This window comes from Schistocerca piceifrons, chromosome 1 (genome assembly GCF_021461385.2).
Source record: "Schistocerca piceifrons isolate TAMUIC-IGC-003096 chromosome 1, iqSchPice1.1, whole genome shotgun sequence".
Taxonomy (NCBI): domain Eukaryota; kingdom Metazoa; phylum Arthropoda; class Insecta; order Orthoptera; family Acrididae; genus Schistocerca; species Schistocerca piceifrons.
Window position 1 is genome coordinate 705,236,686 of NC_060138.1, and position 1,103,997 is coordinate 706,340,682.

General features: G+C 42.4%; 3 protein-coding genes across 5 annotated transcripts; 2 read left to right on the forward strand and 1 right to left on the reverse strand.

Moving 5' to 3' along the window:
• The first annotated feature begins 383,200 nt into the window (after positions 1-383,200).
• On the forward strand, positions 383,201-873,608 carry LOC124710579 (adenomatous polyposis coli protein-like). Of its 3 annotated transcripts, none has more exons than XM_047240936.1 (6): positions 383,201-383,338; positions 671,497-671,668; positions 852,587-852,800; positions 865,167-865,312; positions 865,409-867,145; positions 872,903-873,608. In XM_047240936.1, the coding sequence occupies exons 2-6, from the start codon at positions 671,516-671,518 to the stop codon at positions 872,963-872,965; spliced, it is 2,313 nt and encodes a 770-aa protein (XP_047096892.1). In that variant the 5' UTR covers positions 383,201-383,338; positions 671,497-671,515; the 3' UTR covers positions 872,966-873,608. The 3 variants fall into 3 exon arrangements, with proteins under 3 accessions (XP_047096892.1, XP_047096893.1, XP_047096894.1); XM_047240937.1 differs by lacking the exon at positions 383,201-383,338 and adding an exon at positions 402,212-402,392; XM_047240938.1 differs by lacking the exons at positions 383,201-383,338; positions 671,497-671,668 and adding an exon at positions 710,658-710,773.
• A 90,109-nt stretch (positions 873,609-963,717) lies between these two features.
• LOC124787681 (ADP,ATP carrier protein-like) lies at positions 963,718-967,092 on the reverse strand. Its single transcript, XM_047254504.1, has 4 exons — positions 966,877-967,092; positions 966,490-966,751; positions 966,076-966,310; positions 963,718-964,189 (listed from the first exon to the last, which is right to left on the reverse strand). The coding sequence occupies exons 1-4, from the start codon at positions 967,034-967,036 to the stop codon at positions 963,947-963,949; spliced, it is 900 nt and encodes a 299-aa protein (XP_047110460.1). The 5' UTR covers positions 967,037-967,092; the 3' UTR covers positions 963,718-963,946.
• Positions 967,093-967,681: 589 nt separating this feature from the next.
• Positions 967,682-1,019,774, forward strand: LOC124792422 (protein lin-7 homolog C). The gene is made up of 4 exons (XM_047257940.1): positions 967,682-967,750; positions 986,282-986,323; positions 997,423-997,781; positions 1,018,712-1,019,774. The coding sequence occupies exons 1-4, from the start codon at positions 967,714-967,716 to the stop codon at positions 1,018,865-1,018,867; spliced, it is 594 nt and encodes a 197-aa protein (XP_047113896.1). The 5' UTR covers positions 967,682-967,713; the 3' UTR covers positions 1,018,868-1,019,774.
• Positions 1,019,775-1,103,997: the final 84,223 nt, after the last annotated feature.

Here is a 1,103,997-nt window from a genome sequence, read left to right on the forward strand (position 1 = left end):
TGTGCTCAGAAATCTTTTGAAACTTCGCCAGCAGTGTGTAACGTTAACCGGCCCGCCGGGCGAGCTGCGCGGCCCGGTCAACTGCCCTTGCGCAAACAAACGCAGCTGCCGCCGCGCTCTAAACCAGGTGTGCCGCGCCAGCCCACAAATGCAGTGAAATCATGCCCGCGGTGTGCTACTAGACATTCGCGTGAACATTGCCCGTCACGCCAAGCTATTTGCTTTTTCTGTAATAGGAAAGGACATGTTCAAAGTGTTTGCCAGAAAAAGCTCCGATCAGGAAATCACAATCATTCCAGGCCCTTTGCTTTGCGCCGGAATCGAACCAAGGACACTCAGGATCGTGGACCTTCGCCCATGGACATTCATGTAGTTAATTCCGATTCGTCCAGTGCCACTTTCTCTAACAGTGACTGTGTTCGTCCCACACAAACTGTGCGTCGACGTCGCCGGAAATCACGTCAATTAGCAAGTGATTCTGTACCAGTGTCTATTCAAATTGCACAAAACAGTCGCTCTTGTCGTCAGCAGGACAATAAACTTTTTGTAGATTTGGACTTTAATGGCAAGGTCATACCGTTCCAGCTCGATACCGGAGCTGCAGTTTCATTGCTCAATCACGACACGTACAAACAACTGGGCAAACCTCCGTTGCGTTCCGCAAATGTTAAGCTAACTACATATTCCGGACAGACAATTCCTGTGTTAGGACAGTGCACTCTTCTTGCAACATATAAGGGACAAACAAAACTTGTGTCATTTTACGTTCTTCTACTGCAGTGAACTTGTTTGGTTTAGATTTATTTCAGTTGTTTAACATGTCTATTGTAAATCAGGTCCTATCAGTGAATCAAACTGTGCCTACAGACAGTGTTTCTAGTGTATGTGAAGAATTTGCAGACATTTTTGCATCGGGCTTAGGTTGCACTAAAAACTCTGACGCACATTTGGAACTGAAAGTAGACGCGCAACCGAAATTTTTCAGAGCGCGCAATGTTCATCACGCATTGCGTCATGAGGTCGCAAGAACGTTCCACGATTTAGAATCACAAGGTGTGAGTGAATGTGCGCAGTGCCTCTTCTCTTTCAGCTCCGCTTCATCGCGTACACCGTGCAGGTGTTCCGTCTCTCTGGACGACGGACTGCGAACGCGCCTTTCGCCAGTTGAAATCGGCGTTGCTTTCTGATACTTGCCTCACGCCTTTCGATCCCCGGACACCCCTTTTGTTGATGGTAGATGCATCGGATTTCGGGATCGGTGCTGTCCTTGCGCACAAAGTTGGCTCCCATGATCGCCCTATTGCCTTTGCGTCCAAATTGCTCTCGTCTGCGCAAAGAAATTATTCCCAGATAGAGGAAGAAGCTTTGGCTCTCGTGTTTGGTGTTACTAAGTTCCATGATTTCTTGTATGGTCGTCATTTTACCATCATCACAGACCACAAACCTTTGACATCGCTTTTTCATCCGAACAAGCCTGTACCTCCGTGTACACCGCAGAAATTCATTCGCTGGTCTATTTTCCTCTCGCAGTACCGCTACGATATCTTGTATCGGTCCACTGCTAAGCACGGAAACGCCGATGCGTTGTCCCGTTTGCCTGTTGCTGAGGATCAAGCATTCGATTCTTCCGAACTTGCTTGCCTGTTCATTGATTCGGAAACCGATGAAGTGGTCGAATCGTTTCCGATTGATTTTCGTCGTGTAGCTACAGCCACAGCTGCTGACCCTGTCCTTGCTACTGTTTTACCTTTTGTTGCTACGCAATTGCCTTTGTCGAAGTCTCGGATTGCGGATCCGTTGGTTCGCCGATTTTTTGCTCACAAGGAGAGACTTTTTGTTCGACGTGGTGTTTTGTTGTTGCGTTCTGATAATGATCAGTCCCGAGTCGTGGTCCCACGTTCGTTACAGTCCTCTGTCTTACGGCTTCTTCACCAAGGACATTGGGGTATAGTGCGAACGAAACAACTTGCTCGTCAGCACTGCACTTGGTTCGGCATCGATGCTGCGATTACGAACATGTGCTCTTCTTGCATGGCGTGTGCCGAACAACAATCCGCACCGCTGCGGAAAGTCTTTGCATGGCCAAAAGCCACTTCCCCTTGGCAACGCTTGCACATTGATTTTGCTGGTCCATTCTGGAATGCTCAATGGTTGGTTCTGGTCGACGCCTTCAGTAATTTTCCTTTTGTTGTCCGGATGTCTTCCACGACGTCCTCCGCCACCATCCAAGCGTTGTCTGCTATCTTTTGCATTGAAGGTCTTCCGCAGACTATTGTTTCCGACAATGGCCCACAATTCATGTCCGCAGAATTTCAGTCATTCTGCCAGGCCAATGGTATTCAACATCTGACATCCGCGCCGTTTTCGCCTCAGTCAAACGGTGCCGCTGATCGATTGGTCCGGACTTTCAAGTCACAGATGTTGAAATTGAAAGAGTCACATTCTCGGGAGGATGCATTGTTGCTCTTTTTGTCATCATATCGCTCTCAGCCCCGAGATGGTCGCTCGCCGGCTGAGTTGCTCCATGGTCGTCCTCATCGCACCTTGATGTCTTTGCTGCATCCGCCGCATCAGGTTCCTGTGCAGCGGCAGACTCCTGCTTTTGCTCCAGGCGACGTTGTATTTTATCGCAGCTATCGAGGTTCACGGTGTTGGCTCGCAGGGCGCATTCTTCGCTGCCTCGGCCGCGTGATGTATTTGGTTTTGGGGGCCTCTGGTGAGGTGCGTCGGCATCTCAATCAGCTGCGCCTTTGTCGTCGCACGGGTTCTGCCGCTCCCCATCTGCTTTCAGCGACGGTGCCGTCCGGTCAGCGCTCTGGGGACCCATCTACTGGCTCGCCTCATCCCCAGGTGTTACCGACGATGCCTTCCATTTTGCCCCATGGCGACGCGCCGCCGCAGCAGCCGCCGCCGCCGCCGCCGCCGCCGCCGCCAGTACTCCCGCCGGCGCCACCCGCATTCGACACTTCGCTGTAGCTGCCAAGCGCCTCCCAAGGTCACGCGCCGCCGATCGCTTCCCGTGACCAGCTGTCCTCTGCCATGGAACTCCCGCCCCCTCCGGACCACATGATGTCATCGCGCCTCGGCTACCCCGACGCAATGGAGGTCGACCCTTCGGCCCCTCCTGTTTCTTTACGGGCGCATACACCGCATGTTGACGTGCACCCTGGACTAGGTTTTCAGGCGTTTCCTAGCTCCCCTCGGACTGAATGGCCGGGTGCGGGTGGCACAGCCTTGCCTGTTGTTAGGCTCCCCACCTCATCGCATACGTCAACATGGGGTCCTCCCCACGGCGGACGGAAGCCTTATCTCACGACCGTTCGCCGATTTGCAGGGGAGGAATGTGGTGTCACCGCCAGACACCACACTTGCTAGGTGGTAGATTAAATCGGCCGCGGTCCATTTAGTACATGTCGGACCCACGTGTCGCCACTGTGTGATCGCAGACCTAGCGCCACCACAAGGCAGGTCTCGATATACGAACAAGCACTCGCCCCAGTTGTTCGGACGACATTGCTAGCGACAATACGGACGAAGCCTTCCTCTCATTTGCCGAGAGACAGTTAGAATAGCCTTCTGCTAAGTCCATGGCTACGACCTAGCAAGGCGCCAATTGTAACAGTGCATGTATCTTACGAGTCGCATTTGTATAGTCAAGAGAGATGTATCACAAGGAGACATTAAAGTTAAGTATAAAGCAGCTACGTACTTTTCTTGCTACCATTCAATAGTTATCCTGTTCCAGACTTGACGCCAGTCGGCGTGTGTGTACGCGTGCCTTTCTTTCGGCTACTTCAAGTGGCGTAACAGTCTTGTTACGTCACTACCAGAGGTATCATCGAATAAGTATGTAGACTGTGGTTCGAGAACTACACAAGCCAGCACGCAAAACATACCCTCATAGGCATGTCATGATTAAAGGGCTGGATGACCTGTGGCAAGCTGATCTTGTAGATATGAATCGATATTCACCTCATAATAATGGGTTCAAACACATTTTAATGGTTATTGATACATACTCTAAATTCGCATGGGCATTACCTGTGAAAACGAAAACCGGTAGAGATATTGCTGTGGTGTTTGAGCGTCTGCTGCAGAGAGAAACGAATCGATACCCGGCCAATCTTCAAACCGAAAACGGTGGGGAGTTTTACAATGAACATTTCAAGACTGTGATGGAGCGGTATGGCATACACCACTACTCCACGTTTACCCACCTTAAAGCTAGTATCGTCGAGCGGTTGAACAGAACAATCAAAGCTCAAATGTGGATGCAGTTTAATCTTCGCGGTTCGTACAAGTGGGTAGATATCCTCCCACAGATAATTGCAAAGTATAATCGAACCAAACATAGTACAATAAAAATGAGACCGATCGATGTTCACGATAATTCACTCATGGACACAGTATATTTCCGGATTAAAATGCTCGCCCCTCGCAAACAGAGGTTCAATATATGCGACTTAGTACGTATTTCAAAACACAAGACAGCATTCGAGAAATCGTACTTACCAAATTGGTCGGCTGACATATTCACAGTATCCAAAGTGCAGCGAACCAACCCTAGGACATATATCTTACAGACGGCAAGGGCGAAGAAATTGCAGGATGCTTTTACACGAAGGAATTGCAGAAGAGTTCTGAACCAGATGTATTCCTCATCGAGCGCGTGATAAGACGTCGTGGGAATAGAGCACTGGATAAATGGCTAGGATTTCCATCATAAGAAAGCAGTTGGATCGAAGCTGACATGTTGATATATAACAGAGAGAGTGGACCTCTATCTCCTCAGTAGCGTACCATGCACGATAGGGGGCACATCATAATAAGAGGTGGAGGTGGTGTTCTCGACAAGTTGCCTGTTGAATTGCACATTCCCGGATATAACTTCTGTGGGCCTGGAACAAAGCTTCAGAATCGCCTGGCACGAGACGATAAAGGTATTAACCTACTAGACGAAGCCTAGCCTGAGCACGACCTCACATACGCAGCAAATGAGGATCTCCCAGCACCCTACGTCGCCGACCGGATATTAGCAGATAAAGCCAAGCAAATAAGGCGAAGAAAAGATCTCGGAATAGGCCAACGCGTTGCTGCATTCGTGGTTGATAAAACCATGCATGGAAAAATTAAGTTGGGCTTGGGTGTGATGAATTTCAAACGAATTATGAAAGCAGCACGAACAGCTTTGCGAGCGAAGAAGAACAGGAAGAAGAACAACAAACCCGGTTGCTTGAAAAACTGTATTCTCACCTCTATGTCTGCAGCTAAACGTGTGTTGAATGGTGGGAACAAGAAGAAAAACACTACTTCAATTAAACCACCTGGGGTCCTACCACTACCAAAGACTTCAGGCGGAATTATCCCGTTCCTCGTTCCAGCCCTTGCAGCCCTGTCCGCTATAGGTTCACTCACAGGGGGGGCCGCAGCTGTCGTCAAAACGGTCAAAAAGGCACAGAATGCACAAGCCCAACTAGAGGAAGCCAGAAGACATAATCGCGCTACGGAGGCAGCAGCTATCGGAAAAGGTCTCTACTTGAAACCATACAGGAAAGGACTAGGTCTCCTCATAAATAAAAAAAAAGTCCGTTAGTTATCCTACCCAACTGAGCGCTCATGAATAAAGATCTAGCTAAATTTCTTAAACAAAACCTTCACATTCGTGGATTCCACGGCGTCTTTATGCGGAATACATTACCGAAGACCATGTGGCGGACTATTGAGTGCGGAATTGTAAATTTAGAATTGCTGGCGGTCCAGGGACCCACTGGGTTGCGTATGTTAAGAAAAGTCCAAATACAGTTCAGTATTTCGATTCATTCTGTGATTTACAGCCGCCTGAAGAATTACAACGCTACTTCACCAGCAAAAGACGCATCTTCTACAATTTCCGGCGATATCAGGACTTTAACACATATCTCTGTGGTCATCTCTGCGTTATATTCCTCATCACAGCGACGGCGAACCCCCCCCCCCCCCCCCCCAGAATGCGTCATCGTCAGATCATGTGCGCGATATATAAAAGAGCTGTCATTGAACACATGACTATCATTTGATGTTTAGATGCAATGTCGCACACTCTGACTTTAAAAGAGCGAGGATCAGTATTACGCGCAAATTACTTTCCGCCGATTGATTAAAGTGCAAGGGACTGGAGTATTGCACTGATTGGTCTAGAGACGTATAACAGCATTTCAAATATTACACAGAGCAACAATAAACTACATCTTGAAATTGACGGCCGGAAGGAGATTCTACAAATGCAACCTGGTGCTTAAGATATTGATGATTTAAACGAACTCTTAAAACAGCCAGGAAATGGTATTGAACTACGGACAAACATTAATACCCTTAAATACGAAATACGGACAGAGAGTGCTACGATCGACTTTACACAGAGACATTCAATTGGTCCACTGCTAGGTTTTGCGAAGGATGGTGTTTTGGTGAAGGAAGGAAGTAAATTTCACGCACCAGATCATGCTGTAGATATACTCCCAGTGTGTACAATCCACGTTGAGTGTAATATTGCCACAAACTCATACCTGAACGATAAATTGATTCACTCAATTTGCTGATTCTTTCCTACAGTCGGCACAGTGTATAAAATAGTTCAATCCCTCACAAACGCTATATATATCCCGGTGACTGTTCAGAGAGTGGAGAGTGGACTACCTTGAACTGCGTATTGTGCACCAGCATAATCAGCTTGTTAACTTTAGAGGAGAAGAGATCGTTGTACGCCTGCATCTAAGGCGAGATGGGAATACGGTATAAAGCTAGCACACCAGGCTCACAACTCGTCAGTGCAACGCAGAAGGGCAAGGTGATAACACGCCTTAATGACGAATTCCTCATTTCAGCAGATTTAAAACCGCACAATGACGTCGCTCAATGTTAACTCAGTCAGTGGAGTATGATGACCGAATTATTTGTCATGAATACCACTCGCACAAACACTACGCTTCAAGCACATTTAAGAAAAGTGATGAAATTAGGATTGTTATCCAGCATCAGGACGCGGTAACACTGCCTAGCAAGAGCTTCCTCTATCTGAACTACACATTTAAGAAAGCTGACGGGGCTGCCGTAGCGCTCTCGAAGCTCACTCGAAATGCCGTAGCATTCCTGTTTCGAGAGATACGCTGTGAACTCAACGGAATTGAAATAGATCGAACACGCAATATTGGTGTTACATCGGCCCTTAAGACGTACGTTCAGCCTCACTCTCTGATTCAAACATTTTGGAAAAGGCTGGGTGGTTCACAGATGCAGCGGATGGGGAGGGTGGACAAAGCCGATTTACCATGTCCGTGCCAATAAAAATGCTTATGGGTTATTTTGAGGATATGCAGCGAATAATTATCAACGCTAAACAGGAACTTATTTTGGTGAGAAATGCAAGTGACACGAATTCATTCTCTCAAACAGCTGCAGAGAATGTTCAAATCAAGATTAATAGCCGGCCGCGGTGGTCTAGCGGTTCTCGGCGCGCAGTCCAGAACCGCGTGACTGCTACGGTCGCAGGTTCGAATCCTGCCTCGGGCATGGATGTGTGTAATGTCCTTAGGTTAGTTAGGTTTAAGTAGTTCTAAGTTCTAGGGGACTGATGACCACAGATGTTAAGTCCCATAGTGCTCAGAACCAACTATTATTATCAAGATTAATAGCATATCATGGAAAATGCCTCACAGCACCGTTGCTGACGAGGAGTGCTTGAAGCTCTTAAAAGTTCTGAATGCTGGCACTTACCTGCCACTAACTTTCCCATCGTGGGAGCTTTTTGAAAACCCAGTCCTACCTACAGCGTCCACACATACTTGGGCTATTAAAACATCAGTGCAGTTGGAAGCACCTCGATTCATCATAGTCGCATTTCAAACTCAAAGGCGTGCTAATGTATCAAAGGACTCAACTGAATTTGACCACCGCAAGTTAACTAACGCCAGAGCCTACTTGGATTCAGAATACTACCCATATGAGAATCTACATCTACAGTGGGACAGTAATGTATACAGTCTGGCATTTGACATGTATGCGAGATTCCGAGCATCTTACTATGGAGGTGTTGAAAATGAAGGATGCCTACTCGGTCCACAGAGTTTCAAGAAGCTAGCACCAATAATCGTGATTGACTGTTCAAAACAGAATGAGATAATTAAATCAGGACCTATAGGTGTACGGATTGAATTTGAATCTTCAGCGGACTTCCCTGATCAGACTTCGGGATATGCTCTCGTTCTGCATGATCGTCTCTTTAACTACTGTCCGCTCACTGGTGTAGTGCAACGAGTTGTATAAATTAATATGCACTCTGCTAGCTCTAGCGTAGATCACGATGTTACCTGAATGTGTGAGGATCGTAGCTGACGTTCAAGGATTTTACTATGATGAGTGTAGGCGTTTCATAATTAAAGACTGTGCATTAATAGCACTCACGCAGAGTGATGGAGTAATAGAAACATTTGTATCATGAGTTGAATAGCCGAAACGATTTAAAGACGTCAAGTGCAATAAGACAGTCAGAAGCGCGATGTGGCTAACAAAATTTTATCATGTGATTATGTAGGATGCCCCTGGCATCTCTTATAAACATTTGCTGCAGTTGCTGAGAGTATTTGATCACAAGGAGACAATAATCTACGTTAAAGGCGATCAGAAGAGTAGCTGGCTGCATCGAATCTTCAAATACGCGGCTATCCAGAAGCTGGAATACTACGATTGTCCACCTATCCAGCAACTTAGACAGCGAACGTGTGAAGAAGAAAAAAATAGTTTTGTGTCTGCATCTGAAAATGTAAAATTACTTTTAAAATGGCTCACATATAAATACAAATTTTTTTTCTCCATAAGAAATCTTGTTGTTTTCTTTCTGTGACACCTACTTCCATAGAGGTAAGTTTTTTGGTGAAACTGTGCGTGAAGTGCATTCCACTGGAGCTGTCTGAGCCAGTTTACCTGCTTCTACCTCGCCGGCGCGGCGATGAGTCAACCGTTGAGAGTGACAGGACCTGAAAGAGAGAGTGCTGGGGTCGGCTTCGCCAGATGCCCGCCGTTTAAAGTGACAGGACCACAAAGAGAGTGGCGGGGTCTGTTTGTGACCAGCGGACGAAGTCCAGCACGTGTCATTCAGATTTCATCTCTGTCTTTAAATCAGTAAAAACCTTATAGCTCGCTCTCTGTGCCAGTGCAACGTATGTGGATCATGATTGAGGGTGAAATAATAAAAAACTCGGGCAATTTTTTTACAATAAAATAATTGAATTTATCATTCAATTCAGATTTTTTTAAAACGTTGTTTGCGGCGTATCAGTTTACAGTAAAATAATTCACTCTTTTTTTTCACATTATATGAGTTTTCAGATACATTATTTGTCTTTAAGTAAAAATATTAAAGTTCTGATCTTTGCAGATATGTGTTTTTACATTATTCATAAATGTATAAGCATTGTGCAGAGTGTTTTTATATTATTCATAAATGTATAAGCATTGTGCAGGGATAACACTCTCTCTCTCTCTCTCTCTCTCTCTCTATCTATCTATATATATATATAGAATTTAATTGGTGGAACTCACATTCTTAAAAAACTAGTTCTGACTGGATGGCTAGTGGCAGGTGAAACTTACAACTACTACTAAGATCAAAGCAGATACGAACTGCGAAAACTGTATTTTCGTCTTCTGGATTTCAGTAGTCGCGGTTAGCTACATGTGGAGCGAGCGATGTTGTCGGCTTAGGTACTGGAAGGCGCGCTCTGGCCATGTCCTAGATGGCGTGGATTGAACAACCGTATTCGGTTCATAGTTAGAATATTTACAGAGGAGTATGTGGGACGAGAGTGTAAAGGTGGAGACTGTGACGTGGGCTTCGCCAGATGCCCGCCGTTTAAAGTGACAGGACCACAAAGAGAGTGGCGGGGTCTGTTTGTGACCAGCGGACGAAGTCCAGCACGTGTCATTCAGATTTCATCTCTGTCTTTAAATCAGTAAAAACCTTATAGCTCGCTCTCTGTGCCAGTGCAACGTATGTGGATCATGATTGAGGGTGAAATAATAAAAAACTCGGGCAATTTTTTTACAATAAAATAATTGAATTTATCATTCAATTCAGATTTTTTCAAAACGTTGTTTGCGGCGTATCAGTTTACAGTAAAATAATTCACTCTTTTTTTTCACATTATATGAGTTTTCAGATACATTATTTGTCTTTAAGTAAAAATATTAAAGTTCTGATCTTTGCAGATATGTGTTTTTACATTATTCATAAATGTATAAGCATTGTGCAGAGTGTTTTTATATTATTCATAAATGTATAAGCATTGTGCAGGGATAACACACTCTCTCTCTCTCTCTCTCTCTCTCTATCTATCTATATATATATATATATATATATATATATATATATATATATATATATATATATATATATATATATATATATAGAATTTAATTGGTGGAACTCACATTCTTAAAAAACTAGTTCTGACTGGATGGCTAGTGGCAGGTGAAACTTACAACTACTACTAAGATCAAAGCAGATACGAACTGCGAAAACTGTATTTTCGTCTTCTGGATTTCAGTAGTCGCGGTTAGCTACATGTGGAGCGAGCGATGTTGTCGGCTTAGGTACTGGAAGGCGCGCTCTGGCCATGTCCTAGATGGCGTGGATTGAACAACCGTATTCGGTTCATAGTTAGAATATTTACAGAGGAGTATGTGGGACGAGAGTGTAAAGGTGGAGACTGTGACGTGGGCGGTCTCGAGCACGTGGCACGAGAGAGAGAGGCAAAGGTGACTTAGGTTAGCGTCTTTGTTTGCTAGAAGTGGAGTACACATTAGTACATGTTAGCGAATAAACATGGATCGGTAAGGGGATGTATTGGTCGGTAGAGAGTTTAACTACTTCATTCGAAGTCCAGGTGGACGAAAATTGATTCGAGGTCGATGTGGACTTTGTATTTTCGGACAAGAGAGGTTCATTAATTGGTCGATTTAATTAAGTAGTGATGGGCAATTTGTGTTAAATTAAAATGATTGCGCACTCGACTAGGGACGTGCGATCGCACATGTGTACAGGAGTGTGCTGGTAATGGAAGGATATTGTTTGGATAATGAGAATAGGGTTGTCAGTTACGTTGTGACCTAACACACTTGCTGTTGTAGAAGTTTCCAGTCTTAAGGAAATAGCTTTTGTTGCGAAAAGCGTGGCAGTGCGTTCTTTGCGCGAGAAACATACGTGGTGGATGGTGAACGGTTGGTCTTGGCAGGTACTAACTTGTTAGGGAAAAAGAATTTTGGCGGGAAACATGTAGACAGCATCTGTGAGCAAAACATGTTTTTACAAAGGCGGTCGTTAGGCAGGTATGGCCAGGGGGGGGGGGGGGGGGGGGACGTGTCCTGCAGGAAGAAAATTGGCAGGAAACGTGTGGGATGGCTTTCTTTCTTTCGTAGAGATGTGCAGGTTTCAACGTGCTGTTTTGGGGAGGGGGTGGACTCCCCTGTCCGGTAAAATATGTTGTTGTTGACGAGAACGCTGGACCGGCTGTGACGTGGGAGTATGCGGTCGCTCCCTTACCTGCGGCGACTGTGGCGGGTAGGAGTAGGTGTCTCTGCTGGCGACGATTTCAACTAAACCAGTTCTTGTGTGAACGTCGTGGTGAGCGCACTGGGTGCAGCTGCCATCTCCAAGATGTGTGTACTAAGTGAGATGGAGAACAAGTGATGACTGTACTTTCTGAAATAAAGACTTCCATCCTCTTTTCCTGCCAATTCACAGGAGGTGACTTACGTTAGTACAAGTGCAATTTATTATTATTTGACGCGATTTTGATAGGTTAGCAGTGAAAAAAAATAAGTGAGTGGGAATGTGGGCAATTTCGTACGTGTGATAGATTATGGTGTTGGAACTTGGAGTTGGGACAGATTTTTGCTGTGGGCGTAAAGGAAATGGTTTTCTGACCGCGGAAATTGGACATCTTAATTCTGTGTTAGTGGAGGGAGGCGAATAATAACAATAATAATAAATGATAAATAATAATAATAAAAGAGAAGTCCGGTTTTGCATGCATTATCCCGTTGGAATTTGAATTTGGCGTCCATTTTTTCTGGAGGCTTAGGTTAGTGGGCATAGCCGAATTGGTCTATTTAAATAATAATAAATGATAGCGAATGTTAATAAATGGTAATCAATAATAATAAAGACAAGTACGGTTTTTGCATGCATTATCGTGTTGGAATTCAAACTTCCCACCATTTTTTCTTGAGGTTAGGTTAGTGGACATAGCGCAATTGGTCTATTTTCCCGCCAAAATTAGGTTAGTGGACATAGCACAATTGACATAATTTCCCGCCAAAAGCCGCCATCTTGGATGACGTCATGCGCTGTTGCCAACTCTACATGCCGCCATCTTGGATGACGTCATCGCCGCCATCTTGAAGAAATTTGGCAATAATGCAGCGGGCCCTGACATATACTTAGTCCTACTACTCGCAACTATAGTCTGGGAGACGAGTCTTTGGTATTGACAGCTCGGTAGCGTCTTTCCGTTGCCTAGCGACCGCAGGCAGGCAGCCAATGACGGCCTGACTTTGAGCGGGTAGCAAGGGCCACGTTGCCGCTCTGAAACCCGGTCGCGCGCGCTTATGAAACTTACCAGTGTCTCGCGTGCAGGCGGTGCGGTCATTCGTCGTTTGTCTGAAGTTGAATTCGCAGTTTATTTCGTTTTTGTTGTTTTTAGTGTTTCTTTGTTTATGTTTCGTTGTAAACAATGTCTAGTGCGGCGGGTAGCACCAGCCCAACACAAGAAGTGAAACGGAGGAAGAAGTGTGCTACACACCCAGGCCCGTGAATTCGTGCGCTCTGTGAGGGATCACTTTGAGAAAGAAAAGGACAAAGGAGGGCCCTTAATTCCTGTTGTTCAGGTTGTGAAGAGAACTGCAGCAGCATTGAAAATAAGTAAGAACACTGTTGTAAAGATAGGGAAAGAACAGCATAGTGTAGATTGTGACGAGAGTGGCACAACAAAGCTGCACACACCAGGAAAGAAGCGACCGAGAAATAAGCAGGTGACAGCTTTGGACGATTTTCAGAAAGACGCTATTCGTCGTCATATATACAGCTATTATAAGAGAAGGGAACATCCCACTCTATCTAAATTACTGGTGCCGCTTCAGAAAGACGATCTTTTTAAAGGGAGCAAATTTTCATTTCGTACAGTGTTTTAAGACATAGGCTTCAGCTATTCACTGTTTAACGAACGCAAAATATTAATGGAAAGGACAGATGTAGTTGCATGGCGGTGCAGATTTCTGCGCAGGATCATGGGTGTGGAGTTCGAAAGTATAGTGTGGTTAGATGAAACTTGGGTCAATGCCAGCCATTCTTTACGTAGAGGCTGGAATGATGGAACGCCCGAGGGGACAATGGCAGTGCCTGTTGGCAAAGGAGGGCGTATTATTGTCTTACATGCAGGAACATCGAAAGGTTTTGTGCCAAACTGCTTGAAAAAGTTTTGGTCAAAAAAGACGGGAGATTACCATGAAGAAATGAACAGTGTAGTATTTCAAGAACGGTTCGAGACATCGCTTATGACGAATCTGACAAGTCCATCAGTGATTGTTATGTACAATGCACCTTATCATTCCGTTGTTCACGATAAGGCACCAACCTTGGCAACAAAAAAAGACGATATCATTCAGTGGTTGAAACGGCGAAAAGTAGATTTCAGAGAAGATTTAAGGAAGGCGGAACTGCTCGAAATTGTGGCACAAAAGAAACCCCAATTTCCAGCATACGTAATTGACGAGATTGCTAAAAGGCACGGGCATGAAATCGTTCGGCTTCCTCCATACCACTGTCACTTCAATGCAATTGAAGGAGTGTGGGCGCAGATAAAAAATTACATTGCTGCAAACAATAGAAAATTCACGATCTCTGAAGTGGAAACTCTCCTTCCAGCAGCTATCAATAAAGTGACAAGCGAGACGTGGGCTAAAATTGTAAACAGCACTGCAAGTGCCATCAGAGAGGCGGCAAAAACCGAAGGGGTTGTGGAAGAATCCATCGAAAATTTAATTATACATCTGGGAGAGAGCAGTGATAGTTCGAGTAGTGCTGAGGAAGACAATGTCAAATCAGATTCTGACAGTGATGTGAGTGGTGTTTTTCCATTACAGTAACTACAACGTATTCAGGAATGTAAGGAGGGAGTTTGCTATCGATTTACAACCAGATCATCATATTGCGAGTACTTTCTTCAGATTATAACTCTTAATACACTGACCAATTATTCTGTAGCTTGTAGTAGAACAAATTAATAATGCTAATACTTAACAATGGAAACCAAAACTGCTAATGTTCAACAACTTGCGAAAATAGTTTTCATTTCGGTTGTGAAGTTTAACAAATAACTTTATTATGTTTCAGCATCTTAGATATTTGTACTAAATAGCTCTTATCAGTTTTCGAGTTAATATATTTCAAGCATCAACTTTAAATAAATTCACACGTACCAATACGACTTGTATTTTGTCTCGCTTTTATTTCTGCTGCTAGAGAGTGCGTGTAGCAGACAGGGCGCCGCGTGCTGTGAGCCACGTTCGGCAACAGCGCCGTCTGCCCGCCGGAACTGTCAGTACCAATCACTCGTCTCACGGACTATACCACTGAATTGGGCGTGTGACCATCGGCACTAGACGCTGGAGCAGCGGCAAAGCTTTTATTGTCTGATGACTCCCGATAACTTCATCATGCCGATGGGAGGGCGAGAACCCGTCGTCTTCCAGGGGAACAGCTTCTCGACACCTGTACTGCGGGATGGAGACAAGCTGGCTGTAGCTCCGTTATACTCTGTGGAACATTCACTTTTGCATACATGGGTCCAGTGGAGCTCGTGCAAGATACCATGACGGCCACTGGCTGTAGACCACGTAAACCTCTTCATGATAATGATGTTTCCCGACGGCAGTGGCATTTTTCAAGATAATGCGCTATGTCACAAGGCTAGCAGAGTGATGGAGTGGTTAGAATAACACAGTGGGTGAGTTCCAATTGATGTGTTGGCCTCCCAACCCACAAAACCTGATCCCTATCAAACACACCTGGGATATGACTGAACGTGGTATCAGAGCTAATCGCTCTCCTCCCCGGAATTTACAGGAATTAGGCGACTTGTGCGTGCAGATTTGGTGCCAATTCCGTCCAGCGACCTACCAAAGCCTCGCTGGTTCCATGCCACAACGCGTCGCCGCCGTTATCTGTGTCAAACGTGGAAATACCGGCTATTAGGTAGGCGGTCATGATGTTCTCGCTGATCAGTGCATATAATTATGAGCTTGACTGAGTATCAAGAGGTTCGCAGATGCGACTGTTCTCGTTTACATTCAAGTAGGAACGTGTAAAGTATCTTCCCTTTTAGTCCCGTAGATTATAAAAGGTTTCTTCGTAATGCGAGGGTTGAATACCATATACAGAAGTTATATTGATTAGATCAAGTACAAAACCATTATTTCTGAATATTGCTGCCGTGTTTCTGGCTATTTAACCCAGTGGCCTGATACTTACGCCTAAATTCCCCTCTCTTTGTTTACAACAGTAGAAATATTGAATTTTAGTACTTGGGATATCATCGTTCTACTCTCAAACAAAAACATATCCACCACATACACGAAAGACGACAGGCATCCTAAATCATGGAGAAAGAAAAGCACCTGACCTCAAATTAGGATGAAACACGAACTGAGCAATTCATGGTCCATATTACAGTCAATACCATAACATTGCGCCATTCACACATAAAGAAACTCAAAATTCATTTAACAAGAACCAACAAGAATTAATTTTTTTGTCTTAATCTAAAGGGAAAATTACAAAGTATACGTCATGTTGAAAATACTTCTCTTTTGGTATGACTTGATATTAAAATAGCTTGTCTCAAATCATCTGCATATTTCACATCGGGCGAATAAACAAGATTCTGTGTATTGCAGTTCCATAGTCTGATCACAGTATAGAGGAGAATTTATTTGTGAGCCACAAAAGTTCGTGACACGCTACAAAAATATTATTTTCCACATGAAATTGGCATTACTGGTTAATCTGTATTTGCTATGCACACGTGTTTTCTTTTCTTTTTAACATTAGAAATGTTCATGTAGCAAAATCATTTTTACAAAGATTAACAAGATGCTCATTCTCACTGACTACTTAGATAAATATTTACAAACCATTTATTTACAAAAATCAAATGACTGTCCCACTATCAAATGTCTATATCTTGACATGTACAGAAAACTGCAGATTCTCTTAGTCAAGTATGATTCACTTATATTCTGCGTTCCTACATCTTTGAGGACTACAATATATGTATGAACAAGATAGAAAATTATAGACATTTACTGCTTGGGTGTCTGTAATAAGTAATGCTCCACATATAAAAATAGCAGACAAAACGTATCCTACTAAATACATATAAATAATTAAACATAGAAAAGATGGAAGAAGTAAAAGTGTTTAAAGAATAATTATCTTTGTACAAAATCTCTTTTGGATCTCTCGCTTTACCACCACTCTCCTAATCCATGGGATGGAATATGTCGCACGACAATATGTTTGATGAGGAACCACTTCTATGTGATACTGATATCTCTTAATTACTCCATTTTTACTGGAGAAGTAATCGGCAAAAGGTGATAATCGCTAATTCCTTTCCCTGTTGTTCAGCCAAACAGTCATATTCCATGGTTTTATCATGGATGAGGGCGAGATCATCTATCACTATTTTCGAAAGAGGTGCAGGACTTGAGTAGGTTGAGTGATTATGCATCCCCAGCACTGTAGTTAATTCATTTTCGGAAGGCTCTGTCATGACATGCCTTGGTTCTTATTAAATTAAAAAAAAATCTCCTACCATCCACTATCAAATGGCTTTTCCGGCTCAGAAGGATTTTTCTCACTTTCTCTCCTCGCAGGAAATCCATCGCTGTTAAGCAGTTCAAGACAAACTTCTTACTACGAGAAACGCCTAACTAACTGCTCCGCCTTCAAATTGTATATTAATCTCCACCCATTGGCCTCTAGCCCAACAGCACCATATACCATAATATTCTGCACTGGCAGAGTCGGCATGTTCATCGTATCAGTAATCCTCTTAAAGAAGTTACTGGCATTTGCATTGATAGTAGTAGCTGGATCGAGTACAAGAGTTGTAGGAATTCCACCCACAGCAGCGTTAGCTGTACCTGTTATTTACATGATTCAGAAACTTCATGTAGTTCTTGCTTGAAGTCAATGTCCTCATTTTATCGCTACATATGAAGTTGGACACTAGAAATGATGCCCCCTTCCCACCCCGTATCGGTCATTATGGAGCGCGACGAAGTCGTGTCTAGTTTGACGTTTAGTTCGTGGCTGAGGAGCATTCCTTTGCCACCTCATATGTGCCAACGGTGTGGTTTTCGGTTGGTGGCCAGTTCGGTAGAGGTCCCTTGTTAGTTACTAGTCTATTGCCATCATTATGGTTTTGAGATGGTGGCAAATTCCCTATGTTTGGGTGCCACTGATTGCTATATTCGGATGCCATTGGTTATTGTGGGCTCCATTTCGATTTTTAAGGTACCTCGAGTTGAACTTATTGTTTCTCGGCCACCAGTAGACATGTGGCGAGTTCTGTGCATTTACATCTCTGTTTTGATTTGCAGGTCCTGCATGTGGCACCACGCCGTTGTGATGATATTCACTGCTAAGCCCGTTATCGTTGGCATCTCCATTGGAATTCACAGGTTGCGCGCCATTGATTGCGCTGTTCCTGGATCAAGTCTATCGAATCAGGTACTGATAAGAAGTGTTGCACGTTATTGTCTGGTATTGTGATCAACTTTTCACGAATTTTGACAGGCAGTTTGGCCTTCAAAATCGGCAATACATCCTTATGGCCTACGAGATCGTCCCAGTACAGAGTTGTGATACGTTACAACATGAACGATATGAAGACATGAACGTTTTGTCAAACACGTAGTTAGTCAGCAATTCTCTGCGATTTCAGTCACCCATTGGTTTTACTCATTCTGTATGTAAGCAATGGTGAAGCCAATGTTTTCCTTTTCGTTCCAAGACTTGGGTACCACACCTTTAAAAGCTTTTATGAAGCAACTAGGTCGGGAGATTTCTTTTCCAGAGAAAATACTTGGAATTATTGATGTTTCAGAGAACTTTCTTCTTAAAGTATCGCCATCAAAGTAGATGCAACCACTACCGAGTGTTTGAGGTGTGAATTAACTTGCCGTGCCTCATCACTTGGTTACAGGCACTAGTTGTCTCATACAGTTCGTGGGTATAGCAAGGGACAGGTAACCTGTCACACGGCAATGCTTTTTATAGCTGTGACTTTGTGATGAAAGTAAGTGACCTGAATAGAAACATTGTTGGGCTTCTTGGGGGTATCATGGTCTAACACTAGCATTACGTGTTCTACATCACTCCGAATAGCTTCACATGAAGTACCTATTTCTAGCGACACCTCGGTGCTAGCAGACTGTACAAATACATGTAGATCTGTTTCTAGCTTTTCCGTGAGGAATAATCTTTCTCCTTAACCCAGTTATTAAATTCATCGGAAGATCCCCCGAGCCTCAAATAGATATTGTAATATTTCGTCTTGTTTAAGTACTATATTGTCGACCTTATCGGCCAGTTCCTGAACAGTACTTTCAGTTGTCGTCTGTGCTGTCCGAAGTGTTTGAACCTCAATTGCCTATTGTTTAAGAGCTGTGGGCACGCTCTTACATGTGTTCTTTAATTCCGAAATTTCAGTTGAAATGTTCGATAGCCTAGTATCCACTTGATTTGTAAGTCGCGCAATTAAATCTTTGTCGAGTACTGTAAGTGCGTTATTGATTTGTGCGGCAAACTCTTTGTCATGCGCATCCATTCACATTGCCAACACTTCATCACGCTGTGCAAGTGTCCTATTTATTTGAGAAGAAATTCGCGTGGTGAGTTCTTGATCATGCTTATTTATTCTGGTGCAATTTTCCTGAACAGTTCTGCAAAAGGACCTGCATTTTCACTGGTTTCTAGAATTTCTTGACTAGGTGATAATTGCGAAAGTAACTCTAGTTCAGAAATAGCAGGATTCATATCCTACGTTGTCGAACCGGCATTGCTGCCGCCAAAGACATTAGATTCAGTGCTTACTACGCTATCAATTTTTAAGATTCTCCCATTCTTAGGCATGCCACACGACAATAAATTTCTTAAAATTAATTAATACAGAAAACATTTATTAAATCTATGCGTAGGAAAGCTATCTTAACATGCAACGATACAAGATTTACGGTACCGTACTATGCGAGACAACAGAATGGTATCTTCAATCCATCTTCCGTTCGTTCTGCTCAAAAGCTGCCATTTTGTTCACGATTTTTCTCAACAATGCAGTTAAAGATTTCAGACTTTCACAAATCAAAACTTCTAATAAGTAAACATGAGCCATGAATTATTCAGTTCTATGTTTCAAAAGTCGTGACATACGAAATGCTATCCCTTATCTTTCCTTTTGTGATGTCTCACTGCTCCCTGTTATATTAAATACTCTACCTATCATTTCTTTTATATGCTATTATTTTATTTTTCTGCAGCTCTATCAAAAATTTTCGGACAATAACATAAAAACACATCATGTAATCACAAGCAAATAACGAAATTTTATATCAAGTCGCACATACGGCGCCATATATAGTGTTGCATTTTTGTCTCAAAGTGAGATATTTAACTAAAAATTCCCCAGAGAGTGACTTCAGAATGAAATATATGATTAACTGTAGCGACAAGAAAGGCACCGCGCCGTTCTGAACGCTGGCAAATCTTTTAGTTTGATTAAATTTTTGCCTATATTGGTCCATCATATAATTTCTTCTAAGTGAGACTGTGTTAAGCCATTGTGTAGGTTTGTTGACTTCACTGTTCGACGGTGGGAGGTAATGAATATGATCGGTAAAAATATCTCAGAAGGTTTCTAGCATCTATTAAAGAACCATTTAACGAAAGACCACGAATAGTGTCTGGTCGTTCACCTGCGAACAGTCCGCCTCCAATTGCTCTTAGTTGGCCGCTGAAAAACATCCGAACAATGAAAATTATTTGTATGACAAGAAGATAGGATTGTAATCACTTTTAAATAATTTTACGGCTAAATATAGGCAATAAAGTAATTATTAAGCCAACAAATACAGGTGCGTTATGCTTACCTGCTGTCAGTAAAAGCTCAGACAGCAGAAAGAATATGAAGGCAAGCAGAAGAAAAGTGAAGTACCATTTATCATTTGTTCCCAGAGACATAAAACTCTCATTTTACACAGCTCTAAAACTTTAGTCAAGTATAAATGTTCACTGTGATCATAAAAGTTTTCGCTGGTTCCTTGACAAGTATCAATCTACAAGATATTTTATCAAATACATTCAAGAGCAAACTGGCTTTTCGATTTAATGAATTGTCTTAAACATCAGTTAAACAAAAACTAAAAGACACGCTTTAATGTTTCATTATGTTTTGCTGAAATCACCCGAGATTCGATTGCCCTGACAATTCAACATTTTAATGACGTAGTCAGATTTTTCAAAGTTTCATCAGTTTCATCTCTGGTGAGTCGGGGCCAGAAATATTTGTTAGTTACCACCTTCACCAAGTTAGTTTTTAGCCAAATTTTTCTTGGGTTAGTATTGACTAACGCGCCCTCGCGGTCGCTATAGGGTTTTATTAGAAATATTGCTGGAAAACGCCTCGTTTTTCGAAAGCTAGTGTTCACCATTCTCTGGGCCACTGGTATGACCAGACATGGTCATCGGAGACCGCCGTTCAAAGGATAGGCTCCACTGCTGCTGCTGCACTGCTCCTCAAACTGCTTGCTTTGTTTGTACAAACCTTGTAGATAAATTGCTATAGTATGTCATGGCGACGGGAGTAGAGTTTTTGAATATAATTTGTCGTTATATTGAGGGTTTGGAGAGCTGAGATGCCTCATGTTCCATGGACGAAGTGTGCCATCTCTTACTTTGTAGAGAGTCAAGTCAATTATAGCTATTTTCAGCGTATCCATTATGGTTGACGAATTGAAACTGCGATTTAAATTTGTAACGCCGGAAATGCATATCCTCCTATTTCCATCTATTGTACTATAAATTTTTTTCCTTATTTTGTTACCTGAATATATGACATTTCTGTGCCTTATTGTAATTGTTTTACTATTTGTACATATATATATATATATATATATATATATATATATATATATATATATATATATATATATTTTATGCATTTATGTCGATGTATAATTAGTTGTTTTGTAAATATTATTTGTATTTTTACGCTGGGTCTTGCCTAGGGAAAACTATGCTATCGAACGAATACATCGATAGGTCGTGTGGAGAACCAAAGTGTTTAGGATCTTTGGTAGTGTTAACTCTGTCGCGTGGAGCACGGGCAGATGGAGAGTCTGGCTGGGGTGGTGCAGTGGAGCAGGTGTGTTGTGTGACGCTCCCGCGAGGTGCCGCGCTTTCGGGGTTGGGCAGCATGTAATTGCGCTCGACTTGCTATAATAGTTTCTGACACGGTGTCGCGGACGGGAAGCATTAGCTGGCCCACATCAAGAGCCCGTTTCGCCTGGTGACCGTGTCGAGAAGAAGGCGCGCCAACATCCAGCTTCTGCAACAGCGACGGCCGACAATGAGTGACTGTCGCCACCTCCTCGATTGACGGCTTCAAACCTTCAATCAACCAACAAGGAAGACTGGAAGCACGTAAAAGTTTTAGAACTGTATGGCAGACCTCAGCTTTTCAAACTGTTCCATTTTCATAACTAAATTACAGCAATGTAGCATGAACCTTTGTTGCTCATTGTCCCAATTGCATTACCAAGCAGGGTCCTTTCCTTTTCCGGAATGAAGCCGAGTATCGTTGAAATTCAAACGCCAGCATCATTCGATTTCACTGCTTCAATTTCAAAGTTCAGTTAAGGTATTCACAGCTGGCTACAATATTTAGATTACACAAGCACAAACTAAGAGTGCGAGTTTTGTTACCGTATTTTAGCTTACCTGTGACTGCAGCTCAGCTTGGTACGTACTAAATTTTACTATTGTTAATTGTTCAGGATCATTTAATTCAAGTTCAAAGTTAAATCTCTTATTTCTAAATTGCGTAGATTCAAGTAGCTTTTGAAATGATTGTTGAGGTAGTCCAAGACTAACCGTATTTTACTGAATTTCGATGTGCTTCAGAAACAAAGCTCACTATTAACTTCAGCCACTAAATTAACTTTCGATTTTCTGGTTTTATTAATTCTTTTGCTAAATTAAGTCAGAGTGTAGCGAAATTTATTACTTCTGACAAACTTTCAGTTTTCACACTACACGTGTCAACCTTCAGTTGCCACGCTTCTAGTGCTAATTATATGTGTAATAACCTTTCTTTTTCAGTTACTATAGTAATTGTCCTTAGGACTGGCGACCGTAATTTCCCCCAAATCTCAAATATCTAATTACCGCTAGTTAATTGTTAACGTAACGGCCGCACATTTACTTTCTTTATTAACATCTTCAATTTTTTGGTCCTGTCCTCCTCAGTTGCGCGTAATACTACGGTATGTTGATGATTTTCACTTATGGACCGTCTGACAGCAACTGAATAAGTGAAAATCATCAACATACCGTAGTATTTCTTTATTAACTTTACCCGTTTTCAAAATTAATTTCCACCAGTTTCATTTGCATTTTTCCTTTCATTTAGATGTAGCCCTTTCCTCCCTCTTTACCGACAAATTAACTTCGGTGACGATTGCTTTTCCCAAATTTCCATTAGGTACACGCGGTTTAATTTTTCACTGTCATTAAGGTCGATAAGTGAGGGGGAGGTTAGAAATTGAAGATTTATTTAGATATAAATATGAAACCAACAGCTTTTCTGAATTTTGATACCATTTATCTTCTGTACCATTAACTAGTTTTTCGTTAGTGACGCCAGCTCAACGACCACGGCTATAGCTGCACACGATTCGGATAATTAATGTTTTATAACACCTCCATCTGATGTGAGCCCGCAGTGATTTGAAAACAGATTAATGGTACAGAAAATGAGTCGTATCAAAAATCCAAGAAGGTGACTATTTGCATATTTATATCCAAAAAATCGCTACCTTACAGCTGTGTCCACTTATTTTCCTCTACAACAATTTTAATTTTAAGCTTCTTCTAAATTTTATTCCCATTTAACTGACCTCCAATATGCCATTTGTGATATCACGTGGTCATTGTTCACTTTTGTTTCCTGAGGATCCGATAACCTGATTTCTTAATCTTACCCTTGTTAATTAATTAACATCAATAATGTATGTTATTAAAGCGGGGGATCTTAGAATGGTTTACATTTTCTTCAAAAAAATTCGTGTGGGGAGTATATTCTCGAAATGGTTAAAGTAAATAAATGTATAAATACCAAAAATGTAATTATACCTTCTACTTAACTTATAAATAATATCATTTCTCTCTTGTGAGTAAGTCCGCCCCTGGTAGCTGAGTGCCTTCGGTCAGAGGGTACTCTCCCTCTGTAATAAAAAAAACTGAGGAAAGGAATCAACGATCAACTTGAACGAATGTCTTGTGACATCCGCTCAGACCAAAACGCAACGAACAGTACTGAATAAATAAAATAAACAAAAGAAACGTGGTCAGCGCGACGGAGTGTCATACCTAACGGCCCGGGTACGATTCCTGGCTGGGTCGGAGATTTTCTGCGCTCAGGGACTGGATGCTGTGTTGTCCTCATCATCATCATTTCATCCCCATCGACACGCAAGTCGCCGAAGTGGCGTCAACTCGAAAGACTTGCACCAGGCGAACGGCCTACCCGACGGGAGGCACTAGCCACACCGCATTTCTACTTTCCTTGTGAGCTGGTTGGTGCTGACGTAGGAAAGGAAGAGGGTTGTTTTTAAATCTTTCAAAAAGGGACTGATGGGGGTGATTGGAACTACTGCGATAATACTACAGCTTATTTCTTGATACGATAAGCACTAACACAGTTCAAAAAGCTCATTCAATCCAAATTTCCAAAGACAGATAGTGAAAATAGTCACAGTGCATAAATGATTCAAACATCGATAATAACGACACGCAGGCTTTACAGTTAGCCGTATAGATACAAAAAGACAACATTTACCAAGTTTCAAAGGTCGAATGTGCGTGGTCATTTGCCTCCATCGTCATTCCTTTTGCTTCGAAAATCGAACTGATGATCTGCGTTCTTTCAGTTTGAGTTTAGAGTTCCGTACATTAATCGGTAAAAACGGAACTCTTATAGCATCACTATGTTGTCCATCTGTCTGTTTGTCTGCCTGTCCGACAGTTAAGAAGAATTTTCCTCAGGAAGGGGTGGACGAGTTCAGTTGAAATTTATGTCGCATTATAAGCTGTAAAAATGTCTACGTCAATGCAATCAAAAGATACGGCCATTTATGTCACGCATTGTGATACAATACAAGCAAAGAAAAAAATTCGAAAATTGTTGAATTGGAATTATATTATACATAAAATATTTTTATCATATTATCCGATTGTCCGTCTGTCCGCCCGTTAAGACCCCTTTCCTTCAGTAACGGGTAGAACTATTAAGTTGAAGTTTTACGACTCTTGCTAAGGACTGTGTTCTCTTGGTGATGTATACAATTTAAAATTCTACGTCAATGCAGTCGGAAGATACGGCCATTTTTGTAGCACAGTTTGATATCTTGCCAGTATCAATACCGACAACAGGCAAAAATAGTTGAAATTCCCGATTCTTTGCGTGAATGAACTGTCTGTATACACAACTAAGTTTATACGGAACCGTCTCTGAGCGAGTCCTTGTCTCGATTTCTTCTTATCTTCTGGATATGCCGAAAGTGAAGGCAAAAACCAAATATTCCAATAGTTCCCATGAAGGAATACTTGGTGAACGTACAATATCCGAATAAACCACCATCATCAGTTGTAGCCGTTCTTCATCTGATTCAGATCCCTGAGGCATTTTGAATATGAGGGTGTCAATTGGAAATTTATTTTTTTCTTTAGTTGTGACATGTAAATATAGTCATCAATCGTCAGTGTTTCATACAAGAATCAGGTCTCTTATAACAGCAACAACAAGAGCGTATCTCATATGTCATAAGAACCCCATTGGCTGTTTTAGTGAAATATATAAATGGTAACGTGCGAACTGGTCCCTTGATTTTGACGCTCTCTTCACGTAGGAAAGCGTGTTGTCCCTAGAGGATAGCGCATCTAGGAACTCTTATTTTTTTTGGTGTTTCAATATAGTGACTGATTTTAGAATTGCGTAAAGGAACGTTCACCACAGACCGCCTTAAGCAGTTTCCGTCATTTTCTACAGCTTTTGTTGTTAGATATGAAGTTGTATTGAGTGCAGCATTTGTAAATATTTCTCGTTCTATATATTTAAGTGCTTCATAACATATTAAAGCTATTTGGAATATACTGTTATTTTTTTTCAGTGACAGAATTTTACGGTGTGTAAAATTCTATATACTTTTAGAACAATTTGTATAATACGCGGATAGTTAGGTCATATTTTGTCGGTCGTGCACCATCTTCTACCTTGAAACAGAGAAGGTCTTTCATCGTGGAACATGCGTTACTTGCAAATAACCTAAGTTTCTTTAATGTCTTAACAATATTACTTTCTCGAAAAAGAAAATTTGTGTTAGTTCCGAAGAGCTTCTATTTCAAAACATATTTAATATGTACCTGATTTTTATAAAATTTTGACAAGATTTTCCTGATTGTTTTAAATGTTTATTTGACACCACATACGGTTGTCAAGCCACAGTCACTAAAACAATGAAATTTTTAAAAGGTTACATACCTAGTTCCAACGCATTGAGTCGTCATTTTCAAATATAATCACAAACCTGGGAAACTGCATTACTGATTGCAACAACAATTATTTCAAATGTCAGTAAAATTACACTAAAACCAGTAAACTGAAGCAAAGGCAGCAGAAACTGAACAAATTACTTCATGACAATTTTTAGGTGAACAGCCATTTCACACTTTCATGCAGTGTAAATGAAAACTGCGTTGGGATGAAATATACTATGTATTCTTGCATTACGTCCTGCAGTGATGCAATGATCATTTTGTGAACAAAGGTTTACACGTCGTAATCTTATAACGTGCAGCAAGCCCAAAATTATAACACAGCACGCAATCGTACTGTGTTTTGCTAATAAACTCTTAGAAAAATGACGCACTCCCATTTGGAGCTAACTCACTATTTCAGTACTTTTAAATTTCAGTAGAACATTTGTCCTTAGGCGCATGGCCATGTAAGGAACATGTTTTCACGTTTGGAAAAAATTTAATTTTCTGGAGTAGTTTTTGAAATTTAAGAAAAAGACTGCAGCACATAAAAAGTGAATACCATAATTTAGAAGTGAAATAAAAAATACACTAAACTGCCATTTAAGTCTAGAGGCGAAAGTCTCTCCCTTATCACCCGCAAATTATAACACATTGAACTGACTTCAAATAAGAAACATACGTATTCACACTTGAGGTAATCCAAACATTTCGACTTCGATGAAATCTATTCAGCCGATACCGCGCGTTTGACAGCAGGCAGGATTATTTTCAACTTACGAACAATAATTCATTCTCAAAAAATACTTCAAATGGCTCTGAGCACTATGGGACTTAACATCTGAGGTCATCAGTCCCCTAGAACTTAGAACGTCTTAAACCTAACTAACCTAAGGACATCACACACGTCCATGCCCGAAGCGGGATTACAACCTGCGACCGTAGCGGTCGGGCGGTTCCAGACTGAAGCGACTAGAACCGCTCGGTCACATGGTCTGGCAATTCATTCTCGACCGAGAATAGCATTTTCATTGATGCTACATCATGGCTAGTGTTACGTTCTTCTGAATACTAAACAAATAATCAATAAAATTTTTCTGGGTTTGTGACACCCAGAAGAAGGTCACTTGCAACAGTGACCGAAACGTCAGTAGTTTTACATGTTGACAATGCGGTCACAAACCCAGAAAAAAATTATTTACAGTGACAATGGCCACGGAAGCTTACGTTTATATAGTAAAAAAATAAATTAACCTTGCTTATTCTCTTTTAATTTCATGACATCTTTTACTGCAAGAATTGCAAGTTCCCTTAATTAACTCAATCTACAAGCTCAAGAAAATGGTTTGTATTCGAACGAGAAAAAAAAACCCTTAGATATATGAAGTTGACTGAAGTCGTCTACAAGAAGCCTCGTAGAAATGTTGACTGCTACCACGCTTCGTCGCAGTCAACGGCCAAGTAGTGTTTATGGGTTATTGATAATGACTAGTCAACTGTACAGGAATATCTACTGAACAACTTATGTGAGCATCGACTGAAATAACATTTATAGTTAGTAGGGCTTTGTTTTTACAGCAGTTTCATTACAAAATTATTTACATAAAAGGAAATGGTAACTTTGTGGTTGATGCCCTGACCAAATTACTCTTAGTGCAGGTGTTTCAGGGAAAGGTAAGTGATGGGGTCAATTGAATAAGGCGGTTTTTTTAGAGTTTAACGCCTCTTTGCCGTCGAGTTTACTGGTGGAGAACAAGCTCGACCCGAACAGGTCCTGGAAGGGCATCAGCTATGACTTTGTTTAACGAATCTTAACGACTTAGCCTGAACTGATTCTGGGGAAACGCAAGAAACATCACCCTAGGTGGCCACACATGAGTCTATTGTTTCAAACGCTGCTTCACTTCGCCCGATAAGAAAGGACAAAAAACAATGGAGATACTGGCGAGTATGCCTCTACTAACCGTTTTTGCGTTTTTTATCCATTTTCATTAGAGTAATACTGGAGCACGTTGATGACTGACAGCTTCGACATCCATTTTAGTCATTTCTTTGACAAACCCACATAAATCAGCAACTTTTGTGACGATTCAAAATTGTTGCTGATTCGTCACGTAGTGAAGTGTCGCGCTACGTTCCGTGCACGATCAGTTGGAGAATAATCACTAAAATCTTAAAGGATGAAATATGTGGTTAGTTATGTAAATTATGTATTATTGTGTGGATGAGAAAGTGAAGTTTTTGCTTTTACAATTTCCTGAAAGAAACATCCTTATCGCCTAGTGATACATTTTATAGCGACACTTACTGGTATATTTCATTAATACATAGAATAATTATAAAATTAGATGTATGTATAAGAGGTGGTCAAATGAAAACGAGTCAGATGGAAAAATTAAGTAAACTGTTTATTATTTCAGAAATAATCCCCATCGCACTATGAGAGAAGGTGGTCAATAGTTTCACGGAAAATGTTCGCGGCTGCATACGGTATCATGACTGTATCCAGCCATGCACCTCTTCACCCGATGGAAATCGACGGTCACGAATATCTTTCTTCAGGGTACCAAAAATATGGATATCGCTTGGAGAAAGATCGATACTGTGTCGAGCATGAGTAAGGGAGCGGGGCCACATGATGTCAAGGTTATTTCAGCAACGCTGCTGAAGTTTCGCTGTGAAGCCTTTGTGTTGTCTCACAGTGGGATAAATGTATTAACAGTTACGGCGATTGCTTTTATAATAATTAACATTTTACTTTCTTTTTTCATTTGAGTCGTTTTCATTCGACTGTCCCCTTTATGAGCGTATATTGTGTGTTCCACTCCTCCTCCTTAGCAACGGGAACGATTTCAACCAAACATTGTCTGGAAACAACCTCTATGGGAGTAAGGATCACATTTCTCTCAAACAGCTGAAGGTATGAAAACAAGAAGCTCAGCTCACGGTGCGCAAATTACCAAACTGTATTCTCGCAGTACTTGAGAATGAGCAGCTTAGTAACTTGCAACCAAATATACAAATGATTTCAAACATTTACGAGACTTTTTCTCCCTGTCACTCGCCTCCTTCAGGATGATGAAAGACAAAATTTTATCCCTTACTACAGTTTCGCTATTCAAGCAGTAAAATTGATGCATCCATATGACCTTTTAATTTATTAATTCTTTACTACTAGCTATATTCGCAACACATTTTTCAGACAGTATCCACATATACCACTGAAAGTACCTGCAAAACTATATCATTGTGCAACACATAATTCGGAGATATGACGTCATAAATATTGAGCTGCGTGATGACGAAGCTGCAGGGTGAAATTCGCTAGAGATACCAGTGAAATATGTGTGAATTATGTTAAATATGTATAAAATGTACGTGACATGTCTATACACTGGCAAAGTCACGTGAAAACATCTCTTCCTTTACTCCTGAATCGATTTCAAACTAACTTGGTGCACATATTACACGTAATACGGAAAGAAATACTGGGGGGGGGGGGGGGGGGAATAAGAACCAGCAACCTCCTATTGCGATTGGGGATTGGGGTGGGGGTGATAACATGGCGAGAAAGAGGAGAGGAGGAGATGCACAAAGAGAGGGGCAGGAGTAGGTCGACAGAGTGGGGTGTAGGAGGTGGACAGAAACATGGAGGGGGTAGGAGATGGACAGAGAGAGGGGCAAGAGGAGGTGGACAGAGCGGGGTGTAGGAGGTGGACAGAAACATGGAGGGGGTAGGAGATGGACAGAGATGAGAGAGGTATGCATAGAAAGAGGGAGAAATAGGAGGTGGACTAATAGAAGAATGGAATAAATACATACCGGGACAACGCCGGGTAGATAATTCAAAAATATAAAAAAGAGTGCTTTGCGTATGGTAGTGAAAGCAGCGCAGTTTTCAGATCATATCTGCGTACGACTTCCGATTACTATTACATGGCATATCTGACAGCTTCGATGTTTAATTTATGTGAAGTTTTTGTCTGCAGAAATTCTATGACATAGCGGCAGGGCACGCTGAAGGAGCATTATACTTGACACATTTTTTACAGACAAGGGTCGACCCTCTGTTCTCCACATGTGTCGTACTTGTGATTTACTTTCGCCAACGCGACAGGTCGTTCGCCGTGCCTTTTGCACCGTGATTGCCACAGTGAACTGGTGATGGTTATGTACTGAGTATGTATAACGCTGATTTTATTTCAGAATAAACCCTCTTTATGGTGCTCTCTCATGTCCATCGAAGTACTTTATTTTCTTCATTTGTGTGGCCATAGTGTCCGTAGTTGCTTTATAATCTTGAGGGTATTTTTGTTCTGTCGTTGCAACAACAAAATTATGTTGTGAAAAACATAAGAAATGCCTAGTGTTGCAGAACACCTAAAAATTAGACCAAAATTATAAGTATCTAACTCAGAAAAACAACGACGTGCTAGCAGACAGCATTTCCCGATGTAAGCGAGAAATCAGCCGAAAAATCACCACTGATGATGCTTTACCTCAATAAAGGGAAACGCGCCTGGGGAAAAAATCACGCATTTTTGTAGTTGCAACGACAAAACAAAAATACCCTCAAGAAGTACTTTTTGTCTCTTTAGAGACATGGGAAAATATTAATGACGTCCATACCCTAAACAGTCATTGAAAGTAGTACGTTTGTTTCATGTAGGTGCCGTATAATCCTTAGCCTCCTATTACGGTGCGTCTGTTACAAAGCTACGTAACGCTTGCACAGAATACTAATTAATGCAAAACACCGTCAGTAAACAGTAGCGACCAGTTGAAATGGCACGATGATTCAGTTAAAGGTCAACACGAAGCCACTGAAATGTCACGGCTCTTCAGTTTAAAGCATCATCAACGCTTCTGGAAAACGAATTTGTGATCAAAGCTTGATATTTGCCAAGTGTAACAGGAACGTAACTCTTATTTCATGAATTATCCAATATGCGAATTATACCAGCAAGAAACCACAGTAGCTTGGGTACGAATAAAGTTTTCTTCAGGAGAGAAATAAGAAAATTTTCAAGAAAATGTTGATTAACTACCAGAGGGACATTAAGTAGCATGACTGCCTTTTTTATAACTTTGTTCGTTACGAAGAATTTAACAGTTTTACGCCTCTGTAAATAGCAACTTAGATTTTTTTGTTAAGTAATCCACTTCTGCTCCTCAACACACACGAATCACGTACCTACGCGAAAGCAACATTCAACATAATAATACAGAAAAACGACGATTGTAAATACTATGGGCAACCATTCTGAAGCGTCGCAAAAGATGCTGATTTATGTCGGTTCCATAAGGAAATGACTGAAACAGACGACGAGGCTGATCAGTCATCAACGTGCTGGGCCATTAGTCAACTGGAAACGGAAGAACGACACAGAAACCATTAGTAGAGGCACACTCATCAATTTTTCCGTTGTTTTCTATCTTGTGGAGCAAAGTGGAGGTGTGTTTAAGACAATGGACTCATATCCTGGAAGAGCAGTATGTAGTACGCGTCCGACAATCCTGAGTGAGGTTTTTGGGGTTTCCCACAATCGTTTCAGGCTAAGTGATTATGATTCCTTAAGCAAAGTCGCAGCTCATGCCCTCCCCCGGCCTGTTCAAGTCGAGCTGATTGCCCAACGCTAATAACTCGACAGTGACTGGGCGTTTGGCTCTAAAAACTTCATTTTTTCAGCTGTCCATGTCACTTACCTTCCCCTGAAATACCTTAATTAAAGGTAATTTAGATACGGCATCAGCCACCAAGTTACCACTATCTTTTATGTGAATCACTTTGTAATTAAACTACTGTACGAACAAAACCAAAGTAACTATAAATATTACTTCCGTTGATGCTCAAGTAAGTTGCAAGTCAACGTGGGTGCAAATACAGGAAGAGCGTTCACAAGTATTCGAAGCGGTGAGTGCAAACAGTGATACAGAAGTCCACGCGTTACATGAAAGAATTAATCGCTGCTTCCAGTGCTGCCTGTTGAATTGTCAGACAAGCACGGTACGATTGTGCATCTTGTGTTGAGTTACTGAAATATCGCGATATAGAACGTCTCCCATACGCCCCCAAAGAAAAAACTAAAAGGAGGTTAGTCAGGAGTTGGAGCAATTGAATTCACTGTTCCCCTGTGACCAATCTATCTGGCTAGGTATCTTCGGTTCAGAACCCGACGTATATGCAAGGCATTATGTACTGTACATCCATCGTGTTGGTTCCACATAAACATTTGGTTCTTAGCGACACGTAAACCAGAAGGCGAGGAAGAATTCGTATGAGAAAACTGACTTATTTCCTGCCGTTTAGGTCACCAAATAATGAAATTAGGATTTGAGTCAATAGCTGTATTGTCAAACATCCCACACCATACATCAGTTCTCCATTGACACTGCTGTTCTACCTGTCTAAAACATCGTGGGTTTTCGTTGGGCCAACAATGCCTGTTCTTCCTATCTACCTGTCCTTTTCTTGAGAAGAAACATTCATCGGTAAGAAGAACATTGGAGAAGAAGTTCTGGTTTGCGAAGATTTATTACTGTGCCTACTGACAAAACACTATACCTCTCTGGAAATCATCACCATTCAATCCTGCTGTAAGTGTTGTTTGATAGAACCGATTACGTTTTAGAATGCGAGGTACGGTGGCTTTGGGAACGTCAGTCTCCTGCTCAAGCTGCCGTAGCTCAGGTGTAGATTAATTGCAAGAGAAACGAGAACAGTAACTTCGGCGGCTTCGTCTGTGCGAGTTTGCGAAGACTGCGTTGCCTTCGTTAAAACTTCCCGCTGCTTAAAGCGCCACCTCAAGACGAGAAAATATCCGTCGGGAAGGTGGCGTCTTGTCAGGATATCGTTCTATGAAGAATTTCTCTGCCTGAGTACAATTACGCCTAACTTTATCCACAGTAAAATCAATTATAATGTAGTTTTTAATCATAGGCTGTCTTTAATGTGCATAACAGATCACATAATCTATGACTTAATAGTACTGCAGTGCTGCACTACATGTACCCGTATAGTACATAGGAAAACACTAATGTAATTACTGTTCTGCTAATTTAAAGCCCCCATATATGAATGGCATTAAATTTTTTATTCATTGAGTTACATAGCACTTACACAAACCCTCAACTGAGGACGGTTGTCTGAATGACAAGTGTGCATTTTCCTAATGTTTTCATTTGTTTACTGTCCAGCAAGTGGAAGATTTATGTTACCCCGATTTCCTGCACATGTGCAGAAAGTGGAAAAAAAATACAGATTGGAGCAACTAGGACGTTCCTCTGGGGCCTCCAAGAATAATGGGCTCCTTGCACCCGAAAGAAAGAAAGGAAAAAGTGCAAAAAATAGTAACTGCGATCACTCAAATGAATTCTTCCCTACGTTAAAAAATAATCAGAGTTGCTTCTGGTAATTATTCTAACGATGAGAAATGCGAATCAGTTAGTAAACTTTAGCTAGCAGACAATGCTGTGGCCGGCCGGAGTGGCCGAGCGGTTCTAGGCGCTACAGTCTGGAACCGCGCGGCCACTACGTTCGCAGGCTCGAATCCTGCCTCGGGCATGGATGTGTGTGATGTCTTTAGGTTGGTTAGGTTTAAGTAGTTCTAAGTTCTAGGGGACTGATGACCTCAGAAGTTAAGTCCCATAGTGCTCAGAGCCATTTGAACCATTTTTGAACAATGCTGTGTTCAGTATGTCTACGTACTCATGAACGAAAGTAGGTGCAACTTGTAGAGTTAACCCTTTCGAGGCGGAACCAGTGTCTCACTCGGACACTGTCTATACCAATGCAAGAGTGGGACTCGGGTGCGGACTCGAATGTGTTAAAGATTACAGAAATGTTATATGTAACTGAATTTGAAGTGGTTTAAATTTCCAGAATGAGATTTTCATTCTGCAGCGGAGTGTGCGCTGATATGAAACTTCCTGGCAGATTAAAACTGTGTGCCGGACCGAGTTTTAATCTGCCAGTAAGTTTCATATCAGCGCATACTCCGCTGCAGAGTGAAAATCTCATTCTGGAAACATACCCCAGGCTGTGAATAAGCCATGTCTCCAAAGTATCCTTTCTTCCAGGAGTGCTAGTTCTGCAAGGTTCGCCGGAGAGCTTCTGTGAAGTTTGGAAAGTAGGAGACGAGATACTGGCGGAAGTAAAGCTGTGAGGACGGGGCGTGAGTCGTGTTTGGGTAGCTCAGTTGGTAGAGCACTTGCCCGCGAAAGGCATAGGTCCCGAGTTCGATTCTTGGTTTAAATTTATTGATGTATTCAATGAATATACTTTTTGCATTCAATATTGAAAGGTAAGATTGGTAGCGACAGGAAACAAATGAATATCGATATTTACAATGTCTGTGTACTTTGTCCTTCAGATGTGCAGTCGACACTCCAACCTGGATTTCCCGCTTTATGCGACCGGTCGCGTCAGTCATTGCGACTATCCGAGCATGCCTCCAGGACACAGAATATCTCCATATGTCTCTGAGTGCACATGTCCTGCTCTCGCACATTTCACATAGCTGTAGATCATGGCAGCCTCAGTCTCTGCAGACGTACATCACTGTAAACTTTATCACATTCCTAGACAGGTCGCGACGATAATAATTCTCTCCATACGCGGGAATCACAGCAGCTGTGTGAGTGCAGGTCGTGGTCACACAGTGCCATATGGAGGTTTGCGTTGGTCTTGGAAGCATGTTCGGATATCCGAAGTGGTAAAGGCGATCTCTCGCATGAAGCGAGAAATCTGGGTTCGGGTCCCGATCTGGAAAAAATTTTCATTCGTCATTAATAAATTCATCTAAATACTTAAGAGGTTACAATTACGAATAAGTTAAATTGAAATGTTGACGTATCTACATCTATATTGCTACTCCGCAATCCACCCTACAGCTCGTGGTGGAGGGTACGTCGCACCACTGTTAGTCATTTCCCTTCCTGTTCCACTCGCAAAAAGAACGAGGGAAAAACAACTATCTATATGCCTCCGTATGAGATACAATTTCACGTATCTTATCTTGGTGGTCCTCACACGCAATATATGTTGGAGGCAACAAAACCGTTCTGCAGTCAGCTTCTAATGTCGCTTCTCTAAATTTTCTCAATGGTGTTCATTGAAAAGAACGTCGCCTTCACCCCAGAGATTCCCATTTCAGTCCCCGGGGCATCTCCATAACAATTGCGTGTTGTTCGAACCACCAGTAACAAATCTAGCAGCCCGCCTCCGAATTACTTCGATGTGTTCCTTATACGGACCTCGTACGAATCCCAAACACTCCATAATAGTCGCATTAGCGTCCTATATGCGTCTCCTTTACACCTGAACCACGCTTTCCTAGAATTCTCCCAATAAACCGAAGTCGACCATTCGCCTTTCCTACCACAATACTCACATGCTCGTTCCATTTCGTATTGCTTCGCAACATTACGCGAAGATATGTACAGGACGTGACTGTGTCAAGCAAAACACTACTAATTCTGTGTCCGAACATTATGGGCTTGTTTTTACTACTCATCCGCATTAACTTACGTTCTTTTGCATTTACAACTAGCTGATATTTATCACATCAACTAGAAATTTTGTCTAAGTCATCTTGTAACTTCCTACAGTCACTCAACTTCAACACCTTACCGTACACCACAGCATCAACGCCAGGAACTGCAGATTGCTGCCCACCCTGTCCACCGAATCATTTATGTATATAAAGAATAACAGTGCACTTCCCTGGGGCACTCCTGACCATACCGTTGTCTCTGATGAACATTCACCATAGAGAACAACATACTGGTTTCTACAACTTGAGGAGTCTTAGAGCCATTCACATATCTGGGAACCTATTCCATATGCTCAAACCTTCATTTACAGCCGCATTTGGGCACCTTGTCAAACGTTTTCCGGAAATCTAGAAATACGGCATCAGCCTGTTGCCCTTAATCCTTAGATCGCAGTATATCATATGAGAAAAGGGCAAGCTGAGTTACGAACGACCGATGCTTTCTAAAACCATGCTGATTCGTGGACATAAGCTTCTCGGTCTCAGGAAATTTATTATGCTCGAAATGAGAATATGTTCAAGGATTCTGCACCAAACTGATATTATGGATATTAGTCCATAAGTATGCGGGTCCGTTCTTTTGCATTTCTTATACACAGGAGTCACCTGTCCTTTTTTCCAGTTGATTGGGACATTACACTGCGCTAGATACTCACGATAAATGCAAGAAGTAAGTGGCCAGTGCCATAGAGTACTCTTTGAAAAACTGAATTGGGATTCCATCCGGACCTGGCGACTTCCTTGTTTTCAACTCCTTCAAAAATGGTTCAAATGGCTCTGAGCACTATGGGACTTAACAGCTGAGGTCATCAGTCCCCTAGAACTTAGAACTACTTAAACCTAACTAACCTAAGGACATCACACACATCCATGCCCGATGCAGGATTCGAACCTGCGACCGAAGCAGTCGCGCGGTTCCGGACTGAAGCCCCTAGAACCGCTCAGTCACCACGGCCGGCTCGACTCATTCAGTGGTTTCTCTACACCTAGGATGCTTATCACTATGCCGTCTACACGGGAGTCTGGTCGATGGCTAAAGGACGGTATGTCCGTACGGCTCTACTGCGTGAACGATTTCTTGAACGTGAAATTTAGAACTTCGGCTTTCGATTTTCCATCTTCAACTGCCACACCAGACTGCTCAACAAGTGCCTGGATGAAAGTCTGGAGCTCACTCAGCGATTTTACACAGGACCAGAATTTCCTCCTGTTCTCTGCCAGACCTTTTGCTAAAGTACTACGGTGGTAGCTGTTGTATGCTTCGCGCATATATCTTTTCACAGACACACGAATCTCTACTAACCGTGGTTTATCGTCATGTGCACGTTCTCTTTTGAACCGCGAGTGCAGCAGCCTCTGTTTCCTCAACATTTTCCGAATCTCGTTATTAAACCATGGTGGATCTTTTCCGTCCTTAATCCACTTACCAGGCACACATTTGTCCAGACAACGATTTACAATCTGCTTAAACTTTGCCCATAATTAATCTAGGTAGATAATGTTGTAGGGAAAGCGAATCAAAGGGTGCGATTTATTTGCAGAACACACAAAATGCGAAAGGTCGACTAAAGAGGCTGCTTACATTACGCTTGTCTGCTGGAATATTGCTGTGTTGTGTGGTGTCCGCATCAGATAGGCTTGATGGAGGATATCGAAAGAGTTCAAAGAAGGGCAACTCGTTTTGCATTATCATGAAATAGAGGAGAGAGTGCCACGGGTATGGTAAGCGAATTAGGGTGGCAATCGTTGAAACAAAACCTTTTATTGTTGCAGCAGTATCTTCTGATGAAATTTAAATCAGCGACTATCTACTCATAGTGTGAAAATATTTTGTTGGCACCCACCTACACAAGGAGAAATGATCATCATAATAAAATAGAGAAATCAGAGCTCGTACGGATAAAGGCGCGCTGTACTAGAAAGGAACGGCAGAGAATCAGCTTGATGGTGGTTCGTTGAACCCTCTGCCAGGCACTTAATTGTGAATTGCAGAGTAATAATGTAAATGTAGACGTAAACTGTGTACTGGAAGTCTAATCGTATTTACATTACGAATGAATTTTTTCCAAGTGAATATCGGTCCGAAATCACAGTTTTTCGACTTTTATCAAAACAGTCACTACCGTCAGCCGCTGCTCCGAAAGTCTTGTCAGAGCGAACGATTAGTACTGACAGATCAAGGCGTACACAATGGCGTAAGAGGTCACTTACAAACGATACTGCTAAAAATGTAAATGTCGTGTGGCTAGGGCCTCCCATCGGGTAAGCCGTTCGCCAGGTGCAAGGCTTTCGATTTGACGCAACATCGGCGACTTGTGCGTCGATGGGGATGAAATGATGTTTAGGACAACACAACACGCAGTCCCTGAGCGCAGAAAATCTCCGAGCCAGCCGGGAATCGAACCCGGATCGACCTTCTGTCGCGCTGGCCACGCAGCTTTTTTTTTTTTTTAATCTCATTTTGTTCTATATTGTTCGTTGAATTTGTTCGTGGCGGACGTCCGATAACACTCGCTCAGGTTGTTCGTTGATCCGTTTACTCAGTTGATTTTTATTACAGAGGGTAGCTAAATCCTCTGACCGAACAAGCTGAGCTACCGTGCCGGCAGCTAGTGGGGGCGGACGTGATACTGCTACAAATTACTTATCAACGATATTGGACATCTAAAGTGTCAGGTTTACTGCACACAATATCATTTGAGCTCCAAAGCTAACAAGCGAGAGGAGTCAACATATTAGCAGTTCGAATTCCAGCGACCTATACCGATTTAGTACTAGGAAGAAGAAAATTCAGTGAAATGTGAGCGCATTGTACTGGGACTGAGGATAAGAATTGCACTGCCACAAAGACAAAAGCTGACGAACCCAACTTAATTATACATAGATAGGGACAATCATTTTAAACAGCATTTCATTCCGGTTATAATACACCTAAGATGTATAAACCAAATGAGTTATCGGTCAAAAATATTGCTAAACGTTTGCAATATTCTAATCCTTAGAAATTTTCATAAAAATAAATTATTTCTTATGATATGCGCGTAGAAAATATGTTTCAAGCCAGAATGGCGACACCCTCGATAGAGATCAAAAAAATTGTAAATTTGTGGTAAGATTTTATGCGACCAAACTGCTTAGGTCATCGGTCCCTAAGCTTACACACTACTCAATCTAACTGAGACTAACTTACGCTATGGACAACACACACACCTATGCCCGAGGGAGGACTCGAAGACAGAGATCACATGGCACTGAAACGTCGCAGGAGAATATACAGTTTGTAGTATTCCGATTTTCCAGAAAATACAAGATTTGTGAAATTCTGAATTTTCAACATAAACTGTCTCAGGAAAACCTTTGTGACCAATCTGGATGACTGGTTTGCAAAATCAAATTACCCTGAATATAATTGGAATATGGAAGATCTCCATATTCTTAACTATATACGTCTGTGAAAATTTATGTTATGCGTCCGCAGAAAGGTGCAAATCGATTTGACATCTCGTTTTAGGTGCGACGGATTGGCGGAATTTAGATGTCTGTGAGGATGGCCTACCTTTTGACTGTTGTCATTCCTCCACGTTGTTGCTCCATTTGATGTCTTCGTAAGATTTCAGTGACTGTGGATGGACACATCCATGTAGCTCACCAGTCGCCTCGTCTCATACTGATGCTAAGCAACGACGTAGGCCGCTGCAGAGTTCGCTGTATTGTTGAGAGTCGCGGTATGTTCATTACTCCAAGAGGATATGCACAAAATAGTCACCGTACAGTTAAGGAATTTTCCACCGATAAAAGCAGTGGGTAATTAAGCTAGGATTACCGGGGCAATGCCCCCCGAGGTTAAGGCGCCACTGGAAAGAAAAAAAATGGAAAAAAGAAGATAAAATGTAAATGGGAACGTAAAGAGGAAAAATTAGTGAAAACGGTTAAAAGAAGCCAATCAGTATGCTAAAATACAAGCGAATCATACGTAGGTCAACAATCAATGTGTGTTAGGACTCGAACATCACATTACTCGATGTAATCACATCTATAGAACAAAAGGGTCCAGCTGTGAGCAAGCGTTGGAACTAAGGCTAAGGTAGAGTGTCCATTTTGAGTGGCATATACAATGGTAGGTAAAACAGAATAGAGTCATACGTTAGATTTAGTGCTTAAATGCGCTGCGAAGGGTGAGAGACTGATAAAGAAACAATCCTATATTTTGAAACAGTTGAGAACATACGCAGATATGTTGATCACCAACAGTGATAGGATTTAAAACTTGTTCTGAGGGTACTACCGAGGTAATGCCACAGACAGCAGATCCGAGTTATGCTAACTTATAACAAATCATTTATATACTTAAAGATACATTTATCAGCTTTTTTAAGACTCTGATAAACATAATTCACAATAATTATGTAAAGAACGAAATGTAGTTATACAAGGGTCAGTGAAATGAAAGCGGGACATGCAAAGAGAGCAAGTAAACTGTTTATTATTTCAAAAGTAATCGTCATAACTGTTAACACATGTATCCCAGTGTGACAGAAGACGGTCCAGCGCCTTCATGGAAAAATATTTGCGGTTGCCTACAGAACCGTAATTGTACCCAGGCATGCACCTGCTCGTCCGAAGCAAATCGACGGCAACGAATGTCTTTCTTCAGAGCTCCAAACTATGGGAATCGCACGGGGAGAAATCGGAACTGTACCAAGAATGTGTAAGGGCTTCCCAGCGAAACTTCTGCAGCATAGTCGAAACAAACTTGGCTAGATGTAGGCGGGCAGTGTCCTGCAACACACTGAGACCGCCCGTCAACATTCCTGTGCGTTCTGAAATGAAACCGGGCTTCAATTTTTGCAACGTGTCGACGTGCCACTGTCCGTGCCCTCGACTCCAAATTCCCAAGAAAGTTGACGCACGGCATCATTCTGTTGCAGGATAATGCCCGCCCACATCCAGTCAAGTTTGTTTCTACTACGTTGCAGAAGCTTCAGTTGGAAGACTGAACACGTTGTCCATACAGTCTCAATCTCTCGCCATGCGATTTAAATATTTTGAGAGCCATGATGAAAGACATCCATGGCTGTCGATTTGCTTCGGATGAAGAGATCTACGCCTGGGTGCTGTCATGGTTCAGTAGCCAACCGCAAGCTTTTTTCCATGAAGGTATTGATCGTCTTCTCTCGCAATAGGATAAATGCATTAAGAGTTATGGCGGTTACTTTTAGAATGATACACACGTTACTTACATTTTTCCGTCTATCTCGTTTTCATTTCATTGCGCCCTGTGGATTCTAAAATATAATCTTTTTAGGTTCAATGTAAACCAATAGAAAACTTTATTATTCCGCCTAAGGTCCTGTACTCTGGGAATGTTGTCGTTAAACGACAAATGACCTGTTAGGAACAGCGCGATCAGAAAAAAAGGATAAATGATTAAGATTTAACCTCTCTTCGGCGACGAGGTCAATAGAAACGAAGCACAAACTCAAGTACATGATGGGTCGGTAAAGATATCACCTTGTCGTTTTCAAGGGAACAATCCCAGCATTTGCCTGAAGTGATTTGGGAGGGACCCACGGAAGACCTCAGTCTGGACGGGCAGACGGGATTTAAATCGCTGTCCTCCCGAATGCGAGTTCAGTGTCTTGGCACTGCGCCATATCGCTCCGTTCCTCTCAGAAGTAACTAGCATCAAAGACTCATACGACAACTTCCAGGAGAAACTTTCAACATATGTGATAAATTGGCCATTAAGTGCAAGTTGCCTAACAAAGGAATTAAAACGGTAGAGAAGCGCTACGACGAGCTCAGTGAGGACGAGAGACTGACAGAGCCCGTAACTGGTCTCAAAGTGACACTTTTTTGTCCAGAGATTGACAATATTTAATCGCAACTGCATATCTGTTTTCAAGGGATGAAGTATGTTACAGATGCAGACGTAGCTGTATAACATTTTTTTCATATCTACCGCCCGCGACGAACATGTTATGAACGATACACTTAAGTTTTTCGATTTTATTTATCTTCTGCTTCTAGCACAGCTAATGTTGCTAAGAACTGTGTTTAAAGCCATATTGATTTATATAACAAAACCTACGACTTTTGCAAAAGCTGATCGTTCTTTTTGCAAGCTAAAAAATGGTTAAAAATACGAACATTCTAGAATTACCCAGAAATAGTTATCCAGTTTGGAAATACTATCAGTAATAGAAAGGTGGTGCGAATGCTCACAGCCTTGTTTGGCTGGCGAGGGACAGTGTGAGAGAAGTGTTGAGTAATTTTAACTCAAAAATTTATGTATATTGTATCACATGTTGATCCATGTAATGCGTCACGTCAGATACGCCTAAGGGAGCAAATCAAGAGTCAAAAACGTCAATACGTACGGCAGGAATGTCTATGCGTCCCTCAGTTGTATATTACACGTATTCATATGTGTGATGTGATATACATAAATTTTTGAGATAAAATACTTGTATAACCTTCCAAGGAGAATCTCTTGATACTATACATTGATTTTGCCAAAAACTAAGAAGCATACTTATATGCTAGTGATATCATTGAGCTTTAAGTTATGTTGGGACTATGTGAATTTGCTGTAAGATGTTAGCTACCGCAGCCGAGCGCACCCGCCCCCATATGCATATCATATCGTACGAGTGCTGTCGCGGCTGCGAATAAATAAAATTTTAGACCAAGGTCACACAGTTTCAGAGTACTTCAAGCTGAGAGATGTGAATAGCGTATAACTATGTTTCACGGCTTTTGGCAAGATCAGTGCGTAGTATCAAGGGATACCCTTGGACCCCATAATAGGTATGCTCTGGCACAGATTATGTGAGCATTTAAAATTTTATGTGTATTGTATCACATGGGAATATGTGTTTTGCATTACGTAACATACAACTAAGGGAGGCATACCCAGAGTCCTGATGTATGTACTGACGTTTTGGATTCTTGCTTTCATTAAGGGGAGTTTATATGTACCACATTCTCAGCAATACTTTTATAATGGCAAAGAATTTTTTCTTTTTTCTGCTTAGTAAAATATCACAAACATGCAAGTGTATTTCGGCATTTTAGTCAAATGTGACTGGGAATGAAATGAAAAAATCGCATGGCTACGTTGGCCAGCAGACCCCATATGGGGTGTTTGGCCACCTAGTGCAAATCTTTTCGTTTGACCCCACTTCGGAGATTTGCGAATCGATGATGATGAGGACATCAGACATCACAATATCCAGTGCCCGAACGAACAAATCACCGATCTGGCTGGGATTCGAACCCCGTCCGCACCCCCCCCCCCCCCCCTCTCGCCCCAATCCCCGTGGCAGTGAGCCACGCTTATCGCTCAGCTACGAACGTGGACTGTGGCGGGAAAATTTGGCTTTTTGAAGTGGAAATACTAGTTCCCTAGTTCTCGTGAGTATTCTTAAACACAAAGCTCCAGATGAATTTGTACTTTGCAGAAAAGCTGTTTGATCCAAACAGTTACGCTTCCAAAGTGGGATAACACTAATTTTGAACAGACGACGACAAATAGCACATAGCTGAGCATAATAAAAGCTGACATACTGAACAAAAATATAGTATATTAAAAATTAAAACTAATTCGAATTCTAAACACGGAACTACTTCGCCAGACAACATGTGACAATGTTCCACCATTCGGAACTTCGCGGACCTGGCAACTGGCAGTATAAGCATGCCCAGACAGTCAGATCAGCTGTGTTTACCTACCGCTAGGAACAGCTCCGGTCAGTTCTTACCCTTGCCCTAGCATTGTATACACTGGCAATAGCATTGTAGTAGCACATTGTATTTTATAATTGCTAGAGTATATTTTTGTCAGTATTTTCTTCCATTGTCTTGTTTCCTTATCTGGTTTACCACCACAAGAGTTGAAGGATTTTCTTGTTTTTCTTCCATTTAAAACGTATTGTATGCCAAGAAGGAGTTCAAATTGATTGTTAGTCCTTTCCTGCCGATCGCAGAACACAGCAGTTTTATTGGGAATGACCTCCGATGATTAAGGCACTCTCGTTTGCGTTTAACGACAGATTTTTCTTATTGCACTTCACCCGCTTACTATTCCTGCAGTTACGTACCTTATGTCCAACCTCATCATTTTGAAAATACTGTGGCTGGCGACACTGCCTCTTCACATGGACCTTTTGTCCACATCTGAAGCATTTAAACATCAGAGGTGAAACTCTCTCACTCCGAGTCGCAAAATCCATTTCCTCTGTGTGGCAATTCTGATGGCAGATGACAAATCACTAGGGTTTTTCGTTCTTACTTCTTACAACATATCCACTGAAATACCTCTCACGAATACGTCCAAGGCTCTCTGCTCCGCGCAAGAGGGCTCTATCCGCCTCTGCATTGAGCATGAGTTCTTCTTACGAATCGTGTTAGAGAATGCCTGTACTGATATATTATGTTCCTGCATTAACCCCATGTTATCTCTGAAAACATGGCTTTTTTTTTTTCTTCAGCCAGCTGCTTAAATTTTTGTGTCTCACCAAGGATTTTATGGTACGAGACAAGCCTTTTAGCGCCACCTGTTAACCGTAACATAGCCGTAGCAAGAAATGTTGCATCGGATCTGTTTCGTAACTGAGTTTGGCCACGTGGTGTAGCCGTGTGGTGTGGGGCACTTTTTCACGGTTCCGCGGCTCCCCCCGTCGGAGGTTCGAGTCCTCCTTCGGGTATGGATGTGTGTGTGTTGTCCTTACCGTAAGTTAGTTTAAGTTAGATTAAGTAGTGTGTAAGCCTAGGGACCGATGACGTCAGCAGTTTGGTCACATAGTAACTTACCACAAATTTCTAACTGAGTTGTTTCCTTAACATTATCCAGAGAAATCTACACATTCTCAGGTATTTTCCCAGAAAAAGGTGTAATGAGACTGGCTGCCATAGGATCAATAGATGGAATAGATACGCTAACTAGCCCGCCGGTGTGGCCGAGTGGTTCTAGGCGCTACAGTCTGGAACCGCGCTACCGCTACGATCGCAGGTTTGAATACTGCCTCGGGCATGGATGTGGGTGATATGTGTGTGATGTCCTTAGGTTAGTTAGTTTTAAGTAGTTCTGAGTTCTAGGGGACTGACGACCTCAGAAGTTAAGTCCCGTAGTGCTCAGAGCCATTTGAACCATTTGAAGATATGCTAACTACGGTCTTAGTATCCTCTCCTTGTGCTTGCATCAGCCCAGTTGCTGCACGTAATGCTTTTAGTTCCCTTTGCGTTTCTTCGTTAACAATGGTCAATCCATGATTCTTACGCCATTTGTGATTTATAAAACAATAAGCGAAATCTCAATTTCCAACTTTTCCATTGAATAACAACATCACTTTTATTTTGTTACATCACAACTTCCATGCTTCGTCGCAAAATGGTCTACAAGATTCACTCATGTTGCACACACCCCCTAGTACATTGTAACTCGTTCTGCCCTGATAAATTACAAAACTAGCACACATTCTGGCGTAAATATTCTTCCAGATAGTTAGCCCAGATCTCTGATAAGTCTGTAGGCTCTTGGCGCCTATATAACGTGACTTTCAAATTACTCTGCAAATTCTTCCGACACGACATGACTCCAAACCAAAAAAAGGAAAACGTTCCAAAAAATTTGGTCACTCACCGCACAGCACGATGACAGATGCCGATGGTTCCTAATGTACAGGTGTGGCCCTCTTTCAGAAGCGACAGCCGACTTCAGCATCTCAGGCGCTCTCCTGGCACCACATAGTGTGTCAGCAGGTCGAGTGGACAGCGGGGCTGTGTGGTCCTGTAGGGTGCCGGGGCGCCAGTGAAAAATAAGTCAATTAACAATCATTTACTGGCGAGAGTTTTGCATACACTAATACTTCTTCCCGGCGATGCCTAGCAGCGACCACGCTGAGTCCATGCTGCTTGAACTATTCTACTTCTTTTTTAAAATTGATATTTTAACTTCGATTGTCTGTCATTACTCAGTTACATTTCTCTGTAGGATCTTGGTAAAACCAACAAGTAAGTCCTTTCCACTGGCTGCTTGCGGAATAATACATTAAAATTTAATTAATCAATTGTGTTTCATTTCTTAGGATCAGAAGTGACATTTTCTGGATTAAATTTATTGTTTATGACTCTGAGAGTTCATCTTGAAAAGGCTGGAGCCTCTTCGATCAGCGACTGAACGATTCGTACTTCATTTGTGCTCTTTCGTTATTCATTCTGCTAACAGTGATAGAATCGATCTTCGTCAATTTCGAAGTCTGATTTCTTAATTTCTACATTATTTCAGTGTTCATACATTGTTTATTTAACTTCCACAGTTGAGTGTCACTGAACAATGTCGGCAGATAACTAAAACACTGAGCCTGAGAAATAATTTTTTCTTCTTTTCATCGACAGAAATAATTAATGATATCTCTTTTTTCAGATCGTCACAGGTTGCTTATAAAATGTATTACACCTGGTTATAGGGCAAAAATGTAATCCCATCGCTGTTGGAAGTGCCTTCTACATTTGGCAAAATACGCACCTGAAACATTTTTGCAGTTTTTCAATGTCATTTAGCTGGAGGATTGTTCAATTGCAGAACTTCTCTACTGAAAGGGCACTTTTCACGGTTGTTGTTGTTGTGGTCTTTCGTCCAGAGACTGGTTTGATGCAGCTCTCCATAGTACTCTATCCTGTGCAAGCTTCTTCATCTCCCAGTCCCTACTGCAACCTACATCCTTCTGAATCTGTTTAGTGTATTCATCTCTTGGTCTTCCTCTACGATTTTTACCCTCTACGCTGCCCTCCAATACTAAACTGGTGATCCCTTGATGCCTCAGAATATGTCCTACCAACCGATCCCTTCTTCTAGTCAAGTTGTGCCACAAATTTCTCTTCTCCCCAATTCTATTCAACACCTCTTCGTTAGTTATGTGGTGTACCCATCTAATCTTCAGCATTCTTCTGTAGCACCACATTTCGAAAGCTTCTATTCTCTTCTTGCCTAAACTATTTATTGTCCACGTTTCACTTCCATATATGGCTACACTCCGTACAAATATTTTCAAAAAAGACTTCCTGACACTTAAATCTATACTCGATGTTAACAAATTTCTCTTTTTCAGAAACGCTTTCCTTGCCATTGCCAGTTTACATTTTACATCCTGTCTACTTTGACCATCATCAGTTATTTTGCTCCCCAAATAGCAAAACTCATTTACTAATTTAAGTGTCTTATTTCCTAATCTAATTCCCACAGCATCACCCGATTTAATTCGACTACATTCCATTATCCTCGTTTTGCTTTTGTTGATGTTCATCTTATATCCTCCTTTCAAGACACTGTCCATTCCGTTCAGCTGCTTTTCCAGGTCCTTTGCTGTCTCTGACAGAATTACAATGTCATCGACAAACCTCAAAGTTTTTATTTCTTCTCCATGGATTTTAATTCCTACTCCGAATTTTTCTTTTGTTTCCTTTGCTGCTTGCTCAATATACAGATTGAATAACATCGGGGAGAGGCTACAACCCTGTCTCACTCCCTTCCCAACCACTGCTTCCCTTTCATGCCCCTCGACTCTTATAACTGCCATCTGGTTTCTGTACAAATTGTAAATAGCCTTTCGCTCCCTGTATTTTACCCCTGCCACCCTTAGAATATGAAAGAGTGTATTCCAATCAACATTGTCAAAAGCTTTCTCTAAGTCTACAAATGCTGGAAATGTAGGCTTGCCTTTCCTTAATCTATTCTCTAAGATAAGTCGTGGGGTCAGTATTGCCTCACGTGTTGCAACATTTCTACGGAATCCAAACTGATCTTCCCCGAGGTCTGCTTCTACCGGATTTTTCATTCGTCTGTACAGAATTCGTGTTAGTTTTCATTGTATAGCACCTAAATGTTCTGTATGTAAAAGCGTGTTGTTTCCACATGACCAGATGGGCCCTGTTCTTCAATTGTTCTTCCTCTAAACGGACTTGGTGCTGATTGTTATCAAATTATTTCTTCTGTTCCCCCGGGAATTTGTGCCACCTATCGAGCTTCTCTTTGTTGTTCTGAAACCAGTGCTGGTCTGTGCCATCCAGACACATCATATCATCCCAACCGGTGTATATGGTGAGTCACTCGATCCTTTCGGCGGTTTCATCGGGTCCGGAACAGTGCCTCTGTAAAACACCGATGGATGTCTAATGTCCAGTTGACTTGCTGTTTTGAAATCAACTGATATCCTGAATACACCTGGGGAAAGATATAGTGTTTGTCGTTCTGTTCCAGTCCGTATATGTGACAGCTTTTATAGTAACTAAATGGAGTCATGGTAATGTCTCCTCCAAGCAGTGTCGTGTCGTAACCAGAGGCAAGTCTAAATCCGGAAGCACATTTATTGCGAACACCAAACATCGAATATTCCAGAATAGGTAAACATTACAAATATAAGATATCTCGAGAACGCTCCAAAAATGATACATATTAAATAACAAATAATTTCTGGTGGTCGGGTTTCAACTAAGGACTCTAGCCGCTAAGTCACAATCCGTACAGAACAGCTCTTGGCAATACGAATATGAAGACGGAAACGGCATAGCTGAACATTGATCATATGGACCAAAAAATGCACAAACAGTCGGATGTCTTAACATTTTCACATGGAACGAATTACGAAGACACCGTCGTCAACACTTCACATTGTATAACACAGAAAGAGACTGTTGTTAAGTTAAACTGGAAACAGTTGAATATCATAGTTAAGATGCTGCAGCTGTATAACGTCAACAGCTAACTACTGACTGTTGTCAGCGAATGAAATGAATACATCGCTGTTGACTACGGTTTAGGGCAGACGCGTATAGAGTGCGTCTTGGTTGTGTTTGTAGAAGCAATGTTAAATGTTGCAGACAGATGTTTTACTAGTTTACTACTGTTCAACGGTAGATGTGGCACGTGATTCGAGTAATGTCATTATTTCTGGTGGTGTGAAGGTACAATAAATACGAGACAAAAATAACGACTACCGCTGGTGACTGTAGCTTGAGTGATCTCCGATATAAAAAACACTAACGTAACTTCCTATCCCTGCATGAGATTTTTCTCTGTCGAGACGTTGGGAAGCTCTCAAAATGATTTTTCTCCCGTCTTCCATTGTTTCATAGCACAGATGAGATATTCTCAACATCTTAGACTTTTTTACAGTTATTTTTTCTTATGTCCTGGAAATAAACATAGTATACGTTCAATATATTCACTATATTAGATTTTCCACAAATAGGAACTCTACATCATCTTGATTTTTTTACAGAAATTTGACGACACTTGTGGGCTGGAGATTCTATTTTATAGGAAGTTCGGTATTTCGGAAATGTAATGTTAATTGCAGTTTAGTAAAGCGCAATCTACACCATTCACGCAACAAGGGATTATACATCACTCTAACGGGTAATATGAAAATAGCAATAAAAAGTTGATAGTCTGGTTTTGGATTTAGGATCTCTCTTTCTTTTCTGATATATTTACCACTACGGTGCAATGTCGTGTGAGTTATTTAATGAATATAGCCCACTAAATTATATTATGAAGCGCAATGTGATTTGGAACTAATGACTTCACACAACGGGGCAGGGAATGAAATGCATCGAAATTGTCTAGTCGAGCAATCAGTATTATTTCGAATGTGGTGTCATGCGTGTGGCGAGAAGAATAAATATAGAATTTCCTTGCATAAAATTTAACATTTATTACCTTCCAAGCTCATTATTCTCAACGTAATCAGTAAGTATCAAACCAAAATAACATTATGGTTGTGGCTGCTTAAATAGTTGGTGGAGGAGAGGGGGTGATGGGAGGAGGTGATGAACTTTCAACACGTATCAGCACGCAGTATGGAAGGATGGTAACTTCAATAGGCCAGGGTATGTAATAAGCTCCAAATATTCGCAATATCCTCAAATTTACATCAATTACACAAGCAAAACTGCTAGAGAAAGGGTCACAACTAATGAACAATATATCACAGGGCAAGGAAACAAGGTCCAGAAACTAAGTTCACCGTAGTGCCAGACTACTAATGTTTACCCTGGTTTGCGTGCACTCATAACGTTCAAAGAAATGCGTAGACACCTATGGCAGGGAAACATTATCACCAAGCAGGCATCTCAAAATCATTCTGGCAAAAAAAGGAGTTCATACAAGTCACATGCAAATTTAGACACCAATCCTGGTACTCTGAACTGACCAACCCCTAGAGTGATAATTTGATCAATGTCAAAACACAATCATGCATAACTTATCAAAGATTGTTGTGATGCAGAAAGATATCATGGACAAATGCAAAATGTTCTTAAAGTTTTCTTTAGCCAGCACTATGACGAGTCAAACTACGCCAGTATCTCATTCTGCATTCAGAATGACAAACAGGCAGAGGGAAGATACCGTAAATAATATGGCACACCCCAGAAGCTATTGTTTCACCTCGCTCGAGAGAGAAGTCTGAATCATTAATTCAGCTCGTGACTCTCTGAGAAGGAATCATAACGTCATTCTGACAGCAGAGCACATTGCTATAAGAACAAGTAAATGTTCCATAAGAATACCAGTTAGCCTGTTGACATAGTGGAAAAGAACCAAGCAGAAGCACTTGAAAGCCACTGTCCTGACAACGTGGAGTGTCAAACTCCTGATGAGCCCAGAAAATGAGGACACGTGCATGCATCCTTGGTAAGACGTAACATCATTCCTACAGATAGACAGCGTTAAATACGCAGGCTTCCAACCCCATATTATATCCAGTTACTGTAAGCCAGCTACTACGCAGCCCCTGTGATGTGTTGGCTACCATTCACCAGATGAACTTTATCTGTGAGATTGCTACCTGCCTGGTGTGCCGAACCTGCTCGCTGTGAGCTGCCAACATCTCATCTGCCGATGTGAACTTTTGGGAACGTCTACTTTCGGCTAGATGAGTGTCAAACTGATGGTGTTTGGCTCGCCATTAACCCGTTACTGTATCCAGGAGTTACGTTAAAAGCTACTATCTTCGAACTATGTCTGTGACCAGGCAGTGGCGTCCATGGCCTGCCTCTGGCAGAGAGGTCACACAATATCTCTGCATTGGTATTTGCGTTCCATGCAGACCTGCTGCGGTTTAGTCAAACGCACCCACTCGACGTTCTTGAGAGAGCCCTTCTAATCAGCAGTCGTCGGTCTGATGGTCGACGCCACGGAATGAATTATGCCTTCCACACACTAACCTGCCCAGTATCTACGCTGTGGGGTGATAATGGTTGCCGTTACGTTGTCATGGAACCTGGGCCAGATGTATAGGGGAGTTCATAAATCATTGTTTTTGTGCTTTGCAGAGTGGAACAGCATATGGTGGTTTTAAGGTAGAGCTTATGAGGAATATACACAAAGTTATTCATGATATTAGTTGTGTTGCTACTCTTGTGGATAATGAAGTAGTACAGAGACAATTATTTCCAAAGAATGAAGGTTAGTCAATACTTGCGGTGGCAGCACGTTTTCCAAAGGAAGGACAGATGAAGAAAAGAAGCAGAAAAAATGTGTTTAAGGCTAATGGTCGAACTGACAACACTGAATCCTTTCAGAAATGTGTGCCTGGGGATCAGGATAAATTTCACGATACTTGCTATATTATAGGAAATGAGAATTTGTCGTGTACTTGTTCTTGAAAGCACAATCAAAGCTGAGGAGACATTGCTTCTGTCAAAGACATTCACAAATGTTACATCACGAGGATCCACACATAAACTGTGTACGACATCACAAAGAGTTAATGCGCACAGAGTGCTGAAGAGAACAGGGAAGTTGGCTGTAAGGTTCAAGGAAGAATGACATTGCAAGATGGAGTCAGTTTTTAAGCAACTGTAGAATTAGAAAGGAAACAACAGCTGTCGACAAATGTATTGTATGAGGTAGTACTGTAAGTAATTTTTATGTAACTATAGTTTTCAGAATGTGTGTTTTGAGAAAATGTAAGGGAAATTTTTGTTTCAAAGACAATGTTCCAGATGATGTACGAAAAATGGGGATTAAAAAACCACCTGATGAGAAATAAATGATATCAATAAGGAACAAAACACTGTAACATGAGCTAAGATTGTAAACTTGTATTAGAGGGTAAGGATTCAACAGAGACAGTATAGGATCAAGAAACAAAACAAAGACTTTGTGAAAAAAAGCTTTACAAAAGTTTGAACGAAACGAAATTGTACAGTGTATGCACCCATGCAACATATATGTAATGAGATTGTTCCAGAAGCAAACTTAGTAAAAACTTGGGACACATTACTTAAAAGAGAGGAGTATGTTGTGTCATAGAAAAATATGAGCAAATGCAAAATTTTCATGAAGTTTACTCCAAGTCAAACGAAGCCAGCTCACCAAGGAGAAATCAGAATGACGAACAGACAGAGAGTTGATACTGCAAAAAATGTGTCACATCCCAGAAGCTATTGCTTCATCACGCTCGAGAGAGAAATCTGAATCGTTAATTCAGCAACATGAGCTTTCTGAGTAGGGATCATAACGTCATTCTGACAGCACAGCATGATGCCACAAGAACGAGTAGCTTTTCCACAGGAACACCTATCAGCGAGCTGACATGGCGGAATACCACCAAGCTGAGGCACTGAAAGTCACTGTTGTGACACCAAGGAGTGACTAAGGATGCTGATTAGCCCAGAAAATCAGCCTACAAGTGGTCACCCTTGACAACAACGTCATTACCTAAGATGGACAGGAATAAACAGGCTTACTAGCCGAGATCCTATTCAGTTACAGAGAGACAGGACAGCTACAATGCAGCCCCTGTGTCATGCTGCCTATCACTGACTAGATGAATTTTATATTCGATACTTCTGCTCCCCTCGTCTGCCAAACATGGTCGCTGTGGGATGCCAACATCTCACCCACTGATGTGACGTCTTGGAAACTTCTACCTTTTGCTTGTTGAGAGTTGAACTCATGGCGTTTGGTGCACCATCCACCTGTCGCTATACCCAAGAGGTGACTAAAGGCTGCTGCTCCCGACTTGCATCTCTGAGCAGGCACTGATGCCCATAGCTTATCTCTGGTGGAGAGGTCGCGCCATAACTCTGCACTACCATCTACATTCCATGCAGAGCTGTTGGAGTTTACATGGGCACACACCTTTCATGTCCACAAGAATGCTCTAGTAACCAGCAATTGTCCATCTGGTGATGAACGCCACTGCCTGGCAATGCAATCTGCTACTCTGCATGACAATGAGGCATTACATGAGCAGTCGTCACACAGATAACGGCCACGAAAATCTGCTTCATCGAACGAGTCAGGATCTTCCAAGGCAGTGTGCTGTGGCCACTCCCTCTTCTTGGCCAGAAAGAAGACGATCCACTTCTAACACTTAAATCAAATAAATTTATGTCTTACTACTGTTATTTCGTTACCACCCAGAGCGCCAACTGGCCTTCACCTCTGTAGTTCAAGCCTTGCCACCCCGCAACCTTAAAGGTCTCGTCTTAACCTCTTGCAGGAATATTCATACTCTTGTATGTAGAATCAACGCAACTCAATAAACACCAGTATTGGATTATGAAATTACTGAGCCAAAGCTACTCAAGTTCATCTCATACTGTAAGAGCACATCTTACACATCTCATGGCCGCAGTGTTTCTTTGTTCTTACAACTTTGTAGAATACCACCTTAGTCCTCGCTTTAAGATTTTCAGGGTGTGGGATGGTATTCAGGCAATCACAGTAACGAACTTGCGGCTCCAGACGCTCATCCAGTCCAGTAAGCGCCAGGAAACCACCAAACCGAAGTCTAATAGACAAAATTCGAACAGAAAATTTAGTGGCACTTTTCACTGCTTCCCGTGTGTACCCTGAACCTGTGAAACATAGGTTATACGTTTTGAAAATGGTGCGAAGGTTGTTAGCACAAGCCAGATTTGAAAAATAAGACTCATACAGCCTCTTCAAAAAAGAATTAAGCCAAGCTACCATTGTTCTATAGTTACAGAAAAATGCCCAGTTACCCATTCGTCGACACATTATAGAGCTTATTCTTGAATGGAAATATGGTAAAAGTATGGCGCAGGAAGCTGCTGTGAAACATAATGATGTGAAATATGTTGTCGTAGTTCCCCACCAAACTTTCTCCCTGTTCTCGCTTTACGTAGAGCAAACAGCAGCAGATTCGATTCTACATTAACTGGACATAATTTAGATATTCCAGAGAAATATTACATGAAAGGGGGCTAAACAGCTTCTAACGTTATTTATAGTGTACAGTCTATTTGTTGATATCTCATCTCCACCTCCTTAAAAGTATGGTAAGTGGTACTAAGGTATGCTCTTAGAGAAATAATAAAGTTCGAGCTGGTAAAACTGAAGTATATTCAGTCTTCATCGTCCATATCGAATGTAAGCTCTTCTACAGCGCACAAACACTCAGCACCTGACATGTATTTTCTATTTGAGTGCCTGCTATTGCTCCAATGTTCAACTCTGTTAATTAAAACAGTTATTAGGTGATTAGTTCAAAAGTATATTTGCTGGTGCTAAAAGTGGAAAGATTTAATACCCCGTTTGCCAAGTAGTATATGGCGCAGATGGCGCACAAAAACTTATATGCAGTTTGAAATACATTAATCTGGAAGTCAGTCTAATTACAAAATATCACTAGAAACAGCGGACTTAGTAAATTTCTATAAAACATTCGCATTGTGCTATCTGTAATAAGACATTTGGCCAACACAGACATTCGAGGCATGCTTTTGTAACTTTGTAACTTTGGCAGGCTAGCAAAGGCAGATTTATCGACTGCCCAACATAAGCTGTCTACACAGACTCCTTGGCATAGACTGCTCCAGTAAGATTTCAGTACCCTCGGTGGAAGTACGAAGTTCTCAATTGTCTTGCTGTAAGCCCTCTACCAAGAGACTAAGCAAGTCTCTCGCGGTATATAAAAATGTAAATATCTCTGCCATACTGGAAATCTAAGTTAACCTCAAATTTTATTAATAGTAGAGGAAGGTGTTCTTCATACGATGAAGATAATACGAACATTCTGCTCCTATAAACGTGAAAGCTATGATTTTTCAAACAGAACTGTGGCAGATCTTCACTTATACATGTGCCGATTTAAAAATATCTGTACCTTAAAACAGTATAATTAAAAACATGAAAACTGGTACAGGTTTATTTTATTACGAAATAAGTATATACTAAAATTTTTATCTATAATTTGAGCCAAAACAGTTTATATTCATAGTGTTTTATTCTTTTTATATAATCAATATTCACTTTTCTTAATAACTAATAAAATACTGATCATAATTAAACACGGTTTTCAGGGCGATATTTTCTTATTCAAACACACGTTGTTGAAATTTCGTGATTGCAGCTTTTGTGTACATCTCAAAATTATGAAAAAATTGGCCAAGTGCGAGTAGAACTCATGTACTGAGGGCTGCATACAGCTTAATTATGTATATACATAGTTCATCCACCCGTGAATCGAGAATCTCGACGATTTTTGTCTGTTATTGATGTCGATATTGGCAACATACTGGTCCTTGGAATACCAAACCGCATCAAAATCTCTACTGCAGTTCCTGAGACTAGCCCAGACATACAAAAAGAAGCTAGTAGAGGACTTCGGTTTCTTATGCAGAGAGGGAAGAACTACTAAAATATTTTTATTTACTTATTAAAAAATGACTACACTTGCATTTTATGTTTGCAGGCAGTAATATTTTTCTGTTTTCGACACATGATGAATGCAATGTAAGTTCTAATGGCAAAAGGATATTTTTTATTTGATAGAATTACAAATGAACACTATTCATTTTTTTTCCTTTACTTCTAATGTGAAACATTGTCTTTGACCAAATTTCATGATTCTAGGTCAGCGGAAAGTACTGTACAGGTTTTTATTAGTGAGTCTGTAAGTACCAAAATATGTGACGTAAATAACCTTATGTTTTGATTGCATTGACTGAGAGATTTAGATATCTTACACCGCCATGGGATCGTAGATCTTAGTATGTGACATAAATTTAACTTGCTACATCTACCTTTTCCTGAGAGAAAAGGGTCTTAACAGACGGATGGACGGACAGACTGATAGAAAGACGGACAGACGAACAAAACAGTTTCTACCGAGTGACGTACGGAACCCTAAAGAAGAGTTTTCTCGTAAACTACTTATTATACTGTCTTCAAACTCAGTGTACCTTACTATGCCATACGTCTGAACACATTACACTACTTTTTATGCATGTTAGTTCACAGGAATTTTTATGATGTTATATCGCGCAGTAGTTAAACCTCTCAGTCCCCAGCAAGAAGGAGTGGGGAACTAAATGTTCTCTCTACATATAAGACAAATCAGCATTTATCCATCGTACTTAAAGCACACTTGCCTCCCCACATACTGCAATGACGTTACGTGGAGGAAAGGAGTAGTGAGGCGGACGTAAGATAATGGTGAGTTTCTTTAATCTGCATGTCGATACAACAGTTCGGACTGATCTATGCTGCATAAAGGCTTTATGGCATGTAGCGGGCATTTTGGTTTCATTATAATACCACTTTAGTCTGAACCACAATCATTTATTAACAATTGTAAAATCTTACTCGTTTCGGCATTCCGCCATTTTCAAATGATCTAAAACTAAAATGTAGCATGCATGAGCGATACAGGAATGACACTGAATAAAATTTAACAAATAGATCGTATACGAACAAACGAAGTAAAAGGTGAACGTAGCAGAACTGACAACTACACATCATACGTAGATACACAGTATCTCGTCAATGTTACTGTTGTGAAGCATAGCTGCAAATTTATTGGAATGCACTTCTGATGACGTAAGGAGGGCTGTTGCACCAGATGGATCTCACATGCATGGCTGTTCTTATATCGAACGCATTCATGTCTTCGCATTGCGAAAATTATATAGTTTTACTAGCCCACGCACATTAGCATGTAAAATACGTTCGATGTTTTAAATGTGAAGACATGGAAAAAGATATGATTGTCGGAAGGACAGACTCAGCATACAGGAAAGTCAAAACAACCTTTGGTGACATTAAAAGCAACGGTGGTAACGTTAAGAGTGCAACGGGAAATCCACTGTTAAATGCAGAGGAGAGAGCAGATAGGTGTAAAGAATACATTGAAATCCTGTATGAGGGTGAAGATTTGTCTGATGTGATAGAAGAAGAAACAGGAGTCGATTTAGAAGAGATAGGGGATCCAGTATTAGAATCGGAATTTAAAAGAGCTTTGGAGGACTTACGGTCAAATAAGGCAGAAGGGATAGATAACATTCCATCAGAATTTCTAAAATCATTGGGGGAAGTGGCAACAAAACGACTATTCCCGTTGGTTTGTAGAATATATGAGTCTGGCGATATACCATCTGACTTTCGGAAAAGCATCATCCACACAATTCCGAAGACGGCAAGAGCTGACAAGTGCGAGAATTATCGCACAATCAGCTTAACAGCTCATGCATCGAAGCTGCTTACAAGAATAATATACAGAAGAATGGAAAAGAAAATTGAGAATGCGCTAGGTGACGATCAGTTTGGCTTTAGGTAAAGTAAAGGGACGAGAGAGGCAATTCTGACGTTACGGCTAATAATGGAAGCAAGGCTAAAGAAAAATCAAGACACTTTCATAGGATTTGTCGACCTGGAAAAAGCGTTCGACAGTATAAAATGGTGGAAGCTGTTCGAGATTCTGAAAAAAGTAGGGGTAAGCTATAGGGAGAGACGGGTCATATACAATATGTACAACAACCAAGAGGGAATAATAAGAGTGGACGATCAAGAACAAAGTGCTCGTATTAAGAAGGGTGTAAGACAAGGCTGCAGCCTTTCGCCGCTACTCTTCAATCTGTACATCGAGGAAGCAATGATGGAAATAAAAGAAAGGTTCAGGAGTGGAATTAAAATACAAGGTGAAAGGATATCAATGATACGATTCGCTGATGACATTGCTATCCTGAGTGAAAGTGAAGAAGAATTAAATGATCTGCTGAACGGAATAAACAGTCTAATGAGTACACAGTATGGTTTGAGAGTAAATCGGAGAAAGACGAAGGTAATGAGAAGTAGTAGAAATGAGAACAGCGAGAAATTTAACATCAGGATTGATGGTCACGAAGTCGATGAAGTTACGGAATTCTGCTACCTAGGCAGTAAAATAACCAATGACGGACGGAGCAAGGAGGACATCAAAAGCAGACTCGCTACGGCAAAAAAAAGGCATTTCTGGCCAGGAGAAGTCTACTAATATCAAATACCGGCCTTAATTTGAGGAAGAAATTTCTGAGGATGTACGTCTGGAGTACAGAATTTTGTGGTAGTGAAACATGGACTGTGGGAAAACCGGAACAGAAGAGAATCGAAGCATTTGAGATGTGGTGCTATACATCTACATCTACATTGATACTCCGCAAGCCACCCAACGGTGTGTGGCGGAGGGCACTTTACGTGCCACTGTCATTACCTCCCTTTCCTGTCCCAGTCGCGTATGGTTCGCGGGAAGAACGACTGTCTGAAAGCCTCCGTGCGCGCTCTAATCTCTCTAATTTTACATTCGTGATCTCCTCGGGAGGTATAAGTAGGGGGAAGCAATATATTCGATACCTCATCCAGAAACGCACCCTCTCGAAACCTGGACAGCAAGCTACACCGCGATGCAGAGCGTCTCTCTTGCAGAGTCTGCCACTTGAGTTTATTAAACATCTCCGTAACGCTATCACGGTTACCAAATAACCCTGTGACGAAACGCGCCGCTCTTCTTTGGATCTTCTCTATCTCCTCCGTCAGACCGATCTGGTACGGATCCCACACTGATGAGCAATACTCAAGTATAGGTCGAACGAGTGTTTTGTAAGCCACCTCCTTTGTTGATGGACTACATTTTCTAAGCACTCTCCCAATGAATCTCAACCTGGTACCCGCCTTACCAACAATTAATTTTATATGATCATTCCACTTCAAATCGTTCCGCACGCATACTCCCAGATATTTTACAGAAGTAACTGCTACCAGTGTTTGTTCCGCTATCATATAATCATACAATAAAGGATCCTTCTTTCTATGTATTCGCAATACATTACATTTGTCTGTGTTAAGGGTCAGTTGCCACTCCCTGCACCAAGTGCCTATCCGCTGCAGATCTTCCTGCATTTCGCTACAATTTTCTAATGCTGCAACTTCTCTGTATACTACAGCATCATCCGCGAAAAGCCGCATGGAACTTCCGACACTATCTACTAAGTCATTTATATATATTGTGAAAAGCAATGGTCCCATAACACTCCCCTGTGGCACGCCAGAGGTTACTTTAACGTCTGTAGACGTCTCTCCATTGATAACAACATGCTGTGTTCTGTTTGCTAAAAACTCTTCAATCCAGCCACACAGCTGGTCTGATATTCCGTAGGCTCTTACTTTGTTTATCAGGCGACAGTGCGGAACTGTATCGAACGCCTTCCGGAAGTCAAGAAAAATAGCATCTACCTGGGAGCCTGTATCTAATATTTTCTGGGTCTCATGAACAAATAAGGCGAGTTGGGTCTCACACGATCGCTGTTTCCGGAATCCATGTTGATTTCTACATAGTAGATTCTGGGTTTCCAGAAATGACATGATACGCGAGCAAAAAACATGTTCTAAAATTCTACAAGAGATCGACGTAAGAGATATAGGTCTATAGTTTTGCGCATCTGCTCGACGACCCTTCTTGAAGACTGGGACTACCTGTGCTCTTTTCCAATCATTTGGAACCCTCCGTTCCTCTAGAGACTTGCGGTACACGGCTGTTAGAAGGGGGGCAAGTTCTTTCGCGTACTCTGTGTAGAATCGAATTGGTATCCCGTCAGGTCCAGTGGACTTTCCTCTATTGAGTGATTCCAGTTGCTTTTCTATTCCTTGGACACTTATTTCGATGTCAGCCATTTTTTCGTTTGTGCGAGGATTTAGAGAAGGAACTGCAGTGCGGTCTTCCTCTGTGAAACAGCTTTGGAAAAAGGTGTTTAGTATTTCAGCTTTACGCGTGTCATCCTCTGTTTCAATGCCATCATCATCTCGTAGTGTCTGGATATGCTGTTTCGAGCCACTTACTGATTTAACGTAAGACCAGAACTTCCTAGGATTTTCTGTCAAGTCGGTACATAGAATTTCACTTTCGAATTCAATGAACGCTTCACGCATAGCCCTCCTTACGCTAACTTTGACATCGTTTAGCTTCTGTTTGTCTGAGAGGTTTTGGCTGCGTTTAAACTTGGAGTGGAGCTCTCTTTGCTTTCGCAGTAGTTTCCTAACTTTGTTGTTGTACCACGGTGGGTTTTTCCCGTCCCTCACAGTTTTACTCGGCACGTACCTTTCTAAAACGCATTTTACGATTGCCTTGAACTTTTTCCATAAACACTCAACATTGTCAGTGTCGGAACAGAATGTTGAAAATTAGGTGGACTGATAAGGTAAGGAATGAGGAGGTTCTACGCAGAATCGGAGAGGAAAGGAATATGTGGAAAACACTGATAAGGAGAAGGGACAGGATGATAGGACATCTGCTAAGACATGAGGGAATGACTTCCATGGTACTAGAGGGAGCTGTAGAGGGCAAAAACTGTAGAGGAAGACAGAGGTTGGAATACGTCAAGCGAATAATTGAGGACGTAGTTTGCAAGTGCTACTCTGAGATGAAGAGGTTAGCACAGGAAAGGAATTCGTGGCGGGCCGCATCAAACCAGTCAGTAGACTGATGAAAAAAAAAAAATGTTTTAATTCCAGTTTTGTGCTTAAAGTACAGAAGACCTCGCTCGAGGTTAATATCTGCTATACGATTTTTTGTGTGCATGTGTCGTGATAGGCTAACGGTTTCAGATGGTTACATACCCAGTTCCAATCAGACCACCAAAATTAGGCACCGTCGTTAGTGGCTGGCAATTGGATGGGTGACTGTTCAGGTCTGCCTTGCGTTGTTGGTAAACGGGGAGGAGCTACTTGACTGAGAAGTACCGGCCTGTCTGTATGTGCACCCGATGACGCCTTTTGGCTGAGGATGACACGATTATCGGTATCTATCGTCGGACCTTCCGAGGCCTGTTCGGAGACAGAAAGAGAGACAGAGAGAGAGAGAGAGAGAGAGAGAGAGAGAGAGAGAGAGAGATTCCATAATAAACAGCGCTGACGAACATTGACGTCTGCACTTGTAATTAACACTCAAAAGTTTAAACAGAGTGAGGTGGCATGGTGATCAGTACACTGGACCCGCATTCAGGAGGAATAAGGTTCAAATCCCTGTCCGGCAAACCAGATTTAGGTTTTCCCTGAATCGCTCCAGGAAAACGCTTGGACACTGCCTCTGAAACAGGCAAGGATGATTTCCTTTCCCATCCTTCCATAATCCGAGCTTCTGCGCCGTGTCTAATGACTCCGCTGTTGACCAGATGTTAAACTCTTGTCCGCCTTCCTTCTTCAAACGTTTAAAACACACATTTTACAATATATTTGTAACATTTTTGGTAGAAATTCAGTGTATAAAATCTTAATAAAAATATATTCGGAACATAAAAAGTAACAAGAAGGAAACAAGGGAATTTCAATTCTGACACAATGCAGATCGGTTAAAACAACATATCGGTGCTGTAGTGCTCCTTCAATTTATGTATGTTTTGCTTTACTTGCTTTACTTGTCGTTTTAGTATATTTTATGAGTTATCGTTTGTGAAATGTAGCCAGGTCTGTGTAGCAGCTCTCTGTTTTTCTGTGACCGAGCGAGGCGGCGCATTGGTTAGCACACTGGACTCTCATTCGGGACGACGACGGTTCAAACCCACATCCGGCCATCCTGATTTAGATTTTCCGTGATTTCTCTAAATCGCTTCAGGCAAATGCCGGGATGTTTCCTTTCGAAGGACACGGCCGACTTCCTTCCCATCTTTCCTTAAACTGATGGGACCGATAACCTCGCTGTTTGGTCCCCTTGTACCAAATCAACCTATCTGTTTTTCTGTTGCGTAAAACAGATATAATTTTGAAGTGAATTTACACTTTTAGTCTCCACATCCGTTGTACATTCGTGGTTCTTAAATCACAACATGCTCGAGTTGAGCACTGAGTGATACGTCTCTTTTACAACGTACCGACCTGCAATGTATCAGAATGCCCTCGTTTCCTTCTTTCTATAGCATTTGGCGAATTATGGAATATGCAGACATAAAATCGTATAGCAGATATTGAACTCAACCAAAGTCTTGTGTGCTTTAAACACAAAACTGGAATTAGAACACGAAACGTATTTATATAAGAACAGCCATGCATGTGAGGTCAATTTGGTGCAAGAGCCTTCCTTACTTCATCAGGAGTGCAGTCCAATAAATTTGCAGCTATGCTTCATAATAATAACATTGACGAGATACTGTGTATCTACACTCCTGGAAATGGAAAAAAGAACACATTGACACCGGTGTGTCAGACCCACCATACTTGCTCCTGACACTGCGAGAGGGCTGTACAAGCAATGATCACACGCACGGCACAGCGGACACACCAGGAACCGCGGTGTTGGCCGTCGAATGGCGCTAGCTGCGCAGCATTTGTGCACCGCCGCCGACACTGTCAGCCAGTTTGCCGTGGCATACGGAGCTCCATCGCAGTCTTTAACACTGGTAGCATGCCGCGACAGCGTGGACGTGAACCGTATGTGCAGTCGACGGACTTTGAGCGAGGGCGTATAGTGGGCATGCGGGAGGCCGGGTGGACGTACCGCCGAATTGCTCAACACGTGGGGCGTGAGGTCTCCACAGTACATCGATGTTGTCGCCAGTGGTCGGCGGAAGGTGCACGTGCCCGTCGACCTGGGACCGGACCGCAGCGACGCACGGATGCACGCCAAGACCGTAGGATCCTACGCAGTGCTGTAGGGGACCGCACCGCCACTTCCCAGCAAATTAGGGACACTGTTGCTCCTGGGGTATCGGCGAGGACCATTCGCAACCGTCTCCATGAAGCTGGGCCACGGTCCCGCACACCGTTAGGCCGTCTACCGCTCACGCCCCAACATCGTGCAGCCCGCCTCCAGTGGTGTCGCGACAGGCGTGAATGGAGGGACGAATGGAGACGTGTCGTCTTCAGCGATGAGAGTCGCTTCTGCCTTGGTGCCAATGATGGTCGTATGCGTGTTTGGCGCCGTGCAGGTGAGCGCCACAATCAGGACTGCATACGACCGAGGCACACAGGGCCAACACCCGGCATCATGGTGTGGGGAGCGATCTCCTACACTGGCCGTACACCACTGGTGATCGTCGAGGGGACACTGAATAGTGCACGGTACATCCAAACCGTCATCGAACCCATCGTTCTACCATTCCTAGACCGGCAAGAGAACTTGCTGTTCCAACAGGACAATGCACGTCCGCATGTATCCCGTGCCACCCAACGTGCTCTAGAAGGTGTAAGTCAACTACCCTGGCCAGCAAGATCTCCGGATCTGTCCCCCATTGAACATGTTTGGGACTGGATGAAGCGTCGTCTCACGCGGTCTGCACGTCCAGCACGAACGCTGGTCCAACTGAGGCGCCAGGTGGAAATGGCATGGCAAGCCGTTCCACAGGACTACATCCAGCATCTCTACGATCGTCTCCATGGGAGAATAGCAGCCTGCATTGCTGCGAAAGGTGGATATACACTGTACTAGTGCCGACATTGTGCATGCTCTGTTGCCTGTGTCTATGTGCCTGTGGTTCTGTCAGTGTGATCATGTGATGTATCTGACCCCAGGAATGTGTCAATAAAGTTTCCCCTTCCTGGGACAATGAATTCACGGTGTTCTTATTTCAATTTCCAGGAGTGTATGTATGTCGTGTAGTTTTCAATTCTGCTATGTTCACATTGTACATCGTATGCTTGTGCAAGATCTATTTGTTAAATTTTATTCAGTGTCATTGCTGTATTTCTCATGTATGCCACATTTTATTTTTGAATCATTTGAAAATGGTGGAATGCCGAAACGAGTAAGGATTTACAATTTGTTAATGAATGATCGTGGTTGAGATTTAAGTGGTGTTATAGCGCAACAAAATGACCGCTACAAGCCATAAAGCCTTTGTGCAGCATAGGTCAATCCCAACTGTTGTATCGACCTGCAGATTAAAGAAACTCACCATTATCTTACGTTCACCTCACTACTTCTTTCCTCCATGTAACGTCCCTGCAGTATGTGGGGATGCAAGTGTGCTTCTAGTACGATATATATATGCTGATTTACCTTATATGCCGAGAGAGCACTTATTTCCTCACTCCTTCTTGCTGGGGACTGAGAGGTTTAAATATTGCGCAATATGACATCATAAAAATTCCAGCGAACTAACAACATATAAAGAGTAGTGTAATGTGTTCATACATATGTCATGGTAAGGTGCACTGAGTTTGAAGACAGTATAATAAGTAGTTTACGAGAAAACTGTTGTTCAGGTTTCCGTACCTCACTTGGTAGAAACGGAACCATTATGGGATCACCTTGTTGTTCGTCTATCCGTCTTTTTATCCGTCCACCAGTCTGTTAATATCCCCTTCTTCTCAGGAAGGGGTAGCCGTACCAAGTTTAGATTTATTTCACATACTACGTTCTACGCCCTACGATCCGTGTCAGTGTGAATCATTTAAGCTTCCAAGTCTATGCAGTCAGAAGACACCTCCATTTACGACACGTATTTTGATACTCGCCAACTCATTCTCATAACCTGTGATTGAGCTAAATCTGAAACAGTGGGTCTGACTGGGTTTTAACAGAACTCTTCCCGAATACGAGTGACCTTAAGCGTACACACAACATGCACAACACACTGAAAGGCTACCACTTTTCCCCTTCCACACCACCTTCGACAGATCAGTGGGTCGTGATATATTGGATAGAGTTGAAGTCCATGTGAGTAGCCTAGTGATGACAGTACGCAAAAAAAAATATAATGAAAATTTTGAAGTTGGAAGGTTTAGCACCCTAAATCACATAAAGCATAAATATGTTCTACTAGTGTATTTCGGTTTTGTTTCTGTTTTGTCAAGTATGATTAGTGTACAACTATATAAGAAATAACGCAACGTTGATTGTGTGTGGTAATGCTCATTAAGAAGCATGGGGCACGATTTGGTGTCATTTGTAGTGATGGTGTTTTGTAAACTTGATTCAAGTACTGTTATCAAGATTACCACAGGATCACAACGTAACTGATAAGTGTACCTACATAACTTGTACTGTTGTGCTCCTGGTGATGGAGAATTTAAATTCATTGAGTGGAAGTGTCCACAAACATCGCGTTGGTGGTATTTAGACATATGTTATTGATAAGAGACCTTTTATGGTGAAAGACACAGTATTCTTTTGCTGTTTGTTGTGGTACGTACTGGCTAGGACGTTATGGTCATCCTAGACAGTGTGGTAGTCTGAAAAAAATGTTATAGTCTGTCCTCCCATTGCAGGGACAGACTCTGTCCATTTTTTCTCCATGGAAATTGTATGGTGAACGGGTACCACTTTTCGTCTTTCACTGCACCTTCGATAGAGCAGCAGGTCGTGATTTGTGCACGTAATTTCATTGTATTTCGGTACAGTGATAACAGTGTACCATGGAGAAGGGGTGGATAAACTGTGTTATTTAACTTTTCAGTGCACATTCTTCACTAATCCTCAAGTGTCCTCATTGACTCAGTGATTTTATTTGTGTTTTTCATTTTTGCTTGCTTCTGGTGGCCGGTTTGGCTGTCGATTGGCTCGGAGTGTGTCATTTTTTCAGGTGAAAGAGGAAACTTTCATAGATACCTCTTGTGCAGACCCGAGCTGTTTCCAACTTGAGTTTTCTACCAAGGATGCCAAAGCAGGAACGAGGAGTCAAAGATGTGAACGGTTCTGCGGGTAGGCCATGGTTGGTAGAAAGTCCACCCTCCACCATTTACCGGAAGCGGGACTGATCACTGCTGCCGTCATGTTAGGCAATCGGACGCTGGCGCAGGAGATGGGAAGTTGACTTCAGTACGTGCTCCGCTAATTTTACTGACGACGAGGGTGTTGTATATGGAACATTTAGGTCGAATTACACGCTAATGCATTCCTCTGTAAGAAATACTGTCATTAAATGAGAGGGTGAATTTTTTAATTTACTTTCGTAGGAAAATTGAGTAGGAGCGACTTAATGAACCAGGCCCCTTTGTCTTATAAATAGGACACGTTTTGCAACCAGGCCTGCTAATGATTTCTGTGTGCGCCAGACTTAAGTTTGGATTATTTCGTGCGGAGTGCAGAGTTAAGCTGAGTTTACTTGCTTGTGATTTCTTTTGAACGGGCAAGCACGAATATGTGGTGTGTAATTTGAAAATCCATTGTCTCCAGTGGGCCTCGTGCTCGCTGGCTGCACAGACAGTGTCGACAGAGCGTGCTTGATCTGAATTTAGATGAGACTAGCGTGTGTAGATTGTAAGCACAGATTATTTGCGTGTGATATCTTTCCAACCAGCAATCACGAATACATGGAGAGAACTTTGAAAGTCCATTATCTCTAGTGGCTCGTAGTCGCTGGCATCACATACATTGTCGACAGAGCGTGCTTGATCCGAATTCAGGAGAGACTTGCGTGTGTAGATAATAAGTTGAGATTGTTTGCGTGTGGAGTGCAGAATTAAGCTGAGTTTAGTCGTAAAAGAAATTATTTGTACGGGCAAGCATGTACAAACGGTGAGTACATAGAATTCTCGTTACCTGTGGCGGACCTCATGGCAGCTGTGTGCACAGACAATAATTATGGAGACAGCGTGCTTGATCGGAATTCGGTCGAGTTTAGTCTTTAACTCATATAGCTCAGCTTGTGGCTTGACTAACTAGCTCATGAATTTTTACTGTGGAAGCTTGGTTGTATCTAAGTATATTCGAATGATTATTTGAGGGCACATCCTTTCCCCTTTCCTAGCGCAGCATAACACTGCGTTAGAGATCAGATGTTTTGTGAAGAAAGTGAAAAATCCTTTCGATTCCCACCAAGAGTGAGTTTCGATACAAAAAAAATGAGAGAGTGGGTTCTTTGAGTAAATAAATGTTGAAACTGTTAAAAGAAGATGGATGGACGTCCATCTTGATTTGAAAACCATACTTCCGCCATTTTGTATCACCATGACCACCATTATCACCATGGCAAGGCCAGTACACGCCATGAGCGTGGAATGGGAGGGACGTGGACAATTCAATACAACTTCACGTAACTTTCAATTATGCAAATTCACTAACGCGTTATCCGCTGTGCAACTTACCTTTCGAACATTAATAGATGTGGTAATGAATTCACTGATGACCGGAATTCGTCCGATCAAATTCCGTGAAGGATACGTAATAGTGGGCGCACCTCAGTATTCGATGTGGTCCCTGGCACGTCTGCAGACGACGTCGATCTAGTCCACACCTCCTATCTAAGGCTTGCCTTGGATATACCAAGAGAAGGGGATCGTTGTTGAGGGTAGCAACAAAACTTTGTCTAGTTAAAATTCGGTCTAAGATTAAGTAAAAAGCATCTCAACAACAATGTTGCAATGTTTCTACCGAAATATGTGGCAAGGTCTTCATGTAATCTTATTAACTAAGTACAGTGTGGTTATAATTAAAGTGTAGTTACTCACGGAGATCCAGTGTGGCCTGCAATTGTCGTACGGCAGCGAAACTTCGTAGATATGTTAATGCTTTGATGTGAAATCCATCTATACTGGAAAAATTAGTTCAAATTTTGACCACCACTTACAAGTCTGGCGCTGTACAGCATCTCGTCGACGTCTCCGGTACTCATATTGAACTAATTATTGAACAAATAGTGTAAGCAGCGATTAATAACAAAATAAACATTACGCCTTTGTCAACTATCTGACCTTTTCTGCTCACGTCCGATTTCTAATCCATTATACATGGAAGCATTTCTATACGTCTTTCTTGAATTCACAGCGCGAGATTTGCACCTGGTGGCCAAAACTCGAATTATTATTTTTTTTTTCCAGCGTAATTCAGTTCCGCTTTAATGCATCAGAACATCTACCAAGTTTCCCTGACATAAGGTAATTACAGTACGTGATGGACCTCCATGAGTAGCTTCACTTTAATTATAACCACTTGGTATTTAATATACAGTGTAAGAATTATTTTATTTTGTTCTTGTTGTTGTTGTTGTGGTCTTCATTCCTGAGACTGATTTGATGCAGCTCTCCATGTTACTCTATCCTATGCAAGCTTATTCATCTCCAAGTACCTACTACAACCTACATCCTTCAGAATCTGCTTAGTGTATTCATCCCTCGGTCTCCCTCTACGATTTTTATTCTCCTCGCTGCCCTCCAATACTAAATTGGTGATCCTTTGATGCCTCAGAACGTGTCTTCTAGGCAAGTTGTGCCATAATTTCCACTTCTCCTCAATTCTATGCAGTACCTGGTCATGAGTTACGTGATCTACACATCTAATCTTCATCACTATTCAGTAGCACAACATTTCGAAAGCATCTATTCCCTTCTTGTCTAAACTATTTATCGTCCATATTTCACTTCCATATATGGCTGCACTTCACACAAATACTTTCAGAAAAGACTTTCTGACATTTAAATCTGTGCTCGATGTTAACAAATTCCTCTTCTTCAGGAACGCTTTTCTTGCCATTGCCAGTCTACATTTTATATCATCTCTGCTTCTACCATCATCAGTTATTTTGCTCCCCAAATAGCAAAACTGATCTACTACTTTAAGTGTCTCATTTCCTAATCTAATTCAATCAGCATCACCTGATTTAATTCGACTACATTCCCTTATACTCATTTGGCATTTGTTGATGTTCATCTTACATCCTCGTTTCAAGACACTTTCCATTCCGTTCAACTGCTCTTTCAGGTCCTTTGCTGTCTCTGACAGAATTACAGTGTCATCGACAAACCACAAAGTTTTTATTTCTTCTCCATGGATATTAATTCCTACTCCGAATTTTTCTTTTGTTTTCTTTACTGGTTGCTCAATACACATATTGAATAACATCTGCCGAGCGGTTCTAGGCACTTCAGTCCGGAACCACGCTGCTGCTACGGTCGCAGGTTCGAATCCTGCCTCGGGCATGGATGTGTGTGATGTCCTTAGGTTAGTCAGGTTAAAGTAGTTCTATGTCTATTTGACTGATGTGAAGTCCCATAGTGCTCAGAGCCATTTTTGAATAACATCGGGGTAGGCTACAACCCTGTCTCTCTCCCTTAGCAACCACTGCTTCCCTTTCATGCCCTTCGGCTCTTATAACTGCCATTTGGTTCCAGTACAAATTGTAAATAGCCTTTCGCTCCCTGTATTTGACCCCTGCCACCTTCAGAGTTTGAAAGAGTATTCCAGTCAACAATGTCAACAGCTTTCTCTAAGTCTACAAATGCTAGTAACGTAAGTTGCCTTTCTTTAATTTATCTTCTAAGATAAGTCGTAGGGGCAGTATTGCCCCATGTGTTCCAACATTTCTACGGAATCCAAACTGATCTTCCCTGAGGTCGGCTTCTACCAGTTTTTCCATTCGTCTTTAAATATTTCGATTAGTACTTTGCAGTCGTGACTTCTTAAACTGAGATTTCGGTAATTTTCACACCTGACAACACCTGCTTTCTTTGGGATTGGAATTATTATATTCTTCTTGAAGTCTGAGGGTATTTCGCCTGTCTCGTACATCTTGCTCACCAGATGGTAGAGTTTTGTCAGGACTGGCTGTCCCAAGGCTATCAGTAGTTCTAATGGAATGTTGTCTACTCCCGGGGCCTTTTTTCGACTTAGGTCTTTCAGTGCTCTGTCAAACTCTAAACGCAGAATCATATCTCCCATTTCATCTTCATCTGCGTCCTCTTCCATTTCCATAGTATTGTTCTCAAGTACATTGCTCTTGTATAGACCATCTATATACTCCTTCCACCTTTCTGCTTTCCCTTCTTTGCTTAGAACTGGGTTTCCATCTGAGCTTTTGATATTCATACAAGTGGTTTTCTTTTCTCCAAAGGTCTCTTTAATTTTTCTGTAGGCAGTATATCTGTTTTACCCCTAGTGATATATGCTTCCACATCCTTACATTTGTCCTCTAGCCATCTCTGCTTAGCCATTTTGTACTTCCTGTCGATGTCATTTTTGAGCCGTCTGTATTCCTTTTTTGCCTGCTTCATTTACTGTATTTTTATATTTTCTCCTTTCATCAGTTAAAATCAGTATTTCTTCTGTTACTCAAGGATTTCTACTAGCCCTCTTCTTTTTACCTACTCGATCCTCTACTGCCTTCACTATTTGATCTCTCAAAGCCATCCATTCTTCTTCTACTGTATTTCTTTCCCCCGTTCTTGTCAATCGTTCCCTTATGCTCTCCCTGAAGCTCTGTACAACCTCTGGTTTAGTCAGTTTATCCAGGTTCCATCTCCTTAAATTCCCACCTTTTTGCAGTTTCTTCAGTTTTAATCTACAGTTCATAGCCAACAGATTGTTGTCAGAGTCCACATCTGCCCCTGTAAATGTACTACCATTATATAACCTATCTGAAACCTTCCAGTGTCTCCAGGCCTCTCACACGTATACAGCCTTCTTCAGTGATTCTTGAACCAAGAGTTAGCTATGATTAAATTATGCTCTGAGCAAAATTCTACCAGGCGGCTTCCTCTTTCATTCCTTACCCCCATTCCATATTCACCTAATACTTTTCCTTCTCTTCCGTTTCCTACTGTCGAATTCCAGTCCTCCATGACTATTAAATTTTCGTCTCCCTTCACTATCTGAATAATTTCTTTTACCTCATCACACATTTCATCAAACTCTTCGTCGTCTGCCGAGCTAGTTCACATATAAAGTTGTGGTAGGCGTGGGCTTCGTGTGTATCGTGGCTACAATAAAACGTTCACTATGCTGTTCGTAGTAGCTCCCATTTTTTTATTCATCATTAAAATTACTCCTGCATTACCCCTATCCGATTTTGTATTTATAAACCTGTATTCATCTGACCAAAAGTCTTGTTCCTCCTGCCACCGAACTCCACTAATTCCCACTATATCTAACTTTAACCTATCCATTTCCCTTTTTAAATTTTCTGACCTCCTGCCCTATTAAGGGATCCGACATTCTACGCTCCGATCCGTGGAACGCCAGTTTTCTTTCTCCTGATAACGACGTCCTCCTGAAAGTCCCCACCCGGAGATCCGAATGGGGGACTATTTTACCTCCGGAATATTTTACCCAAGAAGACGCCATCATCATTTAACCTTACAGTAAAGCTGCATGCCCTCGTGAAAAATTACGGCTGTAGTTTCCCTTTGTTTTCAGCCGTTCTCAGTACCAGTACAGCAAGACCGTTTTGGTTAATGTTAGAAGGCCAGATCAGTCAATCATCCAGACTGTTGCCCCTGCAACTATTGAAAAGGCTGCTGCCCCTCTTCAGGAACCACACGTTTGTCTGGCCTCTCAACAGATACCCCTCCGTTGTGGTTGCACCTACGGTACGGCTATCTGTATCGCTGAGGCACGCAAGGCTTTTTATTTTATTTTGTTTTATTTTTTACCAGGTTCGACAGTGTCAGCTGCCGTCGTTTCTCGAGCTTTGAAATAGAATTATTTCCGGAATATTATCTACTGTGACTTTTTTGACTCTTTTTATTATATGCATCATTCAGGACTCAAACAATTAATTGCAGTAACAAATATTTCCAGCCAAAGCTATAACCGCAGTGTGGTGTGTGCAGAAAATCATAATTGATTCTGATGTTTTTGTGCCTCAAAACAAATACCTTCCGACAGACGTTTTTATCTTCGGACAAGTTAATACACAAAGCGGTGCTCAAAGCATTTTAGAGCCGCGCGTTTGATCTGCGTCGATCAACGCTGTGACGCCTGCGTTCGTTTGTGCGTTTGAACAATATATTGGAATGATTTCCGTACGTCTATAGTGCTTTAATGCGGTGCTTTGCAACTAATACCCCCGTGTACTACACGTTACAGGCTATCAATGTAGATAGAAATTTCTGTGTCAAAGCCTACTGCTAAAATTAGTTTTCCCAAAAATTAGAACCTCTGCTACAGGTCAATGCGGTGCAGCCGTATATGATCTATTATATCTTCCCTGCGTGCAGATCACTTGGCACAACAGTGAACACTAATCAGGTGACAAAACCTCGCAAGTCTGGAGACGCGACAGGCGTGCCCGAGTGCGCACTAAGGCATCCAGAATCGGTGGCACGGTGCCGAGGGGGGGCTATAGTGGCTATAGCCCCCCACCCTAATGGAGTATCATATTACACTGGATAAAATTACTTCAGAAATCAGCGAATGTATTACTCCAACGGATTCAATCATTTTTTTATAATTATGTAGCAGTATAGGTTGCAGTGTATCCCAAACACATTTTAACAAAAGAATAATAGTGGAAAATAGCTTACTACCTAAACCAATAAATATAATTTAATTTAAAATAGGCGTCTTATTATTTATTAATACACATTTTTTACTCTGAACTCCAAAAGAGTTACCAAAACTACTTTAAGCAACACCAAATTTTACCAATTTGTCGGTAGAGGACCCCATATTAAGCCATATTACATTCCTCCTAATCCCTTCCCCCATTAGCCCCCCCTCCCCCCTTGACCGACTTCTAGAATCGCCCAAAAAGGCATCGATACGATGGAAACACAAAAATTAAAAGTTCGTTTTACACAGTTTTCGTGCCAGGCAGTGAAACGCTTCACCTGTACTAGGATGACAACTACTACTGTTTCTCCTTTGTTTCTCATGCCTATTACTGCCACAGCCCACACTTCTGATTCAATTATTATTATTATTATTATTATTATTATTATTAATGTTAGCATATATATTACTTATAATGATGAACAAAGAAAATGAGTTCACTATGCCGGATTTTGGATTGTATCACTTGTCGGACACTTCCCAAACGTCTGGACTGTATGACATTCCGGCGGATAATTAGTGCAGATCCCAAAAAAGAGCTATTTTGTCGAAAAATGACATTTTGCCAACATTGGTTGTAGTACTATCACTTTTATACCTGGAGCAACAACCAGTCACAAGCATTGTTTAAAAAGTTTCTTTGAACCAAACAATGAACGGTTTCGGATTTCTCACAATTCCAACTTCAGTTGGTTGTCACAGGTTTCTTTGTTTTCTTGCTGGAGCTCATTTTGTATTCTTTATTGGGGTGCTGCACTAGGATATACAGAAAGTTTTTTGTTCACTGTTTGGTAATACTTTCTAGAGATTTAGTTCTTTTGACCTCTATATGATCATTTATGAAAAGATTTTAAAGTCAGCGAAACGCGAAATGTGGTTGAAGGTTACGTGCTGTATGAATCTGTGTGACGAAAACACCTTATTTTTTTATGAATTTAAAAATCGACACACTTGTGGACGTGAATTGTATGAATACTTTTCAGATCACTGGAAAACGCTATATACCACACCATTCTCTATCTAATAACAGCACACAAGATAAAACTTCTACAAAGCGTGGCCCAACTTGAATAACGTAAACAATATTTTCAAGTACACTACTGGCCATTAAAATTGCTACACCACGAAGATGACGTGCTACAGACGCGAAATTTAACCGACAGGAAAAAGATGCTGTCATAAGCAAATGATTAGCTTTTCAGAGCATTCACACAAGGTTGGCGACACCTACAACGTGCTGAGATGAGGAAAGTTTCCAACCGATTTCTCCTACACAAACAGCAGTTGACGGGCGTTGCCTGGTGAAACGTTGTTGTGATGCCTCTTGTAAGGAGGAGAAATGCGTACCATCACGTTTCCGACTTTGATAAAGGTCGCATTGTAGCCTACCGCGATTCCGGTTTATCGTATCGCGACATTGCTGCTCGCGTTGGTCGAGATCCAATGGCTGTTAGCAGAATATGGAATCGGTGGGTTCAGGAGGGTAATACGGAAAGTCGTGCTGGATCCCAACGGCCTCGTATCACTAGCAGTCGAGATGACAGGCATCTTATCCGCATGGCTGTAACGGATCGTGCAGCCACGTCTCGATCGCTGAGTCAACAGATGGGGACGTTTGCAAGACAACAACCATCTGCACGAACAGTTCGACGACGTTTGCAGCAGCATGGACTATCAGCTCTGAGACCATGGCTGCGGTTACCCTTGACGCTGCATCACAGACAGGAGCGCTTGCGATGGTGTCCTCAACGACGAACCTGGGTGCACGAATGGCAAAACGTCATTTTTTCGAATGAATCCAGGTTCTGTTTATGGCATCATGATGGTCGCATCCCTGTTTGGCGACATCGCGGTGAACGCATGTTGGAAGCGTGTATTCGTCATCGTCATTCTGGCGTATCACCCGGCGTGATGGTATGGGGTGCCATTGGTTACACGTCTCGGTCACCTCTTGTTCACACTGACGGCAGTTTGAACAGTGGACGTTAAATTTCAGATGTGTTACGACCCGTGGCTCTACCCTTCATTCGATCACTGCGAAACCCTACATTTCAGCAGGATAATGCACGACCGCCTGTTGCAGGTCGTGTACGGGCCTTTCTGGGTACAGAAAATGTTCGACTGCTGCCCTGGCCAGCACATTCTCCAGATCTCTCACCAATTGAAAACGTCTGGTCAATGATGGCCGAGCAACTGGTTCGTCACAATACGCCAGTACTACCCTTGATGAACTGTGATATCGTGTTGAAGCTGCATGGGCAGCTGTACCTGTGCACGCCATCCAAGCTCTGTTTGACTCAATGCGCAGGCATATCAAGGCCATTATTACGGTCAGAGGTGGTTGTTCTGGGTGCTGATTTCTCAGGATCTCTGCACCCAAATTGCGTGAAAATGTAATCACGTGTCAGTTCTAGTATAATATATTTGTCCAATGACTACCCGTTTATCATCTGCATTTGTTCTTGGTGTAGCAATTTTAATGGCCAGTAGTGTATGTTACAGTGGTGAAGATATTAGGCTACCGATGCAGTAAGAGTGTATGGGTGTGGTGAAATATGTCTTCACTAGTCCAATGAAATTAATTCAAAAATCGAAAAGAGAAATAAAATTGTTACAACAATTTCTAATATGCCGAATTGTGAGGATTACACATAGAAAGGTTATACGAGTACAAACAATACCAAACACTCTGTACAGTACATAAGCACAATAAGATGAGGTTTCTGTTACAGTGATGTAGCTAAATTTGAACATTGAATCTATCGTTGCTTTCTACATTACAAATAGTAATGTTTTAATACGTTATATTTACATGTGAATTTTATAATTAAGGTAAAAGTATTCACATTTAAATGATATTCACAGTCTGATGTATCAAAACGTTACTGTTTCAATAATAAACTTCCAGTAAATTGGCTTTTAATAGCTGGCAGATGGCTATTTCCTCAGTGACAGTGCTTTCGAAGTGCCCACTAAGATCTTTCGGCAGTGCTCCCAGTGTGAAGGGAACCGCTGGGACCACTCTACTTCACTGGTTTGCGCCAGAGAAGCTGTACTTCAGTTTTCAAGTCCTCGAAGCTGGGAACATCATCAAGTTGTTTCTCGTCGATTCTGCTATTACCTGGGATGGCAATATCATAATTCACGCTTGCTTTTTCTCCACAATTGCGATTTTTAGTGTATTGTGTTCCAGTACTCGATGTATTTGAATTCTGAAGTCTCACAGTAATTTGGTATGTTTCGTTGTGTTGCCACCGGACCCTTGCCACGGGCAGATGGTCATTTCGGCATCAATTCCAGTGGGTCATTCGCGCTACATCATTGTGTTTCTTCTTGCAATCAGTCTGGACGATCTCTTTGCATCAGCTCAAGATATGGCGAATCATTTCCTTAGAGGTTCAAATGGCTGTAAGCCCTATGGGACTTAACATCTGAGGTCATCAGTCCCAAAGACTTGGAACTACTTACACCTAACTAGCTTAAGGACATCACACACCCATGCCCGAGGCAGGATTCGAACCTGCGACCGTAGCAGCTGCGCGGTTCTGGACTGAAGTTTCGTCAGAGTTCTTTCGCTGATTTCTCGATTCGTACTTTGAAGGCGTTAGTTCTGATGTTTGTTCCTGTATAGCATTAACCATTCCTTGAGGTTTCTTCTTTAGGAACTCGTTGGTCTGCCAAGACCATATATTTTCTATATCTATTTTCCCTTCAGTCATTATTGTTGTTATTATTATTATTATTATTATTATTATTATTGTCCTGGTTCAACAACTTTAACCATTGTGCCACATCAACTGCGCAGTACCACTACTGTCATTATTATTGATACTTCCCTTTTCCCATTATTAATATTAATAAATCAATGGAGATTTTACCCAATTATTATTTTTGTTAGATCTTTTAATCAATATCTGGCTAAATACAGAAGGATGCCTGATTAGCTGTATGAAAGCGCCTAATTGCTCTATTATTGTCATGCGTAATAAAAACGTATGTAAATGAATAAGTCAGGGCAAAAACTAGACGGACGAAGGACATTCCAGACGTTGATCTATTTTACACGTATAGGAGAATATCACATCACATCATTTTATTTATTATTTATTTGTATTTTTGGTAGGCTAGTGTAGCGTAGACATACGAAGTTCTGTGTAAGAACGAGAATTAATTTGAAGGCAAGTTCCGTTTGCGCACTACACGAGAACATGATACGTAACAACATCTACAGTACACCATAATGTAGCTTGGTTCTCTACGTAATAGGCAGCCAGAAAAATGAACGTGACAGTGCTTTGTGCTACAAAGATTTCATAGGCTGGTGCAGCTGTAAATCCTGACGATTTTTCATAGTAAGAAAAGAGACATAGGAGCCCAGTGCCCCGTAGACGACGATGTCATCACAACGAAAGACAAGCTCGGACTGAGAATGATTGAGGAAAGACGTTGGCCGTGTGTTTGGAATGAAATCATCAAAGCAATTGAAGTGATTTAGGTAAACTCGAGAACTGGAAGACAGATCTGAGATTTGCACCAGCTTCCTACCGAATGTAAGGCTTGAGTACTAATCACTGTGCCACCTCACTCGGTGAAATGTATCGCTCGCACTGATGTCGCGTCTGTGGCGGGAGGACAGGAAACTCGCCGACAACTACAGTGTAGCTTGGAAAGTTTACGGAAAATGCGTTATGACTCACAAAAATTATGAGTGACAGTGCAGTGAGCCATTGGAGCCACATGTTTCGGGACGGACGAAGTTCTGTGCACTATTAGGCGAGCGGTGTAGTCACCTATGATAATGTTCGAAACGTGTAAAAAGCGTTCAGTGGGATATCTACGGTCAGTAGTTACGGAATCATCCAACCTTTTTCCAAATGTTTCACAAACGGTTTTGTACGAGGTGGTAACTGACAGACAAGGAAACGGCAAGTTTTGTGTTCGCTGAATGCTTTACATTTCCTAACGTCCGTGAGATCTACGGAATCTATTCGGATGTCACATACCTGCTACGATATGCATACAGAGGTTCTCATTTTCTTTGTAACTTTGGTAATGCTGATGTTACAAGTGTTCCGTACATAAAGCCGAGCCAAACAACTATGTACGTATATTATAGATTAGCGCATTTGACCACGGAAAGCTGAGTAATGCCTACAGAAATTTTCCTCGAAGGCAACTGTGATCATTAGCTTTTAGGACATGAAAAGGGCACAATTTGTTCAGTTTATTGGACCAGGCAGAACAATCGATTTACAAGCGTTCAGCAAACCGCGAAAGAACCTACGAAGAGCAGTTGGAAACAAACGTCAGGACATGTTTAGTTGTAGCGTAATTTCGCTGTACGACGGCGTCCATAAACAAATTGCTAGACAACTCGTGAACGCTTTATACGATCCATAAGTGAGTTATTTGGTCAGCTTAAGAGAAGGTTTAATTTGGCTTCCAATGATTACAATCTCTACCCAAAAATGAAAAAATTGCTTACGTCAGAAGGTTCACTAACAATGAGGAACTTCAAGGCATATGAATCACGCAGTGGCTAACTTCTAAGACGATGGGACATTATGAAAGTACACAGGCTACTCCACCGTTAAATGTTTGGATGCCGCCAGAAATTTCGTTTAAGCTTAATATGTTTACAGTGAACACAGATAAACCTGTTAGCTTCTTTATAAATTAAAAAATATCCACTCCTAGAGCGCTGCTATCTTCTCTTTCAGCATTGTGATCGAGAAAATGAGAAGCTTGTGCATATGTGGTAGCTGGAATACCACAGCCCCTTTCGTGAGTTTGAGCAAGTCATAAATAAATGTTGGCATAAAGCGAGCACAACACTTTCTGTAGCTTAACCCAATGATACACTAAGACGACATAAGTCATGGGACAGCGATATGCAGATATACAGATGACGGTAGTACACCATACACAGGGTACAAATCGGGAATACATCGGCAGAGCTGTTCTTTGTACTCATGTGATACATGTGAAAAGATTTCCGACGTGATTATGGCCGCATGACGGGAACTGAAAGACATTTAGCGTGGATTGGTAATTGGAGCGCTAGACGTATGGGACATTTCATTTCGAAAGTTGATAGGGAATTCAATATTCCAAGTCTGACAGTGTCAAGTTCATGCTGAGAATACCAAATTTCAGGCATTACCTCTCACCACGGACAACGCAATGGCTGACGGCCTTCACTAACTATAGAGAGCAGCGGCATTTGTGAAGAGTTGTCAGTGTTAGCAGATAACCAACACTGAAACAACTGCAGATATAAAAGTGTGTCGTACGACGAACGTATCCTTAGGGCAATGCGGCGAAATTTGGCGTTAATGGGCCATGGCAGCAGACTAATGACGCGGGTGCCTTTGCTAGCAGCGCATCGCCTGCAGCGCGTCACGTGGGCTCGTGACCATATCGGTTCGACCCTAGACGACTGGAAATCCGTAGTCTGATCAGGTGAGTCCCGATTTCAGCTGGTAAGAGCTGATGGTGGGGTTCGAGTGTGTCGCAGACTCCACGAAACGATGGACACAATTTGTTAACAACACACTGTGCAAGCCGTTGGTGCCTCCAAAACGATGTGATGATTATGTGCCGTCATCGTAGATACAAAAGGAGGTGTCATAGGCCCAGCAGGAAGCCTTGGTTTGTTGTAATTACTGGGGAATCTAGACAATATTGCTACGAAATATCGGCAATATAACTTGCATCGAAGATATTACGCTCTTTAACAGGATGAATTTAAATGTGCTTACATCCCCTGCAGAATAGTTTTGTGAAGAGTTTTCCGCTTTTTGCAAGGCTGTATCACTATCGGAAATAATGTACAAGCGGTTCAAGCAGAGACTTCGCAATTGGTAATGTGCGTGCATATGTGCGCGCTAACTGTTCGTCTATAACTTACGATGGCGGGAGTGCGCAATCTGTAGGTACGGGGAGGGGAAAGTCTCACGTTCCAGGATGCTAAGCGCAGTCCACACACAGTCAACTACCGTATAACTTATTGCTGGGGTAAAAAAATACCCGAAATTTACAGTTCGTAGATGTCCTGACATGGTTATGGGGACGTAACAGAGTTGGAAGGTGTAAACAAAAGTAGCGAAGCAATATGGGCATATACTTTTCGGGAAAAAAATGGTTCAAATGGCTCTGAGCACTATGGGACTTAACTTCTAAGGTCATCGGTCCCCTAGAACTTAGAACTACTTAAACCAAACTAACCTAAGGACTTTTCGGGAAAGCAGCAGCAGAAATCTACTCTGTCCACACACCAACTCCCTGTTGGAGATCCCTACACGATGGAGTGGAAGTCAAATGAACCTGTGGAACTGTGCCAGACGTTGAGTTTCCACCAAGTGCATCGCTAAATGAGTCTGCAAACAAGCTCTCTCATGTGTCGCAGCAGTACACGGATTTTATTCCAGACTACGAGTTTCCAATCTGCACCTCTCGTTGAGTCTCATCTAGGTACAAGGCAAGTGTTACTATACTTCTCATGATCTTCCTATCCAAAAGGCATGAATGTAGATCGTTGGGAAGAGGGGAATTCTTAGGAATTTTTACTCGGCTGCTGTAAAGGACACGTAAATATCCTCGCATAAAATCAAACAGCGATTGAGTATGCCAGCAATTTGACCATATACGTAAAGAAAACTATCGAGAAAATAAGAAAAACGAACATAAAAACGTTAAAAATTGAGGAAAACCTGGTATAATTACGACAAATTGATGGTAAATACATAAAATTGAGGCAACTACGACGAAATATGTAATATCTAGAAAAACTTACAAAATTACGTAAACTGACAGAGAATACATAAAATTAGAGAAAAAGTACCATGAAATGCGGGGAACTGAGATGGATTGGGGGTACCTGGACACTCAAGACCGGGAAGAGCAGAAAAAGTATGCTCTGGCTGCATGTAGTTTTAAAGCTACCCCTCCCCCTACGCGGGTTTTCGGAACACATACTTCAACAAAGGCGACATATGTATTACACAGAGGCACTATATTAAAGCAGGCATAACTGTGTTCTCACACACGCAGTCGAATAAGAATATTACCGAATTACAGTTGATCTCACAAGCAATGTTATTCCTTAAGTATTAAGGAGCAGAATCAGTGTGTTTATCGGACTTTAGCCATTCCCTGAAATGTGCTGTAGGAGAGTGGACCGATGTATCAAATATCACCTTTAATAGTATGAGGGTCGTGTACTCGAGAGACACGGTGTTAGGACGACATTGCTACATTATCCTGCACATGACGAAAACTAAATAACATTAACCAGGACTTCTCTGTGCAAGAGGAACGCTACTAGAGCTGTGTTGATACTATTGTAAACAGCAAAATGACTGTTACATGTCCTTTGGCTATTGGTCATGATGCTTACTCCCTCATAAGAAGTTGCTGCTTCTTCGCGTGCATTTTCGTGCAGCAGGGCGTGGGTGGTACCTGAATGTATCAACAATCGAAAATATTCATGTCGGTTTCTCCTCGCTCTATTTCCTAATGAGACATAGCCATATCCATGAAAACTGATACTACTACCACTAATGGTAAGCACAACTGACAAGGGAAGTTTATAAGCAGTTCAAGCGGCGGATATACACTTATGATGCCTTCCTAGGTCACCAGAAAAGTGTTGAAGGAAGTAGTTTTATCATTTTAAAGATTGTCACCGTAGTGACTGGGGTAGGAAACTTACGGGTGGTTGTATGTCTGATGTTGTACGAATATATCCAGCATTACAGTATTAAAAGCGTTACATTCCACATGACTATGGCTTTAGCAATATAACAGTTTTAGGTTCAGAACTATGCAACCATAGAAATGTGTGCTTACGCTCTACAGTCATTTTTCTCATGCTGATACCTTCTTGATACTGACTCCAGACAGTGGATCAATATTTCAGAATTGATAGCACAATTGATTTACGCGAAATATTTCAACTCCATCTATCTGGAGCTCCAGCATGTGTAAACCACGCGTTTCTCTTACCGTCTGTTATATCACCACAATACTGTCATGTCTACTACACACTGATAAGAGGTGCTACCCTCCCCAAAATTCGCGCATCTAGAGAGATCTTGTGCATCTGGATGAGTACTGTGTGTATGATTGGTGCGGAACAGTCGCTGCTGAACAGCAGTTACGGACACAGCTCGGCCTGTTCCTTCACAAGTCAAGAACATTGTGGAAGGGATCCGTCAATATCTGACTTTCTCCTACGAATGCGAGAATACTCTGTGACATCCATCTTCATAGGGAAAGATGGCCAATCGTAGTCCTAAATTCTGCACTATGATCGTTGTTCTGGTAACATGTAGATAACCTAACTGCATCGGTAAAGGATGCTGTCTGGTATACTTTGGTGTACATGGCCGAATGGAGTATTGCACAATCATCTATTTGCTTTCGCAATCTAGTATATGGTACTAGCAAAGTAGTGGAGCGGTGATCTAGGCATGATACAGAAATTGGAAAGCAATCTGGTATGTCATTGGCTGGCACTGAAATTACGAAACAACTGGTAAAATTGCTAAAACTGATTGCTCTATCAACTGTAGTGTGCATTACAATACATTGTCCCGTATCAATGGTGTCTTCCCCATCCCATCTGTACACTATTGATTAAATTCCACTGTTTGGATGGATAGAGAGAGTCTTGGCGGAACAGTGGATATCTGCTACTTGTCACTGTGGATCATAGGATTTAATGTAGAGGTCATCACATTCAGACAGTTGTTTGGAACTGTTCCTCAATGCTGCAGACTCATCCAATTTCCATATGCTGTGATGCCCTCCACATGCTTTTTCTTTTCATCAATAAGATAACAATACCTCTTTTTATTTCCTTTATCTTGCACATGTTATGAACAGCCCCTTCTGGCGATGGTCAATACAGGAACAGTAATCATGTGCATGGCTGCAAAATGAAGAAACAATGCTCTTCGAAATGGGACACCGATACATCCACTACCCTATCACTGTGGAAGATGAGATTAACTGTATAGGTCATCACCTTCAGATAGCTGTTGGAAATGCTCTACAATGCCGCAGACTCTTCCAGATGTCTCCCATGTTTTTGTCACTGCAAAACATTTGTGTTTTATTTCTACCAAACCACGTGTTGTGCGAGCTGCTTAATTGACATCATGCAATGCTCAGCTTTCTGTGAGAGCTAATGGATCGAAATGTGATAATATCAGTTTAGCACCTGACACAGACCTCGATGCCATGGTAGAGAAACAAAGTGTATGGCGATGTACAAAGCTGTAGTTGTACACTGGATGGATGTGTTACAGCCAAAAAACAAAACAAAAACAATGTATTAAACTGCTTATGAAGGAAAAGTACAGGAACCCTCTCTTGAGACTAATAGTCTGTTTGATATGGTCTTCCTCCAGTATTGTCGATAAAAAATTAAGCAGGTTTCTGCTAGCGACTTCGAGCACTGGTCACCTTCTCCAATGGAGTGATTGATGCATGTATGTCTAATACCCTCGATGTCAACTCACAGGCGGTATTTGTTTTCGGATATATCAGCAGAGAGACACATGGTAACATCTTATAGCAACTTCCATTACGTGGGGTGTTATAACTAATTAAAGTTTGGATGCGGGTAGTTCTCTCAAAACTACACCGATTTTGTTCATAAAACTAACAGAATTCGGCTGTGTCTGGTCTCATGGGATCTTTACTGTTTTATTAATATCGCCATGGTTGCCTGCTTAAAAATAGGTGTTACCACAAGCCTTACGTTATATCATACTTCATAGCCTCTAATTATATAGCATATATGAATGGAATTATAGCTCATTGTGGAATCTAGAAACGATACTGGTTTTTCCCGACATGTGAGTAGATTGTGTGAAATAGGATATGATGACCAAATTGCTTAAAAAACTAGAGTGCAAGAACCTGCTGTATGATAGAAACTTTACAGACATGTCGGTAGAGGTGAGTTATCGATCTAAAATGTCAACTGTAAGTATGCAGACGGTATTTGATTTTGATGTACCAGAGGAAAGAGACACAGTAAACTCTTATAGGAGGTTCTATTACATCACAGGCTCTCACGGTTTGTTTCGTAAATGCCAGTGTAATGTACCATCGCACCGGTAAAACGGAACCTGCCACAGTGTACAAAAACAGCAACTTCATCATGAATTATAGCTTGTTGTTGTGAAACGTAAAATGATTATCTTTATTCTGACATGTGATTTAATGGCGTGAAAAATTGTATTCTATAATGTTATTTCAAGTGTGAAATGTCTGTAATACACATGCGGATGACAGTTTATTTATAGACACTGATTTGAATGCGAGAGACGCTCTCAGGTAGTATAGTTTGTCTATCAAGTTGAAAGAAATTGCTTAATATAGATGTATTTTCTTTGGAGTTTAAATTCTCGCTTTCTCTTTAATTCGGTGACAGTTTCAAAATAACAAGGACATTCTGTGGTGATGGTAGCTTTTTCAGCAAAACAGTGGAAGCTTTTTTTACTAATTTTATGTGGGGTGGACATTTATACGCCTCTGCAGTCTGATCATTTGTAATCGGTGATGGTGCACTTCATTGGCTGTTGCAAGATAATGAGGTGCGAATTGTATCCTGCTATAAGAACTATACCGACTTTGCTCATAAAACTAAAAGAAAATGGAATGCACCTATTTTTGTGGAAAGTGGACACTTATTATCGTGTGGTGCAGGGCTGTGCTGCTAAATTCTAGATGAAGAAACAGATTGTAGTTGGGGTGGCCCTCCATTCATGTCCTATTGCTTAGTTGACTTTACATCCTTTTGTTTTGGCAAAGGGTGCCACTTATCTGTCGCCAGGACGGCGGTATGTCACAGATAAGTACCCATTGGTGAAAGAGGAGGGGGGGGGAGGGGGAGGGATGAGGAGTTGTAAGAGGGCCTCTAATTTCGGCAGTTTGTGATTGTACATCAAGAAGAGCATACTTTGAGCTACTGCCCCCTCTGCAAGCTCTTGGAGTGACGATTTTCCCCAGTGCATGTGTTGCATTATGACCTATTCGTTACGAGTGCTGGTTTTTTGCACGACAGCAGTGAAGCGTTTTCCATTAATTGTGGTAGCGTGTAGTGGCATCAAATACCTGGGCTGCAGGGTGATTGTCGAGCAGGCGACTGTAGCAAATGCTGACATCAAACAGCAACAGATACAGTCCTTAGCTATAGGCATACAGATAATACAACTCTTAAACTTCTCTCTGTCCAATACCAGCATCTTGTCAGTTGAATATACTTTCTTCCAAAAAATAAAGGTAGTACCTGCCACTCCAGCCTTTCTTCCCGCCAGCTTTCAGGTGAAGCATAGAGTTTGAGTGCGTCTGCCACTAGTTTCGAGTGGTATTGCGAAATTTTTTCCCAGCAGGATAACACCAGTTGTATGACGTCATCGGTTTTGAGCTGTATTATATTGTAGACAGTCCTTGTATAGCGCTGTGCATACAGTTGCGTAGTTAGGGCCAATATTTACGGTTAATTATGTAATTAGAACCGATATTTACTTCAGCGTCCCAACCAAATAAATGCACTAACCTAATCTTCCTCTCCTGCATCTGAGGAGTTTCCATGTGTTGGAGGATGCACTTGGGATTTTCGTCCAGGTGAACCAGGGTTCGAGTCCCAGATAGGGCACCGCCATTTTTAATTTCCCACCAAACCCCGGTTGGGGGCAGTGGGACGTTAGCATAGCCCTGGTACAAATAAATTCCCACCAAAATTCGAAATTCCTGCCAAAATTAGAAATTCTTGCAAATAGGGTAGGTGGGGGAAGGGGATGGTTAGGGGTGCAGGGGGAGGAGCGGAGGCCCATGTGCCAGCCGAGGGAAACATGTGACGTCATCTGGGTGTGGGGGTGTGGGGGTGGGGGGGGGTTATTTATTGGTTTAATTAATTTTCATATCAGTTTGATATCAAAATTGTCCTCATGCCCCCATCTCCTAATTCCTGCAGAGTCATCCAGTACTAAAAGATGTATTGCTGGCCTATGTAAAAGTCTGCAAAATACATCTGCTGTCAAAGATTCTAGACCATCATTGCTGGTGAAACTGATTTTCTGAATAGTGGAACTATGTACATGATTTAGTATGGAAGAATGAACAGCATGGACATAGATGATTTCAAAAATAGTGATAAGAAAAAAAACATTTCTTTCACACGTGCTGAGTAGAAAAACTATGTATATATAAAAATTTCAGTTCCTATTCATAAAGTATCACGCAGTGGAACTATAAGATATATCAATGTTGTATCTCTAAAAGAAAATTGTTGTCACTCTGTGTTTAATTCGCAAGAGGGATAAGTTCTCACATATAAAGTCATCGGTTTCTGCTATGATCTAATGACTTTTTCAGAAGAGAATGTAAAAATAACACACTTACTCAAGAAAGAGAGCTTTTTAAGACTCTTAACAACTTATACTGATTCAATATAACAAATCGGTTGACTCATTCAATAAGAATATGTTATTCATATCGAATACATATTGTCCACAAAACGCAATTCAGTTTTATTTCTATTTCATTAAGGAATATGCAGGAGTCAATTTTGGGTTTCTAATGGAGATATCTCAAATATTTACTCAAATTGCAACAACCCACGGTTTTCAATAGAAGATACTCTAAAAAGTGTTGGAGATGAAGTAGAATGTGTATTAAATTCAAATGTTTCACTGTATGTGACAGCATAAAATGTCAAATGATATGTGCTGCAAGCAAAAGTTCACTGTGGTTGCTTGTATGAAAATGTAAAAAAAGTCTGTATGAACAAATTTGTATCTATAGAATTTTTTTTCAGCCCTTCTGTAATAAATCATAACGCCTCATTGAACTAAACATTACAGCAGCGTGCAATTTACTGACTACGGTGGTGATGATGTATAAATGTTATACGTAATATTTTGATCTTGTGTGTACAGAAATGAGACAAAATTTAATGACAAGGCAGAGGTGCAAAGAGAGAGAGAGAGAGAGAGAGAGAGAGAGAGAGAGAGTTAGAGAATTTACTGCCATGTATAAATCACAGAGATTACGGTGAGGCAATGTTGAGAAAAAATTGCGCATAATTTCATTTTATCCATTGCTGTCAGTGTTTCTGTGATGTGTGCACACACATGGAATGAAATTTGATGACGAAGCAGTACAGTATTTACAAAGATAGAAAGAGAAAGATGGAGAGATAATTTGCCGAGGAGTCACGAGTACCTACACCTGGGTCTGTGTGTGTGTGTGTGTGTGTGTGTGTGTGTGTGTGTGTGAAAAAGAGCTTGTGAACGAAATATGGTGCCAATTCACACAATTTAGAGGCAAATATCTTGAACATGGTGCCAGTTCAAGTGAAGCTTAGAAAATTCTTCTGGAAATATTGCGGATCTTTGAACTTGGAGCTATTTTTACACAACTCTGGTGAGTGACTGCCTCATGTTAATACTGCCCTGAGACTCGCTGGAAAGACGAGGAAAGGGGGAAAGAGGAGGGGAAAGGCAGTGGGAGGGGAGGGGAACAAGAGGGAGGGGGGATGTAATACAAAGTCCAATTGTGCTGATTCAGCCATTTTGGATTTTTAAATTTCATACCACTGCACTTTTGCATTCTTTTTAAATATCCCTGCACTGATATCTTGCATTTTTATATTTCCCAGCAGCACCATCTTGCATTTTTTAAATTTCCTGCCTTCACCATCTCGCATTTTCTTAAATTCCCGCCACTGCCACTTTGGATTTTTCAGTGTTGCAGTGTCTTCTAGGTGTGGATCAGGCACTCCATAGATATAATACTCTCTGGAGACACTGAATTTAATTGACGAAGGGGCAGTTATAAAATACAGTTAATGAAGCTTGCAGAAGGGAATACAGACGTCAAAAAAATTAGGCTGACAGAACCTGCAAAATAACAGAACAGGAATGGCTGGAAGGGAATGTAAGGATGTAGAAGCATGGGTGACTATAAGAACGCTAGATACCTCTTTGTGTAGGAAAATTAAAAAGGCCTCTGGAGAAGAGAGAATCACAAGTATAGATATTAAGAGATAAGATGGTAATCCCGTACTATGCACAGAATAAGGGTGTAAGAAATATGTGGAAGGCCTTTGAAGGAAAATGAAACTGAAAACAATGTTACTGAAAGGGAAGACAAGGTAAATAGAAAGGAGGTGGAAGATATGATACTCCGACCAGAATTCGACAAAGCACTGACAGACCTATCTTAAATTATCGAGACATGTCACCGGATGTAGACGATAATCCATTGAAATTATTGAGTTACTTTGGAGAGTATATCTTGATTAAACTGTAGCCCTTGTATGCTAGATACTTGTATATGACACAGGCAGCGTTTGAAGAAAAATGTAATAATCAGAATATTTGGAGAAAAATATAACAATCGCAATTCCAAAGAAGGCATGTCCGACAGTTATGGACACTATCGAATCAACAATTAAATAAGCCACGGTTGCAAAGTACTGACATCGAATTATTCACAGTAGAGCAGAAAAGTATTAGAAAATCTCGGATAGGATCAGATTGGATTCCAGAGACATGTAGGAATACGAGCTGCAGTACTGTCCTTACGATTAATGTCCTGCGTTGATAGCATTAAGAGTAAGCGTTTGGTCATTCTGACTGGATTACACTCTTCAAATTCTGAAGATGTCAGGTACAAAATAAGGGGAAAGAAAGTTTATCTACAACTTGTACGAACACTAGACTGCAGTTATAAGAATCCAAGGGTATGAAAGGGAAACCGTAGTTGAAAACGAAGCGAGGCAGTGTTGCAGACTGTCTCCGATGTCATTGAGTCTGTACCCCGAACAAGATAAGAAGGAAATTGAGGAGAAGTTCGAAAAATATCAAAGATCATGGAGAAGAAATTGAAACTTTTATGCCTGCAGATGACGTTGTCCATCTGCCAGAGACGGCAAAGGACTTGGAGTAGTGATTGAACGGAATGGATAGTTTCTTGAAAAGAGATTATAAGACTAATACGAACAAACTTAAAACAAAGGTAATGGAATACATTCGAATTAAATCAAGTAATGCAGGAAATAATACAGTTAAAGTAGTAGATGGTTTTCGTTATTTGGGTCTGAAAAATAACTGACGGTGACCAAAGCGGGCAGGATATAAAGCAGGCAGTGAAAACAGCAAGGAGGAATTTCCTGAAAAAGATAAATTTGTTTACATCGAATATTAATTTAGGTGTCAGAATATTGTTTTTTATGTTTCTGTCTTGAGTGTAGTCCTGTACGAACGTGGAACGTATATGATAAACAGTTCGTACAGAATAGAAGTGAGTGCCTAGTGTTGCAAAAGAATGCTGAAAATGAGATAGGTTGATTTCATATCTGAAGAAGAGATACTTAATCAAACTGGGGAGAAAATAAATTAATAGGATAACTTCACTAAAAGAAGGGATCGGGTGATGGGACACATTTGAAGCGACAAGGAACCGTCAATTTGATGACGGAGGGGCGTGTGAGGGGTAAAAGAGACCAAGGCTTCAATACAGTAAGCAGGTTCAACTGGTTACAGCTTGTAGTACTTATTAAGAGCTGAAGAGGCGTGCAAAGGATAGACTAGCATAGAGAGCCTCATTAAAAAAGTCTTTCAAGGCTACATCAGTAACAACTCAATAGGTTCAGAATGAATTTTCGTTCTGCACTGCAGTGCGCTCTGATTTAAAATTTCCTGTCACGTTAAAGCTGTGTATCCATGTAGATGTGTCCTGGCCCAGTAATCGACCCCGAAATATTTACCTAACTCGGACAAATTCTCTACCGACTGAGCTATTCAGGAGTACCTGAGTAGTTCAGGCGGTGCAGCATTTGGCTCAAGAAAGCCAAAGGTTCCTGCTTCGATTCCCAGTCCCACATATAGTTTTACTCTGCCAGGAAGTTTAATCTGAATAAGTTATGTATCTAGATAAGTTATGAATAAGTTATGTATCTGTCAGTCACCAGAAGGCATAAACAATCTCAAGTTACGTATTATTATAAATTATTTTGCAGTAAACAGTTTACGGTTTCAGTCAGCGACAATAATATATTTAACCAGACGCTAAGTGCAGAACCTATATCTTCTTCCCGAATGTCCGATCCGCTATGGTAGCGGTATTTACGGAACAAAGGCAGAAAAAAATAGAGCTGTTAAGAAACTTTCTGGCAGATTAAAACTGTGTGCCGGACCGAGACTCGAACTCGGGACATTTGCCTATCGCGGGCAATTGCTCTACCGACTTTTCTTTTTAATCTCATTTTGTTCGTTTTCGTTCGTTGTATCTGCTCGGGGCTAACGTCGAAAGACACCCGTTTCAGTTCGTTGTTGATCAATTAACTCAGGTTTATTTTTTATTTTATTTTATTTATTTTTTTATTCCTAACTTCAACAAATCTGACGTCAAAGTGTGCTGTTATTTTGGATTAAATTTAGTAATCCTCCACCAGAGCAAGTCAACTGCACTTACTTTTTCCTTTTTTTTTTTTTTTTTTTTTTTTTTTTTTTTTTAGAAATCGATGTTGGTTCGATTCTTATGGTAAAGGTAACAGGTTATGTCAACTTCATATTAGCGTGTGCGTAAAACGACAGGAATACGGTAGATTCGTCACTAGTGTGTCCAGTTCAAGTTACCACAGAGAGTCATTGGTGGAGGGCAAGCGTTGGCTGTAAATGGCACTAAACACTTGCTGGCGCTATTTAGTGAGATCTGTTTTGAGATACATGTAATTATCATTGACACTCTTAAAAATTCATTTGGCTGATTGCTGCACAGACTTACTGAGTTAGAGAGAAGGAAAGAATACGCATCATCAGTCTGCAGAAAAAAATTCCGTTCCTTACTTGCTGACTTGACCACTTGCACACTGCGGTGTCACTTGTGCGTGGCCATGCTATATGTAAAGTCTGAGTCAACCATAGTCACCATAGTAAACCATAAATCCAGTTTGTGGGTTTCGTCAATGTAATGTGACGAATTCAACTCTTGAAGTAGGTTCCAGGTACCAAATCCCAAACTTTTCTTGTGCTATCAGATTTTTGTAACGACACTACCTGTGTGTTGTACATACAGAGACCTGTTAATGGACATTAAAAATCGAGTGTATTAATCCTTCGCTCTTATGACACCTTGAGCTCTATTGGGGACGCTTCCAGTGAGGTGTCACAACGTCTGTGGAGGAATGGCAGCCAATTATTCCTCAAGAGTCGAAACCAGAGAAGGTAGTAATGTTTTACACTGGAGTCTGGTGGGAACTCGACGTTCTAACTCATTCTAAAAGCGTTCCATTGGGTTCAGGTAGGGACTCAGGACAGGCCATTTCATTTCATCAATGTTACTGTCCACAAACCATTGACTGACAGCGGAAGCGTTGTCATGCTGATGCAAACAATCAGCGCCCCCAAACTACTCCTCTACTGAACACAGTACACAAAGCTGTGAAATGTGCCATTCCGTTTCGCATTGTTTAGCATTATCTTAAACGCAATAAAGGGACCACACACGAACCACCAAACCATCCCAATACCGTAGCTCCACATCTTCAGTACTTCACTGTTGGCACAACACATGATGGAACGTAACGTTCTCAGGCATTCGCCAAATCCAAACACTTCTACCGGATTACCACAGGGTACACCGTGGTCCTTCGTTCCAGATAACCCTTTCTAGTCATCCACTGCCCAGTGGCGTGGCTCTGTGCATCACCTCAAGCCTCGCTTAACACTGACTACACAAATGTATAGCTTAGGAGGAGGTGCTCCACCATTGTACCCCATTCTTTTTAATTCCCTACGCAAAGTCATTGTGTTGGCTGGACTGCAGGTAGCACTTCGGAACTCACGAGTGATTCCTTCCGTTGATTTCATGTGATTTTCACAACCATCCTCCGCAATTCTCAAGGATCGCTGCCCATCAGTACATTAGGCTTGTCTGGCCTCGAATTACCTGTGGTCGCTAGTCCGAGTTTCCACTTCAGAATCACAATGTAACGATAACACCGTCCACCTTAATCGCAGTAGATGCTAAGTGCTCCTCTGCGAGGAATTTTTAAGTAATTGTGACCATGAGATAACCCAATGGGAACAAAAGAATCGGGCTGGGATTCGTTTCCGAAACACTCCAGCAGAGTATAACTAACAGTAAACAAATGGGTCAGGAACAGACGTTCTCCCAGCACAAAAGCAAGCTGTGATATTAGGTATTAATATCAGTCGCCAGCCTAATTAGCCAGTCTTGTGTCAAGCAATATAATAAAGCAGAAGGCAGTGTTAAGACTAACCTAATCTTCCTTGACTCACACAGACACACTAAACTCTTTCTTTATATCTGTTTACATTACAACACAGTAACCTAACCTTGCAGATAAATGTACTACTAACTTGGAAGTCAGACAAACAAACGGCCATAGAGATAGGAAACAGTAACATCTGCCTCTCAACAACACGTACCTTAAATGAAATAGATGCAGCAGTGTATAGAACCAATCACCAACACCCATGAAACTAATATCAATACTAAACAGAGAAGAGCATGAAAAGAATCTGAATTAAATCAGGGGTCTATTAATGATCATACTTTATAACATCACTGCTTAGTACAGGATCTCTATCCCTGTGCATTACTCAACTTGCAATAGAATAGATAATGCAGTAAATATCACTTTCTTAAGCTCAGTCTGAAGCATTTAAACAGTATGAAAATCTCACTACACTGGCTCTGAAGGAACCTTTCCTTTGCTTTATTAGCTAGCTAGCCTAGCACATGAGGGCCCTTAAACTTTCATGGTTTCAAGAAGCACGCTCATTAACAAAACCACCCAAGTATATAAGAGAAACGGTAAGTATTCTCATAAATAATTATTAATTAAGTAAAGCACAAGAAACTATCGAACTATAACTCTTTAAATAACAGGTATGCTTTGATAAACAGTCTTTTAACCTACTCAGAATATAGTTGGCTGTGCAAATGCCAACACAACATTCAATTCAAGTTGAAACACTTTCTCAGGAAATGAACAGTGATAAAACTTTGCAATTCTGATCAAAGTGCATAAACGCAACAATTAATAATGTTTTTCACTTCAAATCAATATTATTATTCTTTTAACTAACAGCTCCACTATTTTCAGGCAACCTTTCAAGTAAGGCAAATTATTTAAGAAAATGACTGCAGATTGATTTAAAAATGCTCTGGAAGTGGAATATTTCTCAAACTATAAAACTGAACTTATACACTATAACTCCACACACTAGAAAGCAATCTCAACTAGTTTTACAGCTGCCGAATAAGTCTTTCCGTAATAAATTAGGACATTCGGAATTAAACTCACTAGGATCGGATACCTGTCCAGGTTTTTGATTTGGGATAATCACAGGTGTAAGACAGAGTTTTTATCAACACCACGATTGTTATTAAAATCAACCAAGTTTCACAAATACCTGGTCCATTTACAGAGTGCCAAATAGAAACAATTTAGTTGTAGACTGGTGGCACTGGTGCAGTAATTTGAAGTGGCTGCGATGCAGTCATGGCAGTACTGTTGGCCTTGCCCTGCTACAAATCTCTTTGGCGTCGAAATTATAATTTTACAGGGCCAAAAAGCATGCCACGATAATAGTATCATCAAATGCAGCATCCGAGGCCCATAAATACTGCTCTGAGGCTTCTCTGGCCACAAAACTCCAAGAATAGGAGCCACAATGATCCGCTACTGCTAGCGAGATGTTAACCACAGCACTGCTCACCTCGGACTCCTTACCCGTCACAAAGATCAAGTTCCCACTTACGCGCCAACCGCACCTTTTCCACGCCGCCAGGCTACTTCCGTAGCTACGGGGCTTCCGCACATCTTTTACATTCAACCCTACGTTCCCTAACTATGGGCCAAGTCATTTACAGTACGTTATACAACAATCTTTCGAGTAGTTTTTTTAAATCCACAACCACAGTTTAAACAACATCGTTCAAAACGTCCACATAACTGAAATACATATACATAGTCAAAGAATTTCCATGATAGATACAAAACTCTACAGACGAATTGACTACTACAAACTGACATAGAACTATCGATACAGATACAAAATAAGTCGAAAGCAGGTGTTGTAACGTTACCAAAATTCGACGTGGGAGGCTTTAGAAGGATTGAAACGTCGCTCACGGATTTGTTTCTCAGGTGACATCAGGTGACTGGTCCACAGGGGAAGTCACTGAGCTCCCTGACCGACCCATTTTGCTGTTGCTGCTTCTCTGCTGACAACATAACGCTTCCCGCATCCTTTTACACTGGCGGGCCCGCTCCTCGTGACATTTAGTAGTCAGTTCCGCATTACATAGGGACGTTCGTATACTTTTAATCACATAGGCTATGTGCAATATAAATATTGATATCCCAAAGCACGTCTTCATACTCAGTATTTATGTCGTAAGCAACTGAGCTCACGAGTGATATCGCACATAATTATGCACTGTTGCCAATTTACATTCGGTTGCTATTCAGAATAACTGAAAATTTTTCAGGCTGAATGGTCTATGAAAAAGCCAACTAGTGATGCCTAGTATCTGTCGAAAACGTATTTCAGGACATCCCTCTCCCCACCAGTATAAGGGATGTGATTCACAACACAAATTATAAAAATGTACTTAATTATAAATTAAGCTGTCTGAAGGCTAGCGCTATTTTATTTATATCAGTTTCAACTTAAAAGAGCTTCTCTGTTACATATTAAATTTGTTTGAATGTACATTAATGTGATAGCAATCATACTTGTGTTAATTATCATTTCCACCAACCTGTCTGTCAACATATCAAAATCTGGGAAGAGAAATTGTTACGAAACTGAAAACTACTGAGAATTTATGTCTAAAATGTCTCATTTTAAGGAATTTTTGTGTTTATTCCAAAACGTTTTTGATTTTGCGAGTCTGTATGTAATATTTTCGAAGTTATTGAGAAATAAACATCAGTATTTGTATTTATGTAGTATTAATTCAGCTGTTGCGTTTGGATTGCAGCGGTGAAACCTATTATCCCACTGTGTTGTTCAGTCGCTATAGATCCTCAGTTTATGGTAGCAAAATACGGGGCAATATTAAATAATTTCAACATTCGCAATACGTATTTGTTACAGGAATATTAAAATATAATTTTGAAAGACTGTATGCTGTCAATGGAATCAGAAACCAATCAGCAATGTTGGTCTGCTGTCATATATATTTCTCATGCGTGAGAAAGAAGTTCATGTAAATTTTTGTTATGTGTTGCGACTGACTTCGCTTCGATAATCGACAATCAATAATGAAATTATATCACAATACTGATATTGTAATTTTCTACAGTACTGTAAAAAATTATATTGTAATTCTTATATGAATGTTGTTCCAAAGTCTGTTAACTTTTTTAGAACAATAATATGGACTTGGAAGATATTTAAGGGAGGTAGGACGTCAAACGAGCCGACTTGGAGCAGGAGAGGCACCACAGGACATTTTAATTTCCACTGTCTATACTTTTACACGTAAATTCATAAAACTTTGTCAGCATGACCAGGAAGGATTCAGGATTCACACTCGTAGCAGCGGAAGTTCAAAAACATAACAAAATAATTTTTTTACATGTGAAATTTCATCATTTTTTCACATACTATTGGCTGCATTTGTTGCTATAGGTACACTTTTCTTCATAAGTAAGAGAGATTCTTTGATGAATTTTGTACAGCATACAAACCATACTTACACTGTCTGAAACTCTAGAATCTATTTAATTTATGAAAAAATGAATGAGCTGTTACGTTTTAAACTTTATGTTTAGAAAAAAATCAATTTTTGTAGTTAATTATCTCAATTTTTACCACAGTTTTTAATAGATTTGGAAAATTCTAGAGTTTCAGACAGTGCAAGTATGGTTTGTACGCTGTGCAAAATTCATCAAAGAATCTGTCTTACTTGTGAAGAAAAATGTACCTATAGCAACAAATGCAGCCAACAGTAAGTAAAAAAATGATGAAATTTCATATCTGAAAAAAATTTATTTTGTTATGTTTTTGCAGTTCCACTGCTATGAGTGTGAATCGTGAATCCTACCTGGTCATGCTGACAAAGTTTTATGAATTTATTTGTAAAAGTATAGACAGTAGATAATAAAATGTCCTGTGGTGCCTCTCCTGCTCCAAGTCGGCCCGTTTGACGTCCTACCCCCCTTAAGGAAGTTTCTCCTTCTTCTGACAACCCAGTACTGTGATATTTCGTCTGAGAATCGCAGACGTGGCTTTTGAGTGACTGTTGACTGTCGTCGTTTTACATGTCGTTACGACCACACCAGTACCCCGGCGATTCACGTAGTGAGGCGTAGCGCGGCCGTGGTGTAGAGCAGGACGAGGTGTAGAGCAGGACGAGGTGCAGCGCTGTATAGGACGCCTCAGGTCGTCGCAGGGCGGGCGTCGCACAGCCCGACAAGCTGTTTGGGTCGGCAACGAGCTGGCGGCGGGCGTCGGGGCTGCAATTCATATTTAACGCGCCGGCCGTGGGGCGGCGGGCCGTAGAGCAAGTCTCCAGCCAGGGCAGTGGCGGCGGCGGCGGCGGCGCGGCGCAGCAAGTGGCGGCGCATGCATTCGCAATGAGAAGGCGAGCCGGCGTGCGCGCCGCGCTTATTGCACTTTGCTCTGCTCTCCGCCGCGGGTATTACTGCGCGGGGAAGGCACATCTGGACACGAGCAACTGGTGCGGCTCAACGTTCAAAAGAAACGCATATCGCTTCTCTTCATCGTGTCTACGTTGCCAGCTGCTGTGACGGGCATTGCATGTGCAGCCGCAGTTTACGTCCAAACCGATCCATGGATTCACCACTCTGCCGTGGAGCTCAGCACCAAGAAACACAGCCAGAAACTCACTGGTGGAAGAATATATCATCACCGAGATTAGCTAGAAAGCGGAGGAAAGTACACTGAAGCGCCAAAGAAACTGGTATAGGCATGCGTATTCAAATACAGAGGTATGTAAGCAGGCAGAATACAGCGCTGCGGTCGGCAACGCCTATATAAGACAACAACAGTCTGGCGCAGTTGTTACATTGGCTACTGCTGCTACAACGGCGGGTTATCAAGAATTATCTGAGTTTGAACGTCGGCGCACGACTGATGCGACACAGCTTCTCCTAGGTAGCAATGACGTGGAGATTTTTCCGTACAACCATTTCATGAGTGTACTTTGAATATCAGGAATCCGGGAAAACATCAAATCTCTGACATCGCTGCGGCCGGAAAAATATCCTGCGAGAACGGGATCAAGGACGACAGAAGTGCAACCCTTCCGCAAACTGCTGCAGCTTTTAATGCTGTGCCATCAACAAGTGTCAGCGTACCAACCATTCAACGAAACATCATCAGTATGGGCTCTCGTGCACTCTTGATGACAGCACGACAAAAACTTTTACGCCTCGTCTGAGCCCATCAACACCGACATTGGACTGCTGATGACTGGAAAGATGTTGCTTGGTCGGACGAGTCTCGTTTCAAATTGTATCGAGCGGATAGACGTGTACGGGTATGGAGACAACCTCATGAATCCATGGACCCTGCATGTCAGCAGGGGCTGTTCAAGCTGGTGGAGCCTCTGTAATGGTCTCGGGCGCGTTCAATTGGAGTGATATGGGACCCCTGATACGTCTATATACGACTCTGACAGGTGAAACGCACGTAAGCATCCTGTCTGATCACCTACATCCATTCACGTCCATTTTGCATCCCGACGGACTTGGTCAATTCCACCAGGACAATACGCCCACACCACACGTCCAAAATTTCTACAGAGTGGCTCCAGGAACACTCTTCTCAGTTTAAACACTTCCGCTAGCCACCAAACTCCCCAGACATGAACGCCTCGCAACATGCTGTTCAGAAGAGATCTCTACCCCCTCGTACTCTTACGGATTTATAGACAGCCCTGCAGGATTCACGGTGTCAGTTCCCTCCAGCACTATTTCAGACATTAATCCAATCCATGCCACGTCGTGTTGCGGCACTTCTGAGTGCTCGCGGGAGCCCTACACGATATTAATCAGGTGTACCAGTTTCTTTGGATCTTCAGTGTATGTGGTTTGTTCTTGCTAGCATGTACCGAAACTATCCGGTCTTTTTATTAAGGGCACCAGCCACAAGATAACTTGGAGACGCCGAAGAGAGTAGACGCGTGTGTCAGCCAGATAAGCTCCACCTACAGTGAGTGGAAAGCATTGTACATTTCCATTTGAAATAATAAGGTAAGAAATGAGGAGGTTCTCCGCGAAATGGCGAGGAAAGGAATACATAGAAAATTCTGACAAGAATAAGTGACAAGACGATAGGACATCCGTTAAGTCACCAGAAAATAACTTCCATGGTACTAGAGGGTGCTGTAGAGTGTGAAAACTGAAGAGGAAGACAGAGATTGGGATACATCCAGCAAATAATTGAGGTCGTAGGTTGAAAGGGCAACTCTCAAATGAAAAGGTCGGCGCGGGACAGAAATTTGTGACGAGCCGCGTCAAAGCCGTCAGAAGACTGACGATTCATTAATAACAATAATAAAAGTGTTTTGTTGCAGGTAGTCAGTTTCCATTTGAGTGGGAATAAGGGGAATTGAATGAATCCTCTTACAATATACATTCATAAATTATGTACACTTGTGCAGGAACCAGAGGCAGCAAGTGAAAAGTTGTGGACACGATGGGCCAACGTCCCGAGCTTCAAACCTTTCACTGCAATGCTTCATGAACTGATAGCATATGACACTGATGAAAGTGTTTCGTCCGTCAAATGAGGTCATTAAAGTGGATGGTTCCGATGTAGTTGCTGTAGTTATTTCTGCTCTGCGTTTATCATTGTCCACGTTTCATCTTCCTCACAGGACCGTGCTCCAGCTTCACACTTATATTAACCTCTCCCTCGAATTCTATGCCAACATCTGATACAAGCAGCTTTCTTTCGTTGAAGAAAACTTTTATTATGTTAAACAATTTGATATCAATACTGCCATAGTCTGGATGAATGATCCATTTACTGATCAGAGGGGCGCAAAACATAGGATCTAAACTAAATGCGGAGAAGTCTCAGCTAATTTCAGTCTCCAATCAAAATTTAATTAGACTTTAATTATGCAAACAATTATCGCCTACTCTTCTCGACAACATCCCATTCGACGTATCAAAAAACAGTAGGAACATGAATGTCATTTTTGATGAGCACCTCATCTGGTCAGAAAACACTGTCGTGGCGTGCAGGAATGCTACCACTACCCTCTGTGCCTTCCAGAAATTTGAAATTGCCAAAGAATGTGAGAAGTAAACTTGAGCAATCGGTCCTCGTTCTCCCGAACCTCCACTTTTGTGATGTAACATAATACGGCACGAGCACTGGAAACGGAAGGGGAGGAAAGGAAGGGAAAGAGAAGGGACTAATAATATCAGCTGCATCAGGACTTTATGCGGAATCAACGGCGACGAGTGAAAATGTGTGACGGACCAGGACTCGAACTCGGGATCTCCCGCTCACTTTTTTCATTTTTTAATGCTCTGACCACTTTTTTTTCTTTTTTCATTTTTTAATCTCCCCTGAACAGGAAAGGAAACTATAAAAAAAAGATCTACTTGCCACCGGCACTTGCCCCTAGGAGAAAAAAAAAGAACTGCACGTCATCAAGCGTTGGCGCCTACCTATGCCTGTCTCAAAATAACCAACCTGTTCCTGAAAGGGGTTAGGAGAGGAAGAAAGAAAGGGAAGAAAACACACAGGGAAATGATGAAAATGAAAGGAGATGCATACTTCCCTTTTTTATGCGTGTACCGAAATACCGAGATCCGCTCCCGACTACGGACAGTAGAACATCCAAAGATGACCTCAAAATTTTTATGGACAGTCCGTTTGTAGTACATTCAGAGCACCATGTCAGCAAAGTAAAAGTCAGCATCTCATGGCTTGGACGTTCCAGCTGGAAGGCGGGTCATGAAAGCCGCCGCATAGAAAATTCGAAAAGAATTGCTTGTATATGGGACCGCGAACATGTGCGCAGTATCGAACGTCCAACAACCCACTTCCGATTTATCGTCGGGGCCAAAAAAGGTAGCGGACCGTGTGGTCGTGTATAGAAACCACAGCGTTAGTTTTAGTTGCAGGGTAATGAATCACGTCCGGGAATAAAAGCGTGTGGAAAGTGATCTGAGCCGATGTCTGACGCGTACGGAAGGCCAAGTTACGCTGTACGAGCCTCGAGACTTCCGACGACGGACTTCATGAGAATCGGTGGGCGTCTGTGTCCTCCTCTGCATAGTGAACACATAGGGGATGTGTCTGCGAAATGGATGCGGTGCAAACGAAATTGGCTGACCTTTTTTGCCATTGACGGTGATATACCAGGCGGATTGGACCCTGGTGTCGGGAAGGCCTGCAAGCGTCGCTTTCCTTACACAATGTCATGTGATCTGGGGAAACTTGTGTTCGATGGGACTGAGGGGCCGATACATTTGTAATGCGTTATGTACAAAGTCTCTGACCGGAGAATCCGTGTGAGCGGTAAGGATTGGAGGACGTAACTTAATTCCAGAAAAAGATGCCAAAAGTGATAAAAAAATAAGGGTGGAATATCTGATATAACATGACTGAGCCTGACATGGAGACCAGTCCAGTGAGGCTTGTCAGGCAATGACTCCGAATTTTCGGTTGGGAGCTCACAAAAAGTGCCGTAACTCTGTCTGGCACGTGGAACAAGCCAACCCCACCACGCTCCTTTGGGAGGGTAAGGAAGGCATATTGAACGTTGAATAACATCCCGACACGGACAATGGATTCCACTGTCAACATATGACAAGCGAGGGTAATCAGGACCAGGAACACACGTGAGGGATACGAGAGGCGTGGTACATATTCACATACCACACATGCTGTACAATGTCAAGGGATCTAAGCCAGTGATGAACTAGGACTGCTCTGATCATTTTGAGGAGACGTCTGCTGTGTGTTGCAGCCGAAAGACGATTATTCGTAAAATCAGTGACCAAGCAGAGGACGGTGGTGGCCACCCTTAGAGGAGCGACACATCGCTCAGGTAAGCCCTCTCCGAGTAGCAGAACCTGCGATTTGGAAACATTAAGAGAACTGCCCGATGCATCACCGTACGTCACAACCCATGTCAGAGCGGAGTGGACACTATCTTCACGGCATAGACAGAGGACAAGATCGTCAGTATAGTAAATACAACAGAAGAGGTATCTATGCAACGACAGGCTCTCCAGGTGGTGGCGCTGGGCAGCATCCCGACCTGCTCTATCACTGATATTGTCAAGCCAGGAGATCGGAACAAGTGGTGAGCGACTGTCGCGCCCATACAGGGCTAGGGGTGGTGATGCTGCCACGGTGGCATCCAGGGAACCTCCGTCTGTAGGATCCGTCGTTGTCAGGCGGGATTGCAGGCGGTGGAAACGACACTCCTTAGATGAGACATCTGTGGCTGCTTCTGTCGCTGGACCTCTCAAAGGGAAATAACTGTCAGGTAGCTGCTCCACTATTCGTGATGCCATATGAAGTAGTGTGTCGTCGGAGGGCATTCGACTTCGCTTCTTCCGTTTTCTGGGCGACCACAGTCTTTGAAGGTGCTGTTCCATGTCTGAATGCGGCCGTTCGTCGTCCAACGTCGTGCTTGTCTGGAGGAAACCAGAGGTAGGAACCACACTCAGATGTCCATCACGATGGGCTGGCCTGTCCATTGTGTTCTGGGGAGTTGTTGGTCACGTTGCCGTCATAAAAGATGGTGCGAGTGAGGCATCGTCCACACTGTCGTTCCTGAGGGGAGGGGGAGGGGTGTCGCAAGCAGGAGAACAGGCGCATCCACAGTACGTCCGTGCAACTGCGATAATCTGTCAAACAGTCCTTCCTTGGGACGTTGTTCAACTCGCGCGTTACATTGGCTTGGATGTCGGTTATGTCTTCAAAGCGTTGACCCTTCATGTAAATTTCTGTACTTTGTCGCATTCCGGTAAGTTCTTACAGACAACACGAAGTCTCATCATTGGTGACATTTTTTTCCAGAAACGAATTACCCGCGTTTTGCATTTCGGACAAGTTGTCCACGAGTCGTTCGTTGTATTAAGGCGACAATGTGTGCAGGACAAACTTTCCACACACAGTTTTCGCTTCTTCAAAACGTTCTCAAAAATGCCTTGAACACTTGATTTATGGATGTTGGTACATTGCAGTTTATGACACGATGTTGACAAGCTACTGCTGCACTTTCACTACTTAAAAATGTCCTCCTCACAAGTCACTGGTCGAATGCGCATCTGTTGCTTACAGTTATTAATTCAAGCTGCCACCATCGTTATTGTGCTGAAGTTAAAGGTAGGAAACGAGTCAAGATTTAGTTCACAACAAGTAATCAATTTTTATTCGGAAATGTTTCACATGAGATGGGAGATACGATACTATGCGAGGAATTCGACAAAGAACGGGAAGAGTAAGTGGAAACAAGACCCATTAATAGTCGACATTCTCTGAGATCTTTAGGAGGGTCTGCTATGAAAAAATTATTCAGAATGGTGTGCAAGATATACAAGATAGTGAAATACCCTCAGACTTCAGGAATAACGTATTTCTTCCAGCATCAAAGAAGACAGGTGCTGAGAGGTTTGAATTCTACCAAACCATCTGTTGAATAAGTCATGCTTACAAATTGTTGACCCGAATTATTAACGTAAGAATGGGCGCAGTTAACGAAAAAGGTATATGAATGTTGATACATCGAACGTTCAGAGCATCGCTGTTGAGAAAACAGAAGTATTCAAAGAAATCCATCGGAGTACTGTAGATGTATTACCACTAACAGAAACAAAAAAGGTAAAGAACTAGAGGAAATAGGTGATCATGTTCATATTTACATTGGAGCGAAGAAAGGGTGCTGGGCAAAGAAGGAGTATCCCTTGCGGTGCATAAAAAGTGGAAACGCGGGATTAAAAAATGGGACTGAGTGAACGAATGTCTGAAGCTTCTGCATATGAAGCTGAAAGGATACGACGGTGCGATCATTACAACATATGCACCCACAAATAATGTTACTGAGATTGAGAAGATTAATTTATTTAATCATTTGATAGGCTTCCTAGATCGCATTAGGAACAGGAACGAGTTGTATCTTTTAGGAGATTTTAATGGTGCAGTGGGTAAGCAGGATGCTTACAATGTTGTAAGCAAATTTCAGGAGGATACAATGTTCGTTAATGGAAAGAGGCTGGTAAAAATTTGTAAACAGCACAGTCTTCAGATATAAAACACTTTCTTCCAGCACAAAGCGATCCATAAATGTACATGAGATCAGCCTACAAGAGAGTTAAAGCGTATAATTGGTGATGTTGTTGGGAAAGAAAGTAATCCTACTAGGGTGAAGGATTAAAGAGTCTACCGGGGAGCAGAATGTGGTTCCGATCATTTCCTGCTTCAGTGTGCTCTGGTCTCCCTTTCAGAAAATTACTTGGTATATGTAATCACAATGAGAATGCATATAAATTGCACCAACCACAACATAAATTAAGTTTACTGGAGCATCCTTCAATTGTTCTCTTAGACAACCTCAGATTGAGTGGAAAACTACATCAGACTGATGATATGACGGTGGAAGTAGTATATAAGGCAGTTGTGGAAACTATTATGAAGCAGCCTATGATTGTCTCGGAGGTGTTGATAAAATGTATAGCATATTTAAAAATGATTGGTGGAATGATGACACTGTAGTATAAGTAAAGGAGAAAAAGAAGCCTACAACAGATGATTTATGAGCAGTAAGACTGATGACAGAAATAGGTATGAATAGGTATGTAAGATTGAAGGGAAAGGAAAAGGAAGCAGTAATTAGCTCAAAAAATTCTCTATGGTAACCTAAATGTGAAGAAATTAGTAATTGCACAGAGAGTTCAAAGTCCAAAGGAGCATGGAGGGTGGTAATACAGCTAACAACAATTGGCAAAAGTAGTATAAACTTACAGCTGACAAGCCTAGATTGATGGAAGACGTACTATGAAGAACTATTTAAGCAAGATCGATCCTAATTTGAAGATACGTGTTCCTTTGTGGACAACGAACATGCTGAAAATATCCAGAAAATAGCAACAGCGGAGTGCAGGGGAGCCTTAAGTAATACAAAAGTTGCAACGCATCAGGACCGGGAGCTGTTTACATGGAGTGGTTGAAGGCTGGGGCACACATATTACTTGCACATCTCGCAAAGTTATTTAATCTCTGTCTTAGTGGAGCTGAAATCCCTGTCGAGTTCTTGACAAACATATTTAAATAGGGATGCAAGGATGATTGTGCTTCACGGTTCTTTCTACATCGATCGTATTACGGTAAGATCCTTAAAACTAGAACTTGAGGAAGCAAAAGAACGGCTACCGAGCAGGCGAGTTTTGTATTGATATATCTGCAAACTTAGACAAGTGACTGAAAAGAAATAATCCTTGTTGCGTTAAAGTTGGGAAGTTACTATCACAGAAATTTAAGGTTAGCAAAGGACTGAAATACACTCCTGGAAATGGAAAAAAGAACACATTGACACCGGTGTGTCAGACCCACCATACCTGCTCCGGACACTGCGAGAGGGCTGTACAAGCAATGATCACACGTACGGCACAGCGGACACACCAGGAACCGCGGTGTTGGCCGTCCAATGGCGCTAGCTGCGCAGCATTTGTGCACCGCCGCCGTCAGTGTCAGCCAGTTTGCCGTGGCATACGGAGCTCCATCGCAGTCTTTAACACTGGTAGCACGCCACGACAGCGTGGACGTGAACCGTATGTGCAGTTGACGGACTTTGAGCGAGGGCGTATAGTGGGCATGCGGGAGGCCGGGTGGACGTACCGCCGAATTGCTCGACACGTGGGGTGTGAGGTCTCCACAGTACATCGATGTTGTCGCCAGTGGTCGGCGGAAGGTGCACGTGCCCGTCGACCTGGGACCGGACCGCAGCGACGCACGGATGCACGCCAAGACCGTAGGATCCTACGCAGTGCTGTAGGGGACCGCACCGCCACTTCCCAGCAAATTAGGGACACTGTTGCTCCTGGGGTATCGGCGAGGACCATTCGCAACCGTCTCCATGAAGCTGGGCTACGGTCCCGCACACCGTTAGGCCGTCTTCCGCTCACGCCCCAACATCGTGCAGCCCGCCTCCAGTGGTGTCGCGACAGGCGTGAATGGAGGGACGAATGGAGACGTGTCGTCTTCAGCGATGGGAGTCCCTTCTGCCTTGGTGCCAATGATGGTCGTATGCGTGTTTGGCGCCGTGCAGATGAGCGCCACAATCAGGACTGCATACGACCGAGGCACACAGGGCCAACACCCGGCATCATGGTGTGGGGAGCGATCTCCTACACTGGCCGTACACCACTGGTGATCGTCGAGGGGACACTGAATAGTGCACGGTACATCCAAACCGTCATCGAACCCATCGTTCTACCATTCCTAGACCGGCAAGGGAACTTGCTGTTCCAACAGGACAATGTACGTCCGCATGTATCCCGTGCCACCCAACGTGCTCTAGAAGGTGTAAGTCAACTACCCTGGCCAGCAAGATCTCCGGATCTGTCCCCCATTGAGCATGTTGGGGACTGGATGAAGCGTCGTCTCACGCGGTCTGCGCGTCCAGCACGAACGCTGGTCAAACTGAGGCGCCAGGTGGAAATGGCATGGCAAGCCGTTCCACAGGACTACATCCAGCATCTCTACGATCGTCTCCATGGGAGAATAGCAGCCTGCATTGCTGCGAAAGGTGGATATACACTGTACTAGTGCCGACATTGTGCATGCTCTGTTGCCTGTGTCTATGTGCCTGTGGTTCTGTCAGTGTGATCATGTGATGTATCTGACCCCAGGAATGTGTCAATAAAGTTTCCCCTTCCTGGGACAATGAATTCACGGTGTTCTTATTTCAATTTCTAGGAGTGTAAGAATGCTGCTTATCGCCACCCTCTTTAAAATGCTCCCTCTATTCTATCTCGGCCGAAATGACTCGATCATCGGTGAAATTTAGGGAGAACAAGGTGTATATTATATGTTAACAAAGCTCAAAGAAGAATATGAGCAGTCGTTTATAAAAACAAAGCTCACGAAGATAGAACACTTGGTTGTCAGAGGTACAGGAAGGGATTTCGTTACGGGTGATAGATAGGTAGTAAAGTTCAGTTCATCATATAAATACATTAGGACAATCATTACGAACAAAGGTGGAAGCAAAAAGGAAATAAAGCACAGAGTAGGAGAGGGAGAGGTGGCAATGACGCAGCTACTCTCGAGTATTTGGAATAAACATATGTCAAAAAATATATACAAAACTGCAGTTAAGAGCATTGCTCAGCAAGTTGCTGAACTGTGGGAGAAGAAATTAAAAGAAATAGAAACAAAGTTTTGGAGGCGAAGTTGTGAAGACGAAATAAGAAGTAGAGTGCTACAAGGACAGATGGGTGTTACCAAGGATATTGTAGACACAATCACAGATGAACGCCAGAGGAAGCCAGCCTTTTAAAATACGGCATTGGAGACCTCCACGACACAGAAAGTGGAAGATCGCGGCTGCTTTGAACGATGGAGTGGGCCGTGCGATGCAGGGCAGAGCCATGCAAAAAGAGAACTAGCAGGACTGGAGGAGATGGAAACTTGGGTGCGAGAGACGCAGTATGGTGTAGAATACGCATAGTTGAAACCGACTCGGGGAAGATCCGTTAGAGTTCCCGAGAAATTTAGGAACAGGTGAGGTGACACCGGCTCTATGAGTTACCATAGACGATACATAGAAGAAAAGCAAACTTAGATTCATCGCATTTATAGATTTAGAGAAAGCGTTTCGCAGTGTTGATTGAGCTACACTGGTTGAAGTTTTGGAGGTAGCAGGGATCAAATAGATGGAGCGAAAGGTTATTTACAACTTGTGCTCAAACTAGACTGCGGTTAAGAGAGTCAGAAGACATGGAACAGAAGCTGTCGTTGAGAAAGGAATTAGACAAGCATGAAGCCTGCCCCCGGTGTTATTCAATCTGTACATTGAGTACGCAGTGAAGAAAACCGAGGAGAAGTTTCGAAACGGAATTAAAGTTCAGAGAGAAGGAATAGAAGTATTAACTTCTTCGGTGGCATTATAATTTTGTCAGAGATGGCAAAGGACTTGGAAGAGACGTTGAACGGAATGGGTATTCTAAGTAAATCTGATGACGCTGAGGGCATTAGATTGGGAAATGAGACGCTAAAAGTAGTAGATGAGTTTTAGTACATGCAAAAAGACAAAGGCTGCCGCAGCTATTCAGAGATGAAGAAACTTGCACTGGATAGAACGGAGAACTGCACCAAAAGCTTCAGAAACATCTAAAGTGATGCACAAGCTAATAATAACAGGAACTAACACATACAAACTGCCGCTTCTGGCGCTCGGAATCTATTATCGTTCTGCATTTACGGCCACCACCTGCTTTTTGACCAACGTGTGGGCGTGCTAAAACTGCTAAGTTCTTTCCAAGAGCTATACGAGATTGGAATAACAGAGAATTGTAAAGGTGGTTGGATGAACCCTCTGCCTGGCACTGAAATGTGATTTGCAGAGTATCCATCTAGATGTAATGCAAGAGTAGATTGCCGAGGGCTCTGAGGGCTGTGCTAGTATGACTTGCCTGAGCATTTTTACTCACACCGGTAGTGGTTGTTATTTTGGGAATAACCTCAACAGAAAGTTCCTGGCAGATTAAAACTGTGCGTCGTGCCGAGACTCGAACTCGGGACCTTCGTCGTTTGGAAGGTACGAGGCGAGGTATCGGCGGAAGTGAAGCTGTCAGAAGGGACCGTGAGTCGTGCTTGGGTATATCAGTCAGTTGAACGCTTGCCCTTGAAGGCAAAGGTCCCGAGCTCGAATTTCGGTCCGGCACACTGTTTTAGTCTGCCAGGAAGTTTCATATCCGCGCACAATCCACTGCACAGCGAAGATTTCATACCGGAATCTCAACAGATATTAGCGCTAGGTTTCTTGCTACGTCATACTATATGAAGAAAGACAAGCTGGGTATCTTCTAATGGAATTTTGTATTAAGTCCACATAAGGCACTGGCGAATGGGTGCCTGGCTATGCGACTGGTAGTCATCAGGAAAACGTCGGCAAGCCATCGAAATTTGACCGAACATCCAGAAAAGGTTATAGTTACACCATATTTCGCTTAGTCTTGACGTCGTTTACCTGATGAGTACGGCATTTATCCTCAACTTTAAGCATTGCATTAAAATGTAGTGTTTTTGATGTAATGTGACGCCGGTGGACAAGCCACGCGAAAACTGACTTTTATCATACCTCGGCCTTCTGTCACTTATGACGCAACCACTATTGACGTCCCCCGAAAGCACAGACATCACCTGTTCGGTGCGCCCTGCACACACGCAATACACCGAACGTAGAGGCTTTCTGGTGGTAGCGGTATCTACAGTATCAAGAGTCCGTAACCCCTCTGGACTGATGGCTCAACATTGGCCCTCCCGTCTGTACTCTGCTAGACTTCCCTCTATGTGTTTGAATAGGACTATCAACTACACATTTAAGTGATCCTCCAGAAGAAGAAATTGGCATGAAATCTTAAGTCAGATATGGCAATCACGGCCGTTAACTTTAATCGATACTCGTAGTGTTATTGCTCGACGGCAGTTAATTTAGATTAAGTAGGTTACGCGGCAGTTTTGATAAAAGTAGCCGTTTATCAGTTGCAATAACATTGTTTGCTCAGATGATACGAGCAGTGCAGAGCAGACTGTATTGCTACCAGTGCTGGAGTAGTGATCGAGGAGACGCTGTGCTTAGCACAGTGGACTCGCACATTCGGGAGGACGGCAGTGAAAACAGACTTTTTAAAGAAATTTTCGCTATTTGACTGTAAATTACTGCTCATATAGCAGCCCACAGCAGTGTATTGGCTGTTAAAGATGCCATACTGTGTGTTATTCACTATTCATTGTACACATTGTTGGCCATATTATTTATCTTCGATCTGTCCCCCCATCGTCACAGCTGCAGTGTTTTGCAGTAAGTTTTATTCCGTTAGGTCAAGCTGTATTGAAGGCTGGCAATGAAGCCTCCAGCCCCGGCCGTTGTGTGGTCGGCTGCTGGCGTCATAAAGCCATCTGTCGCGGTATGAGGACCGTGAGAACTGCTCTTTGTGGAGCGTACTAAGATCACTTATTCACCTCACCTATGAAACTAAATAACTATAATCTGTTTGTTTTCAAATTTGATATAGGAATTTTTATAATTTAGTAGAACAGTGTGTAAAATTTTCATGTGGATAGCTTTAATAGTTTTGGAAATATAAAAAACCTATTAAAAAGTACTTAACCGACACTTAGTAAAGTAAATTCAGATAGGAATCGCGACAGTTTAAGTTTCTTTGTCATTTGAGAATACTAACTCGCCGGCCGCGGTGGTCTAGTGGTTCTAGGCGCGCAGTCCGGAACCGCGGGACTGCTACGGTCGCAGGTTCGAATCCTGCCTCGGGCATGGATGTGTGTGATGTCCTTAGGTTAGTTAGGTTTAAGTAGTTCTAAGTTCTAGGGGACTGGTGACCACAGAAGTTAAGTCCCATAGTGCTCAGAGCCATTTGAACCATTTGAAAATAGTAACAGCACCCTCAGTGCGCACAAGCTATTTTTAAAGAATTTTGATTCTAAACTTTTAATAATTTTGCTTTTGTAAGGAAATATTAGTTTGAAAGTTGATATTTATATTTTGTGTTAGGGTGGGAGTAGATGAGAGTGAATGTGAGTGTGCATGTAGGGACATACGTCAAATTTCAATTTTATAATGTATTACACCATCCGTAACTAGCAAGTGTTACGTAACCAGGATGTTCTGAAAACGTTGGCTCCCCCTAACTGGTGGATGACGTATGTCTAAGAGCGTTTGCTTTTGTAAGAAGGCAGCAAGAGAGATAGTAAGAGGATACTTAGTTCTAAAGTATATTTCAAGCATAGTTTTCTTTTGATTTTCGTTTCATTTGGTTTTGTGGAACATTTTGTGAAATGTTGCAATATGAAATGACGTAGTTGCATCTTCGAATGCTGATTGGAGTAAAGAGGTTTGCGTGCGAAATTGATCATGAAAGGTTAATCTGAATGGATGATCATTTTGATCAACCAATGAGAGAAAAGTCTTTCTTGCGCAATTGAATGAGTTATATGCCCCGTGAGCGACGGTATTCGTCAGTCGTGTACTCGCTGTCGAACGAGGTCATGTTAAATGTGTCCGAAAAAATTATCTGTAAGATGAAGAAATGACGGTTAAATCGCGGTCGGATTATTTTGCCGTGCTAGCAGATGCAATTACGGACATTTCGGTGAAGTTTTGAGAGTTTTTGGAATGTTGGTTGCAGAATAAACCACGTGTGAAACTATCGGCCCTTGTGAATATTCTGCGTGGCGTGTTCCGTATGCATGTACAGAACATTTTGGCGGGCATCTTCTTGCGAAGAATCCATTGGAAAGGACCGAATGTGAACTCGTTTGAAACAGTGTATTGCCTGTGTGAATCTCGTAATATTTCAGGTTGGACTTAGTTCATTTCTGGCTGTCTCTCGTGTGAATAAGCTGCACTAACTAGTAGTAGATGTACTACCAACGTAAATGTGGCTTGGTGACACCATAAATGAAAAGGACCGTAATAAAACATCAGTATCTACAAACAAACATTTTCAATGAAGGGAGGAAGCACCCACTTTGACCGTTATTAGTAGAGATTTACAGGTTTATCTCGTTACTTGAGTTACGCGGACTTTGTAATCGTAAGTATGGACGGTGGTTTTCTTCAACGCTGCTTTTCTCGTCGTCTACATAGTACCTGAGAATGCAGAGCAACGGGTGGTGAATGGACGCTATACTGAGGTAGGTGGACATCAATAATTAAATCGCAACGCAGCGCACCAACCCCGCCCCTCCGCAACAACAACTGGTCTATAGACTACAAATATCCTTTTTCGACGACGACCGTTACGTAGAAGAACCAGATATATTATAAAATGTAAGTAATGTCTTGTTGTTCCTATGTCCTACACCGTATGACCTGTACGCTTTATTTATTTCAGTTCAACATCCACCTGAGAATGGCTACAAAGACGAAATAGTGATTGCGCGAAATAGATGAACAGTAATTTACAGTCAAATGGAGGAAATTTCTTTCAAAAAGTGCTACATGACTGTGGTCTCCCAAGAGGGAAAGAATTTTAAAATTCATGGCTGGCCATCCAGATTTAGGTGTTCCGTATTTCCCATACGTCACCCCAGACAAATTCAGGGATGGTTCCTTCGAAAGAGCACGACCGATTTCGTTCCCATACTTAAAACAATCCGAGCTTTTGCTCCATTTCTAGTGACGGTCGAAACTGAAACTTCCTTCCTTTCTTTCTTCATGCTGGCGTGTGAGCAGATCTGAACTGTTTTCCATAACCAGTGGCCTTGTGGCCATAATCTGTAAGAAAGTTATTCCTTATTTTGTTTGCTTTAGATAGGACACTTCATTCGTAATGTCAAGTGGGATTTTTAGTTTTGATATTTTTTGTCATTGGTTAGTATTTTAAGTTTTTAAAGTATGTAATGAAACAACTTACATTGTGTCAGTTTTACAAGCACATTGTATACGACACAGCAAGGTCTGGACAACAAGCTACTTGGTTCAATTAACGAAAAAATAGTAGTTGACAACAATGAGAAAAAGCTCACATCCAAGAATCGTAATTTAGAAACTGTGTCACTAATACTTTTTAGGCCTAAGGAGTCTGATTTGTAATTCTACTACTCCTATAAAAGAATAAAGCGGCGAGTGTCCACCAAGTGTGATCTTTTGTTGCGTATAACATTTCTCTCCAAAGATATTCTTGAGGAGTGGAGGCATTAAAAGTGACAGGCCCAAGGGAAGAATTCATAAAAGACCTCTGTGACAAACTGAGTAGGCTGAATGAAAGTCTGGAGCTTTATGCGGGTCTCTGAGGGCAGGGCACTTTCCTTTGAAACCGCCACGAATGGCGAATCAGCAGAAGCCGCATCAAAGGGAGGGCGCCCACCCCAGCGGAGAACATGCCGCTCTAAGAGCGGAATTCGGCAGTTCCTCTCTGCGTGCTATTACGAAGCTCTTTGCCAGCACAAGCGCTGCCACTGGTGGAAGAGAGAACACAAACCACATTCCAGATTCCGTCAAACAGTCTCTCTGCGTTAAGTTCCAGTTTCGAATGCTCATATACTGCGCGAGTCTATTGTATAATGCGCGCGCTTGGGTTGAACATCCAACTCAATGAAGCCGTTAGCACAGACACCTCAAACCACAGCGGATACCGAAGCCTCTAGTGTACTACCTGCTCGCCATATTCCTATAAAACAACGATATTTGGACGTGCTCTCTTGGCACACTCTCCATTCGTGATGAGCAACAGCGTGCAAGGAAGGAAGGCTGGGATCGCCTGGCTGGTTTTTGAGGCACAGTGCCGCACCTTCAGACTTATGTTATTCAAGTCATTGTCTGTCTCATATCTTAGTGCTGAAGTACAAGTACATGGCTTCGCTCTTCTAGTGGAAGTGGCTTGCATGTGGCTTGTCACGACCTGTCAGTGAGGTATCTGCTGTGTGACAGTGTAGTGCGGACGACTACTATGTGAGGTTGTGGAGTCTATCATAAATCTGTATAGTGTTACTGATGAGTACGGGATGAAATGGAGAAAACGAGATTTGGTGGTGGTATGTAAACCATTGCTCTCACATACCACCACATCTCTAATAACTTCTTTTTATACCTGGGATCCACAGTCATGTAGAACTTTATAAAAGACATCATATTTATGCCAATGACTGTAACACTTTATTTCACGATTGCAATTTAGACCTTAGGCCACTGTCGAGCGAATATGTTCTGGCTATTAGGGCATGTCAACCTAAAATGAGCTGACACATTAATATGTCGTTGTCATTACTGTTAATACATTGGTGACGCTGTTACATAGTGCGAGCACGCATATCCATATGTCATACAACAACATAGTCTGTACACACTCATATTCGTTGGCCCATCACTAGTCACATATGCACTAAACTGCAGGCGCAGATTACTGTTTACAGGCTACTGGTAGCCGATGGGCCAACGAACATGAGTGTCTACAGACTATGTTGTTGTATGACATTGGATATGTGTGCTCGCACTATGTAACAGCGTCACCAATGTTAATAGTAATGACAACGACATATAAATGTGTCAGCTCATTTTAGGTTGACATGGCCTAACAGTCACAACATCTTCACTTGGTAATGGCCTAAGGCCGATATTGCAGTCGTGAAATAAGGAAAGTGTTACAGTCATTGGCGTAAATATGATGTCTTTTATAAAAATCCAATAACCTCATCAACCATTGGGTGTTCACTTAACTTTATTCCCTTACTTCCAACAGTACCAAGGTGAAAACCGACTAATTCGCTGCTAAAATCGCCAATGTGTAAAGCGTTATGGTAACTAAGTGATGTGTGAAGAATCCGAGCCAGTCGCGAGACTAAATCGATAGGAAGATACCTAACATAGCTTTTCAGGGACAAATTTTTCGATGGGCCTCGTAAAAGAGAATGAAACGCCGACGTTGTGTTTTGAACTTCATAAGTGATTATTGGACAAACAGTTTCATAAAGAGGAGACTTATCTGGTAGCTAAATTGCAGTTTCTCGATGTGAAAAGCTTGAAAATATGTGAACTATCGTCATCTTTTGTGTTTAAAACCACGCTGTAGTCTTACAAGACGTTAATGTGCCGCAAATTCAGCAGTTTCCACAGAAAGCTGTTAGCTTAAACATGAGGATACACACATATATGACATAGCTTTTATAGGCCCCTTCAGATACGCAAGAAGTCAGTTCACAGTTCCATTTGAAATAATCGTAACACATCTTTTATCTCTGTATCACGAAACAGTGCTAACAGGGAATACGTTTGATGTTAGTAACTCTGGGTCTATCTTATTGCTGGATTTAATGACAGAGCCTTGCGTGAGAGACGAACTTGGTCAAATGTACACCGCAGTAGTGGATCTGGCCGGATTGCCTTCCAATTATAACATATTTCCCAGATTCAGATACATTTTCACCGCTAACAAATGCCAAATTACTGTGATCTTCTTTTCAGTTGCTCTCTGATAACGTTAAAAAGAGAACAAAAAAGTGCTGTGTCGGGTCACATAATCCACCAACAGTTCAAGATAGCACCGCGGGTTGCCGATCACGTGCTCGTAGGGGCCGTGGAGACGGGAACCAAACAAGTACTGTAAATACACTGCTGTGCATAACTCAAGGACGAAAGTAACTTTCGCATGATGCGTCACTGCCAAGAAACGTAGGTTGTATATAGAAAGAACTGCTACTATATAGTTAAAAAGCTAACTGAAAGAAATGAGCAGTAAGGCGAACAAAAATGACACTTTTATTCAAATACAACAAATAATCTGAAGTCACCGTGATTCACGATGGTCTTCTAGATTTTTATTTATTTATTTATTTCATTAACAGTACAGAGTAACCCACCACCTTGAAATGTAAAGTGTGTCGCATACTTCTGAATCTAACAGCAAAGACTTCTCACTGTTGCAGTCTTAATGGTATACAGTTGTTAATGCTTTTTTTTAATAATATAAAGAACATAATATATAAAGATTTCTCTGAGGTTACAGCTAATTGAATGCTTAACAATAGTTAAAATGGTTCCATATAATTTGTTACTGCCTAGTTGATGAGAATATAATTTACACAATGCATATGTCAAAGAAAAAGAAAAAAGAAAATGTGACACAATGAGCGTGGTTAAGAATAATTTGTAATATATAGAAGATGAGCAATACAGTCTAAGAAGAATGTTGGTTAATAATGGCCTATTTCTATCTATTTCAGATGAGAAGGTCTCGGTACAACCTCGAGCTATTCTCATCTGAAATTGTTTGCGCTAATTTACGCTTCTAATGTATGCTTCTAGAGATTACAGAAGGCAGGGTATGGTTCTTCATAGGGTGTGTGGTCACCACGGACGCAAATGCATGCTCTGCAACGTCCTCACGTGGTGGCCACAAGGTAGTTACTGAGTTCCTGCGTTAGGACCCTCCATTCCTCCACCAGTGTGGTAAAATACTGCTGGATGGTGGTTAGTGCACGTAGACGCGCTGCAGTATGTCTCTCCAACGCATCCAAAACGTGTTCGATGGGATTTAAGTCGGGGAAACAGGCAGGACAGTTCACTCGCCGAATACCCTGTCGTTCCAAGATCTCCTCCATCTGGTCAGTCAGTTGTGATCGCCCATTGCCATGCTTAAAACATTGGCCACGGTTTCGTACAAACTTAATTATATATATAAACAGAGTACCCGTTCAGGGAACTGTGAATATCGACGATTATTGTCTGTTATTGACATTGATACTCGCAAGATAAATAAGACGGTCAGCTGTTCAAGGACAGCGCTCCGTTTCCGAACATAGAATTTTGCCCATGTTACATTCTACATCTACATCCACATACATACCCCGCAATTCACCGTACGGTGTGTGGCTGAGGCCACTCTGTACCAGTTCTAGTGGTTTCCTTTCCTGTTCCATTCGCAGATAGAGCGGGGGAAAAACGACTGTCTGTCGTGGTGTGCAACATACTGGATTCTGTTACTTAAGAAGTCCTCAGGACTTTGAAGAGCAATTGAACGGAATGGACAGTGTCTTGAAAGGAGGATACAAGATCAACATAAACAAAAACAAAACGAGGATAATGGAATGTAGTCGAATTAAATCGGGTGATGCTGAGGGAATTAGATTAGGAAATGAGACACTTAGAGTAGTGAAGGAGTTTTGCTATTTGGGGACCAAAATAACTGATGATGGTCGAAGTAGAGAGGATATAAAATGTAGCCTGGCAATGCAAGGAAAGCATTTCTGAAGAAGAGAAATTTGTTAACTTCGAATATAGATTTAAGTGTCAGGAAGTCATTTCTGAAAGTATTCGTATGGAGTGTAGCCATGTATGGAAGTGAAACATGGACGGTAAATAGTTTGGACAAGAAGAGAATAGAAGCTTCAGAAATGTGATGCTACAGAAGAATGCTGAAGATTAGATGGGTAAATCACATAACTAATGAGGAGGTATTGAACAGAATTGAGGAGAAGAGGAGTTTGTGGCACAACTTGACTAGAAGAAGGGATCGGTTGGTAGGACATGTTCTGAGGCTTCAAGGGATCACCAATTTAGTATTGGAGGACAGCGTGGAGGGTAAAAATCGTAGAGGGAGACCAAGAGATGTTTATACACTAAGCAGATTCACAAGGATGTAGGTTGCATTAGGTACTGGGAGGTGAAGAAGCTTGCACAGGATAGAGTAGCATGGAGAGCTGCATCAAACCAGTCTCAGGACTGAAGACCACAACAACAACAGCAACAACAACGACAAGTCCTCAAGCTACTGATATATCTGTGAACCTGTTCCGTATGCTCGTACCCTCGTTAACAGTCTGCAGTGAGTACCGTCTCAGACGCTTTCCGGAAATCTAGAAATATGGAATGCGAATGTTGGCTTTCATACATAGTTCGCAGTATATCATGTGAGAAAAGGGCAAGCTGGTTTTCACACTAGCGATGCTATCTAAAACCATGCTGATTCGTGGACATAGGCTTTTCGGTCTCTAGGAAATTTATTGTATTCAGACTTACAACCTGACGTAGAATTCTGCAGCAAATCGATGTTGAAGGTATTGGTCTGTAATTTTACTTGTCCGTTCTTTTACTCTTCTTATATACAGGAGTCACCTGCGCTTTTTTCCAGACGCTGGGACTTTGTGCAGAGCGAGAGATTCGCGATAAGTGCAAGCAAGCTAAGTAAGGGGCCAGTGCTGTAGAGTACTCTTGGTAAAACCGAATTGGGAGTCCATCTGGCCTGTCAACGTATTTGTTTTCAATTCTTTCGGTTGTTTCTCTGCGCCAGGGATGCTTATTACTATGTCGTCCAAACTGAACTCTGTGCGTTGGTCAAACGACAATATGTTTGTACGATTCTCCTGCCTGAACAATTTCTTAGAAGCGGAATTTAAAACTTCGACTTTCGTTTTGCCATCATCAGTTTGCTTAGTTATGGACAGCTAATGTAAACTTTCCATAGACTACTTGCAAGTAGACAGTTATAGACAATTTATTGGGCCAACAAGAGTTGTGGTTTCTTCTGGTGAATGAATCATTTTCATCTCATCGAGCATTGTGAAGTGTTATTTTTAAGCTGATTGGAATAGATGTTTTCAGCATGAAATTTTCACTCTGCAGTACAGTTTGCTTTGACATGGAACTTCCTGGCAGATTAAAACTGTGTACCGGACCAAGACTCGAACTCGGGAGGTCCTGGAGGTCTCGGACCGGTACACAGTTTTAATGTGCCAGGAAGAGTCAATAAATGTTTTCTTGTTACTTTTCTACCTGGAAGTAAGTTCTTGCTTATCGAGTTCTGGTCCGGACCCACCGGTTAATAATAACGAAGATTTACGGAGCCTTGTACTGAACTTTTGTACTGTTCCCCAGGTAGACGGTTCTTAAGAGATATGTTGTCACGTAAGACAGCTACGGTCGCAGGTTCGAATCCTGCCTCGGGCATGGATGTGTGCGATGTTCTTAGGTTAGTTAGGTTTAAGTAATTCTAAATTCTAGGGGACTGATGACCTCAAAAGTTAAGTCTCATAGTGCTGAGAGCCGTTTGAACCATTTTTGTTGTCATGTATATTCTTTGCTCACGTACGGTTCTCGTTTCAGTATATCCGCTTTCAACACAAATATGACCACCCAAGTGCTCTTACTCTTGAGAAAGCTGCTGTAAGGGAAAGGACTGATGCTGGAAAGATGGCGGCCATCGCCGCGTCGCCCGAGTTTTCCAGCCGACTGTCCCGAATCGACTCCGTGGTGAAGGGCTTCAAGGAGTCACCACCACCGTTTCGAGCGTTTGACAAGAAGACGGAACCACGGGCCAACAATATCGCCCGTTTGGAATAGCATTTAATCCTACATGGAATTTCGCCTAATACACAACAATGCTTCTTATTATTAGTGTATTCAGGTGCTGATGTTTGTCGCGTCCTCCAACAGTTGAATCCGGATGTAGAACAGCAAGACTTGTCCTGTGATCAGTTTAAGACTAAATTCATGGAATATTTCGTTTCTTAAATTCATATAAGCTCTGTCCAGCAAAATGTTTTTAGTTGTCTTAAAAAGAACGGACAATCTTACCGGGCAAGGATTGTACAGTTGCAGGTGCTTTCCCAGGCCTCTCGTTTTCAGTGCACCAATGACAACCACACGCAAGTGGATTTCCGCGACGGGCCAGAACCGCGGGCTGGTTCCGCGCATGTTTCTGATAGACCTGGCCCGTCGATCAGAGGTCCGTCGGTTCCCACTAACATGCACTCCCCGCTGTCGGATCTAGATCTCCCACCTGCCCGCAGGACGGGTCCGTTCGTGTGTGGGGCACAAATCGCGATTTATCCGAGGATCCAGGACTTCTGTTCGTGCATGACAGGCCAGTGGACACGGGCTACGAATTTCAGGAGGTGCAACTATCTCTCCTCGCAAGTAAATTGTACAGGAATTTTATCTATTGTGGCACATTTTCGCAGTTTGAAAGTATTTTACGTCTTAGAGAGAATGAACAGACGATACTAGAATAAAATTGTGGTAGTCTCTGGCTGTTTGAGCCTTCGTGAAGTGCGTTAATTGGAGATACCTGTTAAATAATGGAGTTAATACTATTATCGGTGATATCCTACTTCTTACTCTCCCCCCCCCCCCCCCTCCGCTTTTACTCTTCTTTCAAGAGACTTACATGTTTCTGATACTTTGTCAGAAATTATTGAAGGTATTTTAAATCCGTCTTGCAAACATTTTCGCCCACATCAGGAAAACGGTGTCTACTTGTATGTTTTAAGGTATCCCCTCGTGTAGCAATGTTGTTGGCTTTGTAACACTCTGGTACACGATTGGATCACTGTCCAGGAATGTTTCAACCATCTCTTTGTACGCCATATTTTTTTTACATTCTTGTTCTGTAATGTTCATGTGGCAATTTTCACAAATAAGGTATTTCAGGGTTCAGTCACATACGTTTATTGGTTCACCCCGTACACTGCACTTGTAGCAACTAAAACTTGTAACCTGAAAACCACTCATTCATTAGCAGCGAATTTTGAGTTTCACCTACATTTTTCTTGTTGCCATGTTAAAATTTGCTTCTTTTGTCACGACAAAACAGAGTTTACATCTCGCTAACATGAAATCGCTGAATAGAATTGCAAACTGAATCCTGAACCATTGGGTTAGTAGACGATGAATTGAGGACAAATCAGGTCAAAAGGTTATAAAAAGCTCAATCTCAGTATAAATATAAATGTGTAATTTCTTCACATATCTTTTACAAAGCTACACTAATTCTCATTTCGCCAGCTACCGATGACTCTTAAAAATTTACATCATTCCGTTGCAAAAGTCTGCTGGTATACGCATATTACGGTAGATAGGAAAGTTCGTTCTTCTTGTTTACTATACGACATCTTTTCTTTCTACGCTATGATTTGCGGAAATCTCGATTCGATATCTCGAATTGTTTCTGAGATATGAGGGTGTTATGAATATTTTGGTCTAGCTTTATTGCTGGCGCGCAAGATCGCAAATAAGTGTGATACATGACACCAATTTCGTAGATCTCGGTGACAGATACAACTCCTCCCAATTCTAAAAAAAATTCAGTATGTTAGCTAAACTTATTACGTAGCAGTATATGGAATAATATGCACCAAATTAAAATTCAAAGAGACCGCTATTTTTTATTTGCAAACTATTCGAATCTTACGCAGTGTGTTACTTATATGCGAAACATCACAATAACTATGACCATTGGCGATATGATAGGAACTTCATCAAGAAGAGGACATATAAAGATATAACTGCTGCAAAAATTATTTTTGCGGAATAGTTTTTAAAATCGTTTGAGAAAGTTGGCAGGGTAGCTGACGTGAGCGCACCGTTCTGTCGAAGAAACGTGTGAGCCACTGGCTCTCCTAAAACTGGCGGACTGGACTGGACGAGGCCCCTAGCGGAAATCCGATCTTGTGTGTACCTGCTCAAAGGCCGGATCGGCACTTCCCAGAACTGTGAGAAACGATCTGAAGATCGTGTCTTCACTAAGGTACGGTGGGGACAGCAGATATTCAAGAGTCCATCTGAAATATCCGTGGCCCATCGTGGAAATCCTCTCGAGTACGGACATCTAGACTTGCTGCTTACGGAGTTAACCTTACCGTATTTTCCAGAAGAAAGGCTCGCAAATAATCTGAAACTTAAAGTACGCTCATCTAGGCGACAGAGCAATCAGCACGGTCCTCTGCGGCCTTAGACGAGCGTTCCCAGGCGTTCTCCACCTTGCCGGACCGTAAAACCTAGACCCGGCCCTGCCGTGCCGGTTTAGCATTTTCGTTAAATAAGGCTCTATCTTCACAGGACGTTTTGAGGATTCTGGGCTACTCAGAAACTGCAGTTGTGTAACAACAATTTTACCGCTCACCAAAGGCAAAAGTGCTATTTTCGCCGAGTAAAATGTGAATTCTGTGGTAATTTAGGACACAGGGCTGAAGCCTGTCAATCCGCACTGAAGACAGATGTGGACACTACCCGCCTTGGAAGCACAGGTTCCAAATCAGAAGCCGACTAGATGCCTTTCAGGTGCAAACTGGTATCACTTAACGAGGTCTCCGTCCCATTCCAAACTGGCACTGGCTCCTTCACCAGGATCGTTAATTTGGCAACTTGCAAACAACGTTACTTACCGCCACTCCAGTTTTTTGCAAAACATCTAAAATGTTATGGGAACATCAACACTGAGGTGATGCGGCAATTTTGTTTTAGTGTAAAAAATCGTAAGTCGGCTCACATGTCGGTCGTCGACGCACAGGCGGCTACAAACATCGTAGGATTGGATCTTTTAATATTCTAGGTTCAGAGGCGCGCGATTTGTCTTATCTGAAACAGCCTTTTCTGCCTCATACCCAACAGAAACTTTTGACCAAGTACAATATTTTCCCAGCATACTGCACGCGTCACTAACTATAAAGCGCACATTACTTTGAAGTCTTCAAAGACTAAAGTTTTTTAAAGCAGGCGATGTACCTTTCGCCCAGCAAGACAACTCTGCATGTAACTCCAACGGTTGCAAGCTGAAGCCGGCCGGAGTGGCCGAGTGGTTCTAGGCGCTACAGTCTGGAACCGCGCGACCGCTACGGTCGCAGGTTCGAATCCTGTCTCGGGCATGGATGTGTGTGATGTCCTTAGGTTAGTTAAATTTAAGTAGTTCTATGTTCTAGGGGGCTGATGACCTGAGCAGTTAAGTCCCATAGTGCTCAGAGCCATTTTTTTTTTTTTTTTGCAAGCTGAAGGGATTCTGACCGCAGCCTCAGGCAGTCAAAGGGCTACCCGGATTGTTTTACAAAAAATCCTGATGTGTTTTTGAGGCTTTGTGGATATTTTAAATCAGCAGTAATGCACAGTCACGCTTAGCCACTTATCCCATTCCAAAAGTGAAGGATATCATGTTCAAATGTGTGTGAAATCTTATCGGACTTGACTGCTAAGGTCATCAGTCCCTAAGCTTACACACTACTTAACCTAAATTATCCTAAGGACAAACACACACACCCATGCCCGAGGGAGGACTCGAACCTCCGCCGGGACCAGTCGCACAGTCTACGACTGCAGCGCCTAAGACCGCTCAGCTAATCCCGCGCGGATGAAGGATATCATGTTAAAACTTGCTAGGGACTCTCTTTTGGCATGAATCGACCACCAGCTCGCTTACATGCAGCTACCGTTGAATGAGGATTTCAGACACATCCTGATGACTAACACCCCTTCTGACCTGTTCCAGCACAACCGCCTACTTTTCAGCATAGCCACTGCGCCGGCCACTTTTCAACTGTACTTGATGCAGCTATCGTACAGAGTTCTAGGTATGGCTAACTACCTAGATGACTTGCTTGTAATGGGCAGAAATGTCAACGACCTTCCTGCAAATCTGGAAGACCTCTTTCGTATTTCAGAAGCATAACTGCATATTCCTGTCCCTCAAGTAGTACACTTAGCTCATTTCGAAGGGGTCCAGAACTTTCCGTCACCATAGCACGCCAAACAGTTACAGTCAGTTTTGGGACACCTCAATTACTACTAGAAGTTCAACCTTCACGCTACCGCTATCACCAAACGCCTCCACCCTCTCCTACGCAAAAGCGTCAAATAGAACTGATTTCCCAACAGCAACAGAATCGACGTGTTTAATGGCACATTATCCTACCAAATTACTCATTGTGACGGCAAATGCGTCGGAGCGGTGCTCCCACATATGTTAACGGCACTGAGCGCCCGATTGCTATCGCATCGAAAATCCTGACACCAGCGCAGCACAGTCAAATCCAAATGGAAAAAGAAGCCTTGTCCATTACCTTTACTCTAAAAATGTTTCATGATTATGTGTATGGCTGATGGTTTGTTTTTCTAGCGAAACACAATTGCTACTGCTTTGTTCAACTCTACAGCTGGCATCCACACTGAAACGGTAGGCGACTTCAACGTTGGGCCGTATTTTTATCTGGATACACTTTTGATATTCAGCAACGTTCAGCGACGCAGCATGTGAACGCCGACGCGCTTAACACCTCCCAGGGAGTTCAACGCAGCAACAGAAGTATGTTTCCGCAAAGACCATGAGTCGGAAACTGTCGCGTGCGATTTCCAACCGATTCCAAGAAATCGCAAAATTCTTACGGGAGGATCCCGTCCTCTGGTACATCATGCAGTCTGTGCAACGTTGGTAGCTGACTAGTAAAACCATCAGACCAAAACCAATTGCAAAATGACTTAGACACGATATCTGCTTAGTACAAAAAGTGGCAATTGTCTCCAAATAACGAAAAGTGCGAGGTCGTCCACATGAGTACGAAAATAAATCCGCTAAATTTCGGTTACACGATAAATCATGCACATTTAATGGCTATCAGTTCACCGAAATACCTAGAAATTACAACCACGAATAACTTAAACTGGAACGATCACTTAGGCAATGTTATGGGGAAGGCAAAACAAAGACTACGTTTTATTGACAGAACACTTAGAAGCTGCAAAGACTCTACTAAAGAGACTGGCTACCCTACGTTTGTTCGTCCTCTGTTAGAGTATCGTCGTGCGTTATAGGATCCTTACCAGATAAGATAGACGAAAGACACCGAAAAAGTCCAAAGAAGGACAATTCATTTTGTATTATAGTGAAAGAGCGAGTTGGGGTGACAACTGTTGAAACAACGGCGTTTTATGTTTCGGAGAGATCTTTTCACGAAATTTCAATCACCAGCTCTCTCTCTCTCCTGAATGTGAAAATATTTTATTATCGCCAGCTTACATAAACAGAAATGATCACTGATAAAATAAGAGAAATCAGAGGTCCTAGAGAAAGATGTAAATGTTCATTTTTCCCATGTGCTGTTAGAGAGTAGGGCGGTAGAGAAAGAGCCCGAAGGTGGTTCGAAGAATCATCTTCCAGGCAGTAAGTATTGACAGCAGAGTAGTCATGTAGATGTAGATGTAGGTTTGTAACTTCAGTCTATCCATTTCTCTTTTTAAATTCTCTCTCTTATATATGCAATTAAGGGATCTAACATTCCACGTCTGAACCCGTGGAATGCCTATTTAGTTTTTGATGATTACAACTCTCTCCTGCGTAGCCGCCTCCCTGAGATCCGAATGTTTCGGATGTTTTATCTAAGAGCATGCCATCGTCATCAAACCATATCGTAAAGCTGGCTATCCTTGCGAAATGTAACGGCTGTAGTTTTTTCTATCTTTCAGTCGTTTGCATTAACAACGTAGCAAGTGGATAGTGTCAAAAGTTCAGATCAGTCACTGGCACTGGTACTGTCACCATGGATTGTCAACGTTAAACGGAGTATTCCTCAACCACAGCGACAACTGAAAAACTAGAGTTATTATCCTGAAATCATTGTAAACACCATGTGTTAAACATTCTACATCAAGGCCACTGCAGGGGGGGGGGGGGCAGTAATCGCAAAACAGCTACCTCGGGAGCATGTTTTTTGGAAAGGCAATGATAAAGATATTGAATACATGCTTGCAACTTCCATCAATGCCAGTGTAATCAAGCCTCCACGTGCACAAATATTCCTCTAGGCCTCCGGCGACGACGCAATGCTCCTGACTTCATCTTGACTTTTCTGGTCCATTTCTGGGTTTATCTTGGCACACACTGGTGGGCCCAGGGAGTAAATTTCCTCCTGTTTCGCCAATGCACTCGCCAGTGACTGCAGGACTATCCAAGCATAGCCTTGAATTTACAATACAATGGTGGCCAACATGTTCACATAGCATCTAATGGCCGGGCGGAACGATTCGTCAGAACTTTCAAGACCCAAATGGCGAATTTGCTGCATTACCACCATGTCTGTTTGTGCTTACTTTGTTCCAGGGTTCACGTTATTGTACTCCATGGATTTGATGAGTCCATCAAAAATGTTCCATGTCCGATCAAAGCACTCTCAACTTTCTGTGGTTTTTATTTATTTATTTTTTGAGTTATCAGTGTTCTGACTGATTTGATGTGGCAAGGCATGAATTCCTCTCTTGTGCCAACCTCATCATCTCAGAGTAGCCTTGCAACCTACGTCCTCATTTATTTGCTAGATGTATTCCAATCTCTGTCTTCCTCTATAGCTTTTTCCCTCTGCAGCTTCCTCTAGTACCATGGAAATCATTCCCTGATGTCTTAACAGATGGCTTATCATCCTGTCCCTTCTCCTTGTCAGTGTATTCCAATATTCCTCTCTTCTCCGATTCTGCGCAAAACCTCCTCATTCTTTACCTTATCAGTCCACCTAATTTTCAACATTCGTCTGTCGTACCACATCTCAAATGCTTCGACACTCTTCTGTTCCGGTTTTCCCGCAGTTTATGTTTCACTACCATACAATGCTGTGCTCCAAAAGTAGATTCTCAGAAATTTCTTCCTAAAATTAAGGCCTACATTAGAGACTAGTAGACTTCTCTTGGTTAGGAATGCCCTTTTTGCCAGTGCTAGTCTCCTTTTGATGTCCTCCTTGCTCTGTCCGACATTGCTAATATTGCCGCCTAGGTAGTAGAATTCCATAACTTCGTCTACTTCGTGACCATTAATCCTTATGTCAACTTTCTCTCTGTTCTCATTTTTGCTATTTCTACACTGCTGGCCACCGTAAATGCAACACCAAGAAAGACAAGAGGTAGCATAACAAAATTTATTTTGTAGATAACATGTTGACCAAGTATCAAATGATTACGTTTACAGACGTCTGTGACATGTGGTTCCTGCCAGAATCAGTAGCCGCCATTGTTGGAGATCACCGCTGCCACACGTCTCGGCATTGAGTCAAAGAGACGTTGGATGTGTTCCTGGGGTACAGCAGCCCAAGCGGCTTCCACACGTTGCCAAAGATCATCTGGTGTGGCAGCTGGGGATGTAATGTGGGTCACTCGTTGAGCAACCATGGACCACATGTTTTCTACCGGCGAAAGATCCGGAGAGCGAGCCGGCCAGGGAAGCACTTCAATCCGGTTATTGACGAAGAACCTTTGGACAATGCGTGCCACGTGTGGTCGCGCATTGTCCTGTTGAAATATGGCTGTGGCCGAGCCCTGAAGGTAAGGAAGGACAACTCGGATATGTAGCGACGGCTATTTAAAGTACCGGCAATGCGTACTAGAGGCGTGCGAGAGTAATATCCAATACCGCCCCATACCATAATACCCGGTGCAAGACCAGTGTGGCGGTGCATAATGCAGCTGTCCAGCATCCTCTCTCCACGGTGTCTCCACACTCGAATCCGACCATCGTGGTGCTGCAGACAGAAGCGTGCCTCGTCAGTAAAGACAACGTCATTCCATTCTGCCGTCCACATCCGTCTGTCATCACACCATTGGCGACGGAGACGTCTGTGGTTCTGCGTCAATGGTAGACGAAGCAATGGACGTCTTGCGGACAGACCACTCTGCTGTAAACGGCGTCGAATGGTACGCGCAGACACTGGATAATGCGTTACACACGCAATGTGCTGTGCTACGGTTCGGGATGTCACTGAGCGATCCGTCACTGCCATGCGCACAATTTGCCTATCAGCACGTGCAGTGGTGCACCGAGGTGAATGCGATCGACCACGTCGGTCCGTCGTACCGTCCTGCATCCAACGCTCACATATCCGCATTACAGTTGTTTGGTTTCGTCCAACACGACTAGGGATTTCTCTGTATGATAATCCACAATCTCGGTAAGCCACTATCCTTCCTCTGTCGAACTCGGATACTTGATCAAACGATGTTCGCTGTTGTCTACGAGGCATAACTGATCGTCTTGCGAAACAACCACAAGGTAAACACACGTGCCGAACGTCCACTCGTCGAAATCGCCAAGCCTTAAATGGCGCTATGAGGTGGCGCCACAGGCGCGCGTGATGTGCGTCTGCGCTGAAATTCTAATCAGTTGCATATCTCATCGCTGCAAACCCATGGTGTAAATTTCACTTGATTCGGATGCTTCCTTCAGGGTGTTGCATTTACGGTGGCCAGCAGTGTAATTACTTTCGTCTTTCATCGATTTACTCTTAATCCATATTCTATACTCATTCTTCTTCACTTTCATTCACGATAGTAATTTCATCTGCGAATCGCACCATTAATATCCTTCGACCTTGAATTTTAACTGCACACCTGAACTTCTTTTTATTTACATCATTGCATCTTCAATGAACGGATTGAACAGTAAGTGCGAAAGACTACATCCCTGTCCTACACCCTTTTTAATCCGTGCACCTCGTTCTTGATCGTCCTCTCTTATTATTCCCTCTTGGCTCTTGTACATAGCCGGCCGCTAAGGCTGAGAGGTTCGAGGTGTCTCAGTCCGGAACTGCGCTGCTGCTACGGTCGCAGGTTCGATTCCCGCCTCTGGCATGGATGTGTGTGATGTCCTTAGGTTAGTTAGGTTTAAGTAGTTCTAAGTCTAGGGGACTGATGACCTCAGGTGTTAAGTCCCATACTCATTTGTACCATTCTTGTACATATTGTATATTACCTGTCTCTAACTATCGCTTACCGCGACGTTTCTCAGAATGTCAAATATCTCGCACCATTTTACGGTGTCGCAAGCTTTTTCCAGGTCGACAAATTCTATGAAAGTGTCCTGATTTTTCTTTAGTCTTTCTTCCATTATTAACCGCAACGTCAGAATTGCCCCTCTGGTTCGATTTCCTTTCTTAAAGCCAAACTGGTCGTATGTATCCGTACATCCTCAATTTTCTTTTTTCTGTATATTTTTCTTGTCAGTAACTTGGATGCATGAGCTGTTAAGCTGATTGTGCGATAATTCTCACACTTTTCAGCTCTTGCAGTCTTCGGAATTATGTGGATGATATTTTTCCGAAAGTCAGATGGTCAGATGGCACGTCGCCAGACGCATACATTCTATAGATCAACGTGAATAGTCGTTTTGTTGCCGCTCCCTTCAATGATTTTAGAAACTCTGATGGAATGTGATCTATCACTTCTGCCTTATTTGATCGTGAGTCCTCCAAAGCTCTCTTAAATTCGGATTCCAATACTGGATCACCTACCTTTTCTAAATCGACTCCTGTTTCTTCTATCACATCACACAAATCTTTCCCGTAATAGAAGCCTTTAGTGTACTCTTTCCACCTATCCGCTCTCTTTCTGCGTTAAACAGTGTAATTCCCACTGCACTCTTAATGTTACCACTCCCTCTTTTTAATTTCGCTGAACATTGATTGACTAGCCTTTATTCTGAGTCAGTTTTTCGGACAATCATTTCTTTTTCTATATCTTCACATTTTTGATGCAGCCATTTCGTCATTTCCCTGCACTTCCTATTTATTCCATTTCTCAACGACTTGTATTTCTGTATGCCGGAATTTTCCTGAACATGTTTGTACTTTCTTCTTTCGTCGATCAACTGAAGTATTTCTTCTATTACAAAGGATTTATTCGCAGATACCTTCTTTGCACCTATGTTTTTCTTTCCAACTTCTGTGATTGTCCTTTTTAGAGTTATCCATTCCTCTTCAACTGTACTGCCTAGTGAGTCATTCCTTATTGTTGTATTTATAGCCTTAGAGAACTTCAAGCGTATCTCGTCATTCCTTAGTACATCCGTATCCCACTTCTTCGCGTATTGATTCTTCCTGACTAATGTCTTACGCTTCAGCGTACTCTTCATCACTAATATATTGTGATCTGAGTCTGTACCTGCTCCTGGGTACGCCTCACAATCCAGTATCGGATTTCGGAAGCTCTGTCTCACCATGATGTAATCTAAGTGAAATGTTACCATATCATCCAGCTTTTTGCAAGTATACCTCCTCCTCTTCTGATTCTTGAACAGAGTATTCGGTATTACGAGCTGAAATTTATTACAGAATTCGTATAGTCTTTCTCCTCTCTCAGTCCTTTTCCCAAGCCCTTTTTCTCTTTTAAACTTTTCTTCTAGTCCTTTTCCTACAACTACATTGTAGCCCCTCATGACTATTAGATTTTTATCTCTCTTTACGCGATGTATTACCCTTTCAATATCCTCGCCGGCCGAAGTGGCCGTGCGGTTAAAGGCGCTGCAGTCTGGAACCACAAGACCGCTACGGTCGCAGGTTCGAATCCTGCCTCGGGCATGGATGTTTGTGATGTCCTTAGGTTAGTTAGGTTTAACTAGTTCTAAGTTCTAGGGGACTAATGACCTCAGCAGTTGAGTCCCATAGTGCTCAGAGCCATTTGAACCATTTTTTTCAATATCCTCATTCAGTTTGTCTATCTCGTCATCTTCAGCTTGCGACGTCGGCATATATACCTGAACTATCGTTTTCGGTGTTGGTTTGCTACAGATTCTGATAAGAACAACCCTACCACTGAACTGTTCACAGTAAGGCACTCTATGCCCTACCCTCTTATTCATAACGAATCCTGCTCCCGTTATACCATTTTCTGCTGCTGCTGATATTACCCGGTACTCATCCGATCAAAAGTCCTTGTCTTCTTTCCATTTCACTTCACTGACCCCTACTATATATAGATTGAGCCTTTGCATTTCCCTTTTCAGAGATTCTAGCTTCCCTACCACGTTCAAACCACTGACGCCCCGTGAGGTAGAACATCATCCTTTCGTTGGCTGTTCACCTCCCCCTTCGCAGTCCCCTCCCCAAGTTCCGTATGGCGGACTATTCTGGAATCTTTTGCCAATGGAGAGATCTTCATGACACTTTTTCTATTACTGGCGACAAGTCCCGTCGATACACGTTATGTGACTTTAATGCAGTGGCTTCCATTACCTTCTGCATCCTCATGCAGTTCTTCCGCCTTTAGGGGCACTTTCCCACCCCAAGGGCAAAAGAGTGCCCTGAACCTCTGTCCCCTCCTCCGCCCGTCTTTGATTATGCCGTTGGCAGAATGACGGTGACTTCTTATGCCACCAATGTTGATTATTATTCAAAATTTAAGGTGTGGCATGTTTAGAACCCGTGAATGAAGACGTTATGATTATTAATCAAATACGCTACCCCTAGACCATGAGTGCATTTCATCGATTCTCAAAGGTTTACCCTAGAGACCCCTTCCCTGGAGGTCCTCATCACAGCCACTATATGACCCATGATGATTTGTGAGCGATGATGTTCTCCAGATGGAAGTATCAATGGGTTCTGGCAAATAACGGCGGCCTCGCAGGGCTCCAGGCGCCATGACTTGAGTTTCTCCACTATCTGCGTTCTAGGTCCTCTACAACGAGGATACAAGCACGACCTGCTCCAGCCGCCACAGCAACCATACCTGGAAGACACCCATCAGCCAACCCGACACCAGCTTCTCTTATGGATCGTAATCCATGGCCAACGTCCCCAATCCAATGGATGTTATTGACAGACGCTCCAGGTTACCGTTTCCTGTAGATGATGACGACAGCGACTCTGACCTCCGTGACTTCGAGATAATCAACCATCTTTCCTTGAGAGGGGGAGGGGGGAAGGGGGAAGAGGGATGCCATGCCAGGTGGGATGAAAGGACAGCACCATGGGTAAGCAAAACACGAGCTCTTAGAGACCACAGTAGAGAGAACCAAAATGATGGATGGATGGATGGATGGATGGATGGATGGATGGATGGATGACAGCAGCAACAACGTTGTGTTGTCAGTGGAAACTCTGAACGCAGGCGCTGCGACCAGTGGCGCTTGAGTCGGAGACAGGCGGCAGCAACATCACCCCAGGAGGTGCAGCCAGTGCGGATCTATTTGCTTCTGTCCGATCACTTGTTCACAAACAGATCACTACTTATTCTTCGGCCGGTAAGGTTTTTAAGACGCCAGACGGCCAGAGCCTAGCAGTCGAAGACAACACACCAACCTGAAAACCGTCGCATCACGGAGCCGATGTCGAGCAGTCTACTGTGAAGTAATGCTTTGACTTTGGCCTGACTTGTTGTCATGGTAGTTCTATTAGACATCCATCTAAAACCAAAGGTTCGTTTCCAAATACAGAGTTTTGTCCATGTGACATTCATTGAACTAGTTTATTTACGGTCAGCCAATACGAGCTTTTCACAGACTTCTTACAAGTGGACAGTTCAGGCAATTTACTGGGCCAACAGAAGTTGTTGTGACTTTTACAGGTGACAATTATTTGCGACTCACGTAGCATTTTGAAGTGTTATTTGACGTTGTTTACAATAAATGTTTACTTGCTGCCCGTCTGCCTGTAATCGAATTCTAAGTGTGGACACATCACACCTCCACTGATACCGCAATGAACTGTTAAAAGCCGTCTGCTATAAACGACTTTCATATTAGTGTTCGTAAGTGCGTTGCCATGCACTTGGGCGAGCTTTTATAGTGAAGTAGTTTTGTTTTTGGCTAGGTGGTGCAAAGCATGTCTCTACCGAGTACTTAGAACGTGGAATCGCACCAGTCAGTCATTTTGTTTAGCGGCGAGGTCTGAGTTCTCTAGGGTATCACAGACAGGTGGACAGAGCGCCCTTCTTTTCCGCCTAGATATGTGAACATCTTCTGCCTGCTGTCGACATACAAAGTATAGAAATTTGTCATGTGATAGTGAAATGGCCATTTAAGAGGGGCATTGTCCAGGATTATTGGCGATACGGTTGCTTACTAGAGCTGCACTGGCGTAATTATAATATGTTACGTGATTTTTCATGTTCATTTACAAGACGTACTTTACATTGCATTCCATGCGAGCAATGTAAGTTGTTCGATTCTCAGCTCTGTTGAAATACGTGGGATCTACATCTGCGTTTCATTTGGTCATTGGACTTACCACAGTACTTTCCCACGCATTAAATATTATTACAGAGATTATTATGAATGCGGAATTACTTTTCTTTCTTTTGTAAATGTGTAGTTCTGTACACCCATGTAGTACCCTGGAGGACATTTTTGTATGTCATTAATGAGCGTTTTTGTCTACTTTCTGAATAATAACTGTGTTTAAATTCAATTTTCTCATGAATTCTCTTCCTCAGTAAGTTATTTTCCAATCCTCCAGTCTTTGACACACGTCTGTATAAATGCTCACTCAAGCTTGGTTAATGAAAGCGCCACGTTCACATGCAACGTATTTCAAAAATTTGCGTTCAGCAGAAGAAACATTTCTTAAACTGCTTTCGGGAGCAAGATTGTTTTCTGGTTTTATTACGCAACTTTCAGCGACATACAGTAATCTTCAAGACATATGCTGCAGCGAGGAAAACTTAGAGGTTTCTTTTCAAATGAGTCACTTTTCCCTTCGTTGAGTGTTAGAAAATGTAGTGTGTAGGTAAATCTGACTGTCACGTATCACTTCACTTCTCCAACGAGTGATACATTAACTGTGATAGATTGTAGGAGAACAGTAGAAATTTTCAGAATGAGATTTTCACTCTGCAGCGGAGTGTGCGCTGATATGCAACCTCCTGGCAGATTAAAACTGTGTGCCCGACCGAGACTCGAACTCGGGACCTTTGCCTTTCGCGGGCAAGTGCTCTACCCTCTGAGCTACCGAAGCACGACTCACGCCCGGTACTTACAGCTTTACTTCTGCCAGTATCTCGTCTCCTACCTTCCAAACTTTACAGAAGCTCTTCTGCGAACCTAGCAGAACTAGCACTCCTGAAAGAAAGGATACTGCGGAGACATGGCTTAGCCACAGCCTGGGGGATGTTTCCAGAATGAGATTTTCACTCTGCAGCGGAGTGAGCGCTCATATGAAACTTCCTGGCAAATTAAAACTGTGTGCCCGACCGAGACTCGAACTCGGGACCTTTGCCTTTCGCGTGCAAGTGCTGTACCATCTGAGCTACCGAAGCACGACTCACGCCCGGTACTCACAGCTTTACTTCTGCCAGTATCTCGTCTCCTACCTTCCAAACTTTACAGAAGCTCTTCTGCGAGCCTTGCAGAACTAGCACTCCTGAAAGAAAGGATACAGCGGAGACATTGCTTAGCCACAGCCTGGGGAATGTTTCCAGTATGAGATTTTCACTCTGCAGCGGAGTGTGCGCTGATATGAAACTTCCTGGCAGATTGAAACTGTGTGCCCCAGGCTGTGGCTAAGCCATGTCTCCTCAGTATCCTTTCTTTCAGGAGTGCTAGTTCTGCAAGGTTCGCAGAAGAGCTTCTGTAAAGTTTGGAAGGTAGGAGACGAGATACTGGCAGAAGTAAAGCTGTGAGTACCGGGCGTGAGTCGTGCTTCGGTAGCTCAGATGATAGAGCACTTGCCCGCGAAAGGCAAAGGTCCCGAGTTCGAGTCTCGGTCGGGCACACAGTTTTAATCTGACAGGAAGTTTCAGTAGAAATTTTGATTGCAATTTATCTTGATTTAACTGACGCTAAATACTTCTTTATTATTCTGCCACGTTTAGAGAGTTGATTTAGTTCTGCATATTTCACTAAAAGTAGCCAGTATTGTTCATTCGTGTGTCAAATTTCGGACAGAGTGGAATGTTTTCAGAACTTTGAAACCAGAGGCATAACGTTCTACATTTTCATAGGTTAAAGTTAGAAGGTAGTGGCTGCTTTCACTATGTAACTAAATTACTTGCCCTTCTGCGCAGTGTAATTTTCTGAAAACTACATTTTGACGTATAACTGTTTACGACTCACACTGAATAATGGTTAGTTGTAGACAGGCTATACAGTCTAACGATTTCAAGGAAGAGGAACATGTGTCAGTGTGTCTGGTCACACGTCTAGCTTGATGTAACGTGGATCGCAGATGTGTAAGGACTTTCGATACTAAGCAAATTTCTGGGCGAAGGCCTCAGGACGCATAAAATTTGGCACAGACCGCAGTTCTGAAGAATTCGTGGCTCATGGTATATGGACTTTGAATGAGTTTTTATGCTTGCTGTCAGTCTTTCCGTTGTGTATTCAACTTAAAATTGGATCGAGTGAGAATACGTCGGATTTATACATACTTCAAGGTATCATTTTTGGGTTGTCCAAAGCTGCACTTTGTTGAAAATCTGTTTGGGAAGTTGATCTGATTTGGAAGTTGTGAATTACTAAAGGGAGTTTGGGAACGCCACTGATACGCTCCCACGCAATCATACGTGTAACTATTAATCACTATATGGAGGTTTATGGTCACCCGTTGACATCAGCGATCCACAGTTAATCTTGGTGAGCACACATGGTGATGGTGATTATAACAATGATAACTTGGCTTCTGAACAAAGGAATGACTGATATTGGGCCTGGATCGCACGAAGAATAAAATCTTCAGGACTAGTACTTAAACGTCATTCAGATTTTCACAATGTGTTACTATGGATGAATACTGGGATGATTCCTTTAGTAAAATTACCGTCTGTTTTACTTGTTGTAATAGTCCAACTAAGTTTTTGCCCCGAATTTACAGGTTGTGAAGTCCACGTAAATTTACATTTTCACATTCTTTCGTTCTTCCAAGGACACTGAAGGTATTTTAAAAGAAAACTGGTATTCGTTTCCCATTCAATTCATAAACAACATCAACAGTGTAACAAGAGGGGTGATATTTGCTAGCTATAGAGTTGTAAGTTATCATCATGAGCAGCATAACTGTTTATTGCATGTGCTGTATTGTTTTGAGGAGAAGAGGTATCGTATTGATGTAACTTGTGCTGTATCGTACTGACATTTAAAACTTGTAGGAATATGTGTTACTTGTCCGGAAATTTTTTTTCCTCTTATTTACACTGGCTGAAAAGATTGCAACACCAAGAAGGAATTTTGACGTAAAACGAAAGTCGGTAGGCGTGTTTTTAGAATTGAAATATGTCTATTCAAATTTCATGCCAGTCACATGAGAATGGTGCTAGTACCGCCACTATGAGGATGCAAATCAGGTCTGCTTTAAATACACGCTGTAATGGTCGTGAGTGTTAATTACCTTTAAGAATGGACGTGGTTAGTTGATGTTAGTCGATAAATTACCTTTAAGGCGACCAAGACGCCATTATCAACACCTCACTGAGTTTGAACAAAGTCGCATGAAAGGGCTACGAGAAGCTGGTAGTTCCCTCTGCGATATTACGGGAAGGCTTGACAGGAATGTAGCCACTGTACATGATTGCTGGCAGCGGTGGACACGAGAACGTTTGGTCGCAAGAAGATCGGTCTCCGGATGGCACTACCGTCAGGGGCGACAATTGTGCTCGATGTATGACTTTAGTGCATCGCACTGCATCTGCAGCAGCAATTTGAGCTGCAGTTGGCACCACAGTGACACACTGACAGCAAATCTGTTACTTCAAGGACAGCTCCAAGGCAGACGCCCTGTAGCGTGCATTCCACTGACTCGGAACCACCACCATTTTCGACTTCAATGGTGTCAGGCGAGATCTCATTGGAGGGCAGCATGGAGATCTGTTGTGTTTTCTGATGAAAGCTGGTCCTGCCTTGGTGCCAGTAATGTCCGTGTCGTGGTTATTCCAAGCACCGTGACCGCCAGTTTGTACCTGATTAGACCATTTGTGGTGCTATTCTCGAACAGCATCCCAGGGGATGTTTTCGAACAGGATAACGCTCATCACCATAGCGGTGTTGAAAGCCAATTTGCTCCACAGAGTATGGACATGTTGTCTTGGCCTACTCGATCCCTAGATCTGTCTCCAATCGAGCAGGTATGGGACATCCACAAACAGTGTTAACTGTTCCTGTACTGACAGACCAAGTACAACAAACATGGAATTCCATCCCACAAACTGACATCTTGCACCTGTACGACAGAATGCATACACGTTTTCACACTTGCATTCAACGTTCTGGCGGTTACACCGCCTGCCACATTTGCAATGGCTTATCTCACGCTTTCATTAATCTGTGACCTTGCAATGTTAATCACTTACATATGTCATCTAGACAAATGTATTCCAGAAATTTCGTGATATTAACTATTTTTTGTTGTTGCAATTATTTCCGTCAGTATATATATGCCGATTCCCATTTTCTATGCCATAGATATAATTCATCATACTTAAAAAACGATTTTTTCAGTATTTTGCTATTTTTACTTGATTTACGGAAATGAGATATTCGTCGACATATTGTACTGCGTATGAGACTCATAGTGAAAATATGTTTGTACATATCCATAATACATATTCAGAAGCAAGTAAAATAAATGTCATGTGACTAGGGCCTCCCGTCGGGTAGACTGTTCGCCGGGTGCAAGTCTTTCGACTTGACGCCACTTCGGCGACTTGCGCGTCGATGGGGATGAAATGATGATGATTAGGACAACATCCAGTCCCTGAGCAGAGAGAATCTCCGACCCAGCCAGGAATCGAACCCGGGCCCTTAGGATTGACATTCTGTCGCGCTGACCACTCAGCTACAGGGGGCTGACAGAAGCAAGTGAATGAAAGGAAGTAATCCGCCACACTAACTAAGAGGTGGTACGAGAACTGTTTACATGTTGCTATGTAAACTAATTTCAGGCGGCTGTGACAATCAAAAAAGATTTTCCCGGTTTGTTAATAACTGTATTTAGGTGAGTGAAATGGTCCCTCCGGTAGCCGTGGCTTCAGATATAAGCCTGTCGGCAGCAGCGAGTGGGTGAGCGTGCAGTTAGCAGATAAGCGGGCGGCTGCATCGCGACGCGGCGGGCTGTTCTAAATGCATGGAGAAATTTACACGCCGGGCCTGCGCGGCGCCTGAGGTTTATTTTGCGGACGCGACAGTGGTTTTAATTAAGGCTGGCAGAGCCACAGCTGCAGCCGCCGGCAAAACCTGCCCCCCCCCCTTGCCACCTCCTGGGTTGGCGTCCGCGGCTGCTGCCCCCGCCTGGTGTTCAGGGGATGTGTGCTGGTTCTGTCAGGCCTGCAGCGAACTCTGATACGTTTTAAAGCAACAATAGTGACGAAATAGGATTTATACTGGGAACTGTACATGATCACTGACGTCGATTCTATGAGATAGGGCAACACGTGCTTGAACCTGAGACTTTAAAAACTGAAGCATAAATCAAAGGTGCTTTGGATACGTCCCTCGGCAATATTACCTACATACTTAGAATGGGTGAACAATGATTGCTGGAAGGACATGATGAACAAATTGTCAATCACCATACCCAGACATGTCGGAAAGGAGACATGTAAACCCAGCTTGCAGGCCAGGGAAGAAACCATCTGTCCACCAATAAGTATAGGCTAGGATTTGGAGAATTCTTGAAAATTTTGTGGAACTGTGGCGGAAAGCTTGAAGTTACGGGACCAATGGACGCATCGGGTAGTGGACTCTGGCAACATTGTTATTTAGCACATGGTTCTCTGAAGTAGGTTTACTACATCTCTTGCAGGCGGAGAAGCACGGCCTAGCTGGCACTGTAAACAAGTGTAGAGACGAGTATGGAGTGATCAGACGCAGCACAGATCACTAACAGGCTGTGAGAAACACGTACATTGGAGTTACAACAGTGTCTAGCAAGGTGTTTGTTGGGACCGGAACTAGAGAAAGCTGACGTTATAATTACTAAGGAATACTCCACTCGTCCCTCCCAGAGGGACTACGTCAGAGGCATAAGAGAACGAGTATAAATAAGGAAGCCCAGAGGTACCAGGCAAGTAGTCATGTCGCCATCCTGCCTGCCGCTGGAACTGGAGAGATTGCAATTGTTTAAGTTGCAGGCCGAACATGACAACCATCTTGCCCGCTGAATCATTCACCAAGCTCCGCAATACGGATGTGCCATAGACATGGCGAGGCGGGTCTGAAATTTGGCGCTGATTGGATGCATGGAGCAGGGTGGGGGGAGGAGGGTAGCAACAAGCCTTCACCCTCTCGCTGACGTCGTACGATAGCTATCATCTGCAAAGGTGGAACTGGGACGCGATCCTGTGGCCTCGTGGGTCCAAGGCTATCCTCCCTCACCGACCAAGCCGCTGTGGATGAGCGACTGAAACTGCTGAGGCTCTACAACAACGACGGTTGCTGGCCATTACACTTCGGCGCCCTACATAGTTACCAGAGTAGCGCGTGAGGGAATAGCCACCCATGCTCTGGACAGCAGGCGCGGGGCTTCCGGCTCGGCCGACATACGCTCCCAACCACGCCCCCGGGCGCGGACAGGAGCCGTTACAACACGGTACGGAGCGGCCGGGTGCCACAGCAGCAAATTCTGCAGCTGGTGTTTGCGCTGACGTCTGGATCAAACAGAGAAACTGTATTCTTTGGTGGAATAAAAGTCAATGCCAAACTTGCCTGTTTATTTTTGCGTGATTCATCCCTCTCTCCCAAACCATATATTTCTGCCATACTTGCGCATTACGAACCCTGAGGCCAAGTGGCCATAAGAATACCATCAACAATGAGAGCCTTGAAGTATGTGGAAAGAATCCTTGCCCCGTTTTCCAAAGAAGACTTGCACATTACGAGGGCATTGTTATGCTGGCATTTGATATCTGCGGTACCTGGGGAAGGGATGCAGCGGCTGTTGTTCAACTCATTACCAGCACACAGGGATCAGGATCGTGTACTGTATCCACTGGAGCCCCAAACCATTACACTCATCACTTGTCCGCTATGCCAGTCAACAGTCCGCAACATTAGACTTTAGTCACGACCCAAGTATCTGAGACATACGCATCAAGATGGGCTGAACTAGCCTGACAAAATATAATATTGTTACTCTGCACTAAAAATATTACGTTCACATATCCACTGCAGTCTGAAGCATTTTTTTTTTTTTTTTGAAGCATTTTTTGGTTTCTGGAAAAATTCAATTCAGGAATGGACTGCATGCCGCCAGTCAAGCCTCCAGGAGACAGGGTGGAACCATTGCACGCACAACTTCGTGACTGGAGCTGTACCTTTAGTCATGGTGATGCGGGGTGAATACGACTGTAGGCCTAAAGTTTTAATTATCACCTAGAAAAATTATTCCTGGCACACACTGGGGTCCCCACACCAACTACCACAGAACGTCATTAGAGGAACCAGATAATGATCAGTACAGTGTGGTAATTCCAGCACCGGTTTAAGGCCCAGGGGACACAAGCCGACCCTTAGGGCGCCAAGTTGAGAGGGGCGCGAGAGGTGCTACAACACTATCATCTACACACATGACCTACCATAATTAGTACCAGCCCCTGGGTCGCCAAGCTGAGAGGAGAGCCCATGGGCAAGATTTGTATGCAGTGCACATGGTAAGCAACGTTGAAACTTTGTGCAATCTTTAATGATAAAATTCCTGCAGATGTGCTTGCATATGTAATACTGTATGGTAGAAGGAATCTCATATATGATGCGTAGTACAGGGTATTAACTGAAGATTTTGAAACATGATAGATGAAAAATTTTATAGTGTCAATAGATGATAAGTTCTCTGGATGTTGGTTATGCTATCTTTTTGGATTTTTAAAATCGATTAATGTTTGAGTGAGAAATAAACAAATATCGATCTATTGTGGAGCTCTGAAGTGTGCTGCGGTTTATATGTCTCACCTGCAGGGAAGAACTGACTCGACTGTCCAGATATGAAGGAAAATTTGTATGGTGCTTAAAGACGAGTTTAAGATTTTGCCAGATAGATATTTGAAATGAATTACTCATTGGGATTATCAATTTTTGAAAAAGTACAGATTAAATTAAGTTGCAATAGATGAAAGAAACTGAAAAATAATAATGAATTTCATGATTTGGAGATTTTAGTGTGACTGAGACTTTTTAATATTAGTTTGGAAGTCAGCCAAATTATTAAAAAATAAAAATATTAAAAATTTATATGTAAAAAACTGTTTTGTAATAAAAGAATTCATTTGCCTTATTTTCTTAAACCGATTTTTCTAGGAAAGGCCAATGTAAGAAAAAAATAAAATTAAAAACGAAAAAAATTTAGCTACTTTTGTACATAACTTTTGATTATGTGAGCTAGAAATAAAATTAGGACAGCAGATCTAAAATTTAAGGTCTGACATTTTATATCTCCTTACGTTGTGTCTGAAGAAACGGACACCATTTTGATCCAGCATCACTACGAATCAAGGCAGAAGGGGAAAGACGTTAGCTGCCAGGAGACATTCATTTATAGCAGTGAGGCGAGTTGAAAATTTGTACAGGACCAGAATTCAAAACTGGGTATCCTGGTTGCTAGGCAGATGTGCTGACCACTACACCATCCAGAAACAGTGATCACCACAACTGCACGGATTACCCTAGCACGCCTCCAGTTAGACTCAAATTCTCAACTCACATCACACACTACTGATGTATTGCCCCTGCTCACTAGCCTCATTACTCATGGAATCCCACCAATTCCCGGAAGAGTTCGAGTTTGGTGTGCATCTGCACTGAAGAGATCATTGGCAGTCATCGTCTTGATTGTATTTGTGTCGTGTCTGTTCTTTGAGGCATGTCCGAAAGAACAGACACCACATGTATACAGCTGTGAATCTTTTCAACATCTTGCACAACATTTTCAACATGACAAACGTCACCATCCACTGGGTTCTGTGACTGTTTACAATTATTCAAAGCACTCGCCAAATCGAAACATCAGCGGAAATACTGCAGATGTGTCAGACCAACGAATCACTGACAAATGTTGAGTATGTCGCTATGATGCAGAGAAAAAACTCAAAGCATATTGAGAGGGTCAGCAACTGGAATACACAGACATTCTTAAATACCTAGAAGTAATCCTTAACAAATCGCTTAGCATTCAAATTGCTAAGAAAGTACCAAAGAGGAGCAAAGTTTTGAAGAAATTTACTTGCCGTAAGTGGGGTATAAATTACATATACTATTCTCGCAACAACTGCAAGGCCATGTGCAGCAGCCGCTAAATAGTATGCCTGCCCAGTCTGGAATAAACCTGAACGTATGAGAAATCTGGATGTCATCCTTAATGTAACATGGCCTTCAACAACCAGCTGTATGAAGCCTACATTTCTTAAGAAACTATAGAGCAGTTTGTTTCTTCTCTCCACGCACGCGAATATCAGTAACAGAATACAAAGAACAGCTCTTACGGACCGTCGATGACAAACATGTTCTGTTCTATCCTGAAAGCTTCGAGTAACATTGAAATATAGAAGAAACATCATGCGACGAAGAGTCGTTACAGGAATAAAGAAAAAACTATGAAGGTAGGGGTTACAAGATGACAGCGACATTTTCTGCGGTTGTGATGATACGTAGTATGTGAAACGCACATTAAATTGTCCAGTCAGTCCTTACAAGAGCACTCTAGAATATCTATGGCTGGGAAACTATGCAGCTACTGACGTCGTTCAATACTGGACTGAAAACTTTAGAATAAATGACAGAAAGTTCTCTCAGTCACAAAAAAAGTGTAGAAACAATGAAAGGAATAAAACATGTGAAATAAGCGAAGGTCGATCTTCATTGAGGAAGATGGTTTTTTGGGCTGTTGTGATTTGACGACAAAGGATCGTGCTTGTAAGGGCAAACTGCCACATGGACATACCACTCTTCTGCTGACGAGCTGACGGGAGGCTGTCAAGACGATTCGGAACCTGTCCAAGAAGGGAGGGCTGACGACGACGCTTCAGCTCATTCTGCATAAGAAACAGGCACTTATGCTGTTTCAATGAGGTATAAAATTTTGCCTAATTCTCCATATTGCCCTGCATGACACCTAGCAACTTCTTCCTCATTTCGCGGAGGAACCATTGCGTGACAGTCATATCCGAATGAAGACGTGATTTCTAGATGGAACGTTTTCCGATCAGCTAAAATGCAGACATCTAGAACCACTGTCCCCGACAGGTGATTTACCGTTGGGAAAAACGTATCACACTGAAGAGTGAACATTTAGAGAACAAATGACCCCGTCACCATGTTTCAAGGTCGCAGCTTCATGTCTTCAAGTTGATAGTCTGAACCTACGATTATCTCACCTCTCATTGCTGTCACACTGTACCACGGCCAAGTGGCTGTGTGCAGTATCAGATTATTCTTGGATACGCCCCTTCGCTATCCACACACTCGTGAGTTGTCCTTCTCAGGAAAGAAAGCTAACTATCCCAGTGTAGGTACAAAGTTATTACAAAACATGCTTGCCCTGCATTACTCCTGCCCATAGCGGCACTCGCGTGATCTGTGCACTGCAACCCCATTTAAAATCAAAAAGTTCAGATGTGTACACTATATTTACTGTTCGTAAATCACTTCATTACTGCACCCCTTACTTCCGAACGGCTGTTAATGCTTTGTGTCTAATCACTGTAATAATAATAATAATAACACTGTGCACAGCACTACAGTAGCCTTATGTAGTTACTGCTGTGTCATGGTGTCAATTAAATCATTTATCTGTTTCGAAGAGAGCGTGAAGCTATTTCTGGACTACTGTTGGTACTATCTGCAACCAGAACGAGTAATGATTGATAATTTATATAATCAGTGATAGAGTCTAATAAAATAGTGATAATAGTAATAACCTTTTGAAAATAATTTAGTTTATTGACTGAAATAGGATCACAACATTTAGTTTTTAGCCCTCAGAAAATTTTATTTTACCCCTCAGGAGGTAAATACCCCCGATTGGGAAGGACTGCTCTAGCAGTGTGCTGAGGTACGAGCACGCAGGGATTTAATTGTGCATGCCAGCCACTCCAGACGTGTTCCTGCAGACAAACAAATATTAATTACTAACTTCGTTTCTTCACTGTGATAATTAAAACTTTATGACTAACCTCCTACTGTGGAACATCGTGTTTTGCAGAGAATCATGCCCATCCCTTATGCCTTCAACCTACTTGTTATATATGCAGAGTTGTAGCAGAATATGATAACTTACATATCATTGTCTGCTGCTACAGTGTAGGCGCAACGGGAACGTATTTGAAACATCTGTCTTTGAACTGGTATAGCTGCAGTCTGTTCATCGCGAAACAGAGTAGATTAATTAATGGAAGTTTGTTTCTGCTCCTCCACTTAAAGCTAACAGCGGCGCGCAGAATTAAGGCGTGCCGGGCGGCGCCAAGGCAAACAACAGCGCCGGCTGCGAATCCTTCTGAGAGCGAGGCTTTCATCTCCAGGCCCTCTGTGTTTCCTTTTCTCTTGCGAGCCTGTTTCACCTCGTTTCGTTGATTCCTGCCAATACAAAAATCAGCGGTGCAGAACCAAGTGAAGAGCCGCATTTTAGAGGCACGTTTCAAAGAAACAACGGCTCTAACTTGTATTGTCATTTTTAATAACTGTAGATCATGTCTCTTTTTCTCTCTCTCCGGAGACTTACGGCAGGCATATGCGTAGTGGTTCTGTATCGTAGTGCGAAACGTAATGCAATATTAAACACTGCTGCCAATCTCATACACAGAGGAATAAATAAAGACATCAACTGGCCTACCAACCAGTTTCCACTCATTGATAAAACGCCCACACCCTAGAATTTAAAGAGCTTGAGTCATTTGTGGAAAACTGCTGTTTCATTCCAAACACTGTTAGAATCGCTCACCCACTACACATATTAAGAAAGAAAGGAACAAAATTCATGTAACCACGCTTCAAAACAAGTTTTCCAATCACCATCATGCCTTGTACCCTTTCCTCCCAGGAAACCATTAATCCTTACTACGGACACAAGGAATTGGTGTCATTCTGTCACACAGAGAAGCCGTTGCATTCATCCCGAAGACATTAAATTTCGAACAACAAAATTATGCACAAACTGAAAAGAAAGGGTTAACCACAGAACAAAGAAGTACAAAGCCCACGTTACAATGTAGAAGTGAAGAACGACAGCAGGACTCCAAGTGATCACATAACGAACTCTGGATATGGATTAAGATGACATGAAAATTCGTACTCTGGCAGATCGAAACGGGTGTATTAGACGATTTTTATTTTCATTTATTCTTGATGGCCTTTAGTCTAGTGGTTAAATGTGTACCTGGAAACTGAAAGGTTTTTGTGAGCTTCCAAAGCAACGTATTGAAAAAATTCCAATGAAAAACAAAGGAAAAAATTTTATACTTCGAAATAACGATGTGCTCTAATGTCTACTAAAACCGATCTATGTTAATATCTGTTAATTAGCATTTATGCACCTGTAATAGTTTACTGTGCAGTAATTTTCATGCAAATTATAGCATAAACTCACAAAATATCATTTCTTTACATTGACTGCAGGATAATTTGGGAGAGAGGACGTATATGTTACGTGACTGTAGTTAATGACATATATTCTAAGAATGTCCACCTTGAATGATACAAATTGTAAAAATGTCCTGTCTTTTGTAATGTCCAATGGACCACCACAAATCGCTGTGACCTCCTTGTAAGTATTCTCTTTGAATAAAAGTGTCATTTCTGTTCTGCACACTGCGTATTTCTTTCAGTTACCTTCTGTACTACACTAAGCCATTTGTTTGTATGTATGATCTAAGCTTCATCAAGTTATGTTTCTTGGCACTGACACATCATTCGAAAATTACTTTCATCCTCAAGCTTTGCACACCAGCTTATAAACAATAACACTACTGAACACGAAAATTAGGTTCTGTGCACTTGCAAAAATGAACATGCGAACCTCGAACAACACTGTCACACTTATTATACGAGTATTCACAAGTCATCTTGTATCAGAATCAAGTGATCAAGTTGAACAAAATAGAATAGAATCTTTATTTGCCTTTCAGTATGTTTTCCATTGATAATGTCAGTGCATTCAATACATTTTTTAAAAAATTACAATAATTATTATTGTAAATAATTGTGCTTGTGCAGGGCAAGCAGATACCCATGCTAAACTAATATTGATAATACAACAATTATTCATTCACAATAGTAATAATGATAATAATACATCATAACAGTTAAATATACAATAATATCAAGTTATATTTATGGTACATCTTACATATCCATGTAAAAGTCTTTGTTGATACATTACTGTCACAAACATGTAGATATAATTCATATGGCAGTTTTTTGTTTCATGTAGCTTATCTCTTTTGTGTCACTGTTTAGAAACTCGCAGGTGAGTAAGATGGCGTACATTTGAGCCACATTTATATTGTTTGCTTAAAGTTATTCATCGGTAGTTCGCTCAAATGTCAGCCTTGTGTATGGTTCGTCTATTTTACTATTATTTCGAGTATTATGAACATGCACTTCAGATCTTAAAGTAAAGTTCTTTATGTTCTCTTTAGCATATATTAAACAATTGTAAATGTATATACTAGGTAGTGTCATTAGCTTTAGTTTTTTAAAATGATTTTTGCAACTTTGTCTTGGTGCTAGTCCTAAAATGCACCTAACGCCTTTCTTCTGCCACTTGAAGATGGTACTTGAACCTACTGAGTTACCCCAAAGAAATACCCCATATTGCAGTTGTGAATGGAAAAAAGCAAAGTACGAGGAGATTAGCAGATTTTTACTAATAACGTGTCTCAGCTTGTGTAATAGAAAGAGAGTTTGAGCAAGTTTGCCACATAGATAATTTTTGTGTCTGTCCCATGTAAGTTTTTGATCTATATGTAAACCTAGTAAATTGACATTTTTTGTATTCTGTTCAATTGGTTTCAGGGTGAAGTAAATTTCTTCAGTTTTCAATTCGTTTATTGATAAAAGGTTGGCTCTGCACCAGTCCCTGCTCATTTCAGTTACTACTTTGTTGTATTCTATGATATCTTGCAGATTTTCTCCATCTGTTATTAGGGTCATATCATCAGCATACAGTACATTGTTGCATGGCATATAATTTGAGAAGTCATTGATGTAAACAATGAACAGGAAAGTGCCAGGCACTGAGCCTTGTGGAATTCCTCTCTTTGCTTTCATGGGTGTTGGCTTTTGATAGTTTGTTTTTACTAATTGTACCCTATTGCTTAAGTACAATTGAAAAAATCTGTAATGGTTTATCTACAATACCATAATGTTCTAGCAAGTTGGTGTATTTACAGCTACATTTGGAATAGGGGAATTGGGAGTCCAGCAGACCAGCAGTAGAATTCTTCTTTTGCAGAGACACACTCTAACAATAGTACACCTATCATCTGATTAAGAATATCACTTAAATTGTAGAAATAATTCTCAATAAGCATTTTTTCACCTATGCTCTGCAATCCCTAACCTTCTCCAATCTGTTGTTGTGTACTAGCAGTCTATTTTAAAGTATAGCAATAATGTGGCTCACATGTCTGAGTACAAGCTGTTCTTGCTCGCATACTGAGGAATCCATAGGTCCATGTATTGTAGCTGTGATGACGACTGTTAGTTTGTAGATATTCACGTTTGGCTTCGATCGAAAATACATATTTGTATGTGGATGATACTGTAATCTTGGAGAAGTAATATAAATGTTATTAAAATGATTTAAATTTCTTCTTCTTTTCAAAGTTGTAGACAAAACTTGCTGTTCTTGAAATATGCCACCTCTTTCACATACTTATATATGACAAATGATGTTTAGAAATGTTTTTTCTACAGAGAGTTTGTTAAGAATTCTATGTGGGATAGAGAGAACATTTGTTTTTTGTTATAATGTTTCTTTGTTGTGAGACCATAGCTATTTCGGTAATCATACAGCTCTTAATTTAGAGCCCTCAGAAAAGTGATAACTTTTTTTCATGCTTATTTGAAATGAAAAGCCACTTCATTATCCTCTTTAAATAACATAAATAAACTTTTCCAATTATAATAAATGAATGGCGGCTAGTCCTGGATGATTCAGAAACGTCTATTACATATTTGTTTTTCCTATAAGCTATGGCCTGTGACCTCCGACAGACTCATTTACATCATCTGATTATAGATTCAGACGGTAATAGCTGTTAAGATACACATGTTTCAGACGCTACTACAACTATATGCATCATTTGTGGAACAGCACTCGCTGCCTTCATTTTACCATGATATTCATAAAAATTAAAGTGTTATGCTTTCAATTTAGATAGAGTTTTGAAACGCTGTTTTTGATGAAAAAGGAAAAGTTTACCAATGTAGTCAAATATTGTTTCCTTATACCGATAAAATTGAATATTGTTCCTTGTCAAAGCGTTGCATGAGTTTTTGAACAGAGTGAGCAGATCGAAAATAATAATAACCGTTTGGATATTTACAAGCAAATGAAATAAACTGTGCTTTGAAAAATTTGCTTCACGCTGTTTTTTACAAACCTTCTGGTTTGTTGCCTTCTGATCGAATACGCTACATCCAACTTTTAATCCAATATTCTGAAGTTCACTTATGATGTGTTTTGACATGGTCATGGCGAAAACTGGCTGCAGTTAAGTAACACACAATATCCTGTTTCAATGATCTGTGAATGGCTTTCATCATAAAAACTAATTCGTGATTAGCAGCTGCAGGTTGTCGTCTTAAGTGACCTAAATCCTCATAGGCATAGACCATCTGTTTGTGTACCTTGTAATACATACATACCATCATCCAGAGACACTTTTTCAAAGGGTAAAGCATAATACTTATCATTTTCACGAATATGGCTAAATTCCATTGCTAAGGTGTTTAAAAAGCAGGGTTAAGTCATGTATTAAGTAGTGTGAAGGACAATACTGACTTGAGGAAATGGAGAGAGAGAGAGAAGGGAGACGTACACAATCTGAGACAACGCTTATAAATGGATAAAGCAAATGCCTTGTCTTGTACAGACCACTGCACTGTTGTAGAGAGTTTACTGGTATTCCTTAACTGGTCGTCGCGCACAAAACCAATACGTTCCAAAAAGGTGCACGCGAAAACGCGATTTTTCAGATGATCGTAGCTCGGATTCTGTTGAGTACAGAGACAAATCGTAAGATGTTTTGGATAGACCTCAGCCTAGTGACTGTTTGTATATGTATCGGAAGAACAAGAATTTTGTAGCTTTCCTACACTACAGGGTCAAAATTTAAACATTACACACTTCCTCCAGTCCAGGCAAACTGGTTGGCTCTTTTGCATTAGGTTTGGTCTACGCTGCTTAGAAAATCACCTTTTGTTCATGGCCGATTCCTGAGAACACTCCGAAGAATCCCGATTTTTGGGTACGAAAAGTACCAATTTGCGGGGATGCCCACTTCCGTAATTTCTGTTCCTGGCAGATCGTCGAAATGTTTACCATATTTTCTTAAGATAATCCTCTCGCGGAAATTCGAAATATTTATTGCTGTCATCATCTGTTATCCAGATAAAGAGATTCAAAGTTACTGTACTTATGCAGAAAACCATAAAAGTTATTTTTAGCCATTTTTGCACAATGGTGTGTAGTTATCTAAATAACTAACCACATAAAATTGCTCAAATTTTAAATGTAGATTTTGGACATACATCTAGAAACGTTATTTTCGCGTTATCGAAAATGTGTATGCGTTATCAAAGATAACCCAAAAAACCCACGATTTTTTGGTCCTAAAAGTAACAATTATGGGGTTGTCCACTTCTGCAACTTATATTGATGACAAATCGTCCAACTTTTTATCATATAATCTTAAAACGATGTTTCCAAAGAATCTTAAAAATTTTGAGATAGGACTATCCGTTACCAAGAGCCACAGGTTCAAATTTACTGTACTTATGCACGTAATATCCGATCTGAGGCGTAAATGTAGTTTTAACTGACGTAGTGAACGCATGGTGAGGGTTCTAGGGTCATCGCAAAGGTTTTGAGATCACAAGCTATGTTTTAGTCAGCATTATTTCACCAATAATGATTTATGACACGTTGTCTCTGTATAGTGGTCACTTTAGTTCTATACACACATCCCCAAAGCGGCGCTGCAGTGACAAAAAATGGGCTAAAAAGATTCTTAACATGCCAGAAAAGAACTTAAAATGACTGCTACAAATAATACAAAATTGAAGAGACCGCAAATTCAGTCTGATATTGCTAATAACATTTGTACTCTTTTAAGATACAATCCATTTCATTGAATTTCGGTCGATCAGCAATGTGTCCAGAAAAAAATGTAAAGCAAACGATTCTGTGTTAACTTTATATTATGTGTCATTATTTGTTGTGTACACGTGTCAAAAAATGTAAATGTGTCGAAGTATGTAAATAATCAAAACTACACTGACCTATAGAATTCTTTTTGTATAAGAGGCACACCCTGCTGTAAGAGGGAAAAGAAAAGAACCAGTGAAAAAATCCTTGTGTCCGAGCACTATAAAGGCGAGTGTCTCTCTCTTTGAAAGACTGACAGAAAAGTGGCCAGCCAGCTGCCTCAATCCTCATCGCCAAAAATTTTGGAGTGCGAACATATTCGCTCTCTTTTTCACACACAACATTCTAAATCCGCAGCGCCCATACAGCACAGCGATACGTTGACGACGGTCTACTCTCCGTTTTGTTGCCCCTCATGGCAAGGCAACCTAGGCTTACATTTTAGCAAGATAATGTCCGACCGCACGCGGCCGGGGTTTCCATTGTTTGTCTTCGTGATTGCCAAGCCCTACCTTGGCTAGCAAGGTCTGCAGGTCTCCCTCAACTAAGAACGTTTGGAACAGAATTTGGCACAATATTCCTGAGGAGGATATGCAAGAACTCTGTCAATCAATGCCAAACCGAATGACTGCCTACGCAAGGGCCGCAGGTGGACCAACACGTTACTGACTTGCTCAATTTGTGAAGCTATTTCTTTTGAACAAATCATCCAATTTTTCTGAAGCTGTAATCATTTGTTTATCTGTACATGCACATTACATCAACTGATTTCCGTCCTATTCGGATAAATCCTTCGTAGTGTGTCGTCTCTCTTGTCTTAAGGCGTGTATTTTGACCTTCATAAATCGCTGTGCATAAGAAGCTGCTCTCGCCATCATCTGTGTGCTGTAAAATTAGGTGGTTTGCTCTTGCAAGATCTTGGAGTCAGCAATGTATCCTATTTCATATGCATTTATGTTTGCATGTGACGCTGAAGTGGAAACATACTTAACAGTATTACTATTAGAATTACTACTACTACTACTACTACTACTCTACTACTGGCATAACACCAGTTCCATATGCTTCGGAATAACTCTAGGAGTTAACCAGGCACGAGAGATTTTACAAAATCTGCTTGTCGAAAATGATTTTTGCACACATAACAACAACTATGGTTGTATACTGTGAATCAATTTCCGCGTTTTTAATGTCTCACTTACTGAAGCAGCTGCGAATTTATAGACATACTTATTCTGATGTTTGGGTTAAGAGTTCAGGCCTAAAGAATAATCACGTCTGCATACAGAGAACTTACATGAGAACTTGAACCGCTAACCCGATTTTTTTATGCGTCTGTGCTCCACTATCACTGCTCTAGAATTCCCTTCAAACCATTAATTCTGTTAGGAAAAGAAAAAAAGTTGATTCAGTCCACATGGACTACAGATTAATTTCAAGGTTACCTCTTCTACAGGGTGTTACAAAAAGGTACGGCCAAACTTTTAGGAAACATTCCTCACACACAAAGAAAGAAAGTATATTATATGGACATGTGTCCGGAAACGCTTACTTTCCATGTTAGAGCTCATTTTAGTACTTCTCTTCAAATCACATTAATCATGGAATGGAAACACACAGAAACAGAACGTACCAGCGTGACTTCAAACACTGTGTTACAGGAAATGTTCAAAATGTCCTCCGTTAGCGAGGATACATGCATCCACCTTCCGTCGCATGGAATCCCTGATGCGCTGATGCAGCCCTGGAGAATGGCGTATTGTATCACAGCCGTCCACAATACTAGCACAAATAGTCTCTACATTTGGTACCGGGGTTGCGTAGACAAGAGCTTTCAAATGCCCCCATAAATGAAAGTCAAGAGGGTTGAGGTCAGGAGAGCATGGAGACCATGGAATTGGTCCGCCTCTACCAATTCATCGGTCACCGAACCTGTTGTTGAGAAGCGTACGGACACTTCGACTGAAATGTGCAGGAGCTCCATCGTGCATGAACTACATGTTGTGTCGTACTTGTAAAGGCACATGTTCTAGCAGCACAGGTAGAGTATCCTGTATGAAATCATGATAACGTGCTCCATTGAGCGTAGGTGGAAGAACATACTGACGAAACTAAAATGAGCTCTGACATGGAAATTGAGCGTTTCCGGACACATGTCCACATAACATCTTTTCTTTATTTGTGTGTGAGGAATGTTTCCTGAAAGTTTGGCCGTACCTTTTTGTAACACGCTGTAATAACTCAGGAATGCCAAGTAATAGTCGAACTACTTCCAGAAGATTATCAGATCGTACCACCAGCTGGGACCACGAGTCACTTGTATCTAGCATAGGTCCCGATGATCTCCTCCAGAAACAAAACAGGATTAGAATCGAAAGCCAAAAAGGCGGACTACACAAAACCACCATACTTCAAAACGTCCTGACAAATTACAGTTCTGTACTGGACCAGGAGTGGAATCTAGGACATTTGCTTTTCACGGCCAAGTCTTCTACGAATCGAAGAACTAGTCACGACCGGCCCTCACAATTTTAATTCTGGAAAGCACATTTCAAGTAGGTGCTGGAACAAAAGGAATTTATTGTCTTCTATTTAGATCTCACCACACCCTCCAGACAGCTCGCTATGAGGCCTCTTCCTACTGAAAACTGTCACGTCCACTAAACTGCAGCACTCACTTTGAAAGCCGGGGTTTGATTAAGCCTTCTCCCAAGACCGCGCACGGGGATCAATTTTCGAACTCTTCCGCCTCTACCAACTTTTGAAACCCGCTCCGCAATAACACCACCGCCAAGAGGGCTCAGAACTTGTCTCTTGCAACCAACGAGGACTGCCTGTTGACCTTTCAATTTCGCAAGATCAAAACCCCTCCTCTTGACGGAATTTTATTAGTTCTTACATTGATTATGTGTTCTAGCTAATAGTCATCATCAGATCAAATATTTTAAAATAATTAGTCAATTTCACTGGCTATTGAGGTCCGTAGCTGTGGATTGTATCTTAATTAACACAGCAACCAGTCACTCTGATACGTATTTTTATTTAAACTAACACGCGTTTCGGGCTTTCCTCCTGTACAATTAGCAGAATACATATTTGATTCTTCAGTTAGTACATAGTTACAACGTCGGCAGAAAATTGGATGCTGCAGCTGCCCTGTGCAAGTAACGATTTTGTTTAGCTACTAAACTTCACGAGTTGTGTATTTACGACATGTTGCTATTTAGGTGTACTTACTTTTTACTCTGATTGTTGTCATTCCAATTTCTGTGTTTACATATGTGCAAAAACACTTTTAAATGCAATTTTGCACAGAACAACACATTTTCCGCCATTTTTCCGACTGACATCTTTGTGCACATCCGAAAAATGAATACGGTCGAAGTTTATATTTTGCTAACAGGTTCTGCAATAGCCAAAGTTATATTTCGCTTGCGGATTCTGTATGACTAACAAGAATGAATGTGCTGACTATTCGATATGGCTATTAAATAAGTGCATTAGTCACTGTTTAATTAATTATATGGTATATTACAAAAATAAATATAATTTAGTACCTTTTATATAGAACAATTATACTATATTTTTATTTTTTCTCACAGTTGAAATGACATTTATAAACAATAACAACAGAACAGCAGATTTACATTATGTAGAGATTAGGGTTTTTCATGGATGTACTTCGTATGGTTGTACGAGCAAATTATGCAAATTTCTTAGAAAAATTCTATTTGAACATTCTGAGGAACTAATTCCAGAATCAATTTTTACACAAATAAAGCCATCCATAATGTTAAGAATAAAAGTAAACCATCCAGCCGATCAGGAATGTTTGAACTTAACTGCAGCGTATGTTCTAAGATATACATTGCCAGACAGGAAGAAATTTCAACATACGATTCGAGGAATACAAGAATGCCCTTTGTTCAAAAAACTTAAGCAAGTCCACATTTGATCTACATGTAGTTGAAGATGAACGCCAAATGACGGACGTAGCTCACAACTTAAAAGTACTCCACCTGGTCAACAAAAGATAAAGAATTAACTTACGAGAAGAAATCGAAATTTGTTCTCACAAATGTGTATCCCAAACTGACATCCTAAATGACCAAACAGAATTACGAAACAAAATTTTTCTTAGGAATTTCGGCAACTTGCTCATACAACCACACGCAAAGTACAGCCATGAAGAAACATCATCCAGTGTGAGCCCATCCAGTGCATAAAACAGATCTCTGTAAAGTACATCTGTTGTTGTGTCATTATTGTTCATATATTTCATTCCAACTGTGAAAAAAATAAAAATGTAGTATTAATTCTTCTGTATAAAATGTACTATATTTTTTCTTTTCACAATATTCCACATAATCTAATTAAAGAGTCACTTTACATTTATTTAATAACTGTATAGAGTACACAGCACATTCATTCTAAACGATTTGAGTTGATTTTGGTCATACAGAATCTGTAAGCAAAATATAACTTTGACCATAGCAGTAGCTGTAAGCAAAATATAATCTTTGACCATATGTATTTTTCGTCTGCAGACAAAGATAACAGTCGCCAACATGGCGGGATGTTTTATGCAAAAAAAGTATTAAAAAAGTGTTTGTACCACATTCATAAACGCAACAATCGGAATATCAACAATCAGAATACGAATAAGTACACCTAAATGGCAATGAATTGGAAGTATTCAACTCCGAAGTACAGTAGCTAAACAAAACTTAGTTTCCTAAGGAATTTGGATGGTTTGCTCATACAACCATATGAAGCACAGCCATGAGAAAACCTAATCCAAAGTGGCTCCATTCAGTACATAAAATAGCTATACATAATGTTAATCTATTGTTGTGTTTTTATTGTTTATAAATGTCATTTCAGCTGTGAGAAAAAAATAAGGATATAATTGTTCAATATAAAATGTTCTATATTATAATATTCCATATAACTGATTAAACAGTCACTAATGCACTTATTTAAGACCATATAGAGTACTCAGCACATTCATGCTAAACAATTTCAATTCTTTTTAGTCATACAGAATCTGTAAGCAAAGTATTACTTTGTAGGTAGTGGGGAGCGGGCATGGTAATTACGAAGATAAATAATCATTCACACTCCCGTCACTTACTGTGAATACTTTTACTCTCGCAGCGTATACTCAATGCATGTAGCATAGGGCGCGTACTACAAGGAAACGATATTATTGAGGGGGGGAGGGGGGATAGAGCCAGTGTACGTTCGATCATAGCACAACCTGTACGCAATATATAAACTTTGATCATATGGATTCTTCGGCTGTAATCAAAGATGTCAGTCGCCAACATGGCGGATACTAGGCTGTTTCATGCAAAATAGGATTAAGAAAGTGTTTGTGCCACACCATAAACGCAGCAAAAAATGGCTCTAATCACTATGGGACTTGATATCTGAGGTTATCAGTCCCCTATACTTAGAACTACTTAAACGTAACTAGCCTAAGGACATCACACACATCCATGCCCGAGGCAGGATTCGAACCTGCGACCGTAGCAGCAGCGCGGTTTCACACTGAAATGCATAGAACCGCTCGGCCACAGCGGCCGGCAAAATCAGTGACGGGAATAACAACAATCAGAGCAGAAAGTAAGTACACCGAAACAGCAGTAAATCGTAAATATACAACTCGAGGAAGTGTAGTAGCTAAGCAAAACTGTTAGTTTGCACATAGCAGCTGCAGCATACAATTTGTTGTCGATGTTTATTTTATTTATTTACACGTCAAGTTCCATAGGACCATATTTAGGAGCAAATCTTCAAGGTCATGGAACGTGTCAGTACATGAAATCACAACATAAAAGTAATAACAGATAAAAATGAAATCGTTATGAACCCGAAAAAAGTCAGTCCATAAGTTTAAGTAAATGCAATCAACAATACAACATGAATCAGCTTAATTTTTTGAGGAACTCGTCGATAGAATAGAACGAGTGACCCATGAGGAAATTCTTCAGTTTCGATTTGAAAGCGCGTGGATTACTGCTAAGATTTTTGAATTCGAGTGGTAGCTTATTGAAAATGGCTGCAGCAGTATACTGCACACCTTTCTGCACAAGGGTTAAGGAAGTCCGATCCAAATGCATGTTTGATTTCTGCCAAATATTAACTGAGTGAAAGCTGCTTATTCCTCAGAATAAGCTAATATTGTTAACAAGAAATGACAGAAAGGAATATATGTACATAGAGGCCAATGTCAAAATACCTGTGAACAGGGGTTCGCAAGCTTACACCGCCTATTGCCCGAACTACTCATTTCTGAGCCAAAAATACTTTCAGAGTGGGAAGAGTTACCCCAAAATATAATACCATACGACAAAAGCGAATGAAAATGAGCGAAGTAGACTAATTTTCATGTCGAACGATCACTCACTTCAGATATCATTCGAATAGTAAAAATGGCAGCATTAAGTATTTGAACAAGATCCTGAATGTGGGCTTTCCACGACAATTTACTATCTATCTGAGCATCTAGAAATTTGAACTGTTCAGTTTCACTAGCCATACGTCCAGTCTGTGAAATTAAAACGTCAGGTTTTGTTGAATTGTGTGTTAGAATCTGTAAAAACTGAGTCTTACTGTGATTTAGCATTAGTTTATTTTCTATAAGCCATGAACTTGGGTCAGGAACTGCAATATTTGAAACTGAGCCAATTGTTGCACACAACATCCTTTACTACCAAGCTAGTGTCATCAGCAAACAGAAATATTTTAGAGTTCCCATAATACTAGAAGACATATCATTTATGTAAATAAGGAACAGGAGTGGCTCCAGCACTGATCCCTGGGGCACCATCCTCCCCCCCCCCCCTCACTTGACTGTACCCCACTCAGGCCCCACATCACAGCCATTCTCAACATTGTGAATAATGACCTTTTGCTGCCTGTTGCTAAAGTAAGAGGTGAACCAATTGTAAGCTACTCCCCATATTCTGTAATGGTCCAACTCCTGGAGCATTATTTTGTTATCAACACAATCAAATGCCTTAGTTAAATCAAAAAATTTGCCTCATATTCGAAACCTTTTGTTTAACCCTTCCAGTACTTCACACAGAAAAGAGAATATAGCATTTTCAGTTGTTAAACGACTTCTATAGCCGAACTGTACATTTGATATAAAATGCTCAATTATCCTTAAATACATAGCCTTTTCAATAACTTTAGCAAACAGTGATGCCATAGAAATAGGTCTAAAATCGTCTATACTATCCGTTTCTCCCTTTTTATAAAATGGCTTTACTACTACTTTTATCGTTCAGGAAACTGACCATTCCTAACGGAAAAATTACAAATATGGCTAAATACAGGGCTAACATGTGCAGCACAGCACTTTAATATTCTGTTAGGCACTCCATCATAACCATGAGAGTCCTTAGTCTTCAGTGATTTTATTATTGACTCCCTCTTGTCCCTATCATAGAGGAGTATTTCAGACATCAATCTCAGAAAGGCATTTTCTGAGAAAGTTATATGATTCCCCATAGATTTTTATTTAATTCGCCAGCAATGCTCAGAAAATGATTGTTAAATACAGTACATATATTTGATTTATCAGTAACAGAAATATTTTTACTGCGAACTGACTTTATATCATCGACCCTGCACTGCTGGCCACACACTTCCTTTGCAACTGACCATACAGTATTAATTTTATCCTGTGAATTAGCAATTCTATTTGCACATCACACACTCTTTGCCTTCCTAATAACATTATAAGCACCTTACAATACTGTTTGTAATGGGCTACTGGAGCTTGATTGTGGATACTTCTAACATATTGATATAATTCCCACTTTGTTCTACATGGTATCCATATCCCACAAGTCAGCCACCTGGGCTGCTAGTATCCCGTTTGGAATGCTGTAATGGAAAGCAACTCTCAAAGAGCATGAAAAATGTGTTAAGGGAAGCATTATATTTATCATCTATGTTATCGGCACTGTAAATACCCTGCCACTCTTGTTACTTGACAAGGTTTAAAAAACTCTCTATTGCTGTTGGATTATCTTCCTACATAGTTTGTAACTGAATGTGACATTTGTTTGAGTTCTAAATCCTTTTAGTGTTACAATTTATGCATCATGGTCTGAAACGCCATTCACCCTTTTGCTAACAGAATGCCCATTTAGTAATAAAGAATGAATAAAAATATTGTCTAGATTGGAGAGTGGAATGTCAGATCCCTTAATCGGGCAGGTAGGTTAGAAAATTTAAAAAGGGAAATGGATAGGTTAAAGTTAGATATAGTGGGAATTAGAGAAGTTCGGTGGCAGGAGGAACAAGACTTTTGGCCAGGTGATTACAGGGTTATCAATACAAAATCAAATAGGGGTAATGCCGGAGTAGGTTTAATAATGAATAAAAAAATAGGAGTGCGGGTTAGCTACTACAAACAGCATAGTGAACGCATTATTGTGGCCAAGATAGACACAAAGCCCATGCCTACTACAGTAGTACAAGTTTATATGCCAACTAGCTCTGCAGATGATGAAGAAATAGATGAAATGTATGACGAGATAAAATAAATTATTCAGGTAGTGAAGGGAGACGAAAATTTAATAGTCATGGGTGACTGGAATTCGTCAGTAGGAAAAGGGAGAGAAGGAAACATAGTAGGTGAATATGGATTGGGGGGAAGTAATGAGAGAGGAAGCCGCCTTGTAGAACTTTGCACAGAGCATAACTTAATCATAGCTAACACTTGGTTCAAGAATCATAAAAGAAGGTTGTATACCTGGAAGAATCCTGGAGATACTAAAAGGTATCAGATAGATTATATAATGGTAAGACAGAGATTTAGGAACCAGGTTTTAAATTGTAAGACATTTCCTGGGGCAGATGTGGATTCTGACCACAATCTATTGGTTATGAACTGCAGATTGAAACTGAAGAAACTGCAAAAAGGTAGGAATTTAAGGAGATGGGACCTGGATAAACTGAAAGAACCAGAGGTTGTAGAGAGTTTCAGGGAGAGCATAAGGGAACAATTGACAGGAATGGGGGAAAGAAATACAGTAGAAGAAGAATGGGTAGCTCTGAGGGTTGAAGTAGTGAAGGCAGCAGACGATCAAGTAGGTAAAAAGACGAGGGCTAATAGAAATCCTTGGGTAACAGAAGAAATATTGAATTTAATTGATGAAAGGAGAAAATATAAAAATGCAGTAAATGAAGCAGGCAAAAAGGAATACAAACGTCTCAAAAATGAGATCGACAGGAAGTGCAAAATGGCTAAGCAGGGATGGCTAGAGGACAAATGCAAGGATGTAGAGGCTTGTCTCACTAGGGGTAAGACAGATACTGCCTACAGGAAAATTAAAGAGACCTTTGGAGAGAAAAGAACCACTTGTATGAATATCAAGAGCTCAGATGGCAACCCAGTTCTAAGCAAAGAAGGGAAGGCAGAAAGGTGGAAGGAGTATATAGAGGGTTTATACAAGGGCGATGTACTTGAGGACAATATTATGGAAATGGAAGAGGATGTAGATGAAGACGAAATGGGAGATAAGATACTGCGTGAAGAGTTTGACAGAGCACTGAAAGACCTGAGTCGAAACAAGGCCCCGGGAGTAGACAACATTCCATTACAACTACTGATGACCTCGGGAGAGCCAGTCATGACAAAACTCTACCATCTGGTGAGCACGATGTATGAGACAGGCGAAATACCCTCAGACTTCAAGAAGAATATAACAATTCCAATCCCAAAGAAAGCAGGTGTTGACAGATGTGAAAATTACCGAACTATCAGTTTAATAAGTCACAGCTGCAAAATACTAACGCGAATTCTTTACAGACGAATGGAAAAACTGGTAGAAGCGGACCTCGGGAAAGATCAGTTTGGATTCCGTAGAAATGTTGGAACACGTGAGGCAATACTAACCTTATTACTTATCTTAGAAGAAAGATTAAGAAAAGGCAAACCTACGTTTCTAGCATTTGTAGACTTAGAGAAAGCTTTTGACAATGTTAACTGGAATACTCTCTTTCAAATTCTGAAGGTGGCAAGGGTAAAATACAGGGAGCGAAAGGCTATTTACAATTTGTACAGAAACCAGATGGCAGTTATAAGAGTCGAGGGGCATGAAAGGGAAGCAGTGGTTGGGAAAGGAGTGAGACAAGGTTGTAGCCTTTCCCCGATGTTATTCAATCTGTATATTGAGCAAGCAGTAAAGGAAACAAAAGAAAAATTCGGAGTAGGTATTAAAATTCATGGAGAAGAAGTAAAAACTTTGAGGTTCGCCGATGACATTGTAATTCTGTCAGAGACAGCAAAGGACTTGGAAGAGCAGTTGCACGGAATGGACAGTGTCTTGAAAGGAGGATATAAGATGAACATCAACAAAAGCAAAACGAGGATAATGGAATGTAGTCAAATTAAGTTGGGTGATGCTGAGGGAATTAGATTAGGAAATGAGACACTTAAAGTAGTAAAGGAGTTTTGCTATTTAGGGAGTAAAATAACCGATGATGGTCGAAGCAGAGAGGATATAAAATGTAGACTGGCAATGGCAAGGAAAGCGTTTCTCAAGAAGAGAAACTTGTTAACATCGAGTATAGATTTAAGTGTCAGGAAGTCGTTTGTGAAAGTATTTGTATGGAGTGTAGCCATGTATGGAAGTGAAACATGGACGATAACTAGTTTGGACAAGAAGAGAATAGAAGCTTTCGAAATGTGGTGCTACAGAAGAATGCTGAAGATAAGGTGGGTAGATCACGTAACTAATGAGGAGGTATTGAGTAGGATTGGGGAGAAGAGGAGTTTGTGGCACAACTTGACTAGAAGAAGGGATCGGTTGGTAGGACATGTTTTGAGGCATCGAGGGATCACAAATTTAGCATTGGAGGGCAGCGTGGAGGGTAAAAATCGTAGAGGGAGACCAAGAGATGAATACAGTAAGCAGATTCAGAAGGATGTAGGTTGCAGTAGGTACTGGGAGATGATGAAGCTTGCACAGGATAGGGTAGCATGGAGAGCTGCATCTAACCAGTCTCAGGACTGAAGACCACAACAACAACAACATGGCTGAGCTACTGTTCCTTGCACCCTAGTTGGAAAAAAACACAGTGTGCATCACATCATATGAATTTATGAGATCTACCAACATCGTTTTTCTTGCACCATCAAATACAAAATTTATATTGAAGTCAGTACATATAACTAATTTCTGGTACATCCTACAAAGTGAATCAAGAACCCTCTCTAGCTTGAGCAGAAATGCTCTGAAGTCAGAGTTAGGGGACCTATAAATAACAACCAGAAGTTTAGTTTCACTAAATTCAACTGCCCGTTCACAACATTCAAATATCTGTTCAGTGCAGTGCCGTGATATGTCTATGGACTCAAATGGAATATTGTTTTTCTACATACATAGCCACTCCCCCACTCTGCAAGGAACTACTCGAAAAACAGCCAACTGGTCAGTGTCCTAGTAAAGGAAGCCTCTGAATTTTCAAATTATTTAAGTGGTGTTCTGATATACCAATAATTTCAGAGTCAACATCTATAAGCAGCTCACTAACTTTATCTCTCACACCTCTTATATTCTGATGAAATATGCTAATTCCTTCTCTACTTGGAAACATTACATCCTCTGAAGGGGAGCCATTAGTTAGACGGACTTCCTTAAAGTAGGTATACTTATCAGCTGACTTCAATCTAAAAAAGGTGCAGCTCTAACACCAACTACTACTGAAATTTTTCCGTGAGTGATACCACCACCACTCACTACAATCTCACCTACAAGGTTTGCCAGCTTCCCCTTCCCTTACCTATTGAGGTGCAGGCCATACCTAGTGAATCCCGATCTCCTGATAGACCCAACTGGCACTACTGAGATTTCACCCATGCCCTCTGCCATCAGCGCTCTCTCCAGCTCCATGTTAACACGCCTAACAGCCGCTTTGAGACCGATCATGACACTGAAACAGTTGGACGAAATGCACATTCGTGCCACTAGTTTGAGTAGATATCTTTACCAGGTCACCACCTACTTCATATTTCCCTTACCTATCAAGACTGTACCCTGCTCCACCCCTTATCAATACCTGATCCTCCTATGTAAAATTCCTACATAATTCCCCTATGCTGTCAATCACTTGAGCCAACCCTGCACTAGGCTTCACAATGCTGGTGACCTGTGACCTGGTACCCACTGTCCAATACTTCCTGCAACTCTGGCCCACACCTCTACCGTGTGAAATACCTAGCAGCAGAACCTTCTTCTTTGTGTTAGATTTTGCATCTGACCTAGGCCTCCTAACTGCTGAGGACTGCTGCATGTTCCCTACATCTACAGCTACACGTGGCGCGTCTCCACCTAACTCTGACAGTTTGTCAAATATATTGCATATACGCGAAGTATAACTGTCTGAATACATTCTATTCGTAGATGCCTTCTTTCAAACTGCCAGTTCCCATTCCCCACCATCCTCAACCTATCTAGTGCCTCCTTTGCGGGTTGCAACTGCACCTGAAGTGCACATATATTACGCTCCTGCGGTTCTATCAACTTAGTTCTACTACATATTCTGCATTCCCAGGAGAGGATCTCGCTAGAATACCCACTGGCTTCCCCACTGCATTCCCCCCCCCCCCCCCCCAATGATAATACTCTGAACAAGTCCCACACCGTAACCCACTACTCACAAACCTACGACAGAGCCCCACACTTTTCACTCATGGGAAAATTTTACAGTTACTGAGAAAAACTATACGTCTACGCCGGCCGCGGTGGTCTAGCGGTTCTAGGCGCTCAGTCTGGAACCGCGCGACTGCTACGGTCGCAGGTTCGAATCCTGCCTCGGGCATGGATGTGTGTGATGTCCTTAGGTTAGTTAGGTTTAAGTAGTTCTAAGTTCTAGGGGACTGATGACCACAGATGTTAAGTCCCATAGTGCTCAGAGCCATTTGAACCATTTTTTTAATACGTCTACGTTACCAAAGTTCAGTTACTCGAGTAGAACGATTTATAGAACTAACAACAGTGGACTCGAAATTCTCTGTCTACTAAGAAAGCAACTACTTGTATTAATACTACTACACCACAGCTAATACCAATACCAAGAAAACTTCACAAAATTATTAGCTAAAACAAAGAATTCAAACTGGCGCTGGAACACTCAACGAAGTTAAAACACTGAATGAAAATTTTACTGAAATATTTCGCTAGAAACAATAAGATACGTCGGCTGAAAACTAAAGCACGAAATTTACTAAACGACTTCAACGCACAGAAAACTCTAGAAAATACAGCGAGCTAACGTTTCCAAAAGTTTATTAAATCGTTGTTTCGCCACAAACCTCACGAAACACTGCTGAAAATTATTAAATTTAATAACTGTATAACAGCGCACAAATAAGTTTGTCAGTACTTAGCTTAAGACCGCTACAGCTGCACTGCACGCCGCAAAATGTAAACACACTACTGAGGCGTGAGGCTTAGACGAACAACGTAATAACACTCATGAATAACAGACCACTGGAATCAAAAACACATGAAGAAAAACTGAGATTAATGAAAATCCACTAATAAGTTACTTTTACTAACTGAAGACTCTGTATTATGCTAACTGATTTTGAGCGAAAGCCCGAAATGCGTATTAGATTAAATAAAAATACATAACAATGTGGCTGGTGGCCATATTTATTAAGATGGCCAATGCCCGCCCGGTTAGCCGTGCGGTCTAACCCGCTGCTATCCGGTCGGGAAGGCGTGCCGGTCCCCGGCACGAATCCGCCCGGCGGATTAGTGTCGAGGTCCAGTGAGCCGGCCAGCCTGTGGATGGTTTTTAAGGCGGTTTTCCACCTGCCTCGGCGAATGCGAGCTGGTTCCCCTTATTCCGCCTCAGTTACACTATGTCGGCGATTGCTGCACAAACACTTTCTCCACGTACGCGTACACCATAATTACATTACTCTACCACACAAACATTGGGGTTACAGTCGTCTGGTGTGAGACGTTCCCAGGAGGTTCCACTGGGGACCGAACCGCACAATAACCCTGGGTTCGGTGTGGGGAGGCGGTGGGGTGAGTGGACTGCTGTAGTGTGTTGTGGGGTTGTGAACCACTGAGGGCTAGGGCGGGGAAGAAGCCGCTCCGTCGTTTCTAGGTCCCCAGTTCCATACAATACAATGCAGTACAAAATGATCAATACAGTGTATGTTGAGAAACAGTACATACATACTCATACGAAGTGTAAAAACATAATGGCGACGCCACATACACCTGCACCTCATACGAGTATGTACTGTTTGACGATATGCATTATACTGATTTTTAAAGGATTTGATCTGATGATAGCAGTTAGCCAAAACGCGAAATTAAAATAAGAAATAACACAGTTTAGTCAAGATAGAAACATTTTGTGTATTTTTGCATTATTATGACCGCTGACGTATACAGCTCTGCCGTTTTTATTTCCAGCCATTTCCAGCTGCCACCAATTTTTGACAGGCTCCACGAAATACTGGCCATCCCGGGGAAATCACTTGTCCTTGAAATCTTCATAACTAGTCCAGACCACCAGCCATTTACCTGGGTTAAGGGAAGGCCAACCAGGTCTGTCGTAGCTTCCTTCCCCAGATAGCGGAATCCAGTCCCATGGAACGCACTACACAACAGGACGATAAGACGGTTTCAGTCTGGAAATGATAATTTATATGTGGTTTAACACGTTTGAGAAAATGTGCATTGCACTCAAGTCAGTGAATAATTATTATCAAGCATTGGTGGAAATGAACCACATAATTAATAATAGAGAAAGTGAGAGAATTTACTAGAACGAGCAAGATTTTGGGAAATGTGTCGAGTTGTTAAAAATTATTACTGGGCTTGGTAACTGAAACTGGATTTATCAGTTATTATCGTTCTCAGGTGACGCTTCGTGCATTATTATTACGGACGTAAGTATGCAATTTACCGAATCTGTTTCATTTCCGAGTAAATTGCATAGGAAAATCATTCTTTCAGTGAAGAGATTGAAACATAATATAAACCAGAAAAAGTTTGATGGGCGTTCGATTACTGAACATAATAAAGTTAGCCTTGCAAGCGCTCTTTTGGAAGTAAGTAACAGTGTGTCTGAAACTTCCTGGCAGATTAAAACTGTGTACTGGACCGAGACTCGAACTCGGGACCTTTGCCTTTCGCGTGCTAGTGCTACACCATCTGAGCTACCTACGCACAACTCACGACCCGTCCTCACAGCTTCAATTCTGCCAGTACCTTGTCTCCCACCTTCCAAACTTCAGAGAAGCTCTTCTGCCCCCAGGCTGTGGCTAATCCGTGTCTCTGCAATGTCCTTTCTTCCAAGAGTGCTAGTTCTGCAAGGTTCGCAGAAGAGCTTCTGTGAAGTGTGGAATGTAGGAGACGAGGTAATGGTGGAATTGAAGCTGTGAGGAGGGAGCGTGAGTTGTGCTTGGGTAGCTCACATGGTAGAACACTTGTCCGCGAAAGGCATAGGTCCCGAGTTCGAGTCTCGGTCCGGCACACACTTCTAATCTTCCAGGAAGTTTCGTATCACCGCACACTCCGCTGCAGAGTGAAAATCTCATTCTGGGCACAGTATGTCTTCTACAATTCTTCGAGGGTTCGATGAACCCACTGCCAGGCACTTAAATGTGATTTGCAGAGTATTCATCTAGATGTAGGCGTAGATTCTTGCATCTATCACATTTGGTGTTCATCCACTCTCTACAACTTTAGCACTGTTCTGATATAATCTTATTTTATTACTGTTTCAACGGGATTTAATTAGTTCGCGCTATAGCCGAAACCACAAGGGCGCTCGTCTGTTAACAGATATGTGCTGGCATTTGTAGACGTTTCTACTTTCAGGCTTAGTTTGTCAACTGGAATGTATTCCCAGTTATTTACAGTATGCTATCTCGTTGCCGATTTTTAATGTTTTTGGCGTCCATGTCATTCTTCCTTCATGTATGTGTCAATTTACTTCTTTATCTCATCCTTAACGAGCTACATATTCCAGTTAGATTCAAATACTATACACTACTGTTTTAACTGGAATTCTGTTCTGTCATGCAGCAAATGTGGCAGTTGCTGTCGGCTTGGGTAACAAGGCGACTGATTGTGCTGACGGCTTAGGTGCTGCATCCACTCGCTGATTATAAATCCACAGACTTACGTTCCATGATGAAAAATTAGTTTCCAAATCGACATTTCTCAAAACAAATTAAGAATGAAAGAAAGAAGAGTGACGTCTGCTTAATATTTCATGTCAGAATTTCTGACAAGGAAAACTCCGCATCGCAGCCCCCTCAGAGTTAGTAATAAGATGGTCCAGTGGACAGCCTGTCAACAGTCGAACACAGATCAAGCATGAAAACAGGAAGAAGCTGTAATGAACTATGAAAAAAAAAGCGAAATAGAAACAGTAAACGATTCAGTGACAAGAAATGCAATAAAGAGAGCCTGAAAGAACGGCTGCGTCGTCGTTAAGTGGTCGCGGTGAAGAACTGTCAAGCCGGCGAGCCGTAAGGAAGTGGCTTTCGAATGGGAACCACAAACGTTTGATGACAAGGAGACATGTCAACCGAATCCTCAACCGAAAAACACGTTTGGTGTGTCGTAGACGGAATTAGTGACAATACGTGTGTCATACGACATGAATCTCTTACCGACGCACCTAATTTGAACGCCTAGTGAGTGAGTGGGGTATACCTCCTTGGTGTATGACCCTGAATGTGATCACTTCCAAGGAAATGATGAAATTGTGATAGTTCTTCACATAAGCTGCAACAAATGAACTCAATAGTTTCACAATCACACTGTTTTTCTATACTCTGTCAAAGCATATGTTTTTAACATTGTTGAAGTTGCAGCCGGCCTGTGTGCCTGAGCGGTTCTAGGTGCTTCAGCCTGGAATCGCGCGACCGCTACGGTCGCAGGTTCGAATCCTGCCTCGGGCATGGATGAGTGTGATGTCCTAAGGTTAGTTAGGTTTAAGTCGTTCTAAGTTCTAGGGGACTGATGACCTCAGATGTTAAGTCCCATAGTGCTCAGAGCCATTTGAACCATTTTTTTTATTGAAGTTGCGTTCCGTTTTGGAAGTTTTGACTCTATAATTCCTTTGTGGTAACTTATTTCACATCTGTTTATTTCTTGTTTTCATTTCTATGAGGCGTCTATGTGGTATCTCGCCTGCTCTCTATTCATCACGTTTACTTGCGATGATAAAGTATTCTTACCAAATGACTCGTATTCTATTACTAACGTATTGTATGACAAATATCAAGAGTACAAAAAGAGAACAAACATTTCAATGATGGGACAGATTGTTCATAATGTCGTGACAAAATAAAACGCCTACAGACGTCCTTGTGATTTAATTTTATTTTATTGCAATCGGTTTCAGCGCTTGAATGCGCCATCTTCAGGCTGTAGTTGATGCGGAACGTGTTGATGTCATCCCTAAATATATAGTATCATTTGCCAGCATAATTGGATATCTGACTCCCATCAGTTGGCAGTTGATGGTTATAGTGCTGACATATTATCTGCGTATCCAATTATGCTGGCAACTGATGCGATATATATAGGAATCATATCAATCCGTTCTGCATCAAATACAGCCTGAAGATGGCGAACTGAAGCTCTGAAACTGGTTGCAGCAAAATAAAATTAAATCTTAAGGACGGCTGTAGGTGTTTTATTTTGTCACAATAGTAAATGACCGTCATCCCAAAGACCCCCTGCCAAAAGGATGGACATACAAAAAGTTCATAATGTTGTGAAAAAAAAGTAAATGGCACGAAGGAGTTTTGACCACGGCTCTTCTGCTTTACTGACCATCACCAGGACCACTAAACCACGACGCCGAGGTGAAGTTTTGAGGTTGGACCGTTCACTGTTTTTACTTTGCTTTCTTTCACAGTTGAATACACCATCCTGTTTTCATGATTCATCTGCGTTCAGTTTTTGACGGGCTATCCACTGGGGAATCTTACCACTAAATCTGAGGGGCGTGCGATGTGGAGTTTCCCTTGTGAGTAGCCTACGCTGTGAAAAGAAATCGCGAGTAAATGAGCATGTGGATTAAAGTTCCTAAGCCGCCTCGCCATAACGGCTGGGTATGGCACTCATTCTGTCGCCAGTGTGATGAACGCCAGGGAAACTCAGTGTTAAGGTCTTGCGTAGGAAGTTCGAGTAGTACCATCCACTGTAGAACCATTGCAAACGAAGCCTCCGATTTATCTGAATCGGGAAGTTTACAATCAGTGTGTGCTTCCAGTTATGACTTGTGGCAATGCGAGGTTGATTTTTAATGTTGATATGGAGTGGCTGGATGGGACATGTGCCCAGGCTGTTGGGAGGCAGATGAGTGGAAAACGGCTGTTAGCGGGAGGCTCGTAGCTGGCAGAACCGACAACACTTCCACTTCTGACAATTTGTTAGGCAAAAATTTAGACCAGTATCCAAGGCTTTCCGGAGATTAAGAAACGAAGCATCAGTTCATGTATCTTGCGGACGACGAAAGCACTGATTCTATGCTGTTGCTGGCTACAACCCAGAAGGCTACAGCCAGTCATGGAAACGATACTTAAATCACAGTCATGCCTAGTGGCTTCTACGGATTATTGGGCAACCGCCAAAGTGAACTCACGATGATGTCTGAAAGCTAACGAATGGAATAATTGACTTCGACGTAGGCATCTGCCTGTAGTCGACCGCGCATTGCGTGATCAGCAGCCATTGAAAAAGCTCCTTCGACATATCGCTGAAAACGTACTGAGAGCGCACCATGTTTCTTGTACGATCTGTCTACCGCTTTTACCTGACCCAAAATTGATACTATTGCTATTAGTTATCAGATCTTCGGTTCAAATGGCTCTGAGCACTATGGGACTTAACGTCTGAGGTCGTCAGCCGAGCGGTTCTGGGCGCTTCAATCTGGAACCGCGCGACCACTACGGTCGTAGGTTCGAATCCTGCCTCGGGCATGGATGTGTGTGACGTCCTTAGGTTAGTTAGGTTTAAGTTGTTCTAAGTTCTAGGGGACTGATGACCTCAGATGTTAAGTCCCATAGTGCTCAGAGCCATTTGAACCATTTTTTTGTGGTCGTCAGTCCCCTAGAACCTAGAACTACTTAAACCTAACTAACCTAAGGACATCACACACATCCATGCCCGAGGCAGGATTCGAACCTGCGACGATAGCGGTCGCGCGGTTGCAGACTTTAGGGCCTAGAACCGCTCGGCCATTCCGGCCGGCTATCAGACCTTTGAGTATGCCAAAATATTTGAAGTCAATTTTGTCTCACTCTCTCCCTTCCCCCATTTCTGTTTTCAGCAAAGTACACTCAAGATACACAGAACTCCATTCTGAACTGCTGCACTTGGTTTCGCGATTGATAGGGAAAAAAAAGAAAATAGATAAGAAAACAGGAGTGGACGACTGCACTGCTATGGCCATATGACAATATGAGAAAAAAATGAAGAATAGGTAAAATTTTCATTTTATTAATTGTGAGCTTTTTTACCTTTTTTTTAGGGGTCATCAGTGTTCTGACTGGTTTGATACCCTCTAGCCACGAATACCTCTCCTGTGCTATCCTCTTCATCTCAGAGCAGCACTTGCAAACTACGTTCTCAATTATTTGGTAGATGTATTCCAATCTCTGTCTTCCTCTGCAGTTTATGCCCTCTACAAAAAAATTTTCAAATGGCTCTGAGCGCTATGGGACTTAACATCTATGGTCATCAGTCCCCTAGAACTTAGAACTACTTAAACCTAATTAACCTAAAACCAACACACAAAACCCAGTCATCACGAGGCAGAGAAAATCCCTGACAACGCTGGGAATCGAACCCGGGAACCCAGGCGTGGGAAGCGAGAACGCTACTGCACGACCACGAGCTGCGGACTATGCCCTCTATTGCTCCCTCTAGTACCATGGAAGTCATTCCCTCATGCCGTAACAGATGTCCTATCATCCTGTCCCTTCTCCTTATCAGTGTTTTCCACATATTCCTTTCCTCTCCGATTCTGCGTTGAACTTCCTCATTCCTTACCTTATCAGTCCACCTAATTTTCAACATTTGTGTGTTGCACAACATCTCAAATGCTTAGATTCTCTTCTGTTTCGGTTTTCCCACAGTCCATGTTTCACTACCATACAATGCTATACCCCAGACGTACATTCTCAGAAATGTCTTCCTCAAATTAATGCCGATATTTGATATTAGTAGACTTCTCTTGGCCAGGAATGCCTTTTTTGCCATAGCTAATCTGCTTCTGATGTCCTCCTTGCTCCGTCCGGCATTGGTTATTTTAATGCCTAGGTAGCAGAATTCCTTAACTTCATCTACTTCGTGACCATCGAACCTGATGTTAAGTTTCTCGCTGTTCTCATTTGTACTACTCCTCATTACATTCGTCTTTCTTCGATTTATTCTCAATCCATACTGTGTACTCATTAGATTGTTCATTCCATTCAGCAGAAGTTTAATTCCACTCCTGAACTTTTCTTTTATTCCCATCATTGCTTCCTCGATGTACAAATTGAACAGTAGGGGCGAAAGGCTACATCCGCGTCTTACACCCTTTTTATCACGAGCACTTCATTCTTGGCCGTCCACTCTTATTATTCCCTCTTGGCTGTTATACATATTGAATACCGGTATGACAAGTCTCTCCCTATAGCTTACCCCTACTTTTTTCTGAATTTCGAACATCTTGCGTCATTTTACATTGTCGAAAGCTTCTCCCTGGTTGACAATGAACGGGTCTTGCTTCCATTATTAACAGCAACGTCAGAATTGCCTCTCTCGTGCCTTTAGTTTTCCTAAACCTAAACTGATCGTCATCTAGTGCATCCTCAATTTTCTTTTCCATTCTTCTGTATGTTATTCTTGTAAGCAACTTGGATGCATGAGCTGTTAAACTGATTGTGCGATAATTCTCGCACTTGTCAGCTCTTGCCGTCTTCGTAACTGTGTGGTCGATGCTTTTCCGGAAGTCAGATGGTATGTCGCCTGACTCATACATTCTACACACCAACGTGAATCGTCGTTTTGTCGACACTGCCCCCAATGATTTTAAAAATTCTGATGGAATGTTATCTATTCCTTCTGTCTTATTTGACCTTAAGTCCTCCAAAGCTCTTTTAAATTATGATTCTAATACTGGATCACCTATCTCCTCTAAATCGAATCCTGTTTCTTCTTCTATCACATCAGACAAATCTTCCTCCTCATAGAGACTTCGAATGTGTTCTTTCCACCTATCCGCCCTCACCTCTGCATTTAACAGTGGAATTCCCGTTGCACTCTCAATGTTACCACTGTTGCTTTTAATGTCACCGAAGGTTGTTTTAACTTTCCTTTATGATGTGCCTGTCCTTCCGATAATCATTTCTTTTTTGATGTCTTCACATGTTTCCTTCAATCATTTCGTCTTAGCTTCCCTGCACTTCCTATTTATTTCATTCTTCAGAGAATTGTATTTCTGTATTCCTGAGTTTCCCGGAACATTTTTGTACTTCCTCCTTTCATCTGTTACCCATGGTTTCTTCGCACTTACCTTCTTTGTACCTATGTTTTAATTCCCAACTTCTGTAATGGCCCTTTTTAGAGATGTCCATTCCTCTTCAAGTGTACTGCCTTATTCCTGTATCTATAGCCTTAGAGAACTGCAACCGTATCTCGTCATTCCTTAGTACTTCCGTATCCCACTTCTTTGCGTATTGATTGTTCCTGGCTTAAACTTCAGCCTTCTTTTCATCACTAATATATTGTGATCTGAGTCTATATCTGCTCCTGGGTATGCTTTACAATCCAGTATCTGATTTCGGAATCTCTGTCTGACCATGATGTAATCTAAGAGAAGTATTGCCATATCATTCAGCTTTTTGCAAGTATACCTTCTCCTCTTGTGATTCTTGAACAGAGTATTCGGTATTACGAGCTAAAATGTATTACAGAATTCATATAGTCTTCTTTCTCTCTCAGTTCTTGTCCCAAGCCCCTATTCTCCTTTAAACTTCTCTTCTAGTCCTTCTCCAACAACTACATTGCAGTCCCTCATGACTATTAGATTTTCATCTCTCTTTACATCATGTATTACCCTTCAATATCCTCATATACTTTCTCCATCTCTTCATCTTCAGCTTGCGTCGGCATCTATACCTGAACTATAGTTGTCAGTGTGGCTTTGCTATAGATTCTGATAAGAACAATCCTGTCACTGAACTGTTCACAGTAATGCACGTCCTGCCCTATCTTCCTATTCATAACGAATCCTCATGCAGTTGACCGTTGCTGATTCTTCCGCCTTTTGGGACAGTTTCCCTCCCCTAGGACAAGAGAGTGCCCTGAACCTCTGTCCGCGCTTCCACCCTCTGTGACCAGGCCGTTGGCAGAATGAAGGTGACTCCTCATGCCGGAAGTCTTCAGCCACCAATGCTGATTATTAATCAAATTTTAAGCGGCGGCGGGATTCGAACCCGGGACTGAAGACGTTTTGATTGTGAATCAACGACGCCATCTCTAGACCACGGATACGTTCAAAATTATCGCTTCTAAATAGTAAAGTCGCATGCTTAATTTTTTTTGTTTCCGTCCTGATACACATGAATTCCCCGCGGCACACTACCTCAAGGAGCCAAAGGAAAATGGCACAGCCCTTTGACGAAGTGGAGTTCCTGTGGTAATTCCTTCCCTGTATTTTAAGCGAAACAACATTGCAACAACCCAGGATAAGTTAATGCAAGTGTACGGCAACATTACACTTCCAGCGCTGAGGTGGCATAGTCAGTTCCAGTGCAAACTAGTGCATGTGACGAAGAACGAAATGGCAGACCATCACCATGTGAGGAACCGCGAACCCCAAGAAAAAAGAAGTATCTGGTGCTCGAATACTCGCTTATCACAATCGAGGCGATAGTTTGTATATTTGCAACGTATTCCATTACAACTTTTTGTAACACTACATGTATGTGTTGTGTGCGTGAAAAATGGTGTAATGTTTGTGTAGTATGATGATGATGATGATGATGAGAGAAGGGAGAGGGGCAAACCCAGTATCGGCAAGTAACCTACTCCTCGCAAATGGCACCAAGTGGGCCGCCAAGCTTAACGTCCTCATCCGAAGGACGGATCACCGGCAACAGTGTCATAATCCCCACTTCATGAGACATTACAGAGAGGTTTCGTATTTCAATCAGGACATTGGTGCAAATTTTGGTGATCAGGAATGTGGTGTCACCGCCAGACACCACACTTGCTAGGTGGTAGCCTTTAAATCGGCCGCGGTCCGGTAGTATACGTCGGACCCGCGTGTCGCCACTATAAGTGATTGCAGACCGAGCGCCGCCACACGGCAGGTCTAGAGAGACTTCCTAACACTCGCCCCAGTTGTAAAGCGACTTTGCTAGCGATGGTTCACTGACAAATTACGCTCTCATTTTCCGAGACGATAGTTAGCATAGCCTTCAGCTACGTCATTTGCTACGACCTAGCAAGGCGCCATTATCATTTGCCATTGATCTTGTAATTCATGTATCGTCAAGAGCGATGTTCACCAATTATGGATTCAAGTTAAGTATTCCAGAAGGTATGTACCTTTTTTGCTAGTCTCAATTCCTTGTCATTTTCCAGACCTCACGCCAGCCTGCGTGAGCTTAAACGCGTGCCTTTCGGCTTCCTCTCATAGTGGATTGGCGCTCTTGCCAGTCCACAACAAGGAACTTTACACCATCACCTCTCCTCCGCTTGCCAAATACTGGCAGTGAAAATTTTTTCCACCACCAGAATTCGAACAGGCTTACTCTCGGGTCGAGCGCCAGCGCACAAGCATGGGTTAGCTACCTCGGCCACGGAAGCTGGTTCGAATCGAAAATAGGAAAAGTGAAAAGTGAGAATAGGTGACGGATCAGTTTTCAACAATTAGCACGACATTTTCAACACGACAACGTGCAGCGACCGCTAGGTTCCGCGACCGATCATACCCATTCAAAAAGTCCGCCGAACCGAAGCAGCAGAGGAAATTACTTTTGAATGCATTATGGGAACAGCAGTGATCAATGTCTTATAAATAATTACTATTAAAAACAGTCTTGACCACAATTTATTTAATAAGGTGACCGGTTTCGACCACTACTGTGGTCATCTTCAGACCATTGAGTAGGAACCTCTTTGTTGGAGAATCACTACTCACGATGGTTGTTGGAGAATCACTACTCAACAAAGAGGTTCCTACTCAATGGTCTGAAGATGACCACAGTAGTGGTCGAAACCGGTCACCTTATTAAATAAATTGTGGTCAAGACTGTTTTTAATAGTGATTAGCAGAGGAAATATTGCAACTGTGTGAGGTCAATCCATATGACTTCCTCAGCCGCCTAATCATGAAGTGCTCAGTGTATCACTATAAGCCCGCCAAAATGGGCACATATCCAATCATCATCGGGCAAGGTGAGCTGAATATCTTTTGGGACTGCCACGCTCTGCTGCGAACAAATTTGGATCGTAAGGAGCAAACAGGTGCGTACCACCAAAATCTTGCGAAGAGGTTACGGAAGGCCGTCAGTTCCAAGTGTCGTGGGAAACTGTCCTAGGGGGAGGGGGGAGGCGGACAGGGGAGAGGGGGGTGTTCCAACTCTACGACAACCGTCCCAGCTCATTCTGCATAAGAGGCAGTCGCACGTGCTGTTTTTTTTTTTTTTTGCGCTATCAAATTTTGGCTGATTCTCCACACACTCATGACATGGCCCGCAGTGACATCTTCCTCTTTCTCCGGATGAAAAACCCATTGTGCAACCGGCTTATCAGATGACGAGGTGATTTTCGGAATGGAACGTTTCCTAAACAGCCAAAATCCAGACTTCTACAACCACGATCTCCGCCAAGTGATCTCTAGTTGGTAAAAATGCGTCGCATTGAAAGATGAATATGTATAGAAGGATCAACAATAAATTCCATGGTAGCAGAACCTTTTTCTCCCTTCGAGGTGATGATCAAAACCTTACCACTACCCCTCGTACTATCGGACTTTTATTGTTTACAGTCTGATTTAACTCTTTCAGTAAATCTTCATTTGGGAACGGTATTTCTTCATTTATTACGTCAGTTGGTTTGATAAACCTGAGTTGATTCTATTACAGACCAGTTTTATTGACTAAAATTCAGGACGTACTAAAATTAGTTGTTTTCTTTCAGTTGACAGTAAAAGGAATTCAGTAATTTCAAGTAAATAACTAAAATATTTTAATGATTTCTTTCTCTCTGATTTCCAGAACGTCGACATACAGGTAACACGGGAACGAACAGAAGCAGCAGCTAACACAGGAGTGAACAGAACCAACAGCTTCTCCGCCTGATCGTTTTACCAGAACGACGGTTCCAGCATTAGTGGGAGCGCTGTTGCTCCAATTCGTTTCGTGTCCCTGCAAAGGAGCTTACACACAGCTAAATCCCTCCAGTGTGCAGTTGATGCGGGACCAGCCCTGCGAACAGTACGCCCTAGATCCGACCTTCACTCACACGCGAAAAAAAAAAAAAAAAAAAATAGTCGGCTCATTCCCGCGTTTCCGAATCGGCGTTTGCACTTAACAAAGGTCTTTCATTTCAGCCTAAACAGGAGAGAGAGACAAAGACTGTGCAGGCTATTTCATTAAACGAGACAAAAATGTTGCAGATGAATGAAAAACAATCATTGCACCGTAGCTTCACCTTAAAACGAGTTCTTTTTTGTCGTAATTTTGTGTGGCCCAAAGTACAGTTCAAGCCTTTGTAACAGCTGAGCTGGAGCTGAACAGGTCACTTCAAAAAAGTTATGCAGCCAGTGAAAATTGACTTCGTTACTCAAATTGCTCCCTCGACACGTTTCGGATTTATTCCCATCATTAGTTATCCAAGTGCACAGAGGTTCACAGGATACGATGGTTACTAGACGCACATATAACATTGCAGGGGACCTGTCACTGCGAAGCGCATCGTGTGACTTGAAATTGTAATTGGAGTACGTGGAGAGACAATTCCCAATCATTAACTAATATGAAGTGTCAGAAAGTGACTGTAGAGGAAAGGAAGCGTGGGCGCAGTTGTACACTTCTATTATAGTGAAACAACTAGTGCTGGAATATATGCAGACGAAGGTACGATTTGTGAAAGAATTGTAATCAGTGGCGGTCGTACTAACTGTGTGGTACGGTAAGGTTTTGAAGACATCGCTCAACTGGTACAGAGATGTCAATAGCGTGTTAGCAGGAAATACGGCCGTGCAAAAGACGCGCGAGTTTAACCAGTGGGCGAGAAGCAATAACTGAAGTAAATGGAAAAAATGGCTCTAAGAACTATGGGACTTAACATCTGAGGTCATCAGTGCCCTTGACTTAGCACTACTTAAACCTAACTAAGCTAAGGACGTCACGCACATCCATGCCCGAGGCAGGATTCGAACCTGCGACCGTGGCAGCAGCGCGGTTACGCACTGAAGCGCCTAGAATCGCTCAGCCCCGGCGGCCGGCAAGTAAATGGAGAAACAATTCCTAATCAGTAATAAAATAAACTGTCAAAAATAACTACGGGAGAAAGAAAACGTGGACATCGTTATACATTATTGTTACAGTGGAATAACTAGTTCGGAAATGTATGCAAAGTCCTAAATACGCTTCGTGAAGTATATATAACAAGCCATTCACATAAGTTCTGTGAAATAAGTACAACAGGTTCGACTACCCGGCTGTGAATGACTAAAAGTGTTTAGTAGCAGTAAACACTACTTGCAACTAAAAAGCAGAGTATCTACAGGTCATTGTTTATGTAGAGCTCACCAACTGTAGCAAAAATAAATCATCATCTGTAGGTTGTAGATGGCTTAGTAATCTGCAATAATAAATGGTTAATTACCTGGAAATGTAAATGGCTGACCAATTAGAACTGAAAATGCTTCCCTACTTATAACTGTAGATGCCAACAACCTGTAACAACAGATGATCGTTGTTGTTGTTGTGGTCTTCAGTCCTGAGACTGGTTTGATGCAGCTCTCCATGCTACTCTATCCTGTACAAGCTTCTTCATTTCCCGGTACTTACTGCAGCCTACATCCTTCTGAATCTGCTTAGTGTATTCATCTCTTGGTCTCCCTCTACGATTTTTACCCTCCACGCTCCCTTCCAATGTTAAATTTGTGATCCCTTGATGCCTCAGAACATGTCCTACCAACCGGTCCCTTCTTCTTGTCAAGCTGTGCCACAAACTCCTCTCCCCCCCAATTCTGTTCAATACCTCCTCATTAGTTACGTGGTCTACCCATCTAATCCTCAGCATTCTTCTGTAGCACCACATTTCAAAAGCTTCTATTCTCTTCTTGACCAAACTATTTATCGTCCATGTTTCACTTCCATACATGGCTACACTCCATACAAATACTTTCAGAAACGACTTCCTGACACTGAAATCTATACTCGATGTTAACAAACTTCTCTTCTTCAGAAACGCTTTCCTTGCCATTGTCAGTCTACATTTTATATCCTCTCTACTTCGACCATCATCAATTATTTTGCTCCCCAAGTAGCAAAACTCCTTTACTGCTTTAAGTGTCTCATTTCCTAATCTAATTCCCTCAGCATCACCCGACTTAATTCGACTACATTCCATTATCCTCCTTTTCCTTTTGTTGATGTTCATCTTATATCCTCCTTTCAAGACACTGTCCATTCCGTCCAACTGCTCTTCCAAATCCTTTGCTGTCTCTGACAGAATTACAATGTCATCGGCGATCCTCAACATTTTTATTTCTTCTCCATGGATTTTAATACCTACTCAGAACTTTTCTTTCGTTTCCTTTACTGCTTGCTCAATATACAGATTGAATAACATCGGCGACAGGCTACAACCCTGTCTCACTCCCTTCCCAACCGCTGCTTCCCTTTCATGCCCCTCGACTCTTATAACTGCCATCTGGTTTGTGTACAAATTTAAATAGCCTTTCGCTCCCTGTATTTTAGCCCTGCCATCTTTAGAATTTGAAAGAGAGTATTCCAGTCAACATTGTCGAAAGCTTTCTCTAAGTCTACAAATGCTAGAAACGTAGGATTGCCTTTCCTTAATCTATTTTCTAAGATAAGTCGTAGGGTCAGTATTGCCTCACGTGTTCCAACATTTCTGCGGAATCCAAACTGATCTTCCCCGAGGTCGGCTTCTACCAGTTTTTCCATTCGTCTGTAAAGAATTCGAGTTAGTATTTTGCAGCAGTGACTTATTAATCTGATAGTTCGCTAATTTTCACATCTGTCAACACCTGCTTTCTTTGGGATTGAAATTATTATATTCTTCTTGAAGTCTGAGGGTATTTCACCTGTCTGTCTCATACATCTTGCCCACCATATGGTAGAGTTTCGTCAGGACTGGCTCTCCCAAGGCCGTCAGTAGTTCCAATGGAATGTTGTCTATTCCCGGGACCTTGTTTCGACTCAGGTCTTTCAGTGCTCTGTCAAACTCTTCACGCAGTATCGTGTCTCCCATTTCGTCTTCATCTACATCCTCTTCATTTTCCATAATATTGTCCTCAAGAACATCGCCCTTGTATAGACCCTCTATATACTCCTTCCACCTTTCTGCTTTCCCTTCTTTGCTTAGAACTGGGTTTCCATCTGAGCTCTTGATATTCAATGTTGTAAAATTCTGTGTAAAAATGATAATATACTAGTAACATGCAAGAAATGTACCAAACAGTAAATGATTGCCTAATTTTAGCTATAAGTTGCTTTTTAAGTGTGACTGTGAAGGTTGAAAATTATTTAAACCGACACATTCCGGAAGGTTTCACGGGGCACCAAAACAAACGTTTATCTGAAATGCCATAATTACCTGCCAGCATTTTTCATCCGGCAGTGGACATAATCGCTCTCAGCACGCGTGCAATTGGGCGTAACATGGGGACGAATCAGGTGAATGTAAGAAATGTCCTTCATGAGCAATTGGTAATCCATTTCACCTACAACGTGTGCACAACCTGGAACCAGACGATTATCCACTCACAGCACAGTTTCCACAGTGGCACCTGGAAAAGTAAATGTCGTGTGACTAAGGCCTCCTGTCGGGTAGACCGTTCGTCGGGTGCAAGGATTTCGATTTGACGCCACTTCGGTTACTTGCGCGTCGATGGGGATGAAATGATGATGATTTGGACAACACAGCACCCAGTCCCTGAGCGGAGAAAATCTTCGACCCAGCCGGGAATCGAACCTGGGCCCTTAGGATTGACATTCTGTCGCTCTGACCACTTTTTTTTTAAATAATCTCATTTTGTTCGTTTTCGTTCGTTGTATCTGCTCTGGGCGGACGTCGAAAGACACTCGTTTCAGTTCGTTGTTGATCCATTAACTCAGTTTTTTTTATTACAGAGGGCAGCTGTCCCTCTGACCGAACACGCTGAGCTACCGTACCGACCTAGGAATAACTAGTTCAGAAATGTATTCAAAGTCCTAAATACGCTTCGTGAAGTATGTGGAGTAACTAGTTCAGAAACCACTCAGCTACCGGGGGCGGACACCAGGAACAGTGTCAAGTGCATCCTACACTTGCGTCCTCTGTGCTGTTTACAGATGAAGCAATGTTCGGCTTTCGGGTGTTATGGAGTCTTCAGCATCCACAACTCGCATATTTTCAATTAAGTTAAACCAGATGCCCGATGTATTAGTACTCGCGTTCATCGAGTGCTGTTGTACGTGAATGTGTGCGCAGCTGTTGGCGGTGACTGTTTAAGATGATAGGCATTATTAGAATTTCCTTGCCAGAGCACTGCGAGAGTTGCTAGATGACGTGCCGCTCGCTACAAGACAGCGCATGTCGTTCCAGCACGACGGGGCGTCGGCAGTTTTCAGTCGTCGTGTGCGTTGATTCTTGAATCGACCGTTTCCAGAAAAGTGGACTGGCAGTGGTGATCCTGTACCAAGACCTATTTCCTTGACTTGACCTCTCTGGACTTTTTTGATATGAGGAAAGAAATGAAACCGTGTTTACAAAAGCCCTCTTGAATTAAAAGAGGATGTGGTTGAGGAGATAGTAACAGCAGCAGCAGCAGGAATTAAGGACACTCTTGCAGCCTTTGACCGTGCTAGACAGAACATGACTCACCGTGAAACTTCGGTTTACAAGTCAGCTGAGGCATTTTTGAACCTCTACTGTAACTGAAGTACTTATGTTAACTTTGCTGTCTTTTGGTAATAAAGAATTAAAACTTGATTGTGTTACGTTTCTCCTCACAGGAAAACGTAATGGGAGAAGCTTTTTCATTGTGCCATGCAACTTTCCAGAGTCTGTTAGATTAATTGAGGTGAATCCAGAGAAAAATGCCTCTACCGGCTTAAAAATCTTCAGAGGAAAATATGACTAGAGAAAAATATTTGTTTCGGTGTCCCGTGCAACCTCCCAGGCTTTTACGGTTTAAACGATTTTCACCCTGTGCAGCTAACTAACAGCAACTAAACGCAATAGTGCATGGCCCAGCTATAATGTGTTAAATACTGTGAACGATTTACTGGTTGTGTACAGTAAATTAGTGACCATCTGAGTATAGCCACTTATTGCAGATTATTGAAAGTAGCGTACTGATTGCAACCAACTGACTGCAACTCACTGAAAATAACTACGAACAAGTGGTTGTAGTAGGGACTATAATCTACCAAATCACGATGTTCTGCCTAGCTATATAAAGTCGCATATAAACAGTTGCTCACAGCTACGATTAGTCAAAGTTCTGTTTTTTTGTATATGTTTTACATACAGTTAGCCTTTTTATTTTGTGCAACTGGTTGGCCGGCCGCGGTGGCCGAGCGGTTCTAGGCGCTTCAGACCGGAAACGCGCAGCTGCTACGGTCGCAGGTTCGAATCCTGCCTCTGGCATGGATGTGTGTGATGTCCTTCGGTTAGTTAGGTTTAAGTAGTTCTAAGTTCTAGGGGACTGATTACCACAGAGTGCTCAGAGCCACTGACCACTGAGCAGCTGCTTGCTGATCGCTCCAATCTGTTTTACCTGTTTTAAAAAAGGAAATTTTTATTAGTTTCCATCAGATTCATTTTCAAAATGTTTAACTTGTAACTGGCTTTTTACAATATTTCTGCTTAATATGATTTCACTGACTGATTGCTGGCGTGTAGCAGAGTAATAAAATAACAGACAGACGACTAAATAGAACACTCATAAAATTTTCTCGATTTTAAATTTCAATAGCATATTTGTTCCTAGGTACAAGCCCGTGTTGTACCTTGAAACTTTTTTACATTTGAAAAAAATCTTACTTTTCTGGAGTAATTTACGTAATTTCAGAAGAAGTCTACAGCACATAATAATGTGAATGACATCATTTAAAAATGGATTGAGGAAATATATCAAACTTCTACTACAGGACTGGCCAGAGGCCGAAGGTGCAGCACTCTCACCTAATGGCCTCTCTGCGACATTTTGACTCATCCTGTACCGTTGGTGCCGGCCGCGGTTGCCGTGCGGTTCTGGCGCTGCAGTCCGGAACCGCGGGACTGCTACGGTCGCAGGTTCGAATCCTGCCTCGGGCATGGGTGTGTGTGATGTCCTTAGGTTAGTTAGGTTTAAGTAGTCCTAAGTTCTAGGGGACTTATGAGCTAAGATGTTGAGTCCCATAGTGCTCAGAGCCATTTGAACCATTTTTTATACCGTTGGTCGAAGACTACCAGCAGCCGGCCTATGGAATTGCCGTCCCATGTGTAGACCACCGTCAAACACACAACGCAAACGGCTACATTTGGAGCGGTGGCGTGACCGGGAAGCATGAACTATTGATGAATGGCGTCGCACTACCCCGCATGACCACCGTCGGCGGATATGGTGGCGATCTTGGGAGAGGTCCCATTCTTTCAGTACTTTGGAGAGGCGTTATTGTGTGAGGAGCCATCGGGTATGAAAGCATATCAGCGCAGGCAGTCATTGCACAACGGAAAGTCACGGACTACTCCGGCCTCGTATGTTACCTCTTCTGCGATGTTATCGAGGCGTCACTTTACAATAGTAATATACAATAGTAATATGCTCGTCCATACTGACTGTATAATACTGAGGCACCCCCGTGGCTAGCAAAAATCCCATATTTGACTCCGACAGAAGATGTGTGTGACCAGCCCGAACGTCAGCTCTGTCCCAGTGCCAGTAAGCAGGACATCAACGACCAGTTACAGCAGTTGTGAGCCATCTTGTCTCAGGAGAAGACACAACAGCTTTACGAGACGCTTCTGAACCTAATCCGTGCATGCATCCAGGCCGAAGTGTGTGCAGCTTTACACTGATAGCTGGGCTCATACTACCAAGTTCTTTGTAAATTCGACTCGATTCTGTAATCACTGAAACAGTACGAGATGCCTTCTCAACCCGTGAGGTTTCATTTGGTTGCCTTCTATCCTTCTGGGGACTTAACTTTTTTGTCAAGCAGTGTATATGTTCTTCAGTTTTCTAACGTAGGATAAATCCTTGCCTATTTTCTCTCGTTTCTTGGCTTGTGGTACCGTTATGCTACACTGAAGAGCCAAAGAAACTGGCACACGTGCCTAATACCGTGTAGGGCGGACACGAGCAGGCAGAAATGCAGCAACATGACGTGGCAGGGACTCGACTAATGTCTGAAGTAGTGCTAGAGGGAACTGACACCATCAATATTGCCGTAAATCAGTAAGAGTACGACGAGGCGGAGATCTCTTCTCGACAGAACGTTGCAAGCCATCCCAGATATGCTCAATAATGTTAACGTCTGGGGAGTTTGGTGGCCAGCGCAAATGTTTAAACTTAGAAGGGTGTTCCTGGAGCCACTCTGTAGCAATTATGGACGAGGGAGATGTCGCATTGTCCTGCTGGAATTGCCCAAGTCCGTCGGAATGCACAATGGATATGATTGAACTCAGGTGATGAGACAGGATGCTTATGTACGTGTCACCTGTCAGAGTCGTGTCTGGACGTATCAGGGGTCTCATACCACTCCAACTGCACACGCCCCACACCATTAAGAGCCTCCACCAGCTTGAACAGCCCCTGCTGACATGCAGGGTCTATGGATTCACGAGGTTGTCTCCATACCCGTACGCGTCCATCCGTTCTATACAATTTGAAACGAAACTCGTCCGACCAGGCAACATGCCTCCAGACATCAACAGTCCATGTCGGTGTTGACAGGCCCAGGCGAGGCATAAAACTTTGTCTCGTGTAGTCATCAAGGGTATACGAGTGGGCCTCCGGTTCCGAAAGCCCATATAAATGATGTTTCGTTGAGTGATTGGCACTCTGACACATGTTGATGGCCCAGCACTGAAATCTGCAGCAATCTCCGGAAGGTCTGCACTTCTGTCACGCTGAACGATTCTCTTCAGCCGTCGTTGGTCCCGTTCTTGAAGGATCTTTTTACGGCCGCAGCGATGTCGGAAATATGAAGTTTTACCGGATTCCTGATATTCACGGTACGTTCGTGAAATGGTCGTACGGGAAAATCCTCACTTCATCGTTACCTTGGAGATGCTGTGCCCCATCGCTCGAGCGTCGATTACATAACCACGTTCAAACTCACTTAAATCTTGATAATCTGCCATTGTAACAGTAGTAACCGATGTAACAACTGCGTCAGACACTTGTTGTCCTGTATAGTCGTTGTTGACCACAGCACAATATTCTGTCTGTTTACATATTTGAATACGCATGCCTATACCAGTTTCTTTCGCACTTCAGTGTGTTGTACCAGTTTTGGAAACTTGTCTTTATCCGCTGACATATTACAAGTTCCATTCGCTTTACATTTATTCTGGCTCTAATTATTTCTATTGTAACATTTTCACCTTTCGGCGTCTTCCATATTTTCATACCTCCAATTTCCTTACAGCCACCTCTGGAATTACATCCGTAATAAATTAACTATATTATTCTGATTCATCTCTTTAACTATTAAGAACTTAAATTCTGTTGTTAGTCATTGTCTTCTTCACTGATGAAATATATCTATCATATTTAAATTTCATATTTTTCTTTGCACTCTCGTCGTTTCCAGTCGTTTGTCTTACTAAATTATTGTGGAACCTATATGATAAATTTACGAATAAATCAGCTTGTTTTCTCAAGTCCCATACGTCACCTACTTTAAACTCTCTCATCTTTTTAAAATCAGATGTGTTGAGATTATGTTTTCCATTTGCTTTCTTTGTATCTGCAATGTCTTTTATTGTTTTCATTAATACCGTTTTAAGTAACAGCTCCATTCGTCTATGACTGTATCACCTTCGTTTCCTAATAGGCTGAACTCGTTTCTTAATAAAATCTGTTATACCATTCTATTCTTACATTCTATCAACGTATCCCAATGTTTCCCTTACCCCCTTTCCATCGTTAACTCATCTTTGCCCCCCCCCCCCTCCCTTCCTCAAGCCCGTCATTTAATCCTCCAGCTCCATCATTTATACCTTCCCTGCTTCAATTAAGCTGGGAAAAATAGCTTTTGAAAATATTCAATACCAGATTCCAGTATTCGGTAACAGTTCGTTGGTTAAAAGTGTATCATCTCCTTCTGCACATGAATCTGCATGAATTTTAATATCGTGAGATTTTATTATCTGTACCATAGCGACAAAATATTTTCTTGCAGTGACTGGTTGGCCGTGAGTAGTGTTGTCTCACCGCATAGTAATCTTCTTTTAGTTAAGTTTATTGCCTCCACAGGTTTTGAATTTGTTACTTAAATCTTCTAAGTACGATTCAAACCCTTTTGCCGAAAGAGAAGAGATAGGAAATCTTTCATATCACTTCTGTTAACGCTTAAGTTTGAAAACGCTCATCTGTGAGAAACAACAATGAGTCGTCGCTAAGATCGATAATCCTCATATGCTATTCGCCTATGTCTCTGAATTATCTCCATATAAATGTTTTTTGAATGTATGATCTCATAACTCTATTAAGATCACTCTATATAAAATAATTCCAACCTTTCTGGACGATTTCTCTTTTTTAACCACCTTGTGAGAGATTTCTAACTCTGAGAGGCTACTCTTCACCGCCATTCTTAATGTTCACCTAACTGTTTTGTGGTAGGTTTCTTCAACTCAAATCGATTTAAAACTCGACTTGTGACTCAAACCAGCATCCTTCCTGTAGTTAATGTCTTTTAAATAAACTGCTTGCAAGCATGTCCACCTTTAATAGAATTTATGTAAACTAAATAACATTTTCTTCAATAGTGGGCTACGACGATGAAATACCGCACTACGCAAGAGACTGCACAAAATAAAATATTGTGTATCCACCTTTTATTACACACACTGTGATACATGTTACATCTGACAAGATATTACAAGAATTGATACAATATTCAATATTTTCCATTCAAGATTTGTGAACAAAAAAATACAGCCTCTCTTGACAATACAGTCCGGCAGTCCTTCCCGGACTTGACCTTACTGTACTGTTTTAGTGACTCGCACTGCCGCTCGCCATGTCGGTAGATCATCACGTGTCCACCTCGTCAGGAATTTGGTCGTTCAACATGAAACAAACGAAAGAAACAAAATAATTTGAACACAATTATTCAAAACAGAACGTGCTGTGTAACTATCTAACAGTTAATATTTCTGGCTTATCTGACACTCAATCGGGAAAATGAAGTGTGCTTCGTATCAAATTCTGAAGCACTACAATTATTAAACGGCTTAAGACACATATGACGAATCAAAGAGGATGAGAACATCTTTAGATAAATGAGGAACTAAAGTAGTGGGTAAGATGGCAGTACAATTCACAAAAACACACAGAGTCACATTAAGCTACAAGTACGCAAACAGTAATGAGGGTGCATTGTTTCGTGTTTAAAATTAAGAAATTGTAGTTCTGAAAAGCAATGAAGGATTACACAAAAATCAGGCGTTCCAAACGAAGAAATCCGTCAAAATCAAATTAGCAGACGGTGTTTCGCAATGTGAGCAAATGTTGGACGTAAAATGCCCCAAGTAAAATCAATATCTTTTCTGACGAACTGTTTTTAGATTTAGAGCGCAAACCATATTGTAGTATGTTTCATTGCGGACCACTGACGATATTTTACATAAAAAAAACGAAACGCATTTGGTCACAAAAATATGTATTTTGTTCTGGTTGCACAGGTGGATGTGACACGCCTTCAGTAATTATAAAGCAACTACGGACAACATGGCCACACAAATGAAGAATTTATGTTATGCTTGTTTCAGCTTGATTAAGACAAAAGCTATGTTTGTGTGTGTATTAATTTTTTTAATGCTTAAATAACATATCAGATAGGAAAGGAAATTAAACAATACCATACATTACACTGCCTGGAAAAAAGCCCTATGTCAGTACTGAATATCATCAAATTACCTTCCATTTGGATAGTAGAATGCGCTCCACGGCTGTGATAGAAGTTTCAAAATGGTTAAGAGCAAAAATCAGTCGTCGTTTCCGTTCTAGCTTTATTAGAGGTTTCGGCTAGTAACTAGCCGAAATCGGGATCTGCTCTAATAAAGCTAGAACTGAAACGAAGATTGATTGCTAGTCTTCACCGTTTTGAAAGTACTCAATATAGCGTGAATTATTATAGTCGAACAACTACTCAGATTTCGTTCGAAATTTGTTTGCCAACTTGTAACGTATCTTTTTGAGAAACGTTATAATGCAACGAATTTAAAAATGTGACTTTGGTGCTACTTCTAGCAGAGTAAATTTTTGTGAAATGATATTCTTAAGTAAATTACGTGATCATTCAGAACATACATTTTTAAAATATACACAACTTAGGAATTAACTTTCACGGTAAAATCATTAAGTTCAGTGAACATATTATCTTGTTAACTACTTAGTTATCGTGCCTTGCACTTCGTTTTATTCCACGTAATTTCAATTACTTTCTGGGCATTATTAATTTTTGCAGTGATAATCGTATTTATGAATCGGTAAATATATCAGTAATATTTGATGAACGGAACTAATATAGAATTTTTATTGTATGTAATCTACCTTCTTTGTTTTGAATGTAGTTTAATCCCATTACTCATTCATGATATTATCGGACTTTCTGGGAAGTTTCTTAGGAAACTTGTCAAATATTGACCAAACTTCATTATTTGAGAAGATCCTCTCTTTTCTTTAAAACCTCGTTCTTTTCTGTTTTTGTTTATTATTCGGAAAACATTGTATCCTCTTATCAGCCTCACAAGTTTAGATGGTTGCGTCTCAAGTTATATAGTGCTATTTTGCTTATTTCATACTGACATTGACATTAAGAATGTTATATTATTTTTTGTTACTAATGCAATCTACAAAGATGTCATCAGAATCCTACTATCTTTTCGTATATCAGTTAGAAAATTTACAACTGAAAACGGACTGTGGCAAACAAATTACGCTTCCATCTAGTATACTTCTAGGTTCTAATCCACACAACAATACTTCATTCACGTTTTCATAGTAACTTTATATTCAGAAGTTACTAGACTGTATACTCTTGTATTTAACTTCTCTATCCTTATAGCTACATGATAGTCGGACAGGCTCAACGTTTTTGTATTTGAACTCTACAAATCTTCTAAACACACAAGACGTTGATCTGTATGGCTTTTAAGACAAGACACCGATGCTGTGTTGGTACAACGTAACTTTACTTTTGAAGTTTACCAGATATGTTATGAACTCATTTGATATAATTTCCTTCAAGGATATCTGTCTGAAAGCTGATCCTAATCCAAAAAATAATATGACATCTTGATTTCAGCAGTCACATTTATTATTACCTTTTAACATAATAATTTCCTTGTACTTCATGGGATGAACTACGTAATTTTGTGCTTCACCTCTTATTCAGATGCAGGCACACGATTAGTGTATCCCCATCTCCCACTTACTGCAACGGGCGCAACACGTGTACGAGACTCTGCTGGAGTCAGCTGTAACCCGCCCAACTCTCTGTTTACATGGCTGCAGCTATGTTGACCAGGACCATGTCACGGGTCAGCACATCTCGCGCGAAACTAAACTTGTGTGCGTTGCTGCTGCTGCTGCTGTTGAGGTCAGGTCATTTAGGGGACTGTAATCTGGTTCTTAGCTAGGGAATATCCTGTTCCTTCTACTATGAGCACCTAATCCTCTTAATTAAAACATTACCAAAGTATCCTTCAGTTTTGTGCATACTGCGCCCACTTGGCTCAAATGGCTCTGAGCACTATGGGACTTAACTGCTGAGGTCATCAGTCCCCTAGAACTTAGAACTACTTAAACCTAACTAACCTAAGGACACCACACACATCCATGCCCGAGACAGGAGTCGAACCTGCGACCGTAGCAGTCGCGCGGTTCCAGACTGTAGCGCCTAGAACCGCTCGGCCACACCGGCCGGCCCGCCCACTTGGATTCACAGTAAGGTGACCTGGTATATTACACCTTCTTTTCCCGTGTTATCTGATCTACAGCCTCGCCACGACTTATGACAATTGCACTTTTAACTTTCTACTCAATTTTTGTTCCAGCTTAGCCTTAATGGAATTTGTCTGAGTCAGTTGCGCCATGTCATTCTTAAAAGCTAGCATAATTTTTGCCATTCTGTTTCAGAAAACAAATTGAACTTGTTTTTATCTGTAATTTTAAATAATTTTTCTGTGTTTCTCATCGTGGCCTTTTTACTGTATCATTTCCAAATCAGCCCATGAAACCTTTCTCCCTATAATGTACCTACACTCTACGATGCATGTGAAGTTTCATTGTGACACGAGTACCTAATGTTCCGATAGAATATAAATAGTTGAAATCGGATCGCTATCACACGAGTCTTTATTACTACGTACAACGATCGAAATGTAAAAAATGGCAATAAATTAAAATCTCACTGTAGTTAGTCGTAATTTTTGAATGCCGCACTGTAGTTTAAGTGAATTTAGAATGCAGAATAAAACTGTCGCCAGTTCCAAAAACGAGCAAAAAGTTAATTTAGTAAATGACTGTAATGATTTTGGAATCATGCAAATATCGTGTGGCAAAGACGAAGCAGAAACTTGTCAAAATGCACACTCGTTAGCTTACATGCTCAAGACGAGTGAACTATGAAGACATTAATTTGGAATGCAATGATGTCAGTTACCTTAATGATCACCAATAATAAACAATGACTAGCCATAATTTATGGAAACTCTACTGTGTTACGTAACGCGCTATAATGCTGTCTGTTTGTAAATATGCTTAATCGTGGCTAAAACTGATTTACTTGTTACTCGACAACTGATTGCTTTCTCATAATGCTTCACAACTACTTCTCTGGCTTCACTCTACGACTGCGGGAACTCGCGTACACGGGGTTACATTTACACGAATGATATACCCTATGCGTTACACAATAATAACGGTCAGTACACTGGAGTCGCATTCGGGAAGACGACGGTTCAAACCCGCGTTCAGCCATCCAGATTGAGTTTTTCCGTGATTTCCCTAAATCGTTCCAGGCAAATGCCGGGACGATCCCTTTAATTGGAACAGCCGATTTCGTTCCCCATCTTCCACCCAGTCCGAACCTGCGCTGCGTCACTAATCACCTCGATGTCGATGATTTGTTAAAACCAATCTTCTTTCCTTGCTTGCAATAAAAAACATCCCTGACATGGCCAATGTATTTACTTCAATGATTTGACATATATAATTCTTATTTATCGTGTAAATATACATTACATTTTCAAAAACACAAATAGTTGACAAAGTTCATTAATACATATATTTACAAAAAATGATTATGAACTCGAGAAATCAAATAGCTGAAAAATACACGAGGCACTGGATTGTAGTGTTAAATCTTCTGCTGCATGATCCTTTGTCTACGTTCATAATCTGCTGTTCTTCGACAGACACTCGTCGTGTCCTCCATTACCCTTACCAGTTACTGTGAGTTACAGTAACTTCAGTGGAGAATCAACCTACAGCCCTCACATGTTGCATCTTGATTGGACTTGAGCAACATACTCTTTTATCAAAATCTCCCTAATTTTACAGTAACAGGAAACATTAACTGGCCCCAGGCATAGATAAATTCCACATCTTTAATAATTTTCATTTTACACAATAATCTACAATTTCGTTACTGTTACTTAGTAAGGAGTTTTCGTACGCATCTAACACAGCGTTCTCTTCTCTGGCCATTAGATGGATGACAGTAGCCAGTATACCCACACATCCGAAGTTTCTAACTGCTTGTACATAGCTTGTAATTAGATTTTTCTAGCATTTGTTCATAATCATTGAACGTACCTACTTGTGGCACCTGACCATTAGCCAAACTGCATCTTTGGTTGCAAACAGGACTTTCATCTTACTGTAGGTGACCCACGCACGTCCAGACCTGATACTAGTTTATATTCCCACTCTTCTTTAAGCAGTACAGTACGTATACCAACCTGAACCTCCCCGCAACCGTAGTGTACATTCTGAGTAGAATCATTTTCGCTTCGCTACTTTTATCTTGGCATCCAAGCTGTTGTAAGTGGCAAGAGCAAATATTGGAGTTCTCCGGTGTTCTCTGAAGGCAGAACACTAGCCGTCTATACGGTGAATGCGACTAATTGAAAATTTGTTGCTGCTTCTAGCCAGGATTTTCATTAATTCGATTTATCTTGACACCACGTATTTCGGAAATCAAGTTATAGTTTTCAGCTCCTTTTTACCATTCTGTGACACGTTAACCACGATACTAACTTTGTGTGAGCTGCTGCAACGACCTGTTGGCTTCATTTTAATATAAACAAGCATAAATATATAGTTAATGGCGTTTCCTGTCTTTTGGTTATTACCTTTAAGATATTATAAAATGTGGGAGTATGCTGTAAAAGCGGAATTTTGAATACTTCGTTACGCGGACATTCACATAGTTTTCTTTCTTTTAAATTGCACATGACATACATGTACAGAAAATAGAAAGAGGACTATGGAAAGTGATGATGAACCTTGCTGTAATGCTCGACAACAATGAACTGTTCAGACATCTTTCAGCTCGTACTGACGCCTTTTGATTTCGAGATAACTGGCATCGGAAGCCCATTTTCTTTATTGCGTCTTTCAGATTCACTTGCTGCACTACACGGAACGCCTTCTCATAGTCAACCAAACATGAACACAGATCATTTTCGTGTCATAGCACTGTCATCTGAGTAACTATGTGGAGGAAGCAGCGTCTTTAGTCTCAAGCCCGTGACTGAAAAGATTAACAGAAAAATCGGTATACTATGTAAACTGATTACTGAACGTAGACCTTTCAGGAGCTATCTGTACAAAGCACCTGAGACCTCTTTAAGCTATTAGCAAAGGCGCCTGACAAACAAACTGAAAGATACGACGTTTATTAACTGGTAATTTGCGGTAGGTACACCAATACCAGTCTCGCACAGAATCTGTAATCGAAAATTTGATTATCTCCGTTCCGGTACAATTGCAGGAGAAATACTACCGCCTCTGATGAAGGAGTAACTTTGGCTCTAATTCTGTAGGAAACGAAGGAGGAATTGTCTGCAACATGTAACAAGGGGAGGCTTCGTAATTCGTATTGATTCGTGAAGAACGCGGCAAGCCATTGCCGTTTGCACAGGATATGGGGCCGAGCTCAATTTAGCAACTGAAGACAAAGCAGTATAAGAATTTATGGAATATCAGAAATGAACTAAGGGAACAAAGCAACAGGCACACGGAGATCCACAATTCAAGTAAGCTACAGAAGAATGTACACACTATGGAAAAAGGTGCACAATATGTACCCCAGTTGGTTACATACAAACAGAGATATAATTACGTTTTATTTACTGAAATACCCGGGCATCGTTTTCTGATAATTCAGGCTTAAAATAATTAATGTGTGCGATGCTGTCGAGCGGTATAAGGCGCTGTCAGTCATGGACTGTGCGGCTGATCGTGGAGGAGGTTCGAGTCCTCCCTCGGGCATAGGTGTGTGTGTTTGTCCTTATGATAATTTAGGTTAAGTAGTGTGTAAGCTTAGGGACTGATGACCTTAGCAGTTAAGTCCCATAAGATTTCGCACGCATTTGAACATCTTTTTGCGATGTTGTAATGAACTCTAGGCACTAACACACAAAATTTTCAGTCTCGGTCGATTTTACCATTATGATTTAGATTACTCATTTTGGCTATCATAATCGAATCAAATGCTTTAAGACATCAAAACAATGTATATTGTTAAATGGTACATACTTGTACGAAGACTATGTGTTACCTGTATGCTTCCGTCCGATGGCTGCAGGACACCTTCGTTGGTATTGTCGGAGCTTACTGGGACTAGCAGTATGCATACGTTTTATGTCCTCATGTCTGCGGAGTGATCTTTTTTACTGCCATATGCGGGCGCAGAGCCCAGTCTTGGTTCAGATCAGGGCCAGAAAATAAGAGTGATTATTCCAATGGCTCATTTGAAACGGCAGACATAGAAAGATGACCGACCTATTCCGTAAAACTGATCGATAGTTACCAACAGGAACATAGTACAGAAAAATTATGTATCTGTTATACAATACGCAGACTACTGGTGAAATAGTAGACTGGAAAAAAACTACATATACAGGATGGTCCTCAACTATTTGTCAGAAATGTAAAGGCAAGTAGAGAAAACCTAAACAAGTAGATTTCGTACAGGAATGTGTGTTCAGTAATGACACATTACAGTGCTAGCTTGTACAGCAGTATGAGTCACAGGAGACTGATAAGGCACATAAAGAGAAATTAAGTCAGAAATTTATTAATAGTTTACACATGGTTCTCGAAAGAGCACCCACCAACAGGGATACACAATTCACAGGAATGATGCATGGATCGGCGTACATTAGAAAAAACGTCAGGCGTGTCGATCACATGTCCAGCAGCAACAGACACGAGGGTGACTAGATCTTCTTCAGATGTGACGGGACTCTCGTACACCAGGCTATTCAAATGACCCCACAAGAAAAAATCCATATAGGTTAAATCGGGAGAATGCGGAGGCCAGGGAACTAGACCGCCCCATCCTATCCATGCTGGCCGTAGACAGTGTCTAGGCGATTCCCGTCGTTTCGACTGAAGTGAGCTAAGGCTTCATTGTGCTGGAACCACATTTGTCTGCGGACAGCTAGAGAAAAATCGCCCAGTCGTTTAGGTAAGACCTACTATAGGAAAATGATGTATGTATGCCCAGTTAAACGACTAGGTAGAATGTACGGTCCTACTAAGTTATTGTGCACAATGCCTGCCCAAACATTAATGGAAAACACTTCTTGGTAGGCGTGTGCTATTGTGCAATGTGGGTCACCATGAGTCCACAGGTGACAATTATGGATGTTCAAAATACCCGACCACGTAAGGGTAACCTCATCTGTAAATAAAACATCTGCAGGGAAGGTTTCATTGGATGCAGTCTGCTGTAGTTAACAACAAGAGAAGTCGAGACATGGCAGATAATCGTCAGGGGTCACTGCTTGCATTCTTTGTAAATGAGACGGATGCGTTCCGTCTTCCAAGCCTGGAAGCATAATATGATCCATTCGTGCGTAACTTTCGATGAAAACTCTCGAATGTTTCTATTCAGGAGTCGCTCCCCGTACATGCTTTGCGCAGCTAATCCATTTCCTTGTGCAGCCCCATACATGAAATGCATGTCGGCCAGCTCCTCATTGATGAAACGATGCATGCTGCTCGAGGTCCGTGCGGGAAATGATGAATCCGGTCTCACTATGTCATGGACTGTACAGCAAGTCCGGGATAGCAGGAGTCTAAGCAGCATCGCTGCTGTTCCTCCGTTGTGAGCTCTGGTGGTAACGGTTGCCTCTCTGTCGGATGGTCATCATGCTACTGTCGTCTGCCGGAGCGCCACTCCTTATTCAGCCACCTGGTGGATATTCTCCCAGTCGCCGGGGGTGCAGATAGGGAGGGCGTTAATCGCTCTCAGCTCCTTCCGAGACACCTCCTCGTGCAACAGGCCACGGGTGTGGCGAAGGTCGCACGGTTGGTGGGGAAGGGGAGGCTTGGGAATGTCCGGCGGCGTGAAATGATATGGGTTGTCCCGGTGCGGATATGACCCATCCTTTATGGACGCCGCAATCTTCTTAAGGAACGGCCGCACACTGCGCTCATCTGGGAGTGGCAGGCACAGGGACGGCCCTTCCACCTCAAATGCCTCTTCTTCGATGGGGGAGGAAGCGTACGTAGCGGACGGCGTCTCTTCCCCGGTTCGTGGGATTGCTTCCACAGCGGGGTCAGTCGATGGGCGTCTGCATGGTAGCGTCCACTCTCATCGGACGCCCCGCAGGGGCAGCGGCAGCGGGGCCAGGCACCTTCTTTTTGACAACACGCAGCTCCTCGCGCAGCTGCTGGAGCTAGCGATCAACAGCTGCGAGCTCTTCCTTAAGCGCGGCCCGTTCGGCTGCAAAGGCGGCTTGGAAGCCGGCCATGGCGTCATCAGTGGCGGCTTTGAGTCGGCGCAGCTCGCACTCCTCACCAGAGTGGGGGGGGAGGGGGGGGGGCGACGGCCGTCTTGGCACCAGACACAGCCGCAGGGCGTGTCGCGGCGTGCTGGCGGTGAATCTACTTGAGATAGATAGCTACAGCTACGTGAGTTTGCGGCGTGTGAGCTGCCGCAATTCACGCATGCGCTGGCCACCCCTAGCGGCTTGGCGCAACTCCGTGTGTAGTGAGCTGCCACGCACTTCAAGCACGCGACGGCGTTCTTGCAAACACGCGCAGTGTGCCCCAGTTGCTGGCATCTGTAGCACTGAACGTCCTTCCCTTTCCGCTGTGTGCGCTTCGGCTGTCGCCGCGGTTGCTCCCTATCGCATCGATGAGGAGCTCTAGCGCTGCTGCAATCTTGCTTCCCTTGCGTCCATCCATATATTGCGGCTAGTGGCGTACGCGAACGACGGTAACGAAGTGAGCCGCAGCGAGTCGAACAGCGGAGTGCGTCGTGCGTGCGTAAAATGATGAATCCAGTTAGCGAAGCCCTTTTATACACTGCAGTCATCAGCGCTTTCTACCGGCTCAAGGTGGCATTGCCGCACACATATTCCTATACCATATCTGCTTATTTCGGTCCCCTCTATCCGCCGTTACATTTTTGACGTATAGTTTAGGACCTCCATGTATACTGCATGACAAAAAGAAGTGAAGCACCCAGAAGGGGAGGATAATGTTGCTATCAGTCCGTTACTTGTTCTCTAACGGCAGACAGGGAGTCTTTATATACATCAGCGCCGGCCGTTGAGGCATAGCGGTTCTAGGCGCTTCAGTCTGGAACCGCGCGACCTCTAAGGTCGCAGATTCGAATCCTGCCTCGGGCTTGGATGTGTGTGATGTCCTTACGTTAGTTAGGTTTAAGTAGTTCTAAGTTCTAGGAGACTGATGACCTCAGATGTTTAGTCCCATAGTGCTCAGAGCCATTTGAACCATATTGTACGTCAGCGACTCTAACGATGCATAATTATTTTATTCTTGGACGCTCTTTATTATCCAGAACAAGTTAATGGGCACCCAGAAACTCCCGGTGTCATCCTGCACCATTGGTCGGAGACTAGTAGCAGCTAGGTCAGCGGATTACTGTCTCCTGCGTAAGTTGCCGTTAACAGCACGACGCTAACGGACGCGTTTGGAGTGGTGCCGTGATCGGAAAGAATGAAGTGTTGATGAACGGCGCACATTGTGTTCAGCGATAATTCGCGGCCCTGCACTACCCCAGACGACCATCGTCGGCGAGCATGGCAGCGACCTGGGGACTCGTCCCATTCTTCCAAGGTTTAGAAGAGGCACAGCAGGGTTACTCCTGGCGTCAGAATTTGGGGAGCCATCGTGTGTATGAATTCAAGTCACGGCCGGTAGTGATTGCGGGAACCCTGACAGCACAACGGTACGTCAGGCAAGATCCCTAGATCTGTCCCCAGTGAAACATGTGCGGGAGCAGTTCGGACATCAGCGACGTCCCATTGCCAGTATCCACGATAGCTACGACCACTTACAGCAGTTGTGGACCAATTTGCCCGAGGAATGGATACAACAGCTTAAGACATCCATCCCAACCTATATAAAATACCCTGAGATGACAAAAGACACAGAGTACCTCCTAATATCGTGTCGGACCTCCTGTTACCTGGCGTAGTGCTGCAGCTGGACATGGCATGAAGTCAAAAAGCTGCTGGCGGTCCCCTACAGAGACATTCCGCCTCTATAGCCACCCATAATGGCGGAAGTGTTGCCGGTGCAGGATTTTGTGCACGAACTGACCTCACGATTATGTCCCGTTAAGGTTTAGTTGGATTCAGGTCGGGTGATCTGGGTGGCCAAATCATTCACTCGAATTGTCCAGAATGTTCAAATCAGTCGCGAACAACTGTGACTGGGTGACATGGTATCGATGTTTGGGAACATGAAGTCCAAGGATAATTCCAAACAGTCTCCAAGTAGACGAACAAAAACATTTCCAGCCAATAGTCGGTTAAGCTGGGCCAGAGGATCCAGCCCGTTCCATGTAAACACCACTAGCTTCCACAGTGCCTTGTTCACAACTGGGGTCCACAGCTTGCCGGGGGGCGGGGGGGGGGGTCTGAGACGTACTAGAACCCTACCATTAGCTCTTACCAATTGAAATCGGGTCTCATTTAATCAGGCCACGGTTTTTCAGTCGTCTAGGGTCCAACAGATATGGTCACGAGCCCAGGAAAGGTGCTGCAAGTGATATCATGTTGTTAGCAACGGCATTTGCGTCGATAGTCTGCTGTCATGATCCATTAACGCCAAATTTCATCGCGCTCTCCTGAACGGTACGTTCGTCGTACGTTTCACTTTGATTTCTGCTCATATTTCACGCAGTGTTGCTTGCCTGTTAGCACTGAAACGCTGCTGCTTTCGGTGGTTACGTGAAGGGTATCGGCCACTGCTTGTCCGTCGTGAGAGGTAATGTCTGAAATCTGGTATTCTCGACACGCTCTTGACACTGTGGGTCTGGGAATATTGAACTCCCTAACGATTTCGGAAATGGAATATTTCATACGTCCAGCCCCAACTACCACTCCGCGTTCAAAGTGTGTTAATTCCCGTCTTGCGGCCATAATCACTTCAGAAACCTTGTGACATAAATCACCTGATTATAAATCACCTGAGTATAAATCACAGCTCCACAGCTGTGTTACAAATTAAGTAAATTGATGGTGGTTGGGGAAGAAAGGAAAGGAAAGGAACTGATGACGTCAGCTGCATCAAAAAGGGACTGCAGGTAAGTGGTGGGCGTATGTGGAAGTGACTGTCTGTCGATGAACGTGCCGAGATAGTCCGCGAATTAGCGATTAACACTGTGTCTAGGTGGCAAAGTGGTTACCGCAAGTGCTTAGTAATCAGGAGACCCAGGTTTCGAGTGCCGGTCGGGCACACGTTTTCACTACCCGCCGCTGATTCCGCTAAAGTCGCTATGCAGCTTGCCAACCTAATCAATGTATTTATTCAGGACAGTGAAAGGTGGCTACACTGAGCCACTGCGCCAGAGATTGCTCCAAAGAGTATTATTCTGCCGCCTCCACAGTGCTTGGAGAGAACTCGTAGTAGACAGTGCCTGTTAAGATCTCGTAGATGTCAGTGCTTGTGGAGAGCTCGTAGAGGTCAGTGCCTGTTAAGAACTCGTAGCGGTCAGTGCTTGTTAAGAACTCGTAGCAGTCAGTGCGTGGGCAGAGCTCGTAGAAGACAGTTCGTTTTGAGATGTGCGAGTGGGCAAGGCTTGTCGAGATGTTGTAGTAAGGAGTGCTTGTTCCATGTTTTATCCAGTTATTTGATGGGAGAGATAGCAGATGTTATTCTAATGAAGATATTGTAACGATCAGAGTGCATTTCGTCAATATATATATGAAGGTAAAAACCACCATGTTCTTTTATTATTTGTGTGTCTCAAATAATGCATCATTACAGGTTCAGTCAACAAAGCATCTGGCTTGTGTTCTTGTATTAGAGTGTAATTCTGGTTTTCTTGCGTAATTATAGTTTTTCTAATTTTCTTTTATCACTTCAGTATAATTGGTATTTAAAATTCTTGTCTTGTTGAAGTAGAACCGTGCCAGATGTGCATTGAGTCATACTACCACATACAGAACACCTACACTTGTGCTTTGTTGGCTTCGTAGATTTTATAGTTGCTGGGGACGTAATTAATTAATTGTGTTAATGAAAATTTTCATTTCATTCTTTGTTGTTGTTCTATGCAGTCAGATTGCGTACTAATACTAGTCAGGGCCAACCGTTTACGAGACACAGCGTAATCGGACATACAGCTACTAAAAAACTAAAAATATTTTCAAATTTATTTAATTAAGCCCCCATGCACGTGGCGACCGCTGCTTCGGATCGTCCCTTGGAATTTTCTGATTGTAAAAATAGTAGACAGTAGTATTGTTGTAGTAATTTGTAGTTTAGTAATTGTAGTCTATTTTGCATGTGTAGATTTGGTAATTGTCATTCTTCTAATGGTATTTTCCAAAATTTAAATTTGTTGTCTTGTCTATGGGTTTGACAATTTAGTGCAATTATTTCAATTGTTCGTTAATCGTGTTTGAGGGAAACATCTCGTGTGTATGGTATTGTTGGAGATAAAGAGTCATTGTGTGTAATTTTCGTACAGTGACGAATTTTTTTATGTTTTGTAAATGATTACGCGATCAATGAAAAAGGCAAAAATGATGAATAGTGAGAATGATGAAATTGTTGACATGGCGAATTCGCCAACACAGGACAACAGTATGATGAATAATGGTGTTGAAAACAATTTAATAAGCAGGGAAAATAGTCCGGAAACAGTTCAAAATTTTTCTCAATCAGAAAATTCACAGATTACGTGGTTAACGACAGAAGAAACGGAGCAGTTGATGAGTGCAATATTAAATTTGGGGTCACGGTTAGAAACCAGGATGGAAGCAATGATAACACGGATGGGAACTATGGAAACTCGGCTAAGATCTGAATTTAAAACAGAAATACGAACAGTTAAAACCGAGATGAAAGCAGTGGGATCACAGTTACGATCTGAATTAGAAGCTGATATGGGAACAATGGAAACACAGTTAGGCTCACGAACAGGGACATGTTTCAAATACATGAAAGACGAATCAAATAAAGAAATTAGAGAAGAAGTACAACCGATTTTGAAGGCTCACAATAATAGCTTAATTTCAACAGAAATTAGACAAGAGGAACAGGGCAGGGAACAGGAAGAAAAAGATCGCGTGATAGTACAGAAATTTTCAGAGTTAAATTTACAACGTGCAAACGATAAGGAAGAAATAATTGAAAGAACCGAGGAATCCGCACCAAATGACAGAATAAATAACTTAACGCAACAGTGTGAACAGTTAACTACTAAGTGTGACAACACCGAAACCCGAATCGCGACATTTACAGAAGACGTAAATAAACAGAAAGAACAATTAAGTGACTCATCGGAAAGAGTTGAGGAGATCTCAGATAAATTGACAAGTGTTAGTTTAGCAGAAAGGTGTGAAGAAAGTAATTTGTTTCATTTACGGGATGCAACAAGAGAGCGCCAGGCGCGTGAACTTTACAATAATCGACATTCGGACTGGGACAGACGCGGTAGGTCTTTGTCGCCACGAGGCGAAAACTTTGACTATAAACACTTTTTGACTGTCCGGAAATTTAAGATCTTCCGCAATTCTAAGAATGACATACATCCATGTTCATGGTCTGATCAATTTGCGTACGCACTTCCGCCAAATTTGCCACTAACTCACAAACTAGAAATTATGTGCAGCTATTAATGTCCTTAGGGGATTCACTACTCTAAGTGAATATGTGCCGTAGCGAGCATAGGGCCCCGAGCTGTAGTGGTGCTATTTCCCTTTTAGTTTTCTGTACCGCTGCCTACTCTTTTACTATTCTTTGCGTCTGTCAAACCAACTCGTCGACTAACAATCTATCTAGTGAGTAAGTAAACAATAACCTGATATGACTATTTTACCTAAATGTGATTTCGGAAATTACCGTTTGGACTTACTGTATCTTCATCAGCATTCATTCCTAGTTTAAACGAAATTTTACCTGTTTATCTTCGTGACAATATTACTTCATATGTTGACGATATTCTTATTGCTAAACATTCTTGGAGTGAGCACAACAAAATTTTGGATTCATTATTACGTATCTTTGCAAGAGTTGGTATTACAGAGAACTTGGAAAAATCTGAATTTGGTCGTTCTCAGGTGAAATTTCTCGGTCACATTATTTCCACAGAAGGTATTCTCCCTGATCCAGAGAAATTAGACGCTATTCGTAACTATGCTGTTCCTACTACAAAACGTGATGTTCGTAGTTTCCTAGGTGTCTGTAATTTTCTTCGACGCTTTGTTAAATTGGACGATTTGGCCACACCTCGTTTATGTGAACTATCCGGAAAGAAATCTAATTGGTGTTGGGATGAGGAAGCTCAGTCAGAATTTGAACAGCTTCGTGATGCTTTAGTTGCTGCTCCACTTCTTTCACATCCGGATTTATCTAAAGATTTTTGTTTGGCGACGGACTCGTCATACAAAGGCCTAGGTGCACATTTATTTCAAGAGATAGAAGAAAACAGCGTTGTAGTACAGAAGACTATTGCATTTGGAAGTCGCGTTCTCTCTAAACCAGAAAAGAATTATTCGATTACGGAACTTGAAGCTTTGGCTGTTGTTTGGGCTTTCACAAAATTTCGCACATTTTTGTTTGGCAGACACACTAAGGTTTACACCGATCATCGAGCTCTGGAATTTCTTATGTCAACAAAATTAACTCACGGCAGATTGTCACGATGGGCGTTGTACCTACAGGAATTTGATTTTAGTATTGTTTACATACAGGGTTCTTCAAATATTGTTGCTGATGCGTTATCACGTGCACCTATGGGTTTGAAACAAAGTGCTGAAGAGGACTGCAAGGAAAACAATTATTGTTTGATGTATATTCAAGGTGTTGCGTTTGAGAACTTTATTTCGTCTTCGCTCCAGGACATCGCTAAGGAGCAAAATAAGGATCCAATCTGGAAGGACATTAAGGAGAAGTGGAGGAGAAAGGAAAGCGTAGCGATTAGACAGCATTATTTAGTCCGCAATGACATTCTTTTTAAACGAAAATCGGTCGACAACTCTGTTTGGTTAGTTTGTATTCCTGATGAGTGGGTTAATAAGCTGATTTGGTATACGCATTTAAGTTATGCACACTTTGGTCCCAGAAAATGCTTTCACAAATTACGAGAAAATTGCTACTTCAGTAATATGGAAAAACGTATTCGATCTGTTCTGGCCAAATGCAAATTATGTCAAAAGGCTAAGCCGCCAACAGTTTCTCACAGAGCACCGTTGTTTCCTATCATTCCAGCGAAATTAAAGGACATGGCTACAGTTGATTTGTTCGGTCCAGTGGTTCGATCTACTAATGGTTTTGCGTACATTTTCGTAGCAGTGGAACTGGCGTCAAAATATGTATGTTTTACACCTTTACGCAAAGCAACAGCTCGTTCAGTATCTAACGCTTTCATCAAAAATTTTCTTAAAGAAGTTGGTCATGTTGATAAGGTTATATCAGATAATGGATCACAGTTTCGTTCTAAAATTTGGCTTCGTACTCTACAGCGTCGTAAAATTAAACCAATCTTCGTTTCACTTTTTCACCCTCAATCTAACGCTTCAGAGAGATGGATGAAGGAAATCAATAAATTGTGTCGACTTTATTGTCATCAGAATCACAGAACGTGGGATCAGTATCTTCATATTTTTCAAAACATCCTGAATGAACTCTCTAATGATTCAACTTCTTTACCGCCTATACTGGTATTAAAAAATAAAGCACCGACAAATCGCATATCTGAAATCGTTCATTTTCCGCCTTCACGGAAACTGCGGCATTCTGAAGTTGTCAACCTCGCTCTACAAAATATTGCATCTGCGGCTGCTAGAAGAGAGAAATCAGCTAAGCGTCCTGGTCGTTCAAAAATCTTGTCAGTTGGTCAAAAAGTGTTAATTAAGTCTCATCGTTTGTCGCACAAAGGAAAAGGCTTGTGTCGCAAATTTTTTCTGCTTTATAACGGTCCATATAGAATTCGTAAAATTATTCATGATAACACTGTCGAAGTAGAAACTCTTAAATCTCGACGCTCTAAAGGAATACATCATATATCTAACGTAAAAATTTTTGTGGAATGACATACTTTAGAGAAACTAACAGCTAGATGTAAACATGCGGAGAGTACAAGGATACCGCGCTGTGTTTTGGCGGCGGCACATACTCAAAGCAACAGTCAAGTCTGCGCGCCGCACAAGGCAGTCGTTGACCGCGAACAATTGCTTCCTACGTCACGCGCGTACAGCTGATCGAGCGCTCAGTGCGAATGCACTGACAGCCGTAAACAAATACACAGTTTAATTTCTCCGACTAAATTCAGTATAAAGCTATAGTGACTTGATGAATTATGTTATTAACATTCAGTATTTTTCAGGATACGGTTGTATAAAATATTTAAGAACTTCAGGTAAATTCTGTGTGTCTCCGACGTTAAGAGGACTTGCTATCGATAAATTTTCAGGAAGAATGTAATTTCGAAGAAGAAACTAATAAACTAAAAAGGGTAACTATTAATTGAGTTTATTTTTCAGGTAACATATTTCCACTTAGGTACGTACTTTAGACGCAATTTGCTGCTCGCGATTACGTGATTCATACTTTGTGCTAATTTCATGTTCTATGAAATTACTTGTGAAGCGACGTGCTTGCGTACGTTAACTGATTTAACAATGATTATTAATGAACTGGGTTGTAACTTGTGTATATTATGCATCGCTTGGCTGGACTGCTTTTTCACTGATGTCATATTTTTTTTAATTATGTGCATGCTGTGCTTATTTATTTAAATTATAATTGTAACCTGATTTATTGTGCTGATGTGTTTATGTATGTAAGTTATACTTTGTGATTTATCTGCTTGCGCCTTCATGTTTGCTTATTAAGATGACATATGAACATTTATTTGCTTATGCTGATATGATGCTAATGACATGTTTACTGCTTTGCGTATGGATTGCATATTTATACATTTCTGTTTGTTGTCATAACTACTCCTCAATTTGGTATATAGAAATGCTGATATAAGGTGTACAAACATAGAGTTTAAGTCACACTACTGTATTAATTATAGATTGTTCGCTTGGCAGAGCCTCGTTGTAAGAATTGTGCTGCATCCACTTGTTGACATTCTGTTCTCTACTGGTATATTTACTCGCTATTGCTTGTTTTGCTTACGTTAAGTGCCTTATATTTTTAAGATAAGAAAATGAACTGCTATAATTCGACGAACGACATTGGTACAAAGAACTTCGTTGAAGTCACATGAGCTGGAGGTTTTATGGAAGCTGTATAAATTTATGCTAATAGGAAGGAAGCTAACGACATGACATACCAAAACTAGGTTTAGACCATTGACAGTTATTACACTGCATTTTTCGTGAGCAATTGAAATAGGAAGTGACACTTGACACAAGAAATACTCCACATGTTTGCTTCTGTTTGCTATAATTCTTGAAGTGGTGTACACACTGTGAAATATTATGGTCATTCACACTTCGTAATCGTACTTAATTACTGAGAGTTATTCGAACTAAGTCTGTTAGAGGTCATGTAAGCATTTCTTTGTTTATAATTCATAATGAGTAGAAGATTTGGGTCAGATGGCTTACACAGAGGTTGTGTGTTGACAATGTGTCTTCAGATTGTATGGGATGATGAGGTTGGCATTAGGATTTTATCTGTACTTGTTCGAGGAGACTGACTAGAGGAAAGAGTTGTTATGGAAGTGAAGTGATATTCGTAATAAGGTTCATATGTATCGACGTATTGAAGAGGTATTATTGAGGTATTATTGAGGTATAGAGATTATATGAAGTTGATGATTATTGGAGTTTTTGTGGACAAGAGGTAAGGTAAATGCTATTAATGATAAGGTTTATATGTATCGATGTATTGAAGAGGTATTATTGAGGTATTATTGAGATTATGTGAAGTTGATGATTATTGGAGTTTTGGTGGATAAGAGGTAAAGTAAGTGAGATGCATATTTTTTTTGTTGGTCTTATGGAACAAGGAGGATGAAGATAGCAGACTAGAACACTAAAGTAGAAGGAAGATAGTCTATACACACACTTTGTTAAATCACTAAGCAGTATATACTTTTTTTTGAAGAGAGGAAGTAATTGCATATCTTGGCTCACTGACAGTTGTTCAGCAACCGTACATTTTGATCTGGCTTGGCATACATTGGTCTTGACATGATGACTATGACGTTGACTTAACTATTATTGACTGTTATACATTGCTGCCACTGCTACTTGATACACATGATGAACATCAGATTTTGACAGAATTACATTTACACAGTAGTACTTAATGTGGATGAAAGATGAATGAGTGTGTTTTGTGTGTTTTCCTTTCCTAATCTTACCCACCTATCTCCTAAATATTATTTTATTTGTTTGTAGTGGCTTGCACTGACACCCATAAATATTATAGGTTTACTGATATTTGAGTATTTGTAATAGTTAATATGAAAATTATCTGACATCATTTGTGTGTTTGTTATGATTTGTATGTTTAGTGTAAAAGCATTTGTATGTGCATTCAAACTATTGTTCATGCCTGAACTGTCTGATTAGTGATGGTAAATATTATGAACTGTTACCTGCACTTTTCAACATAATGTGTGACACTTAGGAATGATTAATTTCTGCTGATGAACTGTGTGATCAGTGATAGTGAATATTATGGACTGTTACTTGTACTTTTTCTACATGATTGGTGCCACTAGGACATGTTTTATTTCTGCTGATGAACAGTGTGATTAGTATGGGTATTCAAACTATTGTTCATGCTTGAACTGTCTGATCAGTGATAGTGAATATCATGGACTGCTCTCTGGACCTGCTCATCATTGCTAGGTGCAACTGATGGACTACTTGTATGGAAATGAAGTCACTTCTTGCTGTCTGCACCTACTCAACATTACTGGGTGCACAGATGAAGCTACTTCTATGGAAATGAAGTCACTTGTTGCTGTCTGCACCTACTCAACATTGCTGGGTGCCACTGTTAGAACTGTTTCTACTGAAATGATGTCACTTGCCGGTGTCTGCACCTGCTCAACATTGCTGGGTGCAACTGATGGACTGCTTCTACTGAAATGATGTCACTTGTTGGTGTCTGCACCTGCTCAACATTGCTGGGTGCAACTGATGGAACTGCTTCTACTGAAATGATGTCACTTGTTGGTGTCTGCACCTGCTCAACATTGCTGGGTGCAACTGATGGACTGCTTCTACTGAAATGATGTCACTTGTCGGTGTCTGCACCTGCTCAACATTACTGGGTGCAACAGATGGAACTGCTTCTACTGAAATGATGTCACTTGTTTGTGTCTGCACCTGCTCAACATTGCTGGGTGCAACTGATGGACTGCTTCTGCTGAAACGATGTCACTTGTTGGTGTTTGCACCTGTTGACCATTGCTGGGCTGGAATTATCAACTATTTGTTTTTTTTTTTAATAATTAAAAGTATTTTATGTGAACATTTGTATAAACTGATTTTTTATGTATTGTGTAAACTATTATGTAAAGCCACATGTATAAAAAGAATTTGTATTGCCTACTGTATTTTATATATTAGGTTATTGAAAGGTCAGTGCAAAGCCAAAATTTTAACTAATTATGTGATATTTAGGTATTAATATTATCTTTTATTTTTGTCTGTATTTTTGTGGAAGAATTTGGTGGTATTTTCACCACCAATGCTGGCAAAAATACCATCAAATTCTGGCCTGTGGAGGAGGGGCATATGAAAGGTGGCTACACTGAGCCACTGCGCCAGAGATTGCTCCAAAGAATATTATTCTGCCGCCTCCACAGTGCTTGGAGAGAACTCGTAGTAGACAGTGCCTGTTAAGATCTCGTAGATGTCAGTGCTTGTGGAGAGCTCGTAGAGGTCAGTGCCTGTTAAGAACACGTAGCGGTCAGTGCTTGTTAAGAACTCGTAGCAGTCAGTGCGTGGGCAGAGCTCGTAGAAGACAGTTCGTGTTGAGATGAGCGAGTGGGCAAGGCTTGTCGAGATGTTGTAGTAAGGAGTGCTTGTTCCATGTTTTATCCAGTTATTTGATGGGAGAGATAGCAGATGTTATTCTAATGAAGATATTGTAACTATCAGAGTGCATTTCGTCAATATATATATGAAGGTAAAAACCACTATGTTCTTTTATTATTTGTGTGTCTCAAATAATGCATCATTACAGGTTCAGTCAACAAAGCATCTGGCTTGTGTTCTTGTATTAGAGTGTAATTCTGGTTTTCTTGCGTAATTATAGTTTTTCTAATTTTCTTTTATCACGTCAGTATAATTGGTATTTAAAATTCTTGTCTTGTTGAAGTAGAACCGTGCCAGATGTGCGTTGAGTCATACTACCACATACAGAACAGCTACACTTGTGCTTTGTTGGCTTCGTAGATTTTATAGTTGCTGGGGACTTAATTAATTAATTGTGTTAATGAAAATTTTCATTTCATTCTTTGTTGTTGTTCTATGCAGTCAAATTGCGTACTAATACTAGTCAGGGCCAACCGTTTACGAGACACAGCGTAATCGGACATACAGCTACTAAAAAACTAAAAATATTTTCAATCATATTTAATTAAGCCCCCATGCAACAGACATGTGCAACGTCACACTGATAAATTGGCTCATACTGTGAAGTTCATGGTAGATTTCACTCCATTCTGTAATCACTGAAATAACATCTCATCCCTTCTCAGCCTGCGAAGTTCCAATTTTTTTCCGACTCACGCAATATACGAGGGCTATCCACAAAGTACATTACGTTTTCGTTTGCGTCCGTTAGGGGTGGGGCTAGCGCGGCCATCTTGGTGTCATGGCATTCCTCCGCTCAGTCGGCATCGTGCCGTGCTAATGAGAGGTTCGTGCTGTACTTCGTTGAGTTACTGTGACATTTTGAAATGTCAGCGTTAATTGAAAATGCCGCGAAGTGTGAAGTGCGTGCTGTAATAAGGTTTCTGACTGCAAAAAACTGTACACCGATAGAAATCTATCGGCAGCTTTGTGAAGTGTATGGGGACAACATAATCACTGAAGGTGGAGTGCGTCAATGGGTCATAAAATTTAAAAATGGCCGAACTAACGTTCACGACGAAGAGCGAAGTGGAAGACCCAGCATAGTGACTGCCGAATTTGTCGAAAAACTCGATGCCGCGGTCCGTGAAAACCGTTATTTCACATTAACGGAACTCTCTATGAGTTTTCCACAAATTTCACGAAGTTTGTTGCACGAAATCATTACCGAAAAGCTTGGTTACCACAAGTTTTGTGCAAGATGGATACCAAAAATCTTGACAGAGATTCACAAAAATCAGCGAATGGCTGCAGCGTTAACGTTTTTGGACGCTTACGAGAAAGATGGCGACTCATTACTCGATCGCATCGTTACTGGTGACGAAACATGGGTTAAGTATGTGAGCTGCGAGACAAAATTGCAGTCAATGCAGTGGGGGCACACAAATTCCCCCCAAAAACGCAAGAAATGCATGCAGACAATGTCGGCAAGGAAGGTGATGGCGACTGTCTTTTGGGACAGAAAATGTGTGATTTTTGTGGATTTCCTGGAAAGAGGCACTACAATAAACTGTCAAAGATATTGCCAAACTCTGCACAACCTCAGAAGAGCAATACAAAACAAGCGCAGGGGAAAGTTGGGCTCAAATATCTTGCTGATTCACGACAACGCCCGGGCCCACACGGCAGATGCCACTTGTGAAGTTATCGAATCTTTTAAATGGGAGTTGTTTCCTCATCCGCCGTACAGTCCCGACCTGGCACCGAGCGACTTCCACTTATTCCCAGCAATGAAGAAGTGGTTGGCTATGCAGCGTTTTGATGACGACGCACAGCTTCAAGAAGAGGTAACCACGTGGTTGAAGGCGCAGGCGGCCGAATTTTACGACGAAGGAATTTCCAAGCTCGTCCATCGCTACGATAAGTGCCTTAATTTAAATGGCAACTATGTAGAAAAGTAGTATTTAAGTGTGGCTTTCATCTGTACATAATAAAAAAAATTCCAGTACTTTATTTATTTTTAATTCCAAAACGTAATGTACTTTGTGGATAGCCCTCGTATAAATGTGATGTATCTGTATTATCTGTAACTTTTCCAGTACAATATTTTGCAGTGTTCTGCATTTTGTATAAGACTATGAATAAATTACAGTACTATGATTCTGCTGATCCCTGTAGATCACTTTTGCGGAATTTGTTGATCATCTTCCAGGGCTGCAGTTTCACATGAGCCATTGGAATAATCATCCCTGTATTCTGGCCCGGAATTGAAACAAGGCGGCCTTCGCGCCTACCTGTAATAGTAAACAAGAACGCCCAGCAGGCATCAAAAGTGGAATAAGTCTAAGTTAGTACCAGCAAGACCGGCGGATTAACGACGACGGCCGGTGTGCCAGCCAGCCAGCCTGGATATGGTTTTTAGGAGGTTTTCCACATCCTCCTAGGTGAATACCAGGCTGGTCCCCACGTCCCACCTCAGTTACACGACTCGCAGACATTTGAAAGATATTCCCACTATTTCACGATTTACACCAGACGCAGACAGCTGGACCGAGCGAGGTGGCGCAGTGGTTAGCACGCTGGACTCGCATTCGGGAGGACGACGGTTCAATCCTGTCTCCGGCCGTCCTGATTTAGGTTTTCTGTGATTTCCCTAAATCGCTTCAGGCAAATGCCGGGATGGTTCCTTTGAAAGGGCACGGCCGATTTCCTTCCCCATCCTTCCCTAACCCGAGCTTGCGCTCCGTCTCTAATGACCTCGTTGTCGACGGGACGTTAAGCACTAATCTCCTCCCCCCCCTCCCCCCACAGACAGCTGGGGTACACTAATTCCGTCCCGGGGGGTATGGGGTGGCGGCAGGAAGGGCATCCGGCCACCCCTTAAAATTCACCATGCCAAATCCGTACTTAACCCTGCCGGCCCTGCGCACAGTGCGGGAAAAAAGCAGTAGCGAAAGAAAGAACAGTTAGTACCAGCAAGCTCCGATAATATCAACGAGTGTCACTTGCAGGCATCGGATGGAAGCATACCGGAAGCTCTGGCTATCGACGACCTGAAAATACCAACGGCGTAGGCTATGGTCACAGTGGAATCAACATCGACCGATTTCGCAGACGAGTGACATTGGCCGAAGATAGCCGATCTCTTTAAATCGTGTACGTGCGCGATCACAATGCAGTGGATCTCAGTGCCTAACGTACAACTTCGGACAAAAATCATTCTTGCACACGAAATATGGAGTGTGAGAACCTGGTAAGTTTAGTCCAAGAAGAGAAAGTTTGAGGTGTCCTGAGGACGAAAAATACACTGCCGCAAAAAATTAGTACACTTGGAAAGAAGACGTCGATTTTGATCCGATGGCGGCATATACCACCTGGAGGATAGCAGATGTACTGATAACGGCTTCACCGTCGGCCTCCAGCGGATAGCGTAGTGGCGTAGCTACCAGAGCGCCATGTGTGTCTGCCCTCTAACAGAGAATGTTCACAGCCAGAAGGTTCACTGTGGAGCAAACGTGAGAAGCAAGCTGGCAACCGTGCCATGGAGACACGCTCGTGCTTCCTACAGCCATCCGAGAGAGTTTGTAAGGCGTCAAATCGTGGCCTTCCGAGTGGAGGAATGGTCCTTTCGAATAATTGCCGCGCAAATTGGACGTGCCGCGTCAGTTGTGCAACGATGCTGGTCACATCAGCAGGCGAGGCTCTGGACGTCCACACAGCACAGACACTCGCCAGGATCTGCTTATTGTAAGGGAAGCAGTGGTACATCGTACACCTACCATAGCACAGATAAAAGGGCTCATGAGCCCAGACGTGCCAAAAGGAACTGGCGTGAACCAGTTATTAGCAGTGATACTACAGGTACGCACACCTCTATCCCGTCTCCCAATCATGGCACAGCATCGACGTCAGAGGATCACTTGGGAGATAGAGCGGCGCTCAGTAGTCTGCGGTGAATAAAACAATTTCCTCCTGCACGCAAGTGATGGTCGTTTGCACGTACGATGTAAACCTGGTGAGCGCTAGCCCATAGAGTGCATTCGTCCAAGACACACTAGCCCCACCCCAGCCTTATGTTCTGGAATACTATGAGCTACAACTCTCGTTCATCTTTGGTGTTTCTGGAGTGGACGCTGATCAGCGCTCAGTGCGTGCAGAATGTTGTTATACCCATTCTTTTGCCCTCCTTGGAACAGGGACATGATGTCTCGTTTCAACAAGATAAGTCTCGCCCACAAGCTACCCATGACATTCAACGTGCTCTGCAAGATGTGCAGTATCTTCCCTGGCCAGCACGATCTCCATTCGTGTCTCTAATTGAACACTTGTGGATAATGTGGGGCGACAAGAGGCTCGTGCGACTCCTCCGACGACAACTCCTACATAACTACGTGAACAGGTCGAGCGGGCGGTGTATGACGTGTCCCAGGACAGTATTCGCCATCAGTACGATCGACTGAATGCCAGAGTCAGTGCCTGCATTGCCGCCCATGGGTGTTCCAGCATTGGTCGATACATGCTACCTCAGAACCGCTTGTGCTATCAATCTGTGAGTGTAATTATTTCATGTACTCCATATGCACTGTAGTAACAACAAATTTTGAGTGAACTGGAAATTTCTAAAAGGGTGTACCAATTTTTTTTTTCGGCTGTGTATTATAATTGAGGTATATCTCGGAATCTATGGACTGAAACAAGTACAAAAAACCTTTGTAAGAAATTTTGGACGTAAATTATAACCTCAAAAAATAATTTTTTTCGAGTGAGTAATGTGGCGTACCTTATACTTGAAGTTACTGTGGTGGATTCGTTTTGTGGTAAGTGAGGATTAACTGCCTGCGAATTATTATTACTGCTTCCTGGTGTTTTTGTGCCAGTAGGATGGCTAATTTTCCATGAGTCCCACTTCGAATTGAACCCCTATGAACAGTGAAGAGGTGCCTGCAGACACCTACAACAGTAATGGGATAGCAACCTAATTGTTGCCCGCCATACGGCCTGACAACCAGGAGTGATGGACTAGGGTGCCTTTTCGTTTCATAACAGGACCCCATTGGTCGTCACTCGCAGAAGCCTTACAACACAGCGGTAAGTCGACGATAGTCGACGCCCCGTTTTGTTGGCCTTCGTGGCAAGCCACCCTGGTCTACATTTCAGGAAGATAACGGTCGTCTGCACAAGGCGAGCGGTTCTACCGCTTGTCTTCGTGCTTGCCAGACCCTACCTTGACCAGCAAGGAGATCATCTTTACGCCAGTGGCTGTGCACGATACTTGCTTGCTTTCCGCAAAGCCTTGGCAGGCATCCTCAACTTGAAAATGGCACCTGTATCTTTTGTGAAAGACGCCTACGACCGTTTGCATGAGTAAATATCACTACAAACTTTCTGATTATTGGTTAACTTTAAGTTGAAAGTTTGAATAACTTAACTGGAATGGTAACGGAAATAAGACGTTGCTGTGAGACAAAGAATTTTATATAACAACATTTTATTTAATAAAATCATGAAAATAACTCCTTGATCACTCACTTCACTTAATGGTACGGTTATATTGAATGCTGGTCCGTCATCAGTGATACCAAAAAAAAATAGCAATTTTCTGCAACCTAACTACACTCCTGGAAATTGAAACAAGAACACCGTGAATTCATTGTCCCAGGAAGGGGAAACTTTATTGACACATTCCTGGGGTCAGATACATCACATGATCACACTGACAGAACCACAGGCACATAGACACAGGCAACAGAGCATGCACAATGTCGGCACTAGTACAGTGTATATCCACCTTTCGCAGCAATGCAGGCTGCTATTCTCCCATGGAGACGATCGTAGAGATGCTGGATGTAGTCCTGTGGAACGGCCTGCCATGCCATTTCCACCTGGCGCCTCAGTTGGACCAGCGATCGTGCTGGACGTGCAGACCGCGTGAGACGACGCTTCATCCAGTCTCAAACATGCTCAATGGGGGACAGATCTGGAGATCTTGCTGGCCAGGGTAGTTGACTTACACCTTCTAGAGCACGTTGGGTGGCACGGGATACATGCGGACGTGCGTTGTCCTGTTGGAACAGCAAGTTCCCTTGCCGGTCTAGGAATGGTAGAACGATGGGTTCGATGACGGTTTGGATGTACCGTGCACTATTCAGTGTCCCCTCGACGATCACCAGTGGTGTACGGCCAGTGTAGGAGATCGCTCCCCACACCATGATGCCGGGTGTTGGCCCTGTGTGCCTCGGTCGTATGCAGTCCTGATTGTGGCGCTCACCTGCACGGCGCCAAACACACATACGACCATCATTGGCACCAAGGCAGAAGCGACTCTCATCGCTGAAGACGACACGTCTCCATTTGTCCCTCCATTCACGCCTGTCGCGACACCACTGGAGGCGGGCTGCACGATGTTGGGGCGTGAGCGGAAGACGGCCTAACGGTGTGCGGGACCGTAGCCCAGCTTCATGGAGACGGTTGCGAATGGTCCTCGCCGATACCCCAGGAGCAACAGTGTCCCTAATTTGCTGGGAAGTGGCGGTGCGGTCCCCTACAGCACTGCGTAGGATCCTACGGTCTTGGCGTGCATCCGTGCGTCGCTGCGGTCCGGTCCCAGGTCGACGGGCACGTGCACCTTCCGTCGACCACTGGCGACAACATCGATGTACTGTGGAGACCTCACGCCCCACGTGTTGAGCAATTCGGCGGTACGTCCACCCGGCCTCCCGCATGCCCACTATACGCCCTCGCTCAAAGTCCGTCAACTGCACATACGGTTCACGTCCACGCTGTCGCGGCATGCTACCAGTGTTAAAGACTGCGATGGAGCTCCGTATGCCACGGCAAACTGGCTGACACTGACGGCGGCGGTGCACAAATGCTGTGCAGCTAGCGCCATTCGACGGCCAACACCGCGGTTCCTGGTGTCCGGAGCAAGTATGGTGGGTCTGACACACCGGTGTCAATGTGTTCTTTTTTCCATTTCCAGGAGTGTATATATCCAAACTAAGATAACTATAGGAGCCATCACGCAGAGCGTCTGTACTCACCAGACTCAGCAGGGAATGCGCAACCGTCTCCCCTCGTCTGGGGTCCACACGCAGTGGCCGGAAGGGCTCAGAGAGTCTGCACAGCGGCTATTTGCCAACCTAACGGGGCCTGTTAACCCGCGGGGAACTTATGTCTCTCTGGTCAAGTGCAGTCGCACTCTACTTGATACAATGGCAGTGCATCTCCACATTCAGAGAACCCACAGCAGAGAAGCCAACGCAAACGTAAGCAGACGACCTGAATTCACATTTACAGAATATACTAAGAGTGATAATATAACATAATTCCGGATTAAAATTCCCTGAGTGTCGGAAGGGCACCCGGGTGTGTTTTGAGCATGTGACTCTTTAACAAGCCACGTAGCGGCTCACATGGAGCCGTTACAATTGTTATACGTTTTTGTTACACACTATCGCAATTTCGGCCTTAGGCCCTTATAAAGTGCTGATATTACGGCTTTAAGCCATGTCAACGTAATGTAAGCTGACACATTCGTATGTCGTTGTCAATCCTTTTAATGTACACATACGAATGTGTCACCTTATATTACGTTGACATGGCTTACAGCCGTAATAGCAGCACTTGATAATGGCCTGTGGCCGAAATCGCAATAGTGTGTAATAAAAACAGTCAATGTCGTAAAGATGATCTCCTTCAAAAAGTTTTTTTATGACAGTGAGTCCCAGCTACATCAAGTTGGCCAGCAAGGTCGCCAGATCTCTCGCAAACTGAGAGCGTTCGGAATACTGCAGGTAGGGCCCACCGAGCTGCTCGATATTTTGTAGATCTAACAGGCCAATTGTGGGCAGGGTCTGGCACGATGTCCCTCACGAAGACATCCAACAGCTCTATCAATCAATACCAAGCCGAGTAAATCATACAATTTTTCTGAGACTGTAATCATTTGTTTGTCTGAACATTGGCGTCACTTCCGTCCCATTCGGATAATTCGATGGTGGTGCGTTGAATTTTTTATATATATATGAGCAAAGCCGGCGAACTTCCTTTGTCAGTCTTGTCCGTCGGCCACTGATCTCCCGTCCGGTGATGCTGTCGCCCCGTACTGCGCCGCTGCGTGTACAGACAGCAGCAGGCGGTGGCTGCAGCCACGTCGCGCACCCCCCCCCCCCCCCCCCCCCCCGCCCCACCCCCACCCCTACCATCTAGCACCGGGCAACGCGACGCAGATAGCAGTTCGATTCCATTCTCTCCGCTGCTGCAGCTGCGACGGCAGGTGCAGACGGTCCGCTATTGTTCGCTTCGCTGGGCACACTCTCTCTCTCTCTCTCTCTCTCTCTCTCTCTCTCTCTCTCACTATACGCAAACACGTTAACCTTTTTTTTCCTTCTATGAGATGCTTACAAAAGCTTTCGCTGCTGTACAGTGCAGCGCACCTGCTTCTACGCATCTGCGACCTCACCCGTCGAATGTGATCGGTGTTCCAATCGGTAACACTATGTTTTTTTCCTTCTCGGTGTTCTTCCGCTATCATTGCGTAGTCCGCATCTGGCGATTCTATGTCAGTATAGGGTCTCGCACTTGGTTCTTTCTGATGCCACAATGCCCGCTTCATCAATGCAGAAGAATGTCGCCCATGCTGTGTATAAACACTACAGTTTGGATAGACTGTGTCTCTGATATTGATCTTGGAAACCATTCCGGTATTCGCATTAACAAATATTTCACATTTTGTGTTCTTGTTCCACTGAAATGTTTTCTGTGAATTTGTGTGCTTTCCAAGAACTGTGTGACCACGAATGCTGCCGGCCGGTGTGGCCGAGCGGTTATAGGCGCTACAGCCTGGAACCGCACGGCCGCTACGGTCGCAGGTTCGAATCCTGTTTCGGGCATGGATGTGTGTGATGTCCTTAGGTTAGTTAGGTTTAAGTAGTTATAAGTTCTAGGGGACTGATGACCTCAGATGTTAAGTCCCATAGTGCTCAGAGCCATTTGAACCATTTTTGAACCACGAATGCTATGTTTATGAAATCCCCTGTGTATTGTTTTCCTCAGTATAGTGTTCTCTATACATACAGGGTGAGTCATCTACCCCTTCCGCTGTCGTTTTGTGCAGCCCACAATACTATAGCTGGCCTTCATAAACCACACACATAATTTTCATACACTGTCGCTCGCTACTCGCAAACCGTTAGTTCTACGAAATTTAAGGTAGAGGAACTTAATGTAGTTAATTGTTGCACTGGGATATGTTTTCACTGGAGGCCACGGTTTTCGAGTTATTCAAGAAAAACGTATAAAAGCGACTTTCAAACGCACCTCCACCCCACACTTATCCCTCGGCAGTCAGGACTTCCAGAACGTAGTTCGCGGCGCTCCCTCCTATCAATGTACAAAAATTTTCAAGTGCACGAACTATTCCCGATATTAGACCTTTTTTGGTTTCTATTGATTGGGGTATTACGCCACCATCTTAGTCGCCTACTTCTGTAGTATTATTGATTTAAATGTCCCCGTGATGGCAATGAACGGAAAACGAATTTTGCGAACTTTACGCTAAAACTAATTGCGTTGACAATCCAATCCGAAGTTAATCTTCATGAGCACAGTAGGTTGTTAGTGAGAAACCCCAACGAATACAACGATGTAATTATTTATTTTATGTTGTTAAAATCTACATAACTGTTGAGTAAAATTTACACAAGCGTCAGTGAGTGCTCGACTATGCCAGTGGCGCAGTAAAGCCAGTCAATGGTCACTAAAAGTGGTCGAATGTGGGTAATAGTTCGTGCAGTCGCAAATTTTTGTAAAGGGGTAGGAGGAAGTCTCAGGAACAACTTACCAACAATCCCGACAGTTTTTCCAGCAACAACGTACTAGAAATACTGGCTGTTGTGGGATGAATGATGTGGCGTGGCTGTGGGTATGAAGGTCACTTTTGTACGTTTTTGTTCGTTAACTCTAAAATCGTGGTATCCAGAGAAAAGGTATCCCAAAACAAAATTTAACTATATTAAATATTCTACAAAGAGGTTCTATTCCTTTTTTCTGTAGGACTAATAGTCTGCAAAAAAGGGCAGCTCGTTTTGTATTATCACGTAATAGGGGAGAGAGTGTGGCAGATATGATACGCGAATTGGGATGGAAGTCATTAAAGCAAAGACGTTTTTCGTCGCGGCGAGATCTATTTACGAAATTTCAGTCACCAACTTTCTCTTCCGAATGCGAAAATATTTTCTTGAGCCCAGCCTACATAGGTAGGAATGATCATCAAAATAAAATAAGAGAAATCAGAGCTCGAACAGAAAGGTTTAGGTGTTCGTTTTTCCCGCGCGCTGTTCGGGAGTGGAATGATAGAGAGATAGTATGATTGTGGTTCGATGAACCCTCTGCCAAGCATTTAAATGTGAATTGCAGAGTAATCATGTAGATGTAGATGAAAACGATATCATCGCACGATACTCCAATTCACCAACGGGCGGCGCCATTTTGTTTTGGCTGCTCTAACAGCGACATGCTACGGTACTGAGGAGCGGGACTTCCAGTCTTTAGAAAGTGTGCAGATGCACCTGAAAACAAACAAAATATTGGCTATGGAGTGCTCCCTCCCGTAAATATACTACTTAAATCAAGTTAATTGCCATCTTTAATGTACACTTCTCCAACACCGATAACTCTAATTATCTTGGATCGCCAGCCTCGCTATAAAAGGTTCATCCCTTGAGACATGTGGAATTATTCTGAACAGAAATCATCGGCCCATCTGACCATGCCCCCCCCCCCCCCCCACACACACTTTTTCTCTATTCCTCCCCTCTCTCCTTTTTCCCCCTCATCGGACAGGGTCCTCCCCCCGCTCCCATCTGCCGCCGTGTCGCCTCTATAGTGCTGTTTACAGTGTTGCTCTGTGTTGTTCGTCCCCTGTCAGTGTTGCGAACAGCCACCAAACTGTCGCTCGTTGTGTTTTTTATCTCGTGCGAACAGAAACCAGATTGCCGCCATGGCTTTTTTAATTGTGCCTGTCTACTTACTGTGTCTCTTCATCCGCATCGGCAACGCCGTGTTTTTATATTTTAAATTTCATAACTTTCGGCCATTTTTAAGTTTTTTTACAAGAATCGAAATGCAATAAAGGGAAAAAAATCTGACCATCGCAAAGATACAGCGTTCGTACATAAGGATTGTCGAACGAAGAGAAACCAGTTCAGCAATACGGACACTGTATACAAACACAGCTTAACATAACACCAAGATTACGGTAGCCACTGAAAAAGAAATAACGGTACATAGGACATATAACATTTACGGGGGCATAGATCATCTGTTAAAGAGACGAGGCAATATAAATTAGAAGTGATTAGGGTTTTATTAATATCCTCTACTAACCGTTTCTAAAGGTTTCATCTAGTCAATATATTTATATTGTCTAATAAACTATGACAAATAAGGTTTAATGTAGCCTCTGTTACATCCTTAGACACTTCCATCCTTCCTGACATTTAGTAAAACTCACAAACTATCCGTCCTCCAGCCTTGGACCGCTCGGAATTACTTGCTTCCACACGTAAATGAAACTACAGAAAGTTTACCACGGCGCTTTACGTTTGACAATGAGCGCTGCGCCTCTCCGTTGTGCTCTGCTCCTTGCCGAACCGCTACCCTCGTCCTCGTAGCTGCTTCCAGCTCCTCGCTCACTCTTTTCACTCCTGTACCCTGCTACACAAATCTACGCCTCTGCCCTCTTTTGAACGGCTGTCTCATAAGCAACCACAGCGATGACGTGTCGTTGGTCATTCAGCTCCCTGTTACCCCCAACGCCTTTCTTACTCCTTCCCTGTATAACGATGGCCCGGTAGCCACAGCTATTGCTGTCCACGGCTGCAGACACATCTCCATTCTGAGTATGCAAAATAGCCTCAGAGTTCCCACAGCCACTATGGTTCCGCAGTGATTCCGAAGATAGCAAGGCGTCTTGACAAATATTTCGGACAACTGTATGAATTCTGTGTCCAGCGTTTCCAGGTCTCTCGTCACCGAGCAAGCGGCCAGTCGCCTTCTCGATCGCCAGAAACCGTTATCCAGTGAGCTATTCTTCTCGCTGCCGAAGCAGCAGGTTTCCCTCCCGCTCCCTTTAATTAAAATATCACCAGCATCGAACTTAACTACGTCTCCAAACTCTAGTCCTACTAAATCAGTCGCCACAGTTACATAAATTCATGTTTTAGAGGTTATAATTAAAACTTTATAACGGCTTTGGTAATTATTGTCGCAGTCTGTGCGTCGTGTGGAGTCTATATATCTGAGATGCGCTGTAATTGGCGTTTGACTTCTAAGTGTGCTGAAATATGGTAAAAGATGTTGTTCACCGAATTGGTTAATTCGAGAAAATTCGATTTCTGGTATAAATAAAAGCGATCTCCTTCCAGAAGGCAGTTCAGCTGCGTCTGTACTTTCCCTTTTCTTGTATTTGCATAACAAATCCGTTGTCAGTACCAAACGTTGGCATTCATTGACAACCGTCCTGTATATGAATCGAATGACTACGCGACAATACGATTTTTCCCAGCCGCTTTCAGATCGCAAATCTTACCTCCATTATTTCTTCCGGCGATCAAAGCAACATGAGATAACCAGCAGGTTAGCAGGTTTGTGCGATATCCCATCGGGCCATTATACACTTCCGACGGTTCGTTGTACAGTAACCGCTGCAGAAACCGACCGATACAATTGTGGTAATTCCGGAGTGAGTCCTGAGTCGGAAAGTTGCACGTACGTCTGATTTGCTGGAGACAAGCAGTCGACCAAATATCTCTTGTGGCTTGCCTTTTATGCCTTCATAAAATAAGCTCTCTCTTAAAGACTGCTCGGTAAACAAGCGCTAGTGGGGAAGAACAACTGTACTTAATAAATTTTACCACAGTAAGGACCTTCAATGCTTCAATCGCAGTCACTCAGCTGCCACACACGCTAGAAGTGTGTCGTAAAAATTTCTGCATGTAATTTCTCTTTAATTTACTTTGCTCCTATCTACGTCACGAAAAATATCGTCCACATCAAAGGCAAAATTAAAAAGAATGGCACAGCACTTAAGAAGAAAACAAGGGAGCTGTCAAATTTTGGCAAAGTTTAGTGACTTAACTAAAATTACTCTTTCGCCGTAATATTATTGACGCAGCCTTTACTTTAGAAATATTTAAGTGTCATACAAGTCGTACAGCTTATACTTTCTAAACTGCTAAAATTGGTATCGGACTTAAGCAAACGACATGCAAAGAAGCAGTAAAAATCTCTCACTCTTACCATGTCTCACGTCATCAGTCTTCTCAATGATTTGAAGCGGCCCGCCACGAATTTCTCGGTCGTGCCAACCGCTTCATCTCAGGGTAGTCGCCAATATATAACGAGATAGTTGTCGACAACTATGAGATGTTTTTAATAGTATATCGGACTAATTTACCGCTGCAAAAAAGAAGGAAAGGAAAAACGCTTACAATATTGTTTGGATATCGAAGACAGGGCAGAGAAAAAGATGGCGAAAAGCATGATACTAACACACCTTTCTAGAAATTGAGAATACAGTGCGGTTTTTACATATAAGTGATGCGAAACGGATTTACAAATGTAACTGTCTAGTTGTTCCTGATTCAAATGCTTAGTCGTGAGTGGTGCAACAACATACGAAAATAACACAGCAAAGGCATAAAAATACATGTTAAAAATGAACATCTGAGCTGTTAATATAACATGGTCAGCAGATTACGGGATGAACTTGCATTGTATTTCTTGAGTGATTACACGATTACAAGAGCACATGAACGCCCCTGTCCCTCTCTCTCTCTCTCTGTTTGTGTGTGTGGGAGGGGAGGGGGCACACACACATACACACATAGGTAACTAGTAGCACAGAACGTACTCTGGCAGAGAAATATCGTCACATGGATGGTGTTTGCCTCCAACAATTAGAAGTCGCAGAGACGAGTCAGAACAGATGGAGTTTCGTCGACATACCAGGGACAAGCTAATCTACGAGAAAATAGGTAACACACTAATGCGTGCTTCCGTCTGTCCTTGATGCTGTATCAGCACTCTTGGCAAGGTGCTATAAGAGAGCACCCTGATGAGTGAACGTGGCCGTTTTCGGAATTCTAATATGATTTTAATTTATTGTATTTTTATTTCATTACAATCGGGTAGTATATTTCAGAAGTATGGGATGCTTAAGAATGTCAACACGCACTCATACACATGCAGAGAGAGAAAGAGAGGGAAGGAGATAAAGAGATAGAGACAAACAGGCAAATAGAAAGCGAAATGAAACGAAATGATCATACTGCATTATTGGCCGGGAGACCTCGTCCGCGGTTGTCCGGCCGCAAGGTGTACATTCTGACGGTCTCCTCACGACAGCTAGGCAACCAGAGATACACATATGTAAGAGTGGCTGCCTAGCTACAGGGGAAAATGCAGCGCTCAGAATACTGGATCAACGAATGTGTGCTCACCGTTACATAATGTGCGAGTGTTTTTCACAAATAATGGTGGAATAATGGGCAATCAGCCTTCTGGTGTATAAGTTGGTACCCCATGCACCAAATTTTTCATCTCCCCATAAAAAGAAATTCGTAAGACAGCAACGTGTCTAAAACAATCACACGGCAGTTTGAAAGCTCCGATCATCACCAGCGACAAAATCTCCATGGACCCATAGGAGAAATATGTACGTCACATAAAAAACACTCCTTATCTGCTGTGACCAGTATAAAATTTTGTGTACGTAGTTTTTTATACCCTACTGATGTCCAAGGAGATACAACTATTTGTGAAAATAAGAAGTGAAGAGAATAATCCAATTAAATATATCTTTGTAGTGAACTGAAGGTGGAGGAGGGAGAATGGAAAGGGATTTCTGATGTCAGCTGTATCGGGACATTACGCGGAAACAGCGGCGACGAGTGAAAATGAGTATTAAACCGGGATTCGAACCAGGGATCTCCCATTTATTAGGCAAGTGCGTTAACCACTGCGCCATCAGGGATACAAGAGTATTATCGCAACTGCGTAGACTGTCTCGGCACATCTCACGCCGATCCACATTCCCACCGAGCGCCATCTGTCCGCAGTAGAGGTCCTCCATGTTCGCTACTCTAGGATTCCCGCAGGAAGTCGGACACCCTTGTGTTTCTGCACTGAAGAAGATGGGTCCATTGCTCATCTAAGCAATTCAATTGTATGAATGAGCAGTGTCTGTTCTTTCGGACATATCCAGAGGAACAGACATAACACATTCATATAATATACTTTTAGGATGTCCGGAACGGTGCATCGGCAGTTGTCGGCTGCTAATACGAACAGATGAGCTTTATTTTGGCCCTCGTAGGGCTGACTCGCAAAATCTGTGTTTTGCCAAGCTTTGTCAGTCAACAGCAGTCAGGCCCATTGAAAATATGGAAGTAAGTACCAACCAGCATGGTTTGTGGGCGGGTCGCGCAGTGGTCGACTGCAGTGCGGCGGCCGCTGGCGAGCGCAGTACGCGGGAGCTGCGTGGGTCCTCAGCGGGTAAGTGTAGGTGTGAAGGCGCCCAGCAAGAAAGCATGGCAGATGGTTACTGTCTAACGGGACAAACAGCTGGACGATGTGGACAGAAGTTCTTGCATCAAAGCAGCGGAGGCAGCCTAGTGGAGTCTGCCATTTAGGCTTGTGGTGGCCTGCTGTCGATACGTGGCGTCGGTTCCGATCTGGGCGAGTGGACGGCGCTTGGCTTCGTGGGTACAAAGAACGTGCTGCTGCCAGAATACAAGTTGTTATTAGCAGCGACGTGCGTTCGGCTACGACTGTTAAAGGAGGTTGTTCCGGTATTGTTCAGTGCAAAGCTTTGTCGTCCAGACGACATAGTCTGTCTTGGTCAATCTCAAGTGTGCAAGATGTCACACTGCTAGTACGACGAGGAAGTTGTAGGGCCTAGTGTTTAAACTCTGAGAATGTGTATTTTATTACTTATTGTGTTCCAAGAAACATTAATCTGCTTTGCTGCTGGCGTTGACTAAATTGCTGTGTCATTTATTTTAGGCTGTGGTCAGCAGTGTGTTACTTCGCAGGTGTATTCTGTCGATAATGGTCTGTTCTTCTGATAATTAATTGTAGATATTTTGGAATAATGTTTTTTGACGTAAGACTTTATTTCAGTGGTTGTTCTTGTCATCTTTTTACGGAAGCTCCATTATTTATGATATATCGTTTGTCCCTTCTTATTATAAAGCTAAAGACATTCTGATAAATTGAGAGTTGGGTTATTTGCTTATGGTCATCTTGTGCACATGCTCGGATTTGTTGAGTTTTTATTATTAACTTTACAGAGAAATCGTTAAGGACTTCCGCCAACACATCCCACAGCCAATTTCCACCCCCACTTTTTCCTGCGCCACTACTGGAAGCGGAACATAGTCGTATGTTTTGTTGTTAGTACGTAAGGTGGTGATTTATTTCTGTGTACTTGCGTTCTTTTGCTGTCTTGTTGCAAGAATGGCGGTCGTAGAATTCCCCGGTGTGAATTGGTTGAGAAAGGACGAAGTGGTCTTCGATATTTTTATTCACAACAGGATCTTGCAGGTTCGATGCCCGAGCTGACCCAGGCCAGGCAGTGCACGAGCTAGGGCGGTTAGCATCGGTGGAGTGATTGTGCTACAATACCGTTAACTTCAAATGAAACTGAGTTGTTTATTAACTGTTTTGGAAGGTGAGGTTATCTCCAAGTGGCTGTGGTCGTTCATCATTTGAACTATCTGAATGATTTAACTTAGTTCAAAATGGTTCAAATGGCTCTGAGCACTATGGGACTTAACATCTGAGGTCATCAGTACCCTAGAACTACTTACACCTAACTAACCTAAGGACATCACACACATCCATGCCAAAGGCGGGATTCGAACCTGCGACCGTAGCGGTCGCGCGGTTCCAGACTGAAGCGCTTAGAACCGCTCTGCCACACCGGCCGGCCTAACCTTGTTCACCAAGGATAGAGTAAATAACCACATATCAGAGGGACTGCAGTCAAGGACTGTGCAAATAGCATTGACATTGAATGGTGTCAGTTGTGCATAATAGTGATTCTCCATAGGGCTATGAGGCGGTTAAAAGACACTCATTATGCGTGTAAATAGGGAGTGGAAACTGGAAATTTTGTGGTAAGTTCTATGGGAGGAAACGGCTGAGGTCGTCGGTCTCTAGGCTTACACACTACTTAATCTAACGTAAACTAACTAACGTTAAGGACAACACACACCCATGCCCGAGGGAGGACTCGAACCTTTGACGGGGGGAGCCGCTCGAACCATGGCAAGGCGTCTCAGGGTGCACGGCTACCCTGCGTGACTAAATATGGTGTGAAGGAGCCATTTGCAGAATATATAAATTGCATAAAAATGGCCACCAAAGCATTTTGTCATTCATACTCTGAGGCAGATGTAGTATCAAATAGTGTGAAGGGAATCAGTACACTAGGCTGAGGACATAATGTTTGCACAGCTGCCCTAAACATTCTAAGATTTTGAAGATTTGGGTTGTAAAATTGATGCTATTACGTATGCTGATCGTGGTGGTGGGGAGAGGGAGGGGGAAGGGATAGGAGGTGAGGAAACTAGCGGTCATAAAGAAAACTGTTCATGAGCTCAAGGCGCGAGCCCCACTAGTTGTTTTCTCCCATAGGGCCAAAGGGCACCTTAGCTGGGATTGTCCACAGAGAACAATGGACACCAGTAAGTCAAGATCACGGTATCAAAAGTGTGCGGCTCACAGGATCAGCTCGGTCGTTCCTCTAGGTGGTAACAGGACCACGCTAGCTCAACAACGAAGCCTGACTCCATTTGCGTGTCGCGAAATTAATAATGAGCCGCCCTTAATTACAGGTTACTAAGGACTATCGACAGATTTATTTTTGTAATCCGATGTCCTTCGGATGATTGACTTATTCCCTAATTGGGGACATGAGTATTTTACGTTTGTATTCTGTAAAATAGGACCTTCTCATTTTGCCAGTGTAATTAATTACCAGTGGCGTCTGTCAAGAAGAAGGAAGAAGCGGATGATAGAGAACAGCTAGATCATTTTTCCCCAGACCAGAAAGAACAGTTGAATGAGATGTGCAACGAGTTCACGTATGTCTTGATAGACAGGCGGGAGCTAACTAACTTTATTGAATACGGACCTGGGGTGAGGAAAACTGTTCCTGTCAGAGAGCCACCTCACTGTTTGTGTCTACCTCAGATGAAACAATGAAAGGTACTCATAGAGGAAATGTTAGGTCATAGTGTCATATGTCCCTCTAAATCTCCATATTCTGCACCGATATTTTTGGTACCCAAGCCATCGGGAAAACCGAGACTAGCGGTGGATGATAGGAAGTTAAACAAGGAGGTCCTTTGTGCTCACCGCTACCTGATTTAAGTACTTGCTTCGACTGGTTCTGTGGCACCCCAATATTTACCCACTTGTATCTGAATCAGGCATAGTATCAAGTTCCGTTGGATTAGAGATTTAAACACATTATAGCCTTCGGCACTAATTGAAATCTTTTTGGGTTAAATTGTGTTCCGTTTGGTCTTGCTACAGATGCTGCGGTCCTGTTCCAGTTGCTAGTTTTGTTACTTTTTGAAATTAAGTTTAAGTTTAATATCATATCTGGACAACTTAATTATTTTTAGTGGGAACCAGGAAGAATATGTTCATCATTTCCGGGAAGCTTTTACTCGGCTTAGAAAGCGGGTGTTAACTGTTAAACTTGACAGGGTCTCAATTGATTTCCCGGAAATCTTTTTGCGGCATATTGCTTCCCCAGGGGAGGTTCGAATGGACAACGCTCTTACTCAGGCTATAAGGCTGTGTCCACTTCCCAGAAATTCTAAGAACGTAGCTAATTTTTTTTAGAAAGTTTAGCCTTAACTTTTTCTCAGCTAGCCATACTGTTGAATGAACTGCGAAAAAAGGGACGACACTTCGAGTGTGTTTAGTCGTAGCAGGCGGTTTTTGAAACACTGATGAACGCCCTAGTATGCACTCCCTTGTTGGCTGTTCCTGATTCGACAAACCGTTCATCGTTCAAATTGATGCGTCCATCTCTGGTGCGGCAGCTATGCTTCTGTAAGAAGAGTCATAAGGCAGACAGTGTTGTACCTGTCTCAGAGGTTATCTTCTGTGGAGAATAAGTGCTTTGTTTATGATCTGGAAGCCCTGAATTTGTAGTTTTCTCTGGACATGTTTCGCTTCTACTTAGAATGTTAACTGTTCCAAGTAGAAATAAATAACCAGGCTTTAAGCTGAGTATTGGGCAGACCTAGGCGTACAGGAGAACAGTAAAGGTAGACTATCTGGGTCCTGGCATTTCAGTTTCAAGCGAGACATATAAGGGGGACTGATAACGTGATTGCGGATGGATTGAGTAGGACGTTCCAAGGCAGCGTTGAGGATTATGGCAAAGACAAGTTAGAGGAGCAATTCTATGAGGCTCAGATAATTAATTTGATATTGGGAGATCTTTTCTCGTTGTTTAAAAGAATCACGAGCTGCCAGGAAGAAGAAGGTAAGTTGTTAAGTTACATGTAGGACAGGCTTTCTATTGTGTGGAGGTTAGACCCTATACATTAAGGAATAGTATCGCGTATTGGAAGGTTATGGGTAGTCACCGACCTCACATAGCGGTTCCCGATGGGTTGGTACCTATGTTGTTAGCCTATCACCAAGAGTCGCCAGTTGGTGGACATCTGGGAGTATGCATGACAAGTGTGATGATTGTGGAAGAGACGCACGGAAATACAGGGTTTGTACGTTATGACCATGCTGCAGACATACAAAATCTGTTACATCATGAACCTGCCTCAAAATACCAAGCAGAGGAAGTTGGTTCCAAAACTTGCTGCGAAACAGCTAGAAGGAATATGTGTTGATTTTGTGGGCCCCTTGTCTCACTCTCGCTCAAGAAATAAGTACACAATAGTGTGGCGCCTTCCATTAGTTTGCGTGGCTGTTTCCCACGCATACCATGAAGGTGCAGGTGGCTATATTCTGGTGTAAGTGGGTGTTTGGAACGTTCGGTCCGTTTCAAACCTTAGTGTCTGATAATGAGATGTCACTTATGTCCAGGGCCTCTAAAGTTGTTTCGGACGAGGGGTCAAACAGTCAACGACCGCTCCCTATTATCACAACCCCTAGTTTGCAGAGGGGTTAATCGCTATCTGCGAGCAGAGCTAGTTGCTTGTCATCACATAGACCATTCTCGTTGAGACAATATGGGCCGGCCGCAGTGGCCGAGTGGTTCTAGGCGCTTACTCTGGAACCACGTGACCGCTACAGACGCAGGTTCGAATCCTGCCTCGGGCATGGATGTGTGTGATGTCCTTAGGTTAGTTAGGTTTAAGTAGTTCTAAGTTCTAGGGGACTGATGACCTCTGATGTTAAGCCCCATAGTACTCAGAGCCATTTGAACCATTTTCAGACAATATGCTTTGGTGGTTGATGTATCGTTTTAACATCACTACGCCGCAGATTCAAAGAGATACTCCGTCAGAGTTGATGTTTGCGTGCCCTAAGAAACTCAGTATCGTCTATCCTACGATCAGTTGCTGAGCTTTTGCCTAGTGACATATCCCCAGGGTTGATAAGGGAGAAATGGCGTAGAGCGTGCAGGAACATCTTGGTAGCCCAAGGTGAGGGACGCAGTATACTTAAGGAATATAGAGAAAACTAGCAAAGCGAACGTGAAACTTATTGGGAAATTTCTGCCGCACTTGCGATGGCCTTGTCAAATTATCAGTTTCGTTACTCTGGTCACAGTGGTATTGAACGACATGGCTACAGCAATAGATTGCAGGATCCAAGTCTCCCAACTGAAGCCAGCATGTAACTACACTGATATGTAATGTCATATTTTTGTGCCTTGGCAGTAGGCAGTTGTAATTATCCGTTGAGTTAAAACTGTATTTTTTATAAATATTGTTCTTGCGGAGCTTTTTGCCCCCTGATGTATGGAGCGGTTACTGAGAATTTTCGTTGGAGGGGGGATATAGCGCCGTGATTTTCGGCACATTTGTTTCCTCGCGAGCTTCCGGGGTGGGTCCAGCATGATACCAGTCTCCTGGAGCGTGGCGGTCGATGGAGGGCGTCACCACACGTGAGCTACGTGTGTCCTCAGTAGAAAGCAGCCAGTATGAAGGTGGCCAGCAAGAAGCCACGACAGCTAGCGACTATGTAAGAGGGCTGTGAGCTAGACAAGGCGGAGTGCAAGCTATTGCAGCAAAACAGGAGATGGAGCCTGATGGGACCGGTATCTGGGAGTGTGAAGGCTTGCTGTCGACACGGAGTATCGGTTCCAGTCTGGACCAGCAGGTTGTGATTGGCTCCGTGGATTCAGGGAACGTGGCGCTGTCAGAATACAGGCTGTTGTTAGCAGCGGTGTGTATTTGGCTACGACATTGAAAGGTCAGTGCAAATATTTGTCATGCAGATCACTGAGTTTCCTTTAAATTGCGCAAGACGTCACACTGCACGCACACCGAGGCTCTTTTAGGACCTAATCTGATAAACCATAAGAATCTGTATTTTATTACTTATTGCGTTCCATGAAATATTGATCTGTTTTACTGCTGGCCTTGATTAAATGGCTCTTTCATTTTTAGTGCGCTGTGGTCAACAATGGGTTACATGATGGACGTGTTTTTGTTGATTATGGTCTGTTCTAAGGGTCATATTTGCTTAGTTTAAGGTTTTTCGCTCTTGGTGGGTCGTATTTTGGGCTATTGTGTTTGGGGCTAAGATTTCAAAAAATGGTTCAAATGGCTCTGAGCACTATGGGACTTAACATCGAAGGTCATCAGTCTCCTAGAACTTAGAACTACTTAAACCCAACTAACCTAAGGACATCACACACATCCATGCCCGAGGCAGGATTCGAACCAGCGACCGTAGCGGTCGCGCGGTTCCAGACTGAAGCGCCTAGAACCGCTCGGCCACCCCGGCCGGCTCAGCTAAGATTTGATTATTGCGGTTTAATGTCATCTTTTTACAGTTGCTCTATTATTAATGATGTATTTTTTTGTGCCCTCTTATTGAAAAGCTGAAGATATTCGGAGGACAGAAGATTAATGATGTATTTTTTGTGCCCTCTTATTGAAAAGCTGAAGATATTCGGAGGACAGAAGATTTTATGGTATGTTGTAATGTGATACATAGTAATATGCGCGCTGTATCATTTGCTTATGATCATCTTGTGCACACTCTCGGATTTGTTGAGTTTTTATTAAGAAATTTACATACAATTTCTTAATGGTTCACTCCAATAAAACCCCAGCAAATTCCTATCCCCCACTGCTCCCTGCGCCACAAATCACCGAAACGAATTTGTCACTGTATTTTTTTATCTGTAATTTATTGTTATTTTTGAGTTAGTCTGTTTTTGTGCTTATTTGACTCTACTACCCGCCTCTTCCTGTGCTGTGCTTTCCATCTCTGTGTCAGTATGACACACAGCATCCCTCATAATTTGTTTTCTATTTTCTAACCGTTCTCTTCCCCGCTACTGGTCATTCTCGCGTCAGAGTAACTTCTCATCGATGCAGTGGCCAACACTGTGCCTACCTGCAGTACTTCTTCAGTCCGTGCTGCATCTGTCAGCCACTCCGACAGCGAGGTTTCCAGATCCACGTGGGATGAGATAGGGCAACGTGGCGCCAACCGCTGGTCTTCGGGGCAGCATGTGAAGGGCCGAACAGCGAGCTACAGCACATTTTCGTGTCTGCGCTCGAAAGGCCCAGAAGGTACGATCCCGCCTCTTGTCTAACGACGACGACTGCGCCTGGGCTTTAAGTTCTGCGCACTGGACTTGTACTTGGTTTTAACTGCTCTTGTGCATCATCTTCAGTAAACGAGACGTGCACCACCTCTCTACATTTCTTACACTGCACAAATAATAAAAATTTAACAATCTTCACTAGTGCAGCATTATAGATGTTTTCTGTTTCTCCTCTTCCACTTTTCTTATGGTCTACACTTCAAATGCAAATCATTGTCGCGCTCGAGAGGCACATTTCATAATCTTTTGCATCAACATCTTCCTTAACTTGGCCGTATTATGTAAACCTCTTTCCTAAGAAAAATGTTTCAATTATTTTACTAATAAGGCGTTCTCACTACAGACATTAAACATGTCTCTATCTTCCTTTCTGGTCGTTTTTGTCGTCTTCCTGTTGGCTTTGTTTAGCCTTAAGCCATCTTCTGTACTATGTACGCTGTACGTTTCATTTAAGTCTCTTTAGTCTTCCGTGGTTTCGCCCACAAGCTGTAGGTTGCATGCGAAAGTTAGCATTCCTCCTGTTCCCCTTGCAGCTTTATTCCGAAAGTTTAAATATGAGTCGTCCGGCCACGTCATATTCCTCTTGAAACGTGCTCAGTATTTGACATTTCGATCCCTCATCTAGGACAGGACCCTCTTTGTTCCACTGTACTCTGTCGAAAGACAGTGTCGCATTCATTTATAACAAGGTATTTTTCCAGCATTTTGGAAAATTGGAATTACTGGGTAAAACTCTTCAGACAAGTGTATTCGACCGCATAGGCAGAATTATTCCGAAGAGTCGTACAAAATCTATTTTCTCAGACTACAAAAGACAAGTTCCGACCTGCATTGGACCTGCCTGACGGCCTCCATACTGCAGGAGTATATAAAGTCGGCGCACGGTTGTGACAATGTATACAGGCTGTTTCGAAATTCCCGTTACAAACTTTTAGTATTTGTAGAGGGGAATGAATACATGATGTTTAGAATAGTAACCCATATCAGGAACCGTACTGTTTCCGTACTGCAGCCGTTTGAAAACATGTCCGCTAGGTAGGTATGCCACAGGGTAGACACCGTGGGGGGTTGCTTACGACAGATCGGCTGGTGCCATTTGACCCCTATCGTACCTCTGTGACCTGGTTGGAGCTTTATTCACGTGTCTGTGAGCGTTAGAGCAACGTGGTTGAGTACACGTTTGCAGAATACACCGCCATGATCCTTCTGAATGGCGGAGCTAACGGTAATGGGAGTGCTGCTCGCCGCCTTTATCACGATCGTTCGCCACAAAGTCCGACCCCATCGCATACCCGTTTCGCCACGACTACGCAACCGCTTCGAGAACGGGTACCTTCACTACCAGCAGGCGTGACTGTGGTGCTCCAAGGGAACGCCGCACACCCGAACAGGAAGAGGTCGTACTGCATCGTGTGGAAGCGAACCCGTTAACGAGTACACGAACAATTTCTTTAGCTATTAATGAGTGGAGCTGTAAAACAAATGATGTACTGGGTCGCACCTAATCAATCACTTATATAAGTGGTCGCGATGCCAACATGTTTTCAAATGGTTGTAGCTAAAAAACGTTACGTTTCCGGACATGGGTTCCATCTCAAAATATTATCTGCTCACTCCAATCCACAAGTCCAAGAAGTTTGTAACGGGAATTTCCGAATACCCCGTCTATCGGCGAAACTAGGACAGTGGTAGCCAGCCAAAGGAATAATATTTGCAGAATGAAAGTCAATGAAGGTGTCCAGATATCGAGGAATGTGAATAATTTCAGCAGATACAGACAATATAGCTACGGACAACAAGCAAGGAACATAACTACTGTGAAACAAAGGAGGCGGCGCAACAAGAAAATGTTTTGGAGTTCCCTCCTCTTTCAGTATCTGCTTTCAGTATTTACCCAATGACAGCGGCCCACCAACAGCAACCCGAAAAGTTTTATCTCTTAATTCCACTTCTCCGAAGCGCACGGCAGATAGCCTGTTGTAAGTCAACTCGACACTGTCTTTCGACAGTGTTCAGTCTTCCACAAACACCAGTGGAATCCTGAAGAGCCCAACACAAGGATGGAAACACCGAGCATAGAAGAAGTCTGAAGTGTACTACGACATGGCCTAACGACTCACAAGATTTTAGCGTCAATTACAACAGCCACGAAAGTCAATAGACATACACTGGGTGTCTCTTCTAACAGTTGTCAGGTGCGTTTCTAGTGTTTAGGCAGGTATCTGATATTTCTTTTTTGCTATTTGTAAACAGGGTCGACTGATATGAATACTCCTTATCACATGCTTCATACGACGCCCAGTGTCATCGAAAAGCGTCTGTTTGCTTCCCGTTGCAATCAATATTATTTTTAAAGCGGAATTTTACTAGCCCACTCTATAGAATGGTCCCAAAATCGTGTAGTACGATGTTCGCTTTATCAGTTTGTACCAACAGGGAGACTAAAACACAAAGAATAACCAGCGCTCCAGCAGGGACTGAGTAGCGCCGCTGTATGACGGTAGCAGACAGCACGGAACGGTGTGTCCTACCATCTCACTGCTGGACTACTCGTTACTCTTCGCACTAGACTAACTTTGAACCTCTCTATCGAATGGGCACATAAAATTCCGCTTTAAAAATCATTTTGTTTCTGACGCGCTTTCCGATGATACTGGGCGTCGCATGAAACATGCGCTGAGTGATATTTTTTTGGCATCTACACACTGCAAAAGCGAAATTGGAAAAAAGGCCCTGAAACATCAGAGAAATTTTCTTTCAATTCTCTCATTGCTTCTTCGATTTAGACGGTTCTAGGCGCTCAGTCCGGAACCGCACGACTGCTACGGTCGCAGGTTCGAATCCTGCCTCGGGCATGGATGTGTGTGATGTCCTTAGGTTAGTTAGGTTTAAGTAGTTCTAAGTTCTGGGGGACTGATGACCACAGATGTTAAGTCCCATAGTGCTCAGAGCCATTTGAACCATTTTCTTCGATATAGAAGCCAAATACCCGTTGCAACTCTGTGTTTAGTCTTTCATAACTTGTCTTTCTCGATATCTCACCATTACTGCTGCCACTTTATATTTGTGAAGTTGCAGTCTGCTGCTCCGCCGCTGCACTATGCCTCATATCATAAATTAATACATATTATTCCACGGTATAGTTTAAACGATCTCAAAAATATATTTGTCTTCGTTTTTCTCTGCTTTACTGAGTGAAAATAAGAATTGCTTCTTTATTACATATTCTTTCTCTGAAACGGAACTTCGTCCAGTATCTTTCCTGTCGCTCTTTCTGCTCTTCTATGGGACAGCAGTTTACATTCGTGACATGACGGGTTGATTCCCCCCTGATTTCCTCAGTTATCTGCTCCTGCTTTCACTGGTAACGTGTAACGCTGTTCTGGAAATCTGATAGCAAATTGCTCCCTACGCCTCCCACAGTAGTTGCGAAGTCATTCATCCATTCTCGCTGACTTGTTTGGCTTTACGTCATTAAACGCTCTGTTGAACTCTGACTACATTGCCACACATCTCTTTCCTTCATATCATCTTCTTTTTCCACTTACATCACATTTTGGACCTTCGATCTTTTCTTGCCATTTAGCTTCCCAACACCTACATCTGCACCTGCATGACTACCATGCAATTCACAATTAAGCTCCTGGCAGAGATTTCATCGAACCGTCTTCAACCCATTTTTCTGCCGTTCTCAAAAAGCGTACGGGAAAACAAACATTTAATTCTTCCGTGCGTACTCCGATTTCTCTTATTTTATTATGATCATTTCTTCCTATGCAGATGGGCACCAACACAATATTTTTTTTTCAGTCGGTGGAGAAATTTGGTGTTCGAGACGCCATGAAAAGATCCTGCCACAACGAAAAACGCCTTTGTTTTAATGAGTGTCACCTCAAGTCGCGTATCACATCCGTGGCTCTGCCTCCCCTGTTTCGTGATAATACAAAACGAGCTGCCCTTCTTTGAACTTTTTCGACGTTCTCCATCAGTCTGATGCGGATCCCACACCGCGCAGCAGAACGTCAGAGAAGGGCGGACGAGAATAGCATAGGCAGTCTCTTTTGCAGATCTGCTGCATCTTCTGTTCTGCCAAAAAAACGCAGTTTTAGGTTCGCATTCCCCACAACATTATCTATACTATCGATCCAATTTAAGTCACCGTAACTGTTAATTCCCAAAATTTTTTTTAAATTGACAGCCGTTTGGTTTGTGTGATTTATCGTGTAACCGAAGTTTACCAGATTCCTTTTAGTATTCATTTTGTTGACATCGCCCTTTTCGTTCCTTAAGAGTCAACTGCCACCTTTCGTTCCACACAGATATCTTGTCTAAATCATTTTGCGATTGGTTCTGATCATCTTATGACTTTACTAGACGGAAAATGACAAAATCAGCTGCAAACAATCTAAGATGGCTGCTCAGATTGTCTCCTAAAACATTTATATAGATAAGGAACAGCACAGGGCTTATAACACTTCCTTGTCGGACGCCAGCTGTCATTTCTGTTCACGTATCCCAACGTACAACTTAGACGATACTCCGTAGGCGCTCAATTTGATAAGAAATCGCTTGTGACGAACAGTTCAAAAGCTTTCTGGAAACATAAAAATATGAAATCAGTTCGAGAGCCTCTGTCGATAGCACTCAATGTTGTTGTTCTTGTTGTTGTCCTCAGTCCAGAGACCGGTTTGATGCAGATCTCCGTGCTGCTCTAACCTGCTACTCTATCCTCCGAGCAACTACTGCGACCTACATCCCTCTGAATCTGCTTGCTGTATTCATGTCTTGGTTACGCGATTTATCCATCTAATCTTCAGCATTCTTCTGTAGCACCACATTTCGAAAGCTTCTATTCTCTTCTTGTCTAAACTGTTTATCGCCCATGTTTCACATTCATACATGCCCACACCCCATCCAAATACTTTCAGAAAAGACTTCCGGGCACTTAAATCTATACCCGATGTTAACAAACTTCTTTTCTTCAGAAATGCCTTCCTTGCCATTACCAATCTACACTTTATGTCCTCTCTACTTCGACCATCATCAATTATTTTGCTCCTCAAGTAGCAAAATTCATCTACTACTTTAAGTGTCTCATTTCCTAATCACCTGATTTAATTCGGTTGCATTCCATTATTTTCGTTTTGCTTTTGTTGATGTTCATCTTATATCCTCAAGACACAGACCATTCCGTTCAACTGCTCTTCCAGGTTCTTTGCCAACTCTGACAGAATTACAACATCATCGGCAAACCTCAAAGTTTTTATTTCTTCTACATGGATTTTAATTCCTACTCCGAATTTTTTTTTGTTTCATTTACTGCCTGCTAAATATACAGATTGAGTAACATCGGGGATAGGCTAAAACCCTGTCTCACTCCCTTCTCAACCACTGCTTTCCTTTCATGCCCCTCGACTCTCATAACTGTCATCTGGTTTCTGTAGAACTTGTAAATAGCCTTTCGTTCCCTGTACTTCACCCGCGCCACCTTCAGAATTTGAAAGAGAGTATTCCAGTCAACATTGTCAAAAGCTTTCTCTAAGCCTACAAACGCTATAAACCTAGGTTTGCGTTTCCTTAATCTACGTATCTTCTAAGATAAGTCGTACGGTCAGTATTGCATCGCGTGTTCCAGCATTTCTGCGAAATCCAAACTGGTCTTCCCCGATGTCGGCTTCTACAGTTTTTTCCATTCGTTTTATGGAACACTTTGAGGAGAGGGCACTTGATTCGGCAGAAATTAAACCGAAAGTCTTCTGGCGATATGTAGATGATATTTCAGCAATGTGGCCCCACGCTGCAGAAGAGCTATCGCGTTTTCTGTAGCACCTGAATTCAATCCACGAGAATATCAAATATCTACCGTTTTGGATGTCTCGGTCAGTCGGAAATGAATGACTCGTCGGGGGATTCCGTTTACCGTAAGCCCACACATGCAGACTTGTATCTTCAGGCGTGTAGCCGCCACCAACCATCAAAAACTATAGGCGTCCTTCGAACATTGGTGTACTGGGCACATGTTGCGTCTGATGGAGACACCCTTGCAGAGAAGCTAGAACCTATAATCTCTGTTCAAAAATACTAGATATCATCACATTAGATCTGCGCAGTCTTAAGAAGAAAGAAACGTGACCTCCAACAGTATCAAGAGGAGAAATAGAGGTTCAAGCACAGAGAGTTCCTCCCATACACCGGCAATGTTTCGTCGAACTTAGGCAGCTGCTTAAGCAGACATCATGTCACAGTAATCTTCTGGACACCTGCAAAGACTTCACCAAAGGACGATCTGGGATTGCACAGAGCTGGGATCTGCAGAATACCTTTCAGTGTGGCAGAGCCCACATTGATCAGACAACGTACACAGTGAGGGAAAGGTACGTTGAACGTGTTCACCACACTCGTCATTCGCAGCCCAGTAAGTCAGACATAGCCGATCATTGTATCTCCACAGGACATTCCATGGATAATTTTGCCACGGAAATCTTGGCCTTGAAGAGATCCTTCGGGGATTCAGTTATTATGGTATCAGTGGAAATACTATTGGCCGAAGATCTTATTAACCGCGATCATGGCTTTCAACTGGATAAGGCGTGGCACCCAGTGATTTCTTTAATGTCTACAGAAAGGAAACATTTTATGATCGCTGACACGTTCAGTGACAGTTAATTTTATTAATTTGACGTCTGAATTTTAACTCCGTAAGCCGATATGTCAACAGAGAGCGCGCTTGTGATATCACCATTTCGCATGCGCCTGCGGACCATAGATGAAGCAATATTCGAAGTGGGCGTGTAACTCGATAGAGGTCGCTCATGTAGCGGCTGCCTTTGAGAAGGCGTCTCCGCTTCAAATTTTCGGTACAACGTTACAGATGTGAAATAGATATCTCCAGTGTTAAATACTCACCTGAAGATGTCTGAATGGTTGTCATCTTCATCGCATGTATCGATACTGGTTACAGAATATCTTTGCAAAGTATCAGCAAAGTGAAATTAGCGAGTTGTTGCAAAAAATACTGAAAAACCGAAAGTGGCTGCTTAACAGGCAAATTTAAACCTCTTTGTCAATTTCTTTACACGTACACGTCCCCAAGCCCGATTTCACCGCTTGCGCTTCCTGTTAATTACATTCGTAAACAGTTATTCTGGTACTTTCCTGTCTCGTTTTTAGCACAACAGAAACAGTATTCTTCCCTTTTCTTTGTCATTCGGAACAAAAAGAGTTTCTCAGGCTGCGTTAGGTTTTCCTGATTTTGCTCTCACTGTACTTACGACGACCTGTCCTACCTTTACTTCATTAATACATTCTTTTTGTCTTCTAAAAAAGCATACCGAAGAATGCCCCATTCTTCTAATTCCTTTCTTAATTTTCAGTATCCTGATTTCATCATGTTCGCATTTGCATTTACCATATTGAATTTCAGTCTAATGATCATTATCACGAAGGTTTTAATCTATGTCTGCACCTCCATATGTGGGAAATTTCCATATTGCATTACTACATCCTTGTCAATAATTATGTGGTCCATGTGAAATTTTCCTATGCCTCTCCGTCTTTTCTAAAGACTTCCATTCGAGGTGTGTCAGGATATCAATACTACACCACTTAAGGCGAATGCCCGGATGACCTCTTTGAAACGAACAAGGGCAATTTCTTTCCCCATCGCTACCATGTCGGACATTGTACTTTGTACCTAATGAAATAGTCGCCTAGGAGCGTTGAGCTCTAATATTCCTTACAGCTTCTTATCTTGTGATTTTGGTAGGGCGTGTTCGCTACAGCCAGATGAAAAATATCGCAGAACGCCAGAAGCCTCTTTCCCAGATTTTTAGTTTTTTCCATACTGAGACTGAAGAGAAAAGCAGATACGTAATTGTTTCTTTATCAGCAAGAACCAAAACCCAATGGAAACTATTTGCTTTTTTTTACAAATGCGACACACATTCTGTCTTACTCGCATTTGCAGTGGTGTGTGCAGGTATCTCAGTACAATACATTCACAAAGGTAATTGGCACAACAAACAGAACGAATTATTCCGTAATTAGCCATTGGAGAGCAAGGTTCTCTTAGGTCAAAATTCCCGACAAAGAACTGTGATCAGCCTTTGAAATTTTATCGTTAGGGTTAGTTTTGGCTAATGTAGAATTTGGATAAAATGCTACAGATTTTAGGCTCTGATACTTGAAGTTTTCCCGACGTAATGAGTACGCCACGGGATTTCGTAGTGGCAGCTGAATGACTTCGACATCTTGCCATGATGTTTCAGCTGACAACCATTCTACCATCCTCGGGTGAGTTTACACTAGAGATTGCTGGTGCACGACACCAACTTTACACAAGAACTGGACGCGGAATCGCATGCGCATGCGTATTTCTTTAGTATCTTCAGAAAGATACAATTTTACGCCTAATGATACATCCAGCGACGATTACTGTTATTATTTTGACCACTGAATTAAAAACTCCGAGGGTCCGTAATTCGAACCAGGGTGTGCATACAGTATCACCGTTACGCATGGGACTTCGCGTCGCGATGGAGCAATGTTCGAAAAAAGGTCTAACCAAAAGGTGGTGAGGCAGCGAAAATCCATGTGCACGCGCGCCACCGCGCCAATTTTTGGTATAAAATTAGCGGCGTGCACCAGCGGTCTCTCACTCTCCTTTGTACCCTCCACACTGCTGATGTGCCAAAACCACACCCTACCGTCCATCTCCTGCAGTACGCTGATGACACTGCAGTCCTATTCCTTTACCAAACACTCTAGAAATCCCAACAATGCTTCCAACTCCATCTTAGCCAGTTTTCCATGTGGTATAACCAGAGACTCCTGAAGATGAAGCCCTCCAGAGCACAAACAATAATTATAGGACGAACCATCTATACCTTCCGTATCCATGTTTTGCCCAACCATTTAAAACCGCCCTATCAAGTTAACTAATACACTAAAATACGTTCGGCAAGCCTTCGACAGGGAACTAACACAGAAACTTCACCCACTAGTCATCCAACAGAAATCCCATAACAGACTAATACTTCTAACCGGCCGAACATGGGGATGGCGAGCGTGTACAGTACGCGTATTTCACACCTATCAAACATTCATCTGCCCTCTCATCTCTTATGCCATTAGTTGCCTGGTTATCCGTTCCACACAAGCTGTACCCCTTCTTCCAAATTTTTCCCCATGCTCTTACCTTGCCCCCACGTGGAACCTCTACCATCCACCTCCCCCAAACCAACCACCCACCACCCACACCCACACCCACACGCACCCACACCCACACGCAAACACACACACACACACACACACACACACACACACAGACATTGACAACCTCAACACCTACACTCTTCGCAAATTCGATAACAACAACCCTATTGCTTTACCCCTAATCACAAATCGCGATATGCTGCGGCGTCCCACTGTTTGTGACCTACATGTCCTCCATACCCTATCACAACGCAACTTCAACTGACTCCCCTTCCCAGGCAATGAAATCCGCCACGATATTTGTCCGTTCCATCAACTAATAACTGTTCCTCATCTATCCCCCTACTCATCAGAGCACCCGCCTCCCTCTTTTCCTTTCTAGTCGTGATACCACAGTTGTGCCCACGCACCAGATTGCTCCTCACTTCCTCTTCCCAGCATCAACCCAAGCTGTATCTTCACCTCCATAGACACACCCCCAAGTAACCTTATATTTACACTCGCACCCATCAACACATTTTCGTCTCCCTGAATCCTTATCTTTTGCCAGTGGAGGTCTTTCAGCTTTTTAGTGGAAGGGCAGCGAAAGTTATTGTAAGGAAAAAGAGGTTCATCACCGATTCTGCAACGTATTTTAAATATATGTTTTTTATTTTTATCTTTTAGGACCTCGATTTTAATTTAAATAAGAAAGAATACGTATAGTTATAATGTTATTTAAATGCCAATTAAATTCATCCTTTTATAGATTCCTGTTTTCACCTTCCAGTCATATTTGTTTCGTCTATATTTATATTTTTTTAAAGTTTTGGGAGAAGAGCAGAATTTTTGTACAACTGGCGGCCCACACTTCACTCATATCGGGTGAAGAGGACGAAATGACAATAAAGAAATAGCAGTTTCACCTAAAGATTACTGAATGGTTGCCAGCCGAAATATGGTGGCAAGATGTGAACGTTATCTTGCTGCTAGCTATAAACCGCATGGAACTTTTAGGCTAGTTACACGTATCTTGAGTTACTGAAAGAAATTTTCCACAATTTTATACTCGGTACTTTATATGCAACTAAATTTCCACATACCCGCCTGTGTACTTTGCTAAATAAGACAACATAAGAATCTCAGTCTCCAGTCTCGAGGTTTTTCATTTGTGATGGTAAACAAAGTGTTTAGAAAACAGGCATACTACGGCAATGAAAACATTTATAAAACTTGGTGTACTGTTACTTGTGTTTCATAATAAATGTGAGCGAGACTCAGCAACTGAAGTAAACTAGTGGGCTCTGAGGTCTTCCGTCGGAAATTTATTGTAAAAAAGAAAGGGCGTGAACTCCGCCTTCGGAGAGAAAGTGAAAAGCAAACAGTGTCGGCGCGTTGCTTTTATCTGGCGGCCTGTCCGCCTCGCATCGGCGCCGGACCATTAAGCGTGGCTATCTGCGCTTCCGCCCCAGGCCCTGGCTGCAGCGCGCCACCAGGGAGCCACCCCCACCGCGCCGCTGCCACTGTGCCACTGCTGGCTGGCGCGCCCTGCCGACTCCTCACACGTCATTAAGCACCAGACGCGCTGCGGAGCTGCCCCGTGAGATGGCCGTCTCCCTGAACGTCTTCCCACTGTGCAAAACTACCAACAGCCTACTGGAGCAGTATGCGTCTCTCTCTCTCTCTTTCCCCCCCCCCCCCCCCTCTCTCTCTCTTTAATACTCTCTCAGTCGCTAAAATTGCAACATTATGAACACGAGCTATAATACTTTACTCAATGGCTTCTATGTAAAACTATCGAGTCACCCCACAAGTCGTCCGACAGTACGTACTTACTACTAACTGAGCCAGTACAAAAGAAAGTTACCTTCAGTGGTTTCTGTCTGACTGTCTGAATGTTTGGGCTAATCTCAAAAACTACATTTTTCAGTGATAGACTGGTTCACGAAACAGTCTTGTTTGTACAGCAGATAGGCTTAAGAAAGCCCGACTGCAGCGCCAGCGGGCAGAACCTGCCACCATCTGGATGCCGGGCCAAGCTACCGCCGACTTCCTAAGCAACCTGTGATGAAGGATGTGAAGCTCATATCAGATTTTTAGGTACGGAGTTAATGTTTAAGAGGTGTGAAGGGAAATTTGTGGGAAGGTCAGACAGAAAACGTACCAGACAGGCGCTGGAATCCAATGGCCAGCAAATTTCCGTAGCTCAAGCCGAGCTCCGTTGTGGTCGAGCAGACCGCACCGTACTGGCACTGCTGATGGGCTGACGGCAAGTGAGTGTAACTCGAACTAAACTGGTGCTGCAGTCGGGCAGAGGCAACACAGTATCTCGAAGCCACTATTATTACTGTGGGATTTTATTCCAAAAGTCACTTAAACACAGAACAGATAACATTATCTACGTCATTAATTCTGTATGGAAGGGACGATTATGCACCGAATTTCCCATTCGATTCCTGGATCTTTGTAAGAGGACTGTATTTTGATTCATGTGAAAAAGTCCACTTTTGAGAATTTGATAGTAGCACGATTGTGACTTGTGGTTCATCGTTTGGGGAAACTATTGTCCACGTTAGTCGGTATCTCACGACCGTAAAGCAAATACACACACCAAAAAAGGTTTTGTATCACCCCGGTTCCCAGAACTCCTGTAGACAGGCGTTGACTGTGGATATTGCAGCACAGACACAGTCCTTTTGAGTGTTCAGAGATGTCACTAAACCCGTCCAAAGATGTAAGCAACCATGCATGAGTATCGCCTATTAGACGCAGGGGGTCCGACAGCCATCAGTTCCAGTCATTCCACCAGGAAGGAGGTATACGGCTTGTGTTGTCTGTAGTTCAACCATGCCTAGACCGTCAGTACCGCGGTTCGATCGCGTCCGCATTGTTACTTTGTGCCAGGAAGGGCTCTCAACAAGGGAAATGCGCAGGCGTCTCTGAGTGAACCAAAGCGATGTTGTTCGGACATGGAGGAGATACAGAGAGACAGGAACTGTCCATGACATGCCTCGCTCAGGCCGCCAAAGGGCTACTACTGCATTGGAGGACCACTACCTAAGGATTATGTCTCGGAGGATCCCTGACAGCAACGCCACCATGTTGAATAATGCTGAAGGCCCATGTGGAGTTTGGGCAGTCGGTTTTAGAGCGTTGCGCCACGCAGCCATATTACGCTGTTTGTGTTTCGTTCACGGGCGATGCGTCCATCAACCGCGAGGTTATCAAATTTGGGGGGGAAGAGAAAATCCACGCCACCAACGAATCAGGTCATCAAGAAAAGTTCACCATAAATTTATGGGCTGGCATGATACACGATTACCTGATTGGCCAATACATACTTCCTCCTCAACTCACACCTGGTAGCTACACACTTTCGTTCGAGAACTATCCGAGTAGCTTCCACTTGGAGCCTATAGATTTATGTGGTAAAACGCCAACACTTTAGCCTAAGTGCCCGAACCCAGAGCGGACATAGGTTTGTTGTCGTAATGGCCCTGTAACTTGGCCGCCTCGGTCGCCTTACCTCAATCAGCTGGACTTTTTCTTGTGGGGTCTTCTGAAGAATGTGAGTATGAACCCCAAGTGGAGTCTGCGGAACACTTTATTGCAAGGATACATGCAGTGTGTGAAGATGTTCGTACAGTGCCTGTTAGTTACTTTTGAGACTGGACCCGATGAGTTGATGTTAGTCAAGAATGAAATTAAGATCACGAAGACCCCATTATCAACAGCTCGTTGTTTAGTTTGAACGAGGTTACATAACAGAGATACGAGAAGCTGACCCTTCCGCGGAGTTGCAGAAAGACTTGACTGGAATGTAGCCACTGTACATTATTTTTGGCAGCGGTGGTCACAAGACTGTACGTTCGCCAGAGGACATGGCTCTGGACGGCCACGAGCTACAACCGAGAGAAGTGTTCGGCGTGTAGCTCCGGCGCATCGTACTGCATCTGCAGCAGTAATCTGAGTAGCAGTTGGCACCACAGTGATACAACGAGCTGTTACCAAACGGTTACCTGAAGCACAACTCCGAGCCAGACACACTATAGCGTGCATTCCACTGACTCAAAACCACCACCATTTGTGCTTTAGTAGTGTCACTGAAGGGAAGTGTGGAGGTCTTTTGTGTTTTCTGATGCAAGCTGGTTCTTCCTCGGTGAAAGTGATGGCCGTGTATTGATTAGGAGGAGGCCAGCTGAGGACCTGCAGCCAACTTGTCTGTGTGCTACATGCTGGACCTACACCTGGAGTTATGGTCTGGGGGTGCGATTTGGTATGACAGAAGGAGCACTATCGTGCTTACCCCACGCACCCTAACTGCAAATTTGTAGGTCAGTCTGGTGACTCGACCTGTTGTGCTGGCGCTCACGAACAATATTTCAGGAAGTTTTTTCCAACAAAATAACTCTCGTCCACAAACTGCTGCTGTAACCCAACTTGCTCTACAGTGTGTCGACATGTTGCCGTGACCTGCTCGATCACCGGATCTGTCGCCAGTTGAGTACACATGGGCCATCATGGGACAACTCCAGCGTCATCCATAAACAGCACGTTTGTGTACTGAAAACCCGTTTGTATGGCCGATCAAGTGCAACAGGCATGTAACTCCAGCCCACGAACTGACGTCCGACACCCGTACAACACAGTTCGTGCATATTTGCGTTCTTGCATTCAACAGTCTAGTGGTTACGCCGGTTATAACCGTATTAGCACTTCACATTTGCAATGGCTTATCTCGCTCGTACATTAACCTTATACGAAGGTAACCCTTCTCCTATTTTTTTATAAGTACAGAACTCTGTTTGTGTGGCTGTTGATTACTGTTATGAAGAGTGCTTCACGTGCTGTGTATAAACAGGCGCACGCCGCGCTGAGGCGCTCAGTCTTCGCTTGGCAGCCGTTGAGATTGGAGCTCCCATTGGATGTTACCGCCAAGTGCAAATTTGCGCGCAGTTATTCGGTTTTTGAACGCAAAGGGGACTGCGCCGATTGAAATCCATCGCCAATTGACGGAAGTGTATGGTGAGTCGTGCATGGATGTCAAAAATGTTCGTAAGTGGTGTAGAGAGTTTGCGGCTTGTCGGACTGAAATTCACGACGAACAAAGGAGCGGGAGACCGTCAGTTTCTGAGGAGACAGTGTTGAAGGTTGAGCAAAGCATGCGTGAACATCGACGGATCACCCTGGATGATCTCTGCACGTTGGTTCCTGAGGTTTCCCGAAGCACCGCTCACAGAACTTTAATAGAAACCGGTGCGCACAAGATGCGTGCCACGCATGCTGACTGAGTGCCACATGCGGCAACGAGTTGATGCTTCCCGCGCATTTCTTCACCGCTTTGCAGCCGAAAAGGACAACTTTCTGGACTCAATTGTCGCGGGTGACGAAACTTTGGCATACCACTTTACACATGAGAAGAGGTTCATAACTTTCTGAACAGCATGGCGGCGAGCTGGTATGACATGGGCATACAAAAACTGCCACAGCATCTACAAAAATGCGTCGACATAAATGGTGATTATGTCGAAAAATAGCTAAATGTTCAAGCTGTAAACTGATGTAAACCATTGTAGAAATATACAGGTCTATGCGCTTATAAAAAAATAGGAGGCCTTACTTTTGGGATTAGCCCCGTACTTGCAGTGTTAAGCACTTAAATATGTTATCTAGATAAATGTATTACAGAAATTTCATTACTCCACGTTAATTATTCTTGGTGCCGCAATGTTTTCCCGTCAGTGTATATATAGCGAGTTCGGTAACACCCGTTACAAACTGGTTAGTTGGCTGGTTTGTGGGGGTTGGAAGGACCAGACTACAAAGGCCATCGGTCCCTCCGTTACAAACTTCTAAGACTTGTAGAGGGGAGCGAGTACATAATATCTCGAATAGGAACCCTTGTCTAGAAAAGTTCTACGACGGTTTCAATTCAGTTGTTTAACTCAGCCATTTCTGCTTGAGAAATTGAATTAGATGTGACGCGGTGCAGTTAATAGGTAACAATTCGACAGGAAACATACGAAACATCCATTTATCACTTAAGCACATCTGCTTGTATTAACACTTAAACATTATGTGTTTATGTTATTCCAAAACAAAAAAGAACCCAGCATACCGTACGTGCAGTACAGTACTGATGTATCAAAACAGCGGCTCGGTGTGGTGACCACCAACGTTGTCACAGACACGGTACCTACGAAATATGTTCTGGTACACACTCTCCATCCCACCTCGTGTCCCTTCTGTTTCTAGTGCAGCGGCCAGAATTTGTGTGAGCAAATCTTGCTCTGTCTCTATAGGAGTCTCGTAAACTAAACGTTACATAGTGACATCGGATGACTGTCTGACATAGTACCCTATTGCACACCAGGACAAGCAACTCCGAGACCTTTCATCTATCCTCATCAGACATGGACCAGAAACGTTTTATTTGCAACAGTTAGGTACATCTTCCACCTAGTTTTCTACATAGTCGCCGCTCCAACTTCGTCTTTTGTCGTAGTGTTGTATCAACTTTCCAATATCCTCATCATAGAAAGCAGCCGCCTGTGCTTTCGGCCAGTTATCTGCACTGGTCTCCAACTCGTTGTCTGTGGAAAAATTTTGGCTTCATAGCCAGCGGTTCTTGTGAGCAGAGATGAGACTCTGGGGGAGCCAATTACGGACTATATTGCGGATGATCACACACTTCTCATCGGAAACGCTGCAGGAGCGTCTTCATTGCCCCTGGACTGGGCGGTCGAGAATTGGCATGAAGAAGGAACTGCTCGACAGTTGTGTTATGTGGGCTGCATGACACAGGCGAAATCTTTAACCAGGCCCTCATACTTGGCGGGAGGCGCTATTCCCTACGCATCTTTATGTGCTCACTGTTCACTCAAAACTAAAAAGAGTGACGCGACACGATCGACGGGCATACTAAAGACACTGCCCAACACATCTGTGCAAAGCTTTACCGGATTTTCCCAGTGGTTTCCATTTCGTGACCGATCGGAACTTACTTTCTGGACAACCCTCGTATTATGTACTCACTTCCCTCTACAAATCCTGGAAGTTTGTAGCGGGAATTTCCGAACACTCTGTATACGTTACTCACTCTAGCCTGAACCAGGCACGCTGAACCAGGCACGCGGAACATGTATTTATAGTAGGTTCACAGTCAAGTATGAGACAGTGGGACTCAACTACAACAGCTGCACTGCTCTCTGGGATTTTTCCGACAGTGTTGTAGACGCGTACTCCTGTACCGCCTCCCTCATTGTTAGCTGAGATGTAGCGTATCAGCTGCACGTTGCAAGCGGGCCACTAATTGCCCACCGGCCAGTGTCCCGTTGCGTTTGATCAGCGGCTGAAACAGCGGGGCGAAGGAGAGGGAAACAGAGCAGGGAGGGAACAGGCCAGTAATGCGCTCCTGGGCAGTAATCACGCCCACTGCGACGGCTGCCGAGTAATTATCCGCGCTGCAGCCGGCCTGATCCGCCGAAGCCTTTCTATGGGGAGCTGAGCTGCATACCAGTAATTACCCAAGTCGCGGCGAAACACTTGCTACAGCGACCGGTGAATGAGCCCGTCTTCATCTGCACATGGTACCTCGCACTGCAGCTCTTGGTGTGAGTCACTTGTAGCCATTACTGCATGTGGTCCTGCTTAATGGATGGACGGAGGAAAGGAAAAAATAAAGAGATTAATTGATTGTAATTTTTACTAGTTACTGAAACAATTACCCGCAGAAGACGTATCTTGTCAGTGCAGAGTATGTGGATCGCCATCAAACATTTACCAATGCTTTTTTCCGTACTGATACCGGTGACACCTATCCGTTCATTCTTAATGGTCTAAAGTTGGAATGTGAGCGTTGTGACGAATTTCCACGAACGTCCGCCCGACGTATTGAAGTACTGAGCAACGAGTTCTCCTGCTGAGCAAGCTGGCGCAGTGGTTAAGGCACTGGACTTACAATCAGGAGGACTAAGATTCTAATTCCTAACTGGCGATGTGTATCTGGGTTTTCTGTGGTTTCACTAAACGGATTGGAGCGAATGCTTGGATGACTCCTCGACAAGAGAGCGGCCGATTTTCTGACCCTTGTGCGATATGAGCTCGTCTCTAATAACGTCGTCGTCGTCAATATATTAAAACCATTTTAAAGCAATATGACTGTTACCCCACCGAGACTGTCTCAAAAATACGAAAAGGCTTTTCAGAGACGTCTACCGGTCACAAATTTGTCTGAGTTACTTATTTAGTGAATCAACACGTTTCGAGGTATAAACGTCATCGTCAGGCTACAATGGCAATACAAAAACATTTAACGAAAGTACACTTAGATAGTAAAGCTGTTCTGTCCACTCTTGTCATGTGCTATGGTCGTCCTACGAAGAAAAAAGTAAGATGTAATACGAGAGAATATTCACTTCGTTCATTGATCTGCTTTTCACATAAAGAATATTAAATAATCACCCATTTTGTGCAAGGGAAATGATCGTAATCTTGTGGTGTTTTCAGTTGGCTCCATTGCTAGGGCTCCTTGGATCCTATCAGCCACTGTTCATAATCCTGCAAGGGGCACTTAAACATCACAATCAACTCCTCTGTGCATTACAAATAAGACGGCGGTTTAATTAAGGCATGTGTCGATGCTGGTATTACCAGTTCCTTGCAGTGTCTTCTGCACATCTTGCTGTCGCATCTCTGATGTTGGTCGACGAAATGTTTTACAGTAAGAGTGACTGTTAGAATTTCATGGTAAAATAATAGCACAAAAATTATTTTAAAGCATTTCTGTTGGTACTGCTATTGGAACCCTGCTTAATTGTCGGATAAGTTCTGTTCTAACAGTACTGAACTGAACTTGGAGAATAAATATCCATTACTGAAATCTGTAATTTTGTTTAGGATTTCGAGTTTCCACTTTTCCTCAGTGATGAATATATCCGCTTTCTCCAAGACAGGAATTGGCAAAAGTGTAAAAACTTCTGAAAAATCTTTTCATACGCATTAAAATTTAATCTTCCAGTTCTCCTGAGTGATTTCTCTTCCCTCAGTGGACGAATTGCAGAATGGCAGGTGATGGATCTGGTTATGGCACTGTCTAAAGAAAAGTTCCAGGATTCTGTTTATTTACAATAGTTTTCATAAAAAGAGAAAAAGCACGAAAACATAAATAACTAGGCAAGATGTCAGTAAATTAAGGCGAAACTTAGGTTTGTTTTAGCCATTAAAGAGTGGACTTAAATTCCATATGTAGGGCAACTGTGCACCATGTTACTTGTGTCAAATGCTTATACCAGAGAATTTGATGTCTGAGCATATGATGGTGGTTGACGGCGAGAGGGGGGGAGGCAAGCGATTGGTGGGACAACAACTCCTATCAAAGTGGAGACGCCCTTGTGTATCGGAAGGATTCGATGAGCGGCCATGGAGAAAGCACGTCAGACTGATGCAGTGAAAGTCGCGTCGCTAAAATTTCGTCCTTAACGAATCAGTTTGCAGGATTAATATGCACGATTAGTTTAAGTGGATGGGTGCACGTTCGCCATTCACATATTCCTAAATGGTACACTGGCCTAAATTCGACATTAATGAACGCAATATTTTTCATTAGTATTCATCCAATTACACTTAAACCCTCTTTAGGAGACTACCAGTTTTTATACAAAAATTCGTCTGTGGAATAGGAGTGGTACAGAAAAAATGATTTTAGGTTAGATTTAAAACTTGCTTTACTACCTGTCAGACATTTTATATTGTTGGGCAAATGATGAAAAAATTTTTGCTGATGCATAGGTCATTTTTCATCCATCTTTGTAGGTATGGACATCCCTATTCGCAAATTTTTCTCAAATTGTCATGTATTACTCGTGACGAATTTCATCAATCCACATGTATATTGTGAAAGTGCAGTTAAAATGCGTGATTACTCGAAGAGGCACTTACAAGGCGACTGCTGGTGAACACCACATTTTGTTCCCACTGCTCCGTTTTGTGTAAATTTTACCTTCTTTCTAAGTGACGAATAATCCCAAAAAATTGTGACATAAGATATTGTTGACCGGAAATAAGCAAAACATGTTATGTGGTCGATTCGTTTCTTCTCAGTAGTGGCCTTTTTTAACGAAGAGCATCACTATCTGAACTCAGCTGTTTGAGAAGCTCAGTAATATGTTTCTTCCAATTCAAGTTTTCGTTACAAGTACCCACAAAAAGTTGATAGGTTCTATCCTATCATGTGCTGCATCAGTTGTTGGTGTGACTTGACAACGATGCCGAGAATGTGCCTATGGACAATGTTTGCTGTTTATATTTGAAGATGATATGTATGTCAGACGATCAGCAAATGAAGTGGGTACATCAACATGTACAAGACTGACAACAAAATATGGCGTGTGCTATGTTATGCAGCAGTCATTTGCATTAGAAGGTCTTCTGCAGACCTCATAAAAATAGGGAAAAGTAATTGTGAGTGTAATTGAATGATTAACATACTCAAACTTGGCATTGCGATAAACATTAAATTGTACCGTGTCTTTCAAGTGCTTACAGACCTAAGAAACGCAGGTGATGCTAGTGAACAGCGCAATAGCGCCAAGAAATATCTCGATGCCGCAACTACTAACATAATGCCTTCGTAGCTCAGTGCCAGACTCGAAAGGTTGAAACTCGACAGTGTGAGGCAGCGTTCGTGTAGAATTTCGTGAGAGACACGTTTTCTGGTTTTACTACATTAGTTTGCTAATCTTTAAAAAAACGGGAAATTGAAAAAGAACTATCAGTTCATGGTTATTAATAAGTTACCGTCGTCCTTTAAAAATGCGCAGCTTGTTGTTTCTTTACCACTAAATGTCTCATCCATAGGCCTTCCACTGCAGTGACCATCTCTTTCTGCAAGGAAGGGGTTTATGAGATGAGTAATAAATCTCCCATTTTCTTTGACCTTCTTGTAGGCAGCGGGGTCGACGTTTCAAAGGCAAGTACGGGCTCTTCTCGCGGAGTCAGGCCAGATTTCTCGGATAGTCCATTTCGTCTCTGTCCATATGTTTTCAGTAGGACTGACGTTTGGTGGAGAAGGAGACTAGAAGAAGACAAATCTCATTGTCCTGAAAAGTTCTCCTGCAACATCGTTGAAATATGTATTGGGGACTGATACTGCTAAAAACAGAGAATTCAGAAATATAAGGTAGTCACAATGATGGACCACACTGATATTTATAATATGGATCTATTGAGCAGTATCGAGACGACCAATTATTCTGCAAAGCATTCCAACTCCAGGGAAAACACCCAAACCCAAACTGCCACAGAGATGACTTGCGGATATGTTTGGGTTCGAAAGCGAGATTTTGTAGTAGTATTGGATCATCATTTGTGGAAATGATCTGGCACGCCAGAAACATGACGTTCCATCAGTAATGGCTAATACAGTCCATGGCGAACGCTGATTGGTAAAATCGATGTCCAGCATGGAGTTCTTCTTGATGACTTCACGCTTGCTTTGTCGGGCGGTCTCCCGACGCTAATATTAAACAGTATCCATCGACATGGGAAAAACAGCAATATATTTCAACTGGACCATGTTCAAAAAATGATTTTGTTATGGTGTACTGACACGCCAAAGTCCATTTCCGACATGACTACTGTATCCTCAGCTCCTCGTTATCATTCAATGCCTCGCAGCGAGCTCAGGAATGCCACACCACGCCCCGTTCTTTGAGGCTGCCGAACCTCTTCCTCCACAAAAGCAACGATTCGACCACTAACAGGTTGTTAATGAGGAGGCATGGCTCATGGGTAACGTAGTTGGATCCAAAGCGAAATGGTTCAGATATCTGACACTGAACCGTGTACTGTCTTTGGCTATTATAGATATGACGGTGGACTTGCAGAAATAGTTCGGTGCGTTCGAATGTCAGCCTATACAGCAGAATATTGCCAGGATAACGTCTAGTGTGACAGACTGTTTTATAAGAAAATTTTTCCATAATAACGCAGGTCGTACAAGCAAACTAAGCAGTTTAGTGTCTCTAAATGTGTCGATATAGTGGAAACTGAACATAAGAGTGCAATGCACAATTTTCTCATTCTAGTAGTGGATAGTTATTTTAGTTCCAATAGGTTACTATGATATTTCATTAAATTACGCTACTTATTTTGGTTATTATTATGTGAAACTACCGCGAGGAGCTCTTAGAGTATCAATAATTGTTTTTCCTATATTTTCTGGAAGTCAGGAGTGCCCTATCAGCCATCTAACTTCAGTGAACTAGTGGTACAGAGTATTACCATTGATGTTACAGGCTGCTGCCAGTTTCATCTTCCCTGCCACAATAAATGGCCCTCTGTTAACCAATATTACGTCAAATACATTATGAAAAATTAGTAGCGTAGTTTCAGACCAAACTCTGAGTACCACAGTGGCTAATGGTAGATGTGACATTGAACGTAACCGTCCTCAGTCTGCAGAAAATGCCGATGCTGAAGGCTCCGACAGCATGAAGAAGACGTTTTCTAATAGTCGAGCAGTCCTTTGCTGCATGTAATAGAGTTTAGTATAAGAGTCATGCAGTACGAACACATATATCGGAATATTGGACCACTCATTCTGAAACGTTTTTAATATTTCACATGTCCGGATGCTAAAAATATTTGTGTATCATAAAGCACCCTGATACAGCACAGCACAGCAGTTCCGTCCAAAAACTATCTTCACAACAAAGATCTTCGCGGCCGCTCATCTATGAACACCTCATTCTCTAAAGATCTCCAAGAACTTACCTTCCAGGCATCGAGGGATCTGTTGCCACCCAAGTGGTTGTGCATTGCAGAGTGCGCCATAATCTAAATTATGTGTTACGGCTTATCGATTTGCGCTTTATTACTGCTGTATGTCTTTTCCAAGGGAAACGTCCATGATTGATTGAACACCATGACGCGCTAGTTTGGAAGAAACAAAGACCATACAGTTTAGAATCCGTAACTGGGTTCTGGAAGAACGTAAGTCACCTAAAAGTACTATAATATGCACTTAACTAGATTTTATCCACTATTTGTTTTTGAAACTACCTAGTGCATAACGGCACTAGGCAGCGACTTACTACGATTCAATGAAACTACAAAACCATCGGAGTTGCACAGGAGTTTGTTTTTATTTAAATGGCGATGAGTTTGCGACCTCTGTCTTTTTATCAGGTCATCCATGTAAGTCCTGCCACAACACCATAATGTGTGCACGCTGGCCACATTACTTGTGTGAGTAGCTAAGTGCTAGATACTATTTTCGACTGACAGTCCCTCTGGACTGTTGTAAGCAGATAGTATCTTACACTTAGCCACTCATACAAGCAATGTGGCCAGCGTACACACATCGTGATGGCTTGTTAATTGAGAAAATTCAGAAACTAGTCGCCATTTAAACAAAAACAAACTTCTGTGCAACTTTGCCGGTTTTTTAGTCTCACTTTAACGGTAATAGTCTCGTGCATCAGTATCTCCACTAGCTTACAGTTCATTTCATAAAGCGATCACATCTTTTTGTATCTCCCGATCGACTCCCACAGAACATAGTTGGCGTACTACCAGGGGACGTGTTGCTGCTCGCAGCCGTCGTTCGACACAGAGAACACTTTTTTTTGCAGGAAGAACGGCGTTCACTTCATTTGGATATCATATGAATACCATATCGTTGCCCTGATTAAGTACAATTCATGTTAACGTTATATCTGCTGTATCAGACTGAAGCATTAATTCATTTTAAAAGTAAGCTCTAATACCAATTTTTTTCTGCAGCATATTTTCAAATTTTTTTATGATTTGACAGGTATTCTGTATTTTGGCTTTGTCTTATTGCACACGAGAATAATTTTATTTATTCTTATACTCTTTTATAATTTTTCCTTGATTTCCCCATGAACAGACTTGCGGATTTTTGATGGATGAAAAAGACATATCAAATCTTGTCCTGTCGCGACTAGAAAGCATCACAGTACAATAACAGACTGCCAGGTTGACATTTTTTATTTTTCGTGAATTAAAATGCATTTCCTTGTATAACCTGTCTCGGGAATGGGATTATATAAAAAGTAAAGAATAATTCAAGAAATGAAAACATTCAGTTACCTTTGGGAACCATTAAACTGTCGAATACCGAAATATGACATTTGTGGGACCGAAGGAAGTGGATAGAATGTCGCTGTCAATGACTTCTCAAAATGAAATATCAGTTACAACCAGATGGCATATGTTCTACACAGCTGTTCATTTGGTGTTTACATTTCCTTCCTGCTCTTAATAACAAAGGAGAGGTCCTCAGTCTCTACTGCCAATAAAAGCTGAAGTTTAATCGAAAAGCCCACAAAAATTGTCGAGGTATCAGAATATAATACCGAGAACAATTTAATGTGCGGTCTGAATGTTACAGATATTCCAGAGCACTACTCTTAAAAAATTCGTACGACAAGCCTCTTCCACATGCTGCACGCATTCGATACTAGCTTTGAGGATGAACCTTGCTGTCCTCTGTACATCTCAAACGGCTTTATGGACATATCTGGAATAAAAGAGCGCCGAGCTGCCACAAAACAGCCCTGGCCGCCATTTCGCTATTTTATTACCTTCGCGTCGGAGGTATAAATCCGGCGCTTCTCGCTTATTATATCACGGCGCGTACAATAATGGCGGCGTTTTACGAGTGCCAGCGCGCCGCCGCCTGTAATAATCCCCTCAGAAATAGGATATTACATTTTTAAAATATGCACCGCTTTTTCAGCGCAGCTCGAGGATTGCAGACTCGGGGCAGAGCAGGGCGCAGCAGCGGGCCGCGCCGCTCCGCTCCTTATTGAGTAACTTGTCTGACGAATCGCTCTGAGACAAGGGAGTCAGCGCGAGTCTCCGGGCAAGACGTCCTCGCACAGAAAAAGTCCTCCCGCATATATTCTACAGGAGGCTCGGAGGGAGGAATAAAGATCGTGTGTGTGAATCTTCGACTGGTCATGGCAATAGTAACATTAAGCACCAAACAACGCGCCTACTCCCATGTTTTTCGCAACTTTCAGCATCAAGTGCCCGCACGAATAGAAGTGAGGTGTTCGAAAGTCTTAAACGTAACCATGAAATCGTGAATGCCCGGAGATATTGCTCTACAACAGCGCTCGGAAATTTTATTACTGAATAAGAGTCATAATTGAAATGTCTCATCTAAAACAAGTAAGAACAAATGTACTAGTACCATACCAAAAGCCATTACCTTCAGTCAACATCGGGAAAAATGAGAAAAAAATTTGAAGAGCGAAATTTGGAACGAAAAGTGAATAAAGTTTTCCCCGGCGAATACGCTGGAAGAAAATTTCTCTGCGGATCGTCTTGGCAGAGATGCACTCTGTTTCGACAACAGATTGAGTTACGATCAAGTGATAGACCTGCAGAGTCCGCCAAGAGCTTTCCTTCTCCAGATAACTCTCTTCAACACAACAGTTACATTAAAGTGAAGCTAGGAGACTTACAGAAACGAAAGCTTCGAGAGTACTTGATTGTGTTGGTGGAAATAGAAATCGGAAACCCCGCAATCAGGCCCTGAAGACCGCGCTGTAGTCTACAAACCACCTTATCATCCTCAGTCAAAAAGTAAGTAAAGTCGTATGGCGTGAATGGCTGAGAAACCTCGAAGACCAGGTTGAGTCGCCTAATTGAAAAGGTTTTTCTCATCACCCGCGCCCCCAGGCACCTTCCCTTCGCGAAACACACTCCTGGCCATTAAAATTGCTACACCATGAAAATGACGTGCTACAGACGCGAAATTTAACTGACAGGAAGAAGATGCTGTGATATGTAACTGATTAGCTTTTCAGAGCATTCACACAATGTTGGCACCGGTGGCGACACCTACAACGTGCTGACATGAGGAAAGTTTCCAACCGATTTCTCATACACAAAGAGCAGTTGACCGGCGTTGCCTGGTGAAACGTTGTCGTGATGCCTCGTGTAGGAGGAGAAATGCGTACCATCACGTTTCCGACTTTGTTAAAAGTCGGACTGTAGCCTATCGCGATTGCGGTTTATCATATCGCGACACTGTTGCTCGCGTTGGTCGATATTTAATGACTGTTAGCAGAATATGGAATCTGTGGGTTCAGGAGGGTAATACGGAACGCCGTGCAGGATCCCAATGGCCTCTTATCACTAGCAGTCCAGATGACAGGCATCTCATCCGCATGGCTGTAACGGATCGTGCAGCCACGTCTCGATCTCTGTGTCAACAGATGGGGACGTTTGCAAGACAACAATCATCTGCACGAAGAGTTCGACGACGTTTGCAGCAACATGGACTATCAGCTCGGAGACCATGGCTGCGGTTACCCTTGACGCTGCATCACAGATAGGAGCGCGTGCGATGGTGTATTCAACGGCGAACGTGCGTGCACAAATGGCAAAACGTCGTTTTTTCGGATGAATCCAGGTTCTGTTTACAGCATCATAATGGTCGCATCCGTGATTGGCGACATCGCTGTGAACGCACATTGGAAGCGTGTATTCGTCATCGCCATACTGGCGTATCGCCCGGCGTGATGGTATGGGGTGCCATTGGTTACACGTGTCGGCCACCTCTTGTTCGCATTGACGGCACTTTGAACAGTGGACGTTACATTTCAGATGTGTTACGACCCGTGGCTCTACCCTTCATTCGATCCCTGCGAAACCCTACATTTCAGCAGGATAATGCACGACCGCATGTTGCAGGTCCTGTACAGGCCTTTCTGGATACAGAAAATGTTCGACTGCTGCCCTGACCAGCACATTCTCCACATCTCTCACCAAATGAAAACGTCTGGTCAATGGTGGCCGAGCAAATGGCTCGTCACAACACGCCAGTCACTACTCTTGATGAACTGTGGTATCGTGTTGAAGCTGCATGGGCAGCTGTACCTGTTCACGCCATCCAAGCTCTGTTTGACTCAATGCCCAGGCGTATCAAGGCCGTTATTACGGCCAGACGTGGTTTTTCTGGGTACTGATTTCGCAGGATCTCTGCACCCAAACTGCGTGAAAATGTAATCACATGTCAGTTCTAGTATAATATGCTTGCCCAATGAATACCCGTTTATCATCTTCATTTCTTCTTGTTGTACCAATTTTAATGTCCAGTAGTGTATGAGAGTTGTCTGTGAGTGTATAAGTGTAGAGGACTGTAACGGTTTGTATGTGTAGTGTAATGTTGAGTTCGTGTTGGAGATGATGAGAGAAGGGAGAGAGTGGAACCCAGTGCCGGCAGCTAGCCTACTCCTCTCGAAGAGTACCAAGCGGGCCTTCGAGTTTAATGCCCCCGTCCGACTGACGGAGCGCCATCAACAGTGTTGCACCCCTCACTTCACGATACACTGCAGCGGTATTTAGAATTTAATCCATAAGATCGGCGCAAAGACTGGTGACCAGTGACTATACGCCACCACCTCTCCTGCCTCCATTTCCACAGAGACAGAGGGAAAACTGTCAGCAGCACCCAGACGGTCATCCATCCAAGTACTGGCCACTCTATACCGTGCATAACGTCAGTGACATGACAGGACCCGGTGTATGAACTCGGAACGGCCGATGGCATCCTCAGTTATTCATCATCGGATGCAGTAAGAAAGGGCATGGGGTAAGCATAACGCACTCCCGGCCGTTGTCGACGTTTAGACTTTAGAGCCGCTCCCTCTCAATCAGGTAGCTCCTCAGATGGCATCATCAGGCTGAGTGCACCCCGGTCTGGCACTTCCATCGAGGGGAAATCCCTGGCAGACAAGCAACCGAACCGGGGTCCCCTGCATGCGGGTATGTCTCGTTGATCTCTCAGCTGAAGAGGCGGACAGTTTGTAAGTGGCCTAAAATAAATGGGCTACAGCTCTCTGCGTCAAGAAGGGTCCTGCACTGTAAATATAGATGAGAAGCGTCAATTTTATTACGCTCCTCTTGCAGCTTAGTACAGTACTGTGGACTGAGAATTTCAAATTGACCGGAATATTGTTGGCTATTATTGGTAACTTTTTTTTTAATTTTATGGGACTTAACTGCTAAGGTCATCAGTCCCTAAGCTTACACACTACTTAAGCTAAATTATCCTAAGGACAAACACACACACCCATGCCTGAGGGAGGACTCGAACCTCCGCCGGGTCCAGCCGCACAGTCCATGACTGCAGCGCCTGAGACCGCTCGGCTAATCCCGCGCGGCTATTGGTAACTAACAACACCTACCAGTAGTTCCCTCTTAGACTGATTCTTCCTCCACTTCTTTAGCAACTGTTATGAAACACTCTCTCACTTCTGTGGGTCACTTTCAAGGCTAAACAGCGACTCTTCAAATGCCTGCAGCCAGCTGTGTAACACTGTGTAGCACTGTACAAACTGGAAATATCGCTACTGCGGACAGTGATGCTACATATTGTTTGCAAATAAAATGCAATTTCTTCGTTCTTTTAAGGTGTGGTACAGGGTTCCGCACAACGAATAGTAGGATATAAAAAAGACAGAACTTCGAAACAAACTGAGAAATTTCAGCTTGAAAACAAAAGAAAATATATGACGTTACAAGTTACATACGCCATTTACTTGGTTTTGAACAACACCATACGCGCCATCACGCTCCGTGCATTCCTCCAAGCGGCGAACATAAGCTTCAGTCACCACATTCAGCATGTTCAATGGGATCTCTTCCGTAGCTGTTCGTATAATGTCCTTGAATTCAGCCACCGTATGAGGGCGTGTAGCGTACAATTTCACCTCCATGAGGAAAAATGAGGGGCAGGGCATGCTGGTCAATGAATGTTTTCAAATCGGGAAACCAGTCAACCAGGAAAACGACACTGGAAAAACGTTTGGCATATCGCAAAAGGTATCAACCGCCGACGCCACACGGCAACACACCGCCGTCAGGTTGGTTGCCAGCTCAGCCCCTGTGACTACACGACGTTCTGACTCCGTCATTTGCAGCGCGACCTGCAGAGGGCCTTCGCGTGCGCCGGACCACACTCCAGAGGGCGTGTAAATCAGAAAGAGAGGTCTTTCATACCAGGAACCCTTTGCTGCATCCGCCAGTGTCACGGGTAGCCGAGCAGGAAGAAGTGTACGTCCACCGTGCGGGCATTTAGGACAGCGCACGCGAAGATCACTGCAGTTACGACGCAACCAGCCAAGAGAGGAAGTCTGCTCCGTATCTAGAATCGCCGACCGCGCGCCGCCGTCGCCGCCAAGGGCCCTCTGAACTAGCTCGTGGGCCTGCTGGTATTCTGTCAGACTCCCTTGGCGAGACGGTGGAAACTGTGAATTCGCACAGACTGTAACCTAAGTATTAATCTGTTCCAATGTGTTCTGCTCAGGGAGAGCGAGGACTTAAACATTTGATAGTCTACTAGTAGTGAACAAACTCTGGCTGTGAAAGCCTTCCTTTTGTTGTTCAACTGCTTCCGGTTAGTTGTGAACTTATTTCCCTGTTACGAAAGAGTTACAAGGCTGGTTAATTGTTTCTTTTGACAGTCAAAGAGGACCATTTGTGAGACCTGAGTTTCTCCTGGCGTATACAACTTTCAAATAACTTCCGGGAATTCAGCTAGGTAACACTTTCAGCGACCGCCGATGTTTCGGCGGGAGAACACCCCGCCATTTTCAAGGCAAACTGCAACGGACAGGCGGCGTACATGCAAATTTAAAACCTCGGTTCTCGGACTGAAGCAGGAAAGATAACACACACGCTGAACGCTAGTGCCACGAAAGAAGACCAAAGTCAGAGCTATCGTAGTCGCACTATCCTGGAACGCCATGGGGCGAGGCATCAGACAAGGAAAAATACACCGGAGAGAACAATCTAATCTTAACCTCTCGCGTGGTAACTTAAATGCAGTTATTTGCCGATAAACGGACCAAATGCTGCAATGATTACATACGACGATTCAAAATTTGACGTTATGTGATATTAACAGTTGAGACGGACCATCCCAGAAACTGAGGCGAGATACTTGAAAACAGACACGACTGTGTGCGCACATCCTGTTGTGACATTCGGAACAGGTGCGGCCGAAGCGGAGAGTGTTTGTCAGCCAGGAGGGCGTGGAAGTCTAGGCACGCTGGGCAGACTAGCCGCATGAGCTTCGTGGTGTTATCGATAGATGCCAGCGCCCTATGACACGCAGTGATTGGCAGACAATGAGTATGAGAAGATTACACCGCAGGTCAGGTAAACGAAGGCTCTGGCTGCGTGGTCAGGAAAACCCAGCCGTTGGGGTGAAACACGGAAGGTTAGCTGCCCTAACCGAACTGACTAGCCAGAGCAAATAAGACCAAATCTAATAAAAACTAAATATAATTAGTGACAGAGAAACCAGCGACACGCTTAGAAAGACAAAATTAATACGAGTGCGTGAGTGATTACATGTCCTCGATACGTAGTGTAATTTTTGAGTTTCTTAAGTTTCAAATGTTTTTACATACATCATCCCCCCCATGAACCATAGACCTTGCCGTTGGTGGGGAGGCTTGCGGGCCTCAGCGATACAGATAGCCGTACCGTAGGTGCAACCACAACGGAGGGGTATCTGTTGAGAGGCCAGACAAACGTGTGGTTCCTGAAGAGGGGCAGCAGCCTTTTCAGTAGTTGCAGGGGCAACAGTCTGGATGATTGACTGATCTGGCCTTGTAACACTAACCAAAACGGCCTTGCTGTGCTGGTACTGCGAACGGCTGAAAGCAAGGGGAAACTACGGCCGTAATTTTTACCGAGAGCATGCAGCTTTACTGTATGGTTAAATGATGATGGTATCCTCTTGGATAAAATATTCCGCAGGGGCGGGGACTACTCAAGAGAACGTCGTTATCAGGAGAAAGAAAACTAGCGTTCTACGGATCGGAGCGTGGAATGTCAGATCCCTTAATCGGTCAGGTAGGTTAGAAAATTTAAAAAGGCAAATGGATAAGTTAAAGTTAGATATAGCGGGAATTAGCGAAGTTCGGTGGCAGGAGGAACAAGACTTTTGGTCAGGTGAATACAGGGTTATAAATACAAAATCAAATAGGAGCAATGCAGGGGTAGGTTTAATAATGAATAAAAGAAACAGGAGTGCGGGTAAGCTACTACAAACGGCACAGTGAACGCGTTATTGTGGTCAAGATAGACACGAAGCCCACGCCTACTACAGTAGTACAAGTTTATATGCCAACTAGCTCTGCAGACGACGAAGAAATTGAAGAAATGTATGATGAGATAAAAGAAATTATTCAGGTAGTGAAGGGAGACGACAATTTAATAGTCATGGGTGACTGGAATTCGATGGTAGGAAAAGGAAGAGAAGGAAACATAGTAGGTGAATGTGGATTGGGGGTAAGAAATGAAAGAGGAAGCCACCTAGTTGAATTTTACACACAGCATTACTTAATCTTAGCTAACACTTGGTTCAAGAATCATAAAAGAAGGTTGTATACATGGAAGAAACCTGGATATACTGACAGGTTTCTGATAGATTGTATAATGGTAAGACAGAGATTTAGGAACCAGGTTTTAAATTGTAAGACATTTCCAGGGGCGAATGTGGACTCTGACCACCATCTATTGGTTATGAACTGTAGATTAAAACTGAAGATACTGCAAAAAGGTGGCAATATAAGGAGATGGGACCTGGATGAACTGACTAAACCAGAGGTTGGACAGAGTTTCAGGGAGAGCATAAGGGAACAATTGACAAGAATGGGGGAAAGAAATACAGTAGAAGAAGAATGGGTAGCTTTGAGGGATGAAATAGTGAAGGCAGCAAAGGATCAAGTAGGTAAAAATACGAGGGCTATTAGAAATCCTTGGGTAACAGAAGAAATATTGAATTTAATTGATGAAAGGAGAAAATATAAAAATGTAGTAAATGAAGCAGGCAAAATGGGATACAAACGTCTCAAAAATAAGATCGACAGGAAGTGCAAAATGGCTAAGCAGAGATGGCTAGAGGACAAATGTAAGGATGTAGAGCCTGATCTCACTAGGGGTAAGATAGATACTGCCTACAGGAAAATTAAAGAGACCTTTGGAGAAAGGAGAACCACTTGTATGAATGTCAAGAGCTCAGATGGAATCCCAGTTCTAAGCAAAGAAGGGAAAGCAGATAGATGGAAGGTGTATATAGAGGGTCTATACAAGGGCGATGTACTTGAGGGCAATATTATGGAAATGGAAGAGGATGTAGATGAAGATGAAATGGGAGATATGATACTGCGTGAAGAGTTTGTCAGAGCACTGAAAGACCTGAGTCGAAACAAGGCTCCGGGAGTAGACAACATTCCATTAGAACTACTGACAGCCTTGGGAGCGCCAGTCCTGACAAAACTCTACCATCTGGTGAGCAAAATGTATGAGACAGGCGAAATACCCTCAGACTTCAAAAAGAATATAATAATTCCAATCCCAAAGAAATCAGGTGTTGACAATTATGAAAATTACCGAACTATCAGTTTAATAAGTCACGGCTGCAAAATACTAACGCGAATTCTTTACAGACGAATGGAAAAACTGGTAGAAGCCGACCTCGGGGAAGATCAGTTTGGATTCCGTAGAATTGTTGGAACACGTGATGCAATACTGACCCTACGGATTATCTTAGAAGCTAGAGTATGAAAAGGCAAACTTACGTTTCTAGCATCTGTAGACTTAGAGAAATCTTTTGACAATGTTGACTGGAATACTCTCTTTCAAATTCTGAAAGTGTAGGGGTAAAATACAGGGAGCGAAACGCTATTTACAATTTGTACAGAAACCAGATGGCAGTTATAAGAGTCGAGGGGCATGAAAGGGAAGCAGTGGTTGGGAAGGGAGTGAGACAGGGTTGTAGCCTCTCCCCGATGTTATTCAATCTGTATATTGAGCAAGCAATAAAGGAAACAAAAGAAAAGGTTGGAGTAGCTATTAAAATCCACGGAGAAGAAATAAAAACTTTAAGGTTCGCCGATGACATTGTAATTCTGTCAGAGACAGCAAAGGACTTGGAAGAGCAGTTGAACGGAATGGACAGTGTCTTGAAAGGAGGATATAAAATAAATATCAACAAAGCAAAACGAGGATAATGGAATGTAGTCGAGTTAACTCGGGTGATGCTGCGGGAATTAGATTAGGAAATGAGACACTTAAAGTAATAGATGAATTTTGCTATTTGTGGAGCAAAATGACTGATGATGGTCAAAGTAGAGAGGATATAAAATGTAGACTGGCGATGGCAAGGGAAAGCGTTTCTGAAGAAGAGAAATTTGTTAACATCGAGTATAGATTTAAGTGTCAGGAAGTCGTTTCTGAAAGTGTTTGTATGGAATGTAGCCATGTATGGAAGTGAATCATGGACTATAAATAGTTTGGACAAGAAGAGAATAGAAGCTTTCTAAATGTGGTGCTACAGAAGAATGCTGAAGATTAGATGGGTAGATCACATAACTAATGAGGAGGTATTGTATAGAATTGGGGAGAAGAGGAGGTTGTGGCACAACTTGACTAGAAGAAGGGATCGGTTGGTAGGACATGTTCTGAGGCATCAAGGGATCACCAGTTTAGTATTGGAGGGCTGCAGGGAGGGTAAAAATCGTAGAGGGAGACCAAGAGATGAATACACTACGCAAATTCAGAAGCATGTAGGCTGCAGTACGTACTGGGACATGAAGCAGCTTGCACACGATGGAGCACCACGGGAGCTGCATCAAATCAGTCTCAGGACTGAGGCGCACGATAACAACAATAACATATATCATGAATTTTAAAAATTAGTATCTTAATAATGCCATTCATGACTGTCAAAATGTGTCTCTGGATAGGACTCACTGAGTGCTATCGAACTGTCATGTAATTTTTTTAAAATTTTATCTATAAACGTATATTTATTAGCAAAAGAACAAAGCAATGCAGCATTTACCTGGACAAAATCAGGATTTGTGAACAAAATATTTAATTTAGAGGAAAACTGGAAAGCTGAAGAATTTATGTACAAACTCATATACAGTATTCTACATGTATTAACTTTAAATTTGTAGTTCTCAAGTATGTTTCGGAAGTCAGAACTGTGTGCGCTTGACTCACGTCAAGGTGTGAGTTTAAACATTTGTGGCCATTTCTATGTGAGGCTTTTTGCTGTTCGTGTGGTTCATGGGACATTCGGGTGTGAGATCTGGAACAGCCAGGATGTGTGTGTGGTGGCAGGTCGCAATTCATGTGAGTAGAAATGTTTCTAAGAATTGAGTCATGAGTCATGGACTTGTGACATTCATGTGTGTCGATAGTGAGGACTTTGAATATTTCGCGGCAGGCAGATTAGTGTAGTGGCAACTTCTGCCACCGAATGTAACAGCAACACCAAATGTAACAGGAAGAGGTAAAAGGTACTGTATTAAGACTCGTCCGAGCTTTCCAAGTGATTTATTGTTTCCAACTACAGTGCCCCCTTGCCTCTTCATCTGCGTCACTGGGTCCCGTAATGTTGAGGACACCACTTCGTTGTCTGTGAAACGGCTCGGCGCATTATGGCTGCCTCAGCGACCCATGCATGCACTGCTGTGTGTCGGTCTTGTACGGCAGCGGAATAGTGGCATCGTCAGCATGCTGGCAGTTGACTCAGTGGGCTGCATCCCTGCCAACTCAGCACTGCTCGGTCAGAGCAGCAGGATGCCAGCTGCGTGCTTCTCGCCAGCGTCGCTAAGATCGTGGCGACAACAAACGCCCGCAATCCGGAATCCGAATCTGCGGCCCTCGGCTCAGGATGCCTTCGGTGTGTGTTGGGAGCCAGGACGACTGCCCGTGGTAGCGAGCCGTGGAGTAGCCTGCCACTGGCTGGCTACGGACCCCACGTCAGCCTCAGAAGGTCGAACCAGTGACCCGCCATGGACTGGAACGCTGGCGCCCCATCTGCTGCTGCATGTAGCTCGTGATGTGACATGCCCCGCCGTCCAGGAGAGCTATCACACTGGAATGAATCTCGTTAGAAACCCGCGCCTATTTATACACGGCTGTACGTCTCTGTTTTGCCATACACGCCGCTTCGCATCACGTACTCATAAGACGCTAGGCTGGCCAGTGGGCCCCTTCTGCCTGAGATTTGCGACATGCAAAACTGCTACGTGTACTATTTCAGCAATTTGATGACCCTGTGGCCTCTATTCTACTTCACAACTGTTGGTATGCTTAACTCACTGCAATCCAGCCTGCACCTCTCTGTAACTTTTGCTCAGAATATTGCACAAAACTAACTTTCCCTCTGCTAAACGGTGGTGCCGCTACGTTAGTTTCAACTGTAAAACTTTACTGCAGTTAATTTTGAGAGTGATCAGCATTCGGAATTTAAATATCTCACTTTAGACTTGTGCTAAAGGACCTCAGATTATTTTTTCGTGAATTTTTGGTTAGTTTATTGTATGTGAGGTACTGCTCTGTTTCGTTTAAGCCCTCACTCGGATCCAATATTTCAGTGGTGAACCATTATTAACTGTGACAAGTGTTATTTTATTTGGAATAAACTCAATTTTGTTAAAATCTAAAACACTGTGAAAATGGGACATTAAGATGGCTTCTCGCCACAAACAGAAGATCATGTATCGAATTATGGTGAGACACAAATTTTCACTCGACACGATTTATCCGCCACAATTAGTTGCCATCCGCAGCAACAGTGGCTGTCCGTTAGCAAGCACCTGGAACACCAAATGCGTTGATGTGTTACACCGATACATTTATATGAAGTTTTACGAGAACATACTGATTTGGAGCGCCCTAGACGATGTAGAACTGATACCAAGTGATAATCTGACTTTCCACCGGTACTGTAACTCTTGTCTGTGAAGTGGTGTCGTGAGCTGCTGCCTGTCTTGTGAACTAGCAAGAGCATACACATACAAGTTTACAGTAATAATGTATGTCCTGTAGGTCATTTCCAAACATAATAAACAATATTAAAGGATAACACGAGCTGATTAGAATAATGATAGGGAGAGCAAGCGTATGGAAGAGCGGAAGAAACAAGGAAAATCCTTTAATAGTGATGCATTACTGTACATTAAACACAAAGTGTGAAATTTTAGCTCCTAGTTTCATTATTTCAGAGAATATAGGAAATCACCTAAGCCGATTCTGCATATTCTGAAACTGTTCATTAGATTTAATGACCCACAGATCTTCGTCTTTGACCAACACTTTAGAGTGCATGTTGTTGGCCTCCTCCGTTGTTTCGAAGAAAACAGCATCCGCACCACTCTTACCACAGACCTGATCCCACGGATTATGTGAGCTTTTGAACAGTTTCATTCAAAATTATATCATGGTTCCCATACCACAAGGCAAGACTATTATTCTGGATAAAGAGGAAAATAAATTATTTACTGGTAGTAGGTGAAGTAAATAGACTAATGCTATAATTAAAAAACAGTGTCAAGTATACAGTTCAGTCCTGATATCTATCGTCGCGCATAGGAATGAAATGACTTTACATATATTCAGAACAATAGCTTAGAATCACATCAAAGAAAGAAGGCACGGGAGATGATCACATCGTTTACATTCACATAAAAAGTCACTTGCAGTATACTGTGTCTATGATCACACGTACTGGAGAATACGTACTGAGTCGAACGAAGACCCCAATTTAGCACACGAAATTGCAACCCAGTAGTCGTTTAAACATGAGCTCTTATGAAATAAAAGTGAAACGCAAGGCGTCCGGTAATATGCACTCTCACGATGTTATATCAGAGTAGGCTACTCAAAAGCTTCCATCTTGTACACCATAGAAACCGTCTGAATAACTGCTTGAGTATGGCTCGCTTCAAGTTACACCCCCTGGCTCACCGAACGAACGTCCACCAGCAGCTGAAAAACGGCGTGGGTTGCCTCATTTGTTCGGAACCGCGTCACCGGAAAACCAGCCAAAAATACCGTTTCGCGTTCCAATTGGCTTGCCAGCGTTCAAATACCTTAATATCTCGGAAGAAACCACCACATATTCATATTAGCAATGATGCATAGCACAACTAGGATGCAGTCGACACGCTAATCGACAGCCTGACCAAACAGATGACAAACATTGCAGGTCGAGACGGAATGAAAAGGCTTAAGTCGTCAAGTAGCCACCTCTCAGTGAGTATGTGCCACGTTTTTGTGTGAAATCAGCGCATTAAGATGGATGGAAGTGAAAATGTGACAGACTGGCACGAGCAGCCATCGTATTTGGACGTGCGCGTGACCACACCATGAATGAAGTTGTCCGATTTGTTGTTATATCAGCGCGGACTGTAGACCATGCCTATAAGAAGTGGAGTTCCACTTGCAGCCAGGAAACGCGATACGTGAACAGTGGTCGTAAAAAGATCCTAATCTACAGAGTGTTACAAAATTATGCCGACAAACTTCGATGGATTGCAGAGGACCTCTTGAGGAACAAGTTGAGGACAGGAACTCGTGCACGGAAACGTCATCCAATGACGCTACAGAGCGTCGAAGATATAAGCGCCGTCTCCTGCCACAACGCCACATCTTCGGCACCAAACGCTAGCTGCTGCATAGACAAGCTTTGTCTCGTGTGAGCCGGCCGGGGTGGCCGAGCGGTTCTAGGCGCTACAGTCTGGAACCGCGAGACTGCTACGGTCGCAGGTTCGAATCCTGTCTCGGGCATGGATGTGTGTGCTGTCCTTAGGTTAGTTAGGTTTAAGTAGTTCTAAGTTCTAGGGGACTGATGACCACAGATGTTAAGTCCCATAGTGCTCAGAGCCATTTGAACCATTTTTGAACTGATGACTTCAGAAGTTAAGTCCCATAGTGCCAAAGCCATTTGAACCATTTGTCTTGTGTGAATGCGTTGCTCTGTTGCTTGGGTGGATGACGATTTCGGACACGGGTTTGCATCTGTAGTTTATTTGTCTCCTGGAACCCTCTAAAATCTCCAGTGTTTTTCAGTATACAAGAGAAAAATAAATTGCGCTTGGAAAACAGTATCCGAAACCTTTATCTATCAAGACAACAGTGCATCGCATTCATCGGAGACATAGCCTGTTTACACCGCAGCTAGTTCCATCTTCCCCAATGGCGATCGTGGCATTCACTCGCGATCACTGAATAACAAACAACATCGCTAGACGTTACGCCTACGGTCCGTCAGCATACAAAGTTACGTTTGCTAGCGAACGTATGGCCTAGCGGCAGGCGCCGGTGCCCATAACTTCAACGTTCAGTAGCATTGTTGGGTGACGTTTCCAGACTCGGGTTCCTATCATCAAGTCACTCTCTATAGCCCCTCGAAGTTTGTTGGCATCGTTTTGCAGCACCCTGTATAAGGCTTAGAGACGAGTCTCACGCCTTGTTAACGACAACCAGTCCCAACAGCAGGTGCCGGTGCCAGTGTACACGGGTTCACCTCAGTCAGCTTGTGAGCGAGAATTGCTATCGGGTATCACGCAAAATGCCATTGCTTACAGTGCCACATGAAGCTGTACAGATTCAACGGACCAATAAAAACATAAACTGGGCAGTAGCTGACGGGAGGCATCTGGTGGTCTGATGAGTCGTCATTGTAGCTCTTCTAAAGTGACACAAGGTGTTAAGTACCCAATGAAGTGGTTACCATTGCACTATGGTAGTTCAGGCCAGAATTGAGAGAGGATGAGTCACTCTCTCACTACGTTTCATATTCAAGGCCACTCTTTAGTGTTGATTTTACACCCAAGACATCACCTTAGTGAGACAACAGGAAGTTTACCAGCATGCGCAGGCAATGATGGGAACATGTATGTTGTTAATGCATGTGGGGTCTTTATGACGGCCCTCCCTTGAATAGTATTTTCTGGAGTTGGTTATTTAACAGTAAGACTTCCAGTGGAACTTTTGGGGCTTGGAAGCCACGTGCAGCATTGAGGGAAAGGAACATTTCAAAGCGCTTACCAGGGACATAATGCTGGTGCCAAGAATTTCTTGCACTGGTGTGCAGACATTGCTTTTAGCTGAAGAGGTGGAACTGTCCAGAATCTACCTATTAGTTGCCTCTTGCCACAGCAGGAGCAGCGGTGCGAGAGATACCTAGGTCGACCGGCCAAGGCATTTCGACATTTTTGTAAACACTCTTTGTGAAAAGGGATGGCGCCCATAAAAGTTCATGAGTATCTATGTTCATCGTGGACCAGGCGCTATTGAGGGAGTCATGAGGTGGTGTCGTCCCTCTGCCTGCAGAGTTTTTTGGGAAGCCTTCGAAACGGTTTTAGGATGGAACACAACATTCATGGCAGCTCTGAAATGGTGTATGTTGGAACACAAAAACGCTTCTCTTAGATTAGCCGACGCCCCTGGTTGGACACACTGTAACATTTGGGCCATCCAGGTCATGATCTCCATGATAAATGTGTTGTTCACTTTAGGGCTAAACAGAAACTAAAAACGTGCTGCCTTAAGTGGCTGTGGAGAAAAAACAAGTCGGAAGCACAACGTATTCTCTTCTCTGCATAGGAATTTATGAAACAGGGATTGGCTGCTTCCCCAGAAAAGAGAAGAATAGTGTTACTTTTGATTAGGATTGCCCAGTGGTTAGAGCAGACGAGTTAGTGGGGAGACACGTGATTGGCACAAAATCCCTTGTGGGGGCGGCTGCGTTAGTGTTTTTGTGGAGTTTTCTGAGGCTTGATGGAAAGTGAGGAGAGGAGAAACTTGGGCTTCTGATTCAGAGTCCGGTCGGGAGTAGGTTCCAGCCTCTGCTCTTGTTGTGAGTGGGTTGCACTTGGGGCACTTGTTATGAGCGTGATTTGCACTAGCATTGGTAGTGACTAGGGAGCATGTAGTGAGGACTTAGTTGTACCGACAGTTTAGAAGCCAGTCATCTCGGACAACACGCGTGCCGAGGACACTCTTATCCGTATCAGGTCTGCCGCCTGGACGTTTCATCTCCTTGGGCACACTGCCATATAAGTGAGTCAAATTGGTCCATTGTATGACCGGTGAACAGCTGTGTGACACGCTGGAACCTGCCGAGATTTCAGGGCTCCATTAGAAAGTAATTGCGATCCATATAACAGAACGCCGGCCACGAGTTTGCATACTTCGTGCACGTGATAACGAATTACAGGCGCCGCAAATCGCAGTTCTGCAGACGTTTGAACCATGACCGTCACCTGCGACAGCGCTACACATCGAGAAAGGGGTATAGTATTGCCGCTCTGGCTTGTTAATGCAAACAGAATCACAGTCTCGACACTTGTTCTCAGCTACACCAACACAATATAACTTCTAAGTAGAATAAATCCATCGAAGTCTATTCAGCGTTAAATAGTTTAAGATTGCGTTACCCATGTTTTGAGTCACAGTAAATAGTTTAATAAGACAAACCTTAGACTTTGCCAACTAATCGCCACACAGTTAACTATTTGTTGCGTCTGTTTGCGTTGCCAACAGTTCATGATTTATTTGTCATCACATTTAACTTTTATTGTTTGTCCTGCATTATGTTCAATAAACTGGTGTTTTTATAAAAGATCAATCCTGTGTGATATATTAATCACCCATCAACAAATGACTACAGTAATGATAGGGCCACCATTTCATTAAATTATTTCAGCATTCAATTCATTTAGATTCTGATTAATGTGATAATTTCTAATGCAGGCTAACAACAACCACAGGCAAAGGACAAAATCTATTTAGCAGACGCATGGGCCAGGCTGTCCAGTGGAACGCTTACTAGTTAAAGTGACTGCTGTCAGGGAGTAAACTCACAGTCGCCCGTAGCCTTTCAAATCATACCGCAAGTCCATTGTAGTCTTTCAAAATGTCTGTAATATTTTGAGGGTGTTTGTCGTATCGTTCAGGTTACATAGATCATAAACCAGGATGTTTATCTGAACATTCTCGGTGACCAAGTGTTGCCCTTTCCTCCACATCCCTGTGACGAGTATGCTGTGAACACTCTCGACTTCCTGTATTCGCAGGACTGGCCGCATAAGTTCCCAGTTTTACGAAGACTCATGCACTCTGTCGCATCGCGACTGGTTCGACAACTCACCCACACTTACTACCGTAGAAAATACCTGGCACTATTTGGAGCAGTGGATAAAACGTAGCAATCAACACCTCCACAATTTGGTATCTGGACTAGATGTAAATACTAACAAGTGGCTGCAGCTGGATATGCCATACCTGAAGAATATCGTAGAGTCTCTTGCTCGTCCAGTTAAGGCCACTGTCAGGGATAGAAGCGGTGATACGAAGCATTAGTGTGATGTCTCCTGGTGGTGACTCAATTTTTGTCCGATGTGCTTATGTCGCAATACCTCCTTCAATAACGTCAACGGGCTGTTTATCACTTGCAGTCAATCTGTTGAGCACGACGTCAATCCTCAGTAGACTATTGAAATGAAAGCAATGCTTTATTGAGATGTCGCTCGTACGGATTCTAATTCTATTGCTCTGGAGTGTAATCTGAGAACCTCCTGAGTATGAGCATCGCAGAGGTCGTGGAAGGTGGACAATAAGCAAGAGGGGGGCGGTAAGTGAAACAGGTAGAAAAAGGTACTTACCTGCTACTCACGTGTAAATTGCTTCATTACCCGTTGCTTCTTCAGATGCCATGTTCTTTTCAGAATCCTTGCAACACAGAATTTGTTCATAAGCCCGTGTTCTACGGTGCATCTCTCTTACACTCACCAGAATGTCGGACTGCATTGATGTACTACATACCGTAACTGAAGGCAGAAGGGAAGGAATAGGACATCTTTGACACAGTCTTCGAGGAACAGAAGAAACGAAAAATAATAGTTTGATATGCAGAAATGTCTGACACTTTCGTTTCACGTTTGAAGGCATACGACGACTGTGCAATAAAACTAACAATTTTTACATGTTACCGAGGAGAATGAAGGATAGAGTAGGTGAGAGCAGAACATTCATGTCGATCGCTAGGTGTATCGCACCGATACCTCAGAGACTCCTGTTTGCTTTCCAAAGCGTAGAACATTATTTAAGTAAAAATGTGTATACTGTGAAGAATAGTGTTTTGTTACACATTTGAGATCCATGGTTCCCATAAATTTCAGTAGGTATAAACTTTGCAGTTCACATACTAACATGCAGAGGGCGAAAATTATTGAAGTTTTTAAAAAAATATTAAATAGTTTTTAAAAACTCCCAAATACAGTTATGTCCTCTGTGCAGTGTAGCTACGAGAACGCTAGGTCAACGAAAATTTTAGTCCACCTTCAAAGTTATCGAGTAAGTATTTGTGCTGTGAGATCACACAGTAAACTGTGAACTCTGGAAAAGATTCAGCAAGGCTTACCGAAAGAAATTCAGACAGCTGATGTTTCCATCTTGCAGAGTAAAGTCAGGTGATGAAAGTTTGTTCCACCGACAGGATTATAATTAGCCATCCCTTCGCGATAGCAAAACCAGCAACCTGGTAAGGGGTTATTCAATAGGTCACATCCATCAGCAGAATAAATACTGCAGATATATTGAGTTCTTTGTAGTGTAAAGAGAACAACAGAGGTCGGATCCGTTGTAGTGTGGATGAATTAAGCCTTTAAATGAGGACAATAATACCGTTGTTCCATTTTATCACTGAACAGAGATGCATGCGTGCTCTTCATGGAACTGAGCAGCGCTGGCCAACGCATACCTAATGATTAAGTATCCTATCCCGTCGGCTAAAATAGTGGTGACAATAAAAATTATGTCGGTAATTAGCATTCCATTAGGGTGACCTCATATTCTTCAGGTACGTCCCCTTAAAGCAACTACCGCTAGAAGGTAAGTGGATGTTCGCAGAACTCGTAGCATCACAAAAGCATTACGGTGGCCCAACCAAATTAACTCTCAGTGCTGTGTAATTATCTCATATGGAGGCATTCTTTAGGTAATTAAAAATTATACACTTCTTTTCATTTTGCTCCAATCAATATCTCCTAAATATATACAGTCTTTCAATTTTCTTTGAAGTCGGTTCGTGGCCAAAGTTTCTAACACAACATTCCTATTTTACATTAATATATATCTGATCAAAATGGACTAAAAATTGTAATTCTGTACATAACTTACCTGCGTTTGATCTGTCGAATATTACGAGTTAAAACCCCATTCTAATAATCCTTTTGTGAACTAGACAAGAAACATATATACTTCATTTTTTTATACTCGATTAAAAAGAATATAATTTCAACAAATCTTCGCACCTAAATAATATGTCAGTACTTCTCAGATGCAACTTTAAAAATAATGGATGATAGAATATTAAAAATAAATAACGTACTAAATAAGAAGCAATTAATTCCGTAAAGTACTGAAAACACAGTTGTGACAATCGATAAAGGAAATGGTCACAAACCAAAATAGAAAAAAAATAAATATGACAATATTAGTCACCTGAACAAAGTTACATGTGCAATGCAAACAGATCACGTAGGAATCGTTACAGCCGTTGCATCGTATGAGAACGCTGTGGCTTCGAATGCAATAAATTTAAAAAAAGAGCACTTGAGTTTTACATCCACATTTTACAGTTATCTGCATGAGACTTACGAAGTTAATTGCTGCTGCACGGCATCTAATGGGAGTTAAACTTTTTCTCTCAAACACTGTGGCAAAAATGAGACAAGGACAGTGATAAGTTTTTTCCAATCTTCTATACTCTCACTCCCGTAAACGCGCGATCGTTTCCATTTCGCTAGAGAACAGAGGCATATGTAATTACTAAATATAGCGGGTGTTGGTTTCACAGCTGCTGTGTCATTTACTGTGGGCTTACTATTCTGTAACAAATGATATGTGAAAACAGATGAAGAACGAGGTTTTCGCAGAACAGATTCTTGAAGTCAGACTTTGGTGGCCATTGTCCCAGGGGCACGACGCCTCGGACAAATTGCCGGAAGCCCCACTTCCTTTCCCATCCTCGGTCGAGGACCGCACTCCGACGCGCAGTCCTCTCGCTAGTCACACAGAGCGGAATGAACAAGTCCGAACCCGAGCGACACGTATTTTCAAAATAAAAATGAAACAAAAATCAGTCCTCATTTCAACGGTTTTTTGATCAAAAACCCTCTTCAAACGCTCTTCAGAATCCCAGTCTCAACTTACGCGAATTCTTAGAGCATTGTCAGACTTCCAGCTATGTCGTTAGGCTAATTTCAACAGCTTTAGGCAAACATTTCTGCATGATCAAGTTTTCGGCTGCGTCATCTTTGGATTGTCTGCGAGGGTTGCGGGAACACATTGTGGCAAAATGTCAGATATACGTACCGAGAGCCACTTTACATGTTGTTGTTATTGTTGTTGTGGTCTTCAGTCCTGAGACTGGTTTGATGCAGCTCTCCATGCTACTCTATCCTGTGCAAGCTTCTTCATCTCCCAGTACCTACTGCAACCTACATCCTTCTGAATCTGCTTAGTGTATTGATCTCTTGGTTTCCATCTACGATTTTTACCCTCCACGCTGCCCTCCAATGCTAAATTTGTGATCCCTTGATGCCTCAAAACATGTCCTACTAACCGATCCCTTCTTCTAGACAAGTTGTGCCACAAACTTCTCTTCTCCCCAATCCTATTCAATACCTCCTCATTAGTTACGTGATCTACCCACCTCATCTTCAGCATTCTTCTGTAGCACCACATTTCGAAAGCTTCTATTCTCTTCTTGTCCAAACTGGTTATCGTCCATGTTTCACTTCCATACATGGCTACACTCCATACAAATACTTTCAGAAACGACTTCCTGACACTTAAATCTATACTCGATGTTAACAAATTTCTCTTCTTCAGAAACGATTTCCTTGCCATTGCCAGTCTACATTTTATATCCTCTCTACTTCGACCATCATCAGTTATTTTGCTCCCTAAATAGCAAAACTCCTTTACTACTTTAAGCGTCTCATTTGCTAATCTAATCCCCTCAGCATCACCCGAGTTAATTTGACTACATTCCATTATCCTCGTTTTGCTTTTGTTGATGTTCATCTTATATCCTCCTTTCAAGACACTGTCCATTCCGTTCAACTGCTCTTCCAAGTCCATTGCTGTCTCTGACAGAATTACAATGTCATCGGCGAACCTCAAAGTTTTTACTTCTTCTCCATGAATTTTAATACCTACTCCGAATTTTTCTTTTGTTTCCTTTACTGCTTGCTCAATATACAGATTGAACAACATCGGGGAGAGGCTACAACCCTGCCTCACTCCTTTCCCAACCACTGCTTCCCTTTCATGCCCCTCGACTCTTATAACTGCCATCTGGTTTCTGTACAAATTGTAAATAGCCTTTCGCTCCCTGTATTTTACCCCTGCCACCTTCAGAATTTGAAAGAGAGTATTCCAGTTGTCAAAAGCTTTCTCTAAGTCTACAAATGCTAGAAACGTAGGTTTACCTTTTCTTAATCTTTCTTCTAAGATAAGTCGTAAGGTTAGTATTGCCTCACGTGTTCCAACATTTCTACGGAATCCCAACTGATCTTCCCCGAGGTCGGCTTCTACCAATTTTTCCATTCGTCTGTAAAGAATTCGCGTTAGTATTTTGCAGCTGTGACTTATTAAACTGATAGTTCGGTAATTTTCACATCTGTCAACACCTGCTTTCTTTGGGATTGGAATTATTATATTCTTCTTGAAGTCTGTGGGTATTTCGCCTGTCTCATACATCTTGCTCACCAGATGGTAGAGTTTTGTCAGGACTGGCTCTCCCAAGGCCATCAGTAGTTCTAATGGAATGTTGTCTACTCCCGGGGCCTTGTTTCGACTCAGGTCTTTCAGTGCTCTGTCAAACTCTTCACGCAGTATCATATCTCCCATTTCATCTTCATCTACATCCTCTTCCATTTCCATAATATTGCCCTCAAGTACATCGCCCTTGTATAAACCCTCTATAAACTCCTTCCACCTTTCTGTCTTCCCTTCTTTGCTTAGAACTGGGTTGCCATCTGAGCTCTTGATATTCATACAAGTGGTTCTCTTCTCTCCAAAGGTGTCTTTAATTTTCCTGTAGGCAGTATCTATCTTACCCCTAGTGAGACAAGCCTCTACATCCTTACATTTGTCCTCTAGCCATCCCTGCTAAGCCATTTTGCACTTCCTGTCGATCTCATTTTTCAGACGTTTGTATTCCTTTCTGCCTGCTTCATTTACTGCATTTTTATATTTTCTCCTTTCATCAATTAAATTCAATATTTCTTCTGTTACCCAAGGATTTCTATTAGCCCTCGTCTTTTTACCTGCTTGATCCTCTGCTGCCTTCACTACTTCATCCCTCAGAGCTAACCATTCTTCTTCTACTGTATTTCTTTCCCCCATTCCTCTTAATTGTTCCCTTATGCTCTCCCTGAAACTCTCTACAACCTCTGGTTCTTTCAGTTTATCCAGGTCCCATCTCCTTAAATTCCCACCTTTTGGCAGTTTCTTCAGTTTCAATCTGCAGTTCATAACCAATAGATTGTGGTCAGAATCCACATCTGCCCCTGGAAATGTCTTACAATTTAAAACCTGGTTCCTAAATCTCTGTCATACCATTATATAATCTATCTGATACCTTTTAGTATCTCCAGGATTCTTCCAGGTACACAACCTTCTTTTATGATTCTTTAACCAAGTGTTAGCTATGATTAAGTTATGCTCTGTGCAAAATTCTACAAGGCGGCTTCCTCTTTCATTTCTTCCCCCCCCCCCCCCTCCATATTCACCTACTATGTTTCCTTCTCTCCCTTTTCATACTGGCGAATTCCAGTCACCCATGACTATTAAATTTTCGTCTCCCTTCACTAGCTGAATAATTTCTTTTATCTCGTCATACATTTCATCAATTTCTTCATAATCTGCAGAGCTAGTTGGCATATAAACTTGTACTACTGTAGTAGGCATAGGCTTTGTGTCTATCTTGGCCACAATAATGCGTTCACTATGCTGTTTGTAGTAGCTAACCCGCACTCCTATTTTTTTATTCATTATTAAACCTACTCCTGCATTACCCCTATTTGATTTTGTATTTATAACCCTGTATTCACCTGACCAAAAGTCTTGTTCCTCCTGCCACCGAACTTCACTAATTCCCACTATATCTAACTTTAACCTATCCATTTCCCTTTTTAAATTTTCTGACCTACCTGCCCGATTAAGGGATCTGACATTCCACGCTCCGATCCGTAGAATGCCAGTTTTCTTTCTCCTGATAACGACGTCCTCTTGAGTAGTCCCCGCCCGGAGATTCGAATGGGGGACTATTTTATCTCCGGAATATTTTACCCAAGAGGACGCCATCATCATTTAATCATACAGTAAAGCTGCATGTCCTCGGGAAAAATTACGGCTGTAGTTTCCCCTAGCTTTCAGCCGTTCGCAGTACCAGCACAGCAAGGCCGTTTTGGTTAATGTTACAAGGCCAGATCAGTCAATCATCCAAACTGTTGCCCCTGCAACTACTGAAAAGGCTGCTGCCCCTCTTCAGGAACCACACGTTTGTCTGGTCTCTCAACAGATACCCCTCCGTTGTGGTTGCACCTACGGTACGGCCATCTGTATCGCTGAGGCACGCAAGCCTCCCCACCAACGGCAAGGTCCATGGTTCATGGGGGGGGCACTTTACATAGTGGTATTGCATCTCTGGAAATCGGCCACTTACAAAAGGTGCTTAATGGAAGTGATCTGCACTCTACATACCCTAACGCAAATTACTCTTACGGATTAGTTTTATCCTGCTTCCAGGTGTATACAATTCGCTTATTGTATCATTTGGTTTGCTGACTAGATGCTTTCAATAGAACCACGTAGTCGTCCGCTAGCTTTGAACTGTGTAGCCAGGGTGTATCTTGCAGTTTTGAAGTGGCAATTCAGAGGAAGTCTTTTGAGTACTAGATGGGCACAGTGTACTATATTAGCCGGCCGTGATGGCCGAGCGGTTCTAGGCGCTAAAGTCTGGAACCGTGCCACCGCTACGGTCGCAGGTTCGAATCCTGCTTCGGGCATGGATGTGTGTGATGTCCTTAGGTTAGTTAGGTTTAAGTAGTTCTAAGTTCTAGAAGACTGATGACCTCAGCTGTTAAGTCCCATAGTGCTCAGAGGCATTTGAAGCATTTGTACTATATTAGTGTGTTTTTGGAAGAGGGTTGTTACATGACCTCTTAGCCGATATTGAACATTTGATTATGACCTCGTAAGAACACGAGAACCATTGCTTCACACCGCGCGGGATTAGCCGAGCGGTCTCAGGCGCTGCAGTCATGGACTGTGCGGCTGGTCCCGGCGGAGGCTCGAGTCCTCCCTCGGGCATGGATGTGTGTGTTTGTCCTTAGGATAATTTAGGTTAAGTAGAGTGTAAGCTTAGGGACTGATGACGTTAGCAGTTAAGTCCCATAAGATTTCAGACACACATTACTTCACATACTCTTTACTGTTCCGGAAAAGTGCTTGAAAATAGGCGTCATGTCCGAAACATGTCGCACATAGTAGGGCAATAAAGAACAGTAGCAGAGCTGAGTTGGAATTATTTACTTGTTTCACATAGAATGCGAACAGATAGGCACAACAACGCTACTGACTTACATGTGTCACAGAAACAGCAGTGAAGTGTAACTAGGCCCTTTTGTTTTCCATACGGCGGATATCACTAGTTCGACTATTTGAACACGTGTAAAAGTGACACAACAGGATTTCCAGACAAAGCAAAATTGTGGGCTCGATCGAGGCTCCCACCCGGTCCTGTGGGTTTAGTGGACTATGGTTATGGTAATGTCCTGCATACACAGAAGTGTTTCCCAGCAAGGAGCGCAGAATCTGGGTGGAGTTTGTGTGGTGGGATAGTGGCGCCGGTAGACTGAAACTTATGAGTCTGAGTACGCCAGGTTGGCTGCGAAAGGCAACGCTCTCAGTTCGACTTACTGTCCATCGTACTGTTATACTACCCACAACGTTTCATCATACACGGCACTACAAAAGTGTCAGCTGCATTTTCAGATATTTCATATTTGCATTCAACAGCAAAAGAATACAATATACGGGCTAGTTGCTTTTTACGGATATTTGTTCCGTGTGTCCAAAGAAGCCCAGGCAGCGGCAGAATTTCTTAATGAATTACGAGCAGAAGTTTCTCCTTTGTAGTAGCATTTTGCATCCTCTGCATCGACGCCTATCCATCATTAAGTCTATTAATAGCGAGCATTTACGTATACTGCTTGTACATCTCTAGGAATATTTGCATCTCTTACTTACACTGGAAAGTGGGCTGCAGCGAATCTGAGATGTTGACTTACCGTAGAGAAGTACTTCGATAGACTAAATTCAGACCCTACTATGGTGGCACTACGACAGTATTTAGGTGCCACCATAGTAGACCAAATTCAGACCCTACTATGGTGGCACACAAATACTGTCGTAGTGCCACCAAAAGAAGCAACGTGTGGCACCGAGGAGGTGGAGCAGGGACGGCGTTAACGTCCAGTCAACATGGGGCTAACCGGATACCCCGCCACAGCGCTGTTCATCAAGAGCTGTAGCTAAAAGTAGCCGCAGCTTAGATAAGAAGCCACACTGTCGTGGCCTGAAATGTTGCAGGGTAGCAAAAATCTGATTGGGAGACATCTTGCTAACTCTAGTAATAAACGCGTACACCATTGGAAACTTTTGGTGATCGACTCAAAGAGACGTTTCATTCCATGTACTTTGCGCTCTGCTTAATTCAGCTCTTATTTCCACATACCTCTGTACGGTCATGTAAGTTAGTGACTACTTCTCTTATTCCGTCTTTACTCTGCGGTGGTAGGAAATATCGGTCTCAAGTCTCAGTGCTAAGTTGAGCTAAGTATAAAATAATTTACATCTTGGTAACCTCATAATAGTAAGAATATTTGGTTAAAAATTAGTTTTGACAAAAAAATACTGTGTAGAGACAGACCAACAAGATATTATCTCACTCGGCTTTCGATGATGAGATTTAAAGCTCCCGTACTTTCGCATGCTATTAAATGATTTAAACTTACTTTTCATTTCATCCCTCAAAGCTACACCATTTACGGATCGTAAAAATCTCATCTATGAGAAGTTATTCTTATTTATAATTTTGTGAACAGCCCAGCATTTACTTCTATATAAAACATCCGGTTTCGAATATGACTGTTGAAATCAGATTTGATTTGGGAAATACCTTCCGAACTATTCTCACTTGCTGTTCAATTCAATTTCAAAATGGTTCTAATGGCTCTAAGCACCATGGGACTTAACATCTGAGGTCATCAGTCAGACTTAGAAGTAATTAAACCTAACTAACCTAAGGATATCACACACATCCATTCCCGAGGCAGGGTTTGAAGCTGCGACCGTAGCGGTCGCGCGGTTCCGGACTGAAGCGCCTAGAACAGCTCGGCCACACTGGCCGGCTCGATTTAACAAACTTCTCTTCTTCAGAAAAGCTTTCCTTGCCATCGCCAGTATACATTTTATATCTTACTTCGACCATCCTTAGTTATTTTGCCGCCCAAATAGCAAAACTCATCTACTACTTTAAGTGTCTCATTTCCTAATCTAATTCCTTCAGCAGCGCCTGATTTAATTCGACTACATTCAATTACGCTCGTTTTGCTTTTACTGACGTTCTCCTTATAGCCTCTTTTCAAGAGACTTATCCATTCCGTTCCACTGTTCTTCCAGGTCCTTTGCTGTCTCCGACAGAATTACAATGTCATTGACAAACCTCAAGGTTTTCATTTCTTCTCCCTGGATTTTTATTCCTTTACTGCTTGTTCAATGTACAGATTGAATAACACCGGTATAGGCTACAACTCTGTCTCACTCCCTTCTTAACCATTGCTTCCCTTTCATGCCCCTCGACTCTTATAACTGCCTTCTGGTTTCTGTAGAGATTATAAATAGCTTTTCGTTCCCTGTGTTTTATCCCTGCCACCTTAATAATTTGAAAAAGAGTTTTTCGCTCAACATTGCAAAAGCTTTGTCTAAGTCTGCAAGTGCTATAAACGTAGCTTTGCGTTTCCTTAGCTTTGCTTCTAAGATAAGTCGCAAGGTCGTTATTGCCTCTCGCGTTCTTCCAAACTGCTTTTCCCCGAGGTCGGCTTCTACAAGTTTTTCCATTCGTCTGTAAAGAATTCGTGTCAGTATTTTGAAAGCGTGTCTTATTAAACTGATAGTTCAGTAATTTTCACGCCTGTCAGCACTTGCCTTGTTTGGAACTGGAATTATTATATTCTTCTCGAAATCTGAGGGTAGTTCACCTGTCTCATACATCTTCTCCACCAAATGGAAGAGTTTGATCATGGCTGACTCTCCCAAGGCTATCAGTAGTTCTAACGGAATGTCGTCTACTCCCGAGGCCGTTTTTCTACTTAGGTCTTTTAGCACTTTGTCAAATTCTTCGCGCAGTATCATATCTCCCATCTCATCTTCATCCATGTCCTCTTCCATTTCCATAATGGAATAATTTCCTCAAGTAGATCGGCCTTGTATAGGCCTCTACAGGGTGGTCCATTGATAGTGACCGGGCCAAATATCTCACGAAATAAGCGTCAAACGAAAAAACTACAAAGAACGAAAGTCGTCTAACTTGAAGGGGGAAACCAGATGGCGCTATGGTTGGCCCGCTAGATGGCGCTGCTATAGCTCAAACGGATATCAACTGCGTTTTTTAAAAATAGGATCCCACATATGCATTACATATTCGTGTATTACATAAAGAAATATGGATGTTTTAGTTGGACCACTTTTTTCGCTTTGTGATAGATGGCGCTATAATAGTCACAAACGTATACCTACGTGGTATCACGTAACATTCCGCCAGTGCGGTAGGTATTTGCTTCGTGATACATTACTCGTGTTAAAATCGACCGTTTACCAATTGCGGAAAAGGTCGATATCTTGCTGATGTAGGGCTATTGTGATCAAAATGCCCAACGGGCGTGTGCTATGTATGCTGCTCGGTATCCTGGACGACATCATCCAAGTGTCTGGACCGTTCGCCGGATAGTTATGTTATTTAAGGAGAAACGGGAAGTGTTCAGCCACATGTGAAACGTCAATCACGACCTGCAACAAATTATGATGCCCAAGTAGGTGTTTTAGCTGCTGTCGCGGCTAATCCGTTCATCAGTAGCAGACAAATTGCGCGAGAATCGGGAATCTCAAAAACATCGGTGTTGAGAATGCTACATCAACATCGATTGCACCTGTACTATATTTCTATGCACCAGGAATTGCATGGCGACGACTTTGAACGCCGTGTACAGTTCTGCCACTGGGTACAAGAGAAATTACGGGACGATGACAGATTTTTTGCACGCGTTGTGTTTAGCGACGAAGCGTCATTCACCAATAGCGGTAACGTAAACGGGCATAATATGCACTGTTGGGCAACGGAAAATCCACGATGGGTGCGACAAGTTAATGTATGGTGCGGCATTATGAGAGGAAGGATAATTGGCCCCCATTTTATCGATGGCAATCTAAATGGTGCAATGTATGCTGATTTCCTACATAATGCTCTACCGATGTTACTACAAGATGTGTCACTGCATGACAGAATGGTGATGTACTTCCAACATGATGGATGTCCGGCCCATAGCTCGCGTGCGGTTGAAGCGGTATTGAATAGCATACTTAATGACAGGTGGATTGGTCGTCGAAGCACCAAACTGTGGCCCACACGTTCACCGGATCTCACGTCCCCGTATTGAAGGATATTTGTTATCGTGATCCACCGACAACGCCTGACAACATGCGTCAGCGCATTGTCAATGCATCTGCGAACATTACGGAAGGCGAACTACTCGCTGTTGAGAGGAATGTCGTTACACGTATTGCCAAATGCATTGAGGTCGACGGACATCATTTTGAGCATTTATTGCATTAATGTGGTATTCACAGGTAATCACGCTGTAACAAATGGTTCAAATGGCTCTGAGCACTATGGGACTCAACTGCTGAGGTCATTAGTCTCCTAGAACTTAGAACTAGTTAAACCTAACTAACCTAAGGACATCACAAACATCCATGCCCGAGGCAGAATTCGAACCTGCGACCGTAGCGGTATTGCGGTTCCAGACTGCAGCGCCTTTAACCGCACGGCCACTTCGGCCGGCCACGCTCTAACAGCATGAGTTCTCAGAAATGATAAGTTCACAAAGGTACATGTATCACATTGGAACAACCGAAATAAAATGTTCAAACGTACCTACGTTTTGTATTTTAATTTAAAAAACCTACTTGTTACCAACTGTCCGTCTAAAATTGTGAGCCATATGTTTGTGACTATTACAGCGCCATCTATCACAAAGCGAAAGAAGTGGTCCAACTAAAACATTCAAATTTCTTTACGTACTACCCGAATATGTAATAAAAATGGGGGTTCCTATCTAAAAAAATCGCAGTTGATATCCGTTTGACCTATGGCAGTGCCATCTAGCGGGCCAACCATAGCGCTATCTGGTTTCTCCCTTCAAGCTAGACAAGTTTCGTTCTTTGTAGTTTTTTCATTTGACGCTTATTTCGTGAGATATTTGGCCCGGTCAGGATCAGTGGACCACCCTGTATGTACTCCTTCCACCTTTCGGCTTTCCCCTCTTTGCTTAGAACTGGTTTACTATCTGAGCTCTCGATATACATACGGGTGGTTCTCTTTTCTCAAAAGGTCTCTTTAATGTTTCTGTAAGCGGGATCTGTCTTGTTCCTAGCTATATATGCTTCTACATACATACATTTGTCCTCTAGCCATCCCCGCTTAGCCGTTTTGCACTTCCTGTCGGTCTCATTTTTGAGACTTTTGTATTCCTTTTCGCCTGCTTCATTTACTTCACTTTTATATTTTCTCCTTTCATCAGTTAAATTAAATACTTCTTGTGTTACCCAAGGATGTCTACTAGCCCTTGTCTTTTTACCTATTTGCGCCTCTACTCCCTTCGTTATTTCATCTCTGCTTTCCTTCCCTAATGCTCCCTCTGAAACTCTCTACAACCTCTAGTTCTTTTAGTTTATCCAAGTCCCATCTCCTTATATTTCTACCTTTATGCAGTTTCTTCAGTTGTAATCTACAGTCCATAATCAATAAATTGTGGGCAGAGTCCGTATTTGCCTCTGGAAATGACTTAAAATTTGAAACCTGTTTCCTAAATGTCTTTCCATTATATAAACGATCTGAAACCTTCTGGTGTCTCCAGATATCTTCCACGTATACAACCGTCTTTCATGATTCTTGAACCAAGTGTTGGTGATGATTAAGTTATGCTCTGTGCAAAATTCTATCAGGCGGCTTCCTCTTTCATTCCTTACCCCCAGTCCCTATTCACCTACTACATTTCCTTCTCTTCCTTTCCAGTCCCCCTTGACTATTATATTTTCGTCTCCCTTAACTATTTGAATAATTTCTTTTATCTCATCATACATTTCATCCATCTCCTCATCATCTGCGGAGCTAGTTGGCGTATAAACTTGTACTACTGTGGTAGTCATGGGCTTCTTGTGTATCTTATCCGTGTTCCTGTTTCTTTTATCCATTATCGAACCTACTCCCGCATTACCCCTACCTGATTTTGTAGTTATAGCCCTGTATTCACCTGACCAGAAGTCCTGTTCCTCCTGCCACCGAACTTCACTAATTCCCACTATAACTAACATTAACCTCTCCATTTACTTTTTTAAATTTTCTAACCTTCCTACCCGATTAAGGGACCTGACATTCCAGGCTCCAATCCGTAGAACGCCAGTTTTGTTTCTCCTGAAACTTACCTATATATGTGAAATATTACTGGATGGAACTAGTACTTACGTAATAATGTTAATCCCAGATCATTAGCCTCCAAGGGGCGAAATGCACGGTGCATTTTTATAGAAACAACGATTTATGACGAAAAAGTGGCTGCTTTTCCTTCTGTATTTTACGAAAGTAACTTCGTCAGAGCTTCGACAGGAACTAGAACGGATGAACCTAAGGGAAATTTGGTCCTTATGCTATTATTTACTGGTATTGTAACTCTTATCGGCCTTCCCGTCAGATCACCGAAATTAAGCGCTGTCGGGCTCGGCTAACCCTTGCATGGATCATCGTCCTTGTCTCCCCGGAGCTGTTGACAAGCGGGATGCAGTCAGCCCTTGTGAGGCCAATTGGCTTGATTAGGGGTAGCGGCATCGGTCACGAAACCTGACAACGGCCGGGAGAGCGGTTTGCTGGCCATATGCTCGTCCGCATCCACATCAGGTGAGCCTAAGGGCTGAGGATGATATTGCGGCCGGTCAGTGCCGACGGTGTTTCAAGGCCTGGTCTGTCGATTGTTTTTTCTTACATTATAACTCTTCTATCAATTAACACCAATGCTTTATACTTATTTCCAGCCCGGTAAGCATGTTTTGGAGTTTGTGTACATATGTCAGTTGCAGATTGCAATTGGAGACAGTCATAAAAATATATTTTTCTGCTTTATAGTAGTTCCATGGGCAGTTGAAAGTCTTAATCTGTATCAGACATCTTTCTTCAATCGGAATAATTTCGAAACTGATTTGGCGAAAAGTAAAGACCAAACAACAGGAGCAGTGTATTAACTGAGAGGTATTATTCTCTGTACCATAGTAGGATCGATAAAGTGACTGAATTAAGTGTAAGCGAGTAATTATAAACCATTTACAACTACATGAGTAATCTGCAAGACACAAGTAACTGTTTAGCAGAGGGTTCACAGAAGACTTTCGGATTATTTCTCGATCGTTCCACTCTCGAATGGTACACGTGAAACGCAAGTTCTGATTTCTTAATTTTATTACGATTGTCATTCCTCCCTATGAGAGTGAGTGTCAACAAGTTTTTTCGCTTTCGGAGGTGGAAGTTGGTGAATAAAAATTCGTGGAAAGATTGCACCATAACGACAGGTCTTTGTTTTAATTATTGCCACCCCAACATTGGTATCATTCCCGTGACACTCTCACCCCCAATTTCTCAATAATATGAAATGAACTACCCTGATTTGAACCTTTTCGATGTCCTCTGTCAGTCATAATTTGATGAGGATCCCATGCCACACAACAATACCCAATATGAGGTGTTGCATATTTGTTGCATCTTCCAAATCTTTGGTTCATCTTCCCCATAACATTTTCTATGTGATGCTCCCAGTATAAGTTGTTCGTAATTTTAATCCGTGGGTGTTTAGGTGAATCGATAACGTTTTTATTTACGTGATTTATCGTGTACCCGAAACATGTTGGAGTTTTTCAGTACTCATGTGGAGGACATCTCACTTTTTACTGTTTAGCGTCAATTTTCACTTTTCGCACTATAGAGATTGTAACACCTATTTTTGACCTATTTTTGTGTCTGTATCGATATTTCTATGTCAATTTGTAGTATTGCTTATGTATAATGTTGTATCTGTCATGGAAATACTTAGACTATATATACACGTTCAGTTATGTGAATTTTTGAACGATGTTGTTTAAATCATGCATGTGAATTTAAATAACTACTGAAATTATTGTTATGTAACGTACTATAAATTACTTGGTCCATAATTAGGGAACGTAGGGTTGAATGTAAAAGAAGCCCCGCAGCTACAGAAGTAGCCTGGCGGAGTGGAGAAGGTGTGGTTGGCGCGCAAGTAGCAAGTTGTCCTGTGTGTTGAGCAAGGGGTCTGGGCTGAGCAGTGCTGTGGTTAACACATCGCTAGCAGCAAAGGATCATGGTGGCTCATATTCCTGGAATTTTGAGGCCAGAAGAGCTTAAGGGCAGTGTTTATGGACCTCGGATGCTGAATTTGGTGATACCATTATCATGGCATGGTTTTTGTCCCTATTAAACTATTATTTCGATGCCAAGAAGATCAGAAACAGGGCGAGGTCAACAGTACTGCCATGACTGCACCGCCGCCAGGTTAACAGCCACTGCAGATTGCGTCACCAGTGCCACCAGCCTTCCGCTAAATTGTTTTGTATTTGGCACTCTGCAAATGGACCAAGTATTTGCGAAATTTGCTTGAATTTAATAATAATCGTGGTGTTACTAAAAACTCTGTCTTACACCCGTGATTATCCCAAATCACAAACCTGGACAGGATTCTTATCCTAGTGAATTTAATTCCGAATGTCCTGATTTATTATGAGAAAGTGGCTGAAATTGAATATAATGTTGTGTTGTCATTTGCAAAGCCATTTATAGTCTTGAGTAGGTCAAAAAAACTGCTTATGATGGCACATTTGTTATTTAAATAGTTAAAGTTTGTTGTGCTTTACTTGACTAATAATTAATGATAAGCATACTTACTTATTCTCATACATACTGTAGTTTTGTTAATGAGTTTGGCTTTTCAAACCACAAAACTTTAAAGATTCTCATGGGCCAGCCTAGTTATTTAATGAAGCAATGCGAAGGCTTCTTCAGAGCCAGTGTAGTTAGATCTGCATTTTGTTTAGTTGCTTCAAACAGAGTTTAAGAAAGAACTGTTTACTGTGTTATCTATTCTAATGCAAGTTGCTTAATGCACAGGCATAGAGACCCTGTATTAGGCAATGAAGTTATAGATTATGATCATTAGTAGACTCCTGATTTAAATTCAGAATCATTTCAAGCTTTTCCCTGTTCAGTATTGCTACTAGTTTCATGTGTGTCAGTTTTTGGTTTTATAAACTGTCGCACATAATTCATTTAAGGTACGTGCTGTTGAGAGGCACATGTTGTTATTTACTATCTCATTGGCCATTTGCTTATCTGACTTACTAGTTAGTAGTACATTTATCTGCAAGGTTAGGTTAATGTGTTGTAGTGTGAACAGATATAAGGAAAGAGTTTAGTGTGTGTCAGGGAAGGATAGGTGAACCTTAGCACTGCCTTCTGCTTTATCATTACACTTAACATAAGAATGCCTAATTACAACTTGCTTTTGTGCTGGGGGAACGTCTTACTGTTGTTCATATTTTGCTGGAGTGTTTCGGAAACGATTTCCAGTTTGATTGCATTAGGTTATCTCACGGTCAACTTTCTCAAAAATTCCTCGCATCAGTCATCGTTTAAGGTGGTCGGTGGTATCGTTGCAAGATGCCTTGTATAAATCATATAAATCATTTTGCGATTCATTCTGATTTTCTGATAACGTTACTAGACGGTAAATGATAGCATTATCTGCAAACAGTTTAAGAGGGCTGCTCAGGTTCTCTCAAAAATCGTTTATGTATATTAGGAACACCAGCGGACCAATAACACTTTCTTCGGGAACGTTGTATATTAATTCCGTTTCATTAGATGACATTCCATAAATTTCTACGAACTGTACGTCTTTGACAGGAAATCACAAATCGAGTCACATAGCTGAGACGATAGTCCACAGGCAATCAGTTTGATTAGGATTTACTTCTGAGGAAACGTGCCGCGCGGAGTGGCCGCTCGGTTTGAGGCGGCATGTCACGGATTGTGCGGCCCCTCCCGCCGAAGTTTCGAGTCCTCTCGGGCATGGATGTGTGTGTTGTTCTTAACATAAGTTAGTTTAAGTACTGTGTAAGTCTAGGGACCGATGACCTCAGCTTTCTGGTCCCTCAGGAATTCACACACATTAGAACATTTTGAGGAAGCGTGTCAAAAGTTTTCCGGAATCAACTGAGGATCCCATGTCAACAGTACTCATTATTTAGTGTGAAAAAACAGGTAGTTGTGTTTCACAAGAACGATACTTCTTGAATCCGTCCTGATTATGCGTCAGCACACCATCCTCTCCAAAAGTATTTCATAATGTTCGAACACAATATACCAGGCGGTTGTAATTAAAATGCGGCTACTCACAGCGTCCGCTGTGAGCTGCAATTATCGTATGGTAGCGAAACATGGTAGGTATTCTAATGCGATAACGTGAAATCTATTTGCGCAAAAGAAAAAAATATTTCCAATCTTGGGTACTAGGTGCAAATCTGGCGCTGTGATTGCAAGAAAGGCGTATATCAAAGTTTCCGTCTGTAATTTACTAGGAACGGGACGTGGGCAGAAAAGGTCAAACAAGTGAGAAAGGCATAATGTTATTTTATTATTAACAGCCGCTTAAACGATTTATTCGATATGGGCATCTGTAACGTCAACGAGATGCTGCATCCGTAAAAGGACGTGATCAACAGTTGCTAAAAGCAGTTCCTGTGGAATCCGAGTAACGTAATCGTGTTTACTGGCCTGGAAAAACGCTGGAGGTCATATGTTTGTGGAATGTTGCATTAAGCAGATCTGTCACTGGGCGAGCGACATGAATGTTACCACATCTTGCATGAAAATAGTGATTTCCACATAGTTGCCCTCTTCCAAAACTGGAATTATATGCTGAGCGACGAAATCTCCATAACGTGCAGATGTGACGGTACAGCTGACAGGTGCTCTGTGTGTACTCTCTTTAAAGAAGAACCGACCGAGAATAAAGGTGCTTGTGACTCACGCAAGTTACATACGGTGAGTGCAGTGGCTCTTTGTGCACAGCCGCGCGGTCTAGGACGTCTTGTCGCGGTCCACGCGGCTCCCCCATCGGCGGTTCGAGTCCTCCCTCGGGCATGGCTGTGTGTGTTGTCCTTAGCGTAAGTCATCTTAAGTTACATTAAGTAGTGCGTCAGCTTAGGGACCGGTGACCTCAGCAGTTTGGTCCCATAAGACCTTACCACAAATTTCCAAAATTTCTTCGTGCACAAGATGTCGTGTAACAGGACTCCAAATTTGGCATTGCACCCTGTAGTGTAAAATGTGACTCCTCACTCACTAGAATATTGCCCGACCACATATCATAAACTTCGAGTCGCGCCAGAAACCGAAGGTCAAATTCAAAACGTTTCTGAGGATCATGAAGTTCCAGTTGCTGCACCGTCTGGATCTTGTAAGGGAATCAGTATAAAGTAGACCGTAAAACTTTCCGTACTCTTGACTTTGCGATGGACAACTCTCGTGACACTGCACGAGCACTAGCAGTACGCGAGACACGTGGTGCATGGTCAGTTTGACCAACAGCAAACTCATCAATAACTCCCACCAGGATAGGACGCCTTCCTCTTCCAAATACCGCACCAAGCTTAGTCATGTTTTCGAATTTCATTATCATCTTCTTGGAAATGAGCGTATGGCGTCAGTGGCCGGGATTTCCCAGTCGGGAAGTTTGGCCGCTAAGTGCAGGTCTTATGGAGTGCGACGCCACATTGGGCGACCTGCGCGTCGACAATGGGGATAAAATGATGATGAGGACAGCACAACACCCAGTTCCTGAGGGGAGAAAATCTCCTTCCCCAGCCGGGAATCGAACCCAGGCCCCCGTGCGTGGCAATCCAACGCGCTGACCATTCAGATAATGGGACGGACATCATCTTCTTTAAACCATTTGATGAAATCGGGCATCTCCTCAGACATTTCAGTTGGCGACACACTCTCAATGCAGCACTGTAGTTGCTGCCATTCACATAAAATAGTTTCACCAACAGAGTAAGTTCTTTCACGACGCCACGCGGTTCACTCGCGTTATGGCTATACAATGTATAGCGCCAGATTTGCACTTAGTGTCCAAAATTGGAACTAATTTTTTTCCAATGCGCTAGTCGCTTCCGCATTAACGGATTACCATAAATACCAGGTTTTGCTGCCATACGGTTAATTACAGCCCACACTGGACCGCTTGCGGTTGTATAGGATGGTTAAAAACAGCAGCCGGCCAGTGTGGCCGTGCGGTTCTAGGCGCTACAGTCTGGAGCCGAGCGACCGCTACGGTCGCAGGTTCGAATCCTGCCTCGGGCATGGATGTGTGTGATGTCCTTAGGTTAGTTAGGTTTAATTAGTTCTAAGTTCTAGGCGACTGACGACCTCAGAAGTTAAGTCACATAGTGCTCAGAACCATTTGAACCATTTTTAAAAACAGCACACTTCCAAAGGAACCGAACTATTATACAGTCTCTACCAGAAGGCTGGCCGTTATGAAGTGATTTAAGCTACTTTGCTACGCCGAGGGTACCTACAGCTAAGGTACTCATGGTGGTAGGTGTTCTTCATTCGAATAGTGGAATATTAATTGAATCTTGTTTAGTGAAGGAACTTCTGTAAACTGTGTTTAGTTACTGTGCCTTAATGACACTGTCTTCGATAACATTAACATTACTATCGGGAACTGATAGTATCGACTGTGTCTTCCCGCCATTATACTTTACATGCAGAATCTCTGACATCACAGGATATCAGCGCGGCTGAGTCAGTAGCGGGCAGCCAGCCTGGTCAGAGAGACGGGGTGAGGCTCGCCATGGCTGCCGCCGCCGCCGCCGCCGCCGACGCCACGACGCGGCGCGAATCGCGCCAGAATAGCAGGCGGCGCTGCTTACTAAATCAGGGCGAGCGCCAGTTTGCACCCGACCGGCCTGTGGGGGTGGGGACGTGTTTCTATTCCTGGCCGACTAATTCCGTTCCGACTGCCTGCGATTTCGACCCGTTACCTTCCTGTCGGAGGCTCGCTAAGCTAAGCTGGCTACCAAGGCTATCTTGAGATCTCAGACCTTGAGGCTGTCGGGAGTTCGTACGGGTTACACAACTGGCAAGGCCGTTCTGCAGAGCGCGGCTGGCAGAGAACTCGGCGTGGGAAAAAGTCTCGCTGAGTATTGTCATCACCAGTGTTTGCTCATTTCTTTGGTTCCTGTTTCAGTTATGCTATTTACTAGATTCACTGGTCAAAGCGTGACTGCGTCAAATTGAACTTGTTATTAGATTACTAATGCTATTACAATTACGTAGTTTTTAGTGCCTTAGAGTGCAAAACGGGGAGGTCACCAATAGTGGATAAAGTGTCACGGGTATGATAAGCCAGTAGAGGTGGCAATCATTGAAACAAAGGCATTTTTGGTTGCTGCGAAATTTCAATCACGAATTTTCTCCTCCGGAAGCGGTAATATTTTGTTGGCGCCCAATTACATAGAAGGAAACGGTAATAAAATATGAGAAATCAGAGCTCGCACGAAAATATTTAACTGTTCGTTGCCCTGCCCGTTGTTGGAGAGTGGAACAGTAGAGAAATACAGGGTGGTAATAACTAAAATGGGTCCGGGTACCCAGATTAACAGGTGCGATCCAGGAGCGTTGTTAGTAGTGCTAGTGTCATAACTTGTCGTTAGGTGTCAGTACTGGCACGGCGACATGGAAGGAACTCGGACACCAAGCGAAGTACATGCGGCGTCAAAGGCACGTGTTACTGTGATCTGCTTCGCCAACGTGTGATTCCTGCTCTACCAGAGAGAGGTGCTTTGGGCTCAGCTATTTTGATGCACGGTAGATTTCATCCTCACATTGCACTACGTAACACGTTTGTAGAAAACAGAATCATTGGCCGATCGTTCCAAACCGCGTGGCCGCCAAGATCACCCCCCTTAAACAGTGTGATTTCTGGCTGTGGAGTTACCTGAAGGACAGGGTTTATCAACGGGACACTAACACACGGTGGATGTTGAACATTGGCGTAGCGAGGAAGGCAGCCAACGTTCCATCTGAGATGTTTCGTGCAGCAGTAGAGCAATCTCTGCTGTGGTTCCAGGCTTTCCTGAATGCATATGGTCGTCGCATCAAGGAACGTTTGTTACCAGGAACTTAAACGTGGTATGCAGTTAACAAATGTTACCCTGTCATGTGGAAGCTAAAATACATTTCTCTCAGTGATTTATTCTTTATTTCTCCTCCGCATGTCCTTACAAATGTTTCCACAAAGTGTCATTGTCCTACAATCGCTTGTTTTTCACAGGTGCCTTCTAAAGAATCCAAGGTTTAATTATGACCACCTTACAGCTTGAAGGTGGTTCGATGAATCCTTTGCAGGCACTTCATTTTGAATTGCAGAGTAGTTACATGGATATAGATCAGCAGTCTTGCAAGAAATAAATAGAGACGACGATGGGCAAGAGCTCTGACAACATGTGAAACCTCAAAACACTAACAAATCCTTTGACACATTGATGGTTCCTCCTGCCGCAACGAATAATGTTCCACCCTGAGCCTTGTAATGGCTACTTCTGCCGCTCCTCGTGATCGAAAGGAGGTAAGCTTACTGGTCCCCACTTCCAGCCACTGATCTTCCTCCCAACACTTGGTCTTCCGGGTCACATCTGTGGTGACTGCCCTCAGGGAGACTTATTAGCGAGCATGAGGCTGAATGGTGCAAACCTCCTCGGCAGCCGCATCAGCAAGTTCATTCACTCAGATCCATATTTGTCCTGGAACGTAGCAGAAAATTATTTTCTTTTCCTTCCTTTGCCTCCTGGACGCCTTGCACCATTCTATCCGCTGGGTGTATCTGACCAATAACAAGAAGGGCATTTTGGGAATCGTAGCAGATGAGGAACCTCTTCTCACGATGTTGTCTCTCCACTTGTAACATCTCAAGGTTCTCCCTCATACGTAGTCCAAATGGCCTCGTTGCCCACGGATGGTTATGGAACAGACGCTCCAGCGGCGGTAGTACAACGGAGATAAAGGCTGGCGACTTAGGAACAGACAGAGACCTGTGTGCTTGGCGTACCAAGAGAAGATGTCAAACATACATAGAAGGCCCACCAGCCTCTGTACGCTAGCTAATGACTGGTCTCGTGCTATAAGCCCCTTCTGACATCTTAATACCAGAGTGGTATACCACATCCAGCATTTTACGATAAGAAGACGTTGCTGATCCATAAATTTGGCTTTCGAATTGAGCCGGGGCGGCACTAAAGCTTTGTAAAATTGAAGCAGATGGGGTACGAAGACCTATGACTGACGCATTTTACGATATTTTAGGGCTTGAGGCATCCTAACGTCAGGACTTTAAAGTGGGCAGCCACATTAGTCTTCCATCAAAAGTGCGGCCAAGATATTTCGACTTTTTCTTTACAGCGAGAAAGGTATCTTCAATTTTTATAACAGGTAAATAAAAAAGAGACCAGAAACGGTTAAAATAAACACAAGCTGTTTTCTCCATTGAGAACTTGCAACCTGTGGTGTTAGCCCATGCTCGTGCGGTAGCGTTCTCGCTTCCCACGCCCGGGTTCCCGGGTTCGATTCCCGGCGGGGTCAGGGATTTTCTCTGCCTCGTGATGACTGGGTGTTGTGTGCTGTCCTTAGGTTAGTTAGGTTTAAGTAGTTCTAAGTTCTAGGGGACTGATGACCATAGATGTTAAGTCCCATAGTGCTCACAAAGGAACCTCCCCATCGCACCCCCCTCAGATTTAGTTATAAGTTGGCACAGTGGATAGGCCTTGAAAAACTGAACACAGATCAATTGAGAAATCAGGAAGAAGTTGTGTGGAACTGTGAAAAAATAAACAAAATATACAAACTGAATAGTTCATGGGCCACATAGGCAACATCATGGACAATATGAGCTGAGGAGTGCCGTGGTCTCGTGGTAGCATGAGCAGCTGCAAAACGAGAGGTCGTTGGTTCAAGTCTTCCCTCTAGTAAGAATTTTACTTTCTTTATTTTTGCATAGTTATTATCTGTCCGTTCGTTGACGTCCTTGGTTCAAGTCTTCCCTCTAGTAAGAATTTTACTTTCTTTATTTTTGCATAGTTATTATCTGTCCGTTCGTTCATTGACGTCTCTGTTCACTGTAATAAGTTTAGTGTCTGTGTATTGCGACCGCATCGCAAAACCGTGCGATTAGTAGACGAAAGGACGTGCCTCTCCAATGGGAACCGAAAACATTTGATCGCAAGGTCATAGGTCAACCGATTCCTCCACAGGAAAACACATCTGATATATTCTATACGACACTGGTAACGGCATGTGCGTCACATGACAGGAATATGTTGGTGAATGGGTAAAAAGATTCTTCTACCTTGCCCGATTTAGGTTTTATTGTGGATGTCATAATCACTTCCAAAAAAGTGATGAAAACATAAGAGTTTGTCACATAAACTGAAAATAAAAAAATTAAAACTTTCACTCGATGGAAGATTTGATCCAAGGACCTCTCGTTCTGCAGCTGCTCACGCTACCACGAGACCACGGCGCTCCTCAACTCATATCGTCCATATGTTGCCTATGTGGCCCATGAACTATTCAGTTTGTATATTTTGCTTATTTTTTCACAGTTCCACACAACTTCTTCTTGTTTTCTCAATTGATCTGTGTTCAGTTTTTCAAGGCCTATCCACTGTGCCAACTTATAACTAAATCTGAGGGGGGTGCGATGGGGAGGTTCCCTTGTCAGAGCCATTTGAACAATTTTTTTGTTAGCCCATGCCTCCATCTGCCTGATGGACGAATTCAATTTCGAGTAGCTATTACAAGCTTCTGTCCGCCCCTCGTGGTCTCGCGGTAGCGTTCTCGCTTCCCGAGCACGGGGTCCCGGGTTCGATTCCCAGCGGGGTCAGGAATTTTTCCTGCCTCGAGATGACTGGGTGTTATTGTGTCGTCTTCATCACTATCATTCATCCCCATTACGGTCGGAGGAAGGCAATGGCAAACCACCTCCACTAGGACCTTGCCTAGTAAGGCGGCGCGGTTCTCCCGCGTCGCTCCCCTACGCTCTGTAAAGAAGTATGGGACTCATCATCATTACAAGCTTGTAAGACGCACAGAAGATGGAGAAGTCGTCCACGAATAAAAGGCACTGTATGGGACTCCTTACACTGACATAATACTGTCTATCGCGATGGCGTCACACTTAAAACACTCCCTTGACGGACTCTGTTCTCTTGCTTAAAACGTTCAGACAGGACATTTACGAACCCATGTATAAAAAAATCTCCCGCTGTCGTTCATTCTCTGCTGTGATGTCGTAGTACACTCTGAGCGTTCCGGCTCTGTAAATATCGGGATCAGACCTCAGTAAGACGCATGGATGATTCTAAATGTGCATATGGCGTACCACGTCTCACCACAAATATAATTTGTTTCGCTTTCATTCACATTATTTAACTGATTAAACTGTGTTATAGTGCATTAACTATACTCTAAACAACCTTTAACTTTTCTGTACGTGTTATTTTATCTTGTGGATTTTGGGAAAGTTTTCTCAACTTGAACTGTAAACGCCATTTTTCTCTTCTCGTACCTTTCCCTAGCCTATGACCTCCAAAAATTGTGCCTCTTTGTCACTCCACTACCTAAGATTCTAATTCCCTTTCGCATATCATCATCTTACTACTTCAGCATATAAAAATCCACAACGGGGGTTCATATTGCCTTCTACTCATTACAGAGAAGAAAAATTTGTTCACGATATTGCTCTTAGTGATTCAGCTTCGGAGTCATAACCATGCCAACTATAGTCTCACCACTCGCTGATTCAGCTTTACACTACAATAGCCTGACGGTCTTTCTGCTTAATTTCCCTTACCTGCGCTGCACGTCATTTACACAACGGAGCGTTCCACCATGCATTTCAGGAGATTGGCTATTGAACATCTCTCCTGTTGGAAACGTTAGCAACTGAGTAGATGAGGATATGCTGTAGGAATACATACATATTTAATGTTAGTTTCTTACTTTATTCACATGCCCAGCTCTGGAGACAGACAACTTGACTATATTTGATGGATATTAAACCTCCGCATTCCACAATCCCTCCTCTCTCTGTTTCTGTCTACACAACTTTTACATTTTTTCCCACACCATTCAAATTTTGCTCCGCACGTCTACTACACCTAGCCATCCTAGATAATCACCCCATACGTTGTTTGCTGCTCTTGGTAATAATTTTTGGAAATTTGTGGTAAGGACTACGGCACCAAATTACTGAGGTCATTGGTCCCTAGGCTTACGCACTACTTAATCTAACTTACGCTAAGGACAACACATACACCCCTGCCCGAGGGAGGAGTCGAACCTCCGACGGGGGGAGCAGCGCGAACCGTAACAAGACGCCTCAGACCACACGGCTACCACGCGCGGCTCTTGGTAATAACACTGACACTTCAGTATACTTCTCGGTCATTTTCTACTTCGAACAACAATTTTTTTAGGTGCTTTGTTAATGCGTTCCATTTCATAACGTTGGTAACGTTACATTTTTCTCAATTTTACCATACTTTATGGTAGCAAATATATTAGTAGTGCCTTTATCTCTGTTTGCTACACCACATTTTCCTATCTGAAAGACTTTTTATTGCATTTTGCGCAGTTGTTGCAGTGAGCAAATTCCGAAGAAGCAAATATTTACTTCTTAGTCTTCTGCACGTTAGGGAACATTAATGTTTAAAAATATATCCAACTACAATTTGTGCATAAAAACTTCTAAACGGTAGCCGCAGCTGGAAAAAATTACGGAGCGTTCTAACTGCCGGTGCTTTGAAGGCCGAACACAGTTAAGACTGGCATCGTATAATGACAGAGATAAAGGTGTGAATTACGTCAAGGATCTCCAGTCTTTCAAATCACACTCTGTAGAAGCCTTTGCAAGTCAACGAAATGTTTTTTTTGTAGTGTTCATGGTACATACATCACAGCTATGAATAATGCGAAATAGTCATTTACGCCCTGAGAACAGATACTTGAGCTTTTAGAGTAAAAGATAATATGTTAAATAATAGTAATGTGTACCATTCCGTAAGAGAAATTTCGAATAAAGATGTGCTTTTTTTATGAGTTTCATCTATTGAAACTGTCAGGAATGTGAACAGTGTCGATGATAGTAAATCAACGGATCGCTGTTACCTTCTTGCTGCTATCAGTTTTTCTCGGTAACTCGTATTGAAGAGTATCGCTGCAAACTTCATTGTTTTTTCTTTCCGTGTAGTTAGTGTGTATATTGTCCTTCAGTGTGTACCGGAGCGTTTTACACGTAAGTAAACAATGAGCGAAGGTTTTAATGTTGCGTTACTATAAAACACTAAACTACGGAACGGTATACATAACATTTGCGATAGATTTTCTCCTGCATCAGCCCCGCCCCCGGTATGCCACAAATTAAATTGCACGCAACTGGAAGTTGGAGCAATGTTGTTAGTGTCGCACCTATGTCAGTCATAAAACAAAGCAGACGCATCCTCCAAGGATATAGTGTGCCATATTCATAACCGTACTAAGAAGTAAACATAGTAAAAAGTGCTCTAAGAATAGAGCAGGCTGTTTCGTAACAAGGATGCTGCCGAAGAGATTAGGCGTGACACATGCCACATCTTGACTCAATCTTCATCTAAGAGGTCCACATTTAACATCACCTCAGCGGAAAGAAAAGCTCTACGAGAATTGAGAGAAGACCAAGACATCGTCGTCTTACCTGCTGACAAAGGAATTGCTACTGTGCTTCTCTCACGCACAGAATATAACAGCAAGATCTACAAACTGCTCTACGATCCTGTATATAGTAAATTAAAAAGTGATCCGACGGGTATGATCCAGAGAAATACTGTGGAACTCTTCAGGAAGAGCTCGATTCCAGCGAAAGTCACTAAGGGTTTGCGTCAACAGGCTGCAGTTCCTCCTAGACTACGGCCTACCGAAGATCCATAAAAATGGGGTGCCTCTCCGTCCCATTGTAAGTAACATAGGAGCACCTACTTATTTTGTTGCCAAATATCTGGCATCGCTATTGTGACCTCTCGTAGGCAAGTGCGACCATCACATTCGAAACTCTGGAGATTTCATAGGTCGCCTGAAAACTCTTAGATTTCAATCACCGGATTTCTTAGTAAGTTTCGATGTTGTGTCTTTATTTACAAAGGTGCCCTTGCAGGACTCTTTGGAGCTCATTAGCAACAAACTTGAGGAGGAAGTAACATTATATAAACACGTGCATACTTCAACATAATTCTTATTTCATAACCAATATTTTGAACAAGTGGACGGTGTCGCCATGGAAAGCCCTCTGTCTCCTGTGGTGGCCAATTATTTTATGGAGGACTTTGAAGAAAGAGCACTACAGTCAGTCACTCTCAAACCCTCTTTTTCCTATAGTATGTGGATGATACATTTGTGGTGTGGCCACATAGACTTGATACTCTACATACGTTTCTTCAGCATCTGAATTCGCTCCATCCGAATATAAACTTCACCAATGGAAGTGGAAAAAGATGGTACTTTACCTTTTCTTGATGTTCTGGTACGAAGGAAAGCAGATAGAACCTTAGGACACAGCGTATACCGCAAGCCAACGCATACAGATCTATATCTGCAAGCCACAAGCTGCCATCATCCTGCACAATGCGGTAGTGCATTACGTACGTTAGTTCATAGAGCACATGTGGTATCTGATCCTGAAAGCCTGTCGAGTGAAATGCAACATTTGAAGACAGTGTTCCTACAAAACGGTTATTCTGAGAGACACATGTGTAATGCATTCAGGCCCAGGCGAGTTCAGTCTATGGAGCAGAATGAAGATACGAAAACACCCACCACTTTGGCCTTTTTGCCGTACTTTGGTGCCATGTCGTCAAGAATCGGAAGAGTCCCCGGAATATATAGAATTATGTGTGTTTTTCAACCATCTGCAAAATTGAGAAACTGTTGGTTAAGGATGACCTTGGCCTGAGGAAATGTGGTGTGTACAAGATTCCTTGTCAATGTGGGGTAGCGTATATAGGCCAGACTTGCCGCACAGTACAAGAAAGCTGCGATGAACATCAGCGTCACTCATGCCTTCATCGGCCGGAGAAGTTGGCAACTGCGGAGCACTGTCTGAAGACAGGACATCGGATGATTTATGAAAAGTTTCATCCCTGTCATCATCTTTCTGGGATTGCGTCATTAAGGAAGCGATACCTATCCATACAGCCTGTAATCTCATCAACAAGGTTGCGGGATTTCAATTGAGCACAGCCTGGAACCCTGCATTGGCTGCTATTAAATCACGAGGCGAAAATCAGGATTCTTCGATATCAGACACGTCATAACATTGGTCTATTGCGGCCGTTGGTGAGTAACGTCTGGCCGCACTGTAGGCGAACGCAGCGTACAGCTCACGCACAGGAGAGCAGCTCTGCGATTTTCGGCAAAGGAAGTTTGAATATGAGCACCATCTATTTGCAAATACGCACCTGCGCGTTCTTAACGTGCGTGTTCTAGAAACGGGGCGTCGACGTACGGATACTGTCAGTCGTACCTAGCCACCAGCAAGGTTGAACCACCTGAAGATGTCGGACAGTGGCTCCGAGGAAATATTGTGGAATTTGCACAAGGTGATCCGGCGGCAAATCCGTGAAGACTATTTACAACACATCAGCCGGGAATGCTTGTAGAGTCACATACCAAAAAGTATTCGATAACTAATACGAAATATAAGTTGTTCTGAGTTTTACTGTAAAATGTACGTGTATTATTAAGAAATAAAAACGCATCTGTAGCAAATATGTGAATAGGAAACATCACCACCAATAGAAAACAGAAAGTAAAACTGATATAAAAATGTGAAGCTTATTGTCCTTTGTTACGCCATCTCTTCCACAGTTTCATAAAAACGTAATGTTCGTCGATTCCAGTGAGATTTAATTTTGATCAAGTTATTCATTTTAGTGCAATGTGTTCCTTTAGGGAATCAACAGGTAAAATAAACAACTCAGAAATAACGCCGTCGAAATTGTTATTCGGTTGTAAAACCAAGATGCAGCAAATTAACTCGATTGCCTGAAATCGACGTTGTTCATAAACAAAGCGAATTCGTGTTGATTATGTATCTCTAATGATCTCATCCAATTAGAAATGCATAATGAAAGCAGTCAGCAGTCAGCGTGGGGCATACGTACGTTATTACTACTTGCATCCGTTACGGGTAAATTTTAACTTGTGAATTTACAAAGATACAGACAGCAGAAATTTTAAGAGATGTACACCGCCTGCAGGACTTGGCAGAAACGCAGTACAATAGGGGCGACAGGTAGGCCGCTTCCTCCGTGGGTCTTCTGCTAAAGTGGCCATTGTCCCTCGTACCAAGTTTAACAGATTTTTTTTTAGCGTGTGGAATTGCACGCTGCCCTAGCGGAAAGATCATGAATTGGTAAATATTTTAAGTCATGTGCACAGTGAGTGGTCTAATTTAATAATTACCAAAACAAACAGCTAAAGATATAGAGAGATAATTGTGAGAGACATATGTCTTGGATGTAAAAAAGTTAATTAATATTTACTATAGTACAAGAGAAAGAAGCCAAACATTTGGAGGGGGACCACGTCGTCTGGCACATATTAAATTCAAATGTAACAGTTTGCAGTGATAGGAATGCCAGGACACTCAGAAACGAAGACTGATTAGTTAAATCCTCGTGGAGCTGGAAGACATGACAGATGTCTTCAATGGAAACATGACTTTAACTAAGTATTTGGCTCCATCAACTGCAGTGGCACCCATGGACACATAGTTAGACTTAACTGTATATAGATTTATTCCTTAGGGCCTGTTTAATTCTTTACACTGTATTTAAATGTGCAGTGGTCTTGTTGGAATAAAATGCAGTTTGCAATCATTGGCGAATGATATTTTATGATCCCCAAATACTTGCCTAATGAATTATCAAACCAAATAACGTGCTGCCTCACAATTAGTACTTAAGCATGAAAGCCATTCAGTCTTTTTTCAGAATTTTCTACATGGTAGTCTAGGTGGGACACTTTTGTTCAATAATGAATGTCTTTGCATTATTTCGGCATCACCATTTATCTCTTAACACAGCCAAGATAACTCACACAATGGAAAATGTTTGGCAATGAAGTGAGGAAAGAAAACTAGAATAACCACACAAACAATTCCAGTACCAACTTCACGAGTTAGAAATAAGAGACTAATTTAATTCGAATTATTTAATGATTGTAAAGAATTATGGCTGCTGCTGTGTGATAAATTAGAGTCATAGGAGTTGTTGTAAACTCATTGCAAATGTCACAGAAGATCAGCTTTTATATTGTAGTTTTATAACTGCTCGATATGTTGTTAATCAAAAATTGTATGTGATGTCGTCGGTGTCATTCCAAGTAAACAGTCTTTCTGTTCCTTGATAATTGTGATGTGGATGTAAAAAATATCCACGTTGGGCAAGACTGCATGAAACTAATACCACATAGCGCTTTTACGACAATAATATATGTTCTTAATGCTTTGCTAGTCCTTTTTCCAACCTTAAAATTTTGCAAGGAAACTTTAAATTTTTGTGTGAACAACACATACAGACAGCTTGGATGATTTGGCTGCCCATTGGAAATACAGCCAAAATGTGTATTTCGTTACACACAATGAAACTGACAAAGGTCCTATTTCGCGCCTTGCCATCTTCAATGTTAAATGGTAACAGTCTCGATTATGGTGGAGAAGAGTGGGGTGGGTAACTGGAAGGAGTAGGACCGTGTTGCATTATTATGTAGAGCCCTATTGATTTATTTTCCAGTGACAGAAGTTCCATTGCTGTGAGCAAATGTGTGTAAATTTCATAATTTCCAAACTTTACAAACCTGTAACTTTTCACAGAGTGTCATACACGCCTCAAGATTTATGGTTTTTCACCTCTTACCAGGAAAATTGTATGCAACAAATGTGAAAGAAATCAGAGATGATTAAGTTGAAAATGTTAACTTCTGTGTTGTTTACATAGAATGACCCATTAATGTGTCTGTGTTCATCACATTCCTCTCAGAAAGGAGCAACTACGTCTCCCACCCACCAACCAATCTGATCTAAAATAATCCGCTGAAAGTTAATTTAACTAAGAGTCAGCCATTGGTTTCCTAAAAGCTACCATTTTTGAAACAGCTGCTGGCCTTCCAGGTAGCGTATTCAACATGGTGTTACTGTATTGTGATGCTCTTGGCTGCTGTACGTATAACTTGTAAATCCCAAGCTGACAAACCCAAAAGTTTTTGTGTTTCAGAATATCTGATAAAACTGCAGAAATGAGATAAAACAAACGCCACTGCTACTACAACACACCATTCAATATGATTCATCATTTGCTAATAAAAGTTGGACTACATTTCATATTGACCATAGTAAACTAGTATGTCACCTAGAGAACACACTGAAACCATAACAGTGTATAATACACTGTATAACAGGAAACTATTTACCTTACACTGTTCGGAGTTTAGCTGCTTTACACAAGTGTGAGTTAGGGCATGGTACTGCCCATCCCCTCCCTCTCCCCTGCAAAATTGGTCATGATGACAGACTAATTTTTAATGTACCCTGCGGCCTTGGTTAGACGGAATGATAATATTCGTTTCTGTAACTAAATACCGCCTTTTCGTGCTGCAGTGTATTTTATTTGTTCCAGAAGTGTTTCTCCTTTTAGTTTAAACCACCTTCAGTTGAATATAGAATGATATAGTTTTGTCTGTGTGTGCAATATTTATAGTTTATAAAACAGTTTGCGTCTTGTTTTCTATATAAATAAATGATTACTTAAAGTTATTGGAATTTATGGCTGGTATCTGCGTTTCCTCTCGTCTGGTGACATGTTGGAGATCGCACTATAATTTCACTTAAGAAACAAACACGTTTTCATATTACGTACGTTTTTCTTCCCGATTTTCATGTCCTTTGCGCTAATTTCTGTGGAGCAGTATTAGTTTTCTGTAACTAATTCGAGATATTTCCCCGAAAACTGTGATTTAAAGTCGTAACTACTACGTACTCACTTTATGACTCTTCCTGTTTCGTTTATGTACGAACATGTTGCGAACCTAAAGAATTGTAGATGAATGTAATAGATGTCACAGAGTGTTTGAAACTTTTGGTGTTCACCTGATTTGAATTTTGGTTTAAATGTTTTGTGAAGAGGTTCATGGATGAGTAAGTGGAAAGGGGTTGGGTTACTATTATGATAATAATCCACTGTTAGAGTGTTCCTGTATTCTTTTATCTATTAACGTGAAGAGTGAGTTCTTTGTCATGTTACATGATCATTCAACAGGTTTTCTATTCTGTTTTGGTTTTTTGTATGTAGTAATTTTCTTGCAGGGTTAAAAGGTGTTCTTTTACAGTTGATACTAATTATTTTCATTTCTTCTTCTCTAGAGGTTGATTTGCGATTGTGTTCTCTTAGATGTTCTGCAAATGCAAGCTCTCGTGTATTCTTTGTATCTGACATCAGATGTTCTGCCTATTTGTTGTACATATTTGCCATCACAAGCGCTACACCGTAATTGATATATACATTCTTTCTGCTATATATCTGTGCCTGTTGTCAGTTTTGCGGTGAACTTTTGGATAGAAAAAAATAGAGATATTCATGCCCTGGCTTTTAAAAAAGGTTGGTGATTTTATGAATGGGTTTATGTTTGTGAATCATTTTGTACTATCTTGTGACTTTTCTTACATTTTCATTCTCGTGCTGTGAAGCTGTTATGGTGCTGAGTGTTTCAGATTGCATTTGGTTCTGTTAGGTTTTTGTCTATGATTTGGTGTTTTCTTCTTTTATTTTAATTTTAATTTTGTTGTTTAGCGTTGTCACTAAGTTACTATTGTAACTATCGTTTTTGGCTCTTTGTAGTAGTATGTGAAGTTCTTTTTTGTATTTTTCTTTCTTAAGAGGCGTGTTGTTGAGTCTATGGAGCATGTGTCGTAGTGTTACTTGCTTTTGTGATTGGATGGTTCAAGGACAGAGGAACGATAATGTCAGGTGCTGTGGGTTTCCTGTAAATTTGAAACATATGCTTATTTTTCTTGTTGATTGTTATGTCTAGAAAGTTAATTTGGTTATTCTGTTCTCTTTGAATTGTGAATTTTACATTTTTATGTACGTTTTTGATGTCAGTATGTACTTTTTTCAATTTTTGTTTGTGATTTGTCTGTTTTATGCAGAGAGTGGCAACCTTTTAACTAAACCAATATAATATATTGCATTATTTTGCTACAATTTTTGTGAAACTGATCTGTTCAGTGTGTTTATAAAGTGTTACACTGTAATTAATCTATATCTGATTTCTGGTATACGTCTATGTCTTTTGTCAGTCTTGTGGTGTATTTTTTGATAGAATTGTCCGTTGTCTATGCTATGTTTATGCTCTGGCTTTTGAAAGTGCCGATTTTATATGTGAGTTTGTGTTTCTGTATCATTGTGTACCATCTTGTGTCTTCGATTATTAGTGCAAATGAGAGTTCCAAGTACAGGTTGTGGCCATAGATTGATCTGTCGTGTAGCCTAACGTTCCCATGTTCTCTGTATTTAATATTTAAGAGCATTTTGCAATATTTAACACACTTTTCGTTGTCAAAACAAAGCGTCAGATAATTTTAGAAAATGTATGGAACATGAGGGACAAGTCTTCGAGGAGTATTTCGAGGCCTATTATGTACATACATACAGGTGTCAATGGTCAATGTGAAGTGCGAAGTGCGGGGGGGGGGGGGGGGGGGAGGTGTTGCGGCAAGAGGCGCCGTCTGCCCCCTCTGGAACTTTGGTACTTAATTCTAAGGAAGGCTGGTCACGGGAAACGACGGCCTTTCTTCGGCACGATGGTGGTTTCGGCGTTTCATTCATTCAAGGTCGATGAGACGGTTTACAGAACACTACCAAAGCAGAGAGCCCAAACTATTTTCTGTCCCTTCCTTGTACAATCATCTGGTGAATTCTGGAGCCTATTCTCAGAGTAAAATGAACATGGAAGCAGGATACCTGCCCGACATCCGCCCCTAATTCCCATAGGGATACTCTCCCGTGCTACTGTACTGCTTCCTCGCGGCAGTAGTTTACCATCTGCCTGTGATCAAACGAGATCCATCATGGCTTACTGAGCATTTAGCATTTACATTCAGCTTTTCAATCGTAAAGTGGAAAAATTAAGGTCAAAAATATCTCCACTTTAAGCAATACAATCTTTTCAAACTCAAGCGGGTGCAACACAGCACAACATGCAGTCACAGTATTGCGAATTCAGCAATCCAACTAGCATGGCTGCACAATCATTTATCAAACTGGGTAGAGCATGGAGAGAGTGGGGGGAGGGGGAGACAAGGCTCAACTCGGTTAAATGCTAATGTCTTAAGAGTCCACTGTAGAGGGCAATTTGTTTCTGGAGGTATCCCAACATTCATTTGGCTTGGGCTATAATTTATCTAGACAATTTAAAAACATCTGCATTTCCAGTGCCTGTTTACGTATCTCTGTGTTTGAATATGCACGCCTATACCAGTTTGCTTGACGCTTCAGTGTATAAACATCTGCCAAGGAGAGAGAGAGAGAGAGAGAGAGAGAGAGAGAGAGAGAGAGAGAGAGAGACTGGCTGGCGGTTGCAGTTTCAGTTTGGATACGAAAACTTACAGTGAAGATTGCGTCCTGCATTCGTCACGAGCTATGTATAGTGTAAATATGACACACTGTAGTGCATAGCTTGGCGTGCCATATTGATACGAGGTATTCGCATCTGCACTTATGCACTTAGCCATTATGAGCGATATTATTCGAAATGATTTGTGCTATGAGACATCCAGTCTTGATTACTGTGGACAGAATTCATTTTCGCTATTCTAAACATATGTACTGTACGTGACTGAAACGCCATTCTTAACCCGCAGAGCAGGACAGGTAGTTTAAATTGTGTAAAGGGGCCAAAATAAGGGACTGTCAGTTACACTCGAACATACAACTTTATTATTTGATCAAACATTACAAGACCCCAAAAAAATTTTTTTTTAAACACGCAGCTTTAATCTTTGGGACTTAATTACCCGCTGAAAACCACTTTAATTTAAAAACGGCTGAAGCGCAATACCTTAAAACGCAAGCATAATCAGAAATTCAAAAGGTAAGCCTTATCTTACAACAGTTCTTTATTTACGCTCAAGGCCCAAAGAACCCGAGATTTTCAGAGCAAACAATTTGAATTCAAAATCAGCCGAAAGCCCAACACTTAAGGCTAAACTTTTTTTTTTAAAAAAAAAGAAAACAAGGTCTTACGTAAAACAGTTCTTAATTAGGCAAAACTCAACCAAAACAGAAATTTAAAAGGCAGAGCCTTATCTTAAAACAGTTCTTTAGTTAGGCTGAAGGCCCAAAGAATCAGACACTTCAAGAGCAAACCAGTTAAATTCAAATCGGCTGAAGGCCTAACACTTAAAACTCCATAACATTAATTTTTTTAAATACCAAAGGCCTTACGAGAAACAGTTCTTTGAACTAGGCTGAAGGCCTCAAGAATCTTACGCCTTAAGGGCAAAACAACCTTAATTTTTTTTTAAATCGGCTAGAAGCCATCAAATACAAACAACAAGAAGAAATAAAAAAAAGGCAGTACGCCCAAGGGGGCTCAGATGTTCGAGGGTCGACCTGGAATTCAAACACTAACGCTCGCTTATGTGAGACAGGCAGTCGGACGAAGTATTCAGGATCCGACGACAACCCCACCGACCGACAGTCAACGGACCCATCGACCAGGGCACAACAGGGAGTTCAACCGACCAACGTAGAAGATAATGGCGCCCACAACCAATCATACATGGACCCGTCAAACTACACACCATGCTGGACAGCAACAACACGCTGAGGAAACTACACTGCCTGAAATTTACGTCAACGCCCAGGGCAGGTAACCGGAACGTTAACCGCCACAAGGCAGTAGATTCCGCTGGTGCACTTCAATTCAAACAACCAAATACAGTGAAACTCCACCGGAGGGTGGGTAGAATTTTCCAACTTGAAAACCAGGTTGTTGCTCGCGGGAATATCCCAACAGCCGACAACGAACTCCAAATGATACAATGTGAAATGCTGGTAGATTAAATCAAGACTCAACTTTCGTGTCCAGTGTCGGTGAGCCATGGATCTCGTAGCAATGGAACACTCCGACACCGAGTAGAGACCGCCAGCGGGCCCCGGCCAAACTACGTCCCGAGGAGAATTCCTCGCTGCTCCACGCCAATCGACCGACTCCCAGGCCCGGAAACGGTGAAAGGACCAAGTATACGTCGGCCAATGAGACGACCAACGGTCGTCCCGCTCCAATCTCCCTCCGTCGGACAGTTCATGTGTGTCGCCAGCGGTCGGCGAGCACTGGCTGACGGTACCTCACCAGCACTCCGCCCCCGACTTCACTGCTGCTGCGTCCCGACTGCACTGCTGGTCCCTCCCGAACTGACTGCCAGACACACGACGACCCGGAAATACTATCGGTCGCTCCAGAGGTGGTACGACAGTGCACGTATCAATACGCGCTGCTGCTGGCGCTCACGGGCAAGTAAGGCAAGAAGTTAGTGACGCCAGTAAATGGAATAAGAAAACGGGGCGGCAGTACCGTAATAGAAGATGACAAACAATACATGGGATAAACGCGAGCCGTGCACGGCTCAGTGGTCTATATAAATCCGTCATTCATTCATCCAATGATTCCTAGTATTTTCGTTGGTTTCTTAAGTACTTTTTGAATGTTATAAACGCCACACGGTTCATGTAATTTTAACTATGTTCTTACATGTAATACGAGCTATGTTTGGAATTGAAATAATCAATAACTGATACACCTCTTTGTGGAATTATTCATGCTGCTCCCCATTAAAGGCCTGGGAGCACTTATATAACGATTCTTTTCAACAAACAACGTAGTCACGGACTTACAGAGTAGTGGGGCTCATAACCTGATCATTTGCCTTCGGCAGGAGTGTTTATACAGTGAGACTTGTTTTGCACAGACTGTACTCCGTCATTGAGCATAAGATTGCTAGTGGCAATTTTCGTGCGATTCTTCGACGTTCCAGAAGGTAGGTCAGGAAATGATGTAGCTAATTCCGCTCTGTGCTCTTCTGTTATTGAAAGTTTTCAGTCTCTTTGTAGGAAAGTCTTTAATTTATAAATGTGAGCCAAGTATGCTCTGTGCTCATGTTTCATCTCTAAGGTGGAGCATTTTAAACATTTCGTAAGTCAAGTGATGCTGTTAGTGATAGGGATCTGTATCATTAAAGTGCATTTAAATGTGCTTTGAAGTCCACTGAGTAACCGTTCCCAAACGTAAGGGCAGCTGTGTTAACTTTTCTTGAAATCAGTTCGCGTTACACTAATTCTTTTATGGCTCAGTATTCGCAGACATAGAAAGGCATTTTAATAAGGACAATTCTGCGTAGTAATTCATATATGCCCGCAATTCAGGTCCCTTACAAGGTGTAGCTTTCTTGACGTGACAGGCGCTTATGAGAGATAATAATCTCTGTGAGTTTACCTAGGACTACAGTTTCAGTAAACTCGTTGAAGAATTATCAGAAACACAAAGTTCTACGTCTGTCAATAACAAAGCTGTCAACGTCGTTGTCTGAAAATGGATCAGAACAAGAAAGCATATAGGCAGTTGATTTTAACGTTTATAACAATGACCAGGCACTTCCAGAAAGCACCAGAAGTTTGTTTTCTGAAATTGATACGGCGTTGATAACTAAGGCTAAGTCCTTCACCGAAGCTGAAGTTCACCTAATAGGTCCTTTGAAGAGATGAGTATTTATTGCAATGAAAACCAACGTCGCCAAACCCATTGAAATCCAATTTTGTGCTTTCAATTTTAAAACACAGACAGATGTAATCTTATACTCATGGCAGCGAGTACATTATGATGCTATACGATGTCCAAAATATTTACTTATCAAGTTTGGCACCATCTTATATGCAAGCAGCACTATCATACTACGAGAATGAAACTAGAAATTGGAAATAAGAAGCTTAGCAATGTCATTGGTGGTACCTGTAACTCAGAGCCAGTCTGCACCGCATCGAGTAATACGCATGTCCTATCTGGTAGAGCTCTGCCCACGCAAAAAAAGGTCGATAGGGTGCTCATTCAGATGTACAGGCTTTTCACTGGATAATATTTGCCACGATGCCACGAAGCAAGAGCGAGTGGTCGGAATACATCACATAGGAGAGAGTGTTATTTGAACGTTGATGCTGGGTGGTTTGTAGCCTCATCGTTATAAAAGACTGTTGATAGGAGATACTTCGCCGTCCCAAACCAGTAGACAATAAATTGTAAGGTGCAAGTGAGACAGTATTTTATCCAGTTACTACTTGAGTCTAATGGCCTTTGCCACTTGCCAAGTGTATCAGCTAGTACGTATTTCCTCTTCCTCACACACCACTCCCCCCCACATGCGTAGTGGGGTTCCTGCAAGTGTGGAGACAGCAAATCTGGCTACCGAGCCTAGAGATTCATCACACGAATATGTAACAACCATCCAGACAGAGGTCCAAGAAAAGCCTCACGAAAAACACGAAGCATCTTCCAGACGACTGCATCCAAAGTGAAAATGGAAACGTGGGATATAACGAACTTTAAACGATCCACATTGGCCTCAACCATCTGAGTATCTTCCTCCTGGCCACTAAGAGAAAAGTGCATTGAGTGCTGGCAATCGCTTAAGCACTGTATTCGGATAATCATGATGCAGTCTCTAAAAATAGGAAATAAACTGACATTGTAACAACTGCGATTTCAAAAAGAATTGAACAATTTTGATACACAGATGATCCTCTTAATATATTTTGTTGTGATGTTTGCAGCACTGAGATTCTGCCCCACATGTGCTAGTCGCCATCCTTACATGTGAGCTATTCTGGAATTTTCCAGTCTTTTTTCACGAGAATGACGTCGTGGATGCACATAACAATGGAATGGAGCTCTCAGTGGAATGGAGGGTGTCAGCAAAACAAACCGGGCTGCCACTTGTGCTGTACCTGTCGTTACCCGTGATTGTCTGGGCACGCGTTTCGGACCTGGGCGCGTCGAGTGCCAGGGATCTGGCGGTAGAACAAAACACTAGCGGAGGCTGCTGGTCTGCAGCGCCTCGCTGCACCAACCGAAATGCAGCATTCGGACCAGTTTCCACAGTGTGCGGCGATCCTTGTCTGTAGAATGCCTTGCCCGGATTCAGCAGCTATTGTACAGCCTATCGTATTCTTTCTTTCTTTGTTCCTGCACAGAGTTCAGTGCCGAAACAATATTAAACTAACAGTAAATCGTACATGCACTCTAACTTAGATATGATTCGTCCTAAGGAAACAAAACGGTTACCATGACTATTTCCAATCACTGCTACTCAACACATTTGAAGGAAACAAAGTATGAAATTCTTCCATTAAAATTCAATTTAGCTGCTGAATATTGCTTAAGCAAAACTTAATCTACGGTACTTACCTGAAGTCAAAATGACAGATAAACTGGAGACACGACTGTCATCAATGTATTATACAAGCAGGACAGGTCAAATGAATAATAAACTGTTAATTACTAGCGAACCGGTGCGTCTACACATGGGTAAGACTTAGTATTTACGACCTGAAGACTTGTGTGTCGCGGTGTAATTTTTTTGCGTGCCTCTGTGTAGAGTTATGAATAAATTTCAGAGAACGGTATTAAGTAACTGAATATCATCACTTTCATATAACTTAACGCGATGGTAGCAGCGCACGATAGGACAGTTGTTTGGAGGCATGAAAGTTGTGTCTTCCATATTGAATTGGCGTTTGGAGCTATATCTCAATGCAAGGGTGGGAGCACATCGTTATATAAGTAATATGTTTACAATCAACGTAAATATTGTAGGGGAATCATAGGTGTATGTGTGTTTCAGTGTTCAAATGGCTCTGAGCACTATGGGACTTAACATCTATGGTCATCAGTCCCCTAGAACTTAGAACTACTTGAACCTAACTAACCTAAGGGCATCACACACATCCATGCCCGAGGCAAGATTCGAACCTGCGACCGTAGTGGTTGCGCGGTTCCAAGCTGTAGCGTCTAGAACCGCTCGGCCTCCTTGGCCGACGTTTCAGTATGTATCGGAGGCTTGCTGATGTGGCACAAAATAAAAGAAAAAAAAGGAAAAACAAGCATGATGCATACGTTTAGCACGTATTACACAAATCCTCTTATCAAGCTTAGCACACACTGTGGCGCTTTGTTGAGACTCATTGCTACTATTCTTTGTCATGGACTCTTTATGGCAAACTTTTTCACCCTGCCCCACAAAGAATCTTATCCACATCTAGGTTTTACTTAAGGAAGGCAGAAAACTGAAATTTGGGACATCTGTTGTGCTCATGAAAGAACATATCGTAAGTAAACGAAGCAAAGTTGCTGAAGTCGCTAATGTAGTTTTTCAGAAAACATTTTACTTATTGCACAAAAATGTTTTTTCGATATGCAACTGTTCTCAAACTATTTCAGACAAACTATTGGTTAAAATATTTCATTATTTCAGATTGTAAGTCTCACAGCACAGCCTGATGGTGAGTGATGGTTATCTTTTCGTTACTGGTCATACTTATTACTACAGTTAAAAGTTGAGTAAGTCACTACCCGTTCTTCAAAGTATTTAAAGTGAATTTAGAGTGGAAATTGTGATTGCTAGTCTTATGGGCAAAAACCTTTTCGGTAGTTGCAGAACAGTCGGGATGACCGCCTGACCTGGCCTAGTAACTTCAACCAAAAATGGACAGTCTGAAATTGTTGTCATATTTAGAAATGCGTACCTTCACATTGTTGAGAGGTGAATGCTGTGTTAAACAGCAGATTGAAAGAAAAGTGCTTCAGCGAGAATTTAGTCACATTACTTTCCAATTTACAGCCATACGCTCAACCGTTTTTTTTTTTTCAGTTTGTTCGTCTTCGTTCTTGGCAATTGGTCCAGATGGACGTCACATGAAACCCTTTCAAGTTCATCGTTGAAAACTTCACTCTGTTTTTTTCTTCTTTTTTAGTAACAGAAGGCAGCCAGCCATCTAAGCGAACGCTCTCAGTTACTATGCCTACACTAAAAAAAAAGTGCACCAGCGATAATTCGATCCCACAACTTTTAAGTTTCCAGTCACGTGCTCTAGCCCTCAACCATATCACCAAATACGAATTGTATACCACTTGCTTCGTCCTCAAGGCACTACTGCTCTCTTGACATGGGGGTTGTTCTCTAGGTGGTAAAGACATCCTTTTCACAACTTAATTTTAATTCATCATAATTCAGACAATTATAAGTATTGTTTTATAAATTATGTATAGAAACTTTGCTCCTGAATCAGTGTACCTATTAGCAGCCTTATGGGCAGAAACCTTTTCGGTAGTTACAGGAGAACAGACGGGATGACCACCTGACCTGGCCTAGTAACTTCAACCAAATCGGTGTTGCTGTGCTGCTACTGCGAATGGCTGAAAGTAAGGGGAAACTACAGCCGTAATTTTTCCCGAGGGCATTCAGTTCTACTATATAGTTAAATGATGCCATCTTCTTGGGTAAAATATTCGGGATTCAAAGCAATCCCCCAATCGGGTCTCTGGACAATAACTACTCAGGAGGATGTCGTCATCAAGATAAACAAAACTGGCATTCTACGGGTCGGAGCGCTGCAAGTTCGGATCCCTTAATCTGGAAAGTAGGTTAGAAAATTAAAAAAAGAGAAATGGATAGGTTGAAGTTAGATATAGTAAGAATTAGGGAAGTTCAGTGGCAGGAGGAACAGGACTTTTCATCATGTGGAATACAGGGCTATAAATACAAAATCAAATAGAGGTAATGCAAAACTAGGTTTAAAAATGAATAAGAAAACGGGAGTATGGATAAGCTACTATCAACAGCATATTAAACGCATTGTCGTAGATACTAAGCCCAAACCCACCACTGTGGTACAAGTTTATAAACCAACTATCTCCACATGTGATGAAGAGATTGAAGAAACGTATGATGTCCTCAAAGATATTATTCAGAGAGTTAAGGCAGACAAAAATTTAGTTGTGATTGGGAACTGGAATGCGATATTAGGAAAAGGAAGAGAATGAGAACTAGAAGGTTAATGTAGACCGCGGGAACAGAATGAAAGAGGAAGCCACCTGGTAGAATTTTGCACAGAGCATAATCTAGTTATCGCTTACACTTGGTTTAAGGAATCGTGAAAAAAGGTTGTACAACTGCAAGAGATCTGGAGACACCAGAGTGATTCAGACTGATTACATAATGGTAAGACAAAGACTTCGGAAACATATTTTAAACTGTGAAACATTTCCAGTGGCAGATGTGGACTCTGACCACAATTTATTGGTTATGAACTGTAGATTAAAGCTGAAGAGATTGCAAAAAGGTAGGAAATTAAGGAGGTGGGCCTTGAATAAGTTGAAAGACCGGGAGGTTGTTCACAGTTTGAGATGGAGTATTACTCAAATGCTGACTGTAACAAGAGAAATGAATACGGTAGAAGACGATTGGGTAGTTGAAATAGTGAAAGCAGCAGAGGATCAAAATGGTAAATAGACAAAACCCAAAAGGAATCCGCGGATAACACAGGAGAAATTGAATTTAACTGATAAAAGGAGAAGATATAAAGATGCAGCAAAAGAAGTAGGCGAAAGGGAATACGAATATCGAAGATTGACGGGAAGTGCAAAATGGCTGAACAGGAATGGCTATATGACAAATGGACTATAAAGATGCCACGATATTATAGGAGGAGAAGGCGTACGCGCCTTACAGTTTATAAAGAAATAGTCAATATTGCCATTAATGCAGAGAACTATGTAGGTGCACAAGTCGTTCTGCATGGTCCAACAATCTTTTCTGGTGGAGTTCTTAACTTTACCCTTAGCAACAGTGATACCCTGCAGCGTGGTATCGGCTGGGTAACCGTAGCCCTCGTTCGTGGACCTAAAGTTGATAAAGTTCCAGAGCTAGAAAGTTTTAACAGCCGGGACGTCATCGCTTATCGGACATTTCACATCGCAGAGGTCTACAATAAAGATATGGGTAAATCATATTACCTGTCGTCGATGCCGTAAGTTCTCAGGAACAGAAATCATCGTAAAATGAATGAATCCGAATCTGTGTCAGTGTGGGTTAAAGGTGCTGACAATTGTAAAAAAATTAAACTCATTGGTGACCTCAACCATTATTATAGAAATTATATAAATTCTTTCCTTTCCTTTATCCGTAACAAAAATATTATATCAAACAAAGGAAAATAATCAATGAGCCTGTTGCATCAGCCACATGCGATATACTCTGTGTGAGCGTTGACCTTAGTCTTTACGCGACCGCTTATCTCTCTGTGTTTACAATCATGACAAGCCAAAGGAGACGCGTGCTGCTAGAATGTCTACATCACGCGTCCGGGATATCCACTTTTCGGACTTAGAAAATATCTGATTCATAGCGCCAGCCGAGAACCTGTAGATGTACATCGCGAACCAGGGGCTCAAGGATGCAACAGTCTTGTCTATATAAGTAATAATCTGGGAAGAAGGCTTCAGTCTTCGTGCAGCCGCGCGAGCAACAGTATTGGACCGATCACACAGAAGATGTCACGATATTATAGGAGGAGAAGGCGTACGCGCCTTACAGTTTATAAAGCAATAACCAATATTGCTATTAATACGAAGAAATGTGTAGGTGCACAAGTCGTCCTGCATAGTCCAGCAATCTTTTGTTGTGGAGTTCTTAACTTTACCCTTAGCAACAGTGATACCATGCAGCATGGCAACGGCTGGGTAAACGTAGTCCTCGTCCGTGGACCTAAAGTCGATAAAGTTCCAGGGATAGAAAGTTTTAACAGCCGAGACGTCATCGCTTATCGGACATTTCACATCGGAGAGGTCTACAGTAGAGATATGGGAAATATTTCACTAGGGAAAAGAAATATACTGCCTACAGGAAAATTAAAGACGCCTTCGCAGAAAAGAGAAGCAGTCGTATGAATACCGAGAGCTCACATGGAAAACCGGTATGGAGCAAGAAGGGAAAGCTGTAAACTGGAAGGAGCATAAAGAAGGTCTACACAGTGGAGATGAGTTTGAAGTCAATGTTATACGAAGAGAAGAGGATGTCGGAAGAGGATGTAGGTGAAAATGAGATGGGAGTTACGATACCGCGAGAAGAATTAGACATTCGACCGATATACCTAAGTTAAAACAAGGCCCCGGGAGTAGACGATATTTCGCCAAAGCTACTGATAGCCTTGGGAGAGCCAGCTGTGACAAAACTCTTTCATCTGGTGTGCAAAATGTATGTGTTGTTGTTGTGGGCGTCAGCCCAGAGACTGGTTTGATGCAGCTCTCTATGCTACTCTAGCCTGTGCAAGCCTCTTCATCTCCGAATAGCTACTGCAACCTACATACTTCTGAATTTCCCTAGTGTATTCATCTCTTGGTCTCCCTCTACGGTTTTTACCCTCCACACTTCCCTTCAACGCTAAATTGGCTACACTCCATATAAATACTTCCAGAAAAGATTTCCTGACACTTAAATCTATACTCAGTGTTGCCAAATTTCTCTTCTTCAGAAACAGTTTTCTTGCCATAGCCAGTCAACATTTTATATCCTACCTACTTCGACATTCGTCAGTTATTTTGCTTCCAGATAGCAAAACTCATTTACTACTTTGTCTCAGTTCCTAATATGATTCCCTCAGCATCACCAGATTTAACAAGACTACGCTCCACTATCCTCGTTTTGCCTCTTGTTGATATTCATCTTATACCCTCCTTTCAAGACACTATCCAATCCGTTGAGCGGCTCTTCGAGGTCGTTTCCTGTCCCTGTCATCGGCTAACCTCAAAGTTTTTATTTCTTCCCCATAGTTTTTAATTCCTATTCCAAATTTTTCTTTTGTTTCCTTTACTGCTTGCTTGATATACAGACTGAATAACATCGAGGATAGGCTACAAACCTTCCCCACTCCCTTCTCGACAACCGCTTCCATTTCGTGCCCCTCGACTCTTATAGCTGCCATCTGGTTACTGTACAAATTCTAAATAGCCTTTCGCTCCCTGTATTCTATCCCTGACACTTCCAGAATTTGAGAATAATCCAGTCAATATTGTCAAATTTTTCTCTAAGTCTACAAATGCTAGAAACGTAAAGATAAGTCGTAGGGTCAGTATTGCCTCACGTGTTCCAATATTTCTACGGAATCCAAATTGATCTTCCCCGAGGTCGGCTTCTACCACTTTTTCCATTCATCTGTAAGGAGTTCGTGTTACTGTTTCACAACCGTGACTTAATAAACTGATAGTTCGGTATTTTCCATACATGCCAACACCTGCTTTCTTTGGGGTTGGAATTATTATATTCTTCTTGACGTCTGAGGGTATTACGCCTGTCTCATACATCTTTCTCACCGGATGGCTGGCTCTCCCAAGGCTACCAGTAGTTCTAATGGAATGCTGTCTACTCCCGGAACCTTGTATCGACTTACGTCCTTCAGTTTTCTGTCAAATTCTTCACGGAGTATCATATCTCCCATTTCATCTTCATTTACGCCATCTTCCATTCCCATAACACTGTCCTCAAGAACATCACCCTTTTATAGGCCCTCTATATACTGCTTCCACCTTTCTGCTTGCCGGCCCCGGTGGTCTAGCGGTTCTAGGCGCGCAGTCCGGAACCGCGCGACTGCTACGGTCGCAGGTTCGAATCCTGCCTCGGGCATGGATGTGTGTGATGTCCTTAGGTTAGTTAGGTATAAGTAGTTCTAAGTTCTAGGTGACTGATGACCACAGATGTTAAGTCCCATAGTGCTCAGAACCATTTGAACCATTTTTTTTAACCTTTCTGCTTTCCCGTCTTCGCTCAGGGCTGGTCTTACATCTGAGCTCTTAATATTCATACAGATGGTTCTCTTTTCTCCGAAGGTCTCTTTAATTCTCCTGTAGGAAGTGTCTATCTTACCCCTAGTGATACATGCTTCTGCATCCTTACATTTGGCCTCTAGACATCCCTGCTTAGCCATTTTGCCCTTCCTGTCGATCTCATTTTTGAGACGTTTTTTCAGTTTTCTGTCAAATTCTTCACGGAGTATCATATCTCCCATTTCATCTTCATTTACGCCCTCTTCCATTTCCATAACACTGCCCTCAAGAACATCGCGCTTTTATAGATTTTCATTTACTGTATTTTTTTTACTTTCTCCTTTCATCAGTTAAATTCAGTATGTCTTCTGTTACCCATGAATTTATCCTAGCCGTTCACTATTTCATCTCTCAAAACTACCCATTCTTCTTCTGTATCTCTTTCCCCTGTTCTTGTCAATCGTTCCCTAACGCTCTCTCTGAAACTCCCTACAATCTTTCAGTTTATCTAGGTCCCATCTCCTTAAATCCCTACCATTTTGCAGTTTCTTCAGTTGTAGTCTAGAGTCCATAACCAATAAATTGTGGTCAGAGTCCACATATGCCCCTGGAAATGTCTTACAATTTAAAACTTGGTTCCTAAATCTGTGTCTTACCATTATATAATCTATCTGAAACTTGCAGTAACTCCAGGCCTCTTCCACATATACAAATTTCTCATTACTCTCAAAAAATTGTTAGCTTGATTACATAATTCTCTGTGCAAAATTCTCCCAGGCAGCTTCCTTGCCCCAGTCCGTATTCAGTATCATCGTTTAACCATACAGTAAAGATGAATGTCCTCGGCAAAAACTACGGCTGTAGTTTCCCCTTACTTTCAGCCGTTCGCAGTACCTACACAGCAAATCCGTTTTGGTTGATGTCAGAAGGTCACGTCAGTCGATCATCCAGACTGTTGCCCTGCAACTACTGAAAAGGCTGCGGCCCTTTTTCAGGAACCACACGTTTGTCTGGCCTCTCAACAAATACCCTTCCGTTGTGGTTGCGCCTACGGTACGGCCATCTGTGTCGCTGACGCAAGCAAGCCTCTCCACCAACGCCAAGGTCCATGGTTCATGGGGGGAGGGCAACATGTATGAGGCAGGCGAAATACCCTAAGACTTCAAAAAGAATGTAGTAACTCCAATTCCAAGGAAAGCAGTTGCTGACGGGTGTGAAAATTATCGAATAGTCAGTTTAATAAGTAATGGCTACAAAATACTAACACGAATTCCTTACAGAAGAATGGAAAAACTGATAGAAGCCGACCTCGGGGATGATAAGTTTTGGCTTCGCAGTAATATAAGAACACGCGAGGCAAAACTGAACCTACGACTTCTCTTAGACGATAGAAAAGGCAGATATATGTTTAATATATGTTTAAAGCACTTGTTAGAAAAATGTTGACTGAAATACTTTCCTTGAAGTTAGCAGCGGTAAAATAAAGAGGGCGAAAGGCTATTTACAACAGGAAACAGACAGCAGTTACAAGAGTCGATGGCCATGAAAGAGAAGCAGTGATTGAGAAGGGAGTGAGACAGGGTTGTAGTCAGTCTGAATAATTAGCAGGCAGTAGAGGAAACCAAAGAAAACTTTGGTGAGATTTGCTGATGAAATTGTAACTTCTTCAGAGACAGAAAAGGACTTTAAAGAGTAGTTGAACTGAATGGACATTGTTTTGTAACGAGTATGTAATATGAACATCAACAAACGCAAAACAAAGATAATGGATTGTAGTCAAGTTAAATCAGAAGAAGCAGAGATACCTAGGTTAGGAAATGAGACACTAAAAGTAGTAGACGACTTCAGCTATTTGGGCAGCAAAATAATTGATGATGGCAGAAGTAGAGAGTTTATAAAATGCAGACTGGCAATGACAAGCAAAGCATTTCTGAAAAAAAGAAATTTGCTAACATCGAATACAGATTTAAGTGTTAGGATGTCTTTTCTGAAATATTTGTATGAGATGCAGCCATGTATGAAAATGAAACATGGATCATAAATAGTTCAGACAAGAAGAGAATAGAATCTTTCTAAATGTGGTGGTAGGTAGGTGTACTGAAAATTAAGTGGGCAGATCACGTAACTAATGATAAGTTACTGAATGGAATTAGGCAGAAAAGAAATTTGTAGCACAACATTACTAGAAGTAGGGATCAATTGATAGGATAGGTTCTGAGACATCAAGGGATCACCAATTTAGTACTGGATGGAAGTATGGGAGGTAAAAATCGTAGTGAGAGGCCGAGAGATGAATATAGTAAGAAGGGTACAAAAGAATATATAGGTTTCTGTGGTTACTCGTAGATAAAGAGGCTTGCACAGGAGAGAATATCATAGAGAGCTGTATCAAACCAGTGTTCTGACTGCAGAGCACAACAGCAACAATATGAATAGGACGTGAGCAGGCATCTTGAGTTTACAGGTATAGGGATTCAGGAGGTTCAGTACGATCAAACGATAACATTCTGGCACTATGAATCTCGCGGGTTTTACAATACAGCTGCCCTTCATGCTGAAGTATATATTAACTTATCACACATCAGAACAAAACGCATTCGTTAGACCTAAATAGCAAACAAGAAAAAATTCTCATTAATTACTGCAGCAAGAGGGAAAATATGGAAGTTGATGAATAACCGACCTGCCTTTTATCTTAACACTTTCGCTTATGCGCTTTTATCCGTGTTTCGCCTTTTCCTAGGACTAACATATTTATATGAATACGATATTGCAGTACCTGTGTTATTCCAAATTACGATGCAATGTCCCTTCGGACATGCGTGCATGTAATGAAAATTAGTGTCGGACCGCGAGCGGTTTCGTTACCTCTTTTTCATAAATGATGTAACAAATAATTGATATAAACTGCTTATTTCAGTAGAAATCAGACCATGCCAAAAATACTAGGTATTTTCTGCACATACGAATAAATTTCTGGTGCCTTATCGTCATTCCTTGGATTCGATTCCGGAGCCCACTGGGCAGCGGCTCGAGAGCGACGGTGTAAAGTATCGTCGACGCCCTCGTCTAATCGATAGCAACATAGTGATGCGTCCGACCATACGTGAATTGGTGAACACTTTAGAGGAGGCGCCGTGGAGTAGTCGCATCACGAGGGTGACAAAACACTCGAAAACTTGAAGTGCGCCATCACTTTCACAAGACAGGCGTGGATCATCCTTACGGGCTTTCAAATAATAAATGATGTGATGGTGTGGTGTGGCCCTCAACTACGTACCCTCCGTCTCGGGGTTGAAATGTAAAAAGTTTTGGCTGATTTCGTTGTCTAGGGGCTGGGATACGTAGTTACCGCATTACAAGCGAAATACTGCTGAGTCTACAGTATACGATATGAATATGCACATGAATCGAATGGTCGAAGGTTTCCATCACTCGCAATTGCGAGTGAAGCGTAGAAATTTGTAAATGAAAGATTGAAATTGAATAAAATCTGCAGGTACTATCTTAACGACTTTAAATGATGAGTGCGAGAGTAGAAGTACTTTTGAGATTGCGGTATATTTCTGCAAAACACTTATTGGTGTCGATGGTCCAGTAATTAAATAAAATATAAGTTGGATAACAGGGAAACAATAGATTCCTACTGCACGTAATTAGTTATGAACAACAACATAGCTCGCGAGATATTCACTTCTAAACGCACACTACGTCTTCACTGTAGAAACCTCGGAAATCTAACAAGTCCGCACTCCGAAGTATTTCTGTCTCTCGCGACCACGCGCAAACCGCTCCACACTCCAAGTCTCTCTCGCAACCGTGCGTCCGCCGCGCCGTCGCGTCCACCACTTCCTGTGTCCTGTGCCGTACCGTCCAGCACTCTCTCTTCCTGTCCTGTGACGTACTGCCCTCGCGCCGCACTCTTCAGAACTCCCCCATAGAACCCCCCTGTCCTCTCTTCAAACGATGCTCTTCTCCCACTTCCATCCAGTCTCCCCTATTCACGAGCGCTGTGATTGGATAGAGCGCTCCCTCCATGTCTTCAAACCAATGCTTACTCACAAACGTAAAAACAACTTGAAATTAAATAAATATTCCTACGGCTGGACCATAAACACGCTCTAAAACACAGTATTAGATACATAAACAAATGAAATAAACATGTATCAAAGGAATAGAAACAAAAGTAGGCCAGTAGCCTAATGCCTCTGTGCTTTCTAAAACACAGTATATATGTGACCAATTTCTTCATGAATAGTATATATCGGATATAAACAAAAACATAGATGAATAAATATATCTATAATCATGCTGCTACCGTTTTTTCGTGTACCTGTGGAGTGCTTATGGCCTGTCGCGATCGATAGTAGCCGGCCGGGGTGGCCGAGCGGTTCTAGGCGCTACAATCTGGAACCGCGCGACCGCTACGGTCGCAGGTTCGAATCCCACCTCGGGCATGGCTGTGTGTGATGTCCTTAGGTTAGTTAGGTTTAAGTAGTTCTAAGTTCTAGGGGACTGATGACCTCAGATGTTAAGTCCCATAGTGCATTTAAACCATTTTTTTGATCGATAGTAATCGGCCACTTTGATCTCCAATTACTCACTTACTATTCAAGTTACATGCCTTTAATTTATACCAATTTAGGTTTACACTAATAGCTTTCTAAGCACACGCCGATCGACAACATCTGAAGAACCGTTTAGATTTTGGATATTCGTTGCTGGGTGTTACTTGTATAATTTAGAGTCAGATACTGAACTTTAAACTAATAAAGATATTGAAAATCTGATTACACCATCAGAATTGCCGAGCAAATAATGGTAATGTACATTTTTCTTTTTGAGGTATCATGATTCATCTGGCTACTATTAATTTCTACATGAACTGTGAAATGTCTGTCATTAAGGTTTCACAAAGTCCGCCATCTTCGGCCCTCCCGGTGCACGGCGTTACCAAGGAATTCCCAGCCATGTGCTCGATGGACCACGCGCTGGGGCTCCCCTCATGTTCAGCTAACGTTCGGCACCAAGTGGTTGCTGCCGGGCCGCGGCTTTGACGAGCGTCTTGTGCGGCTGCCCCAACTCCGAACATTCCTAGATAATATCAGTGCTAAAAGGTTTGTGCATTCAGCGTGCCGGGAAAATTCTATTTTACTGGCGTACATACAATACACAAGTCCTTTATAAACCAAGATCTCAATTTATAAAACGAATGAACATCACAGAAATGAAAATTCAGTAAGAAAACAGATATTTTCAAGTGATTTTCATTACATGTGTATCTATTTATATGTACAAGTACATCAGCCACTTTTCTATTTTCGCAATATACACTGATAAGCTAAAACATTATGACTAGCGACCTGCTATCGAATAAACCCGTCCAGGCGATAGCAGTGTCGCCTGACGAGGAGTGACTGCTAGTCATACACACGCGTGGTACATGTAGTATCAATGACCGTTCTGTTCGTGTGTAGAATGAGGAAGGCACGCGATCTATCTGACTTTGACTGAGGGCAGATTGTGACGGCCCGGTGGCTCGGCACGAGCATTTCGGAAACTACACGACTTGTCGGGTATTCGAAGAGAGCTGTGGTAAGTGTCTTCAACACGTGGCTAAACTAAGGCGAAACCACGTCCACACGTCGTGGGGTTGGGCGGCAACCAGTCATTAGAGATGGACGTCGTACGCTGGGCAGACAGGTAAAATAGGACGAGCGGCGAACTGTGGCGGAACTAGCATCAGACTTTAATACTGGGAAGAGTACAAGTTTGCATGAACACTTGATGAGTTTGTCTGAACACTTGATGACTGGCATTCGTAGCTGATGACCCATGCATGTGCCAGTGTTAACTTCACGACATCGGCAACTACGATTGAAATGGGCAAGTGACCATTGGCACTGGACGTTGCCGCAGTGGCAGAGCGTTGTGTTATCTGATGAATCCCGATACATTTTCATCATCCTGAAGAGAGGGCGCGAATCCGTCCTTGACTGCAGGATGGAGACAAGCTGGCAGCGTCTCCATTATGCTCTAACATTCACGTGGGTATCCATGTGTCCCGTGGGGCTCGTTCAAGGCACCTTGACTACTAAGAAGTATCGTACACTGGTTGCAGAACACGTACGCCCCTTCATGACGATCATATTTCCCGACGGCAATAGCATTTTTCAGCAAGACAGTGCCCCATGTCACAAGGCCAGGGGTGTGATGGAGGTGATCGAGGAACACAGTGGCGAGTTCCAGTTGAAGCCCCAAGTCCCCAGATGTGAACACGATCGTACACATCTGGGATGTGATTGAACGTGGCGTCAGAGCTCATGGCACCCACTTCCCAGAATTTACGGGAATTAGGTGACTTACGTCTGCAGATGTGGTGTCAACTCCCTCCAGCTACCTACCAAGGCCTCGTTGCTTCCGTACCAAAGATGGACATACTGGCTATTAGGTAGGTGGTGATAATGTTCTGGCTAATCAGTGTATCAAGTCAATGTGGTCCCATACTCGGGAGGTGACCGCAGAGGAGCAGTGCAGGAATCCTGCAGCGCCACTCTTGGCAACTTCCCAATGGGGTGGTTTGCCACTGCTTTCTTCCAACCTACAATGAAGTGTTCAGTGCGTATCTGTGTCATGTGGATAACTGTGAGTTTCTGTCAGCACAATGGGTTTCTTCCGTCATCTTTACACATTGGGTCTGTTGCTCTTCCGTTCGTTGAAACGACGAAATTCCTGGGGCTCATGCTTGATAGGAAACTTTCTTGGTCCTCTCACGTGTCTTACCTGCCCGCTCGCTGTACCCAGTGTCCTAAGCGGTACTTCTTGGGGAACAGATCTGACCACCCTCCTCTGTTGGTTTCCATCCCTTGTCTGTTCTAAACTAGACTTCGGGTGTTTCGTTTGCTTGTCTGCACGTCCGTCCATCTCACGCCGTCTCAACACAATTCACCATCGATGAATACTTTTGGCTACTGCGCCTTTTCACTAGCCCGGTTGAGAGTCTCTATGCAGAAGCTGTCCAACCACTACTGTCATACCAACGTGATGTGATCCTCAGCGGATACGCATGCTGTTTGTCTGTTTTGCCTGGCCACACATTCTATGCCCTCTTCTTCGATGAATTCCTTGACCCTCGGTATGGGGCGCGCCCTTCTTCTCTGTTAGCTCCCGAAGTTTGCTTTCAGTTCCGTGCGGCAGCCGTATTCATCTTGGACTTCATTTGCTTCCCAGGGAAACTACTCCGGATCTATAGCTGTAAATTTCTCGATCTTCGTGTTGACTGATGGCTGTAACACTGAACGTGGTGTTAGGTGTGCCTTCGTCATCGGCTTCCAGAACACCGCTTGATTTTTACAACAGAGCTCTTCGCCATCTATCAAGCCACCCGGTACATCCGCCCACACTGGCTTTTTAATTTCGTCATATGCTCCGATTTTCTCTGTGCCCTCCAGAGTCTCTGTGTGCTGTACACAGTCCATCCCTTAGTGTAAGTAGTCCAACAAAGGTTCCACTTGCTCACTGTGATATTCATGTGGGTTCCTGGTCATGTTGGTCTGACGGGAAATGAGGCTGCTGACGCTGCTGCCAAAACTGCAGTCCTCCTATCTCGGCCTGCTAGCTCTCCCATTCCTTCGGATGATATCCGAGTTGCCGTCTGTAAGCAGATGGTTTCACTTTGGCACACGGGAACAAGCTCCAGGGAATTAAACCTCTCCCAGTGGCTAGGCCGACCTCCTCTAGGATCTCTCGTCGCGAGGAGTTTATTTTAGCTAGGCTGCGCATTGGGCACTATCTTTTTAGATATCGCCATTTTTAAGTGGTGATCCCCCACCACTTTGTGTTCATTGTCATCAACCTTTGACATTTCGCTATTTTCTGACCGAAAACGCCCGTTTTTTAAGCGCTTACATTCCAGTGTATATTTGCCGTCTAAGTTATGGGCAGTTTTAGCGAACGACGTGCGCATTTTCAACCTTTTTTTTACTTTTTGTCCGTCGTAGCAATATGGCGAAGGACATTTAATTTTTGTTTCTGGACCTCCGCTGTCTCTACGCCGTGTTTTGTGGATCTTTCTGCAAGAGGAGTCCTAGTTTTTAGCTCTCTATCCTTCCGTCGATTGGGCTTAACGTGTAGTCACTTTCAACTTCTTTCACTTAGTGTTCTAAGTTTATGACATGGGCGTTTATGACCTCAGTTGTTTTTGCGCTATAAACCAAAACAAAACAAAACTCCAAGCCTAGCTGCGGAAAGTGGTTAGCCTGAAAATATCCCAGCACTGTAAAAGCCCTGCTCCACATCTTCATCCTCCATGAATATCGGAGAAGGACCAAAGAGTCTTCATAAGAGATATCAAACAGGGTGATCTCGTCTCGCATAAACCGCTCTCGGCTGTTATGAAAATGGCGATGTTGAAAACAAACTAGGAAGGTAGGACATTAAGAATCATTAATAGTTATCGAAACCTTACAACAAAAAATACATCATGCCAAAGAGATATCAAGTAGTTTTACCCCCTGTGTAGACAGTCCATTTTTGAGACTATGTTGTGCATTTACAACCCCTGAGACCCCAACAAGATCTAAATCTGGTGCGCTATACACTGACATGAAGGTGGCGATAGTACTGCATACACAAGGTAATAAAAGGGCAGTGCATTGGCAGATCCGTTATTTGTACTCGGATGATGGTGTGAAAATATTTCCAACGTGATTACGGGCGCGCGACGCGCATTAACAGATTTTGAATGTGGAATGGTAGATGGAGCTAGACGCATGGAACACTCCATTTCGGAAATCGTTAGGAAATTCAATATTCTGAGATCCACAGCGTCAAGAGATTGCCAGGAATACCAAAATTCAGGCATTACCTCTCACCACAGACAGCACAGTGGCCGACAGCCTTCACTCAACGACCAAGAGCAGCGGCGTTTGCGTACAGTTGTCAGAGGTAATAGACAAGCAACACTGCATGAAATAACTCCATAAATCAATGTGGGACGTACAATGAACATATCCGTTAGGACCGTGCGGTGAAATTTGTGTTAATGGGCAAGGCAGCAGACACCCGACGTGAGTGCCTTTGCTAACAACACGACATCATCTTTAGCGCCTCTCCTGGGCTCGTAATCATATCGGTTGTACCCCAGAGTGTTAAACCGTGGCATGATCAGATGAGTCCCGATTTCAGTTTGTAAGAGCTGATGGTAGCGTTCGAGTGTGGCGCAGACCTCACCAAGACATGGACTCAGGTTGTCAATAAGGCACTGTGTAAGCTGGTGGCGGTTCCATAATGGTGTGAGATGTATTTACGTGGATGTTCCGCCACTTAGAGATCATTTGCAGCCATTCATGGATATCTTGTTCCCAAACAACGATGGAATTTTTATGCATGACATTGCACCATGTCGCCGGGCCACAATTGTTCGCGACTGGTTTGAAACATTCTGGAAAATTCGAGCGAATGATTTGGCCACCCACATCGCCCGACATGAAATGAAATGTCACAAAAGGCCACAGTAAAATCCTGTCTAATACTAAGATGCATTAACCTGATTCCAATCGCTGAAGAGGCAAAACAAATAATTATAACATGCACAAAAAATCAAATGAATTATGAAAGAAACACGATAAGACCTTGGCATAGGTGGGTAGGATTGGGAATGAAATGATACAACTAGCTATGTCCACGTAAACCTCTAATGATTGCTGAATTAGACAACATAATGAAGAAAAGAACCTGAAATATTCGTAGAAGCTGAAAGCTGTAAGTTCAGCCCTGGCATCAACCAAGACGAAGGAGCTCCCCCTCTGGTGGTCTATGACGAACTCTTCCTCTTCTGGAGATCTAAGGCAAAGTTTGCACCAGCTTTCCTTCTCAAAATCTTGCTGGTTATGCCAGCACTGGATTCTCATTAGCCAACTGCAGTAGACCTTTTGTGCTAAGACCAACAAAAAATTATAATATTAGCAACAATCTCCCTTCCGCTAAGAATCTGCTGTGATTAACCAGTAACATACATTTTTCTCTTCGAGTGGGGCAGGAAGCAGAACTTTTCTCCCACCGTGAGAGTAGTTTCACGTTTTTCCCAGCGATATGGGCTGCACATAAAGTCTTGTGAGTCTTCCTTTTTGCTACGAAAACTAATCTGGTGAACTCACCCAGGAATTACATAATTTAAACATCCGCTACTGTCGATCTTCTTTGAATCCAACAGATTCTTCTAGCTCTGAGTGCATCGTGTTTCTCATCTCCTTGCAGATCTGTATCTGTTTTGAAAGTATCCTTTATGCTGCGTTGCACAATGGAAGTTAACAGCTCGCCGAATACCTTCTTCAGCCCTCTGCGACGCTTTTATTGGACCACGAGGCACTGTCTCTGACAGCACCCGTCCGTCCATTGTACCTGGTTGGGGCCTCAGGCTTTTAGCTAGCAACAGTTTTATGACTTGTTTGTCTGCATCCATCACTTTCCCACTGTCAGCCACCGGATCCATCTTACAGAAAAACAATACGTTTCCTTCACTGAAAAAATTAAATTGAGAAGTACCTCTGAGATTTGCAATATTGGTGTTTGACTCATTAATTTTCACACTTTCATTCGTTGTTAGTAATCTAAAACAACTTGGTAGTATTAATTTGGTAGTCTAATTTTGATAGTGGATTATTAGTTAGATTACAGAGAAGTTTTGTGAAAACTGTCCAACAACACGTGCAATCAGGAGCCAGCCCCAGTCATCAGTACTGGGCGTTCACTCAGCCTGACCGCCTGACTAAATTCCTGCAGTAATATTCAAAAGACAGTTCTTTAAAACCAAGGCGTAACTATGCTACACATAAGAAACGAAGTAAACACCATCATGAATGCTTAATGATAGACGTATCTAAAAATTAGTGGAACATCGATAAACGTCACTAAAACAGCCTCATCTTAACTAAAACTGTGGGCAACATAAAAATTAAGTAAATTACAATTTTGGAGCTGTATAGAAAACATAGGTTAAAAATAATTAGTTTGTTAAGCTACAAAACACCCAGAAACACTACTGAAATAACAATTTTGAACTTTCGGAGAGATGCAAGTTTAAGTTAACCATTTCGTCAAGTTCCAAAACATCCAGCAACACTAATGAAATAACAATTTTGAATTTTAGCAGAAACGTAAATTAACGTTAGTTACTTTGTTAAGTTCCAAATCTCAGAACAGGCCTCAGTTAATCCAAATTCGTAGGTCTCTACTTCAACCAGAGACAAAGACAGGGCAAGGCCTCTAGTACAATATCAACTGTATACCAAAGGATGATGTAAGACAAGGAAATTCCAGTCCCATCAGACTAGGATGGAAAGCTTTTCGAAAACATTCATTGGTTTTAAGGTAAAAGAAGAAATCAGTTTACGACTTGTGAATTCAACCATTTTTAACTTATGGCTCTCAGATATAAACATTGAATGAATTCAGCGATGAAAAGCTCAGAAAAGCACAAAAACCTAAGGAAATTCAGTGCTGTGTTTTACAAAACTTAGGTGACAGTAACAGGTCGCACGTCTCCTGTTGATTCCTAATGTCGGTGAACAAGCAGGCTTCCTGAAATCGCAGTGGCTGGTCATGTAGACTCAACCGAAGACGAGAGAGGAGATCGAGAACAGCCCAAGGTGTCACTGGCTGGGGACAACCGCTAAAACTGTACCTCCAGGTGTCGCTTCAAGTGGTCTCAGTTTTTCTGATCCAAATAGCTTAGGACGAAGAAGGAGCAACAATATGGAGGTCTAGTTGGAACATTCCTTTCGAGGTGATTCCAATTGGTGGAGTGTATCCAAAGATACTACACACATTCTTCTTACCAGCCAATAACACTCTGTGAGAACGGGGACTTTTTATCACAGCAGGCTGTCACACCAGAACATCACCACCAAATAAAAAAATATGAGGTTGTCGATCTATCAGACCACTAAACACAACAACGAGGTAGCACGAATTTTTCCAACGCACCTGTGGTCCAATGCCACAGGATTATTATTATTATTATTATTACTACTACTACTATTTTGACATCCGGCTCATATTATCAAATATTTACTTCTCTCAAATAATTATCGTAACCGACACCCAAACATATAATTATATCCTGATTGTCTTTCGTCATAAAGGACCCTCTGTGGTACGGTGTATCTAAAACTACTTCAATGACCCAGACGAGCCTATTTCGCATTATTTCCACATTAAGACACAGTGACATTATCCCACTACCGCAACTACTAGATATCTACTGATAGGAAACCTCAAAAGATGTAGTTTACTATAGACAACCATGTGCGGTGACATAGCTCCGGGAATTAACTGAAACAGCACGTGCACATTCACAGTGAACGCTTTAGCAAATGTTACTCAAACTGAAGATCTCCATAAACAAACAAACAAACAAAAAATTAGGAAAGGAGACGATCATCCTGAACAAAAGCAGTAAGTGCAGAACAGTTTAATGATAATTGGTACTCACCTCTTGTACACTCGTAAGTGCTTTCTTCCTGCACTGACCAAAGCCTTAGAATATATAGTTTACGACCAGCCAACAAGCTACCAACTACAAACAGCCTATTAAACGAATACCAATTACGCTTCCACAACATCGAAGCACAACATCTGCCTTAATAAAGGTAACATACGACCTGAAGCTTGCCGTGGATGCTAAAGATGCAACTATCACGTGCTTTTTAGACTTCACCGAAGCCTTTTGCAGTGTCGACTATGACATTTTACTTGCCAAGTTTAGCAGCCCAATTTTCCCGCCAAATGTAGCGCAATAGTTTCGCTCATACCGGCCGCCTAGCCAGCAATGTATCAAGACCGGAACAATAAAGTCACAACGGAGGCAGGCAGCATCAGGCTCTCGAGAATCTTAATACCAACCTGAGTGCACTATCAAAACTGGCGCAGGACACATGGTTAAAGCTCAGCCCATCCAAAACTCAAGCGGTAATGGTTGGTCATTCTAGGTTCATTAGCCCTAAATTGGAGAAACAGCAACTCTTCTCCTTCGCAGGAGTAATCTAAATTGCACTGAGAACGTAACTGCAATGTGCAAGAAGGCATCAGCATCTCTCCAAAAATATAAAAATGTCTTCCCTCTTGAGCTGAAAAAGAAACACGTGCAACAAACACTTACACTTCCAATTAGTGACTACAGTGATGTTATCCTGCAAGGATTTTTTTTTTTTCAGGAAAGTTCGCAGCGTCTGTAACTGGTTACGAATGCCTGTGTTCGTTATATCTGTGATGTCCTACACTCTGATCACATTTCGCCATCACATGCACATCTATCCTGGCTGCGTGCAGACAAGCGTAGAGATTTCAATACCCTCTGTCTTCCTTACTATCTTATTGAAGAACACTGCCCTTCATACCTCTCCTCGACCTTAGCGCTCTTATCTGAAGGACACAGCACAAACACTCGCCCCAATCAGAAAATTTTGGAAGTTTGTGGTAAGTTCTATGGGACCAAATTATCAGGTCATCGTTCCCTAAGCTTACACACTACTTAATGTAACTTAAACTAACAACACACACACCCATGCCAGAGGGAGGACTCGAACCTCCAACGGGGGCAGCCGCGAGAACCATGACAAGGCGCCCTAGATCGCACGGCTATCCCGTGCGGTCCCAATCAGGTCAAAATCCTTCCTGTGCCACACCAACGTTTAGCTCTGGTGACGGCGAGTAGTGAAATGGAATCCACGAGATGTCGAAAGCGTTGCGGACCCACCCTGATCAATGACTACCCAACTGCTGCCCATATCTGACGGAGATTGATCAAAGCTGGATCCAATGTGTGCACACCTCAGTCGATGGCGTTACCAGCTGTGACATTAGGTGACGTCGTGGCCGAAGAAAAATCCTCGTATCCCTGGACATTTCATAAAAATGTTCTGACGTAATTCGGAAGCGATCATGTGGTGCACCGTTTTCTTAAATCAGAAGCTGCCTGTGGGGTGCACCCACACGTGAGCACACTCAGAAACTACATGAAAAGCGCGCACTTCTCAAGCATCACACAGGGAGGGCCTCGTGTGGTTTACAACGTGCCCGCACCCTGCCATCAGTGTATGTCAACGTGTATAGCATTTCGTCAGTCCAGATGACCTTTCAAACGCTCCGAGCGACCTATGGCGCTGATCTGACATCTGTGCTAATATCTGCGCACTTTGATACACGGTGAGGTACGTAGTGTTTGTTGTCCAGCACTGAACTGGTGAGTGAAGTGAACTGATGCTCTGGGCCCCTCTGTCCGCTGTTACAATCCGTGACAGTCACTGCAAACACGTCGTTGCCTACAGCAGGCGCTCTGGCTGTGGCAATCCAATCGAAGTATTCGTACTAGAAACTTGACACGCTGACACGTGAAAGGGTGGCGCCCTATCAACTTAGAAGTTCAGTTACCTCTTGCATCTGATCCCCATCTTTTTGGCTGCTAGCAGTTGCACAATATCTCATGTCTTGCCCATTTCGCACTCGAGTGTAACTTAGTTGGTCAGTACTACGGCTACTGGCATCACACTCACTTAATATGCCCGAATGTACCATTCGCTGTGGCGAAAGGAGTACTCTTTCTCTCTAACGTATAAATTAACATATAAATTATTTCTACTGTAACTGCACATGAGTCTTTTTGGAAGCAACTCTCACCGACATAAAAATGAAACAAAAGATAAAAGTTTTGCATCGGGATGGATCTACCAAACACTTCCTCAGATACAAACATAACGAGGAATGTGAATGTAATTGTTCTTATTGTGGAGTTCAGATTGAAGACCGGTTTGATGCAGCTTTCCTCGGCTAACCTCTTCTCTCCAACCCTCTTCATCTCTTCATAACTACTGAGTCCTATATATATTTTAACTGCATACCGGATTCAACTCTTGATTTTTCTTTTACGTTTCTACCTCTCTCACTTCTCTCCGCTACCAAACTGACAATTACTTGGTGCTTTACTATGTTTCCTATCAATCTGCCACTTCTTTCAGTCAAATTGTGCAACAAATTGCGTTTTTCCCTTATTTGATTAAGTTTCTCCTCAGCACAAATTCTTAGCACAACATTTCAGAAGCATTCTGTGCTCTTCTTGTCTGAAGTGCTTACTGTTCAGGAATCACTTCGCGCAAGGCTACACTTCATAGAAATACCTTCAGAAAATACTTCCTAACATTTATATTTATCTTCAGTGTTAAGAAATTTCTCTTTCCAGTCTGCATTTTATATCGTCTCTAATTCGACCATCGTGAGTTATTTTGTTGCCCAAATAGCAAAGCTCATCTACTACTTTTACTGTCTCATTTCCTTACATAATTCCCTCGTCGTCGCCTGAGTTAATTCCACTATATTCAGTTACCCTTGTTTTGTTTTTGTTGATATTCGTCTTCTAACCTCAGTACAATACATGGTCCATTCGTTCAGCTGCTCTGACAAATCCTTCGCCGTCTCTGACAGAATCGCAATGTCCTCAGCAAACCTCAATGTTAATAGTTACTCTCTCTGAACTTTAATTTCCTTTTCAAACTTCTCCGTGTTTCCTTTACAGCTAGCTCAATGTAGAGACAATAACATCTGTTAGACGCTACAACCCTCTCTCACTCCCTTCTCAAGTATTGCTTCCCTTCCACGCCCTACGATCTCAACTGCAGTCTGGTCTGTAAAAACTGCAGATACCTTTTCACTCTGTGTTTTACCTCTGCTACCTTCAGAATTTCAAAGACTAATTGCAATCAACATTTTTAAAAGCTTTTCTCTAAATCTGTAAATGCTGTCTTTCCTTAGTCTATCTGATAATTGAAAGCAAAGTCGTAGCGTCAGCATGGTTTCGTGTGTTCCTATATTGCTGTGGAATCAAAAATGACCTTCTCCAAGGTCGGCGTCTACCAATTTTTGCTATTCTTCTCCAAATAACTAGTGTAGGTATTTTGCAATCATGACTTATTGAACTGGCGGTTTGCTAACATTCACACGTGCCAGGGCCTGTACTCTTTGGAATAGGAACTATTACGTTATTCTTGACGTTTGAGGGCATTTCGCCTGACTGAAATATTTGCGTACAAGATGGAATACACTCGTCATGGCTGGCTACTCCAAGTATCTAAATAACTTACTTTTGAATGCATTATGGGAACAGCAGTGATCAATGTCTTATAAATAATTACAGAGAGTAGTGATTCTCCAACAAAGAGGTTCCTACTCAATGGTCTGAAGATGACCACAGTAGTGGTCGAAACCAGTCACCTTATTAAATAAATTGTGGTCAAGACTGTTTTTAATAGTAATTATCTAAATAACTGTCATGAAATGTCGGCGACTCCAAGGGCCTTGTTTCAACTTGGTTGTTTCAGAGCCCTGTCAAATTCTTCTCGCAGTAATCTACAAATACACTTTTGTTCCTAGAAATAAATATATTTTAATAGACCAGAGAGACCACGTGAAACAGTAAAGGTGTTATTACATAAATCAATATGTTCCCGTAACTCTGGTTTACTACAAATCCTCGCCGTCACCCATCACACGGCAGCAGTAGCTACAGCTGGCATCATTACCATCACGCTAATTATCATTCATCGAGTGCTCCCTCAACCGTGTAATGGGATTTGGCGCGCCTGCCTGCTCCGCGGTCCCCACCGCCGTGCGCTGCGCGGCTCTGCAGACCGTCTTAATCGGATTGCACAGCACTTGTGGGAGCGTGGGCCGATTCTCCACGGCAACGCTGCCCGGGGAGTGGCCACGTGTCGCCGCAGCCCTGTGTGGCGAGCCAGTTACCGGCGAGGACGCGGCCGTGCGCTAAACCTGGTTAACGGTCGCCACCACTCTGCGCCTTCGGCAGTATTTGTACAGCGTGCCCGCGGCGACCGTATTTTGCGACCAGCGAACACCGCTTTGCGGTTTACCCGGCGTTTTTGTTCAGAGAATGATACAAGCTGCGAGGAACATTCTGCACGAGAAAATTGCCATCGGTTAGCTCCAGGACAGTGCCGCCGACAATGTCGTAACATCGCTTGGTATCTCTTACAGAAGAGGTAAAGAGTTTCCACAACTTTGCTTGATGTAGCACTGGAGTGATGTTGCTAGGAAATACAGGCATACTTACTGACTTCCAATGAACAAAAGGTTCATGCTTTTATTACACACAAATATTTAAACAGAAACTCAAGAGTTAGTCTCCCAAGAGAACCGATCAATCAATTTTATCACACAATGGTTTTAATACAACTTTTAAGATCACTGAGAAGGGAAAATTTGAATTTAAACTTTCATACCTCTTTTACCTTTAGGAAACAACATTAAGACAGCAGCTAACGATCCAGCACGACATAAACGTACTTGGAATCAGCCAAAACAACTTTCAAATTATGTACTGGGTTCACCTTCCTGCATTTAGAATAGGCAATTTTAAAACGGCCTGCAGATAATCTTTACGTAAAAAACAAGTCCCATTAATTAACATGGCAGACAGAAACCGCACAGCTCTCACATGCAATCAACAAGAAATAGCCGGCCAGGGTGGCCGAGCGGTTCTAGGCACTACAGTCGCAGGTTCGAATCCTGCCTCGGGCATGGATGTATGTGATGTCCTTAGGTTAGTTAGGTTTAAGTGGTTCTAAGTTCTAGGGGACTCATGACTTCAGATGTCAAGTCCGATAGTGCTCAGAGCCATTTTTGAACAAAAAATATTTCAAATTGCGCACTAAGTTCACCGTCCTGCATATCGGAATAAATAATAGTAAAATGATCACAGGTAGTCCGTACACAATAGAAAAATCCATTGCCATTGAATTGATAGCGCACACATTAACATTACCTGTATGCAGCCCTCCTTCCATACTGTGAACGACACTTTTTACAACAATAATCAAATGAATAACAGGATACCCAGTCCTCAACATAATGCAATAAATTTGGTTCTCGTCAAGACAAGCACACGCATTGAAAACCACGTGGACTCAAATAAATAACCACGATGCGCACCAGTAACGAACTTGATCAACCAATTAAAACATTTAGTCGTGTGAGCAGTAAAAATTGGAAATTTGTGGTAAGGTCTTATAGGACCAAACTGCTGAGGTCATCGGTCCCAAAGCTTGCACACTACTTAATCAACCTTAAACTAACTCACGCTAAGGACAACACACACACCCATGCCCGAGGGAGGATTCGAACCTCCGACGGGGTGAGCAATAAATAGGCCTTTGCGAACTGTAACGGCCACAAGATTCCAGTTCGGGTAACAGCGGTCAGGGACCATCGCGACCAAAATCACGTTATTTTTATGTGGCTGCTTAACGTCGCTCAGAGTCCACAATTCGGCGAATGGCGGTATGCAGCAGTTCCAGCGGGCCCCTTCATAAAATTCTTCATGCCCACTCGATACAACGGCTTTGAACCTCCAGTTGACCGACCATGTGCTCCGACCAGATCACCAAGGCCAAGGCTGCAGCTTCTCATCATTAACCGTCTCTGTAGCAGAGAGAAATTTTCGTCGTCCCCCACCGGAAGGTTATGCCCGCACGTTGGCAGCGGCACGGATGCCGTCGATCCCGGAGCGCCCTCTCAGTCACTGCGGCCGTTGGAGGCAACACTAAGCCGGAATTCAAGGTGGCGGCCGCTGGCGCCGGAATCGAACCGTCACACTTTGAAGAGGTCTTTTTTTTGAGTCATCGATCTTCTGACTAGTTTGATGTGGCCCGCCACAAATTCCTCTCCTGTGCCAACCTCTTCGTCTCAGAGTAGCACTTGCAACCTGTCCTCAATTTCTTAACAGATGTCCTATCATTCTGTCCCTTCTCCTTGTCATGATTTACACATATTCCTTTTCTCTCAGGTTCTGCGCAGAACCTCCTCATTCCTTACCTTAACAGTCAACCTAATGTTCAACATTCGTGCGTAGCACCACGTCTCAAATGCTTCGATTCTCTTCTGTTCTGGTTTTCCCATAGTGCATGTTTCACTACCATACAATGTTGTGCTCCAAACGCACTCGTATATTCACAGAAATTTCTTCCTCAAATTAAGGCCTATGTTGATAGTAGTAGACTTCTCTTAGCCAGGAATGCCCTTTTTCCCAGTCCTAGTCTGTTTTTGATGTCCTCCTTGCTCCTTCTGTCATTGGTTATTTTGCTACCTAGGTACCAGAATCCCTTAACGTCATCTGCTTCGTGACCATCAATCCCGATGTTAAGTTTCCCACTGTTCTCATTTCTACTACTTCTCATTACTTTCGTCTTTCTCCGATTTACTCTCAATCCATATTCTGTACTCATTAGACCATTCCATTCAGCAGATCATGTAATTCTTCTTCACATTCACTCAGGATAGAAATGTCATCACCGAATCGTCTCATTGATATCTTTTCACCTTGAATTTTAATCCCACTCTTGAACCTTTCTTTTAATTCCATCATTCCTTCTTCGATGTTCAGATTGAACAGTACGGTCGAAAGACTCCATCCCCGTTTTACATCCTTTTTAATCCAAGCACTTCTTTCTTAGTCGTCCACTCTTATTATTGCCTCTTGGCTCTGGTACATGTTGTATATTACCCGTGTCTCCCTACAGCTTACCCCTATTTTCCTCAGAATTTCGAAAATCTTGAACCAGTTTACATTGTCGAACGCTTTTTCTAGGTCGACAAATCCTATGAACGTGTCTTGATGTTTCCTAAGTCTTGCTTCCATTATCAACCCCAGCGTCAGAATTGCCTCTCTCGCACCTTTATCATTTTTAAAGCCAAACTCATCGTCATCTAGCACATCATTCTTGTCAGCAACTTGGATGCATGAGTTGTTAAGCTGATTGTGCAATAATTCACTCACTTATAAACTCTTACTGTCTTCGGAATTGTGTGGATGATATATTTCCGAAAGTCAAATGGTATGTCACCAGACTCATACATCCTACAAACCAGTCTTTTTTTTTTGCCACTTCCCCCAATGATTTTAGAAATTCTGATGGAGTTTTATCTATCCCTTCTGCCTTACTTGATCTTAAGTCCTCCAAAGCTCTCTTAAATTCTGATTCTAATACTGGATCCCCCTATCTCTTCTAAATCGACTCTTGTTTCTTCTCCTATCACATCTGACAAATTTTCCTCCTCATAGAGGCCTTCAATGTACTTTCCACCAATCCGCTCTCTCGTCTGGATTTAACAATGGAATTCCGATTGTACTCTTAATATTACCACCCTTTTAATGTCACCGAAGGTTGACTGTCCTGTATGCTGTGGCTGTCCTTCCGAAAATCTTTTTTTATTTCTTCACATTTTTGATGCAGCCATTTCGTTTTAGCTTCCCTGCTCTTCCTTTTTTTCCCTTCCTCAACGACTTGTATTTCTGTATGCAGGAATGTCCCTGAACATTTTTGCACTTCCTTCTTTCATCGATCAGCTGACGTATTCCTTCCTTTACCCATGGTTTCTTTACAGTTACCTTCTTTGTATCTATGTCCTTCTTCCCAGCTTCTGTGATCGCCCTTTTTAGAGATGTCCATTCCTCTTCAACTGTACTGCCTACTGGACTATTCTTGATTGCTGTATCTAGAGCCTTAGAGAACTTAAAGCATATCTCGTCATTCCTTAGTACTTCCGTATCCCACTTCTTTGCGTATCGATCCTTCCTGACTAATCTCGTAAACTTCAGCCTACTCTTCATCACTACTCTATTGTGACCTGAGGTTATATCTGAGCGGTGGCGCCATTGAGTTAGTAGACGGTTCTGTCTGGCACCACTGGCCGATGTGTAGTCTCGACTATCCCTCTTGCGGCCCCACTGCCAATATCTACGAGGAAGAGATGGTATCTGTGGGTTGTGTCCTTAGATGGTCTTTGCTTGCCGATATATATACAGGGTTCGCTGGTCCGAGACGGAAGCACAAAGTTTAGTGATTGCCGGTAGCGACAAGCGATGGTCACGAGGTCCGAGCGGCCGAAGCTACGAGCTGCGCAAGGAGGCCATGCGCAGAACGAAGATGCCGGAGAACTTTACCGGGATCAGCGTCGACTATAAGCAGCAGGTCGACATACCTTCGGTTGGTTGGCATAAATCGTGTTGGACGACCGCTCGTGGACTGGCTGTCCTCTTCTACCTGGCTTTCGTCGACACCACTCAGTAACCGCTGCGAAGCACCGTGGATCCATGGAACAACATGCTGATAAAAGGGAGTAACATTCTGTAATTCTCGTAACATTCTGTAATTCTCGTAAATATAGCCAGTAATATTGTACTAAGACACTAGTTATCGTTTGGAAATTTATCCCGCTATTATAGTTCCTTTCCTTTCTGGTTTGTACCCGATCATTAATGTTCTAATTAATCAGCTCTTCATCGTAAATACAGCCGGAACAACTGTACTGAGGCGCAGGTTGCCGTTAAACAGAGACCTTGTGGTTGTATTTAGCTGCTAATCGATTCAGTTCTTTGATTGTAATTGTGTTTCTCAGTCATTAGTTATAATCTGAACAACCTGTTGTACTACGCTGTTCGTTTCTGTGTTTGAAAGACCGGCTCATTATTGGTGTATTTTAGCTGGTTCTTGTGGTTCCGCCGAGTGAGTTCTCTTGCAATAAGTGTTCACGAGTAATGTTTTAAGACGTTCCTTCAGCGCGGTCTTAATAACTGACAATCAGTTTAACTCTGAAAATTTTAACAGCCAACTGTCACCAGGGATTTAGTCAAAATAAAATTGTCAGAAGGGACGGGTTGAGATCCAGTCGCTCCTTGGTTGCCGATTGAAATTAAGAGGTTGGTTGCTTTGAAGTGAGTCTTATCATTGTCATATTGTTTGCTAATCTGTTTAACCTTTAAGCACAGATGCGCATCTTAACCCCGAACCTTTCGACATCCAGCTTTCAAATTAAAAGTTAAGTTATCTGTTTTGAGTAACTGAATCTCTCTTGTCTTCAATGGTGCTTATATAGTATTCATGTGTTGCAGAAGGGCACTTGCCGGCCGCGGTGGTCTAGCGGTTCTAGACGCTCCGTCCGGAACCGCGCGACTGCTACGGTCGCAGGTTCGAATCCTGCCTCGGGCATGGATGTGTTTGATGTCCTTAGGTTAGTTAGGATTAAGTAGTTCTAAGTTCTAGGGGACTGATGACCACAGATGTTAAGTCCCATAGTGCTCAGAGCCATTTGAACCATTTAATAAGACAGTCTGTGACCAGCGTGGTAGTAAACACCGCTGTTTCACCCGATAATGGGCGGGCTGCAGGTCCGGCCGTCTTGTAATCATTGTCATATTGACTTGTAAATAACAGATTTCAGCTATCAGCTTTTTAAATTTTTTTGGCAGATCTAGATTTCAGCTAGAAACTAGTATTCAATCAACTGTGGATGGAGCCCGACCAACAGGCATTACATGCATTGATCAAAAATGGTAGTGCATTAAAAATTACTAGTTTCTAGCTGAAAACTAGATCTGCCAATAAAATTTAAAAAGGACGACTGATAGCTGAAATCTATTACTTACAAGTCAATATAACAGTCATTGCGTGCAACAGCCTTCTGAATGGAAGGTAACCTGATGGTCATTGTCATATTGTTTGCTGTTTTGCAATACAGCACTTCACATTTCTTCTGCAAAGATTAAAAGCTTATTCAACTTAGGGTTACAGGTCAAAAGAATTTTCCAAATTTGTTCATTTTGTTAAAGAAAATTTTATGCTTAAATGCTTCGATTTTCTGTAAAACACAGTTTTTATATTGTTAAATAAACAGGTTGTGTGTAAAGGAAGTTATGTTGTTGGGTCCTCCCTTCCACGTTTTCCTTAATTCCACTAAGTTCCACGTTCTTCCGTGTTCGTCTTACAATTCAGAATCTGATTTCAGAATCCCTGTCTAACCATGTTGTAATCTAGCTGTAATCTTCCCGTAACATCTGACCTTTTCCGAGTATACCTTCTCCTCTTATGATTATTGAACAGAGTATTCGCTATTACTAACTGAAATTTATTACAGAACTCAATTAGCATTTCTCCTCTCTCATTCCTTGTTCCAAGCCCATATCATCCTGTAACCTTTCCTTCTACTCCTTCCCCTAAAACTGCATTTCAGGCCCCCATGACTATTATATTTTCATCTGCCTTTGCCGGTCGCGCTGGTCTAGCGGTTCTAGGCGCTCAGTCCGGAACCATGCGACTGCTACGGTCGCAGGTTCGAATCCTGCCTCGGGAATGGATGTGTGTGATGTCCTTAGGTTAGTTAGGTTTAAGTAGTTCTAAGTTCTAGGGGACTGATTACCACAGATGTTAAGTACCATAGTGCTCAGAGTCATTTTTGAACCATCTCCCTTTGAGTATTGTATTACCATTTCAATATTCTCATGTACTTTCTCTATTTCACCTTCAGCTTGCGATGTCGGCGGGTATACCTGAAGTATCATTGTCGGTGTTAGTTTGCTGTCGATTCTGATAAGAATAACTCTATCACTGAACTGTTCACAGAAGCACTCTCTCTGCCCTACCTTCCTATTCATAACAAATCCTACTCCAATTATAACATTTTCTGCTGCTGTTGATATTACCCTATACTCATCTGATCAGAAATTCTTGTCTTCTTTCCATTTCACTTTCCCTAGTATATCTAGATGGAGGCTTTGCATTTCTCTTCTCAGATTTTCCAGCTTCCCTGCCACATTGCACATCCCGACTTGTAAAATGTTATCCTTTCGTTGGCTATTCAGTCCTTTTCCGTGGTCATCTTCCCCTAGTTAGTCCCCTTCCGGAGATCGGAATGGGGGACTATTCCGGAATCTTTTGCCAGTGGAGGGATCATCATGACACTTTTTGAATTAAAGGCCACATGCCCTGTGGATACGCGTTAGTGTCTCTAATGCAGTGGTTTCAATTGCCTTCTGCATTCTCATGCCGTTGATCATTGCTGATTCTACTGCCTTTGGGGGCAGTTTCCCACCCCAAGGGCAAGAGAGGGCCCTAAACCTCTATCCGCTCCTCCGTTCTCTTTGAGAATGCTGTTGGCAGAGTGAGGGTGACTTCTTATGCCAAAATCTTCCGCCACCAATGCTGATTATTAATTAGAATTTAAGCGCTGGCGAGTTTTGAACATGGGACCGAGGACATTTTCGTTACGAATCAAAGATTCTATCCCTCACCACGGGTGCGCAACTGTCATTGAATCCTATACGTCAGTATTTGTTAGTGTTTGAGTCAATTATTACTCGATATTCAGTACTTACCTTTTGACAACAGTTCTATTGCCCACCATCGTCTACCACAAGTATAGTTTGTGAGGCTAGGGCATGTACTGTAGTATACACACAATTATTTTTCCCTCCCTCCACACACGGACTTGACCGGAAACAGTACTGATACGAACTAATAACCGCCATGTACTGCACTGTGGCTAACGGATATGTGTAGGTGAACAAGTGGATAAATGTGATTAACATTTTACCTGTGTTAGTAGTTTTTTATAAATATGAATCCACATATGTTGCCTAATAATAACAGAAATATTGCTTAGAACAAGGTCGGGCAGCGGACCATACCGGCCAAGACCTACTTCCAAACTCCAGCGCTGGTGGAAACGATGCTGTGTGAGGTATGGAGGAATAAGACCGCTCACTCCACTTTGAATCAAACAAACAGTGCGTTTCGGATGGGCAACAAGTGACCTGTTTAATTTGAGTTTTTCAGTGCATGAATGAAACTGTTTTGTTCACAAATAAGTCACACCGCATATTTCTTTTGTATTTAGATACAACTGGTAATAGACTGAGGTGACAAAAGTCATCGGACAACAATATACACATATACAGTTGGCGGTAGCATTGCCTACATGAGGTATAAAAGGGCAGTGCATTGGCGGAGCTGTCACTTGAATTCAGGTGATCCGTATGAAAAAGTTTACGACATGATTCTGGCGGCACATTGGGAATTAGCAGACTTTGAATGCGGAATGGTAGTTAGAATAGAGGTATGCGACATTCCACTTCCGACATTGTTAGTGAATCCAATATTCCGCATCCTCAGTGTCAAGAGTGTGCCGGGAATACCAAATTTCAGTCATTACTTCTCACCACGGACAACGCAGTGCCCGACGGCCTTCACTTAACGACTGAGAGCAGTTACGTTAGCAAAATGGTTCAAATGGCTCTGAGCACTATGGGACTTAACATCTATGGTCATCAGTCCCCTAGAACTTAGAACTACTTAAACCTAACTAACCTAAGGACATCACACAACACCCAGCCATCACGAGGCAGGGAAAATCCCTGACCCGGCCGGGAATCGAACTCGGGAACCCGGGCGTGGGAAGGGAGAACGCTACCGAACGACCACGAGATGCGGGCAGTTACGTTAGCGTAGAGTTTTCTGTCCTATCAGATAGACGACACTGCGTGAAATAACTTCAGAAATTAATGTGGGAGGTACGATGAACGTATCCTTCAGGACAGTGCAGCAAAATTGGACTTTATTGGGCTATGACAGTAGACGACCGATGCGAGTGCGTTTGCTAAGAGTACGACATCGCCTGTAGTGCCCCTCCTGGGTTCGTGACCTTGTCGATTGGACCCTAGAGGACTGCAAAACGTTGCCTGGTTACATGAGTCCCGATTTCAGTTGGTAAGAGCTGATGGTAGGGTTCAGTTGGCAAGAGCTGATGGTAAGGTTCGAGTGTGGTACAGAAGTCACGAAGCCATGGATCTAAGTCATTAACAAGGCACTGTGCAAGCTGGTGGTGACTCCACAATGGTGTGGACTGTTTTTACATGGAATGAGCTTGGTCCTCTGGTCCAAGTGAACTGATCATTGACCAGAAATTGTTATTTTCGGCTACATGGAGACCGTTTGCAGCCATTCATGGACTTCATGTTCCCAAACAACAATGAATTTTTACGGATGACCGTGCACCTTCTCACCACGATTGGTTTGAGGAACGTTCTGGCCAGTTCGAGAGAATGATTTAGCCACCGGATCACACGACACGAATCCCATCGAACAGCTATGGGACGTAATCGAGAGATTAGTTCGTACACAATATCCTGCACTGGTATCACTTTCGCAGTTATAGACAGCTATAGAGGCAGCATGGCTCAATGTTTGTGCAGGGGCTTCCAACAACTTTTTGAGTCCATGTCAAGGGGTTTTGCTGCACTACACCGGGCAAATGGAAGTCCGCCACGATTTAGGAGGTATCCTATGACTTACGTCACCTCATTGTAGTCTCTCTGTGGTAGGCTGTAACAGTGTTTAGCCCACGTAGTAACAGTAGGAACGCTTAACTACAACAGTGGTACGTTCGGACTGTATCTGACACAATAGGTACCACAAAAATTTTAATTCTTACAGTTTTTTAACTGACACTTACGGGGAAGTCACTATATAAGAAGGCTGAAAATAGCACGAAAGAAGCCTTAGAAAAAGTCAGATATCTTGAAATGGTAATCAGGGAAGCGAGTGAGTAATACATAGTTCCAAGAGTTACGTTGGCTGATAGACTTAAAGCTGCACAAGAAAACAAAGTGGTTAATAATTTTTGAACTCACAACTGGGACGTCAGCGATCTTTCATCGTAATGTAACAAAAAACTATCAGCCCAGATCACAAATAGGTGTCACCATATCACAAAAATAATTATTCAAATAAAATACTTTTAATACAACATATTTTTAAAACAGATAAAAAGTATAATATAATAACTCCTAGAACCGAAAGTTTCCTAACGCCATACAAATAGCCCTGAGAATCTGTGCTTCTTTGTTTTTAATAGCTGTGACAGTACCTGTAAAATTTAAAACGGTAAACGTGGGGTGCATGTAAACAAATAAGAGCAAGGAGTGTAGAGGCTAGCTGGAATAGATAAAAATGACACATTGCATATCGTTTACAGTATAACAAAACTGTTAGCGACTTAAGTGAACTATTCAACAATCAGTGACCTATTACCGCTTTTAGTGTTAAATTTTACAAGTACTGTCAAAAAAAATTTACAGGCTCAAATTTTCATGACTATGCCTATGGGATAGCAATCTGTATGGGGAGGTAGGATGAATAATTTCGACATTTTAGTCTGTTTTAGAAGTATGTTATATCAAAAAGTTTATTATTTAGTAATTTTTTCTGCTTTTTAGTCTCGTGTGTGTGAAATTTGTCAATATAATTTTCTCTTCACCAGCATCAAATGGTTCAAATGGCTCTGAGCACTATGGGACTTAACTTCTGTGGTCATCAGTCCCCTAGAACTTAGAACTACTTAAACCTAACTAACCAAAGGACGACACACATATCCATGCCCGAGGCAGGATTCGAACCTGCGACCGTTGCGGTCACGCAGTTCCAGACTGAAGCGCCTAGAACCGCTCGGACACTCTGGCCGGCTTCACCAGCATCAACCAAAATATTGCTTCCTCCTGCGTATATCCCGCGAAAAGACGGTGATAGTAAAAATTAGAGAGAACTGAGCTCACATGGAGGCTTACCAGCAATGGCTCTTACTGCAAAATATTTGCGACTGGAACAGGGAAGGGGGGAAACAGCAGAGGTGCAGAAAGTGCCTCTCCTCCAACACCAGACGAGAAGGAGAGTTAATATTGCACTGTCATTCAGATCTGAGATATTTTGAAAGTTTCATTTGTGTATGTCATTGGGAAATTGGTTTAAAATCAATAGCAAAATTTGTACCGAACTGAAAAACAGACAAGAAAGCGATCTTATAAAAACGTATAAATAAACACCATTTGCGATTTGAACTGATTTGTTACAAACAAAAATGTGACCGTGTAATCTGTGTTAGGAAATAAAATGTTTTTTTCAAAGAACGTTCAATAATGAGCAGAAAACAATATTGTACAATCAATGAACCTTCACAGAGCTCTTGACTCAATTACACACGTGTTAGGGTTGGGCCCATAAGAACTGTACCGTTAGAGAGCTGAACAGTCTTCGCTATATGTGTGATAAATGCTAAACCAATATTTCGACTTAGGCATATTCTGTTCAAAACTTTAAATTAAAACCTTATTACAAATTTTTGCTTGTTTGAGTCGACTTTCTCCCAACTTGGAAACTTGGTACTAAGACGTATAATGTGTATGTACTTTAGAGCAATGTTTATAACCATTCATGGTTCAGCTAAAACTTGTAACAAGAATTATTTTTTACACATTACAATTTTATTTCCAATTTAACCCTCCAAAAATTTAAACCATCAAAATGCAAAAGGTAGAAAAAAATTTCAAAAGCAGTGATCTAACATTCTTCAGACACTGAGTTTAATAACCCTATTAAGTAACTATCTTAAAATTGTTTAGTGTGAAGAATGTTCCAGTACAACCTACAGAAAAAATTAAAATTCCGGGAAAATTTATGTCTCTGGTAATTCTCGAACTTCGCCTATAGGTTCGCAAATAATGCTAATAGGTGTCTTGCCAAGATGTTCAATAAAAAACGATATAGTTTTCGTAATAAGTCTTTCATTCTGCAGAAAAATTTACGCTATTGTGATCGCTTGTCACACATTAAAAGTACATGTCGGCCAAATAATGATAGCCTGATGTGTTTTCAGCATTTGATGATAGCAAAGAGAACCTCATACATCGACATCAAGGGTGGCCATTTACTGCATCTTCTGTAAGAGTACTTAAATAAGAAATCAATTTTTTGTCAGACAGACAAGCATTTTGATAGATGGCACGTCCTTTGGACCTGCCTTTCTTCTACTTTATTTGTTCAGTCGAGCAGACACATCAATTATGGTACATTCATTAAGTCGGGACTAATAACGAGGGTTGACGGTGGCTATTATACTGCATTCGATGGTATCTAGGTGCATGATATTATTAGAGGGGGTGCAGATGAGTGTTTTTTTTGTCGGACAGCATCGGCCAGTTCTGAGAACATGGCGGGTCGCGAGAGCAGCTTCAGATAGAGCGAAAGGAGACTCTGGCCGGCACATTCGTGCAGCAGAAGCTGATGCAGAGGACACGGCCTAAGCCGCAGGGGGATCCACTGCCCATGGGAAGTGGTGAGCCTGGAGCGGGCCACAGAGTTTTGTCCCACAGGTCTGAGGCACAACTTTTACGACTGGTTTCGACGAGCTGTGACGGATCGAGGAGCTGATAACTGTTCTCGGCTGAGGACAAGAGCGTTCCGCCGATTCTGCAGGAGTCCTCACGTTGTTTCGGGTGGAAATTCCTGTAAGATCGGTATCAGTTAGTCCTGTCAAAAGATTTCACCAAAGCGGCCGAAATGGGATGGCACTGCAGGATGTCTGACGCTACGTCGCCGGAAAGAGCTGCTGCGGTTTTTCGAGGCCATGTAGGCACTCTAGCCGTGCTCTTTCCCCACACGCGAAAAATAACGATGTGTTGACTGGAACGCCGAGCGTGTCATTAGAAAACGTTAAAAATGGACATCTGTTCGTGGTCTCGACATGTGTTGGTGAAGATTTCAGGAACCGTTTTTTCTCGTCTTACGGAGGAAGGCCGTATATAGGGTGGCATGTGATTGGCGTAGGAGAGCAATATCGTTTTCGATTGGTACTTTTTAGCATGTACTCCACATGGAGTGCTTTGCAGGCTCGCATGAAGTGTGAGGAAATGTGGACTCGGTCTTGTGGGGTGGAAGGATGTATTTAGTTGCGAGCCATGGAGCAGAGAAGTCGAGTCGGTCTTGTGTCGTGGAGGAGGAAGGTCGATCAGAGCTTGGGCTATAGAGTGTGGGCGCGAAGGGGGATCCAGACGAGAGGGAGAGACAGAGGTCCACCGCTGAGCCCAATGCAGATGCACGCCGTCCATCTCATTCGACATTTCTACAGGCGTATGGTGAGAATTGTGCAGTACCGGCACTAGGAACACTTAGAGTGAATTTCACTCCCTGGACCGTGCGCTCATAGCAGCTGCACTGCGGTAGTTTGTCCCAGTCAACAGTTCACAATCACTGTCAATCGTATTAGTCACCGTCACATTTCGTTACCTGTTTCTGAAATCAGAATTAGAGCCAATTTGTCAAAAGAGTTCATCAGTATACTTCCTTTTACGATCACAACCATAAATATAATCGACGTTTTATAACCAACTGTGATGCATATCATTCTTGTCATTTAGAAATAAATCTATTGTGATATCGAATCCCATTCGTTATTCTGGTAGAGAAGATTCCCTATCACCTTTATTAATTTTATTTAGTTGTGCGGGGGAATAATAGGGATTGCCTCGGAGTAAAATACATTATGTCATCTTCAGTTTCACTGCACCAGATCAAATACCTTTGCATTTGCTTTTAAACATCTGTGTATAAATTTTACATTAGTGTAACTGTAGGGTGGTACTGTGTTTTATGGATATTCAGAGGCAGATGTCATCAGAGGTAACCACGTACCTACCCACCAAACAGCACGTTTTGTAATTTTTTGGGACAGTTTTTTTCTTTATCATCCTGCATGTATCTGATCGGATCCTAAACCCATATCGTCGTCTTCTGCGTGTAAAGCCTTCGCCGCATTTCGTCAAAGAACGCTTCACGATCGTTCTTCACAGCATCAGATCTGTTCGTTTGGTGAACAGTTTCAACCCGCCAGACAATTTCACAACAGTGACATTGAGCTGCCGAGTGAAAGTTTTGGCTTAGCCATTCAAAGCAGCGCTAATTCACCAAACACAAGATACGTTATTTATAGTTTGGAACGCACTAGGCAGGGATCTGATGTAAATAAGATTCTGAAAGCCAAATGGCTCAGCCCGTAAGACCAATATCCTCAAGAGTCCGTGTTCAAATCTCGACATGTAACACGGTTGTAATCTTCTTGAATCAACGTCACCGCTTCGTGCGTTTGCTGCCGTCGCACCTGCTGCGACTGTCAGACGCGCGAATCACCTGTCCGAGGCCCACCGTCCAGTCGTGAGTGTGATATACAAAGCCTGACGCCTCTTCCTTCATAGCACACTTGATACGTCTGCACCGCAGCCCTTCACTTCGTTTGCGATCTGCCATCAGAAGCGTTCCATGATCTTGCCACACCTTAGCTTTGATCTTTCAGCTGGTTTATAATTCACCCACTGTCGACTCGAACTTATCTTCTATTCGTTTAGACAAGTTGATCACTGACTATAATGATTTCACTGCATTTTTCTTTTGCGAATCCCGACAGTAATCTACTATGTTTTGCCTAAATATAGCATTTTCGTTACAAAAGAAGCGATACAGTGATGTATTTCGCAGATGTTTGCGCTTTTGCGTCCACTAATCGAACCACTCTGCAACATTACCCACTGTTACAACTTTGACGGCCATTTTCAACTCTCTTTTCGAGTACTGCAGAGCCGTCTCCACCTGTGGAAAAATAACTGCTCTTCCATTTTTTCCTTAATTGACATCAGCTCCACACGTCTCATACAGCTGCATCAACATTTAATTTTTATTAACGTCTGGACATGTTTCAAGATAAGCCCATTATTAACCCTCAGACGTGAGAACGAAAAAGACATTTTATGTTTGTTCTGAAATGTGCTGATTGACACATGACTTACATGACGCCACTTGATTTTACTTCACTCCTGCATTACGAATTACTGGACTTTACAGTGTACGACAGGTACGAAATGCTTTTACCATGAAGTCTGTGTGTAAACACTGTTAATCCTGCCCATTTTTGTGTCTGATGTAGATAATTGACGTACCGGAAGCATGGCAACGTGTTAATGAAAGGAAGGCTGGCCCCGCTGTATGATATCTGTGAAGATGTCGTCGTTCAAGAAACATTTGTTCGTTGCAATAGAAGATGCACTGGAAACGTTTTCTTCCAGTTTTATTACAGTTGCCTGCTTACTTGCCTCCAGAAAACTATCCTACGTAAATACAGAATACACAAATTTCGGAAAAGAAGATGCGTCCAATATATTGCTAGAAACCGTTTTATTCAACTGTTAGCCTCAGGCTCTGTTATTGTAATTAGTAAATTTCAAAGGTGTGAAGTTCTCTTGTTCCTCACAAACGAGAACGGGTATTCAGTTGTGCAATAAAACATAAATATATTACTATGTACAACTCTGAACGATTTAAAATTACTGTCATCAGAAAGTCATTGACTTTTCATAAAAATCCGTAATGTCACTACTGTAGATTTCAAAACGATGAATGGTAGGGATGTTACAGCAGAGCAGCGGTGGGGAACTGTTTCTGCTCGGGGACCACGTTGTAGAAGCGGAGGTTAGCGGTAGGCTGCAACTTTTAAAATAACTGCATTCATTAGTTAACGTTGCATTCCAGAAATCTTATTCTTTTGTCATAAAAATCAGTTAATATAAATTAAATTAAATAATGACAGTTTTAATCAATTTATTTATTGCTCTAATTTTATATCACTCATAGCTATTAACAATTTAATTTTAAAATCAGTTTAGTTTGACAAATGTATTGTTATCACCCTTTTCTACAATTATTTTTTGAATCAACTGTGAGACTGCTTATTGAGAGCTACAAAAACTTTGCTCACAAGTATATGTAGAACCAAATACAAAGAACATTTTCCCAGCAAATTTCTTGTCCGGCTGACAAGGATTTGTAAAAGTCGACTAATGTTACGGAATTAAATATGTCTTTCAGTGCGTGATCTGACTGTATGTCAGGAAGTAAGTGGAAAACGCCTCTACGGTCGTTCCCATCATACACTACTCCGAGTGTTAAATTTGTCTGTGCGATTAATATCTACACTGCGCAGTGCTCATGCGTATTGACGTGGCCGTCCTAGTGGAAATCCTCGGTCGGGCGCCGGAAAGAAATCTAGGTCCAAGGCTGATTTTTCTTTCTTGGCGGGCCATACGAAAACATTAAAAAAAAATTGTTCAAAATGAATGTGAATTCCTATCGGACCAAACTGCTGAGGTCATCGGTCCCTAGACTTACACACTACTTATACTAATTTATGCTAAGATCAAACACACACCCACGCTCGAGGGAGCACTCGAACCTCCGGCGGGAGGGGCCTCGCAATCCGTGACATGGCGCCCTAAACCACGCGGCCACTCCGCGCGGCCCATCCCTGCTCTAAAGCCAAGTAGCCGCTCTATTGGCGAATATTTTGGGATATTTAATCGAGTAACAGTATCAATATCTCCGCACGTTTATTTTCATATCCAGTTCATACTCAATCAAGAGCCTCGAAATCGACTGTACATGCATGGAACATCAAAATAAATTATGCGTTACAGCTGTATGGCGAAACTGCCTTCGCTAATGGAATAAATTAGGGCCTAAGTAACAGCTGAAAAAAATTCATATGAATATCAAATCCCAATGGACTCTGTAAAATTTTTGAGCGGGCAATTTGATTGGCTGTGTAGGAACATCAAAGGGCTAGGTGGGGTAAGTTATACGGTCCAGGGCAATATGAAATCTCAGCCATCAGAATTGTGGAAGTAGTTGACTGGTCAGCTTTAAATAGTAAAAGAGAAGAAAACTAAGGAAAGGGAAGGATTTCATGTTATAGGAAATAATAAAGTGTTTGTGACAGCTAAGAGAGCGGATCTTGCTTTAGTACACGGTTTGAAAGTATAGTATCGGACGGATGCGTCAGCGTTAAGCGTGGCGGGATACAAAGATTAGAAATTCAAGTGAAACAGAGGGGAAACTGCAAGCTATGAACGAATGCTAGACGCGAGTGAGAAGGGAGGGCAGAGAGGGTGGGGTGAGCAATCTGATTGTTTATTTCCACAATTGGTAATATATTCTGTCAAGTGCGTGGCAAAGGATACTATACATACTGCTGAGCAAAACTAAGGACGGGATAGGTAAAGTAACATAACATATTAGCTACTCGGTGGAATTTGAAAGTGTGGGACTTTTTTGCCAGAGGTCTCCCAGTCGTGCGAAGAAAACTAGATGTCACGTGGTGTGACGTCAGCGTGACTATAGTGCCAGATGGGGCTGATCGCGAAAAATGAGCCGGCCGGCGTGGCCGTGCGGTTCTAGGCGCTTCAATCTGGAACCGTGCGACCGCTCCGGTCGCAGGTTCGAATCCTGTCTCGGGCATGGATGTGTGTCATGTCCTTAGGCTAGTTAGGTTTAAGTAGTTCTAAGTTCTAGGGGACTGATGACCTCAGATGTTATGTCCCATAGAGCTCAGAGCCATTTTTTTTTCCGAAACATGAGGCAACTGAAACCACGGGAAAAGACGCTGTGTGTTAATCAGCGCACAGTTATGGGGAACTGTAGTGGTCTTATTATTACAACATGGCCAGGAGACGTTTGGATGACTTCAGACGGGGACGATCCATCGGGAAATTGGAAGAAGGGCGAAGTGTGACGAGTGGAGCAGAGCTTTCCGGTATTACTCACGGCATTGTTTCACTTGAATGAGAAGAGTTCCAAGCCACAGACACTGCTGCGCTAAAGAGCACGGCCAACTACAGAAGCAGATGACCGCTACATTGTGCATAATACAAGAAAGGATCCACATTAAACAGCAGGTGCAACTACAACACATTTAACAGGATTGCAGGGCACGTGCTCTTCTCGGATGAGAGCAGATTCTGTCTGAGTAGTGACTGTAGGCGTATCCTAATATGGTGAGAGGTGAGAGTATATAATGCACCCAGGATCATTGTCGAACATGATCTTTTCCGTCGTCTCGGTGTTGCGTGAAGGGAGGCATAAGGTGCATTGGGGTACTATATCCAAATCTTTGAACACAATACGCTCAACGCTACTTCCCTAGGTGCGTCATTTCAGCAGTGAATTCGGCACTGACTTCACTTCTATTGATAATGATGCGCGACCACATAAAACAGCGCAGGTGGAGGAGCTGTTAGAACGACAGGGATTCCGCAAATGGACTGGACAGCCCGTTCCCCCGGTGGGGAAACGTATTGCAACCCGTCCACATGCACCAACCGTCACGCAAAGGTTGTCAATCGCACTGGTGGTGGGATGGAAGGTCCTGCCACAATAAGTCCGTACCAACGTTGTGGTCAGCATGGGAGCACTTTGCAGAAAATGCAATGACGTCCATGTGATCCCACACCCTATTACGCTACTGGTCATTAAAATTGCTACACCGAGAAGAAATGCAGATGATAAACGGGTATTCATTGCACAAATATATTATACTAGAACTCACATGTGATTACATTTTCAAGCAATTGGGGTGCATAGATCCTGAGAAATCAGTACCCAGAACAACCACCGCTGGCCGTAATAACGGCCTTGATACGCCTGGACACTGAGTCAAAGAGAGCTTGGATGGCGTGTAGAGGTACAGCTGCCCATGCAGCTTCAACACGATACCACAGTTCGTGACTGGCGTATTGTGACGAGCCAGTTGCTCGGCCACCATTGACCACACGTTTTCAATTGGTGAGAGATTGGAGAATGTGCTGGCCAGGGCAGCAGTCGAACATTTTCTGTATCCAGAAAGGCCCGTACAGGACCTGCAACATGCGGTCGTGCATTATCCCGCTGAAATGTAGGGTTTCACAGGGATCGAATGAAGGGTAGAGCCACAGGTCGTAACACATCTGAAATGTAACGTCCATTGTTTCAAGTGCCGTCAATGCCAACAAGAGGTGACCGAGACGTGTGACCAATGGCACCCCTTACCATCACGGCGGGTGATACGCCAGTATGGCGATGACATATACACGCTTCCAATATGCGTTCACCGCGATGTCGCCAAACACGGATGCGACCATCATGATGCTGTAAACAGAACCTGGATTTATCCGAAAAAATGACGTTTTCCCATTGGTGCACCCAAGTTCGTCGTTGAGTACACAATCGCAGGCTCTACTGCCTGATGCAGCGTCAAGTGTAACGGCAGCTATGGTCTATGTTCCTGCAAACGTCGTCGAACTGTTCGTGCCGATGGTTGTTGTCTTGCAAACGTCCCCATCTGTTGACTCAGGGATCGAGACGTGGTTGCACGATCTGTTACAGCCATGCGGATAAGATGCCTGAGCCGGCCGCGGTGGCCGTGCGGTTCTGGCGCTGCAGTCCGGAACCGCGGGACTGCTACGGTCGCAGGTTCGAATCCTGCCTCGGGCATGGGTGTGTGTGATGTCCTTAGGTTAGTTAGGTTTAAGTAGTTCTAAGTTCTAGGGGACTTATGACCTAAGATGTTGAGTCCCATAGTGCTCAGAGCCATTTGAACCATTTTTTGATAAGATGCCTGTCATCTAGACTGCTAGTGATACGAGGCCGTTGGGATCCAGCACGGCGTTCCGTATTACCCTCCTGAACCCACCCTTTCCATATTCTGCTAACAGTCATTGGCTCTCGACCAACGCGAGCAGCAATGTCGCGATACGATAAACCGCAATGGCGATAGGCTACAATCCGACCTTTATCAAAGTCGGAAACGTGATGGTACTCATTTCTCCTCCTTACACGAGGCATCACAACAACGTTTCACCAGGCAACGCCGGTCAACTGCTGTTTGTGTATGAGAAATCAGATGGAAACTTTCCTCATGTCAGCACGTTGTGGGTGTCGCCACCGGCGCCAACCTTGTGTGAATGCTCTGAAAAGCTAATCATTTGCATGTCACAGCATCTTTTTCCTGTCGGTTAAATTTCGCGTCTGTAGTACGTCATCTTTGTGATGTAGCAATTTTAATGGCCAGTAGAGTAAGAACCATCTCCCGCGATTTACAATGTCCAGGAGACAATCTTCGAGGTGACTTCAGAGCAATTATTGTATTCGAATAGAAGTATCATATCAGTTCGCCTCACTGTGTATTTCTTTCTTTCGTTCTTTAATGTCCTACGTTGTACTGTAACCATTCTTTCTACGTGTGGGACAAGTTTCATCGACTACTTGGCAGTGATACACCATGTGAAAGTTACTTTCGTCATTCAGTTTTCCACGCCAGTGTATTATAACTCCTGTTACAACGCGGATGGGGTGTGAGAAAAACGACTGCTCCTACGCTTCTGCAGTAGCTGTTATCTGCTCAATTTTCTCTCCGCGACTGATATGCAACGGTATGTAGTCAGTGCTGATATCCACGAGGTTGAGTGCCATAAACAAAAAACAACAACGGCTTGTAGAAGCCTGAAGAGTATTCGCAGTTTCTGCCCTGAAAAGCTGTTTCTGAAGTATATAAGCAAGCACTCCCAATACCTAAAGCATCTTTTTCCGAATGACTGGCAGTTACAATTTGTCAAAGTTTCTGTTACAGTCTCTCACCATTATCTGGTGACACAGAGCAAGCTATGGACTTCTGGACAGTGTAAATCCTTGGTTAGGATGTATGAATCAGCTCTGAGGAGAACAATGAAAAGACGGAATCTCCATCTTCAGCTGATCAGAAATTTAAAATTGTGGTTTACTGTCTGATGAACGGTTTGCATGCGGAGAAGGGTTACACTGGTAACTTTTTGTGCGTTGGTTAATTCTATAATAACTACTTCACGAAAAGTCCTCGAGAGCACACGTTGACCTCTCCCTGTTGCACAACGCCTTCCTTGTAGCGCCTCCCACTGCAGCTTGTTGACCATTCCTCAGGCACTCTCAAGCTGATCAAACAAATCCGTGACGAATCGAGTAGCTCTTCTTTTAATTTTTTATGTCTCTTCTGTTAAACGAGCTACTCTGACAACAGCACAGAATCATTTCAGTACGGGCTGGAGATGCATGTGGTTAGTATAGCATTTTCCTGGAGACTCTGACTCGGCGTTTCAATTCCGAAGCCACTTCTTTTCCTTCAAGTCTATATGGAGCTGGGTGCATCTCTCTGATGCCGCCAAGATAAAAACCTAGGCAATACTATGAATCGACCCACTGTCTTCCGTACTGTGGCGGTAGTTGGCACTATTGTAACCGACTGCGGCCATAAAGATATCGTGAGGTCAAGTGATCTCATCGACACATGATCTGAGAAGTGTGGTGTAACAGATAGGCAGTGAATGAAATTGAACATTCCGTCTGGGCCGATAGAATTGTGTTTTGCGGATCGCTTACATGGCAGTGGTGCCGAGAGCAGTCTGCGACCTCTCGGGAACGACACATGGTTTCTGCACAGTCGAACAGTACCGTGTTTAGCTGTAATGTGATGATGGGGTGCTGGTTAACATTTTCTGGCATTGCAGTAAGAACACAGTGATTCCCGAGTGCGGCGCAGGAGCAGTGGTGAGTGGGCGATTTCGTGTGACGCCTATCGGATCACATTTGGAATGGATGATGTTGTGATGATGTAGCGCCGGTTTGCAGTCCGCTTTATCGTACGTTGTGATCACGTATTATTGACATTTACTGTGTACGTTTGTACTTGTCCAGCATAGTCTCGAAGATTAATGCTGCCACTAAAACTGTAAACTAATTAAACTAATTACTTCTGATTGCTTCAAGATAACCAGGCTGAGTCACTAACTATTACAGAATGAGATTTTCACTCTGCAGAGGAGTGAGCGCTGTTATGAAACTTCCTGGCAGATTAAAACTGTGTGCCTGACCGAGACTCGAACTCGGTACCTTTGCCTTTCGCGGGCAACTGCTCTACCATGTGAGCTACCGAAGTTTCATATCAGCGCACACTCCGCTGCAGAGTGAAAATCTCATTCCGGAAACATCCCCCAGGCTATACAGTCTGTATAGTTTGAAAGGTGGGAGACGAGATACTGGCAGAAGTAAAGCTGTGAGTACCGGGCGTGAGTCGTGCTTCGGTAGCTCAGATGGTAGAGCAGTTGCCCGCGAAAGGCAAAGGTACCGAGTTCGAGTCTCGGTCGGGCACACAGTTTTAATCTGCCAGGAAGTTTCACTAACTATTGTCACCAAGAATAACTCCGAAAGTATGATAGGAGTTGAAAAGTTTGTGGGACAAAAGTTGCATGGGACAACGGGGGCCATAACATGACATTGCTTTTTCGTTGCTAGGTGGGATCGATTCAGAGGTGGCATGCTATAGTTTGGTACTTATTTTTGATAGTCGCTATCGTGACGAATCCTGTGGTGTGTAACAGTAAGGTCTTTTAAGGCTAACGAAGGGCACAAAGATGGCATGAATGGCCATTAACAGGTATTCAAAGTGATGACCATTTGTCTCAATGCAGTGCTGCAATCTTCGTATCCGCGTTGAGTGGTATTCCTTATCACTTCAGCACTTATTGAATCACATGCTCTTACAATTCCCTCTCGCATATCTTCAGGTGTAGCTGGAACGTCTTTATAAACAATGTCTTCTACGAATCCCCAAAAGAAAAAATCCAGAGGCATCAAGTCTGGAGAACGAGCCGGACACGAAACAAATCCTCCAAGTGTGACGTAATAAGCGAGTGACTGCGTGTGAGATCGCTCTCTAAGTTTTCATATATTTTTAGGTTTCAGATACATATTTTAACGGTTTTTGTGATAATATTTACTATATAAGTGACGTATTAGTGGTTTCTTCATTCACCTCTGCCTTTCTTGTGTTGTGACCTGATATTTGTGAGTGTTTCGTATCGAGCAACGTAACCTCTTGCCTGTGTTTACATTCCGCGCTGACCAGTTGCAGCTGTAGCGGCGCATCGAAAGCTAAGTACTAATTAATTGTTTGTGTATAGTGGTTTATTTAGGAACTTCAGTAGTCTTCAACCGGTGTTCTTGGTGTTTTCTGGTGAAATAACTTCAGAAGAACCTTTTGGGAACTGTTTTCAGCTTCGTTACTGTGTCATTAGACGTTTGATTCTCTTTCTGTATTAGTCTTTTGTTATATTCACATTTGTTGTTTATTAATACTGTTAATAATAGTAGTTACTTCCCTTGTAGAGTAAGTTTGTGATTATTGTAGTCAGGTTTTTAACATCTTCTTATTGTAGTAGCGGAACTTAGAAAAAGTAAAATTTTACCATGCGTGAGAAGTGTGGGCTTTGCCGTAGGTTCGTGAGTAGTGGATTGCGGTGTGAGACTTGTTCGAAGTATTTTCACTGGGGGGAATGCAGTGGGGAAGCCAGTGGGCATTCTGGTGAGATCCTCTCCTGGAACGGCAGGTTATGTAGCAAGAGTAAGTTGATAGAGGAGCAGGAGCGTAAGATCTGTGCCCTTCAGGTGCAGTTGAAAAACGCACAGGAGGAGCTAGATAGGATGAGGAGGGAGAAGGGGGTTGGGTAATGGGAGCTGGCTGTTGGCAAGAGATCTGCTAGGAGAAGAAGATTTTCAGATAGTTTTACTATTGGTGTTTACAATAGATGTGACCAACTGTCAGAGTCTAGTGGAGAGAAATCTCTAGTAGCTGTAGATGTAGGAAGTATGCAGCAGACCTCAGTAGTTACTGTGCCTAGAACAGTTGCAAAATCGAAGAGGAAGAAGAAGGTTCTGCTGTTAGGTAGTTCTCATGGCAGAGGTGTAGGCCAGCAGTTGCAGGAAGTGCTGGGGAGTGAGTACCAGGTCACCAGCATTGTGAAGCCTAATGCAGGGTTGGCTCAGGTGACTGCTAACATAGGGGGGTTATGTAGGGATTTTACTAAAGAGGATCAGGTAGTGATTGTGGGTGGGGCTGGTAATAGTATTGATAGGGATGGGGAGTATAACATAGATGGTGACTTGGAAAAGATAGCCACTCAGACTGGCAACACGAATGTGCATTTCGTGGAACTGTTTCAGCGTCACGATCGGCCTCATCTTAATACAGCCGTCAGGCGTAATAACATGAGACTTGGGGGTGCGCTGATGACAGAAGGCATGAGTCACATTTCAGTGGTGTCGGTGGAGTCTATCAGTAGGACGGGTTTCACTAGACATGGCCTGCACCTCAACAGGTATGGGAAGGGGAGGTTGGCAAAACTTATAGGTGAAGCATAGGTGGGGTTGGTGGGATCACTCATGGGAAAATTCCTGCAGTAGTTGGTGTTAGAGCTGCACCTTTTTTAGATTGAAGTCAGCTGACAGGTACTCCTGCTTAAGGGAAGTCTCTCTAACAAGGGAATCACTTTTGACAAAGCGTAGGTATCCGAGTAATGAGGGAATTAGTATATTTCATCAAAATATACAAGGTATTAGAGATAAAGTTAGTGAACTGCTTATAGATGTTGACTCTGAAATTATTGGTATATCTGAACACTTCTTAAATAAGGAGATAAATCAGAGGCTTCCTTTACCAGGATACAGGTTGGCTGGCAGCTTTTCGAGGAGCTCTTTGCGGTGTGGGGGAGTAGCCATGTATGTGAAAAACGGCATCCCATTTGAGTCAATTGATGTTTCAAAGTACTGCACTGAAAAGGTGTTTGAATGTTGTGCAGCTGTGGTTAAATTTAACGGAGCTAAACTTCTAACTGTTGTTATTTATAGATCCCCAGGCTCCGATTTCACAACATTTTTGTTAAAGCTAGAGGAGGTTCTTGGTTTACTTTATAGGAAATACAAAAAGTTAGTTATGTGTGGTGACTTCAATATTAATTGTATAAGTGATTGTGCAAGGAAGAGGATGCTGGTAGACCTCTTTAATTCATATAATCTTATGCAAACCGTGTTCTTTCCAACGAGAGTGAAAGGGAACAGTAGAACAACCATAGACAACATTTTTGTTCATTCCTCATTACTAGAAGGGCATTCTGTTAGCAAAAAGGTGAATGGCCTTTCAGATCACGATGCACAAATTTTAACTTTAAAAGATTTTTGTGCTGCAACACGTGTTAAATATAGTCATCAGCTCTTCAGGAAAGCTGACCCAGTTGCTGTAGAGACCTTTGTAAACCTTATAAAGGAACAAGAGTGGCAAAATGTTTATAGCGCTGATACAGTAGACAATAAATATAATGCTTTTCTCAAGACTTTTCTCATGCTCTTTGAAAGTTGCTTTCCGTTAGAACGTTTAAAACAGGGTACTAGCACAAACAGGCAGCCTGGGTGGCTGACTAGAGGGATAAGAATATCTTGTAGAACAAAGTTGCAATTATATGAAAACGTTAGAAACAGTCAAAATCTAAATGCAGCAGCCCATTACAAACAGTATTGTAAGGTGCTTAAAAATGTTATTAGGAAGGCAAAAAGTATGTGGTATGCAGATAGAATAGCTAAGTCTCAGGATAAAATTAAAACCATATGGTCAGTCGTAAAAGAAGTTGCTGGTCTGCAGAGACAGGTCGAGGATATAGAATCTGTGCGTAGTGGGAATGTCCGTGTTACTGATAAGTCGCATATATGTACAGTATTTAATAATCACTTTCTGAATATAGCAGGTGAACTAAATAGAAACCTAGTCCCAACAGGGAATCATATAGCGCTCTTAGAAAAAAGTGTTCCGAGACTGTTACCTGAAATGCTCCTCCATGATACTGACAAGAGGGAGATTGAGTTAATAATTAAATCACTAAAGACAAAGAACTCTCATGGATATGACGGGGTATCTAGCAGTATACTGAAGTATTGTTCTATGTATGTTAGCCCAGTTCTCAGCCATATCTGTAACTTTTCCTTTAGGAGTGGTCGGTTTTCTGACCGATTAAAGTACTCGGTAGTGAAGCCACTTTATAAAAAGAGAGACATTGATAATGTTGACAATTTTAGACCTATTTCTATGCCATCGGTGTTTGCTAAAGTTATCGAGAAGGTTGTATATACAAGGTTACTGAAGCATTTAAATTCACATAATTTGCTGTCAAATGTTCAGTTTGGTTTTAGAAATGGTTTAACAACTGAAAATGCTATATTCTCTTTTCTCTGTGAGGTTTTGGACGGATTAAATAAAAGGTTGCGAACGCTAGGTGTTTTCTTTGATTTAACAAAGGCTTTTGACTGTGTTGACCACACAATATTACTGCAGAAGAAGTTGGACCATTATGGAGTAAGGGGAGTAGCTTACAATCGGTTCGCCTCTTACTTTAAGAACAGAAAGCAGAGGGTAATTCTCCGCAATATTGAGAGTGGTAGTGATGTTCAGTCCCAATGGGGCACTGTTAAGTGGGGCGTTCCCCAAGGGTCGGTGCTGGGGCCACTGCTGTTTCTTATTTATATAAATGAAATGCCTTCTAGTATTACAGGTGATTCAAAAATATTTCTGTTTGCTGATGACACCAGCTTGATAGAGAAGAATCTTGTGTGTAATATTGAAACAGTAACAAATAATGTAGTTCATGAAATAAGTTCGTGGCTTGTGGGAAATAATTTGATGCTAAATCACAGTAAGACTCAGTTTTTACAGTTTCTAACTCACAATTCAACAAGAACCGATATTTTGATCAGACAGAATAGGCATATTATAAGCGAGACGGAACAGTTAAAGTTCCTAGGCGTTCGGATAGATAGTAAGCTGTTGTGGAAAGCCCATGTCCAGGATCTTGTTCAGAAGCTAAATGCTGCTTTATTTACCATTAGAACAGTATCTGAAATAAGTGACACTTCAACACGAAAAGTAGTCTACTTCGCATATTTTCATACGCTTATGTCGTATGGTATTATTTTTTGGGGGGACTCTTGTGCAGAAAGGAGTGCAGTATTCTGCTGCATCCATTTTCAATAAGCTACCACAAGAACTCAAAAATCTTAGCAGTAGCCCGAACTCTTTTAAGTCCAAACTGAAGAGTTTTCTCATGGCTCACTCCTTCTATTCTGTCGAGGAGCTCCTGGAAGAGCTAAAAAATTAAGCAAATTCCAGTGTTGCATTGTTGATTTTCTTCATTTAAACTTACAACTTGTCACCTGAATATGTTTTTTTATCTTTCATTTTATCTGTTTCTAATATCGTGTTATAATTTCATGTATTGACTCGTTCCATGACCATGGAGACTTCTCCTTGATTTGGTCCCACGGAACAATAAATAAATAAATAAATAAATAAACATTTGGGAATTGTCTCTGCCACTCATTTCTAACCATGAGCGAAAAATGTGCCGGGCACCTATAGTGTTGATATCACATTCTGTTCCTTGTTCCTAAAGGTATTTCTCCCAATAACAGACCTAATGTCTTTTGCAGGAATGTGGTGTACTTCATACCAGTAAGATTTCCTTCGACGAAATAGGGGCGTATAATTCTGTCCTCCAGAATCCCACACCACATCATACATTCATCGACCACGGTTTTAGGTGTGCAACTTGCCGCAGCCAACATGGATTTTCAAATACCCAATAATGCATGCTATACAAATTAACATTTCCATGGTTCGTGACTGTAGCCTCATCATTAAATAAAATCAAATTAATAAATCCGTACCAGTTAATTCTTGGCGGAGACTGGTATGGTAAGGATGATATTTATGGCTCATGCCAAATTCCCTTGCAATTTGACGCGAACTAACACAAGGATCTCGAACCACAGTGGCAAGACTACCAATTTCCGTTTCCTCGTTACTAACTTTCCTTTGCCGGTTATGTTTCCGATGTGTTAAAGATCCAGTTGTTCTCAGTTTATCGTACACCTATTGAAGTGTACGATGTCTAGGGTGAGTGCGTTTAGGATATCTTTCAGGGTAAAAGGTCTCTAGCTCTCACTGAATTTCGTTGGCATTCTCCGTAAATGAGAAGCATATCGACTTGTTCTTCGAAGGAATACATCACTCACATTCACTTGATTCGACGGTACTAGTCTTACCGTTCCTATTAGTGTTGTATTGCGAAACCATCGAATGGTGTTTACATGTCAATGGTACGTTATATGGATACGCTGTATTCGGCAAATATTTACTATTTGCACGATATAAGAGAGAGAATTGTCAGAGTATGTGCTTTGATAAGTGACGAAGTGATAAGGAATACCACTCAATCCATGATAGGAAGATTGCAGCACTGCATTGATACCAATGGTCATCACTTCTAACACCTGTAAATGGACATTCATGTCACCTTTTTGACCTTCGTTGACCTGCAAAGACATTACTGTTACACATCGTTGGATTCGTCTCGATAGCCGCTATCAGAAAATAAGTACCAAACTACAGCATCTCATTTTAAAAAAACGAAGTTGACCTTCATATCTCCGACACGCACCCACCTAGCAACAAAAAAACAACGTCATATTATGGCCCCCATTGCCCATGCAACTTTTGTCCCAAAAACGTTTCAGTTACTATGGTACTTTCGGAGTCACTCTAGGTGGCAATAGTTAGTGACTCACCCTGTATAATGATTACGGTGCTTCGTCCGAGTTGATTTAAGAATATTGTTGTGCTTCTCTTGTTCAGTATTAACGATTTCTTTAATCTATTTGAGGTCCTAAGTAAAATTGTAGTTTATGATTTGTACTCTCGCGGCAAATGTAAAGTACGTGTAAGGCTCCAATTAAGACTGACATTTTACGATATTTTCTGAGGAGAGATTAGAAGTGTTTCGCATGTCTCGCTGGACGTTAAGAATTTTCATTCGAACTATTGCGCCTTATCTTAAAGAACTGATATTTTCACTTTGTTTTCTGGGCGAGATTTGAAAAGATACTGTCGAGCAGTAAGCACTACTGTCAGTCTCTTTCGTTGTGTATTGTCCACCGTTATTCTGTGTCTAAAACAAGCTTGTTTCAGGAAACTGACTGCATTAAAGGAAAGGCAATATGTTCAAATGTTTACTATGAAGCTGGTTCATGTTGTAATAAAAGCGGACGACAGTGCCCCCTCTCGTCGTAATGAGATGGGCGGCATACACGGAATGAGTACTCGTATAACGCAAAATTGCTGTCATTCGGACAGATGTAATTGCCTTTCAGCCTGCCTGTCGTTATTGCAAACTTTATCATATTTTATATTGCATTGCTTTGTATATTATTAGCAGAACTGAGCAGGCCTTACCTAATCCTTTTGCAGTTTTACTTAAAGTGTTGTTATACTTCGTCTTATAAATCTTGTTTTGGCGTTCGACTGGAATTAACATTTGGGGAAACTGTTTTGAAATTGTTGAGACATTGTGGAAGTTTTTCTGAGTTTTTGAAGGATATTCATTGTCAGAGAAATTGGCCAGTATTTTTGAATTGTGCTATGTCCGGGTACAATGATGTTAAGAACTTCTCGACTTGGTATTTTTTGGTTAACTATTTTCAGTATTTGAAGAACATATAAAAGTGTGTTTTAAATTTTTTTGGGGTATTATTTTGCAATGAATAAATTATCTTTATATGGAGGTGTTAAATAGAATGGATGCTATGAATGAATATCAGATATCTTTGTTTATACTCCTGTCTCTTAAAGTCCTAGTCAGCTATTGTACTTCAGGTAGAGTGCTTAAGTTAAACTCTCGGCAAAGTATGGCAGACACGTACACTAACCGCTAAGCTATGGATGTGTTTTATAAGATTCTGGCAAATTGTTACGCGGGCGTCAAGGGGCGGCTCGTGTGGGGTTTCGTTTTATATTCGTTACTTGAGTTCTGGAATGGTATATTTTGTAGAGTCATTGGTTGCACCACTATTTGAATAGGGTAAGAGGTACCTGAGAGGATTACTTTTTTTCTAACACTAGGAAATCCGTAGAACTAGGGAACCAATGTCGGTAGTGGATTGGAGCTAGTGTGCGGGAGAAGGTAGTTTGAAGACATAGTAAAGATGATGTGTAGAAGTGCACAGAGAAGCAATCTTAGAGGCGCGTCTATTATAATAAAATTGTAACTGTTGTCAGCAAGCGCAGAGGATCGGATAGGAAAGAGATTATCGGAATGTCACTGAAAGTGATGCAAAGCCAAAGGTGTTGGAATATACTGCCTGCGTAGTACGAGAATCTACAAATCGTTTCACTGGTGACGCTACAACTGATTTATTACGTTTGTAGTAGTTAACATCGCAGGGTAGGCATACACGATGAATGTACAGGAGTACATGACAATGGGTGGCGACAGGGAACCTCTTGTCATATACATTGACAAAGTCAGTCATGGTGTAAAGTGCTGTAAGACATTACTCCCCGTATACAAATTAGAATGTACCGTCTGTCACTCCTAGGAAAACGGCGTTGTCCATTGCTACGCAATTAGCAAACACGATTGTTATGTAGACGGATGCAGAAGGGAAGTTTGGGAAAGACGAACGGTCCTAATATGCCAAGTACCAACCTACGAGGCATCCGATGCACACCATGTTTGTAGACTATTCCAGCGGTTAAGACAAGCAGTGCAAGTAACACCACAACATAATGAAGGAGGACAATGAACTGTAGACGCTGCTAACTTGGGAGAATCAGTGCTTGGATGACAGGAGCCAGCATTCAGGACTCTATCAAATGCACGTGAGTTTGGAAACTAACACAGGAACAATAGCTTCACATTTGTCATTCACAGGAAGTTCAGTATTAAATGACATTTGATCTCGTGTCAGACCAAGCAAGTAGGTGCTACAGAGCTAAATAGTTGCTCCGCACTCCTCTGACGTACTTATCTCGACGGATGCCTGTTTCGCGAAAGACTCCATTCTCATTGGATGCAATATTATATATGAGGGTAGTAACTGTTCTCGAAAGAACGGATACAATTGATGACCATACAGCTTCTCTAGAATAAATGATAATTAATTGAAACCCTCAGCTGTCGACAGGTGTTGTTGATATACCTCGATGGGGACAGCTGAAAATGTGTGCCCCGACAGCGGCTCGAACCCAGGATCTACTGCTTACATGGCAGACGCTCTATTCATCTTTTTTTTAAAATCTCATTTTGTTCGCTTTCGTTCGTTGTATATGCTCGGGGCGGACGTCGTAAGACAGCCGTTTAAGTTCGTCGTTGATCCATTAACTCAGTTTTTTTATTACAAAGGGTAGCTACCCCTCTTACGGGACACGCTGAGCCACCGAGGACTGCAGGGACTTATCCTTTGCATGCTCCCCGCGAGACGCACATTCCCAGCTGTCCACAATCTACAGACGTAATGTTCCTAATAGATGTTTGCCCATCCACTCATTACTCGCACCAACTAAGGTGACGATTCCCGTATTTTTCAGCTGTCCCCATCGAGGTATATCAACAACACTTGTCGGCAGCTGAGGGTTTCAATTAATTATCATTTATTCTAGAGAAGCTGCACGGTCATCCATGGTATCTGTTCTTTCGAGAACACTTACTATCTTCATATATAGTTAGAGGCTACCCGACCATCGACCGTCGTCTGTGTGAATGCGCACTGGTTCCCCAAACTCTTACAGCAATCGTCACCTTAGTTGGCGCGAGTAATGAATGGATGGGCAAATATCTATTAGGAACATTACATATGTAGATTGTGGACAGCTGGGAATGTGGGTCCCACGGGGAGCGTGCAAGGGATAAGTCCCTGCAGTCGCGCTATTCATGTGTCCTCGGTGGCTCAGATGGATAGAGCGTCTGCCATATAAGCAGGATATTCCGGGATCGAGTCCTGGTCGGGGCACATATTTTCAGCTGTCCCCATCGAGTTATATCAGCAATAGCTGTCGGTAGCTGAGGCTTTCAATTAATTACGATTTTCAATAGTATATATTGACGCGTTGCACTTTTCTTTTTTACTTTGCCCTTATAATTTCACAGGAGGACAACACATCATTGTAAGATGGTGGAGCATCTAATTATGAAACAAGCGCTGATGTATGAGACGGACAAAGACCGACAGCAGCATTGTTCGGATACGAATGACAGAATCATTTGTACATCTATTGTATGAAATGAATGCAATATACAATAAAACGATTGGCCTTAAATCTCAGGATCGCTGATTGCTAAGACGAAAGACAAATTAATAACTGTAAGCAGTACACGTTCGCTCATTGCGTCCCCTCACAGTGATCACCAACTTCGCTGGATCCTGTCTGTAACAAATGATACGACTTCAAAATATCAAGCAATTATTCATACTGAGAGTAGGAATATTTAAAATAATTACAATAGTTCTAAACAGATTACCACATTTATTTACTTGAAGCTGCAAGCGTAATTTGGACACAACTTACACAGCACGTCTGCTCGCTATGTCAGACTACCAAAGAAAGACAAAAAAGAGTGCATGAGCTCGCGCTCTTACATAAAAATACGAGAAAATTTTTCCACACTTCGTTCAGTTTCAGCAACAGTCCATTTCAATATTGCTGGTCATCGATAAACTTTCACTGCGGTGTCACTGAATACAATAGTTATTGTTATTATATTCCATTCAAAGACTAGACATTATGTGTGATTTTTCTTCTTCCTTACACAGAAACTATTAAAGAGAAACATATGCACAGAAGACCGGCTCTTTACAAACATTAACGCTTCCTCAAAAAGTAATACTTTGAAGATGCCAGCGCTACATTTGAAAAAAGACATGTACATAGATTTATAGTGAACTTGTGAGCGGACATATTGCACGACTAGTTAGTTGACTCAAAAGTGGTTCAAACGGCTCTAAGCACTGTGGGACTTAACATCTGAGGTCATCAATCCCCTAGACTTAGAACTACTTAAACCTAACTAATCTAATGACATCAAACACATCCATGACAGAGGCAGGACTCGAACCTGCGACCGAGGCAGCAGCACGGTTCCAGACTGAAGCGCCTAGAATCGCTCGGCCACAGCGGTCGGCTTAGTTGACTCACATCTGCTACTTCCTCACTTAACTGTACCAGCACGCACTTCGTTTCTCATAGACACACTCCCACGGTATTGTAAATCACCCCGCTTGCTCTGTATAGCTACAATATAGTGAGCCCCAGTAAACGCTGCGTATCTCGCTCGTTAAGGGCCGTGTCAGCCGTTCCCTGAACCGTGGGTGAGATGATGGGGACCTGTTTCATGGCCGCCTCTTTCACCTGGTCTGACCCCACCTGGTTTGCTCTTGTGGGGTCATGTGAAAGGTGCACGAGGCACGTATCGAGGATGTAGATGCTCACCTGGCAAGAATTCTCGCTGGCTGTACACTCTTAGGACAACACCAGGGTTGACGGGGGTCCCCATGGGCTAGTCGGTTGCTAGTGTCTGACTGGCACAATGTGAGTCTTTCGGTGATGCATCTCGTAGCCGAAACATTCTGCCGATTTGACGCTAGTATCGGACTGGACGTCCATAAAAACTTTTGTCTCTATCGACGCCGAAAAAGCGTGAGACGATACAACACCGGACTCTTTCGAAAGGGTGCGACATAACATTGTGTAAAGTTGTCGTACGTCCATAGGAGCTGAGGGATGTCACTCCAAACAACTCTTGTGATAACAGAATTTTGTGCATATTGTGTGGATAAATAAAATTTTTACAATAAAATTTCTATTTGGATTTTTTCATTCTCTGTAATTAAGAGCAAATATCATACATACTGATTTCGGTTTATCACTTTCAGTTTCGACAACGTCGTTTCCGGGTCGTAGTACTCTATATTTATAGACTTTCCCTGGAAGTCTGTAACACCGTGAAAACAGTCAACATATGTCTGAAGTACGAAACTGAACACTGCCAGATGAGCACGAATGCAAACCACTGTAGGTAATAGGTGTTGATTTGCATGTTTACATAAGGTTGTTACAAATATGGATTTGTCCGCAGCTCGTGGTCGTGCGGTAGCGTTCTCGCTTCCCACGTCCGGGTTCCCGGGTTCGATTCCCGGCGGGGTCAGGTATTTTCTCTGCCTCGTGATGACTGGGTGTTGTGTGATGTCCTTATGTTAGTTAGGTTTAAGTATTTCTTAGTTCTATGGGACTGATGACCATAGATGTTAAGTCCCATAGTGCTCAGAGCCATTTGAGCCAAATATGGATTTGAATGCATTGTTGAAAACTACTATTTAAGATGACAAGTCGATATGATTTACTTGGTGTAAACATTGTAGCTTTCGCTAAATATCCTATCTTTCATACGAAATTTCCCAAAATTTCTCAAACTACAGGGTTTGCGAATGCGACATTAAATTCTGCAGTGACTTTTGCAGCTGGTGTCCTTTTATTTTTCAAATCCTCTTCAGTGACTGTCCATCATGATAACTTGAGAGATTGCAGGGCGCTCTCACTTCTGATATGGTGTTATGCTTCTTAATGTTCTTAGGGAAGATGATCTTTATTACATGGTTGCTATACTGGATATGATCTGACTTCTTTGATATGCTGAATTTGTTGGCAGCAGTTAACACATTTGCTTGTGTACTCTAGTGAAGGAAAATCGGTAAGCTTTACCTGCATTCAAAGGAAGAGGGTGACGATTTAAACGACTATAGTAAAAGTGTATGGCAGCTAAGGGCCGAGGGGAGCAGTTTTTTCTGCAGAACCTGGGTGAAAACATTTGCGGACTGCCTAGTTACTTAGTCTCATTGTGCAGACACGTAGGATGGAGCCTTTCAGTCAGTGGCCGCATCCAGGTAGGCTGACTAGCGCCAAGAAGGATCCTTTATTGTATGATTATATGATAGCGGAACGAACACTGGTAACAGTTACTTCTGTAAAATATCTGAGAGTATGCGTATGGAACGATTTGAAGTGGAATGATTATATAAAATTAATTGTTGGTAAGGTGGGTGCCAGGTTGAGATTCATTGGGAGAGTCCTTAGAAATTGTAGTCCATCAACAAAGGAGGTGGCTTACAAAACACTCGTTCGACTATACTTGAGTATTGTTCATCAGTGTGGGATCCGTACCAGGTCGGGTTGACAGAGGAGATAGAGAAGATCCAAAGAAGAACGGTGCGTTTCGTCACGGGGTTATTTGGTAAGCGTGATAGCGTTACGGAGATGTTTAGCAAACTCCAGTGGCAGACTCTGCAAGAGAGGCGTTCTGCATCGCCGTGTGGCTTACTGTCCAGGTTTCGAGAGGGTGCGTTTCTGGATGAGGTGTCGAATATATTGCTTCCCCCTACTTATACCTCCCGAGGAGATCACGAATGTGACGCGGGAGTGACCCTTGTTAACTATCGTCGCAGCAGATGGTGGGAACGGCCACCGTTAACGTCGATGTAGCGCTGTTCTCTTATTTACCAAACTGCGAGACGCACGTAGCAGCTCTGCCTGAGGGACGGCAGAAATAGCGCTTTCAGTGTTCTGCTGTAGGTCTCACGATGTGTTAGGATTGTCTGAGTACACCAGACCCTGCAGTTATCCCCACAGGTAAAAATCTAAACGAGAGAGATCAGGCAGTCGATGTGACCAGGAGATTACACTGTCCCTGCTGACTGTCGTATCCTCTCCGAACACCTCATGCTCTCTGGTATCTCATGTAATGAGACAGCAGACCACCTGACGAAACAAAGTGTGACTAATGACCGACCTTACTACACTTGCCTCTCACATACAGATTTTGTTACTGGCGTGAAGCAAAAGGTCCCTCAAGAACGATCACAGACGTGGGAGATCGCGCAACAATCCAAAGTGAGACATCATGCCACAATACAGTCGAGTACTCCGCTAGAAACCTATTTCTCTCAAATCAAGATATCTAGACGTCATACCGCAACTATAATGCGCGTCCAGATGGATCACGGTTGTTACGCTTCACGTCGTTATAGGATGAAAGTTCAGCCACCTCAATACTGGGAAGTCCACCCAACTGAGTTGCAGACCTCAACCGTGTTATACTATGGACGACGCCGCAAGTTTCTTAAGGCCTTGATCAGATCAGGAATTCCCCAACCAATATCTGTGACGGACTTGCTTTGGCATCTGTCCACAACGGATATGTCAGTATTGCCCGGTTTCTGCAAGAAGCGGATATCCAGTTATAAGTCACGCAGAAAGGATCTAACGTGAGAAGTTTTGATATATGGACTGTGCTGAGTGTGTGAACGTACGAAATCTGCCATGAAGTTTACCTGGAATTAATTCACTAATTTCTAATGCCTATGCTGTATATTTTTTTTATTGTTGACGTATGGGGTCAATAGTATCACGGGAGGTACAAGCCATCAATGTCGCTTTTGATGGTTGGCCTTCCTTCGTGTCCAAATTTGTTTCATCTTTTCAGAATGAAGTCTCTTTCTTTCATCAGATCACTGTATACCGGTCCGTTTTATAACTCTCTTCTGACCAACCTTCCAATCAAATATCTTTTGTCTGAATGTTTTTCTATCCGTAACGTCTGCCTGAATTACACTGGCTACTTTAAGATCCTCCTTCATCGCAGCGATTCATTTAATTGGCTCAGTTTTGGCCTTACTTTCGTTTTCGTAAAATTCTATTATTTGTTTTGTCATTCCAGTGGGTGCCATTCTTTTAATATGCCCACAAAATTTAAGTCTTCGTTTTCTCATGTCTCATGTCTCTTCTATTTCCTTATTACTTCCCTGCCTATACGTTTCCCCATCAGTAATGTTTGGGCCTAATATTTTCCTCATAATCTTTCTTTCTTTCTTTTGAATTTCTTCAATATCCCTCTTTCTATTTAAAATTAAAGTCTCTGCTCCGTAAAGACATTCAGGTTTGATTACAGTGCTGTAATGCCTAAATTTAATAAATTTAGAAAGTGATTTTTATTAGAAATATTTTGTGTTAATCTGAATGCGGTTGCCATCGTTTGACGGCGATCTTCGTTTGCTGCTTTTCCAGACCGTTCTCTTGTATGATTTCCTCCAAGTATTTAAACTGAGAACCCTTTTCATTTTTCCGTATTTCGTGTTCAAAAACTTTGGTGCTTTTTTTCCTTGCATGTCATATATTCCGTTTTTTCGAATGAGATCTGTAGTCCTACTATTTCCGCAACTTCTTTAGTAATTTCAATTTGTTTTTGAGCTGTGGTAGTATCCCTAGTTAAAAATGCCAGATCATCCGCAAAGGCGAGGCAATCTACTCAAATATTACTTCTACCTAACTTGATTGATTGACATAATTTGAGTTGACTTTTGCTCTCGCCATTCTGTAATTACCTTTTCCAAAACATAGTTAAACAGTAATGTGGAGATTCCATCTCCCTGTCTAACACCAGTCCTTATATCAAATGGTTCATAAATTTCTTCCATGAATTTAACATTAGAGCTAGAGTGTTAGAGTTTTATTATCTAACCCTTGTTCCTTTAAATTTTGGAAAAGAATTTCACGATGTTGCATATATGATATTGTATACCAAATCTATAGTTATACAATTCTCTGGCTGAATGGTTAATGCTGAAGGCCAATACATGTGTTAAAAATCTCTTCATGCGCTCGTGTACTGTTTCTCCGTCTTGCTGAAAATAATCACACAGTCGTTCATCTTCTGTGTATCAGTCCACTAATAGATTGAACAGTTTCTGAACGTATCGGTTAGCATTAACAGTTTGGTGAAGGAATCGTGTTGCGATGCGAACACCAGACATTGAGCACTAAACACCTATCTTGAGACTATGCAGAGGCTCTCCAGAGTACTGATGGAGATTTTCTGGCGGACCCTACGACTTATCTTAGAAAATAGATTAAGGAAAGGCAAACCTACGTTTCTAGCATTTGTAGACTTAGAAAAAGCTTTTGACAATGTTGACTGGAATACTCTCTTTCAAGTTCTGAAGGTGACAGTGGTAAAATATACGGAGTGAAAGGCTATTTACAATTTGTACAGAAAGCAGATGGCAGTTACAAGAGTCGAGGGGCATGAAAGGGAAGCAGTGGTTGGGAAGGGAGTAAGACAGGGTTGTACCCTATCCCCGATGTTATTCAATCTGTATATTGAGCAAGCAGTAAAGGAAACAAAAGAAAAATCGAAGTAGGAATTCAAATCCATGGAGAAGAGATAAAAACTTTGAGGTTCGCCGATGACATCGTAATTCTGTCAGAGACAGCAAAGGACCTGGAAAAGCAACTGAACAGAATGGACAGTGTCTTGAAAGGAGGATATAAGATGAACATCAACAAAAGCAAAACGAGGATAATTGAATGTAGTCGAATTAAATCGGGTGATACTGAGGGTATTAGATTAGGAAATGAGACGCTTAAAGTAGTAAATGAGTTAACATCGAGTATAGATTTAAGTGTCAGGAAGTCGTTTCTGAAAGTATTTGTATGGAGTGTGGTCATGTATGGAAGTGAAACGTGGACGATAAATAGTTTGGACAAGAAGAGAATAGAAGCTTTCGAAATGTGGTGTTACAGAAGAATGCTGAAGATTAGATGGGTAGATCACGTAACTAATGAGGAGGTATGAACAGAATTAGGGAGAAGAGAAATTTGTGGCACACTTTGACTAGAAGAAGGGGTCGGTTGGTAGGACATGTTCTGAGGCATCAAGGGATCACCAGTTTAGTATTGGAGGGCAGCGTGGAGGGTAAAAATCGTAGAGGGAGACCAAGAGATGAATAGACTGAGCAGTTTCAGAATGATGTAGGTTGCAGTAGGTACTGGGAGATGAAGAAGCTTGCACAAGATAGAGTAGCATGGAGAGCTGCATCAAACTAGTCTCTGGACTGAAGAACACAACAACAACAACAATTGTGCATTTCTGTGAGGTCTACATACCATGGCTGGCTGAACCAGACCTCACCTGAGTAAATGAGCAACTCCTAATTCCACTGGTCAGTAACTACCAGCAGAACTCAACACGAGAAAGTTTGTCTTGACGCTTTTTCTCATGCATAACAGTAAATTTGTGAGGATAAAAAGCACATCATGTTTGATAATGTTTCGACCCGACACTCACTTAATTCCCACTTGCACGGATAAACGTCGTTGTTCCAAGCTTTTCTTCGCTCGAACAGTGTTTCTGGTGTTCGAAATCTTTTCGGATGGTAACAGTTTGTATCTAAGGCTTTCACTGCAGACTTTGATGGAGATTTTGCCCAAATACTTCCAGTCTTAAACACTAAATCAAAGAGTTCTGCACATATTTCCCACTAGTCGTGCGTCGCATAACACTCGACAATAAACACGCGCTATTTTATCATGAGCACCATTTTGTGTTGGAGACATCTGGACACTTACTTAATAGGTCTGCTCCTCTCACTAAGTCAAACGTAATGACGCAGCGAAGTAATACTCGGGACAGAGCATGTTGGAGAGGTGCAACTGTAGACGCGTGACAGCGTCCCCCGACTTGTGCAGCGAAACCAGGGTTTCCAGCATTTTCTGTGATACACAGTTCTCTCATTTATTTTCGTCTCCTATACCAAATTCTTCATCGCAGAGTACACTTGTATCCAACGTTCTCAATTATTCGTTTAATATATTCCAATCTCCGTCTATAGTTCAAGTGGTTCAAATGGCTCTGAGCATTGTGGGACGTAACATCTGATGCCATCAGTCCCCTAGAACTTAGAACTACTTAAACCTAACCAACCTAAGGACATCACACACATCCATGTCCGAGGCAGGATTCGAACCTGCGACCGTAGCGGTCGCGCGGTTCCAGACTGAAGCGCCTAGAACCGCTCGGCCACTTCGGCCGACTTCGTCTATAGTTCCTATTCATTAAGAATGGTCACCTTCGCGTCATTTTTATGAATATTTTCTGGCCCACTTTTATTTTTCCCATCCATCATTACAGGACACGTGTGCGCAGCAGTGTTGGAGCAGTCGTTCATGCAACATTTCACGATGAGTGTGAGACAAAATACACTAACTGATAAAATTAGTGAAGAACGCAGAAGAAATGGGCTGATGTCAATACCTTCGGAGGATATGAAAATGATTAGGTTTGCAAATCTCTGTAGCAAGTAGAACGGCCACCAGAGTGCATTGATGTTGTTCGTGTTCAATATTATTACCATCAGGACTGGTAGGGTATACCAGGGGCATTAGCGGCAGACATTAAGTCATCACTGTGAAGGACACAGAGATGCTTCGAACTCGTATCAGACAGCGTTATAAGTTCCTGAGAGAGCTTGGGAGTGTCCTCTCTGTTGGTGTCGATTTGGTCTGCTGGTCGAGTCGTCGAAATATTGAGATTCCTGGGCCATTTGGATGTGACAGTGGTCCGATGTTGGACTGCAAGCGAACGAGAGGGCAGGCATACTCTCCGTCAAGGTTCCGGTCGACCACGACCGACCAGTACACGGACAGATCGCCGTATGCACCACGCACATCGTGGCACTTCGACATCTGTCTGCCATCCGAGAATACGAGTATACACTGGACTTCCTGTAACGTTCTGTGTCATCCCGCATCATACATTAATCCTTGGTCCATAGTTCATGAATACGACCTTTAGTAATGATGTGGAATGTGTCACTTTAACATAAGTTTTCTTTACACAAATTAAGCAATTAATTTTTTTTACAGTATATAAGAATCAGCTATTGAGTAGAAGGAGCTGTCATTCAGAAATTCTTTTAATTTGCTTTTAAATGTTGGTTGGCTATCTGTCAGACTTTTAATACGATTTGTCAAATGACCAAAGATTTTTGTGGCAGCATAATTCACACCCCTTTCTGTGCCAAAGTGAGATTTAATCCAGGACAGTGAATATCATCCTAGTGTTGTAGCTATGCACTTCGCTGTTATTTTTGAATTGGGATGGGTTATTAATGACAAATTTCATAATATATGTATTGCGAAGCTACTGTGAATATCCCGAATTCCATAATTAAATGTCTGCAAGGTGATCTTGGGTGGGCTCCAGCTATTATTCTGATTACACGCTTTTGTGCAATGAATATTTTCTCTCTTAATGACGAATTGCCCCAAAATATAATGCCATATGAAAGCAGTGAATGAAAATAGGCATAGTAGGCTAATATACTGATATGTTTACCACCAAAATTTGCAATAACCCTAATAGCATAAGTAGCTGAACCTAGCCGTTTTAGCAGGATCATCGATGTTTTTCTTCCAATTCAATTTCTCATCAATGCACACACCCAAAAATTTTGAGTATTCTACCTTTCCAACAGACTTCCGCTCATAGTCTATATTTATCAATGGTGTTATGCCATTTACTCTACAGAATTGTATAAACAGTGTTTTCTCAAAATGTAGTGAGAGTCCATTTGCAGAGAACCACTTAATAATTTTCTGAAAGACATTATTTGCTATTTCCTCGGCTGATTCTTGCTTCTTGGGTGTGATTACTATACTTGTATCATCAGCAAAATGAACTAACTTTGCACCTTCATAAATATAGATTGGCAAGTCGTTAATATATATTAAGAACAATAAGGGACCCAAGACTAAACCCTGTGGACACCATTCTTGATACCTCCCCAGTTAGAGGACTCTACTGGTTTTTGTAGACTGTCTGTACTGTTAATTTCAAACTTCTGCATTCTTCCAGTAAAGTATGAATTAAACCACTTATGCACTGTACCACTCATACCACAATACTTAAGCTTATCTAGAAGAATTTCATGATTCACACAATCAAAAGCCTTTCAGATATCACAAAATATCCCAATGGGTGATGTTCAGTTATAAATTGCATATAATATTTGATCAGTAAAAGCATATATAGCATTTCCTGTTGAAATGCCTTTCTGAAAACCAAATTGACATTTTGTTAGTACTTCATGTTTACAGGTATGTGATGCTACCCTTGAATACATTACTTTTTCAAGAATTTTGGATAAAGCTGTCAGAAGTGAGATTGGGCGGTAGTTGTTAGCATCAGATCTATCCCCTTTTTTATGCAATGGTTTAACAATAGCATATTTCAGTCTATCTGGAAAAATTCACTGTTTCAGTGAGCTACTACATATGTGGCTGAGAATCCTACTTATTTGTTGGGAACAAGCTTTTAGTATTCTGTTGGGAATGCCATCAATTCCATATGAGCTTTTACTTTTGAGTGACTTTATTATTTTCCAAATATGCTCACAAAGGTATCATGAAATAGGTTAAATTTTAAATTAGCATCATGTTCCCTGTAAACCTCATCCCAGTCTAACTGTTGTAAGCTTTCCTTAAAACTTTGAAGTGTTAAATCGTTAATGGAACGCACTATTTTGGAGAACTGTTTTGCATTACTGTATGCAGCTATAGCATATAATGTAACTAGCTGTGCATCATGATCAGACAGACCATTCTTAACAGGAAATGTTTTTATTGGATTAAATTTATCTTGGTCTATGAAAACGTTACCTATCAGTGTGCTGCTTTCCTGTATCACCCGAGTAGGAAAATCAATACTAATGTCAAATTGAAAGAACCAAGTAATACTTCAAGGTCAAGCTTTCTATCTGACTCTTTCATAAAATCTGCGTTGAAACCCCCACAAACAATAATTTGCTTTCCTTTGTCTGACAGGTTGCACAACAAAGAATCCAAGTTCTTTTTAAAAATAGTTGAAAATTTCCCAATGGGGACCTATACATGGCTACAATTATAAAAGTGCCTTTATTTAGTTTAAGCTCACGTGCACATGCTTCTTTGTGTTGCTCTACGAAAAACGTTTTAGGTTCCAAATTTTTCACAGTACGACTGATTTTAACATTTATGGCAACTCCTCCTCTCTCCATAGTGTCTCTACTTACATGTGCTGAAAGCTTATATCCACCTACATTTATCATTTCCATACCTGCGACGATATGATGTTCAAACAGGAGACTAGCAGCAGTCGGACTGGGGAATTACTGTCCCACACGTAGACTGCCGTTAACACAGCGCAACGGATGCGTTTGGAGTGGTGCTGCAACCGGGAAAAGTGAAACGCTGATGAATGGCGTCGAGCTGGTTCGCGCTTCTGCACTATCCCGGATGAAGATCGTCGGCGAGTATGACGGCGACCCGGTGAGAAATATCATTCATGTTTTGGAGAGTCGCAGCGGTGCTACTGCTGGCGTCATCGTATGGGCAGCCATAGGTATGGCTTCAGGTCACGGCTGGTAGTGGTTGAAGGCACTCTGACGATACGATGGTACATCAAGGACAGCTTGCGTTCGCAAGTGTAACCTCTCACGCAACAGTATCGTGGTACCGTATTTCAACAGGGCAACGCTCGTCTACACATGGCACATGTCTCTATGAACTCTTTGCATGATGTTGGAGATCTCCAGTGGCCAGCAAGATCTCCAGATCGTTCTCCGACAGAACGTGTACCGAGCCATCTTAAACGTCAACTCCATCCCAATGACAGTATGCCGGATATCAAGGACCAGTCACAACAGTTGCGGCCCAGCTTGTCTTAGGAGAGGATACAATGGCTTTATGACGCCCTTCACAACTTAATTAGTATCTGTATCCAAATCAGAGTTGGTGCAACGTCATACTGAAAAGTGGGGTCGTACTTGTAAGTTCTTTGTAAATTTGACTGTATTTTGTGATCACTGCAAGAACATCACATACCTTCACAACCCGTCAAGTTTCGTTACGTTTCCTCCTACCCTTCTGGGTGCTTCACTTTTTTTCTTTTTCACACGCAGTCTATTATCACCCTTTGAAGATCACACTAATCACCATGGAGCGCTGTAGATGGCGACATAGAACTAAGCTCACTAGACACTATACAGAGTGTAATGGTGAAAGTGTAGATATTTGGTGACTGAGAACAGTGTGCTGAACAACATTACATCAGTATTTCTTCATTTTCAGGCTAATAATTATAGCTATTAGGAGCAGTATGTTCAAAATGGTTCAAATGGCTCTGAGCACTATGGGACTTAACATCTGTGGTCATCAGTCCCCTAGAACTTAGAACTACTTTAAACCTAACTAACCTAAGGACATCACACACATCCATGCCCGAGGCAGGATTCGAACCCGCGACCGTAGCGGTCACGCGGGTCCAGACTGAAGTGCCTAGAACCGCACGGCCACACCGGCCGGCCAGCAGTATGTCTTTAGATGGATTAGTACCTCCAAGTACATGTGGCAAGAGAAAGACATTAATGCTTTTTTCCCCTAGGCAGCAGGTCACGTGTTGAAGTGTGCATGAGTGGACGCACAACAGTTAGCCTATACTGACAGGTGCAGACCACTTAGTGGTGCAGCTACGACCACACAGAAAACATGAGATAGTAAATTATTGACGTCTTTGTGGGAGGACTTTTCTACGCAGAAAAAAACTAACACACTGGTGTGTGTACATATTAAGGCACCACATATAAAAATATCTGCCCTTATATCCGTTATACCCAATGTAAGTCACCCCCTTAAAACAGCACACTGGCTACTTTCTAACATTCTAGATTATGTAAACCTAGTACCAGGTGGTAATGTGACGCTGCTTAGCTGACGCAAGTTGTGGTAGTACCCTGATGTACACAGGACAGTCGGTTGTATGGAATCAGCGCAGTAAGCTGGGTCGCCTTGTGATGTGACAGACGTCAAAAAGCAGCTTTCGTATTTGGATGTACACATGACCACACAAAGACTAAAGTTACTCGATTTGTTGACCTATCACAGCAAACTGTCCAACGTGAGTACAAGGAAACGGATACCACTCAAAGTCATGTAACACGAAATAAGAATAGTGGACTTTTTTCCTGGGTCATCAGTATTATGACTGGTTTGATGCGAACCGCGACGAATTCTTCTCTTCATCTCAGAGTAGCACTTGCAACCTAAGTCCTCCATTATTTGCTGGATGTATTCCAATCTCTGTCCTCATCTACAGGTTATGCCCTCCACAGCTCCCTTTAGCACGATGGAAGTAATTCCCTCATGTCTTAATAGATGTCCTACACGTCCTGTCCCTTCTCCTTATCAGTGCTTTCGGCATATTCTTTCCTCTCCGATTCTGCGCAGAACCTCTTCATTCCTTACCTTATCAGTCCACCTAATGTTCAACATTCCTCTGAAGCACCACATCTCAAATGCTTCGATTTTCTTCTGTTCCGGTTTTCCCACAGTCCATATTTCACTACCATACAATGCTGTACTCCATACGTATATTCTCATAAATTTCTTCCTCAAATTAAGGTCTGTGTTTCATACCAGTAGACTTCACTAGGCCAGGAATGCCCTTTTTGTCATAGCTAGTCTGCTTTTGATGTCCTCCTTGCTCCGTCCGTCATTAGTTATTTTGCTGCCTAGGAAGCAGAATTCCTTAATTTCATCTACTTCGTAACCATCAATTCACGTGTTAGGTTTCCCGCTGTTCTAATTTCTGCTACTTATCATTACCTTCGTCTTTGTTTGATTTACTCTCAGTCCATACAGTGTACTCATTAGACTGTTGATTCCATCCAGCAGATCATGTAATTCCTCTTCACATTCACTCAGGATAGAAATGTCATCAGTGAATCGTATCATTAATATCTTTTCATCTTGAATTTTAATACTACTCCTGAACTTTTCATTTATTTCCATCATTACTTCTTAGATGTACAGATTAACAGTACGGGCGAAAGACTACATCCCCGTCTTACATCCTTTTTTATCCAAGCACTTCGTTCTTGGTCATCCACTCTTATTATTCCCTCTTGGCTCTTGCAGATGTTGTATATTACCTGTCTCTCCCTACAGCTTACCCCTATTTTTCTCAGAATTTCAAACATCTTGAACCAATATACATTGTCGAACACATTTTCTAGGTCGACAAATCCTATGAACGTGTCTTGATGTTTCCTTAGTCTTGCTTCCATTATCAACTTCAACGTCAGAATTGCCTCTCTCGTGCCTTTCCGTTTTTAAAGCCAAACTGGTCGTCATCTAGCACATACTCAATTTCCTTTTCCATTCTTCTGTATATTATTCTTGTCAGCAACTTGGATGCATGAGTTGTTAAGCTGATTGTGCGTTAATTCACGCACTTGTTAGCTCTTGCTGTCTATGGAATTGTGTGGATGATGTATTTCCGAAAGTCTAATGGTATGTCGCCAGACTCATACATTCTACAAACCAGCGTGAATGAATAGTCGTTTTTTTTGTTTTTTTTTTTTTTTTGCCACTTACCCCAACGATTTTCGAAGTTCTGATGGAATTTTATCTATCCCTTCTGCCTTACCGGATCTTAAGTCCTCCAAAGCTCTCTTAAATTCTGATTCTAGCACTGGATCCCCCTATTTCTTCTAAATCGATTCTTGTTTCTTCTTCTATCACTTCAGACAAATCTTCCCCCTCATAGAGGTTTTCAGTGTATTCTTTCCACCTATCCGCTCTCTCCTCTGCATTTAACAGAGAAATTCCCGTTGCACTCTTAATGATATCACCCTTGCTTTTAATGTCACCGAAGGCTGCTTTGACTTTCCTGTATGTTGAACCTGCCCTTCCGATAATCATTTCTTTTTCGATGTCTTCACATTTTCCCTGCAGCCATTTCGTCTTAGCTTCCCTGCGCTTCCTATTTACTTCGTTCTTCAGCGACTGGTATTTCTTCATTCCAGAGTTTCCCGGAACATTTTTGTACTTCCTCCTTTCATAGATCAATTGAAGTATTTCTTCTGTTACCCATGGTTTCTTCGATTGGATTGGATTGGATTGATTTGGGGGAAGAGACCAAACAGCGAGGTCATCCGTCTTATTGGATTAGGGAAGGATGGAGAAGGAACCATCCCAGCATTTGCCTGAAGCGATTTAGGGAAACCACGGGATACCTAAATCAGGTTAGCCGGACGCGGGATTGAACCATCGTCCTCCCGTATGCGTGATCAGTGGTTTCTTCGGAGTTACCTTCTATGTACCTATGTTTTCCTTCTCAACTTCTGCGATAGCCCTTTTTAGAGATGTTCATTCCTCTTCAACAGTACTGCCTACTGAGTTATTCCTTATTGCTGTGTCTATAGCATTAGAAAACTTCAACCGTATCTCGTTATTCCTTAGTACTTCAGTATCCCACTTCTTTGAGTATTGATTCTTTCTGATTAGTGTATTAAACCTCAGCCTACTCCTCATCACTACTATATTGTGATCTGACACTATATCTGCTTCTGGGTACGCCTTAAAATCCAATATCTGATTTCGGAATCTCTGTCTGACCATGATGTAATCTAACTGAAATCTTCACGTGTCACCTGACCTTTTCCAAGCATACGTCCTCCTCTTGTTATTCTTGAACAGAGTATTGGCTATTACTGGCAGAAATTTATTGCAGAACTCAATTACTGTTTCTCCCTTTTTATTCCTTGTCCCTAGCCCATATTATCCTGTAACCTTTTCTTTTACTCATTCCCCTACAACTACATTCCAGTCCACCGTGACTACTAGATTTTCATCTCCCTTTACGCACCGTATTACCCTTTCATTATCTTCATATACTTTCTCTGTCTCTACATCTGCTGCTTGCGACGTCAGCATGTATACCTGAACTATCGTACTCGGTGCTGCTTTCCTTTCGATTCTGATAAGAACAACCCTATCACTGAACTGTACACAGTAATACACTCTCTGCCCAACAATCCTATTCATAATGAATCCTTTTCCTGTTATACCATTTTCTGATGCTGTTAATATTACCCTATACTCATTTAACCAGTAATCCTTGTCTTCTTTCCATTTCACTTCACTGACCCCTACTGCACTACTGGCCATTAAAATTGCTACACCACGAAGATGACGTGCTACGAACGCGAAATTTAACCGACACGAAGAAGATGCTGTGATATGCAAAAGATTAGCTTTTCAGAGCATTCACACAAAGTTGGCGCCGGTGGCGACACCTACAACGTGCTGACATGAGGAAAGTTTCCAACCGATTTCTCATACTCAAACACCAGTTGACCGGCGTTGCCTGGTGAAACGTTGTTGTGATGCCTCGTGTAAGGACGAGAAAAGGGTACCATCACGTTTCCGACTTTGATAAAGGTCGGATTGTAGCCTATGGCGATTGCGGTTTATCGTATCACGACATTGCTGCTCGCGTTGGTCGAGATCCAATGACTGTTAGCAGAATATGGAAAGGGTGGGTTCAGGAGGGTAATACGGAACGCCTTGCTGGATCCCAACGGCCCCGTATCACTAGCAGTCAAGATGACAGGCATCTTATCCGCATGGCTGTAACGGATCGCGCAGCCACGTCTCGATCCCTGAGACAACAGATGGGGACGTTTGCATGACATCAACCATCTGCACGAACAGTTCGACGACGTTTGCAGCAGCATGGACTATCAGCTCGGAGACCATGGCTGCGATTACCCTTGACGCTGCATCACAGACAGGAGCGCCTGCGGTGGTGTACTCAACGACCTGGGTACGCGAATGGCAAAACGTCATTTTTTCGGATGAATCCAGGTTCTGTTTACAGCGTCATGATGGTCGCATCCGTGTTTGTCGACATCGCGGTGAACGCACATTGGAAGCGTGTATTCGTCATCGCCATACTGGCGTATCACCCGGCGTGATGGTATGGGGTGCCATTGGTTACACGTCTCGGTCACCTCTTCTTCGCATTGACGGCACTGTGAACAGTGGACGTTACATTTCAGATGTGTTACAAGCCGTGGCTCTACCCTTCATTCGATCCCTGCGAAACCCTACATTTCAGCAGGATAATGCACGACAACATTTTGCAGGTTGTGTACGGGCCTTTCTGGATACAGAAAATGATCGACTGCTGCCCTGGCCAGCACATTCTCCAGATCTCTCACCAATTGAAAACGTCTGGTCAATGGTGGCCGAGCAACTGGCTCGTCACAAAACGCCAGTCACTATTCTTGATGAACTGTGGTATCGTGTTGAAGCTGCATGGGCAGCTGTACCTGTACACGCCAACCAAGCTCTGTTTGAGTCAATGCCCAGGCGTATCAAGGCCAGAGGAGGTTGTTCTGGGTACTGATTTCTCAGGATCTATGCACCCAGATTGCGTGAAAATGTAATCACGTGTCAGTTATAGTATAATATATTTGTCCAATGAATACCCGTTTATGATCTGCATTCCTTCTTGGTGTAGCAATTTTAATGGCCAGTAGTGTATATCTAGATTGAGCCTTTGCATTTCCCTTTTCAGATTTCCTAGTTTCCCTGCCACGTTCAGGCTTCTGATATTGCACGCCCCGACTCGTAGAACGTTATCATTTCGTTGATTATTCATTCTTTTTCTCATGGCCACCTCCCCCTTAGCAGTCCCCTCCCGGAGATCCGAATGGAGGTATTATTCCGGAATCCTTTGCCAATGGATAGATCATCATGACACTTTTTCAGTTATAGGCCACATGTCCTGTGGATACACGTTACGTGTCTTTAATGCAGTGTTTTCCATTGCCTTCTGCATCCTCATGCCGTTGATCATTGCTGATTCTTCCCCCTTTAGTGGCAGTTTCCCATCTCTAGCACAAGAGAGTGCCCTGAACCTCTGTCCGCTCCTCCGCCCTCTTTGAATAGGCTGCTGGGAGGATGAGGGCCACTTCTTATGCCGGAAGTCTTCGACAAAATTAAAGCAGTGGCGGGTTTCGGACACGGGATCGAGACGCTACCCCTAGATCACGGGTGACATAAGAGGATACTAACCAACCGCGACTGAAGATGAATGGCACGCTTTGTCAGTGGCAATCGGTGTCAAACCTGGCAGGAATAGCTGGTCTCACTGAGCGCTCTGAGCGAACATTGCTAAAGGAACAACATGCAAAGGCTATTTGGAGTTGGGTACTTATCAACAGCCCATTTCTCACAATGGCACATTAGCCTGCGCTTCTCCAATGGGCCTAAGACTCAGAAACTGGACAGTAGCTGGCTGGAGGAGTGTAACGTGGCCCATTGCTTCTTTCTGAAGAATGCAAGGTTTAAATGGAACTACAGCCCAGTGACACGTTTAACTCACAGTGTGTGGATGATGTTGATAGAGCCGGAGGCTGTTCTGTGATGTTTCAGGTGTGTTTGTCAAACCTTGACTCAGCCTCACTTGTACACATTATCGTGGGCGTGAACCACGTTTTTTTCGACATTCTTCCTAACCAACTGCTGCTCTTTCTTCTACATCTTCATGATGAGTACGCTATGGACACTACCGTCTTACAAATCGACAGCAGCTGTGTTTACGACTCGGCCGTGGTGGCCGAGCGGTTCTAGGAGCTTCAGTCCGGAACCGCGTGACCGTTATGGTCGCAGGTTCGAATCCTGCCTCGGGCATGGATGTGTGTGATGTCAAATGGCTCTGAGCACTATGGGACTTAACTTCTGTGGTCATCAGTCCCCTAGAACTTAGAACTACTTAAACCTAACTAACCTAAGGACATCACACACAACCATGCCCGAGGCAGGATTCGAACCTGCGACCGTAGCGGTTGCGCGGTTCCATACTGTAGCGCCTAGAACCGCTCGGCCACCCCGGCCTGCTGTGTGATGTCCTTAGGTTAGTTAGGTTTAAGTAGTCCTACGTTCTAGGGTACTGATGAACCCAGATCTTAAGTCTCATAGTGCTCAGAACCATTTCTGTTTACGAGGTTGCACGCACACGTTTCTGGTTTGACTAACACTCCAGAACCATATCGCACCGCCCATCCGAACAAGTCTCTGAAGCCGCAACAGCACCGGCCGACATCGTAAACACGTCACTGGTTGCAGATATGGAGGGGCATGTGGTCAGCACACCACTCTCCTGGCCGTTGGCAGCCTTACGTGACCGGAAACGCTACCTATCAATCAGAAAGCTCCTTAATCGGCATCACAAAATCTGAGTACATCCCACTTGCCAACAGTGTTCGGCAGACACGGACGGTCACCCATTCAAATGTTAGACAACCCATAAAGCGCTTAACTTCGGTGATTTGACGGGAAATGGTACTACCATTGCGACAAGGTCGCTGGCGGCCCGATGAATCGCCCAATCGTAATCTAATAGCAAATGTGTAGAATTATTTTGAACATTGAGTAAAGCATAGAAGCCAAATTAGCAGAAATTTGATAGCTCTAGGGGCTTCTTCGTCAATGAGCGGCTTCAGCTGGATGTGACGTACGTGAGGAAACTTGCAGGCTTTCTCGTTGAAATGAGTTAATTATCAAGGTTAGAGCTGGCGATATGCAGAGTAGCGTGATGTTTCCTTGGGCTGGGGGGAGAAAATTTTTGTCTTAACTGCTTATTTTGCATCATGACCGGGCCCCTCTCTACTTTGGCACCTGAGGAGATCACAAAATCCTAAGTAGATAGTGCCAGGTTGATCGATTCTGAGTACAGCGATTATGTTGCCGTCTGCACTGATCATCCTTCTCGTCTGACCTCTTAGTGCCTGCCGTTTTCCCATCAAATTAGAAGTTTACATTCCATGCTACAGCAGAGAAACCGCTGTACCGCAGTCATCGGCAGCACCAGCCCAGGCCTGTTAGGAGGTCTGATAATTGGGCAACAGCTGGAGCTTCTGTCATTTTGTATTACTCACGAGGCTGAAGTCCAGTGAATCTACAGTCAGCGTAAAGCTCCGCTCTTTGAAAGTGTACGAGAGACGTTCAATAAGTAATGCAACACATCCTTTTTCACGGCTAGTGTGGATTGAAAAAAATGAGGAATTTGTTACGGGATATCGTGGAGTATTCCCGCTTCAGCTCACTTCATGAAGTTCCGTAGGTGACTGCGCTGTATGCAGCCTTTAGAATGACGTCTGTAACGCAGGTGCGTTCCAGGCAGAGATCTGGCATTGAGTTTCTTTTGGCGATAAACCAGAGCACCGCAGATATTCATATGCGATTGCATGATGTCAACATAACCCTGGCAGTGAACAAAAGCACGGTGCGTTGCTGGGCGAGTAGTCTGTCATCATCACAATAAGGTCGCGCGAACATGTCCGATCTCCCTCGTGCCGGCCGGCCGCACACAAGTGTGACTCCGTTAATGTTGGAACGTGCGGACACTCTCACGTGAGGTACTGACGAGTCACAATCAAACTCGTCGCTGCTCAAGTGGACGTCTCTGTTAGTTTGCTGACGTACTCGTCCACCAGTTGGGGTTCCTCGCCACCTAACGAAACACCAGAATCTACTCTTTAGGAATCAACATGGATTCCGGAAACAGCGATCGTGTGAGACCCAGCTCGCTTTATTTGTTCATGAGACCCAGAAAACATTAGATACAGGCTCCCAGGTAGACGCCATATTCCTTGACTTCCGGAAGCCGTTCAATACAGTTCCGCACTGTCGCCTGATAAACAAAGTAAGAACCTACGGTATATCAGACCAGCTGTGAGGCTGGATTGAAGAGTTTTTAGCAAACAGAACACAGCATGTTGTTCTCAATGGAGAGACGTCTACAGATGTTAAAGTAACCTCTGGCGTGCCACAGGGGAGTGTTATGTGACCATTGCTTTTCACAATTTATATAAATGTCCTATGTCGGATGTTCCATGCTGCTCTTCGCGGATGATGCTGTAGTATACACAGTAGTTGCAGCATTAGAAAATTGCAGCGAAATGCAGGAAGATCTGTAGCGGATAGGCACTTGGGGCAGGGGGTGGCAACTGACCCTTAACATAGACAAATGTAATGTATTGCGAATACATAGAAAGAAGGATCCTTTATTGTATGATTATATGAAAGCGGAACAAACACTGGTAGCAGTTACTTCTGTAAAATATCTGGGAGTATGCGTACGGAACGCTTTGAAGTGGAATGATCATATAAAATTAATTGTTGGTAAGGCGGGTGCCAGGTTGAGATTCATTTGGAGAGTCCTTAGAAAATGTAGTCCATCAACAAAGGAGGTGGCTTGCAAAACACTCGTTCGACCTATACTTCAGTATTGCTCATCAGTGTGGGATCCGTACCAGGTCAGGTTGACAGAGGAGATAGAGAAGATCCAAAGAAGAGCGGCGCGTTTCGCCACAGGGTTATTTGGTAAGCGTTAGGGAGATGTTTAGCAGACTCAAGTGGTAGACTCTGCAAGAGAGGTGCTCTGTATCGCGGTGTAGCTTGCTGTCCAGGCTTCGAGAGGGTGCGTTTCTGGTTGAGGTATCAAATATATTGCTTCCCCCTACTTATACCTCCCGAAGACATCACGAATGTAAAATTAGAGAGATTCGAGCGCGCACGGAGGCTTTCCGGCAGTCGTTCTTCCCGCGAACCATACGCGACTGGAACAGGAAAGAGAGGTAATGACAGTGGCACGTAAAGTGCCCTCCGCCACACACCATTGGGTGGCTTGCGGAGTATAAATGTAGATGTAGATGTAGACCACAGAGGGCTGCCATCTGTATGGCCCAATGAAGGTTGCACTCCGTGGGAAGCAGCACGTGGATGTTGAGGAGGTTCTTGGCGCAACAAGACGTTGGCTCCGACGTCGACCAGTACAGTGGTACCGTCCAAGGATACAGGCCCTCGAAGTAAGGTGGCATAAGGCTGTCGCATTGGACGGAGATTATGTTGTAAAATGGGGTTTTGTGGCCAAAAGAGTGGTGAATAACATGATGTATAGGAATCGTGAGTAAAACCAACCTGCTTTGAGCAAAAAATTTGTTGCTTTACTTACTGAACGCCCCTCGTAATTACGTTCGCATTGTTTAAAGACAGCTTTATCGGCCATTAAGTCTAATCACTCTGTGTAGCACTAACGCGGTAATCTACGAGCCGCGCAGAGTAGCGGGTGGCTAGGTGCTGGTGCAGGCGTCGGCCACCGAGCGGCGCTGCCGTCGGGGCGGCTCGAGGCGCCGGCACAGTGGAGGGCCGCAGTGTCAGTGCGGTTGCGACTGGCAGCCGGGCGGCAGCGAGCGGCAAGCACAGCGACCGGGCTATGGGACGACACGCCGACGCCCCCGCCGCGCCGCCTCCTCACCTCCTGCCGCCAGCGCCCGCCGCCGACTCGGGCACCCGTATCTAGCTGAGAACAGGTCAGTGGCGGCAGCACACCCCACGCCAGGTCCCGTCCACCGCTGACTCTGCACAGTTCGCCGGCGTCGCACCCTCCAATGCAGTGAAACGACGACGAACGTCGTACACCTCGTCGACGTGCTTCTGGTGCAGAGTGTGTTGTTGTTTACGGTTCGAAAAGATCTAGATCGTTTCTGCTTAGATCAGTGAACATTACATCCAGTCGTTTGCTTAAGTGGTGGATGTTACAGTTTGGCCAGTCAAAATCAAGTGAGTAGGGCATAAACCCGAATCTCTCGCTCTTAAAAAAGAAACCAACGTTCCCGTTTTGTAATTTCTCTATGGTTCTTAAAGCATTCTCCGTATCGAAATGAATGTCGGCCGCGAGTAGAAATTTGACGGGGGTGATAATGTGTCCCATTCAGAACGTGAATTTTCACGTAAATGCATATCTACTCTGAATGTTCTACGCGCTACAGCTGCTTAACACTGCCAAAAATGAACACGATGTAAATGATCACAGCTTATCAGATTGTTATTTGTGCTTTGTTGTCAATCTCCTTCTACAGCCACACTCAAAAACTCCATTTCAGTGCATTCTGGGACCCAACATCTGTCTACACTAAGCACAAAACGCTATGAAATTGTTTCTGGCTTTTCTGCAGATAATTTTTAAAGATAAATTAACAATCATACAACTAGGAACTAACTGTGAATTTATTAACGTATTATTCGTATTCCTGAGAAACTGATGTACCCTGGGAACTGTTGCGACTAGAACGTGCGGGTGTTGCAGGCAGAACAACTAAAAAAAAACGTTCAAATGTGTGCGAAATCTTATGGGACTTAACTGCTAAGGTCATCAGTCGCTAAGCTTACACACTAGTTAACCTAAATTATCCTAAGGACAAACACACACACCCATGCCCGAGGGAGGACTCGAACCTCCGCCGGGACCAGCCGCACAGTCCATAACTGTAGCGCCTCAGACCGCTCGGCTAATCCCGCGCGGCGCAGAACAACTATGTCACAAACGTCCAACTGCAGAAATTAGAATTTGCGATTCCTTTGAAGAGACCGCTTGCTTTGTGGATTGGATCACAGCGACAACGATGTCGCAGGAGTTGCGTCGTCAGAGTGACATGAGCAACGGACCGTTGTGAGAAGATGTGGCACCGGGGACCAGACATCGCGTGTGCTGTTCACTATGGAAGTTTGCTGCTTCTTTCTGTCATGACTTCCTGTGGCGTGAATCCAACACATGTCGGCGTCAGTGTTTCTTTACATCGACCACTTGTCTCCGCCGTCTGCAGTCACGGTAGAACAACAACGTCGCAAGACGTTGGCTGTGTTGTGTCAGTGTCCATACACGCTCCCTTCGCACCGAACGGTTATGTTCCTGGTGTGATTACCGTACTGATTCCCTTGCCGTGTAGTCGGATTTTAAAGAACCAGGAATTGCTCTAGGCAAAGAAAACCCAGTAAATGGTACTCCGTATCGTATCTGCTGCTCTGTGCATAATTTGACATGGATAATTGTGCTTCTGGAAGTCACAGGAATTTTGTTTTGCCTCTCCCACGGTGAATTAAATATCGCCCTTCCACAGAGCACTTCTTGCCTTAAACGACGGTGAGAAGGTCTCTGAAACGGCTGGAGATTGTTGTCAGTAAACGGAATACCTCTCGTATGAGACACACATGGGATTATTGTAAATGGAATACCTTTGGTATGAGACAGACATGGAATTATTCATAGTAGCTGAAGATGCTGCTGATTTTAGTCTCTGTCTGATGTTAATGCCGGAGCAATATATATTTAATCTACAATCGTGCATCCCAATTTCGTGACAAACAATGTTCATGGGATTTTTTATTTACGTTTGTTTTCGTCTCACGAGGTACGAATGACTGGAGAAAAGTTCCAAACATTCTCTTCCCGTCACCGTTCCGTCCCTGGGAGTAAGGTTTTAGTTTCTTCTCTGCAAGAACAAATCTCTGCATCAGTTATTGAGCCCTTGGAGGAAGCGTCGGATTTAAGATCAAATGAGCCTGTTTCGTAATAAGTGAGTCCTGTTGGATTATATAGTGGATTCCGTAGCGGTTGCAGCAGAATGGCAGCGCCGTTTCCATTGGTTGTGAGACATTAGTGAACGTACGTGCAGGTTGATTCCGTGATGATATTACAGACTTTCAGGGATGATGGAGAAGGATAAATGTATCAAAAAAGTCTAGTAATCATAGGCTCTAAAACACGTACTTCGTCTTTAACACTGTGAAAAAAATCACTTCTAATGTAAGCTCTCTGCTTGCTTATTTTGGGAGGGGTCAGTGTGGGTCAATCCAAGAAAAAAAGTCAAGTAAACATGGGTTCGAAAGTGCGTACCTTAATAGATTTGAGTACTTGTTTATTTTTTAACTACAGTGAAACACATCTCTTGTACTGGTCAAGTGCTCGGAGCTCTTAAGGTATGCAGTTTAGAGCCCATATGGACTTGACCTTTTTGATACATTTGCCATTCTTCATGATCCCTGAAAGTCTGTAACATCATTATGGCATCACCCTGTATAGCAGAAGTTTCTGTATGAGAATAGCATAGCAGTATGTATGTTACCTGTACGCGAGAAACGTTGCACAGAACGAAAACCTATTTACTAGACTTGCGCAGCCTGTACTGGTATAATGCAAAAGCAACTGTTAGAGAATACATAAAGAGTACACAGAGATGACTTGCGGCAAGGGGCATACGTTCTTACTCGACTCGCCGGTAATTGTACAAACATGTTAACAGATCAGAAATGAGACCGTGAAGAAATTGAAATAAATGTTTCAGAGTGAAATTACGGTTATTTTTCAGCTACTTACGTGTCGCACCCGTAGAGACTGTAAACACAAACGTAGACTGTGCTCACAGAGATACCTAGGGAGTCCGCAGAGCACCTTTATGGTGAAATACGGTATGAAAACACGCTAACACGCTGCTCTGAGCGCTGTTTCACGCCACATCGGCTCTGAATAGCATCACCAGGAAGCCGAATATTCAGCGAAAGCGACGGGTAATGAGACAAGGAAACTTATCAAGTAAGAGTAGTATGATAGTCCCGCACACTCGGTGCGCCGGAATTGCTCTAGCTGAGGTCAGTGATCCATAGAATGCACGTGCGCTGTACATTCTTTACGATCCAGAAACTTCACGTAAACTCCCCTTGTTATGCTTAATGAATATCTGAGAAGATTCCGAGAAGAGCCGCCCAGTGCTGGAAGCGGCCAGAGATGCGTATCCCTCGGCGCCCGTTCGCAAACAAGCCGCGGGACGGTAATTATCCGGCCAGCCGAAGCGGACGAAAAAAGGTGCGCGAAACTCCGGCACGGCTGGCGCAGAGGCGAGCGGTGCGTGATGGGTATTAGCGGAGCACGGCGGGCCAGAGGTTAATGTCTGCCTGCCCTGGCCACTGCAGCTGCCGCGTCTGTAGAGGGAGGGCTGCCGCGCTGGACGGCACTTCTCGACGTCTGAATCAGCACTTGCAGCACCCGACAAGGTTGACGCTGGAACCGAGCTGCGAGCTCAATGACGTTCTCCAGCAAAGACTTCTGGAGTAAAATGGAGACGGCATCATTGATTACCGGTAATGAGCGACTCAGAGGAGAACTTTTGAAGGGTTATAGTGCTAAACGGGCTACGCAACAAAATGTTTATTCAAAATATATAGCCGGCCGTTGTGGCCGAGCGGTTCTAGGTGCTTCAGTCCGGAACCGCGCTGCTGCTACGGTCGCAGGTTCGAATCCTGCTTCGTGCGGTTCTAGGCGCTGCAGTACGGAACCGCGGGACTGCTACGGTCGCAGGTTCGAATCCTGCCTCGGGCATGGGTGTGTGTGATGTCCTTAGGTTAGTTAGGTTTAAATAGTTCTAAGTTCTAGGGGACTGATGACCTAAGATGTAAAGTCCCATAGCGCTCAGAGCCATTTCGAATCCTGCTTCGGGCACGGCTGTGTGTGATGTCCTTAGGTTAGTTGGGTTTAAGTACTTCTAAGTCTCTGGGACTTATGAGCTCAGATGTTAAGTCCCATAGTGCTTAGAGCCATTTGAACCATCAAAATAAATTTTATTCAAATAACAAGAACAGAAATATGCACTAACTACACTTTAACACTTGCTCACTGATTTTAGAAGAATGGATGGTTCAGAAATATCAAATAAACACTAACTTTTCTAAATAAATTTGCACTCAGATGCCAAACGGGCTACGTCTACCAAACAATTTTTGTAATATTTCTACCTCTAGCAATCATTTTACTGTTCAATCTTGGCACTATTCACCATAAAATTTTTTGTCACTTCAAGCAGGTATTCCATCACACTTTTGATGTACTGTTTCTTCTGCGTATACAATCTATTCGCACTAGTTGCCTCACTGAATGTGATCGTTCTGAAATATTCACTTCGTCACAGTTTTTTAAACGTTCTTAACAATTCCCAACGCTGCCAAACGTCTTTTTTATCTGAATTGCCCAAGATGTGTTGGTTTTAATCCACGAGGCAGAACTTATATTAACCATAGTTGTGTTAATGATCATTTCACTTGTTTGCTGAAAGTCCACAAAATAACTGTCGCCGCGTGGAGTGGCCGTGCGGTTTGAGGCGCCATGTCACGGATTGCGCGGCACCTCCCGTCGGAGGTACGAGTCCTCCCTCGAGCATTAATGCGTGTGTTGTTCTTAGCATAAGTTAGTTTAAGTAGTGTGCAAGTCTAGGGACCGATGACCTCAGCAGTTTGGTCCCTTAAGAATTCACACATATTTGAACAAACAACTTTAAACGGTTGTTCTCCCGGGCTGCTGCTATGGTTTTCTCTATATCATGAGGAACAAAACCCTTCCTCACCTTTGCTCACGCATTCTTTTAGTGTTCCCGGTTTTTCTGTTACTTGCCTTTGCTGAATTATTCATATTGTTTTCACTGCCCGTTGTACCATGAATGAATACACGCAAAGGATAGGTCACAAAAGGGTAGGAGCAAGATGAAGTGTATTATCTCTAAGTTCTTCATAGTCAACTCGTGTAAAGCATTCTGCATTTACTCCACGTAGCATGAACAATTCATATACTTCTCATGTCATCTACTGGCCTTCGTACTACTTACATCAGCCGTTATCAGAGGTAGCCCTTTAGCCTGAAAAAGCCCTTTTCACATACCAAGTAAAGGAGTCGTAAACACATTTTATGAAAAGCTGGCGCTTAGCCACTTCAGCATGATAACCCTTTATTTATCTTACTACAAACCTGTAGATTAAATTAGATAGTCTTTTTGAATGTTAACTAAGTAAGGAAGGGACAGATAGCTACTTAAGGCTGGCGACGTGCTTCAGAGATCATATATCTAGTAACTTCGCTGCTATTGAAACTCCACTACGTACACGGATTTCGGTTTTCTTTTTACTTATTTCCTTATTATATCTTTCTGACAATACATTGTTCGTGTGTTCTACGGCCTTTTGGAAGTTGTTTTCAGTGTTAACCGAATCTAAAAATAATCTCCAGAAGGCTATGGGAGGCGTGAACAACGTATTTTCATAAATATGTTATATGAAAACAAGTAAGAAAGAGACCGAAATACTTCTGTTTAGTAGAGTTAGAATAGTAGAAAACTTTCGTGTGGATGAAGAGAATCTGAAGCAAGTCACCTGCTTTAAGAACCTGGGTAGCAGAACAACAAAGGCTGGTAAATCAAGCCAGGAGATTAACTGTAGAAATGCACAAGATAAAACAGAAGGACAAGCAACTACCAGTCAAAAGTAATAGTTTAAACATCATTCAACAGTATGTAAAACTTATGTTTGGAACGTTGCGTTATATGGCTCGGAGGGATGGACAGTAGGGGAATCTGAACGGCAAAATCTGCTTGCTTTTGAGGCTTGTTGTTGGAGGAGAGTCCTAAAGATTTCATGGACAGAGAGAATGGCCAATGAAGAAATGCTAAAGAAAATATCGTTGTGGAGGACTATCAAGGAACGCAGGGACCGATGGATTGAACACCTGTGCAGATATTGCTCAGTCACTGTGAAATTAATATAAGGAAAAGCGCCAGGAAAGAATGCACGAGGGAGACCAGGACTTCAGTACTTCAGGCAGATAAAACTGGATCTAAAACTGACAACGTATTCGGAACTGAAGAGACTAGCAGAGAAGAGGGAAAATGGAGAAAGGGAATTGCTGCCGACCAATCTGCCGATTGTTAATAAGACAAGAAGGAAGGGATAAGCTGTACTTAATTATACCGGAAACAAGAGAAAACACTTAAACGAGACTGACTCTTTGCTTACTGCGCTAAAACGTAAACATAAGTAAGACTTCAGTCTTGGCTTCACGATCTTTCAGTGTTTACTTGGATAATAGATAAAGAAAAATGAAACCTTTAAAAGGAGGCTTAAAACACCGACTAATTCACGCACTGACTATGAAGCCTGTACTAAACTGTTGTTACAAGCTAATTAACCGTTCCTTATGAACTCACAAAATCTGCCCGTCGCGTCGTGTCTCCTCAATATAGAGTGTAAGTCGAGTGTTATTAAAGATTCTGGTATGTTCAAAATGCTATGTTACGGTCACGGTATCAAAACAATAGGTCTCTCTGAGTTAAAAACGTCGGAGTGATGGGATTTTTCATAACTTTAACTGGAATTTCAACAAAAGCATCTCGATTGAATGTTTCAGAGAAATGTACACTGTGAGAAATTCCGGGATACTGTGTGTTGAACTTAGACTTTAACCCAAAACTTTGCCTTTCGCGAGCAATTCTTTTACCACCACAGCCATCCAAATATCGGTTAGTAGCCTTCTCCCAACCTCCTCCCCCCCACCCCGCCCACTCTCCTCCATCCAGTCGCCCTAATTACGATCAAGTTCTTCTCAATTACTTGGAAAAATACAGCAACCAGCTACTTTTTATACGGGTTTATTAATGCCAAGGTACGTTCTCATCCATCTTCAGTTGCCATCCCATGTTTATGTCGTCATCAATACAATGGGTTTGTCGACCGCATTTTGAATGCTGCAGCTGCATGTCAATCCATTTAGCTACCAAGTTTTCCAAGTTCTATATTTACGTTTAATAAATAATTAGTTGCACTTAGTTTTATTCTGTAGCTTACAGCTCCTTGTTTCGCATTAACATACATAGTAAATACACTTTTAGCTCCACTGATTCACTGCAGTATTGGCCATGCGGACGACTTAAGTGATTGTTTGTCCTGGAAAAGACATATATGGCCGGCCTCTGTGGCCGAGCTTTCCTAGGCGCTTCAGTCTGGAACTGCGCGACCGCTACGGTCGCAGGTTCGAAACCTGCCTCGGGCATGAATGTGTGTGATGTCCTTAGATTAGTTAGGTTTAAGTAGTTCTAAGTTCTAGGGGACTGATGACGTCAGATGTTAAGTCCCATAGTGCTCAGAGCCATTTAAACCATTTTGAAAAGACACCTATAGCCGAGTTAAAATTTTCTTATACATTGGGTAGTTGTGTTGATAGATTTAATACCGCCGACCATTGATTTCTGTCCGTTTCTAGTTGCACCAGTGTTAAGTCTACAAACGCAACTTACACCAGGAGTACATTTTCATCGTATAAGAAAACTGCAACTCGACTGTAGATGTATTTTACGATATAAACAAATGTTTATAGGGCACATGGGGAAGTCTGCGCTGCAGCAGTGAAGATGAACGTGTGTGTGTGTGTGTGTGTGTGTGTGTGTGTGTGTGTGTGTGTGTGGTCTGAATGTAAAGGGGAAACAAGGAGGTACAAGTTACAGAGTAAAAGTAGGTGCGACTACATATTAATTAAACCTAAATACCCGACTCGGAAAACGTGGAAGCGAACCGGATTGTTATTAAATTATTGTTAACTGAGGATGGGAAAACGCAACATAAAGTCTGGACCAAGGTGCACTCAGCCTAATGATACCTAACTTAGGAGCTACTGGGGTATGAAACAGCGACTCCAAAGTCAATGAAACAGACAGCTGCCGGCCGGGGGTCGATACCGCCTCGAAAGACGCCACTGGCTGAGGATGATACGGCGGTCGGTCAGTCCCAACTGACCCATCAGGGCCAGAACGCGAAGCTTTGCTTTGCCTCCAGAATACGAGAGACTATTGCGTGGCTCCCAGTCTGTTTGAATATCACAGTGTCTGAATCATTACCATCATTATTACATTTTGCAGTGATGTCCATTATATTCGAACAATACGTGGAATGAAGTGGAACGGAGATTCTTCGAACATTTTCTCCGAAAGACGTATCTTGATATTCGTTTCAGACAGGCTACATGTATCTGCGTATCTCTTCGTCCTGGATAAGCCGTTTCACACGCTTTTTTATATACTGGGTGATTCTTCTTAACGTTTAAAAACCCTCGAAGCGACATAGTAGACGCTGAGGCAACTAATTTAGCATAAAACACATGGGGTCACAAATGTCGGGAAATACCCCGAAAGGGATGATAAATGTTGAATATGTAACGTCACCATATGATATACCTCTCCGCAAGTGCAACAGTTGGGCTTGGGCGTCAAGGGATGATTGAGCTCAAAAAAAAAAAAAAAAAATGGCTCTGAGCACTATGGGACTTAACATCTATGGTGATGATTGAGTGATGCGATACTTGCATTCGAGTAAATGGCACAAATTCTGAACACCTTTTGTAAGTGTCATCTGTTGTAAACGGAGACGTTGCAGAATTATTGTCCTTTAATGTTTATAGACGTTATTTAGTAAAGAAATCGAAGGTCGCTTACTGGCAACGGCGCAAATCGGAAGCTTATATTCATTTACTTTGACGGAAAACGGTGGCTTTTTGTTGTCCTGTACTTCGCAACAAACCAGCAGAGACCATTAGATCGAAAAATAAAATCATAAATTCTACCTCAATGTAAACACATAATTGTCTAAAGCAGTGAAAAAAAAAAATACTGCCTACCAGGCGCAAGACCCGAACCCTGAGCACTACACATAACATGATCACACGTGCTCAGAGCCACACCGATGTGAACACTTGACTTGGGTTGAGATGGTCAGTGTGACAGGCCGATAGCTCAACCGCTGCACGTGAGGCGAGGTACGTCATCTGGTGATGTCACATATCCGACATTTGTCACTCACTTTTGAAGTAATTCCCGACATCTGCGACCCCATAAGACTCATATTAAATTACTTGTCTCAGCATCATCCACGTCGCTACTGAGGCTTTTAAACGTTAATAAGAATCACTCTGTACAGGAAATCATTTGTACGAAATTAGAAACCTTCGCAAACCACTTCACTTCTTTCGTCTGCAAGAGCAATTTATAAACTTTCCAATGATATATTAGGTTAGGTTATTGCTCGTACTGACAATATTGCGCCAAGCATTGTCTTAGGCAATTTTATTGTTGTCGGTGTTAGTAAGTTTCCGCCCGCGTTGTAGTACCTATTCCATTTTTTGTTGTATGTAGATAACATGTACAACCTCTCAACGCCTCCGTTTAACACTGCAATATTAAAAACAAGCTTGAGTCCTGTAATGATTATTGTAACCCTTTGTAGCGTCTTTACAGTTCGTTTGTCTTTCAACGTCACGCGAAGTAACTATTCATTTCTAACAAGCGTTGAAATATTCTGCTAGCATTGTTCCTGCAAACACAGCGACTAGCAGCACGTAACGGAGACTAGAGCGCCATCGCGTCCTGGAAAGAAGAGAGTGCATAGCGCGCGCGATATCAGCGTAAGGTATGCGCGTAGCGCCCACGCTATTACCTCTGTCCGCACGAAGTGTGTCTTGAAAACGCCACTTTCTTTGCCTTCACGTACACTGGGGCGCGCCACAACAAGAAAGTAGCTAACATGATTTCATAAGTGTTGGATCCAGGAAAGAAAACACTAGAGAGAAATTGCAACAACTTGGCTACAATTATAGCAAGGAACATGAGAAACACGCAGTTCCTGTACCATAATTGTCTGCTAACACAGCAATTTCTTTACAGAAAAAGTAGTTCAAAATTGAATGTCAGTTGTTCGTCAAAGGAAGAGGGATGGGGCATATGTATGGGACTCTTGCTGTACTAAATTTCGTAATTCCAGTACAACAGCAACAAAAGTTACGCTCACTTGCGGCTCCACTGTATTACATCACGTCCATCATTCTCTTACGAAAGACGCCAACTACAGAAAGTGTCGCCACTCTCTCGAGACTACTGGGGTCAAGTGCGTGCATTTAAGAGCAGACACCTGCTGCGAATGTACTTGTGCTCGAGGTATACGTACGTCGAAATAAAGGAGCGGGGGAACACACAGTGAGACTGTCATACTTCTCCTGAGAATCTACTAGTGTGCCACACCATCAAGTGACTGTCATAAGCCTCGGAGGGAAAGCAACAGGTTTCGCCTCAGTTTTTAACAAAAGTATTCATTGCCCTTGAAACTTCCCGGCAGATTAAAACTGTGTGCCGTACCGAGACTCAAACTCGGGACCTTTGCCTTTCGTGTGCAAGTGCTCTAACCGTCTTTTTTTTTTTCGTTGTGTTTGGTCGTAGTGGACGCCACATGACTTGCGTTGAAGTTCGTTGTTGATCGCTTCACTAAGTTTTTTTATTACAGAGAACAGCCTGCTCTCTGACCGAACAGGCTGAGCTACCATGCCGGTATCCGTCTAAGCTACCAAAGCACGACTCACGCCCCATCCTCACAGCTCTACTTGCGCCGGTACCTCGTCTCCTACCATCCAAATTCACCGAAGCTCTCCTGCGAAACTTGTAGAACTAGCACTCCTCGAAGAACGGATATTGCGGAGACATGGGTTTGCCACAGCCTGGGGGATGTCTCCAGAATGAAATTTTCCCTCTGCGGCAGTGTTTGCGCTGATATGAAGCTTCCTGGCAGATTAAAGCTGAGGAATTGCCGTAAGTTGTGCTTTGCTAGCTCAGTCGGTGGACTTCCGTCCGCACAAATCACGACAAGTTAACAGCTGGCACGGTAGCTCAGCGTGTTCGGTCAGAGGGTTAGCTGCCCTCTGTAATAATAATAATAATAATAATAAAAACTGAGTTAATGGTGAACGATAAGCTTTAACAAGCGTCCTGGGACGTCCGCCCCGACCAAAGACAGTGACCAATAACGAACAAACTGAGGTCAACAAAAAAAAGGTCTATAGAGCACTTGCCCCATGAAAGTCGAAGGGCCCGAATTCGAGTCTCTGTCCTGCACACAGTTTTAATCTGCGAGGAAGTTTCATATCAGCTCACACTCCGCTGCAGAGCGAAAATTTCATTCTGGATTCATTGCTCTTGTTGGTGACTAACATGAAAAGAAAGTGAAGAGTGGATTTTAACAGCGTGTCGACGCCGTCATGTTATTAGAGACGTAGCTCAAACAGACACTGATGGGGCACAAAATTGGGACAATCCTTTTTAAGGATCCATCTCAGCATTTTACTCTAAAGGATTTACAGGTACCACGTATGTCCAGACGGAGAGTTCAATAGCGCTTCTCTCGCATTCCAATCGACAATACGTTGATATGGTTCACGTGAAATTGACTTTACTTGCACACTTACAGATCATAACAAGAGGAATACACAAAAAGTGTGTAAACATAACTTTAATTTCAAGCACAAGGTATTGTAAGTAATGCATATCGTCTTAAGTATCAGCAAGTTCTCGGCGGGTTAATGTGATCAGCTATCTTGTTGCGCCTGGATTGCAAAAATTCATGAAAATATTCTACTAGACCTGCGGTTCCCAACGTGGCGGTAATTACCCCTAGAGGGGTAAAATTAAATTTTCTGAGCGGAAAAAAACGAAAAGGGTTTGATTGTGTGTCAGTCGTGGAAATACATTTTTGAAAAAGTTAATATTGGCTATATAAGTTATCAGTAATAACTTTTTCTCAATCGCTAGCATTAATGCGTGACACTATGCGGTGGAGGTTACAGTCTCCTCACGTTCTCCATCAAGTACATACATACTTTGTGCTTTCTACCAAATAACGATGACCGTAAAAACGACACACAGGGACTTGTACATAACAAACGGAAGATATACGATGAAAATCTCTTCTCCAAGTTGCAGATATTTCATGCCACAGACTCACTTCGAAACAGGTAAGTGAATTAATTGATACATGACACAACAGTAACTACATAAAGGGTAGTATAATGCTGTATCACAGTATTATTATTATCATCTGCATTATTATTATTAGTATTATTATTATCATCATAGTGGGCAGATACAGAGCATGAACACCCTGAAGTCTTTCAGTTTCTGCCAGTGGAGAAGTAAAGAGTACAACAATCAAAAGATTTACAAACAGTATGTATAGTGTACATATTTTAACTCGGTTGATTTGAAGTGGGGTTGTAGGTGAAGCAGCTGCCTCTAGGGAGAGAAGTAGTGCAGAGAAAGCAAGTTTTGTGGCAAGTGTCTATCCTTACTGTGGATAGTTAGCTTTCTTACCCGAGAAGGAGTTGTAGTAGCAGTCGCGATGCACCGTGAACTGCTTCATCATTCATTGTAAAAACACGCAGACAAGAAATGTGGCACTCAAGATTTATAGATGTGAAACTAGATTTTAGACTACGATAATAGTTAAAATAAACACACGGGACTGAGTGGATTTGGAACATCTTTATGATCTGTAGTGATTGAGAAACGCTAAAACATAAAAGAGGTTGTTAGACAGAAGCAGTACCAATCGTCTCATTGACTCATTAGTCGGCGGCTTAATAAAACACAAAAACTAGCAACTAGCTATGATTTTTCGTTCGTCATTTTAGAAATGAAAGTGCTCAAAGAAAATTATTTTTCATTCTAAAGTTTAATTAGACGGCAAGATTGGTGATGGAGCAGACGAGGGGGGATAATCGTCTATGAAAGGATGGGAACCAGTGTTAACTGGACCTTCTCCCACACTCTACTTTGTTTGGGTTGGTTGTCTGCATATGTTTCACCAGCCATGCACTGTTTTCGCTGAATCGGAAGACGCTTAAGTTTTACAGTTTGTATAGGTCGTTTTTATTTTGCATTTGTGATTTTGTAATTTCCAGGACTAGCTTTTTCCTCAGTCACGTTGCTAAGAGATACCTGTTTGACGAAGATATAGCTTTAAAAATGTAAAGTTCTTGTGATTCAAAAATTCTGCGACATTGTTCATAAATCAAAATACACGTAACAAGAAGTCGATGCTCTCATTAACGAGAAGAGGATTTTTTTCCTTTGTGCATGGATCCAAAGTAGTCATAAAATCAAAGAAAAAATTATTTAATAAAACACAGAAAACTGTTTTAATTGGATAAAGAGGGACATCATCAGCGTTAACATTTCAAAGGGTATGCGGGCTTCTCTAACATGTCCATTGTGTTGTTTGATAGGTCAGAGGCCGCTTCTCACACTGAAATGTAAAGGTTAGTATGATACCAAAAATGTTTCTTGAGGCGAGTTTCTCCGTGAAAGTGTTGCATAAGCGAAAAATCCTAAATTGCACCATGGTTTGCATACCTCGTTAGACTGCTGCTCTGCCTAAAAATGACTGTCTCAGATTGGAGGGAGACAATAACAAACTGACATTAAAATCAAGGCCCTGGAAAAAAATTCTCAAACCATCTCGCATGCTGCTCCGACAAGCAGACAGATGTATTACTGCAGCATCAGTTTCAAGAAAGCCAGAACAGATCATGGATATTTACAAGAGTCATTTGCCGCGAATCATTCACTACAAAACTACTCCTCACCTCGCATCTTCGGTAAGCTCTTGGTGCTACTTTACCCACTTAAAAGTGGCTCAACTAAAACATGATTTAATTTCGTTTATATGGTTTGTTGTTATTAGAGAAAATTGTCAGTTGCTTAGGCGCGTGAATCACGGCCTGTTGAAAGTCATTTCGGTGACTTCTTAACTGTAAGAAGTATATTCTCACGTTTGGTTGTTGATGAAAGTGAGACTTATCATGGAGAGGACAGTAACCAGCGCTGGAACATAGCCTGCAGCCCTCACATATCACCAGGGCGGTCGTTGCCCACAACATAACATCCGACGGACGGATCACAGCATGGCCTCCCTTTCTTTGTGACACTGTTGAGGACTTTGGCTTTCAACTCAGGACATGGCTCTAAAGTCTGGCGCTCAATAACTTGACATCAACAACTTTCCTTCCCTTGCCTCCAAGATACTGGAGCGAAAAATGTCTTCAGCCACCTAGTTTCCAACCGGCTACAGTTTGCTACCATACAAGTGTGAGTTATATAGGCAGTCTTCTAAAGGAACAGGGCTCTAATCCTGTTATTTGTGGAATCTTTTCTGTAGAAACTGCTCCAAAACATCTGAGTGTAATATGGTGTACGCCAGTTCGCATCGTTGCTGGGATTCCACGTTAAACGACAGTTCCTCTGCCTTCCTTCTGTTGTATGCCAAGGTGTCAAAAGTCACGAGATAGCGCTGTGCGCAAATACAGATGGCGGCAATATTGCTTGCACAAAGTATAATAGGGCTGTGCGTTGGTGGAGCTGCCATTTGTACTCAGGTGATTAATGTCAAAACTTTATGATGTGATTATGCCCGTACTACGGGAATTAAGACTATGAACGCGGAATGGTAGCTGGAGCTAGATGCATAGGACATTCCATTTCGTAAATCGTCACGAAAGTCAGTATTCCTAGATCTACAGTGTGAAGAGTGTGTCGAGAATCTCTAATTTCGGGCATTGTCCCTCACCACGGACAGCGCAGTGGCCGATGGATCCTCTCTCAACGACCGGCAGCAGCGGCGTTTGCGTAGAGTTGTCAGTGCGAACAGACAATCAAAACTGCTTGAAATAATTGCAAAAATCGACTTGGGAGGTATGACTAAGGTATCCGCTAGGACAGTGCAGCGAAACTCGGCGTTAATGGGCTATAGCAGCAGACGACCGGTGCGAGTGCCTTTGCTAACAGCACGACATCGCCTGCAGTGCCGTGACCTCATCGGCTGGAACCTAGACCACTGGAAAACAGTGGCCCGATTTCAGCACGTAAGAGCTGATGATAGTGTTCCAGTGTGGTGCAGACCCCACGAAGCTCTGGACCAAAGGTGTCAACAAGGCACTATGCGAGCTAGTGGTGGCTCCATAATGGTGTCGGCTGTGTTTACACGAAATAGATTGGGTCTTCTGGTCCAACCGTTCATTGACTGAAAATGTTACGACGTGCTACCTGGAGATTTGCTACCTGGAGACAACGTGGAATTTTTATGGGTAACTACGCGCCATGTCGTCAAGCCACAACTGTTAGCGATTGGCTTGAATAACATTCTGGACAAATCGAACCAATGATTTGGCCACCCAGATCGACCTACATAGATTCCATAGGACATTTGCGGGACACAATCGAGAGATCAGTCGGAGCACAAAATTCCGCACCAGCAACACTTTCATAGTTTATGCCAGGAAGGGGTCTTAACAAGACAAGTGACCAGTCGCCTCGGAGTGAACCAAAGAGATGTTGTTCGGACATGGAGGAGATACAGACAGACAGGAACTATCGATGACACGCCTAGCCCAGGCAGCCCAAGGGCTACTACTGCAGTGGATGACCGCTACCTACGGATTATAGGGCTCGCACAGAAAAATTTAAGTGCTCCTTTTTCCCGCGTGCCGTTCGAGAGTGGAACGGTAGAGAGACAGCTTGAACGTGGTTCATTGAACCCTCTGCGAGGCACTTTATTGCGAATAGCAGTGTAATCACGTAGATGTAGATGTAGATTATGGCTCGGAGGAACCCTGACAGTAACGCCACCATGTTGAATAATGCTTTTTGTGCAGCCACAGGACGTCGTGTTACAACTCAAACTGTGCACAGTAGGCTGCATGATGCACAACTTCACTCCCGACGTCCATACAGCGCGATGCAGATGGAACCAACAACGTGCTAAATGGACCGCTCAAGATGGCAGCCGGCTGGTGTGGCCGTGCGGTTCTAGGCGCTTCAATCTGCAACCGCGTGACCACTACGGTCGCAGGTTCGAATCCTGCCTCGGGCATGGATGTGTGTGATGTCCTTTGGTTAGTTAGATTTAAGTAGTTCTAAGTTCTAGGGGACTGATGACCACAGATGTTACGTCCCATAGTGCTCAGAGCCATTTGAACCATTCAAGATAGCATCATGTTCTCTTCACCGATGAGTGTCGCATATGCCTTCAACCAGACAATCGTCGGAGACGTGTTTGGAGGCAACCTGGTCAGGCTGAACACCTTAGACACACTGTCCAGCAAGTGCAGCAAAGTGGAGGTTCCCTGCTGTTTTGGGGTGGCATTATATGGGGTCGATGTACGCCGCTGGTGGTCATGGAAGGCGCTGTAACGGCTGTACGATACGTGAATGCCATCCTCCGACCGATAGTGCAACCACATCGGCAGCATACTGGCGAGGCATTCGTCTTCATGGACAACAATTCGCGCCCTCTTCGCGCACATCTTGTGAATGACTTTCTTTAGGATAACGAGATCGCTCGAATAGAGTGGCCAGCATGTTCTCCAGACGTGAACCCTATCGAACATGCCTGGGATACATTGTAGAGGTCTGTTTATGAGCGACGTGACCCATCAACCACTCTGAGGGTTCTACGCCCAACCGCTGTTAAGAGAAGTGGGACAATCTGCACCAACAGTGCCCTGATGACCTTGTAGATAGTATGCCACGACGAATACAGGCATGCATCAGTGCAAGAGGACGTGCTGCTGGGTATTAGAGGTACCGGTGTGTACAGCAATCTGGACCACCACCTCTGAAGGTCTCACTGTATGGTGGTAAAACATGCAAAGTACAATCAGCAATAAAAAGAGCGGAAATGATGTTTATGTTGTTCTCTATTCCAATTTTCCGTACAGGTCCCGGAACTTTGGGAACCGAGATGATGCAAGACTTTTTTTGATGTGTGTACTTCTGTAGGAGACTTCCGACGACTTGCTGAGTGCATGCCACGTCGAGTTCCTGCACCACGCCGGGCAAGAGGGAGTCCGACGCGAGACTGGGCGGTATCCCATGACTTTTGTCACCTCGTTGCAAGTGTTCTTCCGTGCGGAACGGAGACTGCCTCCAGCTGGATTACGCCTAACAGCTATCAGTGCGCTGCGGCGCTGTGGAGAGCCCGCCTGGACTATGGAGACCGGGCAGAGGAACAAGGCGCGCTGCGGCTCCTGGGGCGGTGGGCAGTGGGCTGCGAGCAGGGGGCGGCGGCTCAGCTGGGCTCCACGATCGATCCTCTGGCAGGCCGCCAAGCACGGTGCGGCTTTTAGGCCGTCTTGCGAAACGGAGCAAGTGAAAACTGGGCAGGCTCCGCATCTCTGCTACTCGAATGTCACAAATTCTATGACAGTGCACTCATTTGCCACGCACTTTCAGCATTATAAATCAATTTTACATTTTGGCTAATGACGTCTCACGGGGTTTGATGTTATGATGGGGTCGGAGAGACGAAAGACAATAATAGACGATGGAGCAGGAACTATGAAACAAGACATAAAAAAGGTAACGCAGAGGGCGCTGAGCAGAAAAGCGTCAAGCAAAGATACATGTTCTAAATACAATTTCATTTGAATGATTTCTTTCAGCGGTAGCGCTGTAAATGTAATTAATTTTTAATAAAAAAAATTTAAAAAGCCAGTGAAATCAGATTTGCTGGATAGACAAATCTAATCGACAAGTATTTTTTTTAAATATTTGTGTAAACTTTTATATTGGGTGCCTACAATTTAAGTACAGTTACTCATGGAGTGTGGGCTGCAATTCAGTAGTGAAACTTCCTAAATATTCTAATCCGTTAAGGCTGAATCAATTTACCTTGGAAAAAAATTAGTTCCAATTTTGGCCACCAGGTGCAGATCTGGCGCTGTGAATGCAAGAAAGATGTATATAAATGTTTCCATATGTAGTGACTTAGGAACAGGACATAGGCAGGAAAGGTCAAACAAGTGACAAAGGCGTTATGTTGATATTGTTATTAACCGCCCCTTAGGCAATTAGTTCAATATGTGCACTGGAGACGTTGACGAGTTCTTGCACATAGTGACGAAAATAGGAACTAATTTTTTCAGTGTAAATCGGTTCCGCATTAACGCCTTAGAAAATCTCCCAAGTTTCGCTGCCATACAATAATTAAAGCCTGTACTGGACCTCTGTCAGTGGCTTTATTTTAATTGTAATCGCTCGGTACATGTCGACAACATGGTTCCGTTTCTCATGGGTGTCAAGTCCAAAAGTGCAGGGTTCAGTCCTCGATCGATCTTAGCATTTTTATCCCTCCTTTAAAGTCTGCGAATGAAGTGTTAATGTGAAAAACGTCAAGGTGCACTGTGATTCGCAGTCTGTGTTAAACTGCAGAGCCCCTGTAACGCTCCTAGTCAGCTGAAAGATCGAAGGAATGCAAGGTCAATGCACCTTCAGTAAGACCATGCTTCGTAAAGCACTGTGGTGACTAAGCCATCCTTCAGTTCGAAGACAGCTTTACTTTTTAAATATTTACAATGGTATCTCGTACAAACTACAGAACAAAATAAGAAAATTCCTTTGTGGTTGTCAATATAATCCATGGACGGACTGGGTTAGGTGGTCCCGAAATCTCGCTCGAAATCCCGACGAGACATGTTAGTCGGTCGATCAAAACGCCTACACACGGCCAGTTTGTGGTCGGTCGCTCTGTGCGTGTGTAGGGCCCGTAGGTAGGCTGGCGAAGGGCGGAGCGTGCCGGCAGCCGCTGGTGTGTGCCTCGCGCGGCATAACAAGGCGGCACCTGCGCCGTGTTTACACTGTCTCTGCAGCCTGCGCCTGCTATCAGGTCGCAAGGCCGCGCACGTACCGCACTGCAGTTACGTCGCTCGCAGCGCAGCTCGTGTTCCAGCTAGAGTCCGGCAGCAGTCCCGATTATGCACTTATTACCAGCCTGTCTCGTTATGAAGCATTGTGTGGTGACGCCAAGTTCCACGTACCGTGACTGAAGACAAGCTCTGCGCCATCGTGTCGGGGACCAGGTCCCCCGTCACTGGCCGAATTATTCGAAGACAGATCACCGTAAACGCTGTCGGTAAGTGGCACCGATCGCTTAGCGTAAAACATCTCCCACATTAATTCCGCAGTAAGAGATGCATACTGACCCTCGCCCCCTTACATTTTTCGGAGTGGGTGTAAGAGACATTCATAAATATTCTTGGAAGATTTGTCTATGTAATACAGCTTTCACTCGCTGCTGTAATATTTATAACAAGAATTGCGTTAAATATGGTGCAAACGTATACATCGGGTTACACTGGTAGCTATAAATCAGTCTGTCACCACAACAAAGATTTCAGGGAGGGGTTGGGGGCAGGGGAGCTGGGGTCAGCACTGCCACACACTAGCCGATTCTGCTTCTGCATTTAAACACAGGAGTACAGAGCACACTAGCATTTGACTGAGAGCCGTCACGAATATATTCAAAACAAGTAGCATGCGAAGTATTGGATGCATCGGCTTATAGATGAGCGATGCGTGATGGTTTAAAACTTTGTTATGGATAAGACGTTCATGACTATTACAAAATTGTTACTGACATGTTCTGGCTTCTAACGATACGAGACATTGAATCTCACTAAGTCCATGTGTGTTAGGCAAGCGAGCAATATTGGTTTTAAATTTATTTAAATGATACTACGATGTTGAATTGCGGTACTATGGTTTACTCGTAATGAATTTGTATAAATTGCCTTTTTACTTAGTATTTGTTTCCTTTTTCGTTTCTAGGAATTCAATATTAGCCTTATGAGCTGTAATGTGAAATTTTCCATGCACTCCACTTACAGCTTTTACGCGAAGCACAGTGGAGCTCACGCAGAAATTGTTCTTTTTAATTAAAACATTGGGTAATAGAACCGTTAGTCTGGCAAGTTTTGTATAAGTCAAGACACTTTATACACACCAGCTGTTATGCACTACCCTTCCAGCTGCTGAATAAATGTTTAGAGTACTTCTTGAGTAATCAGAAGCATTTTCATGAATTTAACTTTTTCGTCTGGAGTTAACGTCCTCCTGACACTGAAACTCATTTTGTAAGTCACTGTAGATTATTATTATTATTATTATTATTATTATTATTATTATTATTAATGATGATGATGATGATGATGATGATGATGATGATGATGATGATGATGATGATGATGATGATGATGGTAAAACTAAATATTTTCTTAGACAATTTTTATTCAGGAGTCAGTCTGTCTTGAGCTGAAGTTTGTTTTACAAGACAGTGTTCTAACGAAGTCTTACCACCTTTCCCAAGATTTCTACAATGCAAAAAAAGCAATCGTGGAAATACTGTCACTCTGAAACGTCACTGAAAGAATGCAGCCTTGCTTAGAAGAAGCGCCCTCCAGATGTCACCTGCATAGTCTCGTGCCTCACAAGGGAACCTCCCCATCGCACCCCCCTCAGATTTAGTTATAAGTTGGCACAGTGGATAGGCCTTGAAAAACTGAACACAGATCAATCGAGAAAACAGGAAGTAGTAGTGTGGAACTATGAAAAAATAAGCAAAATATAGAAACTGAGTAGTCTATGAGCAAGATAGGCAACATCAAGGACAGTCTGAGCTCAGAAGCGCCGTGGTCCCGTGGTTAGCGTGAGCAGCTGCAGAACGAGAGGTCCCTGGATCAAGTCTTCCATTGAGTGAAAAATTATTTTTTTTTATTTTCGCAAAGTTATGATCTGTCCGTTCATTGACGTCTCTGTTCACTGTAATAAGTTTAGTGTCTGCGTTTTGCGGTGCGCAAAACCGTACGATTAGTAGACGGAAGGACGTGCCTGTCCAATGGGAGCCGAAAACATTTGATCTCAAGGTCATAGGTCAACCGATTCCTCCGCAGGAAAACACATCTGATATATTCTATACGACACTGGTGACGGCATGTGCGTCACATGACAGGAATATGTTGTCGACCCACCTAACTTGTACACTTGGCGAATGGGTAAAAAGATTCTTCTACATTGCCCGATTTAGGTTCTCTTGTGAATGTGATAATCACTCCCTAAAAAGTGATGGAAAACATAAGAATTTGTCACATAAAGTGCAACAAATGAATGCAACAGTTTGAGTCGCACAGTTTTCCCTGTGCTCTGCCAAAACATAGGTTTTCAACGTTTTCAAATTTTTCCGTGTGTAGACCGTCAAATCCTGCATATGTCCAAGCAAATCTGACCATGCCCTGGAATTTTGGAGAGCGAAGTTTATTATGTGTGAGTGCCTGAACTTTGATAATTGTCTGAAAATAAAAATTTAAAATTTTGTACTCGTGGGAAGACTTGAACCAAGGACTCCTCTTTCCGCAGCTGCTCACGCTAACCGCGGGACCACGGCGCTCCTGAGCTCAGACTATCCTTGATGTTGCTTATCTTGCGCATGGACTACTCAGTTTGTATATTTTGCTTATTTTTTTCATAGTTCCACACAACTTCTCCCTGTTTTCTCGATTGATCTGTGTTCAGTTTTTCAAGGCCTATCCACTGTGCCAACTTATAACTAAATCTGAGGGGGGTGCGATGGGGAGGTTCCCTTGTCAGTAGCGGATTGTTTTTGTCCGTGAAAGCGGGAAACAACGTTCAGTTTCCTCTTCCGTGCTGACTCATCTAAACGATGCAATTTTTTTTTTTAGACTGCAGACAACTGCGGGTAACTGCTGCGTATCCCAGGTTTTGATTCCGATATCCAAATATTACAGTAGAGATCAGTGTGTCTCAATACCGATAAATGCAAAAGTTCTTTTATTTTCCTTTAGTGGCTTTTGGCCATCGCAATACAGCCATCCATCACATTTACATACTGCAATTCTTAATGGTTATTATAATATGCACTCCGTCAATAGCTATTTACAACCAAATAAGTGCTGAAACACGATTCTACTAGACACTACTCACAAAGTAATTATACCATAATGAAAAGGATTGGCCATGGTTCAATCTTAGATCCACCATTGTACCTCACATATGTAAACGATTTTGCGTCAAATATACAGCAAGCGCAACTAGTTCCTTTGCGGATGATACCAGTATTTCAATCAATCCAAGCACACATACAGAAACAGAAGAAATGGTGAGCAAAGTTCTTAAGTGTCATTGACTGGTTTTCTGCGAGTGGCCTCACACTCAATTTTAAAGACAAACAACATAGTTCTGCCCCTCTTGGGGTACCATACAAATGCTAAGTGTAACACATGGTGAGAAAATAATAAATAGGGCGAAAACTTCAAAATTATTAGTTGTCTATATTGATGAGAATTTAAATTGGAAAAGGCACATTTTGGAACACGTAATACTTAATTCAGCTACATTTGCACTTAGAATCACTGCAAATCTTGAGGAGATAAGTTAATAAGTTGACATGTTTTACATATTTTCATTCAATAACATATGGAATGATGTTCTCGGATAACTCATCATTAAGAAAGGTAGTTTCCATTGCCCAAAAACGTGCTGCAATAATAATGTGTAATGCTCATCCCCAATCATTTTGTGCATATGTTTGCCTTGGGCTTTCTGACTACTGTTTCACAGTATATTTATTCCCTTGTGAATTTTCTTGCAAATAATCCACTACAGTTCAAAAGGAACAACGCAGTACTTCACATCTGAAAGATAAATGACATTCATTACTCCATATTAAGTTCCTTTTTAACACAAAAAGAGGTGTAAAGTTCTGCAACAAAATTATTTGATCACTTGCCCAATGATATAAAATGTCTGACAGAGAGCAACGTAAAATTCCGTAGAAGAATATCTATTACTGTGGTGGCCATGAACTAATCACTTGGAAATATTCGAAATGTAACCGTATGTACAGATTGATTTGCGATGTGAATGTAAAATGACTCGTTCGACATCAATACGCTCCACCGCGCAAAATGATCTATGGAACATGTAACCTGCTTAAAAAACATCCTTACATCGCGAGCACAGTATATGTTGATAGATAGGTCACATATTTAAGTGGTTAACAATCGCATTTAATACCAGTGGTGTACTACCGGTGTCCAGTTGAGTTCTTGTTTGCGTTTTATGCACAACACTCAAATGACCGATAGTCTGAAGTTGAGGCGGCGAGTACACTTAACAGCACAACTCGCAGCACCTAAAGTAGACAGCCGTCTAAATGTTCCTATTTTTTTTCCTCCTGCTCCTCTCATTTCTTCTGCAGATTTTTGTCGTTATGTGGGCTTTGACAGTGTTAGTGACAGTCGGTGACGAGATGCCGGTTGAGCAACCAACACCCCCCCCCTCCCCTCCCCACCCTCTCCTTACCAAGTGACGTGTTCTTGTGTTTCTTTCTGTGTCTAGGGTGAATCTATGTTCAAGTGTGAGAACATTTTAATGAAGATTTATGAGTCTTGAAGTTACTTCATTAGAAGATGCTGGTAAATGTTAACATTTGCGGCGGTGTCACACATCAGTAAAAGAGCTAAACTGATGATGAAGCCATAGTAGGTCAAAATCGATTGCAAATGAATTAAATCATTCAGCTCAGCTGAAAGAAAAGACAGCAACATTTTTCTCCAATCAAACAAGTAGTTTACTGTTGCCAGACGCTCTTGATATTCACTTTACTTATATCCACAAGGCGTTTCGAATGTTTAAACCTCCATCAGGTGAATTTACGTGTGTTAGCACGATATGGGTGTGTTGTGTTAAGACTATACGTAACCTGTGCCACTATCTCCAGTCCTCACAAGCTCCTTTGTGTCACAAAACATCACATTTAAACTGTCACTTCGTTTACAAAGATTGTGTCTCGAAACTACATAGATGACATCGTTGTTTACAAAGAGTCTGTTTACGTGAGATGTATGACGGAGGAAGGAGCCTATGACCACTGGAGAATGTGCTACAGGTTACCCCAAAGTCGTAACACAACACACACATTCGTACTAACACATGCAAATCTACCTGATGGAACTTTTTAAATGAGCACACCGCGGTTTGAGTGTATTGTACTTTAGTTTATTACGACCCACGTTTCGGCTTTTTATGTCAGTTCAAGAGAAGTTTGTTTTTAACACATATTGCAGGACATCAAGCTCAAAATTGGCCATAAATTAAGAGAAATATTCGCTCCCCACAAAACGCCAGATGTAAAATCATCTTGTAAAAGGAATGTCATATCTAACACAAACAGGTTTACTTCGGCATAAAAGAAATGAACATGTCCTTGAGTCATAATGATAGATCACGTACTCAGCATCATCGAAAACTGTTTACTACGTGATCGAGGTTTAAGCCTTCGAAACGCGTTGTGGATATAATCAAATAGGGACTGGTAACAGAAAATTTTTTTCATTCGATACCATTAAGTCATGGTAACGCCTAACCTAAAATATTCGCATTTTAAGTATTTTTCTCCCTAATAAAATCTTTCACATGTGACGTTCCCAATGTGCCGGGCCGTGGAAGCAACAAGATTGCCAGTTAGTTGGTATACCATCATTTACATGACTGAAGGTGAAATTGTGCTACATCCCGTTATGTTGCCTTATTTAAAAAGAACTTAAGTTTGGTTGCATTTGCGGCTTTTGTGACATTGTTAATTCTCGTTGGGTCTGGATTACTGATATACTAAAATAACAAGTTCATTTAAATGCGGAAGTCATCACATTTATTGACTATCTCAATATCCAAACGTTAATTCTCAGTGCAATCTGCAAATTATAGAACTAAAAACGTAGCGTACTTCGTTATCACAGAAGTGTTTTTGTACGTTTTATCCAACAAAATATCGATGAAATTTATTTTCACATCTCCGGCCTGAAATCCAGCGGCTCAGCTGATCGTTTTATGCAAATAACTTGTCCAGATCTCACGGCCTAGATTAGTGAATTACCTTCCAATGGACATATGGGTATATCACAACTGTCTGGTAGTATTTTAAAAGTTACCTTACTAAACGTTCTATAGAATTTATATACAGATATTCTATAATGAATAGCCAAAGAAATTGGTACATCATCCTAATATCGTCTAGGGCCCCCGTGAGCACGCAGAAGTGCCGTAACAAGATGTGGCATGGACTCAGACTAATGTCTGAAGTAGTGCTGGAGGGAACTGACACCTTGAATCTTGCAGAGTTGTCCATAAATCCGTAGAAGTACGAGAGGGTGCAGATCTATTTTGAACAGCACGTTGCAAGACCTCCCAGGTAGGCTCAATAATAGTGTCTCGGGAGTTTGGCGGCCAGCGGAAGTGTTTAAACTCAGAAGAGTGTTCCTGGAGATACTTGCAGTAGTTCTGGACGTGTGGGGTGTTGCATTGTCGTCCTGAAATTGTCCAAGTCTATCTTCATTCACAATGGACGTGAATGGGTGCAGGTGATCAGACAGGATGCTTATGTACGTGATCTAGACATATCAGGGATCCCATATCATTTGAAATGCACACGCCCCGCACCATTACAGAGCCTCCACCAATTTGAACAGTCCCCTGCTGACATGCAGGGTCTATGGATTCATGAGGGTGTCTCCATACCAGAACATTTTCACCTGCTCGATACAATTTGGAATGAGACTCATCCGACCAGGCAACACGTTTCCAGCCATCAGTCCAACGTCGGTGTTAATGGACCCAGGCGAGGCGTAGCATTGTGTCGTGCAGTCATCAACGGTACACGAATGAGTCTTCGGCTCCAAAAGTCAATATCAATTATGTTTCGTTGAATGGCTCCGAAGTTGACACTTGTTGATGGCCCAGCATTGAAATATGCAGCTATTTGCGAAAGGGTTGCACTTCTGTCACACTGAATGATTCTCTTCAGTCGTCGTTGGTCCCATTCTTGCAGGTCTTCTTCCGGCCGGAGCGCTGTCGGAGATTCGATGTTTTACTAGATTCCTGATATTTACAACACTCATGAAATGGTCGTATTGGAAAACCCCACTTCATTGCTGCCACGGAGATGTTGTCCCATCACTCGTGCGCCGACTACAACACCACGTTAAAATTCACTTAAGTCTTGACAACCTGTCATTGTAGCGGCAGTAGCCGATCTAACGACTGTGCCAGACACTTGTGTGTTGCCGACCGCAGCGTCGTAATCTGCCGGTTTGCATATTTCTGTATTTGAATACGCATGCCTATACAAGTTTCTTTGGCGCTTCAGTGTAGCTTCTTTATTTAATCCAAAATTAAGCAAATTTATGTCAAAATCAGATTGAAGAGATACTTGATCTCGCATATAGCTGCTAATGGCTTGTCAGGTAATTGTAGGAGTCATGGGCTCTGTATTTGAGGCAGAATGCTGTACTTTTCAATATTATTGATAATTTCTGGTCATCATTGGCGATGAAGTTGAAACCTCCCCTTAGAAAAATTTATGAATAAACCCCTTACGTTATTTGATTTTCAAACAGCTGAGCAAAACTGAACGTACATTTCGCTCTTTACTTATTCTGATCATCACTAAATTGACACACAATATTTTTAGCGCAACGCAATCTGACTTTCAAAAATCCCTACAAAAGAATGGCCCTGACTAACAATAACCTATACCTTTCATGAATAACTTACCTCACAAAAATCTTCATTACTTGAACGACTGCAATACAGCGAGCGCCAATACTGCCAGCTAAATAAAAGATTCTAACTACTGAAGTCACTAACTACTGATAGGCATAGTTAGCAAATGAAAGATTTTGATAGAGAACAAACAATGTATTTACCTTAATAGTGGTTCAAAAATGGTTCAAATGGCTCTGAGCACTATGGGACTTAACATCTATGGTCATCAGTCCCCTAGAACTTAGAACTGCTTAAACCTAACTAACCTAAGGACAGTACACAACACCCAGCCATCACGAGGCAGAGAAAATCCCTGACCCCGCCGGGAATCGAACCCGGGAATCCGGGCGTGGGAAGCGAGAACGCTACCGCACGACCACGAGATGCGGGCCCTTAATAGTGTTCAAAAGTCATAATATATAGATATCGTTTGATGACATCCAGTCTTACAAATTTAGTCTCTGATGGACTGGACACACGTCCAGATCATCCGCTCTCAAAACTCCATCTCTCTCCCCACATCCACCACTGCTGACGGCTCACCTCCAACTGCGCAACGCTACTCCCTGTTCACATCCAACTGCCCAACACTACAATAGCAAATATTACAACAATGCCAAGCAGGCACAGACTGCACACAGCACAGCCCACAGAGCCCTACGTGGCGTTACCAATATAAAAACCTAAACAGCCTACTTAGAAAGTCTACCTAGTGATATTCAGTTTGTAACAGAGGTGAGTATGGAAGCGGAGGGGAGCGGACGGAGGCCCGTCCAGACGGCGACCACGAGGTGACGGGCAGTGTTGTGTCGTATGAGGACGAGGACTTGCTTTCATTACGTAGCCACGGCACAGGTCTAACAGGTGGTTTAAATTGATTCTCAGCCTCACTGAAGCTTTCGAAAGCTGACGGCCTTGCTAAAGAGTTTAATCTGCGCCGGTGGCAATTATTCTGAAGCTTCGAATGGCTGCGCCATTCTAATGTCGGTCGTTAGCGCGGCCGCCACCCCAGCCTGCAGCCCCCTGGAGCACTGCGCTCCTCACGCACCGCTAGGCAGCGGAGGCCGCCTCGTTATACGGGGCATTGATTGGCCGAGCAGGAGGGCGGGTCAGCGCGCGCGCGCCTTTCTTGTCGGCCGCGCTGCTGTCGCACAAAGCGGCGCGTGGCGCGGCGTGCGTGCGTGACGCATGGGCAGCCCCTCCCACTCCCCCGACCCTCGCCGCCCACCCAGCCTTGTCCTAAAAGCGCGGCCGCCCACGAGTGCCCCGGCGTGACCGCCTGCCACCGCCGCGCGTCTCGGCGCGCGTCTGGTTTATTCAGGAAGCGTCCGGAGCCCGGCTGTGGGGTCGCGCCCACCGGCGGTTCTGGGTGCACTGTATGGGGCAGCACTTGGCCTCAGAAACGTTTCTATACGCTTCTCCAGCTAGTCGGACGAATGAGTGAATAGCTTAAACCCTCTGAAAAAAAACCTCCTTTGACCTGGTACGTGTACTCAGAAGGGAGCAAAATGAGGGAGTGCAAATTGCAACAAGTAACCCCTTGAGTGCGATGTCGCAAAAGGCCAAAGATATTTACGTTGTTGGGCGCCCCCACATACTGTTTACCAAGCAACCACAATATTGGCTACTGATGGCAACGGGGGGTGGGACTGAAGACAGCCAATGCTGAGCACAGCATGAGGCTACAGAACGTAGCTGAATTGCTTAGTCAACGACTAACTCACAACAGTGCCACAGTGTTGATTCAAAGCAGAGCAATGGCAACGATAAACAAAGCAGAAATTACATTACATCTGCAACAACAGTTGCCGAAATTGACATTTCGTCAGAAAAGAGCCCATGGAATTTCGCAGAGAGGGAAAGCAGTGGCAGGTCAAATACTAGCGTTTCTGAGAGGAGTCAGTGGAACGCGAGGTGTCGTTTACGCTCGGCTCTGTGGACAGTGTACGTGACGAGTTCAATAACAACAATACGTGCTGAACAAGTGAAAGTGATATTGAACCAGGTGTAGAGCAATGTAATTCATCATTAACTGACAGGGAGCGACAAATTCCATCTCCAGTGAAATGTAGTAAAGTACAATCGTTGTGGAAGGAGCAGGTATTAAACGTAATTACGTACATGGAAGATCGTCCGCAGCATAGTAAACAAACAATTATGAATAGGTTTCGAATAAGCCCTCAGCAGTATTACCATGTAGTGCATACGAAAAACTACGGATATTAAAGGGAGGACAAGGCGCAATTGTTACAACAAGCAATAATGGGAAAATGGACGTGAGAGAACTAAAACTATGGTATGAGCGCTGATTTTGACCAATAAATGTTCAAAATAACTGGCTTTCTCTTGGTTTGCATATAAAAATCGTAATCCTTTAGAGCAAACTGTCCCTCCTGAAAAGCGTGCGACACTGTTCATACCACCTGGTACTACTGGACAAATGCCTCTACGGTATTCCGTACAGCAGAAATTTATGTTCTTTAGAATCAAATCTCGTCGAGCCTTCCTCCTTCGCCGGCTGCCTTTGTCATCCCTCTTTCACTCTTCTGATTTTAGATGGAGTCAGCCTCCGTTTCAGGGGTAGCACACTGTCGAACAGTGGGTTCTGTTCCTTTCTTTAACGCTTTGACTATGTTGGATCATGGTTCGGACGGCTGTGGGAAGCACGGCTCGCGTAGCATACAGAGCCTCGGGGGACACCCACCTGCTGCGTTATTTCCTTTGTATTGTTCTATTATCACCGGATGTCCATTATGGCCTTCTCACTTTTGTTGTTACGAATCTCTCAAACAGAAGGCACTTTTTACTCTGTAATTGTCTTCGCTTGTTGGCGAGTGGGCGTATGCAGGTGGGGTTTCTGTCACTACAGTTAAGCCCTGGAAGACTCCCGTGGGCCCAGTCCTATGTACCCTACCGATCTATATGTTTTCTCTCCGTAAATTATTTCTGAGCTCTGTCACTCATACGCACTTTCATAATCCGCTCAACATTTCTGCTCGATAGCAGTAACTCTAGACGGAATTAAGTCTTGACCAAGTGACGATGACCTTACTGTTTATTCCCATAACCTCAATCAACAAACCAACGATGCAGCGTTTGCATTAGCGTACGATAGAGAGGGGAACAACCGGAAAAATGTTTAACTAAAACTATCCGCAGTTCAGGGATCGATTACAATGGGAAATGTCAATGACAGTAAAACTATTGCGGTCACAAATTTTTCGAGATTAAAATTCAGAATACCCCTGTGCACATTTCTGAAAGTCATATCACATTACTGACAATGCTTTCCTAATTATATTCGCTTTTGAAACTATGGATACCCGTTGCAGATAAGGCATACACAATGGACAATCACTGAATTAAGGGCGTCTTGTAAATCCCGTACGCAAACACAGCTATGGACCCTTACGATGTTCATGAAGTATCATAGTGAATCTCGTAGCGTGCTGGCATAGGACTCGATAGACAACACCCAGTGAATGTTTAAGCGCGAAGGGAAGCTGTCAGTGGGTAGCGACCAAGTCGCAGTGACCTCAAGGTTTCATATTTGTCTCACAAATGAGTACAGGTACGCCTGGAAAGAGCTACCGTATTGAAAGTGCATCAGACTTCATGACTTGTGTCAGAATGAAGAAAGCACGAAAGACAATCCAGGCGAAAGCCTGGTTTGTCGAATGTGAACAGTGGACACACACAGCATTATAATCCAATACGGCAGTTGTCAACCCCACAATAAAAGCTATTCGACGCGGGTTCCCATTATCAACGGACCTTCACTCGGTTTCAGCGATAAAGTGATTTCTCTGGTGGAACGATCGTGTCTGCTCGACGGTTGTTCGTCTAAGAAGGAATGTCTCCAACGTATTGAGCTTGATTGAGTTTGACAGTAAGAGATGCGGTAACCGTGTTGGTCGCGGTACATTGCAGTGTGAGCCGGAATGGTCACGTGGACGGAGCTGCAACTTCTGATGCACGTCATGAGGAACAGACCTCCTTCCAACAATGCGATTCCCTTCTGGACGAGGACCATAAGAGAATGTTGTACTTCAGTCAGCAGACTTCGGCAGTCGCAGACAACAATGCTTCTAGCTATTACGAACGCCCTGCTCACTAATAAGAGAACACAGCCTGTACATCACTCACTTGAACCATTCTTCAAACTCGCTATGTCCAAAATGTACTCAACGCTTCATAGATTTCGTGGAATATAGTTGCCCGCTTCCACGAGACCGGTATTCCTAAAGGGGCACACTGCAGTCGGCGTTGGTGGACACACCACACAAATCACCGCTGCTTTCTCAGAACACTTCCGCGAAGTAGTAGAGGCTGAACTGACAGTCATTTTTGACGGGTCGTATTTGTCGATGAATAAGTTACCCACCATTTCGGATAATACGAATACTGCTGAGTGTCGAGGAGACTAGTTGATAGAGAGCTGAATTAGGACGGGCGCTGCGCGAGTTCGTGTAACGTTTCCGGACTGTCGGTGAAATGACGAGGTGGGTCGGGTTTACTGAGCCGGTGTTGTGTTCGGATCAGCCGGTGCGGGCTCCGCGGCGTCTCAGGTTGCGTCGTTTACGTAATTGGTATCGTGAGAGCGAAGCGCGTTGTTTATTACGACTGCCCTATCTCGCCTTGTCTTCTGGCGATACAGGAGCGGAGCCTTCGTCCGCAGGAACACGATAACTATGTTACGGGTTATTCTCAATACATAATATTGGTACGGAAGATAACGCTAACGCCTCTGTTGCAGATGAGTAGTGCATGGACACACGGTCTGTTGTCTACAGACAGTAGTCTTACACTACTGGCCATTAAAATTACTACACTACGAAGATGACGTGCTACAGACGCGAAATTTAACCTACAGGAAGATGCTGTGATATGCAAATGACTAGCTTTTCAGAGCAATCACACGAGGTTGGCGCCGGTGGCGACACCTACAACGTACTAACCTGAGGAACGTTTCCAACCGATTTCTCATACACAAACAGCAATTGACCGGCGTTGCCTGGCCAAACGTGGTTGTGATTCCTCATGTAAGGAGGAGAAATGCGTACCATCACGTTTCCGACTTTCATAAAGGTCGGATTGTAGCCTATTGCGATTGCGGTTTATCGTATCGCGACATTGCTGCTCGCGTTGGTCGAGATCCAATGACTGGTAGCAGAGTATGGAATCGGTGGGTTCAGGAGGGTAACACGGAACGCCATGCTGGGTCCCAACGGCCACGTATCACTAACAGTCGAGATGACAGGCATCTTATCCGCATGGCTGCAACGGATCGTGCAGCCACGTCTCGATCCCTGAGTGAACAGATGGGGACGTTTGCAAGACAACAACCATCTGCATGCAGCAGCATGCACTATCAGCTCGGAGACCATGCCTGCGGTTACCCTTGACGCTCCATCACAGACAGGAGCGCATGCGATGGTGTACTCAACGATGAACCTGGGTGCACGAATGGCAAAACGTCATTTTTTTTTCGGATGGATCCAGGTTCTGTTTACAGCATCACGATGGTCGCATCCGTGTTTGGTGACATCGCAGTGAACGCACATTGGAAGCGTGTATTCGTCATCGCCATACTGGCGTATCACCCGGCGTGATGGTATGGGGTGCCATTGGTTACACGTCTGAGTCACCTCTTGATCGCATTGACGGCAGTTTGAACAGTGGACGTTACATTTCAGATGTTACGACCCGTGGCTCTACCCTTCATTTGATCCCTGCGAAACCCCTACATTTCAGCAGGATAATGCACGACCGCATGTTGCATGTCCTGTACGGGCCTTTCTGGATACAGAAAATGATCGACTGCTGCCCTGGCCAGCACATTCTCCAGATCTCTCACCAACTGAAAACGTCTGTTCAATGGTGGCCGAGCAACTGACTCGTCACAATACGCCAGCCACTACTCTTGATGAACTGTAGTATCGTGTTGAAGCTGCATGGGCAGCTGTACTGTACACGCCATCTAAGCTCGGTTTCACTCAATGCCCAGGCGTATCAAGGCCGTTATTACGGCCAGAGGAGGTTGTTCTGGGTACTGATTTCTCAGGATCTATGCACCCAAATTGTGTGAAAATGTAATCGCATGTAAGTTCTAGTATAAAATATTTGTCCAATGAATACCCGTTTATCATCTGCATTTCTTCTTGGTGTAGAAATTTTAATGGCCAGTAGTGTAATTTAGAGATAGTTCTCCTGTTTTGCAGGAATCGTTAATTACTTTATTTTCCGATAAGTACCACTGCAGCAGTTTGACACCTGGAAACTACACTGAGGTGGCAAAAGTCGTGGGATAGCGATATGCACATGTACAGATGGCGGCAGTATCGCGTACGCAAGGTACAAAAGGGCAGTGCATTGGTCTATAGTCATTTCTACTCACTTGATTGTCAAAAGGCGTCCGACATGATTACGGCCGCACTATGGCAATAGATACTTTGAACGTGGAATGGTAATTGGAGCTAAACGCGTGAGGCGTTCCATTTCAGAAATCATTAGGAAATCAAATATTCCGAGGTCCAGTATCAAGTGTGTGCCAAGAATACCAAATTTGAGCCACTACTTCCCATCACTGACAACTTGGTAGCCCATGGCTTTCACTTAACGACCGAGAGCAGCGGCGTTTGTGTAGAATTGGCAGTGCTAACAGACAAGCAATGTTGCGTGAAATAATCGCAGAAACCAATGTGGGACGTACGACTAACGTATCTGTAATGGTAGCAAGGTGAAATTTGGCCTTAAATGGACTACGACAGCAGCCAACGGACGTACGTGCCTTTAGTAACAGTACGACGCCGCCTGAAGCAGCTCTCCGGGGCTCGTGACCACATCGGTTGGACCGTAGATGACTGGAAAACCGTGACCTGATTGATGAGTCCTGGTTTCAGTTGGTAAGAGCTTAAGGTAGTGTGGCGCTGACCACATGAAGTCATGGACCCCAGTTGTCAACAAGGCACTGTTGAAGTGGTGGTGGCTGTATTTTGAAGGAATGGACTAGCTCCTATAGTCCAGCTGAACTGATCATTGACTGGAAATAGTTGTTCGGCTGCTTGGAAACCAGTTGCAGCTATTTATAGAATTAATGTTCACAAACAGCGATGTGCCTTGTCACTAAAATTCACGATTGGTTTGAAGAACGTTATGCACATTTCGAGCGAATAATTTGACCACCCAGATCGTCCGATGTGAATCCCATGGAACATCTTTGTACACAAAATCCTTTCGCAATTATGGACGGCCCAGTATTGCTGCAAGGAGGGTCGGTGTCGGCGGCGGCGGCTTCCATCGACTTGAGTCCATTGCACGCCGAGTTGCTGCGCTACGCCGATCAAAATGAGGTCCGACACGATATTAAGAGGCATCACATGACTTTTGTCACCTCAGTGTATTTCTTAATGGGGGCCTTATAGGTTTCGGTTGTCTCAATTAAAATCATTCACTAGCCAGCCAAATGTCATTCGCTACTTAACTTCCAATTTTTGCAGTTTTGCTTTGTTGTCGGTTTATTTAGTCTCCGTACAACAACAAAAATTTAGTTACCACTCTTGAGACTGTCAGTATACTACCCTAGTGTAGGTACGAATTGGATCTCAGCACCATCCAGAAGTACTAAGTCTTTTCGGTTTCTGTATTGGTCTCCCAATAGCGAATTCAGTGCATGAAACTGAAATTTTGTTAGACTATTCTTTCCTAAGTCGAGTTTCCCGTGTTGGGGCATCTTTGCCGGCCGGTGTGGCCGAACGGTTCTAGGCGCTTCAGTCCGGAACAGCGCGACTGCTACGGTCGCAGGTTCGAATGCTGCCTCTGGTATGGATGTGTGTGATGTCCTTACGTTAGTTAGGTTTAAGTAGTTCTAAGTCTAGGGGACTGATGACCTCAGATGTTAAGTCCCATAGTTGTTTTGTCATGGGCCTTCAGCTGTTTAAAATTAAAGTTCCTTGGTTGTCAAGTGTTAGATTGTTTGGCGCCTTCAGCCTAATTTAAGATAAGGCTTTGTTGTTTAAATTTATTTTACCTTCAGTTTTAAGTCATGGCGCCTTCAGCCGTTTTTAAATTAAGGATCTTTATCTTTCGAGCATCAGACTGTTTGGGGCCTTCAGCCTAATTGAAGATAAGGCCTTCTGCCTCGTGTTTTGTATGTAATTTTACCTTGAGTCTTAAATCATGGGCCTTCAGACGTCTTTAAATTAAGGTTGTTGCATTTCAAGGGTTAGATTTTCGATCCTTCAGCCAAATTATAGAACTTACTTAACGTGAGGCCTTCTGCCTTCTGAATATTCTCTTTGGTGTCTGAATTTTGAGTTAATTGCTTTTAGCAGGTTTTTTAATTAAAATGGTTGTGCCCTTAAGGCATAAGACAGCGTGGCGTATTCATTTTGGCCCCCTTCCACAATTCCAACTACCTTCCCTGTCCTGCGGGTTTAGGAGGGCGTTTCAGGTCATCAGTGGGGTCTCAGAATAAAAATTTTCCTTCTGCGGCATAAAACAACTAGTTAAGATCTTGGTAACAATAAGTCACCCGGAAATAAAGCTTTCTGTGAAGCCTGTTCATCACTATAACGCTGCCGTGCTTTCCAAGTTATAATTGTGTTCACTGATCTGTCCATCTGACTACGGCTTTTGACATACCACCTCGCCAGACAAATGTAACCAGAAGTAATTAAGACGACGCCATTTTCAGTAACTATGCAGGGGGTATTAAAAATTATTTCCAGTTTTCATCGTTGACGTCTAAGCAAAATATAGCTCTAAGTGAAGACCGAGGTTGGTGCCCTGTGTACCGTGGGTCCGTTTTTGTGGAAAGATTTAAGATGACGCAGAAGCGTCCACACAGAGCGGGGCACCGCAGGCAGCACGTCCATCGTTGAAGTCAGTCTCAAGATCTCAAAAAGAGGCCCTGGAGTATAATAAGAGCATAGAGGACAGACTACACAAAGTCAATACTTGAGCATAGGTCAGAACACCAGATTTACTATTCTGGGCACAAAAACAGAACTTTGAAGGCACTGTATCGTTATGCTCTCATCATGGAGACCCGGCGTATCAAGCCAAAATTCAACACGCCAGTTAAAAAGCTCAACAGACATACTATCGCTCTAATCAAAATATCCTACAATATTGGACAGTAAACTTTAAAATTACGTTCGTCGCACTTCGAATCATTCTTCTAGTTGAAGACAGACTATTATTTATTGCTCACTGTGGTTGATTGTATCTTTAATTTCCAAATTGATTTGTTGTTTTGGAAATGATTGCTGCTACTGTTGCTTCTGTGATACAACTCGTTAGGTATTTGGGTTTCGTGACTGAGCAAATTTTGCTATGAGGACAACCGCGTTTCTTACAATCCAGTAACTTAACCTATCACCGGAAAACTGACTGGCACGCTAAGAAATTCACTAACTCATTCCTACTGAGATCGTAGTAAGTTGGACCAACAGAACAATTAAACACTTTTCCGTCCCTCGTCGGTGCAAAACTGAGTATATTGAAATTCTGTTAGAATGATCTTCTTAATTCACTTCTTTTCAGTGACAGATACCTCAGATGCACAGAGTGACGATTATTGAACTACATGGAAAAAAGGTTAAATTAGTTACAAACTACGGCGTGTATACCCTTTATTCAACATGTAAAGGTCACTACAGATATTCTGATTTATGTTGTGACACGTCCCATATGGCGATGTGGCGCGGACGAATAGCGAAATTCCGCATAGATGCTGTCGATGACCTCATGAATGGCTGTTTTTAGCTCAGTAACGGTGTTTGAGGTTTTGCTGTAGACCTTGTGTTTAATGCAGCTACACAAAAAGGAGTCGCATGTGTTCAGATCCGGAGAATATGGCAGCCAATCGAGGTCCATACCAGTGGCCTCTGGTTACCCCAGAGCCAGAATGCGGTCCCCAAAGTGCTCCTCCAGGACATCAAACGCACTCCTGCTACGATGGGGTCGAGCTCCGTCTTGCATGAACATCATCTTGTCGAAATCAGGATCACTTTGAATAATGGGGATGACATTATCTTCCAAAACTTTCACGTACCGTTCGGTTGTCAACGTGCCATCGAGGAATATCGCGCCGATTATTACGTGACTTTACACTGCATACAACAGAGTCACCTGATGAGAGCGAAGAGTCTTCTCGATCTCAAAATGCGGATTCTCAGTCCCCCAAATGCGCCAATTTTGCTTATTGACGAACCGATCCAAATGAGTGAGCTTCGTCTCTTAACCAAATCACATGCGCATACTAATCCCATCGTTCCCCGCGACCAACCGTGCAGTTCGAACGTCCTAATGCAAACCATTCAGAAGTTATGATTTAATTTCATATACTTCGGTAATTGTCACCCTGTAGCTGCACAGAGAAGCGTTGAATACGACAGTTTCTTCAAGCGATTCGTCAGGCAAGGGTTTCATTCGGCACAGAAGCATGAATTGAATTGGTGGTTTATAGGTTAAGATGAGTCATTCTTGAGGTCGATGACATGCTTAGGCGCTCGTCAGACATTGTAATTTACGTAATGTAACGCAACATCACGGAGAGTGCTGTTCTGGTTTCGGAGGAACTTTGTCAGCGCTGTACCATCAGGCGGTGAGCGAAACACGCTGCTCGACTTTCGAACTGGCATAAGCAGAAGTCAAATCAACTACGACGCCGCCGTTTATGTAGGACACTGTCTTCGTCCATATCAAGAAACTGAAAAGACACATAAGGAACTGTTGATTGCTAGTGGTCTTACTGATACGAAGTACATCCTAATGTGATGTTCCTAAGCCAGTTGTGCCTCCATGAACCACGGACCTTGTCAAGATGGGGCTGTTTTCGTGCCTAAACGACACAAATATCCATATCGCAGGAGGAATCACAACGGAGGGGTATCTGTGGAGAGACCAGCCAAACATGCATTTCTCAAGATAGTCAGCCGTTTATCCAGTACTTGGAAGCGCAGCCGTCTGAATAATTGACTGATCTGACCTTATAACGACGACTCTCCTGCGCATGTACTGCGAAGGCTGAAAGCAAAAGGAAACTACAGCCATTTCTTCCTGAGGGCGTGCAGATGTACCATAAGGTTGAATGACATCCTCTAGGATAAAATATTCCTGAGGTAAAATAGTTCCCTATTCCGAATGGGGCTACTCAGTGGGATACCGTCATCAGGAGAAAGAAAACCGGCAGTCTATGTATCGCAGTGTGGATTGTTAGGCCCCTTAATTCGATAAGTAAGATAGAGAAATGGATAGGTTGAAGCTGAATATAGTGAAAATTATTGAAGTTCAGTGGCAAGAAGAACAGGAATTTTTGCCAGATGTGTACATAGGTAACACCAAGTATAGGTGTAATGCAGCAGAAGGTACAGTAATGAGTAAGAAAACAGGAAAGCGGGTAAGCTTCTATGAACAGTATAGTGACCGCATTATGGTAGTCAATTAGTACAGGTTTATTTGCCGACTAGTTAGAGCAGACGACGAAAAATTGGAAGAATGTATGACGCGATAAAATAAATTATTTAGATCAGGATTGTAATTTAGGACGAGAATCACAGTGGAGAAAGGAAGAGGAAGGAAATTATTGGGAGAATACGGACTGGGGAACTGAGTGAAAAGGAACCCGCTTGGTAGAATTTTGCAAAGAATGGAATTTAAGTAATGGCTGACACTCCGTTTAAGAATCGTGTAAGGGGGTTGTGTACGTGGAGGAGACCTCATTTCCAGACGCTGGTGTGGACTTTGATCATAATCTATTGGCTATGAACTGCAGTTTAAAACAGAAGATATTGCAAAATGCTAGGAAACTGAGGTGGTGGGAGGCGGATAAGTTGAAAGAACTAGAGGTTGTGAAGTTTCAGAGGGAGCATAAAGCAACTTTTAACTGAAAAGGGGGAGGGGGGGCACGGTAGACGACGAATGAGTAGCTTTGAGAGATGAAATAATAAAGGCAGCAGAGAATCAAATAGACAAAAAAAACTAATAGGAATCCTTACATATCACAGGCAATAGTGAATTTAATTGATGAAAGGAAGTGCAAAATAACTAATCAAGAATGACGATAGGACAAATGCAAGGCTACGGAAATATTATAACTAGGGGATAGTTGGACACCGCCTATAGGAAAATTAAAAACGGCTTTGAAGAAAAGAGAAGCAACAATATGAATATCAAGGGCTCAGCTAAAACCTAGTACTGAGCACAGAAGAGAAAGATGGAAGGAGTATACAGGGGGGCTATGGAAAGGAATGGGCTTGAAGGCAATATAACAGAAACGGAAGACGAACTAGATGAATATTTCGACTGATCATTCAAAGATCTGTCAAAACAGGGCCCCATCCGTGGACGACATTCAGTATTATTGATCTCTGTTCGAAAAACAGCCATGACAAAACTACTCCAGCTGGTATGTACCGGTATATCAGCAGCGAAAAATACCCTCAGACTCAAGGGAGAGTGTAATAACCGCAATTTTACAAAGAAACTAGGTGCTGGCAGGTGCGAATATGAGTACCTCCTAAGACCTATCTCAGAAGACAGGTTAAATAAAGGCAAACCTACATTCGTAGGACATAAACCCTAGAGAAAGCTTCTGACAGTGTTAGTTGTAATACACACTTTGCAATTATGAAGATAGCAGGGATAAAATAAAGGGGGGAGAAGTTTTTACAACTATTATAGAAACTATACTGCAGTTATGAATATCAAAATTCAAAGTTAAAGCAGTGATTGGGAAGGGAGTGAGCAAGCAGTAAAGAAACACAAAGAAAAATTTGGGGAAGGAATTAAAGTACAGGGTGAAGAAATACAAACTGAGGTTTGCAGATGACACTGTAATTCCGTCAGACGGCAAAACACTCGGAGCAATTGGACGGAATGGTAACAAGGGTAACTGAATGTAGTCGAATCTATCTGAAGATGATGAGGGAATTAAATTAGGAAATGATAAAATTTTCTGTTCTGGTAGCAAAATAACTGGTGATGGCCGAAGTAGAGAGACTGTTAACCGCAGACTGGTTATTGGAAGATAAACGTTTCTGAGAGTGTTGGCATAAAATATAAATTTAAGTGCAAGAAGTCTTTCCAAAAGGTATTTGTCCATAGTGTAGCCTTGTACGGATGGTAAAGTGGACAATATTCACTGCTAGAATCTTAAGGAAGAGCAGGCAATTAAAGTTGGAGAGGCGCTGTAAACGCACATTTGACCATTTGTTGAGTAGTATTGTTAGTCCGTCAATAATTCGCAGTAAGAGACTATAGAGAGAATCTCAGGAAAGACAAACTGATACGCAAATTATCCTGATGTTCTTAAGCGGAGCCAAATCTTGCTCTTAAACTTCAGAAACGCATTACTACCAAATGCATTTAATTTCCGGCTTCTATGGAGGCATACAGACTGACTTTCTTCCTGTGCACGCTTACCAAATAGAATATGAAGAGGAAAACTATACTAAGATATCTGTATCGTACACTGTATACATTACGGTGTAAACATAGATCAGTTTTAATCCTTCTCTTATTATTATTATTATTATTATTATTATTATTATTATTATTTTTATCATCCCATGGTTATCCAAAATTTCTGAAGGCAAATACTATGCTGTTCCTTTGACAAGAATATGGTAAATTTCTTTCGCCAAACCGAGCTCAGCCCACGTCCCTAATGACCTCATCGTTGACGGGACGCTAAACCCTCTCGCCTTCCTTTCCCAACCTCTGTCTTTCAATGGCTCCAGACGGACTGAGGCCCTCACCCCAGCCCCTTGGCTATACATTTTATTCTGGTTGGAGATTAAACTTAGACAGTAATTACTGACGAGTCAAAAGAAAATGACAGGGCCGTTGCTGTACCTAATCTTCCTTTTTTATCCTTAGTTCTCGTTACATTGTCTGTTTGTCTTTCTGTATTTTTCGTCTGATAGCCATTTCAGCTGCCACGACGCGAAAGACCCCTTGAGCACAGTTTCTCAATATCTCGGTAAAGGAGCTGCGGTACATAACCTGATATGAGAAGTAACTTCTGAAACTGCTGATACTGTGGCCTACGGAAAGAATTAACTATCCTTTACGATAGACATTATTATGATTTCTGCAAATATTTTCATTAATGCTGCTTTCTTCGCCGTTATGCAGTCCTTCAATTTCTTTGAAAAACTGCACCTTCTGCGTCGTTTCAGTCGGTGTTTTCAGGGTTTGTATATCATTTGAAACATTTTGGGGAGACAGCTGAAAAGAATTTGTCCAGGAGAGTCTCCTAAATAGCGAAAAAACCTTTATCAAAGTGTCAGTCATTCATTCACGTAAAATGATTCAGTGCGGCCACAGGGGACTTTATTCGAGATGAAGTGACCTGGAAAGGAGCCCAGGACCTGCACAATATCTGTGCTGTCTGGCGGAGTGCCATTCTGATCGATGAACCTTTCGCAACGCTTTTGGAAAGCAGCCGCGATATTCATGCTTGTTTGTGCCAGAAGAAATAGAAAACACATTTCTATACTGCAAAGGTACTTTTCCGTTTACCAGCGGTTGAGGAAGGTCATACAATTGAAAAGAGATGCGCTCGATAAAGAAGAATGAAGCAACGACAGATGAAAGAAATAAGGTTGGTCGTGTGACAAGGTACGGCGTACTACCGCCAACTATTCCCGCCCTTGTTCTATAACATAGCTGTTGCAAGCGACGTAAGGATGTTTCTTCACAGAGGAGTGCGATGGCCTTGCTGCTGCGGTCAGTAAGGTGACTGCCTACCTAGAAAGAGTGAATGACGAAGCAAACTGCAATGCAATCTGCTACAAATGATACAGTGAGGGCACAGTTTGTAAAATACATCGTGCTGGGCGAATTTTAGCATCTTCTCCGGAGACAAAGATAAAACCATGTAATCTGTTCTATGGGCGCCATACAAAAATCTTCGTAGAGGAAGCTGTATTTCAGTAATGCGAAAGATAAGTGTGTACCAGCTTCGTGAAAGTTGCGTAGCTTTTGCAGCAATAGTGCTAATTTCATTTAAAGCAAAGTATCAATGATATAGTTTATTCATTCAGTGTGATATCGTTTCCAAAGTTAAAATAGACGAACTGTCAAGCGTGAAAGGAATGATAAAATTGCCGGTGTATGCTTTCACTACAAAGGGTGCGTCAGGAGGAAAGGTACATGTTTTGGAGGATGATAATATTAGTGATTCAGAACAAAAAAAGGTCATATGAATGTGTGTCTTGTTCTTAGGTTTCCGAGGAAACTAATCGAAACAATGGGGAACAAGACAATTGCAGGTGATAGTAGATGAAACATTGTGATCAGATGTTTTAACTGTGTACATTTCCTCACAAAAGATGTTCAAAAGTCCGTCAACTCTAATGAACTTTGCATCTCTGCTGTGCTGCTGATCTGAGCTCTCTCGTACGCTTTTTAACTTAGCACACGCATGTAAAATACAAACGAAAAGATCCTCCATTGTGCACACTGAGTGTGTGTGGACTTTGCTTTTAAGCCAACTTCATAAACAGTAATCTAACGGAGCAAGGGCGGGTGACCTCAGTGGCCAAGAAATGTCTCCTCTGACCGGTCCATCACCCAGGATACATTTCAGTGAGTTCTGTGTCATTGGCCGTACGGAACATGATGGAAGTATTTACGGCGCCATGTTGCTAAAGGAATATCCTCAAAGCATTCTAGTAAGACGTGAGAGTGCTGCGACTGACGATCGTGATTTTCAAACCGCTGTATGTCGGATAGGGTTAAGAAAAGGCCTTCTGATCATTTGAATCTTTTTTTTTTTTCCTGAACCACCAATATTATCACGCCTCACAGCATGTACCCTTCCTACCGACTCACCCTATGTACGTCCGCCACAATATTATTGCACCACGAAGTGAGTGGGCTTCGGTCGGCTTATCATGAATTTTTATCGTGATACGTCACGGGAACGCGGTTAACAACTTGACATTTTATGCAAAACTGTCTTGAGAGCATTCACAGTGCGATACGTTTCCTTCATACGCCACTGTACTTACTTACTGCAGCGTCACCGCTTGTTTCTTGTAACGGCCACACCAAGTGGAATAATGTGGTCAGGGACTGCATCGAAATTTGTCTCCAAACAGCACTGGTGTATACGTACAAGGTGTGTATTCGTATCCTGTATGATGATTCAGTGCCGAAAAAACTGCAGTAACCATTCCACTTGCCTAACAAGAGTTAGTCAACGTTGAATTTTTGATCTGCCTTTGTGTATTCCATTTACATCTTTGTAAGAAACATTGTTTAACCTCCTCTGATAGCTACAGTTTCGACTGAGCTGAAATATGGAGAACTTATTCCGGACTTTAGAAACAAGCCTAAAGTTTGTTCAAGAATTTAAAAAATAACTGTTTTTGGGTTTTCCTCATTTTAATTTTAGATAAGTAGTAGATATACGAGGGCCGTTCAGAAAGTAACCTCCGGTTGATTTAAAAAAAATACACCAAGTTAAATAAAAATATTTTAATATATACATCTTACAACTACATCTTTGCACTATTTTTCTACATAGTCTCCATAGCGATTGAGGCACTTATCGTATCTCTTCACAAGCTTTGAAATTCCTTCTGCATAAAAATCACCCGCTTGTGCCTGGAGCCAGCCTGTGACCGCATCTTTGAGCTCTTCGTCGTCATCAAACCGCTGTGACCATTTCTTCAAATGCATGAAGAGGTGATAATCACTTGGCGCCAGGTCTGGGCTGTAAGGTGGATGGTTGATAACGTCCCACTTGAAGGACTCAAGAAGGGCCGTTGTTCTGCGAGCAGAGTGAGGACGGGCGTTATCGTGCAAAAAAACGATACCGGAAGTCAGCATACCACGGCGTTTGTTCTGTATAGCCCGTCGTAACTTTTTTATTGTTTCACAGTACACGTCTTGATTAATGGTCGTACCACGTTCCATGAATTGAACCAACAACACCCCTTTGGCATCCCAAAACACCGTTGCCATCAGTTTTCTGGCAGAAAAATCTTGCGAGGCTTTTCTTGGTTTGGTAGGCGAATTTGAATGTGCCCACATCTTTGATCTTTTGTCTCAGGGTTCACGTACTTAATCCAGGTTTCGTCACCGGTCACGATTCTATTTAACAATGGTTCTCCTTCGTCCTCATAACGTGAGAGAAAGTCTAATGCAGAGGCCATTCTTTAAGTTTTGTGGTGGTCGGTAAGAATTTTGGGCACCCATCGTGCACAGAACTTACGGTAACCCAATCTTGCTGTCACTATCTCGTACAAGAGAGTCTTAGAAATCTGTGGAAAACCAGTAGACAACTCCGACATTGAGAAACGTCGATTTTCACGAACTTTTGCATCAACTGTCTGAACGAGTTCGTCAGCCACCAATGATGGTCTACCACTCCTCTCTTCATTATGAACGTTTTCTCGTCCACTTTTAAATAATCGTACCCATTCACGGACAACTCCTTCACTCATAACTCTTGGTCCGTACACGGCACAAAGCTCACGATGAATAGCTGCTGCAGAATATCCTTTGGCTGTAAAAAACCTTATGACAGCACGCACTCCACATTTGGCGGGGTTTTCTATTGCAGCTCACATTTCAAACTGCCACAAAAACTAAACTAGCGCAGGTACGACGTTCACTCGACAACGGCTTGATGCCGACTGACCTGTTGAGTGCGTGAACGCACAGATGGCGTCGCTACTCCCCCCACAACCTGCACTGTGACCAATCGGAGGTTACTTTCTGAACCGCCCTCGTAAAAGTGTTGATCATCGAGCGACATGTACTTCGACGGCCGTTGACGGATGCTGAAACTTTATATATCTCTACAACAGACGGCTTATTCTGATACAGCAAGAAATGTATTGTGACGACACACAGAAAAAGGCAGGTTTGCTTTCGCTGCAGCAACCTGATACTTCACTGATAATTTATTCAAGTGATGGCTGACAGCTCTCCACCTGTAGCAATACCGGATCCTAACTGCATTCCCAACCTCTATCGGTCGTAAATACTCTGGTGCTGCAAGTCGGTCGAGTGCCACGCTCTGGATCGTCGGGTATACCTTGTAAATACATTCACCATTGCAATAGGGAGGTATTCTTTCACGTCACGACACAGAATCTAGTATTTCAGTGATTGCAGAGAGCAAAATTTGTCCAAAGGCCTTCTGCCATACGTCCCTGAAAACTCGCGTAGCTGTTTCAGAGCCTATTTCTCTGACGATGTGGGAATTAAAATCTTAGCTCCATTAACGCATACAAAGCGAAAACCCAGGAATATGCAGAGTTTTTTTAACTTACTTAGACCAGCGAATAGTTTTTTATTGAATTACGACATTTAAAAGCAAGTTTTCGTCAAACTACAGTATCAATGTTCATCATGATACCAGAGTCACAGTTAACGTTGTTATGCGGTCGCTTAGTGTGTATGTTCATACGAGCTAAACAGACTGGATGCTCTGCAGATTTCGTTTCTATGACTAGGACGGGCACTACGTCTAGTAACCAATTGAACTAATTTCCTGAAAGAGTGGTGGCTGATAAATGCGACTAGCGCGCACAAGTGTGACGAACCCAGGCACCACCCACACGTGGATCTGATTACCGCCGCCAGACATGCAGTAACTAAATATCAGAGTATGCCTCTCCTCTACTGCCTGTGCGTATAAACTGTACTGCTACAAATCTGCAAGTTGTTCTCTTAACGTAGCTTCATCAAAACCTGTCAGAAACTGATGGGAGCAATCAAAAGTCTCGATTCGCCGTTTTCATGTGCATTCAGATGTCATCCTACGTTACATAATCTGACTTAGGAACGCCTTTCTGCAAGAATGTATTAACGCGTATTTATTTTAAACGGAGTGTCAGTGAAATACCTTGCTCAAACCTCATTCACAACCGGTTCCTGTATCACATACTGAACTCGAATATCACGAAGACTTCCAGTAAATGACGGGTCATCATAAAAAGACTGTGCAGACTGAAGAGAGAAACTTAGCAAGCAATAAAATAGAGTAAGTGCGTGACATTGTAAATTGTTTCTAGTCTCAAGTGTGACAACAGCGGAGGGTAGTTATTCTTAAACATTTTCTGATGTTTCTGTGTGACAATTATAGTGAGTAGCTGGCTGTCAGATCTCTAAGTACCATGCCTCACATACGGACGCATCAAGGGTTGTATAGCAAGAACCGGATGGTACGTTGATAGTTCCTGCTACAGTTCCGTACAAATTCCGTTTCAGATTCCCGTCTGAGTTGGCGTGATTAAGCTCGTCAAATCCCATTAGAGAGGAGCTGGTTCAGATCCCCACCCGGTCATCCACACTGTTTTTCCGTCGTTTTCCCAATTCCGGAATGAAGTCTTTCAACAGGCGGCGAACGATTTCCTTCCCTCATCCCTTTTGTATCTGTCCTTGTTCTAACACTAGTCACCTTGTCTCCGGCGGGATGTTAAATGATTATCTTCCATTATCTTTCGTTTGGGACAGACTAGATTATTACCAGATCAAGCACACAGATTAATCATCATGTCCGGTGGCTGTCAAAGAATCTATTGAAATCATTCGCTCAACATGTACACAAACCGTTTCGAGACACTCGTAGTTGTACTGCTTAGAGCAGTAGACATGCTCATTAACAAGGTACGATTGGCAAAACAGCACGCTCAGTGCTGGTCCACTACACAACGGTGAGGGGCGCTACGGTTGGCGGTTATCATAGAAATATCCGGTCTTCGGTTATATTGGTTGTTTTCACACACAGATAAGCAAATACAGTAAAAGAAAACTTCGTCCATCTACCGTTCGCGGCTTTTCTCAAAAGTAGTAAGTGGTTGCATAACACTAAAAAATTATATTCTTCTACTGACTAATGTTTTAAAACTTGATTCAAAAATCATGTTGTTACCGGGGATCACGCCACTATTTGCCATTACGAATAACCTGTTCTAAATAGTGAAAATAGAGGTTGGAGAACTGTTTTTAGAGTTAATTTATCTGGTTTAAAGAGCTAAGAGCGGATAAAAGCATATTATGCAGGCACAGCAGATCGGGTATATTCTGCTTTAATCGTGTGCCGTGAATGATTTGCTAAGTTTATAACTTATTTCTGTTATCATATTTACTACTTTTATTATTTTATAGAAATAGCAGACAAGTCTTTAATCTTTTAAAACAAATGCAGCGTTGTACTTCGTTGCTACGTCATTTCGATAAAATACTTCCAAACTAGGGTTGGTGCCTTTCTGCAATATAACGAATGTTGGGCGATGACGGTGAGAAACAACCGTAAGATCTGATTGGGGTGAGTGCTGCACACTGCACTACGCGCGTACCTCAAGTCGCGACACATGGCAACAGTGACATTGTCTGGCCGTTTCTGTTGGCATAATTATTAATATAACATTGATCGCTTTTTCCCATGTTCTATAATATCGCCATATTTAAACTCTCTAACATTCTGCGTGGTGTCTGTCTGTTCTAAGTCGTGTCTCCGTACCACTTTCGCGCAACGGCGCTCTGAGCGTGTTTTTTAGGGAATTGACTAGTTTGAACCTGGGACCTGTTGCTGGTAAGGAGACGCCAGACCACACATGACATGAAGAGCTCAGTGAGACTAGCGATGATATAATCAAATACCTAATGATTTCAGCGTCAGCTCCACTGCACTCCCTGTAAAAGAATCTTAATACTAACTAAATTTAGTGGAAGGGGTTCAAGGCTTTCCTATTTTTAGTTAGCTGGTAAAATAACGTCGAAAAAGCAGTTAAGTTTACCATTGGAAATTTTATTCTACTCACAAAACATTGTTTATAAATTGCACTATTGGTAAAAGGAAATATTTTAATACCAGATGATAAAAAACTGCATTCAACAAAAATGTGAACAAATATTCCCTGAATGGGTTTCCAAGTTCTACAATGGATCGAAGGATGACCTATGCCATATCACATCTATAATCTAGGTTTAAGTTAAGTTTCATAAAAGAGAAAACTATCCAAATGATCTACAGTGACCCTCAATTATCTTTAATTACTTATTTAACTTGTAAGTTACAGTGACTGATGTGGCTTCTCAATAATTATATAACAGAAAAATCATCGCGTTTCAGATTTTAACTTCACGTAGCAAATGTGAATACCATGAGCTTTAATTGACGATCGACACTAGTATTACGCAAAACGGGGGTGTAACAGATGAGACTTCTGCAGTTCTGAGTGAAGGCTTATGCGCTCTCATGCGGCATCGCGTGCGTTCATTACCTTGTCGTTGGCGGGCAGCGCAGCCTCACACCTTGCCGTCTCTGAAGCAACTCCTTCTAACTTCTCCTTGCTACAGTTTACCGAAGTTGGTTTAAAAAAAGCTATCTGGCTGTCTTTTCAACTGACCAATCAGGGTCTCAATGTTAACCTTAAGCTCCGCCTACAAAAATTCTGTCTATCCAATGAGAAACGTTATACTTTTCGTGGTGGGACAATGTTTTTAACGTTCGCAACGTAACAGAGATGGAAAAAATCTCACGCTAAAACTTGCAGCTGGTGTGGCCCTTTTAGTGTTATCGTAAGATCTACACTGTTCTTCTGGAGGGCTCTATCTTTTAACATGGGCTGGGGGGTGGTCCTGGCGGTCAGCCGGAGATGTGGGTATCCGTCCTTTATCGTAGGGCCTTCTAGCTTAACACGGTTCTGCTCTCGGCTTCTGTTCTCGTTTCTTCCCTCGAAACTGCGTCTGTTTCACAGTGGGAAGGTATGGCATGCATTTAGGCGTTCTTGTGTTAGTCTGTGGTATTCCATTTGCTCACTCGGTGATCGTGTTACTTTGGTTAATTTAATGTGAGGATTTATTCGGAGCTATGTGACATACTGCCGGATTTGCTATCATGTCAGGGTTTTCATGGAAGGTGTTGGATTTGCCTGACACCTTACAACCCAATGCAGATTTTAAGAATAGAAATTACTCCTTTAAAAAAAGTATGTTTAAAAAAGATTTTAACACTGCTGCTACGGCTAATTGATATTTCATTTTTTACTCGGTTATTAGCAAAAATAAAAACACTTTCTGTATCCGACACCAAACAAATACCGAATATTACCGGTCATTCAGAATTAAAATACCGGCAACTGTTTCAGCCGGTTGGTTTTCCCATCCCTAGGACGGCGGCGTGGCAGCCGAGCCTCGCTGCCCGGGCTCCACCCGGTCTGCCGCTCGCTCGCTCATCTGGCCAGTGGGCGCTTCGTGTCCAGCCTGCTCCTTTCACCTCCTGCCGCAGAGCGGGCGCTCTAATGGAATTTCGACAGGCTGCAACTTGTGTGTGCTGGGCTGCGCGTCCGAGTCCAAGCTCTGCCTGAGGCGCGCACCACTCTGAGACAGAGCTTTCTGGGTACAACTCGCAGAGCACCTGAAAGTATGTCCACTCCCCTCTTCTGCTTTCCAAACTCCTCTGGGCCTTTCCTACTATCTTGATTGTTGATTGACTACCACTCCAGGAAAATGATAAATGGCGACGAATTATGCAGCAGAGAACTAGGTGTACGTGGTGTGTTTAGAATTCTCAGACGTTACATTACTCTCCAATGCATAATGCCCGAATAAACTTCCGGGTGCTGGTCTGAATCTTTAATGGATTCGGACGAAGTCATTCAGTGGCGCCAACTGAACTGAGAAAAATCATGGGATACCTTCTAATGTCGTGTAGGACCTCCTTTTTGGCAGCGTAGTGTAACAGCTAGACGTGGCATTGACTCAGCAAGTCGTAGGAAATCCCCTGCAGAAATATTGAGCGACGCTACCTCTACAGCCGTCCATAATTGCGAACGTGTTGCCGCCGCGAGATGTTCTACACGAACTGACCACTCGATTATGTCCCGTAAATGTTCGATGGGATTCATGTCGGGTGATTTGTACAGTCAAATCATTCGCTCGAGTTGTTCTTCAAAGTAATCACGCACAATTGTGGGTGGTGACATGGCGCATTGTTATCCGTAGCAGGTCCATCGTTGTTCGGTAACATGAATCTATGAATGTCTGCAAATAGTCTCCAATCAGCCGAACATTGTCATCTCCAGTTAATGATCAGTTCAGTTGGACCAGAAAATGCATCATCAAAATCTGTGGTGTGCCCTGTCTCGTCCGAACCCGTTCCCGTATTCACTGATTTCTGGTCAAGCCGGCAAACTCATGTCTAAATCTATCATTTTCGCATTCGTACAAATGTCAAACAATTTCTTTTTAACATCTTACGAGCCAGTGTGATAAACGAGTTTCTAGACCTGCGACTTTGATTCCTTAACTGATTTTAAGTAGGATGAAAACCTACTACAGCTTCGTAATAATTCGACAGGTGAAATCTGGGTTTTGAATTAATTAGGCGTATATTTAAGTTTGTTCTCTGTTTAAAGAGCCGGCCGGTGTGGCCAAGCGGTTCTAGGCGCTTCAGTTTGGAACCGCGCAACCGCTACGGTCGCAGGTTCGAATCCTGCCTCGGGCATGGATGTGTGTGATGTCCTTAGGTTAGTTACGTTAAGTAGTTTTTAGTTCTAGGGGACTGATGACCTCAGATGTTAAGTACCATAGTGCTCAGAGCCATTTGAACCATTTTTTTGTTTAAAGTATTGCGTTCAAATAACCACCGTTAAGAAGTGCAATTCTGGTACTCCTTAGTCACGCTTTCGCAATTATAAGCAAGTTTACGTTTCATTTTTCTGTGCTGCCACAATGCATATACCCCTTTCTAACAAAAACAGATAACTCCTCTTCGTTCTGAGGTGTGATAATTAGTTTCCTAACCTAAGGAAAAACTATTGTGCACGTCACGACTGTTCTACTGGCCGAGTAGTTGTTTCCAAAGTGCATGTCTGACCAATTCATGAGGCTCTGGGCAATTATCCACCAGAGATGTCAGGAAATGTACACCAGAAGTCGTCAAATTCTACAGAGCCTCTGATTTAACCCTTTAATCTGTTTCCAAATCAGATGATCACAGTCTGTCCTGGAGCGATGCTATAAATAGCGGGCAGTGCTTCCCGTTGAGAGCGGGGAGAGGTATGTTCACCACTAAGGCCTACCACGGATGATCTCAGGAGCCACGCGACAGACATCACTGATGCAGATGTGAACCAGCCGATACCACCACGAGTCCTCACTAGCCTCACTTCCCCCCTCTGATTATTGCTCTCCCGCCGTCCTCCGTTATCCACCCAACACTGAAGCTCGCAGTGGGAAGTAACACATCTTCCTGTGCCTTTCTCGACGTACGTTGATCGAAGCAGGAAATATGTACCGTTGGTATACAAACTGTTGTACTGTTGGTATACCTGTGCTGCGTGTCTGAGTAGGTGTGAATGAATGAAACTTAAATTTCTGTGGAGTTGTATTCACTAGAATAAAACAGAGAACACATGTACACGACGGTGACATCGTAAGTTTCAGTGGACGCCCTAAATTGAGCGAACTGGTTGAGGTTGGGCATCTTCGGTACACCACATGCGATCGTAACCAGAACGCGAGGGGTTTGTGTACCAAAGCTTGGCACACACCAGACGAGTGAAATAGATTACCTCGGTGTGCAGAAGAGGAAAAGAAAAAATGAGAGGTGTATACCATTATCCCGAGAGAGACGCTGACAGTTACACGATTAGTTTTCAAGATTCTTTTTCTTCATTCAGATATTAGTACAAATAGTTTGTTCTTTCTTTGCTGTCTTCCACCTCTCCTGCGAGTGGAAGAATATCGGAAATATTTTTTTGGGGACACACGGGTTATGATTCCAGCTCCTTGCATCCTCACTTCACTGCACTCTGTACACTGCTCCGTGCGTTCTCGACGGATAGCACAAGACAATGGCAGTGTAAAAAGCCGGAGAGGGTGACAAGTGAATCTCTAGCCCCTTAAAATATCTGTTCTTCGACTAGACAAACGAAACAATATCGTCAGATCCTGGAGACCACCAAGCTGATAGTATCATTTTAACTCCTGCAAATCTTACCGAAAGAGAACACAATCAGCAGCGTGAACCGTATTCAGTCACCGTTGATAAATTCTCTCCTATGCTTGTTGACACGTACAGTCATCTATCAGTTCTACTACTTAAAGCGCTAAGCGGTTGTGTATCTGTGCCAACGCTGAATCTCCTAGTTCCATAAAGTGTCAGCAAGATTCTCGTTAGTACTCCATAACCTATTGCACTGAGAAGGTTGTGGACGATAAGACTGCCCCGTCGTTGTCGTCTTGTTTTTCTTCTTCACTGAACTTACCGACACAGTGGCAAAGAATCCGCTTTTTGCGGAGGCATTTTGGGACACTTGATAAAGTAGCCTTAACGTGAGTGCTTCTTCGAGTGATAGCGTTTCGCGGGCTTCTCAGACAACTAATAAATGTGTGGCTACATTTCGCTGCAGTGAGAAGAGGAGCTACCACTAGTCAAATTATTCACCACCATAGCTGCTAACGGCAGAACAACTGGGGCTAATAGGCCGTCAGTGGCGTGTGGAAGTGTCGGTATAGGTAGTAGATGCAAGAGGGTGATGGGTGTACCAAATACACACAGATAATATTCGCACAGCCCACGACTGTAGTACCCCATTTCACTAGACGAGATACAGCAGTGTCTAGAGAGTTGCAGTGATGTCATACATATCTTCTCTCGTGACCGCACTGCAGAATGCACATCTTCGTTGTTCTATTGTTACTTTAAAAACCTTGTTGGTACTGTAGCTTCTTTCCTGCTGAGGAAAAAGGAATGTTGCCTAGTAATTATACTTTTTCATCTCAGAAACTATAACTTACCAGAAATTTCACAGTCCGAGGAGACTGTACGGCCCTACTCCTGTATTATCTGATCGTTCTATTCACGACAGAAAGCTTCAGATTGTGACAAAAAACTCCACATTTAATGTGTGTCTGTGTCTGTCTGTCTCCGTTCACCGTTTCCTGTCCACACACTACTGATTATGCTCTCATAACTTCCCTATGGACTTCCAAAAATAGTTCAGAACATTCTGTGGAGTAAAATAACGCTCTGCACAGAAAAAAACAGTGCGAACAACTAAGGGGAATCACGACTGTAACTGGCACCTCAGCCAGCAGAGCGAAATTGAGAATTGAGAACTGTGAACAGCATGGAACGAATGACCAAGGTCGTTGGTTATCCCTATGGTAGCTGTCCTGTCAGCAATTAGCTGTGAATAACTTACTCTGATCGAGGTATAAATGATTTCAGAAACTACGATTGTAGAGGGACACCATTAAACCTGGAGCTACTACAGATGGTGGAAATGAATCAGACTGGAGCTGCTGTTTGTCTGAGATGTTACAACGAAATTTTCGGCTGCTACCTGTTATACCGCGTCAGTGGCGCCCGGTCCGCAGCAGCTCGTGCGGCGAGAGATGATCCCTTTAGCGGCTGCGGGAGTCGCGGCAGACAGTGTCGCTGGAGCGTCAACACGGCGGAGATCGGCAAGGGGCGCCGCTGTGTTTACAAACTCCGTCATTAGGCGGCGATCGATCGTCCGGGCTGGGATCTCACGGGACGGCACGCTGCTGGATTACGGAGCGCACAGGGGGCGCCTCGCCAGCACGTCGCCTGCTTCACCCGCAATCTGCTGCTGGCCCAGCAGACTCACCCTACAGCATTCCGCTATACAGTTTCTCTATTCGAAAGCAGGATTAGCTGTTAAATCGAGTGGGTGTCGACTAGGTAATGGGTAACGTTAATTTAAGACCTTCCAGTGACTTGGTCATAGGGATGATTCCTCTGTAGTCACTGTGATACGCCGATGATTGTAGTAGCACGCTAACAGGAAGATCACTTCCGCATATTTTGCACTTCCACTTTTTTTCCGAAGACGGAAACGCCTAAAACAATATGAACCCATTTCTGACGTTTCTCTCCTTAGTGACTGCTAGATCACCACATCCCGAGTGTTCAGCTGTGGCGTCACAGTTGTAATTATATATTTCGTCCTTTTATCCAAGTGAACGCCAGTGTCGAGAGCAAATAATAAAAATACTTAAATTACTTAAACTTTGTCGACTGGAAAACACAGCGATCTATGAATATTATTAGTACCGATTGTAAAAACGGGTGTTACAGCCCATGAAGCCATTATAAATATAATGGACCGACGTAAAAACCTCTTGCGATTAGTTTCATAAAAGAATAGGTCTTGCTGGCAATTAGGTATTTCTTGATCGCTGTCCCTGCGCTGTATTATTAAACGTGAGTCTGATTTGCCTATGCAAAGCGAATTTCCATTAAAAGTATAGAAAATATTTTGTTGCTTTAAGAGCACGTCATTTGAAGAACCCCTTTCATTTTAGATAAAAAGAAAAGATAAATTTCATTCGATGCAAGTGAGATAGTTAAAAACGAAAGCTTTTCGTTCGGTTCGTGATTATTTCAAAAGCCATTTTGTGTGTAATTGCTGTTTGCGTATTACATTCATTTGTACCTGGAAGCCGCGCGGTATTAGCCGAGCAGTCTCAGGCGCTGCAGTCATGGACTGTGCGGCTGGTCCCGGCGGAGGTTAGAGTCCTCCCTCGGGCATGGGTGTGTGTGTATTTGTCCTTAGGATAATTTAGGTTAAATGGTTTGTAAGCTTAGGGACTGATGACCTTAGCAGTTAACTCCCATAAGATTTCACACACATTTTAACATTTTTTGAACCTGCAATTATTTTGCCGACGAGTGGCCGTGTGGTTCTAGGCGCTAAAGTCTGGAACCGAGCACGTTCGAATCCTGCCTCGGGCATGGATGTGTGTTATGTCCTTAGGTTAGTTAGGTTAAATTAGTTCTAAGTTCTAGGCGACTGATGACCTCAGAAGTTAAGTCGCATAGTGCTCAGATCCATTTGAACCATTTTTTGCAATTTATTTTTTCCAAAGTTGGATAACTTTTCTGAGGACAATTATTCCGAAAGGAAGTTTCATTTCTTCTCGCGGTCAGTAAAACACCAAACCAAACCAAAACCGCAGCTATCGTGCAGATTTAAGGTATATGAAAGTCAACAGTATAATCATCATTTTTGACTTGTACGAATAAACCAAAGATATATAGTTTGGCCCCAGTTTTCTTACAACGTTACCGCCAGAGACACGTTCCAATAAGTAATATCACATAATAGTCAGTGCTCCTGTATATCAGATTCCGAATATAAAGTCAATTTCTCGCAATCACAGGCAGTAATGTTACACAGCACGGTTAAGTAATGTTATAAAGCAGGCTTAAGTATTCCGTACTAGTATTGCCTCTACTGCCCAGTCATTCGAATATTGTGCAGAAAAAGGAAAAAATCAGTTCCGCTGGACAACCAGAAATGCTTCTAGCAAAACGGGATGTGAAATAATTTTACTAACCCCCATATGTTGTGCTTAGATGTTGCGCCTTTTACTGTGACAAATAAAAAAAAACTCAGTCTTCAGGCCGCGAGTGGCCACCGGGACCATCCGACCGCCGTGTCATCCTCGGTGGAGGATGCGGATAGGAGGGGCGTGGGGTCAGCGCACCGTTCCCCCAGTCGTAAGATGGTATTCTTAACCGAAGCCGCTACTGTTCGGTCGAGTAGCTCCTCAATTCGCATCACGAGGCTGAGTGCACCCCGAAAAATGGCAACAGCGCATGGCGGCCTGGATGGTCACCCATCCAAGTGCCGACCACGCCCGACAACGCCTAACTTCGGTGATCTCACGGGAACCGGTGTAGCCACTGCGGCAAGGCCGTTGGCACTGTGACAAGTAAGGAGAAGGAAATAGTTGTGAACAAGCTCAATCTAAGACAGACGTCCGACAACTTGGTTCTCGTACAATGATGATGTACTATTGTGAGAAAGCTTGGGTAGTGTTTAAACAAAACTAACATAGCTCTCCTACTCGAATCTGTTTCCAATTTTGATATTGTCGCGGTGTTTCTCTTTGGCAAGATACCTCAACAGAAAGCTTTTCAGAATAAGGTGTTATCAATTTCTTCTAATATGTTGTAGAAGAGGAGTGTAATCATATTAAATTTGCTGTTGGAGCAGTTGCATTAAGTTATTTAAGTAAACAATGAAACAAGTGCAATATGCTATTCTGTAAGGCGTGGGCTTTCACCTAAAAGAGAAAAGCCTGCAGATCTACCCGAGCAGCACATGGCTCTCTCTTGTTTATATCTTTCTTTAGACTCCCATCACGAAACTTTTTCCATTTATAACCACTAGCAACACCACGGAGACAGTTTGTATCTCGAAGAACTGAATTGATTCCAACGGATAGAAATTTTTATCCATTAAAATTTTCTTTTGTAACTTAATAGTTCAGATATTTCCCCTCGGCTACAATGATTTCTTGCTGTTTGGACAGGAAAATCAGATCTCAGATGGTTTGGAGCATATTGTCACCATTGCAGGCAGTTCTCAACCTATCAGAACAGGTCCCAGACTACTTCGAGGTAGTTACAGCACGAATAAAAAGAAACCTGCGTCTTTCCTAGTCACACCAACCCAATTGTCGGTAACCGTTACCCTACTTATCGATTAGCGAACTTAACCAAGTACACTGACAACACGATGGGACGCTGGCATCTTCTTTGCAGAGACACTAAATACATTTCACATTATTCCAACTTATTTTCCAAACTTTTAGATTCCAGTCCCCCTCCCAGTCTACGAATTTAAAAGGTCATAACAAAGCGTCCCTTTAGTGACAATAGCTTCCACAACTCAATACAGTCGTTATACCAAACGTCGAAAGAGTCTAGGTCTTTTACTTTTTCATTCACATGATAATCGTTAGTCATAGACAGTGTCCAACAATCATCTACTAATTTGTGTACAGCTGAGACCGAAGCATGCCTAGACAGCGCAAAGTCTCAACTCAATTCGGAATGTACTGTGCGGCAACAACTGGTACTAACAGCCACGCCTACAAGTTCCCTACTTGCTGCTTCTTTGTCCTTTAGAATAGTCCCTTCTGATGTATTCACTGGTGACATTACCCTTATTGTAAACATAGAAAGGCAGAAGTCCAGAGAAGCTGTTTCAGCCATCTGCGGAGGTCTCCCCGCCCATCCTGCTCTCGTCGTGTTGTGACGGTGTTCGCCCTTTGCGCTTGCGAGGTCAGCCATCGCGACACACCTCTCCCCTCCTGCTCCAGTCTCTCGTCTAGGCATTTGGCACGGCTGCCTTTGCTTTAAAACATATCAACTCACGGAAAGTGGCACAGAAGTTAACGCACTTGCATTTGAGAGGAGCGGGCTTCCGATCTCTGTACGGTCAGATTTACTGTAGTTTCCCTAAATTACCTAAGGCGAATGGCGAGATGATTTATTTCCAATGGCCAGTGTCTCAACTTCTACAATCCGAACCGACGCAATCCTCGATGGGCGTTAAATCTTAACCTTTCTTAACTTTCAGGAACTGTACCGCCGACTGCTCCAAAAGCCAAGATGACGTAAGTTGAGAAATGTATAAGTATGAGAAATGAATGGTGTATTCTTAATAGTTGCCAAGAAATAGACGACGATCACTGCCCATGCAAAATACAGTTTTCGACTTACGAAAGATGATACGAACAGAAGTCTGTAATGACTTTGTACAGGAGCGCAAAATAGCACTAACTGACCCCTTGTGACAATTCATAAACAAAGTTATGCTTGTCATTGATCCAGAAATGACTAATCGGCAGCTGCACAGAAACGTAGAGAAAAACTTCTAAGACGTAACGAAGTGGAAGACGCGAGGTGAGAGCTGGTGACAGCGTAAACCATGTCAGCGCTCAGTGTGGGGAGGTAGCAACCCAGCCGTCCTCCAAAATGCAGAAAAGACGAGGAACATGAAGCTGAGAGTTTCCTCGCGTACATATTGCAACTGCGGAGTTGTTGAATAAACATGGAACCTATTTAATGGGCGTGGCTTACTTAAGAGACTCCAAATAAACATGATTTCCATTATTATTGCACATACATGCTTAGCATACGAGTGTGCCTCATCAGAAAAATTTTCAGTCTCAGACAGACAAAATTTTCTCACATGTCAACATGTCGTGTTCACGAGCACAAGTGTTGAGGACACTGACGTATTATCGTGCGATCTGTTGCCGTATTTCTGTGGTCCACTTAACAGTAAAACACAAACATTTTAAAATGTAATCGAAAATAAGCAGACCGCTACGGTCGCAGGTTCGAATCCTGCCTGCGGGCATGGATGTGCGTGATGTCCTTAGGTTAGTTAGGTTCAAGTAGTTCTAAGTTCTAGGGGACTGATGACCTCAGCAGTTATGTCCCATAGTGCTCAGAGCCATATTGAAAACAAGCAGTACAAAAATAAGATGGGATTAAATATTACGTTGCTCTAGGGGATTCGGAGACGTAGGCAATGAAATCTTCCAAAGCGGCCAAGGCGAAAACTACGTCATACCTGTAGCTACTTTAGTTTCGAAGATACACATGCGCGCCACAAACTGCTACATCTGTTGAGTCAGTGGAGAGGAGAGTGTTCGGTAAAGCTAGTAAACTGGTATCTCATTTGGGAAGGATAGAATTTCTTGTCAGGGCTAAACAAGATCGATGTACATCCTTATTGGTTTCCATAACCACATATAAAGAAAGAAGAAACAACTATTTTAAAAATCCATAGATTAATAACCGAACTACCGCTTCTCTCAGACACTCATAGCACGCCATTAGACATTTCTAAAAACAGAGAAAAAACTCTGGATTCATGTAGGAAACATGGTTTCATTTGTGTATCTATTTACACATTTACTCGCAACTAGAAGCTTACAAAAGACGTTCTACTAATAATTCATTTAAATTTCATAAAAGTAACGTTGGACTAAAGCGAAAGAGATACCCAACAGCCAGCATGGCGGTGTTGTGCTATTCTGTAAAGCGGTCCAGTGCCGTTGCTACACATTTTACGCTGCCCTTCGGACTAAGTTGCTGGATGACGGCTTTCTCCTGTCCAGGCGCTCCTTTTCTAACGCTCATCTGTTCTCTTAGTGGTCCCTAGACGGCTCGACAATTGGCAAAGCCCCAGAACTAACGAAAAGTACTTCGCCGCTGGAGCAGTTTTAAGCAACGTCTATTATTATTGTTATTCTTTCTTTTCTCAGACGTTATGCCTGGTCAAAAATTGAAAGTACAAAGACACAAATACAGACATTAGACCATTCTTGCATAGACCACCAAATAACCCACAAGTCGAAACAACTACTACTATCAACACAATCATACACAACAAAATAAATGAAAATACAACTATGGAAGAGTTACAACTACTGGTTTATATAGGAGCACTCACTATACTAAATATACACACTAGGCAGAGATCAAAACCAACCAACACACAGAAGAAACCCACAAAACCAACATGGCAACACAGGCTACAGATCACAATAGAAAAACCGAGTAAAGACATCGGACAGCTAACACAATTTATAAGAAATGAAATGCCAAACAAAAAACGAAAAAGTTAGGTAAAATCTCACAACAAGAAGCGATAGAGCAATTAGATGAAAAGAAGCAGAAATTACAAGCATTGGCCCAACGACTTAGAAGATACAAAAAAAAGTGAAAGTAGAAGGAAACAAAACCAAACATTCAACACAAACCAGAAGAAATTTTACAGACAATAGATAACACACACATTAAAATAGACAATCCACCAAACAAAAGACATGGAACACTTCTGGAGCAACATATGGTCAAACCCGGTACAACATAACAGGCATGAACGGTGGACACAAGCAGAAACAGATACGTGCAAGATGATACCACAAATGCCTGAAGTGATAATTTTGCAACATGAAGTCACCCAAGCAATTAATTCTACTCACAATTGGAAAGCCCCTGGAAAAGACAAAATAGCAAATTTCTGGCTAAAGAAGTTCACCTCAACACATTCACATTTAACTAAATTATTTAACAGTTACATTGCAGACCCATACACATTCCCTGATACACTTACACTCATAATAACTTATCTAAAACCTAAAGATCAAGCAGACACAGCAAACCCAGATAAAATCGCCCCATAACATGCCTACATACAATATACAAAATAGTAATTTCAGTCATTACACAGAAATTAATGATGCATACAACACAGAACAAAATTATAAATGAGGAACATACAGGCTGTTGCAAAGGAGCGCGAGGATGTAAAGAGCAACTGATAATAGATGCAGAGGTGACATATCAAGCTAAAACTAAACTAAGGTCGCTACACTATGCATATATTGATTACCGAAAAGCTTTTGATAGTGTACCCCACTCATGGTTACTACAAATATTGGAAATATACAAAGTAGATCCTAAATTGATACAGTTCCTAAACATAGTAATGAAAAATTGGAAAACCACACTTAATATCCAAACAAATTCAAATAATATCACATCAGAGCCAATACAGATTAAGCGTGGAATGTACCAAGGAGACTCATTAAGTCCTTTCTGGTTCTGCCTTGCTCTGAACGCACTATCCAACAAGCTTAATAATACAAATTATGGATACAATATTACTGGAACACACCCACACAAAATCACACTTTGCTATACATGGATGATCTAAAACTACTGGCAGCAACAAATCAACAACTCAACCAATTACTAAAGATAACAGAAGTATTCAGCAATGATATAAATATGGCTTTTGGAACAGACAAATGTAAGAAAAATAGCATAGTCAAGGGAAAACACACCAAACAAGATGATTACATATCGGATAACCACAGCGACTGCATACAAGCGATGGAAAAAACAGATGCCTATAAATATCTAGAATACAGACAAAAAATAGGAATAAATACAAATATTAAAGAAGAACTAGAAGAAAATATAGACAAAGACTAATAAAGATACTGAAAACAGAATTGACAGCAAGAAACAAGAAAAAAGCTATAAATACTTACGCTATACCAATATTGACCTTCTAATTTGGAGTTGTGAAATGCAGTAACACAGACCTAGAAACACTCAATACACTTACACGATTACATTGCCACAAATATAGAATACATCACATACATTCAGCAACAGAAAGATTCACATTAAGCAGAAAGGAAGGAGGAAGAGGATTTATCGACATAAAAAACCTACATTATGGACAGGTAGACAATTTAAGAAAATTCTTTCTAGAACGAGCAGAAACTAGCAAAATACATAAAGCAATCACTCATATAAATACTTCGGCTACACCATTGCAATTTCATAACCACTTCTACAACCCTTTAGATCACATATCAACAGATACGAAGAAAGTAAATTGGAAAAAGAAAACACTACATGGCAAGCACCCGTATCATCTAACACAGCCACACATCGATCAAGACGCATCCAACACATGGCTAAGAAAAGGCAGTATATACAGCGAGACGGAAGGATTCATGATTGCAATACAGGATCAAACAATAAACACCAGATATTACAGCAAGCATATTATTAAAGATCCCAATACCACAACAGATAAATGCAGACTTTGCAAACAACAAATAGAAACAGTAGATCACATCACAAGCGGATGTACAATACTAGCAAATACAGAATACCCCAGAAGTCATGGCAATGTAGCAAAAATAATACATCGACAGCTTGCCTTACAACATAAACTTATAAAACACGTTCCCACATAAAAGTATGCACCACAAAATGTACTGGAGAATGATGAATACAAATTATACTGGAGCAGAACCATTGTGACATAAAACACCACCACATAACAAACCTGACATCATACTCGCCAGTAAGAAGAAGAAATTAAGGCAACTAATCAAAATATCCATACCCAATACAACAAATATACAAAAAGAAAACAGAAGAAAAAATTGAAAAATACATCCAACTGGCTTAGGAAGTCAAGGACATGTGGCATCAGGATAAAGTTGACATTATACCAATTATACTATCAACTACAGGAGTCATACCACACAATATCCACCAGTACATCAATGCAATACAGCTACATCCAAACTTATATATACAACTACAGAAATCCGTAATTATTGATACATGTTCAATTACTCGAAAGTTCCTAAATGCAATATAACATATACCGTACAGTTAAAAGGAAGTTACGCTTGATTACGGTCCGCGTCACTTTCCATTTGTAACCAGTCATAACGTCTGAGAAAGGAAAAATAATAATAATAATAATAATAAACATTTTCTTGTTTCTGCATTTTTATAAATATTTTATTAGTCTCCTGCTGTTAGTGAAATACAATACCTTAAAAGATGATCGCAGAAATAACGAATCAATCATTCCTTTGTAATTCTCTTATGTAATCTGCACAGAGACAAAAAGAATTCAGTAGAACAGATGTTTAAGGTACGTAACGTATGGATTTCTGCACTGTGAAAGTAACAAACATGACGAATATTTAAGTTGAAAATCTTCTCGCTTGCTCTAAATTTTTCAGAAAATTAAAGCTAGAGCCTTCGCGCAGAATTCGCTCGTCACGGAGAGTATATATTTTGCTTCAAATGTGCTCTCACTACATAGTTTCTATTCAAAGGCAAACCGAGCGAGATAGCGAGTGGTTAACACGCTGGAGTCGCGTTCGGGCGGACTTCTGTTCAAACCCATGTCCTGCCATCCAGATTCAGGTTTTCCGTGATTTTCTTAAATCGCTTGAGGCAAATGGAGGGATGGTTCCCTTGAAAGGGGACAGACAATTTCCTTCCCTAATCAAAGCTTGTGCTCCGCCCCATAGTACAAAATATCCTCAAACTTAGATTTTCCATTTGTTTTCAGTAGGACATTAAATTTGTATGACCCTCAGTCCTATAGATTTCCTTTGCTGGATAATTATAGACTACACAGCAAAACAAAAAGATGAAATGAAACTGCTGAAGCTCGGTACGTCCATCTTCTAAAACTCCACCTTTTGGAACGCCCTCATTTGTGCGTTAGGATTGTTGAATCTCCGCAACTGTTTCGGGTACTATTTGATACCCCGAGACGGACGTGTGTACTCCTCTTAAGCTATTAGTATTTGGATTTAGTTCAATACGTACGCAATTTACAGTCCCATATAAAACACATACAAGCGAACTTGTGCTACAGTACCACACGTCTTTTGATGCACATGCCAAACTAATAATAGTAATAATTACTTATCTTGCTTCAAAGACCACATTGATTAGCTGTGAGTCGAAAACTACGCACGAAAATTACCAATGGGACGGACTATAAAGCGTATTGCTAAAAATAGTGCACAACAACGCATGAGCCTCCCTTACAGAAGACATGGCTCTCGGGAGGACTAGATACGTACTGTCTTCGTGGATGTAATAATAGATTGAGAACAGAGGCTAAGCCGAGAAAGTGAAAGCAGTAGTTTCCTCTAATGAACCACCGAAGATAGTGGAATCCAGTCGGCTTTCGAAAATCAACCTTTTGATAAAGTTACAGACAGCGATGGATCACGTTCTTGGGCTGCTTTAAGGAAATCACGCGTGGTAAGTGACGGGAGGAGACTCAAGCAGCCGATGGGTAAATCTTGTGGCCATCGCTTACTAAGTCGATGCTACAAACGTATAAACATCAATTATATACATGAACGTGGACACGTTATTGTCATGATACCACGAAGATGAAACGGTCGTTGCTGACATAAATTACTGAAATAGTGAAAGTACTGTTAAGCTAGAAACCAATCCTTCGAAATCGAATATGGCTCCAGTGCAGACGGCAGATCAAAATTCTTCCTAGTAGATTAACGTAATGGCCAGTCTAGTCCGCAAAGTGGCTTCTTGAAAGCGAGACGTTGGATGTACGTTTCGACGTCTTTGTGAACGGAATGAATACTTTCTTCCTCTTGTCTAAATCATCGATATGGTTATTCTTCCAGTCAGAACATTATCTGGATAACCATACCATTTTTCTTCGAATTATGTGATTGTTTCATCCAGTTCATCCGGTTTGATAAAAAGGTTCTGAACATGTTTGCTTAGGACGTTTGCATAAGGATTTTTCCTCTTTCCCTGCACTAGTTACATGTTAAATTCCTATTTGATACGTAGTATAATCATTTCTTGCTGCTTTCTAAATGATACCGTACGTGAAGAAGAATAAAGCGCTAAAGTTTATTGGTATACGCCTCACACTGTTACCTGAGGAAATTTTAAGAAATCTCTCATGTAGGAACTGACTGAAAACTGGATATCCTTCAACGTAATTCAACTTTAGTAGTTTTTATTGCGTCGAGATCTTCCAGTCGTGCTTCTCTTGTTTCTACTGGAGCTAAAATGTTGGACGATGCGATCAATACATCAGATCACGACGCTCAAAAACTCACGAAGAAAAAGGCCATCATAATTGGGCGTTGCATTAACATATCTGGCAGACGCCAAGGGAAGTTTTATGTAAATGAGCGCAGGACCCAAAACGCCAGTTATTTGTATTCCAGTCAGCCGAGAACATTATCGAGCGGAATACAAAAGACCTCGGCGACCGTTTAAAGTGTGCGATAGGAGTTTCGTGGAGCCTGCGTCTTCTGCCCTTCAGATCAGAACTGAACGCCTAGACGCCAACTCACTTTGCCGGTCCTGATCACTAACTACATCCACCACAAATGTGCTGGAAGTTCACCAGAGCGTTCCTCGAACGATGAACGTAACTGTTGGTAGCATGCCAATTTAATTTCTTCCACTGATCACGAGTGTAACAGGCTTTAGCGTTACCGTAATAAAAAAATTTTCGCAGTCTGTGAAAATGCAAAATCGGGCAAGTATGTGAGCGATATTTCACACACTACGCAATATTCTACTCCATCACTTGCTGCGAGGAATTTCGATAATCACAGTATGCTGCTAGATATGTTTTCATTAGATTTGTCCCCTCCCGCAGGAGGTTCGAGTCCTCCCTCGGGCATGGGTGTGATACTAGCATAGGTTGGTTTATGTAGTGCGAAAGTTAGGGACCGATGACCTCAGCAGTTTTGAACAATTGTTAGACTAGTCAGTTGTTTGTACTGGAAACACAATGCCATTTGCAATGATCACTTAGGAAAAAGTTTAATCTTGTTGTTCCCTGTTAAAATTATTTTTATCGAAATTCTATCTGGTGGATCAACACAGTTCTCTTAACTCGGAAACAGTTACAGAGATAAATATTCTATATTGAGATAGCTATATCTCTGATGTTCGACTCTTTCCTCATATTTCACCATCATATCCACAGCTATCCTGGCTGCTGCAGCCAAGTGCAGAGATCTCCGTACCACATGTCCTCTCTGTCTTATGAGCGAACACTGCCACTCCTCTCTCCCCGTTCTTAACGCTCTTGTGTGAACGTGACAGAAAAACCCGTTCCCATCAGAACGAAATCGTTTCTGGCCCACTCGATCGTTCAGCCACTTTCTCGAAGTCCTTTTCATTATTAGGAACCCGTCTCTACAATAACATCCCGCATTATGTGAGTGAACTGAGTAGCATCTCCAGTTTCAGAAGACAGTGACACGTACTAAAGCAGCAATAATGATCACCATTGTCTCTGTACGCAGTCCTTACCCCTGTACATCATTCTTTCCAACCAGATCGTCCTCGTTTCCCAGTATTCTTAGCTGGTGCAGTCTCCTTAAATTTCCTATCCTCAGTGCACCCTATGTCGGAAAACCTGTTTTGACCACCTATAAATTCTTTTATATTTGCCACTATTATTACTATTATTACTATTATTATTATTATTATTATTATTATTATTATTATTATTATTATTATTATTATTATTATTTCTCTTTCCTGTCTCAGACGTTGTCTGGTTACAAATAGAAAGTGACGCGTACCTTGATCAAGCGTGACTTCTTTCTAACTGTACGGTATGTTACATTGCATTTAGGAACTTTCGAGTAATTGAACATGTATCAATAATTACGGATTTCTGTAGTTGTATATATACGTTTGAATGTAGCTGTATTGCATTGATGTACTGGTGGATATTGTGTGGTATGACTGCTGTAGTTGATACTATGATTGGTATAATGTCAACTTTATCCTGATGCCACATGTCCTTGACTTCCTAAGCCAGTTGGATGTATTTTTCAATTTTTTCTTCTGTTTTCTTTTTGTATATTTGTTGTATTGGGTATGGATATTTTGATTAGTTGCCTTAATTTCTTCTTCTTACTGGCGAGTATGATGTCAGGTTTGTTATGTGGTGGTGTTTTATCTGTTATAATGGTTCTGTTCCAGTATAATCTGTATTCATCATTCTCCAGTACATTTTGTGGTGCATACTTGTATGTGGGAACGTGTTTTATAAGTTTATGTTGTAAGGCAAGCTGTTGATGTATTATTTTTGCTACATTGTCATGCCTTCTGGGGTATTCTGTATTTGCTAGTATTGTACATCCGCTTGTGATGTGATCTACTGTTTCTATTTATTGTTTGCAAAGTCTGCATTTATCTGTTGTGGTATTGGGATCTTTAATAATATGCTTGCTGTAATATCTGGTGTTTATTGTTTGATCCTGTATTGCAATCGTGAATCCTTCAGTCTCACTGCATATATTGCCTTTTCTTAGCCATGTGTTGGATGCGTCTTCATCGATGCGTGGCTGTGTTAGATTAATCGGGTGCTTGCCATGTAGTGTTTTCTTTTTCCAATTTACTTTCTTCGTATCTGTTGATGTTATGTGACCTAAAGGGTTGTAGAGGTGGTTATGAAATTGTAGTGGTGTAGCCGATGTATTTATATGAGTGATTGCTTTGTGTATTTTGCTAGTTTCTGCTCGTTCTAGAAAGAATTTTCTTAAATTGTCTACCTGTCCATAATGTACGTTTTTTATGTCGATAAATCCTCTTCCTCCTTCCTTTCTGCTTAATGTGAATCTTGCTGAATGTATGTGATGTATTCTATATTTGTGGCATTGTGATCGTGTAAGTGTATTGAGTGCTTCTAGTCTGTATTACTCCATTTGCTACTCCAAATGAATAGGTCAATATTGGTATAGCATAAGTATTTATAGCTTTTGTCTTGTTTCTTGCTGTCAATTCTGTTTCCAGTATTTTTGATAGTCTGTCTGTATTTTTCTTTTAGTTCTTCTTTAATATTTGTATTATCTATTCCTATTTTTTGTTTGTATCCTAGCTATTTATAGGCATCTGTTTTTTCCATCGCTTGTATGCAGTCGTGGTGGTTATCCAATATGTAATCATCTTGTTTGGTGTGTTTTCCCTTGACTATGCTATTTTTCTTACATTTGTCTGTTCCAAAAGCCATATTTATATCATTGTGTGGGTGTGTTCCAGTAATATTGTATCCATAATTTGTATTATTAAGCATGTTGGATAGTGCGTTCAGAGCAACGCAGAACCAGAAAGGACTTAATGAGTCTCCTTCGTATATTCCACGCTTAATCTGTATTGGCTGTGATGTGACATTATTTGAATTTGTTTGGATATTAAGTATGGTTTTCCAATTTTTCATTACTATGTTTAGAAACTGTATCAATTTAGGATCTACTTTGTATATTTCCAATATTTGTAGTAACCGTGAGTGGGGTAGACTATCAAAAGCTTTTCGGTAATCAATGTATGCATAGTGTAGCGACCTTTGTTTAGTTTTAGCTTGATAGGTCACCTCTGCATCTATTATCAGTTGCTCTTTACATCCTCATGCTCCTTTGCAACAGTGTTTTTGTTCTTCATTTATAATTTTGTTCTGTGTTGTATCTGTCATTAATTTCTGTGTAATGACTGAAGTTGTTGTTATTGTTATTATTATTATTATTATTATTATTATTATTATTATTATTATTATTATTATTAGCGAACTCTTCCAATAAACTGTAGACGTTAAGCACATAACTCAGTTTTTCTTCCCGAAAGTGCTTGTTTGTTCTTTCTACCACTTTGGTCTGTACTGTTCTTGTTCTGGCTGCTCTGATGTAACTTCTCATTCGTCTACATTTTGTCGGAAGCTGTCTTTCTAAAGTGTTGGTTGGTCTTATTTGCGTTTTTGACGTCCATTCTAATTTCGTTCAATCAAGGTGTTGAATTCTTAAGGGACGTTACATAGTCTGTTATCCTTTTTGTCATTTTTTTCCTGGTAGTCTGTTGATCAAAAAAGAATTTCCTTTTCTTAATGTCAGTTTCGATGTTTGAAAACTTTTCTGTTATTTTGACTGATTGTAGCCTGTAACCGTTCTTGGTATGTCTTGCTTAAATTTTCCGAATGATATTCCTCTCGTCTCTTCTGATTCCTTGAAGTTCGCATTTTCAGTTGTGTCAGCATTTTGGTTGCCAAAAGTACTGTTGGCTTTATGACACAGTTGTAGTGTCTGGTTTTTGTCTGTCTTGGTATGGATTTTTTGTTGTAGAGGTTTTAGACTAACCCTAATATACTTTTTGTATTTGGAGGCCATTTTTCAGTGCGATTGTCTCAAGGCGTGTCGGCTTGATAAATTCTCAGAAGTATTAAAAGCATGGGATACTGTTAATTTTACCGTATTTTATTTTCAGGCTCGCCTTTTCTGTTTGAACATAAGAATACGGGTTTTTCGAATGAGGTTTATAGCCCTACTACTTCTTCTTCTTCTAATAATAATAATAATAATAATAATAATAACCCCGTGGAGGCCCGGGAAAAGAATAGGCCTCCGGTATGTTCTGCCAGTCGTAAAAGGCGACGAAAAGAACAAACCACTAATAGGGCTAACCCCCTTTTAGTGTGATTACTTGGTTCAGGACAGAACTAAAGAAGCCTCGGACAAGCGCTGTCATGGTCGGGGACGACGCTTGAACCCTATGCCCGCCCACAATGGTAATGACACTGCTAGCCAACTGGAAAATGATTTAAATCCAAATAGAGGTGTTTTGCAGGATATGCTTCCTGCAACCACCCTAGAAGGAAAACAGAGGATGAGATGGTCAGATGAAGTTAATCGACACCTCATGTTCTGTTACTACCAAGCAACAAACCTAGGAACCAACACAACTGGATACAGATCACAAGTATACACAACATTTATTACCAGATACCCGGAATTAAAATTTTTAACAGAACAGCGACTAGCTGATCAGATCTGTGTAATAATAAAAAATAACAGGATACCCCAGTCAGAATTAGAAAACATCAAACAACAAGTACAACAAATACTGGAACAAAATAATGTGCAATTAGAAGAAGAAAATACAGTAATGGACTCAAACATCCCAGAGCAAACAAACAAAGAACAACACGCATCAATTAAACAATCAGAGGAAAACGAAATCTGAAGACAGCCACCAGCATAAGCACAAATAGAACATGAAGTGACACACATGTTAGATACAGAAGAAAAATTTCAGTTGACATATATAGAATACAGAGACACAAATACAGACATTAGACCATTCTTGCATAGACCACCAAATAGCCCACAAGCGAAACAACAATAACAACTATCAACACAATCATACACAACAAAATAAATGAAAATACAACTATGGAAGTGTTACTACTACTGGTTTATGTAGGAGCTCTCACTACACTAAATATACACACTAGGCAGAGATCAGAACCAACTAACACACAGAAGAAACCCACAAAACCCGCATGGCAACACAGGCTACAGATCAGAATAGAAAAACTGAGAAAAGACATCGGACAGCTAACACAGTTAATACGAAATGAAATATCAGACAAAAAACGAAAAAGGTTGGGTAAAATCTCACAACAAGAAGCAATAGAGCAATTAGATAAAAGAAACAGAAATTACAAGCATTGGCCAAACGACTTAGAAGATACAAAAAAAGTGAAAATAGAAGGAAACAAAACCAAACATTCAACACAAACCAGAAGAAATTTTACAGACAATAGATAACACACACATTAAAATAGACAATCCACCAAACAAAAGACATGGAACACTTCTGGAGCCACATATGGTCAAACCCGGTACAACATAACAGGCATGCACGGTGGATGCAAGCAGAAACAGATACGTAAAAGATGATACCACAAATGCCTGAAGTGATAATTTTGCAACATGAAGTCACCCAATCAATTAATTCTACTCACAATTGGAAAGCCCCTGGAAAAGATAAAATAGCAAATTTCTGGCTAAAGAAGTTCACCTCAACACATTCACATTTAACTAAATTATTTAACAGTTACATTGCAGACCCATACACACTCCCTGATACACTTACACTCATAATAACTTATCTAAAACCTAAAGATCAAGCAGACACAGCAAACCCAGATAAAATCGCCCCATAACATGCCTACCAACAATATACAAAATAGTAATTTGTCATTACACAGAAATTAATGATACATACAACACAGAACAAAATTATAAATGAAGAACAAAAAAGCTGTTGCAAAGGAGCACGAGGATGTAAAGAGCAACTGATAATAGATGCAGAGGTGACATATCAAGCTAAAACTAAACAAAGGACGCTACACTACGCATACATTGATTACCAAAAAGCTTTTGATAGTGTACCCCACTCATGGTTACTACAAATATTGGAAATATACAAAGTAGATCCTAAATTGATACAGTTCCTAAACATAGTAATGAAAAATTGGAAAACCACACTTAATATCCAAACAAATTCAAATAATATCACATCAGAGCCAATACAGATCAAGCGTGGAATGTACCAAGGAGACTCATTAAGTCCTTTCTGGTTCTGCCTTGCTCTGAACCCACTATCCAACATGCTAAATAATACAAATTATGGATACAACATTACTGGAACATACCCACACAATATATAAACATGGCTTTTGGAACAGACAAATGTAAGAAAAATAGCATAGTCAAGGGAAAACACACCAAACAAGATGATTACATATCGGATAATCACAGCGACTGCATACAAGTGATGGAAAAAACAGATGCCTATAGATATCTAGGATACAGACAAAAAATAGGAATAGATAATACAAATATTAAAGAAGAACTAGAAGAAAATATAGACAAAGACTAATAAAGATACTGAAAACAGAATTGACAGCAAGAAACAAGACAAAAGCTATAAATACTTACGCTATACCAATATTGACCTTCTAATTTGGAGTTGTGAAATGCAGTAACACAGACCTAGAAACACTCAATACACTTACACGATTACATTGCCACAAATATAGAATACATCACATACATTCAGCAACAGAAAGATTCACATTAAGCAGAAAGGAAGGAGGAAGAGGATTTTCGACATAAAAAACCTACATTATGGACAGGTAGACAATTTAAGAAAATTCTTTCTAGAACGAGCAGAAACTAGCAAAATACATAAAGCAATCACTCATATAAATACATCGGCTACACCATTGCAATTTCATAACCACTTCTACAACCCTTTAGATCACATAACATCAACAGATACGAAGAAAGTAAATTGGAAAAAGAAAACACTACATGGCAAGCACCCGTATCATCTAACACAGCCACACATTGATCAAGACGCATCCAACACATGGCTAAGAAAAGGCAGTATATACAGCGAGACGGAAGGATTCATGATTGCAATACAGGATCAAACAATAAACACCAGATATTACAGCAAGCATATTATTAAAGATCCCAATACCACAACAGATAAATGCAGACTTTGCAAACAACAAATAGAAACAGTAGATCACATCACAAGCGGATGTACAATACTAGCAAATACAGAATACCCCAGAAGTCATGGCAATGTAGCAAAAATAATACATCAACAGCTTGCCTTACAACATAAACTTATAAAACACGTTCCCACATAAAAGTATGCACCACAAAATGTACTGGAGAATGATGAATACAAATTATACTGGAGCAGAACCATTGTGACATAAAACACCACCACATAACAAACATGACATCATACTCGCCAGTAAAAAGAAGAAATTAAGACAACTAATCAAAATATCCATACCCAATACAACAAATATACAAAAGAAAACAGAAGAAAAAATTGAAAAATACATCCAACTGGCTTAGGAAGTCAAGGACATGTGGCATCAGGATAAAGTTGACATTATACCAATTATACTATCAACTACAGGAGTCATACCACACAATATCCACCAGTACATCAATGCAATACAGCTACATCCAAACGTATATATACAACTACAGAAATCCGTAATTATTGATACATGTTCAATTACCGGAAAGTTCCTAAATGCAATATAACATATACCGTACAGTTAAAAGGAAGTTACGCTTGATTACGGTCCGCGTCACTTTCCATTTTTGACCAGACACAACGTCGGAGAAAAGAAAGACATAATAATAATTATCCAGTAGGGAACAGTTTTTGCCCGGTGACATGGCGCATCGTTGTGCACGAACATTAAGTTCATGAATGGGTGTAAATGGTCTCAAAGTAGCTTAACAATTTCTAGCCAAGGATCGGTTCAATTGCACCAGAGGACCCAGTCCGTTCCGTATAAGTACACCTCACACCATTATAGCCACTAAAAACATGGGGTCCATGGCATCGTGGAGTCGGCGCCACACTAACCATACCGTCATTTCTTATCAAATGAAATCGGGACTCATCTGATCAGACCACGGATTTCCAGTCGTTTAGGGTCCATCCGACATGATCGCGAACCCAGGAGAGGCACGAAAGACGATGTCGTGCTGTTAGCAAAAGCACTCGCGTCGATCGTCTGCTGCCATAGTTCATTAATGCCAGATTCCGCCGCATTGTCCTAACGGATACGTTCGTCGTACGTCCCAGATTGATTGCTGCGGTTATTTTCACGCAGTGTTGCTTGTCTGTCGGCACTGACGACGCAAACGCCGTTGATCTCGGACGTATAGTGCGGCCATTGGTCACTGCGTTGTCCGAGGTGAGAGGTAATTCCTGAGATTTGGTGTTCTCGGAACACTCTCGACACTGTGTACCTAGGAATATTGAATTCCTTAATGATTTCCGAAGCGATGTCCGATGGGTATAGCTCCAACTACCATACCGCGTACAAAGTCTGTTCATTCCCTTTGTGCGGCCGCAATGACATGCGCAATCTTCAACGCGCGTGCTAGTGGGTGCCCTCTTTCCAGCAGTATGTCATGTTAAACCACCTACGTAGAGTTTAATTTATGCTTAGGCGTTAAACCGTGGTGACTGAAGTGTCGGCGCCGCGAGTGGAATGGCATGTAGCGTAGCGTGGTGTGCAGCACGGGGCACCACCCACGGTGGCGGGCTGCCGCCCTCTGTTCGCTCCCCTCCCGCCTCCCTGAAAGGTCAGCGGTTATTGAGAGGTCAGCCTAACGTAATCCCACGGCCGAGGTCAGCCGCGCCCCTGCGCAAACCTCGCGCACTGCGCGCACGGTTGATTACGTTACCGCTTCAAACACCGGCCAAGGCCCCGCTCGTTCTGCGGGAGGGGCAAACACCGCGTAATTAAAAGCTGTTCACCCAAAGCCCTCCAGATTTTGGTGGTAGAGCTCGCTGCGAATACTGAACCATAACCAACAACACACAGACTGCAGCGGCAACCGTGTACTACGCGATGACTTTCCGCTTGCTAGAACGCTAGTTTGCACGTGCTTATTATGTCACACTTTCAAAATATTTGACTGGAATACTCTTTCAAATTCTAAAGGTGGCAGGGCTAAAATACAGGGAGCAAAATGCTATTTACAATTTGTACAGAAACCAGATGGCAGTTATGAGTTGAGGGGCATGAAATGGAAGCAGCGGTTGGGAAGGGAGTGAGACAGGGTTGTAGCCTCTCCCCGATGTTATTCAATCTGTATATTGAGCAAGCAGTAAAGGAAACAAAAGAAAAATTCGGAGCAGGTATTAAAATCCATGGAGAAGAAATAAAAACTTTGAGGTTCGCCGATGACATTGTAATTCTGTCAGAGACAGCAAAGGACTTGGAAGAGCAGTTGAACGGAATGGACAGCGTCTTGAAAGGAGGGTATAAGATGAACATCAACAAAAGCAAAACGAGGAAAATGGAATGTAGTCACATTAAGTCGGTTGATGCCGAGGGAATTAGATTAGGAAATGAGACACTTAAAGTACTAAAGGAGTTTTACTATTTTGGGAGCAAAATAACTGATGATGGTCGAAGTAGAGAGGATATAAAATGTAGGCTGGCAATGGCAAGGAAAGCGTTTCTGAAGAAGGGAAATTTGTTAACATCGAGTATAGATTTAAATGCCAGGAAGTCGTTTCTGAAAGTATTTGTATGGAGTGTAGCCATGTATGGAAGTGAAACATGAACGATAAATAGTTTGGACAAGAAGAGAATAGAACCTTTCGAAATGTGGTGCTACAGAAGAATGCTGAAGATTAGATGGGTAGATCACGTAACTAATGAGGAGGTATTGAATAGAATTGGGGAGAAGAGGAGTTCGTGGCACAACTTGACAAGAAGAAGGGACCGGTTGGTAGGACATGTTCTGAGGCATCAAGGGATCACAAATTTAGGATTGGAGGGCAGCGTGGAGGGTAAAACTCGTAGAGGGAGACCAAGAGATGAATACACTAAGCAGATTCAGAAGGATGTAGGGTGCAGTAAGTACTGGGAGATGAAGAAACTTGCACAGGATAGGGTAGCATGGAGAGCTGCATCAAACCAGTCTCAGGACTGAAGACCACAACAACAATTTCAAAATATTTGCAGGTAGCTCAAGTGTTTACAAAGAGAAAGCAGTGAAAGTAGAAATAAGGATGCTGTATGCCATTCTGACGACATGCCTGACACGTTTACACTGTGTGGCTCATGACTTTGCGGTATGAGGTACGCCAACCAAGTTCGCAGCTCAAAGGATGTCTACAGTCGTGGATGAACGAAGTGACTTGTCATGTCTTGGAGAAAGAATTCATTGTTAGCCCCCGGACAGCTTAGGGGGATGACGGGTATGATACTGACATTAAAAGGATTTGATCTGTTTTCTTATCTTTCGTTTGTGCTGAAGGTTTCAGTCGTGCGAACTAATGGCGACCATCTTAATTGCTACGGTCACGAATCTAATCTCTTAAGAGTTTGTACATATGTAAATTATGAATGTCGAGAAGTAGACGAGGGTGGGGGGGAGGGGGAGGGTGGGATGGTTGGAGGAGGGGGGAGTGCCTTCTCGACATTTCTTTTTTTTAAATTAGAAGTCTTGACCTCCTGGTAGCAAGTGTACGCAAATTGGTGTAAGAATGTGAAGAGACTCGAGTGCTTACCCAGCTCTCATATTCCACAGATTGCAAGTTTGCGTGGTCACCCAGATGGGAAGAAAGCCTCCTTCAAATTTCCCCCAAACACGCTCAAGCAGCTGGCGGCAGCACTGCAGACGGCGCGCCTCCAGAGACCCGTGCAGAGCTATCAGCGGCTGAGTCACTCCCAGCTTGTCTATCTGCTCCGTGCACCACAAAGCGGCAGTTGTTCTTCATACCACCAGTGGCCATAGAAATGTGGCTGAAAGGCGGATATGCTGTAGACGTACAACTCTTGGAAAATAAAATAAAATAAAATTAAGCGTACTTTCTAGCAAACGAGTTGAAATTAGATCTCTGTTCAGCTCTAAGTATAGCACCTTATATCCTTAGCATAAATATAAAATAATGTAAATGAGGGGAAATTAAGCCCCAGTTTACACAAAAACAAACCTACTATACATAATTAAAAAGTAAATATTTCCAGCCTTCGTCTTTACCTTTACATAAAAGTCTGAGAAAATGATATGGGACATACATGTGAAAAAGTACCAAAACAGCTATATCTTGAGAATATCTTTATCCTGTCAGACGACTGCTTTCTGCGGCACATTACCGCCATACTCTAGCCCTGTTTATCAGAGAACAACAACACAATCCCAGTATTTGAAAAGAAGTAAATATTCTCACGGAAAACATATTCCTTACCAAAGCTGAATGAATATGTAGAATTATCGATGTCACCACGTATTCATCCAGTTCCACAGCCAACCTTGCTCCATCCGAACAATCGTATATGAAGTAAAATACGATGGTGCTAACTTCACAGCAGAAATGGAGTTTCGACAACGATGATTCTGTTGTGAGACAAAGGAATGACATTTGGAAGTCTGCTTGTAACCTACGGCTGCTATTTCGGGTCATGGCTCCCGCCGTTTCTTTTAAAGCACTATCGACGAGTACCGAGTATTCCTTCATCAAGTTCGCGATCGATTCGTCCCATCCTTCATCGCCAAAAGATATATGCTGAAGAGCCAAAGAAAGTAAAGCACCTGCCTAATACCGTGTAGGGCTCTCACGAGAACGCATAAGTGCCGCAACACGACGTGGCATGGACTCTACTAATGCCTGAAGCAGTGCTGGAGGGAATCGAGACCATTAATCCTGCAGAGCTGTCCGTACATTCGTAAGGGTACGACGGGATGGAGATCTCTTCTGAATAGCACGCTGCAAGGCATTCCAGATATGCTCAATAATCATGTCGAGGGAGTTTGGTGGCCAGCGGAAGTCTTTAAATTCAAGAGTGTTCCTGGCGTCACTCTGTAGCAATTCTGCACTTTACGGGGTGTCGCATTGACGTGTTAGAATTGCCACTTCAAAAAGTTAAAAGAAGTCCGGCAGTGTGATAGTTCCATATCACCTTTAACGCTCATTTCGGCATAGACTTTTATTACGTAGCATTCAAACATTTCTTCATAAAAACTTTTTAAATGCCTGCCCCACTTTACTTTCGCTGTAAGAAAGGAGCCAAGTACTAGGAGTGCAACTAATATTCCTTCATTTTATGGCCCTCATTAACCTTTTAACAGAAAACAGATAAAAGTCCGCATTTTGTTATCTTTCTTAGTTGCAAAGCTACAAAACTGAGTTAAAGATATTTGTTGTGGAGAAGACCGGAGCTGAGGGTAATTTTTAATTAAAAACTTGAACAGCTTACTGACGAAACTCATGGCGGTAAGCCGCGCAAGGTGAGACTGCAAAACTCGGAAGTCTCAGCACGTTAAAAGCTATTCACAGCCGCAATTTCGGTCGCAAGGAGGCAAACTTTTGGTATACGCCAAAAGCTAGCTGTTCGGAGAGATTTCCTAACATATCAGCGCGCGTAGAATTTCAATGGATTAGTGTATCACATACAGACTTTTCATCGTAATTTTCACCAGTCGGCGTTCAATAGAATGCATCGTGTCTTAGACATCCCACAAACGAGGTACTGTTTGACGTAGCACTCGTATCCGAGGGGCGGGGCGGGAAGGGGAGGCAGTGGTTCAAATCCCGGCCAGCCACACACGTTTCCGCCGTAATTTCCTCAGACCGCTTAAGGCAAATACCAGGATAGCTCATTTGAATGGGCACGGCCGATTTTCTTTTATATTCTTCCCCAATCCGAGCCTGCGCTCCGTCGCTAATCATCTCGTTCTCGATTGACGTTAAATTTTATTCTTTTTCCCCTAAACACATGTGGCAAATCAGGGACAAAAGTTAGTGTGGTAAACTTTTTAGTAGTTACTGGTTCAGACGCAATCACAATTTTCTTGACCGCGTCCCATCCTTCAAGAAGCCGCATCTCTGCTTACGACGTGAAAAAACAAAATACACCTATTAGTCGCTACTTCAACTTAGATTCATCAATTGAATGCTCTGTTGACTTTTCTGATCTTCTGAGCGAATTAAGATGGACTCCTAAGACTTTCGTCATTAGCTGTGAGAGATTAACAGCCTCTTTCCTGCAGAACTTAAATACCATTACTCTGGTGGGGCATTGAGCTTGGAGTTCGTACCCTGCAAGGAGAGATTTTTGTACGTGTCTAACACCTGTGTCAAGCTTGTCTCTGGTTCATACCATCGTCACAGACATAAATGCAAAAGTATCATTTCGATGGGGCCCACATTTCTTGCAGTCCGTAATACTGGAAAGCTACGTCTGCATAGTAGGCAGTTAGTGTTACTTTGACATTACTGTGTTATATTCGTTAGTATGTTTCGTCAACTGCTATAAGAATTATCATATTTATCATCATTGTCTTTTTAATTATCATTACTATCAGCCCTCAGCAATCCACTGCTGGGAATGGGCAGCACTGGCCCTCACTCTGCACTACTGCCTTCAGTTCTACGCACACAAGTTTCCCATGCAGGTTTTCTGATGTCATCCAGCCACCTTGGATTAGGTCGTCATCTGTTTTCCCTCATCACTCGAAATCTAGCGAAGAAATTTCTTGATCCTTCTATCACGCTCTCATCTAGCTACTTACAGTCTTAAGTCTTCTACTCTATTTGGTGCTTCCCTTATCTCTCGTAGTAATTCCCAACATGTATCTCACCATTTCACGTTAGGCAGCACTCAGGTTTTCAGTGGATTTCACATAGTGTCTTTAAAACTAAGCTCTCACTGTTCCTGAGAAGGAGAGCTTAGCTTTAAAAACACTGCGGTTGAGTATCTAGAATTAGCTGTTTTTTCTGTTATCCACCTAGTTGTTACCTAACCCATACGCACGTAAACTCATCAACTTTTAATACTAAAGCACCAGGTACAAGCATTTCCTGACGTGGTGATAGTTCACTATATTACGCTTTTATAACTGATTTCCACATTTGACTCTTAATTTGTTCAAATCTTTGTCGACGTTTCTGCAGAGGTTTTTCCCTGTGCTGATAAAGTTCAATGCCAGCCGTAGCATTGTACACTGTCCAGTCACATTAGCGTGACCACCTTTTGCAGTGCGGACGTGCAGAAATAGTGTCAGTGAGGTTCCGGAAGGTACCGACAAGTTTTTGGAGCCATGCCGACCCAGTGCCGTAGCCAGCTACGGTAGATTTCTCGGCTGAGGATCCATAGTGCGAACAGACCGATCGAGGTGGTCCCACAGATTCTCGATTGGGTTTAACTCTGGGAGTTCGCCGGGCGGGGGAGTACGATAAACTAATCCTGGTGGTCTTCGAACCACAACATACACTGTGAGGTGTGTGACCCGTTGCATTGTCCTACTGGTAGATGTCACAGTGCCGAGGAAAACCAAATTGCTTGGACGTGGTCCCCAAGGATAGGTGCGTAGATGCGTAAATGCGTTGATCCACCATGCCTTCCAGAATGACTAGATCACCCAGGGAATGCCACGAAAACATTCCACGACTATAACGCTTCCTCCTCTGACCTTAATTCTTCAGCCGATTGATGCAGTGCCGTACACGCCAAAGGCCATCTGTCCGATGGAACATAAAACGTGATTCAACTGAAAAGGCCACCTGTTAACATTCAATGTACGTCCATTTGCGTCATAGGCGAGTAAAGTCCAGCCTACGTTGCCAATGAGGAGCAGTCATCATAGGTGCTTGGACCAGGCGCCTGCTGCAGAGGCTCATATGCAGCAACGTCCGCTGAATGAATGGTCGTTGAGAAGACACTGTTGGCAGCCCCTTGGTTCATCTGGGTGGTCAGTTGCTCAACAGCTGCACGTCAATCCGCCCTTGCACATCTCCGTGGCCATCGTTCACCCGTATCACGGCCCGTGGTGCACCGCAGTTGCCTCAGAGTAGTTTTTGGATAGCGCCATTTTGCCATGCACAGTCACTTTAACCACGAGGAAACGTGAACAGTTTACAAACTTAGCCGTTTCAGAAATTCTTCTACCTTCGGCCGAAAGCCAATGATAATGCACTTTTGAACGTCAGAAAACTCGCTCCATTTCCGCATTACGACTGCACTGTTTCCCACCTCCTCAGAACATGCTTTCTATACTCTCCACTGCTAGTGCCGTAACCTGGCGCCTCTGAGCGGTTTTGCACGTTGGCGTCGAACATACGGGGAGATCACATTAATGTGACTGGGCCGTGTACATTCTTCAGTTTATACGCATATGTTAATAGCTTGCATTTCTAGAGCTCTTAGTAAAGATTTTATTCAAATTAAGTTAGAAACCTTTGCCAAAAATCTGCGAATCACAGACAAAGCAGTCATTCATGCTCCTTGCTGCGTTCTGTAATTTGGTTCAGGGCATACAGATGATTCATTGTTTCCCAGATCGTGGCTGATGACGGCGCTAATGACGCATAACGCCTCGGTTCAGAGGTCATCCTCGCTTCCTACACGCGGGTGGCTGCTTTGGTGAAGACAGCCAGCCATCTAGCCAGCCGCGCTAGCGAGTTGAAACCAGAGCTAGCGTTTTGCAGTGTCGTTCCCAGAACAGATCGTGGTCCTCTCGTTTGGACCCGAGAGGAAGGCGTAAATCAGCGGCTCAAACGTTTCTGTGGCGATCTAGGATGTGGATTTCTCGCCTTCCGCTATCGGGTGGTGAACTGCAGCAACGCCGCTCCTTTAACAGGTCAGGCACGCACAATATATGAAGCGGATACTGGGGCAGAGGAGTACGTGTGGCGCCTAATGTTGGTTTCATAGGATAGAGATATGCCTCGATCTGATTTCAGATAGGAAAGAATATTATCCCTGTTAACTAAAGAGAGCAGCATTCGTCAAGGCAGATCTCGCTTAGAAACGGTAATAATGCCAACATAACAAATAGAGGCAGAAAGCTGGCCGAAACCAGACTTTACTAGCAATGACATTCTGAATCTCTATTGGATTCTTCATTTGTGTGGCCATATTTTCGTAGTTGCATTACAATTTTTGAGGATATTTTAATTCCATCTTTTGTAGCTGCAAGGAAACGACATGTTTAGTTTGTATTGAAATAAGACATCGTTAGTGGTGGTATTTCATGCTTGGATTTTCGTTACATTGAGAAACGCCCTCTTCTTGCACGTTTTAGGGGTTATTTCTTCGTTTCTGTTTACTCTGGCCTAATCCTATACTGCTTTACAGAACTATTCATTTTTTACGTCCTATCTCTCACGTTTTGACGAATACTTGTTTGCAGAATACTAAATACTCTTATGACGCCCCAAAAGGATGAAAGGTATTATTAAATAATCATTATTTTGCAACCGAGACTGTTTTCTTTCTGAAATAATTCGTAGCGGCTGCTGTACAAGCCAGCCAATGGAGTGGAAGAGATTCTACTACTACTCTTCATTTTTTCTCACGAAACCCATAAAGCAGTAGAAAAGAGCCGCATTATATACACTTTCGCCTTGCCGCCTAATGAATAAAATAAGAGTTACGGAATATCAGACCAGCTGTTTGATTGAAGAGTGTCTAGCAATCGCAAAATATGTCATTCTCAATGGAGAATAATCTTACCATGCAAATAACTTCAGTCGTTTTCTAAGGAATGCTATATGAACATTACTTCTCAATATATATATATATATATATATATATATATATATAGCGTGAACTTTAGGTTACAATATCTCCGGATGTAATTAACATTTTACAATGCAACAAACGGCACTGATTACGTATTTGTTTATATGTTCAAATGTGCTAACAAAACTAACGTGGTTCCATTTTAAAAAACGTAAGTTTGTGTTAAAAAACATACTTCCGTGCATTTTTGTATGGTTTGTATTAAACACTTACACTAGCCCCTCTCCTCACGTTGGGTCTGTGGAATCGGTTCGTGAGTGTTTGATGTGGTTTACGAAATATATCCAGCGGTAAAGTTAGGTGACTCACCCTGTATATATATATATATATATATAATCTCGGAAGTTCCATGAGGCTTTTTACGGATGACGCTTTATATATACACAAGTCGCAGCGTTAGATAATAGCGGCGAAATGCGGAAATTCGAGTACCTGCAGAGGGTCAACGGTTTGTGCAGTGATTGATGGTCGACCCTCGACATAAACGTAACGTATTCCGCATAAACATGCACCTATTATTGCATGATTACACGATTGCAAAACAATCACTGGAAGCGGAGAGACCTAAAATATTGGGGAGTACGCATGTGGAGTGATAAAACTAATCACAGGTAAGGCAGATGCCAGAAAGATTCACTGGAAGAAACATCAATAATTACTGCCACTCACAAAGAGTTGGCCTACAAAAATCTCGTTCGAGCAGTACTTCAATACTGCTCGTCAGGCTAGGATCCATACAAGACAGGACTGATTGAGAAAGTAATGAAGGTCCAAAAATACATCAGTTGCTTCGTTTCAGTTAATGTAGAAAGCACGAAAGCGCCGCGGAGCTGACTAGCCAACGTCAGTGGCAAACGCTGATAGAGAAGCGTTCTGCATCTCGGTGTAGTTTACTGTTAAAATTTCGAAAGCGTAAGTTTGTAGACGCGTCAGTCAATATATCGCTTCCTCCTACGTACATATCATGAACAAAGAACGTAAGATCAAAAAGATTTGACAAGGGAGAGGGTTTGACGCATGGGTCACCTATTTTGGAGGAGGAGGAGGAGGAGGAGGTGGTGTTGGTGGTGGTGGTGGTGGTGGTGGTGGTTCATCGCACGACATTACAAATCATGTGATATCACAGCAGAGCAGAGAATTAAAAGATGGGCTTGATGCTACCAAAATTCATAAGTTGGTACACGCAAACTGCTATATGATAGATCTGTTTTTACTAACTTGAATCAGATGTTTTCCACAGACACTGTACCCAAAAACAGGTCAGCGAGGAGAGATTCCATTCGCGAGTTGTGCATGGAGCGAGAAATATTTGTTTCACCTATTTCTGTAAGTTCCAGTCCACTGATTGCAAAAACGCTCATGAATAGACCATCAGTTAGGATTTCGCAATAATATACATTGTGTATTTTTGTACTAGGTATCACGATGAAAATATTTATTACATTACAATAAATATTTGATTATTAATCACGCATGCTGATGGTTTACTTCTAAAAAAGTCAAAACAAGTGTTCAGAGTACTAGAATATTATCAGATATGCTGAAAAAATTTCGTGAACAAAAATCGAACACAGACCAGCAGTTTTGTAGTCCAACGCCTTAACCGCTAGACTGCATTGAATGACGACGATCTAAGATACAGCATGCAGACGTGAAAACTGTAACAACTCGAAAAATTAACTCTGGACCGCATGTTATGTCGATAAAAAGATGTTTGTTTTTATACGACCTTTCAATGTATAGCATTGTAAATTGTATTTTACGTTATCAAGTTTGACCTTTGTATTGAAAAACTAGGCAATGTCTACCAAAAGCCGAAACACGTGTTTCTTTAATTTCAGTGTAGAACCTTCTTTCAAAACTCGATCCAAATAGGTGTCCCACGTGTCACATCCTCCCCTTGAGAGCTGACACGGACGATACCAACAATCGTGCATTTGCGAACCACTCGCGACTCGAACAGGGAAGCACGTGACCACTGTCACCGTGACGTATAAATATCCCCGTGTCAGACACCTGAGGGTGGCTTGTGGAGTGCAGATGGTGATGTAGATCCACTTCTAAAGATAGCACATTCGGTTGTTCGATTCGTTTAATGTTCTGGCCTATCAAGGAATCCAATCTTCGGTGGTTTTGTATAAGTGGAATAATTAGAAACAGTAAGTGTAATTTGTCACACTGAATGCGCATCATCAAGGCTAATACTGCTTATGTGCGAATTACTAAATGAATGAGGCTATTGTTGAATGGCTGAGCCGACTTGAGTGGCCGTGCGGTTCTAGGCGCTAAAGTCTGGAACCGAGCGACCGCTACGGTCGCAGGTTCGAATCCTGCCTCGGGCATGGATGTGTGTGATGTCCTTAGGTTAGTTAGGTTTAATTAGTTCTAACAAGGGGACCTCCCCATCGCACCCCCCTCAGATTTAGTTATAAGTTGGCACAGGGATAGGCCTTGAAAAACTGAACACAGATCAATCGAGAAAACAGGAAGAAGTTGTGTGGAACTATGAAAACAATAAGCAAAATATGCAAACTGAGTAGTCCATGCGCAACGTAGGCAACATCAAGGTGACGATTATCTTCCGAGCGCCGTGGTCCCGTGGTTAGCGTGAGCAGCTGTGGAACGACAGGTCCTTGGTTCAAATCTTCTCTCGGGTGAAAATTTTAATTTTTTATTTTCAGATAATTATCAAAGTTCAGGCACTCACACATAATCAACTTCGCTCTCCAAAATTCCAGGACATGTTCAGATTTGCTTGGACATATACAGCATTTGACGGTCTACGCACGGAAACATTTGAAAACGTAAAAAACATATGTTTTGACAGAGCACAGGGAAAACTGTGCGACTCTGAAACTGTTGCATTCATTTGATGCAGTTTATGTGACAAACTCTTATGTTTTCATCACTTTTTTTGAAGTGATTATCACATCCACAAGAAAACCTAAATCGGGCAAGGTAAAATAATCTTTTTACCCATTCGCCAAGTGTGCAAGTTACGTGGGTCGACAACATATTCCTGTCATGTGACGCACATGCCGTCACCAGTGTCGTAAAGAATATATCAGACGTGTTTTCCTGTGGAGGAATCGGTTGACCTATGACCTTGCGATCAAATGTTTTCGGTGCCTATTGGAGAGGCACGTCCTTTCGTCTACTAATCGCACGGTTTTGCGGTGCGGTCGCAAAACACAAACACTAAACTTCTTAAAGTGAACAGAGACATCAATGAATGAACGGACATATCGTAACTTTGCGAAAATAAAGAAAGTAAAATTTTCACTCGAGGGAGGACTCGAACCAAGGATCTTTCATTCCGCAGTTGCTTACTCTAACCACGAGACCACGGCGCTCATCAGCTAACATTGTCATTTATATTGCTTATCTTGCACATGGACTACTTAGTTTGTATATTTTGCTTATTTTTTCATAGTTCCACACAACTTCTTCCTGTTTTCTCGATTGATCTGTGTTCAGTTTTTCAAGGCCTATCCACTGTGTCAATTTATAACTAAATCTGAGGGGGGTGCGATGGGGAGGTTCCCTTGTATGTTCCAGGCGACTGATGACCTCAGAAGTTAAGTCGCATAGTGCTCAGAGCCATTTGAACCATTTGAATGGCTGAGCGGCGTTTTTCATCGTGAAAAGTTCACTCTGTGAATAACTACTAATGTTACATGTTGATCTGGCTGCAGTAAGTCTTCCAAACCAGCCTCGAATGTGCTCCGTAGATTCCTGGAGCTCCCTACCAGCCACTTGTGAAGTTAAACTGGATGTTCCTAGATGAGCGAGATCATTTTTCCACTTCCTACAACAATATTGAAAACACGAATCGTGCAAATTGCTAGCCAGTTACACCATCTTCGGATGGTGCATGAGCATAACACAAGTTACAACGCTCGATTTTTTCCAAATACCACTGGGTAATGAAAACAGAAGTATTCTTGCACCTTTCTTATTGGTATTTCTGTCACTAAAGCAAACTATGGTTCTCTGATAAACCTTTTCCTATGAGTATATATAAGGGTTCTCAGTGTTTCACAAACGAATTACTCTACCCGTTTTTGAAGTTTTGTTATTGGTGTATTTTTGCCATTGTATCATCTTCTAACATCTCCACATGTCGCCTGTCAGTGGATGAGCACAAAATCAGAAGCCACATGCTAACGCGAGTACTAGACACTCTTTAAATGTGAGTGCAAGTGCTTGACGAATAGCTTACTGTCGTGTACCAAATAACAAAAACAATGTAGCAGAACACAGACGTGAAAAAATCGGCATAAGTAACTACTGTGAATGCTTCAAAAATAAAAAGCGGAACACGTATAGTAAACACTTACTAGCTTCCATTTAATTGAAAAAAAAAGTACCCACGGAAAGATGAACCAAAAGTTTTCTATCAAGGTGTGCCTACCAAATAATTTTTCAGATAGCATCTTAGCGAGAGATGTAAGTTCGATCCTTGTTGTGGTCATTTGTCCGAAGACTGAATGCAGGTCTGTCAGTCCATGCAGTTCTAATAGCCCATTTCACTTGCATATGAACTTTAATAGTAATATTACAAATCTTATGCCTGAACCAGTAAAATCACAATGAACTAAAAAGTTTACAAAATATTTTACAGATATCATCCAAACAAATGTGTCCTAGTGTAAAGAACATATAACCCATGTGGTAGTGCTACACAGTGCAGTCTTATACATCTCAGAATAACTATTGCAAACTACATTCACCTGCAACTGCTGAATTTACCCAAACTCACTCTGCAATTTTTATCCACTCAGTTTTCTCGATCATCAAATTGACGCTTTCTTGCTATCTGAGCACGTGTTCGATGAACCGATCCTTTCCTTTAGTCAAATGGTGCCGTAAGCCTCACTCCCTCCTCCAACGTGACTCTGTACCTAGTTATTCGATTCACCCACCAAATCATCATCATCATCATCATCCTGTAACACCAGATTAAAAAAAACAACGTGTTGTCTGAACTGTTTATAGTCCACGTTTTACTTCTGCAGAAGACTATGCGCCAAAGAAACACTTTCAGAGTAGACTTCCTTTATATTCCATGTTCTTTCTGTCAAAAATGCTTTTCTTATTGCCAGTCTACAGTTAATACCCTCTCTGCATCCGTCATTATTGGTTACTTTGCTCCCCAAAAGAAACTATTGTCATTTATCATCATGTACTAATCTTGTTCCATAACCATCACCAGATTTAATTCGATAACACTGCAGTAATGTTGTTTCACATTTGTTGATTTTTCATGTTAAAGTATCTTCTGAAGAACAATAAATAACATCCAACTGGTATATCAAGTCACTTGCTGTATTTGACAGAATTGCAGTGTCATCGGCATGATTATTTAGGTCTTAAAACATAACTCTGAAACTTCAGTATATATACCGCTTTGCCGTCTGTATACTGAAATGAATTTTTGGGAAGGATACTAATATGTGATGAGTGATATTCTGACGTTACCGTAAAAATTCAAACTTCTTGTTTTTCAATACTCAATAACAGGACTTACGAATAGTACGAACATCTGTGTGTGACTGTAAAAGATGTGGTACGTTATTTTGCTAGTGACAACTCTATTCGATTATCAGACTTGTAGTCACTGGCGTGGACGTATAACGTGTGCTGAGGTCAGGGCAGTAGCGTGTCGGCGATGCTGGAGAACGTTTAGTAAGGAGCGTGTGTACCTAAACAGCTTAATAACTGAGTAGCAGGTAGCAGGATGGAAGGGAAACTGGAGGAGGAGGAGTTAATGGGCGGGGGGGGGGGGGGGGTGCGTGCATCGCCAGGCTGGAATGCGGCGAGGCCGGACCGCCAGCTGGAGCCAGGGACAGGCGCCCGATGGGTCAAGAACGCGCCGCGCCGCGCTGCCACAATGGGGCCATTCACGTGGGGCGCAGATATTGCTATAGCCTTTCCAGGGCATATCCTGAATCATGCCTATATAAACATTTCTGTGACATAAGTGACTGACACAGCACTAGTTGTGTTAGGAACATGCCTCGACTCATTACGTATCTCTACATCTACGTGGTTACTCGGTTGTTCATAATAGAGTGCCTGGCAGAGGGTTCAATGAACCACTTTCAAGCTGTCTCTCTATCGTTCCACTCTCGAATGGCGCGCGGGAAAAACGAGCGCTTAAATTTTTCTGTGCGAATCCTGATTTCTCTTATTTTATCGTGATGATCATTTCTCCCTATGTAGGCGGGTGTCAACAGAATTTTTTCGCAGTCGGAGGCGAAAACTGGTGATTGAAATTTCATGAGAAGATCCCGCTGCAACGAAAAACGCCTTGGTTTCAAGTATTGCCACTCCAGTTCACGTATCATGTCTGTGGCACTATCTCCTTTAATTCGCGATAGTACAAAACGAGCTGCTGCTCTTTGAAAGTTTTCGATGTCATCCGTCAGTCCCACCAGATGCGGATCCCACACCACACAGCAATACTCCAGAATAGAGAGGACAAGCGTGGTGTAAGCAGTCTCTTTAGTAGACCTGCTGCACCTTCTAAGTGTTCTGCCAATGATTCGCAGCCTTTGGTTTGCTCTACCCGCAACATTATCTATGCGATCGTTCCAATTTAGGTTATTAGTAATTGTAATCCCTAAGTATTTAGTTGAATTTACAGCCTTCAGATTTGTGTGACTTATCGCGTAATGGAAATTGAGCCGATTTCTTTTAATACTCAAGTGAATAACTTCACACTTTTCTTTATTCAGTTTCAATTGCCACTTTTCACACCATAAAGATATCTTACCTAAATCATTTTGCAATTCGTTTTGGTCATCTGATGACGTTGCAAGACGGTAAATGACAGCATCAGTTGCAAACAATCTAATAGGGCTAATGAATTGTCTCTTATGTCGTTAATATAGATCAGTAACAACTTCCCCGGGGAACGCCGAATATTACTTCTGTTTTACTCGATGACTACTACGAACTGTGACCTTTCTGACAAGAAATCACGAATCCAGACGCACAACTGAGGCGATACTCCATAGACTTTTTCCTGGTATTAAATTTTAAAAATAGCCTCCGCCATTACTGATTGCGCTAGTAGTACCTGCAAAACACTAGCAAGAAAGAGAATGACGAAACGACATCCATACAACTTTCTTACTACATCGTCGTACGTGCATGATTCTAACGCGCAAAGGTTTTAATGCTGAAGACAATACATTTATATTTGCAGAACCACATTTACTGTAATCTGCAATGCATAAAAAGTATGTTACCCGACATGGTTTTGAAATTTGATCCAAATGATGTAATGAAGCAGCGCAACACTGAAACATTTCTCGTTCATGATTTTAAAAGCACATTATTATTTACTTCAAGTTTCTATTGAGTCGCCAGTCTTCTGACTGATTTGACGCGGCACGCCACTAACTCCTCTCCTGAACCACTATCACCATCTCAGAAATGCACTTGCACCCAAAGTCCTCCATTATTTCTCTTCCTCTACAGTGTTTACTCTCTACAGCGTCAAGTACCACTCAAGTTGTTATCGGACGTCTAAATACACCTGCTATCGTTCTGTCCCTTCCTCTTTTCAGTGTCTTCCGTATTCCTCCGTATGTTCCTTTTTCTCGCCGTTTCTGCGGAGAACCGCTGAATCTTATCAGTTCACTTGATTTTCGACGCCTTTCTACAGAACCACGTCTCAAACATATTGATTCTCCTCTTTTCGATTTTCCCACAGTCCGTTTCACTACCATACAACTCCGTGCTTCTATGTTCTTAGAAATTTCTTCCTCAAATTAATGCCGACGTTTGATACTGTGGACTTCGTTTGGACGGGAATTCCTTCTTTACAATGCCTTTTGTGAAGTTCTTGCTTCACCAATCATGTATATTGTTTTCAAGGTAGCAGAATACTTTAACTTCGTACTTCCCAGTTTTTATAGATTTAACGCTAATCTCGTTTCTACTCCTCGTTACTTTGATCTTTCTTTGATTTATTCTCAGTCCATACCCTGTACTACTTAGACTGTTCATTTCATTGAGCCGATTTTGTAATTCTCCATCACCTTCATTGAGGATAGTAGTCATCAGCGAATCTTATCATTGATATCCTATTTCACTGAATTTCATTCCTGATTCTGAATATTTTGTTTGCATCGTTGATTATGAGAAGTAAAAGTAGATGCGTAAGACCATACCCTTGCCTTACACCGTTTATAATTCCAGCACTTCGTTGTTGGTCTTCCGTTCTTGTTGTTTTCTCTTAGTTTTTGTTCATGTAGTACATTATTTGTCTTTCTCACTAAGTTACTCGTATTTTTCTCAGAATTTCGAACACAATGCTCCACTTTACATTTTCTAAATCTTATGAGTGTCTTGATATTTCTAAGTTTTGCTTCCTTCATGAAGCCCAACCTCAGAACTGCCTTTCTTATGTCTTTACCTTTGCTAAACCAAAACTTTCGCCATCTAAGAGCTCTTAAATTTTCTTACCCATTCTTCTGCGTATAATTGTTCTCAGCAATTTAGATACTTGAGCTGTTAAGATATTTGTGCGATAGTTCTCGCAACTAACATCGTTGTGTAGGTGATGCGAGGGTTAGAACTTTAATAGTGGCAACTATTTATTTACAGCTCGTACAAAATAGATACGTGTTTCAAAGTTTTACTGACCTTCAAAGTAGTCACCAGCATTGTGTATAAACTGTTGCCAGCGATGTGGAAGTCTTAGGATACTCTTAGCAGTGCCATTTGTGTTAACAGTTCGAGCAGCATGGTCTATGGCCTGATGAATTTGTAACAGTTCTGAAGCAAATGCCGTGAAGTGCTTCCTTCAGCTTAGAAATAGAGCTGAACTCACAAGGGCTGAAGTCAGGGGAGTGCAGTAGGTGATATAGCACTTAGCAGCCCCATCAGTCACGCACAGTAACAGCTTGCATTGTACGTGCTTGAGCATTGTCCTGCAAAATTATGGTCAGGTCCTGCAAAAAGTGTCATCACTTCTGTGTCTATGCTGTTCATTTTTGGAACACAACCTACGATCAGCTTAGAGACAAATGTGATTACACTTTCTGCAGGACCTGACCATCATTTTGCAGGACAATGCTCAGGCACGTACAGTGGAAGCTGTTACTGATTTGTTTGATTGATGGGGCTGCTGAGTGCTATACCACCTGCTGCACTCCCCTGACTTAAGCCCTCGTACGTTCCAACGTCAGACCAGTGATTGTTGACTCCCAGGTAATTTTCGCCATTTTTGTCGATAAACACTGCTTGACTCAGAAATAAGATTACGGAAGGTGTCGTCACTGTACCCACATGTATTATTGCGCTTCCCGCGCACGGGGTCCCGTGTTCAATTCCCGGCGGGGTCAGGGATTTTCTGTGCCTCGAGATGACTGGGTGTTGTGTGTCTTTCATCATCATTTCATCCTCATTCACTCGCAAGTCGCCGTAGTGGCGTTAAAGAACTTGTGGAGCGGCGGCCGAACCGCCCCGCGAGGGGTCTCCCGGCCACCAATGCCATACGCTCATCATCATTATTATTATTATTATTGTTGTTATTATTGCGACTGTTCTCGGGCTGTTATCCTGATTTACATTTTCCGAAATTCTATTAAAGCCCTTGATGAGAATTGCTGAATGGCTACAAGTTCATCGGATCCGACTGGTCGATACCCGTCGTATGACTTACCACCGAAATATCAAGTCCCAGCAACTAACCAGTCGCAATCATAGCTAGGCATCCACAGCGCCATCTGGAAAGCATTAAGTAGTATTACGGAGTGTTCTATCACACGTTACTGTTTTCATATCCATGGGTGCACCTCGTAAAGGAAAACTACTCACATACCACTGTATTTCCACGAATTTAGTGGGATGTTACATTTGGTCTCTCTATATGGTCCATATTAAGAAGTATAAAGTGTGTTCAGATATAATTAATTTCAACACAGATTCTAGAAAATCAGTCAGTTACTGCAAGATATTACGAAATCAATTTTCCCTTATCTTTTGTGGAAACCAGATAATGTTGCAAAACATTTTTAGAACACATCCTTACGAAGGAAACAAATCGGTTCCCATCTTTATACTCATTCTCAGCATACGTTAGTTCTTAATTCCTAACACCAGGCTCGTAGAGGGAACAATTTCCCCACAATTTCCCCACAATTTCTTAGAAATACGGTTATTGCATTTTTATGTTTGATTTGCAGTCCTTTTCCATCATCCTGCATGCGAAATGGCGCCCATAAAGATCGTTCTGTTTCATCTCCCCGTGAATTACTACCAAGTACAAGTGATTTAAATACGTATGCGATTTATTTGCCACGTAGTAAAACTTGAACGATCTGTGTGTGTTTTTTATATTATAATGAGTTAAATTAATCGCTGTATTGAGTGGCAACCCCTCTCGCCCTGATGCCATAGACAGGTCATCGTTGTATGGATGCCACAACAAAGCCAAAGCCTTGGGAAATTTTCTGCTTTCTGGTTTGTTCTCTATCTCTCTCTCTCTCTCTCTCTCTCTCTCTCTCTCTCTCTCTCTCTCTCTCTCTGGCACTCGTAGTGCTGTATTCTCCGCGCTGCCTCCAATCCCACCGTGTGCGTGCGCTCGCGCGCTTGCGAAATGAGGTGCCAGATTGCAGTAGCATTTTGTGTGTACTTCTCGTCCCGGCAGGTAATAAGTTTACAGTGATAATTGCGTGCAGACCTGTAAGCACGTGTTGCAGTTACCAGATGCCATTTTAACTCATGCTACTGCAGGTGATGCTCTACTGTTTGTTTCTAATGGCATAGTGTGTTCTGATCATGTCTCGTTCACTGTTTTCACTAGAATCTTAGAACGAACTCACATTTGATTCAAAACACTTCTAATTTTAGTTTCGAATAAAATCAGGCTTTTTGATCTTTACGAAATTGGTGGGTACTGCAATTAGATATATTTCCCGCCATCTTGTGATTCACTACGTACGTTAATATTGTGAACACGAGGCTGAAATCATAGAAAGTTCAGCCTGTATATTGCTACAGTACTCGTGTGTGTAAATTTATCGAAAGATGAACAATAAACACCTCTGATATGATGCATATCGTACAGGGTCACTGTTGAACACCTCGTAAAATCATGATCCATTCCCTCTTTCATGGAACGTATCAAAGCGTATGTTTTACCGAGTCCAGAATAACACATAACGGTAATACTGTCGTCAGGCCGAATGTTTGTTTGAACACCACAGTGCTTCAGTAGGCACCGTCCAGTTCGAGGTGATACGTTGTTGCCTTCCTCCAGCCTTTGAACTGTCTCGTTCTATCAGTTTTAGCGGAGCGGGTAGGAGGGAGGGGGCGGCTATGGTTCGAGGTCGAATCCGAGCTGTGATGCAGTTCGGCTCTTTCACATAAACTGCGCCAGAGGTAAAAATAACAGATGAAAATCTGAACGAGGCTCGAATCCCAAACCATTAGATCGGTAGGCGACTTTTCCTTCATGGGGAGCCAACTCATATGAAACTTGCGCGCACCGACACACACACAGAGAGAGAGAGAGAGAGAGAGAGAGAGAGAGAGAGAGAGAGAGAGAGAGAACCGCCATTTGAATGTATGATATACTTCATTACACTATCTACATTTCAGCCTTAGAGCATTATCAAGTGCTAAACTGGAATAAATTCATACATAATAACGTAGAAATAGCAGAAAAGAGGGGTAAAAATATAAGTAATGTACAGAATACACGATTTGTTTTCTTAGTTAAATGGCAAAAATTCATCTGACTTGTAATAAATAACTTCGGTTATAAGAACCTGTAATTTCGTAAGTAAAAGTGAGAACATTTTTGTGATAACTGACTCGCGACTTGGATCAGTTACTAACAGGATAAGGCTGAAATAAAACGGATGACCAGATCACAGGTTTACACTTCGTTTCACAATTTCTAAGCAACAACCAACATAAACATAAGTAAAACGATCATCACAGATGGTCACAGACCTATTACAGTTTACGCCATTTAATCTATGTTAGGTCAGAGAACACGGTTGTGGAACTGTTCATTTAACAAGCTGATTACATTATTTTTACTATATGTACAAGATGCCAGTGTTCACATTATATGGAATGGAGAACCAACCAACCAGCTTCACAGTGTGCACGTAAAAATCACGACATAACACAGTCATAATGTAAGAGACATTGCTCTACTTTGTGAGATTGTTAATACTTGATACACAGTTACTTCATGAGTAGTTACCAATTTCGTTAGCATTGTGTAAATTTGTTGCCTCCTTTCCCCTTTTCTCCGCCTACTTAAGTACACCACCTTACCACCACCCTTCTAGAACCCACACAACCAACATCCCTCAAACCTTCTCCATGCCTTACCTGTGATTTATTTCTGTTAACCCCAATCTGCATTTCTCTCGCTTCTATTTCTATGCCCTCCCTCCTCCCCCCCATACCCCCTTCCCCCTTTCGCTACTGTGTCTTGAATGCTTGGTCTTTTATAAGAATCTTTAGATTACATGGTGCAGACTGTAATACCTTTGTGTCTATCTTTGACGATCGTTATACTCAGACTTACGTTGGTTGCTGTTTATACAGTGTGAAACAAAATGTAAATCTGTGATTTCGTCATCGATTTTATTTCAGTCTTCTGCTGTTAATAAGTTATGCAGTGTTGTTAATTACGAAACATAATGTTTGTATAATCGAAGATACATACACTACTGGCCATTAAAACTGCTACACCAAGAAGAAATGCAGATGATGAACGGGTATTCATTGGACAGATATATTATACTAGAACTGACATATTACATTTTCACGCAATTTGGGTGCACACATCCTGGGAAATCACCTCTGGCCGTAATAACGGCCTTGATACACCGGAGGATTGAGTCAAACAGAGCCTTGATGGCGTGTACAGGTACAGCTGCCCATGCAGCTTCAACACGATACCACAGTTCATCAAGAGTAGTGACTGGCGTATTGTGACGAGCCAGTTACACGGCCACCACTGACCACACGTTATCAATTGATGAGAGATCTGGAGAATGTGCTGGCCAGGGCAGCAGTCGAACATTTTCTGTATGCAGAAAGGCCCGTACAGGACCTGCAACATGCGGTCGTGCATTATCCTGCTGAAATGTAGGGTTCCACAGGGATCGAATGAAGGGTAGAGCCACGGGTCGTAACACATCTGAAATGTAATGTCCACTGTTCAAAGTGCCGTCAATGCGAACAAGAGGTGACCGAGACGTGCAACCAATGGCACCCCATACCATCACACCGGGTGATACGCCAGTATGGCGATGACAAATACACAATGTGCGTGATGTCGCCAAACACGGATGCGATAATCATGATGCTGCAAACAGAACCCCGATTCATCCGAAAAAATGACGTTTTGCGATTCGTGTACCCAGGTCGTTGAGTACACCATCACAGGCGCTCCTGTCTGTGATGCAGCGTCAAGGGTAACCGCAGCCATGGTCTCAGAGCTGATAGTCCATGCTGCTGCAAACGTCGTCGAACTGTTCGTGCAGATAGTTGTTGTCTTGCAAACGTCCCCATCCGTTGAGTCAAGGATGGAGACGTGGCTGCACGATCCGTTACAGCCATGCGGATAAGATGCCTGTCATCTCGACTGCTAGTGATACCAGGCCGTTGGGATCCAGCACGGCGTTCCGTATTACCCTCCTGAACCCACCGATTCCATATTCTGGTAACAGTCATTGGATCTCGACCAACGCGAGCAGCAATGTCGCGGTAGGATAAACCGCGGTCGCGATAGGCTACAACCCGACCTTTATGAAAGTCGTAAACGTGATGGTGCGCATTTCTCCTCCTCACACGAGGCATCACAACAACGTTTCACCAGGCAACGCTGATCAACTGCTGTTTGGGTATGAGAAATTGGTTATAAACTTCTCATGTCAGTACGTTGTAGGTGTCGCCACCGTCACCAACCTTGTGTGAATGCTCTGAAAAGCTAATCATTTGCATATCAACGCATATTTTTCCTGTCGGTTAAATTTCACGTCTGTAGCACGTCAATTTCGTGGTGTAGCAATTTTAATGGCCAGTAGTGTATTTTCACACATGTTAGATGAATTGTGACGTGTAAGTAAGACAGGAAATCATGTTACATATACATAAATTACATTTTTGTCATAAGTTTCTGCTATTTTCCTATTATTTGTACTTTTATTATGTATTTGTGTGTTCCAGTTCTAGCACTTGACAATGACCCAAGGATGAAATCTAGATCGTGTAATAAAGCACATCATACAGTGAAATGGCGGTCGTATCTTTCCGTTTAGTTCGGTAGTCCGCCGCTCCGCCACTGAGCTACGAAAGCGATACACGTGAAATTACCGATAATTCGAGATGTCTGTGCGCCCGCCGCAACACTCGAGGGGGCGCACGGAAGCTGCGCGGGCCCCCTGGGAGGGGCGCACCTGGCGGCCGCGCGCCGCTCCTCTTTAAGCGCGAGCCGCCGCTCTGCTCCGCGCCGCGACACGCCGGCCGTTCGATATGGGTCCGCGGCACAAGAGGTGCCCCGTGGGCCTCTCTGCCCCTCTGCCCCTCCGCTCCTGCCTGCCACGCCGCCCCGTCGGACCTTCCTTCCGGTCCCACACCTCGGTTTTTACGGCGCCGTGTATTTCTGTGCACTAGCCTCATCACGCAGAGTACAAGGCACCTCCAGCAAAATCTTTTTCGAACTATGCAAAGCATTCTCCCGAGAATTCTGTGTTACCAGGTTTCGTATAGAAACTAACCGTAGGTCTCTAGAAGAGCGTAGCGTTCCAAAGGATTGGAAAAGGGCACAGGTCATCCCCGTTTTCAAGAAGGGACGTGGAACAGATGTGCCGAACTATAGACCTATATCTCTAACGACGATCAGTTGCACAATTTTGGAACACGTATTATGTTAGAGTATAATGACTTTTCTGGAGACTAGGAATCTATTCTGTAGGAATCAGCATGGGTTTCTAAAAAGACGATGGTGTGAAACCCAGCTCGCGCTATTCGTCCACGAGACTCAGAAGGCCAAAGACACGGCTTCTCGTGTAGATGCAGTGTTTCTTGACTTCCGCAAGGCGTTCGATACAGTTCCCCACAGTCGTTTAATAAACAAAGTAACAGGCTATGGACTATAAGACCAATTGTGTGATTGGATTGAAGAGTTCCTAGATAACAGAACGCAGCGTGTCATTCTCAATGGAGAGAAGTCTTCCGAAGTAAGAGCGATATCAAGGGTGCCGCAGGGGAGTGTCGTAGGACCGTTGCTATTCACAATATACATAAATGACTTTGTGGATAACATCGGAAGTTCGCTGAGGCTTTTTGCGCGTGATGCTGTGGTATATCGAGAGGTTGTAACAATGGAAAATTGTACTGAAATGCAGGAGGATCTGCAGCGAATTGCCGCATGGTGCGGGGAATGGCAATTGAATCTCATTGTCGACAAGTGTAATGTGCTGCGAATACATACAAAGAAAGATCCCTTATCATTTAGCTACAATATAGCAGGTCAGAACTGGAAGCAGTTAATTCCATAAATTATCTGGGAGTACGCATTAGGAATGATTTCAAATGGAATGATCATATAAAGTTGATCGTCGGTAAAGCAGATGTCAGACTGAGATTCATTGGAAGAATCCTAAGGAAATACAATCTGAAAACAAAGGAAGGTTACAGTACACTTGTTCGCCCACTGCTTGAATATTGCTCACCAGTGTGGGATCCGTACCAGACAGGGTTGATAGAAGAGATAGAGAAGATCTAACGGAGAGCAGCGCGCTTCATTACAGGATCATCTAGTAATCGCGAAAGCATTACGGAGATGATAAACTACAGGCCAAGACTCTGCAGGAGAGACGCTCAGTAGCTCGGTACGGGCTTTTGTTGAAGTTCCGAGAACATACCTTCACCGAGGAGTCAAGCAGTATAGTGCTCCCTCCTACGTATATCTCACGAAGAGACCATGAGGATAAAATCAGGGAGATTAGAGCCCACACAGGCATACCGACAATCTTTCTTTCCAAAAACAGTAAGAGACTGGAATCGAAGGGAGAACCGATAGAGGTACTCATGCTACCCTCCGCCGCACACTGTCAAGTGGCTTGCGGAGTATGGATGTAGATGTAACTACGTCATCGTTACGATGAATTGCTTAGAGACGTTGGGAGAATAATCGCTACGAGCCGCATTGTTAGAAGGGCAGAGGTCACTGAAGGTAAAACAGGTGCTCCATACGGTGAAGGACAGTGTACTAAAACATCAATAGAGCGCAGCTGTAAATGCACCCTCTTTGTACGAGAAACGACCAATATTTATTTCCGGTACGGAAATATCCGCGAATCTTTGTCACGCCCACCAACATTACCTCCGTAAGTTAGCTGCTCCCACAACACTCTTGTATCATTAGTGCTCTTAAAGGCACATACACTGAAACGCCAAAGAAACTGGTATAGGCATGCGTATTCAAATATAGAGATATGTAAAGAGGCACAACACGGTCGGCAACGCCTATATGACACAAACTGTCTGGGGCAGCTGTTAGATAGGTTACTGCGGTCACAATGGTAGGTTATCAAGATTAAAGCGAGTTTGAATGTGCTGTTACAGTCGGCGCACGAGCAATGGGACACAGCATCTCTGAGGTAGCGATCAATTTGGGATTTTCCCATAACAGAGTGAATATCAGGAATCCGGTAAAACATCAAATCTCCGACATCGCTGCGGCCGGTAAAACATCCTGCAAGAACGGAACCAACGACGACTCAAGAGAATCGTTCAACACGACAGAAATGCAAACATTCCGCAAATTCCTGCATATTTCAATGCTAGGCTAGCAACAAGTATCAGCGTGCGAACCATTCAACGAAATATCGATATGGGCTTTCGGAGCCGAAGACCCACTCGTGTACCCTTGATGACTACACGACACAAAGCTCTACGCCTTGCCTGGACCCAATAACACCGACACTGGACTGTTGATGACTGGAATCAAATTCCCTGGTCGGACGAGTCTCGTTTCCAGTTACATGGAGCGGGTGGACGTGTACGGGTATAGACAACCTCATGAATCCATGGACCCCGCATGTCAGCGGGGGACTGTTCAAATTGGTGGAGACTCTGTAATGGTGAGGGGCGTGTGCAGTTGTAGTGATTTGGGACCCCTGATCTATCTACATAACGACTCTGCCAAGTGACACGGACGTACGCATTCCGTCTGATAACATGCATCCATTCATGTCCGTTGCGAATTCCGACGGACTTGGCAATTCCAGAAGAACAACGAGACACCCCACACGTCCAGAATTACTACAGAGTGGCTCCAGGAACACTCTTCCGAGTTTAACCACTTCCGCTGGCCACCTAACTCCCCATACATGAACAATATTGGGCATATCTGGGATGCCTTGCAACGCGCTGTTTAGAAGAGAGATACACGCCTTGTACTCTTACGGATTTATGGACAGCCTGCAGGATTCATGGTGTCAGTTCCCTGCAGCACTATTTCAGACATTAATCGAGTCCATGTCACGTCGTGTTGCGGCATTTTTGGGTTTTCGCGGGGACTTGCACGATATTAAGGATATTAAGGCAGGTGTAACAGCTTCTTTGGCTTTTTGTGTATCTGATACAGTCCTTGAAATAACCAAGGCTGCATTTGTTGAGCACTGGAATCTTCGTCAGCCTTAATTAATTCTGTGGTGCATAATTTTTCACTACATTTTACAGCTCTTAAATGCTACTTCGCGCAGTACCAGAAAGGAGTGCCCACTGCAGTGGACTGTGTGCATTTGCAACCTCAGGACCGATTGAAAACGCCAAAGAAGCGATGATTAAGAGCTGTTAACTGTAGCAGACGTCATGCGCCACAGGGCCAAGATAGCTGCAAGATTTAGTTTGGACTTATCAGAACTTTTATCAATAACTACAACATGCCTTCCTTTACAGAACATTTTTTGACCAAGGCTCATGAACCACTTCAGTAATTTAGGAGAAAAGTCAACAAAACGTTCCAGCCGTATAAAGTATCCTGTTCACCCGATGTTCATTGTCGTTTAAGGCACGTGTAAATAAACTCTAAAACTGTTAACCACGATAATCGTAAAGGTATTTCAGAAACAATTACTTGCTCCCTCGCTTTATTATTAAGAGTTCATATTAATGATACTTCTAGAGCGTGCTGCCAAAAATAGCAGTTTTTCGTAGTCTCAACGCTGAACTTGCAAATAGGTAAATGATGTGACTTGTGAAGCCCTAATTCTTAGACGTCCCTCGAACTGATACGAAGAAGTATGCATTTTTACAAAGTCTGATTCCAGATTCGTTTCTTATTTCTGTGAAAATATTTTTACCGGTGACCTACATAAGTCCCCCAAACTACTGTAGCTTCTACCATGAAATGAGAAACACGTACTTTCTTACTGCTTCCTGGAATGCTCTCCCGTTTCCTCCCTTAGACATGGTGAACCTAAGACAGCTTTCTCTTGAGCAAAGGGAAGAGAAACTAGACTTACAAAGGTACACTTAACAGAATTTTCAGATGAAATTAAAAACTATCGCCCGTCGCTTGGCACGAAAGATACACTTTCAAAGCTGACGGAGCGCATAACTAGCTAAAGCCCCCATCAAAGCGCAACACTGCAAAATGCAAAACGATTTGTCTAAAGGAACGGTGGTATTCTAAAGGAAACATATTCCAAAAGTAACAGCTTTTTGAAGTAGATTGTCTTGAAACCAGTTGGCTTCCACGTAAACGAGTACCAGATCCTCCCAAACACAAGCCGTTTTACACCGCACGAAGTGCAAGTAACGAAGCTTAAATATCACGTGTTGTCAGCTACACTAAATGAACAGCACTACTGAACAGAAAAATCATAAAGAAGTGCTAGAAAATGTCATACCCATTTTATAATGCAAAGTTCCTATTATGTACCATCAGTATGAGCTTTGAAGGATATCGTAGTATTAAAGAGAAGAAACAATATAGCATAGCTAGATGAATTTTCATCGTCCAGAGATAGTTATATCTGTCCAGTGGTTTCTAAAGGAAACTGTTTACTACATGCAAATATTATCTCCACGTGTCTGTTTAGCATAAAGCATGCCTATTGGCAATCTGATGTCATTTGTTTTTCAAGGTGTCCGCTAGATGTCTCTTATTTGATAAAAGGAAATACATAGTATCTATAAAGAATCTATAAAGAAGGTGGAAGGCGCATCATCAATCATTTTTCAAGGAAAGAGAAAAGTTTTCATGTCCCCTAGTATATGTGAGTCGCAAGACATTGGTGCATCAAGAGTGAGAAAGCAACTTCATTATCACCGGTCATCAGGCTTATCTACATGCACAGATTTTTGGATTGCTCTTGTAACAGAAGGTCACAAATCCAGTAAACAACCTCACTAGCATTTTTACGAAAATGGGCTACATGATGAATATCTACATGCAGTGTGTTTCCGTAAGAGAGTGCAAAAATGCAACAGGACATAGAAAATGCCCCGCTGCTGCTATCGGAGAAGCCAGCTTAAGGGAATATGGAAGTAAACTTGTCTATCGCTTGCCTAGCATACTGTTTTCCAACTTCCTTACAACTAACATGCGTACAAGTTTACACATAGAGTGCTGTTCATTTACACATACATTCTTTATTTCCTGCAAGGAAACAAGGACGACGAGCCTGATTACTAGGAAGTCATGATGCAGGTTTTGTTTAGTTTACTTGTCCTTGTGGTGGCTCTGTTGTTTAGTATTGACACTGTCCCATGACAGAACGTGCTATGAATCAACGACAGACCCGTTCAACATGAGGTTGCACCACTTCACATCAGTGTGGGAATCCGCAACCATCTCAATGCTGTATTTCCTGATCGCTTTATTGGAAGTGGAGATCCTATTTCCATGGCCTACGAGGTCACCCAACCTGAATCCCGTCATTTCCTATAGGGATATCTAGTAACTTGCGTATGAGACCTCAGTGGATACGGAGACTGAGTGCCAGATTGGTAGCTTCCTGTAATGTGTTTCGAAACACACCAGAGATATTTGCCAGAGTGCGTCAGAATCTTGTTCGCCGATGTCTTGCTTGCTTTGAGGTTGATGGCCGTCAGTTTCAGCACACTTTTTTTAAAGGTACGGTACAAATGGTACTCTCATTGTGTCAATGATTGTGTTTGCAGTTAACTGTAACTAATGTAAATAAAAAGTACACAATAATGTGATTTTATTCCTATTATCTCATTAAGCTGGCTCCTCCGCCCCAGATTCCCCACATCAAATTGTTCAGTGGAGCATCCTCTATGTCCTGTTCAATTTTTGTACTCTCTTCCGAGAACACCCTGTAGAAGAAATTGCAACTGAACATTATTTCTTAAAGCGTACTCCACATAGTAGTACATCAGAAGCTGGTGAAATATGTTTCCAGATTATTACGCATATTTCTCTCAAGTATAATTAGTTTAAGTAGTAGTCTGTTTGGATATTATCGACTTGTTTATTGCCAATTTTAGAAATCAAATAAAAAATTTCCCCATTTTTGTCTTGACATTTTTCTTAAAATTCGGTTGCACAACCGCAATATGCAGTTTGTTCCCAGTCGTACGGCAAAAAAAAGATGGCAACAACTGAAACTATTTCCGTGGCTGCTTCATAAAACGAATATAAACGTCGTAGCGCCAGTGAACGTAAACTGCTAAACTGGGGCCGAGGGAGGTGGAGCAGTGGATTCGCAACAAGGAACAGCGGCGCTCAAGTCCCTGCTCGGCCAATCAAATTTAAGCTCTACGTGGTTTCACTGAATCGACTACGGTGACTACTGGAGCTTTTCCTTCGAACAGAAACTGCCGAATTGAGTTCTATCTGTCAATTGTAACACCTTCCTATACCTGTTCTTTAAACGCCGGGCCGCCAGTCGTAAATGGCTCGACGGAGTTCTCTGACCATACCAACTGGCTGTGTCCTTTGAACTAAAAATTCGTAAACTGTCAGAAATTTAATAGGGATCTCAGTCCCGGCCGTGAAAGGCTGTCAAGATTGTTGCTACAAGCAGTGGATACCTATTAGGTGGCAGGTCATATAACTGTAATTAAATCAGATTAAAGTTTAAGGAATCAATAAATATTATAAAAGAAATTAAACTACTCCTGGAGTCTAAAGTGCTAGAGAGAGATGAAAGCATTGAGGAGAATCCTAACACTTTACAGGCAGAGTTGAACCCATGATGTAGCGAATGACGTGACAAAAGAAGGTGGCGATGACGCTTTATCACACGGTGGATGTTGTCGTCTGGCTGCTAGAGCGCGATGGAGTGGCGCCCATGGATTTCCAGTAGTGGCGCTGGTCGGACGATCGACATTGCTACCACTTGCTAAAGGTAACGAGCACGCAAACATTACTGAGTCAGGTGGAAACTGCTGGGAGTTAAGTCTAGCACAGTACGTGGCGTACTCGTCAGAGTGGCCATGCTGCAACCGTTGGTCCGAAGAGAACACGACAAACTATGGCCGCCATCCGTTCCCGTATCTCCCGGTCTTTACCAAGTACACCACCTCCTTTTGTGATTCTTGAATAGAGCATTCACTGTCACCATCTGAAATTCATCACAAAACTCAATTAGTCCTTCACTCCTCTTATTTCTACACCAGGCCTATACTTGTATTCTCCCATAATCCTTTCTTCTATTCCTTCCCCTACAACCACATTCCTATCCCCAATTACTATTAGATTTTCATCTCGCTTTACGCAGTGAAGTACCCATTCAATATCCTCCACATACTACCCCTGTCTAGTCATCTTCTGCTTGCGACGTCGGCATGTGCATCTGAACTATCGTTGTCAGTGTAGGTTTGCTGTCGATTCTGATAAATTCTACCACTGAACTGTTCACAGTAACTCACACTCTTTCCTATCTGCCTATTCGTAACGAGTCCTACTCCCGTTATACCATTTTCTGCTGCTGTCATCTAACCAGAAATCCTTGTCTTCTTTCCATTTCACGTCATCGACCCCCGCTATATCTAGACTGAGCCTTAGCATTTACTTTTTCAGATTTTCCAGCTTTCCTACCACATTCCACATCCTGACTTGTAGAATGTTACCCTTTAGTTGATTGTCTTATTCTAAGGGTCACCTCCCCATTGGCAGTTCCATCACGGAGATCCGAATGAGTGACTAGTCTGGAAGCTTTTGCCAACGGAGAGATCATCATGGCACATTACAGGCCACATGTGCTGTGGACACACGTTGTCTCTTTAATGCAGTGGTTTCCACTGCCTTCTGCATCCTCATGCCCTAAATCATTGCTGTTTCTTCAGCCTTTTAGGGGAAGTTTCCCACACTAAGGGCAAGAGTGTGCCCTGAAACTCTTTCTGCTCCTTGGTCTTCTATAACAATGCAGAATGAGGGTAACTTCCTTATGTCAGACGTCTTGGGCTGCGGTTGCTGACGATTTTTATTCAGAATTTAAGCAATGGCAAGGGAAGCCGGGACCGAGGACCTTTTAGATTACTATTCAAAGACGCTACACCTACACAACTGAAAAAAACTAAGTAGTAAGTTTTCTCTCACCCAGTATTAGTTTAATCACCTCTGTTACAAAGGCACTCGTCCTCCACATCCAAAGAGATTTGTTCGTTGGTGCAAATTACAGACCTTCCTACTTCTCGCTCGTTTTAATAAAGTATTCAGGTTTTATCCAGATGGCAACAACGTGTATGTTCTCTCTCTCTCTCTCTCTCTCTCTCTCTCTCTCTCTCTCTCTCTTCACATCCTGCAGCTGATCTTTGCTTCACATACTACTTCCCTCTTTCATACAAAAAAAAGAGGGTTAGAGAAAGGCAGACAATAGATTTCTTTTCCACCTCTCTTCTTTTTCTCCACCTTTCTTTCCGCCGTTCCTCCCTCCCTCCCTCCCTCGCTTTCCACCTTTCTTTCTCGCTTTCCACCTTTCTTTCTCGCTTTCCACCTTTCTTTCTCGCTTTCCACCTTTCTTTCTCGCTTTCCACCTTTCTTTCTCGCTTTCCACCTTTCTTTCTCGCTTTCCACCTTTCTTTCTCGCTTTCCACCTTTCTTTCTCGCTTTCCACCTTTCTTTCTCGCTTTCCACCTTTCTTTCTCGCTTTCCCCCTAACTACGATTGGAAGGTGTCAAAAATGCAAAAGGTAGAGAGAAGAAAAACGAAAAGCTTGAGGAGGGTTAAGACAGTGAGTAGCAGATCAAGAAACGGCAGTGCTGAGTTTTTAGGAGACTCATTGCGAAATTAAGATGGAACCACTGTTAACTGAAGGGGTATGTCTGTGCTTTATTAAAATAACACCTACACAGTCATCCAGTTCCTGAACATCTCTCACTGCAGTCTCAAAATTTGCTTCTCAGACAGTAATACAGCAAGACAACAAAACATTCCTTTTAGCCACTTGGGTGTAAGAAAATCAACAAGCTATTACAAATATGTAATTTCGCATTATCGATGGATTTTTTGGACACACAAACTCTATCATTTTAATATCTTAGCATGGAATTAAAAGCAAAATAAGTACTTATGAGCACTTATCTATTCAGTGCTAATTCATGCAGTGAAAAGAGGGTATTAAAGAAGTGCTTGTGGCATTAAGCACGTAACTGTTTCCTTCTTTCTCTCAAATCTTGCCAAAGAGCTTCATCAGTGGTAACTTTCACTTCGCTCACAAATCACATATTTTATTTCACATATTTTTGTCGAAATGAGTTTATATAGAGCCAGTAAAGTATACATGCGAAAAATGTAATAACAGACGTCGCAAGGGTGTTCTTTGCATACATCTTCCATGAGATTTTAATTGCAGCTATTGCAGGAGCGCGCCGAGAGAAGTGTAATAAGATCGTTGCTGTTTTCTATGTACATAAATGATGTGGCAGACAGGTGGGCAGCAATCTGGAGTTGCTCGCCGATGGTGCTGTGGTGTACACGAAGGTGTCTAAGGTGAGTGACTATAGGTTGATACAGGCTGACCCAGACAAAATTTCTAGTTGATGTGATGAATGGCAGCTGACTCTAAATTTAGAAAAAATGTAAGTTAATGCTTGCGAGTAGGCAAAACAAACCCGTAATGTTCGGATACAGCATTAGCAGTATCAACTTGACACAGTAACGCCGTTCAAATATCCGGGCGTAATCTTGCGAAGCGAAATGAAATGGAACTAGCATGTGAGGGACGTGGTAGGGAAGGTGAATGGTCGACTTCAGATTATTGGGAGAATTTTAGGGAAGTATAGTTCATCGGTAAAGGAGGCAGCACATAGGACGTCAGTGCGACCTGTTATTGAGAACTACTAGTGTGTTTGACATCCGCACCAGGTCGATTTGGAGGAGGACATCGAAGCAGTTCAGACGAACTGCTAGATTTGTTACCATTAAGTTCGATTAGCATCCAAGTCTTACGGACATGCTTCAGGAGCTCAAGTGGGAATCCCTGGAGGAAAAGATATCCATTTCGAATAACACTACTGAGAAAATTTAAACGGACGAAACCTGGCAAAAAATCCAAAGCTATTCATTTCTTTCTTGAAGTACGCTAGGGACAAGTCAGTGCCCTCTCTGCGCGATAGCAATGGACATACTATCGACGACAGTGCTACGAAAGCAGAGGTACTAAACACAGCCTTTCGAAATTCCTACACCAAAGAAGTAAACATTCCAGAATTCGGATCGAGAACAGCTACCAAAATGAGTAACTTAAAGGTGAATATCCTCTGATTAGTGAAGCAATTCGCATCACTCAATAAAAACAAGTCTTCTGGTCCAGACTGTGTACCAATTAGGCTCCTTTCAGAGCATGTTAATGCAGTAGCTCAATACTTAACAATCATAAAAAACCTTTCGCTCGATGAAACATCCGTATCCAAAGACTGGAAAGTTGCACAGGCCACACCAATATTCTAGAAAGGTAGGAGTAATCCACTAAATTACAAGCCCATATCATTAACGTCAATGTGCAACACGATTCTGGAACATGCGTGTTCGATCATCACAAATTACCTCGAAGAGAACGGTCTATTGATACATAGTCAACACGGATTTTGAAACCATCTTTCTTGTGAAACACAACTAACTCTTTACATACAAGAAGTGTTGAGTGCTATTGACAAGGGATTTCAAGTTGATTCCGTATTTCTAGATTTTCAAAAGGCTTTTGACACTGTACCACACAAGCTTGTAGTGAAATTGAGTGCTTATGGAAGATCGTGTGTTACGCGACGGAATTCTTGATGTCCTGTCGGAGGGGTCACAGTCCGTTCTAATTGACGGAAAGTCATCGGGTAAAACAGAAGTCCTTTCTGGCGCTCCCCAAGGTAGTGTTATAGGCCCTCTGTTCTTCCTTATCCCTATAAACGATTTAGGAGACAATTTGAGTAGTCTTTTTAGGTTGTTTGCAGATGATGCTGCCGACTATCTTCTAGTAAACTCATCAGAATATAAAAACTGCAAAACGATTTAGAGAAGATAGCTGAGTGGCCCGTAAATTTTCAGTTGACCCTAAGTAATGACAAGTGTGAAGTTATCCTCATGAGTGCTAAAAGGAATACGTTAAACTTAGGTTACACGATATATCAGTCATCTAAAGTCCATAAATTCAACCAAATACCTGGGAATTACAATTACGAACAATTTAAACTAAAAAGAGCACAACAACAAATGTTGTGGGGAAGGCAAACCAAATAATGCGTGTTATTGACAGAACACTTGGAAAATGTAACAGATCTGTGAAAGAGACTGCCTACACTACGGGTATGCTTGTGCAGTCTGGGATCCTTACCAGGTAGGATTAACGGAGTACATCGAGAAAGTTCAGAGAACAGCAACACGTTTTGCATTGTCGCGAAATAGGGGAGAGTGTGTCACTGACATGATACAGGAGTTGGGATGGACACCACTAAAACAAAGGCGTTATTCGTTGCGGCGGAATCTTCTCACGAAGTTACAATCGCCAACTTTCTCCTGCAAATGCGAAAATATTTTGTTGACGCCGACCTACATAAGCAGAAACGATCATTATAATAAAAGAAGGGAAAACAATCTCGCACGGAAAGATATAGATGTTAGTTTTTTTCCGCGCGCTGTTCAAGAGTGGAATAATAGATTATTGTGTACGTGGTTCGATGAATCCTCTGCCAAGCACTTAAGTTTGATTTGCAGAGTATACATGTTGATTTAGATGTAGACAACTGGCATTTAAAGGTGACTGATGAACGATCCTACTGCGGCCAACCTGAATTTCTCGTAGGGAACACGAAGATAAGATACGAGAAATCAGAACTTGTACGGAGGCATACAGTCAGTCATTTTTCCCTCTTTCTATCTGCGAGTGTAACAGGAAAGGAAACAAGTAGTTGTGGTACAGGGTATCCTCTGCCACGAACCGTACAGTGGCTTGCGGAGTATGTATGTAGATGTAGATGCTTTCAAAGACTTCGTTTTATTTAGAGCAAGGTAACTAATTCCAAAGAACTGAGATACGATGCAATAACTTGAATTTTGTATGTCTTGGGTGAAGTTCTGTAGCTGGACGTAGTTTTTAAAGACAGTAAAGTGACAAAATTTCGTATTGCGCAGACCATCAGCCCCGATCACTATACCTAAGGCAGAAGTCGGAAATCAAACACCACCCACCAACATGGAAAGAATAAGCATCTCAGTATGATGTGCTGGCGTAGGAACGAGGTGCTTCATTATTCCACAGTGACTTAGTGTTACGTTAGGTTCCCTCGCAGTTAAGAACGATGAATGTGAAGAGTTTGTGCGTCTGCCGTGCAGTTCCTCGGCTTCTCCAGTTATTGCTGAAGGCGGTGCTCATTTAGCGGAAAGCTGATCGCCTGCGTCTGCGCGTGTCAGCTCTAAGCGAAACGCTGGCAGCTGCGCGGCGTGTCTTTGGCTCTCACTGGTAATATATGGTTCCCAGGATAGGCTATGCAAAGTAGCTGTCCCTGCACAGTGAAGCTACTTCGTAGCTTAAACATAGCCACCTTGCAACAAACTGGCAGGAACTAAGGAATGACAAATACTGTGCGTCTTATTGAACGACGAAACTGCTAGACCAAGCAAACATTCCAGAATACTGACACGCTAACCTTTGGTTCAGTACCGTTCGCACGATACTTGAAAATTGAGAGTAGCCAGTTGGCTGAACATCACGACTGGGAATACTACTGTTAACATCCATCCTTATGGGAGTCTTCACTGAAAACTGTGAAAGTTCCCTTCCCAGAAGCTCATAAAAACGAAGTTTCTACTTCTGTATAAAACCTTTCCTGCAGGCTCCATCGTTTGTAGGAACAAATATAGTTTGTCGAGGATGAGTCCTCGCAGCCTATTCAAAAAGGCTACCATACCACTTCATCTCGTTCAGGTTATTACCTGTAATATTAGGAAAGGCAGACAGGGAGTCTACAGCATCAAAAGTGAACTTCACTCCATAAAAGAAGCACGGGCATGCTCATTCGCGAGCCACACATGCAAAGCGGCCCGTTTTTGCGCTGTTCATATGCTTCCTTGCCCATGTAGCGACACACTGACTAGCCCCCAGCCCTCCTAGCAGTTCAACAAGAAAGGCTCAAACAGAAAGGGTGGTGACACTGTTCAGAAACCCAATAGTTTTAGTACGTGGCTTTTTATTGATCATGAAAACAACAAATTGCATGTTGTACCACCGTACAGCGACACCTGCAGAGGTGGTGGTTCAGAATGCTGTACACACCGGTGCCTCTAATACCCAGTAGCACGTCCTCTTGCATTGATGCACGTCTGTATTCGTCGTGGCATTCTATCCACAAGTTCAACAAGGCACTGTTGGTCCAGACTGTCCCACTCCTCAACGGCTATTCGGCGTAGATCCCTCAGAGTGGTTGGTGGGTCATGTGTTCCATAAACAGCCCTTTTCAATCTATCCCAAGCATGTTCGATAGGTTTCATGTCTGGAGAACATGCTGGTCACTCTAGTCGAGCGATGTCGTTACCCTGAAGGAAGTCATTCGCAAGATGTGCACGACGAGGGCGCGAATTGCCCATGAAGACGAATGCTTCGCCAATATTCTGCCGATATTGTTGCTCTATCGGTCGGAGGATGGCATTCACGTATCGTACAGCCATAATCCGCAGCTTGCAGTAGTTGCCCTTGGGAGGCCTGAGCAAGGCATGTCGTCGACAGTTCCTGTCTCCCTCTGTCTCTCCTCCATGTCCGAACAACATTGTTTTGTTTCACTCAGAGACGCCTGGACACTTCCCTTATTGAGAGCCCTTCCTGGCACAAAGTAACAATGTGGACGCGATCGAACCGCGGTATTGACCGTCTAGGCATGGTTGAACTACAGACAACACGAGTCGTGTACCTCCTTCCTGATGGAATGATTGGAACTGGTCGGCTGTCGGACCCCCTCCGTCGAATAGGCGCTGCTCATGCATGGTTGTTTACACTTTGGGCAGGTTTAGTGACATGTCTCAACAGTCAAAGGGACTGTCTCTGTGATATAATATCCACAGTTAGTCTATCTCCAGGAGTACTGGGAACCGGGGAGATGTAAAACTTTTGTGTGTGTAGTTTCTATTGCCTGCTGAATCTTCATGCCGTTGATCGTTAAGGGCAGTTTCCAACCTCAAGGGTAAGAGTGCCCTGAAGCTCTGTCAGATTCTCTACCCTCTTTGACAATGCCACTGGCATACTCCGTATGTGGAAAGTGTTGGACCGCTTTTGCTGAAGATTTTTATTCAAAATTTATTTAGTGAACCTAGGACTCAGAATGTTTCGGTTACTAGTCAAAGAAGCTACCTTTTCTTCACGGATGATCCATACTGAGCAACTATCTCTGACAAGAGATCGGCAACGGTAGCACGTCAGTATGGCCAAAGGTGTATGGAAAACGTAGCATGAATCAATCGACATGGGAAGATAGCAGTATGCTCTGATAAGTCGCTCGTCCCCCTGTTTAGAAAAATGGGCGACGGCCTGTGTTCACTCCTCGGACGGATTACATTTTGCCGTTAGATTCGTGCTACTTCTTTGCTTCTGTGTTTAACTCAGAAGGTTGATTACGGTGAAGGATTACATAGAGATGATACATGACAAGGGACAGCATTCTTTACAGAACATTGTTATCTCAGCGAGGCGTCGAAGTCAGAATTTCCATTTTCCGACTCAGTCATCACACTTCAACATTCAAGACTGCGTTGGTCAATTTGACGGCATCGCATCTCCTGCAAATTATATTCATCATCGTTTCAGGGTTCGACATGGTGTGATCAACACAGCATGTTGCATCACTCATAACATCTCATCGTATCTACGTTGCGGTTTGAATCTGATTCACCTTGAACAATAATCCGTTCCTTAAGTTCTTCGTTTATCGTGAAACACTTCGGTAGTTTTAGATATTCATTACGTCAGAAAAGACAGCAGTAAGACGGGTTAAAGCTGATCCAGCGCCGCATGCACTATGTTTGAGATGTTTCCACTGTTTTCGTAATCATTTGCTTGATTCGAATGACTGGAATCGATTGAAAATTTAGCCGTCTAACCAGTGCGGCTAGACAACTGTTTCCAGTGGTGTCATTCAACCGTTACTGCGTTACTCAGTGGTCCGTCGACACCTATTCCGCCTGGCAATGAAAGGACCTCGCATTGTGTTTATCCTGTTCAAGAGGGTTGTAGATACGGATTATAAGAAACGGTTGCGCAACAGTAAATAGCGTCGTGCTGAGAAAGCAGGTCAACGTCGATTGCCAGTCTGTGCGTTCGACCGTCCTTGGCTGGCTTTCCGTTTCGCAGTGGGGTAGAGTGCGTGGCGAGATACGGTGCGTGGAGAGGTAGCGACCGAGTGGGACAGCCAACTGCACTGTCGCGAGATAACGGCTATCGCTGCACTTCCCAGAAGCAGCACCGAAAGCGAGCCATCAGCTAACAGCACGGCTGACACTTTCGGAAGGCGCACTTACGGAATGCACACCAAAATGCGAGACAGATTACTAGGAAAATTTATCCGTTTCACTTGCCAGACAGCCGCAAGCAGTTTCCTAGGAACTTCAGCCGTATGAAATACCATGTTTGACGAAAATGTTTCGATCTGATGCTACTTCATTGCTGCAGAGCTATGTAAGTTACTTTACCAAGACCGGGAAATTCTTTCCCTAATAACACTGTTTACAGGACGATGACGTTACCAGATACGTAACTGCACCAAGCGGAGCATTTCATAAGAACCCACGAACAGCCATTACTTCGATGGTTCCGAAGAGACTTCTGCGTCCCATTAATATACAGGGTGATACAGTTTTGAGGGCACAAACTTTCAGGGAAGGGACCCCGCTCCAGAAATGACAGAACCAAAAGCTATAAGCGAAAATCGTTATACCTCTGGCACTGGAATACATGTACCGGTACTGTTGTTGCTAAGAATATAGAGTATGCAACTTTCACACATGGTAGTATGGACTAAGAAAGAAAAAGTCTAGTAAACAAGGGCTCTAATACACATACCTTCAGAGCTATGAGCACTTACTAATCTTCTCTACCGTGAAACCTCTCTTCTACTGAACAAGTGCTCGTAGCACTTCAGGTATGTATTTTAAAGCCCATGTTTACAAACACTTTTTCTTGTTTCTGTTCATAGTAACACCTCTGGAAGATGCCTACCTTAATAAGAGGACTAGTACATGCATTCCCCAGTCAGAGGTGTCAGAACAATCTTCGTTTATGACTTGGTCATTTCGGCCCAGGGTCCGTTACCTCGATTTGACATCCATGAAAGTTCGTAACATCTTCACGGAACTACCCTGTGCAGTGGCAAGTGTAAAACATTTCCTGTGTGTTCGCCCTGTGACTGTCTTGAACGTCGAGTCGGTTTCCGGTGTCTGGTCTGTGGAAAGGAGGCATCTTTCCTGCCAGCATAGAACGGACCTGTCTTCCCCGCTAAATGGGTGGCGTTTGGGCAGTGTGCTGTTTTCAAGGCCGGGTGATTTTCCGCAGGAGGGCCAGTGTTTCGCAGCACTTGTTGGAAGTAAACTTCGAAAAGCCCTGGCAGAAGACAATTCTTCGCTGAATGCTGTTAGTGACAGCTGGAAACGACCAATGGAATTGCTTCATTTCCGTCCTTGAGGCAGATTGGCTGAGAAGGCTCGAAACTTATTGTCGTCAAGCCGTTTTGGAACTCGCAGAACCGGGGGATCGACCGGTAGCCATCCTGGTGTGCTTCAGGTAAATTTGTGTGCCATTTGGAGAGGGCGTGTTAACCAACTCGGTCATCTGCCGATTTTCAACCCGAGTATTGCAGTTGAGTGGGCTTACACGAACTCTGTAGGAGGACCCTTAGCCATGAGCTAGCAGTAGGTATTGCTTAATTAACGAAGCGGCATTAGCAATATGTACCACAAGAAAAGTTAATTTGTTTCTTCCATTGAAAAGTTGATATGTGTTGTTTCTTGTGTTACGGTGTTACTGCTTTGGGAAGCAGTGTAGGAGTATTTAAAACTATTCACACTCTCTCAATCCTGAGCACTCTTGATGTTACTAAACGCTTTGTCTCAGGTTAAATTAGCCGCATCAGAGGCTTAATACTCCAATCCCCAGAATATGCGCAACGAATTATTAAATCAAAATTCTATTACTTTAGCCCTGATTGTATTAAAATCACTTCTTCCCTAAACGAATTTAAACACCCCTCAGAGATCATATCATTTTCAAGGAGTAAATCTTTTCCTCAGCTCGTAATAGTTTTTCCACCTCAAAAAAAAAGAAAACTGTTAAGCATACTAAATTTTATTTCAGTAATAACAGTGCAATACTTCGACTAAATCATCTTCAACGACGAGGACGAGTGTTGCAACAAATTCTTAACAAGTTTTAAAACAATTAATACACGCACTATGCCGTATATTTCTTGTCTACCCTAAATACATTGAGGTGACGATTGTCATAGGATACCTCCTAGTATCATGTCGGACCTCCTTTTGCAGGGCGTAGGGCAGCAACTCGACGTGACATGGACTGAACAATTCGTTGGAAGTCCCTTGCGCAAATACTGAGCCATGCTGCCTCTATAGCCACCCTTAACATTGCGAAAGTAATGCCGCTACAGGCTTTTGTGCACTACCTGTCTTTTAGCACTGACATCTCAATGCAAACGCTGCTGCTCTGTCTTAAGTGAAAGTCTTCGCCCACTGCGTCGTCAGTGGTGAGAGTTTTTTAATCACATTTGGCACTGGTCTGATGCAGCCCACCACGAATTCCTCTCCTTTGCCAATCTCTTCATGTCAAAGTAGCACTTGCAACTTATGTCCTCAACTATTTGCTGGATGTATTCCAATCTCTGTCTTCCTCTAGAGTTTTTGCTTTAGCAGCTCCCTCTCGTATTGTGGAAGTTACTCCCCGATGTCTAAACATATATCCTACCATCCTGTCCTTTCTTCTTGTCAGCGTTTTCCACATATCCTTTTCCTCCACTATACAGCGAAGAACCTCCTCATTCCTTACCTTATCAGTCAACCTAATTTTCAGCACCCGTCTGTAGCGCCACATCTCTACTGCTTCGATTCTCTTCTGTTCCGGTTTTCCCACAGTCCGTTTCACTACCGTACATTGCTGTCCTCCAGACATACATTCTCAGAAATTTCTTCCTCAAATTAAGGCCGGTATTTGATATTCGTAGACTTCTCTTGGCCAGCAATGCCCCCTTTTGCCATTGCTAGTTTGCCTTTGATGTCTTCCTTGCTCCGTCCGTCATTGGTTATTTTACTGCCTAGGTAGCAGAATTCCTTAACTTCATCTACTTCATGACCACCAATCCTGATAAGTTTCTGGCTGTTGTAATTTTTACTACTCTTCATTACCTTCGTCTTCCTCCGATTTACTCGCAAACCATACTGTGTACTCATTAGACTGTTCATTCCGTTCAGCAGATCATTTAATTCTTCTTCACTTTCGCTCAGGATAGAAATGTCATCAGCGAATCGTATCATTGATATCCTTTCACCTTGAATTTTAATTCCACTCCTGAACCTTTCTTTTATTTCCATCATTGCTTCCTCGATGTACAGATTGAACAGTAGGGACGAAAGGCTACATCCTTGTCTTACACCCTTTTTAATACGAGCACTTCGTTCTTGGTCGCTCACTCTTATTATTCCCTCTTCGCTGTTGTACATATTGTGTATGACTCGTCTCTCTATAGCTTACACCTACTTTTTCAGAATTTCTAACATCTTGCACCATTTTACATTGTCAAACACTTACTCCAGGTCGACAAATCCTAAGAACATATCTTTATTTTTCTTCATTCTTGCTTCCATTATTAACCGCAACGTCAGAATTGCCTCTTTCCTGCCTTTACCCTTTTTAAAGTCAAATTGTTCGTCATCTAGAACACCCTCAGTTTCTTTTCCTTTCTTCCGTATATTATTCTTGTAAGCAACGTGGATGCATGAGCTGTTAGGCTGATAGTGCGATAATTCTCGCACTTATCCACTCTTGACGTCTTCGGAATTTTGTGGATGATGTTTTTCCGAAAGTCAGATTGTATGTCGCCAGACACATACATTCTACACACCAACGTGAACAGTCGTTCTGTTGCCACTTCCCCCCAACGATTCTAAAAATTCTGGTGGAGTATTATCCATCCATTATGTCTTATTTGACCTAAATCCTCCAAAGCTCTTTCAAATTCTGATTCTAATACTGGATCCCCTATCTCTTCTAAATCGACTCCTGCTTCTTCTTCTTGTCACATCAGCCAGATCTTCCTCCTCATAGAGGCTTTTCATGTATTCTTTCCACCTATCCGCTCTCTCCTCTGCATTTAACAGTGGAATTCCCGTCGTACTCTTAATGTTACCACCCTTGCTTTTAACGCCACCGAACGTTTTGTTCTGTGTGCTGAGTCTGTCCTTCCGAAAATCATTTTTTTCGATGTCTCCACGTTTTTCCTACAGCCATTTCGTCTTAGCTTCCCAGCACTTCGTATTTATTTCATTCCTCAGCGACTTGTATTTCTGAGTTTTCCGGAACTTTTTGTACTTCCTCGTTTCATCACTCAACCGAAGAATTCCTTCTGTTACCCATGGTTTCTTCGCAGTTACCTTCTTTGTACCTTTTTCCTTCGCAACTTCTGTGATGGCCCTTTTTAGAGATTTCCATTCCTCGTCAACTGTATTGCCTATTGACTTACTCCTTACTGTTGCATCTATAGCCTTAGAGAACTTCAATCGTATCTCGTCATTCCTTAGTACTTCCATATCCCACTTCTTTGAGTATTGATTCTTCCTGACTAATGTCTTAAACTGCAGCCTACTCTTCGTCACTACTATACTGTGATTTGAGTTTATATCTGCTCCTGGGTACGCCTTACAATCTAATATCTGATTTTGGAATTTCTGTCTGACCTTCATGTAATCTAACTGAAATCTTCCCGTGTCACCCGACCTTTTCCATGTATACCTCGTCCTCTTGTGATTCTTGAACAGGGTATTAGCTATTACTAGCTGAAACTTGGGACAAGGAATAGGAGAGCAGAAAGACCAACTGAGTTCTGTAACAAGCCCATAGTCCTCTGTAACGTTTTCTTCTACTCCTTCCCCTACAAATGCATTCCAGTCCCCCATGACTATTAGATTTTCATTCCCCTTTACACACCCTTTAAATATCCTCAAACACTGTCTCTGTCTCATCATCTTCAGGTTCAGCTTGGCTAGGTGCGAGTAGGACTCGCACACTAAGGATTCTGTACAATTTAATTATGCTGGTGTCCAAAATTAAACAACGAACCTCTGTTTCCCAGTCCTGTGTCTAATTCATGATATACTCGTTGAGGGCAACCATCACTTCCTATTTTGATGAAAATTTCTTCCCAGCAAACCATTGTTTCACTTTTAGGGAACAGAAAGAAGTCAGTTGGGAACTACGGTGAATGGGGTGCATGAGGAACCAGTTCAAAGTCCAACTCGTGCACTGTCGCCATTGTTATCGCTGACCATTGTTGCCGCTGGTGTGTAGGGTGGTGCCATTATCCCCGTGAAAAAGCACAGTTTTGCGTGCTTACCTTGTTGTTTCAGCTCATGCAAGTTTCAAACGATCCAACAAAGAAGCATAATAGGGTCCAGTTGTGGTTCTGCCTTTTTCCTGGTATTTTATGAGGATTATTCCTTGGAAATAAAAAAAAAAGTGGCCTTCATCTTATCACCCGACAAAGGGGTCGTCGCCTTCTCCGGTACACTTTCACCATCCGTCGTCCATTGTTTTAACCGCGTTTTTGACTCTGACGATGGACGATGGATCCAGCTTTCAACTGTCACTAAGAGGCGCAGAAAGTCTTAGGGATTGCGACTAAATATCGCCAGACATTGCGCTGAAATGTTGTACTGAATGCGTTTTTGATCGACTCTGAGCAACAGTGGCACCCACCTCGCACGAAACTTCTTCACAGCTGTTCATTCTCCGTGCAAGATATTATGCACTCGCCCAGTTAAGATGCCTACAGTCTCAGCATTCACACGAATTGTTATTAGGTGATCTTTCATCATGGACGTATTCAACTGAACGGCCGGAGCGCTACTCGTCTTCAGTGTCCTGTCAAAAACGTTTAAATTCATTAACCCAAAAGGAAAGAGTCTTCAATGTGATGCGGCAGTCCGCCCGCCAAAGGAAAATGTTTAGTAAAACAACGAAACTCGGTTTTCTCCATTTTCAATCGCAGTACACACACCGAACAAATCAGACGGTTGTCAGCAATGTACTATCCTTACAGTAATAAAGTTTACCACCCATGAAGGCGAAACAAAAGTGTCATTCTTCAATATACATTTCCCAATTATCAAACCGACCTCGTAAGTCCATAATTACAAACGATAGAATACGGACATCAGTTACGCTAGACATCTACATCTACATTTATACTCCGCAAGCCACCCAACGGTGTGTGGCGGAGGGCACTTTATGTGCCACTGTCATTTCCTCCCTTTCTTGTTCCAGTCGCGTATAGTTCGCGCGAAGAACGACTGCCGGAAACCCTCCATTGCGCGCTAGAATCTCTGTAATTTTACATTCGTGATCTCCTCGGGAGCTATACGTAGGGGGAAGCAATATATTCGATACCTCATCCAGAAACGCACCCTCTCGAAACCTGGACAGCAAACTACACCGCGATGCAGAGCGCCTCTTTTGCAGACTCTGCCACTTGATTTTGCTAAACATCGCCGTAACGCTATCACGGTTACCAAATAACCCTGTGGCGAAACGCGCCGCTCTTCTTTTGATCTTCTCTATCTCCCCCGTCAACCCGACCTGGTACGGATCCTACACTGATGAGCAATACTCAAGTATAGGTCAAACGAGTGTTTGGTAAGCCACCTCCTTCGTTGATGGACTAAATTTTCTAAGGACTCTCCCAATGAATCTCAACCTGGCACCCGCCGTACCAACAATTAATTTTATATGATCATTCCACTTCTAATCGTTCCGCACGCATACTCCCACATATTTTACAGAAGTAACTGCTACCAGTGTTTGTTCCGCTAGCATGTAATCGTACAATAAACGATCCTTCTTTCCATGTATTCGCAAAACATTACATTTGTCTATGTTAAGGTTGAGTTGGCATTCCCTGCGCCAAGTGCCTATCCGCTGCAGATCTTCCTGCATTTCGCTGCAATTTTCTAATGCTGCAACTTCTCTGTATACTACAGCATCATCCGCGAAAAGTCGCATGGAACTTCAAACACTGCCTACTACATCATTTATATACATTGTGAAAAGCAATGGTCCCATAACACTCCCCTGCGGCACGCCAGAGGTTACTGTAACGTCTGTAGACGTCTCCCCATTGAGAACAACATGCTGTGTTCTGTTTGCTATAAAATCTTCAATTCAGCCACACAGCTGGTCTTATATTCCGTAGGCTCTTACTTTATCAGGCGACAGTGCGGAACTGTATCGAACGCTTTCCGGAAGTCAAGGAAAATGGCATCTACCTGGGAGCCTGTATCTAATATTTTCTGTTCTCGTGAACAAATAAAGCGAGTTGGGTCTCTCACGATCGCTGTTTCCAGAATCCATATTGATTCCTACAGAGTAGATTCTGGGTTTCCAGAAATAACATGATACGCGAGCAAAAAACATGTTCTGAAATTCTACAAGATCGACGTCAGAGATACAGTTTTGCGCATCTGCTCGACGACCCTTCTTGAAGACTGGGACTGCCTGTGCTCTTTTCCAATCATTTGGAACCTTCCGTTCCTCTAGAGACTTGCGGTACACGGCTGTTAAAAGGGGGGCAAGTTCTTTCGCGTACTCTGTGTAGAATCGAATTGGTATCCCGTCAGGTCCAGTGGACTTCCCTCTGTTCAGTGATTTCAGTTGCTTTTCTATTCCTTGGACACTTATTTCGATGTCAGCCATTTTTTCGTTTGTGCGAGGACTTAGAGAAGGAACTGCAGTGCGGTCTTCCTCTCTGAAACAGCTTTGGAAAAACGTGTTTAGTATTTCAGCTTTACGCGTGTCATCCTCTGTTTCAATGCCATCATCATCCCGGACTGTCTGGATATGCTGTTTCGAGCCACTTACTGATTTAACGTAAGACCAGAACTTCCTAGGATTTTCTGTCAAGTCGGTACATAGAATTGTACTTTCGAATTCACTGAGCACTCCATGCATTGCCCTCCTTACGCTAACTTTGACATCGTTTAGCTTCTGTTTGTGTGAGTGGTTTTGGCTGCGTTTAAACTTGGAGTGAAGCTCTCTTTGCTTTCGCAGTGGTTTCCTAACTGTTGTTGAACCACGGTGGGTTTTTCCCGTCCCTCACAGTTTTACTCGGCACGTACCTGTCTAAAACGCATTTTACGATTGCCTTGAACTTTTCCCATAAACACTCAACATTTTCAGTTTCGGAACATAAATTTTCGTTTTGATCTGGTAGGTAGTCTGAAATCTGCCTCCTATTACTCTTGCTAAACAGATAAACCTTCCTCCCTTTTTTATATTCCTATTTACTTCCATATTCAGGGATGCTGCAACGGCCTTATGATCACTGATTCCCTGTTCTGCGCTTACAGAGTCGAAAAGTTCGGGTCTGTTTGTTATCAGTAGGTCCAAGATGTTATCTCCACGAGTCGGTTCTCTGTTTAACTGCTAGAGGTAATTTTCTGATAGTGCACTCAGTATGTCACTCGATGCTCTGTCCCCTCAGTATGTCACTCGATGCTCTGTCCCTACCACCCGTCTTAAACATCTGAGTGTCCCAGTCTATATCTGGTAAATTGAAATCTCCACCTAAGACTATAACATGCTGAGGAAATTTATGTGAAATGTATTCCAGATTTTCTCTCAGTTCTGCCACTAATGCTGCTGAGTCGGGAGGTCGGTAAAAGGGGCCAATTATTAACCTAGCTCGGTTGTTGAGTGTAACCTCCACCCATAATAATTCACAAGAACTATCCACTTCTATTTCATTACAGGATAAACTACTACTAACAGCGACAAACACGCCACCACCGGTTGCATGCAATCTATCCTTTCTAAATACCGTCTGCGCCTTTGTAAAAATTTCGGCAGAATTTATCTCTGGCTTCAGTCAGCTTTCCGTACCTATAACGATTTCAGTTTTGGTGCTTTCTATCAGCGCTTGAAGTTCCGGTACTTTACCAATGCAGCTTCGACAGTTTACAATTACAATACCGACTGCTGCTTGGTCCCCGCATGTCCTGACTTTGCCCCTCACCCTTTGAGGCTGTTGCCCTTTCTATACTTGCCTGAGGCCATCTACCCTAAAAAACCGCCACACAACCCCTGCTACCCGTGTAACCGCCTGCTGTGTGTAGCGTGTAGACTGCGGGCTTTCCCTTAAAAGCACGTCATGATGTAAAGTGGAGAATGAAAACTGAACTTCGTCGCACGTGGCAGTGTTCCAAGTGGAATGTATGGGCGAGTTTCGCGATTTCTTAAATTAGAAGACGGCTTCTGTACGCTTAACGAATCAAGGCCGTGGCAGACACGCTCAGCTAACTTGTCGAAATCCGTTTCGAATCTGCCTACAGCAACGCTAAGCGACGAGACGGTCTTTGTTAGTGGGAGGCAGTGAAAGCTGCGGCGGACACTGTTTTTGCGACGACCGGACGGGACGGCTCACCACTTTTACTGCGGGCCGTCGCCTTCCGCGCTGCGCCGGAGTGCGTGGCAGCGCCACCTGCAGCGTAAGCGGCCTTGCGTAACGCGTGCCGGGCAGGCATGCGGGCCAGCCGGTGCGTGCCGCGTACGGCCCCAGGCGGGGATTATCTGGGACGCTAGCCGGCCGCTCTGCTCCAGTCCTCACTAATCCACGTGTGTGCGGCGAAAGCTGCCGCCTCCAAGGTGAGGACTTCCACTGCCAAGTTTGGCGCCACGTTCTCAACCAGCCACCTTCTAATAACTCTCTTTATTATGGATGTACCCCAGGGCGCGATTTGTGCTTCTACCAGTGGGGGGGATGTCTTAGGGGGTTAGTAGAATTGTATATGTTACTAGCTTGGACCGTGGCATTACGCATGGTTAAACAGTTATTTATAAATAGATGTTAATGCCGAAACTCACTATTGACGCGTATGCACTATCAGAAAAGCCATCCCTTGTTATATCTTCAAAAGTACATTATAGGTAAAGCTTATTTACAAAATCATCTACATACAGGTACAGATATACGAGGGGAATTCAAAACGTAGAGGCACATTTGTGAAAAGTTGTACTTATTCTGATGATAGAAAACTGAAACACATTAATAGTGTTAATAGTAATACTTATTAAAAACTTTCAGTGTTCGGCTCCACAAATTTACATTTTATGTCAAGTTTTACTCCAGTGCACGGGAAATAAACATCCCAGGTTGGGATGCATAAACTAAAACCAGAGGAGGGGATGGTCTGATGCAGAGGGGGGAAATCACCCCCCATCCCTCCCTGCAAATCGCACACTGATGTACCCCCTGGCTGGGGGTCGGATGGTCAAATGGCGAACTACATCACAGGTGCAACAAAATATGAGTATCACACTTTTATCGGAGGCTTCTAACTATAACCACCTCATTTATGTACTTTGAATGATTCGCTGTGAAAAAAAAATCTCACTTCTGGAGAATAAAGAGGAAAAGGACAAACTAGGTACAAATCATACACATCTTGCTCGTCTCCGAGATGTTGGTTCACAGGCTCCATGGCACAAAAAATCGCCCTTTGCAAGGTTCCTTACGTCAGTGGATTACCTCAGATGCGTTTGGTATCGTCGCTAGAATAATTTCTCATTCCTCCACTTAAATACTTGCCACGTCACGTGCCTGGGGCATGCGCTGCAGTTTGGATTCGTCACTTACTCGTCGCGTTAGGCTTTAGGATGATACCTGGCTTGTGGGGCGCTCAACTGCGCGGTCATCAGCGCCCGTAGAAAGTTCCAATTTTTACACAGTCCAATTTTTGACGCAGCTCAATCGAGCCAATCCATGAGGAGGATGATGAAATGAAAAACACAGACAGACAGACAGACAGACAGACAGACAGAGAGAGAGAGAGAGAGAGAGAGAGAGAGAGAGAGAGTTCCCGGACTGAGAAAATCCCCAACCCGGCCGGGAATCGAACCCGGGACCCCGCGATACAGCGGCAGCAACGCATTAGGCTGTATGGACAAAGGGTGCTCGTTACCAATAAAAAATATGGGTTCATACGCGAATTCGCAATCGTGGGTGTAAAAAGTATCACACAGTACCAAAAAAAACTTTGCAAAGGCCGGTGACAACAGTCAACAGCTCTACACACATTTGTCTAGATCGCATATATTTATTAATACATATTAAAACGCATTTCTGCTTCAGACATAGTTAGACGAAAGAAAGCAATACAGATACAACGCATCTCATCATAGACAACACTGAAAATATTACTTTATTCTTAGTATTGTATTTGACGAGATAGCGTGTATCTTTCTTTCTTTTCTTTCATCTAATAATATCTGACGCCGAAATGAGTCCTAATGAGAGTTAATAAATGTATGCGATCTAGATGATTCTGCATGTCTATATGAAAATCATATCAAAGTAAGTTTCATTTCCAAAGCTAAGCTGGGGAATCTTAAAGTCCATTACTTTCAGCCCACTTCCAGATACTATATGCGCTAATACTATTTTTGAGTGTAAGCATTGATAAAACATCGTAGAGGTTTACGTCCAAGAAAATTGAAAGCGCCGAAGTCAATCCAATACGAAGAAAGAGCCTATTTCTTCAGCGCAGTTCATTGTCCTCACAGTCGCGGCACAGCTAAGGAATAAGACTGCGGGGCTTGCCATCGCGAGCTTCCGCTACCACTCTTCCCACTGGACTCCGCCGATGCGAGTTAAATGGCTCCCCTCACCGTACGTGAAAAGCCAGGTGTTGACAAGGGCATAAGTAGATTCTTAACCCTTAACTACATTCGTTATTTAGACTGGCGTTACTAACTTCGTGGAGTATTTTTGAACCCCAAGAACAAAAACCATTTGGAACTTATTTACCTTCGTTTCTATAAGCTGCTGTTAAAGAACAAAAAAAGAAAGCCTTTTATTTAAGAAAAATCAATCTTTATTAAAACAGAAGACATTCTTGCCAATAAATGATGCTCTTACATTAACATTGGTCTCTCAGAGTTCTTGCAATTAAGCTAAAACCAAAGAAAATGTACCTCATCAATGTTCAGAAAAAAGTTTCAAGATCAAATAATGATCAGTTCAGTAAATTATAAAAAAAAATGAACAATGGCTTTCGATTAAAAAAATTACTGTAGGCATACAAACGAATCAATTAAGCACTTATTTTCATTCATCACAGTCAAGACGTATCGTTTTGTCAATGGAATGCAATTTGCACATCCCCCCAGGGGGTCCACAACTCTTTTGTGGACACGTGCGTAGCGAGCACGGGACCCCGAGCTAATGTGGCCCTCCTTCCTTTCCGGGCTGCATGCCTTACCTTCCCTTCCCTTTCCGCATCCCTCCCTGTCCCCCATCTTCTTCCCCCCCCCCATACCTCTGGCTCTTTCCTTCCCTTTCTCCCCCTCTGAGAGTATGGTTTGTGCCTACGTCCGGAGACGGACGCTCGAAACTGTTCCAAATTCCTTGCTTTTTAGACTTGCAAGTCCTCGTCCTTCCTCTGTCCTTCTCTTTTCCTCCCCTCTTCTCCTTGCCCTTTTCTCCGCTGCGGCGTTTGAGACCCCGTCTTCTTTCCTTTCCCTTTCTCTTTTTTCCTCCCTGTGCGTGTCTGAAGGCCGACCCACGCACTTCCATGCGTAGCCGGGTGACGGGGTAACGCGTAATTCCCCGCCCCGGGTAGACAGGTAGGACACGTACGTACCCCCTGGTAACGGCCAGGCCCAGGGAGGGGTGATTACCCGATCTGATACCTTCCGAAGGTGCCGATTGGTCCCTCCGTCCGTTTGTCGGGAGGTGTGACCTGAGGTGTGAACAATCACCTAAAGCGGGTGTGCCCTCGGTGAGGGCCCCCACAAGGGAGGAGCGCGCCATCGGAGACGCCGGTAATCATGGGGGATTCTTCCGCAATGGTTTCCTCACCTTCCACTATGTCTGCTCACAAACGTAAGTTCACGGAGTCTCAGCCACAGACGGTTCTTCCATCGTTGCCACAGTTCCTTGTTGTTTCTCGGTCTGACGAAGGTCACGACTTTTCCACGGTCAACCCTTTCATTATTCAGAAAGGTGTCGACGCAATTGCGGGTCCTGTAAAGTCTTGTTCCAGATTACGGAATGGCACCCTGTTAGAAACACACAGTGCCCTCCAGGCTCAAAAATTGCTGCGTACTTCTCTACTCCACACCTTCCCTGCCCGGGTGGAACCGCACCGTACCTTAAATTCCTCGCGTGGAGTCGTTTATACACGCTCCCTCGATGGATTGTCTGACGAAGAAATTCAGCACTACCTGTCTGACCAGGGCGCCACAGCTGTTCATCGGGTTATGAAAAGGGTTGACTCGAACATCATTCCAACCCGCACTGTCTTCTTGACATTTGACAAACTCCCATCAAAAATCAAAGCAGGCTATGAGATAATTTCCGTTCGCCCTTATGTCCCAAACCCTACACGTTGCTATCGATGTCAGCGGTTCAATCACACCAGCCAGTCCTGTTCCAATCTGGCCAAATGTGTTACGTGCAGCAAGGATGCCCATGAGGGTGCTTGTCCACCTCCATCCCCTCGCTGCATCAACTGTATGGGTGACCACGCTGCTTCCTCTCGAGATTGCCCCGTTTTTAAGGACGAAAAACTCATCCAGGAAATAAGAGTGAAGGAAAAGGTGTCGACCTTTGCTGCTCGAAAGTTACTCGCCAGTCGACAGCCCACCGTGCCTCAGAAAGGAAAATACAGCAGTGTCCTTGCTTCTCCTCGGCCAACAAAGGAGGCGGCCACGCAGACTTGCGACCTCACATTTAGTACCACGGTCGTCAGATCGGCCAGCGCAAAGATCGCCCGTTCAACCTCACCACTTTCGCCTGCCCACTCTCTGGCTCACCCTTCGTCGGGTTCTGCTAAATCTCGAGCCCAAAAGTCAGACGCCAAGTCTTCGAAAAAAGAGCATTCTCGTGAAGAGTTTTTACGTACTGCAACTTCACAACCATCGGTTCCTCCTTCATCTAAACACCATACTTCCAAGAAGGCTATGAAGAAACACAGTTCCTCTCCTTCTCCGCCAAGGCGTGTCCCATCTACAGCACCACCTGGCGGAAATCGCCCTCGGCCATCTTCTGTGTCGCCGAGACGCACTGCTGGTGGCCGATTAACTGGCCGATCGTTGGTGGCAGGAGCTGCTCCTGACCAACCTATGGATCAGGATCTTCTGCCTTCGACTGAATGCCATTCCATGCTGCCGGTCGCAAGCTCTGAGCAGTCGTTGAGTTGACAGCGCCCTTGGTCACGTTCCTCCATTTTCTGTTCACCCTATGTCCATTATCCACTGGAATATCCGCGGCATTCGCGCCAATCGGGATGAATTGTCGATTATCTTACGATCCTACTCGCCGGTCATCTTCTGTCTTCAGGAAACAAAGCTGCGTCCCCATGACCGCTTCGTTCTCCCTCATTTTCAGTCCGTCCGATATGACCTCCCCTCTGTTGAAGGCACTCCAGCCATGGAGGACTCATGATTCTGCTCCACAATACTCTCCATTATCACCAAATCCCCTTAAACAGTTCCTTCCAAGCTGTCGCCGTCCGTCTTTCCCTTTCTGGATACACGTTCTCTCTTTGTACTGTATACATTCCATCATCCACACCAATGGCACGAGCTGATCTCCTTCATCTTCTTGATCAGCTTCCACCCCTCTATTTGCTGGTTGGGAACTTCAGTGCACACCACCCGCCTTGGGGATCTCCACATCCTTGTCCACGTGGCTCACTATTGCTAGACGTCTTCCACCAAGCGGATCTAGTTTGCCTCAACACTGGGGTCCCTACATTTTTGTCTGCCTCCACGACAAATTTATCTCATTTGGACCTTGCGGTCGGTACTGTTCCGCTAGCTCGGCGCTTCGAATGGTTCGCCCTTGATGATACACACTCGAGTGACCACTTTCCATGTGTTCTTAGACTGCAGCCTCAACTGCCATATATGCGCTCGCGACGCTGGAAGTTTGCCCAAGCCGATTGAACACTTTTTTCGTCTCTAGCGACATTCGATGACCGTCGCTTTCCCAGCGTCGACGATGAGGTCACACATGTTACCGACGTTATTCTCACAGCTGCGGAACGTTCAATACCACGCACCTCCGAATTGCCCCGGCGCCCCCCAGTTCCTTGGTGGAACGAGGCATGCCGTGACGCAATACGTGAGCGGCGACATGCTCTTCGCATTTTCCGTCACCATCCAACTTTGGCCAACTGTATCCGATATAAGCAGCTCCGTGCGCGATGCCGTCGCGTCACCCGCGATAGCAAGAAGGCAAGCTGGAAATTCTTTATTAGCTCATTTAACACCTTCACTCCCTCCTCGGAAGTTTGGAGTCGGCTTCGACGGTTCTCCGGCGCGCCTAGTTTCTCCCCGGTCTCTGGGCTCACTGTCGCGCATGATACCTTAGTGGACCCCGTCGCAATTTCTAACTCATTGGGTCAGCACTTTGCTGAGATTTCGAGCTCTTCAAATTACCCGCCAGCGTTTCTCCCGAAGAAACGTGCAGCGGAAGTGCGACATCTTGCTTTCTCCTCTCAAAATCACGAAAGCTACAATACTGTTTTCTCCATGCGGGAACTCCGCAATGCCCTCTCTTCTTCTCGCTCCTCCGCCCCAGGACCGGATGGTATCCATGTCCAAATGTTGCTGCATTTATCAACCCATAGTCTGCGTTACCTCCTTCGCCTTTATAATCGAATTTGGACCGACAGTACTTTTCCTAGACGATGGCGGGTAGCTATCGTCGTTCCTGTTCCGAAACCTGGAAAGGACAAACATCTCCCCTCTAGCTATCGCCCCATTTCTCTCACGAGTAGTGTCTGTAAGGTTTTGGATTGTATGGTGAATTACCGTTTAGCTTGGTGGCTGGAATCCCGCAGTCTTTTAACACCTGCCCAATGCGGATTCCGAAAGCATCGTTCAGCAGTTGACCATCTTGTTGCTCTCTCCACTTATATCATGAACAATTTTCTCCGGAAACGCCAAACGGTAGCAATATTTTTTGATCTGGAGAGAGCATACGATACCTGTTGGAGGACAGGCATCCTCCGCACACTGTTCTCTTGGGGCTTTCGAGGTCGGCTGCCCCTTTTTCTTCGCGAATTTATGGCAGAGCGCACATTTAGGGTGCGGGTGAACACTACTCTCTCCCGTACTTTCTCCCAAGAAAACGGGGTACCCCAGGGCTCCGTGCTGAGTGTTGTACTGTTTGCCATCGCCATTAATCCAATTATGGATTGTCTCCTTCCTGATGTCTCGGGCTCCCTCTTTGTGGACGATTTTGCGATCTACTACAGCTCTCAACGGACAAGCCTTATTGAACGACGTCTTCAAGGATGTCTCGATCGCCTCCACTCGTGGAGCATCGAAACCGGCTTCCGTTTCTCACCCAGTAAGACCGTTTGTGTTAATTTTTGGCGACGTAAGGAGTTTCTTCCGCCCTCCTTACATCTAGGTCCTGTCAACCTTCCGTTTTCCGACGTCGCTAAATTCTTGGGTCTTATGTTTGACTGAAAACTGTGCTGGTCCTCCCACGTTTCCTATCTTTCGGCTCGCTGTCTACGTTCCCTTAACACCTTCCGTGTCCTGAATGGTACCTCCTGGGGAGCGGACCCAGTGGTCCTTCTCCGCCTCTATCGCGCCTTAGTGCGCTCGAAATTGGATTATGGAAGCATAGTCTACTCCTCTGCTCGGCCGTCTATTCTTCGGCGTCTCGACTCTATCCACCACCGTGGATTACGTTTAGTGTCTGGAGCTTTTTACACCAGCCCTGTGGAAAGCCTTTATGTTGAGACTGCTGAACCTCCGCTGTCCAATCGGCGGGCAGTCCTTCTGAGTCGTTATGCTAGCCATCTGTCTTCCATGCCCGCTAATCCAGCCCATGACCTTGTTTTCGACGCCTCCTTTGATGTCGGGTATGTAGGCCGCTCCTCCTCCCTACTACCCCCGGGAGTCCGCTTCCGTCAACTGCTCCATTCTCTTTCCTTCCGCTTTCCTGAAACCTTCTTGACAACTTGGGGTACAGCACCGCCTTGGCTCAATCCCCGGATCGACTTGCTCAGAGACCTATGTCAATTTCCCAAGGATGGTAGCCCTACACTTGTTTACCGTCGGGCATTTGCTATGTGCACAAATGACGGAAGCCACATTTATTTACACCGACGGATCGAAAGCATCGTTAGGTGTAGGGAGTGCCTATATTGTTGGCGACACCCCAAATCACTTTCGGCTTCCCGACCAGTGTTCGGTTTATACTGCGGAGCTTTACGCTGTTCTCCAGGCTGTCCACTACATCCGCCGCCATCAGCGGATACAGTACGTAATCTGCTCAGATTCTCTCAGCTCTCTCCTAAGTCTCCAAGCTCTTTACCCTGTGCACCCTCTGGTCCACCGGATTCAGGACTGTCTGCGCTTGCTCCACCTGGGGGGCGTCTCAGTGGCGTTCCTCTGGCTCCCGGGACACGCTGGTATCTGTGGGAATGAGGCGGCCGATATAGCGGCCAAGGATGCAGTCTCTCTTCCTCGGCCAGCTATTCAGTCTCTTCCGTTTACCGATCTACAGAGCGGTTTATGTCGCCAAGTTGCTCATTTATGGCATGCGCATTGGTCAACACTTCCCCATAATAAATTGCGGGAAGTGAAAGCCCTTCCTTGCGCTTGGACCTCTTCCTCCCGAACGCGTCGTCGGGAGGAGGTAATTTTAGCTAGACTCCGGATAGGGCACTGTCTTTTTAGTCATCGACATCTTTCAAGCGGTGATCCTCCCCCACTCTGTCCCCACTGCTCTCAGCTGTGGACGGTCAGACACCTTTTAATTGAATGCCCCTATTTTAATCCGTTACGCTCCCGTCTACAGCTATCGCCTGATCTATCGTCGATTTTAGCAGATGACACGCGCTCAGCTGACCGCCTTCTACAGTTTATTAGTGACAGTGAAATGACGTCAGTCATTTGAAGTTTTTTTTTTGGGGACAACCAACCCCTTTCTATAGTGGATTTTTAAGCATTCCTTCTGCCTTTAGTTTCTCAAATTTTATGACTTTGTTCCCATTGCTGCTGATTTTAAATTTCGTTTTTTTCCTGTTTTCTACGTCACGGGCTGGGCGCTAATGACCATAGAAGTTTTGCGCCCTTAAACCACAAACAAAAAAAAACAAAAAAAAATTTGCACATGTATTTTCGATATTTAGAATACGTTTTGGTAGTTTCGTCTCTTTTAGGCCTGGACATATGTGGAAGAGTCAAAACTATCACGACACCTTTGACTTTTTTGAGTAACTCGATCCCACTTGGACTTCGCACTGTAGTTTCGTCGATCCTGCAATCATTCACAATTTTTGCCAAGACCTTTGTCCATGGCAGTATGTAAGTCACTAGAAAAACTTCTGGAATTCGTTTTCATCTCTTTGATATCTGCTTTGATCAACTGATGTGCCGAGTTGTTTTATAGTATCTCTATGCAACCTCTTGCTGTTGTTATTTGCAAAGCTTTTTTCCATAAAAATAGACAGATTGTCTTAATAATTCCTGGGTGTCTTCGCGAACACACTCTTCTGCCTCTCCATAGTTCTACAGTTCACTGTCACTTTCAGGGTCAGATATGTTTGTTTCATTGTCACTAAACTCTGCTAAATCTTGAAATGAATCTGCTGTATCCAAGAAGTCATCAGTCTTGACTAGCTAACAACAACACCAAAACTTGACTACCGCTTAAAAGTAGCTCCAGTCTTCATAAAAAAAACTGAATGCAATTTGTGGGGGCAAGAAAAATAACTGAAATGCCTGGTATAGCAGGACAGAGCGAATTAGGTTGTGGAAAGAGGCCAAAATGAGTTCATGTCAGTTGCATTCAACATACAAACTTTATTTATCAACACACAATATTACACAAGAATGCAAAACACTCAAAACCTTAATCGACCTCCTCTAACGAACTACAGATCTGCTGAAGGCCACACTCAAAATGCAAGACGCAACGCCTAAACAAAAAATTAAAATACAAGGTTCTTCTGGAGGTTTGACCCAAAATATTTTGTAAATCTTGAACCTAATCAGGCTGAAGGCCTTAGCACTTTAAACCGAACTCGGCTGGAGGCCGCATGTTAAGCAATAAGAAGTGTTTCAATCAAACGGCAGAAGGCCTTATCTTAAAACATTTCAAGCAAATTCGGCTGAAGGCCCCATAGCAAAGCATCACCATCTTAGGAACATCAGTTTGAGATATTAAACTCCACTGAAGGCCACACGTCAACACAATAATTTAACGGCTTAAAGCCTTAAAAGATTTTAAGTAAAATTCGGTAGAAAGCCCCATATGAAAAATAATAATCTTAAGGGCAAGACAAGAACATTAGTTCACGATATATTAAAACTCGGCTGAAGGCCACACATTAACCAAAACACTAAAACTCAAACAGGGAAGTTACTATGAAACAGACACGGAACGGCGCTCAGAAGTTTCCAACGGTCGGCCTGAAGTAGCAACACTAACGCCCGTTTAGGCGAGACAGGCAGCCTGACTAAAAAACTCTTAATCGGAAGGCAACCCAACCGACAGACAGCCGACGAAGCAACCAACTACCTGATTTCGGTCACCAGACCAACGACACTACAACCAAAGTGCCAGCGAGGCGAAGAGACCATTAACTCTCGTGTTCAAATATTGGTTTGTTAATAAGCCAAGGCACAATAACAACTGACATACATAACCATCGCAACGGCTGCGGAGCTACACGCCGTGGCGGACAGCACCAACACGGTAAGAAAACACTCACTCACTCGCTGCTCTGTCGCAGCCGACCAACTGGCTACTGCAGTACGCAGACAGCATTGCAGCATTCCTCAGTCGAACTGACACAGGTTACAGTGTTCCACGAAACACTGCCACAATAAACTCGAACACTAGTAAAACGAATCACTGATGAACAACTCTAACAAATGACACACACACACCCACACACACCAAACCGAAAGACGGTCGGTGACGAAATACATGTCGTCTGACCAGACGACCGACCAACAACCAACCAAGGTCGTTGCCACTCAAACCTTGTCAGCAACGTTCGGGGGAGTCTAGACTATCTGGAGCTCACTGCAGATCCAACCAGACTCAACCCGAAGTCCGTGTGGAACCGGGAGACACACCGATCCGGGCACATTGGCTCGGACCCAGTCATGCAGAGGTAACTCTTGCCATTGGCCACGACGTCTCCGCACAAGAAGGAACCGAGCCACGTCCAGCAAGATGACCCAGTGTCGAGGCCGAGAAACGGTGGAAGACCAAACACACGTCGCCCAAAAAGGCGACCAACTGAACGACCGACCAATGGTCGATCCCGCTGCTGTCTCCGTCCGTCGGACAGTTCATCCTTTGTCGCGAGCAGTCGGCCAGTACTGGCTGTCTGGGCCTCCCCGACTGCTGCTACGTCCCGACTGCACTTCTGCCGCGTTCGAACTCAGACTGCCAGGTCCGAACTCCCCTACGACACACGACGACCGGGAAGTAATAGCCGTCCAGCAGAGATAATACGGCTGGGCTAATATCGATACGCGCTGCTGCTGCCACTCACGGGCAGGCAAGACAGCAATTCAGCGACACCAGTAACTGAAATTAAAATGATGGGGCGGCCGTGCGGTAAAAGGAAGATATTAAATAATAGATGGCACCAACCTGAGCCACGCACGGCTGAATAACGTTTACGTCAATTTCGACCTAGCTGATACGTACCTACGGAAGTATTGGTCAGTGGTTACCACGCGCTTCGAACATGCAAAAGCCCAATCTGCTACTAAGATTACATAGAAGCGGAGTAGTAAACCTGCAGTTGGAACGGAGTAGTAGGCAGAGCGACGCGTGGGGTAATAAATTACCGCACGAATGTAGTTGAGAGCTAATTTTTGGACAGAGTGAGAGGTTACTAAAGTTGTTAGAAGAATTCTACACTGTGTGTGTGTGTGTGTGTGTGTGTGTGTGTGTGTGTGTGTGTGGCGGAGAGGGAGAAGGTGGTGGTGGTGGTGGTGGTGGTAGTGGTGGTGGTGGTGGGAGATGAGGTACAAATGTACTCCAGACGGGAAGTCACCACTCCACAGTGATCGTGACGACAGTTACCCCAGACTGTTAAAATCTGCGCCAGTAGTTGCCCTTACACGAACGCGTCCGTATAGTCACGCGCGTTAGCACGCAGCTTCTGGGATTCGGGGAGGTGCTCCGACCGCAAGGCGAATCAGCCCGCGGATTAACGACGAGTGCCATCCCAGTTACGGTTTTTAGGTGGTTTCCACATCCTACTAGATGAACGACGCTCCAGCTGCACGATTCTCACCTTTTTCGAAATGGGTCTCACACTTTCACGTGCATCATAGGAGACTCATACAAATGACGTACAGAGATTCCATTACGGGGGAGGGAGGGATGAAGGCAGTGGCCAAATGAACGGCATCTGACCACCCTTTATAACTAGCATTGCCAAATTCAGGTTAACATGCAGACCCCATGAAGTTACGGGATAAGGAGAGGAAAACAAGGAGGGAGGGAGGTGTGGGTGGATGGATTGGATGGATTGGATGGAAGCATGGAAGAAGTAGCAGGTCTTACAGGAGTTGTTTCTGCTATTACTGAAGAAACAGGTGGGCGTCCATCTGTGAGCCGTGCTGGTGCAGCGCCGTGGAGCCACCGGCCGGCGGTTCCTGGACCCTTGTAGCGGACACTGGGCAGCGGGCAGGTGTTGTGGGCAGAGCGCCAGCCAGCTTGGCTTCCAGAGGAGGAGAGGAGAGTGGAGAGAGGCGTGACTCGAGTGGCTCTGGCCTGGAGAGGTTTTTCTCGCCGCCCAGCCGAGGCGGGCAGGGGAGCCGAGCCTTTATTAAGTCGGCCGGTGTGAAGCTGCAATTTAGCAGAGGGAGCGAATCTGCTCCGTCGGAGATTGCAGATATCTGCGAATCTAATTCTGAGCTTTCTTCAATTACGGGCGGTCCCGTGGGCCGCGCACGCGAGTGGGGGCGGCGGCGGCGGCGGCAGCAGCAGCTGTTATTAGGGGGCCCCTCGCCCCGCCTGCCCGCACGTTCTCACCGCCAAATCCACGGCTGTCTGGCGGAGGCCCCCTCCTGAAACCGCCGCCGTTCTGGTCACGCAGATTCTGCACCTCACACTGAACCAATCCAGCCAGCTACATGCAGGAGACCAGTACCCAGACGGCGACGCTCAGTAACTCGGTACCACAGAGCGTCAAGTATTACAAACTCAAGAAAGGCTTACCTGGGTGGTATATGTGGTGCCTGTTCTTTCGGACATTTCCGAAACAGACGACGCGTATACAGGGTAAAGGTTAATAAAACCGACAAACTGCAAGGACAGATTCCTGACTGGAAATGAAGGGAAAAAGGTCCTTTAAACATGTGTGCGGAAATGCATGTTTTACAATTAGGTGGTTGTCCACCACACATTTTGTTTTTCAGACGTTCGCGATTACCTCAGTGCTGGACCAGGTGTACTTCCCATGACGACTCCCCCTCTCTTCGGTAGCTTAACTCCGTGTCATTTCTTCTTATGGAATTAAATCAAAGAACTTGTGTTCCTGCCTCCACTACCACTTAATCTGGAAGAGCTGCCGGGAAGGATAATTAACGCAGTCGCTGATATCGACAATGGCGTGTCTGGGTATGAATAGCAAGAGTCTGACACTCGGATTGACGTTTCTCAGCCTGCCGTTGTGGCCGAGCGGTTCCACGCGCTTCAGTCCGGAACCGCGCTGCTGCTACGGTCGCATGTTCGAATCCTGCCTCGCGCATGGATGTGTGTGATGTCCTTACGTTAGTTAGGTTTAACTAGTTCTAAGTCTAGGGGACTGATGGCCTTAGCTCTGAGCACTATAGGACTTAACATCGATCTGAATCATTTATTGACGTTTCCCGCTTCACAAACGGTATCCACTCGCAGAGATGTTCTATCTATGATGCTTCTGTCTTCTCTACATCTTTCAGTTTTCGCACAATCGTCTTGAGATCCTTGAGGTACTCCATAATAGCCTTGCATGGCATTGCAGCAATAAAAACGCGTTAGAAGTTATAAAACGGATATTTAAGTACTTGCTGATGAAAATGATCACACCATCAAAAAAATATGAAAATCTTGGCTGATTGTATTTACTAAAGTATACACGAGTTTCATGACTTACTGGACATGTGCAGTGTAATATCGTTGTGAATAACACCTTACGAATAATACATGCAATGAAACTCAAAGTATTTTAGTGAATGTCCGAGGGGCGTTCAATAAGTAATGGAACATATTTTTTCTAGACTATTTTGGCTACGAAACCCTATTTTTGAACACAATTTCTGTTCAAATGTATCGGCCTTAGGGCAACTGACTGAGAGGACCTGCGTGCCCGGATGGAACCACTCTGCTGGTCGACGTCGGAGAAAACGTGTTGCTGCATCAGTAATGTGTCCATCATCCACGTATTGCCTCCAGCGGAATGCATCCTTCGTTGACTCAAAACAGATGGAAGCTGGAAGATCCGGGCTGTAGGTAGATGAGGACGACCAGTGCAGTGAAGTTTTGTGAGCTGCTCTCGGTGAGCAGGCGTTGCGTTTTCATGGAGGAGGTCGTTTGCATTTTTGTTGCGCCAAATGAGTGTCCACACGTTCCAACATTGCAGAAGTCACAGCTGTGTGCGGCCGGCCGGCACGCCGGAGATCGGACAGATCTGCGCGACCTTGTCACAATGACGACTCACTCTGCCTTTGTTCGTTGCCAAGGCTGCGTAGATATTCTGCAAGCGCCTATGAATATCTGCGAAACTGGTTTTCCGCCAAAAGAAACTCAATGACAGTTCTCTGCATGGAACGCAGCTCCGTTGAGACGCCATTTTGAAGGCTGTTTGTAGTGCTGCCACCTATCGAAACTTCTTGAAACTATAGAGACTGAAGCGGGAATATTTCACGATTATGCATTTTCTTAATCGAAACTGGTTGAGAAAAGAAAATGTTACATTACTTGTGATTGGAAAAGAGCACTGGTAGTTCCAGTTTCCAAGAAGGGTCGTCGAGCAGATGGGCAAAACTATAGGCCTATATCTCTGACATCGATCTGTTGTAGAATTTTAGAACATGTTTTTTGCTAGTGTATCATGTCATTTCTGGCAACTCAGAATCTACTCTGTAGGAATCAACATGGATTTCGAAAACAGCGATCCTGAGAGACCCAACTCGCTTTATTTGTTCATGAGACCCAGGAAATATTGGATACAGGCTCCCAGCTAGATGCTATTTTCCTTGACTTCCGGAAGGCGTTCGATACAGTTCCGCACTGTCACCTGATAAACAAAGTAAGAGCCTACGGAATATCAGACCAGCTGTGTGGCTGGATTGAAGAGTTTTTAGCAAACAGAACACAGCATATTGTTCTCAATGGAAAGACGTCTACAGACGTTAAAGTAACCTCTGTCGTGCCACAGGGGAGTGTTATGGGACCATTGCTTTTCACAATATATATAAATAACCTAGTAGACAGTGTCGGAAGTTCCATGCGGCTTTTCGCGGATGATGCTATAGTATACAGAGAAGTTGCTGCATTAGAAAATAGTAGCGAAATGCTGGATGATCTGCAGCGGATAGGCACTTGGTGCAGGGAATGCCAACTTAACCTTAACATAGACAAATGTAATGTATTGCGAATACATAGAAAGCAGGATCCTTTATTGTATGATTATATGATACCGGAACAAACACTGGTAGCAGTTACTTCTGTAAAATATCTGGGAGTATGCCTGCGGAACGATTAGAAGTGGAATGATCATATAAAATTGTTTGTAAGGCGGGTGTCAGGTTGAGATTCATTGGGAGAGTTCTTAGAAAATGTAGTCCATCAACAAAGGAGGTGGCTTACAAAACTGTGGTTGGACCTACACTTACGTATTGGTCATCAGTGTAGGATCCGTACCAGGTCGGGTTGAGGGGGGAGATAGAAAAGATCCAAAGAAGAGCGGCGCGTTTCGTCACAGGGTTATTTGGCAAGCGTGATAGCGTTACGGCGATGTTTAGCAAACTCAAGTGGCAGACTCTGCAAGAGAGGCGCTCTGCATTGCGGTGTAGCTTGCTGTCCAGGTTTCGAGAGGGTGCGTTTCTGGATGAGGTATCGAATATATTGCTTCCCCCTACTTATACCTCCCGAGGAGATCACGAATGTAAAATTAGAGAGATTCGAGCGCGCACGGAGGCTCTCCGGGAGTCGTTCTTCCCGCGAACCATACACGACTGGAACAGGAAAGGGAGGTAATGACAGTGGCACGTTAAGTGCCCTCCGCCACACACCGTTGGGTGGCTTGCGGAGTATAAATGTATATGTACTGAACGCTCCTGCTAGAACTGCGCAAATGGATGTCGCAGTAACAGCATACTATGACGAAAACAGTTAGCGAAGCCATCATTTCTGTATACCGTCAGATTTTAAGGATTCTTCAGTGCTCAGTGCTATATTTATGATCGTCAAAATTACAACGGAAGTGTGAGGTTATTTCTCGTAGCGTTGGCTGTGAAACAGACAGAAATGATTCTTTCCCTTCTCGTCTGCTAAATATCTCTCCTCCCCTACCTCCCCATGGTTCATAAACTGCCGCGGATGACGTTTTTTTCCCTTCTGTTTTCACTCGTTAGTGCAGCAAAATTAGCTTCCGCATTGCTACGCGATTATCACTGGAAAGGCTTGACGGTTCCTCGGAGCGTTCCGAAAGGATGCTCCTTTGCCTCGCCTTCTCTTCCCTGCCGTGGCGCGCTGTAACCTCAAATTGCCGGCAAATTGCAGCCCCCACCTGGTAGGGTGGTAGGTGGGAGGGAGGGGGAGGGAGGGGGAGGCGGGGGCGGGGGCGACGAACGGTTCGTGACTGGCGAGGCAGGCTGTCTGGGCTGGGCGCCGCCAGTGGCGCAGCTCGTGACAGAATTAACAACGCCGCCGTTTCGCACGACGGGGTGTGGGGTGATACTGCATTGCGCTGCGTCGCGGTGCTTAAATCCCGTGTGTGCAGGCATCCATTCATTTACATTTACAGCGTCGCCAATCTAAGCAAACACTTCAAAACAGCGATTATAGCAGTATGCCATTCATTGACCTCTCAATATTGTCGATGCCAAAGCTGGCTATCAGCCATTCATGTCGTCTTACCTTCACGTACTCTTAAACCCGTAATCTACCTTTGTGTAACAAAAAAGGCGCCGTACTGTTGCCCCACGTACAGTGTCAACATGGCAGAGGCATTCGGGTCGATGCCAATTCCTTCAACTTGCTCCCCCTTTAAAGAGTACTCCAATTAGTCACGACGTTTTCTTGTGTAGTTTCATTTTATAACTCGATCATAATTTCAGACATGTCTACCTGGCTGTCACATTTCTTGATTTTATGATATGTCATGACAGATTCAGCTTCCTTATGTTATACCCTTCACTTTTCAAGAACATTTTGTATATCAGCACATAATTTTGCAACTTTTATTGTTGATGATGCCGCCGCCGCCGCACATTTTTACGTCTATATCCACAAGTCTTGTAGAAGCCCATCACGAAAATGGAACAAGGGACTGTCACCCCCCTGGTATAGCGCAAGGCCGTCCTCGTTTTCCTTACACGACATAAATGATTGACACTATAAAATCTCTTAAATATTGAAACTATATGGCTCCAGAGACCTTCTCGATTCCCTAACATCCTCTTCAGACTGAAGCGACGAATGAGAATTTGTACCACACCCGTGATTCGATCCCTGGTGTCCTGCCCACCAGATACATGCGTTAATCATTACGCCACCCAGGTAGAAAATCCTCCCTCCTCGACCCAAATTCCCTTTCAGGCCTCACTCCACCTGGTATTCCCCCGAAACGTGAGTAGCATTGCAGAGGCTCTCTAAACTGAATTGGAATAGCACCTCAGCGTCGAACGAAACGTGGAATCTTGCCTGAAACCCAGGCATATGTGCTTCAGTCAAATGAAACTATATGACTCTATAGACCTCTTCGTCTCAAATAACTATGACGATCAGCAGACACGGGTTCGGATCCCAGCCGTGGTAAAAATTTTCATTTGTAGGTCCAGTCTGCATATATACATCTTACCGTTTCCAATAGCGCGTCGCGAAGAAAAGGAACTTCTTCTGAAACTTTCTGGCAGGTTAAAACTATGTGCCGGAGAGGGACTCTAATCCTGAAACTTGATTTCGCGGTCAGTGTTCTTACCGACTGAGCTATCTAGACACTACTCATGACGCCACACATAGAAGGCCTTCCCTCACTACCTCCCTCCTTCCATTTCCGTCTCCTCAGTAGTCCTGTATTTACTACTGGAGAATTTCTTTCTTCTACTTCCCTGTTTGTTTATAATCACCTTAATTGTAAGATCCCGTAATTACTGTGATTACTTGATCAAATTGATGATAGGGTACGCCATAATGGTTGTGTTTAGCTAGAATTTATACATTTTTGTCTATGAACTAATAATTCATACACATTGACCATTTGCAAAATACACAGTCAGTACATAGATCCCTTCGGCATTTCGATGCTGAGAGTCAGATAATCTTTGGTGGAAATGTTAGATAGGATAAACACCCCCCCCCCCCCCAAGTAGAGTGCTATTCTCTACGGCTAGGTATGCAGGTGGGCTGTGGCACAGCAAGACAAGTGAATACAGCTGATCCTGTAACCACCACAGAATGTTTACCTAGTGTGAGAAATCAATAGTTCGCTTCCTGGCAGGTGCCATACCGATAGACATGTGGCGAGAGACGACTAAGAGCTGTTGAGAGGGCAGAAGTGGAGCAGAATAGGACACACCTATTGCCTGGACGCCAACCACCTCCTACAATATTCAAGTCAAGGAAATGTTTCCTCCATACCTCCTAGATGAACTGTTGACAACAGCATGTCATGTTCTGTGACGAGTCAAAATAGGACATTTCGCACAGTAGTTGGTACTGTCCCAGTCCTGGGTGGAATGAATAACATGGTGCAGTTTACTGCTAAATGAAACAACAATCTCATTCTTTCAAGTTCCTAAGAGACAATTCCGAGAATCGTATTTGTGTGACACTGTAAGATGCAGGACACATGTACCATGGTGAACTGTAACATGTCCAATGCATGCTAATGGTTACAAAGTAAACCGCAATAAAAAGCCTTCATGAAAACAGCTTATTTTATGCTTTATCCTACGCTTTATTCTTTTACGAACGGGTCCACAGCTGCAGTAAACTTCTTAAAGGACGTAATTTCCCCGTGTAGGCTATTTTATTTTGAAATAACTACTTCATTACTTAACTATTAGTTAATTTCAGCCCCTTGAGCATTATCGCGTTAAATCGCATTAAAACCTGTTGTGCTTACAGCACACTTACAACAACTGTGTTGCATAGTGCATAAGGGTTGCACATTTCCATTCTACATGTGGACTTAACATGTCATAGTTCTGTACATACCTGCTACGGTTGTGCGAAACTATAAATCGGGATTCCATCACATGTTGCTTTCCCCCTGCACGCTTGTGTGTGACAACATGCTGTTACCTCAAGAGGAGGAAATTAGCCTGATTCCTAAATCATGAAATAAAGTGTTCAATTCAAAATAAAGAAACGGGCTGATAAGGAACATAACCTCCTTTCTGGAGATGTTAAGTTCTGGGGGCTACAGATCACAATCTCCGTTGGAAAACCAGTTGCGAAGAAGTAATTCAGCAACTTTGTGAAACTAGCTATGCTGTACGCATGATTAGTGCTATAGATAATTTAAACTGAAGAAACTAGATTCCGCACAAACTGTCTGACAAAAAAGTGGAGCAACCAGCAGGCACGGTCGGATGTCAAGGTAACTTCGTGTATGTACACACCATCGGCAGGTATTTAACTGATTAGCGCTGCGATAAGTGACAGGTAGAACGGTCACTAGAGGACATAAGTGTCAGTGTTGTTGCCGGGCTTGGTAAGGTGCACAAGGAGAGTGAACAATGTCGGAAGTTGAGTGACTGTAGCCGGCCGGAGTGGCCGAGCGGTTAAAGGCGCTACAGTCTGGAACTGCACGACCGCTACGTCGCAGGTTCGAATCCTGCCTCGGGCATGGATGTGAGTGATGTTCTTAGGTTAGTTAGGTTTAAGTAGTTCTAAGTTCTAGGGGACTGATGACCACAGATGTTAAGTTCTATAGTGCTCAGAGCCATTTTTTTGCTAGGTTCATCGGACCCTAAGCTTATAGACTACTAAATCTAACTTAAACTAACGCTGCGGACACACACACACACACACACACACACACACACACACACACACACACACACACACACACACACACACACACACACACGCACGCACGCTCGAGGGGGAACTCGAACCTCCGACGGAGGGAGCCGCGCGGACCGTGACAAGGCGCCCTAAGACCGCGCGGCCCACGGTGGCGTTACTCCTGGTGTCCACGGTGCTGTGAGCCATCGGGTATGACTGCAGGTCACAGCTGATAGTGATTGAGGAATTGTCACGGCAAAACGGTACATCATGGGCTTCCTGCGTTCTCACGTGTTACCTCTCGTGCCGCAATATAGTTGTGCCATTTTTAAACAGGATGGTACTCGCCTACACAGGGGACGTATGTTAGTCAGATTTGTGCCTGATGATATGCTATCATGGCCAGCAAGTTCTCCCATATATGTCCCCGATTGCACGTGTTTGACCAGCTCGGACGTTAACTCCGCCCTCCTTCAGTATCTGTAAAATCAACCGTCAGTTCAACAGTTGAGGATAAGTTTGGCTCAACCGTGATTGCAATTAAAAGGAGGGGGGAAGAACTTTAGCAGGAGTATTGGTATAGCGAGGAGACAATCAGTGTTAGGGAACGCCTGCAGCTTAAACGCTTTAAGCCGAGTAGAGGGCTACTGCACTTCCTCACGTGACATGGACCGTACCCGGCATGTCTTTGCCGGTGTGGGAAGCTTGTTACTCCCTCGTGTGACTGTGGTGCTGAGGGCACTCCAGACCATGTGGCTTACGAGTGCCCCCTGTTAGTCTGTGGCTGCTAGATTACGACAAAAATTACCGAATCGCGACACGTACCACCTGATTAGAGACCACGAGACCTAGAAAATATTTGACAGTCTCGCCAACGAGGTATCATCAAAAGTCTGGCGTGATTACCGTAGGTACAATCAATGATTAGAGGCAGATAGCGAAAGACTCCCACGCACCTATCCCAATGCGCCGAGACTCGGACTGGCCGATCGCCGTGACGGTCGGGATCCGCCTCGTCTTGGATTAGGGGGAAGGTGCGTCACCAACCGGATAAGACACAGCACACCGATCATGACCTGTAGAATTAGGCTAGTTTTAGAAGTAGAAAATAGTTTTTTGAATATCATTCAGGTAGTCAACTGCAGCGATTTAAGTTCTAGGGCCAGCCCTGTGTCACAGGCATGTCCACTGGGGTTAGCTCGCTGGGCACAGCCTGACAAAGTAGGTCTGTATTCTCTAGCACACCTGTAACACTGCAGGTACTGTAGTTCGGTAGAGAAGTTAGCCAGACTAGCTTATATAATGATAAAGAGCAGTTGCTTGCCCACTATTTCTCAGCTAAAAGTTTCCTGTAGTATTGTAGATTTGTTGCCACTTATTGTATAAAAGTATGAGCCACTAATGTTTTATGTGGTGAGGTGATGTATTAATAGTGTTGTAGAAATAAAGATTAAAAAGAAATCACTCCTGTAACATCACATACCCTCTCAAATCCATTTCGTTTCTTCCCCACTTCTCGGTGCTTAAGTTTTTTTTTTCCAGGCATCGTATTTCCATGTCCTAAGGAATTACAGAACCATTATTTGGGAACGCAACTTACAAGGATAGTATTTTCAGAAGGCATCCTCGGATATACTGTCTAATGCATGCCGCAGGTTACGGGATACGAGCGGTAGACGCAGAGGGAAGATTCCCGTGAATCCATCAGCTGTCGCTGCGGCCAGTAACCGGAGACGTGCGCACGAGGTCGAGAGAAGTAAACAGAGCGCCCCAGCCGGCGGAGGCGGGCTGTCCTTTCGCTTTCCGCCGCGCCGCCTAGCGGAGTCCGTGTGACGCGGCTGTGACGCAACAGCGCGAGCACTTGTCCCGGCCGTGCCTGTACCAGTGGCACACCTCGCCCCCCCCCCCCCCCCCCCCAGTACCCACCGCAGTCGGCTCGGGCGATGCCAGTTCACCCGCTTTGTGCCTTCGTTAGCTCGCATCCTGCAGCTAACCGGCCTCGTGTCTCCCCTTTATCCGCTGCTAACGGGACCAGATGCAAGCAGATTTCCATTTCTGAGACTCAACGGATGTCGGATATCGAGCTGATTAGACTGATAATGATGATGTACGCCAATTTCCTAGTTCCGTTAAAGGCTTAAAGGAATGAGATAGAAGCTCTAACGAACTGCGAACTCCATCTACGATGTCCCATCTCAGAAACCTCGTAGACTCACTATCGAGATACTACCTTACTGAAAGATACCGATATTACACAGTAGTTAACACTAGTCTTACGTAGAAATGAGGTGGAAAGGAGCGAAAATTACGAACGTTCTTTCGACAGAGAGATCGTTAGAGCCGGGAAGAAAAGGACAGGGGAGAAAATAGTTAAAAGGATTTTTGAACATAGGCTCTTGCGAATGCTTGTCCATTGTTTTACCACCGAGGAGACGATAAGAGCCGTAGTCAACCAACATAATTTAGGCTTTCCAGGATTGCGCTAAGCCCTTTCACAAAGGCTGATAGCAGCCACCACCACTATACTTAACGAGCAATTAAACTAGTACCACCATTTTGATTCCCCCTGTGGCCATCCAACCCCGATGTATTGAGAAATATACAAGAGCACCTCATAAATGAATTATCGAAATCAAGCAATGCCTTTTAATCGTGATAATCAAATAATGCATCAAGACATTTTTCACAATGGACATGATAAATCAGTTCTGACGCTTCGGAGATGAGCGCTTGACGCCACCAAAGCTTTGCACTGACTGGCATCTAGCATGTCTGCACGGTGATTAATCGTCCTGCAGTACGTTGTGCGCTCGTTATTAGGAGGCAAAGATGATTCATGTATGTTCGTTCTCAATCAAAATGTTAAATATTTAGGTAGTGCTACACTGCAGGTACAGTAGTAGATCTTAGATAAGGTTACATGGCATAATATTTTCTTCTGTTTGGGTCAGCCGGACTATTTTCTTCGGGAAGGAAATTTGTAGTGTTTCGAGTTTTTTCACCAGACGAGGCGTGGCCACTGTATCCGCAATTAATCATCTATCTTACCGTACAGATTTTCATCGCACTTTACTGTTTTTATTACTGCTTTATTAACAACATATTGCAGGTTTTGAATTTGCATCCATGGTCGGAACTACACAGTTTTGAGGGAGCGCTCTACCTAGAGGAAACCGGTTCAACTCCGGGATGTGGAAGAAATTTCTTCTGCTGAGTATGCAGCCGGAAAGTGTGAAAGAGGTGTCAGCCTAAAGTTACTAATCGCCGCACCTAGTTCCAGTGACCTGCCTGATATCCCACAATGCTCTGTGTCTCACGCTGTGAAAGCATAATGCACTGTTGCCCATGCATCGGATGGAACTACAAAGCTCGGTTGCAATTTTGACTGTACGGTATCTGCTGATCCTGGGTTTCAGCCTGTTCCTCCCACAATCATCATCAGCTTGAGATAGCGCTTCATCTTTAATGGTATCAATGCTGATTAATTCTTCTGCTGACTAGGAGAGTTGACCATGTTTTTGCCTCATTCCGTGGATGTGCTGGACCCAGTTGGTGTCCCACCTCTTGGGTGGTCGTATGTGTACTGGTTTCTCTTGCGGCCGACCACGTTTACAAATTTTAGCTACACTTATGGGGTCCATCCTTTCCACATGATCCTTTAAATTTCTGTTTCTTGTCTTCATCCATTTATTTATATTTCGTGTTCCACACTGTCCCTTTACCGCTATATTTGTTCTTTTGTCCCACATGGTGACTCCCTTGGATCTTTGTGCCTTTATTTCCACTGCCGTCAACTTTCGTTTTATGTTTTTCGTTCCTGTTGCATATGTCAAAATAGGGCGCACCATTGTTTTACACACATAAATGCATTGAATAAACAGTACTGCTTTGTCACTTTTCATTTCCGTAGTTGCGTCTTTGCAAGTGGTGATAAGTTCCTATATAACTAAAGGTTATCAATTTTGTCAGTTGACACACCATCCACTTCTAATTTACATTGGACAGCTGCTTATCATATCACCATACTTTTAGATTTTTAGATGAGATTTGCATGTTACAATGCTTAGCTGTTTTATTAAATCGGTGAAGTAACCTTTGTAGACCATCCTCATTATCTATTATCAGTACAGCATCATCAGCATAACATTTACTACTTTAATTTCCATTTTATAGCCCGTTTTCTTTCTTACGCCATTAATGATGTCCATTTTTAAGTTAAACAGCAGTGAGCTTAAGAGTCCGCTTATCTAATTCCTTTATTTAGTATAACTCCATCGTGAATCCTTCGTGTACTTTAACTCTCGTTTAATCTTCTATGGTTTTCACGAAACCCATTGGTACTCACTTCTCGATTAAGATTCCAATTACATCCTTCTTTCTAATTTTATCAAAGGCTTTTGACGAAGCACAGGCAGACTGTGTTATTAAACGAGACACTTAAATGCAACGTCTCTTCCTTTCACATGGCCATGCACAGTATAAGTGCCTACTCTTAAATTGTATTTAATGGGCGACGTACTAAAAATTATGTTTATTCAGCAAGCTGGTGTTTATAACTTGTGAATCATGTAAGTCGACGAATTTAGAAATTTTCAAAGTACGCACTGGCAAAATAATTATTATAGTACAGTTTGCACTGAAAATAATCTACAGAGATTGGAACGGTGAATTGCGTCCAGAGTCACTTTCGTTTTGGCACAGGATAATGTGTGAGCAGGGCAGACTTTCCCAAAAGAGGAAAAAAATTATTCAGTTTACATATTCGATAATAATTTGTACATAATTGAGAACAACTAAAATTAATTCTGTGGAATGCAGAGGTGTACATGAATAGAGGCGCAATTTCTTAAAAAAAAAAAAACTCAAAGTTTGGAAGCAGTCCTTATTTCTCACCAAACATACTAACGCTACCACTTTATAATAAATACCAGCTATCTACAACATTCTTAACTGAGAAGTACAATTTATGAGTTTTGTGCATATTTTACTGTTTGGCCGGTAGTTTTAATATTTCACGCCAAATGATTCTGAGAACAGTTCGTACTACAGGAGAGTCGGCGAAAGATGATACCTGAAAACTGCAGTGGGTCTGACGCGGCTGCTCCACGCCTCTCTAACCAGCACCCTAACATGATTTCCTACAAGTCTCCATGGCAATGCCTCGGTGTTGTCGCAGTTCTATAGACGACTATTGCTTTTGCTTGAAGCCACTGGCGCTTGGCAGTTGAAAGCTGGAACAGCGTAGCCGTCTGCCGAATCTGCTATAATAGTATTCATTCCATGTTTTAACTGATGCTGAAGTGATACCTCTCTCTGTGTGTGGCAGGACAGGATCGGACTTGGCTACGTGAAAACCTGTAGGGAAGAGGGGGGCGGGAGGGTGCTGGGGAGAAGGCGGGAGGCTGGGTGGCTACTGCCTACTACATCAGCGCTGGGTACATCCTTGCGTACCGCGAAACTTCTGTCCAGGTGATATTCCTCCATGCTTAAAGTCGTCCGGTGTCAGTTTTCCGTCACCTGCGCTAATCTCCTATGACGTACAGCAGGTAGATGGTTCTGGTTAGCATAAGTGAGTTTCGACGCTGTGATCCGTCTGTCCACTGTTACATTCATTGATTACGGTGATCGATCCTGTCAATACGTTGTTTCCCACGGCAGTTCACTCTGGCAGCGGTGCTTTTTCCAGAATCGAGGCGTTAACCGTTTGACCTTGGAGACAGGCACCGAAAATCCCGACGCGACTAAATCCCCCGAAATGGGCATCATTTACATTCGATAGTTAGGCTGATTGACAGTACAGACGTGACGTCACGCATTCACGTGAAACACCGAGCACGTCTATTAGTCGTAGTGATAGCCACTTTCTCTCCACGTAGCGCTACTCTACGTATATGTGTGGGAGGAGTGTTACAGACGATGATAGAGGGCTGGTGGTAAAGTGGACGAGAGAACAGACGTGACACTTCTGTCATATTGTAATATCGTCACAAAATATGCGGCAAAGATGTTAGTGTGAAAAACTAACGTACTCCTCTAAACCAATGAGAGTATAGAACTCTAGATTTATTTCTTGTGCTTTGTATCTTCACCTTCCGGTTAAAACAATCGCATCTATGGAAAAGCTGTAGACAAAGGTCAACGTAATACACATGCGCAATCGCTATGAGTCTAATGACTTAGTTTTCATAATTGTAAAGCTAGTTTACCGCATTATGAAAGAACTATCCTATTAAATTTTATTAAACGATACGTGGAAATCTTAATTGTATTGTTTTCCCCAAGTAAAGGACATGAAATTCGTCAGAAAACATCTCGTTTACAACATGAACATACTTTTTTCGAAGTACAAGTAAATACTTCCTACACCTCTGCATTTGGAACCAAAATGGAACAGTTAAAAGTATAAATTGATACATTAGTGGTAGCTACACTTTCATAAACGATTTCAAATTGCTCTAGATAATATTAATTCCTTAAAATCAGCTTCAGATTACTGTTAATATATTTGGGACCAATCACAGAACCGGTCTGAAGCACTGTCTGCCACATCTGGAGATGGCGGTTTTAATAATGAGGGTGCAATAAATGTTCCTAGCTCCTCGATCACTGCGTGGTAACACGGTAGCCGCGAATATCCTAACTTAAAGCCCTAAGCTATCGACTAAGGCTCTGCAATAGTGATTTGCCGTGGCGCTTATATCTATTTCGTTCCTCAGTCTAAAGACCAATTTTTATGTTCGAGAAAAACACCGACCCACAATAAAAAACTACTGTAACCTCGTGAATAGTATTATACAAAAGCAAAAAAGGTCTTAAATACGAATTCGAGAAATTCCTTACATAATGTTCAAGAACCTGGGTTCTAGAGACAACTACGCAGCGGGTATATAGCAATTGCAAGACTTCAGTACCAGAAATAGAGATCTATTTCAAACTATTTTTGCACAAAAGTAATTGAGATCATAGAAAATTCACACACATCAATGACTCTGTAGCGCTGTAAGAGGCGATTCTGTATGCTGCTATTGTAGTTTGCCTTATCTCTTAGGTTAGCTGTCTTCCATTTTACGTCGAAAAGTAATTGTAAACATCACACGTCCTATTGTGCTCCGTGTCCCTTCGGATTTGTTACTCGTGCGCAGTTTGTAGACGTAGCAAGGGAGGTTCATCTATCAGCCACGCATCATCACTGCTCTGGTTCATTCTGTACTGTCTAGTATGAAAATGCAAACGATACGCTTTCGCGGTTGCTACTGATTACTGGATAATTCTCAGGAACGGATTACACTGACGGTTTAGTAGCATACAAATTAAAGGAAACACAGATTGTTACTGTTTCCACTGACATTAGGGTACTGAAAGAAAGAAAAAATGGCCAAATTAGGCCGTCACTATAGTGTCCAAAGATGTCATTATGGACCATAACCTCATAGATATTCCAACTAATGATTAAGTTAGACGGAGCATTTAATTTACCGTGTTCGGAACCGCAGCAAGTCGCTCGAGTCACTGGCGGTTCGCTCTCGTGACCTCCAATGCTGGAGCTCTTTCAGCCGTCGCAGCTGACGGTGTAGTAACTGCGTATGGCCGCGCGCCTGACGAGTCGACAACCCCCGTGACACGACAGGTGTCCGCCGCCAAAGGCTGCCGTCGGCCGCGCGCGACTTTCACCTGTCGGTCGCACCGCCTAAACCCTTTCTAGATCTCCATTCGCACAGGGCTCACCCGCCGTCTCTTGTTAGACACGGCCGCGGTTAGAATTTCGGTCCAATTCACCCGACCGGCTTCCGGTGGTTTCATCAGTTACATCATTTGAGTGCCATTCGTCAGGCACATCTAATTGATTCGTCAGTCCATATAAAATCGGTTTCCGATGGCACTCTGATATGGTGCAGAGAAATGATTAACTGCCTGACAGTGATCAAATTCCTCACCAGAGATCACTCACACTCTGATTTTTCGGAAGCCACTCATTGAATGAATTTGAATTACAGTTTTAACAAGGGCGATGTACTTGAGGACAATATTATGGAAATGGAAGAGGATGTAGATGAAGATGAAATGGGAGATACGATACTGCGTGAAGAGTTTGACAGAGCACTGAAAGACCTGAGTCGAAACAAGGCCCCCGGAGTAGACAATATTCCATTGGAACTACTGACGGCCGTGGGAGAGCCAGTCCTGACAAACCTCTACCATCTGGTGAGCAAGATGTATGAAACAGGCGAAATACCCTCAGACTTCAAGAAGAATATAATAATCCCAATCCCAAAGAAAGCAGGTGTTGACAGATGTGAAAATTACCGAACTATCAGCTTAATAAGTCACAGCTGCAAAATACTAACACGAATTCTTTACAGACGAATGGAAAAACTAGTAGAAGCCAACCTCGGGGAAGATCAGTTTGGATTCCGTAGAAACACTGGAACACGTGAGGCAATACTGACCTTACGACTTATCTTAGAAGAAAGATTAAGGAAAGGCAAACCTACGTTTCTAGCATTTGTAGACTTAGAGAAAGCTTTTGACAATGTTGACTGGAATACTCTCTTTCAAATTCTAAAGGTGGTAGGGGTAAAATACAGGGAGCGAAAGGCTATTTACAATTTGTACAGAAACCAGATGGCAGTTATAAGAGTCGAGGGACATGAAAGGGAAGCAGTGGTTGGGAAGGGAGTAAGACAGGGTTGTAGCCTCTCCCCGATGTTGTTCAATCTGTATATTGAGCAAGCAGTAAAGGAAACAAAAGAAAAATTCGGAGTAGGTATTAAAATTCATGGAGAAGAAATAAAAACTTTGAGGTTCGCCGATGACATTGTAATTCTGTCAGAGACAGCAAAGGACTTGGAAGAGCAGTTGAATGGAATGGACAGTGTCTTGAAAGGAGGATATAAGATGAACATCAACAAAAGCAAAACAAGGATAATGGAATGTAGTCTAATTAAGTCGGGTGATGCTGAGGAAATTAGATTAGGAAATGAGGCACTTAAAGTAGTAAAGGAGTTTTGCTATTTGGGGAGCAAAATAACTGATGATGGTCGAAGTAGAGAGGATATAAAATGTAGGCTGGCAATGGCAAGGAAAGCGTTTCTGAAGAAGAGAAATTTGTTAACATCCAGTATTGATTTAAGTGTCAGGAAGTCATTTCTGAAAGTATTCGTATGGAGTGTAGCCATGTATGGAAGTGAAACATGGACGATAAATAGTTTGGACAAGAAGAGAATAGAAGCTTTCGAAATGTGGTGCTACAGAAGAATGCTGAAGATTAGATGGGTAGATCACATAACTAATGAGAAAGTATTGAATAGGATTGGGGAGAAGCGAAGTTTGTGGCACAACTTGACCAGAAGAAGAGATCGGTTGGTAGGACATGTTCTGAGGCATCAAGGGATCACCAATTTAGTATTGGAGGGCAGCGTGGAGGGTAAAAATCGTAGGGGGAGACCAAGAGGTGAATACACTAAGCAGATTCAGAAGGATGTAGGCTGCAGTAGGTACTGGGAGATGAAAAAGCTTGCACAGGATAGAGTAGCATGGAGAGCTGCACCAAACCAGACTCAGGACTGAAGACCACAACAACAACAAAGGTTTAATATCAGAGGGGTATCATTAAACATAAGAGAAACGTTCATAAAAAGTTTGATCCAGTAACTATAAAGTCTGAGTGTATTACCTACAAATTTCATTTGTAGGTTCCGTGAGACCACGCAAGGCAGAGCCAGTTGGTCTGTGAATAGTCAACAGAACGTTCATTGAAATATTTATAAGTTGTTGTCGCCGTCGTCTACAGTCAGAAGACCGCAACCTATATCCATTTTAATCTGCCTATTGCATTCATACCTCGGTCTCTTCCTACAAATACTACCCCCACACTTCCTCCCATCAGCAAACGGACAGTTCCTTGGTGCCTCAGGATGTGTCCTATCAACTGATCCCCTCTTTTCGTCAATTTGTGCCAAGAAATTTTTTTCTAGGCAATTTGATTCAGTATCCCAGTTCTTTATTCAAACCAAAATTTCAAAAGCTTCTGTTCTCTTCTTGTCTGAACTGTTCATTGTGAACGTTGCGCTTCTATACAAGGCTATATTGCAGACAAATACCGTCTTAAAAGACTTCTTAACACTTAAACCGTGACTAACTAAACTGAGGGTTCAGCGCCATTCGCACCTGTCAGGACCTGCATTCATCGCAACTGGAATTACTACTTTCTTCCTGAAGTCAGAGGGTATTTCCCCCGTCTCACATAACTTGCACACCAGATGGAATAAATTTGCCACGGCTGGATCTCCCAAGGATATCAATAATTCTGACGGAATGTCATCTACTTCAGGTGCAAGTATCGTCTTAGAATCTGTGTTGTCCTGCTCTCTGCCGCTGATTGAAGCTACAAAGCGTGTGCTGTGCTTTGTCCGCTTTCAGTGTTCTATTAAATTCTTTGTGAAGTGCCAATCGAGCTGAGCCGTCCTTCTGGAATTGCATCAGTTGGGCTTACGAGGGATAGATCGCTTCTCGAAGAACTCTCAATAAAAAAGTTATGCAGTTGATTTTGCTTAAAGCTATTTAAAAAAAGGATGGCCCTATCCACTATGTCTTGAGAATAGCCCTATAACTAAGTATTAATAAACTGATTCACTAACTATTGAATCAAAAACTAGGTCCAAGTGAGCCCAACTTTTATAGCAAAATGTTCAGTGTGCACGAAACGTGAAACTGACTGTCGGCCTGGTCATGTATGAGCTTACATGAATTACATGAAATACAGAAAATCCCTAACTTCATTCCGTTCTAACCAGCCGATGCTGTTAAATGTCACCATCTTATCTGTTGTGTGTTGACGGGTAGACTGCGAATGGTGCTGATGGATGCCAACGGAATTCCTGTGTCAATTCAGGCTGTATCATCAGCAGCATGAAGTCTATGTGCAAGTATCGTCTTAGAATCTGTGTTGCCCTGCTCTCTGCCGCTGATTGAAGCTACAAAGCGTGTGCTGTGCTTTGTCCGCTCAAAATTCACATCTAAAAATCTCCCACCAATGAGGAAAGGTTCGCCTAGGTCTTAACAAAGGCGTAATTATATTGTTACTGTTTCTTTACCACCAAAAACTATATAAAATCGTACAACAGTCTGTCAGCATTTTACCCGCACAGTTACGAGAATTTCGGATGCGTGAGCCTATGTCATCGTCTCGCTCGTTTATACCATTAATGCAATGTCTACTCGTGTACAAATGTTCAGAAAATGGCTCGTGCCCTTCCTCTCCAGCTGTTTCTTAAGAAGACGCAACACGTTTTGTTCTCGTCCGTGGGTGAAAGAAAAATCTACCATCCTACCGGATCTTGGCGTCTATCCGTCAAAACGCGCTTATACCAAGCGATGATAAACACGGAAATGAGTCTGAATAGTTTGCTTTCGGGAGAGGCAGGCTGATGGCGAACTGTTTCAGGTTGACTCCAATTCCACCTGCCTTGCGAGAACACATTGCGCAAAATACAATGCCCGCAGAAGAAAGCCCTTTTACTCAAGGACCTAGCTGTAAAACTGCCATTAATTTGCTGGGGCAAGTCTGCACAGATCACAGTTTTCAGAATTCTGCTCGACTCTCGTATTGTGCACTGTTTTCTAAAGCACGAGGGAAAAATTGACTACTGGCGCCAGAGCGACTCAGAGTCAAAACAATATGGACTGGCAGAGTACGAATACATATCACTTCTGGCTGGCGTCAACACCTCGTCTCCTCTCCAAGTTGTCCATCCTCCTTCCAGAGTAACAAAATGGAGCATCTCGGTTTCTTTACAATAAGCGAAAAATCTACCACTGAAAGCACAGAAACCTAGTTCGAATACAGAGAAAAAGATTAAATGATGACTTTAGTCTTCACAATCACTGTTGTTCACCTAATAACTTGAATTAAAAATAAGTTGATCGGTCTAACCATGACTTCAATTGATGATTGATTGCATACTGAGGGAATGTCGTCTACTCCAGGTACCTTGTTCCTCTTAGGTATTTTAGTGCTCTATTAAATACTTTTGACATAATCATGTCTTACCTCTCATATTCACCTTCTTCCTCTTTCTGTAAAATTTGTTCCAAAGTTCGTTTCTATTACATGCACCCTCTACATATGCAGCTGTTCCTTTTTTGCTTACTATGGGTTTTCCATCTGAGATCTTGATATTCATACAGCTGCTTCTCGTCTCTACAAATGTCTCTTTAATTTTCCCACAGACGGCATGTAACTTTCCCCTGGTTACGTATGCTTCTAGAGGCTGGTATTTGTCGTTTAGCCATTCTTACTTTACCATTCTGCGCTACCTGACAGCCTCGGTTTTTAGACGTCTACATTCTGTTTCGCCTGTATCACTTGCTGCGTTGGTAAATTTTCTCTTTTTGTTCCGTTAAATTCAATATCCTGTGTTAGCCACGTTTTCTACTAGGCTTTGTTTTATCTGTGTGATTCTCTTCTCCCTTTTCTATTTCATCTCTCAGAGCTGCCTAGTCTTCGTTTGTATTCCTTTCATCCGTTTCAGTCCTACATTGCCTAATGCTTCCTCTGAAACACTTCACAACCTTTGGTTCCTTCACTTTATCCAGATCCCATCATACTAATTTCTTACTTTTTACATTTTTTCAGTTTTAATCTGCATTTCATAAGCATCAAATTAGTCAGTTCACTTCCGCCTCTGGATTGTATTAGAGTTTAAAATCTGGTTTCGTAATCTCTGTTTTACCATTATATAATCTACTTGGAACCTTCCAGTGTCCCCAGGTTTCTTCCACGTATACAGCCTTCTTTCATGATTCTTAAACCAAATGTTACCGATGACTAAATTTTACTCTGCGAAAAATTCTACCATGCGGCTTCTTCTTTTATTCCTTTCCGTCATTCCACACTCATATTTCCTTCCCATCGTTTTCGTGCTTCCAAACTCATCACCTATCACGACTAATTTTTCGTTTCCCCTAACTACCTAAATAACTTCCTTTACCTCGCCATGCATTCTTTCAATCTCTTCATCACCTAGTTGCCATATAAGCTGATACTACTTTGAAAGGTGTTCGCTTCATGTATATCTTGGCTACGATAATGTGTTTATGGTTGCTTATCCGCATCCTATATTCTTATTCATTGTTAGATCTATTCCTGCGTTACCCTTACTTAATTTTGTGTCGATAACCTAGTGCTGACCTAACCAGAAATCCTGTTCCTGCTGCTACGAACTTCGCTAATTCCTGCTATATGTAATTCAAGCTATCGAGTCTGCTTTCCAGTTCTCTAACCCACCTATCCGATTAAGCGATCTAACATTCCGCGCTCAGGCTGGTAGAATGCCGTTCCGTTTCTCCTGATGTCGACGTCCTTCCGTGTAGCCACCGTTAGAAAATCCAAATGGGGCACTGCTTTTACGTGATAAATATTTTACTGAAGAGGATATCATGATCATTAAGCCATGAAGTAGGACAGCGTTTTCTAGGGAGGGAGGGATGGAGGGAGGGGGAAATAATGGCTTTAGTTCCCTTGCTTTCAGCTGTCCTCATTATCAACACATAAGGCCATGTTGCCCAACGTTACATCAAAAAATTAATAAAACACGAAAGGAACAATATACGAATAAATAACACATTACATTGATCTCAACTATTGCGAGGGGCTCCTGTACAGAATAGTAGTGTGCCACAAGGAAACCTCTAGACTTGCATTTGAGCATTCAACTTGGGTTAACAGTAGTGTGATTCAGCCCTGCTGGAAGCCTATTGAAAATGAAACCTGCTGAATAATGCACATCTTTTTTTTTTCCTAAGCTCAAGGAAATGTTATCCAAGTGCACATCGTATTTCCTTCCAGTGTTCTGTGAATGAGTTACTATTGTCAGCAACAAATCACATGATGGAATAAAAGTACAGGGACGACAGAGGTAGAATTCAAACACGCCTGAACAACGGCCTTCACAAATTAAAGAACAAACGCTGTAGCTCAGTCAGACCTCCTGTTTCTGGGCTCTTTATATTCTCAGCGAACGCCCAGAGTTGCTGCAGCGTGATGACGGCGTGCTGAAAATGTGTGGTTGTCGATGAGTGAAATCCATTAAAATGAGTTCATAGAAAGGGGGTAAGCGGCAAAAGTACGCACGATCTCGGAAAAATAAGCTAGTTTTAAATCTTTCAATGGTATATAGATGAACGAAGGGAAAATTAACTATATTATCGTGTATCCTGCACAACCACAGGTATCCTTAAAACTCTTCGCAGAAAATTTAAAAGACAGTTCCATTTGAAAAACTGCATATTTGTTACAAAAAGAATATTCGTAAAATTGCTAGCATTTGTACGAGGATAACATAAGAATTGACTGTACCATTGTCGTCTCACTCTCATTACCAGGGAACGTACCCATTAAGGAAAGCTGAGTGTCTGCCGATACTACGAAAAAGGGAAGGAAGAAAGATTTGTGTTTAATTTCCTGTTCACGACGAGGTCATTAGAGACTAAGTGGAAAATGTAACTAGAGGAGAATACAGAAGGATTTTAGTCTTGTCCTTTTGAAAGGACCTATCCCGGCATTTGTCTTCAGTGGTTTATTGGGACTACAAAAATTCTAATTCAGGAGAGACGTGCAGAGATCTGAACCGGCTTCCTCACAAACTCAAATCCTGTTTTGTCAGTGTGACACCTCGCTCGATCAGTCGCGAGGTGAATCGTCACACTGCGTCCATAGACTTAGCTTCATAGTATACTCACTTAAACGCCGTTCGTCGTTCCTCAAGAACAACGTGGCCCAGGCTGCCTGCAAGCGCCCGTTTTTCGTGTCACCCACCTTAACTGAAATGATGGTTGGATATGACGTTATAAGCTCACGGAACATAAAGTTATCCACCTCAGTGTGCATGCACATATGAATCGTTAAACGTTTACAGAAGGGACTGCGATTGAGTCACTTGCTCAACCGCGCACGCGTTGTCTCAACCGCGCACGCGTTGTCTCTCCATGAGCATAAGGAAGTAGCAATCAGCGAGAGATTTGTGTTTCAAGCGGACGTTATACGTAGACGTGGGTAAATGTAATACGTGATAGAATGGCGAAAAGTGGCAACTGTGTTCGGCTGGCCCATGGCCATACGGTGAGTGAAGTTGCTGGATTTGTTGGTGTTTCGCGGCGGGCTGTTCAGCGTATGTACAGGCTGTGGTGTAACGCGTGTCGCCACGAAACACGTCGTCAGAATTGCGGTCGGAGAAAGAGCCTGACTGAGAGGGACCGGAGACGGCTCGCTTTCAAACCCGACAGGAATCACTGCAGGCAGTGAATGAAGATCCATCACAGTCTGTTAGTGAGAGACCATTGCGACAGGAACTGCGTGCAGTGAACACAGGGAGTAGGTCACCTCTCAAGAGGCCGTTTCTCACACAGGCGCATAAGGCTGCGAGTCTTGAATGAGCGAAGAATCATCAAATATTGACAGTAGCTGACGGGCAGAATGTGATATGGTCTGATAAATCACGTTTTTGCCTACATTAAACTGACGCACGTCGTAGAGATCGCCGAAGGCCAAATGGAAGGATTTCATCCTCAAAATCTACAAGGTCAGGTTCAAGACAGAGATGGCTATGTAATGTTTTGGCGGTGTTTCTCCTACCATGAATTAGGCCCGCTCTCTGATGCGACCATTAACATGAACCAGGATGTTCGTTTAAATATTCTTAATGATCAGGTGTTGCCCTTCAGTCAACATCTGCATGATGGGTATGCTATTGACACCGCTATTTTGCAATACAACAGCAGAGTTCATCTTGCTGGAAGAATGTGTGACTGGTTTCCTGAACAATTCCCCATCTTATCACACCTCGACTGGCCTGCAATATCACCTAGCTTGAGCCCCATAAAATATCTGTGGGACATGCTGGAACAGCGTGTAGAACGCCAACGTTAATATCTCCTGAATTTGTTGGAACTGCGTGACCAAATTCTTAGCGAGTGACTCATCCTGGATGCGACATACCTGCACGCCGCGCGAGGTAGCCGCGCGGTATCGGGTTCCTTGTCACGGTTCACGCGTCTCTCCCCGTCGGAGGTTCGAGTCCTTCGTAGGGCATGGGTCTGTGTGTTGTCCTTTGCTTAAGTTAGTTTCAGTTGGATTAAGTAGTGTAAGCCTAGGCACCGATAACTTCAGCAGTTTGGTCCCATAGGAACCCAGCACCATCACATACCTACACTATCTGACTCGCATCCTAACCGAATCTACGTGGTCATAAAGTCCAGGGGTGAAATTACTCGGTATTAAATGATGCTTCTAATGATTTTTCTAGGGGGCTTAAATTGTAACAGATCCTGCTGAAAGTAACATTCGTTGGTCAAACATGTTTCTATTGAAAAATTAAGGCACATGTGTCCTCAAACCAAAGATCGGTTTGAAACGATAGTGCTCTGCTGGGCATGGTCCTGCTGATCGTGGGGTGCCCTTGCTGCCTTCCTCCAACCTTTGAACTGTATTACTTAGCCAGTTACATGGAGATTACAGTTTAGCGTAGATTCCGAACCATAGTGTAACTTGGCCTTTTCCGCTTTAACAAACAACGCTGGAAGCGACATAAGCGATCCGTGACAGAGAAATACCTGGTCACACTAAAGAGATGCAATGAACTCGCCTTACTTGTAACGGAGGATTAGCTGTGTCAAATCTGGAAAAACTGAATCAGTTTCAATTCTCTGTAGTGTCGCCCATAAAGTCTAACAACTCATTTGGAATGTGAAAAAATTTTTGTACAGGGACAGAAGAATAGACCACTTTGCAGTTACTTAACAAAGCAATGTCTGAATAAAGAGCGGGTCGGAAATCTCGAAAACTTACGCCTTGTGACCTAGTAAAGCATCAAGCGATAATATACTCAGCTAACTATGGAAGATAAACGGTCGACCTCTATAACCACCGTAACGGAGTTATCGGCTGCCTCCATTATAATTTGCGTTCTCTGGGCCAAACGTTACTAACCTTGTTCAGTAACCATAATTGCTGCAGTTTTTGGAACGTCTGCCAGTGTTTCGGCTGAGACCGCGTTTCCTGCGCAGTGGCAGTTCCTGCAAAGTCGCGTCACTCATAAGCAGAGTGTTGTCTGTGTTTTGAAACAATGTGTTCATTCTTCGGCAGTGAGTAACGTTTCACGAAGCCGCGATAAAGGCCATAATGCTGGCGAGCTGACTCACGGCAGCTTTGCTCAGAGAAGTTAGCAAAGTGCTACCCATTTCCGCACCTTCAGATTACGCTACAAAACGTTGAGCAATAAACAGATTAACACAATCCGTGCAGAGATTCTTAACGAAAGCACCTTGATAACATTGCAACAAGTTGTCGTGGAGCCAGTAAAAGATAATCTAGCAGCGACACAAGTGACAGAGTTGTCACAATCAGGTCAACATTGGCGTCTTGATATCCCTCCTTTCAGTCATTACTCTTAAATTTTATCAACATTCTAAAATCATTTAAAACTTACCATAAATAATCTTTCTTGCCGCATACGAGCACCAGTGTACCTTGCTTTGTTTTGTGTTACAGCGAACCCCATAGATCTGACATTTTTAATAAGAAAACAATGAGCATTATTAGCCAGGTTTCTTAGTAACTTCGGTATAAATCGTGTTATCATAGCTTCTTCATGTAACAGTACAGACTGAATTAGTTAGCAGTTGCTGTTCCTTGCAAACGGAATCCTGAAAAAAATAGCAAAATGAACATAATTTGTTTCCCTATTGTGTGTTTAGCACGCTTTCGTAGTTGAGAGATGTATGTGCGTTTTTGCTATGCAACGTACCAGACTTCAATGCCCGATACCTGAAAAAGAAAGTAGCTGTTCCGGTTTGAAAAAGGCATCACCAGCGTTCGAGAGAGTGGTGTTGCTAGTCATATTGGCAACCGCACCGATGTCCAACGACGCTATTGGCGAACGATTTGATGGCAAAAATTTCGCACCTGGCACGTGTTTTCTTTCGCGCCTTTGCAGCTGAGCCCAATGCTTCAGTCTCCAATGATCTCTGTCAACGGAGTGTCATACTCTAAACTTTCGTCCTTGTATGCAGCTTCTCTGCACTGCACACTGCTCCTTCGGTTCATTCAGCATTGCTCTGTATTTTGCACATTACAGCTGCCGAGAACATACGTACTTTCTTCTCAGCTTGGCGAATCTAAATTTTTTAGCTGTTGGTAACATTGAAAATCTACAACCAAGTGTCACCATATTGACTTAGTTTTAAAGAGTAAAATAAAGCAGACACGTCAGAAGCATCTCAGTTCATTCGGCAAAATCGCTACGACTTTTCGAAGAACGGCTAACGGAGTTTGGGCAGTTTGAAGTGAGTTCGATTCCAATGAAAGCACGTTCCTTCAGCACTTCATTTCATCAAACCAGAACCTTTATTATTTTTACTTCCTGTTACCAAACGTGGAATTTCAAGCCACTTCCTTATCGAAATATTACGGAAACCGTAACATTCTTAAAAACCATAGCTTTCGACAAAGCCTGAGACTCGTGACGTCATAAAAGCAATACGTGACGACCATGAGCTCTTCAGTGGGAAATTCAAAACTAAAAAAAACGCAATTTTTAAATTGCAAGGTATTTTTGTAAAACAATTATACGAGTAAAAATTGCTTGCCGGCCGGAGTGGCCGAGCGGTTGTAAGCTCTTTAGTCTGGAACCGCGAGACCGCTACGGTCGCTGGTTCGAATCCTGCCTCGGGCATGGATATGTGTGATGTCCTTAGGTTAGTTAGGTTTAAGTATATCTACGTCTAGGGGACTGATGACCTCAGAAGTTAAGTCCCACAGTGCTCAGAGCCATTTGAACCATTTGAAAAATTGCTTATAATTTTTTAATTGAAAAACTTATTAATCTCAAATTACAGAATTGTTATAATAAATATTGTTCATAGTGATGTTAAGAAATTGTGTTTGAATGCCTTAATTATTTCTGTCGTTCTCATTTTTTTAAGTCTCAGATTCCGTAAATCATACAACTGTACAGTAAAATTTCATAAAACTAAGTAATAAACTTAACATGCTATGTTGTAGGCCTTCAGTTTCTGAACTGCTCTAGAATACTATTTCTCCTGAGAAATTAGCATAAAATTTTCCACCACCGGCCTCTCGCCATCGGCTCGGCCTAAGAATCTGCAAATCCTACAAATAATCCTGAATTGAACTGAACATCTAGGTAGCAGAATAGTTGCCTGTTTGCAGGGCGCTGAGAAATATTAAACTGCAGGGGCGGATTCCTGACTGGAAATGGAAGAAAGAAGGTCCTACGAACACGTGTCCGGAAATGGACAATGGGCGTGCAGCGACGACAAATCGTCCTGGAACACAGAACAGAGCTGTATCGCATCGTCGCAAAAGATGTTCGAAGTGGCCTCCATGGGATAGTAGCGGTTTGTAACCGCTGCGCTAATGCACACGATACTCTTTAAAGCCTGTACTATGGTAAGTTGACGGGCATCACCTTAAGAGAGAGGATTTTTGTATAGATTTTGACCGCGTGTACCTGAATGGAGGCAAATCAGACTTACATCCACAATGATACGTCAAGCAATTCCGGAGTGCAACCACACATTAGGACGGACAAGAAACACAGCAGATGCTACCAAATTGTTAATAATACGGTCGCCAGCCTAATTAGGCATTAACTGAGTTTCTTCCCTGTACAAGTGGATGTACGTTCAAGCATAACAACACGTAGTAACACTGCATAATATGGTAAATTTTAGAACCGGAAAATCTACTGAACTGATAATTTCACTTTCTGTACCAATATGGATAAATCATAATTACATAACATTACACTATAATGTTTACTACAAGACTTCGTACTGTCTATTGACCGGATTAAAATCGGGCATAGGTTACCCTAGAAATAGCACTTTCGAAACACACATACAATGTCAATTTTGAAAAGGGTAAAACACTGATAAATTTTGGTTTTATATTGACTTTAACTTTGCTAGTCAAATCAGTTCAGTATATTTCAGGATCCAATTGAATAAGAAAGAGGGGGGTGGGGGAACCTTAAACTGTTATGATCACTGTATTGAAACTTTTGATTATTGAAATCATTAAGTGCTCAAGATTTGCAATATATGGATTGCTACTCTTTTTAGTTTATTTCCTGCTCATTTAATTATCATTATATCTGCCTCAAAACAATTAAACTTCATTACTGAATCAATTTCAAAATTGTCTTCCAACTTTGTCATGCCTTTGTTATTTACCTATATATTCATTAACAACAAAGTTCTTTAAACATCATTCTAACATAGATAGGTCTGCAGGTAATTATTATTAACATAAACTTTAAATCTTCATTTCGGGACACTCGGATTGCACAACCTGTGGAAAGGACCCTGTCTTTGTTAGTTGTGAGGATAATTAACCGATAGGACAGTTCTGGTAAAATTTAAGTTGTTATTGAACAGTATGGAACAAAAGTAACACTGGTCCACACGAATACAGTAATAAAAGTTCCAACCTGTTCGTATCGATGCGGCGGTCGGTAGGCGGCGAGATGGCGAGGCACAGAGCACACATACAATCACAGCAATGGCTCTTGATGTATCGGCACTTTGCTTCTTCTTAGCGTCGCAATACTTTTCCGTTTAGTGCCTATGGAATATTGCCATGCTGTATAGGCGTCGGAAACGGCACATCCGAGACTCAACGAAATCACGTTTTCCAGGAGAGCCTCCTCGATCCAGAACGTGTTTCTCAGACCGATGCCCGTGTGCCCGTGTGCATTTTCCCGCGCTCGCCTGCCATCCACCTTTTACAGCTCCCCTACAGACAGGGTATTCACCCGAGGTTTTGCATTCTACATATCCTAATACATTGCCTACGTATGGACCAGGCGCACAATTACAACTTTAACATCTTACAACAGTTTCAACATTTCTTACATTTCAATTTCGTTATAATATTGCTTGCAATTTGACATAAACATTAATACTCACATCGAAAATTGTTTACAGTTTCTTTAACATAATGACATGAAACAAAAAAGAAATGAAATCAGAACATTGATTACACTAATTTATCGAAAAAAAAGAAAAAAATTATATGTACAATAGAACAGCGTTGTTGTTGTTACAGGTTGTTATGCGGGACACGCCTAATCGTACTACTTTGGCTTACACGTGGTGGCGGGCACTTGCCTGGAGCTTGTATTAAGATTCGTCTCAGATATTATTTAACCTGGTTCTCCAAATCTAATGTACGAACAGTCCGCCGCTTCCCTGTTCGTCTGTGTGAAAGGACCTATGATCACACAAACGACCAAAAAGGGCTTGAAATGTTGTATAATGTGGTTGGCGCCTGTGAGAGTGCTTGTATTGGTACAGCCGTGTTGCCTCTCGACCGTTTCAATCTCCTTGACCGTACACAAACACCATCTTGCCTTGTTTCCGACATGAGTAGCGGTCCGACTGCTGCTTACAGTACGCTGTGCCAATCACACAGTCTGCATCACAAAAGGAACACGCGGCACCTGGCTCGAGGAACTGTTAGTCGCTAGCGCCATGTACCTTGACAACGATACAGCTCTGGACACATGCTCAGAGGAATTTCTTTCCTCCATTTCCAGTTAGAAATCCTTCCTCGCTGTTTGCCGAACTTATTTTCACGCTGTATAGTGCAGCGTTTAGGCGACGTGTCGGAGGACTTACGCCGTCGGCGCACGGACCGTGCATCCGAACGTTGAGTGTTGAGCGTGCCGAGTTTCTGACGTCATAGCGTGGAATAGCACGTTCGGGAGTCTTTCCGAACGTGCAGAGCAGTATCTGGCATGTCAGATATTCTGAGCGTTGACCAATGAGATAGCACAACGCCACCTACGTCACACGCACGCTGTCTCCCTTCAGTAGAGTTGTGAGGCGCCATATTGGCTTTCGTTTTAAGCCTACATGTATATATGCCGTTTCTGAGCGCCAGCAAATTGAGAATCACTGGAAAACCCGTTGTTAACTGTGTGATTCGTTCCAATAAAATAATGAGAAACGTCATATTCGTGGCAAAATAATTATTGTAACTTGCGTGTTATGAGAGTAGGCTATTTGAAGACAGCGACTCACTGAAGATCCACCCAAAACACATTGTTCTTTGTACAATTCGTTATAATTAAATTTCAATTAGTAACATCCCACGATTAAGGTTTTCAGCAAGGGGTAAGACAATATGATTAGATACTTAGGGGTGTGTTGATGGTTTAGCAGCCGGCACGGTAGCGTGTTTGGTCAGAGGGTTAGCTGCCTTCTGTAATAAAAAAAACTGAGTTAGTCGATCAATAACGAACTTAAACGAATGTCTTACGACGTCCGCCCCGAGGAGATGTAGCGAACAAAATGTGATTTTTTAAAAAAAAAAAGAGTAATGAGTAGCGTCACTGCACTGTATTAACTTGTTTATTGGGGTGGTTGTTCGCGTCCTGACACTTACGAAATTTTTTCCGAACATTCACGTTTTTAATAGGTTCTGATACTTTGTTATTAATTTAAGTATATACTATAATATTTGATATGTAAATATAAGTCCACCTGTTTTTGAGGGGTGACTTTGTTCGATTGGCTTAACCTACAGGACAGCTTGCGCTACTTGTATAAAAACATTTTGCTCCTTTTTCTTTTACGCTACGTAATTCACATGTAGCAAAGATTCTGCTACTGGGTAGGAACAGTGGTCAAGTAAGACTGACCTTGTGGCTTTACTAAAATGTGGGAATGATGAAATAATGTTAATCTTATGCGGAGAAGTATTCCAAATTTGTACCGCACTGTTTGTAATGGAACTTTTATAAGCCTGTGTCCTTAATGATTGGACGTGGTACTTTCCTTTTCGTGGACGATGGAAGAAATGTGTAATTTAATAGGGCTAACATGGGAATTTGACGCGCCCCCGTTGAGTAAACAGTGTGATTTACGAACTAGAAACATCCCGTAACTGCCGCTGGAGTGCGTTGCGATCGCGTATACCACGTTGGGGCCCACTCACCGTGTGCACAAGTCGCAAAGTTTCTGAGCATTCAGCTGCACGTTGGACTTGACACGCTCAACTTTAACGTTCGACAGCACGGTCCGTGTGCCGACGGCTCTAGCCTCCGCACGTTGCGACCTCTGCTCGGCGGTGACGTCCCCGGCGCCTGAACTAGAGAGACGCGGCAGCTCGTGCCACCATGACGTAGTGTAAGTGCGGCGCCGAGTCGCGCCTTCGGCGTCCCCGTCCCCGTGGCCGCGTCCTTGGCCCAGTGCGAGCGCCGCCGCCGCCACTAGGTGTCGGTCGCTGGCTGGCTCTGCCTCAGCCCCCTAGCTCGCTGACACTCCGGCGTGTCGCATTGAGGCCGAGCACCTAGCTGTGTTGCGGAGCTGTCCTCTGCTTTCTGTCCGACGCGTCGCAGTTTTTTCCTTCGATAATAAACTAAATCGTGCTCGCATGTTGATAGTAAAGCTAAAGATTTCCTTGAACAACGATGGAAGAAATGTAATCCAAATTTCGCTACCGAAGAACTGTGTCTATTTCTTTACTACTACAAAGTAGAAAAACGTGGTAATTTTAGCATTTTCCTCAAGAGTGAGTTGGTACATTGGACGAGGTACTGATTTCGCAGTCGGTTCGTGTCTATTTGAAATCTAAGTGCAGCAATCCTGATGCAAGCTCCCCAAAGCTTCTCTGATTCCCTAAGAGGCGAATGCTTGAACGTTTCCTTCGATAAGGTCACGAGAAATTTGTGGGAAATCTTACGGGACTTAACCTCGTCAGTCAGTCCCTAAGCTTACACACTACTTTAACCTAAATTACCCTAAGGACACACACACACACACACACACACACACACACACACACACACACACACACACACACACACACACACCTCCTATGCCCGAGGGAGGAGAACCTCCGCCGGGACCAGCCCCACAGTCAACGACTGCAGTGCCTTAGACCGCTCGGCTAATCCCGCGTGGCTGATAAGGTCACGTCTGGCTCTAAAAACGCCTTTTCACAGCAGAACGAACGATCTATACTGAAGAACCAAAGAACTGGTACACCTGCCTAATATCGTGTAGGGCTCCCGCGAGCATGCACAAGTGCCGCAATACGACGAGGCATGTCGGAAGTAGTTCTGGAGGGAACTGACACTATGAATCTTGCAGGGCTGTCCATACATTCGTAAGGGTACGACGGGGTGGAGATCTCTTCTGAACAGCACGTTGCAACGCATCACCGATATGCTCAGTAATGTTCATGTCTCCGCAGTTTGGTGGCCAGCGGAAGTGTTTAAGCTCGGAAGTGTGTTCCTGGAGCCACTCTTTAGCAATTGTGGAAGAGTGGGGTGTCGCATTGTCCTACTGGAGTTGCTCAACTCCGTTGGAATGCATAATGCACGTGAATGGATGCAGGTGATCAGACAGTATTAATTATGTATGTGTCTCCTGTCAGAGTGGTATCTACATTTATCAGGGTTCCCAGATCACTCAAACTGCACACGCCCCATACCACTGTAGAGCCACCACCAGCTTGAACAGTCCCCTGCTGACATGCAGGGTCCATGGATTCCTGAAGTTGTCTCCATACCCGAGCACGTCCATCACCTCGTCTTAATTTCAGACGAGACTTGTCCGACTAGGCAAGATGTTTCCAGTCGTCAACAGTCCAATGTCGGTGCTGACGGGCCCAGGCGAGGCGTAAAGCTTTGTGTCGTGCAGTCATCAAGAGTACATGAGAGGCCCTTCGGCTCCGAAAGCCCATATCATGATGTTTCGTTAAATGGTTGGCATGCTGACAGTTGTTGATGGCCCAGCATTGAAATCTGCAGCAATTTGCGGAAGGTTTGCACTTCCGTCACGTTGAATGATTGTCTTCATTCGTCATTGGTCCCGTTCTTGCAGGATCTTTTTCAGGTCGCAGCGACGTCGGAGATTTGGTTTTTTACCGGATTCCTATTATTCACGGTACACTCGTGAAATGACCGTACTGGAAAACCCCACTTCGTCACCTCGGTGATGCTGTGTTCCATCGCTCGTGCGCCAACTATAACACCACGTTCAAACTCTTCAAAATCTTGGTAACTTTCCATGTAGCAGCAGTAACCGATCTAACAACTGCGCCAGACCATAGTTGACTTGCATAGCCGTTGCCGACCGGAGCGCGGTATTCCGCCTGTTCACATATCTCTGTATTTGAATACGCATGCCTATACCAGTTTGTTTGGCGCTTCAGTGTGTTTTAGCTACTGACTGCGAATTAATATGTTCAGGTAATTTTTATCTTAGCCGAAAACAAATGATTGATACTTCGGTTCATTATCCGACTGATCAGCCACACGTCTTGTAACTGCTTGCTTGTGTAGAAATATGCTGGCGTTAGTAATATGAAGTCACGTGTTACTAACTATTGACTTGGTGAATCACCTTTATTATTATCACGATTTAGTTAGGTTTGTCGGGTGCCAGCTCACCCTTGCAAGATGGGAGGTGGCGAAGTGGCAAAATAGTGGATCAACTTTTAGGATGCAAGAGGGCACGTATCCCCTCCAGGACATGCAGGCTATCCGCCATGACTACAGGTGGCACTCTTGAGTTTCCACCAGGATGTCTTCGCTCTCGCCGGCGCAGTTGCCTCACACTGACCAGCGGTCACTGCTCTCGGTCACACTTAGTAACCGTACACTCCGGCGCGGCCTAGGCCGGCCTTGCTGCCAGCAAACAATCTGAGCCACCACGCCAGTTCGCGGCCCTGCCTACACACCGCAGACTTGCCCGCCGCTTTCCACGGCGACCCAGTGCTGGCTCCTCTGAGGTCATGTAACTCGCCCACCACGAACTCCGTTCACTGCAGCAACTCCTTTTGCCAGTCACGCCGATGTAAGACAAGTTTGGACGGCGAGCCACCCAAGGCCCACGGTTGTCACTCGGATACTCCAGCGGCTGCCCACAGCAGGCGGGCGCTGGCCCCTGTCACAGTTCCCGCACCACTTTCGTACTTCATACCACTCCAGCTGCCGTGCACTGCCACAGAAAACCTCAGCGCGGCGCTGCTCCACCATCTCGCCGACACTCGTGCTCTTTGGCGCGACTGAGGAGCCTGACCCACACTGGTGCACACTGCTGGACGAGGCGTGAATTAAAGTGTGCTGTGAAACACCTATTTCACGGCACGTAATCAAGTAATACTCCCAGACTCAATTCGTACGAAAGTCATCAAGTAAAACAGAAGAAATATCTGGCGTTCCACAACGAAATGTCATAGACCCAGTGCTGTTTCTGATCGGCATAAACGGTTTAGGAAACAATCTGAGCAGTCCTCTTACAGTGTTTGCTGATGATTCTATCATTTACTGCGTTATAAAGCCATCAAATCGCCAAAAAAAATTGTAAAATGATTTAGACAAGATACTTTTATGGTGCAAAATTTGGCAATTGACTCTAATTAATGAAATTCGTGAAGTGGTCCACATGAGTACTAAAAAGAATTCGATAAATCTCGGTTACACGATAAATTGAACAAATCTAAAAGTGGCAAATTCCACTAAATACTTAGGGGGTTACAATTACAAATAACTTTAGTTGTAACGATCACATAGATGTCATGGGTAAAGCAAAACGAAGACTGCAATATATTCTCAGAAGACTTTAAAAAATCCATCAGAGATTACTAAAGAGACTGCTTACACTACGCTTATCTGCTGCGTTCTGGAGTATTGCCTTGATGTGTGGGATTCGCATCAGATAGGATCGACAGAAGAAATCGAAAAATTCAAAGAAGAGCAGCACGTTTTGTACTATCACGAAATATAGGGCAGAGTGCCAAGGATAAGATACATGAATTTCGGTGGCAATCATTAAAATTAAGGCGTTTTTTCTTCTCATGATATCACCAACTTCCTCCTCAGAGTATTGAAAATATTTTTTTGGCGCCCACCAACAAATGGAGGAATGGTCATCGTAATGCAATAAGAGAAATCAAGGCTAGCACGGAAACATTTAAGTATTCATTTTTCCCGAGTGCTGTTGGAGATTGCAAGACTACAGAATTAGCTTGAATGCGGTTCTATAAACCCTCTGCCAGGCAGTTAATTGTGCATTGCAAAGTAATAACGTAGCCAAAACCCTCAAATCATGCATTGCATTTACGAAATTTCATTTTGCGTAAGACGCCCTACAACCCACATCCCATTCAATAGCAAGGAGAAAACATTAAGTAACGGTAGTTTCCACAAAATCACTTGCAGTGACTGCAACAAACTGATTATTGGTGAGACAGACAGGGCCATAACAACTAGGTTGACAGAACATGAACGCAGCTGGAAGTTTCATAACTCACTCTACCTCTGCCGAATACGTGCTGAAGGAAGGATACAGGTACCAAGTCCATACTGAGGTATTACCTATAGCCAACAAAGGAAGAAAACTAAGCCTTTTACACGCACTGGAGGTAAACACCTTTAGCTCCAAATCCCCAGCTGGTTCTAAATGATAAATCACAGCTGAACACACAGTCACTTTCAAGCTTCAAATTATGCTATCAACCAGCCATATATCCACAAACCGCCTTAATGACACATGCTGCTACATAAAATTAAACCATAACATCATTTCTTACTCCTTGCCCCCACAAACTTCAACAATTTAACCTGTAATAATTTAATATTGTAGCTTTTAACTATATTTGATATTCTCCAGTGCATAAAAATGTCACTTAAAATGTAAAACATGTTTATTGCACAACATAAGTTGCTAGTGCTCAGTTACATAGTTCTCAACCAATGTCACTACTTCAGAAACTGTGGCATTACAAACATGTAACCTCTAATACCATAACATTACATATTTTATTTATCGTATATAATACTGATCATTACCTACAGTATAGTCTACCATGTTAAAAACGTTTGTTGCCTCGGCCATTGTCAAGACCACCAACAAAGGCATTATAACCGATTGATATATAATATTGTTTAGTTTAGTTACTTATTGTGCGTAACATTGTCCATTGCATAAGGTGTTATTTCAACATTAAGAAACGAGTTTGATGCAGAAGTCTCTCTGCAAGTGATTGTGGTTCTTAGGTGACCAAACATTGGAGCCGAATATAGAGTGTCACTTCCAGACGCTAGTCAGTCGTTTCCTGAAGATAGCCTCATAAGCTGAAAACTAGTTTCAAATAAACAAAAATCAGCAGAAAAAATCAGTATAAAAACAGTGCATTTGTTATTCAACCTTAAATAATCAAGTCGATGTAAATACAGAGAAACTGTTGCATCTATTTTTAATATCTGCAGATCTCCTAATACCTTATGGCAGCGTCTGTCGTGTGATCTGCTCACGTCAGACCTCAAGACTTCCCCCGACAGATATCAACTGCATTTAGCCTGGTCCATGTGCCAGTTTAGACTAGGATACTCCTTCGTTTCTAAGTGCCACTTCACCTCAATTAGCCATCATTGGACGCATGATCGTCAGTGATACCGTTCTGCTCAGAAGCAGACTCGAATGAGAATCTAATGTAATGGCATGTGCTCCTTATTTAAAGTCCTCTCTTATTCATTAACGTTCTCGCTCTCATTCAATTCATGGTTGTAGCTTAATACTAAATTAAGAGATTCGAATGGGGCTTTTGGCGGGAGACGCCTGAAGGTAGGTTAATCCGCCTGATTGGAAACTGCCTCTTTCCTAGAAGTGAGTGAGAGTCGTTTCTTGTGTATATTAAGTGACTAATTAACATATGCATAGTGTGATGTCACGTTTTGATTGTGTAATAATGAAAGGGAAAAGGTGAAACTTGTTGGAGGCACACAACCTACTTCTCCAGAATAGCGCCAAGGAGGCTGCCGACATTCCTTGGGACACTGCGGATAGCTTTGGACAGTAACGCAGAAAACTGTCGCGAAATCTGGTGATCTGGAGCCTTATGCCTCCTCCCCTTGGTGGGCAAGCAATAGTGCTGAAGATTTCTTCCACCTCCACCACCAGAACTCGAACAACATACCTTCGACTTGCACAGACGAGATTTAAGGGGCTTGAGTCTGGAGGCGGCTAGTACAGGTTGTGACGGGTAGAATCAACTGACAGCCTGCGTGCTCCTTCCCATTTGCATTTTGTCATTGGTTCCGAGTGTACTTTTCATTTGGTGGACGATAGGTGAGGCTCTGTGTAGACCTGACTAACCTGATCTTACCAATGATCCAACAAGCTGCATGGGTACTGAGAGTCTGAGGGACTTGGCTACATCATGGATGAACAAGCTTTTTCCTTCGCGGATGAGTAAATGGTGTAGACTTAAACCTGCTTAATTAATCCAGGTTGTAGATATACTTATAACACATTAATAGATCCCTGCGTCTGTGCGTGGTAGAACAATAGTTATCAAAAAAACAGGAACAGCATTTCTGCAGAATTAATTTATTTTTTTGATAAATTTTCGGCTTAAAAGGGCACCGTCAGACAATAAGAGAAGCGTATAATTCTGGTGAACAACTATGGAGAAGATAATTTTACGGATTTGTTCACAAGTGTTCTCTTCTCTTAGCTGACGGTAAGCAGTTACTGCCTGATGATGGACTAGAAATACAAAAAGTGTTTCTATAGATACATACATGTTGTCGAGCAGCCACAATGTCTTTCATTGATGCATACTTTTAAACATTTCAGAGCATCTTTAACTGAGAATGGTCGAATGGAATTTTTTGTTTTTTCAGTAAATCAGTGCGTTAGTGTTGAACCTCTCACCAGGTTAAAATGTAAATTTCATTTTCGCGAGTTGACACTTTCAACTTTCACCTTTCGCCCAACTTGCTAAATATCATGAACTCTTCTTTATTTCTCAATATCTGCCCAGCTGTTTTGTCTCTGCGAAAAAGAAAACAGTGAACGGTTTGTACAAGCTATTACACAACCTCAAAGGCAAACACGACCGATAGCGCTATTTCGAAGTGCTTGTTAAACATTTAGCTGCGGACAGCTACTCCACTCTGGCCTGATGAAACAGTGTTTGTGATCGCAATGAAGTAGCTTGCTTACACTTAATAAAGTTGGGCGCACTCCAAGAGAACTATCTTTACTCAGACACTAGGAAAGCACGTGGCGTTTGTGCTGGTGGAGAAAGTTCCATTCACCTAATTGGAATAAGTTACGTATTTCTTTCTTTCATAGAACCCAGTGTGTGTTATCGATGGTACCAGATCCACTTGCACTGGGAATGAAGTGCAAATGTACCTAGGCCTTGGAATTTTAAAGTATCACATTTATATTGACACGCTGCTTGTTTCGGCGGACATGCGTGTGGCTATTTCTTGGAGCCCTCTGCTAGTTATTTCTCATTTCAATTACAAATTTAGACTTCACGAAAAAATATTAAGCTTGAGAGCAGAAGCGGAAGAAAATAATAGAAGTGAGGTAACATAAATATTTTAAGTCAAGGAGGTAAAATTTAAGGGAAAACTAGGCAACTGTATTTAAGTTCCTAATGTTCATAGCAGTCCCGAAATGACTGTAACCGATTGTAACTCCTAAAGCTAGAAAACCGTCAGGAAAGTGAGTTCTTCCAATTAGGCAAGTCTAAAGTCGAAGCGCTTCTCAGTGTACCACTGAAGGACGGACACAGTGTCGTCTTCCCCTGCAACCAGTCGTAACACCAGCCTTCGCATCAGTCCCAGCAGATGGACACAGTGGGTGAAGATTAGAGTCCATACAATTTCCGTTAACAATCTCTTTTCGCTTTTAGAATAAGGTAACTGGAGAACAAGAAGGGCTTCATTTGCACTGCGAAAGAAAACTAGAGACAGAGGGAACAGTATTTTAAAACCCGAAGACCGCCGCAGAGGATCAATGACGTCGGAATAGAGAGAGAAGAGCTGTGAAAAGAGCTAACAGGTGAAAAATCTCTTCACTTAAAACTTCCGGGCTGATAGGCCGTGGTCGAAGTACAAAACACTCTCCTGACGTTTCGTCTCCGACTGCGGGAGACATCCTCGGAGGTAAAGCGGCAAACTGCTAGTTACTCCCATCAGCCACCACGCCAAGTAGAGCTTGGCAGCAGTGGGAAATACAGCACAAACTGCCGCTTTACCTCCGAGGATGTCTCCCGCAGTCGGAGACGAAACGTCAGGAGAGTGTTTCATACTTCGGCCACGGCCTATCAGCCCGGAAGTTTTAAGTGATGACAATACCGCCCGTGAAAGCTTACATTGTATGATCAGGTGAAAAATCTGTTATGAGCATTTCTTTCCAGAGAAGTTACGATCGGTACACTATTACAAAGATATGCTGGATGTTGGGTATCGCAGTGGAACTCTCAAAGAGCCGAGGCGAGGACGATTGCTGCCTCTGAGGCGGCGTGCAGTGCTGCTCCCGCAAAACACAAAGTGAAGTCTGAAGAAGCAGGTGTTCATGAGACACCAACAAACACAGTAGTCGAATGACAAAGTGTTTAGCCACAACCACGAACTGAATGAGAGCGGCAACGTTAATGAATATGAAAGGACTTCAAATGAGGAGCACATGCCATTACATTAGATTCTCATTCGAGTCTTCTTCTGAGCGGAACAGTCTATCACTGAAGATCATGCGTCCAATGATGGCTAATTGATATGAAGTGGCAAGACGCCACCACTTAAAAACGAACTAGTATCCTAGTCTAAATTCTGGCACATGGACCAGGCTAACTGCAGTTGATATGTCAGCGACGTCTTAATATCTGACGTGTGCGTATCACACGACAGACGCTGCCATAAGGTATGAGGAGGAGCGGAGAATTTCAGATATTCAAAATGGATGCAACAGTTTCTCTGTATTTGCATCCGCTTGATTATTTAAGGTTAAATAACAAGTGCACTGTTTTTGTTCTACTGATTTTTGTTTATTCCGAACTAGTTTTCGGCTTATTAGGCCATCTTTAGGAAACACCTGACTAGCGTCTGGAAGGGACACCGGTTCGTAGATAACCAGACAGTGTAGCTGAAGATACAATCACTTCCATAGAGGGTTGTGCATCAAACTCGTTTCTTAGTGTTGAAATTACACCTTACGTATGGAAAATGTTAAGCACATGAAGCAAGTAAACTACACAATATTATATATTAATCGGTTGTAATGCCTTTTTTGACGGTCTTGACATTCGCTGATGCAACAAACATGTTTTTAGCATTGTAAACTAAACACTAGGTAATGGACAGTATTATACACGATACACGGAATATATAATCTTACGGTATTACAGGTTTTATGATTGTAATGCCACAGTTTCTGAGGTTGTGACATTCGTTGAGAACTATTTGAGCACTATAGCTCTTTTGTCTAGAGCTACTGGTAGGACGTGTTAGTTCTGCCGGCCAGGATGGCCAAGCAGTTCTAGGCGCTACAGTCTGGAACCGCGAGACCGCTACGGTCGCAGGTTCGAATCCTGCCTCGTGCATGGATGTGTGTGATGTCCTTAGGTTAGTTAGGTTTAAGTTCTAGGGGACTGATGACCTCAGAAATTAAGTCCCATAGTGCACAGAGCCATTTTTGTTAGTTCAAGTGAATACACTTCAGCTTGCTTGTCGCTGATTGGACATTGTTTCCCTGCTGCAGCTCGACAACAGTGCATTAGACCTATCGTTGTCTGGAAAGCTTCGCTCGATTCCACGCATCGTAGACTGCACTGACCTTACTACCTGTAGCTTTCCTCCATCCTGTATGTAGATGGATAGGGGTTGGTTGAAAATATGGAAACACCTCGAGCAATGAACACAAATGCACATGCTAGCCAAGCGCACAGGTCGTATTTGACCACCAATGGCACCTGTGCAGTATCCTCAACACGTTGCAGCTGTCAGCCGTGGTCAGAACAGGGTTCTGTGTAGTTCTGAGTACATTATGTCAGAACTAAGTGTTGTGTACATAGTTCCGCGTTGTCAGCACGTACACTACTTTCCCACTAGAGCGCGCCCCACTAAGCACAACAGCACAGGCGCAGCGCTCGTCCATCTCCGCACTACGAGATGGCGCTGCCTTAGAGACGGACCAAATTCTGCTTCCGCCGATATGCTTATTAATATGTAACACAGCCAATGAGATTTTCAAATAACTTCCGGGAATTCAGCCAGGTAACACTTTCAGCTACCGCCGATATTTCGGCGGGAGAACACCCCGCCATTTTCAAGGCAAACTGCAACGGACAGGCGACGTACATGCAAATTTAATACCTCGGTTCTCGGACCCAAGCAGGAAAGATAACACACACACTGAACACTAGTGCCACCAAAGATGGCCAAAGTCAGAGCTATCGATAGTGAGACTATGAATTCGCAGGTGAGGTAGCATTGAGTCTGTCCCTCTGTTTCTTGACAAGGGAGAGAGCCGGATTCCAAACAGAGTTTAAACAGAAACCTCCATCCCTGTTAACAAGGTTGCTCGCTAATTTAATCTCAACTGCCTCCCGAATCACACTGTCCCAATAGCTGGACGTGCACGCCAATATCTCGGTGTTATTATATAACATGGAGTGACCAGTATCCAAGCAATGTTCGGCAATAGCAGATCTATTTGGCTGCTGTAATCGTGTGTGCCGTTTATGCTCAATACATCTGTCCTCCACGGTCCTGATAGTTTGACCAATATATGCCATGCCGCAGCTACAAGGGATACGATATACACCCGCCTTACGCAGTCCAAGATCATCCTTAACGGAACTCAAAAGTGCTCTAATTTTAGATGGTGGTCGGAAAACACATTTCACATCGTATTTCCGTAAAATACGACCGATCTTGTTGAACGTGTTTCCTACGTAAGGCAAGAAGGCAGTAGACTTAGGTGTTGACTCAGAACTATCATCAATCACCCGATGTACAGTTGGTCGATAGCGCAACGCACGTTCAATCTGTCTATCACTGTAACCATTTTGACGAAATGTAACTTCAAGATGGGACAGCTCAGCTGGCAAAGTCTCAGCGTCAGAAACGATATGTGCCCTGTGTACCAAGGTACGAAGTACCCCTTCACGCTGAGCCGAATGGTGACAACTATTAGCTTGTAAGTACAAGTCGGTGTGAGTACGTTTCCTGTAGACTGCATGTCCCAATGATCCATCATCCTTCCTCCTAACCAACACGTCGAGAAAGGGAAGGCAACCATCCTTTTCCACCTCCATCGTAAAACGAATGTTCGGGTGGATCGAGTTCAGATGTTCTAGAAAGACATTCAAATTCTCCCTACCGTGAGGCCAAACAACGAAGGTATCGTCAACGTATCTATAGAAACAGGCGGGTTTTAAAGGCGCCGACTCCAATGCACGTTCCTCGAAGTCTTCCATAAACAAATTTGCGATCACAGGAGACAACGGACTACCCATCGCAACTCCATCTGTCTGCTCGTAATACTGGTCATTAAATAAAAAGTAAGTGGATGTCAACACATGCCTAAAGAGATTAGTTAAATCAGCACCAAACCTGGCTTCAATTAACCGCAACGAATCAGACAGAGGAACACGAGTGAAGAGAGAGACCACATCGAAACTCACTAAAATATCAGAGTCATTCAGCCTCAGTCCCTCCAAACGACGTAAAAAATCAGCTGAGTTCCTGATATGATGTTCACACCGTCCTACTTGTGGACTCAACAGAGATGCAAGATGCTTGGATACACGATATGTCGGGGCGCCGATGTTACTCACTATAGGCCGGAAAGGAACCCCTTCCTTATGAACCTTTGGAAGGCCATATAACCTAGGGGGAACCGCACTATAGGTGTTAAGCCTCTTGATTGTGTCCTGCGACAAACCACTTTTCTTCAGGAGGCTGTTGGTCTTTCTCTCAACACTTTTCGTGGGGTCAGCATCGATTCTGCGATACGTTGAATCAGATAGTAAACGTTGCATCTTTTGTACATAATCATGTTTATTTAAAACAACGGTGGCATTGCCCTTGTCAGCAGGTAAAATAACAATACTGGGATCCACCTTGAGAGAGCGTAAAGCAGCCCTCTCTGCTGCTGTTACATTACTCTTGGGTGGACGAGCCCTAGTCTAAACACGGCATGCCTCCCTCCTAACTTCCTCTGCAGCGTCAGGAGGTAGTTTGCAAACTGCCTGTTCAATTGAACTAATAAAATCAACTACCGGCAAATTCTTCGGAGTGGGTGCAAAATTTAATCCTTTCCCTAGCACGGATAAGGTTGCGTCGTCAAAAGATTTCTCTGTGAGATTTATCACAGAACGTAGAGATATAACATCCGACTCCGCGCGATGAAAACGTTCAAACTTTGCCAAATGCCGGGCAGTAACGGAGTTGTACTCCCAGTCAGCTTGGGTCCATGAGGCACCGTCCAACCAATCCCAAGTGAAATCAGACACTTCAGATGCAACCATTAAATGAAAACGATACAAATCTTTGGAAACAGAATCCAAACGTCGACGAGTAAAACGAATCCTTTCGCGAACAAGAGCCAAGCCAGCACGTTGCTTAATTCGGTTGGCGGCAGGAGAATTAATATGGTGCACAACCTTAGCAAATGTTGGGACATGATTTTCATCACGACATCTCAATAAAAACGACAAAGCACATTGCAGTCTAACTCGACAGCTACGAAGTTTATCCAACTTACGTAAACACCGATACATTTCCTCCCCGTAGAGGTAAACAATGTGAGACCTGAGTTTCTCCTGGCGTATACAACTTTCAAATAACTTCCGGGAATTCAGACAGATTGAACGTGCGTTGCGCTATCGACCAACTGTACATCAGGTGATTGATGATAGTTCTGAGTCAACACCTAAGTCTACTGCCTTCTTGCCTTACGTAGGAAACACGTCCAATAAGATCGGTCGTATTTTAAGGAAATACGATGTGAAATGTGTTTTCCGACCACCATCTAAAATTAGAGCACTTTTGAGTTCCGTTAAGGATGATCTTGGACTGCGTAAGGCGGGTGTATATCGTATCCCTTGTAGCTGCGGCATGGCATATATTGGTCAAACTATCAGGACCGTGGAGGACAGATGTATTGAGCATAAACGGCACACACGATTACAGCAGCCAAATAGATCTGCTATTGCCGAACATTGCTTGGATACTGGTCACTCCATGTTATATAATAACACCGAGATATTGGCGTGCACGTCCAGCTATTGGGACAGTGTGATTCGGGAGGCAGTTGAGATTAAATTAGCGAGCAACCTTGTCAACAGGGATGGAGGTTTCTGTTTAAACTCTGTTTGGAATCCGGCTCTCTCCCTTGTCAAGAAACAGACTCAATGCTACCTCACCTGCGAATTCATAGTCTCACTATCGATAGCTCTGACTTTGGCCATCTTTGGTGGCACTAGTGTTCAGTGTGTGTGTGTTATCTTTCCTGCTTGGGTCCGAGAACCGAGGTATTAAATTTGCATGTACGTCGCCTGTCCGTTGCAGTTTGCCTTGAAAATGGCGGGGTGTTCTCCCGCCGAAATATCGGCGGTCGCTGAAAGTGTTACCTGGCTGAATTCCCGGAAGTTATTTGAAAGTTGTATACGCCAGGAGAAACTCAGGTCTCAGCCAATGAGATTGCTGCTAACGTAGATCCTTTTCTCCTTGCAGATCACACTTGTGCAGTGATACCTGAACGCGCAAGGTATTATAACGAGTGTATAAACCTCCGATTAGTTTGTCTGCGTTTGTCTGCGTTTGTCTGCGTTTGTCTGCGTTTGTCTGCGTTTGTCTGCGTTTGTCTGCGTTTGTCTGCGTTTGTCTGCGTTTGTCTGCGTTTGTCTGCGTTTGTCTGCAGTCAAGTTTCAGTCTGTGCCTAATCAGATTATCATATTCCTGTACATAGCCATGAAGAGAAATGTGAGAATAAGATTAACGTACCAAGACCAAAGGAACCTCAGACTGTCAATTGTAAATAGCATCCAGAACCAAGTTACGTACGGTTTATGCTTGTTACTATTTTAATAAATGTGTGTGAAAATTAATCAAGTTCTGTTTAAAGTTGGTCACCGTCAATCTGCTACTCTAAGCGTGCAAGTGGCATTTCTATTGTCTGACCTAACGGCAGAAGATACACACGCCAAGATAAGACCATTAGACATATTGTTGACACTCGCCCACTTCGTTAGAGCGACGAGTCAAATAATCTGATGGTGTGTGTACCCAAGGTCTTACAGTACGCACACCACACTAAGTGAATTCGAACGCAGGGAAAATGTTTGTGCTCGCGTTTGATGTTTAAAGAGGCAACGTATCGGAGACTTATACCCCACACAGGGTAAGCGGAACCTCATCATCCGCTAAGTCACAACACGGTCGAAACTTTGTGATGATTGATTATGACACACGGCCATTGAAGAGGATTGAGACGAAAAATAAGAGGACGACAGCTGCAAGTCGCAGCAGAACTGCAGGTCGGACTTGCGAACCCTGTCAGCATCAAAACACGGAGTCCCATAAGCAGGGAACTGCAGAGCGAGCTGGAGCTCCAGAATCACTCGTCAGTGGTGCAAATGGTCCAACCAAGAAAACATGGTGGTGCCGAAGCCATAAAACCTTGCCTATGGAGCAATGGGAGAAAGTCATTTGGTCGGATGAGTGTTCTTTCACACTGTTCTTTCACACTGTTTAGAGATTATGGAAGAGTTTACGTTCCAAGATTGAAAAATGGAAGGGGTACGGTGGTGATTTTGGCTGCCATATCTTGGTATTCCATGGGCCTCACTGATACTGGCATTGTAGTATTACTGCCAAGGGTTATGTGACCATTTTGGCTGATCGGGGCCATCCCAAGGTACAGTGTTCGTTCCCAAAAGGTGATTCTGTGCTCAAAGATGATAGGAACCCTGTTCACATAGCTCGCATAGACCAGGAGTAGTTTTGAGAGAACAAGGATAAATTGTCGTATCTCCCTTGATGATCAGTCACCAGATCTCAATATTATTGAGCCTTTGTAGTCTACTGTGCAGAGCACAGTGCCTAATCTCTATCCACTATTATGCGGGAAGAATGGTGTATGGTTTTCAAGAGAATCTTATAAGACCTTCGTTTATCCATTCCGAGACGACTGAATGCCAACATGTTACCTACAGCGTATTAGGCATGGTAATCAGTTGTGTGTTTAGTATTGCTACGTTTCTGGCCAACATTTGACTTAACGAAGTCAGAACTACAGTGTTCAGCAAGTGTTGACTCAATTTCTGCGACGTAACGGGGAGTATTGGGAGTAGGTTGATCTGTTAGTGATCAATAATCCTTAAAATTTTGATTTAATAACATATCAAGAATAATTTTGCAGTAAACCTCAAGCCACACTGTGTTAAATTCCAACACCCAATAACATGATAAAAGAAATACTCTGTAACAGACTGATAAGTTCCAATCAGGTCAAAATACCAGAACGTTACAATAAATATTCGAAAATTGAGAAACAGTTGACAGTCCCCTGGGGTACGAAACTTTATATTAAAACACTGGAGTAAAAAACTTTCACTGGAGCTGCCCACCAAAATAAGTAACATTAGAAAGAATTCTAAAATTCATAGGCTCAAAATAAACTTTCGTATGTAATCCAAATCACCACTTATAAGCTTGCTGTAACGGTGAGAGCACTTACGTGAAAGATTGTTCTAAACAACGGTGCACACAATCTAGCCGATAAAGCACTTACAGTCGATCAACGATATTACCAAGAAAAACAGATATCGAGGCAATTTGGAATTACCAGAATATGACCAAACGCTTTCAAAAATTCTCATAGTTTCTTTTATTCAGAGCTGATTTATGGCCACAGCATTAGGAAGAAAAAGCAAGGATGCTACACAATCTTGGATAAGGGAACCAGAGTAGTAATACAAGAACTCCGGCGCCACGTGACAAGTCTAAGCCTATGTAACTTCATACTAGTATACAGCTTGGCCTTAATGAATGTTCTGGACTGTCGAAACAGTATCATATTTTCCACTTTTGAGATGGCTGTACGGGCACGTCCCGAGAGCCAGTTAAGAGACAACGATTCAATTATACATGCTTATGTCACCTGGTAGAGGTACAATAACGCAACTCCGTTCGGAGTATACAGCACAATTGCACTGAATAGCTAACACACCGTGATTCGATAGCAAAACTTAGCAAGCACGCAATAGTCAGTAGTCACTCTGGGACTGACTACAGGTGTATCAATACAGAAATAATTCTTTTTCTATTAGCAAAGACGCTATTGTATTGGTGAGATGTTTAACAACAACTTACACTTCTTCCCTGAACTCCTGGTGCAAGACAACACACCCACACAGGTGCCCCATACTTTGCCTTCCAGGAACATACAGGACAGACATCTGTATAACAAACAGCACCGTGCGTGCCCTACTGTTGCTTTCGTCCAACACGCTCTACTTACTCGCTGCCGACTCGACCACGGCTGACCAGACATGCGGTCGAATCCATACTGCTCGCTTATGCGGTGGTGCTTCCTGGCTCCTTACATTGCTCGCTCGGCGATGCACGCCGGTTTTCCTCCTTCCTGTCTAGCTGCTCTCGCGCGCCAACCCGTGCCGTTGCCCGTACCGTATGCCAGAGCACTCGCACACAGCACCCGGGAGAAGTCGCGCCGCTGCGGCCGCGATGGCTACGACTGAGTGACATATGATGCCACAGCATCTAAGAGACATTAGAGTTCAATCTCTCTCTCTGTTAACAGCAGCGTGATGTCTTCTCCCTTTTAGTCACTGACTCATACACTGGCTGATTAAAGTCATGCTTCTTCGCGTTTGTTGTATACGCGGTTGTCATACCACGACTTTTTTGTCTATTAGGTTGGTGCATAAGTTCGTAGCGTTTTTGTTTTGCATGTTGGTATTCCGGTTGCTATGGGTTTACTTGTCGATTGTCATTTTTTTAAATTCACTGTTTCTATTCGAGGTTATATATCGGCACTTAGTCATTTGTTAATAATCAATGGAGCTGTGGACGCTATAAAGTGGAGTGCCAGGTGAAGAAATTGGAACATTTCCGACATATTGTTCTGTCAGAGTCCAAACGAGGGGTGACAGTAACCAGAAGCATTTGCGCCGTGTATGGAGATAATGGCACTGGACAGAGCATGGATACAAAACGTTTTTCTAGTTTTGAGGAGGATCGTTTCGACATTAGAGTGGCTCTCCACGTTCAGGAAGACCTTCGGTGTTTGATGATGCTCGTTTAAACACACTAATCCACAATAATCCACGTTAATGTCCTCCAGAATTGACAAATGTGATTTACTGTGATTATTGCGACATTTGTATGCAATACGGATAGTTCAAAATTCTTGTGTATGGGTTCCGTATGCTGTAAGCCAAAACCGCAAAAATTAAATGGGCGATGATATGCACATCACTGTTTGCTTGTCATTAACTGGCTTGTCATTAACTGGCTTGTCATTAACTGGCTTGTCATTAACTGGCTCGCCGGTAACTGGCTCGCCGGTAACTGGCTCGCCGGTAACTGGCTCGTCATTCCTGACCTCTGTTGGTAGTCGTGACGATAAATGGTGTACTTATGCTAACATACCGGAAAGAAAGCCCAAACAAACAGCAACTCGCCGTACAAAGACCTGTGCGCATCTACAAAGGATACATCTGATGGAATTTCGAAGGTGTGGTGTTCTACGAACTGCTTCCCAGACATGTAATCATCACGGGTCACATTTTTGTCAGGTACTGAGACATCTTGAAGATGCGGTCCAAGACGAACGACCGAGAACACTGCGTGATGTTACACAGGGATGCTGGTAGTCGGACAAAAAACACTATGCAGAAGCTGGGTTTGGAAGTCATTACACACGCACCTTATTCACCTGATCTTGCACCCTCCGATTTTCACCTTTCCCGCTATCTATCGAACAACTTTCAAGGAATTTCCTTCCCAGATGAAAATGCACTCCGAACATGGCTCGACGAGTTCTTAGCCTAAAACCCTCGTGATTTCGACACTTGCGGAATCGAAAAGTTATCCTAGCATTCGCAGGCTATCGTAAACAGTGAAGTAGAATGTATTATTCATTAATAAACCTCTGTTAAGTCTATCTGTTGTGTTTATTTAACCTTACGGAAAAACGTTATCAAGTTATGCTTCAAGCCAACATTTGCCCATTTGAGCGAGATGTTCTTGTGTACAGTTTAAAACCGACTTGGTCCTAGTGGACCGCTGGCGAATTCGCGTCCCAAACTTGGCTAGACATAGCGATTAGTCTGTTACTACATCAAGATTTCAGGAAGAGGGGGATGGGATGGCTACAGGCGGATGGAGGGGGGGGGGGGGGAGGCAGCACTACCACATTCTAGCCTATTTCCCCTCAACATTAAAACATACACGTATGGAGCGCTCTAGGATTTGATTTAGAGTCCTCGCGAATGTATTCGAAACAAGCAGCATACGGAATATTGGATACGTGATGAGTGATGGCTTAAAAACTCGACGGCAATACGGTCACGACGACGGCATACTCTGGCTTCTAATGAATTGAATGTCGATGACTGCGTGTTTGTTAGGCAATGGTGCAATATCGATTATACATTTACTTAAATGATTTTAGACAAATCAAATGACTTGAAATTTCATTCCCCGAGTATCGTGCGATTCGAGCTTTTTGGAGTGACCAACACCTCTGCGGTTCTGTGTTGCCGGAGGGAGCAGTAAGGTTGATACATCTCACAAGGCCCGAAGGGCCGCCCTGTTTACTTGTATACTGTGTGCTGCTTCCTGGGGCTTTCCGCAGCAGACGACCGCCCGGGGCCTCGACAGGTGGCGCCGGCATCGGGCCCGGCGACCAGGGACGCAGCCGCGCTGCCGTGGCGAGGCGCTTCCATTAGCGCTAAGCCGCGGGCCCCGCTGCCGTATCCGGGGATTATACTCGGCAAACTGCCGCCGGCATTAGGCGCTCGCCCTCCCCATTGGCTCTTCAGCTGTTGGCTCGCTAAATAAATCACCCTTCACGCCGCGCGCCCTGCGCTTAACGCCGGGCCGCCGCCGCCGCAGAAACGTACTGCGTAATTAGGGGCCCTATTCTCGTGCCAATCCCGAGCCAAATAAGATTCCTTAAACGAGACACGAAAGTGGTTTCTTGTGGTTTCGAAAAATACCACGAACTGCTCGTGCTTTCTGGAGTCGTGCAGTTCGCTGCTCGATTTCCACTGCTGCTGGAGCTGGATAGAAAGACAGTCACTCGGTCACTCTGCACCCTGTTCTGACATGGTGCCACACCTGAAAGCAGTTACAGTATTTCCTGCATACTGTGCAATGATGGCGGTGGTATTCCTGAAAAACAGTTTCCATTGCAAAATGCAGTTTGTGTGAGACTGATCATCTGATTCAGAAAATTACATTAAAGCCTCCCACATCCTTTCAATCGAAGTCTTTTAATACATTTTGTACGACGCACCTCAGTAACGCTATATGATAGCTCCCAAAGTTACACTCTCACGCAATATTTTATGATAGGTGCTAAATATAAACAAAGAGAAATTAAATATCAATTTGCGTGCGAATGTAGTGTCATGCGTAAATGAGAAAACGAATGGCTGACAGTGACTGATAAGAAGTTGCGTCTAGTGAAGTCCACATTGTCTTCGCACAGGCCACAGGCCACAGCCTACTGACGCATGCCTTCTTGCTCCGGTGCGACGACCCTCCAATGTGTAGGGCTTGTGGCGTACAAGTAACTGTGCGCCACTTTTTACTAGACGGGGTTTTATTTTCAGACCAGAGAGGGCAGCGACAGATTTGCCGACAGATCGGTCCACTATTTGAAGTGACATTCTAACGAATGTGGTGAGACTTAAGTTTTGTGATTTGTCCAATTTGTTTCCAAAAATTTTAGGCAGATGTCGTTAATTTGTTAACAGGGCGACCGGTCACATACCCCTACCCTGTTGTTGTAGCTCCTCTTCGTTCTACTTCCGTTTTAAAACCTTGTGTAGCACCTTTGAAGCCTTCACCGTTGTGTTAGGGCGTGTGAGACAGCGACTGTTTAAGTGAATGCGACTAAGGTGGGAGTGAGTGTAAGTGTGTCGTTTTGTAGGTTTCATTCTGTGTGCAACAATTTCAGCGGTTTTATGCACAGTCGTTCCGTTTAAAATGTGTCAGGCCGCTGATAACCACTCGTTGTGAGCCCATAAAGTGGACACACACACTGTAAATACAGAGTGAGCGTTGGCTGACTCACGGAGCTATCCCACTGCTGACTAATTTCGCACTTGCAACGCAATTCTGACTCACTCCAAATCCTGTTAACTTTAGATCAACTGTACGGAGTGTAATGTAATAAATTACAGAGACTGGACATCTGCAAAACTATCGACAAGCCACATGCTTTTTGTAGAGCTACTTTTGATTTCGTACAGAAAGTCGTCAACGACATAAAACCTGATTGAAGGTAGTATTTCCCTACTTGGCGGTGCTGCGAATTACAGAGTGCTGAAATGGCGCCCTGACGTGTTGCTGGCTCTGCCCCCCCGGATGCGATGGCGCCATCACCGCTCGAACACGGGATGTCTGTACAGGAGCCGACTCCGGATCTCGTCTGAAGCCGATGTGAAACATACGTGGAGTGTGACAGCGACAAACACAATCCAGACTCTCGCGACGAAGCCCGGAAACCAGATCTACACTTTTCCATTCACATTTGCGGGCTCTCACAGCGTCCCGCGAGTGCACATTAGTCAACCAATCTTAAAAAGTGCGGAGACCGGAACTGCAATCGTGTCGAGCCCCTGTCATCGAAAATCCCGCAAAGACAACGCGTCTCTCAACAAATCCAATGGACATTTGGAATCCACCCCCTCCCCCCCCCCCAAAAAAAAAGAAAAAAGAGAAGTGTAAGAAACAGGAGTATCAGTACCGTCAATTTGACGTCACTGACTTCTTTACAAATGAGGCCTTCTTGCTTTTCCCCTAGATTCGCTGCAGAAGTGATGAGAATTCACGCCAACAGTGTTATGAGACTAGGCCAATTATTTCCGTCATCTCCTTGGCGCAAGCAGCTGACGGCTATTTTCAAAGGAGCTTCCCCCCCCCCCCCCCCCAAAAAAAAAAGCCGAACGCGCCGCTCTCCAGCCGCTGGAAAGCTGAGCAGGTCAGAGTCTCCGCCGTCGGCCTGTTCCTTGCCGTAAACGTGCTCAACGCGCTACGTGACTCCTCACCACGTCGGCACCAGACTTCCGTTACACAGACTCATTTGCAGGCCGGACTGAGCTATCCACAAAGAAGTCTGTTTTTCTTTATTTGGCTGCGTTCCTCTTCGGATCCAGTTCCCCTCGCAAATCCACTGTGCCCTGCGTTTTCTCACACCTGAGACTTCCGAAAATAGGCTGGCCTTAACGGAGTTAGAGCGAGAAAATGTGTTTCATAAAGTAGTACGTTCAATGTCCGTAATTACGAACCTAGGAACTGTGAATTGCTTTGCCATAGACATCCTTTACTATTCTAACTAAAAATAAAAGTGGGGGGGGGGGGAATAAAACTACGTGACCAGGCTTAGCGCTTTCAACATTCTGAGATGGAAAACAGGATCATGTTAGGGAAATATTGGGGGCGAATAATTTAAAAAACCCACAAACGATATCGCTTTCATTCACATCAAATAATCCCCGTACTCTGATACCAGAGGCAATGTGAGGACAAGATACAAAAGCACAGAAGAAAAAACTGCACTGTTTCCAGTTATCATTAGCGCAAAATCTTGCTAATTTTTTGCAGCCTTCCATAAAAGTGCACAGTAGAGTGTTGTTCGCTCCATTGTGTGTTTGGCAGCATTACATCAGTGTTTGATCTTACTGATCTCTTTACAGACCGCTCATTATTATTAATGACTGGCAAAGACCCTTCTTCAGCGACCACGATGTCAGCGACGACATAAATAAGAGCACACGCACATTCTCTGAGAGCACTGAACCGTAACAGCAGCGTAATGCTTGCTCATGTTTACACAGGGCAGTGACGGCGCAACGCGGTATGGAATGCGCCGCGCGTGGCTGAGCCCGGCCCGGGGGCTCAGCAACGCCGGCTGCTGTGCGCCGCTGAGCCAACAGGCCGCGATTACAGCAACGCCTCGGCTCAGCTCTTGGCGTTCGCGCTCCGGCGCTGTTTGCCGAGCGGAAGCTGTCGCGGCCGACTCAAACGCAAACTGGCTGCGGACGGCGTGGCGAGGGGTGGTCGTTAAGGCGCACCACGTCACTGCGGTACCCGGCGGCAATTTGTCCTTTGCTCGAGCCACAGACCTGCACAGGAAGCGGCCACGGGCGTCCGCTCTGTAGCTGTTCACGCCGTTCCCCCTCCCGCCCCTACACATGGCTACCCCTATATCTCAACTGTGCAAATCGCCGTACGGTGTGAGACGGCTAGTAAACATTACACTAGATGCATATCCGCTCGTTTCTGGTCTATTTGCGGATGGGATATGGGGACAAATGGTCTCTAAGGGGGACGTTCGTGAAATTGACTGAAAATGTCAATTTTCAATCTACTTTTCATTAGAACAACTCATGGACAATAACTCCCCGAAGAATCAATGATGAAATCGCATCCGAAATGCCTGAAAAATAAATGTGACGCGGCATTCCTGCCACGTTCACTTTTTGGAACAACACTTAACTACTGGCTCGTTAACCGGCGGTTCTATGGTTTACTTTCAAGCAAACTTCCGTGGGAAGGTATATAATCATTGGTTTTATAGATCATCTGTGACTCTGTTCCGTATCGTAGAAGCAATATCAAAGTAGCTAATTCGTTTATGAAGTAGTAATGCCCTGTAACCATGTTTTCCTCTGTTAAAATTGTCAGAATTGCAACTTACGGTGTAGCTCTTGTATTTAATGATGGGGACTTATGGAGGATGAAGGCATTAGCTTTAAGACAGGAAATTTCACTGAAAACATCTCCAAAAAGCAATTTACAGCATCCCTCTACAGCTAAAAATTCAGCGAAAGGAAAGAAGACAGAAAACGAGTAACTAGAAGAGAAGACTTGAAGGGAAAGAGGAACCTAGTTGCAAATCTAGGACCTTTCGAAGGGGTGACGTAAGAAGAAACGTTAAGATGAACCTGAAATTAAAAAAAAATAAGAAATGCAATTTAATGTACCTTTTTCCTCAGAATCTGTGAAGGTTAGAATTATGAAATTTGGTATATTTCTATAAACCGAAAAAAACTATCTCAAGAGTAAATTTTGAAATTCTGAGTGCAAGCTGAGCTACAGGGCAAAGTGGGTGGAATTTTGCTTGAATTACGTATTTTACTTACGCAATTATAATTAAAGAATTATTAAAATTCTCCTATTCGACGTACTAAAAAAACCGGAGAGAGAAGTTTACTGTGTGCAGTGAGATTAAACAGAGAAAATTTTGTAGAAACTCTTTGAACCGTTTCTGACAAAAGGTATGCATATTTTTTGAAAATAAAATTTTTAAATTCCGCAAAAAAGTTGAATATATACAATCGAAAGAATTTAACGGTAAATGAGTTAATTTTTTGCAAACCATGCACAAATTTTCATTGCCGTATCTTTAAAATTGAGAATTTGATGGATCTTTCAAACGGTGTGTTTATTCATGAACGTCCTCCCTTATGCCCGAATTTCTCTAAATCAGTGGTCGTTACGCGAGATGCAAGGAAACTTTGGTCGACTGTAAACGCCTCAAAGCTTTCTAATTTTGTGTACACTTGCTCGAAACTGACACTGTCTAGCCCATTGTAGCATGGTGCAGTGGCATAGGGACCTGACATTAGCTGTTGCTTTGTTGTGTCTTGTACGCCAGTAAGAAATAGTTGTTTCGTCAGTACTGAAAGCAACATACGCAGCTATAAGCGGTTTTAGGCAGTCACTGCAGATTAATTTGGTGCATTAGCTCTTAACTCTACGTGGTGCTGCTGCCTTATCAACATGATTTTAGGTGTCTGTCATGTGGCGCGATATAACGATACGTTTGTCGATTAACGAACTTCGGGGCAACTGAGATCACCACTCTGGCGGTTCATTCAGCGTTGACTACTGCCGGACAGCAACAGCAAAGAATGCAACAAAGGCACTGGAAGTAACGAGAATATCCCTGTACAATCTGAGGAGAATTTTTCTCCTCCTCATGTAACGACTGGAGCCGAAACTGCCGTTCAGGCCATTGAGTATAAAAGAGTAGTTGAGACATAAATTCAGTGACGGAAACTCCGCCAGAAACTTCTACTAAAGTGCTTGAATTCACTGCCGTATGCGTAAATGCGGACTAGCTCATTTCTGACATGGTCTCTGCCTGACAGAAGAAAGTTGAGGGCCAAAAACGGAAAATCCGCCCTTCACCGGTCAAACATGCTCTCCAACAGAAACGAGAGGATGAGCAGGAGGAAAACCGCAGGGAAGAGAGACCAAGAAAACAGGATCTTACAGAGCAAAAAGAAAATTGTTCATAGCTCCTCAGGAAGCCGATTCTGCAAACCAACAAGAAATGGCGTTGCCCAGGATACGGATTACTAGATACAGTGCGATAATTGTAAAAAGAACGGTGACATGAGGACTGAATGTATAGGACGTTATCCGTGTGGCCACTGCGAGCTCAAGCGCCTGAATGCCTGTTCTTAACCTCGTGTGCGGGTGACGGTAGACAACGCTTTTGTACTCCATGACTTACTGTGTTTGTCTTCACAATAAAAGTGCATTTATTTTTATAATGTTTAATATCTTAAAGCTTAAATGACAACTTGGTGTATAAATAGTTATTTTATAGTAAGATAAGTAATAACCGCATTTTCTTCTCAACTGCATACTCTCTCAGGAAACCCACCGGGTTTTATCAAGCTCGCTGACTTGAGCTTGGGAATGTTCTCTTGTCAGATTCAAGAGCCTTAGGTCTCGAGTCCGATCCCCAGTTAGCCCTGGAATTTTTATGTATCACTTACCACTTTCATCACTAACGTTTTTAATGTGATAAATGGTGAGACATACCACGTTAAATTGGCTAAGCATTCACTTCGAAGGTCGGAAGAAGTCTAGTAACGCACTGTGGTATTCACACCAATTTTATAGTTGATGACTGCCTTACGTATCTTAGGTGACAAATTACTCAAAGAAAAATAGGCATATTTCTCTGGTATTCTGGCAGTTACTTGCGGTTTCGTTTACCAATGCGTAGCTGCAATCAGCCCAAACAAATATTTCTCTTCATGTCTTTCATTAGACGCATAGTGTCGACGGAAAGCATCACTTTTTCTGTTACAAACAAAATTATTTTTAAAGTGGAATTTTACGTGCATATGAAACAGAGCAGTCCCAAGTAAGTCTAGTGCGATATCGATTCTGTTGATAAGTCTTCACAGGTACAGTACAAGAGGAATAATAACCAATATTCCAGCAGCCATTCGCACGCAGTCCTGGACGTCTCTGACTGCTGCTGCCATGCAGCAGCCCTAGCCAGTTGCTGCTGGAGTATTGGTTATTCAGCGGTCAACACCATGAAATTCTCGAATAGCCGTATAACTAAGATTTTATTTCATTTTGACGACAACCAGTTTCGGCATTCCACTATGCAGTCTTCAGACCCCATATGCATCTCTCAAAATAAACGATAATGCCACACAGCGCCATATATCCCTGGATTTCGTGAATTCCAACCGTTTCACAATTGTTTCAGTCGAAGACCGTTGCTATCATATGGTTCAAATGGCTCTGAGCACTATGAGACTTAACACCTGAGGTCATCAGTCCCCTAGAACTTAGAACTACTTAAACCTAACTAACCTAAGGACATCACACGTATCCATTCCCGAGGCAGTATTCGAATCTGCGACGGTAGCGTTGCTATCAACTCTTCAAATGTAGCACTTCTGGAAAGTACTGTTCGCATTATCGTTTAATTTGACAGGTGCATACGGGGCCTGAAGATTGTGGCATGCCGAAACTGGTCGTCGCCAAAATAAAATAACGTTTTAGTTACACAGCTGTTCCAGAATTTCATTGGTATTGACAATTACTTAATCAGCTGACGTCACCTGTCCACGATGGGTCAACAGAAATTTATTGGTTATTCTTCCTGTTGTACTGTACTGCTAATACGTATGCAGGACATCACATATTCCGGGTAGTGGCACAGATTTAAAGATGACATGAGCTGAGATGACGCGGGCTGAAGTTGTTGTTGTTACAGTGGAGATTATGAAATGACACTTTAGGCATGATTCAGTACAAGGAAAGGACAACCCAAATGTTGAACCGAAAATGGATTTTGCAGAGGACTAAAACCGGGCAACATCCGAACTTACACTCAGAGGCGAAAATTGTTGCTATGGCAAAAAAGCACAATTGGCTTGTAAATATCATCTGTAGACGTTTTTCTGTGATTTTATAATTTCATTGTATTCGTCAGTGTAGAGGAAGACACAGTGGAATACATGCAAGAAATAATTCAGGGCATAGTGGGAGGCGTCCTCCGAGTAGAACTCGCCTTGATGCGGTATTCAGATCGTGCATTATGCTAACTCGGAATTCTAGAAAGAATAGCCCTGACTCGTCTCCTACGAGTAATATCGGAATTTTAACTCCTTGTCCATCTTCGAGTCATGCCAGGTGAGGACGCACACCGCACATATAAGAAGAATCAGTTTAATAAAAACACAAACATAATTCCCCAAAACAATGACTGGGTTGAGTTGACTGCAGTGTAATTTTTAACTGAAAGCAACAAACACTGTGCACAATGAAACAAATTTTTATTTCTGCTACGTTTTTACAGTAACATCTCAATATGCATGATGGGGTATCTTCTGAATAGTTACGGCACAGTGTACGCAGATAAAAGTGACAACTAACATCCAGAGTAATAATTCTTTGTTTTTATTACGGATTGGCACCTCTCCTATCACTGACAGAGCGCACAAGATTCTAGTTGACGTATCTATCAACATGAAGGTTACTGACATAAAGAACAAAACCACACTTTCAACACGCACTGCAGTGCATACAGTATATGGCCCACAACTAGCTCTTCTGTGCCCACCTCGGCTAGAGCGATTTGAATACTGCGGGCGCTGCGGATATTTACCTGTGGTGCTCTCTGCAACGTCGAAACCATCGCAGGCGGCCTCCTCGTGGTGTCGAGTTGTGGGTTAGCGTCCTGTTGCACCTGTGACTGCCCCACGCAATCGCGTATGTGCAAAACTAATATACGGGCTGCCGGACAAAATACAGAACTTCGCTATCACTCTGCCACACGGACAGGCGCAAAAGCGACCACTTCCTTTCGAAGCCAAGCCGCGATTCCGTAATTTCTGTAGCTATCGGACGGACTTGGCACTCCACGCCAGGGCCCGCGCAATAGTAACAATTTTCTTATGAACTACCTAATCACCATCACTCCCGTTCGCTGTCTGGATGCCCAGCGGCTGTCCAGTCGACGTTGCTTTTGGAAGGAGCCCGTTGTCTGAGGTCAGTGGCCCGAGCACCACAGCGGTGCCGTTTTAAGAATTCGCGAAAGCGCCATCTGCTGCTGCCTGGTGACGGTGCCGCTGGTGTCTGTTACGGGCGTCCGGTCTAGGGTAGGATCAAGGGGACGCTTCTGCACAGGTTGTCGACTCGGGCGATCTTCTCTGTGAGTGTTATAAAATCTCCCCCCCCCCCCCACCCCCACCCCTCTTTCCGACTGCTCAGCACCGAGCCCAGTTGCAGTGGTTCCCGGCAGGGAACTCTGCCACGCAAAAGTTCTCCATAATACGTGATGTTTACTGTAATGCAGTTTGTGATCATTGTACTTTTTAATAAACGTATGGCAGCTATAACTATGCCTGCGAAATCCTTGACTTGATCTCCACACTTTGCTGGTTGCCATGACAGCCCTTAATTCACTAGTAAAAATACAAATTAGCGGATAATACGGGCCTTGCACTTGCAGTTCATGACCCAGATACGACGCCACCTTGCAATAGTATGCCAATGATACTCTCAGATGTTGTCGTCGGCACTGGACAGGAATTCACAGTTGGCCGCATCAGCCAGTCAGAAAACTGATGACTAGAAAAGAAAGGAAAAGGGCATTTTGAACAATTCTAATTTTTGTTTTGATAAGTGTCACATAACACAAGAGTTGTATTTCTCGCATGCAATCCACAATTTTTAGCAGTGCTTGGTCCCTCAAACTGCCATATTTATAGGAGTCGCTTATTTATTAATTCATCCAAAAATCTGGAATTCGGGATAGAGCATGCGCGGCCACGCACACGCGTCCTCTTCGTTCCATAAACTGCGAAATTTTACCTGCAGACTACTTTCATGACTCTTTTCAGTAAGAAGTTGATGACACACAGGCAGAAATTATTCCACCAAAACTGGGATAGACTGTTCGTGTTTTTAAATAAAACGAGAGAGCAGTAGGACGGCGCTATGCAGTCCTCAGAGTAGGGTAGTGTCGTTAGTAAATACAACTAACTAATATCATGCACGGCTGTGGCAAGGCAGGAAGCAGCACCATTACAGTGACGCCATCGAAAACTAGTTTATCACACCGAAAACTGCGTACGTTGAAGGAAAGAAATTACAATAATTATCGTTGTATCCCAACTATCACGCAGAAAGTTACACTGCGGGTCCCCTCCCAGAGTCTACGTACTGAGAACGCCATGAAAAGTGGCGTCACTTTAGTTGCATGTTTCAACCAAGCTTAACACTGTTTCTTGCCCAAGTGCAGATACAGCTTCTGTAGAGTTTTAAGTGTTACTCGAGATTTGGTCCATCGTAGTAGCACAGGACGCAAGAGTATCGACGTGCTCCAGCGTCCAGTCGAGCCGCCTTCCACACCCCCTAGCCTTGGACCCGGCGTCTGTGCGACACGGCTGCGAACGCGGCAGGCGAATCTGCGCCGTGCTGGAAGGCGCGCCTTCTGCGGCGCACCCCTCCGCAGAATTCTTGGCACGCAGCTCGGCACCACAGCCGTTCCGCAGCGGGAATTGAAATAACAGGGGGACTGTCAGCTTCTTCTCACACCGGTGCCGTTTTATCTGCCCCAGGGGCACTCGCCTCCCCGCGGGACCTCGACGGCCCTCACGCCATCGCAGATCGATACGTCACTCCTGTAGCAGCGGCGCTACACAATGCACCGAGGGGACCGACCACCAACTTCCTCGGGCCCGAACTTCTGCAAGGCGGCCGCGTGCCTTCTCCATCCTAATATCAAAACTCCCTCAGCTGTTCCTCATTTAAACTTAAATAGGCAAAGTTTCCCGAGGACCTGCCAAAATATAACTGGGCAATCGGCGCTGCGAAGCCCTAACACTCCACAACTAAATGAGAATAAAAAGTCGTATATCATGACTAACCGGTAGTATTGAGTCGACCTTAGAACTTAAAAACTTACTGCAGCATCGTGCTTCGATGCAGTAATTTCAGGCGTACCTCAAGGAAATGTACATGACCACTACTGTTAAGTTATACATTAGCGATCTACTAGATAACGTCGAAAGTTCAGTAAGGTTTCAGAGTGAGATTTTCACTCTGCAGCGGAGTGTACGCTGATCTGAAACTTCCTGGCAGGTTAAAACTGTGTGCCGGCCCGAGACTCGAACTAGGGACCTTTGCCTTTCGCGGGTAAGTGGGTGGTAGAGCACTTGCCCGCGAAAGGCAAAGGTCCCGAGTTCGAGTCTCGGTCCGGCACACAGCTCTAATCTGCCAGGGCGTTTCCGTAAGGTTGTTGTCATATGATGCCGCTATACGTAGAGAAGTTACAACGCTGCAAAATCCTAGTGGAATGCACGAACTTCGGCAGAGAATCGACGCTTTCTGCAGTGTGTGGCATTCAACTTTCAACATCAGCAAATTTAACTTACTTCGCTGAAGTAGGCAAGAAGATCCTTAATGGTGTGCCTAAATAATTGACGAACAGTAATTAAAAGCAGTTACATCCACTGAATACTTGGGAGTATGCCTACGTTGCGATTTAAGGTGGAACGACCATATAAAAGTAATCGTAGCGAAGACAGTTTCGAGATTGAGATTATTTAGAAAAACCTTTAAGAACTGTTGTCTACTCACAGAGGAGGCTGCACACAAAACATTCGTTCGACTGATACTTCCGTATCGTTTGTCAGCATGTGATCCTTACCTGATAGTTTCGGCAGATAAAATAGGGGAGATCCAAAGAAGAGCATCCCGTTTCGTGAGTAAGAGTCATGAAGACGCTAACTCAAGCAGCAGACGCTGGTACAGGTAGGCGTGGTGCATCACGATATGGTTTACTGCTAAAATCATGTGTGTGTACATCCCCTGAGGAGGTAACCGCTATATTGCTTCCTCTCATCTCTATTTCACGGAGAGATCACGAAGGCAAAATTGTTCCTTGAACTTTACCACCAAGCCTTCATCTCACACATCATTTACGACTGTACCAGGAAAGGGGGGAAGCGACAACGGTACACACGGTATCCTCCACCACACACAATAATGTGGCTTGCAGAATGCAGGTGTTACATCACTGATAACAGCTGTTCATTGTGAGAGTAATAATAGCCATTTTAGAACGATTTTATTAGGTCGATTTCTTGTTCGTGTCGTTTGGTACAAATACTGCAATTGATTTTAGATTTAGTTACAGTGCGTTAGACACTTGATAGCTTGTAACTGGATGCCAATGCAATACAATAGCAAGTCTCTTTCTTGTCTGTCTAGGAGGGGGCGGGGGGGTGTGGAAGTGAAAAAGGTTAGTAGCGCCTGACATCTTGGCTGCTCCGCAGGACTGGTTTGTTGCTTGCAGTGTGTTCTGGGTGGTATTTGTGGAACTCAATGATAGCTGCTTTACTACACTGCTACATCTGCAAGCGCTAGTCTCGCTCTACCTTTAGCTGTGCATTTATTAAGCTCTCATATCGTTTCCATTATGTATCATTGGTTTGGTTTCAGATTTTGCTGCACCTTAGGATTTCGCTTTTAGATTATTCGTTTGAATTTTATTTCCTTGCCATCCATATTCCTCTTGTTGTTGGCCTCCTGTTCACACTTGGCTAACTACTGTTGATGGTCCGTGACCAGTCGCTGCTGGTTCTTTAAGTCCTTCCCAGTCTCTGTCAGATACCGGTCACAGTAGTTCACAATAATAAAATACTAATAGTGCATTAGTCCCTATTTCGTTCGATCTAGGAGACAGCCATCCAACTCAAACGACGCCTAGAGAAGAACTTGTTAAAACAAGAAACTTGAACAATAATCGGGAGCAAGTAAGTCTGCTAGAATAACCAAAAGGCGTCAGCGGGCTAAAGAAGTTGCCAAAAAGAAGCTTAATGTGGAGCGTGCAAATGCCAAGGAACGGATGGCTCAAGCGAGATCGATAGTCGGTAGACGCACCTCTCTCTCGACTTGCATGAAACGACGTGCTCACACAAGAGTGAATGAAACGCCAGAAGGGGAAGGAGGACAGTGAGTCTAGTACTCTAGAGTTCGCCTTCTCTTGCCCGCGTTTTCACTGCCATTCCACCTCTACTGTTTTAGACACCGTTTCCCTGACCTTCCTTTTTCTTTCTTGCTTCTTTTTAAACGGCTGTTTGCCGTACTTGACTTCGGTTCTCATCACAGAGATAATCCACTTGAGTTTATAGCTGCTCGTAAAATCTGTAATGGAGATTGAAGCTCCTTCTCTGTTCATCTCATTTCTACGTTTATCCTTTTTGTCTAGCGTAGAGTTCTACGGTACTTCACTTCTGCTGCTTGGAGGCTATAATTCTGAATTTTATTTTCTGCTGAGTCTTGCTTTTTCGAAAGTACTGTCTTTTGGTATGACACTCTTCAAGCACTGAACTTTGAGAATGATTGCTTACAGTGCGAAAAATATGAAACCCACTCTGCCTTCAGCACTCATCAATCTGCCGAACCCCAACGCGGAACAAATGAAAATTTTCTGATTCAACTGGAAATATTCGAGGAGTCCAAAACGACGACTAAAGTGCATTGTAAGTGCAGCTCTCGCAAAAAGTACCAGGTGGATTGTGAGCTCGATGATGGAACCAGTGTGCCATGATGGTCTCCCGAGGGAAACAGATGGAGCTGTTCAGATAGGCAACGCAGGTGTGAAATTTAGCCGCAGGTATTGTAGAGAATTTGCAAACGATTTATTTCTCGGATAAAGTCTTACCGGGCCTACCGCATCAATAGGTTATGGCAGTGGACTTACCACCGGTGACGTCACATCAGGTATCTCGGTCATATAATACGGTCTCTCTTCACAATTTTTTTCCCGCGGGACTGTTTCGTTTGTTTTTTCCGAAAGTTGTATTGGAGATGACCAATTGTCCCGCTTTATGTGAACCGGATTAACTGAAGTACTTGACACTACCGGTACCGCATGTTTCACAGTTTACTGCACATTGCGCTAGTATCTACGCTAGGAAGTACCACTTGTACAACTTGGTCTTAAGTCTTTGTTTATTTACAGTTAATGTTTTGCACTGTTAGCACGTGTTCACTGTTTCATCAGGCCAAAATGAAAGTGTAACTTTAACAGCAATATAAAAGAATCACATTAACTGAATTTTCCGTCGATGTTTGGCAGTATATGATGACACAATTAAAAAGAAACACTTCCTAATCTTCTGCAAAATTGTATTTATTTGGTCATGAATAGGCCTTCGGCTTCTCAGGCCATCTTCAGGTAAAAACTGAATGTAGCAACATTAAATTCGCGACATTGTCACCTGAAGGTGGCCTGAGAAGCCGAAAGCCAGTCTGTCACCAAATAAATATAATCTTGCGGAACATTAGGAAGTGTTTTCCTTTTTAATATAAAAGAATAAGTTTAAATGTGTTCATACTAAAATGTACGTCTTGGTAAAGAACATAAAAGTGAAAAGTACGGTGACAAGGGAGCAGAATAATTCTAAAGTATCATTTCGAATCATCTGAATGCATGAGGCAAAGAAAAACTTCCATGTCCATTTCAGTTTGTCAATACAATTTGTGTCCCGTTTTCTTCCTTAATTGTCCCGCGCTTTTGTCTAAAGTTTTAAAGCGTCCAGTTTCTTAATAAAAATGAAATTTACGCACAACCATATAAGGACAAAGGCTGCAACGACATCACAATGATCGAAGAGCACGCAACCCAAAGCTCGTAGATATGCAACTACTTCACCCTGCCGGAAGCACGATGTGATTTTATTCAGCCATAATCACTGCTACAACATGTACTTCTGTGATTTGCTTTTGTCTATGTAGGAAGAATGCGAAGTAACGAGAAATAGACATTCCTTTTCATATATAGGACGGGAAGAAAACTATTTGGCAATTAGAGTGCAACAGCAATACAAAGATTACATTCATGAAGAAGCTTGGCTCGTCGGTTCAACGTAGTCTATCTTGAAGCCACGTCGCGAGCGAATGTGGTGACGCCGAGCTGTGCTCAACAGAAAACAGGGTAAGTTTTCTGTATTGGTTGTGGAGTATTTGCCTAATGCGTTATTCTCTCTCTTAATGTATCTTTTCTGAAGATGATTTCAAGAAAAAAATACTTCGAAGTTCAGCTTTGATGGCGACTGTGTAAAGCCTAGTCATTTGAGTTTCACATTTTTGTTGTTGAGGAGGCAAGAATTTCTTTAGCTGCTGGTATAGGTGTGTACCTTTAGAAATTTTCTACTGTTGCCTATGCGAAACGTAAATGGTTGCGAATTTGCAGTCATTTCATCTAAGACAGGAGGCACTACGAAATTTACACATGTTAACAGAAGTGACGTTCAGGTTACACACACTGCCCTACCATTTCGCACCGCAAGCATATTAGAGCTCCTATTGGATATCCCATGTGACCATGCAAATCAGTTTTTAAGTGAATGTGGACGAGTAATTTCTGTTGTATGTGTGTGTGTGTGTGTGTGTGTGTGTGTGTGTGAGAGAGAGAGAGAGAGAGAGAGAGAGAGAGAGAGAGAGAGAGAGAGAGAGAGAGAGAGAGAGAGAGAGAGGGGGGGGAGATAACTGATTTCCCTTGCCCACTTTCAAAGGAGTTACGCAAGTTAAGATAGTTTCTTTTAAACACGTTGCGTCATTAAATGTATTCGAACACCGTGCACTAGTTATCTACGGCGGACTGTCGAGAACACACGTGCTGAGTGTTCGCGGCGGTGCGTGGCACTCCTTCCGCCCAGGGTAGTGCAGGCCCCAGTGACAACACTCAAAATCCCGGCCACGGAAAATGAGAATGTCTCACAGATGAAAACTCCGAAATGCACGCAGAGTCAGCTCGTACCGATTACAACGGAAAATGGGACATAATGAGGACTGCAGTTCTCCCACTGGATGACATAAATAACGTGGAACCGGGCAACAATGCGTCTCAGGATAGTGTTGCAAGCCGACCCGTGTGCTGACCGGTTCTAGGCGTTTCAGTCTGGAATCGCGCGATCGCTACGGTTGCAGGTTCGAATCCTACATCGGGCATGGATGTGTGTGACGTCCTTAGGTTAGTTAGGTTTAAGTAGTTCTCAGTTCTGGGGGACTGGTGACAGATGTTACGACCCATAGTGCTCAGAGCCATTTCAACAATTTTGATAGTGTTACAACACACCGTGTGAATTAGAAAGGATTACCTCATCTAGCAGCTGAAACGGATACTCCCAAAACGAGAGATAAATAGCGTAAAACGAAGTCAGACGAACAACAAACTCGCATGTCAGAATGACTCATTCTAACACCAGATACGGCAGGGAAGGCAACTGAAGGAACTCTTCTCTCAGCCCAAGTAGAGCAAAAGACCCCTCAGAAGGCCCAGCAGCCAACGATCTCACATCAAGAATACGAAAATCTGAAGAACAAAAATTCAGATAAAACCTTGGGTGTACTTGATTGGGAGACTGAAACGGAAGCCAAGGAGAATAATCAGGCAGCTACAACGAACTAAAAACTAAACTGTCCGAATAGGCCATGAAGGCCCAACGGTACCGACTGGCCGCCGTGTCATTCCCAAACCCACAGGCGTCACTGGGTGCGGATATGGAGGGGCATGTGGTCGGCACACCGCTCTCCCGGCCGTATGTCAGTTTACGAGACCGGTACCGCTATTTCTCAATCAAGTATCTCCTCAGTTTGCCTCAACAGGGCTGAGCGCACCCCGCTTGCCAATAGCGCTCCGAAGATCGTACAGTCACCCATCCAAGAGCTAACCCATGCCGACAGCGCTTAAATTAGGTCATCTGACCTTCAGGGAGTCCATCGTGAATGATGGTGGTAATCAATGCAACTCAATAGTACTGTTGAATTCCAGGAGGATATGATCCTAGTTCTTCAGATAACAAGCCTTAGTGAAATATTAAATGTAGCTGTCGGTAACTTTGTCAATTATGTGATCACTAAAATACGATCAGACTCAATTGAGTAATACAAATATTACACTGGATTTGAATTATATAACGCTCGTAAGACAATTTCGGCAGCATGTTAAAAGTATTCCATAGGCAATGAATAGGATAATGTAATACAATTGAAATAGGACATAAATTACAGTACTAAAACACTGAACAAAGATGAACACCACATAGTAAGTACCTCATTGTAAGTCATCTTGCTAATGAATGGTTATAAAATCCATGAATCGATACCGCTGCATATTTTACATTTGCTTTCAAATCTGTTTAAACTGGTCTATTTGGGAGATTTGACGTTTGCTTAATTGACATCAATTTAACAGCGTATATTAAGGACTTCTAAAAGAGTTATATATACGTATGTATATATTTCCGTTAGTTGTTTTTTCTCTGAGGAACATGATAGAATATATTTGAGTCTGCATCATACTGTTTCATTTTCTTTTTGAAGAACAAAAGCGAAAAAGTTTCTTTTGGAGATCCAATTGTTTAGTAATTTTGACATTTCTTTGACTGAAGAAGCAATTATTTATTTTATGAAGAAATAATTACGTTTTATAAAGAAGCGAGTATTTAAAATAATTGCACTTTGTCTGCCTGATAATCAACCAGAAACTAATTAATTTCTTTCAAGAAGTAAAGAAGTAAATAATTAAAAATGAAAAAGTGGTGAAGTGCTAAGATCTCGGATTCGATGCTTGATCAGGGCTAGAATTTTTGTCATTTTTCACTTTCGCCTCTGGCAATGTTCAGTAAATGCAGAGTTGCACCGTTATTAGAACCAATGTTGAACTCTAAGTCCCGCTTTAAATGTTTAGGGAAGTCAGTTCAGAGGTTGGAGGAAGACAGTGGGATACTGCTTCCAACAGTACTGCAGCTGGAAAATCACTGTGATGTTTAAAGCAACCCTCTGATTGATAACAGCTTTACCTTCTTCATGTGGAATTTTATCGTTTCTTTCTGTAAACTACCAAGAATCCTTTCAGTTTCCTACTTGTAAGCTCTTTTGCTTGCTGCGAGAGTCCCTCGATTGCAGAACTCTGCCTTCATATGCAGAACTATTTACCGATCTGTGATCGGTGCTCTAATGTTCAGCGGAACCAACTGTACTGACGACAAAGTTTGTTCTCACGCTGCTCTGAACCATTATCAAGGTGTGATCTGATTGAGTTGTTCCGTGCAGATTGCAAGCTTTGTTGGGCTACATCTGCAGTCGCCACTTCACGTAAACAAATATTCCGCTGTTTCTGGGTATTTAGGACGGCGACCGCAGCTTCCTCCGTCCTGAGTCACGGGTGGTTTATCGGCGTACGGCCATCCTCACGAGACACCGCGTCGTCTCGTCTTCCTGCTGGCCACCACAGTCTTCCCGTCGCCCGCTTTGTGCGTGGACACCGGCATGACGCGAGAACTTGCCGCCGGAAACGACGTGAAGTCAGTCAGCTACGGATCGCAGGACTCGCGCGGCCGGCTGGCAGTCAGGTCTGTGATGGTGGTGGGGCCGCTCGCACGCAATCTGCGCGCCTGGTGAGTAGCCTGCCGAGATGCCGCTGTGCCCAGCTGGGATCGACGCGACGTCAGTCTGTAGACGCTTGCTAACCAGCTGGTGGATTATGATCTCGGCTGCTGATCTCGATGAACGCTTACGGAAGTAGTATTTACAAAAATGACATCCACATAGGACAGTTTGGTTCCTAATCTTCTAGTTTCTTGCTCTTAAATATCAAAAGTTTCCATTAACATGTGTATCTGCCCATTGAGAAATACACTTCAGAAATATGATAAAGACTAATTTATCTGATAGTGTGGTTAGTCGCACTAAGGTTTCCATAAACCAAATACCATTAGCGGGGGGCCGGAGCGTTCTCGCCGGTAGCGTTCTCGCTTCCCGCGCCCGGGCTCCCGGGTTCGATTCCCGGCGGGGTCAGGAATTTTCTCTGCCTCGTGATGACTGGGTGTTGTGTGATGTGCTTAGATTAGTTAGGTTTAAGTAGTTCTAAGTTCTAGGAGACTGATGACCTCAGATGTTAAGTCCCATAGTGCTCAGAGCCATTTGAACCATTAGGTAGGTAAGTACGAGGGTGGAGGGAGGAGAGCGTTCAATAAGTAACGAAACACATTTTTCCTGGTCAGATTCGGTTGAAAAGATGTGTAATTCCCGTGGGAGAGCGTGGAACATTCCCGCTGCGGTCTGTATAGTTCTACGCGGTTCCTATAGGTGGTGCCGCTATACCGTAGCCTTCAAAATGGCATCTGTAACGGAGATACGTTCCAAGAGGAGAGCTGTCGTTGGGTTCCTTTCGATGGAAAAGCAGAGCATCCCAGATATTCACAGGCGCTTGCAGAATGTCTACGGAGACACAGCAGCTAACAAAAGCTCGGTGAGTCTATGGACGGTCTGTCCTCACAGCAGCAAGGACGCGAAAACCCGTCTGATCTCCGGCGTGCCGGTCGGTCCCACACAGCTGTGATTCCTGCAATGTTGGAACGTGTGGACACTCCACATCCCAGGTGAGCGACGGATCGCAAACAAATATCTTGCTGCACAACTGGCTTCACACAAGTCTGCGCACCCGAGAGGAGTTCACAAAACCATGCTGAATTGTTCCTTCTCATGCACCCTATAGCCCGGATCTCGCAATTTCCTACTTCCGTCTGTTTGGCTCAATGAAGGATGCACTCCACGGGAAGCATTACGTGGTTGATACGGAGGTTATTGACGCAGCAAGACGTTGCCTCCACGGTGGTACCATGCAGGCGTACAGGCCCCACCAGAAGTGTGGCGTAAGGCAGTCCCATTGAACGGAGATTATGTTGAAAAATATAGTTTTGTACCCAGAAGAGTGGGAAATAATATGGTGCATTCTAATGCTGAATGAAACCAACATGATTTAACGAAAGTATTGCGTTACCTGTTAAACGACGCTCCGACTGTATCCTCCAAATCAGTCTTCAAACACCAAATTTCTCCTCTGAATGAGAGATATTTTATTGGTGTACACATACAAAGGGAGTAATGATCATCCTAACGAAACAAGAGAAATCGGGGCTCGCACTGAAAGATTTAAGTATTCGTTTCTCCGAACGCTGTTAGTCTGGAGCGGTAGAGAAATAGCCTGAAGGACGTTCGACGAACGCTCTGCCGGGCACTTACTTGTGATTTGTAGAGTACTCATGTATACGTAGAATTACTAATGACGTAACAGAGCAGTGCTGTGCATAGCAGGGTGCCTGCCAGTTACATGCCCAGATTCGAAGTTCAAAAATGGTTCAAATGGCTCTGAGCACTATGGGACTTCACAATTTAGGTCATCAGTCCCCTAGAACTTAGAACTACTTAAACCTAACTAACATAAGGACATCACACACACCCATGCCCGAAGCAGGATTCGAACCTGCGACCGTAGCTGTCCCGCGGTTCCGGACTGCAGCGCCTAGAACCGCACGTCCACCGCGGCGGCTCGGATTCGAAGTCATGGCCATCAACACATTCTGACAGTTCGAACTACAGAGCTAATAGAATCTAGTAGTAGTAGTAGTAGTAGTAGTAGTAGTAGTAACCGGAATTATTAACAATCGACGAGTTAGCAAACCTATATTTTTCCTCTCGAATTACGAGGAATGCCCAAGTAGTAACCGGAATTCTTAACAATCGACGAGTTAGCAAACCTATATTTTTCCTCTCGAATTACGAGGAATGCCCAGAAAGCAATGTAAAGCATTGTCCATGGAACATTTCAATCCCTGACGTTTCGTCCAAGGCTGCGTTGGACGTCTTCGGAGGTCGGCAAGAGTCAGCACAATCAGGAGCTCCTCCGAAGATGTCCAACGTAGCCTTGGACGATACGCAACGATTGAAGAGTTCCATGAACCAAGGCCATACAACCAGGAAAAATTCTCAGCAGCTGAAACATCCGGTCGTGAAAGCCTTCATTGTATAATACTTTATTGGACTTAATGAGAATTACACACACAATTAAGAATGGAGTTTTATCTACACACCCTATTTTTCCACGTAACCTCCATCCCTTTCTGTGATCTTCCTCCAGCGCGAAACATGAGCGTGTATGCTCTGTCGTACCAAACCTTATCCTGGTGGCGAAGCCAGTACTTCATTGTGTGAATCACCTCCTCACCGTCGTCAAAGTGTCTTTCACGAATGGTTTCCATTAATGGCCCAAACAAGTGGAAGTGAGAGGGTGTTGTCAGGTGTGACAGCCATGGATGGTCATCCCGACCGCTGCAAATCGTGGAGCTCCGCCGAACCGCCTTCTGACGACGTCACCCTCCATGGCCAGCGACTAACTGTACTTCTGTCGACAGCAGATGCTCCATAGACGTTACACAAGCCTTTGAGAATATTCCGCACAGTTTCTTTCTCTGCAGTGAGAAATTACACGAAGGCACCATGCTTGTAACGTACATCACCTACAGATGCCATTTTGAAACTGTCCTGCAGCTAGGCTATCTGTCGGAAGTGACGGAAACTTGGGGCGCTCACTCAGTGGACTTCAGATAATACATACATAACGTTTTGAAATCTTAGCATTGTTTTCGGCTCAGAAAAAAAACGCTGCATTACTTTCTGGGCAACCCTCGTATGTTTTGTTACCAGCAAAGCCAAGTTCACTACATACTTCCACAGAAATTTTGTGTGAAATTTTTTTATGTCCTCGCTACAGACTCCACAACAGCCTTGGATCTATAAATTATTGCTTTATTGCTATTTTTACGCATGATGGCAATGGCAGTGATGCGTTATCAGCGACAAGTGTAGTAACTATCGATACTTTCGTTGATCAAAGATGACATGCTTCCACTGCAAGATGACAGTATTTGATGGCAAACGACTCTGGAAGGGGACCCACAATGCAACTTTCTGCGTGATGATTGGGGTGCAATGATAATTACTGCAATTTCTTTCAACTAAATAGCGAATAACATTCTAGATGGTGAAAAGATTAGTAACGCGTAGATGTGATATAATCTGGTGGTTCGTCGAGTAATTACTATTCAATGGATCATGAATGTTCCGGCGAACTTCGGTCAAAACTTCGAGCTTTGTGAGAATTTTCACAGAGAGGTAAGTTTGACCTGCACAATTTCTTTCTAGTACTGGGGCTATTACTTTCGGATCTTCTTTCGTTGTGGGAATGTTACGTTGATTTCGATTGTCGTCTTACATTAACAATACCGTACGGCTGCGCAATCATCGATGTAAATAGCGATGTGCACATTATGGACGCCAGGTACCTACGAGTAGATCTGAGAGCACACCGTGGTAAACATTTGAGCGAGATGATCAGGCTGCTCCTTATTCCTACTGACGATCAGAGTGAATGCTTCGCCACAACTGAGCACTGTAATAAGTCAGCTTGCAGTAGAATACAACAGTTGGACGTTGCTGACAGAGTTCGGCAACCCGTTAGTCAGTGTTAGGCACATCGCTGGTAAATGCGTTATGCTTAACGTGCAATCTACCAAATGAGCTGCAAGTATTAGTTTCCAAAAGGAGAAGCGTCTTCACGAGTAGCCGAAAGAGCAGCTCACGTCGGAGACCAGAGTTACTTTCCTGGTACCGCCAAGTAACTGGTGACGTGAGCAAAACCCATTCATTGAGAACTGAAATAGGATCTGCTTCATATACCGGCTCCACTTCTCAAGGTCAACATTTACAAAAGGGCGATCGATAGTGCGCTGACCACGAGCCACTCCTGCATGGTCCACATATATATACGTACCCCGTAACCACTGTAGTGTGTACAGTGTGGTTACAATTAAACTTCAGCTACCTGAGAGGGACCCCGTGAAAAAAAGTGATCGTAGGACAATAAAACTTCGTGATAACATCTGCATGGACATGCGGAAGAGAAATAAAGAATGAACCATTGATGAAAAATTTAATTTCCACACGGGAGGGGAACATTGTTAATTGTGTTTACATCCCAGGCCACAAACGCTGCTCATTGTGATTTGTACAGATACCATTTCACAATTGTTTGCAGCGCTTTCTGAGCGGTAGACCATGGAATGTGCAGCTGACGTGACACAACTTGAAGATCGCACATTGCGTCCAGCATTCTCAGCCACGACAACAGTAACTTCATTAGCCTTTGGCCTCTCCCAGGAGCTATTCCCAAATCGCCATTTAAGTCGGACTTCCGAATCTTGTTCTTCAACACTGGTGCAGAAACAGGACCTCTCCGTACTCTTTCAATGCGTCGATACTCCAGAAGAGCAGCAGCACTACTGCCGTTATTTCGATAGAACAGCTCTACGACTGAATCCCTGCTCAAGTTCTACAGACCCATGTTGACCGTCTGCAACTGTAACGCACACTGGTGCTCGTGTTCCAGACGAAAGTTACATTACCAGTACCGACGCCTAACGGCAAGTCGTGACACTAACGCTACTAACAACGCAAATCCTGCGGCTCACAATCTGACAATCATTCCCATAAAGTTCGGTACACATGCTGTAAATAGTTAACCGTCTACGCTGTCTCAATTAGCGAAAATTTAATTATCACTCTGTATGTTGGAGGCTACTTCGTACCAAGAACACCAATCTCCGTCCTGTTCCATTCACCTATCGAGCTAAGAAAAGTGACTGCCTCTGTACGCACCCCAGACTCACCTTATTCTCACGATACTTTCACGGGATATGCGACAGAAGCAGTAGCATTGTTCATCATTCTATCTTGAATAAGTTTGAATTAAGTTTTCCAAACAAACGTCCTTTTTTTCTCTCCAGATATTTCTGTTTAGGTTCTCTGAATACATCCGTTCCGTTTTCGTAAGGCCTGTATAGACCTGTTAAAATGCTCGCAGCGTTTCTCCGGTCAAAATCAAGTAATCAGGCCCCATTCAAGATATTCAAACACAGGAGCAATAGTCTCAAATAAGTCGCTCTAAGCGGCTAAGCGGCATGTATGCTGTTTCCTCAACAGAACATCGCACTTTTCCAAAGTCCTCTTAACAGATCCAAGCCTTCTAATTGCGTTCGCAACTGCCGAGTGCACATTTTCTTTTCTTTCCGTTTCATACATCTCCAAAGTATTACCCTAGATATGACAAACTTCAGAGGTTTACCACCAACACTGGGACCGGACACTGCTGGTTTTCTTTCTCTTTGTAATGGTATTACCTTGTACTTAGTTGCATTTAGGGGGGCGATGCCAATGATTAAACTAAGTAGAAATTCTGTCTGAAGTCTCTCAATTTCCTTATGATCATCCTGTAAACAGTTACTAGCAATCTGAGTGTGCTGCAGATACTAACTGATGTTTTATGTAGGCAACAGTGTTTTTCGAGAAGATTCATACAGTTTTACATCAATGAAGATAGACACTCGGGGTAAATCTAAACTTACGTTTAGGACTTAAGTTTTCCTATTTTCAACTGAACCATCCAATTTTGCAGGGGCATATCTATTACGTACATGCACACAGAATTTGGAGTACTTCATGCATTTAAGTTTAGGATTTAACTTTAACGAATATCGCTTGTTGCTCCATTGGCTGCTCAACAGACATAGTCGTCCCATACTTCTGTCAGCAGGTGTGAAATTACTTTGTTGACCGTTGTAGCTACGTTCACCCAAAGTTGTAAGAAGAGTCTCGTAAGAGACAGTCCGAAACTGGCAGAAAAAAATTACATTACCAGGGGTCAGGCAACCTTTGCCCCTTAACCCCAATCCGTTGCTGAAGCAGTTAATTTTTAAACAATTCTCTTACATGCAGGTGACATTGTGGTAGTGGTCTGCCAGGTCGTTCTTACAATTGTGGAAAAAGCCTTAATAAATTAACGAGGAAAATAACTGTGCCTGGGATAGCCGCACAGGCAACAACACGAGCCAACAAGTTTTACCAAGCTAAAATTTAGTTTCTATCTTCGTGTAAAAGATGATCTTGTACCTTGTGAGAATGGATTAATCTGCTTGAAAACCCGTATAGATGGGAAACTTTAGCAGTCCCAATACGTTTCCTAGCATCACACGTGGTGTTGTTTTATTGTCCTTTTATTATAAAGAAAATCGTCGAACCACCAGAAATTGCTGTAATCAATACTTATTTCCAGTTCAAAACTGGGTTTCTGAAAAGCTCCACATATGTATATATATAGTGTGTGTGTGTGTGTGTGTGTGTGTGTGTGTGTGTGTGTGTGTGTGTGTGTGTAGGAGTGTGGGGGGAGGGTGGGGGGGGGGGGGGGGGGAGGGAAGGATGGAGTGTGCATGTCCAGGATCTCCTTCCAAACTGTGAATCAATATCAACCAAATTTGGCACAGAACCAGCCGTCAAGAGTATCAGCACTGTGTGGTTTATAATTTCCTAACTGCAATAGAAATGGAGATCTGAGTAACAAAATGTTTTCTATCCACTACCGTATAGACTACCTTGCACAACAGTTATGTTGCGTAGGAATAACATGGATCTGCCTTATCGACCTACTTTGCATAGTAGCCTGCATGCTTGGGCACAAAACGATTTCCAGCCGCTGCACAACGAGTGTGTAGTAGTATTGGCCTGCTTATTGACCTACTATGTATGACAGTCTACAAGCCAGGAGAAAAATGTTCTCAAGTCCTTGAGAGTAGTCTGCGCTGAGTGACATGCACGTTGTGGGAGTATGATGGGTTACATGTGTATGGGCTTGGCTTAATAAAGGTTGAGATGGGTAGAGGAAGGGATTGAAAGGGAATGGGAGAGGATGGATAGAAGGAGTGGGGGACAGAGGAGGAAGGAGCAGATGAATAGGGACGGCTGCAGGAGGAGATGAATGAGATGAGACAAGGAGGAGTTGATGTAGGGGCAGGGGAGCGGGAGGAGATGGATAGGGAGCGGGGACCAGAGGAGAAGACTATGGACAGAGATCGGGAAGGAGATCATCAAAAAGAGGGGAGGAGGTGGTCATCGGTGGTGAGGCGAAAATAAGGAAGAGAAGAGGTGTGCAGTGTGTGTCAAGCACATACGAGGGCGAATTTATGGGTGAAAAGGGTAGTAAATTATTACAGGGCCTTTCGGTGTTTCAAGGATGACGTTCTTTAAATGCGCTGCAGTAGTACAGCACTGTCTACAGATAACATTGCCACTTTTTTCCAGTATATAGTACTGAACTAAGTCAAAAATTTTCGGAGCCAGTCACATACCTGAATCTACGCTCCATACCATAGAGACAATCTTATGTCAACTGTGTTGTACACTGTTGAACGCCTGATTGAAAATAGGAGGGAAGAATTCATCGGATAACCTGAGTTTCCTGTCTGAAAGATATTCAGAGTCAAAACTCCTTGTTCTGTATAACTGGTATTTCCTGATACTCTGAGGTTTCTTATCAATGAATGTCATAATATTCCATGGGAGAAGACACGCCGGGATACTGCAATTAAAGTACGGCATGGGTAGAGGTCTGAAATTCTGTGCGTCAGGTTCTTTTACCCTGTCTTGAGATACTAAACGCAAAGAAGATGCAGCGGTTAGTCAGCACGCCGGCCAGCGCCGATTTATGGTCAAAGCGACAAAAGTTGCCGCTTGTGGTGCCAAGCTTGAGGAGGGGGCGCCCAACTGCAAGATTTGTACACAGTACGTATCATAATTAACAATGAAAATTAGCACAGGTAACAGTGTACGAGGGAGAAGCGTGGACGTCGGGAGTAGTAGTTCCCAGATAGGGGGGGGGGGATGCCTGTAGATGTCAAATGATTCTCTCTCATCTGGAAAATTCTGTAGAGGAGGACCCCACCACCGAGTGTAGTTTAATTTATGACGCTTATCATTATAGCTGTCGTACAAACTAACTTCATAGATCGTTGCCTTTTTGAAATCATAGCTGCAGCGTCATAGCTGCAGCGTCATTGCATGTACGAATTTGACAGTTCAGAACTGTACAGCTGAGTCAGTTCTTGGCTTCTTATTGAGAGGGGTGATTACGCGATAGGACTAAGCGAAGTGTTGCACAGCGACATCTGTGGTACACGCCACGGTCTGCCTCGCTGGGGACGGCGGCGAGCTAACAGCCAGGGGGCGGCGGCGGCGGCGGCGGCACAAGCAACCTTGGCAGGGTGTGGGTGTGGGTGTTGGCGAGGGTGTGGTCGTGGCCGTGGTGTGGGTGGGGCCCGGCTCGTCTTTGCGCGCTGTGGGCTGAATGCCTCGCCCGCTCCTAATGAGGGCGCCCACCACCCCCACCCCTCTCCTCCTCCTATCGCACCCTCGTGTTCCCTGCTCCCTTATTGTCCGCGCGGAGGACTAGCAAGTCTGCCACGTGGCACTCTCCTGGTCTTCAGAAAGTTGCAAAACGAAACAGGTCGGCGAAACCAATAAAAGTTTCTGACGCTATGTTCAGTATAGCACATTACTATGACTAGGATTTAGATTATTTCCAAATGTGTTGTCCGAAAACTGTCGAAAAAAAGCTTGCTATCATGCTACACAATCCATATCCCTACATTACAAAGAAAATTTTATTAGTGGCGCCGGTGACTATCAATTTCCTTTATCGGGGCATCGTAGACGTAAGAAAAGGTCAACATTTCACGCTTCGAAACACGTATTAAACACTAGATCCTGTGTTCTTAAGAGGCTGATTGCCAATAGTCCAGGCTAAATTAAAAATTCTACTGCCTTCAGTTTAAAAGTAAGTCGGTCAAAAATGTGAAAAATGAAGTAAAATAATAATACAAATTATAGATAGAAAAGTTACCTTATTATGATGGGCAATGTGTTGTTATGCTTCTACCACTGAGGCCACTAATTCGAAAGATGTATTGTTCTTCCCGACGACAATTGCTGTATCAATAAGATGGTTGTTGTTTTTCCAGTCCCGAGGAACCTTCTTCATAGCACTTCTCCATCTACTAGACTGCGAAGTCTTCCACGGCGCATAATGTTTTTTCTTCGTGTCCTTCTTTCTTCAACTACGCCACAACCATCATATCATTAAAACAGGTGGTTTGACGTACTGCGACTGACGAGTGGCGTTGGAAAGTTGGTTAGAATCATTAAATTTAGGGTAACCGTGGACCTGGTCCGTCAGTATCTCGGTAAGTTTGTAAACATTCTCAACTAGATGAATTTAAGACCAGCTAACATAAAATCTGATACAATTTTTTCGGGAAATTTGGTCGAGCTGAAAAGGTTTTCCCTCGAAGCTTTTGCGTGAAAGTATGTCATCAATAGTGTTATCACCAAGAGACGTCTGGGAGGGGTGCGGGAAACCAAACGGTGCACAGCTATCCTCTAAGTGTTCACTGCTCATCATATATGCTAGTAAGACTTCTGGGTGGCGTTGAAAGGAATGTAATGGCCCGTGTGCTCTTAGTCAGATCTTCCAATGTTTTAGATGTCCCCTGCAACATTTAGAGTAACAGATAAGGACGCAATGTACGCCCCACGGTAAGTAATTAGCTAAGATTGGTAACGGACGTAAAAAGAAGTCCCTACTGATTTGGACTACCGTCCGATGAAGGAGGTTGTCACAAAGAAACATAGGACTAATGAGACGAAACTGTCGGCCGGTCTTTCCACAATAACGTTCCGACGCGAGACGTGTGGTCTTCAGGTTAAGAAACCATCGCAAAGCAAAAGGCACCAGGACCATACGTAGATAGCCAATGATTGGGAGACAGTAATAATCTACAGTTATTCATCCTTCATATCGTTGAAATGGGGTTACTAGGCAAACACTAAAACAGCTTATGGCTCGGACTGCTTGCTTTAGGCCTTCTAAGACGGAGAAATAGTCCCATAATATTCAATTGGACACTTACTGACCGGCGTCGGTTAAGAACTGTGTCGACTGTTTTGGTACCCAAATACATTCTTACATCTCTTGTCCGTTCTGAACTGGAGCATTCTCTCTAAAAACTTTGACGTTCACCAGATGTTAAGTCCTAAACGTCTTTCTTTCTTAGTTAACTTCTACAAAATTTCGCACAGAAAAAACAAGACATTCCCAAATCCGTAACATGAGTTTACTCCGTAGACGGGCAGGCAGGTTGATTACCTTGGAAAAACTGTCGGTAAGTGTCAACTACGAATCGGAAGTGGCGTCCTTCTTTTACGGTGTCTTCCGCACATAAATTTATCTAGATTTTCGAGATCGCTTTCTAAGTGCTGACTAGTCAGAGTTAGAGATCGGTGCGAATGACATATCACCACCAACAATCTCACGCCACCTAAAGTACATCGGTGGCCACAGAGTCAGCGTTTGGAGTGACGCATAAATTCTTGCTGATGGCTCTATTCAAGCTGGTCCATTGCGTCACACAAAGCAGAGTTTCTTCAGGTCCTGTGTCTCGGTAGTGTTCGTTACCTCAGCCGTGAGCATTTATCATTTCGTAATGTCAGAGGTTCTACCAATTTTTGATATCGATTCTGGCTACTCTAGTTCTAATTAGATTTCATCTCTCCAACAACAAAATAGTTAGATGGCCACGGAGAACTCCCAAAAAGGCAGTCTCCCCTACCTGCATTGCCGGTGTTAGCTGTGTGCAGCCATCGTTGCTGGGGGCTCCGCGTTTCCAGTGCGCCTCAGTAGGTCCTGTGTTACGCGTCCTACCGTTATGATTATTGAATCATAATGACACAGTTGCAATTCGACAGTTCCCTAACGTAGTCCTAATACTGTCTGCTAGGCGTGTCAAGACAATTTGTAAAATCAGCAACCATCCACCGTCAATAACGTCATTTTCGAGAATAATTAACCCCGTTATTGATTTTGAAACGGAATGTTCACCACACGACTGTTTGAATTTTAAATTACACATATACAGTAGATACTGGCTGTTTGCATTGTGATGAAAGATACTTGAGGAGGTAATGTCCTACAGCTGTGTGTTCTTAATGAATAGCATTAACAGAAGCTGGTAGCTTTTTTTCGCTTGTAATAATTGAAATGTATTTTCACATAACCACGAATTCAGTGTCATTTTTCGACAAAATAGCAGTCAGTTTGTACCTTGGACAATTACAGAGCACCAGAAAGTTTAACGCTCGTAACGACGGACAGTTTTGTTTGTTGCATTCAAAATACCATTTGTGGCTAATCCTGAGAAATCTTTTACAGTTTTGGATAATTATGATTTTCATCAAGCTTTTTAACCATAAGACCTACTTCATTTATCGAGTTGGTGGTTGACTTGTCGAGTTGGTGGTTGACTTGTCGAGTTGGTGGTTGACTTGTCGAGTTGGTGGTTGACTTGTCGAGTTGGTGGTTGACTTGTCGAGTTGGTGGTTGACTTGTCGAGTTGGTGGTTGACTTGTCGAGTTGGTGGTTGACTTGTCGAGTTGGTGGTTGACTTGTCGAGTTGGTGGTTGACTTGTCGAGTTGGTGGTTGACTTGTCGAGTTGGTGGTTGACTTGTCGAGTTGGTGGTTGACTTGTCGAGTTGGTGGTTGACTTGTCGAGTTGGTGGTTGACTTGTCGAGTTGGTGGTTGACTTGTCGAGTTGGTGGTTGACTTGTCGAGTTGGTGGTTGACTTGTCGAGTTGGTGGTTGACTTGTCGAGTTGGTGGTTGACTTGTCGAGTTGGTGGTTGACTTGTCGAGTTGGTGGTTGACTTGTCGAGTTGGTGGTTGACTTGTCGAGTTGGTGGTTGACTTGTCGAGTTGGTGGTTGACTTGTCGAGTTGGTGGTTGACTTGTCGAGTTGGTGGTTGACTTGTCGAGTTGGTGGTTGACTTGTCGAGTTGGTGGTTGACTTGTCGAGTTGGTGGTTGACTTGTCGAGTTGGTGGTTGACTTGTCGAGTTGGTGGTTGACTTGTCGAGTTGGTGGTTGACTTGTCGAGTTGGTGGTTGACTTACTTATTTATTTAGCATATTGCAATATACACTGATGAACCAAAACATTATGACCACCTGCTTAATAACTTACTGGTACATCTTGGGAACGCAATACATAATCGATTCTGCATAACATGGATTCAACAGTTTGTTGGTAGGCTTGTGGAGGTATGCCACACCGGTAGTCCACGCACAAGTCGGGTAATTTCCTTAAACAGCGTACTGCTGATTTGTGTACGTGGTGATGGCGCATGATAGCGATCGTGATGGGTTCCATTGGATTTACCCCAAGTGAATTTTTTGTCAAAGGGCTGCTCCTCAGACCATGGTTCTGCTTCTGAGACAAGAACAATTACAGTGCGAAAGATGACATCGCCACTGAGGAAGGCATAAAGCATGAAGGGATGCAGAAGTTTTGCAGCTGTCAGAGTGCCTTCGGTTGCTACCACAGGTCGAATGCGAGCGCAGCAGAATGTCTCCCATAGCAGTAATACTGCTCCCACTAGCCTGTGTCCTTCACACGCTGTATGTTTCCCACTCACCTCGATGACGCCGATTGTGTAGACTACCGTCGACCTAGTGTACCAAAAATGTGATTCACCCAAAGAGCCGACATGTTTCCATTGGTCGAATCCCGATGGTCCCGTGCCCACTGCAATCATAATTGACGGTGTCATTGGGTCAACATGTGAACACGTAGGAGTGCAGCAGAACTCAATGTTCAACAACGTACGATTAACGTCGTGCTCAGAAGCATTTCACCGTGCACCAGCATTTTGCTCTTTAGGTAGAGATGCCACAGGTTAGTGGTTATCCTAGTCTACAGGGCTGGCAAGCCTCTGATCCCAACGTTCTGTGTCTGGTCGTGGGCGTCCAACCATTAAGCGCCAACCGATAATTTCACTGCCTTACCTCTTTCCACATATGCTCACGACAGTCGCACGTTAAAATTCGACCAGTTTCGCAGTTTTTGAGATATTTGTTCATAGGCTCTGCGTAATAATAATCTTCCCTTTGCCCAAGTCGCTTATATCGATGCATTTCCCCATTTGCAGCCCATATCTCCGCTAGGGTAATCTGCCGTCCGTGTCTGCTTCGCTTACATAACGTTTGTTACCGCATCACCTGTCCTCAACGCCACCAGGCGACATCCAAAGTCGAGGTGGGCAGTGGTCATAATGTTTTGGCTTATCGGTGTAAACTGAAACTGTGAAGTCATCGCTAGTTGCAACCTAAGTGTTTTTTTTTTTTTTTTTTCGTAGTTGTACATCAATTTCTGGTGATACAGCATACGGTTTATTTTGTTCTGCAATGTAATGAGTAACTTCTTGTTGAAAATAATAATAATAAGCAACTGATATTTCCCTTTTGGACATTAATAATTAGGGTTTCTTGTTTATTGAATACGTCAGATATTTTGATTCTTCGTCTATCGTTTATTGCATTAATTTTTATTAGAACGACTTTGCAAAGTTAAATTATACTAAATGTATATTGTACAAGCAGAGTAAGAGTGATCAGAATATCGATATCGATTGTTAGGGTCGAACAGTGTGAGTAGAGCGAGTGTTGCACTCATGTTTGTACCGAGAAAGCGGAAGGCGATTAAAAGTATGCTGACTATGTCGTGTCGTGAAACAGTCAGTGCGAACGAAACTGATTGATGATGGTACACATTTCTGCTCCTTCCTATAATAGAATGTAAAACAGCCAAACTGGGTCGCTTAACTACGACAGTATAGCTGTGGACAGACGACGTTGTAGTTACGGTTCTGGAAAGAACGCTGTGACTGTGCCGTGTGCATTTTAAATACTTCGTAATTTCAATGCATATTCGCGCTGTCACTGACTACCGTATGCATGAATCGTTAATTGTGTCACGGGCGTACAGAAACTTCTTGTTATGTGTGTGTATGTTACCACCAACAGTGGTGAGTTCGCGGTCGTGTTACTCACGTGGTAGACGAACAGACTGTAATTCCGCGATCACGGCCTGGCGCCATCACATCTTACTAACCCTTCATCAGTGGGGTCTTCGGGGCCCACTTACGATTTTTATCCGCCAGTTCCTGATCCATCGGTCATTCAGAGTTAGAGTTGGTACTGCTTTTAGTTCTCCACGGACCCAGGAGACGGGCATCCCACAGGGTTCTGTCTTGAGTGTCCTTCTTTTCCTCATTGCTACTGATGGACTTGTGGCCTCTGTCGGCCCCTTGGTCGCCCCTGCCCTGTATGTGGATGATTTCTGCATTTGGGTTAGTTCCTCCTCGATGGCATCTGCAGAACGGCAGCTCCAGGTGGCTATACGGCGTGCCTCTGCATGGACCCTCTCCCACGGGTTTCAATTCTCTCCTTTAAAATCGCGGGTGGTCCACTTTTGTCGCCGTACTACGATCCACCCTGATCCAGAGCTCTATCTCGCTGCACAACGATTGCCTGTGGTTCCACAGTTTCGTTTCCTGGGTCTTCTTTTCGACAACAAGTTCACTTGGCTGCCCCATATCAGACTCCTGAAGGTTGGATGTTTCCGTAAACTCAATGTCCTTCGCTTCCTTGCCCACTCCTCTTGGGGTGCGGACCGTTCCCTCCTCCTCCGTCTTTATCGTGCTCTAGTTCTGTCTCGTTTGGACTATGGTGGTCAAGTTTATGGTTCAGCTGCTCCTTCCACACTGCACGTGCTGGATCCAGTCCACCATCGTGGTATCCGTTTGGCCACCGGTGCCTTCCCTACTAGCCCTGTTGGTAGTCTCCTGGTTGAAGCTGGGATCCCCCCCCCCCTTTCTGTTCGGCGGTCCCAGCTTCTGGTGTCTTATGCCCTCACTATCCGTTCTTCTCCCACTCATCCTTCCTATTCTATCCTGTTCCCAGACCATGGACGTCGCCCACCCGACTCCCGCCCTCGGGCGGGTTTACCGGTTGGGCTGCGCCTTGCGTCTCTTTACCGTGATTTTCAGCTTCCTTCTTTGTCCTGTCTTCCTCGCTCCCTCCCCTCCACCCCTCCTTGGTTAGTTCCTCGGCCTCGAATTCGGATGGATCTCCGCCGCGGTCCGAAAGATTCCATGACCCCGGTGGTGTTCCGTTCCTTTTTCCGCCAAATTTTATGGGAGTTTCGGGATGCTGTTGTTTTTTACACTGATGGCTCTAAATCTGCTGATCATGTTGGGTATGCCTTCACATCCTCTGTTGGAACGGAAAATCATCTGCTGCCACCTACATGTGGGGTGTTTACTGCGGAATTGATGGCAATTTCCCGGGCCCTTACCTTTATTAAACAATCCCCAAACAACCGCGTCTTGTTATGTACGGACTCGATGAGTGGCCTTCCTGCCATTGACCGGTGTTTTTCGCGCCATCCCTTGGTCTCTGCCATCCATGACCATCTCGCTGATATTCACCGTGCTGCTTGTTCCATTGACTTCCTATGGGTCCCTGGCCATGTGGGTATCCCGGGTAATGAGCTCGCTGATCGTTTGGCTGGGGGAGCAGTTACTTACCCCCCGTTTTCTGTAACCCCTCCTGCAGCGGATTTACGGCTTCACATCAAATCCCACTTCGCACAGTCATGGACCAATTCTTGGGAGGCTACTCCATTGTCTAATAAACTTCGTGCAATTAAGGTGACACCAGGCCCATGGCGTTCTTCCTTTCGCCTCTCCCGAAAGGACTCGACCACACTTTGTCGTCTCCGCATTGGCCATACCAGGCTGACCCATGGTTTTCTTTTGCGTGATGAGCCACCCCCGCTATGTGGTTGTGGAGCCTTCCAGTCAGTGGCCCACATTTTGGTTGAATGCCCCCTTCTTTTGGCTCTGCGTGCTAAGTACAGACTCCCCCACACTTTACCTTTGATGTTGGCTGACGATTCCCGGATGGTCTCTCTGGTTCTCGGTTTCCTCTGGGAGAGTGGTTTTTATTCTCAGTTTTAAGGTTTTTAATCTCTCTCTGGTGTTGGGGCAGGGCAGTGAGTGTTTGGTTGTCTCCCACTGTAGGCAGTGTTCAGAGATTCCCGATTCACCTCCCAGACCGGAATCCTCTTTTCTTCCCCTTTTACTCTTTTCTTCCCCTTTTACTCTGTTTTTACCCTTTTTTTTAAGGCTTGGTTAGTCTTTCTATTCCCATACGTACTTTCTGCATTATAGCAGTTGTACCTTTTAAGTCACAGGTGGTCTTGCCTATGCTGCTTCAGCATAGTGTTGGGTTCGTTCTCTTGCCGACTTCCCTCATTTGTTTTTTACCAATGACAACGTGACTGCCCTTTTACGTTTTTCCCTTTTCCGTTTTATTGTCCTGACTTTTCTGAGATGTCCCGTTAGCAGAATGGAGTATATTTGAAACAAGGGACTGATGACCTTGCTGTTTGGTCCCTTAAACCTCAACCAACCAACCAACCAATTCCGCGATCGAAATAACTGTAAAACCCCCTACTGAACTGTTACGTTGTGCATGAGACATAAAATCAATCGCTCGTCCAAAAGCTGGACATTGGCAACAATTATAACAACGTCCGACTCTCCAGTGGCCTACAATATGCCACTGATGAAACCGTCGCAGAGTGGAAAGTAAAATTCCACATGAAATAATTCATCTGCAGGATCTACACACGACGGAGCTGATTTCAACGCACCGTCTGCAACGATAATCCGCCGACGACGTTGCACATCACCACCTGCATCGTAACAGATGAGGATAGTTGATTTAACACTCGTCAAAGACTAAAACAACTATTAAAACTAATAAATATTCTAAACTTTATATTTGGAACTCCTTCAAAGAAACTAGTCTTTAATTTGCTTCTTCTTTAAAATAAATGTCACATTAGCGAAATTTTGTTACTAAATCAGACATAGTGACCTCTGTTTCTGTAGTTACTTTCAGTTCTATTTCTTTCATTCATAATGTTAGTACTGCTGCCACTGCGTGCTATTTTAAGTATCTTTTGGTGAGTGTCAAACTTGGGCACTGTAATTTCTGAGAGTGAATTTAAGGTGTAATTATTTAGGGATTGTATTTATTCGAATTGTGGCGTCCACCATTAAGCTGAGTGCAACAGCCAATGGCAGCAGAGCTGCATACAACCGATTGATGAAATATACACAATGCGAGTAAACATAACAAGTGTCAGACTGAGCACTCGATGTTCAAAATGGTTCAAATGGCTCTGAGCACTATGGGACTTAACTTCTGAGGTCATCAGTCCCCTAGAACTTAGAACTACTTAAACCTAACTACACTAAGGACATCACACACATCCAGCCCAAGGCAGGATTCGAACCTGTGACCGGTCGCGCGGTTCCAGACTATAGCGCCTAAAACCGTTCGGCCACTCCGGCCGGCCACTCGGTGTTCACGTAGAAATAAATGTCTACTGCCACATCTTAACCATACAAGGTGTCCCACTCAAACCTCCCTGATTTCAAAGATCCAGGAAAATACAACCACATTAGATACGACAATGAAAAATGTACCACATTGTAGAGCATTTATTTATTTATTTATTTATTTATTTATTTATTTATTTATTTATTTATTTATTTATTTATTTATCATCAGTACACCTCTACATGTGAACCATTTGTAGCATGGAGAATATAGTGTTTATATTGAATTTCTTGCTAAGTTCTCTGTAACATTTCCTCTGTTATTGTTGCAATCACATTAGTGGTACGATGTCGCAACGTAAGCGTATCGTCCACTTTGGTCGCATACACGTGGTCCTTCACGAATTCCCACATGAAGAAAGCAAGTGACGTAATGTCGGGTGAACGTGGTGGCCAGGCAATGGGTACACCATGTCCAATCCAACGACTGGGAAATTTCCTATCCAGGAACGTGCGAACAGCCGTTGACCAATGCAACAGAGCCCCATCTTGTTGAAAAATAATGTTGGGTTGCAAGTATTGTACCTGAGGGTACACAAACTGCTCCAACATGTCCAGATACACTGACCCATTCACTGTTTGTTCCCAAAAAAAAAAGCCCAACAATCCTGTCGGGCATTAGCCCACAACAGACGTTTAGTTTAGGACTATCACGAACATGTTCAATGACAACATGCGGATTTTGCGAACCCCAAATCCGAACTTTATGCCTATTAACCCTTCCTGATGGATGAAAGGCTGCCTCATCTGACAATAAACATCTTCCATCTGGCATCCATATCAATACGTTGCAGCATATCTACAGAAAATTGTTGTCGGCGTGGTTTGTCGTTCGGCGTTAGATACCGCAGAATTTGCACTTTGTAAGCACACATACGAAGACGCTGGTGAACTACACGATGCAGTGTTGATCGAGGTACATCAAGTTGCCTAGATGTTTGATGAATTGACTTACATGAGCTTCTGAGAAACTTCTGTCTGATGTCCTCCACTGTCTCTTCTGAAACTCTGTAACGTACACTGCCAGAATGTTTCGGAACATTTCCTGTTGCCAGAAACGTCCTATACCATTTCTTAATTGATTTCGCATCAGGTGGATCACATTCACACACACGACGATAATAATTTCGTTTCACAGTAATAGACGATTTAGTTTCTGAAGACCACACTACTGCTTGGGCGCGCTGCTGTGGAGTCGCCATTTTCACTTCATGCGACCATGCTGCACTCTGGCGAAGATACTTGGCACTTCTGACGCGGGAATATGAATTCTTTGAGATGCTCTACAATGTGGTGCGTTTTTCATTGTCGGGTCTATTGTGGTTTTTCTCTCCTGGGTCCTTGAAATCAGGGAGGTTTGAGTGGGACACCCTGTATATGCATGCAGTTGTACTGTACTTAACTGAGTAAGCAGAGATAAATGTTAGGCAAAACGGTCAAACTTTTGAAAGTAGAAATGAACGTGTTTTTCCCCACACACATCAGATTTGCAACAAACAGGATTGACTCAACGTTTTATGATAGTTAGGCGAAAATGTAGTGACAGTTCTGAGTCACGATCACTATATATGGCTTGACTCGTAAATGAACTAAATAACATAGCAGCTTAGGTCTTAATTTTGTTATCCCTGTGTAGATAGATCATTGCAAAGCGTAACTAAGACATATGAATTGTATGATTTTACAAAACAAATAGAACTAAAGCTCTAAACTCCAAATTAATATCCAAGTTTTCAATCCATTCAAGAGCTGCCTCTATCACTTCAAAGAAATCTTAGATTTCCAGGGCAAGGTCGTCAGCTACAGCTTGTTACTCCGTGTTTGGTGGTCTGATGCTCATTGCAATAGTCACATTGAGAAGATAAAGCCTTTCCCCATTGATGGAGGCTTTGTGCACAGATACCATGGCCTCTACGAATCCTGTTAATTGTCTTCCAAACACGTCGCAGTAATCCAATCCCGACCGGTCTTGTACCCGAACTTACGAACGCCTGATATGCCTCATAGGAAATTCTGTTACACGTTTCTGACAACTCATGTTGAAATACACTGACTGGAGAGATCCTGCCATTATGACAGGTGGTTGCTTGGATTTTAACCGGCATATTCTAAATTCAGGCACATCAGAGTGGATTGTGACCTAGAAATTTTAAATTACTTTTTTATATTCCTTGAGAAGGGTGTAATATTTGGTGACGCAGTGTGACTTAGATGTGCTAACAAGTGACGAAGACTAGATCTGACACAACGTTTTACTGTGCTTGTTGATGTATTTAGCTGAACATGGACTAAGCTCACATGTGAACTATTGAGGCACAGTGGAGTGCAATATTCGGCAACAGAGCTCAGACACGTTGCCGTTGCTGTCTTATAGTTCCTCTGACTCACTGATTACAGGACCGCGAACGACCACATTGTGTTACTGAGGGTTTTAAATTCATTGTATAGCGAGGGCATTCCGACAGTCACTGACGTTAAGCTCCGATTCCTGTGACTTGGGTGTAGAATGTCGAATTCACACCTGCCGGTCTGATAGTAAACGTGGACTGCGTCATAGGGATTCGCGCCTATTGGCTGGTGGGAGACTCCGCACGCGGGCACACGTTACGCGGAAACCTCTCTACGTGTCGCCGTCTTCCGTCCGGCGGATTGCTTCACCGCGTCGTCGGCTGTGGTGGCGTCATCTCTCGCTTTAATTCGCCACTTCAGACATTGGCTGAATTGAACATGAGCCGGGTTCTGTGAATGGAAGTCGGCAAGTTCCGGAACGTACTGCCGGTGTTCAATATTTCCCCACAGCAGCTGTCATCTACCACTGGCAGCAGCTCTGTAACACGTGTCCTCAAAATTTTATATTCCGAGAAACATCTAGAATGTAAAGGTATGCTGGTAGAATGTATGATTCCCTATTGCTTTATCTTCTTGTAATCAAACGAAAAACATAGAATTTTGCAAAGAGCTTTTAAGTATTTTCAAAGTGTGCTCACTTGAATATAAACCCGCCTATATTAAGAACATTCCACTATACTATTTAATGCTGTACAGTTCAGTAACAAACCTATTTCGCGTTTCTGTTCTGCGATTATGGTTACAAAATCTTCTGTCCTTGCAGATCACAACAGTCGCGATTACAGTCGTTGGTACGGAGGGAGGGGGGTGGACAGCGCGAATGAGCTGCGTTCTAACGAGGGAACCTCCCCATCGTACCCCCCTCACATTTAGTTATAAGTTGGCACAGTGGATAGGCCTTGAAAAACTGAAAACAGATCAATCGAGAAAACAGGAAGAATTTGTGTGGAACTATGGAAAAAATTAGCAAAATTTACAAACTGAGTAGTCCATGCGCAAGATACGCAACATCAAGGATAGTGTGAGCTCAGGAGCGCCGTGGTCCCGTGGTTAGCGAGAGCAGCTGCGAAACGAGAGGTCCTTGGTTCAAGTCTTCCCTCGAGTGAAAAGTTTACTTTCTTTATTTTCACGAAGTTATGATCTGTCCGTTCGTTCATTGACGTCTCTGTTCACTGTAATAAGTTTAGTGTCTGTGTTTTGCGACCACACCGCAAAACTGTGCGATTAGTAGACGAAAGGACGTGCCTCTCCAATGGGAATCGAAAACATTTGATCGCAAGGTCATAGGTCAACCGATTCCTCCACAGGAAAACACGTCTGGTATATTCTATACGACACTGGTGACGGCATGTGCGTCACATGACAGATAATAATTGTCTGAAAATAAAAAATTAAACTTTTCACTCGAGGGAAGACTTGAACCAAGGTCCTCTCTTTCCGTAGCTGACGGTTTCACACAACTTCTTTCTGTTTTCTCGATTGATCTGTGTTCAGTTTTTCAAGGCCTATCCACTGTGCCAACTTATAACTAAATCTGAGGGCGTGCGATGGGGAGGTTCCCTTGTAAGAGGTTATATTTAGGCGTCTGGCTGCTTCCAGTGTCACATAAGTGTGTGACTTTTTTTTTTAACCATTATTTTTCTGTTGGAGTAACAAATTCAGATCAACCGATTCAGTAGCTGTCTGCATAAAGAACCAGCACACAGAGCCACAAACTGTTATGCAAACAATGTATTAGTTTGGATTCAGTTCTGCAAAATGAACTAAGGCAGTAATTCCACTAAAATTATTTTTACTTAAAGATAAGTATAAAGTATAAAGACATCCTGATTTGCATAGAACAGTTCTCATTGTAATGAAAAATTTGACTAATAAGCTGCGTCCTTAATCTTTTCTTAGAGACACTTTCCGCTGTGTCTACTATGTTAAGATCCATCTAATTTGAAACCTTGCTATATAAATTCTAATAGATAAAGCAATGAGAGCGGTGGATGATGTGAACACAGCTCAGAGGTCATATGCACTGTGCAGTATGTACTGCAACGTGACAAAAACTGTATTTCACCACTGTTTACCTACTCCTGGGGAAGTGTTTCTTTCATGTTTATCGCGAAAGGTGACATAACACGAATTCAGAGGTCGAATTATGAAAAGTTGAATGTTGTGTCTGAGGAATCAACCTCAGTGTCTTATGCAACAATGAAGTCGACTGTAAACTTTTTGTTTTTACGTTTGCATAATGCACCTAAATTTATGTTCCTCGTTTTAAATTGACTAATTGGTTATTTATCCTGATCTTTAGAGAACAAATGAAGCAATGTCTTCATAGTAACGGTCTATTCCCGGGGAATGTCCTATTAGTCACGAGATTAACTCTGTCATCGCCCCTGTGGTTTTTTTTAAATATGAAGTACTATTCTTTCAATAATCCCTTTCCAAACGTCCCGAACCATTCACTTTACCACTCAACATTCTTCAGCAACTGCGTCGTACGTCTTCACAATTCATTTGCTTTTACCTCCTTCAAAATTTAGCAGAAGTTACGGAGGTAACAAAAAGAGCGTCATATGACTCCACCTTGCATACAAGGTGGAGTGTCACTTGCTATCAGTAAGTACATTAAACCACGTGCAATCTCTTCTCGTTCTTCTTTCGAACTGACCTGCCCCGACCAACTGTCATCTCATAATGGTCACACCCAACGGGCTCTGTAATCTGGGGTAAAATTTCTTTATTTGTTGTAATTTATATTTCATTGCCTATTTGTTACCTACCTTGGCTAAATTAATACATCAGTTGCTTGTGAATATCTTCGCTCGTGTTGCATCAAGTTGTTCTTGCTTCTAAAAAGTACTATCCGTAGATTTCTTTGTATACCTAGCATGTCCCTCTTCATATTGATTTCGCGTCTATCTTTTCTTGCTGTTAATTATATTGGTTCTTAGTAACACCAAACAGAGAAACAATGTAACATCAAGTGATTTAGAGAAATAGAATTAACACCTTCCTGGTAATCGTTTGCAATGTACGTTTCGTTCCTTTCCGAACTCAATGAACGCGGACCCAACTACGGGAGATACAGAATCGATACTTCAAAGGGATATTAAATAACAGTTCTCTTTCGCTTCAATCGTATTAGCCAGCCACGGACTGCAGAACGAAAATTTTTCATTTCACTCGTATTCCCCTGTCAAGATGTCTCATTTAAGTAACAAGACATATTTCGACGATCCATGGCTGCATTTTGAGAGATTGTGCCGTCAAAAGAAGCTTTAGAAACGAGAAGAGGGTTTCCCGTGCTGTAGTTACAAATTTGAAACTGTCATCCCTTCAAAATGAACTGCTGTGATTGGATATATGATTGCTTTTTAATAACGTCTGTACGTTTTCCGTTTCACAAAAATGTGCTGAAGAATAGCTGTGTGCTCATAACCATTACTCAACGATTTACATGGTTTAGATGTCACTGTGCAATGATCAGAGATTGGTCAAGAAAATAAAGTTGTCATAAAAGGGGAATTTTTCCTGTACTTACCTTCAGTTTTATCAATATTTCGTTCAGGATGCAGGTATTGCGAGGTACTACATCTTTCATAATGTGTAATTAAATAATTCGTTTCCCATAAAAAGTCTAGTCACCCGTTGAAAATAGTTCCACATAGCCCAGTAAGATGCAAATTACTGTTCATTTTACAGAGCGTCTTAAACTAAACAGTTGTTTAACAAAGAACTGAAAGAAAAAAGAATTTGAGCTTCACCACGCAGTGGTCATTGCAAGAGACGGTGCAAAACCTCACACTGAATAAAGATTAGGCCGGAAATCGGCAGCGTTTTGTTGAAAGGAACCATCTCACCATTCAGCTTAAATAATTAAGGGAGACCAGGTTATCCTAAGTGTAAATAACGGGATGCTCCTGTGAAATGCGACTCCAGTGCCGTAACGACTGAGTCACTCCTCTGTCAGTCTCTCTGTAATGCTGCATAGAGGAACATTGCACTCCAGATCAACCACCCAATAAACCTATACCTGCCGTTGACGTACTCTGAAGATTCAAGCCGATGTTATTTTCTTTTTCGCTTATTTCGTTATTTGCGTCTTCGCTTCCTTGCGGTGTTTTCTATTAGTAGCTGTTTGAGTAAGTAACCCTCTTTCCAATCTCAAAAGGAAAGCGCCTTGTGTTTTTAGTATGAACCGTTAAACACTGTTTCATGTCCTTGTTAAGATAGTAATCTGGGGTTTAACAAAATAGAATTAAAACTTCGCTAGAGGCACTTCCTCAACGAAACTCCAATAAAGTCAGAATGAACCACGCAAACCGAGCGTGTTATGCAATGCATGGAATTTTCCGTCTAATGATAAAACTCATTCTACACACATAGCGAACTCTATGACAAGATAACATGCAACGGGAGTATGAAATATATTCACATCTGTGTCGCAACGAATAAGTGGTCCGTTAGGTAATTCTGACTTCAAATGCGCTTGCATCAAACTTGCTCAAGACGTTGCGCATAGCCTCTGTAAAGGTTAGTCAATCGCCAACCACATGGTTTTCCCGATGTATCATTGCACTCCTTAGAATTTATACAGATTCTCATGATCTCCATGTCCAGCTTGACGTAACTTACGACAAATGTTAGCATTAGTTAATCAATACCTCGTCAAGACAAGAGATCCATCTGATACTTTACGAGCAGTGTGTGCATAAACTGAAACTACATGAACAAAAGAAAATAATATAGGTGATTTTTCTTTTAGTTAGTACTGTCATTCTTTACTCAAAAGAGTAGAGCGGGGTGTTCAACATGTCCCATAACATTGCCTCGGTCCTGTTCTGACACACAACAGGCGAGCAGCTAGAGAGGCACGGGGGCTCCCAATCGGGTGTAAATGGGAGACATTGCCATTTCTGACATTGGCCCCACAACCAAGGGAAACGTCGAGAAAAGATTGGCCGAAATCAGGGTATTGTAAGTACTTTTAATTTCTCACACACACACACACACACACACACACACACACACACACACACACACACACACACGCTTCCGATTTTCGTGCTGCAGACTGCAGAAAAATGAATGCGAGGAAGCGAGATCACCGACTCGCACTGAGTGCAGATTAAGTGCTGCAGCAAAACAATGTGCGTTGTGACGAGCACTACATCCATGAACGTTTGTTTACAAACAATACTCCAAATGATGCTACAGTGCGTGCTGGAGAACGACTTCGTACTCAGTCGTTACCTTTTGTATTCTACTTGCGAGGGGCCAAGACGAAGATAGTGCGTCTGTGGCCCCATACACGATTTAAATTCCTTTTTCGTATGGCTCTTGCACAAAAGCGACTCGAAAACGTTTGATACTTCTGTCGAATTAAACGAATGTTCTTAGGTTATTGCACAGAGTTTTAGATTTTAGGGAGAAATCTTTGTCAAACAGCATCCTGTGAAAACCTCAGCCTCTCCATAGCACCCTTGTACTGATGGATCAGGTTATTCATAACTGCAGCCGCACCCTCTGTATTCCGTCGATCTCTAACCCAGCCTGCTGAGGACCTCATTCAGTCAGTACATATTTAAGAAAAAGTAGCAAAAGAGGTGAATATGCGATCCCTTCGACATGCACTTCTTCCTTTTCTTCCTCTCCCCCCCCCCTCCTCCTCCTCCTCCTCCTTCTTCTCCTTCTTCTCCTTCTTCTTCTTCTTCTTCTTCTTCTTCACTAATTTCTCAGAAAAGCCAATTTCGAGGTCTGTCTCTCCGTACAAATTATTTTTTGCTTTGTTCAATATCATGTTTCCTTTCTTAATATCTGGATTTCATTTTCGCTAAATATCATTCCTGTAAGATTCTGTACTCCAAGACTATCAGACTTTACCCGGAGTAGTGTCAAAAAAAGGCTCTGAGCACTATGGGACTTAACATCTGAGGTCATCAGTCCCCTAGAACTTAAACCTAACTAACCTAAGGACATCACACACATCCATGCTCGAGGCAGGATTCTAACCTGCGACCGTAGCGGTCGCGCTGTTCAAGGCTGTAGCGCCTATAACCGCTCGGTCGCCCTGGCCGGCTAGTGTCAATTATCTTTCATTTACACGCATTTCAGGGAAGCCGCCATTCGGAAAATGAGTCACATGGTTCTGAATGTCTCTTCACCTATGACAAATACTCGTAGACAAAATCATTTGTAAATAGTTATTTTTTCTTTCGTTAGTGACCACAGCTGTGTACAAACATTTGGCAAATTTACTAATTTTCCTGTTGGCTTGAGTCCAAAATTTGCAAGATGCAGTCAGTGTGAGCTGTTTCGCATATGCAATAGTTTCGTTCATCCTTATTTTCTGAGATATTCCTGAACTGCGTTAATTCCAGCATAAAATATGTTGTAAAATTTGAAAGAACCATTAACTGTATTGATCTCTAATTTTTTGCGTGTTTGTTTATCTTTCTTAAATGTGCTAACCTGTGTTAAATGCCAGTAATATTGCTGCCATTTAGGAAGTAAATTAACTGCATACCGCGCTCAATATAAATGACCGTAGTCAATTTTAAACACCAAGGGTCCTTATCTTTGACAATCAGTTTAAATGTACATAAGGCAAACAGACCAATATGGCATAAAAAATTCTTACCTAGTTTCCGCAGTTTAAAAATGTAATTTACGAATGTCGGCTTTCCCCCCGTATTCAGATTTGGCTGCATCAGCGGTTCCCAAAGGGTTCTCAGGGGGAGTCTGGGCATAAGCAGTAATCTGTACAGCAGGAGACGTCTTTATACTGAAGGACGAAAAGCAGGGAAACGTCTTCGACCACATTCCATTGTATACCTTGTATTTGCGTTTATTCAAGGTTCTGTACGGAAAACTTAATGCCGTGGCTCATGTCCTATACAATCTTTGGCCAGCTGAACTATAATAGGCTTCTAATGGCATGCTTGCCGACTGTATCTTCGCTTTCACTCCTATTCGAATTCGACAAACAACAAACATTTCTTACTTAATTAGTAGGTAGAAAATTTTGCGGGCACTGCACTATCGTTAACAATTTCCGTCTAGAGCACACAAATTTTATTTCACCATGCATGTTTCGGTTACTACAGGGTTTTTCACCTACAACACAAGCTCGGTGTTCAACGTTGTGCGGGAATCAAAACCCTCTTGGGCACGCCACAGCACCCCTCCCCAATCACAGCATTACATGGTGCTGTGGCTCGTTTCTCTGACCGTGTGGCACCTGGCGTATCAAATTCTCGTCTAAAGATGAATCAGACCAGTTAGGGGCGGCCTTGTAGAGAAGTAAGAGGAAAAATTGCTGCGCTGTTGAGCACTTGAGGTTGGTCCTGAAATGCTTTCTATTCTGATAAAGCTACACTGCGTTTATTGGCGTCCGCGAAATCGCACTCAATCTAGGTTGGAGTTTTGAAAAACGTCATTAGTTACACCAAGGGCCACCGTAAGAGGTGAAAAACAGGAATTTGGTGTACAATTAGTCCGATGCGAATTGTTGGAGCATGATTTTCCAACAAGCGATAACTTCTGACATGTGTGAACAATATACTGCATGTCTACTGTGTTGCAGCAGCAGTTGGAAGGGCTAGCTAGTGATCCATTGTTGGCAGAGAGTGAATGTGGTATGTAGTACCCACTTCGGGAAGGTTCCTTCCTTAGCAATGTGCGATTTCAAATATATATTCCATAGAAAGATGTTAGACGGCAAAGGCTGAATGACGGGCTACCGCAGTGTTGTGTGCTATTACCCACCATCTTTGATCCTTACACCAGGAATATACCCAACAGTAATGCTATAAAGATCGGATTTGCTGATGACCTAGCACCAGATTATCAAGAAACATTTATACATAACGTCTGAATCTGATTTTAAGCATAAATATACGGGTATTTTCTTGAACCAGCTGCGGTAAAGAAAATGTTCTGCAGTGAAAATGTGTGGTTTTGTTTTCTTTCCAGCAGTCAGTATACCTCTAACAGCAGGGCGTTTAAGCTGTTAGACAAATAACTGTTTCTCCCACACATACGTATATACGTTTTCCTTTAAACAAAATTGTATACGCAACAATTTGCTATTCTTCTTCCCCGCAATCGGTTTTAACAGAAGGCAGGAAAGCTTTATTTATGGCTTATCGGCGTTTGATTAGAAGACTACTTCAGAATCTGAATCGTTCGAAGGTTTGTAATCCTAGACGTTCGCATATTAAAATCCTCACAGAGCCACAAGCCGCGCAGATCTCTCTAATACCATGTAACCAATTATTGTAACCGATTTACCCGTTCATTCCTAGCGATTTTCATTCCCAATCAAGGTTTCGTTTGCAGCAACAATAAACAAGTGTGTAGAGAGAGAGAGAGAGAGAGAGAGAGAGAGAGAGAGAGAGAGAGAGAGAGACGGAGAGAGACGGAGACGGAGACGGGGGGGGGGGAGAGGGAGAGACGGGGAGGGAGAGGGAGAGAGGGAGAGACGGGGAGGGAGAGGGAGAGACGGGGAGGGAGAGGGAGAGAGGGAGAGACGGGGAGGGAGAGGGAGAGGGAGAGGGAGAGAGGGAGAGACGGGGAGGGAGAGAGAGGGAGAGACGGGGAACGAGGAGATTAGGACGTACATCCAATTCTCATTGATATTTAGCAATCGCTTAGCACTGACGAAAGGATCTGTGGGTATTTCGTGCAAGACAGTTAAAGGCGACAAACTGCCATTTGAACTATGGCCGTATTGCGAGGTACACCATAGTTTGAACAGATCCTGATAGATATAAGTGACATCATTATGGTGATACAGAACAGAGGTAACGAGAACATTAGTTTGTAGCGGTGTGCCTAGATAGGCGTGGGCAGTGACGGCGGGCCAGGCTAGCGGCAGCGGCGGTTCCCACCGGCCGCAACGGCCACGCTGGTCCCCCCGCCGCCATGGTCCAGGAAGCGACGAGGCTGTTGCGACACTACTGGACGGTACGATCGGCGTTGCGGCGCGGATTACTAGGGTGGGCTCTGGAAACTCCGTAGCCTGCCCGCTACACGGGTCTAACACACCCTGCTCCTTCCTTACTACATATACTAGATAAAGAAGTTTTTTTTTTTTTTTCAAACCCACGAGTGTACCGTGTTATGTCCACATGTCGTTAAAATTCTGAAAATAGGAACAGGTAACTCAAATTTGAGAGGCGACGCTTACATACGGATGAAAGGTAGCAGCTACTCCATAGGATTGTTGTTAACCCAGCAATGGTACACTCTCAGTGCGTTCAGACACGTAGGTGAGTAATAGGATTCCTGGGGTACTTCCAGTAGTGTTGCGAAGCTTCCTGAATTAGAGGAAATAGCACATACTCCATTGATTTCATACCATAATTTGCCCACTTAGCCTACATGTGTTATTTTCGTGACAGTGGCTTCTGCAAACGACATAAGGTGTTACTTTCCTTTCTGTTGTCCGCGGCTCGTGGTCTTGCGGTAGCATTCTCGCTTCCCTCGCACGGGGTCCCGGCCTCGAGATGACTGGGCGTTGTGTGTCTTTCACCATCATTTCATCCTCATTCACTCGGAAGTGCCCGTAGTGGCGTTAAAGAACTTGTGGAGCGGCGGCCGAACCGCCCCGCGAGGGGTCTCACGGGCACCAATGCCATACGCTCATTATTATTATTATTATTATTATTATTATCATTATCATTATTATATTATCATTATTATTATCCTTTCTGTTGTGAGTGCCTGTTTTGCAGAGGCGTAAAGCAAGACAACCTTCGTCTCTCAACCTTATATCCTCGGGGAAACGTTCAAATGTGTGTGAATTCCTAAAGGACCAAACTGCTGAGGTCATCGGTGCCTAGACTTTAACTTATTCCAAGAAAACACACACACACACACACACACACACACACACACACACACACGGGACGAGGGAAGACTCGAACCTCCGGCGGGCGGGGCCTCGCAGTCCGTGACATGATGCCTCTAACCGCGCGGCCGCTCCGCGTAGCTCCGCGAAACAAACGAAACAGAATTGACTAAAATAAATCTACAAAATTTAGGAGCTAGGCATAAATTTCGGTGTTTCGTAGAAGTACGCTGGTGTGCAAAAGTTCAGGACGAAAGTAATTACCGTATGATGTGTCACTCCTAAGTAACATAGCTCGATCACACTTGCACCATAAATACTGAACTACTACAGTACAGAACAGAAGGTAACTGAAGGAAATACGCGCTGAGACGAACTGAAATACCACATTTATTCAAAGATAATAATGAGACTGAATTCACAGAGATTCATGGCGGTGCCCTAGACATTCTAATAGCCTGTTCATGGCTATTGATAGGGCGTGTGATCACCACGAACGGCAGTGCATGCTCTGGAGCGTGCTGCCATGTCTGCCACTACCTTGGTAAGGCGTTCTTGTTGTAGGGCGTTCCTTTCCTTCTCCAGCGCAGTTGTCACAACCGCTGGGTTGTTGTTTGTGCATGTGTATGTGCTGTAATAAGTCTCCCCAACGCATCCCAAACGCGCTCCATAGAATTCGCCATATATCCTCTCGTCCAAAGAGATCCTCAACCTGCCCTGTTCGATGCGCTCGCGCACTGTCATCCATAAAAAACTGAAGTCAGGGCCGAATGCACCTCTGAAGAGACGCACGTGAGAAAGGAGTACCGTGTCACAGCGACGTCGACTGGACAGTACACCGTGTTCAAAGTTTGTATGTCAGTACGCCCACGTAACGTTATGCCTCCCCACACCTGGACCAAGCACATCATCGTTTACGACAACGTCCCTGGGTGCATATGCGTTCTAGCCTCTCGCCATATGAGGGTACGGTCAACATCGTCGGACACGGTAGTTTTGGCGGTTTAGATGTCACGGTGAAGCTTAATGTTGTATCGGCGTACTGACGGCCAAATCTTTGAAAACGGTACAGTCACCAGTCAACATCACGTGGCACTCTACTCCTTACTAATGTGCGTCTTTTCGGGGATGCACTCGGCTCTGAGTTCATTTTTATGGATGAGAATGCGCGATCGTGTCGATATGTGCAGGTAGAGCAGCTCCTGTAATGAGAGGGTAGTCGGGGGATGGAGTGGTCTGGCCGTTGCCCGATTTGAATACAATCGAGCTCTTGTGGGATGTGATGTGTTGGAGAGGAGTACCGCGTGCAGCATGTCCACATGCCACGAGTGCCCACCCAGCAGTTGTCAAACGCGCTGTTGGAAGAATGGAACGCTCTATCACAAGAACTTCTTATCAAGCTTGTCGCCCTATTGGAGCCGTCCTTGATCATCACAAATCGTATTAAGAATCGTGTCCCGTAGTCTGTAATGTCCAGGGCACCAATATGAATCGCGGTAGCTTCAGTCTAATTATTGTCTTTGAATAAAAGTGTCATTTCGGTTCTTCCCATTGAGTACCTCTTTGTTATCTTCAGATCTAAAAATACACATCAAAATCTGTTTGTAATTTGTCACATGCAAAATACAATTAATAAAAACGTACAGTAAAATTCTCTCACCCAGATTGCTTCACAGCGGACAGTGACGGGAAAAACGACCGGTTTTAACACTCACTTGGCCAATCATTTCTTTATTTCAGTCGCTTTCTTTTTCCACTTAAGGGGAGCAATCCAATGAAACTAGTCTCTGCGATCACGTCAACTATGTGAGTCGTTTTCAACGAACCGCCCCCCCCCCCCCCCTTCCGCAATACTCGTGAACCATCTATGGGCGGCCTTAATTTACTTACATGCTTTTCAATCCGTTTAGTTGTACATGAAGAGATGCCAAGCTTCTTAGTCTTCCTAAAAATGATTTATTTCCAAAATCTGTGTTCAGTTATTTGCATACAATTTTTCGTGCTTCCGGAATTATAGATTTTTGGTTGATTCTAAATGATTAATAACTGGCGCTAAATTATAAGCTTGTTTAAATAAATGAGCAGTTCCTGCTTTATTTAAATTTATTGAAGCCCTGGCTGTTTCATCCCGCTTGTTTTGCACCCATCACTGCCAATTCTCTTCCGGTAAATGCTGAGGTGACGTGAACAAAACACACAAAAGCGCATATTTTTTAATTCCGTGGTTACTTAATCCCTTGCTTTTTAAACGTATACCGTCACTCGTCAGCAGCATTTTCTTTTCCGCGAGAAATATTTGTCGTCATTCGTTAATTTTTTTTCAATTTCTGTAAAATTGGTTCAGAATATATTTGTAGATACCGTGTATCGCATTGATTTTACCTCGGTACTTGGTATTCAGTCATGATTTATTCATTCTCATGCCACTGAAAATTTCGTTATTTTGATCCAGACACAACGTTAACTATGAAGAAAACGCAGATTCATAAACATAGATGAAAAAATGAACTAAAAGCTACTTCTTGGTCCTCAGTACAAAGCAAATACGCAATCAACAATAACAATTTAAAAGTGCCGAAATGTTCGAAAGTTTCCGCTCATAACTGAATGTGCCGACGATTCGATACCAATATTGTCCCTCTCAGCAGTCCAGAGTGGTGCGAATGTGGTTACAAACTGTTTTACGGTGATGGCTTGGGAAAGGCTTTACTGTCAAATTGAATTTCAATATTTGAAAGTAGTCTTCATGCCTGTGAAATGTACTTTCTGCTCTCCGAGGCTGTAAAATGTAAGCAGGTTTGTGTGCAAGGGTATTATTTGTACTTAAGTAGCCAGAGATGTAATTTCCTGCGCAATATATTTACCTGACGCATAAATAAATGGTTACATAATTGTTTAAGTGCTAGATTCAAATGGTTTTTAAGGAACAGAGATTATCACACCTTTTCAGTAAAACGGAATGCAATCAGTTACAAAAATTTGGCACTGTTTTTTTTCTTCTTCACACTCCCTCCCCGCCCCAGCAACACCTATGCTCAACTTTGTGCTCTCAGGTTAATTAGTTACATGTCACTTGTATTTGGAAGAACTTAATCTGTAGCAATATATTTATCAGTTTTAAACGATGAAAAAACTGGATTATTTCAGAAGATTGAGTGGATAGCTCAGTTGCCTAAAAACCTGAAGTGTGGTTTCAGTTAAAAGTATGAACAGATGGTTCAGCTCGTAAGGACACAAATTAGCAATGTTAGTGTTCCTACTCCCGCCGCTAGCGGGTAATACCTGATTTCACTGCGCCTTTAATAGACTGCTGTTCGATATATTTCATTTTCTTTCAAAAGAACTCTATTCTTGTGGTTTCTTATATACATTGCGTGAAACTACCGAACATTGCGGCGACTGGGGTTCGTCCGGCGCCTAGTGCTATAAACTGGCTGCTGTTTGCGCCTGCCGCACGGGCCGAAGACATCGAGAGAACGTGCTTCATTATGCCTCAAACGTACGGTTTTTTCGACAAGATATTACTGTTAATTATTTTTTTCGAGATTGATTGGAAACTTTATCATATAAGTAATGTCTTGCACATGAGCAAAAATGTGATAAAATTGGAAAACACATAATATCAGCTGAGATTACTATACTGCATTTCACGTCCTAGTGAAAACAAAAAGTCCCCATTAAAATTTTTTCCCCCGTTAACTGCTTTCCATCGACTTGATCCTTCATGTGAAAAAAATCTCGAGAAAAAGAACCACTATAAACCGAAAGGAAAAACTACAGACTGGCTTCACTTAAAAGAAGCAATGAGCATTTCAATCAGTAGGCGAAACTAAAACGAGTTTTAATTTAAAAAACGAATGTGTGGTTCAACCGATATAAATAAATATAACGGAATGATTTGATTGTTTTCTAACAAGCGACTGAATTGATAATTTACATCTGTACTCAGCAAACCATTTTGCTGTGTGTGCGGACAGACCTCTGTTCATTTGATTGTTCCTGCCACTAACGGAGAGCCATACGTTGTCACTAACGGAAGTGTTCTGCTACCATTCATGTTCATTAGTAGTATTGAAAACCAAATACAAGATGAAAATCCAGCTACTATCGCCATCTGGGATTACGAAAGCGATAAAAATAAATGTTTCACCTCTTTCGTTAAATGAGAAACACAAACATTCTATGAAACTTCCTGGCAGATTAAAACTGCGTGCCCGACCGAGACTCGAACTCGGGACCTTTGCCATATGGTAGAGCACTTGCCCGCGAAAGGCAAAGGTCCCGAGTTCGAGTCTCGGTCGGGCACGCAGTTTTAATCTGCCAGGAAGTTTCATATCAGCGCACACTCCGCTGCAGAGTGAAAATCTCATTCTGGATAAACATTCTATCAAAAATTTCGTTTTTTTATTACTCATACGATTCTTACTCTTTCATAGCGCAAACAATATAAAAATTCGTTAAATGTAAAGCAGAGATGGCCTAGGTACTGTTACACGGTTGGTTTTTTTTCATTGTAGCAGGGATGAACTAAAGCTTACTTTCCGATGACACATGTCCACTAATGACTTTTCAATAAGTGGTATTATTAGTTGCGAATTTTTGCATTTAAATCACATATTACGAATTCGCAACCTACATACCTCCACACCCCACCAGCCTTATAATATTCCTGCCGCCATCATCGTAGCTGTTACTGTGATTAATCACAAGTAACGATTAACAGGCACTTGCAAAAAATGGTTCAAATGGCTCTGAGCATTATGGGACTTAACATCCCCTAGAACTTAGAACTACTTAAACCTAACTAACCTAAGGGCATCACACATATTCATGCCCGAGGCAGGATTCGAACCTGTGACCGTAGCGGTCACGCGGCTCCAGACTGAATCGGCCACACCGGCCGGCCAGGCACTTGGAACTACGTCTATTAACTGGTATATCTGACTCTGTGAGCTGCGTCAATGCAGCGAAAGTGATACATTCTCGCCTGTAAAGATTATTCCTTGTCGCGACCTAAGGTTAGTGTTTCCAATAACAAAGTTATTTTTTATAATGCTGTTAATATTTGAACTATCCTTCGTCAGTCGTTACATAAGCTACGTGACACGTGGACACACTGGTGCACAGAGAGAACTTAATACCAACAACAATGTGAACTTCGGCTGTAAATTTTATAGCAGTGAAACAGGCGTGAAAATATTAAGTGCGATGCTGGTAATCATAACATAAATTGCCACATAGTACAGTATGGGTTCGTGCTTAGAATACGGATTCTAACCGCTCTGTTATGCACGCTGCCGTCTGAACTACATTTCCAGTGGCACGATGTAGAGGTAATTCAAAATATCTTTTGCAGCAAAACTGCAGAAGAAGAAAGGTTAGCATCCAAGTTCGTAAAAACTAACAAAACTTGAACGAGATTATTTCCTGAAAGCGTGAAGATCTGCCCTAGTCAACTGCTTTGATTGCTGGAAATGTTAGCAATTGTGTACTGTGAATAAAATTGCTAGTAATTAGTCTTGGTAGACAAGTTTAATCATCATCCTGATTTTTCAGGCGCTATTCCCACTCTGTTAGTGTCTGCTTACATATCCATCCACATCAAAGAGAAATAATTGTGAAGATTCAAGATATGAAAGGGCAGCCTAAGAGACAAGGTTCCTAGTACGAAGTTGGAGCGTCGGCCAGCAGATGGGACACGGTGTTGATGTTACGATGGTACCGGTATCGTTAGTTGTTACAGGTGACGAAAACATTTGCTGAGAAAAGTCTAAATAACGTATTACCTCCTTCGTAGTATGAGTGCCGTAAACAAATGGTCCACAGTGTAGTTGTCTGAAATCACAGCCAGAAACAGTAACGTGATTTCTTGCCCACGCCTACATCGTAGTCAGTCGAGTGCCACCGTTGTAAGCAGCGGGACGGGCGCATCAGAGCAACAGGTATGGATCGCTTGTTAGGTAGCTTTGTAGAGCAGGTCGTCATCGCAGCTGTTACAATACACGTTACAGATGAAATCATTTCGTCCATTCAGTAATTTACCATGTTCTTCCTGTTTACTTAAATTTCTGACTGCTTTGTGTGTGTTCCCATAGTGTCGCATGTTGAGTTTGCTCAATCTTTTTAGATTTTTATCGGTGTTTTACTGTTCAGCTTTTCAGTCACAATTTGTTACTGAAGTACATAGGTTCTTCGTAACGCGTCAGACTATTTGTTCCCGTTTGGCCTGTACAGTGCGTTACCATTTCCGGAGTGTACGATATTACGTGTGATAATTGTGAAAATTTATTATTTATAGTTTTCTAATCGTGTCGGACGCGAAGTTCTAAAACTTCTGTTTCAAATAAAATTAACACCTGTTCTTCAAAATATGCTCTAAATTTTATCGGATATAGTTCCATTGCATTTCATAGTAACATATTTTGTCTTGTCGTTAGTACCTTTTATCCGTTACAGCTTTGGTTTTACGTTTGTTATATACACGTTCTACTATGTTCCGATGAAAAAATCCTTGTCTGCAACTTCTTCAGTTTCTTTTTGCATCATAGGCGTCCGCAAGAAGGGTGGGGTGAAAGGGTGGAGGAGGAGGAGGAGGAGGAGGAGGAGGAGGAGGACAATTATCGATGAAAACCTAAGTGGCACAAGAACAAAATTTGTTTCGTGAATGATTCGTTGAATATTACAGATTTCGTCATAAATAGCATGTAATTTTAGACGTTAAATCAAAATAATGGTATTTGTCTTCATGTTAATAATACAAAAATATATCGGCCCACGTAGCGTATTCTAATGAAGTATGCTTGTCGATTCGGGTAAAAGTTAATGACCTAAGAACACTGGGTCGATGCCTGGTGGTCGTCTGAGATAAAATACGTGTCCGGTAATTCGTGTCACATTTAGCTTTTCGGCCACTATACATTCTCGAACTCACCGAAACAGTTGTATCAAAAATTACAAGTTTCGTATTTTGCACCTCATTGGATAAATTTTTGCGTACGCCCTAGTATCGATTAGTGGCAAACGCCGAAGTCGGTGCAGCGTTAAAGATGACTGGGCTTTACATTAATGATTGCGTGCGTAAACTTAGGCTTCCTGTATAGACGGGTATTTTCCTTCTTTCCTCGAGATCTTACAGTCTAGGAACTTCATCCATTCTTCTGCTTTAAAGTCTGCTATAAATTCTACTTTTAACTTTCTACTTTAATTTCAGTGATTGTTTCTTTGATTTTTTCGAGAAGTTTCTTTTTGTGATTGTGTTGAAGACCTTTTCTAACTAACTGTTCATCTTAGTCCAAGATCATTCGTTATATTTGCTAGCGTTTCCTAACAGGTATGGGTTGGCTGTATTAGTCTCTCCTCATATTTTGTTTTCCTGTTTCATCAATAAATTGCCTTCAGAGTCAAATTGTAATAGTCACAGTAAACGATTTCATGATACATGCCTTTTTAATGTTCCACAATGTAGATTATCTTTCGTTTTATAGTCATCCTGGAGACCAGTTTTCATCCAGCTCTCAAGTACCTTTTAACTTGAATTTTTGCCTTTTTTGGTACGATTTCTAGTGAAAAAAATTTTTGTTAAAACAAATTTTAGCATTGTTTACAATAATTTTTATTCTTAGTTTTGTACTTGCTCTGTCTGCAAGTGCCTTAATGGGTACATATTTTACAAGGTATGACATTTTTGCATACCGTCTGGAGACGACCGTGATTGCTAAGATGGTCAATGTTTTATTTTTATTTTCCGATACAATCGGCTTCTTTTATAACTGGTTTCGTCTGTGTATATTATTAACGGTAAGACGTACTGGAGTTCTCCCGCTTCTCGTGCTCTCATCGTCTGGCTTCGAGAAGATGCCACACGCTGCGTCCTTAAAACACACGCTGCAGTCAGTGTCATTTCTACAGTACCACTTCGTCAAAGTAGAATCAGAAAACAGGGTATTACTACGGAACAGACGTATATCGCTAACATGTGCCAACAGTAGTGCGTGTTGTCCACAGAGCTGCCGTGTTTACAACTCTCTCATCGTTAAGTGATGCTGTTGTGCTTCGTTAGGATATTTTAGGATCTCAAATATCGGCGATCTGATACAAAAACAAATACGCTATAAGACTGAACGCTTCAGCTTTCTGCCGACTGAAGATTGGGACGAGTCTGTTTGAGCTAGAATGTTTCAGTTTTCGCAGAATAATAAGTCAAATCGTAAACGGATCATTTATCACATCACATTATTACATTTGACTTCAGTTTCTTGTCAGGAAACGCCTTACGTAAAAGCTCTGTATCTTGAAAGCAGTATGACTGATTTTGGTGCCAAATAGGCCTATAGCGCAGATATTGGCACAGCGGACCTACCGAACGAAATAGTTGCTTTCAAGTTTAAGGTGAAAGACCTGATGGTGAGCATTCACGAGGCTTCCCATTCGGATATTTTGAGTTTTCTTTATAGTATGAGTTAAGAAAGGCTTATCCAAACTTCGAAATAGCATCGAGGATATTTATGGCACTGCCACTGACTGCGGCATCTTGTGGATTCAGCACATCAAACATAAGCAACCTGTCACATTTTCTTGTCTTTCAGATAGAATACGACACAGTTGCTAACCGGAACTTAAGTGACAGTCAGTGTGCTTACTGTGCTCAAAGCAAGATGATTTAAAGTAAGATTATAATAAAATCACATTTCCTGGAAGGGGACATTTTTTCAACTCTTAATTACAGACCTTTTATTTGCAATTATTAATGTATGCACTATTTATAAATGATGAAGAACAAATCTGTGCTATATATATATATTTTCCCCCCCCATGAACCATGGACCTTGCCGTTGGTGGGGAGGCTTGCGTGCCTCAGCGATACAGATTGCCGTACCGTAGGTGCAACCACAACGGAGGGGTATCTGTTGAGAGGCCAGACAAACGTGTGGTTCCTGAAGAGGGGCAGCAGCCTTTTCAGTAGTTGCAGGGGCAACAGTCTGGATGATTGACTGATCTGGCCTTGTAACACTAACCATAACAGCCTTGCTGTGCTGGTACTGCGAACGGCTGAAAGCAAGGGGAAACTACAGCCGTAATTTTTCCCGAGGGCATGCAGCTTTACTGTATGATTACATGATGATGGCGTCCTCTTGGGTAAAATATTCCGGAGGTAAAATAGTCCCCCATTCGGATCTCCGGGCGGGGACTACTCAAGAGGATGTCGTTATCAGGAGAAAGAAAACTAGCGTTCTACGGATCGGAGCGTGGAATGTCAGATCCCTTAATCGGGCAGGTAGGTTAGAAAATTTAAAAAGGGAAATGGATAGGTTGAAGTTAGATATAGTGGGAATTAGTGAAGTTCGGTGGCGGGAGGAACAAGACTTCTGGTCAGGTGACTACAGGGTTATAAACACAAAATCAAATAGGGGTAATGCAGGCGTAGGTTTAATAATGAATAGGAAAATAGGAATGCGAGTAAGCTACTACAAACAGCATAGTGAACGCATTATTGTGGCCAAGATAGATACGAAGCCCACACCTACTACAGTAGTACAAGTTTATATGCCAACTAGCTCTGCAGATGACGAAGAAATTGAAGAAATGTATGATGAAATAAAAGAAATTATTCAGATTGTGAAGGGAGACGAAAATTTAATAGTCATGGGTGACTGGAATTCGAGTGTAGGAAAAGGGAGAGAAGGAAACATAGTAGGTGAATATGGATTGGGGGACAGAAATGAAAGAGGAAGCCGCCTGGTAGAATTTTGCACAGAGCACAACATAATCATAGCTAACACTTGGTTTAAGAATCATGAAAGAAGGTTGTATACATGGAAGAACCCTGGAGATACTAAAAGGTATCAGATAGATTATATAATGGTAAGACAGAGATTTAGGAACCAGGTTTTAAATTGTAAGACATTTCCAGGGGCAGATGTGGACTCTGACCACAATCTATTGGTTATGACCTGTAGATTAAAACTGAAGAAACTGCAAAAAGGTGGGAATTTAAGGAGATGGGACCTGGATAAACTAAAAGAACCAGAGGTTGTAGAGAGATTCAGGGAGAGCATAAGGGAGCAATTGACAGGAATGGGGGAAATAAATACAGTAGAAGAAGAATGGGTAGCTTTGAGGGATGAAGTAGTGAAGGCAGCAGAGGATCAAGTAGGTAAAAATACGAGGGCTAGTAGAAATCCTTGGGTAACAGAAGAAATATTGAATTTGATTGATGCAAGGAGAAAATATAAAAATGCAGTAAGTGAAACAGGCAAAAAGGAATACAAACGTCTCAAAAATGAGATCGACAGGAAGTGCAAAATGGCTAAGCAGGGATGGCTAGAGGACAGATGTAAGGATGTAGAGGCCTATCTCACTAGGGGTAAGATAGATACCGCCTACAGGAAAATTAAAGAGACCTTTGGAGAAAGGAGGAACACTTGTATGAATATCAAGAGCTCAGATGGAAACCCAGTTCTAAGCAAAGAAGGGAAAGCAGAAAGGTGGAAGGAGTATATAGAGGGTCTATACAAGGGCGATGTACTTGAGGACAATATTATGGAAATGGAAGAGGATGTAGATGAAGATGAAATGGGAGATACGATACTGCGTGAAGAGTTTGACAGAGCACTGAAAGACCTGAGTCGAAACAAGGCCCCCGGAGTAGACAATATTACATTGGAACTACTGAAGGCCGTGGGAGAGCCAGTCCTGACAAAACTCTACCATCTGGTGAGCAAGATGTATGAAACAGGCGAAATACCCTCAGACTTGAAGAAGAATATAATTCCAATCCCAAAGAAAGCAGGTGTTGACAGATGTGAAAATTACCGAACTATCAGCTTAATAAGTCACAGCTGCAAAATACTAACACGAATTCTTTACAGACGAATGGAAAAACTAGTAGAAGCCAACCTCGGAGAAGATCAGTTTGGATTCCGTAGAAACACTGGAACACGTGAGGCAGTACTGACCTTACGACTTATCTTAGAAGAAAGATTAAGGAAAGGCAAACCTACGTTTCTAGCATTTGTAGACTTAGAGAAAGCTTTTGACAATGTTGACTGGAATACTCTCTTTCAAATTCTAAAGGTGGCAGGGGTAAAATACAGGAAGCGAAAGGCTATTTACAATTTGTACAGAAACCAGATGGCAGTTATAAGAGTCGAGGGACATGAAAGGGAAGCAGTTGTTGGGAAGGGAGTAAGACAGGGTTGTAGCCTCTCCCCGATGTTGTTCAATCTGTATATTGAGCAAGCAGTAAAGGAAACAAAAGAAAAATTCGGAGTAGGTATTAAAATTCATGGAGAAGAAATAAAAACTTTGAGGTTCGCCGATGACATTGTAATTCTGTCAGAGACAGCAAAGGACTTGGAAGAGCAGTTGAATGGAATGGACAGTGTCTTGAAACGAGGATATAAGATGAACATCAACAAAAGCAAAACAAGGATAATGGAATGTAGTCTAATTAAGTCGGGTGATGCTGAGGGAATTAGATTAGGAAATGAGGCACTTAAAGTAGTAAAGGAGTTTTGCTATTTGGGGAGCAAAATAACTGATGATGGTCGAAGTAGAGAGGATATAAAATGTAGGCTGGCAATGGCAAGGAAAGCGTTTCTGAAGAAGAGAAATTTGTTAACATCCAGTATTGATTTAAGTGTCAGGAAGTCATTTCTGAAAGTATTCGTATGGAGTGTAGCCATGTATGGAAGTGAAACATGGACGATAAATAGTTTGGACAAGAAGAGAATAGAAGCTTTTGAAATGTGGTGCTACAGAAGAATGCTGAAGATTAGATGGGTAGATCACATAACTAATGAGGAAGTATTGGATAGGATTGGGGAGAAGAGAAGTTTGTGGCACAACTTGACCAGAAGAAGGGATCGGTTGGTAGGACATGTTCTGAGGCATCAAGGGATCACCAATTTAGTATTGGAGGGCAGCGTGCAGGGTAAAAATCGTAGAGGGAGACCAAGAGATGAATACACTAAGCAGATTCAGAAGGATGTAGGTTGCAGTAGGTTCTGGGAGATGAAAAAGCTTGCACAGGATAGAGTAGCATGGAGAGCTGCATCAAACCAGTCTCAGGACTGAAGACCACAACAACAACAACATATATATTTTAAAGCAAATGTATGGCCATAACAATAAGATACGAATTTTGTAATACTGTGAGCATGTTTCGAATGATTACCATACTTCATGTACTAGAATGATGCATTTAATTTGTTGTGGGCTATGTTTTATGCCATTGCAGCCCAGAATAAATTTTCCAATCAAGCTTCATTTTTATTAAACGCATAAATTACAGAAGTTGCTAAATCTGCACAGAATAATGCCGAAACGTACTTTAAACGGCGAAGGGGTGGGAGGGGGGAGTTGAGGCAGTTTCGCCAGGGCCTCAGGATCCCCTCGGTTCGGCTCTCCCTGCAGCCACGATAGAAGACTACATACATCAATAATTTAGAAACAGATTTTTTGAGGGTAACCAAGACAAAGGGCAGAACCATTTTTTACAGGAGACAGGTGATTAAATTACCTTTTATCAAGACAACGAAAAAAATATAAATCATTTAACAAAGAAAGTAAGGACAATACACAGAAAAAAGAATTACTGCGGATCTTAAAGTAGAAACATCGATAAATGACGCTGTTCACCATAGCACAATGTAAGCTGTGTTTATTCCTTTCCTGTAATTACGCTGTAAACTCAAGTTTCTCATATCAAGGCTTCCTTGTTCCCGTTACGTAAGTATTTACTCATCGTATCAGTACATACAACTCTAAACACCATTAGGAAAAGTGGCTACATAGAAAAGCCGAAACCCGTCGCAGAGTAAAAGAGAGAATTTCCAGCAGCTGTAGCTGGTATTCGGTCACCAGGTTGACCACAGATTCAAGGTTTCAGAATCAAAACATAGTTAAACTACAGCAACAGCTACCCGCTCCGGCTTCGCACGGGTAGCACCGAGTAGCTGCTGCCTGACGACTTGCCTCGCGTATCGTTCATTTCGTTTTTTAGGGACACTGCGTACAGCTGTGACTAAAATTACGAGGATAACATTAGGCAACTGAACATCACTATTTTCCTGTAATTTAAATGGTTAAGCAGCGTGCGCCACTTGTAAAAAGCACGCGCCACTTGGAAGGTTGTGCAGTCCGCTCACGCATTTAGCTGCTGCAACAAGCCGCCAACAATCCGAACCATGGATCAAAGGCTTCACGCCTGCTTGGCCGCTCATTGTTGGCGGGGCGGTTACGCCATTCCGCTGCAAGTATAAACAGCCCTGCAGTAGTTACTGAGACTAGCCTTCACTAGCAGACATGGAGAAACGCCACGAAGGACTGTAACTCGTCACAATTCAGGCAATTAGTGCGAAGTTTACATATGTTGTATACAATAACCTTCCTCGCGCATCAGTGTGTGTATTCGTGGAAACATAAACATCCCTGCAGTGGATTAGCATTCATATACAGGTACTATTATTATTATTATTATTATTATTATTATTATTATTATTATTATTATCATTATCATCTCTCCATGTCCTGGTCCAAGTCTTTCTATTGGACGCCACTTCAGCGACTAACGTCTCCCTAGTCAGTTGAGCTACAGGGTAAGGTGACTTAGACTTAACGTGGAATCCGAAACACATTTCGCTTCTGGCAGATTTCCACATCACTGTGAAATGAGTACTAGGTTAAGACAGTGGAAAAATCCCGGATTGGGTCCCGCGACCTTCCAGTTGTCAGTCAAGCGCTAGACTGGTCAGGCCAGGCTCATATTCTGCTCTTGCTTCGCTGCTACCTAGAGCTGCGGCGGTTGTACCGCTAGATGGTAATGCCATCGTTCCCACAGGGCGATGGACTGTAATTCGTGATGGTTCAGCCAATATACACGAAATATTTACAGATTGTATACATGAACCTTCCAAGTGAATCTGGCCGGCCGCTGTGACCGAGCATTTCTAGGCGCTTCAGTCCGGAACCGCGCTGCTACTGCGGTCGCAGGTTCGAATCCTGCCTCGGGCAGGGATGTATGTCATGTCCTTAGGTTGGTTTGGTTTAAGTAGTTCTAAGTCTAGGGGACTGATGACCTCAGATGTTAAGTCCCATAGTGCTTGGAGCCATTTGAATTTTTGAATCAATCTGTCAATCAGTCAAAACTGTATCAAAATCCTTACCGTATTTCCTGAATGTAGGCCACATATGCAAACAAAAGCGAGCAGGTTTCCAATACAGTACTTTCCCGGAGACTTGATTCATACTGGCATTGGACAGGCCTCTCGCAGACGTCCTTGAAGCGAAGCTCGTCGGTGGCCCATTAGTGCGTAAATGCTGGTTGTGCTTGCGAGCTGTAAAGACTTAGGTGTTGGGTGCTCTGTCTCTGTAAGAATTAGGGAGGACGACGGTTCAATCCCGTCTCCGGCCATCCTGATTTAGGTTTTCCGTGATTTCCCTAAATCGCTTCAGGCAAATGCCGGGATGGATCCTTTGAAAGGGCACGGCCGATTTCCTTCCCTAACCCAACCCGAGCTTGCGCTCCGTCTCTAATGACCTCGTTGTCGATGGGACGTTAAACACTAAATCTTCTCCTCCTCCTCCTCCTCCTCCTCCTCTCTGTAAGAGACAGCGGAGATGAAAGCTGGTCAGTCACCATTCGTGTCCAACGTTAGTTTGTTTATAGTGCTTGATTTGTGATGGTAATCGCAGGTACGCCGTACCTCTGACCGAAAAAAGTGTTAAAATATAACGTTTTTAGGTGTCCACATACCGGAGCCTGTTTCTTTACAAATCAACAAAAAGAAAATAGATGAACGTTTTTAACATGGGATGAAGGATAAGTTTAAATACAGCAACTGTGTTTCATAGAAAGCACGTACTATGACCGAAAATCAAACTGGTTTAGAGAGAACTTGTACAACTTCCTTTTACTTTATTCTTGTTTTACTTAACTGTAGATTACTGTTTATTAGCTGTATTTGAGAGTCGGCAAGTCAGTCAGAAATGCAGTCCGGATGTGCGGCCGAAGTCTTTGTTACGTATGATTTGTCGACAAACTACATACACGCACAGAGGGCTTAGGCATTCCCGAGTATTCAGAGCGGCATTAGAGACCAAATGTGGCGAGTTGGGCGGCAACAGGAATTACACACACAACAGCGCTACGGTTCGTCAGCTCTACGAAACTGAGGCTGGCTAACGTGAGTGACGGAGGCTGCGATCGATTCATCTCTCGGGCGAGGGTAATTCATCATGACGCCGGCTGCTTAATGTGCGTGTGCGGGCGGCGCCGTGTGAGCACCGCTGGCTAATGGGCCTGCTGCCCTTCCCGCCGAAATTTCACGAACCTCGCGTTAAAAAATGGTTAGCTAAATTCACTCCAGGGACATTACCGAACCCTGAATCTGTTCCGTGCCGCGAATCTGTCCACGAGGTCAAATTCAGTACGTAGCATATGGTTTATGAACCTATTCGAAAGGTACTATTACTATCAGTCGACTTGAGCTTTAGTAGTGGTTTTAGGTACATCAGTGGTCTCCACTGTTTGTCGTCGTCGTCGTTATGGTCTTCAGTTCGAAAACTTTGATGTCTCTACAGCACGCGTTCATGCGCAAGCCTCATCATCTCCGACTAATTCATACAACCTACTTCCGTTTGAACCTACTTACTGTATTCCTCTCTTAATCTCCTTCGAAAATTTTCATCCCTGCCCCACAATTCCCTCTACTGCCTAATAGGCTATTTCTTCATATCTCAATATGTGTCGTATCAACGGATCATTTGCTTTAGTCAAATTGTGCCATAAATTTCTTTATTCCTCAGTTTGAGTCACTAGCTCCTCGTTTGTTACTCAGTCTACCCATCCAATCTTCAGCACCTCTTCTGTGGATCTGGAGACCAGCAAAGAGCGAAGCTTAATTAGGTGGTCAGTTTTTCGTTCTCTGAACACGAGAGTAGTTGTGTAAAGGGAGCGACGAAGTATTTCACACGATCTGCGCCTGAAATTTCACTATGCTTTCGTAGATGGCAATTGAAGAGAATTGATTGTTTACGCTATTTGCGTAGGATTTTCGGCGGCAGATAAGTGTTAAATTGTAAATACAACAGCTTTCAGGAAGCACTTGATAAAAATAGCGGACTTCGTGCGGTCTTCACACGTAGAAGTAAACGGTGCTGCTGTCACGAGCTAGAACTCTTGGATTTAGCCACTGACTCTACTTTAAAACTACTATCTCGTGACCTGGTTTCCCCTGCCTCCTGAGGAAGCTGGAAAGTTACGCAGAGACTATTCAGATTGTCTAATCTGAAGCCCTCTAGAGCGTAACAGCTAGCAACACGCTTTTGAGTAGTGAGCCATGTTACACTGATCAAACCGAACCTGACGATCGTCATTAAATCAGCTTCAGTAATATAAGGTTCAGACGCGAGTACGCCAGTAATGTTCCTTTTACCGAGCGCGGACTAATACCATCGCATTGCGCTTGAGCAAAGCCAGTGACAGAAGCCTCGGTCACCGCACTGTACGAACGTTTACATGCGAGACAATTTCCGCAAGACGAAAACCGAATATCGGAAACCGGTTCTCGCTGTAGCGTTTACATATTCAGGCCTGAAGCGGTTTTGCAAGACGGGTCTCACATTGGTCTTCTGGTCGTCAGTTATCTTCCACAAATGGCATCTGGAAATAAGCTATTCCAGTTGCTGATTTAGTCAGTACAATGGCTATTTTCCTTCAGTTAAATATTGGAGGAAGACGACTTCATGCTCAGTCTAATACAGGGCCAAATGAAAGTGACCCGGAGGACAGAGTTCCATGATACAAGGAAACACGGCAGAGGAAAGGAAATACAGTACTGACTATAGCAGATACTGAAAGTGGCGACCAATCCAGCTCTTGGCACTTTCGGGTCCGATCAGCAAGCTGCTGAAAGCGGATCGGAGCTCCACTGTTGGAACCGCTGTGATCTCATCAATCTACACGCTCTCTTCTTTGAACTTTTTCGGCGTATTCCGTTAACCTGTCGGTAAGAAACCCAAACTGCGCAGCAGTACTCCAAAAGAGGCCGGACAAGCATAGTGTAGGCAGGCCCTTTAGTAGACTTTTTGCATCTTCTAACTGTACCGCCAATAAATTGCAGTCTTTGATTCGCCTTCTCCACAACATTTTCTGTGTGTCCTTCCCAATTTAGGTTGTTTGTAATTGTGATTCCTAGGTATTTAGTTGTATTTACGGCCTTTAGATTTCATTGATTTACCATGTAACCGAACTTTAACGGATTCCTTTCAGTACTCACGTGGATGATCTCCGTCAATTATTACGAATTATGGCCTCTCTGATAGGAAATCACGAATCCAGTCACATAAATCAGACGATATTCCGTAAGCACGCAATTTCGCTACAAGCCGCTTGTGAGGTACAGTGTCAAAAGCCTTCTGGAAATCTAGGGATACGGAATAAATTTGTGAAACCCATTGTCCGTTGCACTCGAGACTTCGTCTGAGTAAAGAACTAGTCGTACTTCCCAAGAACGAGGTTTACTAAATCCGTGCTCACTGTGTGCCAATAGACTGTTCTCTCAGAGGTAATTCATAAAGTTCGAACACAATATATGTTCCAAAATCCTGCTGCATATCGACTTGAATGATATGGGCCAATAATTTTAATGGATCATGCCTGTGGAAACTATTATAAGCATCTCGCATTAAAGTCCACACTAAATTTCGAGCTTATGCAAAAGATCACCAATCTTCGAGATTTTGCAATCGTTTAAATTTGGTATGCTTTTTTCTTTGTTTTTGCAACAGTGTTCTAACCCGCCTTGTGTACGAAGGGGGAACGGCTCCGTAGTTTGTTAATTTGGTACAAATCTCTCAATTGTTGTCGATACCATTTCTTTAAATTCAAGCCACATCTGGTCTACACCTACCGGTACATTGTTGATTTGGAAGGAGTGGGGATTATCTCAGAAAGACGTACAGTGAATTTCTATTTGTAATAGGTACATTTTTCGTTTATTTATGGAGGATTTGAGAGTTAAGGTATTCCGTCTCGCTACGACAATCCTGTGTTCACTAAGCCCCGTACGCGTTTTGATGCTCGTTATTAGCTCAGGATTATTTGTTGCAATGTCAAGTGTGTTTTCACAACTGTTTACTACTCGAATGGGCTCGTGAGCTAAATGCTCGAAATAATTTTCAGAGGATACGTTTAGCACAATTTCTAATGATGTTTTATCTAATTCCAGATATAAACGCGTATTTTCACCAATGTGTCAAGGGTAAACTGAAGGAAACATCAACTGTAATTGTATGAGTTGGGTACGTGTTTGCAATTAGTTTTCTTGGAATCTTTCAGGAACTATCATCTAGGTTGGGAGATTGGTAAAAGGACCCAGTTATCTTATTCCGGTTGCCAAGAGTGACCTCTACCCGTACTAACTGACAGTAACTATCTACTTTAGATTCGCAACAAGATAAACTACTTCTAAGCAATAAACACGCCACCAACAACTGTGTGTTCTGAACAACGGTAGATCCTTCCCAAAAATTTCGGCTAACTTATCTCCGGCATGAGCCAGTTTTCAGTGCTTGTATCGATTTGAGTATCAGTGCTTTCTAATAGCGCTTGGGGCTATGGTAATTTGTCAACTCGTGTGGCTCTGGTAATTTGTCAACTCAGCTCCGAGGATATACAACTGCTGTACCGATGGTTCCTGGATCTACGTCCTTCCTGTGTTCGACTTGCAGCCTTTGAGACTGAAGCTCTTTTTGTTTTTCTCAGAGACCCTCTAACCTAAAAAACCGCCCAGTCCTCGCCACATAGCTTCTAATACCCGTGTAGCCGCATCCTGCGTGTAGTTGACTCCTGAAGTTTTTAGCGGATCCCGAAACCTGACTACTCTGAGTCGAGTAACCTGCAGCCTACACGATCGCAGAACCGACTAAGCATCTGATTCAGACCATCCACCGGGCTGTGTACCAGAGGTCCGCAATCGGTCCTGTTGACTGTGCTGCAAATAGTGAGCTCTTCTTTCATCTTGCAAGCAGGACTGGCAGCCTATACCACTTCCGATAGTTCCTCGAAACCAAAGAGAATTTCTCGCGATCCAAAGCGACACACATCATTGTGACCGATATGAGCCACCACCTGCAGTTGGCTGCACCATGTGCTCTTCGTGGCACCTGTTCCATGTCTGGAACGACTCCATTCGGCATGCACAAAGAGTGCACATAGGCTTTCTTCCCCTCCTTGGCAGTCGTGTCTCTAAGGGCCCTCATAACGAGCCTAACATTGAAGCTCCCAACTACTAATACTCCCACCCTCTGTGATTATCCGAAATGTTCTGCTGCAGTTCTAGAAGACTATGAGGATTCTTGCGATACACCTTAGACTTGAGGGATTCCCACACAGAATGATCACACACTGACAGATGAGGTGAACAGGCGGCCAGCTAGGGCCGCCACCAGACTGACCTCTGCTGACAACTCTCAGGCGTGAAGATTGTGTAAATGTGCTCAAAGGTTCGGCTGGCTGGAAGGGCAGTTACACCATCCTGTTGGCATTAACTTCAGAGCGTTTCCTCCTCCGTTATACGCTCGTCCGGGCCACTTTAATTTTCCACACAATCTGACAACATATCCGCATTTCAGAAACGGTTGTACATTTACAGAGGAACGCAAATCGATTGTGGAAGTGGAACTCCGACAGCTAGAACCGTATTTCCAGAATTGATATTAGGGTGTTTTTTTTAAAAAAAAAAAATCTTTAATTTCAAAAGCTTATTAATCATACAATATAGCCCACTACCTTATGTGATTAGTGGGCCGTAATACATCTACATTTATTCATTTTATTGCAGCTATTCTACGTATGATTTAGTAACTAGTTAGTAAGAGCACTATATGGGAACTACAATGGGCATAGTAATATGTTATTAAATACTAAGTGGTAACCTAACTAACTATGGACTAGTCACTAAAGCCTGCAGCGTTACAAATGTGTCAGCTGAGAATATAAACCTACTATAAGGCCTTGCTCATTGAGCTAACCCCAATGAGCGTGCCCCTGACACTGGGCAGGCCATGGTGTTAGTCGATGCAGGTTCCTGTAAATGTAATCTATAAACTAGGTCCTACAACTAAACTTATCCTAAGGTCAAGATTGGGTGCGTTGTCTAAATCGGTGTATAAATGCACCCCACTCCCCCTAATCCCGAAGCGCGGCGGATTCCAGACTGAAGAAGTCGGCCTTTCCGCGCTCAGGCGGTTTGGGAATAGGGTACTAGACTTCATCGGTATTTAAAGAGTCTTTGTAAAGTGCTAGTTCGGTTCTTGCAGGTAGTCCCTTAAGACTTTCTGTGATACCGCGTTAGCCAGTTCGTTGATAATCCGAAAGGTGTCTCGTTGTCTCAACAGTCTGAATGTGTCATTGTGGGGTAGTTGGTCTCGTAACACAGAGGCATTAGGGTGTTTACATGATCAACCAGAATCGGTATTGGGAAGTCGGTTTACGAAATCCGGTTTTGTGCGACCGATGTATACACAGTGTGAGAGGAAGCGGAGAAAGGAACGTGCCCAAAACGCTTCGTCACCATGCTTTTCTCTGTCATCTCTGCTACCTATCTTACCACACTCATTATTAACAACATGTCACCCAATATTGGTCAAGGATAAGTGATAAATATTCCATGCTAGTTTCACTGCTCTAGTCATCCATTCTAATTTCGTATCTCTTATTTTATAGGCTGACAAACACATTTTAAGCAGGATGTTACTACATTAACTATCATATGACTGGGACCTCAACCCTTCCTTTCGTAAGCACTCCAGTAATGCATCAGATTTATCCTCTGAAGTTCCTCTTGGCTCCCTTCAGAGAAATACAGCTCCATAACGATAAATTACATTCCTATTCAGCTGTTCAGCATTACTTCCCTGCAGAGCTAAAGATGTCATTGCTTTGTGGTGTCACGTTGACGTTCGACCCCGGAATGAGGAATCTACTGAAAAGCTATAGCTAATTTTTGTGCTTCTCTTAAATATCTTATACACAATACCGCGTATTTTTCACACTTCCGTACGCAATTTTTACATTGGATATTGCTTGATAATGGACACCAAAAACTACTTAACACTGACTTAAAATACGGTTTTTTTATTACTTTATAATTGAGTTAATTCAACCTTTACAAGGTGTACACGAAATGTATTCGCAATTGCGAATATGCACAACCGTCAGTTGTATAATGGAATGACGAAAATGAAAATTTGTGATGGACCGGTACTTGAACTTAATTTGCCGCTTATCACGAGCGGTACCGTACTCCAGGCTATCCGAGCACAATTCACGGCCAGACTCGAACTTCCATAAGTCTCCAACCACTGTTTACAACTTGCCCTGGTAATCCATTATGTAGAGAGCAGAGACATTTTAATTGAAAATCGCTTGCGCGATGTCGGCGGATAAATACCATATTGCCTGTGTTAAGAAATACGATGCAATATCTTCGGACATGGCATGCATAGGAACATGGTGGAAGAGACATTTCAATCAAAATGTCTCTCTTGTACGGGGATATACGTAATGGATAAACCAGGCCATGTTGTAGACAAGTGTTTGACGATATATGGAAATTTGGGCGTGATCGTGAAGCGTGCTCGAATAGGCTAATGGTAGTATACCACTCGTGATAAGCTCGAAATCAGAGTTAGTCCCAGTCAAGAACAAAGTTTCATTTACGTCATTCCATTATGCAGCTCATGGTTTTCCATATTAGCAGCTGCAACATGCATGCACGTCCGAAGAAACTTAGCACTGTATTTCTGAAAAACACAGGCATTGCAATATCGTTTAACAGGTGTAGCTTCTTTGACTTGAAGTTAACAAGTACAATTTCAGTCTCTGTTTCCATGCCTCTGCCTCATGCTGCCCTCTGCCAGATGAGCCTTGGTACTTTTTTCAGTTCTTTGATCTCAGATGTCGGGTGGTTTGCCTTTTGAGGCGTGCCGCCTTTGTCCACCGTCCGTAATTCGTGCTATAAGCCCTGCCCATTTTCGTTTTAGAACCTTTACTCTTTCACAACATCCTGAACATATGCTGTTGACTAGGACTCTTATATTCTCTGCAAATCTGAAGTTACTTTTTTACAGTTCATTCTAATTCACCTTTCTTTGCAAATCATATAGGACGTAGCCATACCTATAATTACCGTGAATACTCCCGGGGGTATAGAAACACGTTGCTTGACTCCTCTTCGAATGGAAAATTTCCCTCCTGTGTTCTCATGTGCTGACAGAAGCGACCGAGATGTTACATAACGTGTTTATGTACTAAAATTACAGTGAGGCTGACAGAATCAAAATTCTTTTAAAAATATAGGTTTCACTTTACTGCAGTATAACTGTCTTTATTTGGCTGTCTGGGAAAACAGCATAGACATTGTGTAACTAAAATGTTTCGGCGGTGGTACAAATTCGGCTTACGAGCAATTTCAGATAATACATTCAGCTTAACAGAAATCAAAAACTCAGTTTTTAAAGCACGCTTGGAAGTGTTTAAAGTGAGGCAGTTGATCGTGTTACAACTGAAACGTGTATATAATATTCAACTTCTAAAACAAGGAAAACAGCGAGCCACGCGGTGCGCTGTGGGCAGTTGGTAATGGTCGTTCAGCTTGGGTGATTTACGAACCTATTCCGGGATTATCGCACACTGATCCAGAACAGAAACACCACAGTATTAATTAAAGTGATTTAAGTGATAGTGAATAGGTAAAAATTGTTGCGGTAGTTAATAGTTGGAATCTCCTTTAGTACAGAACGTATTATAATGTTCTGAAAGAGGAGGACAAATTATATGAACGTCAAAGTCTTCTACCATTTCACTTCTACTAATAATGTTTTGTCGATCCAGATGATTTGTCGGAGGTATTTTCAAAATCTGGCTACAAGAACAGAAGAAATGTGAAACTGAGAGAACAGCTTAAATAATCGTTATTAGAAAAATAAGATCCCTTTTTTAGAAAGTGAACTTTCCAACTAATTTCAATCGAAAATCTTTCTAAGAAATGATTCTTTCATCGGCGTATTAAGACTCCTAAAGACAGTCTCTTTTTTTTTAAGTTGAGAACGCATTCAGTGATAGTCATTAAGCCTATTGCCCACCAAAAGAGTACGCCTTGAGAATCTTTCCAAGTAAAGCAAAACCAACATGTGTTTATTTAAGGCTTTAAACAGTGAACCTGTATGGGTAAAAAAGCTGTGGCAGAACAATTAAAGGCAAATTAAGGCCAGGTCTGTGGAAGTTCGATCGAATAAAATCGTATGAAGAGACGGTATTTACTTAACTCGCAACAGGAAAACGACGAAATCTGTTTGAATGAGTTGGAGATACGGTTGCAGGATAGTAAACGGTGAGGGGAGGGGGCATAGCGGTGACTAGGGTGACTAGGCGGTGGTCCCACATGACGACGCCTCGATACGTGCTCCTCTAAATAATATGAACAGTAAAGACTTGAAGCCAAAGCCTTCAAAAAAAAAATCAGACAAGGCCTGGGAAAGAAACGGAAAAAACCGTACTGAAGAAAAATGGGAGTGGGTTGGGTTAACACCAAAGATTGCTGTGATGTGTCCCATATGTGGCCGAAGAACGGAAACCTAAAGACCACGCGTTAGTCAACCGCCATGTCACCCTCATTCCACAATCCACTGTTGTCGACGTTCCGACCTGTAGCTGCTACCTCTCAATCAGGTAGTTCCTCAGTTAGCATCAGGAGGCTGAGTGAACACCGGTCCAGCCCTCCCACCAAAGAAAAATCCATGCCAGTACCGGGTGTCGAACCCTGGTCCAACGCATGACGGTCTGTCGCGTTGATCATTCGTATGGCCGAAACAGTTATAAATATGAGAGCGAGTGATTACCATTCTTTCCCCTCTGAAAGGCTCAAAGCTTATAGAGCTGAAATTCATGTTAAAAGTCAGGGGGAAAATCCTCTTGGAGAGATGGAATCTTTTGGACTGCTGTTCGTGGTAAACCAACGCATCCAGTAAACCACGACACGCCATGTCGTCGTACTACGGCTCATTACCTACGCCTTTCAATGTACTGCTTGCAACAGCTGAAAGTGTCACGTGGCCTAATGGAAGCAAAATTCTTAAACTGTTTTTAGACAGGTGGGGGCCAGGACTAACATCTGAACGAATCAAAAAATGACGATGTACACCAGCACGCAATATTTTTCTCCTCTTCAGTGTAAAATAACGCATTGTTTGGTTGAGAAACATTGTGCACATTTGTCTGATAAGCCGGTGATCACATCATAAACTAAAGGCTATGCCTTGTCAATTTAGCCACGTCCCTCTCTCCATTGTCATCCTCTTCAGTTCTTCATACGATTTTATCCCCATATCATCTTTGACGTGATTAAAATACTTTGCTCTTGGCCTCTTGGTTTTTTCCCTAAAACTTTTCCTTCAAATACCTTCTTTAGGAACTGGTTGTGTATCATTATATGCCATATCATTTTTGATTTTCTTCTTCCTATATAATTTAGCAGCGTTCTGTTCTCATTCACTTCTCTTAAGACCTGTTCATTACTTTTTCTATCTACCCAGCTTTTTTCGTCATTCTTCTCCATATCTATGTTTCCATTGCTTCCAGTCTTTTTCTCTGCCTCTCCCGAGTCCACGCTTCACATCCGTATGTTAAGACACTCCAGACAAAAGTTTTGGCAAACTTTTTCCTACTTACTAGGCTTATATGATTGTCTGTTAGTAAATTCCTTTTATTTTGGAAAGCTTGCTTTGCCAAGGCTAGTCTTCTCTTTATATCTGTGATACCTTTATTATCGTGAGTGATTGTGCTCCCCAAATAACAGAAGTTCTCAACCTGCTCTAGATCATCTTCTAGTTTAATGTAGAGTTTACCGTTTTCTTTTGCCTTCCCTACTACCATAGATTTTGTTTTCTTCTTATTTATTTTTAGATTAAATTCTCTTAGGATTTTGGCAAATTTTAGGAACATAAACTCCATTTTCCTTTACTGAGTCAGCAAGTACTACTGTATCATCTGCAGAACGGAAACAGTGTATTCGTTCCCCGTTAATTTTAATTCCGTTGGTTATTCTTTTCAAATTTTCAATAGTTTTTTCAATAAATAAGTTGAACAAATATTGTGATAATGGGCATTCTTGCCTTACTCCTCTCCCCCCCCCTTATTTTTGCTTTCTTCTTCACATCATTCGCTTCTATCTTTGCTTCCTGCCTTTTGTATACAGGTTCCAGATTAATCTTCTGTCCCTCCAATCAACATTTATTTCCTTCATTGTGCGGAATAACAATTTCCAATTAACCATGTCAAATGCTTTTTGTGAATCTATAAAGGTCAAGTAGGTTTTCCTATTAACTCCAATTCGTCTGCCTGTGACGAGAGTGTGAAATAGTGGAGATAAGAGATTTTAACAAGAGAATTTCATGTTGTGGGAGTGGTGAAGCTAGTAAGAGGAAGAAAAGCGATGAATGACAACTATTTTAGAATATAATCCTGTTCTGGGCGTTTTGTTGCGGATCTTAGCGTGAAATGAGCCTTACTGCTTGGGGCTGAGGCATCCAGCATGTATGATGCTAGAGTTTCCGAAAACACCGAAACGCATTACAGCTTCTTTGAGGCGAGGTGCTCGAGTTTTACGCTGTCGCGACCGGATTTCTCCGTAAATCACGAAGCAAATTGCTATTGTTACGCTTCCTCGGGGCAATTTCTTCGCCAGCAGGGCAGCGGCGATTGCCACAGCGATCAGGTGCGCGGGTTGTGAGCTGTAAATCCTGGCCGCCGAACATCCGGCGAGGCGAATGCGGTAACGCGCGGTGCCTACCCGCGGCCGAGCGCTGCAAAAACCGCCGCGGCGCCCGTGTCTGCCGCAAGAGGGAGCTGCGGCATTCTGGCGGCGCGCGGCGAAAAATACTTACGGCCGAAATTTAGCCAACCACATAACTCCGCACCACCGGACGCGCGTTCCTCAAGCCACAAAAAGCGTTACAAAACAGTCCACTCGAGAAGAGACTTTCTTCTGGAAATTTCAAATCGCGTTTTAAGACATCGTATGCGAATAACGCAATCTGCTTTGTCACGGAATTAATATTTGCTCCTTTTTTTAAACTGTTCATCAGTATTTTTGAGAATATGGCCAGCAGTGTAGCGAAACTTGTGGCTGCACTGTGCTAAACAACTTGATTGTAAAAGTCTGGGAAGGAAGTTGGGCGTGGGCACACTTTTAATATAACCGCTCAGTGATACTACGTGTAGGGGAAATGGACGTTCCCCAAAACTAGACGCATCAACTGAACAATTGATTGGTAAGTGGGCCATTGTTAAAGTACTGGAACTCTCGGTATAGTCAATATTCACTACTGCCGTTCGCTTACATGCGAGTATAGGATGTATAATATCTCAGGAAAATGATTTATCAAAATGCTGTGGAGAGGTGACTGACCGACAGGCCTAAGATGGCGAATGTCACTGCAGTATCCCAAGTAAGGCCACAGGAGTGTTGATTCATCTGAGAGAAATAGTATAATTGGACTAGGGAAAAATACTCGACGAAGCATTCCAGTAGTGCAGAAACGAACTGGTGGTGTGCATCGTCCGAGACGCTTTTTGAATTCTAGAACGTGGAGGAACGCGCACTCTGACTTTCGTTCCGCCCTGTACTGTACACTTTAAATGACAAAAGTCACGAGACACCTGGTAATATCGTGTCGGACGTCTTTTGCCCGGCTTAATGCAGAATCTCGACGTAGCACAGGCTCAACAAGTCTTCGGAAGTTCCCTGCGGAATTATTGAGCCTTGCTGCCTCTATATCCGTCAACAGTTGCGAAAGAGTTGTCGGTGCAGTACTTCGTGCACGAACTGATCTCTCGAGTATGTACCATAAACGTTCGTACCGTAAATGTTAGATGTAATTCACGTCCGGCGGTCTATCTGGCCAAACCATTACCTCGAATTGTCCGGTATGTTGTTCACACCAGTCGCGAACGGTTGTGGTCCCTGGGACACGGCGCGTTGTCATCCATATAAATTCCGTCGTTGTTTGGGAAAACGCAAGTCCATGAATGGCTGAAAATGGTCTCCAAATAGCCGAACAAAATATTTTCCAGTCAGTGATTGACGTAAACACAGCCTGTACCATTATGGAGCCACCACCAGCTCGAAGAGTGTCATGTTGACAACTTGGATCCATGGCTTCGCGTACACTCGAACCCTACCATCGGCTGCTACAAATTGAATCGAGATTCATTTGACCAGTCCACGGTTTACCAGTCGTCTAAGAGTGCAACCGAGATGCTGCAGGCAATGTTGTGCTGTTAGCAAAGGCACTCGCATCGGTCGTGTTGCCATAACCCATTAACGCCAGATTTCGACGCACTGTCCTAACGGATACGTTCGTCGTACGACCCCCCCCCCCCCCCCCCCCCGTGTTTTCTGGGGTTATTTCACACACTATTGCTTGTATATTAGCACTGACAACTTTATACCCAAACGCTGCTGCTATCTTGCGTTAAATGAAGGCCGTCTGCTCTGCGTTGTCCGTGGTGAGGGATAAAGCTCGAAATTTGGTATTTTCGCCACACTCTTGACACTGTGGACCTCGTAATATTGAAATCACTATCGATTCCCGAAACGGATAGCCTCACGCTCCTGGCGCTAGCTATCATTCCGTGTTCAAATTCGTATCTCCCGTCGTGCGACCATAATCACGTCGGAAACCTTTTCACATGAATTACCTGAATACAAATGACAGCTCCGCCAATAAACTGCGCTTTGCTACCTCGTGTGCGCGAGGTACTACCGCCATTTATATATGTGCCTATCGTTATTTCACGTCGTCTGTCTCCTCCCTGTATATCAGCGCCATTACAGGGTTTCCCGTCTATATATAGCTCTGCTGAAATACAAAATACTAAGTAGCTTGGACTGTATAACTCGAATGCCATGCCACCCAGCTCCCTGGAATTATGTCCTATGAAATACGAGATAAAAAGTTGAAAATGTTCATGCATCTGCATCAGCGCTTTTCGTGCCTTTTCCAAAACTTTAAAGTTCATTACTTGCTTGTTAAAAGATTTCTCTTGGGTCCAGTAATCTCACTGAGTTCAAGCCACGTTAATACAAAGAAGTGTCGAACGGCTGCTCTGATCACATACACGAGATTATCGTTGTATGCTGCAGGCCATTGGTGCAAGAAATGCTTCTCCGGTCGTGTTACGTTGCTATTAGGTCGCCTTCATCAGTGTATTATACTGTATTTAAAAGAACAATCATCGACCTGAGGGATCTGAAAGATTTTCTCTCTGCGATTTGTAACATCTGGTCAGGTTTCTTAGCTATATTGACCAGTGTACAATAAACAATTAACGATGGCTACATTTCTAGGTAACTAATACACTTGCAATCGTAAATGTATATCTTTATCTGCTCCTTATTACAACCATCGTAATGTACCCTGTACTATATTGCGTACTAGATTAGCAAACAACTTGATGACATGGAAGGTAAAACTTCAGTGCTTCACTTAAATTGCTAATTAAGCAGCAAACATACCAGCTTCAGAGGTCAAAGTTGTAGAGAATACTTATCTTAAGGATTAGGCAACTAGTTACTTCCATTCAGGCCTGTCCACTCAACACATTACAAGTGGATCCCGAGTTGACAACTAGAGTATTCTTTACGCTGTCTGTAAATTCTATCTGCTATTGTAATGTATAACTATTTCACCTATTTATTTACACCAGTCGTCAATATTTTAAACAAATATTTTAGTGAAACTTCCTGGAACATTAAAACTGTGGCCCGGATCGAGGCTCGAACTCGGGACCTTTGCCTTTCGCAGACAAGTACTCTACCATCTGAGCTACCCAAGCAGTCGTGCTTGGGTAGCTCAGATGGTGGAGCACTTTCCCGCGAAAGGCAAAGGTCCCGAGTTCGGCAAAGGTCCCGAGTTCGAGCCTCGGTCCGGCACATAGTTTTAATCTGCCAGGAAGTTTCATATTAGTGCACACTCCGCTGCAGAGTGAAAATCTCATTCTGGAAATATATTTTCATATTTCAAAAAGTTACTATTTTCATCTTGAACTTTCACCTGCTTTTGGAGATGGCCCTATTCAGAAAACGGATGACAATGAGTGAATCTAGAATACTTACGGAGGCTTTTGACGAAGATAATTCAGATATTCCTAGTGAGAATGAAGATACTGATGACTGTGTGAATGGTTTTTTTTTTTTGTTTTGTTTTTGAAGAAGATTCCAGTGAGAGCGACGTTATTAGACCGGTAAGAAGCTTATGGTGCTTTAAAGTGATTTCGTCAGAAACGGTGAGGCTGATTCTGTTCTAGTGATGACTCGTTTTGTAATAATGTTAAAAATGACTCGAGGGATTGTTCATCCGCTGCTGCAACGTAAGACGTAGGAAGGGGCCTGAAAAAGTTGTTTCCGGTTTTCTTATGATTAGTAGCCACCATAACAAAGTTAATGTGTCATTCTGATATTTGATTTCCTGATTTCTAGTTTAAAAATGTTTGTCAAGAGAATTGTATGACAATTTATAAATTAGAATGCGCACGCCCTCGGTATTTTTGTTTTCTTGTTTGAAAAGAATTTCAACTTCTCTAAAACATGTATTGTTGAAGACGGGAGGAGGAGGAGATTAGTGTTTAACGTCCCGTCGACAACGAGGTCATTAGAGACGGAGCACAAGCTCGGATTAGGGAAGGATGGGGAAGGAAATCGGCCGTGCCCTTTCGAAGGAACCATCCCGGCATTTGCCTGAAGTGATCTAGGGAAATCACGGAAAACCTAAATCAGGATGACCGGACGCGGGATTGAACCGTCGTCCTCCCGAATGCGAGTCCAGTGTGCTAACCACTGCGCCACCTCGCTCGGTTTGAAGACGGGAGCTAATAATTTTGCTGACTGCCCTTCAGAAAAACAACAAAAATTGTGATAGTCATTAACAAGTCATTAGTTTCCGCCTACGTGTGCCAGTAATTCACTAAACAGTGGAAAAATTAAGACGGCGCTGAGTTCGCTAACAAAAGAAAGAAGACTCTCTTTCCAAATAGATTTCACGTAAGAGGTTTTGATAATGTGAAAAACACGTTTATTGACTTCGTTAATGGCGTATGGTCGAATTTTTCCCACCATAATACATAGTTCGCACTGCCCCAAGTAAGCGTTTCCGAAAGAAATTAGGTGTAAGATAGACGCGAACTCATAACTCGTCGCATAAAATGTTACCCACAGTGTTATTTTTTCTCGTAGAATCTTAAAGATGCAGTATCTCTGCGCGATTCATATGCGCCATTTTCGTCAATAAGCTGATGGTCAGAGGTGGCGAAGTGAAATATCTTCCGCTTGTGGTATATCATTATTGAATTGTCAATCACAAGTAAAGAATATCGCGCTGTATTGCCTGTTTTAAAAATTAATTTATCGTTCTGTTCGTAAAGAATCTATCAAGAATGTATCCTGTTACGTTACACCCTCTCAGTGTATGGTTTCTGCGTATCAGATTTAAAGGTAAATCCACGGTCAGATAAGTGACATAGAAAAATATAAGCGGATTTCCGTACAGAACTGGTTAAATCTGACGAAAAAGATTCCCTCTCACCAAGACCGATGGATGTATTTAATAGACAATGCTGGTTGCAAGTAGTTAGTCGAAACAATCTAAGATAACCACTGAGCTAAAAAAAGTCAGAGACTAAAACAATCACCGATTTGTTATGATATACTCTGGTTGCATTTCGATGATTTATTTTTGTATCTATGTATCGCGATTCAGCATTAAATAATGACCATTTGCACACCAATCAATGTCGAAACAGCGGTTCATAAACGTTTATATATCGATTGTCCCTCCTAAATCATGGAAAAAGAGCACAACGGATGATACTACAAAAGCGTGAGTAGTTGAAACACAAACGTAGTATTCTTTACGCTTTTTTTTGAATGTCATAAGTAATTTTTTGTCAGTACCTAAAATTTTAGCTTCAAGGCTTCCCAGAGATGCGAGATATAAAGCGTGGGAAGCCTTAGAACATGATTTCTGGAAGTATCCTACTATGATTTCAGTTTAAAAGTTTATAGTATCGCTTACATTCCAGCCCTTAGCAAATAGATACTTTTCATGTTATACGTATAACATTTAAAACTGCAGCTAGCAATTAATGAATTAGTGTAAACTATGTACAGCCATGGGATTTGCACCATTCAGTGACTGCACTGACCTTCGCACTTACGTAAGATAAATCGTAAGTTTATTCCATCAAACTAGTACAGCGAGCTGCTTGCAATATCCCTCGCGAATAAGCGATATGAACTTCGTTAATGGAAGTATCTCCTATGGAAAGACGAGTAAAGAAGTTGCCATATTAATGTTGACTGAAACAAAATTTATTATAGTCTTACTTTCTGACATCGGTATTTATGTTGCTACGACAGTGAGTTTTGTTATTTCTCTAAGAGGGAAATGCCGACGGCAGTTTGTAGGTGTCGTAGATTTTCAGACCGTGGAGTCCTATGATTCGTGACGTCAACTTGGTGCTTCCGACCACAATATTATAGCGTGGCTTTTCCAACCGTTTTGTGATAAGCCTATTCCTTCACATTTTATTCAGACTTAGGCCTGGCTATGAATGTAGTACTTGAGGTTTAAATATTTTTTGTTTTTAGTCTGATTTAAAACCTAAGATTAAATTGTTTAGTGTAACAGCCAGCAACGACACCTCTCTGTTGTCGCATCAACGGAAGCGACAATAATGGTTGGTCTGAAATGCCACGTTTCATGCGCCACTCAGGAAAGCGGTTGAAACGCCAGTCACAAAGTCAAGTGCTATTTCTTTTTTCTTTTTCTTCTTTTCTCTTTTTCTTTTTTTCTTTTTTTTTCTTTTTTTTTTCTTTTTTCTTTTTTTTCTTTTTTTTGTACTATCTGACATGTATTTGGCAGTTTAAATCGCTCTCAATGAGTAGCAAACTTCGCAGTCTGTAATGTCTCAGCCTAAACAAAGTATTGGCCCTTAAATTTTACACTATATCGTTTAACGTTGACTCGTTGTTCAGATATTTTTTAGATATACTAGGTATGGTACTGAGGCGGTTTATTAATCAAGACGGGTTCGATTCCCGGCGGGGTCAGGGATTTTCTCTGCCTCGTGATGACTGGGTGTTGTGTGATGTCCTTAGGTTAGTTAGGTTTAAGTAGTTCTAAGTTCTAGGGGACTGATGACCATAGATGTCAAGTCCCATAGTGATCAGAGCCATTTATTAATGAAGAATAAGATGTCGGGTAAATAAAGTTCCAAAATATTAGAAACCAATGGGAAATATTAAATGTTTAAGTACACATTTTTTAGCTTTCCGATTTATTTGTTGTACGAAAACAAATTCCGAACAAATTAAAAGCAGTTATGTAAAAGTAGCACCAAAACATTTCTTTTATTACTTAATCTGAGTGCTGAGGGTTATGAGGTCACCTCTTGGAGTTCGCTGTTCGAAGTTTCCCAGATCAAGAAGTCTGTTTCAGCAAATAATTAAAACAGCCCGAAAATGAGAACAAACAACAGCAAAATTATCAGACAGAGCCCTCTCACTTACAGGTAGAGTAATTTGTTCTGTTTTATGAATTCACTAATTATTAATATACAATATATTTCAGAACAGTATTGTTTTCTGTGTTTTTTCTGTGTGTTTTCATGCTGTTTCGAAGTATGTTGCCTACAATACATACAAGATAGACAATTGTCATGTCAGCTAAACGAAATCGTTTTCTTTCTTATATCTTCCATATTCTGTTGTGAATATGTATGTAGTCGTTCAACAATTTTCCAAGGTAATGTCTTAGTGCCTGCTTGAAAACGTTCACATCTGTAGCTGCGCAAAAGACTGCTTCGCTACACTTGCCGATATCGTATAAAGACCCAGCACAACCACCTAAGTGCCCGCCTTCAGTTAAGGCTGCTGCTTTTATTCTAGTGGGTACTCTCATAAATTACGGTTCAAATATTTTTAAAACAATGATTATCAGAAATTTCAGTAAACAACTGAGTTTCGCTTTCCGCAGTTCACAAACTTAGTCATAAGAATGGTCTGTTAGGTATGCTTTGACGTAATACAGAACTTCGTCCTCTACCTTTAATAGTTTTTAATCAGTGAATACCAGAACATCAAAAAAGTGAATTTTCGGTAAATTAAAGTTGTATCTTGTTTCTCTGCCTACCTTGCATAATACTAATGCATCCCAGGTCCACATGAACCTTGTTTCTGTTCTCGATCTCCCTCCCTTTTCTTTTTCATACTGTTTATTCTTGTTTCTCTGGTGGCTTCCAGTACTGATTCCTCTGCTTCGGAGAGCCTCTTGCGGTCAATGGCAACTGAAGTTGTTTGCATATTGAGTCCTCCAGGCGCTCAATTCCATAACCTTAAACCTGGACACTGAATCATCATTGAAACATAGCAGAGCATCTAGTACACTAATTTTCATAGTATTTTGACCTATCAGAAAGATTTTTGGTGTTAGTTCCCGTATACAGTTGTTAGAACTCTTATTAGGGTTTTGAATCCTACCATGTAATTACTTCTCAAATAAATTTGCGTTAGCGAGGCATTGGAGATTAAAGGATCATGAGAACAAACCTCTATTTTTTAACCGAGCTGTTTGCATGACATGGAGGCGTCGTCATGAGTACAGACACTTTTCAATTCCTCTAATTTTGGGGCTTTTTCGGTATAATTTCCTCGAAGTAAAGTTTCCCTGTTCAGGAAACTACAGAGAATTATTAAGACAAAAATTTAAAAAATCGTTTTTTCTACACTCACGTACAAGCCTTCTTAATTGCATCGACTATCCGAGCACGATTCACGTCCAACCCAAATTCCCAATTTGTCACACGTTACATGCATAGCGTCCCCTGTCCATTTCGCTCATTGCTCGCAGCCACACGTTGGCTCTCGCAAGAGGTAGGACGAAGAGGGTATCGGCACTGAATGAGCAATTGCTGTCAAGGCGCCTCTATTTATACGCGTAGTGTCTGTCCTTCTGGACTGTCCTTCTGGACTGTCCTTCTGGACTGTCCTTCTGGACTGTCCTTCTGGACTGTCCTTCTGGACTGTCCTTCTGGACTGTCCTTCTGGACTGTCCTTCTGGACTGTCCTTCTGGACTGTCCTTCTGGACTGTCCTTCTGGACTGTCCTTCTGGACTGTCCTTCTGGACTGTCCTTCTGGACTGTCCTTCTGGACTGTCCTTCTGGACTGTCCTTCTGGACTGTCCTTCTGGACTGTCCTTCTGGACTGTCCTTCTGGACTGTCCTTCTGGACTGTCCTTCTGGACTGTCCTTCTGGACTGTCCTTCTGGACTGTCCTTCTGGACTGTCCTTCTGGACTGTCCTTCTGGACTCGTACGAAAAGACACGTACACATAAAAATTTCTGTTGGTGGTTAATTTATACAGGTGCCATGACCAGATTTCTCAGAAACTTCGCTCATTGGAACGGGATTCAAAATTAACGAACACCTTTCTGCTTAACTGTAGGCACCCCCAACCGTTTCTGAGAAACGATCTGTCAAAATTTTATACGTAATTTAGATGTCGTTTTAGCAGTCGATAGGTCACCCAGATCGCCCGACATAAAGCCAATCTGGCATTCATGAGAGATAATCGAGAGGTCTGTTCGTGCACTAAGTCCTGTACCAGAACACTTCCTCAATTATGGACGCCTATAGGCATGGCTAAATACCTCTGCAGGGGACTGCCAACAACTTGAGTCCACGCCACGATGAGTTGCTACACTACGCTGTACAAAAGGAAGTCCGACACTGTATTAGAAGGTGTCCCATGACTTTTGTCATCTCAGTATATTTTCTCATTCGAAGGCAATCAAAGTACCTCGAAACCTTTTACCGCCGTTTTCCTAGAAACGGTTGAGAATCTATGAATAAGCCGAGACAGGTATTCGCTTATTTTGTCCCCTCTTTCACTGAGCGAAATTTCTGGGAAATCTTGCTACGGCGTACTGTGTTCTTCTCGTCAGTGCCTCGAAATGTCAATGGAAGTCCATTGAAAATATTCGGTTTCGACAGCATGCCAGTTGTGTTCTAGTATATCGACTGAACCGGCTTGAACGGGACTAAAACCAAACAAAAACAAAAAATCACTAGGAAAATGCTGAAACAAAGATGAAACTATGTATCGTGATGTATATAGGACGACTGCGTTTGATCAGAACTTAACGAAACTGAAATGGGATTTGTCTAGGAAAAGTATTAAAGTTATGTCTGTATTTTCATTGACGTTTTAATTTACGAATAGCAATTAAAACATCTTATAATTAGTTAACAGAAACGCTGTATTTTGATCTGCTTAAGCTGAATTACATCAGTTGTTTCAAAAGACTTAGAAAAAGTGTCAAGTGTCCCTATAAGAGGTCTTGGAAGGTTCGCTGACGGAAGCTATCCGCCTCTTTTTCTTTTTTACCGAATAAGAGGTGGTTCTAACTTTAAATACGTATTAGTAAAGATATAGGGATGGTTTGTAAAGGAAATACCAAATATAAATACTTGAGCTACATGAAGATATGATAAAGTAAATGTAAGTAAAAAAGATTGATATGAAAAGTGGCAGATCATTTCAAGCAATTTCACCTTACATCAGAACGCACTTTCATTACGTTTATTTTAGGTTATTAAGAACAAAGCCGTTTCGATCTGAAGCAATAGATTTGGAACAAATCAGATTAGTTGTGATAGATCTCGGATATCTACAGAGGCACGTGTTGAATATAATTATAATATCGTAACTTTCCTCTCTGAGAAGAGTTCAAAGTATTTCCGTTGCTCGACATATCTCTGATAGTTACTTATCTTGCCGCTTTAGGTTACTTTCCGTGAAAAAAGAAATGAAAATCGCGCGAATAAAATTATAAAACATATTCCAATGGTAGCAGTGAAGTTCGAAGCATCAAAGCGAACTTCCTCTGTTCAGCCAGTGAAGCACAAAGCAGTTAATACGAGGGCGGTTCAGAAAGTAACCTCCGATTGGTCACAGTGCGGGTTGTGGGGGGAGTAGCGACGCCATCTGTGCGTTCACGCACTCAACAGGTCAGTCGGCATCAAGCCGTGGTCGAGTGAACGTCGTACCTGCGCTAGTTTAGTTTTTGTGGCAGTTTGAAATGTGTGCTGCAATAGAAAACCCCGCCAAATCTGAAGTGCGTGCTGTCATAAGGTTTTTTACAGCCAAAGGATATTCTGCAGCAGCTATTCATCGTGAGCTTTGTGCCGTGTACGGACCAAGAGTTATGAGTGAAGGAGTTGTCCGTGAATGGGTACGTTTATTTAAAAGTGGACGAGAAAACGTTCATGATGAAGAGAGGAGTGGTAGACCATAATTGGTGACTGACGAACTCGTTCAGACAGTTGATGCAAAAGTTCGTGAAAATCGACGTTTCTCAATGTCGGAGTTGTCTACTGGTTTTCCACAGATTTCTAAGACTCTCTTGTACGAGATAGTGACAGCAAGATTGGGTTACCGTAAGTTCTGTGCACGATGGGTGCCCAAAATTCTTACCGACCACCACAAAACTCAAAGAATGGCCTCTGCATTAGACTTTCTGTCACGTTATGAGGACGAAGGAGAACCACTGTTAAACAGAATCGTGACCGGTGACGAAACCTGGATTAAGTACGTGAACCCTGAGACAAAAGAACAATCAAAGATGTGGGCACATTCAAATTCGCCTACCAAACCAAGAAAAGCCTCGCAAGATTTTTCTGCCAGAAAACTGATGGCAACGGTGTTTTGGGATGCCAAAGGGGTGTTGTTGGTTGAATTCATGGAACGTGGTACGACCATTAATCAAGACGTGTACTGTGAAACAAGAAAAAAGTTACGACGGGCTATACAGAACAAACGCCGTGGTATGCTGACTTCCGGTATCGTTTTTTTGCACGATAATGCCCGTCCTCACTCTGCTCGCAGAACAACGGCCCTTCTTGAGTCCTTCAAGTGGGACGTTATCAACCATCCACCTTACAGCCCAGACCTGGCGCCAAGTGATTATCACCTCTTCATGCATTTGAAGAAATGGCTCGGGTCACAGCGGTTTGATGACGACGAAGAGCTCAAAGATGCGGTCACAGGCTGGCTCCAGGCACAAGCGGGTGATTTTTATGCAGAAGGAATTTCAAAGCTTGTGAAGAGATACGATAAGTGCCTCAATCGCTATGGAGACTATGTAGAAAAATAGTGCAAAGATGTAGTTGTAAGATGTATGTATTAAAATATTTTTATTTAACTTGGTGTATTTTTTTAAATCAACTGGAGGTTACTTTCTGAACGGCCCTCGTATTTCCCCCTTCTAGTCACCTAAGTGGTGAATGAACTGAAAGGTTTCATAGATGAGCGCATCGGCCATCGCTTGCCCCTGCTTCCTTCCGTCCCCAGCAGCCACCGATGGTACACGGTCCACAAACTAACTGCATTCGGTTTAAATATTTGATACCTGAACTCCAAAACAGGGCACCCATTATAATGGATAGAATAACGAGGAAGTAGTAGTATTGCCTAGGAATCATGTGTCTGCAGTACGAATAGCCCAGGTGTCAGACCGGTACGTGCTATTTCTGTTAGTGGTGTGCCGGCTGAGCAATTGCAGACCTCTGGCAATGTGATGGGAAGTGACCGCGAGGAACTTGATAGCTTTCGCTGTCAAAGTTTCCGTACACCCCGTTGCACGCCGCCACAACTTCTCACGTTATTGGTAATCGCTTTATCAGCCCAATTCCATGTGAATGGGCTGCACGTCTAGTTGAAAGTTCTGAGCCGTCCTCACGACAAGTTTAGCCCGTACAACTCTCCGCTCCACCTCCCGACTTGTTCATCTGCATCAGCGTCCCTCCATGAGAGGTCAGAGGGTAGGCACTAGATAGTGATTAGAAACTAGTGATACTCACGACGATGTGAAATTTTTCGGGAGTTCCCTGTTGGCAGTTCCCTGAATGTTGATATACCATTATGAGAAAATTTGTTGTTCTCGAGGACTGACATAATCGGACGGAAAAAACATTATTGCATGCAGGACGGTACCTATGTTTATATTGTGTGACTGACTACGAAATAATGTGGCAGGGGTTAATTTTTAATGTTCAAATTGCCATCGGGAATGCGAGGATACTTGACGTACGACACATGCTCTTGAGAGTAATATTATTTTGAATAAAATACCAGCACCAGTTGCATTATTGTTTCTGTTTTAAAAATCACAGCCAGGTTCATTACCCAGTGGAAATCACGTAGTATCGAACGACAGAGTATAACAGAATTGGTCAAATAGAGATTAGTGTAGCAAAGGCATAAACAACAAACAACTCGTTCACACACTTTGTCAGTGAACATAATAAAAACACCATAATAGCATAAATATTGTATGAGGTTATCCATAATCAACGAAATCTACATATCTCACATGAACTTATATGTCAGTCTTACTGTGGGAAGGCTGAATGATTGCTGAGAAGTGTCACAAGTAGCAGTTTACAGTGACCTGCTGAAGGAAGTAGGTAGGTAAGCAGTTAGAGGCAAGCGATATGATAAAATTCTTCAAAAGTGTAATAAAATACAAAAGCAAATGGTATTTAAAAGATTAACATGGACAGATAAAAAGATGTAAAATGTAATATTAGGAAAAGACAAAGGCCAACAGACGACGTGCAGTCGATAAAAAAGTATTGACACAAAGACTGAAGCTCCAATTTTCTTCGAAGTAAGGCAACAAATTTAGCGATGATGCAGCAGGAAGGTTAAAATTCATCACGCTTCTCTTTACGAGAATGTTCCCCATAAACTGAGAGTATTATTCCGCAGGTTTGTTAGAATTGCTTCGAAGCCCATAACGGACTACTTCGACTGCTTATACACAATATTAAAACTAAAAACAACTTCGCCAGACAGGCAGGAATTTTACAACTTGATTCAAAGAACATACATAAGTAGGAAGGAAAAGTGCAGAAGACAAATCCACCTTCGCTTATTAATTAATTTCAAGAGGACATAGTTTCACTAATATTGCCCACAACATCAAATTGTGCATAAAATGGAGAGACTTAATAGTATGAACAACTTGGAGGAAATTATAATTTACGAGCATGAGATGGATATTCTTAATGAACAAAAAATAAAAACAATGTTGTCTTTCTGTTTTTTTCAGACTGTTTTTGATGTATTATAATCGAATTAATTCCAGCACTGTTGCTGTTACATAATATCGTAGGTGCATTTATTGTAAACAACAGACCAAAATCAGTTCCTCATGACCATATGTTTTATTAACATGGTGTTCGTACGCACCCTTTATTGCATCCGTCTGTTTGCCGTCGTTGTTTTCCTAGGTCAACCTTTCGTACATCGTTGGGTCTCTGAACGTCGCCTGTTTTTCTTTTTCCGCAATAGCACTTTCTACAAGTCTCTTTATTATGCGCCGATGTTAAGCCTTTAAATACTATTGTATTCTGTTCTTTCATTTACTTTTAAAGCATGTTATCAGTTCTTATCTATCACTTGCCTCTGCCTGTCTCCTCTGTTTAAATACCACCTCCTGGCATGTCTCAGCAGTCGTCCTGTATTCTTACATCACGACTGACATGTAAGTTCTCTTGACATAAATCGACTTCCTAGATTTAAATGGCTGCATACAGTATTTGTTATTATGATGTTCTATGATGATTTTAACACGCTGTTGTTAAACATTATTTGGTGTACGTAATATGCATATATTTTAATAGTATTGTATGGTATGGAAATGGGGACCGGGAAACGACAGAGAGGCCTCGGCCCCGCCGTAGCCCTCAGTGGTAACGACTCCACAACAGGCTACAGCAGTCCACTCACCCCACCGTCGCCAGACACCGAACCCACGGGTTATTGTGCGGTTCGGCCTCCAGTAGACCCCACCCACCCCCGGAACGTCTCGTCTCACACCAGACAAGTGTAACTCCAATGTTTGCGTGGTAGAGTAATTACGGTGTACGTGTACGTGGAGAAAGTGTTTGCGCAGCAATCGCCGACATAGTGTAACTGAGGCGGAATAAGGGGAACCATCTCGAATACGCCGAAACAGATGGAAAACCGCCTTGAAGACCACCCACAGGCAGGCCGGCACACCAGACCTCGACACTAATCCGCCGGGAAAACAGTGCTTTAGACCGCACGGCTAACTGGGCGGGCTGTTTTAATAGTACACAAGCCCACATTATTTTTAATGCTTGTATGAGAGAGATGGACAAATTGTTTTGAACATTTATGTATTATATTTCTTACCGATGGTGCCTATTTTTACATTCTTTCCCCATTTGACTAATTCTGTTGTACTTCGTTGTTCGATACTGCGAAATTACCTCTGGCTAATGGCCTTGAATGTTGTTCAAAGTCGATACAACAACTGCGAAACCTGCATCAACATACTCCATATGCTGGGCAAGAAAATAGACAATAATATTGACATAACATAGACATAAGCAATGGAGGGTAACAGAAGCGACGAAAACGCCTGTTAAGGTGTTAAAATTGGAGATAACGCTATAAAAGTTAGCCCATATTTCGAATAATTCGTAAAAATTCACACCTGGTAGCGCAGTACTGTATCAAACTGAAGGGCGGGTAGGGATAAGTGGAATAAAGAAGGAACTCGAAGCATCTAAATGCTATAATACCGAAGGGAGAAAAATACAGATAGACGAAACGAAATGCGAAACGAAGAAATATCAAGTAGGAAAAATAGTCTACGAGAAAGCATTACTAAAAGCAGTTAAGCATTCCACGATCCGCTGACGCGGAGGATGTTAAGAGACGAAACTCCAGTTTGATTGGACAAACATGTGGAATGATTTTGGACATGGAGCTATTGACAGAGCCACATCGCCTGTCTCTGCCTATATGGAGCCATGGAAAAATTTAGTGGGACGGCTGGATACGGATTTGTAATGTTTCTCCTGAAGATGAGTTTCGTATCGTAACGACCATACAAACTCTTTGTGGGAGAGGTCGACGCGTAGCGTAATAAACGTGGTGGCCCCGGAACTGGTAATCCTCTCTTTTTTTTTTTTTCCAATTGGGAACCCCGCCATCCCACAACCAGCTCGGCTGGCGATGGGTTGAAAAGAGCCACTGCTCAATATAATATGACGGATCTAAAACAGGCCGCTCTACTCCTTAAAGTGGGGAAATGAAAAGTAAAAAAGAAATATTATACCAAACTCCAAGGACAACGACGGACAGCCGTTAATGGACAGGTCGATAGCCACATGTGGCGGCGATAAGATTGGAAAGGCGGGTAGGCTGGTACCTGTCACGTATCAACAGGTTACGGCTGTGGCCGCGGTGCCCTGTTGCTGCATCGCGTGACAGCGACGGCTCGCCCTTATCGGGCCAAGGCCACTAGCGTGCGATGCCAGTACGCTTCACGGCCTTTCTTCTATACAAAAGACCATTGCGTGTATTGTGTACGGTCGCTATTCTCTCAAACATTCTACCAGCCAGTTCCTCAATACAAACAGAAATTTTTGTACGCGTTTTTCGGGGTTATGGTATTTTTTTATTACGTTCCTCAGAGCTACATGGGATTAGCTTTCGTTTCTTTAGCTAATGCTATTCGATATTCACTTACACATAAATATAAATTGCCGCAGTAAGGCAATGGTAGACGATAAGCGCATTTCAAACTGAACGGATCGCCGAAACTGTATGTAATTCCCATCGAATTTTTATTGCCTGTGTCTCTTTATATCAGTATGTATCTAATAAATCATTTACCAACTGTACAAGAAATTTAACGAGACCACGAACTTAATTTGGTTTTTCAGCTTAATTGAAATGGATAGTGTTGATATCCTATATCCACCCTCTGTCCTACAAAAAAGAAAAACAAGAAAAAAATTAAGCACTTAGTTGCTGCTTTCATGTCATCTTCGGAGGGTTGTTGTTCCCCCCAGGTAACTCATGAACAACATCCTTAGCCATCGTAATGTAGATTTTCCACATATTTCGTTAATGACTTGACACAGATGTCAGATGTTCATCGAAAAACGCTATGTTCCAATCCCTCAATCTTTCTTTCGAAAAACTGAGCTAGTAGTCGGCCTCTAATAGAATGTTTATCAAACGAAGGAATCTCGACCAGAGCTTTTGTTTCCCTCCTTCGAACACGTGTTTACATTTTGTTTCAAAACGCAAATGTGTTATAAAATGACGAAGGTATCTAGGCACGGCAAATGACAAAGTATTCATTCTTCGTTGCATGGGCTCTTACACAAAAATTCTCCCCTCCCTCGTTCGTCACTCTTTACCTATGCATAGAGATTCTTGAGAGCATCACGAACACAGCACTGTTTAACTAGCGAAATGCATAGAATTCGTTTAACCCTCCGCCATGGAATAAAAGTCCGGAAAGGAGACTGAAATAGATATTTCCCATTGCGAAAAATCTTCTACAGCGAAACTTCGTGTGTTAAATGGAACGTCTTACGGTAAGCAGAGCTAATATCTTAGAAACTTTCCGTGAGAGACTGCATTCTTTGCCAGTATTCTCTCCGGCCCTCAGAAACAGTAATTTAAGTCCAATGGGCTCAAATGGTTCAAATGGCTCTGAGCACTATGGGACTTAACTTCTGAGGTCATCAGTTCCCTATAATTCAGAACTACTTAAACCTAACTAACCTAAGGACATCACACACATCCACGCCCGAGGCAGGATTCGAACCTGCGACAGTAACGGTCACGTTGTTCCAGACTGAAGCGCCTAGAACCGCATGGCCACCCCGGCCGGCGAAGTCCATTGGATATCTGTCTCACTAGAATGATATCTGCGTTTCATTAGATGTTTCGAGAAACAGACCAGTTAATGTTATTGACAGTCCCTATAATTGACAGTCCCTACAAAAATATAAATTCCAGGCTACGTTAGAAACGCCAAGAATACTAAGCAATCACATAAGAACGTTTGTTCCTCAAATTTTTGCCTTGTTTCAGTACAATGCGCATAAATTTCACTTACCACAGAGCTAACGCTTCAACCTCACATTCATTAATTCTCGGAACGTTTCAAACGGGAACCTACCAGCGATAGTAGTCAGATTAATAAACTTGAAAACCAAGTAGAACGTACTTAACACTGTGTCTATGTATAATAAATTTGAATATAATTTGTAGCGAAATATGGAATTTAATGCGACCGATCGTTATTCTACAGATCAGTTCCTGTATAGCTTTCGCCAGAAACTGGTTCTAAAATATAAGTCACCGGTTCGTCTTCGTAGTCAAATGATTGGCGTCTCTGCGCTGGGTGCGGAAGGACCCGGGTTCGCTTCCGGTATCTCCTTGGATATTTAAGAGGTACAGAGATGTGCAGCGCGATCCATGAAGAGCTGGTTGAAATAAGAAGCAGCAACACCAGCAGGATTATCTACTGGCAATAGCGGCTGAAGGGATTGGTGAGATGATGTGATCTCATGGCCCACAATCATAGATCGCTCTTCGTACTTCAGCCGTCAGCCAGCCGGAACACGTCTACGGCCTAATCCATGAGTGGAGATGGTGTATAAGTAATGTAGCATGCCACAGTCTTCATCGTATCGTGATAGAATTGTAATTAGGTACATGTATCAGCAACATGAAGACTGATATGAATTGTGTAGGGATGTACTTGAAGTACGCCTATTACGTTCAATACCACGCCGTTCTTAGACCTGGAGTTCGTTCATTCGTTCGTTCATTCATTCAACCTACTGTCTGGGAATATACAACTCAAAGTAGAAACCTATATATGGAGCAGCTAACGGTATGAGCCACGCAAAGTTCCAGAAGTAATCCTAGACCAAACGTAGATCGAACACAGACCCGTCAAATTTGTGGGCAAACACGTAATTCAGACAGCCATCATGTCTCCCCCCCCCCCCCCCCCCCCCCCATTTACGAAAGGAGCCTGATATGGAAAGTGTAATCAAAGACTTAAGAGTATATGTTGTGATGGTAAACGAGACACTTTAATTTACTAATCTATTGGTTTGATGTTTCAGTGTAGCATTTGCTGTTGTCGTCTTACTTCGAATACCGACAAGCATATGCTTCTATTGCACCTTAAAACAGTAATATTTGTCAGTTCGGTAAAAATGTATTTACGATGTCCGCCGCTGCTCTGTTGCATGCTCTTGTTGGTAAATTGTTTGCGTAATGAATACGAGAAGTGAACATGATGAATCATGTCAGACTTGGGTAACCAGTCACATTGCTCGGAAATAATTCCCTGTGCTTTATAAATGAAGATACTTGCAACAATGTAAGCTGTGCTAGGAGGTCTCAAACTAGCCACAATCTCTGAGATCGTCATTTGTGACAAACTACAGTAAAAGATACAGCGATTCTTATTGGCTACCGTATACTGTCGCCCGATTGGCTACAACTAACCATAACTGCCAGTACCAGCAGGCAACGGAAGAGTTGCGGAGACAGCTCATCTACATCTACATTTATACTCTGCAAGCCACCCAACGGTGTGTGTCGGAGGGCACTTTATGTGCCACTGTCATTACCTCCCTTTCCTGTTCCACTTCCGTATGGTTCGCGGGAAGAATGACTGCCGGAAAGCCTCCGTGCGCGCTCGAATCTCCCTAATTTTACATTCGTGATCTTCTCAGGAGGTATAAGTAGGGGGAAGCAATATATTAGATACCTCATCCAGAAACGCACCCTCTCGAAACCTGGACAGCAAGCTACACCGCGATGCAGAGCGCCTCTCTTGCAGAGTCTGCCACTTGAGTTTGCTAAACATCTCCGTAACGTTATCACGCTTACCAAATAACCCTGTGACGAAACGCGCCGCTCTTCTTTGGATCTTCTGTCTCCTCTGTCAACCCAACCTGGTACGGATCCCACACTGATGAGAAATACTCAAGTAAAGGTCGAACTGGTGTTTTGTAAGCCACCTCCTTTGTTGATGGACTACATTTCCTAAGGACTCTCCCAATGAACCTCAACCTGGCACCCGCCTTACCAACAATTAATTTTATATGATCATTCCACTTCAAATCGTTCCGTACGCATACTCCCAGATATTTTACAGAAGTAACTGCTACCAGTGTTTGTTCCGATATCATATAACCATACAATAAAGGATCCTTCTTTCTATGTATTCGCAATACATTACATTTGTCTATGTTAAGGGTCAGTTGCCACTCACTGCACCAAGTGCCTATCCGCTGCAGATCTTCCTGCATCTTCCTGCATTTCGCTGCAATTTTTTAATGCTGCAACTTCTCTACATACTACAGCATCATCCGCGAAAAGTCGCATGGAACTTCAGACACTGCCTACTACGTCATTTATATATATTGTGAAAAGCAATGGTCCCATAACACTCCCCTGTGGTACGCCAGAGGTTACTCTGACGTATGTAGACGTCTCTCCATTGAGAACAACATGCTGTGTTCTGTTTGCCAAAAACTCTTCAATCCAGCCACACAGCTGGTCTGATATTCCGTAGACTCTTACTTTGTTTATCAGGCGACAGTGCGGAACTGTATCGAACACCTTCCGGAAGTCAAGAAAAATAGCATCTACCTGGGAGCCTGTATCTAATATTTTATGGGTCTCATGAAAAAATAAAGCGAGTTGGAGTCACGAATGATGGCGGCGGAGTTTAGGCTTGTTCTGCGCACCTACGTCGCTTTTGCTGCGATAGACAGTGAACGTTCAGTATGTTCTGAGCCCTCAGCTATGAATTCCGTAGTTAATGAGAGCATTAAACGTGATCGTAGCGAGTTGTTTAGTGAATTTCTATTCGATTTGTAGCGAGTTATCGCTGATGGTGGTGACAAATTCTGCGTAAGTAAGCGAGAAATAAAATTTGCTGGATATACGTTTTCTTCAAGCGGAAAAGACATGCATGCGCGTATCGCAACTGAAGCTTGGAATCGTCATCAATTCAATCCCCGTCCGTGACTCGGTATGTCCGAACCTACATCGTTCGTGGATTGGACTACAGTGCATATTAGTTCTCCGTTCTGTTACTGCGAGTTTTAGTAACTTTCGAAACCGTTACAGTAACCATTGTTCTCATAAGTAGTCATGTCGTCTTAATTTCTGCTTCCTAATGGTGAAACTACTAGCTTCTGCAAATTTGAACTGAGAGCTTCACTGTGAAGTGTCTGAAGTGAGGAGGTGGACTGGCGGCACTGAGGCGTAAGGTTTCAGATGATTGTGACGAGTGGAGGCGGCGTAGTGGTGAAGACGCAGACCTCGTATCTCGGAAGGACGGCGGTTCAAATACCCGTCTGGCCATCAGGATTAAAGTTTATCGTGAATTACCTAAGTCGCTTTAGGCGAACGTCGGGATTGTTCCCTTGAAAGGTCTAGGCAGATATGTCTCACTGTACTTTCCCATATCTTCGTCAACGGGACTTTAAACAGCAAACTTCCTTCATTCCTCAAGTGAAGAGCGCAATCTGTAGTCCAATGGCCGTGAGAGGCAGGAAGCCGTGTTAAAGTCGGGGCGCGCTGTACAGGTTCAGCTTACAAAGCGGCCGTGCATACTCGTAATTACCGATGTTTTTCATATTTATATTTCATTCTTGGGCTTGGGCAGAAATGAAAGTGGCAACAGTGGGAGCTCCAATAGCCAACCGTTTAAACAAAACAGCATTTCTGGTACGTGTCGGCCGGGAAACTCTGTTTTCAGTTTTTAAATTACTTGCACTCCAAATAAACCGAAATACTGTACAATATGTAGTATTTATTAATATGTTCATAAAAGGCATGAAAAGAAAAGGCAAAGCAAATTTCGGGATTGGAAATACATTCCAGGGAAGGACTGTAAGGCGTATCCGAGGGCTTCGTATATGAAATTCTATTATTTTGTTATTTTTCAGTTTATGATCTGCACGTGCTCGTGTGATACTCATCGTACAAAGAATGGAAACAATTTTCTCGGCATCTTGCACACATTATAAATACCACATTTTTACAATATGTGATTGTTTTACTCTTTCGATATAAAAATAAACTTCATTTACATTCACGGAAGGTTCGCTCTTACCGCACAGTTTGGAAGAAAACCAAGCGTAACGGATCATTCTGCCAAGTGTTGGCGAGGATGATATACATTGGTCTGTATTTTGATCTCTCTCTATGAAATAAGACTAGTTTTGGAGATTTTCAGCCGTCCGCTGTGGCCGAGCGGTTCTAGGCGCTTCAGTCCGGAACCGCGCGACCGCTACGGTCGCGGGTTCGAATCCTGCCTCGGGCATGGATGTGTGTGATGTCCTTAGGTTAGTTAGGTTTAAGTAGTCCTAAGTCTAGGGGACTGATGACCTCAGATGTTAAGTCCTATAGTGTTTAGAGCCATTTGAACGATTTTGAAGGTTTTCGATGAGTTCTTTGACTGACGATAAAAATAGGCATTGCTCTTGTGGAGTGCGTTTGGGGGATACATTTTAATACATGATGGTAATCCTGATTCATACTGAGAAGTCTCGCCGTTTAGTTGTGAATGTGTGCGCCTTCACCGCTAGTCAGTTAACAGAAGAAATTTGTTGCACTGCACACGAGTCACAAAATTTTTGAATGTCTTTCACGTTTTCCGTATTTTGGCTAATTGATGAGGTTATTTTCCATATTTTTCCGCGTTCTCATCCACTGTGTTAAGAAATGTCTGTCGAAAAGGGCCAATACTACCTTGTAGACTGTCAGGGAAAAATATTCAGACAGGGATGTAGCGTATTGCGGTGTAAACGAGTGGGTTGTACCTTCATATTTCAGTTTATATGTTGTGTAAATAACGAAAGAATTGAAAACACACAAATATCCGTATAGGGACTCGACCCCCATGACCCTCGATTACCGTTCGGTAGTCCTTCCGCTACCTGTAGACTACGCTAATGGAAATGTCTCATGCCGCACCTCCGATCCGCGCAAACATGCTATCTTTTTTCTGAAGGCTTGGCCATTTGGAGCTTTCACTTACGTGTCTCACATTTCTGGCCAGGCCCTGTATATTACGTAAGTTTGGACGAAAACAGATGACGAATAGGCCCGGTCCTCTTGTAAGCACGAATGTTCATTGGAAAACGTAGGATACTACTCCACAGACCAAAACTCGAAATTTCAGTGACTATGAATCTCATCAAATTAGGACATTTGTCAGAACATCAATATTTGTAGTTTTATTGTTGCAGTTTCGCTGAATGAAGCTTATGAAAACAGTGCACCCACTTTAATCTGATCGTTATACTCCCTAATTTCGGTTAATTAGGATTGTCTTAGTACAGTATCTGTACAGTATTTGATACTCTAGATGTAATAGCGGTAACGGTCTACGACGAGAACCATTCAATTTAAATTCATCCAACCTTTACACACGGATATTGGCTAGGTGTCAGTTAACACGTTGATATTGAGAAGTTGATATTGAGATGTACACTACTTCTTGCTTCCGTTTGATGCGAGTGTTTAATGACATCAAAGGAGGTGGTGTTGCTGTCATTGGACAAAAAGAGGCACCAAATGGTATGCATAAAGGGGAATGGTTGCAAAACATCCGGGTGAATTTGGTGCTGAGACATTTGCATAGATCCAGGATGTTCAGACATAGAAACGTAAATGACTGGCTGCGAAATGACAATGACGGTATGACTTATAAAGGAGCAGTTATCACCATTTGTTTGTCTGCAAGCAATGACGGTAGTAATGATGTATTAACTGAACGAAGCGTGCCCTCAATCCGAAGACATTGCGGCACATACAGAGGTAATAACGCAGCTGGACAAAACAATAGCTTACTTGGAGTGCTAGGCGGAAACTATTTCAGCCGGAACGCCTACGTGATTCTGCTGTTCATAAACGACGATAAGCTTCTGGCTCAAGAGACTTGAAGATTATTTCAGCGTACAAAACTGTCTCATTTCAAAACCTGAGCAACATTTGCATGAAATTAATGTATAATTTGTATCTTTCAGTACGAGGGTGTATCAAAAAGTAATGCATCCTGTGCCATAAAAATTTTTTAGACATACGAAAGCGGAATTTGTGCATATCATAGCCTGAACTATTCTCTATACAACATTACCATTCAACATAGTCACCATGCATTTGTACACATTTACGCCATCGCTGAACATTGGCATATTACTCAGTGTGGAAAGATTCAGAATTTTGCTTCTTGACGCACGATTTTAAAACTATTTTAACCTGAAAGAGAACTGTATGCTTACTGATTCAGAGACGCAAACAGGTAGTAGTCAAACGGGGCCAAGTCAGGGCTGTAAGGTGCATGAGGCACAACAGACTATCCCATTTTTGCAGTCGCTTGGTTTATGAAAAATGACATGTGAAGGTGTGCATTATTGTGACGAAATTTGATGGCACAACGTCTTTTACTGGTCTCTTCTAACTGCGTTTTCAGTTTTCTAAAGTGTGGGTACAGAGGTTTCGCTGTTGATTCTGAACTTCAAAAATGGTTTAAATGGCTCTGAGCATTATGGGACTTAACATCTGTGGTCATCAGTCCCCTAGAACTTAGAACTACTTAAACCTAACTAACCTAAGGACATCACACACATCCATGCCCGAGGCAGGATTCGAACCTGCGACCGTAGCGGTCACGCAGTTCCAGACTGAAGCGCCTAGAACCGCACGGCCAAACCGGCAGGCGATTCTGAACTCTAGCACGTCTGCCCACTTCAATTCATCAGCATATCCTGCATTGATACTTTGGTCATCTTTAAAGTAACGGGTCAAGAATCAAAACTCTGAATTTTTCCTAACTGGTTTTGCTGTCTGAGTTCAACGAAGGCGCAAGAATGCACAAATGCGTGGTGATTAAGTTGAACGGTAGTGTTGTGTAGAGAACAGTTCAGCCTATGATCTGTTCAAATTTCTGACAAAGCAGCATTGCGTTTTGATACACCCTCGAGAAAATAACCAACTTCGCTTTACTTTCTCTGCCCTTCCGGATTATGCGGATTTTCAGTTATCTCGATGACCTACAGTCCCATCTGATACGGATAACAGAGGTTACGCTTTACTGTGACAAACCACAGTGACTTTTAATTATTAAGTAGCTTATCTGAGCAAAGCGTCTTCATGCGTTAGATAGAGGGTAAACTGCGATAAAAGTGCATTTGTCACGTAACTAGAAGACTGCAGAAAAAAAGGCTTTGACCTGTTTTATACATAACATGACGCTTTCAGATAGAGGCGTGGTAGGAGGCAGCTATCTTTTGTAGGGTCGTGTGTGCAATTGGCCGTGAGTGAGGGCGTTAATAACACAGCGTGGCGCGCCAAGCCGAGCGAGCAGAGATGCGCCAGGTCAGCGCGTCTCGTTTCCGCCCCGACACCCACAGCGTCACCAGCCAACAGCCTAACGTCCGTCGCCCCGGACTCGGTCCCATCTCTTCGGCCAGCCTATTCTGACACCTGTCAATACGAGCTGAGGAGGATGTACTGAAGTGTTGAATCTCCGACGACCTCGAATTGCAACATATGTAGTTAGAAGAAAAAACAAATTTTAAGACTCGTTAGATTTCCGATCCAATGGAGCTTACAAAGGGAGCATATAGAACGGCAGTCTCCTATTGTGTGCCGGCCGAAGTGGCCGTGCGGTTAAAGGCGCTGCAGTCTGAAACCGCAAGACCGCTACGGTCGCAGGTTCGAATCCTGCCTCGGACATCGATGTTTGTGATGTCCTTAGGTTAGTTAGGTTTAACTAGTTCTAAGTTCTAGGGGACTAATGACCTCAGCAGTTGAGTCCCATAGTGCTCAGAGCCATTTGAACCATTTTCTCCTATTGTCTCCGAAGTTGTACAATTTAAACCTCAGTCTTGAAACTCGCTAGGTGCAACTTTATTGTACTTTCGTTTATTTTCCACATGGAAACATTAATTGACTAGTGTTAAATAAAATAAGATCTTTTTATTTTTAAGTACTAATCATACGAAAAATGTCACTACTCCCCAATAAAATACGATACAATAATGAGAAACCTCACAAAACACTCATTTCTATAAATTTAATACTACCGGGTGAGCAAATAGCCAGTATAAATTTGAAAACTTAATAAACCACGGAATAATGTAGATAGAGGTAAAAATTGACACACATGCTTGGAATGACATGGGGTTTTATTAGAACCAAAAAAAAGACACCGCTTATTGCTAGACGCGTGAAAGATCTCTTGCGCGCGTCGTTTTGTGATGATCGTGTGCTCAGCCGCCACTTTCGTCATGCTTGGCCTCCTAGGTCCCCAGATCTCAGTCCGTGCGATTATTGGCTTTGGTGTTACCTGAAGTCGCAAGTGTATCGTGATCGACCGACATCTCTAGGGATGCTGAAAGAAAACATCCGCCGCCAATGCCTCACCATAACTACGGACATGCTTTACAGTGCTGTTCACAACATTATTCCTCGACTACAGCTATTGTTGAGGAATGATGGTGGACATATTGAGCATTTCCTGTAAAGATCATCTTCTTTGCTTTGCCTTACTTGGTTATGATAATTATTGCTATTCTGATCATTTGAAGCGCCATCTGTCTGACATTTTTTGAACGTTTGTATTTTTTTTTTTTTTTTTGTTCTAATAAAATCCCATGTCATTCCAAGCACGTGTGTCAATTTGTACCTCTCTATCTACATTATTCCGTGATTTATTCAGTTTTCAAATTTATACAGAGTTTTTGATCACCCAGTATTATCGATATTTTTATTTATCAGTAAGGCAAATGAAATCGTAGTTCATTTTCATTCGATCAGTTATTAAAAATTATGTTTCTATATCGTTAATTAATGTAGCGTCCTCGTCGCCACAGTAGTCTTATACCAAGGGAGCAAGTTTAGGCCATCATTCCTCAACAATAGCTGTAGTCGAGGAATAATGTTGTGAACAGCACTGTAAAGCATGTCCGGAGTTATGGTGAGGCATTGGCGGCGGATGTTGTCTTTCAGCATCCCTAGAGATGTAGCGCGAAGATCGGTAGTAGATGCTAGCGACCGGTGTGCTAGCGACAACTTACGCCAGCACAATTATCGTTTACATTTGAAAATACTGAAATAAAAGCTAAGAAATAGGAGTTGCATCTCGGTAAATTTAAACCAGCGACTTCAGGATTACAAGGCTCTTACGTTACCAGAGACTATGTTGATAAATTAAAAATGTTTGTGCTTAACAGTGCACGGATGTATTCTAATATTTAAAGGCAATTTTCTCGAGTGTCTTCTACGTAGAACTACGCAGAACTACGTCCTGCTGCTTTAGGATATTGATATTTGGAGACAAGCATGGAAAAAAACGCACTACTAAAGACTGGGAAACTTCAACCATTGACGGACATGTTAAGCAGACGCAACATACTCATGCTAGTGCTTCAGGCAGCCAGATGTGTTGATGAGAAACGCATTTTAATCAAAGGGGTACCGGATTTATAAAGAATAAAGTCGCCATGCTTGGAACAGCTTCCATGGTCAAACGGACGAATTTTGCGTCCCCATCGAAGCGAACATCACTTCTCTCGTTTAGATCAGCAAACAAGGGCTATACCATCATAAATGCGCATGCACCTACCAACAACAGAAAAAAATCCAAAAAAGTCAATTTTGAGAGACACTAGAACATGAGACATCAGAAATATCAAAGTACCACGTAAAACTACTCGTAGACCTCAACCCATAGATAAACAGAGAAGAGACATAAGAGGCAAAAGTAGCGAATTTTCCTGCACACAAACGCAGCAGTAAGAAAACTAGAAAGACGACGTGGTCTCTCGTAACAAACATTTAGGCTTATATCAACTGAATCCCGTGGCAATAACCAAACAAAATCATAGAGAAATCATGAACGTACGATTCAGAAGAGGACTGGGTATAGATTTGGACCACTTTTTAACAGAAATCAAAGCCAAATTTCAACCTAGAAGACCAAACCCCAAAATTAAAAAAGTACACGGAATTGACACGAAAGTTCTGTCAGAGAACAGGAACGAATTTGTTAAAAAGTTTCACGCAAAAATGATAAACTGCGACGAAATCAGAGAAGCAATGATAGAAACTGTGAAAGAACTAGAACAACCACGCAGAAGGAAGAAACAAAGGTGGCTGAATAAGATATGTGACGAAGCAATAGGGTATAGAGCAACTGCTTTGAAAAAACGGAATTCCTGTAAAAAAACAAAAGAAAATGGAAGACATTCACTTAGATCAGAAATCAGATATCAAAAATTATTCTAACAGAGAGAAAGAGATACAAATTTCAGACAGAACACCACTAAGGACGTCTATAAAGTTTCCAAATAAGACATAACAGGTTACAAGCCGATGAGTCAACACTTCAAAGATTCAACAAGCATAGTGGTTACCCAACGACAAAGACAATTGTGAGTTACTAGCAAAATGTTCCAAAAATCTTCTAAACTGCGAGGGACCAACACAGACTAATTTTCAGACAGCCTCAAAAGGAAAACCCACCTTCAGAACCACTACCACTGCATCAAATCGAACAATACAGTGGCCAGCTGAAAAACAGAGCGCCAGATGAAGACAGCATGCAAGGTGAGACGTGGAAAGTGGGAGGGAAGCGGGTAGGTGAGAACATTTATGAGGTTATTAAAGATGCTAAGAGAAAGAAAAATGTCGGGCGACAGGAAACGAAGCATAATCCATCCGCTACATAAGAAGGGTGACAGGATAGACACCAATTATGTCACTACTTCCAGTCACCTACAAAATTATGTCCAAAGTTCTACTGCATAAGACAGATCAAGTAGAACCCACAATTGGCGAGTGTCAACAGGATACAGAAAAAATAGATCGTGCCCCGCGCAAAATTTTAACTTGAACAATGCGGAACTTCAATACAGTCGTTACATTCATCGATTTCAAAAAATCGTACGATTCGGTGGATAGACAGTATTCCTAACACTGGAAGGAGCAGATATCGACAAAACCACCAGACAATTAGTCGAACAGACACTGAAAGACACAATTTCAAAAATTAAATTTCCAGTAGAAGTTTCTGAACCCTTCATAGTAAACACAGGTGTTTGGCAGGGCGATGGGCTCTCACCGATTCTCCTCAATCTGGTCTTAGACAAGGTCTTCAGAGAGTGGGATGAAGAACTAAAAGAGAAAAACATTGCAGGAATCCGTCTAGGAAAAGGAAGAGGAAGATTTAAGGTGAAAAGTCTCGCTTTTGCTTGCGATATTGCAGTAAGTTCTAAAGACAAAACAGATGCAAAGATAATGATTAGAAACAGTTCACAAAACTGCAACTAAAAACGGATTACTAATATCATATGAGAAAGCGGAATACATTGAACATACACACATCAGAGAAAAACATATACGAACGCAACACGGAAACATCAGAAGAGTTGACAAGTTTAAATATTTGGGAGAATGGATTCAATCAGATGGGTTAGATAACACCACAAGTAAGGAAAGATTGAAGAAAATGGAATTAACATACAAACTCATCAAAAATCGATATAATATACGATCAGTCTCATTCCAGGCAAAAATTAAACAGTACGCAGCAGTAATCAAACCAGGAGCACTTTACGGTTCCGAATGTCTAACTCTTAATAAAAGAGGCGAACAAGAACTGGAAAAGAAAGAAAGGAAAATATCCAGAAAAATTGTAGGACCACAAGAGAACGAAGATAACTGGACGAAGAGGAGAAATGATCTATATAGGAAAAATTCTCAAACACACAGTTAGAAAGTGGAAATTAAAATTTTACGGTTATTTGTACAGAATGAATGACAATAGGCTAACGAAAAAATTTTTAATTTCCAAGTTAAAAAACACCACGGAATGGCTGGAAGAGACAGGAAAAGAATTGAGAAAGCGTCACAGAAAACACCATACACAACAGGAAAAGTTTCAGGCTACTGATGAATACTACGAAGTTTCCTGCCCAACAACGAAATTAACAACTTAGGAGAGTGATGTCAAATGGACAGAGGCAGGCCATCAGCCAACGCATGAAGTTGTTCTGAGAAGATAAAAAGAAAAAGCTTGCATCTTTGTCTTTGGTTCTAAGCGGTCTAAATTACCGGATTGTCGGATAAAACGAAAAAAGCCTGCTGTGCTGCGTTTAGGATGCTGCGTTTAGGATGCTGTGTTAAACCGAAAGCATTGTTCGCCACTAAGAAATAGAGAAAATACTTGACACGAGAACATCGCAGGGTTTTCATGACACCAACCTGGTTCGTAAAGGAAAGTGTAGAAGAACGCGCGGTTGAAGCCGAGGCGTTACGCCTGATTTGCGGTGCCTGCCTGTAACACGCCGCTGCCGTGTTGGTTGCCTACCTCCGCGTTGCGGGTGACATCGCGACGATCAGATGCAGCTGCTTCAGCAGAAACTTAACAAGTAATGGCTTGCATGTACCCCATGCAGGGATTCTGGGGACATGAACTAGATTGGTAAAGTCTGAAAATTTTGACAAAACACACGTGTCGCCGTTGCCAAGAGCGAAAGCAAGGGCAACGCTAACGAGTTCACGTAAATACACTATTCCGTAGTATGAAAGCAGTTTTGTAATTCATGCTGATTGGGTTATGATATGTTGTGTGAAATTTGGGTAATAGGCGTCAGTAATAAAAGTATTTTGGAAACATAAAAGTATTTTGAATTCGACGGTGTTAAACGCGAGAACGACTTTCTCTGCAGTCTGCGTGTAGACTGAAGAGCGGACGGGTGAGTTCACGTTCTCTATCCCACTATATCACAAGTAACACCTGCAGCCTGTTTCACCGTTCCGCAGATGAAGCACAATATGCAGACACGCCAGCGAGTGTTCGGTTTCACCTGAGTACGTCAACATTAAACAGAATTCATAAATTAATAACGAAAGAAACGCTGGACGACAGGATCGACTTAAATCATTCAACGCTGCACTGTACTGCTACACGGGAACCTGATTATTAGTCATCCTGTACGACAGTTGTAGCGTTCTTCTGAGGAAGACAGCTTCCTCCACCACAAGCACTGCTTTTCCTTCAGTTTACGGAGAGACTATACGATATATTTAATCCACGTGTTGTCATCAGCCTCTTCGTACTTATTAAACGTTCAAGAATGAAGGGTGCAGTTTAAAAAAGCGCTTCGGATGGCAGTGTTTGCTCCGTTGTTGCATCCATCAGCTGCCCTCACACACCACCACCACCACCTCATTGTTATTCCTCTGTTACTCGAACTTATGAATTGATCTACTGAAGAATAAGATATTGCGAACATAATGGAGGAAATGTTTCTGTTCGTGACCTGTCCTGATCAAAGAAAGCTCCGAGATCTGTGGTCTGTTAGTGGGAAAGTGAACGTGCACCGGAGTGAAATACGTAAGGAAAGCATTCTGTCATAACTGGTTGAGCTCTAGATATTCAGCAAACGGTAAACAGACTTACGCAAAGCTAAGGTACGTTGTAAATCTACTAAGCTTTCTACAGCCTCCACAAAACTCGATTCCCTGGCCATTTTTCTTCTAGCTATTTGATTTGAGGACCGTGATTACTCTGCATAAAACAGAAAAGGCACGCGCGTTTGTGTATCAGATATGTTCGACATTTCCTCCAGGGAGTGGGGTTTCCGATGTACACTTAAATATTACGCTGCACTAAGGGAAACTACAGGTTAATTAATCAGATAGCCGTGTACATTAACATAAGTTTCACTGTTTTACTTATTTTGTAGAGTTTGGTCACACAGCTGCCTAACGGAAAAGACTTCCTTTTGCCCACGTACATTGATAATATCGGTGACTCCCTTTCAGTAGTTGTCTAAGACGTTGGTTTGATTTGTTGAATCTCGATAGTATCTATTGGTGTGACTACCAACAGTCTACGTTTAGAAAGTTTGTTGTATAAGCCTGTTTCAGTACAGTGTATTGTGCCATCATCTTTACCCAAACAAAAAACTGAATCACTTTGCTTGATGGCTGTAAGATACTCATCACTAATGAATTTATTATACTTTTAATAGGTATAAAAATGACTCCAGTACTACTGATTGCGTAAAGAAAGTTATAAATTATCAAATATTACACTGCGAAAATGTTACAATGTATTACATATTAAAATTGTGTTTTTGTTGGGGTCCACAGCCTCAACGTGTTTCGAGAATGAAAACGTGGTCCAAGTAGGCTGTATTATTTTTGTTTTCCGTGCAATAGGCCAGTTTCATACGAGGGTCATTTTCAAGCACGTTGGGATGACTGCAGCTTACAGACACTTCTTTCTGAATCGGACACATTCGTTCAACCTTACCATTTTTGCGAACGTCCGTTGATAGTATATAATTTTACCCCATTCCATACCTGACAAACGTTAAATAATTTAAGTATTTACATTGTCCATTAGATATTGGAATTAAGGATGGAAATAATGATGTAGAAGTGTCAATCAGTTCCTCATTAAAAATCTTGACTCTTTGACTCTCTAAACAGTTTACCCACACGAACTGTCAAGGTTTGGGACGCAAAATTAAGCAAACAGCTAAAGCATAACTATACTTCATATTACCCCTAATGTGTACTGATTAGATGGAAATTACTTTCACCGATCCCCACCGTTTGCATACGATTGCACAATATACTACAAATAATTATTCTATGTAAGTATAGTTTTCCTTTTATAAAGCGTTGTAAAATTCAGAATGAAATTTTCTCCCTGCAGCGGAGTATGCGCTGATATGAAACTTCCTGGCAGATTAAAACTATGTGCCGGACCGAGACTCGAATTCAGGACCTTTGCCTTTCGCGCACAAGTGTTCTGCCATCTGAGCTACCCAAGCATGACTCGCGACCCGTCTTCGATGGACGAGTCGTGAATCTTGCTTGGGTAGCTCAGATGGTAGATCACTTTCCCGCGAATGACAAAGGTCCCAAGTTCGTGTCTCGGTCTGGCACACTGTTGTAAAATGCATTGCTGATCATTTCTTGTAACGGAGGGTAGTTGCCAATAATAGGTAATTTCCTGTGATCATCATTTCGTTCTAATTCGTTATTTTTAAAGGATTTTTAAAACTTTCCTTGTTTGTATAGTGGAAATGTGTTATGACTGAGTACCGGAAAAAATGCTATTTCACTTTTGTGTTGAAGTTGTTGTTATTATTCCGTCTTTTAATTGCACGCTTTATGCCTTTCCTGCATTTAATTTCTTTCGTTCGTTTTATTAAGAAAATAGTAAAACTGTGTTGAAAACTGTGGGACGAAAACAGAGGCTTAGTTGCAGATTAAACAAATAACAGGCTTCGGCTTATTAATAGGATACTGGAAAACTGCGGTTGGCCTGAGACTGCTTAAACAACACTTGCTCCACCTGGACCAGAATACTGGTCATGTATGTGTCATCACAAGAGGATGAACAGGCGACATCGAGCAGTATCTGAGGAGGGACAGCGGAAATGGCCTTCAGCTTAGTTGACTCGCTAAAGAGTAGAACAGTTACGCTGAACAATGGCCAAAACTTTAAGAAACATGCATAGAAACACGCGAAAACGTACTAGAAAACTCAACAAGCAGTGTGCAGGGCGGATTCTAGCTTTCCTGTCACCATCCTCCACAATCATATACGTGACATACCCATTAAAGTGAATGGTAAACTTACGAAACTTACACTAACAGCAGATGTACACAAGCAAGCATTCGTGGAATAAGTTCTACCTTTAGCCATTGACTGGCATTGGCTTTCCAGAGTGTTAATGTAGATATAGTGTCTGTATTTTAGTAACACGTCGGCAGCGTTAGAGGGAATGTTTTGTACTTTGAAAGTGTGTGTGTGTGTGTGTGTGTGTGTGTGTGTGTGTGGTGTGTGTGTGTGTGTGTGTGTGTGTGTGTGTGTGTGGAATGCAGCGGGATCTGACTGAGTGCTGTCCGCAGGCAGAGGTCGGGGCGCCCGATGTGCTGGACGCAGCGATGGTCGCCGGCGGCGCATGCGCTCTGCAGCATCGCCTACATCTGCGCGGGCGCCGTGCAGCTGGTGGCCGGCGTCTTCTTCCTCATCTCGCTGCCCGTCTTCAAGCTGGGCTCCAACATCTGGACCGGCGCCTGGGTGAGTCCCTGCTCCTCTCCCGCTTCAAACGCTCATATAACTGTCTCTCTGAAAAGAATGTTGCTATGGTCAGGCACGGGACGCCGTTTAGTCATCACTACCGAATCAACACGAATGTACAAGAGTTACCAGTCGCTTAGGTAAATGACCGTTGTACCCGTCGTCGTTATGCTTTCTCGAAACTGAGAGACGCATGGTTGTTTAGCGCAAGAAGTCTTTGGTCCAAACTGCAGAGCAGGTGCCATTAGGAGTACGCTGATCAAATAGCTCTATATTTAGTAACAATATACACAACCGCTCGGCAGACGAAAGGTCTGTACCTAAGAGTGGAAAGTTGTACGGGACACACCATCATACAAGAAAGCAAATAAAAATAACCAGTAATATCATTGGCATCGATTTGTAATAGGATTTTGAAACACGTACTATGTTCCAAAATTACGAAATGCTTCTATCTTCTGACACAACTAGCACTGACTGAGGAAATATTGTTGTTGTGAAACACAGATGGCCCTTGATTCAAACGAAGTACAGAGTATTATCGACAGGGGCTCGTAAGCCGATTTTCAGAAGATTTTTTTGTCACCGTTCATCCCAAGGGACTTCTAATGAGATTGCGTGCCAGTGAACTATCGTCTCGGGTTGTGCAACTGGATTTGTGATAGAAGCCATATAGCCAAAGGGAAATGATGCATGGGGTTGTCAAAGAAAATGTTAAGTTATCTGCTGTTCCTAATCTACACTACATGAGAGTGGCTACAGAACAAGCGACAGTTGCTGCGGAACACCCAATCAATGATAGTAAAAGGAAAAGTGAGGGCGGGACATGTTAACTGCAGCGGAGCCTGCGCACGAAAACACTGTATGCATTCGACAGTCCATGCAGTACGGTATTCGACGAAGGTAATTGTGGAAACGATTAGTGCGACATTCCATGTGGAACGGCAACATAACTGCTAGGCATCATTTGACGCTTACGATCGAGGACGCCCCGAAGGCGGTCCCCAAGTGCTATTACTGTGGCCACAGTAATGGGAGTGTCCTTACAAAAGGCCGCTGAAGCTGGAAATGCTGTGTGAAAGCATGCCGGTGGTCAGAGACCACAACACTGTGCAATGGTATCGATCCTTAGCCCTAGGGGCAAAAAGGAACAGACATCTCACTCCCAGGCAGATAGCTGCAGATCTTGCAACCGCTGCGGCACAAGGCCATATCGCAGCGTTTAATTCAGACTGGTTTGTATACTTGGAAGCCTGTTAAACGCATCCTACTTCAACCATATCATCGTCGAGAAAGGTTTCATTGGTATAGGGAGAATATCGTTTGGGGTCAGCAACGGTGGTGTTCTGTAGCGAATCCCGTTTCACTGTGGCAATTGATCCGGGCCGGCCGCGGTGGTCTCGCGGTTAAGGCGCTCAGTCCGGAACCACGCGACTGCTACGGTCGCAGGTTCGAATCCTGCCTTGGGCATGGATGTGTGTGATGTCCGTAGGTTAGTTAGGTTTAAGTAGTTCTAAGATCTAGGGGACTGATGACCACAGAAGTTAAGTTCCATAGTGCTCAGAGCCATTTGAACACTTAGAAGGTGCAAAAAATCTAGACTGCCTACATAGTTACGGCGACGATTAAAACAAGGGCGATTTTCGTTGCAGCGAGTCGTGTTAACGAAATTTCAAGCATCACTTTCTCCTCCAAGTGCAAAAATATTTTGTTGACTCTCACCTACATGGAGAGGAGAGATTATCGTATTCAAATAAGAAAAATGGGAACTCACACGGAAATGTGTGTTCATTTTTGCCACATGCTCTTGGAGAGTGCAACGACCGAGAAAAAATCTGAAAATGATTTTGTGAAGCCTCTGCCAAACCCACACGTGTGAATTGCAGAGTAATCTTGGAGCTGAAACAAATTTCCTCATCAGACAAGGTAATAGTATGATAAAATTCTACAATCGTATTCGAAAGAATGTGGTTTCAGGTACAAATCCTTACGTACTGATTGATACACAGCGTGGTCAGAAGGTCTGAAAAGGTTTGAACGGTTTTTGCGGGGTAGATTGTACTGAGAAATATTTGTTAAGAAAAAAATTCACTCTGTTGCGCCGGTTCCGAGTTAATTAGCATTGAAGTTAGCTTATCAGCCCATTGCAAATTCAACCAGCCCCCTCAGATACAATTACTGTCGCTTGTTCTCATAGCGTAGATGATAGCGCACGAGACTGCTCAGCCTTTGGCGGGGTTTCGATCCTACTACCCTCCCATGTCCAATTTTTGTATCGTGCTCTTTGCTTTTAGGAAACCAAATCAGGACCACGTTTTACGCCCCTGCCTCTGGCAGGCCGCTTGAATTTGCGCGCACAATGCTCTGATTGGCTAACTTCGATACTAAGTAACTCGGAAACCGCGCAACGTGTCGAATTTTTTTCCTAATTATTTCTCAACACTACCCACCCCACCCCACCCCACAACACCCTCATAAGCTTTTCCACCGCGTATAGTTGACCCTGTATGGGCACCACAAATATATCCCCTCCCTACAAAAATGAGATTCAGTACCGCTCTTATGATTTTACAAGGAACACACTAAACAAGAAATATAGCTTCTGTTGAAGTTCGCTTTGTTTCGTGCTCTCACCTCATCATATTCAGCTCCCAACAGCAGTATCTTTGCATCCCCACTGCTGACTTGCTCATTTTCTCTTCTCGCTGCCTTCTGGACATTTGTCTTTATTTCTTCTACACTATTCCCGCCATTTGAACTTTATTGCTACATCATTGTTAGTGAAAGAAGTGTCTGCAGTGGGTAAGACTCGCCTCTCGTTTTGAGTGGTAGCGAAATTTCTTTCGGTCATACTCATCCCGTTTTTTCTGTTTCCCAAAATCACTTCCAGCAATTGCTATGACAGTCGGTCAATTATGTCACTTCCGATCTGTCCACAGTACATGTCAGGCTTCGTTTTTTCGTTCCTCTCATTCGTAACAGATATAACTTTGTTGTATAAAACATGTATGTTGATTCATATTCTTATCTATGCCAGTTGATTCTTCTATGCATCACAGGGATGCAATTCGATCCTCAATGCTGTATGTTCTTGCTAGTTCACAAGCAAGAAAAACGGATTCATAATAATTACAGTTTTCGTGCGCTCACTCGATTTTAACGACCGAGGTGACGCAGCGCTAAGACATTGAACTCATATTTTGGAGAATTGGGGTTAAAATCCCGGACCTGAAATCCTGATTAAGGTTTTTAGTGGTTCCCATAAAACGCGCGAATGCCGAAAGGCTTCCATTGAAAAGGCATAACCGATTTTGTTGTCTGACCACGTCCACTCTGAGCATGTTTCACTTCGACTACCTCATCAAATACTAATGTTCTCTGTTTCAAGTAATGAATATGAAGCACAGTTTGTGTACACTCACTGTATCTAGGACACGTCCATTAAGAAAAACATGTCACAGTGGTTCAAGAAGTTGCAGACGTCTGCTCGGAAAGAGGCGGCAACCAAATAACAACAAAAATGTATACAGATGAACAGAAGCCGGTCGGAGTGGCCGAGCGGTTCTAGGCGTTACAGTCTGGAGCCGGCGACCGCTACTGTCGCAGGTTCGAATCCTGCCTCGGGCATGGATGTGTGTGATGTCCTAAGGTTAGTTAGGCTTAAGTAGTTCTAAGTCCTAGGGGACTGATGACCTCAGAAGTTACATCCTATAGTGCTCAGAGCCATTTGAACTGTTTGATTTGATGAACAGAAGACTACTTAAGGAAACTGGAAATCCTAATGTGGCCCAACAAAACACTTCGTGATACGATCCTCTTCCACCTCACAACTGCGTGCGACTATCCATTTCTTAGCAATTATAAGAGGTTGCAAAAACATCAAAGTAAGCTTCCAGAGCTCAGTCAAAACTGAGGAATTACTCTTAGATTCTTTGCGTGAGTAACGTAACGGTATGCACCCACTTACATGCAGCTTTTCAACTGCACAACCAAGAATGATAAAACAACAAGTGGACTGGTCTTCAAAAAATTTCTCATTCCCAGAGATATTAATTCTCGTTTATCCCTGACCCCTGTATGTATTTACTAGCCGCATCAATTCACCCTCTTATTCTCAAAGAATGAAAAATCGATTATTGAATACATGTATCCTTGTGAAGATTGTCTTCTGCTGTAAAGACTAGCCGCACCTACGGTATAAGGAATCTGTGTGAAGGTGCCGCCTTAGGTCGGTGTGGCGTAACCCGGGGTCAGCGCCGCGTTAACGGTGCAGGAATGCTACCAGCCTTGACGCACAACAAAAAGCGGCGTCAGCAGGCAGCAAGGACGAACTGGGGATGCGCCGCGCGTCCTCTGCGCGACATTGAGGCCCTAAACTCATTTGGCTCAAACAAGAGCCCTGACCTAGCCGTCGGCCGCAAGACATCTCTTAATTTGCATCCTGTGGTATTGGTGAAGCTTCTGCGAAAAGCGGGTCGCCAGTTGATGGATATCTTTAAGATAATGCCAACCATGCTCCCTTGCTTTTCGAGTTAACATTGTTACAGATTACCCCTCGAATGAGGTTGCACCTATCGTTCGGCTGTCTGCCTCGCTGAGGCACGCAGGTAACTCCACCGTGATCGGGCCCATAAATCGTAGGGGATGTTAGACTTAGGACTGTCCAATGTGAAACTGTGTGCACACAGCCAATACATATTCCCCGTGACCACAAAAATGAGGAGCACTGAGTGTTCATGAGAGACTAGGGTATCATCAGGACAGACATAGCGAAGTGTTACCTACGAGGCTCACTCTAAAAGAAATTCACACTATTTTTGTAAAAATACAGTTTTCATTCTGCAGGTGTGAAAGTTTTACAGTGTGTAGATACATCCTTCCCGCTTGTTTTCAAACTTAGTTCAACCGGTTCCCGTGAGTGGCGCCGTCACAGCATGTCTACAAGATGGCAGCTACACTTGACGTTCGTCAGAAGCAGTGTGCTGTCATAGAATTCCTGTGATGTGAAAACGAGACAGTGGGAAACATCCACAAGAGATTGAAAAAGGTGTACGGAGATGCTGCTGTCGATCGCAGTACAGTTAGTCGGTGGGCAAGCAGGTTATGTGATGAAAGCAGGCACGGCAGTATTGAGGATTCTACTCGCAGCGGCAGGCCTCGTACTGCACACACTCCAGACAATGTGCAGAGAGTTAAGGAATTGGTGACTGCTGACAGACGCATCACAGTGAACGAACTGTCACGCTACGTTGGGATAGGAGAAGGAAGTGTCTGCAGAATACTGAAAGTATTGGCGTTAAAGAAGGTTTGTGCCAGGTGGGTTCCCAGGATGTTGACAGTGGCTCACAAAGAAACAAGGAAAACGGTACGCAGCGAACTTTTGGAACAGTACGAGAACGATCGAGATCAATTTCTTGGAAGAATTGTGACAGGTGATGAAACATGGCTCCATTTTTCACCAGAGACGAAGAGACAATCAATCGAGTGGCATCAAGTAAATTCACCCAAGAAAAAAAATTCAAAATCACACCTGCTGGAAAAGTTTTGGCTACGGTGCTTTTCGATTCCGTAGGACTCTTGCTTGAGGACATCATGCCAAGTGGAACCACCATAAATTCTGATGCATATGTGACGACACTGAAGAAACTTCAAGCTCGACTGAGTCGTGTTCGACCACATCGGCAAAAGCAGGATGTTTTGCTCTTGCACGACAATGCACGGTCACATGTCAGTCAAAAAACCATGGAAGCGATCACAAAACTCGGATGGACAACACTGAAACACCCGCCTTACAGTCCTGACCTGGCTCCATGTGACTATCATCTCTTTGAGAAAGTGAAAGACTCTCTTCATGGAACAAGGTTTGAAGATGATCACTCCCTTGTGTACGCTGCCAAACAGTGTCTCCAACAGGTTGGTCCAGAATTTCACCGTACGGGTATACAGGCGCTAGTTCCAAGATGGCGTAAGACAGTTGAGAGGGATGGAAATTATGTGGAGAAATGAAAATATTGTTCCTAAAGGATGTATCTACACACTGTAAAACTTTCAAACATCTAGAACAAAATATGGATTGCAAAAAAAAAAAAAAATGTGTGCATTTCTTTTGGAGTGACCCTCGTATTTACATAAATGATCTAACGGACAGGGTGAACAGCAATAAGCGAGCGTCTGCTGAGGACTCGGTAGTGTACGGGAAAATATCCTCGTTTAATAATTCATGGATGATACAGCATGGCTTGGAGAGAATTTCTCCTTGGCTTGATGAATGGCAGCTTGCGCTAAATGTAGAAAAATGTAAGTTAATGACAATGAATAAAATAACAAACCATTAAGGTTTGAATACAGTACTAGTGGCGTCGATATAATATCCAGACGTTGGGTTGCAAAGCGAAATAAAATGGAACGAGCACGTCAGATTTGTATTAGGAAAGGCGAACGGTCGACTTAGGTTTATTGGGAGCATTCTAGGAAAGTGGGCCTCATCTATGAATGAGACTACGTATATAACACTGGTGAGTCATTCTTGAATACTGCCAGTGTGGTGGGGATCCCCAGCAGCTTAGATCAAAGGAAGACAATGAAGCAATCCAGAGGCCTGCTGCTAGATGTATTACCGGGAGGTCAGATCAACACGTATTGTGGAAATGCTTCATGAACTCAAATGGGAATCTCTGGAGGGAAAATTTTCGCAAAACACGGTTGAGAACATTTAGAGAAACGGAATTTGCGGCTGACCGAAGAGCAAAGACAAGATAAGAGAGTTTAGGGCTCGTGTGAAGGCATAGACACAGACGCTTTCCTCTCACTACATTTGCGAGTGGAACAGGAAAGAGGTGGTACGAGATACTTTCCGCCACGCATCGTATAGTAAATGCGGAGTATGTAGGCAGATAGAGATGATAATTTCGTCTAATTTTAACTGCGATGAGGTTACATACTGTGCGTTGGAAAAAAAAATTAAATCCCATGTAATTTATGAAAATGTTCATATGATCGTCTCCAAGGCTAAAGGACAACTGAAATTTTCATCTCCAGTTAAGTGTATCCTTAAATACGTCAGAAATAAGACAGCTAGATGTTAACAGCGAGTCCATACTCTTAATCTTCTTTTCTCCCTTCCTTCGAAGGCATATTATTGCTATGATAAAATGATGACTTTGTCATCACTAGGACTGTGGACACAGAGCACACGATCGAATTTCGAAAGAAAGGGGTAAACAATCGGTATTGCCCTCTAGAACAGACCATCCCAACATGTGTGTTAACCGATTCAGGGAAGTCATGGAATACATGGATCTGGATAGCCGGAAGGGGATTCGAACCGTTGTCATCTCGAATGCGAGTCTAGTTTGTAACCGCTATGCCACTTCTCTTGGTACATGTCTTTTAATGCATGCCTATTGCAGGCTGAAAACAGAGAGACTCAAAGGATAAGGACAATAGGACGCAACGACAGAACTATAAAATTGTAGGTTACACCTTAGCTGCTTGTAAAGTATTTATATGCTGCTGTGGTGTACAGACGAAGCTAGTCCACCGTATGACCTACTGGCAGAGTACGCGCAGTGGTTTTCACATTGAACTTTCATTCGGAAGGACTCTAATTCACCCCCACCCCCTCCCCTACCCCTCTGGTCACACACAGTAACTGTTAAGAAGAATTCTGATATGGTATCTTTGAACCTCAGGAGTGTGCGTCCAGAACCTGTGTTCCTTCTCTAATGATGGGGCGTTAAATAATACTATTTTGTCCTGATGGTCACGCATGGTTTTGTTTACTAAAATATTTAAGTGTCAACGTCGACAGAGCATAAAAACAGGCCATCGTGAATTCAGAAAACTAAATGTCCTGTCGTATTGTCACACATTACGTAAGTGCTGAAGATCCAGTGATGCATAATCCGCCTATCAAGAGTGCTGATTTTCGTGATTTTGGCTTAGAGCATTTGGTACCCACGCACCCATTGCATGAAAAAGTTGAACGATGTTGGAATGATCACAGGTTATCAATTTTGCCAGTTCTCGAATACATTGAAGTGGGTCATTGTGGATTAATACGTTTAAACGATCTTCATCAAACTCTGAAGGTCTTTCTGAACATGGAGAGTCACTAATGTAAAAACGATCCTCCTTAAATCGAGAAAACCACTTTCTTGTCGTGCTCTGTCCAATGCCATTAACGCCATTCACGGCGTAAATGTTACTGGCTGCCTCCGCTGCTCATTTGTAAGTTAAGTAAGTAAGTAAATAACTGTCTGTCAGTCAGTCAGTCAGTATGACGTTGCAGCTCGTCTGCCCAGGGTGCATGCACTGATTCGGTTGCGAAGGATGTCAAAAAACCATTCTATCCATTCCTCAGACAATCCGGCCCAAAACTGTTGGAGCCGATCCTCACCGTGACGCCAGAAGTAACATCGATGTGCATCTTCAAATGACTGAAAGGTTGGGACCTCTCCCAAGTCACCTCGCCGGCGGATGTGGCCGAGCGCTTCTAGGCGCTTTAGTCTGTAATCGCGCGACCGCTACGGTCGCAGGTCGCAGGTTCGTCAAGCTTTACCTGATGATCTGGGGTGTTCGGAAGGATTTGTAACTTATTGCACTGATGAGTTCAGTATTCCATCCAGATGCCAGGACGAACCGTGGAACACCTTCAGCAGGTAAGAATGTACAGTAAATTGGTGGATGTAGCGTGCTGAAGTAGTGTTGTATCTTTTTTTAAATGTAGTCTGTGGTTGAAATTTAAGCCCAGTTACAAGGCGACGTAATCAGAAAGTTAACGTTTCAAATATTCTGGGGGTGGACAAAAATATGGGAACACTGAAAACACAACCCATTAACACGGCTAATACGGTGTAGGAAATACCACTGGCATTCCATACAGCTTCCAGTCGTCTCGGAATGGCTAAATAGAGGTATTGTGTAGTTTTCAAGGAAACCTTCTACCATTCTTCCTGCAAAATACTGGCAGCTTCAGGTAACGATGATGGAGGGGCATTGCTGCCACGCACTCTTCCCTCCAAAGTACAGCTCAATGATATTGAGATCTGGTGACTGTGGTGGCCGGGGGAGATAGCTTTTGTGAGCGCCAGGACGAATTATCGCTGACACGGACATGAGAGCTGTGTGAACAGCTTGGAACACATCATCACCGTGAGGGAATAAATATTGGACAATGGATAGCCCTGATCAGCCAAAATACATTATCCTTGACAGTAATGCGATCTTGTAGAGTACCCATGGGCTCCATGGAATACCACGATGTGTCTGTCCATATCATCACTTAACTCGCGCAGTGTTTCCTGACTCTAACCAGAAGTTCAAAATGGTTCAAATGGTTCTGAGCACTATGGGACTTAACGTCTGAGGTCATCAGTCCCCTAGAACTTGGAACTACTTAAACCTAAAGAACATAAGGACATCACACACATCCATGCCCGAGGCAGGATTCGAACCTGGGACGGTAGCGGTCGCGCGGTTCCAGGCTGAAGCACCTAGAACCGCTCGTCACAGCGAGTGGCCCAACGTGGTCAAATACAACAGCGCAACCTGCAGGCTTCGCTGCTATCTGAATTTATGTTCGAAACATACATTTCTCGCGGTGTTTCCATATTGCTATCCATCTCCTGTATTTGCATTACCAATGACAGTAATACTAATGTGAGTGGCGGCTCGTAATCACACTTACCAAATATCACTCATACGAACATTTACTGGAAAGTTATTGCTTCTATTATCATATCAGTTTTCGCTATTAATCATGATAGAACTGGTATAACACGAAGTCAATAAAGGAAAGGTGGAAAATCTTTGTGAATCATACACGTTTTTACGCCAAATTTGAAGGAAGCAAATCTCAGCACTTCCGGAAGTACTTCGCCGTGGTTTTGATAATTTATTGGAAGGAAAATACGACTGCGACGTTACCTCGTTTCCAGTGTGGTATAAAGTTGCTTGATTGGGCAGATGAAACGCTGTGCTACGGTAGATGGGTTGGAAGCGCCTCTGCCAGTCGGCTTTAACGCCGCCATCTGGAGCCCGCCTCCCCAGGTCCCGGCGGGGCGCCAGAAACACGGCGCCCAGTATTGCATTCCGCGCAATCTCGGCTCAGCAGATTCCCAGACTGTCGCTTTCCGCCGACTGCGTTCCTGCTCACTGTCGCCCTGCGATATGAGTCCCGCTGTCGATACTACATAGCAGGAGGCCTGGAAGTCTTATAAAGGGAAAGGTGCATGTTGGTGCGTCACTTCCGTGTTGTCGTAGCGTGGCTAAGCTCACCCCGGCGTAGAGAGCTTCTGATAAATAGTATTCACTCACACCAATAGAAAAGTTCTCCTGTATACGGCCGGGTAAGTTCGTCGAAATAACGTGATGTTTCGATGAGTGTCACTCATTTCGCTAACTCAACGTGCTGAAAACCTTAGAACCTTATACTGATTTAACTTACCAAGAAAGACAACGAAGTAATATGATCGAAACATGTCACCACCACCGGCCTGTAACAGCGCAGCACACGTTGTGTTAAAAAAGCACACATTGTGAACTTGATATTATGTCGTTAATGGTTAATATGCCGGGGCTAACTCATTTGGATACGAGAGAATTAAATTCGTTCAGAAAATAACTCACGTTCCCCTACTCGTTTAACGCATTACCTTATGCGCTTGATTCTGAAATAAAATTTTGTTCTGGTAGCAGTTAAATGAAAGGTTATCCTGCATTTCACGTTCTAGGAGAAAAAAAAGGTCACATCCAATAGATAACATGCCGGACATTTGCCACACTTGCCCCTTCGCCAGGTAGCGATCCCTCAGATAAGGGACGCCCTTCCCCGCACTACCTCTGTCCGCTTTCAAACCGCCGTCTCCACATCTTACTCAATACAACCAGTACGTAAGGGACCTTCTTCTTCGACATCTTGACCAAATACAGAGCTTCTTTTCCGAAATCGAAATATTTATAACTTTTGGGAAACGAAAGCAATACCGACGATTATGTCAGTATGTAATTAGTTCTGCCAAGTATAAATATAGATCCCTCTGTCTGTACGGTAGCTCCCTTTCACGCTTACTGATTGCGATAGAAACAGTCCATCGGCATGGGAGCAACAAGAAAGGAACGATGAAACGAGAATGCGAATGTACGCTAATCATTTCTTTTTGATCACTGCATTTGTGCCTACATTAATTACTACAAGTGCACACCCAAAAGACAATAGAGAAAGAATAAATGGGTTTGTGAATGTTTGAAAAGAAGAACGACATACTCCATATTAATTTACTCTCTAAAAACATTAGTTAATAAAGTGTAATGGGACAATGTTCAAAACATAACTGAAAACACGTTCTCTAAATAGAGATAAGAACATCAATGATTGACATGTCATCTAAAGTCGACTTACAATTTTAAAAAGTAAGAAATAAGGAAATGAAGCAGTACAGAATGCTACGCTTGTAACGTACGTTGTTGTTCTACATTGTTTACCTCTGGTATTTACAGGGTCACAGAGAAAGCATCTTAGGTTATGGAGGGAAAGCCGTAATTGTAATTATCTGCACTACAGCAGAAACAAGGACAACTTCAGGAAAAATAATGTAAGCTTACAATCGACTTTGAACCAGATAGTTCCTGTGACGTAGTATGGGCTGTACCGACCCCCTGTCTCAGATAAAACAGTTGCTGAACAGTTCAAAGAAAAGAAAACTTGAGTCTCATCACAAATAGGTACCCTACTCATACAATTATAGTTGGAAGTTACTTCAATCTACTTTCCGTATGTTGACAAAAATACATTTTCATACCCTATTGTAAATATAAAACAACTTCCGTAATTGTTCTAAATGCTTTTTTAAATTATTTTTAACAGTTAGTTGACGAGGCATTTCAAATTGTAAATGGTTACGAAAACACACTTGACCTCTTAGCCACAAATAATCCTGAGCATTACGACGGATACAGGGATTAGTGAACACGCAGTCGTAGCGAGGCTCACTTCACCAAAACTAAACGCGAAATATATCTATTTATAAAAGCAGCTAAGAATTCGGGTGACGTCTTTCTAAGAGATAGTCTCCAATCCTTCCAAACTATGTAAATGGAGACCATATGTGGCTTAAGTTCAAAGGAATAGTATCAACAGCACTCGAGATATTCATAGCAAATAAATTAATAAGGGACAGAACTGATCCCCCATGGTACACAAAACACGACACAAAACTGTTGCAGGAGCACCGCAAAAGGCATGTATAATTTAGACGAACACAAAATCTCCAAGATTAGTGAAGTTTTACTGAGGCTCGAAATTTGGTGTGGATTTCAATGCGAGATGCATTTAATAATTTCTACAACGAAACTCGCTCTAGAAATGTGGCGGAAAATCCAGAGAGATTCTGGTCCCAAGTTAAGTAAACCAGCGGAAAAGCTCAGTAAGTACCTTTACTGCAAGACAGCGACGGTAATGTTACTGATGACAATGCCACTAAAGTGGAGTTAGTAAATGCATTTTCCGAAATTCCTTCACCAAAGAAGACTAAGTAAATATTCCAGAATTCAAAATGAGAACAGCTGCAAACATAATTTAGAAGTAGATATCCCTGGTGTTGCAAAGCAACTGAAATTACACTGTCAGTGACAGAGGAAATGATCAAATATCTTTTCAAAAAGTCTCTAATGTATAAGAAAAGTAGGCCTAATACATTTGTTTCTGATGTTCTTTAGTAACAATTTTCAGTAGTAAGCTCCTTGCTTTTACTGACCTGTTTAAAGATAATCAAGAATTTAGTAAGAAATTTAAATTTTGAAAGGACTATATCTAAATGTACTTAAGTAGATTTACATGTACTATAAATGTTTGCAGCTAAACTTAAATAAAAAATATTTGAGGTGCCAAAACTGTCAACCTTAGGATCAGATCAGTTTCGGGATGTCAATTTTAGGTGCAATTCAAAGGTTCAGTTCCCATTTTCTTTTACAAAAGCGTATACTATCAGTTTAACAAACCATGATATTTTAGGTGATAGTTGCGATTCTGAAGCTACAGAAAATTATTTTAGAGCTCGCAATTATTTAATAGTATGGCCATCATATTGGAAGGTAGAAAAAAGTTATCTTAACGTGACAACAATAGGGATACTTTTGTGATGCTTCAAACACTTTTTAATTTTTACATTAAAGGCTGATTGGCACCACACTTTTCACAGGCTTTGGACCGTGAAAATTATACATGGCCATCTACCATTCTGGCGTGTCTAAAATCAGCCTAAACACGCTGAACTAATGTACACCCTATTTACAATTACAACTTAATATTAGCTCCGATAATGCTGCTTCTATGTTTTACTAATTTTATCTCGGTAATCTGCGAGGACTGAGTGTCTTCATAGTTTTTAATACATTACTTTTAATGTATTTTAGTCCAGTTTCTGAATATGGGCAATGGCTTTCAAGCAAGGCCCAGTGTTGCCAGTCTCTTCATAATTCTTTACGATTCTCTCTATCCTGTCGTCCAGCTCCAAGTACTACTTCGTCCTCTTCTTACCTTCAAGATCCATTTCCAATTTCATGTACATGCAGTTTGTGAGCTCTGCTTCCTTTTTCAAGCACTCCACCAAATAGTTGATTCTAGGGTGAGGGTTTCCAATAATACTATTTATTTTGTTGTGCCACCCTTCAACAGCATTCGTCGTTCTGTGCCTTTTTCCGTAACTGTCCCACATTTCTATTACGATATCCTCATTCTCTAGCCAGTTATCCACAAAGTAGTCAAAAAGTTGAGAGAACCTTCCGTTATCAGGAGCTTCTGCATGAATCTCAATCCACCCATTGCTTACGTCCTCCGGTTTTACAACTGCCAGCGCTGCGCACACGCTAACGTGAAGTCTTAAAACCTCGTTCTAGCGGTACTCCTCAGTTAGACCGAGAACTCGAATTCTTCTCCATAAACTCTTCTTCATATGGAAATAGAATCCATTTATTTCAGTCGTGGGGAAAACTTAACGAATGGCCGATATCGCAGCTGCCTCAAAGTCCACCTTTACTTGTTTAGGACACCACTCAGAGACTGCCTGTTTAACAGACGAAACAGACGAACATATGTCTTTCTTCTTATTAGGCAGCAGTGCAAATACAATAGGAAGAATGTTTGTTTCTCTAATCGGGCCTCCTAAGTCTACGTGTATAGTGTAGATCTGTGCAAACTGCTTGCTGCATCTCTTAAATGTTCCATCCATAAAAAAATGGGAACATGTTTTTAAACTTTCTTTTCCTTTGCTTCCACTAATAATCATTATTCTCACCTCTAATATATCGTCTTCCAGAAGAAAAGTACTGCCATCTCCCATTTTTAATAGATCTTCATGAAGATCAATTTCATAAGAGTTCTTAGGCTCTTGTTGGTTCCCCCGCTCTTGACTCCATCGACGACGCATGGTCCTCTTTATAGATTCTGAATTAGGCATCACTGTAACAAAGTCATAAACTTTATTTTGTAGATTTCCTATTTCATCCACGTATATCTCCGATAACTGTGTAGTTTCTTCTCGAGACCTTCACTTCGCTCTTTCCACTTGCTCGTCAGGTGATCCACAGGGATGTTCTAATAAGCACAACACTTCTCGAAAGCTGCTTTCCCTTGCAATGATCCGCTTTTCGGGGTAAGCACATCCATGTAACATCATCATCTTTAGATTCCCTCTATTTAAGATAAGCGTAACCTTTGTAATGAGCAGGAGGCTTGCCCTTGTTCGTTGTAATAACTTCCATACTGATGGTCACGTTAGGAACTTCGAAAGCAAACTGGGCGGGCGGATGAGGAGGCGGAGGAAGAGGAGGAGGGGAGGGGGAAGACAAGGGACCGAACCCTTCGGAGCAGGTAAAACCGTGGCAAATGTCCGGCGTGGCAACTGTCCGGACACCAAATGAAAGGTTATACTGCATTTCACTTTCTAGGAGAAAAAAGGTCACATCCAATAGATAACATCTGGTTTGGTTTGACACGTAGCTACCTAATGAAGTACGGGGCAGTTTTCCCAGACAAGTGCGACCCGCCGCCGCAGGTATGTCAGAAATGTTGAGTACAAAAATATGGCTGTATAGTTACTTTACCAATATGCAAGCGTCGGTGGGTTTTAAAGTTACTTCATCAGAGTTATGAGGGCACCTGTAGAATTAACGTGTCTGAAATCTTAGATATGGAGCCTCATGCAAAAATTTTTAAATACGTTTAATAGTTCTAATGTCAGAAATAAAATCATTTGTCATCATGTATAAACTCGCAGCAAAGCGCTTACGTTGACTCCACACGATAGAGTGGGAGAAACAGTAGAGTGCTTGCACCTTACTGCAAGATGTCTCCAACAGGACACCAGGCAGTGAGCAATGTAATTATGTGAGTTGTAGCTAGAAGTGGATAAATAAATGTCGTGTGATTAGGGCCTCCCGTCGGGTAGACCGTTCGTCGGGTGCAAGCCTTTCGATTTGACGTCACTTCGGCAACTTGCGCGTCGATGGGGAAAAAATTATGATGATTGCGACAACACAACACCCAGTCCCTGAGCCGAGAAAATCTCCGACCCAGCAGGGAATCGAACCCGGGCCCTTGGGAGTGACATTCTGTAGCGTTGACCACTCAGCTACCCGGGGCGGACAGCTAGAAGTGGATGATTATGGGGAGCTGAGTGCTCATCGGATTTATGTGCGGAAGTCGATCATGGTATGAGCGAAAACAACATGCGGATTTTAAAAAGCGAGTAGCAGGTCATTTTAGAATATTTACTTTATTTGTTGGTAGCGAAGTATGCATGTCATCGTAAAAGCGCGAAAGGAACAACATTCCAAGAAGCTGTTAAGATTCAGAGAGCGCTTGGCAGTCTCTCTCTTTCTAAGCATTTATCCCAACTTCGGAGGTCTGCTGGTTAATCGGATGTGGCCGGATGCCCTTCATGTCGCCACTCCGTACCCCCCAGGAAGGAATTTGTGTACCCCGACTGTCTGCGTGTAGTGTAATCCATGGACTAGTCTGAATGTGTTCAAATGTCTGCGAGCCGTGTACCTGAGGCTGAACGTGAGGATCAGCCCGGTATTCACCTAGCAGGACGCGGAAAACCGCCTAAAAACCACATCCAGGCTGGCCAGCTCACCGGCCCTCTTCGTTAAGCTGCCGTGCAGATTCGATCCTGGGCCTGAGAGAGCGCTTGGCATTACGTTTCTCTGAACCATTATAAGCTATAGATACCTCACATGGTGGTTCTCCTCGCAAGTGACAAGTGTCCTGAGATCACAATTCGAGGCTTGTTGACAAATAATTGGATCTATTAATCCAAGTTTTGAAGTTATAAAGAAGAGAATCGTGTAGATATATCACATTCACTTGCTCTACTAGTTTATTTTGCTACATAAACTGTGTCTCATGCTATAGGCTACTGATCTGCAGGTCAGTCCGGTTAAATTTTATAGCAAGGATGAGCTGGCAGGTTCGGCTCACGTGTCAACGTCATTTCTGGTAAGCATAAAGCATTTCCGGTAAAAAGTAAGCTGCTTCTGTCGGTGGTAAATTATAATTTGTTGAAACTAAGAGGGCTGTTCAGAAAGTAGGGAACGTTTCCGTATGACGCCGCTAAACGCGCGCCGATCGCGTATATGTTGGTGTATGCGTGCTCGGCAGCTCAGTCGACACCCATCTGTGACAGTGGGAACGTCTCTGCGCGTCCGGTTTTTTCAATAGTCGAATTTGAAATGTGCGCTGCAATCGAAAATCCCGCCAGTCGTGAGGTGGGGTCTGTGATGAGGTTTTTGTTGGAAAAAATTCTAAAACCTATAGAAATTCATCGTGAACTGTGCGAAGCGTAAGGAGACAACGTAATGAGTGAATGTTCCGTCTGGAAATGGTGCATTCGGTTTAAAAATGGCCGAACCAACGTTCATGAAGAGAAGAGTAGATGCCCGAGCATTGTGACTGACGATCTTGTCACTAAAGTTGATGAAACTATTCGTGAAAAACGTCGCTTCACAATAACGGAGCTTTAGCTTGCTTTTCCACAAGTTTCACGTGCTTCTTACAGATTTTTCTTAAACGTGGAGCAACCATAAATTCTGCCCGGTACTGTCAAACTTTGCAGAGCCTTAGAAGAGCAGTTCAAAACAATTTCCGAGGAAAGCTGATGTCCAATATTTTGTTTTTGCACGGCAAACCGCACTAAAGAACTTCTTAAATCATTCAGATGGGAAATTTTCCCTCATCCGCCCTACAGCCCCGATCTTGCACCAGACGACTTCCATTTGCTTTCTAAGATGAAGAACTGGCTTGCAACGCAGCGCTTTGATGACAGCGCTGAACTCAGACGGGCGAGACTCACTGGCTGAAGTCTCAGGCGGCAGAATTTTACGACGAAGGTATTTCAAAGCTTGTCCACCGCTATGATAAGTGCCTCAATGTGTTTGGTGACTATATGGAAAAGTGGCATGTCAGTCGCTCTTCCAGATGCGTATAATAAAATGTATTTCTTGTACTATTTTTTTTAAAATTCCGAAACGTTCCCTACTTTCTGAATAGCCCTTGTAATATTTAGTTGCACAAGGAGTTGCGTCAAGATATAGTAAACCAGCATTTTATAAATTTAGCACTAACAGTAGTGATGCTTACAACAAAGATGAGGGTGAAGAACGGTTAACGTCTCTTTAGACACAATACTGGGCACATTTGGAAAAACTAGGCTGTGAAAGAGGGAGGGGTGGTCCAACAGGATTTCGGCAACATCTCGGCATTCGCCGTGGGTCAATCCCAAAATGGACAACGGCCAACGGTTTCCACACTACTCCTCCCTAATTCAAGTAAATATCTTCAGAACTCGGTCAACTGGCTTGTTACTGAAGTAGATATGCAAAGGCGAGCGATGGAAACGTAACGGTCCTGTTGTATCCAGGGAGTGCCCGTCTGTTGACACAGAAATGGCGTGGCACGGACGTGGCGCTGTTCCACGCCATCTGAAGTTAACAGATGAAGCAATTCACATACAAGTGGCGTGGCAGAGACGCGTCGCTTCGTTGTCCGCGCCACATCCCCTTATAACCACGAGTGACGGACCGAAGCGACACGAGGCGGAAACGTTAAAGTGGCGCGCTGCTGTTCTCGTTCATTTGAAGTCATTAGAGTTTCTCAGTAAAACAAACCACTCTTTTCGGATTCGCGCGTGTTCTCCACTAAGCGGTCTTCATTCGTTTTGCAGGAAACTATTCGATAAAAAAATATTTTTGCATCGAATAGTCTGAAATCACAGTTTTATAGTCAACTGTTTTTTTTCTTTATTACCCATAGTTATTGTGATACTTTGCAAATAAAGTAAACCACCGGGCATGTTTCGAAAAGTTCGCAGTGAGGAATGTAGTCGCTGGCCAGTTTACGTTTGAGTTTTAGGTCATAGGTTGCTGCGTACGAAATACATACCGAACATATCGAAATTGTTTTTAATGGTGGAATGAGAGCGATATCTCTTTCGAGTCCCGAGTAAATAAGTTATATATTTTGACAATTGGCCGCGATGAGCGACGACGCGCCACACTCCACATAATGGCCGCGCGCTTTGCCGATTTGTGGCCCGTATTTCTCTGCCGTATATATGTTAGTTACGATCATATTTTAAATTAATATTGCATTAAGAGCTACTTCTATTTTACAACTAGAGGTAGACAATCGGAGATCCAGCGGCAGAGTTCGTTATATACTGCATATCTCTGTCACATGGTAGGAAACTACACTGTGTAACGAGGAATTTCTGGTCTGCAGCCGTGCAATATTTATGGATAATCAAATTTTGGGAGACATATGTTCAGTTCTTTAATTATGCCGAATTTGTCACATATATTCGCTTTCTTCCACCAAAACGGATGAACCCAGTATCTTCTTCTCTGCTCAACATTTACCAATTACAATAGATCCAGTGCATCAATATCCTCGTCTGATGAGGACGATATATTCTGACCTATTCGTAGCACAATCGTTCCGCGTCCCTCTGAGAGAGCAACTTCAGTGTGAATTGCTCAAGCCACATCCTTGACTTTCCCTCTTAGTGTGTTAAAAACGTATCGCAAAAGGTTTTAAGAATTACAACAGAGAGGTGAAACAGTGTTTATAAATGCAAACTTTATTGTGCAGTAAGTGGGATCGAAGCTATCCAGCCGTCCTCATTTGGGTTCTTCCCGGAGACACAAATTACTTCACACATCGCTGTGCACACGTCAGATGTGGGATTGGTTCCTTTGGAAGTAGACGCCCAATTTCCTTCCCCATCCTTGTCCAGTTCAAACTTCAGATGCAGCTACGACCTCGATCGAGGGATGTCCAGCACTCGTCTCTTTTTTACGTTGCTGGGAGTGAGTATCTGGAACAACACGAGCGATCAGTTCCCCAATCTTTCGAAATACAAGATAGTGCGTTGTTTTCTATCGCTCTCGTTTCGCTCAAAAATAGAAATTACTTTATTATATTTTTGCCCGGCATGGCTCTTCATTTTGCGGTTTACAGAATTTTCAATTTCCCAAGTAGCCACTGTACCGTTTAGAAATATATAGGAAATGTTGGACTCACATGAAGGTTTTGTGTGTGTGTGTGTGTGTGTGTGTGTGTGTGTGTGTGTGTGTGTGTGTGTGTGTGAGAGAGAGAGAGAGAGAGAGAGAGAGAGAGAGAGATAATTCATCTGAAGCTTCATTGTGAATTTAGTGAACTTAATGAACTCGAGAATTGCAAGGAATATTAGTTCTTTAACAAGAAGGCTGTTAAAGTTTAGCAACCACCTGCCCACTCCCCCCCCCCTCTCTCTCTCTCTCTCTCTCTCTCTCTCTCTCTCTCTCTCTCTCTATCAACGCGGGGTTGACTCGCATACGTATTTTCCAGCTAGCTCGTTAATGATGCCGTTCCCCAGCGACCCTGAAACCACAAGCGCGGTCAGCCAGGCATCCTGTGTTTAAATGCCGCGAAAGCCCTATTGTGTTCAGCACGCATCTGGGGCCCCTGAGTGCTCGCAGCAAATTAAATTCAAACTTGTTGTTGGCCTCTTTAACTTAAGACAAACAACAGCAAAACTTGATTATAACTGGTTCCGAATTTTACATTTCCTTCAGATAACGAAGACACCAACCTCTGACTGATGGGATTGGTTCTACTTTCATGAGAGATTTACATTCTCCTTGAGTTATCAGGCACGTACTCGTACTTTCGTGGCAACTCAGGTGATATTTATATTTTTGTAATAAACATATGAGTGAATGTCAAACTTTCTTGCTTCGTGGAGACTAATCTAAAAGATTGGAAATACTGGCATTTTAGTTGAAGATATTTTCATTTTTTGAATACACAAAAGTCTATTTCATAGCTAAATAACTTCCGCTGATAATATCCATAGTCTTCCCAAGTGTCACTAGTAGTACAAGGAGTTACCATACGGAAGAAGGTTCTAATGTTCTAGGTCAAATCGTCTATGGAAAAATCTCTCAAATTCTGCCATCGAAGTCATTTAAAACAAATTTCCTGTAGTCATCTTCTTAAAAGAAACTTTTAACCATTCAATAAATAGAGTGAAAGACAATTACGTCATCATTACTGTACTTAATCCTTTTTCGGTCCGACGGGACTTAAAAGACCCGTCTACTTGCAAGAGTCGTAAAATGGCATAGAGTTAAATTCATGCACTGGCATCCTGTGTAACACGATAAGCAGTTTTTGTTTGGATTGACTACTCCTACAATACGCAAAAAACAAAACTGCAAATATCTGTTGGAACACCAAAGAGAGTGCTCCTGACAGCTCTTAGGAGAGTGAATATGTATTTTGTTAGTTGGCTTTTTAAAAAAAGACTGACAGAATGGATTTGCTTCCGAATCTGGGAGCAAACAAGTGCTTGATACCTACGTAGTGTGTCCATCTGGGTATCGCCGGCGGCTGCTGTCGGCTGGACGAGGCGCGGACCGTCCGATCGAAGCAGCCTGCACAATTCAGCAGGTCGGTCGCGCTTCACGGGTGTGCGCGTTGGACAGGTCACTACGTCTACCCACTGCTCACCGACCACTGTGATGATCGGAAAACATGCATCTTTAGGCAGAATTTCTGCTGTCAGCTTAGCAGAAGCAGACCACCAAGTCCATTACAGACGAAAAGATATTTTAATAAAAAATATAAACTAATTGTTGTTCAGCTTGCGGCACAGTGGTGTATAGTAGATCTAACGACACACTCTTCAGAAGAACTGTGGCTTACGGTAACACCTGCCATTCTTGTTGTTGTATTACAGTATGGTTTACAGTATCGACAGAGTTAACAGCAGTTAATGTAACCAAAACAATGGAAAAGAAAAGTAGTTAAAGCGTAGCATACAATTTCCAGAGATTTAAGCTGTGTGCCGATCTGGGTTCAAAATCAGATCGTTACTTTACACACGCAGTCCTCTTACCGACTTACCTATAATTTCATTTCTGCTAGTACCACTCTTTCTCTGAAGCAATCATGAACTCTGCTGCATTCTGGGGTTCGACTTACAGTTAGCGGGCAGTTTCGCCAGAATGTTTCACAACAGGACACAGTCTGCTGCATAGCGAAAGATTTATTCTGCATAGGTTCAACAATAATAATTTCAATATAAGGTTAAACAGCCAACCGGTTGCACATGAACGTTAGGTACATTGACATGGGTTTCGACAACTGCTAGGTGTCTCTTCATCAGAATGACTAGTGACTAAATCGTAAAATTATATTGCTAAAAATCAATTCTGACTATTGCTACTAAGCCACCCTTAGTAGGTGTGTAAACCTAGGTCAGTGTCCCTAACGTTTATGAGCAACCGTGTGGCTGTTTAACCTTATATTGAAACTAATATATGGTTGCTGAATGAACCCATGTTCAAAACTCAACAATAATACACAACCTCCAATCACTAAATGGTTATTGCTTCTAATACAAGTAATGCATTCGCTACGTTGCTGAACTCCCATTCGGAAGAAAGTTGCGTCAAACATTCGTCCGGCTACCCAGAATTAGAATTCTCGTGGTCTCCCCAAACTGTCTTTTGCAAAACACACAGCTGGGATCCCTACCATCATTAACAGAGCGTTAAACAGTAATCTTCTTTCATTTTCTGATTATTCCAATTTGAGTTTCCAGTTCACTTCTGCTTGAGCATCAAAACCAGTATCGGACAAGACTAGATTGCCTCAAATGAAACTGACGTAATGAAAATATTTGCGAACTAGTTATTACCTGCGGCTACGCTCGCATAGAATTAGTTTCGTTACGACGAGTGATGGTGAGTGAGCCTGCCCGGATAGCCGCGCAGTCTAAGCGCTGCTCCCCGAGCGGGAAGGCGTGCCGGTCTCCAGCACGAATCAGCCCGGCGGATTAGTGTCAAGGACCGGTGTGCCGGCCAGCCTGTGGATGGTAAGGAGGTTTTCCATCTACCTCGGTGAATGCGGGTTGGTTCCCCTTATTCCGCCTCATCTACACTGTGTCGGTGATTGCTGCGCAAACACCGTTTCCGTCTGCGCGCACACCATAATTATTCTACCACAAAAACATTTGGGGTTAATCTCGTCTGATATGAAACGTTCCCGGGTGGGTCCACTGGGGGCCGAACCGCAGAATAACCCTGGGTTCGGTGTGGGGCGGCGGTGGTCTGAATGGACTGCTGTGGCCTGTTGTGGGGTTGTGAACCTCTCCTTTGTTTCTAGCTCCGCAGTTTAAAACAATACAATACGTTGGTGAGTGAGTCAATATGTTACTGTATGTACAATAACATTAGCTGGCCTCATGTGTCGCCTATTCGGTTAAACATAGCTCATGACTTGCGCACTTCCGTCTCACAGCGCAAGCTACCATGCAGCACATACGTCAGCATGCACAGCACCGGTACAGAGGGGCACGTGCAAAAGCGCGCGTCTTTGCATCATGCTACTGAAGTAGCTACACATTTTAAAACATCTATATTATGCAACGAACGGTGTGAAGGTATGGATTTAAAAAAATGAAGATTGTTTGAGCATTGTGTGGCATATAATTTGAACGATATCTTGTTGCACATGAATCAGCGGAGAGAGCTTTTTCAAAGAGGAAATATTTTTCCTTGATTCGCGTAATATTTTCAAATAAAAAAAATCTTCTACTGGACACTTCCTAAAGCAGCCTACGTTCTTTCTCAGGCCACAACCTACACATCTAAGAGTTTTGGAGAAGCGTTTGCAGACAGACATGACAGCTTGTTATTAGCATAGACATAGCTCCTCCACCGCTGAATGTTATTGCAATATTCAGAGTTGTAAAAAAATTCCGTACTTGAAGTAACAATTCACGTTGGTCGACGGTTTCATTGGATAATGCATGACTCAGTTCATTATTCACAATTTTTTAATTTACAATTTAACATATTTAGGAAATACAATGTATCATAAAGTTGCAAAGAATGGTTTTTACGTGCAAACATATTTGTAAGTTTGTGCAGACGTAGACCCATCTGTGTACCTCAGGTGTTGCAGGTGATCATTTTATTAGTAGTGGTAGAAATAAATTTGTAAATTTGGTGACGGTCAGCGAACTTACGCCCGATAGAGGTGCGTGGCTGCGGCCGTGCTCGCCTGGCGAGCAACCGCTATCGATCACTGACTGGGTCTGCGAGCTGGCCGCCCCGCCGCGCTAACGGTGCAATCAATCAGACACGCGCCTGCTGCACAGCGCCCAAACCGGTGTTCCTAGTGTCAGGCGGGAGTCCCAAAACAGTTTCTGACTCCGTTATTGATAAAGCAGATTTCGGCATTGCGAGCACGTCAACTTCTATTATACATTCCACCTGAAGACGACGGCACGGACAAATAGTTTGATAATTCATGTTGGAGTCTTGTTTCTTTCGGAACAAATTAGGTTGTTAAGTTTCTAAAGCTTTGAAAGTACAGGTCACATCTCAAACGTTGAACACTGAGCAGAGAAAAGCTGAGCTGCTAAGCTAGAGAACTCGCATTCATAGTAGAAGAGAAAGAATTTAGATGGTGAGGAATGGAGTGGGGGGCTCAGTCTCAAACCGCAATCAGCCCATCCAAAAATATGCTTTAAATGGTAAATCTAAATCGATTAAGGCGAGTACAACCGATTTCCTTTCCTAATCGTGTCCTATCTGAACTTGTGCCCTGTCTTTCATGAACTTGTCGTCGAAGGGACATGATGTACTTGCATTCTTTTCTTCCAAACATCAATTACTGAGGCTGTTTTAGGCTATCCTGCCATCGCATGTATCCCTCGGCCAACAGACAAAACCTTCCGCTTAGTGCGTACTTAAAATATCTGCCCTGGTTAAGCATGTTGTGGGCAGAGTCGTAAGTTACCAACTCCATTAATTTTCTTTGAAAGACGACAAATTACAGGTTCTGTTTTCATAGGCTTTTCTGCAGCGCATGACGTCATCTTTAACTTCTAATACACGCAGCAGAAGTTTTGCATCGCCCCTTTATTTCTAAATTGGTGGTCCAGAAAACAAGAACTCGTTCTGAAGTGCTTGTGTATATTTATTTTCAATGCGCCAGATGACCAGATTTAAAAAATTACATTAATGAACGACAAAATAGTCTGCTTCCCACGGGAAAGCAACTTCAGTTCGTGATGACAGGTTCTCTTGTTCACTTATAGCCTTGACTCCGTCGTGGCATTTCATCCATGAGATCATAAAGTTAGCCGTGGTCCACATTGTCCCACTCTTCAATGATGATCCTGTGCAAGTTGGGCTGAGTACGTAGCCGTTGTGTCGCTCAAAAACAGTTCGTTTCAGCGGAGTCCGTGGGAAGACACAGGCCTTCCAACTCTGGTGAACCTAGCGTGCTGAAGAATATGTCCACGAGAACAACACGATGAGCACACGACTAAATTGTCACCGAAATGTTGTCGATACGGTAGCGTTATTGGTTGAAGGATCTTGCCCCTGTACCGTAGTGCACTGAGATTGCCCGCAACGAACACAAGAGGTGTAAGGTGGTCCCATGTAATGCCACCCCGGAACTCCACTCCACCGCCACCCTGTTGCACACCTGAGACACAGTGTTCAGGACGACCAATATTACAGGACTGTCTCCAAACACATTGTCTTCAGTCATCAGGGTACTAACAGGTCGGAGATTCGTCCGCAAAAAAAAAAGCCGACGCCAATCCGGGGGTGATCCATTCTGCGTTGTTTCTTGTCCATCCATAACGGAGTCCGCGGTATTGTGATGTATGACGTGATGCCCGACATTGTCGTCGGGACTGGAGATTCGCATCATGAAATCGCTTCAAATAGTTTGCGATGCATGATGTCCTGTAGTCTCTTCGAACGTCGAACTTAGTTCTGGAGCACTCAGGCCGCAGTTCCATTTACTCAAACGTTGTAGGTACTGATCATACTGTACGCCTGTCGAATGCGGACGGATTGTGCAGTAAGAGTCCTAAAACAATGCCTGTCAATTGCAAATGATTCCATGTCCGCACATCTACTCGTCTCCGGTGCACACGGAGAAGCCTTCTGTGCTTAACGCAATGGTGCGTACCCGATAATTGGTCACAAACGTCCTTCTTAGCATGATTCAAGTTGACACTTCCGTGCTACAGATGTGTCGAATGCGAGACCTTCCGCTCGGTACAGGTACACTCACAGTAGTAACGCACCTTCACGATATATCGGAGCGAAGCAAAACTTTTGCTGATGCGTGTGAAATCTCGACTAGCCAAATATTACCAGGTCAACTTTATCAGAAATATCCAAGATTCAAAGTGAATAGTTGAGGACACAGAATCGGAATGTCAAAGGAAAGTTGATACTAAAATCTGAAAATAGCCAGAGCATAAGACATCACAAGAGAAGGAATCTCTCTGAAGGTGCGTTCAGTCCAAACAATCTGGAGTAAGTATATGTCGAAATTCTCATATACGAGGTGCGACAATAAAGTAATGAGACTGATGTGAAAAACAATTTTGCTTACAGTTTTAGTCAAGTTTGGTGTTGTCTCCTTCAAAGTAGTTCCCTTCTGATTGCACACACTTTTTCCAGCGCTTCTGCCATTGATGGTAACATTCCTGGAACTCATCTTCTGTAATATCCTCCAAGACCCTCGTCGCAGCTTTTTGGACATCTTGTGTTGTTTGAAAATGGTGTCCCCTGACCGCCGTTTTGACTCTTGGAAATAGAAAAAAGTCGCACGGAGCGATATCTGGTGAATAAGGTGGCTGTGGTTGTACTGAAATTTGTTTTGATGTTAAAAATTGACGTACTGACAGAGCAGTATCGGATAGCGCATTATCATGATGCACAATCCAATTATCAGCATTGTTGGCACGGACACGAAGAACTCTTTCACGAAGTCTTTCTAGAATTTCTTTGTAGTAATACTGGTTAGCTGTTTGTCCAGGAGGCACCCACTTTATGAACAATTTCCTTGGAATCACAGAAGCACATAAGCATGCATTTCACTTTTGACCGTACTGAAAAAACCAACTTTCATTACCAGTGATAACACGCCTCAACAATTTTGCATCGATTTCCGTTTGCTCTAACGTATCGGCTGCCGCATTTTTCCGTGTTTCTCGCTGTTGTGGTGTGAGATTTTTGGGGACCATTTTTGCACAAATCTTTCTCATACCAAGATCTTCAGTTATTATTAGACGAGAATTTCAGAGAAGTGACAGAAGAAAACTAGGTTTGCTATAAAAGTTGAGATGCAGCGTGGGGTGCAGAACGCAGCATCTGAGATAAAACAAGAGATCGCTGTGAGGTGAGACAGGACAGTCGCTTCGACCTCTAAAGTCTATTCTTGACCGAAATCAGGGGAGGAATTATATAAAATAATCATTCATCTCAAACGTGCACATCGGCAAAACTGCATCCACATATTAGTAAAGTGTTAGAATCTTAAACAATGGGTACTGCCAATTTAGTCTCTTCATTATGGCCATTCAGAGAAATGAACAAAAAAATGCCTCGAATGGCTCCACTCTATATCTACATCACTACTCTGCGGTTCAAATCTATGTGCTTGCCAAATGTTTCACAGAACCACCTTCAGACTATTTATCTAGACCATAAGATGCAAGACTAAGCGAGCATCAGAAGTAGTGCCGGCCGATGTGGCCGAGCGGTTCAAGGCGCTTCAGTCTGGAACCGCGACCGCTACGGTCACAGGTTCGAATCCTGCCTCGGGCATGGATGTGTGTGATGTCCTTAGGTTAATTAGTTTTAAGTAGTTCTAAGTTCTAAGGGACTGATGACTTCAGATGTTAAGTCCCATAGTGCTCAGAGCCATCAGAAGTAGTGTCCTTGCATTGGAGTCATTGCCTTCAGGATGTATAGTCACATAGATGTCAGCGAAACGGTAGATGAACTAAAACATGTCACTGTAAACGACTGAACTATCTTATGCGTTTGCCAAACGAAATTTCAAGTACATGGGTGCACTAGCGATTCTATTCACACCATTGTTCACAATGGACGCATCTACTTGTGTGGGGGGCCGGGCATAGCCGCCGACGCACAGCTTTAAACATACCTTGATAGTGACGTCTCGTGTAGTGGTAATGCACTCTTTAAAAAAACTGTGAAGGAAACAAATAATATACAGGAAGTGAAAGATTCTCCAACTTAGACAGAAACCATGCCGCAGTAATGAGATTCGAAATACATGAAAGGGAAGCGGCAGTTGATAAGATAATGAGACAGGGAGTGTTGTAGTATATTCGGGCTGTTATTCGACGTGTACATTGAGCAAGTAGTAAAAGAAACAAGGGCATTTCAAAAAAGAATTAAAGTACAGGAAGAAGAAATAAAAACTTTATGGTTTACTGACGATATTGTAATTCCGTCAGATGGCAAAGTACTTGGAAGTACTTGGAAGATCACTTGAACGGAATGGATTGTAGTCTATTTAAAACAGGCATGCTGCTAGAAATAGATTAGGAAACTGCATACTAAAAGTAGTAGATGACTTTTGCTATTTGGTTGGCATCTAAATAACTGACGATGGCTGAAGTAGAGAAATATGTTAACACTTAATATAAATTTAAATGTTAGAAAATATTTTCTAATGGTTCTAATGGTATTTGTCTGGAAGAAAGTATCCTACGAAGGTAAAACGCTGACGAAAATCAGTTCAGGGAATAAAGTTTTTAAAACGTGTCGCTATATAAGAATGCAGAAGATGGATGGATGGATGGATGGATGGAAGGAAGGAAGGAAATGAGGAAGGAAGGATGGAAGGAAGGATGGAAGGAAGGATGGAAGGGAGGATGGAAGGGAGGATGGAAGGGAGGATGGAAGGGAGGATGGAAGGGAGGATGGAAGGGAGGATGGAAGGGAGGATGGATGGAAGGGAGGATGGATGGAAGGGAGGATGGATGGAAGGGAGGATGGATGGAAGGGAGGATGGATGGAAGGGAGGATGGATGGAAGGGAGGATGGATGGAAGGGAGGATGGATGGGAGGGAGGATGGATGGGAGGGAGGATGGATGGGAGGGAGGATGGATGGGAGGGAGGATGGATGGGAGGGAGGATGGATGGGAGGGAGGATGGATGGGAGGGAGGATGGGAGTGTGGGAGGATGGGAGTGTGGGAGGGTGGGAGTGTGGGAGGGTGGGAGTGTGGGAGGGTGGGAGTGTGGGAGGGTGGGAGTGTGGGAGGGTGGGAGGGTGGGAGGGTGGGAGGGTGGGAGGGTGGGAGGGTGGGAGGGTGGGAGGGTGGGAGGGTGGGAGGGTGGGAGTGTGGGATACCTAATGAAGAGGTATTGAGTCGAACTGGGGACAAAAGAAATACTTGACAGAACTTGACTAAAAGAATATATTGGTTCATAGGACACATCGCGAGGCATGAAGAAATAATCGGTATGGTGAGAGATGCATGAACAAATCGTCCGTTTGGTGGTGGATGGAAGTTTGGGGCAAAAATTGTAGTGGATGACCAAGGCTCGACTGCAGTAAGTAGGTTCAAATATAGGTTGCAGTAACTGTGCAGAGATGTAGACCCCTGCTCATCATAAACTGGCGGGTACGGATTGTTGTTTTCTTAACATCCCACACCTCTAGCGGAGGATTTTTTATTTGTTTATTCGTATGACTCCCATGCTGTTTAAAATGACCGGTATATAACAGTAGCAATGCTACATAGAACAGGAATATGAAAACACAAAACTACATATAAAACTGTCAATATCTAATTTCCTAATCCATAGAAGAGCCGTATCATCAGCTTTCATGAGGTCGCTCCCACTCCCCTGGTAGGAACGCTTGATGTCTGATTCGGAGCCCCCACAGTCACAAACCGGAGACTCTGTAGCAACCCATTTGTGGAGAGTGCGCACATCGTCCATGCCCAGTGCGAGTTGTGTTCAGTTTGACCTACAGTTTCCTGTTGAGTTCTGCGCCAGCAATATGAAAGTTGTACTTTCAGAACCACTCACGCTCTTCAGGATTTTCAGTAAGTTGACAGCACTGGTCCCACAGGTTTCTCACCCCGTTGTTACTGGCATCTAGCTGTTGTGCTTGCCGTCGTGGTGGCTTTCTTGGATGGAGCCTATTTCGTCGTAATCTTGGTATGTCTTCCTATATTGGTAATTCAAGGTTCTCCTGTAGTTTGCGGTATTTCCTAAGCACGGTCTCGCTTCTGCGGATTGCGGGTGAATACTTGTTACTCGGCAGAGGAAGTAACTAAATCGGTGTTGGTCGGATTACCCCAGTTATTAACCGCATAATGTGGTTCAACTGGACGTCGATCAAGTTGGTGTGGTAGCTGTTTAGCCACACCGGGGCACAATACCCGGCTGCTGAGATCAGCGCAATGGATAGTGTGCGCAAGGTATCTGCTGAAGTTCCCCATGCCATTCCTCACAATTTTTGAATAATATTGTTAAGAGTTTTTATCTTGGCAACAGTATTTTCAAGATGTTTTATTTATGAAAGGGTGCGGTCAAGGGTGACACAAGGTGCTTGGAATACTCGTCATGGCAAAGAGTGTTTCAGTTACGTTTCTCTCTGAGCTCCGCGTTTGCTTGTTTGTTTGTCAGCTGGACTGTACATACTTCAGTTTCACTTGTACTGGATTTAAGTTGTTACTTTCTAAAAAAGGCGCTCATAACGGACGAGCGGAGACTATTCTCACAGATTTAGTCAAGATTCTTGGTTCTACAAACAAAAGCGATTTCGTCCGCTTAGCAGAATTTTGTTGATTTGGAATTTGTGAGATCGGAGATACACAGGTTGAATGATAGGGGACTATTACGGAGCCCTATGGTAGATCATTACTTAATTCCTCTCCTTGCTCATATTTTCTCCCAAATAAACCCGGAAACTCTATTGTTTATCACGTTGTTGTTGAGAGTTACAGTTTTTCGGCATCGGATTGTTTTTAGTAATAGTGTATCATCCCCTCTCTCTAGACTGTGTCATATGCTGCGGTTAGGTCTACGAACGAGACAGATGTGTTCATGTTTTCTTGGAAACCAGCCGCCTCTATGAAAGATGTTAGGGCGAGTACTTGGTCGCAGCAACTTCTCTGTGGCCTGAAACCCGCTTGCTCAGCTGGGATGTGCTCCAGCCACACCAGATGTTGGATTTCCCGGGTACAAACATGCAGACAAATCAAAATCTAGCTGAGGAAGGCTTCTGCGATAAGTCTGGTGCCGCACCCCCTGTAGTGGGTCCTGTGATAGCTGACGTTCACAGTATAACTCTTTCACTCTGCAGCTGAGTGTACGCTGTTTGAAACTTCCTTACAGATTAAAATGGAGAATTGATCCAAGACTCAAACCTGGAATATTATTTACTCGTGCAATGTTGTCGCCGATTTCCTGCGAAAAGGAAAGTTCACTTTATAGTTCCGGTTCGGCATACAGCATCTAATGACGGGCTTAGAGAACTTCAAAGTGCGCAGAGAAGTCGCTTACTTAACACACTAATTTTTCATGAAGTTGCGTTCGTTGGACTCCTGATCACACTAGACCATCTTCAATAAATTTACATGTTATTGTCTTCTTTGCAACTGAAGTTACAGAAACAAAATTTCTATATTTTCTCCATGAGTACTAAAGAACCAAAATTGTGTTGCTCTGGGAACAGCAACCAGTCACACGTTTTTTCGACAAAGAGATTTCTTCTATCTAATGGGACTGATCGTTGTCCTTTCAACACAACTTGAAATTTTTTTTGATAATATCCCAAAAGACAGATTTTGCAAACCAGCCGCTTTATACCAACTTCGCGGCCATTTTCTCTCTGTAATCGCCCAAAACACATATTTTGGTCAGTAAGTTGCTGTCTGTAGAAAGAATTGCGCCGGTATTTATAAAATTATTTGTAATGCTGGTTTCTTCCGAATCAGAGGTACACGGGTAAGCAAATGTTCAGTGGCCTCTATATATTATTAAATAAAAATCTCCATTAATCTAAAAATCTAAATCTAACAAATAATTATTTTATGCTCAAGGACTAGTATGTGTTCCACAGCGTCTCTCTTCTCAGAGACTTATAAATAAAGTTTCGTATTGTATTATTCCTTGAACGATGAGAAATTTTGGAAGGAAGTAGCTGTACAGGGATCTTTCGTCACTTCCGCTTAGTAAATTACTGACACATGTTGCAGACGGTGAAAATTTCTCAACTTAACGTACAGTGCACGGTATGTTTCAAGAAAAAATGGACAAATGAACATTGTTCTGCGTTTCCGCCGCCTCAGGCCAAATATACTTTAAAATTTCATTTTATTCGAACTGTAATGTTGTTATTTTTTAACATTTTCAGTGATAGTATTGCAGTTCAGTTATCTGGTACATGAAAAAGAACTGGCATTACGTAACTCCTGAACACGCCCGGGTTCCCGGGTTCGATTCCCGGCGGGGTCAGGGATTTTCTCTGCCTCGTGATGGCTGGGTGTTGTGTGACGTCCTTAGGTTAGTTAGGTTTAAGTAGTTCTAAGTTCTAGGGGACTGATGACCATAGATGTTAAGTCCCATAGTGCTCAGAGCCATTTGAACCAACTCCTGAACAGCAGTAGCCTTCACTTTGATTAAGCTGACAGATATGAGTGATTACAGAAACACACTGCAGCCACACTTACACGTGCAATAGTTGGACAAAAATACTGAAACATCGCAAGAAACGCCTGCTTGAACATACATGCAACGCTAGTCAAGCAAGTAACTCTCGTTTTTGTGTTTGACACTAAAGCAATTGTGCAATGCCCTCAGTACGTTAAAAGTGACAGTCGTCAGAACAGTGATCTGTGTAGTTGTTGAGGAAATTAGGTTGGAGCTAAGTGATTTCGAATGTAAGCAGTTTCTTGGTGCTTATATAGATGGTCTACCGCAACCAGGAAATCAATGTGATACTTCCTGGCAGATTAAAACTGTGTACCTGACCGACACTCTTACTCGGGACCTTTGTCAACTGAGCTACCCAAGCCCGACTCACTACCTGTCCTCACAGCTTTACTTCCGCCAGTACCTTGTCAGGAAGCCGAAATGTTTGGTGTTTCAAGAGGCATCACATTTTACATTGATACAGCATGCAGTAAACGCAGAAAAACATCATCCTCTGTCACAACGCAGATGTGAGCGATCGTTGAGCGATCGTGTCAGACAGCTTTTGTAGAGGATTGTGACGAAAACTAAGAGGACAACAGCTGCAGATGTCAGTGCAGAACTGAATGTCGCACTCACGACTCCTATCAGCACCAAACCAATACTAAGGGAGCTCCAGAAGCAGGGAATTGCAGGGCGAACTGGAATTCCAAAACCACTTATCACTGATGCAGATTCGCGTAACACGAAAACTTGGTGGTGCCGAAGCCATAAAACCTGGCCTATAGAGTAATGGAAGAAAGTCATTTGATGAATCTTGTTTCACCCTGTTTCCACTCTCTGGCCGTGTTTATGTCGCAAGAGTGAAACGTGGCATAGGGTCGGTAATGATTTGGACAGCCATATCGTGATATTCCATGGATTCATTGTTACTCTGCGAGGTTTCATTACTGCCAAGCATTTATGTGACCATTTCGACTGATCAGATCCACCCCATGATAAAATACTTTTTCCCCAATGCCTGTGATGTGTTGCAAGACATCAGGGCCTGTGCTTAAACAGCTCGCATCGTCCGGAACTGGTTTCGTATCTCGAGGACGAATTGTCGCATCACCCATGGGCATCACAGTCACGAGGTTTCCGTGTTATTGAGCCTTTGTGCTGTACTTCGGAAAGAACGGTGCGTGATCGCAATCCATCATCATGCGTGAACTTACCACTATTTAGCAGGAAGAATAGTATAAGATTCTTTTGAAAACCGTACAGGACCGGTATTTATCCATTCCGAGACGACTGGAAGCTGCTTTGAATGCCAGTGGTTTTCCAACATCGTATGAGACGTGGTAATGTGTTGTGTTTCTTCGTGTTCCCATATTTTTGTCCAACCCCTGTTCATCTCGAGTTTTCAGCTTTATGGAACCGCCAAGTAAATTACGGAGGCATCACAGAAGTGATGCTCCATCTAGCCACTTCAGTGAGTAAAAACAAAATTATCAACGCTAGTCACCCTACCATTTGCGAATAACGAAATTAATTAGTAAACATCACAATAGCATAACACAAGAATTTTGAAAATAATTTTGATATCCAATGCTGAACGGCTTAAGAACTGGACGTTTTACTAAGCGCATTGTCTCAGCTGCGGTGTTGAACACTTTAACTCTTGCGCATTTGTCAAACATGAGTGTTGTTTTAACACAAACTAGCAACATTAGCTGTAATCGTTTAGCTTGTTGCAAAGTTGGCTCTATGCTTTAATGTAATGAGCGTTTCCACTTCGGTTGTCGTGAATGAGAATGCATCCCATTACCAAAAAAAGTTTCCTATTGTATGAATGTCAGATATCTTTTTACTATATAGCAACTTAAATATACTAGCATAGATGTGCAGCAGCACGATTCCTCGATGATAAACGTAGTTCCTCTGTAGATGTGGTTCCAGAGTGACTTCTAGGAGCAGCTACAGTGCTCAGACATTGTAGCATACCGTGGGGTACCTCATTTGGTCCTCTCTAGAGGTTATCAGAGTTTGAAGCGCCCTCACTCAAATCACTTCCACGCAAAAAAAACCTTAAATATTGCACTAACTCAGAGCAGCATGTTTAAATCAGTGCATGACAACTGTAGCCGATATAATAGTCTTGAGAGATTCAGCAACAGTATTCATATTTAAGATAATTCTCATTTAGTGCTCAGCAACCTGTCTTATCTACTCAGAACCATATATCAAAGCACTGTGATATGTAATCTAATTAAAAAAGTGCAACTGAAAAGGAACAATAAATGTAAATTACCTTAAAACGAATTAGTAAGTTGACAAGGCGCGTGGCTGTGAATAATATGACAGAAAGCGATGGTAGGATTCTGTTCACGCATCTGCGCACGAGTGCTCTTTGGTAGGAGACAGTGAACGGCAGCGCTCCTCTTACGTCAGCATTCTGACGCAGACTCCGAACAGCTGCGGTAAGTGACGTAACGCATACGTCACGTCGCGAAAAGCGTCACCCATTCGTCTAGCGTGGCAAGCCGTAGCAGAACTCAATAGGGCTGATACGATGTAAATTATCCTAGGCTATATTAAGTGGATTTTAACGTCTTCATGCTTCAGAGTTAACATTATAACGTCTTGTATCACGGTTGAATTATAAGTATGTAGTTCCAGTTACGAAAATAACTGACGAAAATCAGAGAAGCATAAGAAACTGAAGCCACTAGTGTCCTTTCCGTTGCAGTATTACTTTGATGAAGCTCCATTTCTCAATCTGCTTGTTAATATGCCAACAAAATGTTAACTTTATTTGGGGCGTCGTATTTGGTTGGGTTGATTTGGGGGGAAGAGACCAAACAGCGATGTCATCCGTCCCTTCTAAAAATTATGAACGATATCTATTAAAATTAAGAAAATGATAAATGATTTTAATTTATCATGCGGAGGATAAGTCTCTTTCATCAAACGGGAGTCTGCATTCTGTTCTCAGTCAAACAATCGATCTGCTCACAGGCAATGTACTTCATAAAATTGAGACTTAATTAAATAAATAGGTCTGCTTGAATTGAACAAGGAACAAGTACGGTATAATGTGCCCTTCGAAACATATGCTAGAATATGTAAGATAAAACATTAACAGCGAAATATTATTTACATTGGACTGAACATTTATTTTGCGCACTCAAATTAAAAGGAAAAGTAACACATTTGCAAGAAACACACAGACTGGTCGTGCCTGGCTTGGATGGTTCCACCGGCCTAACGCCACCCAGGAAAATTCATCCATAAAATTAAATGAAAGCTAGATGCGAAATGTAGTTCGGGCCCAACAATAGGGATTCAGTTACTTACAGGAATACGGATGCAATTAACACTGAACAGGACACAACAACATGGCCCGTGACACAAAAAGCTACACCAAGAAAAATACAAAATTCCGAAAAGTTGGTTAATTTGTGTAAGGAATTAGTCACAAGTAAATCATTGTTAGACCGTTGCAAACGAAAGCTGATGCCGCGAGCTGAAGGCTGTCGAGACCTTTACTGAACACGATGAATCAAATGAACAGATGCACGCGCACTTATGAAACTGAACTATTATTAAAGCTGTCGCAGCCGGCCGAAGTGGCCGTGCGGTTAAAGGCGCTGCAGTCTGGAACCGCAAGACCGCTACGGTCGCAGGTTCGAATCCTGCCTCGGGCATGGATGTTTGTGATGTCCTTAGGTTAGTTAGGTTTAACTAGTTCTAAGTTCTAGGGGACTAATGACCTCAGCAGTTGAGTCCCATAGTGCTCATAGCCATTTGAACAAAGCTGTCGCACCTTATAGCGGTCAGACTATCCAGCATGGTTATTTCTGCCTGGGGCTGTGAGAGAAATCGGTTAAGGCTACAACTAGAGTGAACCCTACACATATTCAGCTAAGATATTCAACTACTACAAACTAGCGCCTAAGAGCAACCTCACTCACCAAATTCTCAGAACCGAGGGACCAATACCCTGACCAAATTGGGGACTACATACAGATAGCGGTAGTTGTCAACCTTCACCGCGTCTTGACAGCTTAGTCACAATAGCGTTACGACCAGAAGGGAACGAAACCCCTTTGCCACTGTCTAAGCTTACACCAAGGTTGGCTAAACTGCCATAACAGCAGACAAGATGTTTACCCGCCATCAGACATGAAAACTAAATATTCATAGCATTCTCTCTCTCTGCCATTTTAAGATCATAGGAATGGGAAATGAGGATAGGGGTACAATAAAAATACATAGTAATTAAGTGTGTGGAAGATATAGGAAGCACAGATTTGTAATAAACCAGTACATGGATATAAAGTACACACAGACTACATAAGAATTCAGTAACGAATGCACTTGTGACTGATAGAGTCGGTAATTGTGTTTCTTTCTCGTGGCATGTTAAATTTTATTGAAACATTACGAAGGGGCTAATATGGAGATCGTTCACTTGTAGGGGGAATGCAAGTAATAGATTTTAGTTTAGCTACCGTCGTAGATCTGGGACATCATTCCTCTATTCTCAGAAGTCCAATAGAAGAGTGTTGACGAGTTTAGAGTGTCTTTACATGTATCTGGCGCAGCGTAGTCACCTTCTGTTACGCTTATGACCACGGCCTTAGTCTTAAATACGCGGGAGTGATTCGTATTCTCATAGAGACATCCTGATGCAAATTTTCTGCAGTTTACATTAGCGACTTCCTCTGATTACTGGAAAGATTCGTGATATAAGGTACAAAGCCTCGGAGGATTCCTCGCTCTCCCTCCTTGCAAATGTTGAATCAGGGTGCCGATTCTGGTGGGGAAGGAGTTCACAACTTGTGACGGGCTGCCCCCTCCCTTCTCTACCCCCGACCACAACCATGTATAACTTCCTGTCACCCTTGCCTTTAACGTGCCAGAGATATTTTAATAATAATGATGGTGATGAGTGTAAAATGTTTAATATACTAACGGTTTGTTAGGTCATTGCTTAATACATTGTTTTGGCATAACATCCCAAAAATGTCGTCCGGAAAATTGTAATTTCCATGTGTCATTCTATTCATCTAAGATCTACAGTAGGAACAAACTCTCATATTTGGCGTCCTATTTTATGCAATATAAAATTAATCGTGAGTCTTTTCCTTCTGTCTTACTCGATGTCCTGATCTGACTGTTGTACTTGAGGTCTCACGGACTTTTTCGGGATTTAGTAATGGTAGCAGCTGTGGTCAAACTGCGAATAGCATCCGTTTCCTAGTTGCAATACATCCTAAGACAAAAAAAGACGCACCACAAAGGGATTAACCGAATGGGACGGAAATCTGTAATGTGATGTTTATATACAGGCAGGCAAATGATTACAATTCAACAAAAATCGAATGATTTATTAAAGAGAGAGAGCTTGACAAACTGAGCAAGTCAATAACTCGTTGGTGCATCTCTGGCCATTACGCAAACAGTTATTCGGCATGGCACTGATTAATTGATGCTGGATGCCCTCTTGATGGTTCAAATGGCTCTGAGCACTATGGAACTTAACATCGGAGGTCATCAGTCCCCTAGAACTTAGAACTACTTAAACCCAACTAACCCAAGGACATCACACACATCCATGCCCAAGGCAGGATTCGAACCTGCGACCGTAGCAGTCGCGCGGTTCCGGACTGAAGCGCCTAGAACCCCTCCTGAAGGATATCTTGCCTAATTCGCTGGTCATCGGGGCTCGGTTCGAAGTGGGACTGCCGTAAAGTCGCTTCTGGAGACGAGCAGAACAGCGGTGGGATATCGTCCAACATAAGGCCCAACAACCGGGAGGGGTGCCCCGGGATGCCAATTCTTTTCATAGCAAGACACGTTTGGTTGTCGTCCGCAGCACCCCTACAGCACAGCGGTACGTCGAAAATATTTTACGCCCCGTTTTTTTCCCTTCGTGGCAAGGCAAGCTGGGCTTACATTTCAGTAAGATAATTCCCGCCCGCACACGGCGAGACTTGCTACTGCTTGTCTTCATGCTTGCCAAACCCTACCTTGGCCAGCAAGATCATGGATCTCTCCCCGTTTGAGAACGTTTGCAGCATTATGGGGAGTGGTCTCGAAGCAGTTAAAGATTTTGACGAACTAACCCTCTAATTGGATATAAGTTGTCGCAATATCCCTCAGGAGGGCATCCAACAAATCGGACAACGCCAAGCCGATCAACTGCTTGCATAAGGGCCAGAGGCGGACCAACGCGTTATTGATATTAAATTTACGTGGAATTGTAATCATTTGTTTGTACATGTACATCAATCTATACGAATTTCCGACCCAATCGGATAATTCCTTCGTGGTCCCTTCTCCCCCCCCCTTCTTTCGTGTATTTTGAGCAAGCTGCAAGCCATCGACGTGAGGCGAGCGGATGGAAAGTATGCTATGTTGACCAGAATCCTTGCCATTTTCGATATTGTTGGATTTCCACGCTATATTATTCTCCGAAATTGGACTGACGAGTCTGGAAATTGTTAAGCATAAAAATACAAACGCTTTCAGTAAAATATTGTAAGGCTGGGGGAGAGGGGTACGTATAGCCCCTCGCCATTCACGCCCTACCCCCATCTGGGATCCACGCCTGCGTTCTTGGCCAGCTGTTTTCCCTCTATTGGCACATTGAACTCTAACCTTTAAATCCTCCAGGTCTTGCGTATTATGTTTGTTAAAATTCTATACCGAAAGCGCTTAGAACAATGAGAGACGAGATGCGATTGACAGCTCGCAGACCAGAATGTAGCCCCGAGCGTTAGGGCCGCACACTGGCGCTGTGCATAGGTGAGCGCCGAGATCGCGTGGGCGGGCAGGTATCGGTGAGCCGCGCTGACACAAAGCGGCGCGGAGGGAGCCGAACAGCCTTGCGGCTTGGCTCGGCGTGGCTGGCGCACGACCGGTTGCGACACGGGCGGAGGCCGCAGCCGCGCTGCACACCGCGGCACGCGCGCACGGCCAGTCTCCGGTCCAGTGGCGCCGCGGCCGCACCGCACCGCACTCCGTCGCCGGGGACCAGTAGCAGCAGCGCCAGCATGGGCACGCGCAGGTGCGTAGCCGCCCGCCATCTGGGTCAGCGCCACGATTCGCTTTCTGCCGCTCTCGCCACCCCGGAACTAGGAGCGCGCCACGCCACGCCGCACTGCACCGGATTGGACAGACTCTCGACGCATTCCTCAGGCGCGCAAGGCCTCTCCGAGGTCCCAAATGTCACCTAGTCCCGTTCTGCTTCAGGTGATCGTGTTGACTGTCCGCTCCTTGCAAATGGTGCGTCCGGTTTATCATAACACATACACAAAATCTGGTATCTTCCTATTAATGGATGATGATGTCGTGTGACTAGGGCCTCCCGTCGGTTAGACCGTTCGCCTGGTGCAAGTCTTTCGATTTGACGCCACTTCGGCGACTTGCGCGTCGATGGGGATGAAATGATGATTAGGACAAAACAACACCCAGTCCCTGAGCGGAGAAAATCTCCGACCCAGCCGGGAATCGAACCCTGGCCCTTAGGATTGACAGTCTGTTCCGCTGACCACTCTTTTTTTTAACTCATTTTGTTCGCTTTCGTTCGTTGTATCTGCACGGGGCGGACGTCGTACGACACCCGTCGATCGATTAACTCAGTTTTTTCTTATTACAGAGGGCAGCTAACCCTCTGACCGAACACGCTGAGCTACCGTGCCGGCGACAGCTACCGGGGGCGGACGATTAATGGATGGCGAACGGGAACAATGTATTTATATGTAACTAAACTGCTTTTGGTATAATTTTACGAATTTCGCGAGTTATTAGATATCTATCTTAAAGTTTCTACCAGTTCAGATTTTTTGGCGGTGCTGTTACATTCTCCCTGGGGCAAACAACCCTGTGGCCATTCTTTGCCGTTCTGCCCTGACTCGAGCAGTATTTTAGTATATACTGCGCAAGTGTCATTGATAAATAGCCGTTCACAAATAACTTCGGTTTACCCACAGTCGTACAAATAAACTGAAGCCTACCTTTCTTCTTATACGTGATCGATTGACTTCGTCCACGATATATTGGAGTAACACGACAGTATTGTCTCAGTCGTGTTTTCAACGGTTACCGTTTTCTTCGTGTTTCAATGCATTACGAGCTGTTCGACAATTTTTTGTCATTTTGAGACTATAGGCATTAAGTTAACATTGGCGTTCACAGTAAGCATAATTACTGGTGCTTTCATTGGCCTAATTTTTATCCTTCTTTTCTTTTTCTGAAACTTAATAAATGGCTAACGGGATTATCTATCGTCATACCGAAACTTTCTCTTCTCTGGAGGTGCGCTTTTGCATTGCATTGCAACCGCCTTGGAAACTGTAAGTCCTCGAAATGTTTATTGCTGTAAATAGTTTGTCCTGTATGATTTTCTTCGGTCACGATAGCATTTCCTACCGTACATATAACTAACGAATTTCTCTTAATCTATCCGGTGTGCCACTACGTGCTACGCAATTTTGAGAAAATATGATTAATGCAACAGTTATGCAAGTTATTATTTTTACTCTGTCAACAAATGATTAGATTTGGAACGCCAATTCTCGAAATTTTGACGGAGCCTTTCCATTATGCTACAAGGATAAGGAGTCTCCTATCATGAAGACGAATGGTGATTTTTTGCAAAAATGTTTACTCTGTTTCTCTTTCGAAGGGACAATCTCTTATAAAATCTTGCAATGTGCTGTCTGCGATTCCCAAGTGGGAAACCTCATAAAAACGGTACAGTAATCCACATAGCACAGTCAAGAGCACTGTGTTGTTTGTAGCAAAGTTGAACTTCCTGTACAAAGACACACAGATCTAGACCTCACCTCTGAATACGGCATTAGACATTAGGTGGACAATAACTGAGGGAAAACACTTCAGTGAACGCAATTTTCTTCTTCTCATATGGTTTAAGCAGTAGGCTGTTACAACATCTGATATGCTTCGCCTTTCTTATTTACACTTCGTAGTAAATCTGTAGGTACAGGTAGACAGTGGATGTAATTTCTCGTTTGTGGGAGACGCAAGAGATTACGGCATCTTCAGCGGCTACTACTAAAACTCACTGGCTGCAAAGATATCGCATCCGTTTGTTAATTCAGAAACATTGTAGGTAACAGCGTCGAGACTTCTCCTTTGAAAACTATACTATATCTGCACCAAATAACGCAATTATGTAGAACGCAAGGGCGCTCGCGGTTCGTATTGCAGTGCAAAGTTTCAAACAAATCCAGTTATTACAACTGCGATACCTGGCAATAATTAAGTTAAAATTTCCTTCCGAACAGTATTCACCTTCCAATAACGTTACAACAGATGAATTTCCTACACGAAACTTTTTGTTGATCGCAGAATTCTGTAATGGGTATGCGGATAGGAACTGCAGAGTAACGGATCGTCCGTGAACTTTAGGATCGGGTTCGGTTGCCTCATTCTGCCAGCATGACTAAGAGATCTCGCTGCTGCCGCGCTGCATGACGCCAGGTCGCTTTCTGAGTCTGATCACAGCGTGGTGAGAGCAGCTCTGTGGTGCAGGCATTCCCGTTGACAGAGCACACACACTCTAACGAAAATACAAATGATCTTCACATTAAGTCAAAAGAAATATTCAGTTCAAAAATTCAGTCTAGATTAGTTTTAGTGACTCTTAGTGATGCATCACCTGTCCTTCACAAGTTTTCCAGCATACAACATTTTCGTAGTGTTGTTATTAAGTCTGAATACTGATTTGATAAATCTCCAAGCCTGTGTAGGCCTCTTCGTTTCTGTATAGCTGCTGCAACCTACATCCTTTTACAAATATCACCAATCAAACTGTGGACGGTAAATGACGTAATTATTAATAGAGAAAGCGAAAGTAAGACGTCATTTCCTGAAATATTTTTCTGTTTCTAGACTCTGAGATGGTAAATATTTCAGTGCAGAACTAGAACTTCATCAGTGCGGTATATCATATTCATGGAAATTCCAGAAAAATAAGTGCTTGTTTTTACTAGACGCTTTTCTGCGAAAGATACGCAAATAAATTAACAAAGGCTAAAAACTACCGATTAACTGGCAATTTTATTCCTTGTCTGACAACATTCTGCGATAGAGAGCACGAATTTGTTGCGGAATCCTCGTTGGTGTTATTTACTTTCTTTAAAAATAAAAACCTTTCCTGCAAGAGTTCTATGTACAACAGTATTGTTAAGTTTTCGTAGCTTCCTCTGCGCCGTGACTAGTGCTGAACCCTGAACCTTCACATTCACTACGGCATGTAGAAAGATGATGCCGTAGTCAACTGTGAGCAACGATAGTGTGCAATGACGACTAAAATGTAACGAGGTTCATTTGTGTCAGTCAAAGATTTCCGGTGTAGAAGGCAGAAATCCGTAAGACATTGTCCGTAAGTAGTACGTAACACGATATACCTACTATTCAACGAATTCTATAGTTCTTGTACTTCCTTGCACAAAGGAAGAACGGTTTGCTTACCAAGTTCGCGTATGGTCATTGTAAATCCGCGTGTAAGAATACGACGCAAATCGGAAGCCGCCCATGAGGTGTAACATAGAGGCACTAATTGAGCATAGTCAGTATTACACTGACGGGCAGAGAATAGAAAGGTCGTCCTGTCGAACCACCGAGATGATGATGATTACCTTCTAGGAACCTTAGCTATGCTAACGAGGCTTGCTTTCTTGATCATTTCCATCCTTTTACACCTACTACTTACTCATCCTCTTTCTCCATTCAAAATAGGTCTCAAATGATGATTAGCTATTTGTATAGCTAAAGGTCATAGAGCAGGTGTTCATCTTTGTCATGTTAAACCCTAAGTCACGGAGAAAAAGTATTCGTTGACTTGTGAGATATTCAGAGAAGCTAAAAAGAGACCTGATTAGCAGGTTCGAAAGCGCACCGGTAGCGTTGGTTAGTTTAATTAAATGATTTGAGTTTCGGGGCACTGAACGCTCAGTTACCAAATCTGTCCTCCTTCATTTAGGTGCGCCCCCATACGCAAACTGAGTACGGCTGAAAACTTGAACAGAGTATATTTTACTAGGAAACGGCGTTTACTCTTTGCTATTTTAATATTAATTAATTTAATATTAATTTTTTCGGCAAGACAGCCTTTATTTTGTTTGTCCAATATACTTCACTCTTCGTAAATTTTGACCTGGAGAGGAGTGATTAAAGTGCGAAACAAAAAGTATTCACAAGTGTAATACTATCGCTAGTGATATTTTTGTTACTTTTCGTTGTATTTTGTCTCTTGCATCAAGCGGGGAATAAAGTTAAAATTCTGTTAGTAAGATGTTTAACTAGCTGTACCTGCTATTGGTTTTTGCCGACAACTTTATTTCTTGGAATTAAGTTGGCATTTTAGTACTCAAATATTTAGCTGGAGAAATATCAAAGTGACACTTCTCATTTACATTCTAAATGACGGACGACTTTTCGTTAACTTACATGAATTGCTAAACTCTCAATACACCTGCATTAAAATTGTATAGAATTCCTTACAACAGGAATTAGTACTCTTCATAATAAATCACGATGCTATTCCACAGGTTCCTCTATTAATAAAAACCCTATTCTTTGCAATTTCCAAAAGAAATAAAATGATTTTCATCAGTTTTCAGTTTCCTTTACAATTTTAGTACTTGTTTCTTTAAAGCATTAATGCTCTCGTTCTTACAATAGTGTTTAGTTATAGCAATATACACTATGTGATGAAAAGTATCCTGCTATCCCCAAAAACATAAGTTTTTCATATTAGGTGCATTGTGCTGCTACCTACTGTCAGGTACTCCATATCAGCGGCCTCAGTAGTCATTAGACATCGTGAGAGAGCAGAATGGGGCGCTCCGCAGAGCTCACGGACTTCAGCGTGTTCAGGTGATTGGGTGTCACTTGCGTCATACGTCTGTACGCGAGATTGCCACACTCCTAAACATTCCTAGGTCCAATTTTTTCGATGTGGTAGTGAAGGGGAAACGTGAAGGGACTGCAAGTATTAAGACAGTTAGGCGGGAGGTGAGAAAACTTGGATTTCATGGTCGAGCGGTTTCTCATAAGCCACACATCACGCCGGTAAATGCCAAACGACGCCTCGCTTGGTATAAGGAGGGTTAACATTGGACGATTGAACAGTGGAAAAACGTTGTGTGGAGTGAAGAAGCACGGTACGCAATGCGATCCACTGGTAGAGTGTGGCTATGGCGAATGCCCGTTCAACGTCATCTACCACCGTGTCTAGTGCCAACAGTAAAATTCGGAGGCGGTGGTGTTAGGGTGTGATCGTGTTTCTCAAGGCGGGGGCATACACCGCTTGTTTTACGTGGCACTATCACAGCACAGGCCTAAATTGATGTTTTAAACATCTTCTTGCTTCCCACTGTTGAAGAGCAAATCGGGGATGGCGGTCGCATCTCTCAACACGATCGAGAACCTGTTCATAATGCACGGCCTGTGGCGGAGTGGTTACACGACAATAACATCCTTGTAATGGACTGCCTGCACAGAGTCCTGACCTGAATCCTATAGAACGCCTTTGGGATGTTCTGGAACGCAGACTTCGTGCCAGGTCTCAATGACCGACATTGATACCTCTCCTCAGTGCAGCACTCTGTGAAGAATGGACTGCCATTCCTCAAGAAACCTTCCAGCACCTGACTGAACAGTTGCCTGCGAGAGTGGAAGCTGTCATGAAGGCGAAGTGTGGGCCAAGCACCACATTGAATTCCAGCATTACCGATGTAAGGCGCCACGAACTTGTCATTTTCAGCCAGGTGTCCGGATACTTTTGATCACATAAGTCTGATGCAACGCGTGAAAAACAATACCTGTAAGAGCATCAGCACCTGCATCGAATATTTCACATTTACTTCCTGACATAAATATTGATTATCCCATAACGCTCTGCATGCCTTTTAACTGATGATCCATTTCAACCTCTAGTGCACTAATTTTCTGATCTCTGGAGAACTAATACACACAATGTGCGCCATAACCTACTTTCCGTACTGCGTTTATTTGCCCTCAAACTTTTTCATATATTTCTCCTCCCAGTGCCATTTTAACTATTGCAGATGCTCTAACTTTTTGTACATTTGCAAAGCGTTTGATAATTTTTTCCTAAGCTGCTCATTCTACTGCCCCTCTATTTAGTGCTTTATGCGGATGCATAATTTTTGGCATCTTTCTGCAGCAACACGTTTTAAAGGGTACCAGTTAATTCACAGGCTTTCCCATGACTCGCGTTTCATTTCGCCACAACAGTGGAATGGAGTTTCAGGATCGTCTGCAACTTCATGTTAACATTTATGTAATAATTCCAGCAAGGAAAAAAAAGTTTTTTTATTTCTTCATCAAGTTCGATATTTGTTGCATAAATTGTTAATATCTACACTGGTGTCGGATCGTTTAAACGGAAGTTGGTGGTACAAAAATACCGGTATTTAATGCCATATGAAGAAATAGAAAGAGCTATATTTTTCGGAATGAAATTTTCTCTCTGCAGTGGAGTGTGCACCGATAAGATTCTTCCAGGAGCGCTAGTTCTGCAAGACTCTCATTAGAACTTCTGTGAAGTTTGGAAGGTAGGAGACGAGATACTGGCGGAATTGAAGCTGTGAAAACGGGTTGTGAGTCACGCTTGGGTAGCTCAACCGGTAGAACATTTGCCCGCGAAAGACAAAGGTCTCGAGTTCGAGTCTTGGTCCGGCACACAGTTTTAATCTGCCAGGAAGTTTCAGCTATTAGTATATTTTTGTACGTCAGCATTACAATACTTCATCAGCGCAACACTGGATCGTCAGACGTTTGAGAGTTTGCCTTGGCAACAACTTTGTTTCTGTTGCTGTAAGCCACAACGTTCTGCCATGTGTTGCTGTCTGGATGACTTGCCGAATTGTTGCGGCAGATTGTTCTACATGGCATCGGCCAATTAGTATGTTCAATACTGCTGAACAGATTTTTCTGCCAAAAAGAAAAAATGTAGCTTAGACACTTGTTTTCTGTGTTGAAGGCGTGGAAGACTCCAGCAAACAGCGATTGAATGATTGTGGTTAGCAACGCACTGTTGTGGTGTCACTTAGATCAAATAGATACTGATGTTGTAAAATTTATGAAAAAATTATAAAACGAGAGACTATACACCCAAAATTGAAATATATGCAGGCATACACGAGAACAAGCTTAAAATGTTATGTATGGGAAATCGTTCACAATACATTTCTGTAAAGATACCGGCCTAAACATCTACAGAAATTTTCCATCTAGTGTAGACTTAGTCTGTTTGGCGCATATGGTCTTGTTTTGTTGGCTATCACTGTCGTTGCACTGAGACCGACAGTATACTATGAAAGACTCTACGATACTGCTAGATGCTTTCGCTTCAGTTTCTTCGAGTCTTGCAATAAAGTGAAGAACGCACCTAGGAAATGGCGCGTAGTAAAATCTTAGAGTATTATTTCCCATTGAGCTCCGACAACAGTCTTGGAAATGTTTATGCTTTCGATCACCTGTTTACGGACAAAGTTAAATGACAGCGTCCTACTATTCAGTGGTAATGTGTGTAATTGTGTTACTCAACGTTCCATAGCTTTCAACGTTGCATGCAACGCCATGGGTTAAATAGCTGGGCGATATTTACTTTCAGTACTAATTGTATGTCAATAAATATTAATCGTATTTCGTCTCTTCCTGTAAACGACAGTTTTGCCAGCAAAACTTCTGTAGCAAACCTTTCGTAGTCACTGAACTGTAAAGTGTGCTTGGATAAGCAAGCTGTTGCGATACAGCACGCCACCAACTTCGTAGTAATGGATGTCAGTCGAAGGTAGACGCAGCAATTTCGAAGTATAAACGTCGGTTCGCCTGTAATCCTATGAAAATTAAAAACCAAATTTCGCCTTCACGAGATGAATAGCTTGTTTCTTCAATAACAACGTAGCAAATGATTCGTAAATAACAAACTATTAGAATCACTGCACTGCGGATTTCACGTAAATTCACAGAGACATTCAATATTTTAACAGTGAAAAGTTCTGTGAGAATCATTAGTATTTCCTTGGACAAGTGGGACTATTGCTGAAGTCACACGTTATTGCAAGAGATTTGTTCGTCTCTCTCCATGTTGTGAACGTAGGTGCTCTTCGGAGTGGGGAACCAATTTTTTTTTTTTTTAAGTACTGCAGTTAAAGTATACCTCCATTCAGCATCTCATTCAAGTAGAATGTCCTGTGAAGGTGAGATGTTATCTCTATGACACACTGTTCCGTGGAGCTTATTCCCTGAGGAGACTGTGCATGAAACATTTGGAACAGTCAGCACGGAAGCACACGTGATAAAAGGGGATCCAATGTATCTTCTGGAATATGAACATTAACCCTCCACACAAGCACGGCTTCTAGCCTTGGGTAGCGCAGAAATCATCATTTGTGTGAAAACAGTATTTTAGTCCAAGGAGCTTTGTCTTCCGGAGAGATCATCAGTGTACCTTACTTTGCTTTTCTGTTTTTCCTTTACAGAAACATTCGATGTCATTTCGACTTACCGCGTGCGAAAACAGATCATCTCGTATGGAACAAACATTCTACTGGTCCACCATCTACAGAACATCGATCACGTCTTGAAACCTCGGGAAAGTACCGCTAGTTATACAAATAACTATAGACTGTCATTCTTTTCATACTTTTTTCCCCATTGTTAATATACAGAGTGACTCTTAAGTGTTTTCGAACTTTCACCTGCAGAAAGCACGTGTAGATAAAAATTTCTCTTCCATTTCTTATTGGGCTGCTGGTTCAGTCAATAATTAACGTCGAAGTTTTTGTGTATAGGAATGACCTCTTAATCCCCGAGTGGCTAGAACAGGCATCTAAGTGGGGCGCTGGAAACAGCACTTCTGAAGTTCGCGTACAAGTCCAGAGAAATACTGTGTTCCCAAAGCTACTACCCCTTCACAATTCGTTTCAGCGTTAAATGTACGTAGTTTGTTTTTCCGTACATATCGAACGGCCACTCTGTACGTCCCATCCTGAAGAATAATTGATACTGCTGTATGAAAAATGATCTGAATACCCACAAATTGTGTTGCGAGGTTTGCTGGGTGTCTCAACGAGGAAAAAATCATACCACTCTAGCCGAGAGCGCGGTAAAAAAGAGTTATGTGCCCAAGAAGGAATGTGCCTCATATGAATCCAAATCCGATCCAGCTGGATACTATTAGTGTCTATAAATTAAAATGAGGAAAATAAAATTGAAGTCGGTGTCATATACCACGGTATCTACTGACTCTGTATTTATCATCTGTACAACCATGATACTTCTAATTTTTTTAAATAAATTCTGCCAGTAAGTTGGCAATTCCCCAGGTAGCAAAGTAAACAGATGCAATGTCACTGAAATCCATAACGCCAGCATCACATCAGCGACTTAGATGGACACATGTTATACATATGCAACATCATGAGGAAACATACGGTGCATCAGTTAAAAGAAAAAAAGGCTGTAATCAAAGTGTTAAGCATAGAAAATCTTAAGTCACTGAAACAAATCCGTTTTTCTTTAAATGCAGCAAACTAAAACTGAAGGACATACATAAATTTTAGACCACTATGTTACTTAATAAAATAGCACACATATGGTAACGAAAAACCCTGTTTCAGTAACTGCGTGTATAGCACCAGAGTTAATTTAAGATGTAGCTATATTCAGATCAAGTCACCTCAGAGGACCTAATTCAAAATTTTGGCAAATTCTTTGAAAAATTTAATTTTGTGATGAACCTCCTGAAACCTAAGTCAAGATTGGTTAACAGACACCGTGTGCGACAAATAAAGCGCATGAAAGGAATTTGTCTACAAAATGAAACTACTAGTAGTTATTTACGTTTCAAATTCAAATCTAATGATTACAGTACCGCATGTTTTACCCTTTTCGCCTCTCTATGTGCTCGGCGTCGCATAGTTCAAACGTAATTTCTTCCGTAACCCGACAAACAATAAAACGCAGTATCTGTTTCGTTATCTCACTAAGAAAATTGTGTGCGTGTTTTTCTTCACACTAAGAAGTAACAATTTTTTAAAAATGAGCATCCAAAAAACTACGCGAGAATTTGTATTATGTCCTAGAAAATGAGTGATCAGGAAGACAGTTACGTTCCCGCCTATAGATTTCTGTATATCGCGTTGCAGTCGAATAATGTATGCTTTCACCGTGGAAGAGAATTCTTGTGGTGAAACGGCTTGTTCGCTCAAAGCTCAACGAAATCCATGAGCAGCAGATGTGCTCTCGATACGGTATGTTCAGCAAACGCTCCACAAAGCAGTGTTGAGTTTCGTACGCCGTATGTCGTACCAGTCTTGCACGTCACTATATAACGAGGAAACTCACGGCTTAGACACGATGACTGGCATCTGTGGTTGCCACCACCGATTTCGAAGATGCTGAAAGCTAAACAAGGATGGGTGGGCGAGGGAGGTGGAGGGGGGGGGGGGGGGGTCCTCGAAGGGGCAAACAAAATGCGTTCGCATATTATGTAGCTGTCAATACAATCCGTTTAGTAACAGTCAAATGAGAGGCTTAAAACTCATAACAAGGAAGACGTAAGTCTATTACAGCACTTTCAGATCCATCATCAGTGAAGATAGTGTGTCTTTGATTGATGTTTAGCTTAAACGTAGTTTTCAGGCAATAACTGACTTGTTGAAATAAGTCACAGATGCTTCTGTCGTAATCCATTCTACGGTCTTCACATCCTGAGTTAACCCCTGCCAATGCTCTGTCTCAGAAAAATTACAGGCTAAGTTTTCAGAAAAATGTCGTTTATTGAATTTTGTCTCCTGGTCTTACCTTTTTCGAGACTAAACGGTATATTTCAGAAAGCATTCTGTAATTGGAGCACAGTGATCGGTATAAAATGCTAAAAATCAAATAAAAACGATCTGCATTGCGTTTTCAGATTTTGTATTTGCTAGCAATCGGTTCCGGCCCTTAAATCAGACCATCTTCAGGCTTTCCGCGCCATTATGACTGCTGCTGATGACAGACATGGCGAGATACTCACGAGTGAGTTTGTGATAACCTTATTTCTACGGATGTCGCTCCGTCTGTTGAAATTACCATCCTGCCGCCCAGGTGTGTATTTTCCACGATTTCCCTGAGTAGCTTATGCCAAATCGCTATGGTTCTTTCGAAAGGGATACAGCCGATTTCCTTCTCTATCTTTCCCCAATCGGAATGTGCCACCACTCTGTAACGTTGCGAAGAGACATCAAACGCTAGTCTTCCTTTTACAGCTGTGGACGGTCAGATACTTCCTGTTTCAGTGTAAAAATATTCGTTCCGGAAACGATGTTCAAAACTGGGAAGCACCTTTGAAGTAAAAGTGCTGTAACTGCTATGGAGGCCACTAGAGTAACATAAATTCCGACAATAAGACACCACACTCGATAGCTGAGGAAGTTAATTATCTGCTAGACTGTGGCACATTGATTTACTCTTGTCAACGCCAGTGGAGGATTTGAGAAGAGAAGTTGCCGCAAGGTGTTCTCGTGAATTGTTTTAGACTTCGAAAACACTGTAGACGGTGCAGTCATCAAGGAACCAGAGTGGAAGCGCATGAACTCTTCACTGCGTCTTGAGCCACGGTGCTAGTAAGCACTCCGCTATATGTTGTTGTGGTGTTCTCTCTCTCTCTCTCTCTCTCTCTCTCTCTCTCTCTCTCTCTCATACGTAAACAACGGAAGAGAGCGTCGTCGTCGTCGTCTCCGTCATAGGTATACCATTTAGGTTTTCTTTCTTCGTTCTGTGTATAAGACAGCTTCCTCAGTACCTTCAGTGCGCCATACATTTTGATATAGCTTCCACGCTGAAATACGGAAATCTGTCTCCTTCTATCTCTTTATTCCAATAAACAGACGTTAGGTGATCTGCACCGTTGGCCCGTGTGAACCGAGACTGCTCAGTAGTTTATACGTGGCAGTAATTCCTCCCTCCCCCCTTCCCAAAGACAAATGTGTGCGTGTGCGTGCATGACAGTAAACGAAGGTGCGAAGTAAAGGAGTATTTGTGCGTAATGTGTTTCCGGCCACTACAGATGCACAGTGTACGATTCAGCCCAGAATGGCAGTCTGTTCGAAAGGAAAGTATACTGCTGCAACAGGTGGTAGTCGACTTGGAAACAACCCGTTAGTTATTCGTCGGCACATTGCTTGGAATTTCTCTCTAAATCTTAGCCGTCCACATAAGGTACCAGAAATGTTGGTCTCTGAAGAATGAGTGCAGCTGTGTGGAACATGCGTGCTAAGGACACCGCTATTTGGTAGCGAGTCGTAGGGTACTTCATCTTACTTGGAAATTTCTGAGAGTAACAGTATCTGGTGGAAGAACAAATTGGTACCGAAGGTGGCCACGTGAAAGCCATAAGTTCGTAAAGCCAACCTCAAATGGAAGGCTGCTAGTAGGTTACAACAAATACAATGTTTATTCGTGAATACAAATGTAGCGACCCTACTCTTGCGCTCGGGAGAATGTCCGCACCAATCTTCGTTCCGCCATTCAGATGTAGGTTTTCAGTAATGTCCATAAATTATGGCGAACAAGTGACGGCTCCTTTGAGAGGGCACGACAATTTCCTTCCCCTCCCTTACTCAGTCTGGGGTTGTGCTCTGCCTAATGACCTCGGAGCACTGTGTGTCAAGCCGCTACCTTCCTCCTCCCCTGACGTTAGGCGGCGCCTGCGCTGGCCGCTACGCTACGCTTCGGCCAGAGGCGAGCAGCTGAGCTAGTCGGCCGCCACCAGCGCGCCGTTATCCCGGCTGGCCGCCACTTTCACTTTCCCGGCGCACCGCGCCGCTGCAGGAATGCGCGCAGCCTGCCCCACGGAGCACGCAGCAGGTGTCGAGTAGCCACGACCCCGTCTGGAACAGCCGCCATGGTTGAATTCTCTCTGCAGCTCTGCCGGTTGATGACCTCGCTTGCCTCCACAGTCAAATGTGACACCATGTCACCAATTGCTAACAAGCAGTTCAGACTAGATGTTCAGCATATGCACATCCGACACACATTCATAGACTCCCACGCTCAGTCACCAAGCCTGTATACTCGGATTTGAAATCATGCTAGTGTAGCCATAGACTTCCATGTGTAAAGCTACATTGATTAAAACTGCCCATTGTAGCCGATTTTTAACTTAAGAAACAGTCGAAACTGTTTTGAGATAATCACCATCCTAATACACAGCACAGTTTAACAGTTCGAATAACACCTAACAAATGCATTGATCACATTTGATACGAAGCGAAAATCTGGAAAAGGTTCAAAATGCATGTGCATTTATGGCGATGTGTTTTAGACAGAGAAGATAAACTTAACTTCATAATGACAGTCTGCAAACCAGGTAAATCTAGTGCTTTTTATTTTGAATGAAATTTCCTGCGTTCTAAAACTTCCTCCCTATTGAATGCTGAGCTCGACCCTGCCCTCCCCCCCCCCCCCCCCTAAACCTCGACCCCCCCCCCTAAACCTCGACCCCCCCCCTAAACCTCGACACACCCCCCCTAAACCTCGACACCCCCCCCCTAAACCTCGACACCCTCCCCTAAACCTCGACACCCCCCCCCCACCCCAAGTCTCGACCTTTCCCCTTCTTATTTCTGGAAAATGTGCGGATTACAAAAGCACACAATAGCCCTTATGGACTCTTGCTACCGCCAGGTCGAGCGCCACTGTGTTAATTTCCGTTAATGGCCTCTGAAACAAAAGCTGGCATTTGGCAGACCGTATTGCTGAAATTTCAAAAACGTGAAAAAATAAAAAAACTAGTGTTTGATATTTTCAGTCCGTCTATCCACTACCAAAACTTCCAACTTATCGTAGATAGGAAATTACATAATAACTCTCGGATACTGGTTGAGAAGTGCGTGTACACTCGGGATGTGTAACACACTCTGTGTATCTCGAAATGCAGGTGCCAGTAAAATTATCTCTTGAAAACGAAGCAAAACCTTGCTCACTGCCACCATCTTCTCGTACATGTTCCCCCTTATTTTCTGGCACCACACAATTCCACATCTTTGTGATACTAAGCTTGTTATGAGGTCGTATCCGTCAGACCTAGGAAATCCGTTTGAGAATACAGACGTCATAGGTCATCAGCAGGGTTTGTCACTCCCCGTAGGAGAATGAGGCGGCATGATAGATACATTAGTTTCTGAAAGAAAATCCATTGCCGGCCGCTGGTGGCAGAACGGTTCTAGGCGCTACAGTCTGGAACCGCGTGACCGCTACGGTCGCAGGTTCGAATCCTGCTTCGGGCATGGATGTGTGTGATGTCAGTTAGGTTTAAGTAGTTCTAAGTTGTAGGGGACTGATGACCTCAGAAGTTAAGTCCCATAGTGCTCAGAGCCATTTGAACCATTGTATTATCAATGTACTTTCGCCGCATTAGACTATTTTTGAGGTACAAGTACGTTTCTAACAAGCTACCCCATGAGTGCGAAGTCGCAAGTTCAGTTTTTAGCAAGGCTCCTTTGAAACTGCTGTGTTGACAATTGTGTCAGGAAATATATTAGCTGCTAATGACTTAACATGTACATCAGAAGGGCGACAGAAAATGAGTGTCCAGGAGGCTGTACGTGTTACACTTAACAGATGGACATCGTCGATATTCAAGAAACGTTCAAAACAGTTAACGTGGACTATGAACATCGAATAAAAAATGTCGCGCCACAGTGATCACAGACGTTCGCACCATCAAGATCGAAGGCCAGCACCTTGAAAGCTACAAACCGTGCAGGACGTTCAGCTATCTATCCTCTCTTTAACGAGTACATATAGAAACATTTTGGTGTAACTAGGTGATGAGAACAGATGGAATGTGGAGGCATACAACTGAATGTGAAACAGTCTGTCGTGGAGCTTATCATGATACTGGCTATCGTTTAAGAAGCAAGAGCAGGTAGTGCGATTATGTGTTTCATAGGCACGGAAAAAACAAACATCCAGAGGCTGAATTTGTGCAGCGTTTCCATGTGGTATGAACTGCAGTGTCACACACTTTCCAGGAGGGACAGTGTGATTTTATACCCAGACCAGGAATCAAGCAAAAGCAAGTTGTTATGACCAGCTATTGACCAAAATCAGTGCTCACATCATAGTTGTAATTCTCTTACTCCCATTTTCCCCAGTATTGCTGTGACATAAATATTCCCCTCTGCCCTTGCAAGATCACGCACACGAAGAAGAAACGGGGGGGGGGGGGGGGGGGAGTGAGTGAGTCGCGGCGGCAGAGCACCTTCGACTTCTCGAAACACAGTAAATAACCTTCCAGGCAATTTACCATCCACATCAACTGCCGGCATAATTGTATACGAATGCCTTAAGGCAGTGACTCCCAACACTTCTCGACTAGGGAACCCCTTCTACAACGATCTGAGGTGGGTGAACCACCGATTTTAATAATCAAATTTAATATCAAGCAAAGGGCTAAGGTTATTAAAACTAACTTAACCCTTAAGGGTTAAAACCTACAGCTACTCTGGTTACGGCTTCAAAGTTATTCAACGTGTAGGCCTAGTTGCAATAAAAAATAATTTTTCATTGTAGTTACCGTTTCCCGGGAATTCAGTGACAAAGTTGCGCCTGTTTTTTTCCATGGTACAGAGCTTTGAATTCAGGAACCACAGAAGTTAAATAAACTCTCAAATGACTTTCAGCAGAAAGTCTGTTTCTACATATTTTAATTTCTGAATTGGCATTTGAAGAAAACTAATTTTCGCACAAATATGTGAATGAAAGGCTAACACTGCCAACTACTTTAAATTTAACCAATTAATCATAAAGATTTAGAACCTTTCTGTGACTGCAAATCACTGGAAACTTCGAGAAGCTGCTCTTTATAATTTACGCTTAATGTGTATTCTAAAATTCTTGACTCTTCGAAGGTTTTGCGAATTCAGTTGTTGTTTGAGTTAGACGTAGCAGGGAAATATTCTCAGAAGGTTTTTTCCAAGTCTCTTCGAAAGTTCTTTAACAGACATTTTCGTCCAAAGAAAAATGATTTTCCACCAGGAAGTCGTGAAGGTATCGAAACACGCGCTTTGATTCCTACTAAAACACGATTCGCAAAGTTAAATTTTTTAATGAATGATTCTGTACTGTCATGCAAAATATAAATGCTTATGTATGACCCCTGGAGAGATCTAGGTCCTGTCCATATACTCCACAATACTATATCAAGCGCTACTGCTTTCTTAACTGTCGATATTGACATAATCGTCATGAAAATACTTCATTATTTTTCAATATACGCGGTAAGGACAGAGACGCTAAAAGAGTTCTGCTTATAAGTTGATACCAATCATCAGACTCTTCTGCCTCACTCAAAAACAAGATGGCTTTCGTTAATACCCGCAGTTGCGAGAGTTCTTAAGCTCGTCTTAATGAAGTCCAAATCTTTTGACGGTGAAGACAGGTCATTTGAAATAATTTAATATTTTTTCAGTACTCCGATAAGTGAAAGTACTTTGTTTCTGCAGCAAAGCTTGGCTCTGTTTGAAAAAAAATCATAAACAGTGGAGAAGAATAGCGTCGATAATTGGAATAAGAAATGTATTAATCGACGCTCAAAGACGTCTGAATCAATGGAAGACTGCCAGTTTTATTGGCATGCAGACCAAGATTAATTTGAACAAATTAAAGAATGAGGACCCCAACCAAGAAATATTAATTTAATTTCGAAATTGGAGGAAGAGACAACGGCTTTCTACACCGTAGCATTTGATTACTTAGAGAAATACGCTGTTTCTTTTAGTGTCAAGTATTTGGTTGGATGACGTTATCTGAAACCCTAAATAGGCTGATGACTGAAAACACTGCTATATACCTGATGAAAAATGGTGTGAAGATTTCAGGTGACAGTTTTCAGAAATATATGTATCTGAAGAGCGTTTTAGAAACCAAGCGTGACTCGCAAGAACGGAAGTCTAAACACTCCGTGGAAGAAAGGTCGATTTACTTTCTTGAGGAAACCGAAAATCCTGAGCCCAAATGCCAACTGCTAAAACCGGCGAGTATTTGTTTTCTATTCTCGCACACAGCACCACGTGGAAATAGTATTTTCGATTATATCTGCCCAGTGGACAGATGAAAGAAATCGACTGCTGCCTGGGGCTGTGGAAACAGTCCAATAGTGCTAGCTTAACTACAAGCTGACTTAGGTGGAGTTTTATAAATACATAAAAGGGGAAAAAGACATGCTGAAAAAGGTGGAACATTCCGGAAAATATGGTGTACCAACTACCACCGCCCCAACAAGTTCCATGTAATTGTGTTCTAAATGAACAGTAATTACATTAATTTATTTTATTTCATTTCTACACTCACATCCCAGTGTGTCACGACGAGGCCCCAGGCGGATCTGTTAAAAGGCACGGAGCGCCGCGTTCAGTTTCCTTTCGATAGCACCTCAAACACCCTTGCTGCTTTGAGACTCACAAACAGACAAGAAACTGAAAGTGTCCGGAAGAAGTTGTAAGCACATAGCTACCACGGACGCGCCGCACTCGGCAGCCAGTTCAGCTGAAGGCCAGCCTGCTGAGACCGCCACCAGCAACGTCACTCCGTCATGGCCGGAGATACTTCGCTTTATTGACGGAACATTCCTTTCAGCGAGTCTCTGAGATAGCCTTTTTTTCTCATGCTCTTTTCTGCTGTACACATTCCAATTAACTGATTATTTTCAAAACAAGGGGAGGGGGGGGGGTTCAACAAGGCACTTCCTGAAACAGAGTAAGCGCATTTTGTAAACTGCTGTGCTCAAAAACGCAGAAATACCCGTCGTCAACCCACAAGTTAATTATTTCTCCTGAAATTTTGTGTTTTAGTTAGATGCAATTACATATATAGTGCAATCTCGCATAATGAGCATAATTGGTTCCAGAATTTCACTCGTTAAGCGAAACAATTTATCCCACATAAATTAATGTAAAATACGGTTATGAGTTTAATGCAGCAAAAATGCCAGAAGTTTTATCTTATTAATACTATTTATTCAAAGAAAGTTATACATACAGAATTATCTACTTCGTTATTCACGATACATAATTAATTCTTTTTTACTAGCAAGCTATCTGTAGTCATTTGTTTCTGCCAACGCTTCAACACTTGGAGAAAATGCGACACAACCTTATCATCAAATAAACTTGTAGCGCGCGTAGCCACTGCTTTATTGAGGTGATGATTTTCAATGTCAGATGGAACCGATTCCCACGCTTTCAGCATTTCTCTTATCGCGCCAGAAGATTGATTCTTTGCTGTTACCACCACCACCTCCTCCTCTTCCTCCTCCTCCTCCTCCTCCTCTGAAGAACTCCCGATAACTTTCTGCTGTAAAACACACAGCAACTCCATATGGTCTTCGGTGGTCATTTCTTGGATGTGATCTTCCTCAAGCTCATCGATACCATTGTTATCCAGGTCTAGTCCCATGCTCTTGGCCAAAGACACAATCTCGTTTACTACAGGCTCCACAGGTACTGACTCAAATGCCTCAGTCGCATTCAGCAACGCACTTTGGCCAAAGCTTCTTCCAATCACAATTGAGCATTCTCTTGGTAACAACTTCCCACGCTTTTTCGATCGTCTTGACGCAGGCAACGATGTTGATATTTCTAAAACTCTGATCGTGAGGTTTGTAGCTTCAGTCAACTCAAAGCAATGCTCGAACAGTGCTTTAATGTAGAGTTTCTTAAAGTTAGAAATAATCTGCTGGTCCATAGGCTGGAGTAACGGAAAGGTGTTGGGAGCAGAAATTGCACCTTAATGAATTGAAATTCTTCACGGTGGTGGTCTTGTAGGCCTGGAGAACGGGCAGGAGCATTGTCTATAACGAGCAAGACTTGGAGTGGCAGATTCATCTCAAGCAAATAATTTTGCACAGAAGGACCAAGCACTTCATTGATCCAATCACAAAAATGATCGAGTCACCCAAGCCTTGTTGTTGTTCGACCTCCACATCACATTTAACCTGTTCTTCTAGACTTGACACTTCTTGTGAAGGTTCGTGGAATTTCTGAATGGTAAACAAGCAGCGGTTTAATTTTCAAATCGGCGCTTGCATTGGCACGGAAGAGCAGTGCGAGACGGTCTTTCAGTCGCTTGTGACCGACCAGTGCATTCTCCTCTGCTGTTATAAAGGTACGCTTTAGCATATTTTTCCAGAATAGACCCGTCTCGTCAAATTAAAAATTTGTTGTGGCAGATAACTCTCAGAATCTACGAGCATCTTGAAGTAGCTGATGAAGTTCTCTGCTGTCTTTGTGTCGGAGCTGGCTGCTTCGCCGTGCCTCACAGCGCTGTGGATGCCGGTTCTTTTCTTAAGCTTCTCGAACCACCCACGGCTTCCCTTAAACACTTTTTCGGCCGCTGATGATCCTGGCGTCTTCTTAACGAAGTCGGCGAAAATCATTCTCGCCTTCTCACAAATGATGATTTCGTTAATAGTGTCGCCTTGTAATTGCTTTTCATTTATCCATATGAGGAGCAGCCTTTCGACACGGTCCAGTATACGAAGCCATTGTTAGATGCACTTGTCACTCCCTTCGAAGCGTGCTAAATCAGCAACACTCGCGTTTTTCAATGATTTTACGTTTCATTTCTAAGGCCATTTTTGTTCACTTATGGTCGCCTTCTTTCGGCCTTATCTTCGGGGACATTTATACGAAGGTTACTAAATTCTGCACACCCCCAAAAAACAACCTGAGAGATCACGAGCTACACTAAGATGGTACCAGAAAGAGCGCTAAACCGAGACTGCAGTACGTACTAAAGACTTTGTTCATATACTGCTGCCAACAGTGAAAGTTGTTCATATTGTTGAACGTTTCCCCCGCCGCACGCCAACTGTGGCGGTGTCACACTAAATAGTCGTCACTCGCTACGCGAAACATCGCTCGTTAAGCAAGAATTTTTTTTTTTACAATTTCTTTTTGCTTGTTATGTGAATTGCGAGTTATGGGAGGTGCTCGTTAAGTGTGGTTCCACTGTGCTCTGAAGTGGTTAATATGAAGTTGCGTTTAGACTTAGACAATAGGTTTTAAATAATGGTAGAGAAATGTAAAAAAAAGATCGCTGTCTTGTTGCCAATGGCTCGTTTTTTTAATTATTGTTGTAAATACATTTTTTACAGCTCTGGCATTTCTACTGAAGCTCATTCTTGAATTTAGACATCTGTGTAGTAGCGCCAGAACTTTTTTCTAGTCACAACACGTCTACCAGTGACTATAATCAGTTTATCATAAGAATAAACCTGATGTAAACAACTACAAATGCGATGATTGGTCAGAAGTCGTAGCACACGTACACTGGTGTTGTTACACTCTTGGAAGTAGGTCCTACTTATGTATTAAATATTCTATTATTAAGTTAACGTCAAATGAAACTTCAAGATATTCAAACGTATTAACAGCCATCAAAGTTGTTCTTAATCACCCTCTAGCTACGTAGTTTTTATTTCAAAAGTCGTGTACAGTCACAGCCTCTGCAGCGTCGTGCTGTGATTGTCGCGCTGTTAATGCAAAGTATAAAAATGGCTGAGGCTGCTTTCTGTTCCATAGTGAAACATGTGCATGGAACACGATTAAAAAGTACCGAGAAATAGGCTGTTCTTAATGATTTCATAAATTCCGGAGATAATCGGCTTTGAAATTTTCCCAGCGTTGTATATATATTGCAGTTGATACTTAAACTCACATTCAGCATGCAGCGCATTCCGTAGCGTAATGGAATGTGAACCAAATGCAGCTTTTCGTGCATTTGTTCGAATTTACCCTGTATCTTTTTTGCTCGTTCAATTTCAAATACCTACATCTCGTAATTATAAAAGTCATCATTTTTTTATGAATAATGCACGTCGTCTTGTTTCTAATGACATATTGGACGCGAAATTCCTGTTTCCACTCCAAATACAGATTCTTAATTATCGATGATTCATGAAAGACTATTCATAAAAGTTGTTTAAATGAAGAAAACGTAACAATTTAATTTTTAAGGCAAAAATGAAAAACCAAATCATTTTTATTTTGACTACGGCCGTTGTTTTATAGCACAGAGGTAGATGAGTATCGTAGAAACATGAAAAACAATCATTTTCACAGCATCGAGCACATCATACGAATGCTGCATTTTTACATTTGCTACTGTACCATTACAATATGAACCCAACAGAACTGATCTGGAGCCAAGCTGCGGGATTTGGCCCGAGAAGTAACAAGACAGTTAAGCTGCCAGACGTTCTGGAACGCACGCAGCTTTTTCACACATCACTGCCGAACGCTGGCGGGATATAGAACTGTTCGTCATAAAATGCTGCGCCTGGTTGGCTTCTTATTCAGTTGTTGATAGGCTCGTTATCACCGTAGCAGGTGACACTTCCGGAAGTGAAAGGTATTTCTCGGATAAGGAAGGAGCTAATAGATTACCAGACGACTGACTGTAAGTAATACCTTCAGTGGCTTCATACGGTGAAATCCTTCAGTACTCCCTTACGTTACACACAGATTATGCAGAAAAATTACCCCGTGGTTAAGTCAGAAATTTTCATCATTCTTGTTTTTAATTACAATAGTACGTTAACTAAAAACGATAACGTGTTGCAGGTTTCGTCTAGTCTTACAAGGAGCGCATTGTGGGATATTTGCAGTGTATTATTTCATACTGCTTAAAAATTGACATTCGAAGCTGTATTGCTCCTCTGCTCGTCTCTTTTTATGTGTGAACTGCAGCTGGCCACGTCACTGCAGGCTAGCTGTACCAGCTGACTGGCCAGTGCTGTCCAACTTAAACGCGCCGGTAAAGCTGTTGTCCCGTATTATCACTAAATCTGTCCCGTATTATCACTAAATCGATGTGCGCCTAACGCACATCACAAAACGTATCCTTATTACCGTACTTGACAGTACTAGAGACAGCTTGGCTGCAGTCCCACGTGAAACGGAAATCCAATGAGGTTCCAGCAATCGCGGAAGAATGCATAGGGCAATGTTTACATCAGTTTGAGTCTATAAATGGATTATAACAAAGAGTAGTGCGCTCGTGTTGAATGGCTCTGTGTGATGAATCAGGCATGGACCACCCGACGTATTCGCACTTTACAATCACTTTGTAAATGTATTTCCACACAAGAGAACTGAAATATATCCTGTGGAGTCGAGTACGTGGCCACAGTTTGCAGTTCATGTGCCTAATTGTCATGCGCAGGTAAGTGCAGTTCCGTTTGCTTACACTGGTTGCATTTTGTAAGAACAGCAGTGAATATTAGAAGATCCATGATTTTCACATAATTTATAAAATTCAAGAAATAGCAATATCTCTGCTAAAAGATTCTCCCTTATTTTTGTTTCCAGTATTTTCACCATATTCTAGCATCTGTGTCTCAAATTGACGTTGAAGTTGCTACGCTGGATACAAGAACGGCTCAGAGTAATTAAATAAACCATGAACGTGCGAAGAGATGGTAACGATTATCTACGCCACCAAAGCTTCGTAAACAAAATTTGTTGTCCCACGTTATTTGAGTATGCCTTGGTCGCCTTCGCGCAAAAATTGCACATTTTGTGTGAAAACAAAAGTTGTAAATCCCAATACGTGCCACCACCTGTACGAGAGTGCTTTAATATCAAAATTTCCGGAATTTTGGGAAATGTCTTGTCAGCCATCACCGGGCATTGGTTGAAGATGGGGACCAGCCATAGAAATCTTCTAAATGCGATCGGTGATACTCCAGCGAATACTTAATTTCAGCACGAATTTCGCCAACCCAAGACCTACTGTCGAAAATTCGTGCAGAACGAAAGAGTGAGGTTGGTAGAACACCCGAGAAGAGTTCAAAATCTCTGGGCGTATGTCAGACTTGGCTTCCTTCCCCCAGGAAGAAACCACTGACAGCAGCAGTCGTTTTTGGTGTTGATTGCGGACACAGCGCCGCGCAGTGGTACTCGGCAGGCCAAATGGAAATCGATCGCCCTTTGTTCATCTCGTTTACGCGCCGCTGCGGACGCGCCGAAACTTTCCCCCAATACTATTTGCAGATTTTGTCCGGATTATCTATGGAAGTCGAAGAGAAACTGGCAAAAGAACGAAACTTCCTGACTATGTGACAGCCATTTGGGAAATCATAGCACCAGGTACAGACAATACAGCAACCAGAGCAAGATTATGAAAAAGCAACAAAAGTCTGTTCAACAACAAAAATTTTTGAAATTGCGCTGGTTACCCTACCATTTCGTGATAACACTTTAACCTAGACCAAGACAGGAGGAAAAAAGTTTTGTAGTTAAGGACATTTCAAGTGGTCAGAGTATGACACTCCGCTTGCTAATTTTTTACAAGGGAAGAACGAATGTCGATTTGAGTGTGTAAGTGCTTCAAGAAATAAGATAGTTAACGAAACCCTACAAGCGAGTAATGAGAGACTAGTAAAAGTTGGGAGTTGCGGGTGTTGTAGCAGTGGAGAGCACCAGTGAGGCTGAAGCATTTTTTGGCCTGTCGCCGCCTGATTTCAGCTAGTGGCAGAAGAGAAAGATTTAAAACTATAGATATACATAGTTTACGGGGATTAAACGATTCAGTGTAGAATAATGTGTATACATCAGATGCATCACCACTTAAAATTTGCTACTATTGTACCTTCGTCGCAGCCGCATTACGTAGTTCCTTGACCATTCCGTTCATCTTTATTTCTAGTAGAAAATCAGCGAAACTGCTCTTAAAGATCAGGATGCAACCTTTCATCCTTACGACAGGATTCAAGCTTACAAAAATAAATAACTCAGATTAAAAGCGGTTTATTGACGAAGGGATTGGGTCCTAATATTAGTTTCATTTTGTAATATAACGTGACGAAAACGTATTTGTGTGATGAAGCTTGGTATGTCTATCGTTGTTTAACACAAGAGAATCAGAATTCCACGTCATATTACGGATATCCTCCACCAAATAAATAATACGAATCTTGTGTAATCCGGAGTGCTGCTTCTTAAGGCTGCCGTAGGTTCATCTTCATGTTACTGCATCGCCACTCAGAAATCATGTAATAGTAGAAATAAACTCCAGGAATTAGTGTTTCGCATACTAAACGTTCGGCGGCGAACTATATGCGTAAAATTTGACTTCACAACATCGTCTCATGACTGGCGTAAGATTGACTTCAGACTAACTTAAACTGAACTGAACTAAGACTGACTGACCTATGGCGGCGTACAAATCGCCTCTATTTATATGATTGTAAACCATTACTAACATTGTTACATATTAAATTTCAATATTTAACAATTAAAACTTTTACATACATCTACCCAAATTACAAAGAAACTTACATGAAATAAAATTGAATAATTTCGTACAAAGACGGGAAAGAATTTGTTTCTGTTTAAGATTATAAAATGGTTCAAATGGCTCTGAGCACTATGGGACTTAACTGCTGAGGTCATCAGTCCCCTAGAACTTAGAACTACTTAAACCTAACTAACCTACGGACATCACACACATCCATACCCAAGGCAGGATTCGAACCTGCGACAGTAGCAGTCGCGCGGTTCCAGACTGTAGCGCCTACAACCGCTCGGCCACCCGGGCCGGCTTAAGATTATAAATTACACGTCTTACCATTGCAACAATATATTTCGTTAAGTTGCATATCATTTTACTTACTTTAAAAGGATGATCACGCTATCATTTTCAGGTGAACTGAGGGATTAGTTTTATTGAATGAAAGTCCTAGATTCAATTAATAAATTTTGTGGGAATAAAATTTCACATTTCTATATAGTCGTAATTACAATTACTAACACCAATTAAAACATGAATATGCTTAATTCCGACTGAAAAATTATCGTCATATTTCTGTTAGAGATACAATTTGTTTTTAGCTATAATACATAAAAATATGTCTTTAGATTACTAGAAATATCGAACTTAAATCGTTAGTTACTCCATAATTACAATAGCAAAATTATTCCTACCATGTGCCTGAAGTTTGTATAATTTACAAATTGGGACGGTACATCAGCCTTTAATCCAACATGTTTCCTTCATTCTGCATATTGGTGAGGCTCAACGTAAACAGTGTCAAAACAATAGCTTAAATTGGTGCAAATTACTAATTTGCTGCAAAATAAAATCTTTAGTGTATACGAATCCAGATAACCAGAAAAGACAAAAATCAAAGCAGCAGTTTAAATTGTTTTAAATTAGTGATATTACACACATGCCCTCTTCGGGAGAGTGGGGACGAGACTGGAAACGGATGCAGGATCCCAAAAAGGATTGTGGTATTACAGTTCTAAAATACCATAAATATAAAGGGATGAACGGGAAAGATTAAATTTAAGCCCCGTCAACGACTAGGTCGTTAGACTGTATACTAGCTTTAAATAGGGAAGGATACTGAAGAAAGTAGGATGTGTTACTTTCAAAGAAACCATCAGGAAGTTGCCTTAAGCGATTTAGGGGAACCACAACAAACTTAAAGTTGTATGCCTGGACATGAGTTGGTAATTTCGTCATTACATATACGAGTCTGGTGTCGTACCAGTGCGCCACCTCACTCGATGACGAAATCGAGGCTTCAAAGCAGGAACGAGTCGCATCAACTACTAGCAACATCTCTGCTGGCAATATTGTAGAAACCGGAAATGTATGGGTGGGTTGCGAAGGCGACACTTTCATTGTTAAAAAAAAATAATTTGAAACGCAGAGGTGTGTATGAAGGGAAGCTATGTGACGCAGATTAGTAATTGTAGCTGGGCAGTGGGTCAAATTTCAGTACATTTAAGAGATTTCCGGCGCTATTTTTCACATCACCGTAGCTGTTTGCAGTTCCGTGGCACCTGCACTGCTTTTGCATAGGCTTGCCAATCCACTGTAATATCCGTAGAGCACTGTCGTGACAAAGGGTGGTCTGACAGTACATAAAAACTGCGTCCGTTGCTTACGTGACTTCCTCCAGGAGAGGTTGTGCAAAGAAGCGAAAGGAACACATTTTAAATTTTTCTACTGCTTGTAAGACTACATTCTAGCTGCATGTAGAAAGATAAAGCCGTTGTAATTCAAATTTTAAAATTACTTATCGATTAGTGTGTGTCAGCTTGTAAGAATAACTGGTTGCGAGGCTGAAGATACGTGGCTTTAGTCTTCTCTACTTGCTGTACACGGCCACCTTGTAACAGAGGATGGTGAAGTTAGCATAGTTTTTTAATTTGTTACAAACTGTAATATTTTCGTAAAACTGACAAATAATAAAGTTCCTGTGTGATGAGGTGTCAATAGTACGCGTAGTTGCTGAAATCCTCCGACAACGATCATTGCATGCAATTGTGCGTAGACTACTGGTGCTTACGGGAGTGGTACAGAATTTTATATCGTAAGAGACACGAATCATCGGGTAGAAAAGACTCCCAGGTTCTGTGGCGACTGTACAAGGAAGGTGATTGAAGAATACACGCTCACTTTGTAATTTCCGACGATTTGAATGGATACATGTTTCATTCAGTTCTCGTCTTGTTGAACTGAATGTTGACATTACGTGCCGCAGAGAACGGAACTGAATGTGTTAGTTCTAAGTTAGCTGGCAGTATATTACCAGAAAACAAATGTTTTTGTAACAATGTCACTAAAAAGTTTTCTTGGGGACTCTGTTATTGCTTTAGTGTAACAAAAATCCATCAACTGAATAAGTGTGAGGTGCATGTTATTTTCGTCTAATGAGAACATCCTGGGATCGCAGCTGAATCCTGAGTGGCAGCAGAGGTGGTCTTCGTATGTACCCTACTCCTGGAGCTCTGCGCCTCTGAATCATAGGTGTGCTGACTTGTTTCCATTAGTACACTGGAAACACTTCCCCATCCTCCTCCAAATGGTTCAAATGGCTCTGAGCACTGTGGGACTTGACATCTGAGGCCATCAGTCCCCTAGACTTAGAACTACTTAAACCTAACTAATCTAAGGACATCACACACATCCATGCCCGAGGCAGGATTCGAACGTGCGACCGTACAGGAGCGCGGTTCCGGACTGAAGCGCTCGGTCACAGCGGCCGGCTCCTTCCTCCAACTGAGATTGGTATGAGCTTAGTGTGCGTAGACTCGTTTTCTTTTGTTCACGATAGTCTTTCATATAAAGATTTTGTACTTCCTGTTGCTTTTGTTCTCAGCATGTAAGGCTTTCGATCCTGGCGTTAGGTTTCCAGTGTTCTGCAAATAATGGGAGCAACTGTCTGTCGTCAGGATGTTTGGAATACACTGAGTACTTAAATAGAAGGTAAACTGCTGCCAAACTTTGCTATGTGCTGAATATTGCTTCACAACGGTGTACATTTGTTCCGACTTTCATTTTGGATTGTTACATCCGGTATAAAACATTACGCCAATCTAAAACTGTCGATAACGTTATATTTTAAAATAATTTTTAACGATTCTGAAGTTACTCTGGCTTAACGATACTGACGCTCATTCCATGTAGGCTTTCACGGCCGGCGTCTTTATCAGTAAACTCTTCCGGGCTAAGTTGCCGTGGTCGATCTGTAGAACTTCTTCTCCCTGACGTTTCGTTCTCAACTACGGAGAACATCTTCCGAGGTGAGTCGGCGACTGGCTGCTAGGAGCTGGGGCCGCCGCTTATATAGAGATCGTAGGGGGCGCCACCACACGTCACATGGCGTCGATGTGCAGCTATCTCTGGCTATCGTCTGTTCTCTCGATTGCAGGCAATCGATTGTCACGTGATTGATGCAACGTCGACCGCCATATCTTATCCAATTTTAATCCTTCTTCTTTACGATTAAAATTGTATTGAGGTTTGTGGATTTCAATTGCCTCTCTATACATACGTGTATAATAGTGCGACGTCCTCGCTAGCACGCTTGTTTCACCAAATTTTATGTCGTGATCTCCATTCTTAAAAACATGTTCCGCTACTGCCGATTTGTCGATATGTCCCAAGCGACAGTTTCTTTTGTGCTCCGTCAACCGTGTATTGATGCTTCTTTTGGTAGTTCCTATGTAAACCCTGCCGCAACTACAGGGAATTTTATATACCCCTGGGGTGGCTAGGGGGTGACGAGCATCTTTTGTTGATCTTAGGCATTCACTAATTTTCTTAGTAGGTCTAAAAATGGTCTCTACCTGAAACTTGGCTAGTACTTTTCCAATGCGATCCGTGATATTATGGATGAACGGAAGAAATACTTTTCCAGCTGATGGTTGTTGCTGTCTCCTATTTTTAGGCATTTTTCTATTTGGGTGAAGTGCTCGATTAATCTCGTTTTTTGTATAACCATTTTTCGCAAAGGCCATTCGTAAATGATTTAATTCTTCTTGTAAGTAGCCTGGTTCACAAATATTATTGGCCCTATCCACTAGTGTTTTTATGACCCCCCTCTTTTGCCTAGGGTGGTGGTTTGAGTTCTTATGGAGGTAGCGATCGGTATGTGTACCTTTCCTGTAGACCTTATGGCCTAAGGTCCCATCCGCCCGTTTGATAACTGATACATCCAAGAAGTTAAGTTGTCCATTCTTCTCCTTCTCCATAGTAAATTTAATCTTTGGGTTGATGCTATTTAAGTGTACCAGAAAATCATTCAAGTCTTCTTCCTCATGATTCCATATTACAAAGGTATCATCCACATACCGATACCACTTCGAGGGGCTTTTTTTGGCCGACTGCAATGCTTGATGTTCAAAATATTCCATGAATAAATTCGCAATTGCGGGACTTAGGGGACTTCCCATGGCTACCCCATCGATCTGTTCATAAAATTCACCATTATACTGAAAATAGGTTGAGGATAGACAGTGTTGGAACAAGGCTACTATATCAGTAGGGAACATATTGGCTATATGGGAGAGAGCTTCATCAACTGGAACCATCGTGAACAAAGACACTATATCAAAACTGACAAGTATGTCATTAGGACCGACAGTAATTTCCCTCGATTTCTCAATGAAGTGTAGAGAGTTTTTAATATGACTCTCAGTTTTGCCTATGTGAGGTTGTAACAAAGAGGCAAGGTGTCTGGCTAGTTCTTGGGTAGGAGCTCCAATTGCGCTGACTATTGGTCTCAAAGGAACATCAGGTTTATGTATCTTTGGTAATCCATATAATCTCGGAGGATAAGCCTCCGTTTCACAAAGATACTTTTTAACTTCTGTAGGAATTGAAGACTGTTTTATCAGACGCTTGGTGGCATTCAGCACATTCGTTGTGGGATCCTTTTTCAACTTCTTGTATCTGCTGGGTTCCAGGAGATCACTGATCTTCTTGTGATAATCCTCAGTATTCATTAAAACAGTAACACTTCCCTTGTCAGCGGCAACTATAATAACATTCTTGTCTGCATTGATCTCCCGCAACGCCTTCCTTTCCCCTTGAGACAGATTGCTGCTGGGTGGCTTAGCTTTGCGTAATATCCTGGAGGTTTCCATTCTAATTTCATCAGCAGAATATGATGGTAACTGACGAATTCCTGCCTCTATATTAGCAATAATGTCCTGCTGATGAACTTAGAATGGAAACCTCCAGGATATTACGCAAAGCTAAGCCACCCAGCAGTAATCTGTCTCAAGTGGAAAGGAAGGCATTGCGGGAGATCAATGCAGACAAGAATGTTATTATAGTTGCCGCTGACAAGGGAAATGTTACTGTTTTAATGAATACTGAGGATTATCACAAGATGATCAGTGATCTCCTGGAACCCAGCACATACAAGAAGTTGAAAAAGGATCCCACAACGAATGTGCTGAATGCCACCAAGCGTCTGATAAAACAGTCTTCAATTCCTACAGAAGTTAAAAAGTATCTTTGTGAAACGGAGGCTTATCCTCCGAGATTATATGGATTACCAAAGATACATAAACCTGATGTTCCTTTGAGACCAATAGTCAGCGCAATTGGAGCTCCTACCCAAGAACTAGCCAGACACCTTGCCTCTTTGTTACAACCTCACATAGGCAAAACTGAGAGTCATATTAAAAACTCTCTACACTTCATTGAGAAATCGAGGGAAATTACTGTCGGTCCTAATGACATACTTGTCAGTTTTGATATAGTGTCTTTGTTCACGATGGTTCCAGTTGATGAAGCTCTCTCCCATATAGCCAATATGTTCCCTACTGATATAGTAGCCTTGTTCCAACACTGTCTATCCTCAACCTATTTTCAGTATAATGGTGAATTTTATGAACAGATCGATGGGGTAGCCATGGGAAGTCCCCTAAGTCCCGCAATTGCGAATTTATTCATGGAATATTTTGAACATCAAGCATTGCAGTCGGCCAAAAAAAGCCCCTCGAAGTGGTATCGGTATGTGGATGATACCTTTGTAATATGGAATCATGAGGAAGAAGACTTGAATGATTTTCTGGTACACTTAAATAGCATCAACCCAAAGATTAAATTTACTATGGAGAAGGAGAAGAATGGACAACTTAACTTCTTGGATGTATCAGTTATCAAACGGGCGGATGGGACCTTAGGCCATAAGGTCTACAGGAAAGGTACACATACCGATCGCTACCTCCATAAGAACTCAAACCACCACCCTAGGCAAAAGAGGGGGGTCATAAAAACACTAGTGGATAGGGCCAATAATATTTGTGAACCAGGCTACTTACAAGAAGAATTAAATCATTTACGAATGGCCTTTGCGAAAAATGGTTATACAAAAAACGAGATTAATCGAGCACTTCACCCAAATAGAAAAATGCCTAAAAATAGGAGACAGCAACAACCATCAGCTGGAAAAGTATTTCTTCCGTTCATCCATAATATCACGGATCGCATTGGAAAAGTACTAGCCAAGTTTCAGGTAGAGACCATTTTTAGACCTACTAAGAAAATTAGTGAATGCCTAAGATCAACAAAAGATGCTCGTCACCCCCTAGCCACCCCAGGGGTATATAAAATTCCCTGTAGTTGCGGCAGGGTTTACATAGGAACTACCAAAAGAAGCATCAATACACGGTTGACGGAGCACAAAAGAAACTGTCGCTTGGGACATATCGACAAATCGGCAGTAGCGGAACATGTTTTTAAGAATGGAGATCACGACATAAAATTTGGTGAAACAAGCGTGCTAGCGAGGACGTCGCACTATTATACACGTATGTATAGAGAGGCAATTGAAATCCACAAACCTCAATACAATTTTAATCGTAAAGAAGAAGGATTAAAATTGGATAAGATATGGCGGTCGACGTTGCATCAATCACGTGACAATCGATTGCCTGCAATCGAGAGAACAGACGATAGCCAGAGATAGCTGCACATCGACGCCATGTGACGTGTGGTGGCGCCCCCTACGATCTCTATATAAGCGGCGGCCCCAGCTCCTAGCAGCCAGTCGCCGACTCACCTCGGAAGATGTTCTCCGTAGTTGAGAACGAAACGTCAGGGAGAAGAAGTTCTACAGATCGACCACGGCAACTTAGCCCGGAAGAGTTTACTGATAAATAGATACTGACGCTGTTGCTTTGATGCTTGGTCTTGTTTCGGAGAAAAGCCAGTATCAGAGCGGCACCGAAGCGTTTGAGGCGCGTCGCGTCTCCCAGGGCGTGACGCCGCCACGGCCAATCTGCGACGCGCAGCTTCAAAGCGTCCCCCGGGACTCCTCAATGTTTAACAGCGCACTTGGCCGCGCACGCTGTTAAGCCTCGCGTTGACTTTACTGCCGCCGCCTCGTAAACACAGACAAGCTGTCGGCAAGCCTCGCCCGCCGCTACAGGCTGCAGCAGGCCACCGTCCTGTTGTCTCCGAGGCCGCCTCTGCACTGTCGTTGCCACTGCGCACTGAGACATATCGTTTCAACAAATGAGTGGAACAGTTTTTCACATCATTATCGGGTATGTCATTGTGTCACCCGTATCGCCAAGAAATTGGGTCAAAATAGCTTCCTTGGTGTTAAAGTTTCTATTCATAATAGAAGGGGCAGGCGGAAGGAAAATGACTAATCCTAATTTTAGTAGGGACCACGCTGACAACTGTCTGTTGTGTTTTCGAATTTATCACATGCTGATAATAAGTAGTTCCATATGTACTGCTAGAAAATGCTGTATACAATATAAAGGATAGTTATAAATAAACTTCGGCTACCTGAGCCAGTGTATAGGGAAAACTATTTATCATACGGGTACCCAAGTCTACGCCAACTCTACACCGAAGCTGACCGCTTTCAGGTTTGGCTAGGACTTGGAGGGTCACAGTCCGGGTCTGCCGAGTGCTGTTGACAATCGGGGTGCACCAAGCCCCAGTGAGGCCAATTGAGGAGCAACTTGATTGAGAAGTAGCGGCACCGGTCCCGAAAACTGACAATGGCTGGGAGAGCGGTGTGCTGACCACATGTGCCTCCGTATCCGACGCCCACGCTACAGGATTTGCATTGGTAGTAGTGTTAAGTTCACGACTTGCCGTTAGGCGCCAGTACTTGTACGGTGGCTTAGGTCTGAAACAAAAGCATCAGCGTATATTACAGTTGCAAACAGTTAACATGGGTATGGACAAGGCGAACACGGCTTTCCTCCTAAAACGGTTCGATCAAAACAACAGCAATAGTTCTGCAGCTCTTTACGAGAATGGACGCAGTAACGGTCTTCTTTCCGCCGCCAGGTTGAAGAACATTGTTCGCAAGCACGAATTAAATGGTACGGGGTGTTCAAAAAGTCTCTCCGCAGTGCTGTATGATTGTTAGCCGCGCGTGCCGTATGATTATTCGCCTGCCTGGGTTACTTACCTTCAAGTGGACTCTCCCAACATTTCAGTTTCGTTTATTTCAGCCAGTGTCAATAGTATCGTTGGTGTGTGTCGTTACCTGTTGACATGAACGTTTAAGTTTAGTTCCTTCCTTCGTTCGTTTGTTTCGTTTTTGTCGCTGTTAATATGCTAACCACTGACGAACGTGTGTTTTTAGTCAAACAAGTGTTCAAAGCTGACGGTAAATACACGATTTCAGTTCGTCAAACATTTGAGTTTCCCCGGAGACAACGCTCCCACATCGCGATACTGTGCGAGATTCGATTAACAAATTTCGAAGTACCGGGTTCAGTGACAGATCAGAAGTGGTCGTCCTAGCGTTTTGTCTGAGGATAAACTAATCGATATTTCCGATAAAATGTCCATTAGTCCGAACAAGTCAGCAAGAAAACTCGCCCAGGAAATCGATGTTAGTGTCGGAAACTCCCACACAGCTGTAAGGAAAAAAATTAGAACATTTCCCATGCAAAGTGACAGCCGTACAAGAATTGAAAAATACTGATCGTGGCAAAAGACTGCATTATTGTCAATGGTTCAAAAATTTCGTTCACCTGACCTAACACCGCCTGACTTTCTTCTGGGGTGCAGCGAAAGCAACTAACCATAAAAACCGTCCAAAATCCATCAATGAATTGAAAACTGCAGTATCCACTTTCACTGCTTCTGTTACAGAAGAAATGTTACAGCTTGTGTGTTGGAAACATGATTAGACGAATTGGATTGTGTATTCAGCAACAGGGGAGGGGTGAGGGGGGAGGGGACAATTCAACATTTAATGTGAAAATTTGTAAGTGGAAATGAATATTCAATAAATTAATAACTTGTATTTCAATGAGTTTCATTTCGGTATATTCATTGCGGCATACGGCACTGCGGAGAGACTTTTTGAACACCCCGTATTTTTGGGAATGATTACTGCGTGAGGGAAATGGCAAATTGCGCCACAAATTGTTGAAGTTACTACTGCCGTGGCTGAGAACGCTGGACGCAATGTGCTATCTTGAAGCAGTGCACATGCTATATCGCGACTACTAAACATTTCCTAGTCAACTGTTCCACAAGTGCTGCGAACAATTGTGAAATAATATCAGTACAAACTTCCAGGCTGTCGTAGATGCAGATGACCGTCACATTAAGCAACGTTTGTATACTGGAAAGTAAAATTTGGACGCAATTAACAAATGTTACCCTGTCATGCGCATATTAAAATGTGTTTCTCTCAATGGTTTATTCGTTATTTCGCTTCCGCGTCTCCTTACAGATGTTTCCTCGAAGTTTCGTTGTCCTACGATCACTAGTTTTTCTAGGGGGGCTCTCTAAAAGAGCGAAAGTTTACCACCACCCTGTAGATTTGTGGTATTGTATAAAGTTTTTGTCTTTCAGTTTAATCAAACAAATAACCTTCAGTAACGCAAATTAGTCTCTAGTGGGTTAACACTTTCTTCTGCTTGTCCCTTCAGTTTTGTACACACACACACACACACACACACACACACGCACACACACACACACACACACACAGACAGACAGACAGACAGACAGACAGAGAGAGAGAGAGAGAGAGAGAGAGAATTTTTCTGCCAGATACCAGTGACATCGAAGAAACAGTATTGTCCAGTGTCTTGTTAATTTACCATTGATAACACAGAGCAGCAGTTTGACATTTGGTCTTGTAATTCACACATTTCCCTGGCTTTAATTGCACATTACGACCATGTCGCTCACGCAGCTGTTGTGAGAAACTCAGTTATTACATTTAGATTACTTGATCACAAAGTGCCCTCAACCACACACTATACAGTGGGCTGTGCAGTACACGTGGTGATATCGCAGTGGGCTGTTTGTTCAGTAGTTTGAAATATCACTGTTGCTATATCACTACATATGAAGCATAATATGTTACACAGGATCCACACCAAGCAACAGGAGTGTGGAAGACTATTGAACTATACGATGACTGTAGCACACAAAAAATGTAGAAACTTCCTGACAGATTGAAACAGTTTGCTAGAGCGGGACTCGAACTCGGTACTTTGTTTTCCGCGGGGTATGTTTTTACTGTCGGATGTGGGCAGGTCGCCAGTTGCGGCTGGACAGCTAAGTGGTAAGAGCTGTACCCGCGATATACTAGGTTCCGGGTTCCAATTCCAGGGCGGCAAAGTTTTCTGCCGGGAAGTTTCAAAACAGCGCACGCTTCCTTCTTACATAAAACATATCTTCCGTATAATTGTCAGGCACTCATTCGACGATACACATGGTAAACCGAACTCGGCAGACAAAATGTTGGAGGTTTTGAGGGCTATTTTCTGATTTTGGCAATAGAACCGTGTTCTTTACTCGCTCATGACAGAGTGATTGCATTTCATTTAATTTCTTGCTTTCATTTATTTTTGTATCTGTATTACACTGAAAGTGGGTGTAAAAACAACACAAATGTCAACGGTATGTACTGTGTGTGTCGTTTGCTAGGCGCTATATTCTGGAACCGCGCTGCTGCTACGGTCGCAGGTTCAAATCCTGCCTCGGGCATGGATGTGTGTGATGTCCTTAGTTTAGTTAGGTTTAAGTAGTTCTAGGGGACTGATGACCTCAGATGTTAAGTCCCATAGTGCTCAGAGCCATTTGAACCCTTTTTTTTTCCTCCAACTTCATTGTAACGTTTGTCCCAGCCGCGGAAGTAGTACGCCAAATTCGCGGGGCTCTTGAGCATGAAAGACAGTGTGTGCGTCGCTGTATATTCTGCCTTGATCGTGATGGGTTGATATTTTTAACTATACCTGTGAGGGGATGCTTATACATTTGTTATTAATTGTCCAAAACGCTCGCATACACTGTGATAAAATTGTGCGTGTTTCGCACGAGGGTTGCTGCATTACGCGGTTTTGTGTTGCACGTTTTGGTAACAGGTTCTTTCGCCGTTATAGATGTGTTGTAACAGAAACAGAGGAAATTGGAGCAACAAACCTAATAATTTGTAATTACATTATTGCCCTTTAACGTAAAGAGTTACCAGATAAGGTGGGTTCCCTTTTCAAATTTTGCGGAAGATATCGCTGATTACCTGCAGAATTTTGTCGGAAGGGTTTTGGCATGCAAGAGCAGTTCAACGGCGTCATGCAAGTGCGCGTACAGTAGAGGCACTGCCTCGGCTTGCGTGCTACTTCCGCCTTCCGCTGCAAAGCAGAGCGGCGTGCCTACGCGCGCCCAGATAACAGGCCCGCCTGACGTGGCGTGACGGACGGCTACTGCGGCGCGCATTCCGCACAAGGCGGCTGCACGTTGCTGCTGCTCGGGGCTTAGGCACAAACTTCTGCTTAATATGAACGCAGATAGGCTTTCACGCGCCCCGGACAAGTTTTGAGGTACAAATGGGTATTCTTTAAAAATAATTCCTCCTGTTTCATTATGCACGATGGCGGAATAAGAGCTCAGTCCGCGAATACATCTGTAGAGGTTGACTTTTTCCCTGTCCGTGGTTTATTAGTTTCGTCGTCGCAAAAAATATTGCATTAAAGTGATGTTTAGGTGTGATTAGTGGTTCAGTGGTGTCACGTGTGGTCCCTACCTCTTAAAATGGAAACAGATCCGAAGAGAAATATCTTAATTAAAAGAATTCATAGTAAATACATAGAAATCTCGGATGTGTTGTTTCCTGATAAGGTAGCATATCCAATGATGAAAAATATCGTTGTGTGGCTTTATGGGAATTACTACAATTATATCAAGAAGAAAGGATATGACAGCTTCGAGGAATCCCAAAAATATTTTGAAAAGGAATACTACAGAGCGTACTCGTCGTTGTTGTTGTTGTTGTTGTCTTCAGTCCTGAGACAGGTTTGATGCAGCTCTCCATGCTAATCTATCCTGTGCAAGCTGTTTCATCTCCCAGTACCTACTTCATCTCTTGGTCCCCCTCTACGATTTTTACCCCCCACGCTTCCCTCCAGTACTAAAGTGGTGATCCCTTGATGCCTCAGAACATGTCCTACCAACCGACCCCTTCTTCTAGTCAAGTTGTGCCACAAACTTCTCTTCTCCCCAATCTTATTCAATACCTCCTCATTAGTTACGTGATCTACCCACCTTATCTTCAGCATTCTTCTGTAGCACCACATTTCGAAAGCTTCTATTCTCTTCTTGTCCAAACTATTTATCGTCCATGTTTCACTTCCATACATGGCTACACTCCATACGAATACTTTCAGAAACGACTTCCTGACACTTAAATCTATACTCGATGTTAACAAATTTCTCTTCTTCAGTAACTCTTTCCTTTCCATTGCCAGTCTACATTTTATATCCACTCTACTTCGACCATCATCAGTTATTTTGCCCCCCAAATAGCAAAACTCATTTACTACTATAAGTGTCTCATTTCCTAATCTAATTCCCGCAGCATCACCCGACTTAATTCGACTACATTCCATTATCCTCGTTTTGCTTTTGTTGATATTCATCTTATACCCTCCTTTCAAGACACTGTCCATTCCGATCAACTGCTCTTCCAAGTCCTTTGCTGTCTCTGACAGAATTACAATGTCATCGGCGAACCTCAAAGTTGTTATTTCTTCTCCATGGATTTTAATACCTACTCCGAATTTTTCTTTTGTTTCCTTTACTGCTTGCTCAATATACAGATTGAATAACATCGGGGAGAGGCTACAACCCTGTCTCACTCCCTTCCCAACCACTGCTTACCTTTCATGTCCCTCGACTCTTATAATTGCCATCTGCTTTCTGTACAAATTGTAAATAGCCTTTCGCTCCCTGTATTTTACCCCTACCACCTTCAGAATTTGAAAGAGAGTATTCCAGTCAACGTTGTCAAAAGCTTTCTCTAAGTCTACAAATGCTAGAAACGTAGGTTTGCCTTTTCTTAATCTAGCTTCTAAAATAAGTCGTAGGGTCAGTATTGCCTCACGTGTTCCAACATTTCTACGGAATCCAAACTGATCTTCCCCGAGGTCGGCTTCTACCGGTTTTTCCATTCGTCTGTAAAGGATTCGTGTTAGTATTTTGCAGCTGTGACTTATTAAACTGATAGTTCGGTAATTTTCACATCTGTCAACACCTGCTTTCTTTGGGATTGGAATTATTATATTCTTCTTGAAGTCTGAGGGTATTTCGCCTGTCTCATACATTTTGCTCACCAGATGGTAGAGTTTTGTCAGGGCTGGCTCTCCCAAGGCTGTCAGTAGTTCTAATGGAATGTTGTCTACTCCCGGGGCCTTGTTTCGACTCAGGTCTTTCGGTGCTCTGTCAAACTCTTCACGCAGTATCATATCTCCCATTTCATCTACGTTCTCTTCCATTTCCATAATATTGTTCTCAAGAACATCGCCCCTGTATAGACCCTCTATATACTCCTTCCACCTTTCTGCTTTCCATTCTTTGCGTAGAACTGCGTTTCCATCTGAGCTCTTGATATTCATGCAAGTGGTTCTCTTTTCTCCACAGGTCTCTTTAATTTTCCTGCAGGCTGTATCTATCTTACCCCTAGTGAGATAAGCCACTACATCCTTACATTTGTCCTCTAGCCATCCCTGCTTAGCCATTTTGCACTTCCTGTCGATCTCATTTGTGAGGCGTTTGTGTTCCTTTTTGCCTGCTTCACTTACTGCATTTTTGTATTTTCTCCTTTCATCAATTAAATTCAGTATGTCTTCTGTTACCCAAGGATTTCTACTAGCCCTCGTCTTTTTAGATTCTTCTTGACTCTCTGCTGCCTTCACTATTTCATTCCCCATAGCTACCCGTTCTTCTTCTACTGTATTTCTTTCCCCCATTCATGTCAATTGTTCCCTTATGCTCTCCCTGAAACTCTGTACAACCTCTGGTTTAGTTGGTTTATCCAGGTCCCATCTTCTTAAATTCCCACCTTTTTGCAGTTTCTTCAGTTTTAATCTACAGTTCATAACCAATAGATTGTGGTCAGAGTCCACATCTGCCCCTGGAAATGTCTTACAATTTAAAATCTGGTTCCTAAATCTCTGTCTTACCATTATATAATCTATCTGAAACCTTCTAGTATCTCCAGGGTTCTTCCATGTATACAACCTACTTTCATGATTCTTGAACCAAGTGTTAGCTATGATTAAGTTATGCTCTATGCGAAATTCTACCAGGCGGCTTCCTCTTTCATTTCTTAGCCCCAATCCATATTCACCTACTACGTTTCATTCTCTTCCTTTCCTACTGTCGAATTCCAGTCACCCATGACTATTAAATTGACGTCTCCCTTCACAACCTGAATAATTTCTTTTATTTCATCATACATTTCATCAATTTCTTCATCCTCTGCAGAGCTAGTTGGTATATAAACTTGTACTATTGTAGTAGGCGTGGGCTTCGTGTCTATCTTGGCCACAATAATGCGTTCATTATGCTGTTTGTAGTAGCTTATCCGCACTCCTATTTTTTTATTCAGTATTAAACCTACTTCTGCATTACCCCTGTTTGATTTTGTATTTATAACCCTGTATTCACCTGACCAAAAGTCTTGTTTCTCCTGCCACCGAACTTCACTAATTCCCACTATATCTAAGTTTAACGTATCCATTTAACCTTTTTAAATTTTCTAACCTACCTGCCCGATCAAGGGATCTGACATTCCACGATCCGATCCGTAGAACGCCAGTTTTCTTTCTCCTGATAACGACGTCCTCTTGTGTAGTTCTCGCCCGGAGATCGGATTGGGGGACTATTTTACCTCCGGAATATTTTACCTAAGACAACGCCATCATCATTTAATCATACAGTAAAGCTGCATGCCCTCAGGAAAAATTACGGCTGTAGTTTCCCCTTGCTTCCTTACTCATTAAAAGATCATAGTGTTATTTGCGAATATGTTAAACATCCTCTTCCAAAAGCAAGCTATAGGATAAAAGTTCGAAGCGCCTAGAATTTTTGTTACGGAACGGAATCAAGAGGCTGTGTTAAAAGGTAGGGTACAGGTGTTGCGGACGAAATGCGGTTTGGAGTTGTGACTTCATTGGGTCTCGAGGCTTTCATGGTAGCCTTGGAGGCCTCAGTGGAACTCTGAATGCCATTCCTCTTACGAATGACAAATGGATATCGCACTAATAAAATTGTAATGTGTGTAAAGATGCAAACAGAACCCCTAAAGATGATTAAAGACCACAATACATGTTTTAATAACCACTGTTTGCAGACACCTTCCTGCGCCAGATCTGAAGATGATCTGCAGGACGATCGGAACCGGAGCAGTAGTCATCCAGAAGGTGTTTCTTTTTTTGTTACTTTTAGAGTAAATAATGATATACGTATAAATTATAAAAAAGCGATTTTTAGTTTCCATTTTCGCCAGTGGAGGTTAGTTTCGAGTTTAATATATATATATATAAACTAACTCTGAGGCGAGAGAGAGATTAAAGTTCAAAAGAATATTGAGTTTTACGCTTTCTCGAACAGTCTTAAAATTGGTGAAGAACGTTAGGAGATACAGGCCGTCGAAGAAGCACAATTTTATTTCGAGGCAGAAGAAACACTTACTGCATCGTAAAGAATTATTATTATTTTAAAGGTAAAGAAGCAGAGCTCATAACGCAGTTGTTGTTGAGCTCCAGATAGGACTTACAGGGAAAGACGGAAACAAATAATAAAAAATTGGTAAAGTGTCATACTATGGATCTAAAGTCTCGGATTCAATCACCGGTGGTCGGTCTTAGGTTTTTATTTGTCGCTTACCATTTTTCACCTCTCGTGGCATTTGCTAATGAGAAAATGTCGAGTGGCTCCCTGTTTCTCTGTCCACTTCAAATTTTTAGTGTCCCTTTTATGGCTGGTTGTCAGTCCAAAGATCGGATGAAGACAACGGTATACCATTTGCAACGGGACATCAGCTAGGAAAGCAATGAGGTGCTCAACTGACTCTTCGGGTTGATGACAACGTTACTTCAATGTTTATGGAGCAAGGGTCCGAACTGATCTAGCTATACGTAGATATAATTGACATCGAATGACTTGAGTGACGCTTGACGAAATCAATCAGGCTGTCGGTGGCGGGAATCGTCATCGACGGAATCGATGTTATCGGCAAATGCCATCCTGTTGCGATCGGCTTAGTTACAATAATGAAGTCAGTATGGAGAGATCAATGTTAGATTTTATAGTTAACAGAAGGCAATGGGCACAAAAAGCGGAGATGTAGCGCACAGTAAAGTATAATGTAAAGATTACGGACTTCCTTATTTCATAAGAAAGCGCCTCAGTACGTGTCTTATTCTACAAAGCTCTGACGTCTCACTGAAAACTTTTGTATGACATCTTAGCTGAAGAATTTTAATTAGTCAGTCCTGATGTTCGTTGGAAAGGAAGCTGCTACTGGGTATGCAACTGTCTCTTTGACTGCAATATAAAATGGTAAATGCCAGGCGCTGTAATATCTTTTATAGTTCGTCCATTTCAACAGCATTAGAACTCAATAAAGAATCTTTCGTTACCAACAGCAGCTTCCAACAAATAACTTCATACTTTAATGTATCAAGAGTCGTTCTCGTAGCTATATAGACGGGTCTTTGTAGTTGGAGGTATATTGACCGCAGCTGAACGGTAATAAAGCAAACTGCGGCCAAATCTGTGTTCTGCTGATCGAAGTTTGTTACTTGTCTCGCACGTAATTTAACTTACAAAAGAAATTTGTTACCTTAACAAGCAGACTAGTAAAACAGTGATAGTTCTTTCAGTTTTAAGGACTTCTGTTCTCATGCATTCCAATTTGGAAAATAGAGGATACGTTCGTTGTTGTACAAATAACTGGGACATGAGCTGAAGTCTCTAACTGCTTTAGAAATCGGGTGACATCAGTATAAGTATTTGATTTCAGTCTGATTTCATTCTGAGGTAGATGATGATTTGCGTCATGTGTCAAAAATCGATCGTTGGTATTTTCCTCTGTTTCCCGTACAGCTGAAGATGATTTTTTCGCACGAAGTTATGACTGGCGTAGGTTTTGTTAGTGTCCCAAACATATTTGTAGCATAGCTAGGCTCCTGGCAGTGCTATGTTCTTGGATGCATTGTTTGTTTCTTTCTTGTGCCTATGAGATTATTCTTGAGTACAGTTACTAAATACTTGCCAATTATACGGAGGTGCGCTGGTATGTATTTATTTCAATTCTATTAGTCCATCTCATCCTTCCACCTCTCTCTGTACGTCTTCGCTGCCTCCCTCTCTGTCCGTCCATCTCCTCCCTTTCCTTTCTCTATCTTCTCCTTCCCTCAAATCTTCTGAACTATATGTCATACAAAGATAAAATTCTGTAGGTTCATTCCACGGCCTAAAAATATAACGAGTAGAGTTAGTAGTTAAGAAGTAATAAATAAAAATGTCATGCCGGATGCGACAATGAACAACGAAAGCATAGTAAGCGAAGATTATTTTTACCTTTCGTCATTATATTAGGGGGGACTGCCAGCGAGTAATAGTTTTGTAAGGGTTTGAAATTACGTGTAAAGTTTGTCGCAACTCACTAAGTGCACCCATTCTCAGAGATGGGATGAAAAAAATCCGGGTATTAGCGCTTAGTACCCTACACTCCTCTTTCGCCCCAGCCCTCACCTTTTTGACACACACACACACACACACACACACACACACACACACACACACACCTATATTGTGCCTCCAGCTTGCTGAAATTACCAGTGAAAAGCCCATAAAGATCCGTGTGGTAGTTACGCAGATTAACATTTTCAGAGAGACAGTTAACTTTTCCTGAAACTTTGTATCAAGATACTTTTTTTTTCAGTGATCTGATTTTGATGAACTACAATCTCTACGGTGCTTCAACCTGTTAAAACCAAATGAAAATTCGTCCGGTAGTTTTGGAAAATGGTTCAAATGGCTCTGCGCACTATGGGACTTAACATCTGGGGGTCATCGGTCCCCTAGAACTTAGAACTACTTAAACCTAACTAACCTAAGGACATCACACACATCCATGTCCGAGGCAGGATTCGAACCTGCGACCGTAGCGGTCACGCGGTTCCAGACTGTTGCGCCTAGAACCGCTCGGTCACAACGGCCGGCTCATGAAGGTCATTACCTGTAAAACTCAGCTCTCTTCTACAGTCGATGGTTGGAGGGTAACAAATCTAGCGACTACAGAAGCTGAAGAAACAATACCGTGTAACTAGTAAGTATGCCGTAACTGATGAGTAAATTATATTCATAGGTTTGAAACGTCGCGTGTTAAAACACGCACTACTTCGTCATATTTCTCAAAACAGAAGTCGGTATGTTGTACTTTTCTCATTTATTAATCATCGAAGTGATAATATGGAGTTTATATGAAATGATTAAAGCACATTGCAGTGGAACAGGGCAGCATGTGAAATGCTACTTCATTCCGTGTATCTCTACTACAATAGCCCAATATCAATAGCCGCAGTAATCATGTCGTCACATTATGCAGCAGGAATCTCAGCCACTTGTTACTAGACTTCTGCTGCGTGTGCGTTAAAGGAACTCTGTATCTCGGAAAGTTGGTTGTAGTTCAGAAAGGGAAGGTGATGATTATCGGTCAGTGATTAAAATTTCGGTCATGCAATGTGACCTGTGGTTTACCAATTTGCAAGTGTACAAAAACGACAAAGAGTATATATGCAAAGGCCGTCTGTTCGGTCACGAAATTGAAACCACAGTGAAAATCGGTTAAAGCTTTGCACAGATGTGTTGCACCATATTTCATTTCCAGTGTGTGTGTGTGTGTGTGTGTGTGTGTGTGTGTGTGTGTGTGTGTGTATGTGTGTGTTCCTAAGGGACCAAACCGCTGAGGTTGTAGGTCCTTAAACTTACGTACTACTTAAACTAGCATATGCTAAGAATAACATACACACCGATGCCCTAGGGAGGACTCGAACACCCCACGGGAGGTGCCGCGGAATCCGTGACATGGCGCCTCAAACCGTGCGGTCTCATTTCTAGTGTGGACGGCGATCCTCTCACGTCGCACCGCGCTGCCGCTACGGTCGCAGGTTTGAATCCTACCTCGGGCATGGCTGTGTGTGATATTCTTAGGTTTGTTAGGTTTAAGTAGTTCTAAGTTCTAGGGGACTGATTACCTCAGATGTTGAGTCCCATAGTGCTCAGAGCCATTTGAGCCACGTCGCACCTTCGTTTTCTGCATACAGAGTGAGCGCACAAAGATTCGTAGAACAACAGTGTCCGCCGCCAAGTGTGAACTGCTGCTGCCATTTGATTTCTTCATGCTGAGAGGTTATGCCCGAGTCCACGCAGCCCATGTAACGTAACTGCCATGAGTGACAGAAAACTGCGGCATAGGTGAAGGAACTATCAAGCAGGACGTATAGGCGTTCATGATATAGGCGGTCGGAGAAGGAAGCGAGTATCAACAAGATGATCTTGTTCAGCGAGTGGATCAGGCGACTCGAGAAAATCGTCTGGCAAATGCAATTCAGAATAAGCGATGATGAATGTTGTAATCATGCACTGTCCTTTATGATTGTGCTGGGCAGCATACTGCATGTGCAATACAGTCGCTCCTGCAGCATTTTCGATGAGAAGTGTTGGATCACCCACTCTACAGCCCGGATTTGGCTACCTCTGATTTTCATCTATTTGCACACACAAACCGCTGGCGACGAGGACAAAATATGTGGCACAGAAAACGAGCTGCAAAACCAGCGTAGAGAGCTGGCGGAAATCCCAGGCGGCTGTCCTCTGTGACAAGGGTACTGAGGAATTTGTACAATGCTACACGAGTCGGAGCGGAGACAACGTATAGCAGTAGCTGGAAAGTGTTCACAGTAGTTCCCATTTCACGGCCGATCGGACAAGTAAAAAAATAGTCATATATATAATGTGTGTGTTAAAAATTGTCAGAATTATGTCGACAAACTACAAGGGTTTGCAGAGAGTGTTAGGAGGAACAAATTGAGGATAGGAACCCCTGTTCGGAAACAGCATCCGACGCTACGGTGTGTCAAAGTTGTAGGCACCGGCGCTTGCCGCTAGGCCGCCTCTTCGGCAGCAACGCTAACGGATCGTAGGCGGAACGTCTCGCAATGTTATTTGTTGTTCAGTGATGGCGACTGATGGACACAATCGCCAGTGGAGAAGATGGAGATAGACTCTCAGTAGACAGCCCTTGTCTCCTATGAATGCAATGCACCGTTGCTTCGGTGGGTAGCGCTTTCTGGCCCTGTTTTCCATGCGCAGTTATTTTTTCTTCTGCGTAGGTACCTAAAAATACTTGACTGTAGGGTATTCCAAGAGAAAAATAAACTGTGTATGGAAACCTGTATCCGAAACTGTCATCCACTGAGGCAACAGAGCGTCGTATTCATAGGAGGCAAGGCCGGTCCACGCGGCGTCTACTCCATCTTATCGACTGCCGACCGTGGCAGTCAGTCCTGATCACTGAACAGCAAACAACTCTGCGAGACGTTTCGCCGGCGGTCCGTCAGCATAAAAAGTCAAGTTTGCTGGGTGGCGGATGCCTCTAACTTTGACGCTCTGTGTTGTCGTCGGATGACGTTTCTGGAGATAGGTTTCTGGAGATGGATTTCTCACGAAACCCTCTACAGTGCAACCCCTCGAAGTTCGTCGACATCGTTTTGTAACTCCGCATGTGTGTAATTTTTTTGTGTGTGTGTGTGTGTGTGTGTGTGTGTGTGTGTGTGTGTGTGTGTGTGTGTATGTGGAGGGGGGGTTGCAGGTTTGTTTACAGAAAAACGGGTCGAGAATCGACACTGAAAACCAAAGCACTGCGATACACTGGTGAAGTATTCCAAAGACGATTAACCGACAGCAATAGTAAATAAGTTAAAAGCGCCAGACGAACTGGAGATCAAGAGAGAGGACATGAAACTGTAAAACAGCAAGAGAGGATGGCATTAACTGGACTGTTAGGGAAAGCTGAGCCAAATACCAGCAGAGAAATAACAAATGTCATGTAAGGTATATGGGAGACCGCCGCGCGACATTAGCCGAGCGGTCTCGGCGCTGCAGTCGTGGACTGTGCGGCTGGTCCCGGCGGAGGTTCGAGTCCTCCCTCGGGCATGGGTGTGTATGTTTGTCCTTAGGATAATTTAGTTTAAGTCCTGTGTAAGCTTAGGGACTGACGACCTTAGCAGTTAAGTCCCAAAAGATTTCACACACATTTGAACATTATATGGGAGACCGAGGTAATACCAGTAGACAGGAAGTGCGGAGTTGTACGCCCTCCACATAACAAAAGCGGTACGACAGATGTTAGTTATAGAGGGATATGTTTAGTGCCCATCACATTCAAAATTCTATCACAACGTCTGCTAGATGGGTCAAAGTACCATCTGGAAAATCAAGATAGGACAGAGAAAACAGAAATGAAAAGATGAGTAGAGCATTCTGGTAGACTGGAAACATCTACAGTAAATCAAGCTTACTACGTAGGAGTGAGACATTAAAATACTGTCGTGAAACCGAAAACCTTACACGCATCAGAACAGTCGATCATGGTTCGGAAAGGAAAACTAGAACATGTCAAACTACCGAGAAGAAACATCAGAAAAATACCAAGACAAGTAAGACATAAGGAGGCTACAGATTGTGGAGTAGACAAGAGACCGAACATATATCTAACAGACTACGTGACTTGACATTTTACGAGCATAGCTAGAGAATGCCGGACATGTGACAAACGAAACAGATGTTGGAATACACAGAAGGCATTAAGAGTAAGAAATGAAGTGGATCACCGTCGTCACAAAAAACCTGATGGATGGTGGCATGACACTCTAATATCTTAAGACAGAGAAACAGCCACTTCGCTCAGCCCTCTGTACTCCGTCTTGCTTCTGCAGCGAGTTACGCTTCTGTAATTTTTAGAATGGCTAACGCTTAACCGTAAATTGAACACAGATGTAGCATTTTATCTCGATGGTTGAGAGAACTGGCCATCCATTTTCGTCTTCTGAAATCATTTAATTCTGTTTTAGCCGTTCAAGAAGGGTATTTCTCCTATGAGTGCGTCACGATGTTGCCTGCCATGTTATCTGCCAGACCCGAAAACAAGAAAACAGTTTGCTGTTATTTATGTTGATTCTAGGCAGGAAACACGCGTAATAGTTACCCTTTCCGCACCTACAGAAGAGAACAGCAACAGTCAAAGTATAGTGCACAAAAATTGAATCAACTCGGTTGATAACTCGGAAAAGTATCATCATTCACGCCGAGAAATCGTATTAATGCTCGTTGTAATTATTTTAATAAAGTTCATATGACTTGTGTGATACGTATTATCAATCCCTGCTCAGAATAAAAATAGTGCTGTATCCGTCATTCAATGAACTTTCTTTGTGCCTTCGGGTTGGGTACATCGTGCTTCACCTCTGACATATCTAGAGGGAAAATTACCCACGTACAACAATGTAAACCAGTGTGTATCTTCCGACTGATTTTGCGTCGAAAGAACAGCTAGTATTGGAGGCTTGGGCGCGCAGATTTATGATGAGCCCTGTACTTACACCATATTAATTATCTGACGGTGTGGATCGAATAAAAGCCCCCGCACGGTACAATGTTCTGCCACTGGGGAGCTACCGAATGTTATAATTGTGTAATTACGACGCGGCTGTTGGAGTAATTGCTACAAATTAGCGGTTTGGGCTTTTAATGCGGTTTCACATTGCGAACATGACAATTACCGGCAACTGCGCGCTGGGTGCAGGAGCTTGACCGCAGCCGCCGTTCCCACGCTGCCGTCTCCGGTACTCCAGCACTGGGCAACCCAGTCCACTCATTCCAATGTGTCACCTTCCTTCCTGATGACAGCGGGCTGCTCTGAAGATTACCGTGCAACGAAGGTTACTGTGCAACGAAATGAGCCTTGAGAGTCGAGAACAAGACTGCAGCTCAGATACGCACGTTTGCGGGTAGTATTCTGGCGGTGGAGCAAGCTCAAAGGAGACATGAATTGTTGCACGAGATTTCCATGACGTCTGAACCTGTAGGAGGGAGCCACATATGAACTAAAACTGTAAATTACTTCGGTACTCATGTTCGGATAGTCAGCTATCAGAGAACTGGCCGCAAAGGGAGAGGAACTACGTGGGGCGTTCAATAAGGAATGCAACACTTTTTTTCTCGGCCAATTTCGGTTCACAAAATACGGAATTTGTTTTGGTACATCGCGGAACATTCCCGCTTCATCCCGTAGAGTTTCATGAAGTACCTATAGATGCCAGTGCTATACATAGCCTTCAAAAATGACAGCACAACACCCAGTCCCTGGGCGGAGAAAATTCCCCGACCCAGCCGGGAATCGAAACCGGGCCCAGGCGGTTGGCAGTCAGTCACACTGGCCATTCAGCTACCTCGGGCAGACAACAGATATGCATAGACACTTGCAGAATGTCTCCGTAGACCCGGCAGTGAACCAAAGCATGTGAGTCCTTGGGCGAGGATTTTATTTTATTTACTCGCAAAGTTCCGTAGGACCAAATTGAGGATCAAATCTCCAAGGTCATGGAACGTGTCAGTACATGAAATTACAACAGAAACGTAATAACAGATAGATATAAATGTTGATGAAACTTAAAAAAAATTCGGTCCATAAGTTTAAGTAAACGCTATCAGCAATACAATAAAAATCAGCTTAATTTTTCAAGGAACTCCTCGACAGAATAGGAGTGACCCATGAAGAGACTCTCCAGTTTCCAAAATTTTGAAAAATACAGCCCTCAGCCGTGAACACAATTAATTTGTAGCCAAGGTTTCGGGGTCACAAGGGACACCTTCTTCGGACATGTCCCCGGCTACAGTAGCATGGCAGCCCCTAGTGGCTTGCATCTCTGTTGCATTTTGTTCTAATTCTATCTGACGCTGTCAAGTATGACCGCAGCTTTCGTGTTTTTTGGTACGTTATGCTGTAACATTTAGTTTTAATTTTGTCCGAAGAAGGTGTCCCTTGTGACACCAAAACATAGGTTACAAATTGTGTTCGCGACTGAGGGCTGTATTTTTCAAAATTTTGTATTATATAACAGTCGCTGATTGACAGCCATGTTAAAAACCTCTTCAGTTTCGATTTGTAAGCGCGTGAGTTACCGCTAAGATTTTTGAATTCGAGTGGCAGCTTATTGAAAATGGATGCAGCCGTATATTGCACACCTTTTTGCAGAGTTAAGGAAGTCCGATTCAAATGGAGGTTTGATTTCTGCCACGCATTAACAGAGTGAAAGCTGCTTATCTTGGGAATAAACTAATATTGGTAACAAGAAACGACAATAAGGAATATAAGTATTGAGAGGCCAATGTCAAAATACCCAGACTCGTTTACAGAGGTCGACAAGAGGTTCGTGGACTAACACCACTTATTGCCCGAACCGCCAGTTTCTGAGCCAAAAATATTATTTTAGAATTGGAAGAGTTACCCCAAAATATAATACCATACGACAATAGCGAATGAAAATAAGCAAAGTAGATTAATTTTCTTGACGAACTTCTGATACCGTTCGAACAGCAAAAATGCCAGTATTAAGTCTTTGAACAAGATCCTGAACGTGGGCTTTCCACGACAGCTTACTATCTATCTGAACACCTAGAAATTTGAACTGTTCAGTTTCACTAATCATATGACTGTTCTGTGAAATTAAAATGTCAGGTTTTGTTGAATTGTTAGAAACTGTAAAAACTGAGTCTTACTGTGATTTAACGTTTGTTTATTTTCTACAAGCCATGAACTGAGGTCATGTACTGCACTACTTGAAATCGAGTCAATGTTGCACACAACATCCTTTACTACCAAGCTAGTGTCATCAGCAAACAGAAATATTTTAGAGTTACCCATAATACTAGAGGGCATATCATTTATATAAATAAGGAACAGGTGTCTGTCATCACACAGCAAGATCGCGCAAACCTGTCCGATCTCCCGCGTGACGGCGGGTCGCGCACGGTCGTGACTCCTGCAATGTTGGAACGTGCGGACGCTCTCATTCGAGGTGATCGACGGATAACAATCAAACGCCTCGCTGCACAACTGGACATCTCTGTTTGTAGAAGTGACACGCTCGTCCACCAGTTACGGTACTCAAAGCCGTGTGCTCGCTAGGTTCTTCGCCGCCTAACAAGACTGTAAAAGAGCAATGAAGGACCATCTGTGCGCAATTGATTGCGCGTTACTTGGTTGATAGTGCCAATTTTCTGTCTAACATGATCACAGGCGAGGAAACATCGGTTCTTCGCTTCCAACCGGAAATAAAACGGCAATCCATGGAGCGGCGCCACACCAACCCTCCAGCGAAGAAAAAGCTCAAACCCGCACCCTCAGCCAGTAGTCATGGCGACCGTCTTCTAGAACTCTTAAGGGGTTTTTCTGTTTGATGTCCTCCCTCATGGTGCAACGATAAACTACGAAGTATATTGCGCTAATCCCAGGAAATTGAAAAAACGACTTCAGCGTGTTCGTCGCCACAAAAATGAAAATGAACTTATTCTCCATGACAGCGCAATGTCTCTTAAAAGTCTGCGCACCCGAGAGGAACTCGCGAGACTTCTTCGAACTGTTCTTCATTCACTATACAGCCCGAATCTCGCACCTTCCATCTGCTTCGCCCAGAGAAGGATACAGTCCGCGGGAAGCAGTTATGTCGTTGAGGGGGAGGTTACTGATGCAGCAAGACGTCAACTCTGACCGTCGATTAGTAGAGTGGTAGTAAGGTGATGCAAAGTCGTCGCATAGAACGGAGATTATGTTGGAAAAATATGGTTTTGTAGCCAAAAGAGGGGGATAATGCGGTGTATTGGCAAACTAAATGAAACCAACCTGCCTTCAGAAGCAGCATGTGTTGCATTACTTACTTACTGGACACCCCTCATATGTACCAACCAAGTGCCGGTTCTCAGTATTAATGGTCGGCGGCGGTGGCCGAGCGGTTCTAGGCGCTTCAGTCCGGAACCGCGCGACTGCTACGGTCGCAGGATCGAATGCTGCCTCGGTCATGGATGTGTGTGATGTCCTTAGGTTAGTTAGGTTTAGGTAGTTCTAATTTCGAGGGGACTGATGACCTCAGAAGTTAAGTCCCATAGTGCTCAGAGCCATTTGAACCATTCAGTACTAATGGTGTTACGGAATTTGACTGGGTGTACTTAGTATTGTCCTTCATTTGTTTAATGACGTTTCTTGTGTTTATAACGATCTTCATAACAGATAATATTAAACTGGAGACTGTTCGACTTTACACGAATGTTACACACAGGCATGGGACAAGTTCTAGAATACTGCTGAATTGTGTGACACCTATATCAAATTGTCCTATCTGGGGACATTGATCTTATAATGAGAAGAATAGCGCTTATGCCCATAGGTTTGTTTGACCGTGGGAGAGCATCACTAAAGCGCTGAAGAAACTAAACTGGCGGATGCTTGGAGACAAACGCCAACTACATATCTTCAAGAGACAGTATTACGTAACGGATCTTGCGACTTAACAAATATCGCTTCCTTAGGTATCACAAACACAAGAGAAGACTTACACCAATCGCACATTTAAGCAGTCATTTCTCCTGTGCTCCATACGCGAATGGAACGGGAAGAAACCTTCAAACGTGGTAAAATGGGAAGTCTTCTCGGCCATGCTCTTCAGTGGTTTGCAGAGTATATCTGTAGATATCCTAGCTGCACGAGGCTAACCACGCACTCAAGCTGCAATCTCTTTACCGCTTGGTTCAGTTCAAAGCAGCATGGCTTCAAAACACCGTGCTGATTTTGTAAACCTCTCCTTCAGGAAAAACAATACTGGATCCATTACCTACAGTTGTCAGACAATGAAACTGTCAGTCGTCTCACAGAGGCTACTTTAAATGTTCTATTAAAGCTTCAGAACAGCAAAGTTTCCTATCACAGAGTAGCTGCAGAGAACTTCGTAAATCATTACTGCAAGCGTCGCCTTCTCTAAGGTTCCACGAACACGAAGATCAGACGAAGCAAGTTTTTGGTCTTCGCCTTACTATCTGTTATTCCCCCATCTCTCTCTCTCTCTCTCTCTCTCTCTGTGTGTGTGTGTGTGTGTGTGTGTGTGTGTGTGTGTGTGTGTCCGTCGGTCCCTCTCCTTCCCTCCCCCCTCTTATTACAACAACAACAACAACCCCTTGGCATCCTGCCCCTTCCATCCACTTTCCCACTTTCTGTACGCTGGCCCTCTCGACAAGAGTGTAGCTTGTACTGTTCCATAAATTGTGTACCGTATTGGACGTAGATACTGATCGTACCGGACAGATGTATTACTGCCTTACACATTCGTATCGCCTAATGACCGTGACTGTAAAATTGTATGTCTTTAGATTCTTTCAGGACGCGTAGCCATTCATTTTTCCCCTAGACCATTCGCAAATGTAGCTAGAGCAGACGATAAGATAGGTGCACTATATATCCTAACTCAAGGAGCATTTAGATACATGTTGTGCCTCCTTTCTAGTTACGCGTTGAGTTCTCTCTCTCGCTTTTGCCACTTGCAGTGACTTCTGACGTTATGCTTGCAGGCCAGCCTGTCCATTATAAACTGCTCCTTGTCGAGAACTTTGCAACTGTATTTGTGAGTGCCTTACCCGTCTCTTTGAGCACGACAGTCAGCTAGCGCTTAAAGGCTGCAGTTAGTGTATGCGACAGATAATTTAGAGTACCCTACATTAGGAGACTGCAGCGGGTAGAAGTATGTCTCAGTCTGGAAAGCACCGCAGTTTGCGTGCGTCTTCTGCAGTTTATAATGTATTACGACAATAAATGTACTTTCATATCAAACGTCGTGTTGCTGTAATTCATTAGACAGGAAAGAATAGGATAGCACCGAGTGCCCTCGTACTATATTCTTAAAAGACAAATGTGCTCATGCAGGACGAGAGGCCTGCAAGTGAACTGCGTACATTAGGTTTTAGCATAGCCTGACGGAGATTACATGCTGCGTAGTTGAGGAGCAGTCCCCGCGGTAGCACCACCTGCTGGGAAGCGGTAGCGTAACAACCTGTTTGTAGAGAAGACGCCACATTCATTGCGACATCGCCACAGGCACAGACACCACCTGCACCTTGTTTACATACACTCCGCCAGAACGAAACCTCTTTCTGTGAAGCCCTTTTAAAGTACAAATACTTCTGCGTCAAAGGCAAGATGACTACTGAACACTAACTCCTCGCAACCTCATTGTGACTTGAGAGTATGCAATGTATACAAACTAAAAGTGCGGTAAAATGCAATGCAACATCGCGAAGAGAGAGAGAGAATTACACAGAACGTCAAATGTCAAGGCACTGCAGCAGGTACGTCTCGGCGACTCTGTAGTCCTCGTTACAACAAAATTACATATTGGAGCGTCCTTGTTACTTATTCGCATAAAGTCCCATCTCCCTCTGCCTCTGCGATGCGCGCGCGCACGCGCGCTGAGGTAAACCTCATTGTTGTATTAGGAGCGAGGCGAGATGTAAATACTCCACAACCGGTCTAGACGTTCTGAACAGAAGATACGAACGTATGTGATTTTGTAGACAGAAGCACAGAAACCTCCAATTCGGTTTTCAATTGCCATACTATTGCATTTCAACAACAAACTCAATTGGCTCTTTAACGATAGTGCAGTGAGTTTCTTGGGTACACTCTCTCGAATGACTATAGAGGTAAAGCGTGCTGAATTACTTTTCCATTAGCCCGACGAATAACAGTTATAGTCTCCGTCGTACAAACTCTGAAAAAACGTAATTTTTCCTCTGGAGAGAGAGACTTCTTTCTTCCAGGAAAAAATATTGCTATAGTCTCGCCTCGTATCAGAGAGATAGAAATTGAGTCACGCTATTGCTGTACATTTCTGTTAAATGTGTCTTCTAAAATATGAACAGTATCTCAGATTTTCCGAGTGTTGCGATAAATGTGTCGTATTTAATTGTCAGTAGGGTGTAATTTTTATTTAAGGAGGCCGTTATGAACTGAGTTTTACGAAAAGTTGACACTTGTAGTCGAAATATGTCCGTGAGCGCAGACTGCACCGCCATTTTACGTAAGAAAAAGACAATCTTCAAACAGGAATACGCTTTTCCATACAGATTCAAATCAGTGGCCATCACTTATCTTGTACTAGCCGCTAATCGTGCCCCCTAACTCTTGTGAGTAGCCTTTACTTGCGTGCGTGTTATCTTGAATACAAACCCGGAAATGTGAACTGACAACCCCGATGTACTACTGAGCTCAAAACTACATCACATACAGGTGGTCAGTGCAAACTGTTAAAAAAAACGTAACTGTTAAAAAAAACGTGTAATGTCGACCTGTATAAGAATGCAACCTGAAACACGCGAGAATTTCTGCACTGACATATGGCCCTGGTCAAATAAACTGACAGAACCTACATTGGGTAAAGGAAACAACACGTATTATAAATCTCACGTCCAAAATCAAGTACTGGCAGAAACAGCAACACTCCGCAACAAACAAAAAAACTGCTAATAACTAACTACAGTTGGTCCAGGAAAATTGGGTTCATAATCTTGCACGGAATGCCAATGAAACACCTGGCTCAACTTTTAAGTACAGTCATTTCAATTAACAAGGAACTTGTTAAAGAAAACAATGGTAGACTGCAATATGGAAATTCATTTAATTTAATAACTTCCATAGTTGTTGTTGTTGTTGTTGTTGTTGTTGTTGTCTTCAGTCCTGAGACTGGTTTGATGCAGCTCTCCATGCTACTCTATCCTGTGCAAGCTTCATCATCTCCCAGTACCTACTGCAACTTACATCCTTCTGAATCTGCTTAGTGTATTCATCTCTTGGTCTCCCTCTACGATTTTTATCCTCCATGCTGCCCTCCAATACTAAATTGGTGATCCCTTGATGCCTCAGAATGTGTCCTACCAACCGATCCCTTCTTCTGGTCAAGTTGTGACACAAACTTCTCTTCTCCCCAATCCTATTCAATACTTCCTCATTAGTTATGTGATCTACCCATCTAATCTTCAGCATTCTTCTGTAGCACCGCATTTCGAAAGCTTCTGTTCTCTTCTTGTCCAAATTATTTATCGTCCATGTTTCACTTCCATACATGGCTACACTCCATACAAATACTTTCAGAAATGACTTCCTGACACACAAATCTATACTCGATGTTAACAAATTTCTCTTCTTCAGAAACGCTTTCCTTGCCATTGCCAGTCTACATTTTATATCCTCTCTACTTCGACCATTATCAGTTATTTTGCTCCCCAAATGGCAAAACTCCTTTACTACTTTGTCCTATTTCCTAATCTAATTCCCTCAGCATCACCCGACTTAATTCGACTACATTCCATTATCCTCGTTGTTTTGCTTTTGTTGATGTTTATCTTACATCTTCCTTTCAAGACACTGTCCATTCCATTCAACTGCTCTTCCAAGTCCTTTGCTGTCTCTGACAGAATTACAATGTCATCGGCGAACCTCAAAGTTGTTATTTCTTCTCCATGGATTTTAATACCTACTCCGAATTTTTCTTTTGTTTCCTTTACTGCTTGCTCAATATACAGATTGAACAACATCGGGGAGAGGCTACAACCCTGCCTCACTCCCTTCACAACCATTGCTTCCCTTTCATGTCCCTCGACTCTTATAACTGCCATCTAGTTTCTGTACAAATTGTAAATAGCCTTTCGCTCCCTGTATTCTACCCCTGCCACCTTTAGAATTTGAAAGAGAGTATTCCAGTCAACATTGTCAAAAGCTTTCTCTAAGTCTACAAATGCTAGAAACGTAGGTTTGCCTTTCCTTAATCTTTCTTCTAAGATAAGTCGTAAGGTCAGTATTGCCTCACGTGTTCCAGTGTTTCTACGGAATCCAAACTGGTCTTCCCGAGGTTGGCTTCTACTAGTTTTTCCATTCGTCTGTAAAGAATTCGTGTTAGTATTTTGCAGCTGTGACATATTAAACTGATAGTTCGGTAATTTTCACATCTGTCAACACCTGCTTTCTTTGGGATTGGAATTATTATATTCTTCTTGAAGTCTGAGGGTGTTTCGCCTGTTTCATACATCTTGCTCACCAGATGATGCAGTTTTGTCAGGACTGGCTCTCCCGAGGCCGTCTGTAGTTCCAATGGAATGTTGTCTACTCCGGGGGCCTTGTTTCGACTCAGGTCTTTCAGTGCTCTGTCAAACTCTTCGCGCAGTATCGTATCTCCCATTTCATCTTCATCTAAATTCTCTTCCATTTCCATAATATTGTCCTCAAGTACATCGCCCTTGTATAGACCCTCTATATACTCCTTCCACCTTTCTGCTTTCCCTTCTTTGCTTAGAACTGGGTTTCCATCTGAGCTCTTGATATTCATACAAGTCGTTCTCTTAGCGCCAAAGGTCTCTTTAATTTTCCTGTAGGCAGTATGTATCTTACCCCTAGTGAGATAAGCCTCTACATCCTTACATTTGTCCTCTAACCATCCCTGCTTAGCCATTTTGCACTTACTGTCGATCTCATTATTGAGATGTTTGTATTCCTTTTTGCCTGCTTCATTTACTGCATTTTTATATTTTCTCCTTTCATCAATTAAATTCAGTATTTCCTCTGTTACCCAAGGATTTCTACTAGCCCTCGTATTTTTACCTACTTCATCCTGTGCTGCCTTCACTACTTCATCCCTCAAAGCTACCCATTCTTCTTCTACTTTATTTCTTTCCCCCATTCCTGCCATTTGTTCCCTTACACTCTCCCTGAAACTCTGTACAACCTCTGGTTTAATCAGTTTGTCCAGGTCCCATCTCCTTAAATTCCCACCTTTTAGCAGTTTCTTCAGTTTTAATCTGGTTCCTGAATCTCTGTCTTACCATTATATAATCTGATACCTTTCAGTATCTCCAGGGTCCTTCCATGTATACAACCGTCTTTCATGATTCTTAAACCAAGTGTTAGCTATGATTATGTTGTGCTCTGTGCAAAATTCTACCAGGCAGCTTCCTCTTTCATTTCTTAGCCCCAATCCATATTCACCTATTACGTTTCCTTCTCTCCCTTTTCCTACAGTCGAATTCCAGTCACCCATGATTATTAAATTTTCGCCTCCCTTCACTATCTGAATAATTTCTTTTATTTCATCATACATTTCTCCAATTTCTTCGTCATCTGCAGAGCTAGTTGGCATATAAACTTGTACTTCCATAGTACAGAAAATTAACTCAGAGGATCAATCAATATAATAATTACCAAAAACTCGACTGTGACAAGGGTGAATTTGTCCAACAACAAACGTCTCCAAAAATAAACTATTTACCTCATCAAATATCATCTTGTTCTTCATTTTAAAATCTTTTTTTTATGCCCGTTGGCTACCAAACCATTGTTCTGAGTCATCATTCCTCATGGTAATAAATCTGCAACTCAGATAGTTCCCAAAATGTGTCCATTCATTTCACTGTTCACTCAACGAGTCCCGCCTGTTGCACACCGCAGCTATCCACTAGTGACTGTCAAAGATTCTGCAATTCCGCTGTGTTGTCATCGCAGACAAAGATGTTGGGTAACATCTGTTTTTCTGACTGCAATTTTTCAAATATATCTTTTTGCTTTATAAATACCAATAACATCATCAAAAAATAGCCATCTTTCACCGGTCTCATCAAAGAGCATGTACCTCAGTTTTTTTTGTTTCAGAAAGCTGGTCCATAAAATTGTTGTGCAGACGAATGTCGACGCAGCTCATAAACATCAGTATTCGAAGAGATTCTCAGAGATATAATCAGTAATCACAAGCTCTGGGACTCATATCCCTTTCACTGCTGCCAAAGAACTAACGAGAGCAGTGAGGGTTTTTCCAGAAATTTTCTTTGTACCTACCCGCTTTAGAATAGCATAATTTAGATTTTCTTTGAAACATAACCAAACCATTTCTGTAGAAATAAAATTTTATACAAATAACATAAAATTCCAAGATGAAGGGTACCACAGTGTGCGATACGGCCGCTACATGTAATTTCAAATATTATTTAATTGGTCAATAACAATTATGGAACAGGCACACTCTCAGCGGATGATTAAGCTTTCTACGTTTTCAGATGCAATACTTGCATATATACAATCAGATATTGATAAGACAAATACACAGTTAAAGTACTGGTAACTGGGACACTGGACCACCTACTGAGCTCATTATTTCCGTCGCCTCATCTTACTTCTGCCGTTCCTACTGATGTCCATTACGTTATTAGCCTTTTCAATTTTATTATTATGGATCTCCCAACTAAAAGACATTAATTAATTCATTCAGTTACTGTCGCCTCTGCATGGGGTTTGCTGGTAGAGGGTGCGTGGGGGGGGGGGGGGGTCAGATTTGGGGGGAGGTGCCTCTCGTCACAGATGAACCCCGGGGTTGTGTGACCCATATAATTTTACCAGATCTCTGACATCACTATTGCTTCCATTGCCTCGACTTTATCACTCCTACATACTATCATAATTCGAGAAAATTTCTGGCTTATGTTACTAACTCCATACGGATTATACCTTGAACGAGGGACGGATGACCTCGTTGTTTTAGTCTAACTCCCCCCCCCCCCGCCCCCCCCCCACACAGCAAACAAACAAATAAACAACCAAAATCAAAGAAACGTATATATGTAGTAATCTTTGACTACAGCCTGAAGTGAAAGTATTGTGGGCCAGTGACAATCTTAGACTGATTGATGAGATATTTAGAGACTTCATTTCATCAACAAGAGGTTGATTATAGAATACAGTGCAACCAGTAGTGGAATACTACTAGAGTAAAGAGCAGCAGTATGACAGTTGACACCAGCCATTCCCGTGCTATATCTGTGAGTGGTACGGGAAGGGATTTCTGTGCATGATAGAATAAAAAAATTGTCTCACTCATCACCAACCTTAGTAATTCACTGCACTGACAAACAAAATTTCCAAGCACTGGCTCATGATCCCGCATTCTGAAAGTCTGCTGGACATTGTGTTGGAATTACATCACACCTGTTACGTTCTGTCGCATCCCATACACTGGATAAACGGCAGAACACAGAACGACGACGTAATGATGGTAAAAATGCTGACACTTTACGCACTATGTTTTCCTTTTGATGTTTTAATAGAGAAGAAAAACGACCAGTTCACGTGAAGCGTCGAGATTTAGGTGCAGCCTCAAGCATTCATATTGTTTCACGAGCTTCCGCTTGTCACCGGTAATTGTTCCGCTCCGACAGTCCCATTACAAGACAACGCTATATCAATAAATGGCGAACAGAATCGAGGGCAACGATTGCTTGCACACGGTTTCTTGCACTCGCATAATGCCGCAGCGAGCGCGCTTTCATAATTTGATTACAGGTACTTACTAATTTGTATAATGAGCAGCTGCTGTAATTGTGCTATTGGGCGAAGTTTTTCATGAGCAAGAAAATAATTCCACTTCGGTAAATGGGAAACTTCAAAGCGCAAAAAAAAACTCTTCGCGTAAAATAGCAGCTACATACACGCATAACCCCCGAGTTAATTTTAATAGTACCTCTTTTCCATAAGCCAAATTACAAAACGATCTTTCTGCACTGAAAAAAAAAACACGTCAGAGTTTCTGCATTCCCCCCCCACTTCTCCCATTTCTAAAGCTGCGTAAAATCACGTATCGAGTGACATTAGCCAAGGAAAACAACATACAAGGCTGATATTTGTAGGACAAAGGAGATAATCAGCTCCTCCTAGAAAAACTATTTCCTGTTGTTGTGATAGAGAGGACGAAAATATTCAGAAACATTAGAAAGGAAATACCGTGCACTAATTTTAGACAGCAATATGTTTTACTCCCATGAATCGAGGATTAGTCACAGGTCACTTCCTGCTGCCTTGAAAGACTGCAGCACTACAGCCCTTGAAGATGCGCTCCATGTATTGCACTTCGCCTACCAGCATCCCTAGGTAGTCAGAGAATACCGAATGGTTGGGCTAGACTTGTGAGGCAAACATTTTATAGCTCTAAAGTATTATCCTTCGGCAAGCTGCGAAATCTGCTATGATATCTAATGACTTCGTAGATGACTGTTTAATTACTGTGACTTCTAGAAAACATTATAGTATCTGGGTATAATACTTTTGACGCAGCCAGATGAATCAGAAAACATTGAAAATATTGGAATCCTTACATTCCTTGCTGTCCAACAGATTTATTCCTCTTTTTCACCAGTTCATTCGTTTTCACCATGGTCGAGGTCACCTTGCCCACTTTGGCAGATGCTGACGTAGTTAGGTCGTTTGTGATATGTGGTGTTAAACTTCATTTCATGAGAACAATTTCAATTCATTCATCTTTTCTTCATCGCGATACGACAGTTAGTGTACCACTTTTGTCTTTCTCAGAAAGCTGTGCTTCTTAAGTCCGAATTTGATTTTAGCGGTTCACCTTTTGACTGGATTCTCCGGTTCTACGTACTGCATTGAAATTCACTTGGATTTCCGACAAGAAAATGTTGATTATTGCTGCAATAATTGGGCTACACGTTCAATACTTATTACACAATTTGTCCACAATGTCTGTTAACGCACATTCAGTCTTTTTTTTCGCGAGAATCATCACTTCAGTTTTGTTTCCTGAAACCTCATAGAATTAAGATTTTAGTGTGTTATGCACAGCAGGCCTCTAAAGTTATCCTGAAAGAGTGCGATAGGAAGTCTACAATCTTGATTGGCTTCTATTGTTATTACGAACTCGCCATTACGTAATAGGACGCTCAACTTTCATAAGATTTTCGTGGCACATGAAAAGGCAATCTGTATTCCGTGTAAAATATGTAGCAAGTATACAGCCGGTAAAATTAAACCAGGGTAGAAACCGTTTGTGACCGCCTCTCCCTGTAATATGGCTAGATTGCCATTGGCTTGCAGGAATGGGCTACTGTTTTTATATGACAAGAGCATCCTGTAACACTCAATGTATCCATTGCCCCCCTTCAAATTACTCTTATATTACACCTTCTTATATTTAATTTCTATCTATGATTAGTGTACAGAAAATTATTACTCATTTCCAGTATAAGTACACGGTAGTGATATCAATTAAGACAGCGGTATCATATGGACATCGAGGTCGCCTGATATGATCTGAAGATGGCATTCACAACCTGTAGATGTCATTCACGCCGAATTAGGTCTATTGTAATAAAAAATATAATCGAACATAGGATCGTCTTGGCCTAATAGCATAGTATGTAATGTCCTTACATGAATATACGACGCAACGTGCTCATATATATTTGAAATAGCTGTACGTGCGCTGATAAATTTACTGCAGTCACTTTGCAAGGCAAATTATTTTTTGAATGGCATGACCTGATATCACTTTGTGGAAGAAAGTGCATATAAGCCAGGTACATTTCGTTGACACGTGTTGAATTTTTCATTTGTTTTGTCGAATTTAACATTCATAACGAAATTGGCTTCATTCTGTCCGCGAAATCAGTGTAAAACGCCAGTCAACAACCGCAGAGAGGGTGAGGGATCCCAAAAATTGGTACGCTTGTTCAATACTACCCGTTATTCCACACTAGTCACTGCTCTTTCGCAATAATCACCTATCACGGATGAGCCTCAATTATTTCGTCCCGCACCATGTACAAGTATAATTAAAATAATAACCACACGACAGTTAAACATAAAATTCTTGAATATGGAAGTATCAAGATAATTTTTCGGCACACAGTATTGATAATTTTATTAAAAAATAACTGAACGTGATAAATATTCCGAACTTCATTAATGATACAGGTGATCTATATCTACGCACATATCCTGTAAGCCGCCGTATGGCGCGTGGCGGAGGGTACCTTCCACCATTACTAGTCATTTCCTTAGGAAAAAACGACTAGCTATAGGCCTCTGTACGAGACCTTATTTATCACACCTTCGTGGTCATAACGCAAACTGTACGTTGGCAGCGGTAGAATCGTTCTGCAGTCATCTTCAAATGTTGCGTCTCTAAATTTTCTCAACAATGTTCGGCGATAATAACGTAGTGTTCCCTGCCGGATTTCCCATTTGAGTTCACGAAGCATCTCCGTAATATTCGCGTTAACAAATTTAGCAGCTCGCCTCTGAATTGCTTCGACGTCATCCTTTAATCCGACCTGCCAAAGATCCCAAACACTCGAGCAAACTCAAGAATGGGTCACACCAGTGTTCTGTTCGCAGTCTCTTTAGAGATGAGCCACGCTTTGCTAAAATTCTCCCAATGAACCGTAATCGACCATCATTACGAGCTCATTTAATTTTATGTCACTTTGCAACATTAAGTCCAGATACTTAAACCAGATGACTGTGTCAAGCAACACACTACTAATGCTCTATTCCAGCATCGTGAGATTATTTTTCCCATTCATCTATATTGACTTACATTCTTTTACTAAGTTTAAAGCTAACTGCCATTCGGCACACCAACTAGAAAACTTAAGTCATGTTGTATCCTTCTGCAGTCTCTCAGCGACGACGCCTTCCCATACACCACAGCATCATCAGAAAACAGCCGCTGGTGGTTATTAACTGTCCGTCAAGTCGTTTATGTATATAAAGAATAAGAGCGACTCTGTCAGACTTCCATGGACACTCCTGACCATGACCTTGTCTCTGACGAACATTCGCCATCGAGGACAACTTGCTGGGTTCTGTTCCTTAAGAAGTCTTCGAACCAGACACATATCCATGTGCCTACTCCACAAGCTAGGCCCTTCATGAACAGTCTGCATTTGGATATCGTGTTAAACGTTTCCGGACATCCGGGACGACGGTTCAATCCCGCGTCCGGCCATCCTGATTTAGGTTTTCCGTGATTTCCCTAAATCGCTCCAGGCAAATGCCGGGATGGTTCCTTTCAAAGGGCACGGCCGATTTCCTTCCCCATCCGCCCCTAATCCGATGAGACCGATGACCTCGCTGTCTGGTCTCCTCCCCCAAAAACCAACCAACCAACATCCAGGAATATGGAATCTGCGGGCGGAAGTTACTCTCCGAAGCCTGCAGTACACTAGTAATGTTGGCTTCACCTGTTTTACTTGGCAGAAAAGGAATCACAAATGGGAAGATCAGTGCACAAATCTTAATACAAGTAAATATCCACGGTTTCCTTCACTTAAGCAAATTGAATCCTGGTTTGCTGTCTTAGGTGATTCAGTGTTTACTGCTTCAACGCTTTGCCAGGAAAGGATCGACGTCCCTTCATAATGAAGCTGGAATGGATTAATCTTGCATTGCAGTAACCGTTTACCTGTATATCTGTGTCTGCTCTTCCGTTATGATTATCGTTAACGGAATGGTGCTGTTAAGCACAACGAAATTAATGTCTACTATTTTTTGAGTAGGCGCTCATTTTGACGTCATTTTGAATATACAGTGTCCGTATCCGAAACAAGCAGTAGCTTGCATTTCGCCTCCTCTGGACGCTGCCGTACGTACCCAGGATTTTCAGAATCCTTGGCTATATGGTGACTCTTAAGCTGAGGCGAAGCTTAGTTGCGAAATGCGTCGTGTTGTAGCGAACTGACGGCTCTCTGTATTTAAAACTGTCTGATCATTTGTCTCTAATGTATGCTACTATCATACCGAAGCTTCAGGGCACAAAATCGCCGCTTAAAAGGATATGGGAAACGTAAATAAACACAGAGCGTCGTGAACGCAAATTGGGCATTTATATGTAGCCACTTGCACTTTCTGTGGTGTAATCGTGACGAGATACTTTTCATTAAATGGCTTTCGTAGAGACGTATAATATGTGCCATTATTTTTCAAATTTTTTGCAAGAAACTTCATTTCAAGAAATGTGGCGATGACGAGAGGCTGGAAACAGTCATTTGTGAAATGTAGGAAAATGTAAATATTCCCGCTTTAGACTAAACCTTATAGGAGAAGATAGCTCAGACTTTTCTTGCCTACCGGCCCCGCTCCTTGCTTCTTCAGCCCACCACGGCACCTCCATCATAACTGTCCATACATCACTGAAGAAGTACTTCCTTCATGGATACTAAGTTGGTTTCGGCATTATTTTCATCAAACGACACCGGGACATTCCTATCCAAGACTTATTATCGGTTTTGCAAGTCTCCAGCGCACATTCACTGCTTGTGGAACTAAAGGAAGATACGTAAATCATAATGGTTACTACCGGTTTAGAATAGATATTCATGAGAGGTTTAAACTCTGAACTGTGTACCCGACTGGTGTCATTATCTTTAGTCAGTCTTACGTCATCACAAAATTTTTTTTCGCTCTCCATCGCTTTTCACCCAAAGATTGTTCATGTATCATACGGTACGTAGTTGGGTTAGGACTGTAGAACAGTCGCACGTAATCTGTCATGCACGTTTTTCTGTTAAAACACTCGCCCTTTACGTGACACTAATGTTAAGGTCGAGAACATTCCGCTAGTGCGCAAGAAACAGATGTAGTACGAAAATATTGCTACTGTAGTAGAGGTGTGCTAAGGCATATACATTTTCCAAGGAATGACAGTTCATTGTGGTAGACACACATCTGTGAGAGCTTCAGGAGGGGAAGGGGTAGGAGACTTCTTTCTTTTTGGTAGTTATTATGTGACATGAATTCCGACCCCGAAATTATTCTATATACCACTTCTTTACATGATCCTGCCCTACTCATGTGTCACTAACTTGCCCTACCTTTCAAAAAAGGTTTTCGAGATGATGCGTTTGCCGCTTACCTTTACAATACCTCTTCACCAAATACCGTAACCACCATCACATTTTACCTTACAGGTTTTTGGTAATCTAGAGGCGTACTAAGTAGTTTTCGTGCAAAAGCGCTGTCCAAATAAGGGCTAGAATCCTAGCGCAAATCCGTTGTAAGACCTCACAAAATTCACCGCCTGAAATGCTATTCCTAAGGGAAGAAAAATAAAAACTCATTTTCACCTTGTGCAGCTGTCTCGCATCGGTGATGTGGAAAGTAGTAACGAAATGCAAGGATGTGAATGGCGAGAATAGCCTTACGTGCTAAGAGTACAGCAGTAGGGCAGCAGTGATCCCAGCAGACCACGTCCACAACGGAGGCGGGTCTTTCTGTGTTCCGCTGCGCTGTCTGTGCCTTATCAGCGGTCACTCGCAGTCGGCAAATTGCTGAGCTCGCGTCCGGCCGGCTGCGAACTTCTCTTCCCAGAAACCGCTGCCCGTGTCCACTCTTGTGGGCGGCGCTGCGCTCCTGGTTGGAGAGCGCTTACATTTCATGTGTACATATACTCGACGGCGGTCTTGACTCGAGTGTTCGGCTGCAAAAGCTAGAAGAGTGTACGCGCGCGCACACGCACTCTCTCCGCTAGCCACAGGGCTCACTTGATAGTAATGTCATTCGCGCGCCCTTTCCTTTTTTTCCATCTACTCTTAATTCGCAAATAATGCGTGGGGAGATCGATAGTCCGTAAACCTCCGCATGAGCTCTAGTATCTCTGGAAGGTATCAGTTGTCTGACTCTACTTCGAACGTATGCTCTCGCAGTTTCAACAACAGTCAAACTTCTCCGTGATACACAACGTCCCTTTTGTTGCGCCTGCTACTGGATTTTTTTCACCCTCTCCGTAGTTTGAGCTCATTTCGCTGATTAATCGACTCTGGTAAGGGTTCTAGACTGGCAAGCAGTACTCAACACTCGAAAGTGCTTTGTAAGCCACTTCCTTCGCCAATAAATTACATTCCCTTAAAATTTTTTCCAAAGAATCTGAACCTTGCGTCAGTTTCTCCTACAGTTAGTTTTTTCTTGTCATTCCACTTCAAATATCTTCGGACGGCTGCTCCTGTCTATTTAATGTTCCCAATCACTTCTCGTCAATAGTGAAATCTGATAGTAAACAATTCTACGTGTATTTATGCACTAAATGCAAAACATATTGGACAACAGAAAAACTACAGGATTCCTGTTAGAACAGAGCAGAAAAGTACCGAGCTTTGTAGACAAGGGGTAGTCAACCTTTTTTACCTACCGCGCACTTTTGTATCACTGTTACTAGTAAAGTCTTCTAACCGCCCACTGGCCCCACAGTAATGCTGATATATAAAGAAGGGAAGTAACTTTATAATAAGGATAAAGCAGTTACAGAAAATTAAAGCATATAATAATAGCTACTTATCAAATACTTCGTCAAATTTTGATGAAAACGCCTACAGCCCAGCCGGCCGCGGTGGCCGTGCGGTTCTAAGCACTTTAGTCCGGAACCGCCTGACTGCTACGGTCGCAGGTTCGAATCCTGCCTTGGGCATGGATGTGTGTGATGTCCTTAGGTTAGTTAGGTTTAAGTAGTTCTAAGCTCTAGGGGACTGATGACCTCAGATGTTGAGTCCCATAGGGCTCAGAGCCATCTAAACCATTTGAACCTACAGCCCACCACGAAAACCGGAGCGCCTGCTAGTGGGCGGTAGATCAAGTTGACAACCAATGGTCTACTACTCCAGATTTTCTTTGCAGACAGAAGTCAAAATATGAGAGGTTAAGCATCTGCAATGTATTTACCTTTTTTTTAAAAAAAGAAAAGTTAACATCGTGAAGGTAGCACGTGCTCTGCCCCTAATATCGTCGTTAAGTAGCAGTAAGGTGGAGAAAGTTGAGGAACCTCCAACCGATTATACAATTTTTAGTTGACCTGAGTGAAAGAAACACGAGTAGCTGCATCTGTTCAGATCAGAAAGGCAACACGAACAGAGCAGCCGTCATCTCCAGATAAACTCTTAGCTTAGTCGTGCAACACGTTCCTAGTCTAAATAACAACCACTGCGTGATGCAAACGTAGACATGCCACAGTGTCACCAGAATTCAGCAACGTACCTTGTATTTGTGACCCAGCACATAAAGCACTCTTCGACATTACATACTTTCCTTGTAAAAATTTTAACGAAAAATTGAGTTTCTGTTGATAGTTTGATATCCTTTTATCGTCTGTCCGTAACGAAAATAATGGTAAACGTGAGAAGAAACTCAAGCACTAAAAAATCCGTTCCGCTACTCGAATAGCGACACACCACGGGTACGCGCAGCCTGGGTGTCCCATCCGTTTTGTGGCCGTACCTTCAGAACAGAGCGCAACCTTCTGGGGCGAAGGAGCCGAGACGCAGTGTCGCTGTAAGAGCCTTTTTATGCTCGGCTTAAAAGCCACCGACCTCGATTTCGCTTTCAGTGGAGCGCGTTGACAAGACGCGCACCGTCGTTAAAAGAGACTACACACTCCCAGCCTCACTGGCACGCTCCCGGAAAACTCCAGGACCAAGACCAGCGGGGCGCTGCAAACCGAAAGGGGGTCTTGACAGAGCACCAAAGTTTATGCCTTTGTACCACACTTTAGAGCCGATCGTCCCAGCTGACGAGACGAGTGGAAAATGCAGGTGTTTCCATTCAGGACAGTACTCAACATCCGACATCCTCGATTAATTGTTGGAGGAATTCCTACTTTTGTCTTTCTCGGCAGTTTTTGCCGTCTACTACTCCCTAAAATACAATGGAAGTTATTCGCTGATGTCTTAACCCACGTGCTATCATCCTATCTCTTGTTCGTGTCTATTTTCCACATGTTCTTTCGCTTTCCGCCTCGATTCTGTGGAGGCTCAACTCCTTTACGTAATCAGACTGCTTAATATTGAGCGTCTTATACAGGGTGATTCCGTAATGACATTACGGTTTCAGCAATGAGAGGAAAGGGTAAATGTCTCGGTTTAGATAAGGGACGCTGGCCCGGTAAAGACAGAGTCGAAAGTTACAAGCGAAAACCTGTCTGATATCTCTGACAATGAATATCTTCTACTGCGAGCTCTTCGATTTTAATACGTCGGCAGGAGGTAGCATCGAACAAAAGAAGAAAAAAATGTGCAGTAAAGATGGACTGTTTAGTGCATGGTTACTACGAGAGCTTCTTCATCTAGTAATTCAAAAATGTCGAAGTTCCCATCAAACTTCTAACTATTTTGCAATGAAGTTAATCACAGAATAAATGGATTTTATGCTTAATACTAAAGTATCATCCAGAATATGTTCCCTGATGAGCACAAACAGTTTTTGTTAAGATACTCCTTGTCAGCGATGACATACAATACGGCGTTAAATAATGTACAGACTGCACTCTTCATTCGTATAAAGGTACCTCCGCCGCCTTCTAATACGATTATGCTCAATATTACTGTGGTATAGGCTGCTAATTAGTCTCCCACTGGCAGATTATTAGTGTGAAATTTAATCTTTTCTAAAAAAGTAAAACGATTCACAAGTCCCTGTCGCTTCCGATACTAAGTTCAGTCATTTACATTGGATTGGATAGTTCGCGCGCCTGGCCAGCAGAGAATGTCCACGAACTTTTTTTACATCTTGAGAAACTTTTGTATTACAGCGACCCAATATCCCTACTCCGGTGGTTCATGTGACATGACATGTCGGTTTCCGACATGATTGTAGCCGCACGACAGAAATTAACAGACTTTTAACGCGGAAAGTTAGTTGGAGGAGCCACACGTGTGGCACACTCCGTTTCGGAAATCGTTAGGGAATTATGTATTCCGAGATCCACAGCGCCAAGAGTGTGCCGAGGCTACCGAATTTCAGACACAACTTCTCACCACGGACAACGCAGTGGCCGACGGCTTTCACTTAACGACCGGGAGCAGCGACGATTGCTGAGAGTTGTCTGTGCTTACAGAGAAGCAATACTGCGTGAAATAACATCAGACATCAATGTCGCACTTATCACTAACGTATCCGTTAGGACAGTGTGGTGAAATTTGGCGTTAGTGGGCTATGGCAACAGACGACCGGTGCGAGTGCCTTTGCTAACATCACGATATCGCGTGCAGCGCCTCTCCTGGGCTCGTGGCCATATCGGTTGGAGCCTAGGAGACTGGAAAACCGTCGTCTGGTGAGATGAGTCCAGATTTCTGTTGGTAATGGCTGATTGTCAGGTTCGAGTGTGGAGCAGATCCCACGAAGCGATGGCCCAAGTTATCAACAAGGCACTGTGCAAGCTGGTGGTGGCTCCATAATGATATGGGCTGTGTTCCCATGGAAATGGATTGGATCCCCTGATCCAACTGAAACGATCATTGACTGCAAATGCTTGTGTTTGGCTACCTGGAGATCATTTGCAGCCATCCGTAGACTTCGCGTTCCCAAAGAAGGATGTCACAGCACCTGGCCACAATTTGTTTGCGATTGGTTTGAAGAACATTCTAGACAACTAAAGACCGCCGTCCAAGAAGATGATGACTCAATTTTTCTCTGTAAACCAATTTTTTAATGCTGTGTAAAGGACAAAAATTGTGCTTCTTGCTTTTGTGACTACAAAGTAACCTTTAGATCCTTACTCAGAATAGCGTTTAGAATATTTTAAAATAGTTTTATGTGCATCCTGAAAAATGTGAGTTACCCCATCCTGCACCGAGGTCTTTAGTTCGAGTTAGCCATCCAGGCAGCACGACATGAATCTCATCGGACGTTTATAGAACACAATCGAGAGGTCAGTTCGCGCACAAAATACTGTACCGGCAACACTTATTAAATTCTGAATGGCTGTAGAGGCAGTATAGCTCAGAATTTCTGGAGGGGCTTCCAACCCCTTGCCACGTCGAGTTGCTCCACCACGCCGGTCAAAAGGATGTGGGGCATGATATTAGGAGATATCCCATGGCTTTAATAACCGCAGTGTGTGTTTGGATGACATTCTAGTGTAGTATTCTAAGAAACTTGGTGGCATATGCTGTCTTTACAGGTATTGTAGATGTATGAGAACTAAACCCTGTGCATTTCTCTCTCAAAAAAATAAACAGTAACAGAAATCACATGAATTTTTATTAATAACTAGAAGTAAAGAAAGGAAGATCGCGGTTTGACGTCTCGTCAACGACGAGGTCACAAGAGCAGCTTTGGTCAACGACGGAGAAACTGTACATACGCTAAAACATCCTGTGGTAAAACAGAGTTTGAAATATGAGTGAATGCAAAGAATTAGAAACACTGCAGGCTACGTAGTTGCTGCTGACGAGTCCACGTGCAATGCAACTTCTCAGACACGCAACGAACCAAGGAAATAGTACGTATAAAAAATGGAATAAGTATTGAGAGGAAGTTACCTGGCATTTTTGTCACACCTTTGCACTGTAGTTTTCTTAGTGAAATTACTTTTGTTCCTATCCAGCCATTGATTTATGACGATAGATAAAAAATAGTTCTGTGATTTACTACCCCTTGTACCTCACGAAGAGACAAAATTGAACTGGGCGTGCAATTGGACGCTGCGTCGTTCATCTCAAAAATAAATTAAATCGAACCTCGTGAAATTTCATAAATAGGAGTCTATTGTAAACTTTAAGAAACCTTCATGTGTTAAGAAAGGGAAAATGATTGTGCAGTTGTAGGTGGGGAAGCAGTGTGTTCTTAACCCTCAAATCACAGATAATAGTATGGAACAAATCCTCTAACAGGCACCGAAGTCTATTTGATTTACACTTTAGTGAAAATAACTGTCAGTATTTCAAGTAAGCTTTGAAGATGTGCCGTTTGAAAAACACGCCAGTTGCATGATTTTGTGTCCAGTGCGAGTAATAGTGAGTATTTATAGTGTTGCCAATATTGCAGTCATATTTTTCTCTTCTCCGTTGATAATTGACTAGCAATCTGTCCCTCGACGATTGAAAATACAGCATCACACGATATTTTACAATGCCGAAAAAAGAACGGCTCAACCTAAATAATTTAGACTTAAGTTCCGCAGTGCTGCAAATAACTTCCGAAATAGATTGGTTATAGGCTAGTGAAGCGAAATTGCCAGAAGGGAAGTGGTCTCGTTTTCTTAAGAGCTAATGCAAATTACATCCTGACCGTTGCTCATTAACGCAGCAAATAGGTGGCGCAGCGCGTTACCTCGGCGGTATGCAGTCGTTAGGCGATCGCCGGCCGGAACACTCTCTAGAAGCGCAGATGTTGGCTTTCGGCGGCGCCTCTACCTCGCTGCCTCTCGTTTCGTACCGCTGCACAATTAGAGCATTCTTGCTTCGCTCCACAGCGCTCGGTATTTCTACCACCACCACCACCGCCCACCACTTAATATTTCCTCTTTTTCCGTGAAGCAACAAAGGTCAGCATCCCACATAGGCTACACAAACCCTAATTTATCTTACTTAACAATTGTTGCTGCTTGAGCTTTTACTAACATTTAACTTTCAGTAGGAAGTCTTTCAGTTCTGAGACTAAATACGCTTTTTTCTACAAAGACCTTTTCTTCTTCCGTACAAGTAGCACAGATGAAATTTCTCAGTTTTTACAAGAAATAAGGACATTTTTACTGATGGTTTCTGTACAGGGTGATCCGTATATTATGTATGTGTCCGTGGGCACCTTTCTGTAGTGTACGTCAAAATAATGGGAGTTTACAGCTTCGGAAGGCACGCCTGCACTGTGTAGTTCACAGCGCAGATGTCACAAACACGTTGTACGCAGGTAATGCAAGATAACTAACTCACTCGCTCTATCTACACTATTGCGTTAAAATGGGCTCTGCGCCACAGTAGTGCGTTCAGGCTCAGTGCGTCGTATGGTGTGCTAAATTTTCGATTGTCGTAGAGACAAAGCGAGCTTTCAGACATTGTTACGTCATCGGCCCATTCGTTTTTTGCGGCGCAGATTGTCCGTGCCGTCAGTCACCTTGAATTAATCGAACTGTGTGTGATTTCTTAATTACAACAAGCTAGGATATTGGACATCATAATGTCAACAGGACGGCGCTCCACCACACTGGGCTCACGCGAATAGGGCGGGAACAATTAGACCACATATTCAACGATCGCTGGATCTATCCCTCGGTCTCCTAGCAGCCACGACCTAACGCCTACAGATTTGTGTGTGTGGGTAGGTGGTTGGGGGTCACTATGTCAAGTTAGCAGTGTATGCGCAAAGATATAATCTGGATGATCAACAGAGGCCCTACAGCGGTCTGTCAGCGAATCACTCCAGAAAAGGAACGCGCCTCGTCTCGCAACATTGACGCGAGGAATGCTAATGTGCTGCATTCGCAGTGGTGGACATGTTGGGTGGTAATGTGCTGGGACACTCTGTACATATTGCGCAGAAGACACTACATTACAGAAGTGGCACATCTGATTGAAATACATGCATGTAATTACGTACAAAGCATATAGTACGTGAAAAGATCATAATAGCGTCTCGTAAGGGATCATAAAAGCACGCCATAAGGGATAACAAAACTGTTTTAGATCACTGAGGGGAAAAATTTAAAGAACTACAAAGATTTGATAATGTCTCCTGAAGCTACATTGCACTACCCTCCGTTTATACGATGGCTTGCAAAATTTGATAGGTATGCAATGCGTAGATATAGGACTATCGCAGTACTTAAAAGCGTTGTTTCTTTACATCTAATATCAAGAACCATTGTTTTCCTCGTGTCATGCATTGAAGTGTTCCATGTTTTACCACATAGCTGTTGCGCCTCCCGCTCACTATTGTGGCTGTGATCCGTAGAATATATTTGCAAAATAACTTATTTCAGATCTTGTATCAAGGCTTCAAATCCTTCAAGTCAAATGCCATTCCAAATTCTCACATCCATGACGAGAACACACTTTCCTTTTTCGTGTTCTGTCGAGTTTTCGGCTCAATATTGGGCGACGTCAGTATCCGCATTGTTTTCAGCGATAGATACGGACCGATCGGACAATCTAAAATGTGTGCCGCATCCTGCATCTCACAATAGTCACAAAAAAAAGCCGCTGCCATCTTGGAACGGCCACCTTGATAGCTTTGTATTTCGTGAATTTTTAAATTTTCCTGGCGAATTGAACGTTCAAACAAATATCAGATTTGCAGCCAGTCGTCGTTCAGTACGTTCCAGGACGTTTCAGCTGGGCACGTACCAGCCTTCCTCGAGTGAACCATCGAAGACCACCACCTTTCCGCGCATGCATTAAGATCACTGTTCGGCCACACCACCCGGCGGTAGCGCCCTTCCCTGGTGGAACTGCGAAACTTAGCTGTCCTCTGCGTTGCTGCTTGCAGTGTCCTTGGCGCACTGTCGTCTTCGATTTTAGCAAATCTTGGAGATTATAGGGTTCCACGCATTGTCCGGCTGGTAGCCGCTCTTAGTTTAATCAGATTTTCCATCAGGTGTATTTCCACGGATTCCTTTATAATGGAGTACCAAAAAGATGTTGCAGTGGTCAGAATCTTTGTGTTATCGTACTCCATTGAATGTCCAGTGAAAGTAGTGTTCGGCAGTAGCGGACGTGTTCGGTTGCAAGAGGCGAGTACAGCGTTGATGTTCAGTGCAGCATTCTTTCACAGTGCGTGTGGTATGACCAGAGTTGCGCTCTACAAAAACTACCGTTCGGTGTTTTTGGCACACTACGTAAATGACCAAGTAAATGGTAGGATTACTGGTAATATTAGTAGAGAAAGAAACGTAAATGAATGTGTAGGAGTGAATATGGAAGCCGACGACTTCCCATTGTTCTTTTCCACATAATTAAAAGCGCTCATCATTCAATGTTACTCCATTGTGTGTCTATAGCCTTGCAGAATATAAATTGCATTTTATAAGTAATTAAAATTAGTTGACCACGTAACTTCTGGGCTTTATGTAACCAAAGCAATTAATTTTGATGTAAGTGGAGTATGCATGCACAAATATAGAAAAGTATGTATAATGATCATTTTTTTGTACTCAGTCGTACGTTCTTCGCCATGATCAAAGGCAAGAGTTTCCTGCCATTGATAGATGTGAAAGCTGTTTATGGATAACAGAAACATCTTTTATACAAGTTCGACGAAGTATTGCAGCTATGTTTGACATTTTTGTTTTGCGGTTTTATTTTACATTTTTGTTGCGGAAACTGCATTTTCTAGCTATATGTGACAAATCTGTATCGTCTTCTTTATTTTTACAACATTCCTCTGTTTCACGATATAAATCAACACTTTCCAATAAAACCTGTATCAGACATCGATATTTACTATTTATTCTTAAGTAACATACAGGAGGATAACTATGAAGAACAAAATTGTTCCGTAGGTTACCTAACCACACACACACACACACACACACACACACACACACACACACACACACACACACACACCAAAAAAGTTTGCATCACCCACTGTTCCCCGAACTCCTGAAGACAGACGTTGAATGCGGATATTCCATCACAGACACAGATATGTGAATGAATGCCATCTTCCGACCGACAGAGCAGCATATTGGCGAGGCATTAGTCTTCATGGACAATTCGCGCCCCCATCGTACACATCTTGTGTAGGACTTCCTTCAGGATAACGACATCGCTCGACTACAATGGCAGCACGTTCTCCAGACGTGAACCCTGTCGAACATGCCTGGTATATATTGAAAAGGGCTGTTTATGGACGATGTGACCCACCAACCACTCTGAGGGATCTACCCCGAATCGCCGTTGGGGAGTGGAACAATCTGGACCAACAGTGCCTTGACGAACTTGAGGATAGTATGCCATGACGAATACAGCCATGCATCTATGCAAGAGGAAGTGCTACTGGGTATTAGATGTACCGGTGTGTACAGCGATCTGGACCACCACCTCAGAAGGTCTCGTTGTGTGGCGGTACAACATGCAATGTGTGGTTTTCATGAGCAGTAAAAATGGCGGAAATGATGGTTGTGTTGATCTCTCTTCCAGTTTTCTGTACAGGTTCCGGAAATCTCGGAACCGAGGTGATGCAAAACTTTTTTTGATGTGTATATCCTCACTCTGGTTCATCGCGTTCTGTTTTCAGGTTAGTCTAGTAAGACATTAATGGTATACGTAAGGAAAGCGATCGTTATGAGATAGCACACGATAGGTATGCAACACACCCAACGTATAGGTAACGCGGGTACGACCTTAACTGACAAAATCTACTAGGTAACTACCGCAGGCTACTCTTACTTATGGCAGTCTGCGGAAAACCACGATAGTTTTACAACTCTAGGTCTGACATACGTAAATCATATCACATTGGGAAGATATTTTGTAAATTATAGCCTTCAGCTTAAAGAAACTGTTCTTCACTGACCTCAGAAGGTGAAAAATCTTAGATGGTCGACGGAAAACCACATTCATGTGAAAGATACGGAGGGTTCTTGGTATCTTAAACAAAATAATCTACAAAAATAAGAAAAGCTAAATATTTTTCCACCGTGTTCTCCTCTTTATCCACTTTCTTGTTCTTGCTTGTAGTCGGTAGTTCCTGTTAATCTACCGGGTAGAATTTACGCTAAACACTCTTTAGATGGGTGATGTTTTCAGCAAAATATCTAGATCTGAGACTGTGAGATCTGTGTGCAAGTATTTTAGGCATGCTTACAGGTTGCTACGGGTGATCACTCGACACCTGTGAATACGGATCTGTATGATTCTGATGATAAATGAATGCGACAAGAAAGGCAGGCAAACATATTTCTCTATTTCCATAGTGAACCGGATAACATTGCGAATGGAGCTGAGGGATGTAAAAATCCATTAATTTATCTTCTCCATTAGGGCACATTATGAGAGAATCGTCCACATACCTCCAAAATACAGTGAGTTTAAGACGCTGATTCAAAGGCTCTCTACTCGTATAACACGTGATCGTATTCTGTTGAAGATCCTCGAGAGTTACCCACTCGTTAGGCACCTGTCGGCTCAATTTCTTGCGCTGAGTACCATTACCCAGTCTGCAAGCCATTCACGGAAAGCAGTAACCTGGAACGCAAGTGCCTCCAGACGGCTGTGGTTGCAGCGTGCACGCCCGTGACTAACACTAACAGCTACGGTAGATTCAAACAGACCTAGTTAACTCAGCCTGCACTAAAACGTTTGTACTTCTCAGAAATACTGTACCGTCGCTTAGATTACAAGACAACATTCGGAACGTCTTAAACTGCAGAGCTTAAAGGTCATTTTCATTGCGATAGTTTTACATTAAGGAATACGGCAATTCAGTTAGGAAACTTGATCAGAAGAAGCAACTGTGAGAAATCATGGGCTTGTAATAAGAAAAACCGCAAGTACTGTCCACAAGGCAACACTTGTCCTTAATTCCCATTACGCTCATCGAAAAAAAAGCGTACTTAATAATCGCTAATGTAAAGAAACGAAAGAAGTTCTATCGTTAGAAAAACTAAATTTGCAGTTGCTTGGCACACTGAACTTTTATTGAGAATTGGAGGGTTCAGAATCCACTTCGGCGTCCTAAAGTTAAATTTACAGTGATTGTCTAAACCACTTCAGCGAGTACAGGGGCAGTTTCTTTGAACAAACCACAGCCAGTTCACCTCCCCACAATTTCCAGATTGACCAAGAGTCTAGTCGCTAACGAATTAACGACAACAAGATATTAAACTTAAAGCTTAGTTCCGTGTCTCAACAGCCCAGTCCAGGGTATCTCTTGCCAGAGATGTCACTGAATGGAACAGCGGCATCCTGTGACGATTTCGTAATCACTACAACAAAAGTATTCTCTTTAATAGAGTTTAGTGTTCTATAATTACAGCTCCACTTACAGATCAGGGAATTCGTACACAGCGGAAACCTCGACAACATTCACACATCGCGTGCAATTTTCGTTGTCTGATGCGTTACAGCAATTTTTACAATCATATTCTACATATGTAAACATGAATTCTCCTTAAATATGAATACCACTACGTTATCTATCTTCTAATGTTTCATCTAAGACCTGAAAAGTCGTAGATGACTCTTTTTTTGATTAAGTTCACTGTAGTGTTGACTGGAACGCACTTTCAAATTCTGAATGTGGCAGGGGTCAAATACAGGGAGCGAGAGGCTATTTATATATTGTCCAGAAACCAGATGGCAGTTCGAAGAGTCGAGGGACATGAAAGGGAAGTAGTGGTTTGGAAGGGGGTGAGACAGGATTGTATCCTGTCCCCGATGTTATTCAATCTGTATATTGAGCATGCAGTAAAGGAAACAAAAGAAAAGTTAGGAGTAGGAATTAAAATCCATGGAGAACAAATAGAAACTTTGAGGTTTGCCAACAACATTGTAATTCTGTCAGACAGCAAAGGACCTGGAAGAGCGGTTGAACGGAATGGACAGCGTCTTGAAAGGAGGACATAAGATGAACATCAACAAAATCAAAACGAGGATAATCTAATGTAGTCGAATTAAATCAGGTGACGGAGGGAATTAGATTAGGAAATGAGACAATAAAGTAGTAGATGAGTCTTGCTATTTGGGGAGCAAAATAACTGATGTTCGAAGTAAACAGATTCAAAATTTAGACTGGAAATGTCAAGGAAAGCGTTTCTGAAGAAGAGAAATTTGGTAACTTCGAGTAGAGATTTAAGTGTCAGGAAGTCTTTTCTGGAAGTATTTGTATTGAGTGTAGCCGTATATGGAAGTGAAACATGGACGATAGATAGTTTAGACAAGAAGAGAATAGAAGCTTTCGAAATGTGGTGCTACAGAAGAATGCTGAAGATTAGATGCGTAGATCATGTAAATAATGAGGTACTGAAAGAATTGCGAAGAAGAGGAATTTGTGGCACAACTTGACTAGAAGACGGAATCGATTGGTAGGCCATGTTCTGAGGCATCAAGGGATCTCCAATTTAGCATTGGAGGGCAGCGTGGAGGGTAAAAACCGTAGAGGGAGACCAAGAGATGAATACACTAAGAAGATTCAGAAGGATGTAGTCTGGAGTAGGTACTTGGATATGAAGAAGCGTGCATAGGATAGTGTAGCATGGAGAGCTGCATCAAACCAGTGTCTAACTGAATACCACAGCAACAACAACAAGTAGGTCACTATATGTTAAACCTATCAGTTCTAGTATTTTTATTAGTTTTATTCGCTGCCCTAATGCCTATAAGGCGATCGATGGATTTATGCACCAAAATTGTAGTGGGATAAAACAGAATGGGAAAAGTAAGAAAAGCAGAAGGTTAGAGAAGGCGCCGAACACAAGAGTTGTACTAAACTTTGCTACTTACCGTTTATGACGGAGGAACAGACAGCGTGCGCAGCATTTGAATTTCCAAACCAGTCGACAGTTAAAACCCCATTAAATAATATCCTCAGGGTGTAATCAACTATCTTCGGCATCCTACAATACTATTAGACGTCAGAGGTCTTTGGCATCATGTACAGTTTCATGTGGAAGTGTGTGCAGATTATTGGATGACAACCGCAGTACGTAACTATATACTTCTGAAACTTCGTTCAGATATTACACTAATTTACATTTGGGGCATTCCAGCAAGAAAAGTCACATCTGACAAGCTTTTGAACTGTGACATGGTTTTACGGGTAATCAGCACGTTGTAAAAAGACTGTGACTGTGTAATGCTCTAGAAAATTAAACTTTCCATTACCGAATAAACAGTTTGCTTCGATTTTACTTCCGTTTGTGACACTCATTGCCGAAAAGGGCGTGAAAACGATTTCTGATCGGGTCTGTCATATTGATGGAATAGTTGAGTAAGAGATATATACAAAACACGAGTAAATTGAACGTTGTCTTCTATGGTTCTTGGTCAGTTTTACTCTGGGTTATAGAACACTTGCTTTACAAAATATCGTTTCTGGTGAGTGGTGATGCGTAGGAGTGTTCTATGTTTTGAAATAAAGCATGAGACATTGGTAGTCGTTTTTACACATTGGAAGGCTGATCGGTTCCTAAAGAATAGCATTTCTAAACTAACATTCTGTTCCGAACACCGTATCTTTCAACAAGTGCTCTTAATTTACTTGGAGAGGCTGTGCGCCTCAGATGCCTCGAATTATTTGTCCGGTAACTTAGCCCGTTGCATAGCCATGGAGAATATGCAGGTAGGACTGGGACGTAATTCTGAGAAAATGAACTTTGTCGATGAGGGTGGTGCTAATCTATAGTTAGCAACCTGTTTTATGTCTGAAGTTATTGTTACCGTAAGTAAAAAGAACATTAGTCACTACATTTTCTGTGAGTCACTGCGTAGATAATTGCACTACTTTCCTCAAGATACCTAGGAGAGACACCTATAAATGACATTGGAAAAGAGATTTGTCACGGACCAAAAGTAATTAGCCTTACCTCGCCTCATCTCGTTTTTCCAAGCAGAGAGAAGTAACTCTGTAAAGGTTGAGCCTCACGTACAGAAATAGCAATCGGCGAGATAACTGTCAGTTCAAGCGTAGAGGGAAGATTGGAAAGATTGGAACTGTGATTACGAAAGAAAAAAGTTTCCGGTGTTACTGCAAAATATATATAATAGCTGTCTACAGAATGAAATAAATAGCCTATAGTTAATGGCTTGACGTACAGATGCTCAGCTCTGAGAAAAGTGAGAGTTTTAGCTTAGTAAGAAGCCCTCTATCACTTGTCTGTAATGTGGGCGGCAGCAACGCTGGTTACCGTGGAAACTGAGAGGGCTCACTTATGGCGTAGCTCATTGTGAGATTCTGTCGAAATTCAGGCGAGCCGGAGCAGGGCAGACGGCCTTCATTAGCTAATTGTACCACTCAGGGGCCGAGCCGTCCGGACGACTCGTGGCGTGCCGCACTTCACGGTTTGACTTGCGGTTCCAGTGGTGGCGGAGCTGGCAGATACACACACGCGATCAGCGTGTATGATATGTCACATTACTGTTAAAAGTACAGCAATATTGCGCTGTCTCCAAACAGCAGCAGCATAGCTACAAATCTGAAAATAACATGTCCACCGTAAAGCTGTAATGTAGGCTCATTGGAATTTGACGTGTGTTCATGTGGGAGATTCTTTGACAGTCCTTTCAGTTATAATACATGAACGGAATAGCATGTATTTGCTTCCTAACAATAACTTGAATACATGCGCAGTTCACATTATAAAGACATTATATCGGCACAAACAGTGTCTGAAATATGTAGCCTACAAGCAAAAGATATTGCTTAATTTTCAGGGAAAAATAACCGCCTTAAATCACAATTTTGAGTGTCCATCAAAATGTAGGATGCATTTCAAGCATTTAAGGCCTATTATCGTGAGACTGATAACCCTATACTTTCGAATTCGTTTTGTAACGCACACAGGTATTAAAAATATTAACGTTCATAAGTAAACCAGTGTAATGTGCAGACACTGAGTTTTAAAATGCAAACTATTCGTGCCTCAAATCTATGAAACTGATTATAGAACCAAACCAGAAGCAACTGCTGCTTAAGAACAATGAAATTATGGTAACGTTTAAATGCAGTGCATTCGCAATTTGCGAATACGATACTATCACAGCTATCCAATTTACTGGGAACAAATGAAAATTTGTGCAGGACTCGAACCCGGATTTCCCAGTTTACGCGAGAGGTCGCCTTAACATCTTCGGCTATCTGAGAACGCTTCACCGGTAGACCCAAACTTCGGTGACTCCTGCTCAGGGAGAAACTTACTTCGTTTTCTTGCCTTAATTTTGATATGAGATATGTCAGTGCAGTATCTTTAAACTTAGATGCAGTGTTCCAGCGGACACTTGTGCCTGTTCGAAGAATCATCGAAATTTACAGACATTGTCAAATACAGAAACGGCACTAACATATGATTATGCTAGACAGCTGAAGAATGATTTTCAGAACTCGAAATACGTTGTATATTTTAATGAAGAAGACGATGCGATTGAAGGCGGGTGCTTTTCACCTTTTACAAAAAAATAAAATAAATTTTGCTTTTTCGTAAGGTAAATTTCGACGATGATTTTTTCTGATTTTAGGAAACAAGAATGCTTTTTATTATCACATTTGACACGTGGCTGTATCGTTTACTTACGGTAGTACTTTGACTCTCGGCTCGCAGAAACTGGGTCTAATCCTGGTAGTTAAAATGCACTTTTGTCACAGACACTTGGCAAGTAATTTCAGTCGAGTTGGTGGCGTTCTGTTCCAGAAACCAAACATTGCGACAGAGATCTGCGGTTAATCACGAACTTCTTACCTCTATTTCAAGCAGTGTGATAGCACGTGCCACTCTTCATGGAATTCGCATTGGATGGCGATGCGAAGCTTGAAGACCGTCTATGTGCTATTCAATACTAGTTATCAATCGCCTAGCTGTAATTTCCACCTTACCTCTTCTCATCAGGTCCATAAGTTAACAGCAAGACAATTAACACTACACGACACTGCACAGGCTTTCAATAGTAATCTACGCTGTAATGCTGCATGTCTTCGCACCGCAGGTCGGACGAAAGCAGAGGCAGGCTACTACTAGGATCCTTCCAAGAAAATAACGTGTAATGGGCAAAGAGTCATTACCGGTACCTATACTTCAGTCAGGGATCAACTGCCTGAACATAGCGATCGCTGCCGTTGTGAGAGAGTAAATTGTTTTCACGCTGTGACTCCTACGCTTGTCTCAGTAATAAAATCTTATTTTAATTTTTCTGAAAATACTCACTCGATTTCCTTAAACTATAAAATTATAATAGATATTCTACAGGACATTTTATGAAGTCGGCAGATGACTTACGCTGTGGTGTCGTCCTGTCTCACAGCACAACTAATTAATAGACATCATCTTGTCGTCTAGACTAAATATCCAACAACAGCTTCAGCGGCTTTGAGGTGTAGCCATCTGCCTCAAGTTTGTGTATTTTCATTGCTTGAGAGTATTTAGTGGTCTTGTATTCAGGTGGAGTCGGCTTTCAATTCCCATCCGGCAATCGTTATTTGTAATCTTCCCGCAGTTTCACAAGTTGGTCTTCGTAAAGGTCGATATAGTTCCTTCACCAGACCATGGCTGGCTCAGTCTCATGCTTCATATTATTTTATTCCACCGCAGTTAGTACACCCTTTGTAATCCACCAGCTTCTTTTCCTTTATTTAAGGGGTAAGAGGATTAGGTGATCGTTTGAATCTTTCCACATAATGAATGGATTAGGTATTGGATCAGACGTAGGATCCGATGAGTCACTTCCATTGTTAAAGATCACACGTAACATACATTTTTTCAGCTTGTCCTCAGTTTAAGAAGATAAGAAGAATAGTAACGAATTGTACCACACAATAAAACATTACGCCAGTTGATTGACATAAAATTTTAAGCAAACGCTTAGTTTTCAATGCTTAATCTTTGACGCCGCTCAGTGGAGCGATAACGAAGATAAAGTTGTAAAAGAGAACAATAATAATATTCTGAAAATAATCAAATCTAATTTTCACATACACGTTTGTCTCATAGCAGCAGCTCATTCGAATAAACGTAAAAGGGAAATAATATTCCCAGTTCTCTTTTACACACACCAAAAAGTTTTGCATCACCTCGGTTCCGAGAGTTCCGGAACCTGTACAGAAAATTGGAGTAGAGGTCAAAATAAACATCATTTCCACCCTTTTTATTGCTCGCGAAAATCACACATTCTACATCTACATTTATACTCCGCAAGCCACCCAACGGTGTGTGGCGGAGGACACTTCACGTGCCACTGTCATTACCTCCCTTTCCGGTTCCAGTCGCGTATGGTTCGCGGGAAGAACGGCTGTCTGAAAGCCTACGTGCGCGCTCGAATCTCTCTAATTTCACATTCGTGATCTCCTCGGGAGGTATAAGTAGGTGGAAGCAATATATTCGATACCTTATCCAGAAACCCACCCTCTCGAAACCTGGCGAGCAAGCTACACCGCGATGCAGAGCGCCTCTCTTGCTAAACATCTCCGTAACGCTATCACGGTCACCAAATAACCCTGTGACGAAACGCGCCGCTCTTCTTTGGATCTTCTCTATCTCCTCTGTCAACCCGATCTGGTATGGATCCCACACTGATGAGCAATACTCAAGTATAGGTCGAACGAGTGTTTTGTAAGCCACCTCCTTTGTTGATGGACTACATTTTCTAAGGAATCTCCCAATGAATCTCAACCTGGTACCCGCCTTACCAATAATTAATTATGTATGATCATTCCACTTCAAATTGTTCCATACGCATACTCCCAGATATTTTACAGAAGTACTGCTACCAGTGTTTGTTCCGCTATAATATAATCATGCAATAAAGGATCCTTCTTTCTATGTATTCGCAAAACATTACATTTGTCTATGTTAAGGGTCAGTTGCCACTCCCTGCACCAAGTGCCTATCCGCTGCAGATCTTCCTGCATTTCGCAACAATTTTCTAATGCTGCAACTTCTCTGTACACTACAGCATCATCCACGAAAAGCCGCATTGAACTTCCGACACTACCTACTAGGTCATTTATATATATCGTGAAAAGCAATGGTCCCATAACACTCCCCTGTGGCACGCCAGAGGTTACTTTGTCATTAGACGTCTCTCCATTGAGAACAATATGCTGTGTTCTGTTTGCTAAAAACTCTTCAATCCAGCTACACAGCTGGTTCCGTAGGCTCTTACTTTATCAGGCGACAGTGAGGAACTGTATCGAACGCCTTCCGGAAGTCAAGGCCGGCCGTAGTGACCGTGCGGTTCTAGGCGCTACAGTCTGGAGCCGAGCGACCGCTACGGTCGCAGGTTCGAATCCTGCCTCGGGCATGGATGTGTGTGACGTCCTTAGGTTAGTTAGGTTTAGTTAGTACTAAGTTCTAGGCGACTGATGACCTCCGAAGTTACGTCGCATAGTGCTCAGAGCCATTTGAACCGGAAGTCAAGGAAAGTAGCATCTACCTGGGAGCCTGTATCTAATATTTTCTGGGTCTCATGGACAAATAAAGCGAGTTGGGTCTCACACGATCGCTGTTTCCGGAATCCATGTTGATTCCTACAGAGTAGATTCTGGGTTTCCAAAAACGACATGATACGCGAGCAAAAAACATGTTCTAAAATTCTACAACAGATCGACGTCAGAGATATAGGTCTATAATTTTGCGCATCTGCTCAACGACCCTTCTTGAAGACTGGGACTACCTGTGCTCTTTTCCAATCATTTGGAACCTTCCATTCCTCTAGAGACTTGCGGTACACGGCTGTTAAAAGGGGGGCAAGTTCTTTCGCGTACTCTGTGTAGAATCGAATTGGTATCCCGTCAGGTCCAGTGCACTTTCCTCTATTGAGTGATTCCAGTTGCTTTTCTATTCCTTGGACACTTATTTCGATGTCAGCCATTTTTTCGTTTCTGCGAGGATTTAGAGAAGGAACTGCAGTGCGGTCTTCCTCTGTGAAACAGCTGTGGAAAAAGGTGTTTAGTATTTCAGCTTTACGCGTGTCATCCTCTGTTTCAATGCCATCATCATCCCGGAGTGTCTGGATATGCTGCTTCGAGCCACTTACTGATTTAACGTAAGACCAGGACTTCCTGGGATTTTCTGTCAAGTCGGTACATAGAATTTTACTTTCGAATTCACTGAACGCTTCACGCATAGCCCTCCTTACGCTAACTTTGACATCGTTTAGCTTCTGTTTGTCTGAGAGGTTTTGGCTGCATTTAAACTTGGAGTGAAGCTCTCTTTGCTTTCGCAGTAGTTTCCTAACTTTGTTGTTGAACCACGGTGGGTTTTCCCCGTCCCTCACAGTTTTACTCGGCACGTACCTGTCTAAAACGCATTTTACGATTGCCTTGAACTTTTTCCATAAACACTCAACATTGTCAGTGTCGGAACAGAAATTTTGGTTTTGATCTGTTAGGTAGTCTGAAATCTGCATTCTATTACTCTTGCTAAACAGGTAAACCTTCCTCCCTTTTTTTATATTCCTATTAACTTCCATATTCAGGGATGCTGCAACGGCCTTATGATCACTGATTCCCTGTTCTGCACATACAGAGTCGAAAAGTTCGGGTTTGTTTGTTATCAGTAGGTCCAAGATGTTATCTCCACGAGTCGGTTCTCTGTTCAATTGCTCGAGGTAATTTTCGGATAGTGCACTCAGTATAATGTCACTCGATACTCTGTCCCTACCACCCGTCCGAAACATCTGAGTGTCCCAATCTATATGTGGAAAATTGAAATCTCCACCTAAGACCATAATATGCTCAGAAAATTTATGTGAAATGTATTCCAAATTTTCTCTCAGTTCTGCCACTAATACTGCTGAGTCGGGAGGTCGGTAAAAGGAGTCAACTATTAACCTAGCTCGGTTGTTGAGTGTAACCTCCACCCATAATAATTCACAGGAACTATCCACTTCTACTTCACTACAGGATAAACAACTACTAACAGCGACAAACACGCCACCACCGGTTGCATGCAATCTATCCTCTCTAAACACCGTCTGTGCCTTTGTAAAAATTTCGGCAGAATTTATCTCTGGCTTCAGCCAGCTTTCTGCATGTTGTATCACCACACAACGAGAACTTCAGAGGTGGTGGTCCAGATTGCTGCACACATCGGTACCTCTAATACCCAGTAGCACGTCCTGTTGCATTGGTTCATGCCTGTATTCGTCGTGGCATACTATCCACAAGTTCATCAAGGCACTGTTGGTCCAGATTGTCCCACTCCTCAACGGCGATTCGGCGTAGATCCTTCAGAGTGGTTTGTGGGTCACGTCGCCTATAAACAGCCCTTTTCACTTTATCCCAGGCATGTTCGATTGATTTCGTCTCTGGTCGAGCGATGTCATTATTCTGAAGGAAGTCATTCACAAGACGTGCACGATGGGGGGCGTGAACTGTTGTCCATGAAGACGAATGCCTCACCAATCTGCTGCCGATATGGTTGCACTATCGGTCAGAGGATGGCATTCACGTATCGTACAGCCGTTACGACGCCTTCCATGACGACCAGCGGCGTTCGTCGGCCCCATATAATGCCACCCCATAACAGCAGGGAACCTCCACCTTGCTGCACTCACTGGACAGTGTGTCTAAGGCCTCCAGCCTGACTGGGTTGCCTCCAAACACGTCTCGGACGATTGTCTGGTTGAAAGCATATGCGACACTCATCGGTGAAGAGAACATGATGCCAGTCCTGAGTGATCCATTTGGCATGTTATTGGGCCCATCTGGACCGCGCTGCAAGGTGGACCTCGCTAAGATGGACCTCGCCGTGTACATCGGAGTGAAGTTGCACATCATGCAGCCTACTTCGCACAGTTTGAGTCGTAACTTGTCGTCCTGTGGCTGCACGAAAAGTATTATTCAACATGGTGACGTTACTGTCAGGGGTTCCTCATAGCCATAATTCGTAGGAAGCGATCATCCACTGCAGTAGTAGCCCTTGGGCGGCCTGAGTAAGGCATGTCATCGACAATTCCTGTCTCTTTGTATCTCCTCCATGTCCGAACAACATGGCTTTGGTTCATTCCGAGACGCCTGGAAACTTCCCTTGTTGAGAGCCCTTCCTGGCAAAAGTAACAATGCGGACGCGATCGAACCGCGGAATTGACCTTCTAGGCATGTTTGAACTAAAGACAACACGAGCCGTGTACCTCCTTCCTGGTGAAATGACTGGAACTGGTCGGCTGTTGGACCCCCTCCGTCTAATAGGCTCTGCTCATGGATGGTTGTTAACATCTTTGGGAGGGTTTAGTGACATCTCTGAACAGTCAAAGGGACTGTGTCTGCGATACAATATTCACAGTCAATGTCTGTCTTCAGAAGTTCTGGGAACCGGGGTAATGCAAAACTTTTTTTGATGTGTGTATATTTTCGCTATTACTCTGTAAAGGTCTTCGGAACCATCGAAAATGACAGTATAGATTGTTGATAACCAACTCCAACTGTGGCTTAAATTGACGAATTATCTGGACATAATGTGCAACCAGTTGCTTTAAAAAAAGTGATAAGGTTTAGTGTACTACTACCTAGTTTTCAAGCCACTACCACCCCCCCCCCCCCCCCCCACACACACACACACACACACACACACACACACACACACACACACAACCGCACGCGACCCTGACGCCTAGTTGCACATGAGTCAGATAGTGTTCCTGTAACATTTTTGATAATGAGCCTTCAGAGGGTAGAAAACTAGTTAAAGGTGCAACAAAATCGTATCAAATTTAAAAAAAGGGGGTAGCTGCATATTATATCCACATAAATCATCAATAAACATCGTTACTGACTACAAACGACAAAGACAACATTTTAAAAAATCGAAATCGAAACAAGCTGTACCTAATGAAGGAGAATCAGATAGTCTTCAGCGGCAAAAACTGTTAATGTTTTTCTTTACGAATATTCAGATAAGGACTGTTGCCAAGAGGCTTTCCTTCACGTTATGCTCAGAATCAACATTCCCTGACACTTTGCTCCAAGAAGCAGGTCATCCTGCAACCCTTCAGAGCCGGCTGCCGATATTGCTGTGGTAATCCGGGCTCGTGTCGGTTCCTACCCCAAGAGAGCCTTATGAGCCGCCAGGGGTGTGCTCCCCCTCGTGAAAGCAAGGGCCGCCACGGGATTCCGGATCCCCTGCAGTTGGCCGGGCCTGCCTGTACACAAGCTCACGCACTAAACAACTGTCTCTGCCGTGCGAGAAATCCCTAATTCCGTTTCTATCACAGCAGCACTTTACTGCTGCGGTTTTTAAAAATATCGATTCTGTTTAAGTTCAATGGCGTTTGGCTTACGCACTACGCATCCACAAGCTCATTGTATATGTGAAAGTCTAATGATTAAAATACTTAAGAAAGAACATAAAAAGTAAATAATAGCTGATAACAAATAACGACACATCGTGGTAACTCTCAACAGTTGCAGTACTTCTAAATTGTTCAGGAAAGAATGGTAAAGAGTATTTCAAACACACTAATTTATTCTGATGTGAAAGTACCCATGGAGTAAAGATTAAGTAATATCTAGGCAGGGCCCTATCTCCGTGAATGGATTGTAAATTATAGTACTGGCCCTGCTTTCCTCAACACAGAATCAGCTCACCCCTTGTAGCTCTGGAACCTACGGGCTGATGTAGAATCCGAACCACCTTACAATTTGATATCGAAAGTAGTTGTCATAAGTGTCTCCGCCTGCCTTACTTGGGGAATAGCTTAAGACAGTATTTTTTTTATTATTGACAAAAAGTAAGTTACCTCGCAGGTAATACAAAACTATCTGTTGTTTATATGACCTCATGTCAACTGTAAAAACTTTCGTACCACTGGGAAGACTAGAGCGTGCCTTTCGTTTTGCTATAGACGTAGTGGGAAGATTATCCCATTTATTGGAGCTCATCGAAGTCTAGATTCCGAGGAGGCCCCCGACTCTAGCTCTCCACAACATTTCTTCGTCAGCGACAGATAACGGGATGGTTCTTAATCAAAGGCGTCGTTAATGCATTATTTTGCACATTTTGAAGCTAAACTTTCCTTTCATTTGTAATGACAAATGCTTCGATGTGAAGTTACACAATAAAACCAAAATTGACGTGAACTTCACAGTTAATGTGCTCAAAGATCGTAGCCAACTTTACAGTACTATGAGCCAAATAAAACTGTCTAAAACAGTGTCATTCATATGAGCGACTTCTCATTATCACAAGAAATAATTCTTTTAAAAAATATACTAATTCCGTTGTCCCACAGCCTGCGACCAACACCACCAAATGTGATTCTGATCACATTCCAGCAGATCCCTCACGTCAGTATCATTTAGCGGTCGGTCAATCAGTCTTAATGCCTGCAAACGTCTACATGAATACGGTACACCACGAAGTTGCCTTCTGTGTAGTTTGGCGAGCACCTCATCCACATTTATTCGCAACAAGGCAATCCGTAAATACTATTTACTTATGGGTACCAACGCCTGCACAGTTTGAATGTCTGAATTGGTTATTGGGATTGATCTTGGATGTCCCTATTATTCTGACTAACATGTAATTATGGGTTCTCTCACCAGTTATTGGTACAGTGACGATTTGGAGTTTTTATAGGATAGAAATATAAAATGGAAACAAGCTGAGGTCCGGTAATACCTGGCAAAAGAAACAGAATCCTAGTCGACACTAATGTCAGCCTAATGAGCAACACTTTACTAAAATTCTCCCAATACACCGAAGTCCACCATTCGCCTTCCCTACTACCGGCCTTACGTGCCATACGTTACATTTCATATCGCTTCGCAACGTTACGCCTAGACATTTAATAATTTTTACTATTAAGCAGCACATCATCAATACTGTATTCGAACAGTGCAGGGTTTTTTCCTACTCATCTATAGTAACTAATATTTTTCTACATTTAGAGCAAGTTTCCATTCATCACACAGAACAGAGATTTTGTCTAGGCCATCGTGTCTCTTCCTACAGCTACACAATGTTGGCACTTTCCCATATAGTTCAGCATCAACAAACAGTCGCAGATTGCTGCTCACTATATCCGTCAGACCATTTATGCATATAGAGAACAACAGCGGTTCTATCGCACTTCCGTGGGGCACTCCTGAGATACACTTGTCTCTGAGCACTCGCCCTCCAAGGCAACGTACTGGGTTGTGTTCATTAAGAAGTATTAGAGCTACTCAACCAGCGAAAGGACAAATGGCAAAGCTGAGTTTCACACGAGCGACACTTTCTAAATTCGTACTGGTTTGTAGACTGAAGCTTTTCTTCAAGGAAATTTATTATATTCCAACTTACGCTCGAGAATTCCGCAGCAAACCGATGTTGATGATGCCAGTAATTTTGGAGTTTTTATTTTACCCTTCTTACATACGGGAGTCACTTGCACTTTTTCAAGTCGCTTGGTATGTTGAGCTAGGCACGAGATATGCGATAATTGCAAGCTAAGTAAGTTCTAGTGCCTAGGAGCAATTTATGGGCGACGTATTTGTTTCCAACTGTTTCAGTTCCTTATCAGCGCCTGGGATGCCTATATCGATGTCTTCCATATGGGAGTCTGTGCGACAGTCAAACGGCGGTGTGTCTGTGGGATCCCCCTGCTTGGATGATTTTTTAAACGTGAAATTTAAAACATCAGCTTTCCTGTTTTCTATTGCCACACCAAGCTGATTGACGAGTGACTGGATAGAAGCCTTTGAACCACATATTGATTTAACGTAGGATCAGAAATTTCTCGGCAAGATGTTTTGCTAACATGCGACAGAAGAAGTTGTTTGCTTCACGCATCGATCTTTTTACAGATGCATGAATTTTTACGAACTTTTGCCTGTCTACGTTTACGGGTTCTTCTTTGAACCGAGAGTGATACAATATCTGCTTGCTTAGCATTTTTTGAATTTACTAATTTAAACGATATGAGCAAGGAGAGCATGACGTTATGTATGCCATCATAAACGGAAGAGGATGATCTCATTGGGAGGAATGCAACAGGAAGTGGTGAGGCGCTTACGAAAGATCGTTGTTGTCTCGAAAGAATCAGAACAACTTTTAGATGCCCAGTTGTAATGAGGATTCCTCAGCGTATTTTGCTAAATACATGTTTCCCCATGGTGCTTCATTAGAAATAGTTATTTGTGGTAAGCTTCTGTGGGACCAAACTGATGTCATCGGTCCATAAACTTACAGAACTTAATCTAACTTAAACGAAGTTACGTTAAGGAACACACACACACACACACACACACACACACACACACACACACACACACACACACACACACACACACGAGGGAGTACTCGAACCTCCGACGGGGGAAGCCGCTCGAACCGTGACAAGACGCCTAATACCGCGCGGCTACTCCGCGCGGCGCTTCATTGGACTACTATGAAACTACCCTAAGCAGCAATGTTTTTTGTGCTCGACGCATTATCTGCACGTGTCAAGAATTTGCTAAGTTTTGATCATCAGACGTAACGTTCATTCGATTAAGAGGTCATTAGAGTCGATACGTTACCAAATATAATCTGAGAAGTCAATATGCAACTGCATTTAATATGGAGGCATTGAAGAAGCATTAACGTCGATATATCATATCTTGCTATAGTCAACGTGCAGAAGAAATTGTTGCTAATGTCTTAAAATGACCAATGGCGTAACATTAATAAGGTACACGCAACCAAAAATACGAATTCAGAGTGCTAATTGTTCTCCAAAGTTTTTTATTGATAATTTGTCTCGTGAAGAAAAGATCGCTGTCACCTACTTTCGGTTTCAAGGGAATGTCCAGGAAAACGGGTTCTAGTACCATTTGCGAAAATGCTCGTCAGTTAATGAGGGAATGTGTTTTTCGTAAGGTGGGGCGAAGGGAGGGGGCGTCGATTTGGGATTTGGTGGGTTTTTCATTATTATTTGTTATTAAAGGAAAACATCCGGTCAAGGTCCCGACAAATCTTTTCTCAATCCATTAGTTTCAATTATTTCTTGTCAATGTGCTGTTCAGTAATTTAATCACGTAAGAATATTAATGGTGTGTATGTAGTTAATAATAAATGTGATTCGTTACAAAACATCTACGTCGCGTCGTTGTAGTTCTTACCTTCTCCGTGAATGTGTGAATACGACCTTTTTTCCACGGTAATGCAAATCAATTACGGTATTCTGAGGTTAAAATACTACAGGTAATGATCTATGTCTTGTTACATGATACCAAAGAGTCAATGTATCGTCTGCACGGAGGCCATTAGATTACGGAAGATCTTGGCGTATATCGTGACATCAGACTTCATAAGTAAGATAGAGACGCAGCTGGAAAATTTGACAGGGCAGATGACATAATGAAGCGTCCAATAACTGCACATCCTCGCCCAACATTTATCAGAGAACGAAACGATAACAGCCCGATGAACTGCCGCTAAGCAGGATCAAAGTGCAGTGCAGTTGGACAGTAGGCTTTTTGCCCCTTCCCCCTTTCAGCTCCGGCTTCGGCCATATACAATTAGCAGGGCTTTGTCCGCGGGTAATTAGCCGGCACGTGGCGGGTTGCAGCAGCGTCAGGGGCTGAGCTCATCGTGGACGCGGCGCGGATGCGGGAGCAGCGGAGCTTTCCGAAGTCCGCACAAAGCTGCCTTGTGTCTGAACACTTGGCTACTGTTTGTGCGGCTGCGTCTAACGTTTCCATTGCGCAGTGGGAAATTAGTGACGACACGGCTGGAGACGGACTCCAGTTCCTCCATAAGGTTGCGCCGAGCGTTATGGTGGCAATTAGAACAGAGCACCGTGCCAGAAAGAAACATTCAATACCGAAAATTGCCACCATTAGATGCTGTATGCTTCGATCAACGATAAAGTAGTGGAAAGAAGAATTTTACTTTCTGCAGTGAAGAAACTCACTCCAATCGCGCGATGGCAGGCGGGGAAGACCGATATCGTGCTTGGAACTGATATCTGAATATGTGCGATTGAAAAGTAAAATTAAGCAGTAAAGTTGTAGCATTAGTCGCGATATTCACATAGATTAGTACGTCAGCGTACACTGCGTATATATCGTTTCAGTTTTTGCTGCGATAACACTATTCTCATCGTCTCTACGCCCGGAGGCTCCAGAACGGCTCGTTACATTGAGGCAGAAATCATGTCCGGAACACCATCCGGACTGGATAACGTTGGTTTCTGTCATCAGATTCAAAACATGACTGCCATCTGGCATGGTGCACGTGGAAGTGGTAGTTAGTGGAACGCACAGTACGGGCTTCCCAGGCATCAAGTCCGGCACTGTAATTCATTTGATGTGGTGTGGAGGAGCTACGTCTAGTCCTGAAGTACAAGCAGGCGTATAAACCCCAATTTCTTCGGCAATAACAAAACTCATTTTTTCCCAACACTTTGAATCGGTATCGATCTTCTGTCTGTAGTGCACTTTACACTTTCAGCTGTTCCTCTAATATCAGCACCTTTCTTCAGTCTTAATTGTGAATCAAATATCTACAAAATGCCCTCTCCTGTAAAGTTGTAACTGCAGATTTAATACCGTGTACGTAGCTCTTTAAGTAAATAATACCCCAATGTTTGTCACAGTCAACATAAAGGAAACTTTCTTTTAAGTGCTTCAATTCTGATGTTTCTTCTGCACGTGTACAAAGTTTCGAACAATTCCGACAGATGGCAGATGTGTAGTGCACCATAGAAATGACATCTACGCAAGACACTCGTTGCAAACAACGTGCTGTAATTGAAAGACTAACTGGGTAAAAAACTGTGTTGAATATCCATAAATGTTCGTTACGCTATATGGTAATGATGCATTCGATAGAAGTACTGTTGGTTAATGGATAAGCAGAGTGAAAACGTCAGAAAGTGCAGAAACCGAGTTCACGATCGGCCACGTCTGAGACGTCCTGTCACAGCCACTGCTCCCTACAAGGCGCATCATGCGGATGCGATTATTCATGCAAATCTCGGCAATTGGTTCTACAGCTATTGGCGAGCACTGAAAGTGCATGTGCAGTTAATGAGACGCTTTAGTATTCGAAGGTGTGCTCAAGATGATGTCTACGAATTCCTCAAACAGATTCAAGGAAAAGTCATTTCGTCTTAACTATTGGAGTAGTTTGTTGGCAATTGAGAGACCTTTCTGTCTTGGATCATTAGAGGTGACGAACATGGATGCATCAATTTGAACTGGAAACAAAAAGGCAGTCACTGGAGTGGCACCACCTCCTAAAAAAGAAGCAATTCAAGGCAGCTTCCTCTTCTGGCAAAGCCATGACGACGGTCTTTAGTGATAGAAACTGTGTTTGGAGGTGTTGCCAAAATGGTCTACCATAAATTCAGAGTCGTATGTAAAGACTGAACAAACTCATTAGAAGTTTCCGACGTATTCAGTGTGACAAGAATCCAAAGAAATCTTGCTCCAGCAGAGCAATGCACGCCCACGCAAAGGTCTCAGAACTCGATATCACATCGCTAAATTGCATCGGACACATTGCTTCATCCACTCTGTGGCGGAGACCTGGCCACTTTAGGATTTTCTACACAGGAGACACTTTGAAGATTATGAGAGCATAATTCATACATTGAAGACGTGGTTAAGAGTGCAGGACAAGAGCTCTTCTCAACAGGTAATACATGTTCTTACACAACGCTACTGCAAGGCCACAGGACGTAACGCAAATGTACAGAAAAAATATATGTACAAGAAATCGCGATCGATGTCATCATGAAATTCTCTCTCTCAAAAATAAACGTTTCCAGAAAAAAAATTGTGATGCTATTTATTGAACGACGCATCTTGTACAGTTGTGGGAATAAGACAAATGTATAGAAATAAAAGAACACGTGTCATTGCGTGACATTATCCTCTTGTCTAGAGAGCAGAAGATAGGTATGGATGGGAGAAGGCAGTTGTTTCGTAATTCGAAACACTGCTCTTTTTCCACTCCCTTGCATCCTCACCAAAATGTTTTCACAAGAGAGTTGTTTTCTTTCTGTCCGATTTCTTGGTGGGTCTGTACAAAAAGGTAGGAACAGCAGTACGTAGATCCCACTGTTTCAGATATGTAATAAGCCACAGAGCGATTTGCTTAAGAATTCCGTAGCTATGTACTAGAAAATTACTTAACCTTTGCGTAAGTAGGTAGCCGCCTTCGCAGTCGCCCACCGCACTTCGGTCAATGGGCCTCTGCAGTGTGTAATGGTGCAAATAGAACAGTACTTAGAGCAAAACAACTTCTGAGCGTTCGATTCGAAGAAATTAGGATAATCCAAACAGTAATTATTTACCACCAATCTTCTTAATTTAACCAATTTTTATGTAGGGGTTACAAAAATAAAACGTTCATTATTCACTACAAAGTATTTTTATCATTCTAGTTGTACTAAAAGAACGGCGAGAAAGTTTGTACAACCGCTTTTATGTAATGTGACTGTAAGTCTTAAACAAATTTTGTATGATGAAACGCTATGACAGGAACTCTTTATAATTCTTAAATTTTAAGTGTTAAGGTCCGGAAAGAACCAAGCTTCAGTTCAGTTTTTAAAATTATTTTGCATTGTCGTAGATGCAATGCATCAAGGAACAAGTTAAACGTGTTTGAATAGAGTTTACATATGCAAGTCCGCTTTCTATTGGACCCCAGTTTGCGATTTGTACTGGATGTATGTTTCTGATGGAGCAACTTTTCATTTCCTTCAGTAATTTCTCTTTGTTATCTCTGTTATTTACATCCGATTCTTTTTTGTATGATCTGATTGAACTGGTCGAAATCGGAGATTTTAAATTCCCAAAAAGAGATCCGAAAAACATGCTTTATCATTCCCTAAGTTCCTATTTAGAGTTTTTCTTGTAGCAGAAAGATAGCGCGTTCTCTTACTTTGTCATCATAGCTTTTTATTTCTTCCCTGTGATATGAGAAGCATGAAACGATATTACAAAGAGTCTGGAAATAATTTGCGACTCTTTATCAGGTGCTATAATTAGTAGGCATGATTATTTTCTGGCTGCAGTTAATGTACATATCCTATAACATGCAGCGGCTGTCCTCTGAACAGGATAGAGGACGTCGTATAGTTAACCACAGGTGGCAAATCCACCGTCGTGTTGCTGCCGGCATAGAACGAGAGGCATTGTGCGATAAGCGGGCAAGCGAGCAATTTTCGAAGGGATGCTCCAGTCATTCCTTCGAGAGTATCAACTTTTAGCGACGTTGTAGACGAGACTTCCTGGCATTTGCTGTAAAAATGGTTTGAGAAAAAAATTAAACCTTTTTTAAATTTTTTGTTTCGCTATTTCCTTAGTTCATGCTCACTGATCTATTACACATGTTAGGATAAAAGTTCATTCATGTTCTCCCTACGTCAGAAAGTATAAAAAAGGATAGATTTTATTATTAACAGCATTGCGTATTACAGCATAATATATAACTGCTGTGGCACTTATTATCTTAACAAATTAATAGCATTACAGAATGTTTTGCGTATTTGATTAGTCACAGAAAATTCCTGTCAATCGTAAAAATCCATAGATAGGTATTTAACGTTTGCATAGCTTCGACTGTTAAGCTGAAACCGTTAACATCAGCTAATTGAATTAGTAACCGTGTTCTTTAACATAAGCATTAACTGGGGCAAGTTCATCTGAATGCGCAAACTTGTGGTCGCTCGTCGCTGAGTGGCTGTTTTTATCTAGGCCGTAGCTCCACGGAGGTGAATTCCCGAACCTTTGGACATATGGAAAATTTTGCTCGATTCCACGGTTCCTTTTCTTCTGACTTTATTACGTTGTTGTTCTCCCTCACACACTAGCGACAAATTTGCAAGAGGCGTTTGCTTGAGAGTTGTGGGACGCCGAACCTTGCGCTGGGGTAATTAGTAAACTGGCGCTGCCCGCCGTAACCCGGACAAAGGGAGGAGGGCGATGGCAGCAGCTCTCTGGTAACAGGAAGAGCCACCGCTACCCCAGCACAAGCACGGCGGTGGGTCGCACCTGCAGGTACGCGCCGACCGGAAGTCCACTGCCGTGCCGATGATGGACAGCGGTACCGTTTGCTCCTGCCTTGTACGGCTGGTGTGGCACAGTGACACAGACGAGGCCAGGTGTAGCGCAATGCTGACACAATATTATCCCTGTGCAACCATTTAGCACTCAAGCACGCCTTTTTCACGTACTTCCATCTGTCCCGTACTCGAAGCAGCGTATCGCAGTCATATTCTGCTCCGAGGGCATAGCTCTGACATTTCAGGGATGGCTGTACACTGCACCTACGTAATGCTGAAATCAACCGCTGAAGCTTTTTGTAGACTTTCGGGAGGTAATCTAAACATAATCATCTGTCTCAGATAAAACATTCTCCATGACCAGCATTAACTGGGAGAGCATTGATTAAGCTCAAAATAAAATAATTAAGATACCTTCAGCCAAGTCGCAGATCCATCTAAAATTCCATTTCAGTAAACTTGTAACACGTTGTCATACGCACTAATTAATAAATAATTGGGGTATGCTGACGGAGTATAATAAGGCCACAATATGTCGAATGATGAATTAAAGAATTTCCAAGAGAGTATCGTAACCACAGACTTCGCGATTTCGTGGTGGGAGAGAGGTAGAGATAGAGATAGAGATGTAACATGAATAGCCAGTTACAACCTGACGAGATTTCATTAGAGAGTCACCACTTTACAATGGTCGAGGAGAACTCGGCCGAGCCGGCCGCTGTGACCGAGCGGTTCTAGGCGCTTCAGTCCGGAACCGCGTGGCTGTTACGGTCGCAGGTTCGAATCCTGCCTCGGGCATGGATGTGTGTGACGTACTTAGGTTAGTTGTGTTTAATTAGTTCTAAGTCTAGGGGACTGATGACCTCAGATGTTAAGTCACATCGTGCTTAGAGCCATTTGAATTCGGCCGAAAGCTCGTAGATCTGAAACCACTGGACGCGGCTGGAGGCCCGAGAAAATTTTATCGAGATATCATTGTTGACCAAACAATAATCTTCCTCTGTACACTTAACGAATTAGATGAATCTGCTCAAACCATTAAAACAAGTGAGTACAAAATGAAATGCAAAATAGTATAGTTCCAATCTTAAGAGAATCAGGTGGTAGGTTTTGATTCATTGGTGGGTTTTGGCCAACTATCCGTTTACTAAGAGACTGGTTATAAAAGGAAAGCTCGGGACACTGCATAGCGTATGCAACCCTTACTATATTGTTATAACTAGTCACAAAGTGTTTAAATTACAACGCGAATGTCGCAGGTTAGTTTAACTATGGAGAATGTGTAAAAGAAATGCCAATAATTTAACTCTACTGTGCTCTCGGAAATAACTAAACGGCTCACTAACAATTACGAGAAAAAAATGGTTCAAATGGCTCTGCGCACTATGGGTCTTAACATCTGAGGTCATCAGTCCCCTAGAACTTAGAACTACTTGAACCTAACTAACCTAAGGACATCACACACATCCATGCTCGAAGCAGGATTCGAACCTGCGACCGTAGCGGTCGCACAATTCCAGACTGAAGCGCCTAGAACCGCTCGGCCACAGCGGCCGGCGAACAATTATAAGAAAATAGGAAGAAATGGTCAAGATTGATGCACATTTTACATAGATCAGTCGGTAAAGGCAAAGCATGCGGAAGACAAGGGTCGGAGTTCGATTCCTGGGCACAAATTTTAATAGTTTTTATCTTTCGAGGCGTCTCATGCTACAGACAAGTTGGTAGCTCTTCCGAGGCCACCGTGAATCTTAAGATAGCAGCATCTCTGAGTTGAAAGAACATTCGTTCCTGCCATATTTCATCCGTGAATAAAACGGAAAAAAATGTTTAATAACTTATAGAATAAAATTAGTTCCGCAGTTCAGATATGGCGATTTTCAGAAAAGAAAGATAAATTTAGAGGGAAACCACTGAATTTATAGCAAGTGTTAGGGTATTACAAATTGTTTTTCAGAGACATCGACTATGCAGCCTTAAGAACACAGTTCAGTCTGGCTGAGGCGAATTGTTAAATCACCGCAAGAAAGAAGACTAAGTTCGTCTCGTTTGATAATGTTGAGAATGTGCTAAGTATATTCACCAAAAAAGCTAGGACATGATTTACGCCATCGCATTTTCCTTCGCGCATTGAAGTATCAACTAATTAATATAAATGTAGGATAGTAGAATGAAAAATAAAAATTAGATACTAAAGAACAAGAATAACCGAATCTGCATGCAGAGACCATTAAAGACAATGCTTTATAGTTATTCTGGTTTATCGGATACTTCAGTTTTGACAATGTATTTTACTTTCAGGAAAGAGTTTCCAAAAGTACATTTGCGTGGCTGACTACACACTGTCTGCGTTAATATTGTTTGTACGTGAGATAACGTAATTAGAAGTTGCTGCTTGCTCTTGGTAATAAGCCATCGCTATCTGAAGCGGGCGGGGCTAGTGTGTTGAAAGTATTTGTAAGTTTCTGGATGGTTAACAGTTTGCGTTATTTATGTCCATATGTTAAAATAATACAAGGTTCTTACTTAATCCGATAAGTGCTCACTTAGAGCTAAAGCTCGACAGAACTTCATTAATGGAGGGACGGAAAAGGAAAAGATATTTGATTTACATCACCATTCCAAGCCGTTAAAACTTTAATATCAGGCATTAAGTCGCGGCTGCGCTAATGAAGCGGACCTTTTTTGCCTTTTGAAGTGCTAACGAAGAAAAAGCAAGTGGTATCTTATTCTTGCGTACTGCTTAAAAGGCACACAAATTGAGCCGTTTTTTTCTAATCACGAAACCATTTTCTTTGCTAAGACGATTTTATTTCTCGTAACTCACCCTTCCCCCCACCTCTTTTGCTTACCAACTACAGTTCCGTGCCTAATGAAACTCCCAAACTGCGATGCCAGAGAGAGAGAGAGAGAGAGAGAGAGAGAGAGAGAGAGAGAGAGAGAGATTTAATGTCGCCATGCGCATTTATGCTTGCGACCAGAACTTCCTGCAGCAGTATTTGCTGCAGTTTATAACGAGCGGACTACAATGCCCCGGGGTGCGGCAACAGCCTGTATGGGCTGTGAAATAAAGACCTACCCCTCCCGCGTAGCTCCCAAGAGAAAGCTGAAACTTCTCACCACAGGGCGCCAGGAGTCTACGACGGGTTACGGCCACGAACTAAAAATATGTGAACCAACTGTGTTGTTTTTAAAGAATCAGCCTCCGCAAGTGATCACGGCTACAGTTCGTTTTTAATAAACGAACATCATACCCCGTTCGGCAGAAAGAGGCACAGTTAAATGGAATTTTGTATAAAATGGCAGTTAATGACACCCTGTTGTGATATAGATTTTTCGATTCGTCACCATAAAGCTGGATGTGTGATACTGAGGCAGTGTTAGGTATAAGGGACATACTTTTTAAACTGTCAGCGACGTACGGGGGAGAGCAAAGCAACGGTATGCCGAATACTGAGTGACACGTGGCTCTTGGTAGCGTATTGGCGTTTTATACAATGTTCACTTTTTGCGACGGAACGTGACAACGTGACGAAGTTCAAACTTAGCAAAGAAGGTCCAGAGATATTGTCAGCCTAAGGCTCGTGCAAAATCGACCTTACCGATGAACTTAAGACAAATATTCTTCTGTTCTTCCTGTGAAAGGAGTGCGCCTACATCAGCAATTGGGTTGGCAGCCAGTGCAGCAGATTCTCTGAAACCAGTCGCGGAAGAAAGGTAAACGGTTTACGGGGTGGTACGAGGGCCAACTCCTACACAGATGCTATTAGAAACGAGACATGCAGAATAGACCTGTCACCACCATTCAAGTAACTGTTGCCGCAGACCACGTGTCAGCACCACTCCTGCGACTTCCATCATCCGATGACATCTCTGGTGGCTGTCATTAACTCCAGATGAACAACTAGCTCTTCACTGAGGGAATGACAACTCGCTATTTAGTCCCCCAATCAACCAGACCAGTATTCCTGTGTTTATAAATTACTGCCAAACTCAGCAAAGCTTTCCAATTGCTAAATGTCTATGGATATTGAATATACCTCCTAATCTTTCTTCTCTTCTCTCTATACGTCACCTCTTCCCCTGTCTCTCTGTCTCCTCCTGTCACCGTCTCTTACCATCTCCTAATCCCTCCTCTCTTTGTCCATCTCCTCCTTCCTCTCTCTATGTTCAGTCCCCCCCCCCCCCCTCTCTCTCTCTCTCTCTCTCTCTCTCTCTCCTGTGAAAACCATCTGCTAGGAAAAAAACAAAATTACACATTGTTGTGTACACAATTTAATGAAAATATGTATAATCAGATGTTAGACCACCATACAGCGAGACCTTCAGTGGTGGTGGTGGTGGTGGTGGTGGTGGTGGTGGTGGTGGTGGTGGTCCAGATTGCTGAACACTCCGGTACCTCTAATATCCAGTAGCACGTCCTCTTGCATTGATGCATGCCTGTATTCGCCGTGGCATACTGTCCACAAGTTCATCAAGGCACTGTTGATCCAGATTGTCCTACACCTCAACGGCGATTCGGCGTAGATCCCACAGGGTGGTTTGTGGGTCATGTCGTCCATAAACAGCTCTTTTCAATCTATCCCAGGCATGCTCGATAGGGTTCATGTTTGGAGATCACGCTGGCCACTATAGTCTACCGATGTCATTATTCTGAAGGAAGTTATTCACAAGATGTGCACGATGGGGACGCAAATTGTCGTCCATGAAGACGAATGCCTCGCCAATATGCTGCCGATATGGTTGCTCTATCGGTCGGAGGATGGCATTCATGTATCGTACAGCTCTTCCGGCGCCTTCTATGACCACCAGCGGCATACTTGGGCCCCACATAATGCCACCCCAAAATGGCACGGAACCTCTACTTTACTGCACTCGCTGGACAGTGTGTCTAAGGCGTTCAGCCTGACCGGGTTGTCTCCAAAGACGTCTCCGACGATTGTCTGGTTTAAAGCATATGCGACAATCATCGGTGAGCGATTCATTCGGCATGTTGTTGGGCCCATCTATACTGCGCTGCGTGGTGTCGTGGTTGCAAAGGTGGATCTCGCCATGGACGTTGGGAGTGAAGTTGCGCATCATGAAACCTATTGCTCACAGTTTGCGACGTAACACGACTTCCTGTGGCGGCACGGAAAGTATTATTCAACATGGTGGCGGTGTTGTCAGGGTTATTCCGAGCCATAATCCGTAGCCTCCATTAATATCCCATAGGCAGCCTGAGCGAGGCATGTCATCGACAGTTCCTGTCTCTCTGTAACTCCTCTATGTCCGAACAACATCGCTTTGGTTCACTCAGAGACGCCTGGAAACTTCCCTTGTTGAGAGCCCTTCTGGCACAAAGTAACAATGCGGACGCGATCGAACCGCAGTATTGACGTCTAGGCATGGTTTAACTACAGACAACACGAGCCGTGTATCTCCTTCCTGGTGGAATGACTGGAACCGACCGGCTGTCGGACCCCCTCCGTCTAATAGGCGCTACTCATGCATGGTCTTTAGACCCTTGGGCAGGTTTAGTGACATCTCTGAACAGTCCTAGAGACTGTGTCTGTGATGCAATATCCACAGTCAATGTCTATCTTCAGGAGTTCTGGGAACTGAGGTGATGGCTAACTTTCTTTGATGTCTGTATGTGGGAACAATTTGTTTGACCCAGAGAAAGGAAACAAAACTGCAGATTTTCACAGCAGAGAGAAGCGCAGGCTTTTCTTTCTTGGAGCCGCTTTTAACAGAAAATCTATATATCGTTGTTTTCAAAATATGTAGTCCTTGTCCATCCGAATGTTAATTACAGTTTCGTGTAAAACGGTTAAGAACTTAACGACTTTTTTGGTGACAACGTTTCCCATTTATATGCTTCATATTTATTTATATGTTGCATGCACAAAAAATGTATTTGTACATCCGAATGCTCGTTAGAAGATCCTTTAAAATTTTAAGTAAAATGGTCAAGAACTTTTTTGTGTCAACTTTCCCTTAAGTATATTACATATCTATTTATATGTTACATAGCATTACAAATACATTTTTAATATGTCTGCCTGAATGTTCATTAGAGTTGCGTGTAACAATTTTGAAGTAAATCTGCCAAGAACTTTCGATGTCTTTTAGTGACGTTAAACTGCGATTGTCTTTATACAGCATGAAGAAAAATTCACGCCCTCGGACTTTGCAGCGCGATTCCTCACATATTAGCAATACTAAAATGTCTCACAAAATTTCGTCCTGCGCATATATCCGGCTGTAAATGGACGTTAAAGACTGGCATATATCCGGCTGTAAATGGACGTTAAAGACTGGCAGTCTGGCAACACCGTAATCGCATACACGGTAACACCTCTGTCAGCAAACCGGACTAGGGCTGTTCATGTGGTGCAGTGGGTAGCGTATTGGGTTACCATGCAGGAGGTCGAGGGTTCGATTCTGGGTTGAAGTGTATTTGTTTTTATTTGCCAATTTCATTCTATCATATAATTCTGAAGTATACAATTTCTCTTAAGGCACACACATCCGACAGTTACGTAGTACATTCATAACGAAATGTAATGGGCCTGAACGTGGCAAGAATAATAGTTAGTACTAACCGAACGGATCACTGGCGAAAGGTATGCAGAAAGATTTGAAATCTAGTAGATGCAGTGGCGCGAAATAATTCGCGTCGACGACCTGTAAAAGGTTTGCTTAAAAGCTGACCAGTGAAAGCTACTGGCTTAATTTGTGTAGAAGAAACAGTCTCGTAAAATCGGAAGAACGTTTCTGAAACACCCTGTATAGCAGTGAACGATGAGATCCGGAAGAAAGGAAGAGTTAGACAAATAAGATTGGTCCGTCTGTAGTTTTGTGATTCACAACATGGTTGCTCTTGTAGATGGAAGATCAGTGCAAAGACGAGGTGGCTTCGACTAACGGTAAGACAGTTGGTATCCAACAGGCTCACCAGCGCACTATGCAATAGACGACAAAATTTTTAACCATTTGGACATTCTTTGCTGGAGAAGGCGTGAGTAATGAAGCAAAACGTATGTCTCTTCAGTCTAAAATGCAGCATTTCTGTTAGACTGGGAGAGTGTCAAGGATGACATGGTCACACAAAAACTTCAGTTGTATATGCGGCAACATGGTGAAAGCATTCTGCAAGGAGGTCGTTGTTCCAAACTTTCAGGTCATGCTCTCGCCTGTTATTCAGCACTCGAGATGTGTGCTGTTACAGCAAGCGTACCGGAATAGTGCACTGCTATTAAACCCTAGAACGTTTTTTGTTACGAAGTGCATTACATTAATTAAAACGCACTCTCTTCGTTGAACTACCGCTACCTTTGTCCCCTGCACCGTACCAATTATAGCGCGTTCTCCTTTTGTGATAGCTGCGCAAAAACTGGCTCTTAATTTCCATAACTGACTACTCCCGACAGAGAGATTGTAAATGTTTCAGATACTTGTAGTTCCTTTTCAGTGTTGCTAGTAACGAGAGAAATTACATTACTTACATTTCACCGACAAAAAAAGACAGTCTAGCCGAGATGGCACGAACGCTAGGTTAATCTCGAATAAGACACATTCCGTTACGCCAAATGTTACATTAGTCAGTACACACTATGTGATCAAAAGTATCCAACACCCCTATGCTACGCGGAATTGACAACAGATGTCACTATATTCCGTTCATCATAAGAATAAACCTGATGTGAACAAACACGAACGCGATGATTAGTCTGAAGCCGTAGCACATGTACTTTGGTGTTGCTACGCTGTTTGGAAGTAGGTCTTACGCACTGTTGTGCTCTGTTTGTCGCGCTGTTAGTGCGCAGTATGAAAATGACTGAGGCTGCTTCCTGCTCCGTAGTGAAACACACGTGTGGAACACGGTTAAAAAGTACCAAGAAATAGGTTGTTCTTAATGTTTTTCGTAAACGAGGGATTGTATTAGATACTGACACACTAATTCACACAGGTCGTATAGCAGAGTCGGTAGCGTACTAGACAGATAAATTTATCACAGTTCGTGTATCGACAGTTCAAATGTAATGGATTATCATTTTTTTCTCGTTGAATTTGAAATACCTACATCTTGTACTTGTAAAATTCCTCAATTTTTTTAAAGAATAATGTAAGTCTTCTTGTAAATATTTCTAATTTTTCTAATTACATACTGCACCCGAAATTACTGTTTTCATTTCGAATATAAGTTCTTAATTATCGATATTTTATGAAAGGCTCTTAATATAAGTTGCTTAAATTAAGAAACATAACAAATTAAATTTTTAAGCAAAAATAGAAAAACCTTGGTAAACGACTAAATAAGCCACGTCGTCTCATTCACAGACATACGTTGGATCGATCGGATATTGTACGGCATAATCGTCACTTATCATGTATCATCGTCTAAGTCTATATAGATCGTCACAGTCAAAATAAACATTATCAACGCTACCCAAAATCGCTGTCTATGCGACTGTTCTTGGTTACACGTTACCTGCACCTGAGGAAGAACAGTACAGTTCGTGACATAGAAGGGGAGCTGCTGTTCGACCCAGGTCCAACTTGCTCTTCCACCACCTGAAGCGTTCTCTCTGAACAATAGCTCGTCACGCCTACTGCTAACGTTTCTGGGCTGCAGTTACGCCAGACAAGCCGCTTTAGCAATGTTAATTCTTTTCATAATGTAAAGGCGTAAGTCGAACGCTCCAGTACAGGCACTCTCAATATGTTCTGTGAAATAATTTCGTCTACCAGTACCTCCTAACTCAGCCAATACGAGTTTTATGATGGCCTGTTTTTCCTTTCTGTGCTGGGCTGCCGTCGGCTGTTCCACCTTCTCTGCAGAGTATGAAGTATTTTTATTTTCGCCCCTGCTCATATTCTTATGCCAAACCCCATATTTATCGGCCTGACACTCGGAACTCTTACCGTGATGACCCGCGTTATTTGTGACCAACTACGGCTTCTCTTGGTCGCCACTAGCTACTGTCAATTCTGATCGTTACGCTCAATCAAAATTCAAATATCTCAAGATCCCAATCTGGAATCACGATGCGGTTTCCACCAATCTCATTTTAATTATAGTTGGTACCCACCTACATAGGGTTCCACCTGCTTCCTTATCTTAATCATTATTGTAATCCCCTAACTTAGTAACTATGAAACGAGCGTGCACATTGAGATGACATACAACTGCCATGTCTCGCTCCTTCTGTAACTGCAACGTGATAGACATCCCCCAGTTTTTTGAAACGTTCCGTCACCTTCTCCGTCAACTTGGGCATTCCTCTTCCCATCGTGAACACGTTTAGCGACGATAACAGCGAAATGTCCAGCTCATCTGCGACGATATTTCCAGAGGTCACCTATATTTCCATTCCGTGTTGACGAATTATCTGAATCTAGAACGTTGTTGTATTACTTTATGTGAACAAAAAAGTTCGTTTTGAAAGTGTACATACCCTCCCATGGACAGCTTGATGTCACACAGCGTGTTTTGAGTAGTGTGTATAGAGCTTTTGGCCGCACCTCCTTCTGTAATTGATATAAATAGTTTCTCAGTGTTAGTTACAGATGGTGACAAATTTTCGATCAGGGAAACAGCGAATTAAACGACCTATAATGGTAACCCGAGGTGTCGAAATTTCTCTGAGTACACGATAAAGAATGGGTCACTAGCAGCGCCATTATTGAGGCTGCACTGACTAACTCAGAAGCCGGCTTACATGGATGTTGGAGACGACTTTAGCAGTAACTTCACGTCAAGAAAGTTCCTCGCTCTTACACCAGCTATCAGCTTGCAAGTTAGTTAAATTGTGACGTTAGGCTAACTTGTAGGCCAATATAAAAGTACTACATCATTAACATTTGTTGAGATGTTTCCTTCTAAAGGACATCGCCTGTTACCTTCCGAATTCTTCTCACGTCAGAGTTTGTCTTTCGTCTCCAAGAACCTCATCGCCGAAAGGACCTTAAATTTTGAAGTTCTATTCTTTTTTCTGATTAATACTACGCCGCCAATCCGAAATTGAAGCAGACAGCTTGTGGATCAGTCGAGAAGGTAACTCAGGTTTTAATATGGTGCAGTTTTGTGTTAGTAGCAGATGCTTCTAGGGAAGTGTAAGAATATGACACCAGGAACCACAGGACAACCACAAGGCACTAAAGTGAAAATTGAATATTTCGATAAGTTTTGGGAAGAGCTCTCAAATATTTCCACAAAAACGCCCCAAAAAGGCGTCGGGGTATTTTTATTAACGATAAATTATTGGAAGGGTAATTAAACATTCCACTAACAAGTGGGGAATTGGCGCATATTTGCTGTTAGAAATAAAGCCTGCCCCCCCCCCCCCCTCTCTCTCTCTCTCTCTCTCTCTCTCTCTCTCTCTCTCTCTCTCTCTCTCTCTCTCTCTCTCTGCTCGCCCCATCTGCAAACTCTGAATCTTGGTTGATGATGATAAAGTACTTCCACTTTGGTGCTATCTATGTTCTCCTCAATGCTTTTTCTTAACGTGCAGCAACCAGATGTTGTCTTACGATGTTCATCTTAATAGTATTTCAGCTAAGCCCGCAAATAGGTCATTCTTTACTAAGAATATAACAAAAAGCGACATTTATTGGATTGGCCAGTTTTGCAACTTTTTGTCAATGTTTCACGGGAACTCACTAACAGGTTTGTCACAAAGTTTGTCAATGATAGGATGTAATTGGTAGTACATCACCTCTACTAATCTCTCTGATCTATTCCTCATAACCATTCAATGTATTGTGAAAACGAACTTGAAGCGTGGCTCGAAGTGGGGACATTTTAGTTGATCTCTGTTCACTACATTATTTCTCTCTAAACTTGTCGGTCTGCATTAGCTTAACGTTTCTTTGGATTCGCCTGTACAGTGCAACACTTCTCAGTGTACCTATGGTCATATCCAGTTTCGTATGCTGAACCCTAACAGCTGATGCGATTTGTGGAGGGACCTCTGAGTGTGTGTACCAGGTGGGCCCTAGGCGCCCAGTTAGGCGAACGCGGTCCACCAACTAGACTGAGTGGATTCGTGCCGTAGCACGACAGTCTTCATCATATTTCTTACAAATGTAAATGTCAGAATTTCATGAATATAACGAACAACCTGTATAGGTTGGCCAAGCGATATGTATGCCTGTCTGTGACAGCTTTGACTGTGATGTGATGCTGTGTGCGATGAAGGTGGGTGGTGGGTGGGTGGGTAGGTATTCGGCGTAAACAAGCAATGTACCAATTATTATTTTTGCTAGCAGAGAAGTAATCCAAATATAGTTCGAGAACCAAATTGTCTTGGATTATGAACAAGATGATGATTTACTGGTTAAAAAAGAAAACCCATTAGGTAATACTATACATGTTCCGTTGTTATGGCTTCGGTCTCGTCCTCTCGCAAGCACACTGGTGGTGGTGGTGGTGGTGGTGGTGGTGGTGGTGATACTAAGTTAGCCACTTACACCGCAGTCGGTTTTTATCCTCGCCTGCCTTCCACCAACTACAGCACCTGCGGAAGGAAGTGTCTTTCTGCCAGGAAACAGGGATATTGCGGGGAACGAAAGGGCGGATCTAGCAGCCAAGGAGACGTGTCGTGATTCTCAGCTATTTCATTGTGCCAGCCCCCCCCCCCCTCCCCATGCATGCTATCCCCTCGCTGTTGAGTAAGTGTCTTGTATCCGTGGGAGGATGAGTGGCCGGAAGTGATGGACAGTAATCTCCGTCTAGTAAAGCCCATAACGCAGCCATTGAGTATCTCCTTCCAGCCACGCCGACAGGAGGTGGTCCTTCTTACTCGTCTTCCCAAAGGCCACAGCCCTGTGACGCATGGCTTCTTGCTCTGGCGAGAGAGCCCTCCAATGTGTGGTGCTTGTGGCGTACTTACTACTGCGCACCGCATTTTATTGGACTGTGTTTTATTTTCCGCCCAGCGAAACTAGGCGGATTTACGGGCGGATCTGTTCTCTACTTTAAGCAACTTTCAAACGGATGTGGTTAGAGTTTGAGTTTTGCGAATTGTCCATCGTTTTCCCCAAGATTTTGGGGGAATGGTTTCTTCAGGTTCACAGAGTGACTGATTCACTCACGTGTCTTTTTAGTGGTCAGGTAGTGGTATTTTCCTGTGCATTTTTTCTAGCCCCTTTATCGTTTTACTTGTGTTTTATTCTCATGTATAGCTGATTTCTTTCTCTCTCTCTCTCTCTCTCTCTCTCTCTGTCTCTCTGTCTGTCTGTCTGTCTGTCTGTCTGTGTGTGTGTGTGTGTGTGTGTGTGTGTGTGTGTGTGTGTGTGTGTGTAAGATGGAGTGATTGCGTAGTCCATTTGAGTACATGAATGTGCACCTATTTTAAAAGTTTTCTTCACCTTCCTCGGTCCATAGTGTCTTCTCTAGCTAATCCCATCTTAGACATATCCTCTCTGCTCCCTTCAATCCAACTCAGCCATGGTCTTCTCCTCGGTCTGTTGCCTCTGATGTCTTCTTCCACCACATGCCTGGTGATCTGGCCTTCTCTCCGCATTACGTGCCCACACACCCTCACTCTCTTCTCTCTAATCACAGCCACTATGTGCAGCGACTTTTAAAACTCCTGCAATGCAATTCGCGGTTTTTGCTTTCCCTCCAGTCGTCTCCATCCCTCGTTGGCCCAAAAATCTGTCTCAGAACAGCACTCTCAAATGTCAGAAGTTCTCCTATTTTCGGTGTCGTCCAGGTTTCTGCTCTTTTTACGATGACAGGTTGTACAAGTGTACTGTAGATCTCTGTGGATATCGATAGAATCCGGGACTTCAGCAGCTTTCAAAGTGCAAACCTTGACCTGTTTCCTGTTTGGATTCTTGCCATTATTTCATGGCCCATCTCATTCTTTTCACTGAGTAATGCCCCAAGGTATTTAAACTCTTTTACCCTTTGAAAGATTTTACCATCTGGATCTAAAGGTCTGTCATTGTTCTCTCTGTTCGCAACAAGGTACTTGATCTTATCCACATTCATCTTGAGGCCTGCTCCCATTGCCTCTTCCATTAACACTCTTTCCATCTGAACTAGATCTTGCTCGTAAGCTAGTGTGTTGATTCGTCTACCGAACTGTATTCCTATCTCCAGGTTTGTTACCTTTGCTAGTGTTCCTTTCAGAACCAGATTAACCAGAAGGAAGAGAGGCAGCCTCCCGTCACACTCCAGCCTTAACCCTGAATTTCTGCGACGTCTTTCCATTCACTTTCACCTTGGAAGTTGTCTCTTGTATACATGCTTGTGTTATTTTTATTAGTTTTCTAGGAACCTGTGCCCTTTCCAGTTATTGCCATATTGCTTGCCTGTTCACACTACAATTCACTTTTTTGAAGTCAACAGAAAGACAATGAAAATCTCTGAAATTCCCGATTGTTTTATAGCATTTGCTTTATTACATGTAGTTGCCTACAGTTAATTTTCCCTTTTTAAACCCTGCTTGATGGACTCCAAGTACCTCCTAAACGCATGATGTTAGCCGCTTCAGAAACAACATGCTCAGGATCTTATAAATTGTGCATAGTAAGGTAATTCCCGTCTAGTTGCTGCATTTCATAGGGTTTCCTTTCTTTAGTATTTGGCAGATGACAGACTGCTTCCGTTCTGATGGGATCCATTCTATCCTCCAAATTAAACTGATCAGATATCATATCTCTCTCCCTCTATCAGCATCTCTGCAGATATGCCAGCAGTTCCTGGTCCCTTTCCTCTCTTTAGAATTTTTATGGCTTCTTCTACGTCTTCCATGCTCAGCAGTTTATTCTCCGCTGTTGGTATTGTACCTCTCTTCTCCGTAAAGTTCTTGTTCTGCTTCTGACGCAACGCTGATGGTATCGTTCACATTCAGGAGATTTACGAAACAGCTTTTTAATTCCTCCACAGTTTTTGTTTCATTTGTTATCAAGTGTTCTGCTTGGCATTTGATCACGTCATTTCTCACGTCCTATAAAAGTCTCTTGTATTGCCTGCTATTCGAACATTTTGTGCCAGTATTATCTTGCTGTTTATGTACTCTCGCTTTTCTGTTCGGAGTACTTTCCTTGCTTCTCTAGCTGCCTCCTTGTAGCTCAGTCTTACTCTTCCATCTTATTCGTTTGCTAGCCGTAACATTTTTGCCTCTTTCCACTTGTCGACTGCGTGTCTATGCTTATAGTTAAACCATCATCATCTGTTTCTTTCTCTCTCTCTCTCTCTCTCTCTCTCTCTCTCTCTCTCTCTCTCTCTCTCTCTCTCTCTGTCTGTCTCTGTCGTTTCAGCATTTCATCTTGAGCTTGGACCTTAACTTACCTACATCATCTCCTCCTCCTCCTCCTCCTTCCTCTTCTTCTTCTTCTTATTATTATTATTTCTTTACCTTCTCAGATGTTAAGTCTGGTTAAAAATGGAAAGTGACGCGGACCTTGCTCAAGCGTCACTTCCTTTTAACTGTATGGTATGTGTTATATTGCATTTAGGAACTTTCGGGTAACTGAACATGTATCAATAATTACAGATTTCTGTAGTTGTATATATAAGTTTGGATGTAGCTGTATTGCATTGATGTACTGGTGGATATTGTGTGGTATGACTCCTGTAGTTGATAGTATAATTGGTATAATGTCAACTTTATCCTGATGCCACATGTCCTTGACTTCCTCAGCCAGTTGGATGTATTTTTCAATTTTTTCTCCTGTTTTCTTTTGTATATTTGTTGTATTGGGTGTGGATATTTCAATTAGTTGTGTTAATTTCTTCTTTTTATTGGTGAGCATGATGTCAGGTTTGTTATGTGGTGTTGTTTTATCTGTTATAATGGTTCTGTTCCAGTATAATTTGAATTCATCGTTCTCCAGTACACCTTGTGGTGCATACTTGTATGTGGGAACGTGTTGTTTTATAAGTTTATGTTGTAAGGCAAGCTTTTGATGTATTATTTTTGCTACATTGTCATGTCTTCTGGGGTATTCTGTATTTGCTAGTATTCTACATCCGCTTGTGATGTGATCTACTGTTTCTATTTGTTGTTTGCAAAGTCTGCATTTATCTGTTGTGGTATTGGAATCTTTAATAATATGCTTGCAGTAATATCTGGTGTTTATTGTTTGATCCTGTATTGCAGTCATGAATCCTTCCGTCTCACTGTATATATTGCCTTTTCTTAGTCATGTGTTGGATGCGTCTTGATCGATGTGTGGCTGTGTTAGATGATACGGGTGCTTGCCATGTAGTGTTTTCTTTTTCCAATTTATTTTCTTCGTGTCTGTTGATGTTATGTGATCTAAAGGGTTGTAGAAGTGGTTATGAAGTTGCAGTGGTGTAGCCGAAGTATTTATATGAGTGATTGCTTTGTGTATTTTGCTAGTTTCTGCTCGTTCTATAAAGAATTTTCTTAAATTGTCTACCTGTCCATAATGTAGGTTTTTTATGTCGATAAATCCCCTTCCTCCTTCCTTTCTGCTTAATGTGAATCTTCCTGTTGCTGAATGTATGTGATGTATTCTATATTTGTGGCATTGTGATCGTGTAAGTGTATTGAGTGCTTCTAGGTCTGTGTTACTCCATTTCACTACTCCAAATGAGTAGGTCAATATTGGTACAGCGTAAGTATTTATAGCTTTTGTCTTGTTTCTTGCTGTCAATTCTGTTTTCAGTATTTTTGTTAGTCTTTGTCTATATTTTTCTTTTAGTTCTTCTTTAATATTTGTATTATCTATTCCTATTTTTTGTCTGTATCCTAGATATTTATAGGCATCTGTTTTTTCCGTCGCTTCTATGCAGTCGCTGTGATTATCCAGTATGTAATCTTCTTGTTTAGTGTGTTTTCCCTTGACTATGCTATTTTTCTTACATTTGTCTGTTCCAAAAGCCATATTTATATCATTGCTGAATACTTCTGTTATCTTTAGTAATTGGTTGAGTTGTGGATTTGTTGCTGCCAGTAGTTTTAGATCATCCATGTACAGCAAATGTGTGATTTTGTGTGGGTATGTTCCAGTAATATTGTATCCATAATTTGTATTATTTAGCATGTTGGATAGTGGGTTCAGGGCAAGGCAGAACGAGAAAGGACTTAATGAGTCTCCTTGGTATATTCCACGCTTAATCTGTATTGGTTGTGATGTGATATTATTTGAATTTGTTTGGATATTAAGTGTGGTTTTCCAATTTTTCATTACTATGTTTAGCAACTGTATCAATTTAAGATCCACTTTGTATATTTCCAATATTTGTAGTAACCATGAGTGGGGTACACTATCAAAAGCTTTTTGGTAATCAATGTATGCATAGTGTAGTGACCTTTGTTTAGTTTTAGCTTGATATATCACCTCTGCATCTATTATCAGTTGCTCTTTACATCCTCGTGCTCCTTTGCAGCAGCCTTTTTGTTCTTCATTTATAATTTTGTTCTGTGTTGTATGTGTCATTAATTTCTGTGTAATGACTGGAGTTAATATTTTGTAGATTGTTGGTAGGCATGTTATGGGGCGATATTTAGCTGGGTTTGCTGTGTCTGCTTGATCTTTAGGTTTCAGATAGGTTATTCCATGTGCAAGTGTATCAGGGAATGTGTATGGGTCTGCAATGTAACTGTTAAATAATTTAGTTAGATGTGAATGTGTTGAGGTGAACTTCTTTAGCCAGAAATTTGCTATTTTATCTTTTCCAGGGGCTTTCCAATTGTGAGTAGAATTAATTGCTTGGGTGACTTCATGTTGCAAAATTATCACTTCAGGCATTTGTGGTATCATCTTGTATGTGTCTGTTTCTGCTTGTATCCACCGTGCATGCCTGTTATGTTGTACCGGGTTTGACCATATGTTGCTCCAGAAGTGTTCCATGTCTGTTATGTTTGGTGGATTGTCTATTTTAATGTGTGTGTTATCTATTGTCTGGTAAAATTTCTTTTGGTTTGTGTTGAATGTTTGGTTTTGTTATTATTATTATTATTATTATTATTATTATTATTATTATTATTGCTATTATTATTCCTGAGGGGCGACATTAATGACCAACCTCAACACTTAATTCGAAAAATGCACCGTTGTTGCTACTGACGCTCTTAATCTGGCCGAGATTATACTGCCAGATGCGTAGGAGTCCAGCCGTATGTATTACCGAAATCTTGTGAAACATTAAATGGATTTCGAACAGAGTAGCGAATAAAAAACACGGTAACATTGCAATATAAGAGTATAAAGATGACGGCGGAGAGAGAGAGAGAGAGAGAGAGAGAGAGAGAGAGAGATATGGACGGAGGAAGGGGGGGGGGTGGCAGATGCTGATACTACGTAGGTCTACACGCAGCGACACTTCTATCAACGCAGTACGGACTTACATTATCGCATGGCAAGGTCATAGCTGATAACATGTGTATGACTGTGGGCGCATCTCTTTGCTGATAAATAGCGTGACAAGTAATTATATAACTGCTAGCAGAAGGCTCGCAATTCACAAAGGCTTTAAACCTCGTTTAAAGAACGATTTGGACAATTGTGCATTTCAAGTACTGGACTAACTTCATGCAAGCATTGTTCATTTCCCGAGAAGAGGCAGATCGCCGTGCGAAATCAGCGGGACTATTTTTAATACAAGATTTTTCTTTCACATTCAACAATTTTGCTATCCACGTTTGACAGATTTCCTCACAGAAAATTCTTCTTGTAAAATGTATCATACCATATGTATTTACTTGCCTATGCTATTTCGGGCGCTGATCTATTCATTTAACGCCCCAAAACATTAAATACTCGGCAGTTTCTTACTACTTCAGTCGACAGTATCCCTGTATCACATTAAATTTCCTAATGTTTTCATATGCGGCTATTGTTAACTGTTGTAAGCGAAGGAGGTGCCTCCTTACTCTCTCACAAAACTTGGATAATTTCTCTTTGAGAAAAACAGCAAAGGGATAAAGTATAACTTCCTAGTACTTCAGTTTACCCATTTGAAGGAAACAAGCAAAGATACTACTTAGTAACCCCGTGTAAAAAAATTATATCACATATCAAGCTAACACTTCAGTTATTGTCAACATGTAGCGACATTAAAAAGAATACAGGTATTAACACCAGCTCGCAAAGTAAGCATCCAGCCAATGGGTCTCAGACTTCGCTGGAAGATTGTGGGGTTCTAAGTCTTCCGCGGCTCTCGAATACCATGCAAGACCGTCAGCTCTCCAGGGTGCGTCGTTAGCACAACCTACTAAGGAGGCCAGATTAGAAGTCTACCACTGCTCTGTCCAAGTTACATCATTTTGTTCTTAATCTTCCATCAAACGTATCGATACAGTCAATTATGTTTCTTCGGAAACGAACAACGACGACGATGGTGATGGTGATAATAATCATGATCATCATAGTAGTACAGAAACGAATGAGCGTCTGGCCGATTACAAACCACTGGCTAAAAATCCTGACAATTCTAGTACCAAGATATAGCGATCTGCAACACATCAGTTGGGACAGCAAGCTCTCCCACTAATTCTACACTCTTTCCATTGGCACAGCTGCTTTTTATTAACGCTCAAAAAGCAATGCAGATACAGTATAGACTAAGCGAAGCAAGTATAGTTCGATATGACTTCACTGCTAAATGAATGGCTCAGTTAATAAGTTTCAGTTTCATCGAGATTTCTTAGTGCACTCAGATTACACCTCTACAGCTACGTTTTTACCCTGCAGTTCACATACAAATTATTGGCAAGAGGATTCACAGAACAACTTTCAGGCTAATTCTCGACAACTGCATTCTGGAATAACACGTGGGGAAAAGTGGCAAAAGCCCTTGTTTTAATTATTGCTAACCCAGTTCGTCAATCATATCCATGAACCCCTCTTCCGTATTTCGCTATAATACAAAACGAACTGCTCTTCTTTGAACTTCCCGATGTTCCCCGTCAAACCTGTCTAGCAGGTATTAGGTATGCCATATCGCTCAGCAATAGACTGGTAGAGGGGGGACAAGCGTAGTGCAGGCACTCTCTGTAGTAGATCCGTTGCATCTTCAAAGGGTTCAGCCAATAAAATGCAGTCGTAGGCTCGCCTTCCTTGCAACGTTTTCTGTGTGATAGTCCCTATTTATGTTGTTCATAATTGTAACCCCAAGACATTTAATAGAATCGACAACTATTAACTTTCTATTATCGTGTAACCGAAATTTAACGGAGTTTTTGTACTGCTCATGAGGAGGCCCTCACTTTCCATTGTTTAGAGCAAATTTTCGCTCCATACAAATAACTTGTCTAAATCATTTTGTAATTAGAATTGGCCTTCCAATGATTGTAGTAGACAGAAAATGGCAGCATCACCTGCAAACAATGTACATTGTTTCCCAAATCGTTTACGTAGGTCCGTGACAGTAAAGAGCTTGTAACACAGCCTCGGGGAAAACTAGATATCACTTGTTTCCCCATGAGATACTACGACTGTGTTCTTTCTAAAAGGAAATCACAGTCCTGTTGCACAGATGATGCGGTATTCCACAGACACGCAATTTGGTAAGGGGACGCTTGTGTGGAATGATGTCAAGTTACCTGTAAATCTAGAAATATGGAATCAACTTGAGATCACATGACGGTAGCACTAAATTACTTCGTGTGAATAAAGGGCCAGTTGTGTTTCACAAGAACGATATTTTTTTGTCTTTGCCAGGTACGTGTCGATAGATCGTTTTCTTCCACTTATTTCATTATGTTGGAACACAGCATGTGTTCCAAACTACTGTTGCAAATTGATATCAGTAATTCAACGGATTACTTCTATTTCCTTTCTTGTTCATTGGTGTGACCTATGCGACTTCCTAGTCCCTAGGTAGGGAACTTTTTCGAATGAGCAGTTGTACCGTGCCACGAATGTAGCACTGTGACTCATTATTGTTTGTAGTTGTTGCTGCTTTCCAAAGTGTTCGGCAGAAGATTAACGGCAAAAATGACGTGACTCGAACGTAGTAGGAACTGAATTGTCTGCTGCCTTGTCAGGTTTCGCTAACGCCGCTGCTAGAGGACTGGAGCGATGCATGGTATTCAACATGCTCGTCAAACTTTCAACCTCGATTTCTTAAAAACGATTGACTAGCACATCATACAATAATAGCATTTGTTACTTAAAGTATGTACCGACATCGGTTTAACGTTGATTCCGGAGTCCGAACTGCGGTGCAGCTCGGCATTTTTCACGCTAGCAAACATGGCAAGGGGCGACAGAAGTGATAAGTGACATAAAAATCTTTAGACTGACAGTGTCGAACCAAAGTCCTTCGGATTTGTAGTCTGGCACTTTACCACGGAGCCACCTAGCCACAATTTGCGCCGTTTCCGATTAAATTATGATTCAAATTCGCCACTCAGGTCGTCACGTGGGCAGATTCTAGCAGCCTGCCAAAGGCAGCGCCGCCAAACGTGTTCTTCGTTTGTTTTCCTCAAGCCGAGCAAACGTAGCTTATGCTCACCTAGATTAAATTTCTCTCTTCCGAAAAAGGCACAGTTTATCTAGAAATGAGCATTTCAACAAATGGTAACTCAGGGACCTACAGACATCTGTGCATTATCGCATTTTAGCGCGTGTTAGTGCACGAATTAGCGCGCGGGACAGCCTGGTTGGCTGACACCAATGCTAAAAATCTAGGAAACAACGCAACATACCAAATTTTCTCATAATAACGTACCCTGCAACATCCTTACAACCTTTCCACACTGTTTCTGACCAGCCTATGTGGCAAATTTTTTTTTCATGTGATCAGTAATTAAAAATAAAAGATGTTAATTTCATCGAGCAGTTATGTTCCAACATTGACAATTAACACTTCCACTTTGTGATAAGTATAGAATGTAAATAAAAGTAATAAATGTTGCTACTAGCGAGAACCGAACCGGAGACTTTCCGATTATAGAACCTATGCTCTATTCTCTTAACTACTAGCGAGACTAGTTATATTAATAATGGCAGTGTTTTATACGTAATAGTGCCTGTAAATCTTCTGTTCGTCTAAGATGATTTTTCGGGGTGGTTTATTCCCACTCTCCCCCCGTTTTCTTCAGACAGCTGCTTTGTAAAACGGAAAACAGCACAATTAAAACAATAAGCAACGCCATTTGTGTACGGGGACGGACAGATAATACGTGCTACATGGGAGCACAGTTGGCGCAGTTATGGTACACCACGACGCTGTGAAGTGAGGAGACGGAGGACTTGGAACTTGCTTGTGCTTTCTCGCACGAGAGGGCGAGCGCGTCTCTGCGGGAGGCATGCAGTATTCAGCGGCTGCTGCGACGAATAACTCGGCGGGTGCTGCGTATCCCATGGGGGTGCGAAGCGAACCGACGCTACGCTATGCTTCTCCCGTGACAGGAGGAACGCTGCCTGGGCTACACGCCAGCTGCATCCCTACTGGCCAGGGCTTTACTCCTGAAAAATCACAGGGCACCGTTCGTTTGTTAGTGAAGACCTAATGAGCTTTCTCGCCTTGACAAGCGAGTAACGAGTCGGCTGCCATTGTGGCACGCCATTGTGGGGATGCGCCACACTTTAAATGATAAAATTACACTGATATCTGAAAGGGAAACGTCAACCACTGGTTAAAAGTAACAGCACTATCAAGACACATACTGATAAGTCCCATACTGTCGAAAAGATGAGGAACTTTGGAATAAATCTAAAAATAGGTAATATTCACAAAACGCAATTTCGATGAGGTTGCTATTAGAATCGAGCAACTCTCAAAAATACCAGAGTGGAGCACTTTGTTGGGCTATGAAATAATATGCTGAAGGTGAAGCAGGTGCCAGACTTCCGATAAGTCGCTACTTTCAGTATAGCTCAGTTGTGTGGGAGCCATACCAGATAGGGCCAACAATGGACATCGAAAGTACACTAAGAACGGTGGTGTACGTAGTCGATCAGAGTACTGCGAGAGAAGCAAACCTGTGACTAAGAGAAGAGAAATTCAGGAGTAGCAAATAGGTTACAAGGGATACTCAAACTGAGACAGGTGGGGTAAAGTCATAAATTGTTTATTATTTCAGAAGTAATAACCGTAACAGAAAAAACTCCGTCCAACGAGGTTTCGGAAGTCCCAACGGTACCGATTCAGCATAGTGTATTTCTCAGCCGGTAGGTGTCTCTGGATGCGGATGAGGAGCAGCGTGTGGTCAGCACGCCGCTCTTCAGCCGTCAAGTAGCTCCTCAATTGGCCTCACAAGGGCAGAGTGGGCCCCGCTAACCAGTAGCGCTTGGCAAACTGTCGGTCACCCATCCAAATGCTAGCAAAGCCCGATAGCGCTCAACTTCGTTGATCTGACGGAAACCGGTGTTGCCATTGCGGCAAGGTCGTTGGCAGTCGCTATAACTGTTACTGCACTTATCCCATTGTGACACAAGATGGTCATTGTCTTCAACGAAAAATGTTTCCGGTTGCCTGTGGAACCATGTGGACGACCCTCATGTTGCCGATGTTGTTTCGAGTACGTTGCAGAAGTTTCGCTGGGAAACGGTCACATATCCTCAATACAGTCGCGGTCTCTCCCCATGCCATGTTTGTATTTTTGGAGCCTTGAAGAAAGACATTCGTGGCCGTCGATTTGCTTCGGGCAAGAAATCCATGGCTTCATGCAATCGTGGTTCCGTAGGCCACAGCAGACATTTTCCCACGAAAGCATTGAGCGTCTTCTCTCAGAGCGGGATGCATGTATTAACATTTAGGTCAATTACGTCTGAAATAATGAACACTTTACTTTCTTTCCATCTATCTCGTTTTCATTTCACTGCCCCTTACACAAGTAAGTGACGGAGATACCATCCTGATGGAGTTAAGAAACCTTTATCATCAGTTCTCAGATATGAAAAGTTTTGTACTTACATAAAAGCAAATCCCTGACTCGAGAAATTCCAAAACTGATAGAAGCTTAAGAAAGCTTCTTACGCTGTCAGATAAATATTACGGTGACAGATGTTCCTCGATCGCTTTGTAGAGGCGCTATATTCAACTGCTGCCAATTATATCGCGTTGACAAAGACTCGGCGTTGGATAATACTTGCTGGGTAGTTGGTTCCGTGTAACCCAAGGGGAAGCATTAAAATTAGCGGTGTAAAATATTCTTCTGTCATAATGAAATAAACGTATCTTACATGCGCTGAGTATCTGTGGTTTATATTTTTTCTTCTGTTTCATGCTGCAGGTCCTTCTTCATCGTAGACGAAGCACATTTTACATGGTAACGTAATAAAATGTTTGGGGGGAAAAGGGGGAGCTATGGCAGGCATGCGACAGAATAAAGTTTTCCGCTTTCAGGACAGTTGCACAAGGTCGTGGATGAAAATTCGGAATAACTCTGTGGACTTTACTTTTCTTTGGCTCTTATACGTAATTCGTAAGTACTAAGCTTATGAGAAACTAAGCTCTTCGTCTGTTAAATGTAGAAGCACCACTTTTTCAAATTTTGTAGTATCTTGTTTCTTGCAGTGATGGTTGAAATGGCTCTGAGCACTATGGGACTTAACCTCTGGGGTCATCAGTCCCCTAGAACTTAGAACTACTTAAACCTAACTAACCTAAGGACATCACATACATCCATGCCCGAGGCAGGATTCGAACCTGCGACCGTAGCGGTCGCGCGATTCCAGACTATAGGGCCTAGAACCGCTCTGTCACCCCGGCCGGCTCTTGCAGTGAATTTCTTAAAGTTCCAGTGTTTGTGACTAAACGATGTCATAGCTGTTGGAGAGGTTACGAAGACTGAGGAGACTTTCTGGAGGACTAGACTATGACTGGCTGAGAGTAAGAAACAAGTCAATATATTGCTAGTGTGCAAAGTAAGGAAAATCACTGTTACGCTGATTTGAAATAGCAATCACTTTCAATTATTCGTAAATCTATATCACCAATTTTTAATGCCATTACTTTATTAAAGTATCTGTGTCCGTGCAGTGTTGGTATAAAGGTCATATAGGCACTAAGACTTCTCTTACCAGCCGTGGGGTTCATAGCTTAATCGACGAACCTGATTTAGGTTGTGCACAGCCTTCCTAATGGTACCATTCCAACTGGACTTTATATTCATATGCTTTAGCCGGGAGATCCGAAGATGGTCTGAGAATAAGCGTTGTCAGCTCCTAACCGAGATGACGTTGTTGTGGTTAAAAAAAGCAAACAATAAATAAATACATTCTACATCAAAAGGCCTTTATATTCCACCATTCTTCTTTGTTGCTTACACGCTGCAGAGGAAACTAAAAATCTAGAGGAAAGTGCTCAACTTTCACAGGGTCAGTGGAAAACGAGGGCACAGAGATAAGACCCTTAAGCTTCGTCACAGCTGCAATGAAAGCTGAATATTGCGTAAGATAGTGGCTCGTGCAGATAAGTTCACTGACACGTATCTTCTCGCTGGGAGTATCAGCACATTCAATGCGAAGAAACCAGTTCATAGTAACAGCTGTCCAGAACGCAAGGAAAACAAAATAATAATAATCCGAGAGGATCAGTAGCAGTATTTCTAGTTAAATAAGTCTCGAACAATTCACGCCACGAATATGTTGCAATGTAATAAAATACCCAACTGCAAACATCGTATAATGATGTCAAAGGCTTTTAAAAGTAATTCCGCGATCGGACGGAGATCATCATGCGATTCCGACCAGTCGTCATGTTGTCCTCTGCCAAACGACGCCATTTGGATATTGTATGGAGGGACATCGGGTCAACATACCTCTCTCCCGGCCTGTGGCAGCTTTCCTCACCCTCGGGGCCGCAACTTCACAAAAACGTAGTTCCTCATTTGGTGTCACGAGGATGAGTACATCATTTCCAGTCCTCCCACCATGGAAAAACACCTAGCTGTATCGGGAATTGAACCACATAGAAAAACTGCTTCCAATCACGTCGGTACGTTTGCTTCTGCACACACTTGAGACTTGTATTGCATGGCCGTGCGGTTCTGGCACTGCAGTCCGGAACCGCGGGGCTGCTACGGTCGCAGGTTCGAATCCTGCCTCGGGCATGGATGTGTGTGATGTCCTTAGGTTAGTTAGGTTTAAGTAGTTCTAAGTTCTAGGAGACTTATGACCTAAGATATTGAGTCCCATAGTGCTCAAAGCCATTTTTTGTATTGCATGTTTAGAACAAGGTGCAACAATCATTTTTTTTATAAACTTTCGGTTGCTTTAGACGACTACGGTTGTGTAGAAAATTGCGAAGATAACAAGACATGCGGGGTTTTATGTATGTAGTTCACCTGAACAAATATGGTCCATCAAAATTGACAGTCCTAACCTTTGTCGAGCAGCTGGCGCGCGCGCGCGCCTGTGTGTGTGTGTGTGTGTGTGTGTGTGTGTGTGTGTGTGTGTGTGTGTGTGTGTGTGTGTGTGTGTGTTCTTAGCATAAGTTAGTTTAAGTAGTGTGTAGGTCCACGGACTGATGAGCTCAGCAGCTTAGTCCCTTAGGAATTCACACACATTTGAACATTTGATACCCAACCTTCCTTCCGCCCTGCTTGTTTCTCCTATTACTTACACCAATTACTCCATAACTATTTTGAGATCAGAAACTTTCTTTTCCATAAATGTTTTAGTCAGTCTCTCTCTCTCTCTCTCTCTCTCTCTCTCTCTCTCTCTCTCTCTCTCTATCTCATGTGTAAATGTGGAAAATAAATTACTACACAACGATTTCTTAGCACCACTGTAAGTGTTTGCTGATGAAAAGACAATAAATTGATGTAGACGATGGAGTGCACTGTTGCTGAAAAGTGTGTGGAAGGTGTATAAGCATGTTACCGTCCTGTTTGAGCTTAGGTCTGTCTGCATGAAAACTTGAAGTTCCATAATTTATTTAGCACACAAGCTGTTCATCACCTGGCCCGACGGTTCTTCAGTGATATTCTGTAAAGTCAGTATCTCGGGTTCTCATTACATCCATTAGCACAACAGTAGACAGAAAAACATGATAAGCAATGGTGATAATCAGAAGATTTTCTGACTTGTTAAACACACTTCACAGCTGGTATTTAATCATTAGTTTCCATCTTAAACCAGTCATTAACCACGGCTGTAATCTTTAGAGATATTCTTGAAACTTTAATTACTGATGATGGCTTTTAGCTTCCGCTCTTAAAGAGAGCCAACAAATTATTACTAATAACTCATTGATTAGTAGTATTGAATTTACACTTAATAATGAATTATTTTCTTCTCGTGAAAGAAATTGAGTTTTCTTAGCTCTGCACAGCTTTTATGTATTTGGCAGCAGACTTCACAATTACAGTCAAAATGTTGCCTTGTATTTCTAAATGTAAACGCACATTTTCACTTCTCATTTCTTTCTTTTTTACCTACTGTGCCTCGGTCTCTTTTAGATAGGTGTAATGCCTATGAGTATTGTTGAATAACTAAAGCAAAACAAGTTACTTGCATAAACAATTCTTATTCAATATATGAAAAATAACAGTTCCTAGTCCAAACACAGAACTGGAAGGTATTACACCATGAAATACTTACGTCCGTCACCGCGCGGGATTAGCCGAGCGGTCTGGGGCGCTGCAGTCATAGACTGTGCGGCTGATCCCGGCGGAGGTTCGAGTCCTCCCTCGGGCATGGTGTGTGTGTGTGTGTGTGTGTGTGTGTGTGTGTGTGTGTGTGTGTGTGTGTGTGTGTGTGGTGTTAGGATAATTTAGGTTAAGTACTGTGTAAGCTTAGGGACTGATGACCTGATGACCTTAGCAGTTAAGTCCCATAAGATTTCACACACATTTGAACTTAAGTCCGTCATGCCAATGATTCGACCTTCTTTACCAAGTGAGATGGCCCACTGGACTCGCTTTCCGACGGCACGACTGTTCAAATCCGCGTCCTCCCATCCAGATTTATGTTTTCCGTGACGTCCCTATATCGCTCCAGGAAAATTTGGGGATAGTTCCTTCGAACGGGCGCTGCCGAATTCCTTCCCCATCCTCGAAACAACCCGAGCCTGTGCTCTGTCCCTAATGACATCATCGTCGAATGGGCGTTAAACCCTGATCTTCTTTCGACCCTTCTCAAAGTCAAAAAGTTGGTGATAACTTGCACGCGTACGTCTTCGGGGCAAGCTGTGTTGTTCGTTTAAGGATGAATTTTTAATCACCATATCCCACAGGTGTGAAGGTACTGGGAGTGTCAGTTTGGTAGCGTTTGCTCTAGGCGTTGATAGGGTAATACCGTCCGTTTTCGTCTGTGTATAACTTCGTACAAAATACCGAAGAAGTAATTCCAACTCAAGTGGGAGACACTCGAGCATTCGCCCTACAGTCCTGATCTCTGCCCATGTAATTATAATGCCTTCAGCCCTTTAAAAAAGGCCTTGAAGTTTCCTGCCTGACGAGGATGTGCAGCAGGCAGCTACGGACACCTTCACGCAGCAGGAGACGTGTTTTCGCCAAAATGGTATCTTCAACCTGGTGCGTCGGTGGACCCGCCAGGTTAGCCGAGAGCGCTAATGCGCTGCTTCCTGGACTCGGGTAGGCGCGCTGGTCCCGGATCGAATCCGCCCGGAGGATTAACGACAGAGGCTGGAGTGCCAGACAGCCTGGATGTGGTTTTTAGGCGGTTTTCCACATCCCACTAGGTTAATACCGGGCTGGTCCCCACGTACTGCCTCAGTTACACGGCTCGCAGACATCTGAACACATTCACACTATTCCATGGATTACACTCTACACAGACAGATGGGGTACACTAATTCCGTCCCGGGGGGTACGGGGTGGCAGCAGGAAGGGCATCCGGCCACCCCTTAAATTAACCTTGCCAAATCCGATTAACCATGCCGACCTTGCGTCACTGCAGGAAAAAGGCCCAAGCGAAAGAAAGAAAGAAAGAAAGAAAGAAAGAACCTGGTGCGTCGGTGGGATGATAGCCTCAGTGCTCAAGGCGTTTTTGCCTGATGTGCATACTGATTATGGACAGTATGGCCTTCGAACGGAAACTTTTTGATCGCCCCTCCCCGCCTTTTATAAGTAACCTGTAAACAGGCGATTCTTTGAAGAATCGAACTCCCATGTATAAAACATCTTCAAACGTCCGGTAACTATGCAAATGACGTAATGTGTTAAATATTTGACGCTAAGCAGGTAAGAGAGAAAAAGTGCAGACCGGATGTGAAATTGTGCTTAAAGTTCGTTTGAAGTCTCTAAGTGCTGTCATTATTAAACACGGGGTGAGTATTGTCTGGGTTATTTGCGCTCCGTCTTAAGAAGAGGTATTTTTTCACGCAGCTCAATATTCATGACGCAATGTCTCCTTCACTGTGTGTTGTGCGACGACATAATTTTGCACATACATTCAGGTGGCATGTGTGTATACTGTCTGCGAAATGTGGAAAAGGTAGTAAGCGAAAAACTTTTTCCCTTTATCATTCGGAAGAGGGGGAGGGGAGAATAGGAGGCTTGTCAGCGAGAAAAACTTTCTTAACGGTTTGAAATAGTGTGTAAATTTTGTTGGAAGTCGCTAAGGGCTGTCATTCCCAAACACTACATGAATATAGTCGGGATATTGGCGCGCGGTGCATTACGCTTCTCTTTTATCCCCCCACCCCTTTAATTGGCAGGTGATTCTTATCGAACAGTGATTCTTCCCAGATAGGAAGTGATATGTGTACCAAATCTGGCCGAAATCGATGCAATAGTTCAGGAGAAGTGGAACATACGTACATACAATTTAATACAACATAGAGATTACAATGCAAGTTTCTTGCCATCGACATCACTGCAACAACACTTCGTCAGTGTCTGAAAAACTTCTTTTGCATCAAAGAAAAGTGCGTGGAAAATTCTTGCGTTTCCAATTTTTGAAGGACGGTAACAACGCGAATGACTTGTTGATTCATGCTGTGACAGCTTTTTCATGCTTTGTATTGATTATATGCAAGTGGTGCAAGAGAAAATTGCAGAGAGATTTTGTCACTGAAAAGGATACCAAGTATCGGGTAGGAACATTGCTTTGTATATAAACTTGTCCACAATACCGGTTCCATAGCATTTTCCATTAAGACAACATTTGTCACTTCAGGTTACGGACTGAAAATTTAGAACGTCTAGCCTACACTCACAGCGCGGAGACACATTTACGGCGATTATTGTAAATGTCGCAGGTCTATTTTCATTTAGTTTCACGTAATTCATCTTAGTACTGCTTGGAACCTTATTTCTTAAATTTCAGTGCCTCATGGTGTGAAACTTGGTTGCGGATTAAATCCGTTCGCTGGACCAGAACAGGACCTTGGACTGCTGTGGCACGCCGACAGTGCTCTTATCAACTGAGGTACACATGCAGGGCACACTATCTTCAATATATCGCCACCTATATTCTATTTTCCGAAACCCATTGCAGTCCAGCAACATACTCCTATTATAAGTTTGTGGATGAGGCGAACGGTTGTGACAGATTGAAACTTCGAGTCGAGGAGTCGCATGTGCTCTCGGAAAGCAAGGTTCGTGATTCTAAAGCCGTGCAATTCACGGTTTTAATATATCAGGAAGTTTCATTGTAGTACACATTCCACTACAGAGCGATACAGATAATCCTGGGCATCACTTATTATTGGTTCGAAGACGGTAAATCGATGTATCAAGCGAAGAATTGCACCTCTACGTGTGTGTGGGAGGTCAGACGCCGGACTCGCTGGAACAATAGGTAACCACTGCGTACGAATACGCAACACGTGTCACAGGTGCAGGCGACAAAAGACTATTGTTACGTTATGCTGCTGCTGGAAACGGCGTGCTCTGCCTGTAATTCGCGCCCATCAGACAGCTCACAATAAAACACGAGGAACGAGAGAAAGTAATGCTACGAAAGAGTGACAATGGACTCCAGCACTCGGCCGAATCAACGAGGACGTTGCCTGGCGCTTTCCGACTGCTTGTTTCAACAGCAGCAGGCACGAGAATAAATTCCTAGCTGGCGCCGCCTACCAGGTTTGTCGGTTCATTAAGTTTTACGACAGGAAGAACGCCTTCCCCTGTGAGGCAAGGGGCGTGGCTGCTCACGGCACTTTCTCGCGAAGAGAGGAAAAAAAATGCGAAAAGAAAATACTGGCGGCGCCGCTGCTTGCATAGACGACGGGAACGACCCAGTCAGAGGAAACGCTTCTGACAGCGAAGGAACCAAAATCGGGTCGCTTCACCTAACGTTAATGCGTTACCAGGGAGAAATGTTTCTACTTACTTAACAGACACTTGGTTATGCTTCTATACCGCCTACTGCGCTAACAGCCTCATAGGCCCGTATTACACCGTCAGATTTTCTTTGACAGTAAAATGAACTCAGATATTCATCATATTATTTTTGACAAATACATTTGAAGCGACGCAAGTAGAGGTATTACGCTATCATCAAATTTTCTTTGACAAAAATGAGTCATTTTTTCATTTTACTTTTCTCTTCAAATATTTTTAAGGGGGCATTTCTTACAGAGTTGAAAATTCCAATGCAGAACACTATTCTAATAGTAGAAATGAGGTGACTAGGCTACATAGTAAAAGCTCATATTTTTTCTTGGTTTGCACGGGATCTATGATTAAGCATTGCCACTTTTGCTAATCAAAGGTATAATAATTACTTATTAGTGAAGAAAAGAGTTATTTTTTATGTTATCACTTGTGTCGAAGAAAACGCCTGAAGTGCTGACAGGTAATCGGTTTGTCGACAAACTTAATGCGAAGTTTTATTGTTTTACGCCAGATTTAATTTAATTTTGTAGCGATGGAAATCGCTGTCAGGATAACGGTGCGTGGTCTGGCGAGTTGGCATCAAACTATCAGCGAGTTGGCATCAAACTGTCAATCATTGGTTCGAATCCAGAGGTATTACGCTATCATCAAATTTTCTTTGACAAAGATCTTCGATATCATCGTTCCTTCAGAATGACTGACAAAGACATATTACTGTGCTCTGCAGCTTCGTGTACCACAACTGCATTGTATTGATGTTTGGAAGAGGAGCAGAAGAAAAACGAAACGTACTTGGATGAAGCCACGGGTTTCACGGCGAGATGCTAAAAGTATCGAGCAAAATCTGTTACGGGAGCTGCAAGTCGACGACGTAAAGTCGTGTATGAAAGTTACTTGCGAATGGACGAGAATACATTTCAGTATTTGCTCAAAAGACTGACTCCTCACATTGCGAAACAAAACAGTAACCTCAGAGATGCTGCATCTGCAAAAGACAAGACTTACCATAACACTGCGATTTCTTGCAACAAGAGATAGCTACTCTAGTTTACAATGTGGTATTCGAATACCGCAGTGTAAATTGACGAAAATAATACCAGAAACGCACGAAGCTACTTACAATCACGAATGAGGAATATCTGAAGGCAAATAACTGTTTAGTACATACCATATTCATTAATAAATAATTTTGTTTTTACAGAAGTTGTACAGCGCTTCATCCGCCTCGTACTTCTCTATGAGTTTCGTTGTAGAAGCGACGCAGTTTATTTCGAAGCCATGTTGATAAACATTAGATGTCAGACACCTTCATCGGTGCAAGTGCTCAGAGTTGTTACTTTTGTCCATGCAATAAAGAGAAGGTGAGCGCTTCCTTTTATCAAATCTAAGGCGAGGCGCTAGATTTGATAAAAGAAAATTTTACTAAGGGCTAACTTTGACTTGATTCCTTACTACATTTGGCAAAGAACTTTGTCACAGAAAAATTTGATAGCGTAACGCTGGCCTTAGTACTACGTAGTTTCTTGTTTTGAGGTATTAGACTGACAGTTACGCATTCAACATGGTAACTAAATTGGGTGAACAGATGGTTTTTCTTTCTTCAAAACTGTAGATACGTGAGGACACTGTCATTTTTTTCCACTACCTTCCACGATAAGTTCGACCAAATCCATTAAGATGGAAAAACCTTAAACTGCAGTTTCCATAGTTTACAGTCGGTCTCTCTGGATTCGAACCAATGATTGATAGTTTGATGCCAACTTGCCAGACCACGCACCGTTATCCTGACAGCGATTTCCATCGCTACAAAATTAAATTAAATCTGGCGTAAAATAATAAAACTTCGCATTAAGTTTGTCGACAAACCGATTACCTGTCAGCACTTCAGGCGTTTTCTTCGACACAAGTGATAACATAAAAAATAACTCTTTTCTTCACTAATAAGTAATTATTGTACCTTTGATTAGCAAAAGTGGCAATGCTTAATCATAGATCCCGTGCAAACCAAGAAAAAATATGGGCTTATACTGTGCTTTCGTTGAAACTTTGGAAAATATTACTATGTAGCCTAGTCGCCCCATTTCTACTATTAGAATAGTGTTCTGCATTGGAATTTTCAACTCTGTAAGAAATGTCTCCTTAAAAATATTTGAAGAGAAAAGTAAAATTAAAAAATGACTCATGATGGGAGTTACGGAGGAAAAAAATTAATTTTTCTGCAGTTGTAGAGGACAAGCCAGTTCCCACCAACTCACAAAAGCAACTTTCCTGGTCAAACATTTAGATTTGTGTGTAAGTTACCATGTTAGTAACGTTGTGTTTAACCCATTTAACAGTTATTTGTAACCACTTTTGGTCAGTGTACTTAGGAAGTGATTGCAGTTCATTTTTGTCTGTAGTGGAAAAAATGTTTTTATGTAAGTGAAGTATATTTTTGTCGTAATATAACATTGTCTATTGTTTATAGTCGCGAAATTGCTGTAATTCTGAACATTATGATTATAGTCAGATATTAGTGTATCATACTACAATGCGAAAAGTTGGTTATGGCCGAGAATTTTTTAGAAACTTACGAAATTACATAACAGTGTAACAACGTTGCAATTATGCGATCAGTGCAGCCTCTGTTCTCGGAGCCACTGAGAATGACGAGGGTCAAGGCAAGTCGCAGGAAAACCCTGTTAGTATACGAGCCGAGGAAGATGCACCATGCATCTCAGTTGGTTCTGATAATTTTACAGGTTTCCATAAAGCTAAAGAAGGAAAAAGCAATCGAAAAACTAGGAAGAGAGGAGAGGACTACATTGCGGGGGATACCCCAGTTTAAGAAGTGTATCAAGGTCGTTCAAGGAAGATGTATGGGAAAAGAAAACTGAAACCAACATGAGAAATGTTTTCAACGGAATCGGACTTGTAACAGTGGGACATAAATTGTGTGTGATCCTTTACTCACACAACGAAAATATTAAAGGTGAAAATGAGGGCAAAGAAGAAAATATTAGGCCACCTGCTCAAAATGATTATGATTTAGTGTGGTTCCCTGGCAAGGACCCAGTTCATTATATAAGGATGGTGGTGACTATGAAGTGATATTTCTCCGTGGTGGGGCGAGGGGGGGGGGGGGGGGAGGGCAAAAATCCAAGCGCATTTGTATACCCACATATGACTGATAAATAATACGAGGAGCATTCAGTAAGTAATGCAACACCTTCTTATGCTCTATTCGGAAGGGGGGAGATCCGAGTCTTAGGGTGGATGAGGAAGAACATTCAAATGAAGTTTTGTGAACTCCTTCCTGGTGCACAGACGTGGGCGATGCCTTGTGTTGTCCTGGAATAGGAGACGTTTACATTTTTGTAACGGCGAAGACGCCGAAGTCGTTTCTTCAGTTTCCACAGTACACTTCAGAGTTGATCGTTCCACCATGAGGGAGGACATCAGACAAGCGCCTTCAATCTCGAAAGACAGTCGTCATAAGTTAACTGGCTGAGGGTGCGGCTTTGAACTTTTTCTTCGGAAGAGAGGTGGTGTGGCGCGGCGCCACTCCATGGATTGCCACTTTGTTTCCGATTCGAAGTTATGAACCAATGTTTCATCGCCTGTGAAGATAATCGACAAGAAGTTGACACCATCAGCCTCGTAACGCGCCAGCAGCTCAGCACAGATGGTCCTTCGTTGCTCTTCATAATCTTCTGCCGGGCGGTGAGGAATCTTACGGACACACATCTTTGACTACCCGAACTGGCGGACGTGTGTGTCAGCACTATCAAGAGAGACGTTCAGTTATGCAGCGATGTGTTTGTGATTCGTCGATCATCTCGAATGAGATTGTTCGCACGTTCCAACACTGTGGGAGGCACAGCTGTGTGCGGCCAGCCGGCACGAGGGCGATCGGACAGGTTTGCACGACCTTGTTGGGATGATGACAGACTCCTCGCCCAACGATTCACCGTGCTTTTGTTCACTGCCAGATCTCCGTAGACATTCTGCAAGGGCCTATGAATGTCTGTGATGCTCAAGTTTTCCGCCAAAAGAAACTCTGTGACTATTCTCTAGTTGAAATGCGCCTTTGTTACAGACTCAGATCCGAAGGCTACGTATAGATCCGCCACCTATCGAAACTTCATGAAACTGTAGAGACTGAAGCGGAAATATTCCACGATGTCCCACGACAAATTCCACATTTTTTTAAATCGAAATTGGCCGATAAAGTGTTGCATTACGTATTGAACGCCCGTCGTATGTGTCTGAAAAAAGTGTGCTAAGGGATTTATCGAAACCTGTTTGCATGGGGAAACTAAAGGATAGCATCGATGCCTTAAATTTGATTTCAACCTAACAGTTTTAATTATTGTTGAAGAGAGTAAAAATGTTGAAATTATGTCCAAAGACACTACACACAAATTTTTCCTAGAAGTTGAATCATAAAAGTTATGCCCACATGACTGTAATTTTTCATGCTTGATTTCAATCTACCCCGGCATGTGTTACCCTTTGCCCTTTGCTTGGAGACACTTTAACAGTTTCCATTAATACTTAATACATTTTAAATAACACACTGACTGCAAAGTAACACGGTCTGAGAGCTATCAATGTTTGTTAAGGGACCCTTAAATAATACACGAAAGAGGTATTCACAAATAATAACTTTTCTCTTTGACTGTGCCCCACCTTTCTCAATCCTCATACAGGTATGCTTGCTGAAGCAATGTTATGCCGTCTCTTGCAATCTCTCTCTACATCGATCGTCAGAATTCTTTTCGTTGGTGACTTCGTAACTTTTAATGTTGTTACTATAATCTATCAGATACAGCCTGAAACCTAAGAAAATCCGAAGCATGAAGGTGTATGATACTGTATTCACACACATGCCTTCCTGTTTGTAAAATTCGCGTAACAAATATAGAGCTGACGTGCAATGACACAGCAATCGTAGCGATCAAGCAGTACGAATGGCAGAAATTACCGTCATTCAGTTCCTATTTCGTTTCCCGTGCACTTTACTCTCAACAAGTGTACATCAACATTATTTTTTTTAAATTTTGCTTTACACTAAACAGCAATTTTGGAGGCAGGCAGCTTTGGGAGGAATGGCTCTGCCATCTTGTGGCGAGATTTCAACCTACACTGAAAGTTCTTTGCTGTTTGTGCCTCCATCTAATAATCGTACCTCTGAACTAAGATATTAACCAGAAAGCTTTCTGCATGTTTTAAGAGTTTATGCTCAACTATTCTTTACTTTTGTTAGTATGTTTTCTTCAGTTTTTATACTGGCTTACTATAAGATTAGTAAGGAATTCTAGGTTTTACAACTGTTCATTCCACATAGAGAATGTCAGCTGTCTGTTAGCCACTAGTGTCGGTGATAACCCGTACCAGTGTTCAAAACTCGTCCGTTGAAAGACTACTAAAGCAGTAAAAACCAGTGACGTGGGTCTGACAAACTTCCCGCGAAAGGATGTCACAACCAGTTAGCAGTCTTCCCGGGAAGGTTGCGTGTGATGCATCGCCAGCAGCCGGATCCAAGAGCCTGAGATTTGCCCAGACAGAACACTGATGAACTTCAGCATTTAAACGATTTTTGTCTCTCATGTAATCGCCTGCTAGTCGTACTCGAAATGCCGATAGTCGACACTCTGTTATCACCCAGATACTATACAGCGAATAGGGTATCTCTGACAAAACTGCTCGCAATAGACAGAGACAGCCTCTAGACGAACAAAAGAAATAGTACGAGGAAAAAAGCTGGCATCATTTCAGATTGATAACTGTTCAACTCAGATGCCGTTACAGAGAAGATGTGAGTATACAAATTATACAATATATGGCTTGGAGAACTAATCCGTGACATCTTTAACGTTACGCCTGCACCAGAATTATAATTATTCAAGCAAGTAAATTGCTTGACGCTAATAACTGACAGCTTGCGAAAGCGCGTCCAGGCTTTTATAGAAAGAATCTACACAAACTCATTACAGACTTCCGCAACTGAATGTGAATGAACCGTAGCTTGAGTCAATGTACGATGTGACTCAACCACAGCTTAACAATAAAGTTCAAAATAAGCTTTCATTCTTCGAAAACGGCGGGGTTTCTGCATTTGAAATAAGCATCTGCATCGTTCATAGGGTGCATAAAGCGCAACTAATAGTAGTACGGTATCTCGATGCGTAAAAAGGCATGTGACTGACTGAGAGGGTTCGGCTTTGAATCCCAGATGGTCCTAGGCTTTTCAATTTTTCCTAGGAATTGATTAGTACTTCATCTTCGGCAGTGGTTCGTGAGCATAACAGAAATTTCTCTGTGGACCGTGAGTCACTTCACTTTAAGCTGTGTATTACCCTACAACTGGCTGGTTAGCTCTGTTCACAGACCGAAGAAGAGTAAGGATTCGCAAACTCTATTAGAAGTATCCTTGGTAAAGCAATGGTGTGAAGACAAAGTGCTAGGTTGACAAGTAGAATATATCGAGTACTAATGAGTTACATCCTAGGCAGATAGGCCTTAATTATGGCACAAAAATGCAGATTATAATCTAATTAAAACAATTGGACGATGAGGCACGATACTATACATTAAGCAAAGAGAAACTTATAATCGACTCGGAACTAAAGAGCCCCGAAACAAGCGAAGTACTTATGTTTCCTAGGGCATCGTATGTTCACCGTGAACGCAAAACTCCCTTTCACATGTACGTGAAACGTTTTTCAGTGTAATTAGTAATGAATATATGCCATTCTTCGAAAACAGCGATCTCCATCTGCGTAAGGTTGTACGTATTCTAAGCACTACGTATTCTAAGCAGATTCTAAACATGTCAGTTACAGTTCATGTCTGTGGAGCGCGATAGTCTAGGTTTTTAGTGATACATTTACTTTGTTCAACTCCATTACTCCATTGGAACGTTGGGAAAATCTTAGCAGCGTAAGGCAGACTAAAACGCCGGACATTTTCCCACGCCTTGGAGAAGTCAAAGAACACCTTCTGATGACATACAGAGGTTATTATCCCCGCCAGTACTGATTTCTGCGGACACACACACTCCGCTGCCACTACCATGTAATGGAATATTGTTTTGTTTTGTGCGCCACCTTGTGTTCCCCCATGTACTATTTTTTTTTTTTTTTTTTTTTTTTTTTTTTTTTTTTTTTTTTTTTTTTTTTTTAGACAGTAGTAATAAGGAACATCTGCCACAAGAATGCAAAATGCCAAAATAGCGCTAGTCAGAGATACTTTAGGTACGCATGTAATGACATTTCATTATTGACTGAGATAGTGTTTCTGCACTTTTTGCTATTACAATGCTGAATTGCTCAAAGAAATGAAGGACTAGGCCTGGTGGCTGATACCTGTGAGCCGCGAACGCCAGCGGTGACCTGTGTTCTTATTGATTAGTGATCGCAATATCTGTCGACCACGTATAGTTGGAGCAGTTTATACATTAATAAAACAACAAGGTGCCAAACAATCGATCGTCAGTCATTTTAAAATCCTTACGAAAAATAATTTTTTGAGACCTCTTTGCATTCAGTTATTAACTGTCAGCATGAAAAGTTCATGAATCAACAAATACAGCAAACATCGATTTAACATAAACATTGTGTCACAGTCTAGGATAAGAAGCCACAAGCTATTGTCTGTCTGCCTGCCTGTGGAAGAAAACTCGACTTTTTACGCAACGGCGCTCGCATTGTGTTATCACCAGTGATGACGCGAGTGGCGACGTAGTTGCGGTAAGTTGGTCGACCTTGAAGAGAATGCTTCCCCCTCCGCCCTCCTCTCTCTCTCTCTCTCTCTCTCTCTCTCTCTCTCTCTCTCTCTCTCTCTCTCTCTCTCTCTCTCTCTCTCTCTCCCCCCACCCCTACCTCCCCCCTCCCCCCCCCACCCCGCCTTTGCCATCTCCTCCACGAAGCGAGCGCTAATCGCTAGCCCCACTACTCGGACCTGCCTTCCAGAGAACCTCATCAGTGTTGCGTGTATTGCCTGATCACGTGACACGGCGGCCTTACGCAACACTTAGCGCCTCGCGCTGATCCTGCTGGGCAACGTCTACGTGTCTGGCTTCCACTCGGACTGACAGAACACAACGCCCAACCTTAAAGGACACGAAGCAGTCGCACGTTCAGGTCGACCAGTACATATTTTTCTTCGGTGCTTCTATTGCGAAATGATCTCCTACTGTTTGTCAATGGACTTCCGCCTACAGTCTCCAAACCAGTAGGTATCGGGGCACGTCCACAATAATACGAGATATGTTTACAATCATCTTAAAAAGCAAGTAGGTCTGTTGGAAGCACCGTGCTCCAAGACAGAGATTTGATTGAAATCTTTTAAATGGAAGGAAAGGAGAAACGTTCTTAGTCGCAAATTGCGTACCTTAGAACACCTCTTCAAAATAACTTGTATTAACCAAGGAAAACTACTTCATCGATGACATCAAAATGCAGTTTTGGCTGTCAAATACCAAGCCCTACGAGAAAGCACGTCAAAGCCTCTCCGAGAAGTGAAGAGCCATCTGGCCCGATTTCTACTCCACAGGCGCCATAATGACTATAATGACGGATGAATGGAAACAAGCAAGATACAAGCAACGACACGTAGTAATGCGTTACGCCACACATGGATTTCACCATAAACTCTGCCAAAACGAGAGATTTCACCAGCCGAACGAAGACTGTGTTAGTGATTTGTGTAAGAAACATTGTGAGAGATACCACGTTCAAAACTGCAAAATGAAAACCTCAATTAAATACTGGCTCTGGAATAACTATTCATTTGTAATTTCTCTTTGCACATTGTGTGCTTTTCAATTAATAATAAAACTGAATGTAACCTGAAGATAAATTTGCTTTTATTAACTAAACCCGCTATGTGGTGCAGGCTAATTAGAGCGAAACCATAGATCAGCATTGCAAATATCATCTTCAGGCATAAGCTTTGAGATATCAAACACTAAAACAAATAAGTAAATAAACTCCATGCCCATCAAAGGCTAGCGGAAGCCTTTGCATTCAGCAGCTTCCATATCAGTACGGCTGCTGAAGAAATGGTACAAGCTCATTTAGCCGGAGAAGATTGAATTGAGCCTCAATGTTTACACCTCGCCAACCAGAAAAGTCCGAGGTGGTCGCTGGAAAAATAACCAAGGATCGTGGCATAAGTATCCAATAAGGGAAGGCAATCACATACGTTGTCAGGAGGAATGGTAAATATCCAGGGGGTATGACAGGAATGATCACTCGAAGCTAAAAATCTAGGAAACTTGGGCTCTAAAATGCATATCTTAAGAGCTGTGAGCACTTCTTCGTCTTCGGTACTGACATACATCTCTTCTATTGAACAAAGAAGTCCTCCAGGGACTCCCTGTATAGACAAGCGGCTTAAAGCGTCTATCATTTATTTGGGAAGTGGTAGCAGATAATCACAGATAAGAGATTAAAAACGTTAGGCCTTCTAAACAATCATGAGCAATGGTAACGGGTCGTGTCCTGTCTTTCTGAAGGGAGATACGCATAGGAACGATCATTTTCGTTCACCTCTTTATTGACAAATCTCGCCTATCAGCCACACTGGTCAAGACTTAGCATTGTATTGTGCATAGTGGAGCTGTCAATGTAACTAAAGTGTAAGCGAGTGGAGACACAGTTTTCTTGGGAAAGTTTTAAATGTTTATTTTCACTTTTTCATGTGTAATGATACTCTGTTTTAAAAGTGACAGTTTTTCTAACGGCGAAAAATGTAATATGAACTTAAAATGCTGTGCTTGAATTTTTAAGTACCGCGACATAAATCCTGATTATATTGCTTGCATGTATGTTTTATGAAGGTAGCCTACATCGCTTCATGCAAATTCTGAGCGTATCATTGTTAACTATTATTTAAAACATAGCGTGGGAGAAGGGTCGCAATTCACTGGGCATTTAGCACACAATTTGTTTGTTTAGTACTTCAGTAATTGGTATATATCACAGAAGACTTAGGCCAGTTCAAGTTCACTATGGGACTCAAACTAAGAGAGTTTGATATTTTTCTTTCCTATTCATTCGAAACTACTTGGACCCCTCCTTAAACAAATCTTCGCCAACTGCACTTGAAGCGTGAATCGTTTGAAATGAGTATTGCGCGATTCGCGACAGGTCTGCCTAATCGGTATGATAACGACTTCATGTATGTAGAGAGATAACGATGAAGAGCTGAGGGAGACATGACGTTCGTCTCACGAAAATCTTTTGGCAACGTTCCGAGAGCTGCGAAACGATTTATACTGCCTTTGTCCTATCTGTCTAGCGTTCTTAAAGACCGAGCGAGGTGGCGCAGTGGTTAGACACTGGACTCGCATTCGGGAGGAGGACGGTTCAATCCCGTCTCCGGCCATCCTGATTTAGGTTTTCCGTGATTTCCCTAAAACGCTTCAGGCAAATGCCGGGATGGTTCCTTTGAAAGGGCACGGCCGATTTCCTTCCCCCATCCTTCCCTCACCCGAGCTTGCGCTCCGTCTCTAATGACCTCGTTGTCGACGGGACGTTAAACACTAATCTCCTCCTCCTCCGTTCTTAAAGACAAAATTCAGGTCAAAGCTCGAGATGACGTGGGGAGCTGTTGCACGAAGTAGTTGTTTAGTACCACATGGGTACCTGTCGTCTGAGCAGTTCGTGATAGCTATCAGTCAGCAGCGTCGTGGAATGGCTCCTTAGGTCATCCAGAGCCTTGATCCGAGTATGGTCTTAAAGAAAGAAACTGATAAACAGAATAAAACTTTTTTTTCGGGCTGGACAACTGCTTTTATTTTTAAAAAATCCTTGATAAACATTTCAGACATCTACAGACAATTCTTATTAAAGATCTTGAAAGATTACCATAATTACTGAAACTAGGTGCTTAATTCTTCACTTATTTCGCCCATAGATTGTATCGTAAGAACCGATAATGCAATTGTTTCCGCAAAACGCGCCTTCCTCTGAATCACATAGTACCAGCAGATCTATAATCAAAACGGATGGGCATGAACGTCGAGATGTCTTGCTCCTGAGCGATTCGCGAGTGTCGCAGTGGAGAAAATTTATGTACGGGATCTATGCTATCGCCTTTCTGTATCGCATGCCACACAGTTTTAGTAATATATGAATTGTAAATTTTCTGTTAAATTAATTTTTTTCCATGTATTAAAGCCAGAAGCAATCAAATGGAAGGGTGCAAGAAATAATTAATATCCGGAAGATGGAATCGGCTGCCTTTCCATCTAGCTCGGAAGGCTGTTGTCATTATGACGAAATTACATTGTGGCCATTATGAAGTGTTTAGTAGGCATTTTAGTAACTGTACCCTGAAGTCAGTTTTAATACACACACAGTTAAAGATGTAACATATCTTTAGATATGACTCTTCACTGAAACTGAGTTCATGCAGCTACTAATATTCTGCACCTGAACGGGGTGAGAATCCCCCACAAACTTCTGCTTCATTAGAGAGACAATGAGGAGAGGGAAAGGCAGACAGCAGAAGGAAGAGGACCAGGCCAGCGGCAGAAGCGGGGTCTGCGAGGTTGGGGCTATTGATTCACAGCGGCGCGTCCCAGCTGCTCCAACACGGCCCTGCATTTCTCTCGCTGCACGCGTCGCCGCAGCATAATCACACTCGTCTCTTCCGCCCACGTCGCTCTTTGTACTCTCTTGTCAGTGACCTTGCCGTGTCGCGCACGTTACGTGAACGGCGTGTGCCCCATAAGCTCAGCTTCAAAGTGTACCGCTATGTACTTTGTGAGGTACCAGCAAGGTGAATGTGATTCCTTCTTACAAACTTTCGCGAGCTCTACAGAGATGTTTGCCGGGCAGTTTTATTTGAAGAATACCATGTCTCCGATGGCTATCTATTTTCCTGAAAGCTCAACGAACAAATCCACAAAATTATCCTTGAACTGGTCTTCTTAAGATTCATAGAAGATATACCTCTGCTAATTCGTGGGATTACGTGGTTTTAGCGTCCGATGTCTTTATAATCTGCACCTTTTGCTAGCGACCGGTTTTGCATTGTTTTGGTAACAGTGGATTCATCGCGGTGACACTTTCCCGTGTAGCTCGGTTGTCTGATTGATATGACTGCAATTGACTGACCGTCGCTGAAGACCGTTTCGTCGACGAAACGCTAAACCCTCATTTTCTAATACACCATTCTTCAAAGAGCCACGAGCCATCGCTGAAGTTCTGCACCAGTACCTCGGGATGTTTCAGTGCGCGCGTCAGCGTACAGTCCGTCGGCCGATGGTTTGTACAGATGCTCTGAAGAACTGGTTTTGTGCAGTAATGGAACAGATGGTGAACAGTAGTCTGATAGCGTACATGCTTAGTTTGGGTGTTGCCTGTTTAGGTTACGTTCACTTTGGTGAGCTTGATGACTTTAACCCTTGCGACATAATGACTAATTAATTTTATTTTCACCACGGAAATCTGTCTCGGTTAAACAGATGTTGTGCACCTAACATATAACCATAAACTTATTTGATACGTAGCCAACGAAGGCCATGACTTCCTTACAGCCAAACTTTCAGCAACCATCACCGAACAACCTATGACACAATTAGATGCAACTCGTACTTACCATGTAGACACCGTCACTATAGACATGTTTGGGAGCTCTATTAATGCGACATACAGTTAGGCGAATGAAATATTACACTTTCTTACCGTCCATACATTATCAATATTGCCAGTTCTTCTCCTTCTTCTTCTTCTTCTTCTTCTTCTTCTTATTATTATTATTATTATTATTATTATTATTATTATTATTATTATTATTATCTCCCTACGTGCCTAGAAGTATCCGGGAAACACTAAAGAGGGGAAGATAAAGCTACAACTCCTAGCCTTCGGATATGATTGACAGGAAAGGCCAGAGCAGTCCTATGTAGCTCAAATTCTTTACTCAGTTACAAGTAATTAGAGACTGTCCACCACAGTGTGGGAGATGTCAGCCATCGTAAACATGGGAGGCTCACCTATTTGAGGTTGCATTCTTACGAAGAATTGGAACAACACACAAACAGCATGAATATCAACTGATACTCGACGGACTTTGGAATAAAATATAGCACTGTCGTTATAGCAAACTGGCAAACACTTAACAATATTATGTTTTACTAACACTGTGGCTATTTGACATTAGGGGCATGAACTTTGTTGTTGTGGGTACTTTCGTAAGCCTGACACTGGACGCGAATTACGTAGTGATTAAGCTTTATGGACCCCACAGGCCACACGGAACGCCAGCATCTAGTGATCCTCATGTCGTAACAGAAGTTTTTAGTTGTTGTTAGCAAAAGACTGCTGAAGGTAAACCAACTACAAATAATTTTATGATGCTGGAAACAGATTACATGAGAGCTTATTCATTTTACAATAGAAAGATGGTTTAACGAGTCCTTGTAGTACCTGCTTCTGTTCACAGTGGACATGACAGACAAAAAATATTCATTAAATTAAGAGTAGAATTTCAAAAACAAGTATAAAGCAAAATTAATGAAAAATGACCAGCACATAAAAAAGATATCTTGGAAATGATCGCAGTCTGCAAAGAGATAAATCACGGCAACGAAGGAAACGTCCGATTTTTGAGAATGTATGGCTTACAGAGTGCAACAAACTGCGCTGTCCCTGCATTTTAACTTGAAAGTTGTAGAGGTAATATCCCTTTCAGTATTTCAAAAGAAAAATTTATAGTTCTAGTGTGCAAAGAGGTTAAGTATCCTTGCAGACACCACAGAAAGCATAACATTGTTTTCGGAATTGCGTTTGTTCTGAGCAGTTTTCAGTCTGTTAACTTTTCCTTTAGTATTCTAGCAGTGATGCCGTATGTAGATATAAAGATGGCCAGCTGCAGACTTTGTTTTCCCTGTTTCATCGCCGCTCTTGTGCTGGGTACAGGAAACAGCTCGTGGGATGTGGCACGGCTCAAGGTCGGCTGTAGGACGTGTTACGTTACGCGAGTCGGCGCCTGCTGCTGCTGCGTCGCACAGCTTCGAATTTCACGCCCGACGAGGCACGTGCCATTAAACAGCAGAGCTTACGCGCGCTGCGAGCGACTCCTGTTAAAGCTTCCGTCACTGACACTTCGTAGTTTTACACAGATGTGTAGAGACAGAACTGAATTTAAACATAGTCTGTCCTAGCGTTAAAAGCCACACCCCACTTCCTTGTCCCGGTAGCACCTTTGGCATCGGGGCACTAAGAGGGTGATTTCTTCTTGATGGCTTCCAAGGTGAATGTGGCAGAGCTTCAGCTGGGGTACTACATGCAGAAACTTTACCAAAGATATTCGGCGCAGATAACGTCCTTGTGTAAAATTTACGATTAAAATAATTCTCAAATGACCTACGATATTATGTTCATTAATGCAGAGTCATTCATTCATTCATTCATTCTTCATTCCAAGGATACTAGGTTGCTGCTGTTTCTTCCTACTCTTAACTACTTTTTTCATCCAAATTTAGAATATTGATACACTACTGAATGCGTTTCATTAATAACTTCCACTGTGGCAGTAGCTATCCGTACAGTTCATTTTGAAAACAAAGTTAATGATTTCTACGGTAAATAATTAGTGATAAATAAGTGAATCGTCTTATGAGAACTTACTTAAATAATTTTTGTTCAGTGTGGAATGTATCTGTGCTGAAAACAGTGAGTTACGTTGTAAATATGAGAAAAAAGAAACGAAAAGCTGAAATCCCAGTAGGGAGTTCTGAATGTATCTTGACAGAGAAGCTAAGAATTGATGTGCCATTACATTTCACTATGATAACGTTGCAAAGCTGGTCTTCCTTTTCCTGAGTCATTTAATGACTGGCGTACTTTTGTGTATAAGACAATATTATATGCATAAGATATTGTATTTAGCTTTACTGCTTCTCGCCGATAGTCGTTTTTCACCACACTCACTGTTAAATGGACGCTCTCACAAGACAAACTTCAGGGGTAGTTAGCTCGTCCTCATTCAAAAGATGCCAGATAGTTCAGTCTGTCTGTAGAGTTCAAACATTTCAGCACTGGTTTCGTACTCAAATGCGAATTTGCCTATGATGTTACTGCCGCTAAACGCGTCAACTGAAGCTTAAAAACTTGACAGTAGTAAATGTCTCTTACAAAAGTGTTTCCAGTAATCGAAGTTTTGTACGACGGTCTTCAACCAGTGTCTGCCTAATTGGGTCAAGAGTTACCGTATATAAAGTTCATTACTAGCTGTAATGATCTGGACACGAAATTTTGTTCGATCTGGGCTATGTGCTAGCTTATGCGCACCGCGAGAGTTCTGTGAGGGGAGATAGAAAACAGTCCTCAAATTTACTCTCGTGGACACCACCTTCTGGCTGCACGTGATGCGAGCGATAACAGCAAAAAAAGACCCCTCTTTTCTAAGGCTTAGGATGCCATCGGTTGTATCCAAAACGTTTTGAACTTCCATGTTCCAAAAAGATTAGGATAATTTATCGTTAACACTTCATTGCACCGTAGTCTCTTGATGCTTGTAAGGTACCCACAGTATCGGATGTCTTACTTATCCAATGATCAGTGACGCGTCTACCGTTATTGACTGAGAATTTACGCTCAGCTCCGCAACTGCTACTAATAAACTCATTTTACGGTATGCACCGGTGATATTTACTGTTTGTTGTGAAATGATTTGGTAATTCTTGCTTAGACAGTAGCAATGTTTTTGTGAGATATACCGAACTAACTCAGGTATTTTCTTCGTTTCAGAACATTGTCATCGGCATTGGAGCTGCCATGCTAGCATGTATAGGAGATCTCACACCAAAGAAACAAGAATCGTTGCTGTATTTCGCCATTTCGATACTGGCGTTCAATGCAGTGAATCTCGTCGTCCTAGAAGTCGGAGAGTGGAATCTGTTCTTGACTGAGGATGTTAGCAAATTAATTAGTCAGAATAACTTACGGAAACTGATATTCTACGGTAAGTGTATTCGCAGTGTTTTCAAAACTATTTTCTTCTACCTGTTTCAGTTTCGTTATATCATCTGTGACCCCCTCGAAGAGATAATGGTTGAAACATGTTTTGTTCGCTTATTGACCGTGAACTCGTATGAAACGATTGCATGATTATCTGAGGTCAAACTGTTGTGTACTCTGATGTTTATCTTTGGTTTTTTAATTTATTTTTTTAAATTATCTATGGGATAGGAATGGATCCATAAAACTACTTGGATGTTTTACTATTGAGGCTTCCATATGCCGCGGGTTAAATTATCGACAGGAGCTCATGTAAGTGACAGTGTGAGATATACCGTTATTGATAGACGCTGTACTTAAAGATTCAGCGTGAGTTTCTCCATCAGCGTGGTTCTGTTTTCACGCTGAGAGTGGAAAAAAAACTTTGGCCGAATCAATAGCGGCTAAAAGTGGTTCATGATTAGATTGACGACTGCCTTGAACGGCTGTGAAGCATCCTCTGAAAAGATTCAACAGAGGGGCAGTCTTATCTCGTCGTAAATCTGGAGATTACGAAAGGGGATATTATGTTTTTATTTATCAGAGCCCAAAAAAAGGCACCAAAACAAATATCCTGAGACTACAATGTAATATTAACCCTTGTGAGACTTCACACTTCATGTGTCAAATATTCAGCAGCCAAAACGACATTGTCATTACCTGCCAAAAAAGTGTTCCATGTCACAGGGATCACTCAGATTACCGCAAACCAACAAGTGTTGAGAGTTATGCCTTGCCCCCACACTCAAAAAGCTCATCATTACTGGTACCCAACTTTTTCAAATTAGTCTTGTACTTCGTCATCACTGTTCTCATTCCGCTTGAGGGTCGTCCACGTCCCCTATTGGAGATGGCAGCCTAATGGTAGCTTATCTTCTGCTGGCCATAACACTCCAGGGGATTTTGTTCTTCACAGCTCAGTTCGGCAGGCTTCTGTTGAAGCTGTAATTGATCCTGTTATAAGGAGAAAGCTGCTTCTGGATGTCAGTCGTGATGGAAACGCGCGAATTCCCAACAATGCATGTCTTGGATCTCTCTTCTTTGCTTTCTCGTTTCAGTTTATGCTGCCACCAGTCTCCATACAACTGGACGTATTGACTGGAGTTGGTCTTAGGCAGCATGTGCCTATGCGGCATGTCTCATGAAGAGCTACATCAGCAAGTTGATTAGCATGTGCAGAGTACCTTCACGCTGGAGCGGCGTATTCTGCAGCAGAGAAACGCAGAGCAAGAGCGGATGAGCTAAGAACGTTGGGCTGCATTCCCCACGTGGTGTTAGTCAGCTCGCATAGGGAGACTTCACCTGGTGCATACTTTCTGTCTGGTGTATATACAGCGTTGTTCGTAAGTTAAGGAATGGCCCAGTTTTAACCCTACGTATTCGGGGTGAACAGAGTTATTTAAACTGCGCTCTTTCCAGGTGCATTCAATTTTCTGCTCGCCTTATTGCGTAGGTGGAATGCACACACTTGAGTTTTATCCGGAGTGGTTTTGAAGTGGTTGTCGTCATAGCAGATAGCAAGCTCTTAGAGGGCAGATGCTAGCTTCGATTCTACTTCCTCAAATGTCGCTCCTTGATCAGCGACAGCTGTGTCGTCTGCATAGATGACGGAACGGTTCCCTGAGTCGAGTGTTTGGGTGAATCACCTAAAACTTGCACAGCAAATATTGCGGAAATGGAAAGTGCTATTGATGTGCCGATTTCACAGAATGTATTGGTGGTCAGGGGCTGGTATTGTTAGTTAATAAACAGATTGTAATAATACTTAGAAAGTTTGTTTTGCTGCAAACACAAACTTTTTTATGTGGAACAATGCCTATTTACATTAACAAACTGCAAGTAATGTAAATTAGATCATCAGTGGTGTTTGTTTCAGGGCTCTAGCGTGAGTCGCTTACGAGATACCGTATGTTGAAAAACATTCCATACCGATACTTGTTTGTGCCATTCGACCTGCGTAATTGCTAGGCACGATGTTGTTTGCTTGAGTGTGCTTGCGTATTCCTTGAGTGCTCTGCGAGTTGCTAGTGAGTCAGTGTGTGTCAGTCGAAGTAATCGGTCGTGAGTGGACGATGGGATTTACCAATGCAGAAAAAGCAGACATGCTCATGCTGTATGGAGAGTATAGGAAGAAAGTTGTTCGTTCTTGTACCGTGTATACGGCAAGATACCCAAAGAGACGTCCACATCTCGGCAGATATTTATCAACCTATTCAATCAGTTACCTGAAACTGGTAGTGTAACACCTAGACGACGTAACAGAAGGAAACAAGTGACGACAGAAGAGGGGGGAAAAACAATATTCTTGCTGCTGTCGCAATTGATCGGCACGTTAGCTTCCGCGCAGTCGCACGAGGAAGTGGCGTGAGTAGGCAAGCGTTCTACGCTTTCTTCATCGACATAGGTTCCATCACTACCGTATCTCTCTCCATCAAGAGGTGACTGAAATAGACTGAGATATTCGTGTTATATTCTGTACATGGGCATTCAGACAGAATATCCCAGATGTATCGTGTATCTAGTTCAGTGATGAAGCCACATATACCAATCTTGGCCAGGTAAACCACCGAAACATTCACTGTTGGTCCGTTGACAATGTCTGTAGGCTTCGTCAGAATGTCAGCGTCCAAGGAGAGTAAACGTGTGGTGTGGCATAGTAAACCATAAGCTCATGGGCCTATGTTTCGTAGACGGAACAATCAACGCGCACGGTATCTCAGCCTCCTAGCGGACCATCTTCCACGGGTGCTACGAGACGTTCTTCTGCAGACTAGAAGGAACCTGTGGTATCAACATAACTGTCCAGCGGATAGGCACTTGGTGCAGGGAGTGGCAACTGACCCTTAACATCGACATATGTAATGTATTGCGAATACATAGAAAGAAGGATCCTTTATTGTATGATTATATGATAGCGGAACAAACACTGGTAGCAGTTACTTCTGTAAAACATCTGGGAGTATGCGTGCGGAACGATCTGAAGTGGAATGATCATATAAAATTAATTATTGGTAAGGCGGGGGTACCAGGTTGAGATTCATTGGGAGAGTCCTTAGAAAATGTAGTCCATCAACAAAGGAGGTGGCTTACAAAACACTCGTTCGACCTTTACTTGAGTATTGCTCATCAGTGTGGGATCCGTACCAGATCGGGTTGACCCAGGAGATAGAGAAGATCCAAAGAAGAGCGGCGCGTTTCATCACAGGGTTATTTGGTGACCGTGATAGCGTTACGGAGATGTTTAGCAAACTGAAGTGGCAGACTCTGCAAGAGAGGTGCTCTGCATCGCGGTGTAGCTTGCTGTCCAGGTTTTGAGAGGGTGCGTTTCTGGATGAGGTATCGAATATATTGCTTCCCCCTACTTACACCTCCCGAGGAGATCACGAATGTAAAATTAGAGAGATTCGAACGCGCACGGAGGCTTTCAGACAGTCGTTCTTCCCGCGTACCATACGCTACTGGAACAGGAAAGGGAGGTAATGACAGCACGGCTCCACGAAATGTCTCCAAATCGTTCGATTGGACGCAGAAGACCTCTTCCTTGACCGAACACTTCCCCTGATTTGACGCCTTTTGACTATTTTCCGTGGGAAAAGACACGGTCTACAAGGACATTCCAACTTCACCCAATGATATACCACGACGTATTACTGCAGCCTGCTCGGACATCTCTGCTGAAAAGCTAGCCATGCACGCAGTCGTTCCATACCAGATTGTAAACACGTACTGCCGCTGCCGGAGGTCATTTGAACACAACCTGTGACCGTCAGCAGTCTCGTTTCCGATCAGAATCCCCGCCGCGCGGTGTGATGCCTTTTGTCACGGTCCGCGCGGCTCCCCCCGTCGGAGGTTCGAGTACTCCCTCGGGTGTGGGTGGGTGTGGGTGTGGGTGTGGGTGGGGGTGGGGGTGGGGGTGGGTGTGGGTGGGGGTGGGGGTGGGTGTGGGTGGGGGTGTGGGTGGGGGTGGGTGTGGGTGGGGGTGGGGGTGTGTGTGTGGGTGGTGGGGGTGGTGGGGGTGGTGGGGGTGGTGTGTGTGGGGGGTGTGTGGGTGGTGTGGGTGGGTGGTGTGGGTGGTGTGGGTGGTGTGGGTGGTGTGGGTGGTGTGGGTGGTGTGGGTGGTGTGGGTGGTGTGGGTGGTGTGGGTGGTGTGGGTGGTGTGGGTGGTGTGGGTGGTGTGGGTGGTGTGGGTGGTGTGGGTGGTGTGGGTGGTGTGGGTGGGTGGGTGGGTGGGTGGGTGTGGGTGGTGTGGGTGGGTGGGTGGGTGGGTGGGTGTGGGTGTGGTGTGGTGTGGTGTGGGTGGTGTGGGTGGTGTGGGTGTTGTACTTAGCATATGTTAGATTTAGTGCTTAAGCTTAGGGGCTGATGACCTGAGCAATTTAGTCCCATAAGACCTTACTACACATTTCCAAATTTTCAGAATCCACATAACTAGTGTGTGCACTTGAGTTGTTCTTTAGTGTCTTGCTACCATAGATATTCGTCCGCCCCCGGTAGGTGGAATGGTCAGCGTGATGGGTTGTCAATCTCCTGTGCCAGGGTTTGATTCCCGACTGGGTCGGGGCATTTTCTCCGCCCAGGGACTGGTTGTTGTGCTCTCCTCATCGTCATCCTATCATCCTCATCGACTGCAGGTCGCCGAAGTGGCGTCAGATTGAAAGACCAGCACCCGGCGAACGGCCTGCCCGACGGGGGGCCCTAGCCATACGATTAAATTAAAAAAACCACAGACACTGCATAAGTGTCGGTGTGTAAACTTTTCAAAATACCATATCTCATAAACGACTCGCAGTACAATCCTACAACAAACACAACTGACTTCTAATTTGCACTACTTTTAGTTTAAGACTTGTTACATTTTAAAAAGTGGTCTTGCACAAAAAATACACTTTCTACAGTCCCTTAATAGGCTAACAATACGATCCCCCTGGCTACCAATCCATTCAGTGAAAACCGCACATCAGTAGCACTTTCCATTTCCGCAATATTTGTGGTGCAGGTTTTAGGTGATTCACCCTGCATATCATCTGATCCAGCAGATCTACATGGGGAAGACCAATATAGGATCCAAGTTGTAATTTATAGTCACAAAAAGTATCTGTTTTGCAGCAGACACAGAATAAACTGCATCAGTCGGCAGTCCTCACTTGTTTTGTACAGCTTCTTTTCTAGTTTCTTATCATTGACTGTATAATAAGCAGCCGTAACATTGACAAAAGGAACTCCTGTAATCTGCTGTCTGTGTTGGGCGTAAGTACTTGCTAGTAGACGACTCTGCTGGTATGAAACCTGACTCTTCCGTAATGATCTTCCTGTCGAAAGTAAAAAACTCGATTCAAAAATCTTTCTCTCTAGCATTTTAAACGTATTGAACAGGTGTGATACAGGTTTGAAGTTCTTGGGGTTATTCGGTTCTTTGCCTGGTTTCAGCAATGTCACTCCTTGCTCCAGATCTTTGGGATTATGATTCGCGCTTCACAAGTGTTCATCATTTTTAGGATCCAATCATAATTACAGAGCCAAAGTTCTTTATTTGTTACAATTTCATGTCATCAAAACCTGCAGTTTTGTTACTTTTCATCTGATGATTACAAGTGCGTAGTGCTTCATCTGTGTATGGAGTGCCTATCACAAAAATGGCCTTGTCTCTCTTAAAGTTTGGACAGGAAACGTTATAGTCCACTAGCTTGGAAATTATTAAGAAACCTTATCGGTAACCATACAGTTTCATATTCAGAAGTGATCAAGGTCAACACTATCTAAAAGCACACTAGTTGCTGTCCAATAGCAAAATCATGATATGATACAAAGTAATTCAACTTGAGCGATGTGAGGAGAATGATAGTGATGTTGATATGACTTGGATGTTTTTATGTTGTGCTCTCTCTTTGGAGGAAGGATCGTTTTCGAAGAGATGTTCATACCTCTTAAGCAGAGTTTTTGAGTCTTTATCATGTCCAGGTAAATACACTGTTCTACAGCCTTTTGGAATGTGTTCACGAGAGAAACTCTTTACTATCCCCACAAAATCTCCGTGATTTTCTTGACCAGGCTTATTTTAATGACTTCTTCATCCAGGTTCTCAGAAAAATAATCCCCGAGTTCGCGTTTGAAGTTTTATAGCTCCCTGAATAAATTTTTGCTGGTTTAAAAACTGTTTCTACAGGGCATATAAAACTCGGTGTTGTGTCCTTGGCAATGGTTTTGCAGTTCGTTTCTTGGTATGGTAAGTAACAAGTGCCGAGGCAAAAATATTATCCGGGTTGTAACCGCTCTACCATCGGCCACGATTATTAAGACACCTTTGGGTCATGTACTCGTTTCTGATCTATGCATTCGGGCCAGTCTTTAGATTTTTGTCTGTCTCCTTATACCTCAAGGAACTATCAGAATTAAAGTGACCTATAACGTGCTTCATTGGTTGAGAATCAAAACAACGTTTCTGTAAATTTGTATTCCTTCTTTGGTGGCCTGTTGATGGATGTAACAGTTCTCTCCGGGGGCAGCGACTCTTTCCTGATTACGTGTTTGGCGAGCACGGGATCCAAAATATTGCCAGCGCCTGTTTCCTTTCTTGTGCAGCAGTATCATCTCCGAATATCTAGCCTTCTCTTACTTTCACGCGTTACCAGCATTTGATGGTGAGACAGCTATGCCCTAGGTTCTGCTTTCCTTTCTCAGCACATTCATTCATATACTTTACTTCACGTTTTGGCTGAAGTAACTTTTGGTCCTTCTGTGTGTGATCTTCGTTCTCAATTTTTTTTTTTTTTTCTATGATGTGAACCGACTGGGGAAGAAAGCCTCAAGTAAAGCATGCTGCATGCGTTGTTGAACATTATCTGTGTGATCTCATATATGTTCGTAAACAGAAACACGGTAGCCTACGTGCATAGGTGTTACGTACCCTTTCGCTCAGCGCGGGGATCACACTACTTACGCCTGAGCTGCTAACTCCCCATGCTTGCCAAGAGGTGGTGCCCGTCTTCGTGGGAAATCAGAACTCGCGGCTGGGTGGCGCTCTTGGCGGGAACCCTTGATCGGAGTGAGTGTATCAGGGCGGACGTTTCTCATATGAAACCTATAGAATCAAACCAAAGAAATGGTTGTTCTTGTACGGTCTAGAAATAACCACGTTGGCAATTACTGCTATATTGCTTTCCTATCCTGGCTACTACCAAGGAAAGAGGGTCAAACGAAACGATTGGGAGCGAAACAATTTATCAAATACCTGGTATGTACACAAATAGATGGAGATACTTTTTTTGTGGAACCCATTGAAGATAAATTTCGAGAAGTTAAGACATTGTGAAAAACGCGCACTGGATCGTCACAGATTAAGGCCTCATGGGCTGCACAAACTACAGCTCATTACACATGTGAGTGACCGAGTGACATAACGGAGACTATTGCCCGGCATAAAACTTTGAATATGGTCCAAGGAGTCAGCTTCTACAGAGAGCACACACTTCAACAAGAAGTTACCGGCTAATCTCGAACAGCGAGGCGTACATTTTGTCCGGTGCATTGTAAAAGGTCCTAAGGATAATGAAGAGATACAAGCTCTTTCATTTTAGCCTTTAAAGGAAATGTCCTACCACAAAAGGTTAAAAGTAGGGTGTACAGGTCACACAGGAAGTATTTGCTCGTATGTCATCCCACTGCACGACGGAGGCGAAGTACGAAAAACTGCAGACTATCACTGCACGAAGGTAATCGTTGCAAACAACCGACTTTGGATGTCAACTGTACGGAGCACTGTCCTCCGTATTTTTGATCATTCAGTGGAACTGAAACGGTTATTGCTTTCAGCTGTTGGAACTACACATTATATCCTCCTCTTTCTAAATTTGCGTTGTTTACCAGAAATACGATATTTTGATCACAGTTCCCCAATTTTCCGTGATTGTGGTGGTCCTGTGAAGGCATCTGGAGGGGTATGTACATTGGTTCAAACAGATGTTGTCAGTGAATGGATTCCCCTTAGTACCACATTGGAAGCAATAGCATTGCTGGTGCAAACGACCTCAGGCAATCACCGTATTTGTTACGTATATTTACTTCCAGCCAGGCCACTTGTTTACGATGGGTTGGCCACCCTAATCCAACAACAACCACCCCCCCCCCCTTCTTCTGCTTGAGGACTTCGATATGCACCACCGACTGTGGGGGAGTACCACTTCTTCTGGTTGAGGCCCTCTAATTAACTAGCATCTTACCGACCACGATCAGTCTCTTCTCACTGATTATACTCCTACCAATTTAGTGTTTCCATGGCACCTTTTCAGCTGTCGACTTTGACCTTTTCCACCAATCTTCTGACTTCGCTACTTTGTTCACTACATGGCGACCTCCGTGACAGTGATCACTTTCAAGTGATCCTGTCGTTTCCTCGCCACCGCCAGATGGCAACTAGCGATTGTATGTTGTATGCCTCTGCTGTTAGTTTATGGCATGGCGGCGCCTCCAGCTTCGCAATTGTTTGACCTAGTCCGTCATGGAGATCGACTGGTCACTGGTGCCTTCTGGACTAGTTCTGTAGGCAGCCTGCTTGTCAGAGTGGGGATTTTCCCTCTACAGTTGAGATGGTAGCAACTCTTGGTCTCCTATGCAATCACAATTCGACAATTTGCTGGTCATCCAATATATCCTATCCTTTTGCATACAAGGGGCATCGACTGCCTGACACCCGCCCTTGGGTGGGATTACCAATCGAAATGCTCAGCACTCTGCCAAGGCCTCCACCTCACCACCTCAGAATTACTCCCTGTGTTTCCTGTGCCCCGCCCCCTCCCTCTTGGTTGGTGTCCAGTCCACAGATTAAGACGGAACCATTTCACCTCAAACTGTGGATAAGAAGGGATATGCTTTTCCTTCTCCTACCGGTCAGGGACACCAGTTCTTGCTGGGAACATGTAATGTTTTTGTGGCGGAGCTGTGAGCCGTTAACAAAGTCCTCCGTTTTATTAAATTGACGTCCCTTGACCACGTTTTTTAATGAGTAATGACACTCTGAGCAATCTCCAGGCCATTGAGTGATGTTACTCCTGTCACCCTGTGGTGTCTGCTATTCATGACCTTCTCTCTGACCTTCCTCGGTTGTCTTCCTCTGGGCCCCAACTCATTTGAGTATCCTAGGGAAAGAAGTGACCAATCATTTGGCAAGAGAAGCGATTACTCGTTCCCCATTCATTCTGATCACCGCAAATACGGATTTTCCGGTGCAAATAAGACCTGTGCACACTCGCAGACGTAACGACATCCGGTGAGTCACTGTCCACTCTAATGAACTCGGTACTATAAAGTAGAATATTGATGCTTGGCGCCCTTTCTTCCATTCCTCCTGGAAGGAGTCCACCATCCTGTGTCGCCTTTGCACTGGTCATACCAAGCTAACCCATGGTTCTATGTTACTTAATGGGCCTTTGTCGTTGCGGAGCCTTGCAGATTGGTGCTCATATCCGGGAGGGATACTCCTTCCTCCTGCCTCTACATGCTAAGCGTGGACTTCTGAATTGTTTGCTTCTTATGTTGACAGATGATTCACGGACAACTGAACTGGTTCTGCTTTTTCTCAGTAAAAGTGGGTTTTATTCTTATATATAACGCTTTGCCTTCGGGGCGGGAGCATGGTGACTGGGGGCGTCTCTTGCCACATACTGGGTCAGGAGGACCCCCGACCCTGGCTCCTATGCTTGTTGCCTCTGCCATCCGCCCTTATATCTGTTTTAATTGCTTTTACGAGGTTTGCGGTTTTTTCTGCTGTACTGTTTCCTGTTTTAGGAACAACGCTGTTGATCAGGGGGTGCTGTGCCATCCTCAACTTTAACGCTTTACCTACGATGGATCAGGGCTGGAATGGCTGTGGGAGGGCCTGCTCCCTTTGCGTGCAGAGTCCTGGGGGAAGCCGAAGTGCGGTCTTAACTACTTCTCACGTCTTGTTTTATTATTTAGGGTCCAGCTGATGTTCGTTCCAGTTTTAAATTTTTTCCTTGTACTATTCTGGAGCCCTCGACTAGACAGTATTCTTTACTCTGTTGCTTTCTTCTCCCGTAATCGGGTTGGCTAGGTTCAGATGCGGGTGCAGTTTCTCTCCATGACTGTGTGCTGATGTATCACTGGTCAGCTCTAACGTACGCACCGATGCGATCCATTTACTCTTGCTTCTCTATAAACGATTTTTCAGCTCTCTCATCAGCATTGCCTTCAATGCCCCGCTTTTACCATTCCTACGTACTTCATCTAATCACGTTCCTGGTGGACGTCACTGCGTCCGGATGAACGAACCCTTGACTGAGGCGCTAATGACCTCGCTGTTTAGTTCCTTACCCTCAATCAGTCAGTCAAATGTGATTGTGAAAGACATAATTTCATTTATTAGGATTTCGATGTCATCTACGCAATTCATATCTGCAGACAGCTTCACAATGTCCAGTTTTGTGAACATTGCACGCCATATTGCTCATTAGGTCCTTCCAGGACAAGTTTCATTCCATTCGCACTCGGTCGACGATGGTTTGGTCCTCCGTGAGATTTTTCGGCTAGTAAGATATTACATTTATGTTTCATGCACAGTAATGTTTCTGCTGCTGAAATCCCCTCAGTATTAACGGATATTGGTGCTAGTGCTGACTTCGACAAACGCTGTTTTAAGTGCATCATTGCATTGCATTGTCTTTATTAGCCGAAGATTCGGGCGTTGAGGTTGTTCTCAGTGTTGTGTAGGGTGCGCCCGATTGTTTCGCAGTCTTCGAGGAAGCACATTCCTGGTACCCCACGAAAGAGGATGGTGGGTACCCTTTAAAAACGGCCATATAGTAATTCCAGAGTGGAAGAAATAACAAGCGGCACTTTACTGGATTCAAGGAAATGTTTTCAAAGTAAGACCTGCGTTCTTGGTTCTAAGTGCTTGCTTTCAATGACTTAATAATTCAGTATAGCAAGCACCGACTGAGTCATGGCGTAAACAGCAGTCCTCGAAAAGTCCCGAATCTAGTTTACCACAAAGAAGTCAGGATTACTTTTGCTGTCTAGTCCCATACCCAAGCTGTACAGTTGGAAAACAATCAGAAAGATGACATTCAAGCAATAACGTCATCCTTCCAGATGGGGAGTAATACTTGAAACTGCCTCAGCTTGGAGCAACCATCCAAAAAAATAAGATATTGCAGTGCCTCCATATCCGAAGGAACAGGCACTGCATCGTAATTCGGAATAACACAGGCGCTGCAATATCGTATTTATCCGCCGACTTCAGAGTAAAATGTCTCCCCTGTACAAGAATATACATAATGGATGTACGAGTACACACACATGGTTGACGAAAGATGGAAGTTTCTGTCTGGCCGTGAGTCGTGCTCGGATACCCAAATGGTAAGGCGACCGTTTGCGACAAGCGGGAAATCCGCGTTCGAGTTCCGGTCCGGCACAAATTTTCATTGTCATTCCATTATACAGCTGATCGTCGCCTATAATGCAAATAAATTTCTTGAAGAGCATGCTGATAAGATTTCTAAGCTACGCCATCTGTGCCCTATATTCCTCTCTCCATCCCATGTACATCACTGCGTTTATTTTCTGGGATTTCAGTGATCACATTTTTGTTTTTAGCATTCGTTCTTCTGAGAACTTGCGGCTGGTTTGCCACGTGTAACACAATTTCTAATTTAGTTCATGGACATAAATACGCGAGGGAAATTTATCTGGCTTTCTATTTAAAAGACAAAGAAAACTACCAACTGCATCTCAATTTGCGCCCATATCCTCTGTGATACGTGAAGCAGTCTTCTAACGGAAAGTTAGTCCAAACACTGCAGTAATTTTAGGTGTGTGTAGATATTTGTACGGCTCCTTTATATTGTCATGGTCTCAAACAACTATCTTGTATAAATATTCTCCACTGTGCAAGTGTTGAAGCTGAAAACTCGATACAGAACGAATGATGAATATAAACTACGTAGAGTGCAAGAAACTTCGTAAACTTAAGTCATTTCTATAATAGAAACTTTTGCTTTCTATTTTTGATAACTTAAATGTAAGTGCCGAGTTGATCAGTATTTTGTTATATTCTTCCAAGAATGAGTCATACAATTTGCAGAGGATTGCACGCTGCATTGTATCTTTCTCACAGATTAAAACACTTGTAAAGAATGGGACTAGAACCTAAACATTTGACTATTTTCTTATTATCATCATTATTATACTCTTGTTACAATACTCGAAGAAAGCAATGGAGCAGGCTCGAGTCCCATTCCATCACAGTTTTAATCTGTCAGCAAGCCTCATTTATGTTGTTGAATAAATATAATGTGAATTCCCTTTTCTTTTTCAACAGCTCGCATAACTACAAGTATTAGTTCAGCGCTGGCAGTTATTACATCGTTTTTTGACACGCAGTTCACTTATTGCTCCATGCAGAGGAGACAGAAGCCAAAAAATGTGCACGAACAGGTGTCGGACATCGAGTATATCATACCGAGAGTAAGACATTTATTTAATGGTAACTTCAGATGTCGCTATGTAATGTGTAACAGCGCACGGTTGCATTTTAACGCAATTTTTGTTTTCATTTTTCAGAAAAAAACGAGCTCTGTGGCCAAACAGGCGCAGAATATATACAGCCAATACGCACAATCCTGGGTGTTCGATACCGACACTACCTCGTCGTCGAAGAACGAATCTCCGTACCTCAAGCTTCCAAATAACAATGTACCGTACGACACTAAGACGTTCAGCTCTCGGAAGCACTCTACTCCAAAGATCGACATCATCTGCGACGAGCAGAGCCTGGACCAGAAAATGTTCCTGGTGAACCCTACGGTGCACGTGGAACCCGTCAGCGACGACAGCAACGGCGGCCGCAGCCTCAACTACATGAAGAGCTTCTCGAGGACGCCGTCGCCGGCCGGCGTGTCCGAGAGCTCGTCGCAGGACTCGAGCTTCAACCCGCCCATCTACGAGTGCCTGGAGAGGCTGACTGAGCCGACGCTGTACCGGTCGCGGCTCAACACGGCCATCAGCCTCAACGCGGAGCAGAGCCGCCAGTCGCTCGAGTGCGACGCGCGCGGCACGCTCGACCACGCAAAGTCTTCGCACTCGCTGCGGCCGCGCAGCGACACCTTCAGCAAGGCCGCCGCCGTCGAGGTGCTACACGTGCCCGAGAAGGTGCAGTACGCCTCGCTCATGGTCGAGCTGCAGCAGGCCATCCGCTCGAAGAAGGAGAGGCTGCACCAGCAGCAGCCCGTGTCGCCGCAGAGCACCTGCGACAGCGTCACGGTCGAGGACTGCTCTGAGCCCACTCAGACAGAGTCGAAGGGCAGCAATAGCCTGCAGGGCTCGTCGCTGGACAACTCGCAGCGGACCGAGCCCAAGGGCAGCGACACGGAGTTCTCCAAGGAGCTGGAGGCGGCGCTCCAGCTGATACAGGACCTCGAGTCGCCGAACACGATAGAGACGCCGTCTGAGACGTGCAGGTCGATTAACGGGGCCGAGCTGGCGTTGCCGGGGGGAAGCGCGCCCGTGGTGAGAGTGAAGTGGCGGGACAGTGACGCCAGCGGCAGCGGTAGCACAAAGACGTTGAGCGAGTGCGTGTCGCCGCCAGAGCTGCCGGCAGACTCCTCGCAGGGTAAGGCAACTTCGGTCGTAGTAGTCGCTTCCGCCGGAAGTGGGTCGCAGTCCTCCTCCGGTTACAGCTCGCCGTCTCACGGCAATTCGAAACAGCCCACACCCACATGTTCCAAACCGCCCTCTGTCACTGGTAGCTCTTGCAACCTTGTCGGTGGGGCCGAGCAGCAGGTATCCTACGCCATCTGCAACACGAGTGGAGCTGCCATTATCTCTCTGTATTCTCCGGCGGGCACTACCGAGGCGCCCGCGCCGGAGAAGAAGAAAAGGACACCTCCGCCCCCACCTAAGATAGAGGTGAAGGAGGCTCCCGAGCCGCGCAAGTGCTCGGTCGGCGACAGTGTCGCCGATAAGACAGAGGCGCCCTCCAGGTTGTCACCGGTGAGCGCGGGGAGCAGAGAGAACGTCGTACTGAGGGATGGCAAAGATAAGCCACCTGTAAGGGCTTCCAGCGTTCCCAATGGCAGTAGCTCTATTCCGGAGTTTAAGCTGGAATCGAGCCCGAGCCCTGCGTCGACTCTGAGGGCCAGCACGTCAAAATGGAACGTGAAGTCTCTGCTACGGAAGAAGACCAGCCCACCAATGCTAACTCCAGAACTGGAAGGTGCAATCTTTAAGTCCGAAAGCCTTGCGTACCTTACAGAGCTTGAGCTGCTTGCTAGACACGCCAGAAACAAATCCATACAGAGGGTAAGAAAACAAATACTCAACACTAACCAGACAATACCGATTCTTACATACTAATCATGGGCTCGATGGTGAAGGTCTGTTCTTTCTGCTGCATTGTTCTACTGATACTAATGTTCCACTAATATTGCCTGCTGGAGTGGTAACATACTTGTATCAACTGCAGTCTCTGATTAAATTCTCTTTCTCCAAATGGATACTAATTATCCTCTTCTGATACTAATCGGACAACAGTAAGTATGTAGTACAGTTCCTTAATACCGAAGGTCTTCTGACGGATAAGAGATATCTGTGAGATGAAAAAAAATTTAAAAGGGTTTCCTCTACTAATGTCATCGTTCATTTCCAGGAGACCAATGTAAGAGAAAACTAAAGCGCCGAATGTTTTTCTTAATTTTCAACTATGTATTCAGTTCTGTTTTCCTGAAGACAAATAAGTCTATACACATTTGTATGTCAATTTATGTATATTACAACAGGACGCTTATATTTTTTAAGCTTTACTCAATAGTTGTACACTTAAGCTATAAGTTTCTTTCGGCTGCATTGTTATTTTGAAGCTATATGCAGTTATATAGCGATCTTAGTATATGCAATTTTTACATTATATTCCCGTTTGGTTTTGTGTGTGTGTGTGTGTGTGTGTGTGTGTGTGTGTGTGTGTGATGTAATTTTCGTTTTCTATAAACTTGACAGCTTTACTTGACACAGGTCAACGATGTCGTATGGTTACGTACACTGATCGACGAAAACATTATGTCCACCTTTGGCACGGATAAAAACGGTGACGCATCGTGGCAGGGAAGCAATCAGGCCTTTGTAGTCATTAGAGGGAGTTAGCACAACATCTGCCCATAAAATCACCTGATTCCCGTAAACTCCAGGGAGAGCGACGATGACCTCTGACACCACATTCAATCACATCCCAGATGGGCTCGATCGGCTTCAGACCTGGCGAGTTGGGGGGCAAGAACGTCATTTGGAACTCACCACTGAGTTCCTCGAACCACTCCACCGCGCTCATGGCCTTGTGACATGGCGCATTATCTTGTTGAAAAATGCCATTGCTGTTGGGAAACATGATCATCTTGAAGGGGTGTATGTGGGATGCAACCAGTATACGGTACTCCTTAGCCGTCATAGTGCCTTGCACGATCTCCACTGGACCCATGGATGCCCACGTGAATGTTATCAGAGCGTATAGAGCTGCTGCCAGCTTGTCTCCGTCTCGCAGTACAGGTGTCAAGGAGCTGTTCCCCTGGAAGACGACGGATTCTCGCCTTCCCGTCGGCATGATGAAGAAAGGAGGGATTCATCGGACCATGCAGTGCTGTGCCACTGCACCAATATCCACTGTCGATGGTTACGTGCCCATTTCAGTCGTAATTTCCAATGCAGGGGTGTTAACATTGGCATATGCATTGGTCGTCGGCTGCGGAGACCCATCGCAAGGAGTGTTCGGTGCGCTGTGTGTTCACACACACTTGTACTCTGCCCACCATTGAAGTCTGATGTTAGTTACGCCACAATTCGCCGCCTCTCCTGTTTTACCACTCAACCTAGCCATCGACGTCCAATATCTTTAATGAAAGGTGGCCGCCCAATCCCACAACGTCTGGACGTGGTTTCACCTCGGTCTCGCCATCTGTTGCAGACGCCACAGTACTTCACTAACACCCGACAAAGTCGTGCAGTTTCTGCAAGGATCGTGCCGAGCCTCCCGGCCAAGTCAATGTGTCCTCAGTCAAACTCAGATATATCGCCGTCCCCATTCTACACACGGACAGCATGTTCCCTGATAGTGCATGCACCGTGCATGTTTCTGACTAGCAATCATACTTCGGCAGGTGACGCTGCTATCGCCTGGACAGGTTTATATCGATAGTAGGTCCTGGTCATAATGTTCTAGCTGATCAGTGTATTTATCTTATTCATCTATGGAAGTGTGTGATGGTTATAGTGTCTACTTATAGGTTTGTGTCACAGACATACATTACTAGACTGGCAAAAACGCATCTTCTACTGAAGCCAGACGTTTGGTGAGGTGAGATGGCGGCGTCAGGAAGATTGTATATGGGACTACAATGGTTTTCTGAAACGAAATGATGTTCTAAACTTCAGTCGGTAATATAAAAAAGTTCTGCTGTTAAGCAAATACCTGCCTACTAGTTGAGTTTGGCTCTGAGCACTATGGGACTTAACAGCTGTGGTCATCAGTCCCCTAGAACTTAGAACTAATTAAACCTAACTAACCTAAGGACATCACACACATCCATGCCCGAGGCAGGATTCGAACCTGCGACCGTAGCAGTCGCGCGGTTCCGGACTGCGCGCCTAGAACCGCGAGACCACCGCGGCCGGCAAGTTGAGTTTAACACATACGTTATAGAACAGTATTATGAGAAGAAGATAAAGCTACACACACGCACACACACCCGGGCGTTTGAAGCAGACTATAGTTTTCGTAAGAACACTCAAATAAATAAAGAACTTGTTACTAACGCTAAATAGCGCGTTCTACTTATGGAACACTTGCATAACGAGCACTCTATTCAAAGAAAAGCCGAAGTTGATCAAAATTGATTAAAAACACATCATTAAGCTACGTCTGTTAATACTAGGTTTATTAAAACCCTTAATATATATATAAAATGTTTAAACTCTGTCAGTATCTCAGATAAGACAAAACGGTCCTGTAATTATTTAGGCTTACAGACAGCCGCGTGGGATTAGCCGAGCGGTCTTAGGCGCGGCGCTGCAGTGATGGACTGTGCGGCTGGTCCCGGCGGAGGTTCGAGTCCTTCCTCGGGCATGGGTGTGTGTGTTTGTCCTTAGGATAATTTAGGTTAAGTAGTGTGTAAGCTTAGGGACTGATGACCTTAGCAGTTAAGTCCCATAAGATTTCACACACATTTGAACATTTGAGCTTACAGACACTACAAAAGCAAAAACCCACAGGATGTTTCTAGTTAGGCTTGCATTGAGACCAGTTCCTTTCCTTGTATCTTCCGTCTGCTATATGAAGTATATAGCCAAATACAGGCATGTATTAACCATTGTGTGAAAACTCAAAAGGCAACGTAGTTATCAGTTTATTCTCATTTCTAACGACTGTTCTATCAGTAAATAAACAGCTGTTTACACGTCCTTGCGCTCTCCGCCATTTTGCGTTTCTAAAGGACTGGCTTCAGTGACACAAGTGATACTGCATACGATGTTGCCAGTCAGTTAACGTAAGTCTGTGCTTTATGTAAGTTGTTTTTTCTTATCGTGTTATTTGTTACCGTGTTCTAAAATGTCGACGAAATTTTCAATAAAAATTTTAGTTCAGTCTGTTCTTTAGGATTTTGTTTGGGTATTTTCGTGTGCATATTGCTATTACTTCTAAAAGGGTCATATTGAAAATTTCGTCGAAATTTTAGAACATGGTAATACATAACATGATAACCAAGGACTACTCCGACAAACCTACACAAAGAATCTATAACCACCACACAATTTCATAGATGAATAACATTATGTATATACACCAAAAAAATACAATAAGCAGAAATGTTCGACAGCTACAGCGTCAAGATGAGATATGGATGTAAGTACTCGACACGCTGTTACAAAACCAGTCAGATATGCAATGTAAAAACTGTAATTCCAGATCGCTTGAAAATGGCAGCCGAAATAAGCTTATCACCTAATTGTAAAACTTCAAAAAGTAGCAGCGTCATAGTGTAGCATACATCAAACTTATTTACGAGTTACCTACTATTCTGTAGGCCCTGAGCAATACAAAAAAAAAAATTCGGGTGTGTTTGCTTTTCAACCATTTATCGTCCCTGTTACAAACAAGCACATGGTGTCTGCACATTTATTTATGGAGTAAAGGTTTACATTCACTGTGATGAAACACTAGCTCCAGACTGAAGAACGATTATCAACATCGAAGTACACGCCAGTGGCACTTTGAGTTCAGTGTAAGTCAGGTGCTAATCACGCAGACCTCGGGATAGGTTCTGGCAGTCGGCTGCATTCATCTTGGAGGCCGTTGGCTTAAACTAGTTTCTCCTTAAGTGCTTACGGCACTTACTGCAGGGAAGTAAGGGACGTAGATTTGTGTTTTAACACTCTGTCAGTGACAATGTTATTAGGTTCAAATGGCTCTGAGCACTATGGGACTTAACAACTGAGGTATCAGTCCCCTAGAACTTAGAACTGTTAAACCTAACTAACCTAAGAATATCACTAACCTAAGAATATCACACACATCCATGCCCGAGACAGGATTCGAACATGCGACCGTAGCGGTCGCGCGGTTCCAAGCTGAAGCGCCTACATCCGCTCGGCCACAACGGCCGGCCGTTATTAGGGATGTGCGCAATTCAATTAAGAGAGGATGCGGAGGAACAAGTTTAAATCGTTTCAAAAGGATCCGTCATTCGTCTTAATAACTTAACAAAACTTATGGAAGACTTAAATATGGACAGCCAAACGGTGTGCTAAACCACGCTCCTCCCGAATAATAGACAAGTGTCTTAACCACTGCGCCACGCCTTAAGTAAGCCTAATTATGATCGGGGCAGAGGGAGGGAGTTGCCGCAAGCACTGCAAGGATGTATCATCATCGCACACGTAAAAAATCAATTACTTTCGAAAAACACAAAGATGGCGTCAGCTTCAAAACCCACATCGGACGATTACGCCATCATCATCTCCTCGTGGTCATCCACAAAATCATGGGAAGAAGATTGAGATCTTTATGCCAATAACCTGTATTGTCTGACTATCTAGAACAGTACTGTCACCTGTCACGGAAAATTATTTTTCTCGATAAGATTAATGCGTAACCTGATCAGCGAAGCAGCCATCGAGACAAACTTAAGTAATTATGCGTGAATAATATATTTCCGGCAGCTAAGGACCGATATTTGAATTACTAATAATCCTGCAGTAACAGCTGTTTGCCCTTTAGCAACGATTTAAATTTCGTGGTACTTGTAAGAGAGAAGGTTTTCGCAGTCACTTTAATACTGTGTCCCCTCAATGCGCGATTTGTCTCGTTTTGTGTGCAATTAGCTGTTCCCTGCAAACAGGAAAACTTTTCGAAGAATGGAGTGCTGCCTGTTCGTATCACTTACGGACTAGCGTCTCTGTTGTCATCGCCTATTGGCGGCCGACTATATTCTTATTAATTTCAATCACGCACTATAGAACCATTCTGAGCTTGGCAAGCGTTCAGCTTTACAGAACGAGTATCCACATTGTTGTCTTTACGAACAATTGTTCAGTTTCACCCTACAATTTATCTTCCTTCACAACAAGCAATGTACCAGTAGCACTTTAGCGCAATACGATGTGCATGGTCACTATGTCATCTGAAATTCGCCTTGAAGTAACATTTCTCGAAAAATTCCGAGGCAACAAAATTAGCATTTTCCTGGCACTCACGTCCTTCCTCTTAGGAAATTAACTGTAGGAAATGGGTATTTCAGGAGAAAAATTGCAATAGTTACCAGTTTTCAGGCTTTGATGAATAATTACTTCCGCCCGTGGAGCTTATATCTTCAGGAATACAGACTGTATTATTTCAATAATAATAATAATTATTACTATTCGATGCCTTGCTCTTAAATGGAATGCTTTGTTCCCGTAGTTCAATAGAATAGATAGCTATAGTGCTTTTCGTTCTGATTTTGACATTAACCTAAAGTAAAAATTAGTAACACATACCATCTGGGAACTGCACTAACTGAACGTTTGTATTTTCAGCAAATTGAGCAGCGCGTTCAGCAGCAGATACTGGGACATTCCTCTTCTGAATCACACTGCTGACATTACAAGACCAAAGGAATTCGTTTATATATTGTGTAATATTTTTTCCATTCTTCCAGTTACTTTTTATATTATCTTATTTCTATTGTACATTAGTCTCATAAGACAATGTAAATATTTAATGTAAGAATACTAATATATAGTAATATAAGTGAGCAAAAAGCTACGTCAGTCAGCTCGAAGATTGCGAGAATTTTCTAAACAATAAATTCTATTCTTTGTTAGAAATCGTTTGACAGATGTTGCATGCAGAACCAGTACAGAAGAAAACCCGATACAATTATTCGTAAAACGCAGTGACAACATTTGGTGCTCAGTTTGTGATCAATCAATGAAAATAGAAATCTTTCACATTAGAAAATATTATTATGTTTTTTGTATCTGTTATACAGTACTTGTGTGCAAAAGTGTAACATTTCTAAGGAAATACTGAACAGAACTGTGAACAGAACCGTCCAAAAGTGGATTGAGCGTTGTTGTACAGAGAGTTTATTAATATCTGTTGACATGTACAAGAATGATTATAAAATGGCTGGCCCACAGATGTTTAAATACCAGTAGTACCATAGATACGGTACGTATGTAATAACATACTGTTTCCTTAAATAAAAAGGGCCTTTGCTAATGCCCTCTATTTTTAGGATTCCATTTTTTTATGTTTCATTAAGGAGTAAGCTGTTTCTAGTACAGTGACTAAATACTTTGTAACAATTTTCCTACCAAAATATTTATGACAAACATACATTGTGTGTGAAATTCTGAGTGTCTTCGATAAAAGCAATTGTTCAGCTACAGGCATTTTAAACGTGGGAATAAAATTAGTTTTTTATTAAGCGTGTGTAGGCATTGGTTCTCTTAACATAGTGTTGCGCTGACCAAGACCGTAAGTTGGGTAAGTGATATTTAAATGAAACAATTAACTGCATTGTGTGTATACACTGCATATATGTTTCGAATAATACCTACACATGTTGTCTTAATTATTTTTTGACCTGAGTATTATTTTGACATTTGTCAAACATTTAGGTAAGGATTTTGTTGATAACGTATATGTAGCCAGATCTATCCATAGGTGTCAGGCATTGTCAGGTTGAATTATTTGTATATAGTATTCTTTAGGAATCTACTTGTTGCTTTCCAACTTGTAAGAAAGTAGGGGTTGCAAAAATAATAATACAACAACTGATTCCTTTTACATTTTTCCAAAATTGAGAACTTAGGGTGGCGTAATGGCCCTATTGCAGAAACTTGAACATCAACGGAGTTAAGCCCAAAACCTGCCTTTCTCTAAAATATTTCTGAGTGACCATGCCATGGCTGAAACTTTCGTACACATTGGTAACTATTCGTAGTGGTGTATCGGTTTCTCTGTTGCTACGTCTTGGTTGCTGTGCAGTATATACATTCATCTTTATCAAGATCACTGACGTTATTGGCCATTTAAGCTTTATATCGTGATATAAAACTAGTCCGACCTACAACTATTCTCAGCATAATGTTTGTACAGGGTTTCCCTTCAATTTATACATCAAGTGGCATCTGTTTGAACATTTATTTCCGTCAGTTGTTAGACAATCATAGTAGAGCTACCTTCAACACTTTACTCTCAAACCACGCATGAAGAGTTAAACCAATCGCAGAGTTATCATAACGCTCATAGGTTACACAGTAGGAATTTTCTTTGTTCACAAGACAAAGAAAAACATCAAACTAACTTAGTATAACTACGTTTCATTAACGAAACCTGACATCAAAGAGTAATTCATGCTGCATATACCAGTATGTATTGCATTCCAGCCCCTTAGATTCAACCTTTTCGATGGAATAACGTGTATCCATTTTTATAAGAGGCTTAAGATGCAGTATAAAGTAATGGAAGAATAATGTAACTTATTCAGTCACATGAACTAAAAGTTTGATATCTTACGAGACAAGTCATTAACGAAAGACATTTATTTGTAAATAACAGAAAACCGTAGAAAGACAGACTGCTAGTGAGTGGTAACAATCGGAGGGAACGAGTTTACGTCTGTTCAATACCCGTTTCATGTTTATTCTTTATCAACACCGTTCGAAAGAGACAAACTCTTAACAAATCAGATTCCTCGACGTTCTTGTCACGGTATCAGATATGAGCCTTGTCTCTGTGTTACCACAGAGCTCCTTCTCAAACCATTGTGTTGTGTGTAGGCGATTGGCCAAATGCTTGGCATACGCTCACAAGAGGACTGCTGCACTACCGCCCTTCTATAGAGACACACACGTCACAAAATTATTCTGCTTATCCTAGGACTAGAATTATTAAACAAAAAAGAATTATTATACAGTACAATAATTGTCCGAAGAAAGAACTAGAACAGTTGCTTAAATGGGATTATTCAATAGTTCGTCACTATTGTGCCAAATGAAGCCATAACTGTTCTGTAGAGTTTCAAAATACAGATACAGTTCCAGGCCAAGAGTACCTACAGAGAAAATCTGTATTTAATTAGTGGTATTTATTAACATGCACTCCAGCGGAATACGCCCTACTCATGAAAAGTCAAAGTGCCTCGCATGCGTCTCTTGCTTGAAACATTGAGGAGGAGAGGGAGACTATCTTCTGTATACGAGGTAAGTACTATAGCACATCAGATGGTTGGGATTCCTTTGCAGGAGCAACAGAGCTCTCCTATCAATGTCCACTTGTCCTTCTAACTTGTGTGTCGCTGTTTGAATAAATATCAAAGAAACAAGTACCAAACGGGTTATTTGGAGCGTCCGTGTGTTACTGTAACTCAATAGTATCTACCATCGTGTAGAGAGTTACTTTCCAGTGTAGTAGTGAGACAAGTCAACAGTTAATTTTTTATCCAACAGATAGGTCTCTTTCCATATACAGTCAATAGTGTTCATAGCAACAGCGAAGCACTTTCACAATCGTCTTGTCTTATGACGCTTTCACATTCATGGCATAATTTTCGGTTTAAATGTTTCGTAAATAAATAGCGAAACATGTGGTAGTTTTAATTGTTACAGGAAGTAGTAAAAAGATGTTAAGACTCTTGTATCAGTAAATATTTATAAATAATATGCGCGAAATTTCAGCTATGTAGGTCTCTTCCAAAACCGACACACTAAAGTGGCTCTCATTATTAACATTAGCTGAAGCTCCTAACCTGGAAATGGAAAATATAAGAATTAATTCCTTACCAACAGTTCTGGCTTCGTTATAATGGAGAAACTAGTAAGAAAAAAAGGAACAATACGTTTACGTGCCTCAGTATCGAAAAATGACAAAATGAGTAACGAGGAATTAACCATAAATGTTCAGAAATTCATTTCTAAGCACTAAAACTTAAAAAAACTCCATAACTAACAGGAAAGTGGGCACGCAAGGACAGTCTATTTGAAAGAGGCTCGCCGTTAGTGAATAACTCTAAAGAAACTTTCAGTGAACTCTGTACACCGTAAGAGAGATTAATTTGAGGAAAAAAAGACTGGGTAGCCCTCTGCAGACATTAAAAAATGTGCATCATCAAGATTTACTTTGCTAATCCAGAAGGAAAAAAAACAAGGAATCGCTCCTGCCAATGTATCGCGCTAACTTCAAAATATTCCACACGCTCCAGCGACAAACTTCGCAGGATGACGATGACAGTTTATGACTACAGTGTAAAGAAATACTTCACTATATCGTTGTGACAATTGAAACATTATTTTAGGCTTCCTCTGCACGACTTCTGCGAAAACTGAGGACCTGAAAGGTATGTACATAAATATAGCCGGCCGCTGTGACCGAGCGGTTCTAGCGCTTCAGTCCGGAACCACGCTGCTGCTACGGTCGCAGGTTCGAATCCTGCCTCGGGCATGGGTGTGTGCCTTAGGTTAGTTGGGTTTAAGTAGTTCTAAGTCTAGGGGACTGATGTCCTTAGATGTAAATTCTCATAGTGCTTAGAGCCATTTGAACATAAATATAATAGGAAGAATATTTGTATTTTCTATAATATAAAACCAGTACTGGTAAGTTTTATGTCGTACGCTTTTCTGAAAGTTTTGGCAGGAATATGAGAAAGTCCCATATCCTTTCAAGCAGTAATTGTAATGAGTTATTGGAAATAAAACATGATAGTTCATGAAACGCTTACCAGATACGTAAACCTTGAAAACAATTTCAATCCTGTGATTCATTAATTCAGATGGTTTAACTTTTGAGTCCTTTGTCTCTAAATTAACTTCCTCTTTAATTCATAACGCTCCATGTAAAGTTAGTTATTAGTTCATCATTATGTTCGCACTTGCTAGATGAAATGTGTATTAACTTACGGACAGAGGGTGATATTACATGGCGGTTCTGTTGTCCGGGATATTTAAAAATAAAAATTATTTTCTTCGTCTGTGTTACATGTCCTTCTCCGTAGTAGATGACTGTTTTGTTTATTTCAGAATTATTCACCGAATACATTTCTGCATTGCATAATTCGGCACATTCCAGGCAGGGGCACTTAATTTTATTATAACCTTTGTGACCTATGGTAAATTAGATGGTCACCATCTTTAAAGAACAGAACATGTTTTTGCAGTTAGAAGTGGAGGATGACAAATTTGCATTCTCCTTACAGCTAGAACATAGGTACTACACAAACTGCTGTCGCGTCAACGTGGTCTATGGATAAATCTGCACTCCTGGCCCGCTGCTAGATGGAACAGACTACAGTCCCGAACAACGGTCGCATCCACTAGTCCCCATACCTCTGTGTACATTTCATACCATTCATCGAATATAAACTAAAATTTAACGAAAAGCAAAAAAAAGAGCAAATTACTGAATTTTTGTTTCCCCGACATCTGTCACACGTTTAGCCCGCATCTCGTGGTCGTGCGGTAGCGTTCTCGCTTCCCACGCCCGGGTTCCCGGTTCGATTCCCGGCGGGGTCAGGGATTTTCTCTGCCTCGTGATGGCTGGGTGTTGCGTGCTGTCCTTAGGTTAGTTTGGTTTAAGTCGTTCTAAGTTCTAGGGGACTTACGACCACAGCAGTTGAGTCCCATAGTGCTCAGAGCCATTTGAACCATTTTTGTCACACGTTTAAGACATCAAGAGGAGACAAACCGACACAGTAATTGTCGTCCACCAACAAGGTGTTTATTATGGTCTGCAGCGGCAAAGGTGGGCGTTTTCTTCATACTTTCTTTTGTTCTCCAAAAATATATAAAACTCGCAGGTGTATCATAACTAGCCGTGAAATATGAACAACGGGTTGTGAAAGGAACTGCATTACTTAATACGTATATAACTATACATCTTAGGAATTGTATGTCCTACGCTGCCAATGTTAAGTGATGAAAACTTTTGACTCCTTCTCTTGGAAAGTTTCCAAGACACCAATACCAAAATTTCCATCATTAATGATTATTACAAAAAATGTGTTATGAGATATCTTATGATATTTTTCTCAAACTCTTAATTTTTCTGGCGGAATAAAGGAACATAAAACCAAACAACGTAGGCTCCACAGTGACAAAAATAATGAAAGTGTTTTCCGATAGCGCGCAGTCAGCAGTAATCTGAACCAGTCTAAATATGTGTGTGTGTGTGTGTGTGTGTGTGTGTGTGTGTGTGTGTGTGTGACACACACACATGCTACGCGACTCACCTTTCGCACCCGGTGGATCTGGAATAACTCGACACACTGACTCAGAAACATCTAACAGCAGCCTACCCCAGTGCAGCTGGTCCAACTGCCTAATTTCACACAGTTAGCGTAGCTACTGAGACACTAGACTATTAAGCCTTGTTTTCCTAGGTACAGGAATTTTACGCCAACAGGCCTAGTAGAACGAAAAAAGGAACTGGGCATGTTGCGTAGGCAGAGACGCAAAACTGAAATACATTGCGCATTGTGTTTTCTCCGGAAAAGAATCCGCAAACGCATTCAGTCGACGCATGGTGTCTGGGAAGTGTGTTCAAATAGTGTTACTACAAAGAAAGTGCTACTTCCTGTACACTGTTTATGAACCATGCGGGAGAAAAGAAAAACTGATACCTCAATATACAATGGACGATGAGGAAAAGAATATTTGCTCCAGGCTTATGCGAAGCGCAGGAAAACTATCAGCAATACGTTTTTGAGAGTGCGTCAATTAATACCTGGGCACTGACACGCACTTTTGCTTTTTGGCACCTTTGTATGAATTTTGAACACGTACTTTTACATCACTTTAAGCATTTGCCTCAATAGAAAATAGCGTACAACGATTTAGACTCGTTCAGAATACTGCTGACTGCGCGCTATCGGAAAACACTTTCATTATTTTTGTCACTGTGGAGGGGACGCAGGGAGCATTACGTAATACGTGATGCAAAATTCCTGCTCGTAGGAAAGCCCAGCTTTATTCAAAATAAGCAGAAGCAGAATTCAAAATCACGGAACGGCTGTTTTAGTTTGGGATTTTTTCTGAGTATTGTAATTCTGGGATGGTTCTTTTCAATACTGCTGTGACAAATTTCCTCTCATAACCCACTCCAGTCAGAGTTCGTTTCTTCTCAGTATATATAATATATATGCCCTCACTGCCCAGAGGTTTTGAAATTAATCCAGAACATCAGCACAAATACTGACTGTTAGAAATTAATGCCACCACAATTCTCTCTCTTGCTCGTTAAAGTTACCTTAAAAAGGAAAATTCGAGAATACTGGCTCAATTTAATCTAGCATCGTTGTAAAGATGAGTGAAATAGCATTCAATTGTGTTGAGAAACAGATGAAATCTCTAAAACTGAACAACTGAACAAACCTCCAGGGACCAATAGAATCCCTGCGTTTCACTTGCCTCCCTCTTATCCCATCCCTCGAACAAGAAACTGCCCAGAGGTTAGAAGAAAGCACAGGTTACACCTGTCTACAACAAGCGTAGTAGAAGTTATCCACTAAACTTCGGTCCAGTACCCTTGACATCCGTTTGTTGTGCAATCTTAGAAAATATTCGGAGCTCCACGCTAATGAGGCATCTCTAGAAGAACTACTTTCTCCACGTCAATGAGAATGACTTCCGTAAACGTCTGTCATGAGAAACACAAGTCTCCCGTTTCTCATATAACATCCCGAAAGGCATGAATAAAACCAGAAAGGTATGTGCACTGTTTCTTGACTTCGGGAAAACTTTTCACTCAGAACCACACCTACGCTTACCATCGAAAGTACGATCACACGATATATCAAGCGAAACTTGTGGCTTCATTGAGGGTATCTTCATAGGACGCAGCATGTTATTTTGGCTGGATAGTCACTGAATTTGTGGAACTACACTCAGCAGTGTCCCAGCGACTTTGGTTGAGTCTCTTGCTTTTTATGTTGTCTATGAATGACCTTGTAGACAATATTTGTAGTAACCTCAGACTTCACGCAGATGATGTGGTTATCCATAATGAACTCAGATCTTGATGAGATTTCAATGTGGTGCAAATATTGGCATCATATTTTAAATGTTCAGAAATCTAAAATTGTGCGTTCCTCAAAACGAAAGAAACGTTGTAATACATGACCGCAGTATTAGTGATCACAACAGGAACCGGTCATTTCATACAAATACGAGGGTTGGACAAAATACGGAAACATTGCGATAAACGTGTGCTTGAATATAAATGCAGATTGTAACCAAGCATGCAGGTTGTGCTGGTGTATTGGATCACGTGCGGCATCTGAACAATGTTCTCGATACACTGCAAGTGTCAATCGTGGTGAGAATGTGTTCTGTGTAGTTGAGAGTGCGTTAATTCGGAGCTGAGTGAGTTCAAACTAGGGAAAAATGTTGGTTTTCGTATGGTGCAGATCCTTCAGGAACTAAGGTAGCCGGAGTATTTGGTGTTTAGAAGGTACTATATCATAGATTTATACCGCATACAGGGAAAATGGAAAAACATCATCCGCTAAGTTAAACGTCGGACGAAATTGTGGGTTGCGTGATCGTGACGGACAGTCACTGAAGAGGATTGAAACGGAAAATAAGACAACAGCTGCCAAAATCACTGCAGAACTGAATGTCGCACACGCGAACCCTCTCAGGCAGCGCGAGTAGAGTTCCGCAACCACCCATCCTCGAAGCTAATACCCGTAACAGAAAAACGTGGTGCCGAAGCAATAAATCTGGGCCATAGAGAAGCGGAGGAACTGTCATTTGGTCAGATGAATCTTGTTTCACACTGTTTCCAACTTCTGACAGAGCTTACGTCCCAAGAGTGAAACATGGCGGCGGTTGATTTGGGCAGTAAATTTGGAAATTTCTGGTAAATTCCTAGGGGACCAAACTGCTAAGGTCATCGGTCTCTAGGCTTACACACTACTTAATCTAACTTAAACTAACTCAGGCTAAGAACAACATACAGATACACCCATGCCCGAGGGACGACTCGAATCTCCGACGGGGGTAGCCGCGCGAACAGTGTCAAGGCGCCTTAAACCGCACGGCACACCGCGCGCGGTTTCGGCAGTCATATCGTGATGTTCCATAGGCCTCATGGATGCTAAGCAAGGCTGCATTACTGTCAAGTTATGTGATCATTTTGGCTTATCATCCTGTGGTATGATCATTATTTCCCAGTGGCGATGCTGTTTTCAAAGGCGACAGGACAATGTGCACACAGCTCACATCGTCCAGGACTATTTCTGGTGAGGACGATGATGAATTGTCGCATCTCTCCTGGCCACCACAGTCACCATAGATACGCCGATGACAGAATGCTGGTAGTGAGACATAGAAATTTCGAACAAACGAAAGCTATCTTAACATCTGGTCTGAAGATAATGGGAATATACTTTCGGAGATGGAAACTGAAACCAAACCTCACCAAGACAGAGGCAGCTTGCTTTCATTTGTGCAACAGAGTGGTGAAGAGATAGTTCCAGGTCTATTCTGGCGCAGACTACTTCACCACAATCAGCACCCAAAATATCTCTGCTGATGACATTCTGCGCTCTTCAGCACTTGGCCTAGTCCACTCTACTATGGCATATGGTGCTCCTGTAATGCTCAGTAGCGCATACACAAACACTCAACGCACATCTGAACAACACAATGTCATTGGTGTCAATGAAAATTTGTGCACGGGCCGGGTTCCGAACCTCGATCTTCTGCTTAACCACTTCGTCCACCAGGGTTCGCCCCCCCCCCCCCCCCCCGACCGACCACACAACTTTCGTATACATCCTGTACCCGCACACACACTGAGAGTCCTGTACAGGAAGAGAAGTGAAGTCGAAGGCCAGTTATTTGGCGTGTAATACTATATTGCAAAGCCTGTGTTGTTCTAATCCACTTTGCAATGTCCTACAAAATGTTGCTTTCAACTATGTCTGTCTTGTCATTTTGAGCCTGTGCTCCATGTAAATGGCGCCTCGGTGTTGGGATGACTTTAAATATCAGCTTTTCTATTCCTTCACTCTTTCTTCCCTTCGATCTTCATTCCTTAAAATCTACATCTACGTACATACTAGGCAAACAACTGTGGCAGTGCATGACAGAGGGTACTTACCGTTATCATGTGATAGTTTCTTCCCGTTCAAATCGCTTATGGAGAGCGGGAAAATCGGTGTTTAAATAATTTTGAGAACGCTGCAATTAGTCTAACCTTAAATTCACGATTATTACGGGTGTGGTACTTAGGGGGATGAATAGTATCTCTGGTTTCTGCACTCAAAACTATTTTCTTGATGAAAGAAATTTCGACCTTTGGTGCATTGGGGCACTGAAACAACTCAAGGGCGGCAGATGGAAATTTGCGCTGGACCGGGATTCGAACCCGGCTCTTCAGCTTTAAGCGGTTGCCTTAACTGCTTCGGCTATCCGAGCACGTCTCCTCTCCGACCCAAATTTCCATATGCTGCACACTACAGAGCAGGTCACCCTGTCCCATGTCGATTATTCCTTTTCGCTCACAGCCCTATTGTATTACCGCGAGAGGTAGCACATAATTGTGCATCTGTACTGAACGATCGATATGTCCGAAAGAACAGACACTATACCTGTACACTTAGCACCGTTTCTTGGAACTGCGTTAGTAGGCTTTCGATGGGTAAATAGTGGCTTAACATAAAGTTTCTGCCAATGGATATTTGTCAGTATTTCCGTGACGCTCTTTATAGTGGGTTAGCTCGGTCGTTAGAGAAATGTTCTTCTCTCCGTAGGTATATGTGTAGTGAGTGACCACTTATTTTGATAAAAAAAGAACCCTGTCTTCATTGGTCTATCTCCGTTCGGTAATCTACATTTAAACTTAGAGGTTTTCAGAAATAACTGCAACCACTGACCTTTTGTGAAGGTTAAATTGTTTGTAGCGTTGTGGGGGTCGACATGGTGCTGTCACAACGTAGAAAAAACGAAATAAATAAGCACGGAATGAGGCGAGGTATCAGCAGCGCGGTGGGGTATTATTTATAACATTAGATCGATTTGAAGGTATTACTTACCTATCATCTAAGAGTTTAATCCTAGTACACATATCACTTGTGAAAACGTAATTTATCTTTTCCAGTTATGTTAATTCCACAGTACAACACAAACTTTGCCAGAGGCATCAACTCCGACGTGCTTAGCAAGATGTAAACAAACCAAAGAGTGTGACTTAAGTTAATATTCTAAGGTTTAGCGTTGGAGAGTTTTCTTAATACCCAAATTTTCGATAGTTACACGTTGATGACTCTGATGTGACGGAAACCTACAAAACACGAGGCACGAGGGTGGGGGGGGGGGAGGGAGGGGGAGAGGAATGTTTTGGTATGGGCCTGTCTTTCGTCATATGCTGTAGGAGAGATTACTGTCATTGACCGCACATTAAACAAGGAGGTACATCTTAACATCTCGAAGCAAAGTTATCACAGAACTGCAGAAATATTATGGGTTAAATCTACATTCAGATTTTCCCAAGATAATGCCCGAAGCGCACCATATACGTTTCAAGGCAGAAGCGATACTGAATTCCAATACTAGTCCTGCATTCAAGAATCGAATGTTTAAAACACTGTAGTACTAAGCCGTTAAATATTGCTGAAGAAATTGCGTTAACGTGTTACTCAATAGACGTGAACTATAACACAGTTTATTAAGAGAAAACATGTTTCATGTCTTGAAATTACTTTTATTTGTTAAATGTATATGCAAAAACAAAACACGTACTACTATAAGTAATGACGTGAACGAATATTAATGAAAGCTTCTGTACCTGAAACGACGTTATTGATGGTGATTACGACCCAATCAATATAATGTACTGCAATTTTTCTTAGAATGAGTATTGCGAAACAAAAGGCCACATCAACATCTAGGTAACATGTAATTTTATTTTCACGGTACGGAAGGGGCTCCATTCCATGCAGAAAGGACATGAAAACACAGTTCGGCTTGGACTCGTATTTGCGACTCCCTCCGTGTTCATCGAGGATCCTTGAACGCGATTAGCAAACCCACAGTGACACAAACTTTCACCGTTCACTGTGGAACAGCTCCCGCGAACCATGTGATCCTGGTCCACAGACTCACGTGGTATGCTGGCTATTCTACATGAGCCACGTCCTCACTCTGCAAACCCCAACCCTGTGAGGAAAGGAAGACAAGGGTTTAGCAATGAGTTCACGCCGAGTATTTTTCTAAGAAACCATCCTGGCATTTGTGTTACGCAACTTAGCAAAATTACGGAAAAATCTAAAACTTTTATCCATTATGGATGTGGTACTCAGCAAGTGTGATGAAAGAAAGTTGTCAGAAATAACGTCAACCAGATGCCTTTGTGATGGTTGAGTTTTTATTATAACATTACCAGTTTCAAGTCGCCTAACGACTCGTTACGTGGTACATACTTCTTAATGATTGCTTTTAAGCGCTGTATGGGTCGATGTGCAGCTGTCACAATGTGAAAAACGAAACAAGTAACCAGTGAATGGGCTGAAGTGTACTTGCTGTGTCCGCTGCTCTCGCGTTGCGTGTATTACTTTCGAGAGTTTCACACTTGGTGGGTCACAAATGAATGTGCATTTCCTAGTTCTGTGCAAATTAAATTTCGAATGGCAGAGAGCAAAACTAAAGAGCTGTAACATGCGAAAAAAAACACATGTAGAGCAGCATGTACGAAATTTGCCACTGCAGGTGCCTTGCAAATAATAAAGGCGAAAAGCGCATGGCATGAAAAATTCTTTTTATTCAGTTGTAATTACTTCGATCCAAAGTCGTTATTATCAACTTAATATCACATGTAGCTGAGAACCACAAAAGTTAGGGATGTCTACCACCTGATGATGCTGGTTGGCTGTTTCGGGGAAGGAGACCAAACAGCGAGGTGATCGGTCCCATCGGATTAGGGAATGACGGGGAAGGAAGTCGGCCGTGCCCTTTCAAAGGAACCATCCTGGCATTTGCCTGAAGCGATTTGGGGAAATCACGGGAAACCTAAATCAGAATGGACGGACGCAAGCGGGTTTGAACCGTCGTCCTCCCAAATGCGAGGCCGGTGTGCTAACCACTGCGGCAGATCGCTTAGTACTTGATGAGGAGTCGCTAGTAGGTGACTTGGAAACTGTCATGGCATAAGAACTGAATCATCACAAAAGGCAGCTGGTTGAAGTTACTGAAGACCTCTTTATTAGTCACACTCCTGTAACACACCCATAACGAATAAAAGTTTTATATTTTCCGTGATTTCGCTAGCTCACATAGCCCCGAAAGCCATGAGCGCAGATTTTATGAATTAAAAGTTTGTTTCCGGTCACTGTGTCGTTTTGGGGTGAAACATGGCTAAAGTACTGAATTAATAATACTGTCGTGATTCATCTCAGTATTAGAACCTGTAACATATACGGTACAGACTACTTCTTCTTCTTCTTCTTCTTCTTCTTTCTTCAGGAGTTGCTTTGGTGGGTTTTGTATATAAACTGACAAGTGAAATATGTGATTATATAAGTGCCACTAAACGTTATTTCGTTGTTATATGTGAAAATACAGTCAGAAAATTTTCGTAATTCTGAAATTCTTTTATGAAATTGCAAGAACAGTTATTTCTGTGAAACAGAGGCATGTCTTGGATTTAGTACACTACACGAGTGTGGAACCCTTAGTTACGAAACCAACAAAAGAAAGTATTTTTCGGTGTGGAGACATAATAATAATAATATAATAATAATAATAATAATAATAATAGCTGTCATGACGTCACAAATCCAAGCCAACGTCCGTCATGTTAGTTGCCCAGTTGTTTCTGGTGGAAGTATTTTGTAAAAAATTCAACCTGCGTCATTTATGGTTGAACTAATCATTCAGATTATACACTGACGCGCCAAAGAAACTGTTACAGACAAGTATATTTAAATACAGAGGCACGTAAGCAGGCAGAATACGGCACTGCGGTCGGCAACACTAATATAAGACAAGTGTCTGGCGTAGTTGTTAGATCAGGTTCCGCCGCTACACTGGCGACGTTATCATGATTTAAGTGAGCTGTAACGTGGTGTTATAGTCGGCGCACCAGTGATGAGACACAGCATCTCCAAAGCACCGATGAAGAGAAGATTTTCCCGTACAATCATTTCACGAGTGTACCGTGAATATCAGGCATCGGGTAAAACGTCAAATCTCCGACATCGCTGCGGCAGGAGAAAGATCCTGTAAGAACGGGACCAACGACGACTGAAGAGAATAGTTCAATGTGACACAAGTGCAACCCTTCCGCAAATTGCTGCAGATATTAATGCTGGGCTATCAACAAGTGTAAGCGTGCGAACCATACGACGAAACATCATCGATATGGGCTTTCGAGCCGAAGGCCCACTCGTGTACCCTTGATGACTGCACGATACAAAGTTTTACGCCTTCACCTGGGCCCCTTAACACCGACATTGGACTGTTGATGACTGGAAACATGTCGCATAGTCGGACGAGTCTCGTTTCAAATTGCATCAGGCGGATGTATGTGTAAGGGTATGGATATCACCTCATGAATCCATGGACCCTGCATGTCAGCAGGGGACTATTCTAGCTGGTGTAGACTCTGTAACGTTGTGGGGCGTGTGCAGTTGGAGTGATATGGGACCTCTGATACGTCTACACACGACTTTGACAGGTGACACGTGCGTAAGCATCCTGTCTGATCACCCCCATCCATTCATGTCCACTGTGCATTCCGACGGACTTTGGCAATTTCAGCAGGACACTGCGACACTCCACACGTCCAGAATTGCTACAGAGTGGCTCCAGGAGCACTCTTCTAAGTTTAAACACTTGCTCTGGCCACCAAACTCCCCAGACATGAACATTATTGAGCATATTTGGGACCTCTTGCAACGTGCTGTTCAGAATAGATCTCCTCCCCCTCGTACTCTTACGGATTTATAGTGTCATTTCCCTCCAGCACGTCTACAGGCGTTGGTCGAGTCCATCCCACGTCATGTTGCGGCACTTCTGCGTGCTTCGTGACATTAGGCAGGTGTACCAGTTTCTTTGGCTCTTCAGTGTAGTGTACAGTGTAAAGGGATAACATTTCATTCGTAAGTGGACTTGTTCAAGCTATCGTTTCTGTTACATTCGTGGATTTAGGTAGCGCTGTTTACTTTTACTTTTACTTTAGTGGTTTTGTTTCTGTCATTTGTCAGTACACCTCGAAAGCCGTGTGTGTGAACGCTGTAAGATGGAAAGGTTGGAAACCGATCAAACATAGGAAAACATGTTCTCAGCATTTTCGGGAAAAGAACATACACCAAACCAAGCTTCAGTTTCGTCAGTCCGTGTTAAGGAAAATGCTGGATTACGAAACAGTTATTTCACATTACATTCTTATCTTCTTGCTTATTTGAAACATATAACAAAAAGTAAGTTACATTAACGAGGCGGAATGCGTCGTATTACTGGATCAAATACGCATTAAAGACCAGAAAGACTCCTGCAAAATGCCCTCATTACGCTGTGTTCTTCACAGGAACACCACAACACTTTCTGTTGTTAACTACTGTTGCGTGCACATACAGAAATAAAGAACAAGAAGCAACCGTAAACAACAGTCTGTTAAAACACGTACAGCGTGAGTCTGTAGTACCATCTCCCCTAGTTATACTCGAACGTCAATGCTTCTCTGGGTAGTATTATTTATTATCTCAGATACATATCATGAAACTACTTTGCTGTTAGTGGTGGCATAGGTTTTGGTATTCTGTGGTATTTCATCATGGTAAATGCGTCGTCTTTGCCGTCAGTCTTCGTCGTCTTCTTCTTCACTCTCCTCTCCCAGTGCCCGTTTCATTCTCTCTTGTGAATGCGGAAGTATGGGTCGTTGCGGGAAATGTAAATCCCCCTATTACGCCAAAAAAAAAAAAAATGTGTCGCTGTATTGTTGCGAAGACATAAGCAATCACCTATTTCACAGCGTGAATGTATTAGCACATTCTAGTCCAAAATTACTAAATATTAACAGAAATTACCTTTACTTCTCTACGCTGACGGCCACGCTGAGCAGTTCTCTTCAAGCCGATTCTGATACCTACTGGGCGCTTGCAGAAGCGAAAACAAGTAAGGCACAGAAAGCAAATGGTGTACAGTATATTCTACAATCAGGCACAGCAAGTTTAACTAATTCTCCGACTAGAAAAGAAAGTTGGATGTAGTATATGCGGTATATAAGTTGATAATGTTAATACAGACACCAGGATGGTTTCTTAGAAAAGGCACGGTCTGCACCCTTTGCTAAGTGTGAGTCTTGCTTTCCTCGCAGATTTTTTGAGTCGCTGGGGATTGAGGACATGGCTCGTGTAAAGCAGGCAGCATACCAAGTGAACCTGGGGACCAGGGAGTGTGCCTCGGACGTTCTAGAGGATCCCGTTGAATGGAGAATGGTAAAACTTCCAGTGACTGCAGGTATGCTAATCGTGTTCAGGGATTCTTGAACAACGGGGAGGGAGGCCCAAACAGGAGCAGACAGCGTATGGATCGTGCATCGCTCACAGCGGTCTGGATTGTGCTTTTACGTCCGATATTCGTCCGTGGAAAGGAGTTGCTTTCACACAGTGTAAGTACGGGGACGTCCTGAAAAGTAATGCCTCCGAATTTTTTATTCTGTTCTCAGTGCCGGTTGAGGTAGGGGAAAATGGGGTAAGACTGGGAAGCGGGGTAAGAAGGGGTACTTGGCTTTACAGCTCATTTAGTGCTGCAATCTAGCGGAAAACGTTCATACTGTTAGCAGGGATGGAGAAAAAGAATACGTGTGAGCGGCAGCCATTTTGAACTGTTAGTTTGCCTTGTGTTAAGTCCGTTTCCCTCGCCTGGCGCGATTTTTGCTGGAAAGTTTCTTAGTGAAGTTGAAGTTTGGTGCTGAATACAGGTAAAATACATTCATTAACTGAAGCACTGTATATATTGGTGGAAACTGCTATTTTTGGACGTTATGTTACGTACATTATAAATACTTTTAGTCGAAACCTAACCTAAAACTAGCGATAAATATTCCACAATATATTAGTGGGGCAAGACAGGATTTTTTCTACGGGGCATGATGGGGAGAACTACCCCATCTTACCCCACAGATTTAACAATTTCGTCTTTTGTTTGTAGAGGGTTTCTAAGATGGTAAGGACATACAAGAGGAAGACTGATCGAGGTGGGTGGTCACCAGAAGCAATGAAAACAGCAATTGAAGCCGTTATCACAGGTGAAATGGGATATAAAAGAGCAGCTGACACTTTTCGTGTTACGCAAACAACTCTAGAAAGAAGAGTTAAAGTATTTCGTGATCAGACAGAAAAATCGGAAAATACACTCCTGGAAATTGAAATAAGAACACCGTGAATTCATTGTCCCAGGAAGGGGAAACTTTATTGACACATTCCTGGGGTCAGATACATCACATGATCACACTGACAGAACCACAGGCACATAGACACAGGCAACAGAGCATGCACAATGTCGGCACTAGTACAGTGTATATACACCTTTCGGAGCAATGCAGGCTGCTATTCTCCCATGGAGACGATCGTAGAGATGCTGGATGTAGTCCTGTGGAACGGCTTGCCATGCCATTTCCACCTGGCGCCTCGGTTGGACCAGCGTTCGTGCTGGACGTGCAGACCGCGTGAGACGACGCTTCATCCAGTCCCAAACATGCTCAATGGGGGACAGATCCGGAGATCTTGCTGGCCAGGGTAGTTGACTTACACCTTCTAGAGCACGTTGGGTGGCACGGGATACATGCGGACGTGCATTGTCCTGTTGGAACAGCAAGTTCCCTTGCCGGTCTAGGAATGGTAGAACGATGGGTTCGATGACGGTTTGGATGTACCGTGCACTATTCAGTGTCCCCTCGACGATCACCAGTGGTGTACGGCCAGTGTAGGAGATCGCTCCCCACACCATGATGGCGGGTGTTGGCCCTGTGTGCCTCGGTCGTATGCAGTCCTGATTGTGACGCTCACCGGCACGGCGCCAAACACGCATACGACCATCATTGGCACCAAGGCAGAAGCGACTCTCATCGCTGAAGACGACACGTCTCCATTCGTCCCTCCATTCACGCCTGTCGCGACACCACTGGAGGCGGGCTGCACGATGTTGGGGCGTGAGCGGAAGACGGCCTAACGGTGTGCGGGACCGTAGCCCAGCTTCATGGAGACGGTTGCGAATGGTCCTCGCCGATACCCCAGGAGCAACAGCGTCCCTAATTTGCTGGGAAGTGGCGGTGCGGTCCCCTACGGCACTGCGTAGGATCCTACGGTCTTGGCGTGCATCCGTGCGTCGCTGTGGTCCGGTCCCAGGTCGACGGGCACGTGCACCTTCCGCCGACCACTGGCGACAACATCGATGTACTGTGGAGACCTCACGCCCCACGTGTTGAGCAATTCGGCGGTACGTCCACCCGGCCTCCCGCATGCCCACTATACGCCCTCGCTCAAAGTCCGTCAACTGCACATACGGTTCACGTCCACGCTGTCGCGGCATGCTACCAGTGTTAAAGACTGCGATGGAGCTCCGTATGCCACGGCAAACTGGCTGACACTGACGGCGGCGGTGCACAAATGCTGCGCAGCTAGCGCCATTCGACGGCCAACACCGCGGTTCCTGGTGTGTCCGCTGTGCCGTGCGTGTGATCATTGCTTGTACAGCCCTCTCGCAGTGTCCGGAGCAAGTATGGTGGGTCTGACACACCGGTGTCAATGTGTTCTTTTTTCCATTTCCAGGAGTGTATATTTACTGCATCATCCAGTGGACGTGTGTATTCAAATAAAACAACTCCAATTTTGGTCAAGAGTCTAGGACCAATTAAAACCGTTTTTACTCCAGAGGAAGAGAATATGCTGGTGGAATACGTGCTAAAAATGGAGGAAAGGTTATTTGGTCTGACAGCATATGACCTCAGAAAACTTTCCTTTCGATGGGCAGATACGTTGTGTAAAAAGCACACTTTTTCTCAAGAAAAACAAGTAGCTGGCAAAGAGTGGTTCATTGGTTTAAAATGCAGGCATCCTCTGATAACCCTCAGAAAACCAGAGCACACAAGTGCAGCACGAGCTGCAGCATTCAACAAACCGAACGTAACTAAATTTTTTGGTTTGTTAACTCGACTTATTGATACACATCAATTTACCCCTGACAGAATCTATTATTGTGATGAGACTGGAGTAACTGTAGCACCAAAGCATAGGTCAAAAATTCTGTCTCTAAAAGGTAGAAAACAAGTTGGTTTGTTATCTTCTGCTGAAAGAGGCAACACTGTAACAATAGAAGTATGTTGCAATGCAGCTGGTTCATATAGGCCTCTTCTTTTTATTTTTCCAAGGGTTCGAGCTAACGATCAATTAATGAATGACTGCCCTCCTGGAGCCTAGGCAGCATATCACCCAAGTGGTTGGATGCAATCCGATAATTTTTTTCCGTGGTTTAAGAAATTTGTTGACTGGAACAAGCTACTAAGGAGGGGCCAGTTCTCTTGATTCTCGATGGACTTTTTACCCACACCAAAAACATGGATGTTATTGACTTTGCAAGGGAAAATGATGTAGTATTGTTGTGCTTCCCACCACATTGCACTCATCGCTTACAGCCTCTCAATGTAAGATTCATGAAGCCTTTGAGTGTTTTTTATGACCAGGAAGTTTAATGCTGGCTCAGGTCGAATCCAGGACATGTTACCTCTTTGTACCTAATATCTAAGCTATATGGAAGGGCTTTTGTAAAGGCAGCAACTATGTCCACAGCAATTAATGGATTTCACAAAACTGGAATTTGGCCTACCAACCAAGGCGTTTTCAGTGACCATGATTATGCCCCATCTGGGACTACAGATAGACCTAGGCCAGATGTCACAGATAATGAACCCTCAACCCACAGGGCTACAAATACCAACCCGCTTTCTGCTGCTTTCAACTCACCTCAGCCTGCTGCTTCCGCCTATTTAGGCCTACCTCAACCTTCTGGTGTCTCCAGCCCACATCAGCCTGCTGCTAAATCGGATATGGCAACTCCAGCTGTTCCCTCTGACATTCTCCAGGCTGATGCTGCATATGAAATACTTGAAGTTGCTGCTCCAATTGAAAATATTCAGCCTGCTTCAAGTCAAATTGATGTTACTACAAATGCTGGAAAGGCTGTAACCATTCCAAAATGTCCAACACCAGAAGACATTGTACCGGTTCCGTCTTGCAGTGGCCTCCATTCAAAAACGAATAGCCAAAAGCATGGTAAACCAGTAGTTTTGACTGAAACGCGCTACAAAAATGATTCACAAGCAGAAATAAATTTAAAAAGAGAAAAAGAAATGAAGCAAAAGGACAAGCTAGGAAAAACTTAACAAAGAGATTTGCTCAAACTAAGAAAAATACAACCATCACTAACCAAGTATTGCTAAAGAAGTCGAGTAGTAAGAAGAAAATACAAAAGCAAGGCAAAGAAATTAACAAAACCAACTTAAAACGTAAACAGATAAGTTCCTCTTCATCAGAATCTTCTGACACTGACTGTCTTTACTGTGGATACTTGTACTCACAGTCTACTGAAGGGTGGATTCAGTGTTTTATATGCAAAAGATGGGCTCATTGTTCCTGTGCAGGAGAAGAAGATGAAGACGATGAAGCAGTTCATATTTGTGCACTGTGCAAAGACTGACCCCAGCATGCCCCTGGCCGGCCGTGGTGGTCCAGCGGTTCTAGGCGCTCAGTCCGGAACCGCGCGACACTACGGTCGCAGGTTCGAATCCTGCCGCGGGCATGGATGTGTGTTGTGTCCTTAGGTTAGTTAGGTTTAAGTAGTTCTAAGTCCTGGGGGACTGATGACCAGAGCTGTTAAGTCCCATAGTGCTCAGAGCCATTTGAACCATCATGCCCCACTAGATTTGGCAAGATGGAAACTTGTCATTGTATTACAAAGACGGGTTTATATTGTAATTGAAAAGTCAAAACAAATTTGTTTATACTTCATTCTCAGCTATAATAATGTACAATTACACCATAACTTTTTCAAAATCTTCTTACTACTTTTATGGCCCCAAATATATTAACCATCCCATCTTACCCCACTCTCCCCTACTCGTATTACATGTCATGCATATTGCTCGATCGACTTTCCCACTTCGCTGAAATAAGTTGCAACCTCTGCCGCTATAATGCTTCAAATCGTAACGCGTAACATGTTGGTGTATAACATAACTACAGTGGTCCATAAGCAGCAGCGTGCTGCAATAAAAAGCATGGATTCGAGGAGTTCGTCCACTCATAAGCACCTATTCCTTCAGCTCGACAGTGCCAGACCACACACGAGCGCTGCGGCATCGGCAAAAATCCGACACCTTTTGTTCACACATCAGTCAGCCTCCATACACACCCGACTAGCCCCATTCCATTTTCTTATGTTTGAAAAACGTAAAGAACACCTTCGAGGACTTCTCTTTGATACTTAAAAAGCGGTGAAAGAAGAGGTGAGGTTGTGGCTCCGTCAACGGAGTCAGACATTGTACAGTGACAGTCTCAACAAACTGGTCTCTCGTTGGGGAAGATATGTTCGTTGTCAGGGTGACTGCGCCGACAAATACTTAAACATGAAAAAGAAAGATGTAGAATGTTAATATAGCTCGTTTTATTTAAAAAGCTTTAAGAGCTTTTACGTTAATAATTCGGAGGCATTACTTTTCAGGACGCCCTCGTAAAATCACGTGTTGTCTTCATCCATCTCTCTTTCTCTTTTACAGCCTCTTTTTTCCTTTCTCATCATCACTGTCCCCTCTCTTTCTCTTTCCCACTGGCATATTCTCTTCTCTCTGTCACCTGACCACTGTCTCTGTGCTACTCTCTTTCAGCACAGGAAAGCTCGAATTCGTTCGCATGTCGAAATTTTTGGTTGGTTGTCAGAATGAAGATTGAGGCACCTGGTTCCTCATTTTTTTGCCGAAGTCTTTTAAAGAGAAACATTTTCGTCTATTTACCCTTCGACAGGAGGGGGCTCTGCTCTTTTCCCTACTACAGCAGTGTGTGCTGCTTATAACGAGGCATTCTTGAAGTCAGTAAAGTTTTGATCGTTTGCATACTTCGACCGATTCATATACTTTGACACATGTAAACAGCAACTAAGTACATATAATATAAGATTAACAATGAATCGTTTACTTTACACTTTTTCTGGATACTTTGTCCGTCGATCGCAATTCATAGAAAACGCCCACCTTGTGATTTGTGTCTTAAAAAAGTAAAAATGTTATTAGAAATATTTAACTCGTTTCCCAGTATTTTCAGCTTTACATGATTCATGAAAGTCATCGTAAGTTATTTTCAGCTATGGCAGGACCCTTTTCACCCCGTATTTTGCCATTGTAGAGTCACTTTGGGCATTTCAATAGGCTTGAAGTTCCCCATTATATGGAGATAGCGCGTCATAAAGCGTTATTGGAGAAGAAACGCTGATTAAAACATAGTTTGGCGACCTCAGCACCCTTGCGAAGACCCTAGAACCCTTTCTATGTATTCACTACGTCAGTTAAAACTACATTTACGCCCCAGAACGGGCATTACGTGCACATTTTACTTGCGTAAGCACACTAACATTGAACATCTCTATCTCGATAACGGATAAAGATATCAAAAAAAAAAAAAGATCGAAGTTCCGCGAGAACATCATCTTAAGAACATATGACAAAAATTTCAACTTTTTATCATGAATAGAAATTATAGAAGGGACTACCCCCACATTTGGTACTTGTCGTACCCAAAATCATAGTTTTTCTGGATTTTCTCACGACTGCCCAAGAACAAAAGGCGCATTTGTAAGCTGTCTACGGTCCACCCTAGACCACGCCTAATGCAAAAGAACAGACAGATTTACTCAATTTACCACGGCTGGAGGAAATATACAATGTTCAAATTTTGACCCTGTACCGTAGGATAGCTTTAATGTGCCAGTTCGTCCGATAGGTGTACAAATGCTCACTAGGTAAAGGGCAAATCAAAACACTTGACCTCTTATCTCTGTCAACAACACATACCGAGATATGATTCTATGAAAAATCGCATTTTCTTGGACTCCTTTTTGGAAAATATTGGACCGATTGGACCGTAGCGACTATCGACAGTGGCATTACATCTACAGAGACTCTCATTAATATTAGGCCACGTCACTGCTTGTAGTAGTATGTGTTTTATTTTCGCATATACATTTAACAAACAAATGAAATTACGGTAAATGAAACAGGTATTCTCTGAAAAGAACGTGTATCATTGTTTATATTCATTAACTAATATAATGAGACAGTTTCTTCAACAAAATCCCAACAGTTATGACGGAAAAGTGTTAATATGAATGTTAGTAGTGTGTTGTCTGGATGAGACGTGCTTATTTAACACTTTTTGGAAAAATGTAATCAGAATGGGAAATGCGCAGTTATTTTATTGCTCTACAACTAAGAATACGAAACGAATCATTTATGTACAGCCCGAGCTGCTCCTTAACTTGATACTAATTATTGTTGCGAATAGTATGACATTATGCAAAAGAAAGAAAGTAGAAAGGCATTAGGTCTAAGGTAGACTCAGCGTTTGGTCTAGTCGATTTCGCTTGGTGAGGACCTCTCGTACAACGAAAAAAGCACAGAAGGCAGAGCGGTCGCACAGTGTTGAGACAGGAGTAACAGGTGGCCTTGTCGCATTTCTTTTTGGGGAACACCTTCTATGTGGAAAAACGGAACAGTGATTAGCAGCCAGTCGGCAGTGACAGTGATAGTTTGTGTTCTGGTGCGCTCCGCAAGACATTACAATTTGTGGTAACATAGCAAAAGTTATTGGAAGAATGCATTTATTACTACATTAAGAAGCTGTTTCTGGTAATTATTAGCCGCGGATGCGACACTTAACGGGCTCAGTTATAGTGTTGCAACGAGTGCGCAACTTTGCTTCAAGCAGGTTGATAGGAACAGACAGTACGATGCCACTGTCACATCATTTTAAACAGTGACGTGGAGAATTGGCAGAGGTGTCTTTGGCACCATAGCCTCCACTGCAGTGCTTATAACAATGCAAGCTACATTCTATTTATTTGCTTTTCTTGTAAAAGACGAGCCAGACTATTTTTGGTCAATATAGTGACAGAGAGCCAAAGGCTATTTACAAACTGTACAGAAACCAAATGGCAGTCATAAGGATCGAGGGGCACGAAAGGGTAGCTGTAGCTGTAGCTGAAGCTGGGAAGGAAGTGAGGCAGGTTTGAAGCCTATCCCCGATTTTATTCAATATGTATATTGAGCAAGCAGTAAAGCAAACGAAAGGAAAAATCTCTAGTAGGAATTAAAGTCCAGGGAGCAGAAATGAAACCTTTGATGTTTGCCGATGACATTGTAATTCTATCAGAGACAACAAAGGACTTGGAAAAGCAGTTGAAGGGAATGGATAGTGTCTTGAAAGGAGGATATAAGATGAACATCAACAAAAGCAAAACGAGGATAATGGAATGTAGTCGAATTAAGTCGGGTGATGCTGAGGGAATTAGATTAGGAAATGAGACACTTAGAGTAGTAGATGAGTTTTGCTATTTGGGGAGCAAAATAACTGATGATGGTCGAAGTAGAGAGGATATAAAATGTAGACTGGCGACGGTAAGGAAAGCATTTCTGAAGAAGAGAAATATGTTAATATCGAGTATACATTTAAATGTCAGGAAGACTTTCACGAAAGTATTTGTAGGAGTGTAGCCATGAATGGAAGTGAAACGTGGACGATAAACTGTTCAGACAAGAAGTGAGTAGAAGCTTTTGGTATGTATGCTACAGAAGAATGCCGAGGATTGGATGGGTAGATCACATAACTAATGAGGAGGTACTAATTAGAATTGGGGAGAAGAGAAATTTGTGGCACAACCTTACTAGAAGAAGGGATCGGCTGGTAGGACACATTCTGAGGCATCAAGGGATCACCATTTTAGTACTGGAGGGAAGCGTGGGGGGTAAAAATCGTAGAGGGGGGACCAAGAGATGAATACACTAAGCAGATTCAGAGGGATGTAGGTTGCAGTGCTTACTAGGAGTTGAAGAGGCTTGAACAGGATAGAGTAGCATTGAGAGCTGCATCAAACCAGGCTTTGGACTGAAGACAACAACAACAAAAACAACAGTGACAATTACATCTTAAGCAAGTGACTGCTTAATTTCAAATAGTCATTTCATTTGGTGTAAGTTGTACATTACAATTTATTAGTGCTGGGTGTAACGGCAGGAATATTAATTGAAATATTATATAAAATTTAACGAACGAGAGTACTACACATTTCTGATGGATCACTTTATTGCAGGACTTTATGTGCATAAAGTCAGTTTCTTAAAGTTTCAAGAGTATGTTAACTTTATTCAAATAACAAATACTAACTTAAAATATTCTTTTGAAAAGATGTAAAGTTAAAGTAACAGAATCAAGCTGTAAATATCGTACCAGTTTCATTCGGGTTCTAAGAAATCAAGTTTTAACTTTATTACAACAATACATTAATGACTATTTAAAGCTGAATGGATAGATATCATCATCATCAATTACGACTGATTATGCCTTTCAGAGTTCAGTCTGGAGCATAGTCCCCCTTATAAAATTCCTCCATGATCCCCTATTCAGTGCTAACATTGGTGCCTCTTCTGATGTTAAGCCTATTACTTCAAAATCATTCTTAGCTGAATCCAAGTACCTTCTCCTTGGTCTATCCCGACTCCTCCTGCCCTCTACTGCTGAACCCATGAGTCTCTTGGGTAACCTTGCTTCTCCCAATCGTGTAACATGACCCCACCATCTAAGCCTGTTCGCCCTGACTGCTACATCTACAGAGTTCATTCCCAGTTTTTCTTTGATTTCCTCATTGTGCACACCTTCCTGCCATTGTTCCCATCTACTAGTACCTGCAATCGTCCTAGCTACTTTCATTTCCGTAACCTTGTTGATAAGGTAACCTGAATCCACCCAGCTTTCGCTCCCATACAACAAAGTTGGTCGAAAGATTGAACGGTGCACAGATAACTTAGTCTTGGTACTGACTTCCTTCTTGCAGAAGAGAGTAGATCGTAGCTGAGCGCTCACTGCATTAGCTTTGCTACACCTCGCTTCCAGTTCTTTCACTATGTTGCCATCCTGTGAGAATATGCATCCTAAGTACTTGAAACCGTCCACCTTTTATAACTTTGTTCCTCCTATTTGGCACTCAATCCGTTTATATCTCTTTCCCACTGACATTACTTTTGTCTTGGAGATGCTAATCTTCATACCATAGTCCTTACATTTCTGATCTAGCTCTGAAATATTACTTTGCAAACTTTCAATAGAATCTGCCATCACAACTAAGTCATCCGCATATGCGAGACTGCTTATTTTGTGTTCACCTATCTTAATCTCACCCAGCCAGTCTATTGCTTTCAACACATGGTCCATAAATAATATGAACAACAGTGGAGACGGGTTGCAGCCTTGCCTTACCCCTGAAACTACTCTGAACCATGGTCTCAATTTACCGTCAACTCTAACTGCTGCCTGACTATCTATGTAAAGAACTTTAATTGCTTGCAGAAGTTTGCCTCCTATTCCATAATCACGTAGAACAGACAATAACTTCCTCCTAGGAACCCGGTCATATGCCTTTTCTAGATCTATAAAACATAGATACAATTCCCTGTTCCACTCGTAACACTTCTCCATTATTTGCCGTAAGCTAAAGATCTGGTCCTGACAACCTCTAAGAGGCCTAATCCCACACTGATTTTCATCCAATTTGTCCTCAACTAATACTCGCACTTTCCTTTCAACAATACCTGAGAAGATTTTACCAACAACGCTGATCAAAGAGATACCTCTGTAGTTGTTACAATCTTTTCTGTTTCCATGTTTAAAGATTGGTGTGATTACTGCTTTCTTCCAGTCTGATGGAACCTGTCTCGACTCCCACGCCATTTCAATTATCCTGTGTAGCCATTTAAGACCTGACATTCCACTGTATTTGATGAGTTCCGACTTAATTTCATCCACCCCAGCCGCTTTATTGCACTGCAATCTATTGACCATTTTCTACACTTCCTCAAATGTGAACCTATTTCCATCATGATTCCTGTCCCATTGCACATCGAAATCTGAAACATTACTGATCGTATTTTCACCTACATTGAGCAACTCTTCAAAATATCCCCTCCATCTGCCCAAGGCATCAACAGGATTCACCAGCAGTTTTCCTGACCAGTCCAAAATACTTGTCATTTCCTTCTTACCTCCCTTTCGAAGACTGCTAATTACACTCCAGAATGGTTTTCCAGCAGCTTGACCCAAGGTCTCCAACCTGTTTCCAAAGTCTTCCCAAGATTTCTTCTTGGATGCTGTAATTATCTGTTTGGCTTTGTTTCTTTCTTCAACATAACTTTCTCTGTCCACCTGAGTTCTAGTATGTAGCCATTTTTGATATGCCTTCTTTCTCCTTTTACAGGCTGCCTTGACTGTGTCATTCCACCAAGCTGTTTGCTTCATCCTACCTTTACACACTACTGTTCCAAGACATTCTTTGGCCACTTCTAGTACAGTGTCCCTGTACCTTGTCCATTCCTTTTCCATTGACTGCAATTGACAACATTCAACTAACTGGTACCTTTCTGAGATCACTGTTATGTACTTGTGTCTGATTTCCTTATCCTAAAGTTTCTCCACTCTTATCCTCCCACACATGGACCTGACCTCCTGCACTTTCGGCCTCACAACACCAATTTCACTGCAGATTAAATAGTGATCAGTGTCATCAAAGAATCCCCTGAATACACGTGTGTCCCTCACAGCCTTCCTGAATTCCTGATCTGTTATTATATGGTCAATGACAGATCTGGTTTCCCTGCCTTCCCAAGTATACCAGTGAATGTCCTTATGTTTAAAAAAGGAGTTTGTGATTACTAAGCCCATACTGGCACAGAAATCCAAGAGTTGTTTCCCGTTCCTGTTGGCCTCCATATCCTCCCCAAATTTACCTATAACATTTTCATACCCTTCTGTTCGATTTTCAATCCTGACATTAAAATCACCCATGTGCAGAACACTGTCCTTGCCCTTTACTCTAACAACTACATCACTGAGTGCGTCATAAAAACTATCCATCTTATCTTGATCTGTCCCTTCACAATGCGAATATACTGACACAATCCTAATTTTCTTGCTAGACACTGTCAAATCTATCCACATCAGTCGTTCGTTTACATACCTTATTTCAACTACGCTGGGTTCCATTTCTTTCCTGATGAAAAGCCCTACACCCCATTGTGCTATTCCTGCTTTGACTCCTGACAGGTAGACCTTGTATTCTCCCACTTCCTCTTCTTTCTCACCCCTTACCCGAATGTCACTAACAGGTAAAACGTCCAACCCCATCTTACTTGCAGCCACTGCCAGCTCTACCTTCTTCCCAGAGTAGCCCCCATTGATATTAATAGCTTCCCATCTCGTTACCATTCGTTTGCAGAGTCGTATCTTAGGAGTCCCTGGTTTGTCAATTAGAGGTGGGACTCCGTCACCTCCAAAGGTCCGAGGCATTTTGCTCTGATTGTTGCCAGCATCATATTTGAAGTACCAGGGAAGCAGGTTGCTAGCCTTACTTGCCCCGGGTCCCATTGAGTTTTACCCCTAACGGTTGAGGGACTAACCGGTGGATTTGGTAGTCTTTGCCGTCTGAGCACAAAGGTGGCCACGACTCGGAATATGTCCGAGATGCCCAGCCTTATTCCAAAGTAACTGGTATCCCGACTGTCAGGACCACTTACTTGGCCACTCATACGTTGCCCTTGGTTCATGAACTAGGACATGATACCAGGAACCCACACCATGAACCACATGGATAGATATAACTTTCAAATTTCGTTCCTTCAGAACGCTGCGACTGTGAATAGCGAATAGTGACGTTTAACTTCAGGAGAAGTTTCTCCAGGTGAGTTTAGTCATCGGCCCTTTTCCAGTGATGAATGCAGTCATTATATTTAGTGGAAAACATAAATTATGAAAACGATAATTCAAGGTAAGCAGTGAGGTGTTGCGAACACAGCGACCCAATATTTTGTCTACTAAACGCTTCAGAAGAAGTTACACAGTCAAATTAAAATTTCGTCAGGTAAAAACGCGATCAATATAGTCTAACAGTGCGTTATAGTTTAAACAGTTTTCAAAGTGTTAATATTGTTGGCTTCGATTCCCGAGAACGAGTTTAGTCGCTACAGAAGATTTTGAAAAGTCGTAGCAAGGTCACGCTGCTTCACAGACGCGACCAGACTCTCCTAAACGCAGACGCTAAGATAACGCTATATTTTTGGATCGGGAGGAGGCCAATAGAATCATTGTACAGTGTCTTCAGTATTCAGTCGCAACATAGTTTTTGAATACAGTAGTAGTATTGGAACTCAATACTTCGTAGTATACCGCTTCTGCTTTGCAACTGCTTTCAAACGCTCTCGCATTTTATCAGCGATTTTGCGGTGTACTCGTGCACGGTTAGTTACCATACTTCCTTCAGTTTCCCTTTAATGCCTTCTTTAGAGTTGATTTTACTTCTACTGATCCCATAAATTTTTTATGGACTTGAGGCCTTGCGGTTGTGGTGATGTCTGAATAACTTTCGGGCACTTATAAAGAAACCATTTTTCACAACGCATGTAGTGCGCTTCGAGTATTACCTTGTGTAAATTTGAATGTAGATTCAGTTCCTAATATTTATGCAGCTCTGTGCTAATTGCGTTTTTTGATCATGAGATATACCTTCTTGTTTAATGTTGCTTCAATGAAAATAATCTCTCTCTCTCTCTCAGCAGATGACGAAAAACAGCCTCATACCAAACCACACAACCCCCCACCCCCCTCTTCCGTCATGTGTTACAGTAGGCTGTAGGCTTTCGTCAGATTGTAGTTCATTCCGAGCATTTGAAAATATAGTCCCTTGTGAACTGGAACCTTTTGTGTCGCATAACTTCGTTCACGTTTTTGTTTCTCCTTCTCATTCTTCTCTTGTACCGTTCTTTTCTGATAACTTTTCGGACAGCTGATTCACTTACCTATCAAACATATTCTTGAAGCAACCGCATTGCAGTTAAAGGCGCACTTATCTTTCTTAGAATTGATTACCTTGTCTTTCATTTAGCTCTCTTTAGTTGCCTCTTCTGAGGACTGAAAAACACACTATGTGATCAAAAGTATCGGACACCTGGCTGAAAATGACTTACATGTTCGTGGCGCCCTCCAGCGGTAATGCTGGAATTCAATATGGCGTTGGCCCACCCTTAGCCTTGATGACAGCTTCCGTTCCCGCAGTACGTTCAATCAGGTGCTGGAAGGTTTCTCGGGGAATGGCAGCCCATTCTTCACGGAGTGCTGCACTGAGGAGAGGTATCGATGTCGGTGTTCCAAAACATTCCAAAGGAGTTCTATAGGATTCAGGTCAGGATTCTATGCAGGCCAGTCCGTTACAGGGATGTTATGGTCGTGTAACCACTTCGCCACTGGCCGTGCCTAATGAACAGGTGCTCGATCGTGTTAAAGGATTCAGTGGCCATCCCCGAATTTCTCTTCAACAGTGGGAAGCAAGAAGGTGCTTAAAACATCAATATAGGCCTGTGCTGCGATAGTGCCATGCAAAACAACAAGGGGTGTAAGCCCCCTCCATTAAAAACACGAACACACCGTAACACCACCGTCTCCGAATTTTACTGTTGGCACTACACACGCTGGCAGATGACGTTCACCGAGCATTCGCCATACCAACACCTGCTATCGGGTCGCCACATTGCGTGCCGTGATTCGTCACTCCACAAACCGTTTTTTCATTGTTCAATCGTCCAATGTTTACGTTCCTTACACCAAGCGAGGTGTCGTTTGGCATTTACCGGTGTGATGTGTGGCTTATGAGCTGCCGCTCGACCATTAAATCCAAGTTTTCTCACCTCCCGCCTGACTGCCATAGTACCTGCAGTGGATCCTGATGCAGTTTGGAATTCTTGTGTGATGGTCTGGATATATGTCTGCCTATTATCCGTTACGACCCTCTCAAACTGTCGGCGGTCTTTGTGAGACAACAGACGAGGTCGGCCGGTACGCTTTTGTGCTGTACGTGTCCCTTCACGTTTCCACTTCACTATCACATAGGAAACAGTGGACCTATGGATGTTTAGGAGTGTGGAAATCTCGGGTACAGACGTATGACACAAGTGACGCCCAATCACCTGATCACGTTCGAAGCCCGTGAGTTCCGCGGAACGCCCTATTCTGCTCTCTTACGATGTCTAATGACTACTGAGGTCGCTGATATGGAGTACCTGGCAGTAGGTGGCAGCACAATGCACCTAATATGAAAAACGTATGTTTTTTGGGGTCTGGATACTTTTGATCACATAGTGTTAAGTTGCTGCTGTTCTAATGTTGTGTTAGTTATCTTGCGTCCTATTGCGACCTTGTACAGTGTGCACCATGCGGAAAGACGGACTGATAAGAAGTGAGGCAGGGAGAAACAGTCCCTTAAAAATTGCTTTCAGAAATATGATTACTGCCATTTCAAAGTTATTCAGAGAGGTTATATAGTGTAGCGGCTATATTTATTTGTGTACATTGGGTGCACAAGCACGCTATTGATATTGGAAAATTGCGAAAACTGCGCTGACTGAATACTGATTGCCTCTGCATCTACAGTTGACTACTCTCGTGGAGAGCAACGGCTTCCTACTTGTTCACAGATCTACATCTACATATACATCTACATCTACATGGATACTCTGTAAATCACATTTAAGTGCCTGGCAGAGGGTTTATCGGACCACCTTCACAATAATTGTGCAGTATTCCAGTTCGTACATCGCGCGGAAGAAACGAACACCTATATCTTTCGGTGCGAGCTCTGATTTCCCTCATTTTATTATGGTTATCGTTTCTCTTAACAAAATATTTTCGCATTCGGAGGAGAAAGTTGGTGGCTGAAATTTCGTGAGAAGAATCCAACGCAAAGAAAAACGCCTTTGTTTTAATGATGTTCACCCCAAAGCCTGTATCATTTCAGTGACACTCTCTCCCCTATTTCGCGATAATACAAAACGTGCTGCCCTTGTTTGAACTTTCTCGATGTACTCCGTCAACCCTATCTGGTAAGGATCCCACATCGCGCAGCAGTATTCCAAAAGAGGACGGACAAGAGTAGTGTAACCAGTCTCTTTAATAGATTAGATTAGATTCAGTTTTCGTTCCATAGACCCAAAAATTAGATGATTCTCCAGGGTATGGAACATGTCTGAAAGTATAATATAAAAACATAAAACATTTGAACATATTACTCACCACCCTGTTCATTTGTCAGGAGATTGTCGAAATAGGTGATTACAATGCGGTACACTGGAACAGCTAATATTTACAGTATTAACACGCTAATAGAATGAAACATTGTTATGCACTATTAATAAATTTATCATACACTAAATACCTAATCTTGACTGCTGTGGCCAAGTGCTGTCCAAACTGAAATCTAACAGACATTTTTACTTAAGCTGGCTTAACAGTCTCTGTTAAAATATTCATCTATAGAGTAGGAGTTTCCTATCAAAAAGTCTTTCAAACTCTGTTAAATTGTGCTTTATCTGAAACCAAGCTTTTAATGGTTGCTGGGAATTTATTGAAAAAAGTGTGTTCCTGAATATTGGACCCCTTTTTGGACCAAGGTAAGTGATTTTAGGTCTTTATGTAGATTGTTCTTATTCCTAGTATTGATACTATGCATTGAGATACTGGTTGGAAATAGAGGTATATTACTTGGAATAAATTTCATTAAGGAAGGAGTATACTGAGAAGCGGTGGTTAAAATACAAAGTTCCTTGAATGGGTTTCTACATGATGTTCTTGAATTTACACCACAAATGATTATTACACGCTTTTGCACCCTAAAAACTATTGCTCAGTTTGAGAGTTACCCCAGAATATGATTCCATACGGCTTAACAGAATGAAAGTAAGCAAAGTATGCAAGGTTTTTTTATATTTATACCTCCTACATCTGACATTATTCTCACTGCAAATACAGACTTGTTTAGGGGCATAAACAATTCTGTGGTGTGCCCTTCCCGACTTAATTTATTATCGAGTTGTAATCACAGAAATTTAAAACTCTAACCGCATATCTTCATATGTTATACACACGCTGGAAGGAAATCTCTTAGAGATTCTGAACAGCAAATGTAGATGTAGATGTGTTACATTTTGTAAGTGTCCTGCCAATAAAACGCAGTCTTTGGCTAGCCTTCCCCACAACATTTTCTGTGTGTTCCTTCCAGTTTAAGTTGTTCGTAAGTGTGATTCCTAGATATTTAGTTGAATTTACAGCCTTTAGATTTGACTGATTTATCGTGGAACCGAAGTTTAACGAATTCCTTTTAGCACTCATGTAAATGACCTCACACGTTTCATTATTTAGGGTCAACTGCACCATTCAGATATCTCTTCTGAATCATTTTGCATTTTGTTTTGATCTTCTGATGACTTTATTAGTCGATAAACGACAGCGTCATTTGCAGACAACATAAGACAGCTGCTCAGATTATCTCCCAAATCGTTTATACAGGGTGAGAAGTATTTAAACCGACAAACTCTGGGAGGTTGTAGGAGACATCAAAACAAATATTTTTCCCTAATGTCATTTTTTCCTATGAGGATTATTTAAACCGGTGGAGGCCGTATTACGCTCTTCATTTGTTAGAGGTCGTATTACGATCTTCAGTTGTTAGAAGGCGTATTACGCTCTTCAGTTGTAGGCAACTGCTGTCCACCAGCGTAGTAGTGCATTGTCCCTATTAACTAATGGAGCGACACACCTTGAGTGTGTACACTGATATGGTTGGTGCGTACTATTTAGCGCATCACAGTGGATGATAGTTGATAGTTATCAACAACTATATCCTAATCGTCGTATCCCGCATCATATGACCTTCGCTGCTGTGTACCAACCTCTGCGTGAGACCGGGTCATTTAGCAGATTACCTGGACAGAGACGCCGTCACACGGTAAGAACGCTGGTTTGAGGAAGCTATCTTGCAGCATGTGGAGCGGGATTCTTCAATCAGCACTCGTGCAATTGCATGTAACATGGGGACGAATCAGACGAATGTAAGAACAACCAGAGCACAGTTTTCGCAGTGGTACCTGGAACAGTGTGAAATGCATCCTACATTTCCATCCTCTGTGCTGTTTACCGATGAAGCAACGTTCGGGAGTGATGCAGTCTTCAACATGCACAATTCGCATCTTTGGAGTGAGGATAACCCACATGCCACAGTTACTAGCGCTCATCAAGTGCGGTTCTTCGTTAATGCGCGGGTCGGTGTTGTTGGGGAATGTTTAACTGGGTCATCTCTGCTACGTAGGCCATTAAATGGCAGACACTATTACAGTTATCTCGCCAGAGCATTGCCAGAATTGCTGGAAGACGTCCCGCTCCCTACAAGACAATGCATGTGGTTCCAACATGACGGGGTGCCGGCACACTTCAGTCGTCGTGTGTGTCGATTCCTGGACCGACGGTTCCCAGAAACGTGGATTGGCAGAGGTGGTGCTGTACCATGGTCTGCTCGATCCCCAGATATGTCCCCTCTGGCCTTTTTTGTGTGGGGAGAGACGTGCAACCTTGTTTACGCAACTCCTGTAGCATCAGAAGAGGATCTGGTTGCCCATATAGTAGCAGCAGCAGGAACAATTCAGGACACTCCTGGGGATTTTGCTGTGTCAGACAGAACATGATCCGGCGGTGTAACCTTTGTTTACGTGTCAATGAAGGCATTTTTGAAAATCTACTGTAATTGAAATTGGGTTGTGTTAATCTGTTGTCTCTTGGTCATAGAAAAATGGAAAAGTGTTTGTTGGTTTCATTAATTTGCCGCCAGAGAAACCTTCCTCTGCCGGTTTAAATACTCCTCACAGGAAAAAATGACATTAGGGAAAAATATTTGTTTTGATGTCCCCTACAACCTCCCAGAGTTTGTCGGTTTAAATACAGGGTGATTCAAAAAGAATACCACAACTTTAGGAATTTAAAACTCTGCAACGACAAAAGGCAGAGTTAAGCACTATCTGTCGGCGAATTAAGGGAGCTATAAAGTTTCATTTAGTTGTACATTTGTTCGCCATTTCTGCCAATAAAGTTTTTGGTCCCTTTTTCTTCGAAGGTGCTACTGTAACTGGACTACAGTATCTGGAGATGTTAGAGAATTGGCTGTTCCCTCAGCTCGAACAAGAAGCACAACAATTCATATTTGAGCAGGATGGAGCGCCACCACATTGGCACTTATCTGTCCGTAACTACCTGCACGTCAACTACCCGAGGCGATGGATCGGCCGCCAGGCAGCCCGTGACAGAGCACTTCATCACTGGCCTCCAACAAGCCCTGATCTTACCCCCTGCGATTTTTTCCTATGGGGGTATGTTAAGGATATGGTGTTTCGGCCACCTCTCCCAGCCACCATTGATGATTTGAAACGAGAAATAACAGCAGCTATCCAAACTGTTACGCCTGATATGCTACAGAGAGTGTGGAACGAGTTGGAGTATCGGGTTGATATTGCTCGAGTGTCTGGAGGGGGCCATATTGAACATCTCCGAACTTGTTTTTGAGTGAAAAAAACCTTTTTAAATACTCTTTGTAATGATGTATAACAGAAGGTTATATTATGTTTCTTTCATTAAATACACATTTTTGAAGTTGTGGTATTCTTTTTGAATCACCCTGTACTTTTCACCCTGTAGATGAGGAACAGCAAAGGGCCTATGACACTGCCTTGGGGAACGCCAAAAATCACACGCGTTTTACTCGATGACTTTCCGTCAATTAGGTACTACGAACTGTTTCCTCTCTGACAGGAAATCACGAATCCAGTCACTTAACTGAGACGATATTCCATAAGCAGGCAATTTCACGACAAGCCGCTTGTGTGGTGCAGTGTCGAAAGCCTTCTGCAAATGTAACTCTGTCGCCGGTCAGTGGATGACGGGGCTCTGCAGGGAGCTGGAGGCGCCGTGGCCAGTGCTTCCCCGGCTGTGCTGACGTCTTCTGCGGGCCGCCTTACCCGGTAAAAAGCCAGCCGGACTCTGCAGCACGATGCCGCTGCAAGAGCAGCTTTCTCCACTGGAAACGTTCGCCTCGCTGACTGCCACGCGCTGAACAGTCGTCAACATTTACGTCCGTTTTAAGTAAACAATACAAAATATTAAACAGAAACATTCCCTGCCATTTTGTTGTGCCTGAAAGAAATGAAGGAAAAAAAAGTGGCAGTCATCAGACTCTTGTATACAGAAAGTCTACCTCTAACGGCTCATAGTAAGAACTAGCCGATTGATAACTTGCGACAGGGTATATAATGCCTGGCGGAAACACACTGACGCCAACGGGCTGAAAGCAGGTGGTCTCGTTTCTCCCTTGCGTTATGCGGTAAGCACACGTATCCTGCAAGCGTGTTTCAGTACACGCACTGCATATTTTTTCATAACTATATTTTCCTCCAGATCACGAAGAAATTTTTAACAACGCAAAAAATAAAAAGTTCACAAAATTCTGTCTTGCCTTACAGTCTCCATGTTTACTTCGATTTGAATATCTGCACGCATACATTTTTTTTCGCACTGGTAATATTAGACATGTGGATGATAAATTACACCTAGCTTTGTGAAGACAGTGTAACTAATTTAAGCTTTAGTCGAAAACTGGTCTGTATTCTTACCCTGACTAGTTAAAGGAAACTATAAGTCTAGGATGTATTAGAATATTCAGTATTTTTCAAAAACATCACAATATCAGTGACGATTGTACTAGTTATTTACATCTGATCTTCAAAGAACATAAGCAATGGACGCAGTACATTGGTGGCTGGGCCGCATGAAAACTAGTAAGGCGAACCAAAGATGTCTCTTGGAATGAGTTCGGCCAAAAACTACGGTACCTAACGGAACAAAAATAATTGTTTTGATGATATAATTCTAGAGAAATGTTAGTTCAGCTTTTGGAGTGCCGCACCAATTTGTGTTAGTGACAATGTGTTCAAGCGTAGCCGTGCCGATCGTGTAGCACTTCCGCAGAGTTCTCGAACAAAACAGTTACTTATCCATTCTATTTAAAGCGGTATACTGGAGTTATCGTTAATAAATTACTTATTTGCAGTGTCAGTTACACAATATATTATGTGTCATGCGATGCTGTCATAAAAGAGCTCTATCCAGAGACTTCAGGCAAGGCACTGTGTAAAATACACAGCTCGATGTTCTCTTTTCAGCATTATTAATTAGGGTTCAAGGAATCTTCTGCTGGCGTATTCATTGGAGCTGCGGTTGGCGATTAGGTCTCTGTGCACTTGCTCTGACGTCACATCAGCTGCCGCGCCGCAACGCCGCCCATAGCCCAACGAATACCTCAAGCAGAAAGTGCCCAAAACCAAACATAGACAAATATCAACAATCCACAAGTGAAACAGAACAGAATAACATCACGTGACATGAATCAATACATGCATAACGCTAGAACTCTACATGTGTACTCATTCATATACGTGATCAAAGGAGCAGAAATTTTAGCGTGATAAATTCTCGCGTATTTCTGGTTTTTAAATCTTAAACTTCCGCTCTCTTTCACAGCATACGATCACGAATCTTTCGTCCGCTCATGAGTCACAGAAAAGCTACTGGCTGAATTAATGGAATGAATCTAAGAGAAACCCGAGCTTCCACGAGTTTCGTGACGTCTGACAAACTCCGCTCGGGCCTAGCGTCTTACTTAGCGAGGGCGCACTTACCAAATTCAACGCCAAGTAGAGTGGCGGCAACTTCGGTAACCGTCAAAGCCTCCGCCAGTCGGGAGGGCAGCCAGGACTGAAGTCTGCCTGTGCCAGCGCCTCTTCTGCCCCACTCGGAGTTTCGCACCAGAATTTTTTTCCTACTTCCCATCGCAGTTTCACTTAGTCCCTCCTAAGAAAACGCGTAGCTTGCTTCGACCAGTCAACCAGCGGCCCGCCAGTGAGACGAGAGACACGAGGAGTTGCTGCCCCCTTCCACACGAAATTTAGTGAGTGGCCTGTCACATTTATCACCCTTGAGTGGAAAAGTTGTTTGCGAACTGTGTGGCGCCAGTCTGTCTCGACAACACTATTTTGTGAGCACAGGATTGCGACTTCCAGCGTCGTCTTGCCACATGGCCGTAGCGTGAATAGACGTGGCTACAATCTGGTAGGACCAGAGAAGACTGAGGAATGGTTTGTGCAGAATAGCTACGGCAAGTGGAAGAAGAGCTTGGTTCTTCCTCTGCTTGTCAGAACGTGACATGACGGAGGAGCGCGTCTGCCAAAGACAAGACGTCTTGCACGTGATTATCGCACCAGCGCCGGTCTGTCGACAAGCTAAGCCCCGCATTCAACGCCCCTCCAATTCGTAAGTGACGCCACCACTGGGAAGTGAACGAGGGGGCATGATTCACCGTTGCATCTCGCGCCATCCTGGCCACGCACGCTGGGAAAGATTCACTATTTCTAAGAGGCCAACTCCTCCAGCCTTGCAGGGCGTAATCAACCTTTCGTGAATAGGCGACAACAGGAGGGTCCGCTCTGACTGGTTCCATCTACACTGAGTCGCGCGAGGTAGTCGCGTAGTCTCAGGCGCCTTACCATGGTTCGCGCGGATCCCACAGTCGGAGTTTTGAGTCCTCCCTCGGACATGGGTGGGTGTGTTGTCCTTAGCGTAACTTAGGTTAATTTGGATTAAGTATTGTGTAAGCCCAGGGATAGATTAAGTAGTGTGTAAGCCCAGGGATGATGACCTCAGCAGTTTGGTCCCATGGGAACTTATCACAAATTTCCATCTACACTGAAAAGAAAGAAAGCATCTCCACGCACTCAGGATGCCCCCATACGAAAATCTAACAAGGGGACGAAAAGCTATTTACTTTATGAACGATTACAATTGCCCAGCAAGTGCTTCAGAGATGTATCTGAAGTACACTGCAAATGGGAGGTTGTAAGGGATTATTCATCGATGTCGTGCAATCTTTTAAGCCACTTATAATGACTATTTTCATTCTTTCTCTGCCAGTGTGGTGTAAGAAGCATAATCATAATATGACACCAGTCTGATAGCGCAATGCTTCTCCCAAAACTATGAGGTATTTCGAATGTGTCTGTGTCTCCATTACCTCTCTACACTTCTAAATACTTTGATCGTGAATAGCTGTAAGGATAATCGTGAACTCCGTCACAATCTCAACAAGTCAGGTGTAGAGATATTTATTTATTCCTCACCATTACAGGCTATTATCTCAAAAGTTAACATAGGCCACAATGTCAAGTTGTGCCACAAATCTCTCTTCTCTCCAATTCTACTCAATACCTCCTCATTACAATGGTTCAAATGGCTCTGAGCACTATGGGACTTAACTTCTGAGGTCATCAGTCCTCTAGAACTTAGAACCACTTAAACCTAACTAACTTAATGACATCACACACATCCATGCCCCAAGAAGGATTCGAACCTGCGACCGTAGGGGTCGCGCGGTTCCAGACTGTAACGCCTAGAACCGCTCGGCCACCACGGCCGGCCCTCCTCATTAGTTATGTGATCTACCCATCTAATCTTCAGCATTCTTCTATAGCACCACATTTCGAAAGCTTCTATTCTCTTCTTGTCCAAACTATTTATCGTCCATGTTTCACTTCCATACATGGCTACACTCCATACAAATACTTTCAGGAACGACTTCCTGACACTTAAATCTATACTCGATGATAGCAAATTTCTCTTCTTCAGAAACGCTTTCCTTGCCATTGCCAGTCTGCATTTTATATCCTCTCTACTTCGACCATCATCAGTTATTTTGCTCCCCAAATAGCAAAACTCCTTTACTACTTTAAGTGTCTCATTTCCTAATCTAATTCCCTCAGTATCACCCGACTTAATTCGACTACATTCCATTATCCTCGTTTTGCTTTTGTTGATGTTCATCTTATATCCTCCTTTAAAGACACTGTCCATTCCGATCAACTGCTCTTCCAAGTCCTTTGCTGTCTCTGACAGAATTACAATGTCATCGGCGAACCTCAAAGTTTTTATTTCTTCTCCATGGATTTTAATTCCTACTCCGAATATTTCTTTTGTTTCCTTTATTGCTTCCTCAATATACAGATTGAATAACATCGGGATGGGCTACAACCCTGTCTCACTCCCTTCCCAACCACTGCTTCCCTTTCGTGCCCCTCGACTCTTATAACTGCCATCTGGTTTCTGTACAAATTGTAAACAGCCTTTCGCTCCCTGTATTTTACCTCTGCCACTTGAAACACGTATGTAACGCAGCAGCGATGGCGAGGCATTGTAGCATCTGTGACCAGAGAGTTTGCGCTTGACCGCGCGAGTGTTGCGAGCGGTTCTCTGTCTGTCAGTAGTCGTTGCTCAGTCTGTTAGTAGCTGTAGGCCAGTAGCAGTTAGTAGTCGTTGCGAGTGTGTTAGTAGTCTGTCGTTGCGAGTCTGTCAGTTCAGTCGTTGCGAGTCTGTAGCTCTGTCTAGTTGAGAGCAGTACTCAGTCTGTAGTCGTCATGCAGAGCGGTCGGTCAGTAGTAGCAGCCCAGTGCGGTTGTGTGATGTAGGCGGTCGGCAACACTGGTCAAGATGAGGAATAAGGTATACTGTTAATTAATATAATCATTAGATAATGAAAAATTTTATTTATTGTAATTATTCTCCAACAAGTCTCCCAATAATAATTTTTTATTTCAAAAGCATTTTCTCAAAAATTTAATTTTTATTGAACTCAAGATTTCGTTGCACTTCCCATTTCATTCCACTTCTTTTGAAGAAAAATTCCACTAAAATCACAAAAAAAGAGAATATTATTATTTGCAATGCAGTTCCTCCAAGCGGTGCGCAACAACAAGAGCAGATATGTGACATCCATTTATTCTGAGGTAAGACTTTAATTCTGATTGTTTTACACAGGGCCAAAGACCGATATTTCGGTTTAATTGTAATTTCTTGTCACTGAACGGACTTTAAATTTTGTGAAGAATTTATATTTGAGTCAGATTGCGTATTTCACATTTTTGTTGCCATTGTCAGTACATTTCATTGTGCGCAGGTTACGTTTAGCGCAATGTCCATTAGCATCCCTAAATAATATTGGCCATTCTTTTAAATTTCTGTGGGGAGGTTACACTTGGCCCCCATTTCTATTAAGTATTGTCCATTTTCTTTCTTTTAAAATTACGGTGGGGAGGTTACACTTGGCGACACCCAGTCCAGGATCGAATTTCGTTGAGAGTCTTTTGAGCGACAGTCAGATATCTGCTCTTATTTGCTTAGATAATTAGGATTTGGCGCAACGCTTTTAATAATATTGTGACTTTCTTTCTACAGGTCAACGGCAATTTGCTGCTTTGTTGTATTTGTGTGTTGCTTTTGCATTGTGCTCATTTGTTTTGTGAATAATTGTGACCATTGCAAAAATGTCGCGAAAGACGATGAATAGTGTATCGCGAAGTATTGTGAATGAAACTACCGATTTAAACAATTTTACCGATAGGACATGTGACACGCAGTGTAATCATGACATTCCTGCGTTCACTAACAATCAGTGCATTACAACTACTAATGATGACTTTTACCTAGATAATGAACAAACGAACTCAATTGTCTCGTCTGTTAACTTGACGACAATTGATGACGCGGAGCGCTCTATTGTAATGAGCGCTGCAGAGCTTAACACACCCGATTTGGAAAACCCAAGTAACGAACAGACAAATTTGTCTAATGAAAATGAACAGATCACACAAAGTAGGGCGGATTTATTTAATTGCGAAATAATGACTGATAGTTTACATTTGACTGACAAACCTTTTTGTAAATCTCAAAATGACCAAATGGTTACAGAAAGTGAAACAATTCCAGATCCACTATTGAACAGCACAGAGAATAGAAATGCTGACCTTGAGTCGAATCCAATTATGGCTTTGTTGCGACAAATGAGCAAACAACTTAGTGAACGGGACGAAAAACTTAATAAAATTAATGAAAAACTTGATAAGCAGAACAAACGACTGGAAAAAGAGAATAAACAATTTAGAGAACGGAACAAACAATTTTCTGAATGTATTAAACAGCCGAGGGAAAAACACGATAACCTTAATGAACAGAACAAACAAGCTAGCGAACAGATTACAGCTGTTACCATACAATGTCAGGACACTAAAGTACAATTACGTGTGAATACTATGACTTGTGCTAATAACAGTAATGAAAAAGTTGGCACTGTTGCACAAGAATTAAGTAGCACACGTGTAGGCACAACAGAATCACATAAAGACGAAGTTAATGTAGCCACTGAACAATGTTCAGCAAACGCAACAGTGATACACGAAATTAATGCAGTCACTGAAGAATGCCCTAAAAACGAAGTACAGATTCGCGACGAAATTAATTTAGAGTCAATGGAAGTATCACACACTCCGAATACGGAAGCTGACGAGAAATTTGAACGTCAGAACAACCAAATTGACGAAAGTAGTAAAGTAACAGAATTAACAATTATTTCAGTCACCAATACGTCACAGAACCCGCCACGTTGCGAAGATTTGTCAGACTTACGCAGCGCGTATAATGTGAGCGGTTTACAGAGACTACGCGAATTAAAATCCGAAAAGCTACGCGACTTGAAATATGAAAAGCTACGCAACTTGAAGTACGAAACGACACAGACAAACAGATTCACACACAAATCCGAACGTGTTTTCAAATTCAGTGACGAGAACGATGATAATAAGCAGTTTGCATTTGTAAGAAAACGTAAGGAATTTAATAATGACAGCGTACAGGTACACGCTTTGCACTGTATACGACAATTTATCTTTGTACATTCACCGCTATTATCTGTAATGCAGAAACTAGCTTTGAACCTGATGCAACAATTTGCTATTGTATTTTCATCAGCATTACGTATTATGCAGAAACTGGAGTTAGCAGGAATACAGCGATTTACTTTTGAATTTTTACCGCCATGGCCTGCAACGCAAAAGCTAAAAATTATTTGCAGTGCGTAATCGACCTCAGGGGATTCATTACGCTTTAATGAATATGTGCCGTAGCGAGCATAGGGCCCCGAGCTGTAGTAGTGCTGTTTCATCTTTAGTTTTCTGCACTGCTGCCTTTTCTTCTACTATCCTTTATATCTATCAAAACTGCTCTTTAACTATTGCTCTTTCTAGAATTAAGAAACATATGTAATGAAAACCGGACATGACAAATATTTTACCGAATGTGACAATTTTCAGTAGGCACTCCCGTAATGACAACTACCGCCGTAATTTTAATTACAGATAAAATCGTAATCATCAGTATGTATAAAATTTTGAGCAATGGGAACCACATTTTTGTAACAATAGATGTTTTTCACCACAATAGCATGAAAGTCAGCCGCTTAGCATATCTAACCAACAATGCAGTCTACAAGGTCAACCAAACTTTTATGTTTCGCCGCGTGCACGTATAGTCCCAGCTCCAACAAATAGTAACGCATGGCAGCAAAGAAATAACTACGTACAGACAACACTCTATTTCAACTCGTATCGCAATACACCGTATAGGAATGACTATTACGACAGACGTAAAAATAATGAGCACAATTTTCAGCGTATATTTAATAACAGTCGATCTTATGAGCAGCAACCACATCAGCAACAACAAATAATAATGAATGATCCAGACAATAGGTGTCATCGATAGCGTAATACGTCAGTAAGAAATAACAGAATAGTTCTTATAGTGGATATGCCACAGCATCCTCCCGTAAGTAACAGGACGTACGATAAATTTCACCAGACACAGTACAGGTTTTATATTACAGTAACGCAAACATTACTTTTGACACGCAGAATTTTGCTCACGAGAATGTTATTTGAAAAATGCTCTGTTGAATGCTCCACTTTTATCGCACCCAGATCTTACTAGAAATTTTTTCATTACCACCGACAGTTCCAACACCGCTTTAGGCGTACACATTTTCCAGGAAATTGAAGAAGATGGTTCAACAGTTATTAAAAACATCGCATTTGCAAGCCGCATTTTGTCACCTGCTGAGCGAAATTATTCTGTTACAGAACTTGAAACATTATGTGTTGTATGGGCTTTCACGAGATTTAGGCATTTTCTTTATGGCAGACACACCACCGTTTACACTGACCATAGAGCCATACAATTTTTGCTTTCAGCCAAATTCACTCACGATAGATTAAGTAGATGGAAGCTGTATTTACAGGAATTTAATTTTACGATTGTTCACATTCCCGGCACACAAAATGTTATAGCAGACGCACTATCGCGTTCTCTCAGCAACAATCAGCAAGACGTAGCAACCCACTTCTGCAAAGCAAATTTCAGTGTCATGTACATTCAGCAAGTTGCATTTGAAAACTTTATTTCATCGTCATTACAGGACATAGCACAGGAGCAAAATAAAGACAATGTGTGGAAAGAAATTAAACACCTTTGGCAAGATAGAAATAATGTTACGATTAGGAACCATTACACTGTACGCAATGACATTCTGTTTCGCCGCTCTCATCCTGACAGCAACAATTGGTTATTATGCATTCCTGACGAACTGGTTAACAAATTAATTTGGTACACTCATTTAAGTTACGCACATTACGGAGCACGAAAATGTTTTCTTATACTGAGACAGAACTGTTATTTTACCAACATGGAGAAACGTATACGACGAGTTTTAGCGTCTTGTAAAATTTGCCAGAAAGCTAAATCAGACACCACTTCACATATTCCTCCGTTATATCCCATTATACCTGTTAAATTAAGACACATGGCCGCTGTAGATATTTTTGGTCCGATTCCCAGAACTAACAGAGGTTTTTGCTACATATTTGTCGCTGTTGAGCTTACTTCAAAATTTGTCACTTTCACTCCATTACGCAAAGCTACTGCTAAAACTGTTTCGAAAGCATTTGTAAAACATTTTCTATCTCATGTAGGGCATGTAATGAAAGTAATTTCTGACAATGGATCTCAATTTCGTAGTAGTGTATGGACACGCATGTTACGAGCTAGAAACATTTCTCCGATTTATATATCCAAGTACCACGCTTCTTCGAACCCCTGTGAAAGATTAATGAAAGAAATTGGTAAACTGTGCCGAATATACTGCCACAAAAGACATATTGATTGGGATACACACATACTCTCATTCCAAGATGTAATTAATTCCATTCCAAATGAATCCACTATGCTATCTCCGACTGTTATACTGAAAAACGTTGAACCACCGAACAAAATTAAAGAATTAATAGAATTTCCCAAAAGTCGTCGCCTACGACACCACGAAATAATTGACATTGCGCTGAAGAACATCAAACGTGCCGCAGAGCGCCGGAGAAGACAGCAAAAACAGGTTTGTACACGCCGCGACTTTCACGTTGGACAGAAGATACTAGTACGTACACACTATTTATCCAGCAAATTAAAAGGTAAGTGCAGTAAATTTGAACTTCTATACGCAGGTCCATATCGGATTCGCAGCATCCCTCACCCCAATGTTGTACACGTCGAAACTTTGAGAACTAGAAAATCGAAAGGCAACCACCATATATCAAACATTAAACCGTTTATTGAGTGAAACCACTGTATGATTCAACACACTATGATGCCATTTACTAATGCAATTATTTCACGTGACTAATTATTGATGATTATCGTATTTTTTCTTGGCAAGTGCCCGGCAAGGTAAGGTTAGCAGGTCGCTTTTCTTGTCGTTACACATCAGACCGTGCACATTTTTCACTTTTTTTGTGTATATGATTGTACTCCAGTTTTGTTTGTATGTATTGTGAAATAGTTAAGATATAACACACACCAGTCGACTTTGACATTTTTTTTTTTTGCCTTATGACATCTCAACATCGTGACTGTTTCACATTTTTTTTTTTTTTTGCTGCTGCATTGTATTATTATGTGTACATTTTTGCATCTGAACACTGTCAACGTCTTTGACATATTACGTTTTCTGTCATGTTATGCTGTAGGGTTAATTATGTTACCATAAACCAGTCATTATCTAGTGGGTATATGATTTAAATGCAGGACATTAATCTTTGTTCATCAATTTCAGAAAGGAATGATGATTCTAAGAAATAAATTTAACATAAATGGAATTTCACCTACGGAATAAACGAAAGGAGATGCAATAACTTTATGAGGAAGAGTAAATGGATCAGGATTAACAAACATTAACAAGAATATACTATACTCATCACAGAATAGCAGTCTTAACTAATTTTTTCTTTCAGAATACAAGGTGATTGATGCAGGCTGTCAGACTGAACTACACATCTTAGTTTTAGTGATGAAATATGCTAGAGATAAGGAATAGTTATGTAATGAGTAATGAAGTGATTTTTTGCAGATGATAGTGAATACTGATGAATAATGATGAAGGAAATGGTATTATGAATAATGAAGTTTTTCTTTACAGGTGATGATAATGGTGAAGTTATGATGATATGGATAATGAAGTTTTTTTTTTTACAGATGAGGATAATGTTGAAGTAATGTATTTATGCTACGTAGTTATTTAAGTATTTGTTGCAGTTTGCTTTGACAGCAGGTGTTACATTGCATAGTAGGATGACTGAAAGTTTTGGAAAGGACAGCTATGGAACACATTTTTATACACACTTCACTACTTGTTAATTCGAAGTTCACTACTTTTCAGCATAGTGTGCGTTTCTTCTTTCAGGTCAATAATCCGTTTTTGTATTTTTTTTTTTTTCAGGAGAAGTTTTTCATGACACTTACTAAACCTGTTACTTATTATACCTGTTCTAGTACTTGCATTTTTATATTTTTTACCCATTTGTGTTTATCATTTATAAATGTGATCACATGTACTGCCTTGTTACATAATCTTGCTACAGCTGACTCATGACGAATGACGTTACCTATCCTCATTTGCAGCAATAGGTCAAAAGCAAAAAGTATTATGCCTCAGCAATTAACTATCGATCCCAACGCAATGCATTGCTAACAAAAAAAAAAAAAAATGTATTACCAGTCCCAAGTAGTGATACCAGTTTGAGAAAGTTCTGAGTAATGCTGATTAGCTCTGAATAGTATGTCACTTGAGTAATGACCTCTTAATGAGACAAAAAAAAAAAAAAAAAAAAAAACGTATATACTTAAAATAATGCTTTGTCACTAGCTAATAACTGCCACTGTTTATTGTAATGATAATACGTATAATGCCTGTGATTACTAATGATTTGACTGTAATTAACTGATTTTAATAATGACTTTGTAATGGTCTGAATACTACTGAAGGAGGAACACTGTTTATTGTAATGTTACCACTTATAATGCCTGTGATTATTAATGATTTGACTGTAATTAACTGATTTTAATAATGACTTTGTAATGGTCTGAATACTACTGAAGGAGGAACACTGTTTATTGTAATGTTACCACTTATAATGCCTGTGATTACTAATGATTTGCCTGTAATTAACTGATTTTAATAATGACTTCGTAATAATCTGAATAATACTGAATGATGATTCTATTCAATACTTGCTGGCCACTGAGTGCCAATAATTAATGTCACTCCACGAATTGTGATTAATTGTGCCATTGATTAGCTCTTGTTTCCAATGTTGATACTTTGTAACCAGAAAAGAATGTGACTGTTTAATAATGCTTTGTAATTAGAAGAAGGCTAATGATTCTTAATAGATTGAAATGACAAATGATCAATTAATTAACTGTAATTAGACAAATGATTAATTAACGACAAATGATTAATTAACTGTAATTAGACAAATGATTAATATGATTAATTAACTGGAATTATACAAATGATTAATTAACTGTAATTAGACAAATGATTAATTAATGACAAATGATTAATTAACTGTAATTAGGAAAAGGCTAATGATTATTGGAATGACAAATGATTAATTAACTGTAATTAGGAGAAGGTTAATGATTCTTAATTATACTCTGTAACTGAAAGGAATGCGATTATTTCATAATGCTTTGTAACCAGGAAAAGAAGGCTACTGATTCTATGTAAAACAATCAATGAACATTTTTCTGTAATACTACATACTTGGTACAGAAATGTTCAATAACTGGGCTATGACTGCCACAAACTGCTAATTAAGTCTGTAATTGTCAATATTATGTGACTTGATGTCCTTCACCTCATAAGCTGACTACCCTGAATTACTGCAATGTCCATTTGTCCTGTTTATCCTAGTGATCATGGAGCACTATCTTTGGTTTTGCACTAATTCTACGTTGGTGTGCCTTGTAAGAGTGTGGTGTTGACACGACATGCTGTCCACCACCGTGAGCAATGAAGACATTATTATGGTCCCACTGTTTGGTGTACCTAATGTACTGCCAAAATGAAAACATGAACATTACTACGACAGTTCAGTGTCTTGGCTACACTGATAAATTCTGATGGGAAAAGAACTTCAAGTTGTGTCACTTGGTGTTGTACTTCTGTGGAAAGATATGGACTTTCAGAGCAGCTGTGTGCAATCTAAAGTGCTACAACCATGATGCAATCCTTCCCTTTCCTATCCTGATTCTTGTCACATAAAGAAAAAAAATTTTTTTTTGGTAACATCATTTATGTTCATAGGTTATACATTTTTCGATTCGCTGAACTCCAATGCGAGTACACTTATGTCACTTGTCAACATAATATTTTTTGCCAGTCTGTTTATTTGTTCTGAATATGCTAAAGAATTTTTTCAGTGCCTGTGCACTTTATTATCTGTCAAATAATTTGTATATACTTTTCTGATTTGCTACTATGTTTTGTACTCACTTTTTGTCTTTGTCTGATATATTTTGTACTTAGTGCGTGTGCACAACATTTACTTTATGTACTACATCTAATTATTCTTGCCAGTCTGTTTATTTGTTCTGCATATGCTAAAGAATTTTTTCAGTGCCTGTGCACTTTGTTATCTGTCAAAAATTTTGTATATACTTTTCTGATTTGCTACTATGTTTTGTATTCACATTTTGTCTTTGTCTGGTATATTTTGTACTTAGTGCGTGTGCACAACATTTAAATATTCTGTAAGTTGTAGAATTTTGTTAGTTAAAGAAAAATTTTGCCGCGCTTGGCAAGTCCAAATGACTCACCATCGCTGCCAAATTTTTGCCCCCCCAGTGGAGGGTTATGAAACACGTATGTAACGCAGCAGCGATGGCGAGGCATTGTAGCATCTGTGACCAGAGAGTTTGCGCTTGACCGCGCGAGTGTTGCGAGCGGTTCTCTGTCTGTCAGTAGTCGTTGCTCAGTCTGTTAGTAGCTGTAGGCCAGTAGCAGTTAGTAGTCGTTGCGAGTGTGTTAGTAGTCTGTCGTTGCGAGTCTGTCAGTTCAGTCGTTGCGAGTCTGTAGCTCTGTCTAGTTGAGAGCAGTACTCAGTCTGTAGTCGTCATGCAGAGCGGTCGGTCAGTAGTAGCAGCTCAGTGCGGTTGTGTGATGTAGGCGGTCGGCAACACTGGTCAAGATGAGGAATAAGGTATACTGTTAATTAATATAATCATTAGATAATGAAAAATTTTATTTATTGTAATTATTCTCCAACAAGTCTCCCAATAATAATTTTTTATTTCAAAAGCATTTTCTCAAAAATTTAATTTTTATTGAACTCAAGATTTCGTTGCACTTCCCATTTCATTCCACTTCTTTTGAAGAAAAATTCCACTAAAATCACAAAAAAAGAGAATATTATTATTTGCAATGCAGTTCCTCCAAGCGGTGCGCAACAACAAGAGCAGATATGTGACATCCATTTATTCTGAGGTAAGACTTTAATTCTGATTGTTTTACACAGGGCCAAAGACCGATATTTCGGTTTAATTGTAATTTCTTGTCACTGAACGGACTTTAAATTTTGTGAAGAATTTATATTTGAGTCAGATTGCGTATTTCACATTTTTGTTGCCATTGTCAGTACATTTCATTGTGCGCAGGTTACGTTTAGCGCAATGTCCATTAGCATCCCTAAATAATATTGGCCATTCTTTTAAATTTCTGTGGGGAGGTTACACTTGGCCCCCATTTCTATTAAGTATTGTCCATTTTCTTTCTTTTAAAATTACGGTGGGGAGGTTACACACTACAGAATCTGAAGATGAGTATTCCAGTCAATATTGTCAAAACCTTTCTCTAAGTCTACAGATGCTAGAAACATTGGTTTGCCTTTCCTTAATCTACCTTCTAAGATAATTGATAAGGTCAGTATTACCTCAAGTGTTCCTACATTTCTACGGAATCCAAACTGATCTTCCCCAAGGCCGGCTTCCACCCATTTTTCCATTTGTCTGTAATGAATTTGTATCGTTATTTTGCAGTCATGACTTACTAAACTAATAGTTCTGTAATTTTCACACCTGTCAATATCTGCTTTCTTTGGAATTGGATTTATTATTTCTTCCTGAAGTCTGAGGGTATTTCACCTGTCTCATACATCTTGCTCACTAGATGGTAGAGTTTTCTAGGCCTGGCTCTCAGGCTGTCAGTAGTTCTAATGGAATATTGTCTACTCCCGGGGCCTTGTTTCGACTCAGGTCTTTCAGTGCTTTGTCAAACTCTTCACGCAGTATCGTATCTCCCATTTCATCTTCATCTACATCCTCTTCCGTTTTCATAATATTGTCGTCAAGTACATCGCCCTTGTATAGACCCTCTATATACTCCTTCTACCTTTCTGCTTTCCCTCCTTTGCTTAGAACTAGGTTTCCATCCGAGCTTTTGGTATTCATATAAGTGGCTCTCTTTTCTCCAAAGGTCTCTTTAATTTCCCTGTTGGCAGTATCTATCTTGCCCCTAGTGAGATAAGCCTCTACATCCTTACATTTGTCCTATAGCCATTCCTGCTTAGCCATTTCGCACTTCCTAGCTGTAGTTAATTACTATTATATTTGTCATTTTATGCCTAAACATCTACTCCACACTTAAATCATGCGTTTTTAAGCCTGTTCTTTATTTCAACAATTAATGGCAATCGAAGTTCGACAATGGTTCAGTTGTAATATGGCAAAGGAGTATCAGTACGCCTATACTGAATCGTGGAAATTACATTAAATTTGAGCGTATATTCCATATTTGCAAAAGCTTTTTCCGCCAGACAACTCACAATAACTGCTGCGTATATGTAGCGGACTAAGTCGATTTGAACACTTCAACGACCATTTCCCATGCCAACCCATTTTATGAACTTGAAGTTCCACAATATGTTTTATCAATATACAAATAATTGTTGTTATAAACTTTTCACTATGTCAAGATTTTAGCGATTTCATAACTTTTAAGAGTATTGAAAACTGTAATTCTGGTTGAGTTACGCAACAAAAACTGTACAAAATATCGTTGAATTTTCGCTTACAAATGCTTGGTACTCACAGCTTTCGAAAGTACGGCTCACTGACCAATGCAAGACTCACTTATATTCTGCCGTAGTCTTAATTAGCAGTGAACTGTAACAAATTTACTCAAGATCGCACTATCGTTATTTCTAATCTTTCTGGAAATATTTGTTTTCGTCTAACACACATTACGAGGCATTTCTGAAAGTTAGTCACTGTGAACAGAAGCAGGAAAACTTGTTAAGATACAAACAAGTTTATTTCAGAATATAAATCAGTTTATCGGTAGTTTTTTACGGTGGCAAACCATTCGACAGTCGTGAACCAGCGAACAAATATTACTGCTTTTTCTGCTTACATTTCTGAGCAGATGCCGGTACTTCACTGTGAAGGACTGTTCCTTTTCCGTAAACGATTTATTGTCAGTACCACGACTGAGCCAAGTACTTTCTCAATGGCAATCATAATAATATTCTTCGTGTTACTTGCACTAAACATTAAAGGAAGACTGTTAATTACTACAAAGTGTTGTCCGAGTACTCTTGCTAGGTGGATTAAAACTGTTCTTCAATGGCATAACCTATTTTTGTAGAGCATTTAATGAACGCAATGGTTCCTTCTGCATCGATGATCTGTCGGGAAGAGGCTACTTGGAAGAGTACACATAGGACTCTGAACCTAATTTGTAAAGCAAATATTGCGTGTTGCTTACCACAAGCAGAGGCAGCATTAGTAGCAATTTTGCCACCTTCAAACAAAATGATTAATACCCACTAATGCTGCAGAATGGAACGAATCTGGTGAAACGTTTTTTCTTAATCAGGTTTGAAAACTCTTCTGCATTTGTTGCTGAGTCAATATTCCATAATAATCTTCATCATCACTTGGCAGCTTGTTACATTGTAATTAGGAGTAGTAAGTTCAGCTGTCTAGTCGGAATGGGTTTTCCTCCCTGGCGCACAATGATCCTTTTGCTCTCGGTGTGTGTGAGTTGTGTGTTAAGTGTATACGAGGTGTGGTTATAAAATAACGGGACTGATGTTGTCGCAAAGTAAACACGCATGCGCCAAAAATGAACGACCAATAGCTGTGCAGCGTGAAACCTTCTCTCTCGAATGAGGCATCTCTGGTGTCCGTGAGCAAACCACTGTGGCCGTGGTCTTCGTTTACGTAAGAGCTTTTATTTTGTTTAGCCGGAAAAATGATAAGAGTAATAATAGAACAACGAATTATCGTGAAGTTTCACATGAAACCTGGGAAAACTGCCATTGAAAATTAGTGTATGGTGAAGACTGCTTTATCACCTATGCGAGTTTTGGAGTGGTTCAAGCCTTTCCAAAATGGTCGAGAAGACGCTAAAGATGACTGACGCCCGGGTCGCCCTTCAACAGAACGACACGGATGAAAATGTCGAAAAAGTTGGTAGTCTGATTCGATCTGATCGTCGGTTGAGTATCAGATCGATTGCCGAAACAGTAGGAATTGACAAATAATGCGTAAGGTAAATTTTACACAACCAAATTAACATAAGAAAAGTGTGTGCGAAACTGGTTCCGAAAATTCTCACGATGGAACAAAAATAAGCTCGTGAAAATGTTTGTACTGACACTTTGAATGCCATTTATTGAGAATGATCATTATTTCTTGGAAATAATGATAACATGCGACGAACCTTCTGTTTTCGCTTATGATCCAGAAACTACGAGCCAGTCCATGCACTGAAAGGACCCAACTTCACCGAGACCGAAAAAAGCTCTATCATGCAAATCAAGATTCAAAACAATCATGACTGTTTTTTTTCGTTATTCATGGAATTGTGTGTATCTTCACTGGGTTTCTAAAAGTCAAAATTTTAATCAACATTATTATCTTGAGACCCTCCCTCGATCAATTCCGTAAGAAAATAAAAAGATGACCCGAATTGTGGAATTGTGGGTTCTGCATCAAAACAACGCACCACCTCATACTACATTGTCTGTTAAGAGCATTTTAACAAAGTACAGCATCCCAGTGTTAGCTCACCCCTTTATTCACCTGACCTAGCACATGTGACTTTTATCTGTTATCCAAGGTTAAATCTGCATTAATAGGAACAAGATTTCAGCCTGTTGACGCAGTGGCACCCGTCATCTAGTAGATAAAGGGGAAGACTTCATGTACTGTTTCCATCAGTAGAAAATTCGCCTGGAGCGTTGTAGGGATAGAGGAGAGGATTATACTGAGGGTGAAAATAAGTATATATGTTTCCAGAATGAGATTTTCACTTTGCAGCGGAGTGTGCGCTGATGTGAAACTTCCTGGCAGATTAAAACTGTGGGCTGGGCCGAGGCTCGAACTCGGGACCTTTGCTTTTCGCACTTGCCCGCGAAAGGCAAAGGTCCCGAGTTCGAGTCTCGGTCCGGCAAACAGTTTTGATCTGCCAGGAAGTTTCAAATATGTATGTTTTTGAAATAAAATTTTTATTATAATAGCCCCGTTATTTTGTAGTCCCATTTCGAATGTGGAGTGTGGGTGACTGTAATATATGTGTTTATATTGCGGTACCGTGTTTGTATTGTGCGGTTGCAAGAGAAGTAGAGAATAAAACTCCGTGCTGGCATATAGTCTTCTACTCTTAAATATCACTAAGAGGGTCGACAGGTTTAACTTTCCCTTCCGACGGATGAATCACAATCAACAGTGTCACATGTCCTCACTTCATGAGAACTGTGGCGACGCTGTATTTTAACTGAGCACATTGGTGCAAAGTCTGTTGATCAGGAGCTCTACAACACATCTCTCGTCCCCTTGTCGGACAAATACTGGCGGTGAAAATTTCTTCCACCAGAAGGATACGAACCGGTTATCTCTGAGTCGAGCGCCATCCCACAGGCGTGGCGTGTTAGCGACCTCGGTTACGCAGGTGGGCAGAAGTGACAAAAAAGCTGATATCTAATTACTTAAAGAACACTACGCCGCTTTACGAAGTCCATTAACTTACGCACCAGCTATGCACGAAAAGTTCCGCTCTGCTTTAGAGCTACGTCCAGGGCTGAGCTCGAATCTTTTGAATTAGATTCCAGCGACATGGGAGTGCGATAGGATTTCCAACCTGAAAATACATGAGAGAGGATTTACAGTTCGGCATTTGCCTAACAAACAATGAAGACCCCGGAAAACCTAGTTCTGAACCGAGGATTAGGGTTATTTTTAATTTATATCAGGGTGAATATGTCACAGACTGACATATGAATGACTAGGTATGTGTGTATCTCGTAACGTATGTTAATACAGTATACTCGCCAAGTGTATTTCTGTTGAAGTTTTTCCTAGCTTTCATTACCTACCCATACAAAAAGGGCACACTGTTGCAGGATATGGTTCTTGTAAGTCAAATTCCAGTGAACTGGGAATGACCAAAGGGGTTCTCAACAGGAAATAGTGCCTAGAGTTGACAGTTAGCAATCTGGTCCGGTTGTGAAATTTCAGTTCCATCATTTGTCTTACAACTAAGAGAAACCCCTCGAAAACATTAGTTACAACATGGGAATGATGTATTTTTATTTTGTTTCAGGCGAAATACGCCCCAGACAAAAGTATGAACGGCTACAGCAATTGTAACTGAGTAGGGGTAAAAAAGTAAAGGCGATGACTTGCTCAGCATACGTTGCTGTGTACCTCACCTGGTGCAGCCAATGCTTTTTCTTATCAGTATGAAATGAAATATTGGACAATGAAAAATTCGTGGTTGGTTGTTTGATTCGAGTTAGTGGACAAAACAGCGGGGTCGTCGGTTCCATCGGATTAGGGAAGGATGGGGAAGGAAGTCAACCATGCACTTTCAGAGGAACCAGCCAGGAATTTGCTGAAGCGATTTAGGGAAATCATGGAAAACCTAAATCAGGATGGCCGGACGCGCGTTTGAACTGTCGTCCTCCCAAATGCGAGTCTAGTGTGTTAACCACTGCGAGAAATTTATGCTTCTATTGACAGCACACCAATGGTAACATTACTTTGGGTTTCGCGTAATAGTGAAAACAGCTTACCGTCATCTTTAGATTTTTTTAGAACTTGTGACAGCGTTGTTGGATTCTAAACAGAATTAATAAATTATATTTTCTTAAGCAGATAACTTTATGTCTCATAATTATACGAGTAATCAAGAAGTTTTGCAAGCAGCTTGGGAAATGTACATAATAAAGTCTCGGATCAATTCAGTAGAAGTTGGTAATCAAATAGAACCCATTAGCAATGCAATAAGACACAGTACAAGTTACACATATGTGAAGATAGGCATTTTTTACATGTTGTGATGTGAGGAAGCAACTCACAAAATGTGTAAAGGTGTTTCTGATGTGCCCTGTGTAAATTAAATCATACTGCACTAGTTAAACAAACACAGGTTCCACCACAAGTCTTACAGCTTATCAAAAGGACTACATATCTAGTAAACAGACTTGTTGTTAGAGAGGTAGAAAGTGGGAGCGCAATGTACTCCTCCCAGAGGAACGAGTTCGTCGCGGCACCAATATCCTCGATGTCTCTGTCTCTGTTGCACGCCACATTCTCCAACCGTTTCCTTGGGATATGCTCCACTTGCGACTTTACCTGCGGTTACCCGAACCTTAGGCAATTGGGCTGTGCACGGCTCTGTTTTAAAAAAAATGGCTCAGTGGAGTCTTAGCGTCGAACTGTACACGTCTGCTTTCATGCCCGCAACAAACTCTCTGCAAATAATAATCTGTAGCTGCGATCCTGCAGGCAAACAAATAGTCTATGCATTGGCAAGAGTTGAGAATTGATAAAAGAATCCGAAATATTAAATAAAAGTTACACCAATAACGTATAAGGATTCTAATATAACATCTGAAACAGATGTAGCCAACGCTAGAGAGTTATGTTGACTAATATTTATTCAAGTAAGCAGCGTCAATTAAAGGCAAAGTTGCCCTACCACTACCAATCATAAAACATGAAATAAAATGGCATGAAGTGTGTTACAGGAATGGTAGCAGAATCCCCAAGCTAAACACACATCCAAGCCCCCTGCGTGAGCACAAAAAACGAAATATTCGCCAACTCAAAATAATTCACATTTGAGCATGATGATTTATGCATCAGCACACGGGAGATGACGAATAGAAATTCTTACTCTTTCTAGTCTCATTTCCGCAATGCAAGTGGGAAAGTTCAATTTCTGCATTGGAGAATACTCAGACTTCACGAGAGTTAAAGTCCCTTCAAAAGTTAAAGTTTTCTAATAGCCATCACCAAGACGACCGAATATCACACATTACATCAGGCAGGTCCACCAACTTCCAGAACTCGACATGAAGTTTCTTGAACCGCTCCCTTGAGCTCTTCACTTTAAATGTGTCTGTCTCCACTTGACTCCAGTAGTGTTTTGCCACTGCCTAAATCACCACATGTTGAAGGCCATCCCCACTAAAATTACAAGACGTGTCCGGAAAGCAAGCATCGTTTCGTTCTACCACCAGTGTCGCAGTTCTGCACATTCGCTCTCATCTCACTGACTCATAGACTGCAATCTTTAAATGTGTCTTTTTACCAACATTGAAACAGTTACTGCATAGACGAAATGAAAAAAATGGCTACGAGCAAATTTTAACAATTTTTTTGGAAATGCATACACGAGGGTAGCAACTATATAGACGGCAGTTAACGGATCTGCTCGTTTTGGAGTCTGTCCGGTGGAGAGAGGTACCTTTAAGGATCATCACTTTTCTGCGTGTACTGCAGTTCACTCCGATCCATCCAATGAAGAGTTACCAGTAGCGACAACCAGTGAACTATTTCAAAATCGGTCGGTGGAAGACATGATTCGGTGCATGTTACGTAGGAAGTGGGTGCATGAAAATTGCTCTGGTGTTAGGATGAATATTGAAAGATACTTTTATTTTCATTTCAGATAGACCACATCCCTGCTTTATGGTAAAGAGTTCGAACTGGCTCACGATTTGTTCACAATTACACGCAATGGCAATTATTTTATGAGGTAGCCCAAATGTCACTTAATTTCATAATGATACCCGTTTAGAACTGTACTTCACTCCAATATTGGGCTAATTTAGTTATTTTCATATTCAGAATCGACACTCTTCGTTCATATGAAAATTGATTTCTCCTTAATGAACCTTTTATTTCTCAATTATACTGTGTGGCCGTATTAAAATTCACCCAAATGTTATATACTCCAATAAGACGCGATTAGTTTCGGATATACATCTAACGGTTCATTCATGGGATACAAGTGGTCCATTGATGGAAACGGGTATCCATGAACGGACCCTTACGGAAAACATTTGAGCATTTTCTTTTCTTGATGGTCTTAAAGGAATTTCAGGAATAATCGTTATACACTGCAGTGTAGGTTACATGAAGAGATCTGACATTCTTTTTCACAACATTTGAAACATTGGATTTCCTTCAAGTCGGGACAAAAGTTAGCTGGTTCATTGGTGGCAACCTAACCGTATTTTTTTCTATGTAGTTTATAGCATTATGTCAGTTCCTAAAATCGCATTACACTAGTTAACTCACTGATCAGTCTGGCCTGGCAACGGAAGACAGCAAAACGAAAGCTGAAATTTTAAATTTAGCATTTGAGAAATCTTTCACGCGGGAGGATCGTACAAACATACCGCAGTTTGAGTCTCGCACAGATTCCCGTATGGAGGACATAGTGATAGACATCCCTGGGGTTGTGAAGCAGCTGAATGGGTTGAAAATAAATAAATCGCCAGGTCCTGATGGGATTCCAATTCGGTTTTACAGAGAGTACTCTACTGCATTGGCTCCTTACTTAGCTTGCATTTATCGCGAATCTCTTGCCCAACGTAAAGTCTCGAGCGACTGGGAAAAAGTGCAGGTGACGCCTGTATATAAGAAGTGTAGAAGGACGGAACCTCAAAATTACAGACCAATATCCTTAACATCGGTTTGTTGCAGGAGTCTCGAACATATTCTCAGTTCGAATATAGTGAATTTCCTTGAGACAGAGAAGTTGCTGTCCATGCATCAGCACGGCTTTAGAAAGCATCGCTCCTGCGAAACGTAACTCGCCCTTTTTTCACATGATATTGTGCGAACCTTGGATGAAGGGTATCAGACGGATGCCATATTCCTTGACTTCCGGAAAGCGTTTGACTCGGTGCCTCACTGCAGACTCCTAAGGTACGAGCATATGGGATTGGTTCCTAAGTATGTCAGTGGCTCGAACACTTCTTAAGTAATAGAACCCAGTACGTTGTCCTCGATGGTGAGTATTCATCGGAGGTGAGGGTATCATCTGGAGTGCCCCAGGGAAGTGTGGTAAGTCTGCTGTTGTTTTCTATCTACATAAATGATCTTTCGGATAGGGTGGATAGCAATGTGCGGCTGTTTTCTGATGATGCAGTGGTGTACGGGAAGGTGACGCCGTTGAGTGACTGTAGGTGGATACAAGATGACTTGGACAGGATTTGTGATTGGTGTAAAGAATGGCAGCTAACTCTAAATATAGATAAATGTAAATTAATGCAGACGAATAGGAAAAAGAATCCTGTAAATTTTGAATACTCCATTAGTAGTGTAGCGCTTGACACAGTCACGTCGATTAAATATCTGGGCGTAACATTTCAGAGCGATATGAAGTAGGACAAGCATGTAATGGCAGTTGTGGAGAAGGCGGATAGTCGTCTTCGGTTCATTGGTAGAATTTTGGGAAGATGTGGTTCATCTGTAAAGGAGACCGCTTATAAAACGCTAATACGACCTATTCTTGAGTACTGCTCGAGCGTTTGGGATCCCTATCAGGTCGGATTGAGCGAAGACATAGAAGCAATTCAGAGGCGGGCTGCAAGATTTGTTACTGATAGGTTTGATCATCACGCGAATGTTACGGAAATGCTTCAGGAACTCGGGTGGGAGTCTCTAGAGGAAAGGAGGCGTTCTTTTCGTGAATCGCTACTGAGGAAATTTAGAGAATCAGCATTTGAGGCTGACTGCAGTACGATTTTACTGCCGACGACTTACATTTCGCGGAAAGACCACAAAGATAAAATAAGAGAGATTAGGGCTCGTACAGAGGCATATAGGCAGTCATTCTTCCCTCGTTCTGTTTGGGAGTGGAACAGCGAGAGAAGATGCTAGTTGTGATACGAGGGTGGTTGGGAAAAAGATGCATGAAATTAGCAGAAGTTATCACTCGTGACTTCCAAACTGCCACCAGCAGTCCAGCTAGTACAATGACTATGTGTAATGGGTTAAAAAGTATGAGGCTATAATGTTATTTTTTAATTTATTTTGTTCGAACTTCCTGTCGTCGTGCTATGACGAAAAGCATAGACAATAGAAGATTCAGAGAGGTCTAACACCCACACCTCCAGATGTCAGACACTCAGATCGGTACCAGACGTTGTAGGTCGATAGAGTATCAACCAAAACACCAATTAAGTTCGTGCAACAAGTATGTGCTTTCGTCCAGCAGAATATTAGTAAAGGTAATTAAAAGTAATACCAGAACTACGGAGCACAGGAAAAGCATATCTGAGAGTAATCGAACTGTAGATCACGCGTGGGCGAACTGGGGGAGCATGAGGGCTCGCGTTCAATCAGGGCTGTAAGAGGGATGAGGCAGTACTTCCCAGCCCATTTTGTCGTTGGTTTAAAGGGTTAGTTTTGTATCCCGCCTGGAAGGCGGCGCGTGGGTCTGCTCCCGAAAACTGAAAGGTTGGCCGAATGAAGGAAGCGAGTAGGAGCAGGTGAGGTAAAACACGTCGGTACTGCAAGTAAGTAAAAGTGGTTTACTGGTGCATGAACATATACAGAGGCATACATAACTTTATACAGATGAGCACGTAGGTGCGAAGCCTTAGACCCGTAGTAAGTAGTGCACAAACTCTATATGAAGCGAAGCTGAAGGGAAGTGTTCCGTCCGTCTGCTCTTGATCAAATGGGTAGAATGTGAAGCGGCGCTCGTAGAGCTGAACAGTGCCAGCTAGAGGGCACTGTCGTCGGTGTCGGTGTAGTGCCAACCTACGAACTTCCACCTACGCCGTGGCATTGTAGCTATCGATACCACAGTTAGCTGAGCAATATGAGGACGTGCATTGTCTTGCTGGAGAATCACACCTCTCTCTGAGATCCACGACATCTCTCTCTCTCTCTCTCTCTCTCTCATGGCTGGCTTCGCCTTGTTTAAAAGCAAATCCAAGTAGTATTGGCTGTTCATTGTACACTGCTCTTCGAGATAATCACAAAACACTGGACCTTCAGCATCCCAAAACACCATCAACGCGACTTTTCCTGCTGATGCTTCGGTTTTGAATTTTTTCTTGACAGGTGAGTCGGTGTGCTTCCACTCGATGCTTTGTCTTTTTGATCCTGGCTCATAATAGTGAACCTAAGTTTCATCACAATTTAAAATTTTGTTGAGGATATGCTCACATTCTCTTTCATAACGTTCCTTTAGCTCTGTGCACAGTCTCAACCTTGTTTTATTGTGAGCCGTGTCAACTACTTTGGGACCTATATTGCACATGTTTTGTGGTACTTCAGCTTGTTACAGATAATGTTATGAACAAGTACTAACTTGAACCTTATCAACTATCGTTTCCACAGTCACACGGCGGTCGGCACTAATATTGTCATCAATTCGACTTTCAAGTGAGGGAGTTGAAACTGCAGCTGGTCACCAGAAAGGTGTTCCTCAGTCACTGAGTCGCGACCATTTTTGAACTGCTCTACCCACTTGTAAAAATTTGTACGATTCATACAATCTTCACCATAAACTTTAGACATTCTACAGTAGCCTATATTTTCACTGGTTTCTCGCCTTCAGCAAGTACAAAACGAATAACAGAACTTTGTTCAACTAATGTGGACGTTTCAAGCGGACTCGCCATCTTGAAATGTATTTTTGAGATTATAAACAAAACAATGTTGATACATCAGCTGATCAGGGCTCATCCTAGTGATGGTAACTTAAAGCCATAAAAGTACCAAATTTGCCCTACCTACAGTTTTTTCCCCAGACCAATTTGTCTCTTTAATTATTGAATTACCCTCGTACTTAAAGCACTGTAAAGATTAGTAATATGCTGTAGATGTTAGTATCAACGCTGAAACTGAATGAAATTAACTCGTTTTGCTAGATGTTAGTACAAGCACATGACAATCCAGACGATTAGAATTACGTAACTGTATATGGTCCTTGATCCGCCTCTGTAGCTGTGTGGCCAGCGGGTCTAGCCGCCAAATGGAGGGCACTTGTTCCATTCCCGGTACTTTCAGGGATTTCTGCTTAGTGCTAGGACTGGAGCTTGGGGGACACTGGAGTTACTTGAATGAGAAGTAGCGGCTTCAAGGTCTGAGAAGCTGACAACGACCGGGAGAGCCGCATGCTGATCGTATGTCCCTCCATACTACATCCCTATGACGCCAGCGGCAGTGGATGACACGACAAATGGTCCATCAGCGCTGGGGCACGGAGCTCATATGATTTCTGATTTACATTTCAGTACAGTCTGAAGCCCCCATGGGCATTATTTGAAGAAGGCTTTTCTATTCATATACGGCAGGCTGAAGGAGGTGCATTAACTCGGTCCCTAAAACTTGCTGCTCCATTCAACAATGCAGGTTGCCAGGTTTTTGTCACCACAGAAGTGTATAATATGTGTTCACTTTCATTACAGAACAGTGTATTGTCGGATACCGTATTGTAGCGTATCAAACCCATAAATAAACAGCAAATTTGTTACTGTTTACTGTTCTGTAAAATATTGCACCAGGCACAATGTAGCTCCATTGTGTCTCCCGTTCTCTGGCACAGAATGAGTTAGTTGCTGTCGGTAAGCAGCTGTAAATCGCCCTGACTACTGTCAAGCGACTGGAAACTGCAGGGAATGGGTGTGTTGGGAGCACTGCCGTGTACCAGAGATACTAATGGCACCTGAAGTATTATCCTCTGCTGTGGATACTCTCTCTTCCACAGGAAACACATAAGCTGTCACTACTTGTTCACTTGTCTATGTGTGGCACATCAGTAGTAGGTTTAGACATCTTGTATAGGGGAGATAGGAGCCAGAGAGGACTCGGGGAGCTACACCCATCCCCTAACCAACAAATTCGAGTTGCTGTCTTCTAATGAAACTGAAATTGAGCATGGGAGACTCACTTCACCCGTTGAGAAATATGCTATGTCTTGCATCATTGGGAGGCAAACCCAAAAGAGTATGGGACTATTAATCACTGGCAATTCAAACATATGGCGAATACGGTATCCCTTTGGGAAACGGCAACAAAGGATGGGAGGAAACACTATGTGCATTCGCTACATACGTCTGGGAGGGGGGGGGGTCTCATTCAACATGTTGAAGAGGCTATTCAGGCAGCCACCTAGGGCACAGGATGCCCTCAACTGCAGACTGTGGAGCACATCAGGACAGATGATCCTGTCTTCTGGAAGAGACGGTTGAGAATATTAGTCTTGCTCGTGGAGTTTCAACGACGCTCAGAATCTGCAGCATTGTCCCCAGAACAGGTCGTGGCCCACTGGTTCGGAGTCGATTGGAGGACCTGAACCAGACACTTCGAAGGTTCTGCAACTAGTCTGGCTGTGACTTGTTAAGACTTGCGCCGTAGGATCGCTACACAGGTAATTTGAAACGTCCCCTTTGAAAAATTATACACGACTGTGCTTAAACTGACACACAATATTTTTAGCGCAACGCAATCTGACTTTCAAAAATCCCTACAAAAGAATGGCCCTGACTAACATTAACCTATACCTTTCACAAATCACTTACCTCACAAAAATCTTCATTACTCGAACTACTGCAATACAGCGAGCGCCACTACTGCCAGTTAAATAAAAGATTCAAACTACGGATAGGGATAGTTAGCAAATGAAAGATTTTAATAGAGAACAAACAATGTATTTACCTTAATAGTCATAATATACACTCCTGGAAATTGAAATAAGAACACCGTGAATTCATTGTCCCAGGAAGGGGAAACTTTATTGACACATTCCTGGGGTCAGATACATCACATGATCACACTGACAGAACCACAGGCACACAGACACAGGCAACAGAGCATGCACAATGTCGGCTCTAGTACAGTGTATATACACCTTTCGCAGCAATGCAGGCTGCTATTCTCCCATGGAGACGATCGTAGAGATGCTGGATGTAGTCCTGTGGAACGGCTTGCCATGCCATTTCCACCTGGCGCCTCAGTTGGACCAGCGTTCGTGCTGGACGTGCAGACCGCGTGAGACGACGCTTCATCCAGTCCCAAACATGCTCAATGGGGGACAGATCCGGAGATCTTGCTGGCCAGGGTAGTTGACTTATACCTTCTAGAGCACGTTGGGTGGCACGGGATACATGCGGACGTGCATTGTCCTGTTGGAACAGCAAGTTCCCTTGCCGGTCTAGGAATGGTAGAACGATGGGTTCGATGACGCTTTGGATGTACCGTGCACTATTCAGTGTCCCCTCGACGATCACCAGTGGTGTACGGCCAGTGTAGGAGAACGCTCCCCACACCATGATGCCGGGTGTTGGCCCTGTGTGCCTCGGTCGTATGCAGTCCTGATTGTGGCGCTCACCTGCACGGCGCCAAACACGCATACGACCATCATTGGCACCAAGGCAGAAGCGACTCTCATCGCTGAAGACGACACGTCTCCATTCGTCCCTCCATTCACGCCTGTCGCGACACCACTGGAGGCGGGCTGCACGAAGTTGGGGCGTGAGCGGAAGACGGCCTAACGGTGTGCGGGACCGTAGCCCAGCTTCATGGAGACGGTTGAGAATGGTCCTCGCCGATACCCCAGGAGCAACAGTGTCCCTAATTTGCTGGGAAGTGGCGGTGCGGTCCCCTATGGCACTGCGTAGGATCCTACGGTCTTGGCGTGCATCCGTGCGTCGCTGCGGTCCGGTCCCAGGTCGACGGGCACGTGCACCTTCCGCCGACCACTGGCGACAACATCGATGTTCTGTGGAGACCTCACGCCCCACGTGTTGAGCAATTCGGCGGTACGTCCACCCGGCCTCCCGCATGCCCACTATACGCCCTCGCTCAAAGTCCGTCAACTGCACATACGGTTCACGTCCACGCTGTCGCGGCATGCTACCAGCGTTAAAGACTGCGATGGAGCTCCGTATGCCACGGCAAACTGGCTGACACTGACGGCGGCGGTGCACAAATGCTGCGCAGCTGGCGCCATTCGACGGCCAACACCGCGGTTCCTGGTGTGTCCGCTGTGCCGTGCGTGTGATCATTGCTTGTACAGCCCTCTCGCAGTGTCCGGAGCAAGTATGGTGGGTCTGACACACCGGTGTCAATGTGTTCTTTTTTCCATTTCCAGGAGTGTATATAGCAGTTCATGACATCCAGTCTTACAAATTTCAAAACTCCGCCATCTCTCTCCCCACATCCACCACTGCTGGCGGCTCACCTCGAACTGCGCAACGCTATGCGCTGATCACATCCAGCTGCCGCTGCCCAACACTACAATGGCAGACAACAATGCAAACTAGCCACAGACTGCACACAGCACAGCCAGTGATTTTCATACAGAGCGCTACGTAACGTTGCCAATAAGAAAAGATAAACAGCCTACTTACAAATTGACTGTGTCTGGGATGTACACAAGAGTTTTTTTAGATTCGACGACTCTCCATCCAGTCCAGGAGACTAGGATGCACTGATGTAGGATAAGAAAAATGTCCCGCACAGGCGAGGGTAGTAATTAAAATCGTAGTGGTTCACTGTCGAAGCATTTGCAACAGGCTACCAGAGTGTGAAGCACTCCAGTAGAGCAGTAAAGCCCACGTAGTACGATGTGCAGAAAACCTGAAGTTGACAGTATTGAGATTTTTGGGGAAAATTTAAGCGTATATTGAAACGATGGGGTGATGGGAAATGGAGATGGTGTATTTGTCACAGCATCCAAGAAACTTAAATCCACCGAGACAGAAATTGAATCTACATGAAAAATTGTTTGTGCAGGACTCATTATGACGGATGGGTATACAATTAATATAGCTGAGTCCTTTAAATTGCCCTCCAGGAAATATTGCAACTAGCCGCAGGTTTTCTTGAAATTATTTTATTACACCATTACCAATTTCGGGACTGAGCCAATCCTCAAATGCTAACGTCGAATTCTTCGCAAGTTTTACTTTTGTGTCGTAAAACATAGCAAAGTTTTTGGGATCCGTAGTTTACAAAATGCTTTACTTTTGCGTCCTAAAATATAACAAAGTTTTGTTATTACGGAATTTTACACTCATATATGCTCTATACATTGCACTTACTTCATGAAAAGCCCTCATTTACATATTACAAGACAGAATTTTGTTTTTCTTTTACAATCCACACTGATCAATGATCTGAACTAAAAACAAGAAAACTTGTGGCTGGTTACACCTGCGGTGTCCTCCATTCAAAATGGATAAAATAACTGAGTCCTTCTATCGAGCAGCAGAATCACCTGCCGATGTAATCGAAAACTTTAGAGAAAACCTCAATCCGATAATACAAAAGTCTCCCAATCACACTGTAATCATCCGAGGAAAATTTAATCATCCAACCGTCAATTGAGATAATCGCAGTTTTGTTAGTGGTGGTAGTGACAAGACATCCTGTGAAACATTGGGAAAGGACCTAGAAGTTTGGAACCCAATTCACGGTGGAAATATATTACATCTAATGGCAACAAATAGACCTGACGTCTTTGAAGATGACTACATTTAAACTGGTATCAGTGGCCATCAGCCAGTTCTAGCAACAATCATTGCCAAGGTACAAAGGATAACTAAAACAAGTAGAAAGGATTATACATTCAGTAAACCCGATAAAAAAGCAGTATTTGCATATTTCAGTGAGGAACTTGGAAGTTTCAGGTCAGGACAGGAGCATATAAAGGAACTATGGCTCAAGTTTAAAAGAACAGTTGACCATGCACTGAATAGATGCATACCCAGTAGAACAGTTCATGATGGGAGTTCAGGATCTACAGTCGCCGTAGAGACATTTCTAAGGAAACAGAGACTATTGCACAGTAGATGTAAAACGAAGCATGGAGCTGTACATAGTGAGGTACTCAAAGAAACGTATCTCGCTGTCAAGAGAGCAATGAGCAAGCGATCAATAACTACCTAGCAGAGTACTGTTGAAAGATATTTTACAAAACCAAAAGATTTTCAGGTCATAAGTGAAGGGTATTAGTGATGCCAAAGCTAGTGTCCAGACACTCATGGACAGGACAGGAACTGAAATTGAGGGTAACAAAGCAAAAGCAGAAATGCTTAATTCGGTTTACAGAGGAAATTGCAGGAGTATTGCCCCAATTTATTTATCATATCAATTAAAGGATGGGTGAACTAGATATTAGTGTCAGTGGCGTTGAGGAATGACTGAAATCGTTAAAACTGAGCAAAGCTCCAAAGCCTGACAGAATCTATGTCAGATTCCACACTGAATTTGAGGCAGAATTAGCCCCCCTTTTAACTGTAATCTACCGTAGATCTGTTGCACAAAAACTCGTGTCCACTAGTTGGAAGGAAGCACAGGCCACATCTGTCTACAAGGAAGGTAGCAGAAGTGATCCACAAAACTAGTGTCCAATATCCTTGACACCCATTTGTTGTAAAATCTTAAAACATATTCTGAACTCAAAGGTAATGAGATATTCGAACAGCCTGGCCTCCTTCATGCCAACCAGCATGAATTCTGAGCACATCGATCATGTGAAACCAAATTCCCACTTTTCTCACATGACGTAACTGAAGGCCGTGGATCAAATCAGTCAGGTAGACGCAATATTTCTTCATTCTCAGAAGTACCGCACATCCACTTACTATCGAGAAGACGATGGTATGGGGTAAGCAGGATTTTGACTGGATTGAAGATATTTTTATAGTCATCGGCAGACGTATAAGTAACTTTGGGTGTGCCCCATGGAAGTATGTTGCGATCTTTGCTGTTGATGTACACTGCTGGCCACCGTAAATGCAACACCCTGAAGGAAGCATCCGAATCAAGTGAAATTTACACCATGGGTTTGCAGCGATGAGATATGCAACTGATTAGAATTTCAGCGCAGACGCACATCACGCACGCCTGTGGCGCCACCGCATAGCGCCATTTAAGGCTTGGCGATTTCGACGAGTGTACGTTCGGCACGTGTGTTTACCTTGTGGTTGTTTCACACGACGATCAGTTATGCCTCGTAGACAACAGCGAACATCGTTTGATCAAGTATCCGAGTTCGACAGAGGAAGGATAGTGGCTTACCGAGATTGTGGATTATCATACAGAGAAATCGCTAGTCGTGTTGGACGAAACCAAACAACTGTAATGCGGATATGTGACCGTTGGATGCAGGAGAGTACGACGGACCGACGTGGTCGATCGCATTCACCTCGGTGCACCACTGCACGTGCTGATAGGCAAATTGTGCGCATGGCAGTGACGGATCGCTCAGTGACATCCCGAACCATAGCACAGCACATTGCGTCTGTAACGCATCATCTAGTGTCTGCGCGTACCATTCGACGCCGTTTACAGCAGAGTGGTCTGTCCGCAAGACGTCCATTGCTTCGTCTACCATTGACGCAGAACCACAGACGTCTCCGTCGCCAATGGTGTGATGACAGACGGATGTGGACGGCAGAATGGAATGACGTTATCTTTACTGACGAGGCACGCTTCTGTCTGCAGCACCACGATGGTCGGATTCGAGTGTGGAGACACCGTGGAAAGAGGATGCTGGACAGCTGCATTATGCACCGCCACACTGGTCTTGCACCGGGTATTATGGTATGGGGCGGTATTGGATATTACTCTCGCACGCCTCTAGTACGCATTGCCGGTACTTTAAATAGCCGGCGCTACATATCCGAGGTGCTGGAGCCAGTTGTCCTTCCTTACTTTCAGGGCTCGGCCACAGCCATATTTCAACAGGATTGTTATATCCTCGCCAGTAATGCCACCCGAGCCCGCTGCCAAAAGGTTGGCAGCATCAAAGTCCGGACGCCGTCCGCATAAGCAGCGCCAGCGAGACAGGAAATCGCCGCAAGTCTGCGCGCGCCACCGCTGGCTTCTGGCTTCTTAAGCGCTGGAGTCGCGAGCGCTAGGACAGTTCTGTATTCGCCGCTCAGTTGTATACTCGCCACCGAATTGTGTACTTGCTAGTCAGTTGTGTGTTCATCGCGGCAGAGTTGTTGTTTGTCGTCAGCCGACGCTGACCTAGCCGCTCCGACTCGAACTAGACAGATCTCTGTAGACACGGAGTTCACTATGTGTTTCTGTATCTTCGTCAATAAAGATAAGTACCGACTTTTATTTAATCAGAGTGTTTGGGTTTTCATCTTTCTGTTTACTGTTCCAGCGGACCGGTCGGCCCGCTATTAAAAGTGTGGCGGTGACTTCGTAAGCCGTTTCTACAGCGAATTGTTTGTCGCTACGAACACCGCCACAAAAAGGATAATGCGCGACCACACGTGGCACGCATTGTCCAAAGGTTCTTCGTCAATAACCAGATTGAATTGCTTCCCTGGCCGGCTCGCTCTCCGGATCTTTCGCCGATAGAAAACATGTGGTCCATGGTTGCTCAACGAGTGACCCAGATTACATCCCCAGCTGCCACACCAGATGATCTTTGGCAACGTGTGGAAGCTGCTTGGGCTGCTGTACCCCAGAACACATCCAACGTCTCTTTGACTCACTGCCGAGACGTGTGGCAGCGGTGATCTCCAACAATGGCGGCTACTCTGGCTACTGATTCTGACAGGAACCACATGTCACAGACGTCTGTAAACGTAATCATTTTATACTTGGTCAACATGTTATCTACAAAATAAGTTTTGTTGTGATACCTCTTGTCTTTCTTGGTGTTGCATTTACGGTGGCCAGCAGTGTATATTAATGGCTTTGCAGACAATATAAATAGAAACATCACATTTTTTGCAGTTATTTGAAAGGCATAATGTCTGAAAGTAGCCACACAAATATTCAGTCAGATCTTGATAAGATTTCAAAGTAATGCACAGATTCGCAACTTGCTTTAAATGTTCAGGAACATAAATTGTGCACTTCACACAATGAAAAAACGTAGTATTCTATGTAACTTTAATGTCAATGAATGACAAGTGGAATTGGTCAACTCATAAAATACTTGGGTGTAACACTTTGTGAGGAAATGAAATAGAATAATCACATAGTCTCAGACGTAGGTAAAGCAGCTAGCAGATTAGGTTTAGTTGGCAGTATTCTAGGAAAATGGAATTAGTCTACAAAGGAGACTCCCCACAAAGCACAAGTGCGACCCATTCGAGAATATTGTTCAAGTGTGTGGGATCTGCGCCAAATAGGATTGACAGGGGATACTGAAAGAATACAAACAAGAGCAGCACATATGGTCACAGATTTGTTTGACTTATGAGAGACTGCTGAACTGCTGCTTGGTTTGAATGACTGCCACTGTGATGCATGTGCTCTATAGGCTGGGAGCTATGGCTATGTTCTAAACTGCCAGCATTTGGCAATCCGAAACATCTCCTACTTGCAGACATGGGCTTTCATTAGAGAAAATAAAGTAGGATAGTGGGTTCCACAAACGTAATAAGAAAATAGACTTATGGAAAAACAACACAATTGAATTGTTTAAAACCGATGAGATTTACCTAGAAAATAAATCACTAACAAAATATTAGCATTGTCACTGTACAGAAAATGTCATTAACCATTCGGCATAGTGTATTTTTCACTCACAGGTATGGTAACAAGCACAATAATCATGGCTTCTGACACTCACCCGTTACTAACTGAAGGGCGCACTTTAATGCACTATGAGGTTAATATTCAGACATGAAGGATAAAAAATAGTCTTTGGAAAGAGCAAGACGGCTTTGTGAGGATGAGAATCGTGGAGAACTGAACGCCCAACATACGTTCTTACCTGGCTCGGCTGCATCTGGTTGACAGCAAGTGGCATCTGGCGTTTCTGCAGCGTCGGCGGCGGCGAATTATGCATGACCTCGCAGTGCGAGTGTCGAAAATTAATATTCTGAACCGCATGGGTAATGCGCCAATGAATATCCAGTTCACCAACACTGGGTGATCATATCTGTATAAAACGGATAAAGATGGAAGCCCTTTGGTAACGATCCACCTCCTTTGTCCTGAAAGAACGACTCGTATCTGCCACGTTCTGATCCGGACTACAGGAATGTAACCAGTGAGGATGACGGGGGGTGTGCTCGGAAATTTGTCAGCTCGGTTTGAGAAAAGACCAGAGACTGCTCAAATCTGCATGTGACCAACTTAAACGTGACCGAGGTACCAGCGCCTGTAGTCGTTGAAAAAGGCGTTCAGTTGACAACCCTAATGTGCGGCGGAAGGAGGAGTTTTTAACGAACTGACAACGTAGAAACTTGGTAAATATGTGGCATAGGGGAGCTAAGAAGTAGCCTCTTTCGAAATGGGCAACGGTCGCTTCCTTTGAGACGCCATCTTGCTTGTTGTAATTATATAATTAACGGCTAATTGTAGAAAGCTGAACTCGTGGAGAAAATTACTTATGTACCTGGGGAAGTCTTCTTGCTCTTACAAACGTAACTAAAGTATAAAATTCACTATTGAAATCTTAATAAATCTAAATTAATTATCATATCAAAAATTAAATTACATAAATAAATGGTTCAAATGGCTCTGAGCACTATGGGTCTTAACATCTGTGGTCATCAGTCCCCTAGAACTTAGAACTACTTAAACCTAACTAACCTAAGGGCATCACACACATCCATGCCCGAGGCATGATTCGAACCTGCGACCGTAGTAGTCGCGCGGTTCCGGACTGAGCGCCTGAACCGCTAGACCACCGCGGCCGGCCATAAATAACTTCTTTTAGTTATTACTGTGTAATTGGTATGGTGGTTTATGGGGAACTCTCGATGCCTGAGGTCTGCGACTGCCGGCATGAAAGAGCTACGAGAGATAAATTATTTGACTACTTAATTCTAACACAACCAGGGCCGTTTCTACCATTACACAAGACTAGCCAGCAGCCTAGGATGCCAAAATTTTACGGGCGGCAGACGGTGGAAAAAAATAATTTAACATCAAACAGCGACAAAACTGAGCAAATGAGGAGAAAAAAAAAGAAAAAGAGGAAAAATAAAAACCCGAATTGTTCTCAAAAGCATACGGAGCAGTTAATACGTTTTTAGTTGCTTTGACCGAAGTGGATGCTAAAAATATTTCAATTAACACCGAAACGAAATAACAGCCCGGTTATCCAGATGACCTTGTTTGGTGCTTTGGCATATCTCTTATCATTATAGCATACTTCCTAAATTCAAGGAAAAATTCATTCGCACCAGAAAACAGTTCCACACCTTGATTCTAGTCCATTTTCTTGCAGTTAAATAAAATAAGTAATTGATGCCAAATTTGGTCTTATTGATATATTCAGTTGAGTTCTAGTTTAAAATGTTCAACACGTCCTTCCTATTTAATTGATTTTCGAAAATTTCAAAAACTGAGGACAAAAATTAAGAAACTGAAGACATTTGTTGGTCTCAGTCATAATAAGGAATTGAGGACAAAGCGTGAAAATTAAAGACTGTCCCCAGAAAATGAGGATGTCTGGTCACCTTAGCTTAATGATTAGAAATACATAGGAGATTTGCTTGCATTGTTGCGCCACCGAAAGTTGGTGGTAGTGTTGATGGAGGGAGACCAATGATAGTAAAAAAAATAAAAATAAAAATAAAAAGGAGAGTCATTTTTCAGTTCTCGCTCAGGGCGGAAAAACACCTGGCAACGGCCCTGAGCACAGCACTACAAATACATATCAACACAAAACATGAATCACATATCAATAAAAAACATGAAATGCACTAGACGAATTGTATTTCGATGTGTCTCTTTTGTCAGGAGCCCTGAGTCGAGGCATGTTTACGTGTCCATATTTCCTAGCACCACACAATCACAACACACTCACCTCAAAGGGCGTACACTGGACCAGGTCCAGTGTCCTGTCGAGGTTGGTGGCGCTTTTGCACTCGACCAGCCGTGGTTGCAGGTACCAGAGGTGGCTGTTGACGTCAGACCAGTCAGCTGGGGCGTCCAGCCTTGCCGACCGTGCATCCACTAGCAGCGGCGGGCTGCGGAACTGGTCAGTTTGTGTGGAGGAGCTGCCAACAGTTTTGAGACAGGCAGGTACCTGCGACCTAATACTTCACAGAGCCAGCGAGGATAACGTTCACTACCTCCACCTTTGCCGGAGCAGATAGCACGTGTGACTATTAAGGGGCAGAGCTGTCATCCGCCCTTCCTCGAATTTAACAGACGATCAAGACAGGTAATTTGCCGATGCTCTGTTCTTGTTACTACTTAAACTTAAATCGAAACTACCTCACTTCTTTTTACCGGATTATAATTAAAGTGCAGCTAATCACAGAGATCCAGAAACATGGTAGGAATTCTAATGGGTTAATGTGGAATCAATTTACGTGGAAAAAAATTAGTTCCGATTTTGGCCACCAGGTGCAACTCTGACGCTGTGAATGCAAGAAAGATGTGTAGAAATATTCCATATGTAATGGATTAGGAGTAGGATGTGGTCAGAAAAGCTGAAACAAGTGAGAAAGGCATAATGTTGATTTTATTGTTATACAGTTTGTTCAATATGAGCACCGGAGGTGTCGACGAGATGCTGCACAGTGTAATATTTGCACCTGGCTGCCAAAACTGGACCTAATTTTTTCTGGGGTAAGTTCTGCACTAAAGCATCAGCATATCTATCAAGTTTCACTGCCATACGATTATTACAGCCCCCACTGGACCTATGTCAGTAGATGCATTTTAATTATAACCACCCAGTACTTTTAATACCTGATTACACTGCATCTATTATGGTAACTGACCAACCTGCAACTGGGAAGACGATATCACTCTGTGTAGTAGGTCATAGGCAGAACAAACAGTCGACTTATACTAGTATTAAATATTCGCTAACATAAAATTTACATAATGATTATAAATATTTCCACTGTCACCTAAAATTAAATTCAGTGAACTTTCTAATATGTAGATCTCCTCTGATTTATTGCAGTGCATTTCCTACCACTAAAGTCAGGTTCAAATAGTTCAAATGGCTCTGAGGCAGTGCATTTCCTACCACTAAAGTCAGGTTCAAATAGTTCAAATGGCTCTGAGCACTATGGGACTTAACTTCTGAGGTCATCAGTCCCCTAGAACTTAGAACTACTTAAACCTAACTAACCTAAGGACATCACACACATCCATGCTCGAGGCAGGATTCGAACCTGCGACCGTAGGGGTCGCGCGGTTCCAGACTGCAGCGCCTAGAACCGCTCGGCCAATCCGGCTGGCGATTAACTAGGCCTGGCTGTGTTCCAGTATCTTGAATCTCAGTAACACTTGAAGGACATAAATTCATTCAAGTCTACTTCACAACACTAATTTTTCTAGGCAACCCAGGCTGTCCAGGTCGTTATTCTTTATACCAGAAACCGAACACTTTACACTAAAACATCTCACGTACGTGGACACCACAATAGCTAATCTTAACATCTATACTTAGTTGTAAAACACTGTAAGTTTCAGTTTTCTCATCTCTCAGCAGCTTTAGGGAAACCCACAGGCTTTTCCTTAGTAAACGTTTGTCTCTGTTCATTCTTCCGAATATATAAAATTTACATACAAGGAGTCCACAAAATTTCTCGACAATTCCTGCACCCTCCTTGGTTCTGGAGCGTAAGAGCACGTTTTTGACAAGAGTACAGCTCATTGTACGTCATTGTGAACATTGCGCACCTTTCCAACACCTGCGGTTTTGCACCAGTGTCCTAGATAATTATCAGCTGGGTTACGTTTATCAGCTGATCTTTTCTCGCTGGGAAAAGCACACTTAAAGATTTTGATTTACCCTACACCAATCAAGAGATTTATAAATTTCACTTAAGTTTTAAATACATACAACACAAGAATGAAAACACATACGACATTGCAATATTTGTTACTTTTCAAACCAGTTTTCGGCTGTTACACCATCATCAACTACAAAGATAAATATTTGTGGCTGTGAAGTTTTGTGGGATCAAATATTTTACAGTATTGCATTACAGAATATCTTATTTGGTTTCCAAAGATGACAATTCTTAATGTTTGGATTACGACTAAAACGAGAGGAATTATTACACTGAAAATGTTAGGTAAAATTATTGAATTTAAATAAAATACATGACACGTTAAATAATTGACTATATAACAAATTATAGCGGTTGCTATGGGAAGAAAATAAATTGAACAATAAACTTTGGTGACATGTTCCAAAGCAGTGACTGAACGAAATAATCTTAGCTCCAATATTACTAAGAGGTAAGATATGCAAGTTAGATTAAGCAGGTAAGTGAAACAATTGTGATTATACAAAGTAGCAATTTTGACAGAGCGAATGAAACTGTAGTAAAAAGTATACAGGGAAAAATGGGGCATGTGAGTAGGAGGAGTAATTTACAACATGGTCTGGATGGGATTACGAGTAGTATTTACAGTTAGCGAGTAAGGACAATGTGTCTGATCATCCAGTACTTAGTTTGGGGAAAAGGACATACCTTTATTAATTTCCATTATTTCAAGGTAGTTCATCTTCCTCTCTTTATGGACGTTATTTAAGACTTCATGTTGCATCAGTGTCGTGTGTATTTTGATTCATAATGAATAAAATATTTTACCAAGAACCGACGGAACAGTCAGTCAATGCGACAATACAAGAACGTTACAGGAGGCTTTCAGGACAAACCAATTTTATATAATGTAACAAACACTGTTTCGGAACACACATTCTGTTAAGCTTCGTTTCCAGCGGGATTAAGCGGGCCGTAGTGGCCGAGCGGTTCTAGGCGCTACATCTGGAACCGCGCGACCGCCACGGTCGCAGGTTCGAATCCTGCCTCGGGCATGGATGTCTTTAGGTTAGTTAGGTTTAAGTAGTTCTAAGTTCTAGGGGACTGATGACCTCAGAAGTTAAGTCCCATAGTGCTCAGAACCATTTGAACCAGTGGGATTAAGTATAACCTTATCCTCCCTCTTTTTCCCAATTTTTTCCGTTTTAATTCTGTAGACTGTCAAATGTTTCGTTCCTGCGCCGGGGTATCCACCATTTACTGGTTGTGCTTGGCTAACATGGTAATTAGGGTAATTAGGCTGCGCGATCTAGTCAAGAACGAAGAGTTGTCTGAAAGAGAAACCCATTCCTTGATAACCGGTTTCCTTACGGTCACTCCAGGCAGTAATGTAAGCAGCCTATACACAGTCAGAGTGGAATAGGTTCCTTTTTCTACCCTATGAACTTCTTTGGGTTTCCAATGAAATAGATGCCTTTAGGCACTCTTTGAACGCGTAGGCGCGGTCTACTCTTTTTGTCACTTTGTAGGGACCACTGTATAACAAACAGAACTTAGCACTTCTTTTATCGAGCAGATCAGACTTCGGGTGACCGTGCACTAGCACTAGCACTAGCTGTCACATCTCGAAGATCGTAAATTCCTTATCTCGATCGTATATTTGCTTTCTCTGTTGTTCCTTCCTTTGGATGCGTCCCAGCACCTTTTTATTTATTTATTTCGTCCCAGGTAACATCAGAGAGTGGACAGGAGGTTGTAACTCAGTAACTTTTTTTGTTGATGAGATTAACGACCTGCTACTCATCAACTTTATGGGTAGAGAGGGAATGGTTCATCACTAATAAATTTTGGAGGACAGAGCTAGTTCCTCAGTCACCCTGGACGATCTCTGTCTACACTGCAGTGTGAGCTGACTTCCGCAAACAATAGTCATCGGTATCCGGAGTTCAGCCAGCTGTTTCCATTAAGAAGGTCACGAAAGACTGGAGCGGCGTCGGGAGAGGCAAGCCAACTCTGGGTGCTCGCCTAAGCTTCTGTCTGCACTGCTATAGTCCCGCAGCACTGGCCAGCCCCAAGTGGACTTGCATTTGGGAAGCGACCGTGTCTGGACTCACGGATTCGTAGAATTCCAATACACGGCTTATCTCGTTGCAACTGGTTTGCAACAATCGACAACGGAACGTTGTTGGGTGAGGAAATGTGCACCAAAGGGTAAACCCTCCGTCACACCTGGGGCAATTAAAACCAGCTGAAACCCTCAGAATGACTCGGTGACTAGCAGTGATAACGCTTGTTTTCGCATGGCTTTTGACCTAGTCCCAGTGGGCCCTCTGATTCTCACAGCTATGACAGAGAATGTGGCGACGTGATGGTGTTCGGCTCAAATTGCAAGAAACGACTCAGCTATTGCCGATATTACCGTGCTGGTGTCTACTAAGCCATAAGTCTAATCGCAGCTGTCTCATGGGTATCCTGATGGGGAGGTCTCTTCGTCTTCCATTGTGGCCTATAAACAACAACATTCTAAGCTTGGGGGAATTGTTGTTGTGAACTGCCATACTATCGGCCACTATTCGCATGACTATTCTGTCTCTCTATAGCAGCGTGTAACGCTTCATGTCTTCTACCAAGGGTGGTGGCAAGGGGGAGGAGGGGCTATGGGGGCTATAGCCCTCCCCCCCTTAATGGAATACCATTTTACACTGGATAAAATGACTTCAGAAATCGGCGAATATATTACTTCAATAGATTCAATCATTTTTTTAGTATAATTATGTAGCAATATGGGTTGCAATGTATTTCAAACACATTTTAACAAAAGAATAAGAATGGCAAAAAGCTTACTGTCTAAACCAATAAATATCATTTAACTTAAAATGGGCGTCTTACTATTTATTATTATATACTGGATGTGTATTAATGTACCACTCACAATTATCAAGAAAGCTAAATATGCCGGGTATGCCTACCAACACTTAAACTTCTTACCCCAGACAAAAACTTCGAAATCGCCGGACTTCTGGGTCAAATCATATTATTTTCCCGGGTACATACATTCTGCAGACGCGTTGCAGTGCTGGCAACGCCAGCGGGCGCGCGCCACCTACTGACCAGTAGATATAAACTACATACGAGAGATACAGGAATTTGTGAAAGCGCATTATAGGGACGTTCATGTTCAAACGTAGTACGCATTTGTAGTAAGGAAAATGAACGTAAATTAAGTCCGTTTTAATACAGCTCAGTGAGTGGAAGCAAATAATATTTAAATTATTCAGTTGTCTGCGAGCGGAGCGACGTCGCGGTGCATACGATCGCCGATTGTTAGTGGCTTCTCACTATCTCAACAAAGAAGTAAGGAAAACACAGGGTGTTCCAAAACGATCTTTACAACTTTGATCATAGTTATTTCAGAAACGTGTTAAAAAGTTATGGTTCATTTATATATACATAAATTTACAGGGCAGCATCTGATATTAAATTTTAAAAACCAACCAAAAATTGATATGAGAGCCGAAAAGTCCGAAAGAGAATGCAAATAAAATAAATCAAACCCGGACACTGAGTGTAAAAGTCATATAACGGCTGCAACCGAGTGAAGAAACCGACTGAACGAAAAAACAATCCACTGACCGATTGTTAAAAACAGTCGGTTGTCCTTCCAACTCTTCCACGTGCTGTCTACGAACACTTGTCTTCCGAGTACGATTATTGATATTACTGAAGTGTGTAACTAAGCAGTGTGATCGAATCACGCGTCGTGAAGCGTCAATTTTTTCTGAAATAATAATGTATTAGAGAATGGAGTGAGCGATTATAGACTTTGCTGCAATGAATCGCAAGCTAACGGATTATATTGGAAAACCTGAGCGTAGTGCCAAATACTCTCGTAAGGAATCTGAAGCTTGTGCTACAGAATTAGAACCGTCACAGGCTTGTGCATCTAGAGTCTACAATTTCGACAACACAAAACAATTGGTAAGGGTCATATCTTCTTAATTTTAAATAATACTTCCTTCATGTTACTGGGATTTTTTACTAGTAGTTATTAGTTTAATTAAGTAGGATTAGCGCTATTATGTTTAATCGATAACTAATGGTAAGAATACGACTGGTTGAAAACATAAAAGTGAGCTCAATTTTTAAAGAGGCCATCCGTCTATAAGGAGGTAAAATATTTTCTGCACAAACCAGCATTATTTAATTAATTTGTACTGAAAAATAACACTTTATTGTATTTTTATAGTAAAGCTGGCCATACGTATTTTTGGTATTAATAATATCGACAAAATTTGTAAGATGTGAGATGGTGGTTGCTTATTGTATGACTGAGGACACAACTGTGTATGCTGTAATGACATTTGTTTAATGTTGCCAACTTTTCACACATATACACACTTTTATACAGTTTACAATGTGACAATGTTAAGACAGTTGTGAAAATGACGCATCTTGTCCTCTGGAATTTAACGAATCCTAAACACAACAATATTAAATTTCAACTAGAAGTTTCTTTACAAAATTATTCTTACAATTTCGTTATGATGTTGGTTAATACTACGATAAATCATCCGATTCCGGCTCAAAGTTCGGTACTATTTAGGATGACAATCAAGTCTACGGAGAATGGTTAGCTTTGTGACAAATTGAGCATAAGGTTACCCAAGGTCGCTCGAGTTTACAGTGGACACAAGCTGGTGAACCAACAAGTTTACGCCTCTGCACGCGGTATTTACCTTAGCTGTGATGAGCTACCGTATGAACGGCCGCTCTCTTCCTCTGAAACTCCTATAAAAACTTATTTAACCTTTGCTGAATTTTCCAGCAGAAACTCTCCCTATGTTTCTCGTTATGTGAGAAAACAAGTACTCATCCCTAGTCTTGGGATATGGCGTTATACACGCGCATGGCTGGAGCAGCGTGCGTACTATAATGCCCTCTCAGTTCTCTCAAGAACAGTTATCTAACTGGCTGGTTCGTTTCTCCGCTGTTCGAGCTAAACGACGTTACAGCTAATTTATAGCTGGATGTCAGCCGCTGTGAACGTAGTGTTCACACAACTTTCTCCTCTGCATCGAACAGAGCATTATGCGCCCCATTCTGCACTTGACGCCTGTTCAGAGAAGTCTTTCTCGTAGCCGAACTGTCTCCCCACCTGGGTTCTTTCATTCTCCGTGTCATAGCTTTTTTCGACCAATAGGATCTGAGTCACCTGGTCAGTCGGTCGTTGACACTCGCCTTGGGATGCGCCCTAAGTGCCTTCCATGGTACCCACTGTGGTGAGGCCTTCGCCCCTCCTCGCGATTGCTTCCAAACCAAAATGTTTCCTCTTGCTGCTTGTCTCACCTTTTGCTCATAGACATGCACTATATGATTGGTGTGTTAATACCGTCGATTGAGTGTCATCCCTTTTGCGTCACATACTTTCAGGCAAATTTGCTCATTACCGCCGAATTAAGTTAGGTGTCATTTCACCTTCCCATTACGATACATAAAGCTCTTATGCAAGGTGCGAAATTAACCTTCATTTATTGTCACCTCACAAACTATTCAAAGCTTTCTTTCTCAACAATATCTACCAACTTTCAGTAATAGACTATAAAGCATTTCAGAAGTTTCTAAAGGCTTTTCAGACTACTAGAAGAAAGATTATAGGCCTGCAGTAAGTAATGTGATGTGGAATCTTTCCTGGTTTTGCTGTTATTAATCTGACTGCGACCGACTGATGGCACAGGGTGGAACCAATCAACGACTTTGACTGACATAGATCGTTAATGTTGTGTTAAATTTTGAAGCCTTTCTGTAGGAACACTTGCAAACAAAACTTCCAGGCAAAGGCCACTAAATTATGAGAAACTTGGATTTTATGTATCTTTGGACTCATAAATACCGTTCACGGACCAGTTTCACAAACAAATAAGAGTTACAGTGTGTAAACTGTATCTTGATAGTCCTGAGCTGGTAGAAGGCGGGTGATGGCAGTCACTTGGTCCGGGCTGCCGGTAACATTAGGTAGCTGAAACACTGTCTGAAGTAGCCATTGTTGTCTACTTTCTTACTCTTTACTGCTCCACTGTTCTGAGTCTTTTTACCTTGTCATTACTGTACGGAATTGCTGCAGTTAGTGCCTTCATTAAGCATGTCAATACACAAGACCATTTCAATACTGTTTACCGATGGCGCCCATACGAATGTTTGTAGGGGGAGGGGGAAAGACCGAGGGATTTGGGATAAAGTTAATGTTTTGGAAGACAAATGGTGACTTTTTAGTGGTCATGATTAATTAAAATTACTTAAATGTGTAAATAACGCTATATACATTTGTGTTGAGCCACTTGTACATAATACTGACATTTAAAGCATATTTAATTCACAGGAAGAAAGACCAGAAAGGACTGAAATATATTATGATATAGGAAGGGCTGTTAAAGGGGCCTCACGTGATGATGAGCAGCTTAAGCTTTTAAAGCCTCCTGCAAACTTTTCTTTTCCTACTCAATTACAAGGGAAGCAAAACCAAAGATTTAAGCATGACTGGATGAGCCAGCAAAAGTGGATTTCATACAGTAAAATGTTACATGGTGTATTTTGTACTGCATGTGTTCTGTTTTCTCCTCCAGGTGCCGAAATCGGCTCCCAGGTACTTATTACAGCTTTCCATTATTCTAAATAATTGAAACCTTTAACTGGCTTGGTAAAAAACATAAATAACTTGTAGGTGTCGTTTCTATTTGGAAACACTTCAGATACGAAAATATAATTATTCAAATAGTTTTCAGGCTTGGTTGTTCAGCAAAAATTTCTATGTTGCTAACATTTCGAGTGCTTACAAGGTTTTGTGTTTGCACTTTTTTTCTTTACTTAATTCTTTACCAAAGACATTAATTTATTTTTATAGGCGGTGATAACACTGGTAAAAGAACCATTGGTCAAATACAAAAAGACTACAGAAGATCTTCGTCATCATGAAAACACAAAATATCAAAAATTTTCCGTGGAGAAGGCCAAGTCTATGGAATCAAGCAAAAAAGGTATTGCCGTTGTCCTCGATACCAAAAAATCTTCAGTTGTTGAAGAAAACTGGAAACGCTTGAGGCCTATTATAAAGACTATAGTCCTGTGTGCTAGAAATAACCTACCTTTACGAGGACATCGCGATCATGGTTTAATTCCTCAGCTAAAAGAAGAAAAAACTGATGATCTTCTAGAGGGAAAACATGGAGTGTTTCAGAGTCTTTTGGCTTTTCGTGTGGATGCTGGAGATGAATATTTAAAACATTTCAGTGCATATGGCGCAATGTCTTATTTTAAGTAAACAACCGTAGCCTATTTATACCCACTGTTTTAGCCACTCTTTGAACTTGTGCATTTCTAAGTCTTGTGGTACACCAATAGTTAGAAATAAGATGGGAATTGTAGGATCAGTTTCATCATTCTTGACTGCCTCTGCAAAAAGAAAAAGTTCCCTAGAGGAAGTAATATGACGACAACCGTTCACAGAGTCAAAGAAAACGAAGTTGAAGGCAATGTGTCCAACAAGATGGGTGGAAAGACACGATACCCTTATTACTTTCAAGGAGCTATTTGTCCCAGTCGTGACCTTGCTTGACGAACTTTCAAGTAGTCGTGAAACCAACGCAGAAACGGATAGTAAGGCTTGTATGTTTAGTTTTGCTGTCCGAAGAGGGGACCTCGTAGTAGCTTTAGCAGCTGCAGCATATTGCTTCTATTTGAGACTAAACGAACAGCTCCAAAGTCCTAAAATGGATTTAACAACTGCCTTAAAACATATCAACGATTTGCTTGAGGTGTTCAAAATATAAGGACGGATTCGGAAATAGAATTCGTAAGTATTTTTGAAGACGCTGTTAAACTGGCAGAAGATATTGGAAGTTTAATAGCAATGCCAAGAACTATTTCAACACAAACCAAAAGAGACAACGTTCCTACTTCAAACGCCGAGGAATACTTCAGGCGAACAGTATTTTTACCTGTTGTGGATCGTTTTATTGCCGAGCTAGAAACAAGATTTCCCCAAGATTTTCGCACCATATTAACCACTTGAAGGTCTTATTCCTGCATACTGTTTAAAATACAGTGAGGATGAAATGATCCAAGCATCCGAGAAATATGAACAGTTTTTTGTGAGTTCTTAGCTTTTAATGGAAGGAGAAATGAAACTATGGAAGAAAAGGTGGGTTGATGAAAGTAAAGGACCTGAAACAGTAACTGAAGCATTAAAGAACTGTGACGAGCAATTTTTCCCAAATGTATATGTTTTACTTCAAATATTTGGGACTTTTCCTGTCACCACAAGCACTCCTGAACGAAGCTTCTCTACTTTGAGACGAATAGACTTATTTGCGTAACACAATGGGGCAGGTGAGACAAAATGGATTGGCTCTTGCACATAAAGAAAGAGATATGGTCATTGAAAATATCATTGACATATTCAGTAAAAAGAAACAGAGGCGAATGAGCATGACAAATTGGGCAGACGACGGAAATATACAGTGAATTCTGTTACAGAATTTTTTTTATATTCATGTCTACTTCATGTTTTTACATTCATGTCACCTTCTGTATGCAGAAAATTAATGAAAACTTATTTGTTGTAAGTTGACGTTTTTCATGGTTTATGTAATTTATAAAATCTCCCATGTGAAAATAAGTTTCTTTTTCCCTGAACTCCAAAACAGTTACAAAAAACTACTTTAAGCAACACCAAATTTTACCAATTTGTCGGCAGAGGACCCCAACTCTCTTTTTGTTAAGCGATATTCCACTCCCACAGCCCCCCCCCCCCCCCTTGACCGACTTCTAGAACTGCCCCTGCTTCTACCCCCGCATTATTTGCATTGGTGAAACTCTTCTGTCCCGTGACAGACTGGAATTCATCTAAAGCAATTGTAAAGCTGTTGGTGGTTGCACCCCCACCATTGAGCTATAAAGTATCGGCACAACACATGGAATGAATTCACAAACCTGTGACGTCCTACCAAAATTTAGCCTCTGGCAACAGCTGTCGACCGAAATACCTGATTTTCAGTATCTCTCTGTCAGAACGTTCGCATTGTATCACCACAGATGAAATGGGCTCACAAGGTGGTGATGAGGCAGCACTAAGTGCAGAAACTTGCCTGCCCGCCACAGCAAAACGATTAGAAATAGTCTTATCTTTTTCGGTTGACACATAAGATCTAGGCTGATTTTCCAATGAGGATTTACAATGTGATTCAGCAGTTCATTTCCCCTCTCAATGATTCTAGTTGAGATGTAAGCTGTATCTCAGCGACGTCATACGATCTTCTTCTTCACCCAACTGAGTACTGAGAGAATTGTTTCCTGGCTATCTATTTTCTCGTTATCCTCACTTACCTTGTCATGCATGTTAACAAAATCCTCGCCTAAACCTTTTAATTTCCCCTCATTAGCTTATAATTGAGCACGCATCGCAGCCTCCATAGGCGAAATACCGTTATTCAGAGCATTAACAGGCTTCAAATCTCACTGTAGAAATAAGCCTTAAGGACAAGATTATCTGTCCTCATCTGACTCAGTTCAGCATTAATGGCAGAGGTGTGCTTCTCTAATAACTGTGTCAATAATTGAAATGTTTATGTCACCTAAAAGGAAAAGAGGTAAAGTGTACAACGATACTCCTTTGTACTGAATTCTCCGAACTCTGAGAGCTGTAAACGGCTGGTCCCTCACTCGGTCGCGTCAGCGCAGCCACTGCGTTGTTAGAGGCAGGAACGCGGCGTGATCGGTTGCTCCTGAGTTTGTCTCCCCCTCGGTCTTCCTATCCAGGGCTTTTGAAAGAATGGCCAGGGACGTCGTCTCCATTCTCATCTTGCTTGGATTGAGAATTGGGTACATTAAGGTAAAAGTTTGGTCGCCTTTACAATTTTGGTTTCTCGTGAATGTTTTTTTGAGCACGAGAAAAGGTCTCAGGTGTGTCGTGTTAATTGTTTTGGAGTAAGGCAGTCAAGTTTTGAAAAACGAAAAAGGCTCAACTTGGGGACTGGGTGTTTGTGTCGTCTTCATCATTTCCTCTCATCACTGACGTGGAAGTCGCCAAAATTGCGTCAAATAAGTAGACTCCATACGGACTTTCCCCAGCCAATAATGCCATACTATCACTCAAATCACTTATTGCTAGTCACTGTTCTACTTATCCTCCAATTTTGGATTCATTTTCGCTGTTCTTTCTACAAGTACCAAACTTTTTGTAGCTATATGTAGTTTTACGATGGACTGAAAAATGAATAAATCTCCTACATTTCAAACGCCCAGAAAAAGATAGCCTATCTTTGAACCACTATGAAATCTTATCAAAACCTAACTGAATATTTGTGCAACTTCTTTCCCTGGCACAAACTTGAACTTACTTGTACATCTGCTGATAGGTCTCCATCCAAGTTAACTTGCTGCATCTTCCCTACCAAAAAGCCTTCAGTCCACTCACAAATTTCACTCGATACAGAATGAAATTCTACTTTTGATAATAAGTGTGAATGTGGTACAAAGTCAAATTTTCAGAAATTGAGTGAAGCAAAGGCAACCTCCAATAGGACAATGTTTAGTGAAGCACTGTGGGTTTCCATCCTACCTTGAGATTGAGCACAACATTACGTATACCTGTTTACAAGGAAGTATTTTAGTGTATTTCAGTTGTGCAGCAGCACTTATGTCCTGGATATGTGATGTAGAGAAAGAGATAAACATGAAGACATTTAGAGTAACACTATTAAAAAGAATTTAAGTAATCCATGACTCTGGTGCTAACTTGTGTTATTCTTTATTCAACAGCTGCTTTCAGTCCAAGATCATGTTCATAGTACTGTACAAAATACAAAACAATAATAAAATAAAATGCAGTGACAAATATGATCTAAGGATCAAAAATTACAATGTAGCTTTCATAAGAAGATACTTATGCCAAAATGTTATTAAAAAACCGACATTGCATGTCATACATCTTATGAAAATAAAGTACTAAACACATACCAGTAATTAAATTCAAGCAGTACAGGCCTAATGCACAATTACTGTGAGAAACAGGTGTTGATCATTTCAATTTAAGACAAACTGGCTCAGAACAGTCAACAACATATGTCACATGTGTTCACAAACATGGTCTCACACAACAGAATATAAAAATTACATCCATATGAGCCGGCCGAAGTGGCCGTGCGGTTAAAGGCGCTGAAGTCTGGAACCGCAAGACCGCTACAGTCGCAGGTTCGAATCCTGCCTTGGGCATGGATGTTTGTGATGTCCTTAGGTTAGTTAGGTTTAACTAGTTCTAAGTTCTAGGGGACTAATGACCTCAGCAGTTGAGTCCCATAGTGCTCAGAGCCATTTGAACCATTTTTGAACATCCATATGGGTATCACATAAAGAATTCAAAGATTACAAAGTCCTAAGGTAAAACACATATACACAAAATATCTTGCAAATTGACAGAATATGTGAAAGACTACAATTGAAAAAAATGATCAATCCTCTTTTTCAGTTTTGGTCTTGCCCTTTATATATCTTTGATTTCTTTATGTATTATCTATGTGGATGGTATCTTAGCACTCTATGGTGTTTGACCAAGATGTTTGTGAATGTATGTGATGTGTGTTGTTAACTCCCCTGAACCAGTTTATTGTCTTCAGTCAAATTGATCAGCACCTGTTTCTCACACATTGTGTATTGGTCCTCTACTGTCCGACTTTTATTATGTGCCTTGCACTGTATTTCAAAAGATGTACAACATGTAGTGCTGGTTTTGTAAAACATCTTGACATAAGCATCTTCTTACTAATGCTACCTCTTAATTTTTGATTTGCACATCATTTTTGTCACTTCATTTTATTTAATTTTTGTTTTGTATTTCATACAGCACTGCGAGCATGGACTGGACATAAGACAGTTGATAAATAAAATATAAGTCACCATTAGTGTCATGCATTTTTTTAAGCTATATACATGCTGATACCCCTCAAAAAAAGCCTACTAAAAACATTGCCAGACCAACAAAAACGTTGCCAGACTGTTACATTCACTGTCATCCACTATTACATACTTTTAAAAACAATGTTCCTTCAGTTTTCAATTTCTGAGAACTGTGCACAATACTTTCACAGAAATGTGGCTCAGAGAACAAGCTTCTTCATTTCCAAGTAACTACTGCATCCTATATCCTTTTTAATCTACTTATTGTAATCATCTCTCGGTCTCCCTCTACAACTTTTACCCTCACACTGCCCTCCAATACTAATTTGATGAACACTTGATGCCTCAGAAAATGTCCTACAAACCACTCCCTTCTTCTAGTCAAGTTGGACCACAATTTCCTCTTCTCCCCAATTCTATTCAGTACCACCTCATTATATACGTGATCTACTCATCTAATCTTCAGCATTCTTCTGTAGCACCACATTTCGAAAGCTTCAATTCTCTTCATATCTAAACTTTTTATCGCCCATGTTTCACTTCCATACATGGCTACAATCTATACAAATACTTTCAGAAAAAGACTTCCTGACACTTAAAACCTATACTCGATGTTAACAAATTTCTCTTCTTCAGAAACACTTTTCTTCCCATTGCCAGTCTACATTTTATACCCTCCCTACTTTTTGATCATCATCAGTTATTTTGCTGCACAAACAGCAAAACTCATCCACTAATTTAAGTGTCTCATTTCCTAATTAAATTCCCTCAGCATCACCCGATTTAGTTAGACTACATTCCATGACCCTCATTTTGCTTTTGTTGGTGTTCATCTTATAGCCTCCTTTCAAGACACTGTCCATTGAATTCAATTGCTCTTCCAGGTCCTTTGCTGTCTGGCAGAATTACAATGTCATCAGCAAACCTCAAAGATTTTATTTGTTCTTCACAGATTTTAATTCCTACTCCAAATTTTTCTTTTGTTTCCTGTACTGCTTGCTCAATATACAGATTGGATAACATCGGGGATACCAGTAGGCTACAGCCCCCCCTCTCTCTCTCTCTCTCTCTCTCTCTCTCTCTCTCTCTCTCTCTCTCTCTCTCTCTCTCTCTCTCTTCTCAACCACTGCTTCCCTTTCGTGTTCCTCGACTCTTATGACTGCTATCTGGTTTCTGTACAAATTGTAAATAGCCTTTCACTCCCTGTATTGCACCTCTGCCACCTACAGAATCTGAAAATGGAGTATTCCAGTCAACATTGTCAAAAGCTTTCTCTAAGTCTACAAATGCTAGAAACATAGGTTTGCCTTTACTTAATCTATCTTCTAAGATAAGTGGTAAGGTCAGTATTGCCTCAAGAGTTCCAACATTTCTATGGAATCCAAACTGATCTTCCCCAAGGTCGGCTTCCACCAGTTTTTCCATTCGTCTGTAAAGAATTCGTATAGTTATTCTTTAGCCGTGATTTATGAAACTAATAGTTCTGTAATTTTCACACCTGTCAACACCTGCTTTGTTTGGAACTGGAATTATTATTTCTTTTTCAAGTCTGAGGGTATCTCACCTGTCTCACCAGACGGTAGAGTTTTGTCAGGGCTGGTTCTCACAAGGCTATCAGTAGTTCTAATGGAATGTTGTCGACTCTCGGGGCCTTGTTTCGACTTAGATCTTTCAGTACTCTGTTAAATTCTTCACGTAGTAATCATATCTCCCATTTCACCTTAACCTACATCCTCTTCCGTTTCCATAATATTGCCCTCAAAGATATCGCCTTTGTATAGATGCTCTATATACGCCTTCCCCTTTCTGCTTTTCCTTTTTCTATTTCAAATACATACAACATGAAAAAATTAAAACTGCACTATATTAACTATGCAGGTTGTAAACATAACAATATAGGCCCATTTCTAATTATATTATGCACTGAAATGCTTATAAAGCAACTGTGGCAAGAGCTGTAGAACATTCAGGCATTTCACCCATCGCCAGTATTACTGAATAGATTAAACTGTACCATCACTATTTAGCTCATAAAATAAATTCTCCATTTCTAGCAATCTGAAATAAGTACCTGTCCCCAGTCACACTATCAGTTCTACAGCACTACATATCATGTTTTCCTACTATATTATAGAATGCACTTTCATGAGAAAAATTGGAATGTCCATTCTGAAGGTGTCCTATGTTGGGTACTAATAAACCATTTTAGCTGTATTTAGTCTATTATTTGATCACTACCCGTTATGTGGCACAAAAAGCCACATAATCAAGTGAACCTCTAACTTAAACACTATACGTAAAAAGCTTGTAGCCCCACCCTGTTTGCAATCGTGTATAGATTGGTGAAGCAGAACTATCCACCATATTGGAATCTGGCTGTTTTAGTGTATGGCATACTGCATTTTAGCAGTTTGTTTTGTTCTGCCAGTCAATGTTTGGTACAAGTTCTGAGCTTCTTAGCTCTAAGGTTTTAGTTATATGTTCACCTGAAGATGTTGGTTTTAGTGCCACAAGACTGGTAGTGATCTAATAATAAAGGACTAAATACAACTGAAGTGGTTTATTAATATCCAAAATGACCGCTATCAGCTGTGGTTGCACCTTCAATGTAGTTTGCATGAAACACATTTAGCTTAGTTTGCAAATACACTGGTGAGCCAAAACAATTATGACCATTGCAAGAGTGGACAACTTGGTGATATGGGCAAAAGAAACAGTAAGGAAATATCAATGGAACAGGTGCAAATGAGAAGTCATTCTAACAACAATACAGGCTGCAAGTGTGGAAATCCATTAACATAAGTGACTAATGAAGGGCAGATTGTTATGGCCTGGCCCATAGAAATGACCATCTTGGAAACAGTGTAGCTGTTTGCATGCCTTGAGCATCTACGGCAAGAGACTGATGATGTAACCACATGTAAACAACAAGACATTGAACACCCATCCCTTATCACAGTAAAGTAGGATAGGTGACGAGAGTATAATACTGTTACAAGCACAAATTTTTCAGAACATATTTCCATATGGGGCTCTGCAATAGATGACCCACACATTTTCACATGCTGACCCAGTAACATCAATTATGATTGCATTGGGCACAGAATTGAGAATGGACCACGGATCAATGGAAACGAATCAGCTAGTCGATGAATAATGTTCTTTGGTATACCAGATCAACAGCTGTGTTCAGAAACACACCATCCAGACGAACAGCAACACACTACACATGCAGGTGGCCAACATTATGTTATGGGAGACATTCACCTTCACTTGAATGGGTCCAGTTTTAAAAATCAAAATGACAGCTGTGTATTGTGTGAAGGTTACAGCAGACCACCTAAATCCCTTCAAGCTGTGTAACTGTCCATGTCATAAGGCCAGAATTGTGCTACAGCCATTTGAGGAGCAAGATAGTGAACTCACATAGACACCTCTGTCATTAAATTTGTTCGAGCTTAATCTAATGTAACACATCTGGGACATTGGTCCATAATTTACAGGAATTTCATGACCTTCGTATAGGCATTTGGTGCAGCATACCTCCAGAAGGCTACCCCACCAAAACCACACCACATACTATCATTGCTATATTGCACAAACACTAAAGTTTTTGGTCCTGATGTTTTGGCCCCTCAGTGCATCAGTATTTCAAATTTTCAAACAATTTAATGAACAGGTATCATTCACGTAACTACGTGCCTGACAAGCCAATTCACTACCTCTTGACAACTGCATCAGACATACATACCTTACAAGGAAGCACAAAATTTAAGTCAACAGATTATTAACCCTCTGCATCCATTGCAAGATTCAAATACTGGAATACTCTGATGGTGCTACTTTAATGCAGTCATCTCTACAACTCGTGTTCATCAGTGAAGTTTCTGCTTGGTGAAGTAATTTTTTTTCTAACATACAGAAACAAAGAAGGGCTGACAAAACAATCATGTCAAATTGGTTTAAGTGCATTATACTATATACACAGGAACAAATACTGATCTGCCAACCCTGTTACCATGACTTAAGTGTCAGCATTTCTACAGCAAAGGCTACCAGAAAAGTGAACTGAATTGTTCCATGTGACTCAGTGTGGCTCAACAGCCTGAAAATTTAGTGAACACAGCTAACAGAATGAACTTTCACATGAACTTGAAAAGCTCAATTGTTAAATGACTGATGGGGAGAGGAAACAAAATCTTACTCTACACTTAACTTGCAATAAAGGTGTTGAAAATGCCGTAAGTGTTAACCTCTGCTCCAATTATTACCACACACAGAAATAATTTCAATCGCACTGAAGAATGCTCTTATCTCAAAACCTCAGTTACTTTAAAACTTAAGAGATATTTTTTAAAGTTTAGTTTTTCACACTGAGCTGGGTAAGATCCACCATACAGTGGGTATGAGTAGCCTCTTAAGGTTCATGGAGAGGGGGGGGGGGGGGGGGGGGTGATGACCCTTTTCTGTCAATACAGAAAGAGTTCAAACATTTTCAGTTAACAACCACTACATACTTATGGTACAACTCACTGTTTAAAAGTCAACAGGAACAAGGTTGCAAGCATGTTAAATAGCTTTAACATGCCTTATTATACAATGTTCTGAATGGAAAGCACATTTTCCACACCTTTATTAGGAATTACCAACCCTAAGTGTCAGTTTTCTTAGACAACTTTCTACAAATACACAAGCTATCAATATACCTGTTACTTGTCCAAATTTTCAACATCTCTCACTTTTTCGTTTTGAACCATGCTAGTGCCAGAGACTACAGATTTTACAAAAAGCTATTTAAATTGTAAAACAAATTTCAATATTACAAACAAAAAATATTTGACAACACTTCAAAACTAATTGCCTTCATTTCCCATAATATGCGATTGTGAACAACAAAATATTTTTTAATGGTTCATCAGCCTGCACTCCAGACTCAAGGAGAAGGAGACCTGGTGGGAATCAAATTAGTTAAACAAACAGGTAATAAATTAATTTTCCATTTTAATTCTGTTGTGTATATTACAATTAAATACTCAAGTCAGCCTGAAAAATTACATAACAAATGCATCTGTTGGAATGTTTCCTTAGTTTCATATCACATTTCTAGCTGTAGTGATTTACTATAGTGTCTCTTCTGGGAATGCCATGAGCAATGGAATGAACAATGGAATGTTCAACTTGAGTGAATACTACCAAACTCTTCACACAATTTAAAGGAGTGCCTTGATTTCATCATAAAGCACAAGGACGAGAGCACCACCAGTGCCTCTGAGAATATTTGAAAAGGCACCCTTGAAGAAAGCACCACCACCCTCAGTTCTGTAGATCTTGCCCCAACAGTCCAGAGTGTTCTTGTACATCATGTCAGCCTTTGCACGTCCAGACTGCATCATCATACGTCGACGAACAGTGTCAAATGGATATGACATAATACCCGCAAATGTGGTTACAGCCTGTAAAGTAGAAAGTAAAGAAAGCACATCTTCAGAACAGCTTTACTTAAAACTTTAACATATTTAACACAGTTCAAAACATGCTCCAAAGGGCCTTTGGAAACTATTTGCACAAGGATAATCTAGTGACTTTTCACCTGTCCACTAACTTTAAAACTGTTTCATACCCACTACACATCTGATGAGTGGTTACTTATTGCATTGCCCCTGAAATTGGACTGTTCCTAATACAATTTTATGGAACATCCATTTTTTAAATGAGTAGATTATGCTTCATAGCTAACATATCAATGAAAACATATGTAACAGGGTGGGCTTTTCAGCTACAGGTACCTTTCGAATTTCTCACCACTGGAACTTTGGCTCACTGGTATAAAATAAAAGTTCCACAACAAAATAGTTGGCAAGGTTCTTTTTCCCCTTTAGTACTCCTCCGAGAACTGCTATTCAATGAAGTGTTGCATCTTGCGTTAAGCTCGAGATGACCAACTACAGCTCCTTCTCATAATGAAGTCAAATGAGATGCATTCAATCCATACATTCCATATCCATACCACACACAGCCTTTTCTGGAAGTAACACTGTTTTAACCTTTAGGGTTGCAGAAACAGCAGAATCAAACGTTTGAAATGTACTCAGATTAAATACAGCTTCTGCAATAATATATTGCATGGAATGAAGTGTGACATTTCATTTTAGAATTGGGTAATGTGATATGAAATTCCAATGAGTGTCCAAAACAAAGTGAACGTGCGTGGAAGGAGATGACATGTCTCAAAATGTTTGTAGATGTTTAGGGGGAAAAGAAAAATTTGGTATTAAGTTACCCCAAAATGCAAAAGTTTTATCACAAAATGAATTTTTGCTCAGTGTCATTTCATGAAACATGAAAAATGTTACCTACAGAACAATTTACAAACACGAGTTTGCATAGAAATATGCAGAACACCCCGGCTTAAGTATGAAAAGTAAGAAACATAAAATAGCTTTAACTGAGAGCTCAATTATTTCACCAGCCAGTAGCAACAGCTCACATTCTGCTACATAAAAGTTTGTTCAGACCTCAGAAGGGCCAAAATAAACAATTAGGAAGTATCCACAGAACTGAACATGAATCTAATAAACTAGAGGCACCTTACCTTGCCTTCCTTCCACCCCCATCCCCCCCACAACTAAAGGCATAAGGCAGCAGCAGAGAGTGAAACAAAGAGCAGGGTAGAGATGAAGATACAAAGATGGGAAACTGTATCCTATTAAGACTCGAGGGAAAGAAGTAAGACTCAACTAGATATGTACAGTACTGAAAAGTGGTAATGTGAGTCTTATGAGATAGTATATAACCTACTAAATAAAATGGTTCATGCATTAGTGATAACTTATGTTGAAGTGCAGGAACATAAAGTCTGTAAGGTACTTAGGGAAAAAAAAAAACTAATTCTTTGCACTCTCCTCCCCCCCCCCCCTCCCCACCCTTTACGTTCACATATGGGGCACCAGGGCAGAACTGTCTGAACCACATGTAACTGCTTAACATCTCCACCCATTACAAGCGATTTTACTGTAAAAATTTCTGCAATAATTACAAACAAACAAGGAACATTTACGAAAAAAACCTTACATTTGTAAAAAAAAAATTCCTTTTCTTTTAATGAAGAAGCCTTAACTGACCTACGCCAATGTTATTTACTGCGTCTTTTAACATGTTTGCTACACCTGCAGCTGTACATTTCGTAAAAGTGTAAGGTTCTAATTTGTTTAACACACACACACACACACACACACAAATTTACTTACCTGAGCGATTAAGAAGGAAATGATGAAAGGAGTGTTCTTCGGGTCCACACACACACACACACACACACACACACACACACAAATTTACTTACCTGAGCGATTAAGAAGGAAATGATGAAAGGAGTGTTCTTCGGGTCTGGCAACATTCCTTTGGCTGTATCGAAGCAACCGAAGTACGCTGCTCGGTAGATAATGATTCCTTGCACGGAAACACCGAAGCCTCTATACAGACCCACGAGGCCATCGGACTTAAAGGTTTTCGCTATACAGTTTCCCAATCCAGTAAATTCTCTTTCCGCACCAGCCTTACCAATGTCGGCTGCCAACCTAGAAATTATGCACACCATAATCAATTGTTTCACGTAACCAAACTTAAAAGACTAAGGGGGACAGTTTTTTTTCACTGACGTTGCACAATCTATGACAAGGCTAATAAAATGAGGTCAGTAAGCGAGCTATATTAAAACTTCTAGCAACAACTAATTTGAGTGCTGAAGTTACGGTACCTTGTTCGAGCGAAATCCAGTGGGTAGACAAAGCACAGAGACGTCGCACCGGCTGCTCCACCTGATGCGAGATTCCCGACAAAGTACCTCCAAAACTGTGTCTTCTTATCAACACCTCCAAGGAAAATTTGCTTATATTTGTCCTTAAATGCAAAGTTCAAGGCTTGAGTGGGAAAATACCTAATAACATTGGCTAGATTTCCTCTCCAGTAGCTGAGGAATCCTTGTTCCTTGGGAATACGGATGAAACAGTCAACCATGCCTAGAAAGAAAAAGAGGGGGGGAAAAAAAATAGAGAATACTTTTAGATATATTGAGTGACAACGTACACTAGTCGTGTACTAACATAAGTCGTGCAAAATGGCAGTTACATTTGGCAGCACTTACCTTTGTACTGTTTATCCGCTGTAATTTGTTTGGATGCATGTTGCACTTGTAAAAGAAGCTTAACTCTTTCAATAGGAGCTACAGTAGTTTTAGAAATTGCCGCAGCCACACCACCTGCCGCAAAATCTTTCAAAAATGAAATAGGGTCGGCGAGTGACATCTTTCCGTCTTCACTGTGTGGGAGCCAACGAAGGAAGAGAGAGATCAGACACGAGTCAAATCACGAATAAGGTCTTTTACGTCAGTGACTACGTTAATCAAGAGAAGTATTGAGACACGAATAAATTCGAAAGGTTATAAATATTCAGTTTCCTAAAAAGCGAGAAATACAGTTAAATTTTATTATTTCATTATTACAAGTACTTTTTTTACATGCGAAATCGCGCCTTCGGATTCTGCTAATCAAATCAAGTAATCTTAGAATTATATATGTATGTACTTTTTAACAAATTGCTGTTTGTTTCGTGCGAACACAGCTTGCAGTGACCTATATTGTTGCTCATTAATGAATATGTATAAAAATATGTAAAACAAGGTGCATAAAATAAATTTTCTCTTCAGTGTCCTTCGTATATCATATAAATCAATTCTGTTGCGCTGACAGTGTTCAAAGTTTGCTAAGTTTTATGCATTTCTAGTTACCACCTAGCTTGGATGCGCTTTATTATTTTTGATAGTCAATTATCAAAGTGAAGTAATTTCGGAAGCAACAGCTCAGAAGTCCGATGGAATATCTCTGTCAAAGAAGTTAGTGCAAGTGAAGAGCTGGGTAGTGAATATCATAGTCCAGATCGTTTATTACAGAATAGTGACACTACACAGAAAGAAGTAGTGGCAATGGCAGCTGTTGGCGAGCAATTAACGCTAGCGAGAGGCAAGTTGCACTTAAGAGCAGTGGATTCTTACTAGACACAAATTCCCCCGAAATCTTGTCAGATAATTGTATATTGAAATCATTTGCCGAAATGCTTTACATCGCAAAACTACTGCGGAATTTCCTGTCAAGGAAAATATGCCAAGAATGCATATTGTTTACAGACGTATACGCTACTAAATGTTAGAACAACCACCGCCAGACCGGATGTTTATGGGATGACAGACTACGAATTGTATTGAAGCATACCGCATACCGTAGTAGAATTCAGTTGCATTTGACAAGTGGATGTTTCTGCAGAAAGTTGACAGGTGTCAACGTTGAGAAATAACAACATTGCGTTTCACAGTCTTACAAACACACAACGGAAAACTCACCTGTCTCCCATTTCGGATGGAGTCTGTCACACTGGTTAACCTGCTGAAATTATCACAACTAGAAACTAACAATCAACAGAGACTCGTCGGGATGAAATAATTTCTTTTATTTGGCAAAGATACTTAATGAGTAAACATTTGCCCGAGTTGCGTTTTTCTTTTTTTGTGCAGAGATTACGACTACTGAAACAATACGTTATTAAAAGTTGTGCCGGTTTCAGTGTAAACACAACATGGATAGAATCTGTTCTGGCACGCAAGTAACTTACCAAAAGTATCGTAAATTACGCGTTGCACGTTAGTGTGATACTTCGGCAAGTGCATTGTTTTGTGATCGAAACTTTTTGGAGTTCCGTGTCATTGTTAGTTGACATCACGTAGTGGTCTATCTTGTAAAGTTCACAGAAACAACAGAGGAAAATAAAAATTACAATTTCTCATATCTACCGTGTCAAATTTGCACTATTTAAGTTTTCAGGAAATGAGTCGCTGCAAATGTTTGCTTTGTAACATTGCACCCAGACAAGCACCAGGTAAATTCGTAATGAGTTATTTAGACTGCGAGCTAGATTTCGGCTACACTACAGACAGCCTAAACAAAATGATTCTCGTTATTTTCCATTCATTAACTTATAGACGGATACCAAATTATCTAAATGAGTCTATGTAGCCGCCATCAATATGCAAGCATTAAAAAAAACCACACACACACACACACACACACACACACACACACACACACACACATATATAACTTAATTTGGATTTGACTTTCAGCAGTTAATTGTGATGGTCGCATTGTGTGTTGCCTTTAAATGAGTTTCCAAACATTTATTTATTTTCCTCACCTTGTACAGTACTCATTACATTCACTGATAGGGCACTGAAGTGTGCATACCCTTGCCCATCTCCAGCCTGAGAACTGACATACTTGCCGTGCATGTACTGCACTATTAACATAAAATAAGTGCAGAACTGACTAGGTAAAATTCTGGCACTTCAGCTTTGTGTTTGAACACCTCTACATGGGTTTTATGGTGTCTACTTAAAAATCTAATTGCGTTTTGTGACCTAATAAATATTCTGCTACATTGAAAGGAATTGAATTTTATTCATGGAATCAAAATTGTCTGGAGTTACAAGATGAACATCTATGTTTAGGTCAGTAGTAGGCTATGTGGAAGTGCAGTCGGATCAGCTGTACATACTGATACTGGATGGTGGCTTCATCCCATAATGTGGTGGTGGTGGTGATGCATGTGTTACCATATATGCTCAGACAGAGAGGGGGGGGGGGCAGTGACAGTTTATTTTGCATCTATATTAGCGTTTGGAACATAGGTTGTGGTGACAGACCGTTATGTGATGTAGTCCAAAACATACATTAGTTCACAGTTTGGCTGTGAATTGGTCATGCTATACTATAATAAAATAATGGACTAGATGATGATAAAATGCGTGGCTTTTTAAAATGTATTGAATTAATGAGATTAATTTTTCGGTATGAATGACAAGCACAATAAGCTGAGCTATGCCTGGAAATAAGTTCGTATTAGTTCATTAGTTCATATTATTTTGCAGGGTGAAGTAGTTTCTTTCTCTGCTGTAGATTTGTGCTTACTATTCTTTATAATGCTACGTTTGGTCACCGTGTTCACCTTTGAAGTCTTGACCATGTTCCCATTAAGCTTATTGGATCTTCGTAATTTTCCAAAGTACACAGGTGGGCTTCAGTACTTGTTATTTCAAATAGTACAATAATTACAACTCACACGACCTTTCTGTTAATAAAACAATACTGTATTTTTCTAAACGGTGCACATATGAAATACATACTCCTCACTTATTCATAGCGACCCCAAAATGGCGGTCTACAATTACTCGCTAAAAATGGCGTGCTTCTCACTCGTTCACTAGCTGAGCGCGAATCCTTCCTTCCTCCTACTGGTACCAGAAAAAATCCTGTTTTTTAACAACTGAAAGTAAAAAAAATACATGACGGTAGGCATAGGCTCTATGATGGGCTACCGCTTCATCTTCTCTCTTTGCCTTTAAAGAAGACGAAAACATAAAGGAAATGCAAAAGGTTTATCACAATGCCAGCAAATGTGAATATGAAAGCCCAAATCTGGTGACATACTGATCTGTAGAATACCCCAAGGTCTGGGTTATGTTGTAAGAATGGTGAAGAGGTATCATATGCTTCAGTTAATCTTTTAAGTCTGCCACTGCAACCTCAGAAACAAAAAAATAAAAATAAAAAAAAGAAGCAAAAAAAAGAAAAACTATACAACACAATCCAGAACATGGTTCCTCTCAATGGATCGCCATCTCCACTAGAGCTTTGTAGGTATAGCAGACAACACAATCAGAGCCTTCACTTCACTGGAAGAAATAGATGACATACTGTTGTTGTTGTGGTCTCCATGCTGCCCTCCAGTACAAAATTAGTGATCCCTTGATGCCTCAGAACATGTCCTACCAACCGGTCCCTTCTTCTAGTCAAGTTGTGCCACAAACTCCTCTTCTCCCCAATTCTATTCAATACCTCCTCATTAGTTCTGTGATCTACCCATCTAATCTTCAGCATTCTTCTGTAGCACCACATTTCGAAAGCTTCTATTCTCTTCTTGTCTAAACTATTTATCATCCATGTTTCACTTCCATACATGGCTACACTCCATACAAATACTTTCAGAAACAACTTCTCTTCCCAGAAAACAGGGTGCAGACAATATATATGTCACATACCTGCTGATGATAAAGTTTCAGTAAAACAAGTGTCAGACAAGAAACACAGAACAAAGGTGTTCCTCACAGTTGTTCATTGTGTCCAGTTCTGTTCTTAACATATATCAATGACTTTCCAGGCAGTATAAGTCAGGGAGAAAAAGTTCTCTTTGCTGATGACAGCAATATCATAGTCACTGATAATACACCAGAACTCCTAACAGAAATGAAACTCTCAAGGATGTTTTTGACTGGACAGTATGTAGTAAATCAACATTGAACTTACAGAAAATGAAGAGTATGCTCTTCAACATAAAGACGGAACACAATCTGTCACATTAAGCACAGCTGATAACTTTATAGAAGGTGTAACAAGCACAAGATTTTTAAGGATGAATATTGATTGTCCATTTACACACAATGAAGACTCAAAGATCCTGGCAAATAGAATGTCAGCTACATGTTTTGCTCTTAGGCTTACATAATTTGTTTGTAACAGCCAATGTCTTGTGGCAAAATACTATTCTTACACAGTGAGTGATCATTCAACACGAAAATTAGTCTACTTTGCTTATTTTCATTCACTATTATCATATGGTATTATATTTTGGGGTAACTCTTCCCATTCTAAAAAGGATATTTTTGGCTCAGAAACGGGCGGTTTGGGCAATAAATGGTGTAAGTTCACGAACCTCTTGTCGAGCTCTGTTCACGAGTCGAGGTATTTTGACATTGGCCTCTCAATACGTATATTCCTTATTGTCGTTTCTTGTTATCAGTATTAGTTTATTCCCAAGAATAAGCAGCTTTCACTCTGTTAATACTCGGCAGAAATCAAACTTGCATTTGGATCGGACTTCCCTAACTCTTGTGCAAAAAGGTGTGCAGTATACTGCTGCACCCATTTTCAATAAGCTGCCACTCGAATTCAAAAATCTTAGCAGTAATCCACACGCTTCAAATCGAAACTGAAGAGTTTCCACATGGGTCACTCCTCCTATTCTGTCGAGGAGTTCCTTGAAAAATGAAGCTGATTTTTATTGTATTGCTAATAGCGTTTACTTAAACTTATGGACTGACTTTTTTAAGGTTCATGAACATTTATTTTTATCTGTTATTACGTTTATGTTGTGATTTCATGTACTGACATGTTCCATGTGCTTGGAGATTTGCTCCTCAATTTGATCCTACGGACTTGATGAGTAAATAAATAGATAACATTTAGTTCTTAGCTGCAGGGTTCTATTCTGGTGACTGAAGCCATAAAACATGGATGTAATTTTTAAAATGAGGAAAAGGGCCATAAGAATAACTATGGAAGAAAAACTATGGAAGAGAAACTACTTGTCTGCTGTTCCTCATTCACATTGTACTTCTAGCTTGTTTAGCAGCACATATGTACATGTGTTGTTTGTTCTTTTGGACATGTCTAAAAGAACAGGTATCTTTTTTGTAGTTCTGCAGCCATATATTTAGAATCAAGTAGAAATTTACAGATCTCAGCTGCATTGGTGCATTGCATTAAATGCAACAGTGACATGTGAAAATTTGTGCCAGACCAGGAGTCAAACCCATATGCTCCTCTTCTCTAGAAGATTGCCTTAACAGCCTCGGCCATCTGAGCACGCTTCCCATTCACCACAAATTCCCACAAGCCGCACACTATTTACAATGTAATGTCCTCCACCCATTATCTCCTATTTCCTTGCACCTACTCAGCTAAGCCCCGTAAGAATCTAAATGATTGAGTGCATTGCTGAAGTCTGGCATTTACAGTTTTTCATGGGATTAGTTCAGTGGTTGACGTTACTAACACAAAAACATTAGCAAAGTAAAATCTAGCAAATTTACAGGGCTGCCACAGGACTAGGGCATTTTTCGAAGAATGTTCTTGTTATCACCTTCAAACATATTCGTAATTTGAAAATATCAGACCACAGTGGGAAACTAGGGGTTTCAATCTTCAGATGTAAATGTAACTATAGAATGTGCAAGATATCGTGTAAAGAACAGACTGTCACGATATTTATTGGTTTCACCATTTCACAACCAGACTGTCATTCTTCAAGCTAACTTAGGTCTTAGCTCTTCCAAGTCCTATGCTGTCTCTGACAGAATTACAATGTCATCGGCGAACCTCAAAGTTTTTATTTCTTCTCCATGGATTTTAATACCTACTCCGAACTTTTCTTTTGTTTCCTTTACTGCTCGCTCAGCATACAGATTGAATAGCATTGGGGAGAGGCTACAACCCTGTCTCACTCCCTTCCCAACCACTGCTTCCCTTTCATGTCCCATGACTCTTATAACTGCCATCTGCTTTCTGTACAAATTGTAAATAGCCTTTCGCTCCCTGTATTTTACCCCTACCACCTTCAGAATTTGAAAGAGAGTATTCCAGTCAACATTGCCAAAAGCTTTCTCTAAGTCTACAAATGCTAGAAACGTAGGTTTGCCTTTCCTTAATCTTTCTTCTAAGATAAGTCGTAGGGTCAGTATTGCCTCACGTGTTCCAACATTTCTACGGAATCCAAACTGATCTTCCCCGGTTGGCTTCTACCAGTTTTTCCATTCGTCTGTAAAGAATTCGTAGTAGTATTTTGCAGCTGTGACTTATTAAACTGATAGGTCAGTAATTTTCACATCTGTCAACACCTGCTTTCTTTGGGATTGGAATTATTATATTCTTCTTGAAGTCTGAGGGTATTTCGCCTGTTTCATACATCTTCCTCACCAGATGGTAGAGTTTTGTCAGGACTGGCTCTCCCAAGGCTGTCAGTAGTTCTAATGGAACGTTGTCTACTCCTGGGGCCTTGTTTCGACTTAGGTCTTTCAGTGTTCTGTCAAACTCTTCACGCAGTATCATATCTCTCATTTCATCTTCATCTACCACCTCTTCCATTTCCATAATATAGACCCTCTATATACTCCTTCCACCTTTCTGCTTTCTTTGCTTAGAACTGGGTTTCCATCGGAGCTCTTGATATTCATGCAAGTGGTTCTCTTTTCTCCAAGGGTCTCTTTAATTTTCCTGTAGGCAGTATCTAGCTTACCCCTCATGAGATAAGCCTCTACATCCTTACATTTGTCCTCTAGCCATCCCTGCTTAGCCATTTTGCACTTCCTGTCGATCTTATTTTTGAGACGTTTGTATTCCTTTTTGCCTGCGTCATTTGCTGCATTTTTGTATTTTCTCCTTTCATCAATTAAATTCATTATCTCTTCTGTTACCCAAGGATTTCTACTAGCCCTCGTCTTTTTACCTACTTGATCCTCTGCTCCCTTCACTATTTCATTCCTCAAAGCTACCCATTCTTCTTCTACTGTATTTCTTTCCCCCGTTCCTGTCAATTGTTCCCTTATGCTCTCCCTGAAACTCTGTACAACCTCTGGTTCTTTCAGTTAACCAGGTCCCATCTCCTTAAATTCCCACCTTTTTGCATTTTCTTCAGTTTTAATCTACAGTTCATAACCATTAGATTGTGGTCAGAGTCCACATCTGCCCCTGGAATTGTCTTACAATTTAAAATCTGGTTTCTATATCTCTGTCTTACCATTATATAATCAATCTGAAACCTTCTAGTATCTCCAGGGTTCTTCCATGTATACAACCTACTTTCATGATTCTTGAACCAAGTGTTAGCTATGATTAAGTTATGCTCTGTGCAAAATTCTACCAGGCGGCTTCCTCTTTCATTTCTTAGCCCCAATCCATATTCACCTACTACGTTTCCTTCTCTTCCTTTTCCTACTGTCGAATTCCAGTCACCCATGACTATTAAATTTTCGTCTCTCTTCACTACCTGAAGAACTTCTTTTACCTCGTCATACATTTCATCAATCTCTTCATCATCTGTGGAGCTAGTCGGCATATAAACTTGCACTACTGTGGTAGGCATGGGCTTCGTATCTATCTTGGCCACAATAATGCGTTCACTATGCCGTTTGTAGTAGCTTACCCGCATTCCTATTTTTTATTCGTTATTAAACCTACTCCTGCATTACCCCTATTTGATTTTGTATTTATAACCCTGTATTCACCTGACCAAAAGTCTTGTTCCTCCTGCTACAGAACTTCACTAATTCCCACTATATCTAACTTCAACCTATCCATTTCCCTTTTTAAATTTTCTAACCTACCTGCCCGATTAAGGGATCTGACATTCCACACTCCGATCCGTAGAACGCCAGTTTTCTTTCTCCTGATAACGATGTCCTCTTGAGTAGTCCCTGCCCGGAGATCCGAATGGGGGACTATTTTATCTCCGGAATATTTTACCCAAGAGGATGCCATCATCATTTAATCATACAGTGAAGCTGCATGCCCTCGGGAAAAATTATGGCTGTAGTTTCCTCTTGCTTTCAGCCGTTCGCAGTACCAATACAGCAAGGCCTTTTTGGTTAGTGTTACAGGGCCAGATCAGTCAATCATCCAGACTGTTGTCCCTGCAACTACTGAAAAGCCTGCTGCCCCTCTTCAGGAACCACATGTTTGTCTTTACGTACTGTAAGCAAAGCATATGACTATGACTGAAACATGCAAACAAAATATCTCAGACACTAATCTGTGTAAAATAAAATGACAGCATGTCTGTGCACATAAATACAGGCACAGGAATGGGTCACTCTGTTAAATACATCATTACCAGCCATTATACATTTGCACCAGAATAACGGTTGTTTCTGGACTTCTTTAAAAATTGCAGCCTACAGTAGCGTATTTATTCTGCATGTTTTTTTAATGTTATTTATCTATCTTTTATTAGATTATCTTTGTAACGTTTTCTTATTTATTGGGATCCAGTGAATAATTTCCTTAGCTCACTTGCCGTCAGTTGCCTGTCTACATGTCCCACCCACCTTAACTTCTTAATGATCACACTCATGTTAACATCTACTGCTCTATTCTGTTATAACGAAGCAATGCCTTACTGCTGTATGCGAAAACTGGTGATTTGTGTATACTAAACTTACTTTTTTTAATATGTTAGAAGCTAGGTTGTGGAAACCGTATTTAGCTTTCCAGATTCATTCTAGGTCATTTTTACTCTTACGTATTCCTTTCTTTTGCTGTCCCTCTCTCACTGTCATAAATACATAAAACTAATTAACTGTTTCTAAGATTGAACAGTCAAGTTGATTTTTTTGGTGATGTGTTAACGTCATTTTAGGTCATATTCTAATTTTCTGGCTTGCTTTCATACTTGCTCCCATAAGTTCTTCCATTAGGTATTTAAGTGTACCTTCACTAGCGACAAGCAATACAATGTCAGTCTCTTGCAGTGTCAGGCACTGAAGTTAGATGAGCATCTTCGTAATGCTCTCTTGCTTATCAAATGAACCTGTGATGTGATGCACAATTATTTGTGGGTTGTCTCTCTATCGCCTGTGTTAATCTCATCTGGTAATATTTCCAGACTTACCAATATGACATGGGGTTTGTAGGCCATTTCTTTCATGATGATTTACATTTCAATACAATTCTTCCAATAAATTTCCATATGACATCCAATTTTCTTGTAAAGAGTTATGTGTGAACATTTAATACAAAGTCTGTTCAAAACATTCTGGAACTTTCTCCACAAATCTTTCTTGTGCTTACCTTTTACTTATTGTGCATGGTCTCCTTTGAAATACTCTACTCCACAATTGATACACCACTCCTAATGCCGTTTTCACTTCCAGAAGCAGTCTTGGTATGCTTCTTGCTGGACCATGTGAAATTCCATCTGTGAATTTTCTTTTATCTTGTCTGTCGTTGCAAATCTTCGTCCTTTCAACAGGGTTTTCAACTCTGTCTCATTATGCAAGAACCTTGAATTGTCTCGGCACTTGTCGGGATGTTGGTTTCTCACAGGCGTCGCAATACATTCCTGTAATACTATCAATTTAAAGAGTGTCTATGTGGCACAAATTTTCAAAATCAAAGAAAACTATCAGCATGGCTTTCTTTGGTCTTTGAGAACCTTTTCTGACCCACTGTGAAGATTAAACCTTGGTCTCAACATCATAACCATACACCCTTGTCTCATCACTAGTTAAGATTCTCTTAAGGAACATCCCATTATCATTTGCTCTATCCAAATCTCTTCACTGATTGTGAGACAAAGGTCTCTCTGGTGTTGACTCATGAGCCGTGGGACAAACTCGGTGGCACTACGATGCATTCTAAGATGCTGTGTCAGGATTTTGTGATATCATTCAATTAAAATGTTACATTCTTCTGAAATATCTCGGACAGTCAATCTCCAATTGGCATGCACAATTTCATTAGCGTTCCTGACAAAAGTATTGTTGGTAGACGTGGAAGGGCATCCTCAATGAGGGCCATCTTTAACTTCTGTCCAGCCATTTTTAAACCGTATGATCCATTTGTAATACCGAGTACGGCATAAGCACTCATCACTATAGGCTTCCTGTATCATTTGGTGTGTGCCTGTGAACGTTTTCTTGGGTTTCATGCAAAATTTAATGCAGACACTTTGCTCCTGTAACTCTGCCATCTCTAAATTCGCAAACTGTGCGACAAAACGTTTTACTCAATACAGCACCGACCGGTAACTAACAGGCATACAACAATGAAACTTCCAGCAGTTACACATTAAACAAAGGCACATGCAGGGATGCCAACCACATTTCACTCGAACACTCCATTGGCGCGAAGTTGCAAATGTTCTGGAATTTTTTCAACAGACCTCGTATTAAGTTGCTATGTGCCTCTACCTGTGGATACTTTGCTTTTATTGTCTCCAGTAATTCATAACCAATAGTGTAATCAAACAGTAATTTATCTCTCCATCCATGAATGTGCAGTGTGTTACATTTATTTACATTGAGGGTCAAATGCTAGTGTCTGCTCCGATTGCCAGTCCTGTACCGGTCTTTATGACTTTCGTGTATGTAACAACAAAATAGCCTCACAGACCTTCTGACACTGTACCCTAAATAATTTGGAATAGCCTAGAACACTGTCTTAGGGTCCTGAAGTTATTTTATGTCTAATAATTTTGCCTCATTAAGAATGACTTGTTACATTTTCTTTGCTTAGGATGTCCTGTTTCCAGTCACTAATATGGTCCATTACTCTGTAAGCTCATATTTTGTCAACTAAACAACAGTGCATAGCTGTATTGAATGCTTTCCAGAAGTCGATGAACACAGCCTTCACCTAGGCACTCATTCATTGCCCAAGGTTCTCTGGATCTGACAGACAGAGTGAGCCAAGTTTCACATGATATATTTTCTGTGGAATCCATCTTGATACCTATTGTTCTCTGAAAAGTCGTAATATGTGAGCATAAAATGTTTCATAATCGTACAGTGCAAATGGAGAGTTGCAGTCATTTAAACAAAACAGAATGCAACAGCTCTTTGCACATACTTATATAATGTGACCACTGTGGCCTTCGATACCAGACTACTGCAATACAGACACACTGAAAATTAAAAATGATGTAACATGCCCTCGCCATGTGTTCATATTGTTGCATTCCACTCCGTGTAGTCACTTCTTAAAAACTCCGCTGTTGCAATGTGATGATGAATAAGGGATAACATGTAATAAACAGCAACTTCTGTTATAGGAAATATGACTCTGTAAGTACTGTGTGTGTTAACATACATGGTTTCAACAAATGTATAGCTTTTTACCAAGTAACAACTCATTAATGATTCTTATGGATCAGCTGGTCATAATTGCCTGTTACATGGTATTGTTTCTTTGTCGTCTTGCGGTTCTGTAGTCTTTAGATTTGTTAGGTTTCAAACATTGATTGTACTCAAATGCAGTGTTTTACAAATAAATTACCCTGATGGTGGTACGACAGACTGTTAAATCTTCAAATTTAACACATATTTCGGACAACACAACAACACATATAAGTCACTGAGTAAGTTGACCTGTGTACAAGTCGGCATTCGATTAAACACTGAGTCTCAGTCTAACGGCCGCTGCTCGGCTGGCCGCTTAGGTGGCGCAGCTGCTGCATGGCTGGCAGACAGCGCTGCACGTAGAGGACGTGCGTAATTGCGCGGCGGCACTTTGAATAATCGGCGAGTCACAACACCGACATGTCTCCATATATCAAAATCATTTTCATTTGGTTTTTGCTGTTCAGACTGGGGTGCTCCCCTTGTAAGATGTGTACTTACTCTTGAGATTAATAATGGCTGTGTACTAGTAAAATGACGTTTTATTATTATTATTATTATTATTATTATTAATAGTAGTAGTAGTAGTAGTAGTAGTAGTAGTAGTAGTAGTATATTTAATGAGCTCAATACTTAAAATCAGGCTTATAAGTATTACCGTATATTACTTCTAACACTTAGATAAAAATATTCAAGAAAGAGAAGGAAGAGTGGAAGGCAAATATACTTAATTTAGAACAAGGGCTGCATGATATTGACACAAATTCTTTACTGGCTAATGGAAAAACTGTTAGAAGCTGACCTCGAGGAGGATCAGTTTGGATTCTGTAGAAATGGTGGAACACATGAGGCAATACTGCCCCTACGACTTACCTTAGAAGATAGATTAAGGAAAGGCAAAAGTACATTTCTAGCATTTGTAGACTTAGAGAAAGCTTTTGACAATGTTGACTGGAATACTCTGTTTCAAATTCTGAAGGTGGCAGGGGTCAAATACAGGGAGTGAAAGAGTATTTACAGTTTGTACAGAAACCAGATGGCAGTTATAAGAGTCGAGGGGCATGAAAGGGAAGCAGTGGTTGGGAAGGGAGTGAGACAGGGTTGTAGCCTCTCCTCGATGTTACTCAATCTGTATATTGAGCAAGCAGTGAAGGAAACAAAAGAAATATTTTGTGTTGGAATTAAAATCCATGGAGAAGAAATAAAAACTTGTAGGTTTGTCAGTGACATTGTAATTCTGTCAGAGACAGCAAAGGACCTGGAAGAGCAGTTGAGCGGAATGGACAGTGTCTTGAAAGGAGGATATAAGATGAACATCAACAAAAGCAAAACGAGGATAATGGAATGTAGTCGAATGAAGTCAGGTGATGCTGATGGAATTAGATTAGGAAACGAGGCACTTAAAGTAGTAAAGGAGTTTTGCTATTTGGGGAGCAAAGTAACTGATGATGGTCGAAGTAGAGAGGATATAAAATGTAGACTGGCTACGGCAAGGAAAGTGTTTCTGAAGAAGAGAAATTTGTAACATCGAGTACAGATTTAAGTGTCAGAATGTCATTTCTGAAAGTATTTGTATTAGTGGAGCCATGTATGGAAGTGAAACATGGACAATAACTAGTTTAGATAAGAAGAGAATAGAAGCTTTCGAAATATGATGTTACAGAAGAATGCTGAAGATTAGATGGGAGATGACGTAACTAATGTGGAGGTACTTAATAGAATTGGGAAGAAGAGGAAATTGTGGTCCAGCTTGACTAGAAGAAGGGACCGGTTGGTAGGACATGTCTGAGGCATCAGGGGATCACAAATTTAGCATTGGAGGGCAAATGGAGGGTAAAAATCGTAGAGGGAGACCAAGACATGGATACGCTAAGCAGATTCAGAAGGATGTAGGTTGCAGTAGTTACTTGGAGATGAAGTAGTTTGCGCAGGATGGAGTAGCATGAAGGGCCGCATCAAACCAAGTCTCTGGACTGAAGACCACATCAACAACAACAGAACAAGGGTTGGGTTAGGGGGAGGGGGGGAGGGGAAGTGTGTAACAAATTATTTTTTTTGTGAAACATCAGTAATAATTATGTCATACATAACTGTTGAACAATCAGTTATGTTATTTTATGTGGTGTCTGCAAAAGATAAGTGGTAAATCATCATGTCTCCATACTTCCAGCAATGCAGCATTCCCAGCAATTGGACTCAGTCACTGCTACATGTTCATGTGCACTAGAATAAAAAACATTGAAGATATTGTGGTGTACCTTTGAAATATCATCCCTAATCTCAGCTTTTGCTGATGGCAGACATACCCAATAGAAATTGTGGAGAATGAAGTTTTATATTTAGTCATCATAGTTTTTGGCCTATGTTTCAATACAATAATACCCATAAATTCAGACATCACGGTCTATGGAGAACAGTGACCTGATGCTATATTTAAGTTAGAATGAACAGTCAAGATCACAAAAATATTTGTTTATTTACCGATTTTGGCTTATGTAAAAGCCATCTTCAGAATGTTTGGCCCCCTATGGCTGGTGCTGGCAGCTCCTCGGTTGTCTCGTGATACGACAATCGTGTAGTTATGTGTTTTTGTGATCAGTCGAGAGATAGCCTACATAAATTTCATATGTATATAATTGGTTATTTCAAGTCATTGCATAATTTTTTTGTAAGTATCACCACAACCTTCAGGACAACATTAGTTATAATGTCCAATGATGTTTGCCTGCATTTTGAAATCCTATTGACTTGGAAGGAAGTAAATCACAATGCCATTCGGTGGTAGGTTCAGTATAACAAAGACATGACAACAGTCATGAATCACTGCAGGTATTAGGACTGTTGAGATCTTTAAAAATATTGGGAATCCAATATATCAATATTTAAAAAAATATCTTTGTTGGCCCTTGATATCGTGAAAAAACATACTGTAATATCGACAGAAAAAATATCAATGTACTGTTACAGTATATTTATAATTTTTACTTATGGACCATCTGACAGCAACTGAATACAACACAGTTTTAGTGCCATATGCGTTTCGCCTTTATTTTCTGCAAGGCATCATCAGTGGCCTGGAATATGTACGTATGTTTGCTATTTAATTTACAATTTTGTCACTGTACCTATAGGTTATAAACAGTTCTGGTGGTTGGTATTTCCTATTAATGTAAATTAAACAGCAAACATATGTACATATTCCAGGCCACTGATGATGCCTTGCAGAAAATAAAGGCGAAACACGTATGGCACTAAAATTGTGTTTTATTCAGTTGCTGTCAGAGGGTCCATAAGTAAAAATTATCAATATACTGTAATATTACACGCAATTGAGGAAGACAGGACTACAAAAGTTGAAGATATCAATGTACTGACCTATGAAAAATCAGCTGCACATTGTAAATACAGGCTGAAGCAAAATTCGCACTCTCGGGCTTTGCGGCACAACTCCTCACATGTCAGCAATAAAAAAAATGTCGGTCCCAAAATCTTGTCCAGCGAGTACATCCAGCAGAAAAGTACATTAAAGAGTTGCAATCTGGCAACACTGTAACGACATGTATGGTAACTGCCTCTGTAAGCACACCTAAGATGTGCTGCATAGTTGGTGCAGTGGATAGAATTTTGGGTTAGCATGCAGGAGGTCGAAGGTCCAATCCTGCAGGTTGGGTTGCATCTTTTTATGTGCTAATTTCATTCTGACATTTCATACTGTAATATACACCATTTATTAGGTCATATGTATCCTAAATTTACAACATTTTGTAATGCTGAACACAACAAATACGTGGTTAGACGAATAAGAAACAGACAGTGCGAACAAATGACCTGTCATAGGACAAAATAACTACAAAAACAATATCAGTTTTGAGACAATACAATAACACATCATCTACTTGTAATTTACACTAAATGTAACATGAGTGCTCAGATGTCACACATTAGTAACCAGTGACAATAATAATGTCCATATTAATGACCACAAGACCTTCACAACAAAATATGTTGTACTCAGAACAACAGATGCTCAAAGCAACCTCCCTGCACGTCCAAACATTCCGCAACCTGCCTGATCATACAGCTCTGGGCCCTTTGCAGAAAAGTTGAATCAACAGTAACAAGAGCTGCATGAATAAGCACTACCAATTCTTCCACATTCATTGGCAGAGTAGAGTACACGTGCTCCTTCAGGTGTCCCCACAGGAAGACATCCAGGGGATTTAGGTCACATGAATGTGATGGCCATCCAAGTGGACCTCCACATCCAAGCCGTTTTCCTGAAAATGTTCTGTCCAAATACGGATGGCGGTCTGCAGAATGCAGGTGTTGCTGGAAAGCATGACGATAGGGGTGCAGCCCATGCTCGTGCAGCATGTTAACGACCGTGCATTGTGAGACACACAGCTGCCTTGCTATGTTCTGTGTACTTCACTGAAGGTTCTTGGTGTATGACCTCCAGAATAGCTTCCTCAGTTGCTGTAGTACGGCGAGTCCGTGGATGACTTCTGTCACGCAATGGTGGAAGGAGAGAACCTGAGTCCCGAAGGTGCAGCTCCAGACAACAAAGCACATTTTTATATGGATGGCATCGATGAGGATGTCTAGCAGCGTATTCATGAGCGGCAACACCAGCCCGGTTATCAGATGCACCAAGGACCAAAGCATATCTACATATTCATTGTTTGTGTATGCCATACATGTACCACACTGGTTTAGAGGTTTGCAATGAGAAAATTCGATACGTGAATGTATGTATGTATATTGGAGTCTCTCACAGCCGCTTTACTCTACTTGCAACTAGTTCCTGTTTGGTGGACAGTGCATAAAGTACTAAAACGCCGTCGGTCCTGCGCCCTATTCCACCTAACACGCATTACCCCTCTGACAGATCTTGTTCTGCATGATTCATCCCGACACCACTAATTGTGAAATGTTCGGTTTCAAATTACACTGTTTCCCTAACAGTAACATACGTGATGTTTCCAAAATCCCATCGATATAATAATAATAATAATAATAATAATAATAATAATGCATTGAGATATGTACTGAACAGCATGTGGTTACCAGACTCAGTGTTGAAAGACATAATTAGTGGGACCATGGTGATATCACATACAAATAGTAACCAAGTTTTGACATTATTCACAAAGCACGTTGCTAGTCCTACTGCACCTGAATGAGGCAAAAATAATAGTTCGTACTAGTCTGTGGGGCCGTTGGAGGAGGATACAAAGAAAACAGGTTCGCATGTAGTAGATGAAGTGGTGCGATAAATTCATGCCCATGGCATGGAAAGGCCTCTTTCAATGGTGACCAATCTTCCATTTCTACGATTGTATTATGTAAGTGCAAAATTTGGAAAATTGAGGTAAGGTCTTATGGGACCAAACTACTGAGGCCATTGGACCCAAAGCTATGGACCACACACACACACACACACACACACACACACACACACACACACACCCCTCGCCTGAGGGAGGTCTCGAACCTCCGACGGGGGGGGAGCTGCACGGACCGTGACAAGGTGCCTCAGACCATGTGGCTATGCAAGTGCAAATGGTTTCTAGATGACCCGCTGCAATCGCTATTGATGAATAAAATGCCAGATACAGTACCACCTGGACTACATTTACCTAACAAAAAACATATGCTTCAACCCAGGATCGAACCATTGACCTCCTGCTCACTAACCCTTAACTCTACCCCCTGCACCAACTGTACAGCACAACTGTTGTGTACTGACAGAGGTAGTTACCATACATGTAGTTACAGTGGTACCAGATTGCCACTCTGTAACATCCTTTTTGCCGGGTATACTCGCCGGACGAAATTTTTTACTGCTGGAATGTGAGGAGTCGCACTGTGAGGCTCGAGTGCGTGAATTTCGCTTCACCCTGTATACTGCCAGTTTCAGAGGTGTGTATTTAAGTGTTGATTTATTATTAGACATTCTGTACATCAACAAGTTAGCAGCCTGCTTATCCCCTTTAGAGCAAGAATTGAAAGGAAAATGATGCATGTTCACACTTGGTGATAACCACTTTGCTAACTATGGTAACTGTAAGTAAGTGGCACAGTAAAAGGTGTCCAATGGGTCCATCATTCGGTTTTATCACATATTGGATTTGTCCAGAACATCTCCTGTTGGCTTCCCGGTTTTTTCATTTCTGTAAACACTAGCGACCTAGTACTTGTGTCAGAATTGCATGGTGAAGTTAGACGTTGCAGTTTTTGTTAGTAGTACTGATTACGTCAGCATTTCCACTCACATGTCTTTGCCCACTGCAAAGACCAGTCTTGTCATTTAGATTTTTGTTCATCATTTTCAGCAACTGTTTTTGAAGAATCATTTTTTAATGCAACTGGTGTGGTATTTCTTCACGTCAGGAATCTTGTAATCCCACCAACGTCCCCTCCCCCACCTCAGAGGAAAACCAACTGATTTGTATATAAGTACAACATAACTTCTGCACAATTTCAGTGCAGTAATGTGTTCACTGAAAATTTGTGTGTGTGTGTGTGTGTGTGTGTGTGTGTGTGTGTGTGTAAGTATAATCTAGCTTCTGCACCATTTCAGTGCAGTAATGTGTTCATTGTAAATAAGTATTACAGTAGTTGTATTACATGTTTCTTACCTTATAAATAAATAAAAAACTTTTTTATTTTAAATTCAGTGCAATAGTATTTGTAAAATGACTCTTAGTGTTCATTAAAAAATGACGATCATTCCACTTGGGACCTGTGGAATGGTACATTAGCTTATTTGTTTTAGTTTAAATATTTGTCATGTATTGTTGTTTTTCTGACATGTTCCACATCCTGGAGGACCTCCTCACTACGGATCAATTGGAATGAAAGTAAATCTAATCTAAAAAAAAAAAAGTGCAGCCGGACTTCTTCTTGCCACTTCTACTTGCTTCACACTGTTGGAGAAAGACTGGATGTAATGAAAGCTTAGAAAGTAGTAAGACTCCTTCAGACAGTGAAAGTAAAATTCTGTTCTATTGCAGTTTCAAAAGAACAATATTTACTGAAAATTGCAAGAAAAATAGAATATAAAATAAAAATAACAGCGCTCACTATTGCTACTTCGGTATTGATATATCAGGAAAAGAAATATTGCAAATATGTATCAATATTTTTTGAGAAAAATATCGAGATGTCAATATTTTTTAAAGAGCTGTAGCAGGAATGCATGTATGATGATTAAAAACAGACTGTATGATGTGTGGAAACATCAGGGGATATCTGGAGTTTGTGTAGGAATACGATATGCTAATGAAAAATCAGTTAATACATGTGAAAATATCAATATGACACACTGATTTTTGAAACGTGGATAGGAAATCAAGAAATAGTATTATGAAACTTAGTGCTTGGAAAAATGGAAAGTAGTTTGTAGACATTAGAGAAGCATGATGCACTGAAATTCAGTTATACAGAAAAAATACTTAAAATGACAACATTGATGAAATTGAAGTACAAGGTTGGAGCAGGAAATGCAAGCTACATTCAGAAACTTCTTGTAGTCAAAGGATGTCATGACACATCTAAAACTAGCTTTATAGCTGTAGATATAGAAAGTACATTTTCTGAGATGTTGTGAGTACTGGAATATGCTACACAAATCATTGAAGTCTGTGATTTTTACATTTGTGGACTAGAATGAAGGGAATTTTAGTGATACTAGTTGCACATTTTAATTAACTCTTGCTGTCTCACTGTCAGAAAATAGAATCTTATTTGTGCAATTCTTTTTTTGTTCCAGATGTGAAGAGAGCTATTGAGCTTCTTGAAAAACTGGAAAAGAGTAAGTATATTCAATATTAACGTCTCCAGCATAGTTATAAATAAGAAAATAATGTGTGCTTGGTTTGATTTGAATATGCAGCGAGACGAAAGCAACTGATGTCTTAACTCACTGGAGCCCACCCACCCAAAACTGGAGTTTATTGTGCTGTTTCACTCAGTGTAATTCTAGTAAAGCCAACCAGAACCCTTAAGAAGTAGTACCAGGCCCCTTCCTTGCCCTTATTAGACACAATTTGTTCATGTTCTATTGGCTTGAATAGTCTATGTTTTTTGTACGCTAGAGCTTCACATTGGAAGATTGGGTGTGGTGCAGTTTTATCATCCTAACCACATAGTCTACGCTTAAGGATTTCTTCCTGTATACCCATTGTGTGTAAAAATTAAAGTTCCAGTCATGAGTCCTTCGATGAGTTTAATATATTTCCTTTTCAACTAAAGGGTTATTGTGAAACACAACTTCAACATCATTAGCTTGCCATGTTTTTGTTTTTGGGTCAAAGTCCCATGTTATGCATGATACCTTCTGATCCAGCTAGCAGTTTTGATTTTACCACTGCCTTAGTTATGCATTGCACCTGTCCTTGCCAGTCTTATCAGCTTGTTCATTGCCACTAATCCCTGAGTGACCAGGGACCACAGCAGGTTTACCCTGTTGCTTTCCCCCAGTCTCCCAAGGGTTTCACAGCATTCTGCAATGATCTTATCTCATTGCAGAGGAGATTTCAGAGTTGTTTGGCTTTCTGAATAAATGTAGGTGCCATAATCCTTGTAGCACCTACTCAAGTTCTCCTCCACATGCACTCAGTTAATGGATATTTCCAAATGGAATACTGTGGTCAGTTTCCTAAAGAGACTGCTGTGCCCAGTCTAGGCTGTACCCCATATATTTTGGCCGCAGTCCCTTCATCTGTTTTCAACCCCTCAGTAAACGAGACTGTATTTCCTTAATAATGTTGTGGTTCATTCTTCCACTGCTCTCCTCTTCCGGTTGTTACACTGAAGGGTTTATAGAAGCAGCTGTAAGTTATTGTATGGTCAGCCGATATTTCCCTGACCCTTCCTGTATTTACCACACTTGCTATAATGGTATGAGATTCTGGATATCCTAAAAGAATCAACAGTTAGTTCTAATTTTTAACCTGTACACCCCTTCCTCCACTGTAAGCCAAAGGTGTAACAAGGGCATGTCCAAGATGATATCCATCCCAACAGTGGGTGTACTACTTATTCCACCTGTTTATGGCTATACAGGCCAGTCTCTGCACCTTGCCAAGTTCCTTGATTCTACCTTACTGTAGCCCCATAAATTATCATAAGTCATATTACAGAGGTGTATGTCCAGTACATACTCCTTGTGTCTTTAGACCCCAATTTTTACTACATTCCTTTCTAGTGCTCTTAAGAGAACCTTCTGTCTTGGAATATATGTTCTTTATATGAGGGGATAATGATAGTTTTGCATCCATAGTTATACCTGGGTACTTCATTACCCCTCTCTGCTGGTACTGTTTCATTAAGGAGCTCAAGATTCCAGTATATGTGCTGGGTTTGCTTCCTCATAAATGGTACAAAAATAGGTTTTTTGGGACTAACTGTAGATCCTTTTTTTCTGCACTAGTTTTCTGCAATGTCTAGTTTATATCATTACTAGCAAATTTGCCAAGTATTAGTACAATTAAATCATCTGTGTACTCTTGGCAAAAGTAGCCTCTAGCATTTAGTTCTTCAATGAGTTCATTACCATTCAGTTCCACAATAGTGGGGACAAAACTCCTCCTTGTGGACACCACAAGCTGCTGTTGATAACCATTTTCTCATTCACCACGGTGGCTTCTATCCTTCTTCTACTTAGCATGTTCTTAATCCACCTGCATATGGTGGTCTCAGCACCATGCTCTTCTGCAGCTCTAACCATGGATTCAAAGGTTGTGTTGGTAAAAGCTCCTTTGATATCCAGGAAGCTGTAGAGAGCTATTTCCTGAAAGAGCAGAGCTTTTTCCACCTTACCAAGAAGATGGTAAAGTACTCTTTGACATTATTTACCTGTTTGATATGTGTGTTGGTTTACATGTAGAGGAACCTCAATTAATCTCGATAATATGCACATTAACCACTTTTTCTAATGACTTAGAAGAAAGGTTGACAGACTGATCGGTCTCATATCCCTGGCCTTGGTAGGATCAGTTCTCCCTAGCTTCAGAATGAAAACAACCCTCAGTGTCCTCCAAGCATTAGGAATGATTTGTGCTGTTAGGCTGTCCCCAAAGAGTCCACATAGGAGTCTAATAAAATTTTCTTGTGTTTGTTGCAGTAGAGCTGGGAAGATATCTTCTGGTCCTGGTGACTTGAATGGTTGAAACATTCCCACTGCCTACTGGATTTTTTAAAAAATCAGCTTATTCTGTGGCTGATTCCCAGTTTTTCCTATGATTACCTGTGAACCAGTGTCCCTCAGGGACTTATTCCTGCTCTGTGTTATCTGCCAATGTGCCTTGAGGAAGGTGGGTCTTGTGGAGTGCATCCAGCACCTCATTTGCTGTCCTTGTATACTCACTATCTTCCTTCCTTAAAATACCACCTGGATTAGTTGATATTCTAGTAAGGATTTTATAGAGAATACCTTCCAAGAATATAGCTTTACTTGTTTGATACCAAGGTATGAGACAAGGGCCTCCACATATTTTGCTGATTGTTTTTTCTTCCATGCAAGGTTGAACGGTCTTCTTACCTGCTTTGCATTTCGAGACTGTCGTTCCACCAAGGTACAGTCCTGTTTGTGCAGTTCTTTGTGATTGGGCAGTTTTCTAAATATGTAGTTGTAATGGTAGTATTTCAATCTCCATCTCATTAAAGTCATCCCACTGTCCCATCTCCTCACAGACAAAGATAAGGGTGCTTTTGTTCAGATAGACCCTCCTGAATTTGGATCCTGCACTTTTATCTCCCCCCCCCCCCTTTCCTGTCCCTCTCCCCAGTCTCCTCGAAGAGATCCATCTGAACAAACTCTATTTGATGTGATATGATATTTACCAGTGGATATCCTGTTGGATAACTGCCATCTTGAAAACTGAGATTGCAATTCAGTAGGTCTGTTTCCCTATTTCCTGCGTCAGCTTTGTCTGGATCTATATATTGTGAGAATTTGGGGTGTTAGACTGCTCCATTGCTCTCTTGTTTCCTGTCTTAGATTTAGACGGGGGTCTGATTAACTGCGAGGCAGTCTTTGTTTGGAGGTCTTTTGAGGAGTTTCCTTATCTATTTTCCAGACAAGGATTTGCTCTTGACCTTCTCAGTAACAGTTTCCATTTCTTGGACTGGTCTATTGCCCAGTCCAATTGCAGAAACCGCTTTCATCAGTTCCAGCGCCAAAGCTTGGATGTTTGAGGTCATGTCAAGTCCCTCAGTTTTTATTTTTTCTGTGTTCTCCATTTTAGTCCAACAAGAATTCAGGATGTATTCAGTTGACACCACAGAACCCCATGCGGTGCAAGGAAATTTACTTATGGAGGTCTCTTGGTATCCCTAAGGCTCCGTTAATGACATGTCTGCCCATGTACCACGCATCCCTCAGCATGGATCGCATTACGCCTCAGATTGGGTATCTGGGTGACTAGGGGAAGACTGTGGGAATAGGTAGGGGAGAGATAGGGAGTTGTGGGACACTTTTTGTCTCCTTCATCCACTACCATCAGCATAGCCCTCAGCTTCTTGCGAACATACAAGCCTTTCCACCTGTATTGACAATGCTTCTACGAGGTGGTGTTGTCCTGAGAGGAATATGTACTTAATTGCATTCAATATTGTTTAGCTGAATGGCTAGTAGTAGCTCCCTTACACATTTTTACTATGTCTGTTAGACATAGTGCATTATATTTCAGATACTGTACACGGAATGTGTAAGGATTTTATTATTTTGTGTTATACCAAGATCAGTAGGACACAATAATTGAAGACTGTGCAAGGAAGCAGTTGTAGTATATGTAGTCAGAACACAATACAGTGGTCAGCCTACAATGCAAGGTGGTTCAGTGTTAAACACTGGATTCTCATTTACTTGTACAGCAGTTCAAAACCACATCCAGCCACCGAGATTTATTTTTTTGGTGGTTTCTGTAAATCACTTACACCAACTGCTAGGATGGTTGCTTAGAAATGACGTGGCGAACTTCCTCCTGTAACCTTCTATAACCCAAGCTTACATTTCATCTTTAATGACCTTGTCATAAACAGTACATTAAAACCTAATCATTCTTCCTTCCATTACCAGGCTTGAAAGCTGGAAATCTACATTAAGAAGGTTAAAAATTCCATGCTTATAAGAACAGAAATAATAGTGGATAAAAGAAAACAATTAGCTACTGTCATAGTTGTGTGCTCCAGCAGTCTGTTCCCGGATACATGTTTGTATTCTTGTTCCTCCCTCCCTCCCTCCCTCCCTCCTATTACATGGGTTTCAGTTCTGGGACCACCACTGTGTTTACCATGTATAAATGTATGCTAACAAGGCAGAAATAGTACTCGTCGCTGATGATTTGAGCATCATAATAGAGCTCAACTGAGCTGCTGCAACCCAAGATGAAATAGATGAGCTATTTAAAAGTAATGTTGATTGCTTCTTATTAAATATTCCCTCACTTAATGTAGCAAAAGCACATTTCATTCATTTCTGTACGAAACAACATATCTCACCATCAGTAACAACACCACATGACATCTCTGTAAATAAACTTCTAAAGAAACAGAGATTACTGTATAATAGGTGTGAAACAAAGCATAGGGCTATAGATAGAAAGGTTCTGAATGAAATGCATTTGGCTGTCAAGAGAACAATGTGTGATGCCTTCAATGACTACTGTAGCAGAATATTTTCAATTGGTATTTCAGAAATAAACAAAGAAATTGTGGTCGTGTGTAAAGGCTGTCAGTGGCACCAAAGTTAGTGTTCAGTCCTTAGCGAATGACAGGAAATGAAACTGAGGGCTAGTTCTTGGAGGGGGGGGGGAAAAAAACACGAGTCACAAATGTTTAAAAGAAGGGTAGTAGAAGTGATCCACAGAATTACTGTCCAATATCCTTGACACCAATTTGTTGCAGAATCTTATAACACATTAGGAGCTGAAATATAATGAGATATCTTAAATGGAATGACCTCAATGCCAGCCAGCATAGATTCCAAAAACAATGATCATGTAGAACCCAACTTGCACTTTTCTTGCATGACACTACTGAAAGCTTTGGATCAGGGAGTCAGTCAGATGCAGTATTTCTTGATTTCTAAAGAGCATTTTACTCAGTACCACATCTATGCCTTATTGTCAAATGTGTGATCATATGGGGTATAAAGTGAAATTTATGAATGAATTGAGGACTTTTTGATAGGGAGGACACAGCATGTTATCTTGGATGGAGAGTTATCACAGATGTAAAAGTAAGTTCAGGTGTGCCCCAGAGAAGTGCCTTGGGACCCTCGCTGTTGACATTCTATATCAGTTGCCTTACAGACAGTGTTAATAGTAACCTCAAACTTTTTGCAGATGATGCTTTTATCTACGATGAAGTACATTCTGAAAGAAGCTGCATAAATTTTCAGTCAGATCTTAATAAAATTTCAAAGTGGTCCAAAGATCAGCAACTTTGTTTAAATGTTCAAAAATGTAAAATTTTACGCTTCACAAAATGGAAACATGTACTACCCTTTGACTATATATCAGTGAGTCACTGTTGGGAATCAGTCAACACATACAAATACCTGGGTGTAACAATTTGTAAGGATATGAAAGGGAATGATCACATAAGCTCAGTTGTGGATAAGGCAGGTGGTAGACTTTAGTTTATTGGTAGAATACTGGGGAAGTTCAATCAGTCTACAAAGGAGGTTGCTTACAAATCACTTGTGCAACCAGTTCTAGAATATTGCCCGAGAGTGTGGGTCCTGTATCAGATAAGACTAACAGGGGATATTGAATATATACAGAGAAGGGCAGCAGGATTGGCCATAGGCTTGTTTGATCTGTGTGAGAGAGTTGCAGAGATACTGAATGAACGTAACTGGAAGACTCTTGAAAATAGATGTAAACTATCCCGAGAAAGTCTATTAACTAAGTTTCAAGAACTTGCTTCAAACGACCCTAGCAATATACTACAACCCCCTATGTATTGCTCACATAGATATCTTGGGGATAAAATTATAATAATTACTGCATGCATAGAAGCATTCAATCACTCAGCCTTCCCTCACTCCATACATGAATGGAAAGGGAAGAAAACCTAATAACTGATACAATGACATGTACCCTCTGCCATGCACCTCATGGTGGTTTGCAGAGAATACATGCAGATTTAGATGAAGAAATAAAAAAAAGTGATGGTTCAAAATTCATAGATGTAGGTATTGATAAGAACTTGATTTTGAAATCACAGTCATATGTTACAGATATTTCCTAATGCCTAAGTTCAGCAACATAATCTGTATGTGTAATTGATGATGAAAATATTAGAAAAATTGGCTTCCGTTGCATACTTCCATTCATTGATGTCATGTGGAATAATTTTCTGTCTTAATTCCACACACAGACACGAAGTGGCAGGAAAACAGAAATGGGCTAAATGTGGTGTAAAGGTGTTATCTGAAGGCCACTCTCAAATGTCATGTAGGAACTGTTTAAAAAATTAGGCATCCTAACAGTAATCTTACAATAGATTTACTCTCTTATTAGATTTGTTGTGAAGAGTGAGGCACAATTTGAAAATAATAGTAATATTCTTACCTACAACACTAGGAACAAAAACAGACCCCACTACCCACAATTTAACCTTACTCTTTGATTGAAAGGAATAAATTATGCAGCCATAAATATATTTTACTGTCTCAACTGTGAATTAAAAGTGCTGGCAGATAATGAAAGGTAAAAAATTTATATCATTTATGCGTGGTAACGTCTTCTGCTCCATAAATAAGATTCTTAGTAGATAATATGTACGTGGTTTAGTAACTCTCATCTTTTTTGTGGATTAAGATTTAAAAAGAAAAAAAAACAGTTATGAAAATAGCCAGCTTGTCGTGTTGTCATAGAGAAAACTAGTGTTATTTGTAAACCCATTGATGCATTCTGCATCATTCCATATTTCAAGATCCAGGAACATACAAAAAACTAAACTAACTTACCCTTCTCTTTTCTTGTTAAGTAGAACATTTCTACCATTGTGGAGGAATTCGTGTACTAACATTCTGCAATTAATTCACCATTTTCATTCTTGTCAGTTAATACACCATCTACAGGAACTTTTCCATACTTCATACCTTGAATGGCTTCACACATCTTATGTGGCATTGTGCCCTTTCTGATCCACTTGTGAATGCTCCAGGGGAAGGACAATGTCCTGTACATCTCAGTAGGAGTCTGAATGTCTGTGATTTGACTATTGCCATTACTTGATATGTATCTAAGAGATAGTAATGTGTTCTGTGAATCCTTTCAGAAGTTGGCTTCTTAAAATTCTTCCCTCAGGAGACTCATCCCACAATAGACGTATATTGATATTGGGCTATCATTAGAGGGTGATGTCTGCCTACTAACACCATAGACCTTGTGCTAACTTCAAGAACTATTGCATACTTTGACAATGGGACATTTTGTGTATGAAGGATTGGAAATCATGTGAATGTTGTTTTAACTGCATGGTTAAAACTTCTGTCAGGACGGTCAGAATATCATCATTTATTGTCTACAACCTGTGCTGCATAGCACATTAATGATTCAGAAACAACATCTTAAAACTGTCACAAGCTGTTATATTATTAATTTTTATTATTTCCATCTAGCTTCAATTTTAAATCATCATATCTACGAATATCACAAACATAACGAGAGGTCTGTTTGGTAATATAAGTAGTACAGGCAGAACACAGGGGTGCACTGTATGAAGCATCTCTGTTTTATAGTACAGTTTAGTTTTTTTGCATCAGATGAACACAACATGGGTGCCCATTGTATAGTGCAAAAATAGCTCTGTACAAATACCTGAAAGCTGTTAAACACCATAAATCCATAAATACATTCACATAGCTAAGGAGACTCTGTATACTGTTGTTTTTTGCTGTGATCTTCAGCCTGAAGACTGGTTTGGTGCACACTCCATACTATTCTATCCTGTGCAGGTCTCATCCCAATAACTGCTTCCCTTGGCCTTCTTCTCTAATTTTTACTTGGTAAACCTCAAAGTTTTTATTTCATATCACTGAACTTCGGTTCCTTTTCCAAATTTTGTTTTCATTTCCTGTGCTGCTTCCTGAATGCCTTTCTTTAACTTGTCCCCTAAGAAAAGTCATAGGGTCAGGACAGTCTCACATGTTCCTATATTTCTTGTGAACCCAAACCAATTATCCCCGAGGTCAGCTTCTGACCACCGCTTCTGACTTACGACATTTCTCCTGTATTAAAATGTCAGTTGAAAATATTCTTGAAGAAGACAGAGAGATTTGAAAAAAATATAAACTGGACTACTTTATGCATAGCCATAGAAGTGCGACTCAGATACTAAACAGTACAGAATTTCCAGATGTTGCTATGGATTTTGCAATAATATTAATGAATAGTACACTGCTTTTTTTTTTTTTTTTTTTTTTTTTTTTTTTTTTTTTTTTTTTTTTTTTTAAGAAAGGAGATGTACAGTAAATATTTGAGGCTTATAAGTGAAAGTATTGAAGGTCATTCAATAGAAGAGAAGTGATAGTAATACTAAAAGTAGTAAGTAGTGTAAGCTGCCTTATATGTAGGATGTTGAGTCACCAAAGGCTGAAGGAAGAAAACTTTGAACAAAAATTACCTGGTCCTCTTTGTAGGGGTTGGGACAATGGACCTGCACCCCATTGCCTGGAAAAACACTAAACCTGCAAAAGAACCTCAAAGTAAGCCTTGTAACTGGACCAGAAACATAAAACAAACCAATTAATGAAAATGGACTTTGAATATAAGACCTTGGAATATACAAGGCTTACATACTAAGACAGAAGAGGTCTTCAAACAATTAGGTAAGGATAAGAGGGACATAATTGCTCTTACTGAGGGTGAGGAGCCAGACATGATGTGAACAAATTGCAGTGGCACTGATAAATGAAGAGCAAAAGCAGTAGTACTGCTTGCTGTAAACAAAAAGTGAAAAAGAGCATAAAAAATTGATTGGAAATAAACAAATGAATTATTAAAATAGAAACTGATTTGTGGTGTCACTCTGGTTTCAATAGCAGTATATGCAACAACACATGATACAGAAATGATGAATATTAGCAAAAAGAATTAATACTGCCTAAATGTAAGGGTTGGCAGTGCCCATGAGGACCAGGTAGTGGGATCTTTTTGGAGAGAATATAGCTAGTAAGAATGGTGAAAGACTGATTGATATATGCTGAGAGCATGGACAGAAGGTAATGAATGGATACTTTCAACATAAATTCATGTGTTTTCAACCTACACGTAAATGTAAGACCATAATAGACTACATTATATTAAGGCAAAGATCCCAACTTCGTACTGTGGATCCAAGGCTATATAGAAGACAGGAATGTAGCATTGATCTTCTGCTGCTAAACGTGAAAATTTTCTTTAAATATAAAAAAAAGAAACAGAGAACACTCAAAATAGCAACAGTGTCCTGAACAAGGTATAACCCAGAATTTCTCCAGACTGAGTCTATACAATTCGTGTACAAGTTAAGTTTGGCAGAAAAAAATATGGAAGGTAAAGGAAGGTTCAGCAGAAGTTGTGTATTAATGTGTAAAAAATGTATTACATGAGCCACCCATGAAGCATTAGTTCAGATTCCTAAATACAGGTACCATAACAACTGGTGGTGTCAGAATATGGAAGAGCAACTGCAAGATAAACGGAAGGCATGCAGAAAATGTTCAGCTACAAAAGATCAAGATGATTGTTGGAAACTGTATGTTAAGAGTCAGAAGGGAAACGAAAAAAAAGTTAATATAAGCAAAAAACTGAAGTCGTGAGCAATAAATATGAGGAGGTAGAGAGATATGTAGGAGAAACAAATAAAAAAGGGCCTGGGAAATAGTAAAGGACCCAAGAAAAGAGAAGAAGAAAAACTTAAACATACCATTGATGAAGATGAAAGAGTGGATGAAAGAAATACTACGAAAATATGGTAAAAGAAAATCGAGAAGAGTTCCTGCAGCTAGAATCATGTACAATTAAAGAGGAGATAGTGGCTGGTGTTTCCTTAAAAGAACTACAGTAAAAAAAACTGAAAAATAGAATATCTTCAGGTCCAGTGGGAATTCCCATTGAGCTGATAAAAAAAAGCAATGGAAGACATCCTGAAACTAATTCAACTTATCTTTAAGAATGTTTGATTAAAAAAGAAGACCCCAAAAGGGTGGAAGAAAAGCCTACTTGATACTTGACGAAAGAAATTCCTTACATTTAGCTCCAGTCTGGCATTGAGCAAACCCAACAGCAACAAATGATGATTTGTCCACGACCAGGAGTCAAACCCAGATTTCCCGCTTTACATGAGGGGTCACCTTTACCACCTCGGTTATCTGAACACATCGCCTCTCCGACCAAAATCTCCATATCCCACATGCTAGAGAGTAGTGCCCCCTATCCATTACTCCACTTGGTTGCAGCCTACCTGGATTCCTGCAAGGATTTGGCTACTCTTTTGCGTCCGAACTGAAGTATCATAAATCAACAAAAAGTACACACAACTTATCATAAGGAGTTACCGGTATTTTAGTTCCTGTGTTATTCTTTGGGAATCTGGAGATGCCTTTATTTTAGTTAATTGAGCTTAAAACTTTTACAATGTGTAGCAGCTGCTAATTTTTCCTCGACTTACACTAACCACTGTATGTTGTGTCATCTGTGTCATGAAGTGCTATTTGTACAGATATACTCATACAAATTATACATCACCTGCCTATACATATCGGAATGTGTAAGTAAACCCATTATTAATAGACATAAACTCAATTATTAATCTTATTTTAACAAATTAATATTTAACTAAGCTGTCCATAATTCAATAGCAGATGTAAGTCCTCAAAGATTTACCACGTCATGACTGTAATAATTTTTTCAGGTGGAGAAGTGCCAGCTACAAAACTTGCTGCACTACATAAGGTACTCCAGAGTGATTTTCTCAATGCTGTCAGGGAAGTCTATGAGCATGTTTATGAGACAGTAGATATTCAAGGGTCACAGGATATACGGGCCTCTGCAACAGCTAAGGCAACTGTAGCAGCTTTTGCTGCTAGTGAAGGACATGCCCATCCTAGAGTAGTAGAATTACCTAAAACAGAAGAAGGGCTTGGCTTTAATGTTATGGGTGGAAAAGAACAAAACTCTCCTATATACATATCCCGCATAATTCCCGGAGGTGTAGCAGATCGTCATGGAGGCCTGAAGAGAGGAGATCAGCTACTTTCTGTGAATGGTGTTGTAAGTAAAAAGATGCTCACAGTTCAGTCAGACTGTTTCTTTGTCTCTGATTCTTGATTGCATGCTAATTTGTAAGTGTGTGTGTGTGTGTGTGTGTGTGTGTGTGTGTGTGTGTGTGTGTGATGTGAAGGATCATATTTGTAGACAGAGTTTGCCGGCCGCTGTGGCCGAGTGGTTCTAGGCGTTTCAGTCCGGAACCATGCTGCTGCTACAGTCACAGGTTCGAATCCTGCCTTGGGAATGGCTGTGTGTGATGTCCTTAGGTTAGTTAGGTGTAAGTAGTTCTAAGTCTATGGGACTGATGACCTCAGATGTTAAGTCCCATAGTGCTCAGAGCCATTTGAACCATTTTTGTAGACAGAGTTTGGATAATGGATCGACACATAGTAGAATGAAAGTTCTCATTTTACCAATGTCATTCTCAGTGATAATTTTCTGGACACTGTGTCAAATACATGATGATAACATTTTTTGGATTTCCGTGCATAGTACTTCAAGCAAGATGATGCATAGGTTATGACAGTAATCTTGGATTTGTCAGGAGCAAGGTTGAAATCCTTGTTTAGTCTCAAGATTAAAATTTTCTGTGTTTTTAAGAAAAATCATTTCAGGTGACTAGCAGGGTAATGTATTGGGAAGACCACAAAAGAATCCTTCCCTAAACTCCACCTGATGTAGTGCTCCATCTCTGGTGACTATAATGTCCCACTCACTGAGACCTTTCCTTTCTTGCTCATATTAAAAGCACCTGTACATAGCACTGTCTTCGTTATTTTACTTCTTGCATGTCATTCACTTCTTCTTTGACTGTTGTTAATTTTCACTACATAATGATCTGTTATGACTCTGTAATGTCCATAACCACAACACCAGTGCTCTCTTCTATTTCCCCTTTCTGCATTTATCCACACGGATAATACTGACAACATCTGTACAAAGTCTGTTGTGGCAGGCTTCTGAGCATGAACGTTGGATATCCAAGCTGTAGACTAGTCATGCTGCCATTTCTTTGCTATTATAAGAGCTGTACATGCCTCAACAAAAAGTAAGAATTGGAGCTTACAGATAATGGGGGTCTCATCTTACATGCAGTGTTTGTAACTAAACACAATCTTAACTTCAAGGTAAGCAATATGGAGAAGTGGTGAATGAGTATTGAAAGTTTTGTTGCAGTCCGAGCTCTATGGAATCTGCTACAGAACATCAGTATGTAGTCACGCACATTGGATAGTGCTTGTTTTTCAAACTCGTGTATATTGCTTAGATGCAATTGACTTTTGTATCAGCTTGATGGCAGTGTTGCTGGCAGACCCTCACCTAAATAGGTCATTCACTTTAAACAGAAAAGATGAATTTTCAACTGTTAACAGTTAAATGTCAGTGCTTCAGGCTGTATCTCACCAAATTTTATAATAGTCCCACTCACTCTACCAGTGAGATGAAACGAATGAAGTTAAATGAAACATTTTTTGGGTTTCTATATTTTGAAATATACCACAAACAATGACTCACTTGTATATAATGTGGCTACTGCTTGTAATGTGAGAATATGTAGCTGTTTTTAATGTGTTTAGCCACCTATCTGATAAAAACACATAAATGTAGCTATTGTTAGTAGTTGTCCTGCCTCTCCCAATGCTGACCAAATCATGAATTTATTGGAATTTCAGGTCAAGCATCTGTGAAATGCAACTTGACTGATTCATGGAGCTGGTACCATGTACACCCCTAGATATGTTTTTTGTGCATAAATCTGTCCTGTTTGAAGAAGGCGATTTATGCTCATTGTAAAGGAATGTACAGAAAATGGAGTACACACACCACATACGGTATTCTGAGACAACACTCTCTTAAACTGCTGTAGGTTTATAAAGTACATTGTCCACAGTTTGAAGACCTGTGAAGCATTTCCTCTTTGTGGATGACCTTTTAATTGATTATTCTTCCTCTAGACTTGCAACAATATCTCTTTGTCTGTACATCTACATCTACATCCATACTCCGCAAGCCACCTGACGGTGTGTCACGGAGGGTACCTTGAGTACCTCTATCGGTTCTCCCTTCTATTCCAGTCTCATATTGTTCGTGGAAAGAAGGAATGTTGGTATGCCTCCGTGTGGGCTCTAATCTCTCTAATTTTATCCTCATGGTCTCTTCGCGAGATATACGTGGGAGGGAGCAATATACTGCTTGACTCCTCGGTGAAGGTATGTTCTCGAAACTTCAACAAAAGCCCATACCAAGCTATTGAGCGTCTCTCCTGCAGAGTCTTCCACTGGAGTTTATCTGTCATCCCCATAACACTTTCGCGATTACTAAATGATCCTGTAACAAAGCGCGCTGCTCTCCGTTGGATCTTCTCTATCTCTTCTATCAACCCTATCTGGTACGGATCCCACATTGCTGAGCAGTATTCAAGCAGTGGGTAAACAAGTCTACTGTAACCTACTTCCTTTGTTTTTTGATTGCATTTCCTTAGGATCCTTCCAATGAATCTCAGTCTGGCATCTGCTTTACCGATGATCAACTTTATATGATCATTCCATTTTAAATCACTCCTAATGCGTACTCCCAGATAATTTATGGAATTAACTGCTTCCAGTTGCTGACCTGCTATATTGTAGCTAAATGACAAGGGCTCTTTCTTTCTGTGTATTCGCAGCACATTACACTTGTCTACATTGAGATTCAATTGCCATTCCCTGCACCATGTGTCAATTCGCTGCAGATCCTCTTGCATTTCAGTACAATTTTTCATTGTTACAACCTCTCAATATACCACAGCATCATCCGCAAAAAGCCTCAGTGAACTTCCGATGTCATCCACAAGGTCATTTATGTATATTGTGAACAGCAATGGTCCTAAGACACTCTCCTGCGGCACACCTGAAATCACTCTTACTTCGGAAGACTTCTCTCCATTGAGAATGACATGCTGTGTTCTGTTATCTAGGAACTCTTCAATCCAATCACACAATTGGTCTGATAGTCCATATGCTCTTACTTTGTTCATTAAACGACTGTGGTGAACTGTATCGAACGCCTTGCGGAAGTCAAGAAACACGGCATCTACCTGGGAAACCATGTCTATGGCCCTCCGAGTCTCGTGGACGAATAGCGCGAGATGAGTTTCACACGATCGTCTTTTTCGAAACCCATGCTGATTCCTACAGAGTAGATTTCTAGTCTCCAGAAAATTCATTATACTCGAGCATAATACGTGTTCCAAAATTCTACAACTGATCGACGTTAGAGATATAGGTCTATAGTTCTGCACATCTGTTCGACGTCCCTTCTTGAAAACGGGGATGACCTGTGCCCTTTTCCAATCCTTTGGAATCCTACGCTCTTCTAGAGACCTATGATACACCACTGCAAGAAGGGGGGCAAGTTCCTTCGCGTACTCTGTGTAAAATCGAACTGGTATCCCATCAGGTCCAGTGGCCTTTCCTCTTTTGAGCAATTTTAATTGTTTCTCTATCCCTCTGTCATCTATTTTGATATCTACCATTTTATCATCTGTGTGGCAATCTAGAGAAGGAACTACAGTGCAGTCTTCCTCTGTGAAACAACTTTCGGCCTTTAGTCTGTCGTCCTCTGTTTCAGTACCATTTTGGTCACAGAGTGTCTGGACATTTTGTTTTGATCCACCTACCGCTTTGACATAAGACCAAAATTTCTTAGGATTTTCTGCGAAGCCAGTACGTAGAACTTTACTTTTGAATAGTTGTCACTTAAAAGCCAAGAGCAGTATTTGAACAGAACAGGTGTTAGTTTTCTTTCCTTGCAAACCATGTCAGTTTTATTTTAGCCTACCACAGTTACGACTGAGGGACTATGTTTTCAGTTAAAAAACAGTGAAGTTCTTGGAACCTCACATTTGATGCAAAGGGCCATTCCATGCCAAATGGTCTAATTTTGGAAAATGTTTCTGTATGACCATAATGAATTTTGATGAAATTTTATGTGAACATTGGTAAAGTTTTGCATTCATCAATGTAATACTTGTAGGGTTATAGTGATTTGTTTGACCCTATGGTGCAACTTTCAGCAGTGCACACCTGAGTTTTTGGCAACTTTGACACACAATATCTTTGACAGTACTTGTACAACTTTTTGCACTCTCTTATGTGTAACAATAAAAAAGATTTTGTAAATGATTTTCTTACAGATGACTTGAAGCAAAATCGTTTGAAAAAATAGTCACTTAAAAAAATGTAATAAGTTTAGGTTTTATATTTCTAGGAGTAAATGCATGATAAACCTGAAACTTTTCATTTGATAACTTACCATCACAAGGTCTTAGAATATAAAATCCAATGCATGTTTTGGTTTCCAGTAGTCTACAAATTGAGAGCAGACTTGACAATTTTTGTACAGATGCCAAAAATGGGTGTTGTCAGCCCACTTTTACCAAAATATATTTTCTGAAAGTGCTTTTGAACCATTTTCATTAGAAAGACCCTGTTCTGAACCACCTAAAAAACCAGATTTGGTTTTGCAATCCAAGTTTATAAGTCCTTAAAGAATAATAAGTTGAAGGTGCAGTGGAAGCATGCCCACATTTCACTGGTACTTACATTTAACCTGACATTTTTTATTATGTTTTATAATTGTTTAGGCATGCCCGGGGAATATAAACTCTGAAGTCCTAATGGATAAGAAATGAGAAAGGAATCAGAAAAAAACTGTAAAAAAGTAGCTTTTTTGTTTTTTAAGCATCTTTTAAGTGTTCAGCTCTGTAGAATTCTTTTTACAAAAAATGGAAGGGCGTAAAGAATTCAGTAATAAGGGCAGAGTTCTATTCTTTCGTGTCTGCAATAGTTTGATGTAATCACTTGAGTTTCTCTGCATGGCAGTTTGCAGTCTACAGTTTAAAGAATGCACCCTACATTGCTGTGAAAACTGTCCTGGAACATAAACAATAGCATATGTTGTTGCTAACTGTTTCATACAGTGTGATCCACAGGAAATTATTGTGTTAAGCATTGGATCCTTGCTGATCAAAACACTGAGGACACAAAGCAAATGGCTGCAGATGAACTTATTGAAGAAGTGGGAACAAAAATTTGGAGTCTGTCATTCCATCATTACATCGCCAAGCATCAAAGTTTGCATGTTAAAGCCTTTAAATTTGATCTAAAGGAATATGAGCAAATCATCCTAACAGATTTTGCTGAAAACTATTCATTTATCATTCAGGGTGCAGTGCAAGGTTACCACAAGTAAAATAGTTGAGTGTCAATCCACCAATATGTCATCTCTTTTCCCCAAAATCAGAAGGTATATTCTACGAATTTTTTCATTGTCATTGGCTGACTGCAGCATGATGCAGTTCATGGGAAGTCACCTTGCGATGGAATTTATGGTGGAACAAAGTGATTAGCAGCTAGAGCGAGCTTGCAGCAGCCAGGTAATATGCATGGCCTTACGCCTATAAATCTGTTTCACTTTGGTTCTGAAAGCATTAATGAAATTAAATTTGCTTTCATCAGCAAAGAAGAAGTTGAAGAATATGAAATGACACAGTGAAGAAAAGCTTAAACAAGAGTGTATTGTAGTAGGAAATGGAGAAAATCTCTTCTTTTTTTTCCAGCTGATGAAATAATCTTTATGCATCTGCATGACCCATCAAATTCATTTTATTGACCATTAAGTGTAAAAAAGCTTCTACGTTTTTCCACCTAAGTGCTATCAACTGTCTTCACACCTTGCTTTTCTGGCTTGCCTCCCATTGTGTGATGGCTGCATTGTATTTCGTAAGGTATGACACCTCCACTCATCTGCTGTAATCTACTCCCTACTTTGCGCATTTCTGACCGAATATAATTGGTGTTCTATATTTGGTTCTGGGTATCTAAATATAAATTACTCATGGTTTTTTTCATTATTCCTTGTATTTTTTATTATTTCATGTAATAGTAATTTCATGGCATGGTAGCCATTCCATTGTGTGGGAGGTCATCAAGTACCTGCACAGTGGTAGCCCATTGAACATGCAGAGATCACACTGTTTGTGCCTTCCTATGCAAGCCAAGGAGTATATGCCCATCATGGCTGGTGGAGGACTCTGGACAGAGATTTACTGGCCAGGTAACCGTTGCTGTGGCTGGGTGGCATCTGTGAGGAAAGCCCCCCTTTGGAGTAGCTGATAACATGGCGGAAGATTGTACATGAAGCAAGTTAAACTTTTTTCTGCTGGTGGCTGCACGTCTCCAGCAGTCTCTTCAGAAGGGAATGATTATAATAATGCAGTGAGGTACAACCCCACGACATTCCCTTCCCTGTCAACGCTGCAGAAAGAGTGACAAACCAGCCATTTGGGAGCGAAATGCTTCACCCGTTACTTGCAGATACTGTTACTGCAGTGAAATGATTATTTTTTGTCAAAAACATTGCAGAAAATGGGGAAGTTGAATCACTGGGAAAAATGTCAAATGCTCATTATTAATTAAAAGTTACTCTGCTGCCCAATCTACACCTCTTCAGGCAGATGATCATCAAGGTAACATACCTGTGGCTGTTGCCCCACACACAACTTTTAATGTGATCCAGAGAATTATTTTCCACAGAGAACTTATGCTCCAAAGAGATGAGGAGCCTCAGACTAATCTCCAGTGGCAAAGTGTATATTTTCACAGACGTGTACAAAAAGGGCCCAAGGATAATTGTACGGATCCAGACATCTTAGCCTTTGAAGGGATGTCCTAGAAAAAAATGTCATGGTGTACAGGTGATGGGAAACCATATGTACGACCACCTATGAGGTACTTCAGATGTTTACACTTTGGGCGAATGTCATGCCACTGCACAACATATCCAAAATGTGGCAACTGTGAATGATCACTCCATGAAGGACGTCCTTGTGAACATCCACTTTTGTGTGTCAACTGCACAGAACATCACCCTACATGTTCAGCAGTTTGCCCAGTTTTCAAGAAAGAACAGAAGATCCAAGAATACAAATCTATTGACTGCCTGTCATATACTGATGTTTGGAAGAAATATGAATGCTTACATCCTGCGGATATGGTGCTCAATTTCGCTAACATCACGACCATTGCCCCTCCCCCTCCTCCTCCTCCTCTCCCTCTCCCTCCCCCCCCCCCCCCCAATCCCCTACCTCAACCTTCCCCAAACCATATCTCCCGTCGCCCTCCACTCCTGTGGTTCCTTAGTACCTTCTTCGGGAACCACTTTCCATACCCAGCCAGAGAAGGTTTTCCTTATTCAACATCTACCAGTGACAGGGCTTTCTCTCAGGATCCCTCTCCCCAGTAACTCCCATATCGGAGGCCAGATGCCAAATAATGGCTGAAAGGGCCACTGCCTGTGGGTTAGCCCCTTGAACCAACGTTGCCCACAAGAAGAATCAGGACAAGGCTTCTGCAGTGCCCATGGAGGCCTGATTCTGAACCAGTGTTTGTGGATGTGATTGTATCTCCACAGGTGACAGCCAGTGATCCTGTGGCATGACTGATCCTCCTGGCTCCTACATGCATATCCTGGCCGCTAGTCATGTGATTATTCAGTGTAATTGCAGTGGGTACTGCTGTCACATGCTGGTACTGCAACACCATGTTTCCTCCTCTTCTGCAATTTGCATTGCTCTCCAAGAAACATGCTTAACTGGTGATTATCCTCCAAAACTCCATGGTTGTCATGCATTCTGTTAGAACCACGCTAGTCCCAAGAGGGCATCTTGGAGGGGTCTGTACCTTCATTTGTACAGATGTTGTCAAGGATTAGATTCCTCTTTGTATCTTGTTGCAGTAGCGGTGCAGGTGCAAATGATCTCTGCAGTTGCCATTTGCAAAATTTACCTACCTGTAGGCATCCCACTTATTTATGTTGAACTGATCACATTAATCCAACCCCTCCCCCTCCCACCGCCATCCCCTTCAGTGCACACCATGCCCTGTGGGAAAGTACCACTTCGTCTAATAGGGGCCTTCTAATTGACCAGCTTCTCACAGCCCATAATCTGTCCTTCCCAATGATGGTTCTCCTACCCACTTCAGTGCCACACAAGTCATCTTTACAGCTATCCATCTAACACTCTCTTTCCCTAATCTTGTGGTTTCACTATGTTGCTCACTACAAAGCAACATTTATGATTGTGATCCTGCTATTTCCTTACCACTGCCAGACAGACTGAGTGCCACATTGGGCACTTCATTGAGCCAGCTGGCCTTTGTATGCCTCTGCTGTTACATCCGCCGCCTCTCTATCAGATTGCATTGATAAAGTTGCGCAAGGTGTCTCAAGTGTGATCATCCATGCCGTTGGAACTGCTCTTTCCCTTTCTACAGCCCCATCCCCCCGCCATCAGCTGGTACCACTGCAGACCAAAGACATTACAGTAGGTTTACTAACTCGCCGAGAAGCCCTGCAACAATTCAAGCAACGTCCTTCACAGACCAGCTTTAACACTTTCGAGTAACTTCATGTTAAGGCTCACTCACTGTCTAATCAAGCACGGGAAGGAATGCTTGTGGGGGGGGGAGGGGGGGGGGGGTAGAGAGTAACTGAACAGAATGGCACAGTGGTTAGCACACTGGACACACATTTGGGAGGACATGGCTCAAACCCATGTACGGCCATTCTGATTTAGGTTTTCTGTGTTTTCCGTAAAATGCTTAAAGCAAATTCCAGATTAGTACCTATCAAAGGGCATGGTAAATTTCCTTCTCCGTCCTTCCCTAATCTGAGCTTGTGCTCTGTCTCTAATGACCTCATTGTCAACAGGACATTAAACATTTCCTCCTCCTCCAAGGAATGCTGGGAGTGATATGCCTCCTCCATGGGGACAATGCCTCTTCATTTCAGGTGTGGCCCAAGTTTCATGGCCTTATGGGCCGCCAACAATCAATAGCTGTTCGGGTCTTTGTACCAGTTCATTGGCTCATGCAGAACACCTTGCAACATCCTCTTTCTATCCAGTTACCTTTCTACTGCAGAAGCAACAAGTAGAATACTTCCCTTATGTTTCACTCCCCACCAAGATGAATCGTATAATGAATTCTTCATGAGCTAGGAACTATATCACTATCTTGCCTTGTCTCATGACACAGCTCAAGGCCCGGATTCAATTCATTCAGGTTATCCAACAACTGAATGTTCCTCAGGGTCTTCAAGTGCCTTCCCCTCGCAATGGTGAGATAGCATAGGTGTCCCAGTCCTTAAGCCAGAAAAGAACCCTACGTTTCTTGACAGTTACTAGCTGATTAGCATGACTAACATACTCTGCAAGCTGCTTGAATGGATGGTTGCCCAAAGATTATGCTGTGTTGGGGCTTTTTTCCCTTATCAGTGTGGGTTCAAGGGGGACAATCCACAACCGACCCTTTCCTTAGGTTGGGAACGCCAATCCAACCAGCTTTTTCTAAATGTCAACACCTTGTTGCAGACTTTTTTTACCTGCATAAGGCATATGACACCAATTGGAATTATCACATTTAACTCGCCCTTTGGACCTGGGCTTTTCAGGCTTCCTACTAATTTTTGTTAGTTTTTACCCACCAGTTGTTCTGGGTTAGAGTTAGCATTTCACTCACCTTTGTGCAAGTCCAAGAGAACAGCATTCCACAGTGCTCTGTGTTGAGTGTCACACTCATACTCGTTGCCATCACTGTGCTAATAACCTCTGTTGGGCCACTATTCACCCCTGCAATGTATTACAATGATTTTTGCATTTGGTACAGCTCCCAGCTGGTAACTTCTGCGGGCCACCAGCCCCAGAGTGCCATCTCTTGGGCCTCTGCACAGGCGTTTTCTCATGGTTTCCAATTGTCTCGTACAAAACTATGGGTGATCCATTTCTGCCATTGTACCATGGTCCATCGTAACCCAGAACTCTTCTTAGGTATTTAGCAACTTGACATCCTAGCAAAGTCTAGTTTCTTAGGCCTATTTTTGTTAAAAAGCTTACTTGGTTGCGCCATATTCTTCACCTGAAGCCTAGCTGCATGCAGAAGCTTAATTCTTTCTGCTTCCTTGCTTACACTTCTTGATATTATAACGGCGACCGGAACAGTCGCAGGATTGAAGTGACGGAACCGCGGTGGGACCTGCAGAGCTTCCCGCGAACAACACCACAACGGGAGAGGATGGACATGACCAACGAAGGACCTTACGACAACAACAAGAACAGACAACAGAGTCAAGAAAACCAAACAAGTCAACCACGTCCACTCGTAAAGGAAACACGAAAGTAAATACGCTGTCTAATGCGAGGCAATATGTCGTGAGACGTACGCAAGGTTAAACTGGCAGGCTGAGCGATAGACAAGCGCTTAAGTACTCTATCGGGGATGCCGCTATTGGCCGCTGCAACCAGGTGTTCCACTCGGGCACTCTCTCTAAATGCGGCCCAGGAGGCACGCGCCACCACAGCCTACGGTGCGATGGTGCAGAGACCTCTATGGGTCTTCAACGTCCATGACGTCTGGCGGGGATTCAAATTCCGCGGCGCGCAGTACCAGACTTGAGGTATGGATTGTGCTACTTTTATCTGTATTTACAGGGCCCTGGTTTCATGCTGACTGGACTATGCTTGTCATGTTTGTGGCTCATCCACCTTTGTGGTGTGCGTCTGGGCACTGGTGCCTTCTGGACTAGGCATTTAAACAGTTTCATTGCCAAAGAGGGGATCCTTCCCTCTTCAAATTCGACACTACCAGTTCTTGCTCTCCAATGCAATTGTCATTTGACAATTCCCAGATCATCTCATGTATTCTATTCTTTTTTGCATATGAGGGGTGTTGTCGTCCTGATTCCCACCCTCCTTCATTTTGCCAATCCCAGGTGCGGATTTGCGGGTGCAAGTAATATCTCTGCATGCTTGGAAATAGAATTTTATGTGGTGCCCGTGTAATAAACTCTGCACAATAGAGGAGTGTAGTGCAGCATGGTGCACTTCCTTCTGCTCCTCCCAGAAGAAATCCACAGTCCTATGTCATCTCATCATTGGTTTCATCAGATTCACCCATAGTTTTTCTTTGTGTAATGAGCCACGCCCTCATTATGACTGTGGAGATTTGAGAGACAGTAGCTCATATCATGGTGGAATACCTCCTCGTTTAGTAGGTTTTTGTCTACCTCTGGAGCAAGGGCAGGGTGGTTGGGTGTGGAGCGCCTCCCATTGTATGCCGGGTCTGGGGGATCCCTGATCCTTCCTCCTTGACCAAGCTGCTTTTCCATCCCTCTTTTACTCTGTTTTGATCACTTTTGAATTTGGTTTAACTCCTTTTTGCCACATCAGATTTTCTATTCTGTGTGTTGCACTTTGTTGAATAGTGGGTGCTCTTGACTGTAATGCGTCAGGGGTGGGACAGGTTTGGGTGGACATTTCCTGTCGCATGTAGAGCCCTGGGGCTGCCCACCTACTGACTTCCCTATTGCTTTTATTATTGATAATAAAAAAGATGTTCATCATGTTTTTAGCCTTCTCACTTTTGCTGTTATGAATCCCATGACTAGATAAGAAAAAGTTCTTGGTGGACATCTCTAGTTCTGGATGCACCACTCATTAATAGAGGGACTGAACCTAACTATTTGGTCCATTGCCCCCACCCCACACTCCCTCCCCTATACCATCCAACCAACATCCACCCACCACCTCCTGCTGCAGTCCAGTCACAGACATTCCTTATCCAATCCTTATCCAATAAAAGACACTGCTGTGTGTGAAAGCAGCCATATTATATAAGGGGCATTCAAAAAGAAATGAGCCAGAGTCTGGAATGCGCAAAACAGTAACAGCGTAATATCGTGGCTCGTGTAACGAGGTGTGGTTCCAACCTGAGCATGGAAGTTCACAGCCCATCGTTAGAGGGCAGGTGTGCACGTCATGTGACTATACAGAGCTAGCAGCAGCAGCATGCATCAATCGTTCAACGCTGCCAGTTGCTTTGCAAACAGTGACATCGAGGCATCAAACAAAGAGCAAAGAGGTGGTGTTCGTTTTCTAACAGTGGAAGGAGTAGGAGTAGGACATTCATTGATAAATGTCACAAGTGTATGGCAAACACTGCATGTCCCTTGTAAGGGTAAAGGCGTGGTACAAGCACTTCAGGTAAGGATGGGTGTTGTTAGCTGATGATACACGGTGTGCAGCACCACACCGCATTACTGATGACATTGTCAAGCTGCTGGATGCACTCATTACCCAGGACCGCCGAGTGACAGTGAAAGCCAAAGCTGCCATGGTCTGATTGAGTGTTGGAAGCATTCATCATGAAGGAACGAGTGCACATGCACAAAGTTTGTGCCAAATGGGTGCCCCACAGTCTTCAACCACACCAGGAAGCATGTTGAATGGCCCACTGTCTTGCTCATCTGCAGCGCTATGTTTGGGAAGGGAAAAATTCCTGGCACGAGTGGTGGCTGGAGATGAGTCATGGTGTCATCACTTCAAACCAGAATCAAAATGACAGTCTCCAGTGGAAGCATCCAGGGTCACCACCACCAAAAAAAAAAGCCAAGGCCATCCACACAAGTGCAGGAAAGGTTATGCTGACGTTCTTCGTTGACCAAGATGGTCCCCTTCTGATTCACGTCCTGCAGCTCGGGACAACAGTGAATGCCCAACATTACTCGCAAACCTTGAACACCCTCCGCCAAGCAATCAAATCATAATGACCTGGCAATCTCACCTGTGGGGTCATTCTGCTCCACGTCAGTGCGAAGCCTCATACGGCCAACGCAGTCATGGCACTCCTGCAGAAATTCAAATGGGAGGTTCTCGGCCACCCTCCATACTGTCTGGACCTCTCTCCATGTGAATATGCCAGTTTTGGTCCCCTTAAAAAGGCTCTGAGGGGCAAACGATTCACCTCGGATGACGAGTACAGCTGTATGTGCGGAACTGGTTAACATTGCAGCCCTGGGAATTTTATGATACAGCCATTCATTGCCTGGTGGCACAGTGGGACAAGTGTCTCAACAGCCAGGGTCAATACTTCTAACATACAGGTACTGGTTTCTGTAATTATGCCTCCAGCTTGTTTTTTGAACTCCCCTTATATATCATCTAAGCTACAGTTACTGCACAGTATTCCATGTGGGCATGAAAAGTAAGCAACAATCCACTTGCACGTATGGCCACCGCCAAACTGTGGCATACTGCATATTGAGCATCCAGTCGTCAAACGTGCTGCGTGCCACAATACAAATGACTTGAACAGCTGCTTCACTGTGCAGGCTATTTACAGACTCTGTGTCAGTACAAGTTTTTTTTAACTACAGAGGTGGCAATTATATCTACAGCATACTTTATACTCTCACAATCCTCTAAATCTCTGCTAACCTGTTTCTCACTGCCTAACTTTACCTTTTTCCTTCTCTCTTCTTTCCACAGCACTTCTTACCTGTCAAGATGGAGTACTGTCATCATTCTCCCTCTCCATCCCCCTCCCCTCCCCATCCTCTCCCTCCCCCTCCCCATCCTCCTCTCCCTCTCCCTCTCCCTCTCCCTCTCCCTCTCCCTCTCCCTCTCCCTCTCCCCCTCCCCCTCCCCCCCTGTGTGTGTGTGTGTGTGTGTGTGTGTGTGTGTGTGTGTGTGTGTCCTCTTCATTTCCACCTTCCTCTTCTTTTCTTCCTACCTCCCTTGCCCCCACACCCCTCTCTCACTATATAGCTGTTATATGCTCCACCCTCTGAACTCCCTCCGTCTTTTGCAGCCACTGAGTCATTTGTCAAGATATGCCCTACTGTATTCTGCTACCTGTCCTTGCATTGTATATCTATCCCTAGCTCTTCCTGACCTCCAGCAGCCCACACAACTGCTTCCAATAATCAATCTTACTGTGGTCGTAGAAGTGTACATTTCAGTGTTCATGTTGTTATGTGTTTGGAACTACATACCTTTACCAAAAAAAAGAGCAAGAACATGAGCTCTGAAACTATTGTTTTCCGTTATGTGTTTCTATACTCCACAAATCATTCTGCTATAGCTGGATGGTTGCCTTTCCCTTTTTTTAAGTATTGTTCCAGCCAGGAATTTCTGTTATATTTATAAATCTAAAAACTAAAAAGTTATCAGTGTGTCTTTTGGATATATTTCTGTACTCGTCAGTTTTTGTTAGTAATGGAAAAAGTATTGTACACATATACACATATATATTTGAAATGTAGCAAATAGCACCTATCCGCATAATATTCAGTTGTTTTTTTTATGTTACTCCACCTTTTCCAGATTTTATTGTTATCATATTACAATTTTTTCCTTGGTTGTCATATAATTCAATTTCTCACTTCACTGTAGTCATAAATGCTTCAGATTTGACCAAATTGTTGCCTTAATTTCTGTTAGTGATGTAATTTATATAATTTATGAACATTACTATGTTGCTTTTTGTTGTTCGGTAAAATCCCCTGTCAGGTCAGAGTAGTACAGTGGTGGTGTACTGCAATCCTTGTGAGTTTTGCTCTCCTTCTGACACATTTCCAGCTATACGCCTGCAGAGTGCTAGTAATATGGTGAAACAGTCTGTTTACCAGTTTCGAGACTCTTTTTTGATGATATTCGATCAAATTTGGTTGAACGAGTAGTTTGTTGATTTCTTATATTGTCTTCGATGAGTGGATGTTTCATTTTAATGTTGTGTGTAGCAAATCACTAATCTATCAATTATTTTATTAATATGTTTTTGCATGTTACTTTAACATTTGTGGCTGCCTCCACAGCCAAATGATTAGCATTGCTGCAGGAGAACGTGGTTTCAATTCCAGTTACCTCCTGAGATTTTTTCTAAGGTAGGGTGGTCTGGTACGGGGTCCACTCAGTCCTTGTGAGGCCAAATGAGGAGCTACTTCAATAAAGAAACAGTGGCATCATCAGGATTCATCTACTGGCAATAACAGCTGGAGGGATTGGTAACATGCTGATCACATGTCCCACTTTCATAAATTGCTCCTTGTGGTGTCTTCTAGGCAGCTGTTGGCCAGTCAGACCAGGCCTAAGACCTAATCTGTCAGTGATGTTTGCCTCTTATATCATGCTTTAACATTTGTAACTGACCTTCAGGTCAAATTCACTCACATATTTTAGCTTAAAGTTTAGTTTTTTGGCGTTGATTAACAGTCACATACTTGGAGGGGAGATAGTTTTGAAGAACTATGACAAAATAATTCCTGTCTACAGATATTTATTGAAATATCCTTTTCACATGCAGTTTTTGGCCTTGGAAACACATCAATTATTAAGTACACTCAAGATATTTTGTAGATGCTTCTAATTACCACACACCTGAGCAATATTCTAGAATGGGTTGCACGAGTGATTTGTACTGTCTCTTTTGTAGACTGATTGCGTTTCCTCAGTTTTCTACGATTAAACTGAAGTCTACCACCTACTTTACCTGCAACTGAGCCTGTGTAATCATTCCATTTCATATCCCTATGAAATGTTACATCCAGGTAATTGTCTGTATTGAACTGTGACACATTGGTATTATGGTCATAAGATACTACATTTTCTTTCATTTTGGAAGTGCACAGTTTTACATCTCTGACACTTTGAAATTTTATCAACATCTGACTCAATATTTATGCAGCTCTTTTTGGACAATATTTCATTTTCTCCAAAAGGCTGAAGTGACTATTAATATTTTCTACAGGGTCATTAATATATCACACGAACAGCTAAATTGCCAATGTGCTATCCTGGGCCACACCCAAAATTACTTCTACATGTGACAGTGACTCTCCATCCAAGATAACGTGCTGCATCCTCCCTGTCAAAATATCCTCAATCTAGCCTCACATTTGTGTTGATGCATCACAGGATCATACAACAGACAATAAGCGTATATGTGGTACTGAGTCAAAAGCTTATCAGAAACTAAGAAGTATCGCATCTATCTGACTGCCTTGATCCAAAGTTTTCTGTATGTCATGTGAGAAAGGATATTGGGCACTAGTTTTATGGACTGTTTCTACTACCCTTCTTGTAAACAGCTGTAACCTGTGCTTTCTTACAACTACTGGGCTCAGTTTTTTGTTCAAGGGATCTGTGATAGATTATAGTTAGAAGAGACATTAACTAAGCCACAAATTCAGTATAGAATGTGATAGGGATTCTGTCGGGCCCTGGAACTTTGTTCAATTTTAACGATGCCAGCTGTTTCTCAACACCACTGACACTAACATGTATGTCACTCATCTTTTCAGTGTAATGAATGTTAAATCGGAGCAATTCCTCTGGGTTTTCTTTTGTAAAGGAAATTGGAAAACAGAGTAAAGCATTTCAGCTTTTGCATTGCTTCCCTCCATCTCAGTTCCTGTCCCATCCCCCAGTTACTCAACACTAACTTTGGTGCCTTTAACAGCCTTTACATATGACCAGAAGTTCTTTAGGTTTCTTGAAAGATCATTTGAAAATATTCTGTTACAGTAGTCTTTAAAGGCTTCAGACATTGCTCTTGTGACAGCGAAACGGGTTTTATTCAGCATCTCTCTCTGTACCAGTGCTACTCTTTGTTTTACATCTATTATGTAGTAGTCTCTGTTTCTTAAGAAGGCTTTTTACGGTGACTGTTAACCATGGAGGATCCCTCCCATTATAAATTGTTCTACTGGTTACATATCTATCCAATGCATTGTCAACTATTCTTTTAAACTGGAGCCACAGTTCTCTGCTGTTGTGAAGTGCTCCAAATTCTGGTATTTTGTTGCTAATGTTACTGCACTTGTTAACTACTGGAATTTTAATACTCTCATCGGGGGGAGGGGGGGGGGGGGCAGTGCACACTCTTTTGGATCTTACACCTATGCTCCTGGGTCTCTTACAGTTATTGTTATCTGGACTGGATGGAGAGTCGCCTAATCTAAAAAACCCTTGTGTGCACCCCACACACTGTCAGCTACATGGATAGCAGCCTCTGATGTGTAGTGCACACTTGACCCATTTAGGGGGACCCTACACTTCTCAGCCCTATGGCACAAATCCAGGAAGTATCATGTTAGCTTCTTACAGAATGTTCAGAGTGTCTGGTTCTGTCCTTCCACTTGACTCAGAACCACGGGGCCACAATCAGTTCTGAAGAGAATGCTGCAACTTTGTTCAAACTCCTTGTACAAGGCTAGTCATCTCAATCTTCTCTGCCAGGCACTGGAATGACCCAAGTATGACCTTGGAGCCCAGACAACAGGCTTCATTTTTCCAACACACACCACAGTCGGCAGTTGGTTTCACTCTGTTCTCTCTCAATGCCTACTGGAATAGCCTCTTCAACATGTTGAGTGAGGTCCCCAGACACATGCAGTGCGTTCACCTGGTGTTCTGTCCTGTTCCTTGCTGCAATTTCCCTAAGGGGTACCATTATTCACCATACATTTGAACTGGCCATGTTTAATAGACCCTTACCCTTCTGTATTTGCCTGCTCTTGACATAGAACAAAACTTCTGCTCTCCTTTTTGGTTTGTGGTCAGTGACTTACCTGTTCTGTTTGATTTCAGTTAGAGTCTGAGGCTCTTCAGCTTTTTTACAGTGTCTCAGTTCCCTATTGTGCTTCTGATCTGATGGAGCTTGGTCAAGTTTACTGGTCCTGTAGAGAAGGTAGTTATAGCATCTCTGTCTGTCAAGGTTCCGATGTGCAGCTTGAATCTGTTGTTGAAAGCTCTTGGATTACTGTGTTCTTTATATCCATTGCACTGGTTCCAGCTTTAGTTCATGAAACTGTTTTCTATGTTATTTTCATCATGGTAAATTGCAATTTTATTTTCACTTCATCTTTGCTACTTTCTTCAGATATGTGATGTCAACCTTTTCAAAAATGACTTTTGGATTCTCCTTTTTTAACTAGTGATAGTTCTTTGATGTGTGTTGTCTGTGCCTTTTGCAATTTCACAGTACTACAACAGCCACCTTGATTTTTTGCTGTAAAGTGTTTCACTTCTTCATACTTAGCAAAAATTTGTTTTGAGTGCCAGTCCTCTAATTACAAAGAGAAACTAAACACACACACACACACACACACACACACACACACACACACACACAATATTATGACCACAATCCAGTCAGTAAACTCGAAAGACTTTGGCTGAACATTTTCTAGTTGTCAGTATCATTTGAAGCTGCATTTGGAGTTCCTGGGAAACAAATGTGCCCTATCAGCAGTTAATCAGGAATCAAAACCATGTACAAGCAAGACACAAGAATCATAAACAATAATCATTAGCAATCATTTCACTCAGCAGTTTAGAAGAGTCTTCATATGCCCACATGGCACAGTGTCACTTTGGTAATATTTGTGTAGCATTGAAATGCTGTTTAACATGCACTTCTTTTTTTTTATCTATCTTCAGTACACAGTTTTAGGATGGTGTACACTGATCATAACTTTCATGTTTCCTCAGGCCTGGCAATTCTTTTCATTAAATACAAAAATTTTGTTTCCCACTGTTGACTATGAAGTCCCTTTTAAGTTAAGATTCGTCAATCAGAGGCAATTCAGAACCTATAATTTGTAAGGTATGTATATTGTATCATAGTTCTATCTTTTGTGTAGGTAACTGATGAGTTTGTGTTGTTGTTGTTGTTGTTATTAATGTTGATGTTGATAATTGTGGTAGTGCTGATAATGTACTCCCATGGGTCACTAAATTTTGTTCTTATCTGACAATGGATGCTTTCACTCCAAGAGATAAGACACTTAACCTGTTTATCAGTTATCCCTCCCTTTTCTGGCTGTATACTAATGCTGAAAACTATTTTTACCATCAGAATTCACCATCTCCAGGTTAGCAGCCATTCCACTAACAGGCTTTAGAGATACCAGCTATGGAGAAGGCTGTCACTTCTGAAAAATGATGTATGGGGAAAAAAAATTAGAAACCTCAAAGAGTTCATATTTCGTTATCATATTTGTACTAACTTACGACCATATCTTACGTTTTTGGTATTGGACTACAAAGTTGTGGGTACACACATAATACTCCATCACTTCCGTGAGATAAAGTACCACTGAAAACTTGAAATTTAATAGTTTTTTGGAGTGCAAACAGCACCTATAATTTAGAATTATTCAGTTTGAGTTTCCTCACTGCGTGACTTCCATGTTGAATAATTCCTAGTGCACTAATTCCACATTTATGTAAATATGGGTGTATTCTCAGTAATTAGTTATAGTTTAGGTAACACTTTGAGTTGTACTATTTAATATTATTTTCATGCAGTACATCTGATAGAATTAATTAAAAACTCCAGATTATCACACTCATCTCATCCCTTACTGTCTAACTTTCTCAGAGAATTCAGATAGTATTAGAGTGCATTTTGTGATCCCTCAGGCATCATGGAAATTTCAGTACAGTTAGTATACACTTCACACTAATATTCCTTGAAGGAAGTTGTATAACAGAGGATAATATAAAAACATCAAAGCCTCTGGATTAAATGATTAAAACATAGCATCTTGCTCTCTCACAAATTGTTAAAGAATTTAATTTTATGTGCAGCTCATAGCTTTTTTTATACCCTTCTAGAATATAGTTTCAATTAAATGAAGCAAGGCTAATCCGTGTAGAGAAAAGAGGTATTGAGCAGAGGATGGACAGGTGAAGGTGTTGCTAACTATAGCTCATCAGACTTGCATTTTTCATAGTATATTGTGATGTTGAAATAATAACTATGTAGTTAAGAAAAAAAATCTGTTTCTAGATTGCTAGGGTATCTGGATCACGTTTCTTTATTTTGTGAATTGGGTCTCAGTCAAAGTGTAGCATTGATAGAAAATAATTAAGGCATCACAAGCAAAACAATACACTGAATGAAGCATTAGATAATGTGAGAGTAACTGTAGTATCATTATATGGAAAACATGCCACAGTTAAATTGAAATTTGAAAGCCTGAAAATTCATTCCTATTGCAAGTAATTAGAAACAAGAGTTCTGTTAATGCAGATTATTTTGTCTGTTGAAACAACAAATTACTGTAACCAATCACATTTATTATATTTTCCATATGTGTTTTGGAAGATTATATCTCCATGAGGCGCATTTAATTCAGTTGAGAAGGCATGGATGAATAGTACAGTAAGTAAGACCTTTGGATGACTTAGCTGTGTCTTTCAGTGACCACAGACCACTTTTCTAGCTGTTTTTACATCACATGCGCTAACTGTGAAATGAACTAAGTGGAGAAGGTGTTTAAAGGCTCTTGTGTCATATTTTCTTAGTTGTTTTTGTAAAAAGTGCATGTGATGTAAATATGATAAAAAGCAGTTTATGGCCACAGCAACACAGTACTACAAGTTACACAAAATTCCTTCTTAATTTATATAAATGCATCTGGTGATACAAACATACTCTCCTGAAATTGAGAAAATATAATAAACGTAACTGGGTTACAGTAATTTGTTGTTTCAATTGACTTTCACAATAGTCTTAGTAAAGACTAACCTAAAATGTTCACATTTAAAGACAAATTACTTGTGTTACAAGAAGTATAATAGCAAGAACTTCCAGTCATATATTTTGTAATAAAAATAATGTGACTAAATTTCAACATCATTCTAGAACATCAAGTTGTCTCTCAAAACTATAAAATGATGAGTAGCCCCATGTTATTATTACAGTTCATATGCAACCTATCTAGTGAAGATAATTCCTCAGACACACAACAGACAAACAGTTACTGATCTTAGCAACAAACAAGAAAGAAGAGAGGCAAAAGAGAGAAAAGGATCATCTCTCAAGTTAGCTCTTTTTGGTGTTTGGTGCAAAGTTGTTTTTTCCACCTGTGAATTTTTATTTTATTCAGTAGAAGAAATCAAATGGTAAAATACAGCATTAGCAAACCACTAGACAGTAATTCTGCTGTTGTGCTTCTACTTACTGATGTCTGAATGTAGGATTTTCACACATTGCGTGAGATATATCTCGCACCTTTACTAAGTCTATTACTTTTTTTTAAATTTCCAGAGTGTGGAGGGTGAGAACCATGAGAAAGCAGTAGAATTGCTTAAGCAAGCACAGGGCTCTGTGAAACTGGTTGTGAGGTACACACCAAAGGTACTGGAAGAGATGGAGATGCGTTTTGATAAGCAGAGAGCAGCACGTCGGCGTCAGTTCCAGTAAATGTACACAATTATTTAAGTATAAGAGAACAAATTAAAATGCATTTTTTGTTTGATATGGCAATCAGTTTCAAGCATTAATAAATTCATACTGAATGTTTCAACCTCTTTCTGGGAACCAGGGTAGCTTCAGTACAACAGCGAGTATTAATACTAATTAAATTATAGAAAAAGAAAAATTAGTCCTTGCATGAAGAGACTGTGTTATGTACAAAAGCCCGATACCAAAACTTTTGCCATGAACTTCACATCCTAAACATGTATTATTACTCTTTTTATTTGTGATAATCTCACAGTGGATGAAGATCAAGAGGTCATTTATTAGATGTGACTGAGTGTACATGATGTAAGTGTATACACATGCTTATTAAAAATTTATGGTTTGATTACATGAAGCCACATTAAAAATCACTGTTCAAATTAAGATAATTGTTCCAATATTAGCAGCAGAATGATTAAGTATTTATAAATGTTTAGGTCAATTAATAGAAGACAGTTATAAAAGCTGTAGCCCCAGGTGTAGCCATTATTCAGTTTATACATATTCAAGCTATTTTCTAGGCAGCCATTCCTCAGTATTACTGTTTTGCACAATGAATGCGTGGTAACTTCTTTATGTTAGCTGTGCTTCTGTTGGCACTGTATAGTTATTTAATTTTTAATTGATACTTGTAAACAGAAAGTCATTTAATATTGATGCAAGATCTCATTCTTTGCTGCCTCGTATTTTCCAGAAGATAGGTTATGCCACTTACGCTGAAAATGAACCATATCATGATTTCAGTATATATACTAAGATGGTATCTGTTCTTTTGGACATGTCCGAAAGAACAGATACCTTGACCATCTTCTTCTTCTGTGCGAATGCACAAACAGTGCCCAAACTCTTACGGGAATCGGCAACACGCCGCGAGTAATGAGTATAATGGGCGGGGGCACTACGAATGTAGTGCAGGACAATACGTTGAGAATGTGGGTTTCGCGGGAGGCGTGCCAGAGATAAAACCCTGCAGTCATGCACTATCCTCTGTGTCCTCAGTGCTCAGATGGATAGAGCGTCTGCCATGTAAGCAGGAGATCCCGTGTTCAAGTCCTGGTCGGGGCGCACATTTTCATCTGGCCCCGTTGACGTATGTAAGCAGCTAAGGGTGTTCATTGCATTGTAATTTCATGATTTCAGTATTTTTTAAATGTGTTCAGTTATACATTTTCAGTAGGAGCAGATGATGATGATGATGATGATGATGATGATGATGATGATGATGATCCATGGAATGGCTACAAATTCCTGGATATGTTTAATTTCCATTCAGCTATCTGATTCTTATTTTATTTTTAACAGTCAACCCATTTCATTTCAGACTGTTAAGATCTTTGTACAATTCAATATTTTGCATTTTTGAATATTCGTTCATAATGATATTTGTTCCATATTTGAGACAGACATACTCGCAATTTTGCCAAATCAGTTTCTATGCTTGTTGAACAGCTGGAAGATAATGTAGCTGTAAGTGGACACAGGTCAAGTTGCACACATCTGTGCATAATAGAGTATTACTGTTTTTACAAGATATTAATACTGTTTTTTAAATATGTTTTGTTACCTATAACTGTTAAAATATCTATAAAAATTTTCTTTGTAAACTTTATTTATGTGTTGTGCCTTCATCTAAAAAAGAATAGTCTTTGTCCGAAAAAAAAACTTTGTCTACAGTATTTAATTTGTCTAAAGGAAGCTTGCCCTTTTTTTACTGCTGAGGCTGTACTTGCCATGTATGTTTCTCATGTAAGTATAGTTGTGTTCTAGTCCTTAAAACATATAAGTAAATGTTTTCTCTTTATAGAAAAACTGGTGTATGTTAATAAAGAGTGGAAATTTATTAATGTGAATACTATACTTAATGTTACAGTTGTCTTCTACAGGTTTTGTTTAGTACAAAGAACTTGTAGCAATAGAGAAACCTACAAGAGAATCTCGATCAACCTCCTTGTAATCAGCACTTCCTTTGATTCTCTATGATGGAAGTACTGGATTGTTGTAATGTAGAAATCATCAATATTAAAATGTTATGAATCTCCCTCTCTCTCTCTCTCTCTCTCTCTCTCTCTCTCTCTCTCTCTCTCTCTCTCTCCCCCCTCTCCCTCTCTCTCCCCCTCCCTCTCTCTCTCTCTCTCTCTCTCCCCACCTCCCTCTCTCTCCCCCTCTCCCCCTCCCTCTCTCTCTCCCCACCTCCCTCTCTCTCCCCCTCTCCCCCTCCCCCCCGTCCTCCATCACCCCTTCCCCTCCCCACCTATCTCTCTCCCTCCTCCTCCTCCCCCCCCTCTCCCTCTCTCCCTCTCCCCGCACACACACACACACACACACACACACACACACACACACACACACACACAGAGAGAGAGAGAGAGAGAGAGAGAGAGAGAGAGAGAGAGAGAGAGAGATCGCGCGTTGGTAAGCCTCGTTAATGGTATTCACAGTACTTAACCCATTATTGCCTTTACACCACATATTTTACAACCAGAACTAATTTCAACAATGTTGGGTATTTCTTATAAAATAGAAGTGACATGAGGAATATAATTTCTGGAGAAAATGTGTTCTGTAAGACAAATGCTGTTTCAACGTGTTTTTCTATGGTACATACAATTTTGTATCTGTTCAACTGGCATGTAAGGTTGAATGTGAATGCTCACTATATATAACTGAGAAATGTCTTTAATAAAAAAAAGTAAATAAAAATGTTATTGTATTTTATTGTAAATTACTTTGTTCTGATTTTATGACCTTTTTAAGGTTTATTTTGTTAATGTAGGTAATGTGGGGAAAATAAGATTTGATTTTGCGAAATCGGACTATGTAATCAGTTTGAAGGGCACTTTTTACTAAGGAGTATCTCGATCACATTTGCTACATCTATGATAGTTAACCAGTTTATACTTTAATGAGTCATCATCAGAACTAAAAAACCCAGGAAATTACAAAAATACAAAATTATTATTAAATACAGTTACAAAATGTTACAAAATGCAATATAAAGAGAGAGAAATAAAAACATACCTTGTGGCTACATATGAAAGTATCCAAAAGCTAGCATCTAGTGCTAATCACACGTAAGTAAATAGCACACTCATGCTTTCTCGTGCATCATATTTTGAAAGTGGAACAGTTTTATTCACAGAGGAGCTCCATTTTTCCTTATGCTGGATTCATTTTTTTTTCTAATTTACACACTTCTTAATTGCTCTAGTGAAAAATATGTTCATCCTTTTTTATTGAAAAAGTAATAAAGAAGCTCCTTTAGTCAAGTTTCTTCAAGTACTCTACATTATGGTTTATCATATATGAGAAAAAATGAAAAATCTGCAAGAAGTACAATTTAAAACATATATAAGCCAAGCATACTCATGCACCCTCTATAAACACAGCTGTTCCATTTCTGACATAAAACTCTTTAACAGGCTTGGCAGTAGATTTCAAGTGAGCAATATGTGCACTAGGTGGTGCCTTGTCACGTAACTTTCATAACAAGATACTGGGTACATTTTTATTTTCTCCTTATCTTGCATTTGGTGGAATAAACCATTCTGGACATCATGATAGATAATTGAAGTGCTGGTTATTTTTAACCCACCAGGGTAGCTGAGAGTGCTACTGCACTGCTTTGATTTGATTTGATTTTAAGAGGGAAGCTAAAACAGCTTAGGTCTAACCCGCCACTACCCATACTGAAACTGAGTTTATTGTGCGGTATCGCTCCCTGTGTATCTAGTAAAGCCAATCGATGCCCCAGTTTTATATGTTACACACAATTTCTTCGGGTCTAGTTGTCCCAAAGATTCTGTATCTTTTACTCTACAATGGCATGCTTTCAAAGATTAGGTGTGATGCAGTTTCTTCAGCCTCATCATGGATCCTACATTTAGGGTCTCTTATGTTATAACGTCAAGTTGAACACACATGTTTCAAAACGACACAACACATGTAAGTCACTTAGCACGTTGACAAAGCAAGACATGTGAACACGGTAACATTCAAATGAGCACTGCCCAAGTCTAGCGGCCACTGGCTGGCTGGCCACTGGGGTGGCGTGGTTGCTGCATGGCTGGCAGACAGCGCCGCATGTAGAGGATGCGTGTAATTGCATGGCGGCACTTTGAATGATCGGCGAGTCACAACACCTTTCCCCTTTTGAAATTTTTGCAGTGGTCTTGATGGAGATGGCCTGTAGCTTGCTAACGTCCACAGGCGTTGTTTGACTGGCCGTAAAATCTCGAGGAGGAGGCTTCCCGTAAGGACGGAAGTGTCCCCGATGATAACGGGTCGAGATGACAGGAGACGTAGGGGTCGAATCTGCTGGGTCCCCGTGCACCAATCTGCCCGTTGCGGCAAGTCCGGTTGATATAACAGGAGACATGGGTGGTGTGTCGGCATCCGTAGGAGAGGGAGGCGAGTAGAGTTGCTCCGACAGATGATGGTCATCTGGTTCCTGCATGGGCACGTCTCCTGGTGGCGTCCGTTGTTGTACTGGCACCGAGATGACGGTGAGAGGGCTGCGTTGTGAGTAATGAGAGATACCAAGATTCCAAGCGTCAGGTAGAGCCAAAGGTGGTTTAGCGGCATTCGGAACAGGCGTTGCCGGCACACGAGGCCGAAGCTGGTCTGAATGACGCACTGCAACACCCGTGTCCGTCTGGATTTCATACAAGCGTCGGCCACCTGCCATATCCCCGTACCCATAGAATGTCGTCGGCAATGAACCAGCCAAGCAAAAGCACCTGCAGCTGTGAGGTGGAAGGCCGCAGAAGATGAAGTAGTGTGCGGGGCTGTCGGCCATGTAAGAGCTCAGTCGGGCTGTGGTCGCCCATGGGGGCGAAACGGTAAGAAGCCAGAAATTGGAGAAGCGCATCATCAGCAGCAGAAGAAGTCAGGAGTTTCCTCATCTGAGCCTTAAATGTGCGGACCTGTCATTCAGCCTCACCGTTTGATTGTGGATGGAACGGAGGGGTCGTGACATGCATGATGCCGTGACGAGCACAAAAATCCGCAAATTCGGAAGAGGCAAATTGTAGACCATTATCAGTAACAAAAGTAGAGGGAAGGCCTTCCAAAGAAAAAATGCGGGCGAGAGCATTCCTGGTTGCCACGGTGGTAGGCGACATGCAACGGACAATGAAAGGAAAGTTAGAGTAGGTGTCAATTACGAGTAGCCAATAAGTACCTAAAAAAGGTCCTGCGAAGTCAGCATGAATGCACTCCCAGGGCATCTCAGGCAAAGGCCATGGTGACAAAGATTAGTTCGGGGCGGCGGCCTGTGACACACAAGGGCCACAGGAAGCGATCATGTGTGCTATTTCAGAGTCAATGCCGGGCCAGTACACGTGACGGCGCACCAGAGATTTTGTGCGAGAGACACTCCAGTGCCCTTGGTGAAGGAGGCCCAAGACCGAAGCACGCAAAGACGCAGGTACCACAACACGCAGCGAAGCATTTTCGGTGGAAAGGAGGATAACACCATCCCTAGCCATGAGGCGGTAACGCAAAGCTTAGTAGTTCCGCAACGGATCAGAAGTCTTAGGGGACAGACAATCTGGCCAACCCTTCTGAATGCAGCATAAAACCCAGGAGAGGGTAGGGTCAAAACCTGTAGCAGCTGCCAGCCGGTCCCCGGTGATGAGGAACCCGTCCGCAACACGCTGCTCGGCAACATCCAGGTGGAAACACAAAAGTTCGTCCATATCGAATGCCAGATCAGGACCCATGGGAAGGCGAGACAATGCATTAGCATTCACATGTTGAGCCGTCAGCCAGAAATGAATCTCATAATTGAAACGAGACAAGTAAAGATCCCAACGCTGGAGGCGGTGTGCAGCCTTGCCGAGAAGTGACATTGATGAAGGAAACAAGTGGTTTGTGATCCGTAACAAGATGAAATTTGGATCCATAGAGAAAAACACCAAACTTATGAAGAGCATAAATAATGACCAAAGCTTCTTTTTCAATTTGAGAATACATTTGTTGGGCATCCGTGAGCGTTTTGGAGCCATAAGCAATGGGTTGTCCAGAACCGTCAGAAAAATGGTGCGCAAGGACTACACCGACCCCGTGTTGAGAGGTGTCCATGGCAACAACAAGATGTTGGCCAGGTCGATAAATAGCCAGGCACGGGGCCTGTTTCAGCATAGTCTTCAATTTCTGGAAATCCGCATCGCATGATGCGGACCAGTGAAAAGGCACATTTTTATGCAACAGGCGATGCAACGGCTGAGCCACCGAAGCAGTAGACGGTAAAAACTTGTGATAGTATGCTATTTTCCCCAAGAAGGCCTGCAGTTCCTCAACAGATGTAGGGCGAGGAGGAGCATCGATCGCAGCGACAGTTTGCTGAAGCGGACGAATACCATCCCTAGAGAGTTGAAACCCCAAGTACGTGATAGATGCCTGAAAAAATTGTTATTTGTGAAGATTACACTTAAGACTGGCAGTCTGTAAGACATGAAAAAGTGTGTGGAGGTTCTGAAAATGTTCTTCAGTGGTGGAGCCAGTGACAACAATGTCGTCCATGTAATTGATACACACAGGGACAGGGAGCAATAATTGTTCCAAGAATGGCTGAAAGGGAGCAGGGGCACTGGCAACCCCGAATGGCAATCGTTGATATTGATAGAGGCCGAAAGGCGTGTTAAGGACCAGAAACTGCCGGGAAGCAGTGTCGAGAGGAAGTTGATGATAAGCTTCTAACAGGTCAATTTTGGAAAAATACTGGCCAGCCGCAAGTTTAGTGAACAATTCTTCAGGTCGGGGCATAGGGTAAGTGTCGATGAGGCATTGTGCATTAACAGTGGCTTTAAAATCGCCACAGAGATGAATATTACCATTGGGCTTAGCAACAACAATGACAGGAGAGGACCACTCACTGGAAGTGACAGGAAGCAAGACCCCTGTAGTAGTGAGACGATCCAGCCCCCATTTTACCCAATCATGAAGGGCCACAGGAATGGGCCGAGCCCGAAAAAACTTTCGCTGAGCAGTGGGTTTGAGCGTGATATGAGCTTCGAAGTCGTTTGCACGGCCTAACCCAGGAGAAAAAGGGACGAAAATGTCGTCGACAAGGAATTCAATTGAGCATAAGGAATAGCATCAGAGACGATATTGACAGAGTCATTTATGTAGAACCCAAAAATGCGAAAGGCATCGAAACCAAAAAGATTTTCTGCGTTACTCTGGTCAACCACAAATATGGGAACAGTGTGAATAACGGATTTGTAAGATACCTCAGCATTAAATTGTCCCAAGAGAGAAATCTTCTGTTTATTGTACACCCGTAATTGCCGAGTGACAGGTGATAGGAGTGGAGAACCCAACTGAAGATCCATCTGAGAATTAATGATAGTGGCAGCTAAGGCCCCGGTTTTTGCCAAAAGCCCTTCTAGTACTCACTAGAGTACTTTTTGCCATGGAGCAGATACTCTTAATGTGAGGGGTCCATGTTAGCTTCTCATCTAAGGTTACCCCTAGATATTTCACTGTCCCCTTCACAGGTGGAGTTTCAACCAAGAGCTTTAGATTCCAACTTGAGTATTGAATATGTCTCTTCGTAAATGGCATCACAACAGTCTTCTTAGGATTAACTCTCAGATCCTGTTTAATGCACCACTTTTGCGCAGTGTCCAATCCTCCTTTTGCCATATTTCTAACTGTGTCAGTAAATTTGCCAAGTATTACTATGACAAGGTCATCTGCGTATCCTGGCAGAAGCATTGTCTGGAATTTAATTCGTCAATGAGTTCATTCACCACTAGATTCCACAATAGAGGGGACAAAACTCCTACTTGTGGGCAGCCTCTAGTGGTCTTAATTACAATCTTTTCATTCATCAAGCTAGCCTCTACTTTCCTTCCACTAAGCATGGCCCTGGTCCACTTGCATATAGTAGTCCCTAGGTCATGCACCTCTGTTGCCCTCACCATGGAATTGAAGTCGTGTTATTGAAGACCCCCTCGATATCCAGAAAGATGCAGAGGGCTATTTCTTGGAAGTGAAGTGCTTTCTCCACGTTCCCAACGAGTTGGTGGAGAGCTGATTCGCATGATTTACCTGGTTGAAATTCGTGTTGGTTTGAATGTAGAGGGGTCCTACTTAGCCTCCTCTCCCCAACATATATGTTAATCGTTTTTTCCAATATTTTGAGAATGAGGGAGGACAGACTGATTGGTTTCATTTCCTTATCTTTGGTATGATCAATTCTCCCTGGCTTTGGAATGAAGACAACCTCCACTGCCCTCCAAGCATTGGGAATGATTCCTACTACTAGGCTAACCCTAAATAGCCAGCATAGGACTCCTATAAGCTTCTCTCCTGCCTGTTGCAGGAGAGCTGGAAAAATTCCATCTGGGCCAAGTGACCTGGACAGTTGGAATGTTTCCACCGCCCACTGGATTTTATTAAAGTCCACACACTCCATGACCAATTCCCAGCCCTCTCTTCGAGTGCCTGTGAACCCCTGCCTCTCTGGGATCACATTCTGGACTGTGTTGTCCGGCAGAGCATATTGAGGAAAGTGAGTTTTGAGGAGCGGTTCCAGTGTCTCATGTGCTGTCTTTGTATATTCCCCATCATCCTCCCTCAACGTACCTCCTGGATTGCTTGGTACTCTAGTGAGAATCTTGTGAAGTCTGGCCTGTGCAGCTGTGCTCTCCACTTCCTCACAGAATGCCTTCCAGGATGCCTTCTTTGCGTGTCTGATTGCAAGATTGTAGTTGACAAGGGCCTGAAGATATTTAGCCCATTGTCCTTCATGTCTCGCAATTTTAAACAGTCTCCATACCTTCTGGTTGATCACTCTCCAATCTTCTGTCAAGACTTTTGGGTTCTGGGCCCCTATTTTCCCAAACAGTGTCTTAGGAGAGACTTCCTTAAGGATCTTTGGTACCCATATTGATATCTTTGCGGTCTTAATAAGCTCCGCTGCCATCTTAACCAGCAGCTTCACATCTTCCCATGGGGATATCATGGGCAGCTTGTCCTTGAGCCATTCCACTGTGTGCACCCCCTCACAGGCAAAAATGAGGGCACCACCATATAGATAGACCCTCCTGAAGTTGGGTCCGGGCCAGCGTCCCCCCCCCCCCCCCCCAATCTTTTCAAAGAGGGTCATCTGTACCAATTCCTCCTGCTGCGAGGTGATGGCCACCAGTGGATAGCCTTCCTGGATAATTGCCATCCTAAAAACCGAGACTGCAGTGCTATAGGTCTGTTTCTCTATTTCTTGCCTCGGTTTTTTCTGGACTCACTTATCCAGTGAGGAGGGAGTCTTTGATTCCTCCCTTATTCGCTTGCTACCTGTCTTTGATGTGGTGGGGTCTGCTTATCCCTTTCAACCTGAGACAGTTTCTTCTTGGGGGTCTTAGGTTCAAGTCCCTTTAATTCCCTCCACGTGTCTTTAGGAGGCCATTCTTTCCCTTCCTTTTGCCTCTGTTCCCTGGATAGTTGCCTCCTCTGGGCCCCAAACAAGCCTTTGATCTTAATCTGGTCTAGCTTGTCATTTACATTTCCCACTTATGGCTCAGGTCTAGACCCTGATTCAGTAGTTGGACTGCCTTCCATCGGTACTGACCCCAATGTTTGGATATCTGAGGTCTCAGTTTGCCCCTCAGTTTGTTTTTTTATGTTTTCTTTAATTGTGTCCATATTGGTCCCACGAGATTTGAGGATCTACAAGGTCCACACCACGAATACCCCACGCAGTGTAAGGCTACTTACTCAGGGAGGTCACCCGGTATCCCTGAGGCTCCAATTGCGACACATTTTCCCATGTGCCATGCACCCCTCGGCACAGATCACATCACCTCTTGAGTTGGGTCAGGGAATTGGTTAGGACTAGGAGTAGGTAGGGAAGATGGGACTTTGTGGGACACTCTCAGTCTGATCGAAGCCTTTCCGGCAGTAGGTCGCACACCTTCAGCATAGCCCTCAGCTTCATGTGGATACGCAACCCTCTCCACCTGCATGGACAGTGCTTCGTCAAGGCGGTGTCCCCCGGAGAGGAATGCACTGCTTCCTAGACTCGGGTAGGTGCGCCGGCCTCAGATCAGATCCACCCGGCGGATTAACGACAATGGCCAGTGTGCCAGCCAGCTGGGATGTAGTTTTTAGGCAGTTTTCCACATCCCACTAGGTGAATACTGGGCTGGTTCCCATGTCCTACCTCAGCTACACGACTCGCAGACATTTGAACATGTTCACACTATTCCATGGCTTACACTAGACACAGACAGCTGGGGTATACTAATTCTGTCCCTGGGGTGTAGGGGTTGGTGGCAGGAAGGCCATCTGGCCACCTCTTAACATTAAACCTGCCAAATCCGCTCTAATCATGCCGACCTTGCGCAACCGCGGGATTAAGGCACAAGTGAAAGAAGAAAGTTGAAGTGCTGGTTATTTATTTATTTATTCGCATGGCTCATGTGCAACTTAAAATTACAGGTATGAGACATTAGTAATGCTATATATAACAGGAATATAAAATATAAAACTAATTAAATGTTAGTATCTCCTAATCCATATAAGAACTGTATCACCACCTTTCATGAGCTCGCTCCAACTCCCCTAGTACGAACCCAAGGGGATTCATCTCTAATGTGCTTAATAGTTGATTGTCTGGTTTGGAGCTCCACAGTCACAAACCGGAGACTCTGTAGTACCACATCTGTAAAGAGAGTCTGCCCATCAGCCTGCCCTGTGCGAGCTCTGTTCAGTTTGACCCACAGTTTCCTGTTGAGTTATGTGCCAGTAGTGTCACAGTTATAGTTTCGGAACTACTCAAGCTCTTCACGATTTTCAATGAGTAGATAACTCTGGTCCCACAAGTCTCTCACCCCAGTATTACTGGCATCTAGCTGCTCTGCTTGTACTGGTTGGTTTCTTGAATGGAATCTATTTCATCGTAAACTTGGTATGTCTTTCTGTATGGGTAATACCAGGTTCTCCTGCAGCTTGCATAATTCCTTAAGCAACGTCACAATTCTGCGGATTGCAGGTGGATGGATGTCACTCAGCAGAGTAAGCCAATAAATCAGTGTTGGTTGAATTGCCCCAGCTAGTAATCGCATATTGTGGTTCAACTGAATGTTGATCAAGTTGGTGTGGCAGCTGTTTAACCACACTGGGGCACAATACTCAGCTACTGAGAAGACCAGCGCAATGGATGATGTGCGCAAGGTTTCTGCTGTAGATCTGCGTGTCATTCCACACAATTTCTGGATAATATTGTTACGAGTTTTTATCTTGGCAGCAGTATTTTCTAAATGTTTTCTATATGGAAGGATGCGGTCAAGGGTGACACCAAGGTACTTAGGATACTTGTTATGACAAAGAGTGTTTCCATTAAGTTTCACTCTGAGCTTCACATTAGCTTGTTTGTTTGTCAGATGGAATGTACATACTTCAGTTTTGCTTGTACTGGGTTTAAGTTGTCACTTTCTAAAATAGATGCTCGTAACAGCTAGATCTTCTGTAAGAATTGTCTCCACTCATTCAAGATCCTTGGTTCTACAAGCAAGAGCACTACTGTCCATATAGCAGAATTTTGTTGACCTGGTATTGGGTAGATCAGAGACATATTGTTTGAATAATAGAGGGGGCTAGGACAGAGCCCTGTGGTAGACCATTTCTTAATTTCCTGTCCTTACTCACATTTCCTTCCAAGTAAACACAGAAATATCTATTATTTATCATGGTGCTGATGAAAGTTACAGTTTTTTGGCATCAGACTGTTTTAAATAATTTTTATATCATCCCATCTCTCCAGACTGTATCTTATGTCGTGGTTAGGTCTATGAATGCGGCAGATGCCTTCACAATTTCTTGGAAACAAGCCTGTATTAAAATTGTTAGGGCCAGTTCCTGGTCACAGCAACTTCTCTGTGGCCTGAAACCTGCTTGCTCAGCTGGGATATGTTCCAGAATGAAGCCTTTAATTTTATTATACATGAGCCTCTCCAAGAGTTTTTAAGTACAGCTCAAAAAGGAAATTGGTCTGAAACTTTGAAGGTCGTCAGCTGATTTACCTGGTTTCAAAATTGCCACTATTTTTGTTCTCTTTAGCTCGTTAGGCAGTGATCCACTATCTAGGATGTTGGAGAAGAAACGGACCACCCATTTTTCCCACCATTATCCATGTTTATTAGACTTTCTTGATGTATATTATCCAGACCAGGTACTTCGCCATGTTTAGTTTGTTTCAAGGCCTCATCCAGTGCATTCATTATAAATGGTGAAGAGAAATTGCATTCATTTGGGCATTGAGCTTTTAGAGATGTGAGTTCTTGTTTTATTTTGGAAGTATGTTGTTTGTCACAGGATGATCTAGATGTTTCAACTATATGGTTAGTGATTTAGTTACCTGAAATACCGTGTTTCCACCCGGGTTTATTGGAGGCTCCACCAAGCTTATGCAGAAGGTTTACATGCCTTTCTACTTGAATGTCTGAAGTTTACATTTTCTACCATCTCACACCATTGTACTCGTCTAGCAGCGTCAAGACTTTGGAGGAGATTGTCTGCAATATCACTGTCACCAGTTTTGCTATTTGTTCATAAAGTTGTTCACATTGTTCATTCCAGTGTGATATATATTCCTTTGTGTATCCACAAGGGGTAAACTTCTTAGCAGCAGTAAGAACAGCCCTGACGAATCGAGGGTAGTTTTTAGGTTCTGGTGGAATAAAATAGATACATTTATCTAGGTGGTCAGCATAACTCCGCCAATCAGCCTTGCGGAAGTTCCGTCTGGCTCACAATACAGATCTCGCTATTGGGGCAGAGAGCCCCATATCATGTGCTGGTTGTGCGGGAAATTAAGTATGATTTCTCTGGATATAGGTACTGGGTGCCCTCTGCAATCCTGGGCCACAAAACAAAGATTGGGGTTGTAATCTCTTCACCAAGCGGCCGATATGAAAGTTCCCAAAACCTTGGCATCATAAACCAGGTACAGATTTTCATTTTCAGCCCAGTCATTGAGTGCAATACCACACTCATTGTCATGTGCATAGTTCCAGTGACCATGGTGACTATTAAAATCTGCAGCATAAATTGATGGTGAACAGTAACTGACAGAACATCCAGTGGCCATGGCACATTGATGGCTCGTAAATGCTATTTATAATGGTCTCCTCCACTTCCGTAGAGAGAAAATGGATCTTGTTTCCTGAGTTCGTTGAAATGAGACATGCATGCTCGATATTGCTCCTTACATACATGGCAACACCATACACACTGTGATATGTAACACCCATAAGATTGTAGCCATGGATCCTACCTCTTTTTACGCAGGTCTTCCATTGTTGGAGCATGTGTTTCCTGACATCGAAATAAGTGTCCAAGGAATAGAAAAGCAACTGGAATCACTCAATAGAGGAAAGTCCACTGGACCTGACGGGATACCAATTCGATTCTACACAGAGTACGCGAAAGAACTTGCCCCCCTTCTAACAGCCGTGTACCGCAAGTCTCTAGAGGAACGGAGGGTTCCAAATGATTGGAAAAGAGCACAGATAGTCCCAGTCTTCAAGAAGGGTCGTCGAGCAGATGCGCAAAACTATAGACCTATATCTCTTACGTCGATCTCTTGTAGAATTTTAGAACATGTTTTTTGCTCGCGTATCATGTCATTTCTGGAAACCCAGAATCTACTATGTAGGAATCAACATGGATTCCGGAAACAGCGATCGTGTGAGACCCAACTCGCCTTATTTGTTCATGAGACCCAGAAAATATTAGATACAGGCTCCCAGGTAGATGCTATTTTTCTTGACTTCCGGAAGGCGTTCGATACAGTTCCGCACTGTCGCCTGATAAACAAAGTAAGAGCCTACGGAATATCAGACCAGCTGTGTGGCTGGATTGAAGAGTTTTTAGCAAACAGAACACAGCATGTTGTTATCAATGGAGAGACGTCTACAGACGTTAAAGTAACCTCTGGCGTGCCACAGGGGAGTGTTATGGGACCATTGCTTTTCACAATATATATAAATGACTTAGTAGATAGTGTCGGAAGTTCCATGCGGCTTTTCGCGGATGATGCTGTAGTATACAGAGAAGTTGCTGCATTAGAAAATTGTAGCGAAATACAGGAAGATCTGCAGCGGATAGGCACTTGGTGCAGGGAGTGGCAACTGACCCTTAACATAGACAAATGTAATATATTGCGAATACATAGAAAGAAGGATCCTTTATTGTATGATTATATGGTAGCGGAACAAACACTGGTAGCAGTTACTTCTGTAAAATATCTGGGAGTATGCGTACGGAACGATTTGAAGTGGAATGATCATATAAAACTAATTGTTGGTAAGGCGGGTACCAGGTTGAGATTCATTGGGAGAGTGCTTAGAAAATGTAGTCCATCAACAAAGGAGGTGGCTTACAAAACACTCGTTCGACCTATACTTGAGTGTTGCTCATCAGTGTGGGATCCGTACCAGGTCGGGATGACGGAGGAGATAGAGAAGATCCAAAGAAGAGCGGCGCGTTTCGTCACTGGGTTATTTGGTAACCGTGATAGCGTTACTGAGATGTTTAATAAACTCAAGTGGCAGACTCTGCAAGAGAGGCGCTCTGCATCGCGGTGTAGCTTGCTCGCCAGGTTTCGAGAGGGTGCGTTTCTGGATGAGGTATCGAATATATTGCTTCCCCCTACTTATACTTCCCGAGGAGATCACGAATGTAAAATTAGAGAGATTAGAGCACGCACGGAGGCTTTCAGACAGTCGTTCTTCCCGCGAACCATACGCGACTGGAACAGGAAAGGGAGGTAATGACAGTGGCACGTAAAGTGCCCTCCGCCACACACCGTTGGGTGGCTTGCGGAGTATCAATGTAGATGTAGATGTAGATTAGAACTATGTCAGCATCATTATCTACAAGGAGTTTAGATAAGTACTCACTTTTAGCTCAGCTAATACCTTCTATGTGTAAATGGCATACTCGGATTGAAGGGCCAAGTCTTACTCAGTTGGTCCTGAAAAGGTCCATTTTGTAAAGCTTTTTGCTTTTGATTTGTCTGCATGTACTGGTGAAGGACATGGTTCAGTTGCTCCAGTCCAGGATGACACCGGGTGATGGGGCCATTCCTTTGCAGCTGGTTCTTATAGATTGCAGGAGGATTAGGAAATGTGAGAATGTGGTGCAGGAAGCTGTTTGCAGACTAGGTTTGGGAGCTTGTACCTTTCTGTGAAGGATTTTATAAGTCCTTCAGTGAACTGGGCAAGGGAATTCTCGTTACTGCAGCTAAGCTGTCCATGGGTGGCCAAGCTAAGTTGGAACCTCTTGACACCCCAAACCCCTTGTCTAGTTCATTAATGATAAGAAACAGAGCCAGAACACCAAATCCTCATTTATCCACTGTCACACTACCTTAACTCCTACCCATTTCACATAGTCCTCTGCAGCTCAACGTGCCACCTTCCTGGACATTCACTTCCACCCCACTGGGGCTCCATCCATGCCTCTGTCCAGATGAAGCCCACAGACCATTAACGGTACCTGCATTTTGGCAGTTTCATTCCTTCCACACCAAAAATCATTCCCATTGAGCGTGCCCAACTGTCAACAGCATATCTGCAATGATGAAAGTTCCCCTGCCCAATATGGGGAAAGACTCTTGAATGTATTCACTGACTGGCACTATCCACCAAAAAAGTGTTCAAACAATTTTCTGTACTGTATTGTCACAAACTCCTAAGCAATTCTCCACCCTCTCTCTGACCTGTCAGCAGCTACTCTCAAACCCTTCCTCTTGTACACATAAGAAAACAGTTGACATACTTGTCTATTACTTCTCCAACTGGGAACTGTACAGACTGAATTTACCAGAAAAATAAGTGAGGCAACTGATGTTCTCGGACAGGGAGTTTATAATAATAAAAGTGTCTTCTCTCAGAACATGAATTATGTGTCTAATTGCAAGTCAGACCAATTACACTTCCACTGTTAAAAGCAGTTGCATTAGTACAGCTGTCCTGACTCGCAGTGTTGTGTCTGTGACAATTAGGAGTATCTCCTTCCATTCTGGTGCCTTTTGTCCAGCTAGTGCTGCATTGGGACTGGTATGGTACTTTCCAATTTTGCAGAGAGCTGACCATGACCATCTATAGGCTTTTATTATGATGGAATCACCACTCCCAAAGGCTTCTGTTGCATCTAGTGTAATCACATATTCAAATGTGACATTGATTTACGAAATATATGTGCATCATGTATCTGACCGCTATGCCACCCAGACACAGTGGTCACGATGTCGCTCAATATACTATAGCATACCTTCCATCAGACCCAAATTCTCAACTTGCATAAATTATGATGGAGACAGCCAACGATCACTTCAGTGCAGATGCACACCAATCTCAAACTCTTATGGGAATCAGTGAGATGCCGCAAGTAATGAGGCTAATGAGCAGAGGCAATACATCAGTAGTGGTTGCTGTAAGTTGAGAAACTGGGTTTGATGGGAGGTGTACAAGGGTAGTCATTTCAGTTGATGTGACCACTGAATGGTGTAGTGGTCAGCATACCTGCCTGGTAAACAGGAGACCCATTCTCAAATTCTGGTCTGGCAAAAATTTTCATCTTGCTCCATTGATATAAATCAGTGCCCATTGGCAATTTAATTCCTTTGTCCAACAGAACAGACTCCACATGAATATTAGAAGACAAACATGGCAAGATTGTCCATTATAAACAGCCAAAATCTTCAGTCATTTGGAAGTTGGCCTCTCTGCACACATGACTGAGTGACGTGGCCCAGCAGTTAGTACACTGGTCTCTTAATCCAGAGAATAAAAGGACGTAGCGTGTGTGTGTGTGTGTGTGTGTGTGTGTGTGTGTGGGCGCGCGCGCTCTTAAGCATAGGCATGCGTATGCACGTGGCTGCACCATTGACACTATGTCATTGTGCTCAAAGAACTCTGTGAATAGGAATGTACCAATTGCGTTTTATTGTTTTAAATTCATAATGTTTTGTCAGAATGCCGATATCGTTACTAATGTTCGTCAGGGCATTTGGGTCTTCAATCACCAAGTCTTATATGTACCAAATATTGTCAGTTTTGAGAATAATTATCTCTTATTATCCAAGCAGTGCTGCTGTTTTCAAGGGAATTCCATGATTTGTTTCATATAGAAAGATGTATGCTACTGCCATAAACACTGCAGAACCAAACAACATGGACCGGATTCCCACCGGTCATCATACGAAACTACGGTCGTCTATGCGACTTAAACACGCAATTCATGAAGGCACACAACCCCAAAACCTACCACTCAAAACTTTCTGGAGACCTCGCCGCACTGTACATGGCAAACAGAACAGACTACACAAGCCTCGTTAGCTTCCTCAAAGCTAACGGAATCGAGCACATCACGTACAGGACCCTAGATGAGAAGAGACAACAGTACGTGATAAAAGGCGTTTACATTACAACACCAAACGACACTGTCAAAGATGAGCTTTGTGCACTTGGCTGGGACTGCGTGAGCGTCAGCCGAATGCACGGGTTCCGAACATGTCAACCACAGCCAAACTGCATGGTTGAGCTGTCCGACACGGCCGCCTCGTGCGACATTCTGAAGCTGAAACTGCTGCTTCATATGGTCGTGACGGTTGGATTATACAAACCACCACGCGTCCCCCAACAATGCCACCACTGCCAGAGCTTTTCGCACGTGGGTTGACGCTGCAGCATGGCGCCGCACTGCAGAAAATGCCGTGGCAGCCACACAGCACAACACTGCAAACTCAGACCCACAAAAGTGCGGCAACTGTGGCGAAGCCCATGTGGCTAACTACAGGGGTGCACAGCATACCTCTAGGCTCTGTGGCGGAAAAGCAACAGAAACACCACCGCTATCACCCGCACAGGTCTAAGACCCCCCCCCGGCGACCGGTAAGGGCAGAGTCTCCTTTGCTGGCGTAGTTAGTGGGAGGGGACGGGCCGAGTACGCGCAGAGCGCGGCAACACAGCCAACACATCCCCAATAGCAGAAACACAGACGATGCAGACAATGCAAGAAGCTGCACCCGCACCAGAAACCACTACACAACCAACCCTAAACAACACAGTGCCAACGCCTGATACCACTGACGCTGACACACACACGAGAAGACAGAAAACGCATCTACACAGGGAAACCTGAGACCCCAGTGTAGGAGGAGGAGAAGAAACAAAAATCCCAGGAATAACACGGGCTCACCAGAACAACCACACCAGCAACAGAACACCAACACAAGAGAACACAACCCAGACAGATAGACCAGCACACCCACGACACACCCACTCACCACAAATGCAACACAGGCACCAATTACAGCTACACAAACAAGCAATACCCAAGCCAGCCCAAACCCAGCACCAAGACGTTTACCAGCGGCTGCCAACACAGCACCAAACTCACAGGCTGACACAAACAGTACCCTCACCAACATTGGGAGAATATTGGAAACCGTATTCCCCCAAAACCCGATCGTCGGCTACCTCGTAAGAGCGATCCCGATCATCAGTACGCTCATCTCACAGCTTATGTCAGCCCAACCGGGCCAGCATATGACTCACATATTAAACGCTGTAACAATACTCTTTACTACCTCCAACGGCTAACACACCACCACTGCCCCCTCACGCTAACAACCAAATACTATCACAGATCCTGTTCTGGAATGCAGACGGGTTCGAAAACAAAAGAGCCGAACTGGCGGCACTAATGGAGAGGAGGGGTATCCCCATCGCTCTCATACGCGAAACTAAACTCAAACCGCACAACTTAAACTGGACCGGCCACTGCAGATATCGCACCGACCGAATGGATGGCAGCGGTGGTGGCGGAACGGCCATCATTGTACACAGAAACATAGAGCACACGAACATTGAGCTCCCTGTACTTGAAAAACTAGAGGCTACGGCCATCAGGGTCAAGTTCGACGGAGCTTACACAGTGCTGATATCGGTCTACAACACACCTAGGAACATCAGCACACAAGATATCAGCTCACTACTTAACATAGCACTGCGAGTAATCGCCACTGGTGATGTGAATGGCTGAGGTTGTGAATGATCTGCCCACAAACCACATGCCTGTAATACTGCACACGGAAGAAAACAGCAGAACAACGAACCACGCAGGATACTGAACTACAAGTGTGTGAATTGGACTCTGTTCAAGGAAACGCTTGATAGTCGTATTCCTGAAACTCACTAGATTACACAAACAGAACAAATCGATGTGGCTGTTGTAGCTCTCATCACTGCTGTCCAAGGCGCAATGGCTGACGCCATACCAATCCGACCACCACAACTGCCTCAGGAGATACTGAACACTATCTCATTGAGAAAGCGTCTCAGGAGACATTGGCAGAGGACCCGGCACCCGCTGTATAAACGGCATGTTAACAGGCTCCAGGGAATCATGCGGGAGAAAATACATACATTTAAGAACACACAGTGGGATCAAAAACTCGCTGGGATGGATACTACACGTCCTGGAGTGTGGCAATTAGCCCGACACTTCACCAGGGAAAAACACTACCCCACCTACTCCGCAGAGGAGAAGGTGGAGCTCAGGGCCACTACACTAGCAGCGTCTTTCACACCGAACCTGGCTCCTTCCGACCCAGCATTCACACTTGAAACTGACCAGGTGGTTACACAGCTTGTAGCCAAGCCAGCGCGCGCCGAAATCAGATGCACAACAACAAATGAAATCACATGGGCTATTATGCACTCCACCCCTAGGAAAGCCCCTGGTCACGATGGTATTCAGAACCGCATTCTCCAGGAGCTCACGGTCAAAGCCATAGAACATCTCACCTACATTACAAATGCCATCCTCAAACACCAACACTTCCCTGCCTGTTGGAAGGCGGCCAAAGTCCTGATGTTCAGGAAGCCAGGGAAAGACCACTTCCTCCCACAAAATTACTGACGTATCAGCCTGCTGAGTGCGCTCAGTAAGGTCGTTGAGAAGGTTATTCTAAAACGATTCACTCGGTTTTGCATTAACAATGACACCTTGCGCCCAGAACAATTCGGATTCAGGAACCACCACTCGACAACACAACAACTATGGAGAGTCGTGGAATACATAACACACGGCTACAACACGAACAAAGCAACTGGATCGGTGTTCCTTGACATCGAGAAAGCTTTCGATCGTCTCTGGCACAATGGCCTCATCCGCAAACTCACGGACGCTGGGTTCCCCGACGGACTTGTATGTCTCGAGCACTCATACCTCACCAACAGAAGTTTCAACGCTGACATTCAGGGTAAACAATTGACACAACATATTATCCAAGCAGGGGTACCCCAATTTAGCATCCTAGGGCCCTCTTGTTTAATCTCTACATTAACAATATTCCAACGACACAAAACACGACGGTTGCCATCTATGCGGATGACACAGCCATCCTTGCGCAAGACTGGAAACCGTCAAACGTTAATAACAGACTACAGACAGCACTCAGAACTGTCGAGCCTTGGTTGGAGAAGTGGCGTATTAAAGTAAACGTCGACAAGTGCGAGGCAGTTCTGTTCACTCGCAGGCCAAAATTACTGCGCAAACACCAAAATTGCAGACCAATAACACTACATACAAGCCCAATACGCTTCACTGCAAAAGTCAGATTCCTCGGTGTTTGGCTAGACCAGAAGCTTACATGGGGGGGACCACATAAAATACATGACCAACAAGGCAAATGCAAGGCTCAAACAACTCTATCCTATGCTCAACAGGAACAGTACACTGAATAGGAGGGTGTTTAGGACATTATACATGGCACTGATTAGACCGCTGATTACATACGCAGCTCCTGTCTGGCGATACGCAGCATCCACACACCTGGACCACCTCCATAAAATACAGAACAAGGTATTACGTATCATAAGCAATGTTCCCCGATACGCACAGAAAGTGGACCTTCACTGAGAATACCGACTGGAGACTCTCCAGGAGGTATTCAAAAAACTCGCCACACGACTGTACAAGAAATCAAGTCACTCAAACAATCCTCACATCCTACACCTGGGCAACTACGATCACAACCATAGGTGGAAACAGAAGTGCCCAAAGACACTCCTTAGGGACTAACCATCTATGGTAATTTCGTAACTACACAAACGACACATTGAGGCGAGCCCCTGCATTTCAGCCACTGACTAGCTTGCTAGCTGAGCCTCTGCCATGAGAACTGGCAATCGCAGGGAAGCCATACACAACTCACAAACTAACCCCCAACACATATCACACTTGAAACTTCCTGGCAGTTTAAAACTGTGTGCCCGACCGAGACTCGAACTCGGGACCTTTGCCTTTCGCGGGCAAGTGCTCTACCATCTGAGCTACCGAAGCACGACTCACGCCCAGTACTCACAGCTTTACTTCTGTCACAGATAGCAAGAAACCGCTACTGCCCGTACTACCCAACCTGACACTGTTGCAGAGGTTTTTTTTCCCTTGGCACTTGCCTTGGCACTTTTTTCTCTCTGCCCTTCAAACAGCTCTTCTTTCAAGCTTGACTCTGTCGAGTTTTTTCGACCACTTCTATCACCCAGATGTGCCCATACTAATGGGTAACCCTACCCTCCTCGCTCCTGCAATCTCCTTGATTCTAAGTACTAACAATGCAGAGGTGACAGTAGACCTTTTGAGTTGGTCACCACGCTTGTGCGAGCGTGGAGGGGCTGACACCTTAAAAAAAAAGAAAAGGGCCATAAACACTGCTGGACATGGATCTTTAGTACTTCACAAACCTCAAATCACTTCCTACTCGGGTGCGCCATATAAAGAGTTGAAACAAGTGAGTCACTAAGGCATGGCCTTGACTGAAAGATGCCAAAGCCTTCAAATGAATGGTTGCCAGTATTGTTGCAGTCATGTGATAGGAATTTTTATGGAGAATAGTCACATTCCCAGATAACATTCCAGATCTTTCCATATGACGGTATTCAATAGTAAAACTGGGTGTTATTTAACAATAACTACATGTATTATCAGTGAGCATTTTGTTACAACAATTTAAAATACATGGCCTTTAATAAAATTCTACTTTGTGTCAGCATTTGGCATGCTGTTATCATTATACCCCTAAAAAAAATTCTGAATTTAATATTTATATCACAAACAACTTCCAGCAAACCTAACACAGCTACTATGCCAGCTTTGAAATGAAGAGCTGACATAGGCTGTCTGCATATTGCATCTGTTTATAAATATTGCACCTGGATCATGCAACAAACATTAGTATTGCACCCAGGTCAGTTCTGATTGCAGTAAGTACAACTAAGAAAAACTGTCAATAGAAAGCAGTCAATAACTTGATTGCATTTCTTTAATGTAATACTTAATCGTATCTCTGACAAAAAAATAACAATAAAAAAAAATTCAGTACTTGTTCACTACAATCAAAAGCACAAATTTTCAGTTTTTGCTAATGCTATTGTAATCAGGGACAAAGTTAAATTGGTGGAGTTCTGTTAATATGGAATGAACAATGAAAATCATCAGAACAATACTGCAGCAGATTTCTCTTGCAAAATACAGCAGCAGTTTTACTTTCATGTGTACTTCATCAGAATACCACATACAAGAAATTAAATTTAAACTACAGAGTTATGGCAAAAATTATGTGAAAGGAAGTTGGAAAATTTGGTACAGAATGTCAATGGTAGAAAAAGTTTCACAAAACTGCAAAAATTCTGTAGTTGTTCTGCTTCACTCTCTGAAATGTACAAGACATTTACTAAAAGACAGGAACATTAAAATTTACTCAAGAAAAATACACAAGCTGTTGTTAAGGAGGGACACAAAAATGTCACTGAAATCAGTGAAAGTATGTTTCTTTCAATTTTGTTTTTTAAAGTCAGTTTTATACACTGAAGCACCAAGGAAACTGGTATAGGCATGCATATTTAAATATAGAGATATGTGAACGGGCAGAATACGGCATGCTGTTGGCAGCACTTAAATAAGACAAGTGACTGGCACAGTTATTAGATTGGTTACTGTTGCTACAATGGCAGGTTATCAAGATTTAAGTGAGTTTGAATGTGGTATAGTTGGCGCACAAGTGATGGGACACTGCATCTTTGAGGTAATGATGAAGTGGGGGATTTTTGTGTATGGCCATTTCACAAGTTTACCATATCAGCAGTCCTGTAGAACATCAAATCTCTAACACCACTGCAGCCAAAAAAGATCCTGCAGGAATAGGACCTACGATGACTGAAGAGAATCATTCAACTTGACAGGGCAACCCTTCCACAAATCGCTGCAGATTTCAATGCTGGGCTGTCGACAAGTGCCAGCATGTGAACCATTCAACGAGGCATCATTGATACAGGCATTCTGAGCCAAAAGTCCACTTGTGTACCTTTAATGACTGCATGACACAAAGCCTTTGCCTTGCCTGGGCCCGTCAACACCAACATTGGACTTTTGATGACTGGGGACATGTTGCCTGTTTGGACAAGTATTGTTTCGGATGGATGGACGTTTACGAGTATGGAGACAATGGACCCTGTATGTCCACAGAGGACTGTTGAAGCTGGTGGAGGCTCTGTAAAGGTGTGGGGCACGTGCAGTTGGAGTAATATGGGACCCCTGATACATGTAGATATGATTCTGACAAGTGATGCATAAACAAGCATCCTGTCTGATCACCTATATTCATTCATGTGCATTGTGCATTCCGATGGACTTTAGCAATTCCAGTAGGACAATATAACAACCCACATGTCCAGAATTGCTACAGAGTGGCTCCAGAAACACTCTTCTGAGTTTAAACACTTCCTCTGGCCACCAAACTCTCCAGACATAAGCATTATTGAGCATATCTGGGCTGCCTTGCAACATGCTGTTCAGATAGATCTCCACCGCCTCATACTGTTACAGGCTTACGGACAGCCCAGCAGGATCCGTGGTGCCCATTCGCTCCGACACTACTTCAGACATTAGTCAAGTCCATGCCATGTCGTGCTGTGCCATTTCTACGTACTCGTGGGGGTCCTACATGATATTTGGTAGGTGTACTAGTTTCTTTGGCTCTTCATTTTATCATTGTTTTAAAAAAGATATATGTGATGTGAAAAAAAGGTTTATGGATGGTAAAGTGATGTTTTATGTGTGAAATAGATTGAAAAATGAGAAAGTTCACTTGAGAAGGTTCAGAATTAGAACTCTGTTACAAAACTTGTGCGCCAGAGGGTGAGTCTTGATCTTTATGTTGGCAAGGTTCTCTAAGTGATGAGAAGTCATTGACAACATGAAGAGATACGACAAATTTCAAGTTAAGTTAGAAATTTCACAGGAGAAAAATGATAAAACAGCATATGAAGCTTGCAGGTTATTGGTTTATGAAACATGCTTCCTCTAGGTGGCTCACATTAGAACAATCAGGAGAAAGACTTTTAGAACAATTGTCAGCTGTTGAAAAATACTTTCTTAGTTCATAGCCCAGCACAGAAACAAGTTGCTGGGTTTCCCGAAATACAAGAATACTGTTAAAAAAAATTTTAATTATATTTGCTTGTGCAGTGCTTGCACATGTGGAGACACAAACTCTATGGACTTCTGTCCCCAAGAATATTGCTGCAAAAATAGTATATCTGGATCTTGGGCAGTGTGTTTCGAGATGCCAAGTATAAATAAATATTGTGTATGTGAATCGGTAATATTGACAGTCATTACACATAATGAACATCATGTTTGTTACACAAATCCTACATTTGTGACCCCAAGTTTTTCGACAACCACACTGTGACATTTTCGTGTGACACATTGCTCCACCTCCACCCGATGGTCAGCCAGCTGCAGTCAATGATAGCAAGTGTTGCGACTGTTTATCTAATGACGTTTCACCGCTACAAGATGGAAGTTGCAATTCTTCTGTATTTAATACTTGCACAGCACACAATCATTTTCACATCAGTGCACACATAAGGGCTACAATATTGAACATTCATTGACCACAGTGTCTTTAACAAAAACTGAAAATAGTTCTATGAGGCTTATGTGGACACAAACCTAGTCGGACTGCATAACAATGGCCGTACCCTACAGCCCACGCCATTCTCGAGTGCAATATTCAACCTGATATACATTCAGCTAGTATTAATCCTACCTGTAAGTCTCCCTATTAACTGAGTGACTCTAGTGCTGGGTAACAGTGATTTTGAACATAATGGCATATTTCTGCAAACTGCTTTTGCTCTCACATGTCATGCAGGTGACGTCATGGCAGCTGCACCACATACCACGTTACACCTGGGGTATGATGTCACGAACCTACTGGCCGCACCACTCCCCACACCCCAGCTCACACATTGATACACTGATGCCGACCGCATGCACGACATGACCGCTTTACCACAGCCACACAGCAACAGCTACCTGGATACCACAACAGAGGCATCAACACCACTACGACCACAAGATGGATATCAGAATTGCAACTTGACTGCTAATCACCTGCACTGACAATGAGGGGTGTCAAGTTCGAGCCAGACATCACTGCTACACCTGCAGTGAACTTCATACAACATGGGCCAACAATCTACCAAGAATTTATCCAGCTGATGATGATTACATGACACACTGCCGATTCTATGGGCACGCCACACGGACCCTATGTGCCATGACGCCCTCCAACTGACCGTGACTTCACCCGACCTACTGCGATGTGCGTTACGACCGAGGGGTGCGATGCCAATAACACAGACTTACTTGCTGCTCCACGCACACCACGCGCTATGTTTCATTACACTGATGCCACCACAACTACTGCAACAGCTGTGACACAACTAACAGAACAGTGTCTGCAGTGGACACACAGACAAACACCGCCAGAAAACTGTGATATCCAACAGAAATATATTTCTCTGCAGTCTGCTGATGCCTCTATACATCACATGGCTGACAACACAGATATATCAGCCACACCACGATACCTGCCATTCCATGAGTGTGACATCACCACCCTACAGCCTGTGCCACACGCTAGACCACAGCTCCAACCAGAATATCACACCACACCATGCTGACAGGTTTAACAAACAGTGGCCATACCTCATCAGGCCACCACAGACGGTCCGAGCAATGCGATGCAAATACTGCATGGTGACAGCTCAGTGGGACTAACACAAAACAACCAATACGGGTACTGCCCACCGCCTAGCAAACTCCACCTGCCGCCACAGACTCACCAGATGTGTGGTTTGCTTTATGTGAATGTATGATGACAGCAGGGGTCAAGGACGACTAGAGCAAGCTGTTAACACTTCTCAGCCATCTCGGTGAACAAAAATACTCTGACTGCACACAAGTATGCGATGGTGAAGTCACTAATATTACAATAATTATCACGCACTCTGGAGCAACAAGTGCACCTCGTCATAAATGAGATGACGCTGGGCGACAACACACCATCAATGTTATGGTGCAAACTGCACCTGAAACTGATAACCTAGTACCAGACCCAACCCTATGGTCATTATGGTAACACAAACTCCTATAGCAAAAATACAGACAGCACTTCAAGTACATGCAGAAACACCATTGGAAACACACCTACAACTGGCCGATAGGATGCTGGTGCTCGCACACCATCGGACACTAATCAGTGTGTGTAGGTACATGGTGAAAGACCCCTCGGATATGGTAAAGCCAAAAAAAAAAAAAAAAAAAAAAAAGAAGAAGAAGAAGAAGAAGAAAGAAGGAAAGAAACAGCAATAGACCATAAGCATTGGCAAAGACATTAATTATGAGTTGAGTTGAGTTGTTTTGGGGGAAGAGACCAGACAGCGAGGTCATCGGTCTCATCAGATTAGGGAAGGAAGTCGGCCATGCCCATTGAAAGGAACCACACCAGCATTTGCCTGGAGCGATTTAGGGAAATCACGGAAAACCTAAATCAGGATGGCCGGACGCGGGATTGAACCGTCGTCCTCCCGAATGCGAGTCCAGTGTGTTACCACTGCGCCACATCGCTCGGTGACATTAATTATGAATGCGCAGTAAGGAGCAGACAAATGAACAAAAAATATCATTCATTTTTCTTTGTACACGATTTTGTACGTGGAATGATGGTTAAGATGTGTAGCTCAAAGTATGAAGTGTTACAAGTGTTATTTATTGTATGTCAGTCTGAATAAGAGAAGACTTAACAACAGTATTAAGTATTTTTATTGAAGTGAAGAAGAGCCAAGTAAGGACGATTTCCTTCATTTTTTGACATGCGCTGATGTCCTTGAAGTCATCTGTGTGCATCTACAATTGAAATGTAAGAGATGAAGTCCAAATAGTCTAAATTCATACATGCAGAACATTTCTAATAATGCAATTGTACACACATCAAAAAAATTTTTGCATTGCCTCGGTTCCGAGAGGTCCGGAACCTGTACAGAAACTTGGAATAGATATCAAAATAAAAATCTTTTCTGTCCTTTTCATTGCTTATGAAAACCCAACATTGCATGTTGTACCACCATACAGCGAGATCTTCAGAGGTGGTGGTCCAGATTGTTGTACATACTGGTACCTGTAGTACCCAGTAGCACATCCTCTTGCATTGATACATACCTGTATTCGTCATGGCATACTACCCACAAGTTCATCACGACATTGTTGGTCCAGATTGTCCCACTCCTCAACGGCGATTCGGCGTAGATCCTTCAGAGTGGATGGTGGATCATGTCGTCCATAAACAGCCCTTTTCAATCTATTCCAGGCATGTTCGATCCATTATCCTGAAAGAAGTCATTCACAAGATGTGCACGATGGGGATGCGAATTGTCATCCATGAAGACAAGTGCCTTGCCTATATGGTTGCACTATTGGTCGAAGGATGGCACTCACGTATTGTACAGCCGTTATGGCACCTTCCATGACCACCACTGGCATACGTTGGCCCCACATAATGCCACCCAAACACAGCAGGGAACCTCCACCCTGCTGCACTTGCTGGACAGTGTGTCTAAGGCATTCTGCCTGACCACATTGCCTCCAAACACGTCTCTGACGATTTTCTGATTGAAGGCATATGCAACAGTCATTGGTGAAGAGAATGTGATGCCAATCCTGAGCAGCCCATTCGGCATGTTGTTGGGCCAATCTGTACTGCGCTATGTGGTGGTGATGTTGCTAAGATGGATCTTGCCATGGATATCGGGAGTGAAGCTGTGCATCGTGCAGCCTGTGGCTGCACAAAAACCATTATTCAACACGGTGGTGTGCTGTCAGGGTTCCTCTGAGCCATAATCCTTAGATAGTGGTCATTCACTGTAGTAGTAGCCCTTGGGCAGCCTGAGCGAGTTGTGTCATCAACAGTTTCTGTCTCTCTGTACCTCCTCCATGTCCGAACAACATTGCTTAGGTTCACTCTGAGACACTTGGACACTTCCCTTGTTGAGAGCCCTTCCTGGCACAAAATAACAATGCGAATGCGATTGAACCGCGGTATTGACCGTCTAGGCATGGTTGAACTACTGACATGAGATGTGTACCTCCTTCCTGGTGGAATAACTGGAACTGATCGTCTGTCGGACTCTCTGTCTAATAGGTACTGCTCAAGTATGGTTGTTTACATCTTTTGGTGGGTTTAGTGACATCTCTGAACAGACAAAGGGACTGTGATGCAAAACTTTTTTTGATGTATGTACTATTACTTTAAATTTCTTTCCATTCATATCTTTTTTATTTATTATAATACAACTGGCCACCTGAGTGCCATGACTTCAGGGCACCGGTTGTAAGTAGTGTTTGTTAATTATTGTTGTATTAAGAAATATCTGTACATTGTTATTGGTCATAAAAAGTAATTATCTGTATTTTCTGTTTGCATGAATCACAACGGGGAGCAAGTAAAGCAAAAAGGACAAATTGAGGATAAAATTTTGGAAAGGAATAAGAATTGGACACAGGATACGTAAAATTTTCCATAGTAAGCTGTTTTGTTTGGCGCAGCAAAGGTAGGACGGCTACACAAGTTGCTTACATGATTACGCTAGGTAGACCCTGTTTTGATGTAGATAGCAACCTTTTCCTCATTATTCCCTTCCTCGAATTTTATGGTGGAAAATTTACAGGAATTTTTCAGTGTGATATGCATGATCAGTAAAACATAAAGAATTGCAACACAATAGTTTGTGTATCATAATAGGCGTAAACAGGCTTTAACATCGTGTAAATTAGTTATCAAGTGTAATAATTAGCATATGAAATTTTAACATTTTTTATAAAGTTTTTATTTTTGCATATCATACAACATGACAGAAAAATATATGTCCATTTTTGATAGCAATAGCGAAAACACAATGGGCCAAGATGGCGTAGAATTGCAAGATCGAACAATTGAAGTTCAGCCGCCATGCACGCCTGTTGCAGAAAGTTTAAGTAGGTGAGAGAGGAGTGTCGCACGTGTGACAAATGATAGCGACGCTCCACAGCAGAATAACCTTCATGACACAATGTTTACAATTGTCAAGACAATGTCACACATCTCCCAGAGCGATGCTATGAGTGTGAATCCTGAATCCTTCCTGGTCATGCTGACAAAGTTTTATGAATTTATTCGTAAAAGTGAAGACAGTGGGAATTAAAATGTCCTGTGGTTTCTCTCCTGCTCCAAGACGGCCCATTTGACGTCCTACCCCCTTAAAGTATTGCTTGCAAATCCAATGATTTGTACCTGTGTCTCTTCTCCATTCTTAACTAGGCCTACTTGAAATAGGCAACAACCCAAGTCACTGCATGACGAGTCACAAGTCATACAAAAATCTAAATTAAAGTCTGGATGGTCTTAAATGTTTGCATTCACCAATGCGTGCTTAATGTTGTCAAAATCTTGCTGGTACTGCTCAGACCAAATCCACACCTGATTCTCCTTAAGTAAGCGTAGGAGATGCTTACTGTTCAATAGTTGTTGTGACAGGAAAAGTCGAAAGAAAGAACAGTCCTAGCAATGACTTCAGTTGTTTTTTAGTGTGAGGACTAGGAAAATCCCTAATAGCGTCCAACTTACCTGGATCAGGGCGTATACCTTGTACATTAATTATGTGTCCAAGATACCTAATCTCACTACAAGCAAATTTTGACTTCTTTAGGTTAGCTGTTTCACCAGCTTGTGCAAATTAATCCAGAATCTTTTCAAGGGTATCAAGATGTTCATTCCAAATCTTAGCAGCTATCAAAAGATCATCAACATAATGTGTAACAGTCTCAAGTAACTCGTCATCAAGCACAGTATCCAAAGCAGTAATAAATACGCCTGAACTAACGCTCAATCCGAAAGGAAGAACACAGAATTGATATGTTCGCCCCCGAATATGAAAGCAGTATATCTTCTGGAATTAGGAGTTACTGCAACTTGTCAAAACGAATTTGTTAAGTCAATCGTGGAAAAGTACTTAGCATCTAAAAATTTCTGTAATTGTTCCTCTAAATGCGTACAGGTCACATAATTTCATTTAGGGCACGTGCGTCCTACACCACTCTAATATTTACGTTAGGCTTTTTGACAATAAGTAATGGGCTACAGTAGGGAGATGTGGTAGGTTCGATGAGTTTCTACTCTAACATCTGTTTAAGTTCTTACTACACCGCATGTCATTGAGATAGTGGCACATTATAGGTTTTGTGATAGAAGATTTGGTGAAGCTTGACTTCAGTTTTGTAAACATATGTCTTAATGACATCTGGTCGGTTGGTAAAGACCTGTATATACTTAGATAGTACTTGATAAAGCTCATTATGTAGCCATAAGTTGAGTGAATCCATTGTTATTACTGGAGAGTAATAGCAGTGGTTTCACTCAACTTATGGCTAATCAGTGTTTTCAAGTCATCACATTCTTTATCAGGTGTGAGTGCCTGTAAGTTTGTTCCGTCGCTCTCTCACAAACATTTAATTTTGTACCCTGTACAATACTTGTATATTTGAGAGTCCTGGTAGCCAAGTCAGTTGTGATTTTACTGCCCTTATGTCTAAGGAAACATTAACATTTCGAGAAGTCATTTATACTGTCCTTCTCACATAACATATCTAAACCTGTAATACAATTAGTAGCTAGATTCTGGACCATGAGGAATGGCCATTGTACTGTTCCATTACCTATCTTGATGGTCACAACTCTACTAGACTTATTAGCTACAGAAGTTAAAAATATTACGGTTTTGAACAGAGAACTTTGGGGTGGGTTGGAACGTGTATCGGAAAGGTAGATTAGCTACCGTAGGAGGTGGTGTCTTTATTGCAGTTGACAAAAATATTGTGTCTACTGAGGTCGAAGTAGAGCATGATTGTGAAATTATCTGGACACGTTTAACAGGGCTAGGAGAAATAAAGTTAATTGTTGGGTGTTATTACCAGCCACCAGGTTCCACCGTGACAGTTCTAGAATCATACAACGGGAGTCTTCACTCTGTATTGCAGAAGTACCCGGATAATGCTATATTAGTCGGAGGCGACTTCAACCTACCTAGTATAGACTGGGATGTCTATGGATTCATTACAGGTGGTACAGACAAGCCGTCGTGTGAATTACTTTAGAACACATTATCCGAAAACTGTCTTGAACAGCTAAATCGGCAGCCAATGCGTTACGGAAATAATTTAGATCTGGTAGCCACGAACAGACCAGACATCATTGACGGTGTCAGTGTTGAGACAGGGATTAGTGATCATGATGTTGTCATTACGACTATGGTTACGAAAGTTAAAAAGTTGGTCAAGAAGGCTAGGAGAGTATTCTTACTAGAAAGAGCAGATAAACAGGTGTTAGTATCCCACTTAGTAAATTTATTTATTTATTTATTTATCCATCCGTGGAACAATAAATATTGTATGGATGTCGTCAGTTTACAACACATGAGCACACATTTACATTTACAATGAAACAGGTTTCTCATATTTTGTGTAGTTTTTAACTAGTCATACACACATTTATAATTACATAATATTTTGGTGATAATGTCATATGTTGCTAATAATCTACATCTATGTTAAATATTCTTTTACAGTATAACAACTTTTACTTACTAAAAAGGTTTTAAGCTTTTGTCTGAAAGTGAGGGGCTCATTTATTTCTTTAATTTCTTGTGGTAATTTGTTTTACAGTTTTATCCCATTATAAAATATACTTTTTTGCGTCTTTGCCTTGTTCTTTCTATCTAGATGGAGGTGGTAACAAGCTCTTGTTTCATGGTCATGTATTAGGCTGTTTGTGTTGTACATGTTGAGATTTTTCTTAATGAACATTATGTTCTGAAAGATATACTCACAAGAAACAGTTAGAATGCCTAGCTTTCTAAATAATTCTAGACAGTGGGCCCTGTTGTTGCTGTTTGTTATTATCCTTATGGCTCTTTTTTGTACTTTGAACACAGTTTGTATGTTACTGGCACTTGTTCCCCAAAACATGATCCCATAGCTGAGGACTGAGCGTAGATATCCGTAATATGTTATTTTAAGACAGGTATTATTGCATACCGGTGTTAGGATTCTAAGAGCATAGCATGCTGTGGATAATTTCTTTGTCAAAATGTTGACATGGTTTGTCCATTTCAGTTGGCTGTCTACATTCATCCCTAAGAATTTGGTACTTGTTACACATTCTAGTTCATTATTATTAACTTTTATTCTAGTGGCATTGCGTTTTTTGTTCAATTGGAAGTTAATATAGTTAGTTTTCTTTACATTTAGGGTTACTTTATTTTTTAATGACCAGTTGTGGACACCATTGACAGCCTTGTTTGCTCTTTCTGACAGTTGTGTTGGATTTTCACCTGTTATTACTATGTTGCTGTCATCAGCAAAAAGTATTTTTTCTCCATGTCTGAGACTTTGTGGGAAGTCGTTATTGTATATAAGAAACAATGTTGGGCCTAATACACTTCCCTGTGGGACGCCTATATTCACATTTTCTGGGTCAAACAGGTGTTTTATAAGGGAATTGTTTGAAACTTGTGATATCTCAACTCATTGAACTCTATTTTCCAAGTATGATTTGAACCACTTCTTTGTCACACCTCTTATTCCTATTTGCCCTAATTTGTGAAGTAAGATTTTGTGGTCAACTGTATCAAAGGCCTTGGACAAGTCTAAAAAGATACTAATTACATATTCACCTTTGTCCAGTGCTTCTAAAATTACTTTAGTGAATCGACTTCATTTACTTCCGGTACGATGGACGTGGAAGAATTATGGGCAAATTTTAAACACATTGTAAATCATGCATTGGAGAAGTATGTGCCGAAAAAGTGGGTTACGGACAGAAAAGACCCACTGTGGTTTAACAGCGCAATTCGGAGAATGCTCAGGAAGCAAAGACAATTGCACTCGCGGTACAAGAAAGATCGGGAGAATGAGGACAGGCAAAAGTTAATAGAGATTTGTGCTGCTGTAAAAAGAGCGATGGGCGAAGCATACAACCACTACCACTGCCATACCTTAGCAATAGATCTTGCTGAAAACCCAAGGAAATTCTGGTCTTACCGAAGTGGGTCGAATGCTTCCATCCAGTCACTCACTGATCAGTCTGGCCTGGCAAAGGAAGACAGCAAAACGAAAGCTGAAATTTTAAATTTAGCATTTGAGAAATCTTTCACGCAGGAGGATCGTACAAACATACCGCCGTTTGAGTCTCGTACAGATTACTGTATGGAGGACATAGTGATAGGCATCCCTGGGGTTGTGAAGCAGCTGAATGGGTTGAAAATAAATAAATCGTGAGGTCCTGATGGGATTCCAATTCGGTTTTACAGAGAGTACTCTACTGCATTGGCTCCTTACTTTTGAAGGTATGGAATATACCTGGACCAATCTAACTTGCCATTAATTAGAATGTCCAGGAACTTCACAGATTCAGAAAGTAATATATTTTGGTTATCACTGTTCAAATGCGTTACTTTCATTTTCTTGTCGAGATGCACGAAATTGCATATATAGAGTTTTTTCGATATTTAGATTTAATCGATTCGACATAAACCAAAGTAAGATTTCTACAAGTACACCATTACATCTATTTTCTAGTTCACTGGTTATTTGGCTTTCAAGCAGAATAGTGTCATCAGGGGACAGAGTAAAGTTGCTCTCAGTTTTTGTACAAAGTAGGAGATTGTGGATGAAGATAAGAAACAGTAAAGATCCCAAAACAGAGCCTTGTGACAATCCACATTTTATGTGCCCCAGTCAGATGAAACACGACAGCCATCAGTACCATCAAGTATCATTTTACGCTTTATATTGTGTAGAAATGATTCAGTCCACCTCCTGATGCCATGATTCAAACCATAAAAATCAGGCTTCCCTAAGAGTGTATTGTGGTCTACACAGTCAAAGGCCTTTGACAAGTCACAGAAAATTCCAATACGTGACTTTTTTTTTATTTATTGGCTCAAGTATTTCATTTGCTACAGAGAAAGTAGCCTACTCTGATAATTTAATTTTGTTCTTAGATTTATCAATTTCAGATATGATATGTAAGCTTCTTGATTCATTTATCACTCTTTTCAAAAGTTTACAGTACAATTGAGATACTATCTTTCAAGGCAATTGTTTGATGCTCTTAATGAGGCATGTAATTTCTCTTAGTCCTGCAAGAAATTTTAATTCCTTCGGTAATCCAGGGTTTCTGGAAGAAACCTTAATGTTCTTCTTCACGTTTCTTTTTGGAAAAATCATTTCAAATACAGAGATGAATTCATTTAAGAAGGTATTAAATTTGTCATTTACATTTGTTATCCTATATACTGAATCCCAATCAATCTGTGACAAATGGTGATTGAAGACTGAGTTTCAGTGTTTACACATCTAAAGGACTGATAGATGTAGGAAACTTTTGTTACTCACATTGTGCTGTTGACCTTAAGCAAGCTGAACATCATGATCAGAAAGACCATTTATGACTTGACTTATACCTGCACTGTTTATTCTATTATTGTCAATAAAAATATTGTCTACAAGACTGCAACTCTCCTTTGAAAGTTAACCATAACAGCCAAATTGTAATAATTCCTTAAATGTTCGAGGTCATTCTTGCAAGTGTTTTCAGTTAAGAAGTCAACAGCAAACTCCCCTGTATCTATTATATTTTTGTTTCCCCTAGATAAATTGAAGTTTTTTGGCACATGTAGTTCAATGAATATAGTCTGCAGACATAATTCTGACTGGGGAGAAATCATGTATGGGGCTCCTCAGGGCTCAATCTTAGGTCCACTATTGTTCCTCACATATGTAAACAATCTTTTGTCCAATCCACTGAAAGAAGAATTAGTTCTTTTTGCAGATGACACTAATATAACAATCCATCAAAGAATATATAAAGAAACAGAAAAAATGGCAAACAGAGTTCTTAAAAGTATTATTGACTGGTTTCCTGCAAATGGTCTCACCCTCGATTTTGAAACGGCACAACATACTTAATTTTGTACTACACCAGTGATAAGTGTAAAAAATGATGAGCAAATAATGAATACAGTGGAAACTTCATAATTCTTAGGTGTATGTATCAATGAGAATTTAAATTGGACAAAGTACATTGTGGATCTCCCAAAACACCTTAGTTCAGCCAGATTTTCACTTAGAACTATTGCAAATCCTGGGGAGAGACAAAACCAATAAGTTGACATATTTTGCATCTTTTTATTCTATAATGTAATATGTAAAAGTGTTCTGGGCTAACTCGTCTTTGAGAACTAAAGTCTTTGTTACTCAAAAATGTGCTGAAAGAATGAAATGTGATGCTCACCTGTAATCATATTGTAGACAATTGTTTAAGGAGTTAGCATCTGAATATTGCTTCACATTATATTTATTCCTTCGGGGGAAGTTTTTTGTAAATAATCTGCGACAGTCCAAAAGCAATAATGACGTACATAATTACAATATCAGAATGAGGAATGACACTCATTATTCCACATTAAGCTCGTCTTTAGCAAAGAAAGGGGTGCACAATGTTGCAACAAAAAGTTTTGGTCACTTACCCAGCAATATAAAATGTCTGACAGATGACAAACTAAAATTTAAGAACAAACATAAAGTTTCTCCATAACAACTCCTTCTATACTGTACAAGAATTTCTGTTATTGTAATGTGTAAAAGATGTTGGTCAAGAACTACTAACTCACAGCCGTATATATTTTTTGTTGAAAAGAAAACTTACAAACGTTCAGTATGTAACCATATGTACGAATTAATTTGGGATGTGAATATAAAATGACTCATTCCATGTCATTACATTTTATTGTGCTAACTGATCAATGGAACATGAAATTAACTAGTGGATAAACCTTTTGCAACAACTAAACTGACTTACATTACCATGTACATGGCTGACTAATGGTAACACTTGGCTGTTCACAGTCCAGCACTTCTGACTGACTGGTTGCAATAGGGAGAATTTACAGATATCCTGGTACTTATGGTATCACTTATAATCCAAGAAGCCAATACTACTACCCAAGTCCAGTAAGGTGACCAAGTGAGCTAGTGAAGTGGTTAGCATATTGGATTCACATTCAGGACAATGATTCAAATCCCCATCTGGCCATTCAGATTTACTTTTTCTGTGATTTCCCTAAATAGCTCCAGGCAAATGCTGGCACATCTGATTTCCTGTGCATGCTTTCAAAATCTGAGCTTGTGGTCTGTTTCTAATGATTGCACTGCCAATGGAACATTGAACTGTAACATTCTTACCTTTTCAAATAAGTCCATATGGGTGCTTGGTTAATGGCTGCACACACAAATGGAAGAGATTGCGTGGACACAGCTCTCAGCCTGTTACATCCCATAAGTGGCAACCTCACCATTCTCTCCACATTGGCCAGTGTTTCTGTTGCATCAGCTGTTTCGATATCTCTCATCTCGGATTGGACAATCATGAACAAAATGTGAAGGCTCTCCATACTTTTGGTAAAGGTACCACGTTGATCAGCAAACAATATACATGAATGATCTTCAGGTTGTAGTCCCTCCAAAATATTACTGACAGTTCCTACTTCATTGACCTTTAGGCACAATGCTGAGATAGCAGTTCTAATTTGTTCATTATATTGGACAAGTGTCTCACTGTGAGCCTGTACCTGGAGAATATGTTTCTTAGCAAGCTCATCCCTAATCCTACTGAATAAATTTTCTTGCACAATCTTTTCACATAAACATTTTGGTGTGCCACCATTATACAAAACCTCAGCAAACCCTCTTGAGTTAATGGACTTAATACTTTGAAGAATAACAGAATGAGAAACTTGAAGTATACAGGCATGGTGTTCTAATCAAATAGAGAACAAGAGTTTAAAAATTCCTTGGCCTTTTTCAATAGATAAACTACCTATGTGCTGAATCGTGGGCAAAATTGGGTATGGTAATTAATTAAACTGTTTAGACATCTCTACACCACCAATCCGTAAGCTGACTCTTGTGTTATGACTCACCTGGGAAAGATTGACACTTACTATCAAACCAAAAGTAATGACCTTTTTTTTGCAAAATACACAAAATTGAGTTTTTTGTCATTTTTCATTGTAGCAACCATGCTCTGCTACCACTGAAAAGGTTGTGAGTGAGGAGCTGGGAATGGAAATTTCCAATAAAAACCCATTGTCTGTCCCTTCTACCCTGTACCCTCCCCTGCTCTTTACAGAAAATAAAATTTATAGAAGTTTATTGCCATAAAGCTTAAAACAAGTAAACAGAAATTAATTACAATCACATGCTTTACAGCACTAAAATAATTTATAAAATACATATTAATGCACCCACTTTACAATAAGCAGCTAGCATCTGTCACCAAAAGTCTTAACAGATATACCATCTGGTAAGATGATGCAATTTTACAGTTTTTTCAGGATATTAAACTGGCAACTAAAACATTTGAGAAACTATCATAAAAAAAGAAAACAGGTAAAACATACACAATAAAATATATGTATATAGAAACAATTCTTAAAACCACTGGCAGTAAACTATGACAGAACCTCAGGTTATAATAGTTTGTCCAAAAGTAATCACATTTTTTTTTAACATTCTTAAAGGAAACATGTAAGCATCTCAATGGAAAACACAACCAGAGCCAGACAGCACTGTAATGCCACTGAAAGAGCAAATGATTGCCAAGGTCAGTCCATGGGAACACACAAGTCACTCTCCAATCCTTTTGTTTTGAAACATTTCTCATAAGATTAAACTTCATTTGGAGTTCTGACTGTGGTGTAGTGAATGAGGTAGACAACTACTAGCACTTCCAACTATAGCAATTCACACCAAGGTCTCTGCAGGTGCTGTATACTGAATGCTTCTCCTGTAACAAACATGAAGGTAGGAGCACAAAACCTGTCAGCCTGAAACTGTCAGAAAGCAGCAATGAATATCAGGCTTCACATACAACACAAAGAAAAACATTGCTATGACCCCACTGAAGCACCTACATCACAGTTACTAACAGTTTTGCAGTTAATCATACTTAAAGCAACTAAGTGAGGAACACACACTGACAGCAAGAGTGAGCTTGCAGTGCTCTTAAATCAGACAGGAAGGGAATGTGCACTTTCTAGTGGAACATAACAACAATTGTTGCTAAGCGCAAAGATATAATAGAGGAAAGACCTCTCTTAATAGTCTACATTCTCACTTTGAAGCCTGTGGAATGGAAATTACTGCAAATAATAAGTCAGTTATAACTTTGGCAGTTTACAGGGCCCCTGCAGGGAAAATATGTATCTTTCGAAATCATATAGTACAAATTATGAACCAAATACATTCAGAACACAAGGATTTAATTATTATGGGTGATTTTAATATTAACTTCTGAACTACAAATAATAGCAGAATAGAACTAGTGCACCTGATGGAATCATTTAACCTAATTTCAATAGTTAATTTTCCCACTAGAGTAATTAGTACTTGTAAGAGCCTAATTGACAATATATTACTAGACAGATACTGAAGCAGCAGTATTATTGTAGGATAAATTCTCAATGGTCTGTTCATTTATTTGAATCCATAAGACTAGCCCGTCAAAAAGGATGACTATAGATTGTACTGCAATATTTTAAAAAGCATAATAAAAAAATATCAGCTGAAGGCAAGGGGAAACTACCGCTGTAATTTTTCCCAAGGGCATGCTGCTTTACTGTATGATTAATTGATGATGGCCTCCTCTTGGGTAAAATATTCCGGAGGTAAAATAGTCCCCCATTCGGATCTCCGGGCGGGATCTAGTCAAGAGGACGTCGTTATCAGGATAAAGAAAACTGGCATTCTACGGATCGGAGCGTGGAATGTCAGATCCCTTAATCGGGCAGGTAGGTTAGAAAATTTTTAAAAAGGGAAATGAATAGCTTAAAGTTAGATATAGTGGGAATTAGTGAAGTTCGGTGGCAGCAGACTTTTGGTCGGGTGAATACAGGGTTATAAATACAAAATCAAATAGGGGTAATGCAGGAGTTGGTTTAATAATGAGTAAAAAAATAGTAGTGCGGGTAAGCTACTACAAACAGCATAGTGAACGCATTATTGTGGCCAAGATAGACACGAAACCCACGCCTACTACAGTAGCACAAGTTTGTATGCCAACTAGCTCTGCACTTGATGAACAAATTGATGAAATGTACGATGAAATAAAAGAACTTGGTTCAAGAATCATGAAAGAAGGTTGTATGCATGGAAGAACCCTGGAGATACTAAAAGGTTTCAGATAGATTATATAATGGTAAGACAGAGATTTAGGAACCAGGTTTTAAATTGTAAGACATTTCCAGGGGCAGATGTGGGCTCTGACCACAATCTATTGGTTATGAACTGTAGATTAAAACTGAAGAAACTGCAAAAAGGTGGGAATTTAAGGAGATGGGACCTGGATAAACTGAAAGATCCAGAGGTTGTAGAGAGTTTCAGGGAGAGCGTAAGGGAACAATTGACAGGAATTGGGGAAAGAAATACAGTAGAAGTAGAATGGGTAGCTTTGGGGGATGAAATAGTGAAGGCGGCAGAGGATCAAGTAGGTAAAAAGATGAGGGCTAGTAGAAATCCTTGGGTAACAGAAGAGATACTGAATTTAATTGATGAAAGGAGAAAATATAAAAATGTAGTAAACAAAGCAGGCAAAAAGCAATACAAACGTCTCAAAATTGAGATCGACAGGAAGTGCAAAATGGCTAAGCAGGGATGGCTAGAGGATAAATTTAAGGACTTAGAGGCTTATCTCATGAGGGGTAAGATAGATACTGCCTACAGGAAAATTAAGGAGACCTTTGGAGAATAGAGAACCACTTGCATGAATATCAAGAGCTCAGATGGAAACCCAGTTCTAAGCAAAGAGGGGAAAGCAGAGAGGTGGAAGGAGTATATAGAGGGTCTATACAATGGTGATGTTCTTGAGGACAATATTATAGAAATGGAAGAGGATGTAGATGAAGTTGAAATGGGAGATATGATACTGTGTGAAGAGTTTGACAGGCACTGAAAGGGCTGAGTCGAAACAAGGCCCCAGGAATAGACAACATTCCATCAGAACTACTGGCAGCCTTGGGAGAGCCATTCCTGACAAAACTCTACCATCTGGTGAGCAAGATGTATGAGACAGGCGAAATTTTCTCAGAGTTCAAGAAGAATATAATAATTCTGATCCCAAAGAAAGCAGGTGTTGACAGATGTGAAAATTACCGAACTATCAGTTTAAGAAGTCACAGCTGCAAACTACTAACCTGCATTCTTGACAGACAAATGGAAAAACTGGTAGAAGCTGACCTCGGGGAAGATCAGATTGGATTACACAGAAATGTTGGAACACGTGAGGCAATACTGACTCTATGACTTATCTTAGAAGAAAGATTACGGAAAGGCAAACCCACATTTCTAGCATTTGTAGACTTAGAGAAAGCTTTTGACAATGTTGACTGGAATACTCTCTTTCAAATTCTGAAGGTGGCAGGGGTAAAATACAGGGAGCGAAAAGCTATTTACAGTTTGTACAGAAAGCAGATGGCAGTTATAAGAGTCAAGGGGTATTGTAATTCTGTCAGAGACAGCAAAGGACTTGGAAGAGCAGTTGAACAGAATGGATAGTGTCTTGAAAGGAGGGTACAAGATGAACATCAACAAAAGCAAAACGAGGATAATGGAATGTAGTCGAATTAAGTCGGGTGATGCTGAGGGAATTAGATTAGGAAATGAGATACTTAAAGTAGTGAAGGAGTTTTGCTATTAGGGGAAGCAAAATAACTGATGATGGTTGAAGCAGAGAGGATATGCAATGTAGACTGGTAATGGCAAGGAAAGTGTTTCTGAAGAAGAGAAATTTGTTAACATCGAGTATTGATTTAAGTGTCAGGAAGTCATTTCTGAAAGTATTTGTATGGAGTGTAGCCATGTATGGAAATGAAACATGGACAATAAATAGTTTAGACAAGAAGAGAATAGAAGCTTTTGAAATGTGGTGCTACAGAAGAATGCTGAAGATTAGATGGGTAAATCACATAACTAATGAGGAGGTATTGAATAGAACTGGGGAGAAGAGGAGTTTGTGGCACAACTTGACTAGAAGAAGGGATCGGTTGGTAGGACATGTTCTGAGGCATTAAGGGATCACCAATTTAGTACTGGAGGGCAGCGTGGAGGATAAAAATCGTAGAGGGAGACCAAGAGATGAATACACTAAGCAGATTCAGAAGGATGTACGCTGCAGTAGGTACTGAGAGATGAAGAAGATTGCACAGGATAGAGTAGCATGGAGAGCTGCATCAAACCAGTCTCAGGACTGAAGACCACAACAACAACAACAACAACAATTAAAAAATTCAAAACTATGTACATAACATCTGAAATTGATAACTCAAATAACAAATCAAAGACATCTGACAAGTTACAGAAAGGGAGAGTGGTAAAAAAGTAGAGTACATGACTGACACAGAATTAATTCAGGAGGGAAATATTGTAAAAAATAGTGAGGAAATTGCTAATATCTTCAATAAACCTTTTTTAACAGCTCTTGAAAAAAAAATGGCTGTGAAGGCTCAGTAGGTGATGTGACAGCCCTCCTGCACACAATGCCAGAGTTTGCCAGTGGCAGATAACCCCCATAACAATTAGTGAGATCAATAAGACAATCAGAAAAGATGAAGTCAAAAAACTCTTGTGGGGTTGATTATATTTCAACAAAGATACTTAAGTGCTGTCATGATTATATAAATGCAGTCTTGTGTCACAATTTTTAATGAATCCCTAAAAGAAGGTATTGTTCCTCTTAGATTAAAATATGCCTGTGTGAAACCACTTCTCAAGAAAAGAGAAAAAACTGATGTAACAAACTACCAACCAATATCCCTGCTAACAAGTTTTTCAAAGGTCCTTGAGGAACTGGTAAACAGGAAAATTGTTGATCACCTGAACAGCCATAACATTGACAGTCAATGACAGTTTGGTTTCTAGCAATGCCTATCAATTGATGATGCTATTTTCTCTTTCACCGATCAAATTCTCGAAGCTCTTAACAGAAAACTGTTACCAACTGGAATCCTATGTGACCTATCCAAAGCTTTTGATTATGTCAACCATGAAATTTTGCTAAATAAAGTAGACTACTATGGGTCCAATGGAATAATGGGGACATGAATTAAACCCTACCTTACAGGTAGGAAACAAAGGGTAATAATTACTGACAGTAATGGACTCCTAGCTTTATACGAGTGGGGCAAAGTCAACATAGGCATGCCTCAAAGCTCAGTATTGGGACTGTTACTGTTTCTTAAATTTATAAATGACCTGCCACCCTACACCATTCAGTGAGCAAGTTCACTCTATTCGATGACAATACTTCTCTTCTAGTTGATAAAGCAATAGGGAACAATCAGCAAACATCTGCAAACAATCCACTTGATGATATTCTAAAATGGTTTAACTGTAATGGACTCGCTCTGAATATAAAAAAAAACTCATTATGTACAGTTTCATATGGCACATAAAGAACTGGGGGATATACATATAGAATGTAGTGGGCAACAAATAAAGCAAGTTGACTCAGCTAAGTTCCTGGGTGTGTACATAGACTGCAAACTAAATTGGTCCAATCACATCCTAGATCTAAAAAAAAGGTTGCATTCTGCAGCATTTGCCTTGTGCATAATTGCATCAACCACACATAAGGAGGCCATAAGAGCTGCTTACTTCAGATATTTCCATGCACTTTTGTCTTACAGATTCATCTCTTGGTGCAACCAGTCCTTGGTAAAAAGAGTTTTTATTGCTCAGAAGAGAGCTATGCATCATGAGTGGTGTGCAACCAAGGCACTCATGCAGGAATCTGTTTAGGAAACTACAGGTATTTACAATGATATCTCAGTACATATACTGCTGTGTATGTTTCATTAATAAAAACCACTCTCTCTTCAAAACCATGGCCACAACACAAGGTCAAATGATGACTTTTGTAGTAACCAATCAAACTATACCCTTGTACAGAAAGGAGTAAAGTATACAAGCATCAAAATTTACAGTGCTCTACCCAGTGTCATCAAAAGTCTTGCTCCTGAAACACCAAAGTTCAAGAGCAAACTGAAGGAATACCTAATACAAAAGTCATTCTATTCAATTAGTGAATTTTTTAGTGCATAGGAGCAAGTTTTTATTATACAACTGAGTTAGCCATTCAATGTAAGCATAAATGTAAACTATTTGTTGCTGGAGTGTTGTTATATTGTTGCTCAAATACTAGACATTGCTAATTTGAATGCGTACACCTAAGTGTTAATTCTGATGTATGTAATATGTTTTTATTTCTTCTAGTGTTCCATGTTGTTACTGTTAGTTATGTCATGAATTAACCATATTGTGTACTGGTATATTGTTAACACTGTAAAAATACTGACTCGTTCCGTACCATTGCAACTCCATTGCTATCTAGATCAATGGAATCCACAACAAAATAAAATAAAAACAAAATAAGTAGGTTCTAAAGCTACCCTGTTCTGCCATATAATTTAAATATTGTTGAATAACTGTAATAATTAAAAACAATCACAGTTCTGTCTGTGTACACAAGACACGAAACTGATTTAAAGAAATTACAGGACACAGGTGCTAGGTTATTGTGTTAACACTGTATGATGTGAAAGCCAACTGTTGAAAATAATACTCTTCAAATGCTCTTCTTATGTTTGATGCTATTATTATTGTTGTTATTGTTGCTGCTCATTGTTCTGAAATAAAACAGGGTATGATTTTGCCAAGGGTGTGCCTGGACCTAGAGATGACAATATTTTAATCTTCTTCTTGGTCTCAGTATTTGGCTGTAGTTCCTTCACCCAACAAAATTGTCAATAATATAATTTATCATGTTCTCAAAATAATGTAACCAGGTATAAATGAAATTCTTTCAAATGGAACATCAATTAGAATTACTATAGTATATATGCTTTCATTCTTAAATAACGTCAGTTCAGTTTTTCACATTTCTTCATACATCAACAATATATTTCATATGAGTGCAAAGCTGAGTCTTACTTCCCCACATCTGATCATTAACACAGATACATTACAATTTCTGTCTTCCAGTAAAGTTAGTTGCAGCATGGTTCCTATTCAAATGCAGATAGTGAATTACCACATGATTTTCCGCTTCATCAATGGGCTGCACTTCATTTTGTTTGGGCTTCTTTAACGGCAAACTGTGGCACAAGGACTTTCATGTACACCAAAACTACAGACATGTACTTACAAACAACAAAATATTAATTATATAATTTCATTTTTTCAGGTGATAATTAAAACTTTATGATTACCTCTAACAAGATGCTTCTTTGCCCATATTGATAAAGGTTCTTCTCTAGTGTGTATTATTGTGGAGATTCCATATGTATCTAAAATAATATAATTACCATTTTCATCTGTAATAAAATGAAGCATCAAATTTGCAACCCATTTGGATGTGTCAAGCCTGTAAATGTACCATGATGTTGTGTGTAGGACACAGAATTTGTGGCAAATGCAGAGCAGCTAGACATGAAATTATAATGTTTTCTTCATTGCCACAAATTTTTTCAAAATATTTTAGCATTGTACAGGGTGATCCAGAACTCCACCAACATAATTCAGAGGTTATTCAGGGATATTATCTGAATATTTTTGTATAAGGACATGTGGTCACCAGTGGTTCTGTGCACAATAATCGCATTTCATTTGATTTATTGAGCCATGTTATCTTTGTAACTCTATTCCGCAACAGCACAGATGTCAACAATATGTGTGTCGTGTTTGGAAAAAAAAAGTGTCCTATTCACTCTCTATTCTTGCTGTTGACAACTGTAATGCCTACTTTAATCTTTGCCCTCAAGCTTGTATTCATTACTGCTTGGTCTCTGTCAGGTTTGGTTTTCTGGCAGTGTAAGGTGTATGTTAAAAATGATGCACAGCATTGTGGATAGATCTGCTGATGAAGAGATGGCCTGTATGCTCCACATGAACATGATTCACTGAATGCAGTGGAAGAGCGACATGACAGTGTCATACTGAACTGTGCCCACAGCAACGGCAACCGTATCACAGTACTTTTGCATCTGAGGATTGTTACATTACTCTCTTTTTAGTGTTGTACATTTGGGTGATTGCACATTAAGGATTTTTCACTGTTGTGAAGGTGTTTTCACAGAAACAAAGGTAATTGGGGTAACAGTCTAAATAAATCAGAATTATATTGTTATTCTGTAGTCAACCAAGGGAGGCCATGAGTCCCTTATGTGAAAATACACTGAAAATATCCTTGAGCAACTGCCAAAATTTTGTCAGTGGTGTTTGGGCTCATCCTACATATAGGAGAAGAGAGAAACAAGGAAAAGAGCAATGGAGTGGATGTACCAAACCAATGACTCAGAAACCACTTTGTTTGTTTCAGTATCCACTAATGTATTGAAGAAGGCTGGTTATGAGAGGAGTCATTACCTTGAAGAAAACAGTATATTGACACACAGTCAACAAGGGTTTAGAAAACATCGTTCCTGTGAAACACAACTAGCTCTTTATTCACATGAAGTATTGAGTGCTATTGACAAGGGAATTCAGATCAGTTCTGTATTTCTGGAAGGCTTTTGACACTGTACCACATAAGCGGCTCATAGTGAAATTGTCTGCTTATCAAATGTCGTCTGACTTATGTAACTCGATATGTGATTTCCTGTTGGAGAGGTCACAGTTCGTAGTAATTGATGGAAAGTTATCGAGTAAAACAGAAGTGATTTCTGGCATTCCCCAAGGTAGTGTTATAGGCCCTTTGCTGTTCCTTATCTACATAAACAATTTGGGAGACAATCTGAGCAGCCGCCTTTGGTTGTTTGCCGATGATGCTGTCGTTTATCGACTAATAAAGTCATCAGAAGATCAGAACAAACTGCAAAACGATTTAGAAAAGCTATCTGAATGGTGTGAAAAGTGGCAGTTGACCCTAAAAAATGAAAAGTGTGAGGTCATCCACATGAGTGCTAAAAGGAACTTGTTAAACTTCGGTTACATGATCAGTCAGTCTAATCTAAAAGCCATAAATTCAACTAAATATCTAGGTATTACAATTACAAACAACTTAAACTGGAAGGAACACACAGAAAATGTTGTGGGGAAGGCTAACCAAAGACTGTGTTTTGTTGGCAGGGCACTTAGAAAATGTAACAGACCTACTAAGGAGACTGCCTACACTACAATTGTCAGCCCTCTTTTAGAATACTGCTGTGTGGTGAGGGATCCTTACCAGATAGGACTGACGGAGTACATCGAAAAAGTTCAAAGAAAGGCAGCATGTTTTGTATTACCACAAAATATGGGAGGGAGTGTCACAGAAATGATAGAGGATTTGGGCTGGACATTATTAAAAGAAAGGCATTTTTCGTTGCGACAGAATCTTCTCACAAAATTCCAATCGCCAATTTTCTCTTCTGAATGCAAAAATATTTTGTTGACACCGACCTACATAGGGAGGAACGATCACTGTGATAAAATAAGGGAAATCAGAGCTCATACGGAAAGATATAGGTGTTCATTCTTTCCACGCGCTATGCGAGATTGGAATAATAGAGAATTGTGAAAGTGGTTTGATGAACCCTCTGCCAGGCACTTAAATGTGATTTGCAGAGTATCCATGTAGATGTAGATGTCATCCCTGAACTGCTGTAAAATGAACCTCACACCAGTATTTATGCCTAAAATCACTTTCAACCTTCTGTATCTTACTACCATGTATTATAGATGAGTTGAGCTACTCCACTTCATATGCAAGATAAAGGAAGCACAGTCATTGGACATTGTCAAACAATTAAAGTAATGTTGTTGGTTGCTTGAGAAACATGATGGAATTCATGATCAGCTTAAAATGTAACATTCATTAGTGGCTACAAAAGTGGATACTCAACTTAATGTGCCTTGAAGTTCAAAATTCGAGATATGTATTTCTTCACTACAAGTTGGCTCCTTGAAAGACTGTCTGGGCTCTTTGTGTGTCAGGAGAAAATCATCAAATTGATCAAATAAAAAGGATGTGGCTGAAACAGTTACCTGCTTCAAATAAAATTGTTTACTTGCATCACAAAGATGATGTAACATTGACCCTACAAAATCCAAGACAATACTGGCCATACCATTGTTGTTGCAACTGGTACTTATACGTACATATTTTAACAATCAAAACATGAAAGTGTCATTGTTTCAAACAGTAATTGTGAAGTTTTCAATTAAAAGCTGATTGGTTTTCTAAGACAAGTTACAGAATTTACATTTACAATTTGTTACAGTCTTCCCAGAATCATTAATGTGCCAAAATACTACACTTATCTTCATGAAATTACATGAAACACCATTCCAAATAATGTTTGAATTAGAAAATTTAATAACTTTTCAAATACACATTTGATTATGATACTAACATTAACCCTGCATCTTTACAGTTAGCTGAACAATAATTACAATCAGGTTTGTGCATATGAATTTGTAAGTACAGGTTTTAACATTTGTTGCACATATTTTCATACAAACAGTTTTTGATGTTTCTGAGTAACAGCCATTTTTAAATGAACGCACCACCATTTCACTGTATTGTTGTTTATTAAATTATGACCCAGGTTTTTGGCCTTTTATGCCATTTTCAAGTGACTGAGTTTATGTCAGTAACATATATTGCAGAACATCAAGCTCAAAATTGGCCCTAAATATTCACTCCCCATGAAGCACCTGCAAAATCATCATCTCGTAAAAAGATCAGGAAATAATAGTGGGAGCATGTCTCTGGCATTTTGTGGTAAGTGGATATTTTTCTTAAATTATGGCCAATTTTGAGATTGACATCCTGCAATACATGTTAATGACATAAACTCAATCGCTTAAAAATGGCATAAAAGGCCAAAACCTGCATCCTAATTAAATAAATAACAATAATGTCAAATGGCAGTGTGTTCATTTAAAAAATGTTTTCAGATAGTTCCAATATTTTGTCACATTTTTATTATATTGCATCATAATTATGTATCAAGTTTTCTAATCACAGAAATATATTGCAGTTATAGTATTACAATGAATGCTCATGTGTTTGTGCTACTTTGCATAATCATTGTAACATAGTATCAGATATTTTGATATAATCAGAATTGCAGTTTCGTTAAGAGTCATCTTATTCCGATACTTTACAAGCTATCTAAGGGAAAATGAAAAGTCCTATCCAGACGATGTAAAATTAGGTTCTGTATAAAGCACTTTATCTCAGAAACCATGAAAGCAAAAGTTTTGAAATTTTCAGGGATTGAAGGTACTTTCATTGTGTAACTGCTGAAGTTATAGGAATTTAATATTATCTTTTACAAGGGAAGATACATTTTTCTTTAAGCTTGATTTTTCCTTTTAAATTTCAGTCCTATGTTCACAATAAAATATTAAAAACATATCTATACATATCAGAAATAACTTCAAATGGTGCAGAATATATGTCTGATATATCCTGAAAATTTCAGCTTTCTATATTGAGCAGAAACTTAGAAATAGTACCTTTTATATTGAAAAAACAAACTTATGCAAAACAGAGTACAAAGTTGAGACATAAAACCAGTCTACTGCATAGCTTGGGTCCTCTTCACCTTCCAGTTGTATTTATTTATTTATTCATCCGTAGACAACTTGTGTTGTATGGATGTCGTTAACTGTATACATGGAATGAGTATATACATAATAGTACTTCTGGTAGTACATATTTCTATGATGCAACTTAATCGTTTGTACACAAAACAAATACACACCAATCTTAGTTACAAATAAATATAAATTTACAAATGTATTCTTGCATGGATTACACAAAACAAATACACACCAATCTTAATTACAGATAAATATAAATTTACAAAGGTACTCTTGCATGAATTGAGGTGAACACATGTCATTTACAGTATTCTTTGACAGTATAGTAACATTTATCTGCTAAATAACTTTTTGCAGCTTTTCTAAAGGCATGTATTCCAGTTTCAGCTTTGATCTCCTGTGGAAGTCTTTTATACATTTTTATTCCATTAAATAATAAACTATTTTGGGTTTTTGTTTTGTTTTTTCGTATGAGATGCAAATGGTGGCAGGATCTAGTCCAGTATTGGTGTATAGATCTGTTTTGTGTGTACTGGTCAATGTGTTTCTTTATATATATCACAGTCTGAAACATGTATTCACATGGTACTGTCAAGATTCCCATAGTTTTGAATAAATCAGTACAGTGAGCTCTCTTGCTGCTTTTTGTTATTATTCGTACAGCCCTCTGTTGCAGCTTGAAAATTGCTTGTATGTTCTGCACATTTGTACCCCAGAAGGCTATGCCATAACTAATTATTGAATGCACATATGCAAAGTATGTAGTCTTAGCACATGAACTATTGCATACTGACATAATTATCCAGAGTGCATAGCAAGCAGTAGCAATTTTCTTTTCTAGTGCTGCAATATGGTCAGTCCAGTTAAGCTGTGAGTCAACATGCATTCCTAGGAATTTTGTGTTTGTGACACAATCTATAAGTTCAACTTTAACTTTTAGGCCTATGCTATTATGTTTTTTATTTATGTGGAAATTAATACTTTTTGTTTTTTTTTAATATTGAGGGTTAATTTGTTGCTTACTACCCACTTGTATACATGATCGAGAGTTTCTTCAGCTTTGTCTCTCAATTTGTTTGGTGACTCATCACTGATAAGGATGCTGCTATCATCTGCAAATAGTACTGCTTCCCCATATTTGACACTCTGGGAAAATCATTGATATATATTAGGAAGAGTATTGGCCCTAACACACTTCCCTGAGGGACTCCTATGTTAATATGTTCTGGTTTGGAAATGTGTTTTGTCAATCTGCTGAACTTCATTTGTGAGATCTCTACACACTGTACCCTATTTTCCAAGTACGATTGAAACCAATTATTTACTGTTCCCCTTATTCCTAGTGCCTCCATTTTGTTTAGTAGTATTTTGTGGTCTACCGTGTCAAATGCTTTGCTAAGGTCAAGGAATATGCCTGTTACATGTTCACCTTTGTCAAGTGCTTCTAAGACAAAATTTGTGAAGTGAGCTACTGCTGAACCTGTGCTTCTTCCTGGCCTGAAACCAAACTGTTCTTTACACAGTAGGTTGTACTTGTTTAGGAAATCCATTAGTCTCTTTTTCATTATATTTTCTATTACCTTGGAAAAGGATGAGAGTAATGAGATGGGCCTATAGTTTTCTATATTTTCTGGATCGCCTTTCTTAAATAGAGGCAGGACTTTTGCACATTTTAAGTATTCTGGGGAGCAGCCTGCAGTGAAAGATTCATTTATGATGTGTGCCAAAGGATGTTGTATACTGTCAATGCAGTCCTTCAGTAAGCACACTGGCACTTCATCTAAACCTGCTGATGTTTTATTCTTTAGATTCTTCACAACCATCCTTACTTCTTCTGTAGAAGTCAGTAACAGTAACATTGAGTTACCCATATAGTTCAATTTTTGTTCAGGCTGTTTTTTGCCAAACTTTTGCTGTAGCTTGGTAGCAACACTGCTGAAGTATTCATTTACAGTATTTACTAGTGTATTTGGGTTGTGTATAATAGCACCATTATGTTTAATTTGAATGTTTACTGTTTTTAATTTATTACTGTTTGTATCACTATGGTAGTTTTTTAACTTGTTCAGTTGTTTGAGTGTTGCAGAGGATTTCCTTATTCCTTTGGTCACCCAGGTATTTCTTTTGTGTGAGTGTACTGCAGTTTGCACCTTTGGGAATGCTTCATGAAATCTGAGTTTAAATAGTGACATGAATTTAGAGAATTTCTTATTTACACTAGTCTCAGCATACACTTCTTCCCAAGTTATACTGTTTATTTGCTTGGCAAATTCTGATCTGTTTGGTTTGGAGAAAACTCTTCTGTATGTGTATGTTTTAGTTGTATTGTCTATATTTATGTTTAATTTTAGGATTTGACAGGAGTGATCAGAAAGGCCAAGGTTATCTACAATAATTTCACAACTTTCTTTATCTATGTCTGTGATGATGTGATCAATTGTTGATGATGAGTTTTTGGCTATCCTCGTGGCTCTGTTAACTAATGGTGATAACTTATAACAGCGCAATATATTCAAGAATGAGCTACAGAATCTATCTGGGTTTTGTGTGTTTATATTTAAGTCTCCACAAATGAGAGCCTTCCCTTTAGGATTCGAAGCCATGTCTAGAATCTGGATTAGTTTTGCAGTGAAAGTATCTATGTCACCACTGGGTGAACGGTGAATACATATTATAGTTAACCTTTGTGCCTCATCTGTCTTGCTTATCTCTATGGCTGATATTTCTATGCGTTTTTCCTCACTTACAGAATTAATATCATTTCTAATTTTATAGGCAATTCCTTGCTTAACATATATACATGATCCACCACCTCTAATGGTGGTTCTACTATAATGACATGCTAGTATATATGAGTTTTACTAGAGAGCTAATACTAGAGAGTGCAGAATACTGTGATTGAAAGTAACAGTGGCATCATACACCCCAAAGTGTAGAGTGTATATTCCTACAAACACATTTTTGGGTGAATGAGTCCAAACGACATTGTTCATAGACTCGTTTGTATTCTGTGTCCTACTATACAAACACTTTCAAAGTAGATCAGTGTTTGACAAGTCATTGAATACTGGTTTTACTGCCTCCTTAACTTCAATAGAGAGGCTGTTTTGATGATTACATTTCCCATGAGTTACTAAATCCTTATTGTGTTTACACCTGCTAGGTGAAGACCATGCTGGGATTCATCATTGTTGAACAGTGTTTGAAAATACACTGCCTGTACAGATTTCTTCATTGCTTCCACACAATGAGTATATTATCTAATTGTTTAACCATAATAATCTTGGAGTCTCTTTATAGCTTGCATTGGCAGTCTATCCTTGCCACCAATCAGTTTCCCATCACTAATGCAAGTTTTCCCTAGTGATAACTTCAGTTTTTTAAGACGGTTATCTTCTGCACATGCCCCACACACTCAAGTTTGTTTACTTCTATCCCATCTCCATATGGTTTGGATGCCCCAGCTTCATTATAGGGTTTGCAGTTTCCATCACTTAAGTAACAGATGTCCCATACATCATAACATAGTTAAGACCATTGAAAAAGTTTCTTCTCTCCTGCCACCTCCATAGCTCCACCTGTACCACTAAAATTTGCTGTACAACTGTCTAAATGAAGTTGCTCTTGTCTTTCTAGACACCTACAAAATTTGGACATAATGGCAACATCAATCACTTCACCTGTGTCCACACTTGTGACAGTGGTAACACTATTTTTTGAACTGTGGCCCCATTTTCTCCAAGAGCTATCGAATGCTGCACTTATATCCTATTGAATGTCAGAGTTTATATTTTTAACACTGCTTCCTCTACTGCAGTTTTCATACATTTATTGGCAACACCTTCAGCTGCAGACCCTAATGTATAAGTGCTAAATTTTGATGGGGTAGGAGGCAGGTTTATTACCTCACATAACATGCCACTGGGTGCTATTCTCTCCCCAAAGGAGAGTAGGTAATATACCAATCTACTATTGGAACTGTACTTTTTGTTGTTATTGTCAGTTGTAATATGACATGAAGAAAGAATACTAAAACTATATTTACAATATTTAAAGTTAAATCCAACTCTGCAGCTATTCCGAAATGTTTGGTTATTTCTAAGTTTAAGCCTTTAAACTTAAATTGTTTGCACAATACCTTGTTCTCCAAAACACTGGATAAAATAGAAATATTGCTTATTTCAAATTCTTCACTGCCATTATTTATATATATATATGTGTGTTCAGTTTCTGTTGGGAAAATATTTCCTTGGGTGTAGCAGTATACCTATTGAGGTTAGGAGCCACTGGCAAACAATAGATGACATATTTGTTTCTTTGGTGTTTTACACTTTTTCTTCCAATCAACATGGTGTTTGAATATTCTGTTATATTTCCTAGGCATTTTATGATTACAATTCTATTAGTAAGTAATCTGACTGCTGGAGATAACAGTATAACAAGCTTTACGATTCAGATAACAGCTCCTCCAAAAAGAAAAGTGGACTTCTGGAAATAGCTCCTTTGTAATTTACAAATGTCTGCTTGTGTCTGTGTATGTGCGGATGGATATGTGTATGTGTGTGCACGAGTGTATACTTGTCCTTGTTTCCCCCTAAGGTAAGTCTTTCCACTCCCGGGATTGGAATGACTCCTTACCCTCTCCCTTAAAACCCACATCCATTCGTCTTTCCCTCTCCTTCCCTCTTTCCTGATGAAGCAACCATTGGTTGTGAAAGCTTGAAATTTTGTGTGTGTGTTTGTGTGTTTTGTTACCAGCTCTTTCCCGTTTGGTAAGTCATGGAATCTTTGTTTTTAATATATTTTTCCCATGTGGAACGTGTGTGTGTATATATATATATATATATATATATATATATATATATATATATATATATATATATATATATATATAGAGGGAAACATTCCACATGGGAAAAATATATCTAAAAACAAAGATGATGTGACTTACCAAACAAAAGCGCTGGCACGTCGATAGACACATAAACAAACACAAACACACACACAAAATTCTAGCTTTCGCAACCAATGGTTGCTTCGTCAGGAAAGAGGGAAGGAGAGGGAAAGACAAAAGGATGTGGGTTTTAAGGGAGAGGGTAAGGAGTCATTCCAATCCCGGGAGTGGAAAGACTTACCTTAGGGGGAAAAAAGGACGGGTACACACACACACACACACACACACACACACACACACACACACACACACATATACAGACACAAGCAGACATATACAGAGGCAAAGAGTTTGGGCAGAGATGTCAGTCGAGGCGGAAGTGCAGAGGCAAAGATGTTGTTGAATGACAGGTGAGGTATGAGTGGCGGCAACTTGAAATTAGTGGAGATTGAGGCCTGGTGGATAATGGGAAGAGAGGATATATTGAAGAGCAAGTTCCCATCTCCGGAGTTCGGATAGGTTGGTGTTAGTGGGAAGTATCCAGATAACCCGGACGGTGTAACACTGTGCCAAGATGTGCTGGCCGTGCACCAAGGCATGTTTAGCCACAGGGTGATCCTCATTACCAACAAACACTGTGTCCATTCATGTGAATGGACAGTTTGTTGCTGGTCATTCCCACATAGAATGCGTCACAGTGTAGGCAGGTCAGTTGGTAAATCACGTGGGTGCTTTCACACGTGGCACTGCCTTTGATTGTGTACACCTTCCGGGTTACAGGACTGGAGTAGGTGGTGGTGGGAGGGTGCATGGGACAGGTTTTACACCAGGGGCAGTTACAAGGGTAGGAGCCAGAGGGTAGGGAAGGTGGTTTGGGGATTTCATAGGGATGAGCTAAGAGGTTACGAAGGTTAGGTGGACGGCGGAAAGACACTCTTGGAGGAGTGGGGAGGATTTCATGAAGGATGGATCTCATTTCAGAGCAGGATTTGAGGAAGTCGTATCCCTGCTGGAGAGCCACATTCAGAGTCTGATCCAGTCCCGGAAAGTATCCTGTCACAAATGGGGCACTTTTGTGGTTCTTCTGTGGGAGGTTCTGGGTTTGAGAGGATGAGGAAGTGGCTCTGGTTATTTGCTTCTGTACCAGGTCGGGAGGGTAGTTGCGGGATACGAAAGCTGTTGTCAGGTTGTTGGTGTAATGGTTCAGGGATTCCGGAGTGGAGCACATTCGTTTGCCATGAAGACCTAGGCTGTAGGGAAGGGACCGTTTGATGTGGAATGGGTGGCAGCTGTCATAATGGAGGTACTGTTGCTTGTTGGTGGGTTTGATGTGGACGGACGTGTGAAGCTGGCCATTGGACAGGTGTAGGTCAACGTCAAGGAAAGTGGCGTGGGATTTGGAGTAGGACCAGGTGAATGTGATGGAACCAAAGGAGTTGAGGTTGGAGAGGAAATTCTGGAGTTCTTCTTCACTGTGAGTCCAGATCATGAAGATGTCATCAATAAATCTGTACCAAACTTTGGGTTGGCAGGCCTGGGTAACCAAGAAGGCTTCCTCTAAGCGACCCATGAATAGGTTGGCGTACGAGGGGGCCATCCTGGTACCCATGGCTGTTCCCTTTAATTGTTGGTATGTCTGGCCTTCAAAAGTGAAGAAGTTGTGGGTCAGGATGAAGCTGGCTAAGGTAATGAGGAAAGAGGTTTTAGGTAGGGTGGCAGGTGATCGGCGTGAAAGGAAGTGCTCCATCACAGTGAGGCCCTGGACGTGCGGGATATTTGTGTATAAGGAAGTGGCATCAATGGTTACAAGGATGGTGTCCGGGGGTAACAGATTGGGTAAGGATTCCAGGCGTTCGAGAAAGTGGTTGGTGTCTTTGATGAAGGATGGGAGACTGCATGTAATGGGTTATTTCCATTTCCGTTTTTCCCACATCACTGATAATTTTAGCCACTTCCCACAGGTTTTAACGTCATTATTTCTTCGCCAGACAATTGTTAGCCTCATAATCTGCCACCACAAAACCACTACTTTTAATACATTTACACGCAGTTTTTTCGAAATTTTCCCGAATTTCTCCATCCTTTAACGTGTTTTGGTGGCAACACAACCACCTAACCTTTGTGCACATCGTTGTCTACCAGCCCAAGTTCACCACAGGATCAACATAGCCCAGCTTTAACCAACACTTTTTCGCCTTTTTTCACAACAGATCTCCAGTTACTTTCTCCAGTTATTTTCATTTCAACCTCATGTTACACTTTCCACCTTCTAATACCATGTCACCCTCACAACACCCCCACAATGACCCCATTAAGTTTTACTTACATTCCCTCCGCAAACATGCCTTCACCCTAGCCAGATTACGCTCGCATATTTTATTTTCTCAGGCTTGTCTGACATTTGGCATTACCCCCAAAGGCCTCACACTTAAAGTTCCCATCTCTGGCTGCAACCCTTCTTTCCATCAGTCCCTATACCAGTTCCAAACTGAACAATCCATTGCCCTCACCCAGCTAATCCTTCACCTACACATCAACTCAGCCAATGAACACACCCGTCAACTCCTGTCCTTAATAAAAGTCCTCAATCTTTCCTCTCCCACATCCACACCGGCTGTTCAGAGCATCCTCCTACAGGCCAACCGCAAATTAGAACAGCATGCCACCCTTCACCTCAAAAAACTATCCAATCTCCTGGTTTCCCACCTCCGGAAAGGCAACTCACTCACCCTTCACAACCTTTCCAGCAAACCTCAACATCCTCTCATTGCACACAAACCCAGTCTCTCCCATCTACTCAATCTCCCACTTCCAGCTCCACTCCCTCCAAAACCTCAAAATTCCAATCAACACAATCTGGAACCACAACACCCTAATTCAGTAGTTAACCTTTCCTCCAAACCTCTCTCCCGATCCGAAACCTCTGTCCTATCCAAAGGCCTCACCTTCAGCCCCACTCCCAGATTCAACCAAACAGCCCTCATCAAAGATTTACTGTCCTACACTCGTACTCTCTGCTGGAAGTATCCTAATCCTACTCCTAATGATCCAACTCCCCAAGACACTATCCAAATTGAACCCTGCCTGGAATACTTCCGTCCTCCGTCACAGCGGGACCCACCTCCTCTTCCTCAAAATCACCCTCTCCAAACCTTCCAGGAATTTCTGACTTCCAGCCTTGCCTCTCAATCCTTCTTAAAAAACCTTAATCCTACTCCCAACATCACCACTGCTGAAGCCCAGGCTATCCATGATCTGAAGGCTGACCGGTCCATCGTCATCCTTCCGGCGGACAAGGGTTCCAGGACCGTGGTACTTGATCGTCGGGAGTATGTGGCTGAGGGACTTCGTCAGCTTTCAGACAACACCACACACAAAGTTTGCCAAGGTAATCCCATTCCTGATGTCCAGGCGGAGCTTCAAGGAATCCTCAGAACCTTAGGCCCCCTACAAAACCTTTCACCTGACTCCACAACCTCCTGACCCCACCAACACCCCGCACCCCTATCTTCTACCTTCTTCCTAAAATTCACAAACCCAATCATCCCGGCCGCCCCATTGTAGCTGGTTACCAAGCCCCCACAGAACATAACACTGCCTACGTAGATCAACACCTTCAACCCATTACATGCGGTCTCCCATCCTTCATCAAAGACACCAACCACTTTCTCGAACGCCTGGAATCCTTACCCAATCCGTTACCCCTGGACACCATCCTTGTAACCATTGATGCCACTTCCTTACACACAAATATCCCGCACGTCCAGGGCCTCGCTGCGATGGAGCACTTCCTTTCACGCCGATCACCTGCCACCCTACCTAAAACCTCTTTCCTCATTACCTTAGCCAGCTTCATCCTGACCCACAACTTCTTCACTTTTGAAGGCCAGACATACCAACAATTAAAGGGAACAGCCATGGGTACCAGGATGGCCCCCTCGTACGCCAACCTATTCATGGGTCGCTTAGAGGAAGCCTTCTTGGTTACCCAGGCCTGCCAACCCAAAGTTTGGTACAGATTTATTGATGACATCTTCATGATCTAGATTCACAGTGAAGAACTCCAGAATTTCCTCTCCAAACTCAACTCCTTTGGTTCCATCACATTCACCTGGTCCTACTCCAAATCCCATGCCACTTTCCTTGACGTTGACCTACACCTGTCCAATGGCCAGCTTCACACGTCCGTCCACATCAAACCCACCAACAAGCAACAGTACCTCCATTATGACAGCTGCCACCCATTCCACATCAAACGGTCCCTTCCCTACAGCCTAGGTCTTCGTGGCAAACGAATCTGCTCCAGTCCGGAATCCCTGAACCATTACACAAACAACCTGACAACAGCTTTCGCATCCCGCAACTACCCTCCTGACCTGGTACAGAAGCAAATAACCAGAGCCACTTCCTCATCCTCTCAAGCCCAGAACCTCCCACAGAAGAACCACAAAAGTGCCCCACTTGTGACAGGATACTTTCCGGGACTGGATCAGACTCTGAATGTGGCTCTCCAGCAGGGATACGACTTCCTCAAATCCTGCCCTGAAATGAGATCCATCCTTCATGAAATCCTCCCCACTCCACCAAGAGTGTCTTTCCGCCGTCATTCTAACCTTCGTAACCTCTTAGTTCATCCCTATGAAATCCCCAAACCACCTTCCCTACCCTCTGGCTCCTACCTTTGTAACCGCCCCCGGTGTAAAACCTGTCCCATGCACCCTCCCACCACCACCTACTCCAGTCCTGTAACCCGGAAGGTGTACACAATCAAAGGCAGAGCCACGTGTGAAAGCACCCACGTGATTTACCAACTGACCTGCCTACACTGTGACGCATTTTATGTGGGAATGACCAGCAACAAACTGTCCATTCGCATGAATGGACACAGGCAGACAGTGTTTGTTGGTAATGAGGATCACCCTGTGGCTAAACATGCCTTGGTGCACGGCCAGCACATCTTGGCAGTGTTACACCGTCCGAGTTATCTGGATACTTCCCACTAACACCAACCTATCTGAACTCCGGAGATGGGAACTTGCTCTTCAATATATCCTCTCTTCCCATTATCCACCAGGCCTCAATCTCCGCTAATTTCAAGTTGCCGCCACTCATACCTCACCTGTTATTCAACAACATCTTTGCCTCTGCACTTCCGCCTCGACTGACATCTCTGCCCAAACTCTTTGCCTCTGTATATGTCTGCTTGTGTCTGTATATGTGTGGATGGATATGTGTGTGTGTGTGTGTGTGTGTGTGTGTGAGTGTATACCCATACCCGTCCTTTTTTCCCCCTAAGGTAAGTCTTTCCGCTCCCGGGATTGGAATGACTCCTTACCCTCTCCCTTAAAACCCAAATCCTTTCGTCTTTCCCTCTCCTTCCCTCTTTCCTGACGAAACAACCGTTGGTTGCAAAAGCTAGAATTTTGTGTGTATGTTTGTGTGTCTATCGATGTGCCAGCGCTTTCGTTTGGTAAGTCACATCATCTTTGTTTTTTGATATATATATATATATATATATATATATATATATATATATATATATATATATATATATATATATATATATTTTGTAAAAATTAGAAATCTTTTCAATAGTTGGTAAGGTAAACTGCTGTACATATGCACTAATTTAATTTACACCGTACAGTAAACATGTTGTTGTTGTTGTTGTCGTGGTCTTCAGTCCTGAGACTGGTTTGGTGCAGCTCTCCATGCTACCCTATCCTGTGCAAGCTTCCTCATCTACTGCAACCTACATCCTTCTGAATCTGCTTAGTGTATTCATCTCTTGGTCTCCCTCTACGATTTTTACCATCCACGCTGCCCTCCAATACTAAATTGGTGATCCCTTGATGCCTCAGAACATGTCCTACCAACCGATCCCTTCTTCTAGTCAAGTTGTGCCACAAATTTCTCTTCTCCCCAATCCTATTCAGTACCTCCTCATTAGTTATGTGATCTACCCATCTAATCTTCAGCATTCTTCTGTAGCACCACATTTCAAAAGCTTCTATTCTCTTCGTGTCCAAACTATTTATCGTCCATGTTTCACTTCCATACATGGTTACACTCCATACAAATACTTTCAGAAACGACTTCCTGACACTTAAATCTATACTCAATGTTAACCAATTTCTCTTCTTCAGAAACCCTTTCTTTGCCATTGCCAGTCTACATTTTATATCCTCTCTACCCAGTCTACATTTTATATCCTCTCTACTCCGACCATCATCAGTTATCTTGCTCCCCAAATAGCAAAGCTCCTTTACTACTTTAAGTGTCTCATTTCCTAATCTAATTCCCTCAGCATCACCCGACTTAATTCGACCACATTCCATGAAGTAGTAGAAAAAATGGCAAGAAAAGATTAGGTTTAAACAATGCATAACAATGAAAGAAAAGCTGTCAAACTTACTAAAACACAGCAGACATTTATCCCTATTTTTAGATGACAAAATCTCAGTCATTGTTTTTTGGCATAATGAAGACAGTCTGTTTCACCATTGTCTCGTAAACATCAAATCAGCAGGTGTAGCAGTGGGCTGTTGCTCCAAATAAGATAGCGCGAGGTCAAGGGCTGCTGTTGTGTCACTGTGTGGCATCAGCTCTCCTTTGTCACTTTCGGGCTCATTGTCACTTCCGTCACAGCAGTCCACTTCTTCACAGCAGCAACTAAATCAGCGTCAGTAAGGTTCTCCACACATGCCCCATCCACTGCCATCCACTCATCTATGTCTCCTTCACTAGCTTCTTCACATCCTGGAATTGTCTGTATCATTTGTAGTAAATTTTCCTCTTCATTTTCAGCTAGGTTGTCCTGAAATTCAAGAGATGTCCACAGTTTTCTCCACAATTTTCTCAGAGTATTTTCTGAAATATTCTGCCATGCCTCAGCAGCCCAATAAACAACATCCTTCACATTGGTCTTTTTCATTTTGTCACTAAAGGAATGCTATCATCTTGGATCAGCGTTCTTAAAAATGGTTTTCTGTAAATCAGTTTTAATGTTTGCAGTATGCCATGGTCCATTGGCTGTAAAAGTGGCGTAACATTCAGCGGCAAAAACTTCACCACAATTTATCCATCACATAATTCCTCAGTGCTGGGGTGAGATGGTGCATTATCAATCAAAAGGATTGCATCGGGAGACAAATGATTTTCCATAGAAAACTGTCAAACAGAGGGAACAGCTTACCATCCATCCATGCTTTTTCTGGCTGTGGTAATATACGGGCAGGGACTTCATGTTGCAGTTTTTAAAAGCTCTGGGCCTATCAGATTTGCCAATCAGCATTAAAGGCAGCTTGTGATTACCAGCAGTGTTGCTGCATTTTCTAAAGTCTTTGAAAAATTAATATACGTCAGGATTGTCAGTCACCTTGAAAAATTTGCACTAATTAGTAAACAAGAATTTGGTTTCAGATCAGGCATATCTACAACTGAAGCAATTTACGCACTTACAAATAATGTTTTAGAATGCCTTGACAAGAAAAAATTACCCGTTGGCATATTCTGTGACCTGACTAAGGCTTTCGACTGCGTCGATCACACAATACTTTTAGGAAAAGCAGCCCAATATGGAATCCGTGGATAAATGGGTAACTGGCTCAGATCATATCTAGAAGACAGACAACAAAAATAGTATTAGGTGTTAACAATCTACAAGTAGGAGAGGTAGAGTCTGACTGGGGAACAGTACATCATGGAGTTCCACAAGGGTCAGTCCTTGGTCCCCTCCTATTTATTATATATATTAATGACCTACCCCTGTCCTCAAATAGTGCTAGCAGCATCACAATGTTTGCCGATGACACAAGTATAGTGACAGCCAGCAAAACTTCCACTGACATAGAGTTAAATGCCAACCAAGCACTTGCAAATGCTCTGAACTGGTTCACGGCAAATTCACTAGCAATAAACCTCAGCAAACAAATTACATGCAGTTCCAATCCAGTTACATAAGCCCAGAAGAGATTAACATTGCACACGAGAGCCAACAGTTGCAGAGCGTTCAGTGCACAACGTTCCTAGGCGTTCACATAGATCACCGGCTCAACTGGGAATTCCACATACAGCAAACACTAAAAAAGCTTAGCTCAGCAACATTTGCCATCCGAATAATCTCCAAAATTGGAGACATCAATGTATCAAAGTCTGAGTATTTTGGCTACTTTCATTCAGTGATGTGCTATGGAATAATCTTTTGGGGCAACTCACCACTTTCAAAAAAAAGTGTGAGGTGATCCTCATGAGTTCCAAAAGAAATCCGTTGGAATTCGATTACTCAATAAACAGTACAGTTCTCAAGGCTGTCAATTTAACCAAGTACCTGGGTGTTAAAATTATGAACAACTTCAGTTGGAAAGACCACATAGATAATATTGTGGGGAAGGCGAGCCAAAGGTTGCGTTTCATTGGCAGGACACTTAGAAGATGCAACAAGTCCACTAAAGAGACAGCTTACACTGCACTCGTTCGTCCTCTGTTGGAATATTGCTGTGCGGTGTGGGATCCTTACCAGATGGGATTGAAGGAGGACATTGAAAGGGTGCAAAAAAGGGCAGCTCGTTTTGTATTATCACGTAATAGGGGAGAGAGTGTGACAGATATGATATGCGAATTGGGATGGAAGTCATTAAAGCAAAGACGTTTTTCATTGCGGCGAGATCTATTTACGAAATTTCAGTCACCAACTTTCTCTTCTGAATGCGAAAATATTTTGTTGAGCCCAACCTACATAGGTAGGAATGATCATCAAAATAAAATAAGAGAAATCAGAGCTCAAACAGAAAGGTTTAGGCGTTCGTTTTTCCCGCGCGCTGTTCGGGAGTGGAATGGTAGGGAGATAGTTTGACTGTGGTTCGATGAACCCTCTGCCAAGCACTTAAATGTGAATTGCAGAGTAATCATGTAGATGTAGATGTAGATGCTAATGCTGCTTCCCACTTTTTCTATATGGCTACCTCAGGATAATTTTGAATCAATTGAGATTCCAAGGAAGTTAACAGCATTTGAGCTCTGCTCAAGTTCAGTGTTATTATTCCACGATACATACAGGTCTTGTATTTTTTTTGGTTGACAGAAAGGGAATTAGCTTTACACCAATTTTCAGCTTTGACAGTGCACTGGTCTGCTTCATATTTCACCTTCTGTGCTGTTACTGCAGTTATACAGACTGCAAGATCATCTGCAAATAAGTAAGTCCTAGTTGACGGCCCAACTATGTTACATGGTAAGTCATATATACACTCCTGGAAATTGAAATAAGAACACCGTGAATCCATTGTCCCAGGAAGGGGAAACTTTATTGACACATTCCTGGGGTCAGATACATCACATGATCACACTGACAGAACCACAGGCACATAGACACAGGCAACAGAGCATGCACAATGTCGGCACTAGTACAGTGTATATCCACCTTTCGCAGCAATGCAGGCTGCTATTCTCCCATGGAGACGATCGTAGAGATGCTGGATGTAGTCCTGTGGAACGGCTTGCCATGCCATTTCCACCTGGCGCCTCAGTTGGACCAGCGTTCGTACTGGACGTGCAGACCGCGTGAGACGACGCTTCATCCAGTCCCAAACATGCTCAATGGGGGACAGATCCGGAGATCTTGCTGGCCAGGGTAGTTGATTTACACCTTCTAGAGCACATTGGGTGGCACGGGATACATGCGGACGTGCATTGTCCTGTTGGAACAGCAAGTTCCCTTGCCGGTCTAGGAATGGTAGAAAGATGGGTTCGATGACGGTTTGGATGTACCGTGCACTGTTCAGTGTCCCCTCGACGATCACCAGTGGTGTACGGCCAGTGTAGGAGATCGCTCCCCACACCATGATGCCGGGTGTTGGCCCTGTGTGCCTCGGTCGTATGCAGTCCTGATTGTGGTGCTCACCTGCACGGCGCCAAACACGCATACGACCATCATTGGCACCAAGGCAGAAGCGACTATCATCGCTGAAGACGACATGTCTCCATTCGTCCCTCCATTCACGCCTGTCGCGACACCACTGGAGGCGGGCTGCACGATGTTGGGGCGTGAGCGGAAGACGGCCTAACGGTGTGCGGGACCGTAGCCCAGCTTCATGGAGACGGTTGCGAATGGTCCTCGCCGATACCCCAGGAGCAACAGTGTCCCTAATTTGCTGCGAAGTGGCGGTGCGGTCCCCTACGGCACTACGTAGGATCCTACGGTCTTGGCGTGCATCCGTGCGTCGCTGCGGTCCGGTCCCAGGTCGACGGGCACGTGCACCTTCCGCCGACCACTGGCGACAACATCGATGTACTGTGGAGACCTCACGTCCCAAGTGTTGAGCAATTCGGCGGTACGTCCACCCGGCCTCCCGCATGCCCACTATACACCCTCGCTCAAAGTCCGTCAACTGCACATACGGTTCACGTCCACGCTGTCGCGGCATGCTACCAGTGTTAAAGACTGCGATGGAGCTCCGTATGCCACGGCAAACTGGCTGACACTGACGGCGGCGGTGCACAAACGCTGCGCAGCTAGCGCCATTCGACGGCCAACACCGCAGTTCCTGGTGTGTCCGCTGTGCCGTGCGTGTCATCATTGCTTGTACAGCCCTCTCGCAGTGTCCGGAGCAAGTATGGTGGGTCTGACACACCGGTGTCAATGTGTTCTTTTTTCCATTTCCAGGAGTGTATAAATAATAAATAGAATTGGGCCAAGTACAGAACCTTGTGGGACACTCATGCCCACAGGTAAGTAATCTGATTCTGCACTCTATTACTTAGATAAGATTTGATCAGAGCACTTCCTGTAAAACCATAGAATTGCAGTTTGTTCAATAAGATTTCATGAGACACAATGTAGAAAGCTTTTGATAAATCAAAGAGTGTATTCTGAACCACTAGCTTGAATCACACACTGTGCTAAAAGTGATAAGGCAGATTTAACAGTTCCTAACTCTGATCTGAAGCCAAATTGACCATCAGTGAAGATTTTGTTTTCTTCAAAGTATTTTACTATTTGATTATTTAATATAGCTTCTATCACTTTAGACAATATTGGCACAATTGAAACAGGCCTAAAATTATCACAACTTGAGAGGCTGTCTTTTTTTTGTATTGGAGTGACTTTAACAAACTTTAGTGCCTTTGGGAACTGAGCCTCCAAAATACATGTATTTACTACATGTGTTATCAATTCTGGTAGTTGAACTGAATCTCACTTTAACATGGCTGTACTTAAACCATAAACATCATTACTAAAACTGTTCTTCATTTTCCTCAGCATATTAGTAACATCCTGTACCTTGACCAGTTTAAAGCTAAACGTACTTTCAGGCTTTGTGGTGTTTCTCAGGTAGTATTTATGGTCAGTGGCTATATTGGAAGTGCCAGTCACCTTTATTATTTCTTGCACCTTCTCAGTGAAGAATGTATTTAACTGTGCAGCATTCAGATTACTGCTTACAGCCTGTGAAGTCATTTTCCTGTTGCACTGACTGTTAATGATATTCCACATTGCACGTGTCTTATTTTCAGATGTTAGTATTATATCTTCATTTTTTTTTTTTTTTTTTTACACCTAGCTTCCTTTAAGGCCTGTCTTAATCTTTTCGTTTTCACTGTGAGGATGTCTTTAAATACTTGAGAACCTGTACTTCTGTACCAGTCATAATATTTATCACACTCCCTCTTGATCTTCAACACCTTTTCATCCTTGACCTTATTTACTCTAAGTGCGTTTTTATTATTTAGTAACTTAATGGGAAAGGACATCTTAGCATATACAGAAAGAGTAGATATGAGTTCTTCCACCTTTCTATCTATTGCATGTTGTCGATAAACCTGCTACCAATTACTTTTATCAATATGAGACTTAAACATATTTATATCTATAGCAGTTATTCTACTCCAGTTAAATCTTTTATCTGTTTTATTCTGTGACTGCAAAAGAAAAACTTCTACATCAGTTAAATTGTCACTTTTTGGTATATACACATTTACTGAATTTATGAAGTGTTCATTGAGAGTGTTACAATTAATTGCTTGCATCACTGTTTTTATTCATGTAATTAGTCATTTGCAGTCATTGTAAGATAATTTATTTGTGTTGTGAATAGAAGCAGACTCAGTATGAGTGTTTTAGAACTAAATACTTTGTTTTTCCCATTCTGTGTTACAGTTTATTCCTGTAATGCTGTTGGTCTCTGAAGCAATTTGCTTTCTGTTGTATAGATGAGACGCCATCCATGCCAGAGGTATTCTATTAGGGGGAGGGGGTGGGGGGGGACTATATTACGAGGCTGTTTCACACTGATTCTTTTTTTTTTTAAGGGAGAATTAATTAGAATTTAATAAAATTTTGACGTCATTTCATTCATATTTCGAACCATTTTTGTAAATTTTTTTAAATAATTTCAGCCAAAAATAACAAGGTTATGCTGTGATGTCTGCTGAAGATTGTGAGTTCAGAGTTTCATCTGAAATCAAAAAGGTTTTGATTTTACATTAATAACTTATTTTCTAAGGACATGAACCTCATTACAAGTGAAAATAATGAAAATTAAAAATTTTTTCTAGGGACATGAACCTCATTACAAGTGAAAATAATGAAAATTAAAAATTTTGTAGGCATTGGAACAATTTACTTCAATTTTCATGATTTTTTTCTCTAATTATGCAAAGAAAAATACCCTTAAAATCTTGATATCATCTGACAAGTTGGTTCATATAATTTTTAATTTTATAAAGAATCATACTATCAATTTTCATAATGATTGGTCCTATACTTTTAGAGTTAGACTACACGCAAATGTGAAAAAAGTCATTTCAAGAGAAACGCATCTGAAATTTAATTCTCGGAAACTAGAAATTCAAGGAAGTTAACATTAACATAAAATGCTTACTGATTAATCTGTGATTCCAGCACCATATAGTAATCCTCATCCTTCCTCATAGACTACATTTTGTTGTTGCAGCAGTGCTTTCCGAGCTTTCCGACCTTCCTTTGATTCCAATGAACTACATCGATTCTGCTGGCTCACACAGTGGTTATCCATTTGTTTGGTATAATTGAAACTTTGCAGACCTACTACGATTCCTGCCTCATTCATGATCATCAGAAGGGATGAATTTCCTTCACTGAATAAGCCTGCTGTTAAATATGATGCCAGTTCAACGACTTTTAGTTTTGAGTGCAAGTGTTTAGTAGCTAATCGTCAAATAGTGGAATTAAAAATTTCATTTGCATTTTGTGAGTGGCCGCCTAAACATCTCTCCAGTAATTCATCCCTTGATAAATATCGAGCCTGTACCCAATGTGTACTCAGTCCTATGCCCATAAAATCTAAATGAATGCAAACTTCACTTTGAAATTTTGACAGTGTATTCTTGGTTAGTTAAGCTAATGATTTATGCAATAAAAATAAAAAGATTGGACTTTTTGAACCACCTAATGTGTTTTCCCCCTTAATACCATAATAGTCAAGTATCCTAAGCAGAATTCTGTGATTCAAATAATCAAATAACTGTTCAGTGTGGCAGAATATCACATTAAAATAATTTTTATTGTTTAACACACCATCAAGATAACTTTTAATAAAGTAATACCTGGGAACAACAACAGATGATGATATGAAGTGAACTGATAACATAGGCTCAGTTTCACACAAACAAAATGGCAGGCTTCAGTCTGTTAATAATATGTTGATAAAATGCAATTTATCTATCTAAAAGATATATATACTGTAATACTGCACAAATGCATGGATGTTTGAAGGGGAGGAGGTAATACTGTGTTTGGGGCTCTCAGTAGCATCTCGTGCCCTCCTTCACCTGGCCCTCCAATTTCTACTAGAGAACTGAACAAATATAGGGCCCCCTCAGGGAACTCAGTCTGGCGGACCTGAGATTCTTGAGAGATGGCTAGTCAGTACCACTTGTACTGTATAACTATCAGACCTGGTCATGTCTGAATAACCACTGTTAGGTATGTCAGCAGAAAGTTGTTTGCCAGGAGGAATGGAGTTACAGGTCTCCAAGCACTTTTTGATGCAGTTCACATGCCGTTCAAGAATAACAAAATATACTTCCTCCACTTACTACTCCAAGGACATTTTATATTTTTGGGCAAATGATTGAAATCTTTTGTTGCTGCATATTGAACTTCTTTTTGAGACACTGACAGCTTTAATAATGGGTAATAAAGGTCACCTCTCCCTCTCCATGTAGCAGAGATGCTGATTTGCAGAAAGTCACAACAAAAAGATTCTCACAGTTGTAGCTTTTGGCCATTAAGGCCTTTTTCAACAATAGACACACACACACACACACACACACACACACACACACACACACACACACGGTGTGGTGGTGAAATGATGGTTATGTAGTTCCAGAATGGAACAGGGAGAGGGCTGGATGGGTGAGGACAGTGACTAACAAAGGTTAAGTTCATCCATCCATCTCCCTCCCTGTTCCCATTCCAGCACTTTACAGCTGTCATTTCATCACCACACCCAGTCTCTTGATTTCTCTCCTTTTCCACTATCCCCCCCCCTCCCCCCCCCCCCACCTTCTGCCTGCCCTCTGCCTAAGCTGCAGCACTTCACTGTCCACCACCCCCACCACACTATCCCTCCCCCTCTCTGCCCCAGACTCCGCCTTACCTCCACCCAGTCGCCTATCCCATCATGCACTGGTGCTGCTGCTCTCAGTGTGGTTTCAGTTGCCTGAGAGTGCAGTCATGTGTGCAAGCTGTGTTTGCATGAGTGTATATGTGTGTGTATATGTGTGTCTATTGTTGACAAAGGCCTTAATGGCTAAAAGCTATAATTGTGAGAATCTCTTTGTGCTGTGCTTATCTGCGACTCAGCATCTCTGCTATATGGTGAGTAGCAACTTTCCTTCTCTAATATTGTTACATTCTATCCTGGATTTTCCATTGTTTGATTTCGTCTTTCCCTCTAGTGTTGTAGGTATCTGGACACCGGGCTGAAAACAACTTACAAGTTCATGGCGCCCTCCATCGGTAATGTTGGAATTCAATATGATGTTGGCCCACCCTTAACATTGATGACAGCTTCCACTCTTGCAGGAATATGTTTAATCAGGTGCTGAAAGGTTTCTTGGGGAATGGCAGCCCATTCATCACGGAGTGCTGCAGAGAGGAGAGATATCAATGTCAGTCAATGAGGCTTGGCACAAAGTCAGCATTCCAAAACATCCCAAAGGAATTCTGTAGGTGTTCTATAGGTGTTCAGGTCAAGACCCTGTGCAGGCCAGAACATTAAAGGGACATTATTGTCGTGTAATCACTCTGCCACAGGCTGTGTATTATGAACAGGTGTTCAATCGGCATGAAAGATGCAATTGCCACCCCCGAACTGCTCTTCAACAGTGGGAAGAAATAAGGTGCTTAAAACATCAATGTAGACCTGTGCTGTGATACTGCCATGCAAAACAACAAGGGTTACAAGCTCCCTCCATGAAAAACATGACCACACCATAACACCACCGCCTCCAAATTTTACTGTTGGCACTACACACGCTGGCAGATGATGTTCACTGGGCATTCGCCATACCCACACCCTGCCATTGGATCACCACATTGTGAATCCATGATTTGTCACTACACACAACGTTTTTCCACTGTTCAATCATGCAATGTTTACGCTCCTTACACCAGGCGTGTCGTCGTTTGGCATTTACCAGAGTGATGTGCGGCTTATGAGCAGCCGCTTGACCATGATATCCAAGTTTTCTCACCACCCACCTAACTGTCATAGTACTTGCAGTGGATCCTGATGCAGTCTGGTATTCTTGTATGATGGTCTGTATAGATGTCTGCCTATTACACATTATGACCCTCTTCAACTGTTGTGGTCTCTGTCTGTCAAAAGACAAGGTCGGCCTGTATGCTTTTGTGCTGTATGTGTCCCTTCAAGTTTCCTCTTCACTATCCCCATGGGAAACAGTGGAAATCTCGCATGCAGATGTAGAAACAAGTGACACCCAGTCACCTGACCACATTCGTAGTCCCTGAGTTCCGCAGAGCGCCTCATTCTGCTCTCTCACGATGTCTAATGACTACTGAGGTCGCTGATATTGAGTACCTGGCAGTAGGTGGCAGCATAATGCACCTAATATGAAAAACCTATGTTTTGGGGGGTGTCTGGATACTTTTGATCACTTAATGTATGTACATCACTGTTCTTCGCAAATTTTGATGCATTATTTATGACATTGAATATATGTATTGTGATGGTGCAGTTAACCTTGAAGAGGTACCAATGTGACATCTGTGGATGAACACCACATATTATTTTTACTACTTGGTTTAGTGCAACCATTACTTTCTTTGTAAGTAATGAGTTACCCTAGAAAGTTGTTCCGTGAGCAATTATTGAGTGGAAATATGGAAACTATCACAGGAGGTTGAGTCATTCGTTTTCAAGTTTAGCAATTATGCATAGAGCAAAAGTAGCTAAAAACAACTACTTGAAAACCTCAGTAACAAGCTTCTCCCAGTTCAGCTTTTCAACAAGACGTACATCCAAAAATTTGGAGTATTTTACCCTATTTACTGACTCCTGCTCTTTTGCTAAGTCAATTGTTGGCATGACTCTGTTGTTAATTGTGCGCCTACAATAGATAAACATCAATAACACATCTTGCAATTGTATCTGATTTATTATTAACATAAGACACTATGCACAAAATCAATAAACACATAAGAAGCATAAGTTCACAGATGAGTTAACACACTGGCTGGTCCAAAGGTCTCTGAAAGTCAGAGAGTGCGCACTTCACCAGAGCTGATATCTGCTACAGAGACCCCTACCCCTTCAGTGTGTGGAGCAATGCGGACAAATGAAGAGGAGGTGAGTAATCGCTTGAGGAATGTGAGAGATGATGTAATCCCCGTACCAGAGTAGAGTGTGCAGCTGAGGACTGAGACAGGAAAGGGGGGGGGGGGGGGGGGAGCCAGGGTGTGGTTGTTTTTAAGGTGCATCAACACAGGCAGTAGACATAATTGATGTGGGGTATTTGATGGAGTCTGCTGGAGATGGAGCAATGTCCACAAGGGGCATGTCATAAAAAGTCGTCCAGCATCCAGGCAGGCTTGACCCGTTGCAAGGATACTGTCTGAAGTTTTCTGTGCAAGAGTATCTCCATTGTGTTAGAGCTGCAACTCAGGACCTTGTGAGGGTCCAAATAACAGGGGTGAAGTGCTGCTTGGACCATATCATCATAGAGCAACACAAATTGACATGTAGTAAAGTCTTTATGGATGCACACTCGAGGTTGAGTGAAGAGCCTCGCAGGAGGTGTGTAAAGACTGGCTGCATGAGAATGAACATGTTCAACAAGAGCAGGCAGATTGTCAGACAAAGGATAGTAGGTGTCCTTGATCAATTCGGCTGGGAGGACCAAAGGCTCAGTTCAGTGAGCGAGGTATCGAGATCATCTCTGTGGGCGGACTGGATATCCAGAACGAATCATTGTAAAGCCTTGGACCAGAGGGCACCATGGCACATTAAAGCTGCCTTCAATGTTCTGTGCAATCGTTCGATGAGGCCATTGCTTTATGGATGGTAAATAGTGGTGTGATGTTTGGCCATACCGCACAAGGCACAGAGTCGAGTAAATAACTAAGGCTCAACTGGCAGCTCTGATCTGTCATGAGAGAAGTGGGGCAACCAAAATGAACAATCCAGGTTGTGACAAAAGGTCAAGCAGCCGTGTCTGCAATAATGTCAACTAAAGGAATGGCCTCCACCCTTCAAATGACATGGTTTGTCATTGAGAGAACACGTCTGTAACCCTCAGAAGGAAGAAGGGTCAAAGATGTCTACGTGCATGTGATAAAATTGTCCCTGAGGGATGTTGAGCTTCCCAAGGGGAGGTTGGGCATGTCTGCCAACCTTGCTGCTTTGGTACGGAAAGCATGCATGTGCCTAGGTGCAGCAGTCGTGTTTGACACTTGGCCCAACAAAACGTTCAGTAACAAATAATGTGATAGCCTTGATACCAGGGTGGGCAAGTTCATGAAGGGCTGAGAAAATAGTGCATGATAAGAGGATGTTAACAAGCAGACAGATATTGCCAGTGGAAATGTTACAGAGAATTGGGAGGGAAGTGCTGACCAGGTTACATAGCTCAAGTGAGAGTGAAGTATTGGCATCCTGGTGTAAAAGTTGGATGTCATTGTCATCAGCTTGCTGGCATGCAAGGTTATCCAGGTTGAGGGGCAATGAGGTGATATTGATACAAGAGAGGTAATCAGCCACAACGTTGTCTGTGCCTTGGATATGGTGAGCATCAGTGGAGTACTGTCAAACAAGATCCATGTGTCACAACTGGTGGGGCAGAAGGTCCCGCATCGGGCTACAGATAGCATCCATGAGGGATCTGTGGTTCACATAAACTGTGAAGGGGTGACCCTCAATGTCATGATTGAAGTACTTAATGGCTTTGTACACTATGAGTAGTTCACGATCGAAGGCTGACCGCTTGCACTGGGCCTTCATCAGTTTCTTAGACAAGAATCTAAGCGGCTGAGTAATGTCACTGACTTCTAGTTGGAAGCCTGCACCTGTAGCGATGTTACTGGCATCAGCTGTGAGAGAAACAAGTGTGTCAGGTACTGAGTGGGCCAGCATGACTGCTTTGGGCAATGTGGTTTTGACCATCTCTGGTGCCCCCTGTAATTTATGTCTGCTGGAAGTATTCTTGTCTGCAAGTCCATCACTCAGAAGGATCTGGATAGATGTGGCATGTGGCAGTTGGTGCTGGTGGAAATTCATCATCCTGAAGAAACACTGAAGTTAAAGACCAGTCCTCAGGGAGAGGTAGGTTAAGAATGAAATCAAAATGGGCAGAGGTTGGTAGGACATCTTCAATGAAGACTGCATGCTCAAGGAATGTGATAGTCGAACTGCTCAGCTGTGATTTATTATGATTAATTTCCACACTGTTGACAGCCAGAATAAAGAGAATGTGCTCAAGGTGCTGTAGATGTTCCTCGACAGAGGAAGGGAAAATGAGGATGTCACCTAAGTACGCATAATAGTGAGGTAAGTTAAACAGGACATAGTCGATAAACCACTGCCACATTTGGGCCACATTTTTTAGGTGGTGCAGCATGAAATAATATTTGAAGAGGCCAAAAGGGCTAATGATAGCCGTTTTGGAATATCTGATAGGTTACTTTGTATTTGGCACTAGGCGTTGTGACAGTCTAGTACAGTGAAAGTGTTAAGAGCCTTGGACCACTGGATGAAATCCTGGATGTGGGGGATCAGGTAGTTGTTGATGATAGTAAATGCATTGAGGGACCTGTAATCACCACAAATGCAAAAAACTCCACCCTTCTTAAGAACAAGGGGAGTGGGAGAAGACCAGTTATTGTTGGAGGGATAGATGATTCCCAAGTCCAAAAGATCTTGCACAATCTCCTTGGTGCAATGAAGTTTGTGAGCCTGAAGGTGCCAAGCTTTATGATGTACCAGAAGGCCTTCAGTGGTATTGATTCTGTGGCACATGCCATTAGTGATAGCCGCTAATAACTTGTCACTGGGCATGGGCATGGTGGTCGAGAGGGGAACTTCAGTGGAAGGTACTAACTCACTAACCTTGGTGTGAGGGGTGAACTGCAATATCAGTGATAGCAAGGTACAGTCAGAGGAGTCAGAAGGCAACAGATAACTAGTTGTAGTGGGAGATGTGGACTGCAGCAGCAGAAGTGGTGGGACGCAATTTGCGGAGTTGGAAGGTGCTATGTCACTAGCAGCAGTATGAGATGTGCATTGCAGCAGAGGAAGTGGAAGGGCAGGGTCAGAGGAACCCCACTGAGTGTCAGCAGATGACAAACTGAGCCCATGACAGTTCAGTGGATGCGAAAGCGAACTGAGAGCACAGCTTCACATTTTGGGCACAGACTGCATTGAGTAGAAATGTTCGCACAAAAGCTTGATGAGCCGCGTGGTAATTTGTGCCAAGAGCAATACACACTCAGAGAGAGAAACCAGCGACAGGTCAGGAGAGGAGGACGCCTGTGGTTAGTGGGGTCCATTGGCACATGAAATGTGAGAACCTGAGGAATAGCATAGCAAAGCAGACTGTAGGTTCGGGGATAGGTCATAATGGTTTAAGAAATCCAACCTGATGACTGGGGCATTGACATCTAAGATGCAGAATGTCCAAGGGAAATCTGGTCCTGGGTAAACTGAAGTGACATCTTCATGGAGCCATTGACAGTGATGAGATTTGTTAGCAGCAACCAGAGCGAGTTTAGCTGGAGAGAGTGGCAAAGTGGTAGGTATGGCACTGATACCTGATCCCACATTCATAAGGAAATGAAGACTGAGTTGATGTCCATGACGTACAGTTGACTTGCCACAGGAGGTGGTTTGGGTGGCCATTAGTGAGACGGTAGATTCTGAGCGGAGTTGTGGTGGGACATGGCGCCAAAATGTGCCCACCCATCTCATTTGGGTAAGTGAAAGGTGACTGGCAGTTCTGGGTAGCATCCCTGAATGTGGCATGGAACCAGTAAAATGGATAAAGTGGGTGAGGATTAGGGGTGGGGCCATCAGTGGCCACCGGTGAATACTGCTATGAGACAGAAGTCTGTTCAGGTGTCAGTTTGGTTGTCATTGGTGGGCATCATGGAGCTGCTGCTGGTAGTGTGGGTTGGAGACTGCCATATATCAGTGCCGCACAATGTGAAACTACTGTATAGATTGAGAACTTGTATTTCAGAGTGTCCATCATATGCGACAGAAGCTGTAATTGCAATTCATACAGCAGCTTCACCAAGCACAAGGTCCATAAAGCCACATCTGGCATCAACTTGATGTTGATTTGTGCGTGAAGATATCACCAAAGTTGAGAGTCTTCATTTGCAGAGATGTTCCTTATGAATTATATGGTGGATGACTACAACTAGTGGTGTGAGAGGTGTTTGATGAGACAAGCCTTTGCCAAAACATGTACTTATATTCAGTAGGTAGCGTCAGTAACAGATCACTGATGAGGTCATTGTGATCATGGAGATGATTTACCAAACAGATAAATCATGCACTGTCATTGGTGAAGCTGTGGATGTTGAGAAGATTGTCAACAAAGGCAAATCACATCTTCAGATTATCCTATAGTAGAGCTGATGATGATGATTATTTGGGTTGAGGGGGCACTCGACATCATGATCATCAGCGCCTTGACGAAAAGTCAACATGCAAATCTCATGGGTGGGGATGAAGGCTGTCTCCATGTGCGGAGCAGTTTATAATGTATTAAAGTCTGCCGCCCTTCCCCACCAATTTAGGGATGAGGCCTAACCGTTCACAAAATTTCACTACTCTTGTAACACTGGTATCAGAATATGCGAGGATGGTAGGCAGATCTCCAGCGAGACCAAGGACTGGCCTAATATCAGTATGCAGGACACACGTAGCCACAATACACTGAACTGAAAGTGTCATGCCACAAAATTCACAGAATGGTAGGTCCTCCCACCGGAGCAGGAAGCCATGTGTGAATGAGCTATGCCCGATGCACAGTCTGGTAAGCAAAACCTCCTTCCAGTGGCGAGGATGACATGAAGTCCGCCAAGTCTTTGTGGCCGATTTTCCCACTGACGCATGCTGCATCTATCAGAAAATAAGATAATGGTGTGCAACGGGATGGGACATTGATGGACAGCACCATCCCAACATGCTTCCTTGGCAGCTTTGTCAGCCATGTCGTTACCCTGTATCCCAATGTGGCCAGGGACCCAGCAAAAGATCAACACCTTGCCACGGTGTTGGAGGCGCTGTAAGGAGTCATGGATGAGCTGAATCAGTGGGTCTACCGGGTACATTTGATGAAGTGCCTGCAGTGCACTATGAGAGTCGGAACAGACAAGAAAACTTGTACGGTGATGTCTGTGAACCCTCTCCAGTGCCATCAGAATGCCATATAACTCCGCATCATAATTTGTAAATTCTTCTGGAAGATGCATTTTAAAAACCCTATCAGGAAAAACCACAGAACAACCAAGAGCATTCTCCTGCTGGGATCCATCTGTATAAATAATGATAAAACTATGGTACATACTTAAAATAGACAAAAACAAAATTTTAAAAACCAAATCTGGAGTACAACTTTTCGTGTACTGTGTCAAGCTTAAAATCAGTTTGGGCCTCTGAAAACACCAAGGCAGCAGTGCATTCCATCCCTGGGTGTTTATTTTCATGCCCAAGAGATCCAGATCTTTGAGACAGTCTGTAGCACTTATACCAAATGGCTGCATCACTTGGGCCCAATTCCTGAAAAGTTGTTCGAAGGTGGGTTGGATCACTGAACTAAATGCCAATGACTGAGGTGACACTGAGATTTTCAGCACCTGGCAAGCCAAAAGGATACGTCACCGAATCCAGAGTGCTGATTCACCAGACTCTGCACACAGACTCTGAACTGCGCTGGTCCGAAAGGCTCCAGTCAATATCCAAATGCCGTCATGGTGGATAGCATCTAACATCCAGAGGTAGGAAGGATGGGCCAATCCATAGACCACGCTGCCATAGTCTAAGCGTGATCGAACAAATGCCCTATAAAACCTGCAGGAGGCAGGACCTGTCAGCTCCCCATGATTTTCCACCAAGGCGTTTCAAAATGTTCAACAACTGGAAGCTCTTTGTGCATACATCTTTCAGGTGTGGGAGCCATGTTAATTTAGAGTCAAATAATAAACCCAAAAAGTGCACAGTGACTGGAAAACATAAAATATTGTCCCCCATTGTAAGCTCTGGTTGGTTAAAACTCCGACAAGCACGATTAAAATGACACACATTGTCTTCTCAGGTGAGAACCAGAAACCAGTTGTCTGGGCCCAGGTTTCCAGCCTCCTAATGGTCAGCTGTAGCTGCCTCCTTGTCATCGTAAGATCGGAGGAAGAGTAGAAGATTGCAAAGTCATCCAAAAACAAAGAGCATTTAACAGGGCTCCTGACTGCGGAGGAAATGCCATTGATAGCGGTGGCATACAATGTGACACTGAGGACACTGCCCTGGGGCACACCATTCTCCTGAATGTAGCAATCAGACATGGCATCACCAATGTGATAACGAACACGCCGGTCCTTTAGAAAGGATTGGAGCAGAAGCGGCAGGTGTCCACGTAGTTCCCATTCATGAAGTTAGCGAAGGATGTTGTACCTCCAAGTAGAGTCTTATGCTTTTTTGAGGTCAAAAAACACACAAACTAAATGGTTTCAGCATAAAAAGTACTCCTGTATCGCCATCTCCAGTAGAACTAAGTTGTCAAGAGTGGAACGGTAGCGCCTGAAGCAGCACTGGGAGTGGCTCAGGTGACCTCGGGGCTCGAGCAGCCAGATGAGGCAGTGGTTGACCATGCGGTCAAGAGTCTTACCCATACAACTGGTAAGGGCAATAACTGTTAGGGGCGCTACGGTCCTCGCCTGGTTCCCAGAATGGAATTAATATTGCCTCCTTTCAAGTTGTGGGGTACTGTTCATCAAACCAGATCTGATTGAAACAAGAGAGGAGCTGACCTTTCGCTTCAGGGCACAGATGACGAAGAATGGTATAATGGATCTCATCAGGTTCTGGGGCAGTGTCTCTTGCTGCAGATAATACTGATTCCAGTTCCCACATGGAGAATGGAAGGTTGTAGACTTCCTCATTACATGAAAATAAATTGAGCTTCCTCATCTCTGCAGACTGACAGAATACCTGAACAGCAGGAGCTTGTGTGGATGACGTAGTAACAGTAAAGACGTGTTCAGCTAAAACATGACCCTTGTCTTCTGGCATGTCCGCCAAAATCCCATTATTTGACAAAGCTGTAAGGGGATGTGAATTACCCTTGCCTGAAATCAGTCTTATTGATTCCCAAACGTGCACAGCGGAAGTGGACCTGTTAATGGAAGTCATGAATTCCATCCAGGAAGCCCTCTTCCATTCTTTGATCACTCTCCTTGTATGTGCTCTTGCAGACCTGAAGGCATGAAGATTGTCTGTAGTTGAACACTGTTTGAAGTTCCACAGAGCTGTCTATCTGACCCTGATGTCCAATAGACAGTCATCATGCCACCAAGGTACAGGCCTTCATCTGAGGTGGTTACTAGACCTGGGCATGCAGCCCTCTGGATCTCACAAGTGATAAGGGCCACTGCCTCCAGTGCACAATCCCTTTGTTCAAAAATAGCCAGTCGACTGTACCGTACTGTACTGTAACCAATTTGCCCTTTGTATCATCCACCTGTGCAGTCTCCTGTTGGCCATCATCCTTGTTGGCAGACAGATCTGCACTGGGAAGTGGTCACTAGAATGTAAGTTTGGAGACACTTCCCACTGAACTGAGTCTGCAATAGCTGGGGAACAAAAACAAAGCTCAATAGCCGAAAAAGACCCTGTAGCTGTGGAAAAGTGAGTCATCTGACCTGCATTCAGAAGGCAGATATTCTCAGAATGGACGAGTCACTCGATCATCCAACCCTTGGAACAAGTAGTAGCTGAGCACCACAGCACGTACTAAGAATACACTGTGACAGTAAAGCTAACCCTGTAATGCAGATGTGTCTATGACTTTAAGATGCATTTGTTGGAAGCAGATGCAGAAAGGTTTATCCTGGACCAGCAGCTGCAATTCTTCCAAATGTGAGTGATATCCATTCAAATTCCACTGCAACACAGAAGTCCCTGTGGAAGCCATTGGTTAGCGATGGTGGTTCTTTCCTTTCTCCCTCAGAGGCGGTGATCTACCGGGGAGGTCAGGGGGAACATTAGCCAATTCTGTGCTCTCTGGATCCTCTGATTGGAAGTCCATATTCTCAAGAGCATAGTCTCCATCAGAAAGTGAGAGAGCTTGTTGATCCGAGGGTTTACCTACCACTTTCTTGGACTTAAAACTACTTTTCAAAGGACGTTTATCTTTACTGAAAGGAGGAGGCACTTGCCTGGGTTGTGAGGATGGCTTAGTTGGCTTCTGATGTTCGGGAGTAGTATGTGGCTTAGGTGGTAAGCCTATGGCTGATGGCTTCCGGACGACATCAGTTGCAAGTGGAGCGCTTCCTCCCATAGGTACATCGACAAGTGCATGTGCTCGTACTTGAATCTGTGGTCTGAGTTTGTGTGGAAGCATCACACTTAGCAATTGGTGTCTTAACAGCTGATGCAAAAGAAGTAGCAAAAACTAGTGGTTAAATGGCTTTGAAAGCCTTTTTAGCTTCACCATAGGGTATTCATCTCTTTACTTTCAACTCTTGAATTTCCCTTTCCTCATTGTAAACCCCACACTTTCTGTCCACACTGGGTGATCCCCAGAGCAGCTTACACATTTAGGGGGAAGTATACAAGAAGTCCCTGACTTGTGAGTGGAGCCTCCACAATTGCCACATGTAGCCTCCCCGTTACATCCCATAGTGGTATGGCCAAATCTTTGACCCCTGAGGGGTCTTGTAGAGCTGGCAGTTCAGAGTATCTGCCAGGTGCCACCTGTTGTACGGTAGTTAGCAGAGTGTAGACTTGACGAGTTTCTTGTGTTGAGTAATTTGTGGGGAGTGCAGAATTTGGATTGTGCGCAACATGAAGTAGTCCTTTGCCTGAAGTCTCAGTTGCATGGTGAGGACAGTGGCCGCAGGTGGTGAAAGGCGTGGACAGTGCGGATGCACTGAGAACTGGCATGGCAGAGGTGGCTGGTGCCACCATGACAGAGAGCAGATTGGTTACACAAACGTGGTTGTAGGATGACATGGACTGGGGTGAAGGGGGCAGCCGGTGCCAGTGCAAAAGCAAGTGGAAGGCATACTGCAACTGGATCAAAGCATGATGCAGCTGACATGGAGACGTCATAGCCCACCATGGGAGGAGCAACTAGTGTCACTGAAAAAACATGCAGATGACGCAGGACACATGCTATGAAACCAACGTGAAAACATATGTGTGAGCAGTCAACCGGAATGGAAGATTTTGCACTCAAAACTTCATATCAGATGAGTGCAGATAACAGTTCCAGGAAGATCCAAACAGTTATGAGGTACAGTAACTGCATTATCCTAAACATGTACAAAGTCAGTGTGTTACACAAACTGTTGCACAAAGTGTCCATTTTGTAGTGCGGTATTATGTGTTGGTCATGTTTAACTGGGTGAGGTAATAGCAGTCACACTGTAGCAGGCTGAAGAATAATGAAACTGTTTATGCTTGACATTGTTTCTTGTTGTAGATGCAGCAGGCACCTGTCATTCATACACCAGTGTGGACATAGGAAAAATAGTGTTCAATGGAACATTAGTAAGGTGATCCATGTTGTTGTAGAACAGTGCATAGTAAGCACACAATAACACACAGAAAGAAGTAATCACTTTTTGTTATTGAGTTTCCACTGTGATTAATTATGTGTCTACAATGAATAAACACCTGTAACATTCCTTGCAATTTTATCTGATTTATTATTAACAAAAGATAGTATGCACAAAATCAGTACATGCACAAGAAACATGAGTTCTCAGAAAAGTTAACACACTGACAGATCTCAAGATCTCAGAAAGTCAGATACAGCATACTTTACTCAAGTCGATATCCACCACAACTCTATTTGTTGCAGAGAAATGAATATTTCTTCTGTTACTTTCGCTCTAATAGGATTTATTATAAAACTAATGTATCTGCAAAAATTACCAATTCTGCTTGTTAAATGTTAAGTGGAAGGTCATTCACACATACAATGAATAATTAGTCAAGTTTTAAATTAAAACAGTTATCTCTTTCAGTCACTTTTATTTTCTCTTCTTTACCTTCATTTCACTAAAAATAAGTTGTTATTGTCTCACATGTTATCATAATATGCCACTGGAGTCTTACATTCTAAGCAATAACATTATATCAAAGCTATTTACACATCATTGTTTGGTATAGAGGTTAGTGAAACAGAAACTTGGTGAAATGTCAACCACCAGGCTCTGAAAGGGAGATGCTGGACAATACACTCGGAAAATTCTAAAAGCTTGTTTTTACTGCCTATCTAGTTGATTGTGAGAGAAAGAAAGTAGTGGATCTAATCATTTTTATTAAAAAGCTAGAATATAACTAAAATTTCATCGGAATAATTACAGAGGCACTCCACAGTTTTCTAAGACAAGGCATGTACATTCATACTCTGCAAACCACTGTGAAGTACATGACAGAAGGTATTTTTCATATTTCTGCCTGTTCCATTCATGTATGGGGTGTAGGAAAAATGATTGTTTAAGAGTCTATGTGGATGTTGTAATTAATATAATCTTGTCAATGTGGTCTCTACATGAATGATAAATAGGGGTCTGTAATACATTCCTAGATCACCTGCTTAATTTGGGTTCTTGGAACCTTGTAAGCAGTATCTATCTTTATGCATCTGCAAGTTCAAGTTTTTTTTTCATCTTTGCAATTATGCTCAACTGTGGATCAAATAAACGTGTCATCATTTGTACTGCCCTTGTCTGAATGCTGTATGCCAGAATGGGGAAAAAGGAATTTTGTAAGAAATCTCTTCTGTAGACTGATTGCATTTTCTCAGTATCATACCAATGAAATGAAGTCTGTCAAAAGCTTTATCTACAACTGAGCCTATGTAAAAAAAGTCTGTGCCCACTTTTTGAAAGAAAGCACAAGTCACACCTGTCAAAAAAAGGGTCAGTGGGAGTGATCCACAAAACTACCATCAGTATCCTTGACATCCATTTGTTGTATAATACTCTGAGCTAAAATGTAATGTGGTTATCTCAAACAGTGTGACCCCCTCCATGCCAACCATCATTGATTTGGAAAACACTGGTCATGCAAAACCCAACTTGTGCTTTCCTCACATGATATCCTGTAAGCCATGGATCAAGGCAATCAGGTAGATGCAGTACTTCCTGGCCTCTGAAAAATGTTTGACTCAGTACGCACCAACACTTACTATTGGAAGTACTGTTGCATGGTGTAGCAATTGAAATGGGATGGAGAATCATTGGCAGAAAGAGAAGTAGCTTTGGCTGTGCCCTAGGAAGGAGTGTTGGAAGCACTGCTGACTTTGTTGCAGTTGGTGAGGCAGTGAAACAGGTGATTTTGAAACCTCCATCAGCGATACAAATTTATTTACAGTGTTATAAAAGAAATACAATATGAATTTATAATGCCTGCAATTTAAAATGCCTTTCACTTGAAAATGACATCACATAGGTGGCCGCCATTCTCCTTCACATACATTTAAAGTGTTTTATGCAAGTTAGACACAACATCTTGTAGGACTGGTACAGTACTGGAATTTGATTAACTTCCTACCACATTTTATTCTTCAGTTTCTGGATGGTGTGTGGTGGGTGACACTGGAAGATCTGAGATTTCAAATGATTGCAAAGGAACAAATCACATTCTGAAAGATCAGGGGATCTCGGAGGCCAAGAAATGTCCCCTGTTCTTGAATATGAGATGACCAGGAAAAAATGTTCTCTAGCACATTAATGGAATGCCATGAGGTATGGCATGTGGCCCCATCTTTTTGGAATAATGTCTTAACAGTTACAGGAAGCTCAGCAATCTGTTGCACTAGGAAATGGTTCAACATGTGAACATGTTGTTCTGTATTCATAGTAACAAGAGTGTCACAATTGCCTTCAAAAAATAAGGTCCTATGATTCCAAGAGATGATATGCGACATCACACTATGCTTTGTGGGTGTGATGTGGCATTTCATAAAGCGTTTCAGGATTTTCGCATGACCAGTATTAAAGTTTTGCTTGTTAATAAAGCCTGACACACAAAAATTGGCCTCATCACTCATGATCAAATTGTTGCAAAGGCCTAGGTTGTCATTGATTAGTTCCACCAATTCCTGGCAAAAGCATACCTTCTTTGCATGGCCATCCGCATTCAGTGCTTGGACTGGTTGAATTTTGTGTGTGTGGTATTGCGGTTTCTTATACAGTATTCGCCATACAATGTGATCTGATATGTCAAGTTGCAGCACTTGTTTGTGTTCTGAATGCCTAGGACTTTAGCTGAAGGCTTTTTCCACTCTTGCAATATTATCTGCTCTGCACACGTGTTTTGAATTTCTATTCCTCTTTCACACTGAATCACCTGTTTCCTCAGTGTTCGGTAACCACATTTTGATAGCACGTGCCCATAGGACTGGGGCATGATGTACAAGATTGTAACGAGCACCAAATACACACTGCGTGATCACATAGCTGTTGTTATTTTTGTAAAACTCCTTCACAACAGCGTGTTGTTCACAGTCCATGATGCTATCTTGACTGAACATTGACATCAGGGTTGATGGCAAAGGTTTGTTGTCCAGATGGCATCACTTGCATTTTCTCATTCCTAATGTAACATGGTATTTCCAGGGCAGCCAAATTGCCTGTTTCACTACCACACCTATTGTATAATGACTTTTCACACACAATACAGTTATCTATAATGAAGTACTGTTAGAAGAAAAAAGAATTAAAAACAAACATTCAATCAGGTCCTGACAATAAGATTTCAGTGTAGTGCTGTAAATATCCAGAAACATAAAATTGTGCACTTTACAAAAAAAGGAAAAAATATAATATCCCGTGGCTATAATAGCCTATATAAATAGTATTCTTCATCTCATAAAAATAACTAGGTGTAACTATTTGTTGGGAGATGAAATGGAATGATCACATAGGCTCAGTCGTCTGTAACACAGGTGGTTGACATTGGTTCATTGGTAGAATACTAGGAAAATACAATCAGATTGCTTATAAAACACCTGTGTGACCCATTCTGGAATATTGCTCAAAGACCCACATCAAATAGAACTAACAAGGGTCATTGACAATGTAGAAAGAAGAGGAGCATGAATGATCACTGGCTTGTTTGACCCATGAAAGACTGCGGTAGTGTTGCTGAAATAAACTGAACTGGCAAATGCTTGAAGATAGTCACAAACTATCCCATTCAAGCCTACTTATGTTCAAGTGCCAGCTTAAATGAGGAATCTAGAAACATACTAGAGTCCCTGTGTTTTGCTCCCATAGGATAATGAAGACAAGATTAGACTAACTGCAGCTCACAGAGAGGCATTTAAACAATAATTCTGCCTGCCTCCATAAATGAATGGAGTGGGAAGAAACACTAATAGCCAAGTCATTGGACATATCCCCTGCCAGACACTTCACTTAAATGATTCAAATAGTGATATCATAGTCATAGGGTAGGCCCTACTACATTTCTGTGTTTTGTGAAGTATGAATGTACAATTTTACATTTGTGAACATTAAAGCAATTTGCCAGTCTTTGAAATCTATGAAGACCTGACAGTATTTGTATTGTTTAATTGTGATAGTTTTTCTTTACAACATCAAGAGTCCCAATTGTTGATGAAATCTTGTTGAGTCTCCAAAGAAATGACCCCAATAAGGGTAAAGAACCTAGTAGCCTACAGTGACCTCTGTCAAATTGTTTCTAAATTGGACCACATTTAATGGATTATATTAAAGATTACTGTTAATCATTTGTGTGGTCATAGTTAATAATTGAAAAATACTGTATAACATAATCATAACCTATGACAGTCAGAATACTGGAGAAAATTCACAGCAAGAACAATGATAAGACATGTATGAAACTAGTAAATTCTATCCAGTTTAAGAGAATATCCACACTCAAAATCTGAAGCTGTGTTTATACACCACAGTGCATGTGAAGCATTTTTATCCATTGCCACAAGTTGTATTAATGAAAGAGATATTTCACCTAAATGTTAATTACGTAGATTGGTGTTGAGATATTTGTCTAAATGAAATTTGTAATGAGAAAAAAATGGAAATCTGCAATGCCTGCAAAAGAGGCAAAAACTATTCATATGGAAATAATAACTGGTAACGAATGTACTCCAATAAATCACCGGCAGTACCTGTGTGATTCTTTATCATGACTTGTGATTAAGGCTTCGGAGGAATGTTGAGAAAATAGAATCAGACAAAACACAGTTTGGATCTTATAAGTACCTCAGCAAAATTAAACATGAAATTTTCACTCTTACGACCAGTTATATGGGAAGGAAATCAGTCTGACCAAAAAAAATTATGTACCCTGTAGGTAACCGTACCCTTCTTTTA

What these genes read in the sequence shown, in the direction of transcription:
- LOC124710579 (XM_047240936.1), top strand. Translation starts at nt 671,516, where the DNA reads ATGTGCTGGACGCAGCGATGGTCGCCGGCGGCGCATGCGCTCTGCAGC. An exon ending in ACGGAAACTGATATTCTACG is followed by an intron (nt 852,801 to 865,166) that starts GTAAGTGTATTC and finishes CTTTTTCAACAG; the next exon opens with CTCGCATAACTACAAGTATT. An exon ending in TCGAGTATATCATACCGAGA is followed by an intron (nt 865,313 to 865,408) that starts GTAAGACATTTA and finishes TTCATTTTTCAG; the next exon opens with AAAAAAACGAGCTCTGTGGC.
- LOC124792422 (XM_047257940.1), top strand. Translation starts at nt 967,714, where the DNA reads ATGGCAGCTGTTGGCGAGCAATTAACGCTAGCGAGAG. An exon ending in GCAATTAACGCTAGCGAGAG is followed by an intron (nt 967,751 to 986,281) that starts GCAAGTTGCACT and finishes TTTTTGTTCCAG; the next exon opens with ATGTGAAGAGAGCTATTGAG. An exon ending in TCTTGAAAAACTGGAAAAGA is followed by an intron (nt 986,324 to 997,422) that starts GTAAGTATATTC and finishes TAATTTTTTCAG; the next exon opens with GTGGAGAAGTGCCAGCTACA.
- LOC124787681 (XM_047254504.1), bottom strand. Translation starts at nt 967,036, where the DNA reads ATGTCACTCGCCGACCCTATTTCATTTTTGAAAGATTTTGCGGCAGGT. An exon ending in AGCGGATAAACAGTACAAAG is followed by an intron (nt 966,752 to 966,876) that starts GTAAGTGCTGCC and finishes TTTTCTTTCTAG; the next exon opens with GCATGGTTGACTGTTTCATC. An exon ending in CTGGATTTCGCTCGAACAAG is followed by an intron (nt 966,311 to 966,489) that starts GTACCGTAACTT and finishes CATAATTTCTAG; the next exon opens with GTTGGCAGCCGACATTGGTA.